Source organism: Lepus europaeus, chromosome 4, assembly GCF_033115175.1.
Source record: "Lepus europaeus isolate LE1 chromosome 4, mLepTim1.pri, whole genome shotgun sequence".
NCBI lineage: Eukaryota > Metazoa > Chordata > Mammalia > Lagomorpha > Leporidae > Lepus > Lepus europaeus.
The window spans coordinates 162,581,751-163,619,426 of NC_084830.1; the positions used below are offsets into that span (position 1 = coordinate 162,581,751).

The window sequence follows — 1,037,676 nt, forward strand, 5'->3', positions numbered from 1 at the left end:
AGCCGGTCAAAATCTCATAGCTTACAGTTTGTTTCTTCTCGATTTTTATGGTTCACGATTTCCAAATGCATGGTCCCTCTCACCGCTGCTATCAGAGAAGTGGATGTGAAGTCACAGCGTGGGCGGGAAGACCACCACGGACACCCTGGGACTTCCTGTTCGGCACGGTCCCCGTCCTCACAACATTCTGCCATTTCCGGGTGGGACCCTCCTCCTTTTCCTTTCAACCCCAGCTCTGTGGATTAGTGAACTGTTTGTCAGTGTCTTACCCAGTCTCTGAAATGCCTGAAACGGAAGAGACGTTTCTTACATCAGCTCACTCTCCCATGTTGACTTAAACGGCACCTCACTTCTCCATCTTCACTTTTACTGTTTTTCCTCATCTTCTTATCCTGATCTCGGATGAGTTTGTATGGCAAAGGCCTTTCTAAGTAGAATGGAGCACAGTCCAGCGATCTCACCTCCGGCTGGGTTGCCACACTGTGCCCAAATTACCAGAACTATCTGATGACACCAGATTGTTGGCAAAAAATGTCTGCAGATGTGAACTTATTTACCATAATTGATCATAGAACCCGCGGTAATCTTCCACTAAGAAACGGCATATAAACCTACAGACATTGCACAGTTCACCAGTTAAAGGAAGGAGGTAGGAAGTGCACCTTTGCTAAGATCTGACTAGTCAACAACACACAAGATGCAAGTGAACAACATGAAGCTGATAGCACTCGCTCTAGTTAGAAACTTAGGCCTCCTTTTAGGACTCCATCCACTCACAAGTCACAACTTGCCATCGCCTCCCTGATCATCACATTCCAGAATGTTCCCTGAACAGAAGCTTTGGAAAAGGTCAGACCAAACGCTCCACCCAGACGCAGAGGGGCACTGCCTTTGGTTGGCTTCCTGAGTTCTGAGCAATCATCCAAACTCTGTTGATGGATAAAATGCAAGTCTCACTTCTCTACTGAATCAACTGTTATCTTTTCAGATTGTCCTAAGTCTCTAGTGGTACTCACAGACCAGGACAGACAGAATCTTTGACTTGATAATTATACTTAAAAAAACTGGGAAGGGGAGTGGGGCAGGGACAGAAAATAGGCCAAGAAATGCTAAACAACTTTTACCAGGACAGGCACATCCAGGCAACGTTACAGCAGGCCTTGAACGGAGCTCGACTCACGCCTCGTCCCATGCCTTTTCCACTGTTGCGTGCTTTTTCCTCTTTCCTTCCACCTTTGTGAATCCCCGACAAAATCTTACAACTTCTACTCACCAACAAGCACCAGTCCCTCCAAAAACTGGAATTAAGGCTTATACTGCAGCATTTCATCAAAGCACTGAAAATGACCTTGCTAGAATTGAGTGGATTTATGGTTCCTTATAATTAAAAATATCCGTTGTATAACAGAAAGTTAAACCATTTCAGCTAAGTCACACACAGACATGTTACAAAAACAATAAATTTATCCTGAGGGAATAGTGCATCTATTATAAAATCACACAGACAAGGAGTTTCACTAGGGATAAAGTCAAAAGCTCAGAAATATGGTTAACCTGGTGAGGACAAAGGGGCCTACACTGTGCCAGGGCAGTGGGAAGCATTTTGCATCATTTATCTCAGTTAATCCTAAAATAAGAGAGAATTCCTGGCTTGTTGTTATGACTTAACCTTTAAAACATCAGCATATATTCTTAAATATGAGCCTAGCATTCTGATTACAGGCATGGCAAACTTCCCAACAGTTATTAAGAAGGGGAGAAGAGTTTGCTCATGAGCATAGAAATTGCAATCAAAGTGTCTTGTAATTCTATGTTTTTTTCTATACACCTTTTTATGATATTTTGATCTTGGCTAAGTTGCTTTATTTGCCCAAGACTTCCAGGTATTAACACTGCTGCCAATCTGAAAACATTCTTGAGTTTTTAATTATGGAATCATTTTTTAATTCCTCACCAAAAAAAGCAAGGTTCTAGTCCTAACCACTTACAGCAATGACTGATCAGTGAGGTTTCTTTTAAAAAAAAAAAAAATACACCATCCTTATTCTTTTGTAACAGGTAACATGAGGTCTCTGCTTTTGACCATCCCTAGGAAAAACAAGGAGACATCAAAATCATTAGAATTCAGAACCAGCCATCAGAATACAGTAGAACCAGGCACTAGAATGTAGTAGTAGAACCAGCCACTAGAATGCAGTAGAACCAGGCACCAGAATGTAGTAGAACCAGCCACCAGAACGTAGTAGAACCAGCCACTAGAATGTAGTAGAACCAGCCACTAGAATGTAGTAGAACCAGCCACTAGAACGTAGTAGAACCAGCCACTAGAATGCAGTAGAACCAGGCACTAGAACGTAGTAGAACCAGCCACTAGAATGCAGTAGAACCAGGCACTAGAACGTAGTAGAACCAGCCAGAGAAGTGGAACTGAGCCCCAGAGCCTTGTCCAAACCCCAGCTCTCTCCCTGTCCAGGGTACACCCTCCAGCAGGCTCCTTTTCTAGAAATTAATCCTTAAAATCACTGGCTAGATTTTCTTGACAGGCAGAGTTAGACAGTGAGTGAGAGAGAGAAAGGTCTTCCTTCCATTGGTTCACCCCCCAAATGGCTGCTACAGCCAGCGCTGCGCGGATCCGAAGCCAGGAGCCGGTGCTTCCTCCTGGTCTCCTATGCGGGTGAGGGCCCAAGGACCTGGGCCATCCTCCACTGCCTTCCCGGGCCACAGCAGAGAGCTGGACTGGAAGAGGGGCAACTGGGACAGAATCTGGTGCCCCGACCCGGACTAGAACCCGGGGTGCCGGTGCCACAGGCAGAGGATTAGCCAAGTGAGCCATGGCGCTGGCCACTGGCTAGATTTTCTACATTTACCATCTACATAAAGAACAAAAAATCAATTTCATTGTAAATAAAAGGGAGAAAAAAACAAACAAAACAAACAAAAAAATATTGAAATTAGGGAAAACCAGGAAAAGTATAAAAATCCAAAAAACTGGATTCTCTGAAAATATCTATAAGACTTATAAATCTCAGCTAGTCTTGTCAATTTTTTAAGAGACAGACCACACAGATTACCAATATCAGTAATGAAAGAGGGCTTATAACTAAGACCCTACAAAAGACTGCTACAAAAGATTACATTATGAACAATTTTATACAACAAATTCAACACTTATGTAAAATTGATAGATTCTTTAAAAATACAACTACTAAAATTGGCAAAAGATGGAGAAAATCTGCATAATTTTATATCAAAAATTAGAATTCAGAGTTTAAAACTTTTCCACAGAATGAACTGCATGCCAAGAGAGTTCTACTGAATAATTTTTCAAATATTTAAGGAAGGAGTAACAATAATCTTACATAAACTTTCTCAAAACAGGGACGGAGGGAACACTTCCAAACTTAGTTTATGAGCAAGCATAATCCTGACACTAAAAGTGACAAGTATATTCCAGAAGGAAAACCATAGGCCAATGAGCACTCATGAACTCAGGAAGAGAAGTTCTTAGCATTGGCATGCATGAAAATTCCAAGATATCGTGATCCACTCAGGTTTATTCCAGAAATGCCAGGTTAATGCAACACTTTAAAGTAAATATGACTCACTCTTTTCAGCTGATAATGGATAAAGAGCTTATGATTCCTTCAGTAGATGTGGAAAAAATATTTTACCAAATTCAGCATCCCTTCATGATCAAAAATAAAATGTTCTCAACGAACCAGGAATAGAAAGGATGCCCCTTGTTCTGATGGAGGCACCTTTGGGAAACCTACAGCTGGCATTATATTTAAAGATAGTGTATTAATTCATTTCCCCCAAGTGACAGAACAAGCCAATAATATCCACTCTCTAAGCTTGTACTCAACATCACACTGAAAAGTAGCCACTGCAGTAAAGTAAGAAAACCTAATAAAAGGGGTAAACGTCAGAAACAAGTAAGACTATCACTACCTGCAGATAACGCAAAGATTATTTATAAAGAAAATCCTATAGGGATTACAAACTACTAGACAAGAATAAGTGAAAGTAGCAAGAATGAGAGATTTAAGGTTAATATATAAAAATAAGGCATATCATTATATAATAGCAGCTAACAGTTTGAAAGTGAAATTAGAAAAATGATTCCACCTACAGTTGTGCAAGAACACGTACAGTTTTTAGGAACAAGCTTCATAGCATTAAGATCCTCTATACTGAAAAGTACAAAGTATTCATGAAAGAAACTAATGGAAACATAAATGAAGAAACACATAAAGTTAATGGATTGGAAGGCGCCAGACTGCTGGGACGCAACCCTCCATCTACGGAGTCAATGCAAACTCCACTCCAATGCTGCAGTCGTTGGGGAAACCGAAGCCATGTGCTGAAATCTACTTGGAAACAGGAAGAACCAGGGATAACAGCAACATTTTAAGAGAATAAAGTTCAGAGGTTTTTAACTAGCAGCTTTTCACTCTCACTATAAAGCTGGGGTTGCGGACAATCAACAGGCAGGTCAACAGCTGGATTCATGGAGCAAAACAGAGAAATCGGCGGCAGAGCCTCGCTGCCAGCTTGCAAGACTCTGCCACCTTTCAGCAATGACGCCAAAGTAACACGGTGGGAAAAGTGTGTCTTTTCAATAAAGGGTCACGGACAACATGAATATCTACATTAAAGAAATACACACACCCACATCACAAACACACACACAAACACACTAATTTAAAGTGGATTATGCACCTTAACATAGAGCCTGTAACTAAAAAGATTTAGAAGGAAATGCAAAGATTTCTTTCAGAGGCCAGTGCTGCAGCTCAATAGGCTAATCCTCCACCTGCGGCGCCAGCACCCTGGGTTCTAGTCCCGGTCGGGGTGCTGGATTCTGTTCCGGTTGCTCCTCTTCCAGGCCAGCTCTCTGCTGTGGCTCGGGAAGGCAGTGGAGGATGGCCCAAGTTCTTGGGCCCTGCACCCCATGGGAGACCAGGAGAAACACCTGGCTCCTGGTTTTGGATCCGTGGCGCAGTGCGCCGGCCGCAGCGGCCATTGTGGGGTAAACCAATGGAAAAGAAAGACCTTTCTTCTCTGTCTCTCTCTCTCACTGTCCACTCTGCCTGTCAAAAAAAAAAAAAAAAAAGATTTCTCTCACAGAGAGCACAACATGATACTTATGAAAGAAAAAAAGATAAATCAGACATCACCAAGATTAAAGAACTTGGCTCAACGAAAGCTGCCACCAGGGAAACAACACATAAAGTAGCTACCCAGCATGTAAGGGAACCCTCAGCAATGAAAAGACAAACAACGTAACAAAAAAGGAGCAAATTATTTGGAAAGACTTCACAACCGACAGACACATTAAAAAGCACTCAGCATCTTTATCCATCGGATAGATGGAAGCCAACACTCACACAGGGCTGTCAGGACATACAAGCAGAACAGATGAAATTAAAGACCCCTAAGACACAGTGAAGGCAAGGCAAACGCTCACACAAATGGCCAACCTCTTAGAGGAAGGGCTCGGCCAAGCGACTGCAGTAGGAGGTCTCCAGCCAGGAGGACAGAAGACACATGTCCACACAGACTGCCAGGAAAGCACTCCTAGCAACTGCGTTCACAGAACCAAAAACTGGACACAGCCAAGCTTCATTAAGAAGAGAACCAACCACCTGCGATGCTCACACAGTGGACTACTACTCAGGAATAACAAAGAACCAGCCACTAATACAAGTGAATCGTACGCACGTTATACTGAGCAACAGGAGCGGTAAACAGCAGAAATCACTACCCCGAGACGAAGCTCTCAAGCTCTCTGACAGGCAAAGCTAGTGGGGCCACCTCATCTGTGCTGCTCTGAGGGGGCCTGTGGGAGCCCCACCTGGGGAGGCCCTGGGGAGCAGCTCGGGTGATGACAGTTACACGGTGTATGAGAGCCTCACCTGTTATGCACTGAACTGTGTATTAATTAGTCTAACCTTCAGGGTGGAAAAGGGGGCCGCAGCAAGACATCGAGATTCCTGTACTGATGTCTACGATGTACTCAAGTTGAAAGAAAACTACAGATCTCTAGAGATGCGAGTGATTCTGTATAACTAAGCAGCTAAAGCTGAGCAGCCGGAATTCTTGTAACCCTGCAATGCAACCTGATCTCCTGACCTAGACACTCACCTTCCCAGCATGCACCGGTCTTGTCTGGCACCTACAAGACTCCACTAGTATGTCCAGTTAAGGTACCAGTCCCTGCCTCATGAAAGACGCTGCGAATGAGCGAGAGGTCTCTCCACTGCAGACCAGGCTTGGAGGTATCGCTCTTTTCCTCTCCTTCACGGGCATCCTCTGGTCCAGTCACAATGGGTAGTTTTCCGTGTGGGGCAGCCCAGGCTCACGCATGAATGTATAGTTATTCCCTCACTGTTAATACATCCTACCCCTACTGGTCTCTGCTTACAGTCCTTAGTGTTGTGTGAGAGATCCCTGCGAGAACCTGGAATACAAATTCAGGTCCCATGGGTAGTCACGGGACATCATACGACGACACTTTTACAACGTGTGCACTGCAGGGAAGTCTCTCCTGTGCTGTCTCTCTCTACACGTTTTGAGCTCCCTGATGACGAAAGCCTGACCTTCTATCACTTTGCACAGTCGCTATCACGATCACTTTGCACAGTCGCTGTCACAGTGTGAGAATTGTTACATGGCTTTTTAAAAATGTGTTTAATTAAGATGAAACTTTTAAAAAACCACTACCTGACTATCCTCTGGTTAAGATTTCAAATGTTCTCCTGTGAGAACATGGGAGGCCACAGCCACTGTGGGAGCGATGATCGGCCTGGCTGAGAACAGCACATGGCACCTGCCGCCCAGAGTCCCAACCCTGCCTGGAGCAGACACAGCAGATTCCCACGGCAAGGAAGGAACACAGAGGATCGGGGAGAGCAGCTGGGTCTTCACCTCCTTGCTCTGTGAGCACAGGCTGGTGACTGATGACAACCTCGGCCTGAAAGCATCGTGGGAGGAAAGAAGAGGGGCCCAGTGAAGCAGTCAGTGGACGTCCAAACAACGAGAGCTCCAACAGTGCTGGGGCCAAGCCAGAGAGGGCGCGGCTGGTCCCGGCCACACTGCGCCATGGGCGGCACTCCTCTCCTTCCCTGCCCCTCTTGTGTGTCTCTGGGGGAAGCAAGTTCCCAAGCTGTGATCTGCTCAGGAGATGTACATGTGGGAAGGGACCAAGCTTTCAGCCAAAAGCCAGCATGGTAAACTACAGAGCCGGGTCAACAGGCACTCACGCGAGCTTGCAGACAGACCCTCCAGCCCCCGCCACTACCCCATCCAGAACCATCCAGCAAAGCCAGGCCCAGACGTCAGACCCTCCACACTTGGGAGATAAGAAATGCTTGTTGCTTCTTCTTCCTTTTTTTTTTTTTTTTTAACAGGCAGAGTTAGACAGTGAGAGAGAGAGAGAGAGTGAGACAGAGACAGAGAGAAAGGTCTTCCTTTTTTCCGTTGGTTCACCTCCCAAATAGCTGCTACGGCTGGCGTGCTGCGCCGATCCGAAGCCAGGAGCCAGGTCCTTCCTCCTTGTCTCCCATGTGGGTGCAATGCCCAAGCACTTGGGCCATCCTCCACTACCTTCCCGAGCCACAGCAGAGAGCTGGACTGGAAGAGGAGCAACCGGGACAGAACTGGCGCCCCGACTGGGACTAGAACTCGGTGTGCTGGCGCCGCAGGCGGAGGATTAACCAAGTGAGCCGAGGCACCGGCCATGCTTGTTGTTTCTAAACTGCTCCATTGGGAGCCAATGTGTACCAAGGCCAAGGGGGACTGAGAGAGTTCCCCAGGTCTGTCGCCATCAGACAGCCTCTCTCCAGAAGAAACGGAGGCGCTTGGCTAATGTCCCTGCAGGCCAAGTCTCCAGGGCCCAGCCTGTGCCCATGGTCTCTCTGAAGCCTTGACAACACTTTGTGAAGACAGAAGGGCACAGAAAAGGAGTTCTGGTCTTAACTGAGAAAATGGGTCTGCTCAGTCATCAGCCCACACTCTACCCCAAACACAGTCCCATGCAGCAGCCTCCTGAGCATGATGCAGCGCCGACTCCACACCAACCCAAACCCTAGAGGAAGAGCAAGTGCCGTGAGAAGTGGATGCTGTCATCTCAGAGCTGTCCAAAAGAGCATTCAAAAACACCACAACAGTACGCCGTAAAACCAAGAGGAGCCCCACCGGAAGGCTAACGGAACTCACGTGGAAGACAGTACGCTGCAGGTTAGGCCTGGCAGGGGAAATAAACAGAGACAAAGCTGGAAGGAAAGAGCGACTGTGTCTGGAATTCTTTACCTACAGTGTCTGATGTTCTCTCAACAGCTCTGCATATTTTTGTACTTCCATAGAAGCTGAGTATTCTCAATAAGCATGACTGCAGTTAGCTTCTCCCGAAATGCAACGTGATGCTATAGCTGGGATGTGCGTGACTTCGTTAGACAGTCGCACTGACCTCCAGATGCAACAAATCAGACTGGAGGGAAGGCAGCCGCCAGATGGGAATTAATTTATGCAACTGACACGTGGTCTCCTGCCCTCTGTTATGTCCAAGATATAGGGGAATTTGAGCCTCTGTGGAAACCAGAAGCAGCACCAAGAAGTTGACAGTTTCTTTTTCTTTTTTTTTTTTTGACAGGCAGAGTGGACAGTGAGAGAGAGAGACAGAGAGAAAGGTCTTCCTTTGCCGTTGGTTCACCCTCCAATGGCCGCCGCGGTAGGCGCGCTGCGGCCAGCGCACCGCGCTGATCCGATGGCAGGAGCCAGGTGCTTCTTCTGGTCTCCCATGGGGTGCAGGGCCCAAGGACTTGAGCCATCCTCCACTGCACTCCCTAGCCGCAGCAGAGAGCTGGCCTGGAAGAGGGGCAACCGGGACAGGATCGGTGCCCCAACCGGGACTAGAACCTCGTGTGCCGGCGCCGCAAGGCGGAGGATTAGCCTAGTGAGCCACGGCGCCGGCTTCGACAGTTTCTTATTGAAATACTGGGCAAATGTCCAAAACACTTTCCTGACTTATGTGCACCTCTGTTAGTTTTTCCTTAATGGAAGGGCATGATTGGTAACAAAAAGGGAAAACATCAAGGAATCGCACTGGACACTGATTTTCTTTCATGCCCGAATGCAAACCACTGTCAGAGTGGGTACCGGGCCCGTGGCCTCGTGGCCCCGCGGTCCCATGGAGACACCTGTGCGCATAGTGCAGGGCTTCAGTCCCAGCCTGCTCCTGGTGCCAGCTTCCTGCCGATGCAGACACGGGAATGCACTGGTGACAGCTGAAGGAGCCGGGTTCCTGCCACCCACACGGGAGTCCTGCACTGAGGTCTTGGTTTCCTGGTTCCAGGCTTGGGCCCCAGCTCAGCACTGCCATGGTGGACATTTGAGGGGGGGAACCAACACCTACCCCTTCCATGCCTCTCAAATAACTGCTCAACGTCACGCAAGAGAAGCGCAGAGGCAATCTGAGACGGGGATGCTGCACACGGATGGTTGGTACATTTGGGTCGTAAACTATGACGTTTTCCAAATACCTCAAGCCTCTTTCTAGTTTATTTTATTTACTCTCTAACATCTAATTGATCAGAATTGTTCCATTTCCTGTCTTTTTCTCTTTTCCCTATTTTGTGAAAGAATATATTAAGTAAAACACCAACACAGAACACTGGGATTGCTGTCTTGATTAGCCACCTGATAGTTTAACTTGGAAAGTAATCCTGGGTTTTCACACTTAGCACAATTTTAACTAACACACTATGAAAAAAGCATAGTTATTGTTCATTTCTTCTACATATCAAATGTCTGTGTTTCAGGAATTACATGAACACTTTATCTAGAATAGTCCATAAACCTAATTAACTCACCAAGTTTTGCCTTAGGTCATCAATGACAGTATGTCGTTATTTCTCAAGAGTTCCTGAGCCTGATGAAAAATACACAATACACGCTAACGCACTTGTGTGATGTGTGACATAAAACAGCATGGCCGCAGTGCTGCTTTGTTCAAGACCTGGCATCTTGTACTGAACAGTGGAGGGTGCTGGATGCCCAGTTTCAGGGTGTGGAGAATGGATGCAGTAACCGTGGGCCATTAACTCACAGAATTTTTCCAAGATGGGTCGACAGTCACCATTTAAAAAACAAAACATCTGCTGCTCTTGAGGGGGAGAGAAAGAGGAACTGGAGAGGAGGCCACACACCGGAAAGAGAGAGAGAGCGCTGATCTGGAGGCAAGAGATCTGTCTGCCCAGGATGAACACCTCTTGCGCTGTGCAGACGTTTAAACTCTGAGAAGAGTATTTCCTAGTGATTCAAGACACTAGAGTTCTCTGTTCACCCACAGGTTTTCATCTCTTACAGATGCACATAATTTGGTGGAAAATAAATCCTCTCAATTTACCCTTCATTGCCTTCATAAAAAGTAACCATTTCTGTGTCTAATATTTCTTGACTGAATTGCCCACAAATGTGCAGATGCTCAAAGGTGCATTGGGTCAGTTTACCACCTTCCTGGTCCCCTCGTTAATGAGTGTGTAGAATAAAATCTTTGACATGTGGTCAAGTTTATATCTGACAACCACAATCAGTGTCTAGTGGCTTCTAGTAATAATAATGATTCCTTGTTGCATCACTGGAAGCAATTCCATTTTCACTTGAGATAACTCTCTATGACATTTAGAATGCAAAGTATTTGACGAACTCTCGCCCAAAGTAAAATATTTTATAAACTTGAGATGTTAAACCTTACAAGGCTTCTGAGTCCTAGGGAAGCACTCTCAATGTATATTTTGTAATTGCAATTAGCATAAATGAATAACAAATTATTTCCCAATGAGCAAGAATTAAGGATGTAATAAAAGGAAGTTAGGGACAGGGCCAGTGCTGTGGCGTAATGGGTAAAAGCCTCTGCCTGCAGTGCCGGCATCCCACATGGGTGCCGGTTCAAGTCCCAGCTGCTGCACTTCTGATCCAGCTCTCTGTTATGGCCTGGGGAAGCAGTAGAAGATGACCTGAGTCCTTGGGCCCCTGCACCCACATGGGAGAACTGGAAGAAGCTCCTGGCTCCTGGCTTCAGATCAGTGCAGCTCCGGCCATTGTGGCCATCTGGGGAATGAACCCACAGATGGGAGACCTCTCAACCTCCCTCCCTCCCTCACTCCCTCCCTCTCTCTCTGCATCTCTGTAACTCTGCCTTTCAAATAAACAAATAAATCTTTTAAAAATAGAGAAAGAAAGAAAGGGTGTTGGCATTCAGCTTAGCAGGTAAGACGCCCGCACACCGTGTGAGGGTGCCCGGGTTCGGGTCCTGGCTCCGCTCCTCACTCCAGCTCCCTGCTAACACAGGCCTTGGGAGGCAGCAGTGGTGGCTCGGGCACCCATCTGGAAGCCTCAGCTGCACTTCTGGCTCTTGCTTCAGCCAAACCCAGTCTAAGCTAAGTGGACATCTGAGGAGGGAACTAGCAGACGAGAGCTGTCTGTCTCTCTCTCCGCTTCTCAGATAAAAATAAATAAATAAAAATGGGGACTAGTAGGATTAAAAATGGCGGCACAGCTTTATCTGTAGGTGGTTCTCGACCAAAGCCCATTTCTGCCTCCAGATATGTCCAGTTGGCAACGTCTGAAGACACTCTGGATGGAGGCAGCCTGCGGGGCGCGGTAAGGGGCAGGGTAACGGTGCTCCTGGTACATCTTGTAGTAAGAGGTCAGGGTGCTGACGAGGGCCCCATGTTACCAGGACAGGCCCAGCCACAGAGACTTACCCATCGTCAAGTCTAAGAAGCGCTGCATCAGCAAAGCGAACTGAGGAATTAGCAGGCAAAAACAAAGAGGAAGACAATTACAGCGGAAATTTAATTCCCTCCAATAAAAATATGTATGAGAACACCATATTAGCCTAAGAAATAGTATTGCAATTACCTTTGAAACTGACTCTGTTTTCAGATAATATAACTTGTGATTCATTTCAGAATTGATGTAGAACATGAAGAATATCAAGCTCTTTTCATTTTTCACAATAACTTTGGCAAAGTGGCAAATTATGAAGCAATTCAACTAAAGTGCAACTGTCACTAGTTTTATGGGCTATGTTAACTCTCAAAAGAGATGAAATATTTCACAGATTTAATTTCATCTCTGGCCATTTATTACCTGAATTTTGGTGCAAAGTATCTATTTTCCTCCTGCAAAATACAAGTCCTTGAGCATGCCTATCCATTATGTCTCCCTTGGTATTTTTATCATAAAACCAATCCTCTGGGGCCACTGCTGTGGTGTAGCAGGTGAAGCCACCACCTACAGTGCCGGCATCCCATATGGGCACTGGTTCGAGTCCTGGCTGCTCCACTTCAAATCCAGCTTTCTGCTATGGCCTGGGAAAGCAGTAGAAGATGGCCCAAGTCCTTGGGCCCCTGCACCCGTGTGAGAAACCTGGAAGAAGCTCCGGGCTTCGGATCTGCACAGCGCCAGCTGTTGCGGCCAATTGGTGAGTAAACTAGCGAATGGAAGACTTCTCTCTCTCTCTCTGCCTCTCCTTCTCTCTCCGTGTAACTCTTGACTTTCAAATAAATAAATAAATCTTAAAAAAAATTGAAAAACAAATCCTCCCAGGCCGTTCTCTGAGTGCACCAACCAAATCCTCACCCTGCAACACTGCCGACATCACCGTATCCAACTACAAACGTTACCCCCACTTCAATACAACACTCACACGTATCTGACTACAAACGTTACCCCCACTTCAACACAGCACTCACACGTATCCGACTACAAACGTTACCCCCACTTCAACACAGCACTCACACGTATCCGACTACAAACGTTACCCCCACTTCAATACAGCACTCACACGTATCCGACTACAAACGTTACCCCCACTTCAATACAGCACTCCCACGTATCCGACTACAAACGTTACCCCCACTTCAACGCAGCACTCCCACGTATCCGACTACAAACGTTACCCCCACTTCAACGCAGCACTCCCACGTATCCGACTACAAACGTTACCCCCACTTCAACGCAGCACTCCCACGTACCCGACTACAAACGTTACCCCCACTTCAACGCAGCACTCCCACGTATCCGACTACAAACGTTACCCCCACTTCAACACAGCACTCACACGTACCCGACTACAAACGTTACCCCCACTTCAACACAGCACTCCCACGTACCCGACTACAAACGTTACCCCCACTTCAACACAACACTCACACGTACCCGACTACAAACGTTACCCCCACTTCAACACAGCACTCCCACGTACCCGACTACAAACGTTACCCCCACTTCAACACAGCACTCCCACGTACCCGACTACAAACGTTACCCCCACTTCAACACAACACTCACACGTACCCGACTACAAACGTTACCCCCACTTCAATACAACACTCACACGTATCCGACTACAAACGTTACCCCCACTTCAACGCAGCACTCCCACGTATCCGACTACAAACGTTACCCCCACTTCAACGCAGCACTCCCACGTACCCGACTACAAACGTTACCCCCACTTCAACGCAGCACTCCCACGTACCCGACTACAAACGTTACCCCCACTTCAACGCAGCACTCCCACGTACCCGACTACAAACGTTACCCCCACTTCAATACAGCACTCACACGTATCCGACTACAAACGTTACCCCCACTTCAATACAACACTCACACGTATCCGACTACAAACGTTACCCCCACTTCAATGCAGCACTCCCACGTACCCGACTACAAACGTTACCCCCACTTCAACGCAGCACTCCCACGTATCCGACTACAAACGTTACCCCCACTTCAACACAGCACTCCCACGTATCCGACTACAAACGTTACCCCCACTTCAACACAGCACTCCCACGTACCCGACTACAAACGTTACCCCCACTTCAACACAGCACTCCCACGTACCCGACTACAAACGTTACCCCCACTTCAACACAGCACTCCCACGTACCCGACTACAAACGTTACCCCCACTTCAATACAGCACTCCCACGTACCCGACTACAAACGTTACCCCCACTTCAACACAGCACTCCCACGTATCCGACTACAAACGTTACCCCCACTTCAACACAGCACTCACACGTACCCGACTACAAACGTTACCCCCACTTCAACACAGCACTCCCACGTACCCGACTACAAACGTTACCCCCACTTCAACACAACACTCCCACGTATCCGACTACAAACGTTACCCCCACTTCAACACAGCACTCCCACGTATCCGACTACAAACGTTACCCCCACTTCAATACAGCACTCCCACGTATCCGACTACAAACGTTACCCCCACTTCAACACAGCACTCACACGTACCCGACTACAAACGTTACCCCCACTTCAACACAGCACTCCCACGTATCCGACTACAAACGTTACCCCCACTTCAACACAGCACTCCCACGTATCTGACTACAAACGTTACCCCCACTTCAATACAGCACTCCCACGTCTATTCAGGGATTTATGAGCACATTGTTTTAAGGTCGGAAGACAAAAGTCTGTCTGTCTGTCTGCCGGGGAACACTCCATGATGCTGCCCAGACGAAAAGGAGCCACAACCGCAGTCACGGCAGAACCTGCAGGGAGGAAGTCTGTAACCCAGGTGGCAGGCGGTCAGATTTGATCCGCACCCTAGGATACTGCTCAGTGGAAGAATTCCTCATACTCCTAGCCTAAGGAGAGAATGATGCTCAGACTACAGAGCCGATCATTCCAGCCCCATCAGAAAAGCACTTCCAAAAGCCACAGCATGAAACCGCCTCTCGCCGGTCTTGAGGGAGGAAGGGGAGCCTGGAGACCTGGGGCTTCCCACGCTGAGGCTAGGGTGCAGCAGCTGGGCTCTGTGATCCTCCCCAGGTCTGGACTCATCCTGACCTCTCAGAGGGGCCACGGCCGAACCAGGAAGCCCGGTCAGCTGGAGGCAAGCCTTCGGAAGTCTGGTGTGTGTTGTGTTCTATGGCAGCCACCCGTGGATAGCCACTAGTGCTGGCTAGCCTTGGGTTTTCTAACTGTGTTTTCCTTTTAACCATTTTATGATATCAAGTGTCCTTAATTTTGAGCCATCTGAAAAGATTAAGGCTCATGTTTGCATTGTAAGAAACAGCTCACTGACAGGCAGTTTGGGCAAAGCGCTCCACCTGCAAAGCTTGTTGTGGACAGCAGATCCCTAAGGCGCTTTCCTGCTCCTCTTTCATCATGGAGTCCTTCCAGGAGAGTAAGGAACGCTGTATCACGAGTGTCTGCTGGACTCGCTATTCCACTCTCCGTACACTGACGGACTTCTCAGACACGCGTGCTTCGGTCACGGAGGAAAGAGCCAGACTAATTTAACAGGAATATTCTGTGACACTTCGAGTACTCAGTAGTCTGTACATGGTGACGTGGTGATATTCAAAGGCAACAAAAAGAAAATAACCAAATCGCTCTTCTGTGGAAAGAGGCAGTGTTTTCACGACAATTCCTCAGAGGGCCTCTGTTGAGCAAGCTGTAGCATATTAAATTCCAACCTCTGAAAATCAACTTGCTGACATTTCAGAGTGTAGCCAGTGCAAAATCTGAAGAAGTTCATATAGAAGCAGGTGTGTGTAGACAGGTCCTCCATCTTGATTCTACCTGTGGGTCCTAAAGGTGTTCTCGCACCTGCTCACTAAGACAATGTCTACCTTGCTAGCTTCAGCACTGCCTGTAACAGAAAAAAATGGAAATAATCCAAGTGATATTAGGGAAATATTGAAATAGACAACCCCATGGATTAGAATAGTCACTGGAACAGCCATGTATAGGACCGGATGAACTAACACAGGAAAAACTTGGTCTGTAGTAATGTGAAATACCTAAGTGGAAAGTCACACACACACTTGCAATACACACTTGCACACACATGCATACATGCACACACATGCACACACTTGCACACACACGTGTACATGCACGTACATGCACACAGATATAACACAGGTGCAGTGAGGCATGAGCCACCCCTCTATACATTCCCAGGAGAAAGCTTCCCACACACTGTGTCTTTCCGGATCCTCCATAGGCCACAATCAGTCTTTAACTGTTAAGAACTCATAGGTATCCCAGAGACAGAGACAGAAAGTGGAGGGAGCACAAGACTCGTCTCCCCCTTCCACACAAACCTGGGTGACTTACAACATAGGTCGTGGAACAGATGGAGGAGTTAAGGAGAGGCTGCAACAGCTGAAGGCAGTGATAGGCTAAGCCCTCGTGTTTGAAAGACAAGAACCCTGGGAATGGGAGCAACCTGCCCTCCTCCTCTGTGAATATTTGTTAAGTGCTGTGTGTGATGCCTGGCCTCTGACTGACACTAAACAAACATGCTGAATCAGCCACCAGTGCCGGCTGCGACTGCACTGTGAGGTGTGAATTGTTACAGTGGGATCAACGTGAGAACAGACTGGAGAAGCCATCGGGTCACTCCCAAGGCTTATCCACGATGTCTGTGTCCCTTGGCATGGGAAGGCACTGTATGATGAAGAAAATGGCCTAAGTCCTAAGTCTTTATTGTGTTACCACAACTAAAGGCCCTACACAACACTCCCTGCACACGGGGACAACTACACTCATTCTGATAAGTTCCCATCTCCTCCCCTCACACACACATTAGCTCGGCTTCAGGCCACCTCACCAGGACTTAGTGGCCAGCTATGAAATGACCTTCTGCAGGCCAGAGTACAGCTCTAAGCACCATGCAAAGTCACACAGTGAGCACACAGCAGGGTATTGGTTCACATTCTGGGTTGAGCACCAGAGAGGTAAAATGCAAAGGTGGAAAGCCAGGGCTCCCAGAAGAAGGAGGCACAGGGCAAGGCTTTGGATCTCCAGAACCTTCCGTGAGCCTACAATGAAGGTCAGTAGGAGGTGACCATGCACGCCCATGCATGCAGGCAGACTTAGGTAAAGACCTCTGCTACCAAGGAGCAAGAGGTGTGAGTGGGGCAATGTGGTGCCTTTGAGGGAACTTAATTGACTACGTAGTGAGTCTCACTGAACTCCACTGCTTCTCCAAAACACTGTTGTCCAAGGAATAGCAACATTATTTTGTCGATGTGCTAACTGTCTGGGTGCCTCTGCTATGGGGACGGCAGTGCCTCTGTGAAGGGAACTGAGAACAGCTTCCGTTTTGTTGCTGTTGACGCTATCTCCCTCGATCTTGTGTGGACTCTCAGTTGAGGAAAGAGCTACTAGCATGCCTACCTCCTTCCTAGCAACAGACTTAGCTTTGGCCCCTTTAGACGTGGTCATTGGTGCATTTAATTTAAAAACATTAAACTTTGAAAATGAAAAATCAGAGACCAGAATGGGAACGTAGAATCGGGATCAGAATCTGCACATCAGAACGAAGTTTTACTCAGTGGTTAAAGCTACAAACATGACACTGAACTCCCTAGACTGAAGGAAAAAAACAACATGCTCACAGCACCCACGCGATGGGAAGGAATTCAAGCACAGCTTGAGACCAGGAGAAGTAAGGGCAACAGTGACACAGTTCATACAGGCTGGTTTCCACAGATCCGAAAGAATTTCAGAATACTTTTTAGGACATCCAAACAAGATGCACAACTTAAAATGGTGCATAAATAAAAGTACATAAGTAGCTTCTTGGAAAAACAACTGGGAGACAGGTTCTAAGTTCGCCTCCTCTAGTAGGACAGCAGGTATGAATGTTGTCTATCAACTGAGAGACGCCTGGGGTTCAACTCCCAGCACACAGGAACCTGGACGCTACTGGACATATAGGCAAATGCGGCCACCTCAACTCCAGGGGCAGAGGCAGCACGCGGGATCTGCAGAGGGCCGAAGGAGACACAGAGGAAGAGGCTGTGTGTGACACCCACAGAGCCCAGCCAAAGTGATTTTATCAGGGCAGTTTTTCACATGGCCATTAACATTATCTCACTATTGCCCTAACACATTTTCAACAACATCCGTTTGAGATCTCACTGTGTGCAGAGTTCCATCTTGGTGAGTCCTTCAAGTTCAGTTAGCTAGAACTGTGCCGCCAGGTGATCTGAACGGCTTGCCCTGCTCTCTGAGAGGGCTACATGCAGTTAATTAAAAGAATGAGTGCCAGCAAATGATGCTTCTGGATTAGGATACTTGAGCACCAGCCAAGGCTTCTGACAATTATTAAATTACATAATCAATTTTCTGTTGAGTTGCTCTCAGTAAACGACAAAAGAACACAGTAAGCAGGGAGAATGACCACCTTTCTGCTCACAACAGCAGCAAAGTACACACCCGCGCAGTCAAGAAACTACGCGGTCGTTCACCGAGGTGCTGGGTGCCTGTTCTACACTGAGAGCATCGTCTGAACCGGTTTCACCCACCCTTTCCATTCGACATAGTCACTAGTGAACCCTGCAGTCACACCAGCAAGCTGGGACCTACATACAGCACCTGTAGGTTAGCCCAGTTGTCCCCAGGATAAGGGAAAGGAGAACGCCTCTTCCTTGTCTGAGTCTCTTTCCACCTTGCTTCTCACCATGAGGGGTGAACGTGAAGCCGACCGTCAGATGCTAAGACCGCAAGCACAGGGGTCACAGTGCATTAGAAATGAAGCTTACTCATGGCTCCCTGCTCTTGCTATCTTGTACCCCAGCTACAGATGAGGTTGGACTTCCGGCATCACGTCCAGAGCACACCCATCCATTCCGCACCCCCTGGTTTCTGCTTTGTCCGTTGTACCCACTCCAGCTCTTACTTCCACGCAGGCTTAGAGCGTTATCTTACAGAAGGGCAGTCCCCACTCCTGGCTCTTTCGTTAGCCTTATCTTCTATCCCAAGAGGCCTCAGTTCCAACAAGAAGGTCCCATTTGACACTGACATGGCTCCAGGAGTGTGTGTGTGTGTGTGTGTGTGTGTGTGGTGCGTGCATGCATGCTTGTGTATGTCAACATCCCTCAGGAAGGGAGGGGAGACAGTGCTGACAAACAAGGCCAGAACTCTCGGATCCACCGGCCCTAGAGCATCAGTACTACTAAAAGCTGACTCTATTAAGAAATATTCAGCGTGACTAGGGAAAGTTGTAGAACAGGGGCTGGTCTTAGTTACACACTTCTCATCACTGTGCCAACCCCCTGCAGCTGAGAGCAGAGAGCTTAGCTAGTAAAATATTCCCACTCAAGGAAGAACACACAGGGAAAATATCAAACAAGCTACACAAACTTTTAGGTTGCTCTCAACAATGCTCACTGCAAGGGAACCTATCACAGGCTGTTAGCCTATACTTAGACTTCACGAGAAATATTAGTTTGTGTCTGTCCAGGATGGAGCTGGCTCAGTCACTGGGAGAAATACTTAACCAACTGTAAGCTTCTGATTTTTGCTGAGGCAGAGCAGTGTCTTTTAGGTAAAAACAGCCCCAGACCATTTTGAAGCAGAGAATTAAGGGGTGGGGAGGGGGGCAGTGCTGTGGTGCAGCGGGTAAAACCGCCACCCGCAGTGCTGGCATCCCATAACAGCGCTGGTTTGAGGCCCAGCTGCTCCACACTCTCTGCAATGGCCTAGGAATGCAGTAGAAGACAGTCCAACACATGCTCACTCGGACTTACCTCCAATGGTGGAACCAGAAATGTGCCAGGGGATTTCAAATCAATCTTACCAAGGAGGCAGGTACCAATGCCAGCGCACTTGGTAAAGTGATAAGTATAAATACACAACTGATCAAAAAGATAGGGTATGTGTCAAAGAGATTTCACAAATAAGACCAGTATAAGCAAATAATGAAGGATAGAATTAAAAGGGAGAGAATGATCCTGCGGGGGAAGCAGGACACACAGCAGACTCATAGAATGGCAAATGCCCAAAACAGCACTCCTGCCTCAGAATCAACCCTTGGGACATTCGGATCTGGCTAGAAGGCCCATGGGAGTCTCACAGGCATGGAAAGCCATGACACGGTGGCAAAAAACAATCTAAATGAAACACCCTGGTGAACAAGACCCCAGCAGAAGGAGCATGCCATCAAGGAGGGAGGCGCCTTTCTCTGAAGGGAGGAAGGAACCTCCACTGTGACATGGCCTTGACTAAACAAGTTCAGAGTCGGTGAACTCAAGGGACTTCCATAGCCTAGACAGCTCATAGCAAGAGTCTCGGGTGACTGCTGACGTCATAAATAAGAGTGACAATTGTTAAATAAACAACTGGAGTCACTGGGTACATGCTCCCCACATAGGATCTCTGTCCTTAATGTGTTTTACTATGAAACTTAAAAACACTACTAGTCGAACAATACCCTATACCTTGTGCGGTTGTGTGAGTGCAGCCTGTTGGAATCCTTGCTTAGTATCTACTAAGTTGATCTTCAGTATATGAAGGTAATTGAAAATGAAGCTCGATAAAGGGCGGGATGGGAGAGGGAGAGGGGAGGGCCACGGGAGGGAGGGAGGTGGGGGGGGAAGCCACAACAATACAAAAGTTGCACTTTGTAAAGTCACATTTCTAATATGTACTAGGCTGATCTTCTGTATACAAAGAGAATTGAAAATGAATCCTTACATGAATGGAAGGGGAGAGGGGGGGGGGAGAGGGGAGGGTTGCGGGCGGGAGGGAATTTACGGGAGGGGGGAAGCCATTGTAACCCATAAGCTGTACTTTGGAAATTTATATTCATTAAATAAAAGTTAAAAAAAAAAAATTTGAAACAAAAGAAGACAGCCCAAGTCCTTGGGCCCCTGCACCCTCATGGGAGACCCCAAAGAATCTTCTGGCTCCTGGCTTTGGATCAGTGCAGCTCCAGCTGTTGCGGCCATCTGGGGAGTGAACCAGTGAACTTCTCTCTCTCTGCCTCTCCTCTCTCTGTACAACTCTGAATTTCAAATAAATAAATCTTTTTTAAAAAAAAAGAGTAAGGGGCCTGCCTTGTTACAGTAAAACACAGTGTTTAGCACATTCAAAGATAAAGCATCTTTAATCAGGCACAGATACGCGAAAGCTCTGTGTGTGAGCATTCACAACTCGACCTCGTTGTTATTTATCTAATCACATATGTGTAATTACATATTCAGACATATTTATTTAAAATCAGAAACCAAAGTTCCTTCACAAGTGACTATAAATCCTGGAACAGCTATCCTATGGCATTCTACACAGCAGTAAAAAGTAAAAGCCAACTGATGTCTGTAATGACACGAATAAATCTCAAACTCAACATGCTAACAGCCCAGGCCAAAGAATACAAACTCTATGACTCCATTTCTATAAAATTCTGATACATGCAAAGCTATCCATAATGAGAGAAAGAAGGCCAGTGGGTGCTTGGGAACTGGGCTGGAGCATGGATGGACTGTAAACAGGCCAGGCCCCTGGACACACTGGGGGTTACATGACACAGATCGAACTAACTTGCACAGGTCTAGTTCACAGGGAGGAAGTTCAAAATGTAATAGGAGGAACCAGCACTGTGGTGCAGTGGATTAATCCTCCGCCTGCGGCGCCGGCATCCCAAATGGGTGCCGGTTCGAGACTCGGCTGCTCCTCTTCCGATCCAGCTCTCTGCTGTGGCCTGGGAAAGCAGAAGATGGTCCAAGTCCTTGGGCCCCTGCACCCACATGGCAGACCGGGAAGAAGCTCCTGGCTCCTGGCTTCGGATCGGCACAGCTCCAGCCGTTGCAGCCATCTGGGGAGTGAACCAACAGAAGGAAGACCTTTCTCTCTGTCTCTCCCTCTCACTGTCTGCAACTCTACCTCTCAAATAAATAAATAAAATCTTTAAATATATATATATACATACATATATATATATAATAGGAAAGAGAATATGACAGCTAACTGATGAGCAAGCTGGAATGGATCACAAAGAACAAGCGGAGGTTATCAGCCTCAAGGAGCAGGAGGGCCGATGACACAGTGGCCTGGCTGCAGCAGGGATGGGAAGAGGAGTTTACAAAACCATAGAGAAGGCACTGCAGTGACTACGGATGCACAGCAAACCAGACCCCAGGGCCAAGGGATGCAAACCGTCTCCCTCTGCTCAAGAATCCTGCATGTCAGGAGTCACACTGTGGGGCCACCAAGCCACTGCAGGGATGGCTTGCCATCTCCAGGAACTTCCTGGAGAAGACCAGATGGCCAGAGGCAACTGAATGGCCTGAAATCCTGGGAAGGTGCACCTGCTAACACAACTGGAGACGGGCCGTGGTCTGAGATGTGGCCATCACAGCATCCATGGGCCAGGAGGCTGACACCCCAGACCTTCAGGAAGCCAGCAAGTCCAGGACACAGGCAGAGCCCGTGTCCAGTGAGGACCCTGCTTCTGGTTTACAGCCCTTTGTCTTCTAGTCCCGTCGCCTCTCAGTCAAGGAGAGAAAGAGAGAGATGCAGGAGATCTCTGGGCTCTTCTTATCCAGGCACCGCGGGGTCCCCCCGACAACCCAGGCCCTGCTGCCTCACTCCACATTATACTGAGGGCTGGGATTTCAACATGGACTTGGGGGACAAGCTTTCGGGTCACCACAAGCACCCACATGCGTTCTCGAGGCTTCCAGGAGGCATCTCAGGCCCCCTCACAACCTGGTGCCCGGGTTCCAGAAGCAGAGCCTCCCCAGAGAGTGAGGTGGGCAGTGGAGCACCTGTTTTGGCCTCCTTGAAATCCACTTCTCTAGCAATACGCCCACCAAAATCAGGGCCCCACCCCCAACGGAAGGAACAGCAGAGTCACACTGTGGGGCCACCAAGAGGGATACTGTTGTGGACATCTTTGAAAAAAATCTAACTGGCCAAAGAGTGGAAAAGTCACTACACAGAGGAATGAGTGGATCAAAGACACCCGCGCAGGCAGTGCGGGAGAAAAGCCTGGATAACTGGGCACAGCAAGCCTCCGTCAGATGCCTTGTTTAATTGCATACTAGCTGTACAGCACGTGCTTAATCAAAGAAGAAGCTCAATCGCTCTACAATTTGTAGAGTCCTTGCATTACTAAATTTAAATATGTACATCTGCAATTTCAGATACCTAATTCCAGTCACAGAAATGAGCAACGGACATCTTCTGCTACTTCCTTATTAAGACTCGGGCTCGACTCTTCTGAAAAGCAATCCTACTACTGTCAGACAACTTGACCTTGTAAATTTCCCAGACTGCTCCTCCCTAACTCCATTCCTGTCTGCAATCGGTGGGGCTCCCAAGAGTCCTGGTGTGGGCAGCAGCAGCCACAGGACGGGCTGCGGGCAGCCTGGCTACTGAGGATTTTTTCATGGGAATGACTGCAGCACTTAGCCTTAGGGTTAAAACAGGAAAATACCCACTGTAATGGGAATGGCCAAGATGAAGACAAGTAACTGCACTCTGGTTAAAGCCTGCACTGGTCCTCCCCTGAAACAGCACAGTACAAGGGCCTCTTACCGTAACTGCTATGTCATCCTGGTTCCTAGGTGCACGCGAAAAACCGACTTCCTGACCAGTGGAGAGACTGGAGCCACTACGGTGTCCTCAATCAGCTTCCCTGTCAGCTGGACCAACTGTAGTCCACCCTGCAAGCGACCGACGCCCTAGCATCCCTCTGAATATTTCACAACCCTTGTAAGACACACAGTACTCTGTGGAAGTCAGCAATGCAGCCATTCTGAAAATCGGGTTCATTCCACAGTTTCAAAAAAAGGACAGATGCTCCCACCATGAATAATTAAAACATGGCAACATTCTTTGCCCAGGACTAAGGCCCAGCACATTTTTAAAAAGGCAGGAAACACACTTAGAGTTAACGTCTCAGCGGCAGATGATATCATGTCTGCTAACCGTTTCATTAACAACACTGGGAGCAACCACTTACTTATTTGAGAGGCACTCCCCCTGCCTCTTCACCTGCAACCCTCGAACAGGTTATCCATCAGGCTTGCAAAACGTAAGGGGTGGGAGGACACACCACCAGAAAATGCACCCCAGGACCACCAGGCAGGGCAAGGGCACACAAACGCCCTCCCACCCACCCTGGCTGAAGGTCAAGAACAGCCAAAGGCTAATGTGGTGTCCACACCAGACAAAAGGGCCTCGCCCAAGAGCAGGCCTGGAGCCGGAACTTTGGCCGCGTGCAGGCAAAGTTGGAAGACAGCTGTGCCGTGAGTGACCACAGCAGGACTCTGGAGTTCCGCCACCATCAGGAGCGATTCACAGGGATTCTGTGTGAGGGCAGCCGGGCGAGCAGCTCAGAGCAGCCTCTTAGCGGGCACCCTGCTTCATAAGCAACCGATGCACACGGAACAACAGGAAGGCTTTTGCTGGTCCATGCTTGCCGGTACACTGCGCTTCTTCCGCGTTCCCCTGAGATACCCCACTTCTCACCACCAGGAAGGCGGCACTCACGGCACTGCTGGAGGCGCAGGCACTTGCCTCCAGAGTAGAATCCCACTCCTGAGCCTGCAGGGCCGGTCACATCGGGCCCAGGGTCCAGGCTTCCTGCCTGACCAGGCTCTGCTGCCACCACACTTCCCGGCTTGCCTCCCGTCTCACACAGAGCCCCTCTCGGCCAGCATCCCTGTGAAATCCTCAGGAGGGTCGGCCACATACAGGGATCGCTGAGCTCTGCTTCCCCATGGGCAGGACTACGGTGTCCCTCAGCCCCCCTGCGCTCTCTCCTTCCCACCCTCCCCTGTCTCCCACAGCCCCTCAGGACCCCAACGAGAAACCAACAGCACGCTCAGATGGGGAGATGCTCAAAAAAGCCACTGACCAAGAAGCGGCAGGATGTGAGGGCTGTCACGTGACAGTGCCCTTGCCCCAGGAGGAGCTGTCACCACCCTCGCTGCAGGAGACCAGCAGAGAGGACGGCGGTGACACTCGGGAGACAGCTGTCACCCACGAGAAGCAGCCACCTACTAGAGCTGCAGCCAGAGCCAGGCCCCCTCCACGGGAGAGGAATAAACACAGGGACCACACCGTCCTCAGCCGCCAGAGAGTCCCACTCTGCATTTTGCTCAGCTGCACTCCCCGAGAGCGGAGGCCACGCTGCAGGCATTTCCATCTTTTCAAAGGGGTCAGTGCGGCAAGGGGCCTGGGAAGACAAAGACGGCAGACGAAGGGGCCTCCAGAGCCTAGGGCACATGTGGCACCCACAACAAGACGTGGGTCCTCTGAACTCAAGGGTCTTCTTGCAAATCCCCCTGGCCCACTGCACAGCACCCCGTGGACACCAGGTTTTGGGGAGCACACCCCCAGGAAATGCTATAGGTGCTAACAAGTCCTTTGTCTCTGACCGGGGGTCTCCTGTTGGCTGCAGAATTCATGACATTGTGGGGTCAGCTCACTCGCTGCTACGATCACCAGCCATGCTCAGGCCAGCCTCAGCCCCTCATGGGTCCCCCAGCAGCCTTCCCAGGTGAGTTTGCATCCTGATTCCCCGGCCATCTGATCTCCTCCCAGCACATACCGTGCCCACGGCGGGTGCCCAGGGCTCTCTCCTGGGGGGGCTCCTGCTCATTCCTCAGTGCCCTGACCAGTAGAGACAACCTGCCACGTTCAAGCTGGCCCAGCAGGGCTCTACGGCTGAGACCAGGCTGCCCAGGAGGCCACAGCCAGTTTGGTGGCGTTCCCCAGGACAGCCCCGGCCCTGAGTGGAATGCCTACTGCAGAACAAGCCCCACTCACGATGCAGCACAGAGACGAGTACAGCGACACCGAGTGGCCAAGCCACGCTCCAGGCTCCCTTCTGATGCACTCTGCTGCTTGCCTCACGGGCAGCAAGTAACTGCGGTGCTGGGGGAGACGGCCGTTCTTCCAGCTGCCTGGGGCTTCTGACCACCCTGGAAGGCCAGGTCTGAGGCACCTGGTGCAGCCAGAGTAGCCCAGTTAGAACAGTGAGGTCTTTTGGAATGACTGCTACACACGGACTTACGTCAAAACCTGTGCCTCCACAGTTGCTGTATGTTTTTGTGATGCACAGACACATATGCAGGGACTTCAAAAATTCATGGACAATGGAATTAAAAGGAGTTTGTTTTGGCACAAAAATTTTGGAAACCCATGTATAGCTTTGTCACAGTATGCTTTTTTTTTTTTTTTTTTTGGACAGGCAGAGTGGGCAGTGAGAGAGAGAGACAGAGAGAAAGGCCTTCCTTTGCCGTTGGTTCACCCTCCAATGGCTGCTGTGGCCGGCGCACTGCAGTGATCCGAAGCCAGGAGCCAGGTACTTCTCCTGGTCTCCCATGAGGTGCAGGGTCCAAGTACTTGGGCCATCCTCCACTGTACTCCCTGGCCACAGCAGAGAGCTGGCCTGGAAGAGGGGCAACCGGGACAGAATCCGGAGCCCTGACAGGGACTAGAACCTGGTGTGCTGATGCCGCAAGGCAGAGGATTAGCCTATTGAGCCATGGCGCCGGCCCATAGTATGCATTTTTCCAGGAACTGTTTGAAGATCCCTCATATGCATAGATGTCAAAAGTTTTGCACCAACACAAACTTACTTTTTCTATTTCCCACATCTTTCTGAAGTCCCCCAGTTCATGCCTTGAGGCTCTCTGCATTTATCCTTGGCTGTGCGCCCACAGGGACAGTGTTAGCTGAATAACAGGTTCTTGTACAGCGTTGAGAGATGGGGATACGCCAAGCTGTGCAGCTGGGCCTACAACAGACGCTGTCCACAGCTGATTCTACAAGTAAGAGATGGCAGCAACTGGCGAAACTGCTAGGGCCCAGCAGCCAGGCAAACACCCCAGAAAGCAGAATTACAGAGCTACATCTGCACGAGCTGGCATCAGGCCCAAGTTTTGGTGGACAAGAGGAAGCTGGATGCTATCTGAGTAGCTCCAACAGGAACAACCAAAGCCCCTACCTCGCCCACCTCCTTCAGCTTCCTAAAGGAACGGAACGGCGGCATGCGCCATCGTTTCTGCTTAAGTTCTGCCAGTGCCGAGATAATCAGCAAAGCACGCCAAGGCGAGAGCACAGGTCTGCAGACATGAGAAAAGTACAGGCATGTGTGCCGTGCACTCTTAAATGACGGCAGGAGCTGGCACACCAGGGAGTGAGGTGAGGGTACCGTTGGACTGATGAAGCGCGTGTCTTCAGTCAATAGCCAGTGTTTGGTGCTGTTTGGTCCACTGCCGACACAAACAGTACTGGAAATCAGTAGAGGCGAGTGGTTCCCGTAACAACTACACCCAGTTCCCCTTCTCAGGAACCTGGGGCTTGAGGTGTTTGGGGACTGCAGGTTCACAGACCAGCGATGTTACCAGGAAGCTCATTTATGTGAAGGCAATGTGCCCAGACCATTCTGGGCTCCTCAAGAACCCAAGCCAACAGTCTGAGAAGCAGGTCTCCATACTGACCAAGATTCCTGACCGGACAGGGAGAGAAGTGGCTCCTGGACACACAACGGAGGGCCAGGCCTGCAAGCCAGGCTTCCCCTGGGTGACCTCTAAGACCAGGGCAGAGGTCAAGGGGAAGCTACAGGGACTTAACAAACTCAGGACCACCAAGGAATCAGACCCTGCAGGAATGAAGCCTGGGCCACCACATGGGCAAGGACCCCACCCACCGAAGCTGCAGAAAGCCCAGGGGTACGTGGCAAGGGTGGTAGGACAACACCACTCTGGTTAGGAGGGAAGAAGGCCACACAGCCAGCTACAGTCAGGGGCTGTCGTAGCTGGCATATGTCAGGAACTGTTTCCCTACACCTCTTCCCTCTTTGTTCCTTGCTACCTAATACAAAGAATATCATCTTTAGGCAACCCTACTGGCAGCTGACCGAATGTCTTCCATCCCATCTTTTCAGTTTCAACCGGAAGAAAAAACAGCGGATCCCGAGAAGCCTGCGGGCCTGGCTCTGCTAGGATGTTCTGGTGCATTCTCTCCACCTTTCTCCATACTGTCTCAGGGGCTCTCTCGTCTCTGCATTCGGACAGCCACACCAGGAGACAGGCCAGCACCAGGACAGCCACGGCAGGAGACAGGCCAGCTCCAGGACGGCCACACCAGGAGACAGCCCAGCACCAGGACGGCCACACCAGGAGACAGGCCAGCACCAGGACGGCCACGGCAGGAGACAGGCCAGCACCAGGACGGCCACACCAGGAGACAGCCCAGCACCAGGACAGCCACGGCAGGAGACAGGCCAGCACCAGGACAGCCACACCAGGAGACAGGCCAGCTCCAGGACGGCCACACCAGGAGACAGGCCAGCACCAGGACGGCCACACCAGGAGACAGCCCAGCACCAGGACAGCCACGGCAGGAGACAGCCCAGCACCAGGACAGCCACGGCAGGAGACAGTCCAGCACCAGGACAGCCACACCAGGAGACAGCCCAGCACCAGGACAGCCACGGCAGGAGACAGGCCAGCACCAGGACAGCCACACCAGGAGACAGGCCAGCACCAGGACAGCCACGGCAGGAGACAAGCCAGCACCAGGACGGCCACACCAGGAGACAGCCCAGCACCAGGACGGCCACACCAGGAGACAGGCCAGCACCAGGACGGCCACGGCAGGAGACAGGCCAGCACCAGGACGGCCACGGCAGGAGACAGGCCAGCACCAGGACGGCCATACCAGGAGACAGGCCAGCACCAGGACGGCCACGGCAGGAGACAGGCCAGCACCAGGACGGCCACGGCAGGAGACAGCCCAGCACCAGGACGGCCACGGCAGGAGACAGCCCAGCACCAGGACGGCCACGGCAGGAGACAGCCCAGCACCAGGACGGCCACACCAGGAGACAGGCCAGCACCGGGACGGCCACACCAGGAGACAGCCCAGCACCGGGACAGCCACGGCAGGAGACAGGCCAGCACCGGGACGGCCACACCAGGAGACAGCCCGGCACCGGGACGGCCACACCAGGAGACAGCCCGGCACCGGGACGGCCACACCAGGAGACAGCCCGGCACCGGGACGGCCACGGCAGGAGACAGGCCAGCACCAGGACAGCCACGGCAGGAGACAGGCCAGCACCAGGACAGCCACACCAGGAGACAGCCCAGCACCAGGACGGCCACGGCAGGAGACAGGCCAGCACCGGGACGGCCACACCAGGAGACAGCCTAGCACCGGGACGGCCACACCAGGAGACAGCCCAGCACCAGGACGGCCACACCAGGAGACAGCCCAGCACCAGGACGGCCACGGCAGGAGACAGGCCAGCACCAGGACGGCCACACCAGGAGACAGGCCAGCACCGGGACGGCCACACCAGGAGACAGCCCAGCACCAGGACGGCCACGGCAGGAGACAGGCCAGCACCGGGACGGCCACACCAGGAGACAGCCCAGCACCAGGACGGCCACACCAGGAGATAGCCCAGCACCAGGACGGCCACGGCAGGAGACAGGCCAGCACCAGGACAGCCGGCTGGGGCTGTGTTCCTCATCTCTTCCTGTGTCCCACAATCAAGGGTCATGGCCACTCTCTTCTGACTCCCGTATCTGCTTCCTCATCTCCTTCCTGAATATCCAGGGGTGCTAACAGCTCCACTGTTGCTGGACCAAGACACCAAACCCAGGACTTTGTAAATTAGCCTTGAATGATCTTCACCGCCCTGTGCCATCTGGTTTCAGCAAGGAATGTGACCAGCACAAGCAGCACAACACAACCAAAGGCGCTTTCTCTTCATCTAAAATATCATCTGGTTTCTTTTTGCCAGAGAAGGAAATTAAATATCCAACTGAATTTGGAGCTGGCTTGGGTGAATTAATGAACGTAACAAAGTTCAAAAACCATTCACAGTTACTGCAATTGTCTTTGGGATTTTCACTGGATTCTCTGATTTTTAACTACCAGTTAGCTTGGAATTCAAACTCATTCATATTGCAGATGGGAAAGCAGGCAGGCCCTAAACAAACCATTGAGCTCAACAAGTCCCAAAAAGAACATGGCTCAGCAGAATCCCCGTTTCAGGCTGAATTGTGAAGTCTTAATGCCCAGCACTACAGAACGCAACCATATTTGGAAACGGGGTCTTCAAGAGATAACTGAATTAAAGTGGTGTGAGCTCTAGTCCACTCTGACTGCTGTCCTTACAAAAAGGGAAACCTGAACACAAACACAGACAGTCACAGGGCACACATGATGGGAAAAGGCAAGGAGGGTGTACATGACGTGGGGGGCTGCAGTGACCTTGGGGACACTGGGGAGCACCAGAGGTCACAGGGGAGTGGGCAGGGTCTCAGGAGAAGGCCCCTGTCAGGGCTGCATCCTGTCCCTCAGAACTCACGTGTTGGTTCCTAACCACAGTGACCAAGCACACGGCTGCATCTGGAAACAGGACCTTGGAGAGGTCATCGGGCCGGAGCAGGGCGTTAGAGGGACAGGACCTTGGAGAGGTCATCAGGCCGGAGCGGGATGTGAGAGGGACATGGCCTTGGAAAGGGGATCGGGCCGGAACAGGGCGTCAGAGGGACAGGGTCTTGGAGAGGGGATCAGGCCAGAGCAGGGCGTTAGAAGGACAGGACCTTGGAGAGGTCATCAGGCCGGAGCAGGGCGTTGGAGGGACAGGGCCTTGGAGAGGGGATCGGGCCGGAACAGGGCATCCGAGGGACAGGGCCTTGGAGAGGGGATCAGGCTGGAGTGGGGAGCTGGAGGGAGCCCTAATCCGACACAGGAAGAGGAGACTTGGGCACAGAGGGAAGACAGCGTGATGTGAGTCACGGAGGAGACACCACCGGCAAGACCAGAAGAAGCCTCGGCAGACACCGACTCTGGCCCCCAGGCTTCCAGCTGCAGAACTGTAAGAGAAAAATGTGTGTGGGCCAAGACCCCCAGTCTGGTACTTTGTGACGGCATCCCTGGAAGGTTCCGAGGGAGCCTGACCTTGCCAACACCTGGTCTGTGAGAAGCTAGATTTCTGCTGTTTTGTTTTTTTTTTTTTTTTTTTGACAGGCAGAGTGGACAGTGAGAGAGAGAAAGAGAGAAAGGTCTTCCTTTTGCCGTTGGTTCACCCTCCAATGGCCGCCGCGGTAGCGCGCTGCGGCCGGCGCACCGCGCTGTTCCGATGGCAGGAGCCAGGTGCTTATCCTGGTCTCCCATGGGGTGCAGAGCCCAAGCACTTGGGCCATCCTCCACTGCACTCCCTGGCCACAGCAGAGAGCTGGCCTGGAAGAGGGGCAACCGGGACAGGATCGGTGCCCCGACCGGGACTAGAACCCAGTGTGCCGGTGCCGCAAGGCGGAGGATTAGCCTGTTGAGCCACGGCGCCGGCCAGATTTCTGCTGTTTTAGAACACCTGGCTTGGGATACTCTGTGATGGCAGCCTGGGAAACTAATACAACCACAGTTTTGTTTTCTGTAGGAGGAGTCCTGGGGGAAAAGTCTTGAACTTAAACTGGTGAACCACGAAGACCCCGTCAGTACTATCCAGTCTATGTGTTGACACTTCGAAACTTCTAACGTGCGGTAAACACACCTGAGGCCTCACCTTTAGTCCAACTCTCATTCATGGGCAGGAAAGTTACGTCCAGGGAAGACACAAACCTGTGCTCACATTCGGGGCTAAGACAGGGCAGGACCTGCAGACGCCCTGCTCAGATGCGGCTCCTCCTCCACTGGTGCCCTCGTCTGCCTCAGCTCAGCCACTCCCCCCGTGACACTGGGGCTTGAATGAGAGGGCTTTCTGACCCTCACAATCTTATCTCCAGGACAAGGTGATAGTTCTGAACTTTCAGGATTCTCATAACGCTTTCCTACTGATCCCATGCAGAGTGGCAGGACCCGGACTGGGAGGCGGTCTTCACAGGACACGGACAAACCAGTGCTCCCTCCCCGCCTGTTTCTCATCGCCCTGTGGATTCACAGGAGAGCAGCAAAACCATCAGGTGAGTGAATTCTCCCCAGCCTGGGAAACTCGACGAGACAGCAAGGTGAATGGAGATGAATATTCTTGCTGCTTGTTTTGCAATCTATTTGGGTGGCGCGTCTCGTACCATTTCACTTTCACCCTCTCTTCAGCTCAGTACCGTGAGGCCAGCAAGAACAAACTTCTGAAAGATGTCAGTGCTAATGGGCTGGGATATAAAATGGAATTATCTATCTCAGTTTCAGCTGAGACCCAAAAACCCAGGGTGGGCAGGAGCCCTACTCTCCCAACAACAGTGACACATTATTTGAGCAAGACTTTTAAAAAGGACAGCTAAGGGGCCAGCACTGTGGCGCAGCGGGTAAAACCACCGCCTACAGTGCCGGCATCCCATATGGGCACTGATTCGAGTCCGGGTGCTCCATGCCCAATCCAGCTCCCTGCTACGTCCTGGGAAAGCAGTAGAAGATGGCCCAAGTGCTGGGGCCCCTAAACCCACATGGGAGACCTGGAAGAAACTCCTGGCTCCTGGCTTCGGATATGCACAGCTCTGGCCATTGTGGTTATCTGGGGAATGAACCAGCATATGGAAGCTCTCTCTCTCTCTCTCTGCCTCTGCCTCTCTGTAACTCTGCCTTTCAAATAAATATATAAATAAATCTTTAAAAATAATAAAATGAAATAAAAAGGACAGCTAAAAGCTGGGAAGGCTGCTTCACTTCTACCCTAACATGTACCATAAAGGCACAAAAAGCCGATTTTTCAGCAACAAATCCCTGCACTACTTCCCCAATAAGCAGAGAGCAAACCCAAATCCCGAGGAATCAACACCCCTTTTAGTTTTAACCCCTCTAGAGCCGCTCAGCGGGCACCTGTTCAAGGCCCGCCTCGTCCCAGGTCCCAAGCTAATGCTAGGGATGCGGCAGGGGTCAGAAGAGGAGCCATCTTCGCCCTGCACGGCCCATGTCTGGGGAAGGAGGGGACAGATGATCACAACAGCCAATAAACACTTGGACTGCCAGACGCGACTGGGCTGAAAATGACAGAAAGCTCCTTTGCCGGGGGTGTGAGGGCACTTCAAGGGGCTGTTGGCAAATGAAACGGAGTTTATCTTGGTAACAACAAAGTTGAAATCCATGCATATGAGTGTCTTCAAAACGTTCAGGGAAGATGTACATGATGAAAGAAAGATGCATGGATTTCCCATTGTTTTCCACCAAAATGAATACATCTTTTAATTCAATTTTCCACACACTTTTGCAAGTACCCTCTAATGAAGCGATTTTGTACAGCGCAGCCAGGGAAGCAAGGCCATTTCCAGCCGCAGGGACTGACAGAAGACGGACATGAGGAGGCCGTCTCCACAGTACTGGAAGAATGCAGCAATCGCAAGGGTGCAATTCTGAGACCACAGTGTGTCCAGACTCCAGGGCGGGGACCCTGACTGTGCAGAGCGACAAGGGGACAGTGAGGGGAGAAGGACCAGACACGTGACTGCAGCTGCAGACAGCATGACCAGAGGGAGCCGTTCCCACCTGCCCTAATTCTGACTCTCCAAAGGCACACAGTGTCCCGTGCTCCAGTCCCCAGTTCATCCCAGGTGGAGATCACGGTTTTGAGGCTGTTCGTTCCCACGTGTAAACAGTTGAAATTCCGGGCTGGCACTGCGGCCACTTGCAACGCCAGATCCTACATCACACTGCCAGCTCCAGTCCCGGCTGCTCCGCTTCTGATCCAGCTCCCTGCTAATGTGCCTAGGAAACTGTCCAAGTCCCTGCCACCCACGTGGGAGACCCTCATAGAGTTCCTGGCTCCTGGCTTCGGCCTGGCCCCACCCCAGCCATTGTGGCCATTCGAGGAGTAAACCTGCAGATGGAAGATTGACCTCGTTCTCTCTCTCCTCTGTCTAATAAGCCTGTAATTTTTTAAAAATAAATTAGACTTTCCAAAGCTATACAGAGTCCCTCTCCTGACTGCCTACAGTGGATTCTAGCTCTGTAGAAATCTCATGTGCTTCGTTCCTGGATTTCTCTTTTCCGGGTGTCTGAATTAAAGGAGCCAACATTGAAGAACTATCTGGCACCAGTGCAGACCCCGGGAGCTGTGGTGATGGCTCAAGTAACTGGCTTCCCGTCACCCTCATGGGAGACTGGACTGTGTTCCGAGCCCCCGACTCCAGCGCAGCCCAGCCTGGGCTACTGCCGGCATTTGGGGAGTGAAGCAGCACATGGAAGTTCACTCTATCAACCTCTCAAATAAATAAAATATTTAAAAATAATACTAACCCCAACTATTGTGAACAAAGAACAGGGTATCAGGAAGCCAGAGTGACTGCACAGAGAGTCCCTAGGGAATAACACTCCACCGAGTCCATTTTATAAAGGAAGTGGGAGCAAGCAGTGGAGGATCAAACAGAGACGCATGAAGCTTTGAGAGCATCCAGAAGATCAAAGCCGAAACTGGGCTGAAGCTTCAGAAAAGGCTGAAGACACAGATGGGCCGTTTAATTTGTTCTGACAAACACATTAATAAAATGGACCTCAGAGAGGGCTGGGTCTCGGAGTGGACGGGGCCATCCCAAGGATGCACCTGCCTGCTTGGAATAAATGCAAAAGTCCAAGCACAGGGGGAAAGGGACCCAACCGCCACAGAAAGTGGGCTTTTAAAATCCGCCGATAATTATCTGGAAAACGGCAGTGAACTGGAGACCAGACACGTGGGCAGGGGAGAACACCGGCCCTGTCAGAGTGGGGCCCGACCACTTGTAATACAGACTTCTCTGTGTGGTGCTGTCCACCTCTGCTGCCCCCTGTCCTCGTCCTGCACTGTTTTTGTCACACAAACGCCAGCTCTAGGATGCATGGGCACGTCCTTCTCGGAGGCTTAGCTGTGGGCTGCAGAGTGCTGAATGCCCGCGTCCCAGCTGCCTACCTGCACAGACCACACGCGGTCTCCACCCTGAGCGAAGTCGCTCTCCTCCAGCACATCCCACCCGCAGGGCGACTTCCCTGCCAGGGTCTTTCCCTCTCCCGCCGCCCACCCCACCCCCCGCATGTCCTCTCTCTGAGAAGCAGGCTGCTCCCTATTCCTCTCCCACTTGACTCAGGAGAGTGAATTCCAGCTTTGAGTCTGAGTTCAGGAAATAAAAGTGTTCGTGGAGATGCAGACAGCACCGGGCGTCCTCACGCCCTGACAGGCAGTGTCCCCCAGCATGGCCATGGCCGGGGCGTGGGGCCTCCAGCGAGTCCTGCTACAGAGCCTTGTCCAGCACCCCCAGCACCCAGCTCTGTGCAAGGCTCCTGCGCGGTGCGGTGACAGCGCCCCGGGTGGGGAAGACATAAGGAGCAGTTTATTTTCCAGTGGGGCATGGGAAGATTCTTCCTCCTATCCTCATCCAGGAATCGTCCACTTACGTCTCACACTGTGATCCAGGCCATTCCACATCACCCACCACGAGAGGAGGCAGCAGTACCGTGACTCACCATGCCAAGAACCTGTCTGCGTATAAACACCATCCTGGGTGACCTGCACACACGTGCCTTCCTCCAGTGGACGACACACAGGCCTCACCGCCCCTTCAGTTCCCAGCGTCCTGCAGTCCCCAATGCATGCTGCCTTCCAATAACTTGCACCAAAGTTGCGACTGTACCTTTCTCATAGTGTCCACAAACACAAGCGGCACTCAGAAGATGAACAAAATTGTAAATGACCATTTGTTGTCCAGTCACGTGACGTTCACTGTTCGGAACAGGGTGAGAAAGTCAAATCCTCCCCGACTGCAAGGCTTCCTTTGCTGGAATTTCACCCAAAAGAACATCCCCCACACGGGATCCTTTCTTGTGCCGGGCACGCCGTGGCTTCCACAAGCTGCCTCTGGCGGAGGGGGCTGCAGCGGCCGTTGGCACAGGGAGAATCCCCTCTCACCCAGCACTCCTTAAAACCGAGTTGGGAGAGCACGCAGTCAGAAGCAAGAGTGGATTGGGCTGGAAGGGCTCATCGGTGTGGAGTGACATCGGGGAGTGGTGGCAAGGTGAGCACACACACTCCCGGGGTGGCCCGGCACATGGTAGGGAGCCGGGGGAGGGCGCTGGCAGCTGGGAGCACCATGGGCAAACACCTGCCTCCATCCTGCTGCCCTCAGGGTCGTACCCTGGAGGTGTCCCTCATAACCACACAAGGATAAGCAAGAGCCAATGCCTATGTCCATGCAGGCAGCACAAGGTCACAGGCCCTGAGCTCATCCTGCGTACAATATGGTGAAAATTACGCAAAACGATTGTGGGAGCCTCACTGTGGGAACCCACAACCAGCTTACCAGGCTCTCCTTCCAGGAGCCGCTACGGCAGTGCAGGCACAGAGCCCCAACATGTTCCCAGAACAAATTCCAGTGTTTCTCATGACATCTGGTCACCATGTGATGTGGGATGGAGAGCGCCAGACACTCCTTCCAAGAGAGACTACATCCCCGCATGTCCAAATTCAGCCTCAGAGCACCTGCTGGGGGCCACCACCAGCCCCTGGCTAGCTCTGGGCATCAGAGGGCAGCTGAGAAATTTTCAAGGAAGGCACAGGGAACCCAAATTCATGACGCCTGGGGAAGAGGCCCGTCTCCCAGGTCTACGGGCACTCCTGGACTAGTGGCTCCCACTGCTAAAAGCACCCTGCACAGCCTCCTGCAGCACACAGAGAGAGAACCTCTCTCTTCGCTTAGAGGGCAGAAATGATGGACTGCATACTAACATCTATAGCGGCAAGGTATCCCACAACCTCAGCAGCTCTCATTTCTCCTACGCATTTGCTTTATTATTGATGATACTGAAGCCGAGAAGGGTATCCATCACGGCCATTTGCCTCCACCTCCCCTGCCTCCCCTTCCTGATGGCTCTCATCTGTCCCCAATCAGGTCCTCGAAGTATAAACCAGATCCCCCACTGCATCAAGCGCAAAGACCCTGGTCTTCCTAGCACAGCGACAGAGACTGCTCTCCAGCGGTGCTCAATCAATACTCCATGAACCAACAACCCAAATGTTCACAACAGGCCCGGTTCTGAGAGTCCACGGAGCTCGGCTCCAGCCCCCGGGGCCGTGATGCAGCAAAAGTTCAATGCATCAGGAACGGGACAAACTGGGCTTCAAGACAGCAGACGCCAGGACTGGGGCCTGGGTGCTGAGCCCAGCGATGGGACAAACAGGCAGCTATAATCGCTCCAGTATAATCCTATTAATCACAACAGCCCCAGCAGACAGGAGGAGACAGCCAGGGCTACTGCAGCAGCACTAGTAGCCTCCTCTACCACCATCACTCGGGAGGAAATGATTCATCACGGGAGGCCTGAAGCTCATTTTCCACATGAAAAATGAACTCGAGTGTAATTTAATAAAACCTCAGAAAACAGATACATTTCCATAATGTTCAGGGCTTTATTTGAAAAAAAAAAAAGAAAGAAAAACTCAAGAGCCTCCTGACTAAACGATGATCAAACACTGCAACCCTCGCCTACAGGAAGTTCATTTTACAAGAGTTATTCTTGCCCTTCACGGTTGCCCTGAAAGAGGAAATAAACCATTCTGCGCACGCGTGTCTGTGCCTGACCTCATCTCCCAGGGGCACCCTGCCGATGTTCCCAGCATCTCAGGGGTCCCCAAAACCTACACCACACACCACGCCCCAGGCCAAGGCGTCTTCAACAAGTTCATGGAAAGTGTGCATGAACTACACACGGAGTTTGGAAGTTTTTGCATCAAAAGATACTTGTATTTTAATCCCATTTTCCTTTAACTTTCTGAAGTCCTCAGTCTTTCGTGATCAGCACAGCCCGCTAAGGGAGTCATCTTGCAGAATAACGAGGCTCTGGAGGCTGGAGAGCACCACACTACTCTCACAGCCCCGGCAAGCAGAGCGGGTGGAGGCCTACACGAGGCCTGTAGAACATGCAGATCTTACACAGAGCCTTGAAGAAAGGGGAAAGCAGAATCAGGGAGAGGAGAATTCCACCATGCGGGGCAGAGGTGAGAGCTCCACGGGAAGTAGAGGAGGCTGGGGAGGGGCAAGCCGCCTGCGAGAACGCAGTAAGGAACGCGGGCTGGGCTGGGGTGTGGACAGGGGAGGAAGTGGCTAGCATGCACCCATGTGCCGACTCCTGTGTGTCTTTGGCAGGTGGGCAGGGTTCAGGCCCTGACAGGAACACGATGACAAGGAAGGGGCATTTGCCCTCTCTCTTGCAGCTGCCTCAGGGACTGAGCTGGGACAACGTGTCCAACAGTCCCCTGCCAGTGGGATGGGGTTCCCAGCAGTAAAGCAGCCGCTCTGCCTGCAGCTCTGTGGTTGGACAGACGTACAGCTGTGCTGAGTACAGGCTTCCCATGCACGGCAGCTCCTCGGGACACAAACTCAGCACAGCAAGGCCAGCTGCTTCTCCTCTGTGTAGACCTGTCTGCTGGGCACACCCCGAGGCACCCTCCTCAGCGCGGAATGTGGGCAGCAGCTCCCTGCTGCTGGGGTAAATGAAGTGAAGCACAGTGCTGTGTGGGTCCCCAGGTGGCACTGTCAGAGGGGTGGGGCCTGGCAGGAGGGCCTCAGGTCACGGGGTGCTGTGTGTGGGAGGGAACACCGGTATCCTGGAGAGTGCTGCGTGGGTCCCCAGGTGGCACTGTCAGAGGGGTGGGGCCTGGCAGGAGGGCCTCAGGTCACTGGGTGCTGTGTGGGAGGGAACACCGGTATCCTGGAGAGTGCTGCGTGGGTCCCCAGGTGGCACTGTCAGAGGGGTGGGGCCTGGCAGGAGGGCCTCAGGTCACTGGGTGCTGTGTGGGAGGGAACACCGGTATCCTGGAGAGTGCTGCGTGGGTCCCCAGGTGGCACTGTCAGAGGGGTGGGGCCTGGCAGGAGGGCCTCAGGTCACTGGGTGCTGTGTGGGAGGGAACACCGGTATCCTGGAGAGTGCTGCGTGGGTCCCCAGGTGGCACTGTCAGAGGGGTGGGACCTGGCAGGAGGGCCTCAGGTCACTGGGTGCTGTGTGGGAGGGAACACCGGTATCCTGGAGAGTGCTGCGTGGGTCCCCAGGTGGCACTGTCAGAGGGGTGGGGCCTGGCAGGAGGGCCTCAGGTCACTGGGTGCTGTGTGGGAGGGAACACCGGTACCCTGGAGAGTGCTGCGTGGGTCCCCAGGTGGCACTGCCAGAGGGGGTGGGGCCTGGCAGGAGGGCCTCAGGTCACGGGGTGCTGTGTGGGAGGGAACACCGGTACCCTGGAGAGTGCTGTGTGGGTCCCCAGGTGGCACTGTCAGAGGGGTGGGGCCTGGCAGGAGGGCCTCAGGTCACTGGGTGCTGTGTGGGAGGGAACACCGGTATCCTGGAGAGTGCTGTGTGGGTCCCCAGGTGGCACTGTCAGAGGGGGTGGGACCTGGCAGGAGGGCCTCAGGTCACTGGGGTGCTGTGTGTGGGAGGGAACACCGGTACCCTGGAGAGTGCTGTGTGGGTCCCCAGGTGGCACTGTCAGAGGGGTGGGACCTGGCAGGAGGGCCTCAGGTCACTGGGTGCTGTGTGTGGGAGGGAACACCGGTATCCTGGAGAGTGCTGTGTGGGTCCCCAGGTGGCACTGTCAGAGGGGGTGGGACCTGGCAGGAGGGCCTCAGGTTACTGGGTGCTGTGTGGGAGGGAACACCGGTATCCTGGAGAGTGCTGCGTGGGTCCCCAGGTGGCACTGTCAGAGGGGTGGGGCCTGGCAGGAGGGCCTCAGGTCACTGGGTGCTGTGTGGGAGGGAACACCGGTACCCTGGAGAGTGCTGCGTGGGTCCCCAGGTGGCACTGCCAGAGGGGGTGGGGCCTGGCAGGAGGGCCTCAGGTCACGGGGTGCTGTGTGGGAGGGAACACCGGTACCCTGGAGAGTGCTGTGTGGGTCCCCAGGTGGCACTGTCAGAGGGGTGGGGCCTGGCAGGAGGGCCTCAGGTCACTGGGTGCTGTGTGGGAGGGAACACCGGTATCCTGGAGAGTGCTGTGTGGGTCCCCAGGCGGCACTGTCAGAGGGGGTGGGACCTGGCAGGAGGGCCTCAGGTCACTGGGGTGCTGTGTGTGGGAGGGAACACCGGTACCCTGGAGAGTGCTGTGTGGGTCCCCAGGTGGCACTGTCAGAGGGGTGGGACCTGGCAGGAGGGCCTCAGGTCACTGGGTGCTGTGTGTGGGAGGGAACACCGGTATCCTGGAGAGTGCTGTGTGGGTCCCCAGGTGGCACTGTCAGAGGGGGTGGGACCTGGCAGGAGGGCCTCAGGTTACTGGGTGCTGTGTGGGAGGGAACACCGGTATCCTGGAGAGTGCTGCGTGGGTCCCCAGGTGGCACTGTCAGAGGGGTGGGGCCTGGCAGGAGGGCCTCAGGTCACTGGGTGCTGTGTGGGAGGGAACACCGGTATCCTGGAGAGTGCTGCGTGGGTCCCCAGGTGGCACTGTCAGAGGGGTGGGGCCTGGCAGGAGGGACTCAGGTCACTGGGTGCTGTGTGGGAGGGAACACCGGTATCCTGGAGAGTGCTGCGTGGGTCCCCAGGTGGCACTGCCAGAGGGGGTGGGGCCTGGCAGGAGGGCCTCAGGTCACGGGGTGCTGTGTGGGAGGGAACACCGGTACCCTGGAGAGTGCTGCGTGGGTCCCCAGGTGGCACTGTCAGAGGGGTGGGGCCTGGCAGGAGGGCCTCAGGTCACTGGGTGCTGTGTGGGAGGGAACACCGGTATCCTGGAGAGTGCTGTGTGGGTCCCCAGGTGGCACTGTCAGAGGGGGTGGGACCTGGCAGGAGGGCCTCAGGTCACTGGGGTGCTGTGTGTGGGAGGGAACACCGGTACCCTGGAGAGTGCTGTGTGGGTCCCCAGGTGGCACTGTCAGAGGGGTGGGACCTGGCAGGAGGGCCTCAGGTCACTGGGTGCTGTGTGTGGGAGGGAACACCGGTATCCTGGAGAGTGCTGTGTGGGTCCCCAGGTGGCACTGTCAGAGGGGGTGGGACCTGGCAGGAGGGCCTCAGGTTACTGGGTGCTGTGTGTGGGAGGGGACACCGGTATCCTGGAGAGAGCCAGCAGCTGGAAAAGACAGCCTGACCCAGGTGCTGGGTGACGCCCTGCCTGGCACTCTGACTGCTGCTACCAAGTGTGCTCCCGCCAGTGTGACGCCACCCAGTCCCTCCCAGGAGGTCAAACCAGTGCAGCCACCAAGCTTGGACTTTCAATCTCAAAAGCTGTGAGCCGAGCAAACCTCTCTGTAAAGTTATAGTCACGACAGACTGACAGACGTGTCCAACGTGTGACTTGTGATACAATGCCTTCTTGACATGAAGACAGGAGAAACTCTGAGAGTCACCATTCCCAATCCAGCATGGCACCATGAAGTTCTCCCTCAGAAGCTTCTGGCCTCTCCCCAGGGACCTCCTCCACCCCCAGCACCCCTGCTACTTGCACAGCAAGTGCACTGGTGTCTCTCCCAGGTCCCTCCAGACGTCTGGGCCCCTGGACTCAACCACTCGTTGTTCTCTGGCCGTTGGGTCTGCCACTGCTGAAGAAACAGCACCCTAGGCACAGGTGCTGGCCACCCCCAGGTTCACACAGAGCCCCCATCAGGAACTAAGCTGTGGCAGCCACCACGTCTGCCATGCAAAGGAAGGCTGAAGAACTCAAGACGGACAGCACGGTAGTCAGAGGGTAAGGCAGGAGAACGGCCGATGCAGGCCGTCGTCCTCATGCTGGCTGCAAATAGCCACAGAGGTTCTCAAAGTAGCTGCACCTACAGCAGGCCCAGGAGTGACCAGGCTCATGGACCGTCCGCGGGACGCGAGGTCTGCAGCTCTCTGGCTGCCTACCAACAAACTGCCACTATGCTTAGTCATGTTCTGATCTCCCCGACAGAAGGAAGCCAGTAATTAAATTCCCCTCTTGGCTCTGCGTGCTTATGCCTTCTACGCCCATTGCTCCTCGAGCTGAAGGTCGCAGAGTCTCTGACCCTCTTGCAGCCAGAGAAAGCAACACAGCCAAGATCAGCGAGAGCTGTCCACGCCTCTCGCCGCACGACGCTCACCCTCCTGGGACCAGAGGGCAGCAGCACGATGAGTCACAGCCGTGAGTAATCGTCCAGGGAATGAGGATGAGGACAGGTCCTCGGTCCTAAAATGCAAGAATAATCCCCTACATGGCATGAGGCAGTGACCTCAGCTCTCCCAAAGCAAAGTCTCCGACAACTTGCTGGAGAATCAAACATGGATGCAGGCCAAGTGGAACTGCACTAAATCAGAATACCTGGGGAGATGGCACCTGTAGGCCTGAATCACTAAACAGTGTTTAAAGGTTCCACAGCAGCCTCAAGGCCACATTTGGAATCGTTAGCAGCCTGCGCAGGAAGCAGAGGGCACTGTGGGAATGCTTCCCAAAGCAGCTGTGTGAGTGGAGACAAAGCCACCGTCGCAAGATGAGTGAGTTCTCAGTGAACCTTTCTTTTGAACTACAGGACACAAAGCCAAGAAGCACAAATACCCATGGAGTTCCTCAGATGGCTAAGAGCAGGTGCTGAGAAATGAGGCTGTTGCGTACCCTCCTGCCTTGGGAAGCCAGCACCAGGATGCACCTGCACCAACGGCCTCACAACCCTTCCCTTGTGCTCGTCTCCCCCTGCCATCGCCCACCCGCCATCTGCCACCCTGAGAAGCCCAAAGTGCTGTCCATGGTCTCAACACATCTCCACAACTTATCACGCTCTGTTCATCCTGGCTTATCGGGCTGGGTGTTCGGCACAGTGGTTAAGATGCTGCTCAGAATGCCCCCATCTCATACTGGAGGACCTGAGTTTGAATCTGGCTCCACTTCCCATTCCAGCTTCCTGCTAACGTGCACCTTGGAAAGCAGCAGTGATGACGCAAATACCTGGGTCCCGGCCACACTTATGGGAGACCCGGAATGGGTTCTGGGATCCTGGCTTCAGCCTGGCCCAGCCCTGGCTGTTATAGGCCGTTGGAGAATGCACCATCCTTGGAGGATGGGTATCCTTCTCTCTCTGTTACAAATAAATAAACAAATGTAAAAAACTAAAAAATGAATGGCATGTACATTCTCAGGTGTTTTCTTTGACTTTGTCTTCTCCACTTTACATATGAAACTCAGACTGCTCCTTTACTTGGTGACTTGGAAAACGAGGATGCCAGCTGACTTCATTAATCTCCCTTACCTGAGTATGAAGAATTACCACATAAAGGATTCCAGGCAGCTGCCATATATTCTGAATAAGAAGAAGTGGCTTTGAGTGTAGCCAGAGGGCCTAAGCAGACCTGAGAAAGGACTTCAGGCTGACCAGCAAAGTGGCCCTCTAGGGAGACAGAACCTGAACTGCTTCAGAAGGCACCCATCTGCCCTGAAGACAGAGCACTCTCATCCCCACGAGAGCTGCCTGGGTCTCCATCCCAGCGAGAGCTCGCCTGGTCTCCATCCCAGAAAGAGCTTGCCTGGGTCTCCACCCCAGCGAGAACTGCCTGGTCTCCATCTCAGCGAGAGCTCGCCTGGTCTCCATCCCAGCGAGAGCTACCTGGTCTCCACCCCAGTGAGAGCTCGCCTGGTCTCCATCTCAGCGAGAGCTCGCCTGGTCTCCATCCCAGCGAGAGCTTGCCTGGCTCTCTATCCCAGTGAGAGCTTGCCTGGCTCTCTATCCCAGTGAGAGCTGCCTCGTCTCCATCCCAACGAGAGCTGCCTGGTCTCCATCCCAGCGAGAGCTGCCTGGTCTCCAACCCAGCGAGAGCTGCCTGGGTCTCCACATGAAAGCAAAACCCAAAGCAACTCACACTCCAGGTTTCTGATTTTATTAATATCTGCCCATCAAGTTCCCAGGGTAAAACCTTCCCCAATAGGAGCAATTCTTTTCCCTGAACTAAGAGGATAGGAGACCCATCACCACCCCCAGACAGATTTAACACGTTCTGAGGGAACACACCCTCCCACGCGTGCACACAACTGATGCTACTCGTCCTTCCATTCTGTCTAGAAAACAAAACATAGTTTATTAGAGATACCTCCTGGTTCTGTACCCGCACACTTGCTTGTATGTGCCACTCTTAATCAGGTTTGTAATACAAAAAAAGGGTCTTTACGTTTACAGTTCTTCGAGATGAAGCGTGTGAATCAGTTGACACACTTACTAGACCAGTGCCAGAGAAAAGTTCAGGCTCCAAGTTACCATCAACAACTGGTGAAAAATACTACACTGGATCAATGAGTAAGAATGGGTTCAGGAGGGTCAGCAAGCCGGGGATTGCTGTACAAGATGTGGCGGCCTGCACCGGGATGGTGCCGCTGGCAGTAGAGGGAGTGGACAGATCTGAATGACGCTCCAGGGGGTAAAATCGGCCGGCCTTGGGGGATGGCACTTGCACAGCTGAGTGGATGGTGGTCCCAGCCCCTGAGACAGATGGCACTGGAGGAGGCCCAGGTATTCTGCGGGAAGAGAATTTTGGAGCAGATTCTGAGGTTAGATTCAGGTCTGGATTCTGAGGGGCGTTTCAGATGTCTGGGGTTGGGGGAAAGGTCAGGAGGGCAGCTATGGATGGGTCTAGAACCAGAACGAAGGTCTGGGTTACAGGCGACGATTCTGACAAGAGTTTGGACATAGGGAAAGGCAGAATGAGAGATACAGCAAAATAACAAAGAGAAACTAAAGGACCGGACTGCCAGTATACACTTTAAAACAGTCTCCTGGGTCACAGGAACTTTGGCCTGACACCCCACGAGACTAGCAGAAATTATTCCAGCACTAATACAGTTCAGCCCATAACAGTAACTGCTCAACAAATAGGATAGGATTTCAAATGTTTGTAGAGCTCAACAGCAAAGAGAAGCAGACAATACAGGAGCATAAGACAAGACGCTCAACAGCACTCATCGAAAGCAAATTCAAACCACAACGAGCTACAACTGCATGCCTGTTAAAATGTTCCAACCCCAGTGCACTGACACTAGCAACTGCTGGGGATTATGTAGAACTTGGGGAGGATATAAACACTGAGGCTACAGCCCTGTGTCAGCGCACAAGGCCTGGAAGCAGTGACACTCCAAGAGCCAGGAACCTATGTCCCACATCCTGGTCCCAAACACCATTCTCCAACATGAGGAATCAGGGCTCCTGGAAGAAATGGCGAATTCTAGGAGAGGGGCAGGAAACCCAAAGGAGCATATCATAGTGCAGAAAGCACGACTGTCAGGACAAAACAAACCCCCGCCACAATGACGGGACCACAGCAAAGGCACGCGGGGGCACCTGAGGAGGCTCCTGGTGTCCACGGCTGCACTTATCTGAACACACAAATAGAGCAGCCTTGGATAATAACCCAAAGGAGAAACAGAGCAGGCCTTATCAATATAAATGATTGGATAAGACAAATAAAGGACAATCAACAAACCATGCATGCAGAGAATTCCCAGTGACTTATGTAAATACCCTGCCCTACTAAGTCGACCAGAAGTGTACGTCCCTTCAGTGTGGGCTGTGCTGGCTCACCTTAACCCAGTGCACATGACGTGGAAGAGGGAAACAGTAACTTCACATGGAGCACCCGACAGACGTGTCCTCCAACAAGCTGAGAAAGTCAACCATAACCAAGGATGGCCATGGTGCCACTCTGTGCCTCTGACAGGGAGTGACCACAGGGCACCTGACCTCCGTGGTCGCCCTCTAAAGGCCATAACCACAGTCTGATCATGGAGAAAACATCAGACCAGGGCATTCTAGAAAATACCTGACCAATACTCCTCCAAGTTGTTTCAGGCATCAAAACAAGGAAAGCTCTGAGTGACACTCAGATCCAAGAGAAGCCTAAGGAGACAGGACAGCTAAATGTCATGCAATGTCCTGGATGGAGTCTGGGACAGAGAGAGAACAAAGAGTAAAAGCTAAGGAAACTGAGTAGAATGTGGACTGTGACTAACAAGAACGCATCACTACCACTTCAGTAATTGTGACAAACGAATCGTCCCAACGTCGCATTAACAACTGGGGAAGCTGAGCATGAGCTAGAGGGGAACTCCCTACTATCTTTGCAACCTTTGTATAAATCTAAATCTGTTTCCTAATTTTGAAAAAAGGCAAGCCAGAAATTGAAAAAGAATTTACATTATATATTTATAATGCGTATGGAGGTGTGTACACATACCATAAACAAGTGTGCAGACACAGAAACAGACATGACAATAAGTTATCTACGCGAATCAGCCATGGGAATCCGATGGCCTCCAGGACACTGCGGTTTTACTTCTAGTGAGGCTACCAATTTTACAGCAGTCCTTGTGGCATGCGTTCCACAGAGAAACAGAACGATCAGCCCAGCTCTGCCGAGGGAGGACCACACAGCCATTACTCAATTCCACTCTGCTCTTCCCTAGTAGGTTTGCTGTTGTGCATATATCAATATCAATCTGTGCCTAAGAACTCTGGACCTCGGAGAATAACAGAACGGCTCAGAGCAGCAGAAAAAAAAACAGCAACCTCAAAACAAGACAACAACGCGGATTCTGATCAAACCATGGTCCTCAGACCACCGCCCCAGAACCGCCGGTGATGTGTGTGTTAAAAATTCAAACTGGGCTCCTCCTAGTCCACTGACCCAGAATCCCAGGAGGGCAGCCCAAGGAGCCTGAACCACAGTGTGCCAGGCGACTCTTCCAATTCTCACGATAACCTGAGCATCACTGGGTTGGGTCTCACAAAAACCTTGCCAGCATGCACCTGAGAAGCTAGAAGAACAACCCTTTAGTGAGGTGCAGCCAACCCACCCTCCAGCCTCACGCAGAGCTCAGCACTGAGCTTCAGGCTGGCTTCCAGACCACTGGCACCAACACCATGGGAACTCAGAAGGCCTCACCCGGGACTGACTACATCACGACCCCAGGGCTGGCAGCAGGGAGGGACAGAAGCATGTGCTTAATGGGCTCTGCAGCTGACTTCCATGCCTGATGAAGCTTGAAAGCCACTGCCATGGTCCTCCACCCCGCCTACTACTGAGCTACACTGCCTTATGCTCCTGCATCACTCCCTGCAGACAGCATCGGGGTGCAGGGAGGAGCGCGGGTGAGGACAGCAAGTGAGGCCAGAAAGGACCAAAGTCTCACGGTCCTAGCTGGACATTCGGACATTTTGACCCCAGCACTGCGGGGACCGACGGGGAGCTGTGCTTCAACCTTGAATTGCCTGCTTGTACCTTAGCACAAAGGAAGTGCACTTGGGTCTCAAGACTCCAGTCTTCTCCAAGAGATCACCCTCGAGACTCAAGTCTACAGCGGATCTTCAGACGCTGAGCCAACAAGTCTACAGCAGATCTTCAGACGCTGAGCCAACAGCCCCTCTGCACCCCGCCCATGTGTCAGGAGGGACGGAAAAAGGCAAGGAAATGAGGTCTCAAACCCCTGCAACTGATTCCTATTCCCTGGGAGAAGAACTCCTTGAACCACACACGTGATGTCCTCTGCGCCCTTGGCCCACAAGGACACGGGACAGAGAAGGAAACACTGACCAGTGTGGGTCCGCCTGCCAGCCACAGCCCCAACCTGTCCTTTTCCCCTTTGGACCTTGAGAATAAATTAGCGTAATTTTTTAAAGATTACAGCTTAAAACAAAACATCTCAGAATTATTAACACACAGAAAAACATTAAAAAAAAAACTATGGTCCATAATCATTAATAATTATCAATCAGTTATTCATAGAATGCCAGTTCATGCTTCTAATTATAAAGTAGCAACAAACGCCCACAGTAAGGGTATTAAAGCATAGGGATAAAAGTAAAGTATAGAGACGTGTAGAATTAAAACACCTCCCAGTCTCCTCTCATTTCTATATAAAGTTCTTTAGTGTGACCGGTTCCAATATATTGTTTCAGAAAAAAAAATGTGTATCTTTTTAAAAATCTACTTATTTGTTTATTTTCATTTTAGTTGAAAGGCAGAGAGACAGAAAGAGATCTCTCAGCTGCTGATTTACTCCCCCAGTACCCACAACAACCAGAGTTGGACCAGGCCAAACGCAGGAGCCAGGGACTCACAGGGTCTCCAATGTGAGGGGCAGGGACAGAAGGACTGGAGCCAGCACCGCCGCCTCCCGGGGTGCATGTCAGCAAGAAGCTGACCCAGAAGCAGAGTGAGGCTGGACCCCAGCGCCCTGACACGGCCGAGGGCTTCCCAAGCAGCAAATGACTGCCCATGGACATCCTCTCTGCTGGGGTAAAGGGAATCAGTAAACATGCTGAAGCATTATCTACAACGCATCGCAGTGGCCCCGCGAGGACCCTGCAACTGCCTAGTGTAGAAGCGGGTAGAGCTCTGATTGTACAAACTAACAAATTAACGCTGACAAAGGACACCAAACTACAAGTACAGAGATTTTCAAGACTTAAAGAATTCTCAGTGCAGTTCAACGCAAAAAATATAAAAAGTGAAATTCTAATGAAGCATTTTGACTTAAACAGAATTAACCTAGAAGTTTTCCATGGACAAATTATATCAAATCTTCAAGAAACAGATAATTTTTATGCTCTGTCATGCAAATTTCCACGTCGTGGGAAAAAACCAACAACTTACAAAACAAGCCTAACCTGTGTGTGACTATTTGGCAAATTTGTCCAAACAAAAACAAAACAAAAGTCACTGATAACCCTCTTTTGTGAATTAAAATTGCCAAGTCCTCAATGAAGTATCAGAAAATGAAGTCATTGGCGCCTCTTAACTACTCCTTTGTGCCTCTCTAAAGCTCATGTGTTGGAATCAGGAAGTGGGGCCCAGGGAGAGGATGGGGGGGCCACCCTCATCAGTAGATCGGGATCCTCACAAAGAGGCCCAGGAGAGACCCTGCCCCTCCCACCACAGGAGGACCCCAGGCACCAACTCTATCCTGATCTTGGACTGCCCAACCTCTGACACCACGAGAAAAAAATACTTCCCGTTTATAAACTACTCAGTTCACAGTGTTCCGTCCCAGCCATCCAGATGGACGAGGACCCCCATGTATTAGAAGAATAAAATACTGAGACCAGTGGGTCTCACTTTATAACAGGATGCTTTCATCAGAGGATTGTAATATCAGAATTTGTTACTCCAACTCCACAAGCTCATAATCCCTAAGAAATTGGGAATCATCACTTCTGAGCAGTTTTACCATTATATGTTCAGTAGCAAGCAGTGTGGAAAAAACAGGATTTTAATAAATATTTCATAAGTAACTTAATCAACCAATTAACCAGAAAAATCAGAGGAGGAAAGTTATGATTGCCAATAAATATCCATGGTTATTTGAAGAATTTCAACATCTATCCCCAATAGAGAATCTCTTCATACTGTGAGTGAAAGAGTTCCCTCAACACGACAAAGATTGATGCCAAAGCATCTCCAGTACCACGCTGAACAATGAATTACTAGACATGATCTTCTTATTCATGGAAACAAGCCAACAATGGCCACTATTTAAAAAGCATTTCTTTAATTAGGACAAGGATCAAGCAATGTAATATTGATGAGAAAAACTATTATTTATATAGTACTTACTAGTTTGTCTAGAAAACCCAATAGAATTTTTTTAAAAATCAACTGAAAAGAATTAGCAAATGGAGCAAAGAACAAATGCTACAAAACAGACGTTGAACAAATGCTACAAAACAGACGTTGGACACATGTTTGCTGCAAACTTTTCAAAACATCGGAAAGTTTCCATAGTAAAATGTGTGGGGAAAAGATTAGAACTAATAATATAACAATCTTCAACAACATGGAGAGTTCAAAAGAAAAATGTAACATGAGTAACTGCTCTAAAGTCTCTGCAAAAATAAGTATTGCATAAATGATACTTTGATAGAAGTAACATCAAATATCTCAGAATAACCATGACAACAAATGATGATACAGATGAAAAACTACAAACCCTGCTAGTAACCCACCCAGCGGAAGGAACTCGGGCTCTGCTGCCAAGCACGACGGCCTGGGGACTGGGGACTTACCTCGGGCCAGCAGCAGACACTCAGGAACTCCCCTCAGCACCAACTTTCATCCTGGAAAATGTCAAGAACCTAATAAAATAAGAAAACAATAATGATGACCCATTAGCAACAAAGCACCTGCTATTACAACAGCAAAACTAACATGGAATCTAACTTGATTACACAAATGAAGTATTAAGCACTGTTTTTTATATATGTATTTACATATCTATCTTACATATATATATCTTAAGATATTTAAACCTTGGCCGGCGCCACGGCTCACTAGGCTAATCCTCCGCCTGCGGCGCCGGCACTCAGGGTTCTAGTCCTGGTTGGGATGCTGGATTCTGTCCCGGTTGCTCCTCTTCCAGTCCAGCTCTCTGCTGTGGCCTGGGAAGGCAGTGGAGGAGGGCCCAAGTGCTTAGGTCCTCCCGCATGGGAGACCAGGAGGAAGTACCCGTCTCCTGGCTTCGGATCAGCGCCAGCCGTACCAGCCATTTGCGGGGTGAAGGGTGAACCAATGGAAGGAAGACCTTCTCTCTGTCTCTGTCTAACTCTGTCTGTCAAATATATATATATATATATATATATATACATATATATATATATATTTAAGTCTCTCAAGATTGACTCATGTCATTTTATCAATTTATCGATTCAGTTTGGTTTGACCTTGCATTGACCTCTAATGAGAGGAATACCAGAAGCAAATGGAACCCGCAGACCCAACGCCGTCCAAGGAGCTGGTGTGCTTTCACTCTGAGCTTTGCTGCCTGCTTCGTTTCAGAATCAAACACTTTCCTATAGCAATTACTTATTTTAAATTATTTATATTGAGGAGGACCCCAGAAACCCAACCAGCAAAATGCCCCTGGAGAAGAACTGTGTGCAAGGCAGCAAACGGGTTTTGTGCGGTCCGTGAGGACGGGTCTGCACCACGGCACTATGTTATGGATGGAACCTCTCCAGGGAATTTAAACAGACTTGTGAGGAATCAGCCTGTTTCACAGGGGCATGTTCACGATGAATCAGGAGGAGATGGTCTAGGGGACACTGGGCACACAACATAGCCTCCTGGGGCCCCAGCTTTCCACAGTACGTCTCTGTGTCTGCACCAGAACTATGTCTACTCCCCGAGTACCACCCTTTGCCTTCAGCTTCACCAGCTCACGATGAACTCTGCCTGATTTATTTATTTATGTGAAAGGCAGAGTGACAGAGAGGCAGAGGCAGAGAGAGAAAGAGAGAGAGGTCTTCCATCTGCTGTTTCACTCCCCAAATGGCCACAAAAGCCTGAGCTGGGCTGATCCGGAGTCAGGAGCCAAGAGCTTCTTCTGGGTCTCCCATGTGGGTGCAGGGGCCCAAGGACTTGGGCCATCTTCCACTGCTTTACCAGGCCACAGCAGAGAGCTGGATAGGAAGTGGAGCAGCTGGGACTTGAACTGGCACCCATATGGGATGCCAGCACTGCAGGCTGTGGTTTTACCCTCTATGCCACAGCACCGGCCCCTAGACATTCTTCCGCTGTCTCTCTTCCCCTCCCTTCCTGGCACCAGCCCACCTTTTGCATCTACACTTCAACAGCTACAGCTAATTTTCCCGGGAAATCCCCAGCGCTAGCATGGCAGCCACTGGGTCCACTGTAGCACTGTGCAGGATGGGACAGCCTGACAAGTGACAGTCAGACAAGCATTTGTGTTTGTGAGAAGAGTGATTGTGAAGCTAAATACCCCCAAAGGCCCTCCCTAAATTCAGAATCCTATGACTACTCATAAAATGTTTAAAATAGATCACAGTTGGGTATAAATAATAACCTATGTCCAGAAAATTTATACACGGACCAACAAAATAGTTTATAATTTATAGACATACCCTGCTTTAATATCCAGCCATATGAAATACAAGTTATATAATAGTGAAAGATATCCACTTAAGAACTTAATATAGGTAAAAATTAGGGGTCTTCAAAAAGACCATAGAAAATGCATATTATGCAAAAAAAAAAAAAACAAAACTATGCATGGGTTCAAGTTTTTTTTGCACCAAAATAAACTTCCTTTTAATTTCATGATCTTTTTGAAGTGCCTTCATACCTGAGGTCTGCATTGCATACCCAAATAAATAATAAACAAATATTCTGCAAACAGATCGGGAATGCTGATGGGTTCATAGCCACAGCATTCCTGTCACTGTGGATCACATTCCTCCTCATCACACATACTGTGATTCATGTGTCACTCTTCTTCCACGCTCAAATGCTCTAACTTTGGCCAGCGTGGGTTTCCTCCTGTCTATTTGGACAGCTCCATATCGTTTTTGAGCTCTTCTTACTTTCTGGCTAATAAGGAACCTCAGGGTTAGCATCCACAGCCCTAGACTCAGAATCCGTAATTCCTACGAGAAGCCTTAGTGCCTCCACTTGGAAACTGGGGCTGGGCCATGGGTACCCACTGCCATGCGGGACAGGAAGGAAGAAGTTGCCCAGGTCACCCTGTCCCAACTCCCAGCAGCCCAGCATACATGGGGGAGGAGGGAGAATTCAGTCCAGCCCCAGATTCACCATGGTCAAACTATGTGTCAGGCACAGCCCCACCGCCCTGCTGCCAAACCAGTACCCAAGGATGAAGCCCCTGGAACAGCCTTAGCCAGGCAGCCAACACACTGCTTCCACTCTTATTTCCCCAGCGTGGTGCACAGGAAGACGCTGCCCACTGGGGAGGACAGGAAAGCCAGCACAGGAAAGAAACGTGGCAGTCTCATGCATGTACCTGACCCCAGGGCGTTTGTGGCTGGGAAACCCGGGGCCCATCATGGGCCCTCAGCCCAGTCTGGGGAGCTGCGGGGTTTCCATTCTGTTGAGCTGCTCTACACAGAGCCCAGCCCAAGCTGCGAATCCCCCTACCCCGGCTCTGGGTGCTGACAGCCACCTTGAGGCCCTGCCCATCCAGACTCCTGTGAAGTGTCTGTTCCCAGAAGCTCCAGAGGGCACACACAGCTCCACTCCCTCTTCCACTACCCTGGAAGCAGATGGCTGTCCCTGCCTACACACCCTCAGCCCCAGGAAGCAACTAGACCATCAGCCCTGAGCAGCGTGGCCCACAGAGGCCCAGGGAACCAGCTAAGTGGTCCCACTTGCCCACCCACAATCCCCCCAGAAAGTAGCCAGCCACTGCACAGTCCTCACACACCAACAGGCACCTCACCCAGCTCCCAACACACTCCACTGCATCCACTTGGGTCCACAAGGGGGCTCCACATTGCCTACAGAAACCACTGAAGGTCACACACCCACAGCAGTGAGTGTGCCCCACCTGAGGGTAGGGCATCCCACCTGGTAGTGCAACCCACAACCCCCAAGGCTCTGGAATGCTTGAGCATGAAAAGAGATAACCTGTGTCAAGCCTTTAGCACAAAGCCTGGCAAGTCTGCCTCTCAGCCTACGGTGAGGTTTTAATGGGATAATGCTGAGTGCCAGAAACCTCATTCATGGTCAGCAAATGACGGCTATTCTTTCTCAGCGGGTTATTTGGCCAAGTTCTGCTTCCTGTCTCCCTGGGATCCACGATGCCCAAGTCTGGGCCTACCTGGTGACAGCAGGGAGCAGTCAGCGTGGCCAGAGGGAAGAAGCTGCCGCCTCGGTGCCATGAAGCTGGGCACAAGGTGAAGGTCACAGCAGAGAACCTGCCGAAAGCCTCAGAGGGAGCAGTCGATAGAGGCTGGATTAAGACACGAGCAGACAAGCCGGCATTATAAAAAGGCGGGCTGGAGCTGTACACCATGATCAGCATGTGACCTCCAGAAACGGCCAGTCGGGCCGCAAAGTCACTGAAGGAAGAGGTCACGCCAGGAGAGCTCTGAACTCTACTTCAAGGAGCAAGACAGGGCAGTGAGCCATAGATCCGGAAAGACTCCCATCTCATCACTGTCAAAATGGGACTTCATAAACAGTCTCTTCGAAATTCACATGTGGAGCTGCTGTTTCGCCAACAAACATGGCCCAGCTCCAGGTGTTGCAAGCATTTGGGGAGCAAACTAGTGGATGGAATCTTTCTCTCTCTCTCTCTCTCTCTCTCTCTCTCTCTCTCTCTCTCCAATGAAATAAAAATTCAAAATCCCAAAAAATAATTAATTACAAATAGCAATTTTAAAAACTGACATTTTGTACTGAAAGGGCAAACCTGCTTGGGAAAAACACCTGAGGACCCTCGGGGAGCCTGAGGTGCACACTCCTGTAGACACCAGCTGCCGGTGCATTAAGTCCTGAAAGCAAAGTGGACACGACTGAAAGGAAAAACAGACGAATCAGGGACCGCTGCTAGAGGTCTCAACAGTTCTTTCTCAGTTACTCATGGAGTAAAAGACAAAATGGAGTAAAGATGAAGACTTTTTAAAACTATACAAATAAAAAATTTCATAGAAAAAACAGGAACCTATGATCCAAACAATAGCATTGATAATTTGTAAACAATAACAGCAAGATAATTCTCCACTGCACTTGGAACCTACGCCAGGTAAGAAAACATGTCTCAACAAATTTAAAAAGATTGAAATTTTATAGTGTTCCCTCATATTACAGACTTTTACTGGAAATTAATTTTTCAAATCCTGAAGTATAGTAAGAGTGCAGAATACAAGGTTAAGATACAAAAATCAGTTGCTTTCCTGTATGCCAACAATGAGTCCCTGCAACCTAACATTTATAAAAAACACAATACCATTTATGATACTGCCCGAAAATAAAACTGTATGTCTAAGAAAATATGTATGTGGTCCCTATGGAGAAACCTAGAGAACTCTGATGAAAGCAATGAAGTAGCTAAATTACTGGCTCAAGTGTCAGTTCTCCCCAACATATCCCATAGACTCAATGTAACCCACAACACAAAGTCAGCCAGCTATTGGTGGGAATCAAGAAACAATGCTAAAGTTTCTACAGAAAGGCCAAGGGCCCAGAATAGCCAACAGAGCACTGGAGAAGGGGAAGGCTGGAGGAGTCACATACCTGACCTCAGAACTGCTGCAGAACCACGGTAATCAACACTGCACGGCTAACGAGCAGTCACAGATGTCAAGGATGGGACACAGATGCACACAAGCAGACAGCAGCAGAGCCAAGTCCACGGGCAGAGACGGCCTTCTCAACAAATGGTCAAGGACAGCCGGACACTCCCGTGCCCACAAATATAAATCTGGACAACTTCATACCTCTCGTAAAAATTAATCCAGAATGCATGAGAGACCTAAATGTAAAACAAGAAGCTAGAAACATTCGTAAAGAAAATATAAAAGAAAATTCAGATGACCTTGGATTTGGTAATGACTTTTTAGATAAACATCAAAAACATAATCATAATAGGAAAACTGATAAGTAGTACTTTATTAAAATCAAAATGTCTGCTCTGTGAATGACACTGCTCAAAGAACTAAAAAGTCCCTGTACAAGAAAGTATTTACAAATCACATACCTGATAGAAAGGATCTGATCCAAAACATGCAGAGAACACTTAAATTTAAAAATGGGCAACAGATCTGGACAGATAGAAAGTCAACATCACTTCATTAGGGAATTCCTTGTTAAAGCAACAATGAGATACCACTGCATACCTATTAGAAGATTTACTTCGTCATCATCAAATGCTGGTGAGGATGTGGAGCTACAGGAACTCTCATTAATTGCTGGTGTCCTCCACTGTGGAGGACAGTTTGGCAGGTTTTCGGCAAAGCTGAACATAGTCTTACTATTACCATCCAGAAAACTTTCTCCTACGTATTCACCCAATATATGAAAACATAGGTTCACATGAAAACCTTCACACGAATGTCACAAAAGTTTTGTTCGTGTGGCCAGCGCCATGGCTCAATAGGCTAATCCTCTGCCTTGAGGCACCGGCACACCGGGTTCTAGTCCCGGTCGGGGCACCAGATTCTGTCCCAGTTGCCCCTCTTCCAGGCCAGCTCTCTGCTATGGCCTGGGAGTGCAGTGGAGGATGGCCCAAGTGCTTAGGCCCTGCACCCCATGGGAGACCAGGATAAGAACCTGGCTCCTGCCTTCAGATCAGCGCGGTGCGCCGGCCGTGCTGGCCATTGGAGGGTGAACCAACAGCAAAGGAAGACCTTTCTCTCTGTCTCTCTCTCACTGTCCACTCTGCCTGCCAAAAAAAATTCGTGTTTGCCCCAAGGAAGAAGCCACCAGTAAGTTCTTCAAAAGGAGAATGGCTAAGCAGCAGACCATGGGGCGTCCATGCAGAGAAGTCCCACTTAGCAATGAGAAGAAACGTGCTATCAAGCCACGAAAAGACATGCAGGAATTTTAAATACATATTGCTAAGTGAAAGAATCAAGTCTGAAAAGAATTAGGACATGACCAGGCATTTTTCAAAGATGAAACACAAATGACCAGCAGACACATCCAAAGACGCTCAGGATCACCAGCTATCAGGGAGACGCGCATGAAAACCACAGTGAGGTTTTACCTCACCCCAGTTAGAATGGCTATTATCCAAAAAAATAAAAAAAAAAATAAATGCTGGAGTGGATGTGGGCGAAAAGGTACCCTAATACACTGCTGGTGGGAATGTAAACTGGTGCAGCCACTGTGGAAGAGCCATTGTGGAAGTCACTGCAGAGACTCCTCGGAAACCTGCAGACAGGTCTACCACATGACCCAGCCATCCCACGCCTGGGAATTTACCCAGTGAAATGAAACCAGCAGAGGAAAGAGTTATCTGTACCCTCAGGTTCATGGAAGCTCAACCCACAACAGCTAAGAGGCAGAATCAATCCAGAGGTCCCTCAACTGATGACTGGGTAAAGGAACTGTGGTATATATACGCTATGGAATATTATTCAGCCATCAAAAATTAATGAAATTCTTTCACAACAAAATGAATGCAATTGGAGACCCTATGCTTACTGAAATAAGCCAGGCCTCAGACAAATACTGGGTCTTCTCTTATTTGTGGTAACTAACAGAGAGTACCAAAAAATGCAATGTATGTGAGCAAAGCTGACATTCTGAGATTTGATTGTTGTTTACAGTCCTTGCCTGAACCCTTGAGGAACAATGGTTTCTCTGCTTACCACTTGTTGAATTCTCTATTTAGCGGAGGGCTGAGCTTGTGATTAGAAAGTAAATTGAAAACTTTCATTGTAAAAATTAAAAGAAAAGTAACAAAGGAAGGAGGATGGAGGGTGGGGGCATGGGAAAGAGGGAGGGTGGGAAGTACCATCATGCTCTTAATGCCGTATATATGAAATACATGAAATCTGCTCCCCTTTTATAAATAAAAAACTATAAAAAAGAAAATGCTACACATTCTATGATTTGAATATTCAAAAAAGGCAAAACAACAGAGATGGTAGAACGATAAGTGGTCATACAGAGTTTGGGCTAGGGCGTGTGTAATAAACAGGTACAGTACAGAACTGTACTACGCTGTGTAATACGGTAATGGTAGATAAACCAGAGTGAACCCTAATTTAAACCGCATACTATAGTTAACAGCAGCATTCCCCTATGGGCTCATCGGTTGTTTCAAACGCACCATCCCCACAAGGTCACTAACAGGCAAGACGATGTACAGGAGTGTAGGTATATGGCAACTCTGTGTGCTCTGCTCAGCTTTCCATAAACTTAAAATTGGTCTAACACTAATTTTTTTACAAACTCACTTTCAAAAATCAGGTCAAGAAAATGACAAGGAAAAAAATCTGAAATGAGTTAAAATAAAAACAATTTTAAAACTCCAGAGTCAATTAAAGCAGTGATTAAATTACAAGTTTACAGCTTCCAGTCCTTATTCAAGAAAGAAACAGATGTCTAAAACTAAAATTGAAGATTCTATCTTAAAAAGTTATAAAAGCAACTTAAATAAGTAACTAAAACAGGGATCTAATAAAGATACAAAGAAGTATCAGTGAAATAAAAAACAAGCAATACAGACAAAATCAATGAAGCCGAAAGTTGTCTTCTCAAAAGCTAAACTTCTGGATGAGCTGATCGAGAATAAAAAAACAGACATCATGGTAGATCCTTCGGAATCAAATGGACAACAGGAGACAATACAAATGATCTTTTGCCAGTTGTTTAGTGAGCCATAACATACATAACAAAATGTGCCTTCTTAACCATGCTTAAGTGTACAGGTCAACGGTTCTGGGGAAGGCATGTGATGTAGTGTCTTATCCCCACTTAGGATTCCTGCATCCCCTATCAAAGTGCCTGATCTGAGTCTCAGCTGCTCCACTTCCAATCCAGGTTCCTGCTAACGTGCACCTCTGAAGGAGACAAAGTCTCAAGTATTGGCATCCCTATCACCCACACGACAGACCAGGATGGAGTTCTGGGCTCCTGGCTTTTACCTGGCCCAGCCCTGGGTGTTGTGGGCATTTGCGGAGTGAACCAGTGGATGGAAGATATCGCTCTGGCCTTGAAATGACATGAAAATAGTCATATTGTTTCACACCCACCACCACTGTCTCTAACTCTTTACAGCCTGTAAAACTGAAAACTCGACATCCATTAAACAATGATTTCACATTTTCACCTTCACCTAAGCCCTGCTAACCACCAATGTCCTGTCACTGTGATTGCGACAGATTCCATGTAAATACAAACAGAGGATCTTTTTCTGATTGGCTCATTTCCCTTAGCATGACATCTTCAAGTTCCATCCATGTTGTTCCATCTATCAGAATTCCACTGCTTTTTAAGGCTGAATAATAGCCCATCGCATGTATATACCATATTTTGCTTATCCACTCATCATTGGTGGATATTCAGGTACTTTCTTTGGGTATTATGAATGACGGTTTTATAAACATGATTGTACTATCCGTTTTTCAATTCCACTTTCCATTCTTTGGCATATGTATCCAGAGACAGAATTATTGGATCAAACAATAATTCTATTTTTGATTTGCTGGAAAACTGCCGTAGTGTTTTCCACAGCAGTTGTACCATTTCATTCCCACTAGACTGTACAACAGTTCCAATCCCTCCACACCCTTGCCAATTCTAGTTTTCTATTTTGTTTGATTTATAGTAGCATCCTAATCATTGTTTTGATCTCCATTTCACAACTCACAAGTGATTTTCAGTATCACTGGCCATTTGAATATGCTCTCTGGAGAAATGCCCATTCAATTCCATTGCCCATTTTCAAATCAGGGTGTTTGTTTTCTTATTGCTGAGTTTCAGCAGTACTCTCCTAAAAGTTACCAATCTCTCCTGGTTATCAATCTTTTATCAGATACATGATTTGCAAATATCTTCCCTCCTGAGAGTTGTCTTGTTACTCTGTTCATACTATATTTTGATGTACAAACTTTCAAATTTTTCAGGAAATTCAATTTCCCTTTTTGTTGCCTGTGCCTTTGGTATCATACCCAGGCAATCTGCCAAATTCATTGTTGTCGAGTTTTGTCCCATTTTCCTCTAAGAGTTTAATTATGTTAGGTCTCATATTTAGTTGACTGATCCATTTTGGGTTAATTTAAGTAGAGATCCAATTCCACTCTTTTTCATATGGATACCCAATTTTCCTAGCAACCAATGAAAAGACTGTCTCCCCTCTCCCCCAACTGAGTGGCTTGGTGGCCTTGTCAAAAATCACTTGACCAACTTTGAGAGTGTTTATTTCTGGGCTCTCTATTCCACTATTCTGAGTCTGTCTTTTGGCCAGCATCCTGCTTTAGGATTACTAAACCTTTGTAATAAATCTTAAAATCAAGATATGAGCCTTCCAGTTTTATATTTTTTAAGACTGTTTTGGTTTTAAGTGGGGGGGGGAGTCTCAAGATTCTATATGAACTTTAGTTTGAGCTTTTCTATTTTTGTGCCCCCCCCCCCAAAAAAAAATGGGATTTCGGCAGGGATTGTACTGAATGTGTAGACTGCTTTGGGTAGAACTGGCTTCTTCACAATACTAGGTCTTCCAATCCATGTTCATGGGACATGTTTCCATTTATTTACATCTTCAATGCTCTCAGCCATTATTTGTAACTTACATTATATGGTGCTTCATTCTGGATGCTACTGGAAACGGAGTTGTCTTCTGTAACTTCCTTTCAGACTGTTCACTGGCAGAATACAGGAATGCAACTGGTTCTTGTGTGCTGACTTTGTATCCTGCTACTCTACTAATTTCTTTCTTAGTTCGAACAGCTTTTACGTGTGTGGACTCTTGATGGTTTTCTATGTGTATAATATCACCTGTAAACAGAGGCAATCTTCGTTCTTCCCCACCAACATGCATGCTCTTAATTGCCTAACTGCTCTGGCTAGAATGCCCAATTCCATGTGGAACAGAAGTGGCCAGAGTGGTTTCTTACTTTGCTCCTAAGCACAAGGAAAATCCTGTTTTGTCACCGAGTGCGATGTTCACAATGGATTTCTCACATACGCCACTCACTATGTTGAGAGTTTTCTACTCTCCCTGTGTAGTGAGTGTTTTATTATCAAAGGGTTTTGAATTGTCACATGTTGTACTTTATCAACTGAGGAGATCATATTACAAATAATTTTGCAGCAATAGATTTATAAAAATAAAAGGGACTCCAAAAAGTTCACTGAAAAGTGAAACTTAAAAATACATTTATATTCTATAAACTTTTTAGAGCCCTCTTCTAGTCAAAATGAGAAAATTCCTTTAAATACTCAAAACAAAAAACAGATAATCTGGACAGCCACGTATCTACAGAACAAACTAAACACATAAATAAAACACCAGTATCCCCAGGTCAGGAAGGCTTCAGTGCTAAGTTCTATCAAATATATATAGAAGATCTTAAACAAACCCTCTCAAAAAATAGATGAAGAGGAAAAAATTCTCAAGTCAGTTCCCATGGTAGTAAATACAAGACAGGAATATGCAGCAAGTTCTACTGCCAGCTCAAAGCGTGGCGACAGGCAGGCTGCTTGCTCTATCTAACTTTCACACTTCTCACCCGTGGCGCCAACCCGTGGCGTTGCTTGGATGCTGGCATGTGGAGAGCCAGGACTGGTGTCTGGGTCACGTCCTGCCAGGACGAGAGAGATGCCCCAGTGGCTGACCTCCCCCCTCCTCCCACTCCCCAGCCACGGCTGGGGAAGTGACTCCACTGGAGGGCCACCCTGTAGCCTCTGAGTCACCTGAGTTAAGCACACAGGGGACATCCATCCTCCTGGAATTCTGCGTCCCAAGGCGTCACAGGCTAGCCTAAGAAGAATGACTACTCTTTCCAACGGCTCTGGACACGTGCTATCACTCCTTCTATCTTAGCGTGGAGGAAGCAAAGACTTAGAGGGGGCAAACTGCTGAAGTTCACAGAGGCAGCTGGGAAACCGACATGTGAGCTGAAGTTCGTCTTCCCCAACGCTCAAGCTATTTTCACTCTGCTGCCCTGCTTAACTAAGAACCAGCTCAACTTGGATGCTGATGGTATTTTATATTTCATCAGTAAAATAACTGATTTATATTTTATCCTAAGAGCTGCATTACAGTCACAGCTTGCCTATGTATGTTTTTGAACGACTGATTTTAAAGTCTTAATCAGAATACATTTAAAATTCTAGATTTTTTCTGAATTGCAAAAATCTTCAAAACTTTTTGCCCATCACTTGATGAGTGGAAACAACTTCATTCTCAGTAGGGCGAGTTGCTGATGTCTCCCAGAGACGTGCTGACCAACAGGGACTGTTTGGGGCTAGGTTTACTGAGCCTGGGTCGCAGACAGGATGTGCACACTTGGGCTATAAAAATCAAGTCTTAACTCAGATCTGCACACTTCAGCTGACGGTGCGGCATCAAGTCACAAGACTGAAAGACGTGTTAAAAAAAAAAGACATTCTTTCTGGTGAAGGAGCCATAATAACAACTCCAGTAAATGCCCCACCCCCAACCCGTGCACAAGGTGTCAGCAGGTGCGCCACAGGCAGAGGTAATAGGGTGTGCTGGGTCAAGTCCCATATTTGATGTGGAGCTGGCAAGACAGCCTCGCTTCCTGCCGCTGGCCACTTCCTCTGCACACCTCTGCCTGAGCAGTAACAAAAGCAAAGTGGTCTCCAGGCCGTCCTCCAAGCCTCGGATACTCTCCAGGCTCTTCTGGTGAGACCTCCACCCATCCCCGCTGCTCAGCCGGTAGCAACAGCACAACCACCGTCTCCCCCAGGGAACCCCACCCTACAGCACTGCTCTCCTCCCACCTGCAGTGTCCTACGCCTCACTGTCCCCATCAGGGCTCTGGGCACACGGAGGCGGTCTGCATGGTCCCCCCCTCGCTCCGTGATGACAGAAGACAGGCACTGAATACAGATCACATCCATGAGTCGATGTCTACAGACAAGAAAGCAAGCTCCGCCCTGCGTGTCTCACGACGGGAGGAGACAGCCCCCATTCTCAGCTTCCAATCAAGGCCACGGCTTTGTGGGTCACATGTGTACTGCATCTGAATTTACCTTAAATCAGTGATTCTCAATTTGGGTTTCCTAATGTAAAGCGACACCCTCAAGAGACTTTTCCATTATTTTTAAATCCCCTTTAATCACGTTTTAATGCCCGTCAGAAGCTTGGAACTGGAAGGGCCTGGCTGCCCTGCTTCTCCACACTGCATCTGCACGCGGGGCAGAGCTGTACTTGGGCCACCTGCTTTCCTCGGGTGGCATCGTTAAGCCAATAGCAGATGAAAGAACACGCCCACGAAGAAAAGCTCAGGACTAGCTTTTTAAATGTACCTAAGACACGCATCTAACATCACAACATCTGTCCTGGTCAAGGGACCCATGCCCCTCCCTGAGCCTCTGTCCCAGGACACTGCCCCTAGCTGGACCAGGAAACTTCTGCAGTTCTTCCAGCCTGCTTCGCCCCACCTCCAAATGACCTCCTGCGCAGTGGAGCGCCCTAGCAAGGGAGGAGCCTGCGCCTCTGCAGAAAAGTCCCACGCGCCTCACTCAGGAGCTCCTGTCCCCGACCACTCTGCAGTTCCCCAGGCCTGCAAAGGAGAGGTAGTGCACAAAGCACGCAGGGGGGCAGCCGCAGGGGCTGGCTCAGCCAAGGCTGCCCACTGCCTGAGGGAGCCTACGGACCAGAGAGAAGGACCCCAGCCCGCATCACTGGGGCCCACATCCTGCATGCCCTTCTGCCCCTCCAGGAACATGGGGTCCAATGGTATAGGATCCCAGTAGCAGCTGTGGCTTAAGTGAAATGGAATGAGCCCTAGATGTGCAGTGAGGATCCTGCAAGGCCTGGAACAGTGACACAGATTCTCTCTGCAAGGACCCTTTTCTGGAAGAGGGTTGGAATCAAGGACCTCCAGGCTCCTGCAGCTTTCGGCACACAACTGTTTTTTTCGTGTTAGTATTCCCCCCCCCCCGCCCCACACACACACCTCTGCCTGGGCCCTAATGTGCAACACAAGTCCCCAGAGCGGGCATCTCTGCTGATGCCAGGAAGTTTCCGGGCCACCAGCCCCTGAGCTGCCCTGTGAGTATCCACAGATCCTCCAGTCAACATAGCAGAGGGATCAGAGACATAGGAGCTGCCCACACAAAGGTCTCCGATAATGTACCACATGCCCTGCATATACGAAGGCCTCAAATGATGTACCACACACTGCACATACAAAGGTCTCATAGGACATACCACACACTGCACAAACAAGGGTCTCACATGACACATAATAAGCTCTGCACATACAAAGGTCTTGGATCACACTTATCTTCTAATTTCAATTTCCCCTGAACTTTTCCTCTTGTCCCCTCTTTTTCTGAGCCGTCTTCATTGATCAGATTTCTTCTAATTAACCTTGCTTGTGGTCTGTTTGAGGGGAGAAGACGCACTGCTCCGTCAGCACTGGCAGCTACGTTGCTCATGTGCCCCACTGTGAAATAATAAACTGAGTCTCTCTGCACTCAGCCGGTGTGAGCACATCCCCCCAACTTGGGTCCATTTTCCAACAGGCATCCGAGCAGTCAAAGCCGGAGCCTCTGAGCCAGGAAGCAGTGAGCCCCTTCCCACAGCAGTGTGGATCCACTCACTGCCTGCCAGCACTTTTCTCATACAATGTCTTGAACCTCCCTTGGGGAACCAGGCTCAGTTTCCTATCAAATTTGAAAGCAGCCACCTGCGCCAGGCCTGTCCATGCAAACACAACCTTTGGATTCAGGTCAAAGCAGAAGTAACCCACGAAGTCAAGCTTAGATCTGTTGGGATGTATCACAGAGCCACAAGAGAAAAACATGTCTGAGAATAAAGCCATCAAGAACAAAAGAACCACCAGGAACAAGTATGCTTAGAGACTGTATGACCTGACTACCTGAACCCTGGATACAGCTAGTCCCACCTGTGGGCTCTGCACTATGTGAGCCAGCCAGCTCCCTTCATGCCTGAGCCGCTTGCAATCAGCTTTGACTAACAAGTACAACTCCAGTCAAGCCAACCTTCTGCTCCTCCACAGAGTACACTTTCCAACCCAAGCACAACACCCAGGCCCAGGGATCTGCTACTCGCTCAGGAGCAGGAAGCGGGAATTTGCTGGACGCCAGCCATGTGCTTCCTCCAGCTGAGAGTGAGGTGAACCCAACAACCACGGCTAGAAAATACTGACACACAAGCACACAAAGACCAGTCGCCGGCTGCCACTCGGGGAGGGACCAGGAAACATGAGTGGGCGTGGACATCTTTTTGTCATGCTCTACATGCTTCGTTCCAGGTTTACTAATGAGAACATGTGTTTAAACATCCATAACGCATAAAAGTGCCCCACACAGCCAAGAAAAACTGACAAGCAGGTATCGTCATACTCAATCACTTCAGCTGTTAAATAAAAGGGGCGGTCATCCAGTCCACAGGGAAAAAACAACACAGCAAAATCATTCACAGACTTCATTCGTGACAAAATCCTGTCTGCTTGCCTTTTCTAAATTAGCCAAGCAATCTTCCCGCTCATACAAGAGACAATTAAATAGGATAAAAATGTCAACTGTAGATTTCTGAGTTACTGATGCAAACAGCCTTTTCCCAGGGGGAAAAAAAAGGCACTAACCAAGGAACTTTCCATTGCTGAATATATGTTTTTGTTATTCTTTTATATTATGACTTCTGCAGGCAGGTTGGGACTGGGTTGCAAAGCAGAAGTTACAAAAGCCATTGCTGGGCCCAGCGCTGAGGCCTAGTGGGTTAAGCCGCCATCTGCAGTGTGGGTATCCCATATGGGCGCTGGTTCAGATCCCGGCTGCTCCACTTCCGATCACAGCGGAGGTTGGCCCAAGTGTTTGGGTCCCTGCACCGATGCAGGAAACCTGGATAAAGCTCCTGGCTCCTGGCTTCGGCCTTGCCCAGCCCCAGCTGTTGCGGCCTTGGGGGAGTGAACCAGCAGATGGAAGATCTCTCTCTGTCTCCTCCTCTAATTCTGATTTTCAAATAAATAAGTAATTTTTTTACAAAAAGCCACTGCTGCTTAAGAATCAGCCAGCCTCCTGGAATAACTGAACATAGCATCATGTTTACACTCAAAACCATTTTCCTGTTGCAAAAGACAGACTTGCCTAAGAGAAGAGTTAAGGGCTCATCAAAGAGGATGGGTGTTTCAGAGTGACAGCTCACTGGGGCCTTGCTTCTCTGAGGGCTCCAGCACGCGCCACACCAGAACAAACCCGGTCTGCCAACCCGTAAACAAGAACCAAGCCCTGAGAGCTGGGGCTCAAAGCGGAGGTGCGGCAGCTGCTTTCCCAAGTGCTCAGGCTGTGTTGTTTGCTGCCATCGTGGGTCGTGGGAAGGTAAGAGACTGGTCAAGACTACACTGCGCTTATGTCGGGACTCGGTCTGAGCACACGGCTCAGAACAACACAGGAACCCACACTGAGGATCCCTCCACCTAAGAATGGTGCTTGGGCTCACCAAAGCAGAACAAGGCAGGTATGCCGCTGGTGTGAGTTTTTGTAAATGACAGTAAGTAACCAGATAAATGAACATTCAGAAGTCAAGCTCCTTGTGAGTCCGCAGCTTTATCTCTTGCTCCTTTGTCTCCCTTGGTCACCACCTCAGCCATCACGTGTGGATGTGGCCAAAACTACACAGTGGGCGGCACCGTGCCTGGATACCTGAGCTGTCACCAAAGAGTCAGGAATAGAGTCAGCTTCCCACAGGTGTCATCAAGGAGAAACAGAGGAAGAGCAAGCTGGGAGGTAAGTTCTTTCTGGCTCCTACAAACCACCCCAAGATACGCTTCCTCCTTGCAACCTTCTGCAAAAGTCCCAAATGCCAAGTCGCAGGCTTGCGGAGTGGCACCGCGTGCCTCGTCTCTGCACGCTGTTGGCAGCGGGTGACACCAGGCACAGCAACGCGTGGCGTCACATCACATCCTACGCTGCCTCAGTCTTACACTCCAGGCTGCACGGCCCTAATAAGCCGACAGCACCGCAAGCACTGCCTTCAGCTCTGCTCTCTAGAAGTCCAAGAAGGCTCTGCTGAACCTGCGGTGCCTTAGCTCACTGCTGCTAGAGTGCAGTAACACACTTAGCAAAATACTGTTTGCCCTGGCACTGTGCAACAATATGGGGTAGATGACACTTTGCACTTTGAGCTGGGCATGACAAAGCAGTCCTCACTTATCCGGGCCTTTCAAACCATACCCCTTATATCGTTTCTAATAAGTGCAAAGAACCCACTTGTGCTTCTGCCATCCATGGGTCGGTAAGAAACCGCACCCCCACTGCACAATGCCAGTGACCAAGGGCACTTTCGGCACAGCGCTGCTCCTGGTGGCTCTGGCTGGAATCCTTGGCTCGGCCAAGGTCAGCTCTTAGCCTGGTAGGGAGCGGGAGGAGAAAGCTTCGCTGACACGTGGCTGCCTCGCTGCTCAAGGCTAGCTGGAGCCTCCTCGCCCGTCAGACTGCTGGCAGGGAGGCCGGGAAAGAGGCCCTACCACTCCAGGGCATGAATCAGAACGGAGTGGGGGTATCAGGGGCCGCCACCTCAGGGGACTGCCGGCCACGTGTGTCTGCAAACGAGAATCTTCGGGGATCTTGGGCAAGAGCCCAGGCCACACCCTAGGCCAAGGAACCCCGCAGCTCTGGGTGAGCGCACCTGTTTGCAAAGTCCGGCGGGCCCTAAGCGCGAGAAGAGACATCTGGACCAGCCGCCGGCTCTGACTGCAGCGCCGGGGCCCCTGGCCGGGGTCCGAGCCACGCCAGGGGCTGCGGGGTTAAGCCCCACAGGGCTGCCCAGCCAGACTCCTGCTCCCACCTCCGACCACGACTGACGGACCTCCGGAGGAGCTTCCCGGGACACAAGACTGAGCGGAGAGCGCACGGCCTGGCTGACACATGGCGGCGACCCCGCACCCACAGGCGGAGCGGCCTGCTTCCGGGATTGCCCCGGGGCCTTGTGGGAAACGCAGCCCCGGGTTCCGCCCTAGACCCGGAAGCGGAAGCTGGCGTGGGAACCTGTGAGGGACAGAGCATGGCTGGAGAGGCGCTGTGGTGGCGGAAGCCGTCCTCGTCTCCCACACGGTCCCTGTCAGCCAGAACCAAATCCCTGCTTTACCACAGAGCTGGAGGAAGCGGCAGGAAGAGCCAGTGGCTGCTAACTGGCCAGAGACGCCTCGGCAAGGGGCCGCCGGCAGCTGCACCCACACACGGTCACGCACACCACGGCCGTCGCTTGGGGCCGACGTTCTGTCACACACACACACACACACATACACGGTCACGCACACCACGCCGTCGCTTGGGGCCGACGTTCTGTCACACACACACACATACACACGGTCACGCACACCACGGCCGTCGCTTGGGGCCGACGTTCTGTCAGACACACACACACACACACACACGGTCACGCACACCACGGCCGTCGCTTGGGGCCGACGTTCTGTCAGACACACACACACCCACACACACACACGGTCACGCACACCACGCCGTCGCTTGGGGCCGACGTTCTGTCAGACACACACACACACACACGGTCACGCACACCACGGCCGTCGCTTGGGGCCGACGTTCTGTCAGACACACACACACACACACGGTCACGCACACCACGGCCGTCGCTTGGGGCCGACGTTCTGTCACACACACACACACACACACACACAGTCACGCACACCACGCCGTCGCTTGGGGCCGACGTTCTGTCAGACACACACACACACACACACGGTCACGCACACCACGCCGTCGCTTGGGGCCGACGTTCTGTCAGACACACACACACACACACACACACGGTCACGCACATCACGGCCGTCGCTTGGGGCCGACGTTCTGTCAGACACACACACACACACACGGTCACGCACACCACGGCCGTCGCTTGGGGCCGACGTTCTGTCACACACACACACACACGGTCACGCACATCACGACCGTCGCTTGGGGCCGATGTTCTCTCAGACACACACACACACACACACATACACGGTCATGCACACCACGGCCGTCACTTGGGGCCGATGTTCTGTCAGACACACACACACCCACACACGGTCATGCACACCACGGCCATCGCTTGGGCCGTTCTGTCAGACACACACACACAGTCACACACACCATAGCCGTGGCTTGGGGCCGACGTTCTGTCAGTTGTTCACCTGAGCAGCTATGTGACCACCTTCTACAACGCCAGCAGGGCTGCAGAGTGGGGAGGGTGAGGACAGGCATGGGAGCTCTGTCCAGAATTGGTGTCTTCCAGAACAATCCCAACTGCCAACTTACACAGAGTAAAGGGGGAAAAAAAACCTCTCTCTAAAAGTGAAGCGGAGAAGCAGCTTCACCTCTGACCAGCTGCGTGGTTTTCGGTGCGAATTTAGGTTCCAGAGATGTAGAAGTCAGCTCGGGGCTCAAGTTCACTTCAGTGTGGTGAGGGGCTCTATCCCAAATTAGTCCCCTAAGACTTTGGCTGTCTTGAAGGAAAAGTACTTTTTGTTTTTTGACAGGCAGAGTTAGAGAGAGAGAGAGAGAGAGAGAGAAAGGTCTTCCTTCCGTTGGTTCACCCCCCAAATGGCCGCCATGGCTGGAGCTACGCCGACCCGAAGCCAGGAGCCAGGTGCTTCCCCCTGGTCTCCCATGGGGTGCAGGGCCCAGGGAATTGGGCCATCCTCCACTGCACTCCCGAGCCACAGCAGAGAGCTGGCCTGGAAGAGGAGCAGCCAGGACAGAATCCAGCACCACAACCCGGACTAGAACCCAGAGTGCTGGTGCCGCAGGTGGAGGATTAGCCTAGTGAGCCACGGCACCCACCGAAAAGTGCTTTTTAAGGACTCACCTGCTGGTATTCAGTGGATGCTAACAACTACAGGGTCACCTCACCAGTGCGTGACACACATGCTCCAGGCAGAACACTTCCAAAAGGAAACCCAAGGCTCATCTTCACACTCAGGGAACTCAGACTTTTCACTCATTCAGACTGGCCTCTGGCACAGACAGCAACGCTTAAAGTCGGATTTCTTCCCGTCAATGAACACAACGTGGACCCTAACACACTGAAGCAAAAGGAAATTCAAAGCCCTTTCAAAACTCATTTTTGCTAAATCATGGTTCTTATTTCTCATGTTTCACAAGCCCTGTATTTGAAGTCCAAGAAAATGAGGATTTTTCAAATAAGTAATTTTTTCAGTGACAGCTCACTGGGGCCTTGCTTCTCTGAGGGCTAGAAAGCCAGCACGCTCTAATACAACCCTCCAAGGCAAGACAACAGTCACCATGGTGAAGGCTAAAGCTTTGAAAAAGGAGGCTGCCAGTGTCGACCCCTGATGGCACCACAGGTCTGCAGGAGCCAGCTAAGCTCCCCCAACCTAACACCATGGACAGCAAAATACCTGTGATGATAATACCTCCAACGAACACAAGAATGCAGAAACAGACCTGAAAAATTCACATTGTGAGCAAGGAACATATTTCCTTTGGCATATTCACATGACAAGTATGAGAGGATTTGGCAAGTTTATAGAAGGGGCAGAGTGGTTAAGATACCTGCGCCTCCTACCCTGTCGGAGGGTCTAGTCCAAGCCCTGGCTCTGCCTCTGATCCAGCTTCCTGCTAATGTGCACCTGGGAGATAGCAGGTAATGGCTCAAGTACTTGGGTCCCTGCCACCCATGTAGGAGACCAGATTGAGTTCAGGGCTCTTGGCTTTGGACTGGCCCAGCGCCTGCTATTGCCAGCATTTGGGGAATAAACCAATGGATTGAAGATCGATCTCTCTCCCTCTCCACTTTACATTTCGAATAAATCTTAAAGAACAAAGACTGACTTTAAACCAAGTTCATAGAAAATTAAATTAAAATGTTTAGTGTAAAAGTTTTAGAATTCATTCATAGTTTCTTTGTATCCCACACATTTTCCATGAACTTTCTGAAGGTCCCGCCTAAGTCTGTGATATTTACCTCCCCATACTAAATTTTAAAAGATATGAGGCCAGCACCGCGACTCAATAGGCTAATCCTCCGCCTGCGGCGCTGGTACACCAGGTTCTAGTTCCGGTCAGGGCGCTGGATTCTGTCCCAGTTGCTCCTCTTCCTGTCCAGCTCTCTGCTGTGGCCCGGGAGTGCAGTGGAGGATGGCCCAAGTGCTTGGGCCCTACACCTGCATGGGAGACCAGGAGAAGCACCTGGCTCCTGGCTTTGGATCAGCATAGTGCGCTGACCGCAGTGCACCAGCCGCAGTGGCCATTGTGGGGTGAACAACGGAAAGGAAGACCTTTCTCTCTGTCTCTCTCTCTCTCACTGTCCACTATGCCTGTCAAAAAAAAAAAAAGATATGAACCCATGTTCCACACGTCAATAACCACAAGCAGATTTTAATCATGGCCTTTTCTGCATCCGAAGCCTTGTAAGCATTGCCTAAGAGTGAGACCAGCTCTGAGAAAGTGCAAAACGGATACTCCATCTTGAAGAAGATGAGACTCCGTCTTTTCTCCTGGTTCTGGAGAACACCCAGTGGGCTCAACAAGATTCATAAACAAAGCTATTCTAAGTGTTCCTGCCACTTCTTCCCCTGGCCCCGCTGCCTGGAGACCCACAATCCACCTAACCTCTGAGAAGATCCCTCTTCTGGTGGAACCAGCAGTATCCTAATGGGGCTCTGACACCTGGCTCACATCGGGATGGGGGCCAGAGACACAGCCCTCGGAGAGGGAGGTGTTGTCACTGTGAGTCTACACGCACAGCCAAAGCCCAAGCTGGCCATGGCTATCACATGTAAGGGGTGAGCTCAGATTCAGAACTGAGTCATACCTGCGTAAGGGGGCAAGCTGGACAGATCCCTGACCAGAACAATGTGTAATGGAACTGGAAGAACAGATCACGGTGATCTCGGCAGGAGATGCCTTTGCCTTCTTGACAGGCACTTGCTCCCTGGAGCCAATTTCATTTATAAAAGGGAGCTGTCATCTATAGCTCATAGGGTCGCTGTGAAAATCAAATGAAAGAGTTCGAAATGCACATGATTCCTAAGCTGCAGTGTGCAGACACCAGGTATAGCACCACGACTACATTCACATCATTCTTCCCAGTAGTGGAAGGGGAGGGCTTGGGGTTGGGCCACACCGGAAGTGACCTTGTGAACAAGTCTGCTCTGACTGCTGTCAACTTTCCAGCTGGACTGTTTCCCTTGAAAGCAGAGCCTGTGTCACAGTCATCGTGCCCGCCCCCCAGCTCCACAGCAAGGCATGGATGGCACGCTGAATGGATGCATTTTGCACCCTCACTATTATCCAGACTCCCAGCCAGCCGGGAATCATGTGCAGTGCAATACTGTGTGACGCGATGTGAGAAACGGAACAGCGCAGGCCTGTGTGCCCAGGAATGCGCTCCATCTGCCAGAGCTGGCTCCTCCCGCCGCCAGGGTGCTGACTCCCAGGAGAAGGAGCCACACTCTCAGAATCAGAAGCATTCCTTGAAGCTGGCCAATGGAGATGGCACTGGCAATTAAATGCTCTGAGAAATTACAAGAGCTGAAGCTCACAGGGCCCTTCTGATATGCCACTGACACCACTATTCGGGAGGTTTTATTTAGCCACATGTCACAGAGGAGAAATTGAGAGATAAGGGGCCTTTCCATACTGTATATGGCAGAGCCAGAGTGGAACTGCAAACCTAACACACCCACACCCTACATTCTCAGTGGCCAGAGGAAACAGGGGCCCTGTGTCTTTGTCATCAGTGAGAACAGGGTGGTCGCATGCAGACCACTGACAAACTAAGGAAAAAGAAAAATCCTTCCTTCTCCCTCCCTCTCCCAGTCTCTGCCCACAGACCATGTGCCAGGCACAGTACTGGGTGCTTGGAAATGCCCCAGGCAACAGGAGACAAAGCGCCATTGGAGGAGAGGAGAGGGAAGACTTGAGAGCTGGGGACTGCAGTGAGAGGGCAGAGGCTGGGACACCAGGAGTCCCAGGAGTGAGGGGAGATGGTGGCATTGGGGAGTGTAGGCCCCTCAGTCCCAGCACCGGGAGGGGATGGCAAAGGCCATGCAAATGCACACACAGGCCACGTGCTACCTACCAGGCCTGGCAGCGTGATAGGTGGGTTGTGTGGTATGCAAAGGCCTGGGCCACCATTCAGTAAATGTGATGTCACAGAGGCCCCGTGAGGCTGGGACAATGTTGCAGCCAGTCCCAAGTTAATTACATGGTATCTTTCAAGACTGCCTGTGTTATCCTGGGTTTGGGGTGAAGCTTGTGGTTCCATTCATACCGACATCCTTGAACCTTTTCGTGCACCCCCTCAGCCCTGTCTTCTCTTGTGGACTTCGCTGTCTCCTGCCACGGCCTTGGCTGAGTTCCTGTGCAGGCTCCCGGCTCTCTCCTCCTCCTCACTTGACCTCAAAGCTCTCCTGGGCCCACGTCCTCACTGCTGCTTCTGGCTGCCCTGAATAGCTCCCGGGACTCAGGTGTGACCCCTGGCTCAAGCCCTCCTAATCGACTGGCCTCGCCCCACCATCAGATGTGACCCAGCCTTCAGATGCTTCCCCCACCTCCCCTGGCTCATGTGTCCTTCTTACCTACTCAACAAATATTCATGGATAACCATGCTCCTCTGCGCTTTACTGGGGAGGAAAGTCACAGACATCTCTGCCCTAAAGGAATTCACAAGGACGGTGACAATGACCCAAGTACAGGAACTGGGCTGTGACTCTGCCTCCGAAACCTCCGAGTTTCAGACTCTTGTCCAGCCCCCTCCCTGACATCCACAGTGCCTAAGAGCATTGTAAATTAGGATATTCAAAATGTGACTTTCTTCCCAAAACATGAACCTTCCCTGCTCTTCCTTCACACACAGCACAATGTCCTCACAGATGAAATCGCCAGGCGTCACACAGCTTACAGCCCCCTTACTACTCCCCTGTCTGTTCACCAGCAAGCCTTGTCCAGCCCATCAGGAAAACACGTCCTGTGTCCATGCACTTGCCCTCACGCCCATTCTCGCCACCCCCACCACCCTGGGGCTCCTAAGGCCTACAGACCCCTCCCTGCTCTCTGAACACTGCCCTGCCTCCAGGCTGCACAGCCACAGCCGGACATGGGCTGGCAAGAGGAGCAAGCACAGGACTTCAGAGGCCTGAGCCCCAGGCGGGGCACAGCCTGTGTAGCCAAGAACCTGCAGAACAGGGGTAGTCGTCCCCCATCTGCTCCCCTCTGCTGCTGCAGGGGCCTCCGGCTGCCCCGACACACACACACACACACCCAGAGTCTGTTCCCCACATGGCTTCCAGCACAGTCTTTTAAATTCCCCATCATGAGGCCACACAGCTCAAAACCCTTCCATTCCTGACCTCACCCTGCAGCCCTACGGGACCCAGGCTCACCCTCACTCTAGCTACTGTGTCTCTCCCAAAAAAAAAATCAAGCCACAGTGCCCACCTCTGCCCACAGGACACAGCACTGGGCTCAGCTTAGCAACTGGCTCGTCACTTCCTCTCACCGTTAGTCCACACGTGGCCTGCCGCGTTGGTTATTTACAACAGTGTGATAAGCACACCTGGGACCTAGCACTGACTTGACCCTAACTAACCCTGTGGTCTCCACTCCTCATGCACGAAAAACCTAACCACAAGTCCCATGCTCATCACCCTCTGGCTTTCCTATTTAGCTAATATTATACAAATACATGATACATATTCCTAAATAGCTGGACTTTTTCATTTTGTTGTTTCACATTCTCATGTCATATGCAGTCTTTTAGACCTAACTTTTCACCTAATATCATAACGCTAAGGTCCAGTCCACTCACTTTTGACTGCTACATGATATTCCTCAGTGTGGCAATACTGCACCATCCCATCTACTCCCCAGGGGAAGGCACTAGAATTCCTTCTAGGGGCCGGCGCTGTGGCTTAACAGGCTAATCCTCTGCCTTGCAGCGCCAGCACACCGGGTTCTAGTCCCGGTTGGGGCACCGGATTCTATCCCGGTTGCCCCTCTTCCAGGCCAGCTCTCTGCTATGGCCCAGGAAGGCAGTGGAGGATGGCCCAAGTCCTTGGGCCCTGCACCCGCATGGGAGACCAGGAGAAGCACCTGGCTCCTGGCTTCGGATCAGCGTGATGCGCCGTCCGCAGCGGCCATTGGAGGGTGAACCAGTGGCAAAAAGGAAGACCTTTCTCTCTGTTTCTCTCTCACTATCCACTCTGCCTGTCAAAAAAAAAAAAAAAAAAAAAAGAATTCCTTCTAGGTTTTCATTGGTGGGAAACAGGCTTATGCATCTTCATACACACAGAAGGTACACAAAAAGTCCATGGAAATGGCATTAAGAGGTAAGTCTCTATTAAGAGATAAGTCTATTTTGGTGCAAAAACTTTCGAAGCCTATGCATACTTTATTCATAACATGCATTTTCATCAATTTTTAATAAGGTTTATTTCATTTATTTGAAAGGCAGAGTTACAGAGAGAGGAGAGGAGTGACAGAGAGAGAGAGAGAGAGAGAGAGAGAGAGAGAGAGAGAGAGAGAGAGATCTTCCATCCACTAGTTCACTCGCCAAATGGCCACCACAGCAAGGGCTGGGCCAGGCCAAAGCCAGGAGTCTCTTCCTGGTCTCCCACTTGGGTGCAGCGAACAAGCACTTGGGCCATCTTTCACTACTTTCCCAGGTGCATTAGCAGGGAACTGGATTGGAAGTGGAGCAGCTAGGACTTGAACTGGTGCCCATGAGATGCCAGGGTCACAGGTGACAGCTGTACCTGCTATACCAGACGGCCAGCCTCAATTCTCATGAACTTTTTGGATGCAAGGATATCAGTTTCTTTGCACCAAAACAGACTTATCTTTTAATCCCATTTTCCATGAATTTTCTGAAGTACCCTCAGATCTCCTGTTGAAAATGCGCAGGATTTTCTCATCGGCAGAATGCTGGAAGTGAGAACTGCTGACTCCCAGGCTTACAAATGCTCCAATTAGGACAGAACGCCCACTGGCTCACCAAAGCCACTGTCACCCGTCCCACCCCTACCAGCCTTCCCTCCACACCCTTTTCAACCCCGATACTGTCCAATGTTTTACTGTGGAGTCAACCAAATGGGCATTAGAGAGTTCACCGTGGGCTTGACTTGCAGCGTGTTGATTGGCCATTTGTATTTCTTCTCCTCGGCCTCAGAGTCCATCATTGACAGATTCCCTGCCTGCTCCCCTTACAAGGATGACACTGTCCAGCTGTTACGCTGTTCTCTTTTCTCAATGGGCCCTATCACCTGTCACCACCCAAAAGGCTCTGCTTCCTCGTTCACTGTCCCCTAGCCAGTGCCCAAAACAGGCCCCAGACCACGGCGGACAGGTCAGCAGCAGCGACAGGGATGCTAATGGACCGGGTGCTATGTTTTAAGGTCAGGTGCCCTCATTACGAACAAATTACTCAAATCACCTGCTCCTAGGCGGCCCCACCTGTAAGACAGACCATGGGGTAGGTACACTGTGTAAGTGACTTAATGCTTGCAACGACCCCCGAACTGCACCCACGGTCTCGCAGGTGCTCGATAACTGTCAGCGATCTGTACTCCAGGCCTTGGGGACATGAGGCCATCAAGCCAGCCTGCACCTAGGGGCCTCCTGCTACCGCCCAGAGTCTGTCTCCTGGCCTGGAGAACCCAGGAGAGAAGCACCAGGTGGAAAATCCTCAGGCAGAACAGGGCCTGGATCCTGGGGCCCCGGCGAGGAGCTCAGCAAGCCGGGGTCAACAGAAGACTGGGGGGGGGGGGGGGGGGGGGCTTCTCCTGAGGGCAAAGGAAGTTAGGAGAGGTGGGGAGGGGTGGCCGCGAAATAAAATCAGGTTGGATGAGGCCGGAGAGAGGGGATGGAAGGTGGCCCAGGCAGAGGGAAGGCGAGGACCGGCCCTGACAGAGCCCCAGCCACTGGGGCATTTTCCTCCTGGAGGCGGCGGGGAAGGGGCGCCCAGGGCAAACTTCCCCGCGCGATGGCAGCCCCGTCAATGTCACCTCGGGCGCCAGCTTACCTTGCTCCACTCGCGGGCGTCCTTGCCTCCAGCCTGGAGATGCGGCCTTGTTGCAGCGCGCTGGAGCCGGGGCCGCGAATTCCCGCAGCTTTACCGGGAGGAACGGTTTCCCCCGGAGACCCAGCCGAAGCCCTGGCCCGCACCAGCCGCCCCTCGGGAGCCAGCGTCGGCGACAGCGCGCGGCCGCCAAAGCGCCGCGCGCCTCATCCTCCCGGGGAGCCCGGGGCGCGGGGCGCGGCCGGCCGGGTCCACCCCGGGGGAACCCCGCTCCCGCCTGGCCGTCCCCGCCGCGGCACCCACGGAACCCAGGCGCAGGGCGCCCGCCGGAGCTGGGAACTCCCTCCTGCCTGCCCGGGCGCGGGGCCGGCGGCAGCGAGGCGGGCGGCGGGGGCCGGGACGCTCCGGGTGTTGGCGACCTTGAGGCTACCGAGGGGTGTGCGCGCGCACCCACGCGCGCGCACTCACGCGTGCCCGCGCGCTTGCACACTCAGACACACGCACACGTGCACACGCGCCCGGGCCCCACTCCGCAGTCCCCTCCCCCGAGGAGAGTGGCTGTCCCCGCGCTGCGTAAAGCCGCGGGGACGGGGGAGCCCCGCGCCGAGAAACGCCAACGCCACGCTTATGCCCAGATCCGCATCTGGGGGAGGTTTTGGGGTTAAGATTGGGGCCGAAGGAGAACCGAATGGACGCAATGGCAGCGGGCGCGCGCGTGTGTGTGTATGTGCGTGGGTTAGGGCCGAATTTCAGGCGCGCGCCAACGCTCCGCGGGGAGAGGCCGCAGATTCCCGAGGGCGCGGGGCGCGCAGGGGTTAACGCCGCCCTTGGCTTCCCCGGGATCTCCCGCGCGCGGCCCCTGCGGAGGGCGCTCCCGCCCGCGCTATTTATAGCCTGGCGCCCGCGGCGGCAGGGAGCTCCCGAGCCGGGCGGGGGCCTCTCCCGCCGCCAGCGCGGGGCCGCCGCTGCCCAGCCCGCCTGCGCTGCGTCCTGGCGCCAACGCGGGAGCCCAGCGGACTCCCCCGCCGCAGGCGCTTGGACCGCGGCCCTCCGTGGAGCCCCCGGCTTCGGGCTGCGTTCCCGTTTCCCCCGCAACGAGCAGGCAGCGGCGCCTGTCGCCGCACGTGACTGCGCTCCGGCTGGCTGCGGCCCGGGTGGGCCCCGCGGGCGGCCTCAGCGTCCGGCCCCCGCGCGGGATCTCCCCGCAGGCGGCCTCGCGGCGGCTGCTCCTCAAAGGTACTGCAGGAACGCGAGCGCTACGTGCCAGTCTGGAAGGTTCCGAAGCGGGGCGTGGCGGCCCAGCCCCTTGCCTTCGGCTCCCTTGCAACCCCTGGCCTCGCGGACCCGCCTGGGGGACGGAGCCCCCTGCCCCGATCTCCCCCCATCCCCGGTGCCCAGCGCCCCGGCTTCCTCGTGTTTCAGGACCCACCCCAGCGTGGCAAGAGGCGCCTGTCTGGCCAGACGAATGTAACCAGAATGAGCTTGGAGTGGGGCTGCGGGCCGCGGTGGCTTCCAGCCGCCCACGGCTGAGGGGAGACCTGCATGGGAATCCCCCGCAGCGCGGCGCGGGAGCCAAACGCGCGGTTCCCCGGGGCGCCGCGGGGCGCGTTCGGAGTCGGGCCTCACTGTTCACACCTCCGCGATCCGGCCGGCCCTGCGCCCTCGCGGGCTCCCGCGTGTTAGGCGAGAGCGTGCCTGGCTACGGGGAAGCGCAGGAAACACCTTGCTCAGCCATGAGCTGCTCGCATCTGGGTGAACCCGCGCCCGGGCGCGCCGCAGTGAAGCCCGCTCGGTCTGCGGAAATGGCTGCCTTTCCACGCGCCGAGCGGACTCCCCAAGCCTCGTCGCGCCTGAGGGAGGCGCCTGCCGTGGACCCCGCGTCTTCCTCTCCCCCTGAAACAAAGCAGCTGAGCCAAGGCCTTAAAATAGCCCTGCGCTCCTGCACGGGAAGCGCGCGGCTCGGTCCTGGCGCTCGCGACTCCGCCGAGTGCAAAGTTCCTGCAGCGCCAGAGCTGTTCCGAAGGTCCCCAAAGGGGGGCGTCTCTTGAGCACCACTCTCCCGCTCAGCCCAGCCTCCTGCCTTTGGCAACGTGAGCGCTCTGGGGGAGCGCGCCGCTTACCCACCCAGCACCCGCCTCCCCTTCCAGGGAGGAGAACCGCTGACCTTGGCCTTGCAGCCAGCTGGGGGTTACCCGGCTATTTCGGCTGGTAAGCTATAAGACATTCTCCCCGTGGAAGATTCGGGGAACCCCCACCCCGCGCGCGCCAGGATCCCTGACTGTGCTGGCTTTGAACTGGGTCAGCCTTGCTAAATTCCCAGAACCACCTCTCCTGCAGGATTCCGAAGGCAGAAGTGAAGCAGCAGCCATGTTTATGCTGCCCTAGCTGGTGCACCTGCTCACAGACCTGCTGACTCACCTTGCGGGCACCTGCTCACAGACCTGCTGACTCACCTTGCTAGCAGAAGGCCAGAGAATTTTCAAACTCCAAGCTCAGTGTCCTTTCTCCCATGCACTCTCTCCCTAGATTTTTGTATTCACTGCATTGCTTTATTTTTTATATATTTATTTAATCAAGGAGTAGAGTTACAGAGAGAGGGGGAGACAGAGAGAGGTCTTCCATCTGCTGGTTCACTCCCCAAATGCTTGGAATGACTGGAGCTGGGCTGATCTGAACCCAGAAGCCAGGAGTTTTTTTCTGGTCTCCTACGTGGGTGCAGGGGCCCAAGCACTTGGGCCATCTTCCACTGCTTTCCCAGGCCATTAGCAGAGAGCTAGGTCAGAAGAGGAGTAGCTGGGACACGAACCAGTGCCCTTACAGGATGCCGGCTCCGCTGGCAGAAGCCTAGACTACTATGCCAAAGCGCCAGCCCCAACTGCATTGTTTTAATAACCATCAATTTATGTCAGCCTGTTCTAGTTTTCTGGAATCCAGGCTCATATATTTGACCATCAGCTGGCCAATGGCTCTAATGTTTCACACTAAACAGCTCCAAAATTAAAATCCTATGAGGGGACATCAAAAGGTGTGTAGAAAGTGAAACTAAAATATCAAACATAAATACCGGCTGGTGCTGTGGAATAGTGGGTAAAGCCGCTACCTGCGATGCCAGCATCCCATATGAGCACCAGTTCAAGTCCTGGCTGCTCCACTTCCAATCCACTCCCTGCTATGACCTGGGAAAGCAGTAGAAGATGGCTCAAGTCCTCGGGCCCCTGCAACCACATGGGAGAACTGGAAGAAGCTCCTGGCTCCTGGCTTCGAATCAGCACAGCTCTGGCCATTATAGCCAATTGGGGAGTGAACCAGCAGATGGAAGATCTCTCTCTCTCTCTCTCTCTCTCTCTCTCTCTCTCTCTCTCTCTGCCTCCTCTTCTATCTCTGTGTAACTCTGACTTTCAAATAAATAAATATAAAAAAACAAATACAAATTTTATTTCTCAGCGCAAGCTCACCAAGGTCAAGACCCCTCTAGAAGTGCTGACAGCAGCAGTTCGGTTCACGCTCAGGAACTGTGACAATGCAGCTTTTTGTATGTTATGAACCAAAGAGAAATAGGTGCCCTTTCAAGATTTGGGTTTTTTGCTATTTTGGTTTTTGTTTTTTGAGATTTGGAAACAGAAGTCAGAAGGAGCCAAATTAGTACTGCAAAGTAAATGCCTGGTGGTTTCCCAGTGAAACACTCACAGCACTGCAGTGGGCTCATGGAGAGGACTGAGCGGGAGCATCGTCACGGTGGAGAAGGGCTCTCTGGGGAAGCATTCCCGAGCAGTTTCCTGCTAAAGCACTGGCTGCCTTTTCCAAACACTCCCACAATAAACAGATGTTACTGTTCTTACGCCCTCCAGAAAGTCAGCAAGCGGCACGCCGTACGCTGCTGCCAAAATTCTGTTCGTAACCAGGCCTCTTGCTCTGAGCGGGTCATCCGCCCTCTGGGTAGCCTTGGCTGTACTGGTGTTTCATCTCCAGGGTTGTGCTGATAGAGCTGTGTGTCATCTGGTACCCTTGATCTCATGGTTTGACATTGCCATAGGGCCCTTCTCTGTCTGTGGCTGATCTGGACACAGCAGTGTTGGCAGCCCCTGAGCCGGAGGTTTGCTCCACTTTCATTCTTCTGCCAGAATTGCAAGGTGAGCCAGCTGAAGTGTGTGTAGCGTTGACTGTTCTTTCTGCCGCCACTACTGGTTCTTTGATGAGGGTATGAACAAGATTAACTTTTTCCTCCCAAACTGATGTGGACGCTCTGCCACTGCAGGTTCATCTTCAATACTATTTCTTCCCCCCTTTTAAAATACAGTTATTTTAAAGGCAGAGCGATCGAGAGAGAGGGAAAGCGATCCTCCATCCACGGGTTCACTCTCCAAGTGGCCCACAACAGCCATGTCTGCGCCAGGCTGAAGCCAAAAGCCAGGACTTGAATCTGGCAGGGACCCAAGTACTTGAGCCATCATCCGCTGCCTTCCCATGTGCACTCTCAGGAAGCTGAGCAGCCTGGACGCGAACCGGCACTCCAAATATGGCATGGATGCTGCCCCACAACACCAACCCATCTTTGCCCTGTGCAAAATAAGTCATCCATTTGCAAACTGCTGATTCCACCAGGGTACCGTCCCACGAATGGCTCCTAAAGCCACACTGGGTTCACCCTCCCTCTAGCCAAGCAGCACCATGAACTGGGTGTTCATTCTTGCTTCCAGTCTAGCAGGTTTCATGCTGCTCTGAGAGAGAGATTTTCAAAATGTTCTCACCTTAGTGATTCAAACTGGATTCTGATCACACATGCTGAACCAGTTAGTGTGAGTTTAGTTTGTTGTGAAATCACACATAGTTTTTTTCACAGTACACTTTCCCATGAAATGTTGAAGACTCTGCAAATACTCCATATGTGCAGTGTAAACATGTCAAACTCATATAAACAGAGTAAAACGCTGGCTTCCCACACCTGAGGGTGGGGGGACATTAGCCAAAGGGCACTAAATCTCAGCTGGACAAGAGCTGGTTACAATTAATAGCAACGTATTATATTCTAAAATCACTAACAGAGATTTCAAGAGTACTCAACATAGACACACGCATACAGAGCATGGGAAGTAATGCATATGTTGTTAACGAACTTGATCTAGCCATTCTGCAATGTGTAGAGATATCAAAGTACTATGTTGTAGATCATAAATATGTACACTTTTACTTGTCAGTTTAAATAAGGGCATTTTTTAAAATGTTACTTATGTATTCTAAATATACAATGTATGTATGCGTGTATTGAATATTTTCACTCTCTGTGACTCCTATTTTCAGTTTCTTCAGTGTTTTCTCAAAATTTTTTTAAATGTTCAAGTCCAAGGTATTAATGACTTTGGCTTGTGCTTTTTGTGTTCTACAAACATGCTCTTGCTTATACCAAAGTCATGAAAATGTTAGCTCTATATTTTTCTTGGAGATGTATAGCATTAGCATTTATGTTTTGATAGATTATCTGTTTCAAGGTAATTTTTGTATATGGCATGAGGTAAGGCTTAAAATTCATCTTTCCTTATAAACAGCTAATAATTCCAGCACAGTTTGTTAAAAGACTAGCTTTAAGTTTTTGTGTTTTATATGTCTAATAAATTTTTTGGTCTTGGATAATGTAACTTTTGTGTTGTTAAAAATCTGGATTTTGTTGTCTTCCTCTAAAGCGTTTAGGCTTTGTTCTGACAGGGATGAGGTTACCTGCTGTTCAGTTTGGTCCTTGGAAGTTTGGATTTTGGCTTTGGTGGGGCAGGTCTAGGGTAGCTTTCACTCCTAGGGATGGTTTTACCTCAGTGCTAAGGTAACGTGTGAGCCTCCTGGGATCTCTACTGAATGACTAATGAGAACTCATGGCTGTGATCCTGGCTCACAGCACCCCCCCCCCCATCACTCTTTTGTTTGAACTTAATACAAGTCCATCCTACACTCGAATAGACCATGATTCAGCTGAAGAGTCCAGGAAGCCCAGATTCTGGTATCTGGAGCTCTGTGCTGCCCCGTCTTTTCCTCTCGGGAACTCTCTCCTGCCATGTCCAGCCCCTCACACACTCTGAGACCCACCCTCTGTCTCTCCAACACTCTGGTAACCACAGCTCTGCTGGGCACCTGTAGCTGCTCCCTTGTTCCAACCCTGTCTCCAGGCAGAAAGCTGAGCATCCAAGATCCGACTCATTGTTTTCTCTTTTCTCCCTGATCATAGGTCTGTGCTGCTCAGTGTCCAGTGTCTGCACAGAGCTGTGTCCTATATTGGGTCCAGTTCTGGTCCATGTTACTCTATCCTGGCCTGTGCTGTGCTGTGATGACTTGTCAACCAGGAGAGCAATGACTCCAGGCTAAGAGGAAAAGACAGAGCCCTTCATCCAAGCTAACAGGGCCAGAAAGCCTCCCATGAAGTCAAAACACAGACAGGGAGGAAGGGAAGGGGGGAGAGAGATGATTAGCGAATTCCCTCCATGTAGGAGCTCTGGGAAATTTGCCCTAGAAAGACTGAGGTTGCTGGAATCCCAGAGGTGAGAATCCCATGCATGTTTGAGAAGTCTACTGGTAAAAGATCCAGTAGCCAGTGACTTCTTGCGGCCTATATTGAGTGTTGACAAACCCAATACTCACATTCAGGAAGTGGGCTGAAGGACTTACATAGCCCCCTAACAGCATGGTCCCCAACACCCACTTCAGATTACACCCAGGAGTATGACAGGAAAGGGAGCCCCTCCAGGAGGACAGAGGCAGGGGCCCTGGGACAGGGCTTCCCCTACGGATGTTCTCAGAGCCCAGGAAAGGAGTGGCCCTCACTGTGTCTCTACTGGGCTTTCAGAAATGACACACACCAGTGCCTCCCATGCACCCTCCACCCCCTACCTCCATCACAAACGCACCTGCTCATGGCTAACACCCTGTCTCCATCCTACTGGGATCATGGGGCATGTGGGCACATAACTTGCCTTTTATTTCTGAGTTCCACCTGGGAATCTGATGAGCATGGATCAGAGACCCTGGACGTTGACCTCAAAGCCAAGACTGCGTGAGAACGTGCAGGGATCTCCCTCCCGTAGGGTCGAGTCTGTGAAACAGGTGCAAAGAAGAGCTGAATGTTCGGTGACCAGACAAGCGCCCTGTGGTGGACAGGGCCAGTGTCCAGTGTTCGGCAACACTTGCCTCTCTTTCACTTCTAGATGCACAGAGGAGTCCATGTCCCATCTGGCTGAAATGAGAAATGGGAGTGGAAATGACACGCACCACATTGGGGCAGACACATTTCCTTCCGGCACAAGAATTCCGAGCTGTCTCTGCCTCTCCCAGTTGAAAGAGGAACATCAAGAGGCAGTGTTGTCCCCGTCAGACCTCATTAACAGATGCCCCTTGCCAGCCTACCTTGGATGTGGAGCATAAGTGAGAACTGTGAATTGTTTTAAGTCACTAAGAATTGCTTCTTGTTGTTATTAACCCATCACACCTTTGATTCTTTTGGCTAATCCAGCCCTGTTTCACTAAGTGATCTTGACCCTAGGAATATTTAGAAACCAACAGTCAGGGGCCACTCTGTGGCATAGCAGGTAAAGCTGCCGCAGGGCTAGCATCCCATATGGGCGCCGGTTCAAGTCCCAGCTGCTCCACTTCTGATCCAGCTCTCTGCGATGGCCTGGGAAAGCAGTGGAAGATGGCCCAAGTTTGTGGGCCCCTGTGCCTGCATGGGAGACCTGGAAGAAGCTCCTGGCTTCGGATCTGCACAGTTCCAGCCATTGTGGCCATTTGGAGAGTGAGCCAGCCATTGGAGCAGCCATTCTCTCTGCCTCTGCCTCTCTGTAACTCTGACCTTCAAATAAATAAATAATCTTTAAAAAACAAAACATAACAGAGAACTACAGAAGACAGAACTATCCCAAGTGCAGTAGTTAATCTTTGTTCATTACGTATCTTCCTTGACAGACTGTATACCTCTGATCATAGGGATTCTCTACTATATTCACTGCTGTATCTCTCCAGTGCCTCCTAATGCAATGCCTGAGACAAGGTAGGCTCTCAATGTTGACTTAAAAACGAATCAATACATGGCTGAGCGTTACGGATTAATGCACTCATACTCCATGTCGTAGAAGAAGAACTTCTTTCTGTTCCCATGGGGCTGTAAGTAATAAGTAAATTACTACTAATTTTAAAGACCAAAATCATCCACATGCTGAAGAGAACTTGTGATGCTAATATTTCTCCATTTTAAATATTGGATCAATCCTTCAAACTTCTGAAAAACTTGTAGACAGTGAAGTAAAACAAAGGTGTTCACCTTTTACCCAAGGAAACAGCTACTGTCCCCTATGAAGTCCGAAACATACAGCATAGAATGAGTGAAATTCTGAAAAAGCCAAATGCTAACCCATATAAAAATTATACTTCAAGAAAGCAGTGATTGAGTTTGAAGAGTAGAATTGCAGTAACACTAACACAAGCTGTTAACACATAAAGTGCTATTAATTTACAATTCAATGACTTCTTTCTCTAAGATGCAATCCTTCCAAATTGATTAGAGAGATGCTATGTAGTTTATTCTTAGTGAGGTTGCTTTGACAAGGTTATGCTTTATCAGCTTTCTGGTCAACTTGTATTTTGCTAATTGAACTCAAATGTTGGAGCTGCTCCTAGGTCTACTACAACACCATATCCCAGTAAGCCAAGCTGACTTCAAATAAACATTTCATACAACATAATAATTTCCACAAAAATTTAAGAATGCTTGCTATATTTTCTCTGACTCTTTTACAAAAGTTTCCCTATTTTTATGTTATTCTGAACAAAGAAACTAAGAACAAAATTTTAAAATGAAAATAATAAAAATCCCTCTCTTAAATATATAAATGCATACCTACAGTTACAAGGAGGTAATTGAATAATGTAATTTTTTACAAGCATCTAAATCTGACATTTACCAGTTGTATATTTTTAATAACTACACTGTTGGAATTTTGCATCTAATTTAAGTTAAAAATGTGGAACCCCTACAACTAGCTGCTTACAATGAAACAAAACTTGGAAGCCCGGGAAATTTTTCTCGTGTGCCCAGGACCTTAGCCACGGTTGTCAGGAGTCATCCTGGTCAGCTACAGTGCTGTCGCAGCCTTCCTCCGTCTAAACCAGGGCAGTTCTACAGAGCGAAGTCTTAACCTTAACAGCAGCGGATTTCCCAACAGCAGCAATAATTCCCGAAACAGAAGCTGATGACCTTAAAGCAATGAGAGAAAACAGTCCTGAAACGTGGATGAAAACCAGCACTCATTAAAGTGATCTGGGGCGGGCATTTGGCCCAGCAGTTACTCTGCTGCCTGGGACCCCTGGATTTCACACCGGAGCGCCTGGTTTGAGTCCCAGCTCCACTTCTAACCCAGCTTCCTGGTGAGCACCCTGGGAGATGGCAAGTGATGGCTCAAGAATCAGGGTCCTTGCCACTCACATGGGGACCCAGGTTGAGTTCAGGCTCCTGGCCCAGCCCTGGTGTTGCAGGCATTGAATCAGTCAATCTCTCTCTCTCTCTCTCTCTCTCTCTCTCTCTCTCTCTCAAATGTAATTAAAACATAATAAAATGTAAAAAGAAGTGGATAAAAGAGGGACAGCCTCTGATTCCTTAAAATATTTTTTTCAAAAGAGGGTCAATAAAGACACGTTCAGTCCCTGCAGCCCCTCACCCAAGAACCTGCAAAGAATCTGCAGGGCACAGATGCTCCCAGCAAAGGAAGGTCAGAGGTGGAGGGGGGAGGGGCGCAGAGACCAGCAAGGGCAAGGGCTGTGTTTCCGGGAGGGAGCCACTCCTGGCAGACGCGCCTATTTTTCCAAATCTCAAATCCCAAGAAAAACCAGCAGAAAAATAGGGGAAAGCATCATCATTCTCCTTTGAGGCCTAAAGCTGAATCAACGTGGAGGTGTGGGCAGTGGAAAGGAATCCGCCAGTCCCAGGGAAGAGAAGGCGAGGACTCGGACAGGCGCCTGGGGTGTGCAGGGCGTGGGTCAGCCTGCCTGGGGCTCTCGTCCCCCCTGCCAGTGTGGCCCTGTCTGTCACCGACGTGGAGCCGCTCCTACAAATCAAATAATAGATGTATATCCAGCATACGCTGAGTGCAAATCCTCTGAGTGGTCTACAGCATCACAAGGTTGGTGGAAAACGTCCTTAAGTTGGTGATGTTGGTGTATTATCCTCCCCAGCACTGGCAACCTTGCTAAGACATCCAAATGCCACATTTTTACTTCTACCCAGTTGCAGGTTTTTCCACTGTTTGAATATTCACTGTGGGCTGCCATTAGAGAAAAAGCAGAGCAAGAAGACGTGGATTGAGGAATATTCTTACACAAAATCATAAACTCATCTAAAATCCAAATTAGTGGCACAGCATCAATCGTAACAGCAAATCTAAAATCAGTACAAGCAGACATGATGTTGTCATTACAGCCGTAGCTGGACAGGTTGAGGGTTCATGTGATGGGGGTGGGGCTGGGAGGTGCTGGGGCCAGGAGGGAGTGATGAGGTCACTGAGGGCATCACCCGGGAAGAAGCTGAGGCGTTCACACTGGACCCTGATCAGTTCCATGAGACGGTTGCTGTGGAAGGGCAGGACTGGGGGCCGGCACTGTGGTGTAGCAGGTTCAGCCACCGACTGCAGCACCTGCATCCCATATGGGCACTTGTTCCAGTCCCAGCCCTGGCCCAGCCTTGGCTGTGGCAGCCATCTGGGGAGTGAACCAATGGATCAAAGATTGAGCTCTCTCTCTCTCTTTCTGTTTTTCTCTGTAACTCTACCTTTCAAATAAATAAAATAAACATAAAAAAGAAAAGAGCACAGCGGGCCCCTCCTTGACCCCTCTCTGCTGTGCACCTGTCTATATAAGGTCTCTGCTGCTCACCCCGCCGACATGTGACGCCTGCACCAGAGCTGGGCCAATGCCAGTACCTTCCCCTTGAACTCTAAACTGTGAGTGAAATCCATCTACTTTCTTCACCAATTAACTCAGCCTCTTGTATTTTGTTTTACCAGTGGAAAATAGACTGGTACAATTTTTAAACAAGGGATTATGCTTATAGACTTACATATGCCCTAACATTCAGTGAGCTTCTCTGAAGAACATATACCCTAAATCCAACTTGGAGAGGCATTTCAATGTGCTCTTATGACATGAGCAATGCTAATGCAAATTAAGATATTTTAATATGACTAATGAAGTCATATACTCAGATTTATACATACTATGGCTTGTGAACGTGTGTCTGTGTAGATCTATGTATGTGTATGTATACATACATATAAATATATACAGAGAGGACCAGAGTGAGAGAGATAGGAAAAGTACAAATATGGAAAAATGTTAAAAGTATATGGGCTGGCCGGCGCTGCGTCTCAATAGGCTAATCCTCTGCCTACGGCACTGGCACCCCAGGTTCTAGTCCCAGTCGGTATGCCGGGTTCTGTCCCAGTTGCTCCTCTTCCTGTCCAGCTCTTTGCTGTGGCCCAGGAGTGCAGTGGAGGATGGCCCAAGTCCTTGGGCCCTGCACCCGCATGGGAGACCAGGAGAAGCACCTGGCTCCTGGCTTCAGATCAGCATGGTGTGCCGGCCACAATGTGCCAGCCGCAGTGGCCATTGTGGGTGAACCAACAGAAAAGGAAGACCTTTCTCAATGTCTCTCTCACTGTCCACTATGCCTGTCAAAAAAAAGTATATGGGTTGTAGCTGGACTCCAGCTAAAATTATGACCAAAGGGAAATTTATATCTGGACTTGCTTGCATTTTTTTTAAGAAGGAAGAAATAGAGAAACAAAACACGGACTAAGCCAAAATGAAATGGAAGAAATAACAGAAGATCAGAAACAATATCAAGTTAAACTAAACTGAATTAAAATACAAACCATGGAATAGACAGTCAACAAAATCAGTCTTGGCACTTTAAAATTCCAAGTTTAAAAAATCCCTGTCAAGGAAATGAAAGAGGGAGATGAGAAGCAGCAATATTCGTAATGAACAGGGAAACTGAACTGCAGACATATCATCAACAGCTTCGTAGCAATACATTTTAAAACTTAGACAAAGCACACACATTCTAAGAAAAACATGAATTGCCATACTCAAGAGGAAATTTTTAAACATTAATCATTTGAGAAACTGAATAGTTAATGTTCTGCCCCAGAAAGTCCAGTGAAACTAAACATTCTACTTAGTAGTAGCAATAACAACTTTTAACAATCTTACAGGAAAAAAAAATTGAATACAACCCAACCTGTTTCATGAGGTAGGTATAAATGTGATATCAACCAGATGCCTTCAAAAAAAAAAACATACTGGTAATGTGTAGTAATAATATATATATATACAAATATTCTAAACAAAATATTAGTAACTCATAGTAGCAACATAAAAATATATATATTAAGATGAAGTTGTGCTATATCATCACTGGAAAAATGTTAAATTATTACCTATTTGTGTATTTTCAGACTCTTTTCTATTTAGTTAAAATGTTTTTATATGACTTATTTATTTCTTTGAGAGGCAGAGTTGGGGGGAGGGGAGGAGAGAGGAGAGAGAGAGATCTTCCATCTGCTGGTTCACTTCCCAAATGGCCACAACAGCCAGGACTGGGCCAAGCTGAAGCCAGGAGTCAGGAGTTTCTTCCAGGTCTTCCACGTGGATGCAGGGGCCCAAGCACTGGGATAGCCTCTGTTTTCCCAAGCACATTAGCAGGGAGCCGGATCAGAAATGGAACAGCTGGGACTCGAACCTGTGCCAATACGTGGTGCCAGCACCACAGGTGGCAACTTAACCCACTGTGCCACAGCTCTGGCCCCATAACTAAAACATTTTAAGGATATAAAATTTTCTCATTAATTATACTCCATTAATCTTAGAAATTGTTTTTATTTCCTGATTTTAGAAGATATGCAATTTCAGCTCTGATTTCCTTATTGATTCATAAGGTTTCAGTAATGTATCCTCACTTTCCATAAAAATAAATATTTATTTATTTATTGAAAGTCAGAGTTAGACAGAGAGAGGAGAAGCAGAGGCAGAGAGAGACAGAGAGGTCTTCCATCTGCTGATTCACTCCCCAAATGGCCACAACAGTCAGGGCTGAGCCGATCCAAAGCCAGAAGCCAGGTGCTTCCTCCTGGTCTCCCACACAGGTGCAGGGGCCCAAGGACTTGGGCCATCTTCTACTGCCTTCCCAGGCCATTGCAGAGAGCAGCCGGGGCTGGAACCAGTGCCCATATGGAATGCCAGCACTGCAGGCGGTGGCTTTACCCGCTACACCACAGCGCTGCCGCCCCCCACCCCTACAGTTTTTAAGGAATTTTTCTCCATCCTTAGAATTAGGATGTTCTGAATCATCCTCCCAGATCTATCCTCCAACACCACAGTTTTATTCATGATGTCTGCCTCTGCATTTTAGCTCTCTGTTGTGGGTATTTCTTTTAAAGGGCTAATTCTGTGCCCAAGAGAACCCATTTTCTTTTTAAGTACATCCATTGAATTTTTAAATTCAGAAATCCGGGTATTTGGTTCCCAAAGTATTTTTAGTGCTCTGGTTTTATCTTCTTCAGAGTTCCCATGGGTGTGTCATCAGATCCCCTTGCACGAGTGAGTTCCAGTTCCTTTGCAGCCGTCCAGGCCGGATCAGCTGTGTCCTGCTCTCACAGGCTACACAGTCCCTTGAGCAGCTGGACATCGTCTTTGCCTTTTGCACATGTGCCTAGCCCAGGCTGCTGGGAGCTTCCCCTGCAGGCGCCCAGCAGCCACGGCAGTTGCCACAGTGGTGGGCCAGGCACAAAAACAGAAACCTATCTGCTTTAGGGTGCAGAGCCTGCCTCCCTTCCCTCTTCTCACCAACAACAGCACTCTCCCAGACACAGGAGGGGGGACAGGGAGGGACCCACCAGGAAGCCTGCTCCCAAGCTCCACCAGGGTCAGAGGAATCAGAAAGTCCCTTCCAGAGCTGCGGAGGAGACTCCTCCAGGGCAGCACCGAAGGATTCCTCCGCCTCTGACCCCTCAGGGCACTGTCAAGTCCACCGTCTTTGACCCAGGCCTCAAGCTGAGTTCAAGAATCACCATCAGGGGCCAGCACTGTAGCGTAGCAAGTAAAGCCTTCGCCTGCAGTGCCAGCATCCCATATGGGTGCTGGTTCGAGTTCCGGCTGCTCCATTTCCCATCCAGCTCTCTGCTATGGCCTGGGAAGGCAGTAGAAGAGGGCCCCAGTGCTTGGGCCCCTGCACCTGCGTGGGAGACCTGGAAGAAGCTCCTGGCTCCTGGCTTCTGATCAGCTCAGCTCTGGCTGTTGCAGGCATCTGGGGAGTGAGCCAGCAGATGGAAACCACCACCCTCCCACCCCTGCCTCCTCTGTGTGTAACTCTGACTTGCAAATAAAAAAATCACCATCATCAGCTCAGTGATGGAGCTGCCATTGGAGTAGCCAGGTGGAGGCATTTGCATGCACAGGCTCCTGGCGTCTCAGCTCGGCTGAAGCTCAGGGGACTCTGCACCAGGAGCCCTCGCTGCATTTCCGAAAAGACAGCACTGTGGGCCCTCCATCCCTCTGCAGCTCTGTGGTCGCTTGGTGGGGCCCCTGTCCTGCAGCTTTGGGAAGAAGCAAATACTAACAGAGGAGGGGAAAGTCCGAGGGGCAAGTCACAAGTGTTAAGACTCCCTGCGGGAAAAACTTGGGACTGATGACAGCAGTGGAAAGAGCGGCACTGGGAAGCCTTGGTGCCAGCCTCCCGGAGGGGAGGCCCTGGCCCTGCTCGGACCCCAGGCAGCTGAGGGCTGACCCCTGCACCCAACCTGCCCTTCAACATGGGACCAGAGACAAGGAGGAATTCTGCTCGGGTGGGGAACCATACATGAACTGTAATTACCTCTTTCACAGTTCTGCTTGAACACCTTTACTGAAGTGAAACGTACAAGCACTGCACACATTTGAAGTGCACACTTTGATGCACTTGCACACTGTAAACCAGTGCAACCCTGTGGTTGCTGAGTCCAGGTGTCATTGGATGGCTGGGTCCAGGTTCTTGTCTGGAACGCAGGAAAGAATTCAAAGACAAGCCATAGGTAAAGGTTAGCAGAAGACTAAGATCCATTTGCTTACAAAGCAAAAGTGTACACTTCCAAGAAAATATGGGTGTGCTCAAGAGGGAGCTGCACCCAGTGAGGGTCAGGGTCACCACTTTATATGATCTGGAGGCATAAGGGGTGGGCTCTAGGGTGGATTCAAACTGAATATTCATAAGGGGTAGGATCTGAGTACCAACCATTTGCTTGCCCTTTTTTTTTGAAATCTGGGAAGTATCATGGCAACAGGTGCATGATGGGAGTAGGAGTGTCAGCCATGGCAATTTTACTGAAATGCTCTTCTAAGTCACTAAAGGCCATGGCAGGGGTGCAGTTGGCAGCCACATTGGTTGTTTTTGGCTGGCACCAGTTCTGACAGGCAGAAAGTGTGCAGGAGGTGGGGATGCCAGGAGGGTTCCCCCTCGCTAGTGAATTTACTTTCCCTTCAGATGTACGTGACTGATGCCCTCAGTCCACATCCCCAGTGTCGCCTGGGCAGTCATTCCTACCACGGCCACTAAAATCCACAGGCAGCGGCAGATCACCTGGCTTTCCCTGTTGCCTCCTGCTGCCGTCGACGATGACAAGTGCTTTTGCACCATCCATGGAGCTTCTCTGGTGAAGTTTCTCTTCCGATTTTGCCCATTTTTCGTGGTGTTTTTGCTGCCTTAGTATTGATTTTAAGAGCTTTTTTGTAATATTCTGGATACAAGTCCTTTATCAGAGTTGTAAATATTTTCTTACAGTCTGTGATACCATTTTCCTCCCAGCTTTATTAAGGTAAAATTTATAAAGAAAGATGTATATGTGTATGGTACATAACATACTATACATACGTGTATATGTACTTACATATGCACGTTGTGAAATGATTTAATCCACCTGCCTAACATATGCATCGCCTCACATATTTGTCTTTTTTGCATATGGTGAGAACATCTGGGATCCACTCTCATAGCAATTTTAAAGCACACATTACAATACATCAATACATTAACTTTGTACCCCTGAATACAGTGCCCCAACTCCCAGCCACCTCAGCCCTTGGTAACCACCACTCTCTGCTGCTGTCCACCCTCCCTCTTTAGATCTCACTTAAAAGCGATACCCTGCAGTGCGCATCTTTCTGTGCCCGGCTCATCTCCCACAGCATAATGTGCTCCAGGTTCGTCCGCATTGATGTGAACGACAGCATTACTTCTTCTTAAAGGCCGACTGGTATCTGAGTGAGTGTGTGTGAGTGTGTGTGTGTGTGTGTGTCTCACGTTTTCCTATTCATTCATCTGGCGACTGTCCCTTAGCTTGGTTCATATCGGGGCTCCTATGAACAGTGCTGTGATGAACACGTAAGCTTGGCCACCTCTCCAACATACTGGTCTCATTTCCTTTGAAGTGGGAAGGCTGGGTCACGTGGTAGTTCTAGCTTTGATTTTCTGCACAAACTTCATACTATCTTCCACAACGAGTATGCTAATCTACACTGTAACCAATGCTTCCCTGTTGTTCATATCCTCCGACATCACTTTTTTTTATATAATGGCCATTCTAACAGGTGTGAGGTGACGCCCCCATTATGGTTTTAATTAGCATCTTCCAGACGACCAGTGATGTTGGGTATCTTTTTCCACATTATTGCTGACCACTTGCATCTTTGGAGAAATTTCTTTTCCCAGTCTTTGCTCATTTTCAAATCTGGTTATTCATTTTCTTGCTACTAGGTTGCTTAGTGTATTAATCCCTTAGGCTATGAATGGTCTGCCAAGATCTTCTCTCATTCCGTAGGTTGTTGGTTTGTTCTGTTGGTGGTCTTCTTTGCTGTTCTGAAACTTTTAGGTCCCCTGCAATCCAATCTGTGCATTTTTGCTTTTGTTGCCCATGCATTTGGAGCCCTTACAGCAATTCTTTTTCAGTGTTGGAGGAGGTATCGATTATGACTACTTTCTTCTTCAACATTTTATGCTATTTTAAGCTTATTTCATGATCATACATTCCTTTAATAATAAAAAGCAATAAAATTTTATAACATACAATGGCTACTGCTGATCCCATTTCTTCTAAAGCATATGGAACCAACTGAGCTCCTGAGAGAATTTCTGTGCATTGCGAGTGGACAGGGGCTTACTGTTCTAAGACATGAGGGTTTGACTGAACTAATCATTTTGATAACAAACCCAGAAGATAAAGTCATTTGGATACCAAAGATGCAGGTAATTGGAAATAGCTGCCACACTAAAATATTTAGTATTTTTTGACTTAGCCTTCCCCAGTTTAGCTCTTACTAACTGGATTCAGAATATTAACTTATCAGAAAATTATCTGGTTTACTATACATAAAAGCAAAAAATGTTTATGGCCTGATGTAATAATACTTTGTCTTCCACTCACTCATTCATCAGACTAGGTATGTAGCTGTCCACAGATCCAGTCAACCGTCCGTCTAGCTACCCAACACTCACCCCCCCTCTGTCCACCTATCCATCTCCTCTCCTGCCATCTCTCTATTAAACAAAGACACTGAACACAGGTATCATGATGTGCACCCTGGGAGATGTATCAAGACAACACGCTGAACCTCAAGGATTTTACATTGCAATTGAGCAAATAGTAGACAATGTGACATTGGAAATAAAACAGTTATAATGGGTTGATTCTCAATCCTAACAGATTAATAGTCAAAGAAGCGATGCATCAGGACATTGAGAAGGAAATAGTGTGGGATCTGTCTAAGCAGGTTTCAGAAAATGAGAGACAGCCGCATGCATAAATAAATAAGACACAGGTTGTTTTCAGGATAAAGTAAAATAATTAATGGAAGTAGAAAACAAGCAAAACACGGCCGCCAGGGGTGCCTGCCCTGCACGGGTGACACTTAAAGAGAACACCACGGCACCTGCCCTGCAGAACGCCAGGACACCACATCTTCCCAGAGGGCGCCAGTCCCTACAGTTGCTCCAAGCTCACAGCAATGGCACGTTACTGAGTGGGAAAGTAGTGAGGGGACAGCCCACAGCTGGTTTTCTCTTTAAGGTGCTACCAGGCTCATCTCTTCCAGTGTTCATTATGTATTCATGAGCCACGTTGCCCATCTTTCATTCTTTATTGTATTCAGGGAAGGAAAAAAAACACATAAAACTATTTTCCTGGCTGAATGGGTGAAATAATTTAAAAGCCAATATGTTAGCCTGGCAGCTTGTCTAACAACCACAAGGCTCTCTTCAGAACAATAATGAAAGTCGCTCTTTCATTATGATATAAATTATTCATTCACTTCTTGGCACCAGGTGAATGTTTATGTTGATAGGGAATGAGTACTGAAGACAATTTTGCTGTTTCAGAAGTCACCTCCCATTAGCTTGTCATACCTTCACCAGGAGAGGAACCCACTGCACAGCTGCGAGTGACACTTCCCACTTACGCCAAGGAGAGATGGCTCAGGAAGATCTAGGCTGTGTTCACGCTGAGCAACCGAGCGGGAGAGGATGCCTCGACTCGGGGGACGATGCCTCCTTCACATGCCAAACACGGGGGATCCGTGTCTCCATCTCCCTGGGGTGCGATGGAAACGCAAGCACCTTGCATTCCGAATGCAAGCACTGAGCGAGACGCCCACGTGGTCCCCCCACTGATCTTGACACCACTTCCCAACCTCCACGTGCACACTCCCTTTCCAGCATCCTCACCCGGATGCCACGCAGTCGGCACAGCTGCTTCTTGGTGCCTGCCCTCTGCTCCCTTGCCTCCACCCCTCTGTGACATGCAGGGGACGAAACTCCTCATCAGCGTGCTACGTCCGTCTGTTGAATTCTGCCCATTATTATTTGAGGGTGGTGGTATTTCCCGTGCTGTTGGTGTGTGTTTCTCTGATGAATGACGACACTGAGCACTTCTCCACATATTTTTAGCCCTTCGGAGACTTTGTCAAGTCCTGGTTCACACATCCACCCGTCTGTGCGTTTGTTGGTAGCTCTTCACACCCAGGTGTACTTCCAGGAATCTGAGGGTGTTTAGGGTCCTTCTCCCAGTCCAACCCTATCTTCTCCCCCTCTCCCAGTGTCTTTCGATGCACAGCCCCTTGCTCTACCTGTGCTGCTGCCACCGCACACTAAGCCTGCATAGTTCATAAAAGGGAGAAGTCTTTTCTCGCAGTGCAGACAGAGCTACTGGCAGATTCAGAGCCTGCTTTCAAGATGCTTCCTCAGGAGGAGGGGGACGTGGTGTCTCCCACGGCAAAAGGCAGAAGGGGCGAACTCTGGGCCAACTCGTATCAGAGCTTTCATCCCATCCACGATGTGAGAGTCCTGAATCCACTCGGGTCCGAGACCCCGCCCCCCCTCACTCTTTCCTGGTGTCAGGAAAACGAAAGCACAGAGGTGCCAGGTGCCGTGCACCTGCAGAGCCTCACCCTTCCCACAGTTTGTCCCAGCTGCTAATCAGGGAGACATCCTGGGCCTCCTGGCCCCTGTCACTGCCCAGCTATGAATCAGGCAGCCCTGGAGGCTCTGTGTCAGGGACCCTCCCCCCGCCCCCGTCTCACGGCATCTGGGATCCTCCCCAGCTGCTCCAGCCGCACCCCACATCCCTTGTTCTGCCGCTCCACCTCCTCTCCCACCTATCTCCCTGCTCCCTTGATGAAAGTTCCCTGTAAAGCCCAGCCCTACACACAAGCCTCAAGCTCCTCCCCCTCTGAGCTGCTCCCGGCCGTTCTTGCCCTAATAAAACTCTCTTTGCTCAACATGGCCTCGGTTGCCATTCTCGGTTGTGGTTGAAAACCCTAACACATGAAGGAGGAGCCTCCAGCCCAGCCACCCCTAAAAGGCTCAGCCCTCAGCACCTTCACGTCAGCTACACCTGCACTGTAGAAGGGATGGATTCAAACCACAACGTTCAGAATTCTCATGACGTCCGTCAAGGCTGCTGTTTTTGCCTTTACAGTTGGTGCTTTTATGTCCCATCCTTGCTAACAAATTTACCTTTTTCAGTCCCTAGGAAACCAGAAGCAAAACAACTTCCGTGCCCTGACATCACCGAAACTGCCCTCTATCACATCCTCTGCCCCTCTCCTGTCACCCTGGGTGGGTCTTCCCAGCCCCGCCCTGGAGCCACACCACCCCTCTCACCGACTTAACCCCTTCTCTCCTTATGACTCAGCAAGTCTTCCCGCTCTACTGCATCTTCCTGATCTACTCACCTGCTCTAACATCAGGCACCGATGTCAGGATGCCCGGAGGAACAACGGCAAAGACTAGGATCTTCCCTGGAGGCTCACAGAAAGGTCATTTGTAAGGCAAGGGCAGGGTGTAGAGAACCCTGGAAGTGATGTTGCGGCCTGGCCTGAGTAACAATGGCACCGTTCCCAAGCCAGTTCCCTTGTGATGGGAGAGATCGCCGGCACCCATAGGAGCCAGCGGGCAGAATGACCACTGTGAGAAGTGGGACGGGACTCCCTCCTGCAGGAACTCACTTCTCTATGCTGTTGGTCTCCAGCGGGCTCTCCATTAACCCTAGAGGTTTGGATGGTTGGTGTGGATAATCCACAGGGACAGCCTCCCGGGGGAAGAGTGAAGATGGATGGGAGAGGCTCTAAAGCCATTGCAGAGGCCACCCTCACCCTCCTGCCCCTTCTTATTGTACAAACAGGGCAGCTCTGTGCCCCACACAAGGCCCACAGAGGTCCACAGCCTCCGTATGAGTACACAGTCGGTTAATTCACTCATTCTCCTACCTGAAACCCAAAGTAGCATTACCAGCTCTCTGTGTAGAAAACGAGAGGGCAGGCACAGGGAGAAAGTGGTCGCAGTCCCAACTTCCACACTCAGGGCCAATACCTAGACTGAGCTCTTTGCCTGCCCTCTCTCATCTCTCATTCCATGTTTTTCATGGCTTCTGCCAGCACCTTGGCTGCATGACATCCCCCACAGGGAGACGTGACCTCCAACCCCCTTCCTGTTGAAGCTCTATGCTTAATGGTGCTGCCCACACTGGGCTGCCCAAGCTTTCCCTTGACCTGTCCTGCTGGGCACAAAGTGTTCAGGGGCACCCCCCTTGCTCTTTTGCACTGCAAAGTCGTTCCGCCACCTACCCTACAGCAGAAATTTCCCTCTAGGCATGAAGACGGGCTTGGCCACAGACGTGCAATGACCCAGCGCTAGGTCTGCTGGTCAGCATGAAGAGCCTGCAATCAGAACACCGGCTACGTCTTCCCGAGGAAGTGTTCCTTCCCTGGGCACCAGGGCCCCCACACTCACCAGGCTGGGCCCTGGAAGCAAATAAAAATCCAGGGCATTGTTACTAGAGCAGATAGCACAAGGCGCTATTCTCCATTTCCCACTTGCTGCCTGGAGCCAGGCATTCTGGATACTGGACACAGCACCTTACAACAGCTGTGAATTAGGAGTGGAGCTGGGACTTGAACCCTTGCCTCTGAAATGGGATGTGGGCATCCTGAGCAGCATCTTAACAGCTCAAACACCTGCCCCAGTGTCGGTTCCTCAGACCAACTTCCTTTATGCCGGAATATTGTAAAGTAAGTGAATGATATCTTGATATTTCACTGCTGAGGGCCTTAGAAGGAGCCAGTGTTGGGGCACAGCAGGTTAAGCAGCTATGTGCGAAGCTGGCATCCGAAATCTACATGCCAGCTCAAGCCCAGCTACTGCACCTCTATTCCACCTTTCTGAAGTCTGCTAATGCACATGGAAGACAGCAGAAAACAGCCCAGGTGCTTGGGCCCCTGCCGCCCACATGGGCGACCCAGATGGAGTTCTAGGCCCCTGGCTTCAGCCTGGTTCAGCCCGGCTACTGCCATCGTTTGGGAAATAAACCAGTAGGTGGAAAATTTCTGTCTGTCTCTCCCTCTCTCTCTGTGTCATGGTGCCTTTCAAATAAATTAATCAATCTTTAATAATTAAAAAACACCTTAGTATGCATCTCTAAAAATTAAAACTCTTTCCCTACTTAGCTAAAATAGTGTAACTGCACTTAAGAAAATTGGAATTTCCTTATATGACTTAACTTTTCTATCACTGAACCACTTAATTTAAAGTTTCCTTAATACTCAGTCCGTATTAAAATGTATTTAATTGAGCCAGAAATGTCCTTTCCACTTAACGGCACTTGCAATTTTTCTTTTCTCTTGGCTTGGTATTTTTTTAATTAAAAAAAAATTTCTAAAAGTGCAAAATTGAATCCCATCATCCAAAATTGCATATGTAGGTAACAAAACTTCAAAGACAGCAAGTAAATTAAAGAGAGTGGTTAACTTTGGAGAGAATAAAATTACTGCAATCAACCAGGTGCAACCAGAGACTGCTCCAACCTGGCAGTGAACGCTCTTTCGACCCAGATAACAGCTCCATAGAAACTCCATCACGAGTAACCACCGGATTATACCTATATGTTTATGCATTTAAAAACACAAGTGTACTCTAATATACAAACTGCTACACAAACTGTAATATACAATCTGCTATACAATGGTTAAGCTTTGTTATACCAAATTTAAAAAGAGAGAAAAATAGATCTCTAATGAAATTCTTTGGATTCACAATGACCAAATTTAGGCAAAGGTGGCTTTCGCCACGTGAGTCGCTTGCTTGGTTCAATCAGTCGGAAGATATCCCTGAGGACCCGTTTCTGAGGCTGGCGTTGTGAGAACGCGACATCTTGTTTTGGCAGACGGAGCTGACCTATGCCCCCCAGTTCTGTGTCTTGCTCTGCCTGGTGTTCTAAATAATTCCTGTGCATCATAACATTATTTTCACAGTTGTCTGCTCGTTTTAGAAAGATTCCAACAGACACTTATGCTAGACGACTCGGGGAGGAAAGTGTTTCTTGATCTCTGGTGAAAGGAAAGCCCTCTGGGTTCTCCCCGACCTCCAAAGCCCCTGCCCCCCACCCCCTCGCTGGACCCTCAGACTCCCTACAGCGTGCCAGGAAAGTTCCCGTTCTCCCACTATGAAAAATCCTGGCCATCACTGGGTTTGTGCTTGGTGTCTGCACCAAGCTGTGGATGCCTGACTCCTCTGTGGGACACTTTGGCAATGGCAGTGAGCCCTGTGTTCCAGCCTTCCTGCCCCAACTCCCTCAGGAGTCACCCCCAGGCCTCCCCACCCCGGGCTCTTGTGGTCCCTCAATGCTTTTGGCCTACGGGCCATCTCTGCTTAACCAGGCCTTCTGTTTGGCCCTCCGAGGGGTTCAGAGACTCTTGTACCTGCCCAGGAGCAATAAGAGGGGGTCGTGAGGGGTCCTGCGTGGGAACAGAAGTCATGGAGAGACAGGAAATGCAAGTCCTCCTGGCACAGGGGATGAGTGGGCCTTGCCCAGGCCAGGCCCATCCTCTCCCCTGTCTCTCAGCACCCTCCCAGCCTTGCCAGGGGTATGTGGCAGTGGGGTCACCTACTCTGTCAGCTGACAACCAGCCCCTGATGGCTGCTTAGTGAAACCCCACAAAGACCCTCCGCCTCTCCCTGTGTGCTCCTTGCTGGGTACCCGTGCCCGTGCCTTCTGCTGGCCCAGGACCAAGGTCGGCAGCCTGAGGGCCACGCCATGGTCAGCATCACTCTGCTGCTGTCCTGCCTGCCATCCCTCCCTCCTGCTACTCCCCCACAAGGCCACCGCAGGCCCGGGAAGCCCCTGGGCATCATCACCATGTCCCTCCCGCAGTGACGAGATGGCCTCTGCTCCTGCAGAGGGTGAGAGATTGCAACCGGGCATGCCAGTCCCAGGGCCCGCTTCCTCGGAGCCACCGAACGTCAACCCTCTTGTATTCCCGTGAGTCTGCTCCAAACCACCACCGCTGTGAGCCTTCTGAGCACGGCTGTTGTTTCCTGTCAGCCGCCTGCAGTATAAGTCACGCAACAGGCGGCTGAGGGTCTCCAGTTTTCCAGTTCACGTAGGATAGAGTCCTCCCAACTTCAAAGAGCACAAGGAACGTTGCTCTTTTTGTTTTCCACAAAAACAATGTTTATGTCCAGGATTTAACTGGGCAAGTGCACAGGAAATGCACTTGAACTTATTAAGTCCTCGTGCAGAATGAAATCCTTTTTTTTACAAAAAGAATTATTTATGTATTTGAAAGTCAGAGTGTACAGAGAGAGGGAAATAGAGGAAGAGATAGATGGACAAGTCTTCCATCTGCTGGTTCATTCCCCAATGGCCACAACAGCCTGAGCTGGGCTGGTGCAAAGACATGGCCAGAAATTCTTCCAGGTCTCCCACGTGGGTGCGGGAGTCCAGGGACTTGGGCCATCTTCTACTGCTTCCCCAGGCCATTAACAGGGAGCTGGATTGGATGTGGAGCAACCGGAATTAGAACCAGAGCCCTTGTGGGATGCTAGCATCGCAGGCAGTGCCTTCAACTACTATACCACAATGCTAGCCCCAGAATTATATTCTTGATGAAGAAGCCAGTTCCTCCCAGGAGCCACCATCTACACACTCAGTTACAGCATTTATATCAAATCTCCTGGCCAAAGAAAAGATGCTGACGTCACATGCTCATGGAACTTTTTCAGTCTCCGGTTGCTCACACTTTATTGAGGGCTGATTCTGAGCCCAGCACTCCGTACACGTGATTATTGGTTTAGTTACAATGCTGGGAAATCCACACTACGCTTCATCCTCAGGCTGCAGAGCCAAGTCTCATGGCAGAGTGATAGGCCTGGGCGCTGGCAGCTAGCAGGTGCCAGAGCAGAAGTCCACATTCCCTCACCTGCTCCAGGAGGGCCCGGTGGTGTTATTAATAACGATGACGAGGACTGGGGCAGGCATCGGCGAGCGGCATTTCCCATTCATGCCCAGACACTCGGCTTCCACTCCCAGTCCATCCCCCTCAGGATAGATTTTCAATGAATAAGAAGTTGTCCTACACATGGGATCTTCTCCCTCGGTCCCCGCCCTGGATCATATCAAGCCCGGCTGATATGTCCAACACCAGGACTTCCAATCCTGCCTTGTGAGCTTCAGAAGGTCAGAGGACAGATGTAAAAAGTTGCAGTGTGATGAGGCCATGACTGGGGTCTCCAAATACCACCTCCTACATATGAACCACAGATCTAGGAATGCACAATCTATCCAAAGCATATTTTCACCTACAAACCCAGATAAGCATCAGGTTAGTATCTGCATTGATGCCTACTCTGTTTTATTAACATCGATTTCAATGACTCCTTCCCACTGACCCCCAAACAAAATCTATAGGCTAAAGATTAAAAGAAAAAAAAAACCCTACAGGGTTTTGTCATTGAAGTTCTGGGGAAGCTGTCTCCTTATTGTAGTGCTTTGAAGTCTCAATAGTATGCAATACACTTTGATTCTGTAATTGGTCTTACAGAGATAAGAAAATTGAGTTCACAGTTATTTTTATCCCTTTGAAATTATATGGTTCTGCTGCTGCAAATAACCAGCATTTCATTTCCATCAACAGGAACCTACGAGAGACGGCTTTGGCCCTCATTTCTGTCAGTCCATGGGAGACTGACCACGTGGTCACCTGCAGAGAGGGTGGGCAGGGAGCTGGCAGCCCAGGCTCCCGCCCGTCACAGCGGCACACGACTGCTCTTTCCTCTCTGCGTCATTAATGGAAACAGCAGGACCCAGTTGCTAAGGTGACGTCAAACAAGAAAGCTGGTTAAGAGCCAACAATTCCTAATTGGACTAGAAGCTACACAAGCTGTAAATCAGGGCTGGGACACAGACCAAGTGTCCCTCTGTATGGAAACATTCTCTCAGCAGCAAAAAGAGCGAGAGTGACACTTGGTGGCCGCGACAGGGAGTACAGAGGAGCGAGCCGTGGGGAACACTCTCCCCACCAACCAGAGCACCACGCTGCTCAAAGACAAAGGAGAGCTGTGTCTGCAGGCAGAGGTTCCATCACTCCTGCCGCCGCTGGGACCCTTTCGGCAGAGAAGGGCAGTTCCGAGAAGAGCAGCACAGTCATCAGAACAGAATTCAGGGAGGCATCAAACGTCTGGACTAGACCTCCAGCGATGGGTAACGACTTGAAATGGACTTGAACTTGGCCGGGCTTCCCTACGCCCTGAACGTAGGCTCATTCTACCAGCGTAAAGCCTTCCTACGCTTGTTCAAACCGAAACCTGCCCTTTTAAGATTGCTCAGCAGAACCAAGCTCATTTCCAGTCACTGAACTTCATTATCTTCTATCAGTTACCACCCAGATCAAAGACAGAGTCCAAAGTATTTATCCAATAAATGCATGCATAGATGGCTGACAAGGTACAAGCAAATGAAAACCAGAATGGCTTATATAAACAACGTCCCAAGTAAGGGAGAAGAGAGATAAACAAATTTTTAAAATATACCTTTCCAGGGCCGACACTGTGGCACTGCCAGCAGCCCACTTCTGAATGCAGGGCTGGTTCTCGGCTGCTCTGCTCCCATCCAGACCCACTGCAGGGCACCTGGGAAAGCGACAGATGATGGTCAAGAACTTGGGTCCCTGCCACCACGCGGGAAGCCAGGCTTCAGCCTGGCCCAGCCCTGGCTGTTGTGGCCATTCAGGGAGTGAACCAGTGGATGGAAGATCTATCTTTGTGTCACTATGTTTATTTATTTGAAAGTCAGAGTGACACACACACACACACACAGAGAGAGAGAGAGAGAGAGAGAGAGAGATCTTCCATCTCTCAGATGGTTCACTCCCAATGGCCACAACGCCTGGCCAGGCTAGGCCAGGCCAAAGGCAGGAGTCAGGAACTTCATCTGGGTCTCCCATGAGGGTACAGTGGCCCCAGCACTTGGGTCATCTTCTGCCGCTATCCCAGGTGCATTAGCAGGGAACTGGATCAGATGAGGAGCAGCCAGGACTTGAACCTGTGCCCACACAGGATGCTGGCATCACAAATGGCAGCTTAAGCTGCTACACCACAATGTCAGCCCCAACAAATCTTTCAAATAGACACACACAGACACACACCCTTTCCCAGGAATCGCAGGAAACAAGAGTTTGGAAGGCACAGTGAAACAGACCGTGGTCCGTGGTGCATGGACACAGGTGCTGGGGAAGGTGTCCGGGTGAGTTTGCAGGTGCTAACTCCTGAGGGCGTCTGGGCATGCAGGCCTGGTGGTGGCTTTCAGCCTTGGCTACACAGTGGATTTGCCGGAACAGGTGGCAAAACGCTTTTATCCAGGCTACAACCCAGGCCAATTAATCAGAAATCCTGAGGGTGAGCCCCAAGAAACAAACCTGTATAAAGGCCCCACAGCTGCTTTTTTTTTTATAGAAGTGATATTATTTTATTACCTATATTTCTTTTTTTCATTTTTAAAACTTTCAATAAATATAAATTTAATAAATATAATTTTCTGAAGTACAGCTTTTGGATTACAGTGGCTTTTTCCCCCCATAACTTCCCTCCCACCCGCAACCCTCCCATCTCCCACTACCTCTCCCATCCCATTCACATCAAGATTCATTTTCAATTATCTTTATATACAGAAGATCAATTTAGTATATATGAAGTACATTTCAACAGTTTGCACCCACACAGAAACACAAAGTGTAAAGTACTGTTTTAGTACTAGTTATAGCAGTAATTCACATTGTACAACACATTAAGGACAGGATCCTACATGAGCAGTAAGTGCACAGTGACTCCTATTGTTGGCTTAACAAATTATTTTTGTGAAAATACCTGACGGAGACCACTTCTGAACAGGCGGCTGTCTGCCAGGCTTCCTGCAAGGACTGTGACTTGGAGCCGGCAGCTCACGCAGTCTCTGGGGCCCTTCCCAGGAACGACAGACCGCCCTCCACGTGGACCAGAGGTGCTTTCTGAGTGCTTCTCTCATCTCACAGAACAGGACGAAGGGTGTGTGTGCTGACATTTATATGACTGAAATGCACAAAGACAGCCTCAAACGTGGCCAGCACATGTCCACCTGCACGTAGACTGGCCACAGCTACAGCCCCTCTGCACTGTCAGTGAGTGGAGTAGCCACAGCTACAGCCCCTCTGCACCATCAGTGTGTGGAGTGGCCACAGCTACAGCCCCTCTGCACCGTCAGTGTGTGAACTGGCCACAGCTACAGCCCCTCTGCACTATCAGTGTGTGAACTGGCCATAGCTACAGCCCCTCTGCACTGTCAGCGCATGGACTGGCCGCAGCTACAGCCCCTCTGCACCGTCAGTGTGTGAACTGGCCACAGCTACAGCCCCTCTGCACTGTCAGTGCATGGACTGGCCACAGCTACAGCCCCTCTGCACCGTCATTGTGTGAACTGGCCACAGCTACAGCCCCTCTGCACTGTCAGCACATGGACTGGCCGCAGCTACAGCCCCTCTGCACCATCAGTGTGTGGAGTGGCCACAGCTACAGCCCCTCTGCACTGTCAGAACGTGAACTGACCACAGCTACAGCCCCTCTGCACCGTCAGCGCATGGACTGGCCACAGTTACAGCCCCTCTGCACCGTCAGTGCATGGAGTAGCCACAGCTACAGCCCCTCTGTACCGTCAGTGCGTGGAGTAGCCACAGCTACAGCTCCTCTGCACCGTCAGTATGTGGAGTGGCCACAGCTACAGCCCCTCTGCACTGTCAGAATGTGAACTGGCCGCAGCTACAGCCCCTCTGCACCATCAATGTATGAACTGGCCGCAGGCACAGCCTCTCTGCACCATCAGTGAAAACACACAAGCAGTGAAGGAGGCAACAGCATCTCATGATCAGGACAGTGTCTGGACCTGGCAGGTCCCCCATCAAAGTCTTGGCTTTGAGAATCTCCGCCCTGGTGTGAAGGTGGGTGTACCTCAAAACCCCAACTACTCCTCCCACTTCCTTACACAAGTGTAGCAGGAAGCCAGGAAAGGAGCTATTACCCCTGAGAATTCTGAGTCCATGTTAAGAGTGTTGAAAAAAAAAAAAAAAAAAAAAAAAACCTTTTCACTGAGAAAAATAGAAGGAATTCTGCATGCCTGACCCCACACGCTCTTCTGAAACTCCAGCAGGGAAAATCCCAGGCTCCGTAAGATATCCCAGTACCCAGCTGCTGTCCGATCTGAAGGCGTGTCGACATTGGGACTGTGTGTCCTGGACCCCGGGCACCTACCAGGGAGGTGTCAGCACTCAGCATGTAGGCAGGGCACACACAGACCATTGGTGTTGGGCAATACTTAAAATACATTTAAATGCCACCATGGCATTTAAATGGTAAAATATTTGAAAACTAACAAGAGTAATACATGGTCCAAAATCACAGAATATATTTCACAGTGCACAGAATAAACAACCCAAAACTTAACTGGAAAAAAATCTAATACAAGGTCTTTGCAATTTTTGCTGTCTGTACCTTTAAGCAGAAGATGAGAGAGACCTGGTGTGACCAGAGTTTGTGCCTGCATCCATGACGTGTGGTATCGGATGGAGGGAGGTACATTTCACAGCGTGGGATGTGCCACACAGGTCACAGCAAGCATCAAGAAATCACAGCCTGTTTGTTGTGCATGTTTAGGTTTTTGTTTTTTTGTTTTTTGTTTTTTTGTTTTGTTTTTTTGACAGGCAGCGTTAGACAGTGAGAGAGAGAGAGAGAGAGAAAGGTCTTCCTTCCGTTGGTTCACCCCCCCAAATGGCCGCCACGGCCGGCGCCCTGCGCCAATCCAAAGCCAGGAGCCAGGTGCTTCTCCCGGTCTCCCAGGCAGGTGCAGGGCCCAAGCACTTGGGCCATCCTCCACAGCCTTCCTGGGCCACAGCAGAGAGCTGGACTGGAAGAGGAGCAACCGGGACAGAATCCGGCAGCCCAACCGGGACTACAAGCTGGGGTGCCGGTGCCGCAGGCGGAGGATTAGCCTAGTGAGCTGCAGCGCCGGCCAAGGTTTGTTCTAGTAATGGTAGATTTGTCACAAAGACTTCCCCAGGTCAGGTGACAGTGCCACGTCGTCTGGGCTGGCAGCAGCAAACTCATCACATGGAAACGATCCTCTGTCTTTAAAAACGGAAAAGAAAAAAAAAAAGCAATCATGGTAGGAAATAGCAGCTCCTGTGGGAAAAGTTTGACTTTGATGGTATTCAGAATACTGGGGACTAAAAGATGCAGGGTGTAAGACCCAGAAAACAAATCCCGTGATACGAGCAACAGAACTAGGGGCTGGGTGTCTGATCAGTGCTGGGAACGTGCCCACTGCCAGAGCGCTGCAAACAGCAGAGCCAGGATTCCAACCCACGCTCGACTCCGACAGAGCTCAGGAGCCTCTCCCACGGTGAGAGTGCAGCGCGCCTGGGTCCTGGGAGCCATGAGGAGCACTTGCCCATACATGGACAGGGTGCAATGGCGAGAGCTGGAATGAGCCGTGTGTCAGCCGAGCGCGGCTGAGCCCCACGCAGCAGTGGGAGACTCTGGCACACGGAGAAACTCTGGCGTCCTTTTGCAAGGGGGACGATGATCTGATTACACTTCCTGGCAGGCGTCCTGCCACTCAGCTCCACGCAGAAAGCTGAGTGTCGCAGGAATGGACCATGTTTGGCCAAGCGCATCCCTAATTTAACTCCAGCCCAATCTGACCTGCCTGATGGAAGACTGCTCAGCTGTTGGGTTTAACAAAGTAATTTTGGGGTGAAAATCTAGAGTAGTGACAAGCATTTTCTATAAGAAGTACCTGTGACAGTGTGGATTTTAATTCTACTTGTAAAGTAAATTGCTTTTCAAAGACGTACACAGGTAACACTTTTGATACGTGCTTCATTTCTGAGACTTACAGAACACAGTGTCGTATTTTTCTGTGATCCGGTCTAGGGCATGAAAGTCAGTGATATTTAGCCTCCCCTAAAGCATTTGTTACTGCCACAGTGCTCATCTCCACGCCTGGTGACTCAGAATTCATCCCTCAAAATGTGTAACTGCTTCCTGACACACAGGATGTCAGCATCACGCAAAGCACCAGGTCATCTAAATGCAGATGGAAAGACCCGAGAGTCTCGGGCAGGGAAACACCAGTGTCCAGTGGCTGCACTGGAACACACTTGGCTGCACAGTCGTCTCCTTTTTTCTAGCCCTTGACCCCACCCAGAGCCACAAAATCCAGTAAGATTTCGGCACCCGGGCCAGCTCTGGGACACATGGGCACATGCCATTGCCTCACGTGGGAGACGCCCCTGGGCTCTGTCAGGGCCACTGGTGGGCTGGAATCCTGGCTCTGCTGCTCACAGCGCTACCACGGTGGGTGTGCTCCCAGCACGGGTCACGGCGCCTTGCACCAGACACCCAGCCTAGCCCCTGGATTTTGCTGTGATGTTCTGTTGCTCGTTTCACAGGAGCTGTTTCCTGGGTCTTGTGCCCTTTTAGTCTCCAAATACCCTGAATACTGTGGGAAAAAAAAAAAGAGAGAGAGAGAGAGAATGAGAAAATTTTGTTAAAACTACAAGATTTGTGGATCTGCAGCTCTCATTTGCCTTTTTCCTGACGGCAGCTCTCGGGGATGCACCTGGTGTGACTTGTTCTGTGCACGAAATCTATCCTGGAAAACTGGCCCAGGGTGGGCGTCTCGTGACACCGGCCACCAGGGCATGTTCTAAAGTCTTGTCCTGCCTGGCTGGGTGACCAGGGCGTGTTCTCCAGGGGTGTCTGTACCTACTCTGCAGGCAGCTGGGATGGGAATTCCGTGGAACAATACACATGGAATATGCACAAGGCAGCTGGGGCACAGTAACTGCTCAATAACATAGACTCCAATCCCTGATGTATTAGACTATGTGAAAAACCCCTATGTCCATCTGTGAGCTTAAAAGGCTCCCACTGGGATCACAAAAGCCTTTTGCCTCTAAGCTCTGCCTCTCGCTGTTTCTCAGTCTCTCTGAATCTGTTTTCAGACCTTAAATTGGGATCATTAAAGCTACTCTTCAGGGGCCAGTGCTGTGGTGTAGTGAGTAAAGCCACTGCCTGCAGTGCTGGCATCCCATATGGGCACCGGTTCCAGACCTAGCTACTCCACTTCCCATCCAGCTCTCTGCTATGGCCTGGGAAAGCAGTCAAAAATGGCCCAAGTCCTTGGGCCACTGAACCCACATGGGGGACCCATAAGAAGCTCCTGGCTCCTGACTTTGGATTGGCTCAGCTCTGGCTGTTGCAGCCAATTGGGGAGTGAATCAGTGGATGGAAGACCTCTCTCTCTCTTTTTCTCTCTCTCTTTCAAATAAAGAAAAATAAACAAACTACTGTTCATGGCAACTAAAACAACTCACAGGTACTAACGTTCAACAGCCACATGGCAGAACCCCAACATTGGTATGAACCAAATGTGGGGGGTGCCGAGTTCTCACACCTCGAGAGGCAACACACAAAACAGGGCAAGGTAGGCGTGGGAGCACAGACCAGCTTCAAGCTTAGAGAAAGAGACAGGAAACTGGAGCAACTAGGAGGGAAGACGGCGAGAGTGGAGGTGAGTGTGCGGGAAACAGCGAAGTGGATCGGGGTGGGGGGCCAGGTCTGCCTGGTGGACACCACCACCCTCTCCAGAACATTCCCCAAAACGCAGGCGGAGCCTCCACTGCTTCCGTCAGGCATCACGCTCGTCTCTGCTGAACGCCGCGTTAGGAACGATCCATACGAGCTGTTCCTCACCCTGTGCCTCTGCCATGGCCAACCTCACCCCGTGCTCTGTAGTGGTCTCCAAGATAAAGCTGTAGCCCTAACGGGCAGGTGTGGGGTGTCAACACAGGGATGAACTCTCAGGTTGGGGTCAGGGATTTTACCAACGTTTCGTGTTCGCCCTGTGGAGAACGAGGGCTAGACGCTGATGCACGCTTTCCTTCTCGCTGCTTCAACAACCCCACGTGTGCCAGCACAGAGAGTTTCCAGGCAGCTGCTGAGACACCGCTGCCTGGTCACCAGACGGCAGCTTCTCTCTGGGACTTTCTGGGAACGTTTTGCACAAGACTGAAGTCAACAAGAGTTTACGGTGCTGTGCCCTCAGCCGGCCAGCCAAGCAGCTCATGACGGAGCAAATCCCCCGCTAATTCCTCCCAGGAAGCGGCTACTGAGAAGGGAGGAAGCACATTGCAGACATCAGCCATCTCAGGGGATTCAGTGACAGTTTGCCAGGTAGGAGGCTGGTGGTGGGTTACAGGAGGCTCCTACCTCCCACTTTGGCACTGGGGGCTCCTTCACTTGTCTCCTGCATCCTTTTGATGGATCCCTCCCTCCCCTCCCCTTCCTTTCCTTTTCCTTATTTTTTCTTTTTCATTTTTTGAGAATTTATTGTCTGGCAGGCTCATCATATATGAGGACATTTCAAAGAGTTCATAGAAAAATTGAATTGAAAGATCTTTATTTTGGCAAAAGTATTTTAAAATTCCATGCATAATTTATTCACAACACACATTTTCCAAGAACTTCTGCAGACAGCTGGAAATCCAGATTTTTCTAGACTAGTGTTTGTCAGCAGATATCTAAGACGAGCAAGTGCACTGTGGCCTGGGGGTGGCTTCTGACCATGTGGGAGGCCACTGTGGCACTGACAGGAAGACATGAGTTCCTCCAGATAACAGGGACAAGATGCTTTGATTGCAGGACCCAGCCTGTGGAAATACACTTTTCAGATAGCATTTCCAGCTTAGATCCCGCTAGGGGGCCTTGATGTTCGCGACCCGTGTGCAGCCGCCTCGGTTTCACCGGCAGCGCCTGCTGGGATGAAGGTGAGCCAGCTCTGGAGTTCTCCAAGAGCTCCCTGGGGCTGGTGTGGAGACGTCACTCAGGAGCTCACAGACAGCTCTGGCTTTACCGGGCTCACGGCTCAGTGAGGAGTCACGTGTACGCACTCACGTGGGCGCTTTCAATTGCTTGTGAAAGTGGAATCAGAAGCCATGCGGGGGCACGTGGTGGGTGCAGTACAGCATCTTGCTTGTGACTCCCGTATCCCGTGTCAGAGTCCTGGGTTTGAGTCCCCACTCCACTCCCAATTCCAGCTTCCTGGGAACGTGCACACTGGAGGCAGCAGGTGACGGCTCACACAGCCAAGTCCCTGCGTCTCACGTGAGGGACCCACATGGAGTTCCTGGTTTCTGTCTCAGGCCTGGCCCAGCCTCACCTGTCGCAGACATTTGGGGAGTGAACCAGAGAGCAGAAGACAGCGCTTTCTCTTTCTCTCTCTCTATATATATAGTGATATATATCTTTATTTTTCTACTTATAAAGATTTATACCTTTATACTTATTTTTATATATGTAGAAATATATATTTATATTTACACACATACATATATATCTACCATTCACATACATAAAGAAAATTCTGGAAAGATAAGTATTTTGGTACAAAAAAATTTTAAAATCCATGCACAGCGGGGACTTCTAAAAGTTCATGAGGAGTGTGTTTAATGAAAAGGCTGCAGGGATTTCAAACATGGCCCACACCAAAATACACTTCTCTTCTCTTCCCATTCTCCCTGGGCCTTCCGGGGTCCCCATGTGCACGCCAGCAGATTCTGAGCGCTGTGGCAGCATCGGGACAGGATCCTGACCCGGAGCGCGGCTGCGTGTGGGTGGGGGAGGGGTGTGGACAGAGCACGGGCAAAGCCAGACGCAGGAGGGGTGGGCCAGGGCCAGCTTCTCCCGCACAGGGACAGTGAGGTGTGCGAGCCTGAAGGAGTGGAAAGCAGGGCAGTGTGGGGAGAACCCTGGTGGCCGCAGGGGACGGGGCTATGAGCCAGTGTGGACAAAGCAGCCTGACCACAGTTATCCTACGCCATCTAACCAGCTGCCCCAGGGCCACTCATCCCACCAACCACCACGCACCACTGAGTAAAGCCCGGCATTTTGTGCCTCTGCCACACTGGGTTTAACATGCAGAGAACGGGTAAGTGGCTGTTTCTGTGGTAAAGCTAACCCCAAAGGCTGTCTCGTAGTATTAACCAATGCCCCATCTAACTTACAATTCTTATTCCTGCTTTCTCCATTTTCCATGCTCACTTTAAAGCTATCTGTGTCTCATTTCATTCCTTGAACCAACTTTGCGACCCCACTGCCTCCCTTGTTAATGGGCCAAAGGGCTGATACATGCTCACTCTAAGGATTTTTTAACATTCTGGAAGCTGCAACTTTGCAGTTGGAGAGACCCAGACAGGGCCTGGCAGGCCTTCAAGGGATACTCCCAGTGGTTCCAAGGAAAAGGTAGTTAAAAAAAAAAAAAAAGAGCTAAATTTTTACATTAAAGGGATTATCAGGAAAAAATGAAATCTCTAGAGAATATTTAATAGATTTTTGTAGACTGGGAAGCAGCTAAGAAATCTGTTTTACTAAATATGTCTGGGAAATGTGTGCATATGTAACCTTCCTCGGCATGGTTTTCAGAAACAGTTAACGCAGGAGCTGTGGCAGTCGATCTGCCCACCAAGCCACTGGAAATCCCATCTCAGGAGGTTCATGACACCTGCACCTCACTATGGCAAAACTCATTTTTTTGGGGGGCCCAAGTTCCAACAGAACCACCAGTTGTCTTTGGCATTCGCCTCTTTGCTCTAAGCAGCTCATCCATCAGTTTTTGTTTTCATTCTCTGGCTTCAGTTCCATGCATCTTATGTCAGTATTGACATAGATCATGAAGAGAGATGGCTCTGCCTCACCATATCAGAGGCGTAACAAAAATAATTTGCTTTAGTCGATAGATTAACTTTGTCTTTAAAAGCAGTCAAGTCCTCAGACACCTGGGTTATGACATGCAAATGAGAAATTCTTGTTCAGATTGTACTCCCAGGTTTTATGTGTTTAAGATAAAATAAGCAATTGCAAATTACAGAGGCAGGCTAAAGATATTCTGTCATTTTGCTACATGACACAGAGCAAGCATCAAAGAAAAAGTGCTCATACATCAACAGTCTCGCCTCTGAAGAGCTGTGGAAGTTTCGAAGCAGGAGTCCCCGAGTGATTACCCAGTGCTGGCACTCGGGACTTTGTACATAAAGTATCCATCAATGCCAGGATGATGAAGGGTGAGCAGCTTCTCTCTGATTGATGGGTACAAGAGCACAAAACAAAGGAGATGAAGGAAGTCAATGGGTTTTATTGATAGAATAAATCTTAACTCCCGACTCTGCAGCAACCCCTACATTGCTTAGAAAACCCCTCGTAGTCCCTGGTAAAGACCTAACGTGAGCCTGTCACAACGACACCATCAGAAAACTCACTCACGGAGCTCAATGAGAAATGTTTCCTGGCTTTAAAAATGTTGGTTCTTAAAAGGAGCCCATTTAAGACAGGCTGATAAACAAGGGGTAGGACCTTAATTCACCTAGAAAGTCCCTTGATTCCTGCTGAAAATTGTGCTGGAACTGTCACAGGGTGAGCACCCCTAACTCGGGAAGCTGCACGGAGCTCCTCCCACCACGGGCGCTTCCCCATGAGCTGCCTGCGTTGAGGTGGGCCACTCGACAGGCGGAATGCAGAGAACACATTTCACTTTGATTCTCCTATAAACAGCAATTTTTAAAAAATTTATTTATTTGAAAGGCAGAGTTACAAAGAGGCAGAGGCAGAGGCAGAGAGAGAGGGGTCTTCCATCTGCTGGTTCACTCCCCAGATGGCTGCAACGGCCAGAACTGGGCCTATCTGAAGCCAGGAGCTTCTTCCAGGTCTCCCACATGGGGACGTGACCCAAGCACTTAGGCCACCTTCTACTGCCTTCCCAGAGCATTAGCAGAGAGCTGGATTGGAAGTGCAGCAGCTGGGACTCAAACCGGTGCCCATATGGGATGCCAGCACTGTAGGTGGTAGCTTAACCTGCTACAAAACAGCACCGGTCCCTAAACAGTAATTTTTTTTTTTTTTTTTACATAGTGCATAGTAACTTTTATCTTCACCAAGTTCAATTTCCCTTTCAGAGCACAAATAATTCATGGCTTAGGAGTTCAATTTATAAAAACAAAACATGCTGACCATATTTCCCCCCATGTGGCTTAAACAGCAACTTTTAAAGTTTGTCTAAAATTTATTTGTTGTTCTTTGGAAATTCAACTTTAACTAGGTTACTTGTATTTTGGCAACCTATGTATGCATATCTCCATGTATTCAGTTTTTTATTAAGACTATTTTCCTTTAAAAAGAACAACAAATATTTCTACAGGTGACATCCTTAGAAGAGCAGAATTTTAGATCAAAGGAGAATTAGCCATAATGTAGCTGAATGATCTTACACTATACTGAAGGAAACTTAGAGACCCAAACAGATTAAAGGACTTGTCAAGATCCTACAGCTAGCTAACCTCCAGAGACCAAATCAGAATACAATTTCCCAGCTCGTTGTTGTGTTTCTTTCAAGTGTATATTTTCTCTCTTAAAACTAAAAAACTGGTGCTGATGCTATGGTGTAGCAGGTTAAGCCATCACCTGCATACCAGCATGCCAGTTTAAGACCCAGCTGCTCCACTTCTGATCCAGCTCTCTGCTAATGTGCCTTGGAAAACAGCAGAGGATGGCCCAACTGTTTGGGACCTTCTACCCACATGAGAATCCTGGAAGAAGCTCCCGGATCCTGGCTTCAGATCAGCGCAGCTCTGGCCGTTGTGGCCAATTTGGGAGAGAACCAGTGGATGAAGACCCCTCTCCCTCTCTCTCTCTCTGCCTCTCCTTTTCTCTCTGTGTAACTCTTCCTTTCAAATAAATAAATAAATCTTTAAAAAAATAAGAATTTCATAACTCAATAATAAAAACACAAACACCTTAAAATAGAAAAAAAAATTTATTTGACAGGCAGAGTTAGATAGTGAGAGAGAGAGAAAGGCCTTCCTTTTTCTGTTGGTTCACCCTCCAAGTGGCCACTATGGCCAACATATTGTGGCCGGCGCGCTGCACCAATCCGAAGCCAGGAGCCAGGTGCTTCCTCCTGGTCTCCCAGGTGGGTGCAGGGCCCAAGGACCTGGGCCATCCTCCACTGCACTCCTGGGCCACAGCAGAGAGCTGGAATGGAAGAGGAGCAACCGGGACAGAATCTGGCACCCCAACCAGGACTAGAACCCGGGGTGCCGGTGCCACAGGCTGAGGATTAGCCTAGTGAGCCATGGCGCCAGCCTATAATAGAAAATTTGAACACACCTGTCACCAAAGAAGATATATAAAAACCGAGACGTCCATGAACAACTATTCAAAATCATAACTCATTTAGGAAAAATACAAATTAAAACTACAATGCAATAATTGTAAAAACTGATGACACAAGTCCCTGGTGAGGGAACAGAGCACCTGGGGTTCTCACAGGATGTGGGTAGAAATGCAGAACAGGGTCACAATACAGTGTGCATATATAAAAATAAGTATAAAGGTATAAAACTTTATAAGTAGAAAAGGGAGTCCTTGTACACTATTGGTGGGAATGTAAATTAATACAGCCAGTATGAAAAACAGTACGGAGACACTTCAAAAAAATTCAAAATAGGGGCCAGTGTTGTGGTAAAGTGGCAACTGGCAACACTGCCATCCCATATGGGCACCCATTTGTATCCCAGATGCTCTACTTCCAATCCAGCTCCCTGCTAATGTTTCCTGGGGAAGCAGTGGAGGTGGGCCAAGTCCTTGGGCCCGTGCACCCACATGGGAGACCCAGAAGAAACTCTCAGGCTCCTGGTTTTACCCTGGCTCAGTCCTGGCCACTGCAGCCAACTGGGGATTGAAACAGCAAATGAAAAATCTCTCTCTCTCTCTCTCTCTCCCTGTCTCTCTGTCTCTCTGTCTCTCTGTCTCCCTCTGTCTCTCTCTCTGTTCTCTATCTCTCTCTCTGTCTCTCTCTCTCTCTGTCTCATTCTGTAACGCTGCCTTTCAAAGTCATTTTTTAAAATGATAAGTATATAAGGTGATGGGTGTGCTAATCAGCTTGATTTAATCAATCAGATTTATATGCGACATCATATTGTACATCGATAATAGTTTTTATTCATTAATTATACATTAACGTTGGAAAAAACAAAAACAAGAAACATTCCCCTTTGGTAGGAAACCAATGTTGAACTATAAAAAATAAAAGTAGTGCAGGCTGAAGAAAGGAATTTGCTATACAGAGCTGGTGTCACTTTTTGCAATGGTGTAAATATTATGTGTCATGGTGTAGGCTGTGTGGCATAGTGGTAAAGCCACCACCTGCAACACTGGCATCACAGATGGGTGCCAGTCCGTGTCCTGGCTATCCCACTTCCAATCCAGTTCCCTGATAACAGCCTAGGGAAAGCAGTGGCAGACGGCCCAATTGTTTGTGCCCCTGCCACTCACATGGAAGACCCAGAAGAAGCTCCTGGCTTCTGGCTTCAGCCTGGCCTAAGTGCTGGCTGTTGCGGCCAGTGAGGAGTGAACCAGAGAATGAGATATTTTTTTTTTCTCTCTCTCTGTAACTCTGACTTTAAAATAAATTATTATTAAATCTTTGAAAAAACATATCTTGAACATGATGGTGGTTGCAGATCTAACTCACTAACTGTCCACAAAACAGGGTGAGCAAGCACCTCCAGGTACTTAGAAACATGAGGCAAACATTAGCAAGAAAAGGACTGTGGTTCCAGAAGAGACATTCAGAGGAAGCTGAGGGGTGGTCCCAGGACGCATCACGAGCCACCTCTGCTGATGTCAGGATCCCCTATCAGAGGGCCGCGTTTGATCCAGCTACACCGCTTCTGATCCAGCTCTCTGCTGAGGTGTCTGGGAAGGCAGCGGAAGATGCCTCAAGTGCATAGGCCCCTGCACCAGCGTGGGAGACCTGGATGGGGTTACGGCTTCCTGGCTTCAGCTTGGCCCACACCCAGCTGGCTGTTGTGGCCATTGACAAGTGAACCAGTCTCTCTCTCTCTCTCTCTCTCTCTCTCTCTCTCTCTCTCTCTCTGTGTGTGTGTGTGTTGCTGTGCCTTTAAAGTAAATAAATAAATCTTTAAAACAAACGGAATTTGACACGTGTTTCTGAAATGTAAAGACCTGGGGATGCTAAGACGGCTGAATAGAGAAAAGATGTGCTGAATTAGACCAAAGCAAGAAAACAGAAGAAAAGCAGAGGAAGTGCATTCCCAGGGGCGAGCTGGGCAGAAGTCTGCAGTGGAAATTCTACAGACAGAAGAGAGACATCACACAGCGGTGTGGAGAGTACAAACACGAGCAGAGAGTGGGGATCTAGCCCGTGACTTCGGCAGCTGGGGGGCTGGGGGAGACACCAGCTTCTGAGACTGAGGTAAGAGCAGACCGTAGCAGCCCCTGTCGCTGGGGATACTGCGGGAAGGAGAACCCTGCAGACCACACCGATTTGAGTCTGGCCTGGAGCCCTGGTGGGGGCTAAACCCCACAAACCCATTTATTTATCTGAAAGGCAGAGTTACAGAGAGAGGGAGAGACACAGAGAGAGAGAGAGACACAGAGAGAGAGAGAGAGAGAGGTTTTCCATCCACTTGTTCACTCCCCAAATGGCCGCAACTGCTGGAACTGGGCCAGTCCAAAGCCAGGAGCTTCTTCTGGGTCTCCCATGTGGGTATAGGGGCCCAAGTACTTGGGCTATCCTCTGCTGCTTTCCCAAGCACATTAGCAGGGAGCTGGATCAGAAGTGGAGCAGCCAAGACTTGAACTGTCACCTATATGTGATGCCAGCATTGCAGGTGGTGGCTTTATCTACTAAACCACTGCACCGGCCCCAAGCATATTTCTTTCTCCCCATCTCCCCACAAGGGCACCAGTGACCAGCGAGGAGAAAGTACCATCTTGACACTCATAGAGGCTGTGGCAGCTCTCAACCTAGTCTCTCACATGTGTCTAGGAGATTTTATGAGAAAAATCCGCACTCTGACTTTGAGTCTGGCAAGTAGGGTTGGCAGGGGGCTGGGCACACACTTAGGACTGTGAGGTGATCCCATTCCCCAACCATACACTGATCCTGGAGCTCCAACTGCCAAGGCAGAGCACCCACAGGCAGCTGGCTCTGGGAATGCCTTTGCTCTCTCCGTGGATGGGGCAGGCTTGGGGGGCTGAGAGTGGATCCCCTGCACCTGTGACTATGGGAGCCATGAGTGCTATGATGGGGAGAATTCTGTGACTGCACAACAGGGCATGGGGCGGAGCTGGGTCTCTGCTTCAGAGGCTCACACTCCCTGACTGCCCGGGGTGGGTCAGGGCAGAGGGTTCCACGTTCACACCAAGGACTGCACAGATCCTGTTGCAGTCCATGCACCCGCGTGCAGGGGGATTGCAGCCACCGTGGACTAACCTGGGGCACTGATCACCTTGGAACAGAGGACGTGAGGCTCTGATTACACCGGCACTGACCAGAGCTGCCTGGCCCCTCCCAGCACCTGCCTCTGGACATCCACTGAAGCAGCAGGCATCCACTAAGACATGGAGGCAGGGTTCAAAGAGCCATCAGAGGAGAAAACCAACAGGAGTTTCCACAGTCGCATAAAAATAAACACAAAAATAGAAGAAACAAGAACAAGAAAGACAACGTGACTCCCAAAAGGAACACAACAACCTTCAGTATCAGAATGTGAAGATGAAGAGATGATGACTGTGAAGACGAAGAGATTGATGAAATGCCTGAAGACAAATTCAAAAGAATGATCATAGGATTACTCAAAAACACACAGAAACAAACTCATAAGATAAAGAAATCCATACATAATAAGGATGAAAAATTTTGCCTAGAGATAGGGATACTGAAGAGAAATCAACTTGAAATATTAAAATGAAGAAATATCTCAGACAAAAAAAAAGAAGAAGAAGAAACTAGAAAAACTGAAAATAGTGTTTGAGATTTATGGGGTAATATCAAACAACCAAACTTACGTGTCTTAGGAGTTCCTGAAGGCATGTAAAGAGAGAATGGATTAGAAGGCCTACTCAGAGAATTAACAACAGATAAACTTAATTCGGAAAAAGAAAGGGACATCCAAGAAAAGGAAGCACAAAGAATTCCTAATAGACACGATCAGAAAAGATCTTCATCATGATACATTATAGCCAAACTTTCAACTGTAAAAGATAAAGATTCTACAACGTGCACAAGAGAAATGCCATATTACCTTCAGAGGATCGCCAATTAGAATAACACCTGATTTCTCATCAGAAACCCTACAGGCTAGGAGAGAATGGAGACACATAATCCAGGTCCTAAAAAAAAAAAAAAAAAAAAAAAAAAAAAAAAAAAAAAAAAAAAAAAAAAACCAACCTGTCAACACAGAATACTATATCCAGCAAAGCCCTCATTTATAAATGAAGGTGAAATAAAGACTTTCCAAAACAAAGGTTCAAAGAATTTGTCACCACTTGTCCAGCCTTACAAATGATTTTTAAGGACATGCTACACTCAGAAGCACAGAAAGATGGTCATCATTGTGAAAAAACATGAAAGCAGAACATCTCCTAGTAAAAATACAAAGTACACCCAAAGTGAACAATAGGAATATTTATGGGAAAATGGCAGGACCAAGTTGTTACTTATCAATAATTACCTTGAATGCAAATAGCCTAAATTCTCTAATTACAAGATAGAGTCTGGCTGAGTGGTTTAAAAAAACAACATCCATCTATTTGCTGCCTATAAGAAACACAGCTCACCAACAAAGTTATGCACAGAATGAAAGTGAAAGGATGGAAAAAGATGTTCTGAGCTAAAATCTGGAAAGCAAATACAAGCAGGTCTAGCCATCCTAATATCAGACAAAATAGACTTTAACACAAAAACTGTTGAAAGAGACAAGTGTACTATGTAATGATTAAAGGGAAGATACAGATATAGTACATGTATATGTGCCTAATACCAGGACACCTGGCTATTTGAAACAAATGTTGATGGATCTAAAGGGAGACATAGACTCCAATACAATAATAATGGGGGGGGGGGAGGAACTGTGGCATAGTGGGTAAAGCTGCCACGTGTAGTGCCAACATCCCATCTGGGCGCCGGTTTGAGTCCCAGATGCTCCATTTCCAATACAGCTCTCTGCTGTAGCCTGGGAAAGCAGAAGATGGCCCAAGTCATTCAGCCCTGCACCTGCATGGGAGACCAGGAAGAAGCTCCTGGCTCCTGACTTCAGATTGGCACAGATCTGGCCATTGCAGCCAATTGGTCAGTCGGTCGGTTGGTCGGTCTCTCTCTCTCTCTCTCTCTCTCTCTGCCATTCCTTCTCTCACTGTGTAACTCTTTCAAATAATTTCTTTTTAAAAAAAGGACAGCCATTACTCAGCTCTAGCTGTTTTAAAAATGATAATAATGGGGCCGGCGCTGTGGTGCATAGGGTTAAAGCCCTGACACGAAGCACCGGCATCCCATATGAGTGCCAGTTCTAGTCTCAGCTGCTCCTCTTCTGATCCAGCTATCTGCTATGGTCTGGGGAAGCAGTAGAAGATGGCCCAAGTCCTTGGGCCCCTGTACCTACTTGAGAGGCCCAGAAAAAGCTCCTGGATCCTGGCTTCAGATTGGGCAATTCCAGCCATTGTGGCCATCTGGAGAGTGAACCAGCAGATGGAAGACCTCTCTCTGTGTCTCTACCTCTCTCTGTAACTCTTTCAAATAAATAAAAATAAAAATAATAATAATAATGGGATGGGGGACTTCTGTGGTGGAATGATAAGGCCATGCCAAGATGGCCGCTGGCAAAGGAGCCTGCCTGGCAACAGGCTGTGATTGCTTAGGGCATAGACTGCCCCTTGACTGGATTGGCTGTCTCGGCTATGTAAGCTGCTGTACCAACTGAAATAAATGAGTCTGCCAGCTGCTCGCCTCTGGCCCACTTTCACCCAACTCCCAGAGTCTGTGTGGTGACTCCGTGCCTCTTGCCTCCACCATGCTCCTCTCAGAACGAATTCACAGCAACAGACTTCAACACCCCCTCATCCATCAATGGACAGATCAACTAGAGAGAAAATCAGCAAAGGAACAACAGAGCTAATCTACACTATGAACCAAATGGATCTAATTGCTATCTACAGAACATTTGAATCCACAGTTGCAGAATACACATTCTTCTTCAGTGCATGGAGCTTTCGCTGAGACAGACCATATGCTGGGCCATGAAGCAATTCTCAGCAAATTGAAAAGTACTGACATCATATCATACATCTTTTCTGATCACAGTGTAATCAAGCCTGAAATAACAATGTAAGCTCTAGAAAGTATGCATATACGGAGACTGAACAACATGCTCCTAAATGAACAGTGGGACATAGAAGAAACTAAAAGGGAAGTGAAAAAATTCCTGGAAATGAATGAAGATGACAACACAACATATCAGAACTTATGGGATACAGCAAAAGCAGTGTCAAGAGGGAAGTTTATAGCATTAGTGCCTACATCAAGAAACTGGAAAGGCATCTAATAAATGATCTATCAGTGCAGCTTAAGGACCTAGAATGACAACAACAAACCGAATGAAAAATTAGTAGTAGGAAAGAAAAAATTAAAAGAGAAAAAATAAATAAAATTGAAACAAAAAAATGATTAAAAAGATCAGTGAAATGAAGAGTTGGTGTTTTGAAAAAATAAAATTGATACACCATTAACTAACCAAAAAAATAGAAAGACCCAAATCAATAAAATAAGAGATGAAAAAAGAGATATAACAAACCACAGAAATAAAAAGAATCATTAGGAATTACTACAAACAGCTGTATCCCAACAAATTGTAAAATCTAGAAGAAATGGATAGATTTCTGGACATATAAAATATGCCAAATATTGAGCTGTGAAGACATACGAAACCTAAATAGACCAATAACTCAGATGAAGACTGAATCAGTAATAAAGACCTTCACAACAACAACAACAAAACCCAGGAACAGAGGGCTTCACTTCTGAATTCTACCAGACTTTTAAAGAAGAACTAACTTCCGGGCTGGCGCCATCATGCAGTAGGTTAATCCTCCACCTGCAGCACCGGCATCCCATATGGGTGCAGGTTCTAGTCCTAACTGCTCCTCTTCCAATCCAGCTCTCTGCTATGGCCTTGGAAAGCAGTAGAAGATGGCCCAAGCCCTTGGGCCCCTGCACCCACGTGGGAGACCAGGAGGAAGCTCCTGGTTCCTGACTTCGGATCAGTGCAGCTCTGGCCATTGCAGCCAACTGGGGAGTGAACCAATGGACAGAAGACCTTTCTCTTTGTCTCTCTCTCTCTGTCTGTAATTCAACCTCTCAAATAACTAAATAAAATCTTTTTTTTTAAAAAAAAGAACTAATTTCAATTCTTCTCAAGCTATGCAAAACAACTGAAAGCAAGGGAATCCTCTCAATTTCTTTCTACGAAGCCTTCATTACTTTAATTCTAAAACCAGAAAAAGATAAAGAAAGAGAACTATAGAAAAATTTTCCTGATGAACATAGATGCAAAAATCCTCAACAAAATACCAGTTAATCAAGTCCAACAACATATAAGAAAGATCATTTATCTGGACCAAGTGGGATTTGTCCCTGGTATGCTGGATGGTTCAAAATATCCAAATCAATAAATGTGATACATCTCATTAACAAATTCAACAAAAACCATAGGATTACCTCAACAGATGCAGAAATAGCATTTGACAAAATACAACATCCTTTAATATAAAAACTTAAGCAAATTGTGTATAGAAGGAACATTCCTTGACACAATAATGGAAATATACACAAATCCATTGCCAGAAGCATATTGAACAGGGAAAAAGTGGAAGTACTTCCACCAAGATTAGGAAAAATACAAGGATGCCCACTTTCACCATGGCTATTCATTATAGTTCCGAAAGTTTTAGCCAGAGACATTAGGCAAGAAAAAAAATTAAAGGGATACAAATCAGAAAGGAGGAAGTCAAATTATCCCTGTTTGCAGATGACATAATTCTATATATTGGGGAACCAAAAGACTCCACAGAGAGACTATAAGAACTCATAACAGAGTTTGGGAAAGTTGCAGAATATAAAACCAACACACAAAAAACAATAGTTTTTATATACATAGACAATACCATGGCTGAGAAAGAATTTGTAAGACCAATTCCATTTGCAATAGCTACAAAAATAAACTTAAATACCTTGGAATAAATTTAACCAAGAAAGTAAAAAGATTTCTACAATAAAAATTACAAAAGATTAAAGAAATAAATACAGGAAGACACCAAAAAATTGATTTTCCATGTTCATGGATTGCAAGAATATCATCAAAATGTCCATACACAAAGCAATTTACAGATTCAATACAATCCCAATCAAAATACCAGTGACATTCTTCTCAGAAATAGAAAAAAGATGCTAAAATTCATATGGAAACACAGGAAATCCCAAATAGCTAAAGCAATTTTAAAACAACAGAAACAAAGCTGGAGGAATCACAATCCCAGACTTCAAGACCTACTACAGCGCAGTTATAATCAAAACAGCCTGCTACTGGTACAAAAACAGATACATAGACCAATGGAGCAGAACAGAAACACCCCACATTAATCCACACATCTAAAAACAACTAATCTTTGACAAACAAGCCAAAATCAATCCCTAGAAAGAGGATAATCTCTTCAACAAATGGTGCTGGGAATATTGGATATATACATGCAGAAGTATGAAACAAGACCCCTACCTTACACCCTATACAAAAATCAACTCTAAAAGGGTCAAGGATCTAAATTACAATCTGATACTATCATATTACTAGAGGAAAACATCAGGAAATTCTGCAAGACATTGGCATAAGCAAACACTTCTTGGAAAAGACCCCAGAAGAACAAGCATTAAAGACAAAAATAGACAAATTTATTTACATCAAACTAAGAAGTTTCTGCACTGCAAAGAAAATATTCATGCCGGCGCCGCGGCTCAATAGGCTAATCCTCTGCCTGTAGCGCTGGCACACTGGGTTCTAGTCCCGGTCGGGGCGCCGGATTCTGTCCCGGTTGCCCCTCTTCCAGGCCAGCTCTCTGCTGTGGCCCGGGAGTGCAGCAGAGGATGGCCCAAGTGCTTGGGCCCTGCACCCCATGGGAGACCAGGAGAAGCACCTGGCTTCTGCAGTGCGCCGGCCGCAGCGCGCCAACCACGGCAGCCATTGGAGGGTGACCAACGGCAAAAGGAAGACCTTTCTTTCTGTCTCTCTCTCTCTCACTGTCCACTCTGCCTGTTTAAAAAAAAAAAAAAGAAAAAAGAAAATATTCAACAAAGTGAAGAGGCAACTGACAGAGTAGGAGAAAATATCTGCAAACTATGCAACTGATAAAGGATTAAAATCTAGGATCTATAAAGAGTTCAAGAAAATTAACAACAAAACAAACAATCCAGCTAAGAAATGGGCAAAAACCTGAACAGGCATTTTTCAAAAGATGAAATACAAATGGCCAACAGACACATGAAAGAATGCTCAGGATCATTAGCCATCAGGGAAATGCAAATAAAAACCACAATGAGGTTTCACCTCACTCCAGTTAGGATGGCTGTCATCCAAAATCAACAAACAATAAATGTTGGCAAGGATGTAGGGGAAAAAAGTACCCTAATCCACTGTTGGTGGGAATGTAAACTAGCGCAACCATGATGGAAGACAGCATAGTAATTCCTCAGAGACCTGAGAACAGATCTACCATATGACCCAGCCATCCCACTCTTGGGAATTTACCCAAACAAAACTAAATCAGCATATGAAATAGTTATCTGTACTCCTATGTTTATTGCATGTGAATTCACAACAGCCAAGATATGGAATCAATCCACGCACCCATTGACTGAGGAGTGGATAAAGAAAATGTGGTATACATACACTATGGAATACTACTCAGCCATAAAAAAGAAAGAAATCCTGTCTTTTGCAATAAAATGGATACAACTGGGAACCATTATGCTTAGTGAAATAAGCCAGACCCAAAAAGACAAATATATCAGATGTTTTCTATGATATGTGAAAGTTAATTTAGAATACAAAAATGTACTGGACTGAAACCATCGTTTGGAGAGATGACTGCCAATTTAGCCCTTGTTTACACTCCTGTAGAACTGTGGTCTTCCCACCTTTACTTATTAAATATTGTGGTTAGTGGTGCATTAAGCCTGTGAATACAGAGGCTTAATTAAGCTGATGAAGAGAGGGGAGAGAGAGGAGAGAGCCAAAGGGGAGCAGGGGAGTGAGGGAAGTCTGGTTGTCTTCTTGGAACTGCACCTATGTAATACATGAAATCTGTTCTCTTCATATTAATTTAAAAATTTTTAACAAGCCATCTGCTATAGAACTTTGCTTTTCCCAGATGTGAACCTGAGCCAGTCTCTTAACCTCTTCTTCTGTAGTTACTTCATGTATAAAACTGTGGTAATGATGGCATCAACCTCCTAGTGTTGTGAGCATTAAATAAAGAAATGTGTGCAAAGAACTTATAATGAAGCCTGCTGTATAATAGACACTGAATCGAAGTTTCACTTCACTTTTATAAAACAAGAAAGAAAAAGAAAATGTAGGAGCCAATGCTGTGGCATAGCAGGTGAATCCACTGCCTGCAGCTCTGGCATCCCATATGGGCACTGGTTTGAATCCTGGCTCCTCCACTTCTGATCCAGCTCCCTGTTAATGTACCTGGGAAAGCAGCAAAGGATGACCCAAGTCCTTGGGTCTCTGCACCCATGTGGAAGACCCAGAAGAAGCTCCAGGCCCCTGGCTTCAGCCTCACACAGCACTGGCAGTTGTGGCCATTTGGGGAGTGAACCAGTGGGTAGGAGATATCTCTCTCTCTTTCTCTAACTCCCTCTCCCTCTCCCATCCCTCTCTGTAACTCTGCCTTTCAAATAATTAAATAAATTTTCAAGAAAAAAAGAAAATACAAAGGCTTTGCTAAGGTATTAAAGCCAAAGGTCTGTGAAAAATTAATATAAACTCCTGTGGCGAAGGAGGCAGGTGGTGACGTAAGCAGAGAACTGGTGGCAGCCTGCGTCACGGGGGCCCCCAGCCCAGAAAGTCAACGTGATGACAGCAGAGTGCAGGACGCCGTGCTCAAGAGACACATGGGAACCACACGTCACAGCACCATGTCCACAATTAGCTGTGAGCACAGCTTCACACCAACAGGAAAACCTCATCAGCGGGGCTCAGAGACGTGTGGGTTCATGCTCCGTGCCCGGAAGACATCTGCAGAGGGGCGCTCTGCAGAGAGTTCACAGCCTTGGGGGATCCCGGTGACACCGACGCAAGGTTTCTTGTGCCACTTTCAGACAGAAAGTGACAGGAGGCCACTGCTCAACCCAGACCAGCTGAGCAGCACGGCTGGAAGAGGTTCCACCAGCTGGCTCTCCAACACTGGCTGAACATGGGTTTTCATGCAGCTGGGGAGGCACAGCCTCACCCCTGGGTCTCTGGCTCAGCCCGCTCAGCCCACCCCGCTTCAGTTTACCCTGGCTCAGTGTTCCGTGCCGGCATGGTTGCTTCCTCTGCACACAGTGCACGCAATGCGGTGGTGTTGCTCTTTATGCCGCCCTGGGAAGGTCACGTGTGGAAGTACTGGTGTACTCCATGCGTTTGCTGGCTGGGCAAGTTCCACCTGACGCCCTCCTCACAGTGCTGTCAATGCTCCTGCGACTGTGACATCATCTCCTCATTGCAGACAACAGAAACGAGAACAGGGCAACAGTAAAGGAACACACCTCTCGGCTGAACCAGCCTCTTGGAAAGCACTTTCTCAGGCCCCATCCGACAATCCCAATTACATCTCCTTGGCTGCTCCCATCTGCAAGGAAGTCAGGTCGCCACATCCCATACTGTAAGGCATCTCTCAGTAAAGAAAAGGGGACTATGGATGCTCACTGGACAGTGAGCAGCTCTGGCCTCAGCCACACAAGCCAAACAAGGGATTTTCATTCACTGACAAAGCACTGGAAACCCACTAAAGGATTCTGAGTAGGGTGCAGGTTCACACGCATAGAGAAACAGTTATTTCTCTGTCTGCAACACAGAGAATACCTTGAAGATGGGACTTGCATGATCCAGGGAGGTCATCAGGGGATTGAAATATGACTAAGAGCTCTGGCACTGAAGATGGAGAGAAGTACCTATAATCTAGAGAGCTTGGGAATATGAAATAAAAAACCACAGTGATGTTTTGAGACTGATAGATAAGAGACAGGAGGGAATTAAAAAAAAAAAATGGGAACCAGGTTTCCAGCTTACAGAAGGAAATGGACAGCGAGAATATCCCCTAAGGCAGGGAGAGCAGGCTTGGGAGAAAAGCTCACGAGTTTGTTCTTGGATATGTGCAGTGTCCAAAAACATGCTATGAACACAAGAAAAGTGCATCTGTCAGAAAGATGAAGTTCACCCCCATAAAACGAGCAATGCCCAACTGCCTGACCTGCAAGAGGTAATTTATGTGATCAAACTAAATATTCATTTGGAGGTCCCATCCACCCAAGAATGATATTATTACTTTTAGAAAATTGGCAAACACTGAACAATCTTCATGCATAACTGTGCCTGTGACTGCATGGCACGCTGCAGACCCATGGATGAGAAATGCCTAAGTTTCCAGGTCGCCTCTGATGTGACCTACTCTTCATGCTTCCTGTGTTTCTGCCAGTAGTCATTCATCATTGTCTTTCAAAACAAATTAAAGTAATCATCATCCATCATAGTAGTTGATATAAATAACTGAAGAAGCTTGGAAAAAAAGCAGCTCACTATCGGACGCTTGCCAAGAACTAAACCTTTCCAGTGTGACTCACGTTCCTCTGCGACTGGGTAACTGCCGGACACGCCAAACTCCCAGCTGCCACGAACTCAGGTGATCAAACTCCGTCCATGCTAATATTTTATTAAAAAGTTTACCAATTACCATTCAGCTGTAGGAATGAAAGTTCAAAGGACTCTTACCTAATCACCAATCATAACACAAGAATAGGTTTAATAGGCTATCAATGAATCAGAAGAGCATATGTATGACTTTTATTGAATCAGCAGCCTGAAGTTTGATCTCTAAATTTGCCATCTTCATTATATGGCCAAAGATGAGGGACACAGTGCAAGTCAGAGGTGGAAAATCAAGTAGACTTCAAGTTGGAGCATTTGCTCTCGCTCCAGCGCAACTAGGGTGCTTCAGCTCATTGCCTTCTCAGCGTTAAAAGTATCCAAAGGGGCTGACAGATGAAATCAAATACACTGTTCCTGCTGTGACCAGCAGCTTTCATTTCAGTCTTGAGCAATTTACATTGCTCATCAACAGAACGTTGATATTCCTCATCAACTATTATCATACAATACATACATACAATACATACAAATCATACAAGGAGGAATTGACTGTGTTTGAAAGGTACTTTCTCTATCCACCATTTCTATATATTTATTTGACAGATAGACAGTGAGAGAGAGAGAGAGAGAGAGAGAGAGAAAGGTCATTCTTCTGTTGGTTCACCCCTCAAATGGCTGCCATGGCCGGAGCTACGCTGATCCAAAGCCAGAAGCCAGGTGCCTCTCCTGGTCTCCCATGCGGGTGCAGGGCCCAAGCACTTTGGCCATCCTCCACTGCCTTCCCCGGGCACAGCAGAGAGCTGGACCGGAAGAGGAGCAACCGGGACTAGAACCTTGCGCCTGTTTTGGATGGAGGTGCTGCAGGCGGAGGATTAACCAAGTGAGCCATGGCGCCAACCCATCTATCCACCATTTCATAATTAGCAAACAGAAGTACCAAGCCAAAGATAGAATAACACTGTACATTATTATTCAGAACTGTTTTTGACTGACACATTAGGCAATTTACACTTTCAACAAGGCAAGACTGGAAATCTGGTTATCTGGGTCTCTCTCTCATTGATAAGCCTTTTGTACAAACAATAAAAATCAAAATAACAGATTAGTTAACATCAAATTTCCTCCCATTTCAAAAACCATGTGACTCTCTGACTTCACCCACAAAGAAACCCTCACAGCAGAGATGAAGGCTCTTGTTCCTCCTCAGCTGTCACCCACAGGCTGCTCTGGGGCACAGCCTGAAGCAAACATTTTTAAATTTTCTATATTTATCTTTAAATCCATTCTGCCTTCATTCCATAATATGCGTATATTGAGTTCAACATAAAAATAATGTGTATTCTCAGCCTCTCATTACAACCAGCACTCTAGGAATATCTATTCTGCTTGGTAAGTGACATTGAACATATCTCATAGACGCCTTTATAATCCACAGCTCAACCTGAGAAACACATACAAGAAGGAGAAAAAAGTGTCCAGGCCAGGACTGAAAATCCAATATGGGCTGGGTGGAAACACAAACGCACGGCAGTGGGTCTAAAGTAGTAGGCTGCTGGGCAACAGTGGCTATCTTTGCATGACCTAAAGGAATGGCCGTTATATGAGCCCAACCAGACTAATGCCCAGTGAGGCCAAATATTATGATTCCTCGAGGGAGACAGGAAGATGGACTTTTTATGAAATTTCCCCGCATTTGAAATCAGCATGCCTACAAAATGAAATAGGTCAACCAGCCGGGTCCCGCCCAGAGCCTACCGGCTTTCAGTCCTTGGTTCTAATGCTTGCTCAAGGAAATTTGTTCAATTATACAGGGGAGAGCGTCTCCACGGAGGACCGAGTGGAAAACACTTTCAAAGGGTCAGAGCGAAGGCTTTGGACTTCTGAGCACATCGGTGGAATTCTCTCCCTTTCAGCGAGATCATTAAAGGCAACGAAGCCATCAATTTTTCACGATCATTAGGGGCAGCTTAGCCTAGAGGCAGAAGGCTGATCAGACGGGCTCTGGAGACCGACTCCTAGGATGATGGGAAAGTCATGCCTTTTATGTTAGCGTTTAACCTTGGAATAATGACAACACATTCGGAAACCAGGTCAAAAAGCTATGGCATACAAATGAAATGTATTTAAAAGCTTCAGAATAAATGCCAACCACGGGTCCACAGAGTGGACTGTGACACGGCTGCTTCTGCTCCTTCCATGCAGGACAGAAAGAGAACAGAAAGCCACCACCGGCACGTCCGAAGCCCGTCTGGCACCACCGCTGTACCGTGTGACCGACAGAGCACCAGCAACCCCACCAAATACCCCTCAGCCAAGGGCACTGATCCCGTGGATAAAGTGAGACCAAACTAAGCCACCACATAAGCTTTTCTAAGCAGAGATCAACACAAGCTCACTGCATCACCCACAAAACCCCAAACACCCTCTGTGTCAGCTTCTTTATTCCTGTCCCCTCTCTGCGTGGACACGATGTATTGAGGGACCTGTTATGGAAGTGCCCCCTGCTTTCTGGCTGCCGACTTAGAGAAATGCCCAGTTTCCTCAAATCCTCACCCTAACAAACCCAAATCCCATTACAACCTCCTCCCAACCTCCTCTTACTAAGCCCCCTCCCGCTACATTCCATGGTTCCCCAGGCTGCCTGCTCTGTGTGGCAAGGAGTTGACTGAGCGATCCACCCACCTCCTCCTGCTACGGAGAACTCGTGTGGCAGCAAACAGCCTCATTCACCGCCTATGCGATCCATCTGGCGCAAAAGGTGACGGCTTTGAGGGTGGCTAAAAGGACTCAGCTCAGCCCTGACGTGCTTGCCCTGCAGGAAGAATTGAGGCCCTGCCTTGTGCTGTCTCTGCTCACTTTGTGTCCCTGTCTGCCCACATAGAGGCGGATAACCAGTGTGCACACGCTTCCTTTACTCAAAGAACCCATAAAGTACAAGCATTGCCCTTACAAAGAGCAAGCTGAGAGCGCAGTGCAGGGAGTGGGGCGGGGAAGACCAGCAGGCTTCAAGCGAGGGGCTCTGGGATGTGAGGTCCCAGTGCTCTCCGGATTGTATGGAAGCGAGCAGGCATTGGACAGGAAGCCCACTCTGCTCTGTGTGGTTTCAGAGACAGCACTTGGGGTCCTGCCTGGAACAGGATGTAACCCTGCCAACTGGCAGGCACAGGGACCTGCGAGACTCAGCTTGGGTACCTGGGCTGCACAGCTGCACAGCTGCACGGCCAGGGTCAGCCAACGCCCCCAGCTTCTTCTCAACAATCATTCTGGTGTCAGCCCAGAAAGAGCTACAGAGACATTTGCTTCCAATTCTAACTGAACACACAGTTCCTAGACATTCCTTAGGGATTTTAAAGATACTAAGATAAAACTAAAAACAAAGGCTCGGAATTCCCACACACACGTTAAATATAGCTGATACACACACAGATATCCAAACAGAACAGAGAACAGGTACCAAATAGAATATCTACTTTTCCTCTTCTCTCCAAATTGTTTTCCCCTGTGCAACCCTTATTAATAATTCCTTACATGTTCTTTGAAAAAAGTGAAAAAGCTTCAAGAAAATGTCACAAACTTCTTACGACACTAAACAAATGCAAGGTAGGGGGTGAGCGTTTGACACAGCAGTTAAGTCACCTCTTGGGACACATGTATCCCGTATCAGAGAGCCTGGTTCAGTCTCGGCTACTCTGCTCCTGACGCGATGTACGAGTGGGACCACCGTGACTGACACAAATCAGACATGATCCACCCAAGAGCCTCAGGCAAAGATGAGTTGACCACTTTTTTGCTTTAAAAATTATTTAAATTTTTTTCATTAACAGGTAATATTTGTACTTTTATGGGGTACTGTGCAATATCTGAACACACAGGCACAGTGTAAACTGATCAGGCAACTAGCCTATCCATTTCCTCGTTTTTCCTTTGTGTTTGGAGCCTACCAGCTCCTCTCTTCAGTTCTTTGTAAAGTGTATAATCCAGCACTGTGAACAGTGCTTGGACTTGTTCCTTCTACCTGACTGATAATTAGCCAACCGACCTCTACCCCCTTCTCTACCTTTCCAAGCTTCTAGTGATCACTATTCCACTATTCTAAGTTCAGATTAAGATACACAGATGTATTCAACCTTATTATATATTATATATATTTGTCATTCATATACAGAGACAACATGTAGTATTTATCTCTCTGTGTGGGACTTATTTTGCTAAACATTTCTCCTGTTTACTCCATTTGCCTGTGAATGTAAGGTTCATTCTTTTTTCTGGTTTTATATAATGTTCCATTGTATATATTACAGCACATTTTCTTTATTCATTCATCCACTGATGGACACATAAGTTGGTTCCATGTCTTGGCTATCATCCACACACACGCACAGTGAAATACCATGTAGCCCTCAAAATCAATCAGATATTTATTGGTTGATATGGAATTTTTTCAAAAATATCAAGTGAAAAATGTGTATAACAATGCCTACTGGGCAAACTTTTTTAAAGGCTAGCAAACAATGGTTTTTATTCTAACTCCTTAGTTTTCCTTTCTGCTGGAAGCAAAATTTTATTCAGAAAATATAAAGTTAATCAATAGTGTAACTTCCTATATCATTTTTTAAGATTTATTTATTTATTTTGAAGGCAGTTGTATAGACAGAGGCAGAGGCAGAGAGAGAGAGAGAGAAAGAGGTCTTCTATCCGCTGGTTCACTCCTCAGATAGCTGCAATAGCTGGAGCTGCACTGATCTGAAGTCAGGAGCCAGGAGCTTCTTCCAGGTCTCCCACGTGGGTACAGGGGCCCAAGGACTTGGGCCATCTTTTGCTGCTTTCCCAGGCCATAGCAGAGAGCTGGATTGGAAGAGGAACACCCAGGGCTCGAACCAGTACTCATATGGGATGCCGGCACTGCACGCGCTGGCTTTACCCCCACTATACCACAGCACCGGCCTCAAGTGATCGGTTTCTAAAAGCTTTCCCTTCAAGATTATAAACAAATCTGTGCAGGGTATTTTGTAGAGTTGCTCAACAGAATCTTCTGCAGTGACTGGCCACTGTGGCAGCCACTGGCTTGAGGGGTCACTGAGCACCTGTAGCCAGTAAAGCTGAGGAATTTACATTTTCGGCGTTGGCACCGGTGTTGTGCTGCAGCAGGTTAAGCCTCTCCCTGCAGTGTTGGTGCTCCATGTCAGCACCAGTCGGAGTCCCAGCTGCTCCAGTTACAATCCAGCTCCCTGCGGAGTACCTGGAAGGCAACGGAAGATGCCCAAGTGCTTGAGGCCATGTCACCATGTGGGAGACCCTGATGGAGCTTCTGGCTTTTGAGTTCAATTTGGCCCAGCTCTGGCCACAGTGCCAATTTGAGTGAACCAATGGATAGAAGATTCTCTCTCTACCTTTCAAATAAGTAAAAATATTCTTTAAAAAAATTTTGCTTTATTTAATTTTAATTAGTGTAAATATTCACTCATGACTAGTGACTACCATACTAGGTGGCATAATTCTAAAACCTTTATGATTTAACTTTTTAAAATATGTAAACATTTGAGTCTTCAGGAGTGTGAGTTAAAGAAGTGAATTGCCAGGATTCAAACTGGCAATTTCTGTGTTATAATGTGGAACACAGACTAACTTGAGATTCCAATGACAATTAACAAAAACCCACCTCCAGAAAAATCACTATGTGGAGATAAAGACAGAATTTAAAAACTAACAGTGGGTGACATGAAAGAAACAATCCACAAGCAAATAATAATGCAAGCTAATCTCCAATGATTAGCAGAGTCGAGAACAAAATGAAAGAGAATCGTGGGACAAAGCCAGAGTAGGGAGGCCAGAGGCTGCCCTGGGCAGAGCCCATGGAGCTGACAGCCAGCACTGCGGGGAGCCGGGTGAGGAGCCCTTCACCAAAAACAAAAAGGGAGGCAGGAAAGCGTCTCACTCCCTGGAGGTGTGGCTGGAGCCCAGCACACAAGGGAAGCGAGGGACCAGGTGTGTGGTATTTCCTGGGAATCCTGAACCCACAACTCAGACTAAGAGCCCGAGTTCCAGCACAGCTGGAGATGCCAGCATCAGGACCCTACGTGCGATCTCTCCAAAGACCCCCTGCCGACATCGCAGTGCCCATCCAGAGGGGCCCTGTGTCTGCAGCCAGGACAGCGGCCAGTCCCCGCCCAGTTCTAGAGAACTGCAGAGAGGAAGGACTCGGGGCTATGGAGGTCCAAGGCCCTGGGCAAACTCTGCGCTGCATACAGAAAGGAGGAGTCCAGATATAATGGAAAGGACCCTGAACTAACAGTGGGCCAGGCACTTAGCCTCTCCACCCTCACCTCTTCACAGCCAGAGCAGCGCCCACATGAGACTCGGTCACAGGAAACACTTTGCACAACACCTGGTACTGCGCAAATGATCGATAAATCCCAGCTCTAGAAACACACTGAGAATGAAAACACCTGCTTCAAATGCTAACCCTGAGGGGTACTTCCTGGGGGCCCCTGGACAATACTGTTCCCTCAGTTCTCTCACGTGCAAATATATACCCTTCTATTCAGCATGGTTTCTGTGATAAGTTGGATAAATCATTTTAAATGAAGGTAGTTTGCAAAACCCTTACATGTTAGGCAAATTCAAGAACTGTTAAAGTCTTCATTAGTGTCAGATTTATTTCCTACCCTAGAGAAGCTGCTGGCCTGAAAAATAATGCTCAAAGAACAGAAAACACAACTTTCAATCAAAACGGTAAAAAGATGCCATTAATTCTCTTGGCAGTTTCTCTGGCACTGATCTTTAGGAAGTGAAGAGTTAGAAACCACTGCTTACTCTCTGCCATCAAAATGGGAATTCACAGAAACTATGTTACACCAAGAACATCCAGATGGGTCCAGAGGAACAGTATCCCAGGCTGCTGAGAACTCTAGACTCATGGATGAACCACATTTCACTAAAACTGCGCCCCACGTGTGGAATTCCTGCTCCAACAACAGCAACAACCCCATCAAGGGTGGAGCGTGCAGCGTGGGAAGTTTCACAGGCTTCCCCAGATCCAGAAAGACCAGGAGCACATTGCATGTCCCTATGTACTGCATGGGCTTTGTTTTCAGAGGCCAGTGGAAGGTGGGTCCTGGTTAAAAATGGCAACCTTCTGGCCACACCTCCCCATCCCCCCATATTGAAGACCCCAACAGAGAGAAACTCAGACGGTCACCACACACCGCTGAAGCGGCTGACGAGGATTTCCATTCACTTTGTAAACTGATGGACACAGGGTAGTGGACAGGTGGGATGAACAAGTCTACAGATTTTATGTACAACCTGTGGACTAACAGTAATGGGATCCCACAGCATTTTGGATTTTCATTAAATAGATTTTATCAATCCTGTCACAACAAAGAGAACTATGTGGGAAGATAGATACATTAACCTGCTTTACTGTACTTGCCATTTTACTGTGTATATGCGTCCCCATAACATCATGTTCCTACTCTCAAATATATACAATGAAATTTATTCTAAAGGAAAAAAGAAAAGTGATGGGATGGGACTCTCCAGGCCACTCTGAGGTGCCACTTGTCTGAAAGCTGATGGAAGCTGTGTTTCTTGGGGTGGGTATTTGGCATAGTGGTGTTAAGACATCTCTTGGGACACCCACATCCATATTGGAATATCTGGTTCAAGTCCGGCTAAGGTCCTGATTGCACCTTCCTGCTAACGCACACCCTGGGGCCAGAAGGTGATGTCGCGAGTACTTGGTTCCCTGCCAGTCGAGGAGATCTGGATTGAGTTCTGAGTCCCTGGCTTTGCTCTGTCCCAGTCTGGGCTGTTGCAGGCATTTAGGAAGAGAGCCAGTGGGTGGAAGTCTGTGCTCTGTCTCTCTATCCCTCCTCCCCTCAAATGAGTAAAATTAAAGGAAGAAAAAGATACATGTTTCCCCACTACCAACTCACTCCCAGTGCAGAGACTCGGGCTCAGAAGACAATGTTTACATGATACAACCTAGCAAGCCTCGCTTGCCTACCCGAGGCGGGCAGGTCCCTTCCCCTGGTTCTCCTCCTCTACCCCTTCAGACAACGCACCATCAAAGCAAAACTTGAAGGGGCCTGGGAGTCGGGTGTGCCCACGGCAGCACGGATCCAGGTTGGCCCCACAGTGAGGCGGTCCACTTGGGTAGAACAAGCTATGGCCATGTTTATCCCTGCAATTACTGCATTTCCCAAACTTCATGTGCTCTGAGCACTGGGAGCTGGGGAAACACCCACCTCGGTGCAGCCGAGACACAGTAGACAAACGCCCACATGGCGTCAGAATGTGGCCGGATGCTGTCCACCTCAACCTCTCCTCTAACCTGCAGATTCCACAAGGGGAGTAGACCGGTACCCAAGTCACCATGGGTGAAGCCAGGGGGAGTCAGCTGCATTGGCTTTTGACAAACACGGTCTAGATGTCCCTGCCTTATCTGAATAAGGGAGAGAAAGAGACCTGTGAAAACAGGCACAGAGTACGGGTAAGGACACTTCCTTATGGATTCGGAGAGAGAGCAGGTGACGGAAATCACGTACAGCATAAACAGACCACGTGTTCCTCAAGAGCCCGAGGAGCTATTGTTTGCACAAACTCACAAGGAAAGAGCCAAGGTGACACGATGGCATATCACGATGCACTGCAGACACTAAACTGAGATTAAAAAAGGAGCTTGATGCATTGAAGAAGAACAGAAAGAAACAGCATTTCACGAGGTCAAGTCCTCACTAAGGGAAAGAAAAACTGAAGTGCTGTTACTGTCCCATACGTGGGCCAAAGAGCTGGGGGAAATGAATTGAAGCCAAGGAATGAAAATAATCTTTTTCTGGTATGGAAATAATTGAAATAAGAAATCTAGTGGAAATCAGGGAAGAGAGAGAAAGTCACATCACCTAGGCGTTACCCACCCTCATGTTCCTGTGTTCTGTCCCCATGCCCTGTGGCACCAGAAAAACAAATGAAACAACACCTCACTTTCCAAGTATAATTTGGAGGGAAAGAGAAAACAGACTTAGCCGGGGCATGGGCGGTGCTAAGGAGAATTAACCAAGTAATGTTAGAATCTGCAGAAGCTCTGCACAGACTCACCCAAAGCTAAGCAGGCATGACGTAGCGGCCCTGCAGCCCCAAAGGCGCGAGGCCATGCGTGGCTCTTCTCTCCACCACTCTCTCTCCGCCTCCCACATCCTCCAAGCACAGGAAGCTTTAAGTGCATTTGTCCTCTGGCTTCCCCTGGCAAGGAACCTGCAGAAGACTACAGGGAAGCAGAGCAAGACTGGGCGCTTACCCACCAACCAGTCCCCCATTACCGTACCTGAGAGAACACAGGCTGGGCGCTTACCCACCAGCCCTCTCCCCCATTACCATACCTGAGAGAACACAGGCTGGGCGCTTACCCACCAGCCCTCTCCCCCATCACCGCACCTGAGAGAACACAGGCTGGGCGCTTACCCACCAGCCCTGTCCTCCATCACTGTACCTGAGAGAACACAGGCTGGGCGCTCACCCACCAGCCCTGTCCCCCATCACTGTACCTGAGAGAACACAGGCTGGGCGCTAACCCACCAGCCCGGTCCCCCATCACTATACCTGAGAGAACACAGGCTGGGCGCTTACCCACCAGCCCTCTCCCCCATCACTGTACCTGAGAGAACACAGGCTGGCGCTTACCCACCAGCCCTGTCCCCATCACTGTACCTGAGAGAACACAGGCTGGGCGCTTACCCACCAGCCCTCTCCCCCAGCCCTGTACCTGAGAGAACACAGGCTGGCGCTTACCCACCAGCCCTCTCCCCCATCACTGTACCTGAGAGAACACAGGCTGGGCGCTCACGCACCAGCCCTGTCCCCCATCACTGCACCTGAGAGAACACAGGCTGGCGCTTACCCACCAGCCCTGTCCCCCATCACTGTACCTGAGAGAACACAGGCTGGCGCTTACCCACCAGCCCACTCCCCCATCACTGTACCTGAGAGAACACAGGCTGGGCACTTACCCACCAGCCCTCTCCCCCATCACTGTACCTGAGAGAACACAGGCTGGCGCTTACCCACCAGCCCTGTCCCCCATCACTGTACCTGAGAGAACACAGGCTGGGCGCTCACCCACCAGCCCTGTCCCCCATCACTGTACCTGAGAGAACACAGGCTGGCGCTTACCCACCAGCCCTGTCCCCATCACTGTACCTGAGAGAACACAGGCTGGGCGCTTACCCACCAGCCCTGTCCCCCATCACTGTACCTGAGAGAACACAGGCTGGGCGCTTACCCACCAGCCCTCTCCCCCATCACTGTACCTGAGAGAACACAGGCTGGGCGCTTACCCACCAGCCCTGTCCCCCATCACAGTACCTGAGAGAACACAGGCTGGCGCTTACCCACCAGCCCTGTCCCCCATCACTGCACCTGAGAGAACACAGGCTGGGCACTTACCCACCAGCCCTCACCCCCATCACCATACCTGAGAGAACACAGGCTGGCGCTTACCCACCAGCCCTGTCTACCATCAATGTACCTGAGAGAACACAGGCTGGGCACTTACCCACCAGCCCTGTCCGCCATCACTGCACCTGAGAGAACACAGGCTGGGCACTTACCCACCAGCCCTGTACCTGAGAGAACACAGGCTGGGCACTTACCCACCAGCCCTGTCCCCCATCACTGCACCTGAGAGAACACAGGCTGGGCACTTACCCACCAGCCCTCACCCCCATCACCATACCTGAGAGAACACAGGCTGGCGCTTACCCACCAGCCCTGTCTACCATCAATGTACCTGAGAGAACACAGGCTGGCGCTTACACACCAGCCCTCTCCCCCATCACTGCACCTGAGAGAACACAGGCTGGGTGCATACCCACCAGCCCTGTCCGCCATCACCGTACCTGAGAGAACACAGGCTGGCGCTTACCCACCAGCCCTGTCCCCCATCACTGTACCTGAGAGAACACAGGCTGGGCGCTCACCCACCAGCCCTGTACCTGAGAGAACACAGGCTGGGCGCTTACCCACCAGCCCTCTCCCCCATCACTGTACCTGAGAGAACACAGGCTGGCGTTTACCCACCAGCCCTGTCCCCCATCACTGCACCTGAGAGAACACAGGCTGGGCGCTTACCCACCAGCCCTCTCCCCCAGCCCTGTACCTGAGAGAACACAGGCTGGGCGCTTACCCACCAGCCCTGTCCCCATCACTGTACCTGAGAGAACACAGGCTGGGCGCTCACCCACCAGCCCACTCCCCCATCACTGTACCTGAGAGAACACAGGCTGGGCGCTTACCCACCAGCCCTCTCCCCCATCACTGTACCTGAGAGAACACAGGCTGGGCGCTTACCCACCAGCCATGTCTGAGAGAACACAGGCTGGGCACTTACCCACCAGCCCTGTCCCCCATCACTGTACCTGAGAGAACACAGGCTGGGCGCTTACCCACCAGCCCTCTCCCCCATCACTGCACCTGAGAGAACACTGGCTGGGCACTTACCCACCAGCCCTCTCCCCCATCACTGTACCTGAGAGAACACAGGCTGGCGCTCACCCACCAGCCCTGTCCCCCATCACTGCACCTGAGAGAACACAGGCTGGCGCTTACCCACCAGCCCTGTCCCCCATCACTGTAGCTGAGAGAACACAGGCTGGCGCTTACCCACCAGCCCACTCCCCCATCACTGTACCTGAGAGAACACAGGCTGGGCACTTACCCACCAGCCCTCTCCCCCATCACTGTACCTGAGAGAACACAGGCTGGCGCTTACCCACCAGCCCTGTCCCCCATCACTGTACCTGAGAGAACACAGGCTGGGCGCTCACCCACCAGCCCTGTCCCCCATCACTGTACCTGAGAGAACACAGGCTGGCGCTTACCCACCAGCCCTGTCCCCATCACTGTACCTGAGAGAACACAGGCTGGGCGCTTACCCACCAGCCCTCTCCCCCATCACTGTACCTGAGAGAACACAGGCTGGCGCTTACACACCAGCCCTCTCCCCCATCACTGTACCTGAGAGAACACAGGCTGGGCGCTTACCCACCAGCCCTGTCCCCCATCACAGTACCTGAGAGAACACAGGCTGGCGCTTACCCACCAGCCCTGTCTACCATCAATGTACCTGAGAGAACACAGGCTGGGCACTTACCCACCAGCCCTGTCCCCCATCACTGCACCTGAGAGAACACAGGCTGGGCACTTACCCACCAGCCCTGTACCTGAGAGAACACAGGCTGGGCACTTACCCACCAGCCCTGTCCCCCATCACTGCACCTGAGAGAACACAGGCTGGGCACTTACCCACCAGCCCTCACCCCCATCATCATACCTGAGAGAACACAGGCTGGCGCTTACCCACCAGCCCTGTCTACCATCAATGTACCTGAGAGAACACAGGCTGGCGCTTACCCACCAGCCCTCTCCCCCATCACTGCACCTGAGAGAACACAGGCTGGGTGCTTACCCACCAGCCCTGTCCGCCATCACCGTACCTGAGAGAACACAGGCTGGCGCTTACCCACCAGCCCTGTCCCCCATCACTGTACCTGAGAGAACACAGGCTGGGCGCTTACCCACCAGCCCTGTACCTGAGAGAACACAGGCTGGGCGCTTACCCACCAGCCCTCTCCCCCATCACTGTACCTGAGAGAACACAGGCTGGCGCTTACCCACCAGCCCTGTCCCCCATCACTGCACCTGAGAGAACACAGGCTGGGCGCTTACCCACCAGCCCTCTCCCCCAGCCCTGTACCTGAGAGAACACAGGCTGGGCGCTTACCCACCAGCCCTGTCCCCATCACTGTACCTGAGAGAACACAGGCTGGGCGCTCACCCACCAGCCCACTCCCCCATCACTGTACCTGAGAGAACACAGGCTGGGCGCTTACCCACCAGCCCTCTCCCCCATCACTGTACCTGAGAGAACACAGGCTGGGCGCTTACCCACCAGCCATGTCTGAGAGAACACAGGCTGGGCACTTACCCACCAGCCCTGTCCCCCATCACTGTACCTGAGAGAACACAGGCTGGGCGCTTACCCACCAGCCCTGTCCCCCATCACTGCACCTGAGAGAACACAGGCTGGGCGCTTACCCACCAGCCCTCTCCCCCATCACTGCACCTGAGAGAACACTGGCTGGGCACTTACCCACCAGCCCTGTCCCCCATCACTGTACCTGAGAGAACACAGGCTGGGCGCTTACCCACCAGCCCTCTCCCCCATCACCGCACCTGAGAGAACACAGGCTGGGCGCTTACCCACCAGCCCTGTCCTCCATCACTGTACCTGAGAGAACACAGGCTGGGCGCTCACCCACCAGCCCTCTCCCCCATCACTGCACCTGAGAGAACACAGGTTGGGCGCTTACCCTCCTGCCCTCTCCCCCATCACTGTACCTGAGAGAACACAGGCTGGGCGCTTACCCACCAGCCCTGTCCCCCATCACTGTACCTGAGAGAACACAGGCTGGGCGCTTACCCACCAGCCCAGTCCCTCATCACTGTACCTGAGAGAACACAGGCTGGGCGCTTACCCACCAGCCCTGTCCCCCATCACTGTACCTGAGAGAACACAGGCTGGGCGCTTAGCCACCAGCCCTGTCCCCCATCACTGTACCTGAGAGAACACAGGCTGGGCGCTTACCCACCAGCCCTCTCCCCCATCACTGTACCTGAGAGAACACAGGCTGGGCGCTTACCCACCAGCCATGTCCCCCATCACTGTACCTGAGAGAACACAGGCTGGGCGCTTACCCACCAGCCCAGTCCCCCATCACTGTACCTGAGAGAACACAGGCTGGCGCTAACCCACCAGCCCTGTCCCCCATCACTGTACCTGAGAGAACACAGGCTGGGCGCTCACCCACCAGCCCTGTCCCCCATCACTGTACCTGAGAGAACACAGGCTGGGCGCTTACCCACCAGCCCTCTCCCCCATCACTGTACCTGAGAGAAACAGGCTGGGCGCTTACCCACCAGCCCTGTCCGCCATCACTGTACCTGAGAGAACACAGGCTGGGCGCTAACCCACCAGCCCTGTCCCCCATCACTGTACCTGAGAGAACACAGGCTGGGCGCTTACCCACCAGCCCTGTCCCCCATCACTGTACCTGAGAGAACACAGGCTGGCGCTTACCCACCAGCCCTGTCCCCCATCACCTTACCTGAGAGAACACAGGCTGGGCGCTTACCCACCAGCCCTGTCCCCCATCACTGTACCTGAGAGAACACAGGCTGGGCGCTTACCCACCAGCCCTGTCCCTATCACCACACCTGAGAGAACACAGGCTGGGCGCTCACCCACCAGCCCTGTCCCCCATCACTGTACCTGAGAGAACACAGGCTGGGCGCTTAACCACCAGCCCTCTCCCCCATCACTGTACCTCAGAGAACACAGGCTGGGCGCTTACCCACCAGCCCTGTCCCCCATCATTGCACCTGAGAGAACACAGGCTGGCGCTCACCCACCAGCCCTGTCCCCCATCACCGCACCTGAGAGAACACAGGCTGGGGGCTTACCCACCAGCCCTCTCCCCCATCACTGTACCTGAGAGAACACAGGCTGGGCGCTTACCCACCAGCCCTGTCCCCCATCACTGTACCTGAGAGAACACAGGCTGGCGCTTACCCACCAGCCCTGTCCCCCATCACTGTACCTGAGAGAACACAGGCTGGGCGCTTACCCACCAGCACTGTACCTGAGAGAACACAGGCTGGGCGCTTACCCACCAGCACTGTACCTGAGAGAACACAGGCTGGGCGCTTACCCACCAGCCCTCTCCCCCATCACTGTACCTGAGAGAACACAGGCTGGCGCTTACTCACCAGCCCTGTCCCCCATCACTGTACCTGAGAGAACACAGGCTGGCGCTTACCCACCAGCCCTGTCCCCCATCACTGCACCTGAGAGAACACAGGCTGGGCGCTCACCCACAGGCCTGTCCCCCATCACTGCACCTGAGAGAACACAGGCTGGGCGCTTACCCACCAGCCCTGTCCCCCATCACTGTACCTGAGAGAACACAGGCTGGGCGCTTACCCACCAGCCCTGTCCCCCATCACTGCACCTGAGAGAACACAGGCTGGGCGCTCACCCACCAGCCCTGTCCCCCATCACCGCACCTGAGAGAACACAGGCTGGGCGCTCACCCACCAGCCCTGTCCCCCATCACCATACCTGAGAGAACACAGGCTGGGCGCTAACCCACCAGCCCTGTCCCCCATCACTGTACCTGAGAGAACACAGGCTGGGCGCTCACCCACCAGCCCTCTCCCCCATCACCGCACCTGAGAGAACACAGGCTGGGCGCTCACCCACCAGCCCTGTCCCCCATCACCGTACCTGAGAGAACACAGGATGGGCGCTAACCCACCAGCCCTGTCCCCCATCACTGCACCTGAGAGAACACAGGCTGGGCGCTCACCAACCAGCCCTGTCCCCCATCACCGTACCTGAGAGAACACAGGCTGGGCGCTAACCCACCAGCCCTCTCCCCCATCACTGTACCTGAGAGAACACAGGCTGGCGCTTACCCACCAGCCCTGTCCCCCATCACTGTACCTGAGAGAACACAGGCTGGGCACTTACCCACCAGCCCTCTCCCCCATCACTGTACCTGAGAGAACACAGGCTGGGCGCTCACCCACCAGTCCTGTACCTGAGAGAACACAGGCTGGCGCTTACTCACCAGCCCTCTCCCCCATCACTGTACCTGAGAGAACACAGGCTGGGCGCTAACCCACCAGCCCTGTACCTGAAGAGAACACAGGCTGGCGCTTACCCACCAGCCCTCTCCCCCATCACTGTACCTGAGAGAACACAGGCTGGCGCTCACCCACCAGCCCTCTCCCCCATCACTGCACCTGAGAGAACACAGGCTGGGCGCTTACCCACCAGCCCTGTCCGCCATCACCGCACCTGAGAGAACACAGGCTGGCGCCTACCCACCAGCCCTGTCCCCCATCACTGTACCTGAGAGAACACAGGCTGGCGCTTACACACCAGCCCTCTCCCCCATCACTGTACCTGAGAGAACACAGGCTGGCGCTTACCAACCAGCCCTCTCCCCCATCACCTTACCTGAGAGAACACAGGCTGGCGCTCACCCACAAGCCCTGTCCCCCATCACCGTACCTGAGAGAACACAGGCTGGGCGCTCACCCACCAGCCCTGTCCTCCATCACCGCACCTGAGAGAACACAGGCTGGGCGCTTACCCACCAGCCCTGTCCCCCATCACTGTACCTGAGAGAACACAGGCTGGCGCTTACCCACCAGCCCTGTCCTCCATCACTGTACCTGAGAGAACACAGGCTGGGCGCTTACCCACCAGCCCTCTCCCCCATCACTGCACCTGAGAGAACACAGGCTGGGCGCTTACCCACCAGCCCTATCCCCCATCACTGTACATGAGAGAACACAGGCTGGCGCTTACCCACCAGCCCTGTCCTCCATCACTGTACCTGAGAGAACACAGGCTGGGCGCTTACCCACCGGCCCTCTTCCCCATCACTGCACCTAAGAGAACACAGGCTGGGCGCTTACCCACCAGCCCTGTCCCCCATCACTGTACCTGAGAGAACACAGGCTGGGCACTCACCCACCAGCCCACTCCCCCATCACTGTACCTGAGAGAACACAGGCTGGGCGCTTACCCACCAGCCCTCTCCCCCATCACTGTACCTGAGAGAACACAGGCTGGGCGCTTACCCACCAGCCATGTACCTGAGAGAACACAGGCTGGGCACTTACCCACCAGCCCTCTCCCCCATCACTGTACCTGAGAGAACACAGGCTGGCGCTTACCCACCAGCCCTGTCCCCCATCACTGTACCTGAGAGAACACAGGCTGGGCGCTCACCCACCAGCCCTGTCCCACATCACTGTACCTGAGAGAACACAGGCTGGGCGCTTACCCACCAGCCCTCTCCCCCATCACTGTACCTGAGAGAACACAGGCTGGGCGCTTACCCACCAGCCATGTACCTGAGAGAACACAGGCTGGGCGCTTACCCACCAGCCCTCTCCCCCATCACTGTACCTGAGAGAACACAGGCTGGCGCTTACCCACCAGCCCTGTCCCCCATCACTGTACCTGAGAGAACACAGGCTGGCGCTTACCCACCAGCCATGTCCCCCATCACCGCACCTGAGAGAACACAGGCTGGGCGCTCACCCACCAGCCCTGTCCCCCATCACTGTACCTGAGAGAACACAGGCTGGGCGCTAACCCACCAGCCCTGTCCCCCATCACTGTACCTGAGAGAACACAGGCTGGCGCTTACTCACCAGCCCTGTCCCCCATCACTGTACCTGAGAGAACACAGGCTGGCGCTTACCCACCAGCCCTGTCCCCCATCACTGTACCTGAGAGAACACAGGCTGGGCACTCACCCACCAGCCCACTCCCCCATCACTGTACCTGAGAGAACACAGGCTGGGCGCTTACCCACCAGCCCTCTCCCCCATCACTGTACCTGAGAGAACACAGGCTGGGCGCTTACCCACCAGCCATGTACCTGAGAGAACACAGGCTGGGCACTTACCCACCAGCCCTCTCCCCCATCACTGTACCTGAGAGAACACAGGCTGGCGCTTACCCACCAGCCCTGTCCCCCATCACTGTACCTGAGAGAACACAGGCTGGGCGCTCACCCACCAGCCCTGTCCCCCATCACTGTACCTGAGAGAACACAGGCTGGGCGCTTACCCACCAGCCCTCTCCCCCATCACTTTACCTGAGAGAACACAGGCTGGCGCTTACTCACCAGCCCTGTCCCCCATCACTGTACCTGAGAGAACACAGGCTGGCGCTTACCCACCAGCCCTGTCCCCCATCACTGCACCTGAGAGAACACAGGCTGGGCGCTCACCCACAGGCCTGTCCCCCATCACTGCACCTGAGAGAACACAGGCTGGGCGCTTACCCACCAGCCCTGTCCCCCATCACTGTACCTGAGAGAACACAGGCTGGGCGCTTACCCACCAGCCCTGTCCCCCATCACTGCACCTGAGAGAACACAGGCTGGGCGCTCACCCACCAGCCCTGTCCCCCATCACCGCACCTGAGAGAACACAGGCTGGGCGCTCACCCACCAGCCCTGTCCCCCATCACCATACCTGAGAGAACACAGGCTGGGCGCTAACCCACCAGCCCTGTCCCCCATCACTGTACCTGAGAGAACACAGGCTGGGCGCTCACCCACCAGCCCTGTCCCCCATCACCGCACCTGAGAGAACACAGGCTGGGCGCTCACCCACCAGCCCTGTCCCCCATCACCGTACCTGAGAGAACACAGGATGGGCGCTAACCCACCAGCCCTGTCCCCCATCACTGCACCTGAGAGAACACATGCTGGGCGCTCACCCACCAGCCCTGTCCCCCATCACCGTACCTGAGAGAACACAGGCTGGGCGCTAACCCACCAGCCCTCTCCCCCATCACTGTACCTGAGAGAACACAGGCTGGCGCTTACCCACCAGCCCTGTCCCCCATCACTGTACCTGAGAGAACACAGGCTGGGCACTTACCCACCAGCCCTCTCCCCCATCACTGTACCTAGAGAACACAGGCTGGGCGCTCACCCACCAGTCCTGTACCTGAGAGAACACAGGCTGGCGCTTACTCACCAGCCCTCTCCCCCATCACTGTACCTGAGAGAACACAGGCTGGGCGCTAACCCAACAGCCCTGTACCTGAAGAGAACACAGGCTGGCGCTTACCCACCAGCCCTCTCCCCCATCACTGTACCTGAGAGAACACAGGCTGGCGCTCACCCACCAGCCCTCTCCCCCATCACTGCACCTGAGAGAACACAGGCTGGGCGCTTACCCACCAGCCCTGTCCGCCATCACCGCACCTGAGAGAACACAGGCTGGCGCCTACCCACCAGCCCTGTCCCCCATCACTGTACCTGAGAGAACACAGGCTGGCGCTTACACACCAGCCCTCTCCCCCATCACTGTACCTGAGAGAACACAGGCTGGCGCTTACCAACCAGCCCTCTCCCCCATCACCTTACCTGAGAGAACACAGGCTGGCGCTCACCCACAAGCCCTGTCCCCCATCACCGTACCTGAGAGAACACAGACTGGGCGCTCACCCACAAGCCCTGTCCCCCATCACTGTACCTGATAGAACACAGACTGGGCGCTTACCCAACAGCCCTGTACCTGAGAGAACACAGGCTGGGCGCTTACCCACCAGCCCTGTCCCCCATCACTGTACCTGAGAGAACACAGGCTGGCGCTTACCCACCAGCCCTCTCCCCATCACTGTACCTGAGAGAACACAGGCTGGGCGCTTACCCACCAGCCCTGTCCTCCATCACCGCACCTGAGAGAACACAGGCTGGGCGCTTACCCACCAGCCCTGTCCCCATCACTGTACCTGAGAGAACACAGGCTGGGCGCTCACCCACCAGCCCTGTCCTCCATCACCGCACCTGAGAGAACACAGGCTGGGCGCTTACCCACCAGCCCTCTCCCCCATCACTGTACCTGAGAGAACACAGGCTGGCGCTTACCCACCAGCCCTGTCCTCCATCACTGTACCTGAGAGAACACAGGCTGGGCGCTTACCCACCAGCCCTCTCCCCCATCACTGCACCTGAGAGAACACAGGCTGGGCGCTTACCCACCAGCCCTCTCCCCCATCACTGTACATGAGAGAACACAGGCTGGCGCTTACCCACCAGCCCTGTCCTCCATCACTGTACCTGAGAGAACACAGGCTGGGCGCTTACCCACCGGCCCTCTTCCCCATCACTGCACCTAAGAGAACACAGGCTGGGCGCTTACCCACCAGCCCTGTCCCCCATCACTGTACCTGAGAGAACACAGGCTGGGCACTCACCCACCAGCCCACTCCCCCATCACTGTACCTGAGAGAACACATGCTGGGCGCTTACCCACCAGCCCTCTCCCCCATCACTGTACCTGAGAGAACACAGGCTGGGCGCTTACCCACCAGCCATGTACCTGAGAGAACACAGGCTGGGCACTTACCCACCAGCCCTCTCCCCCATCACTGTACCTGAGAGAACACAGGCTGGCGCTTACCCACCAGCCCTGTCCCCCATCACTGTACCTGAGAGAACACAGGCTGGGCGCTCACCCACCAGCCCTGTCCCACATCACTGTACCTGAGAGAACACAGGCTGGGCGCTTACCCACCAGCCCTGTCCCCCATCACTGTACCTGAGAGAACACAGGCTGGGCGCTTACCCACCAGCCATGTACCTGAGAGAACACAGGCTGGGCGCTTACCCACCAGCCCTCTCCCCCATCACTGTACCTGAGAGAACACAGGCTGGCGCTTACCCACCAGCCCTGTCCCCCATCACTGTACCTGAGAGAACACAGGCTGGCGCTTACCCACCAGCCATGTCCCCCATCACTGCACCTGAGAGAACACAGGCTGGGCGCTCACCCACCAGCCCTGTCCCCCATCACTGCACCTGAGAGAACACAGGCTGGGCGCTTACCCACCAGCCCTGTCCCCCATCACTGTACCTGAGAGAACACAGGCTGGGCGCTTACCCACCAGCCCTGTCCCCCATCACTGCACCTGAGAGAACACAGGCTGGGCGCTTACCCACCAGCCCTGTCCCCCATCACCGCACCTGAGAGAACACAGGCTGGGCGCTCACCCACCAGCCCTGTCCCCCATCACTGTACCTGAGAGAACACAGGCTGGGCGCTAACCCACCAGCCCTGTCCCCCATCACTGTACCTGAGAGAACACAGGCTGGGCGCTCACCCACCAGCCCTCTCCCCCATCACTGTACCTGAGAGAACACAGGCTGGCGCTTACCCACCAGCCCTGTCCCCCATCACTGTACCTGAGAGAACACAGGCTGGGCACTTACCCACCAGCCCTCTCCCCCATCACTGTACCTGAGAGAACACAGGCTGGGCGCTCACCCACCAGTCCTGTACCTGAGAGAACACAGGCTGGCGCTTACCCACCAGCCCTCTCCCCCATCACTGTACCTGAGAGAACACAGGCTGGCGCTCACCCACCAGCCCTCTCCCCCATCACTGCACCTGAGAGAACACAGGCTGGGCGCTTACCCACCAGCCCTCTCCCCCAGCCCTGTACCTGAGAGAACACAGGCTGGGCGCTTACCCACCAGCCCTGTCCCCCATCACTGTACCTGAGAGAACACAGGCTGGGCGCTCACCCACCAGCCCTCTCCCCCATCACTGCACCTGAGAGAACACAGGCTGGGCGCTTACCCACCAGCCCTGTCCCCCATCACTGTACCTGAGAGAACACAGGCTAGCGCCTACCCACCAGCCCTGTCCCCCATCACTGTACCTGAGAGAACACAGGCTGGCGCTTACCCACCAGCCCTGTCCCCCATCACTGTACCTGAGAGAACACAGGCTGGCGCTTACCCACCAGCCCTCTCCCCCATCACCTTACCTGAGAGAACACAGGCTGGCGCTCACCCACAAGCCCTGTCCCCCATCACCGTACCTGAGAGAACACAGACTGGGCGCTCACCCACAAGCCCTGTCCCCCATCACTGTACCTGATAGAACACAGACTGGGCGCTTACCCACCAGCCCTGTACCTGAGAGAACACAGGCTGGGCGCTTACCCACCAGCCCTGTCCCCCATCACTGTACCTGAGAGAACACAGGCTGGCGCTTACCCACCAGCCCTCTCCCCATCACTGTACCTGAGAGAACACAGGCTGGGCGCTCACCCACCAGCCCTGTCCTCCATCACCGCACCTGAGAGAACACAGGCTGGGCGCTTACCCACCAGCCCTGTCCCCATCACTGTACCTGAGAGAACACAGGCTGGGCGCTCACCCACCAGCCCTGTCCTCCATCACCGCACCTGAGAGAACACAGGCTGGGCGCTTACCCACCAGCCCTGTCCCCATCACTGTACCTGAGAGAACACAGGCTGGGCGCTCACCCACCAGCCCTGTCCTCCATCACCGCACCTGAGAGAACACAGGCTGGCGCTTACCCACCAGCCCTGTCCCCCATCACTGTACCTGAGAGAACACAGGCTGGGCGCTTACCCACCAGCCCTGTACCTGAGAGAACACAGGCTGGGCGCTTACCCACCAGCCCTCTCCCCCATCACTGTACCTGAGAGAACACAGGCTGGCGCTTACCCACCAGCCCTGTCCTCCATCACTGTACCTGAGAGAACACAGGCTGGGCGCTTACCCACCAGCCCTCTCCCCCATCACTGCACCTGAGAGAACACAGGCTGGGCGCTTACCCACCAGCCCTGTCCCCCATCACTGTACCTGAGAGAACACAGGCTGGGCGCTCACCCACCAGCCCTGTCCCACATCACTGCACCTGAGAGAACACAGGCTGGGCGCTTACCCACCAGCCCTGTCCCCCATCACTGTACCTGAGAGAACACAGGCTGGGCGCTTACCCACCAGCCCTCTCCCCCATCACTGCACCTGAGAGAACACAGGCTGGGCGCTTACCCACCAGCCCTCTCCCCCATCACTGCACCTGAGAGAACACTGGCTGGGCACTTACCCACCAGCCCTGTCCCCCATCACTGTACCTGAGAGAACACAGGCTGGGCGCTCACCCACCAGCCCTGTCCCACATCACTGCACCTGAGAGAACACAGGCTGGGCGCTTACCCACCAGCCCTGTCCCCCATCACTGTACCTGAGAGAACACAGGCTGGGCGCTTACCCACCAGCCCTCTCCCCCATCACTGCACCTGAGAGAACACAGGCTGGGCGCTTACCCACCAGCCCTCTCCCCCATCACTGTACCTGAGAGAACACAGGCTGGGCACTTACCCACCAGCCCTGTCCCCCATCACTGTACCTGAGAGAACACAGGCTGGGCGCTTACCCACCAGCCCAGTCCCTCATCACTGTACCTGAGAGAACACAGGCTGGGCGCTTACCCACCAGCCCTGTCCCCCATCACTGTACCTGAGAGAACACAGGCTGGGCGCTTAGCCACCAGCCCTGTCCCCCATCACTGTACCTGAGAGAACACAGGCTGGGCGCTTACCCACCAGCCCTCTCCCCCATCACTGTACCTGAGAGAACACAGGCTGGGCGCTTACCCACCAGCCCTGTCCCCCATCACTGTACCTAGAGAACACAGGCTGGGCGCTCACCCACCAGCCCTGTCCCCCATCACTGTACCTGAGAGAACACAGGCTGGGCGCTCACCCACCAGCCCTGTCCCCCATCACTGTACCTGAGAGAACACAGGCTGGGCGCTCACCCACCAGCCCTGTCCCCCATCACTGTACCTGAGAGAACACAGGCTGGGCGCTCACCCACCAGCCCTGTCCCCCATCACTGTACCTGAGAGAACACAGGCTGGGCGCTTACCCACCAGCCCTCTCCCCCATCACTGTACCTGAGAGAACACAGGCTGGGCGCTTACCCACCAGCCCTGTCCGCCATCACTGTACCTGAGAGAACACAGGCTGGGCGCTAACCCACCAGCCCTCTCCATCACTGTACCTGAGAGAACACAGGCTGGCGCTTACCCACCAGCCCTGTCCCCCATCACTGTACCTGAGAGAACACAGGCTGGGCACTTACCCACCAGCCCTCTCCCCCATCACTGTACCTGAGAGAACACAGGCTGGGCGCTCACCCACCAGTCCTGTACCTGAGAGAACACAGGCTGGCGCTTACCCACCAGCCCTCTCCCCCATCACTGTACCTGAGAGAACACAGGCTGGGCGCTAACCCACCAGCCCTGTACCTGAAGAGAACACAGGCTGGCGCTTACCCACCAGCCCTCTCCCCCATCACTGTACCTGAGAGAACACAGGCTGGCGCTCACCCACCAGCCCTCTCCCCCATCACTGCACCTGAGAGAACACAGGCTGGGCGCTTACCCACCAGCCCTGTCCCCCAGCCCTGTACCTGAGAGAACACAGGCTGGGCGCTTACCCACCTGCCCTGTCCCCCATCACTGTACCTGAGAGAACACAGGCTGGGCGCTCACCCACCAGCCCTCTCCCCCATCACTGCACCTGAGAGAATACAGGCTGGGCGCTTACCCACCAGCCCTGTCCGCCATCACTGTACCTGAGAGAACACAGGCTGGCGCCTACCCACCAGCCCTGTCCCCCATCACTGTACCTGAGAGAACACAGGCTGGCGCTTACACACCAGCCCTCTCCCCCATCACTGTACCTGAGAGAACACAGGCTGGCGCTTACCCACCAGCCCTGTCCCCCATCACTGCACCTGAGAGAACACAGGCTGGCGCTCACCCACAAGCCCTGTCCCCCATCACCGTACCTGAGAGAACACAGTCTGGGCGCTCACCCACAAGCCCTGTCCCCCATCACTGTACCTGAGAGAACACAGACTGGGCGCTTACCCACCAGCCCTGTACCTGAGAGAACACAGGCTGGGCGCTTACCCACCAGCCCTGTCCCCCATCACTGTACCTGAGAGAACACAGGCTGGCGCTTACCCACCAGCCCTGTCTCCATCACTGTACCTGAGAGAACACAGGCTGGGCGCTCACCCACCAGCCCTGTCCTCCATCACCACACCTGAGAGAACACAGGCTGGGCGCTTACCCACCAGCCCTCTCCCCCATCACTGTACCTGAGAGAACACAGGCTGGCGCTTACCCACCAGCCCTGTCCCCCATCACTGTACCTGAGAGAACACAGGCTGGCGCTTACCCACCAGCCCAGTCTCCCATCACCATACCTGAGAGAACACAGGCTGGCGCTCACCCACCAGCCCTGTCCCCCATCACTGTACCTGAGAGAACACAGGCTGGGCGCTCACCCACCAGCCCTGTCCCCCATCACTGTACCTGAGAGAACACAGGCTGGGCGCTTACCCACCAGCCCTGTACCTGAGAGAACACAGGCTGGCGCTTACCCACCAGCCCTGTCTACCATCAATGTACCTGAGAGAACACAGGCTGGGCGCTTACCCACCAGCCCTGTCCCCCATCACTGTACCTGAGAGAACACAGGCTGGGCGCTTACCCACCAGCCCTGTCCCCCATCACTGTACCTGAGAGAACACAGGCTGGGCGCTTACCCACCAGCCCTCTCCCCCATCACTGTACCTGAGAGAACACAGGCTGGGCGCTCACCCACCAGCCCTGTCCCCCATCACTGTACCTGAGAGAACACAGGCTGGGCGCTCACCCACCAGCCCTGTCCCCCATCACTGTACCTGAGAGAACACAGGCTGGGCGCTTACCCACCAGCCCTCTCCCCCATCACCGTACCTGAGAGAACACAGGCTGGGCGCTTACCCACCAGCCCTGTCCCCCATCACTGTACCTGAGAGAACACAGGCTGGGCGCTTACCCACCAGCCCAGTCCCCCATCACTGTACCTGAGAGGACACAGGCTGGCGCTTACCCACCAGCCCTGTCCCCCATCACTGTACCTGAGAGAACACAGGCTGGGCGCTTACCCACCAGCCATGTACCTGAGAGAACACAGGCTGGGCGCTTACCCACCAGCCCTGTCCCCCATCACTGTACCTGAGAGAACACAGGCTGGGCGCTTACCCACCAGCCCTCTCCCCCATCACTGCACCTGAGAGAACACAGGCTGGGCGCTTACCCACCAGCCCTGTCCCCCATCACTGTACCTGAGAGAACACAGGCTGGGCGCTTACCCACCAGCCCTCTCCCCCATCACCGTACCTGAGAGAACACAGGCTGGGCGCTTACCCACCAGCCCTGTCCCCCATCACTGTACCTGAGAGAACACAGGCTGGGTGCTTACCCACCAGCCATGTACCTGAGAGAACACAGGCTGGGCGCTTACCCACCAGCCCTGTCCCCCATCACTGTACCTGAGAGAACACAGGCTGGGCGCTTACCCACCAGCCCAGGGAGCTGTGCCTGAATGAACACACTGTGCCCCCTGTCTGCATCCCAGCAACCACACCCTGTCTTTGCCTCTTCAGGCCTGGAGGTGGTAACAGCTCCTGCTGGTGCTGGCCAAGGGGTCCTGCACTAGCTTCTGTTGGTTCAGCAACCCCTAAATCCTGCTTGCAGCTTTGTACACAGTCCCTTTATGACACTGTCCTTGATTTTCCCAGTTTCTGAATGTACCATCTGTTTCCTGCCAAGACCTTCAATGAAGCATAAACCACAGCAAATAAAATAAAGTGAGAGAAACAGCATGCTAAAGAAATAGCACAGCAGTGAGGAAAACATAAACCGAGCAACAAGAAACATATTCCTTGTGTATTTTCACAATGCATTGTACAAGTCTTTAAATCAATAAACAAGAGCTCAAAGACAAGATTACTAAGAGAATGGGTTTTAGAAGGTCACTGCAGAAATATGACAACAAATGGAGGAACAAGATAATGAGCCCCTCTCATTCATGAACTGTGTGATCATTTAAGCAGCAAAGACTAGAATAAATAGAGCAGAGAAGCAAATTAATGCATTGAGAAAGTCAAAAAAATGCAAAAGAAAAAAAATAAAGCAATTAGAGAAGAAATGAGGGGTGTGGAAAACATATACAACAAAAAGACAACCACGGTCTCTGAAGTTAAGGACCCCAAAGTGAGGCCAAAAATAGTCTGAAATGTTCAGAAAAATTTTCCTGAAATGGCAGAAGTGAACCTACAGATATGGTGGCTCTTTTGGATTAAAATAGATACTGGGTCTGGCGCTGTGGCACAGTGGCTTAAAGCCCCAGCCTGCAGGCTGGAATCCCATATGGGCACTGGTTTGAGTCCCAGTCGCTCCACTTCCAATACAGTTCCCTGCTAATACCCCCTGGGAAAGCAGTAGAAGATGGCCCAAGTCCTTGGGCCCCTGCACCCATGTGGAAGACCAGAAGAAGCTCCCAACACCTGGCTTCAGATAGGCCCAGCTGTGGCTACTGGGGCTACCTGGGGAGTGAACCAATGGATGAAAGACCTCTCTCTAACTCTTTCAAATAAATAAAAATAAATCTTTAAATAAAATAAAATAAATTGATATCAGTATATCTGGGAAATAAACTTCTGAGAAAATGCTGTTCCTGCCTCTAAAAAGAATCTGTGTAGTTAGCTGGTCCGTTATTGAGAGACAGAGGGAGCTCCCACCCATTGGTTCATTCCAAGAGAAAAAATAGCCAATATACTTAAAGTCATAGATGATCCAGATACTGGAGTTCGCTGAATTAAATGGAAATCCCAGAACTGAAAAAATATGAAGTAGTCAACAGATAGGTTTAACAGCAAGTTGAATCAAGCAAAAAAAATATGTGAAACAGAATACAGTTTAAGAAAAATGTTCAAACAGACCCAGAGAAAGAAAGAGAATGAAAAATGGTGCTTCTAAATGATAGCCCTGATCAATTATTTACATTGCAACAGAAATAATAAGGCACACATGAAAAATTACAAGAGAAATGTGCGAAATCTTTATGGAGACTGATGTAAGAATTTACTAAAGGATATAATAGAAGACATGAGTAAGTAATGCAGCAAGGAACACAATATTAAAATACATAAATTCTACATAAATTTATACTTAGAAAAAGTTTCAATTAAGATCCCAGTAAGACCCGAACATTAACTTTAAGTAAAAACATCATTTCCAAACATTGCGAAATAGTGGAGAATTCAATAAATGGTGACAGACCAATTAATCATTTGGAAAAATGTCTATTTCAACATCTGCTACAGCCTCATTCATATGTATATGATATGGATCATATGTAATATCCACACACATTGTTGTATTCACAAATAAGAAGTAGAATCCTTGACAAACAAGAAACAGACGAGAGAGAAAAACGAAGGACAAGTGAGACTGGTGTGAACGTTTTCAGCGCTGTTGGGATACGTTCGGCAGGGACGTGAGAGGCAATGCTGCAGAAGTCAGCAAGAGCACCTGCCTGCCCAGGTGTTGAGGGCAGGGAAGCCGGCGGGATGCTTAGGTGGCTGCAGCCAGGTGGTCCACACACTCCTCCCTCACCTCCAGCAAACTAGACAGCAGTAAAACCGAGGGCCACCAGGTAGGACAAGTGGCTACGACAGATTATTTTGGATCTGTGTCTCCAGAGGGTCAGACACGTCCAGGGAGACTGGCAAATACACTGTCCCAGAAGAGGCAGTGACACACCTTAGGTCAGTGTATCAAAATCAGTATCCATTCCAAGGCCAATTAGAAAACATAACAAGAGCAAACTCTCCTGTGCAAAACAGAAACAGGGAAGATGTCACAGCAATTATGTATCATAGGTTACATACAAGGTCTTCACAGGAAAAACGATAAAGTTTTATTGGGAAACATAAAAGTTGCATGAGTGACAGTTTTCTGTCCCTTACCAATGCCAACTCTAAGGATTTCACATGAAACATGACAACATGACTGCAAATGTGTGAGGATGGTAAATGAGCTAGAGTTTGAAAAAAAGAAGACACGGTATATTTTGTACACATGCATTCCTGAGTTTGAGAGCAGAGTTGAAATACGGTAAAAGGTACGGGGTCAAACAAGGGGAACTTCCTGGAGGAGGACACAGCGCAAGGAAGACGGGCAGGGCGCTCAGTCCTGGGCACTGGGTGCTAGCGCTGGGTCTGAGCTCGCTTCTCTTGCACACCCCTGGTGGCACCAATGTTTTATTGCTGTGACTTCACAGGCATAACATCCAGGAGGCTCATTTCCTTGTCATTTTCTCTACCGTGTAATGATCGTCTCAGCAGTCTGCCTGTGCATTCCACAGTGAGTTCATTAAATCCTCAGCAGGTCCAACGAGGATGCTGAACGTTTTAAATTTATAGAGCACTTGGGAGAAAACTGACATTTCTATTAATAAATTGTCTTATCAAAGAATGTTGTACCTTTTCATCCTTTAGTTTTGTGTGTCCTGTTTGCTTTTTTTTTAATTATGTATTTATTTGAAAGTTAGAGTTCCAGAATGAGAGGCAGAGACAGAGAGAGAGAAATCTTCCATCTACTGGTTCACTCCCCAGATGACCAAAACTGCCAGGGCTGGGTCAAGGCAAAGCCAGGAGCTTCATCCAGGATTCCCACAAGGTGGCAGGGGCACAAACACCTGGGCCATCCACCACTGCTGTTCCCAGGCCATTCACAGGGAGCTGGATCAGAAGCAGAGCAGCCAGGACACAAACCTGCACCCATATGGGATGCTGACATCACAGGAGGCTTTACCCACTATGACACAGTGCCAGTCCCAACCTTTACTTTTTGTTTATTAGAGTTTCTTAAACATCTGCATAGATGCAGATGCTTTTGGAAAAAAATGTTTGTTTTTTTTTTTTTTTTTTTGAAAGGCAGAGTTACAGAGACACAGAGGCAGAGACAGAAAGAAAGGTCTTCTATTCACTGGTTCACTCCCCAAATGGCTGCAACAGCTGGAGCTGAGCTGATCAGAAACCAGGAGCCAGGAGATTCCTCTGGGTCTCCCACATGGGTACAGGGGCCCAAGGACTTGGACCATCTTCCAGTGCTTTTCCAGGCCACAGCAGAGAGCTGGATCGGAAGTGGAACAGTCGGGACTCAAACCAGCACCCATACGGGATGCCATCACTGCAGGCAGTGGCCTTACCTGCTAGACCACAGCGCCAGCCCCTGGATGCTTTCTAAAAACTGTTATTTTAGAAATAGATAAGTATATTTAATTTTTAAATTTTGTATTTATTTTCATTTTATTTGAAAGGCAGAGGGAAACACAGAGAAATGGAGATCTTTATTCCAACCACTGTTTTACTCCCCAAATGCCCACAGTGGTCAAGGCTGGGCCAACCCTAAGCTGGGAGCCAGAAACTCAATCTGGTCTCTCATGTATCTCGCAAGGACCCAAATACTTGAGCCATTATCTTCCATCTCCCAGGGTGTGCATTCATGAGAAGCTGGAATCAGGAACATGAACCAGGACTCGGCTATGGCATGTGGAGGTCTCAAGCACTGTCTTAGCCATTGTACCAAACCCCACCTCTGTTTTTAATGTACCGAAATCACTGACCCGGGGCCAGCATTGTGGCAGAGCGGGCAAAGCCACCGCCTGTGATGCCAGCATGCCATTTGAGCACCTACCCGCGTCTCAGTTGCTCTACTTCCAATCCAGCTCCCTAATGGCCTAGGAAAAGCAGAAGATGGCCAAGTGTTTGGGCGCCTGCGCCTCTGTGGGAGACCCTGATAAAGCTCCTGGCTCCTAGCTTCGGTCTGGCCCAGTCCTGGCTGCTGCAGCCATGTGGGGAGTGAGCTAGTGGATAAAACATATCTCTCTTCCTCCCACCCCCCACATAACTCTCAAATACACAAATAAATTTTAAAAACAGAAAAACAAGCTCTGAACTCACAGATAAGGCCCACAGTGAACATGAATCACCCTCCTCCACCTTCAGAATGATGAAGACAGTGCTTCCGCCTCCAGGCACGGGGAAGGGGAAGCAGATGTGCGATTCCCAGTGATCACAGCTCTGGTTTTAATGGGCTGTGGAGGTCTGCTCTGAAGGGAAAGAGAACAGAGAGGAGGACCTGGGGAGACCAGTCCTGGGCAACAGGAGGGAAGGCTGTCAGGAAGACCTGGGAGAGAGCGCCCGAGCAGGGTCCTCTCGCATCTGTGCCAGCTCATTCTGAGTGCAGCTTGACTGCAGGGGTCACATGGCCAGCAGGCAAGGCACGGCTCTGCACGTGTGTGAGTGCGTCTGGGGAGAAGGCTGCTGTGAGCTGGTGCCTCCGTGGACACGACCAGCCCCAGCGTGGGCAGGCATCTTCCAATCACCGTCAGCTGCATGGGGCAAAGTGGCAGGAGAGCGACAAGGTCTCCTTGCTCCTGCAGGGCTGGACGGTCCTCCTCCCACCTGTGGGGGTCAGAGCTCCAGGCTCGCTGGCCTCTGGACCATGTGACTTGCAGCCCTAAACCCTGAGCCTCCAGCCTCAGACTGAGGGCCATGGCCTCCACTTCTGCGATCCCGAGGCCTCCTCTCTCACCCCAGGCCGAGCTGCCAGCTGCCTCATTCTTCAGCTTGCAGTGGCCTGTGCAGGACTTCCTGGGAGCCGGTCCCTCTCATTCGCTGCATCTACACAATCGCATTGGGTCTGTTTCTCTGGAGAACCATGACTACTGCAGGGGCTTCCACCTGTACCAAGCCTCTCTGCCTGGCACCGAGCACAGGAAGTGCAGGCAGGAGCCAACAGCCACACTGGACCCAGTCCTGGCAGCCATACCAGAACATTCTCTGAGGGCCGGGCATGTGGCCGAATAATTAAGCCACTGGATAAGATGCCCACATCCGATATCAGAGTGTCTGGGTTTGAGTCCCAGCTGTGTTCCTGACTCCAGCCTCCTGCTGAGGGGCAACCTGGGTGGCAGCAGATGTTAGCTCGAGCAGTTGGGTCCCTGCACTCACATGGGAAACCTGGAATGAGCTCCCGGCTCCCGGCTCTGGCCCTGACCCAGCCTTGGCTGTTTTAGGCATTCAGGGACTGAATCAGTAGATGGTCACTCTCTCTTTACGTCTCTCTCATTCTCTCCCTCTCTTTTGAATAAAAAAAAAAAAAAGAAAGAAAAGTTCTTACAGTCATCCACAGGCCCCAGGACAACTGTTCATCTGCACTTGTGTACTGGGAGGGACAGCAATATCCACCCACCCCCAAGTTCCAGGTCTCTGCTTCCTCTACCAAGCGTCACGGACACACCCCTCAAAAGCCCCCAAAAAGGACACCAAGGCACAGCCCACTCTCCTCTTGAGAGAGTGAACAAAGCAAGGCCAAGAATCAGAACTGGAGTGGGAGTTAATCCATCATGAATGCTAATTTTGATATATCAGATCGAGCAGTATCATATTTGTTTCTAGAATTTTTTAAAAATTAGTAACATATCCTGAAAAAAACTGGAGACCCCAGACAGAAGCTACAGACTTATAAGAACAGAACTGTGGGTTTCTCAGTACCAGCCCAGAAACGAGGCAGAAGACTGACTTGTGAGGTCTCACTTAAGGACCCACCGAGACCAAGGTCATTAAAGTAAACTTCCCCCAGTACTTGGGGAAGATCTATCTCCTGTTCTTCAAGACTGAGCAGGATCAGCTGTCAGCCCAAGCACAGTGGGGACACACATCAGTCAGAGCAGGGAGGCTGTCCTTTGTGGTCACTCGGCTGCGGCTGTCCCCAGAGGTGCATGTGCTGGAAGCGTGGTCCCCAGGGTGGCAGTGTAGACTCCGTGGAGCCTTACAGGGGTGTGGCCTCATGGAAGTGATACAGGCAGGCAAATAGGATTACATAGATTAGATTTGTGAGCTGTGTGACCTGACGCCCCGGTCTGATCTCACCTGGATGCCTACCTGCCAATCAGACTAGGTAACCACTCCCCTTTGAAAGTGAATTAAAGGCCTGGAGCACAATTTTGGCCTCCTCTCTGCCTTTGCTTTGCCGCCCACGCTAAGCTACCTGTGGTTGCTCATAACCATACGCTTGCTCCACGTGGCTCCCGGCCTGCTCTCTGCCTGGTGTGGACTCAGCCTCTAGACTTCCTTCTCCCCTAAATAGAGCCCTCACTCTCCTGTGCATTTCTCTCACTGGATAAAACCTTACAACTTACCACATCGCTGGGTTTATTTTGAGGCTATATTCAAAATTCTTCTCTGAATAGATGGCAAGAACCCAAAAAATTATGAGTCTTAAACAGTATGACCAAGGCTGGATGATATCAGAAGGTGATTAGGTCACACGGCTTCATCCTCACGGAAGGCTCGATGCCACTGCTTTGCAGCTCAGCTGCCAATGACTGCACCAGTTCTCAGAGGAAGAAGCTGGCACGAAGTGAGCCCATGGCCCTTCCTTTCTGCTACTCCACTGTGCTGTGAGGCTGCCAGGGGTCCCCTGTGTAGACCCTCCAGCCACCGGAACCACAAACCACAATAAACCCTTCATGTACCAAGGCACTCACACAGCAGTCTAAGGCACCCCAGGCCTCCCCGGCTGCTCAGCTGATGGGTGCTCTCCAAGGAGCAGAACCTGGGTCCCAGACTCCCCGCCCACTGGACTTTCCCACATTAGCTCCCTCCCTCCCCCCGGGTAACAGCTCTGTTCTCCCTCTACCACCCATGTCCCCTATGAGTCCTCACCCACTGTGCCAACCCACTGTCCACTGTCACTTCCAGACGTCCTTCTGCTAGAAATTAGACCCAGAGACTAACGCCATCAGAGGTGATGCAGCAGCTCAGAGTGGCACAGCTCCAAGGGTGGATTCTAGAACCCAGAAGTCAAATGACTGAGTTTTCGGGCTCAGTCTCTTTCTGAATCCCCCAGATTAGCAGGCTCAGCTTCACCACTCACTCTGGAGCTGGACCTGAAGGTCTGCTACTTGCCCAGGGATGAGGGGCTGTCACTCACTGGTGGGATTTTATCGTCCTGCACTCCCCTCCAGGGACAGACAATGCTTCCCTTGCTGCAGGGTGACCACACTGGGGGCACAGCTGGGCACTGGCAGATGTTGCAAACTGCCTAGCTTCTGGGATTTCACCATACAGTATAGTTCTATGCCATAAAATAGAAGTCTCACTATGTTTATTTTAATTAACTCCAATATTGAATATTTCACAAGGTTTCTGGAACACCTAAGACACAAATGCAGGGACGACTTCACTTTTCTTATGTTCCCTCTGCTGTGTTAGTGCAAATGGACAACACAATCACCCCCCAAAAGAGTAGTGACAGCAGCTGCCTCTACTGTGTTCCCCAGCCCGGTAGTCACAAAGGCCATGACACCTTACAGTAAATCCTTCATATCTTGATAGGAAAGAAGGACATGGAAAATGCAAAGGCTTCGTTTGGGAACCCTGTGGCCTGCCTGATGTTCCAATCTGTTCATTTAGAGTGAGGGGCTCCCCTGGTGACCCAGGGGTGCCAAAACTGAGGGGGGCTGTAGCCCTTGGGCTTTCAGCACCAAAATGTCTGTAAAACAGCAGCCCATGGCCCCCTACCTGCAGAAGAGCCAGTGTGTGCCTGTGTCCTCACTGTCCCCCTGCAGCACAGAATCAGGACCCCACACGTGACAGCCGGTGCAGGCAGAGTAGGGAAACTTTACACACACGCAGCACCTCTTGTCCCTCAATGTCCTAAAAAGACTGCTTGCAGTTAGCAAACAAGGACTATCCCAAGATGGAGCTACCACTGACCAGGGCATCCACTGTAACCCCGCACCTCTCTGTTTAGAGCTGAGTCAGTGACGCGCAGAAATAGGTGGTGACCAGCTACCAACACAGAGGAACTGAGGAAAGTGAGCGGGGCGCCGAGGAGGAACACACTGCCCTTCAGCCACGGTGAACCTGGGCGCGAGCGGGCAGTGCAGCTTCACAAGTCCCAGCTCATCGCACCAGCAGGTGAGCCCTGACCCAAAGCCAGAGCTCGCTCCCAAAAACACCAGTGCGGCTTCAAGTACCGTGGAGGGCACACCGGGGTCCTGAGGGCCACTAGTGCCATCAGTCACAGGGACACACAAGTAAGAAAGAGCTCATCAGCGTGTCAAAGTGCTGATGTTTAAAAACAGTTGTGTGCACCCTCTATAATTACCCCTGTAATTACGTGTGTTTTAAAGAAAACACAAACATTTAAGATGAAATGACCTCTGCGACATGGAATGTTCTTCAAATGTTTAGAAAAGCTTGGACTAATTTTGTGATTGGTATTCAAGGTTTAGGACAATAAAATTTATAAGGTTTGTGAGTTTAAATATGTAAGAGTTTAACTAGTGTTTAAATACTAAGAAAAAATGTCTTTAAAAGATTTAATGGGGCCGGCATTGTAGTGTAGTGGGTTAAGCCGCCACCAGCGACATCAGAATCCTAAATGGGCCGTGGTTTCAGTGTTGTCTGCACCCCTTCTAACTCAGCTCCCTGCTAATGCATGCAGGAAAAGCAGCGGACAACGGCCCAAGTGCTTGGGCTCCTCCACGCACACAGGAGATCCGGAAGCTCCAGGCTCTTGGCTTCAGCCTGACCCAGCCCTGGCTGTTGCAGCCATGTGGGAAGTGAACCAGCAGACGGATGATCTCTGTCTTCTCCCTTTGTCTGTTACTCTACCTTTCAAATAATCTTCTAAAAATAGATTTCATGATGCCAACTAATGATGCCAACTATTCCATAAGTCAAATTATCCTATTTTAAATAAAGTAAGGGTTTACCAGCAAAAATTGAAAACCAAGTAATTTTTGCATTATATAAGGAACTGAGTTTCCTATTTTTATAAAAATATATCTAATATAACAGTGTTGATTTCATTTAATTCACTTTTTTTAAGATTTATTTTTTTATTTGAAAGGCAGAGTTACAGAGAAGTAGAGGCAGAGAGAGAGAAAGAGGGAAAGGTCTTCCATCCACTGGTTTAGTCTCCAAATGGTCGCAATGGCCGGAGCTGGGCCAATCTGAAACCAGAGCCTGGAGCATTTTCCAGGTCTCCTACGCAGGTGCATGGCCCAAGGATTTGGGCCATCTTCTACTCCTTTCCCAGAGAGATGGATCAGAAGTGGAACAGCTGGGTCTCAAACGGTGCCCATATGGGATGCCAGGACTGTAGGCGGTGGCTTTACCCACTATGCCACAGCCTCAGTCCCTCATCTAATTTACTTTTTCAAAGTTCATTTGATTACTAGGCATTGTTACAAAGTGTGGACAAAAATTTAAGAATGACATCAGGGGGCTGGCACTGTGGCACAGCAAGTTAAGCTATAGTTTGTAACTCACATAAGCATATATGAGGATAGGTTTGAGTCCTGGCTGCTCCACTTCCCATCCAGCTCCCTACAAGTGCCACTGGGAAAGCAAAGATGGCCCAGGTATTTGGGCCCTGTCACCTATGTGGGAAACCCCACCGGAATTCCTGGCTCCTGGTTTCAGCCTGGCCCAGCCCTGGCCATTGTAGCCACTTGGGGAATACACCGGCAGATGGAAGAACTCTCCATCTCTCCCCCCTCTCTATAACTCTGCCTTCCAAATAAATAAATCTTTCCTTTAAAAATAGAATGACATCAGCTACAGGGCTGGTCCTCGTGGGGAACAGACATGAAATATGACAGGGCCTGTGTGCCCAGCAGAGTGGTGGCAAGCCAGGGAGCTGATGCACTGAGCAGTGACCCTTGCCTTGGTGAGGAACTGCGAAGTACAGATGCCACAGGCTGATCCTGGTAGATCACCAACACAGCCTTCTCAGTGCTCGGCAAATCTCCACCTTGAAAAGTACTGCTAAAAACAGAAACTCCTAGGAAATCACTGTCCTGTGTCCGGGGTGCTCAACTGTGTTTTTACTCTCTCGGTGCACGGTTTTACCATAAAAGCAGTAAGGAAAATCTCTAACTACCGAGAGCTGCTAATTTTAACAATCAGCCAAACGGCACGAGTGGTTCCGTGAGATTCTACAGAAAACTGTCTCTTGCACCCCGCCCACGCTGAGCACTCTGCGCCACCTTCTGGCATCTCCTCCTCTGGGATGCTGCATGGCAAACAGCCTCCTGTCCTAGCTCCCTCTCACAGTCCATCGAGGACGCCGGGTGCCCCACAGCTGGCCTCGGGAAGCATGGCTCTGGCCCCTTGCCAAGGATCATCCCTGGCCATCTCTGACGCCTCCTCACCCAGTAATCACACGGAATCCACCCCACTGTGCGGTCTGCATCCTTGTCTTTGTCTATAACCACAAATTCCTAGGTCAGGATAGGGTGGCCCCCGCAGAAATATTGTAGTATTGCCTCCAGCCCTGCAAGTCTTCAGTCCCTTTTAAAGTTCCCTGCCAACCATGCCAACTGACACCCCGGGGACTTCACAGGCTGTCCTGACATCTTTTCAAATGTCAAAGTTTAACAGCAGCTTCTGCCTTAAGACCCTCCCCAATTCTCCCATCATTTGGTTCTGACTTTTACTGTTTCTCACACATAACTTCTAATATTTCTTTTTTTTTTTTCTTTTTTTTTTTTTTAATTAAACTTTTATTTAATGAATATAAATTTCCAAAGTATAGCTTATGGGTTACAATGGCTTCCCCCCTCCCATAACTTCCCTCCCGCCCGCAACCCTCCCCCCTCCCGCTCCCTTTCCCCTTCCATTCGTGTAAAGATTCATTTTCAATTCTTTTTGTATACAGAAGATCAGTTTAGTATATATTAGGTAAAGATTTCAACATTTTGCCCATATAGCAACATAAAGTGAAAAAACTACCATTGGATTACTAATTATAGCATAAAATAGCAATGTACAGCACATTAAAGTCAGAGATCCTACATAATTTTTTTTTTCAAAATAATTAATTTTCTATGCCATTTCCATTTTAACACCAGGTTGTTTTTTTTTTTTTTCATTTCCAATTCTCTTTATATACAGAAGATCACTTCAGTATATAATTAGCAAAGACCTCATCAGTCTGCGCCCACACAGAAACGCAAAGAATAAAAATACTGTTTCAGTACCAGTCGTAGCATCACTTGGCTTTAGACGACACATTGGGGACAGATCCCGCATGGGGTGTAAGTACACAGTGACTCCTGTTGCTGACTTAACAATTTGACACTCCTGTTCATGGCGTCAGTAATCTCCCTGGGCTCTAGTCATGAGTTGCAAGGGCTATGGAAGCCTTTAGGGTTCGCTGACTTTGATCTTATTCCGATAGGGTCATAGTCAAAGTGGAAGTTCTCTCCTCCCTTCGGAGAAGGGTACCTCCTTCTTTGATGGCCCCGTTCTTTCCACTGGGATCTCATTCACAGAGATCATTCACTTAGGTCTTTTTTTTTTTTCCCTTGGTATCTTGGCTTTCCATGCCTGCTATACTCTCATGGGCTCTTCCGCCAGATCTGAATGCCTTGAGGGCTGATTCTGAGGCCGGAGTGTTGTTTAGGACATCTGCCATCCTATGAGTCTGCTGTGTATCCCACTTCCCATGTTGGATCTTTCTCTCCCTTTTTGATTCTATCAGTATTAGCAGATACTTATCTTGTTTGTGTGATCTCTTTGACTCTTAGACCTATCAGAGCTATCAATTGTGAGCTGAAATTGATCACTTGGACTAGTGCGATGGCATTGGTACATGCCATCTTGATGGAATTGTGTTGGAATCCCCTGCACATTTCTAACTCCACCATTTGCGGCCAGTCCGATTGAGCATGTTCCTAATTGTTTACCTCCTCCCTCTCTTTTTCCACTCTTAGATTTAACAGGGATCACTTTTCAGTTAAAATTTAAACACCTGAGAATAATTGTGTGTTAATTACTGAGTTCAACCAATAGTACTAGAACAACAACAACAACAACGAATACTAAAAAGGATAGAGTATTACATTGTACATCTAAAGTCAGGACAGGAGCTGATCAGTTCATTGTTGCTTATAGTGTCCATTTCACTTAACAGGTTTTCTCTTTGGCGCTCAGTTGTCGCCGATCAGGGAAAACAAATGATATTTTTCTCTTTGGGACTGGCTTAATTCACTGAGCATGATGTTTTCCAGATTGCTCCATCTTGTTGCAAATGACTGGGTTTCGTTGTTTCTTACTGCTGTATAGTATTCTATGGAGTACATGTCCCATAATTTCTTTATCCAGTCTATTGTTGATGGGCATTTGGGTTGGTTCCAGGTCTTAGCTATTGTGAATTGAGCTGCAATAAACATTAATGTGCAGATGGCTTTTTTATTTGCCAAATTAAATTCCTTTGGGTAAATTCCAAGGAGTGGGATGGCTGGGTTGTATGGTAGGGTTATGTTCAGGTTTCTGAGGAATCTCCAGACAGACTTCCATAGTGGCTTAACCAGTTTGCATTCCCACCAACAGTGGGTTAGTGTCCCTTTTTCCCCACATCCTCTCCAGCATCTGTTGTTGGTAGATTTCTGAATGTGAGCTATTCTCACCGGGGTGAGATGGAACCTCATTGTGGTTTTGATTTGCATTTCTCTGATTGCTAGTGATCTTGAACATTTTTTCATGTGTCTGTTGGCCATTTGGATTTCCTCTTTCGAAAAATGTCTATTGAGGTCCTTGGCCCATCTCTTAAGTGGGTTGTTTGTTTTGTTGTTGTGGTTTTTCTTGATTTCTTTGTAGATTCTGGTTATCAATCCTTTATCTGTAGTATAGTTTGCGAATATTTTTTCCCATTCTGTTGGTTGCCTCTTCACTTTCCTGACTGTTTCTTTCGAGGTACAGAAGCTTCTCAATTTGATGCAATCCCAAATGTTAATTTTGGTTTTGACTGCCTGTGCTTTTGGAGTATTTTCCAGGAAGTCTTTGCCTGTGCCTATATCTTGCAGGGTTTCTCCAATGCTCTCTAATAATTTGATGGTTTCGGGTCGTAGATTTAAGTCTTTAATCCATGTTGAGTGAATTTTTGTGTAAGGTGATAGGTATGGGTCTTGCTTCAAGCTTCTGCACGTGGAAATCCAATTTTCCCAGCACCATTTATTGAATAGACTGTCCTTATTCCAGGGATTAGATTTGGATCTTTGGTCAAATATAAGTTGGCTGTAGATGTTTGGATTGATTTCTGGTGTTTCTATTCTGTTCCATTGGTCTATCCATCTGTTTCTGTACCAGTACCATGCTGTTTTGATAACAACTGCCCTGTAGTATGTCCTAAAATCAGGTATTGTGATGCCTCCGGCTTTGTTTTTGTTGTACAGGATTGCTTTGGCTATTCGAGGTCTTCTGTGTCTCCATATGAATTTCAGCATCATTTTTTCTAGATCTGTGAAGAAGGTCTTCGGGATCTTGATGGGTATTGCATTGAATGTATAAATTGCTTTTGGGAGGATAGACATTTTGATGATATTGATTCTTCCAATCCATGAGCATGGAAGATTTCTCCATTTTTTGGTATCCTCTTCTATTTCTTTCTGTAAGGTTTTGTAGTTTTCATTGTAGAGATCTTTAACGTCTTTGGTTAAGTTTATTCCAAGGTATTTGATTGTTTTTGTAGCTATTGTGAATGGGATTGATTTTAGAAGTTCTTCCTCAGCCGTGGCATTGCCTGTGTATATAAAAGCTGTTGATTTTTGTGGATTGATTTTATATCCTGCTACTTTGCCAAACTCTTCGATGAGTTCCAGCAGTCTCTTAGTAGAGTTCTTTGGGTCCCCTAAATAAAGAATCATATCATCTGCAAAGAGGGATAGTTTGAGTTCGTCCTTCCCGATTTGTATCCCTTTAATTTCTTTTTCTTGCCTAATAGCTCTGGCCAAAACTTCCAGAACTATATTGAATAGCAGTGGTGAGAGAGGGCATCCCTGTCTGGTACCAGATTTCAGTGGAAATGCTTCCAACCTTTCCCCATTCAATAGGATGTTGGCCGTGGGTTTTTCATATATTGCTTTGATTGTATTAAGGAATGTTCCTTCCATACCCAGTTTGCTTAGAGTTTTCATCATGAAAGGGTGTTGTATTTTATCAAATGCTTTCTCTGCGTCTATTGAGAGAATCATATGGTTTTTCTTCTGCAGTCTGTTAATGTAGTGTATTACGTTGATTGTTTTGCGAATGTTGAACCATCCCTGCATACCGGGGATGAATCCCACTTGGTCTGGGTGGATGATCTTTCTGATGTGTTGTTGCATTCTATTGGCCAGAATTTTATTGAGAATTTTTGCATCTATGTTCATCAGGGATATTGGTCTGTAATTCTCTTTCAGTGTTGCGTCTCTTTCTGGCTTAGGAATTAAGGTGATGGTGGCTTCATAGAAGGAATTTGGGAGGATTCCCTCTTTTTCGATTGCTCTGAATAGTTTGAGAAGAATTGGAGTTAGTTCTTCTCTAAATGTCTGGTAGAACTCAGCAGTGAATCCATCTGGCCCTGGGCTTTTCTTTGTTGGGAGGGCCTTTATTACTGTTTCAATTTCTGTGTCAGTTATTGGTCTGTTTAGGTTTTCTATGTCTTCCTGGCTCAATTTAGGGAGGTTGTATGTGTCCAAGAATCTGTCCATTTCTGATAGATTTTCCTGTTTGCTGGCATACAAGTCCTTGTAGTAATTTCTGATGATTCTTTTTATTTCTGTGGCGTCTGTTGTTACGTTTCCCATTTCATCTCTGATCCTATTGATTTGGGTCTTTTCTCTTCTTTTTTTAGTTAGTTGGGCCAATGGGGTGTCAATTTTGTTTATTTTTTCAAAAAACCAGCTCCTCGTTTGGCTGATTTTTTGTAATGTTTTTTTGGATTCAATCTTGTTGATTTCTTCTCGGATTTTAATTATTTCTCTTCTCCTACTGGGTTTGGGTTTGGTTTGCTGCAGATTTTCTAGATCCTTGAGATGACTTGAAAGCTCATCTATTTGGTGCCTTTCCAATTTCTTGATGTAGGCACCTATTGATATAAACTTTCCTCTTAACACTGCTTTTGTTGTATCCCATAGGTTTTGGTATGTTGTGCTGTTATCCTCATTTACTTCCAGAAAATTTTTGATTTCTCTTTTAATTTCTTCTATGACCCATTGTTCATTCAGGAGCATGTTGTTCAATCTCCATGTGTTTGCACGTGCTCAACTTCTAATATTTCTACCAACATCCCACCACCCATTGCAGGCTAACTATATAAATAAGGCAAATTATCTTGCCAATTCAGTTTTATTTCTCTTCCTGTAATTACCACCTGTTGTGCATGGTCATGCACGTTGCTTATTTTCCTGTGTTAATATCTTTAAGTATTAAAAAATGTACTTTTATTTGACTTCTGTATTGTGCCAAACACATTACGATGAAGAAATTAATTATTTCCTGAAGTGAATACAGTTTTTAAATTATTAAGGCAAAAACCAGGAAAGTATCTTAGAGATCATCAAGTTCAGGTTTTTCCCAAGTCATTTTTATTTCTATGGGAAACTATAATTTGCACCTTAAAAAAAAAAAAAAAAAACAAAGCAGCAGGCATTTAGCTTAGGAGACAGGACACCCACATCCCCCCTCAGGGTACCCGGGCTCAACTCCTGGCTCTGGCTCCTGCCTCCAGCTTCCTGCTAATGCAGACTTTAGGGCCAGCAGATGATGGCTCATATAAATGGGTTGTTGCCACCTACATGGGAGACCCGAATTGGGTTCTCAGCTCCTGGCACTGGCCCCAGCCAGTGGGCATTTAAAAAAAAGATTTATTTATTTATTTGAAAGAGCCACACAGAGAGAGAAGGAGTGGCAGAGAGAGAGCTCTTCCATCCACTGGTTCACTCCCCAACTGGCTGCAATGGCTGGAGCTGTGCCAATCCAGAGCCAGGAGCCTCCTCCGGGTCTCCCACGTGGGTGCAGGAGCCCAAGGACACGGGCCATCCTCTACCACCCTCCCAGGCCACAGCAGAGAGCTGGAGCAGAAGTGGAGCAGCCAGGATAGTGCTAACCCCCCCCCCCCCATCCTCCGTGTGGGCATTTGGAGAATAAACCAGCAGCAGGAGCTCTCTCATTCTGTGTATCTCTCTGGCTCTATGCCTCTCAGATTGACAATTTTTTAAAAAAGAAAAGAAAAATGGAGAGCTTTTCAGTGGAGATGCTAGATGAGACATAACGGCAGATTTCTCCACTGCAGCCGTTCTCAGTGCCACAGTACCATGTGCATGTTCACGAAAGGGCTCTGCAGTCCAAGGAACAGAATTTGGAAGGAGCTCCTGCCTGGACGAGTGCTCCAAGGGAGACACTGTGGAGAGTGAGGGTCTTGTCTAACCTCCAATACACACACTGATTCCCTGTGACCTCGCTCCCAAGCAAGGTTCCCTCCTCTTCAGCTCCACTCACCGTTAGCAGTCACAGTGAAGCAAGTGTCCCTGAGAAATGAGAACTCAAGGAGTTTCCCAAAGCCCTGCTACATTTTTGAAGTTTTTTCTCCGACCAGCATCTGATCCAAACTCCTGAGCTGTTGTATGTTTTAGAGCACAGTGGGGGTCCCCAAGATGATCCTCCGACTCCGTGACTCTCTATCAGGATAGCAGGACTCAGAAAAGCTGTTGCCTTCATGGTTACAGATAATTACAGCAAGCAGATGCAGATTCAAAATCAACAAAGGCACATGGGGCAGTGTCCAGAAGCAACCAGGCATGAAGCTGCCTATGTCTTCTTCCAGGAAGACAGCCTTAATTCCCCCTCCCTGAGGTGCGACGTGTTCTCCCACACTCCCTTGAGTTGCACGGACACATGGAATTATTCCAGCAACAGCAGATCAGAACGTGCCACCCCCAGACATGCTTCTTTAGCATATTGGTTGTTTTGAGCTAAAGTCAACTGAGAGAGATCAAATGCAGAAAGGACTCTCTGACCTCCCTCTTTCTACCTAAAATCAGAACATGAATTTCTCACAAGAAATGTGTTCTCCCTATCTTAGCACCTCCCTCATCACCAGGGATGAGAATCAACACCAAGATGAATCTATACAAACAACCCTACTAAAATAATCCCTGCTCTCCTCTAGTCTCTGCCAACTGGTTCCTAGTCACCTCATCACCACTACTGCCGCTGGCCCAAACCCCCTTTCCTCTTCTGAGCCCCACAATTTATGTTTAAAGGGTACCTACCCTGTCAGGCCTAACTACTTTGGATCCTCATTTCTTTCATATGAAGGCCTCCACGGACACATGAAAACATTAACATCAAATAAAATATATCTGCTTCTCCTATTAATTTTTCATCAATTTACTTCCAAGGCTGACACAGAAGCCAACAGAGAACTATCTTTCCTCCCATGCGTATGACGGCTTTTGAAGTGTTGTAAACCAAGGAGTCCGAGGGTTTTTCTTAGAAGCTCAGTCACACATGCATGACTGACCTCAGCTCCTCAGCCCCCAGCCCTGCAGAGCAAGAGCAGGCGTTCACCACTACCACATCGTTAGCTACTCTGCCTGATCATGACCCAGCACCAAGCACACAAAAACACCCCAAGAGCTCAGAGGTCATCTCCTCAATGCCGGGTCAAAGGCCAGAAGACAGGTGTTCTCCTGGACAGTGCAATGTTTGCGCAACGCAGGGCTGCTGAGGTAGTCCATGCCTGCAGAGAGCGTGTCCCACTGTGAGCAGGTGGCAGTCACACGTGGGAGGAGAGCATGCCCTTCCTGTATCAGAAACACCCCGAGCAGTCATGCTGTTCACTACGGAACTCAGGAACGTGTACACTAAGATTACTTCCGTGATTCTACTTTTCTCTCTCACAAACGCTGCCAGGAGAACAAATGTGACTTCTAAAAGGCAAACATGCATTTGGGGGTGCAGGGGGTGACTGGTAACAAGACAAACTGTACCGTTTCTAAGAAGCCATCAATCTTAGATCCATGAAGTCTACTTGATCTGTTCTCCAGAGAACATGAGGACTCTCTCACGTTCTCTGCTCAACATGGAACAGCTGTACTCTACATGGTAGAACACAATCACTTTAGGAACAACGGCTTCGTCTCAGGGAAGAATCCTCAGCCTGGGAATAAAGGACCAAGGGAAGATCCTCACCCTGAGCACACGCCTCAGCAAGCTGAGGTCGACCTGGCGACACAACGTAACCTGGTGTGTTTCAGATATACCTGGTGATGGTGCTGTCTGCTTCAGATCCTCACCATTAGACGGGACAGCACTTTGTGCTCTCCCCACCTCCACACGACTCCTCATTCTTCCCTTCTGACACAAGACAACACAACGCCATCCCCAGTTGGGTGTCTATATTCAGTCCAGTCCCGGCCTCACTCACGGCTGGGGGCTCAGCCCTGCTTCAGGAGACAGTCAGAGGTAGTAGGTTCCCGGCTACTCAGAGCTTCCGTCTGACTTGGCCACAAACTGAAGCTCCCCGTGGCCCCTTCCTCGTACTCAGTAATTTGCAAAAGAGCTTCACAGAGCCCAGAACAACAGGGAACCCACTTTTGCTGGTCTATGAGAAAAGGGTACAAATGAATGGCAGAGGAAGAGGTTCACGGGGGACAACTTGAAGGTGTCCTGAGTGCAGGAGAAGGGGTGCACCACCATCACTCACAGGGATGTGTCTGGCTCTAGCAGCTCTCGGAGCCCCTTCCCCTCCTGGGAAGTTCTGGAACATTCTCAGGAAGTTCCATTCTCAGAGTCCTTTCAGTCAGTAATTCTGATTAGTGTCTAGATTAGCTCACACCTTCTTCCTCTGTATCTCCAAGGCCACGGGATGAGGAGAGAGACGAACCCCCTGGTGAGGTCAGGGCACGCTTCACCTTGAGGCAGGGCAGACTGCTTTTTCTCAAGTAAAATTTTCCTTTCACCTTTATGACTTTGGCCAGGTCCCCCTCTGCCGGATCAAAACTCAGAAACAAGAAAGCACAGCTTCTCAAGTGGACGGAGAGAGAAGCCCTCGCAGGCCACGGTGGTCTGGTGGTCGGTAGTGCTCAAGAGTAACTGGAATGTGCTGGAACGGCAGCTCCCTGACAGGGTGGGGCGTGGCTGCACAGCCTGGCTCAGCTCCCGTCCCCTCTAGAACAGCATCCACACTTCAACTCAGCACAGCAGTGGGGCACCTGTCCGGCTAGCGGTTCAGACCATGGATAGAGGCCCACGGACCCTATGTTTCGAGTTCCAGCTCCATTGCTGATTCCACGATCCTGCTCATGCGCACCCTGGGAGACAGCGGAGGAAGGCGCAAGTGGCCGAGTCTCTGCCACCCCCACGGGAGACGTGGACTGAGTTCCCAGCTCCCAGCTTTTGCCTTTGAGAGCATGTGGGGAGTGAAGCAGCAGACAGGAATTCTTCAACTTAAAACCCAGGGTGACTGCTTCCGGAGGGGCTCCCGACATCGTTCCCGAGCCGTGGGGAACGGGCTCGCGGTGAACCCCTGCGGCCTGGCTGCCGGCGACACAGCCGCCTCGTGGGCCCGGTTCGCGGGAGGAAGCTCTGCGCCCCGGCTCAGTCAGGGTGGGACCCCGGGCACGACGCCCCGCCGCGGCTCCACCAGCACTGCAGAGTTCCTCCTTCCCGCCAAAACAGCTCCTCTGCAGGACCCCGCACACCCCGACGTCCACGCCACGTGAGCGGGGCTGTGGCGACCACGGCCGGGGCCCACACCCGCGCTGTGTGGAGGAAGCCGTCAAGCGCGGAAACGCCGTAAAGCGCGGACGGCGTCGCCACAGCACCGGACGGAGCCCCCAGGCGCGCGTGTTCCGGGGGTCCCCGGACGGACGGGCGGTGTAAGGAGCGGCCCGGTCACTCGGGGAGGAGAAGAGGCCGCCCGGGGCTGGAGCCCGGCGGGAGCCCCCAGACCGCGCGGCGGCCCGGCCCCTGAGGAAGCCCTCGTCCCTGCACGGCCCTCCTGAGGTGCTTTGTCCACGGCCAAGGCGACATCCGTGGACACTTTCCGTTAGAACGGCGCCGGACCTCACAACCGCGGCCCCCTGACCCACCCGGTGCGAGGCCCAGGGGGCGCCCTCAGCCCCCAGGAGCAGCCTCCGTGGGCCGGCCGCCACGGCCGTGACGAGGCCCCGCGGGAGCTGAAGCTGTGCTCGGCGCGATGCCCAGGCGGAGCCTCCGTCCATCGTCCATCCGCGGAGCTATTACGGGCCTGGCCGTCGCCCAGGGCTCTGAGCCGTCACGAGCGAGCAGCTTCTGTGCGGGGAACGCCAGCTTTGTGAAATGGAAAACTAAAAATGGGGAAGAGCAATTTATAGTAGCGACTTGGATGCTACAGCATCAGGCATCAGTAAGCCCTGGGAACTCCTGGCTGTATAGAGTACGCACACAGTTCTGTGGGGAGAAGTCACACCCATTTTTCACACATTTATGCACATTTGAAGGATCTTCAAAAAGTTCCTAAAAAGGGCTATTTTCAATTATACATAGATTTCAAAAAATTTTGCACCAAAATGAACTTGTGTTTTAATTCCATTTCTCCATGAACTTTCTGAGGCACACTCTGGTATATGTGGGTTTAATTATGCCAAGCCAGATTCCAAATGGGCAGATGACTCTGTGACACAACCTGCTCTCCTCCCACCTCTCACAGCGTCTACGGGATGGAGACAAAGACTCAAAACCGCATCCTTGCCTCATCACCATTCTTACTGTGAAACAGGGGGTGCAGAAGACAATAGACACAACATTAACCATACATATGTATTTCACTCAATACTGTCAAACATACATACCATACACACAGACATGTAATTAAACACTTGCTCTTGGATAGGGGAAAACTAGCAATGTGTAGTATTGGGCAGTTACTAACATGCAAACAGCAAGACCTCTCCTCTGTGGCTGTGGCCAAACACTAGAGCTACTGCAACAGACGCTAAGCTCCCATCACTGGTCACAGGAAGCAGGTAATCCCTTCCCAAGGCACACACGCATTGACTCAGTTTTGTCACCGTTTTGTCACCTTTGTTGCTGCTAAGCCCAGGGCCAGCAGCTGCTGTCTCAGGTACTGTTCCCCACCATTCTGTTTCCTCCTCTACTTCCTTTCTCTACTTCTTTTCCCATTTCCCTCATCTGGGTTAGAATCTCTCATATTTTTCCAGTTGAGTTTTACAATAACTCATTTGAAGAGATTTCAACACTTTCTAATTCATCTAGAAAAATAATTCATAAGGATTTTACACTAGTTTTTTTTTTTAATAGCTTTTGCTATTTTGTTGTATTCAAAGAAATGTAAGTTCGCTCTTTGCAGGATACTGGCGAGACATGCAAAGCTGAGTGAGACCCTTCTCTGGACTCCCACTGTGTCCTGCCCAGCCTCTCTGATGCTCCTGTCCCCAAGTTAAAGCATCTCTCTGAGCCTGTCCAGTCTCAACCACGCAGGTCGCAAGCTCCTGTGGCAAGGTCATTGTGGACTGTCTCCTCTGCAGGAAAGCTTGCCACATAGATTCATGCCCAGAAGGTATCTGGACAGGGAAGGACTAATTTCTGTGAGTTTTCACTCTAGTAGGAAGCACTCAACAAGACTATTCCTGCCTTGTGGAGGAAAATTAGACTATTAGCCACATTCAAGTTTAGAAAACATCACCTATTTAGCCAAATCAATTCTACGCTCTGCTGCTACCAGTCATATACTCTTAAGCAAATGAACCTCTCTGATAATTACTATTCTCACACATAAAATGAAGGTAATATTTCTACCTCACAGAAATCTGTAAAAAAAAAAAAAATGAGGCCAGCATTGTGGCACAGCAGGTTGCGCCATTGCCCACAATGTTGGCATCCCATAGGACAGCCGCTGTACTTGTGATCCAACTCCCTGCTGAAACTCCTGGGAAAGCAGCAGAGGATGGCCCAAGTGTTTGGGCCCCTGCCACCATGTGGGAGACATGGGTGGAGTTCCAGACTCCTAGCTTTGGCCTGACCCAGCCCTGGCCAACTGGGGAGTGAGCCAGCAGATGGAAGATCTCTCTTCCTCTGTCTCCCCACCTCTGTAACTCTTTCCATTGGTTGCCCCCTGATGAGCAAGGTAACCAATGTGCTGTGGGGACTGCATTCTCTGTTTCCTCTCACTGACATTCTAGGTTTCCCGGTTCAATTCACTATGCATGTGTTTACTGATTTCATTTATCCAATGCCTGTTATGTAATCTGAGAAGGCAAATGAGATATGAATGAACCAGACTGCAAGTCCCATGAGGACAGAGACAAATCCAATCAACTTCACAAGATACGGCAACAACCATGGAGTATTACAAGAGGCAAAGAACTGACCTTGTGCCATGGTTGATTTGACACTGCACACACCACACTGTGGCACAGCAGGCCCGCTCCGTGTCATCATGAAGACCCCAGGGACCATCTCCCCTAACTCGGGGAACAACTGCAGCAAGGCAAACAGGAGAAAATTTGCTAGTAGAAAATTGTCTGTGGCAATTAGGAACTGGTTGTTTGAGAAAGAAACTAGGATAAGTAAAAGGATAACTGAACACCCACCCACCCCCCATTTTTTTTAAAAAATGTGTTCAAAACCCAGAAAGAGCCCATGCGTGGTTTTGTTTCAGATACTGTCCAATACCAACAGGCTGACTCGGCGGGGTCCCCGGGAATTCAGCACCTGCTGTCTGCAGCCTATGCCTCCCCGGAAACAGATCCAGACGGGCTCAGGGCTCAGGACACACAGGGCTACAGACCAGGCCTGGGGGCACAACCATTGTCATCTCGGAAACCCTGGCTACAGAGGTGACAGCAATGCACGGACCACCCACGAGCTCGCTGTCAGACAGTGGCCTCCCATGGTGTGTTGCTGGGCAGCCTGTGGTCCCTTTCCCCAGATGTGGTCTGGCACCGCTTTCTCACAGCCACCAGGGGCTGCAGCTGTCAGGTGCCGTCAGCTGACGCAGCGCTGGAAACAGCAGGGAAGTGCAAGGACAAGGCGGCCGTCAGTACTTTAAGTAAATCAATGTCACTCTCCTCCCATTTCCCCCAGCCCTCTGCTGAGCAGGTCCCGGTCTGTCTCAGAGCTGTCAAGTGCCCTGGGTCACAGGTGGCAGCCACCAGGTAACAAGCCCAGCTTGAGGAGGCCCTGTCCCATCAGGCTCTGCTGCTGACTCTTAGAAAGAGCTCCAGGCTTTGTTGCCTCCCACCCCCACCTTACCCAGCAGCGTTGGCTGCGAGAGCTGTGACGGCAGAGCACAGAGGAGCTGGAGGCCCCCACCAGACAGCAGGTTAATGATGGCAGCAGACCCTGGAGCTGTCAGCTTTAAAATGTGTGTTGAAGCTGGGTTTAGTCCCACAGGGATTTTGTTCACGTGAGACTTTTTAAACACAAAAGCAAAACACACACAGGATGAGTGGCTCTGGCTGCTTTGGGCTGAGGGACAGAACCCACCAACTCCCCTGACAACCCGGTTCCTCCTCCATCAGCAGCCGCTGAGGGGCTCTGAGGAGGTGCAGACTTTGAACTGGTTGACATTCACTCTCTCCTTGGTGGCTGAGAAGGAGTTCAATGGCTTGGGGCTACGTATGGGAAGAGGGAGGCCCTGGTGAAAATGAGGGTCACGCACTCTGCACCAGGGGATGCCTCCAGTACCACCCGGCAGAGTCCAGCAGCACCTGGCTCTTCACAGTGAGCCTGGCCATAGGTCCCCACAATAGGATTTCCAGCCGACCAGAGACGCTCCAGACACCAAGAACTAGCAGTGCTGGGTGGGCTGCAGCAGGTTGCATTTTAAACACAAATTTGAACTCACAAGGAAACGTGACAGGGTTCGTTCACTAGGGCTGCCCCGGTAATGAACCCCAGTCTGGGGCTCCACCAGCGGAAATGGCCTTGCTCAGTTCTGGAGTCTGGAAGACCAGGACAGTATCAGCAGAGTGGGGTCCCGGAGGCCTCCCTCTCGTCTTGCAGATGGCCATCTTCTTCCTGTCTTTGCGTTGCCATCCCTCTGTGCATACCTGAGCCTGCATCTCCTTGCAAGGACAGCAGTCTGGGTGAGTTAGTGAGTTAGCCCACCCAAATGACCTCTCTTTAGTTATCTGTTCAAAGACACTGTCCCCAAATGCAATCCCACTGCAAAGTACCAGGTGCTGGGACTTCAACTCATGGATCAGGGGTGGACACATTTCAGGCCCTAGCACTGATTTCTGAATTTCCAAAACTAAAGAGAAAAATGAAATGAAGGTTGTTAATGCATTTAAGCTCACATGGAAGAAGCCTCAATCTCAACAGCAAAGGCTCTGGCCTTCATGGGAGACACGAGATGAAGTGCTGAACCTAGGCAAAGAATTGTCACAGCAAAGGTCTTCAAAGGCCAAAAACCTCAGTGGCAATGTGGCCGGGAAATAACCTACCCCCCTCGCAGGGTAATGGCAGTGGTGTCCGTCTCAACCTGGATTTGGGTCAGGTAGAGATGGGGAGGTCTCCGTTGGAATCTGGAAACATAAACTCAGGCCCCATATAGGCTGGAGATTAACATGATATTGTCACTGTGATCCAAGAAGTTATGAGCTCAAGAATTAGTAATTTTAAAAAGGAAAACTGGGCAGTGTGACCCTTGATTTGCCAACCTCTAGTCTCTAACTCTTTCCATAAGACTGTCTCCAAAATTTGGTCCACTTGCTGATTGTCTGGCCCTGCTGGATATGTGTCTGTGCATGTATGTGTGTGCGCATGTATGCGTGTTGAATAGATTCTCAATTAAAGTTTCAATTTTGTTAACAGTTACACTCTACTTGTATTTTATTAGATGTTCTACCTAATATTATTAGTCATCAGAGATACTCTATCCACTCAAAGGTCTATTCAGCTATTGCAATGTCAAAGAGAACAAATTAAATAAAATTTACATTGATCAGAGTTGCAAAGTGTTTAAGTATCTAATAAACCCAGTGATTGACGTGTAGGAAAGCTGGAAATGTTTTAAGAAATATAACTTCATGGGGCCGGCACTGTGGCATAGCGGGTTAACACCCTGGCCTGAAGCACCGGCATCCCATATGGGTGCTGGTTCGAGTCCCAGCTGCTCCACTTCCAATCCAGCTCTCTGCTATGGCCTGGGAAAGCAGTAGAAGATGGCCCAAGTGCTTGGGCCCCTGCACCCACGTGGGAGACCCAGAAGAAGCTTCTGGCTCCTGGCTTCAGATCAGCACAGCTCTGGCTGTTGCGGCCAGTTAGGGAGTGAACCATCGGATGGAAGACCTCTCCTCTCTCTGTGTAACTCTGACTTTCAAGTAAATAACTAAATCTTTAAAAAAAAAAAAAAAGAAAATAAATATAACTTCCTAAGATCATACCTAGAATGTTTTAGGCTCTTCACACATGGAGATGCCTAGAAAGAGAATTCCCAAAGAGGGGCTCCCGGCAGCCACACCTGGCCAATCCCATGGTTGTATCTGTTTCAATACCAACTACTGATGAGATGCACAGCAAAAACCCTGTTATACTGTGGGGTTGATGTCACTTGGGTGAATACCCTTGAAGAAGCATTAGACAATATTAAGCAAAGTTGAGGCAGATACATAACCATTGTCTATTCTAGAGAAATGTCCACAAATATTCACAAAGAAGCAGGATTTTTTGTTCATTACTAACAGAAAAATTAGTAAAACCTAAATGTCTGTCAACCAGGGTATGCATTCACTCAGGTTTATAAGGAAACTCTAGGTAGCTATTGGAGTTAAAAAACAAAACAAAAAAACAGCTGCATTAGGCAACACTCACAGACCTCAAAAACATGACATACGAAGCAGAAAGCAAGCAGCCACGCGAAGTGCTCATGAGTACATACATGTCCAACAAAAATGTCAAGTACACAAATATGAAAATATACCCTGGGAGGAACAAAAAAAAATCCTGGAGTAGGAGGGAGAAGAGTAGAGTTAGGTTCTCCATCCATCTTGAGTGCTTTATACAGCAAAGCATAAAAACAGGAGGGAGAAACTTGAAGCAAATGTAAGTTTGGCATCTGTTTCATCTCAGGGATAGTTATAGGTGAGTGCTTATTCCTCTTTTACCTTGCTAATATCTAAAGTATTTCCTAATCAGAATTAATTTCAAAGGAGTTCAGAACCAGGGCAGGCACTGTGGCATAGAAGGTTAAGCCTCTGCCTGCAGTGCCGGCATCCCTATGGGCACCGGTTCAAGTCCCAGCTACTCCACTTCCAATCCAGCTCCCTGCTAAAGCACCTGGAAAAGCAGCAGAGGGTGGCCTAAGTGCTTGGGACCCTGTACCCATGTGGGAGACCTGGAGGAAGCCCCAGGCTCCTGGTTTAAGATCAGCTCAGCCCCAACCATTGTGGCCACTTGGGGAGACAGTGGATGGAAGACACCTTTCTCTTCCTCTCCACTTTTCAAATAAATAAGTAAATAATTTTTAAAAGGGGGGGGACCCAGAACCAATGTGAACTTTTAATTTCAAAATTCTCATGGAAGTTCACATTTATTTCCTCCTTAATAAGCAATTTTTCCAAAGAAAGCTTTGTTTACCCAAGAAAAAACAGCAAGGGAAACAAAAGAGAACTGAAGGGCAATGTGTGTGCTTCAGAGATGGAAGACGGAGACCCACAGACGGTGAGCTCACCCCACCCCCATGGTGTCTGTGCTTCTGAGATGGAAGACGGAGACCCACAGTGAGCTCACCCCGTCCCCATGGTGTCTGTGCTTCTGAGATGGAAGACGGAGACCCACAAATGGTGAGCTCACCCCACCCCCGTGGTGTGTGTGCTTCTGAGATGGAAGACGGAGACCCACAGTGAGCTCACCCCGTCCCCATGGTGTCTGTGCTTCTGAGATGGAAGACGGAGACCCACAGACGGTGAGCTCATCCTGCCCCCATGGTGTGTGTGCTTCTGAGATGGAAGACGGAGACCCACAGACGGTGAGCTCATCCTAACCCCCATGGTGTCTGTGCTTCTGAGATGGAAGACGGAAACCCAGATGGTGAGCTCACCCTGCCCCCATGGTGTGTGTGCTTCTGAGATGGAAGATGGAGACCCACAGACGGTGAGCTCACCCTACCCCATGGGAAGAGAGGAGTGAGGGCCCTCACACTGCCCCTCCACAGCTGGCTGGCTCTTTGCCCCAGTGAGGATTAGCTGACAGCTGGATTTCACCCCGTGAGTCCCAGGGTCCAATTCAAAACAAAGTTCTGCAGCCGATGAAGTTCTCAGTCTTGGGCCCCAAAGACATGTGTGGCTGAGGCACTTGCTGCGTGGGCTGCAAGCCCAGTAGGAGAGGCGCAGCGCCAACCCCTGGGATTGCACGTGGGGGCAAGGCCTTGAGGGGATGCCTCTCGCCACTTGAAAAGCAGCTCCTGGGGCCGGCGCTGTGGTGCAGCAGGTTAAGCAGCTGCCTGCGATGCCCGCATATCATATGGGCACTGGTTGTGTCCCAGCTCCTCCATTCACGATCCACCTCCATGCTAGTGTGCCTGGGAAAGAAGCAGAAGATGGCCCAAGTCCCTGGGCCCCTGCACCCACGTGGGAGACCTGGAAGAAGCTTCCGACTCCTGGCTTTGGCCTGGCCCAGCCCTCACTATTGCAGCCATTTGGGAAGTGAACCAGCAGATGGAAGCATTAGCTCTCCACTTCTCTTTCTTTTTCCTTCTCCGTCTCCCTCTGCCTCTTTCTAACTGCCTTTCCGAGAAATAAGTATTTTTAGAAATGGAAGGAAAGAAGGCAGGAAGGAGAGAGAAAGCAGCTCCCACAGAGCTACCACAGCCCACCAGGAACTGTGGATCTGAGCGTGAGAAAAGACAGACTGCGTGACTGGAGCTGTGCGTGACAGGCTCCATCCGGCACAGGGAGTCAGAAGGTGAGCGGCGCTCGGTGGCATCTTCCAAGTCAAACAGCTGTGAGCGGAACTGAGCAGCCCGGAAGGCAAAGATCAAGTGCACGGTCCCGTGCCGGACTCAGGGAACTTGGTTCCACTGCAGCACCTTCAGCTGCTCCACCCCGAGGCCTCGCAGGGACGTCCCTCTGCTCTTGTCTCCTCATGTCCAGAGCAACCAAGAACAGGCACCAACAGAGGTACTGGCCACAAAGTTAAAGACGCCCGTGTTCTCCTGGATCCTTCAGTCTGACTCATAGAACAGTCTCATGTCCGACTCCTGGCTCACACTTCGAGCCCCAGTAGCCTGTTCACACAGCATCCAGAAGGAGCCTTTGAAAACGTAAATTATGCTGTAACCTAGCCCAGCGCATTCAGAACAAAGTCCCACGTCCTGGCCAACAGACAGGAAGCTCTGTAGCCTCCGGACCATGAGCAGCTCAGCTCAAGTCTCAAGTGCTGCCTCCGCACGAGGTCCAAGCTGACCACGCTGACCACCATGCCTGCTCTCTCAGTGTCCTCCCCATGGCCCCTGAGCTGCTGCGCTGGCACAAGCACAGTACCCGGATGTGCTGGTGGCCCGTGGGACAGGTGGACCTCCGGGCAAGCCTCCATCACGTCCTCCTGGGCACACCCTTCTTCTATGAGGATTTCTCATTGCGTACAAGGGGTTGAAATCCTTTTATAAAATATAATCATACAAAATTATTATGATCCCTACAACTATTAACACAATTTTTTAAAAGCTCAATTACCACCCCCATCTCACCCTTGCTTCCTGCCCCAAGACACCAAATGTTAACAACTGGCATTTTCTTTCCTTCCTTTTTAACAAAAGCACCAAAACACAGCATTGTTTTTAACTTTGACAATTTTAGTGTTTTCTAGATCAACAATCTTAGTGTTTGTTCAGGATGAACAAAATGAAACAAAGCCCAAGGCAGCCGAATGAGGCACACACAAATATTTCCATTTCTTCTTGACAAGATGAGCACCCCCACTCATGTATTATTTACTGGAAAACTTGCAAACTGAAGCTCCCACAACCGCCGGTGACTGCACGGGTCAGGGCCTGAGGGCGCGTGAACTGAGATGGAGCTGCCCAAGCCAAGGCGAGCAGCGGCTGCGAGTGGGCCCCGGGGCGCGCTGCACCATGCAGCCAACCAGGCTCCCGCTCGTCCCGTGTGGCCGCCAGCAGCTCCCGACCTGGAACTGAAGCCCACGTCTGACTGTCTTCCAGACCTGCGCTGCCCTGCCCCAGTCCCAGGTGCTCACACCCCTGACTCAAGCCTCAGCCAGAGAGGTGGTGGAGACCGGCTCGCTCCCTCCACGGAGACCTCACAGAAGGCAGTATCTGCACCCCCTTGCCAGACACTAACTCAGTCTGGCTCTTGGAAAAAACAAACAAAAAGTAACTACTTTTCATTTCCGAGCTTAATTTTTAGAATCTAAAGAGAAAGCATTTTCTAACCAGGAACAATTTAATTTCTTCATTTTCCACTTCAGCCACACGCACTGCTGCTGTTGTGTTCACGCCCAACTCGCAGGAGCACAAAGATGCCTCAGCCACTCTGGCTCCTCGCCCAGAGACAGCTAAGCACTGGAATGCATTCCCTGCCCTTGGATCTCACGTGGGCCTCACACCCCATTGCCTTCCTACCCCACCCCCCTCAGCCACCTGAAAGACCAGCTCCAGGAATTCCCTCCGCCTGCTGCCCCTACCCCCACCCCTACCCCCATCCCTCCTAAAATATAAAAAGGCCTGGCCCCTGGGTGTCGGGGCCTTCTGCCACGTGTTCTGTCATGCGCGTGTGGGCAGATGGTCACCCACCTCTACAAACTTATTTTCTCTGAACAGATTTGGTCTGGCAGTAAATTTGTACAGTGCCTCCTCTCTATTCTGCCTAACATTTATGGTGCCCGTATGAGGAGGCACCAATCTGCAACTCTTTTCCTAACAGTGCTGAAACCAAGCTTCCGTGCCAATTTTCAGGGGATTCCGGGCGTCTGTGGCTCTGAGTCATTTGCCCACAGGTTGAGCAGGGCCCGGCCCTGCAGCCTGACACACACTGAGGAGACTCCGAGGGTGTCTGCCTGCCACCCGCCCCCACCTGCTATGCAACGGGAAGGCCTTGCAGTCAGTCTTCCTGGAAACAGCACCACACAGCAACTCTGGGCCACACCAGTGTCACCCAGCCAGAGGTGGCAGCAGCCCCGGTGTCACCGACCTTCCTTCTCATAAGAGCACTGGCTGAAACGTCAGGTTAAAAAACCCACAGGTGCTCAATGTTCAGCACTTGTCACTCCCTTGCATTGGATTCATTTCACAAAACTCGGAACAGAGACTTGAACCAGAACCCTGGACCCTTACCCCATGTATTTCTGGCGAGAGGCTGTACCTTCCCCACAGGCTGTAGAGTCCGTGGCCAGCGGGGTGACAACTCCCTGGGCAGGTGCGGGACTCCCAAGTCTGGCGCCACAGGGAAACGCTGCTGGTCTCCAGCTCCTGTGTGAAGGCGGGTCCATCAGTTTCACCCAATCACCAGGTATGGGCTCATTACCTGCCATGGTCCTCACCTGCGCATTGGAAAGCCAGCTTTGGGCATCAATTAGAAACACCTGGGGTACCATGATTCCAATGGCAGCAGCTGCGGGAGCGAGCAAAGAGCACGCAGAGCTGGTCTCCCTCCTCCCAGACTTTTCCAGAACACATTTATAGGTTAGGAGAACAGAGGAAGGCAGGAGAACACCAGTGAGGGGGCCACATACAGCTTAAGAGGGATCTGACGTCCACCTGCACGAAATTACTCTTTGTTCTGATGGACACATCCTTAACGCCAGTCAGTCTCCATGACTGCTCTACAAGCCTTGATTTATGGCGAGCCCTGGGGAGAGCAGCTGAGGCGGGGCCCGATGCAGCAATAAGAAGATGTGACCTGAAGAGCACTTGCTTCCTTGCACAGAATGCCAGGAATCCCCCGGCATTGACAAGGGACAGCTTTAATGTGATGGGAGCCCTCCGGAGCCTGCTGAATCCGTGAATCCAGCTCTGGGTTTAGTTCACTCGGTCTGCACCGCTCGTGTCCGAGCAGTAGAGCTAATACCGGCGCAGCAGCTGACCACACAAAGGGCCTCTCCGGCCGGTGTGGCTGCTTTCCTTGCAAACCTCAACAGCCACAGTGGAAGAGACGGGGCCAGGCGTCACCTGGCTCTCTCCTCGCAGGAAGTCACACCTGTTTCACACCTGTCCCGGTTCCAAAGACTGCGTGATTCGGGCCCCGAGCAGCACAGCAGCTCCTGGGGGAAGTGTACTTGCTTAAGACAGGGAGAGCTAGTGACGGTTTGCGTCCCATGGGAAACTGGGATAGGAGGATTCCGGTGTGGCCGGAGGCGCTGCAGGAAACGGACTTGGAGCTGGGTCGTGCAGTCTGGGGGGTTTCCTGCTCCCCTCCGTCTTGCAGGTGTGCGTACTCCCGTCTCGGCAGCATCAAGCTAACCCCCTAAGCATTGTGGGAAAACCGGTGATGTGGCCCAAACCACACTCTTCTTTAAAACTCGCATCTCGGTGGAGCTGCCCTCCTCTGCCACTGCCACTGCCACTCATCCCCTTCGTCTGGGACAGAATGAGTTTAGATCACATTTGGAATCATGTAGTAAAGTGTGCATTTTAGGTTTTTTTTTAAAGATTTATTTATTTAAAAGCCAGAGTTACACATAGAGAGGAGAGAGAGGGAGAGAGAAAGAGAGAGAGAGAGAGAGAGAGGTCTTCCATCCAAAGGTTCACTCCCCAGTTGGCCGCAATGGCTGGAGCTGTGCCGATCCAAAGCCAGGAGTCAGGAGCATCCTCCGGCTCTCCCACACAGGTGCAGGGGCCCAAGGACTTGGGCCATCTTCTACTGCTTTCCCAGGCCATAGCAGAGAGCTGGATTGGAAGTGGAGCAGCCAGGTCTTGAACCAGTGCCCATATGGGATGCCAGCACTTCAGGCCAAGGCGTTAACCCACTGTGCCACAGCGCCAGCTCCATAGGGGTATAAGGGTTTTTTTAAGGTTGGTTGTTTTGTTTTGTTTTTTTTAGTTGAAAGGCAGGGGTGGGGCTGGCACTGTGGCTCACTTGGTTAATCCTCCGCCTGTGGTACCTGCATCTCACATGGGTGCTGCTTCTAGTCCTGGCTGCTCCTCTTCCAGTCCAGCTCTCTGCTGTGTCCCGGGAAGGCAGTGGAGGATGGCCCAAGTGCTTCGGCCCCTGCACCTGCGTGGGAGACCAGGAAGAAGCTCCTAGCTCCTGGCTCCTGGCTTCGGATTGGTGCAGTTCCAGCTGTACCGGCCATTTGAGGGGTGAACCAACGGAAGGAAAGACCTTTCTCTCTCTCTCTCTCTCTCTCTCTCTCTCTCTAACTCTACCTGTCAAATAAATAAAAAAGGCAGGGTGACAGAAAGAGAGAGAGAGAGACAGGAGACAGAGATCTTCCATCCTCTGGTTCATTCCCCAAATGGCCACAACAGCCAGGCCTGCGCCAGGCTGAAGGCAGGAACTCTATCTGGGTCTCCCTAGTAGGTGGCAGATGCCAAAGTCCTTGTGCCTTTTTCTGCCACCTTCTCTGGCACGTTAGCTGGGCACTGGATGGAGAGTAGAGCAGGTAGGACTTGAACCAGTTCTCCAGTGTGGGATGCTGTTGTCACAACAGTGGCTTAACCCCCTGCAGTACAATGCTGGCCCCAAAATATACACTTTAAAACCAGAGATAACTTCCAAGTCAGCCAAGGGAGGCCGAGTGCCGGGGAAAGATACAGAACACTCGAGTCAGCCAAAAACAAAACAACAAAAAAATGGTGAAGGTACAAGTGTGTGGCACAGAGAAAGGACAACTGACCATGAAGAGACCCAATGTTGATTTACAAACTATGGCTACATAGAACATTCAAGAAAATTCAAGGTTTAAGAGAATATAAAGTCATGCATTCCATTATAATCTATTAGAACTCAGAGCAGTCTTGGATAGTGGCCTATCAACCAAAGGGAAAACTGCTATTCTCGATAGACGCCGGAAGTCTTAGGAACTTCAAAGTCAGCCTCACTGAGCACACGCGAAGCTTTGTTGAGGAAACCACTCAAGCCTCTTGAAGGATACAGAAAGAACCAGACTATAAGAGGCACAGGTGAACCAGCACTCCCAGCCCCCAACTCAGGGACAACCAAGGCCCCTGTCTCCACAGCCAGGCTCCGCCTGTACGAGGCGGGGAGGCCACATACTCCTGTTGTTTTTGAAAATGGGCCTCGCCACCCTCAGCAGGTGCAAAGCGTTCTGTAATGCCCCAGAATTTGCTGTGTCAGTTCCTCTTGGTGGCATTTAGGTTATTTTTTTTCCTACTGCACATTAGCCTGCTCTGTGTATCCTTGTGCAGTCAGCCAGGTCTGTAAGCTCCGGTTGGTTCCTAAAGCAAAGCCCTGGAGGTCAGACTGCTGGGGCGCCCGGGTGGGGTGCAGGCAGGGAGGTGGGGTGGTCCTGGCTTTTGCAGGGATGGTGTATAAGGCAGGAGAGGGGGCCGGCGCCGTGGCTCAATAGGCTAATCCTCCGCCTTGCGGTGCCAGCACACTGGGTTCTAGTCCCGGTCGGGGCGCCGGATTCTGTCCCGGTTGCTCCTCTTCCAGTCCAGCTCTCTGCTGTGGCCCAGGAGTGCAGTGGAGGATGGCCCAAGTGCTTGTGCCCTGCACCCGCATGGGAGACCAGGAGAAGCACCTGGCTCCTGGCTTTGGATTGGTGCGATGCGCCGGCCGCAGCACGCCGGCCATGGTGGCCATTGGAGGGTGAACCAATGGCAAAAGGAAGACCTTTCTCTCTGTCTCTCTCTCACTGTCCACTCTGCCTGTAAAAAAAAAGAAAAAAAAAGGCAGGAGAGGGGAAGCTGAGCTTGGAGGGTCCCCGTGAAGGTGGGAAGGCGACACGAGGAAACAGGACGGAGCTCTTTCTTACAGCCGCTCGGGAGGAACTGCGGGAAAAGCAGGTGCAAAGTGAGACTCTACACTCCTCTGGGAACCAGGGCTGCAGCTCGGGCTGAGGGTCCTCGCACTTGGTCGCCACCCTGCTGCTCGGCTCTCTCTCTCACTCAATCTTGTCTGATTCCCCCTGGTTACAGCAGCAACCGCTCTTCAAAAGGCTGACTTGAGAGACAGGTCAGACACTCAGGTGAGCCAAGCGGCGGGCAGCCTGAGGGCCCGGAGCCCAGGAGGTGGATGGGGGGTGGAGGAGGCACCCAGAGGACCAGGCAGAGATGCTGGGCCAGAGGGGGCTGCTGTGCCCAGAGTGATGCCCCTCACTCAACCCCTGCTTGGAGGCTGATTGAGAGGGTGCCATGTGCCCGAGGCTGACACGGCGCTGTGGACATGGTGGTGAACAGAGCAAAGCTTTCCTGGGACGGGCTGGGGTTCCCGTCTCTGAGCCCATGGTGGAGGAAACAGGAAGAAGAAGCAGGTATCCAGGCTGCTCAGTAAGGGCTCGGGAGGAAGGGGCACACAGGGCAGGGAAGAGAGGGGGATGAAGATGAGACACCGTGAGCCCAGGGGGAGGGAAAGAGCACACAGTCTTCCGGGCGTGCAGAGAAGTGGGAAGGGGAGTAACATCAGCGGGGTGCGGAAAAAGGAGAAACACTCCTCGGGTGAAGCCAAGCAAAGGACACTCAGGGGCACTGAAGGGCACTGGCGTACCAGGGACAAGGACCACACACAGAACTAGTGAGGAGGAGGCTCCTGCACTTGCCCGGGTGCTGCACAGGGTCCCACTGTTGCCCCTCCCTCTGCAGTGTGGGGGACAGCCTGCATCTCCCTCCTCCATGGCGCTTGCGGTATCACGGCCCTGTCGGTTGCAGCCCCAGTCCCGGGGGGAGGCTCGGCTTTGTGAGACCACACCTGCATGCGAGGCCATGGTTCAAGACCGCGTCAAACACGCAGAGGTGAGGAGAGCCCGTGAGCCGCAGGTCGGGGGTGGGGAAGCCTGGCCAGCCCAGCTGCAGGTTGCTTTGAGGAACTGAAAGGGGTCCTTCTGGTGGGGGCAGCAGTGATGGTGGCAGTGTGGTGAGGGGTGATCTGTGCAGGGCTGGGGAGGGAGCGAGAAATCTGGAACCAGCTGCAGCAGGGGGCGCTGGTGGGCAGGGGAGCCTTAGCGAGGACAGCGAAGAGCAAGTCCGGAGGCCGTGGAGTGAGCCTGAGCTGGACCACAGCCCTCACCTCCCCAGCCGGCCTGTGGCCACCAGGAAAAATACAGTTTTGGAACCATTAAGTTAACTAATCAAAGTAACTGAATTTGCACAAACCATTTTTATGAACGACTGCTTTCCATGCAGTTTTTAACTTTTCACTATGAAGGTATACGAGTATTTGCCTATCTAGAGGCAGAGAACAGTTGTTTAACAGTTTGCTCGTTTATGAGTTGCAACATTTAGACACCTTTTGCCTTTTTGCATGACCCCTGCGAACATCGACGTCCAGTCTGTGAGCATCCTCAGGGGCCAGGAGTGGCCCTTACATATCTGTTGGCTGAGCCAGCAGGACCAAGAGGCATGGTAAAGATCAATAGCTGATAAGCAATAACCCGAATGCCAGTGGAACTCCACTCAACCCTCAGAGCATTTTCTTCACACCGGATTGTGCCTCAGTTTAACCTGAGCAGGCTGCATGCAGGTGTGGTGGCTTGGCTACTGCTACAGCTTGAATAGTTTTCCTACCAAATTCTTGGAGTGGCTTAATCCGCAAGTCTTTGTCAATGGTGATGAGAGAACGGAAACTCAGTCCAACGAGGTGCTTAGAGGTGGGTCTCCCGGAGAGTGATTGGATTAGGGAGCTGGGGTGGGACCGCAAGACTGGGTCTTGGAGGCTCTACAAGAAGAAGCAAAGGGCCCAGATACAGATTGCTCTGTAGCAATACTTCTGCTCGCTCTGTGATGGGACCCAGACAAAGCCTGCATCCTGCTGTTTGGATGCTGAGCCTCCAGACCCCGGAGCTGTAGGAAACCTCCTTGTTGTATAGTTAAGCTGCCTCGGACACTTTGTTATAGTAGAGAAAAGATGACTGACGCCATTGCTTTGGTTTCACTTTCACTTAGAGTGGAACAGGAATGTAAACCTGTGTCAGATACAGGATCCCCTTAGAGACACCCTGCCACAAGCCCGACTTTCCCACATTCCTCACAGGGGGACCAGATGCCCCCTTGGGGAGCACAATGTGGCTTCTGGATGGATGAGTAGGTGTTCTGTCAGCACAAGCAATCCGGCAGAAACACCACCCGCCCCCGACCACAGGATAAAGCAGAAAAAATGCCTGTGTGTTGGGGGTGCTGTGTAACGGGGGGAGGGGGAATGAGAAAGACAGAGGGAAAGAAGGAGAAGGAGGAGGAAGAAGAGGAGGAAGAGAGGAGGAGGGGTGCAGAAAGTGGGGGGTAAGAGAGGGAGGGAGGGAGGGGGATAGTAGAGACAGAGAGAGAGAAAGAGAGAGAGGGAGAGGGAGAGAGAGAGAGAGAAAACCAACTAAAGTCAAGTCTGTGCTTCCTACTTCTGCATGGATCACTGAGCAACTCCCTCTGCTGGTAAACAGGAGCTCTGACGAGCTCTATTGCCTATACCTTTAAAATAACTTCTACGTTTCGGTGCACTGAAAATGTAACTGTCAAAGTAGCTGGCACATTTCCCTGTCAGGTCCACTGTCTTTCTAAATCATAGAGGATACCGTTCCTCCCCTACTTTAAAATGCTTTGGCGGCTCAGGCTGCCTATGGGAGCAAATCTACATTCTTCAGCATCACATTCAAGCCTTTTAATATTTGAATCAAGCCAACTATTCCAACCTCAGGGCCTGTCACTCCCTGCACCTGCTGCCATTTGAAAATAGCCCAAAACAGTCGCCACTCCCCAAGCAGGCCTGGCCGCCAAGCAACTCCATCTGTGCTGACCCAGGGCCTCCTTCTCCATTGCTGTGCCTGTCGGATTTCTATTTGTCCTTTGAGACCTATTTCAGAACAACCTCTCCCTTACGGTCTTCTTCCACGACCTCTCAGCATCGCCCCACTGGGGACCAAGCTGCCAGGCCATGAACCTGCAGGCGACAGACGCAAACCAGACCCAAAACACAGAAGTCACCTTTTTTTTTTTTTTTTTTCTTTTTAATTTTTTTGACAGGCAGAGTGGACAGTAGAGGGAGACAGAGAGAAAGGTCTTCTTTTTTGCCGTTGGTTCACCCTCCAATGGCCGCTGCGGTAGGCGCGCTGCGGCCGGCGCACCGCGCTGATCCGATGGCAGGAGCCAGGTGCTTCCTCCTGGTCTCCCATGCGGTGCAGGGCCCAAGCACTTGGGCCATCCTCCACTGCACTCCCGGGCCACAGCAGAGAGCTGGCCTGGAAGAGGGGCAACCGGGACAGAATCTGGTGCCCCGACCGGAACTAGAACCCGGTGTGCTGGCGCCGCAAGGCGGAGGATTAGCCTAGTGAGCCGCGGCGCCGGCCAGAAGTCACCTTTTGAAAGCATCCTCTCTCCCACCCTGTGGACTGCAAAGGATTTCACAAAATGAGAATTTCATCTTCTCTGGGACATCAGTGGCAGATTATTACTTGGAATACGTAAGGTTTCAAGTTGGGTAGCCCAAACGAACTGGGGTAAACAAGAGGCTGAATTTACTGCTTCACACACCTGCAAGGTTGCTTCAGGGAAAGCTGACTCGGCACCTCTGCTGTGACCTGCACCTGCTGTCTTCCCACCTTGCTGCCCTGCCTCCAGCGCGCATTTGTTCAACAGGGCTGCCGCTTCTGCGGTCTGGAGAAATGAGCTACCAGCAGCTCCACAGGCTACATGCATTTCTTCCTCCTCTTGCTGGAATAAAAGTATGATTGTCCTAACAGTCCCACAGATTCAAGCCAATTATACTAACCGTGGTGAGCTGCCCACATCTCACTGAGCCCAGTGGGATAAAATTCACTGACTGTCTGACTGCAGGCTCAGGTTGGCTCGGAAACTGGAAACCAAGTCAGGTTTCCAGAAAACACATAAAGCCCGACGTGGGAATCTGGGATTGTTGGAAAGGACAAGCAGAGTCGTTGACAACCAATGTCTACTGCAGTCTGCACAAGTGACTGTTTTTCCAAGATAAAATCATCCTCCAAAGCCTTAAGACCTTCACAAATATACTTATGGGTGTTCAAAAATGTCTCCCTAGCCACCCAAGAAACTAATGCTCTCCCCAAACTCTTATCCCACGTCCACAAGAAGCCACCACATTATTCTTTCCTTAGCAAAGTGGGATTTAAAGATCTCTTCTGGGAGATGGATGATGATGGGAAAGGAGCCCTTTCCAGAGCTGGCCCAGAAAGCAGTGGCCAATGACTTTCCTGCAGGCGGAGCTGTCCAAAGTCCTGGAGGGCTTCGTCTTTCTCCCAGATGCTCACCAGGCCCCGAGAGTCTTTGCTTGTGGCAGTGAGATAGGAACGGAGGCATAGGCAGTCTGCCCTCCATGAACTCGTCTCTCACTGCTCCAAGGTGGGCTGTCCACATGAGCCCCTTGGAAAGACCAACCCAGCGAACTGAGACAGACGTGTCTTTAGAATCTGTCTGAATGGCAGCCGGCTTTAGCCTGGAGAATCAGAGCAGCTGCCCGCCTGGCAAACGGTCCCGGTGGACTCTCATGAGCTCTTAGACGACTGAGGTTTACAACCTTCAAGGGAGTAAGACTCAGTGTCCGTTTGTCCTGTAGTTTTTGGTTGATCGAGGTGTTAACTCCAGTTACGATTTTAATGACCCTTGAGGCAAACTGCTGTAACAATGATCCCCATGACTCACACCTTCCTGTACCCTTGCCTGTTGGATAACTATGAGATCTCTGAATCTCATTATGAACTATGCGCCTCTCCTTCCCCTGCAACACACACACTGAGGCTGAACACGGCCATGAGATTTGCTTTGCCAAGAGCATATTCCCAAACATAATGCAACAGACACCAAGATGTGCCTGCCTGTTGGAGCTTGCCTTTCCTTGCTGCTGGGTACTTTTCCACCACCACGTGCAGTAATCCAGGTAGCTCCTAGGATGTCACAGGCACAAATTCCACACGCGGACTACGGATCAGGAGTTCCCAACATGCAGCAGAGAGAAAGGGAGAGAGGCTCCCTGAAGAAAGTCAAGTGTTCTTGAGCTTCAGTCAGAGGAGAGCAGCAGCCCCAGTCCTACGTCCCTGTGCATCTTCTGCACACAGAAGTGCACCCCCACCTCCCCACACCCCCCCACACCTGCAGCGCTCAGGAGCTCCGCAGGGAAGCAGCTTCAGAACAAGTCACAGCCAGCCACCGAGGAACATCACCAGCAGCTTCTTGGTTCTGACAGGAAGTAAGCAAAACGCAGCTCGTAACTTGCAAAGCCCTATTCAACATCGGCGAACTGCCAGGATGCCCCCGCCCTGCTGGCCAGAACCACTCGTGGCTCCTCTGCCCCACGGCTGCGTGCCTGGGGGTCGCCCAGCCTCTGGGCTCCTGCTGCTCGGGCAGCGGAGACTTAGCCTAGATCAGCAACAATGCCCACCGGGCCCTGGATCTTAGACGACCAGGTGCATTTTGGGTTGACTGGTGCCTTCTCATGTGGATCGCTTGGTGACAACATTCAAATAGGCTAATTTCAACAAAACCATGAGCTTCCAGACCAGGCTTGAACCGAAATGCCGTGTAGATGTCCTGGATGTTCAGGCTCTGCTCCACAGCTCGGGCAGGTGAGCACCTCTCTCCCTTAACCAGCACACAGCAAGGCTCCAAATCCAAGTGCAAACTGCACGCTGCTCCAAGGTGACGGTGTGCACTTGGGGATCTGCAGGTTTGCATATTCCCAGCAAGCAATTTAAACACCAAATGGAGAGTGGGTTATTTGTGCTCCACAAAAGATGCTCCCAGTTCCCCAGACAGCCCATTCGCAGAATTACCCGTAAATCAACCTCAGTTGTGTGCCCTGAGCCCACCCTGGCAGGGAAACCTCCTCCCAAGTGCTGGAGCTGCTGCAGTCACAGAAAATGACTGCAGCTCACGCTAGGGAACTTCCCTGTAATTGGACTTGCAAATGAAGCCCAGGGACACCTGCCTAACTCAGACACAGAATTATTCTGGAAACGCACCCGGACTGCTGTTCCCACGTCAGTGTTCCCTCTGCTTCACAAAAGCCCTGAATTCTATGATTCAACAGTTACTAGAGATCCCAGGGACGCGTGCTCTGCTTGGGTGGATGCAAACATCTAGTGTGTAACGCATGGGCAAATATGTGCAGTGTTTGAATGCAAATACACCCTCCCGGTGAAGTGCTGACTGCAGAATGGAGAGTAACCAGTCTTCATTTTTAATCAACTGACAGGCAAACTTTACAAAAGCTCCAGGAGAAAGCCTGCAGGTAATTCTGTGATGTCTACTTCCATATACCCGGTGCCACAAAGAAGCATGATCAGAGCCAAAGGCAAGGCCTTAGTGCTGGGGTGTCCCCGAGAGCCACTGCTGCCTGGGGCAAAGGGCTCTCCCGAGCAGTGATGGTGTGTGTCTGTGAACAGAGCCTGGTGCCCCTGCTGTGTTGTACACGGCTGTGACACAGCCTTGTCCCTGTGCTGTGCTGTACACGGCTGTGCACACGGCCTGGTCCCTGCGCTGTGTTCTACACAGCTGTGCACACGGCCTTGTCCCCATACTGTGTTGTACACAGCTGTACACTTGGCCTTGTCCCCGTGCTGTGTTGTACACAGCTGTGCACACAGCCTTGTCCCTGTGATGTATTGTACACAGTTTTGCAGGCAGCCGTGTCCCTGTGCTGTGTTATACACAGCTATGCACACAGTCTTGTCCCTGTGTTGTGTTGTACACAGCTGTACACAGCCGTGTCCCTGGGCTGTGTTGTACACAGCTGTACACAGCCATGTCCCTGTGCTGTGTTGTGCACAGTTTTGCAGACAGCCGTGTCCCTGGGCTGTGTTGTACACAGCTATGCACACAGTCTTGTCCCTGTGTTGCATTGTACACAGCTGTATACACAGCCTTGTCTCCGTGCTGTGTGGGTGCACAGCTGTGTACACGGGCTTGTCCCTGTGCTGTGTGGGTGCACAGCTGTGCACAGTCTTGTCCCTGTGCTGTGTTGCACACAGTTTTGCATACCTGTACACGCAATCTTCTCTCACCCTGTGCCATGCTGGCGTACTATTACAGCTCCACTTTTGCTCAGGGAGTACTTCTGAGATGAGATAAGAAGGTTTCTTCATATGGAAAAAGCAGCGCTAAATGAAAACCTAAAGCCCCATGTAAAAAGCACAGAGCCTGTGGCTATGATGCCGTGTTAGCCTCTCTGCTCCCCTGACACTGCACAAGCACAGCAGAAAGAGCTATGCTGCATGGTCTCCATGCCGGCCTTCAGCTCTGAAACGTCAGGCATCTATCTGTGAGGAGTGCGTGCTCCTACGCCCTGGGGTTACAGCAAGAACTCTGCTGCAGGCTGCGTGCCACCTGTGCGAGTCTCTCCATCATCTGTAAAGTGGATTCGGGAAAAATCACGTGTTAACCCTGTGTACAGTAATCAGACAGCTTATTCCCGAGCGTAAGTAAGGCAACCCTAGACAAAGCTGTTGAGTACGTCAGGATCGCCCAGGACCCCTTCTTGCATCTTCTAATTTTCCTCCAATTTCACACCCCTGCATTCCCTCTAATTCCTTCCAAACATGGTGACCCAGCTAAGACGCGGGAGACACAGGTGCCGGCAGCACTGAGAGGCTACACTGCATACTGCACTCACTCATCCCCATGTCAACGGTGACACAGACACGAAACCCAACTCTGCATGTCTAAGACATGAAACTACATTCATGACCATGCAACTATATACATGACCATAAGACTGTATCCTTGACCATGAGACTGCATATGTGACCGTGAGACTGCACACATGACCATGAATCTGCACGCATGACGGTGAGACTGCATACATGATGAGACTGCACATATGACCATGAGATTACATACATGACCATAAGACTGTATACATGACCATGAGACAACGTACATGACTGTAAGACTGCATGTGTGACCATGAGGCTACATACATGATCGTGAGACTGCAAATGTGACTATGAGACTGCATACATGACCATGAATCTGTATGCATGACCATGAGACTGCATACATGACCATGAGCTTACATACATGGCCATGGGACTGCATACATGACTGTGAGATTACATGCATGATCATGAGGCTACATGCATGACCATGAGACTGCATATATGACCATGAGACTGCATACATGATCATAAGATTACATACATGACCATAAGACTGCATACATGACCGTGAGACTGCAAACGTACCATTCCTGATGTCTCAGCTACGTCTATTTCTCTTCACTTTCATGGTTCTTCCTTCATCCCGGGCACCATCACCTCTCTCCCTGAGCATCTGGAAAACCTCCTATCCATCTCCTGGACCTATCCTTGCCCTCTGGCTGGACAAGGAGAAGCTTACTTTGTGGTGTTGACTGGGCGGCATGAAGGAGAAACTAGACACTGGATGCACACGACTGTGGCTGTGTCTGTGAGGTGTTCAGCACACGAGATCAGCACAGGGTCCAGGCAGGGGTCTGGAGGGACGCCAGAGGGAGGTGATCTGGTCTCCAAGAGACTCAGATCACATTCCACTCCTCCTAGAATGTCAGCTGCTGGCCCTGGGACTCCAGAACTTCCGCTCCTGGCCCCTTGGCTGCCACTCAGCTTCTGCCCTTGTGAGACCCATGCCCTCAGCTTCCCTGGTTCTGAGAACTTGGACTTAAATGGAGCCATGCCGGGGCATCCCAGGGTCTCCAGCCTGCAGGCCACCTGGGGCTTCGCAGCTGCCAAGCCTCCTAAGAACTCCCCCTTTGTCTACCTGTCTACTGTCCTATTGGCCCTGTGTCTCCAGAGCACCCCGACGAGTGCAGGCCGTAACCAGCAGGAATGCTCTGCACTCCCTCTTTTGCTCATGGAACTGAAAGCAGCAACCTCCATGGAGGGGAGCTGCAGGACCACAGCGTGAGTGAGAAATAAACCCTTGTTAGGTTCAGCCGCTGAAACTTCGGCATTTATGTGGGGGCACTTCAAAAATTTCATGGAAAACTGAAAATAAACGATGCTTGTTTTGATACAAAAGTTGCTGTAAATCCATGCAGTTTTATCACAAACACATTTGTCCATAATGCTTCTGAGGACACCCTCACGTGCATGAATTTCAAAATTTTTGCACCAAAATAAACTTATCTTTTAATTCTATTTTCCAAGAACTTCTTAAAGTTCCTTAGCACTTTTGCCCACTGACTAATCCAGTGTCAGAGTCCCTGGTCGTTCAATCTCGTATCGTCTTGTACTGTCATGTCCCTGATAGCTAACACAGGACTTGATACCTAAAATTCACTCACAACATATTTATTATATCAGCAAATACGTGGTAAATTACCAGAGCAGACAGGCTAATGATGATACCCTTCCAAAGACATCAAAAAATGGCAGACAACAAACTAAAATCTGTTGCTAAAAATTCACAGCAGACGGACGGGTTTATGGTCACCTCCGACAGGACGGCGAGCACTTTCCTTGTCTTCCTGGGAGAGGGGGATGAAGGAAAAAGACAGAAGACTCCCTGGGGGGATTCTCTTGGTGGAAGACAGAGAAGGGGCCTCCCAGGAAGCCCGCACAGAAAGCTGGCTGTGTGGACACACCACCCACAGACATCCAGGGAGGAGGAAGAAACACACTCGCCTTCCAAACACAGACACAAGTGTAAAAGACTTGGAATCAAACTAACCACAGTCCAAATGTTTCCTTTATTATCTTAATACTAAAGCATCTGCTGTATCAATAAATTAAAGCAGCAACAAACAACACAAATATCCTTGAGGCTTAAAGGTGGCACAAATTATACATAATTATATTGCAGAATTCAGTTTCTAGAAAATAGTATTTTTTTCCTCTAATGTGGTCTTAAAGTCTCATTACAGATACTTGTGGGCACTGGCAGAGGCCCCTGTGGCTCCTGTCTGACTTGTGTCCAGTCGATTCCTAAGAAGGGTGCTGTGGAGGAAGCCACGCCCGGGAGGAAGTTACATTCTGGTGCCACTCAGCAAGACACAGGAAGCAACAGGAGCTGTTTGCTACTTACAGATCCCAGAGAAGAGGGGGGCGTATCTCACCGGGCCAACAGGAAAGGGGGAGGCATCTGGAACATTCCACCCAACCAGCTGGCAGGAGCAAGCGACACAAGGTGCAGCACCCGTGGGTCTATGCCTGTCTGGGGGTCAGTGGACACTGCCCAGGCAAGTTGCCCATGCAGAATCTCATCAGTGGGTTTAAAGCGAACAGGCCCAAGTCCTGTAGGGTCACAGAACACTGAGGGACGTCCACGATGCCACATCTACCCATCCAAGCAGGGTGTGAGCAGACAGCTGCCCAGCAGGGAGGTGGTCACTCACATGGACATCCGCACTGACCACACTGAGATACTGGGAAGAGGTGGAAAATGGGAAACCGAGTCAGGGCGACTGAGCCCAGTGTTGGGGTAAGAAAGTCCAACTTACATTCAAAGAGGACGGGTGCTGAGGCAGCAGAATTCCAGCAGTTCAGTACAAGAGCGTTACTCTGAACGCGTTATCTCAGTCTGCTTAGAGTCAGCTGAGCTCGCTCGTCTCGCTTTAAAAAAGAATTCTGGCTGGAGCTGCCGTCATGGCACAGAGGGTTAAGCTGCCACCGATTCGAGTCCTGGCTGCCCCACTTCCAATCTAGCTCTCTACTAATGCAGCTGGGAAAACAGCGGAGATGGCCCAAGTGTTTGGGCCCTGCCACCTACATGGGAGAACCAGATGAAGCTCTTGGCTCCTGGCTTCTGCCTGGCCCAGCCCTGGCCATTGCAGCCATTTGAGGAGCGAATCAGCAGATGGAAGATTCCCTCTCCCTCTCTTTTTGTAACTAATTCTGCATTTCAAATCAATAAATAAGTCTTAAGGGGGAAAAAAAGAATTATTTCCAAGAGCCAATACAAGGGAATGACACTGGGCAGGCCGCCCCAGCAGGCAGAGGCCCTGTGTGCAGCCCACCTCCCTAGTACACCCCATCCAGCCCTCCCAAGCTGCATCAGGAAACTGCCTGGAGCAGCTCCCTGAAAGGCAAAAGCTGCAAAATTAAGACAACAAAATGACAGCTCAAATCATACTCACTCAGGACCTGGAGAACATAATTAAACAAATTACCTTTGGCAAAACGCGCATTCACAAGCCGCATCAGCCCGGGAGGCACCACATCAAAGGCCTCTGTGTGTACGATGACCATCGCGGGGAATCTACACTGTGATGCCTGGAGGCAAGCAGCAGGCAGCGGGGAGGTGAGTGACACGGAGAAGGCCTGTGCAGGTGGGACGTTTGCACAAGGGGACAGCAGTCCAGCATGGCGCAGCATCAGGGGAAGGTGGGCAAACAGGACACAGGAGCAGCAAAGCCGAGCACTGGTGGTGGAGTGGCTACCAGCTCTCCAGGAGACCCTGGGCAACGGACCTCTCTCCTTGAGTCCAAGGTGCATCACAGTCAAAGTGTCAGAAAGACAAGACCAGGGGAATCCTACACACAGAAGAGGAAAGAGCCGCATGTGAGGGAGCCACATGTGAGGGAGCCACGTGTAAGGGAGCCACATGTAAGGGAGCCACATGTGAGGGAGTCACATGTAAGGGAGCCACATTTAAGGGAGCCACATATGAGGGAGCCACATGTGAGGGAGCCACATGTAAGGGAGCCACATGTAAGGGAGCCACATGTGAGGGAGTCACATATGAGGGAGTCACATGTGAGGGAGCCACATGTGAGGGAGCCACGTGTAAGGGAGCCACATGTAAGGGAGCCACATGTGAGGGAGTCACATATGAGGGAGTCACATGTAAGGGAGCCACATGAAAGGGAGCCACATATGAGGGAGCCACATGTGAGGGAGTCACATGTGAGGGAGCCACATGTGAGGGAGCCACAGATGAGGGAGACACATGTGAGGGAGTCTCCCTCAGGCTACAGCAGATTTCTCAGCAAAGAGCTCACGGGCCAGAGACAGCTGGACGAGACGAAGTCCTACAAGACAAAAACTGCCTGCCAAGAACCCTGCACCCAGAAAGGCTGCCCAGCAAAAATGAAGTGTTTGCAAGACACAGACTGAAGGAACACGTCACCACCAGACTGGCCCTACGAGAGAGCCAACACGAGAAGCAAAAGATGATGACTGCTGTCACGGGAACTCACAAAGTACAAAATTCAAGAGCAGAGCACAACAGCCGACACACAATAGAGCATCCAACCCCATCTACACGGAGACCACAGAACCACAGAGTGAACAACGGGAGAGGTGGAAAGGGACCAAGAAAGGGGGGAAAAAAAAAAACAGAAAGAAGGTGGCAGGAGTGTGTCTTTAAGTAAAGACAACCTTGATATGTAACCAGTTCGATTCATCAGTTGAAAGATAGAGACTGGGCCAGTGCTGCGGCTCACTTGGCTAATTCTCCACCTAGCAGTGCCGGCACCCCATGTTCTAGTCCCGGTTGGGGCGCTGGATTCGGTCCCAGTTGCTCCACTTCCAGTCCAGCTCTCTGCTGTGGCCCAGGAAGGCAGTGGAGGATGGCCCAAGTGCTTGGGCCCTGCACCCACATGGGAGACCAGGAAAGGCACCTGGCTCCTGGCTTCGGATTGGAGCAGTGCGCTGGCCATAGTGGCCATTTAGGGGGTAAACCAAGGGAAGGAAGACCTTTCTCTCTGTCTCTCTCTCTCACTGTCTAACTCTGCCTGTCAAAAAAAAAAAAAAAAAGAATGAAAGAAAGAAAAAAGGAAAGAAAGACAGAAAGACAGAGACTGGCTAAGTGCATTTTACAAAAGAAGATCCAGTAACACACTGCCTCTGAGAACCTCTCTCCACCACTGCAGAGCCACGTGGACTCAGTGAGGGGAGGGAAAAGACACTCTTGCACACGCTCCCAAAGCCAGCATGCTAAGAGATGTGCTAATTAGCTTGATTGGCCCATCCCACTGTGTGTGCAAATGAGTATACCAAAACATGTTTCACTCCATAAACAAACACCATTTTTTCAACTTAAAATCAAACAATGAGGTAAATTTCAAAAATGCATTTCCAAGGGGCCCACCCACAACTAACTAGAGAGTAAGAACCCACTTGGAGCAAGGGAAGACAACATGGAATGTTCAACCTCGCCCCTGTGGATACAAAATATTCAAAAGATTACTGGTGGCTGCTCTAGCCAGGACTCTGGCCGCCTGATAATCAACAGCGGAGAGAACACAGAAGTTTAAATGACTTGGAATGATGCTAAATCCTCCCATGGTTTTTCTACCAGATTTCATAACGGATTCAGATTTCTACACCTTGATCTTCTTAGTGCCAAAAAAGCAGTAATGAAACCTAGAAAATCTTGGTAACTTCACAATAGCTGATGAACAACTTACGTATCTTTTGCGCACCTACCTTCAGACCAGCAGAGCGAGTTTGCTAGAACCACCCAGAACAGACTGTGTTGTGTCAGCCCAGGGCCCTGCAAGCGGCATGGAACCATCTGGTTAGACGGCCCAGACTCAGCGGTTCCAAAAGTTACGATTACACTGGCGAACAGAGGCCAAAGATAGGAGGCAGGCAAACAAATGAGAGTGTACACCAAAGGCACATCCTTGTGGATTTTCTTTTTGCTTTTTTCATTTTTTATAGAAAGCTTTTATTTAATAAATATAAATTTCATAAGTACAACTTTGGGATTTTATCGGTTCTTCCCCCCATACCTGCCCTCCCAAACCCAAACTATCCCCCTTCTCACTTGCTCTCCCATCCCGTTCTTAAGATTCATTTTTAATTATCTTTATATACAGAAAACCAACTCTATACTAAATAAAGATTTCAACAGTTTGCACCCACACAGGCACACAAAGTATAAAGTACTGTTTGAAAACTAGTCTTACCATTAGTTCTCATAGTACAACTCATTAAGGACAGAGGTCCTACATGGGGAGTAAGTGCACAGTGACTCCCGTTGTTGATTCAACAATTGACACTCTTATTTATAATGTCAGTAATCACCCGAGGCTCTTGTCATGAGCTGCCCAGGCTATGGAAGACTCTTGAGTTCACAAACTTCGACATTATTTAGACCAGGTCATAATCAAAGTGGAAGTTCTCTCCTCCCTTCAGAGAAAGGTACCTCCTTCTTTGGTGGTCCCTTTTTTCCACTGGGATCTCACTCACAGAGATCTCTCAGGTAGGTCACTTTTCACCACAATGTCTTGGCTTTCCATGCCTGAAATGCTCTCATGGGCTTTTTAGCCAGATTCAAATGCTTTAAGGGCTGATTCTGAGGCCAGAGTGCTGTTTAGAACATCTGCCATTCTATGAGTCTGCTGTGTATCCCGCTTCCCATGTTGGATCGTTCTCTCCTTTTTAATTCTATCAGTTATTATTAGCAGACACTTGGTCTTATTTATGTGACCCCTTTGACACTTAATCCTATCATTATGATCAATTATGAACTTAAATTGATCACTAACTAGTAAGATGGCATTGGTACCTGCCAACTTAATGGAATTTGGAGTCCCATGGCACGTTTCTAGCTCTGCCATTAGCAGTAAGTCTGAGGGAGCATGTGCCAAACTGTACATCTCCTCCCTCTCCTATTCCCACTCTTATTTTTAACAGGGATCAATTTTCAATTGGATTTAAACACCTAAGAACAATTCTATGTTAAGAGTTCAACCAACAGTATTAAGTAGAAAAAGAAAATACTGAAAAGAATATAGTAAGCTGTTCCTCGTCAGGCAGGACAAGGGCTGATCAAGTCACTGTTTCTCATACTGTCAGTTTCACTTCTACAGGTTTCCTTTTAGGCGCTCAGATTTTCATGATATCTGTAGTTCATGGCAATCAGACTTTCAAAAGAACTATATTTGTTTCTGAAAACACCACCTTTCCAGTCCAGCTCTAACGAACTCTCATCTTCTTAAGCATGTTCATGAACTGTTGGTGCCTGCCACGCCTGATGCGCCTGGTCACAGCAAACAAAATCAATCATCTCACACATGTCAAGCCCAGTGGCAATTCCAGAAAATTCTCCACTTCTGAGTGAAAACCATGGCCCTATCTGCCAGGTGGACTCATTCTAGACCAGGGAGGTGTGAGTCCATTTGTCCGTCTTGGCACCCAAACCCAACTCCCTGATCCACTTTTCCAGGCTGTGGTCCTGTGAACCTGGGGCACTGCAGAGTGAGGTGGCCCAGTGACAACACCTCGCAAATCAGGTAGGAGGAGGTAAGACAAGAGTCTCATTACCAAGACGTACGGAATCGGCTCTCGAAATGCAGTTCTCCATTCTGGCACATTTACCATGGAAACCGGTGACTGACAAACCATCACCTGCTTGAGGAGACAGACATCACGGATGTGCAGGTAAAACTTCAGAAGGAATCCTCTAAGTGGAAACACGTCGGCGGAGAGGATAGAATCGCATCTGTTATTCGTGTTCTCTGAAAGGTTTCCAGTTCATCTCCACAATTATTTGGATAACTGAAGCTGGAGATGTTCCTACAAGATTGCTTAAGACAGAAATGCATTTAAAATATCCTAAATAAGAGGAGGAAAATGGCAGATTGGGGAGCGGCATGTTTTGCAGGGCTAAGGAGAAACAGGGAGGATATGTGGGAGGTACACTATCCATGGAGATGTGGAGAGAAAACCGCCCGGGGAAGCCCCACAGGAAGAGGGGAAACGGCGAGAACCTGCGTGTGAGTGCTGACATGGAGCCAGAGAGAGCAGACAGCCAGAGCTGCAGACAGCCAGAGCCGACGGTGTTTCTGCGACCGAGGAGGGCAGCCTGCATCAAGCCGTGGGGATAGAGCCCGAGAGAACACGGTGTGGGTCAGGACTGGAGCCCAGGGAGCTGGCGGTTGTACACAGTCGCCTGTGGTCTTGGTGGAAGTGCAGGGGGACATTCAATTCAAACCAATCTCCCCAAAACAGAACCTACAATCTGGCTGAGAGAGGGCAGGAGCCATTTTAAAATAGGACAAAAATTACGGAAGCCTGCAGGCACACACAGAACTGAGATGGGGCACCTGGACACAGCGCCCCAGAGCAGAGCGGGCAGGCATTCGGCCAGTGGCTCCAGTGTGCCAGTGTCATCCAGAGCTATGAGCAGATGGAGTGGCCTGCAGCCCCCACTGACTCACAGCCTGGCCGGGAGGTGGCTGGACAGCTAGAGGGGCAGGAGGTGCCCATACCAGCAGTGCCCTCTAGACTCGGCGACTGTGGGAGCCTTGTGTGCTAGGACCTTGGGGCCTCAGCTACATGCAAAGGCATAGGGCATAGCTGGGTATTGAGTTGTACCACACCAACCTGGGTGTTACCCTGGAAACTCAGCCCACCCTAGAGCATTGACCAGAGCCCCCTGGCCACACGCAGCACACACCTGCTGGTATTCACTGAAAGGGCAGATACTCTACAAAGCCCAGAAGCATAGCCTCAAAGATAAAATCCAACAGAAGAAAAAATTAAAAATCAGCTCCACAAATGCTGAAAAATAAGAGCCGAAATTCAAGAAACAAGAATAACTAAGTCACCATGATCCCCCAGAGGAACACGAAAACATTTCAATATTAGAATGTGAAGATGAAGAGGTGGAGGAAATACTAGAAATAGAATTTAGAAAATTAATCATAGGATTACTAAAAAAAAATCAGAATCAAATCCACAAACTAAAGAAAACCATATATGACATGAATGAAAATTTTTCAGGGCCGGCACCATGGCGCAGTAGGTTAATCCTCTGCCTGTGGCGCCAGCTTCGCATATGGGCACTGGTTCTAGTTCCAGTTGCTCCTCTTCCAATCCAGCTCTCTTCTGTGGCCTAGGAAAGCAGTAGAAGATGGCCCAAATCCTTGGGCCCCTGCATCCATGTGGGAGACCCAGAAGAAGCTCCTGGCTCCTGGCTTTGGATCAGCTCAGCTCCGGCCATTACAGCCATTTGGGGAGTGAACCAACGGAAGGAAGACCTTTCCCTCTGTCTCTTCCTCTCACTGTCTGTAACTCTACCTCTCAAATAAATAAATAAAAATCTTTTTTTAAAAAAAGAAAGTTTTTCCCAGGAAATTGAAAATTTAAAGAGTAAGCAAAATGAAATTTTAGAAATGAAGAATTCAATGGATCAAGTAAAAAAATGGAGTGGAAAGCCTTAACAGAAGACTGGATGAGGTAGAAGAAAGAATATCTGAACTGGAAGACAAATCTTTGGAAATCTTACAGTCAGTCAAAAGAAGAAGAAGAAGAAAATAAAAAAACTTAAAAACAGTGTTGGAGATCTACGGGATACTCTCTAATGATCCAACAGATGGATCTTAGGAGTTCCTGAAGGAGCAGAAAGAGAAAATGGACAGAAAACATATTTTAGTGAAATAATTACAGAAAACTTCCCCAACTTGGACAAAGAAAGGTATATCCAAGTACAGGAAGCCCATAGAACTCCTAACAGACATGACCAGAAAAGAGCGTCACCACAACACGTTGTAGTCAAACTGTCCACAGTAAAACATAAAGAAAAGCTTATAAAATGTGCACAAGAGAAATGCCAGATTACTTTCAGAGGATCTCAAATTGGGCTCACAGATGACTTCTCATAAGAAACCCTATAGGCTAGAAGGGAATGGAGAAATATAGTCCAAGTCTTAAAAGAAAAAAAAAACTGTCAACCCAGAATACTGTACCCTGTAGAGCTTGCATTTATGAATGAAGGTGAAATAAAGACCCTCCATAACAGAAAATGAAAACATTCGTTGACACATGTCCAGCCTTACAGAAGATGCTTAAGATGTGCTATGTACAGAAATACAAAAAGATAGCCATCTTTATGAAAGAATACGAAGGCAGAAAATCCACCAGTAGAAGTACAAAAGAAATCCAAAGTAAACAATAGGAATATTTATGGAAAAATGGCAGGGCCAAGTCATTACTTATCAATAGTCACCTTGAATGTAAATGGCCTCAATTCTCCAGAAAAAAGATATAGATTGGCTGAATGGATTGGAAAACAAGACCCATATATTTGCTGCTTACAAGAAACATATCTCACCAACAAAGATATATGCAAACTGAAAGTGAAAGGATGGAAAACGATATTCCAGGCCAACAGAAACCAAAAAAGAGTTGGTGTTGCCATCTTAATATCAGACAAAATAGACTATAACATAAAAATTGTTAAAAAGAGATGAAGAAGGGCACTATGTAATGATTAAGGGATCAATCCAACAGGAAGATGTGACTATAATAAATGCATATGCACTCAATTACAGGGCACCTGGTTAGTTTAAAAAATGTCAATAGACCTAAAGGAAGATATAGACTCCAATACAGTAGTAATGGGGGACTTCAATACCCCACTTTCAGCAATGGAGAGATCAACCAGATAGAAAACCAGCAAGGAAACAACAGAGTTAGTCGACACCATAGACCAAATGGACCTAATGGATATCTACAGAACCTTTCACCCCACAGTGGCAGAATACACAGTCTTCTCATCAATGCCTGGAACTTTCTCTAGGATAGACCATATGCTAAGCCACAAAGCAAGTCTCAGCAAATTCAAAAAAATCAAAATCATTCTACGCATCTTCTCTGATAACAATGGAATAAAGCTAGAAATCAACAACTCAAAAATCTCTAGAACATATGCAAACACATGGAGACTGAACAACATGCTCCTGAATGAACAGTGTATCATAGAAGAAATCAAAAAGATAAATCAAAAATTTCTGGAAATAAATGAAGATGACAATACATCATATAAAAACTTATAGGATACAGCAAAAACAGTGTTAAGAGTGAAGTTTATAGCAATTAGTGCCTACATGAAGAAACTGGAAAGGTACCAAATAAATGAGCTGTAAATGCATCTCAAAGATCTAGAATATCAACAACAAACCAAACCCAAAACTAGCAGGAGGAAAGAAATAATTAAAATTAGAGAAGAAATAAATGCAATTGAAAAAAAAAAATACAAAAGATCAGTGGAATGAAAAGCTGGTATTTTGAACAAATAAACAAACTGATACAACACTGGTACAACTAACCAAGAAAAAGAAGGAAAAGACCCAAATCAATAAAATCAGAGATGAAAAATAAAATGTAACAACAGATACCACAGAAATAAAAAAAATCAGAGATTATTACAAAGAGCTGTATGCCAACAAACTAGGATGTCTAGAACAAATGGATAGATGCCTAGAAACATATAATCTACCAAAATTGAGTCAAGAAGATATAGAAAACCTAACAGATCAATAACCAAGATGGAGATTGAATCAGTAATAAAGACCCTCTCAACATGCCCAAAACTGACAGCATCTCTGCTGAATTTTACCAAGTATTGAAAGAAGAACTAATTCCAACCCTTTTCAAGCTATTCAAAACAATCAAAAAGGAGGGTATCCTCCCAAACTCCTTCTACAAAGCTTACATCATCTTAATACCTAAACCTGGAAAATATGCAACAGAGAAAGAGAACTATAGACCAATATCTCTGGTGAACACAGATGAAAAAATCCTCCTAAAAATATCAGCTAATCGAATCCAACAATACATCAGAAAGATCATTCACCCTGACCAAGTGGGATTTATCTCTGGTATGAAATGATGGTTCAACATTCACAAATCAATCAATGTTATACATCACATTAACAAACTGAAGAACAAAAACCATATGATTATCTCAATAGATGCAGAGAAAGCTTTTGATAAATACAACATCCTTTCATGATGAAAACCTTAAAGAAAATGAGTATAGAAGGAACGTTCCTCAACACAATCAAGGCAACATAGGACAAACCCACAGCAAACATCCTGTTGAATGGGGAAAAGCCATCAGCATTCCCTTTAAGATACAGAACCAGACAAGGATGCCCATTCTCACCATTGCTATTTAATATAGTCCTGGAAGTTTTAGCTAGAGCCGTCAGGCAAAAATAAGAAATCAAAGTGGTGCAAATTAAAAAAGAGGAAATCAAACTATTCTTATTTGCATATGGAATGATTCTATATGTAGGAGATGCAAAAGACTCCATTGAAAGACTATTGAAACTCATTTAAAAAGTTTGGTAAAGTGGCAGGATGTAAAATCAACACCAAAAAAACAATAGCCTTTATATACACAGATAATGTCATGGCTGAGAATGAACTTTTAAGATCAGTATCATTCACAATAACTCCGAAAAGGATCAAATAACTTGAAATAAATTTAATCAAGGATTTCAAATACCTCTACAATAAAAATTACAAAACACTAAAGAAAGAAATAGAAGACAACATTTAAAAATGGAAAAATCTTCCATGTTCATAGACTGGAAGAATCAACATCATCAAACTGTCCATACTACCAAAAGCAATTTACAGATTCAATGTGATCCCAATCTAAATACCAACAACATTCTTCACAGATCTGGAAAAAACTATACTGAAAAATATGGAAACACAAGAGACCCCGAGTAACTAAAGCAATCTTATACAGCAAAAACAAAGCTGGAGGTATTACAAGACATATTACAGGGCAGTTACATGCAAAAGAGCATGGTACTAGCACAAAAACAGAATTATAGACCAATGGAACAGGGTAGAAACTCCAGAAATCTATCCATGCATCTATAGCCAACTTATATTTGATAAAGGAGCCAAAATCAACCCATGGTGCAGAGACTGTCTCTTTAACAAATGATGCTGGAAAAACTGGATCTCCACACACAGAAGTATGAAATTAGACCCCTATCTTAACACCCTACACAAAAATCCACTCAAAACAGATCAAGGACCTAAATCTATGACCTAATACCATCAAATTATTACAAAATATGGAGGAAACTCTGCAAGACATAGGCATAGGCAAAGTCTTCTTGGAAAAGACCCCAGAAGCACAGGCAATCAGAGCCAACATTGACAAATGGGGTTATATCAAGCGAAGAAGCTTCAGGACTGCAAAAGAAACTCAGCAAAATGAATAGGCAACTGACAGAATGGGAGAAAATATTTGCAAACTGCACAAGTGATAAAGGGTTAACATCCAGAATATACTAAGAGCTCAAGGAATTCAACAACAATAAAATAAACAATCCAGTAAAGAAATGGGCAAAGGATTTGAACATGCATTTTTTAAGAGAGGAAATTCAAATGGCCAACCAACACTTGAGAAAATGCTCAGGATCGTTAGCCATTAGGGAAATGCAAATCAAAACCACAATGAGGCCCGGTGCGTGGCTCAATAGGCTAATCCTCCGCCTTGCGGTGCCGGCACACCTGGTTCTAGTCCCAGTCAGGGCACCGGATTCTGCCCCGGTTGCCCCTCTTCCAGGCCAGCTCTCTGCTATGGCCCGGGAGTGCAGTGGAGGATGGCCCAAGTGCTTGGGCCCTGCACCCCATGGGAGACCAGGAGAAGCACCTGGCTCCCAGCTTCGGATCAGCGCGATGCACTGGCCACAGCACGATGCACTGGCTGTAGCACGCCGGCCGCAGCAGCCATTGGAGGGTGAACCAACGGCAAAAGGAAAACCTTTCTGTCTCTCTCTCTCACTGTCCACTCTGCCTGGCAAAAAAATTAAAAAAAAAAAACACACACACAATGAAGTTTAACCTCACCCCAGTCAGAATGACACATACACAAACCAACAAACAACAAATACTTACGAGGATGTGGAGGAAAAGGTACCCTAATCCACTGTTGGTGGGAATGTAAACCAGTCCAACTACTATAGAAGACAGTATGGAGACCTCAGAAATCTGAATACAGACCTCCCATATGACCCAGCCATCCCATTCCTGGGAATTTATCCAAATCAAAAGAAATCAGTATATGGAAGAGTTATCTTTACCCCCATGTTCCAGCACAATTCACAATAGCTAAGATATGGAATCAACCCAGATGTCCATCAACTATTGACTGGGTAAAGAAAGTATGGCATATATACACTGTGGAGTACTACTATTCCACTACTATAAAAATAAAAATGAAACCCTGTCTTTTGCAACAAGATGGTCACAACTGGAAACCATTATACTTAGTAAAACAAGCCAATCCCAAAGAGAGAGATATCATGTGTTTTCCTTGACCTGATGCAACTAACAGAATACCTGAAATGTAATGTATTCGAGTGAGATAGACATTTTTGAGAATGCATGATTCTTTGCAGCTCTGTCTCTTCCATTGAGAAACAATCTTTTGTTTAGTTTTGTTTTATTTTGTTTTGTTTTCTTTGACTTCATCTTATTTGCTGAACTCCTCTACTTAGAGTAGGGTTAATTGTATGATCACTAAGTAAACTGATAATAGATCATTGTAAATATTAAGACTGGGAATCTGAGGTGGGGGAAGGGTTAGAATGCAGGCAGGAGGAAGGGGAAGCCCCACTTTGTTCCTAAATCTTATATATGAAATACATGAAATCTGTCTAACAAATAAATAAATAAAATAAAATGCCCTGAGTAGACCGGAGTTGTGGCATACTGACTTAAGCCAACACCTGTAGCACTGGCATCTCATGTGGGTGCCAGTTTGTGTCCTGGCTGCTCTGCTTCCAATCAACTCCCTACAACATGCCTGGGAAAGGCAGCAGCAGGTGGTCAGCGCTTGGGCCCCCGTCACCCATGTGGTAGACCTGGAGGAAGCTCTTGGCTCCTGGATCCAGGATCCTGACTCCTGGCTTTGGCCTGGCCCAGCCCTGCTGCTGCCGTCATCTGGGGAGCGAACCAGCAGATGAAAGAAATCTCTCTTTCTCTCTGCCTCCCCCCTTTCTCTTTCTGTGACTCTGACTCTTAAATAAATTTAAAAAGAGAGAGAGAGGTCAGTGAAATAAAGCAAGTTTGCCTGATCTATGTAAGCCAACTAGAGCCACAGAGTGGGCAGAATAAAACATTGTCATCAAAAATGTTAATGGTGCATATTTCAGAAATATGTAAAGAATATAACACTCTATCCAGGCCTGTGATTTCCACACTTTATCACAGATAAGAGTGCCTGGGAAAGTGTTAAACGCTGGTTCCCCTACTTCCAGCCGATCCCAAGATCCTGCCCTAATAAGTCTGCCAGTGCCAAGAGCCATCTCAGAGTCAGCTGGGGCGTGGATGCACAGGGGACCCAACGAGCACCCGTGGGGAAGGGCTCCGCGGCCTGCGGTGCCTTCTTCCCACACAGGCGCACCTCAGTGCAAGCATGGAAGCCACACTGGAGAGAAGCGGTGGCAGGGCCCCCCACACACATTCAACTCCCAGTCACATCGAGTGCAGGCAGCGTCATTCTGGACCCAAATCCTGGAGAAGTCCATCTGACTTCTGTGGGCCTGCAGCAGGTGCCGGGGCTGTGTGGGTGAGGCTGAGCTAGTGGCTTGGGGAAGCCCAAGAACCAACTTATAGAGCGTTCTAGTAAGTAAGCTACTGATGTCGTTATCGTAGGACTTTGCATCTGGACAGCTTCTGGGGGGTAAAGGAGCTTTAAAAAAGCTGAGGAAGTGGAAATAATCCCATCTTATTGCCAACGACACGAGACAGCCACTACAAACTCAGCTGTCACAAAAATGGAGTTGCACTGAAGGTGGCGTAAGTAGGAGAGGAGGGGGCTTCTAAACCCCCCTTCTAGAAACCTCTCTTATCAGCTTTCAGCGGCACTGGAGTTGTGCACTTATCTGGAAATCAGAGGCAATTTCTGTCACTTGCTTGCAGGAGTCGCATTTCAATTAAAAACCCGAAGGAGCCCTCTTATCAGGCCCCAGCACGCGTGGGCGTCATTGCCGAATACTTTCTTCACAAACAGGATTTGTCCTTCCGGCAGAAGTTTTTCCTGATTGAGCTTAGCTTTGCTCACCGACTTCTCAAAACAAAAGATCAGGTCTTTGCTTGGCAGGATGCTTTGCCTGCTTCCATCAAGGGAAACTCAACAGAATTCTAGAAAAATCAGGATCTGCTGCATAGTGATTTGTGGGAAGAAATGTACTTTTAAATTAGAGTATTCCAACATCGGCCCTTAGGAAAGAAAGTCACCAGTTAACAGAGATGGCAATGGCTGTTGGCACATCTGTGTAGCCCGCTGCTTAGGACGGACACTAATATTTGCAATGGCAAACATCAAAACCCTGTATTTTCAAAGAAAGCAATTGCTAACAGCACATTTCTGGGGTTTTTAGATCTCACAGTGTCTAAAATCTGGGACCACAGAAGAGGACGCCTTTACATCTAGCTTCGGAGGTACACATATGTAGGTGCATATTCACATTGAGTAAGGCCTTTCTTCCTCTAAGAGCTGCCCACCACACCCAGTGTATTTAAATCAGGGGTATGGAGGCCAAGAAGCCAATTTCCTTCCAATATTTAGGTGAACCTTAGAATCCATAGAACTCGCGGATTATTAAGGCATGGAAAATGTTGACAATTGCACTGTCCAACTTTGACACACAAGGGCACAGAGACGCATCAGGAACTTATCAGAGATGCCCTCCAACAAAGAGGGAAGCCTTAACACCTAGCTTTCAGTCCAGCACCTGCCACTCGGCTGGAACAGTGACTGAAAATCTCCCAGCTTCAAGACTATTAACTCTGAGGTGGACTAAGTTAACCTGAAGGCCAATTTTAAGGTTAATAAACATTAAACATCTAACCTGGCACAGGCTCTTAACTAATAATGGTAGCTGTCATCATTGCATTTGCTTAATAACTTAGTAGGTGCTGTAATGCAGCCAAACATTAAGTAGAGCATTGGGCAACCGAGACTGTAGATACTTTTTAAAGAGACAGAACTGATAAAATGTGGGAGAAACTGTGGCATGGGGTAGTGACCCTAGACCAGAACAGTAACCCTGGGGCTAGGGACTGCTACACGAAGCTTGAGAGATAGGGTCGCAGGGCCGGCGCCGTGGCTCACTTGGCTAATCCTCCGCCTGTGGTGCTAGCATCCCATATGGGCGCCGGGTTCTGTCCCAGTTGCTCCTCTTCCAGTCCAGCTCTCTGCTGTGGCCCAGGAAGGCAGTGGAGGATGGCCCAAGTGCTTGGGCCCTGCACCTGCATGGGAGACCAGGAGGAAGCACCGGCTCCAGGCTTCGGATCGGCACAGCACCAACTGTAGCAGCCATTTGGGGAGTGAACCAAGACCTTTCTCTCTGTCTCTCTCTCTCACTTCACTGTCTATAACTCTGTCAAAAAAAAAAAGAGAGAGAGAGAGAGAGAGAGAGAGAGACAGGGGTACATGTTCTCTGCTACAAGAAGCAGAACAAAGTCACTTCCACGCCTCTCTGCTGGGCCCCTGTGAGTTCATTCCCCTGCAGAACAGCGCACTGTGCTCACTGTCAAGCATTCGTCATTGACAGCAGTCTTCCCAGGTCAAGGACTAGAGAAGTCACGTCACACATGGCATGCTGTCGTCACACAAGACATGCTGTCGTCACACACGGCATGCTGTCGTCACCCCTCAGTACCCCTGGGGCTGACTCCAGGATCCCCCAGATGCCAAATCCAGACAGCAGTGTGTTATCTTGGCACAGAACCTGTCCCCTGTCCCCACGTTCCTCAGACCATCTCTGAGGACTGACAGTACCTGATCCAATGCAAATGCTATGCAAATGGCTGTTGCCCAGCGTTGTTCAGGGGGTAAAGACAGGAGAGAGCGGCACTGCTCAGAAGGGAGACGCTTGTTCCCGGGCTCCATGCTGGGGCCTGCCTGAGGGTCCATGGTTCTCCCCGGAGGACCTGGGGACACAAAGATGGCTGTAACTCAAGCCCAGAAATTCCGGCTTCTTAGGTCTGCGGTTGAGCTCCATGATTAGAATCTCTTTTTAAAATCTGTATTTAGCTGACACAAGACAAATTTCATGTCAGGTGTACGATGTGATGTTTTAAGACATGTATACAATGTGGGATGATTAAATCAGGCTAGTGAACCTGTCACCTCACATACTTAACATTTTCGTGATGAGAACACTCAAAATCTGCCCTCTTTTTTTTTTGACAGGCAGAGTTAGACATTGAGAGACAGAGACAGAGAGAAAGGTCTTCCTTCCGTTGGTTCACCCTCCAAATGGCCACTACAGCCAGCGCTGTGCCGATCCGAAGCCAGGAACCAGGTGCTTCTTCCTGGTCTCCCATGTGGGTGCAGGGCCCAAGCACTTGGTCCAACCTCCATTGCCTTCCCGGGCCACAGCAGAGAGCTGGACTGGAAGAGGAGCAACCAGGACAGAATCTGGTGCCCCAACCAGGACTAGAACCCAGGGTGCTGGCACTGCAGGCAGAAAACTAGCCTAGTGAGCCACGGTGCTGGCCTTAAAATCTGCCCTCCTAAGGGTGGGCTTTTGGCGCAGTGGTTCAGCTGCTGGTTGGAATGCCTGCATCCCATATTGAGTCCTGCGCCTGCCCTGGTTTCAGCCTCCTGCTGATGTTATGCACCAATGCCTGGAGTCACTGCCTCTCATAAGGACACCTGGATTGGCTCCTGGCTCCTGGCTTCAGCTCAGCCCAGCCCTGGCTGTTGTAGGTATTCGGGGAGGGACCCAGTGGGCGGACCTGTCTGTCCCTGCTTCTCTCTCTGTGTGCCTCTCACATAAATATCTAAAATGTAAAACACGCTGTCTGCACTTCCAATGTCCCACATACTATTATCAGTCACAGCACCATGTGCTGCACTTGGTGAGCCCTCCTCACTCCTCTGGCTTAGCTGAAACTCAGCAGGCTTTAACCTCTTCACCCCCACTCCCTCCTCTACCCCCTCCAATCCCCAGTAACTGCCCTTCTACTCTGCTTCTATGAGTTCAACATTTTTAGATTCTACGTGGGTGATGCACTATGTGTCTTTCCGTGCCCGGCTTGCTTCATTACGCACCCCTTCCAGGTCGCATCCGTGTTGCTGTGCACGACAGCAGGTCCTTCTTACGGCTGAGTGGCATTCCACTGTGTCCATACACTGTCCTACATTTCAGCGTCCTACACTCCAGTTGATCACATCTCTTGGCTACTATGAATTCAATCCAAAGCAAGCTACAGAGTTGAAGCAATCCCTATCAAAATTCCAATGAAGTTTGTCACAGAAATAGAAAAAGCAATCCTAAAATTCTTAGGATACCACAGAAGACCCTGAGTAGCCAAAGAAATCTTGAGGAAAAAGGTCGAAGTTGGCAGCATCATGCTATCTGAACTCAAAATTACTTTAACTCTGTAGTGATCAAAAAGCATGGCAGTGGGACAAAAACAGACACACAAGGAGTCCTCAAAACATTCGTGGGACATGTGTGCTACCAAAACATTATGAATGGATTTCAAAGTGTGTGCACCAAAATAAAGTCAACTTTTAATTCCATTTTCCATGAACTTTTTGAGGTCCTTCACATAAACCAGTAGAACAGAATGAACAGCCCAGAAATAAACCCACATGATTTTAGAAAGATTTGTGTATTCATTTATTTGAAGCAACAGAGAAAGGGGGAGAGACAGAGAAAGAGGAAGAAAGATACTCCATTCATCAGATCACTCCCCCAATGGCTGCACCTGCCCGATCTGGGCCAAGCCAAAGCCAGGAGCCAGGAAATCCATCTGTGTCCTCTACATGGTGGCAGGTGCCCAAGCTCTTGGGCCATTGTCCACTCCCTTCCCAAGTGCATTACCAGGGAGCTGGATTGGAAGCAGAGCAGCCAGGACTTGAACCAGCATCTAATACGGTATGCTGGTGGCACAAGCAGCAGTGTAATCCGCTGCACTACGACAACAGCCTCCATAACTCCACAGTCAACTCATCTTCAACAAACGTGTCGAGATCATCTTACTGGGAAAGAACAGCCTCTTTGATATACAGTGTTAGGAAAACTGGATATCCACATGCCGAAGAACGGAAACACAGCCTTATCTCACCCCATATGCAAAACCTACTCAAAGTGAATGAACAACTTAGAACATACGACCAGGAACTGCAAAATACTAGAAGAAAACACTGGGGAAAGTGCTAGAACATCGCTCTGGGCAAAGATTTCCCATACAGGACCCCCAAAGCATAGGCATCAAATAGCAGAAATAGACAAATGGGTTCAGGCCGAACTATGTAGCTTCTGCACTACAAAGGAAAGAATCAATACAGTAAAGGGAAAATCCTCAACGGGGGAGAAAACGCTTAGAAGCCATGTGTCATACAGGCGCTAACACCCAAAATACGTAAGGAAGTCAAGTAGCTCGATACCGAGGAAACAAATAATCCAGTTAAAATGGATTATTCAAGAGAAGACATATAAAAGCCAGTAGTTCTGTGAAAAAATGCTCAATCTCCCTGATTATCTCGGAAATGCAAATCAAAGCTACAGGGAGACACCATTGCACACTCATGACAATAACAGCGGCTTTCATCAAAACAAGAAAGGTAACGATTGGGGAGGACATGGAGGAGAGAGAGCCCTTGCAGCCGGCTGGTGGGAAGGTAAATTAGCGCAGTCATTGTGGAAGCCAGCGTGGAGGTTCCTCAGGAAACTAGAACTAGAACTGCCGTGTGATCCTGCAATCCCAGCACTGGGTGCACAGCCAAGGAGCTGAAATGCGCATGTCAAAGAGCAGCCACGCTCTCAGCTCCCTGCTGCCTTAGTCACCACCGTCTGCACTCTGACAACTTCCCAAGTGATGCTGGAGCTGCCGGCTTTGAGAAGCTACTATGACATCATCAAAGTGACCTCCACACAAAGAGCTCCCTCCGACGTCACTGTCCTCAGCTCTGCTGCGAGTCACGGTGCCCCAGAGCATGCACACAGAAGCTCTGGCCACAGCTGGACTCAGGCATCCACCGGAACTCTGTCTTTCTAAATTCAGTGATGTCTGTAGGTGTGCAAGTGTGAGAACCTGAAGGGAGGTGCTGGGGCAAGTAAGACCGGCAGGTGAAGCCATGGGAGATGCTGCCCCGAACTCTGGGAGAGACCCAGGGGCTGGCGACCAGGCCTGTTTCCATAATTGTGGCAGAGCAGTCAGCTTGTATCTTCCCAAATACGCACCGAAACGGAAAGCAAAGGCAGTGTAGACAGTCACTGAGTGAGGGGCTTGTCCACACGCACTTGCCTGGACACTGTGCAGAGTGCCCCAGGGCGCTGGGACTTCCTGTCCCCACAGCGACCGCTGCTCCCTGGGGAACAATGCAGCTCCCAGAGCCCTGGGTCACCTGCAGCAAGACCGAGGCTTTAGGTGCCTGCAGATTTTAGAAACAGGTTTTAGAAGCAAGCCAGTCATCCAGGGACGTGCACTTAAACCAGAGGTTTGACGTAGTTATTTTTACAGACAGAAAAGCCCGCGCTGGTAGACAGCGAGAACTGCCTGTGTGCATCAGCTCTCCGACAGAGGCTTTCCTGAAACACGAGCGAATCTCAGCTCCCCAGGGCGGTTCCACATCCCCACACGCGCGACATGTGAGGGGAGATAAGAGGGTTCCATTAAACAGTACTGGATTGACAAAGATATTTTTAAATTCATAACACTTCTGTTTTCTATCCTTTTGAGTTTATCAGAGACAGATAAGGAACGTATGAGAATGGTGGATATAATTAATAATCATTTTATACGTCTTGATAAAGCTTTCTTGATATACAATGATAGTTTAGTAGGAAATGGAATTGAAAGTTTATTTTAATGTGAAAAAACTCTTAAATCACGTCATTTCTTCTTAATATGCCTTTTCCATGAACGTTCTAAAATATCCTTGTATCTATAGAAAGGCATTGTTACCTGAACATAGATAAATGAGACCATCTTTTTTAAAAATATTTATTTATTTATTTATTTATTTGGAAGTCAGAGCTACAGAGAGTGGTGGGGAGAGAAAGAAAGAAAGAGGGAGGGAGGGAAAGAAGGAGAAAGGGAGGAAGGGATGGAGGGATGGAGGGAGGAAGGGAGGGAGGGAGGGAGGATCTTCCATAAGAAAATTCACTCCCCAAATGCCACAATGGATGGAGCTGGGCCAGACCAAAACCAAGAGCCAGGAGTTTCTTCTAGGTCTCCCACATCAGTGCTGGGTCCCAAGACCTGGGCCATCCTCTGCTACCCTCCCAGGCCAGCAGCAGGGAGTTGGATCGGAAGTGGAGCAGCTGGGACTCGAACCAGCACCCATATGGGATGCCAGCAACGCAGGCAGTGGCTCTACCAACTACGCCACAGCACCATTCCCAGATGAGGCCATTGTGGTGTCACAGAGGGGTCCTCTGTGAAGTAGCTGGAGAACAAACATGACTCTAATGCTGTCCTGACAATCATGGAATTCTTGGATCTGGAATCTCATACAGGTGGGAAACCCAGGATTCAGAACAGCTTCCACGTTCTGCCCAGGGTCAAGCAGTTTCTGGTGACCTGCGCATGAAGAGACTCCACTTCTTGTCTTCTCGTTCTCTTGCACTCCCTACCACAGGCCTGGAAGGCTCAGCCACATCGCCTCTGCTGCTGCTCTCTCTCGTGCCCAGCCCTGCATGTGAGGAGAGTGATGGCGACAACGTCACACATACCCCGTGAGGGCAGCGCACCACGCCCAAGAAGACAGTGCAGCCCCTGGGTGCAGGATGCGTCCCCTAACCTCCTGGGAGGAGGAACTAACTTCACAACAGGACCAAGACAGCTTCTCTCTAACCCGTGCTGAGCCAAGGCTGCTGAAATGGAAGGTCTGGGAAGGGCCCTGCTTCCTTTCGGCTGAGACCCGGAGTCTCCTGGGTTCTCTCCTCTCCTGTGGCTGCTCAGAGCAGTCAGCAGCCACTCCCGGTGCTACGGCTGCAGGCAACAAAGCCAGGCAGGCTCCTCCGGCAATCACATCTGTAGATGACAGTTCAGGAAACATAAATCCAAACGTCGTCAGAAGATTGAACCCACAGGATAGAAAAACAAAATGTTCTACCAAGCTACTGATCTAACAAGAAAAACAATTATGATACAACACAGGGGTTGAGACTGATTGGAGAACTGGTCCACCTGGATGAATGGCTCTTCCGGTGCGTGGGAGGGAGCGGGTTCTGGAGACTCTCCCCACAAGGGCTGCATTCAGACGCAAATGAGATCTCTGCACTGCTGCAGCTGACTGGCAGGCCTGTGGCTTGTCAGGAGATGAGAATAGAGACAGGATCCCAGGAGGCTGATGGAGCACGGGTGGCCAGACAACAGGAGGCTGTGTGGGCGTCAGTGGGAGATACAGAAAGGTTTGAGGAAGGTTTGTGGAGCCACTCTGAACTTCCAGGAGTCCTGGGAGGTCCCTGGGAAGAGCAGGAAGACAAACGCCATGGTTGCCAGGGACCCTGCCCGCCTGCTGCCAGTTTTAGGCTTGAAGTTTCCTGATTTAAAGAGGAAACACTGGCTGACCCTGAGCTCCTCAGCTCAGAAATATGCCTGCCCCTGAACCTGCCCCTGCCCCTGCCCCGCCCCTGCACCTGCTCCTACCCCTCCCCCTGCACCTGCCCCTGCCCTCCCCCTGCCCCTGCCCCTGCCCCTGAACCTGCCCCTGAACCTGCCCCTGAACCTGCAGCTGCCCCTGCCCCTCCCCTGTCCCTGTCCCTGCCCCTGCCCTGCCCCGTCCCTGCCCCACCCCTACCCCTGCACCTGCCCCTGCTCCTGCCCTGCCCCTGTCCCTGCCCCGCCCCTGCCCCTGCCCCTGAACCTGTCCCCGCCCCGCCCCTTTCCCTGCAGCTGCCCCTGCCCCTCCCCTCTCCTGCCCCTGCCCTACCCCTCCCCCTGCACCTGCTCCTGCCTCTGCTCCTGCCCCTGTCCTCCCCCTGCACCTGCTCCTGCCTCTGCTCCTGCCCCTGCCCTCCCCCTGCCTCTGCTCCTGCCCCTGTCCTCCCCCTGCCCTCCCCCTGCCTCTGCTCCTGCCCCTGCCCTCCCCCTGCACCTGCTCCTGCCCCTGCCCCTCCCCCTGCACCTGCTCCTGCCCCTGCTCCTGCCCCTCCCCTGTCCCTGCCCCTGCCTCTGCTCCTGCCCCTGCTCCTGCCCCTGCACCATCAGGTCTGGCTGGGGGAAGAAACGCCCTGCACCTGCCTGGGTCTTGTGTGTGCGGTTGGTGGGACGCTGCTCACAACACTGCAGGTTTCCTGCCCGGGACCCTCACTGGGGACTGCATGGTGGCTCCTGGGCGCGTGGCCTCCCACGGCTGCAGCCCTCAGCACCTGGCCAGCTGTTCTGTGCTGCAGCACTCAGCTGTGCAGTGGCAACAGGAGCGGCTCCCGGTTCCACGGCTGACTCCTCCCACAGGTGCCGTGTGCCCCTGCGTTACCTCTAGGAATGTCCAGAACAAGGACTTGATTTCTTCTCTGCAAACCCAGATCTGTCACGTGCACCACGGCCAGAACTCAGTCTCACCAGCATTTTAGCAGATGAGCTGCCGCTGGGTTACTGCCCCACAGGCAGCTTTTTAACACGTGACCTTTGGCATTACAAAACCAGGACTTAAACTCTTCTCAGCACTCCCCGGGCGTGTTTCTGTGCTCCCCGGAGCTCTGTTTCGTGAGCTTGGCCTTGGACGTCCCCCGGCTCCTCACAGTTGTCCCCAACACCAGCTGGAACTGACGTTTCCTTGGCACGGCCTCAGAACCGCACGCGGAGACCATGACCTAAGACAGTGCACCCCAGGCAGCTCTGGATTCACTCTTGGGCAGGGCTCCACATGCCGGCGTCTAGGGGTCCCCTGGGCTCGCTCTTAGAGGCTCACGCTTGACTTTAAAGGAGCTGTGCACACACGAGCCACAGATGCAAGCAGCTGAATCCTACCTACTTGTTCGTCGTCTCTGGTGGTCCCCTAGAGTTCCCACTGTACTTTTACAGCTAATCTAAGTCTACTTTCAAGTAGCACTTCCCACCGTGTCCCTTAGAGCAGAGCGCTTAGGGTAGGCTTCCGTCCTGATAAACCTATTCCAAGTCTGAACTATCACAAATGCTTTCAATGCATGCAACCGAATGAGCACCATGGCTTAGCGACCCGGGGCACTGGGGTCCCTGCCCTCCTGGCTGCAGGGCTTACCCCGAGCTGCAGCGGCTGCTCCTCCCCACACTGTGAAGGGATCCTACCACACAGCACCAGCTCAGGAAAAGATCAAAATTCAAAACTCAAAGTACAGGTTCTACTGAATGCAGGTCACTTTCACACCATCATAAAGCTCCTGACCCCTAGCCCGGGACTCTCTGTACCCACAATGCCTGTTTCCAGTCCCTGGAACATTTCACCAACACATCCTCACCAGTCACACTGGACAGTTGTCACATCAGACAGGACTAAGACAGAGCCTTTATTTTACCTTTATTCAGTCTCTGGTGTTCTCCCTGTCTTTATGGAGATCCAAGCTCCTGACCTAAGTTCTTTCTATCAGAAGAACTTCTTTTACTTCTTTTATTAATTGACACAAAATAACTGTACATACTTACCGGATACGTGTGGCATTTCAGTCATGGAAATAATGTGTAATAATCAAATCGGCATAGCTAGCAATTCGTTCCGCACACATTTCTTGTGTCTTTGTGTTGGAAACATGCGAGGCATCTCTGCTAGCTGTTCTGAAACAAGAGCAGGCACTGACTGTCACACAGTCACCGCTGTGCCAGGTCCAGCCTTGCAGCCGGCTACAGAGGAGGCTGTCGGTGTGCGGTGACGTGCGCCCGGTCCCAACAGTACTGCCCCTCCCCTGCACAAACATGGGCGGCTCTTCTCTCATCTTGACCACCAGAACCTCGTGGGGCTCCTGCTAGCAGAAATCTACCTACTGGGGAGTGAACCAGCAGATGGAAGACCTCTCTCTCTGTCTCTCTGCCTCTCTTTTTCTCTGTGTGTAACTCTGACATTCAAAAAAAAAAATCTTTTTTTTAAAAAAGTACTTGGTTTAGCAAAGAATTTAGAGATCAGAATATTACATATAAATGACAAATCTTGAAAAATAACTGCTTGCTTGAACATGCATATATAAAGTATTAAGAGCTACAGAGGCAGGCGTGGGCCTAGCAGCTAAGAGGCCGCCCCGGGGTGCCCATGAGGCCCACGCCCCACATCAGAACAAGCTCAATCCTGGTCCTGCTCCAGCTCCCAGCTCCTGCCAGTGTGCACCCTGGCGCAGGTCAGGTGATGTCAAGAGTCTGGGTCCCTGCCACCCAGATGGCAGACCTGGTCGGAGCTCCAGGCTCCTGGCTGCAGCCCGGCCCAGCCCCGGCTACTGCAGGCATCTGGGGAGCAAACCAGCAGATGGGAGCTCTCTCTGTCTCCACCTTCCACAGAAAACAAGAACAAATAAATAACAGTACCAGCTCCAATCACTGAACTTAGATTTAACAAAAATAGTTAACATTTAACACATGTTTATAATGTACCAGGTGGTTACTAAACACACAATGGACTTTTTCTGGTGTGATCATCTCAGAAACCTCACAAGGTGCTTGGAGCATCCCTGTCCTACAGGTCAGAGCACTGAGGCTCAGCCTGGCTCAGTAACTTTGCCACTGGCTGAGAGAGAGGGGGAGAGAGCGAGCGAGCGAGCTTGGGAATCAAGGGCCAGGGTCCTGACCCCAAGACACAACCTTGGAGCAGGGTAGAGAAGAGTGCTGGTCCCACGCACCCCGGCCACGTGCACCAGCCACGAAGGTTCCGAGCCAAAGAGGAAAGACACAAACACGAGGGGTCTTTAAGAGGTCTGTGGAGGGGCCGGCGCTGTGGCACACTGGGTTAAGCCACGCCTGCGAAGCCAGCATCGCACATCAGAGTGCCAGCCTTGAGACTCGGTCGCTCTGTTTCAGATCCGGCTTCCTGCTAACGTGCCTGGGGAGACGGCCGATGTGCTGAGCCCCCGCACCCACGTGGGAGACCAGGCTGGAGTTCCTGGCCAAGCACAGACGCCCATCTGGGAGATGGGTGGATGGAAGATATCTCTGTGTCTCCCTCTTTCTCTACTGTTCTGCTTTTCAAACAAACAGATACATTTTAAAAGTCTGTGGAAAATGAATATTCTGGAAAAAAAAATTCATGAATCTCAAAGTTTTGCAATGAAACAAACTCATCTTTCAGTTCCAGTTTCCATGCGTTTTGTGAAGCCCTTCATACACGAGAAATGTCCAGAAAAGCAAGGCCATGGCCAGAAAAGTGCAGAAGAGGGTGGAGCTGAGCGATCAACCTGGGCGAAGCGACCAGTCCCGCTGGAGAAAGAAGCAGAGGAGCCGAAATCGGCGCGCGAGGAACAAAGCAGGTGAGACACAGCCACTTAGGAGACGAGGCTAGGAGCCTGAGGAGCCTCAGCAAGCAGCAAGGGCACACGAGAAGTCGTGGCACCGCCTTGCTCACTGACTCTGGATTTGCTGGACAGACAGTGAAGAGCCAAGGTGACTCCATTTTAAAAAAAATAAAATAAAAAGCCTTCTCCGTTTCCCGCAGCAGACCCGAGCCCTTGTTAAAGCAGGCATCCAGGCATTCCGGAGATAGCAAAGCTGACCAGGGACAGCTCAGCAGACAAGGGCAGCTCATAGAGATTACCAAACGAGGTGACTCCCTGACCCCAGGCCAAACGGAGACCCCCCCCCCACTTCGACTAAGAGCAACCCGGAGCAGCCACGTCCAGTCACCAGAAGCCCCGTGCTGTAAGCCCCCCGATGTAACCCTGTGGTTTTTCCTTTAAAAGCGCTCCCAAACAAAGGCCGGGGCCTTCCTCTGACCTCCGCTGCGTGGCTGGTCAGACGGGGTCCCTGCCGCGCTTGTACTTTCAAAATAAACCTTGCTTTTGCATTTCCGTGTGATCCAGTCGCTAACAGCTTCTTGGTGATCCACTTACCTGGGCATAACAACAGCAAGGTGGCACAGGTAAGGGGTCAGTCTAGAGAACACAGCTCTCTCCTCTGTTCACATCAGCACCCATGGTGGCCTCTGTCCTTATCCTGGGCAAGTCCTGTCCTGCCCCAGTGCAGGGCCACGGCCCGGCTACCCCCTGGGGAGCAGTCCTTCCCCGCCACTCACATGCTCTGTAATTCTAAGTGTAACCTCTATGTTTGATTCCTGCCTAGGGGCTCCAGGAGGGCAGAGACCACGCACCACTAAATAGCACCCAGTACTCGAGATGTGCAGAACGCATGCATGCTCCATGCCGGAATGACTAGCTGAGCTGAGAATTCCTGCTCGCTTGACCCAATCACCGGAACAAGTGTACCCTCAGAGCTGAGGGAAGGGAAGGAGGGAGTGTGGAGGTGGCAGAAGTGCTGAGTCATAGGTGAGTCATGGCTGAGTCATAACTGAGTCATGGGTGAGTCATGGCTGAGTCATAACTGACTCATGGGTGAGTCATGGCTGAGTCAGGGCTAAGTCATAACTGAGTCATAGGTGAGTCACGGCTGATCATAGCTGAGTCATGGCTGAGTCATGGCTGAGTCATGGCTAAGTCATAGCTGAGTCACGGCTGATCATAGCTGAGTCATAGCTGAGTCACGGCTGAGTCACGGCTGATCATAGCTGAGTCATGGCTGAGTCATGCTGAGTCATGCTGAGTCACGATGATGGAGCAGTGGGACAAGTATGAATGAACTGGTAACACAGGCCAAGGTTGGGGACCCAAAGCCCAGGCAGAGTGGGAGATGCTGAGGGCAAGCCAGGCTCCAGCACCCAGCAGCCACGCAGTGCAGCCTGGGCACACTTCTCAGAGGCCCACGTGAGGTCACTGACTTCAGAAAGCGAGGCTCCCACACTGGGAAATCGAGTTCCCCAATGAAACAACAAGGAGACACACAAAGCCCAGATGTCCGCAGACTGGAGAACCATCATTTTCCATCTGATGAACTGTTAAGAAAGGAAAGACTCATCTCTGAATGGGATAAGTGCCCGAGGGACAGAAACTCCCTGACGGCGCTGTTTGAGTTTTGTTTATCAAGGCTAAAATGAGCAAACAGGTCCACTTCCTACCTGGATTGTCCCATCAATTAAGAGAATTAAGTGAGGGGCCTGCGCTGTGGCATAGCAGGTAAAGCCACCCACCACCTGCAGTGCCGGCATCTCATATGGGCACCAATTCAAGTCCCGGCTGCTCTACTTCCAATCCAGCTCTCTGCCATGGCCTGGGAAAGCAGTAGAAGATGGCCCAAGTCCTTGGGCCCCCGCACCATGTGGGAGACCCAGAGGAAGCTCCTGGCTCCTGGCTTCGGATCTGTGTCGCTCTGGCCGTTGTGGCCGACTGGGGAGTGAACCAACAGATGAAGACCTCTTATCTCTCTCTGCCTCTCCTTCTTTCTGTGTGTAACTCTGCCTTTCAAATAAATAAATAAATCTTTGAGAGAGAGAGAGAGAGAGAATTAAGTGAAAACTTAGTTTCAACGCTGGCGTTTCACCTTGCTGAGTGCACCCAGTAAGCCTTGTGTCTCACACTGCCTTTGACTTTGGTAAAGTCAACGAGACAATGCATTCCTGAATTCCTCCCCCTGAAGCGAGAGGGGCTAGCTCCCCCATCTCATGGGATATGCAGAGGTTATGCAACGAGATCCCACACGTGACCTCCGCTAAGGCATTATACAATTTCCATCTAACGAATGACAACTGCTTTTCTCTAATTGGAGAACGAACGTCCAAGGCCACCCAAGATATTAAACACTGGAGCCAAGTTCAGCCCATTCTGCCATTCCAGAACATCCCCACATCACACCCAGCATCACCAAGTTCTAAGCACACTCATTGCAGATGTCGCTGCTGTCGTTGCCGTAAAATGAGCAAGCTGAGGTCACTCGCATCACGATTGTCTCAGCACCGTAACGTATCAGGCGTTCCCAGCTGCTCTCTCCTCCTCTGTCTGAGAGGGCTGAAATCTACACAAACACACCGTTGTTGGCCGCGTTCACCCTCGGGAACGCTGTGACCCAACATCAGTGCTGCGGTCAGACGGATCCTCCTCCGGCCCAGCCTCCTGCTGGCATCTCTGCTCCCCCTCACGTGGCACCGACACCATCACCTTTCAAAATCTTCCCTGAATTCTCTTAGCCGAGTATCAGCGCAAATTCAGGTCTTCGAACATTCAAAATAAACTGATAAAGGAGAGAGTGCAACAATTGCAGGTACTTCTGGGGGCACATTGCACAACCCCCAAGTTTTCGGGGTGCAAGGGAAGGGGCTGATGGGAAATTCTCTGCCAGTCCTCCCACAGTGGTAGCTGCACACCAGCCCCCACCCCGTGCTCCCTGTGCCCTGCCTGCTGTGCTCCTGTCAGTCAAGGACCCCAGGCTCACTCTCGCTCTCGCTCTCCCCTCCACCAGTGCATCCTATGTTCAGCCGCCCAGCACTGACTCACCCCTCCTGACTTGCAGCTCAGCTCACGTGCCCCCTCTGCAGAGACCCCCCCCCCCAAGCACCTGTGGCCCTCTTCCTCCCCCTGCCAGCACCCGTGAGCTCTCCTGTGTGCCCTGGACCCTGCCCCGGCAGCACTGTCTCCAGGAGCACAGCACTGACAGCTGCACCGAGCAGTGCGTGGCACGCGGCTGCCCTTGACCAATCGGCTGCATTGGTGAAGGAGTAACCCCGTGCAGGCAAGACCTCTCCACAGGCAGGGACTGTTGAGAACACGTCTCTCAAAAACTCGAATGCCATCCCTTGGCCTGAGCTGTCTGGACAAGTCACAGTGCCCAGAGGTGTCCACGTTTCGGACTCTGAGATGGAGCAAGGCATGGAAACCGTCCGGGACCCAGACCTGGTTTGCAGACAAAGGCAATTAGCTTTGCTTCTCAGACTGATCCAAGACACTGACACAGAGCAGCCCTCTCTGTAACAGCATAGGCCAGATCCGGATGTTATTTGTAAAAACGAATATTTCATAAATCACATCCATCAAGTGGAAATTGTGAAGAAATAAAATCAAAGTTATCCTAAAGAATCTTGCAAGTACCAGGTCCTATGGGACATTAAGCATAGCAATATATTCATAAGGCAATTGAGAAACCCATCCAGCGGCCATTCCATATGAACACACATGTATCTATGTCCACTGACACGCAAGAGAGAATGGCCACGTGACCACGTCAGTACAACAGGCTGGACGCTGAAGGACAAAATACCCCAGTCAGGTGAGCAGCACGCTGCCATCTGCCAGGGCTCACTGCTACTGAAGGCTGTGCAAAGCCCAGACGTTAGAGAGAAGCCGTGGACGAAGCCCAGGACTGCGAAACTACAGGACTCACAGGCCCCAGAGATGGAGAAGCAGGAAGAAACGCTTGTGGAGAATCCTGCTTAGAATCTGCCCTCTCTAAACAGTCACAACAAGCACGTTAAGCTCAGGGACACGACGCTCCCCTCTCCTGTCCTGCTGTCAGAGAGCCACTCCAGGGCCCTGTGCCCCGTGCTGCCTGGAGAGGGTTGGTAGATTCCCTCGGCACGTCCACGGTAAGGAAAGGGTGCAGTCAAGGGAAGGGGACTTTTCCCAGTGCTCCTGGAAGGTTCCGTGGGAAAGCCCCAGAGACACCACACACCACACGCGAACTCTAATCGTGAGGCCCAGCAGCAACAGTAGTGCCATCGGCACCGAGACCAGCAGGTGCACCCAGTACAGGCAACACACAGGCTGCCCCAGGAACACAGGCGCTCGGGTCACCCACAGCCCTTATCACAGTGCCCGGACCCAAGATCCGGCTCCCTGCCAATCCCAGACGCTTACTGGTGTGGACCCTTGGTGGCAGCACCTGATGTCGCAGGACTTGAGTCCCTGCCACACGTGTGGAAGACTCAGAGGAAGCTCCTGGCTCCCGGCTTCAGCCTAGTGCAGCTGTAGCCATGGGAGCACTTGGGGATGACGTAGCAGATGGAAATCCATCTTTCTCTCTTTCCTTCTCTCTGACTCTCACAAATTTTATGTAAAATGGGACGAACACAGCCAACATCCAACACAAGCATAACTTGTGCTTATTACCTAAGTCAGAGACTAGGATGGATAAGAAAAAGTAGATCAAAGAAATACTAGATATTAGTGAAATATAAAAAATAAATCAAAATCCAGTGATAAAATAGGCAAAAAGTTAGGAGGAAATGACATTAAAAAAAACCTAACTGAATGGAAGATAAACTGCAACTAATGGAAAAGGTAAATAAATAAAGTGAAAGTTGCTTCTAAAAAGGAAAGTGTAACATAGCCACCCCTGGAGCCCTGATTAATAAAAGTGGAGAAAAAGAAAAAATAGCATTAGACATGAAAAATACGATATAAAGCAGAGACAAGATGGAAAGACTTGGAACATGATCCGCAATGTTGCACCAGCAGCCTGTGAAAACAAAAGATGCCAGAGTTGGGGGGAATCTGAGGAATCAATAAAGGTAGCACATACTGAAAATGTCATTGTGAAATAAGACGCCAATGCCAGGTATGTCCCGGGGTGGGCCTTGTAGCCACGTCAAAGCGAAAGTTCATGAAACAGGTCGCTCCTAAAACACTTAAATTTTTTAAAAGTTTCAGACTAGAGCAAAAAAGACAATTAATTCAAATATTACCTTAATACTAATGTTGGTCAATATATGCAAATATCATTCATGAATATCTGTACACATCAATTTAAAATAAAGCATGAGTAAATTCAGGAATGCACCAAAATAAACATGACCATGAACTGTACTATTACAGGAATGAAGAGTTCCTTCAGGAAACCCATCAAGGTAAGACAGCCTCAAACTAAATTAAAGGGGAAAAATTTACAAAATCCCATGGTCCCTTCAAATAACCACCTCAAATCAGAGAGGAGCGGGAGAAACCTACCTCCCAATCACATAGAACAAAAAATTCAGGATTCCTGGAAATCGATAATCAGGAGGAAATTTCAATGCTGGCAGATTTTCAAAGGAAAGAAAGTTTGCAGATTTCCTCTTGAAAGTCTGTAATTCTCACCTGATGTAAGAATTCAGGAATTCCAGCCCCAGAGTCATTTTGACACACACCACACACAAAGGAAACCACAGACTGGCACACACACAGACACCACCATGTGCCATGCGCCATGCACGCACAACTTCACCCCTCAGTTTTTCCAAATCCATTTTCTTAACTGTGGGAGGATCTCTTTGGAAAGAAAATATCTTACATTTGGAAGAAAAAAATTACTGAATTTCATGTTGCAAAACCAAATGAAAGATAAAGAAAGCTTTACTGGATGTGCTTTGTTTTAACCAGTGTGTGTCAGAGGATATTACTTTTCTAAATTGTCTCTGTCCTATCTGAAAATCTGTGCTAAAACCTCTAAAATAAGGCACATCAAAAAATAAGATTATTCGTAACCGAGTGAGCTTTTGAACTATTGAATTTCTTATCAGGTTTATGTGCTTTTTTACAAAACCAATAAAATGCATTTTCTTGTGAAATAAAGAGCAAGCACAGGAGGCAAACATGGAGTCAGAGAGTTTACTGAGACGAGCTTCCGCCGGGACGCGCGCCGGGCCTGTTTGGATCAGTCACAGCCGTCCCCATGGTGTCGGTGTGACCCCGCGGCAGGGACGCTGGTGTCCGCCCGCGAACTCCCCGTCTCCCTCGCATTCACTCTCAGAAGTTACAGTGGGCCACCCTCCCGGCATCTGCTCACTGTTCAGTGCCGAGCAGACCCCCGGTTCAGGGTTCCACCCACCTGCCACTGCAGCAAGCAGCCTCCCTCTTACACCTGCAGGGCGACAACTGTGCTGCACCGTGGGGAAAGATCCCGCATCGCCAACCTGAGTTCTAACCCTGCCTTCCCTAAGCATCCCCAGCCAGGCCATCGCACACACGATTCTGATTAGGCATCGATGATGCCGGGAGTTGGACCCGCCCTTGTTTATTTTTAATAGCAAGGAGAACATCTCTGAGGGTCGGGTTACAGTGGTCCATTATTGCACAGCTCATAATGAGACTAGAAAAATGTATACACCAGTGCAGCCACCACTGAAATCAAAGTTAAAATTTTCCCACTACTTTAAAAATTCCCACACGCCCCCTTGCGATCAGCAGTGTCCCACCCCAACTCTGGGTCTCGGGCAACCGCTGCTCTGCTTTCTGGCACGACACGCTAGCTTTACCTTCACCCAAATGCAGTCGCACAGCAAATCCGCCCTCGTGTCTGCCTTCCTTCACAGGACAGAATCTGCCGAGCAGGGCCGCGCTCTGGCATAGAGGGTAAACCCACCGCCCGCTGTGCCGGCATCCCATATGTGTGCCAGTTCCAGTCCCAGCAGCTCCACTTCCGTTCCAGCTCTCTGCTATGGCCTGGGAAAGCAGCAGAAGATGGCCCAAGTCCTTGTGCCCCTGCACCCATGTGGGAGACCCAGAGGAAGCTCCTGGCTCCTGACTTCAGATTGGTACAGCACTGGTCATTGTGGCCATTTGGGGAGTGAACCAGCAGATGGAAGACCTCTCTCTACCTCTCTCTTTCTCTGCCTCTCTGTAACTCTGCCTTTCAAATAAAATAAATAAATCTTTTAAATAAACCTTAAAAAAAAACAGAATACATTCTGTTACATTATCCAGATACTCTTCCTTTTGATGGCTGAGTGGCATCTCCTGGCATAGATGTGCCTAAATGGCACCTGGTGACGGAGATGGGGACTGCTCCAGTGCGTTTGTGCACCATCCCCGTATGGACAGAGGCTCTCTTGAGTAGAAGCGTGGAAATTCCTAGATCAAAGGCAAGGCGCCTGCTCAGCTTTGTAAGAAACTACCAGATATCTCCCAAAAGGATTGTGTTACACTGTTCCTTGGTATTGTTAGTCTTTTAATTTTAGTCATGCTAATGAGTGCATAGACTTAATGATGGTTTTAAATTGCATTTGCAGAATGAATTTCTGTGGGGCGGAGGATAGCCGCGTGATCTGAAATTCTCTCTCTGTAGGTTGCTCCTAAGAGCAAGGGAAAATAAATCAGTGAACGTGGGGCGGGCATTCGGTCTAAGCAGCTGACTCTGGATGGCCACCTGTGTCCCACAGCAGAGAGCCTGGGCTTGGTATCCAGCCCCAGCTTCCTACTAATGCAGACCCTGGGAGGCAGCCCTGGTGGCTCTACAGCTGGGTCCCTGCTACCCATGTGGGAGGCCTGGGTTGAGTTCTGGGCTCCCAGTTTCAGCCTGGCCCAGCCCCAGCTATTATAAGCATTTGGGGGGGTGAACCAGCAGATGGAAGAATTCTCTCTCTCTCTCTCTCTCTCTCTCTCTCTCTCTCATCTATCTATCTGAGAGGCAGACACATAGATCTTCCATCCATTGATCCACTTCTCAAATAACCACAGGATCCAGGGATGAGCGAGGCTGAAACCAGGAGCCAGGAGCTCCATCCGGATCTCTCATGTGTGTGGCAGAAACTGAAGTACGTGAGCCCTGATCTGCCGCTTCCCAGGCACATTAGCAGGAAGATGGATCAGCAGCAGAGTAGCTGGACTGGAACCAGCACTCCCAAGTGGCATGTGGGTGTCCCGGGTGGCGGCTTAGTCTGCAGCACCACAAAGCCTGCCCTAATAAAAAAGTTTGTGAAGAATTTAAGAATGGTGTATGTAAGAGGTTCCAAGAACATCTGGATTGTGTGATGTCAGTAACATTACAGGCGGCACTGTTGAAACCCTTTCCTTTACTATTGTAACCCTATCCCCAAATTCAATTAACGTGTATTTGCCCCATTTCTCCTTTAACAACTACTCTCAGATGGCATGCCACACGCTTTTCTTTTGGCATCGCCTGCAATTGTCACAACATCCTGAGAAAGGCGATGTCTGCATTGTAGAGATGATACTCAGCGAGACTAAGTGGTTGGGGTTAGACAACAGTGCAAGGACTCAGAGCCAGGCCGGGCTCCCTCGTGTCTGTGCCACGTCCAGGGGTCTGAATCCCTCCCCCAGTGTTCCCTTGGCACCTCCTCCCGCAGTCAGAGTTATTAGCGCTCACCAGCCAAGAGCCATTCTACTCACTCCCCCGCGTTTTCACGAATTGCCAGCGAGTCTATACGTCAGCAAAGCCGCGTGCTCGAGACCGACGGGCTCACCTGCATCACACTCACTCTGCTGTACAAGCGCTGCCTCTCCCGCGGCTGCCGGGAGCTGTGTTCCAAGATCTTCATTACTGCCTGATTGTTCAGCCTTCGACATTAGATTTCTCTTCTACAGATGGTCTGCATGCTTGTAAAACCGGAATAATAAAAGGAAATGAGAAAGCTACGCAGAGCATCTCCTGTGCCCCGTACCCACCGACTTCTAAATTAATGCTTCTTTCCTTGGTCCCCGTCGGAGCGCAGCAGCACCACGAGCCAGACTCTTCCAAAGCCCTGCAGGCGGCAGACGGCAGGAACGTGTGGAGGGGCTGTGGGTCCACTTTGTTAACCAGGAAATGTGTCCAAAACAGAAGTAAGCGGTGCCACCATTTCCTATTTTGTTCAAAGATTTATTTATTTTAAAGTCAGAGTTACAGAGAGAGAGAGAGCGCTTTCATTGCTGGTTCACTCTCCAAATGGCCACAATGACCAGGGCTGGGCCAGATCAAAGCCAGGAGCTTCTTCTGGGTCTCCCACGCGGGTGCAGGGGCACCAACACTTGGGCTATCTTCTACTGCTTTCCCGGGCCATAGCAGAGAGCTGATCAGAAGCAGAGCAGCCAGGACTCGAACTGGACCCTATCTGGGATGCCGGCGTTGCAGGCAGCAGCTCTACCCACTAGGCCACAGTGCCAGCCCCACCACCATTTCTACAAGTGCCATTGGCGTCAGTCTGGGGCTTCCTGAGGGCAGGCACCAGCAGGTCCTTAATGTGAGAACTGAGACGGGCAGAGGCGAGGGCAGGGGAGCAGCTGGCAGTCTGCAGGGCCAGACCGGAGTTCACCTTGTCGGGCGCTGGCTGCTTCCTGTCTGTGAACTCCCTCGAGCTGTGCTCCAGGGCGCAGGCAGGTTTCCCCGCAGGGTGATTCTGAGCCTTTCGAGCCTTACACATGAGCTTTGTTTGGCAAAATCAAGCAGCACACGGTCTAGGGTTGGTCTCCTACTACAGGGGCAAGGTCCTTGTGGACAGAGGTCCCCGAGCCCCAGGATGCACGAGCTTTTCTGTGGGGCTGTCCAAAACCATCCAGGTCCTGGCGGCGAGAGCGCTCAGAGCTGTCCCCTCTGTGCCTGCAGAGGGCCCTCTCCCAGGCCGTGGAGTCCCCTTGCACCCCTGTGCTAAGCAGGACCACCGTGCAGGACTCCCACATGGGGGCCATTCCCAGAGCCCCACAGCCTTTGCTCTGCTCCGCTCCTTCCTTCCAGCCTCTGCCCTGGGAACCCCACCCCTCTGCATCCCCCAGAACTCACAGGTCCACCTCCCCAGCTCGGGGAACCACGAGGCGGGCCACAGGTGCCTGGCCCTGAACAGGGCCCTTTGCCCGCCAGTGCCCGATGCTCACACCTGGAGACCCACCGCTTTGCATCTTTCTTCCTTTTATTGCTTGCTTCAGGCGGAAATGCAAGCACCGCGCTTGACGGCTATAGGCAGAATACTTGTGCCCCCAACAAATTCGTCACCCCACCGAGACGGGGTTAGGAGGTGGGGCCTGGAGGGTTATTAGGTCACCAAGGTGGAGCATGAGGAGGGGTTGTGCCCATGTACAGGAGACCCCAGGATATAAAAGGAAGGAAGACATGTGGCGCTGGAGGGAGGGGTGAGATGCTGACTTAAGAAGGGGATCTCTTGGGCCCTGATGCTGTGGCGTAGCCAGGAAAGCCGCCACCTGCAGTGCTGGCATCCTAGATGGGCGCCGGTTCGAGTCCTGGCTGCTCCACTTCTGATCCTGTTCCCTCCTAATGTGCCTGGGAAAGCAGCAAAGATGGTCCAAGTGCTTGGGCCCCTGCACCCACATGGGAGACCTAGAGGAGGCTCTTGGCTCCTGGCTTTGGATCAACCCAGCTCTGGCTGTTGCGGCCATCTGGGGGAGTGAACCAGCGGATGGAAGACCTCTCTCTGTCTCTTTCTCTCACTCTCTTAAATAAATAAATAAATCTTGAATAATTAAAAAAAAAATACGGCCTCTCTAAGGAATCCTCACCCCTTGTTACTCCACTTCCTAGAGCGTCATTTTGACCTAACATGTGACTCCAACAACTCCTGAGAACTGGCGCCACCTGCTGGCCACTTCTAGGATGGCCAGGATGTTACAGGTGCTCCTAGTGAGAGGGGCGCTGAGCTCAGTGGAATCTAATGACAGCCTCAGAATTTCTTCTTGCCAAGAATCCTGAAAAACCTGTGCCCAAAATGAGGCATGAGCTATTAGGTTCAGCTACTACCCTTTTCAAGTGTTGAACATCTGCGACTTGGCGCAGGTGGGCTGTGGTGTGAGTGTCCCCAGCGTCCACTACAATCGAGGTTTGGTTTCCCAGGTGTCAATCATGGGTGATGGTGTGGCCCTTTAAGAGGCGGGACCTAGTAGGAGTCCTTGCACCCCTGGGGCACTGCCCTTGGAAGACAGTTCCTATGCAGCCCCTTTTCTCCTGAGAGGGTTGTTGTAAGAGGAGCAGCGGGCTCCTCCCACCCCCTGGCCCTGGGGTGAGATGCACCTGCTTTCTCCTGCCATTCTAGTCCACCACGATGTGACAGCGCCAGGATCAAGGGCCCTCACCATAGCTGACCCACGCAGCAGTGCCAGGCCTGGGACCCGCAGATCTGTGAGCCAAGCAAACGTCTTCTTCCGAAGCAGCCTGCGTCGGGTACGTCGTGGAGGTGACGCTCGGCCACAAACACAACCTTATGGCTTCCGATTCTCCTGCCAGCAGTCCCAGTCCTTCCTGTCCTGCAGCATCCTCCGTGCGCCCAGAGGAGCCTCTCCCAGCCGGCCTCCCCTCTTCTGACCTCTGACGTCTGCACACAGCCTGGATTCCAAACCAGGGGCCAGCAGAGGTATGGATGCTTGAAGCCAGCACTGTCAGTAGCACGCTGAGCCCTGGGCATTTAGACAACAGAAAACAGCTAAAGTCACAGAGCTCAGGCCAGTGTCAGAACCCCACGGCCTGGCTGTGCTGGGCAAGGCCCACAGCCGTGTGTGTGCATAACCTAGAGGCAGGCGAGGCAGGCACTGGCCCCCTTCAGCACACACACAGCTGCCTGAAAGGGAGCTGGTGCAGCCACCGTGAGCCCAGACGCCCTCCCCGACAGAACCAGTGTCCTCGCGAGAAATGCAAACCACGCGGGCGCAGAGAAGGGAGGGCCTGAGGGCGGGGGTCTGCAGCGCCTGCACAGGTCACGGGGTCACGGCCAGGATGCAGCTCAGCTCCCATTACCAGCCTGTCCCCACCCCCGTCCTCCCCATGCCCCTCTGTTGTCCTCAACAACTCTACACTTGCTCCCAGTGTGCAAGTTTCCATTGGCGCAACAAGACACAGCCGGAAACCAACCGTCGCGGGCATTGTCGCCTCCACCGTGAGCTTCAGTCCCCAGCACACCCTGCAGGGTCTCAGCCTCAGCCCCCACCGTGGAGCGGCCATGGTTGCAGGAGATGCAGCTCTCCCTGGGAAGGAGTCTGCCGCGGGGTAAACCACAGGCAGCTAAGGGGTCCCTGTTGTGCCTCCCCTCTGGACCCCAATGTCCTGCCCACCAGAGACAGACAGAGGACTCCCCCAGAGGACTCCACAAGGTGACAGCATTTCACCAAAGCCCACTCAGACTTCTGCTCCTCTCAAAAAATGGGCTTTTTGCTGTGGCTGTTATCACAGCCCCTAGTGAACGTCCGTGTTGTAAGCACATGTTTTGTTGGTTTTTTGTTTTTTTTTTTTTTCTATTCAGATTCTCTTTATGAGAAGCAAGAAAATTCTAACTGAAATGTTTAAAACATTTTTTTTTCTGGAAACTTTCTTTCACAAGCTAATAGGTTTCCAAGAGTTTTCCAAAGTTCTCCAAATACGCCTGGCAGCTTTGTGGAAATAACAGAATCTTGGAATTACTCCCTGGACTCGACGCTCCACGCAGTTTATAAGTATCTGGAAAGATTAATATATCAAATCAACAGTTTAGTAGATAAAACTCTATAAAAGGGTTTTGCCCTTCTCAATGGTGTGTGAGTCACTTCCCTCAGTTCCTTTCATCAGAGCTAAATTAAATCAGCCGAAATACCAGCATGCCTACCAGACACGGGGGGAGCAGACAGGAGGGGGGAGCCAGGTGATTCAGCCGCCCAGGGAGGCAGAGGCACACCAAAGCCGGGCGCCAATGCTCACGCAGGGGTGGGGGGTGTCGCCTGTGTCAGGGCTGAACCGCTCTCTCCCTGGGTCAGGACCCCAAGGCTAGCTTGTCTGAGAATCCAGCGACCACCTGGGGACCTGATTTTCCAAACATCTCAGAAACAACCACCCGTACCTGGTGGGTTTTGAACCCCACACAGGTGGGTTGCAAAGAGTCCTCCTGATCTCACAGAAGGACAAAGAGAAAGGGCAGGAGCAAACGCGGAACAGGGAGAGAAAGGGGAGGAGCAGAGAGCGGACCGGCATGGAAAGGTTGTAAAAGGGAGACGGGGCGTTGACTGTCATGCGCGTGCGCACGTCTAGAAGCCCAAAATCGGCACCCACAATTGCCAGGCTCACTCCAGTTCCCTCTGAGGGTCCACTCCAGAGCACACTAGCAACGCGGGCGGGAAGCGCAGCCCAGGGCCCCACTGCAAATGAGCTGGGGCAGAGGGAGGGCAGTGCCGACTGGCAGTGCCCTGCAGAAGACAACCTGGGTCGGCATTTTCTGCAATACCAAGTACCTCCAAAGGTTCATGGACAGTGGAATTCAGAGGTAAGCTTGTTTTGGTGCAAAAAAAAATTCTAAAATCCATGCATATGAGCATTATTCAAGAAGTCCATGAAAAACGCCTGTTAAGAAAAATTATACGTGGATTTCAAATGTTTTTGCACCAAAATGAACATCTTGTAATTCTGTTTTCTGCAAACCTTTCGAAGCCCCTCGCAGACCAACCAACTGGTCGCTGGTGTGACCTTCTCCGAGGACTTCGGCTTTTCCGAGTCTCGGTCTCAAATCTGAAATCTGAAAGCGGGAAGCGAGGGGCTACGGCCTCGCCGGCCTGCGAGAACCCGGTGGAGAGTGCTGGTTTCCTTCTGTTTTGTTCAGTCTTCCGAGTACAGTGTGCATCAGGCAACATGCGACAATCCAGATGGTCGTGATCGTGTCGGAGCTGTCACAGCTCCGCGTGGCTGAGTTGCCTCGGCCTCGGAGAGTCCGGCACCCACGTGGAAGTCGTCTCTGGCCGCAATCCTGTGCCCCGAGGCCTCTGTTGCACGCAGGGCCTGGAAGACGCACAGAATGCAGTCAGCAGCCTGGTGGGCGCACAAGCAGCAAGGGACACCTTGGTTCTCCGTGCCACGGTTCCAGAAGCAGTGTGGTGGCCCACGGCTTTCAGGAGCCCTGGGTTGCACAGAGACTCCTGCCAGCCTTGCAGACAAAGCCCCAGGCCTCCTGTCAGAGGGGAAGGGGCACCTGGCAGGCCCTGCTCTGTGCTTGCTGGGTGAGAGGTGCAGGCCAAGACACAGGCACTTTCCCTCGCACCCCCGGGGGAGCCCCTTTCTGCACAAGAGGCAGCCCACCAGGACTCCCAGGGGACAACCCCCCCCCAACAACTGCCCGCGTGTGGAAGCAGCACACTTCTCCCCCGCCGGCCTTTTTTGTGTTTTCTTCTCTCTGCTCCTTACAGCCAGGCAGGTCACGGCGCCTGTGGTCTAGAAGGAGCAGGAGGGCCGGCCTTCTGCGCTCTCCCAGTTTCTTACTCGTATCACTATTACTCCAGTTCTCGAACTGCACTCACATCCTTGATCCAGAAACACACCCAGCTGAGGGTGGCGCCTTGCAGACCGGCGCATGAGGAGGGGCCGGCCAGGGCTGTTGGCTGAAGCTGACACCCTCCAAAGATGGCCGAGAAAGGTGATCGGCATGGACGCAGGGCCCCAGCGCCGCTGGACCCGCTGCTGCCACCGCCACCTGTCCTGCTCTTCCGGAGTCAAGCAATGGCTCTGGGCACCCCCCCCCCACACCCAGGAAGGACTTCTCCCTCTTTCCCCAGAAGGAGGGGAGAGCTGGTTCCTGGCGGGGGGCACGCAGGGTGCCATTAGCCTTCTCCAAGGGGCAGAGGCACGTGGTGGCATCTGTCTTTGGCACCCCCAGATCTGGGGGACAGACACCATGCCCCCCCACCCCACTCCTTGGAAAACCCTACTTTCCCGTGGTTTTCTGCTAGAGGGAGCCCAGGTGTTCTCTGACCTGCTGCGTGCTCTGTGGCAGGTCAGAGAGCTTTCTGGGGCAAGCGGAGAGGCCCAGGCTAGCCCCATGTCTGTTAGAAGCACCCACCTCCAGGCTCAGCTGAGCCAGAGACACAGCCCAGGCAAAGGGACAGGGTACAGCCAGTGCACCTGCTACCCCGCGGCGCCGGCACCCGTGAGCCAGGAAGGCGCTGCGGGTCCTCTCATCAGCCTGTGTGGGAGCCCTGGTGCCGGGGGCCACTTCCTTCCTTACTCCAGTGCACAGGCTACCAATGAGCCTGAGACACGGAGACACTGAACTGTCCAAGCCAGGGAGCAGCGAGGACGGGGCAGCAGCGCCACCATCCTCCAGCCGGAAGAACTGCAGAAGACCGTGGGAAAAAAGGGTGAACCAAAGGCAGCCTCTGCCTCTTCCATCAACTGCAGAGAAAGAGCCGTCACTATCCAAGGTTCACACACGCCTCACGCAGCAGCCGCCGGGCCAGGCACTGCCAGCAGGCAGTCTCACATCTCAGCCTTCCGTTTTTGTACCGAGATCAGAAGTCGCAGCACACACACAGATCTCGGATTCTGCGCAGACACAGCCCTTTATGCCGCGGCTGGAGAGCACTCTGCGTTCGGCCTTTCTTCTTTGTCTTTCACTTCTCTGAGAGGCACCAAGAGCATGCAAGTGCTTCCATCTGCTACTGGCTCAGGCCCCCACGGCCCAGAAGCCAGGAACTCAATGCAGGTCTCCCACGTGGGTGGCGGGGGGTGGGGCGAATCCAAGTACTGGAACCAGCACCCGCTGCCTCCCAGGCTGTGCACCTGCAGGAAGCTGGAGTCAGCAGCCGAACCAGGACACAACCCCCGGCAGTTTTATGTGGGATGCAAGCGTCTCCAGTGGCGTCAGCCACTGTGCCAAACTCCACCCCCTGGATTCAATCTTTCACAAAAATTCCAGTTTCTATTCTACCACGGCTGACACACCGAGTCTGGATGAGTAGCCAGCGTGGCCTCCGGGCCACAGCAGGCTTCAGTGTAAGACGTGCTACCTTTTCAACAGCAAAAGTCTTTGAGGTGAGACGTCGCGGGAACAGGTTTCTGTCCCACAGCAGAGCAAACAAAACTCTGCCCACACTGCAGGTCCGGGAAGCTGCTCCTCGTGGAGGGGGACCATTAGGAGCAGCCCCCTGGGAAACATGACAACAGCAAATCAACGAGCGACTCATCCGGGAGAAAGACCCCTTCCCAACTGCAAAATGAGGGGGAGGAAATGCCGGGGAGACATTTGCAAGGCATGGAAATAAGTTTTCTAGCGCAGAGAGACACCTAACGCCGGCAGCGCAAGAGGACACTGTGTCTCCTCCCACGCGGCCCACACTGTAGGAAAACGTAGTTTCCACATTTCCTGGAGCCTCATTCAGATTCCCTTCATTTGGGTTTTCCATATGTTCCCAGCGAGGAGGTTAAGACAACCATCGCTGTCAACACAAGGGACTGGCAGATCCCCTAACCCAACCCACGCACTTTAAGGATGACGAGAGGCAGTCCAGGGTGCCCGGGTCTGATGCCGGCTCTGCCCCCCGACCCCAGCCTCCTGCTTCTGCAGGCCCTGGCCGGTCCCTGCCACCCCAAAGGAGACCGAGCCTCAGTTCTCGGCTCCCAGCGTCAGCCCCAGCCAGGGGTCATTGCTGGCGCCTGGAGAGTGAACCAGCCAATGGGTAAGCACTTCCCCCACTCAAATTAATTATTTTTAAGGTTTATTTATTTATTTGAAAGGCAGAGAAACAGAAGGGAGAAGCAGAGACAGAGATCTTCCATCTGTTGGTTCACTTCCCAAATGGCCAGAACTCAACCAGGTGGAAGCCAGCAGCCCAGAACTCCATCCTGGCGTCCCATGTGGATGGCAGGGCCCAAGCACATGGGCCGTCTTCCACTGCCTTCCCAGGCACATCAGCAGGATTAACCAATTGTTTAAAATAAATAGAATACTGAAGAGAGGCCTAGAGGAGCCAGGAGACTTAGCTCAAACTGTGAGAGCAGCACCTGAGCCCCCGGCCTGGCACAGGGCTCAGAACGGCTCGCCTAGGTCCACACCAGCCGCTTCCCAAGTGGTCTCAGTCCCGGGAGGCTGCCCTGCCTCCCCTGTTAAGCTGGAGGGACCAGCGGAGGGGACGCGGTGTCCCCTGTGTGGGCTCCCAGGCCTGACCCAGGCCCAACCCATGCCCTGCCCACTGGGCCGGCGGCTGCAGCCCCTCTCCTCCCAAGTCCCTGTGGCCGCTCTGCTCGGAGCCGCGTCACCTCCAGCAGGTCCTCGGCCGCCTCTTTCACCCCTGCTTTACTCTCCTCGTCCAGAGCAGACGACGCCCTCATGCCTGCACCTCACGTCGACCCCAGGGCCCTCGCAGCGCTCCCGTGGGGTCGGGGTCTTGCTCTTGTTCGCCGGCTCAGGGATTTCACTGCCCAGCGGATCTGCATCACCGCTCCCGGCTGCCAAGCGGGCTTCTAGGGCCGTGAAGCACGAGTATCAAGATCCGTTTACTCCCACGCTCGTGGGCGCACGTGGAGGGGAGAGGGAGCCCGAGCCAGGCCCCAGGCCTCAGATTCTCTCCCAAGAGCCTCCGTTTCCCCCACCTGTTTGCATCCGGCCGCATCCCACGTCCACAGCACAGGTGCAGGAAGGGCCTGTCCACCTGATGCCGCGCTGCCCAGCCAGCAGCTCCGCAGAGGAGCCTCGGGCAGCTCCATGGCCGGCCAGCCGGCCTGGACCGGCGCTGCTCAGCCCCAGAGAGCCGCTCCGCGCTCCCTTACCCCAACCAGGGCGGCTCTGCAGCCACCGGGAGTGAGGATGGCCAAGGGTAACGTCTCCAAGGACCACAGGAGATCGCTGAAGTGTGGCCTCCAACGGAGCCATACCCACAGCAGCGGGGGCAGGGCGCCGGGGTGGGGCTGGGGGTGGGGAGCATCAGAGTACAGAGGCTCCCCGATGAAGAATGAAGAAGTTCGGAGATCTCCTGCACAGTGTGGTGACCACAGTTAACCGCAGTGTCTATTGGGTTGCTGAGAATGACTTTCCCAGTAAGTGAGGTGATGGACATGTTAGCCAGCTTGCTTTGTTCTTCAGTCCACGATGTATCCTAACACATACTAGATTCCATAAATGTGTATCACTATGACTTGCCAGTTAGCAACGACGACAGAGGGGCCCGCCTAGGTTAAGGCTCTGCTGATGGCACCAGCATCCCACGTCAGAGCGCCAGCTCAAGTCCCCGCTGCTCCATTTACGATCCAGCTCCCTGCTGACACACCCGGGAGACGGCAGCAGGTGATAAAGTGCCTGAGCCCTGCACCCACATGGGAAACTCAAATGGAGCTCCTGGCTCCTGGCTCCAGCCGGGCCCAACGCCAGTCACTGAGGCCATTGAAAATGAACCAGCGGATAGAAGATCTCTCTCTCTCTCTCCTCTCTCTCGCTCTCGCTCTCACTCTCTCTCTGTGTGTGTGACTCTGCCTTTCAAATAAATAAATCTTTGGAAGGAAAATAATGACAGAGTAACCTTTGTATTCCTCGTGATGTGACTTCTTGTAGACTGTTTTTCCTCATCGCAGCCAGAGGAGGGAAAACGCGTGCACCTGTCATCGCAGACTGAGCTTCCGTGTGGCCAAGTCACCGAGCGCCCTCCACCGTGTGTGCCATGTGGCACATGTGACAGCTCCGTGCTCCCTATCGCACGTTAGAGGAAGCCAAGGCACAGAGACACTGGCGCTTGTCTGAGGCCACACAGTGGCCAAGGACAGAGCCAGGTCCACCTCTGTCTTCCCACAAACACAGCGAGCTCCCTGCTGGCTCCATCCCTTCCAGCGCACGAGGACAGACGCCTGGGAGTAAATCCCGAGAACGTAGGCTTCGGGGCTCGCAGCAGTGTGCTTGAGCTGATCTTAGGAAAAGCAATTAGGAGGTGAAATACTTCCAGCTATAGAACGTGGACACGGCCGTGCACGAGGGAGGAAGTGCACTCAAAACCTCCCGAGCGGTACTTCAACACCAACAGAGTGAAACCAAAAAGACTCAGAATCATCTACGAAGTTAAATGATTTCCAGGGCTCCCAGGTTTCCGGGGCAGCCCTCTCCCTGCCCGCCCAGCCCCACACTCATGCTCCTGGTCCCTGAGGAAATGAGAGTGGGGATGGGGTGCCAGACCCCCTGAGCCTCTGACTGACCGCCTTTCACCCTGCAATGGCGGCGGCTTCTCGGCCTCCGGACCTGTTACGATCAGTGGATAAATACATGAACTTAGAGGAGATTCGTTTTTTACAGCCACACCAGAGCATGAAGAAAAAGACCAAAATTGCAGGCAAATTCCACATCCCTCCCTCCCAGGGGGAAGGAGCCGCTGGGCCCTGGGGACGAGGGCACGGGAGAGGGGCTCTGCCAGGACAATACCGGGCTCACAGCTCTGGGAGGAACCCCCTGTCCTCTCATGTCCCGAGCTGCAGACATCAGCTGGCGCAAGGCAGGAAGAGGGCCTCACAAGCCTGAAGCAGGGCGGCAGAGGGGCTCACAAGGCCGCAACAGACCCTGGGATCAGCAGGATTCATCAAACTTATTCATCAGACACCTGGTTTTCTGCAGACGTTCGTACGTGCACGGTGAACAGAACTTCAGCTGTGAACGGATGAAAGACTGCACTCAAAAAGAGCCGTGCTCCTGCAGTTTTTAGACACCCAGAAATGCCTATGAGGGCTATCAGAACCAGGCCTAACGATTCCTGGATTCCTGAAGGCTCACCCTATTTCCACCCAAACCACCGGGGCACGTGCTGCAGCGCCTGGCCGGGAGTGGCTGAGCAGAGCGGCCGAGGCTGGGGTGGGTGAGGTTTCCTGCTTCACCGGCTGCAGCTGGCGCCACGCCCACTCCGCGGGGTCCCTGGGCCCAGCTGCCGTCCACACCAAGACACAGATGCTGTCACAAGGACCTTCCGTTCACAACAGCACACCCATCCTGGCTGGTCGTCTGTCCCAAGCTCTCGTGTGCCAGGGGTTCCTGCCAAGTCTCCCATGTGGATTTCTGGGAGACAGTGGGGACCCGCGTAGGTCCTGCTGACCACCATGCAAACACTGTTCCAGCACCAGGGCCTCAGAGGCCGCCCAGCAGTGCACCCTGGATTATGCAAAGCCCTCCATAGGAGCTACACCAGGGCTGACCTGTGACCCTGCGTTCGTCCACTCCCACCCCCCTCTCTCCCATTATCAAAGAAGCAGAGGTCTACCCCAAGGCTGGGGAGAAGTCGGACCTCAGAGTCTTCCTCCCTGGTCACCTCGGTCCCATGAGCAGAGCCCTCCAGGCAGACTGAGACCCCAGGAGCAGGGGCATCTGTGTCTAGAGGGAGCGTCCAACTCAGTGCTCCGAGTTTCCCTTTTCCATCAAAATCAGTGGCAGGACAAACAGAATTCAGTTCAACGGTTTCTCTAACCACCAAGAAAAAGAAACCTAAAACGCACATTTCAGCAACGTCAGTCCCATACAAAAATATCAGCAAGTGTCCAGTGGTAAGGGTGAGACACCCATGCTCCACGTTGGAGTGCCCAGCTCTGGCTCCTGACCCCAGCCTCCTGCCAGCGGAGACCCTGGGAGGCAGCAGTGGTAGTTCAAGTAATTCAGTCTCCACCACCTGAGCAGGAGACCTGGCTCTGGTCCCAGCCTGGCCCAGCTACTGCAGGCACTTGGGGAGTGAATCAGAGGGTGAGATTCTCTCTCTCTCTCTCTCTCTCCCTCTCCCTCATTCTCTGTCACTGCCTCTCAAATTTTTAAACATTCTTTTAAAAATGTAACAGCCTTTGTCAATTTACAAAGCAACAACCAAGTGATTATGAGTGAAGAGAATGTGATTATCGTAGCCAACCAAGAAGGGAGAGTTTACCAATGGACACCAGTTCCAAACGGCTCCTAAACGTAGAACTGTGCCTAACTTTGAGTGATGCGAAATACGGTAGCTACCTGTGTCCGAGATGTAAGGAAAGTCTCTAGTACCCATTCCACAAAAGGAACAAAGGGGAAGGAGGAATGAGCTGCCTGCTCAGGGAGCCACACCTAAGGAGCCCTGAACCTCCAGAATAGGAATGGACTGGAGAGCCCCCCAGAACTGATGCTGGCGTTCAAGCAGATGGTATTATGTAACGGAAGTTTATTCTACAGTCCTTGAACATGGACCCTTTCAGGTTACAGGTTTAGAGAAGTGGAAAGGCTGCTCCCCGAGGGTGTGGATCCTTGAGAATTAAATGCAAGCAACCTGGGGTGATTCCAGGGATCCGCCGCCATCTCGGCTCTCAGCACCCGGTGAGAGGCAGACGCCCGAGGCTGCACGTTCCCACCTGCCTCCCCGCAGCACAGCCCACCGGCACCACAGCTGGCTTCTTTCCTCCTCTCCCTCCCAACAACGAGGAGGGAAAAACGAGGAGATAAAACACACCGTAGTGAGCCGGGCAGGTTGTTCTCACTGCTTGTTACAAACTTCTGTTTCCTCTTAGTGTGCCAGTTGCTTTGGCACACAACCCTCTGGCCCCAGCCACGGAAGCCCTGAGAGCCCAGTCCCCACCGCTACCATGGTTCTGTCTGGATCACCTGGGGACTTCCGGGGACAAGTCACAGCAGTCATGACAACCTTCCAAAAGTGTGGGATTTTTCTGATGCAAACAGCGTCAACGAGCAGGAGCAGAACAGTGCTTCAAGGAATCAGTTGTCCAATTAGAAGCACAAGTCTATGCTAAGAGTCGTCACGTTGAAAATGACATTGTGAAGCAGCTGGATCTGATAAACTGTTTCTAGCCCCGACCCATGCTCGGAGGCCAGCACGAGAAACGCTGGCGTTCGAACGTTCTCCCGTCCTAACAGGGAGGTCAACAGAGCGGGCATCCAACGACGCACCAGCCACGGGATCCAGTCCTAGCAGACACTGCCACACTACAGTAGAACCACAGCACTCACAGGAAGTCTGGTGACTTGGTAATTAACCCCTGATGTTACTTTATTCCTGTATTTATTAAAAACAGCTTTTACTTTTATTTCATTTACCTTTTAATAGATAACACATTCACTTGGCACAACAATATAAAAAAAATCTTCAAAAAGGAGAAAAATAAAAAGGTAAATTAACTATGCCTTTTCTCCACCTCCAGGTTCGTAGCCTTTCCGGCTCCCTAACGCACAAACACCTCACCAGATAACCACGAATTGTTAAACCGAAAGCTGGCTCCCCAGGTATCACCAACAAGCCTGCTGGTGATGAAGACAAAGCCGGGACCGCTGCTTGCCGGGCCGACGACAGCACCGTACCGCCAAGCTTTGCGGGGCTCCCAAGGCAGGTGGTGGGGCTCCGTTCCTGAGAACTGCAGGTGGGGGACCGAAGGTAGCACAGTGCGGCCGCCCAGGACCAGGGAACCCTCAAGGTGAGGACTTCGAGACCAAGAAAACTGTGGGCACAAAATGTGGATCCTTCAGAGGGAAGGGTTGGGAGTCCTTGGGGGAATTCCTGTAGCACAGTCAGACCATTCAGGTGGGCAGGGCAGACCTGGGAGACAGGGCTGGGGCAGAGCAGAGACCAGTTTCCATGGCAAGCTGTGGGCCCTGCTCCTCGTGTCCAGGCTGAGGGTGGGGTGGATGGTTTTGGTTCTTCTCATTTTTGTATCTCATCATTCCTCCATACCTCCATTTTGTTGTTGTAATCCAGGCTGCACGTTACCTACGCACTGATACCCAGAGCCTTGCTTTTCTCAGTTGATGGTACCTCTCGTGCAAGTCTTCTCACCAGAATGGGAGACCTTCCTCTTTCTTTCAAATAGCTATGCAATATTCCTTAGTATAAAGGTACAAAAATCAATTTCATCAATCCCCTGTTGGCCTGCCACCAATCTTTTTAATTATACAAAAATATAGCAACGAATACCCTTGTATTATGTCATTCCACATCCAAATGATAACTTATGGGACCAGCGCTGTGGTGGAGCAGGTAAAGTCATGGCCTGAGATGCTGGCATCCCATATGGGCGCCAGTTTGAGTCCCCGCTGCTCCACTTCTGATCCAGCTCCTTGCTAAAGCACCTGGGAAAACAGCAGAGGATGGTCCAGGTGCTTGGGTCCCTGCACCCACGTGAGAGACCTGGAAGAAGCTCCTGCCTCCTGGCTTCAGCTAGACCCAGCCCTGGCCATTGTGGCCATCTGGGAATAAACCAGCAGATGGAAGTCTCTCTCATCTCTCCCTCTCTCTAACCCTCCTTTGAAATTTTTTTAAAAGAGTAATTTCTCAGAAATAGCACTGCCAGACCTGAAGGCATGTGCATTTGACCCAACTGTTGGCGGCTTGTGTGGCCCCTGAATCTCGCGGCAGTGCCCGGGTCTACCAGAGCCTTTCCCCACAGGACCTGGCCAGTGCTGACCTCGGGGAACCAAGGTGGAAGAGCCCTGAACCCTCCTTCAGTAACCCTGGGCAGACAGGCTCGCTGCACTCCCTGGCCTGCACGTCCCAGCCCAGCTGCAGTAGCTGAGTGCATCCTACCAGAACAAAGGAGCAGAAGAGGTGAGGAAGGGGTAGACAGTGATGACAAGGGAACAGCACAGGAGACACAGAGCACTGGGAAGGCAGCCACCTCGTGCTGGGAGACAGGTGGGGCGTCTCACTGCACATCCTTAAAAGCAGCAACCTCGTTAGCAAATGCGGTAGCAGGGGCCCACGCTGTGCACAGCGGGTTAAGCCTCGTGGGATGCCCACAACCATATCAGAGTGCCAGTCCGACTCCCAGCTGCTCTGATTCCCACCCAGCTCCCTGGAAAGGCAGCAGATTATCAACCAAGTGCTCGGCCCCTGACACCCACACAGGAGACCTGGATGGAGTTCCTGGCTCCTGACTTTAGCCCTGGCCACCATGGCCATCTGTGGAGTGAACCAGTGGATGGAGGATCTCTCTATCTCTCTCTCCCTCCCTCCCTCTCTCTGTCTCTGTCTCTGTCTGTCTCTCTGATGCCCTGCCTTTTTTTTTTTTTTTTTGACAGGCAGAATGGACAGTGAGAGAGACAGAGAGAAAGTCTTCCTTTTCCATTGGTTCACCCCACAATGGCCGCTGTGGCCAGCGCACCGCGCTGATCCAAAGGCAGGAGCCAGGTGCTTCTCCTGGTCTCCCATGGGGTGCAGGACCCAAGCACTTGGGCCATCCTCCACTGCACTCCCGGGCCATAGCAGAGAGCTGGCCTGGAAGAGGGGCAACCGGGACAGGATCGGTGCCCCGACCGGGACTAGAACCCGGGGTGCCGGCGCTGCTAGGCGGAGGATTAGCCTATTGAGCCGCGGCGCCGGCCGCCCTGCCTTTCAAATACATAAATATTGGGGAAGGGGAAAGGGGAAAGGAGAAAGGAAAGAGAGAAAGAGAGAGAGAAAGACCGACCAGTAGGTAGTCAAGTGCTTTCAGACACTGCAGAGTCTAGGCCAAGGCCCCAAACCATCTGAGTCCCCTTCCTCAGCCTGTGCAGCCCTTGTGAACTCTGAAGAAGATGAGATCCAGGGAGACGTAGAGCCGGGGTGGGGAGGTTCCCCGGGCTTGAGGCTGGGGGACGTCCAGGGCAGAGGGTGGGAGATGGGGGAGCGGCCGCGGTCGCCACGCTGCAGACTGCCCTGTGCACGTGCAGGTGAAATACAAATGCCTCAGAGCTCAGCGTGTGCTTCAGCTGTGTCGCGGGAACTGGGCACTCGCTCAGCCGGAGCGCCCCTTCCTCTGGGTCAGCCACTTCACCATCTCAGAGCCGGGCGCTAACTTGAGGGTGATGACTTGAGGAAGATTCTGTGCCTGATTTAATTTTCTCTGGGTTTTATAGCTTCAAGATATCCGGCTTTACCATCCTGCGTGCTGTAGTCTGGATAATTAATACAACTGATTCCTCACGCCAGTGGACAGGGGATGAAGGAAAAGCGAAACTGTACATGCGCACAAAGGTGCTCATTTCTGAAGCTATCCAGCAGACAGAACAAGGAAGTCGCCTGCACGTTTTGGAAGCCTAAGATGTGACTGTGAAGTGGCGACGCTTTACGTGCAGCGTGCTGAACCTTTCTTATTACTTTATCGAGCACGTAAACTTTCACACTTCTTCCGAGGCAGAGCCTAGAAATGACCTTGCGGAGTTTTATTCCTTTAAGTAATGCGGCCACACTGTGGTGCAGTGGATTAACCCACCGTCTGCAGTGCCAGCATTCCATATGGGCGCCAGTTCAAGTCCTGCTGGCTCCATTTCCAATCCAGCTCCCTGCAAATGAGCCTGAGAAAGCAGCAGAGGATGGTCTAAGTGCTTGGGCCCCTGCACCCATGTGGGAGACTCAGATGAAGCTTCTGGCTCCTGGCTTTGATCTGGCCCAGCCCTGGCCACTGCCGGCATTTGGGGAGTCAACCAGCAGATGGAAGATCGCTGTCTCTCCTTCTTTCTCTCTAACTCTGCTTTTCAAATAAATAAAATACTTTTTTAAAAAAAGATTTATTTTATTTAAAAGAGTTACAGAGAGAGGTAGAGACAGAGAGAGAGGTTTTCCGTCCACTGGTTCACTCCCCAGATGGCCGCAATGGCTGCAGCTGCGCCAATCCAAAGCCAGGAGCCAGGAGCTTCTTCCAGGTCTCCCACACAGGTGCAGGGGCCTGAGGACTTGGGCCATCTTCTACTGCTTTCCCAGGCCATAGCAGAGAGCTGGATCGGAAGTGGAGCAGCCGGGGCTAGAACCAGCGCCCATATGGGATGCCGGTGCTTCAGGGCAGGCTTTAACCTGCTGCACCACAGCACTGGCCCAATAAAATAAAATTTTTTTAAAAATAAGAAAAAATAAATCAATACCCAAGTCAGGCAGCTGAGGCGTATGGCTTGTGTTAAGTCTGCTCTCAGTCTCCTTCCCGTCAATCATTCCATTGCTTTCAAAAACTCCAACAAAAGTGAGTTTCACAAAAAGACACAGCTTGATCCAACTGCTGTAAAAATTTTAATTCTTCTATATTTACGGGTAAGTCTGCAAATATGAGAGGATGACGTGCAAAAACAGACTCACAGCCGAGGCCATGGCCTCTCTGTTAAAGAAGTGGGATATCGGGCGGGCAGTGAGAGAAACAGTTTTCATTTCACTCTGTGTGCTCCAGCCATTCTTTGGCTCACTCCCCAAATGCCACAGTGGCCAGGGCTGGGTCAGGCTGAGACCAGGAGCCTGGAACTCCATCTAGGTCTCCCCATGTGGATGGGGGGGGGCCCAGCTCCTGGGCCATCTTCCACTGCCCTCCCAGGCGCGGCAGCAGGGAGCTGGATGGGAAGTGGAGCAGCTAAGGCTCGAACCGGAGCCCAGATGGGACACCAGTGTTGCAAGAAGCAGCTGAACTTGCTGCACCACAATCACCGGCCCCCATAGTTCGGATTTTGAAGAGTGGGCGTGTTTGCGTATTACCTATGAGAAATAATCCAAAATAAAACTCACTGTTTGATGAAAGGCCAGTTGAAAACTAACGCTTCCACGCCTGCCGGATGCTGCATGGGACAGTGACACTGGCCAAAGCACCGCCTGCTAGGGAAGAAGACAGCTGCTGTCTGTCTGTCTGCACAGAGCCACCAGTGAAAGCGACGACTCCAAGAAGAGAGCCTTCGCAGCTCCGAGCTCGCTGCTCCGTCGCTTGTGTCTTCCTGCAGGCGGACGGTGCCGCACAGGAGCCACTGCACGACCCAGTGCAGCCACGTGTGCTCCCACGTCCTTGCTCAAAGCCCTCTTTGTGCCGTTAGCCTTCCATCCTCGCTCTGCCGGAGCGGCATGTGGGACGGAACCCTGCCTGCCCGCGCCCAGCCTGCCTCTCCCTTCCTGCGCATTGGCCGGCTCTCTCCCTGGATTGTCCACCAGGCAGCCTGCACTGAACCTTGGAGTCCACGCAAACTGTTCCAGGAAAACATGCATTGAGAGCAGGCCCCGCCCCTGTATTTGATCAGAAAATCCATTTGGCCTTCTCCAAGGCTGGATCACCTCGGATGCCTGGAGGCCATCGCCCCATCCAGCTCAGCCAGGACCATAAGCCCTGCCGTGTTCGAACACAGGAGTAGACAGGACAGCACCAACAGTTTATCATCCCGCAAAACCCCTGGGTGCCCCGCCACCCTCTGGTTTAGTCGCCAGTGAACGTATTTATTCAGGATATTTGGAGACTTTTTCCACTTTGCATTGTAGTAAAACAGCACGGCATGTCACTTTAAACCTTTTAAGCGTGCAGTTCCATGGCATTGAGGACCCCAGCGACACTGCAACCATCAGAGCCATCCACATCCAGAACTTTCTCATTGTCTCCGGTAGAAAGGCAGGACCCACTGGACAGTAACGCCACATTCTCCTCCCCAAGCCCAGCCCCTGGCACCCACTGATTTTTCTGCCTCCATGCGTGTGAGGGCTCCGGGTCCCTCTGCTGGCTTCCTTCGATCGGCACCGTGTTCTCCAGGTTTCCCTGTGTGGTAGCCGTCCTGGAAGTCTGGCCCTGTTCACGGCTGTATCGGGTGCTGTGCTTGGTTTACCCACTCACCACGGTGGACGCCGGGGAGTTCCCCCACTGTAACAGGCGTGTTTTACTTCTGTAACTTTGGGCTGGGGACGCCTGCCAACTCAGCATGGAGTTTGGTTTGAAGACGCAGATCCGTCTTTTACAAGCGTCCCGTGGCTCGCTGTCCTGGCTACTGCACCCTGTGGGAGGCGTAAACCCACAGCCGGGCAGCTTTCCTGGTCAAAGACATGGCCGTCTGCTGGTGCCAGCGATTCCACCGAACACACAGGCACACACGCACACACAAGCACACACAGGCACACACGCACACACAAGCACACACAGGCACACACGCACACACAGGCAAACAGGCACACACAAGCACACACAGGCACACACGCACACACAGGCACACATGCACACACAGGCACACACAGGCACACACGCACACACAAGCACACACACGCACACACAAGCACACACAGGCACACAAGCACACACAGGCACACATGCACACACAGGCACACACGCACACACAAGCACACACAGGCACACACGCACACACTCACAGACTACACTGACCCCCCCGTGAAAGGCGGGCCGACTTTGTTTTACGAGTGAGGGAGGGAAGTGTTCTCCCGGGGACGTGACACCCAACAAATGGCAGAGGAGGCTGCAGAGGCCCGGGCACACCTCCCGGGCTCGGTGCTGACCCGGGAGACTGAAGAGCGCGATACAGAACACAAGCTTACGGGGGGCGCTGGGCTCGGTGGTTAAGACGCCCACACCCCACATCGAGTGCCTGGGCGTGAGTCGCGGTTCCACCCGAGGCAGCAGGCTCAGGGACTTGGGCCCCCACCCACGTGAGAGACTTGGGCTGAGTGCCCACCTCCCAGCCTCCACCTGGCCCAGGGCCACCTGTTGCAGCCATTTAGGGAGCGAACCAAAGGACAGGAGCTTGCTCTCATCTCTCCCTAATTAACTAATTAAATCTATGCACAGAGATTTTCTGTGGTGTTTGACCCAGCGAGTTGCTTCCAAACCCCCGAGACAGCCCATGCTTTGGAGCTGGGAGGGCCTTCCAGCTCTGGTGCCAGTCCCCAGGGACTGACAGTTTCTCCTGCTGGCCGGGGGCAGGGCACACTTCCCTGGGCAGCTCTGTGGTCAGGGGCTGTGTGGGCACATGCATGGCCTCCTTCCAGGAGAGGTGACGATCTGCTGCCACCTAACGGGGACGAGTGTCTGATCCACCCACAGAACTGCCCCTTGGCCCAGCTGGGTCACAGCTCTGGCATGACCCCGACATCCTGTGTCAAACTGGGGAAACACGTTTAGCAGAGACCTGCAGAGAAAAGTGTGGTCCCGGTGCCAGCCGAGCCCAGGCCCAGCCCTGCTCCTGCAGGAGGGGCTTTCCCCACCCTCCTCACGCGTCACCCAGGGCCCTGACACCTGACACAGGTGGGGGCGGCATTTCCCCACATGCCAGGGAGGGCTCTGGGGGCACCAGCCAGGTGTCCTGGGGTTCCACTCTCCCTGTGCACCAGAGACAGAGTGGGACCCCATGGCAGAGGGCTCATTCTGGACAATAGCTCCCCACTTCTGACGCTACTCACAAGCGCTGGGTCGTCTACCTGTTTCTGAGTGGCCGGCTACCATGGGGGGATGGGGGATGTCACACAGCCCCTCCCCCAGGCTCAGCTGGTTTGCTGAGCGGATCACAGACCTCAGAAAGCACTCAGCTAGCCTCCAGAGGAAGCACGTCACTGAGGTTGGGGAAGAAGAGCCTGACGGGAGATGCGAGAGGCAGGCATGTGGGAAGGGACAGGGTGTCCCCCAGCCCTGTCCAGTGCCATGTCCCAGGGATCCCCGCGGGTTCTGCCATCCAAAGCCCCCACCCCACCCCATCACGGGGGTTCTTATGGAGCCTGCCTCACACAGATTCCACCGTTGGCCATGGGTGGTGAGCTCAGCCTCCAGTCCCCTCGCCTGCCTGGAGACAGAGGAGAGAACTGAGTATCGGAGCCCCAGAGTCACAACTTTGTTCTCTCTGGGGAGCAGCCTGAGGCCACCCAGGGGGCTGCCAGCGAGCAGCCGTCCAGGAGCAAACCAAAGATGCTGCTGTCCCTCCTAGACTCCAGAGCCTTACGTGTGTTTGTCAGATGGGAAAGAGCACGCCCATCTCTCACCGTCACACAGGCCAGACAGTAGCAGAGTGGCCAGCTCTCGGCCTTGCTGGCCACCCAGAACCCCACGGAGCCACATGGAATGCTGGGGCCCTGAGAGCTTACTAAGCGGTGGGTGATAAGCGACAGACCCCCAAGACGCTGGCCTGGTGCTCACTGTGACGGTTAGCGAGGAAAGATCTGTGTTCCTCCCCCATACCAGGTTCACGGCCGAGACCTCCCTGTAAGAGAGGAGAACAAGAGACGCACACAATTCACTTCACGTCAGCTTCCTGTGACACGGAGCCTTCAGAAACGGAGACCCAAAAACCCAGGTAAACATGAACGTCTTCACCAGGACTGATGGAGAGGGATGGCGCCAGGCCTAGGGCTCTGGCCTTGGCTCCAAATACAGGCAGACAGCAAATCCTCAGTTACTGGGACTCGATCCAATTGCAGAGTCTAGGAGGTGGGCCCCTGCACCCGTGTAGGAAGCCTGGAAGAAGCTCCTGGCTGCTAGCTTCAGGCTGGCCCAGCTCCAGCCATCTGGGGAGTGAACCAGCAGATGGAAGACCTCTCTCCCTCTCTGTGACTCTACTTTTCAAATAAATAAACAAATCTTTTAAAAGGGGGGAGAGGTTAGAGATGATAATTTCTGCACAAATTTACTTAGATGTTTTGTAAACAAGTTTTTTAAAGATTACTTAAAACGCAATGCAATGAGCAGTCATTGTGCAGATCTCAACTCTACCCTGAGGATAAACTTTAAAATAACTTCCTTAATTTTATACAAACAGCTACGTATGACCTAAGATGAAGCATCCAACCACAGCATTACACATCGGTTAAGAAAGGTACCTTCAAAACTAAGGAAAAAGCAACAGCTTTGTACTAAAAAATGTGGCCTTGGGGCCGGCACTGTGGCACAGCCAGTCACACTGCTGCCTCCCTGTCATGCCAGCATCTCACATCAGAGCACCTGTTCAAGTCCCAGCTGCTCCACCTCTGGTCCAGCTCCCTGCTGATGTGCCTAGGAAGGCAACAGAAGATGGCCCAAGGACTTGGGTCCCTGCGACCCACATGGGAGACCCAGGTAGAGTTCCAAGCTCCTGGTTTCAGCCTGGTCCAGTCCCAGCCATCAGGGTCATTTGGGGAGTGAACAAGCAAATGGAAGATCTGTCTTTCTCTCTGTTTCTCTCTCTCTGTATCACTCTGCCTTCAAATAAATACAATAAATATATTTTAAAAACTAAATTAGGGGCCGGCGCCGCGGCTCACTAGGCTAATCCTCCGCCTTGCGGCGCCGGCACACCGGGTTCTAGTCCCAGTCGGGGCACCAATCCTGTCCCGGTTGCCCCTCTTCCAGGCCAGCTCTCTGCTGTGGCCAGGGAGTGCAGTGGAGGATGGCCAAGGTCCTTGGGCCCTGCACCCCATGGGAGACCAGGATAAGCACCTGGCTCCTGCCATCGGATCAGCGCGGTGCGCCGGCTGCAGTGCGCCTACCGCGGCAGCCATTGGAGGGTGAACCAACAGCAAAAGGAAGACCTTTCTCTCTGTCTCTCTCTCACTGTCCACTCTGCCTGTCAAAAATAAAAAAAATTAAAAAAAAAAAAACTAAATTAGGGCTGGCACCATGGCTCACTTAGTTAATCCTCCACCTGCAGCACCGGCAACCCATATGGGTGCCAGGTTCTAGTCCTGGCTGCTCCTCTTCCAGTCCAGCTCTCTGCTGTGGCCCAGGAAGGCAGTGGAGGATGGCCCAGGAGCTTGGGCCCTGCACCCGCATGGGAGACCAGGAGGAAACACCTGGCTCCTGGCTTCGGATCAGTGTAGTTCTGGCCATGGCGGCCATTTAGGGGGTGAACCAACGGAAGGAAGACCTTTCTGTGTCTCTCTCTATCTGTCAAATAAATTAATAAATAAATTAATAAAACTAAAAAAATTACATAGCTAGATAAAATCAATACTTTTTTTAAAAAAAGATGCATTTAATTAGTCATTTATTCGAAAGGCGGAGTTAGAGAGAGAGAGAGGGAGACAATCTTCCATCTGCTCATTCACTCCCCAAAGGCCACAACTTCAAGGACAGGGCCTGGCCAAAGCCAGGAGCCAGGAGCTTCATCTGAGTCTCCCCCATGGGTGCAGGGGCCCAAGTGATACAGGCAGGCAGATAGGAGTAAATGGATTAGATTTGTGAGCCTGAGACCACACCCTCGTCTTGTTCCTCTTGGAGATCCCACACCCCTACCTGGCCCCTGTGTGCCCACCTGCCCATCAGACTACATAACCACTCCCCTTTGGAAGTGAATAAAAGGCCTGCCTTGTTGTCCTGCACCTTCGGGCGCGAGGCCTTCACCCCCCTCTGCCTCTGCTTGCCTGCCTACGCGTTGCTCCACATGGCTCCCGGCCTGCTCTCTGCCTGGTGTGGACCCAACCTCGATTCTAGACTTCTGTCTCCCCTAAATAAAGCCCTCACTTTCTGTGCATTTCTCTCACTGGATAAATGCTAAGAACTACCATGTTGCCTGTTTCATTTATAAGGAGCTGATATCTAGAATTCTTATCTAAATTTATGGCAAGAACCCTTGAAATTTTGAGTAGGGGGCCCCGATTTCACAAGCACTTGGGCGGTCTGCTGCTGCTTTCTCATGTTCATTAGCAGGGAGCTGGATGGGAAGTGGGCAGCAGGGACTCAAACCGGTGTCCATATGGGATGCTGGCCTCACAGGCAGCAGCTTAACCTGCCACGCCACAGCACCAGCCCCAACACTTTTTTTTTAAGATTTATTTATTTATTTATTTGAAAGTCAGAGTTACACACAGAGAGAAGGACAGGCAAAGACAGGGAGGTCTTCCATCCGCAGGTTCACTCCCCAGTTGCCTGCAACGGCCGGAACTACACTGATCTGAAGCCAGGAGCCAGGAGCTTCCTCAGAGTCTCCCACACGTGTGCAGGGGCCCTAGGACTTGGATCATTCTGCACCACCTTCCCAGGTCATAGCAGAAAGCTGGACCAGAAGTGGAACAGCCGGGACTCAAACCGGCTCCCATATGGGATGCACGCACTGCAGGCGGTGGCTTTACCCACTAGCCACAGCGCCAGCCCCACCCCGGTACTTCTAAATTTATCTCATTGTATTTGTTTTCATTGACAGAGCAAGTTAATTCTCACAAGTGCATAGCTGACTACTTCATCAATATTCTTAAAGTTTATCAATTGAAGCTGACCTTCAATATGTTTTCCAGCTCTCATCACAGGGTCTCCCACATGGGCAGGGACCCAGCACTTGAGCCCTCACTGCTGCTTGTGGGGAGGGGCCTTAGCAGGAAGCTGGAGTGAGGTCTCCAGCCGAGACCCGATACATTACGGAGTCTGGCACGGCAGGCAGGCGTCTGAGCGGCCTCTCCACCACTGCACCAAGTGCCTGCCCCCAAAGTTCCATCTAACTGCGTAAGCGAAAGGTTAGAGAAAACCGCAGTGCCAAAGTGAAGAGAACGACAAAACCCGCACCTGAGTGGTGAGGAAACCTTCCAGGCGACCAGGAGCGGAGGGGCTGGGGACCAGAGGATTAGCATTTACCAGCCCTGGAGATACAGACACCCCTGGGCCCAACACAGGCTGAGGGAACAGACGCCTCAAAGGATCAGCCTCAGGCAAAGTGCGGCTCAGCAACAAACACTCCGCGCTGTGCAGAAGAAAGGACAAACACAGGCATCAGGACAGCAGGGCACTGGCAGAAAGACACAGAGCACAAGGAGGCAGAACAGAGAGCCGGAAAGTCAACCCACAGGTGCACAGCCGACTGATACAGGTGCTGAGAACACGCACAGGGGAGGCGGTCTCCTCCATCAGCGGTGCTGGGAGAACCGGACACCCACTGCAGAAGACTGAAACCCAATCGCTACCCCTCACCACACGCAAAAGGCAACTCAAAGTGAACTAAAACTTAATGCCAGGACCTACAACATAGGGGAGGCACTTCATGACACTGCAATGGCCAAGGATTTGGGGACTACAACACTAAAAGCATAGGTATTGTTATCGGAGAATGGCAGGGTTCTTGTCTTCGTGCAAGAAAGAATTCAGGCATGAGACAGAGAGTGGAAAGTAAAAAGTAGCAAGGTTTATTAGGGCAGGGACATCCGTAAGAACAGATGGGCACCTCTCCAGACAGCACCTGAGAGAGAGTGCGGTCGCTCGGACGGGGGAGGAGCGAGGGTACATGGTTGAGTGGAGAGATCACACCTGACCAGGTCAGGCATTCAGGCGGCCATCAGGAGGCTGAACGCTGTCCCCTGCAGCACCGTGGACGGAATGAGGGGCTTTCCGGTTAACTGAAATGCACCAGGCACACAATGACACACCTGCACCCCTCACCCTCGCATGCAGAATCTAAAAGAGCTGAGCCTGTGGACGCCGAGAGGCTGGGGAGAGGAGTGGGGGAAGGAAAGGAAGTGCTGACCAGCCCATACGGACAAGTTTGTGTGTCCATTTAATTTTTAAATTTAAAACAAATCAGAAAGATGGAAATCCCTGGAGAAGGGGAGAATCTGACTTCCAGAATTAACCGCCTTCTTAGATTCAAATGCCCAGCGTTCAGCCAGAAACCACGAGGCGTGCCAAGGGCAAAAGCAAGCAAGTGAAGTTGTAGCCACTCCGTGGGGAGGGAGTGTCTCAGCACTGAGGGAGGTGACAGCAGGAGACGGATCTGGAGAAACAGGGGCGGGTAGTGAGATGCAAATCATGAGAGGGAGGTCAAGGGGAGTGGGGAGAGACCGAGACGCCCACGTGTGTCTGACGAGAGACAGGGAAGCGGACCAGGGAGAAGGGAGAGGGGTGATACTGGCAAGAAACGACGGCTGTGACGTTTCCACAGTGGGTGAAGGAGGAAACCTCAGACTCAGGATGTGGGTGAGGTGCAAGCAGAATGAACACAGACAAATCTATTCGTAGGAGGGACAATTGCAGAGGGAAACGATCAGTTGTTTCAAAGGGACGCTGGTAACAGACTGAATGGTTACAACAGAAGACGGTTCAAGTCCACCTTCAAAGTGCTGAAGCCCAAGAGCTGTCCTCCCAAAGCGTTAAATGCAGCGAAAGCCCCACCAGGGGGTGAGGGTGGTACAGGAATTTTTAGCCAAAGCCACAGGAGGAAAGATACACCCTTCCTCATTGGGAATAGACAAAATTATATCCACTGCTAACTGAAATCAACACCATCATACACCCGCCCGCTGCTCCTCGCCATGTAACGTCACCACGTATTAAAAGCCAATCAACCATGAGCAAATGCCCACAGCAATGGATGATGGCAATTCCCATACCAACAGTGTGTGGTGGAAACCACCCCTTGGTGCTACCTGTGCACAGGGACAGGACCCTGAGGCCCGTGTGAGGAAGCCGGAAGCCGGGTTCTGACACCAAGGCTCCAGAGCTGTGTGACCGCAGGTGACTCCCTCCAGCTCCATGAGATGGACGAGGGCTGGAGGGCGAGTGGATGTTCACAGCTACTGCCTCCATCACTCTGCAGCCCTGCACCTGCCTGGCGGGGGACAGCAGCACCCTACACACAGCTGCTTCACAGGACTCGGCCTCCAGGGCTCCCCCCCAGATTCTGTGCCCCACAAACCCATAGCACTGGGCTCCTACTCCCCCCGCCTCACAGTGCCTCCAGGCTCTGCCACAGATTCCAACTGCCAAGGCGAACGCGCCTCCGGGGAGTCTGGGATTCTGTCCGCTCAGCACCGCCCAGCAGTCTCCGGTCCCCCTTCCAAAGACCTCGGCGCTTTCAGGGTGGTGAAGTGACCGCTCCCCTCCTCCCGGCAGAGGGAGAGGATGATGGAGCATCATGCCTGTAATGAGCACGAGAACCGCCGGATTCTTCTGCTCCAAAGAACACCTCCCAGGAGCACCGGCGTCCGTCTGCACTACAGGTTTATGCATCATTCAGGCGCCGCCACTGCCAGCCTCGGACGGCACTGCGCCATTCGCCTCCGTCTTCCCCACGACTTCACTCAGAACCCCCTTCTCCCCACAGCGCTGGCTCTCTCTGGCGGCATGGCCGTGACTTCTGCAATGCCCTTGCCTCTCCCCTGGCCCCTCGCTGGTGCCAGGGATGCAAACAGACTCTGACAACCCCCAGAAATCAGGCAGAGAAGGGTCGTCGGGCCCTTACGCTTCTCTTCACGCCTTAGTTCACACCTGCCTGTGGTGCCTGCACGTGCACCACACTCGTGTGTACAGATACTAACCTAAGGCCTTACAGTTTCTCCGGAGATGCCACCGGCCTTACCGAAACCTAGCATTTGAACCGGAGCAGCCAACACCTCCGCAGCACTTCCTGTGAGCTGGAGGCCGCAGCACGCACCTGTGCACCGCCACGCAGCACCACACTCTGCCTCATTGACCGTGTCCCAGAGTGCTCTGGGTGTCCGTCCTCCGTGCCGTGAGACCTCTGTAGATAGCGCCTTTCGCATTTTTCTGGATATACCAAGGTGTGTGCAATCAACTGCTCAGCTACTGTCTTCTGCAAACAGCCCTAAAATTAGAAGAACTCCACTTAAATTGACACCTCTACCCACAGGACCCAGAAGGCGTGACCCAGGGGACACAGTTTCTGCTGCTTTGGGTGGCGCTGGGCTTTGCTTCAATCGTAGGGATCCACTGATCCCAGAGGGCTGGGCCAGGAACAGGCTAACAAAATGAATGCTGCCTCTTTTTTGAGGTGTGTTATGGAGTGCCCGCTCTCACTTACATAGCTCGATCATTTTCACTTCTGTATGCAATTCTATCTCATCACCCAGACCACGAAACAGAACATTTCTCAGTCCAGCAAATCACCTCGCGCCTCTCCCAGGATCCACGCCAGTAGAGGCTCCTGCTCTGACGTTACCACCATCGGTCGTATTTGCCTTTCTTTGCCTCCGTGCCTGTGCAGTCACTACGGATACACTTTCGTGTCTGCTCTCTCTTGTTCAGCAGAAGGTTTCTGAGAGGCACCCACCCCATCCTGTATGTCTGCCACTTCTTCTCTACTGCAGAGAGGATTCCACCTTATGAATATGCTACGATTTGCTTTTGCAGTCTCCTGTTGTTGGACAACGGCACTGCGCCTAGTTAGGGACGGATAGGACTACAGCTGCAAGCAGCAATGTTTCACGTGTCTTTTCTGGATACACTCAATCACTTCTCCTGGATACAAGCCTGGAAACAGACACCTGGGCCATAAGGCGGGCGCAGACAGGGCCACATTCAGCTCTCACAGACACCAGCCTTTTTGCAAGTGACTGAGCCAACAGGCTCTTCCACCTGCAGCCCCTGCCCTGGCCGCGCCTCGGTGGTCCCCAGTTGCCTCTCAGTCCCCCACTGCCAAAATGCTGGGGATGAAATAGAACCAAGTCCAACTGGGGGGCTCACTCGCCCTCTCCCCTAAAACCAGAGTCCATGGCCTTTGGATCCGGAACTGTCCACACCCGTCCCTGGGGAAACGGTGCTCCCCAGGCCTGCAGGAGCAGCTGAACGGAGCTGCACCCAGAGCTGCACCAGCCGGGAGGGAGGGCCGGGCAGTGCTGAGCAGCGGGAGCCTGAGAGCAGCCTTGGAGGAACAGGTGTGCTCTGATGGATGCACCAGCCCCGCCCCTCCTGTGGGGACAGCATCGCAGGTCACTGAGACCCACCGTCCTGTCCCCAACAGCATCGCAGGCCACTGAGACCCACCGTCCTGTCCCCGACAGCATCGCAGGTCACTGAGACCCACCGTCCTGTCCCCGACAGCATCGCAGGTCACTGACCCACCGTCCTGTCCCCGACAGCATTGCAGGTCACTGAGACCCACCGTCCTGTCCCTGACAGCATCGCAGGTCACTGAGACCCACCGTCCTGTCCCCGACTACGACGCCAGTGCCCTCTCGCTCGCTCTAGAGAGAGCTGAGAAGAGCAATGACAGAAGCAACGCACGACTTCTCAGCCAGGACGACAGAGAGGACGGACACCGGAGTACTTCAGAAAGTTCGTGGAAAATGGAATTAAGAGATGTCAGGTGGTGCAAAAAAAAAAATCTGAAAGGGTTTCTTTCATGACATGCATTTTGAAGATTCCTCACAAAGACAGATAAAGACAAAGCTACTTTGGTGTTTTTCAAGTTACCTAGCAATTAACCATCTACGTTTAACATTTTATTCATCATGAAAAATGGCCAAGATGCTGCCTCCACCTGCCGCCGGCAGAGCTGCAGTGGGAACGGTTTCCATGTCTGCCACTACCCAGAGATCACAAATGAGAACCGAGAGACACACAAGGGACAGGCAGGTGCTGCACGTGCTCCGTGTTTCCCAGAACAGGCGAGGCAGAAGAAGATGGGCCCCACAAGGAGAGGAGCTCGACTCTGAGCACAGCAGTGACTGCACTCCTAAAGCAACTGCTAAGCCGCAAAGCAACGAACCGGCAATAAAAACAAAGTGCGAAGCCAGGCCCCTACACCGGGCCTGGAGTGCAGGCACAGGCACCACGAGGCACTCCCCACCCCGACCCCCACCTCCCGGCTCTGCGGTCCCCGCCGCAGCTGGAGGAGTCCAGTGAGGCTAGTGCGCTGAATTCAGGCCCTGGCAGGCCCTGTCTCCGGGCTCCGGAGGTCACTGCTTTGCCAATAGAGAACAACTTGCTGGACTCGTATTACCTCAGGGATTTCTTTTTTGAAGATTTATTTTATTGGCTGGCACTGCGGCTCACTTGGCTAATCCTCCACCTCCGGCGCCGGCATCCCATATGGGTGCCAGTTCTAGTCCCGGTTGCTCCTCTTCCAGTCCAGCTCTCTGCTGTGGCCTGGGAGTACAGTAGAAGATGGCCCAAGTGCTTGGGTCCCTGCACCCACATGGGAGACTGGGAGGAAGCACCTGGCTCCTGGCTTCAGATCGGCATAGTGCCAGCCATAGCGGCCATTTGGGGAGTGAACCAACGGAAGGAAGACCTTTCTCTCTGTCTCTCTCTCACTGTCCATAACTCTACCTGTCAAATAAATTTTTTAAAAAAAGATTTATTTTACTTATTTTAAATAGAGTTACAGAGAGAGGTAGAGCCAGAGAGAGAGAGAGGTCTTCCATCCACTGATTCACTCCCCAGATGACTGCAATGGCCAGAGCTGCGCCTATCCAAATCTAGGAGCCAGGAGCTTCTTCCGGGTCTCCCACGTGGGTGCAGGGGCCCAAGGACTTGGGCATCTTCTACTGCTTTCCCAGGCCATAGCTGAGAGCTGGATCGGAAGTGGAGCAGCCGGGACTCAAACCAGTGCCCATATGGGATGCCAGCACTGCAGGCTGGGGCTTTAACCCACTGCATCACAGCGCCAGCCCCCCCCCCCCCCCAGGATTTCTTCTACAGGAATTCCAGGTCTGGGGCAGAAAGTAACTACCCCTACATGTAGTCCCCAGACTGATCAAAGCCCGCTAGGTCATCATCAAAATTCCCTAAAGGACACACAGAGGGAGGCCGCGGCCACAGCAGACCAACCAGGACCCTGGACTGAGCTGAACATGCACCTCTCAGCTCCAGCGTCCCGGTGAGAAACTTCACCCCTGCCCCTAAGAACAGGGCGACGGCTGCCCTTCTCCTACCACAGAGACCACAGCGACGTCCGTGTGTGCGTCTGCGTGCCCGTGGCTCTCTGTGTTGTGGAGAGCAGATCCAGCGTTGGGGCCGTTCAGTATCAGCTTCAGAATGGTGCCTGTTACCTACCCCATACACAAACTCATTACTTTCTCACGTAGAGACGGCAGGTTGCACATTACAAAATACAAATTGCCTTTTTTTAAGGTTTTATTTATTTATTTGAGAGGTAGAGTTGCAGAGACAGACAGAGAGAAAGAGAGAGAGAGAGAGAGAGGTCTTCCATCTGCTCGTTCACTCCCCAAATGGTCGCAGTGGCTAGAGCTGAGCCGATCCAAAGCCAGCAGCCAGCAGCTTCTTCCAGGTCTCCCATGTGGGTCCAGGGGTCCAAGCACTTGGGCCATCTTCTGCTGCTTTCCCAAGACATAGCAGGGAGCTGAATTGGAAGAGGAGCAGCCAGAACTAGAGCTGGTGCCCATATGGGATGCCGGCAACGCAGGTGGGGATTAACCTACTGCGCCACAGCACTGGCCCCATGAATTGTCAATTTTTTTTTTTTTGGCCAGGCAGAGTTAGTGAGAGAGAGAGAGTTATAGACAGTGAGAGAGAGACAGAGAGAAAGGTCTTCCTTCCATTGGTTCACATCCCCAAATGGCCGCTACGGCCGGCATTGCACCAATCCGAAGCCAGGAGCCAGGTACTTCCTCCTCGTCTCCCATGTGGCTACAGGGACCCAAGCACTTGGGCCATCCTCCACTGCACTCTCGGGCCACAGCAGAGAGCTGGACAGGAAGAGGAGCAACTGGGACTAGTACCTGGCACCCCAAACGGGACTAGAACCCAGGGTGTCGGAGGTGGAGGATTAGCCAAGTGAGCCACGGCACTGGCCACAAATTGTCTTAAACTCCAGATTTCTGATTAAGATGCCCCTTCCACAATGAACATATCCACATACACATAAAAACGCATTAAAACGACGGTACGTCTGTACAAATAAAGATAAATCATAGCGGCCGGTAAGGTAAGAAACGTTTTCATCAGAAAAGTTGGCAGCTTTCTAGGAGACAAAAAGCAGGATGGATCCCAAAACTAAGCAGAACAAACCAAAACTCAAAGTAGCAGACAGGACTCCAGCAGGAAGCTCCGGGATCGGAGCCCGGGCAGACCGAGGGGCGGCACAGCGGTTAACTAAAGGATGCCGCGACACCGGGGCCAGGCCGTGCATCCTCGCCTGGCAGCTGTCTGTGGCACTGCCCTCTTCCTGGATCTAAACCAGGGGAGAGGCACTGCTGGCCGGTGCCTGGCATGGCCATTGGCGCCTGACCCCAGTCTGCCCAGGAGGGAAGCCACCCCCACTCGGAAGGAGTCACCTCGATTAGCAACCGGGGGCCTTCTGTGCACACCAAAGAGTGGCCTCCCACAGGCCAGTGCTGCCTCCACCGCCCGGGAAGGGAGGAACCATGCCCACGTCAGCTCCGGCTACAATCAGCAGATCTCTCCTTGAGAAGAGCAAGCGTCCCGCCAAGGAGAGTGATTTGAGGAAACCAGTCTGAGAGATTCCACCCCCAGAGCCCACTGTCCTGGACTCCGCAAGCAGAGAGAGAAGCCATACACGGAGGGGAGACTCAGCGCTGCAAACCTTCTCATTCTCCCCCTATAACGGATCCCAGTGCCCTCCCAATGAAGACCCAACAAGACTCCTCAAGGAACACAACACGTTAATTCTAGAATTCACAGAGGAGCAACAGGTAAGAACATCTGTCGATTCTGAAAAGGAGTGAGAGAATTCTTCTACCAAATGCCCAATTTACTATAAAGAGCTAATAATTGTCAGAAAGGGAGAAATAAACAAATGAAAGAAAACAGGTAGTTGGGAACTTAGTACGTGACCAGGTGACTTTTTGATCAAAAATATCAGGTTAAATTATTAAATAAAAGTTATGGGGCAATGGGGTAACTACCATTGAAGGAAAAACACTGAGAAATTTTACCTAAGAATTTCTTGCATAAATTCCACAGGGATCAAAGACTGAAATGTAAATAATAAAACTGGGGAAGTACTAGAACAAAATGATTAATGGGCCAGCGCGGTGGTGGGCTTGCCCGTCTGGCATTCCATTCGGAGCACCTGCTCAGGTGCCGATGGCTCTTCTTCCAGTCCAGCCTCCTGCTGATGCACCGGAAACGCAGCAGCAGATGGTCTAAGTGCCTGGGCCGCTGCACCCACGTGGGAGACCAGGACGGCGCTCCTGGCTCCTGGCTCCTGGCCTGGCCTGGTAGTCGTGGCCATTCGGGGAGTGACCCGGCAGATGGAAAATCTTCCTCCCTCTCTCTGTTACTCTGCCTTTCAAATAAATAAATCTTTAAAGAGAGAATTTCAGTGACTGCAAGGCCTGAGAATGGTGGAAAAGTTTATCAAGAATAACAACATTCAGAACACATAAAAATCAAAATTACCTATGCAAAAGAAATTTCAATAAATACAAATGAAAGATAAAGAACAAGCTGGAAAAATATAGCAGACAAATATAAATCAGTGTTAACACTACAGAGACTTCCTACAAAGCAAAAATGAAAGGAAAACCCAATATGGGGGCAGGTGCCGTAGCAGGGCGGGTTAAGCCACCACTCACAATGCCACCAGTTCCAGTCCTGGCTACTACTCCCCTTCTGTCATGGTTTCCTGCTAATGATCCTGGGAGACAACGGTGATGGCCTGAGCATCTAAACCCCTGCCCCACACGGGACACTCAGATGGCCTGCCTGGGCCTGCCTTGGATGGTGCAGGCATTTGGGGAGTGAACCAGCAGAGAGATTTTCCTCTCTCCCTCTCTCCCTACCCCTCTCTCCCTCTCTCTCTCTCTCTCTCTCCCTCCCTCCCTCTCTCTCTCTCTCTCCCTCTCTTTCCCTCTCTTCCTCTCCCTCCCTCTCTCTCTCTCTCTCATATTTTTTGTCCCTGCCTTTACAAGTAGATGAAAACAAATAGAATAAACATTTTTAAAAATAATCCAATATTAAAAGGGGCAAGGGATACAACAGCTGGATCACAGGAAAAGATGCAAAAGTCTGATTAACATATATTAAGCCAAGAAATACAAATTAAAACAGTAAGATTAGAAGAACCAAACTTGGGGGCCTTTGCTGTGGTGCTGCAGGCTGAGGTCCCAGCCTGCAGCTTTGCCTCCCATATGGGCACCAGTGTGAGTCCCAGCTGCTCCACTTCCGATCCAGCTCCCTGCTAATACACCTGGGAAAGCAGTGGAAGATGGCCTAAGTGCTTAGGCCCCTGCACCTGCATGGGAGACCAGGAAGAAGCTCCTGGCTCCTGGCTTCAGATTGGTTCAGCTCCAGCCATTGTGGCCATCTGGGAAGTGAACCAACAGATGGAAGACCTCTCTCTCTGTCTCTACCTCCCTCTGTAACTCTTTCAAGTAAATAAAATAAATATTAAAAAAAACTAAACTTGAGAAGGACTAACTATAACCGCAAAGACCAATCACCTATTCTGGAGAAGCTACGAGGAGACAGCCCCCGCAAAGCGTGGCTGACAAAAGTGCTTACTGGGGTAATCTTTGTGATTGGCTTTTGTCAACATAAAAGTGAAAACTGTGCATACATTTTATGTAGCGATTCCACCCCTAGAATGTGTCCCCATAGAAACACAACCCAGAGAGGATTTAGATTTCAGCGTTTGTAACAGGGGAGAATTCGGAAGCCCTGGGGCTCACGGGCAGGTCGTGCAGCCACTGCCGTGCCCTGTGCCCTGTGCCGTGCCCTGTGCGGCTGTTTCCGAGAGAACGGGGCACTTCCTGGAGACGCCTGGGGCTGTCACAGCCAGGGGCACTGACGGCCCCTGAGAAGCGGGGCAGCCTCCACAGAGATGGTCGCCCCCGAGGGTGCCCAGGACCAAGTTCAAGCACACGTGGGCAAACAAAGACGCCCGTACCACATGCGCCTTTTAGAACAGCAAGTGTGGACAGCGCTCATCTCCACAGTCAGGATTGTTAACCCCATGAGAAGAGCTGCCACACACTCACCAGCTGGTTCCAAGCGCACACTCCACGTCCAGGCCGGCCTGCTGCACCTCCCCGAAGTCTGTCTCCTGCCTGTCTCCTCACCAGATGGCAGAGGGGAACAATTTCCCGGACTAACACTCTAGAAAAGCAGAAATTGCCAAAATTGCCTCGAGAAGATACGTCAACAGCAACAGAGAAATGTTAGAAAGATCTGAATTTATCTCCACAAAGAGACGGCAGCCTCATTCATAGGATGAGCCCTTTGCTTCTTAAGATCTGGCCATATAAATTAATCCAGGTCCCAAACATCCACAATAAATCACACAAAAGCAGCAAGTCAGTGATTAGAACTCTGACAGACGAGGATTTTAAAAATACATAATATCAGTTTCTTATAAATATATATTCAATAATTTAAGTAAACCAGCCATAATCGTAACTTTAAAAATTCATCTGGAAAACATCATGCTGAGTGAATTAAGCCAGTCCCAAAGGGACAAATATCGTATGTTCTCCAGGATCAGTGACAACTAACCAAGCACCAAAAAGGATACCTGTTGAAGTGAAATGGACACTATGAGAAACAGTGACTTGATCAGCCCTTATCCCGACTGTTGATGAACAATGTAATACTTTATCCCTTTTAGTATTTTTTTGTTCTAGTTAATACTATTGGTTGAACTCTGTAATTAACACACAATTATTCTTAGGAGTTTAAATTTAACTGAAAAGTGATCCCTGTTAAATATAAGAGTGGGAATAAGAAAGGGAGGAGATGTACAATTTGGGACATGCTCAATCAGACTTGCCACAAATGGTGGAGTTAAAAATGTGCCAGGGGATTCCAATACAATCCCATCAAGGTGGCATGTACCAATGCCATCTCACTAGTCCAAGTGATCAATTTCAGTTCACATTCGATGGCTCTGATAGGTCTAAGAGTCAAAGGGATCACACAAACAAGACAAGTGTCTGCTAATACTAACTGATAGAATCAAAAAGGGAGAGAAGGATCCAACATGGGAAGCGGGATACACAGCAGACTCATAGAATGGTGGATGTCCTAAACAGCACTCTGGCCTCAGAATCAGCCCTTAAGGCATTCGAATCTGCTGAAGAGCCCATGAGAGTATTTTAGGCATGGAAAGCCAAGACACTCTGGCAATAAAACAAACAAACAAACACACACCTAAATGAAAGATCTCTGTGAGTGAGATCCCAGTAGAAAGAACGGGCCATCAAAGAAGGAGGTACGTTTCTCTGAAGGGAGGAGAGAACTTCCACTTTGACTATGACCTTGTCTAAATAAGATTGAAGTCAGCAAACTCAAAAGGCTTCCATAGCCTTGGGAACTCATGACTAGAGCCTAGGGAGATTACTGACACCATAAACAAGAGTGTCAATTTGTTAAGTCAACAATAGGAGTCACTGTGTACTTATTCCTCATGTAGGATCTCTGTCCTTAATGTGTAGTTCAATGTGAATTAATGCTATAACTAGTACTCAAACAATATTTTACACTTAATGTTCTGTGTGGGTGCAAAGTGTTGAAATCTTTACTTAATATATACTAAATTGATCTTCTGTATATAAAGAGATTGAAAATCAATCTTGATGTGAATGGAATAGGAGAGGGAGTGGGAGATGGGAGGGGTGCCGGTGGGAGGGAAATTGGAGGGGGGTAAAAAGCCATTGTAATCCATAAGCTGTACTTTAAAAATTTATATTTATTAAATAAAAGTTTAAAAAAAAAACAAACCTGGAGACAGCAGTAACAGTTCAGGTAATTAGGTCACTGCCGCTCACAAGGAAAGACCTAATCTAAGTTTTTAGCTTTTGGCTCTGGTCCCTGCAAGGGCCCTTTGGGAATGAACCAGCGAATGGGAGCTCTCTGTCTGTCTATATTTCTTGTCTCTCAAATAAATAACAAAAGAAAACAAGCAGAAAATGAAAAGCTGGTAGTCAATGTATACAGTGTAAGTAGAATTAAATGTTGAGGTTGGCAATTTTGTATGGTTCAACTTAATAAAAGTAATATGCAATATAAAAAATGTATTAATTCCAAATGAAAATATACCAAGTAAAACCCAGGACAGAAATGACCTGATTGGTTTTACAGGGACACAGGATGATTTCACAAAAGGGAACACGATGTAATTAACAACATACTGGAATGTTGATTAAAGAAAAACAGGAAGTCCTTCTAAAACCCAGCATTCTGTCTTTGCTTTAAAAAATGAAAAAACCTCTTAGCAAACGAGACCCAGGAGGCTGTGTGAAGCTCTGAGCAGATGCCGAGTGTGAAGCGACCCCGGAGCAGCAACCCTTCCCTTTGCACTTGGTGGCTGTGATCTCAGAAGCCTCCTCCTCCTCAGAGAAGGGGGGCGGGGGCTCCCTCTACAGTCACTCATCAGTGAGCCCAGACAGGGGAGAGGGAAAGGCGTGCTACCTGGCTGACCAGGGTGCGCTCCTTGCGAGCAGACGGCCTGCGGCCTCCGTGCACAGTCCTGTCCTCCTAACAGCTCAGCCGGCTTCCCCGCTGGGTGCCTGGGCCCCCACTGCCCACCACCACCAGGCACACACACACAGAGAAGCCCCCACGGGAGAGAAAGCCAACCAGCCGGCCCATCACCAGCCAACGGCTGCGTCCAGCACTGCTTTCACTGGGGCTTCCCTTGCCTTCCCAGCACTGCCCGGGGCGGCAGAGGTCTCCCGTCTCCCTCCCTCCCTTCTCTTCTGAACTGAACATCCTGGCGCCCAGCGTCTCTGTCATTTGAAAGGAGAGACTTGGAGAGCAGAGCTCGGCCCGCTGCTCGGAGGTGAGGGCCTCCTGCAAACTGATCCCCAGAGCAAGCTCGTCTCTGCCAACTCGGACACTCACAGTTTCCACCAGGAATCCCATCACAGAACAGACACCTCAATCGGTCCGCGAACAGGGACTTCGTTCCCTCTCCTTACCTTTTTCTCACTAATTCTCTGTTATCCGTGAGTCCGCTCTCCACTGGAAGGTGGCAACCGTGGGGCAGGTCAGTTTAAACGTTTGTGAGCCCACGTAGTAGTAAATCCTGTTTCACATCTCACAGTACCTGGAGCACGAGGCCAGGCGTGGGAACCAACAGGGCTTCAAACAGCCTGGCTCTGAGCGCGCTGCAGAGGGAGAGGGCTGATCACAGAGCGAGTGAATGAAGACCCCACTACTCCATCCCTGCAGAGGTCCAATGCGCTTTGTCATCATCCAAGATCACAAGCCACCTATCGCCTTCCCAAACGTATCACACCCACAGACAAAAAGGCAAAATGAATTTGGGAGCTTGCTAACCATATGGAAGTGCCCACCTATCTTTTTTTTTACTTTTATTTAACAAATATAAATTTCCAAAGTACAGCTTATGGATTACAGTGCCTTTCCCCCCATAACTTCCCTCCCACCCGCAACCCCTCCCATCTCCACTCCCTCTCCCATTCCCATTCACATCAAGATTCATTTTCAATTATCTTTATATACAGAAGATCAACTTAGTATACATTAAGTAAAGATTTCAACAGTTGGCACCCACAGAGAAACACAAAGTGTAAAGTACTGTTTGAGTACTAGTTATAGCATTAATTCACATTGTACAACACATTAAGGACAGAGATCCTACATGAGGAGTAAATGCACAGTGACTCCTGTTGTTGACTTAGCAAATTGACACTCTTGTTTATGGTGTCAGTAATCACCCTAGGCTCTAGTCATGAGTTGCCAAGGCTATGGAAGCCTTTTGAGTTTGCTGACTTCGATCTTATTTAGACAAGGTCATAGTCAAAGTGGAGGTTCTCTCCTCCCTCCAGAGAAAGTTACCTCCTTCTTTGATGGCTCGTTCTTTCCACTGGGATCTCACTCGCAGAGATCTTTCATTTAAGTGGTTTCCATGCCTAAAATTCTTTCAAGCGCCCATCTATCTTAAGCATGGCTTTCTTTTGCAGAAGGACAAAGCTTATCCATGCCATCTGACATCCGATTTGACGACCTCACAGTAAAGGTGCCATCAGCCATGAAACGGAGCCTTTCAGGGAGACCGAGCCACTTCTAACTGTTTTCAAGTCAAACTGAAGCCGTCGCCGGAGCGGGGAGTGACGCATCTCCCCAGCACACCACAACCTGTACTGAAGGGGTTTCTCAGCGGCAGCTTCACCGTCAGGTCCCAGAGCTCCACCCCAGCCCCCGGCAGAAGGACTTCATCTTCATTCTTCAGTTCAGCCTCTCAGCCCAAAGTTGGCAACCGACAGCTATGGCCAAAGGCAGCCACGGCCTGGCTCTGTGCACAGAGCTGCATCGGGACACGGCCACACTGGCCCGCTCCTGCTCATTCTACGGCACCTGTGTGCTCGGCAAAGCGAGTCACCCCGATGGCAACCACATGGCCCCAAGGTCTAGAATCCTTCCCCTCGGGCCCTCACATGACGCAATCGCCAGCCCGATTTAGGCCTGTTCCCACTCCCCAAAGCCCATCTTGAAGGTCATCTCTGGTACCTACCCCAGCCCCTGCTTTGTCACCACACCACAGATGCTCCGTGAACGTGGAAAACACACTCTAGCCTGGTTGCAGGTGACAGAGTCCCCTCTGTCCCTAACTGGGAGCACCCATCGGCAGGTGCAGGAGCAGGTGCAGCCACACCCCAGGCTCCGCAGTGGCAGTCACGCCTGCTCTTTGCTATGGCCTTCCCGGCAGGCCCCCGAGACACCGTCCACAGGGGAGAAGCAGCAGTGGGAGCCTGACTTGCCTGGTCGAGGGCCTGGGCTCCTGCCCCCCAAGCTGCAAGACCAGCGTTTCCGTAATAACCCTCCCACAAGGCCGCCTTGGCTTCTCATGAGAAAATGTTGGAAACTCACTCAAAAGGAAGGGCTATGCTTAGGTCAACCCACCGGTTCGTTAAGGTGAGAACCCAGAACGCCCCTGGAAGCAGCTACGGTGGAGCAGGTGCCCTGCTGGTAGCCCCCCCGTTCCACACAGTTCACAGCCACGGACCCTGGAGAGAGCAGGGACACGGAGCCCCGGACAGAGCATGCCCAGCGGAGCGCAGCCACAGATCACAGAAACGAACTGAGCCAACAGTCTTTTGGGGGGGGGGGGGGGAACTCAGGGAATTTAACTGAACATTGAGAAAATGGCAAAAGCGGTCCCTGGCTGATACTTTCAGGATCGTAAGGTCGGGAGCCCCCAGACCTGAGTGTGGAATGCACACTGTGTGTGACTGATTGAAGTCCCAAACTGAAAGAATGCACTTAGCTTAGAGTTCTGCCCAACAGAACAGGAACTCCACAGAGCACTGGCCTGCTCTACGTTAAACAATGTTGTAACCAAGTCAGCAATTTCACTCTGATGTGTCTTGAATAATTGCCTTTACGTGCCCTAGCTTCTTAAATGCTCTCTGAACCAACGTCAACATCTAATTGCTCTTTTATTAGTTAATGAGTGATAGAAAATAAATCGCCTATGACAGTATAGTTGCTGAAGTAACAGGATGATTTTTATAGTGGTTTCCACCTATTTCAAGTCAGAGTTCTGGACTCCAGAAGAGAGAAACTGAGTCCAGGCCTGGTGTGATTAGAAGCGTGATGAGAGACAGAACAGAGTAACTGTGGGAGAAGAGACAGGTGACCAGAGTCAGATCATAAATGTGTCAGTACTGACAAACAATGCCTATTTTCTAAAATCCAGATTTTTTTTCTTTAACCAGGGAAAAGTCAACCTAAGATTGATGATGACATCCTTTGCATCATGTGGTAATTTGTAGTTTACAAATACTTTGCTATATTATGGTCGCTCTGTTGGTCCTCAAGGCAGCTAGCAGGTGCACCGCCCTCATTTTCACACAGAGCCTGGCCCAAGGTTGCACAGGATCAAAGCGAGAGCTAAAAGCAGGAGGCTATGTTGTTAGTCATACTTTATCTTCTTTTAAGATGACAGATGCATTGAAAATAAATTTTAAAGTAAACATCTAAACATTTAAATAACAGCTTTGCCACTTAAATGGGAGAACTGTATTTATCTGGAAAACAACACAGAGTTCAAACCCTTTTTCTTGCTCACACAGGTTAACAGTTCTGCATAGACCTGTAGATGGAGGGGCTATGAAGGGCACCCGGTCTACTGCCGTCACTGAAGAATGAGGCCCTGGAAGCTCAGTGGCCGTGTCCTCTGCCTGCGGCTTCTTACACCAGCGAATCTGACCGAATGTTAGAAGGCATCTTACACAAACCACTGTTCCTAATTCATGGATTCTTTGAAAAACAACAGAATATACTGGCTTCTACTGATTTATATTAGTTTGCCATGTTACAATTTTTTAGCTCTAAATTAAGCTTGTAATGATGAAATGTGTAGAATCCTTTGAATCAAAATGTTCGCTTTCTTTCCTAAATGAGACATTTGTAATGACTAACTTAAACCTGACATTTTTACTTATAAAATACTTTCCCCTCCAAGAAAGTTTTTCCTCTCTTAAAAGCTAAGACATGATGTTTGCAAAGGAAAACTGAAATTATTTTCTTTTGGCTTTAAGTATAACAGCTTTCTACTTTGTTATTGTGGTAACAGACAGAAAATCACATGCAGAGTACTCTGGTGTACCCCTCACCAGTCGGTGTCAACCCATCTGAGCTACCTGAGGGGTCTCTGAGATTCTTAGCTGTTTTGAGCACCAGGATTAATATGATGCGGTATGGATATAAAATGTTTCAAAGGGCAGGAAATGGACACTCACTAATGTTTAGAACCCAAACAAGCAATGTGCCAACATTTTTAAGGAAGTGATAGAAAAAAACATTCTGTGCTATCCTGAAATACTGGCTGGCTTTTGATGTCTTCATACTTAAAAGTGATCACTTTCTTGCACTGTGAATTTTTTACATGAAGATGTTAAAGGGACGTCTACCTTCTTACTTTGTAAAATGTTTTCTATATGGCAATAAACTGAAAGCATGGAAAAAAAAGAAAATCAATCACTTAGATAAATATCATTTAATTTTGCCTGGTATTTATGATTTTGCCTCTTTGAAAATCACACTTTTTGGGGTTGGCGCTGTGGCGTAGTGGGTTAAGCCACCGCCTGTAGTGCCAGCATCCATATGGGCGCTGGTTTGAGACCCGGAAGCTCCACTTCGAATCCAGCTCTCTGCTATGGCCTGGGAAAGCAGTGGAAGATGGCCCAAGTGCTTGGGCCCCTGCACCTGCATGGGAGACCCAGAAGAAGCTCCTGGCTTCTGGCTGCGATCAGTGCAGCTCCAGCTGTTACAGCCAACTGGAGAGTGAACCAGAAGATTGAAGACCCCTTTCCCCGCCCTTCCTTTCTCTCTCTCTCTCTCTCTCTGCCTCTCCTTGTATCTCTGTGTAACTCTGACTTTCAAATAAATAGATAAATACTTTAAAAAAGAAAATCACACTTTTAAATATGTTAAAGACCTCACATTTACATTGAGGGGTTCAAATGATCAACTGCAAGGACCCCAGGTAGTCTTTTAAAAATCCATCTGCTGGGGCTGGCACTGTGGCACAGCCGCTGAAACTACTGCCTGCAGTGCTGGCATCCCATACAGATGCTGGTTTGAGTCCCCGCTGCTCCACTTCTGATCCAGCTCCCTGCTAATGTGCCTGGGAAAGCAGTAGAAGATGGCCCAGGTGCTTGGGCCCCTGTACTCACATGGGAGACCCAGATGAAGCTCCTGGCTCCCGGCTTTGACCTGACCCAGCACTGGCTGTTGTAGCCATTTGGGGAGTGAGCTAGCAGATGGAAGCTCTCTCTCTCTCTCTCCATCTTTCCTTCCATTTCTTTAGCTCTGCCTTTCAAATAAGTAATAATGAATACATCTTAAAAGAAATAATTCTGTTATTTAAAATTTCCCATTGTTGACAGAAACTGTCTTTTTTTTAAGATTTTATTTATGTATTTGAGAGGTAGAGTTACAGACAGTGAGAGGGAGAGACAGAGAGAAAGGTCTTCCTTCCTTTGGTTCACTCCCCAAATGGCTGTAATGGCTGGAGCTACGCCGATCCGAAGCCAGGAGCCAGGTGCTTCCTCCCGGTCTCCCATGCAGGTGCAGGGGCCCAAGGACTTGGACCATCCTCCACTGCACTTCTGGGCCACAGCAGAGAGCTGGACTGGAAGAGGAGCAGCCGGGACTAGAACCAGCACCCATGTGGGATGCTGGCACCACAGGAAGAGGATTAACCTACTGTGCCACGGTGCCAGCCCCCAGAAACTATCTTTTTTTAAAGCATTTATTTATTTATTTATTAGAAAGTTAGAGTTACAGAGAGAGAGAAGGAGAGATAGAGAGAGAGAGGTATTTCATTCACTGGTTCACTCTCCAGATAGCCATAATGGCCAGGGATGGGCCAAACCACAGTCAGGAGCTTCTTTCAGGCCTCCCACGTGGGTGCAGGGGTCCACGCACTTGAGTCTTCTTCCACTGCTTTTTCCAGACTATTAACAGAGAGCTGGATCATAAGTGGAGCAGCCAGGACTCGAACCGGCACCCATATGACAGCAGCTTTACTCAATATGACACAACGGCAACCCCCATCTTTTTTTCTTTCTTTAAAGATTTATTTATTGAGTGGATTGAGTGAGTGACAGAGAGAGGGAGATACAGAGAGAGGATTTTACATCTGCTGCATCACCATCCAAGTGGCAGCTATAGCCAAAGCTGGACCAGGCCAAAGCCAGGAGCCTGGAACCCCCAGCCTGGTTGCCCACTTGAGTGGTGGGGCCAAGCACTTGGGCCATCATCTCTGCCTTCCCATGTGCATTAGCCCGGAGCTGGATGGAGGCAGAGCAGCCGGAACTGGAACAGAACCTGCAATGTGGAGGCCCAGTGTCCAAGAGGCAGCTGAACCTGCTGCATCGCGGTGCCCGCCTCCCCTTTTTATCTCGTGCTAAACAAGGAGATGCCTGAGTGTTCTGTGGACAGCTATGAAAAGGCACCATTATCACTGATCCACACCAGGAAACTGTACTGGGAGCATTGCCACTACGCATGGGCTGGGCAAAGCTAAATAAAGGTGAGACTTCACAGGTGTTCATGTCACATCCTGCAGATCCAAAGTAAACCCCAGGTTGCATTTTCTCCTTTATTCCCACAGGAAGCATTGTGGACTGAATTTAGGAACTATGCCTGCGATCAGCAGCGTTCCCCTCAGCAGGAAGCCAGAGACCGGACTGGGCAGCACTACCAGAGTGCCACCCTCTGCAGGGGCCTGCGCTGTGTGCAGTTCCCGGCCTGCCTCCTCTGCGGTCAAGGCCTAGGTTTCAGGATGGGGACTCGGCACGGCCCAGGGCAACAAAGGCAAGTGGGTCCTGGGTGCCCCAGACAAGTCCCACCACACTCCTGCATGCCTGTGTGTATCCATGGCTCAGCCCAGAGAACTCACACCACGCCTCCTGCATGCCTGTGTATCAATGGCTCAGCCCAGACACAACTCACACCACACTCCTGCATGCCTGTGTATCAACGGCTCAGCCCAGAGAACTCACACCACGCTCCTGCATGCCTGTGTATCAACGGCTCAGCCCAGAGAACTCACACCACGCCTCCTCATGCCTGTGTATCTGTGGCTCAGCCCAGAGAACTCACACCACACCTCCTGCATGCCTGTGTGTATCCATGGCTCAGCCCAGAGAACTCACACCACGCCTCCTCATGCCTGTGTGTATCCACGGCTCAGCCCAGACACAACTCACACCACACTCCTGCATGCCTGTGTATCCATGGCTCAGCCCAGACACAACTCACACCACACTCCTGCATGCCTGTGTATCAACGGCTCAGCCCAGAGAACTCACACAACGCCTCCTGCATGCCTGTGTGTATCCACGGCTCAGCCCAGACACAAGTCACACCATGTCTCTCAGTGTCCCTGTGCATCCACGGCTCAGCTGACAACCAAGGAGGCGTGGAAGACAAGTGTATCAGCCACACTTCCAGGCAATCCTGAGTCACAAGGAGGGAGGACCTGTCCCCAGGCCTGGGCCGCCATCAGCCCCCAGCTTCTGGCCCAAATCAGGATGCATTTCAGCATGAGCAGCTCTCCTGCCCCCGTGTCTGGGTGACCTTGGGGATTTTTGCTTCCACTTCCAAGGCCAATCCTCAGTGCACTGACCATGCAGGCACCATTGACCCTACCCAGAGACACTAAGCACTTTCCCCGTTCGCAAATGAGGGCATTCTCACAGCTCTACTGGATAGAAGCCTCTTCTAAGCCTCAATCCTCTCTAGTGCCAGCAAATCCATCTTAATCTTCTAAGTGGGCTTAAAGCCTTCCAACACATATTTGTGCCTGGGCCACCTGGCCTACCCCAGGGCCAGAGTTTTCCATGTCCACCCTGAAATGCACAGTTTGTAAATGTCAAGCTCTGGGTATCCAGAGTGGAGACCAACAGTGATGAGAAGCTGCAAGAACAAGGCAAACAGCCTCATCAGGGAGGGGAAGGTGGCCCAGGGCGACATGTGGGGACGAGGCAAGTGCCAGGAGGGTGAGGTGGCCCAGGGCGACATGGGGGGACAAGGCCAGAGCCAAGATGGGGAGGTGACCCAGGGCGACATGGGGGGATGAGGCCAGTGCCAGAAGGGGAGATGGCCCAGGACGACATGGGGGGTGAGACCAGTGCTGGAAGGGGAGATGGCCCAGGGCGACATGGGGGGTGAGACCAGTGCTGGAAGGGGAGATGGCCCAGGGCGACATGGGGGGTGAGACCAGTGCTGGAAGGGGAGATGGCCCAGGGCGACATGGGGGGTGAGACCAGTGCTGGAAGGGGAGATGGCCCAGGACGACATGGGGGGTGAGACCAGTGCTGGAAGGGGAGATGGCCCAGGGCAACATGGGGGGATGAGGCCAGTGCTAGGATGGAGAGGTGATCCAGGGCGATATGGGGGGACGAGGCCAGTGCCAAGAGGGGGAGGTGATCCAGGGCGACATGTGGGGACAAGATCAGTGCCAGGAGGGAGAGGTGACCCAGGGTGACATGTGGGGATGAGGCCAGTGCCAGGAGGGGGAGGCGGCCCAGGGTGACATGGGGGTGAGGCCAGTGCCAGGAGGGGGAGGCGGCCCAGGGTGACATGTGGGGTGAGGCCAGTGCCAGGAGGGGGAGGTGACCCAGGGTGATATGCAGGGATGAGGCCTGTGCCAGGAGGGGAGATGGCCCAGGGCGACATGTGGGGTGAGGCCAGTGCCAGGAGGGGGAGGTGGCCCAGGGTGATATGGGAGGATGAGGCCAGTGCTAGAAGGGGAGGCAGCCCAGGGTGACATGTGGGGTTAGGCCAGTGCTAGAAGGGAGAGGTGGCCCAGGGTGACAAGTGGGGTGAGGCCAGTGGGTATTTCATTGTCCTAGGTATGAGCCCATTTAAGAGAATGAAGTATTTCCCAACAGATTATTTAAATCTTGGATTTTCCCTAAGCAGCCAGACAAGTATGACCCTACTCAAGTTATCTAACCTCAGTTCCTTCATGTGAAAACCAGGCCAGGTCAGTTATGGTTCCTGCCCTTTATAATTAGATAAGAATTAAATGAGTTAATAAATATAAGTGATTAGTACAGTTCCTATGACATAATGACCACTCAATACATCCTATATTTCAGTATTATTGTTGCTGTGTTATTCCAGAATAAATTCTCAATAAACTGCCCAATTACACCCACAATATTCCCTTAGAATGGAACTACAGCATTATTGAAGCTAAGACACATTGAAATGAGGCTTCAGGAAAAACAATTGCATTTCAGAAAATCTGCAAGGCAAAGTCTACATCATGGTGTTGTATCAGAACCAACACTGTCTCTCCATTTAGAAGAGCAGCTAGACCTGGGAACTCATTCAGCCTCGGCGGCGTAAAGGGCACAGGTCTACACATTCTCTTACCGTGCTTCTCTCCTGAGTTGAGACAGGGCAGGAAGCATGTCTCCTGGTGGGCTGGTTTACACAATACACACACAGGAAGCATGCACGCTCTCCTAGAGGCCGTAGCAGTCACAGGGATTCAAGCGGATCTTCTTGTGTGTCTGTCTGCTTGGTCTAATTTCAGAGACAGTCAGAGTCAGCCTACAGAAACAGAAGTCCCAGTAAAGCCACTATGGAAGACAGGATGGAGATAACTCAGAAATCTGAATATAGACCTACCATATGACCCAGTCATCCCACTACTGGGGATTTACCCAAAGAAATTATGGGATATGTACACCATGGAATACTAAACAGGGGTTAAAAAAAATCCACTCATGTGCAATAAAATGGATGAAACTGGAAAACATCACACTTAGTGAAATAAGCCAGTCCCAAAGGGGCAAATTCCGTATGTTCTCCCTGACCTGTGATAACTAATAGAGCACCTAAAAGGCAATCTGGAGGCCGGCACTGTGGTGTAGCGGGTAAAGCTGCCACCTGCAGACCCGGAAGAAGCTCCTGGCTCCTGGCTTCAAATATCAGTGCAGCTCTGGCTGTTACAGCCGACTGGGGAGTGAACCAGCAGATGGAAGACCCCCACCACCACCTCTGCCTCTCCTTCTCTCTGTGTAACTCCGACGTTCAAATAAATCAATCAGTCTTTACAAAGAAAAGGCAATCTGTAGAAGTGAAATTGATACTTTGAGAAACAATGAACAGCCCTTGTCTTAACTGTTGAGGAACAGGGTTTTTTGTATTTTTTTTTCTTTCATATTATCTCTTGAACTCTTTATTCAACGTAGAGATAATCACATGTTTATGAAGTTAATTGAGAATAGATCCCAGTAAAAAATAAGAGTGGGAATAAGCGAGGGAGGAGGAAGAAGGGTAGGAGTGTGGGTGGGAGGGTGGGCATGGTGAGAAGAATCACCATGTTCCTAAAGTTGTAATTGTGAAGTGTGTGAAGCTTGTAACTGCAAAGCTGTATAGTTCTGCATGCATTCCTGTGGACTGACTTCTAAGGGAACAAGTTAAAAACTTACCATGTAACACCAAACCCCCTTAAGCTGGATGATAAAAATACCATCTTAAGTGTTAAAGTGATCATATGGATATGATTAAGGGCCTGGTAATAATAATAAATAGAATTAAAAAGGAGGGAATTCTCCAACATGTGAAGCAGTCCACACAGCAGATTCATAGAATGACAATCACTTTAAGTAGTACTCTGGCCTCAGAACCAGCCCTTACGGCATTCTGTTCTGGATGAAAAGCCCACAAGAGCATTTCAGGCATGGAAAGCCAAGACATTGTGGCAAAAAAATGGTGGTCCTACATGAATCACCTCTGTGGGTTAGACCCAAGTGGAAAGAAGTAGTCATTAAAAAAGGAGGTACTTTTCTCTGAAAGGAGGAGAGCACTTCCATTTTGCTTATGGCCTTGTCTAAATATAGAAAGAGATCATGGATTCAAAAGGCTTCCATAGCCTAGACAGCTCATGTCAAGAGCCTTGGGTGATCACTAACATCATACATAAGTGAGTTAATTGTTAAATTAACAACAGCAGTCACTGTGCACTAACTCCCCATGCAGGACCTCTGTCCTCAAAGAAATGGATTACAAGAATTAATAGTAAAACTTGTTTGCAAGATTTACTTCATTTTAATGTATTAAGTGGAGAATATTTTTTAGGTTTCATAAGCTACAGTTATGTCTAAGTGCTTGCAAAAGGTGTACCATTCTTGAGTTCTTCTTCAAAGTTAACTAAGTTTCTCAAAATATATATATATATATATATATAAAAATTAAACCTCAGAAAAGTTTACCTTTATTGAATTAAAAAGTACATTTTTTTCCTTATTGTAAAAATAATCCTTGTGGTGTCCTGTTGCACAGTAGGGTAACTAGTTAACAATAACATACTGTATTTTTCTAAATAGCTAAAGAAAGACTTTTTAATGGTCACACTACAAAGAAATACTGAATATATGAAGCAATGGATGCTAATTATCCTAATTTCATCATTAAAATGTATGCATGTATCAAAATATTACATTGTACCCCATAAATATGCACATTGTTTCTCAATAAATACAAATGACCTAATAAAAAAAGAGAAAAGTCCCAGCTGCTGGTTCACTCCCAAAATGCCTGCAGTTAACTGGGCTGGAGCAGAGCTGGTGTCAGAAGCTGGGAGCTCAGTCCAGGTCTCCCAGGTGGGTGCCAAGAACCCAACTACTTGAGTTATCTCTGCCGCCTCAGGGTCCACATTAGCAGGAAGCTGGAGGCAGAAGCCAGAGCCTAGACTCGAAGTCAGGCACAGCATTGTGGGAGATGGGCATCTTACTCACTGGGCTAAATTCCTGCTCCCCCAAGCTGATTTCCCCCCAGCTAGGGAAATTAGAACTTAGGCCATGAAACCCAAGCATTCACATTATGTGGATCCAAATTTCACTGATGGCCTCTAATTCTGTACTTAGTCACAGGTATTTATGGAGGACAGGTGCTCTGCCAGGTGCTTGGAACACAGTGGTAGGAAAGACACAGCTGTCCACCCCAGAGTCTCAGCAGACGGGTGACACTGGACAAGTTCTGACTGACCTGACTTCATCCCCCAGCTCGGCAGAGGCTTCCCAGAGCGAGTGAGCTGTAAGACTAAATCAAAATGAATGGCATTTCACAACATGTGCAAGGAACCCATGGGCAGCAGCGTGTTCCAAGGCACCTGGCTGCAGAAGACCAGGCAAAACTCAGGGGGCCTGGAAGAACCCAGTGTGGCTGCAATGCAGCAAGCAAGGGAGTAACCAAGAAGTCACAGACTGGGCAGGACCTGCAGAGCAGGGTGCTGAGTTTGGATTTCATCCTAAGGACATGAGAAGTGATGTTTCCAGGTTAACAGTGGACACACCTGACTTCAGAGTGACAAAATTAGACGCAGAGAATTCAACAGCATCTGCTGCAAGAACAGGTGACAAATGAGCTCGACTTAGATCAGAACAGCGGCAGCAGGCAAGGAAAGCAAGGGACAGATTGCGGGGACGTTGGCGGGGAGGTGTAGTAATGGGCCATGGAGGTGAAGGAAGAAGGAAGGAGACCTCCTGGGTCCCTGGTGTGACTGTGGCGGTGCTGGTCACCAACCGTCGGGAACAACACGGGGCAAAGCCGCCCGTGCTGAGAACTGTGCGCTCACTGGGGGATGTTACACTTGTCACATGGCGATCTCAGCAACAAGACCTCAATCAGCTTAAACAACCACCTCGGCTGGAAGCCCTCACATCTAAAAACAGAGCAGCGACTCCCTCAGTTCCAGGCAGGCATCCTGTCGGCCTCTTCTGTTCTCTTATACAGAACATCTAGTATTCCAGCAAAATATCACACCCACGCGCCAGGAGCGCACCGTCAGCTGGTCGTGGGCGGTGAGCTCCGCAGGGGTCGGGCAGTGGCTTGATGGTGGTTTTTCACATCTCCTATATTCTCCCTGACTTTCTGTCATGTAGTACATTAATTACATTAGAGGATTAATGCAATCTACAAATGTCAATTCTGTCTCCCCACTTCCTGTTGCTACCCAGTTGCTAGATGTTATAATCGTGTATAAATGTCCTAAGTTCCTGCTGTCTTGATGCACTGTCAGAAAATATTTCTCACGGTCCCTTGTCCTATTCTTTGTCAGAGAGTCTGTGCTGTCTGAAATTAATGCCGGGGCCGGTGCTGTGGCACTGAGTCTAAAGCCGCCACCTGCAGTGCCGGCATCCCACATGGGCACCTATTCAAGACCCAGCTGCTCCACTTCCGATCCAGCTCTCTGCTATGGCCTGGGAAAGCAGTAGAAGATGGCCCAAGTCTTTGGGTGCCTGACCTACGTGGGAGATCCGGAAGAAGCTCCTGGCTCCAGATTGGTCCAGCTCCAATCTCTGTAACTCTACCTTTCAAATAAATAAATATTTAAAAAAGAAATGAATGCCGCCACCCCCAGCTATGTCACACTCCTGTTTGTGTGGCACGCCTTCCTACGTCCCTGTATTCCCAACCAATCCTGTGTCTCTGAAGCAAACGCACATCTTACAGACCACATCAACAGTCTGACAGCTCCGCCCTTCCTGTAGCAATGCCTGCAGCTGAACCAAGTTCTATTGTGTCCAAGGCCACACCCCTCCTGTCCATTCCTATCTACTGCCTGCCTTCATGTTAAGTGCAGATTTTCAAGTGTACTATTTTCACTTGTGTTGATTTTTAAGCTTTTCTGATATCTTTTAGCAGTTTGTCTAGGAATTACTATGCATCATCAACTCATTACAATCTACTTAACACTTAATTCTGATTAAATATGGAAATTAATACAACGTAACTCAACTTCTTCTCCCACCCCTTATGCTGTTAGGATTATATATAAAACATATATATATATATGTGTATATGTATCTATATGTGTGTATATATATGTATATATGTATGTGTGTACATATGTATATGTGCGTATATATGTATATATGTATATGTGTGTGTATGTATATATGTATACGTGTGTATATATATGACTGTGTGCAGTCCTGGAGCTCCTGGGTTCGACGACCAGGTCCTGACTCCACCCCCCTGTTAATGCAGACCTTGGAGGCAGCAGTGACAATTCAAATAGGTCTCAGCTCCCAGCTTTGACCCGGCTCAGCCCAAGTTGCTAACAGGCATTTGGGGGCTCTCTTTCTCTCTCCAGTAAAATTAATTTTAAAAATTTAAGAGGAAAAACTTAGGAAACAAAAAGGGAAAAATACACACACAGGAGTCTTCAAAACCCTCATGCAGAATGCATCTTATGAAAAACCATGTGTGGCCAGTGCCATGACTCACTTGGCTAATCCTCCACCTGCGGCGCTGGCACCCCGCGTTCTAGTCCCGGACGGGGTGCCAGATTCTGTCCTGGTTGCCCCTCTTCCAGGCCAGCTCTCTGCTGTGGCCCGGGAAGGCAGTGGAGGATGGCCCAAGTGCTTGGGCCCTGCACCCGCATGGGAAACCAGGAGAAGCACCTGGCTCCTGCCTTCGAATCAGCGTGGTGCGCCGGCCGTAGCGGCCATTTGAGGGGTGAACCAACGGAAGGAAGACCTTTCTCTCTGTCTCTCTCTCACTGTCTAACTCTGCCTGTCCAAAAAAAAACAAAAAAAACAAAAAACAAAAAACAAAAAAACCTGTGGAGTTCTCCATCTCAGAAGCAGCCTACCCCTCAATTCCATTTCTGCGTGAACTTTCCAACACTGGACATTGATCCACTCCTCCATCATTCTTTCCGCTGATCCCATGCCAGGGTTTGGCACCCAGGCTCACCGACTGGCAGGACTGCCTTCAGTGTTTCCAACGTGGCAACTGTGTGCTCAGCTTTCACTCCTCTGGTGACGTCTTCACATGCTCATTTTTAAAAGATTTATTTATTTATTTGAAAGGCAGAGTTACAGAATGATAAGGAGGGACAGAGAGAGAACTTCCATCTGCTGGTTCACTCCCCAAATGGCCACAACAGCCAGGGCGGGGCTCGGCCTAAGCCAGGGGCCTGTGGCTTCTTCCAGGTTTGCCATGTGGGTGCAGTCTTGGGCCATCCTCCTCTGCTTTCCCAGGCACATTAGCAGGGAGCTGGAGAGGAAGTGGTGCAGCCAGGACTGGAACCAGCAGCCATGTGGGACGCTGGTGCTGCAGGGAGCGGCTTAACCAGTATGCCCCAGCGCCGGCACCCTCATGCTCATTTCCTGAAGAGTAACTGGGTACAGAATTCTCCAGACGCTCGATCCTGGTGCATCCAAATCTGTCCTTGCCTTCCATACTCCGCTCTGTTCTGACGGGATCTCAGACACTGCCCACACCGCATTCTTCTGAAAATGAACAGTCACGTTCCTCCGGCTGTCTTGTTCCTTGCCTCTCGACAGCCCCACCACCACCCAGCTGGGTGTGTGTCCCTCTGTGTTTCTAAACTCAGACGTCACTGAGCTTCTCGACTCTGTGAATGCCAGGTTTCCATCAAACACGCAGAGTCTGGAGCCACTGTGTCTTCAGAAACTGCTCTGCGCCTTCCTCTCCCTCCTCTTCTTCTGTGGCTCCCACCGCAGATATGTTGGGAAATTCATCCTCATATTTATATTGATGTTTGTATTCATGTTTATATTTTTACTTCTATTTATAGTCATGTCCCACAGGTCTCTGGGTCTCATTCTTACATCTCAAGTCCTCTCTCGGCTCTTTCAATGTCTATATTTAGAATCACTTCTTTTTTCTACTATTTCAGAGCTGCTTTTGAGACCACCTAGAGAATTTTAAATTTTGACCAGTTTTCAATGCCAGATTGTCTTTTGTTTTTATGTTTTCTTATGGTTTCTATTTCTCTACTGAAATTTCCTATTTTGTCCTTGTCAGTATATTTGTAATAACTAACATTTTCTTTTAATTTCCTGAGCTTATTTATAACAGCTGACTGGTGTTCTTTCCCCGATGTTGTTCACATTTCCTGTTGCCTTGCATAGCTCAGAATTTGGGGTTGAAAGCTGGATGTCTTAGAAAATATAACAACTGTAATTGTGTTGTATTTGTCCACTTTTGTTCCCTTTCTAACATGCCTGAACTGAAATTATAAAATGTCTCTTATGTCAGGTCCCCTGACATTTTTTATTTTAATTTTCATTTTTAAACCTGGTTTCTTAGTTTTCACCGATTTGAGTACAGATTAGATTTGAACCTCTTAAGCCCACAAAGCTTCCAACCTCTGCTAATTGATGCATGAGTGAATTGAGAACATATTTGCTGTTTTTTTTTTAAAGATTTATTTATTTATTTAAAAGGTAGAGTTAGAGAGAAAGAGAAAGAGACAGGTTGTGCCAGGCTGAAGCCAGGAGCTTTTTCTGGGTCTTCCACATGGATGCAGGGGCCCAGGGACTTGGGTCATCTTCCACTAGTTTCTCAGGTGCCTTAGCAGGGAGCTGGATCAGAAATGGAGCGGCTGGAACTCAAACCTTTGCCCATATGAGATGCCGGCACGGCAGGCCTCAGCTTAACCTACCGTGCCACAGTATCAGCCAGCATTTGCTGTTTGAACATGATTTGAATATAATCTGCAGAACTTAAAACCCCAAAGTTATAAATTATTGCCACTAAGAACTTAATCCCAGACCTGGAATCAACCTAAATGCCCATCAACAGTAGACTGGATAAAGAAATTATGGGATATGTACTCCATAGAATACTATACAGCAGTCAAAAACAATGAAATCCAGTCATTTGCAACAAAATGGAGGAACCTGGAAAACATTATGCTGAGTGAATTAAGCCAGTCCCAAAGGGACAAATATCACATGTTCTCCCTGATCAGCGACAACTAACTGAGCACCAAAAAGGAAACCTGTTAAAGTGAAATGGACACTATGAGAAACAGTGTCTTGATCAGCCCTTGTCCTGTCTGTTGATGAACAACTTAATATGTTATCCCTCTTAGTATTTTTTTGTCTGTTCTACTTAATACTATTGGTTGAATTTTATAATTAATACACAGTTATTCTTAAGTATTGAAACTTAACTGAAAAGTGATCCCTGTTAAATATAAGAATGGGAATAAGAGAGGGGAGGGATGTACAATTTGGGACATGCTCAAGCTGACTTGCCCCAAACGGCAGAGTTAGAAACATACCAGGGGATTCCAATTCAATCCCATCAAGGAGGCATGTACCAATGCCATCTCACTAGTCCAAGTGGTCAATTTCAGTTCACAATTGATCATAATGATAGGACTAAGAATCAAAGGGATCACATAAACAAGACTAGTGTCTGCAAATACTAACCGATAGAACAAAAAAGGGAGAGAACGATCCAACATGGGCAGTGGGATACACAGCAGACTCATAGAATGGCAGATGTCCTAAACAGCACTCTGGCCTCAGAATCAGCCCTTAAGGCATTCTGATCTGGCTGAAGAGCCCATGAGAGTATTTCAGGCATGGAAAGCCAAGACACTCTGGCAAAAAAAAAAAAAAAAAAAAACCTAAATGAAAGATCTCTGTGAGATCCCAGTGGAAAGCACGGGTCATCAAAGAAGGAGGTACATTTCTCTGGAGGGAGGAGAGAACTTCCACTTTGACTATGACCTTGTCTAAAATATAAGAGTCAGTGAACTCAAAAGGCTTCCATAGTCTTGGCAACTCATGACTGGAGCCTAGGAAGATTATTGAGGCCATAAACAAGAGTGTCAAATTGTTAAGTCAACAGCAGGAGTCACTGTGCACTTACTCCTCATGTAGGATCTCGGTCCTTAATGTGCTGTACATTGTGATTTAATGCTATAACTAGTACTCAAACAGTATGTTTCACTTTGTGTTTCTATGTGGGTACAAACTGTTGAAATCTTTACTTAATATATACTAAATTGATCTTCTATATATAAAGAGAATTGAAAATGAACCTTGATGTTAATGGAAGGGGAGAAGGAGCGAGAAAGGGGAGGGTTGCGGGTGGGAGGGAAGTTATGGGTGGGGGGAAGCCATTGTAATCCATAAACTGTACTTTGGAAATTTATATTCATTAAATAAAAGTTTTTTTTTTTTTTTAAAGAACTTAATCCCGGCCGGCGCCGTGGCTCAACAGGCTAATCCTCCGCCTTGCGGCGCCAGCACACCGGGTTCTAGTCCCGGTCGGGGCACCGATCCTGTCCCGGTTGCCCCTCTTCCAGGCCAGCTCTCTGCTGTGGCCAGGGAGTGCAGTGGAGGATGGCCCAAGTCCTTGGGCCCTGCACCCCATGGGAGACCAGGAGAAGCACCTGGCTCCTGCCATCGGAACAGCGCGGTGCGCCGGCCGCAGCGCGCTACCGCGGCGGCCATTGGAGGGTGAACCAACGGCAAAAGGAAGACCTTTCTCTCTGTCTCTCTCTCACTGTCCACTCTGCCTGTCAAAAAAAAAAAAAAAAAGAACTTAATCCCATCATGGTGTTTGAGGCTGGGCCTAGTGGGCGGCCCCTGGCTCACTAGGCGCGTCCCTCTGCAATGCAGCTCTCCTGAGGATCTGTTATACAGACCTGAGTTAGGCCCAGCCCCTCCTCTGCTTCCTGGCTCACCCGTCATCCTTCAAGAGGCCAAACCAACACGCTGCCCAAGCTTGGACCACGACCTTCCCGAATCCTGGGCCAAAATTCACCTCCCTTGGGGCAACCGTGAGACACAGCTTGAGACACCTGAGCCCGACATTAGAGTGCCTGGGTTCAAGCCCCGGCTCTGCTTCGGGTTCTAGGTTCCAGCTAACGGGCATGCTGGGAAGCAGCAGGTGCGACTTCAGCACCTGGCTTCCTTCCACATATGGAGACCTGCATGGAACTCCAGGGCCCCAGCTTCAGCCTGGCCCAGCCCTGGCTGTTGTGACTTTCAAAAACATTAATTCATTCGGCCTCTTTCCTCTGTGAGTAGCTTGTCTTTCACTGTCGTGCGGAACACAGACTGGCACCATCCTCAGGCCAGCATCGGCTGAGTCTCCCTTGGGATGTGTGTCCTCCCAGCCCCCTGCATCTGCGTGGCTCTCCAGGGATGCTTCTAGGCTCTCTCTGGCTTGCCCGAGTCCTGGACTCCCTGCTGGTGGTGATCCTGCACCCCGGTGGAGAGTGTGCGAAGGCAGAGGCCAGGCGGCAGCAGGCCCTGGCGTCCGACACGGGTCAGCACCAGGACAGGGCGTGGTGCAAGGATTAACAAGACGTCTTGGACTTGAGCTTCCTTGCTTTCGTTTCTTTACAGCTGAACAAGCAAATAACGCAGGCACACGTGCAAGATCGGGATTTATGGTACTGCATCCGAACGCAATTTCCCGTCTTCCCGTGTTCCTCTAGAAGGTCCTGAGTCAGTGTCTGCAGCAGCCAGCACGGAGCCGCCCTTGGACCTGCAGACTCCCCACCTCTGCCTCATTTTAATCCTGAGACCCGGCACTGGAGGCGGGCAGCACCCGTCAGCACAAACACTCCAGGGCGTAACTTGGTACCACTGTCAAGTCCAGGTGTAAAACGCACGAGTACAGGAGTACAGGACAGTAACATAACGTGGCTGTTCGCGCTGCACGGCACTCAGCAGAGCCCGGCTGTTGCCACATTTTAATCCTTGCTGTACCACTGCTTTGCCAGAAATTCCCATGGCTCCAAATTCATCATGGCCAACCACAGAGGAAGACAGGTTCGAGCTCACCATCAGGCTTCCCCACTCATTACATGTGCAACATGGGTTTTACACACACACACACACACACGTGCAAACACACTGCAAGCCTTGCAGCTGGCTGGAAAGGTTTTCTTGCTATTAAACAGCTATTTCACTCCCTAAGCGTTCCCCGTTGTGCTATTTCTAAGTGTGTATTTGGTCTTGTTTCCTGTCACACAGTGGAAAGCTCCTAAAACCCTGGACTCTGGAGCAACAAGAGTGTCCTGCATGCTGAGAGATGACTGCTGGCTGGACGCCCCTGCATAGCCTCAGGCTGGGGGGCTGCTCGCTAGAAAGACTAAGAGGGGAACAGAGGGTGAGGACGGTCAGCTGCAGCCTCCTGGGCGGGGCGCTCAATCGTGCCCACCAGGCGAAGCTCCCATGAAACCCCAGAAGAACAGCGGGGAGGGCCCCTTCCAGGCGGCTGCAGGTAGCATTGCCCCCCAGAGCACAGGAGCTTCCCGGCCCCTCCCCCTCGCCCTGGGCAGCGCCCTCTGAGCCCTTCCTGACAAATGGGACAACGCGGCTCCTGGGTCCTGAGAGCCACGCTAGCAAACTCACCAAGTCCAAGCAGAAGCTGTGGGGACTCGGATTGCCAGCCGGGGGGCAGAGGTTCTGCAGGCCCAGGGCGGGCAGGGGTCTTGTGGGGCTCAGCCTGCAGAATCTGACAGGGGTCTGGATTGGCTTCGAGGACATCTTGCTGACGAGACGACACACAGATGCAGGGTCTTGGACCCATTATTCAGTGGCCCACACCAGGCACCAGACACTGCTCTGAGTAACTGACACGCACTGATCCCCCAATGTTTAAAGCAGCCTACGAGGGCTGGGTTGTTTCTATCCCAGTCCAAAGGGTGGAGAGGGTCAGCTACAGAGAGGCTGAGTGACAGGCAGAGTGACACAGCTGGCACCTGGCAGAGCTGGGATTCAAGCCCACGTCACCCGGATCCAGACAGCACTCTGACCACAGGGCTCGGCCGCTGCTTTGTATGGGAAAGAGAGGACGTGAAAGGTGACTTTATTAAACCGGCACGTGAAATTCACTTCCCTGACTCCTCAGATCTAAGGCTATGCTTCACGCAGGTGTATTTTTAAATGGGATACTTCATTTACATCCTCCCAATGAAAAGAGGCTATAATTTGTTCTCCCAGATAATTATAAGAAGATTAAAAGTAGATGCAGTAACTTGAAATAAAGCCCCTGGGAACAGCAGAACTTCAACAGAAATAAATTAACATTTAGTTTCCTGCTAAATGTAAGGCAGCCTTACTAATTAACATGCTTGGAGCACTGTACGTTAGGGCAGGCCTGCGGGTTAACATGTTCAGTGTGCGCTGTCAGGCTCACTAGTTGGCATGTTCGGGCACAAACAGCGAGCTCTACTAATTTTTGCCAAGGACATGGGCTTCTGAGTGGCAGAATCCAGACCTGAGCCTCCACTCAAACTCCAAGCCCAGTCCCTCTCCCATGACTCAAAGGCAGAGGAAAAGACAAGCAGCCTTCCCTGTGGTGCCACATTCTACCCCTCGTGGGCCACACTGACCCAAATTGAGTGAGGGTGCTGGTGCTCACACACAAACTTCGACTCTGAAGAGCCCAAATATTTGATGCTCCATGCGCTCCCCAAGTTCCCTGCAGCTCACAAAAGGCAAAGCCGAAACAGGAACAGCCATCTGTCCCCAGTCCCACCAGGACCCAACCCCCTGCACCTGCTCCGGGGGCCCAGGGAGCTCCAGCAGTGACTCAGCCTGAGCCCACAGACATAAAAGAAACCCGAAGTGGCCACCCTGCTCCTGAATCTCTGGGAGAACTGAGAAACCTTTGGGATTCCCTCTGGCGCCACGCCAGAGCCAAGCGGCGGGAAGACCCCCGAGGGAAGCAGGTGACAGCCAGAACCCCGGCCGCCCAGGAGCCCAGAGGCCGCTGGGAGCCCAGGCCACATCTCTGCCCCTCCCAGCAGCCCTGATCCTCAGCTACTCCACAGGGGCGGGGTGCAGGTCAGACTTGTGCAAACCGGGGGCAACCCTGTCCTGTTCTGTGAGCTGTGTTCGCAGGACCACACGCCGCTCAGCAGCATCCGTTCCCTCTGGCTCCTGCTGCACGGTAAGGGCAGAGGCGACCAGCATGGCTGTGCAGAAGCCACAGGCCTGCAAGGCCTGCAACAGTCTGCTCGGCCCCTTCCGGAAGTGTGACCACCCCCGGCCACATCGTGCCCCAGCCTGCTCCCTCTGCCTGCACACCCCCAGTCACGATGAAATATAAAGATGTATGTGAACGTGAGATAGCCCTGAACGGCAGGAAGAGGCATCCCCGGCACATCTGAGCCCTCTGTAGCGTCCTTGGTAACAGCGACGCATAAGGGGCTTGGCATGAGGGACACAGGGCAAATGGGGCCTGGGAAAAATGGGAAGCCATGACTCATGACCCTCCCAGCAAGGTGACAATGACAGGAAAGTCCTCGCTCAGCCCAGCAAGGACAGGGAGAAGGAGGTCCCTGGCAGTGGCAGCGAGGCTGGCGAGGACCCACACAGGAGCAAGGGTATCTGTTGCCAAACTGGAGCCATGGGTGGCACTGGCAGTAGAGCAGGTGTGGCCCCAGGTGGCTGGCAAACCTGGGGAACACAGGGATTACATGCCCAGGAGAACAGCTCCTGGTAAACATGTGTTCCACCCCAGCCTCCACAGGTGTCGCACAAAGATGGAGCAGTCACAGGGTGGGGAGCGGCTCCTAACTGCAAGAGGGGCTCAGCCCAAAGGAGAGAAGCAGGGTCCAAGTGCAGCCACCAGGGCACTTCACACAGCTCACAGGAAACGCAATTAAAAAGGAAGTTTGTTTTGGTGCAAAAAAAAAAAAAAATTGTGAAATCCATATGTAGTTTTTTTCTGAATACACATTTTCTATGAACTTTTTGAAGACCTCGTTTATATGGATTTCCATGTTTTGCACCAAAACTACATTTTATTTCTATTTTCTACAAGCTGTTTGAAGCACCCTCATGCAACCCAATGCCAAAATGAAGTGTGATAAATGCAAACAGAAGTGGATCTAGAGTAAGGACCCACTTGTGAAATAAAGACATATTAGAAACAATTTTAAAAGTCAATGTCAGCCAGCGCCGCGGCTCAATAGGCTAATCCTCCGCCTAGCGGCACCGGCACACCGGGTTCTAGTCCCGGTCAGGGCGCCCGGATTCTGTCCCGGTTGCCCCTCTTCCAGGCCAGCTCTCTGCTGTGGCCCGGGAAGGCAGTGGAGGATGGCCCAAGTACTTGGGCCCTGCACCCGCATGGGAGACCAGGAGAAGCACCTGGCTCCTGGCTTCGGATCAGCGTGGTGCGCCGGCCGCAGCGCACCAGCCGTGGTGGCCATTGGAGGGTGAACCAATGGCAAAGGAAGATCTTTGTCTCTCTCACTGTCCACTCTGCCTGTCAAAAAAAAAAAAAGTCAATGTCTCTCCCAGGAGGAAGCACCTGGCTCCTGGCTTTGGATTGGCATAGCACGACAGCACACTGGCCACAGTGCGCCAGCCATAGTGGCCATTTTGGGGGTGAACCAATGGAGAAGGAAGACCTTTCTCTCTGTCTCTCTCTCTCTCTCACACTGTCTAACTCTGCCTGTCAAAAAAAAAAAGTCAATGTCTCTCACACAGGAGACCAACTTGGCTCATGGCTTTGGCCTGGCCCAGGCCTGGCTGCTGTGGCCAATTGGTGGAATGAGCCAGTAGATGGAAGGTATCTGTCTCTCTCTCTCCCCCTCTGTCTCTCTCTCTCCCTACCTTTCAAATAAACACAACTTTTTAAAAAATCAGCCAATTTGACATTGTATTTCCTTTAATCCAGCAATCCTACTTCTTAGTATCTACCTAAGAGAAACACTTCTACATGTGCAGAAAGATGTGCAAACTCTTGTAGCATGGTTGAAATAAGAAATCAGAGCTGCATCAGCTCCCACCAGTAACAAAGTGGTACCCACACATCAGGAAACAGGTTGCCATGGTGAGTGAGACGAGACCTCTCCCTGAGTCAGGCCCAGGACATCCTCCCTGGGCCCTGGAACCAGGCCTGTCCTCCAGAGGCACTGAGAATGTGAGAGGGAAGCAACAGATCCATGCAGGTGCATCGTGGCGCCCGGCTCCCCCACTTCCTGTCGGGTCGGCTGGCGAGGATCTCCCCTGCAAGTCAGATGAGGGCTGGGCCAGTTCCAGCTGCCACTGCAAACTTCCACAGCCTGGGAGGCCTGAGTGACAGCAATTTCCTTCCCCACAGTTCTAGCCGCTGGGAGGTCCAGGTCCAGGTCCCATGGGGTCTGGTTGGAGGGCCCTGGTCCAGGGCTGCAGAGGGCGCCTTCCTACTGTGGGATCCTGGGGGCTTTTGCAAACAGTGCCTGCACGGGCCAAGAGCAAGCCCCCTGCTGCCCCTCTCCCACCAGGAGCTCCCTCACCGAGGACCTTGGCTGCCCCTCAGCATCCCCAAACACTGTCAGCCTGGAAACTGAGGCTTCAATGTATCCCCTCAGAGGGGACCCAAATAAGTCAGCTCCTGACGCACAGAGAGCAAGGGCTCCCTCCCTCCGCACAGGGTCTGACCCTGCTAGGAGCCCACGCCACGCAACTCCACCTGCCTCTGTCTCTGTTCTTCTCTGTGCTTGTTTCTCTCCCCGTCTCCTCCCCCACAGCAACACCCCTCACCCCAGGTGGCCACAGGGCCTTCCTCACTGCCGACCTCCGGGCACTCCACTGTCCCCTGTGGCTTCCCTGCACCCTGGACATAGGATATACTTTAAACAAAGGGCCTCAGCTGCCTCATCTAGGTGGGGCTGTTTTCTGCCAGGAGACTGACGGACATGATGGACCGATACGCAAAGAGCTCCGAAGCACTGAATGCAGTGCAGAACGCAAGCTTCAGACCAATGTGCAGGCAACGAGGAACTAACGCAGTATGTGTAACACACATGCACACACCACACAGACATAGCAGACGCGCAGGGGCACACCGGACCCAGTGATCACGGCCAGGGCGGGGGGGGCCGGGAACAAGACTCCGGGACATGACAACGGACAGCCTGAGCGGCTCCAACCCTGAAATCTGCTACTTGCTGAGGGCCAACACAACACTGCAAGTGGAAAATTCCATACCATGAAACTGTTTCACGCACAGATTATTAAAAACAGTACACAAAATTGCCTTCAGGTTGTGTGGCTAAGGTATATACGAAACCCAAATGCTTCCCAACCAGAAACTATCTCGTTATCCAAAATATTCCAGAATTCAGAAAAATCTAAACTCCAAGCCATTCAACTGTTAGATCTGTGCTCTATACTGTCAAAAGTTTAGGTTTTTTTTCAAAGGTTTATTTATTTATTTGAAAGACAGAGTTAGAGAGAGAAGGAGAGACAGAGAAGAGAGATCTTCCATCCACTGGCTCACTCTCCAAATGGCTGCAACAGCCAGGAGTGGGCCAGGCCAAAGCCAGGAGCCAGAAAATTCTTCTGGGTCTCCCACATGGGTCCTGGGGCCCAAGCACTTGGGGCGGAGCCTGCTCCTCTCCCAGGTCATTAGCAGGGAGCTGGATGGAAACAGAGCAGCGGAGACACTGCAGGCCGTGGTTTAACCCACTGTGCCACAGCACTGGTCCCCAAAATTTTTAAAACTATTGTGGCTGGCACTGTGGCGTAGCAGGGAAAGCTGCTGCCTACAGTGCTGGCATCCCCTATGGGCACCGGTTCGAGTCCCAGCTGCTCCATTTATGATCCAGCTCTCTGCTATGGCCAGGGAAAGCAGACGATAGCCCAAGTGCTTGGACCCCTGCATCCACATGGGAGACCCGGAAGAAGCTCCTGGCTCCAGATTGGCACAGCTCCAGCCATGGCAGCCAATTGGGGAGTGAACCAATGGATGGAAGACCTCTCTCTCTGCCTCTCCTTCTCTCTGTGTGTAACTCATTCAAATAAATAAATAAATCTTTTTAAAAAAAAAAAAAAAAGGCCGGCGCCGCGGCTCACTAGGCTAATCCTCTGCCTTGCAGCGCTGGCACACTGGGTTCTAGTCCCGGTCGGGGCACCGATCCTATCCCGGTTGCCCCTCTTCCAGTCCAGCTCTCTGCTATGGCCAGGGAGTGCAGTGGAGGATGGCCCAAGTGCTTGGGCCCTGCACCCCATGGGAGACCAGGATAAGTAGCTGGCTCCTGCCATCGGATCAGCGCGGTGCGCCGGCCGCAGCACGCTACCGCGGCGGCCATTGGAGGGTGAACCAACGGCAAAAGGAAGACCTTTCTCTCTGTCTCTCTCTCACTGTCCACTCTGCCTGTCAAAAAAAAAAAAAAAAAAAAACTATCGTGCATGTCTACATAACACACTTACTAAAATATCTTGAATTTTAACAGGAGGGAACTAAATGCTCATACTGCATTTTCTGATTACTGGCACAAAACAGGACTTCCTATAAGTACGCGCAGCAGTTATCACTGAATGGTAATCGTCGAGGTGGTCGGAGGCTGCACTGTGCTGCTGGAGCGGACACCTGCCACCGCCAACGTCCAAGGAAAGGGATCTCATTTTCTCGCCGCTCTGGAGGCCAGGAAGGCCAAGGTCAGGCCGTCTGGATGCGTCCCCAATGGACAGAAGAGCAGGCGGCAGGAGAGCTGTTCGAGCCCCTTATGCCACCTTGGCCCCTTTAGGAGGGAGGCCCTGGTAGCCTGACCAGCTTCTCTCTTTTTAAGCTTTTATTTAATGAATGCAATTTGCATAGGTATAACTTCAGGAATATAGCGGTTCCCCCCCTATACCCACCCTCCCACTCCCACTCCCATCCCACCTCCTACTCCCTCTCCCACCCCATTCTTCTTTCAGATTCATTTTTTAATTAACTTTATATACAGAATACCAACTCTATACTAAGTAAAGATTTCAACAGTTTGCACACATACCCACACACAATGTAAAAAGTACTGTTGGAGAACAAGTTTTGCAGTTAATTCTCACAGTACATTTCACTAAGGACAGAGGTCCTACATGGGGAGTGCACAGGGACTTCTGTTGTTAATTTGACATTTAACACTCTTACGTATGACCTCAGTGATCACCCGCAGCTCTTGCCATGAGATGCCAAGGCTATGGAAGCCTTTTGTGACCACAGACTCCATCAGTATTTATGTAAGGCTATAAGCAAAGTGGAAGTTCTCTTCTCTCTTCACAGAAAAGTACCTCCTTTTTTGATGGCCCCTTCTTTCCACTGGGGTCTCATTCCAGAGATCCTTCATGTAGGATATTTGCCACAGTGTCTTGGCTTTCCATGCCTGCATTGTTCTCATGGGCTTTTCAGCCACATCTGAATGCCTTAAGGGCTGATTCTGAGGTCAGAGTGTTACTTAGAATGATCCTGACAGGCATCTCTTAAAGGTCCTGCTTCTTAATTCCAGCGCCTTGGCCACTGTCAGTGCCTGGAGGCAGGTGTTGGGTGCTCGTGTCCCATATCCGAGTGCCTGGGTTTGAGTCCCAGCTGTTCCCAATTCCAACTTCCTGCCTGTGCACACCAGGGAGGTAGTAGGTGTTGGGTCCCTGTCACCCACATGAGAGACCTGGACTGAGTTCCCAGCTCCTGGCTCTGGCCCTGACCCAGCCTGGCCATTGCAGGCCTTCTCCCTCCTCTATTTTCCTTTAAAATAAATAAGTAACTTTATGTTTCAGTGCCTGGATTTTAGGGAGACCACATTCCAACCTTGGCATTGCAGCCCTGAGCCCCATGAATGCAGCTCCTCCTCACATTCACACACAGCCTTTGCTTCTCTCTCCCCTCTCTGCCCTCAACATTTCCAAAGCAAAAACATACGATTTTTTATAATTGTGAGATTACTTACATTGCAAGTTAGGGAAAATTCAATCAGGATTAGCTTAGGTAACCTCCCAAACCATTTCCTGTTTGAGGTGTTGCACATGGAGACTTCACTGACAACAAAGCCAATCATCCACATAGCAGAAAGCTACAGGGGACTGGCAGTCAGCCCCAGTGAGAGGGTCTGTGGACAACAAACAATGATTGCCAATGTGGACATCAGGGAGACAGAGAACAGGGTCATCTAGGGGCCGGCACTATGGTGTAGTAGGCTAAGTCTTCATCTGTGGCGCTGGCATGCCATATAGGAGTCAGTTCACGTCCTGCTCCTCTTCCAATCCAGCTCCCTGCTGTGGCCTGGGAAAGCAGTGGAAGATGGCCCAAGTGCTTGGGCCCCTGCATCCACAGGGGAGACCCAGAGGAAGCTCCTGGCTCCTGGCTCCTGGCTTTGGATTGGCCCAGCTTTGGCCATTGTGGCCATTTGGGGAGTAAATCAGCATATGGAAGACCTCTCTCTCTCTCTCCCCTCCCCCTCTAATTCTGCCTCTCAAATAAATAAATGTCGTTTAAAACAAAGAATAGGGTCATCTTCGGAGATATGGAGATGCTCAGCTGAAGTCTAGGTGGGCACTAGAGACTTGGAGACCATGCCCTTCCCTCTATTGGAAGAGACTAGGCTAAGGGCAGTGGACGTCACACAGAAAGGGGACAGGGATCAACCCATCCTCCGCCGGCTCTGTCTGAAGGGACAGAGGATCAGAGGGCTCCAAGGCCCCGGGCTGCCTTGTGCGTGGTCTCCCCCTCAGGCCAAAATGCCAGAGACAACAGGGCTGAGGGCAGCTGTCCTACCCCGTGACAGACAGCCCGTGTGAAACATACTCCATTCAACAGAAATCACAGCTGTGTTCTGATGACAGACACAGCTCTGCAGGCGCCGGCCCTGCCTTGCAGAAGGGAGTGAGCAAACCCCTGGCTGTGCGAATACAGGAAGCCAGGCTAAGAAATCCTATGGCAGCTGGGTGCATAGCGACTGCACCAACAGCACTCGTTTGCTCGCTTGAAGACAAGGGAAGGGGCATTTCATAGCCCTCGTGAGAACAGGTCTCCCCGCAGCAGTGGAGGAGTGTCATCTCATGCACTTCAGTTCTGTCCTCTTCTCGCTCACATTCCCGGCTCACCAGGCACTAACTGTGACCTTGAGCAGGTGCCCGAGCCGCTCGTTCTTCAGATGACGCACGACCCCAGTAAGCAGCGGCGCCTTCCTCGTCCCTCCCTTCCCTTTCCCTCTGTATTTATAGATTCACGCACATACAAGATGGATTGGCAGGGCTGCTTCCACCGACTAAAACAAATCATGCTATGGGAAGTGATTATTTACAAATGACAAAGCAGATCTACGAATCTGAACGTTCCAGGGAGCATTTTTATCCCCTCCCAGGATAAAAATGACTTGAGTCTCTTCTTTAGCAGCAAGTACCCTGCTGAAAAGTAGAACTACGGGGCTACTGTGCGTGACGAAAAATATGTCTTTGAACCACATCGTAGACCACGGAGCAGGCTTTGAATGAGAAGGAAGCAGGAATGCTGGGGCTGCCGTTGTAGTGTAGCTGGTAAAGCCGCCGCCTGCAGAGCCGGCATCCCATATGGGCACCGGTTCAAGTCCCAGCTGCCCCACTTCAGATCCAGCTCTCTGCCATGGCCTGGGAAAGCAGCAGACGACAGTCCAAGTGCTTAGGACCCTGAACCCATGCAGGAGACTGGAATGAAGCTCTTGGCTTCCAGCTTTGGCCGGGCCCAGCCCCCACTGTTGTGGCCATTTGGGGAGTGAACCAGCAGATGGAAGATGTCCCTCTCTTTTTGTCTCTCCCTCTCTCTCTTTGCAACTCTGCTTTTTAAATAAATAAATCTTGGCCAGCGCTGTGGCTCAATAGGCTAATCCTCCGCCTTGCGGTGCCGGCACACGGGGTTCTAGTCCCAGTCAGGGTGCCGGATTCTGTCCTGGTTGCCCCTCTTCCAGGCCAGCTCTGTGCTATGGCCAGGGAGTGCAGTGGAGGATGGCCCAAGTGCTTGGGCCCTGCACCCGCATGGGAGACCAGGAGAAGCACCTGGCTCCTGGCTTCGGATCAGCACGGTGTGCCAGCCGCAGAGCGCCGGCCACAGCGGCCATTGGAGGGTGAACCAACGGCAAAAGGAACACCTTTCTCTCTGTCTCTCTCTCTCACTGTCCACTCTGCCTGTCAAAAATTTTAAAAAATAAAATAAATAAATAAATCTTTTTAAAAAAAATAAAAAGCAAGGATTTTGCTACAAGAAGAGGCAGAGTGGGAGCATCGTCATAACCCCTACACAACAATCCCAATTCCCTGCACTGGGGGTGAGCTTGGGGTCCCCAGAGGCAGACCCCAGTCTGCAGGGTCACATGAAATTGAGGAGCGACCGGCAAGGAGACCGCGCCGGGGTCAGATCTCAAGCCTCGTCTCAGAGAAGCTACTTCTGCACAAGTGCAAAGCGGCCCTGCGCCGTGGCGTGGCCTGCTGTGAGTCTGTGCACGTGTCACCTCCCACCTGCCAAGGGCTGCCTCGGGGCTCCAAATTCCCCAGCACTCCCTGGCCAACTTCTCAAAAATGAGCACTGAACGTCCGGTGCAGCAGGACATGGAGATGGCCATGTGCCCGTGATGACGGGGACACGTTCAGTCTCGCTGTCAGGTAAGCGTTGTGGAGGGCACTCACAAAAACCCAGATGGCACAGCCCCTACCCTGGCTACACGGTATGTGTGAGTGTGCGTGTGTACGCCCTGTGCCCCTGGAGTCATGATGAACAAGACAACACGTATGTGAACCGCAAGGAAAAAAAACCACTGTGATCAAACACAAGATAGATGAGGCCACTGCATCATGTTTTACAGGAACTTTTCCCTAGGCAGGAGGACACTGTAACAGGGCCGGGGGGCAGACTAGGTGAGAGCCACTAGAGATGCCCACAGCCCGTGTCAGGGGCCTGGGCTCGAGTCCCGGCTCTGCTCCTGACTCCAGCTTCCCGCTCATGCACAGCCTGGGAGGCAGCAGGCGATGGCTCAAGCTTGGTCCCCGTCTCCCACATGGGAGCCCCAGACTGAACTGCTGGCTCCTGGCTTCAGCCTCACCAGTCCCAGATGTTGTATGGACTTGGGAGTGACCCAGCGACGGAAGATCTCTCTGCCTCTGTGTGTGTGTCTGTGTGTGCACATGCCTCTCTTTCAAATACATAAATAACTCATTTTTTAAAACAGAATTCCTGGAACTTAATACCTTTGTCACTGTGTTGTATTTTAAATGTGGAAGGCGCTTTGAAGGCATTGAGGAAAATGATTTCAAAGCAGCACGGTCCTAACTGCCTTCAAGCAACTCATACACAGACGCTTGCAAAGTGATTGCTAGACGCAGCCCGGTGGCTGCTGCGCTCTTTGTTGAAGAGACCGGCTTCCTTCCCATTACTGACCTCTAACTGGATCATGTTAACTAAATATATTACATTATTCTATTACAGAAGCTATTAACTTTGGGAAAAAGAGGTCAGAGACACTGAAAAGATGAAATAGAAGCCCAAGGTAGATTCTACTCTGCAGAAATTGTCAAATAATTCAACCCCCCTCAACGAAGAACTACTGATGGTGACTGGGTCCCCAGCACAGCAGGGACGAGGGACGGAGGCCCAGGCTCCCTGCTGTGGATCCACAACAAACGCTCACCCCCACTTGGGGAAGGCACTGGAAATTCCTTCTCAGCCCCCAGGCCACGCTCAGTGTCCAGCCCTCCACTGACTCCTTCCAGAACCTTCCCTTGGGTTCCAGCCATCTTGTGACCCCCAACACCCTCCAAGCACTGGGGATGTGACCACGCAAGGACTGGATCCCAGGATCCTGAATCCTGTGCTGTGGATTAGTCTGAAACGGCACAGAACTCCATGGCGCCTTCCTCACATGGCTGCTCGGAGCCCACCGCTGGGACTGCTGCAGTCCACTAGGCCATGCGCACGCAGAGCGGGAGAACCCGCCTGGCCGACAGGCTCCCGCAGGGACGTCCTGCGTCTCATCTGCTCCTGAACCCGGTAGAACCCGCCTGGCAGACAGGCTCTGGCCAGGACAGCCCGCGTCTCACCCCACACCCACACCCGCACCCGGGAGAACCCGCCTGGCAGACTGACCAGGACGGCCCGTGTCTCAGCCCGCACCCGCAAGCGTCCGCCTGACTCCCCAGGACCAAACCGTAAGGTGTTTCTCCTGGCATCTGCCTCCTTCTTTCTAAATCACACGTTCGTTCTGCCGTTTACTGACTTTAAAACATCAGCTCTCACCTGCTGACTTCCAGACACAGTGACCGAGGATCGAGTTCTCTGAAATCCCTGCCACCGTCCACAAACCTCCGAGTTCAGTAAAATGACAACTTATGTTTCAGTCTGAAGTGTGTATCTGCACTAGAATTATGAAAACATATTTTCCTGCAAAGTTCAGTTTTATATTATTGCTTCACTTCCTGTTATACAAATTTTGTAAAATTTTTGAACTACAATTATATTACTATATAATATCAAAATATGCTAATTATGTTATATAACCCTAATAAATTAATAATTTATCATCTGAAAATTATAAAATGCTAAAATATTACTCAATTTCATTTATGATAAAATACTTACATTTTGTAACTGTATTGTTACACATTATATATGATGTAAATATTAGAACATTGTATTCATGACTATGAAGTTACATTGTTCCACGGTTTGATTTCCTCTGGCTGTGTCCTGCTCCCCACAACCCTGCTTCCTCCCCCCCCCCTTCCCAAGCGTCAGGTTGCACTGCAATCTGAGAGCCTCACCTGCCCAATTCTGCCTCATTGCCTTTTGATCTCTCCAAGGCGTCACCGCCCCCCTACCCCTCACACTCTTCCAAGTGCTTGAGGCCTGTCACCTACATGGGAGACCCAGGTGGAGGTCCAGGCTCCAAGTAGCCTGGCCCAGCCCCAGCTGTTGTGGCCATCTGGGGAGTAAACCAGCAGATGAAAAATCTCCCTCTCTCCCCTCTCTCTATAACTTTGCCTTTTAAATAAATCGATCTTACACACACACACACACACACACCACCTCTGCCCTGGGGCATCAGGACAGAGATTGGCTGAATGGGGCCTGCACTGTGGTGTAGCAGGCAAAGCTGCTCCAGGTCCTGGCTTCAGATTGGCCTACCTCCACCTGTTGTGGCCATCTGGGGAGTGAACCATCGGATGGGAGACCTGTCTGTCTTTGCCTCTGCTTCTTTGTCACTCTGCCGTTCAAATAAATCAATCAATCTTATAAAGAGAGCGAGAGAGAGATTGGCTGGTGTGAAGGGGCTGAGCAATTCTGTCCATTTGTCGGTCACTGAGCCCTCCCAGTAGGTGCTGGGATGTACTGGTCTGTGAAACACTCATGCCTGTCCCCAGCTGTCCACCCACAAAACTCCTGTCCGCTGCCTTTCCAACTTGCTTTTTCCAGTCCCCAAGCCATCGGCGGAGCCATTTGCCGCTGCCTGGGAACCCACATATTCCTCTACCCTGTCCTTTGTCCTACAGGCCGTGGCTACGTGGGCAGCCGTGCACACTGCCCAGGGCTCTGCCCACAGGTCCATTTCTCCTCACCACTGTCTTTCAAAGCCACCTCTGAATGGGGATAAAGTATAAGGGGCAGTTCATTTCCACGGGCATCAATGTACCAGGCCTCCCACCCATAAACCACACTCAGAGTTGCCCACACTCGCCAGGTGCGCAGAGAAACCTCTGAGGAAGGCACAGACGTGAGCACAGGGCCTGGCCTCCCCGCAGCTCTTCCAGGGACGGCCATCTCTGTTCTGCCAGCACAGCCAACTTGAGGGCTTTGTGTCCAGGCTTCCAAGACCCAGCCCAGCAAAACCCCGGAACTCTGCCTCCTGCTCTGCCGAGGGAGAAGACGCCATACTAGCTCTCACGGCCCTTCCGCGGCTTTCCATTCCATCCTCCCTTAAACCAGCGCCTTTAGGATTCACGGACAGATTACACTCCTCCAATGTTTCTTAAGTTTATTTATTTTTATTTGTTTTGAAGGCAGAGTGACAGAGGAGAGGAGTGGAGAAGGAGAGGGGGAGGGATGGAAAAGGCGGGGAGGGGAGAACATCTTCGATCCGCTGTTTCACTCCCCAAATGCACACAACAGCCAGGGCTGGACCAGGACAAAACCAGAAACTCCACCCGATTCTCCACAGACGGCAGGAACTCAAGTACCCGAGTCATCACCTGCCACCTCCCAGGACACAGCAGCAGCAGGGTGGGACGGGCCCCAGGTCCCCCAGACCACACGGCGCTCACGCCTGCTCCAGTCCGAGGGCCCTGCAGCTCCTTCGGCATCAGAGTCCTCCTGTCCATCATTCTTTCCCACAAGGGCAGCCCCTGCAGTCCCCAGAGCTCAGAGGGGCCTGGGGGTTCTGGGTACTCAGGGACATCCGCCCAGCCACCTCCACCCCCAAGCTCAGAACCTATGCCTCCCTTCCAGAGACCAAGAACTCAGCTTTTCCCAGGGTTCACTCATTTTTGTAAATTTATTTATTTGTTTATGTGACAAGCAGAATGGGAGGGAGGGAGGGAGGGAGGGGGAGAGAAAAGAAGGGGGGAGGGAGAGAGAGAAAGAGGGGGGGGTGGACTTTTATTTTCTATCTGCTTGTTCATTTTCCCAAATGTCCACAATGGCCAGGATAAAGCCAGGAGCCTGGAGCCCACCCTGGTCTCCCACGTGGGTAGCAGGAACCCAAATACTTGGGCCATCTTCTGCTGCCCATGCAGGCACAGTGGCATGGAGCTGGATCAGAAGCTGAGCAGCACGTCCACCACAAGTTTAAAAAAAGAAGAAAAGTTTAACAAGCTGCCCTGCTTCTACCTGCCAGGAGCTCCCTCCCCCCAGTCTCGGGCTCTCTGCCCATCACCTGGAGGAGACCCAGCTTCAGAACTCCAGAGTCCTTCCCAGGCCCCTCCTCCACGACCCTCATAGTGCAGGTGCAGGGATCGAAACTTGGGGGCAAGGGTTGTTTGGGCAAGGCATCGAAACAGCACCCACCAAACCCCTCACCCTCTAAATGTGTCAAACATGAGCACTTCCCTCCCAGATTGATACTTACAGGTTTTAAATATCTATTTCAAAAAGAAGGCAGCCTAAAAGGAGTGTTGCCCACCAGAAACCCAAAAAGTTACACCCAACCATAAAAAGAAATGTATCCTTCACATGCCCGTGGACTTAACAAGGAATCCAGATGGCACTATGAAGTCAAAGAGTTGCCAAAGATGATCAATCAGCATTCAAGTCTAAGAAACTGGAAAGGCAGAGCCAAGGAGGAGCCGTCGGAAGCCAGTTACAGAAAGCCGCACTCTACCATACCAACTGGGCGACAGAGAGCATTGAAACAAACAGGTGGGGATTCAAAATGAAGGCTATTCTTCCACTTTACGTAAGGCTAAGCTTTGAACAGAGTTCATTGCACCAGAAAATCGATGTGCTGTGTAACTTCTAAAGAGAAAAATGTGCAAAGAAATATTTTAGAGGCATTTTTAGCTCAGATTTCTCCATCTGAATTCATAAAGCTCCCTTCTGGTTTCCAATCTGTCATGAGAAGTATCTAATTGACTGCAATTCCAGAACTGGGGGAAAACAGAAACCGTCCAAATGCCAGTAATAGAGTATAAATGCCTTTCTTCTTTACCAAAAACTAGGTTTGCATCCAAAGATACAGGCACTCAGAAATGCATTATTTATTTAGCAGTGAGAACAGGGAAGTCGGGCTCCCTGAGCAGCAGTTTTCTTGCTGTCTGTTATCAAAATGACATTCTGCTGCACAACCGCACTTCCTACAGAATAGGTTTGCGATTTCCATTTAAAATGTTGAGACCTTTCTCTTCAGAGGGCAAGAAAGGAGTCACACAGCAGTGTTCTGAGCCCTTCAATATGGAAAGTGTCCAAATATAGTACAATTTTAAAAAAATAAAACATGTCCTTGAGCCAACATTGCTATTTCTGCATTTCAGTTCCAAAGATCAAACATTTCCAGCATCAGCAGAGAGGAAAATAAAGCAGAGTTCACACAGCTCCAGCCTACACCCAGGCACCTCTGTGGTCAACATTTGCCTGGTCGTATGCTCAAAAAGAAACACGTCAGCAGAGGTAGATGGGAAGGAACATTAGAGTCTGAGTGCTAACCACAAACTCCAGGTCCGTGATGTTGACAAACGCTTTGCAGAAGAAAATGCAGAAGACGACCTAAAACAGTTCTATTGCTATACAGTCATCTCTAAACCTAGGTATGCAGTATGGAGAATACGGAGATTCTAGAATTCCCCACATATCCATGCACACGAGTGGAGTTCGGTCAAAAATACAGGGTGCTGGTTCAAGTCCTAGCTGTTCCACTTCTGATTCACCTCCATGCTAATGGCCTGGGAAAGCAGCAACAGATGACCCAAGTGTTTGGGCCCCTGCTACCCATGTGGGAAACTTGGAATAAGATCCTGGTTTCAGACTGGCCCAGCGCCGGTCACTGCAGCCACCTTGGGAGTGAACCAGTGGATGGAATATCTCTTTCACTCTTCCCCTCTTAACTCTTTCAAATAATTGTTTTTAAAAAGATAATGTTTACTAGGTAGTCGTAGCTATTCATTGATAAGTTGCTTTGGAGGCCAACATTGTGACATAGCAGGTTTAGCCACCATTTGTGATGCCAGCACCCCATGTCAGAGTGCAGTTTGAGTCCTGGTTGCTCCACTTCCAATCCAGCTTCCTGTTGATGGTCAGTGCTTGGGCCCCTGCCACCCGTGTAGAAGGCTAACATGGGATTTCCGACTTCAGCCTGGCCAGAGACCTGGCTGTTGCAGCCATTTGTGGAGTGGACCCTGGGATGGAAGATCTCCTCTCCCTGCCCCGTGTGTGTGTATGTGTGTCCCTCTCTCTGTTGCCCTGCCTTTCAAATAAACAAATCTGTATAAAGTAAATAAACTGCATAATAAATGCTAGCATAAAATAAATCTTCCTTAGTCACTGAGTAATGTTTAACTGACTACAAACATGAACATTGTCCATAGGAATTTATGGCTATCCTATGAAATCTGGATCCTAAACACGTTCACCAATTTTTCACAAGAAATGCTAGTGTTGTACCTGAAATGTCCGATTCCACCAACTAAGACCACCAGGGGCCGAGACTGATGCAAACGCAAGAGCTTTATTTCAAACTCGAGTTTGGTCCAACGCCCACACCAGGCACAGCTGGGCTGGATCGGCGGCCCCTACCGTAAGGTCGTTAGGGTTTCTATACAGTTGAACATACAAGTTCGGCTATGCAGTATCTGATAGGCTCGTGTTCTGAATTCATACTTGTCCTACAATTGGCTACTGTTCAAGCAAGTAAGCAGGTTTTTTATTTTTTTTCTCTTTCTCTTTTTTAAGTTTAGCATAGGGTCCGTTCTTCCTGACAAGTACTTAGCCAGTGAGTTCAGCATAGGGTCAGGGTTCTTGGTATTATTTTACACAAGCATCCCATAGGCCTGGCCACCTGGTCTTTATCTTGTGGGCTTGGCCATCCAGTCTTTTGAACCAGTTCCTGGGATTTGAAGAAAACTCAAAGGTAAGGGGAGGCTTGTTATTATGAGATGTTAATTTTCAGCATGACTGAATTTAAGTTTAACTCCTTCACTAGTACAGTCTAGCTGTCCAACAGTCTAGTGTCAGCTGTGGACAGTTCAAACCAGTGGAGAAAACCACTACCTATTAAATAAATGATGCTGTAACAAACAGCTAGATTTGGGGATAAAATTAAGTTAGGTCTCATCTCGTACCTATAAATACCCATCTTGGTCAATTACCATCCTGCCCTCTGGGCAACCATCCCAGCCCTTCCAGATAAACAGTCATGAAGACCATCTGTTGTTCTTATCTGTTGCTGGAATGTCTCTTATAAATGTTAATATTCCTGGCCAGCGCCGCAGCTCACTAGGCTAATCCTCTGCCTGCGGCGCCGGCACACCAGGTTCTAGTCCCGGCTGGGGCGCCGGGTTCTGTCCCGGTTGCTCCTCTTCCAGTCCAGCTCTCTGCTGTGGCCCGGGAAGGCCCTGCACCCGCATGGGAGACCAGGAGAGGCACGTGGCTCCTGGCTTCGGATCGGTACAGCGCGCTGGCCGTGGCAACCATTTCGGGGGGTGAACCAACGGAAGGAAAACCTTCTCTCTCTCTCTCTCTCTCTGTCCAACTCTGCCTATCAAAAAAAAAGTTAATATTCCTTTTTAAATGTTTATTTATTTTCATATTAGCTAAAAGAGCGATAGAGACAAAAGATGGAGGGAGATCTTCCTTTCACTGGTTCACTCTGCAAATGCCTGAACAGGCACGGCCGGGCCAGGCAGAAGCCAGGACCCCAGAACTCAATCAGGACTCCCGTGCGGTTGCAGGGGCTCAAGTACGTAAGCTATCACCTCCCACCGTCCAGGTCCACAGTGACAGGAAGCGGCACTGGAAGCAGAGCAGCCAGGACTCAACCAGGCACTGCACTCTGGGCTGTGGGGTGCAAGGCAGGAACTTTACCACTGCACCAAGAGCCCCCCCCCTCCCCCCGACTGCTGACATCTGTCACAGAGTCCAGGTGCATTCCAGCTGGCTGGGGCCCTCCTTTATCCAGCTTTGATACAAAGTTACATTCTCCAACTCCTGGAGCAGGGATCTTCAGGCCTTGCTGTAGCCTGACACACACTTCTGTCTGCAAGTCCTCAATAAATGCCATTCTGTGTAATCCTACAGTCTCTGCTTCTCTGTGCAGTCTCCCTACTCCTCCCACCTTTGGTGGCCACTTTCCACATGCTGGGCTTTTCCAACACAGCAATGGTTACAAAACAAAATACAGGGGCCGGTGCTGCCGTGTAGCAGGAAAAACCAGCACCTGCAGTGCCGGCATCCCATATGGGCACTGACTCAACCTCCAGCTGCTCCACTTCCAATCCAGCTTCCTGCTAATGCTGCTGGGAAAGGAGCAGAAGACGGTCCAAGTCCTTGGGCCCCTGAACCCATGTGGGAGACTTGCAAGAATCTCCAGACCTGCACAGCTACAGACACTGAAGGCGTATGGGAGTGAACAAGCAAATGGAAGATGTATCTCTCTCTCTCCCACTCTCTCTCTCTCAACTCTGCCTTTCAAATAAATAAATAACGCTTTTTAAAAATATATGGAACAATGTAAGGACTACAATTTTTTAAAAACTTGGCATTCTAAATGAATGACAGTACTTTAAAACGTTCATGGAAAATGAAATAAAAAGATTATTTTGGGATAAAAGCTTTTGAAATCCATGCATACAAGGCGAGTCGTGGATACCAACCACTGCACGTCACTTGATTCCTGTAGGACAGGAAGGGAGCGACCGAGGACAGACGCAGGGAAGGAGCACCCCTCACCATGAGAGCAGAGGCACTGGCCGCAGTGACGACAGAGGCACTGGCCACAGACGAGAGCAGAGGCACTGGCCGCAGGGTCGACAGAGGCACTGGCCGCAGGGGAGGACAGAGGCACTGGCCGCAGGCGAGGACAGAGGCACTGGCCGCAGGGGAGGACAGAGGCACTGGCCACAGGCGAGGACAGAGGCACTGGCCACAGGCGAGGACAGAGGCACTGGCCGCAGTGACAACAGAGGCACTGGCCACAGACGAGAGCAGAGGCACTGGCCGCAGGGTCGACAGAGGCACTGGCCACAGACGAGAGCAGAGGCACTGGCCGCAGTGACAACAGAGGCACTGGCCACAGACGAGAGCAGAGGCACTGGCCGCAGGGGAGGACAGAGGCACTGGCCGCAGGGAAGGACAGAGGCACTGGCCGCAGGGGAGGACAGAGGCACTGGCCGCAGGGGAGGACAGAGGCACTGGCCACAGACGAGAGCAGAGGCACTGGCCGCAGGGTCGACAGAGGCACTGGCCGCAGGGAGGACAGAGGCACTGGCCGCAGGGGAGGACAGAGGCACTGGCCGCAGGGGAGGACAGAGGCACTGGCCACAGACGAGAGCAGAGGCACTGGCCGCAGGGTCGACAGAGGCACTGGCCGCAGGGAGGACAGAGGCACTGGCCGCAGGGGAGGACAGAGGCACTGGCCGCAGGGGAGGACAGAGGCACTGGCCGCAGTGACGACAGAGGCACTGGCCACAGACGAGAGCAGAGGCACTGGCCGCAGGGAAGGACAGAGGCACTGGCCGCAGGGGAGGACAGAGGCACTGGCCGCAGGCGAGGACAGAGGCACTGGCCGCAGGCGACGACAGAGGCACTGGCCACAGGGGAGGACAGAGGCACTGGCTGCAGTGACGACAGAGGCACTGCCGCAGGTGACGACAGAGGCACTGGCCACAGGCGAGGACAGAGGCACTGGCCGCAGGGGAGGACAGAGGCACTGGCCGCAGAACGCACGTGGCACGTTCAAAGAAATCCAGTACGGTCATAGCAAAGGCGGCAAGAAAGAAAAGGGAGGAGGACGAGGCCCCGGGCTGGGGAGGAACACGCTCGTGTGGGGACCACGTGCTGAGAGAAGCAGACTGGAGTGTTCCGTGTGACAGGAGCCTCAGAGTTGCAGCAAGGGTGCCGTGGTCCCCTCCAGGCAGAACAACAGCAGGAGCAGGAAGGCAGCAAAAGGCACAGGTGAGGAGCCAGCGGGCAGGCTGTGACGCCGACAATGAGATCCAGCAGGACCCGAGTCCCGCCTGCTGTGGACAGCGCTGCCCTTCCCCGGGGAGGACGGGAGTTCATCGTTCTAGTCCCGGCTCGGAGCATCCAAGCTGCCTGTAACATGCCCCCGAACTGACGCCCGGCAATCAGTCCCACACCTGAGCTGAGCGGCCCAGGGACATACAAGCCTGAGAGTTACCAGCATTCGGATGTCACCTGGAGCCGTGGGCGGCGGCGAGACCAGGCCGGACAGGAGCGCAGAGAGGAGAACCGAGGGCCCAGGGCACGGCCACCAGCAGAGGCCCGGCAGAGGACAGGACAGAAGCCAGCAATGAGAATGCGGAGAGGAGCCCAGAGGCTGGGGGCAGACGGGCTCACAGCAAAGAAGCAAGCTTTCTCCGGCCACAGCAGAAGGCGACAGGCTGGGCAGAGGGGACAGTGGGCTCCGACGCGACATAAACCTCGGGTGACCTTGGTGAGCGTGCTAGCAGCTGCCTCCACAGACACGTCTGCATACAAACTTCATTCCAATGAGCTCTGCAGAGAAAGGACGCCAGGTAGCAGCGACCCTTTCAAGAGCTCTTTCTACCAAGCAGACGAAAACAGGGCAGTAGCTAGAAGGGTCCAACAGCCCCGGGGCTTCTTGCTAATGCGTGATAATAAGGCGCCTTACGTGCCGTTGTAAATCGTGTCCAATGAGCTGCTAACTAACAAGTATTCAGCACTTACATTCTCCCAGGAACTGCTTTCTCGTATTGCTTAATTATCAAAGGCAGCACTGTCTCAGAGCAGACAACAGACGTGCCAAAGTCACTCTGTCACTAGGTTATGCAGCCAGGCCGTGAACACTGGCAATGTGATCTCTTTGTCGCTGCACTAGAGGAAGTGAGAAAAAAGCAAAGAACTACGGAAAAGTCACCTCCGGAAAGGCAAAGCAGAGCAGGCTCCGGGGCCGGAACAGCAAAGTGCAGGGGAAGTCCTGGGGAGGCAGACACAGTGGTGGGAAACACATTTCTCCTCTGTGAGCATCCACACTGGCGTAAATAAAGGCAAACAACTTTCCAACACAGCTAAGGCTTTTCCTGCCCTCAGCGGCTCTCAGTCCCATCCGGGAGACAGACAAGGAACCAAGCAGTGATTCGTGTGGGTGCCTGTGACGAGCCTGGAACACGGGGCTTCGTAAGGCTCACTTCTGTTGAATGCTGCATGTAACTCAGAGGTGCACAGAGGGGACCCAGCGGGGAGACGCAGGAGCTGGGAGGTCCCACAGGCTGCCAGAGGACAAGGGACTCTGAGGTTAGCACTTGGGACACCTTTCAGAAAACGAGAAGGTGGCACGAAGGCAGTGAGATGGCAGGACAGAGTGTTGGGGGCGGGGGAGAGCTGAGGTGCGGAGAGATTCTACCACCCACTCAGCATACGGACAGACGACAAACAGTCACGAAAGGCGCCGATATGAGGCTCACAGAGGAACAACGCCAGAGAGGCTGGCCGGAGAGAGGCGGGCAGCCCGGCAGGAGGGGCCCCACTGCAGAGAGGCTATCTGGGCAGGAGGCAGGGAGACCGGTCACAGCACCACAGAAAGAGGACGACGCACACAGGAGCTGTCATAGAAGGTACAAACACAGACAACCAGAAAGATATGAGTGCGTGTAAGACACAGGGAAGTAAGTGAGAGAATGAGCGATAAAATAAAAATAAAATAAACAAACAACCATTAGCTCCTCCCCCCAAAGCTCTACAAAGGAAAGGGGTGATAGAGAGGAAAGAACGAGAAGAAAGAAGAGGATGGCCCAGCAGCTACGGCCAGCCCCAGAGATGGAGGGAGAAGTGGCCTCTGTTTCTCACGAGGGCTACGCAGGTACCCAAAAAGGGCCTGGGCTTTTCCCTAAATATGGAAATACGGTCACTGGAAACAGAGCCTCATACTCAGGGGAGCCCGCGGGGAACTGCTCCCGGCCGAGAGCAGCTCTGAGGACTCCAGTCCGGTCCATGCAGACCACAAGCCACATGCACAACACAGGCTCAGTCCACCAGGTGGCTTCCCTGCACGGAGCAAGGCCCAGGGGAGAGAGGACTACCGCCACCGTTGATGCTCTGAGTGCCGGGGCTCGGACTGAAGCCAGCCGAGCAGGCCAGGTCAGAAGCAGGACCCAGGAACTAAAAGGGAGCAGTCTGGTTTGCAGAGTGACGGACAGAAGTCATAGCATTTGAGGACTGAATGGATTCTCAGTGTAAGGGAGGGGCAGGGTTAACGTCGATGCCCGATTCTAACCCTGGGTGGTGGGGAGCACTTAGTGAAACCAGGAGCAGACAGAGGGCGGGCCGTATGAATTCAGTGTGACTACAGCGATCTGACAGGCTGTTGGGGCGTCAGTCACAGGCGTGGACCAGGGTGCGTGAGAGAGGTCGACTGGGAAAGGGGTCTCCAGCCACTGTCACGTGTGGAGTGAAGTCACGCAGAGGGCACCAGGTCTCGGGTCAACAGCAGGAGCGGGCAGAGGAGGAGGATGGAGCAGAGGTGACCAGACGCGCCGTCGGCCCAGGAGGCACGGGGAGGACTGGGCGGGGAGGGCTGCATCCAGGGACAGGCGTTCACCAGGAACGTCAGGCGCGGCACCTGCGCTCTGATGCAGTCCCCGAGCGGACGGACGCTGCTTTGGTAACTGCACGGCCATTCACACTGCTGATGCAAAGCAGGCAGAGTGACACATCCCCCCACCGCCAGGCGGATCCGGCTAGGACAACACGACCTTCAGCCGACCTTGACGGCAGAGCGGCTTGCGGAGACCAACTCTGCTCCCCTGGAACTGCGCTGACCCCCTCACAGGCACAGCGTCTGTAACCTGGCCACCCCTCCCGGACACCACGCACACTCAGCGCAGGACTGTGAACACCTCTGGGGAGCATTTGTGAGACAGGAAAACATAACTGGGTCAACACATACGGCTTTTATTAAAAAGTGATACCTTTCTCTCAAGCATAAATAAATGAGGGCTCTTCAAAAAGTTCTTGGAAAATACATATTATAAAAGAACTATGTGGATTTCAGAAAATTTTAAAGATTAGGCCGGTGCCATGGCTTAACAGGCTAATCCTCCGCCTTGCGGCGCCGGCACACCGGGTTCTAGTCCCAGTCGGGGTGCTGGATTCTGTCCCAGTTGCTCCTCTTCCAGGCCAGCTCTCTGCTATGGCCCGGGAAGGCAGTGGAGGATGGCCCAAGTCCTTGGGCCCTGCACCCGCATGGGAGACCAGGAGAAGCACCTGGCTCCTGGCTTCGGATCAGCGAGATGTGCCGGCCGCAGTGGCCATTGGAGGGTGAACCAATGGCAAAAAGGAAGACCTTTCTCTCTGTCTCTCTCTCTCTCTATCCACTCTGCCTGTCAAAAAAAAAAAAAAAAAAAGAAGAAAGAAAATTTTAAAGATTTATTTGAAAGGCAGAGTTAGAGAGGAGAGAGAGAGAGATCTTCCTTCTGCTGGCTCGCTCCCCAGTGGCTGCAATGGCACACTGGCAGGGAGTGGGATGGGACATGGAGCAGCCAGGACTTGAACCTGCAGGATGCTGTGTTGCAGGCAGCAGCTTAACCCACTGCGCCACAGCGCCAGCCCCTTTTATTTCCATTTTCCTATGAACTTTTTGAGTAACCCTCATAACAAAGACTCTCCTCAAACACACCCCTTCCCCACTGCCTTCATTTCATCCCTGCTGAGCAAAGCAAAGCGGAGGAAGAAATCTTAAGGACCCACAGGAAAAGCTGATTACGGGTCTGCCATCGCCCGGTCACCTTGGAACTCTGTCTGCCCCGAGTGTCTTGGAAGGGACACCCCCCCCCCCTTTCCTTCCGCTGTCAGTGACCTGAGAAGCTGCCCAGCTCTGCAGGCCCTCAGCGGCGTGCTGTCCTTGCCTGTGATGGGACGAGATTTACAGGAGGGGGAAATCTGTACCCCAGTCGGCATGAGAGTTAAGTTTCCTCAACTGTAGAGTACAAAGGCCAGGCCACAGGACCCCAAGGGCCCGTCCACCTCCCAGAGTGATTTCACAACTAAAGCCATGGCGCTCGGGGACAACCGTGTGCTTTGACGCCCAGAAGTCGTCCACATCTGTGTCAGATTCCCAACAACCTCCAACGAGAGAGCTCCACATACACTCCCCTCCCAGCACTCACGGCTGCAAGGGGCTGGCTTCCGAGGCAAGGATTCAGGGACTTGTGTAAAACGCCAGGCCCCCCAGGAGGCAGTTTCCCGATGCTCCCCTGTCCCCTCCTGGACATCCCCACGGGGTGTGGGCTCTGCTCTCAAGGCTCGGGCTCCAGTGTGCAGGCACAGGCAGCCCTGTGCATGGTTTGCCCCCGCTCCCTCCCCAGGCCCATCCAGGCGCCTGTGAGCCGCAGTACCTCCTGAAGCCGTGGTGGCTCAGCCGAGCTTTGTTCACCAGGGCGAGCCCTGCGATGCTCATCGGAGTCATGGGAACAAGAGACCAATTGCACCCCGGGATTGTCTTTCTGCAACTCCCACGCTCCGTCCCACCCAGGCTGAGCAGGAGCCCGCAGAGGAAGCCAGACAGGAGGGCAGGCCCGAGGGAAACGGCTCTGAAAACACTGGCTGTGTCTTCCCCTTATACCTAAGCAAAAGCCTCGCGTCCAGACCAGACCAGAGGCTGCTGGCCAGATGCTACCAGTTACTGCCCAGTAAACCCCATTCTGGCCACTTGGGCAGCACAACCACTGTTACACACGTAGGACAGACAAGGCCGTGGTGCCTATCAATCCCATGGCACCCACCAGCCTCGGAGCGTCCGTGGGAGCTGCCCCCCAGCCCGGGGCACTCACGCTGTGACGCTGTACCGGCGCATCCCAAGGAGTTAGGAACACAGTCTGAACACCGCCGCTTCTCCGCTGAACTGGGCTTGAAAGGGCAGGCCCTCTGACCTGAGTCGGTAAGATACGCACCTGGGAATCTGAGAGAAGAGAAGGAGCAGGTGTGTGCAGCGTGGCCTCCACGAAGAGCGTGTTGGAGAAAGGCGAGGAGAACAGGTCTCTTCCTTAACGGGAGAGGCCTTCCGCTGGGGCCCTCGCCGCCTCGCCAGCCGCGTGGGCAGTGCAGTCCTCCGCAGGGAAGCCACGTGTCAGGCTCCAGCTCTGCAAACCCTGGTTCTGGCGTCTTAGCTCAGCCCAAGGCCCCCCCGCCTCTCTGAGCCCAGTCCCGTCTCCCTCTGGCAGTTTAAGGAAGCGCCACCATCACCCAGCATGCGCTCCCCGCTGCAGACCGCACACCTCAGCCAGAGGACACACAGAACGACGGACACACAGAACGACGGGTTGCCTGGGGTGACAGCAGTTCGCAGCCTCAGTGGAGCCCAGCTCTGGAGTAAGAGGCGGCGGTGGTGTGCGTCCAGTGTGCTCAAATCCAGGTTTTCACGTGGGCTCGCCCGGCCCCATTTGTGCACCCACAGAAACAATCACAACCCCTGCTTAGCCGCTCCATTTGAGGGCGTATTTGCTTTTTTGTAGCATTTTTTCCCCTTCTACATTAGGCTTGATGCTCATCACACCCAGGCATGAGCGCACGGAAGTGCTGAGACCCTTCCGTAATGCTTGTAGTGCGAGGTTCTGCGTCCCACACCAGGACCACGGCTACGTCCTGCTCCCCAAGGATCGGCGACAAACACAGAAGCGTGGCAGGCGCTCCAGGGCCCGGAGCTGAAGGGCCTTTGGCTGTGCCCGCTGTCCGGTAGCAGGCTCTCCTAACTGAACCCACCCCACCCCAGAGCCAGAGGTTAGCGCCTCCCAGAATTCCCCTGAACACGGACTCGTCGTTCTCGGGGCTCATTTCGGCTGCTTTCTTAAACGCCCAGGTTTTCCTGATAGGGAATCAGCTTACTGGCCTGTCGAGATGAGCCACGGTGCTGACAGCACCTATGAGCCCGACCCCGGCTTATGGTGCTCTGGCCTTCCTCCCGTCAGAGTTTTGAAAAACTGGGTTTCCAAGTCCCCAGCGTCCTTGGCAGGCAGGGAGAAAAGACCCCAAGCCTGAGGCTCCTCTCCCCAGCCTCAGCAGGGGCTGTTGGAGCTTGGCTCCAGTCGCTGTCCTAGACGGCCGTCTGCCTTAGGGGAAAACACAGGTGCAGCCCTGGTTCTCCAGCAGTGCGCATGCTCCCACCCACAGGTGGGTGTGGTTGGCTAGGCCTCCACCAGGAGGCTCTCCCAAGGGGAGATCTACAGGCGCCCTGTTTTCCTGGCCCCCCCAGGGTCCCCCGCACGGCAGATGTGGGCACAGAGGCCCCTTGTACATGGCCTCGTCCCTCTCGGCCTCCCATTCATCATTGGGGTTCCAAGATCTCTGCGGGTTCTCAGGAAAGGGGTTTGCCCCCGACACCCTTGGGAGTGAATCAGGGTTTGCATACTCCCTGGGAAAATCTGTGTTCAGAGGAACACTAAGGGGGGACTGGGAATCCACGGTGTGGCGCCCGTCTCCTCCATCCTCACTGCCTGGGGCCCCGGCTGCGGCAGACACTGCAGAACTCGGCAAACCCAGCCATTCCGCCCAAATGGCAGCCTCCTGGCTGAAGGGGAAGGCCTGAGGCCGCCACACTCTCCCTCCCTCCCTATGGGGCCTGGGCCCCGCCCCACCCAGGCAAAGCCACACGGTTACTTCTGGGTCCTTCCGCTGCTCAGACTTCCAAATGCTTCACACCGGAATAAACTCACCCTGTAACTCCGCTTTCATGAGCTTTTTGAAGCACCCTGGCATTCCAGAAACTAGAAATGATGCCCGGGGTCACCTGTGTCGTTGCTGTTTGCACTGATGACTTCACAAAACAGCCTGGAACCTGTTGAGCCACCTGCTGAGTCCCAAACGGAGACTTCACAGAAGCTGCCACCTTGGCTCCTCGGAGGGACGTGTGCATTCTCTCCCTTGGATTTTAGGTCAAATGACTACAATTCCTGCAGTGCCTCTGGTCGTCCCAACCAAAGCAGGTGTCTCCTAGAGCTTCCGTTCCCCCGGGGCCTCTTCCACTCTGCTGTTTATTCACACTTCTTCCATCAGGAGCATTAAGGTTTCACTGAACATCAAATCTGAACGTTTATCCTGTTTGACAGCATCCTGGTGGAACCGTCTGGCCTTGTGGCTCAGTGGGCTAAGCATCCCCTCTCAGACCGCCAGGTCCGGTCCCAGCATTTCCACTCCAGCTCCCTGCTAATGCACCTGGGAAAGCAGCAGAGGAGGACCCAAGTGCTTGGGCCCCTGCGCCTATGTGGAAGACCTGGATGGAGTTCCTGGCTCCTGGCTTCAGCCTGACCCAGACCTGGTTATCGCAGTCATTGGGAAGTGAACCAGCAAATGGAAGACTGAGCTCCATCTCCCTCTCTCCCCCTCTTCCGTCTCCCCCTCTGCTCCTCTTCCTTTCTCCCCATCTCCCCCTCCTCCTCTGCTCCTCTCCCCTCCCCCTCTCCCCATCTCTTCCTCTCCCCGTTTCCTCCTCTCTCCCTCTCTCCCTTTCCAATAAACAAATCTTCAAATAAAATAAAAGTTTTGTGGAAGATGGGAATTTGGACTATCGGTATTACGATACAGAGAGAACAATTCACTGCACAAAGCAGGCTGAGAAGTGAGCCCGTGCGACGTCTGCTAATGTGGCAGCGTCTGAGGTAGGAACGCAGCAGGGTAGGTTCTCAGAGACCTGAAGTTCTGAAGAGAAAGACGTCACGTACGTGCTTGATGGTGACACAAGGAAAACACACTGGCCACCAAAGGAACAGAAGCGTTGCGCTGTGAGGCCCCTCTGCGAAACGGTGGCCGTGGGACAAGTCACCCGAGAAGAGGTGACATTTGGTGGAGACGGCACCAGCGGGGCAGTTCAGGGGGAGGCCGTGGACGGAAGGCACGGGAGACACCCAGGAGGTGGTCACAGAGCTGGTCTGCTCAGTGCACAGAGCAGTGCATCTGTCACACCGCCTCCCACGCGCACTCACTCATCCATTCGGCACATGTTGTCCAGGTGCCCACTCCTGGGGGCAAGGGTTTAGGGGATCTGAAGGAACCGTGGTGAAGTGAGGAAGTGATTCTGCAACACTTCCCCGCCGGGCCCTTCGGCAGGGCTGCGCGTCGGATCGGTCCAGATTTAGAACTGCAACAGTAGCACCACGGGTGTTCTCTTCTCAATACTGTGCCTGCCCTCATCCAGGTGCGACCCAACAGTGTCCACACCGTCCTAACCACACGCAGTGTAGACCTGAGGCGGTGAGTGTTTAAGAAGGGGACCCAGCCCCCAGAGGCCCGCCTCTCAGGTGGAGGAACAGAATGAGGGTGCGATACTCTCAAACAAGGGACAGAAGCACTTGCCGAGTCCACTTCTTGAGGTCAGCGAAGGACGAAAGCAGACGATTCACGAGAGGTCACCTGGCACCTGCCAAGCACTGAGGGGTTTAGCCCTGCCTTTGCTGAGTCAGGGCCACCACAGAGCTCTCACTGCAAACGCCCGAGCTCACAGGAAGACCCACGCTGTGGTTACGACGGCCGGAAACCTGTCTAGAACCCCCTCTGGGAACTGACAAGAGGCGGAGACGGTGCTGCCCGGTGGCCAGTCTGGGTGAGCCCCAGGCAGCTGTGACACACGCTTGCCAGGAGCTGGAGAGCTGCACTGAGGTGCACGCTTGCCTACTGCTGAAACAGAGACCATGTGGCCCATATTAGAAAAACTGAGGGGCCGGCACCGTGGCATAGCCGGTAAAGCCGCTGCCTGCAGTGCCAGCATCCCATATGGGTACCAGTTCGAGACCCGGCTGCTCCACTTCCGATCCAGCTCTCTGCTACGGCCTGGGAAAGCAGTGGAGGATGGCCCAAGTCCTTGGGCCCCTGCACCTGCATGGGAGACCTGGAAGAAGTTCCTTGGCTCCTGGCTTCGGATCAGCCCAGTTCCAGCCATTGTGGCCAACTGGGGAGTGAACCAGTGGATGCAAGACCTCTCTCTCTCTCCCTCTCTCTGTCTGTGACTCTACCCCTCAAATAAATTTTTAAAAAATTTAAATGAGATGCTTTTGCCTCTCCTACACTGATATGAACACAAACCTCTGGCTGGGACCAGCCCAGCGTCCTTTGACCTCTTTATCCAGAACTTTCCAGAACCTTTAGGGGTCATCGGCTGACAGGGCAAGGCAGAGCTGTGGAGATTTGAGACTGCTCCTCTGAAAACTTAATAAGGAGCATCAGCAAAACCCACCCTGCAGGCAGGCAGGCCCCGGGGTGAACCCATCAACACGGCCTCATGGCTCCCTCCAGGACGAGGGGAAGGAACCAAGGGTCCCAGGGCCAGGATCCCGTGTGTTCTCCTCTGGGAGTAGAAGTTGCATTTATGAAGCAGCATGCAAATCCAGAGGCCTGCTGCCCACAGGAGCACGTTCTCCAAACTGACCTGGGTCTCGGGGAGCAGAGGAGCAAGTGGCTCCCTCCCCATCCCTGCCTTATCACAGATCTCGTGGAAATGGAGACAAAAGCCTGAATCCGCCCGTCAGAAACTACCTCATGTCTCAGTGGCATCACGGCCACTAACACGGCTTTAGCCAAAGCTATGGAGCCCACTAACAGAATGGGGCCAAATTACACAAAATTGCCAATATTCAACCATTTCAACCTACAAAAATGATCATTTTATGGTTCAACCTAACATAAAGCATTAAAATTGCTTTTATGCACCTATAAAATAAGAAACATCATAAAAATTGGCTGTACATTCTGCTAGGATTTGCATTTACAGAAGATGAGTCTATCTGTGGTGTCCAAAGAGTAGGGGGTCCCTCGCGAGAACTGGAGACAGGACAGGAGCACACGTCTGGACCGAGGCTGCCTGGGAGCAGCTCGGCGGGGCCTGGCCACGTGCAAGTGCCTGTGTTTGCTACATGGTCCCCGCGATCTCACAGGGCGCGGGCCACATCTCTCTGCCGTCTGTTCACTGGAGCGCCTGCGCCCTGAGTCGCTGCTCGGTGACCACCTGTCATGGGCTCCTGTGGCTGCAGTGCTGACCCCCAGTGCAGTGGAATCTGTGGAACAGCGAGATTAAACACAGGTTTTATTGGGATTTTTATAGCTTTTATAAATGCAAATGTGCACTCCCGGGTGATGCCTCACACAGTTCTTTTTTACCAAAGCAAAAGAAACTCCTGTTTCCATGGATTTATGATGCTCACGAGGTCTTGAGGAAAACATCCTCGTACTCCTCCCCAGCGAATCCTCACTCCGTAATACGGCTTCTCCTCCTACTTCTTCTCCCCGAATAGCTCCCACGTGTCTTTTCATAGGTTAATTTCCTTACTAATAACATTCCCTTTTCTTTTTTATATAAACTATATATTCACTGTAAAAATAGTAGATTTCCTTACATCAATATTTGTTATTTTTCTTTAATTTCTATAATTTGCTTTTATAATTAGTGGATTTATCAAGACCACGGAGCTATGCATGTTTTGTGGAGAGCTGTGGAAGGAGCTCTCTCTCTCTTGGAGAGTTGGAGCCCTCTCTCTAATGCCAAAATGACCATCCCTATCCTTGGTTTTAAAAGATACTGACTGGCCGGCGCCGTGGCTCAACAGGCTAATCCTCCGCCTTGTGGCACTGGCACACCAGGTTCTAGTCCCAGTCGGGGCGCTGGATTCTGTCCCGGTTGCCCCTCTTCCAGGCCAGCTCTCTGCTATGGCCTGGGAGTGCAGTGGAGGATGGCCCTGCACCCCATGGGAGACCAGGAGAAGCACCTGGCTCCTGCCTTTGGATCAGCGCGGAGGGACGCCGGGCAGCCGGCACAGGTTAGACCGGAAGTTCCCAAATGCTCCAAGCTGGCACCATGTCATCGCATCTCATTAACCTTTTCACGCCCCACCCCCAGGCCCAAGTAAGTCCCTAACCTCTTCTTTTAGTAAAAGGTAGTGTGTATGTCCTAAAGGATGTGGTAGCCATCTGAAAACATGATACACATGAACTTAAAAGTTACACTTTTAAAAAAAAAAACATGAGTACTTACAAATGTGTTCCAAAGGTGTTCAAAAAGTTCCTGAAAATGTATATGATGAAAAACACAGATTTCAAAAATGTGTGCACGAAGTAATCTCACCTTGAAGTCAGATTTCCCACTGACATTTTGAAGTCCCCACCAAAGTGCCACCTGCGGCCTGCATGACCCCTCCCACATTGTGGTGGGGCCTTGCTCTGCTGGCGCATTCCACACCTGCTGTCCACAGCACCCCTCCATCCAGTCAAGCCCCAGAAAGCCTGCTGTGCGAAGTATGATGTCATTGAAAGGACTGTCATACTATTTGACAGCAACACTGATGTCTGACAGATGCAGCTCCGTTTCCCTCAAACACTGGAAGCACCCCAGGCCAGGCCCTGTGCAGCAGCCTGGCCCATGGTTTACAGACTGGAGAGCTAGCATCTCTCCGAGCTGGTTCCTCCACTTGGATCAGGTCGCTTCCGTTCTCCCGAGTAATCTCTCTCACTTCTGCTCTAAAATTTCTCCTTTCTGTTTCCTTTGAGCATAGCCACAGACTGTCTCACTAAAGCATTAGGATATGGAGATGGGGATGTGGATGGAGATGGTGGAGATGATGGAGACAGAGATGATGATGATGGAGATGATGGAGATTATGGAGATGGAGATGATGGAGATGGAGATGGAGAAGATGGAAATGGAGAAGATGGAGATGGAGAAGATGGAGATGGAGATGATGGAGATGATCAAGATAGAGATGATGGAGATGGGGATGATGGAGATGGAGATGATGGAGATGATGGAGATGAAGATGATGGAGATGATGCAGATGGAGCTGGAGATGATGGAGATTGAGATGGAGATGATGAAGATGATGGAGATAGAGATGATGGAGATCTTGGAGATGATGCAGATGGAGATGGGGAAAATGGAGATGATAGAGATTGAGATGGAGATCATGGAGATGATGGAGACAGAGATGATGGAGATGATGGAGATGGAGATCATGGAGATGGAGATGATGAAGATGATGGAGATGGAGATCATGGAGATGGAGATCATGAAGATGGAAATGATAAAGATGATGCAGATGGAGATGGAGATGATAGAGATGGAGATGATGGAGATGATGGAGATGGAGATGATGGAGATGGATATCATGAAGATGGAGATGATGGAGATGGAGATAGAGATGATGGAGATGGAGATGGAGATTGAGATGATAGAGATGGAGATGGAGACTGCTATTTGAATGTGGCTCACAAAGTTCATATTTGTGACGTAGTCTCTGAAATCATAGCAGTGGTGTTTTGGGGGAGGGTCTTTGGTAAGCAGTCAACATTAGACGAGGTCATGACGGTGGGAGAGCCCTGAGTTAGTGGCTGTGAGGGAGCGGGAGAAGCCTGAGCCTGCACACCTGCCACAGGCCCTCACCAGAGGCTGGCCCAAGTTCTTGAACTTTGCAGCTTCCAGCCCATGAGGCCTCCACGCTGGGGAGGCACTGCCTTCCTTCCCCATGGGGCTCTTTAAAGGACCCTGCTGCAAGTTTTAAACATGAAACAGCTCCTGGCCACACATCCATGAGCTAGGAGAAATTGTGAGGAGTGTCTGGGTCCCCACAAAGGTGATTCTGTTGGCAGTGAAGCCAGGAATCTCGGCTACTGGAAATTGCTCATGTGCATTCCTTTAAGGTTTCACCATTCAGTTCTTTCCAAAACCAGTCACAGTTTGGATCATGACAGACTGTGGTTAACTGGCAAAGGAACACTGTAACCCGATATGGGAATTTCTGAGTAAGAGAAATTAAGAGAAAACCAGTGCTTGTGTCTAAATGAAAATCCGTCCATCATTAGCTGTCAGGGAAGGAAGGGCCAGAGCCTGTTCTCCTGGGGAGAAGGCGGTCCTGCGCCCTCATTTCTCAAGCTGCCCTCTGACTGCCGTGTGACATGAGAGCCAGCAGCAGGGCTGGTGCCGGCACAGCCCGTTACCCATGCCGCCCACTGCGACAGGGACCCTGCCCTTTCTCGACAGCAGGAGGAAGGTGAACCTGCCTCCTGAGGAGATAAAGTGACACGGTAGGCCCCGATCTCACGCCCAGGATACAAAGGCGCCATTTCCTACAGAACCGAATGCAGGGACGTGACTTAAACCTCCAGTTGCAGACCCTGTTGGCTAATTACAAAATCAGACACAGAGCAGCACCTGCACGGTGAGGCGGCGCCATCTACTGCTGGGAAAAGCCAAAGCACAAGGTAAAGGGGCCTGAAACCCACGGTGAGATAAACCCAGCAGAAGCTGACTGGGTGCCTCCCGCACCAACAGCCCACTCCAGGCCTTTTTTCTGGAAACTGCAAAGCTTCGCCAGCACGCACTGCCCTGACCTGGTGGGAACTAGCTCCACTGTGGTGAGAGGACAGAGTCACCCACAGAAGTGTCACAGGTGACTTCGTCCACACCGATGGAAGCAGGGAGTGGCCGTCGGGCTGCTGCCCCTCTTCCCAGGACACCCTGGATACTTGGCACTTACATGGCGCGTCTGCCTCCAAGCCGCTCTGCAGAGGCCCATAACTGCCCAGGTGTGCACAGCCATCACCGCGCCACACCATTAGCTCCCCAGGGACGCTGCTGAGGGCTGCTTCTGCAGTGCTGGGGAATCGCGTTTACCAAAGACTCAAGTCCAGCATCCAACAACTCCCATCTGAAACCCTGATCTCTCTCCTCTCCACAGAGGAATAGAAAGGGCTTTTAGTTCTGTTAAATGATGGACCTGTCGCTCCTTTCCAATTCAGAGATTAGAACATCAGGATGAAGAAGAGCTCTATAGTCAGTGGGGGTCTAACCCCTTGTCTCACCTGTGCTGTCATAGCCCAGGACCCTCCCCTAAAACAGCAGCATGGCCGTGTCCTCCAGCCGATGGTGACCAGGAAACACACGAGGCAGGCAGATGGCCAGCGGAGGTGGTGTCATGGGCCAGGACTCCAGGACAAAGGCCCAGGACTCCAGGACAAAGGCCCAAGTTGCTCATTTACAAGGGAAGTGGCTGTGAGCCCTGACTTAACCACCATCCAGACACCAGCTGTTCCTCACAACACTTGGATTTTCATGGTGCCCTTCAGACAAAAACCAGTAAAGAAGTTCTAACTTTACCGAGTAATAGTCATGTTTTTTACATATTTCAAGCTTGAGCGTCTTAACTGAGATCTTCCCTTTTTTAAGACTAAAAAAATTCCATGTAAATCACAAAGCATATTTATCATGGGACTCCAATACACTATGTGATAGAGCAGGTTTCCAAACAAAGGACCCACATTAGGAAGCTCCCCGGGGAGAGAGAAGCGAGCAAGGCAGAGGCATGAGGACACTGGGTCCAGGCAGAGAGGAAGGCCATGGTGAAGGTAGCCAGGGCACAGGGCACAGCCAGCGAGGGGCCCCGCCCCCTCACAGACACCCCAGACCTCCCAAGGGACACATGGGGCGGGGACTTCACAGTGTGCCTCTGCTGAGACACAGCTCACGTTGGGAATGCCATGCAACATCTCCAGCTTTACAGAGAGCGATCCTTCCATGGGACGTGGGAAGCAGCGTTAGAATTCACGCATCACACGCCAGCCCCAGAACCGCTTCTGCAGACTTCCCAGGAGGTTTCTGGTGACGTCTCAATGCCAGCGCTTTAAAAACAATCTCTTTATAGTCCCTTTATGTAAGGGGATTTATCACCATTCTGTTACCTAACCTATTTTTGTATCCTTTAGGGCTTACGGAAAGAAGATAAATAGTGTGGACGGAAACAAAAATTCTAAAGAGCATGTTCATTAGGCCAGATTATTTGAGAGCTTAGCGAAATCCCCCAGCTGTTTCCTGATGTGAACTCTTACATTTTCCATTAAAAAGAGATTTCACTGAGGGTCGTTGAGGGCGCAGAGGCGGGACTATTGTCCCAAGAGCAGTGTGGGTCCATCAGGGAAGAGCCGGGATCAGGTGAGCAGGAGGGAGGCCGGTGCACGCACACGGCCTGCGACGCAGAGAGCCGCACAGGCCCTTACCGTTGTCTGAAGCCCCTCGGCCTGCGAGGTGAGGTCCACACGCCTCACCTGCACCAGACGTGAGCAGGAAGGTGGCTGCCTCCTGTGAGATGGACATTGCGCTCCCAGGTACCGGAGCAGCCTGGGTAATGCAGTCAGCGTTGACCCTGCCGTCTCCAACGGAGTCTCCAAGAGGTTTCAAGGCTCGGCCTGCTCAGCCGGAGCCTTCCAGGGACTCGGCCCGGTTCTCCAACTGTGCAGGCTTCAAGGGCTGCTCCCCGACTCCACCCTCTCCCGCAGCCCTGAGCGAGGGTGGGCGGAGCAGGAAGGGGTCCTCAGGCCAGCTCGCGGGGTCCTTTCCCGCCTTGCGGTGACAGCACGCGTGCTAGACCCCCCAGGATCCCCCCACCTGGCGTTTCCAGACTTGTGCAGAAGTCAATTTGCACAAGCACGTGCACTGTTGGGTCTGTCACTCTCCCCAGCCTACTCACCGTTAGAAAAGGCAGGCGGACGAAAGTAACTGATTTGTGGAAAAACAGCCCAAACTGGGGCCGTGGTGGGGGGCTGGGGGTGGCAGCCGACCTCTGCCCCTTGAACCCTGACCGCTGGCCCTCAGGCTGCACCTGGAAGATGAACACCCCCCCACACCCAGGCCGTGGGTCCTGAGGTGACAGCCCTCCCGCCTCCAGGCTGCTTTCCGGAGGCGGTGCGGGGGGGGGGGGGGGGGGGGGCGGCATCTCCCAGCCCTCGCACCCGAGATCTTCCCTGGGTGCCCGGTTACAGTCGGCTCAAGCCCCATGAAATTGCTCATGTCCAGGTGCTCCCAGTCGAGGGCCACAGCTGTCTGTCAGACCGCAGGGGCCCCTCGGCTCAGGGGACAGCCCTGGTCCACATGAGTGCGAGCCTGCAGACCCACATAAGCAAGGGGAGGGGGCATCTCTGAGGCTTTGCGGTGGAAATCTGTGGTTCAGGTCTCTGGGCTCTGTTTCAGCCTCTTAAAGGAATTCACAAAGTTCTCCTTTTAGGACAAAACTTGGCCTCCAAGCCTATTGTCTTGCTGCTAAATGCTATTTTGAATTTCACAAGCTAAATATTAACACTTGTTTTTTGTTCACATGCTAACGTGAAGAATTCTAATATCTCTGCTCCCAGGGAAGCCGTGTGTCTTGAAGGGCTGTGGGGAAGGTTAAGCCCATGGAAGCTGGTTACTGGTTAGCGCTTTTCCATGATGTCCACTGCCTGGTACCTGGATGGTCTGTGCCCTCCAGGAGGCAGCCTCAACTTCCTCTCCAGCTGCTGCCTCCCACTGCTCCCACACACAGGCCCTGTGCACAGGTTCCCCATGGTCCCCTGTGCTCCTGCTGCCCAGGCAGCCCTTCCCCCACTGAGTCCATCCACTCACTTGCTCTGCAGCCCGCCCTCCGCTGAGTCATGCCCACAATTCCCTCACGACACCTGTCAGAGCTCTTTCTCCTCCACGTTGCCACGGCCCTGCTCCTCACCCTGGCCCTTCTCCGACTTTGCCTTGTGCCAGAGAAAGGCCACAGGCTTCAGCCTCCCACAGTGGCCCAATGGGGCTGCCAGCCTCCTTACCCTGGTGTCCACTCAACAGGTACAGACTTGAGCTTGGAATGACGGGGTAGCAGTGTCAGCTGGAGGTGACTCAGATAAACACAGGGCAAAAAATAATAGTAGCATCAACTCAAAGGATCTACTCTCTGACCCAGAGGACAGGTACAGGTTAAAGCCACACACAGTGCAAGTGGAGGCAGTATTGAACTGTGCTGTAAGACAGTTGGGAAACCCTCCTTTAAGACAAGGGCTGTTTGCCCGAGGCAAGGCCATCCCAAGCAGGCACTTTTGCTCCATGAAGCTACCAGGGACCCAGGTGCCCCTCACTCTCCTGCCCAGCCACCCTCAGAATCTGGCTGGGACCCTCAAGGCCACATTGAGGTGGCTGTAATTCCTGTTTATGAAGGAGACGATAGGATAAAGACCAAAGGGGCACACCAATACCTCTAGAACTAAAACCTGAAAAAAAAATCAAAAGGCAAACCAAGCCACATGATGCACACCCCTGCACGTGTGCACATGTGCACACAAACTCAGCATACGCCTACGGGAAGAGAAGCCGTGCAAATGGCACCCTTTGCTCAGAATAGGAGGCACACGGGGAGCAGCAGCAGCAGCGGAGACAGCAAAGGGCCCAAATCCTTGGCTTTGACGCTAGCAGACAGAGGAGATGGAGCAGCCGGAGTTGTCCACGCATGAAGGAGGCCCCCCGGAGCAGAGAGCAGGAGTCAAGGATTGGGGGGAGGGGAAATGTTTCTCTCCAGCTCCTCACCTTGGAATTCCCTAGGCGTAGCTGATGGTAAGCGTGGCACTGTTCTCACGCAGAGGTCACGCTTCTCTTCCCCAACAATGCCACGTGCTGGTCTCATGTACACGCACTCCCTCGCAGGAACGCTCACTCAGACCCCATCCTGAAGATGGAGACAAGGGACAGGAGACACATGGCAAAGTTGGTGAGAAGAGTGGGTGTTTCTCTCTTACCTGCCAGAGTTCCTAAAACAACAGTAACAGAATCGAAAAACAAAGGAAACAAGATAGCTAACAAATGATGACCGGAACATTCCGGAAGACAGAGCAGAGGAATGGGTGGACACAGGAATAACCTATCTGGTACCTGTGGCTGTATGACAAACTACCCCAAAGCTTAGCAGCTTAAAACAACTTCTTCTGTTCACAACCTCTGGAAGTCAAGACTTTGGACAGAAGGCAGGCAAGGCTTGTCACTCCACAGCGTTGGGGGCCTCAGCTGGGGAGACTCAAAAGCTGGGGTGATGCAACAACTTGGGACTAAAGCCATCTGGGGGCTTTGTGGTTCATCTGTCTGGCAGTTCGTGCCAGCTGTTGAAGCCTCACTGGGCTGTCGGCCGAACATCTGTGTGACCCTTTGCCTGCTTATGTAGCAACTTGAGATGCAAAGACAAGCACTGAGAGAGAACCAGACCTAAGGAGCACCATCTCCTCTGCTGAGTCCTTGGAAGCCACTGGTCTTGTTACACAGTAACACGCTAGTCATGGAGATCGCCCATGTGCAGGAAGAGACAGCACAGGTGCCCCACCTCACGAAAGAAGTGGCTAAGTATTTGCAGCTGTGTTTCAAACCACTAATGTGTCGACTCAGCAGAGCAGGACCAGCGGGGATCATCGAGTCTGCAGAGGGTGCAGGTGGGAACAAGGCCCGCCTGAGCTGCGGGTCAGCGGTGCCTCCCAGAAAGATGTCCCTATCTAGGCGAGGGGACAGCACAGAGGTGAGGGTGACGCTCGGGACAGGAGAACTGGGTGAACCTCTGTGGACCCCAGGCCCTTCCCCTGCTTGCACAGACAGACCACCGATCCATTCGCACCCCAGCCACGGCAGGGAAGTCTGCTCTGCAGAGCTGCAGGGTGGACCAGACACTCAGGATGTCTGCAAGGCGCAAACTGTGGCTCTGAGACCCGAGGGCACCATTTGTTCTTTTCGCCCTGGCCGGTGGTGTGGAGGGGAGTGTCCAGAGGGTCCACGCTGGGAAGACAGGAGCGTGCAGCTGCCTTCCATTGCCTAGGCACTAAAGAGTTGCAAAAAATGTAGAAGGCTGCTCTTTCCACTGAATTGCTTTAGAAAATATCTGGAGAGCATCAGAAGGGGCTACTTTGGGTTGTCTGTTGTACTACAGGGCTCTGCGCATGCATTACTTGAACTGAATAAAAGCATAAGGTTGTGATAAAACTGCAACATCACCATTTTGCAACCTCTTATGAATCAACTGATGTAGGCATTAACCATCAATGGCTGCTAGTGTTACAGACAGGGAGCGCTCAGGCCCCAGGTATTTCCTGAGGAAGAGAGCAAAGTCCCCTGGGAGGAGTCCAGCGCCCCCACCCCCAGCCCCAGATCAATCTCTGTTTGACTCTGATCAAGACTCTAGAGCCCATTAGCAGTTTATGGGGAGTAGGAGGGGTGCTGGGTGACACCACAGGGATGAAACCAGCAAAACCCAGGCTGCCCAAAGCAGGACAGAACAAGCGACCCAGGCTGCTGGACTGAAGCGAGGGCAGAGGATAATGCAACGTAAGAAATAGTTACATATCCCTGTACCTAGCAAAAGCCTGTTTAACTGGTCCCCCTTGCCAAATGACAGATTAAAAAGAGAGGGGTATTTCAGTGTGTGACTACCCGGGATCAAAGATAAGCTTATGTCAGTATCTCAGCCAGGACAGGGATTAGTGTATTTTGGTTTTAATTATTCAGCAAGAGCAGCTTCTACAGGAATTTACCGCATGTGTGTACCCAAACGCTTTAACACATGGTCCCCAGAATGTTCGTTCAGACACCCCATGCAGGCCCTCATGGGACCTGTCAATCACCACACGGGACAGGGGTCCTCCCTGCCAGGCCTGCAGCCAAAGGAAAACACCACCCCAGGAAAAATAGCCACCGGACAGTTGTGAATGCTAACAGAGTAAGCCGGCAGAACCAAAACGCAAGCACCGCTCTGGAAGGGTAGATTACGATGCATCAGGCCCTAATCGTGGAAGTGTGGCTCAGAGGCAGACTCCCACATGCACAGCATCGGCACAAGTCCAGACAGGTGCCACGCACACTCACCGCACCTGTCGGCGTAGGCTGCTCCTGGCCACAGCCACTGGCCCAGCCACGCCCATCCGACCCTGTCGCTGCCAGAGGAGCTTCCAGGGCAGGGACAGCTGAGGGTGTGAGGATGGGAGATCGGGAGCTGCTCCCAAAAGACAGAGCTGGCCTGACAATGGAGGCCAGGCCAAAGGGAGCGGAGCCGGCAGATCAAAGCAGCTCCATCCCATTTACACTGCCGGCGCCCTGAATGAAGCCGATGAGCATTCCATCAGCGCCTCTCGTCCGTCTGCCAGTTGGGGAGAGGCCGGTGACCTTTCTTTTTGTACAGCTGAAAAAGTCCTGAATGGTACAGAGTCTCTGTCAGGCAGGGGAGGTTTCGCTCTAGCAAACAATGGCCAGCCACGCTGGTGCCCCGGCCAAGCTCCCGAGGGGGGGACCGGTGAACCTGAGTCACAAAGCGGCCCTGTGGCAAGAAGCCAGCGCGTGTCCCCTTTGTCCTCACATCGGTGTCTCCCGGGCCACAGCGGCACGGCCACAGCAGCACGAGTTCGTGTGCTTGTCCTCGAGGGCTGCTGTACAAATCATCACGAAACCAGGGAAATTTACTCTTTCCGGTTCTGGAGGCCGGGAGTCCAAAGTCGGGGTGTCAGCAGGGCCACCATCCCAACAAAGCCCCCAGAGAAGTGCACGCCTGCCACTTCCAGCTCCTGGGCTTGCGGGCTCCTCGGTGCAGCTCTGCGTCCATGGGCCTAGGCCATCTCTCCTCTCTTTTAGGCCCTCTGCGCCCCTCTCACAAGGACACTGGTCACCGGATTAGGGCCATGTTTCAGGATGATCTCATCTCAGGACCCAGACTTCAATTCCACCTGGAAAAACTTTTTTAAGATTTATTATTTTTTATTTATTTGAAAGGCAGAGGCAGAAGCAGAAAGAGAGAGGTCTTCCATTTGCTGGTTCACTCCCCAAATGGCCACAACGGATCCAAAGCCAGGAGCCAGGAGCTTCTTCTGGGTCTCCCATGTGGATGCAGGGGCCCAAGGACTTGGGCCATCTTCTACTGCTTTCCCAGGCTGTAGCAGAGAGCTGGATTGGAAGTGGAGCAGCTGGGACTCAAAACTGTGCCCATATGTGATACCAATACTGCAAGCCGCAGCTTTACCTGCTACACCACAGCACCAGCCTCACAAACTCTTTCTACATAAGGTAACATAAGGTGTGGACATAGCCTTTGGGGTCCAGCACGTGGCCCCTGCAGAGGTGAGTCACGCCCTTACAGACCTGTCACAGAGCAGGAAGCATCTTCTGGAGGAAGGGGTGGCACTTCCGAAAGTCTCACTCACTAGAATCCCCTGGGACACCCCACGCCCTCTGGGCCCACACGCTGACCAAGGCGACTGTCCAAGAGCGAGAAGCAGGCCCGGGCAGTGCTTGGATTCCGGGAGATTGGGAGCCACAGCTTTCACAGAAATTCTCTGTGTCCGGATGGCTTCACTTTCATCTCGGAGTTCAAAACGCCTGCGTTCACTGTGCGCTTACTAAAACCCTTAAACCTTCCTTCCCTGTGATGTCTCTGCTAAAACAGAGTCACTGCGTAAGAACAGAAGAGTGTCTTACTGGACGTGTTTTGTGGTTTGCCTTTGATCTTGCTAATGAGAACTCAGGAACTGCTCTCACCCCTGAGATCACCCGTTCTGCAGGCCCGCCCCGGAACACACGCTGTTGCCCAAAGTACAGGGAAAATGCCCTGGATTCTAACTGCTTTCAGTGAAGGTTTGTGCCCCTGGCGCTGCACGACGTTTTCAAAGGATTGCCCTAAAAGCAGTGATTAAAGCATTACAGGAGAGTTGATCTCCTAGAAGTCGGGAGTGGAGCCGTGGCCACCAGAGCTTCGGCTGTGGACATGGAGGCAGGATGGTTAGCAGGTGCAGGGGGGCAGCTAGTGAGTGCAGCCCCGCCTCTTCTAGAGCACAGTGCCATAGCTCTGTTGACAATAATTAATTGCATATTTCAAAATAGCTAGCAGAGAGGATTTTGAGCATTCCCAACATAGAAAAAGAATAATAAATGAGGGGACAAATACAGCAGTTCCCAGGGTCTGATCATTACTCATTGTAGACATGGATTGAAATAACACACCACACCCCATACACACAAGGGTACCTCACAAACATTCATGGAAAAATGAAATTAAAGGATAAGTTGGCTTTCGGTCAGAAAAACGAAATCCATGCATAGTTTTTTCATGATACACAGTTTTCTGAACCTGATGTGCATGATCTCAAGTGTTTGGCAACAAAGTAAGCTTCTCTCTTAATGACATTTCCATTGAAGTTTTGAAAAATCCTCTATGTACAATTATGTGCAGATCACAATTTTAAATTTTTGTTTAAGAAAACAGTTAAGCCTTTAAGGTCTATCAATATTAACCCAGAGAGAAAGAAGTGAAGAAATGTGATTTTAAGGGACTTGTGATACAGGTATGGAAAATAGATGCCTATATTTCAAGTGAGATGGTGTGGAATGTTCTCGGATGAGGTTGGTGACCTGAGACAGAATCTTAGGAGATTCCTTTGGGCCTAGGACATCCCCTGTGAGGGAAGTTCTGGAAGTTTGTGGAAAGTGGATTTAAAAGGTAGGTGTACTTCGATGCAAAAATGCTTGCAATCCATGCCTTGTTTATAATAATATGTATTTACATGCAGCTTTTGAACACTCTCACCTCCACTTTCACTTCATACAAACAGGAGCTCGGCTGAGCCACACATGAGTTAAACAAGCTCTCCATACAGAAACCATGCCTTATCTTGCCATTCTTAATAATTTTTAACCAAATTTGCTGTGATTCGAGTCAAATAATTTAGGTAAAAATATTTCCCAGGATGTATCTCCCCCACACTGACTCAGAGTATCCAGCTGTAGTCAGAAGTTATTGCATAAAATCCAAAACCCCAGAACATAGACACAGCGTGTATTTACCTAGAGAAGAACTGTATAGCTATTTGACATCACTGAGGGTGATTTTTTTTTCCCCAAAAACGTAAGTTTGACACCAGTAATTAACTATTTATAATGTATTTCACGTTGGTGCATGTTTTACTAGGCCAGGAGGGCTTTTACATTTACTCTAATACTCACTAAACGCTGATGAATACTTCCTGTCCCCCAAGAGCCTGTTCACAGGCAGAGGGCGCAGGAGGCCTCAGACAGACCAGAAGTGCCAGGCACAAGTATTCACTGAGACCCTCTGTGCTGTAATGCATCTTTGTAGTAATGAGGGGCCAGGAAGTTCACTGCATTCCTGAGTGAAGACCAACACTGGACGAGGAGAGGCAGCCGAGGGAATTCGTGGGGGGACAGGGCACCAGCAGGTGCGCATCACGGAGCCGGCACCTGGCAAACCTTCCTTCCCTCTCTGAGAACTGCATCCCAACGTTCCTCTCCTGGTCCACTCCCTGGGATTCTCAGCTCGCCACGGTTTATTCAGATTCCCAAAGAACTGCTGGAGGAGGGTTCGTACCCTTGGTTACTCGTAGCAAGAGCAGTTGCCAGACTGTTCACGTTTGCTGTGCCAGTTCAGAGCCCCAGTTCCAGCCTAGAGCAAAGCAAAGAGGGCCAAGTGACACCTGCACAAGCAGTGGGATGTGTGACAGTGTTCCAGGGGGACACGCTGGGTCTGTCTCCCACGGCTGTAGCTACACAAACATCCCTGGAAAGACAGAGCAGAGAAGGATGCTTTTGCTCACAGGATATGCAGAAACGTGAAAGGCACATGGAGAATGGCCTAAAAACACGTCGATTTGCTCTTCAGACATTCTTCCCCAGAAGCACAGCGTACTGAACACACAACCACTCCATAAGAGCTGCTGGCTCTCTGGCTACTTGAATTGTTGCCACAATTCCCCAGTACAAAGTCTGATCATCCCAGATGATCGTCCTGGGACGCTGCATTCAACCAGGCCTCTCAGCAAAGCAGGGAAATCTAGCTCAGAAACTGTCCTAGACAACAAGCCCCACACTGTAGCTCTAGGAGCGAGATTGGGACGTCACCATGAGAGAGCCTGCAGCCTTTTCCATAAATCATCTCTCCTTTACTGGGGTAGAAAGAGCAGTGGCTTCTGCCTTCTTATAAATCATGTGTTCAGGTCATTTCCAAACCTTGTCATTTGAAAGATGAGCATCCACATGGAAAAAAGAACACCCGTGTCCTCGTTTCCTTTGTCTGCTAAGTAGCCAAGGGTAGCACTTGGATTGAACAAATCAATGTATGGCTCGCAGTGTGGCAACAAACTGAGGGACCCCATTACCTTTAAGAGACAGATCATGCCACGGTTTTCCTTCCCAGACGCCAGCCAGTTCACGAGTAAGAAATGTGCCCAAGTCACTTCCGGCTCCCATAACAAAAGTGTATAAACTGGGAGGCTTACGCCACAGGATTTTATTTCTCAGAGCTGTAGAGGCTGGACGTCCACAGAGAGGCCAGCAGGGAGGGTTCCTGGGGAAGGCCCTGTTCCCGGCTCCACACAGTCACCCTCACTGGGCAGAAAACTCCCCAGATAGGCGGAGGAAAGCACCTCTAGAAAATCCGGCCCACAACTGCTCTGCTCACTCGCACAGGCAGCTCCTGGCTAGCAGGCCAGGGAACGCATTCCCACCGTAATTCAGTCTGGCAGTCGGTCCGAACCCAGGCTTGGAACTGTCATCTGAGGTCACCCAGCTTTCTGAAAGCTGCAAGGCTGTGCCCATGGCTGGGGTCCTCTGGGGGACGGAAGGAGCCAGACTTCTACCCAGGCTGAACTCCTGCCACCCGAGGCCTGCCCAGGAGGACTTGCTGGTATGGTATGCTCGTGCCAGTGGAGAGAGGGGCCTGGGAAACTAAGGGTTCTCTCACTCCTCTGACCTCTACACTGACCTCGCCAGCCAGGCAGGCTCCCTCTCCCTCAGCCAGCACCCTGGGCACAAGTCAGTGCTGGTAGAATTTGCAGTGCAGAGGGAGGTCGGGGGTGGGTGTTTGGTGCAAAGTTAAACCTACTGCTTGGATGCCCACATCCCATTTCAGAGCACCTGGGCTCAAGACCTGATTCCAGCTCCCTGCTGACATGCACCCTGGGAGGAGCAGTGGAGGCTCAAGTGGGTGAGTCCCTGCCACCCACGGGGGAGACCCACACGGCATTCCCAGCTTTGATCTGGTCCAGCCCCAGGTGTTGTGGGCATTCAGGGGGTGAACCAGCAGATGGAAGATCTGTGACTGTTTCTCTCCGTCTCTCTGCCTTTAACATGAAGAAAATGTTTAAAAATAAGAAGGAGAAAAAGAAGACTCTGGTCAGGCCTGGCGCTGCCCATCAGCTTCCTCGGCCCCTGGAAGTCTTGGCCTTCAGCTGGTTTGCTACGGTGTCTGGCCCTCTGCCCACCTCCCAAACCCCACAACCTGGAGCAAATTCCTCAGCTGGGCTCTTAGCCAAATTCTGTGTCCTTCCTCGGGGACACCAGGAGCTCCTGGATCTAATCTGGGCATTAGCCAAAGGTGAGTGGGAAAACTTGGCCTTTTGGACCCAAAACCACTGACCCAGCAAGTTTAACTTGGTGTGGCCTCCCAGGGATCATTTACAAATAACCCCAACCCCAGAACCAAAATGCCAGCTGGGCACAGAGCTTGCTGCCCTTGACAGTCCCCTCAGATTGGCCCAGAAAGGAGAGGAGGGGATGGTGCTTGCTCCCTCCCCACTCCCTCCTGACCACAGGATCCTTCAGACACTGGGTTTCGTGTCATCTGTTCTTGATTTGAGGGGCATCTTCTTCACCTTTATGGAGAAGCTGCGATCCAAGCCCTTCCTGTTTGATTCCGGATGTGATTAAAATTTGAGGAAATCGAGAGAAGTGTTTTTCTCAATAGTCTGTCTTGCCATCCTATTGCCAAGCAAGATGTGGTTTGAAACGGCAGAAACTGAGTGCAAATCCTTCCTTCTCCTGGTGTTCCTGCTGTAACAGTGCCTTCGCCATGTCTCCCACCCCCAGCCACAGGGTCCCAAGCGGCTGTGTAAGAATAAGCAGTCTTATCAATAATTCTCATTTAACAGCTCTGACTGTGCACATTTTCTGATTATTGTATGCAAATCCTCCTAATCTTTTTTTTTTTTTTTAAAATTTTCCTCTACTCAATCTTGGAGACTTTTCTCATTTATGTCACGTATGAGCTACTAAATTGACCTTTATTTTGATTAACAACAGGTACATTTACATCTTTACTGTTGAGATAAAGCTATAAGAAACAATTAGATTAATGCTAGGAAGTAACATGACTTCACCTTTTCTTCATCAGTTAGCCATGGCTTGCTTTAGGTAGCTCTTTCATTTCCGAGACATTTTTGCCATGGCTACTGTGATTCGGATGGCCTATTTTGTAGTGTGCTCAGCTGGTATAGATTTTCACAGATGAGAAACTATCAACAACATCAAAAGCAAACAGCAAATGCCTGAGGCTTTAACTTTTCCCAGCGTAGCGACAAGAACACAACACACCACAGAGAAACGTTAGTGACTCCAACTAGAACTAGAAAATATACAGAAACCCCTAAATTCATAAGAAGTCCTCAACACTTACTTGTTGGCTTTATGGGTCAAAGAAAAAAGCAGTGCAGACAGAGCCACGGGTTAAGCCTGCTCTTTTCTGCTGCCCTGCCAGGCTGTCACAGTCTTGGCTTCTGGCTTCCCTTTTCTGATCACAAACCAAAAAGAACACCACAACCATGTCCTTCCATCAGCTCTGCCTCGTCTCCTCTCTAGCAGGGGGTAAGGTGGGGTGGGGTAGGTGGGGGTGGGGTGGGGGAGGTGGGCCTACCCGTGGGCCCAACCCAGCAGCTGCCTCCAAGCCCTGGGAACCAAAGCCAAGGAGATCCGTTAGGGTTTGGAGCATCAGAGGGACCCGCACGTCACAGTTCAGCCAGCAGCGTGTGCATCTCACAAAGACTTTCTCATCCAAAGATTGGCTCCAAGCCCACACTGACCATGGGAGCTGTGTGCTACATGACTGGGCTCTAGCAAAGCGTTGACAAGACCCATCTTTCTCCTGGGCTGGGACCCTGTTCAAGGATGAAAACTTTAACCCAAAGAAGACTCAACACTGCTCTACCCTAAGCAAACTACCACATAACTGTTCAAGATAAAAAACAGTTCTCAGATGTTTGTGCACTCCTATTCATAAGAGCATCTCTCGGGATTCGCATTGGCAGCCCCAGGGCCGTAAAGCAGCAAGGTCCCACGTGAGAGGGGAGCAAAGCGTGGCGTACACACAGCCGAGCGGTGCTCAGCCCTCGAAGGGAACGAAGCGCTCACACACGCTGCACGGTGAGCACCCTGAGGCCATCATGCTACCTGAAATAAGCCGGCCACCGGACGCGTCATACATTCCACTTACACGAGGTACTGGGATACTCAGGTTCAGCGAGCAGCAGCAGTGGTGATCAGGCTGCGAGAAGAGAAAAACGTGGAGTTGTTGAATGAGTACAGAGGTTCCACTCAGAATGTGGAAAAGTTCTGAAGATGGCCACACGACACCACAAAGGACTTCAAGCAGCTAAACTGTGCCCTTAAAAATGTTCAGATGGAAAGTTTTATGTTGTATTTCACCATGAACACACGTACAGCTGTGTCCTTGGTCTGCATGTGAAAACCCCATCAGCCATGCCTTCCCACTGCTCGCGGGCTGTGGCTTTTTTTTTTTTTTTTTTTTTTTTTTGACAGGCAGAGTGGACAATGAGAGAGAGAGAGAGAGAGAGAGAAAGATCTTCCTTTGCCGTTGGTTCACCCTCCAATGGCAGCCGCGGCCAGTATGCTGAGGCCGGCACACCGCGCTGATCCGATGGCAGGAGCCAGGTGCTTCTCCTGGTCTCCCATGGGGTGCAGGGCCCAAGCACTTGGGCCATCCTCCACTGCACTCCCTGGCCACAGCAGAGAGCTGGCCTGGAAGAGGGGCAAGCGGTACAGAATCTGGCACCCTGACCGGGACTAGAACCCGGTGTGCCGGCACCACAAGGCGGAGGATTAGCCTATTGAGCCATGGCGCCGGCTACAGGCTGTGGCTTTCTAAGACTATCTGTCCACCAGGCACACTGTCACCACTTCTAAGCCCCGCCCTCTGTCCTGGCATGACTGGGGACCCTGAGGCCCTCATCCTGGCTGCTCCAGCATCCGTCTCTGCAGGTGGTGCTCCCTGTCCCCCACCACCATTGACCCCCAGCTGATGGCCACCACTATGAGGTGTGCTGAACCGCTTGCCCCAGAGAAAACAGCCGGAGTCCGATGGTGGCGCTGGGCTTGGACCCTGCCTCTGAAGTACCTACCGCTTACCCTCTGAACCCAGATGCCTTTTGTAGGGGTCAAACCCAGGGCAGGAAGTCTTCCCACCTGCAGCCTTTTGGCGTTTTTCCGTCTGGAGCTGTTATGGGCCGTGTTGAGCTCCAGCCCTCCAGACAGTCCCACCCAGCCACGGGTCCCTCTGCTGACCTGTCATGCGGGTGGCAGCCTCGGAGGCACGCCCCAGGATGCACTTCCTGGCCTGCCCTGCTAGCTCATTGTATGCACGCACTCGCTTGGCTGCTCTTTCCTGGAACCTAGAGCACCTTGTAAATTACCTAAAGGAATGATCAGCTGCAGACTTTTTTGCTGAATCAATGTAATAAAAGGACTTTTTGACAAGGGTAGGTCAGCTCTGGTGTCTTTGCAGAGTTTCTACATTTCAAGTGAGTCTACATTGTTCCAGGACTCAAAGGGACAAGTTCTCAGACCCCCTGGCACAGGGGACCCCAGAAAAGGGACAAACAACACAGTTTGAACTGCAACAGAAAAGCATCTGGGACTGGGTCAGTTGGTCTCTGAAATGAGCCATTCACTGGAAGCTCTGCCTGCGTCTTCTCTGCACTCGGCAGCATTTCAGCCACACAGGTTTGGAGCGTTTCTTACTTTCCCACTGCAACTGTGGGGAGAGCATAAAGCTAAAAATGAAGTAACCAGCAACGTGCCTGGGGCAACGAGACCGGGGCACCGTCAATGCCTGGCTGAATTTGAAAAGCGCTGATAACTCTTGGGACTAAACCAGTTATAAAGCATGTTGCAGTCCTTGATAACAGCACAGCCAGGGAATTTTATTTGTTGGACGCCCAGAAGGGCATTACAACACCTAGAGGGAGGAGGAAGGGTGTGCACGGCGCTCGTACAGCAACTAGCAGGAAGTGAACTTGGGGGCACTGACTCAACTCTCTCCTAAACTCCACAAATGGTAATGCTGCAGAAATAGGGCACGTCTAACACTGGGCAACAGACAAGAAAACTGGCATGAGACCACTCTCCCTCCTCGCCTGTGGAGAGAGATGCCAAAGAGCCATAAGGGCCCATTTGCATGACTAATTCAGGGGCAGTGCTGTGGCCATTTTTCACACCACTGGGGAGAGCAGGATTCCTGTATGGATAAAGGCTTTATTGTTCAAAGGATTAACCCTTAACTGTTGGGGTTTCGTTTTATGAGTGCAAAATGGAAAAGGCTCCCCAAGCAGATCTAGGATTCCTCCTTATTCACAACACACTCGGCTCAATAGCATGGTTCTGGTGTTCCCTGCACTGCCCCGAAGTCTTTAATTTATCCCTATTTTATTCAAAACAGGTATCAACTTCCATGTGCTTTCAGGATCATTTCTCTTAATCTTGTTTTATAAAAACTATTTTCCTGAATTTTCCTCCACACTTGAACCCATTTTTTTTTTTTAAAGATTATTTATTTGAAAGGCAGAGTTACAGAGAGCCAGAGGTGGCGGGGTGGAGGGTTTGGTCTTCTGTCCAATGGTTCACTCCCTAAATGGCCAAAATGGCCAGAGCTGGGACGATCTGTAGCCAGGAGCGAGGGGCCAGGAGCCAGGAACCAGGAGCCTCCTCTTGGTCTCCCATGCGGGTGCAGAGGCCCAAGGACTTGGCCATCATCTACTGCTTCCCCAGGCCATAGCAGAGAGTTGGATTGGAGACAGAGCAGCTAGGACTCAAACCGGCACCCATATGGGATGTCGGCACTATAGGCTGTGGCTTTACCAGCTAAGCCACTGTGGTCCCCTACCCCAAGCCCATTTTTATGCTTTAAAACCAATTAGATGGTTTATTTTACTTGTAGAGGAAATATGGCCGCAGCCAGCGACAAAGAAAGAAAAGCAGAACCCTTCCCCCAACACAAACCTTGAAAAGTGGCTGCTTGTAGTTAACCAGCGAACAGCTGCCACCGTGATCCTGTCTAGGGAGGGCAGACGTCCTGAGTTCTGCTGCTGTAACTCCAGTCATCAATCTGTCCTACTAAATCTGCCCCAGTCATCCCTTTTACAAACATGCCGGACCCACCGACCTTTGGAAGTGTGGTCCTAAGTCACGTAGGCTGCAATTTAAACCCAATGCTCTAACAGCCAAGGTAGGATGCTGATGGACCTATAAATATTCTAAGAAACTTGGGATTGCTGCTCAGTTCTCAGGAAATGATTTCAGCTGAGCTCACTGGCGTAACAAACTGCTTTGATCCTCCACTGTCTCTGTGCCTGTTTGAATGAAGGGAGTTTTCCCACCCCAGGTTTCTGTAACACACTTAATTGCTTTTCTTTTCTGGTTTTATGCTTAGTGAAAATAGAAGCTCACATTAAGGTATGCCTTATGATAAACCTCATTCCCTCTCCACATTACTTCCGACGCCTCTATAACCCCTAGAGAATGTGTAAGCAGAGCAGAGGGAAGCTGTAGTAAAGCCATCACGGCAGGATCTGCACAGAAGAGAGGTGTCCGAGGGTGCTCGGCCTTTGTCTCCTGCTCACCGAAAGGACACTCATTTTCTGGACATGGACATCTTTTTCACCCTACAGTTGTGTTCAGCCCTTCTGAGACAACTTCAAGGAAGTTGTTCAGGCAGGAGGCCCTAGGTGTGTGTTGGGGCATGCCCTCTGCACCCAGGAACTTAAGCACTGCCTTTGCCTTCACTTCCTGTGTGTACAAGGAGGCCTCAAGGTGAGCCAGCGGTGACAGATGGAGGCCCCCTCTGGTCTTTCCTGGGTTTCCACGGTGCAAAGTCTTCTAGATTCCCAGGAATAGGCCAGAGCTCCTCAAAGCCCCCACGCACATCGAGATGCCCGGATTTTCCTTGCCAGGTGTGTTTTCCCCAGCTGGGATCGCAGCCCCAGACAGCTGAGTCCTTCAACAATCCCCACTGACTGTTCTTGCCAATGCCTTAGAGACAGAGCTTTCTCTTTTTCTCCAAAAGCTTTTAGAGTTTTCTCTCCTCTTAGTTGTCCCTGCATTTTATTAAAGTAATCTACATATGAGTTTCTTCTTATCTACTTTGTTTGAATTATTAATTTCTTGTATTTCCTCTCATTTGAGAAGATTCTCCTTCATTATTTCTTAAAATACTTGCTGTTCTCTGCTAGTTCAAGTCCTGGCTGCTCCACATCCTATCCAGCTCCCTGCTAATGCTCATGATAAAGCAGTGGAAAATGGCCCAAGTGCTTGGGCCTCTGCACCCATGTGGGAGACCCGGAAGAAGCTCCTGGCTCCTGGCTTCAGATCAGCTCAGCTCTGGCCATTGCATCCATTTGGGGAGTGAACCAGCAGATGGAAGACCTCTCTCTTTCTCTCTCTCTCTCTTTCTCTCTCTCTCTCTCTGCCTCTATCTGTAAACTCTTTCAAATAAATAAAATAAATCTTTAGAAAAATTTGCTCTTTTTTTTTTTTTTTTTTTTTTGACAGGCAGAGTGGACAGTGAGAGAGAGACAGAGAGAAAGGTCTTCCTTTTGCCGTTGGTTCACCCTCCAATGGCCGCCGCGGTAGCGCGTTGCGGCCGGCGCACCGCGCTGTTCCGATGGCAGGAGCCAGGTGCTTCTCCTGGTCTCCCATGGGGTGCAGAGCCCAAACACTTGGGCCGTCCTCCACTGCACTCCCTGGCCACAGCAGAGAGCTGGCCTGGAAGAGGGGCAACCGGGACAGGATCGGTGCCCCAACCGGGACTAGAACCCGGTGTGCCGGTGCCGCAAGGCGGAGGATTAGCCTGTTGAGCCACGGCGCCGGCCTAAATTTGCTCTTCTCTATCTATTTCTTCTCATCCTTTGGAGCCCCTATAGTTGTTGATTCTGTTTATATTGTCTGCCCTTTGAACTCTTCCTAATCTGTAAAGTTCCTCAAGCTCATCATTAAAACTGACTAAAGTCCATTCCTTGTCCTATTCTGAGATGCCTTTTAATTATTTCTAATCATTTTATTATGAAACCTGAGAAATGTCTAAAATATGAATATGTAGCTGAACAAATTACTACAAAATGACTATCATGATCAGCATCAGGGCCAACTTCACGGGCATGCACACTGTGCAGTCACACAGGGCCCACGCGTAGCAGGGCCTCATGCAGAAGCGAGCGTTAGGCCTAGCAATTAAACTCTGGCTAAGGCACCTGCATCCTACACTAGAGTACTTGCGTTCAGCACCCAGCTCCCGACCCCAGCTTCTTGCTAATGAGGGCCCTGGGAGGCAGCAGTGATGACCCAGGTAATGGGGTTCCTGCCATGCATGCAGCCACTTGGGGAAAGAGCCAAGGGCAGGAGATCTCTTGATCTCTCTCCCTCAAATAAATATTTTCCTCTCTGTCTCTGTCATTCTTTTTTTTAAAAAAAAATTTATTTACTTATTTGAAAGGAAGAGTTACAGGGAGGAAGAGAGAGAGGGAAAGAGAGAGAAAGAGAAAGAGAGAGAGAGAGAGATCTTCCATCTGCTGGTTCACTCCCCAAATGGCTGCAATGGCCAGAGCTGAGCTGATCTACAGCCAGGAGCCAGGAGCCTCCTCCGGGTCTCCCACATGGTCACAGGGGCCGAGCACTTGGGCCATGCTCTGCTGCTTTCCTAAGCACATTAGCAGGGAGCTGGATTGAGAGCAGAGTAGCCCATACACTATGCCGGTGCTGCAGGCGGTAACTTTACCCACTGCGCCACAGCGCCAGCCCCAGTGATCACTGTTTAAATCTTTTTTTTTTTTTTTAATCTTTTTTTTTTTTTTTTTTGGACAGGCAGAGTGGATAGTGAGAGAGACAGAGAGAGAGAGAGAGAGACAAAGGTCTTCCTTTTTTTTTGCCATTGGTTCACCCTCCAATGGCCGCTGTGGCCGGCGCACTGTGCTGATCCGAAGCCAGGAGCCAGGTACTTCTCCTGGTCTCCCATGCGGGTGCAGGGCCCAAGGACTTGGGCCATCCTCCACTGCACTCCTGGGCCATAGCAGAGAGCTGGCCTGGAAGAGAGGCAACTGGGATAGAATCTAGCGCCCCAACCGGGACTAGAACCCGGTGTGCCGGCGCCGCAAGGCGGAGGATTAGCCTGTTAAGCCACGGCGCCGGCCAGTGATCACTGTTTAAGAGAAGGACATGCTCAAGGGGTGGAAGGCGTTTAAAGTGCTCATATGTCATCCAAGGTCAAGTCACATCCCCAGCTTTTCCATTATTCTAATAGCAAGGCCCTTATCCAAACATACATTCCTTATTGTTTGTTTCTCCTGTCATGACACATCAAATTCTCTTAGCATCAATTATTAAGTTAATAATTATCATCAAGTTACAGTATGTTAAAAATGTCCAAAGGATATGTAGGGTTGGTTCACAACTATAGATCCAGTGGAATTCTGAATTCATTGCCAATTATTTAGGATATTTGTATGTGCTCAGGGACCATTATTTGAACCAAAAAATAAAATTTCTAGCTGGCGCCGTGGCTCACTAGGCTAATCCTCCACCTTGTGGCGCCGGCACACCGGGTTCTAGTCCCGGTCGGGGCACCGATCCTGTCCCGGTTGCCCCTCTTCCAGGCCAGCTCTCTGCTGTGGCCAGGGAGTGCAGTGGAGGATGGCCCAAGTGCTTGGGCCCTGCACCCCATGGGAGACCAGGATAAGCACCTGGCTCCTGCCATCGGATCAGCGCGATGCGCCGGCCGCAGCGTGCCAACCGCGGCGGCCATTGGAGGGTGAACCAATGGCAAAAGGAAGACCTTTCTCTCTGTCTCTCTCTCACTGTCCACTCTGCCTGTCAAAAAAATAAATAAATAAATAAATAAAATAAAATTTCTAATTATTTCCAACCATAAAGTGTTCATTCCAATGTTATGCTACGGAACAATGTGACAGATGTCACGAGCAGGCTACAACGGAGGCGGGACAAAATCCTTCACTGCAGAAGCTACTTTTTTGGCATTATCATATTTCATTAACTATGAGCCCTTATCATTAAATAAGAAATAACAGTATATAATCGGCTTACCTTCTCTTCTTCAGATTCTAAACCAGGTGCTTTCTGGGATACCTTGTTTAATCCTCACAACTTTATGAGGTGCGTGTTATCTGCATTTTACAAAGGTAAAATCAGAGCATATTCTTAAAATACACACCATGTCACAAAATAAATAAACAGCAAATGCACAACTTAATCTGTTACGTTTGAACTGCAGGATCTCTATGCACAGTAAGAGCAAAGAAAGTGGGTAATCCGTGTACCACCACTGACAAGGGTTTCCCAAGAGACTTTCACTGCTGGTCAACTCTCGATCCTTTAAGGATACAGAAAACAGCAAAGGCCCCAATTTTTTTCCGCTGGTTCCTCTTCTTATTTAGTATAAAAATGCTTTCAGGTTGCAGAAAACTAATACCATGAAGCTATAACATCAGAGAAATGATAGCGGAACGGGGCTGGTGTGAATTATGCCAGCAAGCAAATGACTTCAGGATCTCCCCCTCTTCTCCTTGCTCTGTGTCCAGACTGCGACCACGTGTTTATCCTCTCATGGCACAATAGCCTGGAATAGAATAGAATCTTGTTTTAACAATTACTTTCTTTTTTGCCTATTTTATCATCAAAATGATTTTTGCTTGAGAATCTCTACTACAACCTCCATTTCCCACTCCTACAGTTTTGGGTATTTTCTTAAATGTTTGGCCTTTCCATCAAAGCCAGGAATCCCCTATTACATAAATTTGAATAACACGAGGTATTGAATATGGATTTAAATACAGCGAGCCCTGAGAGAATTACATCAGGTAGAGCGGTCTCAGAACACATCTCGCCATACTCAGGAATATCAGCCGGAAACTCACAGGACCTTCGAGGTCAGTCTTGTTTTTGAGCTACATCTGTTTTCCACTTTATCCTGTGTGATTTTTTCAAATACATCTCATGTCATAATCCCTGTTTTCAGCTGTTTCAAACTGAATTTTTTGTGATGGTACAAATGCACCTTTCATTCATTTGTTCTTGAGTTTCTCGCATTAGCTCGTTCTGATGAGCACCATTTGACTTTTTGCAACCTCTTCAGTTGTTTTATATCTTCAAATGTATTCTTTTTCCCCCAGTTATTTTATAATGGAGAAAATTCAAACATACAAACAATTCAAAATAACAGTATAATAAACATCAATATCAACTACCTAGATCCAAAAATTAGTAACATTTTGCCATTATTCGTTTCAACTTTCTATGTCCTGTGTGGATTTGTGAATTATCTGGAAATAAGATGTAGACATCACAGAAGCTCCTGGCTCTTGGCTTTGGATTGGCCCAGTAAAGCAGCAGATGGAAGACCTCTCTCTCTGCCTCTGCCTCTCTGTAACTCTGCCTTTCAAATAAATAAATACATTTTTTAAAAAAGAAATAACTTATTTCCCTACAAGACTGACCCATTCTCTGTCATTTGAGCACACTGGTTTTGTGAGGGTCAGGTAGGACGCTAAAGATTCTGGGTTATAGGAGCTGGGACTGGGAAACAAATAGTAATGGCTAGGGGACACATGGTCTCCTCCACATCACCCTTGCCACCCTCTGGAATAGAGGCACACCCCCGTAGATTCTCCCTATTTCTGACCTTACCACATCATGTTAAAGATTACCAGTAGGGCTCTTTTCAGTCCACGGATTTGCATTTTGAACTCTGCCCCTTTCCCAACATCAGCTCTGAACATCCTTCTTTAATTTGGTCCAGATGACACTGTATCTAGGAGATACCCCTTATCTACAATGTGTATTTAGCTGTTTGCTAGTTTCACTGTAGGTAACACAATTTTCTCTTTATTTTGTTCTTTTTGTTCATTTCTATAGGTTTCAGGGAGCAAAATAAGGAAAAACTACTCTCATTCTATCTTTCCAGAAACTTTTCTAATTTAAACATTTAAATTACTGGCTTGATACTTACCTAAATATTGGTTAAATATTAGGTACATACATAGGTAGAACTATATAGCATTAAATGTCAAAAACAAAGTACCAAAAATGCAAACATCAACAATCTCTTCTGACAGTCCTGGCAAGAGTGTTTTCCTAAGCTTTGATCAAAATGTGAACATTTGACATAGGCTTGAGAAATCCTGTCACTCACCCTCTTGTCATTCCTTGTCAGGATAAGAACCTCGGCCTTCTCTACACCAGGCAACAGAGAAGGAAATTTTAAACTGCAGATCCTAAAGGTAAGCAGCAATTAGCCAGCTGCGCTGCACAGGCTGGTAAATTAGTCTGAACTAGTACTATTGGTTGAATCTGTAATTAACACACAATTATTCTTAGGTATTTAAATTTAACTGAAAAGTGATCCCTGTTAAATATAAGAGTGGGAATAAGAGAGGGAGGAGATGTACAATTTGGGACATGCTCAATTGGACTTGCCCAAATGGTGGCGTTAGAAATGTGCCAGGGGATTCCAATACAATCCCATCAAGGTTGCATGTACCAATGCCATCTCACTAGTCCAAGTGATCAATTTCACCATGAGCTCACTCTAAACCGTGAATCAGCCAGCTCACCCAGGATGGGGAGAAGCCAGGAGTGTGAACACACTAGAATCAGCCAGCTCACCCAGCATGGGGAGAAACCAGGAGTGTGTTCACAGTCCCAGCTTCTCTTAGTTAAAAAACAAAGGAGATTCAAAACAGACAATAGGAAAAATGGCAGAATCAAGTCATCACTTAACAATAATAACCTTGAACATAAGTGTACTAAATTCTCCAAGTAAAATATATAGACTGACTGAATGGATTAAAAAGACAAGACATTCCACCAATAAAGAGAAGGGTTAAAAAAAAAAAAAAAAAGGTATTCCAAGGCCAGCACTGTGGCATAGCAGGTAGAGCCACTACCTGTAGTGCCAGCATCCCATATGGAGGCTGGTTTGAGTTCTGGTATCCCATATGGATGCCGGTTCAAGTCCCGGTTGCTCCACTTCCAAACCAGCTTTCTTCTATGGCCTGGGAAAGCAACAGAATATGGCCCAAGTCCTTGGGCCCCGTACCCACGTGGGAGACCTGGAAGAAGTTCCTGGTTCCTGGCTTCAGATCGGCACAGCTCCGACCATTGCGGCCAACTGAGGATTGAACCAGGGGATGGAAGACCACTCTCCCTCTGCCTATCCTTCTCTCTCTGTGTAACTCTGATTTTCAAATAAATAAATAAACCTTAAAAAAAAAAAAGATATTCCATGCTAATGGAAGGTAAAAACAAGCAGAAGTAGCCATCCTAGTATCAGACAACATAGATTCTAAGATAAAAATTTTTAAAAGAGACAAAGAGTAATTATGTAACAATTAAAGGATCAATTCAATAAGATATATCTACAGTAAATGTATATGTACCCAATGTTTGGACACCAGTTTTATAAAACAAATGTTAACAGATCTAAAGGGAGATATACAACAATAAAGGGTAACTTCTACACCCCCATTTTCATCAACGGACAGATCAACCAGACAAATATCAACAACAATAACAAAAAAGGTTAACCTATACTACAGAGCAAACGGACCCAACAAATATCTACAGAACATTTCATCCCATAGCTGCAGAATACACATTCTTTTCATCAATGCATGGAAAACTCTCTAGGATAGATCATGTTCTGGATTATAAAACAAGTCTCAACACATTCAAAAAATTGAAATCAAATCACGTATCTTTTCTGACTACCATGAAATGAAGCTGGAAATTAGTAACAAAAGAAACTTTAGAAAATATACAAACACTTGGAGACTGAATAACAGGCTTCTAAATCAACAGTGGGTCATGGAAGAAATCAAAAGGGAAATCAAAAATTTCCATGAAATGAATGGAAATGAAAACACAACATATCAAGATCTATGGGACACAGCAAAAGCAGTGATAGGAGGAAAATTTACAGCAATAAGCACCTACATAAAAAAATGGAAAGGTATCAAGTAAATGATCAAGAGAAACAAGAACATACTAAACCCAAAATTAGTACAAAGAAAGAAATAATAAAAGTTACATAAGAAATAAGAACAACAAAACTACATAGAAGATCAATGAAATGAAGAGCTCGTTTTTTGAAAAAAATAAACAAAACTGATAACCACTGGCCCAATTAACAAAAAAAAAAAAATGAAGAAAACCAAAATGAAGAAAACCAGGGATGAAAAAGGCTATTTTATAACTGATATCACAGAAATACAAAGAATCATTAGGAATTACTATAAACAGCTACAAACAAATTGTAAAATATAAACGAAATGGATAGATTTATGGACACATATAATTTATCAAAACTGAGGCATGAAGACAAAGAAAACCTGAATAGACCAATTCAAAACAACTGAAAGGAGGAACCATTCCAAACTCATTTTATGAGGCCAGCATTACCTTAATTCCAAAAACAGAGAAAGAGACAACAAAAAGAGAACTGTCAAGCAATATCCCTGATGAACATCAATGCAAAAACCCTCAACAAAATGCACGACAAAGTGAATTCAACAACACATCGAAAAGATCATCCACCTGGACCAAGTGCAATTTGTCTCAGAGACGCAGGGATGGTTCAACATATGCAAACCAATAAATGTGATATATCAACAGAAGGAAGATTTTAAAAACATACAATTATCTCAATAGATGCAAAGAAAGCATTTGATGAAATACAACAGCCTTTCATGATTAAAAAAAAAAACCTTTAAAAAACTAGATATGGAAGTAACATACCTCAATACAATTAAGGCAATAAATGATAAACCCACAGCCACCATCATATTGAACGGGGAAAAAGCTGGAAGTATTTCCACTAAGATACAGAACCAAACAGGGATGCAAGAGCCATTAGGGAAGAAAAAGAACTTAAAGGGACACAAACTGAAAAGGAGAAACTCAATTTACCCCTGTTTGCAGATGACATGGTTCTATAAACAGGGGAACCAAAAATCTCCACTAAGATTAGACTATTAAAATAAAATAAAATTTTATTAGGAGAAATATAAAACTTTCTTAAGAGAATTCAGTACATTTGCAGGATATAAAATTAACATACAAATATTGATAGCATTTTTTAAAAGATTTATTTTATTTATTAGAATGGCAGAGTGACAGAGATGCAGAGACAGAGAGAAAGAGGTCTTCTATCTATTGGTTCACTCCTCAAAAGGCCACACCTACGGTAAAGGCTGAACCTAGAAGCCAGGAGCCAGCAACTCCATCTGGGTCTCCCACAAAGGAGCAGGAGCTCAAGCACGTGGATCATTTTCTGCTGCTTTCCCAGGCATATTAGCAAGGAGCTGATCAGAAGTGGAGTAGCCGGCTCCAGGAATCCCTTCTCTCATGCAACTCTGCATTTTTCAAAAAGTACTTTCCTACTCAAAGTTCTCCCATAAACTTTAAGAGTTTCCCAAAGGTTCCTTGCTGATAAAGCATGGAGAGGAAATACGTGACTTCTTAACTTCCCTACCACCCCTAAACGACCTTGAAAACAAGCCACTCAAGCCAGTAAAGTTTCTCAGTTCACAACAAGGAAACTGGTGTTTGAAAGCATACACACCACCACCATCTAGTGGACAAAAGATAGAAATACCAACAACAATTAGTACAAAGATGATTCAACTGTCACAAGGAGGAAAGAATTACGTAGAAATTTCCTTAAAACATTTCTTAACTTTTTGTAGATCATAGAGCTCTTGAGGAATCTAATTGCAACTCCAAAAAATGCACAAACAAATACGTCAACTTTCTGAAGACACCTTTAGAGAATGTATGACTTTTTTTTTTTTAACAACATTTTATTTATTTGAGAGGTAGAGTTACAGACAGTGATCCTGATCCAAAGCCAGGTCTCCCACGTGAGTGCAGGGGCCCAAGGACTTGGACCATCTTCCACTGCTTTCCTAGGCCATAGCAGAGAGCTGGATCTTGAACTGGTGCCCATATGGGATGCTGGCACTGCAGGTGGAGGATTAACCCACTGTACCGCAGCACCGGCCCCAAGAATGTATGACCTTCTGCAATCCACCCCCAATTATATGCACAGACCACATTCTTTAAATCATTAGGAAAATGAAAAATAATCCATAATAATCAGGAACCAATAAATTATATAGTACATCTGCTGTCTTTTAAAAAAAATAAACTAACCATAATCCAAGCTCCCTTCCTGTTTGAGGGTACTTTATTGTAGTAGGAGTAGCGGAGGCAAGGCTGCACCTTCCTCAGCAGAAGACAGCAGGACTTCTGCTTCCTGCTCTGGCAGCAAGAACACCTGCTGGGAGCTCACTGCTCCTGTCAGACTGCGACTCTGGAGAGGCAGGGCAGGCTGAAGACTCAAGCAAACAAGAAATCTATGTGGGATCTGTCCTTAATGTGTTATCTAATGTGCAGTGATGCTATAACAAGTACTGAAACAGTAATTTTTACACTTTGTGTTTCTGCGTGGGTACAAACTGATGTGATCTTTACTAATTATATACTGAATCGATCTTCTGTATATAAAGATAATTGGAAATGAAAAAAAAAAAAAAAACCCTGGTGTTAAATTGGAAATGGCATAGAAAATTAATTTTTTAAAAAAAAATATTATGTAGGATCTCTGTCTTTAATGTGCTGTACACTCTTATTTAATGCTATAACTAGTACTCCAACAGTATTTTTTTTTTCACTATGTGTTGCTGTATGGCGGCAAACTGTTGAAATCGTTACCTAATATATACTAAACTGATCTTCTGTATATAAAGAGAATTGAAAATGAATCATGATGTGATTGGAAGGGGAGAGGGAGCGGGAAAGGGGAGGGTTGCGGGTGGGAGGGAAGTTTTGGGAGGGGGAAGCCATTGTAACCCATAAGCTGTACTTTGGAAATTTATATTCATTAAATAAAAGTTTAATTAAAAAAAAAAAAAAGAAATCTAGCACTAGTGGCATACAGTGTCCAGTGGCAGCAAAGCCAGAGGTGAGTTCCAGGCCTGATCTTTCCTTGGCTCAAATTTCATCTCCCCACTCTCTTCCCATTTCAGGATCTGGTTCTTCAACCCATCAATCCTCTGAACTACTCAACAACCTTTCAGTAAACCCCAGTACTGCTTAAGCAGGGCTCTGAAGGCAATGTATTGTGCATAAGAACAAGAAATGCCTAAAACCAGTCAGGAAAGGGAGAGAGGGCACCAAATTCATACATCAAGGCTTAATCCTCAACATGATGGTGCTGGTAAGTGGAGCCTTCTTTCGGGAGCTGATCAGGTCTTGAGGGCTCAGCCTTTGTGAATGGGATCAATGCTGTTATGAATGACATCTCAGAGTTCCCTCGACTCTTCCTCCAGGTAAGCACACAGCCGAAAGAGCCAGCAGTGAACCAGGAAGCAGGGTCTGCACCAGACACCAAAACTATCGACACCTTGGTCTTGAACTTCCCAGTCTCCAGAACCATGGAGAATAAATTCATGTTGTTTGTAAGTTATCCAGTCCATGTATTCTGTTACAACAACCTGAATGGGCTGACAACATGGTAAGAAAGATTCTACAGTTTTCCCTCTTACATTTAGGGCCATGACCCATCAGCAGTTTTGAATGTTGTGTGATAGATGGATCTAAGTGCATTACTTTCCATATGACTAAGCCAAATGTTTCACTGATTGAAAAGGCTATACTTTCTCTATCACAATGCCTTTGTGTTCTTTTTAAAATCAGTTATCCATAGATGTTGAAAACCCAACACTTCCGACACTCTTCATTGTGTTTCACAGATCTATTTATAATTAAGCCAGTACCAAGCTGTTCTGTGCACTATTGTTATGTGTCTTGAAATCCAGCAGTGTGAGCCTTCTAAAGCTGTTCTTTTCAACAGTGTTTTGGCTATTCTAGGTCCTCTGCATTTCCATATGAACTTCGAATTGAGCCTAGGATTGTGATGAATGTGCGGATGCTGAGCAGAACTGACATCTTAATGATACAGTCTTCCAATCCACCAAGTCAATCTGTTTCTCTAGGTCATCTGTGTCTGAGCAATATTTTGTACTTTTAAGTGTGTGGGTCATTCACAGCTTTTGGCATTTATTCCTAGGTGCTTGTTTTATACTATTGAAAACACTACTCTCTAATTTCTAATTGTTTGTTACTAGTATGTAGAATTACAGTTGATTTTTCTATATATTGATCTTGTAGCCTGTCAATTAAACTCACTAATTAATTCTAGTAGCTTTTGATACTGGATAGCTAATAATTATGCCTGCCCCCTAATTATTGTTATGGTAATATAACTTTGATATTCTTTTGGAGAACTATTTATCTTCTACTCTTAGTCCACATGTTAGGTGACTTTTTGACAAAGACTTTGCCAATAGCACAGTGACTGGTGCAGATACAAGCACGTGACCACTGATCCAATGAGAATCAATTCCGGAACTTAGAAGAAAACTAGTGGCAATCATTGCTATTTCTAGCCAGTTTGAAGTAGGATGTTACTGATTTCCAATCTAAGTCCACTGTGATCAGTCCATGTGAACATGCTTTATGTGACTGAATCCTTTTAAATTTATTGACATTTGTTTTATGGCCTGCAATATGGCCTACCATGGTAAAAGTTTTGGGTGCAATTGAAAGGAATGTGCATTGTGTTGACTTGGGGTGGTACGGTCTATAAATGTTAATTAAGTCAATATAGTTGAGAGTGCTCTTCAAGCTTTCTCTTTTATGCCTACATTTTGTATTGGTTATTGAAATCTGAGTGTAATTCTGAACTTTTCTTTGCTTTCTATCAATTTTCATTTAAAGTATTTTGAATCCCTTTTATTACGTATATCAGCATTTAGTATTATATTCACTGGTCCTCTTAGCAATACTAAATTAAAATCCCTGGTTATATTCTTTGCTCCAAATTCTCATTTGTCTGATATTAATATAATCATTTAGCTTTTCTAAAAATTAATATTAGCCTATTATAAATTCTTCCATCTAAAAATTTGTAACCTATTTGATCTTTATAATTAAAGTGCATTTCTCAAAGGCATCATGGAGTTGAGTGATGGTTTTTTACCCATTCTGACAAGTAATTCCTTTTGTTTGGAATTTTTCAACCATTACATTTAACATAATTATGCATTGTTAGTCTATCACCTGACAATTTTTTCTATCTGTTTTTGTTTCTACTTGTTATTTCTATCTGCTCTTTGTACACTTTCTGCTATTTCTTTGATTTTTACGTCTCCTGTGGGGGGGCACTATTTCTGGTCTTTGTTAAGCACCAGGAATCGTTCCCTTGCAGCCCTTCAGAAGGTTCTGGTGGCAGGGAGTTTCTGCACACCGTGCCTGATCAGCACTCTGCTGAGCACTGCAGGGGCCTCTGCAGCCATGTGCACTTCTCCATGTGCTTGGCCCCCTTCTGAGTTTCTGTTATATGAACTCTGGTCGCTGCGGTTTCCCAGTCTCAACTATGTCTCCTCAACTCGGACATTGTCCAGTTCTGCTTCTCTTCCCCTGTCCCAGGCCATGGCCTAGGAACTCGCAGGGTGGTAAATCTGGGTAACTGAAGTGCTCATCTATTGGCATCACATGTCCAGATTATGATCCTTCATTGCCTAATGTTCAGTCCCTTAAGAACTGCTGTTTCATGTTTTGGTGTCTTTTTTATTTCTTGTTTTTGGCAAGAGAGTAAATCTGGTCTATGTTATGCCATCCTGGTTGGAAGTACAAGCCCTCAGTACCCAGTTTTAATCCTAAAGCAGTATTGAGGCTGGCACTGTGGTAAAGTGGGTTAAGCCACCACTTGTGATGCCAGCATCTTGTGTTTGAATACTGGTTCAAGTCCAATCTGGCTCCCTGCCAATGTGCCTAGGAAAGCAGCAGAAGACAGTCCAAGCACTTGGGCCCTGCCACCCATGTGTGAAATTTGGAGGGAGTTTCTGCCTCCAAGCTTCAGTCTGGCCTAGCCCTGGCCATTACAGCCACTTGGGGAATGAACCAGCGGATGTAAGATATCTCTCTCTCTCTCCCTCTATCTCTCTCTGCCTGTTAAACAAATAAATGTCTTCTAAAAAATATATAGTATTTGGAAAAAATCATCATGAAAATAAGACTGTTTTTTGTATTGGTATTTAATTGATGTTAGAAACCAAAATTAGAGAATAAGCAAGATTAACCCAAATCTTAGCTCTCTAAATATGTGCAGAAGACATAGGGATAATTCAAACAAATATCATGATTCAAATACTAAGTTATCCACGTACTGACTTTCAAGGGAGTGCTGTTGGGGCTTAAAGAATCCTATACTTTTGTGAAGCCTCCATAATTTCCTCAATATTTATCACAGAGTAATTGTTTTGCCATTAAATACTTTTTTTTAAAGATTTATTTATTTTATTTGAAAGTCAGAGTTACACAGAGATAGAAGGAGAAGCAGAGAGAGAGGTCTTCCATCCTCTGGCTCACTCCCCAGATGGGCACAATGGCCAGAGCTGTGCCAATCCGAAGCCAGGAGCCAGGAGCTTCCTCCAGTTCTCCCATGCAGGTGCAGGGGCCCAAGGACTTGGGCCATCTTCCACTGCTTTCCCAGGCCATAGCAGAGAGCTGGATCGGAAGTGGAGCAGCCAGGACTCGAACCGGCGCCCATATGTGATGCCGGCACTGCAGGAGATGGCTTTCCCTGCTACTCCACAGTGCTGGCCCAACCATTACATACTCTTTCAGAATGGTAAGAAGTTAGAGAATGTTGCCTTGAGAAATTGCTGAGAACAGCAAATTTTGCATCATTTTATGTTTCTCATCTCATTTTTACTATCAGTCAAGTGCTAAACTGCCAAGTGAAAACAGTAGTGTATATGAATCAACCTCACTAGGGCCAGCACTGTGGCGTAGTGGGTAAAGCTGCCACCTGCAGTGTCGGCACCCTGTATGGGCGCTGGTTCAAGTTCTGGATGTTCTATGGCCTGGGAAAGCAGTGGAGGTTGGCCCAAGTCCTTGGGCCTCTGCACCCATGTGGGAGGCTAGGAGGAAGCTCCTGGCTTCATGTCGGCCCAGCTCCAGCCATTGCAGCCATCTGGGGAGTGAAGGAGCAGATGGAAGACCTCTTCTCTCTGCCTCTGCCTCTCCATAACTCTGCCTTTTGATTAAATAAGCAAATCTTAAAAAAAAAAAAAAGAATCCACCTCACAAAACACTTCACTGAACACATATTTTTATCTATTCATCCACTCACTCATACAGTCTCTAAAAGAGACATTTTTATTTCCTAAAATTGTTTTTTTCTCATAAGTATCTAGCAGATTCTTGTGTCTCAGTGTGAATTAGAACATGAACTACAGGGCCAGTGCTGTGGCATAGCGGGTAACGCGGCGCCTGCAGTGCCAGTATCCCACATGGGTTCCGGTTCTAGTCCCAGCTGTTCCACTTCCCATCCAGCTCTCTGCTGTGGCCTGGGAAAGCAGTGGAAGATGGCCCAAGTCCTTGGGCTCCTGCACCCACGTGGGAGACCCTGAAGAAGCTCCTGGCTCCTGGCTTCAGAGCTGCGCCAACTGGAAAGTGAACCAGCAGATGGAAGACCTCTCCCTCTCCCTCTCTCTCTTTCTCTCTGCCTCTTCTCTCTCTGCCTCTTCTCTCTCTGCACAACTCTTTCAAATAAATAAAATAAACTTTAAAAACAAACATGAACTATCTGATCCATATACTAACCAAAAGATTCCACATGGGTAACTCAGGAAGAGTTTCACAGAACACTACATCAGAAGCCTGTTTCTAGAACTGACTGACCATGGTGACAGACTGGAATGTGGTATTTGCTCTATTTTGGCACACTGACATTTATTCCAAACAACTTTGCCCACCACAAACTGCTCTTTTTAGTTTCTTTTGTGTGTGCACAATATATGCACAAGCATGTATGTGCAAATTTGTTAAGTCTAGGTTTGATCTCTCATTTTGATAAATCACATTACAGTCATTTTCTTCAATGACTCAATGAAAATTTTCTGAATTTAAGTGTGTTAATAAATTGATAAGTAATCTTCTAAACCATTATTTACTTTCAAATTGCTATAAGACTTGGAAATATTTCTCAAGCATTAATTCACTGAATTTCAATGTGCATGTTAACTTGACTTAATGTATCTAGTACAGAAGTACACAGAAAGAGGGATAAAACTTGGAAAAAATAACCACAAGAGTTTCTTTCCATTAGTATCTATGCTCTGATGACTTGATTCCACTTTATTTGTGTAATACTGAAAGCTGTGATGAGGATATTAGCATACAAATTATTTCCTATTGACTTTCATTTTAATTTAGACTATGCATTTCCTCCAAATAAAAGGTCAACTGCCTAAGAAAAATACATAGATGGAGAAGCCAGGAAGAGATGAGCTGAGCACACACAGTCCCTTCTCCCACAAGAAACCACCCAGTTAAGTCATACTTCCTGCCTTTCACAGAAACTGAACAAACAAGAACAGTGCCTGAACATTCACTAACCCAGATTAGACCAGACTCCATAATAGGTAGCCATGACACATTTCACCATTAGAAGACACTCCAGGTGGAGATTTCGCTCAGTGGATGCACAAGTCCCTCCACTTGGGATGTAGCAGGTGACAGCCCAAGTACTTGGCTCCCTGCCACCCACGTAGGAGACCTGAATTTAGTTCCATGCTCCAGGCTTCAGGCTGGCCCAGCACTGGATATTGTGGGTATCTGGGAAGTGAGCTAGCAAATGGAAGATCTGTCTCACTTCTTTTCAAATAAAATGAAAACAAACATTTTAAACATAAAACTCAAAAGAAATAATCTGTTCTGTAAATAACAACAAAAAGAATACCCTGTGACCTAACCTGCACAATAACTGACAGGCATCAGACGGATATCTGTAAAATCCGTGTGGGAGACCAGGAGAAGCACCTGGCTCCCGGCTTAGGATCAGCGCAGTGTGCTGACCGCAGCGCGCCAGCCGCAGCGGCGATTGAGGGGTGAACCAACGGAAAAGGAAGACCTTTCTCCCTCTCCCACTCTGCCTGTCCCAAAAAAAAAAAAAAAAAAAAAAAAAAAAAAAAAAAAAAAAAAAACCAATGCTACAGCAAATAGGACCAACTCTTAGCAATTTGTACCTTGTGCTTGGCATTGGTTACTCTGGTTTCCTTCTACTTTAGAGCAACCCTGAGGAGAAATGCATGTACCTTCTCCCCCCTGCAGAGTTCCTGCTTGGGCCAAGAGCATGTCAACCTTTCTTTCCTTCCTGTCCTTGCTGTATTTTCTTCTCAGAGTTCTACCTCAGATGCAAGTGCTTTCTTCCGTAATGACTGGATATTTGGCCAGGGAGGTGAGGCCTACAACCACAGGATTAAGTTAAATGGAGAAGAGATGGTTTGCATTTAGGAAGTCTGTGTGGCCAGGAGTCTAAGCCATGATCTCTACTTCAACCTTATTAACAATAAAGGTAATATTTTTATTTTTTCCTTTTTTCTTAATTGACTTTGAAGTTAGTAGAGGAAGTCCCAAAATTATGTTTTTGTTGATGACTACAAAATATACCAGTCGAGGCCTCTTTACCTGCACATCATGTTCCTAAGGGATCTGTGGTCTTCTCATTACTGTGTACATAGGACAGGTTCCTGCATATTATGGGGGGATTCAAGGTAGTTTCAGGACACATTCCACTATAAGACGAGCTATGCAGGGTGGGATGTACTCACGACCTTACTCTAGTGTCTGAAACAATGGACACTGTTAAGTAATATTAAGTACTTAGTCCACAGTGCTTTCTTAAAACAGCCTCGTACCTCTTGAAACAAGAAAAGAAAATGCTCATTAAACACCTCTACATTTAGTACTCCAGTCACCTCTACTATTTCATTGCACAATATGAATAACAATGTGAATATTTCATGCTACTGTCACTGGAATTTTGATTTTATCAATCTGTTTCAGTATGATGAACAGTCCATTTGAACCAACAATACTCAGTGTGCTGCTCAACGTGCAGATTTGTAAGCCCTATTACAAAACCACTGACCAAGTAAGCAGACCCTGTGTAGGAGCCAAGGGAGTCTTTAACAGGCACCCCATCTGTACACCAACATTCAAGATCCCATGGATTCAATTATTACTTTTTTCTTATGTACACGGTTTTCCACATACTAAATCTCCTACATAAAAGTTTGCAGGTGGCTACAGTATACAGAGAACTATATATTCTCCCAAAATGCCTCATTCCTTTCCAGCTCTTACTAGTTTTAGCTTTCCATCCCAAAGCTTTTACAGTTCTATCCATTCTTTAAGACATGTGGAAATGCAACGCCACCATGAAATAAGTCTTCAATGACTGTCTGCCTCTTAAATGTCTTTGCACTTGGTCTAAATCAACTTAATTATTCTCTGGGATGCCAAATAAAATTGTCAACCACAGAATATAAGCTCCTCCAAGACAGCAAGAGTTTCAACTGATCTATTTCAGTATGCCACTGTAAATGGTATTAAATAAACACTATGTGGCTGGTGCCGTTGCTCACTAGGCTAATCCTCCGGCTGCGGTGCCAGCACACCGGGTTCTAGTCCCAGCTGGGGCACTGGATTCTGTCCCGGTTGCTCCTCTTCCAGTCCAGCTCTCTGCTGTGGCCCGGGAATGCAGTGGAGGATGGCCCAAGTGCTTGGGCCCTGCACCCGCGTGGGAGACCAGGAGGAAGCACCTGGCTCCTGGCTTTGGATCGGCGCAGCGCGCCGACCATAGCACCCATTTGGGGGGTGAACCAATGGAAGGAAGACCTTTCTCTCTCTTTCTCACTGTCTAACTCTGCCTGTCAGAATGAATGAATGAATGAATGAATAAATAAATAAATACTACCATAAAACACAACAAACTACTCCCACTACATTAGTGAAAATACTAGATTTCTCCATGGTGAAAGGACACGTGAACCAAGCATCTAAGATACTAGTACTTTCTAAAAGAAACACTTCAACAGTTATTTTGAAAACAGCAGGTGCTCTACATTTTCTGAGCGGATAATTCCACTGGCTGAAAGAAACAAAATATGAACCAGGTCACAGAACTAAATACTCTGGAAAAAGAGCAGTATTAGCCATCCAGATATGATATTATAAATTACTATAAGTTACTTTCTCCTATGTGTTTAGAAAAGAACTTTATGTATAAGGTTGGAAAAATACTAACATTGAAGTACAAAGCACTCTTCATAATACATAGAAATGTTTACATTTCTACTTCTGCATGTTTTACCAAGATTTAAAAACCTTACCACTAAACACAGCTTGAAGTTTTGTGGGGGTGGGGAGGGATACTGATATGAAACCATTACCTTCCATATTGATTCTTCAATGTGTCTGAAATCATTAGTAGCTCTGGAGATATTATTGATCATTATCCCCTTAGTTCTTTTAGATAGTATCAGAAATAACAAGATGTGAATAACTGAATAGAATTGCATTTATTAAGTATATTTAAAGTTCATATCTTCCAAAAACAGCATTTTAATTACATTCAAATTATATTCATTTTAAATACTAACAAATCCATCATTTACATACAGGGCTAGATATCAGAAAACAGATGAAAATTAAAACAAGTTTTATATTTTAAAAGTCATTCCAAATTTAGAACATTGTGACTATATACCTAAAAAAGGTACACATTATCAGGAAAACACAAGTTGGTTGCTCTAATAAGAAAAGTTCTGTAATATACATACAATAGAACATAATTCACATAGGCTCAATTTACAGGTATGGCTCAAAGTCCAAAACAAACAAACAAAACCTAACAACTATAAATACAGGCAAAAATCACAGTTGACATTCTAAACTAGTGCTCCAATATACAGTGCTTTCCCAGAGAAAATAGAAGGGCTCTTGAGATTTTATGCTGACCCTGATTTTTCACTTCTTTGTTCTGAAATACAGAACCACAGTTCTCTGTCTTTAAATGAGATTCGTGTTTTTTCCTTATAACAAGGACCCCATGTGTTATAAGTGATAAGAAAAACCTGTTCTATCTAGAGTTCAGTAATTAAGACATTTCTTTCATTTTTCCCCATACTTCTATTTTTCCTTCAAAAAGTCTCTAAAGAAACTTTATGAACAGTGGTGGTAAAAAGGTCAAGCCAAATTGTTCTGAAATGACAACGTAACGTATGAGACTGTCACTATCACAGGTTTACCAAAAAAAATATGTCCCACTTATTAAACCACAAATAATTTTAAAAAAATGAGAAAATCATACCTGAACATATAAGTTGGAGAAAAGGAACTGAAGAAATGGAAGAAAGCATTTAGAATTATGGTGCTTGTGGGCTTTTGTTTCGAAGACACTCGGCAACCAAGCTACCGATAACTGCTGAACATTATTTTCAAACTATATGAACTTGTTTAAATTTTTAATTTGTCTAAATCAAGTTTCTGTAGCCAAAACAAAAGTAGAGTAATCATGACTATTCATTTGAGACGCGGGAAGGTGGTTAACGTGAGGGAAGTTGGAGGGAGTACAGTACCGATCAGTTTAAAAGAGATGGGACAAGAACACAGTGCAGGCAGGGGCAACTCTGCCTTTCTTCAGTTTCTACTGCATTCATAATCCCAGGGAAGAATATCCCTCCTTTTTGTGTTAACATGTATTAGGTTAAAAATGGTAATGTGAATAGCCCTTAATCAATACATAGTATTTTTCAAAGTACTATTTTTAGAATTTGATTGGTTTTTTTAAATATTAACTCTTGAGTTGACTCCTAAAATGGTGCTCAGATGTACTGATGTATTCAAAACTTTCTAAAAAGTAAACAATTTACTTTGCATTAAAACGTCATCAGTAAGTTATAATTCAATGTTTAAGGAAATGAAATGTTTAACTTCAACGCTGTTGAATCAAATGACAAAACTACTTTCTTCATAAACATACAATTAACAAGTATTACATAATCATACTCTGTGATCATTAGAGAAATTTAAATAATTCTTTTCTCTTGTATATGAAGATGGTCGTTCTGAAGCAACACTCTAAACCAGAAAAGTCCATTCATGACACAGAACCTTATCTCAGTTTTTGGAAGTCAGTGCATTCAATGGTTATAAATAGGTATAATGTTCTTCAGCAACTAAGAATTCTAGAAGAGTAAGAAAAGAAAAAGGGGGAGAAAAAAGTAAAAAATCTGAAAGGATCCTAATGCCCACAAATAATGACAGTTTTCAATGTCAAGCATGATACCTAACCTGATTGTCAGTCAGTTGTGGTTTTTTCTCCCAATGGAAGGCGTTCCCACAACTGGAGCAACTGTTCACCAACCTGAGGTTCCAGTTCCTGGATAAATCAGAAGTCAAAATAAACATAAAAAGAACTGTACTGACATTTTTTCAAACATTAAAATCTATACTGAAAAAAGGTAAGAAAATCACTATGAATTTCATTTTTTCCAGCAAAACATGCTGAAATTATATGGAAAATATTGTTATAATTTATTGCTTTAAGGTGTATAGAGCTGAATGACTTAAAATTATATTTAATATGAAAAATCGAAACCTTTTTCACAAAACTGGTATTTCCACAGATTCCTTCCAGGATTTCTTCTATGTGGGTTTTTGTTTTGTTTTTTTAAAGATTTATTTATTTTATTTGAAAGGCAGAGTAACAGAGAGGCAAAGGCAATTGGGGGGGGGGGGGGTCTTCCATCTGTTGGTTCACTCCCCAGATGGCTGCAAAGGGCCGGAGCTGCACCCATCCGAAGCCAGGAGCCAGGAACTTCCTCCAGGTTTCCTATGCAGGTACAGCGGCCCAAAGACTTGGGCCATCTTCCACTGCTTTCCCAGGCCACAGCAGAGAGCTGGATCAGAAGTAGAGCAGCCCGGATTCAAACCAGCACCCAAATGGGATGCCGGCACTGCAGGCAGCGGCTTTACCCATCAAGCCACAGTGTCGTCCCCTAGATTTTGATTTTTAATGGAGACTTAGCAAAACCACTCAACTTGGACTTCCAAAGGTTTATCTGAAAACTAACATATTAGATATTTGGGCTTCTTTTTTGTCTTCCACACAACAAACTATTTTGTGTAACTATATATTCTTATTTAAGTAATTATTTAAATCAATTTATTTTAAAATCGCTACTATAGAACAAAAATTAAAATATTCTTCTACAGGGGCCGGCGCCGTGGCACAGTAGGTTAATCCTCTGCCTGCAGCACCGGCATCCCATATGGGCACCAGTTCTAGTCCCAGCTGCTCCTCTTCCAATCCAGCTCTCTGCTGTGGTATGGGAAAGCAGTAAAGATGGCCCTGCACACACGTGGGAGACGCATAAGAAGCTTCTGGCTCCTGGCTTCGGATTGGTGCAGCTCCGGCCGTTCCGGCCAGGGGAGTGAACCAGTGGAAGGAAGACCTTTCTCTCTGTCTCTCCCTCTCACTGTCTATAACTCTACCTCTCAAATAAATAAAATAAAATCTTTTAAAAAAATATTCTTCTTCAAGTGAGAAGAATGCCACATTTTAGTCCTCCCATAGTACTTTTTCCAAAGTGATTTGAAGTGGGCCAAACTGGTCCAAATAAATCAGAAACTATGTGATGCTAGCTAAATTTATCTCTGAGTCTTTTTTATCCTGCATAAAACTGTTCAAATATTTCATTTTATTCATAAGAATTAAATTATATTTTATAAAACAGCTAGTATAGTACTTTGTCAATATGTAAATTGATACCACCTTAACTAGTTGTTTTTTTTTGTTTTTTTTTTTTAATTTGACAGAGTTAGACAGTGAAAGACAGAGACAGAGAGAAAAGTCTTCCTTCCACTGGTTCACCCCCCAAATGGCCGCTATGGCTGGCACTATACCAATCCAAAGCCAGGAGCCAGGTGCTTCCTCCTGGTCTCCCACACGGGTGCAGGCGCCCAAGCACTTGGGCCATCCTTCACTACCTTCCTGGGCCACAGCAGAGAGATGGACTGGAAAAGGAGCAGCTGGGATGAGAACCCGGCGCCAATATGGGATGCTGGCGCCGCGGGCAGAGGATTAGCCAAGCGAGCCATGGCGCCAGCCCTTTTTTTTATTTTTTATTTGACAGACAGAGTTAGACAGTGAGAAAGAGAGACACAGAGAGAAGTCTTCCTTCTGTTGGTTCACCCCCCTAAATGGCCACTACAGCGATTCAAAGCCAGGAGCCAGGTGCTTCTTCCTGGTCTCCCGCACGGGTGCAGGGACCCAAGCACTTGGGCCATCCTCCACTGCACTCCCAGGCCACAGCAGAGAAATGGACTGGAAGAGGAGCAACTAGGACAGAATCTGGCACCCATATGGGATGCCAGCGCCACAGGCGGAGGATTAACCAAGTGAGCCACGGCACCGGGCCCCCTTAACTAGTTTAAAATGTATATAAGTTAACACTATGAAAGGAAGGCAAAAACATAATAGAAATAAAACAAGACACTAGATTATAAGAAGGTTGTCACTGACAGTAACTAGAGCTACAAGGAAGTTAAACATCATTGTCATCTTAAGACTTTACCAAATTACCTCAGAAATGCACTCAGTTCTGAGCAGATATTTAGTCAGACAACAGAAGCTCCCATGGAGGATTTAGAAAGATTTATATAAACAACACCAGAGAGACGCCAACTCTACAAAATGTTAAGAAAGCAATGAGCTGTATGACACATTTGCAAGTGGGTTTTTCTAGCTCTTCCACAAATTGCAACCACTGTTTCTCAAGTGTGGAATGAACACAATTTGTGTTCTTACATTTCCTCCTCAAAGCACTACACAACAGCAAAACAAACCAAACCAAAAGTAAAAGGAAGACTTCAATGCTATTGCATACCTGCCCATCTCTGCTTATCTGGACTTTCTTGTTGTCATTCCAAGGATTGAGTAAATGGTGTGCACACTGAAAGGGGAGGCTCTCCTTTCGTATCCACTCCACCTTAAACACTCCTCCCAGTCCAGCTGAGCCCCAGTCCTGGCTCTTCTCCCTTCCTATCTCTGAAGACATCCTAGAGAATCCCTGTGGGTAAAATGAGAAGAAGGGAGGAGGCAAAAATGTTATTAAATTTCCAGATTCACCTACAGCTAAGTTTTTCAGAAGTTTAAGGTAACAATGCAGTATGAAAGTAATGGATACTTAACAAAAATGTACAATAAAGTATTTATTAAAATTTTCATTAAGAGCTATTAACAAATTTTAGAGGAAAGACCAAGTCTAGCTTTGTAACGTGATTTCAAATGTCAACATAGTTCAAAATAATTTAAGTCCACATTTATTATACAATAAATGGATACCATCAAATCTTTAAGCCTTTATCCTCAAATATTATAATATCAAATAAATAACTATTTTGTAAATTCAGATATATATTAAGTCAAGATACATTAAAAAGAGCACAGTATCGTGGCACAGCAGGTAAACCCACTGCCTGTGACACCGGCATTCCACACACGTACTGGTCCCTACCACCCACCTAGGAGATCTGCATGAAGCTCCTGGCTCTGGGTTTCGGTCTGGCCCAGCACTGGCTGTTGCAGCCATCTGGAAAGTAAGCCATTGGATGGAAGATCTCTCTACCTCTTTCCCTCTCTCTAATTCTGGCTTCCAAAATAAATATTTTCAAAAAATGTGTTTAAAAAAAAAATGCTTAGTTTCTTGATTGGCAATACTAACTTTCTTGGGCCTATTTAAATAAATATTTTATCAAAAGGTCAAGCTTCTCATTACTTTTAATTCACCCGAGAATTAGTAATTCTAAAACAGTCTTCAGAAGGAAAAACTGCTTATACAGAAAGGTTCTCCTTAAGACAGGAGAAAAACAAAGGGACCCTAGTTCTTTGATTCCCTTGAAGAGATAAGACATCCCTTATTCTCAATCAAGTAAAAGGGACTCTCGCATTCCAAAGCAATGGAAAGCTAGCTTTGCTCCCCTGGCTTTTGTCTCCATGGTCTAACCTCCAGCCAGAACAACCCCATTCCATCATCTGAGGATGGCTTACCTGGAAATGTCCGGACCCTTGAACAGAAAACACCAAGTAAACCATGCTGCTTTCCCAAAAGGCTCGATTCAGCTTCCGCTCATTACTAGGGGTAGTAGACCAGATGCCCTTCTGCTGAGAAATTTCAAGGTTTCTCAAATTACTGCTCTTCATTATGAAGTATCGAATAGGCATGTTTGGTCTTGGAGAAGGAGATTTTGAGCCCTAAAAAAGAACGCATACATACCTGAAATGTAGTTTAATCTTTCAAAACCAATAGCATCTGTATCTTCATAAAACACATAAACTGAAATATTTTACCAAATATTCAACAAGTGCAAATAGCTCTAAAATGCCTGGAAACTTATACTTGCATAAGGCTCAATCAAACGTAAGCTAAAGAGGAAAAATTAAGTACTCATTTTCAAAGCATTCAAAAATGCTTTTTCAAGAAAGGATCTTGAATTATCAACTTTGATTAATTCTCCAAATGTATTTTCAGAATATATTTCATAAACTTTCAAAATCTGAAAACAAAACAAAAAATAGTGTCCATGTGACAAAGTAAAACACAGAGCCAGGCAGTCTGAGATGTAAAGACAGAGACTGGAGTTTAGAAACCAACACAGCTAGAATCTGTCTGGCAGCACACTACACAGACCCACTCTAACAATGCTTATAAGCAAACCTCTTAAGTACTGCCACTAAATTGTGTATCAGAACCAAGTCCAACACTATTTAAAGGAATACAACAAAAATTTAGCAGCAACACAAAATTATAAGAAATGCAAAGAAATAGGAGAATATTACCCACAACCAGAGGGAAAAAGTAATCAATAGAAACAGACTCAGTAAAGGCATGTGTAGGAGGCAAGAAATGTTAAAACAGCTATTTGTCTACTTCGTTCAAGACATGAATGCACTTTGTTCAAGAATAAACATAATGAGAAAAGAAGTGGAAGACATATATTTAAAAGACCAATGGGAACTTCTAGAGACAAAGATATACCATCTGAATACACATTAGAAAGAATGAACAGATTAGACACTAAAAACATCAGTAATAGAAAGGCACAGCCACAGGAACTATCTAAAACAAAGACAGAAAAAAGGCTGAAAGCAATGAAGAGAACATCACCGATTTATGGACGACATCAGGCTGCCCTTACATTATGGTATCCACAGTCCCAGAAAGGAGAGAGGAGAGACATCAAAAATAAGGGAATAAATACTAGCTTTCAGTTTTCTAAAACTGATGGAAATTATCAATATGCAGGTTGAACAAGAAATATAAAGAGAACTAGATCAAGTCTCATCAATATCAAATTACTGGGCTGGCGCTGTGGCTTAACGGGTAAAGCTGCCGCCTCCAGTGCCAGCATCTCATGTGCGCATCAGTTCGAGTCTCGGCTGCTCCACTTCTGATCCAGCTCCCTGCTAACACACCTGAGAAAGCAGCAGAAGATGGCCCAAGTATTTGGGCCCCTGTCACCCATGTGGAAGACCTGGATGAATCCTCTGGCTCCCGGAGCCATTTGCGGAGAAAGCTAGTAGATGGAAGATTTCTCTTTCTGTAATTCTCCCTTGTAAATAAATAAATAATCTTTAAAAAAATAACAACAAATGGGCCTGTGCTACGGTGTAGTGGGTAAAGCTGCCACCTCCAGTGCCAGCATCCCATATGGGCATCAGTTCGAGTTCCAGCTGCTCCACTTCCAATACAGCTCTCTGCTATGGCCTGGGAAAGCAGCAAAAGATGGCCCAAGTGCTTGGGTCCCTGCACCCACGTGGGAGACCTGGAAGAAACTCCTGGCTCCTGGCTTCGGATTTGCACAGCTCTGGCCATTGCAGCCGCCTGGGGAGTGAACCAGCAGATGGAAGACCTCTCTCTCTCTCTCTCTGCCTCTCTTTCTCTCTGTGTGTATCTCTTTCAAAGAAATCTTTAAAAAAAAAAAAAAAAACTATGCAATTTAGAAAAAAAAAGGAATGCCTTCTTCACTTTAATGAAAAAAAAACCACCATCAATCTAGAATTCTATACACAGCAAAAATACCTTCCCAAAATACAAATGAATGGACTTTTTAGAGAAAAGCTTGAAGAACTAACTTCCAGTAAACCTCACTAGAAGAAATATTAAAAGAAAGTCTTTCAGGGGCCGGTGCTGTGGCGTAGTGGGTAAAGCCACTGCCTGCAGTGCCGGCATCCCATATGGGGACTGGTTTGAGTCCCGGCTGCTCCACTTCTGATCCAGCTCTCTACTATGGCCTGGGAAAGCAGAAGATGGCCCAAGTCCTGGGCCCCAGAAGAAGCTCCTGGCTCCTGGCTTTAGGTGGGCACAGCTCCAGTCATTGTGGCCTCCTGGGGAGTGAACCAGCAGATGGACGACCTCTCTCACTCTCTCTCTCACTCTCTCCACCTCTGCCTATCTGTAACTCTTTCAAATAAATAAATATATCTTTTAAAAAAAAAAGGTCTCCAGACAGAAGTAAATGATACAGATGCAAATACTTATCAATACAAAAGAATAGAGTACAGGATTGATAAACATGTGAGTAACTATAAGACATTTTTATGACTTTTAAAGCTTAGTAAAAGATAATTTACTAAAATAAAAATAATACATTTTAGCATTTATATATGGTAATAAAAGGTACAAGAACAACACAAGGGATTTAAGTGTTAAAGGAACAACCTCTGAAGGTTCTCCAGCTGTACAGGAAGTATAATACTGACAAAAGATACACTAAGGTAAATCAAAACGGCTTCACGAGTAAATTCTATGAAAGACGTAAGGAAGAAATACTACCAATTCTACACACCTCTTCTGAAATACTAAAGTGGAAGGAACACTTCCAAACTAACATGAGACCAGCACTACCCCAAAATGATAACCATACAAAGGTAACAAAAGAAAGAAAACATAATGATGTCCAAGGTAACAAAAGAAAGAAAAAACAATGATGTCCCTCCTGAACAGAGGAGATAGTGTAGCTATTCACACAGAGTATCCTGAGACACTTACATGAGGAGCCAACAGAACATGTAAGTAAGGTCACGGCACAGGGGTACAGGGCAAACACACAGAAACCAAATCTATTTCCATATACTAGAACTGAACATTTGGAAGCTGAAATTCTAAAAAGCATCAAAAATATGAAATACTTAGGGATAAATTTAACAAAAACTAACACTTGCACACTGAGATCTGCAATAATTTTTATTGAGAAAAATTATAGAATACTTAATATTTATCTGTGTATTAGAATACTAAAATTGTTAATCATCAGTTTTCTTTAACCTGATCTACAGATTCAGTGCAATCCCATTCAAAAATACTAAAAAAATTTTTCTGTAGATTTTTACAAGTTGACTTTAAAGTTTCTACCAAAGTATTAAGGACCTAGGAATAATCAAAATAACTTTCAAAAAGATGACTGAAGTTAGAGAACAAACATTAACTAATTTCTAGAGTTAATACAAAGTTATACAATCAAGTCAGTGTATCATTGGCAAAAGGAGAAATACACATATCAATTAAACTTACTAGAATCCAAGAAACTGACCACAAATTTATGCTGAGCTGTTTTTTTTTTTTTTCTTTCTAGATTTTATTTATTTATTTAAGAAGTAGAGTTACACACAGAGAGAGGGAGAGACAGACAGAAACGTCTTCCATCCACTGGTTCACCCCTCAAATGGCTGCAATGGTCAGAGCTGAGCCGATCCAGAGCCAGAAGTGTCTTCCAGGTCTTCCACGAGGGTGCAAGGGCCCTAGGACTTGGGCCATCTTCCACTGTTTTCCCAGGCCATAGCAAGGAGCTGGATTGGAAGATTAGTAGCTGGGACATGAACCAGCGCACGTGTGGGATGCCATCACAGCGCTAGTCCCAGTGAGTTAGTTTTTGACAAAGGTGCCACAAGTAAAAAATGGAAAAAAAAATGTCATCTTTTCAATAATCATGTAGGAAAAAGCCAAAAATATAACCCTTGAGTCACTCACACAACAACAAAAAAAATTAACTTGAAGAAAATATGAGAGAAAATCTTTGTGATTAGTAGGTTAGGTAAAAATTTCCTAGGACACAAAAAAACGTGAACCATAGAAAAAAATTAAAGAAAGAGACTGCATCAAAATTAAAAGCATTTGCTCTTCAAAAGACACTATTTAAGAAAATGAAAGTCAGTCATAGACTGTTAGAAAAAAAAAATCTCCAAAACCGATATTAAGACTTGTACCCAGAATACTTAGAAAATTCTTATAACTTCAAAAGGCAAAAAAAAAAAAAAAAGTAACAAAAAAATGAACAAAAATGTAGACACATATTTCACTAAAGACTATACACAGAGCAGCAAATAAGATACTCAACATTATAAATAGGGAAACACAAATTAAAATCACAATGAGTTATCACTACAAGAGTACTTTAAAATGTTCATGGAAAACGAAATTAAAAGGGAAGTTTATTTTGGTGCAAAAATTTCTGAAACCATGCATACTGACATCTTCAAAAAGTTCTTGAAAAATTTGTAGTATGTCAAAACTATGCAGGAATTTCAAACAATTTTTACATCAAGACAAGCTAATCTTTTAATTCCATTTTTCTGTAAGCATTTTGAAGTCCCCTCATATATACCCACTAAAACAGCTAAAATTACAAAGTCTAATAATGCAAAGCATCACCAACAATATGGAACAAATAGAATTCTTAAGCATTATTGAAGGGAATGAAAAGCAGTACAGCCATTTTGGGAAACAGCGGTGTAGTTTCACATAAATTTAAACACACATTTATTTTACAAACTAACAATTCTACTTCTAGGTATTTGTTCAAGAATAGAAAACACATTTAATGCAAAGACTTGTGCTTGATTCAGCACTACAACATTCTAACAGCTTTATTCATAACAGCCAAAAAAGTAGAAATAATTCAAATGTCTATCATGTGGTGAAAGAACAAACAGTAGTATATCCATTCAAGGGGAAAGAGTAATTAATAATAAATTCTATGGCATAGTGGGTAAAGCCACCACCTGCAGTGCTGGCTTTCCATGTGGGCACCAGTTCAAGTCCTGGCTGCTCCACTTCCAATCCAGCTCTCTGCTGTGGCCTGGGAAAGCAGTAGAAGACAGCCCAAGTCCTTGGGCCCCTGCACCCACATTGGAGACCAGGAGGAAGCTCCTGGCTCCTGGCTTCGGATTGGCCAAGCTCCAGCCATTGCAGCCATTTGGGGAGTGAACCAGTGGATGAAAGATCTCTCTCTCGATCTCACGATCTCTCTCTCTACCTCTCTGTAACTCTGCCTTTCAAATAAATAAATCTTTTAAGAAGTTCATTAACAGTAACCTTTTTTAAAAATAATCAATTCCACAGAACGGATAAATTTCAATAGGATTTTTTTTTTTGGACAGGCAGAGTGGACAGTGAGAGAGAGACAGAGAGAAAGGTCTTCCTTTTGCCATTGGTTCACCCTCCAATGGCCGCCGCGGTAGGCGCGCTGCGGCCAGCACACAGCGCTGATCCGATGGCAGGAGCCAGGTGCTTCTCCTGGTCTCCCATGGGGTGCAGGGCCCAAGGACTTGGGCCATCCTCCACTGCACTCCCGGGCCACAGCAGAGAGCTGGCCTGGAAGAGGGGCAACCAGGACAGGATCGGTGCCCCGACCGGGACTAGAACCCGGTGTGCCGGCGCCGCAAGGCGGAGGATTTAGCCTAGTGAGCCGCGGCGCCGGCCTCAATAGGATTATTTTAAGTGAAATAAGCCAGACACAAAAAAGCTACAAGCACATGATTCCATTTACAACAAATTCAAAAACTCCAAGGACAGAAAGCAGATCAGTGATTAAAAGGGGCTAGGTATGAAGGAAATAGTCTGTACAAAACTGTGGTACAGTTACACGGTTGTATACATTTGTCAACATTCACTAAATGAAGGTGGAGGGGGTGGGGTTCAATCTAACAATTAAGAACCCCAACTAAGACACCTACATCCCCTACTGAAATGTCTGGGCTCAACTCCAGGCTCCACTTCCAATTCCAGCTTCCTGCTAATGTGCACCCCGTGAGGCAGTAGGTAACAGCTCAAGTTCTTGGATCCTTGCCACCCACACAGGGCACCCATATGGAGTTCCTGTCCCCTGGTTTCATTCTGGCCCAGCCCTGGCTACTGAAGGCATTTGAGAAGTGAACCAGCAGATGGAAGATCTCTCTCTCTGCCTTTCAAATAAATAAATATTTTTTAATCACCAAACTGTACACTTTAAACTGGTAAAATCTATTATGTGTAATACCATAATAAAAGCACCTAAAGATAGAACAAAAAAACCTCTAAACCCAAGAATGCATACCCACAAAAATATTTCTTTTCATCTTAGGCTTCGTGTTTTGGCAGGCATTTTCACCAGAACACATTATGTAGCTAAATAACTCCTTACCAAATACTCAGATATTAACTGCAAAAAATTATATGTAAACATATTCTGAATTTATACAATCATCCATATCACAAACTTTTAAGTTTTTAATTTCACATCAACATTTCTTACTCTCTTGACCCCATATGCCTTGGTATTATAATGTAACTACTGAATTGAGAAATCAATTAATAACGCAAAGAAACTACTGTTTCCAATTCTGAAATTTTATACTTCTTTTTTTTTTTTTTTTTTTGACAGGCAGAGTGGACAGTGAGAGAGAGACAGAGAGAAAGGTCTTCCTTTGCCGTTAGTTCACCCTCCAATGACTGCCGCGGTTGGCGCGCTGCGACCGGCGCACCGCGCTAATCCGATGGCAGGAGCCAGGTGCTTATCCTGGTCTCCCATGGGGTGCAGGGCCCAAGCACTTGGGCCATCCTCCACTGCACTCCCGGGCCACAGCAGAGGGCTGGCCTGGAAGAGGGGCAACCGGGACAGAATCCGGTGCCCCGACCGGGACTAGAACCCGGTGTGCCGGTGCCGCAAGGCGGAGGATTAGCCTAGTGAGCCGCAGCGCCGGCCCAATTCTGAAATTTTAAACCAAAATTATTTTTTAATTTTTTTAAACCAAGAAAGTTCTAAAGAAATAATCAAGCACCGAGCTACACCCCATTAGTGAACAATGTGTTAGTTTTAAAACACCCAAAAGTGGGGGCCAGCGTTGTGGCACAGAGGATGAGCCACCACTTGTGATGATGGCATCCCATATCAGAGCACTTGCTCAAGTCCCAGCTGCTCTGCTTCTGATGTAGCTCCCTGCTAATGGCCTGGGAAAAGTAGGGAAAGATGGCCCAAAGGTGTGGGCCCCTACCACCAGATGAAGTTCCTGGCTTCTGGCTTCGGCCTGGACCAGCTCCAGCGTTGTGGCAACTTGGGGAGTGAATCAGCAGATAGAAGGTCTCTCTGTCTCTCTTTGTCTCTCACTCTGCCTTTTAAGTAAATAAATAGGCCGGCGCCGCATCTCACTAGGCTAATCCTCCACTTGCGGCGCCAGCATCCCATATGGGCACTGGGTTCTAGTCCCGGTTGGGGCGCCGGATTTGGTGCTGGTTGCTCCTCTTCCAGTCCAGCTCTCTGCTGTGGCCTGGGAAGGCAGTGAAGGATGGCCCAAGTGCTTGGGCCCTGCACCCGCATGGGAGACCAGGAGGGGGCGCCTGGTTCCTGGCTTCGGATCGGAGCAGCATGCCAGCCGTGGCGGCCATTTGGGGGTGAACCAATGGAAAAGGAAGACCTTTCTCTCTCTCACTGTCTAACTCTGCCTGTCCAAAAAATAAATAAAGAAATAAATCTCCAAAAAAATAAAAATAAAGCACTTGAAAGTGGTAATAACTAGAAATACTTGGTAAACAAGAAAAATTTAAAAATTTACTCTAAGTCTCACACGTTTACCAGCTTTAACCTATATATACAACAGAGGCCACAATCAGAAAAGTAGCACTGTCTTCTTATTTTTGCTTAAATACGTAAGATTAGATGTGTTGCAAATCTGTTCATTACCATGTCTGCTTTCATATACTTTACCTTTCCTGAGGATGGAGGAGAAGGACTAGCACAAGGACTAGGGTAACTACTGCTATCTGTGGATTTCACAGAAGACTGATCCGATCGGTCATCAGTGCTCCGTTTGGGATGTAAAATTCCTCTATCCTTGTACTTCGGAGGTGGGTGTAATGCTGGAGACGGAGACTTCATCAATACTCTTGAGCAAGAAGGAGGAAGCAAAGATTAATTACATATATTTGTTAGACAAAGCAGATGCTATTTCAATCTAAAGTCCCAGACATTATTATTTATAGAATAATATTTAAATAGGGAAGTTCATTATTCTGTTACCTATGAAAGGCAAGAAACAGCTGGTCTATAAGGGTACTCTTAAAAAACAGCAGGCAAAAATACATCTTAAAAATCCACAAAAATCTGGGGCAGGCATTTGGAGCAGCAGTGAAAATGCTGCTTGGGATTCCCACATCCTGTATTGGAATGCATGATTCAAGTCCCAGCTACTCTGCTTCTGTCCCAGCTTCTTGCTAATGTGTACCTTGGAAGGCAGTAGATGACAGTTCAAGTACCTGGGACCCTGCAACCCATGTGGGAAACCTGAATTGAGTTCCTGGTTCCTAGCTTTGGTCTAGCCTACCTCTAGCTGTTGTCTAGCCATTTGGGGAGAGACCCAACAGAAGGAAAATCTCTGTGCTTCAAAAATAAAATGAAAACTAATTTTTAAAAAATTCACAAAAATCAGAAAGGCTATGAACTTCAGGTAAGATAGATTTTCAAAGCATATTAAAAATTTCGGGGTGGTAAAGTGGAAAGAATATTGAAATAGAGTCAAGAAATACGAGATTTCTAGAACATCAGCAGTAAATTCACAACTGATCCAGAACAACTCTCTTACCTTATCTCAGCTTTTATGTCCCTATCTATTACATAAAACAATTATACCAAAAACTATGATTCTTCTGTTTCTTAAATTCTCTGAACAAATGTCACAAACATGGCAATCAAAAACTTTATAATTCTTAAAAGTGTATGTGTGCTTGTAGTATATAACAAGACGTTGACAAGTTAGTTCCTGGTATGTGGCAGTATTAGGTTCAAAACACCACCCATAAAATACTCTTGTCAAGAACACTAGATCTAATCAAATTTTGCAGCCAACTGCCAGATTACATAAAATACATGGAGCAGAGTAGTAAATGCCAACCGCTTCTCGGCCTTTTGGCTAAGATCAAGTGTAGGAGGAAATAACAGGAGGAAACAGACAAATCCAGAATGCAAAGACCTCTCAGTACTACTGACCCTGCTTCTTCAAAGATCAGGAGAGGAGCTACTTGAGATCACAACAGACTCAAGGACCAGACACCCAGTACACTGCAGGAGTCTTCCTGCATGCTGATTCAAACAAACAATATTTAGCACAACTCGGAAAATGACTATTTTATTGGGATTAGTAACTGCACTGTGGTTTTGTAGGGAAAAAAATGTAACTGCTTTTAAGAGATGCACATTTGAACATGAAAGGGTAAAATGACCAGATATGGGGATTTACTTTGAAATCTATAAACAAAAACAAAAAGGAAGAAAGAAAAAAGTAATCTGGAGTGGATAATCAAGTAGCTGAAAATTCTGGTAAATGATGAATCTGGTCTATGGTGTCCACTGTCATACATTTACTTTTCAGCATTTCACAATATTTATAATAATTTTAGAACAAAAAAAGATGCCTTCAATAATTTATAAGCTTCCATAGTCTTGCAATTATAATTACTCTATCTTCAAGACCAATGAAAGCAGCTTATCCCAAAAATTTGCTTCTCTTAAAATAAATTCAAAATGTTTTCACAAATGAAATAAAAACTAAAACAAAGCTATTAATATTAAAATATATACTGAATGCACATTTAAATCATTAATAAAAAAAATTGATAAGAAGTGTAAAGACAACTTTTCAGGGTTCTTTAAAAATTCTATTTATGTTGATTTTATTTGAAAGGCAGAGACAGAGATCTTCCACCTGCTACTTCAGCCCCCAAATGCTGGCAACAGCAGGGCTTTGCCAGGCCAAAACCAGGAGCTCGAAACTCCATCTGGGTCTCTCACATGGGTAGCAGTGACTCAAGCACTTGAGTCATCACCTGCTGCTCCTCCCAGAGTGTGCATTAGCAGGAAGCTGAATCAGAAGCACAGTAGCTGGGACTCAGACCAGGCATCAGCTACAGGATGTGGGTACCCCAACAGGCAAATTAACCTCTGTGCCAAGCGACTGCCCTTCAGGAATTGTTTTGCCAATGAACTGAGATTCAATGAGTTACCTAATCACAACTGCTAAATCCCATCATTCTCATACTCAAACCTAACTGACCTGAAAATCAGGTGACAGACTGAATGGGAGTAAAATTTTACTAAAATTAAAATGATGTTGTCAACAGAACTAAATGTCTAGTATTGTGGTTTTTAAATTTGTCTTCTGCTCTGAGATATAGTCTAGCTTTTCTCTCTCATGTAGGGCCGTCCACCAACATTTCACGTATAAAGAAATAAGGTTTTCCTCAATTCTTCTACCTAAGTTTCCACTTCAAAAGAACAAAGAGTTCTGATATAGATAAAATGGCAAAGTTACCTTAATTTCAAGTAGAAAAGGTAAGCTTGTCCCCAGCTATCCCACTACTATTTAGAAAACAATATTTTAAAAAACTGGTTTAACTTTAGGATAGAACATGACAGTGAGAGAGAGACAGAGACAGAGAGAAAGGTCTTCCTTCCGTTGGTTCACCCCCCAAATGGCTGCCACGGGCGGCGCGCTGCGCCGATCCGAGGCCAGGAGCCAAGTGCTTCTCCTGGTCTCCCATGTGGGTGCAGGGCCCAAGCACTTGGGCCATCCTCCACTGCCTTCCCAGGCCACAGCAGAGAGCTGGACTGGAAGAGGAGCAACCGGGACTAGAACTGGGTGCCGGCGCCGCAGGCAGAGGATTAACTAAGTGAGCCGTGGCGCCGGCCTAAAGTTTTTCTTAGAAGAAATTGCCATCTAAATCTGCATATTACTATCCCAGGGTGAAAACTCTAAATATCTTTTCTCCAAGAAGTAATCCTACAAAGATTGTAATTTCTTCCTTTAAAAATAAATTCTCCCAAGAGTCCTCACTGTATTCCTTATCAGAATCAACCTACCTGAACTCTACACCTCATCTATCATTACCACCAAAGACTCGAAGTGGATGAAACCTTATCTTTACTTGTAAAATACTAGAAACAACAGAATGTAGCTACACTGTAACAGTAATATGGTCATATGGCAGTAAATAGGTTTACTTGGTTACAACATGACTCCCTTCAATAAAACATAAATTCTCTGAAGGAAGAGATCTTATCTACCTTGTATGCTGATGTATCCCTAACACCAAGAATGCACAACAGGCATCCAGCGTGTCACCCTGTGGCTGACGTAGCACTTTTCTACAAGCATGCCAGACAGCAGTGCTGACATATAGGCAAGGCTTGTGAAGAAACTGTTCCTCCACATGGCAATAGCCAGTGTTTCTCACTGCAAAGGCTCTAGGTAAGAAACATCACTTAAGACAGATGAACTAAAATATACAATTTTAAAATGTTGCCATTTTTCTTAAAGAGTCTAAAATTGTGAATTCTGGAAATAAAACATTTTGAGTTCTTCCTGACAAACCACCACCGTATTAAATAAAATAATTCACAGATACCAGTAGCTCAAAATATGTCATATCACCTTAATACATATAAGAATTACATCTTACAAGTAAAAACCACTTGTGTTGTTGTAACCTTTTTATGTATCTTAGATTGTAAGAAAGTAATTTTTAAATACCATAAAAGCACATGATTCTATGATACATAATTTTCCTGGAGAAAATATCTCCTATTTTGATAAAATATTATAAATTTACCTTTCTGCAGTAGTCGATTCATCAGAAAATTCAGTATCTGCTGTACTTTTCCTACTATTATTTGACCTCCAAGATGATGCCAAGGGAAGTTCTTCTGAAGACATGGGTCTGGGCCTTTGGCCAATCCCAGATGGTTGCTGTAAACCTGCAGACTGCTCTTCAGTACTTAAAACAGCTATAATTGCTCTTATCGTGGCTTCATCAACTTGGGACCAAGGTTTAGATGGAGCTCTCATCCGGCGTAAAAATAAGCTATGCCACTTTTGCCTGAGCTGCAGCAATAAACTGGCTGCCTGTAATAAAACACTTTCCTCAGTTCAAAAAGACACAAGCAAAATTTGTATCACAAACACATGACACTTGTGTATTAGTGAAGGCCTGCAACTATTTCCAAAGAATTTAATTCATATTTCCTATAATTCCTTCTACTGCATAAATTAAATAAGATTTCTCATTTGCCATATAATAGGCACCACAAACACAAAATCAACAGTCTAATAAGAGAGAGTAAACAACAGCTGTCATAGAGTGTAAACAGCACCAGAAATGTAGCAGCAGGGTAAATAAATAAAAATACCTAAGGGGCCAGCATTATGGTGCAGCAGGTTAAACTACTACCTGTGATGCCAGAATCCCATACGGGCAGTGGCTCAAGTCTTGGCTGTTCCAGTTCTAATCCAGCTCCCTGCTAATGCACCTGGGAAAGCAGCAGAAGACAGCCAAAGTAAGTGGGCCCCTGCACCCACATGGGAGACTTGGAAGAAACTCCTGGCTCCTGGTTTCAGTCTGGCCCAGCCCTGGCCATTACACCCATTTTGGGAGTGAACCAGCAGATGGAAGATCTCTCTCTGCTTCTGTAACTCAGCCTTTTAAATTAATTAATTAATTAATAATAAATAAATTTTAAACCAGAAAAGGAAACAAAAAGAAAAATACAGAAGGCATTGTGGCACAGTGCGTTAAGCCTCCACTTGTAGAGTGCTGGTTCAAGCATTGGCTTCTCTGCTTCTGATCTGGCTTCCTGATATTGTGCCTGGGAAGGCAATGAATCATATGCCAAGTACTTGAGAATCCCTGTCACCCATGTGGGAGACCCAAGTGGAATTGCTGATTCCTGGATTCAGCAAGGCCCAGCCCCAGCTGTAGTGGGCATTTGGGGAGTGAATCTGAAGTTGGAACATTCTCTTTCTCTTTCTTTCAAATAAATAAATTCTTTTAATTTCATTAACTTCCATTCATAGTGTATTAAGTGCCTGTATTCAAGGCAGCTGGATCCATAGAAAGGCCCAGAGATACAAGCTTGGGAGTCATCAGTGCATAAATGGTTACTAGATCTACACATTGGGACAAAGTACCCAGGGGTGGTGCAGACACTGAGAACAGCAGAACAAGGCATGGAGTACTGGAGAATTGAGATTTTAAGATACAAACACATACAGAAGAGTCAGTGATGCAACCTAAGAAGGAATGACCAGAGAAGAAGAAGAACTGGGAAAGATTCACATCACAATAACTAGTAACAGAGAAGCTGGGGCAGGAGTGAGGTGAGAAGACAAGATTACAGACAGGAGTGTATGAACAACAGTGGCAGCTACTAGAGGGAGGTCATGCTCATCAAGGGCAGCAGAGTGGGTGTGACGACAGGGAAGACAGAGTTGACCTTGGCAACTATAGTTCAGTGAGGTAAAGGGATGGTGAGAATGGAAATGAGACTACAGATAGCTGTGATGATAAAGGAGCGGAGGGTAAAAACAAAGTAACCCTGGCCTATGTCCACTACAGCTAGGCTTCCAAAACACTGTCCTCCCAGATGGGTACAGAAGCTTTTTTTTTTTTTTTTTTAAGATATATTATTTATTAGAGAGGCAAAGTTACAGACAGAAAGGTCTTCCATCCGCGGGCTCACTCCCCAAATAGCTGCAAAGGCTGGAGCTAGGCTGATCTGAAGCCAGGAGCCAGGAACTTCTTCCTGGTCTCCCATGTGGGTGCAGGGGCCCAAGGACATGGGCCATCTTCCACTGCTTTCCCAGGCCATAGCAGAGAGCTGGATCCGAAGAGGAGAAACCCAGACATGAACCAGCACCTATAAGGGATGCCAGCACCACAGGTGGAAGCTTAGCCTACTGTGCCACGGCGCCGGCCCCCAGAATCATCTTTAAAAGGAAAGATGGGGCCCAGTGCTGTGGCATGGTGGGTAAAGCTGCTGCCTGCAGTGCCAGCATTCCATATGGGCACCAATTCAAGTCCCAGCTGCTCCACTTCCAATCCATCTCTCTGCTATGGCTTTGGAAAGTACTGGAAGACGGGTCAACTCCTTGGGCCCCTGTACCCACGTGGGAGACCCAGAAGTTCCTGGCTTCTGGCTTCGGATTGGCCCAGCACCAATGGTTGTGGTCATTCGGGGAGTGAAACGGCAGATGGAAGACTTCTCTCTCTGTCTTTGTCTCTCTGTGGCTCTGGCTTTCAGATAAATAAATGAATCTTTAAAAAAATAAATAAAAGTAAAGATGGAGGAGCTGGCATTGTGACGTAGTGGGTAAAGCTGCTGCCTCCAATACCATCATCCCATATGGGCACTGGTGTCCTAGCTGTTCCACTTTCATCCAGCTCTGCTAATGACTTGGGTGAAGCTCCTGGGCTCCTGGCTAGAGCCTGCTCCGGCACTGGCCATTGCAGCCATCTGGAGAGTGAATCAGTAGATGGAAGCTTGCTCGCTCGCTCTCTCTCTCTTCCTCTCTCTCTGGAACTCTGACTTTAAACATAAACAAATACATCTTAAAAAAAAAAAGATTGGGAAGATTTTTGTCAAAAAATTTTCGAAAAACATTTCTCCCTCCCAATTCAGAGGCATATGAAAACAGAATGAACTCATATCATTCTCTCAGATAGAATTATACAAAAAAAGGAAGTTTTCACATACCCAATACTCAGTACATATATATTTGTATTCAGATACTACTGTTATAGTTTGGAATGCTTTTGGTCCCTCCAAAAATGGTCACTAATGCAACTGTCCTGGGAGGCATGGTCTCTGGGCAACGACTGAATCATGAGGGCTCTGCTCTCATGGATGCAATTAAATCCCTTCTCAAAGAGCCTGACAGGAGCTGTCCCTTCTCACCTTCTCAGCCCTCTGCCTTCTGTCCTGTGAAGACAGTGTTCGTCCACAACAGAGGACACGGATTCAGAGTGACTTCTGGGAAGACAGCTGCCCTCACCAGATGTGAGCACTTTGGACTTGGACTTCCCAGTTTGTAGAAGTGTGAGGGGAAAAAATCTGTTCTTTATAAATTACCCAGACTGGGATATTCTGTTACAGCAGCCAAAACGGACTAAGAGAATTTTATTACGCTTAAATACTGAGCCAATGCAGGCATCGCAGCACAGTGGGTTAAGCTGTCACTTGGGACACCCGCACCCCAAATATCAGAGTGCTGGTTCAAGTACTGGCTGCTCTGCTTCCAGTCTGACTGAAGTGCCTAGGAAGCAGCTGCTGATGGTCTGAGTAGCGGAGTTCTTGCCACCCACATGGGAGAACCAGTTCTTGGTCCCTAGCTTCAGTCTGGCCCAACTCCAGCTGCTGCAGCCATCTGGGGAACGAACCAGTCGATGGAAGGTATCTCTCTCTCTCTCAGTCTGTATGTGTGTCTCACACTCTCTCTGCCACTTTGCCTTTCAAATAAATAAATAAATAAATCTTCAAAAAAAAATACTGAGCTACACCTCAGTTTTTCAAGTCTATTGTAATAAACCTCTATAGAACAAAAATGCATAAAGGTCCCATAAAAACTGAAAAACAAGCAGCATTCTCTAATACTAAGGGCTCAATATTGAAGATAAAAATTTTTATAACCAATTCATACTAATTGCATAAAAGAAAGTTATCACCTACTTACAAGCTACTTACCTCAGGCTCCAGTTTGAAGTTGAGCCACTCATCAAGTTTCAGAGCTGCTAAATGAGCAGTAGTTCTGTCTTCCACCTCACTGTCACTACTGTCATTGGGAATGCCATCCGCTATCCCAACACATATCAAAAGAATAAATCTCTGTTACCATCTTACAGTACAGCAAAAAGCTAAGCAGAACAGATCATCCCCAGGTACAGAAATCCTGCCATACCAACAATTTATGTGCAAAGTTTTTGAAACCCAACAGATCATAAATTATATCCCAATATTTAAAGAGAGAAAAAGAAGACATTTTAAGATTGCAATCTCTAATCACAATGCACAAAACAGAACAAAAAAGAGGAATTTTGAAACTAAAGCTCGATCTTCACATAGTAACTGAAGAAGTAACTAAGAACATAATTAAGGAACGGTATGACAACACTACGTATCAAGAACTCTGGCAGATGCTCAAAGCAATACTCACATAAACTCATTTAAACCAATTTACAAAGTTGAGAACTGTATGGTTAAATATATCTTAAAAAATCTGCATAAAACCCAAAGAAAAGTAGAAAACAAAAATTAATGAATTGGAGCTAAAATGTTAACAGTTAATATTATAATCCATTTCTTTGAAAGGACTAACAGACAATCTCTCTAATTTTAATAAAGGAAGAAGCACAAATATATCTACAAAATCAGAAGTGAGAATAAGATTATAAAAATTAATCTAAGATTGAGGCTGGCGCTGTGGCACAGTGGATTAATGCCCTGGCCCGAAGCGCCAGCATCCAATATGGACACCGGTTCGAGACCCAGCTGCTCCACTTCCAATCCAGCTCTCTGCTGTGGCCTGGGAAAGCAGCAGAAGATGGCCCAAGTCCTTGGGCCCTGGCACCCACATGGGAGACCCGGAATAAGCTCCTGGCTCCTGGCTTCGGATCAGCACAGCTCCAGCCGTTGCAGCCAATTGGGGAGTAAACCATCAGATGGAAGACCTCTCTCTCTCTCTCTCTCTCTCTCTGCCTCTCCTCTCTCTGTGTAACTCTGACTTTCATATAAATAAATAAATCTTTAAAAAATTAATCTAAGATTATAAAATATAAGCTGAAACATAAAATATTCCTAATTAGAGAGTAAATTTGAAATCTTTAAAAAAATTATTCATAGTCTACCAAGAACATTACTAAAACAGAAAGAAAAAAGAAATAGAAAAACATAAAACTATTTAAGAAAAACAAAACTAAAGATGACCTTAAAGAACAGCAACAAAGTAAATGAGAATATCAAGTCTCTCAAACTTTGAGGGAATCAGATAATAACTAGTTCCTTTAATGATATAAATTTGAAAGTAACCCTAAAACCTGATAATACCTAAAATCTAAAAATACCTGAAAGTACACATGAATGCACCACAAAACCTACAGCTTCACTAATAAACATAAATATAACACTCTTAAGTAAAATGCTAGAGAAACATTCAGCCACATAATAAGTACTACTTAGTCCAAGGAAGGTTTATTCTAAGAAAAAAAAAAAAAATAGCTCCTTAAGAAAACCTATATACAACATCAACAGGCTAACCAAATTCTGACTGCATGGACAAATCCTCAATAGCTATTTGATAAATTAAAGACATTTTTCTAAAAAACAATACTTCCCTGTTAATATATATAATAAAACAAAAATTAACATTATGATAAATAGTACATTTAGAATTTAAACTTTTAAAATTCAACAAGTGGTAATTAATATAGTTTTCCAAACTTCTGAAAAAAGAAACAAAAGCAAAAGTTTTGGTAAAAAAATGAAAGTATAATCACCTAAAGGTAGTACAACTTAATAAACACAAATTCCAAAAAATTAGTAAGAAATTGGTGAAGTAACAGGGTAAATAAAACATGCTAAAATCCATTAGAGTGCTCCTATTAAGCGAAATCAGCAGTAAAATGACTCATAACCACAGAAAGGCAGCAGAGTTACAGGCAGTCCATCCAACACCAGGTACTAGCACTTATTAATAAACAAGACTGCTACATAAGAAAGAACAATAGGCCGGCACCCCAGGTTCTAGTCCCGGTTGGGGCGCCGGATTCTGTCCTGGTTGCTCCTCTTCCAATCCAGCTCTCTGCTGTAGCCCAGAAAGGCAGTGGAGGATGGCCCAGGTCTTTGGGCCCTGCACCCGCATGGGAGACCAGGAAAAAGCACCTGGCTCCTGGCTTTGGATCATTGCAGCGCGCCAGCCACAATGTGCAGGCTGTAACAGCTACTTGGGGGGTGAACCAATGGAAAAAGGAAGACCTTTCTCTCTGTCTCTCTGTCTCTCTCTCTCTCTCTCTCTCTGTCTAACTCTGCCTGTCAAAAAAGAAAAAGAAAAAAAAAAAAGAAAGAACAATAGAAAGGAAGAACTGTAAAACAGTGTTCAGAAAGCTTACACAGGCCAAATTTAATTTGTAAACAAGCCAGTTTTCTAAAACAGCATACATACAATCTAACAAATGGGGTACATAAAAAGAAAGTATTCAATAATAATTAGTCCTAATATGTTTTGGTATAGAGGAAGAACCACAAGTCATATTCATATACATGTATCAAGTAATTCCACTTCTAAGACTTTTAAATCAGGAAAATATGAAATGAATGAGAGTAGAAGGACACCCTGATGAAGACATCCACATACCAACGCCCCTGTCTTGTCCACAGTCTCAAGAGTGTCCCATCACAGGGGTACTTCCACTCGCTCTACACATACCCCGCTGTGGGCCCACCACCTCACTGAAACTGCTCTTGTCAAGCTCACTGACAACTGCACACACTGCCTAATACAACATTATCTCAAAGTAACAATTAACAGTGTTGACTCCCTTCTTAAAACATACCTTCCTCCAACACTGGTCCAGTCTTTCTTCCTGTACTCAAACATACTTACTCTTCAGGCAATCCACACTGATGTCTTTAAAGACCCTTCACAGGCTGATGAGGTCCACATCTGCACTGCTCAGGCCTCTTCCTTCCCCCTACCCCCATCACTAGATACTGGCTTGCGACACCAGCATCTCATATCAGTGTCAGTCTGCATTCTGGCGACTCCACTTTCAATCCAGCTTCCTGCCAATATGTGCAGTGGATGATGGCCCAACTACTTAGGTCACTGACACCTATGTGGGAGATGTGCATGGAGTTCCAGGCGCCCAGCTTCAGCCTGGCCCAGAGCCAGACACTATGTCCATTTTGGGAGTGAACCAGTAGACACAGATCTGTCTCTGCCTCTCTCTTTCAAATAAGTAAGTAAATCTTAGTAGGGGGAAAATGTCTAAAACAGAATTCTTAGATGCTCGCCCGTACATCCTGCTCCTCCCAATCTCAAGTAACTGGCATCACCATCAGCAAGCTACTCCAGACAGAATCTGTAGGTATACTTGATTCCCCCCTTTCCCTTACCAACTACATTCAATCCCATAGTCACCAGCAAATCTAAAATAATTCTGAACCTACTGCTTTTCAAATCATCTGCCATCATCCTCTTCTTTTTTTTTAATTTTTTAATTTTTTATTTTTTTGACAGGCAGAGTGGACAATGAGAGAGAGAGAGACAGAGAGAAAGGTCTTCCTTTTCCATTGGTTCACCCCCCAATGGCCACTGCAGCGACTGCACTGCAGCCCGCACACAGCGCTGATCTGAAGCCAGGAGCCAGGTGCTTCTCCTGGTCTCCCATGCGGGTGCAGGGCCCAAGCACTTGAGCCATCCTCCACTGCCTTCCTGGGCCATAGCAGAGAGCTGGCCTGGAAGAGGGACAACCGGGATAGAATCCGGCGCCCCGACCGGGACTAGAACCCGGTGTGCCAGCGCCACAGCAGAGGATTAGCCTATTGAGCCGTGGCGCCAGCTCTTCTTTTTTTTTTTTTTAAGATTTTATTTATTTATTTAAAAGGTAGAGTTACAGATAATGAGAGGAAGAGACAGAGAAAAAGGTCTTCCTTCCATGGTTCACTCCCCAAATGGCCACAATGGCCGGAGCTGCGGCAATCCAAAGCCAGGAGCCAGGTGCTTGTTCCTGGTCTGCCACACGGGTGCAGGAGCCCTAGGATTTGGGCCATCCTCCACTGCTTTCCCAAGCCATAGCAGAGAGCTGGAATGGAAGAGGAGCAGCTAAGACTAGAACCGGCGCCAATATGGGAGGATTAATCTATTCGCCATGGTGCCGCCCCAATCATCATCTTTCTCAGTCATCATTATCTGTCATAAAACCAATGGAATACGGAGGCAGGGAATCTTGTCCCTTCAGGAACACAAAACCTCTCAGGAAAAAAAGGTCTTTTAAAACACAAATCAGGCCAGCGCCGCGGCTCACTAGGCTAATCCTCTGCCTTGCGGCGCCGGCACACCGGGTTCTAGTCCCGGTCGGGGCACCGGTCCTGTCCCGGATGCCCCTCTTCCAGGCCAACTCTCTGCTGTGGCCCGGGAGTGCAGTGGAGGATGGCCCAAGTGCTTGGGCCCTGCACCCCATGGGAGACCAGGAGAAGCACCTGACTCCTGCCATCGGATCAGCGTGGTGCGCCGGCCGCAGCATGCCAACCACGGCGGCCATTGGAGGGTGAACCAACGGCAAAAGGAAGACCTTTCTCTCTGTCTCTCTCTCTCTCACTGTCCACTCTAACTGTCAAAAAAAAAAAAAAAAAAAACACAAATCAGGCCGGCACCGTGGCTCACTTGGCTGATCCTCTGCCTGCAGTGCCGGCACCCCAGGTTCTAGTCCCGGTTGGGGCGTCAGGTACTAGTCCCAGTTGCTCCTCTTCCAATCCAGCTTTCTGCTGTGGCCTGGGAGGTCAGAGGAGGATGGCCCAAGTGCTTGGGTCCCTGCACCCACATGGGAGACCGGGAGGAAGTACCCAGCTCCTGGCTTCAGATTGGCGTAGCCCCGGACTTGGTGGCCAGTTAGGGGAGTGAACCAACAGAAGGAAGACCTTTCTCTCTGTCTCTCTCTCACTGTCTATAACTCTCTTTCTGTCTCTCTCTCTCTCTCACTGTCTAATTCTGCCTGGTAAAAAATTTTAAAAAATTAAAAATAAAAAAATCCCACAAATCAGAAATGGAAACAACCAGAGAGTCCACTCACTGGTGAATGGATAAACAAAGTGTGGTACATACACAATCGAACACTACTCAGACACACAAAAGGATGAAATCCTGTCGTTCACAACAACATGGACAATACCACAAGTCATTATATTAAGACAAAGAAGTCATGTACAGAAAAACAAAGATTGTATATTCCCACTAGTGTGCAGTATAAAAAATGGTGACCTCCTGGAGGTTACACATATAATGAAGGTTACAGAGGCTGGGAAGGAAAGAAGAAAGGGAAGGATAGAGAAAAGTTGATTAAGAAGTAATAAGATAAAGCTCGACAGGAGTAAGAAGGGTTCCACTGAACAGATGGTGACTACAGATAATGTCAACATACTGTATGCTTCTCTAGTAAGAAGAAGGGAAGCTCTGAGACATTTTCTCCATAAAGAAACATATTTATCCTGGTTGAACATTTATACCATATATTCATATATCAAAACATCACACAGTATCTCATAATTATGTATAATTTTATATGTCTACTTAAAAATGTTTAATAAAAAATTTACCAAAAAAACCAAATCACATCATGTCACTCCCTTACTTAAAATCCTTGCATGGCTTCCCTGACATTCATTGTGGCTGTACATCCACACCTCCCTTTCAACCCTACCTGACTGCCCTTTCCACTGATCTGCATCCCCAGTCACAGCCTTCCTGTCAGCTCCTAGGCAACTTCCTGCTACAGAACCTGCAAGTTTTCTAACCAGCTCTCCCGGTAGCACATTCCTCTTCTCACACTGCAGCCCTCCATTTGTCTCCTCAGATGGCCTGGCCAGGCTCCCTTTTTAAAGTGGCTCACCCTCAAAGACACCCTCTGTGGTTCCTAGATGGTCCCATGCAGGTAAATTACTTATCTGCTGTCTGTTCACTACCACTACTGTGTAAACTCCTGAGGACGGAAGCATCTTGTTTACTGCCAGGCCTTCCATGCTCAGCACGGTAACTGACATACAGTAGGTGCCCAATAAACACTTGCTGAATCACTGAATAGGAAAAATTCAACAACATCAAAAGGTCAAACTAACTATAAAGGAACATTGTAAAAGCATTAGCCACTTCAATGTGATACAATAGTTTATAGCCATTAATAAGAAATATTAAAAATGGCGCAGTGAGTTAAAGCCCCTGCCTCCAATGCCGGCATCCCATATGGGCAACAGTACAAGTCCCAGCTGCCCTACTTCCAGTCCTGCTAATGCACCTGGGAAAGCAGCAAAAGATGGTCCAAGTCCTTGGGCCCCTGCACCTCGTGGAATGCCCAGATGAAGCTCCTGGCTCCTGGCTTTGGCCTGGCCCAGCCCTGGCTGTTGCAGCCATTTGGAGAGTGAACCAGCAGATGGAAGATCTTTCTCTCTGTGTGTCTCTCCCTTTCTCTCTCTAACTCTGCTCCTGACTCCTGGCTTCAGTTCAGCTCAGCTCTGGACATTGCAGCCATTTAGCTTGTGAACCAGCGGACAGATATCTTTCTCTCTCTGTCTCTCCCTCTCTCTAATTTTGCCTTTCATATAAATAAAATAAATCTTTAAAAACAGTTCTGATAGCCTAGCAACGCAAGAGAACAAAATATTAAATGATATGGGTGAAATAATCTAAAACACGTAAAAAATAAAATATATAAACAAGTAGAAAATGTGTTTGTATAACACTACTTGGACTGTGACTATTATTTATTATAAACAATGTCTTTGATTTATCGAAACAACTATTTAAATTCAAATGGAAACCAAACTTCTTTCCATCAGCACGATTAATCAAAAATGCACAAATTGATTTCAAGTTACCTTAGAAATCAATTTTTTTTTTGACAGGCAGAGTTAGTGAGAGAGAGAGACAAAGAGAAAGGTCTTCCTTTTTCCATTGGTTCATCCCCCAAATGGCTGCTATGGCCAGCACGCTGCGCCGATTTGAAGCCAGGAGCCAGGTGCTTCCTCCTGGTCTCCCATGCAGGATGGCCAAGCACTTGGGCCATCCTCCACTGCCTTCCCGGGCCAAAGCAGAGAGCTGGACTGGAAGAGGAGCAACCGGGACAGAACTGGCGCCCCAACTGGGACTAGAACCCAGAGTGCCAGTGCTGGCCTCAGGCAGAGGATTAGCCTAGTGAGCCATGGCACCGACAGAAATCAATTTAAAGGAGAGTGGTTCTTGGAGCCAGCATTCTGGCACAGCGGGTTAAGCTTTCACCTGCAACATCGGCATCCAATATGGGCTTCAGTTTGTGTCCCAGCTGCTCCACTTCCATTCCAGCTTCTTGCTAATACGTCTGGAAAAGCAGCAGAAGGTGGCCCAAGTCTTTAGGCCCCTGCACCTTGTGGGATACCCAGACGAAGTTCCTGGCTCCTGGCTTTGGCCTGGCCCAATCCTGGCTGTTGTGGCCATTTGGGGAGTGAAACCCTAGATGGAAGATCTTTCTCTCTTTCTGTGTGTGTATGTGTCTCTCTCTGTAACTCTACCTTTCAAATAAATCTTAAAAAAAAAAAAGGAGAACAGTAGCTCTTGCTATTTCCTAATAGTGTCACAATATCAAAAGTATGTTGCTACTACATAAATTCTTATAACTTTACAATTAAAATATCTGTTTGAAGCAAACAGATATTTATTTCATTTTTAGTACATTTACCTCTAAAGGATGAGGGTTCCTGAAGAGCATTACTTGCCAACCTAGCAGGTCCACAGAATACCAACACAGTGACAGGCGTCACTGCTGAGCAACATCTGATATTCGCTATTCTATGCGCTCTGGTCATTTCATCATAAAGAAGCCAGTCTGTGGGTAGTGCTTGAATTGCTGCAGCTTGACCATTAGCTGGAGGGATCTATTAGAAAAATAAATTAGAAATCCGCTCATTGTATTTATTACCAAATTTATTGGGAATACTTTTAAAACATGTAAAGTTGTTCAATTAAATAGATGATATATTTTAGTATCCAGGCAAAAATTAAAGAAAATCACTGCTAATAAATTTAATATAAATATCTTCATTACTTTTCCAATATTATCTCTTACAACTCTTAAAATTCAAACAAAATTTTGTTCACAATGTTTTAATTTTACATATATGATTAATATCAAACCAGGCAGCTATCTAGAACATTTTTTATTGATCTCCAATGACCAAAATTAATTTCACCTCAAGGCCTGAGAGTATTAAAAATGGTTTACCTTCTTATATTGAGGTTGACTGAGAACTGAAGTGGGATGAAAGCGCACTTTTTTCTCTTTTGGCCCTGTCAGTACTATATTCTCTCTGTCCACATGGACTAAATTAGGATACATGCCTGCCACCAATGCAGCTTTAACAACAGCCCAGTTCTCAGAATTTGTGTTAACATCGCGAATGTCACCACCACCTCGTGCTCTAACGAAACCTAGAGAGAGGAAAAACCCACAACAACGTTTTCTATTGTACAAAGATCCTTTTAAATTACAGCGTTTTTTACCAAAAGTTGTATAATTGATGTAACTTTAATGATATTCCAATTCCACAATAATGAATGGAATCTGCTCCGAGAAGTTTGAAATACAAAACCAATTATGATAGTTTAGATCTGCCTCAGATAAAGTACAATACCCACTGGAGGCTTAAGGGGTTTTTTAAAGCATATTACGGCAATAAACTTCAATAACTGTCAGAAACACATTAAGTTCACAGTTGAAAACCTAAACCATTCTTCTGACTGGTATTAGGAACATTCTGATTATGACATTAATTCTGGAGGTAAGTCAATCTACAGAATTCTTGATTCAATTTTAAAACATTTTATATTTCTCCACATTGAAGAAAACTGCAACTCCTCTGGTTCCTTCCTTCTGTTACTTTGGCACTTCAGCTAACCCATGAAACTAGACTCTGGTACTTTTCTTCTGACCAATGCACTTCAACATCTATGCTACTCAAATAATAATAATAATAATAATAATAATAATAATAATTATTCAAAGAAGCAATTAAAAAATCAAGTGTCAGGGCCAGTGTCATAGTACAGTGGGTTAAGCTGCCACCTGTCACACTGGCATCCCATATCAAGCACTAGTTTGAAGGCTGGTTTTGTAGCTTCTGTTCCAGCTCCCCGATAGCAAGCCTGGAAGGGGGTAGAAAATGATCCAAGTAACTTGGGTCCTCACTGTCCGTGTGGGAGACATGGAGGGAGCTCCAGGCTCCCGGCTTCAGCCTGACCTGGCTCTGGCTGTTGCGGCCATTGGGGGAGTGAATCAGTGGATGGATGATCTCTTTCTTTCTGACCCTCCTCTTTCTGTTATTCTGTCTCTCAAATAAATAAAATAAATCTTAAAAAAATCAAGTTTATTCAAATGATTATCAGTTGTTTTAATATTCCAAGAATATGAAACATAGCACTTACATCAAGCAGCTTAAATTTAGGTAATCCCTATTTCACAGAACTATTTTATAGCACTATTTCATTAATAGTGATATAAGAAATTATAATAACAACAACATCTAAATGGATCTTCACTAACAAATATAAATTGTTCCCTGCTAACAGTATCAAAAAGGTATCAACTCTGTTCATGTACTTCTCAAATACAAATTCTTCAATATCATATTTTTCATCAACAAACAGAAGTTGAGGTCATGCAGAAGTCTACAACTCAGTTCATGAACATGAGACATACAACATGATGTCATAAAAATCACAAGAGCATCAATTAACACTAGAAAGAGGATGAGATACGGTCAGCAGACTCTAAACACTTTAAAAATTTCTTTCATGGAAAAACTTTACCTGATGCTCTAAGTTGACCAAGCAACTGTGTTCTCATGCCTATAATTATTTCCATGGTAGCTTGTGAAAGAAAATTCTTTTCACAAAAGGCTCGCTCCCACCCATCACTTCGAGCTTTCTGCCAAGCCTATAAAAACAGAATAGTTACATAACAAGACACATTTACCACCAATCACTTCTTGGAGGCAACAGAGTAGCTGAAAACCACCATTGGTAATCACTCAAAGTCAATTCTCCATATTCTAATTATTCTATAAAATCTAACACTTTATGATCAGATAAAATTGATACTAGGGGCAGGTATCTGGCACAGTGGATAAGCTGCAGTTAGGATGCCTGCATCCAACATCAGAGTACCCCGGGTTAAATTCCTAGCTTCAGTTCCTGACTCCAGTTTCTGCAAATGGGGACTCAGAAAGGCAGCAATGATTGATCAAGCAGTTGGGTTCCCGCCACTCATACTGGAGACCTAGTTTGGGTTCTCAGGTCCTGGCTTCAGCCCCCCAGCCCATTGCATTTCAGGAGTGAACCAGTGAATGGGGGCAAGCTCACTTGTATAAGCTCTCTTCCTGGCACTCGCTGTCTCTATTTCTTTCTGCCTATCAAATAAATAAATTTCAAATTTATCACCAATTCATACTCAAACACTATGAAAGTCATTGGGTTTACAAAACCCCTAGGAGAACTAAGTGTCAAACAACCTAAATGATCAGCTATGAGATATATTCACCTTCTCAGGTAAACCTGCCAATTTTATTCCACACAAGTATGAGTAATTTCAATTACGCCATCCTAATCCACTTGTATCTAGGAATTCTGCCACTGTGGTCTTCCAATCATAGTCTCTGTATCAACCTCCTAATCTGAGAATGGAAACTTGAATTTCTAGGAATGACCCTCTATGCAGCATAAAAAGCTCCCTTTTGAAAATCAGGTTTCTTGCTTCCTGTTTTAAAAGAAGCAGGGAGGAAAGCAAAGAACAGATAGGAATTCTACTCCAAATATCCCAGTAATTACTATTCAACAATGGTACTATAATATACAGTATTTAACATACCCAATTAATAGCAAACAGCCATCCACTGTTCCATAGCACTCATAATAGAACTCGTGGTAATTTTAAGAATTATGTATGTGCACATATGCATATTATGTATGTGCATATATGCATATTATGTATGTGCATATATGTATATGCAATGCTGGCACACCGTATGGGCGCCACTTCTTGTCCCAGCTATTCCACTTCCAATCGAGTTCCCTGCTAATGGCCTAGGAAAGTCAGGTACTTGGGCCGCTGGCACCCACACAGGAGCAGGGGATAAAGTTTTCCTGGCTCCTGGCTTCCGCCTGGCCCAGCCCTGGAGGTTGTAGCCATCTGCAGAGTGAACCAACAAATGGAAGATCTGTGTGTGTGTGTGTGCGTATACATGTGTATCTCCCTCTAACTCTTTCAAATGAATAAATCTTTAAAAAATAATGTATTTTAGAAAAATCCTACATGCCTGAAAAAGTACTTTCAACACAAAGTTGAGCTCGCTCTCTCTGTATATACTTCTTAAATTTTAAAATAGAGTAAAAAATAAATAGATATTAAATTCAAGATAATTTTCTTCCAACCTTTGTTCTGTAAACTTTAGATGATATGCAAATAAAATTTTAGAGCATTCTCTGTCCAATATATGATTTAAAGATAAGGAGCTCAGTTTGAAAAAGTAAGCATGAGTATTAAACATAAATATACACACACATTCATCTAAGGAGAAAATGAGGGGAAAACATGCAAAAAAAGACTGATATGTTTAACATATTAACCATATTAACAGCAAGAAGTATTTTTCTGGGCTATTAGTTAAATGTGACCTCAATTTAAAAATTTACTGTATATGAGTGAAACATACATCTTTTTCAGTTGATTACTGTTTAAAGCCCTTGCCTACATTCCTGCTGAACTATGGTCTTTTTATTTCTTATTCGTTAAGCTCTTTATTTAGTGAAGCATTAAGTTTTTGACTATAATAATAATTAAAATAGAAAACTAATGAAATTATTATTGGCTACTTCTTTAAACGGCTACACTTCACACAGAAATGCGCTTAACACAGCATTTTCAGAAATAAGCCCCAGCACTAGTACCTGGAAGGCTCTGAGAAGCGCCATGTGGTCACTGAACGTTCCTGCGGTGAAGCGCTTCCTACAAAGCATCGCTGCACGCTTCTGAGAGGCCTGGGTCGGCAGCACAAAAGGATCTCGGTAGGCCAGAGTGCAAGCAATTGTAAGAATGGGATCCAGACACTTCAGAACAACAGCACACAGGACCATTTTACCAAGATGTGGCTCTACTGGCAAGTCAGCCAAGTGATATCCAAGTTCAGTCAGATCTTCCCAGGCATCCATTGCATCTATTGTCTAAATAAAAGGATACAGAAAAGAGGCTGACATGACCAAACACTGTTTAACCACACCACATACTTAAAAATCTGTAAGTAAAAAAATATAAAATCTTTTGTCACATAAAAATATTTCACTTCAAATATATTATACTTACATAAAAGGACAATACACTGTTTTACCTACTATTAACTACTATGACAGTATTATTTAGAGTGTATGATAAACTAAAATGTTTTCAAAGTATAAATAGGTTAGATATCCTCATTCAGTTTAAATCTCAAATTTAAAAAAAGCTAGAAACAATTAAGACACTTACCTTAAGCATCTGTACAGCATTTCTTACAATTAAAGCTGGCGGAGGTTCAGGAGCTTTCATAAGGAAATCAGCAATGGCACAATTAACTGGGGCTAACAGCTTGGTATGTAAACAAAGTTCCTTTAAATCAAAACAGTAAAGAATGTACTTTAGACTTTTACTTCTAAATGAATTATACAAACTACAGTTCCCAAACACAGAGTAGCAAAGCTTCTTATTAAAATGAACAGTAGAAGGAACAACATCTTCCTATGAAACACGGGCTCATAATTAGCCTGATCAGCCAGAATCTTCATCAACACCATCAGTCAACTCATACCATTGTCCGTTCTGGCTACATCCCCTCACAGAACTCAGATATAGGGGCCGGCACTGTGGCTTAGTGGCTAAAGCCGCCACCTGCAGCGACAGCATCCCATATGGATGCCAGTTCAAGACCCAGCTGTTCCACTTTTGATCCTGCTCTCTGTTATGGTGTGGGAAAGCAGTAGAAGATGGCCCAAGTACTTGAGCCCCTACATCCATGTATAGGCCATTTGGGGAGTGAATCAGCAGGTGGAAGATCTCTCTGCCTCTGCCTCTCTGTAACTCTGCCTTTCAAATAAATAAACAAATCTTAACAAAAAAAAACAAAAAGAATTCTTATATATAACCATTAGACCATTAGAGCACTATTCAAAAAATAAATCTTTTCCCTGCTTTTTTTATACGTACTACATCCTAGAATCTTTTATTTGTTCAACCATACTTAAGTGATCTCTAGGTTCATGGCATTATGCAGCAAGTTGTAGAAGGGGAACACAGACAAGTGTCTGTACTCATGGAGTTTACACTGTTGTGTAAAAACAGACCTGAAATAGCTAATTATATAATTAACCACTTTATTAGAATTCTGGTAAGTGCTACGAAATTATAGGGAGGCAAAGAGTGACTGAAGCAAATTCAAGGAACAGCAAGGGCCAGCACTGTGGCACAGTGGGTTAAGGTCCTGATCTGCAGCGCTGGCATCCTCTTATGGGTACTGGTTCGAGTCCCAGCTGCTCCACTTCTGATCCAGCTCCCTGCTAATGTGCCTGGGAAAGCAGCAGAGGATGTTCCAAGTCCTTGGGTCCCTGTACCCACGTGGGAGATCTGGAAGGAGCTCCTGGCTCCTGATTGGCTCAGCTCTAGCCGTTGGGGCAATTTGGGGAGTGAACCAGAGGTTGGAAGACCTCTCTCTCTCTGACTCTACTTCTCCATGTAACTCTTTCTAATAAATAAAATAATTCTTTTTTTAAAAAAAAAAGGGGGGGGACAGCAAGAGGAGGGAGCTCTGGGAAATAGGAAATAACCCTTACACTAAATGCAAAGATTGAGTAGGAGTCAATAACAAAAGAAACTGGGAGGTGAAGGGGAGGGATCCTACGGAAAAGGAACTGCACATGTGAAGACCCTAATGTTAAAAAAATAAATAAATAAATGATATATTCAAGAAACTGAAATTGCTAGTTTAAGAACAGAAGGCAGGAAATGAAACTGGAGACACAGGTAAGAACAGGTAATTAAGGCTCTTGTTAAGGTTAAGAATACTGGATTTTGGGGCTAGCATTGTGACATAAATTCGCTGCCAGCAGTGCCAGCAACCCATACGGTGCCAGTTCGGATCCCAGCTGCTCCACTTTCAATCCAGCTCTCTTATAATGGCCTGGGAAAACAGGAGAGGAATGGTCCAAGGGCTTGGGCACCTGCAACCACACAGGAGACCCAGAAGAAGCCTCTGGCCCCTGGCCTCAGCCTGGCCCAGCTCTGGCTGTTGTGGCCATTAGGGGAATGAACCAGTTGGAAATTCTCTCTCTCTCTCTCTCTCTCTCTCTCTCTCTGCCTCTGCCTCTGCCTCTCCTTTTCTGTAACTCTGACTTCCAAATAAATAAAATAAATCTTCAGAAAAAAAATTCTGGATTTTATCCCAGGAGGGACAGAAAATTGCCATAGGCTGGGGGCCAGCGCTGTGGCGCAGCAAGTTAACGCCCTGGCCTGAAGTGCCTGCATCCCATATGGGCGCCAGTTCTAGTCCCACTGCTCCTCTTCTGATCCAGCTCTCTACTATGGCCTGGGAGAGCACTGGAAGATGGCCCAGATCCTTGGGCCCCTGCACCCGCATGGGAGACCCAGAAGAAGCTCCTGGTTCCTGGCTTTGGATCCTGGCTTTGGATCAGCGCAGCTCTGGCCGTTGTGGCCATCTGGAGAGTGAACCACCAGATGAAAGACCTCTCTCTTTGTCTGTACCTGTCTCTGTAACTCTGCCTTTCAAATAAATAAAATAAATCTTAAAAAAGAAAAGAAAAGAAAACTGCCATAGGCATGGGGAAGTAAGAGATCTTTGTAGGATGTGGCTGTCAAAAACATGATCCTGCATCTCTTTAAAGGTTTGGAAGTTAGCATCTAGCCCAAAACACTGAAGAATCAATCAAATTAATGCACTTCTGGTAGCTTTCCCTAGAAACTGCAGTATATGGCCGTGATGTCAGAAAACATAAAGGAAAACAGTCAGTAAAGACAGGAAATTTAATGAACTCAGTTCCAAAACTACCAAAGTAACTTCAGCATCTTACACTGAGGTTTACATTGTTCTGCAGACCGTAAGTACTTTATTTTCCAATCCTATTGAGAATGTGAAAGGTGAAACAACGTAGCTGTCTCCTAAAACATCACATTAAAGAGTGCAGCACAATTTAAATGTACTCAAGTAAGTCTTTAAAATTTTCAAAGTTTGTGAATCAATGTGTCTTGTATAGATTTTTTGTTATAGACATAACCATCGTCCATAATATATATTTTACAATTTTGCTTCATAAATTAACATTCTAATTTTTTTAAGTTCTTTTGAGAGGTAAAGAAAGAGAGAGAGAGTTCTCCTCTCCACCAGCTGCCTCCCTAAATGTGTGCAACAGCTGGGACTGCCTCAATTCAAAGCTAGGAGCCAGGTACCCAATCCAGTTCTCCCCTAAGGGTAGCAGGAACCCAATTACTTGAGCCATTACCATTGTCTCCCAGGATCTGCATTAGCAGGAAGCTGGAAGCAGGAGCCAGAGCCAGGTATCCATGTGCTCCATTCTGGTGCACAGGCATCTTAACTACTGCACTAAATATGCATTTCCTAAATTGATTTGTTTAAAGTCCAATTGCTATCATGCTGAAATGGCCCCTCACCTCCCTCATCCACAAGAAAATAACTTTTACAATTAAATAAATTTCTACCTGTAATGGCATTCTCAAAAGTTCCGGGGTCTGAAATTCCAACATATTCTGGAATCGGAGCCTACTGAACAGACGAAAACAAATTCCAGGTCTACAACGCCCAGCTCTTAAAAACAAAATACATAATTAAGATTCAAAAAAAGAATAAAGGCTGTAATAAACAAACTACAAAAGCAATGTGATTTAGAAGACAGCAAAATGAACAAGAATCAAGACATTTGAGTCAGAATCCTTACTTTTCCTCTCTGAATCCTTTTAGAAGGCAATTCACTTGTCTGCGACTCAATTCATTTATAGACTCGATAATAAATGACACTTACCTGATATGCCTTCTAGTGTTATGGTACAAATCAAAACACATTAGATATGAAATCAAGTAAAAAGAAAATCACGGATAAATGCTTGGAAATTTAAATTCAAACAATTTTACTGAGCTGATATCAAGCACTGTGTTCAGACTCATGCATTACACAACTTTAACGGAAAACAAATTATCCCATCATATTATGAGAAGCAGCAGAAAAATATCAGCCATGTCACTGTAAAGCAAGTCAGGGATGCATATGCCGAGTGACAGGGTAATAGGACTATCCGGAACCTCAGAGAGTTCAGAAGCCAGAGAGGAAACATAACTTAGGCAGCTCTACTTGGATTTTCCACAATCAACTCAATCTCAACACAATCAAGTTAATCCTTCTCCTTAACTTAAGTACTTCCCATTATCTCTATGTGACACTGTACCACCATCCAATTCTCCAAGACAGAAATCTGGATGACATCCATGATTCCCCAGCCATGGATATATAATCTATCACCAGTATTACACTAATATCTTTTGAATCAATTATCTACTTTATTTCCACCACTGTTCTAACAATATATGTTACTCTCAACTCTGCTACGTAAAAGAAAATATTAATGGAAGAACTTCTGCGGGAGCCAGGGCATAGCAGGTAAAGCCGCCACCTGCAGGGCAGGCATCCCATATGGGTGCTGGTTCAAGTCCCGCCTGCTCCACTTCTGATCCAACCCCCTCTAATGTGCCTGGGAAAGCAGTGGAAGATGGTCCAAGTCCTTGGGCCCCTGCACCCATGTGGGAGACCAGGAAGAAGTTCCTGGCTTCAGATATGTCCAGCTTTGGCCATTGCAGCCATTTGGGGAGTGCACCAGTGGATGGAAGATCTCTCTTTCTCTGCCTCTCCATAACTCTGCCTTTAAAATAAATAAATCTTGGGGCCGTCATTGTGGCACAGCAGGTTAATGCCCTGGCCTGAAGCGCCTGCATCCCATATGGGCGCCAGTTCAAGACCCAGCTGCTCCACTTCCAATCCAGCTCTCTGATTTATCCTGGAAAAGCAGTAGAAGATGGCCCAAGTCCTTGGGCCCCTACACCCACATGGGAGACCTGGAAGAAGCTCCTGCCTCCTGGCTTTGGATCGGCGCAGCTCCAGCCATTGCTGCCAATTGGGGAGTGAACCATCGGATGGAAGACACCTCTCTCCCTCTCTCCCTCCCTCCCTCTCTCTCTCTCTCCGCCTCTCCTCTCTCTGTGTAACTCTTTCAATAAATAAGTAAATCTTAATAAATAAATAGATAGACAGATAGATAAATCTTACCAAAAAGAGAGCAAGGCGGGGGGGGGGGAGAGAGAGAGCAAGCGAGAGCGCTTCTGCTGGGTCCTCCCACCATCATTTGTCTCTGCCAATCCATTCTCTAAAAAGCTGAAAGAATACTATAATCATGTCATCTATCCCCTCCTTTTCATATTTGAAAAAGAGACAGGAAGAAAAAATGATCCATAGGACTGCTCCCGAACTTTCAGCTCATCTTTCACTATTCTTCACTAAAATAAACTGCAATAAAAAACTCTCCTGCTCACTCCTATCAGCAGGCCTTTGCCATTCTTCTGTGCCCCTCAGAAATGCCCTTCTACAATTCTTCTTGATTCATATCTCAGAATCGATGCTAACACTCTAGAAGCATTATCCAGCTGTAGTACAGATCACAAAGCACTGTAATTGCTTAATTACTGAAACCCAACATGAAGTGTAATATTTGCCCCCACTTAAACCTCACCCATCAACTATAGTTTATTCATTACTTGCAGAATAAAGGTTTTCAACACATGGTTGTTGAAAAAATGACAAAACTTCCATAATTTCTGACCTTTATCATCCATAATACAATTAAAGATACATAAATCCAGCTTAGTGTATCAAGCCACACACTGGAGTGAGAGGACCAGTGACACAATGACCATAAAGCCTTTATGAGCATTCTATGAAATCACACGGTCAGAAAATGCCCACAAAGCTTCAGTATATAAGCTATTTTTAAGTCAGTTTTTGATGCTTTCTTGCTAAAGTGCAAGAGAAATTATAATCATTGACAAATATTTTAATTTCTTTTTAAAAATGAAACCAAATCACATAGTACAATTAATAACCACAAACAAAACATAAAATGAATATAGTATCTTCTCCCAAGGGCCCAACAAATCCCCACTCTCAGAGTAATCAAACTCAGTTTTTAATGTGTCTCCCAAACTTCGCACTGTATTTGTATCTGAGTACACACGCACACACACACACACCTGTTTTTTCACAAGAGACTTCTAGATGTGTGTTCTGTACCTTACTTTTACCAATACATCCTGAAAATTCATTCCAAATAAAAACATGCAGCTCTACATCTTCCCTTCTAACAGGTGCCTCCTATGCCACTGTGTGGCCACAATACAACTTATTGAATCACATCCCTGATGATGAACACCACACCATTCCCACAGCTGTAATTATTACAAAACACAATGCTGCAGAGAACATTCTGAAACATACGTCTTTGTGCATTTGTGCAAGTATACCCAGAACAAATTATGAGAAATGGAATCGACAATCAAATGGTAGTTCTGGGCTCTAAAAAAGTTAAAATTACCCTCTAAAGAAGTCAACCAATCTACACTGCCATCAGCAAAATATGAAAGCCTACTAGCCCATATTTTTGCCACTATGTTGTGTGTACTGTGAAACACTGTGATCAACATCAACCTGACAATCAAAAGAATTACTTCACTCGCATTACTTCTGGTATTTATGAGACAGCACACGTGAGGTTAGTGTATTAATAGGACATAAACACTATTTTGGTTAACTGCCCATTTATGCCCTTTGTCCATCTTAATTGGATTATTATTTGATTTTAAACAGTTTTCTTAATATAAAAACATATTAGCACTTTATCCTATATTTCAAAGGTTTAGAACCTTTACTTTTGTTTTTTAAACTTCTTAAATCTTCTTAGGGTAGATTAGCAGGTTTTTAATTGTAATCTAAATTTGACCTGCAAGAAAGTATTGGCATTAAGCTACGTGTGGCTGCTCATAACCATATGCTTGTTCCACTTGGCTGGTTCCTGGCCTGCTCTCTGCTTGGTATGCATCCAACTTAGCCTCTAGATTTCCCCTCCTCCCCTAAATAAAGCCCTCATTCTCCTGCACATTTCTCTCACTGAATAAAAAGCTTAAAACTTTTTTTAAAAGTATTAAAATAGTCCGCTTTGCAAAAATAACATAAAAATTAAAGCTAACATGAAAACTAATATTTTATAGAACATAGCATATACAATGAAACACATGAAGATGTTTCCATTTTATAAGCAATTAAAAGAATGCAAATTAAAGATACATTACCTGCCTTTTCGCTGTATGGCACTAGCTTTGGAAATCCACACCATTTTTAACATTGTAACAAAATTCAGTGCATCAAAGGATTTCTGTAATATTTAAATCATCTTTGTGTTAAAACATAGAAAGTATTTTAGAGGAAATACAAAAAAAAAATGCTATCAACATGTTCTTAAAGATCTATTTATTTGAAAGGCAGGAAGAGCAACAAAGGAAAAAGGAGAGACAGAGACAGAGAGAGAGGCATCTTCCATCTGCAGGTTCATTCCCCAAATGGCCACCAAACACCAGGTCTGGGCCAGGCCAAAGCCAGAGGCCAGCAACTCCATCTGGGTCTCTCAATGGGTGGCAGAGACCCAGGTACTTGGGCCATACTCTCCTGCCTTCCTAGGAACACGAGCAGAGAGCTGGATGAGAAGCAGAACAGTTGGCCCTTGAACCAGCACTCAGATATGGGATGCCAGCCACACAACTAGTTGCTTAATACACTGCACCATGATGTGGACCCCTGTTATCAACATATTTTAACAGGTCAAGTTTAATTCAAAACCCCTCTTGATTACAAAAGAGTACTGATTTTTTAAAATCTAGATTTTTTGGTAATAAATATTGTAAGTTAAAAAATTTAAAATAAAACTAAAAGAGCTATAAAACTTCCCCATTCTGTGCTTTGCTGAGCTATCTGCTGTGCCAGCTACAGTCGGAAAATGGCAGGCAGTTCTCATCAGAGGTCAAGACTAGAAGAGAAGTGACTGATTCTTCTGAGGTCACATTTCTACCAGATTTACACCATTGTGGGGAATAGGAGAGATCATGGAAGGACATTTCTGAAACACTTTTCAGGGAGCTGACCTGAAAAAGTGAGGATAACAACAATCACTAAACTAATCTTATCCTAAAGCAAGGAATTTTTAAACTCTTCTACTTTACCTGATGGTAGACTATTAATGAAGTTAGCCTAGCCTGAATGTCATAAAGGAAAAACTATAAAGACCCATTATTGGCCAGTGCCGCAGCTCAATAGGCTAATCCTCTGCTTTGCAGCGCCGGCACACCGGGTTCTAGTCCCGGTCAGGGTGCTGGATTCTGTCCCGGTTGCCCCTCTTCCAGGCCAGCTCTCTGCTGTGGCCCGGGAGTGCAGTGGAGGATGGCCCAAGTGCTTGGGCCCTGCACCCCATGGGAGACCAGGAGAAGCACCTGGCTCCTGGCTTCGGATCAGCGCAGTGCGCCGGCCGCAGCACGCAGGCCGTGGTGGCCATTGGAGGGTGAACCAACGGCAAAGGAAGACCTTTCTCTCTGTCTCTCTCTCACACTGTCCACTCTGCCTTTCAAAAAAAAAAAAATAGACCCACTATTACCCCCACACTTCCTTAATGGATCTAAAATGAAAATCTCTAGAAAAGTATTGTAAATGAATACATTCCTAACAGAACATATACTTCAATCCTCTATAACTTTTTTCTTTATAAAATAACTACACTGAGCAAATAAAATGTATTCTCATAGCACTTTAATTAAAGAACTTAAAAATATATTGCTTATTTAGTTTTATATAAAACACTACACTTAGCTCTCTGCTATGGCCCGGGAAGGCAGTGGAGGATGGCCCAAGTCCTTGGGCCCTGCACCCGCATGGGAGACCAGGAGAAGCACCTGGCTCCTGGCTTCGGATCAGCGAGATGCGCCGGCCGCAGCGGCCATTGGAAGGTGAATCAACGGCAAAAAGGAAGACCTTTCTCTCTCTCTCTCTCTCTCTCTCTCTCTCTCTCTCTCTCTCTCTCAATATCCACTCTGCCTGTCAAAAAATAAAAATAAAATAAAAATAAAAAAATAAATAAAACACTACACTTGTTATTTTTGTACAGAAAATGACTTTTGGCACTACCACCATGCTTAAACTGTGCTTTACTAGATAATTAATACATAAAGGAATTAACTTCTAAGATATTCAAAATCTCTTTCATCAGCACTATATCATTTTAGAGCAATAAAACTTGAATCCTCATTAGCTCACCAATCAGAGAATTAGTGATTATATTCACTACTGTCTTAGTACCAAAAAAAGTATCCCTCCTTTATAGTATCCAGCTGTAATGAGCACGATCATATTTTATTTAAAAATTAGATCCTCTGCAAGATATTCCTAAAAGTTACCTTGACCTTACAAAGCAATTCATTTTTCACATTAAAATGATGGTTTATATCCACTAAACAAGAAATATACTGTTTTCCACAACATGAATAATATCTCTCCCCTTGGATAAATCAATTACTTCTATCATTTTTTTCCTCCTTTGGGAATGGACAAATCAAAAGTTAGGGGTTGGGGCCAGTGCTGTGGCCCAGTGGGTTAACGCCCTGCCTGAAGCGCCAGGATACCATATGGGCACCAGTTCTAGTCTGGACTGCTCCTCTTCCAATCCAGCTCTTTGCTGTGGCCTGGGAAAGCAGTAGAAGATGGCCCAACTGCTTGGGCCCCTGCACCCACGTGGGAGACCCGGAAGAAGCTCCTAGCTTCGGATTGGTGCAGCTCCGGCTATTGCGGCCATCTGGGGAGTGAACCATCAGATGAAAGACCTCTCTCTCTGCCTCTCTTCTCTCTATGTAACTCTGACTTCCAAATAAATAAACAAATCTTTTTTAAAAAAAGTTAGGGACACTGAGAATTTCTGGACATTCCAATACTGAAGAGAAATAAACGCTGCCTTTTATTTATATCAAGGGTTGGTCAATTCTTTTTGTAATGGGTCAATTAGCAAGTATTTTGGGCTTAGAGAGTGTCTTCATTGCAATTACTCAAATCTTTCAAACTGTAGTATGAAAGCAGCAATATAATACGTCAAAGAGTACAGGTGGGGAGTCCTATTTTACTGCTTAGCTACAAACTCTTGACACCTAGCTTATGTATTTGCTTCCTTCAGCACAGTTCTAGGGTTTTTTTGTTTGGTTTTAGGATTTATTTATTTGAAAGTCAGAGTTACAGAGAGGGGAAAAGAGGGAGAGAGCTCTTCCATCTCTTGGTTCACTCCCCAAATGTCTACAATGGCCGGGGCTGGGCCAGGCAGGAGCCACGAGCAGGAACTTCTTCGGGATTTCCCACGTGCTGCAACAGCCCCCGCTGGGCCAGGCAAGGACCCAAGCACTTGGGCCATGTACTGCTGCTTTCCTAGGTGCATTAGCAGAGAGCTGGATTGGAAGTGGAGCATCCAGGACTCAATCTGGTATACATAAGGGATGCCAGCATCGCAGGTGGTAGCTTTATCTGCTATGCCACAACACTGGCCCCCCAGCATAGTTCTCTCAATATTTTATGACTACTTACTATTTGTGAGGCACTAGGGATATGAACAAGATAGACATAGTCTGCATCCACACGAGCAAGAAAACACACAAAATACAAAATAATCTATGGTGGACATTGTGACGCAGCAGTTTAAACTGCTAATTAGGATGCCCAAATCCCATACTGGAGTGCTGGTCCAAGTCTTGCCTACTTTGCTTCCAATCCAGTTTGTGTTAATGCATGGGAGGCAGCAGATGATGCCCCAAGTACCTGGGTTCCTGTAACCCACATAGAAGACACATATTAGGTTCTAGGTTCCTGGATTCAGCATGACAACCTGGGCTGTTGTGGGCATTTGGGGACTGAACCAGTGAACAGAAGATGTCTGTCTCCCTCTCTGTCACTCTGCCTTTCAAATAACTAAATAAAAACTTTAAAATATACATGTAATTGAATTCCCACACTGTGTGGCACAATTTTCAGTGTAACTAGTCAAATCCCTTATTTCATCCTATTATTTAGTGAGCAAAAGCTAAATTTTTGCATACTTTATTAAAATAACAAAATAAATCCTATATACTGAACTATTTATGGTAGAATATTTCCTACAGTGAAATCAACATTTGCTAAGTTAAATTTATCTATAAAAAGAAATGTCTCTAAAAAAGTGAATTCTGCAGCTGGCATTGTGGCATAGTGGGTAAAGCCGCCGCCTGCAACACCAGCATCCCATGTGTGCACCAGTTCGTGTCCCAGCTACTCCACTTCTGATCCAGCTCCCTGCTAATGTGCCTGGGAAAGCAGCAGAGGGTGGCCCAAGTGCTAGGGTCCTTGTACTCACATGGGAGATCAGGAGGAAGCTCCTGGCTCCTGGCTTCAGCCTGGCCTAGCCCTGGCCTTTGCAACCATTCAGGGAGTGAACCAGTGGATGGGTCTCTCTCTCTCTCTCTCTCTCTGTGTGTGTGTGCATGTGTGTGTAACTCTGCCTTTCAAATAAAATAAATGTTTTATTTTTAAAAAAGTGAACTTTGCTTATAGACAAGTAGTTGTTGCAGTGGAACTGAACCTTCCTTGTTTAAGTAAAAATATAACTTATCCATACATACCTCTTTTACCTTGCCAGAGTCAATAACAAAGACAACATCATTAACCGTGATGCTGGTTTCAGCAATGTTGGTGGAAAGGATCTACAACAAGATATAATTTTATAATTAATATTAAAATAGAACCAATGACTAAAAAAATGAAAAGATTTTATGACACTTACTATTTTTCGAACACCTGCTGGTGGGTTTTTTAATACCTTCTTCTGATCAGATGTTTGCATATTTGAATGAAGCATAAAGACTTGATATCTGTTAAAAATTCAAAGAAAAATATATACTATAGTACCTGTCCATTGTCTTCAGCAACATATATAAAGTTTTAACTTTTACCTATGTGTATTGTCAGCAAATCGCTTGTCATCAAAGAGAATACGATCCCTCAGACCAACAATTTCATCATATCCAGGTAGGAAAATTAAAACTGCACCTTGGGGAAGAATATTTTTTAAATATTAAATTTCCCTGTGAAGTCAAAGACAATCAGGAGAACTAATTATAAGGAACTCTATCATAAGTCTTAGGTTATGGTAAACTGTCATAAACATTATCAGTGAAATTATATAAAATGTGTACAATCAAAATACTAGTTTTTAAATCAGAATATAGGCCAGTGTCATGGCTCACTTGGCTAACCTTCTGCCTGAAGCGCCAGCACCCCAGGTTCTACTCCCGGTTGGGGTGCCGGATTCTGTCCCAGTTGCTCCTCTTCCAGTCCAGCTCTCTACTGTGGCCCGGGAAGGCAGTGGAGGATGGCCCAAGTGCTTGGGCCCTGCACCCCATGGGAGACCAGGAGGAAGCACCTAGCTCCTGGCTTCGGATCAGCACAGCACGCCAGCCACAGCGGCCATTTGGAGGGTGAACCAACGGAAAAAGAAGACCTTTCTCTCTGTCTCTCTCTCTCTCTCACTGTCTAACTCTGACTGTCAAAAAAAAAAAAAAAATCAGAATACAGCTTTTGTTCCAGCCCTTTCAGAACATACTTACCAGCATCACAACTATGGCAGATATTGTATAGAAGATGCATGATCAAATCCAAGTCTACTTTTTCATCATCAAAACTATGATGATAAGCTTTCAGGAGTTCTCTGTCTTCTGCACTGAGGTCATTTCCATTGGTTTGAACCAGAGAACTTTCATCCAGATTTCCAAACTCCAACGAAGCACTTAAAAAATAAATAAATAAATAAATAAAAGGCCAGGTCTATTTTCACTAAAAAGATTAACTCTTAAAGGTCAGTAATTCCTATTTTGTCCTTTGTCAAATTTCCAATATATCCTAAGGAAGGTAAGTGACAATGTCATAGCTATAATGTTTTTGCCTCAAGTATGTTATTCAAAGTAAAATTTGGCAATGAGTGCTTTTAAAAAAACACAACTTGAACACATTTATCCAAAGAAAATAGACAAATGACCTATCAAAACATGAGTAGATGCTCCTTAGCAGTAGTCATCAAGGAACACAAATCAAAATCAGAATGAAATGCCATTTCACATGGACTAGGATGGCTACAATTAAAAAGACAGATAGTAACAAGTGTTGGAGAAGATGCAGAGAAATAGGAATTCTCATACAGTCCTTGGGGAGGGATGTATAAAAATGGTGCACCTACTTTGGAAAACAATACGGCAGTTCCTCAAAAGGTTAAACACAGTGTTACCATATGCCCTGGCAATCCCTCTCCTTTATAACAAATTAAATGAAAAACAAAAACACCACCAGAATCCACAAATATCTGCCAGTTAAAAAATTTTGTATACAGGCCGGCGCCGTGGCTCAACAGGCTAATCCTCCGCCTAGCGGCGCCAGCACACCAGGTTCTAGTCCCGGTTGGGGTGCCGGATTCTGTCCAGGTTGCCCCTTTTCCAAGACAGCTCTCTGCTATGGCCCGGGAGTGCAGTGGAGGATGGCCCAAGTGCTTGGGCCCTGCACCCCATGGGAGACCAGGAGAAGCACCTGGCTCCTGCCTTGGGATCAGCGTGGTGCACCGGCCACAGTGCGCCGGCTGCGGCGGCCATTGGAGGGTGAACCAACGGCAAAGGAGGACCTTTCTCTCTGTCTTTCTCTCTCACTGTCCACTCTGCCTGTCAAAAAAATTTTAAAAATAAAAAATAAAAGAAAAATCTTGTATACAAATGTTCATATCAGAATTATCCATAATAGTTAAAAAGTGGGAACTGCCCAAATGTTCATCAGTTCACAAACATACAAGCTGCGGTATATCCACAGACTGGAGTATTTTTTACTCAGTCACAAAAAGAATGCTACAATACAGGTGGATCTTGAAAATGTTATCATAAGTGAAAGAAGACAGCCACAAAGATCACATGTAATGCAATTCCATTGACGTGACATGTCCAGAAAACACAAACCTAGACAAACAGGCGGTAGGTTAGTCATCGGCTTATGGCTGGGAGATGTGGGGGAAAGGGGAGTGACTGCTAATGGATAGAGGCTTGCAGATTGTGGTGACAGCGCCCGAGACTGAACATATGAGAAACCATCAGATTGTACATTGGAACTGGCAAAGTTTAAGGTATATGAATTCTATCTCAATAAAATTATTTAAAAACAAAAACTTTTTGTTATCATTTATATTTTAATAGGTTGTTCCTAATTATTCACTATTATAAACTAGATTCTGATGGATAAGTTACATTAAAAGCTCTATAGGCACTAGCTTAATAGGGCTGTTTACTAAATAATTCTATATGAAATGTAGGTTGATTACGCTATTTTTCCAAAAGCCAGAATCAGCATAAATTTCTGAAAAAAGGCCAGGTGTTTTGGTCTAGCAGTTCAGCCACAGGTTGGAGTACACAGTTTGAATCCCAGCTCTGTTCTCACTCTTTTCCTGCTAGTGTGCACCCGTGGACTCAACAGGTGATGCTCAAATAGGTAGGTCCCTGCCAGCCAGTGGGACACCTAAATTTAGTTTTTCTGCTCCCCGTTTTGGCCTGGCTCAGCCTTGGCTATTGCAGGCATTTGGAGAGTAAACTGGAAGCTCTCTTTATCTCCTCTCTGTCTCTAAAAGAAAATAAAACATTGCTAAAATAAACACCTTGTTTCTCCATCCTGTATGTAAAAATATAAACTACTGTTACCATCAGTAATTATCAACAGCATAATTAAAAAGCTCCACAAGATTTCTAAGTTCAGTTCTGCCTAACCACTCTCTTTTTTTTCCCTAACCTCTCTTAAAGAGCTTGCTAGAAAAATAATGTCTGTTTTCAACAGGGAAAATATTAAACTTAGGCAACTTTACACTTGAATTTCAAAATCTATTGTAAAACACTCTAAGTTTCTTGTTCATTACTCTTTCATAGATGAAATTAGAAGACATATTCTTTGCTTAAACATATAAACTTTAGATATCAATTACAGATCATGTAGCAAACTAGCTTTTTGAGGCAGGTGTTTGGCCTGGGGTTACATCACTAGCTGGGATACCCACTAGCGCCTAGGTTCAAGTCCTGGTTCTGTTCCTAATAAAGCACAAGCTGTGAGGCTGCAAATAACGGCTCATGAGACTTGTCAGTTCCTGGCTTCCAGCTTCAGCCTGCCCTAGCACTAGTCTATGTCGCGGGCATTTAGAGAAGTGAGCCTTTTCTGTCTCCTTTTCTCTGTCCTTATTTCTCAGTCTCCTAAAACAATTTTTAAATTTAACTAAAAACTATGGGGCCAACGCTGTTAGCAGGTAAAGCCACCACCTGCAGTGCCGGTATTCCCATATGGGCACTAGTTCAAGTCCCAGCTGCTCCACTTCCAATCCAGCTCTCTGCTGTGGCCTGGGAAAGCAGTAAAGATGGCCCAAACACTTGGGCCCCTGCACATGCATGGGAGACCCGGAAGAAGCTCCTGGCTCCTGCCTTCGGATCGGCTCAGCTCCAGCCACTGCAGCCAATTGGGGAGTGAACCAGTGAATGGAAGACCTCTCTCTCTCTCTCTGTCTCTCCTTCTCTCTACTTTTTAAAAAAAAATTTTTTTTATTATTTATTTGACAGGTAGAGTTGTAGACAGTGAGAGAGAGAGAGACAGAGAGAAAGGTCTTCCCTCTGTTGGTTCACTCCCCAAATGGCCGCTACGGCCGGCGCTGCGCCAATCCGAAGCCAGGAGCCAGGTGCCCCCTCCTGGTCTCCCGTGCGGGTGCAGGGGCCCAAGCACTTGGGCCATCCTCCACTGCCCTCTCGGGCCACCGCAGAGAGCTGGACTGGAAGAGGAACAACCAGGACTAGACCGACCCCAGCACCCATATGGGATGCTGGCACCACAGGCGGAGGATTAACCAAGTGAGCCACGGCACTGGCCGCTCTGTGTAACTCTTTCAAATAAATAAATATTAAAAATAAAATCTAAAAAAACCTAAATGTGTGTGTATGAGTAACTTTAAATATTTGAAATTTATAATTGATAACATCATGACCAAAAGAATAAAAAGAAAACCCAGGGGCTACACTGTGATGTAATGCGTTAAGCTTGCAATGCCAACATCCCATAGCAGTTCCAGTCCCAGAAACTCCACTTTCACTGCAGCTTCTTGCTAATGTTCCTGGGAAGGCAGTGGAAGACGGCCCAAGGACTGGGGCTCCTGCCTTTAACTTGGCCCAGTTCTAGCTGTTGTAGCCATTTAGGAAGTGATCCAGCAGATGAAAGACCTCTATTTCTCTCTGATCTCTTTTTCTCTCTCTCTCTCTTTACTCTCTGTCACTCTGCCTTTCAAATAAATAAATCTTTATTAAAAAAAAAAAAAAAGTCCAGTTAGCCACAAATTTTGCTTTATTTGGTAATCTGTAGTGTCTACTGAGCTATACTTAATACTGAAAGAAGGTAAAGAATAGGGGTTGGCACTGTGGCACAGTGTATCAAGCCACCATTTGCAACCCTCGCTTCCTATATTAAGACTGCTTGCTTAAGTCAAGGTTGCTCCTCTTCTGACCCAGCTCCCTGCTAATGTGCCTGGGAAAGCAGCAGCAGATGATCCAGGTACTGGGGCCCCTGACACCCATGTGGGAGATCAGCATGAAGTTCCAAGGCTCTTGGCTTCAACCTGGCTCAGCCCTGGCCATTGCAGCCATTTGGATGGTAATCCAGTAGACAGAAGATCCCTCCCTCCCTTCCTTCCTCCCTCTCTCTCTCTCTCTCTCTCTCGTTGCCCTTTTTCTCTGTGTCACTCTGCCTTTCAAACAAAATATCTCTTTAAAAAGAAAAATACAAAAAACATTCAAAGTGTTAGCATTAAAAGGACTGCAAGCTCTCAGTGTGATTATTGAAATGATCACAAAATCGACCTTATCAGAATTAGTAACTGGATCTACCATTATTACCATTTAATAAAATTAAAATATACAATTTCATACTTTATGCATTTATTGTTGTGGGCATTTGGTGAGCTAACCAGTAGATGGAAGATATCTGGCTCTCTCTTTCTGTCTTTCCATCACTTTTTTTTTTTTTAAAGATTTATTCATTTGAAAGGCACAGTTACAGAGAGGCAGAGGCAGAGAGACAGAGAGTGGTCTTCCAGCCACTGGTTTGCTCTCCAAATGGTTGCAATGGCTGGAGCTGCACCAATCTGAAGCCAGGAGCCTGGAGTTTCTTCTGGGTCTCCCATGTGGGTGCAGGGGCCCAAGCACTTGGACCATCTTCCACTGCTTTCTCAGACCACAGCAGAGAGCTGGATCAGAAGTGAAGCTGCTGGGACCAGAACCAGCACCCATTTGAGATGCCAGGACTGCAGGTGGCAGCTTTACCCATTATGCCAGGGTAAAGCTACCTTTCAAATACATAATAAATTTATCCCAAAATCTGTAATCATTTAAAAGATAATTAGAATGGGGTCACAGGATTTTTAAAGTGCCTATACAGCCTTTCTGATTTTTATAATGAAAAATACATATTCATAGTGTTAATTTAAAAATGGTCTCATAAAAGTTATAACAGGGGCTGGTGTTGTGGAGTAGTGGGTTGGGCCACTGCCTATAATGCTGGCATCCCATACTGGAGCTCTAGTTTGAGTCCCTGCTGCTCTGCTTCTGATCTAGCTCTCTCTGATGTGCTTGGAAAGACAGCAGAGGATGGCCCAGTTGCTTAGGCCCCTGCCAACCACGTGGGTGACCCGGATGGAGTTCCAGATTCCTGGCTTTGGTCTGGCCCAGGACCAGCTGTTGTGACCATTTGGGGAGTCAATGAGGGAATGGAAGATCCTTCTCTCTCTCTGTCACTTCCTCTATCTCTCACTCTGCCTTTCAAACAAAAAATAGAATAAATGTTTCTTTAAAAAGTTATAACAGACTAGGACTTTTTCAAATGCTTCAATGATTTTCGTATTTAATGGCAGACTTTTAAGCAACATGTATCTATTTACTGATTTAATCAATTAGTCATTATCTGTGAACCTCTAACTAATGAAAAATGAGGTTACTCGGCCAGCACCACGGCTCAATAGGCTAATCCTCCACCTGCAGTGCCAGCACACCGGGTTCTAGTCCCGGTCAGAGCACCAGGTTCTGTCCCAGTTGCTCCTCTTCCAGTCCAGCTCTCTGCTGTGGCCCAGGAGTGCAGTGGAGGATGGCCCAAGTGCTTGGGTCCTGCACCCATATGGGAGACCAGGAGAAGCACCTGGCACCTGGCTCCTGGCTTCGGATCAGCACAGTGTGCCAGCCGCCGCATGCTGGCCGCAGTGGCCATTGGGGGAGTGAACCAATGGAAAAAAGGAAGGCCGGCGCCACGGCTCAATGGGCTAATCCTCCACCTTGCAGCACCGGCACACCGGATTCTGTCCGGTCGGGGCGCCGGATTCTGTCCCGGTTGCCCCTCTTCCAGGACAGCTCTCTGCTGTGGCCCGCTATCTGCTGATTCACTCCCCAAATGGCCCAACAGTCAGATCTGTGGCAGAAGTCAGCACACATGTGAAAGGCGCCCAAATAGTTGAGCCCTCTTCTACTGCCTTCCCAGGTGTATTAACAGGAAGCTGGACTGGAAATCGATCTATGAGGCATTCAGTTATAGGATGCTAGAATGGAATGTGACAGTGGGGCACAAAATCCTTTCCCTGTATGATACCTTACCCCTACTTTTCCACTGTGCCTGGGAACCCCAAGTTCAAACCCTCCATGGCTAATTATTTAGTAACTCTGAGTCCAAAGCCTCTGTAGCTTAATTTTTTATAAACCTATTTCTGACCAAAGTGAGGAAGGGATATCACCTGATGGCAAGGAGAAGGGGATCTGGAGTTCTCAACATTCATCAGAGAGAATTTCAACCAATTCTGCTATTTTTTAGCATCACTCTCCCCTTTAAGAGTTATTTGCTTATTTGAAATGTCAGCAACAGAGAAACAGACATATTTCATCTGATGGTTCACTTCCCAAATGGCTTCAACAGCCAGGTCTTGGCCAGGCCTCCTGGTTTCCCACACACATTGCAGTAGCCGAAGCAACTGGGCCATCTTCTGCTGCCTTCTCAGGTGCATTACCAGGAAGTTGCATTGGAGGTAAAACTACGGAGATTGAATCAGCACTCCCACATGGAATGCAGGCATCTTAAGCCCAAGCAGTGGCTTAACCCACTGTGCCTAACATCAGCCCCCAGCCCCTTCTTTCACTGCTTGCTTCAAAGGCAGCTGGATGACTCTCCAAGGAGTTCTAAAGCAAAAGTGAGGTGTTTCTCATTACCACTGTGAGTTTTTTTAATCCTGCTGATCTGATTATCACTGATTTGTTAGCTATTTATCATTCAAAACTTAATGACATTTTCCATCAGCTGACGTGTCCTCTTCCATTCACTTCTGTCAGTTTATATCTTTAATATTCCTTCATTTTAGTGAGTTAGTGAGGAAGTTCAGAGAGAAACGCATTTGTTGTATCTATTAACTTCTGATTTTTTTTTTTGACAGGCAGAGTGGACAGTAGAGGGAGACAGAGAGAAAGGTCTTCCTTTTTGCCGTTGGTTCACCCTCCAATGGCCGCCGCGGTAGGCGCGGTGTGGCCGGCGCACCACGCCGTTCCGATGACAAGAGCCAGGTGCTTATCCTGGTCTCCCATGGGGTGCAGGGCCCAAGGACTTTGAGCCATCCTCCACTGCACTCCCTGGCCACAGCAGAGAGCTGGCCTGGAAGAGGGGCAACCGAACTTCTGATTTTTTTAAACAAAACTGAAAATAACAGAACTATAACACACAATATTAAAAAAACCAGGGGGCTGGCACTGTGGCTTACTTGATTAATTCTCCGCCTGTGGTGCTGGCACCCCAGGTTCTAGTCCTGATTTTGGTGCCGGATTCTGTCCCGGTTGCTCCTCTTCCAGTCCAGCTCTCTGCTGTGGCCCGGAAAGGCAGTGGAGGATGGCTCAAGTGCTTAGGCCCCTGCACCCACATGGGAGACCAGGAACAAACACCTGGCTCCGGGCTTTGGATTGGCGTAGCACCAGCCGTAGCGGCCATTTGGGGGATGAACCAACAGAAGGAAGACCTTTCTCTCTCTCTCTCTCTCTCTCTCACTGTCTAACTCTGTTAAATTTAAAAAAAAAAAAAGAATCACAAAAAAAACTTAGAATCACAAAAAGAGAAATTCTAGAAGAGACTACAAATATTTGTATATTCTATGATTTACATGATTATTTTTAAAAACAAGTAGGATTAATTAAAAACAGTATGAACTTTTACCTGTAAGATTCCAGAAGGTCCACAATTTCAGTCTGCCCAAAGTGTTTAGCCCAATCTAAAGCCATCCTGTCAAATTCAAAATTATAAAACTAATCACTCTATTTATTCAGCCATTAGTGATGTGCAAGCACTCATTACACAAGAGCTTTTATTATAAAGACAAATGTAAGAAATCAAAAAAAGACCTGTGCAGCTCTACAAGAACTACACGGAAAGGATGGAAGGTAAGTTTCCAATTACCAGCCATTTGACGCCTTGCTATGGACATTGGCTCCCATGCTAATTAACTGCTCCACTTGACTGGTGAAGCCTCGTCCTGCAGCAACCATCAGAGCCGTGGCGCTGGTCTCACTGTGTCTGTAGTCAACTGAAAGAAGGAAAAGGTAAACAGAACTGCTGAATGTCCAAATTATTAAATTATTAAAACATTTCAGTTTTTATAAAAATTTAAACAGTAAAATTGAATAAAGAATTAACCCAGGACTTGCTCCTTCACTTTTCAATATAGCATTATTTAACTAACCCCTAACTCAGATCAATCAAGCAAATCTGTTATTGATACACCCTCAGTATAAAAAGGATGCGACAGGGGCTGGCACAGTGGCTCACTGGGTTAACGCCCTGGCCTGAAGCACCTGCATCCCATATAGGCGCCGGTTCTAGTCCCACTGCTCCTCTTCCGATCCAGCTTACTGCTATGGCCTGGGAAAGCAGTTGAAGATGGCCCAAGTTCTTGGGTCCCTGCACCCATATGGGAGACCTGGAAGAAGCTCTTGGCTCCTGGCTTTGGATTGGCGCAGCTCCAGCCATTGCAGCCGTCTGGGGAGTGAACCAGAGGATGGAAGACCTCTCTCTCTGTCTCTACCTCTCTCTGTCACTCTGCCTATCAAATAAATAAAATAAATCTTTAAAAAAAAAAAAAAGGATGCAACAGAAACTGTTAGCTGCAAGGCAGAAGAAAAAACAAAAGGTTGTTTAAGTGAAAAAGGAAAGATACTAACTCACAGGATCCTTAAGAATCCTTCTAAATTTAAATGTCATCTTGATCACCAAGTGACAATACATAGAGAACTAAAAAGTTAATTTTATGAATAATTAGTAATGAATCCCTCAAAGCTTACAAAGCAAAGTTTGAGATAATTTTGTTGTTGTTGTTTTGCTTTTAATCTTCCACTATTCCAGGCTACATTTTCCAAAATGCTTAATTAGACTACCTTCTTTTCAGAGAAGACTTTTCTAATTACCTGACTAAAATTGAAACTTTTTCATTATTTCTACTTATCCTGCTGTTATTTGTAAATTCATACTTTCATTATCTGTCATCATACTTTTTTTAAAGCTTATTTTCATCTTATTTGGAAGGCAGAATAAGAGAGAAAGAGAGAAAGATCTCCCATTCACTGGTTCACTCCCCAAATGCCTCCAACAGTCAGGGACAGGACAGGTCAATGCCAAAAGCCCAGAACTCACACCAGGTTTCCCACATAGGTAGCAGAGGCCCAAGTATTTGGGCCACCTTCCACTGTTTTCCCAGGAACATTAGCAAGGAGCTGGTTTAGAAGTGCTGCAGCCAAGACTCAAACCAATACTCCAGCATGGGATTCCACATAGCAAGCAGTGGCTTAATCCACTGCACCACACCATCATTCTCCCAGTAACATTTTTGAAAGATCAATCTGATTGTTCTATGGAGAACAGGCAACAATAACACAAAAACAGAAGCAGTTAAAGGACTGCTACTGTAGACCAAAAGAAGAATTTGGGCTTTGCCTAGGATGGCAGCAGGAGAGTGAAATGTAGTCAGATTCAGCATTTATTTTAGAAAGTAAAGCCATCAGGATTTGAAATGAATTTTATGTAGAGTGTGACAGCCAAGTCAAAGATGAGTAAATGTACACTCCAGTGCTTTAACAACTTAATGAAAAGGAAAACACAAAAGGAAAAGTAATTGAAGGAGGTTAGTGTGGAGGGGATCAAAAATTGTTTGGGACATATCCAACTTTATTACCCTAACAGGCATTAAAAGCAATGCGGATGTCAGGACTGGAGAGAGGAATTAAGGGTCATTTAAGATAGATACATATAGGGCAGGCATTTGGCTCAGCAGTTAAAGAGACTGCCTGAAATGCCCACATCTCCTGGATTCAACTCCTAGCACCATCTCTAGATTGCAGCTTTCTGCTAATGTACAGAAGGCGGCAGGTAAGGAACGGTTCAAGCACTTGGATCCTTGAACCCACACAGAATATTAGGATTGAGTGCCTGTCTCCTGGCTTTGGCCTGGCCCAGCCCTAACTGCTACAGGCATCTGGGGAGAGAATAAGTACAAGATCTCTGTCTCTGTTTCTGTCTGTCTGTCTCTCTCTCTCTCTGCCTTTCAAACAAATAAATAAATAATAAAACTAAAATAGATATTTAAAGAAATGACTAGGTCAGATCCATATAGGTAGTAAGTAAATATATAGAAATAAAGCCAAGGATTTCATATTTAAAAGTCAGAAAAAAAAAAAGAAAAACAGAAGCCTCCTGCAAAGGAAACCAAAAATTAGAGCCAGGAAAATGAAAAGAAAACAAGCCAAGGGTGGAATATCATTAAGTCGACTGAACAGTTTGTAGAAGGAGTGATCGATAAAGCTGTAGTGACATGAATGCTGAAGGGTCTACGTGAGGAAACAGACTGACTGACATCTAAATCCCTTTCCAGAACTGACCTCCTGCCTTTTGCACAGAAGCCTCAGGATTCTCACTTACCTCTGGTTGCCAATATCCACCTTAATCAACTACTAAAATCAGGACAACTCATTAGTGAAAACACAACACATGGCATAAAATATATACATGTGAAGGAGAACTTGGGTCCATATAACAAAAGATGTACCATAATTTTTAATTTACTAAATTAATAATCTAGAGCAAAGGTTATTAACCACTTATTCTTCCTTTTTTTTAAATAATAAATTTTGAGAATCCAAGAGACAATTTCCCTCAAGGGGACCAGAACATATGTATATACACAACACATACACATAAAAGTATTCTTGCAAAAAACTGTCATGTATTTATATACCACATGTATATACTCTGGAGATACTTGGCTACAAACTCCTGATTTAATACAATATCTACTCTACTATGGTATCTGCAAGATTTGTTTGTTCATATGAAATATGTCATCTAAAAGAACAAATTATTGTCATGTACAAAAAATACAGTACATATATTTTGCATTAAACTGTACTTCTTCCATAAAGAATTAAAACAGCAATAAAAGAAATTAAATAAACTCACCACTAACATTTTCTGTTAAAATAAGGTGAAAAACCTGAGCAAAAGCATCAATATCTTTATGTAGCCATATATCAGAAAGACAAGCATCCATTTCCTTTATTAACCATGGCTCAAGGCAATTCACATCTTTTTCTGTCTTTAAAAAAAAAAATCAGTGGTTATAAATTACCTCACAGCTTAACACTGGCTTTCAAAGAATGTTCAATGGCCATAAGAGCTACTCACCAAATAATATTATAGCATTTAAAGTTTCGACACAGAAGTTTCTCGTTTCATCACAAACACTATCATTCACAATACTACATCCTGTCCTTACACTCATCCTTTAGGTGAGAATGAGCTTGTCAACAAAGGACTATGACCTGGCGCTTTACATAGATGTGTTTCTGATAGATGTTGCTAAATGGACCAAACACACCACTGGTTCTCTCTTCCAACTGGACATCAGAGGAAGCATCATCTAGACCTTTTAAAAACTGATGGTAGGCCCCAGCTCAGAGAAAGTACCTCAGAATCTCTGGTGCTGGGGGCCCAGATTCCACAGGGCTTTTAAAGCTCCTCAGGTGATATAATGTGCAGCCATGCTTAAGAACCACTGATTTATATGCCCAGAATGCTATTCATTGACCCAAATGGGTCTTCCTCATACTAAATATACCTTTTAAACATTCTTTAGAAGTATTTTCTAAAGCACTTACATAACTCATTTGTTGCAACAGAACTTTTAAAAACAGTTAACAGACTACAAGCATCTCTGCATTAAGTTCCTTTCCACAGAGAGTTATAAAATTATTTTCCAAAACATAGAAAAGCTGCTCTGGAAAAATCTGTTGTAGTCTAAGATAAGCTTAAAGAATTACCCTTCAATTATGCAATAAAGAATTGTAATCTCATAAAATGTTCTTTAATCTAAACAATTTTCACTCAAAATACCAGCATGAAGCCAGTAAGGTCTTACCAACTGGCTAAAGGCAGCATCACCACCATCGTCCAATAAATCATACTCCTCAGTCACATTTGGAACGGTCCGCTGCCTCTGAGATTCAGGCTTGAAAGCATTCTCTTGAGCTGAATACCATTCGGTAAGTGTGCTTTGTTGTTTCTCTTCTAAATTAATCGCCAAAGAAAGAAATAAGTGTATCAGTTCTTTCCTTTTTGAAAAGTATTCCCTTATTTTCAAAAATTAAAGTGAATTATTCTGCTGTTACTTTTTTAAAAATACATTGAGAATGTTCAATAAAATATACTATGCTGAACCATAAGGACACATGAAATTGTCCCTTAATTCATCTTGAAGTAAGGAGTGACTTCTAAGAAGCCCAGAATTAAAAGTAATCTTTATCTGTATTGTTGAAATCAAGTCCTAACGTTCACATATCACTTTGTGGAAAACCACTTATTGAACTTCTACCACAATGCCAGTTGTCTGAGATACAACAATTATATGCAATTTTCATCTTCAAAAGTTTCAAGATCTAAGATTTCACAATTTACACATCAGAGACTCCACACTGCCCAGTGAAATATGCATTGCTAATTAGATTTTTCAAGCAGAGGACCCAAATAATTATTTATTTGTGGAAGGTCATATAGAGGAAACAAAAGAATCAAAACATCTTTTGCGATAAATAATGAAGCTCAAGGTAAGTAAAAGAAATGTAAGCCCTAATTTAAAAGCTGAGATATAGGGGCCAGTGCTGTGGCATAGTTGGCTAAGCCTCCGCCAGTGGCACCCGTATCCCATATGGGCGCCAGTTCATGCCCCAACTGCTCCTCTTTCAATGCAGCTCTTTGCTATGGTCTAGGAAATCAGTAGAAGATGGCCCAAATGTTTGGGCCCTCGCAACCACGTGAGAGATGTGGAGGAATCTCCTGGCTCCTGGCTTCAGACTGGCTCATCTCTGGCTGTTGAAGCCATCTAGGGAGTGAATCAGCAGATGGAAGACCTTTCTCTCTGTCTGTAACTCTACCTCTCAAATTAATAAATAAAATATTTAAATATGAATAAATAAATAAAAGCTGAGACATAGTATAAGCCAATAAGAGACATTTCAAATAATGACACATTCAAAGTACAGATGCAGGGAGTTAAGACACCAGTTAAAACACAAATGTCCCATACTGGAGTGCCCAAATTCAATGGCCAGTCCAGCTGCTGATTCCAGCTTCTGGCTAGTGGTCTTTGGGAGGCAGCAGGTAATGTCTCTTGTAACTGGATTCCCACCACTCCACAGGAGGCCTGTTTAGCATTCCCAACTCTCAGATTTCAGTCTGGGCCACCCCTCATACCCCACCCCACCCCCGCCACTGCAGGCATCCGGTAAGTGAATTAAAAAATAAAGTACACATGTAATCCTCTAACAAAATCAGGATTTAGAAACCTTGACATTTCTACGAAAAATAAGGCTGTCACTGCTCACATGCTACTCTTTTACTTCCTCCAATCTACTTCCCTTAAAATGCTGGTTCCATCTCCGGATGCAGACACTCAAATCTTCAATTCTGGCAACCTCTTGCAGTTCTTCTCCATACATTATAACTTCTGGACATAAACCAGAATGCCAGGGTACATTTGGGACATTATGATAATTATACACAAGAAAAAATATACTTCTACCTCCATAATTTAATATTCCAAATACCACAAAAAGTCACTATCAATAGAAATTTCTTTTGTATTTCTTTGAGTAAAAAGCTTACCTCGCTGCTTTTCCTTTTTGTACTTTAACATTTCCTTGTTTGTATATCCAGTAGTTCTTAAGATATCTTCCAGAAACATTTCTTTCACTTCAAATGGTCTTCCCTGTACTAAATAATAGAAATAGTTTACTTGTATCTTAAGATAATTTACATAAAGACAAGAACCCAAGCTCATGAGCCTAAGTATAATACCAAAAAAAAAGTTCTAAAATTCAAGATTTTCATACCATACATTAAAAATGTAACTTTTGGGGCCAGTGCTGTGTCTTAGTGGGTAAAGCCACTGCCTGCAGTGCCAGTATCCCATGTGAGCACCAGTTTGAGTCCCGGCTACTCCACTTTCAATCAAGCTCCCTGCTAATATGCCTGGAAAAGCAGCAGAAGATGGCCCAAGTCCTTGGGCCCCTACACCTACATGTGAGACCTGGAAGAAGCTCCTGGTTCCTGGATTCATATCAGTCCAGCTCTGGCTGTTGCAGCCATTTGGTGAGTGAGTCAATGGATGGAAGACCTCTCTCTCTGCCACTACCTCTCTGTAACTCTGCCTTTCAAAGGAAAGAATAAATCTTTAAAATATATATATATGTATATATATACATATATGTGTTTGTGTGTATATATATATGTGTGTATGTGTGTGTGTGTGTGTATATATATATATATATGTAACTACTTTGAGGGTCACAACTGTGGCAATGGTTAAACCACTGCCTGCAACACCAGTATCCCATGAGCACTGGTTCAAGTCCCGGTTCACTTCAGATTCAGCTCCCTGCTAAAGCGCCTAGGAAAGCAGCAGAAGGTGGCGCAAGTGCTTGTGGCCCTGTCACTCCAGAGGGAGACCTGTATGGAGTTCCAGGCTCCCGGCTTCATTGCAATCAAATGGGGACTGAGCCACCAGATGGCAGATTTCCCTCTCTGTGTGTCTCTCCCTCCTTAGTAACTCTGCCTTTCAAATAAAATAAATTTTAAATATGTAGATATGTAACTTTGATTTACAAATAATTATCTATAACAGACAACTGTTAACAGATAACTGTTATTTAAGACAATGGTTAATTTGCTTGGTTATTTTCCAGTATGTATTATCTTCTTATACAGCGTGTATTATCTACTTATGGCATCATATTGGGCACCAGAATACAAATGTTAAGTAGAAACAGAGCTACCTCCTGCCTGCTTTAAAGTAAATGAACAAAAAAGACAAACATTAATTCAACAATCAAGAATATAAATGAAAAATTAGAATTTCAAAATGTCCTATGAGAGAGTTCCATAGAGAAAAATATAAGGTAGTATATAATAGTGGGACTTCACCACATCAAGAGAAGGGGATGGGGGCCAATGCTGTGGCATAGCAGGTAAAGCCATCGTCTGCAGTGCCAGCATCCCATATGGGCACCTCTTCGTGTTCCGAATGCTCCAGTTCTGATCCAGCTCTCTGCTATGGCCTGGGAAAGCAGTAGAAGATGGCCCAAGTCCTTGGGCCCCTTCACCCATGTGGAAGACCCGGAAGAAGCTCCTGGCTCCTGGCTTCGGATTGGCTCAGCTCCGGCCGTTGCGGCCAACTGAGGAGTGAACCAGCGATGGAAGACTTCTCTCTCTCTCTCTGCCTCTCCTTCTCTCTATGTGAAACTCCTTCAAGTAAATAAATAAATATTTTTAAAAAGAGAGAGAAAGGGGATAGGAGCTCGTGTTGTGGCACAGCAAGTTAAGTCTCTGCTTGAGATGCCAGCATCCCAAATCAGAGTGCCAGTTAGAGTCTCAGCTGCTCCACTTCCAATGGCTTCCTGCTAATAAGCTTGGGAAAGCAGCAGAAAACCCACCAACAAAGGAAACTGGGATAGAGTTGCTGGCTCCTGTTTCAGCCTGTCCCAGGTCCAGTTGTTACAGCCTTTTGGGAAATGAACCAGCAGACAGAAAACAGATTACTCTACCCATCTCTCTATACCTCTCTCTCTCTTTCTGTATCAGTCTTTCAAATAAATGAACAAATCATTTTTTAAAAAAGAGAGAAATTGATAAACAAAATAACTAGACTATATGAAAAGTAAAGAGTGTTCAATGAAGGAAAACAGTATGGGCACAGATCCTATGGTGAGAAGAAGCATGATGCTTTCAAAAAATTAAAATATCAACATGCTTGCGAAATAGTGGGACAAAGGGCTAGCACTGTGGCGTAGCAGGTGAAGTTGCCACCTGCAGTGCAAGCATCCTATATGGGTGCTGGTTCGAGTCCCGGCTAATCCACTACCAATCCAGCTCTCTGCTATGGGCTAGGAAAGCAATGGAGGATGGCCCAGGTCCTTGGGCCCCTGCACCCCCATGGGACTCGGAATCTCCTGGCTCCTGGCTTCAGATTGGCACAGCTCCCATTGCTGTGGCCATCTGGGATGTGAACCAGTGGATGGAAGACCTCTCTCTCTGCCTCAGCTTCTAACTCTGCCTTTCAAATAAAATTAATTAATTTTTTAAAAAATAGTGGGAGAAGAGTTGGAGAGGAGACTGTAGTTCAAAACAAGTCAAGAGAAACAGTTGTCTTATTAAGGGTTTAGGTCTCTCCTGAAATAAAGGCCAAAGAATTAAGCTCAGGAGAATGCTCAGCACCATCAGAATTCCACTTTGGAAAAGGCCACCGCTGCAATGTAGAGGATATTACAGACAGGAGAATGGATGCATCAGACCAGCGAGGAAGCAGTGCAACAGTTCAAGTAAAAAAGGACAAAAACTTCTATGAGATTAGTTACAGTAAAAGCAGAAAACAGGCAGATACACAAAAACAGGAGGTAAAATCCACAGAATTTACCATCATATTAAATAAGAAGGGAAAAAAAAAAGAAGGGTAAGTTTTACAGTTCTCGCTGTCTGGCTTGCAAACACTGAAGGATGATGATGTCATTCTGAGGTAACAAGGACAGCTGAAAAGAACAGGCCAGCTGGCAGGAGCTGGGGTTTGGTTTCAGGCATCAAAAGTGAAGTGCCAAAACAGACTTTCAACTAGCGGTCGATTAAATTTTATGTGCCTAATCATTCAAGAACACTGTTGGGAGAAATAAAGAACATACAGGTTTGTGACTTTGGTGATTAGGTTAATATTACATAGTACAGCTAAGCAAAACAGGCAACACACCAAAAGAAGCAACTTTTGTAGAAAAGATTATTCCGTTTAGGTCATATTAGAAGTGAACTGCTTGTATCTAAATCCAAAACTCCAGAGAACAGTATGAATTGAAAATAAAGATCCAGAAGTTACAAACATAAAAGAGGAAGTAGAAGCCAAGGCCATGAATGGAAGCTTCCAAGGAAGTAGAGTAATAATTAATTAATTAATTAAGGAAAGGAGGGAGAGACAGAGAACAGGAATGAAGAAACCTAATGGGGGTGTGCAGTGTAGGACATTGTGTTAAGCTGCCACTGGGAACACCCATATCCCATTTCAAAGAACCTTCCAAGTCCCAGCTCCTCTGCTTAGGATCCAGTTTTCTGCTAATGTGCCTAAAAAGGCAATGAATGATGGCCCAAGTGCTTGGGTTCCTGACACCCACTTGGGAAACCAAGATAAAGTTCTTGGGTCCTAGTTTCAGCTTGGCCCAGCCCCAGCAGTTATAGGCATCTGGGGAGTAAACCAGACAGAAGAACTCTCTCTGTCTCTCCTTCTATCACTGTCATTCTGCCTAACAAATAAAATAATATTCCCCCACACTTAAAAAAAGGAAGAGGGGATATAAAAAAGGAAATGGATCAAGGGAATAATTCTAGAACACATCAATATTTAAGCACTATGCGGAGAGCAGAGCCCCTGCACCCTGTGACTGTAAGTTCTAGAAATAGGTCACGGGGCTGACAGGGACACGAGTGTTACCTGGGTTCCTGTAGACCTACACAGTCTGCAGAATCTCAAGAGTTCCCTGCGTGCTGGGGACAGATCTGGCAGAAGGCTCGGGGAACACATAACAAGGTGGATCAGTGTTCAGTACGATATGTGCGCTTGGGTGGGTGGAGTACACCAGCTCTGTAAGTCCACTCTAAGCAGTGAATCACTGGTTCACCTTGGAAAGGGCTGGGACCGTGAACACACTAGCCAGCTCTAACACCCCCTGGTGCAACAGACTGGACAGAGGCATTCCACCATACCCAACATAGGTGTTACTCTGGACTCATATCTCACCCACAAACAGTAGCCAGAGCTCCCTGGCTCTACCCAGCACACACATGGAGAAATGCTTAGGATCAGTAGCCATTAGGGAAATGCAAATAAAAACAATATGTAGTTTCACCTCACCCCAGGTTGAATGGGTATTATCCAAAAATCAAAAAATAACAAATGCTGGCAAGGATATGGAGAAAAAGGTACCCTAATTCAGTGTTGATGTGAATGCAAACTGGTACAACCAGCATGGAATACAGTAGAGAGATTCCTCAGAAAACTAAAATAGAACTACCATATAACCCAGCCATCCCACTCCTGGAAATATATCAAAAAGAAATAAAATCAGTATATGAAAGAGATACCTGCACTCCCATGTTTATAACAGCTCAATTCATGATAGCTAAGATGTGAAACCAACCTAGATGTCCATCAACTGATGACTGGATCAAGAAAATGCAACGGCTCACTTAGCTAATCCTCCGCCTGCGGCACCAGCACCCCGGGTTCTAGTCTCGGTTGGGGCGCCGGATTCTGTCCCGGTTGCTCCTCTTCCAGTCCAGCTCTCTGCTGTGGCCCGGGAAGGCAGTGGAGGATGGCCCAAGTGCTTGGGCCCTGCACCCGCATGGGAGACCAGGAGAAGCACCTGGCTCCTGGCTTTGGATCGGCGTGGTGCGCTGGCGGCACTGCGCCGGCTATAGCAGCCATTTAGGGGGTGAACCATCAGAAAAAAAGGAAGACCTTTCTCTCTGTCTTTCTCTCTCTCACTAACTCTGCCTATCAAAAAAAATTTTTTTTCAGAATATATTTCTGATAGAATATTACTAAGCCATAAAACAGAATGAAATCCTGACATTTGCAACAAAATGGATACAACTGGAGATTATAATGTTAACTGAAGTAAAATAGACCCAAAAAGAAAAATATCACATTTTCTCTTATGTGCAGTAGTAAATACATATAGATGCACTACCATAGTTTTAATGATATATAATTATTTTAAAATTTACTACATGAGCAAAATGAACATTTTTTTCTTCTCATTACTTTTATAGTGCTTGCCTATATTGCTGCTGAAATATGGTCTTTTCACTTGAACTCTTCATTTAGTGCAGCAGGAAGCTTTTGACTATAATATAAATTAAAAATGTAATCTTAAAACTTAAAGCAGGAAGGAAAGAAGGGAGGAAGAAAAGAAAGAGAGGTGGGAAGGAGGGAGGGAGGGAGGGGAGGAGGGAAGAAGGGAAAGAAGGAAGGAAGGAAGGCAGGAAGGCAGGAAAAAAGAGGCAGGCAGGCGGGAAAGTGAACTATCATTATATTCCTAGAATTTTATCTATGAACTACAATGAATGTGTTCTCTTTGTATTAATACCACTTTAACATGAGAATTGTAGTATAATTATCATGCATTTGCTGTGACCCTGAGAATCTAACGTAGTAATAAATTATTTTTCAATTTTTTTTGTGCTCTTGTGAATTTTTTAATATTTTTTTATTTGAAAGGTAGAAAGGGAGGGAGGAGAAAAAGCAGGGAGGAATGTGTGTGTGGGAGGGAGAGAGAGAGAGAGAGAGAGAGAGAGATAGGTCGAGATCTGTGCTGGTTAAAAAGGAAAAACAAGTACAGGTTATAACATAGAATAAGACTCAGGAGGCATTGCTACCAAATAAATGAAGGGATCTGAGCATTTCACACAAAAAGGAGGGCCAACCATGAGAATTACTACAAACAACTCAACAAGATTTTTTTGAATATCAGTTTTGGCCACCAAAACAATGTCAAAACACTGCTGGTAAGAATTCACAAGTTAAGGCGTTTGTTGTGGAGCAAGTTAAGCTGCTACTTGGGACAGCTTTATGTCATACTGGAGGGCTGATGTGAATCCCAGCCACAGTGTTTTCAACCCAGCTTCCTGCTAATGCACCTGGGAAGCAGCAGAAGATGGCTCAGATACCTGAGTTCCTGCTACACACCTGGAAACCCCAGGTGGAATTCCTGACTCCTGACTTTGGCCAGGACCAGCCCTGGCTGTTGCAATCATTTAGGGAGTGAACCAGCACAGATCTTGACCTACCTCTTTCTCTTCCTCTTTCTCTTTCTCTCCCCCCCCCCACTTCCCTCCCTCTTTTTTCCCCTCCCTCCCTTTCTACCTTTTAAATAAAAAAAATCTTAAAATTCACAAGTGGGCCAGCACCATGGCTCAACAGGCTAATCCTCCGCCTTGCAGCGCCAGCACACCGGGTTCTAGTCCCAGTCAGGGTGCCGGATTCTGTCCCAGTTGCCCCTCTTCCAGGACAGCTCTCTGCTGTGGCCCGGGAGTGCAGTGGAGGATGGCCCAAGTGCTTGGGCTCTGCACCCCATGGGAGACCAGGAGAAGCACCTGGCTCCTGCCTTCGGATCAGCGCGGTTCGCCGGCTGCAGCACACCGTCCCCGGGGGCCATTGGAGGGTGAACCAACGGCAAAAAGGAAGACCTTTCTCTCTGTCTCTCTCTCTCACTGTCCACTCTGCCTGTCAAAAATTAAAAAATAAAAATAAAAAAATTCACAAGTGCGCAAAAAAATGGAAAAATCTATTAACATAAAAATATTTCTTTAGTTGGCAATTTCACTTCTAGTAATCACCCCTAGAAATAAGAAAATATATGGATATTTGTGTTCATTACAATACTGTTTATAGCTGGGGGGGGTGGTCTAGAATCAATCTGAATGTCCAAAAGAAAGAGTTAAGTAAATCATATTACATACATTCTCTGAAATACTAAAAGCACTGCTTAAAATGATTAACTTGATCCAGTTACTGGAGAACTGTTTATGATGTGCTGTTATACAAATAAAGCAAATTGCAATGTATTATGTATATGCTCATTTTTGTAAAGTCAGGTTTTACAAACCACATATATGTTAGTATGAGCGTGAACAAGATAAGAAAGGAGATAAACAATGTTTTTAATATCCTTAGTGGGGGGGGTGGGGGCCAGCGCTGTGGTGTAGTGGGTGAGGCCGTTGTCTGCAGTGCTGGCATCCCATATGGGCACTGGTTTGAGTTGCGGCTACTCTACTTTCAATCCAGCTCTCTGTGATGGCTTGGGAAAGCAGTGAAAGATGACCCAAGTCCATGGCCCTCTGCACCTACACGGGAGACCCAGAAGAGGCTCCTGGCTCCTAGCTTCGGATCGGCACAGCTCTGGCCATTGCAGCCATCTGGGGAGTAAACCAGTGGATGAAAGACCGCTCTCTGTGTAACTCTGACTTTCAAATAAATAAATGATTCTTTTAAAAACAATCCTTAATATTGGGAAAATAGAACACAGAACAAAATGAGGATAGGGACAACCACGAACTTTTTCCCTATAAACATCTATCTTTGTACAAATTTTGTTTCACTGAAGTAAACACAACTTAATTTTCAAAAAGTTATTTCAAATATAAGGATTGATGGTAAAATCAGTTTTTATTAAAGGACAAAGAGAAAATTTAAGTCTCAGCATATTCAGAAGTGAAAATTAAGTAAATATGGGAACACAGAACAATTTTCCAAGGAATCTAACAATAATAGGAAGAAGTGACAAGAGGAACACAGATCAAAATAAAAGCACATTTACTTCTAAGATTAGAGAATTGGGCTCCAACACAATACCAGAGGGCTATAGATGGAAAAGGAGAAGTTGAAAATAGGGAGATCTATTTCATGTTGAAAACATGAAATCTATCTCAGAAGAAGCAGACATGGATGCCCTGTACTTGAGAACATTCCCCAATTTTTGAATGAAATAAATAAAGTCATGACCCAAATTACTCTTTCATAAAAGTTATAAACATTTTATAATTTGATAACTTACTATATATCACTGGACAACTCCCAAAATATCGTATAAAGAGATTTACATCCAAGGCAGCACTAGAAAGAATTAGTTTCAAAGATGGGTGCTTTTGCAACAAATCTCTTAACTTTGTAAGTAAAAAATCACTAAATCGATCCCTTTCGTGCACTTCATCCTGCAGTAAACAGAAATAAAACCATGGAACAGTTAAAATATTATGGATGACTAAGTCTTTAAAATGCCATTGCTGGGTTTTATATTAATTTAAGCTAAATGTGGACAAGGCCTATCAATATTAGTGGAAAGCTTGTAGATGAAATTAGAGACAATTCAGAAATAATCACACATTATAACAATCCACCATGCATGAAAAAATACTGCCTTTTTCCCCCCTACAGAATATAAAACCTCTATAATAAGTTCTAGATTAGTGGAAGTCCAAATTGATGTACTTTCAGTGTAAACAAACTTAAGTAAAACAGGCTTCTGTTAGCATTAGGGCTTAAAAGCAACCTTTGGTTTGGGTAAGTTTCTAACAGTTGCTTATCATAAGCTTATAAAACAATGTTTCTCTTATAGAAAACTGCACAGAAGCTTTGAATTCTTGAATAAGAGGGCAATTCATCTACTTATTTCATCAGCTGTTAATTAAGCAGCTTAATCACGAACTTAAATGACTAGAGTATAGCAGTGCAATGGGGAAATACATGGTATGGGAGGACGAAGTGGGAAGGCATAGAGGTAAAACTTCTATATTTCAGGAAAACTCTAAGTACATGAATCGTGTTCACATGAAAAGCACATTTTTTAAAACTACCTAAGCATTTGATTTCCTTCAAATAAAACCTGATGGTAAGAATATCTTTAATATAAAATTTATATCCAATAATTTTACTCAACAAAAATAACTTGATCAAAACAGCCTGTTCAAAAGAATAAACTGATTTTTATTTTTACCCTATTCTAAAAGTAAAACTATATATTTAAATCTTAAGCAATCTGAATTACATATGATAAAGTCTCAATATCCTTACCACAATAACATGTGTCACCGTTGACAAGGTACTATCTCCTGCCATCAGTGTACGAAGCAATACCCCATTAGTGCAAAATGTCAGAAGTGTCTTTGGTGAAACCCTTTTAAAGAAATAAAAAAATGCACAATTATACATCTTACATGTCTTTTATGTACTTAAAATATAATCACATTAAATGCTGGTCTTGTATATACTCTAATAAATTAGACAAATATATTAGTATGTATGGCTTATTAAAGTTTTGTAAAATACAAAGGATCTTCAAAAAGTTCATGAAAAGTGAGTATTACAAAAAAATAGGAATGGATTTCAAGTGTTTTGGGTCAAAATAAACTTCTTTGTATTTCATTTCCTACAAACTTTTCAAGTACTCTCATGTATTTCATGTCTTAGAACTTTACAAAGTTACTGACACCAACTTTTTATTATCTAGTTAAAGATCTTAAATGGATTTATAATAAAAAAAACTTAAACACTTTTTGCTTGGGTAAAAAACACATCTCAAAAAGAACTAGTTTTTTAAATCATTATTCAGATCAGAGAACTACTAATACATGTCAAGAAGATATTACTAGTATTATTACTCTAGGTTGGGTATTCCTAACCCAAAAATCTAAAACCTGAAATGCTCCAAAAGCTGAAACTTTCCAGAGCATTCTAGACTAGGCATGTTTAATTGGTAGTACTTATGAAAACATTCTGAAACCTAAAAATCTCCAACATCTGAAATTCTTCTGGTCCCAAGCACTGTGGCTTAGGGATACCCAACCTGCATTAATGATATTAAATCAGCCACTAGCATTTACTGAGTGATTACTATAAACATCATCACATCAGACCTGCACTTTAGATGCTTTTATCAGCCTCATTTTATAGAGGAGGAATTGAGGCTCAGTAAAGTAACTTGCACTTAGTATGAAACTACGATATGCGATCAATGTAAGTCGCTATGCTATAAGTCGTTTTCAGATCAGTTACTCAAACCTGCACTGAGTTTAGACATGACACCCTGACAGTGACTACTGGCAGCAAAATGATTACCTCACATTTCAAATAACACACCATCTATTTTTAAATAAAAGAGAACATAGCCTTTTCTAAATAGGACAAAATACAGGATAGAGGAGGACTGTCTTTACCTGCTTTCTAGTCGGATCTGATAACCGATTGTTTGACCAATCCTTTCCCTTCTCTCTGCAGCAACTCTTTCAGCCACAGCAATTGCTGCTAACCGTCGTGGCTGAGTACAAAATATACGGCAAGGGATACCATTTTTAAAGCAATCATCTAAAAGAAACTGAGGAATCTGAAACGAAAGTTTTAAAATACTCAGAAAAATCCAAGTGAATCAACTGAAAGCCATTACAGCCAAAAAAATTCTATAACATGTCCAAATGTAAACAATCAAAAAATCAGCAACTGCTGTGTAGCTGGCAATAATCACACAGAAAATGTAATTTTAAAAGATCCTGTTCATAATAAAAACTAAAATATTTCAAATCAAACTTATCAGGAAATATGTAAGTTCTATATGAAGATTACAAAATGCCATTGAAAAATGTAAAAGAACATTTGAATATATAAAGAAACATGTCATACTTTTGGATAGCAATAATTAGTAATAATTAATTCTCCCCAAATTATTCTATAAAGTCGATAAAATGGCAATAAAAATTCCATTGATAGGCCAGCATTGTGGCACAGCAGGTAAAGTCACCACCTATGACACTGGCATCCCGTATGGGCATGCTCAAGTCCCAGTTGCTCTACTTCCAATCCTGCTCCCCACTAATGCCTGGGAAAGCAACAGGAGATGGCCCAATTGTTTGGGCCCTGGCACCCATAAGGGAAACCCAGAAAAAATTCCTGGCTCCTGGCTTCGGCCTGGCCCGGCCCCAGCGTTGTGGCCATTTGGGGAGTGAACCATCAGATGGAAGATATCTCTCTCTGTAACTCTGCCTTTCAAACAAATAAATAAATCTCAAAAAAAGTTTTAAATAGTGAAAAGCACAAAGAAAACAGAAATAGCCTACAATTACTGAATTACAAATACTTTTCTATAAATAAAATTCAAACAGATCAGAAAAAATTTTAACTACAAAGTAAAAGTCTTATCCATCATCCTCACCACCAATACCCATCATCTTCTCTTGAGAGCCACTACTTTAGGGACGGCGCTGTAATGTGACAGGGTAAGCCTCTGCCTGTGGCACCGTCATCCCATATGGGCACAGGTTTGAGTCTCGGCTGCTCCTCTTCCCATTCAGGTCTCTGCTATGGCCTAGGAAAGTGCTGGCCCCTGCACCCACATGGGAGGACCTGAGGAAGCTCCTAGTTCCTGGCTTTGGATCAGCTCAGCTCCAGCCGTTGTGGCCATCTGGGGAAGAGATGGAAGACCTTTCTCTCCATCTCTGTTTCTCTCTATGGCTCTACCTCTCAAATAAATAAAATCTTTTTTAAAAAAGTCACTACTTTTAAGTTTCTTATTAATTCTTTCAAGAAAAGTGTATACAATTCAGAATATTTGTGTATAGAAACACATTATTTAGGGGCCAGCGCTGTGGCATAATATGCAAAAGCCTCCGTCTGTGGCACCAGCATCCCATATGGGTGCTGGTTCAAGTACCGGCTGCCTCTCTTCCGAACCCAGCTCTCTGCTAGTGGCCTGGGAAAGAAGTACAATATGGACCAAGTGCTTAGGCTCCTATACCCGTGTGGGAGACCCGGAAGAAGCTCCTGGCTCCAGATCAGCACAGCTCTGGCCATTTGTGGTAACTTGAGGAATGAACCAGTGGATGGAAGACCTTTCTCTCTGTCTCTCCCTCTGTCTGTTTGTAATTCCACCTCTCAAAAAAATACAATAAAATCTTTGGGGCTGGTACTATGGCATAGCAGGTAAAGCCACCATCTATGGTTCCAGCAACCCATATGGGCGCTTGTTTGAATACCAGCTGCTCCATATCTGACCCAGCTCCCTGCTAATGACCTGGCAAAGCAGCAGAAGATGGCCCAAGTCCTTGGACCCCTGCACTCATGTGGGAGACCCGGAGGAGACTCCTGGCTCCTGGCTTTGGATCAACATAACTCCATCCATTGCAGCCAATTGGGGAGTGAACCAGTGGATGTAAGACCTCTCTCTCTGCCTTTGTCTCTCTGTAACTCTCGCTTTCAAATAAATAAATTAAAATTAAAAAATTAAAAACCAAAATCTTAAAAAAAAAGTTATTTATTCATACCAAGTTACTGTAACTAATGTTTGCAATTAACAACTGTAACGTTTCAAATCTACCTAATTTATTTTAACATCTGCATATTTCATCTCTTGGCTATGCTATAATTTAACAAATATATGACTATAAATTTAAGTAATTTCCATTGTTTAGGTTATTACTGATGTTGTTGCTTGTTATGCTGCAATGAACACCTAGTTTCACATACTTCTGTAAAGATGTATGTATTATAAATCATTACCAGTGAAAATGCTCAAAGTATATACATTTTTTCTTTTTTTTTTTAAGATCCATCCATTTATTTGAAAGATTAGAGATGGAATGCATTGTGGCATAGTTGGTAAAGCTGCACCTGCAACACTGGCATCCCATAGGGGCACAGATTCCTGCCCCGGCTTCTCTGCTTCCAATCCAGCTCTCTGTTAATGATCTGAGAAAAGCAGCAGAAGATGCCCCAAGTGCTTGGGTCCCTGCCACCCACAGGGGTGACTCAGATGAACCTCCTGGCTCCCAGCTTAAGTGTGTCCCAGCCCTAGCCATTGCAGCCATCGGAGAAGTGAATCAAAAGACGGATGATCTCTCTCTTCTCTCTCTACCTTTCTATAACTCAGACTTTCAAATAAATCTATAAAAAAATTTTTTTAAAAATAAAGATGAGAGAGATATCCCCACCTGCCAGTTCACTCCCCAAGTGGTCACAACAGCCAGGGCTAAGCCAAAGCCAGGAGCCAGGAGATTTATCCAGATCTTCCATATGGATGGCAGGGTTGTACACAAGCACTTGGGCCATTTCCCACTACTTTTCCCGGGCCATTAGCAGACAGCGGGATCAGAAGCATAGCAGCCAGGACATGAACCTGCACCCATGTGGGATGCCAGCATCACAAGCAGGAGCTTTACCCTCTGTGCCACAATGCCAGCTGCCTAAGTCCCTAATGTAGATAGAAAAATTATCAAATTGTCCTCCAAAACAATTCATACTTCTACCAACAAAGCAGAAGTGCTATCTTCCAATACCCTCATATATACAGGGTATCATAAATTTTTCTAATTTTTGCCAATCTCATAGCTTAAAATAGAGTTTTGATTTTCATTCTTTAATTGTGAATGAAATAGATCATCTTTTCATACATATTGTTAGGAAAAGAGTTGCAGATTGGTGCCTCCTCACAGGGGGCACCAACATGTTAGAAAAAGAGGCGCAGCTGGCCGGCGCCATGGCTCAACAGGCTAATCCTCCGCCTTGCAGCACCGGCACACCAGGTTCTAGTCCCAGTTGGGGTGCTGGATTCTGTCCCGGTTGCCCCTCTTCCAGGACAGCTCTCTGCTGTGGCCAGGGAGTGCAGTGGAGGATGGCCCAAGTGCTTGGGCCCTGCACCCTATGGGAGACCAGGAGAAGCACCTGGCTCCTGCCTTCAGATCAGCGCGGTGCACCAGCTGCAGCACGCCAGCTGCAGTGGCCATTGGAGGGTGAACCAACGGCAAAGGAAGACCTTTCTCTCTGTCTCTCTCTCTCTCATTGTCCACTCTGCCTGTCAAAAATTAAAAAAAAAAGAAAAGAGGCGCAGAATAGAGAGGAGGCAGTGTACAAATTTACAGACAGATCGAATTTATTCAGAGAAAATAAATCCATATAGGTGGGTGACCAACTGCCCGCATGCACACTGATGGAACATGTGACAGAAGGCCTCAACTCCCAGGGGCTGGGGCATCATTGTTCCATCACATATCTTAGCCCCTATAATTTTTTTAACATCAGTTCATCCTTGAAGCAAAAACCATAAGCACTACCAATTACTATATAAAAAGAAAAGCTATGTATATAATTTTCAAACTACAGAAAATATTTTTTTTTTAAATTCCCCAGGCTGGCATTGTGGTATAGTAAGTTAAGATGTCACCTGTGATGCCAGCATCCCACATGGGCACTGGTTCATAATGCAGCTGCTCCACTGCCAATCCAGCTCCCTGCGAATGTGTCTGGAAAAGCAGCAGAGGATGGCCCAAATGCTTGGGTCCCTGACACCCACAGGGGAGAACCAGATGAAGCTCCTGGCTCTACTGTGGCCCATTTGGGGAATGAATTAGCAGATGTAAGATTTCTCTCTCTCTCTCTCTCTCTCTCTCTCTCTTTCATTCTGTCTTTCAAATGAATAAATAAACCTTTTTTTAAAAATCCCTGACAGAGGGGAAAAAAAAAATCTTACTTGGAGAGGCACAAAGATAAGAATTAGATTTGGCTTCTCAAAAACATGCAAGAAAACTGAAATAAAATCTTGAGAGAAAAACCCACCATGCTAGAAGTATGTTCCTTGCAAAATTACCCTTCAAAAGTGAATATTTTCTCAAATGAACAAAACTTGAGGGAATTTATTGCCAATAAACTGTGTTTCAAGAATTTTTTTTTTAAAGTTCTTTAGAGGAGACGCACTAGAAGAGGGCAAGCATTGTGGCACAGGGTTAGCAGCCACTTCAATACCAGCACCCCATCCCGGCTGCTCTGCCTCACATCAGCTTCCTGCTAACACACCTGGGAAGGCAGTGGATGATGTTCAAAGTAGGTGGGCCCCTGCAGCCCATGCAGGAGAACCAGATGAAGTTTGTGGCTCCTAGCCTGGTCCAGACTTGGCTGTTGCAGCCATTTGAGGAGTAATATACCAGATGGAAAATCTGTCTCTCCCTCTCTCTCACTCTGCGTACACACACACACACACACACTTATATATTTCAAATATACACACACACACACACACAGGCTAGAAATTTGGATTTCCATAAAGAGAGCACTGAAGAAATAATAAGTGAAACAAAAACTTTTATTTTTATTATTCTTAATCAACAGTTAAGTTTGTTCAAAATAATAACATATTTGATTATGTATCTTTATATCTATGTGTGTATTTGTATGTTTTTTATATGTAAGTGAAATGAATGATGGCAATACTATAAGGAAAAGGAAGACATTATTAGGATGACTTTGTTATTTAAGGTACACTACCTGTGAAGTGATACAGAGACATTGGAAAGCTCTTAGATGAGTTACAAACATATACTGAAAATTCTAGGGCGAAGGGTAGGCATTTGGCACAGTGGCTAAGTCATCACATAGGATGCCCATATCTCATATTGGAGTGCCTGGATTGAGTCCTACCTACTCTGCTTCCAATCAAGCTTCCTGCTAATGCACACCCTGAGATGCAGCAAATGAAGGTTCTGCTCCAGTCTTTGAATCCCTACCACCCAAGTGAGAGATCAGGAATGAGTTCCTGGATCCTGGCTTCAGCCTGGCCCAGCACAGGCTGTTGTAAGCATTTGGGGAGTGAATCACCAGATGAAAGATATCTCTCTGTTTACCTCTCTGTCTCTGTTTTCAAATAAAATGAAAAAAAAAAATTGTACAGCAACCACTAAAAAAAGTAGATGATGATGAAAGGAATATTATGCTACCTAATACTTGAAAACTATTAAAAGTGGGATCCTTGTATAAGAATAATGAGATCAAACACAAATAATAAGAGTTCTAGAAATAAAACCAGGCATTACAGAAACATATTTGATTGAAAAATGGCATCAGGGGTAGGCATTATGGCAGAACAGGTTGAGACATTGCTTGGATGCCTGCATCTCATATCAGAGTGCTTGGCTCAAGTTCTGGCTACTCTCCTTCCAATCAACTCCCTTCTGATACCACTTGGGAGACAGCAGATAATGGCTCAAGTACTTGAGTTGCTGCCACCCATATGGGAGATGTGGATGCAATTCCTGGCTCCCGGTTTCAGCATGGCCTAGCCCCAGTTGTGGCTATTTAAGGAGTGAACCAGTGGTTGGAAGATAGCTCTTTTTTCTCTGTTAATCTGCTTTTCAAATAAATAAATAACCAAGAATTAAAAACAAGGCCGGTGCCATGGCTCACTAGGCCAATCCTCCACCTGCGGCACCAGCACTCCGGGTTCTAGTCCTGGTTGGGGCGCCGGTTCTGTCCTGGTTGCTCCTCTTCTAGTCCAGCTCTCTGCTGTGACCTGGGAAGGCAGTGGAGGATGGCCCAAGCACTTGGGCCCTGCACCCGCATGGGAGACCAGGAACAAGCACCTGGCTCCTGGCTTCAGATCAGCGCAATGCGCCAGCCGTAGCAGCCGTTGGGGGTGAACCTACGGAAGGAAGACCTTTTTCTCTGTCTCTGTCTCTCTAACTCTGCCTGTCAAAAAAATTAAAAACAAAAAGAGAAATGGTTTTATGAGACACCAAGACAGCAGAACACAGAGGGAGCTTACTGCTCTAGTCTAGGGGAAGATAATTAGAAGAAAATAGAGAGAGTGCAATCCCAGGGAAGAGTTAAGGAAAAATCAGCAGAGGAAACACCACACAAATTAGAGGGACACTATGAACCTACACGGAGGGCGTAGACACACACAACTCAGGACCCCAGCAGCCGAGAGCCTCAACACCAGCTTTGGAGAGTGGAGAGTGAGGTAAGACCAGAATGCAACAGCCCGAGCCACTGGCGATAAAGCTGCAGGAAGAGCCTGGCATGAATAAGGCTTGGAGCCCTGTGGAAGACAGTGTACCTGCCAAACTAGGAGGAGAAAAAGGGGCCACTTTTTTTCTCTCTCCCTGATCACCCAGCACCGTTGCCATTTTGGACATACATAACAGCTGTGCCAGCTCATGTCTGCGCACCCAGCAAACAGACGAATGCAGACGCCTGAGTCTGGCCAGGAGAACAAAGGGCTAGGTGCTTGTGACTGTGGGAGCCTTGTGTGCTGGGACTGTGAAAACACTGTGGCTGGCCGGTGCCGTGGCTCACTAGGCTAATCCTCCGCCTGCGGCACCAGCACTCCAGTTGGGGCGCCGGTTCCATCCTGGTTGCCCCTCTTCCAGTCCAGCTCTCTGCTGTGGCCTGGGAAGGCAGTGGAGGATGGCCTGGGGCATTGGGCCCTGCACCCGCATGGGAGACCAGGAGGAGGCATGTGGCTCCTGGCTTCAGATCGGCGCAGCGCCGGCCATAGCAGCCACTTGGGGGGTGAACCAAAGGAAAAAGGAGGACCTTTCTCTGTCTGAAACTCTGTCAAAAAAAAAAAACAAAACAAAACAAAAACACTGTGGCTGTGTGTGAGGGCACAGGGTGCAGCTGGGACTTTGGGCTGTCACTGTGGGAGGCTCCACATGCTCAGGGCTCCCTGATTCCCTGGTGAAAGTCACTGCTGCGGGATCGGTACTCAATCCAAGGATTGCACAGATCCTTTGTGTGTGGCTCTTGTGGCAATGCAAACATTATATCCACTGGGGTATAATATTTTTTAATTATTTTTTTATTTTTAAATATTTTAATTACATAAGTATTTTTCTGGAAAAATAGAAATGAAATATAGATTTGAACTACTTAAAGAATGAAAATACTGATAGTGCTTATAAACACTGTGTACTCTTTCGTGTTTGAGGCTTCTAAACTTAAGTGTTTACTAGATCTTTCCCCGGAAATCCTGCTCTTCTTTCCTGTGCTTCATGCATTTAATCTTATTACTGATGCTTTAAAGCAGCAGGGTTAAAGTGTCATTATATCTGTGTTCATTATGAATCCCAAAGCTTTTATAGTTAGGAAAAAGTCTCAACAATACTCTTAGTGTCATTTTTTGTTAATATTTTACCCATTAATGGTATTTTAGATACTTTAAATCATTTTAATAAGGTGTCTATAAAATTTAAAACATTATATGTTGTATTTGAACAGTAAAGAGTAAGAAAAAAATACTAGCTTACTGAGACTGTAGATGTTCCATTAGTTAAACTTCAAAATTTGTAATAAAGGAACTTTCAGATAGGTTGAGACGTGACAATATCCATTAAACTAGTTCCTGTGACATGGAAAGGAACCCCAGAAGCAGTGGAGGATCGGGAGGGCATTTACTAGCCATGGTTGCGGTTGTGGTCTGCTCGTACTTAAATACAGATAGTGACACAGTGACACTTTTGTTGCCCAACAATCTGGAGTAGTGACCTACATTTATCTGTATTAACAACTGTAAATTAATGAAATCTACAAAGAAGAAACTTTATGACTGTACTATATTTGGGAGCCTTTGTATAGCTAGGTAATGTTTCCAGGATACAAAGTATTTGGATTTTAAAATTTACCATTATAAGGAAGAAGACATGGCATTATTCTACATACTTAAATGATAACGTGTTTACTGAGTTTCAGAAGAAAAAATATGAAATGAGTAATTGTTACTACATTAGCTATAATGTTAAATTGGCAAGTTGTAGCATAAAGCTTAAATCTGTGTTTCAAGTAGTCTAACGCTGCTTTGTATATACTGTAAGTGCTACAAATAGTCTCAAGACTGGACACGTATTGATACCTCTCAAATGAATACCACCTTTGATGTAGGTGTTTTGCTATGTCTCAGAAAATATCTGAGTATCTTTGAATTTATCTGTTTGGTAATGAAGATACTTCCTGTTCTTTTGTTGTTATTCTTCCATATTTTCATGTTAAAATTTGAATTTTTACATTTTTACTACTATTAAACACAATTTGTTCAATGGTTAAAATGGAGTTGTCAGTGAAGAAACAAAAACAGCCTCATTCATGTAACTGCCTAAGTAGAAAACACATTTTGTCTTCTATGTTCATATATTTTTAAGGATCTGTATCTCTGTTTAAATATAAGTGATGATGTTTAGGCTTTGTTTCTGTTTAATAAGGCTTTTTACCACTGGCTAAATGAAGGAATATATCTTTTTGAAGAGATTTATATTCTGTAAATAAAAATTGGTTGAAACAATTAAAAAAAGAAAAATATGATCACAACAACAAAAAAAGAAAGAAAAGGGGAAAAAAGAAAATCATTTTTCTTTTTTTAAATTTGAGAACAGGCAGTGCCTTCTTTAGCATAGTCTAAAACCTAACCAAAAATGACAAATTTGACTAAATAAAATAATAAAAGTACCATAAAAGGTACCATAAAAAAAGTTAACAAACAAAAATAAGGATAAATTATTTTTAAGATGTTTAAAAGACAACACTCATGCATCTATAATACATGTTCTAAAAAATAAATTCAAAATAATTAAGCCAAAAGAAAAATAGGATATAAGTAAGAATCTCAAGTGAAGATAAACAAACACATAACAAGCAAATAAAAATATACTTAACTCTTTAAGAATCAAAGAAATGTAAATCAAACATTGTATTCTTACCAGCTTGATAAGGGTAAAAAAATAATATTCATTTTTGCTCAAGCTTTAGGGAAATGTGAACTTTCAATATCGTGTGTGTGTATATATATATATATATTTATTTATTTGACAGGTAGAGTTGTAGACAGTGAGGGAAAGACAGAGAGAAAGGTCTTCCTTCCGTTGGTTCACCCCCGAAATGGCCGCCACGGCCGCCGCTGTGCCGATCTGAAGCCAGGAGCCAGGTGCTTGTTCCTGGTCTCCCATGCAGGTGCAGAGGCCCAAGTACCTGGGCCAACCTCCACTGCCCTCCTGGGCCACAGCAGAGAGCTGGACTGGAAGAGGAGCAACTGAGACTAGAACCGGTGCCCATATGGGATGCTGGCACCGCAGGTGGAGGATTAACCAAGTGAGCCACAGCACCGGCCCCTCAATATCATATATTTAAACTCTTCAGAGTTATTACACAATAACTATTTAATATAGGTATTAAAATTTTAATTGCCATACCCTAATCTGGTTTTTCCTATTCTTGGAATTTACCCTACTGAAAAACTTGCACAAAGAGGAAAGCAATATCAATATACAACATAAGAAAATACAATTTAATAGTAAGATTCCTAACATCTATGAATTTTAGTTTTTACTCCTTTTTTTAAAAAAGAGATAATGTAACATGTCTTAGGGCTGAGAGGCTGAAATGAGACAACCTTGTAAAAACTCAGAACATAGTAAACATCAGCTTTGTATCTTTTTTTATCATTACCAAAATGCACAAGAATGCTACACAGTTCTTTCAAAAACAACATACATCTCTACGTACTGGTATGGGGAAACATCAAATTTCTGGTAAGTAGAAAAAAGCAACTTGTAAAGTATAGGTATATGACTATCCCATGTTTGTTTTTAAAAATCAATTTGGGGCCAGAATTGCAGCATAGCAGGTTAAAAGCCACTACCTGTGATGCCAGCATCCCATAAAGGCACCAGGTTGAGTCCTGGCTGCTCCATTTCCAATCCAGCTCCCTGCTAACGTGCCTGGGAAAGCAGTGAAAGATGGCTCAAATGCTTGGAACCCTGAATCCATGTGGAAGACCAAGGAGAAGCTCCTAGCTTTGGACCAGCCTTGCTCTGGCCGTTGTGGCCGTTTAGGGAGTGAACCAGCAAACACTGTCTCTTCCTCTTTCTCTGTAACTCTCAAATAAATAGGAGCCGGTGTTGTAGTGTAGCAGGTAAAACCCACTGCCTATGATGCCAGCATCTCATATGGGTGCCAGTTCATGTCCTGGCTGCTCCACTTCCAATCCAGCTCCTGCTAATGGCCCGGGAAAAGCAGCAGATAATAGCCCAAGCGCTTGGGCCCCTGCACCCACGTAGGAAACCCAGAAGAAGCTACTGGCTTCAGCCTGGCTCAGCACTGCCCAATGCAACCATCTGGGGAGTGAACCAACAGATTGAAGATCTTTCTCTGTCACTGACTTTCAAATAAATTAATAAATCTTAAAAAAAAAAAAAAGCAATTTATATCATTGCTACAAAGAAAACAAAAACACACAAACCAATCCCCAAGAAAGAAACCAAAAACATGTATTTCAAATTTCTGAAAATAATACAGGAGAAAAGGTGGCACGAAATTACAATTCTCTTTAACTTTCTATGTAACATTTTCCATAATGTTTAAATTTTTTAATCAAGATATATTTGTTTATTTAAAAGTCAGAAATACAGAGAAAAGGAGAGAGATCTTCCATCCACTGGTTTGTTTCCCAAATGGCTACAACAGTCAGGGCTGGTCAGGCCAGGAGCTTCTTCCGGGTCTCCCACATGGGTATAGGGTCCCAAGCACTTGGGTCACCTTCCACTGCTTTCTCAGGCTCATTAGCAGGAAGCTGAATCAGGAGTAGAGCAGCTGGTCTCGAACTCAATACCCATATGGGACACTGGCACTGCAGGCAGAGGCTTAACCTTCTATGCCACAGTGCTGGCCCCAATGTTTAAGTTTTACATAGTAAACATGAAAAAGGGAAAAACATAAAAGCATTTAACTTCTTAATACCATCAAAGTTAAGATAAAACTGGCCAATAGCACTATTTTATCTTCTGTTTTGTGTTTCACAGGAAGAAACACTAGCAATTTTATCTCCTTAGCAAAATAGATTTCTTAAATTTAAATCTATTACATTACTACTTCCTTCTTGAAAATCAAGAGTATAATATTTACCTATAAGTTTAATTATTGAGTATTAAAATTATATACATAATTATGAAAAACAGGCCTTCATCAGTCTGATATACAAATAGCATTAGAAGGGACATTCAGATAACTTAAATAAGAGCATTAATAATTTATCAAAACTTCCATAATCTCCACTCGGTTTAATTAAAACTGCTACAATTAACACCTAATGGTAAACTTACTCCATTTAAAAAAAATGTTTACTTATTTAATTTGAGAGGCAGACAGAGGGAGACATCTTTCACCCACTGATCCATTTACAAATGCCTCCAACGCCAAGGCTAGGCTTGGCTGAAGCCAGTAGCCATGAACTCAATCGAGGTCTCGCACATGAGAGCAGGAACCCAATTATTTAAGTCATAACCTCCTGCCTCCCAGGGTGTGCACTAGCAGAAAGCTGGAATTGGGAGCAGAGCCAGGACTTGAATCCAGGCATCCTAAATGGTGTCTTAAGCACCAGGCCAAATATCCACCAAAAAAAAAATAATAAAATAAAAATAGAATAAAATAAAAATAAAACAACCAAAGACATCTGAACAGATTCTTTAGAATGACTCCATGGAAAACCTGACTAAATTCTAAAAGGACTCACACTAAACAAAACTTTTATATATTGTCAGATAAAATGTTATTACTTTTTTAATTATTTAGGTTTGTAGGCTCAAGTTTTAAGGATAAAGAGTCGTACTTCTCTGTAAACCTCTATTTGTTATAAACAACCCAATCTACAGGATTTAGTTACAGCCACAGAAAATGGACTAATTCACTTTTCCACCACTTTGCCTTACCTACAGACTAAGTTTATTAAACCCATCAATATAACCATGAGAAATCTTAAGTAACTGTAAAAAGCAAATTTTGTCCATAAAAAAGAAAAAGTGCAAACATATTATCTTATCTGAACTCTATTAACAACAAAGTAATTTTAGTGCTGACAGTGAAATGCTAAAAGCACCTAAGAAAACACCATATCATGCCACACTTACTTCCTATCTGTTACCATGAACAGAACTTCATGCTAATGAGCTACTTTGATTCTGAATACCCAAGTAAAACCTATCCGATTTAATCCATTCTTCAATCAACTTTATATTATATTAATACTTGTGTTGTTATTGCTTTTACTTTAGCCTTAGCTCCTTTTATTTTTAGAGTTAACAGAGAGATAGACAGACAGAGATCTTCCATCCACAGATTCAATCTCCAAATGGCTGCAGGGTCAAAGCTGGGCCGAACGGAGCCAGAAGCTTCTTCTGGGTCTCCTATGTGAGTGCAGAGATCCAAGTACTTGGTTCATCTACCACTGCTTTCCCAGGCCATAGCAGAGAGCTGAATGGGAACTGGAGTAGCCAGGACTCTAACCAGTGCCCATATGGGATGCTGACACTGCAGGTAGCGGCTTTACTCGCTATACCACATCACTGGTCCTACCTTTAGCTCCTACATGTGAAACACTAACACAGACACTACAGAGATTTTTCTCTAATCCTCACCTTGAAAAGCAGCAATTTTGGCCAGCGCCACAGCTCACTAAGCTAATCCTCTGCCTAAGGCGCCAGCACCCCAGGTTCTGGTCCCGGTTGGGGCACTGGATTCTGTCCCGGTTGCTCCTCTTCCAGTCCAGCTCTCTGCTGTGGCCCGGGGAAGGCAGTGGAGGATGGCCCAACTCCCTGGGCCCTGCACCCACATGGGAGACCAGGAACAAGCACCTGGCTCCTGGCTTTGGATGGGCACAGCACACTGGCCGTGGCAGCCACTTGGGGGGTGAACCTACTCTCACCGCCACTCTGCCTATCAAAAAAAAATTAAAAAAAAAAAAAAAAAAAGAAAAGCAGCAATTTTTAGTCCCAGATTCTAGCTCAGAGAGTATAAAACTAGCCTGAAACTTTATATCCAGCCTATAGCCCAAGCCTATATTCCTACAATAACACCAAGTCACATCGTCATCTCTGTTTAAATAAAAGCCAAATAGTAATTTTTAAATAAATAATTTAAACCATTTGCTTTTTATAAACTCTCAAAATGTATCCCCAGCAGTAATCTATGTCTGAAATAACCATTAGGATAACCAGATGTTTCTTTTTCTGTATTTTATAACACATATAAATTTGTACAAAATTACAACATGGATATTTTTAATTTCTTCTATAAACACCAAAAAAGAAACAAACCTGCGTGGTCTTTCCAGACCCAGTTTCTCCAACAATCAAAACTACTTTATTTTCCTTAATTATTTTAACAATTTCTTCTTGTTTCTCAAACACTGGCAAAGATTGCCTGAAAGAATCAAATTCAGATTCCCCTCTTTTCACTGGAATTTGAGGAATGCCATTGTTGAGTCTCCCACTTGTCTTGCTCATTTCTCTGTTTTCTTTGAACATGAACAGAAGAACAAAAATTTATGACCAACATTGAAAAAAATGTTAAAAGTAAAGATAAGTAATTTCTAATGTCCTTTCAAGCATTTCTTCTTAGTCTAGACAATGTTAGCAAGCAATGCCTCAACTACTGCACTACAACACTTGTTATTCCAGAAAGTAAGCCTTCAAAAGTATTTCTGATGCATAATGTTGCAAAATGAATAATATTTCATTCATTCATTAATATTGAATGAATAAAAAATCATTCAATAACTATTAAAAATTTTTAAAAACAGAATTTTGATAATCTAAATTATTTTCAAACCTGTTCTAAGTTTCTATTAATGTCATAGAACAGTAAAATTTTATAGTAAGAACTAATGTGCACTATAAAATCTGTTATAAACAATATGAAAATATATTCCAAAAAAAGGAAAATACCCTACACATATCCTTAAAGTTATACTCATAAGACTAAAGGACCAAATTGAATAGTATGCATTAATATAGGATCCTAAGGCTTAAGAAATGTCCTGATCGAGCATTTCAGCCAACATCCACGATTAACAAAGTAGGCAGGAATAAAAAAGAGGCATGAAGCATTTTATGTTCTTCATATAGCTGGAAATATTCTTTGCATAATATCCAGGATAACATATTTCCCACATTCTGCAGATCTGCTCTAACAGCAATAATTAAGCAAATTCTGTCACCATAGGCAATGAAACAATTTTCTCACTAGGGAAGTTATATTTACAAATAGTAAAACTACAACTTCATTTTACAATACATTTATTCATATACCTTTGAGCAATTTAATGTAATAATGATTCTGTCCCATCCCTTACCAGAAGCTAAAGCCCCATTCACAATCTCACTCCAGAGCCCATCATGACAGTACAAAGCAGCAAAGTGCAGAACTTAGGGTCAAATCCCAGGTCTACAGTTTCCTGGTTGACTGAGAGGCCATGAGTAAATTATTCAAGTCGTCTGAACCCGTTTCTGCCCCTATGAAACAGAGGAAATGTGTACCTTGCAAGAGTTGTTGCTATGAGGCCTCTGACACAGTATGCTCCCTAGTACACAGTAAGTGCTTAATAAATGGTAGTTATTATTATAACTCCTTAAAAAACAAACTTGTTTCAACTCTGACATGCCTTAATGTTGCATTTTGTTTTTAAATCTTTCAGAACTCTTAATCATTTCTAACAAACTATTCAATTTGAGAAAACTTATTTCATCTTAGTTTTTAGATTTATTTAATCTAAAATGGAAAACGATCATCAAATAATAGGGTAAACAAGAATGCTCCCCAGAAAATACATACCAGCTTCAACTGCAAACACATTTCCTCTTTCAGTTTTAGGCAGAAGTTCAGTGCGCTCTTTATTGGTGACAGGAAATCTTTGAATTAGGCTCCTAACAGCATGTTTTGTATTATGAGTCAAATTACAGGTCATCATTGCATGAGCTGTTTCTGATCCATCTTTTTTCTTCACAGTTAGGTATCTATTTGCTCCCTTTCTGAATATTAACAGAAATCATTTATTTACTACACATATAGAGAGAGTCAACTTTTTCATAGATGATATATGCCCACTTAAAAAATACATCTCAAGCTAAACATTGAAAAACAAATTAAAATGCTTTGAGAGCTAAGCTAAAAGTTCCAAAATATTCAGGACATAAAGGTTTGGGGCTCAAGCAGCCACAAAACTATTTTCAATTAAAATTTCAAAATGCTATAAATCCAGTTTTAAAGTCAGCAAAAGGACTACTTACCCATAATGTTACAGTTCTTTAGCAGACTTCATGGTAGATGAAACACCACCAGTTAATACATGCTGGGAAGCATATAGAGGGAAAAAACAATCTGAACTACGGAACCTAAAAATGATCACGAAAAAGTGATGGCTCACTGTTCTGACTAGTATGTCCCACTGAAATGTTTCTACAGTCTGCTGGTAATGTTACACTCCCATGAACACCTGCTAAGAGAGCCAAGCATAGCAGCTGGACCAAAAATGCGTAAATCTGAATCACTAGTAACTCTTTTTAATATACATTTTTTTTCAAGTGAAAGAATTTTTTCAAAGCTTCTGGTTCTACCCTTGAATTGTAAGATAATGATGATATGCTATAACTATATTTGTTTCCCTCAGTGGTTCACACCTATAATCCAGCAGTGTGATACTGGTTAGGAGCTCGGCCTCCAAAGGCACACAGACCTAGATTTGCAATCCAGTTCTACCACTTGCTAGCTGTGGGGACCCCAAGCAAATTATTTAATGATTCTGCACCTAAGATAATAGTTTGTTTCAAAAGATCATTCATATGGTTAAATAAGAACATGCATTTGAAGTACAATATCTCTCACATAGTAGGTTCTAAATAAATCAAAACTATCACAATTAGGGGAAAACATAGTTTTTAAACTGTAAAGTTATCCAGAATATTCCATGAAGTGTTTTACCATTTGTTAGTCACTATCATATTATAGAAATGAGCAACACAGCCACAAATACAGTGAAAATCACATGTATAATTTTATAGTTTTCATTAAAATTTTGTCAACATCTTCATTATTAGACTGATACTAAACTAAGGATTAACCTATACAGCTTTAGGTATGTATGTCTTCTAAGTGAAACTTCCACTTTACTAAGATTTTTAACTCTAGAAACTACTTGAATGCTGTAATGAATAGCTTTATATACTGTCAATTACCCCTCAACAGGTACTTAGCAATACTTAAAATGAGGCTATAAAAATAAAATAGTTAAAACATAACCTGGGGTCGACACTGTGGCATAGCAGGTAAAGCAGCCGCCTGCAGTGCTGGCATCCCATATGGGCACCGATTCGAGACCCAGCTGCTCCACTTCCGATCCAGCTCTTTGCTATGGCCTGGAAAGCAGTGGAAGACGGCTCAAGTCCTTGGGCCCCTGAACCTGCGTTGGAGACCCGGAAGAAGCTCCTGGCTCCTGGCTTTGGATTGGCATAGCTCTGGCCATTGCGGCCAATTGTAACTCTTTCAAATAAAAAAATCTTTTTAAAAAAATCTCTATATTTGTTCTAAAATGCTTTTCCTTAAAAATCATCTCAGGAAGCTTTTGCTATATTTTACCTTTAACCTGATTATCTTTTCACTCATTCACCATATAGTAAACACTTACTATATGCCTGGAACTATAGTAGAAGCTAGGATTACAAAATGGTGTAAAAGATAAACTTTTTTCAATAAGTTGACAACTCAAATAATGGATCACATTGAAACCTTCCTTACATAGGCTGTCTAAGAATACTGTAACATTTATGTATAAAAATAACTCAAATTAACCAGTGGCAAGTACTTTGCCATTACTACTTAAAATTTTCTGAATTCAGTTTCAGCACAGATGGTAGAACAAAAAGATAGTATTAACTTGACAATTTCAATGTTTTAATACAAAATTCTGCTTGTGGCTATTATTGCTCATTCCTACCACATTCAGCACCATGACGTCAGTGATACACATCTTATGATATAGCATAAAAAGATTAATAAAATTGTGGGTAAAATATTTGCTTCATCACTATGAGGATGGAAACATACAAGACAGTAGATATTTCTTTAAAGATTTATATGTTAATTTTAAAGGCAGAGTTACAAAGAAAGGAAGACAGAGAAAGAGAGAGAGAGAGAGAGAAAGAGAGAGATAGGTAGGTAGGTAGAGGGAGGGAGAGAGAAACTTCCATCAACTGGTTCACTCCCCAAATGGCAAAAGACAGGACTTTCATTTGTGTCCCTCATGTAGGCGGCAGGAGCCCAAGGATTTGGATCATCTTCCACTACTTTCCCAGGCACATTATCAGGGAGCTGGATCAGAAGTGAACCACCTGGGACTGGAACTGGTGCTCAGATGGGATGTTGGTGTAGCAAGAGGCAGCTTAACCTGCTGCACCACAATGCTGGGTCCACAACACAGTAGAGATTCATTCTGCTGTATAATCTGACACACTGAAATCCCATCATACATTCATCCAAGGTAAAATAACACTATGTCTTTATGAAAAACCAAAGAGTAGTATGCTTTACAAAGCAAAATTAACTAGAAACTAGTTGCACATATGGAACAGATGTTAGACAACTTCACAATTTATTTTAAATCATAAAATGTAAAGTATAAAAATAAATATGGGAGGGAAGGAAGACATTATGGGTTTAAAGTCACAGTCAGCAAGACTAAGTTTCAGTATTGTATTGCATAATAGGGTGACTATAGTTAACAATGGGTATATTTCAAAATAAGAGGATTTAAAATGTTTTCACCAACAAAATGTATTTGAGGTGATGGATATGCTAACTACCCAATTTCCATGATAAGCACATGTACCATACAAATATATGCTAATATTTGTCAATTTAAATATAAATAAAATAGAAAACATAAACAAAAAATAAATTAAGATCACAGATAAGATCATAACTTACATAACTCTTATAACTTCCTAACCAATTCATGTCATAATAAACCTTTAGCATTTCAGTGGCTTTTTCTTTTTAAATAAAAATGATATAGGGGCCAACACTTTGGCGTAGCAGGTTAAAAAAGCCCCAGTCTGCAGAGCTGGCAGCCAATATGGGTGCCAGTTTGAGTCCCAGCTGTCCCACTTACAACCCAACTCCCTGCTAATGAGCCTGAGAAAGCAGGAGAATATGGCCCAAGTCCTTGGGCCCCTGCACCCACGTGGGAGACTCAGAAGAAGCTCCTGGCTTCAGTTTGTCTTAGCTCTAGCCATTGTAGCCATTTGGGGCATGAACCACCAGATGGAAGACCTCTCTCTGTGTCTCTACCTCTCCCTGTAACCCTTTCAAATAAATAAAACCTTTAAAAAAATGATGATATAACTAATCAAAGTTGATATATCAATTTATCAATTTACAAAACATTAGTGAATATTTAACTCAACTACAACTGAATGCTTCATTATGCCCTATTTCCCAAAACTGAGAACAATTTTAAAAATTACTTAAAGAAGTGAATTCTGAAATGATTAGTTTAAAAGGTCACAGTCACCATGGAGCTAATGTCTCTAAAAATGTGACAGGCATTTGTTTGATGCCTGCTAAATACTTAATTTCACACTCTCTTAATTTGTACTTCCATTAGGCACACAGATGCAAAGATCTAGTTCCAAATCCTTTTCTCCCTAATACTGTTACACAGAATTACAATTTCTTAAAAGTCTATATCACACTAATTTGGTTTTTTATGATTATCTAGACAATATTATACATCAAATCTATTAACTTTTTTTTTAAAAGATTTATTTTTATTTATTTGAAAGGAAGAGTTAGAAAGAAAGAGAGGTCTTCCATCTGCTGGTTCACTCCCCAAATGGCCACAATGGCCAGAGCTGGGCCTACCTGAAGCCAGGAGGCAGGAGCTTCTTCCCAGTCTCCCACATGGGGGCAGGGGTTCAAGGACTTATCCCATCTTCCTATGTTTTCCCAGGCCACAAGCAGGGAGCTGGATTGGTAGTGGAGCAGCTAGGATTCGAACCATATGCGATGCCGGCACTGCAGGAAGAGGCTTAACCGGCTACACCACAGTACCAGCCCATTAACTTTATTTTGTCACTGAATTGAATAGTTGCTTTCATGTCATGTTAACTATGCTTATAGTAAATTTGTTCCTTGTATGGTCTTAATGGACTATAAGCAAGCTGGAGGTAAAATCTACCTAATTTCTGTTCTAACTCTTCCACAGTACCAAGTACACTGCTATGAACCTATTTTGAACGTCAAAAATTAATTAGCTACACATCAACTATATTCAAATCCTGGCTCTGCCATATGCTAGTTATCCAACCTCGAGAAAATTACTTAATAGTTCTAAGTTTAATTGCCACATCAGGTATACAGGTACAGGACATTAATAATATATAACACAGCCGGCGCCGCGGCTCACTAGGCTAATCCTCCGCCTGCGGCGCCGGCACTCCGTTTGGGGTGCTGGTTCTGTCCCAGTTGCTCCTCTTCCAGTCTCTGCTGTGGCCTGGGAAGGCAGTGGAGGATGGCCCACTTGGGCCTTGCACCCGCATGGGAGACCAGGAGAAGCACCTGGCTCCTGGCTTTGGATCCGCGCGGCGCGCCGGCCGTAGCAGCCATCTGGGGGGTGAACCAAAGGAAGAAAGACCTTTCTCTCTGTCTCTCTCTCTCTCTCACTGTCTAACTCTGCCTGTCAAATAATAATAATAATAATAATATAACACAACTTATAAAACTGTTGAAGGGTGGGAGCAGACATCTAGCCTCACGGTTAAGATGCCTACATCCTACCTCACAGTGCCTGAGTTAGATACCTAGTTCTGGCTATTGACTCCAGTTTCCTGCCAGTGCAGACCCTGGGAGGCAGGGTTGTATCTCAAGTAATTGGGCTCCTGCTCCCCACATACATTTAGATTGAGAGTCCCAGCTTCCAATTTACCCCACCCAGCTCCAGCCATTGCAGGCATTCTGGGAATGAACTGATGGATGAGAGCTCCCTCTCCCTGTTTCTCTAAGAGGCTGACACCATGGTGCGATGAGTTAAACAACAGCCTGCAGCGCTGGCATCCCATACCAGTTCCAGGTGCTCCACTTCCAAATTCAGCTCTCTGCTAATGCACCTGGAAAAGCAGCAGACCGTGGTCCAAATCTTTGGGTCCCTGCCACCCACATGAGTGGCCTGGAAGAATCTCCTGGCTCCTCAGCATGGCCAGACCCCGGTCGCTGTGGCCATTTGGGGAGTGAACCAGCTGACAGAAGATCTCTCTCTCTCTCTCAATCTCTCCTTCTCTCTCCTTGTAATCCCAACTCTCAAATAAATAAATATATTTTTTAAAAAAAGATATGTTTAGCCAGCACAGTGGCTCAATAGGCTAATCCTCCGCCTTGTGGCGCCGGCACACCAGGTTCTAGTCCCAGTCAGGGCGCCGGATTCTATCCCGGTTGCCCCTCTTCCAGGCCAGCTCTCTGCTGTGGCCAGGGAGTGCAGTGGAGGATGGCCCAAGTGCTTGGGCCCTGCACCCCATGGGAGACCAGGAGAAGCACCTGGCTCCTGCCTTCGGATCAGTGCAGTGCGCCGGCCGCAGCGCATTGGCCGCGGCGGCCATTGGAGGGTGAACCAACGGCAAAGGAAGACCTTTCTCTCTCTCTCTCTCTCTCACTGTCCACTCTGCCTGTCAAAAATAAAATAAAAATAAAAATAAAAAAGATCTGTTTAAAAAAAATCTGTTGCAGGATTAAATGACAAATCCATGTAATGTACCTAGAGGAATGCCTGTGGCAAAAGATCAGTTAATAAATGTTACCTCCTGCTATTATTAATGCACACAGCAAGGTTTCTTTTTTTCATGGATGTGCAAAAATTCACTAAGAGTTCATAATTTTAAATCCATGTTTCCTATTTTATCTGGGGCAAGGCACAATGCAACCTTCCCAGGAAATAACTAAATAGGAAAATGGGGGGGGGGGGGGTGTTCCTGGTAAGGTAAAGCCCTCTGGTCAGGATGAGTAGCATATAACAGTACCTAATAAGCAGTGACACTAGCAGTCACACGAGTAATTTCTCTGTACTATATATATATATATATATTTTTTTAAGACGTATTTATTTATTTATTTGAAAGGTAAAGTTAGCGAGGCAGAGTCAGAGAGGGAGAGAGTTCTTTGCTCACTCCCCAAATAGCTGTAACAGCCAGAGCTGGGCCAGTCTGAAGCCAGCAGCAAGGACCTTCCTCCAGGTCTCCCACTCAGGTACAAGAGCCCAAGGACTTGGGCCATCTTCTAAGGCTTTCCCAAGCCATAGCAGAGAGCTAGAATGGAAGTGGAGCAGCCAGAACTCAAATTGGAGCCCACACAGGACGCCGGCACTTTAGGCGGCAGCTTTACCTGCTACACCACCGCACTGGCCCTTGTACAGTACATTTTTTTAAATGGGCCTTCAAAGTGAAGAAACTTAGCCAAAGTTGCAGAATAAAGCAAAGAGAGACTGGGAATAGAATGCAGGTATCTGGGGCCTGAGTTGTGGTATCATGAGTTAAGATGCAGCCTGCGATGCTGACATCCCCTTTGGACTTGTTTGTGTACTGGCTGCTCCACTTCTGATCCAGCTCCCTGCTAATGCACCTGGGAAGGCAGCAGAAGATGGCCCAAGTAGTTGAGCACCTGCAACCACGTGGGAGACTTGGGTAATGCTCCTGGCTTCTGGCTTTGGCCTGGCCCAGCCCTGGTCATGGGGCCATTTGGGGAGTGAATCTCTCAATCTCCCTCGCTCTCTCTCCCCGCCCTTTCTTTTTGTAACTCTGCCTTTCAAATAAATGAAATAATCATTAAAAAAAAAAAAAAAAAAAAAGGTTTCCTGCCCTTTGCTCCATATCAGGTTGCCTATCAAATATGTACTACAGAAGCCTATCATGTGTACACACACACACATACGCACTCCAATTAGCTAAGTTAATGCTAGATTTAAAAAATAAGTCTTTGCTGAAGGCCGAACAAAAGAGCCCATAAAATATAAGCCAGGTACAGTTTCATATAAATGAAAAGAACAGATTTGAGAAGTACAAAGTAATTTAGTTCTTCATGTAAACACTAGGAAAAGCATTTGAAAGTTGCAAGGACTACTAGATAAAAACAGGAAAAAGTTTGTTCAAAGATGAAGAAGAGAGGAAGGGAGCTGAGATATTTCCTAAGAAAAAACTTTGGGGCATTACAGTTATAAGCATTAGGGACTGTGTAAGTACATGAGACTGCCTTGCTTCCCTTGGCATCTTCCCCTCTCCCTGTCTCTGTCTCTGTCTCTCTCTCTCTCTTCCTGGTTCAGTGTTTCCTCAGCCCCCTTTTCTTGTGCCATTAACTTCCTTCTTGTTCTGTTCTCCCTAGACATTTCTTCTTTCTGGATCACCCCTTAAATGAGCATGCTACTCAACAGAAGTAAATTCATCAGCTGTAATGAACTACTCTTCTAAGAATAATTTCTAATGATCACTTTCTAAGTCAGCTGTTCAAAATTCAAGCCCCATTTAACCAAAGAATGAGACGGCTGCAGAACAGCACGTTTTTAACAGGTGTTTCCAGCACAGACTCAAAACATCTCTGCAACCCTTAAACCCAAACAGCTTTGAAAACCAAAATTTTCTTAGAAGTCTGCAGCATCTCACTTGGTAAGAAAGCATGATTAAACAGATATGAAGTTATTAACATTCTTCTTCTTCTTGTGAATAGTCACACGTTTTCCAGCAAAATATTAATGTGATTAAAGATGGCTCTTCCATTATTGGGGCTATTACATGATACACTGCAAATACATCTTAACAACCTTTCTAAACTGAAAAATATGTACCTCAAAATTTTGGCCCAGGGGATTTTGGATAAAAGACTGCAGCTCTATATTATACTTCTACTTTTTTGTCAAGAGCAGCATTTTATCTACCTAATGGACTACAATATGAGCATGTTCAAGAAATAACCACTCCAGCTCCAGCCTTTAAGAGTCTTGGTGGCTGGCGCCGCGGTTCACTAGGCTAATCCTCCACCTGCGGTGCCGGCACTCTGGGTTCTAGTCCCGGCTGGGGCACCGGTCCTGTCCTGGTTGCTCCTCTTCCAGTCCAGCTCTCTGCTGTGGCCCGGGAAGGCAGTGGAGGATGGCCCAAGTGCTTGGGCCCTGCATCCGCATGGGAGACCAGGAGAAAGGAGGAAGCACCTGGCTCCTGGCTTCAGATCAGCGCGGCGCCGGCCATAGCGGCCATTTGGGGGTGAACCAACAGAAGGAACACTTTACTCTCTGTCTCTCTCACTGTCTAACTCTGCCTGTCAAAAAAATAATAATAATAATACGGGCCGGCGCCGTGGCTTAACAGGCTAATCCTCCGCCTTGCGGCGCCGGCACACCAGGTCCTAGTCCCGGTTGGGGCGCCAGATTCTATCCTGGTTGCCCCTCTTCCAGGCCAGCTCTCTGCTATGGCCCAGGAAGGCAGTGGAGGATGGTCCAAGTCCTTGGGCCCTGCACCCGCATGGGAGACCAGGAGGAAACCTGGCTCCTGGCTTCGGATCAGCAAGATGTGCCGGCTGCAGTGGCCATTGGAGGGTGAACCAACGGCAAAAAGGAAGACCTTTCTCTCTGTCTCTCTCTCTCACTATCCACTCTGCCTGTCAAAAAAAAAAAAACAGAAAGAGTCTTGGTACCTCTTCTTACAATCCAACTTCCTGCTACTGCACATCCTGGAAGACACTAGGTGATGGTTCAAGTACTTGAGTCCCAGCTACCCATGTGGGAAACCCAGTCTGGTCTAACCCAGCTTACTAGAGGCATTTGGGGAGTGAACCAGCTAACAGCAACTACCTTCAACTTTTAAACTTTTTTTCTTACATTTTAAATTCTAGCTTTGAAGGGTTCAAAGTATACCACCCTAAGATATGCCACTCTAGTGATAAGGATTATTTTGAGCTGAGGATAACTGAGAAAAAGACTCAAGAGAAAACTGGGTTCTCACTCTCTTTAATAGGAAGGGGAGGGAAGTTCTTAATCCTGGAGACTACTCCAGAGTCAACAACCCAGAGGGGGCACCAGGAGAGCATATACAAAAAACCTTGCTAAAACCATCCTTCCATTCTGTTAGCTTCCCCATATATTTACCTAACCATAATTTACCATACCCAGAAGCTCAAAGTCCTTTTCCTTTGTCTTGTCACTTTTTTTTTACAAATTTATTGGTCTTTATTGTTGCTACATAAGCCCCAGGTTTGAGTTATGCACCACTCAGCTCTCCCCTGTGTGAGTGAGCAATGCACATTTTAATAAACTTATTTTTTCATAATCTCTTTTATCAGCCTAATTTGCAGGGTCCCAGCCAATGAACCTAACATAATAGAGGAAAAGTTTTCTCCATGCTCACATTTTTTTTTCAGGGAGGACCTAAGAGGAAAGAGCTGAATTTGACAGGGACCTAGCCAGTTTATCTACAGACACATAACTAAGAATGCAGTGATAAACAGTAATAATTATTTAAATATTGTCAAAAACATTTCTCAACCTCCCCTTTTTTGGTAAATAATTCTTTTTTAAATAAGAAAGCTATCCGCTTACCCTTTACTTTTAGACACCAAACCAAGAGACTGACTCAGCCGATGAATAAAGGCTCTTTCAGTACTGGTCAAAGAAGAGGGAAATTCCATTTCTACACGGGGAAAAAAAAAAGCAATGCAGTGTGGACAGGCAATTTTCTTTCAAGCAATACACACACAGATTAAAAAAAAACTTACATACAAATTTATATCTTATGTGAAAGTTTAATTCAATCACTACAGAATGTCTACCAGAATTAAACCTAATTATGACAAAGGCCTCTGATGTTCACCAGACTGCTCCTCTTATTTGTGCTGGAATCTTGGGTCAGTACAATGACTGATGAACCTGCTTTACTATTAGTCCTCCCCTGCTGAGGGAACAGCTGATTGTGTTCAGAGACTCCCAGCATTAGCAATCCTCAACGTAAAACTGCACTGCCTCGGCTCCCAAAGCCGCACCAATTCTTATCTCGCCATCGGCTGTGCACACTGCTCGGCTTCCCCTCTGTGGAAGGTAGGCTCGGGGCACCTGCCCGGGTCAGTCGGCGGCCCAGTGCGGGGTCCCGGGTGAAGCCGGCCCACCGACCGCGCTCCGGGCAGGTGCCCACGGTGGCCGCCGGCCCTGCCCTCGGCGACCAATGCCAAGCGCGGAAGGGCTTCCCACGCCCGGAGCAGCTGTGGGCGGAGCGCTCGGAGAGCCACACGCGACCGGCGCCACTAGCTCCCGGCGGCCTCCTGCTTGTCTGCGAACACACAGAAAGTGGAACTAAAGAGACGTTTCTTTTGATGCAAAAAGGAAAATAAAAGAAAGAAATCCAGGCGTAGCCGTTTCGCAGCGTGCATTGCCACGAATGTATCAAGTCAGCCGCTCACTCCCTTCGACTTTTTCTGTCCACAGGGCAGGGGCTACCGACAGCGGGAATCGGCGGCGCCGCCGCCGCGGGCTGCGGGCACGGCGGCCCTTCCTCGGGGGTGCGGGCCTGGCGAGCGGCTGAGGCGGGAGCGGGCCTCACCTCGCTGGTCCCCGTAGCGAAAGCGCTCCAGGGCGATGTTGACCGCGATCTTCACCTCCTCGTCGATGCGGATGTCCTTCAGCCCCTTGGCCCTGCCGCCGCCCGCAGGGCCACAGGGCGCGGGGCCGCCGCCGCTCCCGCCGCCGCCGCCGGGCGCGGGCGGCCGCGGGGAGACGCTGCTCGGCCTGGACATGGCCCTGAGGGGCGGTTCTCCCCGCGCCGCAGCGGCCAGGCCTGCGGGCTGGCAGCCGGTGACGGGGGCCGTGGGCAGCCGGGCCTCCGCCGGCACCTGGCGGCTCCGAGGGCGGCTGCGCTGGGCCCGGGTCGCCGGAAAGCCCCCGGTCGCCACAACAGCCGCGGAGGCTCCGGCGCCACAGCCACCACTGCCCCGGCGAGGCGGAGCGCGCGGGCGTGATGACGTCAGCAGCCGCGGCGCCCGGGGCCCGCCTCAGCGGACCGGCGTCCCGCCCCGGACCCCGTCCGCCCGCCTCAGCGGACCGGCGTCCCGCCCCGGACCCCTCAGCCGCCTCAGCGGACCGGCGTCCCGCCCCGGACCCCTCACCCGCCTCAGCGGACCGGCGTCCCGCCCCGGACCCCCTCACCCGCCTCAGCGGACCGGCGTCCCGCCCCGGACCCCGTCCGCCCGCCTCAGCGGACCGGCGTCCCGCCCCGGACCCCCTCACCCGCCTCAGCGGACCGGCGTCCCCCGGACCCCGTCCGCCCGCCTCAGCGGACCGGCGTCCCGCCTCGACCCCCTCAGCCGCCTCAGCGGACCGGCGTCCCCCGGACCCCTCACCCGCCTCAGCGGACCGGCGTCCCCCGGACCCCCTCAGCCGCCTCAGCCTGGCGGGCGTCCCGCCCCGGACCCCCTCACCCGCCTCAGCCTGGCGGGCGTCCCGCCCCGGACCCCCTCACCCGCCTCAGCGGACCGGCGTCCCCCGGACCCCCTCACCCGCCTCAGCCTGGCGGGCGTCCCGCCCCGGACCCCCTCACCCGCCTCAGCGGACCGGCGTCCCCCGACCCCCTCACCCGCCTCAGCGGACCGGCGTCCCCCGACCCCCTCACCCGCCTCAGCCTGGCGGGCGTCCCGCCCCGGACCCCCTCACCCGCCTCAGCGGACCGGCGTCCCCCGGACCCCCTCAGCCGCCTCAGCGGACCGGCGCCCCGCTCCTCCCGGGACCCGCCTCAGCCTGGCGGGCGCCCCGCTCCTCCCGGGACCCTCCTCAGCCGGGCGGGCGCCCCGCTCCTCCCGGGACCCGCCTCAGCCGGGCGGGCGCCCCGCTCCTCCCGGGACCCGCCTCAGCCGGGCGGGCGCCCCGCTCCTCCCGGGACCCGCCTCAGCCGGGCGGGCGCCCCGCTCCTCCCGGGACCCTCCTCAGCCGGGCGGGCGCCCCGCTCCCCCGGGACCCTCCTCAGCCGGGCGGGCGCCCCGCTCCTCCCGGGACCCTCCTCAGCCGGGCGGGCGCCCCGCTCCCCCGGGACCCTCCTCAGCCGGGCGGGCGCCCCGCTCCTCCCGGGACCCTCCTCAGCCGGGCGGGCGCCCCGCTCCTCCCGGGACCCTCCTCAGCCGGGCGGGCGCCCCGCTCCTCCCGGGACCCTCAGCGCCCGGGCGCCCCTCTCCTCCCGGGACCCTCAGCCGGGCGGGCGCCCCGCTCCTCCCGGGACCCTCCTCAGCCGGGCGGGCGCCCCGCTCCTCCCGGGACCCTCAGCCGGACGGGCGCCCCTCCCCGCCCGGGGCCCGAGGTGCGCCTAGGCGGTGGTCGACGCTGCCTGCGGGTCTCAGCGCCGGGTTGATTCCTTCAGTAGGCGGCTGTGGGCGCCTGCTGCGTGCTCGCCGTACTCGGAGGAGGCACACACGCGTCCTCCGTCGTAGGATTGATACTCATGTAGGAGCAGGGTTATAGGAAATAGGAAGACCAATGAAGTTAAGATAAACAAGGAATGTTTCATTGGTCCATCTGCCGAGTCACCTCCTAAATGCCCACAACGGGCAGAGCGCGGCCAGGCCAAAGACAGGCATGGAGGTCTCCCACGTGGGAGGCAGGGGCCTGACTGCCACGGCCATCACCTGCTCCCACGAAGCTGCATCGGAAAGGAGTTGGTACTGTAACCCAGACACTCGGGTTTGGGGTGCTGGTGTCCCAAGCCGTGTATTTAAAAAAAAAAAAAAAAAGATTTATTTATTTGAAAGAATGACAGAGGAAGAAACAGAGATCTTCCATCTGCTGGTTCACTCACCCGAAAGGCTGCAACAGCCAGGGCTGGGCCACCTTTAGTTGGGAGTCTGGAGCACCATGCCCATCTCCCTTGTAGATGATAGAGGCCCAAGTACTTGTGGTCACAGCAGCCAGGACTCTAACCAGGGCTCCTAGATGGGATACAAATGTTCCAACTGGCAGCTTAACCAGCTGAGCCACAACACTAAACCTACCAAGCCATGTCTTTTGTGTATTTTTTTTTAATTTATCTGAGAGGCAGAGAATTAGACACACACACACAGAAAGAGATCTTCCATCTGTTGGTGCACTCCCCAAATGGCTGCAATAGCCAAGGCTGGGCCAGGCTGAAGCCAGGAGCCAGGAACTCCAAGTATGGCATGTGGATGACAGGGGCCCAAGCAGTATTTTATCTGACAACCAAAGGAGAATAAACAAATGATCAAATGATGGTTAAGAATGCTGTATGATATCAGAATAATAAGGTGGGACCTTTATTTTGTAAGTTGTTTTACTGTCTTTTATGCAATTCTACTAACATAAACCTAATCCTGTTCATCTGAACTGCTGCCTCTCCAATATTCCCATGGACCCATTCTCCAGAGAGGAATCAGTGATCTTTTAAAAAATATAAGCCTGATAGAATAACACCTCTGCATAAAGTCCTCTGTAGGCCCCCAGCTGTTTCTAGAACAGTCCCTGAATTCCTAACCATTATCCTCAAGACCTGGCGCCCTCTGGCCCCTGTCTCCCTCTGGCCCCTGTCTCCCTCCATGGTGTTATCCCTGACTACTCACCCTCACTTAAAGAGCTCAGGTGCACAAATCTCTTCCTGTCACTGAACACATTGGACCAAGCTTTTTGCCACCTGGAGAACTTTACATTTGGATAGGTTCCCCCTACACAACACAATTTTCTTTTCAGAACATCGCATAGATGCAACCTCCTCCTATAAAGCAGCAGGACTCCATCTCCCATCTACTCTGTCTCTCTCACAGCAGCCTGTTAAAATTTACCTGTGTTTAAAGGTTTTTTTTTTTTTCTGTATGTATTAATTGATCCTCACACTAGGATATGAGCTCTTAACAGGAAATTATTTACTTATCCATTGTTTGTCTCTGATCAGCACCTGGAACTGAGTATGCAGAAAACAAATACATACATATCTTAGAATCTGGAATTAGGATTACCCATGTCTTTCCTTAGAAACTTTCCATCATAATCCTTAAGTTCCTAATATCTTGACTGCTAAAATTTATAGACAAGCAAAAATGGATCTTAGCAAGGAGGGTAGAGGAAGATTTACTAAGAAAGAAGCCACAGAAAGCAGTAATCGCCTTCACTGACACAGATGTAAAACAGAGCATATAACCCTTAGCATCTGTAGAGAACTTGAATTGGCCCTCAGCATCAGAGAGTGATTGTCATTCTCAGATGTTTGTTTGCTTTAGAGACTGAGGGGAGGGATGGGCATTTGGCACAGCAGTTAAATTGCCATTTAGGATGCCTGCATCCCATATTGGAATGCCTGGCTTTGAGTCTTGGCTTGCTTCCAACCCAGCTTCCTACACCTTGGGAGGCAGCAGGTGATGACTCAAAAATTTGGTCACTGCCATCTACATAGGAGACCTGGATTGATTTCCAGGCTCCTGGTGTTAGCCTGGCCAAGTGATGGCTGTTATGGACATTTAGGGAGAACCAGCAGATGGAAGATCTCACTCATTCTATCTCTCGATCTCTCTCTGGTTCTTGCCCCCCATTCTGTCTCTGCTTTTCAAATAAAAAGGAAGTAAATATTTTTTCTTTACAAAAAAAAAAAAAAGATCAAGGGAGAGAAATATGGTATACATTTAAATCTTTCTAGCTATATTTAAGCTTTGGTATGTTCCCACTGATTTTCTTTTTTTAAGATTATTTATTACATATCAAAAATTTTCTAAATAGACATAATAATAAGATTGTTTCCTGCACTAATTAGGCAATATAATTGGGAAAAAATTAGCTGCTCCTTAATTTGTACAAATTCTTTAGTCTCTCTGAATCTATTTTTCCCTAAACTTTTCACTTCACGGCACACAGAAATGGAAAATGATACTTGCATGGCACCCCAGGCATGGCAAAGAATGCTAAGGCTCATGACTGCATGTTTCTCTTTGTCATCCTGAGCACACTGAGCCACTGTTCTCCCACATTCCCTTGCGTTTCTGCCCCTATTTTATGGCGAAATTGTGACGCCAAAAGGTGAGTTCTGGCCAACAGAACCACATTGTGATTCTCCCCCTTTTCTGGTCTTCAGCCAGATATTGGATAAAGGAATGATAAAAACAGAAAATCGCCACTAGGAATCAAAACAGTCATAATCATTATAGACAAGAATCATCAATGGGTTTTGAAATGAGTGGGCAAAGGTATGATGAGAAAAAGAATACTTGCAGAGTCTAAGGCTTTTTCTCTACAAAATGCTCATTAATTGCAAAGGAATATGTTAAGTTTACAGGGGAGAATTTGACAGAAACCACTGCGCCCACGTTCCCCTTTCAGTGGTACTGTGGATCTGTATCATTATCTCCTGATAGTATACACAACATCAGTTCTGCGATATTCTTGCACAAAATTTAAAAAACAATCTAAGCCGGCGCTGCAACTCAATAGGCTAATCCTCCACCTAGCAGCGCCGGCACCCTGGGTTCTAGTCCCGGTCGGTCGGGGCACCGGATTCTGTCCCGGTTGCCCCTCTTCCAGGCCAGCTCTCTGCTATGGCCCGGGAGTGCAGTGGAGGATGGCCCAAGTGCTGGGGCTCTGCACCTGCATGGGAGACCAGGAGAAGCACCTGGCTCCTGCCTTCGGATCAGCGCGGTGCGCCGGCCGCAGCGCGCCGGCCGCAGCGGCCATTGGAGGGTGAACCAACGGAAAAGGAAGACCTTTCTCTCTGTCTCTCTCTCTCACTGTCCACTCTGCCTGTTAAAAAAAAAAAAAAAATCTAATCATGAGAAAACATCGAACTCAAATTGAAAACATTCTATAAAATAACTGTCTAGCAATGTTCCAAACTGTCAAAGTTATGAAAAACAGATAATTTTCACAGATTAGAGGAAATTAAGTAGATTTAAAAAAAAAAACTAAATATAGCAGTGATTCCTCATCTGAATGTGGACCAAAAGAAATATATCAGTGGGGAAACTGACAAAATTCAAAGTCTACTAATTTTCTGATTTCAGTAATAGTAATATGGTTATGTAAGATGTTTGAAATAGGGAGACAATGAGTGATATGTGGAAACTCTCTACACTGCTATAATTTTGCAACTTTTCTGTAAGTCTAAAATTATTTCTGGGTTGACGATGTGGTACAGCAGGTTAAGCTGCCACTTTCAACACTGCCAGCATCCCATATGAGCACAGATTCAAGCCCCAGCTGCTCCACTTCCAGCTCCCTGCTAATGTGCTTAGGAAAGGAGTGGGAGATGGCTCAAGTCTTGGGCTCCTGCACCCATATGGGAGACCAGGATAGAGTTCCAGGCTCTTGGCTTCATCATGGTACAGCCTGGATCATTGCAGCCATTTGACTGGTGAACCAGCGGTAGAAGAGATATCTATCCCTCTGTCTCTTTCTCTCTCTCTCTCAACTCTGCATTTCAAATAATTATATATATATTTTAAAATAATTTCAAAGAAAAAAGAATTTTTAGTTGTTCTTGTCTGCATTTGGTAAATGAGCACATGAAAGAGATGACCTCAGAAAAGGGTGTGTGGCTTATGAGCAAAAAAGCATGAAGGTGCCTACAAGCTCAGAAATTTGCCCGCTTGAAAACCAACTGCTACTAGATTTATTTATTTATTTAGAAAGGCAGAGAAACAGACAGATAAACATCTCCCATCCACAACAGCCAGAGCTGAGGTGGGCCAGATCCAGGAGCCAAGAATGCAATGTGGATCCCCTTGGGAGTGGCAGGGATTCAACTACTTGAGCCATTTCCTACTGCTTTCCAAGATGAGCATTAGAAGGAAGTTGAGGGCCGGTGCTGTGGTGTTGTAGGCTAAGCCTCCACCTGCAGCACTGGCATCGCATATGGGCACCAGTTCATCTCCCTGCTGCTCCTTTTCCAATCCAGCTCTCTGCTATGGCCTGAAAGACAGTAGAAGATGGCCAAAGTTCTTGGACCTCTGCATCCGCACGGGAGACTCCGAGGAAGCTCCTGGCTTCTGGCTTCAGATTGGCCCAGCTTACACTATTGTGGCCACTCAGGGAGTGGACCAGCAGATGGAAGACCTTTCTCTGTCTCTCCCTCTCTCTGTCTGTAACTCTACCTCTCAAGTAAATAAATAAATCTTTTTTTAAAAAAAAAGGAGGAGTAGGAAAAGGAAAAGGAAGAAGAAAGAAGGAGGAAGCTGAGTTTGGGAGCCAAGTTGGTGATAGGTACTTCAGGGCCCCTGGAAAGGAAAGGAAGAAATATACATGACGTAACCCTGCAGGAGTCCTGAGAGAGGCAGAGAAGGGAAAAACATACACAAGGTAAACGTCAGATGTTGTATCTGCACAAAGTCTTGCCCATCTCCAATCTGAGCACTCTGTGAACTTCTTTGCAAAATTCGCCTCTCTGGTGTCAGTCTCCTGATTGGTTCAGGGAGAATACCTCATTAGCATATGCCTTGACCAGTCAGGTGAACTTCCTTCCTTAGAAACACATAAAGCCAACACTGTGGCTCAACAGGCTAATCCTCCACCTAGTGGCACCGGCACACTGGGTTCTAGTCCCGGTCGGGGCGCCAGATTCTGTCCCGGTTGCCCCTCTTCCAGGCCAGCTCTCTGCTGTGGCCAGGGAGTGCAGTGGAGGATGGCCCAGGTCCTTGGGCCTTGCGCCCCTTGGGAGACCAGGAGAAGCACCTGGCTCCTGCCTTCAGATCAGCGCAGTGCGCCAGCCGCAGCGCACCAGCCGCGGCGGCTATTGGAGGGTGAACCAATGGCAAAGGAAGACCTTTCTCTCTCTCTCTCTCTCTCTCTCTCTCTCTCACTGTCCACTCTGCCTGTCAAAAAAAAAAAGAAAAAGAAAAGAAAAGAAAGAAACACATAAAAATCTTGAAAAAGGTACTCCTGGTCAACCATCCTTTTGAGACCTCTCTCAGCTGCTGGGAGCTCTCTCTACTTCTTTTTAATAAACTTCCTTTGTTTCGCTTACCCTTTCTTGTCTGTATGACTCATTTTTTTTTTTTTTTTTGACAGGCAGAGTGGATAGTGAGAGAGAGAGAGACAGAGAGAAAGGTCTTCCTTTTTGCCATTGGTTCACCCTCCAATGGCCGCTGCGGCCAGCACATCGCCCTGATCCGAAGCTTGGAGCCAGGTGCTTCTCCTGGTCTCTCATGCGGGTGCAGGGCCCAAGCACTTGGGCCATCCTCCACTGCCTTCCTGGGCCATAGCAGAGAGCTGGCCTGGAAGAGGGGCAACCAGGATAGACTCCGGCGCCCCAACCGGGACCAGAACCTGGTGTGCCGGCACCGCAAGGCAGAGGATTAGCCTGTTGAGCCATGGTGCCGGCCTGTATGACTCATTCTTCATGGTCATGATACGGAAGAGGAAGTGCAACACAGATAACTGCAGCACTCCTTAATGAACTGGAAGACAGGAGAGGTTGTAACACACAAAGCTGCAGCACAAGGAGCTCTAACCCAGGCACTGTGTCACAGGAGCCGTGCTGTTATTAAAGAATCTGGTGAAAAGAAGAATCCGACACATTTCTGGGGAACGATACAATTGCCAGTACTGCTGCAACAGTGGGAATCGAACTCAGGCATTCTGATGTAGGCTCTGGGCATCCCAGCTGGCATCTTAACTGGTCCCCCAAACATCATTTGCTGCTGGATTTTAAACTGTAAGAACTGGGAGTTTAGAAGCTTCCAGGAGCAAGCATCCAGTAAGCCTTCTCAATAAACAAGTGGCTCAGGCATACAGAAAAGATCAGATGAAAGCTGTGGTCATCTCACATGTTTCACATAGCCAAACGTTAGCTGCCTTTGGTAGGGGAAAGTCCTGGGGCTAAAGAAACAAAAATAAATAAATAAACATGAGAATTATGCTAGGAGTGAACTCTGAGTGTGATTTTTGATACATAAAACTGATGAAAAGTAAGTAGATCAGAAGCCTATAAAGTTTTTTTTTTAACTTTTATTTAGTAAATATAAATTTCCAAAGTACAGTTTTTGGATTACAATGGCTTCCCCCCCCCCATAACTTCCCTCCCACCCACAACCCTCCTATCTCCCACTCCCTCTCCCATTCCATTCGCATCAAGATTCATTTTCAATTATCTTTATATACAGAAGATCAATTTAGCATATATTAAGTAAAGATTTCAACAGTTTGCACCCACACAGAAACACAAAGTGTAAAAATACTGTTTTAGTACTAGTTACAGCATTAATTCACATTGTACAATACATTAAGGACAGAGATCCTACATGAGGAGTAAGTGCACAGTGACTCCTGTTGTTGACTTAACAAATTGACACTCTTGTTTATGACGTCAGTAATCACCCTAGGCTCTTGTCATGAGTTGCCGAGGCTATGGAAACCTTTTGAGTTTGCTATATCTGATCATTTTTAGATAAGGTCATAGTCAAAGTGGAAGTTCTCTCCTCCTTTCAGAGAAAGGTACTTCCTTTGATGGCCTGTTCTTTCCACTGGGATCTCACTCACAGAGATCTTTCATTTAGGTGTTTTTTGTTTGTTTGTTTTGCCAGAGTGTCTTGGCTTTCCATACCTAAAATACTCTCATGGGCTCTTGAGCCAGATCCGAATGCCTTAAGGGCTGATTCTGAGGCCAGAGTGCTGTTTAGGACATCTGCCATTCTATGAGTCTGCTGTGTATCCCACTTCCCATGTTGGATCATTCTCTCCCTAGCCTATAAAGTTTTAAAGGAAACTGTATTTCCCAATAAACCTAAAATCAGACTTCAAAAGCTTTCTAAAAACTATTTTTATATGTTTACTCATTTATATACTTGAAAAGCAGAGTAACAGTAAGAGAAGGAGAGACAATGAAAGAGAGAAAGAGAGATCTTCCATCTACTTGTTTACTCCCCAAATGGCTGCAACAGCCATGTCTGAGCCAGGCTGAAGCCAGGAGCCAGGAACTCCAGCAGAGTCTCCTATGTGGGTGGAAGGGATCCAAGTACTTGGGTCACCATCTGCTGACTTCCTAGGAGCATTATCAAGAAGCTGGACCAGAAGCAGAGCAGGGGGCCAGCATTGTAACACAGCAGGTTAAGCCACCACCTATGACACCAGCATCCCATATGGGCTCCAATTTGAGACACAGCTGCTCCTCTTCTGATCCAGCTCCCTGCTAATATGCCTGGGAAAGCAGCGGAGGATGGCCCAAGTCCTTGGGCCCCTGCACTCATGTGGGAAACCCAGGAGAAGCTCCAGGCTTCTGGCTTTAGCCCTGGCTGTTGTAGCCATTTGGGGAATGAACCAGCAGATGGAAAATCTCTCTCTTTTTGAGTCTCTCTCTGTAACTCTGCCTTTCAAATAAGTAAAAATAAAATATAACGTAATAAAATAATACGAAAAATCTTTTTTTAAAAAGAAGAAGCATAGCAGCCAGGAGTTAAACCACTGGATGCCAGTGCTGTAGGTGGCTGCTGAGCCCACTGTGCCGCAACACAGATTCGTTAAAAAGCCTTTGCATGATTAAGCAGTGAAACAACATTTGCTACCACCTCTCCAGGCTTTCTCCAGTGAATGGTAACTATTGCAAATTGTACAACTCCCAGGGAATATGGTCCAGCAGTGGTCTAGGAAGATGATGAATACAGAGGTGGAGCTCGGGACACAAGGGAGGCCCTTCCCCCGCAGCGAGCAGAATCAGATGAGGGCTTCATGGAGTCTATTTAGAACTTTCCATCATTTCTGTAGACCAGCGAGTGACGCTGTGCGGCTTGTACTCCTCCCTTTTCTGGAAGGGAGATAGGAAGGTGAGTGTGCTGGTCCTGCTCTCCCCTCTTATGTAGGAGACACATAGCACCTACTGATGAAGCACATTGGCTGCCTGTCCAGGAGGAAACACACCTGCACTGAGAAGGAGGCCTGCCCATCAACTGCAGACCCTGGAGGCCGTGACGAGATGAATTTCAGGTATCTCAGGGCAGGTGCGTATGTATTAAGTGTGAGAAAAGAAGGGGACAAAATGATATTTGGTGACCACAGAGATGAACTGTGACAAAGAATTCGGATGTTCACCAAGAAACGTGTGTCACCTCTGCTCTCCGGACATTGTACTCCGCAGTCCTCTTGCATTTACCTGGGGGCCCCGGACCTGAATTCTGGTCATTAGAATGGGACCAGAACTGATAGGCACCACTTTCAGGCTTGGTCCCTAAAACCTGCATGAAATTCTCCATCTTCTGCCTTTCCTGGTCTGCTGCATGTTCCTAGGAAATGGTAGAGCCACCCACAGAGGCTGCCTGGCTCCCGGAGTGACTGAGATAAAGAACACCCTCACCATGCGGCACTAGACTACAGCGTGGCTGAGAAACTGCCCTCAGGTGTGGGAAGCCACTGAGGATGGGGAGGACTTTGCTATAGCAGTTTCAGAGTGCTACTCGAATGGCCCCTGAGGAGTCTTTCCTGTGTTCACACCCTTGCTCCCTCCCTTACTGACTCTGACATCACCTGAGGTGTCTGTTGAGCCATCATCAAATATGACAGAAGCAGAGGTTGGAAAGGTGTGTGCACGCTAGGGCTTTCTTTCTCTGCCTGCTGGCAACTCCCCTTCCACCAACTACAGATGCGTAGGCTGACCTGAGGACCCAAGGACCTGTCATCAGCCCCACCAGCCAGGCGTCCAGCCTCAGACACCCTGCCCGGTGAATGCAGTCACCCAAGTGGCCCAAGGCAAGACCAGAGAAGAACCTCCCCACTGAACACAGCCCAAGTCATTGGCCCACGGAATCTATGAGCAAATAAAACGGGTGCCACTCTAAGCCGCTGAGTTTTAGGTTGGGTTTGGAACATGGCGACTGATAGCTGACAGCTTTTTCTGACTGGTACAGTGAGGCAGAGATAAAGCTGATCTTCACCAGAAGTGACCAGGCCTAGAGAAAGGCTTCAGCAGTCCCAGTCCCTCCCCAGCCACCTAGCTCTGTAAGCAGCCTGGGAGCTTACTCGCATGCCACAGCACAGGGGCCTGGGAACTGCTCCAGAGGGCGCTCTCCTCACCTCTCAAATTGGTTTAAACCAATTATGCACTTGTTATTGCTGTCATGGACATTTCCTCCAGCTCTTTGTCCCCTCGCCACCCACTTGGCCACCCCTCACCTCTTCTAGGCTAGGACGTTTAGAGTCAACTGATTCCGGGATGGAATATTGTCTTAAAATGGTCTCAGTTCCCTAGAATCTGGGGGAGGCAGAAGTCACAAGCCAATATTCCAGTGAGTCACTACAAATGATACCTAACCCTATCCTTGTAGGGGAGAACATAACAAAAGTCCAGCAAGGTTTGAGAGGCCCTGGAACAGAATGGCCTATGCTGCTTTCCCACATGGAGCCCCAGAGAGACAGTCCAGGCAGGAATGGAGGTGTGGTGCCTCTAGGCAGATGGGTCTTGGCCTAGCAGAGGATTCCTGGTGCCCAAGAGGGTGCCGGAAGTGGCAGAGAGCTACACGAGACCCAAGGAGTCTCACAGTCAGGAATGAGCAACGAATGACAGCAGTGACCCATGCTGTGTCACCACCAAGGATCAGAAACCCTTTCTCTCACCTCCTGATACCCCAGAGGCCCTTGTGAACTCATAAGCGTGACTGCACAGCAGCTAGGGGGCCCAGAATTAACTGAGAGTAAGTTAATTACAGAGAAATTCAGTCCTGCCATACTCGAATCTATGGAATGAAGTTTGCCCACTACCTGGGGTTTAAGCAATTACAAAATTACTTCCTGAGCTATCATTTGGCACATAAGAGGAGTCAAAAACCTCACGGAGGGGCAGGCATTTAGCCCAGCAGTTAAAACACTGAAGTCCCACATCAGAGGAGAATCGGGATTTGATCCCTGGCTCTAGTTCCTGACTCAAACTTCCTGCTAATGTACTTCCTGGGAGGCAGCAGGTGGTGGCTCAAGTACTTGGGTCCCTGTCACTCACATGGGAGATCTGGACTGAATACCTGACTCCTGGCTCTGGCCAGGCACAGCCCGGCTCTTTCTAGCATTTGGGGAGTGAACCAGCAGATGGGAGACAGTTTTCTCTCTCTCTCTCTCTCTCTCTCTCTCTCTCTCTCTCTCTCTCTCTCACACACACACACACACACACACACACACACACACCTTCTTAAGCTCTTGAGAACTACGAATCATGTAAAAGCTATGCATGGATTTCAAAAATATTTGAACTAAAAGAAATTAATCTTTTGATTCTATTCCACAAACTTTCTGAAGTACATGATACATACATCAAAAATGGATAGGATGGGCTGATGCTGTGGCATAGTAGGTAAGGCTGCCACCTGCAACGCCAGCATCCCATATGGGCACCGGTTCTCAAATTTTAGGGGAATACCAAGAACCCTCTGAAGCCTCGTTCTTTACATGCTGAGAAACATCACCTTAAATGAACTTGCTAGGGGTTGGCGCTGTGGTGTAGTAAGCTAAGACCGCCTGGGGCGCTGGCCTCCCATATGGGTGCCAGTTCTAATCCCAGCTGGTCCACTTCTGATCCAGCTCTCTGCTGTGGTCCGGGGAAAGCAGTGGTAGATGGCACAAATCCTTGGGCCCCTGCACCCATGTGGGAAACCTGGAAGAAACTCCTGGCTCCTGGCTTTGGATTGGCCTAAGCTCTGGCCATTGCAGCCATCTGGGGAGTGAACTAGGGGATGGAAGACCTCTCTCTCTCTCTCTCTCTCTCTCTCTCTCTCTCTTACTCATGCCTCTCTGTAACTCTGCATTTCAAATAAATAAATAAATTCTTAAGAAAAAAATGGATAGGATGGTTTGTTAGACTCCATAGTATGTATTTACCTACCTTCAGTTGCAAATGCATATTAACAAGTTAGCCACAAGGTGGTACTAGAAAGCTACATTTTGTTTGTGAGCCTACGTCTTGAAAAATCACTTAACATGCAAGTTACATGAATTATTGTAATACCCTCAGCAATTACAGTACAAATAAAGTTAGATGGCAGCAACTGGGTTCATGAGAGGCAACACACTACTAAAAACTCTTAACAGACTCTCTACTAGTTTGTGTTCTTCCTTTTTCTTATTTGCTAACATGTAATATGATAGCCTTGTTGTGCAAAATCAATCACAAGGGGCCAGTGTTGTGAGTGAACAAGCAGACAGGATAATTCTCTCTCTCTCTGTTATTCTGCCTTTCAAATTAAATAAATAAATCCTTTTCTTAAAAAACCTGCAAACAGCAAGGGTTACTGCTCAATAGTTAATGTTTCCATTTTACTAAAGAGTCCAGTTTTTTTTTTTGTTTGTTTGTTTGTTTGTTTTTGACAGGCAGAGTGGACAGTAAGAGAGATAGAGAGAAAGGTCTTCCTTTTTGCCGTTGGTTCACCCTCCAATGGCCGCCGCGGTTGGCGCGCTGCGGCCGGCGCACCGCGCTGATCCGATGGCAGGAGCCAGGTGCCTATCCTGGTCTCCCATGGGGTGCAGAGCCCAAGCACTTGGGCCATCCTCCACTGCACTCCCTGGCCACAGCAGAGAGCTGGCCTGGAAGAGGGGCAACCGGAACAGGATCGGTGCCCTGACCGGGACTAGAACCCGCAAGGTGGCGCCGCAAGGTGAAGGATTAGCCTATTGAGCCGCGGCGCCGGCCAGGAGTCCAGTTTTTAAAGCACAGGCAAAATGTACCATTGTAGATGGTTGAAGGATTGGATACATTTTCATTTGCCTTGACAGTATATTTGCATCCCACAACATAATGATTTTATTTTCCCCATAGCACACTCAGTTCTTTGTGAATGCATTTTGCTTTTCACCTTCACAAGTGTAATCCCGCTCATCACTGAACTTGTGATGACCGGCGAGTGTTCCTGGTCCTACTCTTTCTAGTCTGGGTGTGTTTGGAAACACTGACACATTTTAAAAAGCCACGAGTAGTTAAGTTAGTAAACCTACTTACATATGTGTGATAGACTGAGCGAGAGTTTAGGACTGCAACATATGAATCCAGGAAGGACCATTCATTCCATACAGAAATGAAAGGGACTTCAGAGTTATGTGCTAAAATCCATGTGGATGCCAACTGCCATACCTCTTCCCCAAACAATCCCCAGTGCTACTCCCCACTTCCCTCTCCTGTACCTACTGCTCCAACACTCTGGGAACGGGGCCTGAGAGGCAGGCAGATTCGCATCGGTTCCTTCACGCCCTTCTTCAGCCTTTTCTTCTCGTCCAGACCACAGGGCCTCTCTAACAAACTATTTCCACATGGTTCTCTGTCAGTGCTAAGGGATGAGTAGCCTCCAGAGCCCCATGTCAATAGGGAGTCTTACAGAGGAACCTTCACAACGTAAAGAAATCAGTCTCTAGTATTATTTCGGGCAATGCTGTGGCTAATGAGGAGTTTGCAAAAGGGACTCCGTTTTACTATGCCCCAAGTACTGCTATGCCCCAGAGCACCCCAGTCACTACTCTTACTTGAGAGACTGACCCTTGTCAAGAGTTAGGGAACACGTGAGCAGAGAGCAAGCTCTACCTTACTGGTCATTCTCTAGAGTAATGGGTGAGTGAAGTTTTCACTGGCAAAGACATTATGGAATTTTAGAAGTGGAAGGGACCTTTGGGGTTCCAGCAGATCATTTTACACCTGAGTAAATGAAAGGGTAGTGTGGCTGGGTGGATTGCCTGACACTGTGCAGTGACACGAAGACCTAAGACTAGACCTTCCTCCCACAGCACTTCACACTATTGCTCCAGTTCTGCCTCGTATCATTAGATGGCATCTGACCCTCGGACAGGCCCCGTTAGCCAGGAGGTGGTCAGACGGGACATTTCCTCGCCAGGAAGGCTTCAATCTATCAGCCCTGAGCAAGCAGGGCTTGGGCCTCAAAGATCAGATTGTGGCTTCCTGTTCAAGCAACCGCACATGTTGAATTGCCCGCTGCCACCAGCCCACCCCCTCCACTCATCACTCACAACTGCAGCAGCCGCTAGTGCACTCAGTCTTGCTGTCTCCTTGTCGGTGCACAGCTGTAGTAAGCAGTCCGCTACCTTCACAGGCTCCTGAGACGGTCCCGCGATGAGACTGGCAGGGCCCGTGCAGAAATGCTGGACTTCACGAGCATCTCAGACACAGCGCCAGCGTCTCCATCTCTCGGCATACTTGTCCTGCCCAGTGTGACTAGGGGACATGTGCCTTTTCTGGAGACCATGGTGATGGACACTTCAGGACTTGGCTGTTGGGAGCAGCCAGTGTGTGGAAACAGCACAGCCTGTTCTCTGGATCCATGTTAGTCTGAGGTTACAGAACAAAGGGTAATATCAGCCTGTGGTTGGATCAGTAACAAGGAGAATGGTAAAGTCATTCTGAGACATTTTATGAAGTTTGTATTGTGGAAAATTCCAAACCCCAAGTTACCAAAAGAGTAGGATGAATCCCTATGTACCATAATCCAGCCACAACTGTCTGTTACTGTTTAAAAACTTCTTACATGGGGCCGGCGCTGTGGCACAGCGGGTTAACGCCCTAGCCTGAAACGCTGGCATCCCATATGGGCACCGGTTCAAGACCTGGCTGCTCCACTTCCAGACCAGCTTTCTGCTGTGGCCTGGGAAAGCAGTAGAAGATGGCCCAAGTCCTTGGGCTCCTGCACCTAGGTGGGAGACCCGGAGGAAGCTCCTGGCTCCTGTCTTCGGTTTTGGCGCAGCTCCAACCGTTGAGGCCATCTGGGGAGTGAACCAGCGGATGGAAGCTCTCTCTCTCTCTCCTCCTCCTCTCCTCTCTCTGTGTAACTCTGATTTTCAAATAAATAAATAAATCCTTAAAAAAAAAAAAACTTCTTACATGGGGCTGGCATTGTGGCATAGCAGGTTAAGCTGCAGCCTGCAGTACCAGCATTCCATATGGGTGCCAGTTTAAGTTCAGGCTGCTCCACTTCCAGTCCAGCTCCCTGCAAATGTGCCTGGGAAAATCAGCAGAGGATGGCCCAAGTCCTTGGGCCCTGGCAATCATGTGGGAGACCCTAATGAAGCTTCTGGTTTCAGCTTGGCTCAGCCCCAGCTGTTGCTCTCATTTGAGGAGTGAACCAGTAGATGATAGATCTCTTTCTCACTCTCTTTCTCTCTCTCTCTGTAACTCTGCCTTTCAAATAAATAAATCTTTTTTTAAAAGTTTTACATTTATTTTCATTTATTGTAAGGCAGATACACACAAACACAAAGATTTTTCCATCTACTAGTTCACTCCTCAAATGCCTTCAGCAGCCATGCCTGGGCCAGGCTGAAGCCAGGGGCTAGGAACTCATTCTGAGTCTCCTATAGGGGCAGCAGTGACCCAAGTACTTCAATGATCATCTGCTGCCTCCTAGGGTGCACAGTAGCAGGGAGCTGGATTGGAAGCTGAGGTGGGATTCAAACAAAGCACTCTGACGTGGGATGTGGGTGCTGCACTGTGCCACAGCAGCTGCCCTCATCTGCCACTCACGGTCCATTTGCAGCTCTGTACACTTCCCACTCTTACTTGTCATCATTTTGAAAGTAAATGTATAGGCCAGTGCCACAGCTTACCAGGCTAATCCTTCACCTGCAGCACCAGTACCCGGGGTCCTAGTCCCGGGTAGGGCACCGGATTCTGTCCCGGTTCTCCTCTTCTAGTCCAGCTCTCTGCAATGGCCTGGGAAAGCAGGAGAAGATGGACCAAGTCCTTGGGCCCCTGCACCTGCATGGGAGACCTGGAAAGCTCCTGGCTCCTGGCTTCAGATTGGCGCAGCTCCAGCCATTGTGGCCATCTGGGGAGTGAATCAGCGGATGCAAGACCTCTCTCTCTGTCTCTCTTTGCCTCTCTGTGACTGAATACATGCCAGGTGGAGGGCTTTTCTTCACAGCCAGCACTACTTTCCAGAGCTGGGGTGGAGGTGGGTGGGAAGTGAGTTCACTTAGGTGCTGAGGCCATAGCTGTGCATGTACTGGGCCTGTCCCGCGTGGTCCCTCTTGTGTTTGCCACGCCCTTTTGCTGCAAAGAAGAAATGTGAGCAGCTTACCTACAGAGGTGCCTTGTGCACCAGGAAATGGCAGGGACTCTCTCTAGAGACCTGAATCTAAATACTGTGTGGCTAAATCCTATATCTGAACACAGAAAGAAAAATACAAAACATTTTTAAAAATATATTTATTTATTTAAAAGGTGGAATTACAGAGAGGCAGAGGCAGAGAGAGAGAGAGAGAGAGAGGTCTTCCATCCGCTGGTTCACGCCCCAGATGGCTGCAATGGCAGGAGCTGTGCCTATCCAAAGCCAAGAGCCAGGAGTTCTTCTAGGTTTCCCACATGGGTTCAGGAGCCCAAACACTTGAGCCATCTTCTACCGCTTTCCCAGGCCATAGCAGAGAGCTGGGTGGGAAATGGAGCAGCCGGGACTCGAACTGGTACCCATATGTGATGTCAACACTGCAGGGAGCGGCTTTACCCATTATGCCACAGTGCCAGCCCTGAAAGAAAACATTTTAAAGATAGCGTCTGATGATGCCTGATATCCAGCAACAATGGTCCTGGGATCCAGGGCTAGGAATCAAGGGTGAAAGCAGAAGTGATCACACTCACCTTGACACCCCATGACTTATTTGGGGAATCTGTGCCTCCTGTACCCAAAACTCTGGGCTCTCCAAGGTTAGATGTCCTGGACTCCAAATTAAGGAGCCTTCCACCGAGTGCCAGAGCAAGAGCTCCATTGCACTCTAAGCCACAGATGTGCCTGGGCGCTTCAGACCCCTATGTCTGGATGTCAGATCAGAAGAAAAGGCACCATCTTGGCTGGGTAACTGACTGTGGACATCAAGGGGCAGCAGGACCATTGCTACACGGTATGGGCAAAGAGGAAGATGTTTAACACACGAGTGATTCATTTGGGCGCCTTTCGGTACGCCCTTACCCAGATACAGCGGTAAATGGACAAATGTAGCAATCCAAGGCTTTTCAGGATAAAGCATTGTGTCACCAGGGAAGTGACCTTGGCCAGCTCTCGGAGGGTGAGGTGAGCCTAGAGTTGTTAGTGGAGGTGGGAGACAGTGCTAACTGGGGCCTGAGACCTGCAGCAGGTGGTGAGGACTGACTTTTCTCCCACTAGTCTCCTCTTCTAAGATGAAAGAGAGGCCCACGAGAACCCAAGAGGAGCTGCTCCCCAAGCACATAATGAAGAAGTGAACCCAAATGACTCAAGGGGTGAACTGTGATGAACTTCGAGCTGCACCAGCCAGCCCTCCCTTCAAAGAAGGACTTGCTGCCCTGGCAGCTGGGAGTGCTGTGAAGATCACCTTCCACTGTTCGTCTACCAGGAACTGACTTGGTTACAGAGACACCCAGCCCAGGGTCACTACTCTCCTGGGTGTGAGTCCAGTGGGATCCGTCGCCAGTGGGAGCCATAAAGACCCAGACACAATCTGATACGTTGGGCAGAACAATGCTCCTCTTGAGGTCCACATCCTAATCCCAGGAGCCCATGAACATGTTACCTGGCAAGGAGAAGCTTAGGCTACAGATAGAATTCAGTTTGTTAGTCAGCTAGGTTTCAAATGAAGCCACTATCCTGGATTACTGGGGAGCCCCATATCATCGCGAGAGTCCTTTAAAGGATAAGATGGAGGCAGAAAAAGATATCAAGCCAGAGAGATTGGAAAATGCTTTGAAGATGGAGGAAGGAGCAGAGAGCCAAGGACTGTAGACAGCCTCCAGCTGGCTAAGCTGTCGGGGGCAGAACAGTCCTGCTGTGCCTTGATGCCAGCTCCCTGAGACTCATTTCTGCTTTCTGACCTCCAGAGCTGTACAAAAACATGTGCTGTGGTGGTTATTACAGCAGCGCTGGGAAAGCAGCACAGGCCTCCCTGGAGCGCCCGGTGAGGTCGGACAGGGCGACTCCCAGGCCTGCGTCACAGCGGGGCTTCCCTCCGTCTGTCCTGCTTCCCTTCACACGGGGCACGCTCTCCAGACTGCTCACACTTAGGATGACTTCCTGTAATTGTAAAGCTGTAAAGTTTCTAACTGTTGGTCCCTTTTCAGTGTCACCCTGAAAGTGTAATGCCTACAGAATGAATACAAACAGCACCAGCCCGATATTAAGACAACGCAAACTAAATGAGGAGAACACGGGTTTAACAGGAGGATGCAAAATCAATTCCAGCTCCTAGGGTTACCTACTTTATTGAATCCAGCCACCCTCCCTGGCCACCTCCCCCGCCCTCACCCATTAGTAGGGGTAATCAACAGGCGACGTGAGAAGGAAAAGCTGGGTAAGATCCAAGAGCCTGAAGCTAGTACTCATCTCAGACAAGTGCATGAAGCCTTTGCAGTGCTGGCCCCACAGTGTTTAGAATTTGGATGCACGGCTGTGGGTCCTGCTCTCATTCCAGGCTTCTCCTTTGGATTTATCATCTTTACATTCAAGCGGAGTCTCCAATAGTCTCCGATAAGCTTACAGCTGCAATTTCACAGGCTTCCTATCAGCTCAGAAGTGGATTCTTTTCTGGGAATTCAGATCTGTCTGTTCAGACATCTCTGAGTTAGCCCAGCATGAGAATGTATCGTTTAGGAAATTTGTCGAGATCCACTTTTCGTGTCTTCAGATTTAACTTGAAGTGGTTTGAAATCAAGCCTCCAGAACTGTTGTGCACATTCTCTAAGGAGAAAAACATTTTTGCTTTGACACGTAAACAGCTGAGGTTTACCCTGCACTTTCTGTATATATGGAGTGCGGTTATAGCGAGACTCCCTCAAATCCTGGAAAATTTTCTGGGTTTTCAGACTCTCTCCATACATACCTAGAAAAATGCTTTTTTCTTTCTCTTTTTAATCCCAAACTATTGTCTAGGATGACTTCAGGGAACAAAGTTCTGTCTGGATGCATTGTCTTGTTAGACAACAATGAAAGATTTATTTTATGAAAATTAAATAAATAAAAATGTAAAAATGTGAGTGTGTATAAGGGAAGAAGCCAGGAGCTTCTTCTGGGTCTTCCATGTAGGTGCAGGGGCACAAGAACTTGGTCCATCTTCCACTGCTTTCCCAGGACATCAGCAGAGAGCTGGATGAGAAGTGGAGCAGCAGGGACTTATGGGAACCGGCGCCCTTATGGGATGCAGGCAGAGGTAGCTTTACCCACATTATCTTTTTTTTTTTTTCCTTTTTAAAAGAGATTTATTTATTTATTTGAAAAGCAGAGGCAGAGAGAGAGGGAGAGAGAGAAGCAGAGAATCTTCCATCCTCTGGTTCATTCCCCAGATGGCCCCAACGGCCCGAGCTGTGCTGTTCTGAAACCAGGAGCCAGGAGCCTCTTCCGGGTCTCCCACGTGGACACAGGACCCAAAGACTCGGGCCATCTTCTACTGCCTTCCCAGGCCATAGCAGAGAGCTGCATCGGAAGTGGAGCAGTCAGCTGACCCCACATTATCTTTAAATTCAGATTTTCAGTTCTCTCCCTCCTGTGAACAGGAGTATGTGTAGCACTGGTAACAGCTCTGAGCTACTGACAAAGCTTTTCTGAGTTGATCATGTGTACTGTCCGACTGTAAGGGCCCTGAAATACGGGGGATACCCATCCCTCAAGAACTAGAGTAGGCACATGTGCAGGGGTGCGGGTGTCGAAGAGGAGGGCAGTGGCCCCTTCCCTCTGACCTGGCTTTCTACTGCTGCATTAAAAAACCTCATGGCGCCCGAGGCGCTCTGGCCTGGTGGTAAAGCCCCACCTATGACAGCCGCCATCCTCTGTGGTTGCTGGTTCGGATCCCGGCAGCTCCTGCTCCCTGCTGATGCTCCTGGGGAGGGGGAAAAGTATCAGCCGATGGCTCTGGTGTTTGCGCCCCTGCCACCCACGCGGGAGACCCGGAGCTCCTGGCTCGGGCCAGGCGGCGAGGGGCCCCTGAGGCCATCTGGGGGAGTGGACCAGCAGATGAAGGTCTCCAACTCTTTCAAGATAAATAAATCCAAAACAAAACAAAACAATCAAATCCACCTTGCAGCGGCTTGGTGGCTGAGGGCCGGCCCCATTCTGCCCAGGGTACCTCAGCCGCAGCGGCTCTGGGGCCGGCCGGGCTCAAACGCCAGGGCTGGGGGCTGGCTTCTCGGCTCGCTCCGCCAGAGCGGACCCTTCCAGAGCCTGGTGTCGGCCGGCCGCAGGGATGAGTCGGCGTCCCCGCGCCGGCCTGGCTCTGCCCGGGGCGCTGCAGCGCGCGCGTTCGCCTCAGCTTTCTCTCCCGCAGGTCGGGGGCAGCAGGAGCTGACCCCTGCCGGGCACCGGGTGGCGCCAGGAACTGCCCAAGCCCGCTGGGCGCGCCCCTAGCACCCGCAGGACGGCACTGCGGTCGCGGGCCCGCGGCGGGGGCCGGGATCCTGCCGGGACTTCGAGGAAGCAGACCGTGGCCGAGAGGGTCGCGGGCGCCGGCATTCGCGGAGAGGCGCCGGCCGCCGGCGTCCAGTGAGGCGGGCGCCCGTGCCAGCGCTGCGCCGCCGAGCGCCCGCCCCGACGGGGCCGCCGGGCCGGACCCCCGGAGAGGCGGAGCCCCCGGCGGCGCCGCGGCCACTGGGCATGCTCGGCCCGCAGGTTGGCGGCCGCCGCGCGGGGCGCGCATGATGGCGGCGGCGGGCAGCGCGGGCAGCGCGGGCAGCGGCGGCGGCAGCGACACGTCCAGCACCGGCGAGGAGGAGCGCGCGCGGCTGCTGTTCCAGACGTGCGACGGCGACGGCGACGGCTACATCAGCAGGTAGGGGCAGGGGCCGCCGCCCGCCCGTCCGCCCCAGCTTCGCGCAAGTCGCCCCGGAGCGCGGGGCGGGACCGCGTCCGCGCCGGCGGCTGCTCCGGGCGCTCGCGGCTGCAGGTTTCCTCAGGTTGGCTTTGTTTCGGCGTCGGGGGACGCCCCCTGTGGCAAGCGTGCGGGTGCCGGGAGCCCCGGAGCCGCAGAGGCGCGTGCGGGCAGTCGCTCCGGGTGCGGGCGACGCTGAGCCCCCGGCCCCGCTCGCCCCCGCCACTTCCTCCTGCCCGAGTGCGCGTCCCTGTCCGTCGCACGGGCTCCTAGGAGTCGTGGACCCCGGCCCGCCCCGTTGGTCTGCTGGGCTGGACGAGGCCGCCCGCGCCCGCTGCAGCAGGTGTCCCTGAGGCGCCCGTGCTCCGCCCCCAGTCCGGGGCTGCCTCCTGGTGATCGGCCCCGAACAGTTCTGAAGGTTGGAAAAAAAAGTTTCCTGGGGACCCTTCTTAGCCGCATTTGGTTACTCTTTTGAAATTTCCTTGAGAAACACGAGGGAGACATTAAAAAATTATGGAATAATTCTGTTCTGAAATGAAAATAGTGTGTAATTCTGATTGGTCCCACGCGGGTTTTTATCTGGACGTCTTTTCCTATTTTGATTCTAGGATTTAAAAAAAAAAATTCCTTGTGTGGTTTACTTGGTTGCCTAGGTAAAGGCTGTGATCTCATTTACAGGGGCAGGAGTGGGCATGGAACACTCCCGGCTGCCTGTCATCTGTCCTCTTGCTCCTCTGCGGGGGTCTGCGGGGGCTGCGTTATTCCAGCCACACTTTCTGTGTAGATACAGCATTCTCCATGACAGCCTGTGTCCTGTGTGGATTCCAGCGTCTGGAGGGTGAGACGTGGTAAGAAGGTGCATGTGTGTGAAGAAGGGCTTCCGGCGAGCCGTGCGCGGTCATGGACCTGAAGCTGAGCTTGGAGGTGGTGGTAGCCCTGACAGTCTGTATGGCAGAACTCCCGTGTAGGAGAGTGGGGGTGATAGCCTTACTGAGCCGGAGCCTGCCTGGAGGGGTGTTTGTGTGGCAAGGATAGTTTTGCCTGGAGTCCAGATTTTCTTGGCAGAGCTTGGGGGCTGGGGTTAATGAAGGTAACAGGTGCTGCCTCTTCTGGTTCATCTTTCCTTACCATTCTGGAGTGGCCAGTAGGCTTGCGGTGGAAGGTGACTTTTCTCTTGTCTTAAACATGAAAGTTGGACTTCCTGCATTTAACCTTAACATTTTCTCTATTCTTTAAAAGATGTGAAGTTTAAGCTCACTGTAGCAGCTGTGTCCGTTAGGGCTCCAGTTTGCTGTCCATCACAGAAGCTAACCACAGGCGAATAAGATTGGCTTTGTCGGCTGGCGAGAGTCTGGCGTGGGCTGAGCAGGCTGGGCACAGCTCTACGGTGGTGTCAGTGTCCAGCTTGCTCCCTCTCTCCCCATCACTGTTCACATACAGCACGTGTGTGTTCCGTGGTTGTCTCAGTCCAAAGACTGCTCAGCCTCCAGCCTCATCTTCCAGTTCTAGGGGAGCAGACGTAGAGGGAAGTTGAAATGAGTTGAACCTTTCTGGTTAGAGCAGAGCCTTCCTGGATCCCTCGATTGACATTGTAGTGGTCGGCTACATCAGCTGTCCTCCCCTGCCTGCAGTGGAGTTGGAGGAAGTGTGTAATTCAGATGAGGCATGTTGGCTCCGTAGCAAAGACTGAGTTCTGGAACTGACAGCAGGACACAGATAGTGGTGAGCAAGTAGCAATCAATACCTCAGTAAAACCCGTATTTGACTGGGTTGCGTCTTGTCCTCAGCCTAGCCTCCATTCTACACAGGAAAGGGCTCACAATCTCATCTGGAAGGGAGACTGGAGGGAAACGTGGGGAGGAGCAGGCTCTGTGTCTTCAGTACTCTCTTGGCCTAGGCTTCCGTGCCAGGCTGACAAAAAGGGCGTGGACAGCTGGAGATTCTTGGCGTCGCTGCTTCTGCCGGAGAACTCCCAGCCTGTGCAGGGAGCCAGGATCATCCCCACCAGTAGCTGAGGAGCGGCAGAAAATGCCCCTGGGATGGCGCGCAGTGCTGGGGACAGCCACAGGCTGTCCTGGGGCATTTCACTAACCCTACAATGACTTCACCCATATTTTATGGTCTTGAATTTTTTTTTAGACCCTGCATATCATGTTTTAGAAGGTGATGGAGATTGCTTTTGATTTTTAACCTTCTGTGTAAGAAACTACTTATCTTGAATAGGTGTTTGACAGACATCTAAAACCACCACTGAGGTTCCTACCTGGTCCCCAGGTCTCAGCTCAGACGTGATTGATGCTTTCAAGGACACTTCCTGACCACTACACCAAGGGGTTCTTCCTGTGCCACCGTCCTTCTCCATGGCAACACCTGTTGCTCGCTTTCAAGGACACTTGGCACGACTGTTAATTGCATTTCTGTGTGCTCCTCTGCCTGTGTGTTGTCACTCTCACATCAGATGGAGGCTTTATGAGGGTGGAATCATGTCTGTTGTATTAAACTAGTTCACACATTACCAGCATAGTGTCTGCTATATAGGTCACAGTCAGTACACTTTGATGAATAAATGTCCAAGAACAAAGAGTGGTATGTCCACGTATATTGAAAAATCTTTCAAGCATTTCTATTTCTTTTTTTTTTTGAAGATTTATTTATTTATTTGAAAGGCAGAGTTACAGAGAGGCAGAGATAGAGAGAGAGAGAGAGGTCTTCCATCTGCTGGTTCACTCCCCAAATGGCCACATTGGATCCGAAGCCAGGAGCCAGGAGCTTCTGTGTTTCCCACGTGGGTGCAGGGGCCCAAGGATTTGGGCCATCTTCCACTGCTTTCCCAGGCTATAGCAGAGAGCTGGATGGGAAGTGGAGCAGCCAGGACTCAAACCGGCACCCATATGGGATTCCTGCACTGCAGGTGGTGGCTTAACCCACTGTGTCACAGCACCAGTCCCCAAGTATTTCTGTTTCCAGATGTGTGCCACATTGGGGCTGGTGCTGTAGTGTAGTAGATAAAGCTGCCCACTGCTGTGCCAGCATCCCATATTGGCACCAGTTGGAATCCCAGCTGCTCCACTTCCGATCCACCTCTTTGCTATGGCCTGGGAAAGCGTAGAAGATGGCCCAAGTCCTTGGGCCCCTGCGCCCACATGGGAGTCCCAGAAGAAGTTCCTGGCTCCTGGCTTCGGATGTGCCCAGCTCCGGCCATTGTGGCTGCTTGGGGAGTAAACCAGCGGATGGAAGCCTTCTCTCTCTGTCTCTCTCTGCCTCTGCCTCTCTCTAACTCTGCCTTTCAGATAAATAAGTAAATCTTCAAAACAATGTGTGCCACATTTATGAAATACTTTTTAGGTGTGCATATATTTTATTATATAATATTTTCCTTTAAAAATAATTTCTTTTGGCATATGTAAAGAATATGAAATCAAAGTTTTGGAAAGTATAGAAATGTGTAAAAATAAAATCAAAATCACCCATAATCCCATAACCAAGTGGTATCATTTCTGTTTTCCTAGTGACTTAGCTGCGTCATTATCATCCCCTCATGCATTACAAATGGAAAAATGGAAGAACATTCAGTGTTCACGGAAGGAAAGCCTGACGTTGTTTAGAAGAAACTACATTGAACTGTAGTTCAGTGCAGTCCTGCTCAGAGTCCTAGCTGCTGTTTTTTGAAGAAGCTGATCAGCTGATCCTCAAATTTATATGGAGCCTCATGGGACCCAGAACAGTCAAAACCATTTTGAAAAAGAACAAAGTTGGAGAATTCTCATTTCCAATTTCAAAACACGCTCGGAAGCAACAGCAGTCGAGACAGAGAAATGCTGGTATGAGGACAGACATACAGATCAGGGGGCTAGAAGTGGGAATTCAGAAATAAACCCATGTGGGCACCAATTGATTTTTTGTTGAAAGACCTCTCTATATGACTACTAGAGAATGTATCTTTTTTTTGGGGCAGGCAGAGTTAGACAGTGAGAGAGAGAGAGAGAAAGGTCTTCCTTCCATTGGTTCACCTACCCAAATGGCTGCTACTGCCAACCCGAAGCCAGGAGCCAGGAGCTTCCTCCTGGTCTCCCATGCAGGTGCAGGGCCCAAGCACTTGGGCCATCCTCCACTGCCTTCCTGGGCCACAGCAGAGACCTGGACTGGAAGAGGAGCAACTGGGGCAGGACCGGCGCCCCAATCGGGACTAGAACCCAGAGTGCTGGCACCATAGGTGGAGGATTAGTCTAGTGAGCCACGGCACCGGCCTGTACCATGTTTTTTAAAGATGTATTTTATTTATTTGAAAGAGTTACGGGGGGACGGTGGTGGAGATCGTCCATCTGCTTGTTCACTCTCCAGATGGCCATACTGCTCAGGGCTGGGCCAGTCTGAAACCAGGAGCCAGGAGCTTCTTCCAGGTCTCCCATGAGGGTGCAGGGCCCAAGGACTTGGGTCATCCTCCACTGCTTTTCCAGGCCATCAGCAGGGACCTGGATCAGAAGTAGAGCAGCCAGGACTTGAACCCATGCCCATATGGGATGCCGGCATTGCAGGCAGCAGCTTAACCCGCTACGCCACAATGCTGGCCCTCGTCAATTGATTTTTGATAAGGGAACAACAACAACAAAAAAAGATGCCAAGATTAAGGAGGAAATGGGAAAAATAGTATGCTCAACAAGCAGTTCTGGAACACTTGGCTAGTCACATGTAGAAGAGTGAAATAGAATACTTTCCTCGCACCATATGTAAAAGTTAACTTAAAATGGGTCAAAAACTTTAATGTAAGGACTAAAATTTAAAACTGTTAAATTTGTTAAAGAACTAAATCTTTAAAATCTTGAATTTGGACATGAACTTTAAAAATGTTGCATTTCTTAAATTTATTTATTTGAAAGGCAGAGTGACAGAGAGAAAGAGAAGGGAGATTGATCTTCCATATGCTGATTCACTTCCCAAATGTCTACAATGGCTGGGACTGGACCAAACTGAAGCTACGATCCTGGAGTTACATCTGGGTCTCCCACATTGGTGGCAGGGACCCAAATACTTGGATCATCATCTGCTGCCTTCCCAGGCATATAAGCAGGAAGCTGAATTGGAAATGGAGTTGCTGGAACTCAAACTGGCAATACCAATATGGGGTGCCAGCACCCCAAACGGCAGCTTACGCTGCTGCTTTAGTAGCTTTGCTTTGACATCATATATGTAGGAATCCACTGGGATTGGCATTGTGACACAGCGGGATCAGCTGTCACTTGGGATGCCTCATCTGATACCAGCGTGCCAGTTAGTTCTTGTCTCCCGTTACAGCTTCCTGCTACGGCACCCTGAGACAGCAGGCAGTGACCCATGTACTTGGAGTCCTGCTGCCCACAAGGGAGACCAGATGGAGTTTCTGTTTCCTGGCTTTAGCCTGTCCCAACCCTGGCTGTTATAGGCATTTGGAGAGGGAACCAGCAGATGGAAGCTCACTCGCGCTCTCTCTCTCTCTCTGTGTCACTCTGCTTTTCAAGATAAATACATAAATAAACCCCATCCTCTCCTTCCCTTCTTCTGCAACTGCCTTTCAAATATATAAATTAATCTTTAAAAAAAATGGGGCCGGTGTTATGGCACAGCAGATTGCTGCCACTTGGTGAAGCCAGCATTCCATATGTGAGTGCGTTCAAATCTCGTTTCTCTGCTTCCAGTCCTGTTCTCTGCTAATGCACATAGGGACGGCAGAAGATGTCCCAAATACTTGGGCCCCTGCCACCCATGCAGGAGACCAGAATGGAGTTCCTGCCTCCTGGCTTCTGCCTGACCCAGGACTGTTTTGGAGTGAATGGAAGTAGATAGATACTCTCTTTGCCTCTCCCTGTCCCTCTCCTTCAACCCCTCCCCCATTTTCTTTCCTATTGCTTTGCCTTTCTAAATAAGTCATCAGTAAAGGATGAGCTAACCGTGTTTCCTAGGGTAGATAGTGTGTTGTAGTGGTTTGGGTGGTTGCTTGGGTACCTGCATCCATTAATACCCTGATATCATAGTATTACTGGTTCAAGTTCTGGCTGCTCTGCTTCTGATCCAGCTTCCTGTTCATGTGTCCGGGAGACAGCTCAAGTGCTTGAGCTGCCACCACCCACAGGGGAGACCCCGGTGGTGTTCAGAACTACTGTCTTGGGCCTGGCCCTGCCCTGGCTGCTGCAGGCACTTGGGGAATGAACCAGTACTCACTCTATTGCTCCTGCCCTGTCACTCTGCCTTTCAAGTAGATGAAAATAAATACACATTTTAAAAAAGTGAACTACTTACTAACATTTTGCTTAGTCTTTAAACAACTCAAGAGCAGGTTTTCAGGTTTAGTGGAGAATGTGGTAGGTGTGAACTGAAGGACTACAAGTTTGTGTTTTCAGTGTATTCTGCTATTCCGCTGCTCCGCGTTAGCAGGAATCTGACTTCGGGAGGCAAAAGAGAAAGACCATCCATTTTCTAAGGGGCTGGAGGAGCCACTTGAACAGAGGTGGATGGAGTGGAGCGACTGACCTCTGGCTTCCCCGTGACATAAGGACAAAGCCTGCAATGTGTTCCTGCTTGGAGGCAGTAACTCTGGAACACAACTTTTTAGAGAGAGCCTTTGGACAGACTCAAAGGGTAACATAACCGAAACCCAACTTCAAAGAAATGGAACGGTACCGAGAGCCTCAGAACAACCATGACACTGCAGTGTCACTCAGCAAAGCATCGTCTGAACCTGTGCTGGGGAAAGGGAAAAACCATTAAAGTCCTAAGATAGCCATAAGCCAACAAAGTCACGGAAAAGAGGGTCCTATTTTGTTTTTGAATGAGATTTTTAAAAAGATCTTGAGGTAGCTCAAGAGAGACAGCACAGCCCTGCTGAGGGTTGTGGTACTGTGGGGAGAGGGTTTAGAAGGGGCCCCTGTGCATGGTGGGGCCCCAAAGAACTAACTTCATCCTGACCACCAGTCTCAAAACCAGCCCATTGCGTGTGTGTATTTCAGCGAGCTTTGCCCCTGATCAAGATTTATTTTCATAACCCAAAAAAATTTCCTGTGCCTCTTCCTGGTCAATCTCCACCTGGATCCCAGTGCTCTGAAATCACTGGTCTGTTTTCTGTCTCCCTAGATGAAGTTCGTCTTTTAGTATTTCACATAAAACCGGTCATATCTCATGTCTTTCTTTGCGGCTAGCTTTTTTTCGGGCAGCCTCATACTTGTGAGGTTCGTGTGTTCTGTTAGATCTAACAGCACTTCCTTTCTTTGTATTACTGACTAAGCAGCTGTGTGATTGTACCACAATTTGTTTATCCATTTATGTCTTGGTCAGCATTTGGATTGTATCTAGCTTGAAGTGGTTAGGAGTAAAAGTGCTGTGAACATTTGTGTGCAAGTACAACAGCTGCCTGCCTTTTGGGATGCAAGATTCTCTGAGCTAAGACAGAGCTAGCATACAAAACTGAGTGCTCACTAGGTATTCATGTGGCTTTGGTGATACTCAGAGTAGCCACGCACCATGGATACTCCAGGAATGAAGGGGAAAGAAGTAGACAATCCTGGCAAAGCAAACAGTGGGAGAGAAGGTACGGCAGAAAGGTGGCTCTGGGACATCGCTCACTTGGAGGAACATGGCACTACTTTATGAAGCCTCAAATTCTTCTTATATAAAGATGTTTAAAGCCTTAAATGTCCAAACCTCAGTTGTCATTTGTCTGCAGTCTTTATGACGTCCTTATCTCTGATCCCGATCTCTCCTGTGGAGTTAGACAGCTGTTTGCAGGGACAGGGTACTTGGCTTGCATGTGTGATGGCTTCTCAGACTTACTGTAACAGACCTAAATTCATGACTCCACTCCTCATCGTGGTCCTCCCTCTGCTTTTCCCACTACAGGAAATGGCTGCTCCCTGCTAGGGGTTTACGTAAAAATGTGAAATCCTCCTATATTCTTCTCTTTTCAAACATCCAATCCAGCAGCAGTCCCATCAATTCTTTAAGAGTTCGTCAGTTTCTGACTCTTTCTCAACATGCTACTGTAACAGGCTTGATTTTACCGTTGTCTTGCTGCTTTCCGTACACCCAGGCCTGTGCATACAGCAGCTGGGGGAGCTGTTGCAGTGTCTGTCAGACCAGGTTGTTCCTCCAAAGTGTAATGGAATGGGCACTGGATCAGTCAGGAAAGTTAGGTTCATGCCAGACTCTGCAGCTAATTAACTGGGTGGCTTGCTCTACACACTGTGTCTTAGTTTTCTCAACAAAAAATGGAGTGTTACTATATTTTCATGCTGTATTTTTCACCTCTGAACTCCCATTTGTACAAGTGAAGCACATTCAGTAATAACTGTTGTAAAATCCTTGTCTGCTGAGTCTGTCATCGCTGTCAATTCTAGGTCCATTACTGTGGATTGATTGTTCTGCTGGTGGTACCTAAGTGTACCTCTTTGTATGCTTGGTAATTTTTGATTGGGTGCCAGGCATTTTTACTTGTTACGTACTGGTTATTGTGTTGTCTTCCTTTACTGTGTTCTGACTTACTATTGAGTTTAGATCTTTTTTAAAATTAAAAAGAAAAATCTTTTGGAGTTGGTGTGGTGGTGTAGTGGGCTCAGTCATCGACTGCAATGCCAGCATCCCATATGGGCACTGGTAAGATTCCCAGCTACCTGATAATGTGCCTGGGAAAATAGTGGAAGATGGCCTAAGTCCTGGGGCCCTTGCACACATGCAGAAGACCCAGAAGAAGCTCCTGACTCCTGGCTTCATCCTGGCCCAGCCCTGGCTGTTGCAGCCATTTGTGGAGTGAACCAGTGGGCGGACGATCTCTTGCTTACTGTCTCTTCTCTCTGTTACTCTGCCTTTGAAATAAAATAAGTAAATTTTAAGAAAATTGTTTTTTGGAAAGGTAGAAGTTATGGGGCAGGAGAAGACAAAGAGATCTTTTTTATGTATTTTATTTTATTTTATTTTTTAACTTTTATTTAATGAATATAAATTTCCGAAGTACAGCTTATGGATTACAATGCCCCCCCCCAACTTCCCTCCCATCTGCAACCCTCCCCTTTCCCGCTCTCTCTCCCCTTCCATTCACATCAAGATTCATTTTCAATTCTCTTTATATACAGAAGATCAGTTTAGTATATATTAAGTAAAGATTTCAACAGTTTGCCCCCACATAGCAACACAAAGTGAAAAAACACTGTTGGAGTACTAGTTATAGCATTAAATAACAGTGTACAGCACATGATATATTTTTTAAAAATTAATTAATTTTCTATGCAATTTCCAATTTAACACAGGATTGTTTTTTTTTTCCATTTTCAATTATCTTTATATACAGAAGATCGATTCACTATATACTAAGTGAAGATTTCATCAGTTTGTACCCACACAGAAACACAAAGTGTAAAAATACTGTTTTAGTACTAGTTATAGCATCACTTCACATTGGACAACACATTAAGGACAGATCCCACATGAGATGTAAGTACACAGTGACTCATGTTGTTGACTTAACAATTTGACACTCTTGTTTATGGCGTCAGTAATCTCCCTAGGCTCCAGTCATGAGTTGCCAAGGCTATGGAAACCTTTAGGGTTCGCCGACTTTGATCTTATTCCGATAGGGTCATAGTCAAAGTGGAAGTTCTCTCCTCCCTTCAGAGAAAGGTACCTCCTTTGATGGCCCCGTTAGACAAAGAGATCTTTAATCTTCTGGTTCAGTTCCCAAATAGCTGCAACAGCTAGGACTGGGCTGGGCCAAAGCCAGGAGCTTCATCTGATCTCTCATGTGGGTGCAGGGGCCCAAGCACTTGGGCCATCTTCCACTGCCTTTCTTGGTGCATTAGCAGGGAGCTGGGTCAGAAGTGGAGCAGCCAGGACTCGAATCAGCACTCATGTGGGATGCTGGTGTTGCAGGCAGCAGCTTAATCCATTGCACCACAACACCAGCCCTGAGTTCAGATCTTCTGGGGGTCTTGCCTTTAAGCTTTGCTTGGCAGGACCAGGGCAGCTTTTAGTCTAAGACTGATTTAACTTCTGCAGATCTCTTGAGCTCGCTCACCCTCTCTTGCTCTTTGTCTTGCTCTCTGTCTCTGTCTCTCAGGCATTCTTTCTTCTTCCCTATATACTACAAATTCCTTTTTAAAAATTAATTTCTTTAGAAGACAGAGACAGAAGGAGAAACAGGAAGATATATAGAGAGACAACAGCCAGGACTGGGACCGACTGAAGCCAGAAGCCTGGAGCTCCATCCAGGTCTCCCGTGTGGATGGCAGGGACCCAGGTAGTTAGGCCATTAACCACCACCTTCCCATTAGCAGGAAGTTGAGCTGGAAACAGAGCAGCCAGTACTGGAATTGGTACTTGCGTATGCGATGTCAGTCACTGGCCCTGCATGACAAATTCTACCTGCTTCCCCTTCCTGGCTCTGTGTTTATCTGCTCAGTTCAGTGAGACCAGCAGGTGTGGTTTGGACTCCTGGTGCTGTCCTGTTGTGTGGCCTGTGGATGGCCCCCGGCAGGGAGTTGACATAACTGTAGGCTCCCCGGCTAGCTTCCCTTTCTTTATGGGTCAGTCTTGTGCCATCTGTTACCTAATGTCTGAAAAAGATTGTTTCACGCATTGTGTCTGCTTTTCTGCGGTTTTGGGTGGGAGGGTAACTTCAGCCTCAGTGGGTCTGTCCTGACTCCTGCCCTGAAGTCCTGCTTTGTCTTTACTGATCATTCCAAGGCAACCCTGCCTATTTGGAAGCACCTTCTTTATTAAGCTTATGACTACTTTTTAAAAATAACACTTGCAACAACACCTCTGTCAACTTACTGTTTTTTAGCTAGTACCTACAGTAGAGATAAACATGTTTTTTAGTACCCACTATAGCTGAGTGCTTGGCTTGCTGTGTGTGAAGCAAGTGCTTTATAAACTGGATCCCATTTGTTATTCACAAGCTTCTTTGAGAGGAGAATTATTGTTACAGTTTAAAGATGAAAAAACAGGCTTGGAGATATTGTAAGTTGCTCAGGATTCCATAGTTAGCAAGACTTAAGCTTGGCCGGCGCTGTGGCTCAACAGGCTAATCCTCCGCCTTGCGGCACCGGCACACCAGGTTCTAGTCCTGGTCTGGGCGCCGGATTCTGTCCTGGTTGCCCCTCTTCCAGGCCAGCTCTCTGCTGTGGCCCGGGAGTGCAGTGGAGGATGGCCCAAGTGCTTGGGCCCTGCACCCGCATGAGAGACCAGGAGAAGCACCTGGCTCCTGGCTTTGGATCAGCGCGGTGCGCAGGCTGCAGCGCGCCGGACGTGGCGGCTATTGGAGGGTGAACCAACGGCAAAGGAACACCTTTCTCTCTGTCTCTCTCTCTCTCATTGTCCACTCTGCCTGTCAAAAAAAAAAAAAAAAAAAAAAAAAAGACTTAAGCTTAAACTTATGTCTCTTGTTCTCAAATGAGGATCTTGACTGCCTCTGGGTGCTGCTTTTCATATGCAGCTAGGTTATGTTTTCATGGCTTTGTTGAGATATAATTTGCCTACTATACAATCCACCCATTTAAAGCATACAATTCAGTGGTTTTTAGGCTATTCAGTTATGCAAAGTCGTCACAATCAATTTTCTAGTAGTTTCCTCACCTCAGAAAGCGCAGTAGCAGTTATCTCCCATTTCCTGCTATATCCCCCGCCCTAGTGCACCAGTAACCATCTGTCTCTATAGATTTGGCTCTTGTGGAAGTTTCCCATCAGTGGAATCATATAGTCTGTGGCTCTTTTTTTAAATTCTGTTTTATTATTGTATGCAAGAAGGCCTTGCCTATCAGAGAACACAAGGACTTACTCATGCTTTCTTCCAAAAGTTTCATAGTTTTTTTTTGTTTTTTTTTTTTTTTTGACAGGCAGAGTGGATAGTGAGAGAGAGAGACAGAGAGAAAGGTCTTCCTTTTTGCTGTTGGTTCACCCTCCAATGGCCGCTGCAGCCGGCACATCTCGCTGATCTGAAGCCAGGAGCCAGGTGCTTCTCCTGGTCTCTCATATGGGTGCAGGGCCCAAGGACTTGGGCCATCCTCCACTGCACTTCCGGGCCACAGCAGAGAGCTGGCCTGGAAGAGGGGCAACCGGGATAGAATCCGGCGCCCCGACCGGGACTAGAACCAGGTTTGCCTGCGCCGCAAGGCGGAAGATTAGCCTGTTAAGCCACGGCGCCGGCCCATAGTTTTAGTTCTTAACACTTAAGTCTGGGAGCTATTTTGAATTTATTTGTTTTTCTTTTTAAAGATTTATCTGGAAGAGCTAGAGAGAAGGAGATATAGAGAGAGCTTCGATCTGCTGTTTCACTCTCCAAATGGCTACAATGGCCTGTACTGGGGCAGACTGAAGCCAGGAGCTTCATCCAGGTCTCCTGCGTGGGTGCAGGGCCCAAGCACTTGGGCCACTTTCTGCTGCTTTCTCAGGCACATTAGCAAGGAGCTGGATCAGAAGTGGAACAGCTGGGACTCAACCTGGTGCACCCAGTGTCATGGGTGCTGACTTAACCTGCCATGCCCCCAATTTTTAATTTCTGTGTACAATGTGAGGAAGGGATCTGCCTTCTTTCTTTGTGAATATATAGTTGTCCGGCAACCACTTGCTGAAAAAACTTCCTTTCTCATTTTCTTTACACTGTTGTCAAAAATCAATTTTTACATACTTATAAGGGCTTATTTCTGAACTCCCAGTTATTTTCCATTGATTTATATTCCTGTTTACTATGGTTTGTCCTAGGGTTCATATGCTGGTGACTTGGTTTCCCATGTGGTGGTATTTAGAGGTGGTGAAACCTTTAAGAGGTGAGACCTTCCACAAGGTGATTAGGTCACAGGGGTGTTCCCCCTTGGAAGAGATTAGAATAGATTGTCATCAAGTCTTAGCTGACCCCTAGATCTCTTTGGCTCCCTGTCTGGAATGTGCTCTCCTTCCTCTAACATATTCTACCCCATGTTGCCTGCATGTTGTAATGTAGCCGAGGGAACCCTCACCAAAGACTGAACATTTGGGAGTGCTCCGTCTGGGTTTTTCAGTCTCCGAAATTGGGAGCTAAACAAAAAGCACCCAGCCTCATGTATTTTGTTAGAGCAATGGGAAATGGACTTATGTACTATACTTACATAACTGTTCTGCAGTGTCTTGGTTACTGTTGCTTTGCTGTAAATTTTGAAATTGAAGTGAATTGTCCAGCTCAGTTCTTCTAAGATTTCTAGGTTACTCTTGGTCTCTTGAATAGCCATAGGAATTTTAGCACTAGCATTTCAGTCTCTTCCAAAAAAGGAAGCTGAGGGGCCAGTGCTGTGGTACGGTGGGTTCAGCCACCCCTTGCAACTCTGCCATCCCATATCGGATTGACAATTTGAAGCCCGACTGCTCTGCTTCTGATCCAGCTTCCTGCTAGTGCTCCTGGGAAAGCCGCAGAAGATGGCCCAGGTACTTGGGCCCTGCCACCAATGTAATAGACCAATATGGTATTCCTGGCTCCTGGCTTTGGCCTGGCCTGGCTCCAGCCTTGCTGTTATGGCCATTTGGGGAGTGAGCCAGCAAATGGAAGATTTCTCTTTCGTTCTCTATCTCTTCTTCTATCTCTGTCAAATAAAAATTAAATAAATAAATCCTTTTTAAAAGAGGCAACTGAGGGTTTTTTTTAAAGAAAGCTTTTATTTAATAAATATAAATTTTGTAGGTACAGCTTTTGGAATATAGCTGTTCTTCCCCCCATACCCACCCTGCTGACCGACCTCCTAGTCCCTCTCCCATCCCATTCTTCATTAAGATTCATTTTTAATTATCATTATATACAGAAGATCAACTCTATACTAAGTAAAGATTTCAACAGTTTGCACCCACACGGACACACAAAGTATAAAGTACTGTTTGAAGACAAGTTTTACTGTTAATTCTCATAGTACAACACATTAAGGAACAGAATTCCTACATGGGAGCAAGTGCACAGTGACTCTTGTTAAATTGTTGATTTAACAGTTGACACTCTTATTTATGACCGCAGTGATCACCCGAGGCTCTTCTCATGAGCTGCCAAGGCTATGGAAGCCTTTTGGGTCCACAAACTCATCATTATTTAGACAGGGCCATAAGCAAAGTAAAAGTTCTCTCCTTCCTTCAGAGAAAGGTACCTCCTTCTTTGATGTCCCTTTCTCTCCACCAAGATCTCACTCACAGAGATCTTTCATTTAGGTCATTTTTTGCTACAGTGTCTTGGCTTTTCATGTCTGAGAAACTTTCATGGGCTTTCTAGCCAAATCCAAATGCCTTAAGAACTGATTCTGGGGCCAGAGTGTTGTTTAGGACATCTGCCATTCTATCAGTCTGCTGTGTATCCCGCTTCTCATGTTGAATCATTCTTTTCTTTTTAATTCTATCAATTATTATTAGCAGACACTGGTCTTGTTTATGTGATCCCTTTGACACTTAATCCTATCTTTATGATTAGTTATGAACTTAAACTGATTGCTTTAACTAGTAAGATGGCATTGGTCCCTGCCAACTTAATGGGATTTGGATTCCCATGGCAAGTTTTTAGCTTTACCCTTAGGGGTAAGTCTGAGGGAGCGTGGGCTGAACTGTATATCTCCTCCCTCTCGTATTTCCACTCTTATTTTTAACAGGGATCAATTTTCAGTTAACTTTAAACACCTACGAATAATTCTGTGTTAATTAAAGAGTTCAACCAATGGTATTAAGTAGAAAAAGAAAATACTAAAAAGAATAAAATAGTAAGCTGTTCCTCGACAGTCGGGACAAGGGCTGATCAAGTCGCTGTTTCTCATTGTGTCAGTTTCACTTCTACAAGTTTCCTTTTAGGTGTTCAGTTAGTTGTCACAGATCAGGGAGAACATATGCTATTTGTCCCTTTGGGACTGGCTTATTTCACTCAGCATGATGTTTTCCAGATTCCTCCATTTTGTTGCAAATGACCAGATTTCATTTTTTTTTTTACTGTTGTGTAGTATTCCATAGGGTACATATCCCATAATTTCTTTATCCAGTCTTCTGATGATGGGCATTTAGGTTGATTTTATGTCTTAGCTATTGTGAATTGAGCTGCAGTAAACATGGAGGTGTAGATAGCTCTTTTATTTGCCGATTTAATTTCCCTGGGGGTAAATTCCAAGGAGTGGAATGGCTGCGTCATATGGTAGGACTATATTCAGATTTCTGAGGTATTTTCAAACTGTCTTCCATAGTGGCTTTACCAGTTTGCATTCCCACCAACAGTAATTAGGGTATCTTTTTCGCTACATCCTCGCCAGAGTTTGTTGTTTATTGATTTCTGTATGAAATCCATTCTAAGCAGAGTGAGGTGAAACTTCATTATGGTTTTGTTTTGATTTGCATTTCCCTGACGGCTAGTGATCCTGAACATTTTTTCATGTGTCAGTTGGCTGTTTGGATTTCCTCTTTTAAAAAATGTTTGTTTAAGTCTCTGGCCCATCTTTTAAGTGGGTTGTTTGTTTTGTTGTTGTGGAGTTTCTTAATCTCTTTGTAGATTCTGGTTATTAATCCTTTATCAGTTGCATAGTTTGAAAATAATTTCTCCCATTCTATTGGTTGCTCCTTCATTTTCCTAACTGTTTCTTTTGCTGTACAGAAACTTCTCAATTTGATGTAATCCTAGTTGTTAGTTTTGGCTTTGACTGCCTGTGCCTCTGGGGTCTTTTCCAAGAACTCTTTGCCTGTGCCAATATTTTGCAGGGTTTCTCCGATGTTTACTCTAATAATTTGATGTTGTTGGGTCATAGATTTAGACCTTTAATCCATGTTGAGTGGATTTTTGTGTAAGGTGTAAGGTAGGGGTCTTGCTTCATGCTTCTATACATGGAAATCCAGTTTTCCCAGCACCATTTGTTGAATAGACTGTCCTTGCTCCAGGAATTGGTTTTAGATCCTTGATCAAATATAAGTTGGTTGTAGATGTTTGGATTAATTTCTGGTGTTTCTATTCTGTTCCATTGGTCTATGCATCTGTTTCTGTACCAGTTCCAGGCTGTTTGGATTATAACTGCCTCGTAATATATCTTGAAATCTGGTATTGTGATGCCTCTGGCTTTGTTTTTGTTGTATAAGATTGCTTTAGCTATTCGAGGTCTCCTGTGCCTCCAAATGAATTTCAGCATCATTTTTTCCAGATCTGCGAAGAATGTCTTTGGTATTTTGATTGGTATCCCATTGAATCTGTAAATTACTTTAGGAAGAATGGACATTTTGATGATACTGATTCTTCCAATCCATGAACACGAAAGATTTTTTCATTTTTTTTTGTATCTTATTCTATCTCTTTCTTTAAAGTTTTGTAATTCTCATCATAGAGATCTTTGACATCCTTGGTTAAGTTTATTCCAAGGTATTTGATTTTTTTTGTAGCTATTGTGAATGAAATTGATCTTAGAAGTTCTTTTTCACCTGTGACATTGTCTGTGTATACAAAGGCTGTTGATTTTTGTGTACTGATTTTATTATTATTTATTACTATTATTATTATTATTTTTTTTTGACAGGCAGAGTGGACAGTGAGAGAGAGAGACAGAGAGAAAGGTCTTCCTTTGCCGTTGGTTCACCCTCCAATAGCCGCCGCGGCTGGCGCGCTGCGGCCGGCGCACCGCGCTGATCCAAAACCAGGAGCCAGGTGCTTCTCCTGGTCTCCCATGGGGTGCAGGGCCCAAGCACTTGGGCCATCCTCCACTGCACTCCCTGGCCACAGCAGAGAGCTGGCCTGGAAGAGGGGCAACCGGGATAGAATCCGGCGCCCCGACCGGGACTAGAACCAGGTTTGCCTGCGCCGCAAGGCGGAAGATTAGCCTGTTAAGCCACGGCGCCGGCCCATAGTTTTAGTTCTTAACACTTAAGTCTGGGAGCTATTTTGAATTTATTTGTTTTTCTTTTTAAAGATTTATCTGGAAGAGCTAGAGAGAAGGAGATATAGAGAGAGCTTCGATCTGCTGTTTCACTCTCCAAATGGCTACAATGGCCTGGACTGGGGCAGACTGAAGCCAGGAGCTTCATCCAGGTCTCCTGCGTGGGTGCAGGGCCCAAGCACTTGGGCCACTTTCTGCTGCTTTCTCAGGCACATTAGCAAGGAGCTGGATCAGAAGTGGAACAGCTGGGACTCAACCTGGTGCACCCAGTGTCATGGGTGCTGACTTAACCTGCCATGCCCCCAATTTTTAATTTCTGTGTACAATGTGAGGAAGGGATCTGCCTTCTTTCTTTGTGAATATACAGTTGTCCGGCAACCACTTGCTGAAAAAACTTCCTTTCTCATTTTCTTTACACTGTTGTCAAAAATCAATTTTTACATACTTATAAGGGCTTATTTCTGAACTCCCAGTTATTTTCCATTGATTTATATTCCTGTTTACTATGGTTTGTCCTAGGGTTCATATGCTGGTGACTTGGTTTCCCATGTGGTGGTATTTAGAGGTGGTGAAACCTTTAAGAGGTGAGACCTTCCACAAGGTGATTAGGTCACAGGGGTGTTCCCCCTTGGAAGAGATTAGAATAGATTGTCATCAAGTCTTAGCTGACCCCTAGATCTCTTTGGCTCCCTGTCTGGAATGTGCTCTCCTTCCTCTAACATATTCTACCCCATGTTGCCTGCATGTTGTAATGTAGCCGAGGGAACCCTCACCAAAGACTGAACATTTGGGAGTGCTCCGTCTGGGTTTTTCAGTCTCCGAAATTGGGAGCTAAACAAAAAGCACCCAGCCTCATGTATTTTGTTAGAGCAATGGGAAATGGACTTATGTACTATACTTACATAACTGTTCTGCAGTGTCTTGGTTACTGTTGCTTTGCTGTAAATTTTGAAATTGAAGTGAATTGTCCAGCTCAGTTCTTCTAAGATTTCTAGGTTACTCTTGGTCTCTTGAATAGCCATAGGAATTTTAGCACTAGCATTTCAGTCTCTTCCAAAAAAGGAAGCTGAGGGGCCAGTGCTGTGGTACGGTGGGTTCAGCCACCCCTTGCAACTCTGCCATCCCATATCGGATTGACAATTTGAAGCCCGACTGCTCTGCTTCTGATCCAGCTTCCTGCTAGTGCTCCTGGGAAAGCCGCAGAAGATGGCCCAGGTACTTGGGCCCTGCCACCAATGTAATAGACCAATATGGTATTCCTGGCTCCTGGCTTTGGCCTGGCCTGGCTCCAGCCTTGCTGTTATGGCCATTTGGGGAGTGAGCCAGCAAATGGAAGATTTCTCTTTCGTTCTCTATCTCTTCTTCTATCTCTGTCAAATAAAAATTAAATAAATAAATCCTTTTTAAAAGAGGCAACTGAGGGTTTTTTTTAAAGAAAGCTTTTATTTAATAAATATAAATTTTGTAGGTACAGCTTTTGGAATATAGCTGTTCTTCCCCCCATACCCACCCTGCTGACCGACCTCCTAGTCCCTCTCCCATCCCATTCTTCATTAAGATTCATTTTTAATTATCATTATATACAGAAGATCAACTCTATACTAAGTAAAGATTTCAACAGTTTGCACCCACACGGACACACAAAGTATAAAGTACTGTTTGAAGACAAGTTTTACTGTTAATTCTCATAGTACAACACATTAAGGAACAGAATTCCTACATGGGAGCAAGTGCACAGTGACTCTTGTTAAATTGTTGATTTAACAGTTGACACTCTTATTTATGACCGCAGTGATCACCCGAGGCTCTTCTCATGAGCTGCCAAGGCTATGGAAGCCTTTTGGGTCCACAAACTCATCATTATTTAGACAGGGCCATAAGCAAAGTAAAAGTTCTCTCCTTCCTTCAGAGAAAGGTACCTCCTTCTTTGATGTCCCTTTCTCTCCACCAAGATCTCACTCACAGAGATCTTTCATTTAGGTCATTTTTTGCTACAGTGTCTTGGCTTTTCATGTCTGAGAAACTTTCATGGGCTTTCTAGCCAAATCCAAATGCCTTAAGAACTGATTCTGGGGCCAGAGTGTTGTTTAGGACATCTGCCATTCTATCAGTCTGCTGTGTATCCCGCTTCTCATGTTGAATCATTCTTTTCTTTTTAATTCTATCAATTATTATTAGCAGACACTGGTCTTGTTTATGTGATCCCTTTGACACTTAATCCTATCTTTATGATTAGTTATGAACTTAAACTGATTGCTTTAACTAGTAAGATGGCATTGGTCCCTGCCAACTTAATGGGATTTGGATTCCCATGGCAAGTTTTTAGCTTTACCCTTAGGGGTAAGTCTGAGGGAGCGTGGGCTGAACTGTATATCTCCTCCCTCTCGTATTTCCACTCTTATTTTTAACAGGGATCAATTTTCAGTTAACTTTAAACACCTACGAATAATTCTGTGTTAATTAAAGAGTTCAACCAATGGTATTAAGTAGAAAAAGAAAATACTAAAAAGAATAAAATAGTAAGCTGTTCCTCGACAGTCGGGACAAGGGCTGATCAAGTCGCTGTTTCTCATTGTGTCAGTTTCACTTCTACAAGTTTCCTTTTAGGTGTTCAGTTAGTTGTCACAGATCAGGGAGAACATATGCTATTTGTCCCTTTGGGACTGGCTTATTTCACTCAGCATGATGTTTTCCAGATTCCTCCATTTTGTTGCAAATGACCAGATTTCATTTTTTTTTTTTACTGTTGTGTAGTATTCCATAGGGTACATATCCCATAATTTCTTTATCCAGTCTTCTGATGATGGGCATTTAGGTTGATTTTATGTCTTAGCTATTGTGAATTGAGCTGCAGTAAACATGGAGGTGTAGATAGCTCTTTTATTTGCCGATTTAATTTCCCTGGGGGTAAATTCCAAGGAGTGGAATGGCTGCGTCATATGGTAGGACTATATTCAGATTTCTGAGGTATTTTCAAACTGTCTTCCATAGTGGCTTTACCAGTTTGCATTCCCACCAACAGTAATTAGGGTATCTTTTTCGCTACATCCTCGCCAGAGTTTGTTGTTTATTGATTTCTGTATGAAATCCATTCTAAGCAGAGTGAGGTGAAACTTCATTATGGTTTTGTTTTGATTTGCATTTCCCTGACGGCTAGTGATCCTGAACATTTTTTCATGTGTCAGTTGGCTGTTTGGATTTCCTCTTTTAAAAAATGTTTGTTTAAGTCTCTGGCCCATCTTTTAAGTGGGTTGTTTGTTTTGTTGTTGTGGAGTTTCTTAATCTCTTTGTAGATTCTGGTTATTAATCCTTTATCAGTTGCATAGTTTGAAAATAATTTCTCCCATTCTATTGGTTGCTCCTTCATTTTCCTAACTGTTTCTTTTGCTGTACAGAAACTTCTCAATTTGATGTAATCCTAGTTGTTAGTTTTGGCTTTGACTGCCTGTGCCTCTGGGGTCTTTTCCAAGAACTCTTTGCCTGTGCCAATATTTTGCAGGGTTTCTCCGATGTTTACTCTAATAATTTGATGTTGTTGGGTCATAGATTTAGACCTTTAATCCATGTTGAGTGGATTTTTGTGTAAGGTGTAAGGTAGGGGTCTTGCTTCATGCTTCTATACATGGAAATCCAGTTTTCCCAGCACCATTTGTTGAATAGACTGTCCTTGCTCCAGGAATTGGTTTTAGATCCTTGATCAAATATAAGTTGGTTGTAGATGTTTGGATTAATTTCTGGTGTTTCTATTCTGTTCCATTGGTCTATGCATCTGTTTCTGTACCAGTTCCAGGCTGTTTGGATTATAACTGCCTCGTAATATATCTTGAAATCTGGTATTGTGATGCCTCTGGCTTTGTTTTTGTTGTATAAGATTGCTTTAGCTATTCGAGGTCTCCTGTGCCTCCAAATGAATTTCAGCATCATTTTTTCCAGATCTGCGAAGAATGTCTTTGGTATTTTGATTGGTATCCCATTGAATCTGTAAATTACTTTAGGAAGAATGGACATTTTGATGATACTGATTCTTCCAATCCATGAACACGAAAGATTTTTTCATTTTTTTTTGTATCTTATTCTATCTCTTTCTTTAAAGTTTTGTAATTCTCATCATAGAGATCTTTGACATCCTTGGTTAAGTTTATTCCAAGGTATTTGATTTTTTTTGTAGCTATTGTGAATGAAATTGATCTTAGAAGTTCTTTTTCACCTGTGACATTGTCTGTGTATACAAAGGCTGTTGATTTTTGTGTACTGATTTTATTATTATTTATTACTATTATTATTATTTTTTTTTTTTGACAGGCAGAGTGGACAGTGAGAGAGAGAGACAGAGAGAAAGGTCTTCCTTTGCCGTTGGTTCACCCTCCAATAGCCGCCGCGGCTGGCGCGCTGCGGCCGGCGCACCGCGCTGATCCAAAACCAGGAGCCAGGTGCTTCTCCTGGTCTCCCATGGGGTGCAGGGCCCAAGCACTTGGGCCATCCTCCACTGCACTCCCTGGCCACAGCAGAGAGCTGGCCTGGAAGAGGGGCAACCGGGACAGAATCCGGCACCCCGACCGGGACTAGAACCTGGTGTGCCGGCGCTGTTAGGCGGAGGATTAGCCTATTGAGCTGCGGCGCCGGCCATGTGTACTGATTTTATATCCTGCTACTTTACCAAACTCTTCTATGAGTTCCAATAGTCTCTTAGTGGAGTTCTTTGGATCCCCTAAATAAAGAATCATGTCATCTGTAAATAAGGATTGTTTGACTTCTTCCTTCCCAATTTCTATCCCTTTGATTTCTTTTTCTTGGCTAATGGCTCTGGCTAAAACTTCCAGTACTCTATTGAATACCAGTGGTGAGAGTGGGCATCCCTGTCTGGTACCGGATCTCTGTGGGAATGTTTCCAACTTTTCCCTATTCAATAGGATGCTGGCTGTGGGTTTTTCATAAATTGCCTTGATTGTGTTGAGGAATGTTCCTTCTATACCCAATTTTCTTAGAGTTTTCATTATGCAAGGGTGTTATAGTTTATCAAGTGCTTTCTCTGCATCTATTGAGATAATTATATGGTTTTTCTTCTGCAGTTTGTTAATGTGGTGTATCACGTTGCTTGTTTTGCGAATGCTGGAGCATCCCTGCATACCAGGGATAAATCCTACTTAGTTCTGGGTGGATGATCTTTCTGATGTGTTGTTGGATTCTGGCTAGAATTTTGTTGAGGATTTTTGTGTCTATGTTCATTAGGGAAATTGGTCTGTACTTTTCTTCCTCTGTTGCATCTTTTTCAGGTTTAGGAATTAAGGTGATGCTGGCTTTGTAGAAAGAACTTGGTAGGATTCCATCTCTTCCTATTGTTTTGAATAACTTGAGAATTAGAGTTAGTTCTTTAAATGTCTGGTAGGATTCAACAGTGAATCCATCTGATGCTGGGCTTTTCTTTGTTGGGAGGGCCTTTATTACTGATTCAATTTCTATTTTGGTTATGGGTCTATTTAGGTTTTTCTGTGTCTTCATAGCTCAATTTAGGTAGGTTGTATGTGTCCAGGAATCCATTTCTGCTATGTTTCCCAGTCTGTTGGTGTGCAACTCTGTAGTAATTTCTGATGATTCTTTTTATTTCTGTGATGTCTGTTGTTACAATTCCTTTTTAATCTCTACTTTTATGATTTGGGTCTTCTCTCTCCTTTTTTTTTTTTTTTTTTTTGGTTACTTGGGCCAATGGTGTGTCAATTTTGTTTATTTTTTCAAAAAACTAGCTCTTCATTTTCTTGATCTTTTGTATTTTTTGGATTCAATTTTGTTGATTTCTTCTCTAATTTTAATTATTTCTTTTCTCCTATTAGTTTTGAGTTTAGTTTGCTGTTGTTTTTCTAGATCCTTGAGATGCATTGATAGCTAATTTTTTGGTGCCTTTCCAATTTCTTGATGTAGGCACCAATTGCTGTAAACTTTCCTCTTAACACTGCTTTTGCTATATCCCATAAGTTTTGATATGTTGCGTTGTCATCTTCGTTTGTTTCCAAAAAGTTCTTGGTTTCTTTTTTGATTTCTTCTATGACCCACTGTTTATTCAGGAGCATATTGTTCAGTTCCATGTGTTTCCATATGCTCTAGAGATTCCTGAGTTGCTGATTTCCAGCTTCATTCCACTGTGGTCTGAGCAGATGCATGGTATGATTTCAATTATTTTGAATTTGCTGAGACTTGCTTTATGGCCTAGTATGTGGTCAATCCTAGAGAAAGTTCCATGCACTGCTGAGAAGAATGTGTATTCTGCAACTTTAGGATGAAAAGTTCTGTAGATATCTGTTAGGTCCATTTGGTCTATAGTGTCAATTAATTCTGCTGTTTCCTTCTTGATCTTCTGTCTGGTTGATCTGTCCATGGCTGAAAGTGGAGTATTGAAGGCCCCCAGTACTATGTATTGGAGTCTAAGTCTCCCTTTAAATCCCTTAACATTTGTTTCAAATAGCCAACTGCCATGTAATTAGGTGCATATGCGTTTATAATAGTTACATTAGTTACATCTTCCTGTTGAATTGATCCATTAATCATTATATAGTGCCCTTCTTTGTCGCTTTAAACAGCTTTTGTGTTAAAATCTATTTTGTCTGGTATTAAGATGGCTCCACCAGCTCTTTGGTTTCTGTTGGCATGGAATATCTTTTTCCATCCTTTCACTTGCAGTCTGGAAAGATGTGTTTCTTGTAAACAGCAAACAAATGGGTTTTGTTTTTTAATCCATTCAGCCAGCCTTTGCCTTTTAACTGGAGAGTTGAGGCCATTTACATTCAATGTGACTGTGGATAAGTAATGACTTTTCCCTGCAATTTTTGCAAAGATATTTCTGGTAGCTTTGGGATCTGCAAGGAGGGAAGTCCTATGCTTCCGGGAATGGAGAATCTCTACCTGTACTTCCGGGGAAGAAAAGTCCTTGTCAAGGTCCCCGCGGGTGCCTAAAGGTCAACCAGTGAGGATCAGACCCGCCTCAACCTTTAACCCCCATTCCCTGAATCTATAAAAGGAGTCCTCCCAATCTCTGACGTGCGACTTCCCCAGCCCCCGCTCTGTTGCTCTGTTGGGACTGGTGAACCTCGCCAGGGAGCAGAATTGCAATAAAATCCTGTGAATTAATTGATTCGTCTACCTGGGAAGATTTGTTATGTGCCAGACACCTTGCAATTTCTAATATATGCTTTGAACTTCCTGTGATCTTTTACTGGGAGATTTTCTTCCTTTACCTTCTTTTGTAGTGGTGACCATGTTTCTGTGTTTCTGTGTGCAGCACATCCTTAAGCATCTTTTGCAGGGTTGGACGGGTGGTGACAAATTATTTCAATTTTTTTTTTTGTTATGGAAGATCTTTATTTCATCTTCATTCACAAATGAGAGCTTTGCAGGATATAATATTCTGGGCTGGCAGTTTTTCTTTTTTAGTACCTGGGCTATATCCTACCATTCCCTCCTAGCCTGTAGGGTTTCTGATGAGAAGTCCGCTGTGAGTCTAATTGGAGATCCTCTGAAAGTCATGTGTCATTTCTCTCGTGTACATTTTAGAATCTTCTTTTTATGTTTCACTGTGGTGAGTTTGATTACAGTGTGTTGTGGTGAGGATCTTTTTTTGTCATGTCTATTGGGAGCTCTGTGTGCTTCCTGTACTTGGACCCCTTTCTTTCTCCAAACCTGGGAAGTTTTCTGCTATTATTTCACTAAAAAGGCCTTCTGATCCTTTCTATCTCTCCATGCCTTCAGGAACTCCTAGAACCCATATGTTAGTTTCTTTTATATAGTATCTTATAGATTCACAACAATGTTTTTTAGTTTTCTAATTTCCTTTTCTTACATTTGGTTTGACTGTATACTTTCCTTTGCCTTTTTTTTTTTTTTTTTTTGGCAGTCAGAGTGGATAGTGAGAGAGAGAGACAGAGAGAAAGGTCTTCCTTTTTGCCGTTGGTTCACCCTCCAATGGCCGCTGCAGCTGGTGCGCTGCAGCCAGCGCACTGCGCTGATCCACAGGCAGGAGCCAAGTGCTTCTCCTGGTCTCCCATATAGGTGCAGGGCCCAAGGACTTGGGCCATCCTCCTCTGCACTCCTGGGCCATAGCAGAGAGCTGGCCTGGAAGAGGGGAAACCAGGACAGAATCTGGCGCCCCGACCAGTGTGCCGGCACTGCAAGGTGGAGGATTAGCCTGTTGAGCCGTGGCGCCGGCCTCCTTTGTCTTCTAAGTCTGATATTCTCTCTTCTGCTTCAGCATTCTGTTTTTAAGGCTCTCCACTGCATTTTTTATTTGTTCTATTGAATTCTTCAATTCATTTTGATTCCTCTTTAAGATCTCAATTTCATGAGAGAAATTTTATTTCATGTACCGCATGGATTTCAGTAGTTTGTGCATTTGCTTTTGATTGCTTCTATGTAATTATTTTTTTAAAAAAATATATTTATTTATTTGACAGGTGGAGTTATAGACAGTGAGAGAGAGAGACAGAGAGAAAGGTCTTCCATCCAATGGTTCACTCCCCAAATGGCCGCCATGGCTGGTGCTGCGCTGATCTGAAGCTAGGAGCCAGGTGCCTCTTCCTGGTCTCCCATGCGGGTGCAGGGGCCCAAGCACTTGGGCCATCCTCCACTGCTTTCCCAGGCCACAGCAGAAAGCTGGACTGGAAGAGGAGGAACTGGGACTAGAACCCAGTGCCCATATGGGATGCCGGTGCTGCGGGCAGAGGATTAACCTAGTGCACCATGGCACTGGCCTCTGATTGCCTCTGTGTAATCTTATGATCAATTTTTTGAATTCCATTTCTTGCATTTCTTCTATCTCTTTTTTCTCTTTATTTTTTTTTATTCTTTTATTTATTTATTTTTTGACAGGCAGAGTGGATATTGAGAGAGAGAGACAGAGAGAAAGATCTACCTTTTTGCCATTGGTTCGCCCTCTAATGGCTGCTGCGGCTGGCTCATTGCGCTGATCCGAAGCCAGGAGCCAGGTGCTTCTCCTGGTCTCCCATGCGGGTGCAGGGCCCAAGCACTTGGGCCATCCTCCACTGCTTTCCTGGGCCACAGCAGAGAGCTGTCCTGGAAGAGGGGCAACCGGGATAGAATCCGGCGCCCCAACCGGGACTAGAACCCAGTGTGCCAGCACCGCAAGGCAGAGGATTAGCCTGTTAAGCCACGGCGCTGGCCGCATTTCTTCTATCTCATCATCTTCACAATCTAGTGTTGAAGTGTTGTGTTCTTTTGGGGGCATCGTGTTGTTTTCCTTATTCTTGTTTCTTGGATTGGTGTGTTTGTTGTTCAGCATTTGTGGAGATACTTGTTGGTTTCTTTTTTTGTTTTTGTTTTTGCTGTGGCAGCTTTTATTGTTGTACTATGACTCTGTAGATAAGTGGAATGTCTGCTTTCAGTGAATCGCTAGAGGCTTGTAGTGGGCATGGCCAGAGAGCTCTGTTCAGCTCTCCAGGGTTAAGGGCATGCCTAAGGTGACACACCTAGGTTTGGTGTGGTAAATCTCTCTCTCTCTCTTTGTAATCAGAAGGGAGGTTTATTCTGCTCAGCTGAGTGCCCCTCCTCAATGGAGACCAGTGCCTGAACACTAGCTCCAGTGGGTATATTTGTCTTCTCTGTCCCAAGGACCACACAAAGGATCTGTGCAGTCCTCAGTGTAAGTTCAGATTTCCCAGCAATGTCTATCACCAGGTAACCAGGAACCTCTGAGCTTGTGGAGTCTCCCACCGAGACTGCCCACAATCCCAGCCACACCGTGAGTCCTCCCACACACCCTCAGTTTTTTTCACAGTCTGGGTCCAGAAGCTTCACAAAGTCACAAGCTCTTATCCCCCTGTTAGTTCTCCCCACCAGAGCCAGGAGTCTCCACTCAGCTGGTTACCAGGCACAGACACGAGCTGGCACAGCTGTTGCGTTTGTCCAAAATGGCGCCTGCTCTATTGGTTTGTCATAGTACACCTTTGTAAAGTGATCGGGGGAGAGAAACGTGTCTGTCCCGTCCTTTTTTTCCCCTATTAGTTGGCTGCTGCACTTTCCCCCATGGGCTTGAAGCCTGGTTCCCTCTAGGTTCTTCCTGCCACTTGTTTGCCAGTGGCTTGGGCTGCTGTGGTCTGCTCCCACCTCACTTTCCAGCGCAGGTGCGCAGGCTCTCAGCTGTTGGAGTCCTGAGCCGTGGTCGCCCACGCCCTCCATGTAGGTCCACTATGTCCCTCTAATTTTGGTAGAGTTTCCTCCCTAACTCTTCCCTGAGACTACACTCTCTCCACTTTTTTAAAAAATATCTTCTCCTGGGCTAGAACAGTAAGCTCTCTCCCTACCCCGCCATCTCGGAACCACCATGATCTGAAGGAAGCTGACTGAGGGTTTTATGCAGATCATGTTGTACCTGTGGATCAGTCTGTTGACATGTGTTTTCAGTAACCACGTTTTCAGGGTGTTTTTGTTTTTTGCCTCCAATACATGTATTTATTTTACAGCTTTATTTTTAGTTAGCATATTAGTGGAAGTCTAGAGAAATAATGGCTTATTTATAGATACCTTTATGATCTACAGCCATTCCATACATTATTTCATATAACCCTGCCAACAGGATTTAATATCTATACTTTAAGGTTAGGAACCAAAGTAGCAGTTTCCTAAGGGCCTTGCCCACCATCCAGGCTGGCCAGCAAACGCAAGAAAACAATTTTCCCCTGAAGCCTTAAAATTCTTTACTTTTTGCTTTCCCCAGGCTGGGTGGTGAGGACGGCTTCTCAGCATGAGTAGGAGTGACATTTACAGTCTTGCTGCAGACATTTGCCTTCTCAGTGAAGTTGCAGGGGGTCTCGGCTAGGGAGTCTCTGTTGTTGTGTAAATTCAGAAGCACAGAGTGTTAGCCCCTGAGAGGAAACCATATGGAGAGAAAGGGCATTTCCTTAGGGAACAGTTAATTGTCAGCTTCTTATTGTCATTTCAAAATGTCAGTTTAAATATGTAAATGAGTCATTGAAATTCATGCCATTGATTATTGATGACTCTGACTGATGAGAAGGAAAGATGGGTATGCAGAAGGACTCTCTGTACTCATTTATTAAATACTTGGATCCCTGTTGTCTACCAAAGTGAAAATATGCATGGAACAAACTTATCGATTAACCAGAAAGAATTCCAGGTGTCTGATATGGCACCTCTCGATTGATTTTGAGTGTTAAGTCTTGAGTTGTGAAACTGTTGCTTAGAAAATTCTAGGTAGATGAGCTCTGTTTATTTTTTTAAAACATCTCGGTGTAGACAGTATTTGAAAGGATATTTCAGACGTGATGTTGCTGACAGTGGGGCATGTATTCAACACTATCGTGGTGTTGCAGGAGTATTGTTACTGGTCCTGGCAGGAGCATGTGGTGCCAGTTGCTCCAGTCTGTGTCTCATCTCCAAGAAATGCGGCAGATTCGTCTTTCTGCTGATTCGTTAGGAACAGCACAGCTCCTGTGTTACTGCTGTTTGTGCTGCCGCTCAGTTATAGCTGCTTCTCTCTGCTCCATTCATCCTCGCTTCCGCTTCTCTGCCAGATTCCTCAAGGAGCCTTGCAGTCTTCTGTGTTACAGCTTCTCTTCTCCGCGGGTTCTTCGTTTTGTGACCAGAAAGAATGAGGCAGATAAACAAGAGGGAAGAGCTAGCAAAGGGGAGCCATTGGTTTATTTTTTATGTTAAGTATTTATTGATTGATTTTGAAAGCCAGAGTTACAGAGAGAGCCAGAGCAAGAGGGAGGAAAGGAGGGAGGGAGAGAGGGAGAGAGAGCGAGCAAGTGAGCGAGAGAGGGAGAGAGTTTCTATGTGCTGCTTCACTCCTTAGATGGCCATGATAGCTGGGATGAAACTAGGAGCCAAGAGGGAGAGAGGGAGAGAGAGCAAGCAAGTGAGCGAGAGAGGGAGAGAGTTTCTATGTGCTGCTTCACTCCTTAGATGGCCATGATAGCTGGGATGAAACTAGGAGCCAAAACCTCATCTGGGTCTCCCACATGGGTAGCAGGCGCCCAGACACTTGGACCTTCTTTGCTGCTTTTCCCAGGCTAAGATTAGCAGGGACCTGGATCAGAAGTGGAGCAGCCAGGACAAGAACTCACGCCCATATGGGATGCTGGCATCTCAAACTGTGCCCTTACCTGCTATGCTATAATGCTGGCCTGGGAAGGACATATATTGAAAGAAGCAGAGAAAGCTCTCTGGTAGCTGTGAGGGCCTGCTGTGGATGGGCTGACTGCGGCAAACTACTTCTCAAGATTGCTGGGTTCAGCTTTTTATGCGGTTCTGAAGGCAGAAGTTTCACCTGCTTGGTTGAGGTGTATGCTAATGAGGAATTCTGTGTGAGCCAATGGGGTACTGACATTGGAGTAGTCTGTTGTGTGCAGAAGTTCCTAGTGAAGTCCTTTCTGCAAATGGAACATCTCTCTTCTCCCCCACTCAGCGTTTCTTCACGTTTCTTCTTCTCCCTTCCAGTTCCTATCAGTGGGAGCCATTGTCTAGGATACCTGTTGTATATTGTTTAAAAAGCTGACATGGCCAAATTTGTGGTGAAGTGAAGGAAGTGAGAGAATAGATATCATGAACGGCAGTATTTTTATAAATATATGGCTGCATTTCCTTTAAATGTCACTTTTATGTTTATTTACAAAAATCTGGCACTTGTGAGAAATGGTGAGCTTAGCAGAATAGTCTACATTGAGGATTTTACATTTAGGATCACACGTACCATGGAGTCATAATCTGAATTTATTTCACAGGAATAAACAGGATGAAAGTCAGTGTGGGGGCTGGCGCTGTGGTGCAGTGGCGCAGTGGCACAGCAGGTTAACTCCTTGGCCTGAAGTGCCGGCATCCCATATGGGCACCGGTTCAAGACCCAGCTGCTCCACTTCCAATCCCGCTCTCTGCTATGGCCTGGGAAAGCAGTAGAAGATGGCCCAAGTTCATGGGCCCCTGCACCTGCATGGGAGACCCGGAAGAAGCTCCTGGCTCCTGGCTTTGGATCGGCGCAGCTCCAGCCGTTGCAGTCGATTGGGGAGTGAACCATCGGATGGAAGACCTCTCTCTCTCTCTCTCTGCCTCTCCTCTCTCTGTGTAACTCTGACTTTCAAATAAATAATAAAATCTTTATTAAAAAAAAAGTGTGAGAATATTGTCAGGCAAGTGTCTACTCTTCTAAAAATGTACTGGCAGTTTTATACTTCTTTTAAAAAAATATTTGTTTATTTTATTTGAAAAGCAGAGTTACAGAGGCAGAGAGAGAGATCCTCCATCCACTGGTTCACTCTTCAAATGGCCGCAATGGCCGGAGCTGTGCCAGTTGGGAGCTAGGAGCTTTCTCTGGGTCTCCCACACGGGTGCAGGGGCCCAACTAAACTCTGGCTGAGGTCCACTTAGGCTGGGTAAAACTCCTTCCTCCACCCCTGTTATGAATCTGATCTCTTCCCTGGAATCCCCTGATGCTTAGCCCGTTTGAGATTCTCTTTGGAAGGCCTCTGCTTTCCCTAACTTCCCTCCCCTACAGAACTCTGAAGCTGTTCCTCCTCCTCTCGCTTTCCCTCTGCTCACTGAAATGTGCTCTCACTTATGGACCTGTGCAGACACACACCTACCCAAACCACACTCTGCCTCCCGACTGTACTCCTACCATTCAACCTGGTGACTGGGTTTATCAAAAACAAAATGGAGCGGGCCCTACCAGTGATACTGACTATCCCCACCACTGCCAAACTCAAAGGGCACCCTCCCTGGGTACATTTTACTTCATTAAAACTGGTAGCATCTCCCTCTATAAGTCTACTCCCACAGGACCCACCCCTCCCAGGCTGACGCCCTAACGAGAGGTATCCACAGGTAACTGCCTCATTCTGGCCGTTTCCACTGTGGGCAATGTCTCTAGTATCTCCTTTTATCCTCATAATCATAGTACTCCTATTTCTGCCATGTATAATTAACTTACTCCAATCTAATACGTATTAAATGGATTTTTGGAGCAGGGAGTTAGAATAGGAGCTTGCTCCATCCACTCTGCACATCGACCTGGTATTGCAGTACCTCCGGGAACGGTGCTCCCCCTCAGGGGAATTAACAACAACAACAAAAGGTTCTTGCAGGAATGAATAACTGCTATATCTCAAACAGGAGCAACACAAGACTGCTCTTCTTCGTCAGTCAATCCGATCTCCAGTATAGACCCCCACTCAAGTCCTGGCTCTCTATCTATGCTCCATATCGGCAGGAAGTAGCCAGAGAGAAATCAGCGCCCCTTCTCCTTATCTGTACTCAGAGTCGGGATTGATGGAACAAGGACACAAGCCGCAGCCATTCTTGCTCATTGCCCAAAAGATAAATGTTGGAATGTATTCCTTGCCCTTGAATCTCAATTGGGTCTCACACCCCATTGCCTTCCTACCCCACCCTGCGTTCTTTTCCAGGTTCCCAAGGCTCCACCCAGTTCCAAGTTCGGCTTGATGTGAATGGAGCTCACCAGGACGTTGGCAGTGTGCTCAAACATGCCCATGGTGGGCGGGGTCTGGTGATAGGCTTGCAGCTGCAAGACCCTATGGTCATCCAACTGTAAATGTCCTGGACTGCACAGCTGGGTGCCTGGTCCCCTGCAAACCCTAATCAGGAGTCCCCTGTATCACCATCTTGGTGAAACCTAAGGTTATTTTTCTGTAACACAAAACTGAACAGACAGTTCTCTTGAGCTCCTTCAGCCTGTTCCTTTCCATTGAGTTTAGACTCCTGGGAGCATTTAACTGAAGGCCCTTGTGATCAGGCACTGTGGCTGTACCCTCTCCTTGCAGCATCCCTCTCGGCTTCAGCCTCTGGCTGCCCTGGGTGTGCTGCCCTGGGTGTCAGCTCTCCACAGGCAGCTCCACCGTGAAAGCCCTTCCCTCCCCGCCTGTCTGGTGAGCCCTTTCTCACTTTTTCCAGACTCAGTTTCCATGCAGCTCTTGCTCTGTGGATGGCTTCCGGACACGCACTCCTCCACCCGCTCTGCTTTCGCCTGGTTTCTTCGTTGGTCTTGTCTGCTCTTCCCCAGCCTCAAGGCAGAGATCACGCTTTTCTTGTTTTTGTCTGTGTGACCTCAGCGCCAGTGGTTATAGACGTTTGCTCAGTATCAGACAGACATCCATTGTGTAGTTGTCATTTCAAATGCTTGAGAATTTTTAGAGAAATGATTGTTCAGGTTTGTGTCTAATTTAGAAACAGCTGAAGAATTTATAGTTGAAAACACTTATTATATGTATTTTGCCTAATGTAATATTTCAGTGTGACAGGGAGTTAATACTCCTGCTACTCACTAGACACGTGACCTCAGCCAAGCCATACGGAACTTTCTTATCACTCTCCTTCTTCTAGAACTTTCTCTGTTATCTTTTCAGAACTGAAATACTTTTATGGCTGGTAGGTACCAGTTCAGGATTTCAGTCATAGCATACTTTACAGAAAGAAACGCTGTGTAAGTTAGTCTCTGTTGGGCGACTGTTGTCTGGTGTTTGTTTATGAACTACCCTGATGAGTCAAGTTTCACTATGTTAGTAGTTATTGTTATCCAGTAACCTTCCATTTCATCCAGGAAAGAATAATTTCCAGTGTTGTACTGTTGATTAGGAATGTTTGTCAGTTCCGAAGTAAAGACAGTGAGATGGAGTGAACTTAAAACTACTCCTGATTTTGACTTGTCAAGTTAATATTCTGTCATTCACCTTTTAAAAATTGTTATTTGTTTTAAAATCAGAATTAAAGAGAGAGAGAAGTCATCCATCCTCTGGTTCACTCCCCAAATGGCCTCAATGGCCAGAGTTGGGCCAGGCTGATGCCAAGAGCCAGGAGCTTCTTCTAGGTCTCCCATGAAGGCAGTGGGGCCCAAGCACTTGGGCCATCTTCTGCTGCTTTCCCAGGCCATTAGCAGGGAGCTAGATTGGAAGTGGAGCAGCTGAGACTCGAACCAGCGCCTGTATGGGATGCTGGTGTCATGGATGGTGGCTTTATCCACTACATCACAGCGCTGGCCCCTGTGGGATGCTGGCGTCACGGATGGTAGCTTTATCCACTACATCACAGCGCTGGGCCCTGTGGGATGCTGGCGTCACAGATGGTGGCTTTATCCACTACATCACAGCGCTGGGCCCTGTGGGATGCTGGCGTCACGGATGGTGGGTTTATCCACTGCATCGCAGCGCTGGCCCCTGTGGGATGCTGGCATCATGGATGGTGGCTTTATCCACTACATCACAGCACTGGCCCCTATGGGATGCTGGCATCACGGATGGTGGCTTTATCCACTACATCACAGCACTGGCCCCTAGGACCACACTGCAAAGGAAGAAGAAAAGCGTGGGAGAAGCTGGAGCCTTGTGCTGCCAGTGCAGCCCTGAAGCCCGCCTGCCCTGGGCTCCCTCAGTCACTTACAGACGCTGGAGTGACGTGTTCTCTGCCCCTCCCCTGAGCGTTCTAAGTGAAACTGTACTGCGCATAGTTGTAACCTGCTTTTTTCACATGGTGTTGTCACATGAATTTCCCACCTAAACAGAGATCTCACATTGCCATTTTAAATGCAGTACTCCGTGGTGTGTGTGTATATGTGTGTATGCATGTATAAGTAAGTGTGCATAATTAGAGGTACTAGTTATCTCTCTGTGGGAATTTTGTTTTACTTTCTGTCATGTCTATTTGCTGCTTATGCCAAGAGTCTGTAGCTTGAAGCAACGCCTGTTTCTCATCTCATAGTTCTGTGGGTCTGGTGTCTACACAGGGCTGGCTGGGTGCTCTGGTTGTCTCGCAGGCTGTGTCAGACTCTGATCTGAGCCACAGTCATCTCCAGGTTCAAGGCGGGATCATTTCTGAGCCCATTCAGTGGTTGCTGGCAGGAGTCAGTTCCTTGTGGGCTGTTGGAAAGAGGGCTGCAGTTCGTCACTCACTGTTGGCCAGAGGCCACCTTCAGTTCCTACCAAGTGCTTCCCTTCATGACAGCAGAGACTGCCAGCAGGATGGAAGTCGCCGTCTTTTTAAGCTGATCTCAGAAGTGACATCTGTCACTTTGGCTCTCTCAGGGTTTTTAGACGCCAGTCATTAGTCCCAGCCTGTGCTGAGGGGAATGTGGGACACCAGCATGTGACAGCCAGGAGGCAGGCATCAGCGAGAGCTGTTTTCTTTTTAAGACTTACTTTTTGAAAGGCAGAGTTATATATAGAGGGGGAAATATAGAGAGATATCTTGCATCCTCTAGTTCACTCCCCAAATGGCTGCAGTGACTGGGGCTGGGCAGGGCTGAAGGCAGGAGCCAGGAGTTTCTTCCAGGTCTCCCACATTGGTGCAGGGACCTAAGCACTTGGGCCATCTTCTGCTGCTTTCCCAGGCCATTAGCAGAGAGCTGGATCAGAAGTGGAACAGCTGGGACTCAAACCGTTGCCCAGATGGGTTGTCGGTGTTGCACATGGCATCTTTATGTGCTATGCCACAATGCTTGCCCCAGAGGGAGCCGTTTTCTAACACTGCTTGGCACACATTCTGCATTTTTAAAATTGTATTTATTTATTTATTTAAAAGAGAGAGAGATCTTCCATCCACTAGTTCACTCCCCAAATGCCAGGAGCACCTGGGGCTGGTCCAGACTGAAGCCAGGAGCCAGGAAGTCAGTCTGATTTCTCAGGTGAGTGTCAGGGACTCAACCAGTTGAGCCATCACCACTACCTTCCAGGTGCACATTGGAAGAAAGCTGGAGTTGGGAGCAGAGCTGGGGCTTGAATTGAGACTTCTGATAGGGGACGCAGGCATCCTAAGCAGCGTCTTAGACTGGGTCAGTTACCCACCACATGGTGTTAGTTTTATGGACAGTGCGTGGTAAGTGTTCCCACGTAGGCGTCTTTGAAAACCCCTTCAGTGTACCCAGGTGCATTTGTTAAGTCCTCACCCCGGGTTCCTTAGGATGTGACTGTTTGGAGATGGTCTTCAGTAAGCAGGGTAATGAGGTGGGTTCTGTTTCACTGTGTCCCATGACCTTGTAGAAGACAAGGGACACAGGTCCCTGAGGGAAGACCCTGAGAAGACCCAGGGAGCAGAAGCACGTCCTGCCAAGGAGACAGCCTCAGAATGAAACCAGCCCTGCACACATCTTGGTATTGGACTTCCAGGCCCCAGAAATGACAGAAAGTAAATTGTTTTGGAAAAGATTTATTTATGTATTTGAAAGTCAGAATTAGGCAGAGAGAGGGAGAGACAGAGAGAGATCTTCCATGTGCTGGTTACTTCCCAGATGGCTGCAGTGGCTGAATCCAGATGGGACAGGCTGAAGCTAGGTCTCCCATGTGGGTGGCAGGAGCCCAGTCACTGTGCCATCTTCCACAGGCTTCCTAGGCCATTAGCAGTGAGTTGGATCATAGGTGGAACAGCTGGGATGTGAACCAGTGACCATATTGGATGCTGGCGTTGCAGGTGAGGGCTTTACCCGCTACGTCACAATGCTGGCCCTAAAAGTAAATTTCTTTTGCAGAAGCTGACCGGTGGCAGTGTTTTGTTAGGGAGCCCTAGCAGACTGGTAGGTCCATCTGTTAACAACTGATTTCACTGTCTCAGTGCTGGCCTCCCAGTGGGTCAGTGTCTCAGTGCCGCCTTGCAGTGTTGTCTTCCGAGTCAGTGTCTCAGTGCCGCCTTGCAGTGTTGTCTTCTGGGTCAGTGTCTCAGTGCCGCCTTGCAGTGTTGTCTTCTGGGTCAGTGTCTCAGTGCCACCTTGCAGTGTTGACTTCCGGGTCAGTGTCTCAGTGCCGCCTTGCAGTGTTTACCTCCAGTTCGGTGTCTCAGTGCCGCTTCCAAGTGTTGACTTCCAGGTCAGTGTCTCAATGCCGGCCTTCTAGTGTTGACCTCTGGTTCAGTGTTTCAGTGTTGGCCTCCAGTGTTGACTTCCGGGTCAGTGTCTCACTGTGGCCTCCCAGTATTGACTTCCGGGTCAGTGTCTCAGTGCCAGCCTCCCAGTGTTGACCTCTGGTTCAGTGTCTCAGTGTTGGCCTCCAGTGTTGACTTCCGGGTCAGCGTCTCACTGTGGCCTCCCAGTGTTGACCTCCGGGTCGATGTCTCAGTGCCGCCTCCCAGCGTTGACTTCTTAGTCACTGCCTCCGTGGAAGTCTCCAGTGTTGATGTCTGGGTCAGGGATTACTAATCCCTTTAGGAATTTACTTTGCCCTCAGCAGCCTGTCAGAGTGACTGTTTCATCACATTCAGTAATGTTATTGTAGTCCTTTTTTTTTTTTTTTAAAGACATTTATTTATTTGAAAGGCAGAGTTACAGAAAGGCAGAGTCAGAGAGAGAGAAAGAGAAAAGTCTTCCATCTGCTGGTTCACTCTCCAGATGGCTGCAATGGCCGCAGCTGCACCAATCTGAAGCCAGGAGCCAGGAGCTTCTTCCAGGTCTCCTTACATGGGTGCAGGGGCCCAAGAACTTGGGCAGTCTTTCACTGCTTTCCCAGGCCATAGCAGAGAGCTGGATTGGAAGTGGAGCATCCAGGTCTCAAACTGGTGCCCTTATGGTACGTTGGCACTGTAGGTGGTGGCTTAGCACACTACACCACAGCACTAGCCCCTGTTGTAGTCTTTTCAACCTCCATCAGCCTGATGTCGGCATGAAAGTATCCCATTACTTAGTTTTGCAATTATTGGAACCCCAGTGAGTTTGGACATGGTCTTCATGTGTTATTGAGCACAAATATTTCTAAATTGTGAATTTTTTTTCTTTCTGACTTTTAGGAGGCCTCACTTATTAGGGACATTAATCCTTGGTTGTATTTCAAATATGTTCCCAAAGTTTTGCGTTTCTTTTAAAACTGATGCTATCTTTTGTAAAATGTAAGCATTATATTTTTATGGGATCGTCTATTTTACGATCAGCCTTTTTCATTACTTTCTTTTACTTTGGCACGTGTTCAGGCTCTCTCAAGCTAAGTAGGCAAATACCAACACTGTTCACTTGCAGCTACCTTATAGTTCATGTTGTAAATAAAAAATCTAACTCTCAGGAATTTTTGTGTCTATGATTTATTTAGTATATGATATATCATTTGTCTCTAGATGGTGTTAACCAGTTGCCTTAATTCTATATGATGTGTCTGGCTTGAATTGGAGTGGATGCTTTACTGTGCATTAGCCTTAAGAAATATGTATTTGCCTCTGAGTATGAGCGTCCTGTTTTCTGATGGGGTCTGGCTGCTCCCTGCCAGTCCTGCTGCTGAGTGACATGGGCTGGGTTTCATGGGAATTACCCTCCTCGCTGTCTGCTCATGCTTCTCAGAAACCTATCTTGCAGGGCTAGCACTGTGGGCAGTTATACTGCCATCTGCCATGCTGGCACCGTACGGGAGCATGGGTTCAAGTCCCTGCTGGCACCGCACGGGAGCCCTGGTTCCAGTTCCTGCTGGCACCATGCAGGAGCACTGGTTCCAGTTCCTGCTGGCACTGCACTGGAGCACAGGTTCAAGTTCCAGCTGCTCTGCTTGCTATCCAGCTTCCTGCTAATGCACCTGGAAAGGCAGCGGATGAAGCCCAAAGTGCTTGGGCCCCTGACACTCATGGAGTCCTGGGCTCCTGGTTTCAGCATGGCCCAGCCCTAGCTGTTGCAGGCATTTGAGAAGTGAAGCAGAGGATGGAAGATTTCTCTCTCTCTTCTTTCTCTCTCCTCTTTCTTTCCCTCTGTCATACTGCATTTCAAATAAATAAAAACTTGCTTATTTTCAGACATTTTTTTCCACTTAAAAGAACTTTAGAAATTCCATTAGATTCTTTTTTTAATTTTATTTTTCATTTATTAAACTTTTATTTAATGAATATAAATTTCCGAAGTACAGCTTATAGGTTACAATGGCTTCCCCTCTCTCATAACTTCCGTCCCACCCGCAACCCTCCCCTTTCCCGCTCTCTCTCCCCTTCCATTCATATCAAGATTCATTTTCAGTTCTCTTTATATACAGAAGATCAGTTTAGTATATATTAGGTAAAGATTTCAACAGTTTGCCCCCATATAGCAACACAAAGTGAAAAAAATACTGTTGGAGTACTAGTTATAGCATTAAATAACAGTGTACAGCACATTAAAGACAGAAATCCTACAAATTAATTTTTTTAAAAAAATTAATTAATTTTCTATGCCATTTCCAATTTAACACCAGGTTTTTTTTTTTTCATTTCCAATTATCTTTATATACAGCAGATCGATTCAGTATATAATTAGTAAAGATCTCATCAGTTTGTACCCACACAGAAACACAAAGTGTAAAAATACTGTTTCAGTACTAGTTATAGCATCACTGCACATTAGACAACACATTAAGGACAGATCCCACATGGGATGTAAGTACACAGTGACTCCTGTTGCTGACTTAACAATTTGACACTCCTGTTCATGGCGTCAGTAATCTCCCTAGGCTCTAGTCATGAGTTGCCAGGACTATGGAAGCCTTTAGAGTTCGCTGACTTTGATCTTATTCCGATAGGGTCATAGTCAAAGTGGAAGTTCTCTCCTCCCTTCAGAGAAAGGTACCTCCTTCTTTGATGGCCCCATTCTTTCCACTGGGATCTCACTCACAGAGATCTTTCATTTAGGTCTTCTTCTTTTTTTTCTTTTCCATGGTATCTTGGCTTTCCGTGCCTACAATACTTTCATGGGCTCTTCAGCCAGATCCGAATGCCTTAAGGGCTGATTCTGAGGCCAGAGTGTTGTTTAGGACATCTGCCATTCTATGAGTCTGCTGTGTATCCTACTTCCCATGTTGGATCCTTCTCTCCCTTTTTGATTCTATCAGTTAGTATTAGCAGACACTTGTCTTGTTTGTGTGATCCCTTTGACTCTTAGACCTATCAGAGCCATCAATTGTGAACTGAAATTGATCATTTGGACTAGTGAGATGGCATTGGTACATGCCACCTTGATGGGATTGTATTGGAATCCCCTGGCACAAGAAATTCCTTTAGATTCTAACTGGAATTTAAAATTTATTTAGGGAGAACGGATTTCTCTGCAAGGTGTTTTCCTTGGAGCTACTGGATGTTTCCATAGTTCTATAAGTCTTACGTGCCACTTGGTTTTCCTTATACGGTCTCCTGCACCCTGTTTTCTCTTCCGTTTCTCCTACCCTCCGATTTTTGTTGCTGTTGTGATTGGAGTTTGCTTAGTTCTGTTTTTCTAGGTGATAGTTGATTACCTCATTTTATTTGTTCAGCACATTTATTGAGTGCTGACTGTGTACCTGACACCCTGGTTAGCACTGAGACAAAGTCCTCTGACCTCAAGAAACCTTTGTGGGGCTGGCGCTGTGGTGCAGCGGGTTAGGCTGTGGTCTGCAGTGCTGCTGGCATCCCATGTGGGCGCCAGTTTGAGTCCTGGCTGCTCCACTTCTGATTCAGCTCCCTGCTAATGCGCCTGGGAAAGCAGCAGAGGATGACCCAAGTCTTTGAGCCTCTGCACTCTCTTGGGAGACCCAGAAGAAGCTCCTGGCTCCTGGCTTTCACCTGGCTCAGCCCTGGCCATTGCCCATTTGGGGAGTGAACCAGCAGAGGGAAGATTCTCTCTCTCTCTTTTTCTGTAATTCTCACTTTCAAATAAGTAAATAAATAAATCTTTAAAGCAAACAACAAAAAGAAGCCTTTGATTGGTACGGGGATGTGGCAGGGAGTGAATACGGAGGCAGAGCTGGGCTGCTGGGATCAGAGGTCGCAGACAAAGCAAGGAAAGTGACAGTGAGCACAGGTCCCAGGGCTCTGTCTTAATGGCTCATGGAGTGTTTTGGGGAGACCTTGATGCCAGCATAATTTCTTAAAAAAGATTTATTTGTTTGAAAGGCAGAGTTACAGAGAGGCAGAGGCAGAGAGACAGAGAGAGGTCTTCCATCTGCTGGTTCACTCTGCTGATGGCCACAATGGCCGGAGCTGTGCCAATCCGAAGTCAGGAGCCAGGAGCTTCTTCTGAGTCTCCCATGTTGGAGCAGAGGCCCAAGCACTTGGGCCATCTTCCACTGCTTTCCCAAGCCATAGCAGGGAGCTGGATTGGAGGTGGAGCAGCCGGGACTTGAACAGGTGCCCAGATGGGATGCTGGTGCTGCAGGCAGCGGCTTTCCCCGCTACGCCACAGCGCTGGCCCCGCCAACACAATTTTTGAGCAAGGACCCACAGGTTCAGTAGCGGCCATTTGTTTATGTGGTGTGGGAACTTTCTGATGAAAGCAACAGTGGAGGCAGAAGCCAGGATGGAAGCTGATGCAATCGAGCAGTACGGAGCCAGCCAGTGTGGCTGCCGGGAGCATGGGCGTGCCGTGGGGAGGGGGCACAGGAGTGTTGGAAGGACCCTGGCTTCAGCTGGAGCAGCAGAGTTTCTGCTGGATTTGTTGGGATGTCTGTACGTTTTACTTTCTACCTCGCAGGAACTCCTCCACTCACTCGGTTCTGGCCTCCGTCTCTGTCCTCCCTGCTGTGACCACTCCACCGAGTCCGGCTGAGGTCCCAGAGACCCTCTTGTCAGTGACACGGTGGGCCTCTCAGTCCTCACTTGTGCCACCTGAAGCACCCCTTTTCCTAGCCTGAACCCCAGGTCTCTCTGGCTCCTCTCCCTCCTGATTTGCAGGTGTGTCCTCCTCTGCAGGGCTAGCGGGTGCTGGGCTTTCCAGGGCTTCCATTTGTGCACAGGCCTCGTTTGTCCCCGCAACTCTGCCTCCCTTATTTGGGTGTCAGCTTCAGTTATCTTTGTAGGTGCAGTGACACCGTAGTCAGTGTCCAGTTCAGGCCTCTTTCCCATGTCCCAGCCCTGCGTGACAATAAACTCAATTGCCTGGACACCATGTCACACCGGCTCTCGAGCTCTGCAAGTCGTGCCTTGGACTCAGGGTCTCTCCCCACAAGCTCTAATCTTCCAGCCTTGCTGTCTCAGTGAATGGGACCACCGCACCCCCACCCATGGAAGCCAGGAAGATCTTTGCGTCTCTCTGGGTATCTCCCTTTCCATCGGCTCCCATATTGATCTCATCCCAACCCTGTTACTTCACCTTCCACATCGCCCTCAGAAATCTGCTGACTTCATTGCTGCACCCTCATTCTCAGAGCTGCAGGTCCTGCTGACCAGCCTGCCCATACCTTGTCTCCCCCTCCCCTCCAGCTCTCCACACTGTGGTCAGAGACCCCTGATCCAGGTGCCAGGCTGCTCCCCTGGGGCCCCTCCCAGGCCCTTCCCACTTGCTCTCCCTTCTCTGGGTCTCTGCACCACATCCCTTCCAGTCTTCTCCGGTGCCTTCTGCTCTGGGTCCCCTCATGCTCCCATGCAGCCAGGTACACGCAGCTGTCCCCAGACTTGTGGACTCTGCCCAGGTGTCACTCTCCCAGTCTTCCCAGCCTCCCGCCTTTCTTGCCTTGGGAGCGCCTGTCTCGCTGTGTAATGATAGGTTCATTGGTGGGAATTCTTGTTAAAGTCTTTCCGGCCCACACCTACCCCACCTGAGATCAGAGACTATTGTGTTCACCTGGAATCCTCAGCCCAGCAAGTTAACCTGGCAGCTGCAGTGCTTGGCAAGTATTTGAGTGAAGAATCAGTGAAGTATGGCCGGCGCCGCGGCTCACTAGGCTAATCTTCCGCCTGCAGCGCCGGCACTCCAGGTTCTAGCCCTTGTCGGGGTGCCGGATTCTGTCCCGGTTGCCCCTCTTAGTGCAGTGGAGGATGGCCCAAGTGCTTGGGCCCTGCACCCACATGGGAGACCAGGAGAAGCACCTGGCTCCTGGCTTCGGATCAGCGCGGTGCGCCGGCCGCGGCGGCCCTTGGAGGGTGGACCAATGGCAAAGGAAGACCTTTCTCTCTCTCTCTCTCTCTCTCTCTCTCTCTCTCACTGTCCACTCTGCCTGTCAAAAAAAAAAAAAGAATCAATGAAGTCTTGGAGTTAAACGCAAGGCCTGATGTTGTGGACACTGGGTTAAGCCATGGCTTGCGACACTGGAGCCCATCTCAGAGCACGAGTTCTGGGCCCAGCTACTCCATTTCCTATCCAGCTCCCTGCTGATGTGCCTGGGAAAACAGCAGAGGATGGCCCAGGTACTTGGATCCCTGCACCCTCATGGGAGACCTGGATGGAGTGGCCCAGCCTGGCTGTTGTGGCCATTCAGGGAGTGAACCAGTGGGTAGAAGATTTCACTGTCTCTGTTGCTCTGCCTTTCAAATAAATGATAGATCTTTAACAACTTTATTTCAAAATAATGTTTCATTTTGCATAATTTGTTTACTTGCACATTTCTTTGGTGTAAGCACTTAATTTCCATGTACATCAAGCATACATTTTCCCCCTTCATTTTTTTTTTTTTTTTAAAACAATTAGTTTGAAAGATGGAGAGAAGCATCCTGGGAGATCTTCCATCACCCCCACATGCCTGTAACAGCAAAGCCTGGGTCAGGCTGAAGCTGAGTCAGGAATTCAGCCCCTGTCTCCCTTGTGAGTGGCAGGACCCAAGCACTGCAGCTGTCATCCGCTGCCTCCCGGGGTGAGCATTAGTGGGACTCTGGGTCTGATGCAGAGTAATCAGCCTGGAGCCCAGGCACTGGGACATGGAACGTGGGTCTCTTACCTGGTGTCTCACTCAGCTGCTAGGCCGAATGCCTGCCCCAAGTATCCCCTTTCTGAGAGGTCTCCAGGTTTTCCTGGAGTGTCTAGAGTAGAAATTGTTGTTGGAGCTTTTCTGCCCTTGCCTCCTGGACTCCAGACTGAATGAATTGTGCAGTTCCGAGGCCAAGCGCTGTCTCCCGTACTGTGAATGACATTTCCAAATGTGGGCTGAAATTCACATCTGCTTGGCTGCAGGAAATGAGTGTGTCTGGGGTGCTGTTTCCCAGTGTTGCTGCTGGGGGCTGTCCTGGGACTGTGAAAATACACAGCCCTGAAAATCCACCATCCCAGCAACCCGGACGAGCCGCCCGCCCCCCTGCCCTGAATTACAAGATGACAAAACCAGAACAACAAGCAGAGACCTCCTTTGTGGTGAGGAAGAGTAGGAGTGACTTTTTAGAGAGCTGTCTTTCAAGTATTATTTAATACAGTATACAGTTATTACTTGGGTAGTTTTTGAGTTTCTAATATTTGTTTAAAATAGCTACGTTAAGCTAAGCCTCGATTACTACCTACCAGACAGGATTCCCTGGTGCCCACCTCAGCCCCAGGGCCTGGTCCCTGCACCCTCGCCCCTGGATCTTCTCTTCCGTGGCCTCCTTCCTGTCCTCCTGTCCACCGGACCTGTGAGATCACAAAGACCTGGAAGGCAGTTGTCAGTCCTGGAATAAGCCTGGCAGCCTTCATGGAGGCTGAGAACCAACAGCGGGGTCCTGCTGAGAACCCTGCACAGTCACAGCCCCGGCTGCCCACCACTGCTCTTGCGGCTCTGGTGACGCTCTGTGGGGGTCACTGCAAGGGGTCAATGAAAATCTGAACAGTGAGCCTCACACTGGATTTTCACGTATTCAAAATAGCTGTTCTGGGGCCGGTGCTGTGGCGTAATGTGTAGAGCAGCTGCATGCATTGCCAGCATCCCATATGGGCACCGGTTCGAGTCCTGGATGCTCCACTTCTGATCTAGCTCTCTGCTATGGCCTGAGAAAGCAAAGATGGCCCAAGTCCTTGGGCCCCTGAACCCTCATGGGAGACCTGGAAGAAGCTCCTGGCTCCTGGCTTCCAATCAGCTCAGCTCTGGCTGTTGCAGTCATTTGGGGAGTGAACCAGCGGATGGAAGACCTCTCTCTTGTTCTCTCTTCCTCTGCATCTCTGTAACTCTGTCTTTCAAATAAAATAAATGAATCTTTAAAAAAAAAGGGGGGGGGGGAGGGGCTGGCACTGTGGCTCACTTGGTTAATCCTCCGCCTACGGCGCCGACATCCCATATGAGTGCTGGGTTCTAGTCCTAGCTGCTCCTCTTCCAGTCCAGCTCTCTGTGGTGGCCTGGGAGGGCAGTGGAGGATGGCCCAAGTGCTTGGGCCCCTGTACCTGCATGGGAGACCAGGAAGAAGTACCTGGCTCCTGGCTTCGGATTGGCACAGCTCTGATCATGGTGGCCATTTGGGGGGTGAACCAACGGAAGGAAGACCTTTCTCTCTGTCTCTCTCTCTCTCACTGTCTAACTCTATCTGTCAAATAAAAAAATAAAAGGTACCAAATCTGGGGCAGGTGTCATGGTATAGTCAGTAGGGCTGTGGCCTGTGATGCCGGCATCCCACATGGGTGCCAGTTTATGTCCCTGGTGCTCTACTTCTTTTTCTTTTGTTAAGATTTTTATATATATATATATTTGTTATTTATATATAATATAATATACACTATATTATATAATGTATAATATAATATATAAACACAATATTTTATATATAATATAATACATATTATATATTATATATTTTATATATTATTTGACAGGTAGAGTTAGACAGAGAGACAGAGAGACAGGTCTTCCTTCCATTGGCTCACCCCCCAAATGGCCGCTATAGCCGGCGCTGCGCCAGTCTAAAGCCAGGATCCAGGTGCTTCTTCCTGGTCTCCCATGTGGGTGCAGGTGCCCAAGCACTTGGGCCATCCTCCACTGCCCTCCCGGGCCACAGCAGAGAGCTGGACTGGAAGAGGAGCAACCAGGACTAGAACCTGGCGCCCATATGGGATGCTGGCGCCGCAGGTAGAGGATTAACTAAGTGAGCCATGGCACCAGTCCAAGATTTATTCATTTATTTGAAAGGCAGAGTTATAGAGAGGCAGAGATAGAGTGAGAGAGAGGTCTTCCATCCACTGGTTCACTCCCCAGATGACTACAACGGCTGGAGTTATGCCAATCAGGAGCCAGGAGCTTCTTCCAGGTCTCCCATTGTGGGTACAGGGGCCCAAGGAATTGGGCCATCTCCCACTGCTTTCCCAGGCCACAGAAGAGAGCTGGATTGGAAGAGCAGCAGCTGAGACTTGGATTTGAACCGGTGTCCATATGGGATGCCGACACTGCAGGCGTCAGCTTTGCCTGCTATACCACAGCACCAGCCCTTGCTCCACTTCTGATCTGCTCCCTGCTAGTAGCCTGGGAAAAGCTGCAGAAAATGGCTCAAAAACTCTGACTTTCAAATAAATAAATAATTTTTTAAAAATGGTGCCTAATCTCACTCACAAGGGCTCTTCCCTAATGACCTCATTGCCTACCAGAGGCCCCACCTCCTGAACCTGACATTTGGGGTCAGGATCTAAGCATGAGTTTTGGGGGAGACACAGACGTTCAGACCATGCCCACAGCTGCCCCTAGTCTTGCCGTTGCTGCACGTATGTGTGGCTTTGGATCAAGAGACCCCTCCGCCGGCAGCCCAGCTTGCTCATGGCCTGCTTTGGTCAACACGGCAGCGGAGGTGATGCCGGGGGCTTCCTGGCCCAGCCTGGGGGTTTCTGTGTATGCCGTATTGGAATCCCCTGGGAGGTAAAGAGATCTGGACTCTGCTGCTGGAGAGACCATGAGGAGAGGGCCCTGGGGGACCAGAGAACCTGCGCCCCTGCCAGCAGCCAGCACCTACCACCCAGTGTGAACGTGAGGCCACGAGGTTATTCCAGCATCAGGCACGGTCCCAGTCGACCCTGCAGGGAGCAGAGGACATGTCCAGCCAGCTGTCAATCCACAGAACCTTGAGTCATTACAGTTGATGTTTTAGGCCACTAGATTTTTGGGTGGTTTGTTTCACAGCGGTAGATAACTGAAACCCATAGTCCGTGTCTTAGGCAAATGATGTGACTGTTCCAAGTCTCAGCTATCTTTTTTTTTTTTCATTAAAATTTAGAAAGATATCTGCGTACTTGAGGTTCTGTTTTGTTTTTTAAGAGGCAAAGAAGCACAGAGAGACAGAAAGAGAAACAGATCTTCTATCCACTGATTCACTCCCCAGATGTCCACAGTGGCCAGGACTGGGCCAGGCCAGGAACTCTATCCAGTTTTCCAACATGGGTGGCAGGAATATAACTTCTTCAGCTGTCATCGCTGCCTCCCAGGGTCTGCATTAGTGGGTAAGTGGGATGCAGGTGTCTTAACCACCAAGCTAAACACCCACCCCAAACTCAGCCTTCTGAATCTGTGAAATGGGTGTGATACAAATGACACCTGCCTTTCACGGTTGTCACGGCGACCAGTAAGCTAATAAAATAAATCGAATTTAAAATGCTGGTTGCTGCATTGTTACTCATTCTTTTTTTAAAAAAAAAATTATTGATGTATTTGAAAGGGAGAGTTACAGAGAAGGAGAGGGAGAGGGAAAGGGAGAGTTATAGAGAGGGAGAGGGGTGGGGGGGAGGGGGAGAGATCTTCCATCCACTGTTTCACTCCCCAAATGGCCACAGTGGCTGGATCTGGGCTGATCTGAAGCCAGGAGCCAGGAGCTTCTTCCGGGTCTCCCACGCGTGTGCAGGGGCCCAAGTGTTTGGGCCATCCTCTGCTGCTTTCCCGGGCCATAGCAGGGAGCTGGATCGGAAGTGGAGCAGCTGGGACTGGAACTGGCTCACATTTGGGAAGCTGGCCTGCAGCTGGCAGCTTTACCTGCTATGCCACGGCACCAGCCTGTTATTCATTCTTTAGTTCCTCCTGAAGAATCCCTAGCTTTGCTTCAGGGTGTGAGGCAGGCCCATGGAAGGGGGTCAGGAAATGCAACCCTGGGCAGGGTATTTGCAGTCTTTTTCTGGGTGTTATTTTTTTTTTTCTCTGCTGTTAGCCTTTGTTCTTTGGATGATTGGGTCTGTGTCAGTGTGTTGGTGTTTGCAAATATAGAAACACTTGAATGCTTGGTTGAGAGGAGAGTTCTCCTCTGTTTTGTACAGGTCATAAAAGCGACAGGAGGGTTTGGACAGGGAGCACAGTCCCTGTGTGCTTTTAGCTATGGGCATGAAAGCAGTGTAATGATAGAGCTGGCGGAATGCGTTGGGAACACAGCCGGTGCCTCACAAGCATTGGCTGTTGCTGTTGTGAAAAAGATGCGTGTCCTTTCCTCCCTGTCTGTGACACTCAGTGCCACCTGTGCTTCCCAGCCTCCCGCTGCCGGGCTACGTCTCAGGAAGAGGGGGATACTCCCCCACCACGTGGTGAGGGGTTTGCCACTGCGTCCTGAATTCCACATCGAGTGTCCAGTCCGTGTGTGCTGGCCCAGGAAAGACAAATGCAGGACTGTGGAGTATGGATGACGCGTGAGAGTCGGAGGGTATGGGAGAGGGTGGATTACAGCTCGCAAGGCCCATCTGTTGGGACATTGTAATATTTCCAAAAGCCCGTGGGGAATGAATTTGGGAGTTGAGTTTATTTGGTGTAAAACATGTAGCAATACGCATTTCCCGCAAACTTTTTTGTGACACCATCCCCTGAAATGAAGACAGAGAGTGCCTTCCGGGACCCAGCGGGTGTCTGGTGAGCCTTCCGGGAACCTGCTGTCCGAGAGCCTGCCAGAGATGCAGCCGGCGCCTGGCAGAGGCCCTCCCCCTGGATCCCGGCACTGGCCCAGGTGTGTCCGCCACCCAAGAGGCCATCTAAGGAGAGTGTTTCCAAATCCGTAGGAAGAAAAGCGCTGGATCGGCCATGGCAGGGGAAGTGGGAGCTCTGAGCGCAGCCTGCACGGTGAGGACCTCTGTTAACACAGCCTCCGTGCCCGCTGGGTCCCCCTAGGGCCCTGATGGGCAATGGTCCCAGCTGAGACGCCTTCCCCCAGGGCCCACACACATCCCTGCTCATGACGCTGCCAGGGTTCGGCACTGTATCAGCCAGAGAGGCTCTGTTTGCCAGAAGAACATCTCAAGTTGCCGCCCCCCCCCACACCCCGGGCCAGGTCCTGTGCTGAGTCTGTGACAGCTGGTGGGGTCGCCCTTGTCCTCCACCCTGGGGGCCTGAAGCAGCTGGGGCTCCTCAAGGGAGTTCTCCAGGCTCAGTGTAGGAACTAATGCGAGGCAGCCTGCTGGTAAGGGAACGTGGGGCTAGTCGGCCCCAGCCGGATTGTTGGGTTCAGCTGTGAGCTTCTATGAGTCTGGGAGTCGGGAGGCAGTTTACTCCTGGGACTTGGTGGAGGGTAGCTCCAGGGAGAACCCTTCCCACGCCCCTCAAGTCGTATCTTCAAAAAGTTCCCAAGAACATCATATTGGCAGTGTATTTTTCAACTTCTCTGTAAAGAGCCTTTTTTTTTTTTAATAAAGGAAAGGGCACACTTTTTAGAATGGAAAAGGCCGCGTTCCCCCTGCAGCCGTGAACGCATTCTGCCAACGCGCGGCACCAGCCTGTCCTCCCCTCCCAAGGAAGGGCGCGGGTTTCTCTGTCCCCTGCAGGTCTGTAAACCTGGACGGAACACCTCTGCCCGGGCAGTACACACACTTCTGCAGTTGTCACTCGTGGCTGTGATTCGAAGATGGCTGCCAGGATCTCCTTGGACAAAGACAAGCAGAGTCACATTCATGCCTGGGCTTGGTCTTCCTCCACCTCACAAGCCTGCTTGTCCCGCCGGTCCTTGGCCTTGACAGCTGTAACACACAGGCCTCAGGGCCTTCCCCACCACTGCTCTGAATCTGAGTTCTGCTCTCTTCCCGTTCTCCCCAGCCTGCTCCACTCCCCTCAGAAAAGAAGGAAGGGGCGGCCAGCACTGTGGCGTAGCGGGTAAAGCCACAACCTGCAGTGCCAGCATCCCATATGGACGCCCGTTTAAGACCCAGCTGCTCCTCTTCGATCCAGCTCTCTGCTATGGCTGGGGAGAGCAGTGGAAGATGGCCCAAGTCCTTGGGCCCCTGCACCCACATGGAAGACCTGGAAGAAGCTTCAGGCTCCTGGCTTCAGATTGGCCCAGCTCCAGCCATTGTGGCCATCTGGGGAGCGAACCAGTGGATGGAAGATTTCTCTCTATCTCTGCCTATGCCTCTCTGTAATTCTGCCTTTCAAATAAATAAATAAATAAATAGATCTCTCTTAAAAAAAAAAAAAAGAGGGAATCCCTAATAAGCTGACCTCATTTATCCCTGTGTCCTTAGCCAGGACCTGCCAGGAATCGGCACAGGAAGGGGGTACCTGGCCCGGAGGGCATAGCGAGGGCGTCCTGTGGAAGGAATGATTGGCTGGGGGGGGGGAGGGGCTCTTCCTCAGCTCCTGGTGATGTTGAGTGCCCTGCCCCCCGCACAGGGCTCATTTTCTTTGTGGCCCCACTCAGCCTTTTTGCTTTTTCCAAGTGCAGCAAGGGCCTGTGTTTGGAAGTCTGTTCGGCCATGTTCTCCCAGGCCAAGCAGCCTGTGTGTGTTTGCTCACTCATTGTTCCCACCTGCCAGCTCCTGAATGAGCCGTTTCTCTGTGCAGTCCCCAGGGCTGAAGAGCATCACGCTGCCTTCCAGTGGGGTCGGCCCTGACCCCAGGGTGACAGCCGGCTGGTCCTCCACAGGATTTCCTGGGTGACCGTTCAAGGTTGGGTGGGCACTGGCGACTTCAGGCTAGCAGGAAGTCGCAGCATCTGACACGTGATGTAAGCTTTTCCCCGTTACGTGCAGTATACACAAACTGAGTTCAACAAGTCTGAGAACACAGAATTAAAAGATAAGGTTGTTTGGGTGTAAAAGAAATTGGAAATCCACGCCTGTGGAGGTGCTCCAAGAAGCTCATTTAAAATTACAGAAAATGGGTGAAGTAGTGAGTCGGTAGCGCCAGCCTTCTTCCCCAGGGGAGTGAGCTGGATGCAAGGCTCCCAGTGTCAGCGCCAGACGCTGGTGTGCAGTTGTTTGTGGCGCTGCTTGGGGGACCCCTGGAAGGTCACCCCTCCTTGTTCCCCTGGACCTGCTCCTCTCCTGGTAGTATGGGAATCTGAGGACTTTACTGATTTTTCAGAATTACTTATTTTTATTTGAATGAATTTTATTTTTTATTGAAAGGGAGACAGAGACAGACTCTGTACGCTGATTCACTCCCCAGATGCCCACAACAGTTGGGGCTGGGCCACGTGATAGCCAGGAGCTGGGGATTCAGTTTCTGAGTCTCCCACGTGGGTGGCAGGGACTCAAGGACCCGAGCCATGGCCTGCCGCCTCCCAGGGCGCACATGAGCAGGAAGCTGGAGAGGAGAGTGGGGCCAGGCACTTCAGCGCGGCATGCAAGTGTCCCAAGCAGTGGCTCCACGGCTGTGCCCAGTGCTGGTTTTGCAGAGTGACAATTTATAATGCCAGCAAGAGCATCTCTGCTTGCAAAAACAGGGCACTTACTCCTAGTGCCAACGCAAAGGCTGAGGTTGAACAAAACAAGCGTGGACGCATCACAGCTGAAGAATGACAAACGGAGAAGCGGAAGACCTCGGGGGCCGTTGCGACTGTGGCCGATGGCCGTGTCGGGAACGCCTGTGGCCTGGGGGCGCGTGTGTTAATCCCCTTTGGCTTGAGGACCCTGCGGCGTTTCTATGCTGTTTAGGCTGTACTCCTGTGTCTGGCTTTACTTAAGTCTAATATTTAAACAAAATGTTTACCCTGGAAAGGATTTTCTGATGTGAGGCCGGTTGTGTCTGGAACCTAGATATTTCCACAATTTATGCGTGCTCGCCAGACTCGTCGGCCTGCCACACGTGTTCTTCTTGCAAAGGTTACACACCAGAAAGGAGAAGAAAGCAGAGGCAGAGACCCACGGACCCCAGCGGCCGGGGGGTTGCCCGGGGTTGCCCGCCACCCCGTGGGCCTGCGTCTCCTGAAAGGGGGCTCTCGGTTTCGTCGTAATTACAGACGGGTGGGATCTGGGGGCCGACATGTGACTGAAGAGCACTGTTGTGAGATGCGGCCTGTGTTCCGTGTCGTGCTTACAGCGCGCTCACTCCGTATTGCTGGACCTTGGTTTCCGGGGTGGCTGCCGTTTTCCTTCCTCCTCCTAGTCCCCTTTGCTCATCTCTCGGCATCCCCCACCCCCAGGTAAGGGCCAGGTGCATGCTTGCAGGACCCCTGCCGGGCCACATCTCATACCCCTTCCCCTAAACCTGCCGGGGAGCGGGACCGCTGACCTCTGCCTGTGAACCTTGCCCTCGCCAGCCCTGGGCCATCCTGCATGCTGATGGACTTCAGGCAGGAGCGGGAGGCCCACGTGACAGCTGACAGTTCCCAGGTGGCACCCCCACTCAGAGGGGCAGTGCCCACGTGGCAGCTGACAGTTCCCAAGACTGCACATCCACCTCAGAGGGGCAGTGCCCACGTGGCAGCTGACAGTTCCCAAGACTGCACCTCCACCTCAGAGGGGCAGTGCCCACGTGGCAGCTGACAGTTCCCAAGACTGCACCTCCACCTCAGAGGGGCAGTGCCCACGTGGCAGCTGACAGTTCCCAAGGTGGTACACCTATCTCAGAGGGGCAGTGCCCACGTGGCAGCTGACAGTTCCCAAGACTGCACCTCCACCTCAGAGGGGCAGTGCCCACGTGACAGCTGACAGTTCCCAAGGTGGTACACCTATCTCAGAGGGGCAGTGCCCACGTGGCAGCTGACAGTTCCCAAGACTGCACCTCCACCTCAGAGGGGCAGTGCCCACGTGACAGCTGACAGTTCCCAGGTGGCACCCCCACCTCAGAGGGGTAGTGCCCACGTGACAGCTGACAGTTCCCAGGTGGCACCTCCACCTCAGAGGGGCAGTGCCCACGTGGCAGCTGACAGTTCCCAGGTGGCACCTCCACCTCAGAGGGGCAGTGCCCACGTGACAGCTGACAGTTCCCAGGCGGCACCCCCACCTCAGAGGGGCAGTGCCCACGTGACAGCTGATGGTTCCCAAGGTGGTACACCTATCTCAGAGGGGCAGTGCCCATGTGACAGCTGACAGTTCCTGAGGCAGCACCCCCATGTCAGAGGGGCAGTGCCCATATGGAGAGCAGAAATGAGGGGAGATGTGTGGAGCAGGACTCTTGCCAATTTCATAGTACCTCTGCTTTTAGAAAGAAATGTGTCTTTTTAGAAGCTCTCTGGGGAATGAACCTACCATGAGAGAATGTCGAGACGTGTTCACTAGGAGTACGTGGTCTTTCTCACGTGTCAGAGGAGGTGACTGGACTCGAAGATTTCTGAACCCTCTTCCCACTCTAAATCTGGCTGTGGATTTTTTTCTTACGTCTTACTGCATGGCCACACCAGCACAGCCCAGATGGTGCTCATGCCCCAATAGGGATATCTTCCTTCCTGCCGTTGTCCCCTGAAGAGCCCCCCAGGGCAGTGCCCCTGTGCCTTACATCGGTGCCCGGTCCAGCCGTGGCGTCAGGGGCAGCCTCAGCTCAGCTCCTTCTGCAGGCCATCAGTGGAGCCAGCGGCTCCCAGGAGTAGCCCTCGTCCTCAGCCTCCCATAGCTCCAGGATGGCCAGCGTCCTGCTGAGCTGGGGATCCTGATGGTGGTGGTCCGGCAGGTGACCAGGAGGTGACCAGGGTCTGCAGCACCTCCTCGTGGGCGTCGTGCTCAGACACTGTCTCATGGGCTGTGATCTCACACCAGCCCTGTTCCTGCAGGCCTGGCTGCCACAGCGATACTACTACAGCTTCTCTGGGATGTGTTGTGGGTCGGCTCAGCCTCCCGCTCAGCAAGCATGTCCTGAGTGACCATGTCCTAGAGCAGGGTGACCGTGCGCATGGCCAGCACCTCTCTGTTCTGCACCGGCTTCAGGAGCTGAGGCTGGGCACGGGCGAGGTGCCAGAGCAGGGAACACAGCACACATGGGACCTTCTTTGCAGAGAGAGGCTGCTCCATGGCCAGGATGACCAGCAGCTTCTGTAGGGCTCCCCCCTCAATGGCCTCCGCCTGGACCTTTGGGTTGCTAGAAAAGGCAACCCCCGCACAAATGCAGCAGAGTCCTTCCCCAGGGACTCTGTGCTGTGCAGTCCATTGGTCACCACCTGAAGCCCTGCAAAGAAAAGTAGGGCCTGCACATCATCCACCTGACGGACAGAATATTCTAGACCAAAGAGTACAGCGCCGGTGCTGTGGCTCACTAGGCTAATCCTCTGCCTGCAGCGCCGGCACCCCAGCTTCTAGTCCTGGATGGAGCGCTGGATTCTGTCCCGGTTGCTCCTCTTCCAGTCCAGCTCTCTGCTGTGGCCCGGGAGTGCAGTGGAGGATGGCCCAAGTGCTTGGGCCCTGCACCCGCATGGGAGACCAGGAGGAAGCACCTGGCTCCTGGCTTTGGATCGGCGCAGTGGTGGCCGTAGCGGCCATTTGGGGACTGAACCAATGAAAGGAAGACCTTTCTCTCTGTCTCTCTCTCTCTCACTGTCTAACTCTGCCTGTCAAGAAAAAAAAAAAAAAAGAATGCAACAGTCTTCCAGGCTGGAGGAGGAGCTGTTGAACTTGTTGACCAGTCATACCGTGATCTGCATGTGAGGCTCAATGACAGCAAACAGCTCATCGAGCCCCTCTTCAGCTCCTCAGCGGGGCCTGCCTTGCCTCGTCTCCCTCTGAGCTCTCTGTTCCTTCCTTCAGTTTTACAAGAGCGCCCTTGAGGTCCTCAGATGTGGAGGTGTGGTGTCCAGCCATTTGCCTTTTTTCAGCCCTTTCACGTGATTTCGGAGCTTGGCTTCCTACTGTAGTTTCACTTCTCTTGCCCCCGACCGAAGGGGTCCTGCAGGGACAACCTGACCTGGTTGAGGGGTCGGGTCGGGCGAAATACCCACAGGACCTCAGGGTCAATCAGAGGGGAGGATGGACTGGCCCCAGGTGTTCTGATGGCTCCCAGGACCTGGTGCCTGGACCCAGCTTGGGCCGCAGATAAGGAAGGCTGTGCAGCCTGCCTGTGAACTGGGGCAAGCTGGAGAGAGCCGAGGGCCCTGCGCTGAGCCCCGTGTCTGAGCCGTGGGGCTGCCGTTGCTGGAGAGAGCCGAGGGCCCTGCGCTGAGCCCCGTGTCTGAGCCTGGAGGACCCCAAGTTTGGGAATCCAAAGCGCTCAGGTGGTCGCCCAAAGACCCAAACTCCAGACTGGTAGATGCAAAAGCAAGAGGATTTTTATTAGGCGTTTGCGCAAACGGGCTCCCTGTCACTTGAGGCAAAGAGAAGCCCTGAGCCGCAGTTACAGGCAACTTTTAAAGGCAAAACCCACAAGATTAACATATTTCGCGGGCTTTGGCTTGACTGGCTAGTTTAAAGGTTGCCATGAGTACTCATTGGGTCCTTTAGATGGGGAGAGGCTGCCCAGGGCGGGAGTTACAATTAGTTTCTTTTCTGGGGGAAACATTGGGAGAACTGAAACTCTCGGGAACTGGAAACTTAGAGTGTGTTAGCTAATCTTGGGGGAAGAGACATCTGGCACTTGTTCCCACATGCCGGCTTTTCAAACCCCAGTTTCTAGAATGTTACAAGATTTATCCTTAGGTGTTAGCAAGCAAAGCTAATGTGCACAGAAACAAAAGATCTGCAGTTAGCTCTTAGCCACACTTGTCACAAAGCACACCAAACACCGGAGTAAGGGTCCTTCGGGTTTTTCAAGCCATGGGGCTGCTGTCGCTGGAGAGAGCCGAGGGCCCGGCGCTGAGCCCTGTACCCCGTGTCTGAGCTGTGGGGCTGCCGTTGCTGGAGAGAGCCGAGGGCCCGGCGCTGAGCCCTGTGTCTGAGCCGTGGGGCTGCCATTGCTGGAGAGAGCCGTGGGGCTGCTGTCGTGGGGAGACTCTGTGAGAGTGTGGGGGCAGTGTCAGCCCTGCAGCCCCTTACCGGCTCTGGCCTTGGAAGAGTCGCTCCAGCGCACTGAACCTCGGTTCCCTCGTGCACAGGAGCACTTGCTATGCAAGATTATTGTGGTGAGAAATGACAGGAAACAGGGTGAAGGCCATTTTTAAGTTACTCATTTTTTTCCCCAAGCATGCTTTTATGTTATTCCAGGACTCTAGTGGGGGTTAAAATTTTTAAAAACTTATTTTCATTTTCTCTGAAAAAGAGACAGATGGACAGACTCAGATCTTCTATCTGCTGGTTCACTCCTCAAATGCACCCATCAGCTGGGGCTGGACAGCCTAAAGCCAGGAGCTCAGAACTCAGTCGAATTCCCCAAGGGGGTGGCAGCAACCCAAGCACTTGAGCCATCAGCTGCTGCCTCTCTGGTGCGCGTCAGCAGGAAGCTGGATCCGAGCAGAGGAGCCAGGACTCAGCAGGTGCTCTGACAGGGTGTGGGCCTTCCAGGTTCAGGTTAACCACAGCGCCACTGTGCATGCTCCAGGTTGTCATTAGGTCCTGGTCCCGGATGCTGACTCAAGGGTGCAGCACGGAGTGGCACTAAACGTACTGTTTACCCAAGGAGCTGTGACAGTGGATAAACAGCACAAGCCCTCTGCCTCTCTCAGCTGGAACGGCAGAGGCAGGCGTGACTGACATAGGAAGAGGAGGAGGCGGGTGGCCTTTGAGTCCTCGTCGTGGAGCCAGGGATGGTTGGAGGCCAGATGCACGCAGGTGGCCACTGCCCTCCTTTGACCATCTCGAGGGTCATGCTCTGGGTGTGACCAGACAGTTGCCACCCAAACTGGTCCAGCATGCACCGACCCAGTCGTGCTTCCAAGAAACTCAGTCCAGTGGCTCTTGAAGGACAAGAGAGGAGGCCCCGTCCAGGCCCCGTCCAGGCCCCATCCAGTCCCCGTCCAGGCCCCGTCCAGTCCCCGTCCAGGCCCCATCCAGGCCCCGGCCAGGCCCCGTCCAGGCCCCATCCAGTCCCCGTCCAGGCCCCGTCCAGGTCCCCTCCAGGCCCTGTCCAGTCCCCATCCAGTCCCCATCCAGGCCCCGTCCAGGCCCCGTCCAGGTCCCGTCCAAGTCCCGTCCAGGCCCCATCCAGGCGCCATCCAGGCCCCATCCAGGCCCCATCCAGGCCCCATCCACGCCCCGCCCAGGCCCCATGACAATCGTTCTGGAAATTCCCTGTCTGCGGCTCCCCCGCGCTCCCTGTCTTCCCTGCCCTCACATCTCTCAACTGAAACTCCTTGCAGGCTTCCGAGCTCTTTGGTGCTCTTTTCCTGCTCTTTCCAGGGATGGGCAGGCGATGGCTTGCCAGCCAGATCTGACCTGTCACCTGTTAGGTGTAGTCCTTGGCAAAGCATGCATTTCACATTTTTTAAGTGTTGTACAGAAAATAAAGAGATTTGACAGAGATGATGTGTGGCCCTCAAAGTCTAAAATGTCTGTTCCTCACTTTTTTGTGGAAAAAAAAATTTATTTACTTGAAAGGCAGAGTTAGAGGGAAAGACCGATAGAGAGAGACCCTCCATCTGCTGATTGGCTCCCCAGATGGCCACTACAGCTGGGGTTGGGGCAGGCCTGAGCCAGGAGCTTCTTCTTGGTCCCCATGAGGATGAAGGGGTCCAAGCACTTGGGTCACCTTCCCCGGCTTTCCCAGGCCATTTGCAGGGAGATGGGTTAGAAATGGGGGCAGCCGAGACTCGAACTGGTGGCCATGTGGGATGCTGGCACTACAGGCTGTGGGATTACCTGCTGTGCCGCAGGGCCGGCCCCGTACTTCCCTTCTTGACCTGAAATGTTGGCCAGCTCCTGCTCCGCACTGTGCTCTCTCCTACAGGTAGCGCTTGGTTCCATTTTGTTCTTTCGAAGTCTGATTCGTCCTTCTTGGCTGTTCATGTGCCCTCCTACCCTCACACTGGGGAGGGAGGTAGAGAGGAGAAAAGGCTGTGAACACTTAGACCTGGGTGTAATTCTTTCTAAAGGTTATTTATTTAAGAGTTACACACACACACACAGATCTGTGTTCACGCCTCAAATCACTGCAATGGCCAGGGTTGAGCCAGGCTGAAGCCAGGAGCCAGGAGCTTCCTACTGGTCTTGCACGTGGGTGCAGGGGCCTGAGGTCTTGGCCATCTTCTACTGCTTTCCCAGGCCATAGCAGGGAGCTGGGTCGGAAGTGGAGCAGCTGGGACTGGAACCAGCGCCCACACGGGATGCTCGTGTCTAGACTTGGGCAGTTGTCTGCCACGCTGTGATTCCAGCAGTAATATAAAAAATCAGAAAAATCAGGTAGCATCTTTCATTCACGACCATAGTAATTATGTGCACTGTTAAACTTCCGGTACAGTCCCCCCTCCATCTCCTCTCCTTTTTGTTTCCTCTTCCTCCTCTCTTTCTTCATTCGCCAACAGTTTGACTGAAAGGGAGTTGCTTACCCAACCTCTTACAGGATTAGACACCCCCTTCTCCCTTTCTTCTGTTTTACTTTCATAGTTTTTCCTTCTTTTCCTTAAACAGAACACTAGTCAGTACCCACCAGTGTTGTGCACAGAGAATCAGGGACATAGGAGATGTGCTATTTGCTGTGGACACGGTCAGGGAGACAGAATTCTACCAGCGACAGCACAAGGGTGATAAGTGTCCCAGAAGATCTCACAGAAGTGAGATCAAGTTGTCGGGTAGGAAGGATGTCAGGGAGGGGTGCGATGAAGGTCAGGGCCGGGTGGAAAAGAGGGGGTAAGGCCGTGTAGGCGGGGTCAGTGTCATGTGAGCTCATGTAGGTGGGGTCAGCATCACATGAGACCACGTAGGCGGGGTCAGCAGTGCATAAGACCGTGCAGTTGAGGTCAGCTGCCTGTGCGACCCCCTAGGTGAGGTCAGCAGCACGTGTGGAGGCCCAGAGCTGCCTGTGGTCAGGTTTGGTACCTGTGCAAGCCTGACAGAGTCTGGAGCCCGAGGCCTGCAGCCTCGGTGAGAAGTGCCTTGGTCCCTAGGGCCCTGGGCATCTAGCTAGGATTGTGCAGTAGGGGAGTGAAGTCCCCAGACCCGTCTTTAACCAAGGGCGCTGGGGCTGCAGGGCGAGCAGTGCAGGCCTCTTTCCTGAGAGTGGGCCCGGAGGAGGCTGTGGGAGCGGCGGGGTGGGAGAAGGTGGAGCATGTCCCCGGGGCAGTGGCCCAGTGTGATGAAGTGACCGTGGGCAGCAAGGACACGCAGGGGCAGTACCTACCTCATCTCAGCGGCTCATGGCAAAGCTCCCAGGGCATAGCTGCTCTTACCCTGCCTGCTCTTCCGGTATGGGTACCAGCCGTGGCTGCTGCCTCTGGGTTTCCACTGCTGTCAGTGGCATGGGTCCCTAGTGGGAAGTGTGTGAGTGACCGCTGGATTTTGCTTGCTGGTCCCTAGGCCGGGTGTGGAGAGACTGAGCAGCCAGCATGCTGTGTTCCTATCTCCCCCGGCACTCTGCACCGGGTACAGGTGTGTTCTCTGCTGGAGCCTTCGTTTCTTTGTGTTCACACACTCCTCCCCTTTCCCGCCTGGGCTGTCTACATCCACCTTCATAGCCCTTACCTTGTCACCAACCCCTTCCCAGCCAGGTCCCCCACGCACCAAAGCGCCCTCCGTGCCTGCTCCCCGCCCCGCCGGGAGCACCTCATGCCTCTCCCACACCAAGTCGTGGAGGCTTTTCCATCGGTCTCTTGAGGTTTTCACTCTGGTGTTCTTGCTTTCTTGGCTCCGACCTTGGCCCTGCATTCGGAACCTCCGCCCAGAGCAGCCCTTTGGCTGTGATCCTGGGGTTCTTGTTTGGTGCCAGAAGCTGTGTTCTTTGAGGACACTGCCCCAGTACCAGCCCACGGGTCGCCCCCAGCCAGGGGAGCCTGCGTGAGAAGCTCGGGTACCTTCTGAGCAGTCCTAGCCAATACAGTTAGGACTCCTTTAGCTATTTGAGCTTAGTATTCTAATAGTGCAATAAAACATTCATGTGTAGTCTACTGTTTCCCTCAACTAAACTGAAAAAGTTTTTGAAAGACAGGGCCATATCTTTTTTTTTTTTTGCATAGTGTTCCATAAACACTTGAAAATTGTGTATACAGGATCCCTTCTGGATTGTTCTGACGAGGAGCAGAGACATTCATTGTGCATATCACGTAGGTCCACTGTGGTGGGACGGCTCTGCTTCAGACCATGGAGGTGACAGGCAACCCCACAATAATGACAGGTGGTAGCCAGGGGCCACCGAACCCCAGCCTCATGGTGACCGTCAGGTATGAGTGTGTCCCTGTTTTACATTTTCAGAGAAATTATTTTCCAGAAGTCACACTATGAATAAGAGGGGACTACCAAAAAAATTATAAAAAGCTGGATTTACCTGGTGTTCTTAGCCTGCTTCACCCCATGGCAGATGGAGTCCTAGGGAATCAGAAGCTGTGACATGGAGAGAACCTCAGGAACTTCGAGGCAAAGCCTTTGTTCTTCCCTTGCAAATACAGAAGCTAAGGTGGTGGTGGTGGGGGGGGGGACATAAGTTGCTCGTTTCAGGCACACTGGGCCTTAGGCCTTAGTTGCCAGGGCCTTAGGACAAGGGCCACTGCACACCTGTGACCCTGACACCTTTGGGGCCAGCTTTAGGGCATCCTCGACAGTGTGTGGGATGGCATCCAAGGAGGGTCCACGCTGCACTGAAGGGGCAGATGTGAACTAGCAAGGGTGGGGGCTTCCTGCTCCTCACCCCCTCCCCCCAAAATGTCCTACACAGAATCTGTGCCCCACCACAGCAGAGCTGATGTGGGAGAAATCAGGGAGATAGATAGTTCATGAGCTGGAGCCTGCACCTCCCCAACCCCGTGTAACCCTATCAGCGCACCTGTCAATCAGATGCCCCTCCCCAGGATGCGCCTCACCTTACTGGGACCTGGGGACAGTACTAGGTAACCACTCCCATTTTCAAAGTTCATAGGAAGTTTGGTGGAGGGGCGGAGGCACCCCCCCCCCCCCCGCCCCGCTGTGGACCCGGGGAAAGCAGAATGTGGAAGTGCCTCTTTCCCCTAACTGGCCCACTCACGTGCCTGTGCGTTCCCCTCACTCCGTAAATAAGCCTTATCATGCTGCACGCTGTGCTTGTGCCTGCACTTAGAATTCTCGAAGTTAGAGGCAAGAGCTGGGATAGGAGTGTGGGTCTGACCTAGCCCACAACAGAACCCGTGATAAAATACGTGGGCTGGGGCTCTAGATTGGTCTACCTTGGGGACCTAGATGAGGAGTTTTGTGGCTTTAAAGCAGAGGCGTAAGGGCACGGGGAGGGGGGGGAGCTGGAGAGGTAGGTGTGTAAGAAGCACTGCTCAGTGACCGTGAGCACGGACAGACAGCGCCTGGGTGCGGCACTGCTGCCTCTGCTCCGGGTGTTTTGTATGGGTAAGTGCGTATGTGTGAGTTTAAAAGTTCATAGCAAATGGAATTCAAAGACAAACTTATTTTGGTGCAAAAATTTTCAAAATTCATGTATCCAAGGGATCTGCAGAAAGTTCATGGAAAATTCAAATTATGAAAAAATCTGCACTTTTTCACCAACATGAACGCATGCTTTAATTCACTTCCCCATGGATGTTTTGAAGTGGACTCGTGCGTGTGTCTGTGCGAGCTTTGTGTGCGTCATCTGTGGCCCAGGTTTCTGTGAAAGGCACGGAGTCAGTGACTGTCGATTTGGAATTCTAGGTGTAGTGTTCCTGCATATTCCCAAAAATATTCTTTCTTTTTAAAAAGAGTTATTTATTTGAAAGAGCTACAACGAGAGAGGGAGAGACAGATTGAGAGGAGAGAGATTGTCCATCCACTGTATTATTTCCCAAATAGCCCCAGTGAGCAGGGCTGGGCCAAGCCAAAGCCAGGAGTTTTTTTTTTTTTAAAGATTTATTTATTTGAAAGTCAGAGTTACACAGAGAGAGGAGAGGCAGAGAGAGAGAGAGAGAGAGACAGAGAGAGAGAGGGGTCTTCCATCCGATGGTTCACTCCCCAATTGGCTGCAACGGCCGGAGCTGCACTGATCCCAAAGCCAGGAGCCAGGAGCTTCTTCTGGGTCTCCCACGCATGTGCAGAGGCCCAAAGACTTGGGCCATCTTCTACTGCTTTCCCAGCCATAGCAGAGAGCTGGATTAGAAGTGGAGCAGTGGATCTTGAACTGGCACCCATATGGGATACTGGCGCTCCAGGCCAGGGCTTTAACCCGCTGTGCCACAGTGCCGGCCCCCAAAGCCAGGAGTTTTATCCTGGTCTCCCACATGGGTGCAGGGGCCCAAGCTGCTTTCCCAGGCCATGGCAGGGGGCTGGATTGGAAGTGAAGCCACTGAGACTTGAACTGGCGCCCACTTGGGATGCTGGCCCTGCAGATGGCAGCCCAACCCGTTGTGCCACAGGGCTGGCCCCAAGGTAATTCTTTATGATCCTGAGCAGATACATAATACCTCATTGTCTTTATCCTTGGACTGTGTGTAGCACAGAAGGGGAAGGGGAAAAGGAAGGGAAATTTTGCTTTCTCTCCGCTCCTTCTGTGCCACAGTTGATGACTTCAGCACGTGCTGATCAGCGTGAGCCTGGGAGAGGGGCTGGGTGCCGAGGGCAGCCAGGGGACACCATGTGGGGCTCGGCACTCAGCCACCCTGGTGAGGAAGCCCAGGTCTCAAGCCGTCTTCCCTGACCCTGTTTGCCTCTGCTTGTCTTTCCCCATTTCCTCTGTGAGATAACTCAGGAAAGCAAACAGCAGTGCCACCAAAATGAAATTTTGTTCCTCAGGGTGAAACATAACATTGGATATTTTTACTGTAGACAGCAATATAGATAACCCCCCAAAGAAGCCTCAGAAAATATTTTTAAAGCATTAAGATGACAGAAGTGCTGGAGGTCCTTTGCGCGGTGCGTGCCTCCTCAGCGTTATCTTGGGTCCTCGGGAGTAGCTTTGCAGCCGGCGGAGACAAGGTGTGGACGACAAGAAACAGAAGCTGGCGCAGCCGTGTCTGCTCAGCTTTGCTTCTCTTAGCTCCGGGTGCTCTCTCCTGTTCATGCTCTGTATTGGCGGGAAACCTGGAAAAAGACCTCTTGGCTATTTTTTTCCTGTTTTTAACTCTTCTGTATTCTTAATCCTTTTAAAAATATATTTATTTAAAAGGTACAGTGACAGAGAGATCTTCTATCCATTGGTTGACTCTGTGAATGGCCACAATGGCTGGGCCTGGGCCAGGGAAGCCAGGAGCCTGGAACTCTATCCAGGCCTCTCATGTGGGTGGCAGGGGCCCAAGTGCTTGGCCCGTCCTCTGCTGCGTCAGCAGGGAGCCGGATTAGAAGTGGAGCAGCCGGGACTCAAACTGGCACTCATGTGGGATGCTGGTGTCATGGGTGGTGGCTTTACCTGCTGTGCCACAGTGCCAGCCCCTTAATCCTTCTTGGAATTGAGAGCTGGTCGTCCCCAGCACTCCTCAGAAGAAAACTTGGTAGACATTGCCTTTCTCCTCATACTCCCTTTGTGTAATTCTGGCATCAAGTCAGTCATCTGGTGCCAGCAGCGGTACAACTTCAGGTTTCTGTGGAGCGGCTTGGGCTCTGTTCCTCGATGATCGGGGCAGCCTACGTGAGTCTGTGTCTCCATCCGCGGAGTGAGGACATCCCCACCCCACCCCCAGCACTTCAGTTTGCTAATGTGTTCAGTTCTCAGAACCCCGTGGGATAGGTCTCGCTGCTGGTCCTGTTTGAGAGTTAGGCAATGAAGGAGAAGTCCGTTTAGGTGACTTGTCTCTGGTCCCGTGGTGGCAGCTGAACATAGGCACAGGCATGCCAGCTCCTGTGCCTGGCCGCTGACTGCTGAGCCGTGGCGCCAGGTGGCCCCTCCAGGCTGTGGCCTCCTAGTCTCATAGTCCAGTGGGCGAGGTCGTGGCCGTGGCCCAGGACAGTGTCGCTGTACAGCCTCCCTGCTCCCAGCTGCCCAGCGCCCCAGGCCTTTGCCTACAGTTGTGGGTAAATTGCTCTCTCCGGCCCCTCCAGCCTCCAGTACCTCCAGATGGGGCCTCATTTAGAAATTGTCAGGGCGGCTGTCACCAGTGATGCTGAGTCACAGTGCAGTAGGGTGGGCCCCGATCAATACGGCGGTGCCCAGGAGGGGCCTCCAATGGCTCATGAGTCTGCCATGGGTACCTTCAGGCCATGTAGGCCCACAAGTGACCGTCGTTGGGCTTCAGTGCCCTGCTACCCTCAGGATTCTCTCAGGGGATGCGTCCACTCTGAGGTAGGTTGCTATCTCGTTCCCTGTTGGTTTCTTTACTCATTTCCATACAGGGTTGCTGACTGGTCACCTTATCTGCTATTCTAGGGGCTCCTCACTCAGTGGAGCTCCCCCAGGTCTTCCCTGAGTAGACCCCAGGCCAGCACCCGGCTGGACAGCAGTGCCTGGCACTCAGGTCAAGGACACTGACTCTGCGGGCAGAAGGAAAGATGCTAGAACAAGGGAGGGCCGAGCGCTGAAGGGGAGACGCTGCGGCCTGGGTGTGTGGCGTCGTCGAGCAGCGCTTAGGTCTGCTGCTGTTCAATGGGATGTGGCCCCTCAGTCGACTGACGGTACATACAGTTGTCAAAGGATTTAATTATTTTTGAAAAGCAGAGTTAGAGAATGAGCTGGGGGTGGAGAGGGGAGAGGAGAGAGAGAGGGAGGGAGGGAGGGAGGGAGGGAGGGAGGTATCAAGATCTCCATCTGGGGCTGGCACCGTGGTATAGCCGGTAAAGCTGCTGCCTGCAGTGCTGGCATCCCATATGGGTGCCGGTTCAAGTCCCGGCTGCCCCACTTCCAATCCAGGTCTCTGCTGATGGCCTGGGAAAGCAGTAGAAGATGGCCCAAGTCCTTGGGCCCCTGCACCTGCATGGGAAGACACAGAGGAAGCTCCTGGCTCCTGGCTTTGGATCAGCACAGCTCTGGCCATTGCAGCCATCTGGGGAGTGAACCAGTGGATGGAAGACCACTCTCTCTGCCTTTCCTTCTCTCTCTATGTAACTCTGACTTTTAAATAAATAAATAAAATCTTTAAAAAAAAATCTCCGTCTGCTAGTTCACTCCCCAAATGGCAACAATGGCTGGGGCTAGGCCAGGCTGAAGCCAGGAGCCAGGAACTTCTTCCAGGTCTCGCATGTAGGTGCAGGAGCTCAAGGACAGTTGAGGCCACTGTGAGAGAATGGGACTTGGTCCATATTCTACTGCTTTCACAGGTGCATTAGCAGGGAGCTGGATCGGAAGTGGAGCAGCCGGGACTTGACCTGGTGCCTATGGTGTTGCAGGCCGCAGCATAGCCCGCTAAGCCACAATGCAGGCACCTGGCATTGTGTGTCACATTGACCCTGACCCCCGACTTGATCTGTGCAGGCTGCCAAAACAAAGCAGTGCAGACTGGGTGGTCTAAGTGATAGGAATTTGTGTTTTCACACTTCAGGAGGCTGGGCCGTCCCCAGATTGAGGTGCTGCCGGGTGCAGTTGCAGCAGTAGGCTCTCTTCCTGGCTTGCATGGTCTCTTCCCCCCACATCTCCATGGGGCACAGAGAGAAAGAGACCCCTCTTCTTACAAGGGTCTCACCCTGCTGACCTCACTCAACCCTAGTGGCCTGTGAAGATCCTGTTCTGTCGCTTTGTGTTGTGAATGGGGTGGGAGGACACACCAGTCAGTCCATAGCAGCCTCTCTCCAGAAAACATGTGCAGAAATCCATTTTCCCATTCCTTCTGTGAGGAGAGCTGGTGGGTAATAGGACGCTTGAACGTAGTGTGGTGTGAGAGACCCTAAATTCTGACCTGGCTTAATGACCTCAGTCAGCGCAGGCTGTGAGCTAGACTTGGAAGCCTCTCGGCCGAGGCTGTCTTGTTACTAAAGTGGGTGACCCTAGGGGCTTCAAAGATAGTTCTTCCAGTGTGAAGCCTACATTTTATTTACTATCTTTGACACAGAGAAGAACTGGATCTTTAATCTAGAATGTTAACTTGTTCTTTACAGAAAGCCAAACTATGTAGAACGGGCTCTCTTTGCACCTTTGCTTGAGGCTGGGTCCTTGGGGGCGGAGGTCTGTCCCGAGTCTGGGTCCCCAGGAGACACAGTCGTGGGGATTTGGGGACAGGGGCCACTGTGAGCGAGCTGGGTAGCCCGGTTAGGCTTGGGGAAGGTGAACTGGGACACAGCTTGGCTGGTCTTACAGCATTCCCGTCGGTCTGAACAAAGTCCTGGGCTGGTCTTAGGGGTAGCCAGGTAGCACGGCCTTCTGCACAGGCAGAGTCTGGGCAAGAGGCCTTGTACCCTCGAATCAGCTGGTCGTTCGACGTGGGGAAGGGCATAAACTTGGGCAGGTGGCTCCCCTGCTCAGAGACTCCCAGAAAGGAACTCGGCGAGGGCCTGCAGTCCAGGAAGCGGGGTCGAGTGCTGCGTCCATGCACCCACTGCGGGGATCCGTGGCGGGCCCAGGCGACAGTAGCTCTATATTAAAGTCTGCCGACGTTCTTTCATCTGGGGTTCGTTTTTTCCCTTGTGGTTGAAAGTTCATCCCTGGACTGAAGGTGGAAGATTGTGTGAGTAGGGGCCCTCTGACGGGGCTGGGTGGCGGTTAGTTATTAAGTGTGGAATGAAAATGCACCACTTCCAGTCGTGTTGTTACAGGCACAAGGGAGGGAGGAGCTGGCGTCAGTTGACACTCCATTGGAAAATGGCTGAGAGATGACGTGATGGGGAGCGAGTGTCAGACAAGCCTGGGCATTGTTGGTGGGGCTGTGGCTTCTAGAACCTTCCTAGACTTTTTTCCAAGACTGTTGTTTCGTTTGCTGGAACTAGCAGAGGGCATCTGAGGATGGATAACTCTGCTGCTCTCAAGTGCTCCTCCGTACTTGACTATTAATTAGTGTGGTTATGTTTTAATGAAGTCATTTAATAGCAGTATTCCTGCTGAGAATTTTATTGGATATGATGTTAAATCCAGTGGTGTGAAACATACGTGTGTAATGTAGTGATGGTTGCGGGACTCTCGGAGAGTAGCATCCTGGGAGGATACGAGCAGTGGATTGAGTTAAGAAAGCCCGAGCTTCCTCAGAGGGACTCCAGGGTGACCCGCTCTCCGTGGTGGTGGAGAAGGTAGATGGTGTCACTGCCACTTGTGTGTGTTGCTTTACAAACAGTTCTCACAGCTGGCAGGTTCAGATCCGAGGAAACACACAGACACAATTTTGCTTCCAGGAGCGATCCGCTAAGTTGAATAACTTGATTTTCTTACAAGATGTTGACAGTGAGTTTCTCCCACGTAGAGAAATCAGTGGGAAGTTCGCAGTGATTCCTGAACAGCAGCAGCGCGTGCCGGCAGGGGTCCACGCAAGCATTTGGGAAGTGTTTTTTAATTGTCTTAACTGCATGCTCGTCAAATGACACCAACTTTTTGTTTCAGATTTTTCAAAGTAAGTGATTTTTTTTTTAAGTTGACTAAACATTTTTAAGCTGATTGTAAGTGTTCTTTGTGTCATAGATTCAAAGTTATTTTAGTAATTTTGAGGATGACAGATGTGTTTTGTAATGGATTATCCGAATGCACTGTTTGGGCCTGGGGAAGTCCTGAACCTCAGTGTTCCCATCTGCACAGTGGGGACAGTCAGGATGTGGTCAGGCAGCGTGCAGTCGGGTGTACACACGTCGAGTCCCCCAGAGTCCTCAAAGGTGATTTTATTTGAGGATGAGTTTTGTTGATTTTGTTTGTGGGGAAGTGATGGCTTCAAGCGGGAGTCTCAGGGGAGCGTATTGAACTCATTTTGTGCTCCTGTTGGATTGAAGAGCTGTGAGTTTTGAGTTCTGCAGTATTCCAACGACCAGAAGTTGTGCATGCCAGTCCCAGTGGGGAGGCTCGTCAGGGCAGAGTGTGTTTGGTTGTTTTATTTGGGAGATCAGAATTCTGGGGACGGTGACGCAGGGGAACCTTCAGTCAGCCTCGTTCTTTTCCACCTTGGTGCTCTGCCATCCTTAGAACGCAGGGCTGTCCTCGTGCTCGCTGCCTGGGGCCCCCGATGGCTTTGCCCACGCAGGGGCCATGTTCTGGGCATGAGGCAGACAGGAAAAGGAGGTGAGAAGTGCTGGCTCCTGGGTCGGAACACGGAGGCTCTCCTCTCCGGCTGTTTCATTGGCAGCATGGTGTTTGTTGCAAGGAACAGCTCTGGACAGCCTCCGTGCACATTTTGTCTCCAGACCAGTTTTTTTTTTTTTTTTTAGATTTATTTATTTATTTGAAAGGCAGAGGCAGAGAGAGAGAGAGAGAGAGAGAGGTTTCCCATCTGCTGGTTCATTCCCCAAATGGTGCTGATCAGAAACCAGGAGCCGGGAGCCAGGAGCTTCTTCCTGATCTCCCATGCGGTTGCAGGGACCCAGCACTTGGGCCATCTTCTTCTGCTTTCCCAGGCCACAGCAGAGAGCTGGATCAGAAGAAGAGGAGCCCGCACTTGAACCAGCGCCCATATGGGATGCCGGCACTGCAGGCGGCAGCTTTACCCGCTGTGCCACAGTGTCGGCCACAGAGAGCAGGCGTGTTGAAGGAAGAGGCTGCTCTGCATCTCTCAGAGCTCAGAGCTGGTGCTGACCTAGTGTCTGTCAAACCTCTCGGGTTCCAGTTTTGCTTCCCTGTGGCCCTTGTCTGCTAGGCTAGCCAGGTCTTGATCCTCTGCTCACACAACAGGGAGGCAAGGAGCGAGCCCAAGCACCCTAGACTCCCAGCACCTGCCATGTTGACGGCCAGACAGGTTCTTCTCTGTGTCTCAGTCCTGATACCCTGGTCCTCGTCTCATCTTATTTCCTGGGCCTGACTGTCTGCCTTGGAAACCTGTCACCCCCAGTCCCTTGGGGCTCTGGCCTGCCCAGGTCTTGTTCGCCATCTCCAGGGACGGGAGTCCTCCCTGGTGGGCTGGGTCCCGGCCACTGAGGGGCTCACTCAGTGAGGCCTGGTTCCTGGGCTTCCGAGCATTGCCAGCCCCCGTGACACCAGACCACCGGCCTCCACCTGCTCATCTTCTCTTCCCTCCATCCCACTCACAATTTAAAATACCAGATCGACACTCAGGATTCGTAGTGAAAAGAACACAGCCGGCATTGTGGCGTAGCAGGTAAAGTTGCACTGGCATCCCATGGGTGCCAGTCTGATTCCTGGCTGCTCCATTTACCCAGATAAAGCTCCTGGCTCTGAACCAGCGGATAGAATCTCTCTCTCTCTCTCTCTCTCTCTCTCTCTCTCTCTCTCTCTCTCTCTCCTTCTTTCCCTCTGTTAACTCTGCCTTTCAGATAAATAAAATAAATCTTAAAAAGAAAAACAGCCACTGCCTACCCTCCTACTTCTGCTTCTTTTCTCTCAGTTGTTCCTTCTCCTGGTTGCCGCCGTCATTTAGAGCAGCTTGCCTCTAGAATTGATAACTCGCTCACATTTCTTGAATTGTAGGTCTGGGCATTGATTTTTCTACCAAGGGATACAGGGATTTTGTGCCTGCCCCCCATCAAGGAGTACCTGCTACCCCGTTACCCATTCTCCTAATCATAACTTTTTAGTTGAGTCAGCGTTAGGCTTTCTTGTTACAGAAGAGAAAAACGGACTTCTTCCTTGTCTGTGCCACTTGTACTTGGCCAGTGCCGTCACACAGCCAAACCCAGTATACCAGGGTTCTGCTCGCTGGGGAGCCCCTCCCTGGAAGCTTCCTTAGAGGGTGTGTGAGACAGTGGCTGTTTTGAGCTGTGTATTAATTCTGCCCTTTCATCTAATTGATGGTTTTAAGGGACATAAAACTTGAGATTAGAAATTGTTATGGAATTTTGAAGTGCTTGTTCCATTATTGCTATAAAAAGGGGGTACCACTAGTGTGGGCATCTGGGTAGGGGTTAAGATGCCATGGGGGGAGCAGCTGTGGGTCAAGCCTTCACTTGTGATGCCGGGATCCCAAATGGGCTGCTCCACTTCCAATCCAACTCCCTGCTAATGCACCTGGGAAAGCAGCACAGGACAGCCCAAGTCCTTGGGCCCCTGTGCCCACCTGGGAGACCTGGAAGAGGCTCCTGGCTCCTGGCTTCATCCTGGTCCATCCTTGGCTGTTGTAGCCATTTGGGAAGTGAACCAGCAGTTGGAAGATCACTGTCTCTGTCTATCCTTCTCTCTCTCTCTCTCTCTCTCTCTCTCTCTCTCTCTCTGTAACTCTACCTGTCAAATATATATGAAAAAAAAAAAAAAAGATGCCATTTGGGACGCCTGTATCCTAGATCGGAGTGCTTGCATTTCATTCTCAGCTTCCCTCTGGATTCCAGCTTCCTGCTGTTGCAAACCCGGGGAAGCACTGGGGTCATTGCCAGCCACATGGGACCCAGATTGAGTTCTGGACTCCCGGCTTCGGGCTGGTCCAGTCAAAGTGTTGTAGGCATTTGAGGAGTGAGCCAGTGGGAGATCTCTTTCTCTCTCCCCTCTCCTCCCTCCTTGTCTTCCTTTCAAATAATTGCAATAAAAAATTTTCCCAGGGGCACCATTGTGACCCCCAGCCCTTCGTGTGAGACCTGTTTTGTGTCCCCTTTGCTCCTTTGAGGACTTTCGGAGCCCTCTGTCCCCCAGAGGAACGAAGCATCAGCCTGATGTGCTTCTGTAGCGTGGGGCAGGGCCTGTTGGTCCATCTGCTGGGTCCCTCGGTGACTCCCTCTTAGGAAATGAGATCCTTTGGTTCTAGGAAGGGTCTGATAATTTCCTCCCGGCTGTCTTCCTTGTCACTCTTTCTGGAACTCCTGTAATATGGATATTAAATATTTGAAAATGATCATCTGATGCTTTGAGTTCTTATTTCGTATTTTCTATTTCTTTAATTTTTACTCTTACTGTTGTGCTTTAAAAGATTTTATCTGCTTTACTTTTCAATTTAAAATTTTAGTTTGGCCATACTTTTAACTTCCAGGAGCTTCTTACATAATTATTATTCTCTGGATGGTTGTTTTTAAGGTTCGTGTTCTCTGGAAATTATGACTTTTTTTAACAAGTTCATCATTTAATAAGTCTTAATTCATTTTTACCACATGGTATTGTACATGGTCATCTGCTGAAACAGACTTCTTTTTAACAGATTTTAGTTTAAAAAAGTCGTAGATACTGGGAGTTCTATATAAACTGGTGGACAGTAAGTTACTTCTTTGTTTTGATGGAGAAGCCTCAATTTCACCACGGAATAAAGAATGTGGGCCAAAGAAAACCTACTCGGTCACTCGTACAGAACAGAATCGTTCCTATAATTTGAAGCTTTCTGAGAGGGCAGGCTCAGGCCTCTGGAACCGTGGAGGTGTCACAGGTCTCGGGGTGATCGGCTGCTTTTTCCCTGCAGGCTTTAAAATCCGCGAGGAACACGTGAGTGCTTCGGCCATGCTTACGGCAGCTGCACTGTCAAGCGCTCGGCAGTAGTTGGGTGCAGAAAGCAGAGGGACCAGCTGCCCTTTGCGGAAAACCGGTATCTGTCTCCAGCCACCTGGCGGGCTCTACACACAAGGTCCAGATCACACGTATGGGGAGTTTTGCAGCCACTCTGCACCAAACGTGGAGGGTACCCCCTGTCATTTCACCCCCACCCAAGGCATCTTCAGCGAGGTCACACCACAGAAGATCACTAGGAAGACCCGGATCTGGTACACCTGTCGGTAGCATAATTTGCCGAATCTGCTCCATGGACTGAAGATCTGGTGGTAAACCTCCGTGGCAGCAGCAGGTTGTCCCCTCCACAGTGGCTGCTCTTGGTAAGCAGTTATAACAGTCTGAGCAAGTTTTCCATAGTTCAATGTTGCATCTTCTTGTACATTCACCGTAAAATCCGCAAGTCCTATTGATACTGGCACATTCATGGTTCCCTCTGAGAAGAAGAAAATTCTCGGGATGTTAGATTTTGTAGGCCAGTAAGAGGCAGATCGTTTCTGCTTCATGCTGGCTTTCTCTGGTGGTCTGAGTCCACTCACCCATCTGCCCTTCAACTTCTGAAGTTTTAGTTATTCTGATCTCCTCTTCGGTTCTGTCATTATACAGCTGATTCTTGGTAACTGTGGTCCATAAAGTCAGAGCAAACATGCTATTTGAAAGGTAGATTTACAAAGAGAAAAGGACACGCACACACGCACACACACACACATCTTCCTTACACTGGTTTACTCCCCAAATGGCCTCCATGGCCATAGCTGGGCCAGGCCAAAGCCGGAGCCAGGAACTGCACCCGGGTCTCCCACATGGGTGCCGGGGCCCAGGCGCTTGGGCCGGCTTCTGCTTCTTTCCTAGGTGCTTTAGTAGAGAGCTGGAGTGGAAGCGGAGCAGCCAGGACCAGGCAGTCATGGGTTCTGGCGTTCAGGTGCTGGCTTCACTCGCTGCACCACAGCGCCGGCCCCGGGTCTGTTCCATTTAACTGCACTGTTTAGAATCAGCTGATTCCAAAGATCCAGGAGAGTTTGTTAATTGGCTGATACGTGTGGGTCCCTGGAAGGGCAGTTAAGTGGGGGAAAAGTCCTTGTAGGAGTAGGAGTAGGCAACAGTAGTGCTGCTGTGCTCTCTGGCTGTCACTCTTGGGACAAGGCTGGCTTCATAGCCTGGATCAGGAGACCCCAGGAGAAGGGGCGAAGGTGCAGCCTGTGTCGTTACAGCAGAGCGGTTCCTTGAGCTGCTCCCCAGCCCCCCGCTGTGCGGTGTGCAGCACGCCCCCAGGCCTGTTGTCACCAAGTCTAGCTTGTCTTCCCGACTCTGGTGTGGGGAGCCTGCGGTGTGACGCCTTTGAGAAAAGAATTGCTGTCAGGTTTAGATGATGAAATTGGCCAGTCGGAGACAAACCCTGTCTGCAGTTCTCCCCTGGAAGAAAGCCGAGAGACTCCGGGAAGCCCTCGTGCTCCGAGGAGGGGGCAGCAGTGGCTCCCCGAGTTGCTGGGGACATCGTCACGCACAGAAGGGTCTGCAGGTGCTGCCGTCGGCTTCCTTCTTCCTTTTTCTTAACTGTTGCTTGGTTTGCATCTCGCTTGGCTCTGGTGCTGTTGTTGCTTTTGCTTTTTCTTCCTCTGTGGACATTATAAAAATCACTCTTCAGGCACAGTGCATTCATCCTTTTTTTTTTTAAAGATTTTATTTATTTATTTGAGAGGTAGAGTTACAGACAGTGAGAGGGAGAGACAGAGAGAAAGGTCTTTCATCTGTTGGTTCACTCCGCAAATGGCTGCAATGACTGGAGCTGCACTAATCTGAAGCCAGAAGCCAGGAGCCTCCTCCGGGTCTCCTACATGGGTGCAGGGGCCCAAGCACTTGGGCCATCTTCCACTGCTTTCCCAGGCCATAGAAGAGAGCTGGATCATAAGAGGAGCAGCTGGGTCTTGAACTGGCACCCATATGGGATGCTGGTGGCACAGGCGGGGGATTAACATACTGCGCCACAGCGCTGGCCCCTCATCCCTGTTTTAACCCCCTTGAGATATAGTTCATGTAACATACACTTCAGCATTTAAAGCCTGTAGTTCTGTGGTTTGCATGCCTTTACCGTGCCGGGCAAGCAGTGCCGCTGCCTGATTTCAGAACTTTCCCAGCATTCCAAGGGAAACCCCATACCTGCAGGCAGGTGTTTTCAGCTCTCTTGGCGGTGCCTGTACGGGTGGAGTTGCTAGATCTGGCGGCGATTGTGTGTCTCTGGGGACCTGCCAGCCTGTTTTCCAGTGAATGCATTTCTGTTCGTCCTCGTCATGCCCCCGCCCCGTGTCCTCATGTAGCTCTCTCTTAGCGCCACGTCCCTGTGTGGTTGGTTGTGCGAGCTGTGATGTGCCGTGAGAGTGAGGAGGCATGGACGCTGCCTCCCGAAACATGCAGAGCCACTGCTTTTGGCTTAGTATTGTTCATCTACAACTTATCAGGAAGCTTTTTTAAAAATCTGCTTCATTTGAGAGACAGAGACACCCAGACACACACACACAGAGCTGCCTCCTGCTGATTCACTCTGTGAATGCTAGGGCAGGGCCCGGTTGAACTCGGGAGCCAGGAACTCCGTCTGGGCATCCCGCATGGTGGCAGTGACCCAACTACTAGGACATCACCTGCCGCCTCTCGGAGTCTGCAGTGATGGGAAGCTGGCCTCGGGAGTGTGCAGCGTATCTAGGACTTGAACACAGGCTCTCTGCATTAATGCACACAGGCATCCCACGCAGCATCTCATCTAGGGACCACGTGCCTGCCTCGGAAATGTGTACGTTCAATCCCCTTTTCATTTGCCCGGACCAAGGCTTACATTGGTGAAGAACTTTCACACATCTGCAGATTGGGAGGGAGAGGGTGCTGCCGCCCTGGGGCCATCTGCTCCTGGAAGGTTAAACACATTTAACGTTAAGTTCTATATGGTCCGGTTTGTCCATGTTTGAAAGTTGAGATTCTGCCCGAAGAAGGTTTGAAGGGGCCAGTGTTGTAGTGTCGCAAAGTAAGCCATTGCCTGCAATGCCAGCATCCCCTATGGCTGACAGTTCTAGTCTTGGCTGCTCCACTTCCAATCCAGCCCCCTGCTACTGCTCCTGGGAAAGCAGCAGAAGATGGCCCAAGTGCTTGGGCACCTGCACCCACGTTGGGGACCTGTCTGAAACAGCCCCAGACTCCTGGCTTTGGCCTGGCCCAGCCCTGGCTGTTGTGCCCATCTGGGGAGTGAACCACTGATGGAAGATCTCTCTTTCTCTGTCTGTCTCTGTCTCTGTCTCTCTCTCAGAGGTCTCTCTCCCTCTCTCACTTTCCCTCTCTCTCTCTAACTCTGGCTTCAAGTAAATAAATAAATCTTTAAAAGAGAGAGAGAGAGAGAGAGAAGGTTTGAAAATGAAGATCAGAGAGCCGGTCCAGCACTCTTGCAGTAAGCTGCGTTCCAGACAAGTGCAGACGTGTTTTCATCTCTCAGGTGCACAGCTGAAGGGTCCATGCAGGGCTCCGCAGTGGGAATCGCATTTTCTGTGCTGCTCTGGGGCCTCCCTGTGCTTCTGTCCCAGCCTGAGGCCACCAAAGCCCCCTCTGGCTGACGAGATTGCGTCTGTTGCTTGTTAGCAGGCACAAAAACTGATCATGTCCAGAATGCCTGACAGCCCCTAAACAGCGAGTTCCTGACTTGTGAGATCTTGCATTCAAGTCGTCTGAGCCTGTAGCCCGATGTAAGCATGGAGAAAGGGTGGGCTGGTGGGGGACGCGCACGGTCACCTCTGCTCCCCACAGTCCCTGGCCACAGTGTGACAGCAGTGTTTAGATAAAGGCACCTTCAGGGGCTGCCATGTTGGTGGTCATAACCCTTTTGTGTGCCTTGCAACTCTGAAGGCGTTGGGGCCCCTCCTGCCCCGAGGGCTTCCAGTTCACCTGGGCTGGGCTGGGGCCTGGAAACTCTCATTTCTGACCAGTGCCCAGGTGCTGCTGCTGCTGCTGCTGGCCTGGGACACAATCTGAGAACTGCAGCCCTGACTGCGTTCTGTGCCACATTTCTTTCATGCTCAGTGGGACACCAGGGAGGATCCAGCTGTCAGACAGAGATGGGAAAATGCTGAGTTGAGGAGGGATTAAGCAGATTTCTTCTGGGTCCGGCATTGCTACTCTGGCATCCCGTATGAGTGATGGCTCGAGTCCCTGCTGCTCTACTTCTGATCCAGCTCCCTGCTGATGCACCTGGGAAGGCAGCAGAAGATGGCCCAAGTGCTTGTGCCCCTGCACCCCTGTGGGAGACAGGATAGAGTTCTAGGCTGCTTGCTCCCCTGGCCCAGCCCCAGCCATTGTGGCTGGTGGGGGTCTTATCACAGGCTAGGGCAGTGGCTCCCTTTGGTTTCCCTCTGCTGCCCTCTTCTATCCAGGTCCCTGGAGGAGCAGGTGAGGGCCCCAGCCTGGAGGGAGCGAGCTCTGAGCTCGATCATTTTCTGCCACTTGCTGCCACTCACTTGGCTCAGATTCCTAATCTGGAAGGCGAGTGGTGTTCATCACTGGCAACTCCACGATTCTCTGCTTGGTGGTGCTTGGAGGTGGTGGGGTTGGAGGTATTAGGGAGCAGCGAGGAGAACGGGTGCACCTGCTGCAGAGGGGCCCAGGCTCGCCATGCCCCAGACGTTGTCCCTAGGAGAGAAGAACCCAGGTTTCGCAGACAAGGTCCCAGAGACAGCTTCCAGTAGGAAGTCACACATCTAGAAAACAGCAAGGGTGGGATTTCAGCCTGTGTCTGAGGGTGAAGAGTGCCCCCCACTCCAACACCACGGTAATCCTGCCGTACCCGGCTGCTCCTCAGATGTTTTCATTGGTTGATGTTTCCTGTGGGTCCTTTGAGAGCAGGTTGATTTTGCAATAAATCTCAGCTCAGCTGCTGTGTCCCTGGCCAGGTGCACAGTATGCCTGATCCCCAGTCCCCTCGCCTGGGAAAGCAGTGATGATTACCTCTGTGCATGCTTACAGAGGGCCAGCTCAGGGGCCGGTGCTGTGGCTCACTTGGTTAATCCTCCGCCTGCGGCGCTGGCACCCCATAGGATCGGCATAGCACCAACCATAGCCGCCATTTGGGGGGTGAACTAACGGAAGGAAGACCTTTCTGTCTCTAACTCTCACTGTCTAACTCTGTCAAACACACACACACACACACACACAAAAGGCCTGCTCAGTAGATAATAGTTACGTTATTCAGGAGTTAGGAGCATTTTCTACTCTACCTTCTTCTCTTACTCATTTATTATAAACATTTCTTATCGGGGTCTCTGTGTTTATATTTAGGGCAGCATCTGTTTACAGTGCTTGTATAATTTGGGTCCTATTTCTTACTTATTTCAGTGCCAGAACATAGATTTTAGGACCCAGACATCTCAGTTAAAATCCCTAGTCCAGTGGGATTGGTTTTGCCTCGATTGGTTGACTTTTCTGGAACTGGTGATACTCGGTAGAGCTGTTCTGAGGATGAAGTCCAGCAGCAGCAGCCGTGCAGCTCCTGACACTGTGCGGGGCACCTGTGCATCAGGACAGCCAGCGCTCCTCCCCTCACCAGAGGGGCGGGGCTTCCGTGCGGACCTCGAGCAGCCTGTGGCGGCCTTGTCCCCGCCTCTGTAAGCTGCTCTCCCCGAGGGTGCTGACCCCACTCTCCACCAACGCTGAGGCTGTGGGCCTCCTTCCTGGACCTGCCGGAGGTGAGCGGTGACACACGGTTCTCCCTGTGCAATGCCTGAAGCCTCGGACCCAAGCAGAATTCTCACGTCTTCATTTGCATCTGCTTTGCTTTTCTGAATGGAAGTGACTTTTCAAACATGATTCTGCTACATTTAGATTGATTTGGGAAAAAAAAAAAAACCATGCTTGTGTTGTGCCTCTGTGAGTGACTACAGTGTGGACACACGCGGGAGCACAGAGAAGCCTCACCAGGTCAGAGGAGGGGGCGCTGGGCAGCCTCAGGGACCAGGCAGCTCCAGGGACTGGGCAGCCCCAGGGACCAGGCAGCAGGAGCGTCTGCGCCTCGTTGGCACAGGCCAGGGTTGACTCCGTCCGCCAGAATGCGTCTGACTTGGATCATGGAGAACACTCTCCAGAGGCAGTAGAATTATTATTCCGTAGAAACAAGCGGACTTATGCCTGCCTTGATTTTTAAATTAAAATCAGATATCCATATGCAAGATGATCGTTAGCTGGCAGCGCCTTTCCTAAGGATAGGAAGAAAGGAGACCACGCAGAGCTGGACCCTAGGAGGAGAATTGCAGGGAGGAGGGTCTGTCTGTAGTTTGCTCAGAAAGCACCGTCTGTGTTTATCTTCACCAAATTGTTCAGGATGAACAAAGTGCACATTAGATAGTTCAGGACAAAGCAACGCTGTCAAGTATAAATCTCTTTCCCAGTTGTAATTTCTTCTTTTTTAAAGATTTGTTTTATTTATTTAAAAGACAGAGTTACAAAGAGAGGTAGAGCCAGAGAGAGAGGTCTTCCATCTGCTGGTTCACTCCCCAGATGGCCTCAAAGGCCAGAGCTGAGCTGATCTGAAACCAGGAGCCAGGAGCTTCTTCTGGTTCTCCCACCTGGGTGCTGGAGCCCAAGCACTTGGGCCATATTCTACTGCTTTCCCAGGCCATAGCAGAGAGCTGGATCGGAAGTGGAGCAGCAGGCACTCGAACCGGCACCCATATGGGATGCCGGCACTGCAGGCCGGGGCTTTAAACCACTGCGCCACAAACACCGGCCCCCATTGTTGTAATTTCTAAGAGGACCTGTGAACTTGTCGATGTGTGCGTTGGTTTGGAGTCATTAGCCCTTGAATTGTAGGGCTTTTGAGACACAATTACTTACCAGAAGGCTGGAGCACGGAGAACATCTTGATTTTCTGAACCGCCAGCAGGAAAGCAGTGCTCTGAGAAGCGTGCAGTCGCAGGGGCTCAGCACATGTGGGGTCGCTTGGAATAGCTGTGGGAAATAGGAGCGCTCTTCAGAAGACTTGCGGAATTAGAGGGTCAGTTCCTTGTGGTGCAAAAATGCGACATCTGTGCATATAAGGAATCTTGTAAAAGTTTGCGGAAAAAGTGTATGATGAAAAAACTGTGTATGGTTTCAGACTTTTTTTGTACCAAAATAAGCTTGTCTTTTAATTCTTTCCACAAGCTGGGTGACAAACCCTCCTGGTTTTGCTTACATAAAAATCACAACACCTTTGGCACTGACTCCTTTTCTTTTCCCCCGGTCACCTAGCCTGGTAGCTCTTGAATATAGCTTCAGCTTTATAGCATTTGAAGAGTGAAAAGAATTCAAATTCTCTTCAACTGCCACATAATTGAATCCAGATTAACTGACAGGTTTTGGGCAATTGAAGTGATGAACTATCTTCAAGGTCAAGCATGAATTGCAAGCTGCTAACAAGTCTTTTTAAAAAGTTTATTTTCATCTACTTGAAAGGCAGAGAGAGAGAGAGAAAGAGAGAGATATCTTCCATCTGCTGATCCATTCCCCAATGTCCACAACAGCCAGGGCTGGGCCAGGCTGAACACAGGAACTGGGAGCTCCATCCAGGTCTCCCATGTGGGTAGCAGGAGCCCAGATGCTTGGGCCATCTTCTGCTGCCTCCCACGAAGCATCAGGAAGAAGCAAAGTAGCCAAGACTCATACCAGCACTGCCACATGGGATGCAGGTGTCCCAAGCAGTGGCTTGTCCCATTGTCCCACAGCTCTCACTCCTGCTAAAAAGTCTTGATGGGACCCGGACTGGAATAACCTGTAAGCGGTCCCGTGAGAGACAGCGTCTGGTTCCCTCCTGGCCAGGTGCCGGATGCCACAGCCAAACTCTCAGCTCGTGTTTCTCTAACAGGGCTGTCTGTACACCAGGACATTGCATTGCTGAGCTGGTGTGCAGCTTTTTCAGTATTTTTTCTTTTTAATATTTTTATTTATTTATTGAGGGGAAGAGTTACAGAGAGGGAGAGACAGAGAGGTCTTCCATCTGCTGGTTGACTACTTAAATGGCTGCAATGGCCGGAGCTGGGTCTGGCATACCGGTGCAGGGGCCCAAGCACTTGGGCCATCCTCCACTGCTTTCCCAGGCCACAGCAGAGAGCTGGATTGGAAGAGGAGCAGCCGGGACATAAACCAGTGCCCATATGGAATGCCAGTGACGCGGGCGAGCTTAGCCTGCTACACCACAGCACCAGCCCTGGTGTGTAGCTTTTTGAAAGCGCCTTATACCTGCACATGAATCCAGATCCAAAACGTGCACGCACGGTAGACGGCAAAGCACATTTCGTTCCTGCAGACATGATGTCTCCTCTAGAGGTCGCCCCTGGTGTCGGTTCCTTGGGTCGGTCCCCTTGCAGAGACAGAGACAGCCTGTGCACATAGGTCCCATGGACACAGAGACCTGCAGTTACAGGCCACATGCTCTGACCTGCACCTGCCTTTTCTGAACTTAACCTGTTTTGGAGGCTGTGCCGCCATTCCATAGATCTGCCTCCCCTTCTCCAAGGCCGGTTGGCAGTTACCGCGTAGCCACACTGCTGGGGGTTCAGATTTTTCCAGTCTTTGGTTAACACAAACAGTGCTACCCTGAGTAACTATGCGTCCGTCGTTTTGCACGTATCGGCATTTTTGTAGGGTCCATTTCTAGAAATGGAATTGCTGGATCAGAAGAAAGATGTGTGTTTTTTAATTTTGGCGAATGCTGGCACCCTGTATAGATGTTGTAGCAGGCTATGCTCCCAGCAGCTCCTTGTCCTGGCCTCCTTGGGAACTTTGTCACTCTTCCCCTGCCACCACAGGTTCAGGCACAGCCCTTTTGGATTTCTGTCTGTAGATCTCCCTCCTTTGCTTGCCATTTTGTAATCTGTGCTGCAGAGTTTTTGTTTGTTTGTTTTATTTTACTTACTTGAAAGGCAGAATGACAAGGAGAGAGAAGGAGTGGTAGGGAGACAGAGAGAGAGAGAGAGATCTTCCATCTGCTTGTTCACTCCCCAAGTGCCCACAGCAGCCAGGCTGGGCCAGAGTGAAGCCAGGAGCCTGGGACTCCGCCCCGGTCTCCCATGTGGGTGGCAGGGGCCCAAAGGCTTGGGCTATCTCCCCTGCTTCCCGGGTGTGTTAGCAGGAAGCTGGATAGGAAGTGGAGCAGCCTGGACTGTAACTGGCACTGCAGTGTGGGATGCCGGCATTGCAGGTGGTGGCTTAACCCACCGTGCCACAGCGCCAGCCCCTGCTGTAGACACCGTGTGTCCCACACTTGTAAATGCAGAGCCCCTTTTTGTCCAGTTCTCACCTAACTCCATCATGTTGGGCAGGCATTTGGTATAGTGTTGAAGGCCCCACCTCAAGCATCTGCATACCGGTCTCAGGTTCTGGCTCCGTTCTTGATCCCAGCTTCCTGGGAGGCAGCAGGTGACAGCCCCAGGAGTCAGTGCCTGTCACCCATGTCACAGACCTGGGTTAACTTCCAGGCTCCTGGCTCAGCCTGGCTCAGTCCCAGCTCTTGCTCATATTTGGGAGTCAGTCAGTGGGTGGGAGATCTCTGTCTCTCTACCTTTTAAATAAATTAATTAACTTAAAAAGTACAATGTTGTAGTTAGTTGAGGGAGTTTTTCCTCCAAGGATTTAGCACTGACTGAATTCAAATATCAAATACGTTCCTAAACATAAAACTCCGACTGGGTTTCTGTGACTCATTTCCCCAGCGCAGCGACAGCTAATACTGAACGGAGAGCAGTGTGGTGCCAGGTGCAGCCGACTTTCCTCGGGATGCCGTGCCGGGGTAAGCAGCAATGGCCTGCTGCCCCGGCCCTGGCCATGTCATTGTTTGGCATGGTTCCTCCCCACGTTGGTCCCCCCTCTGTGGAGTAAGGAATCGTTCCGGCCAAAATAAATACCGTGATATCTAGGGTGGTGCTGCTCAAAGCGGCCCCCGCAGCAAAGGGCAGTGTGGGAGCTGGAGGGCACTGTTGAGAAACTTCTGCAGCCAGCAGACAGCCTTGGGTCGAATACCAAAAATTGAATTTGTGTTTTCTGTGTTTTTCCTAATAACTCATTATATTTTACTCTGCAAAGCATTGATCCGTCACAGATTAGGTTTCACAAAACAGTGTAGGAAAGCTACCACATTTCGGTGGCTCCAGCATGTCGGCAGCTGCTCCTGAGGCCGTGCGTGGCTCATTTTCCCAGCAGAGCGAGTGTGCCTGCCCCTGCGGCGCTCCAGGCCAGAGACACAGGACACAAGGTCTCACCTACAGCTGCTGCACACAGTAGGAGTAGACCTCCCCTCCTCACCTCCGTAATCAGAGGACAAGGCCTCGCTGCTTTTCGTGCTATGCTACTGGAATTGGATTCTGAGACCCCAAGTGGAGTTAGAAAATTAGGCATGAAAAGAGCACTGTATTTGTTCATCTTCTAAGAAAAGCGTAAATAGCATTTTTCCCCTATTATTTTTTGCTTTCATGACATTTTCTGAACCTGAAGTACTTTGGAGGAGATTTAGGGAAATTTTAATGCAGTAACAAAATCCACTGAGTGCTAAGTATATTTTTTTAAGTTTTTAAATGCTAGTGGAGAGTATATAAATAATAAAACCTGGGGACACTGGCAAGTGTCACTGTGTCAGCCTCAGGGAGCAGGCTGGTTTCTGTCCAGGCCGTGGAGTGACTCAAGGAGCCAAGACAGACGTTGGGAACACCTGTCTGAGTCTGGATGCAGTAGTCCCTAACTGTGTGAGCAGAGTCGGGGGCAAGACCTGAGTGGGTGATGACAAAGAGAAGCAGTGGGGGAGGGGCATTGTGGTGCAGCAGGTGATGTCCGTATCCCACATCCCATATCAGAGTGTCTGGTTCAAGTCCCAGTCCCGGCTCCTCCCCTTCCCATCCAGCTTTCTGCTGATGCCATCCTAGGAAGCAACAGGTGATGACTCAAGTGCTTGGATCCCTGCCTCGCACGTGGGGAACCCGGATGGAGTCCCTGGCTCCTGACTTTGGCCTGACCAAGCCACAGCCATTGTGGTCATTTGGGGAGTCAGCAAGCAAGTGGAAAATCTCTGTGTCTCTGTCTGTTTGCCTTTCAATACATAAAAATAGTAAATAAACTTCAGAAAAGGAAAGATGGGGGGTAGGGCAGAGAGCCCAGGCTCATGAGGGCAGCTCTTTCTTTTGAAGAGCTAGGGGTGGAGTGTATATTTGGAGCCTAGCATAAAAAATTTCTTTTTTTTTGCTGGCGCCCCAGCTCAATAGGCTAATCCTCCACCTGCGGCGCCGGCACACCGGGTTCTAGTCCTGGTCAGGGCGCCGGATTCTGTCCCGGTCGCTCCTCTTCCTGTCCAGCTCTCTGCTGTGGCCTGGGAGTGCAGTGGAGGATGGCCCAAGGGCTTGGGCCTGCACCCGCATGGGAGACCAGGAGGAAACCTGGCTCCTGGCTTCGGATCAGTGTAGTGCTCTGGCCGGCCGCGGTGGCCATTGTGGGGTGAACCAACGGAAAAGAAAGACCTTTCTCTCTGTCTCTCTCTCTCACTGTCCACTCTGTCAAAAAAAAAAAAGAAAAAGAAAAAAAATTTTTTTAAAGATTTTATTTATTTATCTGAGAGGCAGATCTACAGACTGAGAGGGAAAGACAGAGAGAAAGGTCTTCCATACCCTGGTTCACTCCCCAAATGGCTGCAACGGCTAGAACTGGGCCAATTGGAAGTTAGGAGCCAGAAACTTCTTCTGGGTCTCCCATGTGGGTGCAGGGGCCCAAGGATGACCATCTTCTGCTGCTGGATCAGAGAGCTGGATCAGACGAGGAACAGTCGGGACATGAACCGGTACCCATATGGGATGCTGGTGCTGCAGGCAGAGGATTAGCCAAGTGAGCCACAGCGCCGGCCCCAATATGCATCTTTTCAAAGCATCATGGTTAACCTTGAAGCAGTGTCTGAAAATGAAGTTTGCCAATATTCCAGGAAAACCAGCTGTTGTGCCAAGGGTCAGTGTTCCACATATATTTAAAGTCTTTTCTTTTCGAAGATATTCAAGTTTTTTTTCTATGATTTCAATGACCGTTGGTCCTCTGAGTTCTGCATCTCTTAGAGAAGGACTAGGCTGACCGCGTGTGTATGTTGCCGTTCTGATGTCCTTGGGCGCTTCCCCAGCTCCTAATGGAGCCACGCTGGCATCTTTCACGTCTACACCATCCTCACCCCTCCCCGCCATTTTGGCGGCTCACGTGACTTGCTGTTTTTCTTAAATAGTGGTGTTTGGGGGGCTGGCTTCATGGCACAGAAGGTTAAGCCACTGCCTGCAGCCCCAGTGTCCCATATGAGCCCAAATTTGAGTCCCGCCAGCTGAGCTTCCAATCCTGCCTCCTGCTAATACACCTGGGAAAGCAGACGAAGATGGCCCAAGTCCTTGGGCCCCTACCACCCACGTGGGAGACCTGGATGGAGTTCAGGCTCTTGGCTTCCACCTGGCCCAGCCCCGGGTATTGTAGCCATCTGGGGACTGAACCATTGGATGGAAGATCAGTCTCTCTGTACTCTCTGTATGTCTCTCTGTGTCTCTGTAACTCTGCCTTTCAAATCAATCAATCAGTTTTATTTTATTTATTTAATTTTTTTTTTTTGGACAGGCAGAGCTAGACAGTGAGAGAGAGAGAGACAGAGAACGAGAAAGGTCTTCCTCCATTGGTTCACCCCCCAAATGGCACTTGGGCCATCCTCCACTGCCTTTCTGGGCCACAGCAGAGAGCTGGACTGGAAGAGGGGCAACCGGGACAGAACCAGAACCCCAACCGGGACTAGAATCCGGAGTACCGGTGCCGCAGGCGGAGGATTAGCCTAGTGAGCCATGGCACCAGCCTCAATCAATCAATCTTTAAAAATACCAGTGTTTTGTATGTAAAAGTAGGTCTTAAATGATCTGAAGGTTTAACTATTCTGGAAATGTTATTATAATATTCTTAGAAATAAGTTTATAAAAAGTAGTATACTTCCCAAGCTTTTTATGGTCCTCAAACTGATATCTATTTGACATTTTCCAAGTATCTTCTCTCTATATATCTTTCAGGTATGACTTCTCTTACATAATTTTTGGGTCTGGGGTCTTAGCATTAGTGGGACTTTTGCAGGACATTGATATATTAAGTGCCATTCCTCATTTGTCCTATGACCACTGCTGCTAGTAATTTCAATTAGTAAAGGCACACTGAGCACTTCCTGTGGGTTCCACATCTGTCGCGGAGATACCAAACTAGTGCCCTTTGTTTGTTCATTCGTCCACCAATCTGTTTATGCACCTGCTGTGTACCAAGAACTCAGGACAGGTTCCCTCTTACAAGGCACTGAGAGACTCTTTGATGGAGCAAGGACAAAAACCCCAGATCTATTTTTGTCCCTTGGCTGTGTGGCTGAGCTGAGAGCATTCTTTCGCAAAGGCTCCTTGTCTGACTTCCCCCTCCCCTCACAAGCAGTACAGCCCCCTCCCACAGCCCCTGAACCTGCCAGACAGCTGCCTTACCACCCACCCACCCACCTCTGTCTGCGAGGGAGGGTGCTCCCTACCTGCTCCTGGAGTGAGTCCCTCTCAGGTTTTGAGTCACTTGTGCTGGCTGTGAGCTTGTGGGCTATTGCCTCTTCTTTATTTTATTTGGTCTCCTCTTTTTTTTTTTAAGATTTATTTATTTATTTGAAATGCAGAGTAACAGAGAGGCAGAGGCAGAGGTAGAGGCAGAGAGAGATCTTCCATCTGCTGGTTCACTCCCCAAATGGCTGCAATGGCCCAAGCTGGGCCAATCCGAAGCTAGAGCCTGGAGCTTCTTCTGGGTCTCCCAGTTGGGTGCAGGGGTCCAAGGACTTGGGCCATCCTCCACTGCTTTCCCAGGCCCATTAGCAGAGAGCTGGAATGGAAGTGGAGCAGCCAGGACTCAAACTGGCACCCATATAGGATGCGGGCACTGCAGGCGGCGGCTTCACCCACTACACCACTGTGTCAGCGCCCTCCTCTTTATTTTCTTACAACTTTACACCCTGTAAAATGGAGATAGTATCTATGTGACTGTGAGGATTACGTAAAATACACAAAGGTACTTCAAAAAGTTCATCAGAAAGCAGGATTACCAGATACATTTATTTTGGTGCAAAAACACGTTTGACATCCTTGCTTAGCTTTTTCTGTAATATCCGTTCTCCATAAGCTGTTTGAAGACCACTTGTATCTGAAACTCCGCACAGCCCCTGAAACATGAGTGCTCCGAATGAGGGTTTTCCCCTGGAGTGGCAGAGACTGCGTCTGAGGAGTTTTTACAAATCACTAAGAAGAGCGGTGGAGTCTTGCTCAACATAGAACCCAAGGAGGAAGCACATTAAAGTGTTTTCTTCCACTGCAGCATGAGTGGCAAAGAGCAAATCAAGAGATTGCCCAGCGAAGGTGGAGCAGGAGTACTGGGCGGTGGCCCCATAGGCAACATTGTGATGGAAATCTGCCCGGACCCACCTGCGGATGCTGTCTTCCTCATAAGGGACTGTCTGCTCCCGGGCACCGGTCCAGCCGTTCGCTGTTTCCTTGAAGTCTTGGGGAGCTCAGGCTGAGCCAGTGTTACAGGAACTCAAGTCTGAGGAGACAGGAAGCAAACCACACACACCCCAGGCCCTACCTCCAGTCTGCTGTCTTTCACCCAGAGTTCTCTGAAACGGGTGAGGACATGAATCTGGACGTGAACTTGACCCTGATGAGAAAGTGGGCGTTCTTGGATGTGTCCTGGGACTAGGAGTGAGTCCAGAATTAGAAAATGAGCTGCAAAGAAAAGGAGCAGGTGAGCAGGTCTGTGATGATACGGCTTCTGTTTTATAAGCATCACTGTGCCTCACATGTCACTGACGTTTGTACTACTCCTTGCTTGGCTGATCCTCTTACTGAAGCCGTTTGAGGGTATTGCACTGGTCTGTTTCCCCCTGTGCTCCCCGAGAGAAGCCCTGCTGTGACCTGAATGTGCTGGCACTGCACTGCCTCTGTGACTGCTGTGTGTGCACAGGGTGGCTGCTGGGTTCAGGCAGCCGAGAAACTGAATTTTTGATTATTTATAATTTTAATTAATTGAAATGTAAATTAAATAGCCACCTGTGGCTAGTGGCTACTGTGTGAACAGTACCATCCAAGACCACAGACATTAATTTACAAGAGTTAAAATAGATTTCAGGACATTGAAATGGGATTCAAAATAAACAACGCTGAGGGAGTTGTTAATCAGAAATTCTGGTTTTGCTAAAGGCCTGTACCCTGGATTCCATTGTTTGCTGTGTCTTTCTAAGTTTTTTCTAACGTTGATAACCACGACCAAAAGCGTTTTTTCAGATGTAAGGGTCAGACCAACGTTTTCATCCTTTCCAGTAGAGTGTTTGTGAGAACCAGGGAGAGACGAAGAGAGAGCGAATGAACCACTCCCCCTACTGCTTCCTTCTGCAGCCCTGGCGGGGCTGGAAGAGCCCTGAGGGAGGGGCCTGGAGGGCTGAGCGGACGCCCAGCGAGCCTGTCCTGGGCATGGTTTTGTTTGTGCGTCCAGGAGGTGCTGCCCCGTGAGTCCCCCTTGCCTTCACCACCAGCCCTTCAAGTTCTCCTGCCCTGAGTCCTCAGCTGATCTTTGGTTTCCTTAGTGAGACCGATTTTTTAAAGGGACAGCAATGCCACAGCAGTCTGTCTGTGCTCCCTTTTTAATATCAAAAACACCGTTTTAAATTGTGGAACACAATGTCTGTGCCCCTAAAGGAAGCCTGCTGAAGAGTGTGTTTGCTGGTTTGCCTTCTTCATGTGTAAAACTTAATCAACTGGAATATTTGAAGCCAAGTCTTTTGGTCGAGCAAAGGCAAAGGAAGACATCACTCTACAGTCGTCATTTATTTACGCATCACCTGCTACTCACCTGGTACTGTTCCTGGTGCTGGGAATTCAACAGTGAACAAAACAGACACAGTTCTCCATCCTCGTGAAGCTTAAAGCCAAGAGGAATGCCTCTGTTTCTACCTCTGTAGAGACTTTCCTCTGTCTTGCAAGTGCATAAATGATCACAGCCTGGCGCTTTGGTCACGAGCTTTCTTGAGTTCCTGTGCTCCTTAGAACTGTTCTGAGGGATGGAGGTGCTTCTGTCGGCTGGTCGTGGGGCGTGGGCATCAGGGAGTCTTAACAGGTGTGTTTCAGCCCCCTGAGGTGATGGTGATGTGAGCACTCCTGGTGTAGAAAGTTTAGATTCCCATCTTGATTGCCGTTGAGCCCCGCATACTTCCCAGGAGATATTCACAAACCTAATGAGGTCAGCTTGTCTTGTTTTAGTCTGTGATTGCAAACTGAGGTGGGCAAGAAGTAAAGAAGAAATGGGATTAAAGGCTCTCTCTTTCACCTGGAGTCTGGCATTTTGTTTGCCCACTCATTCATTTGCTTGTTATGCACTTATTGACACCGGGAGTTGGGGACTCAGTGATGCACAGAGGGGGAACCCTGTCCTCTAGCGCAGGTTCGCAGTCTCCTCTGTAATTCTTTCCGCTTGGACACTTGCTCCGCCAGGACTACTCAGCTCTACGGCCGCGGTGCAGAAGTAGCCGAGGACAACACGGACAAGGGGCCATCGTGCTGAGGAAAGCAGACAGAAAAGCAGGCTGTGGTCTGGACTTGGCTGCAGATCTTGGTTGCTGGGCTGTGGTCTAGTAGGAGACAGAAAATAAAACCAGTGAGTGGAGAAGCAGACTGGGGTCTGGAGGAGGGGCGAGGAAGGGAGGGCTCAGTAGAGGGACACACCTGTGGGAAGCCAGCAAGACTCAGTGGAAACCAAAGGAAGCTCAGGGGGCCTGCAGGGAAGGGAGAAGAGGCTAGGGAGGTGGACCCAGCCTAGGGAGCTGTGAGCTGTGACACCTGGTAGGGAGGTGGACCCAGCCTAGGGAGCTGCGAGCTGTGCTACTTGGTAACGAGATCCAGTATTCTGAAGGCCTGGGCTGTGACCTGTGACACTTTTGTAGCAAGGTGGACCCAGTATTCTGACACCACTTGGTAACGAGGTCCAGTATTCTGAAGGCCTGGGCTGTGACCTGTGACACTTTGTAGCAAGGTGGACCCAGTATTCTGACAGCCTCTGCTGTGAAGTGCAACACTTTGGTGTAAAGCAGAAAGTCCTGAGGGCAGCAAATAGAAAATTTGGAGTAAGAAGGAGTAACAGAGTTGCTGCCAGTTGGAAAGGGGCTGTGGAAGTGACCAGTGAGCACGCGTGGGAAGGGGGGAAGGAGCAGACCGGGCCCTCTCCTCAGTGTGGTGACTGAGAGGGAGGCAGGCATCCCTGGGCAGTTTTTTATGTCTAGCGTGGTGACTGGATGGTGTCATGAGGTGAGATATTAAGACCAGGAAATGGGCCCTGCGCTGTGGCTCACTTGGTTAATCCTCTGCCTGCGGCGCCGGCATCCCATATGGGCGCCGGGTTCTAGTCCCGGTTGCTCCTCTTCCAGTCCAGCTCTCTGCTGTGGCCCGGGAGGGCAGTGGAGAATGGCCCAGGAAGCACCTGGCTCCTGGCTTTGGATCGGCACAGCGCAGGCTGCAGCAGCCATTTGGGGGTAAACCAGTGGAAGGAAGACCTTTCTCTATCTCTCTCTTACTGTCTATATCTCTACCTGTCAAATTAAAAAAAAAAAAAACAGAAATCTGGGGAGGGTACAAGATGACGGGGTCCCTGTGGGACTTTGGTTTCCCAATAAACACATGGTGCAGAAGCATAACTACCCAGGAGCAGATGGGCTGCCACTTAGCTGAAGGTGACTGTATGAGTCGATTACACAGAACGGAAGGTGAGGACACAGATTCAGGTGAGATCACCTGTAGAGTCTGAAGTGAGGAACCAGAGAGCCAAGGAGAAGAGCTTCGGTCACGTGGGCGTTTAAGAAGCATGCTGAGACCGAGAGGCGAGAGGCGGGAACTGAGCGCAGGGCTGTTCTGGCCAAAGGGAGGGTGTCGGGTGGGAGCAGGAAAGCAGCGGGGGCCTGGGGCGGGGCCTGGGAATGCCTTCACACACCGCTGTCTACAGGGAACGCTGGGGCCGGCCCAGGTTCCAGGGCAGGGAAGCAGCCAGCGCCTCTGGCTGGGGGGGATGGCGGAGTAGCGCTGTGGTGGCGAGGTCCCGGCCCTGCGATTCGCTGGGGGCCGTTTCTCGTGACCTAGCACAGGGCTTGTAGAAGACCCGGTGGTCCAGTTTCTGTAGGCCTCGCTCTTGATATCAAGGAGAATGCTTTTGCAGTGTTTTTTCTTTTTCTCTCCTATAACTTTGTTTTCTTGTCATGGTGATAATGAAGTGTGGTTTCGATTTTCACCTGTGTTTCACATAGAAGAATGACACCGTTGTAGATGAGTGCGGTCTTTCTGGCTGAATATGAAAGTGCTATTAATCTGTGGTCTTTGCTAGTGGAGCTGCTCTTGTTAGTGCCCCCTAGTTGTGTCCACAAGCAGACATGCGGTGTCACTGACACCCAGGGTGCTGGACAGCAGCAGCTGTGGTCTGGGTTCTCCGCTGTGCCACGTGTCACCTCTGTAGCTCGGTCGTTCCTTCAGTCTTCGTGTCTGAATCTAAATTGGGGATAATGGTACTTTCTCTGTTAGCTGTTATTGATAGTTGTGTGTCTCCGTTATGAATGACTTTTGTTTTTAAAAGCTAGCACTACTAGGGGTGGGCATTAGGCGTGGCGGTTAAGATGCCCACGTCTGTATAGGAGAGCCTGGGTTCAAGTCTGGCTCTGCTTCTGATTCCAGCTTCCTGCTGACGTGTATCCTGGGAGGCAGCAGGGATGGCTCAAGTACTTGGGTCCCTGCCACCCGTGTGGGAGATCTGGATGGAGTTCTGGCTCCTGGCTTTGGCCTTGCCTAGACCTGGCCACTGTGGGTGTCTGGGGAGCAAATCAGTAAATTGGAAGTTCTCTGTTTTTTTCTTTCTTCCTCTGAAATAAAAATAGATAATTTTTTTAGAAGTTAACACTTCTGTTTAAAGATTACAGTCTGAGCTCAGCCGAGTGAAGTTGTTTTGTGTGTGATGGCAGCTCACCCTTTTCTATAAAAATGCATGTACATACTTAAAATGCACATGAAAATGCAGTGTCACAGGTTCTGCCCTCGGAGCTGCCTGTGTGGAATGAGGCTTCGCCAGCCTGGACAGGACTGGGTTCCTCCCCGGGTGCCCAGTGTGTAAGTGGGTTCCAGGCAGGAGGGAGGGAGGCGTGTGCTGACAGAGTGTGCCCCTTAGTGAGGCCGTCCACTCTGTCCAGCAAGTGTTCTTCTCCCTCAAGCCATTAGTGCTTCATCATGAAAGCTCAACTCAAGAAACCAGGACGTTGTGAAGGATCCATGATCAATGATTATAAAATAATCACCATAATGGCTACTGTTGATTGAGTTCTTAATATGTGCCAGGAGCTACGTTAAGCGCTATGCATGCATTATCTTGTTTATCTTCAGAACAACCCAAGGGATCCGTACCGTTATTATGCCCATTTTAAAAACCGGAGATGACACGTCAGTGTGTGAAAGCAGTGTGCTACACCACAGAAGGCCAGGAAATACAGGCAAAGGATGAGAACATGAAAACACCATATTCTTACCATTTAGAGAAAATCAGTGCTCACACCATGCGTGAAGTTTTCAAATTTAGAAAAACTTCTTATTTCTCACCAATCCTAAATTAAGAAGGTTATCAAAAAATCTAAAAACGACATTCTGTGTGAAAAAGCATGATACGCACCATGCCACCCAGAGTAAAATCCAGGCCCTTTCTTTCTGTTTTCCTTCCTGCATTAGCAATCCTGATCATTTCTAAACCTTAGACAAATCCTACTGGATACCAGGCAGGTGTGTTCCAGGGAGAGCAGAAGAGATACCCATGTGGAAACTTTTTATTTTTATTTAAGATTTATTTATTTGAACGGCAGAGTTACAGAGACAGATAGACAGAGAAAGGTCTTCCATCTGCTGGTTCACTCCCCAAATGGCTGCAACAGCTGGGACTGGTCCACACTGAAGCCAGGAGCCAGGAGCTTTTCCAGGTCTCCCACGTGGATGCAGGGGCTCAACCACTTGGGCTTTCGCTGCTTTCCCAGGCACATTAGCAGGGAGCTGGATGGAAAGTGGGGCAACTGAGATTCAGACTGGCACCCATTGGGATGCCAGCACTGCAACTGGCGGCTTGACCACTGTGCACAGTGCCAGCCCTGGAAATATTTTTTAAAAACCCTGTTGGGGAGACATTGTGGCACAGCAGGTTAAACCATTACCTGCTGCACTTCCATCCCTCATGAGTGCCAGTTCAAGTACTGGCTGCTCTGCATCCAGTCCAGCTCCCTGCTAATGTGCTTGGAAGCACAGTGGAGGATGGCCTAAGTCCTTGGGTCCCTGCACCCATGTGAGAGACCCAGGTGAAGCCCCTGGCTCCAATCTGGCCCAGCCCCAGCCACTGTGGCCATTTAGGGAGTGAACTAGAGGATTTAAATTTCTCTATCTCTCCCTCTCTGTGTCTGTTAACTCTGCCTTTCACATAAATAAAATAAATCTTTTTTTAAAAAATCAGAAGAGCATCCCACATGGACCCCAGTTCAAGTCCCAGCTGCTCCACTGCTGATCCAGCTCTCTGCTAATGGCCTGGGAAAGCAGCAGAGGATGGCCCAAGTGCTTGGGCCCCTGCACCTATGTGGGAAACCTGCAGGGGCTCTGCTTCTGGCTTTGGCCTAGCCCAGCTCTAGAGTGAACCAGAGGATGGAGGATCTCTCTCCCTCCCTCCCTCCCTGTAGCTCTCACTTTCAAATAAATAAAATAAATCTTTTAAAAAATCTGAGCTTACCAAGTACATTTAGTTAGTACAAACATTAAGGACTTTTGGAGGCTGGTGTAGTGGGTTAGACTACTACCTGCAGTGCTGGACTCAAATAATGGGGTGGCAGAATGATCAGTTCACAGAGCTACTGTTGCAGGCCTGGCATAAATTCAGAAATTCTGGAGCAGGTATCGTGGCACAGTGGGTTACGCTGCTGCTTAGGTGCCTGTGTTCCATACTGGAGTACATGGTTCAAGTCCCAGCTGTTCTGCACTTCTGATCCAGCTCCCTGCTAATGCACCTTGCAGGCATGAGAGGATGGCACAAGGACTTGGGTTCCTGCCACCCACTTGGGAGACCCAGATGGAATTCCTAGCTCCTGGCCTAGCCTCAGCTGTTGGGTGCATTTGGGGAGTGAACGAGCAAATGGAAAATCTCTGTCTCTCCTCTCTCTCTCTCTCTCTCTCCTTTTCCAATGAAAATAAAATAAATAAGTAATATTTAAGGTGAGATCCTGCGGACTGGTCACACTCCTCCTGTCTGACCACAGTTTCTGGAGCCCCTGCAGGGGTAGGTAGCACAGGGTATTTTCCAAGTACCTGTTCACTGTTAAGGTTGCAGGTAATACTTTTAGACCTGGACCATATGAGTAGCATGGCTTTCTTTTGTTTTATTTACAGTTTTAACATTTAGAGAGTGAGAGAACACAGGAAGGTGAGAGCTTTATGAAAGGAAGAAGGGGGTACAGCAAAGCAAACTGGGAGGTCCATACCAGGCAGAGAGCAGGTCAGGGGCCGCGTGCCGGGAATCCCAGGCCAGAGCTGCGTGAAGAACGTGCGATTAGGAGTAGCTGCAGGTAGCCGAAAACAGGGTGAGAAGGGGCCAAAGGCCGTGCGCCTTCTGGGGCGTGGGAGAGCAGGGACGGGCCCAGCCTGCTCCACGCCTTTTATTCAGGTAACATGGCTTCAAAAACTGTGCCTGCAGAGGTAGAGAAAAACTGAGTGTGGCTGATAAATGCCAACAGTAACTGCCATTAATCCTAGTTAACTTCAGGTAGAAAATGCAGCAGTTTTTAAATTGTCTTGTGTGAGTGCACAGGTGGCTATAAACAAGGTGGTCGTGGCGCCGAGGTGTGGTACCAGTGCTTGGAGGTTTTGTTGTTTTCTGGTCCTGGGGAGGTCTGGATTCATGGGGCAAAGCCTGCCGCCAGTGTGGTTCTGGAGTGAGGCTGAGGCAGGCCGGCCTGCGGTTGCTGAGGGTGGCCATGGGTGCAGACCAGATTGGGCTGACTTACTATTGCTGTTAGGAGGAGCCGCGTTCATGGGAATGAATCAGGGTGACTGCTGAGTGTCAGTACCGGTTGGGATCTCGCGATTGAGTGCAGTGAGCACCATGCTGTGGATAATACAGCAGTGTCTGCAACGGGACTGTGCGGAACGGCCTGCAGGCTGCTCTGTGTGTCTGTTGCTGCGTCGTCACCCAGTACGCAGAGTGCTGCACTTGCTCCTCCTCCTCCTCCTCTGAAGAGTTGGAATAAACTGTTAGCAGCGGCAAGAATGAGGGCGGTAAGGAACAGAAGTAGGTATCTGAGAAGTCAGCCCTCCCACTTGGTACGTCTACACTCCAGTGACTCTGGAGGACTTGGATCCCTGCTCTGAGCGTTAGGGCTCACTAACTGCGGATGGGAAAGTGAGAAATGCTCCGTGGAACTCAGGAAAAAGCAGAAGTAGGTGAGCCCTGAACCATGAAAGCAGAAATTGTCAGGAGTACTGAAGTTAGCTGATTGGTCCAGAAAGTTGAGCATCAAGTTGGCTGAAATCTTGGCTGCTTTTCACGGATTGACTCGATTTTGAATCCTGCCAAGCGTAGAGGCAGTGTTCTTTCTGTGTTCTGAAACCTCATCTCACCGGGAGATGGCAGTGCTGCCTCCCAACAGGTGTAAGGAAAGAACTTTACGCTCTTGGGTTTCATGAGAAAGGAAGGGAGACGGCCTGGAGACAGGAAGGAAAAGAGAGCCCAGGATTGCCCCGGCCTTCCGGATAGCACAGGTTTTTGTCTGGAATGATGCATGGGAATGGGTTTTTTGTGCACCTGCCCCGAGAGGCGATGAGAACACCCAGAGCAGGTCTGCCTTGTGCAGGTGGGTGAGGCCCCAGCAGATGCCCCCTTTTACTGTCTCCTAACCTGCTGTCTTGGTTCCGCCCCTCATAGAAATGACCTGCTGATGGCCTGCCGCCAGCTGCAGATGGAGGAGTCTGTGGCTGAGATCATGACCCAGCTGGGCGCCCAGGAGGGCGGGAAGATCTCCTTTCAGGATTTTGCACGGTGCCGCAGGCAGCTCGCTCGAGAAATCAGGAGAGAGGAAGTCGACCTTTCTGTGAAATCAGACAGCTCCTGTGGCGAGCAGCAGCTGAGGGATCGCATTGCTTCCTGGCCCACGGGCAGCAACCACAGCTTGGGTAGGTCCGACCGGGTGGCTGTGGGACTGCGCTGGCTCGGCCCGGGGCTGCCTTCCTGGCACGTTGTCCACTGCGTGCGCCAGCTACTTCTCTCCGCTCTGTCCCACAGCTTCGCGCTTGCTTGCTGTTGGTTCTTGCATGTGTACAGCGCAGAGCCTCGGTAGCCGTTAGCTGGGAAGGGCAGGTGGATGGGACCTCTTCCTGTGAGCTGCGAGGTGCTTAGAAGCCACTGCTGTTTTATTCAACGTCAAACAATGTTTCTGGGAAGAGAGTTTTCCATTTGTGTTACAGCCTGCTGGTGCAAGGTCAGCACTTGGAAAGGGAGTCCTTATGATGTCGACAGTTGTTGAGGCCGGCTGGGGCACGTGGGGCTTTTTGTACGCGTTGGAGTCCTCAGTGAACATGTTTTGAAATTCTGAATATAGAAGTAAAGAGGCATCTGTGGGGTAGCATGAACGCGCCAACCGGGGAAACATCTGGGTTTTCTGTGTGTGCTGCAGGGACAGTTGCTACCCTCACAAGTGTTCCATGCATCGCTTCTGCTTTCCTTTTCTGCTGGGTGGACTGGGGCAAGAAGGATTCATTTTCCGTTGTTCGTTTTGCACACCTACTGATTAGTCTGGGTAATGAGGTAGTGCCGCACAGCACACACACATGCACTCACACACACCGTGAGCATGACTCCTGGCTGTAGAATCCTCTGGTGCACTATTATTGAGAAACTGAAGCAATGAATGTGCCCACCTGTCCCTTAGGCCTTTTTGCTGTGATGGACCCCACGTCAGCGGCGAGTCAGATGTCTGGGAATGCCTGTGCTCTCAGCATGATATGTAGAAACACTTGAAATTACATTTTTCAGAAAATAATCTATTCTTTAAGCAAAAACAAGGGGGAAAGACGAGCTGAACACAGTAAAAATCTGTCTTAACCTCTCTGTGCAGAAATAATTCCTGTTTGCATTTGGTGCTTGCTGCTTGTCTCCCTGTGTCCTGTCCCACACCCCTGCCCTGTGTACATGTGGTCATGTGACTCAACTTGGACACTCAGAAGACATTTATGAAATGAAAGATGGCATGGAATTCCATTTGCTAAGTCATATTTTCTAATTTTCCTAGCAAGAACATGATTTCTTATGTGAATCCGTAAGTGTTCACACACACACGTTTGAAGGTTATGGGTCCTACCGTCACTACAGTAAGCTGTGAATGTGTTTGGAATCTGTGTGTCCATGTAAAATGTTAAACCCTTGGGAAGTGACTGAGGAGGGTGGGTGGTCCCAGGTGGCCTGTGGGACCTCTCCCCCACTTGCCCGAGTCTCAGGAGAGTCAGACACAGTTACAGGTGGTGAGTTGCTGCTCTCTTCTCTCTGTCCTCCTGAGTCTGTTCAGAGAAATCCAGGACCTCCCGTCCTGGGGTGGGGGAAGCCCTCTTTGTCCAGTGTGGCTCCCACAACTGCCCCGCAGCAGTGTCCACACTGCGTGCGTCTCAGCCCTCACCCCTCCCGCTGTCTTTAACACGCTCCTGCCGCCTCGTCCTCACCTCCCTGCTGGCCCTGCCCTGTCACCTCCCTGCTGGCCGGTCCCACAGCTCCTTTTCTGTCCACGTCCGGATCTCTGGCATTTGACCCAGCAGACGGCGTCACTGTGGCCGCACCTTGTGCTCCTGGGTTTCCGCTTCCCTTGCTCAGCCTTTTCTTTTCTTCCTCTTCTCCATATCACGTGCAAAGTCTGGGATGCCGAGAGGTTGTGTTCCAGACGACTCCCTGTGGTCCCGAGGTTTCAGACGCTGCTCTTGTGCCGGTGACTTCCCCGTGCACATGGACCTACGCGGACCCCCTTGCTTTCCCGTGAGCTCAGATCAGGGAAAGTTGCACACAGTCCTGCATGTTTTAGAGACCTCTCACCCTTAACACCATCAAAAAGAATTTTTCCAGACATCACTGTCTAGGAAAAGTCGCTGTCCCTGAAGTATCCCATCTGCCTGTTGGCCCTCACCGCTGTGTCCTGTTGTCTGTTTTGCCATGATGTACCCAGGGTCAGTCCATATCACTGTCAGCTCGCCCATGCCCATGGCTGTAGCCGGCCTCCTGAGTCCCTCTGGGCCTCAGCATCACCTCCCCTGCCCTGCAGTCAGAGGGTCTCCTGAAATCACAGGCTTGCTGAGATTGTTCCAAGACACTGCAGCTTCTGGATCCCCTGAAAATGAAATTGAGCTTCCTGGCCACAGCCTGGCCCAGGCCCAGCCCTCCAAGTGGATCTCAGAGTGACTGCCCTGCCTTACAGGCACGTTCCACCCACTCCAGCCTTCCTGCTACTCCCCCGACATGGCAGTGTCTGCCGGCCGCAGCCCTGGCTCTGTCTCTTGGCCTGGAACTGTCTTCTTTCCAACCTTGTCCCTGGCTGGCCAGCTCTTTCCTGTGACTTGGTTCCAGCCTCAGTGTCCCCTCCTTGGAGAGGCCCTCACTGGCTGCACCAGCCGGCCCTCATCCACTCCCTCGCTGCTCCCTGCCCCTGCCCTTACCTGACACTGCATTAGGAACCCTCTCTTCCCTCTCTCCCTCTGCACACAGAAGCTCTGAGCACTGATGACCGTGATAGTCCGCTGCTCTTTCCCGTCGCTTAGTTCGGTGCTTGGCAGGAGGCGATACTCAGCATGCGTTTGTTGGATGCTGAACGAATGCACGGATGAGCAGTGCCCTGTGTTGACGCCTTTGAGGGACGCACAGAAGCACAGCTCACAGTTCCAGACCTGGGGCACGTGCAGTTTAATTGTAGATACGCAAGCATGTGACAGACTAAGTAACAGCAGGGGTTAAAAGACAGATAGCAGAACTTGAGAAGGCAAGGAAAGTGCAGAGGATGATGGTCTCTGAGGAGAGCTGAGATGAGGCCGAGGGTCCAGGGTGGAGAAAAGCCCTGTGGAAATTGAGCTTGCGGGTCCTGTGTCGGAAGAACTTTAGTGCTGGCCCTGACGCTCCACAGCACGTCCACGCCCAGGAGCAGAGCTGGCCAGGGCCGAAGCTTTTGTCCAGGCAGGATGAGCTCTGCCTAGCAGGCGGGTGTCAGTGACTCCCTTTCCCCCAAGAGTTTTCCATAGAGATTCTAAGGGGTGGTCATAAATACCACGTGAAGAAAGAATTCCTTTGTCAAAACTTTTGAAGGCTTTGGGCTAAACCAGGTTAATAGCTTTGTGCGTTGCAATGCTTCTCTGAGCCTTGGCGTGCTCATGCCACTCCCGAATCTCAGGGGAACGGAATGGGTGGAGTCCCTACCACTCACTCACAAGCTCTGCTCTCAGAGCTGCTCGTTGGCCCTGCATTCTGTACTCAGAAATACCCGAACAGCTGGCTCGTGACAGATTTTTATAGACATTGTAGTAAGTCATCTGCAAAGTGAGAGTGTCACATTCTCGTGTCATTCAGACATCAGCTGTATAACTTAATAGTTATAGCAGTAGCAGTAATAGAAACAGCCAGAGGTTAATAATATCTGCCGTGCACAAGACTATTTGGTGGGAACCTGGAGTGTTGGAGAGAAAAGTCCAGGCTCACCACAGAGTTGCCATGGACTTGGGCAAGGGTCCTGGTTACTCTGAGCTCCGGTTTTCCTACTCCAAAGGCAGAGTAGTCACAAGCACCCCTTCGGCCGTGGAAAGGATCTCACGCAGTGCCATCACCTGTGAAGCCCCCACGTGGTGCCTGTGCACAGTGGGTGTTCAGCTGTTGGTTACTGTGGGTCTGTATCATCTCTAGTCCTTGCCGGCCACCTCCTTACACAGAGGCGGAGGCTGGGGCTCTAAGCCCCAGAGCCAGCCCCGTGTGGAGCTCACTCAGACGTCCCCCGTTGCAGGAGATGCGTCTGAGCCCCTGCAGTTTCCACTTGGAGTGCTCTGTTTTGGTGACTGAGATGTAACCTGAAAAGAACACTGCCACCCAGAGGCCACTCCCAGGGATGAGATACACGGGCCAGGGCCCGGAGCAGGCTCCGACAGCCAGTCCTGTTAGCCAGAGCCTGTACCCTTGGCAGCGCCATGCTGCACATCTGTACGTTATTTTTTAAAGATTTATTTATTTGAAAGGCAGAGAGAGAGAGAGACCGAGAGAGAGAGATGTCTTCCATCTGCTGGTTCACTCCCTAGATGGCCAAAATGGCCAAATCTGCATTAATCCAAAGCCAGGAGCTTCTTCCTGGTCTCCCATGCAGGTGCAGGGGCCCAAGGACTTGGACCACCTTCTACCACTTTCCCAGGCCCTAGCAGAGAGCTGGATTGGAAGTGAAGCAGTCGGGATTCGGACTGGCACCCAAATGGGATGCCGGCACTGCAGGCAGCGGCTTTACCCACTATGCCACAGTGCTGGGCCCCTACAGCAGGTTTTCTGTATGCTAACTCTTGGGGAAAACAAATGTGCATTCATGATAATTATTTGTAAATTTCACTTGGAAAATCAGGCTTTTCTTTGTGGTTGGTAAAGACTCTGGATTGGAAAGAAACAGTCACGGCAGTGGGGATTCGCATGTGTCCACAGCTGTGGCAGAGCCTGTGTTGAAACACGCTGCTTTAAGTTTTTTGCTTTCAACCCAACTGTCGACCTCCCACAAGATTTCCTGTCCAGCAGACAGGTGTGCGAGTGCTGTGACGTGGAGGTGCAGTGGGGTGGCGACTGCTGAGTGGGCACAGCTCCCTGAGGGCAGCCACCTCTGGGCTTCGCAGCTCTGTGCTCTGCAGAGCTTCGGGGCACTGCTGTCTTCGCTTTGTTCTTTCCGTTTGGTCAGGTCTCAGTGAGCCCAAGAACGTACTTGGACCAAATCCCTGTGGTTTGAAAACCTTGTTGTTCAAGACAGCAGACATTAAAACCTGCTCATTAGGACAACTAGAGTTAATTTATGCTGAGATGAGAACGCTGGGCATAGTTTCCAGTCCCCGTATCTTCAAAGACTCCTTGAAGTGGATCCCACCTGTTGCGTCAGCCTGCACGACAGCTCCGATCGTGCCCCTGTGGTCCTCAAGGAACCGATAAAGTGCTGACGTTTCTTGGAAACACTGACAGCAGGAAAAGTTTGCCTTGATAGCAACTCAGAGTAGAAATCGAGATCAAAGAACATATGTTTTAGGCAGGATGGATGCCAAACCCCACAGGCCTGAGGGAAGAAGGGTAAGGGGGGAATTCTGATTCCTGGGCAGCTTTAAAGGAACAAAGCAGCAGCCTCCCGAAGTTTGGCTCAGGAACTTGATTTTAAAAATTAAAAGCACAATCACTTAACCTACACAAATCTCATCTGGTCCTGACATACCCTAGTTTTCCACGATGAATGTTAATCTTATCTATTGTTAGTTTTTTTTTGTGCATATATATTTTTAAAAGATTTATTTATTTATTTGAAAGTCAGAGTTACACAGAGAGAGGAGGATAAACAGAATGTGCTGGTTCACTTCCCAGCTGGCTTCAGTGGCTGGAGCTCGGCTGATCCAAAGCCAGGAACCAGGAGCTTCCTCTGGGTCTTCCCATGCAAGTACAGGGGCCCAAGCACTTAGGCCGTCCTCCACTGCTTTCCCAGGCCACAGCAGAGAGCTGGATTGGAAGTAGGACAGCCGAGACTTGAACCGGCACCCATATGAGATGCCGGCACTGCAGGCGGCACCTTTATTGGCGATGCCACAGCGCCGGCCCCGTATATGTTTTTCTAAGCCCTTTAAACAGGTTAAATTGAGTCAGTAAAGCATTTTACAGTCAAACTGAGCTGGCCTTGTGTGTAGAGTGCTGGCTGGAAAACTAAAAATCAGCTGTGGTTCAAGTCCAGCATGGGCTCTGGGTGAAGAACTGATACTCAACACAGAGCCTTCTAAATAAAATCATCCGAGAGAGAGATTCGAGGGTACAGGTGCCGCCCCACTAGCATCAGACCACATGAAGTCACAGTGGTTTTCAGCACCAGTTGAAGCTCTCAGGAAGTTTGCGTGGTTTTTGTTTGTTTTGTTTTGTGGTTGTTTTACATACTGGATGCTTTATGTTGTAGAGTGAAGAATGTGTTTTTTTAATTTATTCTGTGTCTTAATGGGGAGTTAGAATAGGCCTCTGAAATGATTCATTTATCATTTAAAGGCAGGGTGACAGAGAGGGAGACACACACACACACACACTCACACACACACACATCTTCCATCTGCTGGCTGACTCCTGAAATGCTCACAACGGTCATCATCCAGAGCCTACCCAGGCACATTGACAGGAAGCTGGGTCAGAATCGTCGCAACCAGGACTGAACCAGCACTCCTATATGGGATGCAGGCATCCCAAGCAACGTTGTAACCCTCCACACCAAGCTCCTACCCATAAAGTCTGTAAGTCAGTGAGTGCCATTGTACACTCTGTGGTTGCACACTGAGGTACCACGAAGCCACTCCCCATAGATAATCTGTTCTTTAGGTTCAGTTTGGGTAGACTTGGTCAGTTCTCTGGTTAACTTAGTCCATTTCTTTCTTTTCCATTTATGCAGTGTGTCTCCTGTCCTGTGCAGTGTCTGTGTCTCCTGTCCTGTGCAATGTGTGTGTCGTGTGCAGTGCCTGTGTCCTGTGCAGTGCCTGTGTCCTGTGCAGTGTCTGTGTGTTCTGTGCATTGTCTGTGTGTCCTGTGCAGTGTCTGTGTGTGCTGTGTAGTGTCTGTGTCCTGTGCGGTGTCTGTGTGTGCTGTGTAGTGTCTGTGTCCTGTGCGGTGTCTGTGTGTGCTGTGTAGTGTCTGTGTCCTGTGCGGTGTTTGTGTGTCCTGTGCTGTGTCTGTGTGCTGTGCACTGTCTGTGTGTCCTGTGCTGTGTCTGTGTGTCCTGTGCTTTATCTGTGTGCTGTGCATTGTCTGTGTGTCCTGTGCAGTGTCTGTGTCCTGTGCAGTGTGTGTGTCCTCTACTGTGTCTGTGTCCTGTGTGCTGTGTCCTGTGCTGTGTCTGTGTCCTGTGTCTGTGTCCTGTGCAGTGTCTGTGTGCTGTGTTCTGTGTCCTGTGCAGTGTCTGTGTCCTGTGTGCTGTGTCCTGTGCTGTGTCTGTGTGCTGTGTGCTGTGTCCTGTGTGCTGTGTCTGTGTGCTGTGTGCTGTGTCTGTGTGCTGTGCAAGTCTGGGTCCTGTGCAGTGTCTGTGTGCTGTGCAGTGTGTGTGTCCTGTGCAGTGTCTGTGTGTGCTGTGCAGTGTCTGTGTGTCCTGTCCTGTGCAGTGTGTGTGTCCTGTGCAGTGTGTGTGTCCTGTGTGCTGTGTCCTGTGCTGTGTCTGTGTCCTGTGTCCTGTCCTGTGCTTTGTCTGTGTCCTGTGCAGTGTCTGTGTGCTGTGCAATGTCTGGGTCCTGTGCATTGTCTGTGTGTCCTGTGCAGTGTCTGTGTCCTGTGCAGTGTGTGTGTGTCCTGTGCAGTGTCTGTGTGTCCTGTGCAGTGTCTGTGTGTCCTGTGCTTTGTCTGTGTGCTGTGCATTGTCTGTGTGTCCTGTGCAGTGTCTGTGTGCTGTGCAGTGTGTGTGTCCTGTGCAGTGTCTGTGTGTGCTGTGCAGTGTCTGTGTGTCCTGTCCTGTGCTGTGTGTGTATCCTGTGTGCTGTGTCCTGTGCTGTGTCTGTGTCCTGTGTCCTGTCCTGTGCTGTGTGTGTATCCTGTGTGCTGTGTCCTGTGCTGTGTCTGTGTCCTGTGTGCTGTGTCCTGTGCAGTGTCTGTGTGCTGTGCAGTGTCTGTGTGTCCTGTCCTGTGCAGTGTGTGTGTCCTGTGTGCTGTGTCCTGTGCAGTGTCTGTGTCCTGTGCAGTGTGTGTGTCCTATGCAGTGTGTGTGTCCTGTGCTGTGTCTGTGTCCTGTGTCCTGTCCTGTGCTGTGTGTGTATCCTGTGTGCTGTGTCTTGTGCTGTGTGTGTATCCTGTGTGCTGTGTCCTGTGCAGTGTCTGTGTGCTGTGCAATGTCTGGGTCCTGTGCAGTGTCTGGGTCCTGTGCAGTGTCTCTGTCTCCTGTCCTGTACAGTTTCTGATGACCCTTATCTGTCCATACTCCTCAGACTGGCACAGCTTTGGTCTGAATCTTGTCCTCCACTTGCCCCCAGAATACTGGAGTTTCTCCTGAACTTTTTTCTGCCTATGAGCTGCTGATGTCAGTGACGCTGCTGTAACTTCCTCACACGTTACGTTTGTCCTCATGGATTCTCTTCATCTGCGTGGCAGGCTCGGCCACGGGCTCTGAACTTCCCAGCCAGCAGACTCAGGCTGCTTTGCCCTGTTGTTTCCCATGACTGTACATGGACCCTGGGCTGAGCCAAGCCAGCCCTCTTACTGTCCCTACATACCGCTCTAACCTGGTCAGGAGTTTTTATTTCTCTTGTGCCTTACAGGGGAATTTTGGTGACAGGCAGTGAACATCAACACTGATACGTTAGAGGAAGAGAGAGAGAAAGAGAGAGAGAAAGAAAGAGAGCGAGAGCCAGCGCCGCTGCTCACTAGGCTAATCCTCCGCCTTGTGGCGCCGGCACACCAGGGCACCGATCCTGTCCCGGTTGCCCCTCTTCCAGGCCAGCTCTCTGCTATGGCCAGGGAGTGCAGTGGAGGATGGCCCAAGTGCTTGCGCTCTGCACCCCATGGGAGACCAGGAGGAGGCACCTGGTTCCTGCCATCCGAACAGCGCGGTGCGCTGGCTGCAGCACGCCTACAGCGGCGGCCATTGGAGGGTGAACCAACAGCAAAAAGGAAGACCTTTCTCTCTGTCTCCCTCTACTGTCCACTCTGCCTGTCAAAAATAAAAAAAATAAAAAAAGAAAAGAAAAGAAAAGAAAGAGAGCGAGAGATGATGTATCTGAGTTGGAGGAGTCCAGGCGGGTGGATCCGGAGGCCTCGGGTGTCTGCCTTCCTCCCGCCAGGTCTCAGCCCCTTGCCTTCGGTGACTTTCTCCTTACAGGGAGTCAGGAAATCAGTCTCACTGGCTCTTCCCGGGCCCCCAGCCTTCAGCAGGTCAGGCCAGCAGGTCCCGTGCTCACCCTGTGACTCGGGGTGTCGTTGAGGAAAGGGGCAGCAGATCCAGGCTCGCACTGCTAGGAGGGGATGGGCAGGCAGAGGAGCAGCTGCACACGCGTGGCGCGTGAGACACGCCACGCCGACGTCCTGTCACAGTCCTCGGAAGCTCTGAAGAATGCTGTGCGATCGTGACATGGGTGTGCATGTGCTGAGTGAGTAGGAGACTCCTGCATGTCTGTTACACAACCAAATTGTAGGCTTTTAAAAGGAGAGTGGATGGGGCCGGCGCCTTGGCATAGCGGGTAAATCTGCGCTGGTTCAAGACCTGGCTGCTCCACTTCCGATCCAGCTCTCTGCTATGGCCTGGGAAAGCAGCAGAGGATGGCCCAAGTTCTTGGCCCCTGTACCAGCGCCAGAAGAATCTCCGGGCTCCTGGCTTTGGATCAGTCCAGCTCTGGCCGTTGTGGCCATTTGGGGAGTGAACCAACAGATGGAGGACTTTCTCCCCGCCCCCCTCCCTCTTTCCCTGCCTCTGCCTCTCTGTAACTATGCATTTCAAATAATGAATAAATAAAAATCTAAAAATAAAAAAAAGTAAATCAGTGGACCGGCTCTGTGGCATAGTGAGTAGAGCCACTGCCTGCGGTGCCAGCATCTCATATGTGTGCTGGTTCAAATCCTGGCTGCTCCTCTTCCAATCTAGCTCTCTGCTATGGCCTGGGAGATCAGTAGAAATGGCCCAAGTGCAGGAGACCTGGAGGAAGCTCCTGGTTCCTGGCTTCGAATCAGCCTGGCTCTAGCTGATGCGGCTGTTTTGGGAGTGAAACAGTGGATGGAAAATCTTTCTGTCTCTTCCTCTCTCTGTCTGTAGCTCTACTTCTGAAATAAGTAAATAAATAAATCTTTAAAAAAATAAATCAATGGGGCGGGCATTGTGGCATAGTGAGTAGAGCTGCCACCTGTGACACCGGCATCCCATTTGGGTGCTGGTTTGAGTCCTAGCTGCTCTATTTCTAATTTACCTCCTTGCTAATGTGCCTGGGAAATAAGTGGAAGATGGCCCAAATTTGGGGCCCTTGCACCCATGTGGGAATCCTGGAAGAAGCTCCCGGCTCCTAGCTTCGTCCTGGCCCAGCCCTGGGGAGTGAACCAGAGAAAGGAAGTTCATTCTCTCTCTCTCTCTTTCTCTCTCTCTCTCTCTCTCCCTCCCTCCCTCCTCCCCACCCCGTGTGTGTGTGTGTGTGTGTGTGTGTCTCTGTAACTCTGCCTTTCAAATTAAAAAAATCTTTTGAAAAAATAAATTGGCATGTATTTTATGTATTTATGTATTTTCATAACATCCTATGCATAAACAAGGGAACTTTTAAACTTGTGGAAAATGAATTAGAAGAGCAATTTGCTTTGCTGCCAGAAAAACCTGAAATTCCTGTGTAGGTTTTACATAATATGCATTTTGCATGAATTTTTGGAAGGTCCCCTGGATCATGAATTTCAAGGCTTTTTGTGGTTTTTTTGTTTGTTTTTTGCACCACATAAGCTTGTCTGTTAACATCATTTTCCATGAGCATTTTAACATACACACATCCCCGCCATGGTGATCAAGAGTCATGCTGTGTCATAGTTACCTGTTTGTATGTTGTCTCCTCTGTTGGATGATCTGGGGCGGATGGCACAGGGCCTGACACGGAGCTGGCGGTGGGTGGGTGATCAATCATGAATATGTCTCTCTCAGGGAACAGAGCTTTCTTTATCCATAGCACCTAGTCCCAGGTAGAGCAACTATTTGTTGATTTACTGTCAGCCTTCAAAGTAAGGACCCCTTTCTTTGAGGCACAGATGTTTCTTTGAAATGAAAAATGTGTGTTTGGATCTGGGCAATTTTAAAACAGAAAATGAGTCCAAGTTATGAGTTGCAGATCAATTTTGTCAAGATTAGTTTTTCCTTCAAATCTATTCTTAGCCTGAGGTTATAGTTTCAAGCTGGATGAATGCAAAGCTCCAAAACATCAAGTTCATTTTAGCTGATGTCTGCGGGGTGCCTTCAGCATGACTTGCATGGGAGAGGGGAAGGCGTGGCCCTGCAGTTTGCAGTTTTCCCCGTCGAGAGTCTTCCTCCCACCTTGACTCCAGGGGAGTCTGTGGTTTCCCTGCACCAACGCAGGGTCCAGGAATGAAGCGGTGCAAGTTCTAGAGCCTGGGCTTCCAAGGCCTCTGCAGCATCTTCACTCTGGGAGCAAAATCGAGACCTGACAGACAAGTGGGGAGAAAGCAGGAGGCCCAGCCACAGATGGGCGTGTGGACACCTTCGTCCCTCCAGCCCCAGTCAGGCTGGCCCATGACTACAGTCCCCTTTGGGACCCCTGAGAGGACAAGCCAGAGCCTGCCCACCTGAGCACAGCCTCAGCGGTTGGCCCAGAATCAGGAGAATTGGTAAAGTGTTGCTGTTTTAGGTCCCCGAGGTTTTGCAGTGGCTCGTTTTGTAGTAGTAGATGTGATACACACGTAGGGAATTACCCTCATGAAGTCTGTGGAAGTGATATGGGTCAAGACAAAGCATGTAACAGCGCAAGCACAGGATTAGGCGTCTGTGATTGAACAGAAAATGTACGAAGCAAACCATTGTGCTGAAGGAGATGGGAAATGGAAGTGGTTGTCAGAAACCAGTCTTGGAAGAAATAGAGCCCAAGCTGATTCCAGGAACTGGGTAGAGCTGGCAGGAAGTGGCATAGCAGTAGGGAAACATACCCAGGCGGTGATGAGCTGAAGAGTTTGTCAGAAAATTATTTCATAGCTACATAGCTACATTAAACATCCTTGGGCTTCGTAAAGAGTTATGTGGACATCTGGGAGTGCATAGCATGGAAATGAACATGGCTCACCTCCTTAAACAACAGTTTAATTCATTATTTGGAAGGGACGTGGTAGAACTTGGCAAATTATTTGTAAAAGTCGTATTGAGGTATGTGCTGATATACATGGAGCACAGTTGGAATTGGAAAAGATTTTCTAGGTGGATCAGGAGACACCAGAGGGCTCTGCCTTGGCGGTGACTCCCACCTTCTCAGGCTCCGCTCACTCCCATGTGCCTTAGGGCTTTGGTGGAGAGGATTCAGACGTGCCCTATCCAAGGGTCCCTTTGAAAGCATAAACCTGAGAGCTGTTTCTCTTCTATTGCGTCTTCCTGGGTTGTTGACTGCTTTGCTATCAGTGACTCACAGAGCCTGTGGGGGTCACAGAGCATATGGATATAAGCCTGCCCAGATCCTCAGGAGGGCAGTGGACATATTTTCTGGACCAGCCGTTGGAATGGCTTTGATATTGAGAGAGAGAGAGAGAGACAGAGAGAGAGAGAGAGAGAGAGAGAGAGAGATGCCTCAGCTGAGCCTGCACAGGGAAGCAGTGCCAGCAGGGGCAGTCCTCAGCACCCAGCGATCACTTCCATGTGGCGGGTCTTGCCCACAAACCTCAGGTGTGATTCAGGATCCAAGATGACAGCATCCTTAATAGAACCCTGAGATTGATAGCCTGCAGGATGGCAGCATCCGTGAAAACAAAACATTGTCCTTTTCCCAACCCAGGGAAATGTGCCGCAGTAAAATAGAAGATCTGCTTCGATTTAGCCTGTGAGGTTCTGTGTGCCTCGAGGAAGGACCAGGTGATCTTCCCAAAGAGAGAATGAGGCAGGAGGACAGGAGTGCACCAGTCCCTGCTCCGCCAGGCTGTGTGCTCGTGGGTGACTCGAGGCGCTGTGGGCTCTCAGGTCGTTGATCCTGGTGTTAAGATGACCTCATGTAGATGGGGAGATGATCGTGTGTGGTGCTTGCTTGTGAGAATGCAAATGTCTGTGTTGAGTGTGTTTGCACTTCGGCTGCTGGCATGGACTTCCAGTTCTGTACTTAGGAGGTGGCATTCTGTTTGTGGCACACTGGGTCTCTTCAGTCTGCCCCACTGCAGACAGGGAAGTCTAAAGGACAATAGAGGAAGAGCAGAAGTTGATATATTCCTTTTTTAAAAACTTCTAAGATTCCCAGGTATTTCTGTAGCTTTTCTTTGTAGATATCACCTCATGTAATTCAATGTGGTGTTCTGTGGTGGTGTACGTTCTTGTAAAATGATGGCTCCAATGATACAAGCTGTTTCCATCTTGCTTGCTAATTCTGTCGTTCATCCATGTGTCTTGCACGACTTGGTGTCCTTTTGAGTTTATTATTTTAGCTATGTTAATCACTTCATTTTTGTCGTCATAAAACCAGCAGCTCGTGAGAACCCAGGTGGTGCTCCTGGCAGGAAGGGGTCAGGATTGCTGTGCTCACTGTGGCTCCGGAGTACACGGAACTCAGCGGTTAGCACCGTCTTCTCTCCATAGCATGATTTAACTGAGCAGTCGTTCAGGGGCACTGTGTATGTGAGATGCTGAAGCCGCGCCAGCTTCAGAGGCACTGGTACAGCTTGGCACAGTTTCAGATAGTTGTCCATGGAGCAGCGATTCCTTGCTGGGACGAAGGCTCCGCGCGCTCACACAGGGCGTTTGGTTTGGCCAGACTGTCCCTTGCCCACTGTTGCTCCCAGAGCTGCTGTTGCAGCCACAAAGGCTGAGACTCGTTCTGCTTCCTTTTTACCTCTTGCAAGACCACTGCAAATCCATTGGAGAAGTGAAGTGAAAGGGCATCCATTATTGACTGAACCGGGTCAATGTATGTGGTTGTTTGGGAAGAATTTTGTTATGTTTTCCATTTGCTTTATTAAGGTCACCATCTACAAAAAGCTCACGTTTTTGCTTTTAGCTAATGTAATCTTTGGTGTTTACTTAACAATCATTGTATAGATGCATAAATGTCAGTTAGAAATAAATTTTAACACACATACAAAAAAAAAATACTGTCACATTCCTCTCGGTGTTTATAGCATTTATTTGCTTTTCCAGCTGAAGATCTGGTCTATTTGGATAAAATTTTACCCTTGAGTTACACGATTATAGCCCAGAGGGTCTGTACAATGTCACTGAGTTTCATTCTCTGTGTCATATGGATGAGGAAATGGAGACCTAGAGGATTCAGTCACATTGCTTGGGTTGCAGAGCTGGTGTGGTGTGGCGTGGCTCAGGTCACAGAGCTGGCATGGCATGGTGTGGCTCAGGTCACAGAGCTGGTGTGGTGTGGCATGGCTTAGGTCACAGAGCTGGCATGGCATGGTGTGGCTCGGGTCGCAGAGCTGGCATGGCATGGTGTGGCTCAGGTCACAGAGCTGGCGTGCTGTGGTGTGGCTCAGGTCGCAGACCTAGCATGGTGTGGTGTGGCTCGGGTCACAGAGCTGGTGTGGTGTGGCATGGCTTAGGTCACAGAGCTGGCATGGCATGGTGTGGCTTAGGTCACAGAGCTGGCGTGGCATGGTGTGGCTCAGGTCACAGAGCTGGCATGGCATGGTGTGGCTTAGGTCACAGAGCTGGCGTGGCATGGTGTGGCTCGGGTCACAGAGCTGGCGTGGTGTGGCGTGGCTCGGGTCACAGAGCTGGCGTGGTGTGGCATGGCTTAGGTCACAGAGCTGGCGTGGCATGGTGTGGCTCGGGTCGCAGAGCTGGTGTGGTGTGGCGTGGCTCAGGTCACAGAGCTGGCGTGGTGTGGCGTGGCTCGGGTCACAGAGCTGGCGTGGCATGGTGTGGCTCAGGTCACAGAGCTGGCGTGGTGTGGCATGGCTTAGGTCACAGAGCTGGCGTGGCATGGTGTGGCTCAGGTCACAGAGCTGGCGTGGCATGGTGTGGCTCGGGTCACAGAGCTGGTGTGGTGTGGCGTGGCTCGGGTCACAGAGCTGGCGTGGTGTGGCATGGCTTAGGTCACAGAGCTGGCGTGGTGTGGCATGGCTTAGGTCACAGAGCTGGCGTGGCATGGTGTGGCTCAGGTCACAGAGCTGGCGTGGTGTGGCATGGCTTAGGTCACAGAGCTGGCGTGGCATGGTGTGGCTCAGGTCACAGAGCTGTCGTGGTGTGGCGTGGCTTAGGTCACAGAGCTGGGGTGGCATGGTGTGGCTCGGGTCGCAGAGCTGGCATGGCATGGTGTGGCTCAGGTCACAGAGCTGGTGTGGTGTGGCGTGGCTCAGGTCACAGAGCTGGCGTGGTGTGGTATGGCATGGCTTAGGTCACAGAGCTGGCGTGGCATGGTGTGGCTCAGGTCACAGAGCTGGCGTGGTGTGGTGTGGCTCGGGTCGCAGACCTAGCATGGTGTGGTGTGGCTCGGGTCATGGAGCTGGTGTGACGCGGCATGTGCAGGTCATGAAGCTGGTGTGGCCTGGTATGGCTGGGACGCTTTGTCTCCTGAGTTGTCTTTCTGGTAATTCGCACTGCTGGCTTCTCTCCTCCTTTTCTTTCCTGAAAGCCTTGGACTCTGTTTTTTTTTTAAGAAGGTTTTATTTACTTATTTGAAAGGCAGAGCTGCAGAGACAGAGACGACAGAGATTTTCCATCTGCCGGTTCAGTGGGCAAATGGCCGCAGTGGCTGTGCTGGGACAGGCAGAAGCCAGGAGCCTGGGACTCCCTGAGTTTCTCAGAGAGTTTGTTTTTCCTGTTACGGATTTCAATTTAGACATTTAGATGTGAAAATGCACCCTGGACTTCTGCAGAGTAAATTCTGTTACCTGTCTCCCTTATCTAGATGATTTAATGCCAAAACCTGAGGTATTTAGAATTTTCTTTTTGACAGGCAGAGTTAGACAGTGAGAGACAGAGAGAAAGGTCTTCCTTCCATTGGTTCACCCCCCCAAATGGCTGCTACGGCCAGCGCACTGTGCCGATCCGAAGCCAGGAGCCAGGTGCTTCCTCCTGGTCTCCCATGCGGGTGCAGGGCCCAAGCACTTGGGCCATCCTCCACTGCCTTCCCGGGCCACAGCAGAGAGCTGGACTGGAAGAAGAGCAACTGGGACAGAATCCAGCGCCCCAACCAGGACTACAACCTGGGGAGCCGGCGCCGCAGGCAGAGGATTAGCCTAGTGAGCCACGGCGCTGGCCAGAATTTTTTTTTAACACTTTACCTTTTGTTCTGTGCTTTTTACTTAGTTAATATTGTGTTGTGTCTTAGTCTGTTTAGGCTGCTGTGAGACAACACTACAGACTGAGTGGTTTACAAACAACAGAAATCTGTTTCTCATCATTCCAGAGGCTGGGTCCCAAGGCCAAGGTGCTGGCGAGGCAGTGTCTGTGAGGGGCACTTGGATGGAGCCTTCCTGCTGTGTCCTGCTGGGTGGAGGGAGCAGCTGGCCTTCCATGGCACTAATCCCATTCATGAGGGCCTCATGCTTAGACTCTAATCACTTCCCAAATGCCCCTACCCCCGATACCATCGCCTTGGGGTGCTGGGATTTCAGCAGGAATTTAGGGAGGGGGAGACACAGCTTTCAAACCATAGCACACTTCAGAGGATTTTTCCTTTCATGTATCTCTGTCGTTTGACAACTGTAACTAGACCCAGAATCTCAGGGAGGGGAATACTAACGTCTTCTCCCAGCAGCCTATAAGCCAATGAGGTAAGATGTCATCCGTTGTCAAACGTGCTGCTGGCTGGCACTGGCTCTAGCCCAGCCTCCTAACATAGCCACCGCCCTGTGAATGTCACGTCCTGCAGTAATGTGACATGTGCTCAGGTCCCCAAGGCCACAGCCCTGGGATGGACAGGGTCTCTCCTGAAGGGGAGCGTGTTGATTGCTGGTGCATTTTTCCCAGTCCGTCACCTGGGGAAGGGTGGGACTGACGGAGGCTCGGAAGTGCAGCTCGTAAGCAGTGGTTGCCAATGCTTCCTGAGTGCAGGGAGGCCACTTGCAAGAGCGCAGCTGCCCAGACGGAGACTGCAGTAACCTGGAGGGCGTGCGCCTAGTGCAGAGGCACAGCTGTGTCCAGCTTGAGCCAAGTGTTGCCAGGTGGTACCGGGAGCCCCGTGTTTGTTGATCATCTGTGTGTGCACGAGCGCACACAGTGCCATGAAATGGATTTTAAAATGACCTTTAAAAATATCTCTTCAATTTCAGTGCTGATGAATGGTCTTTAAGTAGAGCAGAACTAACAGAAGTTGTGGGTCAGAGCGAGTCCATGGTCCACCCAACTGCAGCTTCTGTCAGGATGACCTGAAGCCAGCAGAGCAGGGCGTGGCTTCTTTCTGAGCCTTGGTCTCTTGCTGTTAGAGTGGAGGATCCCACTGACCTGTCTCGTCCCTGAGTGCTGGGACCTGGGAATGAGGGTGGTCACTTCTGATCCTCTCTGACCTGGTTCCATGCCAGTTCGGTGTTATTTTCCCCTTAGATGTTAATAGTCTTTTGCGATGCTGCCACTTTGCTGTGTCTGGGGTTAAAGAGGAGCCAGGCATCTGTTCTTGGACCACAGTGTCGAAGGGAAGACAGCTCTGCTTCTTGATGGCCTGGGAGCGGTTGTAGGAACAAGTAGAGGAAAATCCCCAGGGGAGGGTGAGCCATCAAGGACAACAGTGTGACCCGGCGTGTGACCTGGAGGCGCTGCTGCCCTGTCGTCACGTGAGTGGAGTGAGAGGTGTGCCTCTGTTCAGGGGGTATCTAATTCCTCACGCCTTTCTCTGACTTGATTGATGCTGATTAGGTTACACTCTCAGACTTTACTTCCCTGATTTCTCCCATGAAGTGTGTTACCGGTCACAGAGGGGAGGGCAGGTGCCGGAGCGAGTCTCAGCTCAGTATAGGAATAAAAAGTCGGGAAACAATTTGCAAAGAGGCAGAAATTTTATCTAATTGGCACAGAGAAAGTGTCTGATCCAAGAGGAGAGCAGGTGGAGTGCCTGAGCGGGACACTGGCTTTGAGGAAGTGGCCCGGGTTTTTACGGCGTTACTGTCTGTTCATTGGTCATCCTACTGGGAGGTTCCCGGTGGACAGGGGTTTCACATATGTATGTTGGTTGGTTTGGGGCTCAAGGAGGTCGTGGGGGTCTCCTGGAGACTGACTGTCTCCTTACGGGCTCAGCCCCCTCCTCTGCTAGCTCTGGGGGGAAGATTGCAGCTCACTTGAAGGCATGATTTAAAACCGCAAGGTCACACAAGATAGCCAATCTAGGCCGGCGCCGCAGCTCAATAGGCTAATCCTCTGCCTGTGGCACCAGCATCCCGGGTTCTAGTCCCGGTTGGGGTGCCAGATTCTGTCCCGGTTGCCCCTCTTCCAGACCAGCTCTCTGCTGTGGCCCGGGAGTGCAGTGGAGGATGGCCCAAGTCCCCTTGGGCCCTGTACCTGCATGGGAGACAGGAGAAGCACCTGGCTCCTGACTTCGGATCAGCGCAGTGTACCGACCGCAGTGCTCCAGCCGCAGCGGCTGTTGGGGGGCGATGAACCAAAAAAAATTAAAAAAAACCACAAGGTCCCACAAAATAGCCAATCTCCTGGAACTGGTCCGGCTCTCCCCAGGGGCCCAGCCCCTTCCCCTGCCAGCTGTGGGTGAGGATGCACCCCCTGGAGGTGTGATTTAAAGCCGCAAGGTCACACATGCAGCACAGGAAGCTATCAGTGGGGGAGAAGCCGGTGGGTCCGGAGACGGGATTTCCAGCCATGGCTGGCAGCCTGCCTGTGAAGGACATTCCACCTGTGTCTGAGGGACCCGCAGACCCCAGCCCCGCTGGCCGGCCTCACAGTGTACATGTGTAGCCTTACTTGTCATTCATACAGTGTACTAATAAAATGATCAGATTTTTACTTGAATTGGCTCTGATGAGTTAGAATGAGAGAGAATTGGGATTGTGGAAGAAACCCAAGGAAGGGAGGAGGCAGGCTTGTGAAAAATGTATTTGGTCCAATCACTTTGCCTAGGTCCTGTCTGATAACTTTCCCACCAGTCTTGTGTGAGCTTGACCAGTGTTTGGGCCCGACTGACTACCATAGTTTTAAGAATGAGGAACCAGGGCCAATGTTGTGGTGTAGCAGGATAAGCTGTTGTGTGCAGCACCAGCATCCCATATCGAAATACCAGTTCAAGTCCCAGCTGCTCCATTTCTGATACAGCTTCTTCTCACGCACCTTGGAAGGCAGCAGGTGATGGCCCAAGTGCTTGGGGCCCTGCCGCCCACTTCAGAGACCTGGATTAGTTCCTTGTTCCTGGCTTCAACCTGGCCCAGTCCTAGCTGTCGTAGCTGTTTGGAGATTGAACTAGTAGAAGGAAGATTGTGTGTGTGTGCGCGCGTGTGTGTATCTCCCTCTCTCTCTGACACTCTGCCTTTCAAATCAGTAAGTGAATGGATACATAAATATAAATATATAAATATAATAGAGAACCATTCTTGGAGCTGGAATAGAGGCTGTGGCTGAAAGGGGCAAACAACCAGAGAGCACCGCACATGTTGGAAATGGAGGCAGACACTAAAACAAGTAGAAAAGGTGACAGAAGGGGACACGGCACGGGAGGCCCCTCAGGGCACCTCCCACTAATGTGCTCTGAATCACAGAAGAAAATGCCACATCCGTGAAAGCGGAGCGGGATAACAGGATCATTTTTTGTAAGAAATATGGCGTAAATGATAAGCTCAAGAAAAACAATGAAAAACAAAGAGAAGAATATCCTCCAGAAAGAGTAGTAAAAAAGACAAATAGAATCAAGGAAGGAAAAGAGGAGAAAAATTAGAGGCCGATGCAGGATTTCTACCACTCGGAGTACAGGATAGAATTCTAGAAGGAGTTAACGAAGCAAGCAGAGGCAAAGAAGTCATCAGCCAAATAGTCTGTGACATTTTCCTCCAAACTGAGGGATGTGTTTCTTTTTAAAAAAATTTTTTTATTATTATTATTTATTTGAAAGGCAGACTTAGTGAGAGGGAAGGAAGGACAGATCTTCTCTCTGCTGGTTTCTCCTGGAGCTTCTGGCCTGCTCCTGTCTGCACCAGTTCCAATGATCATCATTGGATTTCACTTCATGGGACATCTGTGCACCCTGGATTACTGGGAGAGGATTTACATGGCTGGCTGAGGATTTGAGACTGAACTCATAGTGCATAGAAAACTAAACAAGTTGGGTCTGACGCTGTGGTGCAGTGGGTTAATGCCCTGGCCTGAAGTGCCGGCATCCCATATGGGGTGCCAATTCTAGTCCCGGCTGCTCCTCTTCTGCTAAGGCCTGGGAAAGCAGTAGAAGTTGGCCCAAGTACTTGGGCCCCTGTACCTGCACGGGAGATCCGGAAGAAGCTACTGGCTCCTGGCTTCGGATCGGTGCAGCTCCGGCCATTGCGGCTATCTGGGGAGTAAACCAGCAGATAGAAGACCTCTCTCTCTGTCTCTACCTCTCTCTGTAACTCTTTCAAATAAATAAAAAATAAATCTTAAAAAAACCAAAAAACTAAACAAGTGAAAATACAAAAACAAAAAATTATTCCAAGGAAAAATAAGATTGTTCAATTAAATAAAAATAAGTATGGCCCATATGTGATATGTGCCTTTATCATAATTTACATAGAAATAACTTGAATTCAAAATTATTATTTATATAATATTATATATAAACAGTGGTGATGGCTCCAGTGTTTGAACTCACACCATCCACTTGTGAGACCTGGACGAGTTCCTGGCTCCTGGATTCAACCCTGGCTCCATCCCAGGCCATTTTCAGCATCTGAGGAGTGAACCAGCAGATGGGAGTATGCACCCTTGCTCTGGCTCGCTTGCTCTCTGCCTTTCAAAAATAAAAAATAAATAAAGCAGAAATTGACACCTTGAACAAGTAGGCCAAAAACTCACCAAAAAAACAAAGAGTAAGGATCTGTAAGGTTTAAACACCCATTTAATTAGTTTGACATAAATGGACATCTTTTCAAATACACATGCAACATTTATAAAATTTATCATATATAGGCCATAAAACAAATCTCAACACATTTGAAAGGATTAAAATACCACAGACCATGCTTTCTGAATACTGTGCAATGACGCAGTAATATTACCAAAATGCCATATGATAGGACAGTGAGGAACGTTGTATTTTTCGCGTTCTCCAGAGAACCAATGGGGGGGTAGGGAGAACGAGCTACAGAGGGCGTGGGACAGCTGCCCCCACCCACCCACTGTTTACTGAAGACACTGGATTTCCTGAGAACGAGAGCATTCATTATTAACCACAGGCCTGCGGGAGAACCAGGCAAGCCATGTCCAGGTCCAGGCCAACCTCCCCTCATAGAAAATGGGTTTGGGAGTTTTTGAGTTAGGGCAGTTGCGGCGGAAATGGGTAGAACAGGCGGCAGACGTAATGAGCAAAGAGCAGAGGGCTTGGGGGAGTCTTCTGAGCATGCGCCCTGGCAAATCCTGGCTTCACGCATGTCACACGTTCAAAGATGGCTGCAGAGACACGGGCAGAGGCACGCTCTGAGCATGCGCCCTGGCAAATCCTGGCTTCACGCATGTCACACGTTCAAAGATGGCTGCAGAGACGCCGGCAGAGGCGCGCTCTGAGCATGCGCCCTGGCAAATCCTGGCTTCACCAACGTCACACATTCAAAGATGGCTGCAGAGACGCCGGCAGAGGCACGCTCGGAGCATGCGCCATGGCAAATCCTGGCTTCACCCATGTCACACGTTCAAAGATGGCTGCAGAGACACCGGCAGAGGCGCGCTCTGAGCATGCGCCCTGGCAAATCCTGGCTTCACGCATGTTACACGTTCAAAGATGGCTGCAGAGACGCCGAGAGTGCTGTGCTCTGAGCATGCGCCTTGACAGATTCTGGCTTCACACTCGTCGCACGTTCAAAGATGGCTGCAGAGACACCGGCAGAGGTGCGCTCTGAGCATGCGCCTTGACAGATTCTGGCTTCACACTCGTCGTACATTCAAAGATGGCTGCAGAGACGCCGGGAGCGCTGTGCTCTGAGCATGCACCTTGACAGATCTTGGCTTCACACTCGTCGTACATTCAAAGATGGCTGCAGAGAGGCCCTCAGGGGTATGTGGTCCTTACAGTATGTGGAGCCAAATGGAACTCTCCAGGCAGGCTGAGTGGCTCTGTGACCTGTGTAGACAACAGTTAATGAAATTAGCCACAGCCACTTCTGTGCAGTTTTTTGAAGAATAGCCATTATGGAATTGCAAGTTACTAACAGGGAGGCAAGTGACTATTATGGGCTGTTGATGTGTTGAGGAGCCTGAGATACTTGCTGTGAAGCAAGGGGATCCTTTGTTGTACGTGGTGACAGAGAGAGACAGACCGATAGAGGACCGGGGTGCTGGGAAGGAAAAGAAAAATCACACATGATGTAACCGCCCTGAGGCTGGGGCAGAGGAGAGGAAAATACAGGATGAAACGTTCATTTGTGATTACGCTGCTGAAAGGGCCTGATTGAACGCTGCGTGAACTGTGCAGAGCAGACCGCTCTGTGTCAGTTCCCTCATCGGCTCCCTAGAATACCTGACCAGCATACACCCTGACCGATCCAGGGAGAATGTCATTCTTTAGAAACACACAGAAGACAAGCCCGGCCTCTTGAGCAGCAGTCTGGGGCAGGCGGCCATCTGGACAGGAGAGCGCCGCACAGGGCAGGCCCTCCCGGCTGCTGGGGACCTGTTTTCCGCTTTGCTCACTCCTTCCTTGACTGTGTGCCTCGTTCTTCATGGTCACGAGACCAAGCAGAAAAGAGAAACTGTGACCCAGAAGACTGCAGCACTCAAAACTCAGCAGAACCCGCATGGGGGACCTGGAAGAAGCTCCTGGCTTCAGATCGGCACATCTCTGGCTGTTGCAGCCACCTGAGGAGTGAACCAGCGGATGGAAGACCTCTCTCTCCCTCTGCCTCTGCCTCTCTGTAACTCTGCCTTTCAAATAAATAAATAAATCTTAAAAAAAAAAACCTCAACAGAAAGGAGAGCTGCAGCACAGGGAGCTGTGACCCAGGAGCTTCGCTGTTCCTGTCAAAGAGAAGAATCTGCCACGACTCTCGAGGACACGGCGCAGACCTGAGCGACTCTAGCTGCAGACTCTTCCCAGCGCTGCTCCAGCAACGTTGACCCCAGGACTGCTGCAGCAACACGAGGGGTTTTCTTATGGGAATCAGCTCACGACTGTGGAGGCTGGCAAGTCCCGGGGGTGCCGACTGCACACGGAGGACCAGGACAGGCAGTGATGTGGCCCAGCCTGGGAGAGCCAGGGGTCTCCTGCAGCAGGTTCTGGAGCTCAGAGCCAGGGACCCTGCAGTTCTGATGTCCAAAGGGAGGAAAAGATGGTGTTTTGGCTCCAGAAGAGACAGCCAATGCGCCTTTCCCCTGGCTTTTACCCCGACTGGTCCTTCCAGCTGACTGGGCAGTGCCTGACTGGGCTGAGGGCAGGTCTTCCTTACTCAGTCCAGACTCAAACGTACATCTCTTCCAGGAGCACCCTGACAGATGCACCCTGAAATAATGCTTTGCTTGTATCTGGGCGTCCCTCAGCCCAGTCACGTTGACACATAAGTTAAGCACAATGCCATACTCTTAAATAGCCCGTGAATCAAAGATTAAGTTACAGAATTTTTTTTGTTTCCTTTTTATTTATTTGAAAGGCAGAGTTACAGAGAGAGAGAGAGAGAGAGAGAGAGACGGAAAGAGAGAGAGAGATCTTCCATCCACTGCTTCACTCCAAATGGTGGCAACTGCCAGGGCTGAGCCAGGTCAGAGCCAGGAGCTTCACATGGGTGGTAGAGACCCAAGAACTTGGGGCATCTTTCACTGCTTTTCCTGGGCACATTTGCAAGGAGCTGGACTGGAAGTGGAGCAGCTGGGCCTTGAACCAGCTTACCTATGGGTTGCTAGCACAGCAGGTGGAGGCTTAACATGCTGTGCCACAGTGCCGGCTACATTAAGTTACAAACAAATTTTTTTAAGATTTATTTATTTGTTTGTTTGTTTATTTATTTTTGACAGGCAGAGTAGATAGTGAGAGAGAGAGACAGAGAGAAAGGTCTTCCTTTTTGCCGTTGGTTCACCCTCCAATGGCCACTGTGGCCGGCGCATCGTGCTGATCTGAAGCCAGGAGCCAGGCGCTTCTCCCGGTCTCCCATGCAGGTGCAGGGCCCAAGGACTTGGGCCATCCTCCACTGCACTCCCGGGCCACAGCAGAGAGCTGGCCTGGAAGAGGGGCAACCAGGATAGAATCCGGCGCCCCAACCAGGACTAGAACCCGGTGTGCTGGTGCCGCAAGGCTGAGGATTAGCCTGTTAAGCCACGGCGCTGGCGTGTTTATTTGACAGGCAGAGTTAGAGAGCGAGACAGAGAGAAAGGTCTTCCTTCCATTGGTTCACCCCCTATATGGCTGCAACAGCCAGCGTGCTATGGCTGGCACGCTGCGTCGATCCAAAGCCAGGAGCCAGGTGCTTCCTCCTGGTCTCCCATGCAGGTGCAGGGCCCAAGCACTTGGAACATCCTCCACTGCCTTCCCGGACCACAGCAGAGAGCTGGACTGGAAGAGGAGCAACCGGGACAGAATCCGGTACCCCAACCGGGACTAGAACCTGGGGTACTGGTGCCGCAGGTGGAGGATTAGCCAAGTGAGCTGCAGTACCAGCCTATTTATTATTTTAAAGTCAGAGTTACACAGAGAGAGGAGAGGCAGAGAGAGAGAGATAGAGAGAGAGAGGTCTTCCATCCACTGGTTGACTCCCAATTGGCCGCACTGGCCGGAGCTGCACCAATCCAAAGCCAGGAGCCTTCTCTAGGTCTTCCACACGGGTTCAGGGGCCCTTGGGCCATCTTCCACTGCTTTCCCAGGCCACAGCAGAGAGCTGGATTGGAAGTGGAGAGCCGGGTCTTGAACTGGCGCCCATGTGGGATGCCGGTGCTTCAGGCCAGGGTGTTAACCTGCTGCGCCACAGTGCCGGCCCCAAGTCACACAAATTTGAAAGATTAGCCCAGTATGATTTGAAAATGCAACTCCAGTAGTGGTTGGAGGAAATTTGACAGCTTTTATATACGTTAGATTCTTAGTGTTTTAGTGTTTGCCAATAAGGCAAAGAGGCAACTGGTTGAGACAGGAAAGTTGTGTTGAAAACAGTAGGATAGCAAAGAAAACCAAGGATGGGTACAAAGTACACTTGGACAAGGTCAGGCCCTGAGGTGATGGGCAGTTGTGCTTTTATACCCCTGGCCTGAGAAAGGGCCATGTGTATATGCAAAGACCCACATCCACAATGGCAATTTGGGCCCGGCCAGGCCGAATGCCCCTTCGACAAGTGTTTGTTGAAGTCAGCAATTTACAATGTAGGCCCCTATCAGCCTGGGATGTTCCAGACAGTTGGGACAGGTGGGCGGCTGTAAAAGCCAGAGCCAGCAGCATCTTAGGCCATAAAATTGCACTGTGACATCTTCAGAGTTGTTCCTAATTGGGACTTGATTTGCCAGGTGTGAAGTTAACTATTTGTGTCCCAGCAACTCAGCAAGTCCCAACAATGCATAGATTAGAAAACAGAAAGAAAGGCCGGTGCCATGGCTCAACAGGCTAATCCTCCGCCTAGCGGCGCCGGTACACCAGATTCTAGTCCCGGTCAGGGCACTGGATTCTGTCCCGGTTGTCCCTCTTCCAGGCCAGCTCCTGCTGTGGCCCGGGAGTGCAGTGGAGGATGGCCCAAGTGCTTGGACCCTGCACCCGCATGGGAGACCAGGAGAAGCACTTGGCTCCTGCCTTCGGATCAGTGCGCCGGCCGTGGCAGCCATTGGAGAGTGAACCAACAACAAAGGAAGACCTTTCTCTCTGTCTCTCTCTCACTGTCCACTCTGCCTGTCAAAAAAAAAAAAAAAAAAAAAAACAGAAAAAAAGGGCTGAGTTTGTCACTCATTCCAAGAATAGAAAGTGAATGGCAAGAGGCCAGTGTTGGGGCTCACTGGGTTAAGTATGATGGCATCCCGATTGGATCTCTGGTTGAGTCTTGGCTGCTCTGCTTCTAATCCAGCTCCCTGCTGATGCACCTGAGAAAGCAGCAGAAGACAGCCCGGGTGCCTGGGCTCCTGCCACCCACGTGGGAGACCCAGATGGAGTTCCTGGCTCCTGGCTTCAGCCTGGTCCAACTCACTGTTACAGCCATTTGGGGAGTGAGCTTCTGAATGGGAGATTTCTCTCTCTGTGTCTCTTTGTCTCTGTCTTTGTGTCTCTTGCTCTCTTTTTGATGCTCTGCCTTTTAAATAAATAATGTTTTAGAAAGTTACAAACAGTTCTGGTCTCACGTAGACTCACACATAACCTTAATACCAAGATGTGACAAGCACAGTGTGAGAAAATAAAATTACAGGTCAATTTTCTTGTTGAGCAGAAGCAAAAGTGCTAAACAAAATACTAGCAAACTCAAATCAGTGATGTATAAACAAGATATCATCTATTTCCAATATATTGGGTTTTTCTCTGGAAGACAAGCTTGGTTTAATAGGAAAAAAAAAGTTGGTTAGAAAAGTCAACTTTCCAGGAGTAAAGGGTAATAAAATTCTGTTTCTTGCTAAGAAACTGTAACCAGTCATTTTTTGTATTCCTGTTTGTGTGCCTCCCACCACTGCCCTGTGCATTTTCCATTTTGATGAGGCTGATTTTCTGGTTTTCATCCCAGACGTGCAGGAGCCCTGTGGGCTTGTCGTCACAGAGCAGGCCCCTGGCAGCAACACCCCTGGTCGTGGTCTGCTGTTTGTGGCACCTACAAGTTGGTGACTCTCCAGGTCTTCCTGGATGTATGCTCCATCAGCATGCCTGGTGAGGGAAAGATAAACTGATCCAGGATCCAGTCCCTGCCTTCTAAGAGGGACACCTGCTACCCTGTCCCCCGGGCCAGCCACAGGGCCTTCCTGAGCAAGCTTCCGTCCGCTCCGGTGAGTCTCGGCCAACACGCCTCTGCTGTGAAGCCTCTTCTCCGCTCTCCCCAGCTCGCCTCCGACTCCCTTAGCCCTGAATCAGCTCTCTCGCTTATCTCATTCATGTATCTGGTGCAAGATAAAAGCTTCCAAGGCTTCCTTTTAATTGTTTTTTTAAAAAGGTTAAAGACGCTCGCCTGCGCTGTGCTCTCATAACTAGATTATTAACTGCCAAAGGGCAGACACCTTGCCGTTTATATTAGATTTGGAAAAGAGCAGAGAATTATAAAGTGTGTTTATTCCCGATGCCCCTGTAGTCGCCTCCAGATAGCGCCCATGAAGAGTTCTCAGGCCTGAGCTTGAACACATCAGTGCGTCATTGCTTGTGCACCGATTGTAATGGTGTTGATAGACACACTTCACTGATGGAAGTGTGTTTCCCTCTGTTTGCCGCCGATTTTATAGCCTTAGAGTTGGAGGGAGGAGAAGAGGGCTTGCATTGTGTCTGGTGTCCCACTGAAATTCCGTAGGTTGGCCGTGGGAGGAGGGCACGGGTGATGTGTATGCCCATCCAGGACGTTAATAGACGGTAACTCGGGCTTCTGATGCCTGGGAGGCAATATTATCTACCTTTGTAGAGGATGTGCTCAGAATTGTGATTTTTTTCCCCAAGAAGGATGGTGAGGCTTTATTTATCATCCTTTCCTGCCCAGGTTTTAGGACAGCTGGCCTGCGTTTGCCACATCATGTGTTTCCGAGGATGAGCCTTCTGAGGCTCGGACCATGCGTCGACCAGGGACTGGCGTGTTCGTCCTGCTGTGGTCTCAGCAACTTGCTGTGGCTCCTGCTGGCGGCCCCTTATCGAGAACAGCAGTGTGGGCCCCAGCTGCTGCTGTGTTTGGATCCTCCCGGGCTGCTTTCCGAGGGTGAGGGAATGCTAAATTCTGAAAGGGAGCTACTTCTGGTGTTTTGAAAAGTAGTATGTGTTCGCTCACCAGCAACAGCCTCTGAACTGTCCACATAATTGAAGGGTGAATGGCCTCTGAGCATTGTGCCATCCAAGGCTACTCACTAACACAGTCTCGGGACCCCTGGACTCTGCGCCATCACCTGCCTTGTGGGGGATGCAAGCCTCCTGCATGCATCCGAGGGGTGAAAGGAAGGGGCTAGAGGTGGATAGTAGACTGGAGGCCATGGTGGCCGGAGCACGGGTCTGAAGGGAGACTCCTGCTGCTGCTGGGCTGGGCACCCTGTCTCATGGTCTGGCTGCAGGTTTTGGAAGGCAAGTAGAGTAGGGAAGCAAAGTCCATCGGACCCAGTAAGCGAGACTGACTTGGTAAGCGAATGTCGTGAGGTGGGCCTTGTGGCACAGTGGGGACACTGTGTCTGCGGATGGCCACGCCCCATTTTGGAGTTCCTGGTTTGAGTCCTGGCTGCTCTACTTCTTCTTCTTCTTTTTTTTTTTTTTTTTTTTTTTTGACAGGCAGAGTGGACAGTGAGAGAGAGGGAGAAAGGTCTTCCTTTGCCATTGGTTCACCCTCCAATGGCCGCCGCGGCCGGCGCACCGCGCTGATCCAAAACCAGGAGCCAGGTGCTTCTCCTGGTCTCCCATGGGGTGCAGGGCCCAAGCACTTGGGCCATCCTCCACTGCACTCCCGGGCCACAGCAGAGAGCTGGCCTGGAAGAGGGGCAACCTGGACAGAATCCGGCGCCCCAACCGGGACTAGAACCCGGTGTGCTGGTGCTGCAGTTGGAGGATTAGCCTGCCGCGGCTCTACTTCTGATCCTTCTTCTTTCTAACACACCCTGGGAGGACAGCAGGTGATGACTCAAGTGTTTGCGCCCATCACCCATGTGGGAGGCCCATGGTGGAGTTCTTGGCTCCTGAGTTTAGCCAGTTGTGAGCATTTGGGGACTAACAGAAGACATGTCTCTCTCTGTCTCTCTGTTGCTTTGCCTTTCAAGTAAATGAAAAAATAAATGTTAATAAAAGAGACTATTCCATACTGAGAGAAATGTGGATTTGGCCCAGAGAAATTGGCTGTCTTCACTTTTTTTACAGTAATACTAAGTACAAAACTATAGTGTGAAATCTTAGGCAGCAATTCGGTGCCACATGCTTTGTTTTTTTGACTTGGTCATTGTAATAGGTACATCTTAGTAGCTGGAAGAGAGCACATCTTACCCATATATCTGTGTCCAGTTCAGTTGTCTAACATGGATTGGTAGACATGTGCAGGTTTAGCCTAGCAGTTACAGTGCCTGCCTGGTGTTACCGTGCCTGGGTTAACACCCAGCTCTGGCTCCTGACTCCAGCTTCCTGTGTTGTGAACCCCGAGAGGCAGTGGTGATGGCTCCACTGATTGGGTTCCCGGCATCCAAAAGGGAGACCTGGGTTGAGGTCTCTGCTTCTGGTTATGACCCAGCCCAGACATAGCTGTGTCAGGTATTTGGGGAATGAACCAGTACATGAGAGTTTTTTTTCTTCTCTTTCTGCTTCTCAAATAAATTAATTTAAGCAATTTTTTAAAATGTGAGATATGATCAGATAATTGCCGGTGTTTGATGGTTCACTCACCCTTTGCCAAGGATAATCTTAAGTGTTCTCTTTGTTTCAATTTGATTTAACCCTCACAACAAACCTGTAAAGCACATTATCCCCATGTTTTGTTTTATTTTATCTTATTTTTAAAAATTTATTTGAGGCTGGCGCCGTGGCTCACTAGGCTAATCCTCCACCTGCGGCACCGGCACACTGGGTTCTAGTCCTGGTCGGGGCGCCGGATTCTGTCCTGGTTGCCCCTCTTCCAGGCCAGCTCTCTGCTGTGGCCCGGGAGTGCAGTGGAGGATGGCCCAAGTGCTTGGGCCCTGCACCCACATGGGAGACCAGGAGAAGCACCTGGCTCCTGCCTTCGAATCAGCGCAGCACGCTGGTCACAGCGCACCAGCTGCAGCAGCCATTGGAGGGTGAACCAATGGCAAAAAGGAAGACCTTTCTCTCTGTCTCTCTCTCACTGTCCACTCTGCCTGTCCAAAAAAAAAAAAAAAAATTATTTGAAAGGCAGAGTTACAGAGGGGCAGAGGCAGAGAGAAAGAGAGAGAGAAATCTTCCATCAGCTGGTTCAGTCCCCAAACAGCTGCAACAGCTGGAGCCGGGAGTTTCTTCCAGGTCTCCCACGCTGTGATTGTCACTGCTGTCTTGCAGGTGGGCCTGGGTGCACCAGAGACTTTGCTGGCCTTGCGCTGACTGGAAGTCTGCACTATTTGTGCCTTGGGTGGATAAGCCTGGTGATTGCAGACCTTGGGTGGCACTTGGAAGATGAGCTTGAAGCACCAGGCTTAGCTGCCAAGTGCACAGCAGGGCCGGCAGCCCTGTGTTTGCCAGGCTGTCTGTTAGCACACTCTGAGAGCAGGGTTTCCCAGTAATGTCTTTTATACACATTTCAAATCGCCACTTGTTTGCTGGGCATTTCCTATGCCTTCCTAAAAAGTGAAATATCTGAAATGTGTGCTGTGCTATCTTTGAAAGGAAGAAGAGGAGGAGGAAGAGGAGGAGAGGAAGAAGAGAAAGAAGAGGAGTGCAAGACAGTTTACTGCTAACCCAGGGCCCTGTGGGTGCTGCCATGGCAGCTGTGACGGCCCCCAGACCTCTGGGCCCCGGGCTCACTGGACTCCCACTCTGCCGGGTTCCAGGGAGTGTCAGCTTCTCCCCTCATGTCACAGCTTCTCCCCTCATGTCACAGCTTCTCCCCTCTGCCAGGTTCCAGGGAGTGTTACGGCTTCTCTTTTCCGGGTTCTTTGTCTCATGACCACAAAGAATGAGGTCCACAGACAGGGACGAGTGAGCAAAGTGGAGGAGTCTCAAAGGGGCTGCCCTGAGGTTGCCACACAGGACTGGCCAGGACTGCCTGGCGCAGGATTTTTTATGAGTGTTTAAAAGAAGGATTTCCTCTGTTTGGTCAAGGCCTACACTGATGACATGAACCAGTCAGGGGACTGATAGCAGAGCAGCCTGTTTTGCGTAGAGGTTCCCAGTACAAGACTGACAATATCTGAAGGTCACATTGTGTCTGTTTCTCCAGGCCCTCGGGCTCCTGGAGGGTTACACCCTGTATGTTTCTTCCCATCCTTTCCAGGGCCTTCCAGAGTCCCTATCACAAGCACATCAAAAAGTTTGTGGAAAACAGAATGAAAAGATAAGCTGGTTTTTGGTGCAAAAAATTGAAATCCATGCTTATATGTATATTTTATGTGTGTACTAGATATGAATTTCTCAATATGAATATTATTTTCAGATAGGAAAGGTGACTTTTTTTATTTTTTGACAGGCAGAGTTAGACAGTGTGAGAGAGAGACAGAGAGAGTTATAGACAGTGAGAGAGACAGAGAGAAAGGTCTTCCTTCCATTGGTTCACTCCCCTAATGGCCGCCACGGCTAGTGCTGCGCTGATCCGAAGCCAGGAGCCAGGTGCTTCCTCCTGGTCTCCCATGTGGGTGCAGGGCCCAAGCACTCGGGCCATCCTCCGCTGCACTCCCGGGCCACAGCAGAGAGCTGGACTGGAAGGGGAGCAACCGGGACTAGTACCCGGCACCCCAACCGGGACTAGAACCCGGGGTGCTGGCACCATAGGCAGAAGATTAGCCTAGTGAGCCACAGCTCCGGCTGGAAAGGTGATTTTTTGTAAATACTTTTCTGTGAAAGAACAAAATACTGTGCCACATTCTTGCTGTAACAAACCAAGGATATGATCTGGCAATTATGGATGCTGAACAGAGATAATATACAGAGCATGTTGTGGGTCATAGTATAAATAATGAGGAATCTTTTTTAAAAAAGTAAAAGAAGCCCTCAAATGTTATCATACTGAGATAATATCAATACTATTAAAATTTGCTTATTTTATTTGAAAGGCAGGGTGACAGAAGTTGAGAAGGAGAGAAAGACATCTTCCATCCTCTGGTTCACTCCCCAAATGGCCACAGCAGCCAGGCCAAAGCCATGGGCCGGGAACTCCATCTGGGTCTCCCACGTGAGTGGCAGGGTCCCAAGTACTTTGTCCACTTTTCACTGCTTTGCTAGGCACATTATCAGGGAGCTGGATCAGAAGCAGAGCAGTCGGAACTCAATCTGGTGCTCCCAAATGGGATGCTAGGGTTGCAAGCAGCAGTTTAACCTGCTAGACCACAGCAGCGCCAGCTCCAAAATCCAGCCGGCGTTAAATCCATACACTGCATTTGTGTACTCACAGGTATTCCCGGTTTTCCCCTCTGGACAGGTGGGGTGAGGGTTTGTGTCCTGGGTGTCCCAGGTTAGGCCGTGCTGTCTGACTGCATCTGGCCGCTGAGTCTCCGTCCTGTGTCACTCCTGTGCAGGCCTTTTTTTTTAAAAAAATATTTATTTATTTATTTATTTGAAAGGCAGAATTACAGAGAGGCAGCGGCAGAGAGAGAGAAAGAGAGAGAGATATTCCTTCTGCTGTTTCACTCCCTGAGTTGGCTGCAATGGCTGGAGTTGGGTCGATCCAAAGCCAGGAGCCAGGAGCTTCTTCCAGGTCTCCCGTGTGGGTGCAGAGGCTCAAGGACCTGGGCCATCTTTCGCTGCTTTCCCAGGCCATAGCAGAGAGCTGGATCAGAAGTGGAGCAGCCAGAACTTGAACCAGCATCCATATGGGATGTGGCACTCCAGGCGGTGGCTTTACCCACTTTCCCATAGCATCAGTCGCTGTGCAGACCTTTTAATGACCAGTGTAGAACACTGTCCCATTGGATGACAGCTGATAGCCCTGAGTGACCGCTGTGAGCACAGGGCTCTGCTGACTCTGACCTGCAGGTGGGAGTGCAGGTGAATAAACCTAATCTTAAGCCACTGAGGGCTTTTCGTTACTGCCGCACAACCTAACTTGTCCTAACCAATACAGCTGTATTCACAACCTGCAGATGTCGACTGCTGAGAGATAGTGGGGCAGTGGTCAGCAGATACGTTAATGCCCAAAAGTGACCCCCACTGGTTGTCTACTATGTGTGTTGAAAAACATGCCTGAAAGTTCCCTACTTACCTGCTTTTGTTATTGCAGAACACAGTCCTCTGCCTGTGGATGTGTCAGGTGCTAAGTTCCTATGGCATACACACACACACACACACAAATGGGGGTGGGTGTTGTTAAGGTTAAGCAGGTTAAGCTGCTCCTCGGGACCACCTGTATCCCATATCAGAGTGTGGGTTTCTGTCCTGGATACTCCACTTTCAATCCAGATCTCTCCTGATACAACTGGGAGGCAGTGAGTGATGGCTCAAGTATTTGAGTTTGTGCCACCCACTTGGGAGACCTGGATGGAGTTCCTGTCTCCTGGCTATGGCCTGGCCCAATCCTGGCTGTTGCAGCCACTTAACAAGAGGATAGATCTCTCTCATCTGCTGCCTGTGGCTCTGCCTTTCAAATATACATATATAGAGATGTTCCATCCGTTGGTAAACTCCTCAAATGGCTGCAACAGCCAGATCTGGACCAGGTCAAAGCCAGGAACCAGGGACACCATCCGGGTCTCCCACATGGATGGCCAGGGCCCAGACATTTGGGCCATCTTCCACTGCCATCCCAGGTACATTAACAGGAAGCTGAATTTGAAGTGGAGCAGCTGGGATTCAAACCAGTGCTCTGATACAGGATGTTGTCATCACAAGCAGCCATTTAACTCACTGTGCTACAACACCAACCCCAGTAAATCTGAAAACAAACAAACAAACAAACGCCTCACCATGCTGAAGTGGCCCTGCACTTTGCTAGGTGACCAGTCTGGACAGTCACAGTGATCCTGATTTTGCATAGGCTGGTCGGTGTTAAGAATCCCAGGGACACGTCTCTGCCAGATGGAACATTTAGGCACCTTTATCAGGCATCGGTCTGTACCAGTTTACAAGGGTGTCTGTGGGGCCCCCTGGAAGGTTCCTCTCAGGTGGTGTGCTTTTGTTTCCATGAATAAACAGAGAACTGAAAGACTCCAGAGAAATATTAGACCTTGTAATCTTTATTTTTACTTTTCATAGTCGCCCTTTATGGTGAATCCTGTTACCTTTCTTCCCACCAAACTTTGTGGTTAGTAAGGACTTGGCAGGGAGTCCTCGGGAGACTGAGGCCAAAGCTGGTACTCCAGACCCTGAGGGCCCCCTGGAGTTCCTTGTCATTTGTTTGAGAACTCAAGAATTCTGAGACCCGAGCCAGGCAAAAGACTGGGACTGGCGTGTCCAGCACAGAGGTAGCTTGTGGGGAGCCTGAGCCTTGGAGGTACAGGTCTCACTCCGGGCTGAGAAGGCCTGCTGGCTGGAACCTCGTGAGCGAGAGGACAGTCACGGTCTCAGTTAGGGAAAGGAACGCACAGCCTCCTCCTTGAGGGGCATGGGCCTGTGGGGGGATGTAACCCCGAGTTCATGGGGACGTCCCCGCGCTGTGCAGATAGCAAAATACCAGTCATACCGAAATTGCCTCCCTACTGCTTCTTGCCCTTCAATTCTCTCTCCTTTTTTAAATGGTTATTTATTTGAAAAGCAGAGAAACACACACAGAGAGATTTTCTATCCCCTAATTCACTCCCCAAATGCCTCCAACAGCCAGGGTTGGGCCTGTCTGAAGGCAGGAGCCGTAAACTCCAGCCCGGTCTCCCACGTACTTGGGCCATCATCTGCTGTTCCCTAGGGAGGTGGGACTCAGTGCCATGACTCTGATGTGGGGTGGGGACATCGCAGCGGCACCTTCCCCGACTGCACGATGACACCCCCCCCCCCCACTTACGAACAACATTATGCAGAACTGGGGAGTTAAAATCTGGTAGTGTGTGTGCAAAGCTGCTTCTGATGAGGACTAAACAGCCTGAGTATCAGGCACGGAGTTTTGTGTTAATTCACAAATACAGCTTCTAGAGATGAGAGAGGAACCCCTTCCTCAGCTCTCACTGCAGACTTCATGGAAGTGAAATCTGAGGGGCCAGCACTGTGGCTTAGAAGGTAAGGCCTCTGCCTGCAGTGCCAGCGTCCCATATGGGCTCCAGTTCGAGACCCGGCTGCTCCTCTTCCGATCCAGCTCCCTGTAATGCACCTGGGAAAGCAGCAGAAGATAGCCCAAGTGCTTGGGCCCCTGCACCCACATGGGAGACCTGGAAGAAGTTCCTGGCTCTTGGCTTCAGTCTGCCCGAGCCCTGGCCATTTCAGTCACCTTGGGAATGAATGAACAGATGGAAGATCTCTCTCTGTGTCTCTTCCTCTCTCTCTATCTCGCTTTTCAAATAAATAAATAAATCTTTTTAAAAAAATGAAAGAAAGAAGAAAGTGCAATCTGAAAGAGTAAGTCATGGGCCCCCACCCTCTCTGCCGCCCCAGCACCGTAGCCAAGAAAAGAAGTAGGAAACGTGGAGAGCTCCAGAACAGCCAGAATGTGGTCCTGCCTGTTCTCCGGACAGCCAGGATTAGGACACAGGACTTTGTCTTAACGTTGAGTCAGCATTCGCCGTATCTCACATATCTGTTATTCCTCAGTTCTCGAAATCTGTCGGAAAGCAGGCCAGCAGGGAGGATGGGAAAAGAGAGGGAGAGCCTGCAGCCTGTTCCTGCCTGCATCACGGGGACCAGTTCAGGTCAGCGGGAGTGGACGGGGGCTGGCCCGAGGCTGAGGATGAGCCTTGGAACTTTAGGACCCAGCAGGCCTCCGGGGGCAGAGGAAGATGGGTGACCACCAGGCCCAGTTTTCCAGGGTTTTTAGCAGCAGCGTTGCAATTGGATGGCCAGTTTTTGTCTCAGGGATGATGACTTTCATCCAGAAAGACCTGAACCAAAGACAGATGGAGGGGAGTGGGAGCAGGTTGCTGCTTGCACCTGCCCTCCTGCGGGTCCTGTTTCAATGGCCTTGGCTCCTCAGCAAAGGGTCAGTCTCATCCTGGGTGGTCACTGGGACCTCATGGCCTGCTGATGAGGATAGAGCCCGGCTAAGCTGCTTGTGTGATTCTGCAGCGGCCAGGTTTGGGTCTGTTAATGTGGCATAGTGGATTACACCATGACAACCTTATCCCAGAGTTGCTGTGTTTCACTTTTAGAAAATGCAGGGTCCTGTTTGCATAGAGAAGAAATTTAATGTGGAATCTATTTAGGTTTCAGACAGTGATTCCTAGGCCGGCGCCGCAGTTCACTTGGCTAATCCTCTGCCTGCGGCGCCAGCACTCTGGGTTCTAGTCCCGGTTGGGGCGCCGGTTCTGTCCTGGTTGCTCCTCTTCCAGTCCAGCTCTCTGCTGTGGCCCAGGAAGGCAGTGGAGGATGGCCCAAGTGCTTGGGCCCTGTACCCGCTTGGGAGACCAGGAGGAAGCACCTGGCTCCTGGCTTCAGATTGGCACAGCGCACCGGCTGCAGTGGCCATTTGGGGGGTGAACCAATGGAAGGAAGACCTTTCTCTCTGTCTCTCTCTCACTGTCTAACTCTGCCTGTCAAAAAAAAAAAAAAAAATAGACAGCGATTCCTATATTGTTCTTCCAGGTTAGAAAGTAAAACCCTGGTGTAGTACAGCCATGGATGATTCCACAGTTCCTTCAATCCGTGTGTATTAAATGGCTGATATCTCACAGACCATGTGTGTGGTGCTGGGGTTCCCACGGACGAGACCCAGCCGGTGTCTGTCTTACCCATAAGATGGGTGTCACAGTCCAGTGTGGAGGTACGCTTTTCAGCTCTGACCTCAGGCAGCCCTGACCTCAGGCAGCCCTGAGGTTGCCAGCCCCCTGGGGTCAGGACAAACAGGCAGCAGTTTGGCAGACAACGGGAGCCAGGGAAAGGAGGCTGATGGGTTGTAGTCCCTGACAGTAGAGCCGGCTGCACCAGCCAGATGATAGATAGATAGCACTGAGATAAGGAAACAACTGCTGCCATGGCAGCTGCTGCTCCTGCCACACAGCCCCGTGGGCAGGACTGACAGGGGGCTCTGCAGAGCGTGAGCAGCGGGGAGCCACCTGCAGAGGGTTCTCGTCATCACGGTGGGTTCACCAGTGCTTGAGAAGGGGACAGCACATTCACTCAGAGCCCGCTGTGCTGCTTCCAGTGCAGTGCGTGAGACCGCACTCAGGAGGTGTAGCGTGGTCAGTGAGCGCTCTCATTTCTCAGGGAGCAAGGACTCATCTTCAGTCCCTTTGTTGTCATCAGAAGCCGTGGGTCCAAGAGCCTCCAGGATGAACCACCACGGCAGGGGTCTGCAGTTAATCATGCTCGCTGCTGAGTCCCCCGGACCCAGCGGAGTGTCAGGCTGTGGACCTCGGTGGTGTTTTCTATTCCACCCAGTGCAGTGCCCTTCCACTGTTCAGGAAATGGCTCACCTTAGGAGCCAGGAAACACATTTTTCTGGGCTCTCTTGCAGCTAAGAAAGGCATGTACCCGGCTCCAGCACCCAGGTGCACTCACAGGGGACAGCCACGCAGAAATGAACAAGAGCCCAAGCTTTTCCCCAATTCGTTTTTTCTGGCGAGGGTGACGGCTGAAGTGCCGGGCTTTCTGCTCCAGGAAGCCTGCCCTGAGCACCTCCTGCTGCTCTCAGCCCAGCGGTGCTCAGCCGCCCTCCTCTGGGGCCACTTTTCTCATTGTACTTCCCTACTGTGTTACAATTTTTATTAAAAATATTTATTTGAGAAACAGTATTACAGAGAGAGGGCAAGAGAGAGGGAGAGAGAGAGAGTGAGTGAGAGCAAGTGAGCTTCCATCCACTGGTTCACCATCCAAATGACTACAACCGCTGGGGCTGGGCCAGGCCGAAGCCAGGAGCCAGGAACTCCATCTGGGTCTTCCCCGTGGGTGTAGGTGGCAGGGGCCCAGGTATGTGGCCCACCTTCTGTCGCTTTCCCAGGTGCATTAGCAGGGAGCTGAATTGGAAGTGGGGCAGCTTGGACCTAACTTGCTCTTTGGGGATGCCAGCGTCACGAGTGGTGGCTTAACCCACCACACCACATGCTGGCCCTTCATTGTGTTGAAATTTTTAGCTTCTTGCTAGGTGTGCTGTAAGAGGTAAGATAAGGGTCATAACGAACAAACCCAAAATATACAGTGGGTCAAATGTGGTGCAAGTTTCTATCCTAATCACACAAAGTCAACACACAGCGCTTAGCATGAGCAGAAGCTCTCTTGTGGTTCCACCCTTTGTACCACGTGGCCTGCGAGGGTGCCAGATGCCGGCAGCATAGAGAATCAGATACTGAGGGCTTAGGAGCAAGGCCTGGAGTGACGCTTATCACTGCTGCGCGTGTTCATTGGCTGAGCTCAGCTGTGAAGCACAGTGTGGCTGTCAGTAGCCTCCTCCAGGGAGGAGTGCATGGACACTGGCAAGGGATGCCAGGTGCCATGCCTCGACTTCCCCTCTTCTTCCTCGGCTGGGAAAAGCATGTGGAGATAGCTATCCAAAGCTGCCCCCCAGACAGAAACGCTGAGGTTGCTATAGTAACCCTGCGCCAGTCACAGACAAGATGGGTGGTGACTTGGGTTCCCTGTGCCCGTTTCTCCAAGGCTGCTTTGCCAAGCATTTCTGTTTAGGGGCACAGATTCATTGAGTGGTTATTTCCCAGTGCTCGGCCTGACACCACTTCTGTGTCCAGGCCCCCCGTGTCTGTGTGAGTGAGGGCCTGGGCCAGGCCCCCCGTGTCTGTGTGAGCGGGGGCCTGAGCCAGGTTCCCCGTGTCTGTGTGAGCGGGGGACCTGGGCCAGGCCCCCCGTGTCTGTGTGAGCGGGGGACCTGGGCCAGGCCCCCCGTGTCTGTGTGAGCGGGGGACCTGGGCCAGGCCCCCCGTGTCTGTGTGAGCGGGGGCCTGAGCCAGGTTCCCCGTGTCTGTGTGAGCGGGGGCCTGGGCCAGGCCCCCCGTGTCTGTGTGAGTGGGGGCCTGGGCCAGGCCTCCTGTGTCTGTGTGAGCTCGGGCCTGGGCTCCACGTGGGTTGTGAAGGGTCGGAGGCTCTGAAGCGTGGCCGGTCGGCCACTCCAGGCCAGTGACTGAGATGTCTTTGTTTCCTGTTTCTCCTGGATGCAGGTGCCTTCACCGTGGCCGGGGAGAGCTGGGAATACGACTCTGGTGCCAGGGACCTGCAGAGCCTGGACTTGCAGAGTCAGTCTGCGCTCCAGAAGCTTCTGGAGTGGGGCGGAAACCCTGTGCCCCAACAGGCGGCCTTCCTCAGGCTGCCGGCGCAGGCCCCGCCCCTGCGCGGGAGCTGTGCAGAGCTGGCCAACACGGTGAGTACTGGTTGCTTCACGGAACGCGTCTGTAGGCCCGTGTGTATTACGGAGCGAGTTTTCGCTCCTGAGCTCCGGGGGATCAATCAGGTACTGCGTTTTTTATTGAGCTACACATCGGCCCCCTTCCAGCACCGCCAGTAACGTTAAGTGCCCCAAAGTTGCCAGCACTAGGGCTTCCTTCCTGTCACTAAGGCCAGAGTGGACATTCACAAGGTGTTTTAGGCGAAGTCTGTAGCTTGTACATTCTTACTTACTGGAGCTACCCTCAGCAGCTTCCCATCACAGGGGTATGCCCGCGGCCCCAGACATTGCGAGCTGGTAGGAGCTACTTCTTTCTGAGCCCCAGTGTGGACTTTACTCACTTGAGAAACAAAAAGGACAAGTTTCGTTATTGTTCCTGTTGACACTTGGGAAGTATTTCCTGTTGGGACGACGTAGGATTTGATTGAACCTTTCCTTTTGTCTTGAGAGGGGTCACTACTCCAGATGGGTGGTGTTTTAGGGCTGGTGGCCTGGCCATTTTGGGGGATGTGTGGACAGTGTATAAGTTGACCACTGTAGGAACGGCCTGAAAACCTGTCTGGGTCTTTGGAATTGCGGTATGCACAGCCGAATGAGCCTCTGGGCAGCCTTGGCTTCTGGGAGTTACTGCCTGCTGTCGCGGAGACAGGAGCTTGGCAGACTTTATACTGGACACACATTTGCAGTTCTGACATTTTTGGTGAGGTATTTGAAGAAACTCATATTCCCAAATATGCCAGCAATAATTAAAATACAATAATCAGCTGGCACTGCGGCTCACTAGGCTAATCCTCCGCCTGCGGCGCTGGCACCCTGGGTTCTAGTCCCGGTTGCTCCTCTTCCAGTCCAGCTCTCTGCTGTGGCCCGGGAGTGCAGTGGAAGATGGCCTAAGTGCTTGGGCCCTGCACCCGCAGGGGAGACCAGGAGGAAGCACCTGGCTCCTGGCTTCGGATCGGTGCAGCACACCAGCCGTAGCGGCCACTTTGGGGGTGAACCAACAGAAAAAGGAAGGCCTTTCTCTCTGTCTCTCTCTCACTGTCTAACTCTGCCTGTCAAAAAAATTTTTTTTTTAAAAAGGGCCATTAGGCAACAGACTAAGAAAACCCAGATAAAGTGAGGGCTTCAGTTGTAACCATGTGTCAGCACTGCCTCATCAATTTTGACGAGTAAACCATGATAACACAGGATCCTAAAAAATAGGGAAAACTGGGATATCTGAGAACTCTCTGTTCTACCTTTAAACTTTTCTGTAAATCTAAAGCTATTATAAAACAGAACATTACCAAAAACACATATGGGACGGGCACCTGGTGCAGCGGTTAAGACACCACTTGTAATAACCATATCGGAGTGCCTAGTTCAAGGCCCATGTATTCCACTTTCCATCCAGCTCCCTGCGACTCACATCCTGGGAGGCGGCAGGTTGTGGCTAGTGTGCTTGGATCCCTGTCATGCATGTGAGAGACTCAGACAGAGCTCCTGGCTCCTGGCTTCAGCCTGCCCCGCCCCTGACTGTTGTGGTCCTCTGGGGAGTGAACCTGTGTTTGCAAGATCCTCTCCCCCCCGTGTGTGTGTGTGTGTGTGTGTGTCTGTCTGCTTTTCAAATGAAATGAAAATAAGCAAATAATTTAAAAATAAGAAACCACATAGACCTCACTGCTAGGAGGTGCTGGTATCTCGCAGAGCCTGTGAAGGCATCCTTGGTTAGCGCACTGTCCCCGCATGGCCTCCGGGGCCGTTCCTGCTGCGCGAGTGGAGAGCAGTCGCCACCCTCCTCTCCTGTGCTCAGGAGCCTGGGCAGTTATCAGCACACGTCCTCTCTCGTGCACCTGGACTTCGGCGCTCTACTTCAGCAGCTGATTCTCTTTCAGAACAGACAGTGAAAACCGGTGTTACCCACTGGCGAGTGGCACCTGTTCCGGAGGGTTCAGGTTCGCAGCCTGCTGTTGTCTTCCGGAAAGTCTGCAGGGGTGCTGTTTCCTACCTCTCCATGGCTTTGTTCTTTAACCTCTCCAGTGAGCTCCTGGGCTGATTTATTTATTTATTTCTTCCTTCCTTTCTTTCTGTATTTGATTTATTTATTTATTTCAAAGGCAGAGTGACAGAGAAAGAGGGAAACACTCCCCTCCCCCCACCACACACATACACAGAGACGGGGGGGGGGGGTGGGTTGGATTTTCCATCTGTTGGCTCGTTCTCCGAATGAGTGCAATAGCCTGGTCTGGGTAGGCTGATGCCAGGAGCCAGGAACTCCATCCAAGTCTCCCACATGGTAGGAGTCCAAGCACTTAGGCCATCTGCTGCTGCTTTCCCAGGCACGTTAGCAGGGAACTGGATCAGAATCAGAGCAGCCAGGGCTGGAACTGGTGCTCATGTGGGCTGCTGGCTTTGCTGGCCACTTAACCTGCTGCACCAAACCCCCACCTTCTTGTCTTACCACAAATGGAAGTCAACACTTAGCCTTATTTCTGCTCATAGGGGGAGCTTGAGGAATGTAGGCATTTATGTTACTGCTTGAAGAAACAGGAGAAAAAGCTCTCAATGCATAGTGCCCACGTTCCTTGGAGAAAATCACATGAACTATTGCGGCGTGAATGTATTCCACTTAGTATTTCTTGAGCATGTGTTATTCTGAAGCGTTTTCTGCTACCAAAAGAAGAAATTTGAGACTTGTGCATTTGCTGCATCCAGTGGCAACTCTCGTCTCTGAGCCATTGTGTTGTCATGTGGTCTCTGTGTGTTGTTTGGTTGGCCTTGGAGCTCATGGCGAGCTGTGGTTGTGTTGTCATGTGGTCTCTGTGTGTTGTTTGGTTGGCCTTGGAGCTCATGGTGAACTGTGGTTGTGTTGTTATGTGGTCTCTGTGTGTTGTTTGGTTGGCCTTGGAGCTCATGGCGAGCTGTGGTTGTGTTGTCATGTGGTCTCTGTGTGTTGTTTGGTTGGCCTTGGAGCTCATGGCGAGCTGTGGTTGTGTTGTCATGTGGTCTCTGTGTGTTGTTTGCTTGGCCTTGGAGCTCATGGCGAGCTGTGGTTGTGTTGTCGTGTGGTCTCTGTGTGTTGTTTGCTTGGCCTTGGAGCTCATGGCGAGCTGTGGTTGTGTTGTCGTGTGGTCTCTGTGTGTTGTTTGCTTGGCCTTGGAGCTCATGGCGAGCTGTGGTTATGTTGTCATGTGGTCTCTGTGTGTTGTTTGCTTGGCCTTGGAGCTCATGGCGAGCTGTGGTTATGTTGTCGTGTGGTCTCTGTGTGTTGTTTGCTTGGCCTCGGAGCTCAGTGCGGAGGGCAGTGTGGTAAGCTGCCCATTGGGGCATGGCATGTGGGTGTATAGGGCAAAACCCATTGAGAAGTCCCCAAAATGGCGCCATTGAAGCTTGGCGCCTTGGCCTTGTCCTTGCAAAGCACGAGGGAAGAGTGCCACAGAGCAAGGGGAATTCTCTTCCTCCTTGGTGTCCCTCCAGCGCCGTCTGCTGGCAGGAGAGATGTTTGCAGGGTCCAGCTCCACTCCCACCAAACAGAACAAGAAAGGCAGACTTGGGTGTGGACAACAGACTGATAACAAGAACAGGTAATTTTGGTAATGAGGGGCTTCTGGTAGCTTCCTTACAAGCCTTTGACTTTTAAAAAAAATATTTACTTACTTACTTACTTACTTGAAAGTCAAGGATGAGAGAGGCAGAAAAAATCTTGCATGTGCTGATTCACTGGAGCCAGGAATGGAGTCAGGAACTCCATTTAGGTCCCCTGTGTGATCTCTGGTGGCAGGGACCCAAGCACTTGGGCCATCATCTACTGCATCCTGGTGCATTAGCAGGGAGCTGGATCAGAAGTGGCACCGCCAGGACTCGAATTAGGCTCTCTGATAGGATTGGTGGGCATCCTAAGGGGCCACTTAACCCTCTGCACTATAGGGCCTGCAGCACCGTTTACCTTTCTCCTTTTCTTAAAGGTTTGTTTATTTATTTGAAAGACAGAGTTACAGAGAGAGAGAGCGAGAGGGAGACACAGAGATCTTCCATCTGCTGCTTCACTCTCCAGATGGCCTCAGATGGTGCGGGGGTGGGGAGGAGGGGTGAAGGAAGGAAGCTGGGCCAGGTCTAAGACAGGAGCCTGAAACTCCATCCAGATCTCCCATACCCAAGTGCTTTCCCAGGCCCATTAATAGAGAGCGGGATCAGAAGTGGAGCAACCAGGACTCAAACTGGCACTCATAGGGGATGCTGGCATCCAAGACGGTGACTTAACCTGCGGCACCACAATGCAGGCCCCCAACAAATTAATAATAATAATAATAAACCTTTCTTTTAAAAATTATGTCATGGAATTGGGATGTTACAAATACAATACTGGAGTTTTTAAGTAAAGGGCTAAGGGAATAAGGTCTGGAATATGGAGTTGATAAGAAGCATTTCCAGACCTAGAATTGTCACTTCCAGATGACTGAGTCGTGGAAAAGACAAATAGAACTTGGCTTTGTGGAGGCCCCACATGTGGCTCTGTGCACCATGTCCTGGGCCCTTCTCCAGCGTCTCAGTCGATGCTGCCGTGAGTACAGGTGGCCCCACGAGGCTGAACCCAGGTGCTGCGCCCTGCACCCCGCTCTCGAGGCGGCCTGCCTACCTCTGTGTGCTTTGGCTTTAGCTCAGCCTGTTTTAAGATTTCATCTTGTAAATCTTGTGCTTAATGTTTTTCTGCAAAAGTAATTTACATTTTCACAGGGGAAAAAAGATAATCCTGAGTTGTGCAAATGAAATCCTGTGAATGTAAAAGCTGACAAAGCTTCGTGTGTCTGTCAGCAACTCCAAGCAGGTTTTATCCCCGGTGACCTCTGGGAATTGTCACTTGCATGCACACCGTGGGTACTGGCGTGCCGAGCTGCTGTCTGATCCCAGTAATGGGCAGATGTCATGATCTGAACTTTACCTGCTACAACGCCATAGGTCACCTAGGAAGACACTGCATGGTCATGCGTTTCAGCCAGTACAGGACATCTTGAAAATGTGTGTGAAGGGGCCAGTGCTGTGACATAGCAGGTTAAGCCACCACCTGTTGCGCCAGCATCCCGTATGGGCACCAGTTCAAGTCCTGTATGCTCCACTTGCGATCCTGCTCCCTGGGAAAGCAGCAGAAGATGGCCCAAGCATTTGGGCCCCTGCACCCACGTGGGAGACCCAGATGAAGCTCCTGGCTCCTGGCTTTGACCTGGCCTAGTCCAGCCATTGTGGCCATTTGGGGAGTGAACCAGTGAATGGAAGACCTCTCTCCTTCTGTCTCACCCTCTCTCTCTCTCTCTCTAGCCCCGCCTTTCAAATAAATAAAATAAATGTTTACTAAAAAAGTGTGTGTGAAGAAGTCAGAGGTGACAGGTGAGGTAGGAGGGTCTTCCTGTTGGCTCAACCTCGATGTCAGTCTTTACGCCACAGTTTGGGGGTTGTATCCCCTCCTCTCCACTCCAGCTGGGCAGTGAGGAGGGGTTTTGCTTCTTTTCTTCCTCACTCCACGCTTCACCAGCTGTGAGTCCTGGCAGGGAGTGGAAGACTGCACGATGAACGTCCCTCTGACTCCCCCCACCGGGGTCCCTCGGCCCAGGAACCTTTCTAAGGTTAGAAACTTGCCTGCTGGGCCGGCGCTGTGGCTCACTTGGTTAATCCTTCACCTGCGGTGCCGGCATCCCATATGGATGCCAGGGAAGGCAGTGGAGGATGGCCCAAGTGCTTGGGCCCTGCACCCGCATGGGACACCAGGAGAAGTACCTGGCTCCTGGCTTTGGATCAGTGTAACTCCGGCTGTAGCGACCATTTGGAGGGTGAACCAATGGAAGGAAGACCTTTCTCTCTGCCTCTCTCTCTGTCTATAACTCTACCTGTCCGGATGGACTTCCTGACTCCTGGCTTTGGCCTGGCCCAGTCCTGCTGTTGTGGCCATTTGGGGAGTAAACCAGCAGATGAAAGCTCTCTCTGTCTGTCTCTCTGTCACTCTGCCTTTCGTAAAAATAAAAATGAGTAAACATGTTTTTAAATTATACAGAATAATGTGTGTAGAATTTGTTTAGAAATATCAGTTCATGAAAAAAGATGAGTCTTTGAAAGACTGGCTGCCCCCCCCCCCCCCCCGTGTGGTCCCTGCTCTGGCTGTGGTCAGAAGACAGAGCTGCTGGGCGGCAGAGTGGGACCCCCTTGTGCTCTCCCTGAGACCTTCCCTCTGGGCTGTGGGTCACTCTTCTGCTCTGCTGGGTGGTGCTGGGTTCTTCTTGTGTCCGCAGCCCCCTCTGCAGAGCTAATGTCCAGCGAGAGCGTCCCAGTGCCCAGGGCCAGCTTGTTAAAGTGGTGACATCTGTGCAGACCCCGGGCTCTCTTGGCTGCCTGGACCTTCCAGGAACCCAGGCCTCCCAGCATTCAGTGTCTGAGAGGCTAGTGCTGACCCGGCACAGCAGGGGGCAGCGGTGCTGCAGCTGGCATCTTTCGGCATCTGTCCTGGTTGGCTGGCGCCTTTGCCACACCAGCTGTGTCTTCTGCCCTTTCGGCAAGCTGTTGGACTGAGTGCAGGAACCTGTTTCTGAGGCCTGATGAGAGTGTTGGCACTGACAGACAGTTGGTGGGACACCAGCAGGTGTCACTGTGTCAGTGATGTGTTGTTTCTACATTGGTTCTCGTTTTGTTCTCTTTCCTACTGTCTTTGGGCAGATCTCTGATGAATGGATTTTGAGACATTTTAAGCACACTAGGGGGCAGTGGTCCCATATTTAGACGTCTGATCGTCACCACTTCCTGTGCGTTTTTCTGCCGTGCCTTTGACATAGTGGAAGGGAAGAGGAATCTCCCCACGTGCTGTGAGTGCCGCGTATCCTGCCATGTTTTGTCCACACAGAGCCTCGCAGCACCCTGCCCCCCATTCTTACGGTTTTGTCTTCCTGCTTCCAGTAACTCCTGTCACTGGGGCTTCGACAGTGGAGCTGTTATCAACATCCGGATGGTTTGTTGTTTTTGTTAAGAAAAGGCAAAGGAGAAATAGGAAACATACATTCCTAATTTGGCATAGTAAGATGTTCTGTCTTTGTACCTTGTCTTTGAGAATAAAATCATGAATTAAGAATGAGGGAGGGGGCCGGCACAGTGGCTCACTTGGTAATCCCATATGGACGCCGGGTTCTAGTCCTGGTTGCTCCTCTTCCAGTCTAGCTCTCTGCTGTGGCCCGGGAGGGCAGTGGAGGATGGCCCAGGTCCTTGGGCCCCTGCACCTGCATGGGAGACCAGGAACAAGCACCTGGTTCCTGACTTTGGATCAGCATAGCGCCGGTCGTAGCAGCTATTTGGGGAGTAAACCAATGGAAGGAAGACCTTTCTCTCTGTCTCTCTGTCTCTCTCACTGTCTATAACTCTACCTGTCAAATAAATTAAAAAAAAAAAAAGAATGAGGGAGAAGAACATGTACAAATACAGTGGCGTGTACCTTATATGTGTAGAGGTGTTAAAAGACGAGCCTTAGGGGCACATATTTGTGCAGTAATTAAGATGCTCATATCCTATAACAGAGTGCCAGGGTTCGAGTCTCAGCTCCACTTCTGATCTAGCTTCCTGCTAGTGTGCACCCTGAAAAGCTCAAGTAGTTGGGTCCCTGCCACCCACGTGGAAGACTTGGATTAAGATCTGGGCTTCTGACTTCTTCCAGATCCAGTCCCAGCTCTTGTGGGCATTTGAGGAGTGAAACAGCAGAGAGAAGATCTCTGTCTCTGCCTTTCAAATAAATGAAAATAAATGATTTTTTTTTTATTTAGAAAAGGAAGAACTTTACGTGGATTACATTTAGCAGAGTTTAAGTGAGCGAAGACTGATTCACTTTGGGCAGCCCTCAAAACCAGAAAAGGTTCAGAGATTCCAGCCGGCACCGCGGGTCGGCAGCCTCTGCGGACAAAACTGGAGTTGGGGACAGACACAGCTTGATTGGTTGCAGCTCAGAGTTTCTGTCTTTGCACATGGTCTGATCAGTTGGCTGCCTGTGATTGGCTGAAGCTTCGCTGCTGTGATTGTATGAGACTCAGCTATTTGCTACAGAAGCGTATTCCTAAATTAGGCTTTCAGTTAGCTTCCTTCCTAAGACTGCAGTTCCATATGTTAGGACTCAAAATACGAAGGCATCCTCTGGCCAAGTTTAGTTTAAGAGAAAACCGCACGCTGGAGTCTGCAGAGCTGCCTGCTCCCCTGGATCACTAGGGAATCTTGCTGCCGCTTCTTCAGAGCTGGCTGCCCCTCCTGCCCCCACGAAGTCAGGGCTGTGCTGGGTGCTAACTGCATGGCTGGGAGTGGACGGGGTAGGGGGTGGCGCAGCTGACTGGCCCAGGATAATGGATTGCAAGAGGAAAGCTCAGGGATGGTGGATTATTTATGAGCGTGCCTTTGATGGGATATAAGGAGCCTAGGAAAAGGATTTGCTTGAGAGAGAGAGAGTTAGACATAGACATTTACTGTGTTAGTTCACCATGCTTACTCTTAGGCGCAGGAGGGAGATAAGATACAGGGGTATCTTATCCAGTGAAGGCTTTGGCTTCAGCCAACCAGAGACCTGGGTGGGAGGAAGGTTGTCTGACCCCATGTAGCAGCCCCTGCTCTGCAGCATGGGGACAGAGACGCCCTCTGTTCTGCTCTTGGTGTTGCTGGCACACACACACATGCACATATGTGTGTGCTGCGTTTGCTGTGCTCTGATTCCGTGCTCTGATTCATTGGAGAGAAGCGAAGCGCACGGTGGATTTATGTTGGGCCTCTTGACATGGTTGTGTAGTTATTTGTCCTTTAACGATGACAGGGATGGTTAGCGTTAAATGCGGAGAAAAATGTACCTGCCACGTTGACACCATCTGAGGCATCTATCAAAGATGCATGTGGGTGTCAGAGGCCTCAGTCTGCCAGGGTCGCTGGCTGCTTTCCTTACTGGACTTGAGAGTGGAGGGGAGAGGGGTTGGTGTGAGAGGGGCAGGGCTGCCTTCACTTCTCAGCTGGCCCTTCAGGGGCACAGAGTCATCACTCCCCAGCCCCATCTCTCCTGTGTCTTGGAGGTCATTGGCTTGAGCCCATGGATCAGGGCAAGGCCTTTCCTTAGGGAAAGAAGCAGGCAGGACTTGGGTCTCTGCTGCTGTGATTAATAACTGGCCACATTTGTTAAGTGGTTTTAGCAGGTACCATCCAGCCCCTCGTCAAGCCTAACCCTCCCCCCACACACCTACACACACCAGCTGTCACTTAGGGTCCCATTTGCTTCTCAAGGGCTTCTTCACGAGCCGGGCTTCAGGTAAGCTCAAGAAGTGGACGTTGCCAGCTACACTTGCCTTGAGGGAAACGGCTGTTGGTTAGCTGTGAAGTTGTATTCCCTGTTCATAGATGTCAGTAACAATACTTTCACACTGAGGAATAATAATTGTCCTTTCTGTTCCAAACGTCAGCTCCCCTATGTCTGTCAGTGTCAGTTGTCAGTCTGTCCCTGCTGTGGCCCCACTGCAGCCCAGACTTGGAACTCAGAAGTCCGTGGTCACTGGAGAATCGGTGGAGAATACGGATTTGAGTCAGGGATAGGGACGCGGACGAGATGTCTACCGCTTGTCCCCCTCCCCCCAGTACTTCCTCCAGAAGTCCTGTCTGAACACTGCTGTCCTCCTTTGCCCTCTTCACCCCGGACCTGACGGGTCCTCTGCCTCTGCCCCCTTCCTCGGAGCATTGCCATTTGCTCACTTCTTCTCTTCTCGGGAGGGATGCAAATACCTCTCCTCACATTCTGTGTTGTAATTTAGGAACCATTATTTGTTACTGATCTTCCTGAAAAAATTATTTTAAAGGCAGAGCTACAGAGCCAGGGACAGGGTATGGAGACAGAGAGATCGATCTTCCATCCTCTGGTTTGCTCCCCAAATGGCCACAATCGCCAGGGCTGGACCAAGCTAGCACTCCATCTAGGTCTGGTACTAAGGGCCCAGTCTCTTCGGGCCATCTTCCACTGCTTTCCCAGGCACATTAGCAGGGAGATGGATCAGAAATGGAGCAGTCTGGACTCTCACTGGCCGTCACGTGAGATGCCTGAGTCACGGCTGGCAGCTTAACCTGCTGCCCTGCAGTTCCAGGCCTTTGTTGCTAAATTTATCCGTAGCATCGTATGCTTCCACTTTGCATGGTTTATCAAAGTGTTCCTTTCAGAGAAATAAAATCCATCTGCCTCAGACACCTTGTGTTTTACCAGATACTTGAGGGCCTGTTCACGTGAGAACGGACGGACGGGTGCTGAGAGTGACTGAATGCGTACACTGTAGCGAGAGCCAGAGAAAGTGCAAGGGACCTCGTGTAGGCCTGCTGTGGCTGGACGCTTCCCTCTCAAAGTTCACATTGCCCCTTCCTCCCCTGTGTAGTAGTTTCTGAGAGGTGAGGCCCTTGGGGGAGTCTTGCAGTAGGCTGGAGGGCACGGGTTGTGCCCTTTGGGTCTTCCACCCCTTCTGCCACTTGAGGGTGGCAGCAGGGCCCTGTCCTGGAGGCTCTGGGCACTTTCACCCCAGACTCCCGGCCTCTGGTTCTGTGAGAAGTGAATTTCTGTTCTTCAGAAATTGCTCAATCTCAGGTATTTGGTTACAGCAGCACACATGGACCAAGAGCACACCCAAATGGTCCATAATAAAATAGAGAGGTTTCTGTTGTATCTTCACTCCCTTTTCCATGAAACCAGAAGTAGCCCTTACCATCCAGCTCTGGGACCAGCATGGTGGCACAGTGGGTTAGCCTGCTGCTTGCAACACCAGCATCCCATGTTGGGTGCTGGCCTGAGTCCCAGTTACTCTGCTTCTGATCCGTCTTCCTGCTGATGTGCCTGGGAAGACAGTGGCAGATGGCCCCAGAAGTTGGGTCCTTGCTACCCATGTCGGACACCTGGCTGAAGTCCCTGGATCCTGGCTTTAGCCTGGATCCTGTTGCAACCATCTGGGGTGTGAATTAGTGGATGGAAGGTCTCTCTCCACCTCTGTCCCTGAGTCTTGTCTGTCTCTCTGTCTCTCTCTTTCTCTTCTGTGCCTTTCAGATAATTTGTAAATAAATAAATCAATCACCTTAGGAATAAAACCCACTGCTCTGGTTCTGCCTGGGTTCTTCTCTGTGACCCCTGTTATTCCTGTCTTGGTTTCTGCTTAGACGTATGACATTCAAACCATATCACATGCAAGTGTTCTTCCTGCTGATGGTTTTTAATCAGACGAGACATGTAATTCACAGCCACAGGTGTCCGTGACGCCATAGCTCGTGTGTTTGCTCCTCGTTTCTTGGCCCCGGCCCCGGCCCCGGCCCCACCCCCACGGGTAGCTCAGGTTGTCTTCACTGCGAAGTGGTCACATTGCCCAGCTGCCCCTTGTCCAGAGCTCAGATCCGTTAAGATCATGTCTCTGGTGGACCTTGTTGGCTAAACATGTTTTTGATGAGCCCAAAACGGTAACTGTGGTAACAGGGATAAAACTGTGTTGGTAGTGGCTGTGGATCGATGGGTTAAAATTCCTGGGAAGTGCAGCTGTGGAGTGACTCTTTTTATGAGCCAAATTCAGGTTTATGTTCCTGAAAGTCTGCCTTCCAGTGGATTAAACCTTGTTCGGGGTGGCGCCGTGCGCTGTCTTGTGTTCCATTCAAAACTGACTCTCGTTGTTCAATACGGATCCTTACCAAGTTTCTCGGGGTCCATGGCACCTGGGATCCGGGTGGTTGCTGAGAGCAGCAGCAGGCTTCCTGAGAAGTACAGGGAGCTGTGTGAAAATAAGAGTGGCTGAGGTCGGAGAGGAGGAGAATTCTTACTGCAGTTAGATTTAGGTCAGTAGAAACACATGGGAGGAAGCTCCAGTAATTAAAAGAACCAGAATTTGGGACTGGCGTTGTGGTGCAGTGGCTCAAGCCACCATTTATGACACTGGCATTCCACATTGGAGCTCCAGTTTGAGTCCTGACTGTTCCACTTCTGATCCACCTCCCTGCTGATGTGCCTGGGGAAGCAGTAGAGGATGGCCCAAGTGCTTGGAGCCCCTGCCACTTGTGTGGGAGGCCAGGGTGGAGTTCCTAGCTTTGGCCTGATCCAGACCTGCTGTTTTAGCCATTTAGAGGGTGAATCAGCCTAGCCCTGGGCTGACCCTGGGCAATCGCTGGTATCTGGGGAGTAAATCACTAGATGGAAGCTCTCACTCACTCACCCCTCCCCCCCACCTCTCAATGGGAGGAGAGAAGGGGAAAGAGAAAGAGCGAGAGAGATGGGTCAGGCACTGTGGCATGAAGCCTCCACCTGCAGTGCCAAATCCTATATGGGGACTGGTTCGAGCCCTGGCTGCTCCACTTCCGATCCAGCTTCCTATTAGTGCAACTTGGAAAGCAGCAGAAGATGGCCCCCAAGTCCTTGGAACCTCTGCACCATTGTGGCCATTTGGAGAGTGAACCAGTGGATGGAAGATCTCTCTCTCTCTCTCTGCCTCTGCTTCTCTGTAACTCTGCCTTTCAAATAAATAAAATCTTAAAAAGAAAAGAATAAGAGGAGGAGGAAAGAATATAATAAATTACATTTGAAAAAGGAAATGTTTATTTTAGTGCAAAAAACTTTGAAGCCTATGCATAGCTTTTTAATGATACTCATTTTCCATTACCTTTTTCGAAACTCCTTGTACATAACATACAGGCTAAAGGGTTCTAGAAAGATACTCCCCCACGTGTTTATCTTGGAGAAATTGTAGTGACTGGTAATTTTTGCATATTTGCATTTCTTAATTTTTCTATAAGGCACATTATGTGCATAATAAGTGAGCATTTTTCTACCATGAACATGATTTGCCTAATAAAAAGAATGGAGTTTCTAGTTTAAGAAATCACACCCACACTAAAAAGTAAATATTTGTACTATAAATCTGTGCTTGTTCCACATCAGCATGTTGGGCTTCGCAAGCAGAGAACTCCCTCCCACATCTGGGAATTGGGTTTGGGGAGGTTCAGCGACGGCTCTGGGGTCCTGAAGACTGAGCAGAGGCCCCTCTCTCGTCTCCATTCTTTCATCCCCAGCAACGCTGCAGGGCCACTCCAGGCCTGAGTCTGCCGTGGTGGCCACAGTAATCGTGTCTGTGTTGGTCCTAATGCTCTGCAGCCCTTCTGGTCTTTCTGCTCTGAGCCACTGAAGAGGAAACGTGCTGCTTTTCCCCACTGCGCACCTGGCAAGGTTTTTAAAACATTAGCCTTCTGCGGAAGACTTTGTAGATGATCCCCAATGCTCTGAGAATAGGAAGTATTTACAGGAGGCCTTACCTGATAGCTCGGTGACCTCCCCTTTTCCGTTCCCTGAAGGAGTGTGCTCTGCCACACCAGCAGGCCCCCACACTGCAGCCTGGGCCCCGTGTTTGGGGTGCTGGTCCTCTCCCTCCCGCCCCTCCCACCTCCTCCTCTGCCACACCAGCAGGCCCCACACTGCAGCCTGGGCCCCGTGTTTGGGGTGCTGGTCCTCTCCCTCCCACCTCCTCCTCTGCCACACCAGCAGGCCCCACACTGCAGCCTGGGCCCCGAGTTTGGGGTGCTGGTCCTCTCCCTCCCACCTCCTCCTCTGCCACACCAGCAGGCCCCACACTGCAGCCTGGGCCCCGAGTTGGAGGTGCTGGTCCTCTCCCTCCCGCCCCTCCACCTGCTCCGCCAGAGCTGGCTCCAGTTACGCAGTCTCTGCTAAAATGTCTCCTCCTCATGACCCTTTCCTGACCACCCTGTTTAGCAGGAGTGTTAGCTTCTCACCCAACTCTTCTCTGTATCTATTAATGTGCAACAAAGTACCCAAACCTTAGTGGCTTAAAACAACAAACATTTATCCTATCACCCAGTGTCTGTGGACCGGGAATCCAGGGGTAGCCGGGCATTGTGGTCCTTCCGCAGGGTCTCTGGTGAGGTTGCAGAAGAGCTGCACCCAGCCTGAGCCTGACACATTGCTGATGCCCCATGAATGTTCATGGAACACTGTCTCCACAGTCAGCTGATTGGGTAAAACAGGAGGTGGAAATAGGTGTAGAGTGAACATGGCCAGTTAATGTTGACTTCATCCAAGAAACTGTAATTGATAATTGGATGGGGATAAAGGGATTTCCTCTCTTTCTGCTGAAACTTCTATTTATTTTGGTCAGGAAATTATACAGTTTTTTATTTTCTCATAATTAATTTCTTTGGTTCTTTTCAAAGATTTATTTTATTTTTTGAAAGGTAGAATTACCGAGAGAGGGAGAAAAAGAGAGAGAGAATCTTTCATCTGCTGGTTCACTCCCCAAATGACTGAAAGCCAGGGCTGGACCAGGCTAAAAGTCTCCCATGTGGGTGGCAGGGGCTCAAGCACTTGGGCCATCTTCCACTGCTTCCCCAGGCCATAGCAGAGAGCTGGGGTCGGCAGTGGAACAGCAGGGCCTGGAACTGGCGCCCACTGGGATGCTGGTGTTGCAGGCAGCTGCTTAGTCCACTGTGCCATGATGCTAGCCCACCCTTAGCTGTTTGTCAAATGAAACTACTCATAACAAATTTGTCTCTTTTTGTCTTATTATGTAGGCTGATTTTATTCAATCAGGGTTTCATTGTGTTCATGAGAAGTTGTAACACAGAAGCAATCAAATAAAAGCTCATTTCCACTGTTTGAGATAAGGAGTCGAGGGAGATCTGAGGTCATGGCAGAGTGCTGCACATTCTCTCGTGGGTTTCCCTACTGGATGGTAAACTGGGAAGCCACGAGGGCGGCTTCTTCTCCCCGGCCTGCGTGTGGCCCAGCCGTCAGTAGCATCCTCGTCATCACCGGGGAGCTTGGCAGAATGCGTGTCAGATATGCCCACCAACGTGCCGGGTCTGAGCTGGCATTTCACCAGCTCTCTGGTGAGCGCACCGAGGCGTAGTTCGAAAGCGGTGCTCCTGGGGGCTTCACCTGGGGCTTCTGCTTGAAGGCGGCCTCGTACACCTCAGGAGAGGGAGCACCTGCTCCCCTGAGTTCGGCTTGGGGTTTCTGACCTCCAAGAAGGTCTTGGTGCTGCGCAGCCTCAGTGTCCTCCCCAGGTTTCCTGAGCCCGCTGCCTGGTGCAGTCCCCCTCAAATGCAGACGGCTGAGCTCTGGTTTCGGCTTCTCTTAGCCCTCTGGCGGCTTCCCCCAAGGGGAGGAAGGAGCGAAGAACTGGTCACTTGAGGGTCCAGAACCCAGGATGTGGGAAGTGGGGCAGACTTGTAAAAGTGGCGTGACTTGGAGGATAACACTTTTTCCCATTTTAAAAATGCGTGCTTTATTTTACACAGGTTCTAAAACTCAGCTATGGAAAAGATATGTTTTAGTTTTGTTTCTAGATATTGAATTAAAAACAGAAATTCCATGTTTTCAGGCCTCAGCAGAAATGGAAATTGCCTGCGAGCCCTGTCTGCTTTTTGGCAGCGTCAGTTCCAAGGTCGTTTGTTCGCTCGGACAGAGCGAAGGGATTGCTGCTCCGTGAGCGTGATGAAGTTCTGTCTCATGCCTGTGCTCTTGTTTATCCCCTGTGCTTCCCGGGAAGGTGTGGGATGTCCTCTGGAAGGTTTCTGAGAAAGCCCCCTCGGTGTAACGCTCACACTGCTAGGGAGCCGTGGCGCGATGGGCGCCCTGTCACCTCTCCTCACATTTCCAGCCTCTGCCCGTCGGACTTGTTGACCCCATCGGCTGCCAGGGCTCACTGGGTCAGTTCCTGGTTTACAGAGATGAGGAGGCGACCTGTGAGGGGGCCACGGGTTTCGGAAGCAGCAACTTGTCCAGGGAGCTCTGCTAACAATTAAACCGAGAGCAGGGCCTGAAGGTTTCAGGCTGTAAGCAGTGTGCTTTCCTAATTCTGAAATAAACGGTGTTTCTTCAGCAATGGAGTCGTTTGCTTCAGGTAGAGGGCTTGCAGGTTGTCGGCTCCATGCCTCCAATGCAGTATTTACACTGCTTTATTTTTCTGCATTGAGCCTGGTGTCATTTGTTTGAAAATCTGTTTCTTGACCTAATTCTGAATTTGCATTCTGATTTTTGTGTATTTCTTTATGATCCGTTGCCTTCTCTGCTACTGAAATTTGTTTAAGACAGCTGGCGTGTGTGTGTGTGTGTGTGCGTGTGCGTGTGAGGATGTTGGTTTTTCTGGGAAGATACACTGCACACATCAAACACAGAAAGCCCAGACACCGAATTTTTGCAGGAAATTTATCTTTGTGCTAGTGAATCAAACTATAGATGATTAAGGAAACAAAATTACTTTGAAATAAGGATGTAGAAATATCTTTCCGTCTTTTCTTTTTGATGTATGGAGGTATGGAGTTTTGTTTTTTTTTTTTTTTTAATTTATCCACGGTGATGATCTTGGTTCTGTGATGGCCATGCTGTCACCATGTACTTTCTGCAGTAGTAAGGAGAAACCAGACAACTGAGAAATGACCTTTAGACTTCAGTGGCCACTGTGCATCAGGTGTGCCCGGCCAGCACACTGGGAATAGCCAGGAGTTCTCTGAGCAAGGCCACATGTGCCACGGCCTGCTGAGGCCTGCGCAGTGACGTCCTGTGGCCGTCCAAGCTGGGAGCAGGCGGGCGGTACTCGGTGGTACTGGACCCTGCATGCATTCAGGCTGTGGAACGTGGTGTCCTGTAAGCGTGAAGCTCTGTGTTGAACGTCCAGTGTGGCTCAGATTCCTCACAGGTGAAGTTCAACTGAGCCACAGATGGCACAGACGACTAGTTCCCTTCAAAGTTAATTTTGATTGGAAAAAGATCAGATCTGACCCATTCCCTTCCTCCAACTCACAGAAAATGCTCAGTCAGCCAGCCACAGGTGATCGGCCGTGATTCCAGGCGCCAGACATGTGGCCTCAAACGTGGCTGCATCACGCACAGTAGTTCTCTTGTATTCCTTCTGTTTACATCCAGAGAATGGCTTCTTTAGGTGCAAGAAGGGCTCTAACATCCGCCCCCCAGAGCCCTCTCAGGCCCCAGGATCAGAGCTTTAGGGAGGCAGCTGGATTCAGCTAGGATTTAATTAATGTTTACGGTTGTCTTCCGCTTATGGCAGCTGACAGTTTGTTCCCATTAATAACAACATCCACAGTTTTCACTTTAAATAGTTGTTTGAAGTATAAATCTGCCAGTTTGGAGGCAATGCTAAGGAGTTGTCAGCGCGGATGTACAGTCTGGCGGAAGGCGTGGAGGTGTTCGTGGAGCTTCCCTGGTGGGCTCTGCAGACAAAAGCATGGGCTTGGGGCCCCTGATGCTGGCGTCTCTGTCAGGCATGAGCAGCTCTGTGACCTTGGGAAAATTTTCCCAACGATCTGTGATCTAGTCGTCTTCATCTCAGAACAGCAGTAACAGTGACCAAGTACGCAAAGTCTGTAGTACTTACTGCCCTTGAGAAAAGCAGTGTCCTGGGGCCAGCATCTGAGCCGTCAGCGTCCCCTGTGGGCGCCGGTTCAAGTTCAGGTTCAGCTGCTCCTCTTCCAATGTGGGCCTCTAACAGTGTGCCTGGGAAAGCAGCTGCAGGTGGCCCAAGTGCTTGAGCCCCTGCCACCCATGTGGGAGATCCAGATGGAGTTTCAGGCTCCTTGCTTCAGCGTGGCCCAGCCCTGGCTCTTACAGTCATTTGGGATGTAAACCAGCAGGTGGAAGTTCTCTCTCTCTTTCTCTCTCTCTCTCTGTCTCTGACTCTCTGTCTCTCTCTCCACCTCTGTTTTTCAAATAAATAAATAAATCTTATAAAAAGGTGTGAGGAGATATCCTCTAAGACCTACCTGAAAGCTTAAAGGCTTCCTCAGGTGTATTTGATTTCCTGCACGGAATTCAGCTCCTCTCTAGTGTAATATCAATAATTGGAAATCATTAGGCCCCCACCTCTCTATAATTGACTTGCTTCCTTTTCTCTTTGCTATATGATTCATAAAGCACTTAGGTCTCCCTGTGCATCTTGTGATATTTAAGCTATGTGAAATCCTAAGTCTGTGCGCATGAAGGCTGTAATTATATCCTGATCGTATTTCTCCCTCTGAGATTCACAAAGCGGCTCTGGAATTCTGGCCATCTGGGTGTTCCAACCTAACTGCATACCTTCCCTGTGTGCGTTTTCATTAGCCCGTCACCGGCGTCGTGGAAGACAGGCAGATTGCATTTACAGTTTTCGTGGCCATATGCTGCAACCCCACTTTTCAATTCTATTTGTGGGATGAAGGTTTTATGGAAAACATTTGCTGCAGGGTTGTGGACGTGCCTGGGAAGATGCGTGCTGTTCATCACGACGTCCCTCTCCCGTCATCAGCACGTGCCCTCGCCCCTTGTCTGAGCCTCCTTCCCAGGATCTGCCCATAAACCTGCCTCCTTGGTATTGTCGCCCTCGAGAACACGCGCTGCTACACCTGTGCATACTTGCTTGATGGCACGTGTGATGAAATGGACATGCCCATTAGAGTGTCATGTGCTCGAGTAAATCCTCCAACGTCCGTTTTAGTGTAATGCCATAAAGTCACTCTTCCAGCAGACTCAGGAATCGCACGCCAAGCCCCATGTGGACCTGTGAGGCTGCTCATTCCACATATGGCCAATTCCCTGGAGGGAGATGTTTGAATATAGTTGTTTTTTAAAAGTGGGTTAGCTAACAGAAAATTTAATTCATATGCTAAAGTACGTCAGGCAGCTGAGTGCCAGCATTCAGCTCGTCATTATCTTGAATTGTGGGTTTAATCAAGTTCCTTCACTTAACCTGAATGTGTAGAATCTAGCATCCTACTCTAAGGAAAGCCCTCACCTTTTATTTCTCTTGGATAGTCCCCAGTTTTGTGAAGTCTGCTGGAGACAGCCAGTGAAGTGAACCTAATGTGGGCGGTTAAATTCTCGGCAGGAATCAGAGCCTGCAGAGAGGGTTGCTTTCATTAAAATAGCTTTGTCCAAGGAGACTTTTTTCACCAGACTTTTGCATCTGTTCCAGTGTTATTTCCATTCTGTTTGGCCCTAAATTAAAAAGGAATGGTATTAAAATGAAAATTTGGTTGTAGGAATGTATGTATCATGAAAAATAGAAATAAAAGATAAGTTTATTTTGGAACAAAAACTTTGGAGATCCTTGGCTATGATGGGTTGTTCAACAAGTTCATGGAACCTGTGTGTTATAAAAGAAAATGCTGGTGCTGGCGTTATGGCATAGTGGGTAAAGCCGCTGCCTGCAGTGCTGGCATCTCATATGGATGCGGGTTCAAATCCCAGCTGCTCCATTTCCTACCCAGCTCTCTGCTATGGTGTAGGAAAGCAGTAGAAGATGGCCCACGTCCTTGGGCTTCTGCACCCTCGTGGGAGACCTGGAAGAAGCTCCTGGCTCCTGGCTTCGGATCGGCTCAGCTCCGGCCATTGTGACCATCTGGGGAGTGAACCAGCAGATTGAGGACCTCTCTCTCTACCTCTGCCTCTCTGTAACTCTGCCTTTCAAACAAATAAATAAATCTCTTTTTGTTTGTTTAGGATTTATTTATTTATTTGAAAGAGTTACACAGAGAGAAAAGGAGAAGCAGAGAGAGAGAGAGAGAGAGAGAGAGAGGTCTTCCATCCATTGTTTCACTCCCCAGTTGACTGCAGTGGCCGGAGCTGGGCAGATCTGAAGCCAGGAGCCAGGAGCTTCTTCTTGATCTCCCACTTGGGTGCAGGGGCCCAAGGCCCTGTGCCATCTTCTACTGCTTTCCCAAGCCATAGCAGAGAGCTGGGTAGAAAATGGAGCAGCCGGGACTCAAACCGGCGCCCACATGGGATGCCAGTGCTGCAGGCTGCAGTTTAACCCACTACACCACAGTGCTGGACCCCAAATAAATAAATCATAAAAAAATTTTAAAGACATAAAATGCCTAAATTTCAGATTTTTTTTAAACATCAAATACACTTACCTTTTAGCTCCATTTTTTTCCCACAATTTTTTTTAAAGGATATATTTATTTATTTAAAAGGCAGAGTTACAGAGACAGAGAGATCTTCCATCCCCTAATTCACCCCCCAAGTGGCACCAACAGCCGGACTGTGCCAGACTGAGGCCAAGAGCTGGGAGCTCTGTCCAGGTCTCCCATGTGAGTGTCCAGCACCCAGCAGTCGGGACATCTTCTGCTGCTTTCTCAGGCACATTAGCTGGGAGCTGAATGGGAAGTGGAGCAGCTGGAACAGGGAATGATGCCAACTTCTGCTGGCGTTGCAGGCGGCATTTTAACCGCTGCGCCACAATGCCAGCCCCATTTCCACAAACTTTTGAAGTAGGTGCTTCAAAAAGTTCATGCGAAAATGGAGTTAAAAGATAGGGTGCAGTTTCCACGAACTTAAACTTTTTAGGAGAGTTTTATTACCTTATAGGCTGAGAAAGACAGAGAGACAGACAGACAGACAGAGCTGCCTTTTACGATTGACTCCCCCAGATGGCCTGTAACAGCCAGGGCTGGGATGGGCTGATGCTGGGAGCCAGGAACTGAATCTGGGATTCCCACATGGGTGACAGGGAACCACGTACTTGAGGTATCACCCGCTGTCTCCCAGGGTGTGGCTTAGTAGGAAGCCAGGACAGACAGCAGAGCCAGGAGTGGAACCCAGCACTAAAATGTGGTATTCAGGCATCCCCAACCTGCGGCTTTCCAAACACCTGCCCTCCATGATCTTAAGTTCCGTGTGTGTGTGTGTGTGTGTGTGTGAGAGAGAGAGAGAGAGACAGACAGACAGACAGACGGACAGACAGAGAGAGACAGACAGAGGGATGAAGTCAGTGGACCAAATGCTGTATCATTTGCACAGATTTTGCATGGCTCCTGGGGGAAAGCCGTTTAGTTTGCCCTGTTTGATACAAAGCCAGCCCATGTAATAGAGTTTATTTGTTCAGAGCTGGGCATCAGGAATAACAGAGTTATGTGTTGTGTTTATGTAACCCTGGCTTTTATATCACCATAGCTGCTCATTCATTCATGTTTCAGATATAAATTAGAAATGGAGATTGCAGATGAAATGTGCCAGGGCTCATGTGGGCATGTGAAATGTAGTTTTTCTCACTCTTGGGACCTAGTGTTTTGTAACAGAAATATAAATGAGTTCTAGAAGAGTATTCAGCCCTCATGAGAATTCATTTCCTTTAAGACATAGGTAGTTGACTTTGCCAGCAGGTGAGGCTTGCAAACTCATTTTTTCCATTATTTGTTATTAAAATTTTAATTCAGATATCAATGCAAAGGGATTTTAAGCAATAGTATTAAGTTATGTTTATGGTCTTTGAATTATAAATGTGACTAATGATAAGTAGAGTCTCCTACTTAATACAGCAAACATCTCTTGAGGGTATGCTTTTTTCCTTTTTGTAAGATGATATCCTGCATGCTATACAAGTAGAAATGATCCAATATCCCAGCCTCCTGCATCTGACCTTCCTGGATGTCACTGAGATCACTTATGTAACACAAGTGAAACCTGGCTTTCTAAACCGGCTGTATTCTTCAGAACCCAGTGTTAAGTTGACTAAAGCTGACAGTGTTTCCTGTTTTGATCTATTAAAAGAAGCAACTTCATATGGCTGAACCTACTACCCATCCTTTGCTGAAAACCCACGAGATATATAACTGCATTCAGTACATGAAGCGTGTTCAGGCTCTAAGAATAAAAAGATAGCACCTTTGGGAACTGCTATGAGAAGAAAGCTCACTGGCATATATGAATTTCGGGATTTCCTAGCGGGGAGCATGAGATGAAACAAGTTTAGCACCAGAAATACATTGGGATTTATATTTAACTTCTTCTAAATCTTTGCCTTAAAAGCACTTCAACCAGTAAGAAGGACCACAAACTCTGATTGCAAAGAATTTGAATACTGAATAGAATTTGTAATGTATTTTGTTGTGAAAGAGTTCCTTATTTATTGGTAGACAACAAAGCTCCTTGGCAGGTTAACTCTACCAACAAGGGAATGTGAGAATCCCAGGCCCGAATCCAGGATAATGAGCAGAACTCTGGGAAGCTCACTAGGACCAGTCTGCTACCCTTCACACTGACTCCCCAAAGCAAACAAGGCCAAAGGCTCAGCATAGGTTCAGCGTCCTGCGGACGCTCTTTCTTGGTTCATGTCACCCTGTGGACTCAACAGGAATTTTTTTTTTTTTTTAATTTTTTTTTTTTTTTTTTTTTTTTTTTTTGACAGGCAGAGTGGATAGTGAGAGAGAGACAGAGAGAAAGGTCTTCCTTTTGCCGTTGATTCACCCTCCAATGGCCGCCACGGTAGCGCGCTGTGGCCGGCGCACCGCGCTGTTCCGATGGCAGGAGCCAGGTGCTTATCCTGGTCTCCCATGGGATGCAGAGCCCAAACACTTGGGCCATCCTCCACTGCACTCCCTGGCCACAGCAGAGAGCTGGCCTGGAAGAGGGGCAACCGGGACAGGATCGGTGCCCCGACTGGGACTAGAACCCGGTGTGCCGGCGCCGCAAGGCGGAGGATTAGCTTGTTGAGCCACGGCGCCGGCCTCAACAGGAATTAGATTGCATGCTGGGTAGAGCTGAACAACACAGCTCTCTTGAACAAGATCCCTTGTACTGCTAACACTTCCTTGCCCCCTCTCTGTGTTTTAACAACTCAGGACCTGCCTGGAAATGGAGTCCTTGGAAAAATCTCTAAGACTGAAGGTTACAGTCACTAACCTTCATTCCAGGTCCATCTCTGTTGTAACTGGGAAAACAGACTGACTAGCCGATTCTAGCATTGTAAAAGGCCAATTAAAGGAAAAATATAGCCCCAGGATGAGCTGATTTTCTTCCGCTACTTTGCCTAGAAAATGGCAGATTCTTATACAGACTTTCCTGGCAGCTCCGAGAAAATCTGGAATGTCTATTTAGAGTTATAGAAATCTTTTTGGATTCTGTAGTTTCAACTAAATGATGGGCAAAGAACATCTCAAGGAAATAGGAACTCAAAAAGTGATGTGCGATTCCTGGAGCGGAAGGTGGGCATCCACTTGGAAAGTGCTCTGGATCCTTCCCCCGACTCGCCTCCCTTTTCCACTGGGTCAGGCGTGATGGGAATTCCCAAGCCAGAATAGGGAGCCAGAGTTTCCTCCTGCCCATCTGGCTGCCAGTGTGTGGCCCTCACAGAATTAGAAGTTTCTTTTTTTCATTTTTAAAGCACATTATTCCTATCTCTCTGTGTTAACAATGAGACCCATTTTTTACAACAGTTAATTTAAGAGTCAGAGAAAGGCAGGCAGGCAGAGAGAGCTGCTACCCCTTGGTTCACTCCTCAGACTCCTTCAGGGGTCCCCGGCTGGGACTGAAGCTGGGAGAAGGGAACTCAATCCAGGTCTCCCATGGGAGCAGCAAGAGCCCAATTACTTGAGCTATCGCTGCTGCGTTCCAGGGGTCACAGTGGCAGGAAGCTGGAGTTAGGAACTGGAGCTGAGGACGAATCCAGGCTCTCTGATACGGGATGCAGGCCTTCTAACTGGCATCTTAACTGCTTAAATACCCACGGCCTCTTTTTACTTCTAAAACACTAGAGCTCAGCCTCTTGATTGACTGTGAGCATATCCGTGACAAGGGTCTGGTCTTCGTTGCTCTCCAGGGCCTATCAGATTGCTTGGCCTATGTTCATTTATTTAATCCCTGAGTCATTCATTTATTCCAGTTTGGAACCCTTTGATACGTGATCGTTGACTCACTGGATGAATGAGTGAATACACTTGTACTCTTGTTTTAGAGCTTGTGAAATTCATGGACAACTTTCTTTCTTTTTTTAAGATTTATTTATTTATTTAAAAGTCAGAGTTACACCGAGAGAGAAGGAAAGGCAGAGTGAGAGAGGTCTTCCATCCACTGGTTCACTCCCCAATTGGCTGCAACAGCTAGAGCTGTGCCAATCTGAAGCCAGGAGCTTCCTCCGGGTCTTCCCATGGGGGTGCAGGGGCCCAAGAACTTGGGCCATCTTCTACTGCTTTCCCAGGCCACAGCAGAGAGCTGGATCAGAAGTGGAGCAGCTGGGTCTCAAACTGGTGCCCAAATGAGGTGCTGGCACTGCAGGCGGGGCTTTACCTGTACGCCACAACGCAAGCCCCGGACAACTTTCCAGGTGTGTATATGAGAAACTGCCCATGCACCTCACACATATTCTTATTATCTTAAAACCGCTCAGTACAGGTCAGTGTTGTGGTTCAGGGGGTTAAGCCCCTCCTTGTGATGCCATCTTCACACATCAGAGTGTGAGTTCGGTTCCCAGCTACTCCAGTTCCAATCCAGCTTACTGCTAATGCACCTGGGAAGGCACTGGAAGATGGCCTTAGTGCTTGGGCCCCTGCCAGCCATGTGTGAGACCTGGATGGAGTTACTGGCTCCTGGCTTCAGCCTGGACCAACTCTAGTTGTTATAGCCATTTGGGGAATGAACCAGTAGGTGGAAGATCTCTCTCTCAGTTGCTCTCTTTCTTTCTGTCACTCTGCCTTTCATCATCTTTTTTTGTTTTGTTTTGTTTCTTAAGATTTATTTATTTATTTGAAAGTAACAGAAAAGAGAGAGAGAGGGAGAGATCTTCTATCTGCTGGTTCACTTCCGAGATGGCCACAAGGACAGGGATTGACCAGGCCAAAGCCGGAGCCAGTAGTTTTGTCCGAGTCTCTCATGGGTCGCTCTGACTTTGAAATAAATAAATAATCTTAGAGAAAAGGAAAACAACCAAACTCAGTGGTTCTCATGGTTCTTTGGACCAGGTTCACGTGGCCTCCAAGTCTTCCCAGTCATCACCCAACATTTCAGTCTCATTTCTTGGCATTCTCCCCATCATCTCCATGCTGTCATCGTACTGGCCTCAAAGTAACTCGGCGTCTGTGCTCCTGGGCTGCAGGGCCCTTGCATCTGCTGTACTGTGATCTGAACAGCTCTTTCCCCATCCTTCACCTCATTGACTTCTCTCTCTCTCTCTCTCTCTGTAACTCTGTCTCTCAAATAAATAAATAAATGTATTTTTAAAAAGATTTATTTATTTTTACTTGAGAGGCAGAGTTATAGAGAGAGAGAGGAGGAGAGGCAGAAAGAAAGACAAAGGTCTTCCATCCGCTGGTTCACTCCCCAGTTGGCCGCAATGGCCGGAGCTGCTCTGATCCAAAGCCAGGAGCCAGGAGCTTCTTCCAGGTCTCCCATGTGGGTGCAGGGGCCCAAGCACTTGGGCCATCTTCCACTGCTTTCCCAGGCCATAGCAGAGAGCTGGATCAGAAGTGGAGCAGCCGGGTCTCGAACTGGCGCCCATAAGGGATACCAGCACTGCAGGTGGCAGCTTTACCTGCTATGCCATAGCACCAGCCCAATAAATGTATTTTTAAAAAAGGAAATGTTCGGCTCTGCACCCCATGGGAGACCAGGATAAGCACCTGGCTCCTGCCATCGGAACAGCGCGGTGCGCCGGCCGCAGCGCGCTACCGCGGCGGCCATTGGAGGGTGAACCAACGGCAAAAGGAAGACCTTTCTCTCTGTCTCTCTCTCACTGTCCACTCTGCCTGTCAAAAAGAAAAAAAAAAAAGAAAAAAGAAAAAAAAAAAAAAGGAAATGTTCACTTTTGAAGCAGGTTCCTATCTTAAGAAAAATAAAAGATATTAGTATAAAATTGTTATCTTTTTTCCCCTCAAATTCTCCCAAATAACACCTGTTTGCAGTTAAGACTTGGTTTTTATTTCTCAAGTGATAACATTTTCTTCTCTTTCACTCGAGCAAGTATTGGAAGATATTTGCAAAATAATTTGGAATGACAGCGTGAGTATTTGGCACAGTGGTGAGATCCCATTTGAGATGTCTGCATCTCATATCAAAGTGCCTGGATTGGAGTCTCAGCTCTGCTTCTGCGTACAGCTTCCTGCTAGCGCACAGCCTGAGAGGCAGGAGGCAGTGGCTCAAGTACTTGGGTCCCTCCTGTCACATGGGAGACCCAAACTGAGTTCTGGACTCACCAGAGGGAAACAGTGGATGGAAGATTTCTCTCTGCTTCTGTGTCTCAGCCTTTCAAATAAATGAAAAATAACTTGAAAATGTAATAATTTGAAACACAGGAGGGGAAAATAGGGTCATTTTCACTGGTTCATACAAAGGAGGTTTTATCTCACTCCATTTATGCACAGACTGAGAATTTATAAAGGACAGAAATTTATTTCTCACAGTTTGGGAGGGGGGAGGTACAGGATCAGCGCACAGTAGGACTGGCGTCTGGGGACAGATGCCCTCTGCCTCCAGGGCACTGCCTTGTTGCTGCGTCTTCTCAGGGGAGGGCTGTGTCACTACATGGGGGAAGAGCTCTCCCTCAGCTCACGTCTGTTTACAGGTTGTTTATTCTCATTTGTGAGGGTGGAGCCCTCCCAAGGCCACGCCTCTTAATGCTGTTGTATTGGGTTAAGTTCCCACATGGATTCTGGAGCACATACCATCATCCAGACCACAGCAGGTTCCACGTAACGAACTCTGAAGGGCGAAGAGGAGACTGATGATGCTTTCAGACAACTGTGTTTCTTTCTTTCTTTCTTTTTTTTTTTTTTATTTGAGAGGTAGGGTTAGAGGGGGAGAGAGAGAGGTCCTCCATCCTCTGGTTTACTCCCCAAATGGCTGGGCCAGGCCAAACCCAGGAGCCAGGAGCTTTTTCCTGGTCTCCCACATGGGTGCAGGGGCCCAAGCTCTTAGGCCGTCCTCCATTGCTTTCCCAGGCAAACTAGCAGGGAGCAGGATTGGATGTGGAAAAGCTGGGACTTGAACCAGCACCCATGTGGGATGCCAGCACTGCAGGTGGTGGCATAACCCACTATGCCACAGCACCAGCCGCATTAAACAGCTGTGTTTCTAATAGCTAGGAAAATTAGCCAAATATTCTGGAGTCTGGTTAGCTCTGGAACACGAAATCCTAAGATAGATAAGGGTATGAGACATAGGCAGGCAGGATGGGAGAGAAAGACCTTGTCTTAAAAATGGGACCCAGGACCCAGGTTTCATGTCCGGAGCGGTAAAGGAGTTGGGCGATGCTGATTCAGATACTGCTCGGAACCCCTCCATGTAAGAGGATAAAGGTAGTTTGGGGAGTAGGACTGGGTATCTGAGTAAAGAAGTGTATTGTTTGATTCTATTTCCATCTGAGAAATGTGGCCTCTCTTCTTCAAGAATGATATTAAAATGTGGATGGGACCAGTAATGTAACAGGCCAGACCACTACCTGCAATGCTGGCATCCCATATGAGTGCCAGTTCAAGTCTCAGCTGCCCCTTTCTCCCTTCCTCCCTCCCCCCCTTCCCTCACCCCTTCCTCCTTCCCTCTCTCTCTTTCTCTCTCTCTTTCCTTCTTTCTTTCATTTATTTACTTGAAAGGCAGAGTCACAGAGAAGGAGAGGCAGAGAAAGAGAGGTCTTCCATCCACTTGTTCACTCCCCAAATGACCCCAATGGTCAGAGCTGAGATGATCCGAAGCCAGGAGCTTTTTCTGTTTCCCATGTCGGTACAGGAGTCGAAGGTCTGGGCCATCTTCTACTGCTTTTCCAGGCCACGGCAGAGAGCTGAATCAGAAGTGGAGCAGCTGGGCCTTGAATTGGCACCCATATGGGATGCTGGTACTGCAGGCTGCGGCTTCACCCGCCACATCACAGCACTGGCCCCATCCAGTTTCGATCCAGCTCCCTGCTAATGTGCCTGGGACAGCCGCAGAGAATGGCCTAAGTGCTTGGGTTCCTGTCACCCACATGGGAGACTGTATATAGTGCCTGGCTGCTGGCTGTTGTGGCCATTTGGAGAGTGAACCAGCATATAAAAGATTCTCCCCCCCACCCCAATTTCTTTCCTTCTCCTTCTCCCTTTCTGTCTCTCTCTATTACTCTGCCTTCCAAATAAATGAAACGTTTTTGTTTTTTGAATGGGCGCTACATAACGCCATGAAGAAAGATTCTAGAAACCTCGGTTATGTAAAAACATTAATCCTATGGTTGCTCACCGGTGGCTATATTTGGAGGTTTTCAAGGATAGTGCTGGAGCAGCCTGGGCAGCGAATGGAAAGGGAGCGCTCACTCTGTGGTTTGAGGCAGCAGTTCTGTCCCTGCTGGGTTAGAATTGCTCCCGTGTGCTGTTATTGACACAGCCCTATCAGCCCTGATGTCCTCTTTAGCTAATTGAGCTGAGCCTCTTGGAACTCAGTGTTTAATGGAGTTGTCAAGGCCAGGAAGGACTTCAGAGAGAGAATGATCAATGTCAGACTGAACCAGTGGATAGAGGACCTCTCTCTCTCGTTTCTCTCTTTCTCCCTCTCTCTGTCTCCTTCTCCTCTCTCTCTCTCTCTCTGTTACTCTTTCAAATAAAAATTAACAAATAAATGAATCTTAAAACAAGAAAAGCTACCTACCAGTAACAAATGCCTGTATGAAAACTTGCTCATAAATGCTCATAGCAATATTATTCATGGTAGTCAATATATGCACACAACCCAAATGTCTATCAACTGATAATGAACAAAATGTGGTATGCAAAACCATTGAATATTATTTGGCAATAGATACTACAACATGATACATACTACAACATGGATGAAACTTGAAAACATGCTAAGTAGAATAAACCAGGTGTCAGGAGCCATACATTTTATTCTATTTATGAAAATATCCAGAATAGGAAAATCCATACCTATGTAGTCAATTAGCTATTGTCAGAGCTGGGGGAGGGAATGACTTCTGATGAATGTGAGTTCTTGTGGAGGTGATGAATTTGTTCTAAAGAAAATAGTGGGAGGCTGGTTTTGTGGTACAGTGGGTTAAGCTGCTACCTGTGATGCCAGCATCCCATATGGATGACAGTTCAAGTCCTGGCTATTCTACTTCCAATCCAGCTCCCTGATAATGCACCTGAGAAAGGAGGCAAGATGACCCAAGTGCTTGGACACCTGCCTGTGCTGTGTGGGGTGGGGGCAGCCTGTGTGGTATTCTAGTCTCCTGGCTTCAACCTGGCCCAGTCCCAAGCCATTGAGGCCATCTGGGGTATGAACCAGTGAACAGAAGATCGATCTCTGTCTCTCTCTTTCTCTCTCCCTGTCCATCTCTGTGTAACTCGGCTTTCAAATTGAAAATAATTAGCAAAGGAAAATAGTGATGATGACTGCACAGCTCTGTGAATATACTAGAAGCCACTGAGTTGTCTACATTAAAAGGTGCATCTTGTGATACGTGAATTATATTTCAGTAAAACTTAGGAAAACACAACTTGTAAAATAACACAAGAGAAAGCTGGACGTTGAAGGAACCGGAACAGGATGGGCAGCGAATGGAAAGGGAGCGCAGGATGGTTTGGAGCTGTCGTCTCACTGAGTTTAGTGAGTAGTTGCCAGCATGTGAGGGGCCCACGCCTGGAAGATGCTGCCGGCAGTAAACATGGAGAGGAAGGGGCTGAATGGCCGGAAGAGGAAGTGGGGGGGGGGGCTGCGAATGACCCCAGAGTCATCACCTGGACGCCAGGGTTCCATCTGCAGAAGTGTGGGAGTTGCAGTTGTAGTCAGTTTTTGGTGGAAAGTGACAGATTCAGTTTTAGACATGGTTACTAAAGTGTCCAGTAGGCACCGAAGAATACTAATGGAGCACGAGTCAGAGTCGCGGCTGGAAATGCAACTTTAAAAGAACTGGCTTAGAGGGAACACGTGTGCTCATGTGACAGTTATGCCAAACAGCTGAGGTACCTGGGTGAGGGACGCTGACTTACCAACATAAGCAAGAGCCCCCCTTCGTGCCTCAATGTCCCCATAGGACACTGCCATAGCTCTTGCTCTCTGGACACTCTGTGGACTCAGAACTGGGAAGGTGGCCGTCCCCACGTGTTCCTCAGTTGGGGATGCCAGGCTAGCCGCCGCGCTGGTCATTAGGTGAGTGAGGCACTCTGTTGTGCTAATTCCTTCCCTGCCCCTTTTGGGCAGCTGCTCTAACTTATTCTAGCTAAAGGAGAGACATGGATGGTGCTGTTTTAGCTCAGAGAGCTCCAGAAATAACAGTGGCAGCCATGGAGATTAAATTCATTTAATTTAAACATGTTCTCCACATTTTACTGGATCTGTTTTTATGCATCTATGTAATGATTTTTTTTTTTGTTTTCTTCTCCAGGAGATTAACCATTTGCATTTATTCTAGGGAGAATTTAAAAACAATATTTAAAACTTGGATTCTTGGATCTCTAAATCTCTAATCTCCACTGATTATTTTTCCTTGTTATCCAGGATGAGTGTAAGGAAATTTGGAGAACAAATGAGTAAATATTTTTGAAAGCTACCCTGAATGTTGATGATGACTCAAATCCTAAGTTTTGGGTGCCAAAATTCTCATCAGATGGTGAGGGGGATTTTGAGGCATCTTGTGATGCCTGCATAAGGTGCTGATTGTTAAGCCGGAATTCTCCACTGCTCTGTCAGGACTGTTGATGCCCGAGGAACCTCAGCTGTTAGAACATCTCTGTGAGTGGGAGGCGGTCCGTGAATGGCGTTAACGACACCAACCCACAGGGGCACCTTTGCTTGGCTGATATTTTCAGCTGGAGAAGGTTAGAATCATTTAAGTTGACAATTACTGTTCTTTTAAAGATTTGCTTGTTGATTAGTTGAGGGATCAAGGAGAGAATGAGATCTTCCATTCCACTGGTTCACTCCCCAAGTGCCAACAACAGCTAGGAGGCCTGGGCCGTGCTAAGGCCAGTGCCAGGAACTGCTTCCAAGACTCCCATGTGGATGACAGGGACCCAAATACTTGGGCCATCGTCTGCTGCTTTTCTAGACACATCAGCAGGGAGCTGGATTGTAAGCAGAGCAGCTGGGATTCAGATGGGCACTCTAATAAGGGATACTGGCACCACAACACTGGCTCCAAGGACTCTTTTTCTTTAAATGTAATCACGGACCACTGATACATCTAAAAACATAATTTCTTAACATCATCAAATTTCCAAATAACATGTTAATAAATATAAATGTCATAATTTTCATAGTTTTTAAAATAGATTTATTTTATTTATTTGAGATACAGAGTTACAGAGAGAAGTAGTGACGGGGAGAGAGAGAGGTCTTCCATCTGCTAGTTTACTCCCCAAATGGCCACAGCAGCCGGAGCTGAGCCAATCTGAAGCCAGGAGCCAAGAGCTTATTCTGCGTCTCCTACGTGGGTGTGGGGACCCAAGGACTTGGGCCATCCTCCACTGCCTTCCCAGGCCATAGCAGAGAGCTGGATCAGAAGGTGACACACTTTGCCACTGTGACACACTGGCCCCAATTTTCATAGTTTTTTAGTTTATTTGAACCAGGACCCCAATAAATTGTTGCCTCACATTGCAATTGGTATGTCTTTGAATTTATTAATCTCCGGGGTTCCTCGTCCATTAATCTCTCATTTTCTTATCTGCTTTTTATCTCCTGGAAGCTTATTTGAAGAAACCAGATTTTTGTCCTGTAGAGTTACAGGTTGGGTTTTTCTGATTGCATCCCTGTGGTTAATATTCTGCGCCTTCATGTTAACAACTACTAAAACGATAGTGTTGTAGTCTTCCATCAGAAACTGTGTTTCTTGTTATATGTCTTTTTGTAGTGTTAGTAGCTGTTATGCGCAACAGCTAAGTCTACTAACTCTTCAGGACTTGTGAAGTGGTGGTATTGGGTCAATCCTGCTTCAGTTATCAGCAGCAAAATTCCTGTGAAGCTGAGCGTTGCTTGGTTTACCTTTCAGTCTTCCGAGTGATGAAATGTGTGACGTCCAGCAGAGTCAGGCAGGCCGTGCCCCTGCCTGCCGATGGCCCACAGAACCACAGCTGCTCTCCACACGCGCCTGCCGCATCTGCTCCCTCCCTCCGCTTCATCAGCATGCTTTCTCGCACTGTCTACCTTGCCAGTGGAACGGAAAGTAATAAAACCTGGAGTTGTTGGAATGTCTCACATGGGCCGAGCCCTCCGCTGGGCTGGAGGTTTTGCACTTGCTAGACTCTCTGCCTGGCCACCCCTCGCCCTCTGTTGGCTCCTCCTGGACTTCCATGCTGAGACGTCGTCTCCTCCTGGAGGCCTTCCCTGACTACTTGGCAAAGGCAGCGCCTCTCCCATCCGAGCTTCTGTTTAATTCCTCTGCAGCACGTGTGATAAGCTGCCAGTATCCTCTGTTCATCATCTTCCCCAGGCACGCTAGTTCTGTGAAAGCAGGATCTTCCTGATCCCACACACCTCTGATGCTCAGGGCACATACAGCACAATGTCTACCACACGGCGGGTGCTTTTCTTTTTTTGAATGAACACCACAGACCTGCCAAGGCAACGTGTCCTCACCTCCATGAATGGGGTGGAGGATAGCTTGGTGATGGGAGGGCTCCTCCCGTGTTTTCCACACTGTTCTTGGAGGACATGGAAGCAAGGATTAGACCATGCAGGGCGATACCTCCCGACTTCTTCATGTTGCAGCAGCTGGAGCGAATGATGTCTGTGTTAGGACAGGCCATTGGAGCTGGCTGGAGGCTCCCGCCTGGGCACTCAGGCCTGCCCTACGGCCTGGTGCTGGAACAAAAGACCAGATGAGTCGGGACGGAGAGAACACTTCTGGAGTTACAGGGTGGGAGCCTGGGGTGGGCCTGATTAGGGCAGGAAGTTCCTTTGAGTGTACGCTTTGACTTTGATGACCCTCACGATGGAGAAGACTGGGGTTTCCTGAGTCTGCACAGGATTCCGAAAGCCCCCTTCCCTCTCAAAATCCACTTTCCTCTGCAGGAAATCCCGCCAACTTGAGAATTAGTTCAAGGCATTCTCTTTGTCCAATGTAAGTACTTTCAGCATGGTTAAGAAGCTTAAGAGTGTTTTTTTGCCTCTCAGTGAATTTGGTTAAGCACCAAACAGCTTTCTTCCCAAAACTGGAGGCACTGACATTTAGTTTAGCTTAGGGGGTCGAAGGGGAAGGGAGCAGTTTTGGAGTTGGGTCCTCGTGTGTGGCTGAGGAGTTCAGGCCATCCCAGCACATGGCTGCTGGGGCAGGCTGGAGTGCTTATGCCCCTGAGGACCAGACACAGGGACAGGCCAGCCAGTCCCAAGTTTCAGTCCACTTCTCTGCTGCTGGAGGTTTAAGACTTTTATCCCAGATTGCTTCAGTTCTCTGACATTGATTACCAGTGCAGGATACAGGCCTGACCCAGAATAGAAGCTCCACTGTATAGAGGCTCACCAAGGCCAGCAGGAGCTCCATGCAGGTCTCCCACATGGCTGGTGGGGGCCCAAGCACTTGAGCCACCCCCTGCTGCTTTTCCCAGGCCATTAGCAGGGAGCTGGATTGGAAGTGGAGCAGCCAGGACACGAACCGGTGCCTACATGTGATGCTGGTGTTGCAGGTGCCGACTTCACCTGCTATGCCACAATGCCAGCCCTCCCCGATCTTGATAAATCCCCCTGCTCCACTCCCGCTCACACCTCCACAAAGAGCATAATCTGGTCCACAGAGGAGGACCTGGACAAGCTCTGTGGAGGCATCCTGTTGAGACAGACACGATATAAAGGATCTGTAGCCATGAACACTCACACACTTTGTGGTGAACTCCAGTCCTCAGGCCCATGTTTATAATGTGCCTCGGGCACTTGATGCTCCTTACATTCCTGATATTCTCCCTCCACCCCAAAAAGATTTATTTACTTGGGGCTGGTACCATGGCTCACTTGGTTAATCCTCTGCCTGTGGCGCCGGCATCCCATATGGGCGCCGGGTTCTAGTCCTGGCTGCCCCTCTTCCAATCCAGCTCTCTGCTGTGGCCAGGGAAGGCAGTGGAGAATGGCCCAAGTGCTTGGGCCGTGCAACCACATGGGAGACCAGGAGGAAGCACCTGGCTCCTGGCTTCAGATCGGTGCAGCGCCAGCCATAGTGGCCATTTGGGGAGTGAACCAACAGAAGGAAGACCTTTCTCTCTGTCTCTCTCTCTCTGTCTATAACTCTACCTTTCAAATAAATAAATAAATAGATTTATTTACTTATTTGAAAGAGTTACAGCGAGAGAGGGAGATACAGAGAGCAAGAGAGGAGAGAGACCTGCCATCCACTGGTTCACTCCCCAAATGGCCGCTACAACCAGGGCTGGGCCAGGCTGAAGCCAGGAGCCAGGAGCTTCATCCAGGTCTCCCACGTGGGTACAGGAGCCCAAGCACTTGGGCCATCTTCTGCTGTTTTCCCAGGCACATTAGCAGGGAGCTGGATCGGAAGTGAAGCAGGTGGGACTCAAACGTGTGCCCACAGGGATGTTGGCACTGCAGATGGTGGCTTAACCTGCCGTACCACAGCTCTGGCCCCACGTTCCTGATGTTCTTAGGGTGCTCACCCAGTTGCATTCTTTCTAAAGCAACATCTTTGCATTCTTGATAGCAGAAATCAAGACTAAGAGGTGGAAAAAAAATCACAAGGCATTTAAATTACAGCCAAAAAAAATCTTTTCATGGAATGTTAGATTGTAAGAAAACCAATTTAGCCGGCGCCGTGGCTCAACAGGCTAATCCTCCGCCTTGCGGTGCCGGCACACCGGGTTCTAGTCCCGGTCGGGGCACCGGATTCTGTCCTGGTTGCTCCTCTTCCAGGCCAGCTCTCTGCTGTGGCCAGGGAGTGCAGTGGAGGATGGCCCAAGTCCTTGGGCCCTGCACCGGCATGGGAGACCAGGAGAAGCACCTGGCTCCTGCCTTTGGATCAGTGCGGTGCGCCGGCCACAGCGCGCCGGCCGCGGCGACCATTGGAGAGTGAACCAACGGCAAAGGAAGACCTTTCTCTCTCTCTCTCTCTCACACTGTCCACTCTGCCTGTCAAAAAAAAAAAAAAAAAATTTAGACTCCTCATTGATGCAAGAAGGGCTACTGTTTGCCCACTGGCGATAGGGTGTCCCACCATCCTTCTAGGTGTGTGGAACCTTTTTCTGCTCAGGACCATTTGGATATTCATAACATCACCCATGGGCTTTCCAAAGCTGTCCACTTAAAAACTGGCCTGCCACAGCAGATTGAACTTCAGGTTCCACCTGCAGTTGCCTCGGTAGGAGCAGACTAAAGGATCCCGAGGGCCAGACCTTCCCGCCCCTGCACCAGTGCTCGCATTTCCACTGATCCCCACAGCTGCTTTGTCCCTTTGCATTGACAGACATCTCTGTGGTCTTCCTTTCCTTGAGTCAGAATCCGATTATAAATATCGTTAGTCTTTGTTTCCCATCCACTGTCACAAAGAGGAAGTTGGTTGATTCTTCAAGTAAACATTGTTAGTTTCTCCGTGATCTTCTTCCTCATCTATAAATCCCCCAGCTCTCCCAGCTCTTCCTGGTCTCCCATGAAGGGGGTCAGAATGCCCTCTTCCTCCGGCCTACCCCAAAACTCATCTCTGGTTTTTGTCCTTGGCCCATCTTGTCCTCCTTTTTCAGGAACTTTGCATCGTCTCCCTCTTCTCTGTGTCTTCAAGGTTTGCCTTAGCCCCAGCCTGCAAATGGGCCGTTGTACTCTACTCATTATTGCTGACCGGCTCCAAGTGTGAGCAGCAAACTTGGACTCAACGGACAGTGAGTGCTGCCATGCGGTCACTTCTGAGGCTGGAGGTGTGGAGAGTCCTCTGCACATCAAGCAAACCGTCCGCCCCGTGGTGGACACTGGGCTGGGTGTCCTCCAAGTCCATTCCATACTGACAGCATCTACTGGACAGTGTCAGATCCTCCAGGTCGAGGGCTCAGTCCTGCTCCCAGTTCCATTGCCAAACTCGCGTCCCGTGGTGTTCACCGGACTGACTGGGGTTCCCACAGATTCTCCCTCTGCTTTCGTTAATCAGCCGGAGTGCCTCACAGGAGTCAGGTGAACACATTTACCAGCTTGTTATAAAGGATGTTACAGAGGATACAGGTGAAGGGATACGTGGGGTGAGACATGGAACTCCCATGCCCTCTCCAGACCCCGTCCATGAGGATCCTGCATGTGTTCAGCGCCCCAAAAGCTCTCCTAGCCCAACCTGGGTGATTATGGAGGCTTTGTCACAAAGGTACCACTGAGAAAATCACTGGCCATTGGTGATCAACTCAACCTTCAGCCCCTCTCCCTGTCCAGAGGTTTTGGGAGGAGAGAGACGGATCTGAAAGTCCAAACATCTGTCTCTGCTTTGATCTTTCTAGTGACCTCCCCCATCCTGAAGCTATCTAGGGGCTGCCAGCCACTAATCATCTCATTAGTAAACAGAATGACACCACTTGGAAGATTCTAGGGGTTCTAGGGGTGGTATGCCTGGGAACAGGCAGAGACCGAGTACCTATTTCGCAGTCACACTGTCCTGTCTCCTGTTTTCTGCCACCATCACATTTCCCTAAAGAATAATGGTTGATCACTGCTGCCCCAGGTCCGCCCGCCTGCCGGTGGCACTCTGCCTTCTGTCTCCTCTGCTTTATCCTTGAAGCTCTTTGTCATAAGTCTCCGATGCCCGCCCCTTGGCATAGTGATAGCTTTCGTAGACTCCCAGCCACAGTGTTCTCCTGCTACCTTCCTGCTTCTCTAACTGGCCTGCCCAGCCATTACCGCTTTCTTATTTTGCCCCTATTAAAACACACACCTTGGGGCCGGCGCTGTGGCGCAGCGGGTTAACACCCTGTCCTGAAGCGCCGGCATCCCATATGGGCGCTGGTTCTAATCCCGGCTGCTCCTCTTCTGATCCAGCTCTCTGATGTAGCCTGGGAAAGCAGTAGAAGATGGCCCAAGACCTTGGGCCACTGCACCCAAGTGGGAGACCCGGAAGAAGCTCCTGGATCCTGGCTCTTGGCTCCTGGGTTCGGATTAGTGCAGCTCTGACCGTTGCAGCCATCTGGAGAGTGAACCATCGGGTGGAAGTCCTCTCTCTCTCTCTCCTTTCTATGTAACTCTGACTTTCAAATAAATAAATAAATAAATCTTTAAATACACACACACATCTGGGGCTGGTGCTGTGGTCCAGGCTAAGCCTCTGCCTGTGGTGCCAGCATCCCTTATGGGTGCTGGTTCATATTCTGGCTGCTCCTCTTCCTATCCAGCTCTCTGCTGTGGCGTGGGAAAGCAGTAGAAGATGACCCAAGTCCTTGGGCTCCTGCACCTGTAGGAGACCCAGAAGAAGCTCCTGGCTCCTGGCTTTTGATCAGCCCAGCTCCTGGGGTTGCGGCCATTTGGGGAGTGAACCAGCGGATGGAAGACCTTTCTCTCTGTCTGTAACTCTACCTCTCAAATAAATAAAAACAAAATAAAAAACCAAACACACACACACTCACACACACACACACACCCCTTCTCGAAGATCGTGTCTCCTCCTGGACAGCCGTACCTATTGTCCTGGCACCGCCATCTCCACCACCACCCTGACTCCGTATCAGGCTTCCTGCTGAACATGTCCACCTGGACATTCAGGTACCACCTCCAGCTCAGGCTGTCACTCAGTTTCCTCCTACACCTGCTCCTTCTCTGGAGCCCTGTGACTGTTAGGACATCACTCTAACTCCACTCAGCCAAGTTCTGCTTCTACATGTTGTTGTCAGCTTTCCTCTTTGCACCACACTTGCTGTCTACTGTGCTTTTACAGGATCTCTTCCATCTGTCCCCTGCTGTCCACTTCCATCACCCTTACTTAATTCAGGCCCTTTAACCTCTTGCTGGGCTGTTAAGGTAGCCCCACTTAAAAATATTTATTCATTTGAAACACAAAGGCAAAGTGATAGGGAGAGACAGAGATCGTCCATCTGCTGGTTCACTCCCAATGGCCACAACAGCCAGGAGCCAGGAACTCCACCTGGGTCTTCCATGTGGATTGCAGGGCCCCCAAAGTGGACCATCTTCCCAGGCGCACTATCAGGAAGCTGGACTAACCTGCTGTGCAAGGCTGGCCCTGCTCATCCCACCTCGGGCTCCCCTATCTACTGCTGCTGGAGTGTGGCATAGCTGCATCTTCTGTGGCAGTGACATCCAGGTCATTGTTTACGAGGAAAATCCCAGCAGTCAGTGCCCTTTAGTTTTTGTTTGTTTGTTTTTTTAATGTATTTGAAAGGCAAAATTACAGAAAGAGGAGGAGAGACAGAGATCTTTCATCTGCTGGTTCCCTCCCCACATTGCCACAATGGCTGGGGCTGGGCCAGGCAGAAGCCAGGAGCCAGGAGCTTCTTCTGGGTTTCCCATGTGAGTGCAGGGACCCAAGCAGTTGGGCCATCTTCTCCTGCTTTCCCAGCTGCATCAGCAGGGAGCTGGATCAGAAGTGGAGGAGCCAGGTCTCAAACCAGTGCCCACATGGGATGTCACAGGGGGAGGCTTAACTCACTATGCCACAACGCCGGCCCCCACCCTCCAGTTTGGGAACAGGAAACTTTCCTTTTGATTGAACACCAGGTGAAGTTGTAGCTTGGTTTTAGGGGCCTTATGGCAGGAAAAAAAAATATTTTTTAACACCAGAATCACATTCAACACCAGTCTGTTTGAATTCATGTATGTTCCTCATGCGCGTGATAAAAACCTAGAGGTATATCTCAAAACACAGCTCCAATTCCCATGACTTCTGCACTCAGAAACCTTCAGTGGCTCTCTGGTGACTAGGAGAAGCACCATTTCTCCATGATCTGGCTTCCATTACAGAACAGAACGTTGCGATTTCCTTGCACGCCTGGTGCGTTCCGTTCTCCATCCGGGCTTCCTTTCCGTGGCACCACAGCCTAGGCAGCTCCTCCTTCTCTGCAGCGCAGCCATTCTTCAGACATCAGCCCCCATGCTGCCCCTCCCCAGGGTCTGTGGGAGTCACCCCCACCCCTTGGCTGCCAGACCCTATTTTCCCCTAGGTCGATCCAAAGCCAGGAGCCCGGTGCCTCCTCCTGGTCTCCTAAGTGGGTGCAGGGCCCAAGCACTTGGGCCATCCTCCACTGCACTCCCGGGCCACAGCAGGGAGCTGGACTGGAAGAGGAGCAACCGGGACTAGAACCGGCACCCATAGGGGATGCCAGCGCCACAGGCGGAGGATTAACCTAGTGAGCCATGGCGCCGGCCCCTGCAGTAGATCTTTATTTGTACAGCTTTTGTGGCAAAAGTACCATTTTTTAAAATCTAAAATTGCCATCTTTGTGTGTTTTGAGGCTCTAAACACCTTGAGTCTCTGTTTTTACAGGTTGAGCATTTCAAATCCAAAAACCCAAAATGCCTTGAAATCTGAAACTTTTGAATGCTGACAGGACACTTAGGGTTTTTGGATTAAGACTGCTCACCCAAGCAGTTCATGTAAGGATTTTCAACTTGTTTTTACAGCATCTCCAGCTTCGAGAACCCAGTTAGTTGTCAAAAAGATTAGAATGAAAAGTAAATTAGACCACACGGCTTCTGAACCCCCCCCCCCCCATGCAGAAAGCGGCCTTGCCTGGCAGTGCCCCAGAATTTGAGGCCCTGCCCCAGAAAGAGCAGCAAGAGGTCCTCATCCCAGCAGGGCCTCCACCAGCAGTGAATGAACTCAGCAGGAAGGGTGGGAGGAAGATGGATGCAAGTACGGGCGCCCTTTGCACCTTCTTAAAGAGCAAAATAAACATCCTATTGGAATAGGAAAAAAAAAAGATGTTGGACATTAACAATAGGATGGCGTTTTCACTCTAGGCTTCAGGAAGCGAGGTTTGTCCCGGGGCTGGAGACACGCTGTTCCTATTGTGTCCCCTAAGCAGTTCTGCAGACCTCCAGGATGTTTTCCAAGGCAGAATCTCTCCCCCTGCCCCGGGCCCCGCGCACGGACCCCAGGGCCTGGCGGACCCACCCCCCTCCAGTCTCTGATTCCCGCTGCCGGCGGCCTGGCGCTGGTGGAGGGTGGGGTCTGGGAGCCCGCCTCGCGTCTCCAGGGGGTCTTCGTGTCCCGGCGGCAGGAGGAGGGGCTCGGGCGGCGCCGTGGCCCCTGCAATGTCCACCTGAGCTCCTGAGGGAGTGACCGCCGCTCACCTCAGGAAGATCCCAGCGCACCGTGGGAAGTGCAGAGCGCGGCCTCAGGGGCGGCGTCCGGCCAGATGAAATCACGGAAGGTGGCTCCCCGGGGGGAAGTTGTCCTTTTAAAAAAAAAAATTCATGCACGATTGCTTTTTCCGGCTTCTTCCCTGCCCCCTGGACTTGAGTCCCTTTAATTACTGTCGCAGTATCCGCGGCAGAGGCCCGCACCCCCCTCGCCGCCCCGCCAAGGCCCATCCCGACTCGGGCCCCGCCCAGCCCCCCCCGGCCCCGCCCCATCCCGACTCGGGCCCCGCCTTCTACGGCCCCGCCCGATCCCTACGCGGGCCCCGCCCCAGGCCCCGCCCTCCCCGGCCCCCGCCCCCGAGGCCCCGCCCCCGCCGAGACAGCTGCGCTCCATCGCGGCCGCTCCAAACTCCCGACCATTCAGAGGGAAACTTCGGTGAGGAGCGCTGCGCGGCCGGCTGCCCTCCAGCGTTCCTCTCTCGGCTTCTGCGGGAGCTCGGCGGGGCGAGGGGGCGCCTGCAGCCCGGCATGGGGAGCGGCGCGGCTCGGTAGGCGCGGGGCGGCGCCGCGAGTGGTATCGCCCAGGGCCCCGCGCCCCGGACCCTGCGGCGGCGGCCCCGGCCCGAGCGCGCGCGTCCTTCGCGGGCTGCGCCGCGGTGCTGGGCGGAAATGGCCGTGTAGCCTCCCCGGAGGCGGCGCGCAGGCGGCGGACGGGGGCCCCGCTCGTCGGCAGCCCGGCCCCGGAGCGCAGTCATGAATTCTGGAGTTGCCGCCAAGTACGGGAGCGACGCCTCGGCCGAGCTGAGTGAGGTGGGCTCCGCCGGGCTGGGGCGGCGTTCTGAGCGCGGTGCGCCCCCGGCGCTGGGGGCTCGGCCGGGGTCCGCGCGGGCCGCTGAGGTGGCGGTGGCCGGGGTCCGCGCGGGCCGCTGAGGTGGCGGTCGCCGCGGTCGGCCGGGGTCCGCGCGGGCCGCTGAGGTGGCGGTGGCCGGGGTCCGCGCGGGCCGCTCGCCGCGGTCGGCCGGGGTTCCGAGCGAGACCGCGCCGGGGGCGCACGGACTCTGCGGTCTTGTCTGAACTTGAGGTGCGGCTCCGGCAGTGACCCGCACGCGACCGCTGTTCGGTCTCGGGAGAAGCCGGCGCCGCCTCCCTCGCGCCTCTGCCTAGGCGGTCGCTGACGGCTCGGAGAACCCAGGCGCTCATCTGCAGGCCGGGGGCCATCGAACTGCGGCGCTCCCTGATCCAGGCCAGGTGGGCTCCCCGGCAGAGGCAGGGGCGGCGCCGGCCGGGTGTGCGAGGAAGCGCCGCAAAGCCGCCTGGAGCTTGAGTTCCTGGGGGGCGCGGACTCTCGACGCGTGGTCCCCCCACCCTGGTCACAGATGCTCTCCAGCGTGAAGACTTCAGGGAGGTTTCGGTGCACGCGCCCAGCGCCGTGACTCCCCGAAGCGCGCAGAGCTGGGTGCTCGCGGAGAAGCAGGCGCGTGGGTGCCCGTGCCCGCCGCAGGAGGCGTGGTGGCGGTAGGTTTCCCTGCTGGCACCGTCTCGGCGCCACTTGCGGGGGCCAAACCTCAGCCGTCTGCTTGCGGGGTGCAGCCCTGAGAGGGAGGGCAGCCGGCAGGCAGACGGCGGTGATGTCACGTTACCCACCGTGAAGGGAAAATGGAAGGACCCGGCCCTGGCTGGGGGGCAGAGCCGGGGAGAGCGAAGCCTAGTGGGTCTGGACCGGAGGTATTGGCCGCCTGGTGCTGGCCCTGCCCGGGGTTGGAACGGGTGTGAGGGGCTGGCCCCAAGAGGGAGGGCGTCTTGTTTCCCTGTGTGGTGGGGAAGGCTGCGGAGAGCTAGAAACGTGGAAAGTGAAGACTGTGCGGACTCAGGCTAGTTTGGCCAGTTTCGTCTGGAGGGAAAAATCTCGAATCTGAGCTAGGATCCGTGGCTCTCCTCCATAACTGACGCTGTTTAAGGAGAAGCCTTGCACGGATCTTCTGAGGTCACTTAAAAGCCATCAAGTAAAGTTGAGTCGCTTGCCCGGTCTTTGCCAGGCCCCTCATAGGATTTCTCTCTGCGGCACTTTTAATTCCCTCACCTACAGTGCTATTCATTAACCTTTGTTGAAAAGCAAGTCACAGATTTAGGGGGAGTGGAGGTGTGGGTTGACTTGCTTAGTGTTGGCCCAGACTGGGTTGCCAGAGGGGAGCAGACAGCCTGTGGCACTCAGGTGCTGGTCAGATTCGCCAGTCTTTGCCTCTCGATAGCCATGCCATTATCGATCCCTATAAAACTTATAGCCAAAAGGGAGCTGGGGGTGCTCTATGCCCCTGCATTGTTTGGAAGACAATATTTGAGCATTGTAAGATAGTCTTACCCCTGAGAAAATTTCTGCGCCAACCATATCCTTTAACAAACTAGCTTTTCTTGTCCTTATTGTCCGCTCATTCATTTTTGACTTCTGTTGAGCCACCCCTGAGTCCCCTTAGTTACCCCTGTGTCCCTTCAGTCCTGGCTTCCTTGTAGATTGAATGGTCTGTAAGGTTAGGAGCTTGTACTTTGTGTCTGTGTTTTAAATTCGGATGTGTGTAAAGAAAATGGTAAGGCAAGAGGATGTACTTGGTTCATACTTTATGAACCCTCGGTCTCTGTTCAGTATGTCATGGCGAGAGCTTTAGCGTTTTCTGTTTCTGTAGTATCCCTAGGTTAGTATCTATAGCTCCGAAAACAGGCCACTTGCATTTCTTACATTAGATCTTTCAGGTAGAGTTGCTCCTCTTTGCTGTAGCCTCTCTCTTAAACACCGTTTAATGTGCTGTAAGGCAGAGTTGCCATCCTCTTTTGATGGTTGACTCCTCCTCCTCACCTGGAAGCAGAGCTAATAAACCCCTCTGGGGGCCCCTTTAGTGCCTTATCTCTCACTACCCAGGAGCCTCAGTGCTGTCTGAGGTCACCATGGGGTCAGATGCTGCCTGATGTTCCTCATGCATTCCAGGGGCAGGAGGAACTGTGAAGGGAGCATCCTGGGTGCGCACACAGGAGGCTGCTCAGCGGACTGGCTGGTGGGCTGCCCTTCTGCAGGGAGGGTCCTGCAGCACCGGAGCCGGAGCTGTTGACCTTAGACAGTAGTGCTGATGCGGACTCAACAGGAGGCAGTGACTTAAATCAGGTTCTGACTGTAATCTGATCTGGGGAAGGAGCACAGCGAGCTTCAGCTCTGAGGATGCTTGGATCTCAGACTGGCAGGAGGGATTTGGGTGTGAGAGATGTGTGATTAGGAGATCTGGTATTGGGTTTTCCAAGTGTGAGAACTTTTAAGATGGAAAAACAGAAAGTGTGTGACTGTGTCCTTTGGTGTGTACTCTGAACTTAGCCATGTAAGATCATGTGAGTTGGTTACAAGAGAGTGAAATTATCTCCATCTACAAACATTCAGACATATGTTTATTCATGACCACAAATGAACTCTTTTACAAAGAAAACTAATCCTTAGCAGTAATAACAGAAATGCAAAAGGAAAAGTTGATAAGAATGAATTGGCTAGTTGGTCTTTTTTCTTGGCTATTTGCTGTCCATTACAAATACTCAAATATATATATATATTTATTTATTTAAGATTTATTTATTTCAAAGGCAGAGTTAGAGAGCGGTCAATGGATCTTCCATCTACTGGTTCACTCCCCAAATGGCTGCATGGCTGCAAGTACCAGGGCTGAACTAGACCGAAGCCAGGAGCCAGGAGCTTCTTCTGGGTCTCCCACGTGGATGCAGGGGGCCAAGGACATGTGACATCTTCAGCTGCTCTCCCAGGAGCATTAGCAGGGAGCTGGATCGGAGATGGAGCAGCTGGGATTGAACCAGTACAGATAAGGGATGCCAGCACTGCAGGCCACGGCTTAACTGGTGCGCCACAGCGCCAGTCCCCCAAAAATATTTTTTAGTGTGAGGTTAAGGAAGTGTTGTGGAGAATTTGACATCTAGCTGGGCTTATTTATCCTTTCCACATGAGAAAAGAATTCAAATCTAGGAGGAGACATATGTAAGGAGAGCAAGAAGCAAGATTTATTAGAAGGGGTAGTACAGACACAGGTGTGAGTGTGGACAACCTCTCTTCAGGAGGAAAGGGGAGGTGCTGTCCCCACCAAAGTTGGAATAAGCATTTTATGGGGTAAGGAGTGGTGCCCTAACTGGATATTCAAAGGAGGTAGAGTTTGGGGATCTCAGAAGTGTCAGGCATCACAGACGCTTGGGGCTGCAGCACACACGTGTTCCTCTCTAGGTAGATGTCACTGTGTGTAGTTCCTGATGAGGAATGGGTGTGCGGAGCCTGCAGTCCTGGGTATATTTCCAGCCAGCATAGGAAACGGTGTGGACTTTGGGATACAGATGGGCACAGGTGCTGCTGTCAGTCTTGAGCTTCTCTTTGCTACCTCCCTGTTTACATCAGAAGGATTTCAACATAAGCCAAATTAAAGGTAGTTAGGGGCGAGCATTTGGCTTAGTGGTTAAGATACCTGTGGGTTTGATAATTAACTTTGCTCCTGAATCCAGCTTTCTGCTGGTGCAGACCCTGGCAGGCAGTGATGATGGCTTAAGTAGCTGGGTTTCTGTCTTCCTGTGGGAGACCTGGGTTGAGTTTTTGGCTCCCAGCTTCAGCCCTAGGTGGGGGGCATTGCAGGCATTCATATATCTGCATTCATCCCTCCACACTCCCATCAAGAAGCTGAAAATGGTCACACCTTCAGCCACATTAAATTCAATTCTCTTGAGGCCGGTGCTGTGGTGTTGTAGGCTAAGCTGGCTTTCTATATAGGCTCCTGTTCGTGTCCCAGCTGCTCCTCTTCTGATTCAGCTCTCTACTTATGGCCTGGGAAAGCAGTGGAGGATGACTGAAGTGCTTGGGCCCCTACACATGCATGGGAGACCTTGAAGAGGCTTCTGGCTCCTGGCTTCAGGTTGGCCCAGCTCCGGCTGTTATAGCTATTTGGGGCGTGAACCAGTGGATGGAAAACCTCTCTCTCTCTGTGTTTGTCCCTCTCTCTGTCTGTAACTCTGCTCTAGAGTAAATAAATAAAATCTTAAAAAAATATTAAATTCTCCCAAAGCTTGGGAGGGGATGGGTAGCTCTGGTATCTTCTTCCTCACTGTTCTAAGTTTTAGGTCAGGAGTTAGTTCTGTTTGTCGCAGTAATACTTGTGGGGCCATTATGTATTTTCACCAGCACAGTCAGATTTCTTGTTAACTCCTAGACCTAGTAAGAGCTTGGAAAGAAGATGTCTTAAGGTGCACCAGTATTGGGGTAAAACTTGAATCAACTGGTCCTTGCAGGATAGCTGTCTGTTTATCTTGTAGACAGCTACCTATTTATGTAGATACATAAAAACTTATCTTTGAGAGTTTATACTTTCCTGCCAACCATTATAATCTCTGGGAATGAAAAAACAACTTTGTTACTTAAATAATTTGTCTGAAGCAATCAGCTTAAATTCTTTGCCTTTTAAACATTATTTAAACAGTGAACCAGAAAAAAATTCTCCATCACTGTTTACTTTGAAACATTGGTTATCCCTGGAAATTATGCTTCCCTTACTCTCTCCTTACCTTGTTTTTCAAAGCCTTCTTCATCAGGTCATTGCCTTATTAAATTAGGCTATCAGAGGCAGTTCTCCGTGTTCTCACCATTTCAGTGGGTCATGCCTGAAAACTTAGCTCTTCACTGATGCTGTAAGAGAAGTTTACAGAAGAAAGTTGTTCTCTGTTTGATTTTGTGTGACCCTAAGTGGACACCTCACAGATGTACTTATTCTTCATCATCAAATTAATTATAAAATTATAATTAGTTGAAAGGGGTGTGGGAGGTTATCTAGTATTCCTGTACCCCAGTATACTTCTTTATACTTGACTGTCTTTAAAGAGCCACACTTCATTGTAATGAGTTGATTAGTAGCTGTGTTAACCACAGACCATAAGCATTGAGGAGAGCAGTGTTAAGAGTCTTGTATATTTTTGGTGTACTATGAATGTTTGAATTTGATGAACAATTTACTGCTTCTCTCTTCCCTTTTTATAAATACAAAGTTTGCTTATTTCAGCGGCAGAGAGCTCTCATCAGAGAGAGAAAGAGGTTCGTCACCCAAATGCCTGCATTGGTTGGGTCTGGGCTGGCCTGAAGCTGGCAGCTGGGAGCTCATTCGCAGTTCCCTTGTGGATGGCAGGAGCCCCACTGCATGAGCTTCCCAGGGTCTGTATTAGCAGCAAGCTGGAGTCAGGAACCAGAGTCAGGAACTGAACCCAGGCACTCATGTGTGGGACGTGGGTCTTCACCACTAAGCCGAATGCCCACGTAAATACAGAATTTGAGGGACTGATGTTATGTGCTTGGTTTGAGGTTTTTAAACTTTTTTGGTTGTTTATGGCTGTGTAACGAGCTGCTCTAAAATATAGAGGCCGAAACTATCAACCTTATTTGTTCATGATTGTATAGTTTGGGCATTTTGGGGTGGAGGTGCAGCTAGAGCAAGAAGAGCCACTTCACAGGTGGCTACTAGGAAATGGGCTCAGTTCTTCTCCACATGGGCTCCCCCCTAGGCCCTTGGGCTTTGTCTTAGCATGGCAGCTGTGTACCAAGATGGAGGAGGTATGAGCTGCCAGTTCTCTTAAAATGTAGGACTGAAACTGACACAGGGCTAGTCAATTAGTCAAAACAGCTCTATACCTAGCCTACTTACAAGGGTGAAGAAATAGGTCCTCTGTCTCCAACAGGGGTGCAAAAAAAGATTTTTAATATCACAACCATTTTTAATCCACTTCAGGGTCTTCAGAATGACAGAGCCTTGGCTAAAACCTTCATCTCTTAATTCCCAATTCCTGGCAGTAGTTTTGGTTTTGTATTTTAGCTGCTCATTCATGGTTTTTAAGTAGTTAGCATTTCCTAAGTACTTTCCAGATATTGCCATGCTTACTTGCTAAAAACTGTATGAGACATATTCTGTTATGTTCATATTATAGGTCTAGAAGATGATGTAGAAAGAGGTGAAAAAATTTAGCAAGACCACAAGGTCTAAAAAAGGCGGAGTCATCATTTGTTCCCAGGTAGTCTTTGTCTAGAGCTCCATCATTTTATGACTTGACATCTCATTCACTTCTGTTACTGCCCTCAGCTTTCAATCACATCTTCCTAGGAGGGAGTATTCTGTTTAATAAGCTTGTTTTTTGTCTAACTTGATTAGTTTTGTAATCTCTATGCAAGACCTAGATAACTGTATTTGATAAAAATGAAGTGCAGAGTATTAGAGTGTAAGAATTTAGTCACTTCCATTGCCTCCACATAGCTGAAGTATTCTAAGCACTGACTTTGCAAAGCCCTTGAAAGCAGATTGGTTGTTAAAGAAATAGCAGGAACTTCATCCAGTGGAGTGCTTTCTGTTTTATTTTACTACTAAGGAGATTGGGGGCACCATAACTCTGCCCCCTGCCTGTACCCTAAGAGGGATCTTGGGGATTGGTGTTGATGTATCAGATGTCAGATCAAGAAGAATGAGGGTTCTCCGTCTCAGGGATGCAAGCTGTCTCTGCCACCCCTGCAGGCAGGACTCTAGGTTCCTGCTACAGTTTGTGACATCCCTTGGGGGATGCAGAGTGCCTGGGAGTCCAGTGAAGGCAGCAGCTTGCCTGCTTTGGTAGCCAGGCCCTGAGGAGGTACATGCTGAGTGTGGCACTGAGGTCGTAAGTCAAACCCAGCAGGCAGTGAGAAGGAGATCCAGCTACAGAGTCAGTTCATGGGGCTGCGTCCAGGTGGCAGTCGAAGGGACAAGGATGAAGAGGTCAGAGAGCAGAGAGGTGATCAGGAACTGAGATGGCCATAGACCTGAAGGCAGAGAGACTCTGAGAGTGCTTTGTCTAATTGGGAAGCTTTTAGGTCCCAAGACTTCCTATCTTTTCTTCTCTAAAAAGATTTATCTATTTGAGAGGCAGAGTTAGAGAGAGAGATCTTCCATCCACCATTCACTCCCCAAATGGCTGCAACATTCGGGGCTGGGCCAGGCCAAAGCCCTCAGCCAAGAGCTTCTTCTGGGTCTCCCACACGGGTGCAGAGGCTGAAGGACTTGGCCCATCCTCTGCTGCTTTCCTAGGAGCATTAGCTGGGAGCTGGATCAGAAGTGGAGCAGTGGGACTCCAGCTGGCTGGTGCCACAGGCCATGGCTTTAACCTGCTGAGCCACACCACCGGCCCCGCAGGCTTCACCTTAAGGAAGTGCCTTATGGGACTGTTGCTACAGGATTTGAGATGCCAGAAGTTTGAGTGAACACATGTGCAGAATAGGGAATGTTCTAATGATGCTGTCTTAATAGCTACCTGAAGCTGGTTTTCCCAGTGAAAGGCAGGAAGAAGGCTTCCTCCCAAGTGAGACTGCAATTGAAAGACCAAATCTATGTTTATAACAAAATTAAGTTGTTGATAAACAAAGATTTCAAATTTAGATTTTGATCCAATGAATCAAATTTTAGAAAACCAACATGATGTCTTATGTAATCCCTAGATTTTATGAATTTTGTTGATAAAATTCTAAAATCAGACAAGCCAAAAAAGATTCAAAAAAGTCTCTAGATATTCATTAGGATATGGGTTGTTGACATCAGTGACAGGATATCACAGGAGAGAGACATACTTTGCAGCTATTTTCTTGAACTCATCTCCACCTCCCACCTTCCCAGAGTCCTAGCAGTGGGCTTCTTCATTCCTGGGGGGAAGAAAAGGTCACCACAATTATACAGAGAAACAGATTCAATTTAAATGAATGACCGGGACCACAAAGCTACCTTGCCTTTCTAGTGAATGTCCATTTTCTCTTGCTGACTACAAACAGCCAACATGAGTACATCTGGTAAAAAGGACACCTTCTGGAAGGTTTGTAATATCATTAGGAATGACTAAGGTTGTAAAATTTTTTATTTATGCTCATTTTCCAAGATACTCCTTAAGTTCAGTGAAGGTGTTAAACTTTGAGAAAATCCTTTAGGAAAAAAATCCAGTCGGCAGCTATTTGGTTCTACTTTACAAAAAGCTGTAGGTTGAATGCATCAATTTAATATCAGTAAGCAACAAAAAACTCTTGGGCTGGGAAATTTGTGCGGTGAAAGTGCTTTGGTTGGTGGAGTATGTTGAGGCAGATTCCGTGTCGTGAGATTTGATCAGCACCTGTAATGTGTGATGGGATCCTGCATACATGCAATCATACCTACAGGGCCAGAGGTGGAAATGGATCTTAAACCAGAGGCTGTAGTGTTTGATAACTTGAGACCAGAAAGTTTCATGAAACTTGAGTGTGTGTGCATGTTAGTTAGCTCCAACTGGATCTGTGAGAAATACTGAAGTAGTTGTCAAGGGAAGAATGCTGCTGTGGACAAGATTGCCTAGAATTAGAGAAGCAGTGGAGTTCTCTGGTTGCATAGTAAGAGTGGGAGTAATTGCCTGACACTATTTTCTTACAGGTTGTGTGACCTTGTCTATGGAATCCATGGCAGACTTACATGACTCCTTTCTCTCCGCCCCAGCCCTTCCCAGCCTCTCCAGCATAGCTGTTGTTCCCCTCATCTGTGTTCAGAACACTCACTGTGATTATCCACCTGTAAATCTGCTTCCTTCGGGGAGACCATGAGATCTGTGAAGGTTGAAGCAGAGTGAAACTGATCACTGTACTTCTGGCTCTTAATATGTGACAGAATGAGGCAACAACAGACTTCAAAGTTGCTTTTCTGGACCAAATCCCAGTTGCCATTTTAGTGTGACAAATGTGTAAGAATGGCTGTTTTTCTTTTTCGGTTGAAGTATGTATTTGATGGAATTTAGTTTGGTCATTATGACTAATTTACTATCTCTTTACCACTCATGTATTAATTCAACTAATGTGTGCTCTGTACATGTCAGACAATACATATAGACAGATGTCTATCCAGTGGTGATAGGTGCCATAAAGAAAACCCGTGCAGGGAGTGGATCAGGGAGCAATGCTATTACAGTGATCAGCAAAGATCTTTCTGTGCGAGTCTGTGACCCGAGACCCAAAAGAAATGAGGGATACAAGCCCTGTGAAGGAGGGGACGACCGATTCAAGCAGAAGGAAGGGTGAGGCTAACGTGGAGGATACTGCAAGTTCAGTGTGTTTAGGGAGCAGCACGTAGGTCCCGTGGCTGGGAGTGCAGTGAGCAGGGAGGGTGGAGGGAGACGGGTCAGAGAGAACCTTGCCAGATCACACAGGGTGCCCTAAGCCACGGAAGAAAGAGCTCTCCACAGAGTTTTGAACATCAGATTGAATTTATTTTCTCTCTCTCTCTCTTTTTTTTTTTAAGATTTATTTTCCTTATTTGAAAGAGTTAGAAAGAGAAAGCGATCTTTTTTCCTTGGATTCACTCCCCAAATGGCCACAAAGCCAGGAACCAGGAACTCCATCATAGTCTGCTATCTGGGTTGCAGGGGCTTAAGTACTTGGGTCATCCTCTGATGCTCTCCCAGGCCCTGTAGCAAGGAGCTGGACTGGAAATGGAGCACCTGGGATTGGAGCTGGCACCCAAATGGGATGCAAGCCACAGTGCTGGCCCCTGTTTTCTGTGTTTTCATTTATTTATTTTTGTTCTGAGTCAGGGCAAGGGAGGTGTGTAGAAGAGAAGTACTTCACAAAGAAAACGCAGGAATGCTAAAGAGGTGTTTTGAGAAGAGCTGTAGAGTTATTGGTTGTCACATGCCCCCCTCTCAATGTATATTTCTAAACTGTTAAATTATCATTTTTGTAACCAGAAATAATTGTTGCAGTCATAAAAATAAGCTGAAACAGCTTATTTGAAAGGCAGAGTTACAGAGAATGAACAGAGTGTGAGAGTGAAAACAAGAGAGATCTATCTGCTGGTTCACTCCTCAGATGGCCTCAATGGCTGGAACTGGGCCAGGTTGAAGCTAGGATCCCATAACTCCGTTTGGGTCTCCCACATTGGAGCTGGGGCCCAGGTCACCTGCTTTCCTGAGCGCATTAGCAGGAAACTGGATCTGGATCGGTAGTAAGCTGTTGGGATTTGAATGGGCTCTCATATGGGATGCCTGCAGTGTCATAGGTGGCAGCTCAACCGAATACAGCACAATGCTATCCCCTAAAATTATTTTTGAACATTTTCAGAGTATTTGAATTCACTGTCCCCTTAAAAGGAATAGTTTAAAGAACTGAGTAGTGTGGATCCTGGCCAACTATGATTTGGAAATTGCCTTTCCTGATTGATGGTCATATCCTGATGGATGCTGATACTGCCAAATATAGGTAGGTCCTGAATTAGGAAAACGGGACTTGGCGTTCCACCGTTGCTTGGACTAATTCCCTTCAATGGTGTAGAATTACTGATTTTATTTTTATGAACCTTAATACCAGTTTATTGATTTATAACAAATATAGCTCCAAGGAGACTGCTGACACTCTTTTCCTGTTGGAAAGCTGTTGGCAGTGAGATTATGACCGGAAGATTGTTGGGTAAGCATAGAGTGAGACAAAGGAGCTGGTGCCATTAAGCTCTCCTTTGACTGGAGCTTTCCCTCGTCAGACCTTCTGCCTGACCGGTGAGGCGACTGAGGCCTGAAGAAGGCTTAGCCAGTGGCAGAGGAGAACCGTGGAGCCAGGAAGTTGGAACTCCCAGGGACTAGTCTTTTCCTTTGTGGCCTCAATTTCCTGTTAACATTTACCTTAAAGTATGCGTTTGTAATATTCTGTAATTATTTTAAGATGGGGAAGTCTAATTTCTCCCTAAATCTTGTCTAAGTATGACACACTTGTTAAAATAATTGGAAGACATTTTTGGCTCTGTGGTTTTGTTTTTGGCATTGTAATTTTCTGGCCTCAGTGGGTTTTTACTGGCAGTGATTATTGGGGCCTCACAGGTAACTCCTAAGAGTGGTTGCATTCTGTTTTGGGGAAAGTGAGATGGGCTTACTGTCTGGTTAGTTCACCAGCTGCTCTGTGTTCATGGTGCGGGACTTGGTCAGCCCTCTTATTCTTTCGAATTGTGGCAAAATTCACCATTTTAATGATTTTCAGTGGCATTGTCTATTTATACTGTGGTGCAAACCATTACCACCATCCATCTCGAACTTTTTCACCTTCTGCTACTTCTCATTGCTCCCTCCTCCCAGGCCTTGGTGACCAGCATTGTTTTCTGTCTGTGAATTTGCTGATTTCTGAGTACCCCTTAGAAGCAGAATCAAACCATATTTGTCCCTTTTTTTTGTCTGGCTAACTTCACGTGACACAGTTTATCCATGTTGTAGTACGTGTCAGAATTCCCCTCCTTTTTAGGACTGAGTAATGTTTCACTGGTGCCTATACCACATTTTGTTTGTTTATCCATAATGGGTACTTGGATTGCTTCTACCTTTGAGCTAGTGTGTATAATGCTGCTCTGAATAAGGAAAATAAAAAAAACCCTGTTCACATCCCTCCTTTACTTCTGAATGTATAACCGGAAATGGAGTTAATGGATCACAGCGTTATGTTCAGTTTTTGAGGAATCGCCATGCTGTCTTCTGTAGCAGCTGCATTATTTTACATTTCCACCATCAATTCAGGTTCCCATTTATCTATTTCCTGCCAAGTACATTCTTTTCTGTTTTTCTTTTTTTGGGGGGAGAGAAAGGGATACAGAGCTATCCTAATAGATGTGAGGTATTGGGGCCAGCGCTGTGGCTTAAGCGGGTCAAGCCTCTGCCTGTAGTGCTGGCATCCCATATGGATGCCGGTTCAGGTCCCAGCTGCTCTACTTCTGACCCAGCTCTCTGCTGTGGCCTGGGAAAGCAGTAGAAGATGGCTCAGGTCCTTGGGCCTGTGCACCCGCATGGGAAGACCTGGAAGAAGCTCCTGGCTCCAGGCTTTGAATTGGCGCAGCTCCAGCTGTTGCGGCCAATTGGGGAGTGAACCAGTGGATGGAAGACCTTTCTCTCTCTCTGCCTCTCCTCTCTGACTTTTAAATAAATAAATAAATTATTTTAAAAAATAGATGTGAGGTATTATCTCATGACTAGTGATGCTGAAAATCTTTTCTTAAAGATTTGTTTATTTATTTGAAAAGCAGAGTTATGGAGAGCCAAAGGCAGAGAATCTGCCATCCACTGGTTTACTTCCCAGATAGCTGGAGCTGGGCCAATCAGGAGCCAGGAGCTTCTTCAAGGTCTCCCATGCAGGTGCAGGGGCCCAAGAACTTGGGCCATCTTCCACTGCTTTCCCAGGCCGTAGCAGGGAACTGGATCAGAAGTGAAGCAGCCGAGTCTTGAACCAGTGCCCATATGGAATGATGGCACTAGCAGGCAGCCGCTTTACCCATTGCGTCACTGTGTCAGCCCCAGAAAATTTTTTTATGTGCTTATGGGCCATTTGTGTATCTTCTTTGGAAAAATATCTCTTCAGGTGCTTCTGATGTGGGTCTATGTTTAAAAAGAATTATTTTGTTTATTTGAAAGAGAGAGAGAGGTCTTCCATCTGCTTGTTCATTCCTCAAATGGCTGCAACGGCTGGAGCTGAGCTGATCAGGAGCCAGGAGCTTCTTCCCGGTCTCCCATTTGGGTGCAGGGGTCCAAGCATTTGGGCCATCTTCTACTGCTTTCTTAGGTGCATTATCAGGGAGCTGGATCAGAAATGGAGCAGCCTGGACTAGAACTGAGGCCCATATGGGATACTGGCGCTGCAGGCAGTGGTTTTAACCTGCTGTGCCATAGCGCTGAACCCAAATATACTAATTTATTTTATTTTATTTTATTTTTGACAGGCAGAGTGGACAGTGAGAGAGACAGACAGAGAGAAAGGTCTTCCTTTTGCCGTTGGTTCACCCTCCAATGGCCGCTGTGGCCAGCACACCGCGCTGATCCGAAGCCAGGAGCCAGGTGCTTATCCTGGTCTCCCATGGGGTGCAGGGCCCAAGCACTTGGGCCATCCTCCACTGCACTCCCGGGCCACAGCAGAGAGCTGGCCTGGAAGAGGGGCAGCCGGGACAGAATCCAGTGCCCCGACCGGGACTAGAACCCGGTGTGCCAGTGCTGCTGGCGGAGGATTAGCCTATTGAGCTGCGGCGCCGGCCAAATATACTAATTTTTAATCCAGGTTCTTGCCTCCTGCAGAGGTAGTACCAAGTGGAGACTGTGATCATGTGCTAACAGGAAGAGTTTGGCAGTGAGGGAATAAACTTACATTCACACCTGAGTATGGGCTGCCCCACTCTGAGAAATACCCAATATGACTGGGTCAAAGAAGTGCCTGGAAATGAGAAAAAAAATCAACTGAAAGTGGTACCTGTAATTGGGTAGGGTCCTCCAAGCTCTGTGGCAGAGGAGTGCCTCTGAGAGCGCTGCATCCGACTGTGGAGTGTGTTCTGCGGTGGAAAGAGAGGCCTGGGAGCAGGGGCTGTAAGCGAGTTCCCTGGCAGAAAGAGAGCCAATGACATGGGTGTACCTAAGAAGGTCCAGCGTGGAGAGAGCTCTTCCCCTTCCACCTCTTTTTATAAGAAGGAGGTGGTATCCAATTGGACATGCAGATAGAATGGGGTCTTGGCATGCATCCTGGTTCCTGATAAAACAGGTGCATCCTAGGAGGATGGGCATAAAAGTCAACACTTAAAGAGACAGCATCATTTTCCAGTCATGTAAGAATTCTTGCTTGGGGCCAGCACTGTGGCATTGTTGGTTAAGCCTCCGCCTGCAGTGCTGGCATCCCATATGGGCACTGGTTCATCTCCCCGCTGCTGCCTCTTCCTTAGGTCAACTCACCTGGGTTTCTTTGTAAAAACCGTGTTTATTACATCATAATGTTAATGAGCTAACAGGTGGCAATGTTAATTGCATTCACATTCTTACTCCCGTTGTTGTAATTTTGTCCCAGCTGTAGTGTTTCTAATCCCTGTTGTGCCCAGGGAGGGGGAAGGTGTTTTGTGCCCAGAGGGAGGCTGGTTGAGGAGAAGCACACAGTATCCCTGTGTCTGTAGCTGCCTCTGCCGTCAACGTGCGGTCCTGTCAGTGAAGCACTCTGTGAGTTAGTTCCTCTGTCAGCCGGCACTGCACTGTCGAGACCTGGCTTGGAGTCACACTGGGCACTGAAGGGGCACGTGTGCTGGAGGTGAGAGCCGCTGAGTAGGGTAGTTATGTCTGAGAGAATTTGGCTTTGCCTCACAGCCATGGATACCATGCTTGTTTACTCCTGACCTCATTTGGAAAAAAAAATTTTTTTTAAACAAAAAAACCTTAGTATGGTATTGAGGTTTTTTTTCTCATGGCCAGAACAGAAATGAGAGTAGTGGAATATTCCTGCTGGTGTTAAATAGTTTGGTCATTTGTTGATGAGCATGTACCTGGAGCGCAATGGGAAGAAGCCTGACAGGCCCCAGGCTCTCAGTGTGGTAGCTCTTTGGTTGTGGATTTTTTGGACCCTTGAACTTCCATCTTTGCTCATCTCTGTGGGCTCCCATGGCTTCAGCTGCCATCACTAAGACCATGTCTCACGAGTTATCTCCAACCCAGATTGCTTTGAGTGTCCAGCAGGTAAAGCAGAAGTGCAAGTCTTGTGTAACACAGGGTGTTCTTGTAGTCAGTAATCCTCCTCCCCCCTCCTGCCCTCTCAGAGCAGCAGGCACCCAGGTCCCTCCTCTCGAGCAGCCTTCTGTCACCTGCACCAACAACATGACCCTTTTTTCAAAGACCTTTCCCAGCTCCAGGTAGTGCCAAGCACCACTGGGTCTGGCAGCACTCCCCTTCCTTCGGACTTATCACTCAGGCTCTGTCTGTGTCTGACTCAGGCACATTCTTAGCTTGTGGTTGACCAGATGTGTGATAAGTAGGAATGAGTGAAAAGAGTAAGAGATAGAGAAGGCACACATACTTTCATGTCAGCCAGTGTTGTGAGCCCTACCCTACACCCTCACTGTTCTTTTCCCTGAAGTAAGATCTGACTACAGGTCCCTTTGCTTCTGAAGGCAAACAGTGAACCCCAGGAGCCCATTCAATAGGAGTGGGGTTGCAGCTGAATGGCATGGGAATGTCTGAGCCTGACTCAGGGCATCCTCTCAGGAAGATAAAGAATGGGGGCTGGTAAGATGCAGGTCCTTGGCCGGCGCCACGGCTCAATAGGCTAATCCTCCACCTGCAGCGCTGGTTCTAATCCCGGTTGGGGAGCCGGATTCTGTCCCAGTCGCTCCTCTTCCAGTCCAGCTCTCTGCTGTGGCCCAGGAAGGCAATAGAAGATGGCCCAAGTCCTTGGGCCCTGTACCCGCATGGGAGACCAGGAGGAAGCACCTGGTTCATGGCTTCAGATCAGCGTAGCGCACCAGCTGTAACAGCCATTTGGGGGGTGAACCAAAAGAAGGATGCCCTTTCTCTCTGTCTCTCTCTCTCTCACTGTCTAACTCTGCCTGTCAAAAAAATAAAAAAAGAGATACAGGTCCTATCCCTGGGTTAGTGAGAGTAGTGCCAGGAACTGGAATTGTTGCAGATTGTATTAGACTTAACAAATGCCTGGGAGGGCATTTGGCCTAGCACACACGTCCTGCATCAGAATGCCTAGGTTCAGTACCTGGTACAGCTCCTGACTCCAGCATTCTGCCAGTGTAGATTCTGGGAGGCAGTGGTATGGCTCGGGTAGTTGGGTCCTTGCCACCCCTGCAGGAAACCTGGATTGAGAGCCCTGACTCCCTGCTCTGTTTCAGGCATTTGGGAAGTGAAGCAGCGGATGAGAGCTTACGTACACGCTCTCTCTATTTATACCTTCCTACCTATCTCTCTATCTCTCTCTGCCATTCATAAGTAAATAAATAATCTTGGGGCTGGTGCTGTGGCATAGAAGATTAAGCCTCTGCCTCCAGTGCCGGCATCTCATGTGGGTGCCAGTTGAGTCCTGGCTGCTCCACTTCTAGTCCTACTCTCTGCTAATGCACCTGGGAAATCAGCAAAAGATGACCCAAATACTTAAACCCCTGTACCCCCATGAGAGACCTGGAAGAAGCTCCTGACTTCAGCCTGGGTCAGCCTCAGCCATTGTGGCCACTGGGGAGTGAACCAGGGGATGGAAGACCTCTAGAGAGAGAGAGAGAGAGAAGGGGTGGGGTGGTCTTCCATCTAGTGATTCCCTCCCCATATGGCCGCAATGGCCAGAACTGTGCCAATCCAGAGCCAGGAGCCATCTCCTAGGGGTCTCCTACACAGGTGCAGAGGCCCAAAGACTTGAGCCATCCTCCACTGCTTTCCCAGGCCATAGCAGAGAACTGGATCTGAAGTGGAGCAGCTGGGACTTGAAATGATGCCCATATGGGGTGGCGGCACTGCAGGCGGTGGCTTTATCCACTATGCCGCAGCCCTGGCTCCAAAATTTATGCTTTTTAAAACGTGTTGCTCTCCATACAGTAAAATCTGGTTGTTTAGTGATGCACAATAATAGTTCTGATATTTGAAAGCATCCCATTGTACATTAGTATTGTTAAATGTGTATTGTCCATTGATACTCCAGTTAATTGAAAGTAAAATTATTAGAACTCATAAGAATTATAACCTTATCCAGATTTCTTTCTAAATTAAAAGTGAGTATGTGGTTTTTAAGGATGGGGCTTTGCTTCCTGCTGAATCTCATGGGAATTATTCTTCATAGTAAGTTATATTTAATTGTGCCCTAGATGCAAGAAGACATCTTTTCTTGCAAAGGTAGGGGAGTCCAAGCAGTTAAACTTCAGTGTTCATTTGCAAGTGACAGAAATATGTTAATTGCTTTCCTTGGGTGAATGATTCTTAATCCCCTAGGAATGATAGAGATTTAAATTCATTTCACTAATTTGATTTTTGAAAAATGTGAATGTTCATAGACTACTGTAAGGAGCTAATGAAGTATTGCAATGAAATCTAGGTTACTGGGTGGATTTCATTCAAAATATGACACTATAATATTCCTCAGTGGTGGAATTAAGTTTTCATCAAAGCAATCAGCCCCTAATGCTTCAGTGATTCTGAGCACCCTCGACTGCTGAAGCTTCTCTGTGCTGGACAGAAGATCAGCACATTGGATGCCACAAAATGCGGCTGTCGCTGTGTCTTACAGGTGCTGCTTAGCACAGCAGTTAAATGGGAAGTGTGATCAGTTTGGTGGAGAGTCCTGCAGTTCAGGACTTTGTTAAGAAATTCTCCCTTACATTGCTCTTCTGTGAAAGGGCCCAGCCAGAGACTAATGGGCTTTTCCTTTGATGTTCTTGCCTTTACCTTACCAAGTAAATTGTAAGTGCTTTTTGTCATTTTATTTTCATTTATTTGAAAGGCAGAATGACAGAAAGAATGAGAGAGCTTCCATCCACTGGTGGTTCGGCTCCCATGTGAGTGGCTGGGAGCCAGGTGCTTTGAGCCTGCTGCCTCCCAGGGTGCTCATTAAGAGGACACTGGGCCGGAATGGGAGCAGGACTGGAACTCTGGCACTCCTGAGTGTCAGCCGCTGTGTCATAACACCAAACCCCACATTGCTTTTTTTATTTTTTTAAAGATTTATTTTATTTACAGAGAGAGAGGCAGAGCCACAGGAAAAGCTCTTTGATCCTCTGCTTTACTCCCTAAGTGACTATGACAGTTGGGGCTAGGCCAGGCCAAAGCCAGGAGCCAGGAACTCAATGTAGACCACACCTGCCCCAAGAAAAAGGGCTTTTTTTCTTTTGATTTTTTTAAACAAAGATTTATTTATTTGAAAGGCACAGTTACAGAGAGAGGGGGGAGACACACAGAGAAAGAGAGAGAGAGATCTTCCATCCTCTGGTTTACTCTCCAAATGGTGACAAAGCTAGCACTGGGCCAGACCAAAGCCAGGAGCCTGAAACTGCATCAGATCTCCCAGGTGGAGGCAGGAGCCCAAGCACTTGGGCCTTCTGCTGCTGCTTTCCCAGGTGCATTAGAAGGAAGCTGGATTGGAAGTGGAGCAGCTGGGACTTGAACTGGAACTCAGATGGGATGTCAGTATTGCAGGTGGCAGCTTAACCTGCTGTGGCACAATGTTGGCCCCAGATTTTTGTTTTTAGACAGCTTGAAGTAAACTACCTAGTGGTAAAAGTTATGGCAGTTAAAATATTCAAGAATAGCATTGAAAGGTGCTAAGCGTTTTGCATGCATTTTTGAGTCACTTCTCTGCCTAAAGCCTTTGATTTCAGGGTACCTAAACCCCTTCCCTGCTGACCTCTCCACTGTACCTCTGACCGCTTCTCACCTTTATATTCTAGCCTCCAACCAACTCAGCCATTTTTTTTAAACATTTGACTATTAGTCTTTTTTTTTTTTTTTTAATATTTAAGTGTTTATTTGAACGGCAGAGTGACAGAACAGGAGAGAGAATTTTCTTTTGTTGATTCACTCCTGAAATGCCTGCAACAGCCAGGGCGGGGTCAGATTTGCCAAGGCCAGTCACCAGGTGCTCCATCTGGGCCTCCCAGTAGGGTGACAGACACCTGTTGGGCCATCATCCTCCACCTCCTAGATATGTTAGCAGGAAGCTGGATCAGAAGTACAGAGTAGCTGGGACTCCAGCTGGTGCTGCAGTATGGAAGGCGGGGTCCCAAGTGACAGCTTAACCTTCTGTGCTATGATGCTCATCCCTAACTCAGCTACTTTTAATACTTTTAAGGTACCTGCCTGTGGCCTGTACTAGTTCAGATCTGCTGTTCTTCTGCTGGTACACGATCCATATGCTCAAGCTTTGCCCATCATACAGGACGGGGTTGAAAAACCTTTCCTGATGTTCCTGCCTTGGTCTGGGCTCCATCCCTCCCCTGTGCTCCCCTAGCATTGGCATTGCTACATCATAGCAATTACTATCCTGTACAGGCCTATGTCCTTGATATATCCTACCAAGGTGACTGTCAACATGAGTCCTGGCATGTGCATGGCACTGCAGTGCTAACTTTTGAGTGAGTGACGTTGATTTAAGTCTTGTCATAGTTCAGTGAGACGGGTCCTGTCATTAAGGGGCATTTGGCAGAGAGGGATTGGAAGCTCATACAGGATCTTGCCTAGCTCAAACATCTCGTAAGTGGCAGGGCCAGATTTAAATGGGGGTCAGTTCCAGAGGTCCCTGCTGGGCGTACTGCTCCTACTTTCTCATCTCAAATGTGTTTGTGGCCTGTAGAGCTAGCATCTGTAAGACATGGGGTTGGCAGACTTGAAGGAAGGAGAGTTGTGGGAGGTGATGAGCAGGCTGATGGATTAGGTTGAGATCTCATTTGTGGGGATCATGGGCCCAGGTTTGGGCATGCTGAGTGTGAGATGCCTGTTGGTCATCCCCATGGAAATGCACAGTAGCATACTGTTGGATGGTGAGGCTCAGAGAAGGTCCAGATGTGGGGACCTTGGATCATCATGGCTGTTCCCCACAGCCCAGTTGGGCTGGTGGCTGATGTCCTGAACTCTCTTCCATCCATCTGCTCTTGGTGCCTGCATCTCACACACCGTATGAAGGACGACTAATATGAAGAGACCATGTGGTACCATACATATTCAGATGTAGGACAGGTCTGTTGTCTTTGCCTTTTAGCACTTACCTACACTAATACACACATATGGTTCAAAATCTGCCATTATAACTGAAGAATTCTTTGCTTTTGAGTCATGGTCCTTTAGTTTTTTAAAGCAAGATCTGATGATTTCATCACATCACATCACATCACATCACATTTCCACCTTTGCACCTTAAAAAAAGGGCGAGGGGCCTGTGTTGTGGCACAGTTGGTTAAGCTGCCTCCTACAATGCTGGCATCCCATATCATAAAGCTCTGTTTCGCATCCAGGCTGCTCCGTTTATAGTCGGGATCCCTTCTGATGCACCTGAGAAAGCAGTGGAAGATGGCCCAAGTGCTTGGGCCCCTGAACCCACGTGGGAGACCTGGAAGGCGTTTTAGTTTCTGCCTTTGGCCTGGCATAGCCCCTACCATTGAAGGCATTTGGGGGGTGAACCAGTGGACAGTAGATCTCTTTCTCTTTCTCTCTCTGTTGCTTTGGCTTTCAAATAAATAAAATAAATCTTTTAAAAAAAGTTTTAAGAAAGAGAAAGGCATGACCATAAAAGGAATGTATGTGTGTGCAAAATTTGGAAATAAATGAGTAAGCGAGTAATTCTATAATGTACTATCAAGTAAAATTTTCATGTTCTTTTAGTTATTAATAATTCAAGGGATCATACTTGAGTTTTATATTAAACTGAATTTTCTCATTTTCTTTATACTTTTTAAAAACTTGATTTTTAATAAGTAGTCATATACCATATTATATAATTATCTATTAATAAACATGTAGATATTCAGTCTTTGCTCATATGAATAATGCAGCTATATAACTTTACTTTATTACACAGTTATCTTCCCTTATCCATGGAAGATGTTCCAAAACCCCCAGTAGGTGCCTGAAACCACAGATGGTACTGGGCAACATTGGTACTATGTTTTTTACTATACATACTTAACTATGATAAGTTCAATGTTTGTTAGGTACAGTAAGAGATTGACAGCAATAATAATAAAGTAAAAGGATTATTAGCAATGTGTGGATAAAAGTTAGTTAAAACTTACTGTGTATTTCCAGCTAACATTTTTGGTCTGTGCCCATGGGTACCTGGAACTGAGAAAAGCAAACCCCAGATAAGCGGACACTCCTGTATCTTTAGGGTAGCTCAGCGGGGAGCCGAAGAGAGAGGAGGGAGTGGAATGTGAGGGAGCTAAAGAAAATAAATGAAGAGACTAAGCAGTTGATTGTGGAGAGTGGGTGTCTGATGTTAAAGATAAAACAAGGGTACTGTGGAACCCTGGGTGGGGTGGTCTTTGTAAAACAATCCACAGATCGGCCTAAAAAGACTAAACACACACACTATATGAATTAAATTGGAACCATCTGCTTTTCTACCCCAATCTGCTTACATAGTCTTCTGCTTGTTGCTTTTTTTGAGCCCAGGTGCTTGAACAGGGTGCAGGAGTGCAGTCATGGAGGGTGTCAGGAGGCTGCCAGGGATGGAGGGTGGAGGAGAGGGGAGCTGGGCAGAGGGTGGGAACTCACCTGGGCTGCTGTGCAGTTTCCACACTGGTTTCTCCAGGGCAGCCTAACTGTGGCCACTGTGGCATTGACATTCTCATCTGTGGGGCTGGCCTTCCCCCCACCCTTTAACTGGCCAAGTGAAACCAACTTTAATATGTTTTGGTAAGAGATGATGCACTTGAACATCTAGCAGTGTTTGACTCTCATGTATACCTGTCTCCTCAGGATCTAGTAGTAACCTACTGCTGAGTTTTCCGTGAGCCAGTCTAATGCAGAAAGTTTATTCCAGCAGACTATAATAGGGACTGCTGAATTTTATTTTCTGGCCAAGGAATGTTACCATTACAAATTGCTAGTGTTTGTCTTTTTCTTATGGTGACTTCCTATAAATAACAACAAGATTATTACTTGAAAATTCCTAAATTGAACTATGTTGCTAAGTATGAGCCCACAGTTAAAGGCTTTATTTAATTTTATTTAAAGTGGATGTGACCAAAATGCTAATCTAAAGGAACATTTAACCTACTGGTTGGCAAACTGTGCCGTGTAATCAATTTAGCTCTTGGAATCACAGTAACTATTTTTGTAGCAGAATGGAGGAAGGCTGGGTTGTAGCTTCAGGCTGGTTTTGTTTTTTTCTTTTAAGAAGCTCATTAATCCAGTGGCCCACCCTGGACGACCCACTGGCTGGAGGCTTGGGCTGCTAGGATGGTGTTAGTGCAGCTTTCAGTAAGAAAAGGAGCGTCTCCAGCTGTGTGAGTGAAGCCATCTGCAAGCTGTCCTTGTGTTCCTCCTCCCTGGCTTGTCCAGTGTTGGGAAAGCCAAGCTGGGAATCTTGCTGTGGTATGGGAGGTGCCAGAGCCTGGCTCCCCATTCTGAAACACCATTCAGTGCAAAGATATCTTCTCAAAAATAAGGTATAATATTCATTCAGAAATGAGTATTTATGAAAATAGAGTTGATTATGGAAACTGGGATGATGAAAGCATTTATATTTAATGAGTCCAATAACCCAGTATTAGGCCCATCAGAGGATTTGTATAAACTTGACTGAATGAAAGGAAATAGCTTCCAGGGTGCTAGCCTCGCCTCAGTTTTGTTAACCCATCAGAGCTTTTTAGTTAAATGAAATTATTCCAGCTTAACATAGCTGCTTGCCTGTTAGTTAGAGTTACACTGTCAATAGCGTATTAGGGGAAGGGGGACTGGAGCCGTTTCCAGTGTGTGGAATTTGGTTTGTGCTCCACTCCAACTGCCGCTGCACATTGTGCCCAGCACTGAAGCTGTCCTGGGCAGTAGGTGCCACCTGACAGCACATGCAAAGGGAGTCCCCAGTGACCTGGAGGCCTCCCTGGCTTCAGTGCTGGGCAGCTCTGCCTTGGTGAAACCTTCTCTTCCTCTGGACACCAGTCATCCATGCATAGGGCAGGCCTGGGAGGATGGGGAAAGGAGACAACAGAGCCTGTTTCACGGTGTTGTGCGGCTATCCTCCCTGAGCCGAGTTGCTTCCAAGTTCTTGACTCGGTGTCAGGAATGAGTTCAAGGAGATGTCAAGGTGTAAAAGGAAGCAGGATTCATTGAAAGGGATAGAATGCACTCAGGGGGCTGGCATTGGGGCACAGTAGGTTAATCTTCCACCTGTGGCGCCAGCATCCCATATGGGCGCTGGTTCGAGTCCCGGCTGCTCCTCTTCAGATCCAGCTCTCTGCTGTGGCCTGGGAAAACAGTAGAAGACCTAAGTCCTTGGGCCCTTGTACCATGTGGGAGACGCGGAAGAAGCTCCTGGATCCTGGCTTCTGGCTTCAGATCGGCGCAGTTCCGGCCATTGAGACCATTTGGGGAGTGAACCAACGGTTAGAAGACCTTTCTCTCTGCGTCTCCCTCTCACTGTCTATAAGTCTACCTCTCACATAAATAAATAAATAAATAAATCTTAAAAAAAAAACCAACCCCACAGGAGTGCAGGCAACTTCTCTTGATGAGAAAGGAAGGACGTCCTGTAGATTAGGGGGTGGTCCCCTAACTGGAATATTCAAAGGAGCTGTAGTGTGGGTGGGGCTTGTACTCCTCCCTTCTTTGCCCATTTTTGGAAATTTTGAAAGGGTCATGGCGTCTCCACAGAGGACTGGAGCACATGCATGGTCATCTTTAGGGAGGTGTCTGGGAGTCTCACGTGTGAGGGGGAGTGGGTGTGCTGAGCCAGCACTCACGTTACGTGTTTCCAGCCAGTGCACTGGGAAGGGGCTGGGTTTGGGGGTGCTGCTGGCAGTCTTCGGCTTCCTCACCTGTCCAGCACTGCTCACCCTTTCTTCCATCATCCAGTTCATTGTGGAGGAGGAGATTCCTGATTTTTATTACTGTGACCATCTCTGGAGTGTAATGTGCAGTTTGTTGCTTACTGTAATTTAATCACAGAATGCTCATCTTGGGTGCAGCTGACTGCTTGGCACCACCATGCACAGTTTTCCTCTTCCCCAAAAGTCATCTTGTGCTTCATCTCCACCCCCACATCCATGTGCTTTACAACGCAGCCTCATCCTGTTTCTCATGTTTGCATTTTGTAGCATCTTCAGTGACTGGGGTGTCTAGCACTTTGTGTGTATTTCTGCTGCCCTTCTCTGACACCAAGTGTAAAATCAGAAAATCGAAGGCGATCCAGTTGAAGAAGGCCCTGTGATGTTGAAGGCATGGCTCAGGGTAAAGCTTGGAACCCCTGACTCCCAGTTTTAAATCACTTGACTGAGAGCAGTGGAGGTGATTGCTAGGAAAGCCCTGAATCAGGAGGACTCCTGGCTCCCTTAGGTAGTACACTGCAGTTGCTGATGGAACTGCTTCTGGGGAAAAGAAGCATTCATGGCGTCCCTGCCCGTTACTGGGGATGAGCACTCATTCAGTAACGGGTCAGGAATTGTTTCCTGCTTTGGAGAAAATGCTGCTTCTCTCTTCGCACTACAAAAATGTGTGCTCTCTCTCCTTCAACCTCTCCTACTGTCTGATAAATTCAGTGGATTCAGGGGCTGTTCTCTTTTCTGTTACAGAAAGTAACTGGTAGTTTTCTCCTTAGTTCAATAATGCTTTCATGTTGGTGAAACAGTCATGCTCATTAATGCTCTTACATTGATGAAATAGTAACAAATACAGTGACTTATTTAAACTATTGCTTGCTCTGTTTCTTTTAAAGATTTATCTGTTAGAAGGTTAGAGTTACAGAGAGAAGACACACACACACACACACACAGGGAGAGGGAGAGAGACAGAAAGAGAAACAGAGAAAGAAAGAAAAATATCTTCAGTCTACTAGTTCACTCCCTAAATGGCCACAACGGCTGGGACTGGGCCAGGCCAAAGCCAGGAGTCAGGAGTTTCCTTTGGATCTCCCACATGGGTGCAGAGGCCCAAGCACTTGAGCTGTCTTTGCTGCTTTTCCAGGTACACCAGCAGGGAACTGGGTTGGAAGTGGAGCAGCTGGGACTTGAATAAGTGCCCATATGGATGCGGGCGTCACAAGCGGCAGCTTTACCTGCTCTGCTCCATTTCTCAAGTCCCCTTTGCTGGCAGCCTCAAGGATCAGCATCTGCCTGGCTGACACTGTTGCGTTGCTGTGATTCTGCACTGCATAACCACTTGAAAGTTAGTGGTTTTGTTAGCTTGAGATTAAAAATTGAAATGAATGAAGGAGAGCAAAAGAAAAACCTTTCTAGATATGATAGGAGAGTAGTGTACCATAATTCATTCACACAAGTGTTCACCTGCAATCTAAGCATTATCATATCCACTCTTTAAAAGAATAATAGTATTTTGTTGAAGGAATAGGCTCATAAATCCCAAAAAGCTAACTATGTTTTGTGACTGGTGTTGCTTGAATTCTGATGAGCTTATTCCTGTTTCTAACTACTGAAAAAGCAAATACATCTGAATATGGACAAGTATGTCTTGGTAATTAGAAATTACAGAGAAAGAAAGAGTGATATTTTGTTATCAGAAGGGTTTTCTATTACTTGGTTTTACTAAAATGAACATGGTAGAGCCAAATTTTAAATTGATGAAAGAAATTAAATTGCTTCTATTTTATCTGTCAGGATTAAGGGGAATTGGGGAGAGATATCCACCAGCTTGTATTTGTAGGGTCACCTGAGATTAAAAAAAGACCACACATGTTTATGTAGAGGATGGTTAGCATTTGGAAATCACCAGCAGGAGGTAGGTGTTTGGCCTGGCAGTTAGGACCCCTGCCTCCTGCTTCAAGTGCCTCCCAGTCACGGCTTCAGACTCAGGTTCCTAACAGCACAAACCCTGGGAGACAGCAGTGATGACTCAAGTAACTGGGTCCCCTCTACCCCTGTGGGAGACCTGAATTGCATTCCTGGCTCCTGGTTTTGGCCCCAGCCCAGCAGGCATTTGGGGAGTGAATCTGCAAATGGGAGCTGTATTCTGTCTTGCCTCAAATAAATAAAATTAAGCCATTTTTAAAAAAATCACCAATAGAACAAAAAGACTATGTCACTACACATATGGCATTAGAGATTATGGCATTGGTTCACATTTGAGTGCTTACTGTGTGTCTGGTGTGATGAGGAACTTGAAACAGGTTACATAGCTTTCCAAAGTAACATTGGAAATGAAAGAGCCTCAGAATAACAAATATCAGCCACCCACCTCCCCCCCCCCAAAAAAAAGGGGGGCAAGAAAAGATAAACTATAGACAAGCTAAAGCTAGGCAGGCTTGAGTTTTTAATACAGAGAACTGACCTTAAAGTGAGTATACCTGTTGAGTTATTCCATCTTTTGAGCAGATGTTCTTATTTGGGTCTCTGTTAGGGTAACCAGCCATCTGTTTGCCTAGGGATTTCAGTATAAGAACTGCAGTAGTCCTGAGCAAACCAAGATGGTTGGTCAGTGTATGTCTAATGTTGACACCCAGTTTTGTTTCTCGCTTGATGCTGGGATATCCTTTACTAAAGTGAAGACGAACAATCATCTTTTTTATAAACCGAGTCCCTTGTCTGTGGTTGTTGTCTTCTCCTTCCAGGCTTGAGCCTGGAGACCTCACTTTGTACAGGGCTGTTTACCGTGCCCAGTGATTTGTGAATCAGAGTTCTGGGTGGATGATGGGAGGGATGAAAACTGAGCTCTTGTTGATAAGGAAACTGAGTCAAGCAAAGGAAGAGTTATTTCCTGTGGCCGCAGGAATCCAAAGCAACCAAGTCAGCATTACCTGCTATGATTCTGTGCTTAGAAATGTAAACACACTTGGTCATTGAAGGGTCTAATTCTGAGGTGTACTGTTGTAATCAGTGGCTTGCTTCAGTTGCTTAGTTAAGCTAGATGAACTGATGGAAAATTAAATGAAGCAAACATTTTTGTCCTTGTCCTGGCAAACGGTTCCTTTTCCCCAAGGAGAGATTAAGCCCATATGTGCGAACATTTTATTTGCACATTTGTTTGGTTTTTGCAAGGAGATTTAAGAGGTAAAGTGAAATAGTTATCTAAATGTCGCAGGCTTTTCTTACCCCGAGGCTGGTGGTGTGCGGGCCATTTGATTTAAAGAGAAAAACCATAATGAGTTACTTGGGAGGTCACACAGGCCTGGGATTGGGGATGTAGCTCAGGTCACATGAAATTTCTGTTGGTCCACTTTCTCGGCAGAAGCTTCTGCTTCACCTGGGTAGGTTTAAAAGTGAGGATGGGACTTGCATCAGGACACATGAAGCATTTTTGCATCACATTATGTGGGGTAAAGGGTGTCCAGTCAGATGTGGGTGGGTGCCAGAAGGATGATGATTGGTGTCTTGGGAGTGTGGAACCTTTTTAAGTTATATTTCTTTCTTTTTTTTTTTGGACAGGCAGAGTGGATAGTGAGAGAGACAGAGAAAGGTCTTCCTTTTTGCCGTTGGTTCACCCTCCAATGGCCACTGCGGCTGGCACATCTCGCTGATCCGAAGCCAGGAGCCAGGTGCTTCTCCTGGTCTCCCATGGGGTACAGGGCCCAAGCACTTGGGCCATCCTCCACTGCCTTCCCGGGCCACAGCAGAGAGCTGGCCTGGAAGAGGGGCAACCGGGATAGAATCCGGCGCCCCAACCGGGACTAGAACCCGGTGTGCCGACGCTGCAAGGCAGAGGATTAGCCTGTTGAGCCACGGCGCCGGCCAAGTTATATTTCTTAATGAAATAAAGGCAGAGAGAAAGAGAGATTGCTTTTTTTTTTTCTTTAAGATTATTTGAGTGGTAGAGTTACAGAAAAGAGAGAGAGAGAGAGACAGAAAGGTCTTCCATCTCCTGGTTCACTCCCCAAATGGCTGCAACACCTGGAGCTGGGCTGATCCCAAGCCAGGAGCCAGGAAATTCTTCCAGGTCTCCCACGTGGGTACAGGGGCTTAAAGACTTGGGTGGTCCTCTGCTCCTTTCCCAGGCTAGAAGCAGAGGAGCTGGATTGGAAGGGGAGCAGCTGGGACAGGAACCAGCACCCATATGGGATGCCAGCACTGCAGGGGAAGGCTTTTTATTTGCAAGTTCACTTTGCAAACGCCTGCAGTAGCTGTGTTGGGCTAGACTGAAGCCAGGATCCTGCAGCTCCATTTAGGTCTCTCACGTGGGTGTCAGGGACTGGACCACACTTGCTGCCTCCCTGGAGCATTAGCACGAAGCTGGATTGGAACAAAGTGTCCAGGACTCAAACCAGGCAGTTGGGTGTGGGATAGAGGAGTCCCAAGCAGTGGCTTTACATACTGTGCTGCAATGCCTGCTCTGGAAACCTGGACTTTTTTCTTTTTTAAGATTTATTTATTTACATGAAAGAGTTAAACAGAGAGAGAAGGAGAGGCAGAGAGAGAGAGGTCTTCCATCCACTGGTTCACTCCCCAGTTGGCCGCAACAGCTGGAGCTGCACTGATCCAGAGCCAGGAGCCAGGAGCTTCTTCCGGGTCTCTCACGTGGGTACAGGGGCCCAAGGACTTTGGCCATCTTCCATTGCTTTCCCAGGCCACAGCAGAGAGCTGGATGGGAAGTGGAGCAGCCGGGTCTTGAACCAGTGCCCATATGGGATGCCGGCACTGCAGGTGGTGGCTTCACCCGCTACACCACAGCGCCGGCCCCAAACCTGGACTTTTCATGTATTTTATGTTCCCCATCCTTCCCCCAGCACTGCCCAGGGGACTGGACTGAGTACTTTATTTTCTCATCCTCTATTTTATATGATTCCTTTTTCGTAAACACCTCCGTGGATTTGATGTGTACTTCCAGTGAATATGGGATTCTGTCTGTGACAGGCTTAGGCAGTGACGGAGATCAGCTCTGCCCAGGTTCTGCCGTGAACCGCCCATGCTTGGATACCCTGCGCCAGGGACGTGAAGGTGAGTAGCCACCTTCCCGATTACTGACTCCTAGTACTATTACATTTCTAATAACTAGGCTTGCTTAAGAAAAGATGCATTGAAATTGCGAAAGAGGGAAACTTTATTTGTCTTGCATAAATGGCAAAAACAATTATTCTAGTGCAGAAGTAACGGCGCTTCTAGATCTAGCTCGCTACTTCAGGTACTCTTCTTCTATTTTGCATCCTAAAATCTGTTTTAAACTATGTTCAAAAGCCCAACTGTTCCTTTCTCTTCTCCCAAAACATTTTCTTATGCTCTCTTCCTTCTTTTTGGAGATGAAAATTTTTTGTTTTGTATATGTTTGAGAATTTGAAAGATGCCTTCCTGTTTTGCCTCACCTCTGAAAGGAATGTTGCAGTGGTAAAAAGCAATGAAAGCAGGTGGCCAAGGTGTTCTTTGCCACCTTTCTAGTGCTGGTCTCTTCTGCCCTTCTCCTGATTGCTGCTCTGACATTCCCATGACGATGACTGAGGGCAGCTGTGAACTAGATAAATTAGGTCCTTTATCACCAAATGAAAAGCCATTGACATTTTAGCAGTGCTAAACTCATTAACAGTTTTAGCCGGAGTCCTGCTTTTAGCAAAGCTCCATCCAGGGCATGTGACTGTAGGTTGGGGAAGATAAAGACCTTACTCCTCATTAGCAAGTGCAATAAATGGCAAACAGTTTGTGGGAGTCCCTGAATAACATTAATCAGGTTTAGAAAGCTACTACAATGTAATCATTTGTTTTGATGTCACTGAGGAAAAAACCACATTGTTCTAGAGTTATAAACAAGCTGCCTTTTGAAAGTGTTATTGCTGTAGTAGCTAAACGCAAGAGATAGGAGTTTAATCACATGGGCATTCTTCTTCATTGGGGTTCAGTGGCCCCTGTTCCGCACAGTAAAAGACCCAAGCTTCCTTTGAGAGAGGTCACAGGGTGCTCCTGTGGCTGCTGGCTCTGTAGTCAGAGTGATTATTGAGCCTGTCTCCCTCCAGGTTGCAAAGCTGCTCTTTGTTTTTCCCCCTGTCTTCTCTGTCAAATGTTCACTTACCCTAGTATTTCCACTGCAACCTCCACCCTTTTTAATTTTTGTAACCCTGTGATACTTTTTACTTCATCCCTGCATTTTCACTTTTGTGGATAATGTCAGTCACTTGTATTACTGTCTTGTGTCTTATCCTAACCAGTCAGGATCCTGTTGACCTCTTGAAGGTGATGTGTTTTGGCAGGATTTTCTTCCCCCTTAAGCTCACTGTTCTGACATTCTAGAGGCTCATTAAAGCTGGTGTCCAGATAACCAAAGTTTACCAATGGTTGATTTTTTTTAAAAAAAACCCAGGGCAGGCATTTGGTACAGCAATCAAGCCACCTGCTGGGATGCCCACATCTCAAGTCAGAGTGTCTGGGTTTGAGTTCGCACTGCATTCGGGGTTCCAGCTTCCTGCTGACACACACACTGGGGCTGTGAGATTCTCTGTGTGTGTGAGAGAGAGAGGCTGTGTGTGACAGAGAGGCTTTGTGTGTGAGAGGTTGTAAGACAGAGAGACTGTGTGTATGTGTGTGTGTGAGTGTGTGCTTGCATTTGAGGGTTGACCCAATATTGTCAGCTACTCTAGGAAAAACCGTTAGAGCATTTTAGCAGGGAGGTGGTCTGGCAGAGTGGTGCTTTGAGGAGCTGAGTTTTGGACATCTTTGCGTCAGATTGCTTGTGTAGGGAAGATAGAGGTATGGCAGGGAGGAAAGGGGCTGAAGGCAGTGAGGTTTCAGTAACCCAGGTCTGCAAAGAGGAGGCCTTGGTTATGGTGGAAGAAGTATTTGTCTGCACAGTGACAGAATTCAGTGGGTCACCCTAGTTGCTGAAGGAAGGGCCTTAAAGGAGACAAAGATATAACTGACTTTGGTTCTTTTCTTCATTATCCATTCCACTTAATTCTATTCTACCTGAAGATCAGTTCTCCTTCAGAAGACATAACCTTTTTATGTTACATATAAATATAGGAATTATATTTAATAATTTTGTTAAGATTTAGTTCATATGCCATATAATTTATCCATGCAAAGTATATAATTCAGTGGTTTGTAGTATATTCTCAGGACTGTGCAACAGTCACCACAGTCTGGTTTTAGAACATTGTCATCAACCCACACGAGAAGCTCCATTAGCAAGTCCCTCCTGGCCTCTCATCTTTCTAGGGGTCCACGTGCCTACTTCCGTGCCTGCAGATTTGCCTACTGTAGAAATTGTACATAATCAGCCTTCTATCTGTGGAATCCATATCCACGGATTCAGCTTACTTCAGATGGAAGATGCTGCGGTTTCAATATGTCCTTTAAGGATTTGACTTGTAATTTTTTGAAAAAGAGTTTATTGAAAGGCAGAGATACAGAGAGAGAAGAAGAGAGAGAGAGAAAGAGAGAGATCCTCCATCCACCGTTTCACTCCTCAAATGACTGCAACAGCCAGGGCTGAGCCAGGCTGAAGCCAGGAGCAAGGAGCCTCTTCTGGGCCTCCCACATGGGTGGCAGGGGCCCAAGGGCTTGGGCCATCCTCAGCTGTTTTCCCAGGCACATTCGCAGGGAGCTGGATCAGAAGTGGAGCGCCAGGAGTTGAACCGACGCACATATGGGATTCCGCTGCTGCAGGCAATGGTTTCACCTGCTGCGCCGCAATGCTGGCTGCTACAGTAACTTGTGCAAGCAAAGAAGGTGGCACTACCTTTCTCATGTAATAAATAATGCACACCACTAGTGTCTGAGTCTGTTTCTGTCAGGGGCACCATTTCCCAGCCATCTGATAGTCACATCAAACAAAACCTTGCCACATACTGAGACCTGCTACATCACGGACACACCTTGAAAACATGCTGAGGGAAAGAAGACACCACAAAAGGCCACTACATGTTGATAGCTTGGTATTCATGGGGGATTGGTTCCAGCACTGGTTCCATCCCATGGGCACAAAAACCTGCAGATGCTCAAGTCTTGTTAAATGGGGCGGTACTTGCATATAACCTATGCACATTCTCCTGTATACTTTAAATGATCTCTGGATTACTTACATTAGGCAGTACTATGTTGGTAGCTGTTGTACTGTATCATTCAGAAAATAATAATGAGGCCTGTACATGTGCAGTGCAGATGCAGCTTCTTTTCCTCAGTATTCTCTGTATGAGTCTGTTTTTCATTACTGTAATGAAGTACCTGAGACCTGGTAACTTCATAGAGTTTTACTTTGGCTCACAGCGGTGGAGGTCATTGTGGCCACTTGGGAAGTGAACAGTGGATGTAAGATCTCTGTCTCTGTCTCTGTAACTCTATCTTTTAAATAAATCTTTTCTTTTTTAAAGAAGAATTACTGTAAAGATCTGTTAATCTTTATGAACATTGTTTTTATATAAACTTGGAGATTTTATAGCCTATTTTGCTTAAGAAAAGATGAATTACAGGTGTGCGGAGATAAAATGTAAGCATGATTACTTTCGGGTTGATGGTGGCACATGTGTAAATTGCCAACTGATGATACTCTTGGGAAGTCATCCTATAGGTGTGTCCAGGATTGGTTCCATGACGAGATTCTCCAGGGCAGCACTTAGAGAGGAGAGCAGAGAGCTGAAGGACCAGAGTGAGAGCGCCCTAGGATCCAGGGGAGCGGCAGACCTGTTCTGCCAAAATGGTTTAATAATGTGATCATTGCTGAGTTCTCCTAATGAGCTAAATGTTGGCCAAGTCATGTCTGTGCAGGATTCTCTGACCCAGTTTATTGTTGGCCCAAGGCCACGTGCTAACCGGTCACTAACTTGGGCCTTTGTATTAAAAACAAAATGAGACAAAGCAAAGTACCCTGGGCTTGCAGTGTGACCTGGATTTCAGCCCGATTCTGTGACCTAATCTCTTTCTGCTTTAGATTTGTCTGCGGAAGGCAGTCCCCTATGAGAATCACTTCATAGGCAGCAAGATTTGCACAAAGGCTCTGTAAATGCTAAGGTGCCTTTAAATGCTGGGGAGTGGTATTGTTCCATCAGCTTCCTATCCCTCTTCCAAATAAATACAAGACAAGTCAGAGGGAAAATAGCAGGGATTTCCCAAGGACTGACTCTGTGGCAAGCCTTGCTATGTTGTGTAATATGTATGTATTGTATAGGTGATTGTTGCTGGGTAAGTGCTTTGGAAAGAGGATATCTAGGCTGAATTTCTTTCCTCTGTGTGTGTTTTTTCTTTTCCCCTGAAGTGGTGGTAGTGGTTGAGCTGTGTGTGCTGAGAATGGACAGGAGTATTAAACAAAAGTAACTATAGAGCCGAGCCAAGGTAGAGGTTGATCTAAGCAAGGACAAAAGTTCAGTAAGAACCATTAAAAAAACGAACATAAGTTTTTTTGTTTTTTTTTAAACTGTTATTTGGCACGGGCCCTAGGATTTAATGAAAGTTGAAATCAGGTGCCTGAGTCTGCCCCATAGCATGAGGGTCTTCTGAGAGCTGTCTTTGGACGGAACCTCGTTATCCCCCTCCTATGCTGATATTGTTTGTTTTCCCTACCTCTGTTAGAGCAGGCAGGTGGATACTTGCATGTTGTCTGCCCAGGTCTCTTCCTCCTCTGTTTTCTGGGAATTGTCCTGCATTTCGTTTTTACTTTTACACACAGGCCTGTCAGCTGGACCTATAATCGGGCCATTTGGAAATGAGGCCTCTGGAAAAGGGGAGATGTATTCTCTGGTGGTCTATGGGTGAGGGGCTCCATCTGCAGTGAGGGAAGAAGAAAGGAGGTGTGCCCAGGTTCTTCCATGCTACCCTCGGTGTGGAGGTTCCTGTGTATCTGCAGAAATTGAAAAGGGAGAAGTGTGCTTGGTTTTTTGCTTCCACTATGTCAAGTGGTTTGGGGGCGTACAACCCAAGGCACCCTAATGTAGTAGTACAAAGAAGTCCTGAGGTTTTAAGAGTTTGTATGAAGACCTGTTAGAAGGCAGAATTGTAGCATGTAGGTTGGGGATGAGTTCCTGAAAATGTGGACCTGTAGAGAGGGCTGCTGTGTCCTTTTCTGTGTGCAGACAGTGAGGTTGGGGTACATCCTGAGAGTGACAGCCTGCTCCGACCCAGAGGCAAAAGCCTTTGCTAAGGATGCCAGGTTGGGGTGGGGTAAGCCACCACAGGGTGCCTGTCCAGTGCAGCTGCTTGTCCCTGAGTTGATGTTCTGAGGATCTGGAATACACAGAGGCATCTAAGACTCGGGCCCAAGTCTCTCTCTCTCTCTCTTTATTTATTTATTTTTGTCACGGGCTGCATAGCGAATATTTCTAGTTTTTCTGGTTAGATGGTTTCAGTCTCAGCCACTGTTGGATGAAGCAGCTAGAGATAGCATGCAGACAAGTGAGCATAGCAGTGTTCCACCACACCATGATGTAAAACTGCTGAGATTTCAATTTTTTTTTTTTTTTAAATTTATTTGAAGGAGTTACGCAGAGAGAGAAGGAGAGGCAGGGAGAGAGAGAGGTCTTCCATCCACTGGTTTACTCCCCAATTGGCCGCAACAGCCGGAGCTGCACCGATCCGAAGCCAGGAACCAGGTGCTTTCTCTGGGTCTCCCATGTGGGTGCAGGGGCCCAAAGACCTGGGCCATCCTCTACTGCTTTCCCAGGCCACAGCAGAGAGCCAGATCGGAAGCGGAGCAGTCGGGTCTTGAACTGGTGCTCAGATGAGATGCCAGCACTGCAAGCGGTGGCTTTACCTGCTATGCCATAGCGCTGGCCCTGAGATTCCAATTTTACTCAAGGTTTACGTGTCCTGAGATATTCTTTTGATTTTTTAAAAAAACCATTTAAAAATGTTAAAGTCTTGGCTTTTAGGCTGTATATGGTGGGTGGACTTGGCCATGGGCTGTAGTTCACAGATCCCTGGAGCATCCTGTGAAGCTAAGGGGCTGTCTATTTTTGAAATAGCTGAGGTGGGGGCTGGTACTGTGGCGTAGCAAGTAAAACTGCCGCTTGCAGTGCCGGCATCCCAGGTGGGCATCAGTTTGAGTCCTGGCTGCTCTACTTCCTATCCAGCTCTCTGCTGTGGCCTGGGAAAGCAGTGGAAGATGGCCCCCCTACACCCATGTGGGAGACCTGGAAGAAGCTCTTGGCTTCAGATCGGCCCAGTTCTAGCGGTTGATGCTATTTGGGGAGTGAAACAGCGGATGGACGACCTCTCTCTCTCTCTCTCTCACTCTCTCACTCTCTCTCTCTCCTTCTGCCTCTGCCTTTCAAACAAATAAATACATCTTTAAAAAAAGAAATATCTGAGGTGGGTGAGACAAGCCTTCATTGAGTGTGAGTCCTAGCTAGCTCAATCTTTTTATTAACCTCACAGCACCCCTTAAGACAGTAGGCTAGTGTCTAGCCCTTGAGGTTAAAGGAAAGATTTTAAGTCAATGGAGCTGGGCTTTCTGCTGGGAGCAGTCTTGAGGTATGTGTGAACCCTGACTGAAGTGCTCTGCTCACTGTAGCTTTGAGGGAGGCACCGTTATGATGCTGTCCACATTTAAATAGAGAAACCAAGTCCCCTGGAAGTGGTGTGAAGCCCGGATTAGAATTACAGAGTTTAATTTTCTCATCTATAGTTTTGCCATTGATATTCTCACATTCTCTCCTCTCTAATAGTGGAAAGATCTAAGTGTGCTTTTTAAAAAAAAAAAAAAAACCCTGCTTTTTTGAAGTATAGTTGACACACAGTGAGCTGCACATATGTAAGGTGTACAGTTTGAGAAGTTTTGTTAGTGGTGTATGTACATGAAGCTGTTACTGCAGTCAGGATAACCAGTGGTACTTAGCAGCCCCAGGATACCCTGTCGTCCCTCTGCATTCCTGTTCCTTGCTGTTTAGGCAGTCACTGATGTGCTTCCTCCTCTGTAGTTCTCATTTTATTGAATTATGTATAAGCATGGAACCTTTAAATATGGACTTTTTGTGTCTGACTGCTTTGAGCATAATTTTAAAATTTACCTGTGTGTTTGTATCTAACAGCAAGCCAGCCCTTTATTTAGTTGTATGGCTATACCACAGTTTGCTTATTCCTCTCTTGACGTATCTTTGAATTGTTTCCAGTTTCTGGTTATTTCACAGAAAGCTCTGTTCACATTTGTTTATGGCACTTTTATGGATGTGTGCTTTTATTTCTCTTGTGTTTGGATCCCAGTTGAGAGGTAACTGGGAGAGGTAGTGTTGCGCCTAGTGGCCGAGATGCCTTAGCTTAGGACCCCTGCAACCACACCATGTTTGAGTCCTGGCTATACTTTTTGGTTCCAGCTTCCTGCTAATGCACACAGTGAGAGGCTCCTGGTGATGGCCCAAGTGTTTGGGTCCCTGCACTCATGGGGGAGATCTGGGCTCCTGGCTTCAGCCTGGACCAGCCCTGCCTATTGTAGGCATTTTGGAGGGGAGAACCAATGGATAGAAGATTTCTGTCTGTCTCTGTGTCTCTGCCTTTCAGATAAATAAAAATAATTTTTGACAAAGGTAACTGGGATCTAGTTACTTTACCTTTAGTTTTTTTTTTCTTTCTTTCTTTTTAAGATTTTATTTATTTATTTGAGAAGTAGCGTTACAGAGAGAGGTAAAAACAGAGAAAGGTCTTCCATCCCCTGGTTCACTCTCCAAATGGCTGCAATGGTCGGAGCTGAGCCAATCCAAAGCCAAGAGCCAGGAGCTTCTTCCAGGTCTACCATGCTGGTGCAGAGGCCCAAGGACTTGGGCCATCCTCTACTGCTTTTCCAGGCCACAGCGGAGAGCTGGACTGGAAGTGGAGCAGCGGGGACTACAACCGGCACCCATATGGGATGCCGGCACTGCAGGCCAGGGCTTTAACTGCTGCACCACAGCACCAGCCCATTTCTTTATTAAAAAGAGAAGAACTGTTTCTGCCTTGCAAGGTTGTGATGGGGAATTAGGAAATGTATATAAATATTTGCACATAAATACTTGGTAAACAATAATGACTGCTGTTTCCTACCATCTTTTAAAGGGCATTCATTTTAGTACAAATAAATTTTTAAATCCATACGTAGTCTTCATAACGGGCATTTTCCACAAACTTTTTGAAGACCTATGTTTACATGGATTTCAAAAATTTATACAAAAATTTTTAAATTCCATTTTTCAAAACTTTTTGAACTACCATGTACATGTAAATAATTATGAGACCAGAAAAGTGGTAGCTTTTCCCATAAAACCCAAGCCATGAATGGTTTCTCTTGACCGTTTCCTCTCCTTTCTGCCTGAGAGTGAACGTGATAATTAAAGTAGAGGGGTAGCATACCCAGGGCCATGGGGTTAGCACTACTGTTGCTGGCAGTCTTTGCAGTTTATGCTTGTGGTCATATGCCAAAGAGCTGTAAGGTCCTGGAAGCACAGTGTATCCACGAAAGTGCGTTTCTTCAGGAAGCCTTGGGAGAATAGCCCTTTTGTTTTGCATGGACCTTGTGCTTTTTAGAGCTTTGAGACATATGTGAAGTTGTTAGTGCTGCCAAGTGGGTGACAGATTGCTTAATCAGTTTTTCCAGGTCTTCATTGCCAGAAGGGAGATGGACACGTGGGTCTTTGAACTTTTAACAATTAGGTTTGTGTGCACTTCCATAGCGTTAGTGGAAATGGATTTTAGGAGTTACCTAGCATCTTGTGTGCACTTTGTAGTAAAAGGAAGTGGCTAGCGGAAATACCTCAAATTTTGGACAAAACCCGTTTGTCAGAATCTCAAAGGGCAGTGCTTTGGGGAAGAACATGTACAAACATGCTGCTTTCTACCTACCCAAGACAGGGATTCCCTTCTTCCAGGTTGGTATATTTAACTTATTTTTTTTAAAGTGTAAGTTAAATTGAAAGCAGGCTTTATTGTTCCTCTTTAACTCTTAAGGATGAGCGTATTTGTCCACTTTTCCCATCAGTGTTAATATTTGGTGTTAATGAGTCTCTTTTTAAAATTCTCTTAAAGGTTTAGAACCTGCCCTAAGTGTAAGTGTTGGTTTGGTTTTATGGCAAGGAGCGCATCTCAAAAAGTTCCTGAAAATATGAAATGAAAAAAAGTTTATTTTGGTGCCAAAAATGTTCGTGATCCATGTTTTTGTGTATTATTACACAATTTCCATGAACTTTTTGAAGACCGCCTCATATTTTGTCTAATACGGAAAAACCTTAGGAAGAGATGTGCAGATTTTTAGTGTAGGTGATACCTGGAGTATGTTTAAAGCATTTTTTTGCTGTTTTCTGCTTAACATTATATCATTAGCATTTTAAGCCTTTTAATGTTTTCTCAGAAGCAAATGAGTCACTTTAAGAAAAACACCTGACAGTGTTAGTTGCCGGTGATAAAACAGGCTGTCAAGTGTAAAGTGAAAATTTGGATGTTGGAGAACTTGGATTTGTAACCCTGTGCTTGACAACTTCCCAGTAATTAGAAACTTCCTGCAAGATTGGGGGTATTATTAATGAATGTAATTTTGGGAGGATATATTTTGAAGAAATATGTCAGCATTTGTGACACCTGCATAATTAACATGAAAAAAGATTTTCCAAAGAGTAAGATGGATTATTGGATTAGAATGTACGAAGACTTTGACATTTCAGATTTTATTTTTCAGTAAACTTTTACTTTTGTATTTTTGTTTTATTGTAATTGTATATTTTTCTGGAGTACAGAGTGTTATGATTTATGAATACAATGTGGAACCAATCATTCTAGCATATCACCTCAGATACCATTTTTTGCAGTGATAACATTTAACATTGACTTTTGCAGCAATTCTGGAATGTGTTTAGCATGCTGTGCAAAAGATCTCAGCATCCAAAAATCCTTGCTCTGAGGTTTTGTCCTTTGACCATTGTCTCTCCACTCCCCCTATCCCTTAGCCATTCTCTCTGCTACTTTTGAGTTTGATTGACATAGATTCCACATATAGGTGAGAACCTGTGGTATTTGTTGGTGTCTGAATTACTTTTCTTAGCATAATGTTCTCCAGTCGATCCATGCTGTCACAAAGGATAGATTTTCCTTTTTTAAAAAAAGTTAAATAGGGTTCTCTTTCTTTTTTTTAATTTAAGTAAGAAAATACCAAGACTTTATTGTTCTTGGTGAAAAGATAGCCCTGCTCATTGGAAGGTGCAACCCCCTTCGTCACAGCAAGATGAGAATTAAGTGAGCTTAATGAACGCTGGGCATCCCCATAGGAAAAAGGCAAGTGGGCTTTAAGCCCCTCAGCAGGGACCCTTTGCACAGCACAGCCCTGCCAGGCTGGCACCCAGGATGCCTGCGGCCTGGCGCCTTCTCTAGAGCCCCCTGAGTTCTAGAAGGGGTGAGGCCTCAGCACACACCCACATGCAGCAGCGTCACATGTGGAAGTTGACGACGCACTCGGCATTAGTCCTCTACACAGAAATGGCAAAAGGCTCAAAGGGGTGAGCGGTGAAGGCAACGATGTGGCTGACGGGGCCACCGAGCAGGCCCGCCCAGATCTCAGACTTGAGCATGCCAGAGTCACAGGCATAGAACCTGATCTCCATGACACCCGCTTGTCTTAGCTGAACAGAGACAGGTCCAGCTAGGGGCTGCCACTGTAGGACTGAGCACTGATGGGGAGCCGGCTCATCCACTGGCTCACAGCCTCCATGTGCCCCCCATACTTGGCATTGATGATGGTGTCTGAACTGTTGCTGGATCTGCCTTGAAGTTGTTGCTGGAAGCTGAGCAGAGAAACTGGACCTCACTGTGCAGGGTGGTGTTGCAGAAGAGGTCACGGAAGTTCTCGAAGCTCATGTGATGGGTTCTCAATCCCAGCGATGACCTCCGTCATCACCATGTTGTCCACCATGAAGAAAGACGCCTGGGAGGGGTCTGTGACCCACAGCATCACCATGTCCTCGCTCGTGGGCTTGAAGAAGAGGTGGTCTGTGTCCAGGAACTGCGTTGTCCACATGCACAACTGCCGCAGCTGATTAAAATACTGGGAGAAGCGCCTCTTGGCCATGGCTCTGCCGTCCTGCTCTGCCCGGTGCCACAGGTACACCAGCAGGCGGTGTTTCAGGGAGTTGATGACAGGGTCACTGAAAGGGATAGGCCATGCCCGTCTGGCTGTCACGCTGTATCTCAGGGAAGACGGCTGACACGGTGAGCAGGTCGTCCTGGTAGCAGAAGCGGCCGATGGTGCGCACGTCCATGAAGGTGCCCTCGGGGGTCACCGGAAAGACGTGGATGGTCTGCAGCACCGACAGGATGGCCAGGATGTTCTTGTACAGGTACAGCCCCTGGTTGTGGGACAGGACCACCTTGTCACACTTGAGCGTGCGCGTGTCACACAGACGGCCGGTGTGCAGGTCGATGATGTGCAGCGAGTAGTCCTCCAGCGGGGACCGTGGGTTGGGGGTCACCGCCTCACTGTTGCAGTATACCTCGTAGAAGGGGGGGTTGGGGCTCGTCCAGCAGGTAGGCAGCCGAGCCCACAATGACACGGCAGCAGTCGTCGGTGAACAGACTACAGTTGGTGGTGACACTGGTGATGTGTAGCAAGACAAAAAGCATTCAAAGAGCTGGCCCTAGATACCAGCCTCCTCTTTGTCGCTGCCATTGGACAGGATCCTCCCCCAACCCCTCGCACCCCTGCAGCAGGTCCTGTGCTGCCTGGCAGCCCTGATTCTCGTGGATCTCCAGAGCTCTGTGGTCTGAGAAGAAGGCAATGAAGTAGCGTCCGTCAGGTGAATACTTGCGCAGGAAACACGGCGGCTTTTCCACGTTGACCGTGAGGTTGGGGAAGGTGTTCGGTAGAAGACGCGCACCTGGTGCCACTAATATCCATGCCATAAGGAATACTGGCATTGCAAGTGGCAGACTAACCTGCTATGCCTCAGTGCCAGCCCCTACATTTTTATCTTTTGAAAAATGATTTTTCATAGTGTTTAATATACAATCTTAAAAATTAGTTTAAATGAATAAACGACTTTTTAAAATAATGATTTTGGTGATGGTAAATGACAGTGGATATAGCACAGATAGAAAAAGCTCTTTAAGGATGTTTAATAATTAAGATTGTAAAGAGTCTTGAAACCAAAAAGTTTGAAAACTGCTAGGTTAGAACTTCTGTGTTGAAAGTTTTTTAAAAATTTTTTATCACTTAGTCCTATTTCTACTCTTCAATTTGTAATGAATTCAGCTCTTAAGGAAAGAGTACTTGGTTAACCAGTGGAATTATTCATCTTTTTTCATTTTTGCAGAGTCATTTTGTATTAGAGCTTATTTATGCATTTTGGTTGAGACTTGGCTTTTCTGGAAATATTTACCTGAGTAAAATGGTGCTTGCAGTAGTGCCTAGTACAGTGTTAGACATGCAGAATAGCTTCACTTTCATTATGATGGAAACCAGCCTGTTCTAGGCGTTGGAATCATCCTAAAGGGAGAAATAATAGCCCTGAGCTTATCCCTTCTCCTTGCCTCCACCAGTGTAAGTTGATTATGGAGATAAAGAAACAAAGTGATTTCACAGCTGTCTTTGCCAATGACTTTTGACGCTTATGAAGAGCAAAATGCTTTCCAGTTAATTTTGTTTTCTTTGTTAAATGATAATGGGTCTTTAAATGTGGTAGGAGTGGAGGTGGAGTCTGTCACTGACTTCCTGTGTTTTCAAAGGCTGCCTTCTATGGGATTAGAAGTCAGGGATCTCAGAATAATATTTAGAGTTTGGCTAAATGAGAAAGTGTTTGTGATTCTTTTTTCTATTTAAGTGTTGTAATTGGAGTTCACCTGGAGCAATGGGGGCGTCTTAGAAATGGCAGAATAGAAAGTAAATGTCGTTATCTGTACTGGAGATGTTTTGGATTGATTTGGAGGTGGAGGAGTATCTTCTAAGAGATAATCGATTTGCTGTCAGTTATTACAGGGTATTTAACAATGGGGTCATGTGGTTTTTTTTTTTTTCTTCTTGCTATTGTAGATCATAAAAATGTGGGTGGTTTTAAAATAAAACATGTTTCAACCTTTTTACACATGATCTATGTACAAGTTAAATAGATCACTTTAAGGTCTTTTGGTATAAGAATCTTAATGGAAAGCAAAAAGCATAATTATGTGGTTAAACAGAGTACTACAGGTCTCGTTCTTCTTGTACAGCCTCTTAATTTACTGTCAAATTACTTTAAAAGTTTTACTTAGCATAATTAAGTAGAGTAAGTGATAAAGATGTATTACTTTGTGTATTTTAGATGTGTTCTCTCCTTGAGTCACAGCATTTAATAGGAACCTTTGAATTTAATTACCTCCTCTAACCTGGGCCCAGTGTGAGGATGCCCAATTAGTGCCAACACAAATTGAGTTTTTTCCACGCAGAGCTTGTAAGCAGTTCCTTTTATTTGTCCTAGTATGTTTGCTTTCAAATACTTTTTAATTTTTAAAAATTGTTTATTTGAAAGACAGAGTTAGAGAGAGAGGGGAGAAGGGAGAGCTTCCATCCACTGATTCACTCCCCAGATGGCTACAACAGCCAGGGCTGGGCCACCCTGAAGCCAGAAGCCAGGAGCTCCTTCCAGGTCTCCCACGTAGGTTCAGGGGCCCAAGTACTTGGGCCGTCTTCCACTGCTTTCACAAGCACATTAGCAGGGAGCTGGATCAGAAGTGGAGCAGCTGGGACTTGAACCAGTGCCCATGTGGTATGCCGGCACTGCAGATGGCGGCTTATTGCACGCCACGGCTCTGGACCCTCAAATACTTGTGTAAATAATTTTTTATTGCAAAGGGGGAGAGAGAGAGAGAGAGAGAGAGAGTCCTTCTACTGGTTCACGCCCCCAATTTTTTTTTTTTTTTTTTTTGACAGGCAGAGTTTACAGTGAGAGAGAGAGACAGAGAGAAAGGTCTTCCTTTTCCATTGGTTCACCTCCCAATGGCCGGTGCACCGCAGCCGGTGCACCGCACTGATCCAAAGCCAGGAGCCAGGTGCTTCCTCCTGGTCTCCCATGCAGGTACAGGGCCCAAGGACTTGGGCCATCCTCCACTACACTCCCGGGCCACAGCAGAGAGCTGGACTGGAAGAGGAGCAATCGGGACAGAATCCAGCGCCCCGACCGGGACTAGAACCTGGTGTGCCGGTGCCACAGGCAGAGGATTAGCCTAGTGAGCCATGGCGCCGGCCGACACTCCTCAAATTTCTGCGAGTGTTGGAGCTAGATGGCTGGGGACTCAGGACAGATTTTCCACAGAAATGACAGTAACCCAATTAGCTGACCATCACTGTTGGCCTCTAGGGTCTGTGTTAGCAGGAAGCTGGAATCGGGAGCCAGAGCCAGGTGTGGGACAAGAGTGTCCCAGTCAGTGTCTTAACTGCTGGGCCAATTGCCTGTCCGAGCCAGTTGTGGGACAAGGGTGTGCCTTCAGTGTCTCTAACTACTAGGCCAACCGCCTGTCCAGCTTTCAGATTCCTTGCCACCCACAGAAAGAACATTTTACGTTATGAATCAGTATACACATAAACATATGTTGTACCAATTTTTATTACATATAATATTTACCTTTTCTATAAGCAAATATATACATCTATTTTTTATTTAAGAGAAGTATTGATTTTAGGACTCCTTGCAGTGTTATTTGGTGTCTTCTCTTTCAGCTTCACTCATACCTGATCATTGCTTCAGTTTCAGCTGACGCCTTGGTCTCCTACTTTGTGGAGACACTGAATTGTGACTTTCTCAGCGGGCCAACAGTGCAGTTCTCTGCAGTGTGCAGTGCATCCATCTGTCCTCCTTACCACACCTGTGATCTAGGTAGGAGCCTTCCTGCTCCCTTGGGGGTTGTCATTGTGAGACTTTCCCTCGTTAGTGACTTCTCAGAAGCCTTCAAATGTATTTAAAATTCTTTCCTCTTGTACGCTCATCTCTCCAAATGCTGCTTTCTCCCTCTTCTCCCTGGCTCCTCTTTTGCCAGACTTTATGAAGAGATGTCTTTACCGCCTGAGCCTCCATTTTTCTTTCACTTCTTAGCATCCCTCTCAACACCGTCATCAAGATCCTTATTAAATCAACTTCTCAACTCTCACGTGGACTCCTTACCCTCTTCAGGTTCAGTTGAACGAAGGCTCCCTCTTCTTGACCTTGGCTTCCACTGCCTGAGGTCCTTCTGTCATCTTCTGTTTCTTCTTCCTCTGTCTGCCTCATGAGTTCCTCAGGGTTCCAGCTTTGATCTTTTTCCTCCCCCCAGTACATTGTACTTTCTGGAGATTTGCTCAGAGCTCACGCTGAAATCTGTCACCAGTATAAAGGGGATCGTACACATCATACTAGGCCAGGGTGACCAGAACCTTAACATTGGACATGCTCAGTCCCACAAATACCAGCTGTCGTGTGTCTCAGTGTCACAAGATTCTACTAATGTCTGCTGACAAGATAGAGGGGAAGAGGCAAAATGAGATGACTGTGTGACAGCCACGTAGTGCAGCCAGATGGAGGAAGAGGTGTGATGGAGTGTGATAACTGATTGGTAGCAGACCAGGCCTCCTGCTGGGTTGCCTCCTCATAGAAAGACAGGAATTGAAATTAATCACCTTGGAGAACTCAAGGAAGGCTGCGATCTGGCTTTTGGATGTTTTCTGGATTTTGCTTACTAGCATTTTCTGCAAGTTAATTTTAAAAAAAAGCCTGGTGTGATATAGAAGTAAAGTAAAAACTGGCACTAACTCAGGTTTGAAGGCCACAGTTAATCTTTTCTGAGATTTGAGGCTGCACCAAGTGTCTGCAGTGACCATACAGCTCTTAACCTATATGCCTGTTACCGGACACCTCGCAGTCACCTCACAGTCAACATATCCAGATACTAACTGATCATATTCCTCATCAAACCTGTAGTTCAGTAAATGATACAGCTGACTTTCTCATATGTGGGTAGAACAAGCTTGCTGGACTGTGCCATGTTGGGCATTGCCCTAGATTTTTGCACATGCAAAATCTTTGATTTCCAAAGTCATTTCACCCTACTGGGACTCAGTACAATATATTGTAGTAGTTGGATGACTTTCCTGTTTAAACTTGAACTCCACGTGCTGATCTCGGTTGATATGGCTCTTCGAGGGCAGGTGTTGTCTTATTTTCTAACATATTCACAACATATGGCCTAGCATCTGACATAATATGTACTCATTTAATACTGCTAAATGAAACCAGCAGTGCTGGGATGAGGAGTGTCTCCAGGTCAGATAGTGGTGATGCCACCCACCTGTCCTTTAGCATGAGAGCTGGGGAGAACCACAAGTCACTCTGCTAAAAGTGACAGAGTTGCTCAGCTTTACCACATGCTGGTTTCTTGTGAATTAGAACCTTCTGTTTGGTTCAGTTTGTTTGGGGTGTGGTAAATTCCCAGAACAGTGGATAAACCCAATTTAAAATATAAATTCATTCAAGACAAATGTTATTTTGGCTCATCTGTGCCATTGTTCAATGAATATTTTAGAGTGTACTGGTGGATATAAAATGTTGATGTTGCAGAATCAGATCAAGGAAGTACTTTGGAACTTTAGAATTTGCTGAGTTTTGAAATATTGCCAGCTGTAAATTGCTGCCTTTACAGTCTCCCCCTTGGACAGCAGCTTCACCCCCGTTTTACCTGGGTCCAGGAGGGCAGATGCAGTGTCTTGTAGCCTGGTGTATGGATGATTATCCTGACATTGGCACAAGAACGTATTTGAATGGAATCCCCTTGGGACCAACACAATGTCTTGCTCCTCTTTTTTCTAGCTTGCAGATGACAAACCCAACTCAAAACAGAGTTTCGCTCAAAATGGGGAACTGATTTCCTATTTCAGTTAGGAATATACTCAACAACAGCAGGTATGCAACAGAAGTCTTAGCTAGTAGAGGGAGGAAGGGTTAAGGTTCTGATCTTAAAGGAAGTCTTTCAGTGTAGGTCGGTGAGAAAGGGGTTGGCAGTGGAAGTTTACTCAGGAACCTCGGTGTCTTTCCTGGTCTGCTTTTGCTCTTGGTTGGCAGAAGCTCAGGTGCCTCTCACAGCAGTGTCACCAATTGTGGGTGGCACCCAAAGCTGTTCCCTCAGCTGTCTAACTGAACATAGACCACTTGAAGGGAGGTGTTCTGGGGGTCTGGGTCAGAGTCTCTCCCGCGGGGTCAGTTGCTGAGACCAGTTGAAGGGAGGTGTTCTGGGGGTCTGGGTCAGAGTCTCTCCCGCGGAGTCAGTTGCTGAGACCAGTTGAAGGGAGGTGTTCTGGGGATCTAGGTTAGAGTTTCTCCCGCGGGGTCAGTTGCTGAGGATCACGGCATTCTTTTGCTGGCCTTGGGTTGGGGCCATGGCGTTCTTATGCAATCTTACTCTTCCTCAACTTTCCAGTTGTGTTTTCTCAGTAATAGAAGTGATGCTTGTTGTCCTTTTTGAAAAAAATTATTTATTTATTTGAAAGGCAGAATGAACAGAAGGGGAGAGAGAGGGAGTGAGAGAGAGAGAGGTATCTTTTACCCACTGGTTCACTCCTCAAATGCTGCAACAGCTGGGGCTGGGTTAGGCCAAAGCCAGGAACCAAGAATTCCAATCCAGGTCTCCCACATAGGTGTCAGGGACTCAACCAGTTGAGCCATCAGCTGTCTCCCCGGTACATTAGCAGGAAGCTGGATCAGAAGCAGAGGAGCTGGGACTTGAACTTGCTCTCCTATATGGGCTGTGGGTGTCCCACACTGTGGCCTAATGGTGTTAACAGTGCCCACCCCCTCGTGTTGTCTCAGTGTCAGCACTACTCTTAATTATACAGCTTTTGGAATACTTTATTGTGAACTGTTATTGGGACCTGCAGCATGGTTGTCATTCTGAAATTTCTTCTTATTCTTGATTTACTCCACTTTTTCTTGAACTCTGTATCTCCCTTTTCCTTACACATATTTTTAATTTTGCTGGAATGTATGTGTATATAATCTTAAATATTGTTCATTTGAGAATCAGAGAGCTCACATTTACTGATTCCTTCTCCAAATGCCTGCAACAGCAGGGACTGGGCCAGGGCTGAAGCTGGCAGCCAGGAACTCAGTGCCGTCTTCCATGTGAGTGGCCATTAGCTCTGAGTCCCAGGGTGTTTATTGTAAAGAGTCTAAACCTGGCATGGAACCCAGGCGCTGTGACGTGGGAGGAGCCCATGCTTATCTGCTTTCATACTTAATTGGTAATTTGGCTAGTTAAAACATTCTGAGTTCAAAATGATCTTTCTTCAGCATTTGAGGGATTGCTTTCTAGCAGTTAATGTATGGAATATTGGGTCTTTCTTTGGAACTGAGTGCTTCTTTCTCTGATACCGTGACATTTCATGAGAATCCTCCCTACTCCTTTTTCTGCTCAGCTCTGGTGGGCTCTCCCAGTCTAAATACTGTGTTCTTCCACTCTTGGAAATGTTCTCATTTCTTTGATTACTTCCTTTGCACAGCATTGTCTTGTCTCACTTTTCTTTTTAAACTACAGTCCTGGTTTTTAAGAAGCTTGTTTTTTTGTTTTTTAAGTTTTATTTCTTTATCTGAAAGGCAGAGTTACAGAGACAGGGAGAGACAGTGAACCACAGTCTGTCCACTGGTTCACTCCCGAAATGGCCATGATTAGGGCTAGGCCTGGTAGAAGCCAGGAGCTTCCTTTATAGCCAACGTGTGTGGCAGCAGCCCAAACACTTGGGCCATATTCTGCTGCTTTCTCATGCGCATTTGCAGGGAGCTGGATTGGAAGTGGAACAGCCAGGAAAGGAGCCCTTGCTCATATGGGATGCCAATGTCACAGGCAGTGGCGGCTTAACCCATTGTGTAGCGCTGGCCCTGGTTTGTTTCTTTTTTCTTCTTCTTTTTTTCTTTTAAGATTTATTTATTTATTTGAGAGGCAGAGTTAGTGAGAGGGAGAGACAGAGAAGAGAAGTCTTCTACCCTTTGGTTCATGACCGCCACAGCTGGAGCTGGGCTGATCAGGAGCCAGGAGGTTCTTCCAGGCCTCCCACATGGGTGCAGGGGCCCAAGCACTTGGGCTATCTTCAGCTGTCTTCCCAGGTGATAGCAGAGAGCTGGACTGAAAGAGGAGCAGCCAGGACGTGAACCAGCGACCATATGAGATGCCAGCACCTCACGCAGAGGTTTAACCTACTATGTCACAGCACTGGCCCCTGATGTTTTTGTTTTTGTTTTTCAATCCAGTAGTTTGGGGTTAAGACTCCTAGATTAACTCTTAAACTATTTTTTATCAAACTTTCTTCTTTTGCCACTCAGTTTTTATCACCCTTTTATTTCAACCTTTCTATTGAATTTTTAACTTCAAAACTCAGATTTTAATTTCAGCACTCTTTTTCATAATAGTGTTTCTGTTTCATGTTATGTATTATGGTTTCCTGATGTCTTTGAAAATACTCAGATTTTTTTTCCCTCTAAAACTCTTTTGTTTCAGCTTTTTTTCTGTAAGATTTATTTATGCATCTGTAATAGAGGGAGGGAGAAACAGAGATCTTCCATCCACTGGTTCACTGAAGCCATGAGCTTTATCCAGGTTTCCCACACGAGTGGCAGGGGCCTAAGCACTTGGGCCATCTTCCCCTGCTTTTCCCAGGTGCATTAGCAGGGAGCTGTATTGGAAGTGGAGCAACTGAGTCTCGAACATAGTTCCAGAGGGTTTATGACGTGCACATTTTAAGGAAAGTCGTTTTGGTGGCTGTGTATAGTGTACATGAGGTTTGGAGAGAGGTAGGAAGAGGGAGAGATGGAGTTCGATGTCATCATGACCGCAGCCAGGGAGACCATGGGTGAGGTCTGCAACGGAGATCATGGAAAGAAGGACTGGGACACTTACCTGGGTTAAGTCCAGACAGAAGGAAACAGGATCTAGCCCCTGGTTAGGTGTTGGTGGCAGGATTTCAGGGGTAACCAGAGGAAGAGATCTGGTGAGAACAGAGCAGACCTCTCGGTTGATTTGTGTAGTGTGCAAAAGGTGGAGTTTGATTTGCGTTAACTCGGTAACTTTACAAAGGTTCTTAATGCTTTGAATGTCCCTTGGGTCCCTGCACCTGAGTAGTTGGCTGGCCTTGCTCCTGTTCCTTATCCTGTACTCGTCCGCTCAGGGTCTCAGTCCCACCGTCCCGTGAGTGTGTCTTCTGCCTCTTTCCCTGGAGGAGAGACAGCAGACTGGACACAGTGTTTCCAACTCGAGTTAATATTTTAAAAAAATTGAGACTTCTCCTGTACCTTGGATTTCTGGCTTCTCTTGGGAAGTCGAGCATCAAACGGGGCAGGCATCCTCCTGGTGGTCGTTGTCTCTTCCCAAGGAGCTGCTGTCCCCGTAGACGGTCGTTCTTTGTCCACATGGCCACGTCTGTGCTGCTCAGGCTGGATCTCCTGGCAGCTTAGTCCTGCCCTCTGGACCCAGGTAGTTATCTGTCGGGTAACTTGTGCAGATTTCTCCTGGGCTGCAGCGATCACCCTGTAAATGATTCCAGACTTTCAGGGATGCTGTCTTAACATTCCTTCTGGTATGCTTTATGGTGTGTTCCTTTTCCAAGCACAGACCGGAGGGATGAAATTAATAAAGTCTGATTCTACCAGCTGAAATCTAATGCAGGCAGTACCGAGAGACAGAGAGAAAGGTCTTCCTTTTCCATTGGTTCACACTCCAATGGCCGCTGTGGCCAGCGCATCTTGCTGATCCGAAGGCAGTAGCCAGGTGCTTCTCCTGGTCTCCCATGGGGTGCAGGGTCCAAGGACTTGGGCCATCCTCCACTGCCTTCCCGGGCCATAGCAGAGAGCTGGTCTGGAAGAGGGGCAACCGGGACAGAATCCGGCACCCCGACCGGGACTAGAACCTGGGATGCTGGTGCCGCAAGGCAGAGGATTAGCCTGTTAAGCCATGGCACCGGCAACCAAATTTTTGTTTAAAAATAAAAATGCAGGCAGGGCTGATTAAAAGTTGGGGAAGAAGATAGCTTTTGGCTTGGCCAGGCAAACGTAAATATCCCTGATGGCACAGTTGGCACATCGGTCACTCACACAGGTGGAGGTGAGCTGGGATTCTCTTTCCCAGTCCATAAGCTGAGATTGGATAACCTTATTGTCCTCCAGAGAGCAGTGGCGTGTTAACATGCAGGAAAGTGCAGCCAAATAAAGCAGTTTTGACTGTATTTTTGAAGCATTCCTGTTAGAAGCCCCTCTGGAGGAAATCTCTGCTTCTTAAGGCAGGAAGGAAAACAGATGAATTCTTTGTGCAGCGTAAGCATCGCTGAGAACCTTGTCACTTGAGACAGTTTGTTAAAATGATGTGCCATAAATTGACTTGTTCAGGGGGCTCTGTTTTTCTAAGACCATTCTACGTAGTTCCCGTTGTGGGTGTAGGTCGGCCCTGGACTGACCCGAAGATTTCCAATCATCAGAACATAGGAAGTAGAGGGAGTCATATTACACACGCTTGGAGCCCAGCCCATTAGAAAAGCCACATGTGTTTTCTAGCATTGGCCGTCTTTGTCTTCGGATTTAAGTCACTGAATATTTGATCTGAATTCCCCACACTACTTCCATAAACAGTTCCATGCACTTCTCAGGAAGCATGTGACATAACTTTGTGATTGATGTTACAGTTTCAATAGCAAGAACACAGGATCACAGAAAGGTCTGGTAACCCAAGAAACTTATATATATTTACACAGGCGCATATCTCACTGTAAAAGAACAGATGTAGGGTGGCAGCGTGCTGAGGTGGTAGGATGTATTAGGGTGATTAGTCAAGAACAAGCTTTTATATATATATAGGTTCTTTATTTTTGTATTTTTATTTGTAGGGCGAAGGGAAGATACCTTCCATCCTCTGGTTCATTCCCCAAATGCCCACAACCGCTGGGGCTGGGCCAGGCCAAAGCCTGGAACCTGGCACTCAACTTGAGTCTTTCTGTCTGGTGTATGTATTAGCAGGAAGCTGGAATGGAAGCAGAGCTGGCACTCAGTTCCAGACTTTAAAATGTTATGTGGACGTCCAGTAGGCCTCTAATCCCTGTGTCAGAAGCCTTCCCTAGGAACCAAGAATTTTAATCTCAGCTGTCTCTCTGTCTGCTGTGTGTCCTTTGAGCTACATTCCCTACCCACTGCCCCCCCCCCCCATCTACTTAAAAGGCGAAGTGACAGAAAGAGGGAGAGAGATCTTCCATCTGCTGGTTCACTGCCCAGATGCCTGCGATAGCCAGACCTGGGCTAGACCAAATCCAGGAGCCCAGAACACCATCCTGGGCTCCTGCTTGAGTGGTAGGGCCCAAGCACTTGAGCTGTATGTCACCTGCTGCTCAGCAGGGTGTACACCCGCAAGAAGCTGGATCAGAAGCAGAGCAGTTGGGACTAACCGGCACTGCAGCAGGAGATGTGGGTGTCCAAAGCAGGGCTTAACCCACTGTACTGATGTTTTCTGCCTGTGCTTTCCTTTTAACAAAAGGAAGCTGGATTAGGCACCTGACATCGCTGGTGCTGCTTACTGTTACCATCTTTCATGAATTACTAAGAACTCTGGGAAAGATGCTTCTCCATCCATGATCCTACTTAGGAATAGTGATTGTCGTCTTCTTCCCTGAGATACAGGCAGAATGCCCTGTGTATCGAGGACGATGGTGAGCATCTTTAGCTCCAATCTCTGAGACCCCAGGGGAAGCAGGCCTGACCTTATAGGGAGGCAGTCTTTTCTGTACGGATTTGAATATGCCAAAGGGGTTTTCTACTTTCTAGATGTTTCTTTGTATTTGGTGGTAGTTCCTGAAATTGTGCATTATATATTTCACCTTTTTGCAGGGAGTTGGGAGTGTTTTTTTTTTAATAGGTTATTTATTTGAAAGGCAGAGTTACAAAGAGTCATGGGCAAACGGAGAGCAGTCTTCCATCTGCTAGTTCACTTCCCAATTGGCCACAATGGCTGGAGCTGCGTTGATCCAAAGTCAGGAGTCAGGAGCTTCTTCCAGGTCTCCCACATGGGTGCAGGGGCCCAAGAACTTGGGCCATCTTCTACTGCTTTCCCAGGCCACAGCAGAAAGCTGGATCAGAAGTGGAGCAGCTGGGACTCAAACTGGCTTCCATATGGGATGCTGGCACTGCAGGCAGCAGCTTTACCCGCTTTGCCACAGCCCTGGACCTCGGGGGTGCTTTTTGATGACTGTGCATTGAGTCTGAAGAGGATAGTAACATATAAAATCTTAGAATCATAGAGGATTAGCTTAGGTGCTAATGCCAAAGGTTTAGTGGTGAGGGTGCCACCTGACTCAAACTGAGTAAGAAGGCCTGAAGGGTATGTCCATCTAGTCGGTTTGCCCAGCCCTGGTCCTGGTCAGGCAGGCTGGACGTGAGACAGAGCATGTTGGTCTGCACAACCCTCTGTCTGCCCTTGAGGCTCAGCAGTGGCAGGGGGATTGTACATGCCCTGAACACACAGATGTACAGAGATAGCTAGATGTACTCGAGCATACTTGTGGGATGAGCCAGGAGGAAGGGAGAGGAGATGCAAAGAAGAAGAAATAATTGATGGAACCACCGCCGGGTGGGGACTGGAAGAATGGGGTTGGAACTAGGTAGAGGGTGTGTGTGTATGTGTTTGTGTGTGTGTGTGGCAAGCATGAAAGGAAATCCTGTCTCCACAGAAGGCATTGGAGGAAGAGGAAGAGTAGTACATAGCTTGGACAGTAGGAAGGATTGTTTTCTTTATGACAACCTCAGTAGACTGGGGAAGTTGTACTGGCCTCTCTGCTGATCTCCTGAACTTTATTTTGTATTTGGTTCTGAGTGTGTCTTTGTATTATTGTGATGGGCATCTTTGGAGGAAAATGATTTTAGTAAACAAGGCCTCAGCTCTGTTCCACATCAACTCCCCACACTGTTGTGAATTGCAGGGCCTGGTATCCAACAGGCATTTAAATAATAGAGCTAACAAAAGAGGTGTCTTGCAGAATGTGCACTAAGAAGTATAGAAAATTCTCCCGTTCTTGGATTAAAGAATATTTATGTCAGAACCCACTGTCACTGTGGGATACAACAGTGGAAATGGCTTTGTTTCCAGGAATCTTCTTGGTAAACATATTGAACTTGGCCTGTGTCCCTTTTAGTGTTTAGAAAATCAGCCAGGGTTCCAGTTGTAGGGCGATCCAGGAAGCAGCTGATGGCTTCTTATCCTCTCAGTATATCTACTTTACTTCAGTATAAAACTTATTTTTATATTGTCATACTTACCTCGGTAATGAGGAAGTGATAGCGTCAGTCAAAATTGAGTATCACACTTGCTGTGATGTCGGTGATCTAATCTCAGCACCAGTGTGTTTTTCTTGGTCCTGTACTTTGTGTCCTTGGGCACAGCCCCCCAGCCTTTCTCTTATCCTCTGTCTTTATCCTTAGTCTCCTCTTGAGGTTTCAGTCTTCTGAGTGTGGGGTGTGCCCCAGAAAGTCTTCAGCTGTCTCATTCACCCTCATGGTTTGGCTTTTGGCTCTGTGACTTCCTGGTGTCCTTGGGATGTGTCTTCCTAGGTGGCCACACCCTGTCCCTGCTGCCACCTGTCTGGGTGTTCCTGACATCTCTCATTCTGGTTATGTGATACTGTTCCCCCATACATCTCTCCATGAAGGTTTGGACTTTGATTGCTGAATGCAGTTTCAATCCACCTTGCACTGCATTTCCAGAGCTGCTCTCCTTAAGACAGTGCCTTGTTGTTATTACTTGCATTTTTCACTAAAACTTCTGAGTTTCTACCAGCAGAAAATTGTCATGGCTGTCTAGAAAAGAAAGTCCACATTTCTTAGCTGTGAAAGCCTTCTTCTTTCCTGCTTCCTCCTCATCCCCGTTCACCTTGCTCTCTGTGAGTAATGCAGATGTATCATAAGCTGTTTCTAACTCCTATCTCCGTGTGATGAGGAGTGGGGCCATACTCCCATCTCCCTCTCCAGCTAGAGTGGCCTTTCTCCACGAAACCTTTACAAATCTTTCTCGGTTCTTCCTGCTGTTGGTGAAGGCTCCTTCCAGGTTTCCTGTAGGATTTTTTCCTAATCAAAAGATCAGTGGTGTTTTCCTGGATGAGCCTCACCTTCCCAGGAGCTGGAGCCTACTGCACAGCAGGCATTGGCCTTAAGACTTTCTACCTCCGGTCTCAGCACCGACTGACAAAGAAGGAAAGAATGGGCTCTATAATAGACTGAACATCGGACCAGGAGGAGAAAGCCTCAGAATGTCCCAGGGAATCTTGCCAAGTTGCCTGATCTCCCTGGGCTGTAGCTTTTACGTATTTAAATGAGAAGGCATCTGGCCCTGACCTCTGAAACCATTGGCGGCTTTTAGACCTAGTGTTACATGAATGGCTCTGGTGATGGGATTGGAAATGCTGTGTGAATGGCTGCCTTCCTCCGTCCTGTTGGGATCATTATGAAGGAGACTAAGTTTTCCTTTACTGCAGTCTCAGAAAGTGATGAGCCAGCTTTTAAAAAAACAACCTGACAAAAAAAAGTGTCACCCTTTAGATTCCTTCACTTGGCTTTCAGCCTCTGTCTGTATTCAAAACAGGATTAGTTGCCTCTTTGCCTTCTTCCAAATTCCTGCTTGAACTGGCAAATAGCAGGCATTTACCAAAGCAGTCCCTTTGCCTTCCTGTTCTCCTACAGATTAAATCCACCCCTTCCTCGTCCTTGCCCCCACCCACAAATCTGGAAGACATCACAGTATGACATCACTGCCCCTCCATTTGCTGGATGAGGTTTCCCCCTTTCTATTGCTCTTCTAAATCAAGATGAGACTTAGCTTCTTGCAAGAAATTGCTGCTGGAAGAATGAATTTTTAAAGTGGGCAGGGATCTCATCGTGCAAAATCTCTGATGAGAAGCAGGCATGTGGAAACTTTCTTAAAACTCTCTGGAGGGCAGGCACCACGGCTCAATAGGCTAATCCTCCGCCTTGCAGCGCCGGCACACCGGGTTCTAGTCCCGGTCAGGGCACCGGATTCCGTCCCGGTTGCCCCTCTTCCAGGCCAGCTCTCTGCTGTGGCCCGGGAGTGCAGTGGAGGATGGCCCAAGTGCTTGGGCCCTGCACCCCATGGGAGACCAGGAGAAGCACCTGGCTCCTGCCTTCGGATCAGCGCGGTGCGCCGGCCGCAGCGTGCTGGCCACGGCGGCCATTGGAGGGTGAACCAACGGCAAAAGGAAGACCTTTCTCTCTGTCTCTCTCTCTCTCTGTCCACTCTGCCTGTCAAAAAAAACCCCAAACAAACAAACAAAAAACTCTGGAAACCTAAAACATGTAGAATCTGAGTTGTTTTGGAGAGGTTTGAAATTCTGTTTGATAAGATTCTCTGTTAGTAAACCATCTTTTTTTTTTTTTTTTTTTTTTTTTTTGAGTGACTCTGTATGTTTGTCTTTTTTATCAAGACTTCCTTCTCTTTAGTTACCCGCCTTCCCCTTGGGAACTGTTTCTGGCTAAGACACTATCTCAAAGCCATTCTGATGAGATCTTCTAAAACTTCTGAAGTAGCTCTGTTCCCCTTGGCCTCAGTGTCACTGGGAGCCCAGATTTCCCAGTGTTCTGTGCTCATTAGATGTGATTACAGTGCTGCCTCTCACTCCCAGTGACTTTGTTCCTTTCACAGTGACTGTTGCTCTGATTGAATGGGTTTTAAAAGGTCTCAGTATGAGTTCCTTATGGCCTGGATTCTTTTGCATTTTCTACCATTTGTGGGGAGGAAATAAAAGTAGGAGACTTTCTCAGACATTTGTTTCTGCAGTTGAGAAGCTGAACCTCCCCTGGGAAGTTGCAGATACGAGCTTCAACATAAATCACCAGCAGTTTCATTTCTTACAATGGGCAGCAAGCCACCTGTTACCCTGGTGTTGCACTTCTTGTTGGCCTCATGTCCTTGGTTGGGGCAGTGGCCAACTTCTGCTCTTCTCACCCTTCCCTCTGGCTGGTTGGACTCCTGATGGTTTGTGGAGATTAATTTAAAATGTTCAGTTAGGTTTAAAAGACAAATGACTTGGAAAACACCACCGGGAGGACCTAATAGATTTACTTGGTTTGCTTCTTAAGGTTGGATTGAACCTCCATGGGAAAAACAAGTATTACTTTTTAAAAAAGTTTTATTTATTTGAAAGATGAAGTGACAAAGAGAGGCAGAGACAGAGAGCGATCGTCCTCTGCTGGTTCACTTACCTAATGCCTCCAACAGTCAGCGCTGGGCCAGGCAGAAGCCCAAAGTCCGTAACTCCAATGGAGTCTTCATGTGCAGGGCAAGGACCCAAGTACTTTAGCAATCATCTGCCGTGTTTCCAAGGCTTGTTAGCAGGAAACTGGATCCAAAGTGGAGGAGCCAGGACTCCAGCCAGCACTCCTATATGGAATACTGCATCCCATGTCGGGGTTTAATCTGTGCCACTAATGCCCACCCCAGGTATTACTTTCATGTGCTTTGCAGAAGCAAGAGCTGCCCAGATGAAGCAATGTGATAGGTCTGCAAAAATTTTAGCCTGCATTGACTTAATCAGTATTGATATTTGTGTGCTTATCGGTAGCTGCTGCTTGAACAGCAGACTTGATTTGATAAATTTGTTGTTGTAATGCATTTTCATTTCATATGTGTTTTGAGGGTATTGCACTTATAAGAATCTTATAAGAATAAATAGATCTGGTATCTAAGGGACAGTAGGAAAGGAAAGCATTGTTTTCCTAATTACTTTAGGGAGGCATCTTTTTCTACTATTTGCCTCTCTACTACCAGCCTCCAAGAGTAGAAATCAGTGAATTTCATACCCACCCAAAATTGTGGGCCTGCTGCCTGACAGATTAAAAAAAAAAAAACTCACTAGAAGGTGTTGTCACACAAAGTAATGTATTTGCAGCCAGAAAGGAGACCACAGGGAATAATTTCTGAAGGCATGCCTCCAAGGGACAGGGGAAATGGTTGTCTTATTTTAGGGGAAATGAGTCTGTAAGAAGGAAAGTTCTTCATCAGATGAAGGGATGGAACAAGTCCCACACAGGCACAGTTCAGAAACATGTTTCAGCATAGTTTGTGTGTTATGATAATGAGGCTTTAGCTCCTGTCGGAGCAGAGATCCTGTATTGGCCCTTCTGCACAAGCATTGCTCTTGTCGTGGGGTTTGGACCAGTGATTCGGGGTGGCTGCTGACTGCATCTCTCTGGAATGTGACTAGCAAACCTGAAAGAAAGCTTTGGTGAATATCAGGTACTTTCAGGATTTGAGATAGAAACGAGTCACAGTAAAGCCTTTTGAGCAATTTGGCGCATCAGTCAATGGCAGACTCAGTGAAATCCTTTCTCTAGTGGGAGAGTGGATACGGGTTTGCAGTAATTTTATATCCGTCCTTTTGGAGTCTGACATTTCATCTTCCAGATGAATTAAACTCTCAATCACAGAGATACTCCTTGTTGCCAAATGTTGTATTTAGAAATGTTATTTAAAGCTTTTTTTTCGCTTAAAGCTGAGACTTCTAAACCTTCATAATGTATAGGCTACATTTCAGAGCATGTGTTAAACATATCCTCACTCCAATTCCAGAGCTGCGTCAAGTACCATTTAATTTGAACTTGGTTCAGGAGGCAAAAGGAGTCCCTGACTTATTTTTTAAGCAAGAAGAAGGGTTAAAACAGTAGACCTGGCCAACACTTTTGAGCTGTTTTCCAGAAACGAAAGTTTGGCTCTCATGAGCTGCTATAGCTGCTGAAGTTTTGTTACCATGTGAGTTAATGATTGTTTCTTTTAATAAAGTAGTTTTTTCTTTACCTTCCAATTGTATATGCCTATGATTGCTTACCAGAAACTGGTGTAGCTGCCATAAATTCTAGATCATGCCAGTACCTGGTACTATCCCATTAAAAAAGAAATGATGAAAAAGAAAGTTTTTAGACTGAGGCTTCTGGGATATGTTGATAGCAAAAGATGCATATAGTAGGCATGGTTGTTAATTTCAGAATTCATTAGATGACTACATTGGATGTTTTGGTTTAAACTTTTTTTTTTCAAGATGTATTTATTTATTTGAAAGGCAGAGTTACAGAGAGAGACAGAGATGGAGAGACAGAGATCTTTCATTGGCTGGTTCACTCCTCAATTGGTCATAATGACCGGGGCTGGACCAGACTGAAGCCAGGAGCTAGGAGCTTCTTCCAGGCCTCGCATGTAGGTGCAGGGACCCAAGCACTTGGACCATCTTCCGCTACTTTCCCAGGCACACTAGCAGGGAACTGGATTGGAAGTGGAGCAGCCAGAACTAGAACCGTTGCCCGTATGGGATACTGGCACTGCAGGAGGTGGCTTTACCTGCTACACCGCAGTGCCAGCACCTGGTTTAAACTTTTTAAAAGAAGTATTTCAATGGAAACAGAAGACAGCCCTGCATGGCATCTTGTAGGGAACTGGGTTTGTCTGCTGACCTTATTTCCAGGGAGAGTGGGCACTCTAGCCACCACTCATGCCTGTAACTTGTTCATTTACCCTGGTTTTGCCTGGCCCCTGTTACTTTTGGCAAAAATGGGACTATTTTCTGTTTTCCAAAACACAGTTTTCTGTGCCTTTTGGTGAGATCAAAGAGAATAACGTGATTCCCCACAATGCAGTTCTGAGTCCCATCAGTCTGGGTCAACGTCTGTGATCCTGTTCTACCACGTTTGCTGTGCCCCACCCCCCTTTTTTTTGACAGGCAGAGTGGACAGTGAGAGAGAGAGACAGAGAGAAAGGTCTTCCTTTGTCGTTGGTTTACCCTCCAATGGCCGCTGCAGCCGGCGCACTGCGCTGACCCAAAGGCAGGAGCCAGGTGCTTCTCCTGGTCTCCCATGGGGTGCAGGGCCCAAGCACTTGGGCCATCCTCCACTGCACTCCCGGGCTACAGCAGAGAGCTGTCCTGGAAGAGGGGCAACCGGGACAGAATCCGGTGCCCCGACTGGGACTAGAACCCGGTGTGCCAGCGCCGCAAGGCGGAGGATTAGCCTAGTGAGCCTCGGCGCTGGCCTTGCTGTGCTCTCAAGCACAGTGCCTGTGAGCACCCTCAGCCAAGTCCCCAGATAAATGCAGGCTCCCCAGTGTCCTGCCGCATCTGCATCTTCTGGTGCTGTCCAGAATGGTGATATTTCTCTGGGCATCAGCTTCATTGAACATCACTCACTATGTAGGAAACTTAGGTATGTGAGGGCTTACAAATTTCTTAATAATTCACGTCTTTAGGTTTTAAAGGAATGTTTTTAAGATTTAATTTCTGTTCCAGAAATTTCTGTTTAATTTGTCCTGTAGTCTGTTGATATTTCAGATTCATGTTGGACGGAATCTTGGTGCTGGTGGTGGCTTATGTATTGGCTATCTCCGCTAGGGCAGTGTCATCTTGACTGGTGAGAACCATACCACTGACATGCTTATCAATAGCTTGAATAGGACAGGCATCTGCTGTAGTGGTTGGGTTGTCATTTGGGATGCCTGCACCTCGTATTGAGTTGCCTGGTTCAGGTCCTGGCTACTCCTGATCCAGCTTCCTTCTGATTCACATCTGGGCAGCAGCAGATGGTGATTCAAGTACATTAGTCCCTTCCACTGAGGCGGGAGACCTAGACTGGGTTCCAGGCTCCTGTCTTTGATCTAGTCGAACAGCACCTGTTGCAACCATTTGGCTGGTGAAGTTCTCTCTCCATCTCTTTCTGTTTCTCTGCCTTTCGAATAAAAAAAATGAAAATAAATTTAAAAATTTAAAAATAACTTGAATAAGTGTTGAATAAAATAGAACAGATGCATTGTAACATACTGAAAACATCTTCTTGAAGTTTAATTTTTCAGCCTAGCTGTCACTGTCCTGACAGGAAGTCAAATGCCGTTGTAGAAGAATTTGTTACTATCTCACTGAAGTCTAGAATATTGTGAATTAATCCCAGCATACATTGCAGATGGATGCCCGGATGATCCTATACTGCCAAAAATGGCTGTTTTGGTTAATATCACTAAGGAATTAGAGGCAGTGAGAAAAAGTTTAAGTGTGGTTTGTGGGAGGTAGAGTTTTCATTTTATATCATGTTATTTGGTTTGGTCTCTCTCCTTTCTGTTTGAGTAGCTTTTCGTGTGTTCATAGCCATCTCTTGCTCCTGCCTGAGTGTGAGAAGTCCAGGTTGAAGCACTAGGGGAGCAGGTGGACTAGCCAGCAGGTGGGTTTTGAAGCCACTCTTTGGCCAATCTGGACAGTTCGGAGGTCATTTCTCTGTTTTTCCAGAGAGGACTTCTCCAACCTCCTGATTTAGAGGTGTCTGATTGACTTCCAGCATGTGATGGACAGCGAAATTTTGGAGGAGAAAAGAGGCAAAAGAGTTTTTGTCTTTTTTGGTTACTCTAGCGAAATACCTGAGACAGGCTAACTTCATAAGAAAAAAGGTTTACTGAGCTCACAGTTGTGGAAGTTCATGGACTCAACTCTGTTGAGGACTGCATGATGGATGGCATAACAACACAGGAGTACATGTGGGAGGAAGAGATCCTGTCACCAAACAGGAAGCCAGAGAGACTGGGATCCCACAGTGCATTCCCAGGGTACACCTCCAGTTGACCTCCAGTCCTCCCATGGGGTCCCATTTCTTAAAGGTCCCACTTCCCAACATCACCCCACTGAAGCCCAAGTCTCTGATACTCAGACCTATGAGGGACACATGTAACCGCACCATAACTATAGCAGTCTCATGGTTCAGAGTGCATATCTTCATTTAATAGACCCTCTTCTCCCCCTTGTCTTTCAATCCAAGCCTGTAGTGCCTGTAGTCGGTGGTCACAATTAGCTCATGTAAGTCCAGGAGTGACTTTACCTGTGGCTAGATCCTGAGGCTGGGTATTATATTCTCTCCCCACCTGTTAACTGGGTTCCGTTCTCAACCCTAAGTCAGTCACTGTGCTGGGGTGAAGGGCGTAGACTGTCCTCTCCAAAGAGTTGCCCTCTAATAGCTACCTAGCAGGGAGAGGAGCTGTTTCCAAAAGGAAGAGAGGAAGCACTAACAACGGCTTTTCGCACTCTGTTTCATACGTGAGAAGCACAGTGTTTGTGAAAATTTAATTTCCAGAAAGGAGCAGGAATTTAGACTTTTAGAAGTAGGCAGAGTGGTGGACATTTGGCCAGACATTGGAGGGCCTGGGTTCAAGTTCCACCTCTGGCTCCTGACTCCAGCTTCCTGGTATTGCATACCCTAGGAGGCGGCAGATGATGGCTCAAGTGACTGGTCCCTGCCACTGCCACCCACATGGCGGAGGCTTGGATTTGAGTTTCTGGCTCCCAGTTTTGACTTGGCCCATCCCCGACCATTGAGTGAGTGAAGCAGCGGAGGGAGCTCCCCCTCTTTCTGTTTTTGTTTCTCTTTCTGCCTCTCAAATAAACAAAAATGAAAAAATTAAAGAAGGCAAAAAGGAGCCAGTGGTAGATATAAAGGATGTCATAAATGACAACATCAAATTTATATCTTGAAGCTTAAGCTGAGCTCTGTGTGGGAAATCAGCCACTGAAATGGATCTATAAGTAGGGAACCAGGTAATGATCAGAAACTAGTAGAATGACGGAACATGGCACAGAACCAGGAATCCATCTTCTGTCGTGTTTGGATTCCACCCAAGGAGGAGTTCCAGTTCATTGTGGGAAACCAGACAGATGAGTGTTTATGCTACAGCTGATTAAAATAAGCACCAGTCTCCATCGTAGCGTTTGCTGCAAGTGTGCTGTGTTTCGCAGTATGGACCTTGGGTCCTCATTTCCAGCTAGCCTTTGTGCCAAGGTCTTTTCTGGTTATGGCTGAGCCCACCTTCTGCACTCTGGAATTATCATCCTGGCAATCATGGCTTTGAATAGGTGCAGGGATCAAACCTGTTCAGGGTGCATGGGGAGAAGGCTTGCTCCACTACCAGATTCAGGAGGGGCCCCGCATGCAAGGGGGTTGAGAACTGTGCTGCATGAAGGTCACCCCTGGAGCTTCCTTTTGGAGCTCCTCTTCTGGAATTCTCATCTCCTATTACCCCATTTATGCCTGAAATAGCTCTGCCATGTGGTGGGCTCTTCTCAAAACAGATTTATTTCTGAGACTGTCACACTTGAAACATGGAACCTTTTCTTACAAAGATATCTTGTTATCAGTATCATAGTAAATGAGAACAATGCAGTGTTGTTATTTAGACCAATGGTTTTTAAATTTCCCTGTTTAGGGGCTGGTGCTGTGGTGTAGCGGGTAAAGCCGCCACCTGCAGTGCTGGCAACCCATATGGGCGCCAGTTCGAGTCTCAGCTGCTCCACCTCCGATCCAGCTCTCTGCTGTTGCTTGGGAAAGCAGTAGAGGATGGCCCAAGTCCTTGGGCCCCTGCACCTGCATGGGAGAACCCGGAAGAGGCTCCTGGCTTCAGATTGGCACAGCTCCAGCCATTGTGGCCAACTGGGGAGTGAACCAGTGGATGGAAAACCTCTTTCTCTGCCTCTCCTTCTCTATAACTCTTTCAAATAAATAAATCTTTTATTATTATTATTATTATTATTATTATTATTATTATTTGGCAGGTAGAGTTACAGACAGTGAGAGAGAGACAGAGAGAAAGGTCTTCCTTCTGTTGGTTCACTGCCCAAATGGCCGCTACAGCCAGTGCTACGCCAATTCGAAGCCAGGAGCCACATGCTTCTTTCTGGTCTCCCACGCAGGTGCGGGGCCCAAACACTTGGGCCATCCTCCACTGCCCTCCTGGGCCACAGCAGAGAGCTGAACTGGAAGAGGAGCAGCTGGAACTAGAACCTGGCGCCTAGATGGGATGCCGGCACCGCAGGTGGAGGATTAACCAAGTGAGCCATGGCACCGGCCCTAAATAAATAAATCTTAAAAAAAAGAAATAAACTTCCCTGTTTAAAAATAAAAAATGCGTGCTTTTACAGCCTATCTGATTTACGTGTATTGACAGATACTTCTATTTATTGTATATCCTATAAAACAGAAATAAGCTAGGCATTAACAAGATGGAAATTGAACAGATAGATGGATAGTCTTTTTACACCATGATTAATTATCACAACTTCATGTTTGAAAACTTTGGTTTAGGCTGTATGGATTAGATAGACTTTATAAAGTGTAGTGGATTTGTGTCCCTCCCCCATACTGTTTCAAAGGTTCCAGACAGCACAATTGGAAGTACAACCCGTTACTACATTTAGACCGCCATCTTTTCCCTGCTATGTTGTGTCCCCCTGATACTCTTAGGTGAACCGTGCTGAGTATGGGATCACAGTTTTCCCATTGGTTGGTCGCTTACCTCTGTGTCTTGTGAACCCTGAAGCCACAGCCTTTGTTTTTAAAATTAAAACAAAAAGGAAGAAAGCCTTGAAGTTGGGGGACATCTTTAAGCAAAGTTTGGTGGATCTGAAAATATTAGATATTGTTTGTATAACAACTTAAATTATGAATATAGAATAAAATGCAGGACTAAGTTTGTCATGTATTATCTCTAACTGCCCACTAGGAAAGAAGAAAGACTGACATGAAATACACAAAATGCTAACAGTTGTGTGATGGTGATTTTTTTAATAAAAGATTTATTTATTTATTTATTTGAAAAGGCAGAGCTACAGGGAGGCAGAAAGACAGAGAAAGAGAGAGACCTTCCATCCGCTGATTCACCCTCCAAATGACTGCAATGCCTGGGACCTGGCCAGCCAAAGCCAAGAGCCAGGAGCTTCTTTTGGGTCTCCCATGTGGGTTCAAGGGCCTAAAGACTTGAGCCATCTTCCACTGCTTTCCCAGGTGCATTAGCAGGGAGTTGGATTAGAAGTGGAGCAGCTGGGTATTGAACTGGTACCCATATGGGATTCTGGCATTGCAGGTGGCACTTTACCTGCCATGCCACAGTGTTGGCCCCATGAGAGTACATTTTTTTTTAAAAGATTTATTTTTTTGAAAGGCAGAGTGACAGAGAAAGTGGGAAGAAGGGAGAAAAAGAGAGGTATGTTCTGTCTGCCTGTTCACTCGCCTAAGAGGTCCCAACTTCTTGGGCTATCCAGTCCAGAGTCAGGAGCCTGGAACTCCACCCAGGTCTCCCACATGGGAGCAATCCCAGACTTGGGCCATCTTCTGCTTCCACAGGCTCATTAGGGAGCTGGGTAGGAAGTGGAACTTGCTGGGAGCCTGGACTCTGGTGTGGAATGCTGGACTACAACACTGGTCCCCTGTATAGTGATTTTGTTGGTGGCTTTTGTTTCTTTGTTTCCCAGTCTTCAGTGACATAATTACTTTGTTTACAGAACAAAAAATAAGGGACCCACATTGTGGGGTAGTAGGCTAAACTCTGCCTGTGGTGCCTGCATCCCATATGGGCACCGGTTCAATTCCTGGCTGCTCCACTTCAAATCCAGCTCCCTGCTAATGGCCTGGGAATGCATTGGAAGACGTCCCAAGTGCTTGGGCCCCTGCACCCATGTAGGAGACCCGGAAGAAGCTCCTGACTCCTGGCATCAGATTGGCCTACCTACTGCCTTTGCGGCCATTTGAGGAGTTAACCAGCAGATAGAAGACCTCTCTCTCTGTCTTTCTCTCTCTGTAACTCTCTCAAATAAGTTAATTAAAAATAAATAAATAAAAAGTGCCAGAAGCTCTTCAGTTACAAGAATGTTTACATCAGTAGGCAGGGAGAGGAGTTGGAACATAGGTTGGTGTTTCAGACTGCACGGGTATCCCTACCCCATGAAGCTTTGTAATTCCTGCATTGTCAGCTCTCTGAGTTGAAGTATATACTGCTGTGACTGCTGGTCATGCCATGTGGGAAGCAAAACATAGCTGCATTCTTGATGTCTGACTGATAAAAGACAAACAGAAATATTTGAGCTCATTGTTAGGTTTTTTCTTCCCCACGATTGTTGAAGCAGGGAGAACCACACAGCGCTTTTCCTTACTTGGCCTCCATATCCCTACTTCAGTCTTCTCTTTCTCGGTCCCCCAGACCATACTCATTCATGGAAATTATTTCCCTGTTGCTGCTGAAAAAACAATTCAATTCTGATTTGAGATGACCCTGATTGTTTTTCAGTGCTTCTGCCTTAGAAGAAATGAAATCTCCAACAATATTTTGCATCGAGCCAACATATATCAGAACTGTGGTCTGTCTTGGATTTGTGAAAGCCTTGACTGTTTCTGGTTCTGTCAGAAATGAAAAGAAGCCTCGTTTCGGTCTTCAGACACAATCTTGCAGCTCTTGGGTGTGCCTGTGCTTTTGCTGGAATACAACGAATCCTTTTGTCTTCTCTGTGAGACCTTCAGCCTGTATTTCCCCTTGGCTCCTTGGCCGACTGCTATAGTTAACATAAGTGACCCTTCTTGGCAGAAATCAGATTAGGTAATTTTATGATCTCCTAATCCCAGAGGCACCAGTTTGGCTAGTTTGCCATTTTCATTTTTAAATTTTCCATAGAAAGAAGATTTTAAGAACTATTGGCCACTATAATTCTAGTTCATTTTAGTAAAAGTATAGGACAACTTCTATTTAATTTTTTTATTTTTATTTTTTTTGACAGGCAGAAAAAAAAGGCAGAGAAAAATTTTTCGTCTGCTGATTCACTCCCCAAATGCCACAACAGCTAGGGCTAGGCCATGACTGGGCCAGGCCAGGCTCACTCCAGAAGTGCAGATCTCCATCTGTGTGTCCTTCATGGGTGGCAGGGGCCTGCTGCCTTCTGTGGTGCGCATTAGCAGGCAGCTGGATTGGAAACAGAGCCAGAACTCAAACCTAGGCACTCTAATATGGGTTATGGTTATTGTAACTACTGTGCCAAACCTACCCCATATTATAATGTCTTTGACCTGTGAGAATCAATTTCTTTCCCTTTTTTTTTTTTTTTTAAAGATTTATTTATTTGAAAGGTAGAGTTACAGAGAGGCAGAGAGAGAGGTCTTCCATCTGCTAGTTCACTCTCCAAATGGCCACAATGGCCAGAGATGGGCTGATCCAAAGCCAGGAACTAAGAGCTTCTTCCCTAGGAACTTCTTCTGGGTCTTCCACGCGGGTGCAGGGGCTGAAAGATTTGAGCCATCTACTACTGCTTTCCCAGGCCACAACAGAGAGCTGGATTGGAAGTAGAACAGCCAGGACTTGAACTGGCACCCATATGGGATGCTGGCACTGCAGACAGAAGCTTTACCCGCTATATCACTGCGCTGGCCCCAAAACTCAGTTTCTATAATGGGACAGGCATTGTGGTGCAGCCCGTCGAGCCTCAGCTTGGGATTCCCATCCTGTGTCAAAGTGTGTAGTGCAGGTCAAGTTCTGGATACTCTGCTTCCGATCCGGATCATGGGCCTGGAAGGCAGCAGATGGTGGCCCAAGTACTTGAGTTCCTGCCACCCACATGGGAAACCTGGATGGAGTTCCAGGCTCCTGGCTTCAGCCTGGCCCAACCCCCGCTCTTGCAGCTATCTGGGGAGTGAACCAGCAGATGGAAGATTTGTCTATCTGTCTCACTCTGCCTTTCAAATAAGTAAATGAATCTTTAAAATAAAAAGAAATTTCTATGATATTGGCTTTGAGCGTAATAGCTGAACTAGTGTTCACTACCACGAAGAAATAGAATATTCCCATTTTGCCTCCGTGATCTCAATCTCAGGTAATATACTTTTATGAATTAAATATTTGACTTAAATGTAAATCTTGCAGTTCCTGTTAAGAAGCAAGATACTTCATTGTATACGCTCAAGATAAATTCCCTAGAGGCGTTTATGTTTCCAAGTTTTCGTTGAAGGGGCAAGTTCAGGCAGTTAGTGGGTATTTAATGAATGCCGCAAGGGCTTTCTGTATATATGGGGCTGCCTTAACCGCTTTTTCTTTTTTTTTTTTTTTTTATTTTTGACAGGCAGAGTGGACAGTGAGAGAGAGACAGAGAGAAAGGTCTTCCTTTTGCCGTTGGTTCACCCTCCAATGGCCGCCGCGGTAGCGCGCTGCGACCGGCGCACCGCGCTGATCCGATGGCAGGAGCCAGGTGCTTCTCCTGGTCTCCCATGGGGTGCAGGGCCCAAGCACTTGGGCCATCCTCCACTGCACTCCCTGGCCACAGCAGAGAGCTGGCCTGGAAGAGGGGCAACCGGGACAGGATCGGTGCCCCGACCGGGACTAGAACCCGGTGTGCCGGCGCCGCAAGGCGGAGGATTAGCCTAGTGAGCCGCGGCGCCGGCCTTAACCGCTTTTTCTAATACTTTTGTTTTTTTAATTTGTCAGTGTAAATATAACTGACATTCAAGAGTCTAATTTCTCTTTTTTCTTACAGTGCACATTATGACTTGTTAGTTTTTGAACTTCATTGTAAATTCAGTTCAGAAGAAAGGATTGGGACCTAGGCTCCCAATAGGGCCACCCACACTGCCCCGAGTTGAAATGGGGAGTCTTGAGGAGGGGCCTTGGTTCTCTTCTCTGAATACGCATCTGGCTTTAAACTCTGCCCTCAGCTTGATGTTCAGTTTGATATTTTTTAAGATTTATTTATTTATTTGAAAGAGTTAAACAGAGGAGAAGCAGAGAGAGAGAGAGAGAGAGAGAGAGGAGGGAGGGAGGGAGAGAGAGAGAGAGAGAGAAAGAGAGAAAGAGAGAGAAAGAGAAAGAGGTCTTCAATCTGATGGTTCACTACCCAATTGGCCACAATGGTTGGAGCTGTGCTGATCTGAAACCAGGAGCCAGGAGTTTCTCCCAGGTCTCCCACGTGGGTGCAGGGGCCCAAGGACTAGGGCCATCTTCTACTGCTTTCCCAGGCCATAGCAGAGAGCTGGATCGAAAGTAAAGCAGCTGGGTCTTGAACCGGCACCCATATGGGATGGCAGTGCTTCAGGCCAGGGCTTAACCTGCTGTGCCACAGCGCCGGGCCCCCAGTTTGATTCTTTATTGCTGGTCCTCAGTGGACCTCACTTGGACATTGTGATGTTTATAGTTGGTGACACCAGCAGTGCAGACAGCACTGCATAGCACTCAGGTCTGTGCCTGGTACTTAATGAATCCTGGCCTATCTCAGCAACCCTAGACGTAATTATCTCCATGGTGCAGATGAGACAGCAAGTCACAGAGATGAAATAACATATCCAAAGTCAGACAGCTAGTCAGCTTAAAGTGAGCTTCAAATCCGGGTGTTCCATTCGGAGCCTGAGCTCCCATCCCCTGTGCTGCCTCCCCATGGGCCTGGAAAGCCCGTCTGCCCCCAGCATTTCTAGAGGCTATTGAAATTTGCATTTAGCTTCTCAGTATTCTCCTTGGTTTATGTAGCAAATTCAGCAATGTTGTTTCAAACCCATGACCACCTGAACTCACCTCTGAGTTTTGGTCTCATTCCCTCCTGGGAGCAGGCTCTACTGTGTGGATCTGTGAGGCCAGGAAAGGGGATATTGCAGCCAGAGTCTTGAGCCCTTACAGAATCCACACCTTGGGGACATCCCAGAGTCTGTGCTGAGCATGAGAAAATCCAGCCTCCGTAGGACAGGAGACCAAGAAAATGGTAGCAGGAATATCACGAATACTGCTAAATGTGTTGGCTAACAAGGAGGCTGGTATTTGGTGTTTTTATTCAGAGAAAAATTCCTCTTTATTTCTCATGTGTACTGCAGTCATACCTTTTGAAGAGCACAGAATGTGAAGTGAAAAGAAGGATGAGGAAAGAATTTGTGTTTCCTGAATTGACTTTTAAAATATTTATTTGAGAGGTAGAGTTACAGACATAGCGGGGGAGAGACAGAGGGAAAGGTCTTCCATCTACTGGTTTACTCCCCGAATGGCCACCATGGCCAGAGCTGGGCCAATCTGAAGCCAGGATCCAGGAGCCTCTTCCAGGTCTCCCACATGGGTGCAAGGGCAAGCACTTGGGCCATCTTCCACTGCTTTCCCAGGTCATAGCAGAGAGCTGGATTTGGAAGAAGAGCAGCTGGGACACGAACTGGCGCCCATATGGGATGCCAGAGCTGCAGGCATAGGCTTAGCCTACTGTGCCACAGTGCCAGCCCCTGAATTGATTAAAACAAACAAAAAACCAGCCCATTTGTGTGAACCTTGGGCAGGTTCAGGAGCAGAGTAAACACGTTCCTAAACAATTCCAGAGATGATCTGGGCACTTCAGGAGAAGTGGAACTTAGGAGTGCTTCTGGCAGTGGCCTGCACTTGAAGTTACTCCACTGAAGTTCACCTCCGTGACGAGCAGCAGGCTCGAGAATCTGACTCATTGGATCGAGCTGTGGTTTTACCTCCTTTCCTAAGGCGCTGATGTCTCTTTCGGGTGTGTTAAGGCAGAATTGTTAGAACCCAAGAGTGCAGCCTCCTGTGAGTAACCCACAGCTGCTCGTAGCAGCGTTGTTGTACTTGCAGTCCACACATGCAGGATGCTGAAGTGGAGTGCTGTGCAGGAGGCTGGGTGGGGCAGTGAGTTTCCTTGAGGAAACAGGCAGGAAGAGCAGTCCCAATTTAGCTTTGGTTGTTTTCTATATATAACGACTGTTCTCAGCCTGGCTTTCTGTTTTTCTGTCTTTTGAAGGAAAATTGGAAATGATGGATAGAGGTAGATACACTTTTTTGAGGGGTTCCGAGGAGCATGGCCTGGCCCCTTGAGGCGTGATCCTTGCTAGGTGTGTCTCTGTGCTCTGAATCAATGCAGTTGCTGCTCCCAGTCCCATTTCACGAAGGAGGAGACTGGTAAGCCGAACTGCATTTTAGTGTTGAAGGCTCCCAGACCCTTCCTGCACTTCATTAAAGCTGTAGTTACCTGATATGTGAGATTACAGGCTCAGAGTGATGCAAGCCAACGTGGAGAATTCATCTGGTGTGCTGAATATTGACAGTGACTGGGTCACAGTAGCGGTTTCATCTAAAGGTAATTTTTGGCATTGTGGTAATATGTTGTGTAGTAGAGTTTTTGATTCATGTAGATGTCTTCTGTCATCAAGGTACAGCGATTAGACAGCTTCATTTTTGTGAGCCACCAGAGTATTCCTGAAAGTAAGTACGCACCACTGAATTCAGTCAATACATACTGAGTCTGATAATTCTTTGAAGTGCTATTCAGAATGGATGTTGAAGTGTAAACTCTGTGTGCATGACTGGTGGTTCAGAACAGTTCCCTCCACACCGCTGGCAGAGAGTGGCCAACTCGTCCTCTGGGGTGTGTGCCCTGTGTTGCTTTGTTCTTTTTGCCCCAGTGTCTGCCCATCCCTTGAGTTCTTGTCTTCTTGAGAATAGAGGACAGGCAGAGGAGCTGCACTGGGTTAGCAGTCGGTTCTTCTAGGCCCTCTGTTAGACTGATGAAATTCTGTAGTTAGGATTGACTATTATTTGTAATAGGTGACTTGGAATGGAATTGTTAAAAAAGCATTGATTTAATGATAAATGTTTCAGCCTTTCTTTCCCAAGGTGGCAGACCCACAGTTGACATCTAGCTGGAATGGGGGTGGGGAGAGGGAGAGGAGGCAGAGAAGAAGAAGGTGTGTAATTGCTGGTTAGCATCGCCCACAAACTGTATGTCACAGACAAATGGCCGTTGTATTCCTGTTCTCAGCCTCTGAGTTGTTTCTGGAGTGATGCAGGAGTTAACATTCAGACGACCTGGTCAGCTGGGGAGACTTCATTGCATTCACGCAGTGTGCGGAACACATAGCGTGATTGCCTTAGTCACTGTTAAAACCACAGCCTGCAGGACTGCATCCTACCCTGGGACATTCAGAGGCATTTGGGTTATAGATACAGTTATCTAGGATATTTTTAGGAAAACATCGAACCCTCTCAGGAACTTTTCTCCCACTGAGTATGAGTGTTTTTAACTTCATGGTGCTACACACATTTATCAATATGAGTTGACATGTAAATAAATACTCCCTCTGCTTCCAAAACTGTTTCAAAGCAGCGTTTGCTCTGTTCTGATAGCCTCAGGTAAAGTGAATGGGCCTGTGCCACCCATTGGCTGTACTGCGTAATTATATTTCACCAATATCAGTGCTAGTCTTAGAGAGTACTTGCTGTGCGCTGGATGTTCTGTTGGGTGTGCTACGTGTATCATCATATTTAACCCCTGTAAGAAGCCTCTGGGGAGCACATAGATGGATTGATTATGTTGCTAAGGAAGCTGAGCTTCAAAACTCCTCACTTGCAGAGTTTGTTCCAGAGTTCTGGAAGAGCCCAGCTTTGGGTGCCACAAGTTTACGTCTGCTGAGGACTACTTGTCTTGTAAGCTTCAGGCTCCTCCAGTCCTGGTTCTGGTCCCGGGTAGAAACAGTCAGTGATCTGCATTTTAATAGTTGAGAAGACAGAAGTTAAGGAACCTGCCCCCAGGTCACGTAGTAGGTGGTAGAGGCTGGCTCCAAGCCCCCTTCAAGCTTGGGGCATGCGATTACCAGTGGGTTTTTCTGGAGATCTGAAGATGCTGCCTCATGCAAATATTCTGTTACTTATACTTAATTTGCAATTCTGTGTTTTTCTTAGTGTTCAGATAGGGCCTTTCTTGCTTTAATAAATTTTCACAGTACCTTTCATTATAGTTAAGGTTTTTTGAAGTGCTGGTACACTGAATATATGTATATATAATTAAGCATTAATCTGAATTGGAATGCTAATGTGAAAACCTACCTAGTAAGCTGACAGTCTCTGATCTGACCCATTGGGGGCCTCTCAGGCATGTGAATCCAGAAAGGAGAGGCAAAGGGGAATGTGGGAGACACCTGAGTGCCGGTGGGTGCGGCGGGCATGTAGACATTCCGACTGCTGGTCAGTGCTGGTATCTGTTCGTCTCGTTCTGGAACAGTGACCCCAAAAGTCAGCTCACTGAGCGCCTGCTCCACCCGTTGAGGCCGTGCATTCTGGCACCGAGAGATGAGGTGCAGTCATGCACTGTTAAATGGATTAAGCAGACACTGTTAATGCAAATATGAAAAAACAATTCTGGGCATTTTGTTTCCCTTCCTCAGTGTGCATGGATGTGCCTTTCACGCTTGTTGGGTCTTTTTCCTCAGAGTTTGGAAAATAGTAAGTTTTCATTGTGCTTGTATGTTAGTTCCCTTTAAGCTGGAAACTAGCTACTAATGTAGAAATAAGTTATCTAGGTAATTGTATTTCATGATTTATGAATCTACTCTACAGTAAGTATAAAACCAGAGGGTTTAAATTCAAAATTATACATCTTTAGAAATTAACTTAGTGGCAGTTAATAAAATAATGAAAATTATGTATTAGTGTGGATAAATAGAACTGAGGTATCCTAACAGAGTTTATAGTGAGCATTGACCAAGTGAAGTAGCTATGGAATAAATCTGAAACTTTGTAATTATCAGCAGCACTGATATTATTTATTATTTCAGCGTTCAGTACAGCTTTTCCAGATTTCATACATACTGGCAAATTAATAGTAATGATTATCTTAGAAATATTACTTGTAGCTTTCATAGCTATCAAGAAAGATAGCCATAATTTTTTTTTTCTGGGAAGAAGATGCAGTTTACAGATGGGAAGGGGGGAAGGATTAATGAGAAAGCTCCTTACTATGTTTGGCTGTAGGAGCAAAGTGAACATGGAAGGCAGTCACAGCTAATGGGAGCAGCCTCATCCCTGTCCTGTGGTCCCAGGAATATTCTCATTTGTGAATGGCGAACAGGTTCCCTTCGTCTTCACTAAATTTGTTAATACCTAATTTAGATGGAAGCGTGTTTAGTGGCTGTGTGTGAGAATGCAATACAAACTGAGCTCTTAAATTGAGTTAAAAATTGAAAGTGTGACATCAGGGAATTTTTAAATTCTCATGGGGAAAAGGATAAACCCAAAGGAATTGAGAAGCATTGAAGTAAAGGAAATGTTGGAATGCTTTGTACTCACTTTAAAAAAATATTTTTAAAGGTTTTCTCTCTGCAGTTCATAACTGATTGAAGGTCTTTTTCTTGATTTTTTATTTCTTTCTGAGGAAATATTTCTGGACTTAGATAAGAGTTTTGGAGAACACGATTTATTCTTCAGAATGAGTTTGACTACAGTGTATAAATCCTGCAGTCCTGGAGGTTCCTCAGCTGAGAAAGTGTCGCACTCATTTCCTTAGAGTAAGAAAATTCCTTTGGGTATGGGGAGTACATAAGAACATGTTAGTAAGAATTGAAATGATCAGTTCTGTGATTTTCTGTGATAATAGTATAACTCAAACAAAGTCAGTGGAACTGTGGTTTGTCTTTCTGTTGTAGAGAAGTCAGCATGTGGCGATGCAGTCACAAACCCGCATTCCTGTAGCTGCGGTGGAAACACAAGTGTTCCTCCTGGTTGCATCAGGAATTCCTGTTTATGTCTGCAAGTTAGTACATAGACTTGTAGCCCCCAAAGGAGAAAAGAGTCAATCTTTCTGAATTAGCTTGTATTAACATACTCTTTGTCTTTGGATGGACTAGATCTTTAATTCTTGTTGAATCATAAGCAAAATTTTAGGAGCCGGCGCTGTGGTGCAGCGGGTTAAAGCCATGGCCTGAAGCGCCGGCATCCCATATGGGTGCCGGTTTGAGTCCCGGATGCTCTTCTTCCTATCCAGCTCTCTGCTATGGCCTGGGAAAACAGTAGAAGATGGCCCAAGTCCTTGGGCCTCTGCACCTGCATGGGAGACCCGGAAGAAGCTTCTGGATCCTGGCTTTGGATTGACGCAGCTCTGGCCGTTGCAGCCATATGGAGAGTGAACCAACAGATGGAAGACCTCTCTCTGTCTCCACCTCTCTCTGTACCCCTGACTTTGAAATAAATAAAATAAATATTTTAAAAATATAAGCATAACATTATTGAAAAGTCAGCATGAAATACTCTGTCAAGGTAGTCTAGCTTCAGCTCACTATGCTGGAAGAAATAGTAAGAGGGGCAGTGTTGCAGATAAGACTTGATTAGGGCCCACTTACTAACATTTGTGATACCACATTAATTAGTTTCTGAAAATATAGTGATGTTCTGTGCTGTCTGTGTGCAAGATGTTAGTTCTCCCAAACTGCTACCTAAAGTTACACTGCCGGAGAGTTGTACTCTGAGGACATTGATGTGCTAGCTCTCTTGGGCTGGCGCTGTGGCATAGTGGGTAAAGCAGTCACCTGCAGTACCAGTATCCCATATAGGTATTGGTTCGTGTCCCAGCTGCTTCACTTCCAGTCCAGCTCTCTGCTATGGCCTTGGGAAGCAGTAGAAGATGGCCCAAGTGCTTGGGCCCCTGCACCCATGTGGGAGACCTGCTAGAGGCTCCCGGCTTCAGATCAGCCTAAGTCCGGCCATTGTGGCCATTTGGGAAGTGAACCAGTGGATCAAAGACCTCTCTCTCCTTGCTTCTGCCTCTGCCCTTCTGTAACTCTGCCTTTCAAATAAATGGAGAAATATTTTTTTTAAAAAAAGTCTTGAAGTTGAATTTTTAATAAAGGTATTTTAAATTGTGAAAATGTTTAAATTTTGAAATCCTATAACAGTTTTAAAAAGTCATATTGCTGCCCTAATTTAGTAAGAAAAAGAATTAGACAGTTCGAATGTATACAGTGGCCACTTTTTAGAATCCACTCTAACAGCTTCTTGATGAAGGACAGAAACTTACTGAGGCGGTGTGAAGACAGCCTGTTCTCACCATGACTGAACTTTAGCTGGAGAGCAGAGTTCCAGTGGAGCAGAAACGACATTAGAGAACTGAAAAGTCATTCTTCAGGTTCCTGCTTGCATCTTCCTGCAGGGTCAGGTCCAGACCTGGGCCCAGGGTATTGGAAAAGATGTAGTTGGCCACAGGCCTCAGAAGGACCATTTGTGCTGACCTGAGAATCTATCGTCACTGTCAGTGTCTCCGTTGGCTGTTAGTCATCATTACCTGTTTACTTCCAAGGTATTTAACTTGACACTCCCTATGAGAGTAAACAGTACTTTTCAGTTTCTGAACGTTTGAAATAGGCATGTAGTTCAAATGGAGTGCAGTGGCCAGGACACTGCCATCCTTTGGTGCTTCTGCCACCTGGCAGGCTGCCCCTTCTTGGCCTCCTCATGTGGTTCTTCTGTCCTCCCCCCAAGCCAGAGAGTGTCCTGAACCTCTGTCCCCCGCCTCGTCTCATCCCACATGGTGGCTGGGAAACCATCTGAATGTTGACTCCCCAGTCTTTATTGCCAGCTCAGCCTCTTCTAATTCCAGACCCAAGGTTACTTACCTCTTCGCCATCTTCTCAAATATTCACAGCAAGGTGTCCTTCAGCTTGGTTTCATCTGATTTTGTGAACTGAGTCTAACTATAAGAATGTTTTTGACTGGAGTATAGCATGGTGACGTGGTGTGCCTCTTGTCTGTCATGTCAGTAGGTACACTTTGTCTCAGGATTGGTGATGCTAATTTGGATCAATTGGTTGACATCAAACCTACCAAATTCCCCAATTCTTTTTTTTTTTTTTTAAGATTTATTTATTTATTTGAAAGGCAGAGTTACAGAGAGGCAGAGAGAAAGAGAGAGGTTGTCATCATTTTGATCCTTAAATTGTGCTACGTTTGGCTAAGATGAATTCTGTTTGCCAGTTTTGGTGGACAAAGGAGGTATCTTTTCTTTAATATAGTCAGGCATTCGAGGAGGTAAAGAAGTCTCCTGGTAACTGTGTAACAGAGGAAGGGTTAGTGGTACAGAAATAGAGGCCTCAGGCGTCCCAGGGTTACAGCCTTTTCCATCTGGCTTAGCTGTGCTGAGGCAGAGCTGATACTGGGCCCATCTGTCCTCAGTTCATTCCTATCCTGAATAGTAAAATTTGACATAGTCTAGGAAGGCTTGTGTTTGTCACTTCAGCAGTGAATCGCAAATTAGTTGATCACCAGGAGAGTTTTGTTTTGTTTTACCGTATTTTATTTTGGTCTTTTTTTTAGTACAACTTCCAGATCTAGTTAATCAGATGATCTTTTTTTTTTTAAAGATTTATTTATTTATTTGAAACTCAGAGTTACACAGAGAGAGAAGGAGAGGCAGAGAAAGAGAGAGAGAGAGAGAGAGAGAGAGAGAGGTCTTCCATCCGATGGTTCACTCCCCAGTTGGCTGCAATGGCCGGAGCTGCTCCGATCCAAAGCCAGGAGCTTCTTCCAGGTCTCCCACAAGGGTGCAGGGGCCCAAGGGGTTGGGCCATCTTCTACTGCTTTCCCAGGCCATAGCAGAGAGCTGAATGGGAAGTGGAGGAGCCGGGACTAGAACCTGCGCTCATATGGGGTGCCGGCGCTTCAGGCTGGGGCGTTAACCTGCTGTGCCACAGCGCTGGCCCCTAATCAGATGATGTTTTTAAATTTAATTCTCTAGTCATAACACTTGAAAGTTTCTCCTTTGTTATCATTTAGTCTATAGTTTGGAAACAGGTTTGTCCATTCAGCAAGTACCTGAGTGGACAGTTTCTCTGGTCAGTTGTGTTTAATTGAGTGCAGGCTTGCTGGGCCTAGAGGTGTAACCTGTGGTTTCATTGTGTGTGGCCATGTATTAGGTTTGTTGTACTCATTTCTGCTTTTGGTTAAACTAGACTAGCCTTAAACTAGAAGAATGTGTTGTCCAAGAATGAAAGATCAGACTAGTAATTGAACGGTTCCCTGTTTTTTATGACAGGTGACATTAAAAAAAAAATGATGGGGAGGAGTGGAAAATAATCTGATAGGGACAAAAGATTGCCTGGCTCCTGATTTCTGGCAGGAAGCGAATGTGTTTGATGTCCACCTCCTGCTTTTCAGCCGTTAGTTACCCAGAGGCAGTATAGTATTTGGGTCCTGCACGTGAAGAAGGTGTGCACTGTCGCAGTACTGTTTCTGTCAGACTTGCTTAAGTTCTGCCATCTACAAAAGCATGGAACTTAACCTTTGCTTAAAGAAAAAAAAAAAATGGAGAAAAGCTGTTCTATGAACCACATTTGCTTAAAACAACAAAGATTAGTTATACCTGTAGAAAAGGAGTCAGATTTGGGGAGTGTATTCTCCAGCTGAAAGGGACTATACAGGTAACTTGATTTGCTGTAAACTCTGGTTCACTTCAAAGATGAAAATAGGAAAAATGGATGTTGGGCTGTTCAGAGTATAGGCACACATGCACAATATGTATCCTTTGGTGCAGTTTCATATTGTGTTTTCCCAAGTGTGTTGGTGTCTCTTATTGTACCTAATACAAGATTATCTGTCATCATGAGCATTCTTAAGTTCTCTAGTGCATTGGATATAGTATGAAGTTTATTCATTGAAGATGACATTGGGCTGCTGTTAATAATAATTTACTCTAGAGATCAGAAAGTAGGCAGAGACAACCTCAAGAAGCTAAAATGTAGCTAGAGAAACAGTTCTTTGGGGGCCAGCACTGTGGCATAGTGGATAAAGCCACTGCCTGCAGTGCTGGCATGCCATATGGGCGCCGGTTCAATTCCTGGTTACCCCACTTTGATCCAGTTCTCTGCTGATGTGCCTTGGAAAGCAGCAGAAGATGGTCCAAGTTCTTGGGCCCCCTCCACCCATGTGGGAGACCTGGAAGAAGCTCCTGGCTCCTAGCTTTCGTCCGGGTCAGCCCTGGCCATTGTGGCTATTTGGGAAGTGAACCAGAGGATGTAAGATCGCTCTCGCTCTCTCTCTCACTCTCTGCCTCTGCCTCTCTCTAACTCTGCCTCTACCTCTCAAATAAATATTAAAGAAAAAGTTTTTCTTTAATTATTTAGTATTTTGTTATGTTCTGATGTTAAAGCCAGTATACTTTTAGAAATAGGTGTTTCATATGCCTTTGGTTGAAAAGGAAAAAAGAAACTTGTAGTTGCTGCTACTGTTAAATACCTCTGATATGTGGCAGGTGTCGTGGCACAGCCAGTTAAGCAGCCACTGTGACACCTACATCCATCTCAGAGTGCTGGTTCAAGTCCTGGCTGCCTCACTTTTGATCCAGGTCCCAGCACATACATCCTGGGTATCCACCCATGTGGGAGATGCAGATGGGGTTCTGTGCTACTGACATCAGTCTCACTTGACCCTGACTGTTTCAAGTATTTGAGGAGTAAATCAGTTAGTAGAGGGTGGATATCTATCTCTGTCTCTATTTCTCTCTCTCTGACTGTTACTCTGCCTTCTAAGTAGATGAAAATAAATACATACTAAAAATATCTTCTAGGTAACTGCATTGTTTATCCTTAACAAATAACAGAAATGTGCATTCTTAATTTTCTTAACAGTACACAGGCAGATATATTTATCCCCATTTTCAGATGTAAAAAAAATTAAGATAATTACAGAAATCAAGTTGAAGTCATTCAGTAGAGGAAAAACCTTTGAATTCAAGTGGATATATTACAAAGAAAAATATTATGAAGTTAGAGTTTAAAAGATTTAAGTTACCCATAATTTTACATCCCAAAATCAAACACTTTTTATTATTTAGGGGATATCGGTGCTGGTGCTATGGCTCAGCAGGTTAAAGCCGGCATCCATATGGGTGCCAGTTTGAGTCCTGGTTGCTCCATTTCCTATTCAGCTCCCTACTAGTGCGCCTGGGAAGGCAGTAGAGGATGGCCGAACTCCTTGGGTCCTTGCACTCACATGGGAGACCTGGAAGGAGCTCCTGGCTTCGGCCTGACTCAGCCCGGTCATTGTGGCCATTTAGGGAGTGAACCAGTGAATGGAAGACCTCTCCCTCTCTGACTCTACCTGTCTCTGTAATTTTGCCTTTCAAATAAATAAAATAAATCTTAAAAAAAAATATTTAGTGGAGATTGTTTGTAAATCGTTTAAGAAAGTGTTCAGTTAGCTTGATTAAATGATTGTGAAAAGCGTATAGAAATTATTTGGATACCATCTTTTTTTTAAAAGATTTATTTGAAAGTCAGAGTTACACAGAGAGAGGAGAGGCAGAGAAAGAGAGGTCTTCCATCTGATGATTCACTCTCCAATTGGCCACAATAGCTGGAGCTGCACCAATCCGAAGCCAGGAGCCAGGAGCTTCTTCCAGGTCTCCCATGAGGGTACAGGGGCCCAGGGAGTTGAGCCATCTGCTACTGCTTTCTCAGGCCATAGCAGAGAGCTGGATCAGAAGTGGAGCTGCCAGGGCGTTAACGCTCTCCGCCACAGCTCTGGCCCCTACCTTTTCTTTTACACCGTGAGTTTAATAATAATTGTATATCCTCACACTAAATTGTTAGTTACTTGCATGTGTTGTGGCATTTAGACACATAATTTTTAAAATGTTTTTTAAGATTTATTTGTTTGAAAAGCAGAATGACAGGGAGAGACAGAAAAGGAGAGATCTTCTTTCTCCCGGTTCACTCCCCAAATGGGCACAACAGCCAGGTCTGGGCCATGTGAAAGCCAGGAACCAGGAACTCCATCCTTGTCTCCCACATGGGTGGCAGGGACCCAAGTACTTGGGCCATCTTCTGATGATACAGGAAGCTGTATCAGAAGTTGTGTAGCTGGGATTTGAACCAGTAACCCAATATGGGATACCAGCATTGCAAGTGGCAGCTTAGCCCAGTGTACCACAACACCAGCCCCCACATGCACAATTTGATTTCAAAGTGAAAACTGTCATTGGATTGCCTGGTTTTGTTCTACTCTTGGGTAGCAGAGCAGTCCCTCACCTCTTACCCCTCTGCAGGTCATGTTAGTTGACTTACTGTTGTCTACACACTACAATTTGAGCACGTCTCATTTTTCTCGGTCATGGGTCTCGCCTCTCCAGTTACTTTAGTCCCTTCTTAGAAAATCAGGAGCATTGCTATTTGTCTTATCCTGCCCTTCTATTCCACCTCATTAAGTATTTCAATAAGTGCCCCCCCCCCCGATTTTTTTTTTTTTTTTAATTCTCTTTTGGGAAGTTCTGGCTATCTGCCACCCCTTTCCCTTTAATCTTTCCTCCCCCTCTCCCCCCCCCCCCCAAGCTCTGATGTTAGACATTCAGTGGGATCATCTGATACTCTTCATTGCTCTGACATTCCATGATTTCTTCCTGCTTGCTAGATGCCAGTGAGCTTGTGTCTCTGACCATCCATTATGCATCAGTGGACCAGGTGCAGGGGTGTCTGGCACAGGCTCTGCTGGTTGTGATTCTCATCCTCTGTGATTGTTAGAGGGGAAGGCCCTTTGGAGTTCAGGGTGGGTGGATGAGGGTGCATGTGTTCAGGGGGAGTCTGTAGGAGAGTTTGCCAAATGGCACCGATGTTCAGTGAGTGATGGAGGCGCCTGGTGAGGAGCAAGGTGAGAGAGGCAGAAGGGCCGCAGGAGCTGTGAGCTGAGGAGGAATCCGGGCATTGAGCTGTCGGAGGTGGAACAGTTCTGAGTGAGTGGTGGCTGCCTGGGTACATCGGGACTGAGATCTTTATGGTGGTGGCAGTCAGAGCATCCTGATGGCAGAGTTTTGGAAGGAAGTTCATTGATGTCATGAGTTCACTGGACTGCAGGGAAAACAGGGTTGATCGTGAGACCTACACTGAGGTCAGAAATCAGGAGATGATCTGCTTTGTTGCTGACGTCTTTGGCTCTGCATGTGAATTTGGAAATGTCTCTCGGAGGCTGCCGCCCAAAGAGGCAGGGCATGCAGACAGCGTCACACAGATTCATCAGGTGATGCCTGGCCCTTCCAGACAGGACCTCGTTCCTCGACCTTTTCCTGCTATTTCCATAAACTGAGCTTAAACCCAGTAGAGGCGCAGCACGCCCCTACCTCCCCTGTTCCATCTGAGGCCCTCAGACCATGGTCTTGTTTGATGTTTAGCAAGTCTGTCCTCTGCAGTTGATTGTATGACACAAACTTTTCCTAAGAAGTTGCTTCTATATTCCCTGGTTGACTTGTGAGGGAAGTGTAAACCTGGGCTGACCCCACTGCAACTCTGAAAGATTGGAAGTTAGCAACCACATGTGCCCTTATTTGTACTTGAAGAGAATCCTTTTGCTGACCTTTCAGTTGAGATTTTTCCTCCGTTTACTCCCATTTGAAGAGCTGTTGTTTGGATTAATGGTGATACTTCTGAAATTTACACAGAAAAAAAAAAAACATAATGTTTACTGAGTGTGAGAGTCTTAAAATGCTCCTGATTTTCCCACAGTGGTGTTAAAAAATTCAATGAGGGCAGGTGCTGTGGTGCCACCAGCTCACTACTTGGGAGGCCCCCGTCGCCTGTCCTGAGTACTGGTTCAAGTTCTGGCTGTTCCACTTCTGATCCAGCTTCCTCTTACTGCATCCTGGGAACGCAGCAGATGATGGCTCAAGTACTTGGCTCCTGCCATCCGGGAGAGAGACCCAGCTGGCGTTCTGGACTCTTGACTTTTATCTGGCCCAGCACTGACTATTACCAACATTTGGGGAGTGTACCAGCATGTGGAACAGCTCTGTCTCTCTCTCTGTCTCTCTCTCTCTCTCTCTCTCTCTCTCTCTCTCTCTGGCTCTGCCTTTCAAGTAGATGAAAATAACTTTTTAAAAAGATTTATTTATTTGAAAGAATTACAGAGAGAGGTAGAGGCAGAGAGAGATTCTTCCATCTGCTGGTTCACTTCCCTAATGGCTGCAACAGCTGAAACTGGGCCAACCTGAAGCCAGGGGCCTGGAGCTTCTTCCAGGTCTCCCATGTTGGTGCAGGGGCCCAAGGATTTGAGGCATCGTCCACTGCTTTCCCAGGTGCATTAACAGGGAGCTGGATCAAAAGTGGAGTCCCTGGAATTCCAACTAGCGCCCATATGGCATGCTGGTGCTGCAGGCCAAGGCTGTAACCCATGTGCCACAACGCTGGCCCCTAAATGAACATTTTTTCTTTCTTTCTTTTTTCTTTCTTTCTTTTTTTTTTTTTTTTTTGACAGGCAGAGTAGACAGTGAGATAGAAAGAGTGAAAGGTCTTCCTTTGCCGTTGGTTCACCCTCCAATGGCCGCTGCGGCCAGCGCACTGTGGCCAGTGTACCGCGCTGATCTGAAGCCAGGAGCCAGGTGCTTCTCCTGGTCTCCCATGGGGTGCAGGGCCCAAGCACTTGGGCCATCCTCCACTACACTCCCGGGCCACAGCAGAGAGCTGTCCTGGAAGAGGAGCGACCGGGACAGAATCCAGCACCCCAACCGGGACTAGAACCTGGTGTGCCGGCGCCGCAGGCAGAAGATTAGCCTAGTGAGCCGTGGCGCCAGCTAAATGAACATTTTGTAAAAGCTGAATGACTATGTTATCAGGAGTAAATACTTAATGGTCTGGACAGTTCTTTTGAGGAGAAAGGTATTTTCTTTATAGGCTCCTCCAGGTTAGATTCAGACTAAGGAAAAACAGCTGGGGAAACCATACAACAGCATCTACTCCAAGAATTGCTGTATTCCGTGACTTGTTATTTCTGAAGGACCCAAAGCAGTGCCTGGCACACAGTAAGTTCTCTGGAGGTGCTGCTGATGCAGTGGGGAGTGAGGGACCTCTGGGTCAGGGAGAGGCCATGTGGCCTGAGGCACAGAGAAGGAATGTGTGCCACAAGGCTTGGGGGAGCCAGTTTTCAGCTGGCTATACTGACAGCGACATGCTGACTTGGTGGTGACTTGTCAGCTTGGGAGCCAGGTTGTAGGAGCACAACTACGAAGGAAATAATGCATCCCTTTCTCTGCCCTTTGGCCCCTTCTATCCCAACCAGTGTCCCAGTTTCTGCCCTTTGTGGTTGTCCTTCCACTTTGTGTGCTAAGCTAGGATCCTTGACTCCTCATTCTGCATCTTTTCTTCAATCACTCCTTAATCACTTCTTGAACTAAGAGATGTCCGGTGACCCCATCTCTTCAGTTGCTACTATCAGCCTCTCTAGATGGCTTATCATATCTCCTACCCTGTCCTGCAACCAATCTTCAAGTTACAAATTTGATTAATACCAACCCCATGTTCTTTGATTCCCTTCCAGTGGACATTGACAGGGGGCCAAGGTGCACCCAAAGCAAGATTTATTGGGGGTATACACTGAACACAAGAAGACAGCATGGCAGGAAGAGGTTCTGCTGACTGACTGCCAGTGGGGGTTGAACAAGGTTTTCTTTGTTTAATCAGGGTGAGAAAGTGTGGCAAAATCCTCTCAATCTCTGGCTCATGCCACTTAGCACCTGGCACTTCAGCTCACACCCAGCTTGCTGTTCCGTATGGGTACAGTTGCTTTTTCTGTACATGACACACTCCAAGTGGTGGTGCTGCGCACTGCTGACTCCCTGTAAGGTCATATCAGTGGTACTGGGCTATTCTGAGCATACAGCTTGGCGAAGTCCCAGACTGGACTCCCGGGAGGCTTTGCAGTTAGAGTCTGAATGCTCCTTGCTCTTGATTGTGTTGGAGTTGGATACACAGGTCAGGAGGGGCCTGATTTAATCTGTTCTGTCCCTACCCTGTCTCATTATCTACCTCTGCCTCTGTCCTGTCTCATTATCACTGGAGCAGTTTCATCTAAGAACACCTCAGTGTTTCCCCAGGGTGCAGAGTGGATTGGGACCATGGTTAACTAGAAGGGCACTAAGGAAGACAGATGAGTTCCAACTCAAGGGATCATGGGTTCTGTGTAGCCCGATCTTAAGAGAAACCAAAAGTTCAAATTTGTAAGTGAAGCTCTAGAGTTTTAAACCTTAGTGATTAAATCAAATGTTTTATAAGCAAGATACGTTTATGGGTTTGTTGACTAGCCACTAGTTTTTATTTTCTGCTTTGAGTGCCTGAGTCTAGGCCCATGAGCCCCTCCATGGTGAGCCTTTTGCCTGCTTCCAGCCATGTCTTGCATCCTCATGTATTTGTGGCTGCCCCCTCAGCTGGTAGTTGTTGTGTATCCTGTTGTAGAACCTGTGTCACTGCCTCCATCGGTGATGTCCTGGCTGCCTGGAATGCATATTTTGACCTATGTACTCTGAGCCTAGCAAAGTCAGCTGAGCCCTAGGCGGGTGCTGAGTTGCATTGAAAGGTGGGATGATGCTTGCCTTCAGTGTCTTTGACCCAGGCCTCACCCCTGTCCCCGGGAACCAAGGGATCTTGAGTGAAGACCCCCTCTGCCTCCTGCGCAGGGTCAGGGGTTCTCTTTGTCCTGACCTGTGCCTGGTGCAGAGGTCCCCTTGAAGGCAGGGACTGAGTCTGGATTGTCTCTGCCTTGTCAGCACATGGCACTGTATCTGTGCTGTGTAAGTCAAACAAGACGATGTGTCATTCATTTTGAAATGTGATTTGAGTATTCTCTTTTTCTCCTCTGGTAAGGATCAATCTTCTTTTCACATTCCTGTGCCAGTGTATTTTTATCCTGTTATGCATTTAACACTGACAAATATGCTGTAATTGGTTCTGTGACTTTAGATGGTGCTAAAGATAGCACCTAGCTTTACTGGTGAATTCATCTTAGAAAAGGGGAGAGCTTGGTGGTGCAGCAGGTGAATCTGCTGCTTGCAACGCCTGTGCCCATGTCTGAGTGCCTCGCTGAACTCTTGGCTACTTGAGTTCTGACCCAGCTTCCTAGTGATGTGTCTAAGCAGCAGATCATGGCTCAAATACTTGTGTCCCTGCCACCCACACGGGAGAACTGGATGGGGTTCCTGGCTCAGCCGCGGTTGATGAAGACTTTGGGGTATGGACTAGCGGATGAAGGATTGATCTCTTCCTCTCTGTCAAATAAGTAAATAAGTAAATGTCTTTTTTTTTTTTTTTAAGAATGCTGTCATTACACAAATTCTTTCATAAAATTGAAGTGGAGGGAATACTCCCTAAGTGTTCAGTGAGGTCAGGATTACCCTAATACCTAAATCAGAAAAAATACTGCAGTTAAAAGAAAATTACAGACTGATGACCATATGAACGTGGAATGTGACAATTTAAAAGAAAATTTGGGCTGGCACCGCAGCTGAATAAGCTAATTCTCCACCTGCAGCGCCAGCACACCGGGTTCTAGTCCCAGTCGGGGCGCTGGATTCTGTCCCAGTTGCTCCTCTTCCAGTCCAGCTCTCTGCTGTGGCCCAAGTGCTTGGGCCCTGCACCCCATGGGAGACCAGGAGAAGCACCTGGCTCCTGCCTTTGGATCAGCGCGGTGCGCCGGCCGCAGCGCACCAGCTGCAGTGGCCATTGGAGGGTGAACCAACGGTAAAGGAAGACCTTCTCTCTCTCTCTCTCTCTGTCTCTCTCATTGTCCACTCTGCCTGTCAAAAAAAATTTTTTTTTAGTAAATCAAGCCCAACAATATATAAAAGTGATAATGCATCATGGTTAAGTGGGTTTATCGTGTATACGAAGCAGGTTCAACATTCAAATATCAATCAATATGATTCATCCCATTAACAGACTAAAGGAGGACAGCTATATGAGAATCTTAATTGGTACAGGAAAAGAATTTGACAGGATCTAACGTGCACTGATGCTTTAACAATGAAAGCTCTTAGGAAACTCAGAATAGGGGGTGTTTTCTCATCCTGATAATAGGAAGCTTCAAGACATCTACAGCTGACGTCATATTTAACATCGTAACAGATTCACTGCATCTCCCATCCCCTTTAAGACTGAGGAGAAGCAAAGCACATCTGTGTTCCCTGTTTCTGTTCAGCATTGTACTAGATGTTCTAGCCAGTGAAGTAATGCAAGGAAAAGAACGAAAAGGCAACCAAATATAAAAGGAAAATTGTCTGCACTTCCAGATATTATTGTGTAACTAGAAAATCCTGCAGAATTTGCAGTTCACAAAAGTGAAAAAAATTATTAGAACTAATAAATGAACTTAAGAAGGATACAGAATACAAAAGGAACAAAGAACAATCAGTGGGGCCGGCGCTGTGGCATAGCGGGTAAAGCCACTGCCTGCAGTGCCAGCATCCCATATGGGCACCTGTTCTTCAAGTCCCGGCTGCTCCACTTCTGATCCAGCTCTCTGCTATGGCCTGGGAAAGCAGTAGAAGATAGCCCAAGTGCTTGGGGCCCCTGCACCTGTGTGGGAGACCAGGAAGAAGCTCCTGGCTCTTGGCTTCAGATTGGCCCAGCTTCAGCCATTGTGGCCATTTGGGGAATGAACCAGCAGATGGAAGACTTCCCACCCTCCCTCTCTCCCTCTTTTTAACTTTGTTCTTTTTTTTAAAAGATTTATTTGAAAGGCAATCAGTTGTATTCTATATTTTAGCAATGAGCTTTCAGAAAATTGGAATTTGAACACAGTATCAGAAAGATGAAGTACTTGGAGTTAATTTGACAATAGATATGAAGATCAGTACACTGAAAAATGCAAATATTGCTAAAATAGATGACAGTAATCTTTACAGCAGTGGTGCTGGAAGAACTGGAAAAAAAACACCTCATCTACACTTCACATGTATACCCAAATGAACTTGAAATGAGTTATATATGTAAATGTAAGAGCTAAAACTTGCAGACAAAAACAAAAAGTTTTATCTTTTTTGAAATTATCAAAGTTTTCCTAAAAATTTAATAAAAAGCATGAAGCTAACAAATTGAACTTTGTTCAAAATTTTTGCTTTTGAAAAAATACGATCGAGGCAAGCATTTGGTGCAGCTGTTGAGGCCACTCAGGATGCCTGCCTCTCATATTGGAGTGCCTTAGTTCAATTCCCAGCTCTGCTCTCTGAGCCATCTTTCTACTAACACACACCCTGGGAGGCAGCAGATCATGGCTCAAGTACTTGGGTCTCTGCTGTCCATATGAGAGTCTTGGATTGGTTTCCTTGCTCCTGGCTTTGGCCTGGCTCTGTCCTGGCCATCGTGGACATTTGAGGAGTGAAACAGTGGGTGAAAGAGCTGTCTTCAGATTTTCAATTAAATGAAAATTGATTAAAATTTAACAATATGTAAAAGATTTGAACATTTCACCATTAAACACAGATGACAGATAGAAGGATGCTCGACTTCGTTATGCAGTCACTAAATCTAAGTAAAACCAGAGATAGGACTAATTCCGACTGGACTGGGTGAAATGAAAAAGGCTAATGTGACAAAGATGGGCGTAAATGTGGAGCAGCTGGGACTCTTGGTAGACTGCTGGTGTGACCACTTCAGGAAACTGAACACACACCTGCTGTGTCACCCAGCCGTTCCAAATGCCTGTACGTGAACCTTCATAGCAACTCTATGTGCAACACCCAGAAGCTAGAAAGAAGCCTTGTGCCCATCAGCAGCGGAAGGGATGACGAAGCAGAACTGCAAACTGCTACTCAGTGATAAAATAGGTGAACTGTTGACTCATGCTAACACATGGGTGAATCTCAGAATGATGATGTTGAGTGAAACAAGCCAGACCAAAACAGAATACAGAGCAGATGGTTCCGTTTACACACACTGTGGGAAATGTAGACTGATCTGTAGTTACAGGAAGCCAATGAGTGGTCGCCCAGGACTTGAGGAAGCAGGGATGGGCAGAAGAAAGGATTAGAAGGGGGCACGGGAAGCTTTTGGGGGTGATGGGTATGGGATTGTGGAGATGAGTTGGTGGATACATATTTTGTACTTTTAATAGGTGCACAATTTATTTTTGATTATTGTACTTTATTTTTTAATGTAAAAAAATAACCTATTAAAGTCAGAGTTAGAAGAGACAGACGGGGGTGGGGTGGGGGGGAGAGGTCTTCCATCTGCTGGCTTACTCCCTACGTGGCCACAGTGGCCAGGGCAGAGCCAGGCTGAAGCCAGGAGCTTCATACCTGTAACCCGTGTGGGTGCCAGGGGCCCACACACGTTAGCCATCTCTAACAGCTTTTCCCAGACCATTTGCAGGGAGCTGGATCGGAAATGGAGCAGCGGGGACATGAACCATCTCGTGTGGGATGCTGGCATTGCAGGCGGCAGCTTTACCCGTTACATAACAGTGCCAGCTGCTGACTAGTGTCCTTTAAAGCCAAAGGGTAGGAAAGGATTTGTATGTGCTTGATCTTGTCTGCTGTTTAGGGTAAATACTTGCTCATAATGGGTGCTTTGTGATTATTGCCTGTAGTGAGTTTTGTTTAAAGCAGGGAAAACAGGCTGGGAAAATGTGTGAGGAACCACTCCAGATTCTGTGGTCGAAGCTGTATTTACTCAAACTTATAGACAAGTTGGATCCACTTTAAACTACTCCAGTGTTTACTTTCTTGTCTTTAGTGGACCAGTTTCCTGGAGAAAAGACTGAAACAGAGCAGGTCTTTAGATTGATGGTTAGAGCTTCAGGCTGTGACAATTCGTGGACAGAAACGGCCTTAGATGTTGAGGAGGCCAACTTTGCTTCTCTCAGGTAGTAAACGGGGGCCTGCATGTTCTAGACTCCGGGCTGCTTTGCACTGTTCTTCTGTTAGCTTCTCCTAGCTTTCCTGTTACTGAATTATTTGGTAAAGACATTCCCCAGTTCACAGTGCCATTCTAGTCTGAGATTCCTGCCTGATTTAGAGAAGGGAAATTGGGCCTTATTTTGAGGATCCCTGAATAAATACAGAATAAAACTTAGTTACACTGAGACTGAATCTGCTTCATCACGCACTTCCACATGTCTGCTGGACGTCACACTTGTCAGTTTGTCTCAGCATTCTTCTGTTCATAGTTTGGGAGCCTCCACCTGAAGCGAAGGGAGGAGAAGGAGTTTTGATAAGAGAGACAGGCAGGAGGACACGATGAGACACCTTTATTTGTTCCTGGCTGGTTGGATGCAGTACAGCACTGTGATGTAAAGTAGGAAGTGGAGCAGGAAAGACAGCAGCTCTAAAGGCCACGTTGGATTGGCTGCAGAGGGTGCAGGACCTTCCTCATCGAAGCCCTAAATCTTTTGGACTGTGCTGAGGGACATGAAGTGCAGCATTTAACACAGTTTCTGGGACCTTTGAAAAAGACAAGCCCCATTTTTTTTTCTTTTTTTTTAGGATTTATTTTATTTATTTGAAAGAGTTATAGAGAGGTAGAAACAGAGAGAGAGAGGGAACTTTCACCCACTGGTTCACTCCCTAAATGGCCGCAACGGCCACAGCCAAGTCCATCTGAAGTTAGGAACCAAGAGCTGCTTCTTGGTCTCCAATGTGGGTGCAGGGGCCCAAGAACTTGGGCCATCTTCTGCTGCTTTCCCAGATACATTAGCAGGGAGCTGGATTGGAAATAGAGCAGCTGGGACTTAAACCAGCCCCATTATGGGATGCTGCACCACAGCACTGGCCCAAAGCCCTGCTTTCTTAATGGAAAAATGCACTTCTTAATGGAATATGCAGGTAGAACATGAATACAAGGAGATTCACTATACTGTCCCTCGTCTGGGGCATCTTATTAAGGTTTTAAAGCAATTATTATGTGACTGTCCATAATATGCTGTTACTAACATGCAAATGATCTGTTCTGTGAGGTACTGTGTTAACCATATATTTCTTCAAAAAAGCTTTTTTAAAAAAGTCATGTGTAAACAATTTATAGATAAATTTATGGCTAAGCATAGCAATGGAGCATCGACTTTTAATTGCTGAATCTCAGAGCTGTTGTCTTGCAGCTGGAAGTCAGAGCAGGAGTTAGAGTCCCCAGGGAAGGGCGCCGAGTGTCTTGGCAAGTGCTGCCTGTGCTAACCTTGCTGTGTGTGGAGGCTCCAGCACCCCCCCAGCAGACCTTCCCAGACTTTGGCAGCAGAACTCTGTTCCAATGAAAGCTTCAGCATCCCAGCGTTTAAGATAATGAAAAAGATAAAAGCAATGAACTGGTTATGTCCTTGGGCATTTTTTTCTGGTCTTAACAGCAGTTACTTTATTATTTACAGAAACCTGGAAGCTTTTTCAAGAGTCAGAGGACAGTTGAAAAACTGCTGTTTTACTGTAATTTCTCTCCTACCTAGGGATTTTTTTAAACTTCTTTTTCACAACTCTCTACCCTAACCTTCCATCCCAAAAACAAAGCATGAGTTACGTATTACTCAGTATGTTGAGAATGTCTGGATAATCTCAGTTCTAGATGATTTCAAAAGTCAGACTTACAGTGTTTTCCCTTCTGTTTTGAAGAGTAGTTATTAGTTTAAAATTGTTACTGAAGTAAACATCTGCAACTGAGGTTTTTCCATGTCTGAGTGTATCTTTGCTTGCACAAGGTATTGCCAAATATGTTGTGCAAATCAGCCTGGGAAAAAACTATTATAAAGTTGTGAAATGACATTTATGTTCTTTTTCTCTTCTAAAAAGACTTATTTACTTGAAAGTCAGAGAGAGAGGGAGACACAGACCTTCCATACGCTGTTTGACTCCCCAGGTGTTCGAAACAGCCCACGCTGGGCTGTGTGGCAGGAACCTAACCTTTGGACCATCTTCTGCTGCTTTTCCGAGACTGTTAACAGGGAGCTGGATCCCAAGTGGAGCAGCCAGGATAGGAACCAGCACCCATATAGGATGCTGGTGTCACAGGTGAGCTTTACCTGCCACACCACAACTCTGGCCCATAGACATTTACATTCTCAAAGAAATCTACAGTGAGTTCATTTGTAATGTACAAAAACAGCACCCTTATTTGTTTGGGTTTTGTTGTTTTTACTTTGTGACCTGTGTAAATTGAAATACACTCACACTTTGGTGTCTGTCTCTGGGCACTGTCTCAGTAGGTACACACGTGGGACTTGTAGGACAGAAGGGAGGTGAACCCTAATGCACTTGGCTGATTATTCTGACCCGTAGTCTGCCCTCCTGCTGAGTGGCTGAGTGGATGGTTCTGTCAGGAACGAGAAGGAGACAGCAGAGGCACTCATCAGATCACAGGTGCCCTTTGACCTTGTCTGGCATTCAGCTCTGCTGCAGACTCACTGCCCAACCCCCAACCTCTGAGCCCAGTGACAAAAATATCAGCTCATCTTGGGAAGAAGATGCAAATGTTAGAGATGGAATGGGATAATCATAATTAAAGCCAGGGTGGTGACTCACCAACCCAACAGGCATTTAGAAGTATTTGTCACGGATGAGGCATTACTTACCCAGGACCTTTGATGCCCAGGGATAAGCGTAGCCAGGAAGAGAGGAGACTCTGGTCCCCACCTCCACTAAACCCACCACCCTCCTTTCTGCTGCTTCTTGGGAGCTCAGTATTTGTGGTTTGTTTCCAAGCTAGCCTATTTGCAGTATCTGGTCAAGTTGCAGAAAATACTGGAAAATTCTGTTTTGCACTTGCACTGCCTGCTTCCGTAACTCTATGAAATGTGTTCAGTTGGAAGAGAGGAGTGTGCAGGCATGATGTACACCTTCACATGCTCACAAGTGCACATGTGTTTTGTAACCTCTGTTCTCTCCTGGGGGCGGGAAGACTACCACTTCTGTGAGTAGTGCTCACCGGGCTCTGCCTGAATCCTCTGGTTTCATTCCAAAGACAAATGACAGAGCCCTGGCCATCCATCAGAGCCACACAATGCAGGCAGAGCATTATGTTAGTGAAAGAGGTGGGAGGCAGAATTTCCCCTGTAATTAGCTTAAAACTCCACTTCCCGCCTTGATTGCCAGCCCTTCCAAATGTTTTAGTAGGTGGGAATCTGTGTTTTCTTTTTAATGACTTTATTGCTAAAAGTAAATTGGTATAAATGAATTATTTCGCTTTTGTGTTGACTTGTAAAACTCAAGTCTCTATTCTATCACCCATATAATAACCTTTACCCTGAAAGAAATGTGCAGTTTCATACATTGGCTTAGAAAAAGTGTCATTGCGGTAATGAGGCCTTAAAAATAGACTTACTTCTTGATTACCAAAATATCTACTCTTAAAAATGTGTAACTTGGCCGGCGCCGCGGCTCACTAGGCTAATGCTCCGCCTTGCGGCGCCGGCACACCGGGTTCTAGTCCCGGTCGGGGCACCGATCCTGTCCCGGTTGCCCCTCTTCCAGGCCAGCTCTCTGCTGTGGCCAGGGAGTGCAGTGGAGGATGGCCCAAGTCCTTGGGCTCTGCACCCCATGGGAGACCAGGAGAAGCACCTGGCTCCTGCCATTGGATCAGCGCGGTGCGCCAGCCGCAGCGCGCCAACCGCGGCGGCCATTGGAGGGTGAACCAACGGCAAAAGGAAGACCTTTCTGTCTGTCTGTCTCTCACTGTCCACTCTGCCTGTCAAAAATTAAAAAAAAAAAATGTGTAACTTGAATCTAAAATGATATGTTATATATTAGAAAACAAACCATAATAAATTCTACCAGGGAAAGACTATTTTAGAGAACATTTTATTGATATTTCGGTGTTAGCACTAATGCTTGCTAACTACTGAAGCCTTCTTGGGGATAGAAAAAAAAGCTTTGGGTAGCCTTTGATAATCTATTTTGAAGGATAATTGTTACTATAAGACTCAGCTGCTTTTTGTTTTGTTTTGTTTTGTTTTGTTTTTTTGGACAGGCAGAGTTAGACAGTGAGAGAGAGAGACAGAGAGAAAGGTCTTCCTTCTGTTGGTTTACCCCCCAAATGGCTACTACAGCTGGAGCGCTGCACAGATCCGAAGCCAGGATCCAGGTGCCTCTCCTGGTCTCCCATGGGGTGCAGGGCCCAAGCACTTGGGCCATCCTCCACTGCCTTCCCGGGCCACAGCAGAGAGCTGGACTGTAAGAGGAGCAACCAGGACAGAATCTGGTGCCCCAACTAGGGCTAGAACTCGGGGTGCTGGTGCCACAGGCGGAGGATTAGCCAAGTGAGCCGCAGAGCCAGCCTAAGCTGCTTGCTTTTATGATTTAAATATGGAACTACCACCTGATCCTGAGTTCCTGCTATGAAGAGTTAAGTGTGGTACTCTAAGATATGACAGCCTCAGCCATGTTCCTTGCCAATATACTTGGCACACTGGTACAAAAGAACTTGTCCATAAACATAATAATAGGTCCTATTTATTGAGCACCAAAATTGCCTAACAAAGTGATGGACACTTTACATGTATTCTTGTTTTCACAACCCACCCCATGATGTATAGGTATTATCTCCTTTCCTCCATTTCACAGGTGAAGCAGCTAGGACTCACAAGAATCTCCAAGTAGTAAATGGCCAGGTAGGACTTTCAGCTCTTATCCAGATGGAAAATCTCCTATGGAGCATTTCCACTTTGTCACCAATGCCACCTATAGACAGGTCAAAGCTGGTGACACAAAAGAATAAAAACTTCATGAACTGAATGAATTTTTTTCACCAGTGGGCCATACCTGAACTTTTTCTTTATAGGTATGCTTATTTTTTTTTCCTTTCTTTGTTTCTTTCTTTTTTTTTTTTTTTTACAGGCAGAGTTAGTGAGAGAGAGAGAGAGAAAGGTCTTCCTTCCGTTGGTTCACCCCCCAAAATGGCCACTATGGCTGGTGTGCCGTGCCGATCCAATCCAAAGCTAGGAGCCAGGTGCTTCTCCTGGTCTCCCATGCAGTTGCAGGGCCCAAGCACTTGGGCCATCCTCCATTGCCTTCCCGGGCCACAGCAGAGAGCTGGACTGGAAGAGGGGCAACCGGAATAGGACTGGCACCCCAACCAGGACTAGAACCTGGGGTGCCGGCGCCGCAGGCTGAGGATTAGCCTAGTGAGCTGCGGCGCCGGCCTAGGTATGCTTATTTTAAAAATACACTTGTAAACACTCATATGTCTCATTTGTTTTTTGAATGACTACTGGATGCCCAGCACCTGTGCTGAATTAGGGTTATAAAGCTTGACCCTGTCCTTAAGGAGCCCTATCCAGTGGGGAAACAGAAAAACTATAGGTAATGACACTGTAGGTTTCTGATACAGGGTGTTTAGGGGTGGTGGGAGCCATCTCAGAAAGAGAAAGAATGTGTTGTGTTAGGAAGATGACTGACAGAATCTTGGAGAGTACCATTATGCCTTCACTGGACAGCAGAATAGCATAAGACTGTAGGTCAGAGAGGCAGCATAAAATAAGTTATCTGAGATAGGGCAAGTATTGGCAAATCTTTTCTGTAAAAGGGCAGTTAGGAAATATTACAGGCTTTGCAGGCCATACAATCTTTGTCACAACTTGTTAATTCTGCCATTACAGCTGTAAAAGCAACCGTAAACACTAGGTCCATGAATGGGCCATGTGATCCAATAAAACTTTATCTACAGAACAGGCAGCTGGCCAGATTTGGCTCCTGGGGTATGGTTTCCTCATCGCAGAATAGAAGAGAGAGGTTTGTTACCTACAGTTTTGATTGAGTAACAGCACAATTGGCAGTAGCTTTGAGAGATCAGAGTGTGATCCAGCCACTTTCAACATATTGTAGGCATTCAGTAAAAGTTTGTAGAATGACTGACTGATGGCTTCTAGTTGGCCTGGAGGTTGTCGCTGAGACTTAGCTGGCAGTGAAAGCAGAGGTGATGTGGTTGGAGACTGGAAGTTCAACTTTATTTTAAAGATTTGTGTATAAATTATGTGATGCTGTCTTCTTAAGAGAAACTAAACAGTTATTTTGTTTGAAGTCTTTGAGACGTTTGACTCTTAAATGGAGTCCAAATGCCTGTTTTGAGCCCACCAGGCACTCTGTTTCCAATTTGGGGTTTTTTTCTATAGGGAGTTGGTTGGAATGGGACTTAGTGTCCAAAGGTATTAAAGCAGTTGAAGGTGAAGAAAATTTTGATCTTTCATTAGAAGTCTATATCCACCAGGCATAGACAGAATATGCCCGAGGGGCAGGTAGATGCTGCAGCTGCTGACACAATTTGGGAAGCCCACATCACATAATAGTTCCTGAACTCAAGTCCTGGCTCCACTCCTGATCCAGCTTCCTGCTAGTGCGCACCCTGGAAAGCAGCAGGCAGTGGCTCAAGTAGCTGGGTCCTTGCCACTCCCGTGGGTGACTCAGATTGATTCTGGCTCTTGCTTTGGCCTTTCCAACCTTGGCTGTTGTGGGCATTGGCAGGAGTAAACTAATGGATAGAAAATCTCTCTCCCTCTCTGTCTCTCTCTCTCCACCTTTTACATAAGTAAATAACAATTTAAAAAATATTGTTTGAATATTACCAGAGTTTTGATAGGGTTTTAAATCTCGAGGAAGAAACCCATTTATTAGTTGCTGCTCATAGGTGAGCCCACCAACGTGTGAGTATCTTTGCTTTCCTGTACACTGTTCCTTCTTCTGGAGTTTTTGGACAGCATGACAGAACAGCTCTATGCATGTCTGCATCACAGTGATAAAGGTTGTCCACAGTTCAGTCAGTTGTATAAATAAAAAGGTCTCACTCAGCTCAGTGATGTCTCTGTTGTCCCAAAATGAAGTGCTTGGTCACACATTGGGGAAGACAGGCTGATGAGATGGATCTGTCTTTGACAGCCACGGTAGAGTGGGTGAGTAGGCTTGGCGTGTGACTTGAGACTCTTCCAGAGTATCTGCTACAAATGCCATAGTTACAGCTGGGTCCTCTCAAATCTCAGATGAAAGATTTTCTTTATTCTCAAACTTAGGCGATCACTTTCTTTGTGAAGTCGCCCATTAAAACCTCCAGAATAAGACCTCCTGTTCAGCCAGCAGCCACCTGCTTCTGTCAGGCATTCGCCAAGGCAAACGTCACAGTTTGGATCCTCCCCTTCCTTTTTTTTCAGCAGATATTGGGACTATTCTTGGTCTCTTAAGGTTTAATTTTAGTCACCTGAGTTGCTTGAAGTATAATAGGGAAAATAGATATGCCATCAAGTAGTTACAATGTAGTACAGTAAGTTTTGTGGCAGAAACATAAAAAAGAGACATCCAGCCCAGTCCTGGGAAATCAACAAAAACTTGTAGAAGTGGTGTCTCAGTCCATACTCCAAAAAGTAGGATTAGTAAAAGGTGAAGGAAAATGTGTGAGATGAAAAACAAAGTGTGAGAGATGGGAATTGAGTTCTGGGGGATGGGAGAATGGTTTGTGTGCAAAGTCCGGGGGTAGCAAGGAGCATAGTGAGTGAATTGGGGATATTACAGTTTCTTAATTAGAGCTGACCCAGGCGTTGTGGGGCATGGGAAGGCAGAAGGGGTTACAGATGGCATTGCCATGCGGACTTCATCCTGGTGGTGATGAGGAGCCATAGTCCCCTACATTGAATTTTAGCTTTGAGGGTGCACTCAGCTGCACTTGAGAGAGTGGCTTGGAAGGAGATGGGAAGAATGAGCACAATTAGCAGCCCCAAGTGATCCGGAGGGAGGTGCAATGCCTTGTACTCTGTGGGATGTTGTTGTGGAGAAATGTCCACACAGAATGACTAGTGCATTGGAACCGGTGACCCTGTGGTTGGGTGAAGAAGCTGGGAGTCAGGGAGCAATCTCTGCGTGCCCAGCTTAGTATAAGCAAGTGTCACCTAGGGTTTTAAGTGTTTGCTTCTTGACTTCTCAAGTTTGTGAATTACTCAGGGGTTCTTGTATCCACAGCATCCAGAATAGGAGCCTGGCAAGTGAACTTGCAAAGTAAATCCGTTCATGGAATTTGTTCCATGGGGGCCAGGCCACTGGCATGGAGTTGAACTTTGAATTGGCCTGCCCATCCCCCACTTCACAGAGGTCTATGGATACAGTGAGCAAGAAGGGACCTCTGAGCAGAGGATCCAGCGTGTGGTAATATGCCCTGGGATGTGGCCTAGTGGCTGAGCGCCACTGCTCCTCAATACTGTCCTCCTTTGTGGGCTTTGAAGCTGGCCCAAGGAAATGAGCAGAGGGCACTTGGAGCCCTGGCCGTGGCCCAGGGGCCTTTTCAGGGCAGAAGCTGGAGCTGCTTGGTGTGTGGCTTCCGTTCTTGTGCATTCACCTCGTTGTGCATGGCTTTGCATTTTAGTCTGGAACATGGGAGCCAGTGAGAGGAGGGAGACTGGAGAGACAAAATCATGGCAAAACCACTAGTCCTGCAGATTCCGACTGGGCTGATTGGGTCCCGTGTGTTGTGTTTTATGCCTCAGTAATGAGTAAGACTTTGGAAGGGGAGAAGAAAATAAATGATGCACCCTGCAGGGAAGTTCTTCAGCGCTTAAAGGACTGAAGGATTAGCTGATGTGTCTTCCTCTGGACAAAGCGGCTTTTGGTAAGTGAGTTACAGAACTGTGAGTGACAGGGGTAACAAAGGGAAGTTGACAGTCTTCGGAGTATGTAAGAACGGGAGCACGTGTCAGGAATTACAAAGTGACCTTACTCTGAGCAGGCAGCTTCAGAACATGGAGCACAGTTGCTCCTCCTCTGTCTGTCCTGAGAAGAACCTTTCAACTTGTATCCTGTCTCTTGTGGCTGTGACTTTTTCTTTTAAGATTTATTTGAAAGGCCAAGTGACAGGGAGATACACACACACACACACACACATACCCTGGGGATGGGGAGGAGCGGAATCTTCCATTCACTGCTTCATTCCCAAAATGGCCCCAATAGCTAGGTCCGGCCAGGAGCCAGAAACTCCATCTAGGTCTCTTTCCTGGTGGTAGGGGCCCAAGCCCTTGGGCCATGTTATGCTGTCTTCCCCTACAAATTAGTGGAGAGCTGTATCGGAGATGTAGTAGCTGGTATTTGAACCAATACTCCAGTGTGGGTGCTGGCTCACACGTGGCAGCTCACCCCACTGTGCTGTAACACCCGACCCCAAGGCTGTGCTTTGACACAGGGCTATCAGAAGCCATGGTGCCAGTGTAGCTGGTCTAATGCTCTCTCTAAAGGCCCAAGTATTCTAGTCATGTTACTGTTCTCCCTCCCCTTTAAAAATTTACACACGCCAAGAGAGGGGAGAGAGAGAGAGAGAATGATTGATTGATTCATCTCTTACTGCTGGTTTACTCCTCTCTTGCTTGCAGCAGCCAGGGCTGGGCTAGGCTGAATCTAGGAGCTGGGAACCCAGTCCTAGTGGGTGGCAGGGATCCAGCTTCCTGAGCATCACACTCATTTCCTCCCAGCATGCACATCAGCAGGAAGTTGGAATCGTAGTGAAGTCAGGACTCAAACCCAGGCACTGCCTCATGGGATGGAGATAACTTAACCATTACGCCAAAGACCACTTCCCTGTTCCCTGTTTATGACTTAGTATTTTTATTTGTACACTTTGCTGTGAAGTGCCTCAAGGTCGTGGAAGTTTTTAGCCTTTATTGTGAGCCCTGAAGACTGTGAGACATCACACTCTGGGAACCCGTCTAAGCTTTTGTGGCCCTAGAGCTCTATGGCCGTGTCCACATCTAACTTAAAGTTTAAGCACCTCCTGATACATCTTACTAGCCCGGTGAACTTAGCTTCTTGATGTTTCTGATTTCACGCTTATTCCAAGTTCTATGAGTGTACTCTTCTGGTGGAAGGTTAGCATGGTATAGATTAGCAGTGAGTTACAGGAGCAGATTGAAGCAGCAGTGACATAGCATGTGATAGCACAATTTTACTTGTCACAGTGCTGTAGAAAACAATCTTGGTTAAATTCTTCTAAAATACAGCTCATGGGCCATCTTCATGGGAGAGCAAGCCTTGCAGGGTAAGTTTAAAGCATAAGAAAAAACAAGTGGGAATCAAAAGGAAGAAGGAACGCTACACAGAGAAGATGCATTTGGAAAAAATTAAAAATTAAAGTAAGTAAAAGAGAAAATTCAGAATTGGACAGGAAAAAGGTATTTGTAGGAAGGAGGGTAGATGAAAGAGTTGGAACCCAATGGGGCTTATTTTTTCCTCTCTGTTCTTTTTTTGACAGGCAGAGTGGACAGTGAGAGAGAGAGAGAGAGAGAGAAAGGTCTTCCTTTGCCGTTGGTTCACCCTCCAATGGCCGCCGCGGCCGGCGCACCGCGCTGATCCGATGGCAGGAGCCAGGTGCTTCTCCTGGTCTCCCATGGGGTGCAGGGCCCAAGCACATGGGCCATCCTCCACTCCACTCCTGGGCCATAGCAGCCTCTCTGTTCTTTTTAACAGTAGTTGGAGGAGGACCGGCACGGTAGAAATTGTGCAGTTTAGAAAACTGAAGAATGCCTACCTCCGAGCTCCTTGCAGGCAGGCGCTAGCTCTTGTCTAGCCTAGTATAGCCTCTTGGTATACGCCAAGATGAGTGCATGCTGGGAAGAGCAGGTTCTCATTTTTTTTGGAGTAAAGAATTGGGAGTTGAGAAAATGAAATTGCATGTGGTGATAAGTATTGCCAGAAAGGGGAAATAATACTGGCATTGTAAAATAAAGATAGCTGTATCCAGAGGCCTACATTTTTAGTGTGTATGTGTAACAACCAAGAATGTTAGCACTACAGTCGAGCTGTCTGCAATGTGGGATTGTTTTAAGAGGTTTTAAGAGATCAGGCTGCATGTGACAACTGAATACTTTCCAAGAATGGCATGAAGCCCTCTCTGTGGCCTTTCCTGGAAAAAAGCCAGGTCATAGAGCTTTGTCTGATGGTGGTGTCAGCAACAAGTGTCTGTGTTCAAAATGTCTACTTGAAGAGTAGCAAGAAAAAAATGTGTACTATGATGCTTGACAGAGAAATGGGAAGTTTCTTCTTTGTCTGTTAGCAATGGGATAGGTATGTTTATGTATGAATTTATGTACCAACAGAATTTTTAAAACTTGTTTATTTGAGAGGTACTCAGACAGATAAAGAGAACTGCCATCCACTGGTTTACTTCCCATATTCCTGTAACGGCCAATGCCAGCCCAAGACTGAAGCCTAACAGAAGCCAGATCTTCCACATGGGTGTCAGGGACCCAATCGTTTGAACCATTACTGTCGCCTCCCAGGGTCTGCACTAGCAGAAAGCTGGAATCAGGAGTCAGAGCCCAGAGTCACTCAGGCATTCCAGTGTGGTACACCGCCATTCTAATCTAGGCCAGACAGCAGTACTGATATGCCAGTGTACTTTTATTTATTCAATTGTTAATTAGAAGGTAATGGAAGGTTAGTTATCAAACAGCCATTGGATTTTTTTAAATGCCAGGCCTTAGTAAAATTTTTTATCTAAACTGCAAAATACAAGTGATCTCCTGAAGGTTCTTGGAAATGCAAGTTATGAAGAAACTATCTGTGGATTTCATTTTTTTTTTTTTGCACCAGAATAAACCTAAATTCCATTTACTCACAAACTTTAAAAAAATTCCTTATTATGCAATATTTCTTTTAACCATTTGGGGTTTTATAGCATCTTAGAGACATTTAAAAAAAAATATATGAGTTTAAAAATTGTAGGTACTTGGGCCGGCACCGCGGCTCACTAGGCTAATCCTCCGCCTTGCGGCGCCGGCACACCGGGTTCTAGTCCCGGTCGGGGCACCAATCCTGTCCCGGTTGCCCCTCTTCCAGGCCAGCTCTCTGCTGTGGCCAGGGAGTGCAGTGGAGGATGGCCCAAGTGCTTGGGCCCTGCCCCCCATGGGAGACCAGGAGAAGCACCTGGCTCCTGCCATCGGATCAGCGCGGTGCGCCGGCCGCAGTGCGCCTACCGCGGCCAGCCATTGGAGGGTGAACCAACGGCAAAAAGGAAGACCTTTCTCTCTGTCTCTCTCTCACTGTCCACTATGCCTGTCCAAAAAAAAAAAAAAAAAAAAAAATGTAGGTACTTGAGGCCAGTGTTGTGGCATAGTGGGTTAAGCCACTACCTAAAACACTGGAATCCTATATGGTTGCTGGTTCAAGTCCTGGCTACTCCACTTCCTATCCAGCTTTCTGCAAATGTGCCTGGGAAAGCAGAAGAAGATGGCCCAAGTGCTTGGGTTCCTGCACCCACATGGGAGACTCAACAGTCTGGCCCAGCCCCGGCTCTTGCGGCCTTCTGGGGAGTGGACCAGTGGAGAGAGGGCCTCTCCCTCACCCTCTTCCTTTACCCTTTAAATAAATAAAACAAACCTTAAAAAGAAAAAAATTGTAGGTATTTAATGTGTTGTGTGTGTTTAGGTTCTGGTATAATAAAAATCCATTGTAATTTAGTTTCTGTTTCTCAGGTATGTGTACCACAACACTACTACCATTTTTCACGCCCCTAAAAATGTGGAGTTTTTATATATTTCTAATGCAATGTCTGCATTTGTGTGTGCTGCTAACAGACGGCTAAGCCATTTGGGTCCTTTTTTGTTAAGTGGAGTTCTCAGGTGACCCCAGTAGTTGAGATAAGTGAAGGTTAAAGGTCTCTTCCGTCAGCTAGGTTCCCATGTCTGAAAGCTTTGTCCTACCAAACCCAGCTGTGTGTATACGCATTAAATCACACAAGTAGTCAGAGAATGATGACTGAGCCTTCTTCCTGAACTCTAGATGTGTGGATGATACTCTGCTTACAAAGTGAACATGAAGCAAATGCGGCGTTTCCGGGGCCAAGACGGCTTTACCTTTGTCAGGATTACGTGGCAGGAGCTCTCCAGGCCAGAGCTGCACACAGGGTCATTGAGAATCCAGTACCATTGCACAGGGTGGCTCTCACATCCCCTCTGCCCACACATGGAGTGCAGTGCCACATGGCTTTGTCCAGTTGGGCTGTGCCAAAAAAATACCATCAACTGGGAGGCGTGTGAACACCAGAACATTACTTCCCACAGGATGAGAAGTCCAGGGTCCAGCTGCTGGCAGACTGTATGTCTGGTGATCTGGTGAGGATCTGATTTCTGTCGTCTGCTCCCTGTGTCCTCACCTGGTGCCGTGTGTGTGAAGGGAAGGAGCTCTCCCCAGCTCTCCGCTTACAAGGGCCTTAGTCTCATTTGAGATGGCTCCACAGTCGTGACCTAATCGCCCCCCCAGAGCCCACCTCCTCAAACCGTCCCATCCGGGGTTAGGATTCCAACATACACATCTTGGGAGTGATGTAAACATTCACTCCCTAACCCCATATTTCTAGCTAAGCCATATATCTAAATACCACTAATTTTACCAATGAGAAATCTTTTCTAACCTCCACTGAGCTCATTTATGAGTGTTTTATATCGAGAGAGAAGGGTTTGAAGTCACTGCCTCTAAACTGCGACATTGGAACACATCTTTTCCACCCTAGGGGAACACACCCATGCTGTGAGCAGGGTGCCTGGCTGGGGCAGGTCTTGGTTCCTAGGAGAGCTTAAAACAGACAGCCTCTACACTCCAGTGCAGAACTCATCCTTTAGGGAGCTTCCCTGGTCCTGTCAACCAGAGTTTCTCCTTCCTACAGTCATTCTTGTCGGAGTGCTTCCCTTTGCCCATGTGCCTTGGGTCACGGTTTCCCCAGACATCCTCTCTCCTCGCGCCTCAAACTCTGCCTTCCTATTCCTCCCCACACTTGGTCATGATCGTTCCCAGCGCCTTTCTGATCCCAGCTGCGTGGGGTGTGAGGATAAACATTCATCAGGCACACTGGCTACTCGTACTGAATGTTGGTTTTGTGTCTGTGTTGAGGAAAGGGGTTCTGGGAAGGGGTTGTATTCCTTATGTTTATGTTCCTGATGTATAGTTCCTTAATCTTGCTTGTATTTCATACTAAGATACAAGATTTAAGATAGGAGCCTCATGTGCATTTTCCTACCTGCTCTCCAGTGTAGCGCAGCACCAAACTCATGTTAAACACCGAATAAATGCCAGAGGGAAAACGAGAAGGTTTATTTAGATGACGTCTCATTCCTGCTCTGAGTCATTTGTCTGGAAGAGAAACGTCTACCATGCTGTTGTGAGCTTAAAGGTTCACTCCTTCCAGCCACTGCTTTGTCACCACATTCTCTACTCTAATTTATCCTTCTGTTAATGCCAAACTATGTACTGCAAGAGCCTACTGAATGTAATGGTGATGGCTACAGTGAATAGAGAAAAGGCATTCAGCGCCACGTCCTTTAAGTCGGTCGCAGGCTGTATCTTACAAACGCAGGCGGCTGTAAGGGCAGGCGCTGTTTCAGTGAACCACAATGGAATGGCACTCCAGACACACCCTCATATAAATGTAACCAGTTACCTGCGCCCCCGTCACACACACTTTTCCCCCTGTTTTTGCCAGACGTAGCATTCCTGGTTTTGAAGAGTCAGTGTTGGGAGCCTTACCACAATGTGATATGCCACGAAGTAGATGATGCCCCATGGGAGTGGCTGTGGGAGCAGTGTCAGCAGGTCCAGGGACACCAGAAGCTACAGTCTAATGCTTGAAGACAGCTGCTTTCTGTGGTGCATTCCAGTGTGAAACTTGAACGAGGAGAAAGCATACCTTGCTTTTTTGTTTGACAACTCCAAGTACTTTTGCAGAAGAAATCTCTGTATTGGGTCTTTATAACAACATGATCAGCCATCCAGATAGCCAGGGTAGGTTTCAAATGAAGGGCATGTATTCTGTCATGCTTCTCTGTCCTTTGTAACGCCTGTGCCTGAGTTTGGACTGACCGCGTGGGATTGCCGCCAGCAGTCTGCTTTGTCGTGTTGCTTAGGCAGAGCATGACTGGAGAGCAACTGATAATGACATTTGGGACCACTAGTATTTTGAGAATGAAAATGGTTGGTAGCCTTCCTATACTTCCAACACATTTTAATAAGTCTGTAGGTAAATGTGTCAAGTATTCCCTAAAACCAGAATGAGTTCTGGAACCGTGAATTATTGAATCATCTCGAGTGTCGGTCTTGAATGTAGGAGCCTGGCGGGAGAAGCCAGAGCCCTGCTGTAGTATGTAGATGCAGCCCTGCTCTGCAGGACAGAGGCCATCTGCAGAAGCCCGCAGGAGAGCTGGTGGACGGGAAGGCACTTGGAGAGGCCGTCTCTCCTGATTCACTTCTTGACGTGTTTTAGGGTCAGTCCTTGGCCGAAGTTAGACCACTGCGTGTCGGTGTGTGCCGTATCTGCTAACCCCTCACGAAGTGGTAGTGTGAAGCCTCTGGATCTACGGGGAGCTGTTAATAGAGAGGAGCACTCAGAAACCCACATCTGCATTTTGTGGCCCTGCCATTGCGGACGTTGCCCTTGGGTAACACAGTGGGAAATTGTGTTACTCCTCAGATAAGAACTGCCTTCTTAAAGACCTGAATCGTAGGAGAGGCTAAGGTGTCTGTTTATATTTGATACCCTTGCTAGCTGAATTCTCTGTGACTTCCTTTGCTTAGCATATTTGGAAACTTTGTGTTGGGTTCTTAGGTCAAGATCCAGGCATCAAGGCTGGCACTATGGTGCAGCGGGTAAAGCCACTGCCTGCAGCGCTGGCATCCCATACAGGGTGGAGTTTGGGTCTTGGCTGCTCCACTTGAGATCCAGGTCCCTGCTGGTGCACCTGGGAAAGCAGCAGAAGATGGCCCAAAGCATTGGGCCCTGCACCCACGAGGGAGACCTGGAAAAATGTCCTGGCTCCTGGCTTTGGCCTGGCCTGGGCCCTGCCATTATTGCTATCTGGGGAGTAAACCAGCAGGTAGAAGACCTTTCTGTATATGCCTTCCCCAACTCTGCCTTTCAAATAAAGTAAATCTCTCTTACTTTTTAAAGAAAGGATGTATGCATTGTCCGCATGGTTGAAAGGCTTGCTTTTTTCATTATCTTTACTTCACTTTCCAGATGAGAATTGAAGCCTTCTCCCATCTGGTTGATCATCGTTACCCCAGGGATTCAGCCCTTCATCTTCCCCAGGGCAACAGACAGCAGCAAGGAGCGCAGAGCAGGAGCCGGCTGGAAACAGCCTCTGTGTGTCCCAAAGGGGTTAAGTTTTCCTTCGGAGTAAGATTAAGGAACTTTGTGGGAAAGGATCAGCCTTGTTCATCCGGGGAATGGGCAGATAGATGGCAAGTCTTCCTTCTCACCGAGTTTTCCGTGCAGAGGCTCCAGATGAAAGAATCACCCAGCGTACAGCTTGCCCTGTCTGCTGACTCTGATACATCACTGGGAAATGTATTAAAGACTCGTGTCTTTAGCAGCACATGTTTTTCTTTTCTGTTTTGAAAAGATTGCTCACAGCCTGCTTCATGTGGCTGCTAGGAACAGATCAGTGGAGAGGTATGAATGGAGTGGAGGAGGCTGAACTCCTCACACAGAGTGGGAAGTTTGGGATTATTAGCTGTGCTACCTTTGACAAGCTCATATTGCCTATGAGTACACATTTAGCTAGGGAAATTCTCTCCTTCAGGTGAAAGGTGAAGTCAGACATCACTGAAAGCCGTGGCACCTCAGGCCCCTGCTGTTGAGGGCAGAGCCTCAGTCAGCAGCCAGGCCAGGAGCTTCTGGGGAAGACCTTTTGTTTTCTTACGAGCGGTCCTGTGCTGAGGTTCTTTTTCTTTTTCTTTCTTTCTTTTTTTTTTTTTAAGTTTATTTGAAAGAAAGAGGCAGAAGCTGAGAGAGAGAGAGAGAGAGAGGGAGAGAGAGGAGGGAGAGAGAGAGTGTTCCATCTGTTGGTTCACTCTCCAAATGGCTGCAACAGCCAGAGCTGGGCCGATCCAAAGCCAGGAGCCAGGAGTGCCCTCTGGGTCTCCCCTTCTCCGGTGGAGGGGCCCAAGGACCTGGGCCATCCTCCACTGCTATCCCAGGCCATAGTAGAGAGCTGGATCAAAAGTGGAGCAGCCGGAACGCGAACTAGTGCCCATATGGGATGCCGGCACTGCAGGCCGCAGCTTAACACACTGTGCTACGATGCCAGCCCCCAGGTTGTTTTTCTAGATGTTATCTCTGAAGCTGTTCCCTCTAGGGAGGATCAGAGTGAACTAGCAGGTCTGTGTAACTCTGAGAAGTTGTGTGTGCCTGACTTCTCTAAGAAAAAGCTTACACTTTAAGTGCTTCTGGAAACCTTTTTATTCAAGGGAGCCCTGCTGAGAATCATTCTCTCATGTGCTGTGCCCATGGTGGGCTCTGGGTAAGCACATGGAGGGGCAGAGGAAAAGAAGAACTAAGAGAAGAATTGTGGAAAGAATACCCCTTTCATTAGTGCCCTCTCTGCGACTCAGTTCCCTCAGACCTCAGAGAGGAGCCCCCAGGCCTGCTCCCTAACACGTTCGTGTGTCTGAGCGCACTGCATCTATGTCAGTAGAATCAGCTCGTATTTGCTGGGTGCGTAGCAGGAACCGGGCTCTGTGTTCAACATCTGTCTTCTGCTGTCCCCTTTAATTCTCATGGCAGCCCTGGGAGGTAAGGACACTGTGGTTTAAAGAGAAAAGGTGATTTGCCCACTGTCACATGACTGGTCAGTGGTGGAATCTGGGGAGTCTGTGTGATGCCAGAGTTCCTGACCCTGAATTCATGTCCCTACTGTGTGTGTTCAAGTTTGAGTTGTACCAGGTGCTGGCTCCCTGGAGACCTGGCCTCTGTGTTCTGAGTTTTGCCCCCTTGGTTTCAGAGGAGCAGTTGATGCACAGTAGGATGAATGAGCACAGTAGGCTCTTTTTTTTTTTTTTTTTTTTTTTTGACAGCCAGAGTGGACAGTGAGAGAGACAGAGAGAAAGGTCTTCCTTTTGCCGTTGGTTCACCCCCCAGTGGCTGCTGCGGCCGGCGCACCACGCTGATCTGAAGCCAGGAGCCAGGTGCTTCTCCTGGTCTCCCATGGGGTGCAGGGCCCAAGCACATGGGCCATCCTCCACTGCACTCCCGGGCCACAGCAGAGAGCTGGACTGGAAGAGGGGCAACCGGGACAGGATCGGTGCCCCGACCGGGACTAGAACCTGGTGTGCCGGCACCACAGGCAGAGGATTAGCCTGTTGAGCTGTGGTGCCTGCTGCACAGTAGGCTCTTAACTGGGATGAAGGGAGGAAGAGGGAGGGGTGACGGTTGTGGTTAGAAGATCTGTGTTCTGCTCTAAATCATTTATCTTTGCTGGAGCACCAGACTTCAGGGATAATCCCTGCCTTGCTCACATCACAAGCTATTTTGCAGATCAAATGGGTGACAACTTATGAAAACCATAGAGAGCTAGGAACTATGCATAGCAAATTACCTAATTTGTAAATTAAAAATGTTCAAGACTAGGTTCCTCAAAGCATCTGAAATATTAAGTATTTGGAAAATAATTTGCTAAGGATAGAATTTTCTGAAGCCAGCAGGAGAAGCTGCTTGAGGATGATTTTAAGGTCTTACAGATACACATACTTGCAAGTGGGTGGGTGGTGGGATTCTAGCTGGGGAGAAAGCATACCCTGAGCCAGTACAGTGTGTATGGGTTGGGGAAGTAGAGGACCAGGATGCTCAGCGGAGCATGGATGTTGCTGTTGTTGGGGAAGTGCCTTTACCTTACTGTCAGGCCTCAGTTTCCCTATCTGTAAAACAAGGGATTTGCATTTCTCCTCTGTGATAGTCTCTGCAGTGCCCGGCGGATGGGAACGGAGACGTAGAATGAGCATCTCCTATTTTAATACAAATTTTTATTGAGTGCATATTTTTTTAAATTAACTTTTTCTAAAGATTTATTTATTTGAAAAAGTTTCAGAGAGGGAGAAATAGACAGATCATCCATCCATTGCTTCACCCCCTGGATGGCTGCAGTGGCTGGGGTTGGGCCAGGCCAGTGCCTAGGACCTGGAGCTTCTTCTGGGTCTCTCACATGGGTGGCGGAGGCCCAAGCCCTTGAGCCATCTTTCACTGCTTTTTCCAGGCTATAAGCAAAGAACTGGATCAGAAGTGGCACAGCCAGGACTCAAACCAGCGCCCATATGGGATGCCGGCATCACAGTCAGCAGCTTTCCCTGCAATGCCACAACGCCAGCCCCCAAATTAACATGTTTCCAAGAAAAGAGAATGAGTTTCGAATAGCTTTAGTCACAGTGTTAGAACCTAAAACCTTTATTTTATTTATTTATTTTGACAGGCAGAGTGGACAGTGAGAGAGAGAGAGACAGAAAGGTCTTCCTTTGCCGTTGGTTCACCCTCCAATGGCCGCCACGGCTGATGCGCTGCAGCCGGCGCACCGCGCTGATCCGAAGGCAGGAGCCAGGTGCTTCTCCTGGTGTCCCATGGGGTGCAGGGCCCAAGCACTTGGGCCATCCTCCACTGCACTCCCGGGCCACAGCAGAGAGCTGGCCTGGAAGAGGGGCGACCGGGACTAGAACCTGGTGTGCCAGCGCCACTAGGCGGAGGATTAGCCTATTGAGCCATGGCGCCAGCCGAAAACCTTTATTTTCACAATTGATAGATACAGCTTTCTGGAGGGAGAGAACTTTGTGTGCAGAGGGCTTCATAACTTGACATTTAGCCCTGGAGAAATCCTTGGTGAAGATTTTACATATGGCCTAGCCTTGTTGTTCTTACCATAACCCTGATGGAATTTTTCTCACAGAACCTTGGAAGACTCTCCCCAGGCGCATATGCAGCCAGTCATCTGCCTGGCAGTGTACAGAGGCTTTCTGCTTGCTCCTAGCATTTACAGCAACAGCTGCACTTTAGGAACTGAGTGAAATTATGGCAAAAGACAAGATAAAGGGGGCTGTGTGTAAAAGAAATCTCGTTTATAGGATAAGAGGGGTTGGCACTGTGGCATAGTGGGTAAAGCCGCTGCCTTCAGTGCCAGCATCTCATATGGGTGCTGGTTCGAGTCCCGGCTGCTCCACATCTGATCCAGCTCTCTGCTATGGCCTGGGAAAGCAGTAGAAGATGGCCCGGGGCCCACGTTATGGTGCAGTGGGTTAACGCCCTGGCCTGAAGAACTGGCATTCCATATGGGCGCCGGTTCTAGTCCCGGCTGATCCTCTTCCGATCCAGCTCTCTGCTGTGGCCTGGGAAAGCAGTAGAAAATGGCCCAAGTTCTTGGGCCCCTGAACCCGCGAGGGAGACAAGGAAGAAGCTCCTGGCTCCTGGCTTTGGATTGGCGCAGCTCCGGCCATTGAGGCCAATTGGGGAGTAAACCATCAGATGGAAGACCTCTCTCTCTCTGCCTCTCCTCTCTCTGTGTAACTCTGACTTTCAAATAAATAAATCTTTAAAAAAAATAAAAAAGAAAATGGCCCAAGTCCTTGGGACCCTGCACCTGTGTGGGAGACCCAGAGGAAGCTCCTGGCTCCTGGCTTTGGATCAGCCCAGTTCTGGGCTGTTGCGACCATCTGAGGAGTGAATCAGCAAATGGAAGACCTCTCTTTCTCTGCCTCTCAGCCTCTCTGTAACTCTGCCTTTCAAATAAATAAACAAATTAAAAAAAAAAATAGGAGTAAGCATTTGGCACGGTGGTTAAGACAGCATTTGGGATGCCTTTCTCCATGTCAGAATGCCTGGATTTGAGTCCCTGCTTTGCTTCTGATGCAGCTTTCGGCTAACTCAGACCCTGGGAGGCGGCAGGTAATGGCTCAAGTACTTTGGTCCCCGCCACCCACCTGGGAGGCCCAGGCTGATACTGAGTTTCAGGCTTCTTTCTGTCTGAAGCCTGGTCCAGCTCTGGCGTCGTGGGTATTTGGGGAGTAAAGTAGCAGTTGGAAGGTCTCTTGCTGTCTCTGTCTCTGCCTTTCAAGTAAATGAAAATGAATTTTTAATAATAAAATAAACACTGGATGAGCAAAGTTAACCAATCTTAGTAACACACAGCTTTATGTGTGATCTTTGTGCAGTGGGGTGATGGTACTGTAATCACTGTCCTGGTGGCTGTATTGATCACCACGGCTCGGTAAACTCCAGCTTTGTTTTCTAATTCCTGTAGCTTGTGCAATGCCTGGTTGAGCGATTGAGTGTCAGTTGGCCAAGTTGCTTTGTTAAAAAACCACAGGCTTTGGAAGCAAAATCCTCACACCAAGTGGTCAGGCGTCTGTCGTCTCCTCCATAACTAGTATGCACTTGGGGAGTATCTGTGGCGCCCCAGGCACGTCAGCAAAGCGTGGTGAGACAGAGCAGTCTGCTGGGGGTAGTGCTGAAAGCTCTTATTGACATGGGAGTAGTCTCGGTGGGGATGCAGTGCTGTCACGTGGGCATCAGTGTGATGGAGAGGCCAGTGGGGGAGGGGCCGGTGCTGAGTCACTGAGTTCATTAAAAGGCTACTGAATGGGAACACAGGGGTGAGAGCAGCCCTGCACTGTGCCGCCACCACTTCCGCGCCCACTCCTCAGCTGGTCAACACTCACTCCACGCCAGATAAGAAGGACCAGTGTGCGTGACAAGGTAGGGATGCCAGCCTTCCCACCCAAGCCAGGGAGCTGGTTTAGCTCACCGCCCCCACCTACTTCCTCCAGGTCAGAACCCCTGGGTGGGTTCCCCAAGACCGAGGCCCTGATTAAAATGGAAAACCTGAGTTTAAACCTGAGTTCCTCGAGTTGAGCCTCAAGTCTTGAGTTAGGCTTCTCTGTAGAAATGAGAAGAGGATGGTTACCAAAAGATCTCTCACAAGTTTCAAAATAGGAAATTATATGCATTTTACAAATACTGTCATCTGATTCTTCACTCCCCCCAAAGCCCCAAACAGTCAGGGCTGAGCCAAGCTGAAGCCAGAAGCCTGGAATTTGTATCTGGGTCTCTCACGTGGGTGGCAGGGAGCCAGGTACTTCAGCCAGCACCTGCTGCCTCCCATGGTGCCCGTTAGCAGGAAGCTGGATCAGAAGTGGATCCAGTGATCAGAGCTAGGACTCTAACCAGGCACTCCTGATAGGGCATGGGAGCATCTCAAGTGGCAGGTGAACTGCTGCACCGGATACCTGCCCCCAGGTGTGGCACAGCATGCAGTGAGCAGTCACTGTTGAAGTGGATGATTAAGAGCAGGGCTGTGGATATGTCAAGTCGGTGTCATTCCATAAGTATTAGATAGTTCAAAACTCAGGAAAAGTTTAAAAAGTGGCAAACCCTAAGCTGTTGGGGTGGGGTGGGGAATGAATCAGGAGAGAAGTCATAAAGTCTAATAAACTGTCTTTATCCTCTGGAAGGGAAAAGGCTAATTATGTGGTGTTTGCCTTCAGTTCTGTCCCCAGCCTTTGACACGCAGTGTCCCTTGTCTATTTGCGTGTGTGCTAGTGCCACGTGGAGACAGCATCTGGGCTTGTATCCTCGTCACAGAAGGCACTTCAAAAAGTTCATGGAAAATGGAATTGAAACACAAGTTTATTTTGGTATATAAAAACTTGAAATTCATACAAATGTGTCCATATTGCATATTTCCATTAGCTTTTTTGAATATTTCTTGTATGTTTACAGTGTATCTGTCCATTAATACGTGAACATGTCCTGAAAGGGCCTATGAAGGTGAGGCTGTAGGCTAATGGTGTATCGTGTTGTTGAAAAAGATGGACAATGGGTGGTAGCTGGGGCAGCTCTTGCAGAGAAAGCTCTGTGTTGGAGCTACCCCGACATGGGTCGTCAGCCCTGGAGAATTGGTTTTGGCAAATCTAGATGAAGTGATGGCTACTTAAAGGAGACTTTTTTTTTTTTTTGAAAGAATAAGAAAAAGGTAATTTCCTGTAGACATTTCATGTGTGCTCTAGCAGAACATGAGGCCTCTCCACTTTTCAAAAAATAATGTTTGCATACATTTTATTTTTTAAAGATATATGTATTTATTCATTTGAAAGGTAGAACAAAGGCCGGTGCCGTGGTTCAACAGGCTAATCCTCCGCCTTGCGGCGCCGGCACACCAGGTTCTAGTCCCGGTCCAGGCGCCGGATTCTGTCCCGGTAGCCCCTCTTCCAGGCCAGCTCTCTGCTGTGGCCCGGGAGTGCAGTGGAGGATGGCCCAAGTCCTTGGGCCCTGCACCCCATGGGACACCAGGAGAAGCACCTGGCTCCTGCCATCGGATCAGTGCGGTGCGCCAGCTGCAGCACACTGGCCGTGGCGGCCATTGGAGGGTGAACCAACGGCAAAAAGGAAGACCTTTCTCTCTGTCTCTCTCACTGTCCACTCTGCCTGTCAAAAAAAAAAAAAAAAAAAAGAAAGAAAGAAAGAACAAGGAGCCGCACTATGGCGTAGCGAGTAAAGCCCCAGCCTGCAGTGCCAGCATCTCATATGGGCACAGGTTCGTGTCCTGGCTGCTCTACTTTTGATCCAGCTCTCTGCTATGGCCTGGGAAAGCAGTAGAAGATCGCACAAGTCCTTGGGCCCCTGTACCCGTGTGGGAGACCCAGAATAAGATCCTGGCTCCTGACTTCGGATCGGCACAGCTCTGGCCATTGTGGCCATCTGGGGAGTGAACCAACAGATGGAAGATTTCTCTCTTTCTCTCTCCCTCCTCCCCTCCCTCCCTCCCTCTCTTTCTGTCTGCCTCTGCCTTTCTTTAACTCTGCCTTTCAAATAAAATAAATAAATAAAAGAAGAGAGAGACCTACCATTTGCTGGTTCACTTCGCAAATTACCACGACAGCAAGATCTGGGCCAGGTCAAAGCCAGGAGTAAGAAACTATCCTGGTCCCCACACGGTTGGTAGGACCCCAAGCACTTAGACCACCTTCTGTTGCTTTCCCAACTGGATTATTAGGAAGGTGAATTGGAAGCAGAGTAACTGGGACTTGAACCAACACTTTGATATGGATGCTGGCATTGCAACTTTTTTTTTTTTTAAAGATTTATTGTATTTATTTGAAAGGCAGAGTTACAGACAGAAAGGGAGAGACACAGAGGGAGAGAGATCTTCCATCTGTTGGTTCACTCCCCAAATGGCTGCAATGGTCAAGGCTGGGCCAGGCAGAAGCCAGGAGTGAGGAGCTTCATCTCTGTCTCCCACATGAGTGCAGGGGCCCAAGAACTTGGGCCATCCTCTGCTATAGCATATGGTAGCTGGATCTGAAGTAGAGCAGCTGGACTCGAACTGGCGCCCATATGGGATGCTGGCATTGTAGGCGACGGGTTTTACCCTCTGCACCACAACACCGGTCCCTGGTGTTGCAACCTTAACCCACTGTGCCATCGACCAGGGCTTCTATTGTTCTTGAGTGCTTCCTCTCCTAGCCTTCCTTTTGCAAAATGAACATTTAATTAAATTAATCACTATTTGTTCAGAGGTGTCCAAGGCAAAGGAGGCAGACGGCAGATGTTGAGTGGCTTCAGTTAAAGATGGAAATTTGTAGTGGGAGATCTAGGTGGAGCAGGATCAGGGAAGAAGGAAAGCCTGCTCTGGTGTAAGGAGCGTTTGATGTTTACTGGTTGTATTGTAGCCAGAGGAACTGGGAGAGAGAGCGGGAAGGAGAGAAGTGGGTGTGGGGTCCTTCTCTGCCGGTGTCGCCCTTTCCCGGCTGCAGTGAATGCCGGCTGGCTGACAGCGTGGTACTTGGACAGCCAGTCAGGAAACCACTTCATTCCTGGCTCCCCTGGTCTCAATTAGCCTCAGTGTAAAAACTTGCTTGGTTTAATCTGTCCCTGTAGCAGAGCAAGGCTTTTCCATTTTAAAGAGAAAGGAAGGAATGTGTGTCTTGGGCATTAATGAACCTTTACTAAGCCAACCGTCCTGCATAATTAAATTACTTATTTTGAAGTATGGGAGCACTTAAACATTAAGGCTGGAATTATGTCTAGAACATGTTTTTAATATTTCTTTCAAGCTTTCATAAAACGTCAAAAAAAGAGAATGTTGAAATTATTGACTCTAAAAACACAAGAATTTTATTTAGCAAAACTCATCTTTGGGCAGAAAAACAAAAGCTATTTGATTCATGGATTTTTTTTTTAAAGATGTATTTACTTATTTGAAAGTTGGAGTTAAAGTGAGAGGGAGAGACACAGAGAGAGGGGACCAGTTCATAGAGACAGTGAACCATTTGCTGGTTCACTGTCCAAATTGCTGCAATGGGGGCTGGCACTGTGGTGCAGCAGGTTAAAGCCCTCGCCTGAAGTGCCGGCATCCCATATGGGCACCGGTTCAAGTCCAGGCTGCTCTACTTCTGATCTAGCTTTCTGCTATAGCCTGGGAAAGCAGTAGAAGATGGCTCAAGTGCTTGGGCCCCTGCACCCACGTGGGAGACCAGAAGAAGCTCCTGGCTTCAGATTGGCACAACTCCAGCCATTGCGGCCATCTAAAAAGTGAACCAACAGATGGAAGACCTCTCTTTCTGTCTCTGCCTCTTTCTGTAACTCTATCTTTCAAATAAATAAATCTTTTTAAAAAAAATTGCTGCAATGACCAGGGCTAGACTAGGCCAAAGCCAAGATCCAGGAGCTTTATCCAGGTCTCCCACGTGGGTGCAGGGGTCGAAGCACTTGGGCTGTCCTTAGCTGCTTTCTCAGGCATATTTCCAGGGGCCTGGATTGGAATTGGAGCAACCAGGACATGAACTGGCACCCATATGGGATATGGCTTAATCTGCTGTGTCACAGTGCCAGCCCTAGATTGTGTTTTTTTTGGTTTGTTTGTTTTTTCCTTTTAGGTCATCAGTAGGAAGGCTAGGGGCTTCATCTGACTTGGTTCTCTGGAGTTATGGAGGAGTGAGGGATACCAGATTATAGTGGGCTAGTACTTTCTGAATCCTCTAGCCAAGCGTATGGAGAGATTTGTTGGAATCATTTTCCCCATATGTAGAGCAGTCAGCATGAGAATTTAACTGGATATTTGTCCGATAAACTGCTGTACTCCAGATACCCTATAGATTAACTGACCGTGTCAGAGTGATAGCCCTTCATTCACTACATGGTCAAGTTAGTATACAAGAAATGCAAGTGCACAGGGTGTAACCTGATGAAGGTTCCCCATTCCTGGCTATAAGGAAGACAACTCTGTCTCCCCTGGCCTCACCTAGGTAGCCATGGAGACACCTTCTTGCCTCAAATTCCCTTCTTGTTCTGTCTTTGAAATTCCTCTTTGCTTCTGGGGCTTGACCCTTTACTTATATGGCTGGCTGGTTGGGTTTTTTTGCCTTGCATCTTAATTTGCCGATGTGTGTTCAGCCTCTGCATGTCAGTGGGAAGGAGCTTCCTGTGTCAGCACTGTCCTCTGCAGACGAAGGTCTAGCCTCAGTAGTGGGATTGCGCATTACACAAGGGAGGACACGTAGTCTTGGTGTTACAAGGAACCTGCCGTGCCCCTTGCTCTGTGTATACTCTGCCTCGTAACAAGGAGGGGTCTGCGGAAGTAGGGCGGCAGTGGGAGGCTTCCCTGTGAAGTCATCCGCTCTTCTACCTGGATGGTGTCCGTTGAACAAGATTCCTTCCTGCTGTGGTGCAGCTCCCACCAGGACTAGATTTCTGTAAGGTCGTCTTCTCTGTGTAATGCCGAGTTCACGTTTGCTACCTGCACGCTGTGCCTTTATAATCATATTCTAAAAGGTCAGGCAGGATGTGGTTTAGTTCCTGACTACTCTCTAGAAATATGTAAGTTCTCCAGGGTTCATTTATTTTCAAATATTTGACCACCACCTAGACGTTAGATGCTGCAGAGGCAGAGGAGGACGGAAAGAAAAGGACAGGCCCTGCTGTCCAGTGGCTCTGGGAAAAGATACAGAAGCCCTTCAGACTCAAACACAGCAGGAGAGGCACAAGCAAGCAGAACTCTCACCTGGGTGACCTCGTTTTTCTACATGGTATGGCACTTGTCGGGTGCCAGACCTGCACGCATCTGAGGAAGAAAGCCTTTGTGTACCCACTCCCCTTGCATCTGAATTAGTGTCGGCAGTCAGTGCTCGTGAACCTGCACCATCCCCCAGCCCAGCCACACTGAAACACTGAGAGCTGCTCAGATGTACCGTCACTTGTCCACCCTATGACACAGGTGGTCCCTCTGCCTTCTTCCACCTCTGAGCCAACTTGGGTTCATGGTATGCAAAGTGTGTCAGCCCTGGGGTTCAGATGTTGGCTTCACAGATACTCTGTGATTTTGAGCAGATTACACAATGCTTTCCTACTGCTTTTCTCAAGTTTAAATTGATGATACTACTCTCTTGAAGGGTTGCTGTGAGGTTGGAAGGAAATAAAGTGCTTAATACTTGGTGCTTCCTATGTGATAAGTTCTCAGTATTTAAAGCCATCATTAGTTGTTGTTCTGGCCTGGCATAGCCCAAGACATCAGTTGTGGTCACTGTCCATGGGAGATCCATTCCGGGACAACCCCTCAGCCCTCACCCCCAGATGGTGGAGCCCTCAGATACTCAGGTCCTCTTTGTGCAATGGCACAGTGTTTGCACGTCACCTACACACATCCCTCCACATACTTTAGGTCATCTCCAGATGCATTATAACACCTGACACAATGTGAGTGCTGTGTACATAGTTGTTAGGGAACATGTATTCAATACAGATGCCTTTCCCCCCAAATATTTGTGATCTATAGTTAGGTTAATCAGTATGTGGAACCCTCAGATGCAGAACCTATGGTGTGGTAAGAAAATTGTAGCACAGGGTAAAAGTAAGAGATTGGCTGTGGCCATCAGACTCTGTGTGCTAGAGAAGGGGCACAGTGAGATTTATTTTAAGAAAGAAAACTCTTGCAGTGATCTAGTCCCCAGCACCGCTTAATCTAGAAGTCTGAAAGTCTTGTTTCCACAGTATCAACACCTGCTGTCATTTCTTGCTCATATTTCCACACATATGTGATATGTGCAGAACTAGGTTTCCATCTCCATGAAGGCAGAAGCTGATTTTTAGTATTCCATGAAGGATGGCACCCTTAACACATACAGATGCACCTCAACTTACAATGGGGCTGTGTCTGAATAAACCCATCCTAATGTGAAAAAAGTGTAATTTGAGAATGAATTTAATACACCTAACCTACTGAATATCCTAGCTTAGGCTAGCCTAACTTAAACATGCTTATGTAACACCTTTGCCTACAGTTGGGCAAAATCACCTAACACAAAGTCTGTTTTATAATAAAGTATTGTGTATTTCATGTAATTTATTGATATTGCACTGGAAATGAAAAATAGAATGCATGTATGGGTACTCATCATTAACATATGGTTAACACGTGCTAAAGTTTGTGTTTTTTGTTTTTTTAATTTGACAGGTAGTTATAGACAGAGACAGAAAGGTCTTCCTTCTGTTGGTTCACCCCCTAAATGGCTGCTACGGCCGGCGCTGTGCCGATCCGAAGCCAGGATCCAGGTGCTTCTTCATGGTCTCCCATGCGGGTGCAGGGGCCTAAGCACTTGGGCCATCCTCCACTGCCCTCCCAGGCCACAGCAGAGAGCTGGACTGGAAGAGGAGCAGCCGGCACTAGAACCTGGCACCCATATGGGATGCCGGCGCCGCAGGTGAAGGATTAATCAAGTGAGCCATGGCACCGACCCTAAAGTTAGTTTTCTACTGAATGTGTATCACTTCTCTACCATTGTAAAGTCATGAAAATTGCCAAACAAGCCTCAGAAGCTGGGAACTGTCTGTAGTTCCAAAAGGAGTCAGTGCAGATTCCAAATTACAGAAACCAGACTCAAAACTAGAACCTACAGGCAGGCTTCTAGTTGCTTATGTAGTATTTTTAATATTAGCATTGGTAAGAAACCCTTACACATCAAAATATTTAGCATAAGAATCCAGGTTTCTAGATCTCTTGCAAACTTCACCGTCTGGCCACAGATGCTGCTGGAGCCGAGCAGATGCTGAGTGCAGAAAAGAGCACTTTGCCGTGGACCCCACCTTCCTGCTGTCCACCTCGGCCCCTTTCCTGCTCTCTGCTGCCTGGCCTGCAGCTTGTGCAGTGGTGACCTGTTCTCTAGGACGGACAGCCTATAAGTGCGAGAAGTGGGGTTTAATTCTTATTCCAGTCTTTACCTTCTACCTAGAGAAACATTCTAAACACAGCAGAGAGATGATGTGCAAAGTGCTGAAGTTCACTTGAAATGAGAGAGTGTGCACACACACACGCACACGTGAGCACAGGTGGTAAGTGGGCCAGAAGGAGAAAAGGGGTGGGGGAGGGGAAGCAGAGCGAGACTGCCTCGCACCTCCTCTAACGGTGATCAGCACAGAGCTGCGAGAAGAGGAGCCTTTCACAGCTTTTGCCTCTTTTATGAGAACAGAAGGGAAGTGACTGTTCACAAAACACCCCCTGCCACCAGGTCCCAAGCAAGGAGATCTATCCTGGAAAGGGGTATTTTGATGGGCAGGTAGAATGATAGAATTACATGGGTACAGGCTTTTAGCTGTGACTTTATGCTCTGTGGTTCTAACCTTGCTACTGCCTGATCCCATATCATTACTCCTACCCCCTAGATTTCTGACTCTTAATCTTAAGGTAGTGCTGAAGGATGGTGGTCCATCTTCTGCATCTACTGCTACAGCTTAAGAGCACAGTCCCTGCCTATTTTGGGTCCAGATACCTCTTCCTGTCTAATCTAATGGATCCGTCTCACTAGCTGAAGAATTGTCATTAGTCACTACCCCCACATGGTGGTCATTATTTTGAGAAGCTGTTGAATTCTGAACCAGACAAGGATATCAATCAAGATGAGCATAATTATAAAAAGATAAATTGTGGGTAGAATCCCATTTAAGAAAGGAAGGGCCCGAATAGTGGTTGCTGGTAGATTGTCTCTGTGCAGATTACAAAACCATGTAACCTGGCATAAAAATTTATAGCATCCTTTTCAGCGAACATGCTACTGTTAGAGTCAGTGTGACAGATTCCGTCCATCACGGCACGTGCTCTTGTTCTCTCAGTTTATATTCTGAGGCTGGTCATTGTGCATGACTACCTTAGGCAGAGCAGCCACAGAATTGAGTACCCATAAAAGCTGGCCTCCATGGGGCCAGTGCTATGGTGTAGCGGGTGGAGCTGCAACCTTCAGTGCCAGCATCCCATGTGGGTGCCAGTTCAAGTCCTGGCTGCTCCACTTCCAATCCAGCTCCCTGCTATAGCCTGGGAAAGCAGTGGAAGATGCCCAAGTCCTGCACCCGTGTGGGAGACCTGGAAGAGGCTTTTGGCTCCTGGCTTTGGATCAGCCCAGCTCCGGCTGTTGCAGCCATTTGGGGAATGAACCAACAGATGGAACCCCCTCCCCCTTCTCTGTTTCTCTGCCTCAGCCTCTCTGTAGCTCTGCCTTTCAAATAAATAAATCTTAAAAAAAAAAAAAAAAAAAAAAAAAAAAAAAAAAAAAAAAGCTGTCCTCCAAGGTAGGCTAGGTTGCCCCAGGCAATAGATTTTTAAAAATAGCTTTATGAGGCATAGCAGGGTCTTTAGCATTATGATAGAAGTAGTCAGTAGGGAGCTGCCCTTGGAGTAGCAGCTTCCTCAGAGAATCAGAAGAGGTAGGTGGAACAAGTCATAAGCTACGAAGCTTACTGTGACAAAAGCCAACACTACTTAGCCTTTTGCTTTTTGAAGAGGTATTTGAGATCTTGACTTAGTTCACAGCAGTGGACAGGCTTGTCCTCAGTGTGTACCTGTCAGTTGGTCTGAGCAGGATCTTTCCTTCCAAGTCTTTAATGAAACTGGGCCTCCTCTGGAGACAGGTTGTTCATAACATCTGGGATCTGGCACTGGGAGAAAGTTATTACCGTACTCCATCAGAGCCTTTTGTACCTGACCTAGATTACTAATACGCTTTATCTGATCTTGAGTTTCTGAATCAAAAAGGGTGTCGGGGCCTTACATACAGCATCTCTAATAGACTAAGCTTTAGCCCACCCTCAGGTGCCAGTTTCATCTTGAGGAGGCCAAGAGGCAGTAGTTGAAGCCATGTCTCCGCGATCTCTCAGCAAAGCTTAGCCAGAATTTTCTTAAGACTGTAATTGGCTTTTTGACTTGATCATGACTGAGTTCTCCGAGAGGCATGTAGGTGATAAGTGTTGACTATTTTAGACAGAAACGAGGGTCCCTTGTCACTCTGGAATGACCTTGGAAGGCCAGAGTGTGGAATTATGTCCTTTAGCAGGGCCTTGGATAGCTCTTGTGCCTTTTCTGATTGAGCTGGGAAAGCTTCTATCCATCCTGTGAAAGTATCAATAAAGAGTGGATACATGTAATTATTTGCTGGCGGCATGTTGGTGAAATCTGTTCAGGGTTTCTGTGCTGCTCCAAGACCTGATACTGGGAGGTGTGTGGGAGGTGAAGATGAGGGTGTTTCTGTTCTGTCCTTAGTCAGGTGAGTCGTGTATGCTACGTCTTCAGTGACGACCATGTGTGCCCAATGAATGCTGTGGTAGAGAATTGAAACCACAGACATCTGCTGCTGCCCGAACTGCTTGGTGGTGGGGTGGCGGGGGAGGGGCAGCCTCGTGGAGGAGGTCCTGTGGCCTGGTTATTGAAGACTGATAGGATTTCAGTAGCTGGGGGAGTGACGTACTCAAGAAAAGGCAGCTGTCACGTGACCAGTGTGACACCCCCCCCCCCTTCCCAATGAAGGAGGAGGGGGAGAGAGTAGGGGCCAGACAGTGGCCTCTGGAGGGGGCACAGGAGCTCCCACAGGTGGTTGAGAAGGGGATGCTGTGGTCACAGGAGTTTCAGTAAGAAAACAGCCTCGGCTGTCCACACACGTTGCCACGGCAGACACCCCCGCTGGGATGTTGACGCCCCTGCTGGGGCATCTCCAGCATCCTCCATCCTGCTTTTTCCTAAGCCCATTCATACCAAGGGTGCCCCAGTCATGTTGGGAAGGTTAGCAGAATCCCAGGGACCCTGGACTCAGAGCCGTAGCTGAGTGATATATTTCACATGCCCTGGAGGAACATGACTTAGCAGTTTAATCTGCCGTATAGAGAGACAGAAAAATATGTTTCAGGCAGCTCTGAGTTAGACCAGACCTAAGCGAGCAGTTTTGTGTCTAAGTTTGTAAGTCCAGTTCAGTAAAGGAGACTCACTGGGTTCTGCTGGCATTTGCTGCCTACTGGTGGGTGCTCATGGGGGTTGCCCTTCTTGGAGCTCCGTGCTGGAGCTGGAAACATTGCCACTGTCCATAGTGCATCTTGCTGAAATGCCCCCCAGCCTCAGCTCGTGAACAAGGCCCGCCCAGGCCTGCTTCTCCCCGTGCAGTCTGGGAGCTTCAGCCTGTGCTTTGCTGCATTTAGTTCACTGCACACTGGGAAAGTCTCTGTGCAGTCACTGTGTGGATTCGTCTTAGCTGGGTGACCTGGCTTCACTCCAGGGAAGAGCCACTGTTGCTAGCGACAGACTTGCTAATCAGCCGGTGATTGCCACTGACCCAGGGAGGGGAGCCTGCCTGCAGGTGGGGGTGGGTCACCCATTCCCTTGGTTTTGTGCTGATTTCAGACTTGGTGTGTTTTGTTTGGTGTTTACCCTGCATCTGGATTCATTGAAGGATTCTTGAGGAATGACTGTTGGGGGAATTCAAGGCTGCAGGCATCTCATGAACATGTGTTCATCACCATACAGCATCTAGAGGCCTTTCACATAAGTGGGGTTGGTTCTTCTCTTTTCTAAGGGCAGTGCTGCACTGTTCCCCATTCAGTCCGTGCTAGCTTCTCAGGAAGTGTGCTGGCACTCTACGTGTTCTGTAAGCCTGGGAAGGCTAGCGCCACACACCTTCTGGATTACTGGATTTCTTTGTGAAAATTGAAGACCGATTAAGTCATCTGTCAAATAAAACCGTTTTTTGTTGTGTCTCCATCAGGAAACCAGAAAAATGACATTTATGTCACTTTGTAGGCTTGGGCTTTCAAAATGAGTCCTTGAGAGCTTGGGTAATTCTGCACAGTTTGCACAACAGCTGGTAGGTGAGCAGTGACACCTGTAAACATCAGGTAGAAATTGCAAGTAATGATTTCCAGGATGGTTAAAAATGAGAATAGCCTGTAAGACACACTTTCACGGAAAAATAACAACTATTCCCTAAATAGGCTTCGGTTAATCATTGTTTAGAAAAAAACAAATTAGGAGCCGATGCTGTGGTGCAGTGGGTTAAAGCCCCAGCCTGCAGCGCCGGCATCCCATATGGGCGCTGGTTCTAGTCCCGGCTGCTCTTCTTCCGATCCAGCTCTCTACTAATGTCCTGGGAAAGCAGTAGAAGATGGCCCATGTCCTTGGGCCCCTGCATCTGCGTGGGAGACCTAGAGGAAGCTCCTGGCTCCTGGCTTTGAATCGGCTTAGCCCTGGCCATTGCGGTCATTTGGGGAGTGAACCAGCGGAATGGAAGTCATCTCTCTCTGACTCTACCTCTCTCTTTAACTCTGTCTTTCAAACAAATAAAATAATTCTTAAAAAAAAAAAAAGCAAATTAGAAGAATCCTTAGGTGTATGGCATTCACTAAAGTAAATCCCAGTTGAACCATAGATTCGGGTATATAAACTGACTCCATAAGTGAGTGGATGCATGTGAATGAGAAGCTAAGCCCTGGAGGAACAGGTCCTAAGCTATATATAAAGCAGTCTCCTTGGAGAAGCCGAATTGGAGTTGGGAAGCAAATGTTGTTCTGGCTTTCTGTGTTTCCATAATTGAACTATCTAACAATGAATAAAATGCACACGCACACACAAATACCAACCCAAAACGAATGGACAGTTAGTGTTTCTGACATGGAAGGCTTAAAATTAGTGGAAGTAATACCAAAAAATCTTAGATCAGTAGGATTTGACAACAAATGGAAAGAATGTAGACAACCGAGGAAATCTCTCTTAAGTCCGTGTTGCCATCATCCACTAGTTTACTAGAGTAAGAACATCTAGCGGGCCAGCTAATCAAAGGTATTCATAACCTAACCTCCAGAGCCTGTTCACAGGAGAGATTGTCCTGGATTGTTCAGGTGGACAGCACAATTACCAGGGTCTTCATGTGAGTGAGAAGAAAGGTGTGCTAATAGCAGCAGAGGATAGAGCATGAGAGAGAGATGGAGATGCTGTGCTTCTGGCCCTGAAGATGAGAGCAGTCCCCAAGCCAGGAAATGCCAGCAGAAGCCGGGGGAACTGTGGCATCAACCTTTTCTCTTAAGCCTTCCTGGAGCACTTGTCCCTGCCAACACCTTAATTTTGATCTAATGAAACCGTTTCAGGCTTCCACTATCCAGAATTAAGATAAACATATATTGCTTTCAGCCACTAAATTTGTGGTTATTTGTTACATCAGCAATAGGACCCTAACTCGGAACTTAAAAGATTAAGAAGCATCTGTGCAAATGTTTGTTGTCACTGAGCCGTTTCTTTCCTATCCCACCTGTGCTTTGAACCTGTCGTCTTAGTCTCCTGGATGTGAGGAAGGCAACGTCTCCCATGATTACAGATAATAAAGATGTAAGGCTTAAATTGTGAAAACTGTAAAATTGCATACTGCATTGTTAGTTTCAAATGTAGGATTCTGTCTGGCCCTCTTGATCCCAAAGCCCATACATGTATGTGTACAGTCCACACATGTGAGTACATACAAGACATAAGCTACATTGGACATAGTAGTTGGGACTACAGGGATATTTTTCTGTTTTGTTTTTCCTAATTTTTTAAAAGATATTTATTTATTTGAAAGGTAGAGTTACAGAGGGAGAAACAGAGAGAGAGGTCTTCCATCCACTGGGTCATTTCCCAAATGGGTGCAGTGGCCAGATATCTGGGCCGATCTGAAACCCAGAGCCAGGAGCTTCTTCCAGGTCTCCCGCTTGGGTGCAGGGGCCCAAGCACATGGGCCATCTTCTACTGCCTTCTCAGGCCATTAGCAGAGACCTGGATCTGAAGAGGAGCAGCTGGGACACGAACTGGCTTCCCAGGTGGGATGCCTGCACCACAGGCAGAGGCTTAACCTACTATACCACAGCACTGGCCCCCATAATTAATTTTTTATATAGAGACTATTAAGGTACTTCAGAATGTTTGTGGAAAGTAGAGTTAAAAAAGAAGTTTATATTGATGCAACTTTTTTTTTTTAAATCCTTGCATATAAGGGTTCTTCAAAATATTTGGGAAGCAACAGGTGATAGCTCAAGTAATTGGGTGTCTCTCACCCACGGGGGAGACCTGGATTGAGTTTGCTGCTTGTGGAGGCATTTTGGAAAGGAGTGACCTGGTGAATGGAGTGTGTGTTCTCTCTCTCTACCTGCCATTAACCTCCCCCGCCCTTTCCTTCCTCCATGTGTGTGTCTCCAGTAAATAAATGCAGCATTTGGGACTCCCACATCTCATACTGAAGTGCCTGGGTTTGAGTTCAAGCTCCATTATCAGTTCTAGCTCCCTTATAAGACAGCAGATGATGACACGATGGTTGGGTCCTTGCCATCCACGTGAGAGACCTGAATTGAGTTCCTGGCTCTTGGCTTCAGCCTGGTCCTCCTCTGGCTGTTGTAGACATCTGAGGGTAGGAAATCTGTTTTGTTACCTCTCTCTTAAATGAATAAAATAGATAAAACTTAAAAAAAAAAAAGAATGGAGACATTTTGAAATGAATAAAATATATTTGTTAAAAAGTTCATGGAAAATGAATATTATGAAAACGCTTTGCATGGTGCTCTCATGCCTGGGATGGGTCTCTTGTCCTGTTCCCGCAGCAGCCGGCAATGACCCTACACAGGCTGTGGCCAGAGTAGATGTTGGTGAGAGAACTGCCCGTCACTCCTCCAAAGGGGAGGGAAGGAAAGCAGCAGCTAAGGCGCTGCCTGCACTGCTGGCATGCAGTGTGCCTGGGAAAGCTGGGGAAGGTGACCCAAGTACTTGGGCCACTGCCACCTGTTGGGGAGACCCATGTTGAGTTCCAGGCTCCCGGCTTCAGCCTGGTCATTGCAGCCCCAGCCACTGTAGCCATTTGTAGAGTGAACCAGCAAATGGAACATTTCTGTCTCCTCTCTTTCTGTAACTCTGCCTTTCAAATACATTTTGGGGAAGGAGGGGAAGCAAGCAAGCAAGCCAGCCTGGGTTGATAAAATTCAAGGTACCTGAAGAATAAGGACCAGAGAATGTGACCCTGGCATGGAGCCTGAGAGGGGCAGACCAGCCTTGCCCCTTGTGACCTTTGCAAAAAATGGATGGGAAGAAATCGGGAGCAAAGGCAGGTAGGTGGGCTCTACCTTCTGCTCGGTGACTGTTGGGAATGTAAATAATATAAATGCAGTGTAGTGGATAATGTCCAAAGGAGATGATTATCATTTTTGCATTTGAGGATTTCTGTTCATTTCAAGCCATTCATAGACTCTGGAGAGCATGTGCTCCCTGGGCCTTCTTCCAGTGATATCCAGTTGATGTGTGCCTGTCGTGTGCTCGAACCTGGGTGGCCCTCCCTGCCTTCTACCTCGGCCGCTGCAGAGACGTCAGGGTTTAGCTTGGCCCTGCAAAACTGTAGCAGAGAGTGTCCACACACTTACCCACTTCTATTAAATTACTGTTTCCCATTTTTTGTTGCTTTAATTTTTTAAAAATTGTTTGAGAGGCAGAGAAAGTTCCCATATGCTGGTTCACTCCCGAAATGCCTACAACATCCAGGTCTGGTCTAGGCCAAAACCAGGAGCCAGGAACTCCATTCAGGTCTGTCATCATTGTGGAAACCCACCTACCTAAGCCATCACCTCTGCCTCCCAGGGTATGCATTATCAAGAAGCTAGAATCAGGAACTAGAGCCAGGTGTGGAACTCAGGTTCTCCCACGTGGAACACGGGTGTCTTAACCACTCAGTTACGTCCTAACCCAACCACAGATGTTTCTTTGTGACCTGCTCAGTGCTCCTGTCTCCTTTCCCTCTCTTCTCGCAGGTGCTGGTAGACAGCTGACTCCTCGGGAGGCCATCTCCTAGCTTTATGTTCAGTGAGAAAACGGTTTGGCTTTATTCCCCCGAAGGAATAAGGGTTTCCCTTCGCACTTTACTGTTCCTTGTTTTGTGTCTGTTTCTCATTACATTGTCTAATACTGGCTTCTGATGGTCTTTCTCTGTTTGTAGTTGGGCTTGGGAGTCAGGCAGGCATTTTGATTGTTGACTCTGCCCCTGACCAGCTGTGCAACCCTAGGCATATTATTCAGCCCCCAAGAGCCAGTGAGCTCACACTTGTAAGATGAGCTTGATCGATGGCGCCTGCTTTGAACAGATGATTAATTGACATGACACGTGTACACCCTCTCACGTGATGGTCGGGTGACGTGTTGACGGCCTCTTCATACCACACCCCTCTGAGAAGTGGTTCCCCATCTCTCTGCTGCCGGGTTGTTAACTTAATGAATATGAAGACACAAAGCCTTCAGCTTCTTGATCAGATTTACTTTTTAAGTAAGACTGCAGCCACGGCTGCCTTTTGAAACAATAAATTTGAACCCATGGAATCCAGAGGTGGAACACTCGATGCTGTATTTCTTCTTGATTACCTATTTCATGATTGTGCTGAAATCAAAAGAATCTTTTGCATCTTCTTTTGGTAAACACCGAGAATTTATTTGGTCAGTTGGTTCTTTTCATGAAGCTTGGAAACATTTGGCTGCAGTGAGACACAGGGCCCCAAGACAACCACGGGTCTTTGCAGGTGGACTAAAGTCTTTGTTATTTGGGTTCTGATCTGAGGTCCCACCTCCTGAGTGCTAAATAATGCATGGCCCCTTTCAAAGCCCCTTTTCAAAGCCCTGGGCTGGGGAGGTTTTCATGTTTCTACTTCCCTGTCTCTGCCAAACAGGGACACACACCAGACTTGCTGGAGCCCCCATAATTCTGTCCATGTTCTGAGTGTGCAGGGGACCCTCAGGATGTGGAATGTGACCTGGTGCTGGGTGTCGGGGTGGAGGCTGGCTCTCCTTTGTGGGCATTTACTTCTTTGAGAAAGAGTCCATTGATTTCCTGTTTTGGTCTTGGTTGCACGTGATTACTCTTGTTATGTTTTATTTTTTTAAAAAAGATTTATTTATATATCAGAGAGGCAGAGAGAGTGAGAGAGGTCTTTACATCCGCTGGTTCACTCCCCAAATGGCCTCAATGGCCAGAGCTGGGCCATTCCAAAGCCAGGAGCCAGAAGCTTCTTCCAGGTCTCCCACATGGATGCAGCGGCCCAAGGATCTGGGCCATCTTCTGCTGCTTTCTCAAGTGCATTAGCAGGTAGCAGGGAGCTAGGTCAAGTGTGGAGCAACTGGGACTCAAATGAATACCCACATAGAATGCTGGCACTACAGGTGTCGGCTTTACCCGCTGCACCACAGTGCTGGCCCCAACTCTTATTATGTTTTTTGATCCGTTTTCTTAAAAGGAAATGGAGGGGGCTGGCGCTGTGGCGCAGTGGGTTAATGCCCTGGCCTGAAGTGCCAACATTCCATATGAGCGCCAGTTTGAGACCCGGCCACTCACTTCCCATCCAGCTCTCTGCTATGGCCTGAGAACACAGTAGAAGATGGCCCAAGTCCTTGGGCCCCTGCACCTGTGTGGGAGACCTGGAAGAAGCTCCTGGCTCCTGGCTTCAGACTGGCGCAGCTCCGACTGTTGCAGCCAACTGGGGAGTGAACCAGCGGATGGAAGATCTCTCTCTCTCTGCCTCTCTTCTCTCTGTGTAACTTTGACTTTCAAATAAATAAATCTTTAAAAAAAAAAAAAGAAATGGAGGACATTTTACTAGGGCCATAGTTAATAAGCGTGGAGACAGAAATGCGAGTCCTGGTGTGCCTGGGACCAGAACCCATGCTTTTAACCACCTCGCTGATGTGTTCATGTTTCCTGTCACACAGTCACATGGTGAGAATTATATGAGTGGTATAAATAAGGACAGGCTGAACACGGAGCAAAGGTTGTGGTATTTTGGTGTTAACAGGTGTTTTGCTTTTTTTTTTTTTTTTTTAAGTGTTAATATGAGAAAACAGAAAGAAACAATCTGATTTTGGCAAGAAGAGTTTGGAGTTAGCTTTTAGGAGGAGGTGATATTAAAGGTGACCTTGAAAGATAAATAGTGGGGCCGGCGCTGTGACATAGAGGGTAAAGCCACCGCCTACAGTGCCAGCATCCCATATGGGTACCAGTTCAAGTCCCAGCTGCTCCACTTCCAATCCAGCTCTCTATTATGGCCTGGGAGGGCAGTAGAGAATGGCCCAAGCCTTTGGGCCCCTGCACCCTCGTGGGAGACCTGGAAGAAGCTCCTGGCTTCATATTGGCACAGCTCCATCCATTACAGCCAATTGGGGAGTGAAGGAGCAGATGGAAGACCCCTCTCTTCCTCCCTCCCTCCCTCCCTCCCTCCCTCTCTCTCTCTCTCTCTCTCTCTCTCTCTTCCCCCTCTCTCTCTCCCTCTCCCTCTCCTCTCTCTTTGTAACTCTGACTTTTGAATAAATAAATAAATCTTTAAAAAAGAAAGATAAATAGTGGCTTTAAAAGGGTATGGCTTTAATAGATGTGTGTGGCCAGAGTTTGTGAATGAAAGGTAGTGGTAGTGATGAGGCAGGTGAGAAATGGAGGAGAAGCTACAGGACATGAAGGTTTTGGGGAGTTTGAAATGGCTGTGGCTAGGCATTGAGGAGCCTTGTTCTCAAAAATCCCTGAATCAGGGTTTCTGCTCTGTCATTCTTTGCTTGGGGCAGCTTTGTGCATTGTAGGATGTTTACCAACATTCCTGGACTCCACCCACTAGATACCAGCAGCACCCTCCCCAGCACTGTAAAAACCAAAAGTGTCTCCAAACATTGCCAAATGTGCTCTGGGAACAAAATTGCCCTTGTCTGAGAGCCACTGCCCTAAAATGAAGGAAGATGAGAAGCATCCACCCCTCTGGAAGTAGAGCAAAGCCCAGGGTAACTCATGAAAGGGTGTATAAACCTGAAACTTCTTCAGCATCCCAGAACTAACAGATGTTTTCTGTGAAAGCTACGCAAGTTTTGATTTGTTCTTTAATATATGTGTGTTGATCTTAAATGTAAAAATAGTTTAGCATTTATATCAAAGTGTTGCTGTAGGGTGAACTTCACACACTCAGATGTCAGGCAGGACAGCTGAAATAGATGAAGCAGGCTAGGAGGTTTTTTGTTGTTGTTTTTGAAAAGGATGTAATGTTAGTTACAGAGGCAATCACCAGAGGGGAAGCTGTCCTCAGTTATAGTCTGTCGTCACCATACCTGGTGCAGATCTTGGGCTGCCAAGGTTCAGGTTGTTTAAAGAAATCTAGAAACATACCAAAGTACTTGAGTATTTAAATTCATGCATAGTATTTTCATAATAAGCATTTTTTTCATGAAATTTTTAAAGATCTCTCACATGCATGGATTTCAAAAGTTTTTGCACCAAACAGCTTTTAAAAAAAGATTTATTTGTTTTATTTGAAAGGCAGAGTTTACAGAGAGAGAGAGAGAGATCTCTTCCTTCTTCCTGTTCACTCCCCAAATGGCCACAATGGCCAAAGCTGGTCTGGTCCAAAGCCAGGAACCAGGAACTTCTTCCAGGTCTCCCACATGGGTTGCAGGGGCCTAAAGGCTTGGACCATCTTCCACTCTTTCCCAGGAGCTTTAGCAGGGAGTGGGATTGTCACCGGAGAAAAAGCTAAGGGTCCTTGTCTTCGCACGAGGAAGAATTCAGGCGTGAGACTGCAGTGGGAAGCAGAGTAGCAGAGTTGGGCAGGGTAGGGACATCCGCAAGAGCAGATGGCGTCTCTCCAGACAGAACCTGAGAGAGGGCCTGGTCTACACTGAGGCTGGGGTGTTGAAGGGATGGGTCTTGCCTTCCCGCCTTTTCTCGCCCCCTCTCCCTCTTCTCCTCCAGAACAAAGGACTTGTTTTTCAGCTGAAGTTGTCAGACAGAGGAAGCCTGGCCAGGGACAGCCAGGGGTCTTCTCTCTAGGGTGCCCACCTTACAGGAAGAATGTTTATCAGGCCAGATAGAAGGAGCGGCACCACATGGAAGGTTGTCGGGGTCCGGCAGAAGTGGAGCAGCCAGCACTCGAACCCCTATCCATATGGGATGCCAGCCTTGCAGATGGCAGCTTTACCTTTTACACTACAATGCTGGCTCCAGTAAACCTATCTTTTAATTATATTTTCCATGAAATTTTTGGAGCTCCCTCATATTTTTATGTTAAATTCATTTATATTTAAAGCAAGTTCAAATGATGGAGTGTGGGAGGGAGACTGTGCAAACCAAACACAATGTACCTGTAGTCCCCTGAGCCTCATGTATTGTAGCTTCTAGTGGCTTCTGGCACACACTTGCCACCTGCACTGTGGATTTTCCTAGTTTGAGAAACAGGAGGCAAAGGCACAGCAACCCTGAATGGGAATGCCTTGTAGATGTGAACAGGTAACAGTTGCCAGGAGCTGCTGTTGCACAGGTATGGGGAATACCCTAAGGACCCCAGGGGTCTGTGTGTCCCCTGCTCCTCTTCCCACCCACCTCAGCAACAATAGCTTCAAATCAGTCATAGTCATTTGGGTGCATGTGTTGTTACCCTCAGCTGTCCCACAACTTAACTAAAAAAAAAAATCTCATATTCTCTGATTTCACATCTTGTCCATGTCCTGGTGTCTCTCATCTGAGTGCACACTTGTTTGCTTGTCCTTCTCAAAAATGAAGTCCAGAAATGATCTAGGCTGCCCCCTCCTTCCCACCCCTCCTGCAGGCTCCGTTACTGACTGTATTGCCTTGGCAGCATGGCATGTGTAATTCACACTGAACTTAGCATGAACTGGAATCCCTAAATCTCGTTTATGTGTTCTGCTACTGAGCCGTATTTCTCTCCTTTACTTCAGTAAATTACTTTAGCATGCTTGGGGATGGCAGTGACTCAAGTGCACTTGAGTCAGTGAAGCTGTTAGTTTCTCTCCATGCTCCCAGGCTGATGCTGAGTTTTAAAATGTGTTCGCTTTTGAAAATAATTATTTTCCTCCTTCACCTGTCTGTCAGTTCTTGTTGATATCTGTGTAGCTGTCTCTAGCCTTTTAATCAGCTGCTTCTAATCTGCTGTGGGCTGGGGAATCTGTATGTTCTGTTAGGATCATGGAACTGGGATTCTTACAAGGTCAAACAAGGGACAGGGTGTGCATGTAGAGCCTCTTTGGGCGGCAGATGTGTGACTGTGGGGAGGACAGCGAGGCCTCATTGCTGGCCACAGCAAAGTCTTTTGGTTCTCTTCAGTTTTGAGGCCCACAAATTTGTTCCCTCTGGGGCTTCTTCTTGGGTCAGATGTGCCTGCCCTGGGTGGTCTGTTCCTCTTCATATGACCACCCTTCCCACCCTCAAACCTCTGATTACCTGGACAGTTGACACCTTGTCTTGAGGCAGCTTGGACAGTGGGGTGCAAACATGGATGAGTTCAACCCGTGTGCCCAACTCTCTCCTTACAGAGGCCATGCTCTGGCCACTGTGGAGAAGCCGTTTATAGGTGGGGATGGTCAGTAGCCATCTGTGACCTAACATCCATGCCTGCTTTTTGCCCACATTAGTGCAGTAGGTGGGAGTGACATGCACTGTCTTGAGCTCCTTCCCGTGGCTCCCTTGGGTGCCTTTGCAGTCTTAGATGGTGAAAGAAGTGAGGTTTGGGTTTGTAGACAGAAGTTGTCGGAGAACTTTGTCCTTCCACTCACTAAAGTGAGTGTGATTGAGCCCTTCATTTAAAGGTAAGACTGTCTTTGGGTATAATTCTAGAACTGGAGAAGTAGAGGTGAAACTGTTGGCCATCAAGTCCACCTTACTCAGTGAAATCTGAAGATTCTACCCAGTAGTTGTGTATTTTGCAGTTTCAGACTTACTCACTTGACTAAGAGGTGTCTATTTCTTTTGATATTACAATGAATAAACCTTACTGACCTCTGTTCCTATAGCTTATAGGAACTAAGCTGTAGAGCAAGACTACATACTAGTGCACAAATTAGCAGAACGAAGTCTTACAAGTTGGTCTGATTTTTCTACCAGCATCCTTTTAACCAGTCCACAGACACAAAAATTTAAGTTCTGTTTAGCAGTTAAGGAAAACCAGTTGAGTTGGACGGAGGCTCTGTGGCAAGGAATTAGAAGCTGATGTAGCCTTTTAGACTGTCTTGAATAAACATCAAGCTTTGGGTTGAGGACATGAATTATCCCATTGCATTCTGCAGGAATATTGATGTTGTCCAAAGCCATCTTGAAAAAAACCTGGTGGTCACTGGGAAGGCAGTCCTTTGAGAGCAGAGTTCTAACATTAAGAGAATACGATTCTTTCAAAGATTACTCTAAATACTAAATGCCAGCTGTCTCTTCTAATAAGCTTTGTAGGTGGGTGGAAGTGAATTTTGGTGTTGGACATTCGTTCTCCGTTGCAGCTCTGCAATTTGGGATAGTTACTCCGGCCTCCAGGTTTCTGTTGGCACAGCTGAGAAATAGAACTGGGAATTGTGGTGATGGTGCAGTGGAGAGGACCAGAGCGGGGGTTAGTGGCAAGAATGTGGACAGGCTGAATAAATGTTAGCCCTGCTCCCTCCTCACCTCTCTGTAGTCTGGTTCCATAAGGAAGTCAGATTCTGAGCATTGCCCCTCAATGGCCAAGGCCCTCAGACAGTCTGCACCCTGCTGGGCTGTGCTGGCCCAGCTTCCCGGTGGTGCTCTGGAGATGGGTTTCAGATCAGTAGCGTCTCCTGTGTCTGACTTGCTCTGGGTGTGTTCAGACAACAGCCCCGCTCTCTCCTGGGTGCTGGATTCCTGTTACTGCAGCTGCTTGAGGCAGCATGGCAGACATGCTTCAGAGGCCTGTTTGGAACTGAAACCCTTTGGTGAAGGGGCAGGGGTGCTCCTCAGTAGAGTGCTGTCTGGGGTGGGGGGCTGGGGTTAAAACGTTCCGTGGACACTGACACCAATTCTACACTCTTTTTTAAAAAAAGATTTATTTACTTATTTATTTGGAAGTTGGAATCATAGGGAGGGGGAGGGAAAGACAGAGAAATCCATCTGCCGGTTCACTCCCCAAATGGCCACGAAGGCTGGGGCAGGGCCAAGCCAAAGCAAGGAATCAGGAGCTTCTTGCAGATCCCCCTCATGGGTACAGGGGCCAAAACACTGGGGCCATCCTCTGCTGCTTTCCCAGACTATTAGCATGGAGCTGGATCGGAAGAGGAGCACAGGGACTCGAACCGGCACCTATATAGGGTGCCAGCATCGCAAGTATTGGCTTAATCTGCTATGCCACAGCGCTGTCCCCTATGTCCTTTCTTCTGAGATATGAACAAATGTCTTGAAGAGTAATCTGATATTTTCTCCAGCCTGTTACCTGAAGGAAGATAAGATTTGAAATAAGTCATATATGAGGTTACTTAAGTAACTTCATGGAATAGTGGAATTTAAAAATTATGTGCATTTTCCATAAATTTTTTGAAGAGTCCTGCAGTTGAAACAGTTGAAATTTAGGGATTCTTGTTCAAAGTGAAGTTTCTCTCCTTCTCTTTACTGTGAGTATGCACATGTGCTGGATTGTACCTACCCCCTTCTTGCCCCCTCCCCCAGCAGGTTTCATTCAGAGCTCCTCTGTCAGGAGTGTGAGAGACCTGTGCTTTGGCTACTAGATCAGCACTGCAACCGTTTAAATCAATATCAGTAAGGAGCAGATGGGGCCGCTGAGACAGCCGGCACCCCAGCTGTGTTGGCCTAGCATTTGGTCTCCACATGCCCAGGTGGATCATCACGTGCTTCCGTGTAAGCTGTTCTGCCCACCTGGACACCCTCCCCGTCTCTCATTCTTGCTACCTGTTGAAATCCTTCCACGCTTAGCTCAAATGCTCACTGTCTACGAAAATCTTCCTTGCCCACCTCAAGAGGGAGCTGCGTCGAGCCCTCCTGTGTTGTCCAGGGCATGTTATTGAGCCCCTTGCAGGGCCCAGGTCACAACCTCCTGCAACAGCACAGTTATTGGATGTACTGCTTTCTGCTCTCCAGGTGGTCACTCCTCGTTAGATAGATGTGAAGTTAGTGCTGATTGTGCCAGCCTCACACTAGGAGCTAGAGAGAGGGAAGTCTGGGAGCTCACCATCAGGTACGGAGCGCAGCATGGAGATACAAAACTGGCCATGGTACATGCTGTGTAGTGAAAGGAGGGAGCAGGCACTCTGAGTTCCACGTGACTGTCCTTATGTGGCTTTGAGATCTTGCCTCTTGAAGGCAAGAGAGAATCTTACTCATCTACTTCCATGCCTGACAGAGTACCGTACCCAATTGTGCTTTGAACGTGTCACCCTCTAGTTAGAATAAAGGATTTGCGCCCATTCACCACAGTGACACTGGGCCTGGATGGAGTGCTGTAGAGAGGAACAGGTGCAAAGGTATGCAGCTAAATACTGACTTAATGAAGATGTTCTGTAGAGTGTGTATAATGCAGTTAAATCTCCTCTCATAAAAACCTCCTTGGAAGCATTTCACGTATGACAGGGGATTCCCTGATGTGACAGCTAAGGAGTAATCTTTGGGAAGAGGAGAGTGGTGGCTTTCCCTCACACAGTCCTGAGGACAGGTCTGGTTGAGCCCTGTGGGTGATGTGAGCACCAGGTGTCACTGTGTGTGTGACAGGGCTCTGATGATGGCAGATGACAGCTGGCAGGAAGCCCCACACCTGCAGGATGACTGTCCAGCACCTGGGCAAGTGTTCACAGCGGGGCTGCCATCACAGGTAACAAGACGCAGGCATCCCTCACCTGCTTCTACTCTTTCCTTTCCACTTTGATACGTGAGGACGGGAACTCTCCAGGTAGATACCTTCATCTGGGGTTGCGGTTTGCTGGTTTGTCACCTGTGATACTGTGTCCCTTCCTTCACGTACAGTCTCGCATTTCGTCCCCTCTGGGGGCAGGAGGGCATAATTATGTCATCCTGGAGCTGGAAACTGAGGCACAGAGACCTCATTCTTTGATGGCAGGTACACATCAGAACGCAGCCAAGTCTGTGGTCCATGATATTTCGTTCATACTCCATTTTATAGTCAGAAATGCAAGGTGTTTTCATTCAGGGCTGTCGCTTCATGTAAGTCTTTGGAGTTCATACATGTTATCTCCTAATTTCCTAAATATTAGCCTCAGTGATCGTAAACAACAGAGCAGCCCAGCCAAACTGTAGTGAAAGTGAAGCTGTTTCTAAATTATAATGGAGACGTTTCAAGGCTGATCATGGTGTTCCGACAAATAGTTCTGGTCTTGAATGCCGTGCTCCTCAGCGTTTCCTGTTTACAGCAGAACTAAGAAAGCTGCTGCCTGAGAATCAAACCTCCCCATTGAAACCCGTCCTGGAGAATTGTCCAAACTGGGGCCAGCATCGTGGTGCGGCGGGCTAAGTCACCACTTGCAATCTGGCTTCCCAGTATCAGAATGTCAGTTTGAGCCCTGTCTGCTCTGGTTCCAATCCAGCTCCCTGCTGGATGTACCTGCGAAAGCAGCAGAAGATGGTACAAGCCTTGGGCCCCTGCCACCCATGTAGGAGATCTGGATGGAGTTCCAGGCTCCTGGCCTTGCCCTGTTGGTGCAACCATTTGGCTATTTAGGGAGTGAGCAAGTTGATCAAAAATCTAGTTCTCTCTTTTGCATTCTGTTCCACTGCCTTTAAAATAAATAAAAATGGGGCCGGCGCCGCGGCTCACTAGGCTAATCGTCCGCCTTGCGGTGCCGGCACACCGGGTTCTAGTCCCGGTCGGGGCACCGATCCTGTCCCGGTTGCCCCTCTTCCAGGCCAGCTCTCTGCTGTGGCCAGGGAGTGCAGTGGAGGATGGCCCAAGTGCTTGGGCCCTGCACCCCATGGGAGACCAGGATAAGCACCTGGCTCCTGCCATCGGATCAGCGCGGTGCGCCGGCCGCAGCGCGCCTACCGCGGCGGCCATTGGAGGGTGAACCAACGGCAAAAGGAAGACCTTTCTCTCTGTTTCTCTCTCACTGTCCACTCTGCCTGTCAAAATAAATAAGTAAATAATTAATTAATTAAATAAAAAGGAATAAATAAATAAACAAGTCTGAGTTTTTTCTGGCAATTTAGAGTAAATTTTTTTTTTTTAATTAAGATTTGTTTGAAAGGCAGAGGGACAGAAAGGGAGAAGTAGGGGTGAGGGGAGGGAGATCTTAAATCTTCAGACTGCTGGCTCCCTCCCCAAATGGTGGCAACAGCCAAGTGTGGCCAGGCTCAAACTAGGAACCAAGGAGTCCATTCTGATTTCCCTCAGAGGTACAGGGATCCAAGCACTTGGGCCATCATCCACTGCTTTCCCAGGTGCAGTAGCAGGAAACTGGATTGAAAGTGACATAGCCAGGACTCTGATATGGGGTGGTAACTTAACCCGCTGTGCACAGTGCTGGCTTCTAGACGAAGTTGTCTTAAATAGTCTCATCAGTTAGCACAAAGATTTTTTTCTATCTCAATATGAGAATGTAGGTTTTTAGGGCACTGCTGCATTGATCTAATTTAATCAATTTGACGAGTTGAAGCTGTGACTTTTCAGAATTAAAAGGTGGCCTTTCTGGATGATTGTAGATTAAACTGTGACCGGGTAAATGACTCGCAAAGCACAGTGCTGAACACAGATAAGAAGGACATAAATGACTTTACATAATTACAATTTACTTTGTTTCTCTGATTAAAATCTAATTCATAGCTATGATGTTAAATTTAGAAAGAAAAATTACCTGAAATCCTATATCCAGATATATTTTCCATTGATGCTTTAATGCTTTCTGTTATTGAGAGAAAAAAATGATCTTGTTTACACAGTTGAGATTCCTCCAGCGTATATGCAAATATGTATTTGGGGGCAAGAGGGGCCAACCATTTCTCATATAAGAGGGATTTTTGTTAAGCAGCCTGTGGGTCATTGTCTTACTTGGAGGTTGAGGAAGACAGACCCTGAGAGTGAGAATATTCTCCTGCCCGTTCAGCCTTACCTCGCCTGGGTAGCGGTGTCAGCAGGGTGGAGGAAGGGCCAGTGCGTCAGCCTCCCAGGTGGCTTCTCTGTGCAATGTATTCCAGTCTGAGGCATACCATATTTGTATTCTACATTTGACTTCTGAGCTGGAATCACTGTGCTGACAACCTGAAATAAAGAAGTTTTTTATGTTGGAAGTGTGGGAGACACAGGGTGGAATTATTGGCAGATTCCAAACCTTATTGGGGATAGTAGTCACGATGGGCCAGCAGGGTCCAGTGCTAGTGAGAAAATACCCCTCAGGGAGAGTGGGGCACACAACACCACCCCCCTCCTGTAATACTGGGCAGTGAGGTTGCCAGGCCATGGTCATCATTCTCTGGGTAAGAATGCAGTCTCTAGGGAGCAGTTGGTACATCTTTGGGTGATTTAGAAGCAAGACTTAGGAATGGTATGACCCTAGTTAAGTGAACACCCCAGAGCCCTTGGCTGGAAATGGACTTGGGCGAGGTCGAGTAATGTTGGATACTCAAAATACCTAGTCAGTTGGTCCTGCAGGTGAAAGATGGCAGAGCTGGGATTTGAACCCAAGCATGCCCGTGTCTAAAGCCCAGACTGTTGTCAGCACTGGCTGCCTGGCCCTAGGGCTCCCCAGTAAGAGTTAGATAGAAGTGGTAGGTATATCCTTGAAAAATGCACATAGTTCCTTTTTGAGTTACTGAATTTTTTAGCAAAATCCTTCTGAATTTTACTACTCTATCCATTTGTCTTTTAGAGAACTTGTGTATGATTAATTGGTCAGTGAGAAGATACACTAACATTTTGAAAGAGATCAATAGAAATCAATTCCACATGTTTTAATAAAATCCTGCTAGCTAATGTTTTCAAAGAATCACAGTACAACCACAATGGCAGCCAAAAAAACCTGGAACAGCCTCAGGGAAAATTTCCTTTGGATTCCCTGTCTCAGGAAAGAAAAGCCAATCACTTCAGAGAACTGAGCACTGCCCCAAAGTAGCTCCCATGTTACTCACAACCATCGTACTTGCCTCTAACAGCATTTGAGAAGACAGATGTTCCCTCTGCTAGGCTGCAAATGGATTAAAGCAGGGTTGATCCTCATCTGTCAGAACAATTAACATGAGTAAAACACTTGCCCTACTTAAAGCAGATGGAGGGAAGGGGCAGTAAGGGGAGGGGGAGGGTGTTCAGTGGCTCTGCTCATGAGATTAATGTTGCTCCATGGGCAGCAGAGAGCACGGGATTTGTTTTCTGAACATTACATGGATTTACAGGATGTCAGTTACTGCTGAAAGCAGACTGTGTTCTCCCAGGGTCTCTGTAGGTATTGGATGAGGCTTGCGAGAAGTGTGGCTGTGGGGGTGGTGCTGTGATATGTAGCATTTTTAGCAGTGAAGTATGACTTGGTGACCATTTTGTCCTCATCTTATGTTTAAGCTCTTTTGAATTTAAGGCTTACCAGTAACCTGGCTTCTTAGAGGATGTATAAATATTGTTAGACTTTTATGGAATGAAGTGCGTAGATAGAAATGGAGTCCCTTGAGACCACAGTTCTGTCTGCAGGAAGACCTCAGCACCCTCTGCCTTCATTAGAACTGGATCCCTGCTACTAAGGTGGGAGGAAAAGGAAACAGAACGTATTAATTAAGAATGAGAATGAGCTATCTCGGAGGGGCTTATGTTTCTTTGACAGAGTGGAATGGAGACATTGTTGAGGTTAGCACCACAGTGATGCAAGATATTTTCATGAGTGCTGAATCAAGTTTTAATTATAGGAAACTACTGAAGAAGGAATCCAGCTGTTGGCAGAAGGGTAGCTGCTACAGTTTGGACAATAACTTGAATGCCTCCAAAGGCCCAACAGTTAAGCATTTGGTCCCCAAAGTCTTATGTTAATGGTGTTAATAGGGTGGAAACTTAATCCAATTAAGATGTTCAGAGGTGGGGGCCTTTGGGGAGTGATTAGATTGGATTAGGATGCTAGGAATCATGGTGGCTTTGTGAGGACAGAGACATGCCCTCTCTTCCGTGTGATGCATTGCAGTATCTCCACACTGCCAGCAAGAACACTGTCACCAGAGGACCGGTGGGGTCATCTGACCTTAGACCATGAACTTTCGCACCTGTGAGCTGATACCCACCTCATTCCTTCGTAATGGCTCCTGTGCAGTATTGTGTGGTAGTAACAAAAAGCTAACAAAACATATTTGTTAAATACATGATACAGTAGCTGTTGGTACAAGGGCCAGACTTGGGAGCAAGAAGTGAGTATTACAGAATGGGTCAAAATTCTTTTATTCCTTCAAATTTGCTCCCCAAAATGTCTCTTCAAATAAATTTTCGCCTTGGTAGCCCCTTCTCCTATTTTGCTTTCTAGTGCCCTAACTACTGGGAAAGGATCAGAGTCCTCTGCTGTCCCTCATTGTTTTTAAGCTTGAATTGATCTTGCTGGAAAAGCTGCTCTCTCTCACAGATACTGAGATGCTCCACTCAGCACTGTCTTGTCCTGTGTCTGAACTGTGCCTGAGGAGCAGGAGTCACTTCAGAATGACTTTCAGGAACACGTTTTTTTAAGACTTATTTATTTGAGAGATAGCATTACAGATAGAGAGAGGGAGAGTGGGAGGGAAAGGTCTTCTATCCTCAGGTTCACTCCCCAAGTGGCCTCAACGGCCAGTACTGGGCTCGATATGAAGTCAGGAGCCAGGAGCTTCCTCCAGGTCTCCCATGCGAGTCTAGGGGCCCAAACATGTTAACCATCTTCTACTGCCTTCCCAGGCCATAGCAGAGCGCTGGGTTGGAAGATGAGCAGCCGGGACATGAACTGACACCCATTTTGATGCCAGCACCAAGGCAGAAGCTTAGCCTACTATGCCACAGTGCCAGACCCTCAAGAACACATTTCACTCGCACCTCTCTTGTCCAAATTCCATTTCAGTTCACATCTTCCAATTACCATTCACAGCCTCCTCTCTTGCTCATTCCTCTTTGTCTACCAGGCATGCATTTTTATTTGAAAACCCTATTGTTATTCTTTCTTAGGTTAGCCACTGTTTTGAGTATTATTCATGTGGACGGTGGCTCTGTGTCTCAAATATGTGTTGTTTCACAGAGTGAAATAATATAAGGAGAAAAAAATTCTAAATTTGAGAGAAATAAAATAATTTTATTTTGTATTATTTAAAATTAATAAAATTAGAAACTGCCTAAATATGATTTAAGTATAATGTTTTAACGTAATGGCATTTACTCAGTCATTGAAACTACAAATAACGGTGGGCATTTGGCCTAGAGGATGAAGTATCCAGTTAGGACATCACTTCCCATATCTGGGTATCTACGTTCAATACCTGGGTTGCTCTTGACTCTGGCTTCCTGTTAATGCAGACTCTGGGAGGCAACATTGATGGCTGTAGTGACTGAGTCTCTGCCACGCACATGGGACATCTGGATTGAGTCCCCAGCTCCTGGCCTCAACCTCAGCCGAGCTGTAGCCATTAAAGGCATTTAGAGGGTAAACCAGCAGATCCAAGCTCTTTCTGTTTCCTGCCTCTCAAATAAGTGAATCTTAAAATCGTACAAACATGAAGACTATACAAATTTGGGAAAACCTATATAAAATAACACTAAATTAGCAAGATGTATATGCCGGAATGACAGCTTTTTAAATAAAAACACAAATGTGGGTTTTAAAAGGTGGAGAGGAATATGGAAAAATCTATTAGCTGCTATTGTACTTGTGTTGTTTTTGGTTGTTGTTGTAATTCCTTTCTATGAAGTCAACTTAGTGGTAAAATATATATGATGTTAACATTGTTTATAACCGAAAGCAGAATCTTTTATCAATGGCTTCAGTTTTATATCATGGGACAGAGCTCATTGCTTGGCCAAGTAGCCCCAGGTTCTTCATCCTGTCCATCTCAGAGATGGGTGGGATGGTTTCAGACCCATTGCCAGATGTCCACATTGTATATTTGTGCAGATCACACGTGACCTCCAATGCAGGTTTTATGGGTCACCATTGAGGAGGAATTGATTGTTACTTACCCACTGCCTGCTTTGTGCCAGGTGCAGGGCTGGATGTTGTGAGACACAGTCCCAGTCCCTAAGGAGGAGCTTGCTCACGTGCGGAGGAGGCGTAAGAAACAGGCTGGGAGGGTAGTGTAGTAGAGGTTGCAGTGGGCATGGGAGGGGCACGAGGAGTGGAGCCCACTTGGGTTCAGGATGTCTTTCCAGAGGAATTCAGGCTGCATCTGAGGCTGAAGGGAAGCCACGGAAGGCTGGTGGGTGCTTATTTAAATCTCCTTTTCAGCAAGAGAGGGGATTAACCAGAATTGGACTTTGGCGTTCACTCTGACTTTGGAGAAGAGCTGCGAGAGGTAGCTGGAGGCAGGAAAGCCACTGAAAACATGCTGCTGAGGTGGACCCTGAGCTGCATGGTAGGCATGGGGAGAAGTGGGAGAGGAAAGAGTGTGGAGGAAGAACTCAGAAGGGACATCTGGCCCTCTGTCCAGGGCTGATTGACCCCTCTAGTTGAACTGGGAGCCTGGGCCCTCGGTGGGATGGCTTGCAAGGGAAGATGGAATATGGATTGGGGTGTGTTGATCCCCATGCCTCTGGGTGCAGAGACCTGCAGGTGGCTGGTGACATGGGCCTGCAGCATGAGGAGCTGGGCCCTGTGGCTGCTGGACTTTGGGCTCAGTGTTGTGCTCCTGTGTGTTGAGTAACATGCTAGAGCTCTCACAGTAAATGTAATTTCTCCTGAGAATTATGCTGGCAGTGGTAGTCTTTGGTTTTCCAAGGGCTGGCAGCTCAGCTGTAAGAGGAAACTTTTTTTACATGTGAGGAGCTGCTGCCTGCTGTTCCTAGGAACAGTTCCCTTCTGTCCATCAGCTCCAGTGCTGGGCCATGAATGCAGTCCTCAGGATGCTCGCCTTAAAATTCAAGAAAGGGCATTTAGGAACTATTTCTCAAGGAGAATTCCATAGGCAAAACCACTTAGAACCCATTAATAATAAACGCCTTGCTGAAAGGTAGAGAAGATAGAACTGTTTCTTAAATTTTCTAATGGACACTTAAGCTTGCCTTTTTTTTTCCTTTTTTAAGTGACAAAATTGGCTCCTTGAAAATCAGCACAGTTTGTGGCTATCCAGAGGTGAGTAGAAGGTAGGGGATAGGAGGCAGGAAAGAACTTTTCTAAAATTAATTTTCACTTTACTTGAAAGGCAGAGAAATAGACAGACAGGGAGAGGTCTAGATCAGCTGGTTCACCCCCCCAAAAGCCCACACCAGCCAGGGCTGGGCCGGGTGGAAGCCAGGAGCCCAGAACCCAATATGCTCTCCCACGTGAGTGGCAGGAACGCAGCTAGTTAAGCCATCACCTGCTGCTTCCCAGGCTGTGCATTGGCAGGAAACTGGATGGGAAGGGGCAGTATGGGGTGAGGGGCTTCTCAGAGGTATGCTAACCACCGAGCCAAAGGCTCACCTCAGAAGGGAGCATTTAGGGAGTCGTCCTGCCTTTCTTTGGTTGTTGTTAATATAGACCTGTGCTGATTGTAACATTCTAAATGTATTTCAGGATTCATTCATGGGTTGGGACCAGTCTGAAAAACGTTCACAAAAAGCATTCTAGGGATGGTGGGGACAGTTTTGTATGTTAGAGCAATATCATGTGATGAGCCATCATGTGACGGAGTGAACTCCTTGGGGCACTCTGCAGCAGGTCTGGAATCTCCTCCGTTTTCCTGAGTAAACAGAACAAAGGCAAGCAGAGGGCCGTGTCCCTGGAATCTGTCACTACTTCCCTTCCAGTGTGAGTGATTAATCCAACACCAACTCCAGCGATCGGATTTGCATTTTGCTTGTCAAATGGGCCACTCTGAATAGCTGAACAACTTAGTCTTCCTGGAATATACCCAAACATTGAGAACCATTTAGAACCGTTCAAAACCATTTGATCTATGAGCTGTATCTTGAGATGAGCAGAATAAATAACTCTCTCACAACAAAGGAAGATTAGTTGTAGTACCTCTTTCCAGCTTTGAGTCATCAGAATGGGACTATCTCAAGTATGTTCTAATGGGGTTTATTATTTTGTTTGTTCTACATTTGATAAATATGAAATGATTTTACATTTGCATTATTAATATCCATTTAAAATATTTATTGATATGTCTATATTTTCAAGAAAAATGATTTGGGGCCAATTCTGTGATATAGTAGGCTAAGCCTCTGCCTGCAGTGGAGACATCTCATAATGATGTTGGTTAAAGTCCCAGCTGCTCCACTTCAAATCCAGCTTCCTACTGATGGCCTGAGAAAACTGTAGAAGCTGGCCTAAGTGCTTGGGCCTCTGTACCCACGTGGGAGACTTAGAAGAAGCTCCTGGCTTGGAATTGGCTCAGCTCCAGCCATTGTGGCCATTTGAGGAGTGAACCAGCAGATGGAAGACCTTTCTTTCTCTCCCTCTCTCAGTCTGTAACTCTACCTTTCAAATAAATAGAAATAAAAGAGTAATTATTTATTAGCGTCTCCTTTTCAAAAAAGCTTATGTATACCCATTATAACAAGTCAAACAAAAGAGAAGTATACCCTGGAAAAGGTAAATCAGTCCTTTCCCCTATGAATTTCCATCTCTCTTTCTTTTTTTAAAGATTTATTCATTTATTTATTTGAAAAGCAAAGTTAGAGATATTCCATCTGCTGGTTCATTCCCCAAATGGCTGCAAGGGCCAGAGGTGGGCCAGTCCAAAGCCAGAAGCCAGGAACTTCTTCCATGTCTCCCATGTGGATCAGGGCCCAAGGATTCAGGCCTTCCTCTGCTGCTTTCCCAGGTACATCAGCAGGGAGCTGGATTGTAAGTGGAGCAGCTGGGGCTCAAGCTAGCACCCATATGGGATGCCGGAGCTGCAGGCAGCAACTTTACCCACTAAGATACAACATTGGCCTCCATCTCTCAAACATTGTTCATGGCTTTGTGTTTATTCTTTAAAACCAGTCAGTGCTCTTTTAAAGCATATATGGTGAAAAAATTGAGATCAGACTATGTACATGCTGATCTTACCTTTAAAAAAGTTGATTTGTTGTGTTTTTGTTTTATTTTATTTTTTGAGACTGAGAAATGGACCTCGAGAGCTCTTGGTTTCTGGTTCACAGCAATTGGTTGAAGCCTGGAGTTGGCAGCTCAGTCCAGGCCTCCCAGGTGGGAGACAGGAACCCAGCAACTTGAGTTATCAGCACTGCCTCCAGGGCCCACGTTACCAGGAAGCTGGAATCAGGAGTCAGATGTAGGCACTCCAGTATAGGACCTGGGCATCCTAATCAGTGTCTTAACCCCTCAGCCAAACACCCACTTGTTCCCTTTATTTTTAACCTCACAGTATCCCATAATTTTCTAAGACAGCTCATTTTTGTTTCCAGCTGTAAAATATTAGCATATCAATTAATTTACTTTCTTCTAGATGGGCATTAGTGTATTTAATTCCGTAGTTTTTGTTGTTACAGCGCTGTGGCGAACATCTTTGTATGTATGTCCAAAACCAAGTAAATTGATAGATCAGAAGAGAGACTTGGTAGTTGTCTGGCAGTGCAGGTGTCTGTACCACAGGGTGGGCCCAGCTCACCATGGGTTCTCCCAGGCTCTACCAGCACCTTGGTTTTACTGATTGAGGGCTGCATCCGTGACCTGAGATGTTTCTCTTGCCTCACCCCTGCCCTAGGCTCTTGCTTTTTGTTGTTGTTACTGTTAAGATTTATTTTATTTATTTGAAAGGCAGAGTGACAGAAAGAGTGAGAGACAGAGTGAGATCTTCCATCCACTGGTTCACTCCCAGGTGGCCAAAGTCGTCAGAACTGGACCAGGCTGAAGCCAGGAGCTTCTTCTGGGTCTCCCAAGTGGGTGGCAGAGTTCCAAACACTAGTGCAATCTTCTGCTTTTCCTAGGCCATTAGCGGGGAGCTGATAATAAATGAAGCAGCCAGGACATGAACTGGCACCCATATGGGATGCCTGCATTGCAGGTGGCAGCTTTACCCTCTACGCCACAGTGCCAGCCCCTAGAACTTCTTAAAGCAATTTGCTGACCCCTCTGCTTCTCCATGGCAATGGTGCACCTCAGGTTTCTGCAGTTCTCAACCATGAATTCATACTCTGGTGATTTCAGTTCATCAACTCAGTGTTACCCTCTGCTCTGCCTTTCTGGTACTGTTGCAGTAATCTTTGAGGTAGGAGTTGGTTATGCCGTTAGTTGGAGTTGGGTGCACTAAGCTGTAAATCCCTGTATTGTACTTAAACCTTGTTCAGTGTACACACACCAGATGCATTCAGGATTACAGTGCCATTTTAGCTCTTTGGGTTTAGAGACACTGAATTCAATATTCAGGACAAATGTTTCAATTCACTTTGATTTCATTCATCCAGTAATTCATTCAGTAACTAGTGTACTATATAACTGTTAGAAATAGACTGTTATGAAGAGCAAAAATGGATGTTCTGCTTGTCCTCAGGAATTTGCATCTAGGTTAAGAGCCTCTACAGGGAAATTACAATGGATGAATGGAATGTCTGTGTGAATAGATGTGATTCTGTCTTCCGTGTGACTGAGTGCAGAGAGCCTGGAAGTTTAGCTGTATTCTGATCCAAAGCCTTATGGAAATAAAAAATATATATATTTCTACATAGTGACCTTATGTTCATTTGGAAGAATAAACAAATAACTAAAATTTTATTTTTTCAAAGCAAAGGGAAGGTTTTATACTATGCGACATTAAGCATTTTAGTAACTGATTGTTTTTAAAAGATTTATTTATTTATTTATTTATTTGAAAGGCAGAATTACAGAGGGGGAGGGCAGAGGCAAAAAGAGAGAGAGAGAGAGAGAGAGAACTCCCATCCACTGGTTCACTCCCCAAGTGGCCGAAACGGCCAGAGCTGGGCTGATCTGAAGCCAAGAGGCAGGAGCTTCTTGCTGGTCTCGCACACAGGTGCAGGGGCCCGAGGACTTGGGCCATCTTCCACTGCTTTTGAAAAGCAGAGAGTGAGAGAGAGAGATCTTCCATCCACTGGTTCAGTTCTCAGATGGCCCAATGGCCAGGACTGGGCAAGACCAAAGCCAGGAGTCAGGAGCTTCATCAGGTCTCCCATGTGGTATAGGGGCTCAAGCCCTTGGGCCATCCTCTGCTGCTTTCCCAGAAGCATTAGCAGAGAGCTGGATCAAAAGTGAAGCAGCTGAAACTTGAACTGGCACCCATAGGGGATGATGGCACTGCAGGCGGTGGCTTTGCCCACTCTGCCACAGCGCCAGCCCCAGTAACTGTGTCAAAGCAACAGAAAGGGTCAAGCACCGGGCGCAGCAGTGAAGATGCCACTAGGATGACCTGCATCCCGTATCAAAGTGCCTGGGTCATCCTGGCTGCGTTTCTAATTCCAGCTTCCTGCTAATGCACACCTTGGGAGGTATCAGGTGATGGCTGAGATACCTTGTTTATTGCCACCTATGTGAGAGGCCTGGATTGAGTTCCAGTTTCCTGGCTTTGGCTTGGCTCAGCCCCAGCTGTTGCTAGCATTTAGTGAGTGAACCAGCAGATAAAAAATCTCAGTGTCTGTCTCTCCGCCTTTCAAATAAATATAAATAAAGTAATATAAAAAAAGAATCTAGTTGTAGGTATTGAGTAGTACTAGGACAAATGGTAAATAAAAAAAGATTTATAATTTATGTATGTGATGAAATTTCAGATGAATTAAAAGTTTTTGAAAGATCACATTACAATATCACTCTGAAGAAAATGTAGGTATCTGTTCTGATTTCAATAGAAAGGAGAATTTGCTAAACAAAAAGAAAAAAAATAAGGGAAAAGTTTTACAGAGAAAATATGAAGATATAAAATATGTAGATATCAAAAATGCTATGTAAATTAAAAGGTAAACAGCAACTGGGAATAAACATTCGCAGTATATATGGTGAAATGTTTATATGTTCTGTATTCCCCAAGTTCTAGGAGATCAATATCCTGTTAAAATGGTCAAGTAATGTAACAGGCAATTACAAAATAAATCCATAACCTACATGGGAGACTACAGAGAGTTCCAGGCCCCTGGCTTCAGCCTGTCCCCTCTTCGGCTATTCTGTTTGGGGTGTGAACTAGCAGATCAAAAAACTTCTTTCTTCAAATAAATAAATCAAAATATATTTTTAAATATTAAAAAAAATCCATGTTTCCAAGAGATTTGTGGAAAAACTGTAACCTCAAATTATCAAAGAAATGATGACTGTCATTTTGGAATCATAATGCCAAAAGAAGTTTATTTAAATGACTTATCTAGAGTTTCTGGGAGTAAGGTGCAGTAGACAACAGCTGGCAGAAGTAAACACTGCAGTAATTGGGTGGGGGGCATTTCACAGCAGAAGCTTTAGCCGGATAATTCCATTTCCAGGAATTTGCCCTGAGATTCTTCCTTGCAGCATTATAAAATAAGAAAAATTGATTATACCTCTAGTGTTTGGCTATGGACTAAGTGACAGTACTTTAGCGCCTAGGTAATTGTGTTGAGATGGACAGATGGCCATGGGTGCTGTCTTTCTGTAGGCTGGGTTGTTCTGTGTTCCAACCAAGTTTAAATGAGGTGGGGAGAAGAGGTGTGTGTGGCAGAGTAATGCCTCCTCAGCTACAAAGCTGTAGGAAACAGCACTGTGAGGCTAGCCAGCCACCATGTGAAGGGAAGAGGAAGCGTGCTGTGCATCCAGTGAGCTGCTGAAGAAGCTCCATGGCCGTGATCCCCTCCAAAACCTCGCCTCAGCTGGGAAGCAGCTTTGGGAGGCAGTGTGACGTCTGAGATGCTCACCTGCCTTCTTGTGTGAGTGCGTGGACAGAAGCAATGCCAGTCAGCTCTGATCAGTACCTGGTGGCTGGAGCCAACTCGTGCATGTGGTGTGACCTGTCTGCTGTGTGTGTCTGCTCTCTGCTCCCGACTTGGGGGACATAGTCCCAAGAACCCTTGCCCTGTGTGTGACTCTTGGCCTTCCCAGGGATCCCACAGTGCTTGAAGTCAGTCAGCCAGAGTTTGGAAAGCCTCCTACTTGCTTCTTCTAGGTCTGGTTGGGCTGATGGTTGGTTAGAACCATGGGAGATCCATTGTGGGTGCTGGGAGTGAGAGCCCTCCTTGTTGGGGGCTTCCTGGAACAGAGTGGATTACTGATCAAAGACAACTAGGTATCTCTGAAACTCTGTGTAGAAACTTCACACTAGGGCTGACGTTGTAGTGTAGCGGGTACAGCCACTGTCTGTAGCCATTCAAGTCCCGGCTGCTCCACTTCTGTCCCGACTCCATGCTAGTGCACCTGAGGGTGGCTCAAGTCCTTGGGCCTCAGCAGCCATGTGGGGAATCCGGAGGAGGAGGCTCCTGGCTTCAGATTGGCACAGCTCCCGCTACCTTCCAGCCAGTAGATTCCCTCTCTCTCTGTCTCCCTGTCTCCTTCCTTCTCCCTCTCTCTCCCCTCCCTGCCCCCGTAACTCTGCGTTTCAAATAAATAATTCTTGAAAAAAAAAAGAAAAAAAGACCACAGTTTCTGGAGAATTCCATCTCTGGTTGGTTCTGTGTGCATACTTCCCAGTAACTGCCTGTGAAATAACATGGGGCCCAGAGCTACCAAGTGAGGTTTTGTGAATTACAGAGGGCCTGCCTTCTGCTTGCCTGTTTATTTTTGCCCATCAGCAAGTTGTGAGAACAAAGCTTAATGCATCTTGGCACAGAGATGAAAGCTAATCCGTACGAGAGCGATGCAGCAACTCCGGTTCCTGTGCTTCCTCTTCTAGTTGGTAGGTCCAAGAGAATGGCCGCTTGTCCGAGGAGAGTGCGCGGTAGCACAGCGGGATTTTGGCCTGCACAGCCTCTCGGGAACGGTGTTGTGGCAGTCGGCAGTCAGTGCTGGCGTTCTATGCTGAGGGCAGACATCCGAGTGAAGTTCCAGGATATGGCCCTTGCGAAACAGTGGTGGCGCAGAGAAGCCCCCTCGTGTTTGAAACACAGCCTTGGGGACACGCTTCCCTAGTGCTTTCCTCCAACCCCAGTTCTTTCTGCTACAGATACTGCTGCTGATCTGCCAATACCTGATTCTGACCCTCAGATTTCAAATCTTGCCCTCATGGATCAGTACCCCTTAAGGTACCTTTGGGGAGCAAACGCCTATCAGAGTTGCTCACTTGTCCTCTGTGTGCTCATCCTGTCTGTTCACAGAGAGGCTAGAGTCCTTGCCGTGACTGATTCTCACATTTGATAAGTAGAGACAAACAGGATAAAGCATGACAGAATGAGTTTTAGGGACACAAGTAAGAGGTGTTACATATAAAGGTCAGTAAATAGCACTGTAAGCTGTACCAGCTAGCTAACATTTTTGTGGCGCTTGTAACACAAGTAACATAAAACACTTAGATTAACATTGGCCCCTGGTCCAGTATCTCTACGAGTGGGTAAGGTAGAGATTCACTTCCATGGAACAGATAAAGAACTAGGGACTGCACAGACAGACCCTGAGCTGCCTCAGTGACAGGTACAAAATCCAGAAGCAGCCAGGCTTCCACCATTCATGGAATGTGACTCTTCAGACATTTTCAGAAATGTTAACTTCCTGGCCGGCTCTGCGGCTCACTTGGCTAATCCTCCGCCTGCGGCACCGGTACCCCGGGTTCTAGTCCCTGTCAGGGCGCCGGATTCGGTCCCTGTTGCTCCTCTTCTAGTCCAGCTCTCTGCTGTGGCCTGGGAAGGCAGTGGAGGATGGCCCAAGTGCTTGGGTCCCTGCACCCGCACGGGAGACCAGGGGGAAGCACCTGGCTCCTGGCTTCTGAGTGGCGCAGCGCGCCAGCCGCAGCAACCATTTGGGGGGTGAACCAACGGAAAATGAAGACCTTTGTCTCTCTAACTCTGCCTGTCAAAAAAAGAAAAAAAGATAAAGAAAGAAAGAAATGTTAACTTCCTTCCTGAGAAGTAGGGAAATAGTGTTTGCCAATTTCTACGAGTGAAGCATGATTCTGCCATGGGGTAGAAATAAAAGTCCATTTTGAAATAAAGGGGGGGAAATGAAAAATCCAGGGAATAAAGGAACCAGTTGTATTCTATTGCTCCATTTGTTCTTGTTGTAAAGAAGTAGGTAAAGAGAGAGGAAAAGCGTGGTTTAAATTAAAACACTGCATAGTTACTCCTGTCCGTGAAGATTGGACCTACAAATGATCTTGTCCTTAAAAACAAGGCAAATTTATGCATCTTACTGAAAATCCCAAGAGTTTTGCATTGTGCAATATATCCATCTAATTCTGCCCCCAGAATTCAGAGAACAGCAGCCATCACTTAGGCCAGACTTCCAAGCAGCTGCCCAGCAGGCGGGTCTCTGAATCGCCTCCTGCGGCCTGAACAGCTGCTGTTACAGTGCGAGGCACTTTGTCCCAGACAGCCTCTGGTTGTTCCCTGCTCGCAGTCAGAGGATTGCCTGCTGCACAGCTTTCACTGCTTCTCGGGTCATCCCACAGAAGCGCAAAAAGGGGAGACAGCAAGTCCATGCACTCAGAAAGCCCACCCTGCTGTCTGCCAGGCCACACACTGGCCCAGGAGGAGTTGCTGAGCTCGTACACTGACCTCCTGGTCTCCGCAGTTGAGCAGTCTGACCAGGTTCGAATGAGAGCTCTTTCTGCAGAGCAGCCTCTAGCTGTTTCCCAGTACACAACTACTCCACCCAGGTACCTGGGTGCAGCTCCTCCTCAGTGTGCAGGTTGAAGCTTTCAGGGCAGGAACGGGCCTGTAACATGCAGTCTTTCCAAGGGATGGTTTTTGGCTGTTGTTCTTTAACCCATCAAGCTAATTGATTTAATTATCTCCTCGTTATTTTCTTTACTTCTGTGGTCTTTGGCGTCTTTTACAGTTAACAGCATATACATTCTATTCCCTCCACCTTTGGGTTCAGTTTTTGCCCCTCTCCTTTCTCTCCTCCCATCTCACCCATAAAACGCAAAAAGGGGTGCAAATCCAGTCCCCTCCCCCTCCCCCTCTGCCTCCTCGCTCTGGGTTGGGACTCTTGGACAGCAGCACTTCCAGAATCTTGTCCAGCAGGCACGTGGCCTGCAGGTCTGGCCTGCAGGCTGCGGAGGGAGTCATGGGGGCTTTTCTTAAAGCCCTGCCGGCTAAGCTGACACTGTCTTCATGTTATGGTCTGCAGCCGCTGGACGGTGCAGAAGAGTTGGTGGATGTTGAGGAGCCGAAGCCCACCTAAGCTGTGGCCTGGCACTGGACTAGCCTGAATTTGGGTGTCTTTGTTTTACAGATGTGAAGGGATAAGGTACAGTGCATGGAATTAGCATGTGGACACATCAGTTCCCCCGTCTCCCCCAATCTGTTTACCCCCCAGCACCAGGAGTACTTGACTTAAAAAGCAGTGTGGGAAAAGCTCGCACTACATGGCCTGCACCAGGCCTGGACATTAGTAACTCTGTTAATTGCAAGTGCTTTGTGCGTATGGTATATTCTGGAGATTGAATTCACCATGAATGAGATGTGCTTTGCAACATTATATTTCAGAAAAAAAACTTATTATCCTGAGTATTCTAATAGCATATTTCTATGGAAATCATTTAATTCACTGGACACAGGTATTTCTTTTTTTACCAAGTTGTAAATAAATGTGAATATCTGCATCTCTATATAAGATGTAGTGGGGGAAAGAAATGTAAGTGTATTTTTTTCAGAAGATTTCAGAGAACAGATCCTGGAAAGCACTGGTCTAAATGGATAGGAAGAAGTGAGCATTTGACTCAGCAGCTAAGATGCTGCTGGGGATACTTGTGTGCCATACCATGGAGCGCCAGGTTCAAGTCGCAGCTCTGCTTCTGATTCCAGCTTCCTGCTAATGTGCATCCTGGAAGGTGGCAGGTGATGGCTCAAGCACTTGGGTCCCAGCCACTCTCGTGAGAGACCCATTTTGGGTTCCAAGCTTCTGGGTTTGGCCAGGCCTAGTATCAGCTGTTGCAGGCATTTGGGGAGTAAACCAGTAGATAAGAGATACCTGCCCTTTGTCACACACTTGCCAAGACTCTTTGTCTTTCTGCATTTCAAGTGAAAACTGGAAGTAAATAAATTTTTAAAATAACAACTAAATATGAAGGTACTAGTAGCACCTGGAACATAGCAATTGTAATCCTCCTTGTGTAGGTTATGAATTCCTTACCTCTCTTGTTACTGTGTTGACTGAAGCAATACAGTGTGTAAGCTCCAAATAGGCGTGTTGTATCATGCCTTTGGCTTAATACTGAACCCAGTATGTGAAGTGACTAAGGAAAATTCTGTATAACCTTGTTGCTTTATGAGGTCTGTCAAAGGTTAGGTGTCTCCCAGAAAATGATTTGGTATGTTTGGACCTTTTCTATATAAACGTAAAACTATTGCCCCCCAAAGATTGTAGTATTGAGAATGAAGTAGGATCATTTGTTAAAATCATATGGCCATAGGCTGTTTTTGAAAAATTTTGGATTCTTTTAAGATGCTTTTGAAAAGTGAAGGTGGAAGTTACAGGTCAGGTTTCTCTGCCCTGTAAAATTTATTTTAAAAGCCTAGAGAGAGGGGCCAGCACCGTGGGGCAGCGACCTAAAGCCCTGGCTTACAGTGCCAGCATCCCTTACAGGTGCCGGTTTGAGTCCTGGCTGCTCTACTTCCAATCCAGCTCTCTGCTAATGCACCTGGGAAAACAGTGGAAGATGGTCCAAGTGCTTGGACCCCTGCACCCATGTGGGAGACCTGGAAGAAGCTTCTGGCCTCGCACTGGCCCAGCTCTGACTGTTGCAGCTATTTGGGGAGTGAAGCAGAGAATGGAAGATCTCACTTTCTCTCTGCCTCTACCTCTGTCTATACCTCTGTCTTTCAAATAAAATAAAATAAATATTAAAAAAAAAAAGTCTAGGGAGTTTAGGTCTGCTCAATTTCAAATTTTTGGTGGTGGTACTCTTTATCTTTTTCCAAATTCTAGATTGCTAGTTTGGGGAAAAGAGGGGTTGCTTTTTTCCTGTATCAATCACTGTAAATAAATACCCAATCCTATCACAGTTGTTTTCTGGCTGTCCCTTGGCCCTGCAGGTGTATAAATAAATGCCATGACTCTCGGCTACAGCACATCAGGGAATGAGCAATTCTATGTCGGGAGTCTGAATTGCCAGGGTTTTAAAGAGGAAAAAGGCTAGCCCTGAGGTGTCCCTGCTCCCTTGGAGTAACCAGTGTTCTTTGCTACATGAAAAGAAACACCCTCCATCATCGCTCTGTGTTGACTCACCTCTGTTGCTCCAGTGTGTCTACTGGTGTGAAATGAGAGAATCATCAGACTGGAATGAATTTTGAAAGGCTGCAGACAACTCCCAGGCAGGGCTGCACACACACACATTGTCCCAGGGAGATGAGCTCGCCCCTGTCTGGAGGGTTATTGGAGGTCATTCCATAGCTGTTGCCCTTCTGAGTCATCTCAAGCTTTGTCTCAGGAGAGAAGATCCGAGTGAGCCCGAGTCCCCCGTGCTGAAATGTCAACCTGTTCAGTCTCGCTCAGCACACGTGGGAATCCCCTCTTCTAAGAGTCCATCATGTGCTGGCCAGGCAGCGCTGATTGGCCTCTGTCTTCCTTGCCTCTCAGCTGAGTAATCCCATTTCGGATTGGTGGTATTCCTCTCGGAGCCAGACGTGAGCTCGATCTTTCTGTGAACAGTACCCTGGATTGAGATGGAGAGGAAGACTGTCTCCCAGTCTTCAGATTTTGTCATCCCCCTTATCCATCTCAGACGATGCTCGTGCTTGGACTGTCTGTCACCAGCACTGCCTCACAGCTGCACTTCTGTCACTTCAATCGAGCGTCAGGCAAAAGTTCGCTCAACGTTCTCCAGCCTGGTCTGATGGTGACAGTGTAAGCAGCTTTAGCTGTGAGCCTTAACTTTAATAATTTGGGTAAATTTTGCCTTTTGTGTGGTTGAAACCGCAGTATTTCCAGTGGCTGCTGGATTTAGGCTTTACTCTGACATGCTTATCTAGGTTGGAAATTTTTATTCTTCTGCCCCCTACCTTTCCGCTTTCCAGAAACAAGATAAGGGCAGCTTGTGGGAATTTCCCTGTTTGCATTCTGCTGCAGTGTCTACAAGAAGGCAAGAGGGAAGGCAGGGAGGTGGTAGATTCGGCGAGGAAACCAAGGACTAGATGTCACTTCTTTTGCTGTGCGTGTGTGAACTAATGATTAGGCCATGCTTCACGAGCTTGGGAGGGTGTGCAGCAGCCCCCTCCCCCTGCCAGGCACACACAAACACAGGAGAAATTTAGTTTGCAGATGAACCTTATGTGATGAGAAGAACGCAGTGCCACTCCCAAAACTGTGTGACGGAAGAATAGCTTACTTTCATTGTTTCACTAGGCCGTGTGCTGTTTGTGATTACTAAAAAGCATACCTCCCTGAGCAGCCGAATGGGCTCCCATAACCACCACTGAGTTAGGCCTGGAACTGTGCAGGGGCTGTTAGATGCCACTCTTAGAGGCTGGAAGATGGTGCCTCCCCACTGGGGACTCCTACCTTGGAGAGGGTGTCAGAGGAATGTTTCCTTCCCCAGCCTACACACGGGCCTTCCTGTTTGTCTTCCTGCTGTTTCTCTCCTAAGGTATCCCAGAGTCTCTGTAACAGCAGTAGAGTGCAGATGAGCCCTGCTCTCGGAGACCTCACATTGTTCTTAGCTGTCCCTTTTGCAGTCAGAACTCCTGCTGTATGTTATAAATTTCTGAGTTAGCCTGTGAGATGAAGGGGGCAGGAGAAAGGGAATAAATCAGATTGTAAGAGAGAAAGCTGGCCAGGCATATGTTATAAAATGTTTGTGTTCTTTGCAGGGAGAAGGGGAAGGAGGGCCCCCCCCCCTTTTTTTTTAAATAATGCTGAGCTGGTATGTACCTGTCTGAATTACTGTCCTGTGTTCTATTGTGGTTTTCAGAGACAGGAGGATCGGCTGCTTTGCAGGCAAAGCAGCTCCTTACGGGGTGAGCTGGAATGTTGTCAGGCTGGACTGCAACCGCAGGGTTTCATCCTGGGCTGTGGCTCATCACGCACAGAGTTGCTTCTTCTGTCTGCAGGTCTATGATTTGGCCGAGAGTTGTGAATGGCTCACAGGCCCCCACCAGCAGGCTAGGCTGGCTGTGAGGGACGAGATCACCCGCTTTGGTGGGTGCATGACTCACTTGCAGGAATGGAGTATTTTTGGATGGCAAAGCCCTTGTTTGGCCAGAGAGTTCAGGATGCCTTCCACCTGCATAATAGGTCTTCCTCCGGCACTGGGCACTGTCAGAGCCAGCTCAGGGCTCTCACTGGAGCTCCCTCCTGGTACCAGTAGTCTTTGCAGTTTATCCTGCTCTGCTGTAAGCCGTCTGGTGCTGGACACCAGCCAGATTCCCACTCTGGACTTAGACTCTCCCTTGGCCCATGCCAGATACTCCATCTCAGATGAGTGACCCTGGAACCCATGGTAAATGAGACAGAAAAGTGGGAAATGGGATAGGTTAGCTTGTAAGTTTGTGGCTTCAAGTACTAGAGAAACCGTGCCTCAGTTTCCCTGTCTGCAAAGTGAGGTCCTGATAATCTCTGTCATATGGAAAACCTTGCACAGTGATGGGCGGCACACACGACTTTGCCAGGCAGAATTAATGTGGAGTGCTGCGCCTGGCCCTGGGTATCCCATTCCGGAAGAGACAGTGACATCCTGCAGATGCAGGCCTGTTGAGGAGATTTGGTGACTTCGAGAGGGTGTTGCTGGTACAGCGAGTTCTTGGGAGGATTTCACGCAGAGAAGAGAGCTAGTTTTGTCCTGCTTGTGGAGCTGGACCAATGGGGAGAGGTTACGTGGAGGTGATTTCCGAGTCCCTGGGCAAGGTAAAACTTGCAGACACTTGTGGCTGTCTAACAGTAACCGGGCTTGGCTGTGTGAGGAGTGGTTGAGCTTTTTGTCCCGTGACTCTGGCACTGGCTGGACTGTTGGCTAAGAGGGCAGCTCTTGGTTGTTCCAACCTCATGTTCTGAACATTGTCGCCTTTCCCCCTGAGTACACAGGGAGCTTGATGAAGGCAAGGGCCACTTTGTTATTCAGTCTATTACACCTATTATACTCACGTGCATTCCCCATAACATTTTATAAATGGGGCCAGAGAAACAAAATTTCTGCAGAAAAAAACAGTAAACGTGAAAAAGCCAGCTGTAGTCACATTGCCCAGAGATAACCTGGGGGGTGCTGTGAGCATTTTGATACCTGTCTTTCCAGACTTCTTTCGAGATAAATATTTTGACCCCAAATAGTTCTGTATTAAACTTGTATGATGTAAGTTGTTTTAAGTATAAAACACACAGAAAAATGTCTGACAGGTGTTTACAGGTGGTGTGAGCTGGTGGTGATGGGGTAAGTTTCTTTATCTGTGTTTTCCATTTTCTAAATTTACCCAATCGACAGAAACTGTTTGGAGTTCTGCCGTGTGGCGCCCACAGCGCCCCTTTGCTGGCGGCTTCACAGCATGTGGACATCCCTGTCTCCTTGGGCCTCAGTCTCCGGGTGCAGTGGATCAGCAGAAACCCTTCAAGGTGCAGTGTCAGGTGGCAGTGACTATTAAGGAACACAAGGGAAGAGGAGGATAGAGAGCAGCTGAGGGAGAAGGAAGTCCTGTTCGGGGCAGGTGTTGGGGCAGGTGGAAATCAACCTGGAAGAAGTTAAGGAGTGAGCCACACAAGAGGGAACTAATGAATACCAAGTTAGTTTTTGATTTTTCACTTCTGTATTTTGTTGACAGTTTAATATTCTGTGTCATAAATTTATTCAGCCAATCATTTTTGGTTTTCTGCTGCTGTTCACAGATCTTAGTGTGTATCCTTGCATCCAGTCAGTTCTGTTGTCTTTTTGTGCAGAAACTCATTTTGGGGTCACTATGTCTCACTTGGTTCTTGGTCATCTGAAATGTTACGAGGAGCCAGGAGGTAGGGAGTGCGTACTGGGCATGTGGCTACTCCAGTTTCCAGACTGTTGAGGGCTCTGTAGTGTGGTGCCTGCTCCGGCAGGTTCAGGGAGCAGCTGACTCAGTTATACATGTTGAAAAGCAAAGTGCAGATTATTCTGATTAGTGTGATCTGGGGCCTAGTTGGATGAATCTGATTGCTTCATCAAGGCCTATGTGAGCAGGAAGTAGCATGGTAACTCACCAAAGCTCTCAGAGCCCAGTTTTATCCTCAGAAACCAGTAGCCTGCTTACCATGACAATAAGATGGCCTGCCCGCTGGCACTGTGGTTAAGTGACTCACCTACAGTGTTTCATTCAGTCCTCTCAACTCTGAGTTAGATGGGTGTTGTTCCCTTCACACAGGCAAGTAGGTTGAGACTTGGAGAAGTTAGCTTACCCAGTGCTAAGCAGTTCTCAAGTCCAGATTTTTTGTTTCTGCTTTTTTGACAAAACCTGTGTGCCTAGCCACAAGTGATTTTCCTCCATTGTGTTTTCTCCCTTTACTCTCCCATTCTCTTCCTTTTCTGGGAGCAAGGTGATCCAGGTAGAGACTAGTATTGACAGGTCAGGGTGCTTTGGAAAGGAAAAGATTTGGACGGTAAACCCTTGTTCTGTCTGTCTGCACGCAGTGTCCTCTGAATTGGCCAGCAGGGCTCCAGCAGAGAGGCTGTGAGCAGGTCTGCAGCGTCTCCCACCTTCCCTGTGCTGAACGGGAGAGAGCTCTGGAGAGCCATCAGCAGCCTTGTGGAAGGCAAGACTGGCCAGGGCCTGCCGCGCCTCTCTGAAATGGGGGCATGTCCTGGCATTTTAGAGCGATTTTCTTTGAATGAATTAATGCACATTAAAGTACTTTTTTTTTTTTTTTAAGTTGGGAGTACATTCTAAGATGATTTTAACAAGCATCTGAATAGTCAGTGTCTTGGCTGTCGCCTATGCCATATAGGTAGAATCTGAAAGCATGTGCCTGGAGGAGTTCTTGTTTTAACTGTATTCATTTATTTGAAGGGCAGAGAGAAGGCTTGCATCCACTGGTTCATTCAACAAATGCCCTCAATAGCTGGGCTGGGCCAGGCTGAAGACTGGAGCCTGGAACTCCATCTGAGTCTCCCATGTGACGGGCAGGGACCCAAGTGAACCGTTACCTGCAGCCTTCCAGGGTACACACTAGCTGGAAGCTGTCCCCGAAGTGGAGCTGGGACTCAAGTATGGGATGTGGATGTTCCAAGCAGTGTCTTTTTTTTTTTTTTTTCCCCCACGATTATTTGTTTTGAAAGTCAGAGGTCTGGAGAGTAAGAGAGAGATAGAGGGATCTTAAATTCACTGATTTACTCCCCAAATGGCCACAACAGCCAGCGCTGGACCAGGCCAAAGCCAGGAGCAAGAAGCTTTATCTGAGTCTCCCACATGGGTGGCAGGGGCCCAGACACATTGGCCGTCTTCTACTGCCTTCCCAGGCACATTAGCAGGGAGCAGGATAGGAAGTGGAGCAGCCAGGACACGAACTGGCGCCCATATGAGATGCTGGCACCACAGGTGGTGGCTTTACCTCCTAGGCCCCAATAGCAGCCCACCAAGCAGTATCTTTTAACTACTATACCAAATGCCCACCTCACTCCTTGATTTTTTTTTTAAAGATTTATTTAATTGAAAGTCATAGTTACACAGAGAGAGGAGGATAGGCAGTGAGAGAGAGGTCTTCCATCCACTGGTCCACTCCCCTATTGGCTGCAATGGCCGAAGCTGCACCAATCCGAAGCCAGGAGCCAGGAGCTTCTTCCAGGTCTCCCACACGGGTTCAGGAGCCCAAAGACTTGGGCCGTCCTCTTCTGCTTTCCTAGGCCATTGCAGATAGCTGGATAGGAAGTGGAGCAGCCAGGTCTTGAACTGGCACCCATATGGTATGCTGGCACTGCATGCGACGGCTTAACCCACTACACCACAGTGCTGGCCCCATTCCTTGAGTTTTATATCAAGTCCATGTGTATACATGTGGTTTAATTATGTCTGTGTGTGCACACACGACACACATTCAGATCCAAAATCTTCACTTACTTTCCCGGACTAAAAACAGTGTCCTCATCCAGAAGAAAGCAGGGTCCTTCGGAAGCACTTGAGTGTTGCTGTGGAATACTTTGGCCTTTCCTCGTGTGCAGAGTTTATTGACTGTTTCACCATTAAAGTTACTTGGTCTCCTTAGAGTGAGGAATTCAGTACCTACTGGATTGGATCAATATTAAAATTTATGAACAGTGCAGGCCTTGTCAGGGAACTCTTTTACTCATGTTCCATGTAATCCTCTCGGAGTTTCTGCCTCAGGGACCACATTAGTATTTAGTGCGTGCTGAAATATTCATGTCCTCTGATTAGCTGGATTGCATTGTTACATCCTCATCTCCTTCATGATGTGTTGTTAGAATAAAACCCACCTTGAAATTTAAGGGGGTACAGCATGTTTATTGCAGTGTCTTATTTTTGTCTGTGTTCCTCTCCAAAAATTGTATAACCACATAGGTTTGGTTTCCCATAAAAATAAAATGGCAGCACAACAAATGTTTAATTTTTTTAGTGGAAAATATATGGTTTAGTAACTACTGCTGTGTTATGTTTGTAGTAAACTTTAAAGGTGCATGTAAAATATTTAAGATTTTTAATTTTTGAAACTCTAACAACTTAAGTCACCTTTCCTTCCATGTATTGTTTAACTAAAGTAACTGTTTTCAGGGGCTTTTTTTTTTAACCCCCACTATGTGTTTTCCTCTGTACCTTTTCTTCCAAGAGTACGGAAATTACTGGAAACGCATTTTTCACTAGTTCCTTGACAAGTCTAGACCAGCTGAGTACGTCCTCTTTCTCCAATGTTGAACGTTGTAAGGTGTTGATACCTTTTTGTCCATGCTAACTTTGCAATTCTGCTTTCCCTTTGTATAATAATAAGCCTGCGTCTGAGACCTTATCTCTTAACATTCTCCAGGGGATTTGGAAGGACCTCAGAAGTACTGTGACGTCTTACTACAAGTCATGGGCATGGTGGTCATGAACCCAGCCCTGGAGCTAGGCAGACCTGGGCTTTGCTTTTGGCTCTGCCACTTACTGGTTTGACAGTTACTTGGCCTCCAAGCCTCCGTACCTGTCTCTTCAGTTGGAGATAACAGTGAACCTGCCTTGTAGTGCTGTGTGATGAATAACCGAGAACATGCCTAGTGCAGCAGCTGGCGCATGTTCAGCACTTACTGCCAGTCAGGAGGAGGATGAGTTTGCAGGTGGGCTAGACTGTGGGTCTCTGCGCCGACGGTTGGCCTTAGCCAGCTCCCCCTCCCTGGGAGCCATCTCCTAACTGTTGGAGCAGAGTGGCTTTCACGGTCAGTGCCTGGCCCAGTGCCTGGCATCTTAGATGGGGGTGGTTTTTCCTGTGTGAACGATACCCTAGTACTGCCTCAGGGAAGGGCCGAACAATGCTGTTCTCAGCAAGTGAATTTCAGCTGAGGCTTGACAAGTGACTCAGGGGCCATTCACCTCTCTGTGCTGTCATCAGGGACAGTGAGAGACGAGGCTGCTGCTTTCTTGGTTGATCCAGGACAGCAGAGTGAGGTGCACGCAGTGGTCACTTGTGCACCTGGTGGCTGAGTGGGAAGTTGCTAACTGTGAATGGCATTTCTTGAAGCACTGCATAGCAGGTGCCCTTGATGTACATTTGATGAACCACGTTTCTCTGGGTCTCAGCTTCCTTGCTGCACCGTGAAGGAGTTGGACCAGGTGTTTTGACTTCCCTCCCCACTGCTAAGGTTATGCATGATTCTGAATATCCTTGCATTTCTAGGGAAAAGATCTGTGCGGATCAGTCCTGTATATGAAGCTGCCTTGAATAGTTGAGATAGAGCAGGCCCCTCCCAGGACCAGTGGAGAAATAAAGTATGCAGAAACTCTAGTGCAGGACTCAGGCTGGCAAGTGAGTGAGTGCTCTGATCGCATACGCTTCCAGGTTTAAAACCAGAGGTGTCTGCAGAGGGTGCGAAAGGCGCAGGAAGACAGATCACCCAAATTCACGTGAAGCTGAGTCCCAGGCTCCATCGTCGCCACTAGAGGCCGGCTCTGCCCCCTTCCCACTTGCACCTGAGATCACATAGGGCCTGGGCTTCCTATCCATGGAGATCTGGACCCTGCTACCACCCAGGTGCCCCCATGCCAGTGTAGATACTTTACTGCCCTCCCACGTGCACGTGCACCAAGATTCAGGGACAGCGGGGGCACACTAAGCTGGACGTGGATTGCCCGAGGGCCTGTGTGCTGATGCCTCTGCTCCTCTGTGCCTTGATTTCTTCATCCGTCAGAAGAGGTAAAAAGGCCTGTCTACAGCGTTGTGGTGAGGATTGAATGAGGTACAACATGGCGGTGCTTGGCCAGAGAGCCCAGAACCGGTGAGCATTCTGCAAATGGTAACTTAATATTAGGACTGCTGTTACTAGAGAGTTGCCTGGAATTCTCGGAATACTCCCAGAGGTTGGTGTTGAGGCTCCATCCTGCCCTTCCTCTGCAGGACTCACAGCTGACAGGGTCTGGGGGAGAGAGTGAAGCACACAGGGCAGAGCCAGCCAAGAGTTGTGCTAAGTAAAATTATCTCTTCCCCTTTTATGTAGAGGTCACTGGATGAGAGAACGTGGCACTGTTCATTGTCCATTGTCGTTGCTGAAACGTAAACAGGCAGGTGGCTCAGAGAAGTGATGCTGCTGTTGTCAATGGCAGCAGCATTTAATCATGAGTACCCAAGGATGCGCCCGCAGGGCTCTCTTCAGAGTGGTTGGGCCACGGGTTCCTGTGGCATCTTGTGGAGAGGGAAGCGATTTATCTCACGGTGGAGCAAGGCAGTTCAAAGCTGACGGGGTGTACCTGATGCTCCCATCTTTGTGGTACAAGATACCTGCCAGCTCCAGCCATCACATACAGTTCCAAGCCACAAAGATGGAAGAAGAGAACAAGAACATGGGCTCTGTCAGAAACATTTTCCCACACGATGGTTCTCCTACCTCTCATTGGCCAGAACTTCGTCACATGGCTACACTTAGCCGCACTGCATCAGCTGGGCAGCAGTGTGACCAGCTAAAAGTCAGGATTTTGCTCCTGAGGATAAGGAGACCTATGTTGAAGAAGACACTAGCACAGACGGCAGACATCATGTATTTTGGCTCCTGAAGTGTCTTTTTGTTTTTAAGATTTATTTATTTATTTTAAAAAAATGATAGAGACAGGGAGAGATCTTCCATCTGCTGCTTCACCCCTCAAAATGATCACAAATGGGGACAAGGCCAGGCTGATGCCAGGAGCTAAGAATTCCATCCAGGTCTCTCACACGGGTGGCAGGAACTCAAATACTTGAGCCATCATCTGCTTCCCAGGTGAACTAGCAGGAAGCTGGATTGGGAGTAGAGTAGCCAGGACTCAAACTGGCACCCCGATAAGGGATGTGAGTTTTGCAAGTGGTGACTGAACCTGCTACACCACAGCACTCTCCCTGAAATGTCTTCCTGTAACCGTGCTTCATGCTTAATAGGTCTGAAGCTCCAACTCAGATTAAACTGTTTCAGAAACCAGGATGTAAGGGGGAGGCACTGGGCCTTGCAGTTAAGACACTGGTTAAGATGCTCGTGTCATATATTGGAGTGTCTGGGTTCAGTTCCTGGTTCTGACTTCTGACTCCAGCTTTGTGCCTTTGCAGACCCTGAGAAGCATCGGTGATGGCTCAAGTAGTCGAGTTGGAGACCTGAATCAAATTGCTGTCTCTTGGCTTTGGGTTGGCCCAGTGCTGGTCGTTGTGGGTATTTGAGGGTGAACGAGCAGATGGGAGAGCTAGTGTACTTTTCTTAACCCACATAAGAATTTTTATAAAGGTGCCAGATGTGACTGTTGGATTCCCCAACTGGTTATAAATGTGAAGTGTTGTTTATAGATACTTACTAATTTTGATTGCTTTGGTAATTTTACCTTTCTAGATTTCTTTTTTTTTTTCTTTCCTTTTTTTTTAATTTTTCCATTCTTTTTTTTTTTTTTTTTTTTGACAGGCAGAGTAGATAGTGAGAGAGAGAGACAGGGAGAAAGGTCTTCCTTTTTGCCGTTGGTTCACCCTCCAATGGCCGCTGCAGCCGGCGCACCACACCAATCCGAAGCCAGGAGCCAGGTGCTTCTCCTGGTCTCCCATGCGGGTGCAGGGCCCAAGGACTTGGGCCATCCTCCACTGCCTTCCCCGGCCACAGCAGAGAGCTGGCCTGGAAGAGGGGCAACCGGGATAGAATCCGGCGCCCCGACCGGGACTAGAACCCGGTGTGCCGGCGCCGCAAGGCAGAGGATTAGCCTGTTAAGCCACGGCGCCGGCCCTTTCTAGATTTCAAACCCATTACCAGTCCTTCTAAAAATTACCCAGAAGGAATTCTGTAAGTTTTCAGCCTCCCTCCCACACAGTTATACAGGTCTCTTCACACTGTGTGCAGCATCACTTGTGAGCCCTGTAGTTTGTGAATTTGCAGGGTTCCACCAGCCCCACCCCAGTGAGAAGAGAGGTCAGGTCAGCTTTCGATGACTGAGTTAGGGATGAGGTCAGACCAGGAGAGCTGCTGGAATCAAGTTCTTGGGCATTAGTGTCTGACACTCGGTCTTGGGGGAACTGCGCTCAGTTGCGCAGTGCGGGGGAGGTGAGTCTGTCAGCCAGACTGTGAGCAGATTCTGTACAGCGCCGCTTCAGGTTGCTGGCAGCTTCATTCCCTGGCACCCCTGCCCCTCTGCAATTGAAGGCACTGCTGAGTAACTGTCCGTAACAGTGAGGGACGTATGCAGGTACTTTAAAATTTTGTTCACAGGAAGGTGAAATCCAAAGATAAATTGGGGCCAGCATTGTGGCCAGTGGATTAGGCCACTGCGTGCAGTGCTGGCATCCCATTTCAGAGTGCTGGTTCAAAGTCCTGGCTGCGCCGCTTCCAGTCCAGCTCCCTGCGAATGTGCCTGCAAAGCAGCATATCATGGCCCAAACTCTTTGCCTGAGCTAGTTCGCCAGAGGCATCACCATCTCCTCTGATGGGAATGACCGTTCTGGTATTGACACAGGGCACCATGTGTGTCCGCTATCTTCAGCCTGCTCAGCAGGTTCTGAAGACAGAATTTTGATAGCGTGCACCACCACACTGTGTCTTAGGTGGCTTTCTGCGTCCAGGGATGAGACTGTGCATAAGACCCCTGTGACCCTTTACGCTGACCCCGTGCCAGCCCTTACAGGCAGCCTTCCTCTCCCCCCCCCCCCGCCCCCGGCAGCAGAGGGGCGCTGTTAGGAGGTGGGAAGCAAGCCTGGGCTGCAGCAGCTAGATCCTTGTTCCCACTCCCGTGTTCAGGATCTCGGTTTGCAGTGTATTTTGTCCTTCTCACTGGCGGGGAGATGGTGAACCTCCTCTCGAGACCTGGTAGGACCATGTGACACGTCACAGTGGCTGGTGCTGAAGGGGTTCCTCAGGCTGACAGTTGGAGGCGACCCCGCTGTGGAAGGCAGTAGACTTGGTCAGGGGAGCGCAGTCTCCAGAGGAGTGTGCAGCGTGAGCGCCGCGGTGTCTGTGCTGAGACGTCGGCACACAGAAGCTTGTCTGAAATCCAGGGCGGCCTCTGCTGAGCAGCTTTGGTTGCACGTGAGAAGGCAGACACTGCCGGAGTGCCCGGCGTGTCCTGATTTTGTCTCCAGCGTTCCTGATTTCAGACTGGCTGTCGGTAGGTTAGTTTGCAGCCCCAGTGTGGTCAAGTCAGGTTGCACGGGAACTACCACATGAAGCCCACTGCTGTCTTGCCTCTCCCGCTCCCTGCTCGCTGTCCGCCCTGCCTCTACCTCAAGCTGTGGCCAGTGTACAGGGTGGGGGCAGGCTGTGGGAAGAGCATTTTTCTAAAGCCAAAGAGAACATCTCCAGAGCTGAAGAGTATTGTATGCAGCCTCAGAGATCAATTGTATTTGCTCACTCTTTGTTTCAAATTCTTCCTGGCAGAAGCAATAAAAAATGTGTACAGAGCAAAGATTTGTCCTGATGCCCACCTCTTAGCTGAACCCCCTGTGGAATTCAGCTGGGGAGTGGTCTGAACACGTCCTTAGTGGGCAGTGAGGGCAAATGTGAGGCAGGAACTGGCTTTCCAGGTAGTACTCTGAGAGCCATGTGCTGAGTGGTCTTGGGCCCTGTGCCACCTCTGGGCACAAGCGTGGTGGCGTGTGCTGTCAGGTCCTGATTGCTGAGCAGGCTGCCACAGTGGGCGTGCGTGGCACCCACCCCGTGTTAATACATTGAAGGTCATTCTCTCTAGGGAGCAGGATGGATTCTAGGTTTGTGCTTTCAGTGTCTGGTTCTGCTCCCGAGGGAGCATTGCTGGCACCAAGCCTGTCTCTGTAGTCAGTCCTGGCATCTGGGGGCAAGGAGGAAGGAACACTTGCAAGAAGACAAGTGGACCAACCTAAAGAGAAGAACATCAGAAAACAGCTTTTCCATTGTATTTTTGATGGTCACCCCTCTGTCTGTGTTTCTGTCTTGTACATACATCCCACAGCATGGTAACGGAAGTGGAAAAAACTGAACCGCTCTGCTTGCTGACCGCTATTCTGTCTTGAACTTGGCTCTGCCTTTGTCCTTTATCCTAGCTCGAGGGTCAGGCAGCACCATCCCAGCTCTTCATCCTCGCTGAGTAACTGGGGAAAAGCCCTTGGAATAAAGAGTTTGCTCTCTGGCCTGATTTCACCAAGATTAGGTCCCACAGCCTGCAGATGTTTTCTCCCTGTTAGGGTTAGGGTGACTACAACCCAGCTCGCCTGTAGCACATTTATGTCCGCTGTTCCCTGAGACTAATAGCACTTTCTGCCGCAGGATAAGCACTGCTTGGGATGTCTGCCTCTCATATTTGAGTGCTGGTTTGAGTCCCAGCTACTCCTCTTCGTCTCCAGCTTCCTGTTAATGTGCCTAGGAAGGCAGTAGATGTTGGTGCAAGTACTTGTGCCAGTCCCACCCACATGGGAGACCTGGGTGGAATATCAGACTCCTGGCCCGGCGCTGACTGTTGTGGTCACCTGGGGAAGAAATCGGTGGGTGGGAAATCTGTCCACCACCCCTTCCTCACCCTTCCTTCATCTCTCCCTCTGTTTTTCCCCGTTGCTCTCTTACTCTGCCTTTCAAATACATACATACACACATGCTTTCATCTTTACAAAACTTTCTTTCTCAAAAAGGTGCCCTTGGGTGGCATATTTTTAGTGTGGTTATGCCGGTTAGGGGTGAAGGAAAGGCTGTGCGTGCTCACGGACACCGTCTGACTCACGCTGCTTTCCTCTCTCACCGCAGCTCCACCTGGCAGCCCTGGCGTCCCTGAAGGGAGATATCGTGGAGCTCAATAAACGTCTGCAGCAGACGGAGCGGGAACGGGACCTTCTGGAAAAGAAATTGGCCAAGGCACAGGTAAGGGCCTGGGACAGGTGTGTGTGTGAGGGTGTCTGTGTGTAACATAAAACACTGAAGTCCCCACTCTACAAATGGCAGCTCAATGAGAAAGCACTTCGGCTGGGCTGCGCTCACAGTCTCCAAGGACTGGGGGCTCCCGGCATGCAGTGCTTGTGGTTCTGGACGCTGGAACCCAGGACCGAGGAGCCTGCCAGCTTTCCTGCTGGTGAGGGCTCTCTGCCTGGTTAACAGATGTGTCCTTGTGTGTGAGAGCGTCTCCCCCGGCCCTTCTGATGCGGGCAGTAATCCCGCTCAGGGGCCTCCACCCTCATGACCCAGGCACCTCCCAGAACCATCGCATAGAGGGTCTAGTCTTGAACATGGGTTTGGGGAGACACAGACCCTCAGTCCCTAGCACACTCTCACAACCACTGCCCAAGCCAGGAAATGCGACTTAGCTGCCGGCCTGGAAGCCTCCTGCACAGGCCCGTCCCCATTTCCACACAAAGATAAACCTGAGATGTCTTTTACAGTGTGATTTCTTGTGTTTCTTTACAGTTTATCAGATATGTTTGCATATGTAGATAGTAGAGTTTAGTTTGTCCATTAAAAAGAGGCATTTTCTTCAAATTTCTTAACATATGGGTTTTCCCTCCATCCTTTGTTTGCTTTTTAATTTCTCCCTAACTGTGAAGTTTCCCATAGTCTGAGTGAACACACAGTTTTCACATTAGCTCGTCTGTACTCTGCAAATGGACAGCTGAGCTTGCTAAGGATTTGTGTGAATGTATGTATGTATGCATGTATGTATTTTTACTCAGATACATACTGCCTGCCTGTTTATCTTTCTGTATAGCAGCTGTTTGTGGTTTATGTCTAGGCTCATAGCTTTATTAGGACTTACAAAGTCTGGATAGCTTAGTTCCGCTATATGTGTCAGTTACTAATTAGAATACTTTTATAGAGACATTTTCCATCATCTGTGTTGAAACCATGGTGTAATTCATAGAGAAAAGCAAAATAAACACACAAATCCTTCCATTTATTTAACATTTTTCAAAATAACGTTGGTTCCTTCTGAAACCTCAGGTGGTGCTGTCTGTGGCTGGTGAGAGCCGCCTTGAGGTGGCTGCTGCTCTGGTGCTGTGAGTCTAGTGGTTACTCTGGGCTCCTGTGGTATGTTTCTTGCTCCAAAACTGGACTTAGCAATTTTCCCAGTAGACATCATCAGGAAATGATATTTCAAGACCATGGTCTGCATGCTGAGGGTTCTTTCTACTTTGAGGATTTGTATTGTTTTTAGGCCTCTTGTAGATGGAGTCAGGAAATTATTTAATTACTTAGATATGGAGGTATACTTCAGCTATTTATGAGGGTACTTCATAAAGTTTGTGGAAAAGTGGAGGTAAAAAATGAGTTTTTTGTGTTGTAAAACCTGACTGGGTAGGAGCAGGAGTTATGGTGCAGTGGGTTAAACCACTGCTTATGATGCCTACGTCCCATATCAGAGTGTCTGTTCCAGTCCCAGCCACTCTGCACTTCCGGTATAGCTTTCTCCTAGGTACCTTTGTGCATCCAAGTACCTGAGTCCCTGACACACATGTGGAAGACCTGGGTGGAGTTCTGGACTCCTGGCTTTGGCGTGGCACAGGCCTGGCTGTTGTAAGCATTTGGGAATGAACCAGTAGATTGAAACACACACTGACTCATTCTCTCTCTCTCTTTCTCTCTTACCTTTCAAATAAATAATTTTTTAAAATGTGTAAAAATAAAATTAATAACCATATACGAGGTCTTCAAAAAAGTTCATGGAAAGTGTATGCTGTGAAAAAACTATTATTGAATCACAAGATTTCTTTTTACATCAAAGAATTATCTTTTATTTCAATTTTTCTACTTTTCAAAAGTTCTCACATAAAATTTAAGACTTTATACCTTAGACATCCTTATTTTTACACCCAGTTCAGATTCAGACTTTAAAGTGTTTTTGCTTCTGTATTTCATTTGTATCTCCTTTGTTTCATACTAAAAATCCCCTTAATGTTATATAAGATCCTTTCTAGGGGCTGGTGTTGTGGCACTGTGGATTAAGCTGCTGTTCACTAAGCTAGCATCCCATATCAAAGTGCTGATTTGGATCCCAGCTGCTCTGCTTCTGATCCAGTTCCCTGTTAATGTGCCAGAGAGGGAAGGTAGTGGAGGATGGCCCAAGTGCTTGGGCCCCTGCCACCTAGGTGGGATTTCCTGGCTCCTGGTTTCTGCCTGGACCAGACCTAATATTGCAGCTGTTTGGGAGAATGAACCAGTGGGTGGAAGATATCTTTCTCTCTCTCCCCCCTCTCTGCCTCTCTGCTGCTCTTTCAAATAAATAAATATTTTGACTCAGGGTAAATGTTCCATTCTGTATCTGTACTTGGCTGTCTCATTCATTCTTCTTTCTAGTAATTTTGCTGGTGTAAGTCTTTGAGTTTTTAAACATGTATTTTGTTTTGTTTTGTTTGTATGTCAGAGTTATGGAGAGAGAGGAAAAGAGATCTTCTGTCCTCTGGTTCACTCCCCCAAATGACTGCAACAGTTGGGGGTAGGCTAGGCCAAAGCCAGAAGCACAGAAATCTATCCAGATTTCCCACGTGAGAAGCAGGGGTCCAAACCCTTGTGCCATCTTCTGCTGTTTTCCCAGATGCATTAGCAGGGAGCTGGATTAGAAAGTGAGGCAACTGGGACTCAAACTGGTACTCATATGGGATGCCAGTGTTGCAGCAGGCAGCTTAACCTTCGGCACCACAACTAGAATAACTCTTAATCATTCTAGTCATTCTCAGGTTTGCTGTGTATTCTTTGATTACCACTTGGTATTGTCTTTTTTTTAATTTCAGGACTTTTTAAAAAATGTATTCTTAATATTTTTATTTGACAGGTAGAGTCATAGACAGTGAGAGAGAGAGAGAGAGACAGAGAGAAAGGTCTTCCTTCTGTTGCTTCACTCCCCACATGGCCGCTACGGCCAGCCGGCGCTGTGCCGGTCCAAAGCCAGGAGCCAGGTGCTTCCTCCTGGTCTCCCATGCAGGTGCAGGAGTCCAAACATTTGAGCCATCCTCCACCGCCCTCCCAGGCCACAGCAGAGAGCTGGACTGGAAAAGGAGCAACCGGGACTAGAACCCAGTGCCCATATGGGATGCTGGCGCTGCAGGCAGAGGATTAACCAAGTGAGCCACGGTGCCGGCCAATATATATTTTTTTATTTGTTTATTTAAAGACAGAGTGACAGAGAGGTTAAGACAGAGAGATCTGGGGCTGTCGCTGTGGCGCAGCAGGGTAAAGCCCTGGCCTGAAGCACTGGCATCCCATATGGGTGCCGGTTCTAGTCCCAACTGCTCCTCTTCTGATCCAGCTCTCTGCTATGGCCTGGGAAAGCAGTAGAAGATGGCCCAAGTCCTTGGGCCCCTGCACCCACGTGGGAGACCCAGAAGAAACTCCTGGCTTTGGATCAGCGCAGCTCCGGCCATTGCAGCCATGTAAGGAGTGAACCAGCAGATGGAAGACCTCTCTCTCTCTCTGTACGTCTCTCTATAACTCTGTCTTTCAAATAAATAAAATAAAATCTTAAAAAAGAAAAAGAAAGATCTTCCATGCACTGGTTCACTCCCCACAATAGCTGCAACAGTTAAGTCTGGGCCAGGTTGAAGCCAGGAGCCAGGAACTCCATGCCAGTCTCCCACGTGGGTGGCAGGAGCCCAGCTACTCAGGCCATCTTCCACTGCTTTTCCAGGTGCCCTAGCAGGGAGCTGGATCGGAAGCAAAGCAGCTGGGACACAGTGCTCAGATATGGGATGTCAGTATCTCAGGTGGCTGATTAACCTGCTGTGTCACATCAATCGAGCTTTGATTTTCAAGGACTGCTATTATTTGTATGTTAGATTGTCTTTGCCTGACCTTATTATCTGTCATGATTTCAAATTTCTTATATCTTTCCTTTAAATTTGTTTTAATTATTTGAGAGAATGTGTCCATCTGCTAGTTCACTCTCCACATGCCTGCAGGGATCCCAGGATAGGTTGGGGGTTGAAGCCGAGAGGTCCCAAATGCCCACTCGCATCTCCTTTATCTAACTTAAATTTTCCCCTGTTCTCCATGTTCTCTTCCTCTTGGTGTTACACACTGTTTTTGTCCCTTCCTTTGTGCCTTCCAGTTTAGTCCGCATTTCTGAAATGTATTTTTGACTCATTTTGGGCTGGACATTGCCCACCCCTGCTGCATAAGAATGCTATTGATTTTTTTGTGTTGGTTTTATATCCAATAAGGTTGCTGAATTATCCATTCTAATAGTCTCTTGGTGGAGTCTTGGTTCCCCGTCAGGGGCGGGGAACATCTGGCCCACAGGCCGTATATAACACAAGACATCATTTGGTTTTGCCTTGCCAAAGCCACTGCAAGCAGAGCTTGGGATTCAATAAGTCTCTAGCAGGCTGATCTTTAAGTTGATAATTTTGTGTGGCCCACAAATGTTATAAATATCCAAATGGCCGTTGGTAGAGACAAGGTTCCCCACCCTTGCCATATAAAAGACCATGTCTTCTGCAAACAGGGGTGATCTGACTTCCTTTTCTCCAGTTTGTTTCTCTTTTATTTCTTTTTTTGAGAAAGCTTTTGTGAGTCGATGGAGCTTCGCCTTCTGCTGTTTTCTTGTAGTCAGTGGTATGGCAGCCTGCTTTCTGACACCTGGCTCTGTCCTTCCACCGGCTTGTATCTGGATCTCTTCTTTGCTCTGTTTCTATTATCCTTTTCCCCCCATGTTTTGATCTCACTCCCAGCAGTTTGTGCTGGAATGGAGCCCTGGGGGGCACTAGGACTAGACAGGGTCTGCCCACAGGCCTGGTGGGCTCCCGTCTCACACTGCCCTTTGCATCAGGCTGGCCCCACCCTGGTTCTAGCTCATGTTCCCCCAGCCGGCCTTCTCGCTTTGCTGTGATCTCCAGTTCCCAGAGCCTCCAACCTTGCCGTTTCCCTGGCGATCCTGTGCCCACACGCCTACTCATGTCTTATGGGTGGTGTAGGTTGTGCAAGGGGATGCCTTGTCTCCAAGTTTTTGGGTTTTCTGTATAGATGCTCTGTGTTTTTTCAGTTTATGGAGATCAAAAATCCAGGCTGCAAGGCTGGCTTTGTGGCTGAGCAGTTTAAGCTGCTGTCTGCAATGCCAGCATTCCATATCTGAGTGCTGGTTTGAGTCCCTGCTACTCTGCTTCTGATACAGCTTCTTGCTAATGTGCCTGGGAAAGCAACAGAAGATGGCCAAGTGCTTGAGCCCCTGCCACCCACATGGGTGACCTGGATGGAGCTTTTGGCTCCTGGCTTCAGACTGACCTAGCACCCCAGATGTTACATCCATTTGGGGAGTGAACCAGAAGAGATAGATCTCTCTCTCTCTCTCTCTCTCTCTCTCTCTACCTCTCTACCTCTCTACCTCTCTCTCTACCCTTAAAAATAAATGAGTTTTTAGGAAAAAACAAAAACAAAAAACCCGGGTTGCTGTAGCCATCTTAACAAAATGACCTATGAGAAGTTTTGAAAACTCTCCTGTCAAATAATCACAGGCTCGTTGAACAGGCAGAGACCCTTGTACGTAAATCACCCACTTTTACATTTGGCCGGGGACCCAAAGAGGTTAACTTGGTTGTCCAGGGTCAACTGAACAGCTTAGTAAGGTCACCAATGACAAGTTCTCAATTTATTCTTAGATTAGAATTTTGCTTACTCTATGTCTGATCATAGAATGAATAAAATGTGATTTTAAAAAAACCTTGAAAACTGCATTATGATGTTTCAGTGCTACTGAAACATCCCTGGTGAATTCAAACTTTTAATGATTTTTTTAAAAATTTTTTTAAGATTTATTTATTTATATATTTGAAAGTCAGGTTTACACAGAGAAGGAGAGGCAGGGAGAGAGGTCTTCTAGCTGCTGCTTCACTCCCCCGTTTGCCACAACAGCTGGAGCTGCGCCGATCCAAAGGCAGGAGCCAGGAGCCTCTTCCCACGCGGGTGAAGGGGCCCAAGTACTTGGGCCATCTTCTACTGCTTTCCCAGGCCACAGCAGAGAGCTGGATTGGAAGTGGAGCAGCTGGAACTTGAACTGGTGCTCACATGGGATGCCGGCACTTTGGGCAGCAGCTTTATCCGCTATGCCACAGGGCCAGCCCCTGATTTCTTTTTAAAGAGTAACTTCTTATGTATGTGTTAAAAACAATCAAATGGTGTTATGTGACTGTGTTTCCTAATTTAGACTCATCCGGAAACCAACCAAAAAAGCCGTCAGCAGCTTTTTTTTGGTAGGAAGAAAACTGAATTATTCACCTGGAAACTGCCAGGTTCCATAGGTTAAAAGGTGACAAGCAGGGTACACATTTGGCCAGTCAGGTAAGACACCCGTTAGAACACCCACTTCCCAGAGCAGCTTGTGCAGAGCACAGTGAGAGGGTAATGGAACACTGTTTCTCTCCTGCATAAAGGATGGGTTCAGTTACATGTAGATTTATTTATAGCTGAGCCATTTTCATGTAATAGCCTTTGGTGGCTAATGTTATCCCTGTCAACAGTGGTCACGCCACAGCACCATTAACGCACGCTCCCTCCCTCCCTTCCTCTCTCTCTCTCTCTGTCTCTCATTTGCATCCTTACACCAAATAGACTTAAAAACTATTCTTTGCTGCTTGTGCTAGAGATGTCATCCCAGACTTGCCATCGCATACATCTTATACAGATGAGATTTATGCATGAGAAAATAAATACAATGAAGTATATGCTGTATGCTTTGGTAGTGATTCATATTTGAGGCATCACCAGAACAGAATTTGGAAGAACAAATTCATGTGCAAATTGGTGCTCTGTGGCTGTGATGAGTTTACCAGCTCTCCAAATATTACAGTGCTATGAGTTGACCAAAATGTAAAATGTAAATGGTATTTATGCTCATCAGATATTATAAAAAAAACTTTAACATCTGTTGAATAAATTATTTAAATACAATTTTCTTTGTTTCTTTGAGACACAGAGAAAGAACTCCCATCCATTATTTCCCCAGTGCCTGCAAAGGCTGGGGTTGGGCAAAGCTGAAGCTGGGAGATGGGTCTCCAGGATGAGTGGCAATGACCCTGGTGCTTGAGCCATCACTGGCTGCCTCCCAGGGGTTTGTGTTAGCAGGAAGCTGGAATCAGGAGCAGAGCTGGGACTGAAACCCATGCATTCTGACACGGGGTGCACGTGTCCCAGTCTAGTGTCTTAACTGCTAGGTCACACACTTGCCCTGAATAAGTTCTTAGCTGTGATCCTGGACTGACTGAATGAAAGGAGGTCCTGAGATAGACTGTGGGTAGGACTTAAGAGTAGTGATAGGAAGGGAAGAGCGGAGTAAAGAAGCTCCAGACCAGCGTGATGAGGAGGATGAAGTACTTCATGTTTGCTGTTGCCCTGTCATGAATCACCACAACTTCCTGGCTGAAAACACATCCTCACCCTCCCAGTTTGAACAGATACACAGACATGTGCCTGCATCTGCAGCAACACGCAGCAGCCGGTGGGGACCAGCCTGTGGCTAATTAGCTTGCTGCATTTTAAAGTACTACAGTACTTAAATATATCAAACGAGTTTAAAAGCCCCTTTGAAATTTGCTGGCAGTAATAGAGAACACTGTTTGTAATCTCTCTATCCTTGGATACTCACCTTCTATTTTCTTGAGATTTTGTTTATTTATTTGAAAAGCAGAGAGAGACAGGGAGAAACAGAAAGACCTTCTGTTCATTGGTTTACTCCTCAAATGGCTGCAGTGGTGGGCACTGGGCCAGGACAAAGCCAGGAGGGACACTAGAACACCATCCCAGTTGCCCGTGTGGGTGGCAGATTCCCAGGGAATTGGACCATCTTACGCTGCTTTCCCAGGCTCATTAGCAGGGAGCTGGGTGGGAAGTGGAGCAGCTAAGACTCAAACCAGTGCCTATACTGGATGTCAGCGTCAAAGGTGTCAGTTTAACCTGCTGTGCCAGAACAGTGGCCTCGGAATTTTCTACTTCTTGGAGTTTAGGAGGAAAACATGCATAGTCCACTACATGCAGTGGAGAGTGTGTTTCCTTTGTCTTGCTGGTTTTTTTTCTGAGATCCATGTTTGTCCTTTCTTCGGTCAGTTCCTCACCCCCCCCACACCTCTCCTTTCCTATTTGTTCACGTCTTTGGTAACCTGTGCAGCTGGTGGGTTTGCTCCTTACTGACATTTCCATTTGTGTCAGTGACTGTCTAGCTGACTTGTTCCCCCATGTCACCCTCAAGCAGCCCGGGCCAAGACTTCAGAGTAGGGATACTGTGTGCACAGGACTGGCTGTGACCAACCTGATGTGTTCTGAGGAGGAACGTCACTCTTTGCGTGTTTTAAAAGGGAGTGATGCTAACTCTTCTGCAGGGTGTCTGAGGGGTTAACAGATAAATGGTGATGTTGCGTTTTTCAAGGATCCAGTTCACAATGTTCTTAGGTTTGACAGCTGAGACTAATTTAATGATTAACGATCAGTGACCTCTGTTGGAGTAAGATAAAACCAGTGAAGAACATTAACAAAACCATAAAGCTTCTTAGCATCGCCACACTGCACAGGGCTTTTCCAGCAGGGGCTCAACGTGAGGCTAACTCATGGCTTTCTCCCTGGATTGCACCAAAGCGGAGATGAGCCTGCAGGGTTTCATTCTGCTTGTTTTCATTAAACATTTTTACATATAGGCAATTTCGCCAATTTAGAGAGTGGACACCAGTATTTATATGGGGTTTTAATTTGCTTCATCATCATGATAGAACTAAGACTTCAGGAGCAACTCAGGGTGTATAGTAAGTGCCAGATGGAACTGAAGAAAAACAAAATTTTGTCATTTTCAATCTTCATCTCTCTTTCTGTTCCTTTCAGACTGAAAGTCTGTAGTTGTAAGAGAAAGCTAGACTCCAAGCGATACTGACTTCTAGAAACTTGTGACAGGCAGGGTGCTGCAACCACAGGCTTTTGACTTTGCTGCCCTCTGAGATCCATCAAAAAAATGGACTCTAGGCTGCGAGGAGGGAGGATCGTGGATGCAATTACCTGTTACGAAAGAAAGCGAGCAGTAACGTGGTGTGTGAGACCATTTCTTACTTTGCTCTGCTGAAATTGTACGGGGTGTTTCTTACTGTGTAGAGAAGAAAATAATCCCTGACTCTAAGCTTTGCAGGGAGAAGCTGCCACTGTGGCTGAATAATTGGCTTCTGCAACTCAAGCTGGCTGGGGACAGGGGAAACGGGAATTCCTGTGGTTCACACCCCCCGTTGCCTCCTTTTAACTGTGTCCTCTCCAGGGGTTGAGGAGAGCTTTTTGGCTGTTCCTGGCTCTCATCTATCACACGCCATAACATTCATGTTCCCTGGACTTCACAGAAGGCAGGCTGGTCAGAGAGCAAGGGGCCACTTGAGATTTTTAGGTGAATGGAAGGAGGGCCAGTCAGGGGGCTGTGTACACGCTCCCAAGCTGACAGGTCTCTGCCACCATGGCTGGGAAGGGCACAGGCACTGTCCGAAAGACCTCTGAAAGGGTTTCAGGCAAAAATAGTGTCCATTGGCCAGAGTCAGTCACATGGCCGTGTTTAGCTCATTGGGGAGAGAAAGTGTCATCCCACCTGTGCACAGAACTCCAGCGTTGGCGACAGGCTCGCCCCGCTGGCCACCACCGGGTTCTGGTGTTTACATGACTGCATGCAACGCTGTGGTCTTGAGGAGCCCCGTGCACAGAAGGAAATGCTAGAGAGGAAAGGGCTCTGCTTGAAAGACGGTTGTGTTCATGGATTTATGAAAAACAATGGGGGAATGTTTTCTCTGTAATGTGCTTACACGTGTAGCTTTTTAAAGGGGCAGGCATTTGACCTAATGGTTAACATTCTTTTTTTTTTTCTTTTTTAAGATTTATTTTTATTTATTTCATAGAGTTACCGAGAGAGGTAGAGCCAGAGAGAGAAAGGTCTTCCATTAGCTGGTGCACTCCCCAAATGACCACAACAGCCAGAGCTGAGCTGATCGGATCCGAAGCTAGGAGCTTCTTCTGGATCTCCCACACCAGTGCAGGGGCCCAAGCACTTGGGCCTTCTTCTGTTTTCCCAGCCATAGCAGAGAGCTGGATTAGAAGTGGAGCTTCTTGGACTCGAACCAGCGCCCATATGGGATGCCGGCACTGTGGGCCAACGCTTTAACCCACTGTGCCACAATGCCGGCCCCTAGTTAAGATTCTAATTAGGATGCCTGTGTCTCATTTCAGGGTGCCTGTATTCACTGCCCACTTCTGGCTCTTGATTACCCCTTTCTGCTAGTGCAGACCCTGGGAGCCAGTGGTAATGGCTCATGCAGTTGAGTCCCTACCACCCACTTGGGAGACCTGGGTGGAGTTCCTGGTTCTTGGCTTTGGCCAAGTCCTGCCCCAACCATTGCAGCTATCTGGGGAATTGAGCCAGTGGATACGAGTGTGCTTTCTCCTTCTCGCTCTTGCTCTGTCTCTCTCTGCCTCTCAAATTAAAAAGCAAAAAAAATTGAAAACTCTACACAGATGTTAAGTAGCAATAATAGAAGTCATGTACCCTTTTTTTTGTTTAGATGTTGTTGTTATGTTAGCACTTGCTCCTCAGCAACTCTCAATGGGGTGTGGTATTGAGCTTGGCCTAGCTTGTGTCCTTGTGAAACAACACCTGAACTCACACACCCTCCTGGGTCACAGAGACAACTGTGGGTCAGTGCTGAAACTCGAGTGTGGCAACTGGGCTGCTCTCTGACAGCAGTTCCCGTGTAGATGGCAGGTGACCAGGACAGGAACGGCAGTTGTTGTGCACAGAATGGCGTTGTCTTTCCTGGGAGGTACCTCCTCATCCTCTACTTTCCTGCACTGAAGTGCCACATTCCCAGGGTTGGTCCTTGTGCACTTTAATGGGAACTGTTGAACAAGGGTTTTTGTTGGGGTTTTTTGGCTCCTGCAGGCGGTGGCCTGTTTCCGCCTACACCCAGGCCCTTGCTGGACCTGCTCTGCTTTCTGTGTTGTAGCTGGGAAAGGCTCAGGGCTGTCTCACTAAGCTTTGAGATCAGTGCCTCCACATATCTTTGGGTATAAGGAGTGTGACACACCAGTGAGGCGGGTTAAACAGGGGTGCTGATTTGTGCCTGTGAACCTTGAGCAATGTCTTCTCGGTCATTCATCCTCTAGCAGGGGTTGGGAACGTCCGTGTAAGGCCTGAGAAGTCATGTGTCTGGCTCTGCTAAGGCATCCACAGGTGGGACTCGAAATTCAGTCTAGCAGGCTAGGTTTTGAGTTGATATTTTTGTATGGCCCACAAATGATGTTATAAATATCCAGTGAACGTTGGCACAAAAAAAGGTTGCCACCCCGATAGAGGCTAGGAGCTTGCCTTGGCACTGCTTTCCCAGTGTCACTGGGGAAGACTCTCCAGGAAACTGTTTGCCACTTGTCCAGATTCCTCCAGCCGCCTGGAAGCCAGCCTGCAGCTCCTTCGAGGGGTGTGTCATGATCACCTCCCCATGCCACCCAGCACCTGCCCTCAGACCAGGGAGGGTGACTTCTCTCCCACTCAGGAAACAAGAAAACACCCAACACATATTTATAGTGGAAGAACGAGGTGATGGACTTTCTACCATATTTAAAATATAGGGAAGTATAGGAGCGTAAACCACATGCCTCTGCCCTCAACTAAGAGAATGCTGTTCCCTGCAGTGTATCAGCCCTGCTCCCCAAGGAAGCCTTGAGTTCCAGATGCACATTGTGAGGCTGTAAGCACTGTCCACCTGACAGAGCCCTCAGGCTTGCTGTTGTCTCCTGTTGACAAACGCACCCTCCGGGCCACTGCCCAGTGAGACGCAGGGCCAGCCATGCTGCTGGGCTGCTCTCACGCTTGTTCTCCTGGGCAGAATCCTACCCGTGAGGCGGTTCTTAACAGCCGACACCCAGGATCGTCTTTCAGTGGTTATCAGTTTATGGTGTTTTTCTTATGTAAACATGTGTACATTTTGGGCAGGTTCTTGTCAGCCTGGGTGGCGGTAGCTGCATGTTGATCTGAAGACTACAAAGAAGGAATAATGAGTGAGCGTCTCTCTGCATCTCTCTCTCTCTCTACCTCTCTCTCTCTAACTCTCAATCTGCCTTTCAAATAAATCTTTAAAAATAATATAGAGGGGGCCGGCGCCGCGGCTCACTAGGCTAATCCTCCACCTTGCGGTGCCGGCACACCGGGTTCTAGTCCCGGTCGGAGCACCGATCCTGTCCTGGTTGCCCCTCTTCCAGGCCAGCTCTCTGCTGTGGCCAGGGAGTGCAGTGGAGGATGGCCCAAGTGTTTGGGCTCTGCACCCCATGGGAGACCAGGAGAAGCACCTGGCTCCTGCCATCGGATCAGCGCGGTGCGCCAGCCGCAGCGCGCCTACCGCGGCGGCCATTGGAGGGTGAACCAACGGCAAAAGGAAGACCTTTCTCTCTGTCTCTCTCTCTCACTGTCCACTCTGCCTGTCAAAAATTAAAATAATAATAATAATAATATAGAGGGGCCAGCACTGTGGCGTAGTGGGCTAAGCCTCTGCCTGCAGTGCCAGCATCCCATGTGGATGCTGGTTCATGTCCTGGCTGCTCCTCTTCCCATCCAGCTCCCCGCCATGGTCTGGGAAAGCAGTAGAAGGTGGCCCAAGTGCTTGGGCCCCTGCACTGATGTGGGAGACCTGGAAGAAGCTCCTGGCTTTGGATCGGCGCAGCTCCGACCATTGTGGCCATTTGGGGAGCGAACCAGCGGATGAAAACCTTTCCTCTGTTGCTTCCTCTTTCTGTAACTCTTCCTCTCAAACAAATAAATAGAATCTTAAAAATAAAATAAAATGAATAACAGGGCCGTCTGTGGTGCCGGCATCCCATACAGGTGCCGTTCAAGTCCTGACTGCTCCACTTCAGATCCAGCTCCCTGCTAATGTGCTAGGGAAAGCAACAGATGATGCCCCAAATGCTTGCACTCCTGCACCTACGTGGTGACCTGAATGAAACTCCAGGCTCCTGGCTTCAGCCTGGCCCAGCCCTGGCAGTTACTGCCATTTGGGAAGTGAACCAGTGGTAGAAAATCTCTCTCTCTCTCTTTCTGTGACTCTGCCTTTCAAATAAATAAATAAATCTTTAGAAATAGAAAGGAGAGGAGAGCTCCTCGAGATCACATTTCACAGTAGTTTGTAGCTCTAGAGAACTGACTGGAAAACTAAAGAGGAGTAGCCTGCAGTGTGGCCATGTGGGAAGGGTCGCAGCACAGATGCGATCCAGGTCGGAGACTGGGCAGTTCCTGCAATGGTTTTAAGAACTGGAACTGGAAGCCATTATGCTTAGTGAAATAAACCAGTCCCAGAGAGACAAGTATCTTGTGTTCTCTGTATGTAGTAGTTAATATAGAATACAAACAAGTGTATGGGAACAAAACAGACATCTTGTGGTTTGATTGTTGTTTTTAGCCCTTGTTTATGCTTCAGTGGAACTGTGATCTTTGTACTTTTTACTTATTGAATGTTATGTTTAGTGGTGCATTAATCCTGTGATTATAGAGTGGACTGAAATTAAGCTTTTGCAAAAATTAAAAAAAAAAAAAAAGAGCTGGAAGTGGTGGTGCCGGTGTTGTGGCACAGTGGGTTAAGCTGGCATTTGCAATGCTGGTGTTCCATATTAGAGCACTTGGCCCAATCCCAGCTGTTGAATCCATCTGGGGAGCGAACCAGCGGATGGAAGTTCACACGCTTGCTCGCTCTCTCTCTGCCTTTCAAGTAAATAAACAAATCCTAAGAAGAGAAAAAAACTGGAGCTGGTGACCTTCATGAGAGTGTCACCTCAGTGCACGTGTCTGCACAGCACACACACCATCTGGAGCGGGTGTGGGAACCAGTAGCAGAGATGAGAGATATTCTGTAGTCCTGAGAGGAAGCCAGTATATTCCAGGGAAGCGTGACACTTCTCTCATTCGTTAACAGAGACTGAGATCTGTCATTTCGTAGACTTTTCCTGATCTGGAAGTGTCATGGACCATGGACAGAAAGACCCACATTCGTGGGAAAGGGATGTGTGGCCTCTTAGAGTACTGCTGTGTGCAGGAAAGCTTCCGTGTAGACAGACTCCCATCTGGCCTGACCCTTGTCTCTGGTCACAGTTACGTCCTGTGTCCTTGGCCTTAAGTGGGAGTGAGCTGATGTTCAGGTTGTTGTGCATTTCTGGAAAGTAGCTGTCCACAGGGTGTATGGCTAGCCTCAGTCCAGCAACCTTCCTGCCCGTGCCTTGCCGAGGTGCCCTCGGTGACCTCCCAGGATTTACGCTGATACTGGTCAAGCTACCGTAGCTGCTCCTGCACAGAGCCCTGCCGTGACCACAGCGATGTCTGTCGGACATCTTTGCCTTCTGCTGTTTCAGGGTTGTGTTCTGTTTGTGTTCGAAAGCTTTTGTCCTGGCCTGGAAACCCAGAAGACCCAGGGAGGGAAGACATTGGAGTTAGTGAATGAGAAGTCTTGTTTTCCCTCCCTGCCTGCCACAGGCCTGAAAGTGCTCATCTATGTGGCTCCTGGCATTGCTGAAATTAGAACTCCTCTGCTGGACAGAAACTCATCAGGTCTGAGGGCTGCAGTCAGGAACACAGGCTGGACCACTTGCTCTGTCGCCAGGAGTGTTCTGTTGTAAATGCGATGAGATGCAGTGACTGGCAGGAGTTCTCCATAGAGATTATTAGTAAGAGGATTTAAACTCTGGCTGAAAAAAATGTTTTATAGTATCTGCTACCCTGTCCGTCAAACACAGAGTGAGGGAAGCACCTCAACCCCTCTTGTCATTTTGCAAGGCGGCCTCAGGGCAGTGTGGTGCTTGGTGACTCACTGTGGGCTGGGCTGAGGAATGAAAACATCTTGTCCCTGCCCTGCAGGAGCTTACAGTCAGGGAGAGACAAATCAGCAAGACCTTGCAGGTTCCTGGGCAGAGAAGACATGGCATGCTGTGTAGGATTGTTGGAATAGTAAGTGAGACACCCATGCAAATCTGGATCAGTAGTAAACTGGCGACTGAGAAATGGAAGGAGCATAATGGAGCTTGCGCAGCAGCGTCTGGGGACGTAGGCGGTGGGAACCAGGGGACCGTCTTCTGAGGGCTGCACCTGCAGCCTTAGGGCCATGCCCTCAAGTACAGATTCCCAGAAGATACTGTCTGATGGACCCAGCCTTGGCCACTGTCCAGACTGTGGCTTAGGGGGCCTGTTGCCCAAAGGGAGGGTGTGCGCTTGAGAGGCAGTGGGGCTGCCATGGCTATGTGGAATGGAGCAGACGCTTGTTTTATTTGGGACACGATGTTGAGGTTGTGGTTGGGTTAAGTGGCCCACGTTGGGGTCGCTCAGCTGACGGTGCGTGGACTCACTGGCTTGCCTGCGCTGTTCTCTTGATGCAGTGTGAACAGTCCCACCTCATGAGGGAGCATGAGGTCGTCCAGGAGCGCACGACACTGCGGTATGAGGAGCGCATCACGGAGCTGCACAGCGTCATTGCCGAGCTCAACAAGAAGATCGACCGTCTGCAGGGCACCACCATCAGGTACTAGCTGCCTTTGTCTGCCCTCTTCCCCTCCGTGCCATAACCTGAGCCCCTGGGAGTTGCAGAGACAGCCTGTGCAGCACCTTCTCCTTGCTTTGTTCATCGTGTGTGTTCCCCTGCGTTATTCTCTTCTGACTTCGGCCCCCACGGGAACCCTGGAAGCAGACACGGTGGAAGTTGTGAGCCTCAGTTGACTGATAAGGAAATGAAACCAGATGAGTGGTGACATCTGAGTGAAGCCCATCTGCCTTAGAGACCAGCTTCCCCGCCACGCTCGTTCACCAGCTCTGCTCTCGAACTGTGAATCGCAAGCCTCCCTTGCAGATTGTGAGAATGTCATGAGCATGGCTCATAACTAAATATTATGTAGACTTCTAGGGAATCAAGTAATATTTTGAGCTCACTTCCAGCTGCTTTGCCAACATTGACTTATTCTCCTGTAAGGCTCTTAAGGCATGCGGCAAGATTTGATTCATCATTTTACTGCCTTAAAAAAAAAAAAAAAGAAAACTGGAGCTTAAAAAATAGTGAGCAACTGGCGTATGATTTGCTCAGCAGAGGGCAGAGGTAGAATCAGAATCCAGGATTTCTCTGCCTTTACTTAATTTTCTTTCCGTAAAAAGTGGCCATCAGGGATCTTGCCTTCTTGCTTCTCAGTTGGCTCCTGAGTCTCCCAGACACAGTGTTTGCTTTATAGCATCTGCCCTACTGTTCAGAGGAGGCATTTACTTTATTTACTAAGCCAAGGATGACAACTTTTGCACTTTCTTAGTGATACACAGGCTCTGAGGAAAGCAAACTAGGGGACCAGGGTTGTGGTGTAGCAGGTAAAGCTGCCGCCTGTATCACCAGCATCTCATATGGGTGCCCATGCATGTCCTGGCTGCTCCACTTTTTTTTTTTTCTTTAATATTTATTTATTTATTTGAAAGAGACAGAGAAGAATAGGCAGATAAACAGAGAGAGAGAGAGATCTTCCATCCCCTGCTTCACTCCCCAGTTGGCTGTAACGGCCGGAGCTGCGCCGATCCGAAGCCAGGAGCCAGGAGCTTCCTCTGGGTCTTCCCATGCGGGTGCAGGGGCCCAAGTACTTGGGCCATCTTCCACTGCTTTCCCAGGCTGTATCAGAGAGCCAGATCAGAAGTGGAGCAGCCAGACTCAAACTGGCACCCATAAATGATTCCGGCACTGAAGGTGGCAGCTTTACCTGCTATACCACAGCGCCAGCCCAGCTGCTCCACTTCTGATCCAGCTCCCTGCTAATGGACTAGGAGAAGCAGTGGAAGATGGCCCAAGAGTTTAGGCCCCTGCCATCCACATGGGAGACCCAGATGAGACTCCTGGCTCCTAGCTTTGGTCTGGCCTAGCCCTGGCAATTGTGGCCATTTGGGGAGTGAACCAGCTGATGGAAGATTTCTCTCTGTCTCTAACTCTGGCTTTCAAATAAATAAAATCTTTAAAAAAAAACTGTTGGCGCCTCCTTTCTCTGAGATAAAGGTACTTTGATGAGCGCTATAGGAGCTGCAGTGAAGGCAGGTTTTAGGGGCAGCTGCTCTGAACTTTCCTTGTAGAAGTCCTGGGTCCGAGGAAAGTTTGCATGCACTTTGTTCCAGCTGAGAGCACAGTGACAGCAAGGTTTCTGGAGCAGGGTACTGACGGGCATCAGTTTTCTGGGCAAAATTGTGGAAAATTTTGCTCTGAGCTGGAGCCACACAATAAATTTCATATTCTAATTTAGAACCTCAAGGGTTTGAAATTGTATCCTGGTCTTCATGGTGATTGTAGGTTAGAAATGCATGAACATAGATTTTTCAGCCTGAAGAAGTGATTATACAGATTTAAAGGAGCCTGCCAACGGATGCTGGCGAATCTGTGATTGTCATTGACACATGCTCCACTTTTAAACACTCAAGAAGGTGAAAGCAAATGGCTCAGTGAGTCGTGAAAAAAATGCATTGCACATCACCTGGAAAACACAGTTCCAGAATGCTTAATTCAAATGCAATGACCGTATTTCCTCAAGTTAAAATCCAGTGAGTTTCTTGACCATAAGCATTTATTGTCTTTTATTTAAAGGAAGATTGCATCTGCACAGATGTCACCTTAGATTCTGCCAGTTGTCTTTATGTAAATGAGCTGAAAGATGGACAGACATGTGGACCAGTGAGGCAAGGCTCTTCTTATCCTCCGAGCTCTGAGGCTAAAGCATTTCCCACCCCCTTCACTCCAGGAAGATGTTGAGGCCTCAGCTCTGGTGTGCTGTGATAGACCCACAGTAGTAGAAGCCAAGTGTCCTGGATGGGAGAATTGGTTGAGACGCTCTCCAGGTACAATGCTCATGTCATAAGGTCTTCTTGTCACTTCCTAATAGGCCTAAGTTAGAAATTCATCACAGAAGCTGAAAAAAAACATGGTATATCCAAACCTAAGAAATACTGAATTGCTTAAGGAAAGAAAATGATAATATGGTAGTTTTACTTTTTTTTAAGATTTATTTATTATTTATTGAAAGGCAAAATTAGCCGGCACCGCAGCTCACTAGGCTAATCCTCCGCCTTGCGGCGCCGGCACACTGGGTTCTAGTCCCAGTCGGGGCACCGATCCTGTCCCGGTTGCCCCTCTTCCAGGCCAGCTCTCTGCTGTGGCCCGGGAGTGCAGTGGAGGATGGCCCAAGTGCTTGGGCCCTGCACGCGCATGGGAGACCAGGAGAAGCACCTGGCTCCTGCCATCGGATCAGCGCAGTGCGCCGGCCGCAGCGCGCTACCGCGGCGGCCATTGGCGGGTGAACCAATGGCAAAAGGAAGACCTTTCTCTCTGTCTCTCCCTCTCTCACTGTCCACTCTGCCTGTCAAAAAAAAAAGGCAAAATTACAGAGGCAGAGAGAGGGAGAGGTCTTTCATCCAATGGTTCACTACCCAAATGGCCATGACGGCCAGCTGCACCAATCCAAATCCAAGAGCCTGGAGCTTCTTCCAGGTTTCCCACGCAGGTGCAGGGGCCCGAGGACTTGACCCATCTTCTGCTGCTTTCCCAGGCCATAGCAGAGAGCTGGATCGGAAGTGGAGCAGCTGGTACTGGAACCGGTGCTCATATGCGATGCTGACACTGCTGGGGGTGGCTTTACCCACTACGCCACAGCACCAGCCCCTAATTTTACCTTTTAATCTCAGGTCACAATTAGAGAACCAGGGACCTCCTATGAGTGCCCTAGAAGGCTCCCCCGTCTCTTCTGGCTACGGGGCCAGTGTAGTCCAGAATCAGATACTGCAGGCTGCTCAGTTCAGTGGAGCTGCATTCACAGCCCCATCAAATCTCTGAGGTGAAAAGGTAAACATTGATAGTCAAAGAAGAAGTGGAGAGGATTGGGATGGGGCAGGGATGGTTTCTGGTGAGAGCCCTTGCTGGCACCTTAACCTTGGACTTGCAGCCTCCCCAGCAGGGAGGAGCACCCTTCTGTGATTTCAGCTGCGCAGTCTGGCATTGTGATTTGGCAGCCGGAGCTGACTAAAGCACCTTTCTTGAAAATCACCCGTGACTTCTTGACTGAAGTGTTCCTTGGCTTTTTCTCGTTACTTGTTGGTCCTCTTCTACAGCATGTGACCCTGAGTCCCCTTTCCTCCCTGACATATACTTCTTAAACCTCTGGACCCTATAGCCCAAGATCTTTTCCTCTTTCCCTGAGATCCATCCTGCCTAAGGCTCTGGTCCTTGTGCCTCTCACCTTGAATGACAGCAGCCCCCAATCTCCAGGGCTCCTGCCTCTGAGATCTCACCATGGGCATTCGGCCCTCCCACCTTCTCCTCTGCAAAACACTGCCCTTTGGGGACAGAGCTGATGCCCAAAGTCTCTCACAGAACGTCTCTGGCCTCCAGGATCTCAGGTCTGCATCGCAACTTGGATCTCCCCCTCGATCTTCAGGCCCACGCCCTCACCTGTGTGCTGCGTCAGAAACGTAGTCTAGCCAAAACCGTTTTATCTCCCAGCACATGGTGTTCTGATTAGTTTATGGATGTACTGGAGTGAAAGTGTTTCTCTCTCCCTGTCTCTGGAAGTTTTTAAATGGGGGTCTTACATCAGATCTCATTTGGACAAGGATTATATCCAGAAAAGAGCATCTCAAAATCCCATTTGTCACTTTGTCTCCAGAAGATTCCTAGATGAGTGTGGCGCAGGAAAAGAGGAGGTGGACTTGAAGGAGGAATCAGAAGTGTGCTCATCACTTATTTCCTGCAGTAGACTCTTTTTTTTTCCAATTTTAATTTTTTAACTTTTATTTAATAAATATAAATTTCCAAAGTATAGCTTTTGGATTATAGTGGCTCCCCCCCACCATAACTTCCCTCCCACCCACAACCCTCCCATCTCCCACTTCCTCTCCCATTCCATTCACATCAAGATTCATTTTCAATTACCTTTATATACAGAAGATCAATTTAGTATATATTAAGTAAAGATTTCAACAGTTTGCACCCACACAGAAACACAAAGTATAAAGTACTGTTTGAGAACTAGTTATAGCATTAATTCACATTGTACAATATACATTAAGGACAGAGATCCTACATGGGGAACAGGTGCATAGTGACTCCTGTTGTTGATTTAACAATTGACACTCTTACTTATGATGTCAGTGATCACCCGAGGCTCTTGTCATGAGCTGCCAAGGCTATGGAAGCCTTTTGAGTTCGCCAACTCCAATCTTATTTAGACAAGGCCATAGTCAAAGTGGAAGCTCTCTCCTCCCTTCAGAGAAAGGTACCTCCTTCTTTGATGGCCCCTTCTTTCCACTGGGATCTCACTCTGCTGTGGATTTTCTGCACACGGATGCTTGCATCTTCCAGGGCATTGGTTTCCTCTTGTTTTATTGTTAGAACTCTAGGAAAAGCAACTTGGAAGCACTTCACAGATGCTTCTCAGTGAGTCAAGTGACCTCCCCTCGGATGCCTGTGAAGTGACCCTGTTTGTTCCTAAGAGAAACGTCTGAGGACTTGAGACTGCCAGGACAGAAGCTCATTAGCAGCATTTATCAGTTTATCGCAGTTTTTGTTTTTCTTGTTTAAAATGATCATTTTGTAGAACCTTTTCACATTTTCCTGTTTCTCAACACGAGAATTAGCAGTTGATGTTCTTTTGGGAGACGTTTTCCCCCTGAGAAATGAGCTATCACTTGCTAAGAGTCATTGAGTACACAGGAAAGGAAAGTGAACGCCAAAGTCACATTGAGCGGGTCAGTGGCCGGACCAGCCCCGACGGTGGCTACAGGCTTGCACGGCAGCCGTCAGAGCTCTCCTCCACACCTCGTGTTTGTACAACTGCCACGGACCAGCAGTGGCGCTGTTACTCAGTGTGTTGCTTGTGATGGGCCAGTGCTCCCAAACGATGCAGAAAGCCCCTGCATCTGTCTACTGTGTACCCTGAGTCACAAATTGACCGTCAGCTGCAAAGCCCCCGAGAGAACTCCTTGTCACAACCTCTGTGCAGGCATGAGAGGCAAGATGAGCAGGATTTCCAGCTTGAGGATTGTTTCAAAGTCAGTGGGAGAAACAGCAAGGCAGACTACACTTTCTCCTATTCCAGCCCAGTGTAACCTTTCTGTGTGCCATAGCTCTCCCTGATCCTCTCACAAGGTAGCTTTCGACCTCTCATTGCTGTTTACCTTTGTGTGTCGGCTTTGTTCTTGAATACTGACGGTATGACGTGAGGAGCTTAAACCAGGGATCAGATGTGCTCAGCCCAGGTCCTCCCCTAAGATCAGTGCTGCAGGTGCTCTGCATGTCACTCCTTGTCTCTGTCTCTCTCTCTCAAGATTTATTTATGTATTTGAAAGGTAGAGTTAGAGGGAGAGACAGAGGTCTTCCACTGGTTGACTTGCCATTTGACTATAATGGCCCGAGCTGGTCCTGGCCAAAGCTAAGACCCTGGAACTCCATTGGGTCTCCCACATGAGTGGCAGGAGCTCAGGCATTTGTGCCATTTTTCACTGCTTTGATATTGTAGGCAGTGGCTTAACCTGCTACACCCCGCCACCTGCCCTACCTCTTTCTCCTTTTGTCTGTGTCCACAAGAGATCCTGGTGGGGGGCCAGTGCTGTGGCATTAAGGTTAAGCCTCTGCCTGTGGCATTGGCATCCCATATGGGCATTGGTTTGAGTCCAGCTACTCCACTTCCAATCCAACTCCCTGCTAATGTGCCTGGGGAAGCAGTAGAAGATGGCCCAAGTGCTTAGGCCCCTGCTTCCACATGGGAGACCTAGAAGAAGCTTCTGGCTTCAGACTGGCCCAGCTCCAGCCATTGCAGCCATCTGGGGATTGAACCAGTGGGTAGAAGACCCCTCTCTCTCTCTCTGTAACTCTGCCTTGCAAATAAATAAATAAATACATCCTTTAAAAAGAGGGGAAGAGGCCAGCACCGTGGTTCAACAGGCTAATCCTCCGCCTGCGGCGCCAGCACACTAGGTTCTAGTCCCGGTCGGGGTGCCGGATTCTGTCCCGGTTGCCCCTCTTCCAGGCCAGCTCTCTGCTATGGCCCGGGAGTGCAGTGGAGGATGGCCCAAGTGCTTGGGCCCTGCACCCGCATTGGAGACCAGGATAAGCACCTGGCTCCTGGCTTTGGATCAACATGGGGCACCGGCCGCATTGCGCTGGCCTCAGCGGCCATTGGAGGGTGAACCAGCGGCAAAGGAAGACCTTTCTCTGTCTCTCTCTCTCTCACTGTCCACTCTGCCTGTCCCCCCCCCCCAAAAAAAAAAAAGAGGGGAAGAGAGAGAGAGATTCTTGTGATATTCTCTCCTTCCTCTGAATTCCTAGGCGTCCCACATTGTATTTTCATTTCTACCATTCAACCCTGATTATTTGTTCCCCTAGCAAAATTTATTCTCCTTTGGTCAGAACAGCCCAGTTGACAAGTAGACCAAGTGCCTCTCCAGCCTCATGTTTCCCTATGTCCCCTTCAGTTTCCAGCTGCTCCCCTCCGAGCTGAACACCCTCTCAACTCCTCTCAGCCATGGCCTTGCGGCTGCTTGCCTTAAGGCTCACCTCGAGCACTTCTCTTGGGAAGTGCTCCCCGTCAGCACCAGCCCCCTAAGCAGCATCTTAACTGCTGTGCCACATACCAACCTCAAGAGCCACAATCTCTCACTCAGGCCTTTTGTCTTGTCCTTGTCCATCTCTCCCTCCCTGGTCCACCTCCTTGGCTGGGGAGAGGAAGCATGCTCTTGAAGGGTCTGGTTTGATCTGTGTGATGAGGTACAGTTCTGCCAGTATCTCGACCCCAGCACCTCCTCCCTGCATCCTCTTCTGGAAGGAGAACCCCACACTCCAGGACTACAGGCAAGGGTGGGCTGCTGCTGTTCATCAGACCCCCTTAATTGTTCTGCTCACCCCAGCCACAATGCTGACAGCAGTCTTAGTTCTTTTTTACTTTTGCGGGAACGAGGAAACCTGATTCTTGGGGAAACTTTTGGAGCAGAAAGCTCCGGTAGGCTGACAGATGAGCTGTGTTCAGTACGTGGCTGTGTGTGGTGCACATTTGGACACAGAAGTGGCCGTTTAGTTTCCCAGGTTGATGGAGCACAGATGTGACCGTCTGCTTAGACTCAAGGGATCCTGGTCCATCTGGCCTGGGGGAGATCTGTTTGTTTTCTCTGAATGCCTTAGATGTGTTCTGGGGAGACTTTGATCTGTCAGTGGCGGCTGACTCTCCTTTTGTCTCAGGGAGGAGGATGAGTACTCGGAATTGCGATCAGAACTCAGCCAGAGTCAACACGAGGTCAACGAGGACTCTCGGAGCATGGACCAAGACCAGACCTCTGTCTCCATCCCCGAAAACCAGTCCACCGTGGTCACCGCTGACGTGGGTGAGTCTGCCCACTGTTACCACTAAGCTGGAGTGTGGCTTCTGGAGCATAATAGGAATTTTAGGAACATGAGGAAGCCCAAATTAAAATTTAATTATTCAAAGAGTTGGTTGAGTGGATGATGGCACGTTGATTTCACTGCCTAGCATACTACTCTGTTGGTCAAAATGGAACTGAAGAACCGAATTAGCTTTCTGTCCTGATGGGAGTTTGATTCGAGCATATGCCCCTGTTTGAAAATTGTGGAAGCAGATACCCAGTTGGAAAGCTGTGGCAGTGCTGCAAGGTGCAGTGGAGTCAGAACGGTAGTGGGGGGAGGGTGGCAGGGAGGGGATGGGTGGTGACACACACAAGTGGGAGAACCCCGGTAGTTTTTAGCAGATGTTAGGTAAACAAGAGGAGTCCAAAATGGCTCCCGTGTTGCTCCTAAATAACTAAGGGAACTGTCCCTTTAAAGAAATTTTGTTGAGAAACAGTCATGTTATGTTTGAGATGGTAAAGAATGTCCTTATGGAAACATCTGGTAGAGTATATTTTTTAAAGATGTATTTATTTTATTTGGAAGCCAGAGTAGAGAGAGAGGTCTTCCATCCACTGGTTCACTCCCCAGATAGTTGAGACAGCCAGCACTGGACCAGGCTGAAGCCAGGAGCCAGGAGTTTCTTCCAGGTCTCCCATGTGGGTAGCAGGGGCCTAAGCACTAGGACCATCTTCCATTGCTTTTACCAAGCTATTAGCAGGGAGCTGGATCAGAAGTGGAGCAGCAAGGATAGGAAGCTACATCCATATGGGATGCCAGCATTGCCAGCGGCGGCTTTCCCTCTATGCCAGTCCCAATGTAGTATATTTTAAAGTGCATGTCATGACCCACTGTTGAGGCTTGAAATGATCTGAAAAGCAAAGGCAAGTAGGAAAACAGAGTGGCAGTACTGTATCATGAAATTTGTTTGTTTAGTGTATGATGCAGTAAGTTTCCACATGAAATATTCTCTGGGTTGCAGTCAAAATGTTGCAGAGTCACTGGGCTACCTGGTTGTGCCTACCTTGGATATTTGGAGAGCAATTGAGGTTGAGAGTGGAGACTTCAAAATTACTTGGGTTAGGGTGACCCCTGTTCATGAAAGGGTGTGGAGAGGAAGCAGCCCCATTTCTTAGGGAATGGTGATCACATGTAGAGGGGAGAAGAAAGAGAAGTGAGTCCCATGGAACTTAAACTTAGGTGGGGACAGAGTCAAATCAAAATTTTTTTAAGATTATATTTTATTTATTTGAAAGGCAGAGTTCACAGAGAGAGGTAGAGACAGAGCTCCTCCATCTGCTAGTTCACTCCCCAAATGGCCACAATGGCCAGAGCTGGGCCAATCAAAAGCCAGAGCCAGGAGCTTCTTCGTAGCCTCCCATGTGGATACAATGGCCCAAGGACTTTGACCATCTTCCACTGCTTTCCCAGGCCATAGCAGAGAGCTGGATGAGAATTGGAGCAGTTGGGACTCTAACCGATGCCCATATGGTATGCCGGCACTGTTGACCAGGGCTTTAACCTGCTATGCCTCAGCACCAGTCCCTCAACTTAAGTATTACACATTTCGGTTTAATTATAAACCTCCATAGGTGCTGTCATCATGTAGCGTAGTACCTTGAGAATATGAAGGGAATTTGATTTCAGCTGGGGTTGCAGGAAGGCTGCCCCTAGGAAGGAACCTGTGAACAGAGAGCCAGGGGACCTGCAGGGACTGTGCAGGCAGAGGAGATGACTTTGAGTGAGGAGGGAAAAGCATTTAAGGACATGGAAAAAGAGCTTTGTGGATGGAGGGCAGAAGTGTGAGAAGAGACTGGGGAGCCAGGTGAAGGCCAGATCACACAGGGTTTTGTAGACCGTCTGAGGGAGTCTGGCCTTTGTCCAGAGACCCACAAGGAGCTCCTGGAAGAGTGTAGTAGTCGGGGAGGGAAATGAGATGCTCAGATGTGCATTTGGAATGCATCACTTTGTGGTGTACAAAGAAGAATTGGTAGGTCAGGTGTGAGCTGGAGAGGCTGGGAGACCACCACAGACTCTCACGAGGACTGGGGTGGTGGCGATAGAGGAGTAGACAAGGATGAAGTTGGCAAGACTGGCTGAACGGTCGGAAACAGGGTGAAGGTGGAGTGTATGTGTGGCTGCCCTGTAAGAGTCTGGTTTGCAGAGTGGTGGCTGAGGGCTGCTCTCCAGTGTGGAGCACGGGGGAAAGGGCCAGGGGGTTTTGCCTTGACTTTTGTTGGGGTTGGGTTGGGTTGGGTGGAGGAACAGGCAGAGCGAGTGTGTTGTGTTTGGGCACGGACTCCAGAATGTTGAGATACCCAGGTGGAGGTGCTTCAGGAGGCCGTAGGGGTTCAGGTAAGAAACAAGTGGAGTGGTGTGGGCTAAAGGAAGCATCTGGGAGGCGCGCCGTAGCTGGCGGTGGTAACAGAAGTAGTGGAAGAGAACGCAGAGAAGGGGGGAGTGGAGGGAGCCTGCATGAAGCTGTCAGACGCCAGCCCGTCGCCTGTGTTCAGAAAGTCCTTGTAAGAATGAAGCAGTTAGCCAGCCCACCAGCCAGCCTGCCAAAGATGCGGGAGGAGCATGAAGAGAGGGTGTCCTCAGGAGTGGGGCAGCAGAGGCTCCAAACGGGAGGAAGTGGTCAGCCACCTGGACTGCTGCTAAGCCAAAGGCGGATTTACCTGTGTCCAAGTCCCTTAGAGCCATAGACTGATACCAGCTTAGGCCAGACAGGAGTGTGCCGGGGAGACATCACCTGGCCAAGCCCTGTTAGTTGTAACTTAAAGCTCAGGTTAGTTTGGCATCCGCTAAAACTGCCTCCCTCAAAATTACCTGAACCCACATCCCAGGCTCTGTTAGAACACACACAAGCCCTGTGACAGCCCAGCATCGGGCCAGGGCCCCCATGCTGAGTGTGTACCAGCACCATCAGTCACTAACCCTAGCAGCCCCAGGCTTCTAGACACACAAGCCAGACACATGCAAGCAGCCAAAAAGTTCCCAGTCAAGGACAAAGGGTCAGCCCAAACATGAGCCTTCCATTGGGTCCCCTCAGATAGTACTTCGTGCAATTAATGAATGATCTCTTTGACACTCTGAACAAGTTTCATATTCAGCAAGTTTGGGAAATGTGGGGACAAACGCACTTACACGGGCATCTCTCCCGTGGGACTTCTCAGGGCTCCCAGCAGAGAGGATACCTGGAGCCCTGTTTCCCCACACGGGAGTCCGCATCTCTTGTCTGTATGATGAGACGTCTTCATTTACCTGGACCATTCATCTCACATCATTTCTTTCCACTCTGTCCCTCGTTTATAAAACAGGTGTTAAGTGTAACCACAGGTGGTATCGTGCTTGACAAGACTGAGCTCTGGAAGGAAGCCACCCCTCCACCTGTTCCCCACCCACACAGAGCTTTTGCTCAGTGAGTGCCAAGTTACACTGCAACCACAGACTCAGAATCTGTGTTCTCACCTCAAACCCCTGAAACCTAGAGTGATACAGATTCCTTTGCGCAGTCTATGGGACCCCACTACACCTGGGCTCCCCCACTCTCGCTGTTTTTCTCTCAGCTCTGGCCACACAAGCCTCCCTAGCTCACTGCCCCTCCAAGCTGGCCAGCTTCTCCTGCTGTAAGGTCTGCAGTGTCAGTTCTTCGGCCTGGAGGGCTCCTTCCTCCCCTCTGCATAGCTCGGTCTCCTGAGGCTGTGGCCATCTGTTTCCTAGAGCCGCCCTGATGCCCGGTATAGTGTCTGCGGTGTCACTCACTCACTGCAGTGTGTCACCCTCTGCTCTTTCCAAGCTGCATCTCCCTTCAGAATAACTAGGGCTCTTGAGGACATGGGTCAGTGTACTTGTGTCCTTGCCTCGTCTCTCACCCCAGACGCAGGCTGCACACGGGTGGGACGTGGGCTCCCGTGTTGGCCAGGCTGACGACGTCTGCACACAGGAGGCCCTCATGTATCTGAGCAGGAGTGGACACTGTTCTGGAGCTCTCAGGTCTTTGGGAAATGTGCACAAGTCAGCAGGAAAGACACTCAGCAAGGTCAGGGACACACGGCGGGGCCTGCAGGGTCCCCTCATGGCCCTGCGACAGGAGCGTGGGACAGTGTGTCACATAGCTGCAGCGAGTAGAGGTCTGAAGGCCACGTGGGACTGCTGCAGGTGAAGTGGAGTGGGGCAGGCACTTGGGGACAACAAGGAGTTTGTTGCCCCTACAACATGGAGGACAGTCAGTGTGTTCTCATCGGGGCTGGCCTTCTGCCTCTTATTCCTTTGCCATCTTTCCAATTAAATTGCTTCAGTAGGGGGAAAGTACTGTTATAGGAAATCATTAAAAGGCATCCATTTCATTGTGGTTGCTGTGTTTGTAGATCTGGATTAAGAACCCAGAGGCTTTCTTGAGCGGGATTTTATGTGTATAGTTTTCTGCAGTGTATTTGCCAATCTCCCAAGATGACAGGAATAGGTCCAGGCTGTTCACTTCAAACAGCTCTTACCTCTTGTTTTCACACCCTGCTCCCAGAGCCTTGCTGGCCCTCCCTTTGGCTGGCTCCTGGGCTCTGTCCACCATGCCTGCAGGAGGAAAGGAGCAGTTTAGAAAGCACTTGGGCTTCCTAAGCAGGAAGGTAAAAGAGGAAAGGTCCCCAGCCTCTGGCACATTGCATTTTAAAATAAATCCTATCACTGTTTTCAAACCTGGTCATGCACTTGTTTGGAAAAAAAAAAAAAGGTAATTAAATGGACAAAGCCAAGTTAGGATTTGGAGCTTAGAAGGTTTATTTCCTCAGTCTGACAGCTGTGGCAGCTCTGTTCACTGCGGCAGGTCAGATGTTCCCCTATGTCCCACCCTGAAGGGGCCCCGGAAGTTGCCTCCTCAGTAGAGTCTAGTCAGCGAAGTTCGGAGAGGGCGAGGAGCTCATCATGGCGTGCGGCATAGTGGCGGGTTTTGTTGTTGCCCCCGTGGTTCTGCAGCTTTGCTCTGTGCTCCCTGATGCAGCACTCGGACATGCCTGTGCTGGTGTCGTGGGCTCGCCACAGCCCTCTGAGGCCTCTGGTGTTGGTGAAGACTCGGAGCAGTGTGGTGCTCACGGGCACCTGGCTTCACGGTCTGGCATTTGTGATTCTGTGAGGTTGTACAGAGCTCTGTGCCTGCACAGCCCTCTCAGACCAAGTGACGCTGGTGTCGTAGTGGCACAGAGCATGGGTGTGAGTGTCCACTCACGGCAGCACACGTGTCAGGGTGCATCTGGTGTCTTCTGCAGCGAGCTATGCCCCAACTCTGTTCATGAGCTTTTCTGGGATACTTGTTTATAAAACTAACAACAGCCCTGGTCAGATGGCCTCTGGCATGTCCAGTGAGGGCTTCTGCTCTGATATTTGCCATGCCTCCTGATTGTAGGTGAACAATGTTTCTTTTTCTGGAATATAGCAGTATTAAGCTGTCAGATTGTCAGAGTTGAAAGGAAGCATGGGATACCTGCTATAGATTTTTTTCCTCAGTGTGAGTGCTTTTGGAGGACAACCAGGGAAGAATTTACACATGAAATCTGGTTTATTGGCACATCTGTGACTCAAATATGTTTAACATTAAAGCCAGATTTTCCTGGCTTAGTGGCTGATGAGGCTTAATGGCTTCAGGAAAAGTGTTCGGGAGTGGCAAAGCCCTCAAAGTGGGGCGTGGGGTTCGGGGTGGGAAAGAGGCTTGCCTCTTCCAAGAAGCCCTTGGCATTCGTGGAGAGAATCATCCACGGAGGCGAGGCCCCTGCGTTGAGAACACCCACTTTCTGCCCATGAGAGAGATGGCTGAGTGCTCGGGTGTCCTACACAGCCTTGGAAAAGAGGGTCAGGTGATTGTCACCTAATCTGGAAACTGAGGAGAAAGTGCCCAGGTTGGGGAAGTTAGGCCAGACCGAAAATTGCACTCTGACTGGTGGGTAGCTGGCCGAGCCTTTGCTGCCTTTTCTTTTCTTCCCGTCAGTTTATCTGGACAACTTACGTTTTCCCACGAGGTGTGCCACACAGGCCTTCCTGGTTGACCAGGAGGGCTCTCTGAAGGGACCGTGTCCCTCAGAGACCACCTGCGAACATCAGCATGGCAGAGCGACCAGGATGGCTGCCCACTGTTTTTCTGGAACTTTCCTTTGAGGAACCCGGAAAGGTTATTGCTTCACTTCAGTTTGTGTTACTTTGGAATATTTCCCTCAAATTCTATTCAACAAGTTTTTCAGCCCCAAAAGAGACTTTGTGTGTGAGATGGAAGCAGAAAGACACCGACCTACATTTCCTTCCAGGGGTGTCTGACAGCTATTACTGTCACAAGCGCCCCTTCTGACATAAGTAGGCTTTATTTCCCACACAGTCCCTGTCTCCTAAGCTTCATTTGCTTGGTGGTGGTTTGAAACTCCTTAACACTAGCATTTTAAAGGAGCGGTGGCTTCTGGGCCAGTCCCCAAAAGCCCATTTGCTCTGTAATAGAAACACAGTCCTGGACCTTGCTGGTGTTACCATGCCCCGGCCATGGCTGTGAACATTGCCACTTTGATAAAACATGATGGTGGTCACATCTGGATGCCAGAAGCTTGTCTTGCTTCTCCTCCTGGGGCTTAGAAATGCTCCCAGTCCTGTTACAGAGTCAAAGGGTGAGGGCAGGCCTGCTGTGCACCCGGGCATTGTTTGCCCTGGATGTGGAGGCAGTGGTGTGAATAGGGGCTCTTGATCTGTCCCGGCTGACACAGGGCTGAGAAGGGGCCCTCTGGATGGAGGTGGTGGGCTGGGAGAGTGGTCGGAGGGGAGACCAAGGACTGAGTGGGGCCAGTGCTGCTGGTGGAGGGCCAAGAGGCTCTCAAGGGGCTGGAGCTTCGCGTCTGTCTACACACGTCTCTCTCGATGTCTTCAGGCTCACTCTCAGAGCTAGAGAGTGATCCGCACGTCAGAGCTGTGCTGTGCCATTAGGCCTCTTGCCTATAATGTGGGGGTGTTTGTTTTCCCCTCAATTTTTCATTTTGAAAAACTTCAGACTTAAAGGATGAAATACTCCTCCATATAAACCATTGGTCTGCTAGATGAACAAACATTTCCATCCCCTTTGTTATCCCCTCTGCTCTCTCTCCCATTTGTGTTTGTGTATAATTTTTTTTCCTGAGCCACTGGAAAGTTTCAGACATTGTGATGCTTTACCCCTAAACCTCTTAGGAACAGGGCCCTTCCCCTGTGCTACCGTAGTTCTTACCACACACAAGAATTTGTACACTGGTGGATCACTGACTGATACACAGTGCGTCTTCAGATTGGCTCAGTTGTCTCATTGATGTCTTTTGTCTGTTTTCTTTAATCCAGGATGCAGTCAAGGTTCACGCATCGTGCTCAGTGGGCGGGTCTCTTCACTCTCCTGTGATCTCGAACAGGCGCCCCTCCTCACTTTGTCTTTCAGGACTCGGGAGTTTTGCAGGGGGTGGGGGGTAGCTGTGTCACAGAAACCCCTCAGTCTGAATGTTCTAATTGTTTTCTTTGAGCTTAGCATTTTTTTCTTGCAAGAACCTACATGAGTGAGGACGTGTCCTCCTTCCATTGTCAGCAGGAGGTTCCTAATGCCAGGCTCACTCTTACAAATCTTCTCATCTGCGGTAGACTCAGCGGTGTGGGACTTGGGGTGGGGGGAGGGTAGACTCTGATGTCTCTCTCCTTTCCTCTGAGACCCTTTGCTTTTCTCCTTGGCACGCACAGCGGGCAGCGGCCTGTTCTGTTGTTTTCTGTGTTGCTTTGCTGCGTTTATTACTTGTCCAGTGGAGTTGGGGCCTTGCTGCATGCAGTGTGCCGAGGACTGCAGAGAGCAGGAGCAGCCCTCCTGGCCTCTGCCCCAGAGCTGCAGCAGGGTCCGCACTCCTCCGTCCCTAGAACACAGCTTCTGCCCTTCTCAGGAGTCCATGGCAATGCTGCTGGCATAGCCCCACCCTCCCCTGTGAGTTGCTCTCCCAGGTACTGTGTGGGCCGATCCAGCCCTCGGAAGGGGGCCTGGCTGTGGCTGATGGCCTCTCCTGCGGCAACCCACACTGCAGGAAGCCCGAGGTCGCCGCCTTTCTCAGCCTGGCTGGACCTCGCTGTGGGTGATACGTGGCTTCAGCTGAAGCTTGCTTTCTTGAGGGTCTTCACTTGATCTCAAAAGGCCGAGGAGCGATGCGTTCCGGCTTCTTTAGCAGAGTGGGTTAAGTCAGTTGGCTTTGTCTTGAATTTGATGATACTTGATTAACAGGTGTGCTAATAAAAACTTGATACTTTGTAAAGAAATTTAGTCTTGTTTACACTTTGAACTCATCCACTGTTTACTGAGAGTCTACTTGGTGTCCAGGGTTGCAAGTTTGGGACTAGATCACTGAAATGAAGCAGTTCCTCTCATGGCAAGACACGGGAAGATCTGTGTGTCAGCCAATAGGTGTTCATTGGGATCGTGATGCCTCGAAAAAGGAACTCAGTAAGAGACCTGTAGTCAGGAGAGGTTTTCTGGGAAGTGGGATTTCCACGCAGCATATAAAAATGCCTGCAGGAAGAAGAGAGTGAGGGGCTTTGGTAGTACTCAGACAGCCGACCACTGGCTGTGATGTCAGCACCAGGCTCCAAGGGCACGTGCTTTTCAAGGCTGGGAGCATGTGTTGGAACAGATGCATTCCGGAAAAGACTAGGCTGCGCAGAGTGAGGCAAACCCAGAGGTGTGTTTTTGACATCTAGTCCTTGAGCCAGGTGTTTATTTGGAGTAGGTTTCTTCCAGGAAATTAAAAAAAAAAAAAAGTAAGCTTTAACACCTGGTTCAGACGAGCCAATTTTGGTATCCTTACAGTGTCACCTCTCGGCAAGGGTGTAGTTTCATCCCAAGGGAGAAAGAAGAAAACCAGCGTTGCCCACCGACGTGGTTAACTGAGCAGGAGTGCTGGGGAGGCATCTTCAGTTTCACAGCCATGAGTGTCCTCCTGCCTCCATAACAGTTCCCCGAGTACACGGGTCTTCCCTCAAACAGTGTAAGAACTTACGGCCTGGGGTCTGGCACTGTAGCTAAGCCTCTGCCTACAGTGCTGGCATCCCATATGGGCATCGGTTCTGATCCAGCTCTCTGCTATGGCCTGGGAAAGCAACAGAAAGTGACCCAAATGCTTGGGCCCCTGTACCCATGTGGGAAACCCAGAACAAACTCCTGGCTCCTGGCTTCAGATGAGCCAAGCTCCGGCCATTGCAGCCATTTGAGGAGTGCACCAGCGAATGGAAGACCTCTCTCTCGGTGTCTATAACTCTACCTCTCAAAGAAATAATAAATAAAAGAAAAAGAAATAATAAATAAAAATAAAAGAAATAATAAAGTAAATTAATTAATTAAAAAATATTTTTTAAAAAAGCCCCCAAAACATAAGGCTGTTTGTTCCCATTAGAAAACAAAAAACAAACAACAACAAAAAAACAAAAACTGAGCTGACTGTTTTCCGGCTCCTACTAAAAGTTACCTTTAGGCCGGCGCCACGGCTCAATAGGCTAATCCTCCACCTTGCGGCGCCAGCACACCAGGTTCTAGTCCCGGTCGGGGCACCGATCCTGTCCCGGTTGCCCCTCTTCCAGGCCAGCTCTCTGCTGTGGCCAGGGAGTGCAGTGGAGGATGGCCCAAGTCCTTGGGCCCTGCACCCCATGGGAGACCAGGAGAAGCACCTGGCTCCTGCCATCGGATCAGCACGGTGCGCTGGCCGCAGCGCGCCTACCGCGGCGGCCATTGGAGGGTGAACCAACGGCAAAAGGAAGACCTTTCTCTCTGTCTCTCTCTCTCACTGTCCACTCTGCCTGTCAAAAAAAAAAAAAAAAAGTTACCTTTAGAAAAGATTGCAAAAGGCAGGGGAGCCACACAACCCAAAGGTGACAGCTAGCACCCCTGTGGGGAATAAGCTGAGCTAAGGAGGGCTGTGGACACAAAAAATCCAGGGGCAGCTGCTGACCACTCACAGACTGCTGTGGTGCACGGTCCCTGTTGCCAGGCCTTCCTGTAACTTGAAAATGTTGACAGTTCAAAAACTGTGTTAAAAAAATAAAATTAGTGTCATGGCTCAGCAGGTTCAGCTACTGCCTAGACGCTGACATCCCATGTGTGCCAGTTCATGTCCCGGCTGCTCCACTTCTGGTCTAACATGCCTGGGAAAGCAGTAGAAGTTAGACCAAGTGCTTGGGCCCCTGCCACCCATGTGGGAGACCCAGATGGAGTTCCAGGCTCCTCCCTCGGTTCTGGGCCAGCCCTCGCTATTGGGGCCATTTGGGGAGTGAACCAGTAGATTTAAGATCCTTCTTTTCTTTTCTTTCTTTTTTCTTTTCTTTTTTCTTTTCTTTTTTCTTTTTTCCTCTTCCTTTTCTTTCTTTTTCTTTCTTTTCCTTCTTTTCTCTCTCTTTTTCTTTCTTTTTTTCTTTTCTTTTTCTTTCTCTCAAATAAAATATTGTTTAAAATTAACGATTAAGAGGACCATGTGAGACACAGCTGACAGACTGACAGATGTACAAATGCACATTTGGCTGCAGGTGGCTGGTTTGCATCCTTTGATCAAAGAGAGGCTCACTCCATTTATTTTCCTGTGTCCCATTTCATCTTTACAGTAAACACCAAATGCCAAGAACTCGGAATAGCCCTCCCCAGAAGCCCCTCCACCCTGTGCTTAGTAATGTACAGTTGTAATTGTAGCTGAGGGTTAGTAGAAGAGAACTGCATGAGGTCTGCATGTGTGTGAAACTGGCTGAGGACAGTAGCAGTCACAGTGCTTCGTGTCACATGGAACGTCCCACGTCCATAAATTCATTTAGCTTCCGTTACCAAAAACACTCTCCCGACGCTACTGCCTGTGAAATGATAGGAGATGATGGGTGTTTGCTCTGGCTGCCAGGAAGCGCAGGCCTAATACCCCCGCAGCTGTTGGCCACCATTGCTTCTGCAGCCTTTCCCTGGCCCCAGTCTCTGTGTTTGCCCCTTCCGTGCGCTTGTGGACAGCCGCCCGATTCTCCTTTGGAGGGGACATGGGCTGTTCTGGAAGAGAGGACCTCAGAGGCACAGGCAGCCTCGCCTGGGGTGAGACAGGTGGGTCTGCCTCCGCGTTGCGCTTCGCTGCAGCTCCTCAACGAGGAGCCCACAGAGTTTCCAAAGAGTCACTTAGGTCCACTAGTTCCTCAGATTCCTTCCTTTTCTTGCTCTTCTACCCACAGGTGTTTTTAAAAAATGAGACTATAGGAACAGAAATATAGCCTATTGGTTAAGACACCCACGTCTCACATCAGAGTTCGGTTTCCAGCCCTGACTCCTGGCTCCAGCTTCCCACTGATGCTGACCCGGGAGGCAGCTCAGGATTTCGGTTCCTGCCACTCACATGTGAGGTCTGACTGTGCGCCTGGCTCAGCCGCAGCCATTGCCAACATTTAGGGACTGGTGTGTTCTCTCTGTCAATCAACTAAATAAATAACTAAATTTAAAAATAAAAATTAAGTTTTTCTGAATAAACCAACATTCTTAACAGCTACTATGTTCTCTGTATTGTTATTCAAAAAGAAAGATTTATCCGTTTCTTTTTTTTTTTTTTTTTAAGATTTATATATTTATTTGAAAGGCAGAGTTATAGACAGGCAGAGAGAAAGAGAGCAAGAGGGAGGTTTTCCATCCTCTGGTTCACTCCCCACATGGCCACAACAGCTGGAGCTGTGGTGATCTGAAGCCAGGATCCAGGAGCTTCCTCCTGGTCTCCCACATGGGTGCAGAGGCACAAGGACCTGAGCCATCTTCCATTGCCTTCCCAGGCCATAGCAGAAAAATAGATGGGAAGTGGAGCAGCTGGGACTTTAATGGGCTCCCATATGGGATGCCGGCACTGTAGGCAGTGGCTTTACCTGCTACGCCACAGCACCACCACCACCACCCCCTTTTTTTTTTTTTAAGATTTACTTATTTATTTGTATCCATTTCTGTGAAATGCAGAGTCACAGAGAGAGAAAGAGGTCTTCCACCCACAGGTTCACTCCCCAAGTGGCCACAATGGCCAAGGCTGGGGCAGGCTGAAGCCAAGAGCAAAAAGCTTCATCTAGGTCTCCCGCATGGGTGGCAGAGGCCCAGGCACACTAACAGGGAGCTGTCTGAATCAACACCCATATCAGATGACGGTATTGCAGATGTGGCCCAATCTGCTGTGCCACAATGCTGGCCTCTACTTTGTTCTATTTCATATACACCTGTTGGCATTTATCTTACTGTTGTACTCAGTGATATGTGTTTTTTTTTTATTGTGGTAAAATATAAAATTTACCATGTTAATTACTTTAAATGTGCAGTTCAGTGCCATTAAATCTACTCACTGAGTTATTTGACCATCACCACTGTTTCCAAAACCTCTATTATCCTCAACACAAACTCTGTACCCCTTGAACAATAGCTCCCTGTTCTCCCCCCACCCTGTAACTTCTGTGCCTATATTTTGTTTCTATGTTCTTGCCTACTGTAGATACCTTGTGTAAGTAGAATCAGGTAGTATTTGTCCTTTGTGTCTGGCTTATCTCATTTAGCATCATGTCCTCAGGGTTCCTCCACATTGTAGCATGTGTCTGAATTTCATTCCTTTTTTAAGGCTGAATGGGAATAATATTCCATTATATGTATTTGCCATATCTTGTCATCCATCATCAATGAATGCTTGGTTGCATCTACCAGTTGACTGTTGTAATGCTGCCATGAACATTATAAATAATGCTACTGTGATCATTGATGGGCAGGTGCCTGTTGAGTCCCTGCTCAGTTTTTCGGTGCATACCTAGGAGAAGAATTACTGGATCTTGTGGCAACCCTGTGCCTCACTTTTTCAGGAACTACTGTTTGTCCTGATGACTGTACTGTTTGACATTCCCACCAGCAAAGCACGAGGGTGTGGGTTTCTCTGCTGGAGAGCGCAATGCTCTCCAGTACTTCTTTTTTGTTGTTGTTGTTGTTGTTGTTGTTGTTTTGACAGGCAGAGTGGATAGAGAGAGAGACAGAGAGAAAGGTCTTCCTTTTTGCCGTTGGTTCACCCTCCAATGGCCGCTGAGGCCGGCGCATCATGCTGATCCGAAGCCAGGAGCCAGGCGCTTCTCCCGGTCTCCCATGCGGGTGCAGGGCCCAAGGACTTGGACCATCCTCCACTGCCTTCCCGGGCCGCAGCAGAGAGCTGGCCCGAAAGAGGGGCAACCGGGATAGAATCCGGCGCCCCAACCGGGACTAGAACCTGGTGTGCCGGCGCCGCAAGGCGGAGGATTAGCCTGTTAAGCCACGGCGCCGGCCGCTCTCCAGTACTTCTATTATCTTTCTATTTTTTTAATAACTGTCCTAATCATTGTATGGATCCTTTAAAATCCTGTCTGACAACCTCTTTTTTGGAATATTTAACGCATTAATACTTAATGTTATTATAGGTATGATTGACTGTAGACCTTCCAGTTTACTATGTGATTTCCTTTTGTCCCTCCTTATATCTTTTTCTTCTATTCCTTCATTTTTCCTTCTTTTAGATTAGCTAAATTTTTTAAAATTCTATTTTAATTTATCTGTTGACTTTTAACTTTTTAGTGTAATTCTTTTACTGGTTGTTCTAGAAATTAAAATTTACATGCTTATCTTTTCAGAGCCATTGTTCCTCACTTAACTGTGATTTCTATTCCTGTTTGGCTCCTTTTGGAAGTAATGGCTGTCAGTGAGTTTCATTTGCACTTGAGTGATCTGACTTGTGCTTAATGCCCGAAGGTCCTTATACTGGGGTGGAGTTGTGTAGCACAGGTGGCCCTGGCTGTGGAAGGGCCAGCACTGTAGCTGCAGCTCTGCTGCCCACGCACCACGCGGCAGTTGGTGAGTTAATCGAAGGTGTCTCCTGTGGAGTGAGGCTGGCCTGCCTAACTAGTGGGTTGGAATGTGATGAGGGGCACGGAGCCCTTTCCAAACCATCAAGCGTGCTGATTATACCAAAGGAAGCTCGCTGGTATTTCAGGCTCCTAAGGCATGATGAATGCCTCGTCAGTGAAGTACCATCTGGAACACTGGTCCCTTATCCTGGCTTCTCACCAGGGCGCTGTGGCCTTCAGGGATGGCTGCACCTGCCCTCCTCTGGAGGCCTCTGCAGCCGCGAGTCTTCCCTGCCGCCCGTCCTGTGCGGAGTAGGATCCACCATGACATCATGAGGAAGAAAGCGTTGATTTTCTTTTAATTTATTTTTTTGACAGGCAGAGTTAGTGAGAGAGAGAGAGAGAGAGAGAGAAAGACCGAGAGAAAGGTCTTCCTTCCGTTGGTTCACTCCCCAAATGGCCGCTATGGCCGGCGCACTGCGCCAATCTGAAGCCAGGAGCCAGGTGCATCCCCCTGGTCTCCCATGCTGGTGCAGGGCCCAAACACTTGGGCCATCCTCCACTGCACTCCCGGGCCGCTGCAGAGAGCTGGACTGGAAGAGGAGCGAGCGGAACAGAATCTGGCGCCCCAACCGGCACTAGAACCCGGGTGCCAGCACCGCAGGCGGAGGACTAGCCAAGTGAGCCGCAGCGCCGGCCGAAAGCGTTGGTTGTGTGAACCACGATGCTGTTGACCACATCTGCGTTTCTAGTCTCACTGTTTCTTATATGTTTGTGATGTAAGTTTGTTTGCTCATTTCACAACTTTTGATCACATGCACTGTTCTGTGTTAGAGTTACAGGGGTGAGGAAGACCAGGATCCCTTTTTTCATGGAGCTCATGTGTTAGCAGGAGAGAGATGAACACAGAAGTCAGATCAGATAGGGATAATTGCCATAAGAAAATTGGATAATGGGCTCAGAGCTGGGCAGGGGAGGAGGCGGAACCCCATGCTTTGAAGAGGGAAGAGCCTGGTGAAGAGGTGGCCTTTGAGCTGAGAAAGCTGAGTGATAGAGTGGAAATTCGGGTGGAAATCTATCGTAGACACAGGAAACAGCAAGGAAAAGGCGGGTGTTTTTAGCATGTTCCAGGCATAGAGCGGAGCCCAGAGGTATGAAATGAGCCTAGTGAGCTCAGGAAGACAGACAGATGAGGCAGGGCCAGATCAGAGCTTCTCACTGCCTGCATGGTTAGAGTTTCCTGAGGAACTTAAGGAAATTTTCCATGTGCAAACCCCACCCCCGAAAGACTGTGGTTTAATTGGCCCAGGGTGTGGTCTGTATCTTGGTTTCTATAGAGAGCTCCCCAGGGAATTCTGTGGTGCAGCCTAGGCTGAACATCAGCCATGCAGTTTTGCAGACTCTGGTAAGGAGTTTGGACTTGGTTGAATGATGATGGGAAGCCACTAGATGATTTGGACTAGGAAAGTCACATGGTCACACTCCAGTCTTATAGAGGCTCACTGTGGCTGTGGCCTGGGGAGTAAAACAGAAAGCTGCTGACAGGGTGCAGGTGAGGAAGGATGATGGCTGGGACCATGGTGGTATCTGTGGAGATGGTAAGAAGAGGTCAGTTTTGGTGGTTGTGGTCACGAGATGGATGGGATTTACAATGTGGGGCAGAAGAACATCAGGATACCCTCAAGTTCATCTGAGCAAATGGGAGGCAGGCTGCCATCCCGAGAGATGGAAGAGATCCTAGAGGAGCAGGCGATAGGTGGATTTATAATTGTGTGCATTGCCTGGAATGACAGTCTTCTCTCTAGATTTAGGGAACTTAAAGGCAGCCAAATGGGGCTAAAATATTCTGAGGAATCCTATTCCTGTAGTGCAGGAGTTTTTCAGAAGTCTTCCAACAGTGAGCATGGAAAAGGAATTGGCCATTTCAGTGCATGTGATGAGAAGGAAAATGAGCATTTGTACAGGAACCAGACTGGATGTAGGGGACAGATGTCTTTGAGAGACTGCATGCCTTCAGCTCCTGTCGTGAGTGAGACAGTAGGTAAATGGCATGGGAAACACAGAATTCAAGTTGGCAGGTTAAGAAACTTGTATTTGACTTTAAAAGAATTTTTTCCCCAAGAGAGTTGTCTTCCAAGGACTATCTCTGGCTCATGTTACAATTCTAATTAATTTTCCTTCCTTGACGAGACCTTGGATATCTAGTAATTAAAGATAAATCAAATTTTTAATTCAAGATCAAATTATTAGAATTGATTCCAAGACATTTATCTGGAGAACAATACAAAATTTATTGAACCGCTTGTTACCATTTCATGCTAGGAGAACATAAATTGCTAATAGGGGGCTGGGGAGAGTCCAGATTTTTAAAGCTTGTCTAAGGGCAAGAGCTGTTTCTCACACCACTTCTGCTTTTTAAAATGCCTATCATATTATAAATATCTGCTTCTTCCGCGGCTGTTTGTTAGGTTTATAGTTAAGGGACTCTTAACTGAACTCTCTGAGTCACTGCTTGTCTGAATGGCGGAGGAGGAAAGTTGACCAGAAGGCTTCTGATATGCCGTCAGCCCTTCTGGGACACTTCTTTGTTTTTACTGAAGAAAACTCAAGATGTGGCTGCTTTTTTTCTTCTTTTAAGATTTATTTATTTATTTGAAGGGCACAGTTACAGAGAGGCAGTGGCAGATAGAGGAGAGAGGGGGAAGAGAGAGAGAGAGAGAGAGAGAGAGGTCTTCCATCCACTGGTTCACTCCCCACATGGCCACAACAGCAGGAGCTGAGCTGATCCGAAGCCAGGAGGCAGGAGCTTCTTCCCAGTCTCCCACACAGGTGCAGGGGCCTAAGCACTTGGACCATCTTCTACTGCTTTCCCAGGCCACAGCAGAGAACGGGATGGGAAGTAGAGCAACCGGGACTCCAACCGGCACCCTTATGAAATGCTGGCACTGCAGGCGGTGGCTTTACCTGCTGTGCTACGGTACCACCCCATTGTGGCTGCTTTTGGATGAGAAACCAGAGAATTCAGGGTGGTGCTGCTGTCTGGGAAATGACCGTGGTCTGAAGCCCCTTCATAATGCACTTCAGATCTGCCACAAGCCTCGGGGACAGGGCCAGCAGCCTGTGAAGTCTGGGCGGGTGGTGCTGAAGTCCGAGTGAAGCGCCCTGGCGTTCCGGTTACTGCAGGGTCCCTCCTGGTAGGCAGATCCATGGCGTGCGTTTCCCTCGTGCCTGCCTCTCACGTTGTGTCCTCATTCGCTTGCAGACAATTGCAGTGACCTGAACTCAGAGCTGCAGAGAGTGCTGACGGGGCTGGAGAACGTGGTGTGCGGCAGGAAGAAGAGCAGCTGCAGCCTGTCGGTGGCCGAGGTGGACAGGCACATCGAGCAGCTGACCACGGCCAGCGAACACTGCGACCTGGCTATTAAGGTAGACCCCTGCTCACCCTGCTCACCTCACCCTGGCCTTCGCGATCATAAAGGGAAACGACCATCCCTCCTCCTGTGATTCGGGCTGTTTCTGTGAAAGCCGTTGGGCCACCAGGTGGGAGCAGGAAGGAGCCCTTTAAATTCTTGTTGGGCTGAATTGCTTTAGAAAAAATCGTCCTATCAGTAGTCAAGATCCGAGGCTTTGCAACAGGAAGGACAGTTTGCTTGAAAACTGTTAGACTACAAGTGTACCGCATCGTTTTAGTGTGGTTCATCGTACAGCACTCTGAGGTTGCAAGCTGTGGTTGGAAGCTTTATTGTGAAGCCTTAAGGAGTCACCGATTCCCAGTGCTAACAAGGGGGCAGGTCAGGGCCCGACTGAGTCATCGTCCCAGTATTCTGGGGCTGGGCCTAGGCCGTACCTTGTCTGAGCATTTATCTGACTGCGTAAGAAGGACCAGCTGAGGGATTTTCTGCATCTGCCCAAACTCATCACTACTATGGGAAGCCATGTTCTGTTAGCGCAGGGCCTCTGGCATCTTTCCCCATAGTCACTGTGCAGCAGGAATATCTAGATTGAGTGTCTGTCCACAGGAATCCTGGATTTCACAGAAGATCTGTCTTGTCTCCTGGTGAACCGTGATGGGTGTTTATAATACAGCTGGTTTTCTGTTTACTCAGATCAAATGCAAATATGTAGTTGATGTGGTTTAGGGTGCAGAGAAGCAGTCTCCTGTGTTTCCTTGTCTGGAGTCTCCCAGGCCCCATATTAGATTATGGTGTCGGCTTGGGTATGGCCCCAGCCTCAGCCCTGAGAGAGAGAGAGGAGGCCAAGGACCTCTGGCAGCCACAAAGGATGAAGCAGGGCCTGGGAGGGGATCTGAAAGGAGGGACAGAGCTCAGTGTGGGCAGAGTGGCAGCAAGGTTTAGGTGACTGTCTCTTTTTTAAAAGATTTGTTTATTTTATTTGAAAGGCAGAGTTACAAAGCGAGGGAGGGACAGAGAGTGAGATCTTCAATCTCCTGGTTTACTCCCCAAATGGCCGCAACAGCCAGTTCTGAGCCGGGCTGAAACCAGGAGCCAGGAGCTGTATGTGCGTCTTCCATGTAGGTGCAGGGGCACAAGCACTTGGGCCATCTTCCACTGCCCCTCGAGGCACAGTGGAGCTGGATCGAAAGTGAGCAGCCGGGATTTGAACTGGTGCCTACATGGGATGTTGGTGTTGCAGGCGGAGGCTCACCTCACTGTGCCACAGTGCTGGCCCCTGGGTGATTGTCTTCATCAGAAACCTAATATGACCATCAGAGAGTGCTGTGCCCTTGTGTTGGTAGCGTCGGGGACCTTCTGTTTCTCACCACCCCTCCTCTCTACCTATCACACATAGTAATGCTCCCTCCTGTTTCAAAATCAGTGACTCTTCCAAGGACTTATGTGAATGAAGAGTCTCTGAGAGCAAGCAGAATGAGTTTTTTTTTTTTAACTCTGTGCATGTTTCTTCTCCATTACTAGTGTATTTTAAAGGACATTTTAAGAACTCTCCAAGTGCAGATTGCCTTTTTTAGTGCGTAGCTGTCTTACTAAGTCCCTGCTGTCTTGGAAACCTGCACAATGAACTTGCTCTTTTCTGTGTCACGGAGGTTTATTTCTGTCTTTCACATCTTTGGACTGAACCTCATTCACACCCTCTGAATTCTGATGTGACAGTGAAAGCTGGAGGTGGCACCGTGACCTGAGGTACTGCTGAGCTGGCAAATGGGAGGCCTGTCATTGAGAAAACCTCGTAGATTCGCCTGCACTTTGCAGCCTTGTTTTGTCTTGTGTCCTCGGGAGCAGTGATTGGCCTGCTGCCTGGCTGTGTATCTTTACTACCCTGGGGTCCAGATGACAGAGGGGACCCTTACTTGTAGGAACATGGTGGTCAGCATCACACAGGCTCACGCCCCAGGAAGAGGGACTCACTGTGCTTTTCTAACTCTGAGGACCGCTGGCTAACAGACCGTGACCCCGGCGCATGACAGAAGTTGGAGAGAGGATGATTTTGGGGGTGTCACTTTTCATGGCTGTTGGCAGGAAAGTGGCTCTAGAACCCACTCTCCTGTGGGCACTTGCTCCACACTGCTCCTTTTCTTGAGGTCCCCCATCTCCAAGGTAACCCACTCGGCTCCTCTTTGTTTCCATGTTTTGCAGACTGTCGAGGAGATTGAGGGGGTGCTCGGCCGGGAGCTGTATCCCAACCTGGCCGAGGAGCGGTGTCGATGGGAGAAGGAGCTGGCTGGGTTGAGGGAAGAGAATGAGAGCCTCACTGCCATGCTGTGCAGCAAGGAGGAGGAGCTGAACCGGACCAAGGCCACCATGAATGCCGTCCGGGAGGAGCGGGACCGGCTCCGGAGGAGGGTGAGCACCACGTCCCTGTGCCAGGCCTCTCCCAACTGGCACACACAGCCAGGGCAGTCCCAGGATGGAGTGGCATTTGTAGTGCTGGCAGGCACCTCCCCTATCTTGCTATGAAGTCACTCTTGAAACCACTAATTTATAGAGGTAAGACTTAAAAAAACTTTTTTTCTCTGAAATCGTTAAGTGGATGGTGAAATTCCGTGAAGGCAGTGGTTCTCTGGCTTCTACCCAGGCTGTGTGTGCCCACACTCAGCTGAAGGATTCCTTTAAAATTGATTAATAACATTCTTGTAACTTGAAAATGCATATATAGATTTCCCCTCTCAGTTTTTTCTGTGAAGTATGTATTAATATTAGAGGTAAGTGCTCTCACTTATCTACACCGAATCTGAGGTGAAATATCAGTTTTCCCAATGCAAAATTACTGAAGTTAAAATAATCGTGTGTGTGTGTGTGCCTCTGTATGTACATATTAATATGTGTGGATGTAAGCATGCTTGTAGGTGTGTATAGACTTCAAAATGTATGCAGGAAATGGAGTTAAAGGATAAGTGTATTTTAGTGAAAAATTTTGAAATCCATGCATATGATAGATCTTCAGAAAGTTGTAAAGTGCATATTATGAAAAAACTTTTCATGGATTTTTAAAAGTTTTTTTTTTTTTTTTTTTAGAATTGTTTTGAGAAACAAAGGGTTAGGGATCCACTGGATCACTCCCCAAATGCCTGCAACAACCCCTAACCACGGCTGAGGTTGGAAATGCAATGCAGATCTCCCACGTGGGTGGCAGGAACTCAGTTACTTGAGCCGTCACTGCTGCCCTCCACAGTCTGCACTGGCAGGAAACTGGCTTCAGGAGCCACAGCCAGGAATCAAACCCAGGCATTCCAGTGTGAGAGCAGACATCCTAACTGCTAGGCTGAATGCCCTCTCCCAGAGTTCTCTTAATCCCGTTATTGCATGAGCTTTCTGAAGGGCCATCATGTGTGTGCACCTATGCCCAGGTATTCACCCTGGAGTCAGCACTGGTTGAGGAGTACTCTCTGGAGGGCATAGCATCCGTTACTGGAGGAGGTGAAACACTTGGCAGAATTGTTACAGCACTCAGTTTTCCTAGGTGGAGTTCTTTTCTCCAGGAGCCCCTCCGTTTGGCTCTGAATTCCATGTGTGTGATTGAAGGGTGAAGCAATGAGTTCTGCAGTCAGGGACTTCGCTTTGATTCACTAGGCCTGTGTGCTCTCCTTCTCCATCTTAGCCATATAGAAGCTTGCTTTCTCATGCTCCGATTGATAATTTTGCACACAGATCAAGTTGAATTAGAGAAAAACCTATTTAGTAGTTCTCCGAATCCTTCAGCATTGCTCTTTCTCCCTACCTCTAGAGAATACCTTGGAAACAACTTCATCAGTAAAGTCAGCATGTGTAAATGATTGTTTTTAATCCCTGTGCAAGTTATTGTTAGTCACCATTATGTTTAAACATGGAAGAAATTACTGTTTTTGAATGCCATCAACTCTCTCCTTCATTTATGGCTAATATCATAATTAAGAGGCCAGCACTCCCACCTCTCATATCTAAACGTTGTTGGGTTTTGATCTCTCACACAGAAGCACATTTTCAGAACCCAGCTGTATCAGTTGCCGTGCCCCACATTCGCCTCAGCAGGTGCAGATGCTGCCAGTCAGCAAAGGCTTTATCTGGGCAACCTGATGAAATTGACTTAGCACCAAGGCCCACGCCACCTGTAATTTCCTGGGCTACCCTCCCTGATTGTTATGAGTAATGCGCTAATTAGGTGTGTGCTCTCTGATGGTGCATGTGTCGTGAAGGAGGTGTTGGCTTTTGAGATAATTACATATGTGACTTAGAATAAATTTCCTCCTCTGACTTGAGTTACTAAAGCACAAGTCAGCCCTTTGATTGTGACTAGCACAAAATAAAAAACTGCCCTCCCGCTGCCTTACTTCCATGTTTTCTCCAGCTCTGGGCATCACTGCTAACAGCAGCATGGTGTGGTGGAGCTACAGTGTGTGCCTGGGCTTGCGCCTGACCTGCCAGGTCACCGTGACTCCTCTGTGCCTCACTGTGCTCTGCTATAAAGTAGAGATAATGCAGTCCCCAAGGCAGGAGTAATATGCATAGCATAGTTAGACAATGCCTGACACATAGTAAATGCTCCAAAAATAAGTAGAAGTTGTTTGGGATAAAATCCAGAGTTACCTCTTGAATGGTTTATATTTGTGTTTCAATTACTTCCAAATAATAGAATATTGAGGAACTTGTATTTCTTTCTTAACTGGAATTGTCCTTGGAAATTTGTATGCATGCCCATTAATAAGTTATTTATTTTTAGACAGTTGTGGGTTTCAAAAGAATTTTTGAGATAACTGAACGCCAGTTTATTAGACTTGCAGTGCTAAAAGACATGCCCACCACCATCTCCTCAGTGTATTTCCCTCCTCTGTTTTGTTGGAAAGGCAGAGAGACCGTCACGCACAGATTGGTTGATCTTCTATTTGCTGGTTCACTCCCCAAATGCCCACAACTGCTGGGGCTGGGCCAAGCTACAGCTAGGATCCTGGAACTCCATCCAGATCTCCCATGTAGGTGATAGGGACCCATCCCCTGCTACCTCCCAGGGTGCACATTAGTAGGAAGCTGGAGTCAAGAGGTGAGCCAGGAGTCAAATGCAGGCCCTCTGAAATGGGATGCAGTATGAGATGCCATGTGGGGTGCCAGGGTTCCAAATGGCGTCTTCAGTGCGGCACCAGCTACCTGCCCCACATCCAGTGTGTTTCATTTCCCCGAGAAGGAACCTCTCTGTGGTTGTCATTGTCCGCTGTCACTCATGTGTAGTTCTGCAGAGCAGCTCAGTGCAGTGCCGAGCTCATCCCTGTGTGCCATGCAGCATGGCTGGCTTGCTATCTTGACAGCGGCTCTGAATGCATAGTTCATCCAAGTTGCCTTAAACGCAGTGGAGGCCGCATTTATTTTTTCTTTGCCCACATTCACTATAGAATTTTAACTGACCAGATCAATAGAATTTGTGCTTGTCCCTGCCTATAATTAGACAGAGTGCTCTCCGTAGGTCTTCTGAGCCTTGGTCACGATTTAATTCAATTAGATCTTTAATGTAGTCCGTGAACAAATTGGGCTACTTGACTGAGCAGTGACTAAGGAACAACAGTCAGACAAATTTTATTATTGGTCCGGGTTCATTATTAAATGAGATAGTCATTTATTTCTGTGTGCTCTGTTATATAGCCACTTATTTCCTCACACTTAAAGAAGCAGGCTTAATTTAGGCAAGGCACAATTAATTACTGTAGAAAGCAAGTACTATGTTCTTTATTTATTGGTCATTTCTGTGCCGGGCAGAGTGGTTACTGTGGTAAACAGTGCTGAGGAGACAGGCAAGCAGATCGTGGCCATGGTGTGTGTCTGGTGAAGGGACAGGTGTGCACCCTGAATGTCACAGGTCTGTAAGGTGACGGCAGAGCCCAGCTTCTCTACATTGTTTGTATTAGTTATTTAAATTACCTGCCATCTCAAAAAAACAATCAGTGTTTTCCCCAGTTTTATGGCAAAGCAAACTTGATGTGGCCACAAGCACATGAATCTGCGTCCCACTAGATCATAAACTTGAACCTAAAGACGCCACAGAAGTCTCCTCTGAGCCTCCTGTAGAGATCCTTCTGGAAGCTCTTCGTGTTCATGGCCTCCAGGTGGTGGTAACAGCTTCCTGTGTCCTCTGCGTTCCCTGGGTCTTCTGAGCAGGTCTGTGGACTTGTCCCTCTGTCTCCATGAGGTCTGGCTTCTCTGTAAATTCAGGACGACTTCTAGTCTTCTTACTCTATGAAACAAGTAAAAATCACCCAAATCTGAAGTTTCTTTCTGGTTTTCCCACTTCCCCTCAAAGTCTGTGTAATGCTTTTTTCATGCTGTTTACATTAATTTGGCTCTGTGAAGATCGTGTTGAGGAGCTGGGGGGCTCCTGTCCCCACCAGGGACAGAGATCCACACGGCTGTCTTTTCCAGCCAGTTCCTCTTGATACCTAAATGCAGTGTTCTGTTTATGAAAGATTCCACTGCTCTGTGTCCAGTACACCCTCATAATAAAAATGAAATCACCTGATTGAGCTAAAATCGTTTAAAGCCTGAAGAAGGACCCTAAATTCCACCTTTTTAAATGGATTTCATTTTGACCTGCAGCCTGGAAAGGGATGAGCAAAATTCGCATTCCGCAGCACTTCAGAGCCCTTGTGCTTTCCTCTCCCCTCCTCCCCCTCAGAAGGTAGCACCAGATTCCTGGTTCTGTAGCCTCTTCCTGGGACATGAAGCCAGGAAGGGCGAGGCGTGAAAGGAAGGAGGTGTGTCCCTCACACACGTCACGCCTGGACCCGTTTACGCCAGGAGCTGTTCACAGCCACAACCTTGTCACACCCCCTTGTGGCTGTGGCTGCCTGCATCTGCCTATGATCACTCTCATGCCACAGAGACCCAGCAGCGGGCGTTCTGTGCCGTCTGCTCAGCTGGGCATGGAAGAGATTCAGCAAAGGTGAGTGTCCAGTGTGGTCTGCTCAGCTGGATGTGCGACATGCAGATCTGCACTTGGTCCAGAACTTGCCGGCTGAGACTGTCCGAAGCGTGCTCTTACGTGGCCCAAGTCCTGCCCCAGGGTTCTGAATCCCCTGGTGTTGGTTCCCAAGTGCTTGACCTCATCTCAACACCAGGTCTGATCTGTCATCAGTGGTTCCCCACTGTCTCCTAGGGCACTTGTTGGCTAGTGGCTTTGATAAATGAGAGTCCGAGTGAAGGCAAAGGGCCAGCTTAGGTAGAACGATCAGCTGTGTCAGCATGGGCTTTTTCTTGTGTGGTGCATCAGATGCCAGGAAATGGGCATTTTCCCTTCTCCCTCTCGTGGTGACGACGAATGCATTAGCATTGCTAGGAAGCTATCCCACAAGCCTCTGCGTCAGCAAGTGGGCTGTGAGGCCACAGCAGCCTTCTTCATCATGGCCTTGGTAAGCTCTCAGGGCGGGGTGGCAGCATCCTGCAGTTACCCAATGCCATGGCCAGGAGCCTCTCTGGGCCTCCTCTACCTGCCCCTCCACCGTGGAAGGAAGCGGAACCACAGCCCTTCTGCTGCCTCCTGCACAGTGCCTGTCCTGTCCCAGGGGCACAGTCTGGCAGTGAAGAGCCCCATGTTTAAAGGGACTGCACCTGCTGTGTAGAGCCTACCCTCCCCTGTCCACTCGCTAGGGTCACCTGAGGTAGAAGAGGGAGTGCAGGCTCCAGCAAGACACAGGCACACAGGGGCCCTGGGGCTCCAAAGGCTGGGGGCATTGCCTGGGCCTTCACAAAACCTCACTGCTCACCTGGTCAAGAAGGAAAGCGTTTACACAGGGCCACTTACCAGTGTAAGCTTGGTAGGGCTTATATTCAAGGCTCTGTAAATAATACTGATAGTATTGACATTCCTCAGACGTTTCCAGACTGTACAGGTCCCCCTCAGACTAAACATAGACATGTCTAAGGGCCAAACAGGAGCCTAAATCACAATAATAACCCTGAACCCACCTCCAGCACTTACTGTGGTGGGCAGTGATTTATGTGCATTTTAGTTAATTGGAACCAGGATCCTACCTTATTGAAACTATTATTATGCCCATTTTAGTGATGGAAAAATTGAGGCCCATAGGAACTTCCACAGTTGCCAGAGTCTCTGCTGGTGTTAACTCTTTGTATCAAAATCTAGGTCCATATTATGGGGTGCAGTGTCCATTGTTCGGAATAGTGCTTTACTGTATTCTACTGCTCGTGTTTCCCTCCTCCTTCCCCTGCTCCCACATATGCCAGCAGTTGCGTATCGTCCGTTAGAGTGGCAGGTACTGGATTCCTCATGCTTCCACAGATCCAGTTTCCTGGCATTCCAAGACCGTGCTGAGAGATGGCCAGGTGTTCCTGTCCGAGTGCCGTGGCAATCACCAGGCAGATCCATCTTGCCAGTCACCTGCTCTCAGTGGCTGAGGTGTTGATGGGACCAAGGCAGGGAGTCCTAGAAGCATGCTTCTTCCTCCCTGGTTTGGGAGCAGTTCCCAGTCCCCGTGAGCGGCCATACACACACATGCTGTGGACACTGACGTGTTCACCTCCACCCCCAGCCTCCTTGTGCCGGGGGGCCAGTCAGGATGCTCCTAGGCTGACCCATCATTTGCCAGCAGGTGAAAAGTAAGGAAACTAGCAGAGTGCTGGCCTCTCCCCTGGTGCGGCCATTTTGATTATCAGCTCCAGCTATGTTAGTGGGCCAAGCATGCAGGAGACGACTATACAGCTGGCACACCTGCAGAGTGATGGAAGCACTCTGGGGTTTGGTTTTCTCCTTCTGGTTTGTGGTTTGTCTCTTCTGTTTCAGCCCACAGGGAATTGCTCTTAAAAATATACTTTCCTGGGGCCGCCGCTGTGGCATAGCCAGTAAAGCCACTGCCTGTAGTGCTGGCATCCCATTTGGGCGCTGGTTCGAGACCTGGTTGCTCCACTTCCAATCAGCTCTCTGCTATGGCCTGGGAATGCAGTAGAAGATGGCCCAAGTCCTTGGACCCCTGTACCAGCATGGGAGACCTGGAGGAGGCTCCTGGCTCCTGGCTTCGGATCGGCACAGCTCCAGCCATTGCAGCTATTGGGGAGTGAACCATTGGACGGAAGACTTCCTCCCTCTCTCTCTCTCTCTGTATAACTCTGACTTTCCAATAAATAAATAAATCTTAAATATATATATATATATATATACACTTTCCTAAAACACTGTGTAAACTAAATTTATAGGAATAAATATGGGAACATTTCACAGAGTTTGTGGAAAATAGAATTAAAGGATAAGTTTATTTTGGTGCAAAAAAAATTTTGAAATCCGTGTGTATGAGTTTCTTCCAAAATGCATATTATGAAAAAAACCTACAGATTTCCCAAATTCTGGACACCAGCATAAACTTACCTTTTAATTGTTTCCTACAAATTTTGTGAAGTATTCTCATATATATCTTCTATACATAGAATCAGTAGAGTCTGACTTCTCATTTAATTGTGTACTCTAAGGAAGTATCCTACAGTCCCCAGTAAAGAAGTCGTTCTGCACGAGATGCCTGGGCTTGGAGAGGTGGCTCCCCGAGGCCTGCACGAGGACTGAGTGCCGCGCGCTCACTAGGAGAGCTTCTCTGGGCTGAGTCTCACCCTTCTGGGTGTGGACACCCCCTCATCTCATGGCTCCATTCCACAGTGAAGTTAGTAACTGCAGCCTGCCTGCCACTGAGGGTTGCAGCCTGTCACCCGCAGAGCAGGCTGTCGTCACGGCTCATAGCAGTGCTTGTGACCTACTCGGTGCTCCCTTTCATTCCTGCTGTCACGGAGAACCATCTGACTGAGTCGTTTGTCCTTGTTCCCGCCATTGTCCTGGGAGAGGGAGGCCCTGCGTGGTGGGCGCATCTCCACTTGCCCAGCCTTGCCTCCCGCCGAGTCGGAGAGAGTGGGTCTCTGACAGCGCCAGCACTGGCTCCTGACGCCCAGCCTCTCACCATGCTGCCTGGTGTCTGGGGCACCTGGCCCTCACCTTTGCCTTTGAGTTTAGTTTCTCTTGTTTGTTTGTATGGCCTGGGAGGCAAGGAGAGGTGCTAATTGTATTCTCCAGTTAAGGGCACACCCATTGTTCTTATTAATTATTTTTTTTAACTTATTAATTCCTTTTATTTCCCTTTCCGCCATTTTGTACAGGTCCTGGTAAGCTACCAGGTGTTTTCTTGTATCTCATTTACATGACTGTTTTTTTGTTTGTTTGTTTGTTTTTTGACAGGCAGAGTGGACAGTGAGAGAGAGAGACAGAAAGGTCTTCCTTTGCCGTTGGTTCACCCCCCAGTGGCTGCCGCGGTTGGCGCGCTGCGGCCAGTGCACCGCACTAATCCGATGGCAGGAGCCAGGTGCTTATCCTGGCCTCCCATGGGGTGCAGGGCCCAAGCACTTGGGCCATCCTCCACTGCCTTCCCGGGCCACAGCAGAGAGCTGGCCTGGAAGAGGGGCAACCGGGACAGAATCCGGCGCCCTGACCGGGACTAGAACCCTGTGTGCTGGCGCCGCAAGGCGGAGGATTAGCCTAGTGAGCTGCGGTGCCAGCCTACATGACTGTTTTTGTACTGTTTGCTTCTGTTCCTTTTTTCTCCTTGGCAAAAGGTGTCTGTGCGTCTGGGGCTTCTAGTGTTCTGAGGTGACTGCTCCTTACCTCAGCTGTGGCTCACCTCTGACCTCTGATATTCCCCGGTGACTGGACACCTGTGGGGTTGGCCGTGGCCAACACCTGGCCTGGTGTTCCCGAGTGTGTCTCGTGTTCTGTGGTGACTGCCCGTCTCATTGACTGGCTTCCAGCTTCCCAGCCACAAACCACACCCAGGGGCCTGTTCCCTCCTGCATGTCCCTTTTGGTCCTGTGGGAGTCGCTGTGCATCCTGTGTCCACGAGTGAGATCACACAGCCCTAAGGTGTGCGTGTTCTCACCTTGACCAAGTCCTACAGGGTGGCCTTCCAGAATGGCTCAGCAGTACCCTCACACAGATGGTTTCATTTTCTAACCATGAATCCTTAGGAAAAATTTTTAGTTTTATTTATTTAAGATCTTCTATCAACTTGTTTTCTCCTCAGGTGTTTGCAGCAGCAGACCTGAACCAGGCTGGAAGCAGGAGACCGGAACTTGAGCAGGGTCTCCCCTGTGGGAGGCAGGAGCTTGAGCACTTGCACTAACTCCTGCTGCCACCCAGGTAGCATTAGCAGGGAGCTGGGGTGGAAGTGGAGCAGGGACTTGGACCTAGCACTCTGCTGTGGGATGCAGGCGTCCTAGAACCCGTGTCTACAGGACTGCAAATGTGGCCCCTCGCCTTTCCCAGTGTTCTCTCACTCTGCCCCTCCCCCGTCCTCACGGCCAGCATCTCAGGGCCTCAGTCCTGACCTGCTCCTTCCTCTACCAGGGGTGCTGTGACTCCCACGTCCACCCATCTCAAAGTCTGCTGTGCCATGTGCGGTGACATGTTCACCACCTCTCAGGGGTTAGGATGTGGATCCCTGGGAAGCCATTATCATCCTGCCACAAAAGCCTTGCCAGGTATCAGACTGTAGGCCCACGCTCAACAGGTTATCTTGAGACTGTCTGCCAGGCACCATTGAAAGTGTCAACAAGGCTGGAGTGGGCAAAGCAGACCAACACACCCACCCTGAGTCCCAGGTGCCCCTCAGGGATCTGACATATGCCTGTCTTTGCTTCCTCAGTTGTTGTACTCTATAGAAGTTGCTCCTTTTCTCCCTCCAAGGACCCCAAATATACCTGCTGTTTATGTTTATGTTTATGTTTGCTTTATTTGCACTTTGTCGGTGGTGAATTCCCAGCTTGGATTGCTGGTTCTCCTGTTTGAGCTTCCTCTCTCTGCTGTTGTCCCGCCTGTCACTGGAAACTGCTACGTCCCATTCCCTAGTGATGGATGGTTTGCAAATACGCGTATCTGGCCGTGTGCAGAGCAGATTTAGTGTGGTACAAGTTTGAGGTCCCACAGTATATGGATAGGATAAATGTGGAGTTCACGTCCAAACAAGCCAGGGGTATGGGTTTTGATTTCTGACAGTGAACCCTCCCAGACAGCCCAGCCTCATGGCCAGCCTGCTGCCTTCTCCTTCCACAGATGGGTGGGGCAGGAGCTTCCTGGATTCTGCTGCATTGGTTGGGGGAGGGGAAATTGCTCCAGCTGACCTGCAGGGCCCTCTCCCTGTGTATGTTAATAATGTCCCCGCCCTGTTCTGGCCACACCACTCTCTCCTTCCTAACCTCCCTGTCTTCAGTCTTGTTTCTGCACCTGGAGACTTTACTGTCTTTTCACCTTGGCAGTGAATTTCTTTCCCATTTCTTTTATTAAGCAGCATTTCTATGCATTTTTAATAGGAGTGCCTGCTGACTTCAATGGTGGCTGTCAGATGCTAGACATTTGCGATTGTTCTGTAAACCCATTTTCAGCCTGCCTTATCCTCGTCCTTTGTGCTGTGTGTTGTAGCTGGTAGATTGGCCACCTCCCCCTGCATACATCAGGCATTTTTTATTCTGTTTCTCTCCTTAGCATTCTTCCTTCCACTTGGCCCTTTCAGAACTGTGCCCAAATCTTGCTTCTGCTGGTGCCCCAGTGCTTCCTTTCCACTGTTAGGTGTTTAAGCCTTTTTTGTTCTTCACTCTTTGTCCCCATGAGCTCTCTGGCCTTTGAAGAAAGTGGTGTCTTTGCTCCAGCTGCCATCTTGAATGAGAGCTCGGCTGAGCACTCAGGGGTGCTGGATAAGCTTCTTGGTGTCTTGTTTAGTCCTAGTTGAGCCCCCTAGCTCACGGCTGACATCCGCTAATTCCTCCCTGTAGGCCTAGCAGACACAGTAGGAACTGTCCGTCCACAAAGCCACCTTCTCGTTGCCTGCCCTCACCTCTTCTGCCCTCCCAGAGGAAGAGGTGCTCCCTGCTGTCCCACGTTGACCTCTGCTCCCAGCAGCTGTGCTTCAGTTCCCTGCCCGCTGCCTGCCTCTGCCCTGGGCCTTGCCCATGCCCCACACTCCTGTTTCTCATGGTTGACTGAGGTGTTCTCGCTCACACACCTGAAGGTATCTCCAAGTTCAGCGCCTCCACGGCCGAAATTTTCATTTCTCTGAAAACAAAAAAATTAGCTCTTTGTTTTGTTTTCCCCATTGTGCTGAGCGGTGCCATGAACCAGAACTCAGGTGTTCCCCTCCTTGAATATTCCAGAGACTGATACAAGAGCCACTAGCTGCATCAGAGTGTACTTTAAAAAACGAAATTGAAAGATAAGTTTATTTTCATGCAAAAAAAGTTAAAAACCATGCATAGGTTTTTTTGTAACACACATTTTCCATGGTTTTTCTGCAGGCACCTCATCTTTTGCTATCTTTATTTCTGGTTCACCAGCTGGATCGAGCCATTGGGAAGCTCTTGACTCATCAACCTTGTCTTCCCCAGTAGGTTGATTTTTATAGAGAAGCAGAGTTAATGTCATTTCCTTAGTCTCCCCATTGTCTCTTCCGTTTTATTTGCCTGTTGAATGGCCACTCAGACTTCCAGGTGAATTCCATTGCCAGCTGCCCTGTGAGGGCAGAGGCAGAGGCAGCTCCTCTGAACACTCGGTGTTGGTGCGTTTCCACTGTGGTAGATACACTCCAACCTTCACCTTCCCCCAGGTTCCAGTGTGTGTAGCAGATGAGCCTCTCTGCACACGTCGAGTGGGTACTACCTGTGAGGTGGGAGAAGGGAGAGGGTGGCCTTCAGATCGTGTTCTGTCATTTAGGACCCTGATGGAGCAAGGCGGTGGAGACAGGGAGAGCTCCAGGATTGACAATCTCACGAGTACCAAACCCCCCTCAGGCCAGCCTTGATTTGTGGGTATCTCTTGACCCCAAAACATGTGTGTATTTAAGGGGAAACATTTCCTTTAATAAAAGTGTCATTGAAAAATCGGCGTATAATGTGCTAGTTAATTAGCACAAGCTGGTAGCCTCAGACAACAGAAATTGATTCTCTCATGCTTCTGGAGTACAGGAGTCCAAAATCAAGGAGCCGGCAGGGCCATACTCCTCCCGTGGCCCCAGAGAGTCCTCCTGCCTCCTCCCAACCCTGCTGTTCTTCAGTCTGTGAACAGTCTCTGCCTGCATCTTCACGTGACTGCCTTCCCCGTGCCTCTGTGTCTGTGTCTCAGATCTCCCCTCCTCTCTCTTGCAAGGACACCAGTCATTGGATATAGAGCCCCCTAAATCCAGCATGAGCCCATCTTTAGATACTTGATCGAATTATATCTATGAATATAATGCACTTTTTTGTACTGAGGTCGCGCTCACAGGTATTGAGGGTTAACATTTGAATGTAGCTTTGTGGTGGGGTGCGAGTCTAACCCACTAATGTGGGAAAGAATGGGTCTCCCCTCTCCTAGGCTAGCCTATGCTGAGTCAGCAAATTGGTCTTGGCCTTCATTTCTTCTGTGTAATTACTCTTTTAAATTAATTAAGATCCCTGCTGCCCAAGTCAGGAGAGGGAGCTGGTCTTTCCGCTCAGCCACCTGTCTTTCTTTCCATGACAGGCTTACCACACCCCCTTCCATTGGATTTTTTCTGCTGACTAACAGTTATTAAATAATAAAGCATAGCCCAAAATAAACATGTTTATCCTTCTTTAGTTTGCAAAGATGTTCTCTGAGTCCAGAGCTTTTAAAACTAAACTGGATTTTTAGACCTAGATATTATTTTAAGCAGATGTGTGGCATGCATACCTACCATCAAAAATGACTAGAAGGAGTTGTCTTTATATGGTTAGAAAAAATGTAAGTACTTTTCTGTTTCTGTTTTTCATTTTCATCTAAATTTCCCACGAGGAATATGCTTTACTTTTATAATTAGAAGGAGAACATTTTTTAAACTTGAGCAGTTTCAGTGGAGTTTTCATAATGGTCCAGGACCATTTGTATTTTTAAAAAAGCAAGGTGAGGGGCTGGCACTGTGTCGTAGCAGGTAAAGCCGCTGTTTGCAGTACCAGCATCTCATATGGCGCCGATTTGAGTCCTGGCTATTCCACTTCTGATCCAGCTCCCTGCTGGCCTGCCTGGGAAAGCAGTGGAAGATGGCCCCAAGTACTTGGGCCCCTGTACCCACGTGGGAAACCCAGAGGAAACTCTTGGCTCCTGGCTTCAGATTGGCCCAGCCCCAGTTGTTGAGGCCATCTGGGGAGTGAACCAGAGGATGGAAGATCTCTCTCTTTCTGTAACTCTGCCTTTCAAATAAATAAGTAAACCTTAAAAAAAAAAGAAAAAAAGGGCAAGGCGAGCAGGTCCAAGGGGGTTCTAGACTTCCTAGAACTCCGACCACTGACAGTTCTGTCTATAGCATGGGCACTTCGGGGTTGGGAGTGATATTAACATTGTTAATTATTCAGCACCTCATATCCTCCTGCAGTGGAAACTGAAATACAAATCTGTACCAGGCAGGTTTCCTGGTTGCTGATGGGAAAACAGACCCTCCCATTTGCCATGTGGCCTAACAGGGCGGCTGAACCAGCACCCATTGCTTGTTTCAGGGACCATTCCACAGTGGGCTCTGCAATCTGTCACCAGCAGGTGCTTTTCTTGTCTTGGAGGTACTTGGAGTTTGACCCTGTGTCTGGACTGTGATGGGGATGATGTGTGTCTGCCCACCTCCGGTTCCTGGAAGCCTTCGCAGAGCAGGGGCCCTGGGAGCTGTTTCACTACTGAGTGCAATTTGCTCCGAGGGAATTTTCCTATTTTGGCTCCTAATGTGCTGATGAATTATTGAAATTTCAATTACTTTTGATTCCCAAGTTAGCAGGATGGAGACTTTGCAACATTTAATATGAAAAAGCTTTCCACTAGCTTTTGGAGGCCCCTGTACCTTATCCCCGCCCCTGCCTGCCGGGGCTGCTTGGCTGGGCTGGCACTGGGCTGGACTCCTGGCTTGGCTCACTCCTCTCTGGGCCTAATGTGCTTCATGGCCTTGGAGGCTCTGAGGCCAGTGCTACCCTAGATGTGGTCCCTGACCAGCCACATGGCAGCATCTTGTGAGAACTATTAGATAATGTAGATTTCTGAACTTGAGGCCAACTATATCAGAACCCCTAGGGGTGGGGCCCTGGAATCTGGGAGATTCTGGTACACCTAAGGTTTGGAAAGCCCTTCCTTGAGTGTCCCGTTGCTAATTCTTGCCAGCAGACTTCGGTGCCCTCCCATAAGGCCTGTGGTGCCCTTTCAGAAGAATGCTGTACTTGACAGTCAAGGATAACAAAATGGCCGATTTCTGGAAGTTATCTTTCCCTGTTTAGAATACTTGGCACATTCTGGGTATTTCAGTTCTGCGCAGGTAAATGTGTGTCTTAAATGCAATGCAAAAGGCCCTGAGTTTCTGTTTTGTACACGAGGGCTGTTTAAGTGTTCGTTTCCACTATCCCAGGATATTCCTACCCTGAGTCCTTATGCAAAAGCTGCTGGTGCCATCACCTTATCTTTTCTCAGCCTCGCCTCCCTCCCAGTGCAGATGTCTCCTCCAAACCGTGCACGTTCAGTGATGTGCAGTTGTTCAAACGCAGCTGTGCTCTGACACCTGTGCCCTGTGACAGCTCTTGTCTCCCCACCCCAGTTCTGCCACACCAAAGCCAGCCTGCCCTCATCAAGCGCAGAGTGACTTCATAGGGAGTACAGTCTTCCTGCAGGGTCCAGGGCATTTGTGTTGAAATTATGTGTCTATGTCCTCCTCTGAACCGAGCTGCAGAAGAAGAGATTTCTTCCTGGCTCCTGCGTCTGCAGTGCCCAGCACAGAGCCAGGCACGTGGGGCCAGGTGAATGAACATTCCTAACAGAGCTTCCCGGGCCTTCCGGGTAACAGAGTTCCCTCGTTTATGTAAAGAGCCGGTGGTGGTCAGTGGCAGGTCCACTTAGGAATACAGTGACTTTTATATATAAGAACTTGATCAGTTTAGCTTTCCAGTAAGGCTGATTCCTGCATACAGACAAAGTGTCTGCCATCCACCCATCTGGTCTTCTGCCCTTTGCCTGGGGAACTGCCAGCTGTGTCTGAAGACCGTTATGCTTTCAGGTTCGAGAGCTTCAAACTCGACTGCAGAGCGTGCAGGCCACTGGTCCCTCCAGCCCCGGCCGCCTCACTGCCCCCAGCCGCCCTGTGAACCCCAGCACCGGAGAGCTGAGCACCAGCAGCAGCAGCAATGACGTTCCCATTGCCAAGGTGAGTGCTGAGGACAGGACAGTGTGGGTGGGGCACCTTCTGCTATGTGGGAGCTTGCCATTGTGCAGGCGAGCCCGCAGCTCCCCCGGGGCTTCCTGCACTGGAGCTGCAGGGAGAGATAACCCACTAAGTGTTTCGTGTCTCTCTCGGCTGCAACCTGGACCCCAGATCTCATTAATCAGTCGGCTGGAGAATGTCACAGCTGACAAGTCCCTGTTCCGAGTGAGACGTTCTGTCAGGTGTGATAACACTTGCCGGTGGATGCAGAGTTGCTCTCAAGGACTACAGTCCGGCCCAGTGGGGGTCCCTGTGTGATGAACCAGCGATCTCCCTGCTCACAAGTGTGACAGTTCTGCCAGCCAGCATGCCATGGCCATCCTAAGAAGCAGCTACACCCGGTCTCTGCCACAGCCCCCAGGGGGACTGCTAAGATGATGCTGCCCCCGCCTGCTCAGCTCCACAGTGGGTTTGGTTCTCAGCAGTCCAGTGTAGTAGGTTAGGTTAAAGCAGTATTTCTCAGCAGGAAGTGATTTTGTCTCCAGGGTACCTTTGGCAGTGCCAAGGGGGATTTTTGATAGTCACAGCTGGAGTGCTGCTGGCATCGTGTGGCTGGATACCAGGGATGCCACCAAACAGAACCACCCCCACAACAGAGTCACCCATGTGAAGTGCCAGCAGCGCCGAGCACCGAAGCCCCGGCCTAGCCGACCATAGAAAGAGTGGACAAGCGAGTCGCCTTTCAGAATTTAAATAGACTATTGAGTTGATACGGTTGAAAGTAAGCCTTGTATGTACATAGCCCCAAACAGTTTACCTAAGGAGTGATGTGTACTTCTTTTGATCATTTTTTGTTTTGTTTTTTAAGATTGCTGAGAGGGTAAAGCTGTCAAAGACAAGGTCCGAGTCCTCCTCATCTGACCGGCCGGTCCTGGGCTCAGAAATCAGCAGCATAGGGGTGAGTGGTCCTGGAGGCCAGGCGAGAACGTGCCCACAAGAGCTGCCCAGACTGTGGCTTCTGATGCAGCACCCCCAGACTTCACCAACAGTAACCAGTTAATTATCGTGATAAGTCGTACTCCGCTTCCTTCCAGAGGATCAGATTATAATGTAAACCGCTTTCCACTTGGTGAATGACTTGGTCAGGTTTAAAGGAGGTTTTCTTCCCCCTCTATTGAAACCATTCAAGTAAAGAAACGACCGAGGCCAGCACCACGGCTTACTAGGCTAATCCTCCCCGTGCGGCACTGGCACCCCGGGTTCTAGTCCTGGATTTTGTCCCAACTGCTCCTCTTCCAGTCTAGCTCTCTGCTGTGGCCCGGGAAGGCAGTGGAGGATGGCCCAAGTGCTTGGGCCTTGCACCCTCATGGGAGACCAGGAGAAGCACCTGGCTCCTGGCTTCGGATCAGCGCAGCGCGCCAGCAGTAGCAACCATTTGGGGGGTGAACCAATGGAAGGAAGACCTTTCTCTCTCTCTCTCTCTCACTCTCACTCTCACTTCACTGTCTAACTCTGCCTGTCCAAAAAAAAAAAAAAAAGAAAGAAAGAAAGAAAAGAAAAGAAATGACCGAGGCTTAGTTCCTAGTGATGTAGATGAAAATGTTGAGCTGTCTGCTTTCTGTCACCTGCTGCGGCAGAGACCAGAGTCCTGGTGCTGTCAGAGAACCGTGCATCTGCTCTGCCTCCTGAAAGGGAAGGTGCTCTCCCCTCAGGCCGCTGCTGCCTTTGAAGTGTAACTCAGCCCAGGCAAGATCAGCACCGTCCAGTTCAGGTCTGGGGTTTTCATCCCGGAGCCATGGGCCTCTGGGCCTGGAAGAACTGATGGGTGGTGAAAACGGGGCTGTTTCCCTTGATTCAGGGATGCTTTCTGGGTGGAGGATACGGCTGGAAGAGCCCGCTCTTTGATCCTCGGGGCCGAGGAGAGCCTAGGGAATATTTTTAAGGCTCCTGATTTTGAATTTCGCCCTGAATACAAATTGCACGTATTCAGATCCAGGCCAGAGTCCAGTGGTGAGAAGAAAGGGAGAAGCCTACACCCTGACTACAGTACAGAGGGACCCCAGCGTGCAGTGGCGGGCTGTTCAGGAGGAGCCAGAAGTCCAGACTTTGTTCAGCACCCAGAATATAGAGACGAAAAGGTCTGGTGAGCCCAGCATTGCTGCCCACCAGTATGTGTTGGGTGCGTGCAGCTTTATTTTTGTCCTGTCTTCTGTATGCTTTTCGAGTGGTTGCTCTTCATACCAGAATTAGACAGACTGAGAAGCCTTAGAGTCGGCGTGCCATGGTCTTAGATTCCCTGGGGAGTGTCAGCTCTAAATGGTTTGCATCTGCCAGGTGACACTGTCCTTAGGGAAGCTTCTGCTTGCGTGTGCAGGTCTCCAGCAGTGTGGCTGAGCACCTGGCCCACTCGCTCCAAGACTGCTCCAACATCCAAGAGATTTTCCAGACACTCTACTCACATGGCTCTGCCATCTCTGAAAGCAAGATTCGAGAGTTTGAGGTGGAAACAGAGCGGCTGAATAGGTAAGGAGAGTCCTGTGTGTTTGACCCCATCCCTTTCCCAAAGTTGATGCGGGTTGGTTTGTGCACTGTGACGTGGGTACAGCTGTCAGCTAGAGAGGCGGTTTCCAGCGTCTGGGCCACTGGAGCACTGGGAACAGTAGCCAGGGCTGATTTCAGGGAGTGCAGCCCTCTGCAGTCACCCAGGGCCTAGTCCTTGGGTGCTTTGCTGCTCTGCTCTTAGGCTGTTGCTGTTCTGAATTGTGAATAATTCAGAAACAAGACACTTCACTGTTTGATTTTGCACAGAATTACATAGCAGGTCCTGAGGGCAGTCCACAGATTGGCAAGTAGGTCACAGAGGGCTGTAGAGAACCACAGACCAAAGGCCTGGAATGTTCTGTCAGTGTCCCGGGACGCCGGGAACTCCCAGGAACCAGCAGAGGCACGTGGTCAAGATGGTTCTGGCAGTGGCCAGACCTGCTGCTTTGACTCTCCCTGCTCTTCCTGGTGATTTCCTAATTTTATGTCTGCTTTTTGCAAATGCGCCCAACCCTGAGTCCCCACATTCTGTGCTGTTCTGTTTCAAATCTGTTTACCAGACAGCCAGTTTTAGGGATTTTCCTCCAAGTCTCACGGCAGGGGGAGCAGGAGTTTGCTGTCTCAGCTTCTGGTGAAGGCTGGTGTGTCATCCCCCTGGGGAGGCAGTTGCTCGGACAGCACAGGAGGACCCTGGCCAAGCCACGGCACCAGTCTGACTCAGCAGGTTCCATGGTGGCAGGCTGGCCTCTGAGGCCGCACGCACAAGTAGTGTGGCTGCCATGACCCTCCCGTCCTCACTGGGGGAATGTAGTGAGAGTTCGGAAGATTTGTGAGCTCATCAGGAAGACATGTGGAGACTGTTCCCCACCACTGTTGCTTAATTCCATTCCTCTTGTGTATGGCGAGACAGAATTAAATTGCCCTGTCAGTCCTCCCTGATTTGAAGCTCTGTGAGGTAGTTCTTGAGAACTAAGGAAATGTGGCAATCTGGGTCACTTTGAATCTTGAAATTAATGGTTTCCTTATTAAATCCAAGACAGTGAAGAGGGACGGCCCCAATGCAGGCCCCCATACCAGGGAAGCAGCAGCAGCTTTCTGGGTTTTGCTGGCCTGGGAGCCACGTGTGCCCTTTGCAGTTTACTGAAGTCGGGCACCTTCCAGGGGCCTCAGTTCAGTGAGGAGCTCTTCGCTGCGGTTCTGGGATTTAAGCTGTTTCACAGCTGGATTTTGGGGTCCTTGCTGCTCAATTGTGTGTGCCCAGGAGAGACAGAAGAAGGGGGAATCCTTGGTGCTGGTAGCTCGCGTTGTTCTGGTGTCTGACAGTTCACAGGAGGCTCCCACTTAGCCACTTAGTCCTCCACAGGACTTACCCTCTTAGAGGGTACTTACTTTCTTAGAAATGCAGAAACTGGAGCCTGCTCCATGACGCAGTGGGTTAGTCCTCCTCCTGCGCCACAGGCATCCCACATGGGCACCGGTTCTAGTCCCAGCTGCTCTTCCTCCAATCCAGCTCTCTGCTGTGGCCTGGGAAAGCAGTGGAGGATGGCCCAGGTGCTTGGGCCCCTGTACCCACCTGGGGGACCAGGAGGAAGCACCTGGCTCCTGGCTTCAGATCAGCACAGTTCTGCTCGTTGTGGCCACCTGAGGAGTGAACCAACGGATGGAAGGCCTTTCTCTGTCTCTCCCTCTCACTGTCTGTAACTCTCTCAAATAAAGAAATAAAATCTTGATTAAAAAAAAAAAAAGGGAAGAAAGAAGGGGAAGGGAGGGGAGGGGAGGGGACTGAACAGCCAGGGAAGAAGTCAGCTCCTGCTCTTTGTTCTGTTTCCATCGTCCCTTTTGTGGTCATAACTACAGCTGGAACCTGTGGTTCTGCGTGCCCACGTGTGGTGTGGAACTCTCAAAGTTGAAGGCTTATTTGCCTTCAAGAAACCCTGTGTTGCCCTGAGGGGCTGTACCAAACAGAAGGAGCATTTCCTCCCTTAGAACACCTGCTCTGCAGGCCTGGAAAGCCAAGACCCTGTGCCAAAAGTTGTCCTCTATGAAGGACCTCGGTGGCTGAGACCCCAGTGGAAAGGGCCATCAAAGAAGGAGCTACTTTTCTCTGAAGGGAGGGAAGAAGTTCCACTTTGCTACAGCCTTGTCTAAACACTGACAGTGTTTGTGGATTCAAAAGCCTTCCACAGCCTAGGCAGCTCATGTCAAGAGCCTCGGGTGATCACTGACAGCATACATAAGAGTGTTAATTGTTAAATTAACAATAGGAGTCATTGTGCACTAACTTTCCATACAGGACCTTTTTCCTCAAAGAGTTGTGTTATAATTATGTCTAAGTGCTTGCAAAAGATGTGTCATTAGGCCGGTGCTGTGGCTCAACTGGCTAATCCTCCGCCTTGCGGCGCCGGCACACCAGGTTCTAGTCCTGGTTGGGGCCCCGGATTCTATCCCGGTTGCCCCTCTTCCAGGCCAGCCCTCTGCTATGGCCCAGGAAGGCAGTGGAGGATGGCCCAAGTGCTTGGGCCATGCACCCACATGGGAGACCAGGAGAAGCACCTGGCTCCTGGCTTCGGATCAGCACGGTGCGCCGGCCGCAGTGCGCTGGCCGCAGCGGCCATTGGAGGGTGAACCAGTGGCAAAAAGGAAGACCTTTCTCTCTGTCTCTCTCTCACTATCCACTCTGCCTGTCAAAAAACAAAAACAAAAAACAAAAAAGATGTGTCATTCTTGGGTGCTTCTTTAAAGTTAGTTAAGTTTCAGGGCCAGCGCCGTGGCTCACTTGGTTAATCCTTCGCCTGCAGTGCTGGTATCCCATATGGGTGCCAGTTCTAGTCCCGGCTGCATCTCTTCCAGTCCAGCTCTCTGCTGTGGCCCGGGAAGGCAGTGGAGGATGGCCCAAGTGCTTGGGCCCCTGCACCTGCATGGGAGACCAGGAAGAAGCACCTGGCTCCTAGCTTTGGATCGGTGCAATTCCAGCCATAGCGGCCATTTGGGGGGTGAACCAACGGAAGGAAGACCTTTCTCTCTGTCTCTCTCTCTCACTGTCTAATACTCTACCTGTCAAATAAATAAAATAAATAAATACAAAATAGTTAAGTTTCTAAACAAGAAGTGAAATTAACTTCAAGATGCAATGATTTTGAACAGCCCTTGTCTTGACCGTTGAACAGCTGTGTTTTATGTGTGTGTATGTGTGTGTGTGTGCAAATTGTTGAACTCTTTACTTAGTATAGAGTTGGTCTTCTGTGTATAAAATTAATTGAAAATGGATCTTAGTGGAGAATGGGACTGAGAATGAGAGACAGAAGAGGAGGAAGAGTGGGATGGCAGGTATGGTGGGAAGAATTACTGTATTCTTAAAGTTGTACTTATGAAATGCATGAAGTTTGTATTCCTTAAATAAAAGGTTTCTTTGGGAAATAATAAAATAAAGCACCTGCTCTGTGTTAGGCTGTTTGACATACAAAGCAAAGTAAAACAGAAGAGGTTAGAGGAGATAGACAAAGGACAAGGGGAGTATGAGCCAGCTCCAGGAAGGATGTCAGGACACTGACAGGAGCGGGGAGGGGTGCAGGGAAAGTGGCCCTGAAGGTGGGAGGTTTCCAATGAGGCGTCATGGAACAGAGGAGCAGCTTTCTGACAAACGAAGAGGTTAGGGAGAGCTGGACAGCACGGAACGAGGAGGGACATTCCACAGAGAGAGGGAAGCCGGAATTTGAGGCCATGCACAAATTTTGCTCTTTTTTTTTTTCTTTTTCTTTTTTCTTTTTTTTATTTTTTGACAGGCAGAGTGGACAGTGAGAGAGAGACAGAGAGAGAAAGGTCTTCCTTTTTGCTGTTGGTTCACCCTCCAATGGCCGCCGTGGTAGGCGCGCTGCTGCCGGCACACCGCGCTGATCCAAAGGCAGGAGCCAGGTGCTTCTCCTGGTCTCCCATGTGGGTGCAGGGCCCAAGGACTTGGGCCATCCTCCACTGCACTCCCTGGCCACAGCAGAGAGCTGGCCTGGAAGAGGGGCAACCGGGACAGGATCGGTGCCCCGACCGGGACTAGGACCCGGTGTGCCGGCGCCGCAGGCGGAGGATTAGCCTGTTGAGCCACGGCGCCGGCCCCAAATTTTGCTCTTTAAGTATAACTGGAAGTTGTTAAAATGGCTTAGGGCTGGCACTGTGGTGTAGTAGCTGAAATCCTCCACCTATAGCACCGGCATCCCATACGGTCACCGGTTCGAGTCCCAGCTGCTGTGTTTCCGATCTAGCTCCCTCCCTGCTGATGGGCCTGGGAAAGCACCGAAGACGACCTAAGCCCTGGGGCCCCTGCACCCACGTGGGAGACTTGAAAGAGGCTTCTGGACGGCCGGCGCCACGGCTCACTAGGCTAATCCTCCGCCTGTGGTGCCGGTACCCCAGGTTCTAGTCCCGGTTGGGGCAACGGATTCTGTCCCGGTTGCTCTTCTTCCAGTCCAGCTCTCTGCTGTGGCCCGGGAAGGCAGTAGAGGATGGCCCAAGTCCTTTGGCCCTGCACCTGCATGGGATACCAGGAGGAAGCACCTGGCTCCTGGCTTTGGATCGGCGCAGCGCCGGCCGTGGCGGCCATTTGGGGGGTGAACCAATGGAAAAGGAAGACCTTTCTCTCTGTTTCTCTCTCTCACTGTCTAACTCTGCCTGTCAAAAAAATAAATAAATACCCATGAGAGTATTTTAGGTATGGAAAGCCAAGACACTCTGGGGAAAAAAAAAAAAAAAAACCTAAATGAAAGATCTCTGCAAGTGAGATCCCAGTGGAAAGAACAGGGCCATCAAAGAAGGAGGTACCTTTCTCTGAAGGGAGGAGAAAACTTCTACTTTGACTATGACCCTGTCAGAATAAGATCGAAGTCGGCGAACCCTAAAGGCTTCCATAGCCTTGGAAACTCATGACTAGAGCCTAGGGAGATTATTGATGCCATAAACAAGAGTGTCAAATTGTTAAGTCAACAACAGGAGTCACTGTGTGCTTACGTCTCATGTGCGATCTGTCCTTAATGTGTTGTCCAATGTGAAGTAACGCTATAACTAGTACTGAAACAGTATTTTTACACTTTGTGTTTCTGTGTGGGTGCAAACTGATGAAATCTTTATTTAGTATATACTGAATCGATCTAATGTATATAAAGATAATTGAAAATGAAAAAATAAACTTGGTTTTAAATTGGACATTGCATAGAAAATTAATCAATTTTTAAAAAATATCATGTAGGATCTCTGTCTTTAATGTGCTGTACATTGTGATTTAATGCTATAACTAGTACTCCAACAGTATTTTTCACTTTGTGTTGCTATGTGGGTGCAAACTGTTGAAATCTTTACTTAATATGTACTAAACTGATCTTCTGTATATAAAGAGAATTGAAAATGAATCTTGATGTGAATGGAAGGGGAGAGGGAGTGGGAAAGGGGAGGGTTGCGGGTGGGAGGGAAGTTATGGCTGGGGGAGCCATTATAATCCATAAGCTGTACTTTGGAAATTTATATTCATTAAATAAAAGTTTAAAAAATAAATAAATAAATAAAGTAAAAAGAAAGAGGCTCCTGGCTTCAACCTGGTCCAGCCCTGGCCGTTGCGGCCATTAAGCGGATGTAAGATTTTCATTCTCTCTTCCTCAGCCTCTGCTTCTCTGTAATTCTGACTTTGCAATAAATAAACCTTTAATAAATAAAATGGTTTTAAATGAGGGAGGAACAGGGTCTTATTTACTATTGGAACGATCACTCGGGTGAAAAATGGAAAGGCTGGGAGCGAGAGAGTGGGAACAGAGGGCCAGGGCAGCCCATTGAGACGGCCTCAGGACCAGATCAGGATGTGTGTGGTGGCACAGTCAACAGAAACCTCAGCTGGGTTAGACTGGGATGCGAGAGACAGGGGTGGTCTTGAAGAAGACGCTGGGGCTGGGTTTGAGGGGTGGTGTTCACTGAGATGGCAAGATAGGGGAGGACAAGGTTTGGGAGAAACCAAGAATCCCTTTTTGGAGTGCTAATGCAAGATGGCTGTGGGCCTCCCGTGGAAACGTCAGTGGCATGCAGAAGAGGCCTGAGCCGGAGGAGTTTGGAGCCATGGAAACCCAGATGCCTGTTGAAGTGGCGCTGAGTGACGTTACCCAGAGTGCAGTTACTGACAGAAGGGCCCAGGACCAAGAGCTGAGCCAACGCCAGCCTCGCAGATGTGACAGAGAGTAAGGAGACTGAGAAGAAGTGGTCTCTAAGGCGGGACAGAAAGCAGCAGAGCCTTCAAGACCTGAGTGAGGGGCCGAGCGTGTGGCCGAGCAGGGCCCTGCGGAGCTCTGGGAGCCCACTCACGGGGACCGAACATTCCCTGGAGCGAGCTGGCAAGTCAGCGAGGCAGTGGGGACCATGTCAGGACGTCTTGACCTGAACAAGGGCAGGGGAAGCTTGTGACGCCTTGCCTCGACTTGACCCTGGGGTTGCAGAGCCTGACGGGCAGTTCCGGACTCGCCCAGCGCCACGCACTGTGGCAGACAGCCCCGTGTTCTGCTCTGAGATGTGACTAAGATTTGTCTCAAGGCAGGTTGCCTCCAAGCCCCGAATGTTCGGGAGTCATTTGCACGTCTGTGTCTTTAAGACTTTGTGGTCAGAGCACGACGAAAGAGCATGCCCCATGGAAAGTGAATCCCCTCCTCCAGGGCATTCATGTCCCAGGACACAAAGTGGGGAAGATGAAGTTTCGGGTTTTGTTTAACTTGCCGCAAACTCATTTGTGCTGAGTATGCACTTTTTTTTTTTTTAAGCTTTTATTTAATGAATATAAATTTCCAAAGTACAGCTTATGGATTACAATGGCGAGTATGCACTTCTAAATCCAATAAAACTTGAGAGTTCCCAGGACTTGGGCCACCAGGAGTTAAAGTTGCTGCTTTGTAGCCTGGAAGGAGCATTGGTTGCTGTCTACAGTTCCTGGTTCATTTCACATTTACAAGCTCTTAGGGGCATATTCTTGGGTGTACGTGTGGGTTCATCTTGTACTTCTGTTCCACAGTGAATGTTTGATAGCACGTAATCTGGCCAAATTGCCTCATTCAGATCCCTGGACAAAGTACTTATCCTTCTGTGCCTCAATTTCTTCATCTGAGAAATGGGTATAATAATACTTCATTCAAAAGGTAGTGGGAGTATGGTTTAGGAAAGACTAGAAACACATAGGTATTGGAGCAGGGGTTGTGGTGTAGCCTGTTAAGCTGTTGCTTGGGACGCCCACCTACTGTCTCAGAGTGTTGGTTCAAAGTCCCAGCTCCTCCGTTTCCTGTCCAGCTTTCTGCTGACATGCTGGGAGGGAGCAGATGATGGCCCAGGTGCTTGAATTCCTGCCACCCACTTGGGAGACCCAGGTGGAGTTCCTGGCTCCTGGTTTTGGCATGGCTTAGCCCCAGCTGTTGTGGGACACTTTGGGGAGTGAACCAGCAGGTAGGCGATCTCTCTGTTCTCTATTTCTCTGTCACTCTGCCTTACTAATAAATAAATATATCTTTAATAAAAAAGAAAAGCAGATGTAGCTGTTACTGCCGTACCCTGTCTCCCCTGTGCCTGTGGAGTGGGACTTAGTGACGTGCACTTGACATGACTCTCAGGATGCCCTTGGGGTCACATGGCTGTCCCCTTTCCTTGAGCCTCGCACAGAACCTGGCACATAGCACCTGTAGAATGGGTGGAGAAGTAACCGGGTGTGGGGGGGGGGGGGGGAGGCTGGCGCTGTGGTGCAGTGGGTTAATGCCCTGGCCTGAAGCGCTGGCATTCCATATGGGTGCCGGTTCTAGTCCTGGCTGCTCCTCTTCTGATCCAGCTCTCTGCTATGGCCTGGGAAAGCAGTTGAAGATGGCCCAAGTCCTTGGGCCCCTGCACCCACGTGGAAGACCTGGAAGAAGCTCCTGGTCCTTGGCTTCAGATTGGCACAGCTCCGGCTGTTGAATTGGGGAGTGAACCAGCGGATGGCATACCTCTCTCTCTGCCTCTCCTCTCTGTGTAACTCTGGCTTTCAAATAAATCTTAAAAAAAAAAAAAGAAAAGAAAAGAGCATCTGATTAAATCTTTTTTTAAAAAAAAAGTAACCAGGGGGCTTATTTTTATTTCTGATTCACATGAAATTTACTGATTCTTTTATTTGGAGTTGTTTCCTCAATTATTTTTGACAGTTAGATTTGTTAGAACATCTGACAAGTCCACATCCTGACATATTTCTGACCTGAATACAGATGAGACAACTAAAATAATAGTGAATTAATTAACAGTCCTCATGTAAAAGTGGTTTTTCTTCTTTTGTAGCCGCATTGAACACCTCAAATCCCAAAATGACCTCCTGACAATAACGCTGGAAGAATGTAAAAGCAACGCTGAGAGGATGAGTATGCTGGTGGGAAAATACGAGTCCAACGCCACAGCGCTGAGGCTGGCCCTGCAGTACAGGTGGGGAAGACGCACGCTCGCACCTTGGTAGCCACTTCAGATTCTTAGGACTGCAGCCATGATAAACCTTCTGTGTCAGAGCAGCAAACAGGCTGTCAGAAGACGTAGTCAGGGGGTTGGAGCAGTCGACATTGGTGTGATATGTACTGAAACTCGGTCAGGACCCTGTTGCAATCAAGAGAATAAAGGTCATGAATTTGCCATTAGTAAGGTATCTTTCTGATGACATATTCAAGTAAGGCTTTATTTAATTTAAGCAGTACTCAAAATGTTGATTTTTGTGTTATATATTTGCTTTTCTGGTATTTAATAATTTATATCTATAATTTATATTTTAAGTATAATGTATTCTGCTCGTTCAGTGTATCATAGTCTTTCATGTTGCTCAGTAGTGTCTTTTGAATAGCTGTATCCCTTGCATTGAGTTTATATATTTTTTATTTAATCATTTCTCTAAACAAATTTTAGACTTTCACAGACTTGATGTTGGAAATAATACTTAAGTAATATAGGTGACATCTTCATTTGTTTGAATCTTTTCTTTGAGATACAAATCTCTGAAACAGGAGGTATAGGTCAAAAGACGTGACTGTGTTTATGGTTCTTCAGATAGGCTGTCACTTTTTCCCCATAAAAACAAGCCATTTTGGAGGCAGCGTTGTGGTGTGGCAGGTTCAGCCACTGTTCACAGGGCCTGCATCCCATATGGGTGCCAGGTTAAGTCCTGGCTGCTCCACTTCTGATCCAGCTCCCTGCTCATGAGCCTGGTAAAGCTGCAGAAGATGGGCCAAGTGCATGGGCCCCTGCACCCAAGTGGGAGAGCCACACGAAGCTCCTGGTTTCCACCCAGCCCAGCACTGGCCATCTGGGGAGTGAACCAACAGATGGAAGATCTCTCTCTCCCCCCTCTTTTTCTCTGTAACTGTTTTCAAGTAAATAAATCATTTAGAAAAAAAAGTCATTTTAAATGACTATAACTCAGTTATTGGTGAGCAAGTGAAATAAAGACGTATCTCTCTCTTTTTTTTCTGCCCTATGAGCTTTGGAGTACATCTGCTTTTAAATTACTGCTTGTTTAAAGCTTACAACTGTGTTACAGTACTGTCTTCGTAGGTTTAATTTATTAGTGATACGGCTCCAGTATATTTGCCAAGGTGTCAGAGTGGCTGACTAATTGTAAACAACCTGGTAAAAAGTTGAGTACTGCTTTATGAAACATATTATCTTAAAAAAAAAAAAAAAAAAGTTAAACCAAAGTGTCTGAGACCAGAGCTGGAGAGCAGTAGTTATGGTTTGCAGACACTCACCGTGCAGACCCCAGAACAGGCTGCCGGCTGCCTGCGCCTGCCTCTGAGCACTTCCTCGCGGACACCGAATGTTCCGGCAGCTCCAGCCTGAGGCCTGGGCGACTGTGGAGGGCAGATGTGCCAGCACACGCCCCAGTAATTGAGCTCTTGTCCTTAGCTCTTACCAAGGGCAGTGAGAGTGAAGACAGTCATAGGCAGGTGGTCTCCTCATCAAAGCAGTGCTCTCCCTGCTCCGCTGGGGCAGCTGATCAGGTGTTGGCTTGGGGAGGAAGTCTTGCCACCATCAGCCTCCTGTCAGGGCTCCCGCAGGTGTCACGCACGTGTTCTACCCCATCTGGAGGGGGCCTGCATGGGCCCAGGTGCAGGAAAGGGACCGCTCACACGGTGGATGATGGACACAAAGTAGAATGCCGACCTTTTGAACTCCTCCTCTCATGAGAGAGCTTGTGGAGGCTGAGGCATGTTTTATGAGGGGATTTTACAAGCACCTTCTGTGCTGTCTGTGTAGCAACCACTAGCCATCTGTGGCTGTTGGACATACAAAGTATAGCTATTGCAATGGAGGAACCAAGCATTTCGTTTTATTGTAACTTAAAATGTTAAACATTTAAGTAGCCACATGTAACCAGTGGCTGCTGTATTGAGTTGTACAGTCTGGGTCACAGTCCTCTCCTCCAGGGTCTCCTACCAGTACCAGTTTGAGCTAAGTGGTTCTGGTCAAGCTATCAGCCAAGGCTGCGTCACCTGCAGAACCAGCTTCTGTGAGGCCCCGCTCCTGAGGTTGTTGGCTGGAGGACTCCACCCCCCAGAGCCAGCTGGGAGTGCTCAGGCCAGGGCAGCTGGCCTTCTCCAGAGCATGACACTGGGAGAGAGCGGAGTGGGAGGAGGTGACCAAGATGGCAGTCACATTGTTTCTGATAACCTGATTCTGGGTGTGACATGCCATCACCTCTGCCACATTCCTTAGTGACAGACCAGCCCTGGCACCAGCCCCTGGTCCCATAGCTCCACAGTGTACCAGAGTGCTGGGCTCAGTGGGCCACATGGAGGCCCACTCACCAGGGGACCACCCTTCTTGTCTAGCCTGCCATCCAAGGGGCAGAGATGTCCTGTGCCTCCTTTAGTGCTGTTCTTGAGTTTTTCTAGAACTTAGTTGAAGTCACAACAAGAACAATGGCAAACCTAACAGAATGAGCCACTCCCTTAGTCCAGGGGCTTTCCTGGGTGGTTTCCTGCTTACGTTGATGGTGAGACCCTGGGTTGCCTCCACCAGAGACCCAGCACAGGCTTTGGAGGGACCCCCTGCAGTCTGATACCACCACCTTAACCTTATGCTTGTGTTTCAGTGAGCAGTGCATCGAAGCTTATGAGCTTCTCCTGGCGCTGGCCGAGAGTGAGCAGAGCCTGATCCTGGGACAGTTCCGAGCGGCCGGTGTGGGCTCCTCCCCGGGTGAGTGCTCCGCCAGGCCCTTGGGCATACCTCCTGGTCTCGTTTTCTTGCCTCTGTGTTCTCCACTCGTCACCACTGCTGAGGCTGAGTCGTCTCACGGCAGCATGAAACATGCTTATCAAATGTGTTCTTCAGTGTCCCTCACGACTGAGTGGGCAACTTGTTGATGTTGATGCCACGAGACCTGGGGCAGAAACAATTACAGAAAAGGTAAAACAAACAGGCCTTAGAAGTCATAGTCTCCTCAGCTGACAGGGGGCCCAGGTGGAGCAGGAGGGCCCACCAGTAATGAATGGGCCGACTCTGGGGTGCTGCTGGCCGGGGGGCTTGTGCTGCCCATGGGGCCTTTGCCTCCTCTCACCGCTTTCTTGGCCACACTGACTCTCCTTCATCTCCAGTGTCCCGTGACTAAGCAGATGCTAACTCTCTGAGCCCCACTCCTCAGTAGAACGGGGCTGTCTGATGACCTGCCTTGTTCCCCCCCACACACACACACACACACACTCCACAGTGGAACGGGGTTGTCTGATGACCTGCCTTGTTCCCCCCCACACACACACACTCCACAGTGGAACAGGGCTGTCTGACCTGCCTTGTCCCCCCCCCCCCCCACACACACACACACACTCCACAGTGGAACGGGGCTGTCTGACCTGCCTTGTCCCCCCACACACACACACACACACTCCACAGTGGAACGGGGCTGTCTGACCTGCCTTGTCCCCCCCCACACACACACACTCCACAGTGGAATGGGGCTGTCTGATGACCTGCTTTGTTCCCCCCCACAGACACACACTCCACAGTGGAACGGGGCTGTCTGATGACCTGCCTTGTTCCCCCCCACACACACACTCCACAGTGGAACGGGGCTGTCTGATGACCTGCCTTGTTCCCCCCCACAGACACACACTCCACAGTGGAACGGGGCTGTCTGACCTGCCTTGTCCCCCCCCCCCCCCACACACACACACACACTCCACAGTGGAACGGGGCTGTCTGATGACCTGCCTTGCCCCCCCCCACACACACACACACTCCACAGTGGAATGGGGTTGTCTGATGACCTACCTTGCCCCCCCCCCCCACACACACACACACACACACACTCCACAGTGGAACGGGGCTGTCTGATGACCTACCTTGCCCCCCACACACACACACACACACACACACTCCACAGTGGAACGGGGCTGTCTGGTGGCTTGCCTTGTCTCCCCCCTCCACACACACACCCACTCCACAGTGGAATGGGGCTGTCTGATGACCTACTTTGCCCCCCACACACACACAGCCGGATCAAGGCCCTCCCTGCTCCCCTAACCCCACTTCTGTCCCTCAGTTTGAGTGAGTGGAGGGGTATCTTACCTACAAACGACATAAATGCAGCATCCTAGGCAGCAGCAGCTGCTGTAGTTTGGCCGTGAGTGTGGCTGGGCCCTGCACACTTTAGGAAAATAGCAGCACATACAATGCTTGAGAGGAAAGAGGCTAAGGAGGGAGCTTGCCCCTCTCAGTAACACGGCCCTACCTCCACTTCCTAACAGCAGCAGCTTGGAAGACCAAGGACAGGTATACAGGAAGCCAAAGTGGCCAGGTAACCCCAGAGCCGAAGGTGGGTGGTGACCAGACCCTCTGCCGCAGTGACTTGAGCTTGGTCTCAGGGCCCACAGCTCTTCAGGGAGCCTGCGTTCTGCTGGGCCTGACCTCACCCCTTCCAGGCACCTTCTGAATACATGCCTGTCCTCACCAGCTCCCTTGCCTCCCTGGAGCCTAGCTTTGCACTGACCCTCATGTGCTCTTCCTCCTCTGGTTTGGACATGCGCAGGACTCTGAAGAAGGAAGTGCTGGGCTGTGGGTGTTAATTTCCTGCTTTCCATCCAGGGCACCCACCGAGGGAGCAGGCCTTTATTTGTATGGGTGGCCATCTGCTCCTCCTACTCCTGGGTTTTCTCTTTCTTTTTTAGTAGTATTACATTCTCAGCCTCAAAGTGGAAATTCTGCCAGCATTTCCATTAGAAACCTCATTTTTCAGAGCCTTTTAACTGAACCATAAAACTTTACTCCTCCTATGAAACAGATCCTAAAATGATCTTGGCTGCTGTCAGGTTTTTAAAAATATGTATGTTAAGAGAAATGATCAATTAAAGGGAACAATCAATCATCTTTTTTCCAGTTTGTGTCAGAGGGATGTCTTAACCTGTTCCATCCTGAAAAGGCTTTTATGAGGCTTGTACCTGCTCAGTACAGTTCCTTGGTAGGAGCTAAAGGGGCATAAAAGTCTGCATTGAAGGTATTTGAAATCAGTAATGCAGTGCTTTGCACTTGCCTAGTACTGGGTAGCATCTGCATATGTATTTGTAAGGGGAGCCCGTCAGTGGTGATGTGCCTACTTCAGGACAGAATTCAGGTGGTCAGTTGGTGAGAGGTATGGAAGCTGTCCCTCTTGTTGAAGGAAGCCAGACATGTCAGAAACAGCCAGAGGGCGTTTGGTGAGTTCCAGCCTTTAAGACCTGCCCACCCGCTTTCTCCCCCTCTCACCAGGCCACGGCTGGTCTAATGCAGCCCCCACTAAGCGCCAGGCTCCCATTCTGCCAGCAGCACCCTGGCCTGTTATTCTACCCTAGTGTGCTGTACAGTTGCACAGCCAGGCAAGACCTCACTGGCGACACTGGCTCACAGTATCAGTTACTGTGGCTTTCTCTTTGTTTCTTGTTCACTTCGTAGGCATTCATTATATTCATTGGAGATGACTTAGGCTGGTGGTTTTCAAACCATGCCCTGGGAAGCCAGAGGAATTTCTTTGGACCCTGGCAGTGGGGTTGAAGGATGGAGAAGTTGAGTGTGTCCCCAAGTATTTCATTTGAAAATATTCCAGAGAGTGTGGATCAGCACTGCAGAAGTGGCTTGTTTGACCAGTACAATTTTTGTTTTGTTTCATAAGACTATAATTATTTTAGGTGAAAGGCAGACAGGGAAAGAGAGAGAGATCTGTTCCCCACATGGATGCATTGCCCAGGGCTGGGCTGTGGGTGCCTGGGACCCAAATATTAATGCTGCCTCCCATGGTGCACATTAGCAGGAACCTAGAATGGGAAGTAGAGGCAGGACTCAAATCCAGGCACTTTGGTGTGGGATGTGGGTATCCTAGCTTCTGTGCCAAATGCCCAGCCAAAACTTATTTTTTTAGAGCAGTTTTCAGTTCATAGCAAAATTGAGAAGGTGCAGAGATTTTTATCTCCCCCCTCCCCGACACATGCACGGCCCCCCCAACAGAGCAGTGCATATTTGTTAAAATTCGTGAGCCTACACTGACATGGCGTTTGCCCAGCGTACTGAGTCTGTAGTTTATATTGGGGTTCACTCTTGGTTTGGACAAGTGCATGTTCATGTGCATCCACCACTGTAGCTTCCTACAGAATGGTGTGACTGCCCTGAAGGCCCTCCGTGCTTCTCCTGTCCCTCCATCCCTCACCACCCCCAGTCCCTGACGTCACCCAGCTCCTGGATGTCTGCATAGTTTGGCATTTTCCAGCACCTTCGAAAACACACGAAAGTGAACATGAGCGCCCATGCTGGCTGCGTGCTCGTGCCCACCGTGCTCTGACATCCGAGCTCCAGCCCAGTTACAGGCTCCCAGGAGAGCTGAGTTTGCCACCACTACCAAGCTCAGAGAAGGGTCAGGGACAATGTTGATACATAAAATAGAGAGCATATATATTTTACATATATATATGTACATGTATATTTATGTATGCATATATATAAAATAATTTTCATCTGAACTGTTTTGTCTCACCTACACACAGTTTTTTTTTTTTTTTTTTTTTTTTTGACAGGCAGAGTGGACAGTGAGAGACAGAGACAAAGAGAAAGGTCTTCCTTTGCCGTTGGTTCACCCTTCAATGGCCGCCGCGGTAGCGCGCTGCGGCCGGCGCACCGCGCTGATCCGATGGCAGGAGCCAGGTGTTTATCCTGGTCTCCCATGGGGTGCAGGGCCCAAGGGCTTGGGCCATCCTCCCCTGCACTCCCTGGCCACAGCAGAGAGCTGGCCTGGAAGAGGGGCAACCGGGACAGGATCGGTGCCCCGACCGGGACTAGAACCCGGTGTGCCGGCGCCGCTAGGCGGAGGATTAGCCTATTGAGCCGTGGCGCCGGCCTACACCTACACACAGTTTTAACCAAAGCTGTAAACATGTAGATTTAGCAGTTTCTCTGTGCCCTCATTTACAAGGAAATGCACAGCAGAATGACCAAACATCTCCTCTTGGGAGGAGATGTCAGGGGCTGGGGGTGATGAGAAAGTGCTAGCCTAACAAGGCTAAGACCTTGGAGTCCACATTGGCCAGCCCTTCATTTGTCCATGAGAACAATGGAGCCAGGGCAGAAAGATGTCTTCCTAAACCCAGCTTCTAATGGCCAGGCCCAGGACACAGGTCTCCTCCCTGGCTGGCCGCCTCTGTCGCGAGCAGCCAGCAATTGATCGTGCAAACTCCCCAGGGATGTCCTGTCCAGCCTGCACTGATTAATGTATTGGCTTCTCTGCAACGCAGGAGACCAGTCAGGGGATGAAAACATTACTCAGATGCTGAAGCGAGCCCACGACTGCCGGAAGACAGCCGAGAACGCCGCCAAGGCCCTGCTCATGAAGCTGGATGGCAGCTGTGGGGGAGCCTTCACTGTGGCTGGCTGCAGCGTGCAGCCCTGGGAGAGCTTGTCCTCCAACAGCCACACCAGGTAACACTGGCCTCTCCGTGCAACACGCGTGTCACCCAGTGGCTCGGAGAAGAGCAGCATGTGCTCCAGGTCTGCGGCCTGCTGCCTTCCAAAAGGAGCCAGAGGCTTGAGTGGGAAAGCAGCCGCCTGTTTGCTGTGGGAGCACAATCCAGAGAGGTGGGCTGAGGGCCCTAGGAAGCCTGCCTGTACGTATGACGTTCATTCTCCTGTGTGGTTCTCCTTTCTGTTTCTTTATAATTCTTGATTTCTGGGGACAACTGGGGTGAGGCAGGCCCATTTACCCAGAAAGGTCTCTAAGCACCAGAGACACAGCCCGTCCTAGCTCTAGACTCACCTCTGTCTGCAGCTGTCCTTTGTGAGCTCTTCCCAGTCAAGAACCACTTCTCTCATCTCTTGTGCCGTGGAGAGTAAAGCCACACGCACGCACCAGCTTGGCAGGCGCCTACTTAGGAGCCAGAGGCGGGCTCCCCATCAGTGGATCTAGAGAACTGTTGTGGCTACTTGAAGAAGGTGGGGAGGAGCCAGTGAATACCTTGCCAAGCACAGTTTGCTGGAGCTTTTATTCTTTTGGATGGAGGCGGCAGTCAGAATGGAATCTGTCTTAGTTATCTTCTCAGTTCTTGCCACTAAAGTCCTAAAACCACGCATGCCTTCCCTTCATGTAGCACTTCTCATTAAACAGGGATGAGTAAACTTTTTGCTGCCAAGGGCCATTTGTATATTTATAGCATCATTCGCAAGCCATACAAATTTGCCAACTTAAAAATCAGCCTGCTGTAGACTTACTGAAATTTTTTTTAAAGATTTTATTTATTTATTTGAAAGTCAGAGTTACACAGAGAGAGGAGAGGCAGAGAGAGAGAGAGAGGAGGTCCTCCATCCGCTAGTTCACTCCCCAGATGGCTGCAATAGCCAGAGCTGCACCGATCAGCTTACTGAATTTTGAGTCCCGCCTGCAGTTGCCTGGGCAGGGCCAGAGTGAAGATATCTCGGGCCTTGTTCTGTCCACGGGCTAGAGGGTCCCTGCCACCAGTCTGGAATGTAGCTTGTTACAAGTTTCTTATGTGATGACAAGATCATGAGAAGCAGGGAGGGACAACTCAGACCATTTTTCACAGCTGAGAAAACCTTGGCTCAGAGATACATACGTGGCTTGCTCAAGGCCCTGTGCCTCTTAAAGACAAACCTGGACTCGAATCCAGTACTTCAACAGCAGGCTCCATTTTGGGCCCCTTAACATTACGGAGCAGGGATCGCTTGTAGGTCAGGGGACCAGAACCACAGGAAGGCAGACAGAATCTCAAGCACCAAAAGCGAAATGCCGATGTCTTCTTGTTGCCCAACAGCAGTTTCGTGTTCCATTTCTCTTCCCCACTGGCAAGACCCAGCTACCTGCCCCCATGCATCATCCATTCACATGGACCCCAGGAGAGGGGACACTGCCAGTACTGTCAGGGTCCAGGTGCCCACAGGCACAAGAGCAGTGGTTGTCTTACACAGTGAAACATGGATTATAACTTACTTTTTTTCTTACAACCAGATTCTTCTGTTTCAATACAGAAAGCAGACACTCTTGGAAATGACTTTTCCATATGTATGTACTCTGTCATGTCTGTCTTGGTCTGGTGTAGACATGTAGATGGCGTGTTGTTGATGACAGTGTCCTGCTGAGTTACTGAACACAGGAGACACAGGCTCATGCTACACATCACTGCACGCATCTCCTCACTCCCCAAATAATCCTGTTTTTTGATATGAATCAGATGAATGTGGAATCAGGAGCAGGGACAGTTTTCTCATATCTGCAGCAGAAATCCTGGTTTTGAAAAAAATTAATGTATAGGGAAGCCTTAATTTGATTCCATATTCTTAGAGAAATTTTGTTTTCAGTGAGAGTTAAGTATCTCTAATCTAATATGCGTAGGACCAAAAGTGTTTCATATTTGAATTTTTTTTTATTCTGGAATATTTTCACTTCAAAAATGAAAGGTCTTGTGGCTGCAACTCAAGTATAAACAAGAAATTGTTTTGTGTATACCTTGTACACAGCCTGAAAGTAGTGTTATGTAATCTTTTTAACAACTTTGTGCATGAAGCAAAGTTTATATTCATCGAACTGCCAGAGGTCAGGTATAGATTTTCATTGGGGCATCATGTTGGTGTTCCAAAGGTTTTGGTTTTCGGAGTGTTCGGGGGTTCAGGATATCCCACTGGTGCTGTCTCCCTCAGGTTGCGATAACTCAGAACGCAAGGATGTTTTCAAGGATGACCTTGCTAAGGAATACCTTGGAGCTACTGTCTCAAGTGGGTCTTCCATCGAAGTGCAGAGGCTCTTCACTCAATTTCACCCAGTTCCCTCACCTCACCCTCCTGATAAGAGCAGGTCCAGGGAACCCACACAGGTCGGGCCTGTGGCCCTCCACATCCACGGGCCTTTTACAGTTACAGCAAGGCCCTGACCCTCTTAAAATCACTTAACTTGCTTTAAAAATCTTGCCACTTCTGGTTCCCTTTGTCAACTCCATGAAAAAAGAAAAGACAGGAAAAGCCACTATCTGAGCAGGAGCTTTCTGTGCCTCCGCCCCCAGCTGACACAGGGGATTCTCAGGAGGACTTCAGTCAGCTGTTCCCCAGGGTCTTGGGCAGCTCCTGATGGTGAGAAAGGAGCAGCAGAGGGTATTTAACCGTCAAGGGGCGGTCAGTGACCCAGCCTTCCACTGACACTGTTGCTGTTAGCAGGAGCCTACACACATTGCTGCTTCATTTTTAAAAACTGTGGCCTTGGCTTCCTTGGAAAGTATTGTGTTGATTGCCTCGGTTGTGATCAGCATAGCAGGACAAAGATGCGAAGGGACTCCATTGTGAGCCAGTGGAAATAGGAATTATTTTTGTTTGGGTGTTTTTTGAAAGATTATTTATTTCAAAGGCAGAGTGTCTTTATGGGAGAGAGGAGACAGAGAATTCTTCCATCTGCTGGTTCCCTCCCTAACTACAACATCTACGGCTGGGCCAAGCCAAAGCCAGGAGCCTTGAACTCCATCTAGGTCTCCTACGTGGGTGGCAGGGACCCAGGTACTCAGGCCGTGAGACACTGCCTCCCAGGAACATTAGCAGGAAGCTGGATTGTACGTGCCAAGTGGCCCAGACTGGAATTGCCATGCCTATGTAGGATACAGGTGTTTCAAGTGGTAGCTTTACCTATGCCACAATACCTGCCCCAAATAGGAATCCAAACCCACCTTTGGGTCAGGCATTGTGATCCAGCTCATTTGGTAGAAACTCGTCATTGATCTAAATCCACAGAAGGCCATGCATCCCAGACAAACTAAGCTGTGGCAAGTGTGCTGTCATGAAAGTGGAATTGAGTCCCTCTTTTCTCCTGTCACGTGGAAAGTCAGGTGAGAACAGAGCTTGCTGCCCTGCTGTGAACTTCTGGGTGTCCCAGATGCCGCCTGACTGGCCATCCACATTGGGGTGTAGTCCTCAAATTGAAATGGAGGGTGAAGGGTGGAGGGCTCCAGAGAGGCCCAGCCCACGCCCTGTGGGCCAGTCTAGAATAGGATATTTTCCGCAGTGCAGTAAGAAGGCTTGAGCGGTGGAATCATGTCCGTTGAAGGGGTGAGTGGGTTAGAGCAGCAACCACGTTAGGACAGGCCTGTACCAGCACCATCAGCAAGCATCGTCTTACTGAAAAATCTGTTCTTCCCCATCCACATGTCAGGAGCTGATTGGTTTTAGAATTTATCAGTACTAATTTGGGACATGCTCAATCGGACTTGCCTCAAATGGTGGAGTCAGAAACGTGCCAGGGGATTCCAATACAATCCCATCAAGGTGGCATGCACCAATGCCATCTCAGTAGTCCAAGTGATCAATTTCAGTTCACAGTTGATCACACTGATAGGTCTAAGAGTCAAAGGGATCACACAAACAAGACTAGTGTCTGCTAATACTAATTGATAGAATCAAAAAGGGAGAGAACAATCCATCATGGGAAGCAGGATACACAGCAGACTCATAGAATGGCAGATGTCCTAAACAACACTCTGGCCTCAGAATCAGCCCTTAAGGCATTCGGATCTGGCTGAAGAGCCCATGAGAGTATTTTAGGCATGGAAAGCCAAGACACTCTGGCAAAAAAAAAAAAAAAAAAAGACCTAAATGAAAGATCTCTGTGAGTGAGATCCCAGTGGAAAGAACGGGGCCATCAAAGAAGGAGGTACCTTTCTCTGAAGGGAGGAGAGAACTTCCACTTTGACTATGACCCTGTCAGAATAAGATCGAAGTCGGCGAACTCAAAAGGCTTTCATAGCCTTGGCAACTCATGACTAGAGCCTAGGGAGATTATTGATGCCATAAACAAGAGTGTCAAATTGTTAAGTCAACAACAGGAGTCCTGTGTACTTACGTCTCATGTGGGATCTGTCCTTAATGTGTTGTCCAATGTGAAGTAACGCTATAACTAGTACTGAAACAGTATTTTTACACTTTGTGTTTCTGTGTGGGTGCAAACTGATGAAATCTTTACTTAATATATACTAAATCGATCTTCTGTGTATAAAGATAATTGAAAATAAATCTTGATGTGAATGGAATGGGAGAAGGAGCGGAAGATGGGGGGTGCAAGTGGGAGGGAAATTATGGCAGAGGGGGGAAGCCATTGTAATCCATAAACTTTAGTTTGGAAATTTATATTTACTAAATAAAAAAAAAAGAATTTATCAGTACTAACACCCAGCCCAGATGTTCCTCAGTTGGGCAGCAAGTCAACCAGGCCTCCTGCCACATATCCTTGTCACTTGCCTTCCAGGTTCTCCAAGAATACATGGAGACAAGAAGTAATTTCTTTTTTTAATATTTATTTATTTATAAAAGAGTTACAGAGAGAGCACCAGTTCGTGTCCCAGCTACTCCACTTCTGGTCCAGCTCTCTGCTTATGGCCTGGGAAAGCTGTATTGGATGGCCCAAGTGATTGGGCCCCTGTACCCCAGGGGAGACCTGGAAGAAGCTCCTGGCTTTGGATCAGCTCAGCTCTGGCCATTGTAGCCATTTGGAGAGTGAACCTGCAGATTGGAGATCTCTCTGTCCCTCTCTCTCTTTTTTTTTTTTTTTGACAGGCAGAGTGGACAGTGAGAGACAGAGAGAAAGGGCTTCCTTTGCTGCTGCTTCACCCCACAATGGCCGCTGCGGCCAGCACACCGCGCTGATCCGAAGCCAGGAGCCAGGCGCTTCTCCTGGTCTCCCATGCGGGTACAGGGCCCAAGGACCTGGGCCATCCTCCACTGCCTTCCTGGGCCACAGCGGAGAGCTGGACTGGAAAAGGGGCAACCGGGACAGAATCCAGCACCCTGACCAGGACTAGAACCCGGTGTGCCAGCGCTGCAGGTGGAGGATTAGCCTAGTGAGTCGTGGCACTGGCCTCTGTCTCTCTCTTTACTTCTCTCTGTAACTCTGCCTCTCAAATAAATAAATCTTTTAAAAAACACATTATATTGATAAAAATGTGACTACATGTAAATTTTTCTTTTGACATTATTTTATTTATTGAAAGACGGAGTTACAGAGAGGGGTGGAGACAGAGACGTCTTCCATCCTCTGGTTCACTCCCCACATGGCCACAACGGCCAGAGTGGAGCTTCCAGGAGCTTCTTCCACATCTCCCACACATATACAAGGGCCCAAGGACTTGGGCCATTCTCTGCTGCTTTCCCAGGCACATTAGCAGGGAGCTGGATGGGAAGTGGGGCAGCCAGGACTCAAACCACCTCCCATATGGGTGCTGACACTACAGGCCGGGGCTTTAACCCACTGAGCCACAGCACCAGCTCTGACTACATGTAGTTTTTAACCTAGTAAGTATCCAATTATATGGACTCTGGAAATGTATTTTTCTCCTTAGCATTATATTCTTGTATTTATTTTAGAGGTAGACTGAGGCAGAGACAAAGAGAAAGGTTTTTTTTATCTGCTGGTTCACTCCCCAAATGGCCACAATAGCGGGATTTGGGCCGATCCGAAGCTAGGAGCTTCTTCCAGGTCTCCCACATAGGTGCATGCCCAAGCACCTGGGCCATCTTCTACTGCTTTCCCAGGCCATAGCAGAGAGCTGGATCAGAAGAGGGGTAGCTAGGACTCAAACTGGTGCCCATATTAGATGCCAGTGCCACAGGTTGAGGCTTAGCCCGCTAAGCCATAGCACCAACCCCCTCTTTAGCATTATATTCTTACATATCTTCCCATATGTGTCATTATCTTCAGCAGTCACATGGTCTTCCATTGGATGGCAATAGCATTGTGTATGTAAACAATTTCCTATTCTTGGACAGTTATGTCTGGTTTTCCTCTCTCAAATTGTTGCTACAGCCCCCTCCTGTCCTTAGGCCTGCTCCTCTTGTGCAGGGTCTGTGGGACCAAGCCTAAGAAGTAGAGTTGACTGGCTCAGGAGTAACTAGCGTCTCCAGTGTGAAATAGGCCTCCATACATCACGGTTTACTCTCCTGCAGGCAGCGTGCAGGAGGCCTCTGCTGTTCCTGGCTTCTGCCGTCTTTCATTCTGGCCATCCTGGCTGTCAGGCCTAGCTGGTTTGTTACTTCATGGTTTGCTATCAGTAACCACATCAGAGATGCCTGGTTTCCAACACCATCATCATGGCACCTTTAAACGAGGCTGCATGACTAGAATTTATCTTCTAAATATCTGTGGTTCTTATTTTGATTCTTAGGAGCTTTCTGGAACACGCAGATTTTGAGGACTTATCTGGCAGTCAGTTTTTCCATATTTGGTTAGATGGTTACAGACCATTTGTTAAAATAATTTATCCTCATCTCGTTTAATCTGTTTTTTCCTGGAGAAATCAGATAACATTCAAAAGCATACAAACCTAAGAGGTTTGGAGTTTAGTATTTTTAATATGGGTGTCCCATGGGGGATATTCATAGCACAAGACTCAGACAGAGGCAGCGGGCGGGCAGGGCCCAGCCTTGTGCTTGGAGGAGCAGTGTCAGTGCCACACACCACTTGGCCCAACTCCCTCCTGCACGTGAACTTCAGATGCACCACACAACAGCCACCCAGCCCATGGCACCTTCCTTCCCAAGTGATGGAAGTCCGATCTCAACTCAGGCCAGGAGAGACGTTGATAAAAACATCGAGAAAGCTCCATCTCATTTTCGAGGCCCAAGAAATGAAATGTCCTTGTAGCTTCCTGCTGAGGCAAGCTGAGGAATCTGAAGAAAAAATTAATTTTTCCTCGAAGGGGCAGGGTTGGGTATTTGCTTGAGGACGGAGATGGGACCTGAGGGGAGGGAGAGAAGAGAGGTCTAGCACCCGTGGCTGGTTTGAACAGCACGTTGCACGGTGGACAGGGCAGGCAGAGGACCCTGGCCCTGGGCTGTGGGCCCGCTGCATGTGCTGTGCCATGCAGGAGAATGGGCAGCAGGGAAAGTAGCCAGCACAGTGCCGGTGGGCTATCACAGAGTCTTACTAAAGGAGACTGCTGGTCCATCCCAGCCTCAGGAACGAGAGCCCAACTCCAGCACATGGGACTGGGCCAGGATGGGCTGGGCCTTGTCCGTCTGCCGCTTCTCCCCACATCCGCTCATGGAACACCTCCAGCCTCCCATGCTAGAGACAGGAACGGCAGCCTGCACACCACTGTGCCCTTGTCGGCTGGGCTCACCCCACTCGGAGCTGGGAGAGTTAATGGATGACGTTACCCTGACCCGGCAACCAGCACCAGCCCTCAGAGGCCACCCGCACCTCCGTGTGAGGGAGGCCAGGGAAAAGGCCACTGACTGCCCCTCCTGCTGTTGTCAGTGGTACGCTGTGGTGAGATGTGCCAGCATTCGGCAGAGTGGTAATTAACCTCGCCTGATCCACTCCCTGCTGTGTCCTGGGGGGTGGAGGGGAGCTCAAGTGGTCAGGCTGTGGTATTGGCCTTGACATTAAACTTTCCTCTGCTAAAAGCATTTCAGATCCTCGAGGTTCCAACAGGGTAGGATCTGTGCACTGAGTCCTTTGTTCTTCCTGTTTTTTTTTCCTTTATGAAAACTGTGCTCATAGCAAAAGGGAGTGGGGATAAAAAGCCTTCCCTGTGCGCCAGGGTGGCCTCCAGGCCCCAGAGGGTGACAAAGCCTGGCAGTCCCTGGCTGCTCGTGCTTGCAGTCTCCTGGACGCTTCTTTCTGGCAGCTCTCAGGATAGCCTGTGGCTGGCTGATGCCCTTCAGGGATGTCCTGAGAAGGCCGTGTCCACTCCTCCCCCAGAGCAGGTCCAGAGCGGGCTGGGCAGCAGGAGCAGCTGGTCCTGCCTGCCTCAGGTCCCTGCGTCCTTTCCAGCTTGTATTCTTGTTGACCAGAGCAAGACAGGGTGGGTAATTCACTCTTGGCGGTTAACAGAGGAAGAGCCTTTGCTCAGGTCTGGGGGGACATCAGGGCCTGCTCAGAATCACTGGAAAATGGGCAAGTGTCCTGCTGCATCGCAGGGTCCTGACAAGCACCCACTTCTGCTGACAGGTATCCCCTGGAAGATGTGTTAAAACACAGACCGCCACTCCCACGCTGGAGTTCCTGATCTTGGGTCAGGGCCTGGGGATATGCATCCTAACAAGCTCCTGGGTGATGCTGATGTGGCCAACTCAGGACCCCGTCTATGAGAACTGTGGGTAGGAAGTCTGCCACCACGGTATCACTGCAGTTCCTGCAGAAGCACTGGGGAACTCCGGCTGGGTTTTACGTTCCCATTTTAAAAGTCAGGAAAGGGTGCTTAATGTGTAAACATTGCCTTTCTTAAAAAGTAGTCTCAAGAAGTCAGAATGTTACAGGGAGGCAAACACTTGCAAGGTGGTTATTCTCTGTATTACTGTGTATTTTGAAACTTCAAGATGATTTCTGATGAGGAAAGACAGTTTGTAAGTTAGCCTTGGACCCAAGTCCCAGCTGCCTAGGAAGGACTTGTTCCCAGAGCCTCCCCCCCACCCTCTGCCCCAGTGCCTGGCCGTCTCAGCATGCACGCAGGGCCCCATGGAGCACTCTGCAAACAGTGCCACTGCTCGGGTTTTCTCTGGGTTTGCTGCTCATTCCTCTGGGGTCATGAGACATCTGTCCTGCAGTGTCAGTGTTGACTGTAGGTGAGCTGCCGAGTCCTACCTGAGGGGTGTCTGCCGGCCTGCATGAGCTGTTTGCAGACTGGGCTTCCTGAGATACGGAGAAGGAGCCTCTGCTTCTCCCTTGGGTGAATCCCTCTCGTCTGGCAGCTGCTGGCAGACCCAGGTGTAGCGCCAGGGTCCCCGGGTCCTCGGCCGTATGTGCTGTTCTCCCTGTCCTGCTCTTGTTTCGCTGTGGAGGGTCCTGAGGTGTGAGGTCTGAACGGTGCGCCCGCTTCTCCCTTCTCAGCCCCAGAAAGCACTCCAAGCTTCCCCCCAACTCCTCCTGGGGTGGTCACAGCTCTCCCAAGGGCTGTCCCCACTGTTGCCCTGGCTTTCTGGCATCTCAGGATGGTGGCCAGAGGGATCCTGTTAACATGGAAGGTGGAACACTTTGTTCCTCCTCTGCAGACTCTCCTGTGGCTTCCACTCCCTCCATGACCTAGCACTCTGCCCCTCTCCAGCCACCTTCATTCTTGCTGGCCTGCTCGCTGCCTCAGGGCCTTTGCAAGTGCTGTGCCCTCTGGCTGGATCTCTCTTCCTCTACATATCCACATGGCTCCCTTTCTGACTTCTTGTAGGTCTACCCAGATGTGAGCACCGGACAGCCCTTCCCTGTGGATTTATTTCAATAACCCCATCCCCACGCCTCTGCTGGGACTTGTCCCCTCCTGAGACACCTGTCTGTCAGTTGCTATCTCCCCTGCTAGAATATGAGTCCATGAGGGCTAGGGTTTTTACTGGACCTACGAGAGTCACCATGGTAGCTGCGCGGTATTTGTTGAATTAATGTTTATTGACTGCTTTCCGTGTGCTGGTCACTGCTATAAACACTGCCCATTTTTCCTCACTCACTCCTTAACACAGTGTTAGGAAACATCTATATCAACTACATTTTACAGGTAAAGAAATCTACAAAGAGTGTAAGGTACTTGGCAGAGGCAAAGGCAGCACTTGGGCTTGGGGCTCTGCAGGGAGACAGGACCAGTATAGATGTAGAATCTACCTGGAGATGTGTCTCTCTGTTCCCGTGTCTGCTTTGGAGTGTCTGTGTGTATCGTTCTCTCTGTATGTGTCTGTCTCCATGAAGATACCTGCTTCTGCATGGACACCTGTGTCTGCACACACACTCGCACTCAGAGCTATCTAAGGAACTGGCTCATCTGATTATGGAGCTGGTGACTCCTCGAGCCTGCAGGTCAGGCTGGAGCCCAAGGAAAAGTAGATTTGCAGTCTTGAGCTGCAAGGCTGTGTGCAGGCGGAACTCTCCTCCATGGGGGACCTCACTCTACTCTTAAGGTATCCAACTGATTGGACAAGGCCTGCCCACGCCATGGAGACTGATCTTGACTCACAGTCTTCTGATTCAATGTTAATCACATGTAAAAACCCTCAGGGCAGTGTCTGACCAAACACCAAGGGAGGGGCACCGTGGCCTTACGCAGCTGACTTACTTCCACATCACAGTCTCAGGAGGGTGTTGAGCTTCGGGTTAACTTCCCATCTGTCCTGATGGGGTGGAGGGAGTGGGGGCAGCCCCAGAGAGGGTCCAGCATTCAGGCGTTTCCTGTTCTAGAAGTTGCTCTCTGGCATGAAGACCACCCCAAGTCCTACAGTGGTGGCTTCCTCCTGTGAACGCCAGCTAAGCAGAGAGGCTCCGCCCCTGCCACTTCTCTCCCTGAGCCTGTTCTTCCCAAGAGTACAGTTGCGCTTGGTGTCTAGGCTGTGGGGTGGGGATGCCCTCTGCTGGGCCAGGGTCCTGGGCCTGTCACCTCTCTTCCTGGATCAGGTGAGGAGGGCAGACCGCTCCTTGCTCCTGGCTCCCTGGGTTTTAGGAAAGAAACAGGACCGTGGGATGCAAAAGCCACAGCCTGAGTCTCGTTGCACCACCTTCTTGACGAGCTGCTTAGGGGCCTCAGTCTCCACATCTGTAACAACAGAGATAATGAAACCAACCCGGCCTGTTCTGATGAGAATTCAGGCCCCCGCTTGTACTGCTGTCGTTGCAAAACCAGTTCCATGGGGTTTGAGCCAAGCACAGACAGGCCCCAGGGGGGAAACACAGCTCCTGAAACTGAGGTTCCTCCCAGACTGACCTGGAGGGAGGGGCCTTGTTCTGGATGGCGGGGGCAGCCCCTCTGCTGCTGGAACTGACCAGAACCTTCTGGAGTGCCTGGGGTGTTCTGCCTTGCGTGGTGGTTTGCTTCCCCAGAAACTCTCATGGCCTGGGGCTCACCAGCATGCGTCTCAGGTCTGACAGCCTCCACCCAGGCCACCGTGACCAGCCTGAGTCCCTGCTGGTCATGAGGCCCAGGTTGTTGCAATTGTGTTACCCCCACCTGTGTTTTTCCTGGTACGAGATGCAAACAGCACAAGTGACCTCACGCCCACTCCTGCCACAGTTGGGGACGTTGGCACACGTGGATGTGTGCATGAGCGTGCGTGTGCATAGCCACGGATCATACTATAGGTATCTTCTTCCACTTCTTTGTTCCCTCATCATGTCTTTTTGCAAAGTCCTGTCCATGTATTCACCTATTTTTATTTATGCGCATTGTATCTCCATCCTGTTTCCTCATGTAAACATACCCACCGCTGTCACAGCCGTCGTGGGGGAAAGCTTTGCCTCCTTTTGACACGCGTGGTGGCTCACTACGTTGTGTTTTAGACTAGTCCTGAAACCTCGCCGTGCATCTGTCACTGCTAGACATTCGTTTTGGCCTTCTACACCATTGTGTGCAACAGTGTAAAGATTCCTCTTATTTAAAAGGTGGTGTCAGCCTCCCAGGCCTTGAAGGAGGCTCCTTGGGCCCAGCGTAAGCCGTGCTGGGGGGAGGGCTGTGGGGAAGAGCCAGGAGGGGTTCTGCCGGGGCCGCTTGGACACGCGTGGCCTTTCTCCTCCTCAGCACAACCAGCTCCACGGCCAGCAGCTGCGACACAGAGTTCACCAAGGAGGACGAGCAGAGGCTGAAGGATTACATCCAGCAGCTCCGGAACGACCGGGCCGCGGTCAAGCTGACCATGCTGGAGCTGGAGAGCATCCACATCGACCCGCTCAGCTACGATGTGAAGCCGCGCGGGGACAGCCAGAGGCTGGACCTGGAGAACGCGGTGCTCATGCAGGAGCTCATGGCCATGAAGGTGTGCTGGGGGGGGGGCCCCGGCCATGGAGGTGTGCTGGGGGGGGGGCCCCGGCCATGGAGGTGTGCTGGGGGGGGTCCCCGGCCATGGAGGTGTGCTGGGGGGGGGCCCCGGCCATGGAGGTGTGCTGGGGGGGGGCCCGGCCATGAAGGTGTGCTGGGGGGGCCCCGGCCATGGAGGTGTGCTGGGGGGGGGCCCCGGCCATGGAGGTGTGCTGGGGGGGGTCCCCGGCCATGGAGGTGTGCTGGGGGGGGCCCCGGCCATGGAGGTGTGCTGGGGGGGGCCCGGCCATGAAGGTGTGCTGGGGGGGCCCCGGCCATGGAGGTGTGCTGGGGGGGGCCCGGCCATGAAGGTGTGCTGGGGGGGCCCCCGGCCATGGAGGTGTGCTGGGGGGGCCCAGCCATGAAGGTGTGCTGGGGGGGGCCCCGGCCATGAGGTGTGCTGGGGGGGGCCCGCCCCTGAAGGTGTGCTGGGGGGGGCCCGGCCATGAAGGTGTGCTGGGGGGGCCCCGGCCATGGAGGTGTGCTGGGGGGGCCCCGGCCATGGAGGTGTGCTGGGGGGGGCCCACCCCTGAAGGTGTGCTGGGGGGGCCCGGCCATGGAGGTGTGCTGGGGGAGGCCCGGCCATGAAGGTGTGCTGGGGGGGGACCCGGCCATGAAGGTGTGCTGGGGGGGGCCCCGGCCATGGAGGTGTGCTGGGGGGGGCCCGGCCATGAAGGTGTGCTGGGGGGGGCCCCGGCCATGGAGGTGTGCTGGGGGGGGGCCCCGGCCATGGAGGTGTGCTGGGGGGGGGCCCCGGCCATGGAGGTGTGCTGGGGGGGGCCCGGCCATGAAGGTGTGCTGGGGGGGGCCCCGGCCATGGAGGTGTGCTGGGGGGGCCCCGGCCATGGAGGTGTGCTGGGGGGGGGCCCGCCCCTGAAGGTGTGCTGGGGGGGGCCCCGGCCATGGAGGTATGCTGGTTGGGGCCCGGCCATGGAGGTGTGCTGGGGGGGCCCCGGCCATGGAGGTGTGCTGGGGGAGCCCCGGCCATGGAGGTGTGCTGGGGGGGGCCCGCCCCTGAAGGTGTGCTGGGGGGGGGCCCGGCCATGGAAGTGTGCTGGGGGAGGCCCGGCCATGAAGGTGTGCTGGGGGGGGACCCGGCCATGAAGGTGTGCTGGGGGGGGGACCCGGCCATGAAGGTGTGCTGGGTGGGGGACCCAGCCATGAAGGTGTGCTGGGGGGGGCCTTGCCCCCCGCCCCGCACCCAGCAGCTCTCACTCCACAGGTCTGAGTGAAGCTGTGCCGTGGGGGAGTCCCTGCCCCCCGCCCCCGGCTCTCACCCCACAGGTCTGAGACCTCTGAAGGCACGTCAGAGCCACTGCCTCCCTCTCGAGCAGGTACTGCTTCGCTCTGTCTGGGGGCTCTGAGGTGGACGATCCTAGAGAGGTGAATTGAACTCTAGGGGAGCCCCTGGGGCCCAGCCCCACTCTGAAACACTTCAGTCTCCAAGAGAACCAGATCAGACATCCGCAGGGTACACTCCACAGTTGTCTACAGTGACCTCGGTCCCAGGGATTCCTGAAGGCCTCCTGGGGCTACTGATGCTGGTGGTGTCTGGAGGCAGGGGACACAGGCACGGCCAGTCGCAGTGCCCTCCTGGGAAGGCTGGCAGTGCTGTTCCAGCCGTTTCCCAATAGGATCTGTGCTGTGCGTGCCCTGGCTGGGCTGTGTGCCAGCGTCTCTAGAGTGGGAGCAACGTCCTAGAAAGCTGGTGCCCTCACTGGGAGGGGGCTGGGCCGTCTCAGCGGACGTATACTGGGAGGCTGGGCCGTGTCGGCAGGACCTACACTGGGAGGCTGGGCTGACAGCAGGACCTACACTGCATGTTCCTGGCCAGGGTTGCCAGGTTCCAGCCCTTCACCTGCTGCCTGCTCCCATGCAGTGAAGGCTGGCTGATACTTGTCCCTGGTTCCTGACACAGAGCATCAAAACCCACATGAGAGTGCCCCTGCCCAGTTGATGAGGTGAGTCGGGTGGACCCCTCGGAACACCTGCGTGAGGTTGATCACCTGTAGGATCACACACGTGGGGAGAGGGCCAGCACGCTGGAGGTTGAATTCTATCTTGTGGTCAGCACTTTAGTCCATCATGCCTATGTAATGGAACCCCAAGAGAAATCCAGGTCCCCAAAGCTCAGGTAAACTTCCAGTCGGGTGACACACCCTGGCTTCTTGGGGTCTACACCGGAACCCTCAGACTTTGCCGTGTGGACTAAAACTGTAACCCTAAGTGCGGTGCACTCCTTGGTTCTGCACATTGTTCTGGCTGACAGTGGGTCCTGGGCAGGTCAAGGGAATCCCCAGTTTTGTAGGCAGTCGGTCAAAAGTGCGGGTGTCCGTGGCAGCTTATGAAGTGAGGATTTCGCCCTCAGCCTGTGGGGCCCGCACTGCGGCAGGCCCTTGGTGTCAGAATCGTCCTGCAGCGTCTCCACGTGGGCTGGGAACAGGGTAACAGCCAGCCAGCAGCCGGCTACTGTGCCACTCCACAGTGGGGGCCTGCTCGGGCTGCACAGGGCTCAGCTACAGGCCCTGGGGATGGGGGAGAGGGGCTGGCAGCTGGCAGCTGTGCCTCCAAGCCTGCTCTCCAGACTCCACTGTGCCACGAGCCAAGCCTGGCTTGTGCAGCCTTGGACGCTGCCATGTCCCTGCCCCAGGCACCAGCTGCAAGAGTGGCTCTGGGACGGAAGCCACGGCTGGTTCAAGGTCTGGACAGGTGTAGCAGGCCCGAGTGGGTCTCAGGGTCTGGATGGGTGTGGCAGGCCCAAATGGGTCTCAGCGTTGCTGAGTTCGTAACTCCTAACCCGATTCTGACCTGCGGAGATCAGCTCCGCCCTCTGTGGTGATGCTGTTTCTGGAGCCAGCGTCCCTGCCCTCGGTGGCTGCTGCAGCGGGAAGCCCGGGCAGCAGGGACAGATGTGGGAGTGACCCTACCCCGCCTCCATGCACCCACGCCGGCCAACCGCACTTCTTTCTCGGAAGGGTCCTCGGCGTGCCTGGCTGTGTCCTCTCCTGGCCCACTAGCCGGCTGTGACTTTTCCCCAGTCGTGAGCCCGCTCTGTAGACCCTTGCACTCTATAGCATGAACCAGGGAGCTGCCCTGCCATTACATATTCCAAGCCATATGTTTCTTTTGGCCAGAGAAGAATGGTTTTCTTCTGAATCCTGGCCAATGTGTACTATTACTCGGTGTTAATCAAATCCAGTGTTATTCTGGCCAAGAAAGGCATTTTTTTTTATCAAATAAGGGCAATAATATTCCCTTTACCACTTGAAAATAAATTATGTAGTCATCTTAGAAGAGCAGAAATTATAAAGCTGGGAGGGAGGTGGTCTGAGCGTCTCCTGGCCCAGGGGCAGCTGTTGCAGGCATTCTGGCTGTGCGCAGCCTGTGAGCTTCTTGCAGGGTCAGGGTCACGTCAGGGCCACCTGCCCCAGTGTGTGAGGATGTGTGTTCACCCACACCAGACCTGAGACCCAGCACGTTGTGCTGAACATAGCCATTTTGTTCTAGGGTGTAAGTGCTGACTCTGGATGGGCTCTTTCTAGAGGTTCTATGTGGTTCTTCTTTAAGTCCACTCTTCTTTTCTAAATGTCCTATGCTTTAAAAAAAAATTATTTATTTGAAAGAGTTACAGAGAGAAGTAGAAACAGAAAGAGAGAGATGTTCCATCGGCTGGTTCACTCCCCCCCAATTGGCCACAACAGCCTGAGCCAGAAGCTTCTTCCAGGTCTCCCACATGTGGGGCAGGGGCACAAGGATCTGGGCCATCTTCCACTGCTTTCCCAGATGCATTAGTAGGGAGCTGAATTGGAAGTAGAGAAGCTGGGACTCAAACCGGCTCTTATATAGCATGCTGGCCCTGCAGGCTGGGGCTTTAACCCACTGTGCCACAGCACCAGCCTGTCCTATCCTTTTTATTTTGACTCCTTTGTATCTCTTTTACATAATTTTAGATACTTATTTTCTAGTTTTTCACCTTCTGTTGTTTGTGCTCCTTGGACCTGACACCTGTCACTTGTGTTGCACCTGCTGTGTGTTGGACTCTCTGATCCACCTTAGTGTCCTGTGGGGCCCTGTGTTATGGGTGCCCCTGCAGGGGCTGTTGTGTTTATGCCAGCTGTACCCTGTGGGCTTCAGAGCTTCAGGACTAGGTTCTGTTACATTCTTGGCTTCAGATTCCTGCTGGCACAAGGTGAGTGTGGTTCCTCAAAAGAGATTCTAGTTTTCCAGCTCAGAGCCTGAGAAATGACAAGGTTCCTTGCATGTGTCCAAAATGGCGGTTGTATGGTCTCTTGTTCTGGGCAGTATTTTGAGAGTCCTGCTCATGGAGAGTCCAGCTCTGAGCCTTGCCTCATAGAGCCGAGGCCCTCCCTTGCATAGCGGTAAGATCCAGATCACAGGGTCTGCAGGGTCCTCCTCTCTGGCTCCTGTGCGTGCCCCTCCCCTTCTCTCAGGCTTGCTCTGTTTGTCCTGGGAGTGACCACCCACAATAGGTGGGTGTGCAGTGTCCTGCTCCTGATGGCAAAGGCTGAGCCTCTTCTGGGTCCCAGAAACACCTCCCGTTCTGGTTTTTAGGGAAGAAAAGGTTCAGCATGTTCTTCCAAATGGTCAGGAACACACTGACGTAGCCCCCCAGCCCCGAGTGTCTGTGCCTTGGTGGGGGCCCCCGGCTGTTTCTCCACAGTGGAGGGAGAAGACGCCCACCCCAGGCCTGTGGTTGGTTTCTCAGGGGAGGGTCACCATGGGCAGCCAGTGGGTCTCCCATTGTGTGCATGCTTCCCATGGGTGAGTGGAGATGCCCGTAACTGCTAGCTCAGGTGGAAGAGTTAGATGTGTGCCTTTCAGAAGGCGGCGTGTTATGCTCAGGAAAGGCTGCCGGTTAGCCTTGCTGTCCAGCTCCTGGCTCCCATTTTAGTCTCCACAGAAAACCACCACATGGTTTATTTAAGACACTCCCAGAAGTCCCCGTGAAGGATTCTGCTTCTGTGTATTGGATCTGGGCTCTCAGAAGTAGAGCAAGGCAGTGACGCTGCTGCGTGGGTCCCGCACCTGCCCAGCTCAGCTGCAGGGCCACAGCGGTGCTCTTCTGGGGTTGAATATGTGGCGTGGGAATTGGTCAGGGCCTCGTCCAACCCAGCCTTCGTGCGTGGGTGCCTGTACAGCCTTGGGGGTGTGTGGCTCAGCCCTGTGTGCACAGAACTGACCTCCAGCACCGCAGGGGTGCCCATGACGGACGCTTCTGGTTGTTGGGTTTTCCTCCTGTTGAACCCAGGTATGCCAGCCTCCTCGCGTTTCTCTGTCTAGTTCATGGAGGAGCCGGGCACACGGCTGGGTCTACACGTCAGTCCTCACGTGTGGAGACAGCTATCGTGTCCCATCCCTGGGCCCTCGCTGCCAGCCTCAGTGTGATGACCGCCTTGGGGGCCGTGGGATGTCCCCAGGGATCCCCCACCCGTGGCTCCGTCCGCCAGCCCTGCTCTCAGATACTCCCTGTGCTCCTCACCCTGTAGGAGGAGATGGCGGAACTCAAGGCCCAGCTCTACCTGCTGGAGAAGGAGAAGAAGGCCCTGGAGCTGAAGCTGAGCACGCGGGAGGCCCAGGAGCAGGCCTACCTGGTGCACATCGAGCACCTCAAGTCCGAGGTGGAGGAGCAGAAAGAACAGCACACGCGGTCCCTCAGCTCCGGCGGCAGCAGTGGCGGCAGCAAGGAGAAGCCCCCCAAGGTAGGGCGCCCCGACTGCACCCCCTGCCCGGGTCCCACTGACCGCACCTCCCTGCCTACTGCCGTAGCCTCCTTGTCTGCATGGGAATGTGGGTCACTCCAGACATGTGAGATGGGAGCCCACGCTCTGTCAGCAAGCCTCACTCTGTGCCACACCCGGTCGAACCAGAGCAGTGGTCTGTGCAGCTCCAGTGGCCTATTGGTCTCTGAGCTTCCTCCAGTCCTCTCCTGGGTGTGTTGCTGGGACTCCCCTGGCAAGTGCTGCATTTGTTGTCTGAGCAGGGAGTAGCCACCCCAGTGTACAGGAGGCGCAGGCGGTGAGGCGGTCACATGGGGCCACAGCTCCCTTTCCTGCCAGTGCGTGCACAGGAAGCGGCCTAGGGGCAGAGGCAGGGAGGCCGGCCCTGGAGTGTGACGTGTGTGTCGCTGGAGAGTGGCCATGTGCTGGACAGATTTCACACTCAACATTCCGTCAGCCCTCGGGTTTTTCCGTCTCCTAGAATCCAAGCCCGTGCGTGGTCCTGTGTCTCAGCATTACAGCACATGTGACACGGGAGGAAGTAAGAGTGCTGGACGCGAGAGTCAGAGCCCTGGTTCCAGGGTGCCGTCTGTTGGGGGTGTCACGCTTTCTGTTCCCAGTGGGAGGCCTGTTTCAGAGCCAGAACTGTGGGCAGATGCTGTCTTGCTGGTCTCAGAGTGGCCCCTCAGAGCACAGCAGCAGGTGTCCCCTGGAGAGCTGTGCTCCTGAAGGGGGACAGTGCAGTGAATTGTCCGTCTGAGTAGCTGGACGCTCGCTCGGGCTCCACCGTGCTGGCTGAGGGCCGCACAGAGCACAGCAGGCCCCCAGTGGGCCGCGCCTCGGGCCAGCCTCCCCGCCATTCACTGCGTTGGAGGATGGGAATAGACGCTCCCAAGCGAGCAGCTCGGTGGGGGACAGATGAGGTCTGCGACAGTTCCTAACGCCGCAGGCTGTGGCCAGACGTGGAATCCAGACTCGGGGATTCGGGCAGGTTTTCTGAAGAAACGAGCTGAAATGGGCTTCAGCGGGGAGAGGGAGTGGCCTGTAGAAGGAAGAGGCTGGGGCAAGGCAGACGGGATACACCAGGCACAGTCCCCAGGGTCTGGGAGGGGGCAGAAGGGATACACCAGGCATAGTCCTGGGGGGCTGGGGGGCAGACGGGATACACCAGGCACAGTCCCGGGGGGCTGAGAGGGGGTAGATGGGATACACCAGGCACAGTCCCGGGGGGCTGGGGGGGAGGGTAGATGGAATATACCAGGCACAGTCCCGGGGGGCTGGGGGGCAGACGGGATACACCAGGCACAGTCCCGGGGGGCTGGGAGGGGGTAGATGGGATACACCAGGCACAGTCCCGGGGGGCTGGGGGGCAGACGGGATACACCAGGCACAGTCCCGGGGGGCTGGGAGGGGGTAGATGGGATACACCAGGCACAGTCCCGGGGGGCTGGGGGGCAGACGGGATACACCAGGCACAGTCCCAGGGGGGTTGGGGGGCAGACGGGATACACCAGGCACAGTCCCGGGGGGCTGGGAGGGGGCAGACGGGATACACCAGGCACAGTCCCGGGGGGCTGGGAGGGGGCAGATGGGATACACCAGGCACAGTCCCGGGGGGCTGGGGGGCAGACGGGATACTCCAGGCACAGTCCCGGGGGGCTGGGAGGGGGTAGACGGGATACACCAGGCACAGTCCCAGGGGGGTTGGGGGGCAGACGGGATACACCAGGCACAGTCCCGGGGGGCTGGGAGGGGGCAGACGGGATACACCAGGCACAGTCCCGGGGGGCTGGGAGGGGGTAGATGGGATACACCAGGCACAGTCCCGGGGGGCTGGGGGGCAGACGGGATACACCAGGCACAGTCCCGGGGGGCTGGGGGGCAGACGGGATACTCCAGGCACAGTCCCGGGGGGCTGGGAGGGGGTAGATGGGATACACCATGCACAGTCCCGGGGGGCTGGGAGGGGGTAGATGGGATACACCAGGCACAGTCCCGGGGGGCTGGGAGGGGGCAGACGGGATACACCAGGCACAGTCCCGGGGGGCTGGGAGGGGGTAGATGGGATACACCAGGCACAGTCCGGGGGGAGAGGCGTCGTAGCGGCTGGTGCTCTCGGCCCGCCTGTCCTCCTGAGGTGGGGAGGAGTCTCGGGCCTGCAGCGGGGAGCTGGCTGTGGGCAGTGCCCGATGCTGGGGCAGTGGCGCTGCCTTGGGCCTCAGAAGACTGTGTTCCATTCCGAATGAGAATCTTGGTAGGGCCTTTGCGGCTGCTGGCAGTCGCTTTAGCCCGGCACCTGAGAGCCAGGCCGGTGGTGTCTGTGTGTTCTGGGCAGCTGCGAGCACACCCCCGCCTTTGCCAGAGGCCCGCTCCCCTGGTCCCGGATGTGTGTGGACTGGGAAGAGCAGTGTGTTCTCTGCCTTCAGAGAGGCTGGGTGACTGTCCCTGACAAGACAGGAAGAAGCTGTGCTGGTCAGGTAATGACATTGCGAACACTGATTACCGTCTCTCTCAGAGACTAGCTCCCTCTGCTGTTGCAGTACGGCCGCCGTCCCGGCTGTTTGGTCTCACTGCTTGGTGGGGAAGGCGGGGTCAGCAGAACTTGCTGTGCAGAGCCAGACGGCACAGGTCCTGGAGCGTGCAGGTGCTGCCGTGTGCTGTGGCCGCTTTGCCTGGCCGATGTGGGGCTGCCGCGTGCTGTGGCCGCTTCGCCTGGCCGACGTGGGGCGGCTGTGCAGCGCAGACAGGGCCGGGGAGCTGCGGGCCTGGCTGCATGCCTCCCACTCTGCCCTTGGACACTGAAGTGTGCATTTCGTGTCATTTTTACCTGCCACCGAATATTCCTCCTTTGACTGTTTTGTGTGTGATTTGATAATAGGTAACCGTTCTTACCTATACAGAAACTGCTGACAGACCCTGCGTCTAGAACATCCACTTGTGCTCAGAGCACAGCAGGCCCCCAGTGGGCCGTACCTCCAGGCCAGCTTCCCCAAGACCCTGGCAGCCTGTGGTCACTCGTTTCGTTGGAGGATGGTGCTGGCCGCTCGCAGGCAGGCAGGCAGGCAGCTCCGTGGTGCTTGTTTAGAGAACTTGCCTCCCACCGCCTCTTACCTGGGCCGCATTAGGGCTCTGTGACCCTTGTCTGTTTACGAGAGGCACGACCACGGGTGGTCAGCCAGAGGCACGGAGAGCCACGAGGCCGGCCCTCCGTGTCTCTACGACATCGTAGGAGACATTCACATCAAATGGGAGGCAGCACACCAGAAGTGAGGCTGGGATTCCACAGGTGCTGGCAGGACTGCGGGAAGGAGGGAGTGGTCCAGAGGGGAGGTTCTCAGCTGTTGTTCGTGCTGCGGCCCAGGACCCTGGATCAAGGAGTGTTCCTTTATCCGAGTGGCCGAGGGGGCAGCCTGCTTCCCGTGGGCTGTGCTCCCCTGGGCTCGCGCCTCTGAGGCGCTCTGCCCATCATGATAGGATTATCTGTTTGCGTTTCACCTGCTGCAGCAGATCCCCAGCTTCCCACTGAGGCCTGCAGGATGGAGATGCCCAGGGTCAGTGTGCGGGCCAGTCACAGGGCCATCCACTGCAGCAGACACAGCCCTCGGTATGGCCCTGCCAGCCGGCCAGCCCTCACGCTGCAGGCCCTCGCAGCTCTGGCCCTTCACTCCCTCATCCGACGGGGGAGGAAGGCAGGTGCTGATGCGATGGCACGGTGTCCACCGGCGCCAGCCCACGGGGTGGGTGCGCAGCTGTCTCCCTCCCCCTTTTCCGAGTCTTGTCGATGATTGCACTGAGCTCAGTGAGGCTCCTGAATCCCCAGAAGACGGGTTTCCTCCCAGGGAGACCTGGGATGGGCTGTAAGGGTAGTGCCTTTGTTTCCCACTTGTGCGCACTGGTGGGAGCCAGGTGCCCTGGGTTTGAGTCCTGGCGTTGTTCCCAGTGAGCCACTGGGTGGTGAAACCTCTCTGTGGGTTCATTTCCCCTTGGTAAGATGGGAATAATGACAGTGGCAGCCTCCAGGGTCACTGAATGATGGAATGTGTGGGCACACTTGGACCGGGGTCTCTCCGCACTGAGTGCTCAGAACCCACTCGGAGGCCTGTGACGGGAACCTCGAGTCGGGGGCCGAGGGGGCTCCCTTTGGTTTGCAACCCGGCCATCGCCTTCAGCATAGTCTGAGGGTACCCCACTATCGTTCCTGCTCATCTGTGGGACATGCCCTGTGGCAGAGCCAGTGTGCGCCCCAGGGCCCGCAGGCTCGGCCTCAGGCCTAATGCAGTGTGTTTGCTGTCCTCAGGAGTGTGCCGAAGCTGCCTCCCCAGCTCTGACGACGTGCGGTGAGAGTGAGCTGGCTGCTGAGTTCACCAGCGCTATCCGGCGGTAAGCCCCGCCCCCTGTCCCCCCCCCCCCCCCCGGCACCCCACCTCGCCTGGGAAGGAGAAGGCGCTGTGTGCTCTGTGCTGGCTGTGGAGGCCGGGTCTGGAAAAACCCTGCTTGTGCTGGACCTTGGGATGGAGAGCATCCATCTGTGCTGGCTGGAACCGCAGGATGAGGGTGAGGGTGGGAACAGCTGCGCCCTCGTCCCCACTCCCCAGGTCTGCTGGTGCCCCCTTCCCTGAGGAGGCGCGGGGCGTACTCAGCTCCGGGCGTCTCCCTCAGTTATTTCCTGTTTTCCCCTTGCACATGGTCTCCTTGGTGAGGAAAGTGGATCCCAGCTCATCTGGATCTTTCTCCTTGTCCTGCTGCCCTGGCATAGAATGGGAAGAGCGTGTGGTTTGTAATTTTCTAGTAGCCACACCTTTAAAGATTTCCTTATTTATATAAAAGTTAGAATCATATATATATATATATATAATTCTTGAGCCCACACGGGCTCAAGGCTGGCAGTCTTAGGTTTCACCTCTAGAGAGACTGATTGCAGCCCAGGTTGCCAGCTCACTAATTTATTTTTTAGTTATATCCATGATAATGTTTGGCCTCTGTTTTTCATTTGCTGATGAAATCTGTCGCCTTTCTTTTTAATGATATGACTCTCGATTGCTTTAAAGATATTTATTATAGTTCTTTTCTTTTTTTTAAGATTCTTGGTAACTCTGCCTTTCAACTAAGTGAGAGGGAGAAAAAGAGAGAACTTGCATCTGCTGGTTCACTCCCCAAATGGCCACAATGGCCAGGGCTGGGCCAGGCCAAAGCCAGGAGCCAGGAGCTTCATCTAGGTCTCCCACATGGGTGCCGGGGCCCAAGCTCTTGGACCATCTTCCCTGCTTTCCCAGACCGTTGAGAGCTGGGCTGGCAGTTACAGCCAGGACAGGAACCACCCCCGTGTAGGCTGCCAGCATCGCAGGGGCCGCGCTGCCTGCCACCCCACAGTTGCTCGAGTCTTGTTTTGTGTGCGGTGTCAGCTCTGTCTCCTCTCGCGTGAGTTCTTCCCATGGTTCAGTTGGTGATTCCATCTCGGTATCGGCTTTCCTTGAGGGTCTGGTGATTCTTACTGTGTATTCGTCCTTGTGTTGAAAACTCCCGGATAGCCAGAGTGCTGCCTGCACTTGCCACAGCCCGCTGCCCCATGCTCAGCCCTGTCCCGGGAGGGCTCTCTGTGCCTCCTGCGATAGCAGCCATCCAGGGTGTGTGGCCGACAATGGACCTCTGGTCTCCGCATTGGTTTCCCAACAGGGCTCTTCCTTTCTTTTTCAGGAAATAACACGTCTGCCTTTCACTCTTTATGACTGACCGTTCGCGTGTCTGGTATACAGAGCGCTCCCTGCTTTCTCAGATGCTCAGGGAGTTTTGAAAAGCGCCACTCCCGTCATTTCTGGGGGCCTGAGGGGGAGGGAAGGCTGAGGCGTGCCCTCGGTCCGCCCAGGCCATCTGTCGTAGTGAGTCCCACACTGAGGGTGTGTTGAGCGCCAGCAGCTCCCTGTGGCCCCTCACCACCCTGCTCCCGCCGCGGCGGCGGCATTCACTGTGCCAGCGCTTCTGCCCATGAGGCTGAGCTGCAGTTGCTATGTCAGGGGCAGGAAGGGAAGCAGCTGAGGGAAGCGCCCCCTGCGCCCCCGAGGGCAGGACTGCGCCAGCGCTGGGATGAGATGCCCGGCCGGGTCCAGCCGGGAGCCCGTGGGCGCTGCATCGAAGCTGAGCCCCGCGTGCTCTCTGTTTCCGAACCTCGGGGTTTCAGCCCCATTCAGCAGACAGGAAGCTGGAGGGCTGGCAGTAGGCAGGAAGGGGGCTTGGGACATGGTGGCAGGTGGCGTGTGGTGCACCCTCACGTGCATGTCCACTCACTTGGCCCCAGACAGGCGGAACCCAGCTCAGGAGCCATCAGGGAGCCAGGACAAGCACCCGGCAGGACGCACCCACCTCATGTACCAGGGCGCTGGGCTCCACGCCTGTCCCTGAAGAGTAGGCAGGCCAGCGCTGCTGCTGTGCCTGAAGGATCCTGTAGGTGCATCCAGAGTTCCCCGGGACAGTGCACTGGTGTGACCACAGCTCTGGAAGGCGGGGCAGGCACACAGGAGGCAAGTCCCTCAGCTCAGAGACCGAGTGGGAGCTCCGCACTTGTCCCTGGCTGGTGGGCCTCCACTGTGCACACTGCTCCAGATCCAGGCTGCAGGTAGCCAACCTCGAAACGTTACTCAGGGAGGTGCTAGAGCCAAGGCTTCAAGGTGGAGAGGCACGACCCGAGCTGCTGCGGTGAGGAGGGGCGGCTTGCAGGGGGCACTGGAGCACGTGCCTGTGCTGCTCCGAATGACTGGTGAGATGCGATGTCCCCCAGGGTCCACGTCTGGTGGCTGTGGAGCACAGCACCCCCTCCTTGCTCCCAGACTGTGGGCTGGGAGTTGTGGCCCGGCACGGCTGCCTTCCGCGCTGGGCAAGCCTGCGGTCCCCGTCAGCTCCCCAAGGCCATGTTGTCTGAGAGCGTGGGAGGCCCCTCCATCCTCAAAGCCTGCAACCAGAGCCTCCCGCCAGGAGCCCCAGGCCTCCCAGGATTGCCTGTGCTTCGCGGTCGGGGGGCCTTGGGTGCCTCTGCCGAGTGCCTTCTCAGGAGCCAGAGGGGGGTTGCTGCGGAATTGGGAGGCGTGTGCCTGCAGGCGTGCGTGTCAGTGCCTCTGTGTGATGCCTTTGTCCAGCGCCGACAGCCTGCCTCCCACGGCTCTGGCTCTGCCGACGACTCCTGGGCCTGAGCCCAGCCGTGGCTGCTGGCTGTGTGCAAGTTGCTGCCCTGGGTCCCCTCATCTGTAAGACTGGACTAGGGCTGCCGCTGACCTCCCAGGCGTGAGTACAACGTGGCTCGTCCTGTTTTAAGAGGAAGTAGTTACAGATCACGGTGGTTATCAAAAGGACACACATGGGGGATGTGATAGCTTGCAATGATGCACATGGAGGCAGTGACAGGGTGTGGTGGGCCTCTCGCTCCCAGAGGTGACGGTAAGCTGAGCCGAGGAGGAGTAGCCGGGTGGCGGGCAGGTGTCTGGTGCAGGACTGTACCGACAGGACGGGACAGGTGGAGGTGGCAGAAGGGGCAGGTCAATGAGACTAGGGTACACAGGGTTTGCTGCCCAGCAGACGTGCGGCCATGGGGGAGAGGAGCTAAGGACGACCCAAGTCGTGTAAGGGACCCAGGTCCCGGTGTTGCCTGCGCTGACTGACGGGGGGAGGGCTGAGGAGCGATTCCAGTTCTGCCCCAGACCAGGCACATGGGGGACGCCCGTGAAGTGCAGCTGTCAGGGGAGTCAGAGGTCAGAGGAAAGGCCTGGAGCTGTGGACGGCACAGGACACCCTGCAGGCGCCCAGCGTTGAGCCCTCCAGAGAGGCAGCAGTGGGACAGGATGGGGCGCAGGTGCGGAGGCTGAGGAGGGAGGTCAGGTGCAGGGCCCTGCAGCAGGTTAAGAACAGGACAGAATGGCCACAAGCAGTTCGCGGTGACCTCACGGAGGGGAGGGCCAGGGCGCTGTGCGGTGGCCCCCGCCATAACCAGCCGTCACTGGGATCGCGCCCTGCGGCTCCACAGCCGCAGCCTGCAGTGCCGTCTGCCTGGGCTGGTGGCTCAGAAGGGCTCCTGGGCGGCTGCACTCAGAGTGCGCCCTGGCCTTTGGTTTTCCCGGGGAACACAGCGAGCACACAGGAGCACCTGAGGGCCTGCACCACTTTGGCAGCCCTGCGTTTGGCTGTCTTCAAGCTCCCGCGGGGCTGCCTCTCAGCTGCTCTGTGTGGTTCCCAGCTTAAGTCAGCAGTTAAAAGCGCGTCCCTGCGTGGTGACAGGTGCATAGCGGTCCTTGGGACGGGGATGTAGAGGTGGCCCGGGCGCCCCCGCCCCGTGAGGATGGCGCACTGTCAGTTTGTGCTCGAGGGTGCAGGCATGGGATGGCAGGTGCCCACTGTGCTGCACGGTGCCCCAAACACGCAGGCCCTCATCCTCCATCCGCGTGGAGCCGGGGGAAGTGCCCACCTTGGCCTCCCCGACACACACACCTCAGCTCGTCCTCCCCGCAGAGGGAGCACATGTGAATCAAGACCAGGACACGGGGGAGGCTGGCTCTTCGGGGACTTGGGAGAGCTGAGGAGAGCTGTGATGTTGGCAGACGTCCTGTGCGTAATTTACAGAAGCCCAGAATTGAGGTGGTCCAGGAGCACACGGGTGAGGAACCTGCTCTGGGGTCCGAGGGCCTGGGCTGCAGTGAAAGGGAGCCTTCTAGTGTGTGTGGGGGGGTGTGGGCTGGGCTCCGTGCTGCTGGGGGGCGGAGGGGCAGTGCAGTTTCTTCAATGTCTTGCGTTCTTAGCTCTCTGCAGTCTTTCTCTTTGTGCTATTACTCAGCTTTAAGGTGAACAATCAAGGAATCAGAAATTCCCAAAGTGTAGGGCACCCAGCTTTCCCGGCCGTGGCCGTGGGGCTCACCCCGCCCTGGCTCAGCTTTCTCCCTTGTGGTAGGAAACACTGCCACTGTGTGGCTGCAGCGGGAAATGCTGGCAGGCCTGCGGTCCTGGGCCCGCTCATCACGGCGCCCCAGGGCACTGAGGAGCCGAGGCAGACATGTGGGATTCTGTCTGCAAGCCAGGGAGAATCAGGGCCACCCATCCGGGTGCCTGGAAGGGGGCTCCAGCCTCAGGTCCCCTTCCTGCCCACTGTCGGGACCCTGGAGAAACTTGGAAGCCATAGGAGTGAGTGAAGTAGAGAGGGCCGCTCGGTGCCCCCTCTCCTGGGTCTGCCCCTCCTGTCGGCCCCAGTTCTAGTTTTCTACAAACGACGCCCTGTAGAACTTGCCCGTCCAAGGGCGTGCCTCAGGCCGCAGGCTGCTGGGAAGCAGAGCGCTGTGCACCGCCTGCGCTCCCCAGACCCTGGGCTTTCCTGGTCTTCACCCTGAAGCCAGCGCTGAGGTGCAGCTCTAGCTGGGCCGTCCTGAGGAGCAGTGCCCACAGCACGCGGAAGCTCAGTCCCCAGAAGCCACGCTGCCCAGCCAAGGGATGCCTTCTGTTCACAGTGCTGGGGACTACCAAACCGCTTTCCTCACTTCCACAAAGACCCCTCCAGCACAGTGTTTGGAGAGGCCGGAGAGCGCTCCTCTGCTGGTTCGCTCCCCTACAATGCCAGGTCCTGAGCCCGGAGACAGCCAGGTCTCCCACGGGTGGCAGTGGCCGTCACTGCTGCCTCCCAGGGTGCGCACCGTCAGGAGCTGGGCTTGGGAGTAAACCGTCCTAACCACCAGGCTAACAGCCCCGACGCCACAGTGAGCCCTTGGAGAGAGTCCTCCACTGACTCCTGGTTTCTTAGCTATGCTTCAGGGAAACTGACACCTTCAGGGAGCTGTGGGCAGCTGTTTGGACAGGTGTAGGCACTAGAGGCTGCCCCTCAGGAAGGTGCCCAGGGCCATCCCGGGGGACTGAGGAGGGGTCTGGCCACACCAGAGCCTCAGCGCCCCGCACAACACTGCGTGTGGAAGGCACAGTGGCCAGGACGATGTGAAATCCAAGTAGCATCCAGCGGGGGACAGGGGCTGGCTGGACGCTACATCCCTCGCCTGCCTGCCTGCCTGCAGCGGGAACTAGCCCACGGGGCGGGCGGAGGGGACTGGACCGGGCCTGCAAGAGGGACAAGAGGGACCGAGTACCGCAGTGGGGCAGGGGCCCTGGACTGTCGGCAGGCGGGGGCTGCATGGCTTCAGGGAGCAGGAACCAGCTCAAGGTAGGCGGCCCCGGCCACCAGGAGGTTCTGATCGGGGGTCTGTGTGAGCCTGCACGGGCTCAGGAGCCGAGGTGGCTTCATGGTCTGGGTGCACGCGGGGCCCGAGGGTGCCGCTCGGCAGGGCGGAGAGCTGGGCCATGTTCCTGTCGCACGCTCACCTCTGCGCCAGTGCCTGGAGCTGCTCACAGCCTGTGGTCTCCCTGGCAGGGAGAAGAAGCTGAAGGCCAGGGTGCAGGAGCTGGTGAGCGCCTTGGAGAGACTCACCAAGAGCAGCGAGATCCGGCACCAGCAGTCCGCGGAGTTCGTCAACGACCTGAAGCGCGCCAACAGGTAGGGTCCCCTCCGGGGGCTCCGGGGGCCCCGGGGGCCGGGCCGGCGAGCTCCGTGCTGCACCGGCTACCGCTGCTCCTAGCAGTGCAGCCCCCGCGGCTCGCTCCCGGGAACTGCGCTCCTGGGGAGTTCAGCGTACACATTGTTATTAAAAACTGCCCAGGAGGAACCGGTGCTTCTACGGAAAAGCTCCCCTAGGAGGCAGCAGCGGGCTCCGGCTCGCCCTGCCCTCGGGGTGCTGCCCCCGGTCCGTACGCCGGGCCAAACCGAGGGCCCCCTGGGGTTCGGGAGGCCCAGGGCTCGGCCTCAGACCAGGCTTGGAGAGCAGCCGCGCGGGGCAGCACCGTGTCCACGCGGAACCCGCCGGGCTCGGGCCTGGCTCCCTCCTGACCTCGCTCATTCCCGCAGCAACCTGGTGGCGGCCTACGAGAAGGCGAAGAAGAAGCATCAGAGCAAGCTCAAGAAGCTGGAGTCGCAGATGATGGCCATGGTGGAGCGGCACGAGACGCAAGTGCGCATGCTCAAGCAGCGCATCGCCCTGCTGGAGGAGGAGCACTCGCGGCCGCACACCAACGAGACGTCCCTGTAGGGGCGCCCGGGGCGTCCTGCCCGCTCGCTGCCCGTGGGCCTCGGCGGGAGCCGGTGGGCTTCTCCGGGATGCCCCCTCCCCAGTCCATCCTTAGGGCGGGGCCGCCCTGGGCGTACTCCTGGGGGCTGGGAAGGATGTCAGCTCCCACCGGCTCCTGGCGACAGCAAGAGGCTGTGCAGGACCCGACTCGCAGATGGTTCGCAGTGCCGGGGAGGGAAGCAGGCCGGAGCTGGGAAGGACCCGTCCCTGGAGCCGTTCGGGGACGACCTTGTGTTTCTGGTCCAAGGCCCCTGGCTGCTGAGGCCAGGTGTCCTGTGAGAAGTGCGCTCCGGTGCCACCGTTAGCTGCAAACGAAGGCGTTTGCTGTGCCCACGCCACTGCAGGCAAGTCCGCGTGTCCACGTTCCCGGTGTCTCCTTGGGTGTTCTCTGACAACCATCTCGTGCGTGTTAGGCTGGTTTCTTCCTGAGGACAGACACTGGGTGAAGTCACATACACGCATATTACACGTACATCGCAGCTGTGTCACGTCAGGGGTGGCCCCTGCAGGCCCCCTCCCTCTGTGGTTGAACAGGCTTCGTGTCCACCCGCATCCTCCAGGCACAATCAGAACCTGCTCCTCCCCCGCTGTTCACCCGGCCCCGGCCACGGTGTCACCCACCACAGGACAGGAAGGCGCCCCACGGCGGGGCAGGTCCTGTGTTCTCCAGAGCCAGCAGGCACCTGGCCGTGCCATGCAGGAGCAGCTGCACAGCACTGACCAACCAGTGACTGTCGTCTCCTTTTTGTCTAGCCTGGCTCCACACCTGAATTTTCCTCTAAGGCTGGGTTTACCTTACCATCTCCACTGAGGACAAGCAGTTCCCTTGGTTTCTTCACTCACGAGGTCATGAACCCTCAGGATTTCAAACCTTTCCTCATTCCCTTCTGTTTCTGCAGGCTTACCTCTTTGTAGGCCGTCACCCTGGTCAGCGGTCGGCCAGAGAGAAGGGACCCACTCCACGTTCTCCAGGGGCGTGCTTCCCACTGCTGATGGAGGCAGGGGTCAGCCAGAGACCCTCATCCCCCCACCCCCACCTCACAGCTTCCAGGCTGCCTTGGGATCCAGGCAGTCCGAGTCCTGAGACTGAATTGTGTGGCCATCGCCCTGCCCCAGCATGCACTGGCTGCGTCAGCCACGCGGCGGTTAGATCGCTGACAGGCGCCAGTTCTGCTTGTTCCCCCAGCCCCTCCCGGGGGCCTCGGGGAGCTGGGCTCCTTGCCTCCAAAGGCAGTCCCAGAAGCGCCTGCGGGCTGTGTCTGAGGAACTGCTGGGGTGAGGGAAGCTCCCCACACTGTACACAGGTTATGGGGGGGTGCCCCACAGTCGCCACGTTGGGACTGGACTGCCTCCGTCACAGTTGCCTGTTCTCTCCAAAGGGCTTTCCTGTGGCCCTGGGACCATTCTTTTTAATTCAGAGGTCTCAGGTTCGGGGCATTGTGCTTGTACTTTAAGATGCTGAGACCATGGGCAAACACCCACTCCTGTTCATCACCTCTGAGCGTGTCCCTTCCATCATAACGTTCTGAACCACTTACCAGTGCAGAGTTCCCGACCAGGGGAGGGCCCAACGGCTGACGCGCGTGCAGTGGACTTAGCGTGCAGCACGGGGGAGGGCCTAGTTTGCTTTTTTTTTTTTTCCTGCAGTAGATGTTTGTCCTACAAACACTAAGAAACGAGGGAGTGGACTTTTCTGTTTATCAAATAGAACAGTACCAAGGTCCCACCGCTGGGGCCGGCCTTCTCGGCAGGACTTGGCACGACAGACAAAGTAGATCTGCACTCCACAGACGCTCTTGAAGTTTATCCCAGCTGCGCTGACGGAGGTCAGGCTGAAGTCAGCCCGGCACCCGTGGCCTCCCCGCTGCACACCCTCTCAGCTGCCAAAAACCCAAGGACGGGAACTAGAAGCGGTGCTAGTGTGAGCCCAGCACCAGCACGCGAGCAGCCGTGGCTGTCACGATGTCACCGACAGGGCACACACCTGGGCAGGGCAGAGGTCTCGTGTGCAGGCTGGGAGTTCTGAGGATAAACATTCTGGCCCCACCGCAGCCGAGACTTGGCCTGCGCAGGACTGAAAACCCCTGCGGTCCCAGCAGCCACTGCCCCCCGTCCATCCGAGCAGAGCGACAGACACAAACCTCCTCACACCTGCACAGCCGGCTGAGGAGTAACCCTTGCTCCTCTGTTCACTTGGCACTGTCTCCAGGTCAGACTACGGAAGGCCCTGCCTTTGGGCAGCCAGCGGGCGCTCAGCCTCTGCTTGAAGCCAGCGCAAAGCAGTGAAACACATCCATTCTGTTTCTGATCTTAGACATCTTGTCAGCATTGCTTACTCTGCATGACACCTCGGTTTCTTACTTTAAAACGCGCCACTTTCACACCACTTGAATTAGGAAATCCCGCGTGAACGTCCTGGCGGAGCACACGGGGCTAGGCCTGCACTTCAGATGCAGAGGCTCTGAGAGTTGCTACTTAACGCTGTATCATACCTTGTAATTTTTTAGATTCAACTTGTATGCTCCAAATGTTTCCAGATGCCTTTAGTTTTAGATGCTGTAAAATAGTTTTGTGTTATTTGATATAGAATCGTTTTCTTTAAAAAAAAAAAAAAAAACAACCTTCATTTATTTATACAGAGACATTTATAATATTTTACATTCTTATATTCTGAATAAATATTTCTAATTCCACGCTGTTTCTTACCTGGGTTAATTACTGGGCAAGGATGTCGGTCGTCAACAGCTGTCACACAGGTAAGCAGCAAACTGGCCAGTGGCCAAAGAACCCTCATTTACTACCAATTATCATTGGCTATGTCTCAAATTTGGCATAAATGGGTGGTTACCTGAGTAAACATTTTTTCCCTTTTAAATATCATTGTAGAATTATCTGGAACTACAAGGAGGTTCCAAGAATAATGAGCGAGCGCTCTCTGGTGGCTGTCAGAGGAAAAACATGTGGTGCTACCTTGGCCTCCCTTTGGAGCCCTCTAGTCACTCTCCTTTTCAAATTTCAAATAAAAACTCATAATCCCATAGCTGCACTCTCTTAAAAAAATTCCTCCCCTGAGGCCCAGGGATAGTCAACCGTTCTCTTGCAAAATTTGGTTCTGGCACTTTTAAAAGTGCATAATTTGGGGGCTGGCGCTGTGGCATAGTAGGCTAAGCCTCTGCCTGTGGTGCCAGCATTTCATATGAGTAGCAGTTCAGTTCCTGGTTGCTCCACTTCTGATCCAGCTCTCTGCTGTGGCGTAGGAAAGCAGAAGATGGCCCAAGTCCTTGGGCCCCTGCACCTGCCTAGGAGACCGACCCGGAAAAAGCTCCTGATTTCCAATCGGCCTATTGTGGCCATTTAGAGAGTGAACTGGCGGATGGAAGACCTCTCTCTCTCTCTCCAATAAGTAAATAAAATCTTAAAAAAATGCTTGGCCGGAGCAAAAAAAAAAATGCTTGGCTGGTGCCGTGGCTCACTTGGCTAATCCTCTGCCTGCAGCACCAGCACCCCAGGTTCTAGTCCCGGTTGGGGCGCCAGTTCTGTCCTGGTTGTTCCTCTTCCAGGCCAGCTCTCTGCTGTGGCCCGGGAAGGCAGTGGAGGATGGCCCAAGTGCTTGGGCCCTGCACCCCATGGGAGACCAGGAGAGGCACCTGGCTCCTGGCTTTGGATCGGTGCAGCGCTCCAGCCGCAGCGGCCACTGGGGGGTGAACCAACGGAAAAGAAAGACCTTTCTGTCTCTCTCTCTCACTGTCCACTCTGCCTGTCAAAAAAAGGAAAAAAAAAAAATGCTTGGCCGGCGCCATGGCTCACTTGGCTAATCCTCTGCCTGCAGCACCGGCGCCCTGGGTCTTGTCCCGGTTGCCCCTCTTCCTGTCCAGCTCTCTGCTATGGCCCAGGAAGGCAGTGGAGAATGGCCCAAGTCCTTGGGCTGCACCCGCATGGGAGACCAGGAGAAGCACCTGGCTCCTGCCTTCGGATTGGCGCAGCGTCAGCCATAGTGGCCATTGGGGAGTGAACCAACGGAAAAGGAAGACCTTTCTGTCTCTTTAACTCTGCCTGCCCTTAAAAAAAAAAAAAAAAAAAATCTTAATTTTATGATGGAATTTAAAAAGTAAAAATTTTCGTTAAAAAAAATTTCACAATACATCTATACAGAGGGGACTACAATGAGTTCATGAAAATGCCAATTGTGAGAAACCAGCACGAGGATTCCCCAATGTATGCACCCAATTGAAATTTAAATTACACCAACTTTGCTGAAATACCACTGTATACATATGTAATTCACCTCAAGTCCTCTACCAGATTTTTTTTTAAAGATTTATTTATTTGGAAGACAGAGTTAAAAAGAGGCAGAGACAGAGAGTGACCAATCTCCCATGCACTGGTTCACTCCCCAAATGGTTGCAATGGATAGAACTAGGCCAATCCGAAGCCAGGAAAGAGCCTCTTCCAGGTCTCCCATGCAGGTACAGGAACCCAAGGACTTGGGCCATCCTCCACTGCCTTCCTGGGCCACAGCAGAGAGCTGGATTGGAAGTGGAGCAACTGGTTCTCAAACCGACCATGTGGGATGCTGGCACTGCAGGCAGCGGCTTTACCCGATACACACAGCTCCGGCTCCTGTAATCTTGCTCTAAGACAATAGCCAAGCTTAACTAAGAAAACAAGTACACACATCTTTATTTTCATGTTTTCAGCAACACCTATTGTATAAATGTGCCTTTTTCTCATACTCGTCATTTCTTATGGATTCAAAACACAGCAATCAAAATATGAGTCCCCTAGGGGCTGACATTGTGGCACAGTGGGCTAAGCCGCCACCTGCATCCCATGTGGGCACCGGTTCATATCCCAGGTGCTCCTCTTCCTATTCAGTTCTCTGCTATGGCCTGGGAAAGTGGTGGAAGCTGGCCCAAGTGCTTGGGCCCTGCACTCAATGGAAGAACCAGAGGAAGCTCTCAGCTCCTGGCTTTGGATTGGTCCAATTCCGGCTGTTGTGGCCATTTGGGATGCGAACCAGCAGATGGAAGACCTTTCTCTCTGTCTCTCCCTCCATCTGTAACTCTCCCTCTCAAATAAATTCTTTAAAAGGAAAAAAAAAAAAGTGCCTTACAGCAAAGGAACAGCAGGACTGGGTTCAGGCAGTGGCTGAGCGGCCTGGGCAGCTGTCTACTGACGTGACGTCACCATCAGTGTGCGTGTAACACAGGAATGGCTCACAGAAAGCCAGTAACTGAGAAGTCCTTCATTCCTACTGTTCTTTTTTTAGATGGAAATATTTAATATCTAAGCTGGTGTTATTTATATCAAAAAGCTTTCCGAAAGCCAAACACAGTAAGCGTTCAGACACCCACCTTGTCCACGTCCCCAGGATGCCTGCCGTCCACTCAGCTCCCCGGAGACCCTGTACCCACGGCGGTCACAGCTGTGCCAGGCTGAGAACCACTCCTCACTCAGCACTGCTGAGGAAAAGCACATGGAATCAAGCCCAGAAACAAAGCTCAAATCTTGTTTTGAAAACAGGCCAAATGTGAAGAATTCAATTTATTCCCTTTTCCACCCAGTTAACTGCATGCTGTATCTTGATAGATGAGAGACAATCTTAAGAGAACTCCAGGTAGCTAAATGCATGAACTACAATTCCATCTGCTTGTTTTACTTTGAAACAACTTTTAAAATTATCACTAAACAAAGTCTGAATTTCTGAGTCAATACTTATTAAAGATGGCTTTTTAAAAGTACTTGAAGGTATTAAGCTAAAACGCAAACTTCACAACAATTATGAAATATATAAAGCAAAATAATTCGGGTTTTATTATCCTGTCATATTCGTTACTTAAAAAAAAAGTTTGCAATATTTATAAAATGGAAGGCCAGTTAGTTCTCTCCTGGCCTAACTTAAGACTTACTTCTTTGGACACTTAAAATTGAAATGCAGCGCAGCAGGTTAATGCCCTGGCCTGCAGTGCCGGCATCCCATATGGGCGCTGGTTCTAGTCCCGGCTGCTCCTCTTCTGATCCAGCTCTCTGCTGTGGCCTGGGAAAGCAGTAGAATTTGGCCCAGTGCACCTGCGTGGGAGATCCGGAAGAAGCTCCTGGCTCCTGGCTTAGGATCAGTGCAGCTCCGGCCATTGTAGCCATCTGGGGGGTGAACCAGCGGACGGAAGACCTCTCTCTCTGTAACTCTTTCAAATAAATAAAATAAATCTTAAAAAAAAAAAAAAAGGCCGGCGCCACGGCTCACTAGGCTAATCTTCCGCCTAGCGGCACCGGCACACCGGGTTCTAGTCCCAGTTGGGGCACCGGATTCTGTCCCGGTTGCCCCTCTTCCAGGCCAGCTCTCTGCTGTGGCCAGGGAGTGCAGAGGAGGATGGCCCAAGTACTTGGGTCCTGCACCCCATGGGAGACCAGGAGAAGCACCTGGCTCCTGCCATTGGATCGGCGCAGTGCGCCGGCCGCAGCGCGCCAGCCGCGGCGGCCATTGGAGGGTGAACCAACGGCAAAGGAAGACCTTTCTCTCTGTCTCTCTCTCACTGTCCACTCTGTCAAAAATAAAAAAAAATTTTTAAAAAATGCTCCCCAAAGCACGAGATCATAGCTTAAAAAAAGGAAGTGACCTGCAGTGTGAGCTGTGAATGTCCAGAGCAAAGCTGAAAGAGGGGAGGGGGTGACACAGGAAGCACACGCGTGCCCGCGACCACTGCTGCCGCCCGCAGTGACTCTCAGGGTCACAAGAGCGTGTGCGAGAGGAATGCCCAGTGCACCAGCAGGGCCTGCTGCGACCACGTCAGAGCCTGACTCCATGGACACTGGGTTTAGCCAGCCTGCTATCCCGACACCGAGTCCTCTCACACACTGAAGGACCAGAACACTGCCCGTGTCCCCTACACCCTCGCCCAGGTTTCCCCTTAGTTCCCAAGTCGCTGGGACAGCCACGTGCACAGTGGCCCAGGGTCAGATGACGTCAGGTCCTCCAGCGGGCAGAACCCACTCCCCACGTGCCAGTTCTCATGGCCACCCAAGTGACGACAGCTCTGCTCTACAGAGACAAGGGAATAGGGGGAAAGGACACAGTGGCTTCCAGTGGCCAGCCACCCCCAGAAACAGGTCTTCAGGCAGCACTCAACGGAGTGGCCAAAACCCAAACCCCAAACGAAATCCCAAGACATCGGCAGGGTCCGTCCCCAGAGGCAGCACCAGGTTCACCGGCTCTGGCCTGCTGTGCTGGGTTACACTGCCCCGCGCTCCAGCTTCTACAACACAGCTGTCCGCTCCCCCGACCCGAGGGCCCGGATGGATGCCTCCTGGACAGACACCCCCCACGGAGGAGTCCACCACAAACCTTTCTCAAGACCTCCGCTGTCTGTCACAGAACTTTCTCCATACTTCTCTGTACTGATGCCTAAGTCTGCACACCCCAGCTGGTGGAAGCCGGCTTTCAGGTCCACTGCCAGGCACCAGCTAGCGCCACCGCCCCGAGCAGACGTCACCCCAGGGAGTGCTGCGTGCACATCACGCCGCCACCACCATGAAGTGACGTTCACGGCTGACTGTGGCCGCGTGGCTCTGGGCGAGCTTCCGGGGAGAAAGCCGTGCCCTGCGGGAGCTGCACAGGGAAGACCAGACTCCCCACCCACCGCTGCTTTGTAAAGTGAGAAAAATTCCTTTACCTTCACCAGAGCGCTCGGCAACCACACCTGGAAATGGGTGGCTGTCCAGGGCTAGAGAACACCGGTACCTGGCCCACAGCCCCGGGGCTACGCGGCCCAGCAGCCCAGAGGGCCTTCCCTCTCCCTCAGGGCACAATCTGTCACAGTGCAGAGCAAGCCTGAGACCAGGAGACAGGGCCACCGCACAGGGCCACCGCACAGAACTCAGGACAATGAGTTACACAGGACAGTGGTGTTTCCGGGTCATCAGCAATCTGAGTACAACACGGGGAGCCCTGCTGCTGGGACGGGACTAGGCCAACGACAACAAGAATGCCACTCGATCCCAGCTCGCCGTGACCGCCTCAGAGGTAACGATTTAGGACAACACCCACCAGCAGGCGATCCAGCAGGGTGAAAGCAAAAAGCCGAGAGAGGGCATCACAGTGAGAAAACGAACTCGGCAAAAGTCTATTTTCTTATAACTGGCTTTGCTGTGCTTGCTCTTCAGAAGTGATGGCTGGAGAGCACCAGAGAGAGGGAAAGCGACAGGGGGAACAGGGAACGAGACCCTTTAACGCACACATGCACCCAGACCTTCGCTTTTTACCGGAACATAATATACTGCGTTGTATAGAACATGCAGTTCTAACAGTGAAGGATGTCACTCACTTAAATATTTGAGTTCTTTTTATTTGATATTACATACAAACTACTGAAGCTTCGCAAGAAAACATCAACTCAATCTTACAGCATAAAATTAATTCTGCTATGTCTTCATTATATTTATTAATTGATATTTAATAGAAAAATAAGGACATTTAAAGCTCAAAATAGCAAACAACCACAATTTCTCTGACAACACTGGGAAATTTCATCCTTTATATATTAATACAAAAGTCCAACTTAATTTTCCAACATCTTTAGTCAGATTTCACCCCTGCTGATGGAGCTCTATTCGGTTTCCAGCGCTCTCCAAATGCCATCTCAGGAGGGCGTCACTATCAGAAATTCTAAAATCCCTCATTTGCTATTTCTTAACAAAAACTGGTGGAAAGCATGTAAACTGTACCCTTATCTTTTAGATTACAATGGTTAAGTATAAAAACAATTCATTAACATTTTGTAAATCATTAAAGTTACACTTAAAAGCACCTACAAAATTTCAAAAAACAGAAGATTCACAGTGCACTGCAATTTGAACATAAGAACATACAAAAAGTGAATCCAAAGACAGGACGGAGCCCACACGACTCCTGTCCTCGCGAGCTCGCTCAGCCCAAGTGCACACCCCGCCCGCTCCTTCATCCTCGCTTGCTTTCCTCACACCACGCCACACGCTCTCCAAGAAATCCAGTTCTGTGCAGAGCGGCCCTTCCCAAGGTAAGCTGCGCACCGCGGAGCAGCAGGCGCAGCAGGGGCACCCCAGCCATGCGACCTGCACGTTCCCTGCCCGGTTCCGTCCACCACACAGCTCTCACCATTCTTCACACTGCTCACGTTCAATGTCGCGAGAGCTGGAAGCCACTGCTGTCCTAACTGCACCCCACCAGTGCCTGTTCAGTGCCCACCACTCATCTGCTACAATGAATGCCACGCTGCCAGAGGCCACACCCGGGGGAACTCGCAGCTCTCGCTCTTGTACTGAGAGCAGAACCAGAAAGACTCACTTAAACACAAACACAAACAAGCAAATGGCTTCCAGATGACAGTAAACGAGAGAACAATTCATCTGACAGGTAAACCAAGTTTTCACTCCCTTGACAAGTTTCCAGGAACCTGGACTTCTGGGTCCAACTCCATGTATGGCTCAGGGAGATCCACGCAAAGCAGCCACGTTTCTGAGAAGAGCAGTAAAAGCCTCCAGTCATACCGTGCTGGAAGAGCAGAGGTCACAGGACTCACGCAGCGTCATGCAGAGACGCACTCTGGGTGAACCGGCTGTAACTGCATCGCAGTGAGCGCCGCGAGGGTGACACCTGCCACTGAGCAACGAAAGCCAAGTGAATTCCCCACGACAGCCCTCCTCTCAAGTGTCACGGGTCACAGAGCCCTGAGACCAGGCTGCCTACAGACCAGAGACGGCTGCGGGTTTACAAGCAGAGATTTTGTAGACATCACTTGCAAAAAATTTATAAACCCACATCACATCACAGACACACGTGCACACACCTCCCCCCAGGAAGTATGTTCAATGAGGTCAGATGCACCCGGAACACGAAAGCCCCTGAGAGCCCGGTGATTGTCCTCAGTGACGGTCCAAACTCTCCTCAAAACAGGAAGAATCCTGCCTGAGCGAAGTGCACTCCAGGGGGACCTCAAAGCTGACCCTGGTGCTGAGCCACCCGGGGAAACTCTCACACCTCCCTTCAGACACGTCCCTGGGGCTTCGGCACAGAACGCACCGCCACGCCAGTCTCCAGAGATCAGCACGGAGACGCAGTGTGAAACGGGACGATGGCCACTGTCCACGCGCACTTACACCGCTGGGATACGAAGTTGTCACAAGCATAAATCACTGCACGACACTACAGGATGGGAGGCAGAGGGGAAGACACGGCCCAGACACGCGTGGGTGCAGCCCCGCACTCTGCTCAGGCACGCTCGGGCCTGCTGGCGGCCGCGCCACACTCTGTCCTCGGGTGTGCTCAGAGCTCGCTCTGCACAGCAACACCAGGCTGCAGAGAGACAACCCTCTCCACAGAACCCCAAGCCAGGCGCACTGCAGACCCTCGGTGGGAAGCAGCAGGAAGAGCCAACTGCCACCAACGAGTGGCCTGCGGCCTTGGCACCTGTGACATGCCAGCCCCTCTATCATTCAGAATTGCGTAGTCTTTCCTCTAAAAATCTCAATATAAAAACTCTTCAATAAAAGTAAACTATTGTTGCAGTCACTATAATGGGTAGATGGTGCAACCCCATTAACCCGGCTGCTTGGGGATGACTCAAACCTTATTTTCTTGACCCGAATACAGCATAAAATCCAAACACACAGAAACAATGCCCTCCGAAGAACACACACAACAACAACTTGTCCAAACACTGCAAAGGTAAGTCTGCATCAAACGCGGTAGCTGCGCCGACGTGCACACCCTGCTCTGCGCACACAATGCCTCCCTGCGTTTCTTTAGGACACCTGAGAAAGGTAAGGCCTGAGAGACACCCGCTCTACCGCCAAGCTCGGAGCTGCTGCCGTCAGAGGTCCAGGATTCTCATGATGGCATTATGGTCGAACTTGAAACTCAAGAAGGCTCTGGAGGAAAAGGGGAGCTTGCAGTGTCCGTTGCAGGCCTGCGCCCCGGTGTGTTCCAGCAGCGGGTCTTCACTGGAGCAGGACGCGTCACACACAGCCTCTGTATGACAGACACAGCGGTGAGTGCAGGAACTTAGGGAGCAACGAACCCTGCCCTCGCCCACCTTAAAAAGGAATTCAAGAGGCTGGCGCTGTGGCGTAGCAGGTAAAACCACCACTTACAGTGCCGACATCCCATATGGGCGCCGGTTCGGGTCCTGGCTGTGCCACTTCTTCTTCTTTTTTTTTTTTAAGATTTATTTATTTATTTTTTGGAAAGGCAGAGTTACAGAGAGGCAGAGGCAGAGGCAGAGAGAGAGGTCTTCCATCCACTGGTTCACTCCACAGATGACCGCAACGGCTGGAGCTGCGCCAATTCAAAGCCAGGAGCCAGGAGCAGCTTTCCAGTCTCCCACGTGGGTGCAGGGCCCAAGGACTTGGGCCATCTTCTACTGCTTTCCCAGCCATAGCAGAGCGCTGGACTGGAAGTGGAGCAGCCGGAGCTCAAACCAGCACCCATATCGGATGCCGGCGCTGCTGGTGGTGGCTTTACCTGCTACACCACAGCGCCGGCCCCAGATGCTCCACTTCTGATCCAGCTCTCTGCTATGGCCTGGGAAAGCAGTAGAAGATGGCCCATGTCCTTGGGCCCCTGCACCCACGTGGGAGACCCGGAAGAAGTTCCTGGCTCCTGGCTTCCAATGGGCCTAGCTACTGCCATTGAGGCCATTTGTGAAATGAACCAGCAGATGAAAGCTCTCTCTCTCTCTCTCTCTCTGCATTACTCAAGTCTTTCAAATAAATATATAAATTAAAAAAGAAAAAAAAAAAAGGAATTCAAGTAGAAGGTACATTTAACTTCCCACAATCTAACCTAAGCAGAATCACTAAGATGAACTGGTGCTCAACTGAATTTCTAATCTATTATTGCTCATTCCTATACAGACAATCAAAATCATCACTTTTAGGGGTAGGCACTATGGCAAAACAGAGTAAGCTACTGCTTGGGTTGTTTGCATCTGAGTGCCTGGTTCAAGTCCCAGCTACTCCACATCCTTGGAGGAAGCAGGTGACAGACCGAGTACCTGAGTTCCTGCCACCCACCTGGGAGACCGGATCGAATCCCAGGCTCCTGGCTTCAGCCTGGCGCAGGATCAGCTGCAGTGGGCATTTGGGGAATAAACCAATGAATGGAAGATCTCTCTATCTCTATCCCTGTAGCTCTGCCTTTCAAATAAATAAAAAATAACTTTTAAAAAATCTTAACTTTTAAGATCTTTGACAGTCCCTTGCTAGCAAAATGGACATAAACGTTAGTGCCCATTTTCATATTTTCTGCCAACATTAATGGAGGCTTCCTGGCAGATCAACTGAAGAGACTGCAAACACTACAGCTCCCCTAACGACTATGAAGTCCCCCGCTATCTGTGTGACTCCTCCTCACAGCCAGCTGGCTGTAGGCTCTGTGTTAAACTGATTTTTTTTTTTTTTTTTGACAGGCAGAGTGGACAGTGAGAGAGAGACAGAGAGAAAGGTCTTCCTTTGCCATTGGTTCACCCCTGAATGGCTGCTGCAGCAGGCGCACTGCGGCCGGCGCACCGTACTGATCCGAACCCAGGAGCCAGGTGCTTCTCCTGGTCTCCCATGCAGGTGCAGAGCCCAAGCACTTGGGCCATCCTCCACTGCACTCCCGGGCCACAGCAGAGAGCTAGACAGGAAGAGGAGCCACCAGGACAGAATCCGGTGCCCCGACCGGGACTAGAACCCAGAGTGCTGGCACTGCAGGTGGAGGATTAGCCTATTGCGCCGTGGCGCCGGCCTAAACTGACTCTAAAGTAACTGCTTTTCAAACCATGCAGCCCTACCTACCACCCAAGGTGGCCAGAAAAAGTCCATCAGAAGGACTTCCAGGGCCAGCACTGAGGTGAAGCAGCTTAAGCTGCCATCAACGCCGGGTCCTATTCTGGAGCGCAGGGTTTGAGTCCTGGCTGTCCCACTTCCAGTCCAGCTCCATGTTAACATGCCTGGGAAAACAGCAAAAGTACTTGGAACTCTGCACCCATGTGGGAGATCCAGATGGAATTCCTGACTCCTGGCTTTGGCCTGACCCAGCCCAGACCATTATGGCCATCTGGGGAAAGAACCAACTGACAGAAGGGGTATGTGTGTGTGTGTGTGTGTGTGTCTGCGTCTGCCTGTCACTGTGTGTCTATGCGTGTCTGCCTGCCTCTGTCACTGTGCCAAACATCAGAGTGCACTCTGATGACCATTCCCACTACTGTGTGTGTCTGCCCGCTTTCACTGTGTGTGTGTGCTCGCGTGTCCGTGCCTGCGTGCCTCTGTCACTGTGCCAAACATCAGAGTGCACTCTGATGACCATTCCCACTACTGTGTGTGTCTGCCCGCTTTCACTGTGCGTGTGTGTGTGTGTGTGTGCTCACATGTCCATGCCTGCGTGCCTCTGTCACTGTGCCAAACATCAGACCGCACTCTCATAGCTGCTCCCACAGCTTCACGGTGAACCTGAGCTGTCCACAGTAGGGTGAAAGCATGTCTCTTAGAAAAGCGTTCACCTTGCTTAAAACGACACTGTTTATAAAGAATATGAAACATGATAGATAGTGTTCCATTCCCAGACTGCACTCTAGGAGGCCGTGATGGTGAACAAACGCTTATGTACCGCACGGGAATCTCATACACACTAGCCCCGTACTTCCAAATCACATCCACTAAACCGTACCAACCACTTTCTACATTCACTAGGATTAGCTTCCAATCAGGCAACACACCTTCCTTCCAGAACCGAGGATGAGAAACTGCAAGCGCGCTTTTCAGAAAGCGTCCTCGGTGGCCCCGTGGAGAGCTGACCACGAGGAGCTCCCACGTGAGGAAGCTGCGGGGAGGCTGGAGCGCCCCTCGTATGTGGAGCAGAGGAGGCTTTCCCACCTTATGACACTTGGCTCTCTCTGCTCTCTCTAACCCCTGAGCAATGGTCCCTCTATCCACAACACACACACCAAGACCAAAGCTTGATATTTACAAAAGAGATAGCACAGGAAACTCTTTCTGTCACAGTTCATCACTCACTGCACTGAAATCAAATAAAGGCAAAGACAGTCCACATCTCACAAGACAGAGATTTTAAACAAAAACATGACTTGCCTGTTTCAAAGTTATCCTGAAGTTTCCGTGGATGCAGCTTCTTTTCACATTTCTATTTAAAAAACACAAACACATACACTCATGCAACATGGTCTCCAGTGACTTCACTTATGAAAAATCAGGAGATACGTTATCTAATTTCTCAGGTAGAAAATTAGGCCAGGAATATAATCACCATCCCCATTCTCTCACTGTTGTTTTTCTTTGCTTGTATTCACTTTTTATTAAGCCTAAAACTTGTTTAGTTCTTCACTACATGTGTATTATAGAAACATCAGAAGAACAAACTTATTTGTTCTACTTCTCAACTCAAACTTAATTACCATTATTTGATAGAGTTTTTGATTTTTTTTTCCTATGAAGATGTACATAAATGCATTTTCAAATACTTGGGCTACTTTTAAATGGAATTATATGTTACATCGTACTTTTCTTGTAATCCTTTATAAATGTAATAGAATGTGATCAAATTCCTTTTAAAGTAAATACACATCTGCATCATCACGTTTACTGACTACATGGTAGTCTCTGTCACAGATCTAGGATACCGCACTTAATATGATCTAGGACATTTAGATTGTTCCTATGTTTTCTTCTTCTTCTTCTTCTTCTTCTTTTTTTTTTGACAGGCAGAGTGGATAGTGAGAGAGAGACAGAGAGAAAGGTCTTCCTTTTTGCCGTTGGTTCACCCTCCAATGGCCGCTGCGGCCGGTGCACCGCGCTGATCCGATGGCAGGAGCCAGGTGCTTCTCCTGGTCTCCCATGCGGGTGCAGGGCCCAAGGACTTGGGCCATCCTCCACTGCCTTCCCGGGCCATAGCAGAGGGCTGGCCTGGAAGAGGGGCAACTGGGATAGAATCCGGCGCCCCAACCGGTGTGCTGGCGCTGCAAGGCGGAGGATTAGCCTGTTAAGCCACGGCGCCGGCCAAGATTGTTCCTATGTTTTCATTATTATAAAAACGAGGGTGAATATTATTTAAATTCCTTTTCTAGGAAATGAGCCAAGTACTTTTTCAAGCTTTTCATAAAGCCAAACCACACTGCAGCAGTTGCACCCATTACTCATCGTCACGTGTTGCCAACCCACCCAGGAGGAGGCCTGGATACTATCAACCTTTTCATCTTCGCATGTCCCTGGGGGAAAAGTGGTACCCGTTCTAATTTATATTCTTGATTTATATTCTTGGACTACACACATGGTTTAACAACTGTCACATTTATCACAGTCACTTCTACTTTCGTAATCTTATAAATGTTCATATACTTGCTCTCCATCCATTTTCTTTTTTAAAAACTTTTTAATGTTTTTCTACACAAATTTGAACATCTAGATTTTGTGAAGACCCCTCTTCAAAATCCACTATGATTCTGACTGGTACTAAATTCAATTTATCTATTGCACAATACTATTATTTAAGGAATTGGATTTTATCACAAGCCTCGTCCATCGCACAATACTATCATTTAAGGAAGTGGATTTTATCACAAGCCTGCTCGTCATCTGCTGAGAGGGCCTCCTCTGTTCTCATCCCTTTCACCAGATGAGAGTGCCAGAAAAGGCCAAGTAGTCCGACAGGACGTGGATGTTACTCACACAGTCGCTGCAACAGAACCCAGGGAATTAAGGTAAAATATGCTGGGACAAATCTGAAACTGCTAGTATCACTTGCTCTTGAAGAAATGGAAAATGGGTGAAGCTACACTAAGAAAATCTAACATGCGTGATAGGAACCTAGTTAGGAACAATTCTGGAGCACAGATTAAATAAAAGAAGGAAAGAAATCCCTTTAAAGTTCTGTTACTTGACTCACAGCTCATGAGTGTTTTATTTTAAATTTTCTAAACTCTAGGAGGAAACAAGACACATTGTAAAGTTACCCCAAACTGTTAGCTTAATTAAAATGAGACTATTTAGAAAAACATACACAGAACAATATCCAGTGATGTACTGTAGAGAACACGTTTGAGTGTCTATTGTTTTCACGGAGTTAATAGCCACATAAAAAACAAACATTAGCTATGCAAATCAATCAGTGTCACAAGCCTATAATTTAAAGTGGCCAAAGATTTTTAGTGTGTGAACTATGCATAATTTAGTTCCACAAAAATCCTATCAAAAGATCCACAAGAACAAGAACAAGAACAAGAACAAGAACAAGAACAAAGCAAGTTACGTTCACGTGCCCTGACGATGCCCCTTCTCCACTGAGAAACCTCAAACTGCCCACATTGGCAGGGAGCTGCACACTCACCGTCAAGGGGCTCTGCTGCTTGGCTGGCTGGCTGTGGGCCCCGTTGGTCCTTCTCTTTGGATTAGGTGAGTCCTGATACTGTTTTCTGCCATTTCCCCTCGAACTCGGATTCTGTTTTTCAGTAAGAAGAAACAGAATGTTAACAGTGCAACAGCACAAAACAGACTCCTGCAATAGGCTGGGCTGGCTGCACAAGGTCAGCAAAGAGATTCCAGGGCTACTGTCCTGGTGTGTGTGGCTCTGTCCCTCCGCCCCCACGCCTGTGTCTGCACATGGCCTCCACCCCAGGCAGGATGTGCACCCACCCCCAGCACCATGTGGACACGGCAGCATGCAAACACGGCTCCATCTTGCCCCAGGGGCTTCATCCAGACCCCTGTGGTCCATGCCTACCACCCAGTAACCCCCACCTCCACCCTGCTAACTGGGACAAAGAAACGGTTCAGAAAAGGGGAGGGGTAAAACAACTCAGCAAGTGTCCACTAAACCCTCATCTATCACATCCACAGCAGGCAGCGACAGAGCAGGACTCCTGTAAGGGATGAAACAGCGACGCTCCCCATCTTACTTCAAATCTACTGAGAGATCTTGTTTGTAAGCCAAAAATGGAGACAAATATATCAGTTTCACTTTTTGTGTGTTCTGTTTTGTTTTTGTTTTTCTTTCTTTTCTTTTCTTTTTTTTTTTTTTTTTTTTTTGACAGGCAGATTGGATAGTGAGAGAGAGAGAGAGAGAGAGAAAAGTCTTCCTTTTTGCTGTTGGTTCACCCTCCAATGGCCGCTGTGGCTGGCTCATCGCGCTGGTCCGAAGCCAGGAGCCAGGTACTTCTCCTGGTTTCCCATGCAGGTGCAGGGCCCAAGGACTTGGGCCATCCTCCACTGCCTTCCCAGGCCACAGCAGAGAGCTGGCCTGGAAGAGGGGCAACCGGGATAGAACCCGGTGTGCCAGTGCCGCAAGGCGGAGGATTAGCCTGTTAAGCCACGGCGCCAGCCTGTTTTTGTTTTCTAAGAAGAAACTAAAACAGCATTTGTGAAGGGAGAAATTTTGGAAAACCACCATGACACGAGGGGAACCTCTCCGTGAGGGACTCTGGGGCACACTGCTCCTGGAGCAAGGGACAGGCGCAGACAGCAAGCTGCTCATCAGCAGGAAGCCTTACCAAGAGATTAATCTCTTCTTGTAAGACAGTCATTACTGCTCCTTCTGAAATTTGGGCCATCATCCTGAAATTCAGACATGAAACCCTCACTTGCCATAGTTTAATCTTGCTATTTTATTAACATGAATTAATTTTCCCACAGAAAAAAAAATACCTGATGTTGGGGAAGGCATCTGGCCCAGCAGTTTAGACTGCACTGTCTGAATGCCTGAGTCGGAGTCCTAGCTCTGACTCCTGACGCTCACTTCCTGTTAATGGGTTAGCTGGGACACAGCGGTGATGTCTCAAGGAGTTGGGTCCCTGCAAATCACCTGGGAGATGTGGACTGGGTTCCAGGATCCTGGCTTTGGCCTGGCCCAGCTCCTGCTATTGTAGGTATTTAGCTGGTGAACCAGCAGATGAAGATATCTGTCCATTTCTCTTTGAAATAAAATTAAGGATTTTTTAAAATCTATGTTTAGGGGTAGGTGTTGTGGCACCGCAAGTTAAGTCACACTGGGATACATGCATCCCATATTGGAGAGCTTGGGTTTAAGTCCGCTGTCTCTGCTTTCTATCTACCATCCTGCCAAGGCACATTCTGAGAAGCAGCAGGTAATAGCTCAAGCTACTTGTGTTCCTGCTACCCATGTGGGAGACCCAGATGGAGTTCCTAGCTCCTCACTATGACCTGACCCTGACCCAGTCCCAGAAACTGTGAGCATTTGAGAAATAAAGTTCCCTATTGCTCTCTTTCAAATAAACATTTAAAAAAACAAACAAAACAAGTGGAGGCCAGCATTGTGGCATGACGCTGGCCTCCCATATGGGCACCAGCATCAGTTTGTGTCCTGGCTGTTCCACTTCTGACCCAGCTCCCTGCTAATGGATTGGGCAAAGCCGCAGCAGAAGGTCCAAGTGTTTGGTCCCCTGTTAGGAAGATGAGAGATCCGCATGACGCTCCTGGCCCCGCCTTTGGCCTGGCCCAGTGCTGGCCACTGCAGCCATATAGGAAGTGCACCAGCAGATGGAAGCTTGCTCTGTCACTCCAACTCTTTCAAATAAATAAATAAATCTTTTAAAAAAATTTTAGGTTTACCTTTAAACATCAATCTATTTCAAATATTTAGTTTTTATTTAATTTATTTGAAAGGCAGAGAAAGATCTCTGATCTACTGCTTCACTCCCCAAATACTATCAGCCAGAGCTAGGCTAGAACAGAGCTGGGAGCCAGGAACTCAATTAGCAGGGACCCAACCACTTAAGCCACATGGGCTGCCTCCCAGAGGGCATATGAGCAGGAAGCTGGGATGGGAATATAAAGGGGAGCAAGGACTCAAACCCAGGCACCACCAAACAGGATGTGGAGTCAAGGCCAGCCCCAGATCACACAATGTTCTAAACTTTACTATATCCTCAGAGTCTTGAAAAGGCAGTTACCTAAGAGAACTGATAAAACAGTGTAAATAAAATAAGAACTTTTTAAAAAATATATACAATAGAATGTGCTTATCTGCATTCCTTCTACCTACACAATCAGGCAGTTGACACAACAGCTGTAATCAATACCCTAATTAAACAGACCAAGGCTGTCACAAACCTGTCACCGGACCCTTTTACAATTCCGTTTCATTCTGCTCTTCCCGGGAGTTACTTTTACTGCAGCACACTATGTGTAAAATTTCCCACGTCAACACTGGTGTGGATAACTCAGCAGCAGTGAGCAGTCACACGCCATGCCAATGCCGACTGTTCACTTCCCACATGGACAAGCCCCGGCCAGCTTTACTTCAGCTGTCATGAACTTGCCACTCCAGTTACCTCCTGTTTTCTCCCATTTTATGGACTGTCTTCTCACTCATTCAGACCATGCTCCTCTAAGCACAACAGTTTCTAATTTTGACAAACATGGTCTATTTTTTACTTATTTGAAAGAGAGTGAGAATGAAAAAGAGAGAGAAACAGAGAGAGAGAGAGTATGTGTCAGAGAGAGAGAGAAAAAGAGAGAGATCAATCCATCTTGCATCTGCTGATTCACTCCTCAAGTGGCTCCAAGGGCCAGGGCTGGGCCAAGCAGAAGCTGGGTGCTTCATTCGGGTCTCCCACGTGGGTACAGGGGCTCAAGCACTTGGACTACCTTTCGCTGCTTTTCTCAGACCATTAGTAGAGAAGTGGATTGGAAGTGGAATAGTTGGGACATGAATCCACACCCATATGGGATGCTGGTGTCACAGCTGACACCTTAACCCACTGGGCCAGAACACCAGTCCCTATTATTTTTTAAAATAAAAATTGAACAAACACTGGCAGCCAAATGGATGGCTAAGACAAAAGGACATGCATGCAAAGTACTGCCAACAAAGGGGGAACACCCAGAGCTCTACATTTTGCACAGGACATGAATCACTTAAAAGACTGTGCAAAGAAGCATGGAGGAACAGGCAACAACTGGCAATAATCCCAAGTGCCACGAGTGCGGCAGGCTAACTGTGGCACAATCACACACTAGGATGCAATACTGAAAATGCTATTTTACAATATATGGTGACTTTCCTTTACGTGAACAGAAACACAAAAAGGCCCTATTTATCTTAATTTGGAAGATCATTTTCTTTTTGAGCTTTGTTTTTAAATGAAGCTTTCACTGGCAGCATATATACACCAAGTTAGCCCCTAAGTCCTCTCACTGCAAGGTTAAGGGGTCAGTCAGCACCCAGAACCCTGGATCAACGCTCAGAACTCGGTGACAATTAACAGGCAACTCTTCAGTTGAGAGTGAATACAGAGCCAAAGTATCTACATTTCCCAAACATTCTAAACGTGCTGCACTCACCTTGGCTTTCAAGAGGTCTGAGAGCTCGGGCTGACCGCTGTGTGGCCTCTGGGGCAGGGGCTGCCGGGGCCTGACCCACTGGTCCCCAGGAGAGCCCTCGGGAAACAGCTGCTGACTGGGGCGGAACCTGGTTCGACTACATGAAGATTTTAAAAACAAAAGTCAGGAAAAAACGTTTCCACTTACAGTTCTTTTCCTCTTTTATTTTCAGTTTATTTGAAAGGCAGAGTGAGAGAGAGAGAGAAAGGAAGAGACAGAGACAGAGATCTCCCACCACTGGTTTCACTCTTAAATGCCCTAAAAGGCTGGGGTTGGGGCAGGAAGCCCAGAACACCATCCAGGTCTCACTTGTGGGTGGCAAGGACCCAAGTACTTGAGCATCACTCGCTGCCTCCAAGGGAGTGCACTAGCAGCAAGGTGGGACTGGGAGAGGAGCTGGGACATGGACCACGCTCTGTTATGGAGCGTGCATGTCCCAAGAAGCATCCTAACTGCTGTGCCAAATACCTGCTCCCACTCACAGCTCTTTCGACACTGTGACAGGTGATCTTCCGGACGATATATTTCACATTCTTACTCATCATCTAACTAGCTCCCCTGCTGGAGAGCAAGCCGCATAAGGAAGATTCCTGTCTGCTTTGTCCCCTGTCCTATTCCCATCACTCTGGAGTGACTAGCACTAACCATTTCTTGAATAAATTAACACCCCATAATTTTTCATCCTGGATTCTAAATTATCTATAACACCTCCTCACCATAAGTCAGGGGTGAGGAACATTCATTCCACAGGACACATGAGGCCCACGGAATCATTTGGTCTGGCCCTGCCAAGGCATCCACAAGTGAGACTCGAAATTCAATACACAGCAGTTTCATGTTTAAGTTGTTCACTCTGTGTGCCGCATAAATGTTACAAGCACCCATCAGGCCCTTGGAAGAAACAGGTTCCTCTTCCCTGCTAAATGATTAGTCTTAAATATCTTTAAAAAGGTTAAGCCTCCTCCTGCAGGGTGGGCATCCATATGGGCGCCAATCTGAGTCCCAGATGCTCCACTGCTGATCCAGCTGTCTGTCAACGCGCCTGGGAAAGATGACCCAAGTGCTTGGAAGCCTGTATCCACGCGGGGTATCCAAAGGAAGATCCTGGCTACTGGCCTCGGCTCGGCCCAGCTCCGGTTGCTGCAGCCGGCAGCAATATAGCAGCAGCAAAACAGCAGAAATACAGGAACTTCAGGGGTGGGCCTCTGGCCCAGTGCTTGAGACACCACATGAGACACCCAGAGCCCGTGTCTGCTTCAGGTACCCTGGAAGACAGCAGTGACAGCTCAAGTAGTTGGGTCCCTGCAATCCATGTGGGAGATCTAGACTGAAATCCCAGCTCCTAGCTTTGGCCTGTGTCTGCACCAGCCATTGCAGGCATCTGGAGAATGAACAAGCAGATGGGAGCTCCCTCCACTCTCTCTCAGGAGAAAAAAACGAATCTTACATCTCTGCTAACTTTAGAAGCAAAACTGCTAACTGTATTTTTTTTTAATCTACCAGAAGGTCAAAATTTCATGAATTTACTTTTTTTAAAAATGTATTTATCTATTTGAAAGTCAGAGTTAGAACGCAAGAGACAAAGGGAGACAGTGAGATCTTCCACCCGTTGGTTCTCTTCCCAGATGGCTGCCAACATCTGGGGCTGGGCCAGACCAAAGCCTAGACCTTTATCCAGTTCTCCCACATGGGTGGCAGGGGCCATTCTCCATTGCTTTTCCCAGGCATATTAGTAGGGAGCTGGTTCGGAAGTGGAGCAACCAGGACAAGAACCAGCACCCACATGGCATGCCAGTGTCACACGTGGAAGCTTTAACTCCTCCCTACACCACTAAGCCATCCCATGAATTTACTTCTTTACCTCAATTTTTCCACTGTGGGTTTAGCTGGTGTGCTGCCGGCTGAGGAGAATCCATTGTCACTGTCTGAAGAATCACCAAATCGTCGAGAAAGCCAGTCCCTTAATGGCCTATGGAAACATTAACAATTTAGTTTTAAAACACTGGCTTTAGGTAACAATTACCCAAATCATGAAGGTTACTTCTCTATTTCAGGAGATAAACACACCTGATAAAGGGAATAGCCATAAAAAATTTGTTAGGAGCCAAACCAAGTTTGGACTTTGGGGTCATATCATTTCTGTGACAGGGCAACTTCTCAATGGAGAACCACTCAATGTTCTGAAAGACAGAAGCAAATAATCCATTCTGTTACTTAACAAGAAGTTTCTAGAAGAAACTCTCTAATTCATCCAAATCTGACACTGTCTAGCAATCTGAAAGTACTCTCAACTGTTACAAACCCGAATTTCTCTTCTGGTTTTTGGGTTAAACTTTGTGTCTTTAGGAATTCCTGGAATGATGTACAAACGAGCAAGCTGGTCGTTGATTCGAAGTTCAATGTAATCATCCTTACAAATGTAGTCTTTGATATCAAAGCCGGTTTCTTCAAAGACCTGTTAATAACAAATTTGAATCAAATTTTCAATTTTAGCTGTTAGACCTCCAGTTTGATAAAACTTACTTCAAAGACAACAATTCAGAAATACCCAGGAAATGAAAAGCATGAAAAAACACTAAGCAGGAGTGTAGGTTGGGAGAGGCAGCACTGTGGCCTAGCAGGTGAAGCCGAGTCCCAGCTGCTCCACTTCCCATCCAGCTCTCTGCTGTGGCCTGGGAAAGCAAAAGATGGCCCAAGTGCTTGGGCCCCTGCACCCACATGGGAGACCCAGAAGAAGTTCCTGGCTTCGGATCTGCGCAGTTCCAGCTGTTACGGCCATCTAGGAAGTAAACCAACAGATTGAAGATCTCTCTCTTTCTGCCTCTGCCTCTCTGTAACTCTGCCTCTCAAATAAATAAATAAATCTTAAAAGAAAAAAAGTTATTAATAAAAAAAAACTAAGCGGGGGGAGGGGGGATAAGAGACCCCCAGGGGACAGCCCAAGCTCTGTCTCTCCTGGACTGACTGGAAAATCCTTTCCAAATCAGAACCTGAATTTCCCCATTTGGGACTACAGTGATTCTAGTCACAAAATCCACAATTTTATACATATTCCAAGCTACAAACTAAAAACTGCCTTCCACACACACAACTACTTTTCAAATATATGAAAACTGAATTGCAGTTAATACCCATTTAAATGCACAGCTACAACCATGTTAGCGTAGTTGTGTGGTACAGAAGGGGAGGGGCTGTGTGATCAAAATTCAAGATAACTGACAATGAGAAAACCGGATTAATAATTTCCAAACTGCCTTTCCTTGACAGTAAGTACAAGGGCTAGGAGACAAGAGAAGGAACGAGGAGGAATTTCAGGCATTAATTACACATCTGGCGGTCACCTTCTCCTTTAACCAGAGAAGCCACACTTAACCTGATTAACCCACTGGGCTTCAGTTACAAAATAAGAAACTACCCATCTATTATTTTAACTTTAAAATTATTTTTTTAAAGTTTATTTATTTGAAAGAGTTACAGAGTAAGAGGGAGAGATCTTTCATCTGCTGGTTCAATCCTCCAATGGCTGCAATAGCCAGGGCTGGGCCAGGCCAATCCCAGGAGCAAGGAGTTTCTTCTGGGTCTCCCACATGAGTGAAAAGGCCCAAGCACTTAGGACATCTTCCACTGCCTTTCCAGGCACATTAACAGGGAGTTGGACCAGAAGTGAAGCAGCTTAGAAAGAACCAGGGCCCATATAGGATTGCTGGCATCCCAGGCAGCAGTTTACCCTCTACACCACAATGCTGGCCCCCAAATTCTCCTTTGAACACTTGTATTATTGTCAGTCTTTCCCCTCTTCACTTCCAGAGTCTAAATGGCTTTACATCCTCAGTGGCTGAAAACCACTATGGGTCTGTGATGATGCAGTTCCATCTGCCTGGTCAGTGGGGCAGAAGGCAGAGGAACGGCCGGCGCCGCAGCTCAATAGGCTAATCCTCCGCCTTGCGGCGCCAGCACACCGGGTTCTAGTCCTGGTCGGGGCACTGAATTCTATCCCGGTTGCTCCTCTTCCAGGCCAGCTCTCTGCTGTGGCCCGGGAGTGCAGTGGAGGATGGCCCAAGTGCTTGGGCCCTGTACCCCATGGGAGACCAGGAGAAGCACCTGGCTCCTGCCTTCAGATCAGTGCAGTGCGCCGGCCGCGGCGGCCATTGGAGGGTGAACCAATGGCAAAAGGAAGACCTTTCTCTCTCTCTCTCACTGTCCACTCTGCCTGTCAAAAAAAAAAAAAAAAAAAAAAAGGCAGAGGAACAAGGACACCTCGTGGAGCCATCACCGTGTACCTGTCCACCTTCCTCAGCAAAGGTGGCCTCAGCCCCTCCCCACATCTCATGGCCCAGACTGAAGCTCCTGCACTGCTATCACCATTTCTCTATTCTAGGTATGCTGGGCCTTTTGTTCTTAATTTTAAAAATTATGTGAATATAAATATGCTCACTTGAAAACTGTTTTGTAGTATATGGAAATCACAAATTGCATGAAATTTTCTACCTTAGCTGCAAAGACAAAGGCTTACAAAAGAAAGCAGATTTACGCCTTTTGGAAATGACAAGTTGGGTGCAGAAGTACCTGTGTGGTATTTTGAGAAATTATTTTATCTCCAGTTTCTTTTCACCTGCAGCTCGCACGGCAGAGAAACCGCTGATATTCCAACACACCCAACTCCACATCTTTCCCAGAATAAAACTGTGAAGGCTCAGTGACAGAATATTCCTGGTTTCCCACTTCCCTCAACCTTGATACTGCCGCACACAGGACAGTGTACTTCAGCTGCCAAGCCCGTGGATGAGTCTCACGACTCAGGTGTGCTATCTGAGCATTCCCATGGGAGCGAAACCCAGACTTTGCAGTTCCCCTTTTCCTTGAAACAAAGCTAAGTCACTACTTCAGGGAGAGCTTTCAAAACTCCTGATAATATACCAAACACAATGGAGACTGGTTTACATAAAAGTTCACACACCACTGATAGGGGCTCTTGTTTTTCTTGATCAAAGCAGAGTCAAAAAAGAAGACATAAACTCACCATACATCCACCTCTAGAACATGTTAAAAATGCTTAAGTAGCAAGAAAACAAGTAATTCAACTTTAAAATGGGGCAGGCATTTGGTGCAGTAGTTAAGCTACTGCTTGCAATGCCCACACCACATATGACTGCCTGGATTTCAGTCCCAACACCACTTCCAATAGAGCTTCCTGCTAATGCACACGCTGGGTGGCAGCAGGTGATGGCTTACGTACTCGGGTCTCTGGGAGACTAGGATGGAATTCCAGGCTCCTGGCTTCAGCCTGGCTGTTGTTGGCATTTGAGTAAATCAGCAAATAGAAGATTATCTCTCTGACTTTCAAATTAAAAACAAAGTGTTCTTTTAATGTGTAGTAAAAAAATGGGTACTTAACAAAAGGGGATATTCAAATAACCAATAAGAATATGACAAGGTGCTCAATTATCATTTAACTTCAGGAAATCACAACTTAAAAACCTACCATAATATACATTCCTATCAGAAAAGGTAAAAAAAAATTTTTTAATTGATAACTTGGTATTGTAGGCTAGGAGGTGGCACAAGCAGAACTCTCACAGACCACGTGAAACTACGGGCAGTAGCTCCACACTGGTATACATACAGTGGAAAGATCCAACTGCTGACACACATGCAGCTTTGGAGACCTCACAGGAAAGTTGTGGAGCCACAAAAGCCAGACACAGAGCAAGCACAACAAACACCCACGCATGTGACATGCAACAACAAGCAGAACGCTGCTGGCAATGACCTCTCTCTCACCTGAGTGTGACTGCACAAGTAGGGACCCACACATACATGAGTCAGTGCTCAGTATTTACGTACTTTAGCTTCCCAAACAAAAACGTTTTAAATTAAATGTATAAAAGGATACTTCAAAAAAGTTTGTGAAAAGTATGAGCTTATTTTTGTGCAAAAAAATTAAAATCTATACATATTTCTTTTGTAACACATTTTTATGAACTTTTCTTTTTAACATTATGTATTTATATATTTATTTTAAAAGGCAGACACAGAGTGACAGAGAGGGAGAAAAAGAGATCTTCCATCTGCTGTTTCACTCCCTAAATGGCTGCAATGGCAGGAGCTGGGCCGATCCAAAGCCAGGAGCTTCATCCCAGTCCTCCACATGGGTGCAGGGCCTTCTTCCACTGCTTTCCCAGGCACATCAGCAGGAGAGTTGATCAAGAAGTAGAACAGAGGCTGGCGCTGTGGTGTAGAAGGTAAAGCCGTCACCTTCAGCGCCGGCATCCCACATGGGCGCTGGTTCAAGTCCCAGCTGCTCCACTTCCAATCCAGCTCTCTGCTATGGCCTGGGAAAGCAGTACAAGATGGCCCAAGTCCTTAGGCCCCTGCACCCACGTGGGAAGATCCAGAGGAAGCTCCTGGCTTCTGGCTTTGGATCAGTGCAGCTCTGGCCGTTGCGGCCAACTGGGAATTGAACCAACTGGTGGAAGACCTCTCTCTCTCTCTGCCCTCTCTTCTCTCTCTGTGTAACTCTTTCAAATAAATAAATAAATCTTAAAAAAAAAAAAAAAGTAGAACAGCCAGGACTTGAACCAGCACCCATATGGGATGCTGGTGCCACAGGCAGAAGCCTAGCCTACTACACCACAACGCCAGCCCCAAACTACTTATCCTTAAAGGACACAAGCAATAGTCAGAGGTAATGTAGCATTATGTCTAAAAGTTACTCTTTTTTTAAAAAAAGATTTATTTTATTTGAAAGACAGAATTACAGAGAGAGGTAGAGACAGAGAGGTCTTCCATTCACTGGTTCACTCACCAGACTGCCACAACAGCCAGAGCTGTAATAGTATAAAACATACAACATATCCATCCAAATATGGCAAAACATTAGCTGGTAGATCTATTTTTTATCAGTCTTACCATTTTTCCTCTACATTTGAAATGATTATTAATACAATTTTTATGGACTTCTTTTTAGCGCATTCAAATATGTACTATGCACCAGTAAGTGGCAGGTAGAGTCCTAGCCACTGGATTCAAAAATGAGTAAAACAAGCATTGTCCTTAAAGGATTTAAATCAAAAAGAAAACATTAATTGTAATACAACACAGAAGCTCAGAGGTAGGAGGGGGGTATCTAAATGGCCCTAGGGGCACCAGCGCTGTGGTGTAGCGGGTAAAGCCGCTGTCTGCAGTGCAGGCATCCCATATAGCCACTGGTTTGAGTCCTAGGAGCTCCACTTCCGATCCAGCTCTCCGCTGAGGCCTGGGAAAGCAGGAGAAGATGGCCCCAGTGCTTGGGCCCCTGCATCTGCATGAGACACCTGGAAAAAGCTCCCGGCTCTGGATGGGCCCAGCTCCAGCCCCTGCAGCCACTCGGGAAGTGAACCAGTGGATGGAAGACCTCTCTGCCTCTGCAACTCCACCTTTCGGATACGATACGATATGATAGGACAGGACAGGACAGGACAGGAGGAAAGGGGGAAAAGGGAGAGAGAGGGAGAGAGAGGGAGAGAGAGGGAGAGAGAGAGAGAGAGAGAGAGAGAGAGAAAGAAAGGAAGGGAGGGAGGGAGGGAGGGAGGGAGGGAGGGAGGGAGAAAGAAAGAAAGAAATGGCCCTAGGGGGAAATGTGACCACAGGGGTGGTCCCATTGGGAAAGCTGCCTATCTTCTGGATACACTGGAGCTACAACTTCCACAATAGAGAGGATTGCCAGACAGTGAGACAAAGGCATGCAATTCAGCTCGGAATGGCTGCAGCTTTAGAATTACACAAGCACAAAAGGAGCCAAAGGAAAAGGGCCCCCTTGACAAACACAGGCAGCTTCAAACCTAGAAGCCAGAACCAAATGCAGAACAGAGTGAAGGAGCCCCCGGATTTTGGTGCCCAGGTGTGCTGATTATTTTTAAAGTAAAGGTCCCTTAAGACCAGCAGCCCCGGGAAGAGGCTCTCCTTTGAGATCCTCATCTGCCTGAAGCCCAGACCCTGCAGAGGGAAAGCAGCTGGCTTCATCCACTCCCTATCACTAATATCACAGAAAGACCGAGGCACGAAACCACAGCGGGTGAGCCTGTCTAAAGCTGGTCCATCAGCTCTTCCAGAGAAAATCACTCACCAACCATCGCCTGTCCTCAAGGCCCACTCATGTCCCCCTAAAAATCACTTTCTACACCCATCCTCTGCCCCACGAGTAATGGGAGCAAAGCACCTGTGCCGCACAGGGTTGCTGGTTCATCACTCTGCTGCGGGTACAAATCCCTTTTTCTTTTAACCTGTGTGCTGTCAGCTGAACCCAGAGACCTTCAGGGGGCCATGGGGGATCTCCCCCTCATCCATGCAAAAGCAGCCAACACAATCTCTCAATTCTCAAAGTGAGAAAAAAAACCTCATTAACGGAAATACATACACAGACACCAAAGACAAAATCTTAACAGCACACTTTCTGGGAACCCACCCTATCCATACTACATGACACAGTTAACATCCCTGACACACAAAACACATTAACTTTTTAAATGTCATCTGACCAAAAAAAAAGTGTTACCCCAAGAGGAATAGTGCAGAAAGACAATGAATTTGTCTATAAATATACAAGCAAGAGGCAGAATAACTCAATCAACAGCGGCTCTGTGTCAGGTGTTTAAATTAAATCCCAGGCACCTCCAGTCAGTCTCACTATAACAGAACGTATTATTTTGTCAAGTAACAGGCAACAGTATGACATTCGGAAACCACACATGGCACAGGAAGTTACACCCACCCCACAAGAGTGGTTTCAAACACTGGCTACGCTGTTTCCCAGCCTGTTTCCCATCCATGCTTCTGCTGTGCCATAGTCCAGGCACAGCTGTTGCAGCCATTTGAGGGAGTGAACCAGCAGTTCCAAGATCTCTTTCTTTCTTCCTCTGTCACTCTGCCTTTCAAATATGTAAACAAATCTTTAAAAATACACTGAGGTTATCCTAAATGTATCTAACACAACACCAAGAGAACACTGTCCACTCATTTGTCCTAAGTCTACTTCATTGAGTAAAACTTTTGACAAATAACCCGATTATCCAAGGTAAAACAGAAGGTCAAATACGAGACCGGGAATTCCTAAGTATGACTGCCTCTGCTCTCTACTGAGACTCACTTGCAGCTTCTCCCCAGACAGCCTGCTTGATACCCTTCCTCTAGGCTCAGGCGACAAGCCCCTCTCTCTTTTGGGGATGTGTCAATTTCAAACAAAACACCTATGACTGCCACATATCAGGAAACAAAAGCAATGCAACGGGGTCCGGTATTGTGGCACAGCGGGTTAAGCTGCCACCTGAGGTGCCAGCAGCATCCCATATGTGTACCAGTTCGAGACTTGGCTGCTCCACTTCCAATCCAGTGCTCTGCTATGGCCTGGACAAGCAGAAGATGGCTCAACTCCTTGGGCCCCTGCACCTGTGTGGGAGACCTGGAAGTTCTTGGCTCTTGGCTTCAGACTGGCACAGCTATGGCCATTGCAGCCAACTGGAGAGTGAACCAGTGTCTGCTAATAATAATTGATATAATTCAGGGAGTGCAGTGGAGGATGGCCCAAGTGCTTGGGCCCTGCACCCCATGGGAGACCAGGAGAAGCACTTGGCTCCTGCCATCGGATCAGCGCGGTGCGCCGGCCGCAGCGCGCTACCGCGGCGGCCATTGGAGGGTGAACCAACGGCAAAAAGGAAGACCTTTCTCTCTGTCTCTCTCTCACTGTCCACTCTGCCTGTCAAAAATAAAAAAAAAAAAAAGAGAGAATGATTCAACATGGGAAGCAGGATACACAACAGACCCACAGAATGACAAATGCCCTTAACAGCACTCTGGCTTCAGAATCAGCCCTTAAAGCATTTGGATCTGGATAAAAAGCCCATGAGAGTATTTCAGGCATGGAAAGCCAAGACATTGTGGCAAAAAATGACCTAAATGAAAGATCTCTGTGAGATCCCAGTGGAAAGAATGGGCCATCAAAGGAGGTACCTTTCTCTGAAGGGAGGAGAGAACTTCCACTTTGATTATGGCCTTGTCTAAATAAGGTTGGAGTTTGTGAAGTCAAGAGGCTTCCATAGCCTTGGCAGCTCATGACAAGAGCCTCGTGTGATCACTAACATTTTAAGTAAGAGTTTCAACTGTTAAGTCAACTACAGGAGCCACTGTGCACTTGCTCCCCATGTAGGATTTCTGTCCTTAATGCGTTGTACTATAAGAATTAACGGTAAAACTAGTCTTCAAACAGTACTTATCCTTTGTGTCTGTGTGGGTGAAAACTGTTGAAATCTTCACTTAGTATATACTAAGTTGATCTTCTGTATATAAAGATAATTAAAAATGAATCTTAATGAAGAATGGGATGGGAGAGGGAGTAGTAGATGGGATGGTTTGTGGGTGGTTATGGAGGGAAGAACCGCTGTAATCCAGAAGTTATACTTTCGAAAGTGCCAGCATCCCACATGGGTACAGGTTCGAGTCCCAGCTGCTCCACTTCCAATCCAGCTCTCTGCTATGGCCTGGGCAAGCAGTAGAGGATGGCCCAAGTCCTTGGGACCCTGCACCCACGTGGGAGACCCAGAAGAAGCTCCTGGCTCCTGGCTTCGGATCGGCATAGCTCCGGCAGTTGCGGGCCAATTGGGGAGTGAATCAGATGGAAGACCTCTCTCTCTGCATCTCCTTCTCTCTAAGTAAATAAATAAATAAATCTTTAAAGAAAAAAAGATTCATTTATTTTATTCTAAAGGCAGAGGTAAGATAGAGGAAGAAACTGAGAGGTCTTCCATCCACTGGTTCACTGCCCAAATGGCTGCAATGACCAGAGCTGCGCCGATCCAAAGCCAGGAGCCTCTTCCGGGTCTCCCACGTGGGTGCAGGGTCCCAAGCACTTGAGACATCCTCCACTGTTCTCCTAGGTCATTAGCAGAGAGCTGGATCAGAAGTGTAGCAGCTGGTAATCGAATCAGCACCCTTATGGGATTCTGGTGCCACAAGCATAGGGTTAATCTACTATGCCACAGCACCGGCCCCCTCATGTTTTTTCAATCCTGCTCCACAGTAAATAACCACTCAAGGCTTTTCTGTGGTAAATAACCACGACGGTTTATAGTAATCTAGGCTCAGGCGACAAGCCCCTCTCTGTTTTGGGGATGTGTCAATTTCAAACAAAACACCTATGACTGCCATGTCTAACTAAACTAGGTAATAAGCACTGTTGTAGCAAATCACTCAGTCAAAACCCATGTCAGACAATGGATTTGAATACAACATGCCACAAAGTCTGCATTACTTTCTCAAATTCGAACCACTACCACCTCCGATCTTTTTCCTTGAAAAGATGACCTCTAGTCCTGAATGGGTGGCCTCGACAAACTTCTACCTTACAGAGATTCAGTGCCCAAAGTCTCTAGCTAGAGCCACAGAACCTACACTAGAACAAAATCTTTCAACTCCTGGGCCACTTTTGTATATCTATCATATTCCTGTAACTCATCTTCTCAAACCTTGAGAATAAAATATAATGTGATAAAGAATAAGAAAGTGGTATGTGGCATGTGTTATAGCACAGCAAGTTAAGCCACCACTTAAAACACACACACATCCCATATCAGAGTGCAGTTGGAGTTGCAACAGCTTTGCCTCTGATCCAGCTCCCTGCTAATGCATCCTGGGAGGCTTTAGTTGACAGCATAAGTACTTGGGTCCCTGTCACTCATATGGGACAACTAGATGGGAGTTCTGGGCTCCTGGCTTTGGCCTGGCCCAGTCTCAACCGCTGCACGCATTTGGAGAGTGAACCAGTGGACAGAAGATTCTCTCTCTCTCTACCTTCTGAGTAGATGAAAATTAATAAACTTTAAAAAATAAATAAGAATACAGTACATAACCCATCACAAGGTATTACATAATTAAAGTCAAGACAGTAATTTCTATTTACGTTCAGAGACTGCTACTGGCTACAGCTAACTGCTAAGATTTGACTTTTAAGTAAAAATGAACTTGAGAAATGATCTACTCCAACCTTCATTTTACGTAAATAAACTCAGGCCCTGTGTACAGAGGTGGTTGGTGACAGTCCTTCAGGGCAAGAATGACCTGAGCCAGGTGTAAAAGCACAGTCAGCTTAGGCAGGAAGAGGAGGACCCTCTAGGCAGGGAAATGACATCAGCAAAAGTGTAGAGGTTCCGACAAATCAGAGAATAAATCCTTTTGGCTGAGAGCAAGATAAATTCAGAAACGGCTAAACTTTGTGTTGAGGAGGAAAGGACAGTTTAAATATTTAAAGACACTTCATCCTATAGGCAATGGGAGCTAGAATGGGTTTTGAGCAACAAATGTCAGTTTCATGGAAAAAATAAATTATACAGTTGTCCACCAAGACTATAAGCATAAAACAAGGACTGTTAATAGTGAGAATACCATTTACAAGTCCAATTCTAAAGGCATAGGTCAAAAAGATACCATCATAAAGAGGGGAACAAAAGAGAAAATGGAAACAGAAAAGAGATGAAGACACAGGACAAACAGCTAAAACACATCACTTAGGGCACTTGGGACTGTCCCCGCCAGCCTGCCGCTAAGCATCCTCAGAGGCGCACGGCCTCTCCTGGCCCCCACTGCACAACTCACCTCTCGAGCAGCACAGTCGTGAGGGGCTTCTTCTTTATTGACTTTTCCTTTCGGAAATCCCCAGCCTGACTTCGCTAGGTACCCCTGAACCAGCAGCACCTACAGAGTAAGCAGAGATAGAAACATCAAACTGGCCTCCTTTCCCAAAACAAAGGTGTTCACCTAAAAAAGGTGTTCCAGTCATTTAAAACACTTCTTCAATAATGAAGTGACACTTCCCTGCACCAAACTGGAGCATGTTTAAAACCTCAAGACTCAGAAAGTAGCAAAAATACACAAAATTCAGCCTTTAAAAGGCTAAGTATGTTTTAAAACATCAAGTCAGAAAACTACACAAGTTTTGTAACACATGAAAAATTAACAGTTGATCATTATTTCACTAAAATTTTTTATTACACTCACATTTTCAAGTGTCTCATCAAGAATAATTGCACCATATGTTGGTACCCCCATTTTATATTCCTTCCATTCATCCAGGACTTTTTCCACATCTTCACCTTGAGGCAGCAAGAATGGACAATGACTGAAGAGTACAAATGGTGTCAAGGAAGCTTTCTCCCTTCATAGTCTGAGAAACAGCCTTGTTTAAATCAACTGTGTGTTTAGTGTGAAATTACTCCCGTCTTCACCTGAACTAAGTTTTACATTTTTGGTTTCTGTTTTTTCTACACCAAGTTACTGCTAACTGTTCCACTTAGCCTAGGTAAATCATGTGTTAGGGGCTCACGGTCCTGGACCTCTGAGTGAGCAGAAATGAATCTGGGGAACACACTTCTCACTACATCAGTCAAATTCATCGTGTTAGGAAGTCAGCACTCAAGCTGGCAGAAACAAGCAGTGGTGCATAAATGCTTCAACGAGGAAGAAAGCATCAGAACCAAGAAGGCTGAGGGGGGCTGGCGCCGCGGTTCACTAGGCTAATCCTCTGCCTGCGGTGCCAGCACACCGGGGTTCTAGTCCCGGTTGGGGTGCCGGATTCTGTCCAGGTCGCTCCTCTTCCAGTCCAGCTCTCTGCTGTAGCCCGGGAGTGCAGTGGAGGATGGCCCAAGTCCTTGGGCTCTGCACCCGCATGGGAGACCAGGAGAAGTACCTGGCTCCGGGCTTTGGATAAGCATGGTGCACCAGCTGCAGCGGCCATTGTGGGGTGAACCAACGGAAAAAGGAAGACCTCCCTCTCCGTCTCTCTCTCTCACTGTCCACTCTGCCTGTCAAAAAATATTTAAAAAAAAAAAAAAAAGAAAGAAAAGAAGGCTGAGGGATTAAGTGTGGGGAGGAGAAGTTGGGATAAAGAGTGCCATTCCATACGTGCACTGTGTAACATCTTTTAACAAATATTAAGGATTACAAAGAAAGGTAACTTTGGATAGTAAGGAAAACAGTTTTAAAAGTGGGCAGGCTGCCAAATTCCTAAAATAGGACAATATAAAACAGTGGGGGAAAAGGAAATAAAACCCAGACCCTGAAACTGTATACTCAGGATTCCAATACTCCATGTACCAGACTAAATGTCATCACTGTAACACTGTTAGTGAAGGAAAGTATGGGGAAAACTGTAATTTACGATTATATTAGTGTTTCTCAAACTGAGGACGTAAGTATTTTTAAGGGTTCCCAAGTCCTCTATAAGTACTTGTATACTCTGTTTTCATTTTGGTACTATTCTGAAGACAAGTAATATGTACACACTACAATTACATGGATGATCACATATATGAAATATTACCACTTGACTTCAGGGACCATATTTTTGTATTAGAAATACTGTAATTACTCTATGCTATTAAAACAGAAGAAACCTTGGGTGGGAGTTTGGTGCAGTTCTTAAGATGCTGCCTGGATACCCGCATCCCATACTGGAATGCCTGGCTCTAAGTCCTGGCTCCACTCCTGATTCCAGCTTACTGCTCACACACATTCTGAGAGGCAGCAGGTGACGGCTCAATTAGTTGGGTCCCTGCAACCCACTTAGCAGACCTGGACTGGGTTCCCGCTCCTGGCTTCACCCAGCCTTAGTTGTCGCAGGCATCTGGATGATGAACCAGTGAACAGGAGCTGTCTCTCTGCCTTTCAAATAAATAAAATTAAAAAGAACAGAAGAAACCTAAAATGCAAATGATGCATTGGACTAATGATATCAACATAATATAGAAAGGAAGGCTTCGTAACAAATGGAGGAGAGAAGGTGGTGGCAGAACTGTTAGTAGAGATAAATCAAACTCAAAACAACCTCATCACACTGTAATGAGATGTTTGGATGAGACAAACATGACATTAAATTCATTAATTTGGGGGGTTGGCACTATGGCACAGCGGGTTAACACCCTGGCCTGAAGCGCCAGCATCCCATATGGGTGCCAGTTCTAGTCCCAGCTGTTCCACTTCCGATACAGCTCTCTGCTATGGCCTGGAAAGCAGTACCAGATGGCCCAAGTCCTTGGGCCCTAACACCTGCATGGGAGACCCGGAGGATGCTCCTGGCACCTGGCTTCGGATTAGCGCAGCTCTGGCCATTGCGGCCAACTGGGGAGTGAACCCTTGGATGGAAGACCTCTCTCTGCCTCTCCTCCCTCTGTGTAACTCTTTCAAATAAATAAATAAATCTTTTGAAAAAATTAATTAATATGAACTTTATGAGTTCCACAATTTTATTTTAAAATTTATTTTAGTTTTAGTTACAGGAAAAACTAAAAAGGCCCTTAAAAGAGTCCAGAGAAGTCAGTCACCCACGACAGCATCACGATTAAAAGACAGGCATGAGGAGCAGCTTCCACCTGACCACCATCTCATACGGCAGCCAGTTCAAGTCCCAGCTGCTCCACTTCTTTAAAGATTTATTTATTTATTTGAAAGGCAGAGTTACAGAGAGAGAAGGAGACAGATATTCCATCTGCTGCTCACTTCCCAGATAACCCCAACAACTGGGGTTGGGCCAAGCCAAAGCCAGGAGGTTTCTTCCAAGCCTACCACGTGTGTGCAGGGGCCCAAGGACTTGGATCATCCTCTGCTGTTTTCTCACACATCTGACCAGGGAGCTGGATGGAAGTGGGGCAGATACCACAAACTCATCCATCTCTCCTCAAACTTTCAAGTTATCACCCATTTTACTTCCTAAGTTTCTTTCAAATGTGACCTATTCATTTCTACCATCACAGCTTTAAGCATCTCTCATAAACTAATGAAACAGCATCTCAATAAGGTTTCCAGTCTCCAGGCTAGCCTTCTTCCTTTCAGTATCCACACTAGTTTCTAATTGGAAGCAAATATAAACATCATGTGCACACACACCCAAAATGTTAACCAGAACTGCAAGGAACCACAAATCTATACAAAACGACCAAAACAAAACAGAAGATCTGGTTGCTTTGATTATGTTTCCATAAAGATTATGCCTTAAAAGCAGTCAGCTATGATGTCTCCACAGATGCTATCATCAACGCTGTAACAGAGTGCACAATATACTTCTAATCCCTTTGGTTCCTCATATACTTTGATACAAGCAACCAAATGGTCTGATCCCATCTCCTGAAATGTGTCTCCCATACGTGTGTTCTTCGCTGTACCACTACTATGGCACAGGACCTCACTGTCATGTATCTCAAGTGATATAATAAACAGCCCAGTCAATGGTTCAATCCATCCTTGTCAAATCGTCTTGAATGCCATTTTCAAATGGTATGGGTAATATTCTGTACCCCCAAAACTTCTGTAGCTATCTAGAATAGTTTCCCATCTATTTTCTACAGAAACCAAGGGATTCCATTACCTCATAGCCTAAAGCAAAGTGATAGGGAGGTGAGTATGAGGGTATTTCAGACCCCCTACACCTACTCTGACTCTAGCTCTAAACACATTAGCCTTGTGGGTACAAATCCATTAGAACATATGCTTCATGGTTCACAACAATGACCTTTCAGAATAAAAACCAAAGCATCTTGGCTCAAGATTTAAGCACCTACAACACCCCGCTCATAAACCTTTCCGTCTCTAACTCTATCGTGGCCCATAGGAATCTTCTGCTCAAATTTCCTGAGATATCCCCTAAAACTTCCCTACTCTCCAATTTTGCTCTGTCCTTTTGCCTTATCTGAAATACAGCCTCTAACTGCCTTCTTAGAAAAATACCACTTTGCCCAGAATCTTTCCATTCTTTTTCCAAACTGTAGAATCATTTAATATCAGAACTATCAAGAAATTTCTACATAAATCAGGATAATGCTCTGATTAAAAGTCATGTGGTTAAATGGAATAAAGTAAAAAACAGATCAGTTCTAGAAATAAGTAATTTCTGGAAGATCAAATTTAAATTTTAATCATCAGTACATATTTCAAGTCTTCTGTATAAAAATAAAAACACTATTCAATTGTGCCTACTATCCACATTTGACAATTTTTAGAAATGTTTTATCCAATAGGTTAAAAACCTCAAAGATATGGAGATTTGTCAGAAATATTTGATTAACAAGACTGAAAGACAGTTACAGCATTAAAAAGGATATCGGCTTTAGCAAAGTCTCTTATCCCACACTGAGGTAGTCCTGGTGTGTTCTGCATGTAGAAATCCAAGTAAAACCAATGGGCAAGCTCAATCTGAAAACACACTCGGATCGCATTGTCTCTTTCCTCGCTGGGAATATGCAAAATAAATCGGCTGTCAAAAACAAAACACAAAAATTACACTTATAAACCATAATGATTTTTTATTTCAACCTATTAAATGGTTTCATCCTTGACCCAGCAACTTAGAAGACTCAAATGAGTCCTGATCAAGGAAGCAACCAATATTTTGGGGTAGTTATTACAGGCAAGATGAGTCTTAAAAAAAGAGAGAACATCACATTTATCTCACATACAACGGAATTTTCCTTACGAGTCTGTGAACCCTCTGATCACAAGGGCAGAGGTGAATTTGAGAGTTCAATACCAACGAATAAAAAATGAGCAAGAAAACACCTTCACTAGGAGTTCCTCCCAGGTCTGGTAACACTTCTAAGAATTTATGCAAATATATTCACATAAATAAAAACTATGCTTGATATCTGGTTAATCTTCACATATAAAATATTAGAAAGATATACTATAAAAGTAATCAGTACTCTGCTGCTCATTAATACTTTACAGCTCCCTAAAACCCCTCACCTACATAGTCTCAGCTCAAGCTAACTTCCCAATAAAACCACTCTGAAAGATCCTAGGGCCCTGCGCTGTGGCACAGAAGAAGGTTAAGCAGCTGCCTGCAGTGCCAACAGCCAATATGGGCACTGGTTTAAGATCTGGCTGTTCCACTTCCAATCCAGCTCCTTGCTAATGCATGTGGGAAGGCAGTGAAGACAGCCCAGGTCCTTGGGCCCTGCAACAGCATGGGAGGCTAGATTGAGTTCCCACATCCCCAGGTGATTCCCAGCCTAGCCCCAGCCACTGCAAGGATTCATTAAATGATCCAGCCCCAGCCATTCCAGGAATTCATTAAATGAATCAATGGACAGGAGCTCTCTCTCCTTACCTGTCCACCTCTCAAATAAATAAAAAATACTGAAAAACAAAACCTTTTTTAAAGATATAAAACCTCAGCTCTTCTATATAGCATTTGGGATCTGGTCTCTGCCCACATACACAATCTTGGTTTTTTTTTACTTTGTTTTTTGTTTTGCTTTTTTGTCACTCTGAGGTTCTTCATATCCAGTGATGTCTAACACTGTCATAAATGTCATCCATTGGGCCAGCTCCATGGCTCTCTAGGCTATCCTCTGCCTGCGGTGCGAGTACCCCGGATTCTAGTCCCGGTTGGGGCACCGGGTTCCGTCCCAGTTGCCCCTCTTCCAGTCCAGCTCTCTGCTATGGCCCAGGAAGGCAGTGGAAGATGGCCCAAGTGCTTGGGTCCTTGCACCTGCATGGGAGACCAGAAGCACCCGGCTCCTGGCTTGGATTAGCGCAGTGCGCCGGCTGTAGCAGCCATTTGGGGGGTGAACTAACGGAAGGAAGACCTTTCTCTGTCTAACTCTGCCTGTCAAATAATAAATGTCATCCATATGTTCCATCTACCCTCTGCTGCTCTGTCCTCTTGTCTTGTCTGTAAGGCTTCACTCTTTGAGACTTCCAAACACTTCCTCTTCTACACAGGCAGGCCAGACTCCCCTGAACAGACTCACACACAGACACACATCACTGACCGAGGGGGACGTTTTCTCAGAAACTCCTCACAGGGCCGGTTCTTCACTGTGTGAATACCAGGGAGCACTGACACAAACTAAAAAGGCACTTTCATCCTAGATCACCGTCACAGATACCAACTCTCACTACTCAAAACATCCTCACAGCTCACGACTGCAAACACTCAGAATTCCACTCTTACAATTATCTGGTTGTGACCATTATCATCCAGAAACCCTCCCAAATTAGGTCATGGAATAATATGCTGTATCTCTGCTCATATTTATATGCACACTCCATCTCTTCCAGCTCTAGAACTGGACAGAATGGGAACAACTATTTAAGGACCTTGAAAAATAAACAGCAAAAAAGAAGAATGGGGAAGACCAATATTTTAAATCAATTTGCCTTTTTTCCACCTTCTTGTATACTCTGGCCTGGATTAAGGGTTGCAAGTGGGCACCAGCAAGGACACAGAAAGCTCCAGAAGCCCTCTGGTTCTGTCTCAAGCCAGGAGCCTAATGGGGTAGTCAAATAAGCCTCCAACCAATCCCATCATGATTACAAAGGTGGTAGCAATGGGGACTCACAGAGGCTAAAACGGAAGGACAGGAATCTTCCTCTCCAACCAAAAGAGCCATGCAGTTCTGATAGAGGCCAACTCTACTCCTATGTTTTTCTCTCTGTCCTCTAACCACTTGGTCTCAGATATGGGCAATCACAGAAGTATGTGGCAGAGTGGTTTTCTGGTCACAGGATGAAAAATGGGAGCCTCAGGAAACAAGAGACATATCAGAGAGGTAGCAGAGGGAGAACCGCTCAGGTAAATGGTATCACAAATTTTTTATGAACTCATGGGGCCCAACTCTGAGCTGCACACACTCACATTAGACTAAAACCAGCACATTATAGTCTGAGAATTCAACTACAAAACAGACCACAGCCCAGTTCCCACACCAGCCACTAGACAGTGCACATAGGACCCAATAGCACTGCAACCAAGGGCCCTCTTTCACCTTGACTTACCCTCCCTGGGATTAAAAAGGGCACAGCTGTCTGCTACTTACTCTCTCAGTTTGGAGCATTTTCTATTCAACTCCAATATGGAAGATGAAGGATTAACTCTATGCCCAGTCCTATTTCAGTCCCTTCTGTTCCCCTTCTCCCAACAAAACTGTATTATAGTTTTGATTCATTTCTCAACTCTAGTACTACTGACATTCTGAAGCATATAGTTCTGCATTAAGATGGGCTGCCCAGGGGCCGGCACTGTGGCGCAGTGGTTAAGCTCTGCTTGTACTGCCAGCATCCCATATGGGTGCTGCTTTGAGTCCCAGCTACTCCAGTTGATCCAGCTCCTTACTAATGCACTTGGGGAAGCAGCGGAAGATGGTCCAAGTGCTTGGGCCCTTGCACCCACATGGGAGACCTGGAAGAAGCTGCTGGCTTTGGTCTGGCCCAACCCTGGCTGTTGCAGCCTTTTGGGGAGTGAATCAGCAGATGGAAGATCTCTCTTGTGTCTCCTCTCTAACTCTGTCTTTCAAACAAACAGATAAATCTTAAAAAATAAAAATAAAAAAAGATGGGCTGCCCAGTGCACTTTGCGTGTGCAGCAGCATCTCAGCCCCCATCCATCACAGGTCACACCACATGCCCAGCAGTGACAACAAAATTATCTCTAGATACTGCCAGATACTCCCTGAGGGGAATAAAATCATTCCCAGTAACTACTGGCTTAGCTGTGTTAAATGAAAATGATTTAATCCCGCTGTTTAAAATTAAACCCCACAGTTTTGTATTAAGTTCCCATACTAGGCCACAAGAAACCAGAGTGAAAAATCAAAATGCTTTGAAAAAGCTATCCTGTGTCATTCCACCTATAGCACATCATTCTGCAAGACAGTCAAAACTGGGGGTGGCACAACACAGAGGATTTTAGGGCAATGAAACTACTGTGTATACTGCAGCACTGGACACATTTCACACATCTGTCCAAACCCACATGCAAAACATGAAGAGAAAACATGAGTGCAATATACCATGTCAATGTTGGCTCACCCAGCATAATACACAGTTTACACTAATGTGAGAGGCACACAACGGGGGAAACTATGGTGAGGGAAGGGAGTTTGTGTGAAGAGGAACTCTGTATTTTATGATCAATTTCTGTAAACTTCTCTATGAAAAACCAACCTCTTCAGCTCAACTCACCAAACATTCACTATTTTGCAGATAAAGTGCTACTCAACACTCCCAAATAAGGCCAATTAAGATCTTTAAACATGCTGTCATTTCATCTACTGACAGATGAGCCTTCAGTCTTTACATTACTGTAACTCTCTAAATGTAATTCACCACTAAGCCAAACTGATTTTTCGCTTCCTTACAATCCTTTGTTCTCTCCACAATTAATAACTGTCATCATTGCTTTTGTTTCATTTTCTCTATACTTGTCATTATTCAACTTCTCACTAGTTTCCCATTTTTTTCTAAGATGAGAATTTAGATGCATTTTTTAAGTCTGTCCTTGTGTCTTAATCTGTTCCAGTCTGGATCAGTTGTCCTTTTTACTGGCACACTTCTGTCATCGTAGGGGTCCCTACGCCTTCATCCTCTACAGGAGCTCATGTTTCTTGTATCCGTTTCTTCCTCCTCCTCACCCTACTTCCCAGTTTTCTCTACATACATTCTCCCACACATTCTGGAAGGAGGATGCAGGGACAGTAAATATGGACACTAGACATCGAAAATATCTGCAGTAGGCCAGCACCATGGCTCAACAGGCTAATCCTCCGCCTTGCGGCACCGGCACACCGGGTTCTAGTCCCGGTTGGGGTGCCGGATTCTATCCCGGTTGCCCCTCTTCCAGGCCAGCTCTCTGCTATGGCCCGGGAAGGCAGTGGGGGATGGCCCAAGTCCTTGGGCCCTGCACCCGCAAGGGAGACCAGGAGAAGTACCTGGCTCCTGGCTTCGGATCAGCGAGATGCGCTGGCCACAGCGGCCATTGGAGGGTGAACCAACGGCAAAAGGGAAGACCTGGCTGGCGCCGTGGCTCAACAGGCTAATCCTCCGCCTTGCGGCGCCAGCACACCGGGTTCTAGTCCCGGTCAGGGCACCGATCCTGTCCCGGTTGCCCCTCTTCCAGGCCAGCTCTCTGCTGTGGCCTGGGAGTGCAGTGGAGGATGACCCAAGTGCTTGGGCCCTGCACCCCATGGGAGACCAGGAGAAGCACCTGGCTCCTGCCATCGGAACAGCGCGGTGCGCCGGCCGCAGCGCGCTACCGCGGCGGCCATTGGAGGGTGAACCAACGGCAAAAAGAAAGACCTTTCTCTCTCTCTCTCTCTCACTGTCCACTCTGCCTGTCAAAAAAATAAATTAATTAAGTAATTAATTAATTAAAAAAAAACAAAAAAAAAAAGAAAAAAAAAGGAAGACCTTTCTCTCTGTCTCTCTCACTATCCACTCTGTCTATCCAAACAAACAAACAAACAAAAAAAGAAAATATCTGCAGCCTCACACTTGACAATGTGGGTAAAGAAGTATAAGCAGGAAATCATTCTCTTTTGGAATTCTGACGGGGTCAACCTTGTGGCACAGTGCATTAAATAGCTGCCTATGATCCCAGCATCCCATACTGAAGTGCCAGCAAGCCCCAGCAGCTCCTCTTCTGTTCCAGCTTCCTGCTAATGCACATGGGAAGGTAGTGGATGGTGGCCCAGGTGCTTCACCCACATCGAAGACCAGGCCACTTGGGAAGTGAAGCAGCGGATAGAAGCTATCTTTTTCTCTGCGTATACAAAATCTCTGACACTCTGCCTTTCAAATAAATCTTAAAAAAAAAAAGAGAGAGAAATGAATCTAAGATTTAAAAATGAAAACTGAAGCCATTCAGATTCTCTTCTTTTGTATACAATTTTTTTCAGTGTGGATGTTGCTAAGATCTCCCTTCTGTTGCCTGTGTTCTGAAATTCTCAGTGTATTTTTCCCATCCATTGCACTGCCACTCAAGAGCCTTATCTGTTTGGAGACTCACATCCTTCAGTGCTAAAGGACTGCATGGACAAGTACTCTCACAATCCTTGACTTCTCTCCATATTTCCACCTGTGATTTTCCCCCACTCTTCTTCCTGGGAAATTTAACTTTACCTTGCAAGACATTTACTGAAGTTTTTGTTTTTGTTCTCATAGTTTTTAACTTCCAAAAGCTCCTTGAGTTCTTTAAAGTATGGTTTTTATAGATTATCCTGTTCTTATTTCATGGTCCTAAAAAGCTACTTCATTAAGATCAATGCTCTGTTTTTTAAGTTTTCTTCTACAGCATAATCTCATTCTTCCCAGTATCTTTTTTTCTGTTAAGTTCTCCCTTTCATGTTAATAGGCCTGTTAATATTTAAGTGACAGACCACAAAGCTTTTTAGAAGGGTTGTCCAGGGGCCCGGCTCTGTGGTGCAGCAGGTTAACGCCCTGGCCTGAAGTGCCAGCATCCCATATGGACTCCCGGCTGCTCCACTTCCAATCCAGCTCTCTGCTATGGCCTGGGAAAGCAGTACAAGATGGCCCAAGTCCTTGGGCCCCTGCACCCACGTGGGAGACCTGGAAGCTCTTGGCTCCTGGCTTCGGATCAGCACATTGGGCCCAACTGGGGAGTGAACCATCGGATGGAAGACCTCTCTCTCTGCCTCTCCTCTCTCTGTGTAACTCTTTCGAATAAATAAATAAATCTTAAAAAAAAAAAAAAAAAAGAAGGGTTGTCCATTTAAGGTGACCACGCTGAGGCATTTAATCAAGTAAACTTCAAGGTCAGTATCTTCACATCTCTCCACGAACTACGCAGTCTTGAGAAGATTCTTCCAATCTCCAAACTAGAGGACAAATGCCAGGCATTCATGTTCCAGAAGCTGAGCAGGGAAACAGTACACAGGATGTATAAATTCCCTTCTCCATTTTTCAGTGTTCTTAAGCTGGAATAGACAAACACTACTATAGCAGTTTCTCTTTCACATTAGCCAAGTCTCTGTGATAAATCAATTTCCTGGCATACAACTCTCAAAACCCTTGGAGTCTTTGTATGTTAATGAGTTCACTGATAAAATCAGTCATGGAAATCAGTCCATGGAGAAAATGTCATTTATTTTGGTGCAAAAAGTTTCAAACCCATGTACTTTTCCTTAATACACATGTTCCATAAACATTCTGAAGACTACAGATACATACACCTCTGTATCCTCTGCAATATCCTTTATAATAAGCCAGCAAGTGTGTTTCCTGAGTCCTGTGGCCAGCTCTAGAAAACTCTGAACCCAAAGAGGGGTCCTAGGAGCCCCAACTTATAACCAATTTGTTAAGTTCTAGAGACCTGGATTTGCAACTTTGGTGTCCAAAGTGGAGGAGGGGCAATCCTGCAGGAATGCATCCCCAATTTGTTGAATCTGATTCCACCCATATGCGGTCAGGATTGAACAAAGGGACACCCAGCTAGCACTGGCCCAGTTACTGGCTTGCTTGGTATGGCCTGTGTTGTTAGAGCAAATAAACAGCTTGCTTCTTTCCTGTATCCTCACACTCACCTATCACTGCTGTTTTTAATTTCCAAGTTTTATTACTCATCTCTTAACCCATTCTTTTCCTCCTTTTAGGTTTAATCATTTAATATTTTAGAAAAAATTGGGATGGTTAAGATACCATGTGGAATGCCCACATTCCGTATTGGATTACAGACCACGCTCCACTTTCCATCCAGCTTCCTGATAATGCACACCCTTGGAAGCAGATGATGGCTCAAGTACTTGGGTCCTTACACTTGGAGAACCCAGATTAAGTTCGTGGCTCCTGGTCTCACCCTGGAAAGCCCTGGCTGTTTCAGGCATTTGGAAAATACAGATATAGAGATATGTGCATCTATGTATAGATATATAAATATAGATATGTTTTTCTGCCTTTCAAAATAAGGGGCTGTGGCGCAGTGGGTTAACACCCTGGCCTGAAGCACTGCCATCCCATATGGGCGCGGGTTCTAGTCCCTATTCCAATCCAGCTTTCTGCTGTAGCCTGGGAAAGCAGTAGAAGATGGCCCAAGTCCTTGGGCTGCTACACCGCATGGGAGACCTGGAAGAATCTCCTGGCTCCTGGCTTCGGATCGGCGCAGCTCTGTCCATTGCAGCCAATTGGGGAGTGAACCATTGGATGGAAGACCTCCCTCCCCTCCCTCTCTCCCTCTCTCTCTCTCTCTCTCTCTCTCTGCCTCTCCTCTCTGTGTAACTCTTTCAAATAAATAAATACATCTTAAAAAAAAAATCTTTTAAAAAGTGACTGTATACCTACAGTTATAATAGTTAATAGCTGAAATAAAATACCTTCTACTTATTATGAGAAAAATTCTCCATGTCACAAAATGTTATCTTTTCAATATTCCTATGGATAAAACATTAGCACAGACATGTTTCAATAAACATCAACACTAAATGGCTAGCCGAAGATGAGCACGAGCTATTTAATTAACCTTTGCTTCCAGCAAAACAGCAGCAACATCAGTGGCCGGAAAATACCTTTCTCCTTTTAACAGTAGAGTGGCCTAACCATCAACTATTTAAGAGGTTTAAAAAAAAATTCCAAGCATTTCTTCAAAAGAGAAACAATTTTTCAAACTGAAATTTTTCGGTTATCACTTTAAAAAAAAATTTTTGATTTTTCAATAAGCTAATCTAAATACTGCTAAAAAAAGGTTTTCATGTCAAAAACCATGCTGCATCAAATGCCAGCAGCATGATAAAATGCTGCACTTTATTATTTTCATACAGGCACTTTTATCATTAACCAATTTTTGTTTACCAGATATTTTAAGACAAGTGTCTTCCCTTCCTCATCTTTAATTTCACACTACTTGGAAGGTAACCATTGTTACATTTTGGTATATATTGCTTCAGATTTTTCTTTGTGAATATACAAATTCACTCAAAAATCTATTTTATGGGGGTGGGCATGTGTGGCCTGGCAGTTAATACACCAAGCTCTGTTGGTGTTCCTGGGTTCAACACCCTGCTCTAGCTCCTAATTTCAACTTCCTGCTAATGCAGACCTTGGGAAGCTCAAGAATTTGAACTGAGTTCCTGCTAACCAGTGGGAGACCTCAGATTAAATTCAACACACAAAATTTTTAAAAAACGCACAATCAGGGCCAGCATTTTGGTGCAGAAGGTTGGGCTGCAATTTCAAAGCTGGGATCCCACACCAGAGTGCTGGTTCTAGTCCACTTCTGATCCAGCTCCCTGCTAATGTGCCTGGGAAAGAAGTGGGAGATGGCCTATGGGCCCCTGCCACCCATGCGGGAGACCTGGATGGAGTTCCAGGCTCCTGGTAGACATCTGGGGAGTAAACAGCATATTCTCTCTCTGTCTCTCCTTCTCTTTAAGTCTGCCTTTCAAATAAATATCCCTGGCCGGCACCGCGGTTCGCTAGGCTAATCCTCTGCCTGCAGCGCCGGCACCCCGGGTTCTAGTCCTGGTCAGGCGCCGGATTCTGTCCCGGTTGCTCCTCTTCCAGTCCAAGCTCTCTGCTGTGGCCTGGGAAGGCAGTGGAGGATGGCCCAAGTGTTTGGGCCCTGCACCGCATGGGAGACCAAGAGAAGCACCTGGCTCCTGGCTTGGATCGGCACAGCGAACCGGCCGTGGCAGCCATTTGGGGGGGTGAACCAACGGAAGGAAGACCTTTCTCTCTGTCTCTCACTGTCTAACTCTGCCTGTCAAAAAAAAAAAAAAAAAAAAAAAAAAAAAAACTAGGCTAATCCACTAAGCTGATCAAATAAACATACCTTTAAAAAAAATTTTAACCGTTTGCACCAACATAGAAACACAAAGTGAAACATACTGTTTGATTACTAGTTATAGCATTAAATCAAAATGTACAGCACATTAAGGACAGAGATCCCACATGAGGAGCAAGTGCACAGTGGCTCCTGTTGTTGACCCAACAAATTGACACTCTAGTTTATGGCGCCAGTAACCACCCTAGGCTCTCGTCATGAGTTGCCAAGGCTATGGAAGCCTTCCAAGTTTGCCGACTCTGCTCATATTTAGACAAGGTCATAAAAGACAGAGTGAGGATAGTAACCAATGATCCTAAGAGTGGCATTTACCAGGTTTGAACAAGTATACAGCATTAAGTGGGGAAGAGGACCATCAGTACACACAGGTTGGGAGTAGAGCCATTGGTGGTAGAGGTTATGATTACAAAGGAATGAGGCCCAAGTGCACTAGACAGGGTCTAGAACAAAGGACAGAGTCATTATTAGAGGAGCTAAGAAAGGTGCTGTCTAAGCTACAATTAAGTTTTCTGATTGAGAGGCAAATAGAACCTGATAGAAGGGGCTTGATAATAATCTGGTGGGCTTTAGGCCTTGTAAGTTAAGAGGCCCAGACCTATCTATCTCTTCACATGGGGTATATTCTAAGGGAGGTGTGAACCTCCTAGGGGAAGGCACTCTGTTGACTTTCATTACTTGGCTGGCCTGGGAGGAGAGCTGGCCAGGTAAAGGCAGGTGGCATCTCTAACAAGAAATTTACAGTTCTGCCTGCAATGTTGCTGACCCTACTTGACCATCCCTTCAGCTGCAGTGGTCACTTTGGAAGTTGGGCTGAGTGAAGGGCTTTTCAGCTTAGAGCCAATAAGATCTGTGGCTCTGACCTGGGCATCCTTCGACTCCAGGGCAGGTCCATTTCCAGTGATCCAACTCTTGGCAGAGCTGCCAGGGCTCTTCACAAGCTGACTTCTGCTGAAACCCAGGCTTACCACATTGAAAGCCACTGCAGTGGACTGGCCTGTTGGGTCTCCTTGAGGGCAGATCACTGTACAAATCAGCCATTAATAGGCCTGCCACCCATTGCTTCTGATGCCTAGCTTTCTTTTCCTCCTGGTTTGTGTTAAAGCAGACCAGAGGATGCAAGTCAAGGGAGTGCCCGTGTCCCATCTCTAATCTTCTGTGGCCTGAACTACAAGTCTATAGTCACAGGCATGTTCTGTAGTAGTTTTTCTAAAGTAGACAATGCCCATGAGGAAAATTATATTCTCACTTTAAAACTTTCTTTCCCTTTGGTCTGAAAGGGAGGTTTTTTCTACTTACTGCTTACTTCGCTGATGGCTAAGTGGATCTAGCTATGAGATTATTATTTAAGTTCTTATTTTTGGCTATGCTATTACAGAAAAATGTTAGCCATCTCTTTTATAAGGTCTAAAGATTAAATTGTGCGTCCTACAGATTCCTTCATAATAGAATTAGTTTCCTACCTTGAAGAGAATAGAGAAATTGATCTTCTGTATATAAAGAGAATTGAAAATTAATCTTGATGCAAATGGAAAGGGGAGAGGGAGCGGGAGTGGGGAGGGTTGCGGGTGGGAGGGAAGTTATGGGAGGGGAAAGCCATTGTAATCCATAAGCTGTACACTGGAAATTTATATTCATTAAATAAAAGTTTAAAAAAAAAACACACACACATTCAGGAAAGACAAAAGATAGGCAAAAGATTACTCTAGATGAAAAAGTCCAACAAGGTGTAATAACTAAGTGAAATATTAATCTCTAATTGCTTTAAAACAAAAAAATAAAAGGAAGGAAATAAAATATGACAAGGTACAAGTCACATGAATGGGGACATCTGAATACAACAGATTATCACATCAGTGTTAAATTTCTTAGGTATAATAACGGTTTTATAGTTGCATGTCAAATTTAGGTGATATAAGATTAAATGTCAAAGTATAGTAAAATGTCTACAATGGAAATGCATTTTCATATATATGAGAAAGGAATAATTCTGCAAAAATGTTAAATGAATTCTTATAAAGGTACCTGGGTATTTACTCCCTTCACTCAAGTTTTCTTAAGATTCAATACTTTCAAAATAGACATTTTGAGAAACAATGACTTGAAAAGCCCTATTTTAATGGTCAAAGGACAGTTTTTTATTTTTACTTTTCTATTTTTCTTTTCTCTTCTTCATACTATATGTTGAACTCTTTACTTAACATAGAGTTAAACATATGTATATAAAGTCTATTGAAAATAGATTGCAGTAAAAAATAAGAGGGGAATAAGAAAGGGAGGAGGAAGTTAGTAACTGTAAAGCTGTATAATTCTGCATATAGTCCTACAGACTTACTTCTAAGGGTACAGTTTAAAAACTTGGCATGGGACTCCAACTCCCATTAAAATTAGTGGTAAAAATGCCATCTTATTTGTTAAAATGATCATATTAAGTGTTAAAGTGAACATGTAGATAGGATTAAGTGTTAAAGAGATCATATAAATAGCAGCAAGTGCCTGCTAATAATAATAGACAGAAATAAAAAGGAGGGAATGTCCAACATGGGAAGCAGTCCACACAGCAGACTCATAGAATGACGATCGCTTTAAGTAACACTCTAACCTCAGAATAAGCCCTTACGACTTCCTGGTCTGGTTGAAAGGCCTGTAAGAGCATTTCAGAAATAGAAAGCCAAGACACTGTGGCAAAAAATATTCTTCATGAAAGATCTCTGTGAGTGAGACTCCAGTGGAAAGAAGGGGCCATCAAAGAAAGAGGTACTTTTATCTGAACGGAGGAGAGAATTTCCACTTTGACTATAGCCTTGTTCAAATACTGATGGAGTTTGTAGTCAAAAAAGGATTCCACGGCCATGGCAGCTCATGGCAAAAGCCTCCAGTGAACACTGACATCATAAATAAGAGTTTTAATTGTTAAATTAGCAACAGAAGTCACTGCGCACTTACTCCCCGTGCAGGACTTCTGTCTTCAGTGAGTTGCACTATGAGAATTAACTGCAAAACTTGCCTTCAAACAATACATCATACATTGTATGTGTGTGGGGGGGGGTGAAAACTGTTGAAATCTTTACTTAGTATAGAATTGATTTTCTGTATATAAAGTTAAAGTAAAAATTGAACCTTAGTGAAGAATGGGACGGGAGAGGCAGTAGGTAGTAGGACAGGAGTGGGGGTGGAAGGGCCAGTATGGGAGAAAGAACCACTGTATTTATAAATTTGTACCTATGAAATTTGCATTCACTAAATAAAAGCTTTAAAAAAAAATTTTAACCTCAAAATCATGAATAGAAAATCTTTAATCAATAAAATATAATAAATATTAACTTGTAAATGCCAATACTTTTGAAATTCAGTTTTAACAACTGACCATTTAGTTTACCAAGCAACTAGCCCTAATTTTTAACTATAACTGCAAAAGAAAACTTTAAAAAAAAACCCTAAAAGATCTGTATAACACTGGAAAAAATAAATTAAAAAAACGGCTCATCAAATAAATATTGTATAAGTACTCACTGGGAAACCAATTAAGTGGCTTTATTAAACACAAGATATTTAACATGTTTTTTACAAAGTATAATTATCACATGATAAAGGTTGCAGGCGCCGTGGCTCACTTGGTTAATCCTCCGCCTGTGGTGCCGGCATCCCATATGGGCGCCGGATTCTGTCCTGGTTGCTCCTCTTCCAGGCCAGCTCTCTGCTGTGGCCCGGGAAGGCAGTGGAGGATGGCCCAAGTGCTTGGGCCCTGCACCCGCATGGGAGACCAGAAGAGGCTCCCGGCTCTGGATTGGTGTAGCCCTGGCCATATTGGCCATTTGGGGAGTGAACCAACAGAAGGAAGACCTTTCTGTCTCTCTCACTGTCTAACTCTGTCAAAAAAAAAAAAAGATAAAGGTTCCACACATACAATCTTAAGTCCAAGTGATACAAAATGAACCACAACACCAGTATAAAGACTGGCTTAGATGCTGGCAGAACGAACGTGTATCATCACGCGATTTTTTTCCTAAATCAACGCATACTCTATTCACCTACACGTCATCATTGCTCACCTTTCCTAATACTCTTCTTTAATCCTTTTTTTTTTAACCACAAATGCATATTGCTGTAAAAGATTCTTAGAAGCATGAAGACAAAACGATTGCACTCCCACCATCTCATTCTTGTCCTTTATCCAGACAAGCACACACGTAACAATTTTTTTTAAGATCTATTTATTTGAAAGAGTTAAGAGAAAGAGATCCATCCGCTGGTTCATACCCCAAATGGACTCAAGGGCCAGGGCTGGGCCAGGACGCACCCAGGAGCTTCGCGGGGGTCCCTCACGCGGGTGCAGGGGCCCAAGCATTCGGGCCACCTTCTGTAGCCTTGCCAGGCCATCAGCAGGGAGCGGGAAGAGGAGCGGCGGGGACACGAACCATGCCGGTGTCACAGGCCCAGTCACCCGCTCCGCCACAACACCGGCACCTGTTAAAATCCCTGTTGTTTTTTTTTCTTACCAAATTCGGGACCAGAGAAATAGTGCCTTTTACCTTGAAGCGGGTCACCTGCATCCGCCCCACCCCAGTCACTCCACACCACGGCACAGGCCGTTAATTGTTATGAGCTGCAACGGGAACTTCCTCTGCGGAGCCAGACCCGCTATCACACCCACCTGCTGCGGGTTTCCCAGCGCGGTCCCGCATTACAACGGACGCGACCTTGTGTCAGTCACTCAGGCTCCCAACCTCCCGCCACAAGAACCCCGCGCGGCCGCACCTGCCACGCCGCAGCCCCACGGCCCCCGCCCCGGCTCCCCTCAGAGCGCGGCCGGACCCGCGCGGCGGACCCTCCCCCAGGAGCCCTGAGCCGCGGACCCCGCCAGCCGTCCCCTGGGCCCCGGCTCCCCTCAGCGCGGCCGGACCCGGGCGGCGGACCCCGCCAGCCGTCCCCTGGGGGCGGCCCGGCTCCCCTCAGAGAGCGGCCGGACCCGGGCGGCGGACCCTCTCCCAGGACCCCTGAGCCGCGGACCCCGCCAGCCGTCCCCTGGGGGCGGCCCGGCTCCCCGCCCGCGAGGCGCGGGGGAAGGCGGCCTGCCCGGGGCAGGGGTCGCGGGGGTCGGCCGGGGCGGGCGCGGCTTCGCGAGCCGAGCGGCTTCCCCCGCGGGGAGCACGGCGGCCGGGGAACCGAGGCGAGGACACGCCGGGGGCAGGGGGAGGCCTCGGGGGTCGGCGGCGAGGCGCGGGGCCGCTGTACCTGCAGAGATCGTCCAGGACGCTGCCGGGAATCTCCACCCGTTTGGTCTCCATGATGAGGCCCCACAGCAGGAGCAGTGCATCCCGGCTCCGCGCGCCGGGCACCGAGGCTACGACACGGGGGCTGCGGCTCCACAGACGCGGGAGGAAGGGGCGGGCCCCGCTGACTTCCGTCCCGTTCCCTCAGCCCGGCCCAAGGCTGGGCCAGGGCTTGGGGCGGAGCTCCCGGGGTCCCGCCCCCTGCTCTGCTTGAAAGGCCCAATGGGCAGCTGGAGAGTGAGGCGCCTGCGTAAGTTCAGCCAATGAGACGTTTGTTTATTGCTCCGTCGTCTCCAATCCGTCTTCAAGCTACTCCAGCAAACCGACTTCCCGCCCCTGTGAGCGAGCCCCGAGGGTGGGCAGGCGCATGCGCACCATGCTGCCCGTGCGCTGCCGGGAAGCGCAGGGGCTCTGGTCTCCGTAGACCGCGAGGCCAACATCCGGGCCCTTCGCGTGGTCCGCGAGGCCTGCTGGTGGTGGCCGGGCGGGGCAGCCCCTGACCTCCCGTTGGGCACCAGCGTGCCCTCAGGGTTCCGGGCACAAGAGGCCCCGGGCCCGGCCGAGGGCTGTGCCTTTCCTCACTCCAGGCTCCCGACGAGAGTGTGCCAGGCACTGGGCCCTGAGCTCCCATGAAGTCCTCGCAGGACCGCCCTCGGGCCCGCCCACTGCGGCTGTTGGGGTCCTGCCCCGCGGGTCCCTGGAGACACCGCACCCGCCTGTCTCCGTCCTCCTCGGCCGGACCCCCCGGCTGCTTCTCCACCGAATGGCCCATTCCGCCCTGCGGTCTCCGCCTTCTTTAATGGCTGTCCGCTGCCACTGTCCATTTCCGGTCTGCACAGTCTCCCCTAGCTCTGGCGGACCGGATCTTGGTTGAGTTTTACTCACAGCCCTCGTCAGCCTGTGCTAGTGGCGGCCTGCTGCCTCGGCCCGTGACGGCCTTGGCGCGTTTGACTCTGGTTTGCCATCTTTGTCTCCTTGCTCCTTCCTGGAGAAGGCCTCAGATTTCTCTTTGAGCCACCTGTAGAGTTGTTCTCCAGAGTTCTTCAAATGTCGCTGGCTTGCGGAGTCGCCTTTCTCTATAAATACAGCTTTTTCTCTTAGCCCTCTGAAGATCCTAACAGGTTTAAGGTTTCCTCTCCCTGACCGTCGCATTCCTCCCAGCTGCTTTTGGTCTCCATCTATCATAGCGGAAGGCTCTGTGGTCTCTATTTGCTCACTCTTAAAAAGGCATTAAAAGCCCAGGATCCAGGGGACGCTAATGGGAAGGAAGTGCGCAGCCTAGGGTGGGACGTGTCTCCCCAGAGCTAGCTCCACAGCAGCCGGACCGGCTGGGCTGTTGGCTGGAAACCCGCGATCCCTAGGTCGTTTTCCCTGGCTGGTCAAATCCCTCAAGAGAAAAGGCTTCCAGGCTCAGATGGAAGCACCGTGGGTGGTCAAGTAGGGGGTGCAGGCTGGAGTATGCCACTTGCTCTGTTCCCTCCCCTGGGGCCCAGTACCAATCAGTTTAGGTCTCTAAGGAGGCAGGTCCTGACAGGAGGGAAGTGATCCTGAGGAACACGGGTAGCACAGCAGGGAATTAAGGAAGGGAACAAGCCCATAAAGAGTTTACAATCAAGGAAATTAGCGCTGTGGGTAACCGGTCTTGATCCCTCTGAAGGCCCATGTAAAACGTACCTCAGAGCTGTCCCAGTCAGCGGGCGACAGATGTGGAGTTGCATACTCACTTCCATCAGCAACCATCGAGGGCTGCTCCCGGGGCCCGCGTCCACCTGCCCTATGGGCGTTGAGGCTGGCTCTCTGGCCAGAAAAAGCCCTCTGGCACAGAAATGCAGGTGCTAGAAGTTGGAGGAGCAGCTGGTATAGTTTATGGATTGGCACAGCAAGTGTGAGCCCATTCAGTAGTTCTCTTTCGCTGGATGTATGTTCTGTCAGATCTGGTTGTCTTGCCTCTGACTGGAGGGCACCTTTTATTTTTCTTAGGTGTCCCACTTGGAGTTCAAGTATGGTTTTCACACTACTCTAAATCACTGCACAAGTCAAAGTGGTGTTTACCCCCATGGGTGAATGGTGTAGAAATAACACATGTTCCGGTCAGCATTGTGGCGTGACGGGTTAAGCCACTCCCTGTGATGCCAGCATCCCAGATGGGCACAGGTTCAAGGCCTGACTGCTCCACTTCCAACCCAGCTCCCTGTTAATGCACCTGGGAAAGCTGTGGAAGATGACCCAAGTGCTTGGGCCCCTACACCCACGTGGAAGACCCAGAAGATGCTCAGGGCTCTTGGCTTTGGCATGGCACAGCCCTGACCATTGCAGCCATTTGGGGAGTGAACCAGTGGATGGGAGATCTCTCTGTGTCTCTCTCCACCCCTCCCATAACTCTGCCTTTCAAATAAATAAAACATAAATCTTTTTAAAAAATCAAGAAGAAATGTGTGTTCCCACGTGCCTCCAGATCAAAACACCTGCAGAAGGTGCTACCTTCATAGTGTCCCAGATCATAGGCAGCTATAGCACCCTTTTTTGGCACTTGGTGGATAGTCCTCACTTTCTCAGTGCTAAACCAATGTGCCCCACTGGGGCTCCATCAATGTCTGTCATGAGGCATTTTCCAAGCTACTTCCTGTGCACTCCCACCCCCACCTCCTCACACACAGATTTCCAAGACTTCGATGTGTGTGTGGTAGAACAACCCTTAAAGTACTCTTTTGAGCCATGAATTCTGAAAAACCCAAGACTTTGATCCCATCCCACTGCCCACAGACCTCAGCAGCCTTTGACTTTAAAAATGAAAAAAAAAAAAAAATGCAGTTGTAGTTTTAAAATATGCTGTCTCATTTAATCATCGTACCTACCTGGAACAGGCAAATAAAAATTAATGAGGCTTAGAGAGATTAGCTGACTTACGAAGACGCAGTGATTCAATGACAGCATGGGCGTGAGGTTTGGCATGTTAAGACGCCCCCTGGGATGCCCACGCTCCACATCAGAGTGCCTGAGCTCGAGTCCTGGCTCTTCCTCCAATCCCAGCTTCCTGCTCATGTGCATCCTGGGGAAGCAGCAGGAGATGGCTCAAGTGCTTGGATCCCTGGGAGGCAGCCAGTGATGGCTCAAGTACAGGGTTCCCTGCCACCCACCCACCAGGGCTGTATTGCGTTCCAGACCACTGGCTTTGCCAGGCCCAGTCCCAGCAGTTTTGAACATTTGAAGAGTTAACCGGTAGATGGTCCTTGGACTCACTCTCTCTCTTAATTTCTTTTAAATAAATAAAAATTAAAATTGGCATTATGAGGGCCGGCTTTTAGCATAGCAGCTAAGATACCCACCTCCAACATCAGAGTGCGTGCACTCAACACCCAGCTCCAGCTCCTGGTTCCAGTCTCCCACTAACGCAAATCCTGGGAGGCAGCGGTGCTGACTCGGGTGGTGGAGTTCCTGCCACACACATGGGAGACCTGGACTGAGTTCCTGGCTCCTGGCTCCCAGCTTCGGCCCAGCCCAGCCCCGGACACTGAAGACATTTGGGGAATGAACTAACAGATAAGAACTCTTTCTCTCTCTGTTTCTCTATCTTACTGCCTCTGGGGAAAAAAAATCTTTTTTTTTTTTAAAATCAGCATTGTACAATATAAATAAGAATAGTACATTTCGTTGTAATAATTTAAAATTTTAATTCTTCACTTAGGACACTAAATCTCAAAAAAGGTGGAGCTAGTGTTGTGGTATAGTAGGTTAAGCCTCTGTCTGCGATGCCGGTGTCATATGGGCACCAGTTCGAGACCCAGCTGTTGCACTTCAAATCCAGTTCCCTGCTAATGGGCCTGGGAAAGCAGCACAAGATGGTCCAAAGCCTTGGGCCCCGGCACCCACATGGAAGACCCAGATGAAGCTCCTGGCTCCTCACTTTGGCCTAGCCCCAGCCGTTGAGGCTATTTGGGGAGTGAAGCAGGGGATAGGAGATTCTCTCTCTCTGTGTGTGTCTCTCCCTCTCTGTCTGTAACTATAACTCTCAAATAAATAAAATAGGGGCTGGTGCTGTGGTGAAGTGGGTGGGACCACCGCCTACAGTGCCTGCATCCCATGTGGGCGCAAGTTCAAGTCCCGGCTTCAAACCTCAAATAAACTTTAAATTTACTCTTTATTAGAACAACATTAAATATCAAATAAAAATGTCACAAGTTAAGGAAGAGATTGTGGCAGGCCCTGGGTTCCACCCTTCCTCTTTCCTAACTGATTCATAGGTGGGTAGCCTGGCTCCTTACCACACAGGACATGTGACACTGCTGGTGCCAGCGGTGGGACCTAGATGGCTTAAATCAATACCGCATGCACCCCTCGGTCACATTCCCTAGATATGTGCCTATTCCAGGGCTGGCTGCTGGCCCAGAGGCCAGCCAGCAGGGCCCTAAGGCTCTTGCTTATAACATTAAGAAGAGTAAGTGTCCTTTTGGGGGCGGGGGGATGTCATCAGATCAAGCTGCAAAGTCTGGAACCTCTCTGGCCATCTCACTGTCGTCTTGAGGACAAAGCTAACATGTGGAGTAGGGCAAAGCTGAAAGCGCTGTAAAGCAACAGAGCCCGAGCTCAGCAGGGCTGGGAGAGAGCCCAGCAGTCATCTTGTCAGCATGGCTGTGAGAACAAACCAAGCACAGAAGAGCGAAGCCCTTCCTCTCCGGCTGCCCTGGACTTCACAGAGTCCAAAACCAGAGGAAGGCCACCTTCCCCTATGCATTCCCCCACAGAAGTGCACACTGGGCAGAATCAGGCGGACCCCCATGAGTGTGCGGTCAGCTCACTATTGAGGGGTCCCCAGCGGGAGATTCCAGCAGCTCTGTAGACTCTGACATGGGGGTACGGGGCAGGGTCAGTCTGTGCAGCAGCTGCAGTGGCGCAGCCTGGGGCCTGCGTGGGGCCTGCGCGGGGCCTGTGTGGGGCCTGCGTGGGGCCTGCTGGTGAAGGAGCAGACTGAGATGCCCACACACTGCACAGGAGCGACAGGCCTCTCTGCCTCGCAAATGAGCACCAGAGAAGATTCCTGCCGGGGCCCCAGCAGAGCGGCCCAGGGACCAGGGCCCTGCCAGCTGTCTGAAGAACAGGAGGGGCCAAGCGGCCTAAGTGCTTGACCCTGAGCCCTCGGCGGCAGCAAGGCCTGGCAGGGTGCTGTGTGCGCTTGGAGGAGGTAGCTGAGGCCTTTGTAACCGTCCGTGCTCAGGCCTGAAGAACCATGCAGAGGTTCTCAGCCCAGGGCCAGAGCCCTCAGGGACGCAAAGCCCATGGTGGGCTCCAGGCCGGTCCTGCCTCTGACTGTTCATGAACCCAAACATTGTCCCCCTGCTCCCCCACTCTTTCTTTTAAGATTTATTTATTTATTTATTTGAAATGTGCAGTTACAGAAAGAGAAGGTGAAACAGAGGGAGATCTTCCACCTGCTGGCTCACTTCCCATTCTCTTTCCCACACATTGCCGTGTCCAGCACATCGGCAGGTCCTGCCCATCTACCTTTAGAACAGAGCCCCCCAGTTCAAGCCGCCCAGCCCTCCCTTGGCTCTCAGCTGCTCCCTGCTTTCAAACACTCTGAGAATGGCAGCACCGGTGATCATCCCAGAACACAAATTGGATCACACCACCCTGCTCTTAAACATTCGCACAACCCTCTCACACCACTGCCTGGGTGAAGCCCTGCCCACCACACTTGCCTCCTCCTCTGCCTGTCCTGCTGCTCTTAGGCTGCCACCTGCCTCTTGCCACTCGCCTCGTGCTCCAAGCTCTTTCTTTTTGATTGATCTATTTATTTTTAAAGATTTATTTTGTTTATTTGTAAGACAGAGTTCTAGAGAGAGGTAGAGACAGATAGAGAGGTCTTCCATCTGCTGGTTCACTCCCCAGATGGCTGCAACAGCCAGGGCTGCGCCGATCCAAAGCCAGAAGCCAGGAGCTTCTTCCGGGTCTCCCATGTGGGTCCAGGGGCCCAAGGACTTGGGCCATCTTCTACTGCATTCCCAGGCCATAGCAGAGAGCTGGACTGGAAGAGGAGCAGCCAGGACTTAAACCGGTGCCCATATGGGATGCCGGTGCTTTAGGCCAGGGCTTTAACCCATTGTGCCACAGCACTGGCCCCTTATTTATTTATTTGAAAGGCAGAGTCAAATCGAGTCAGAGTCAGAGTCAGAGTCAGAGGTAGAGAGAGAGAGAGAGAGAGAGAGAGAGAGAGAGAGGTCTTCCATCCACTGGTGGGCTTGGAGCTCCACAACAACCAGAGCTGGGCCAATGCGAAGCCAGGAGCCAGGAGCTTCTTCCAGGTCTTCCACGTAGGTGCAGGGGCCCAAAAACTTGGGCCATCTTATACTGCTTTTTCAGGCCATAGCAGAGAACTGGAATGGAAGTGGAGCAGCTGGGCCTCGAATCGGCACCCATTTGGGATGCCAGCACTGCAGACAGCGGCTTTACCCGCTAAGCCACAGCGCCAGCCCCCAGGCTCTTTCTACAGAGCACTCCCTCCACCTGGAACGCTGCTGCCCCTCTTTCGTGCTTCCCTTCTTTCCCAACTTTATGAGGCTTACAGGTCTCCCCTTCAAGATGAACCTCCCTGATCACTCTGTGTGTGTAATCCATACTAGTGTTTTCTTAGAGATGCATTTCTGGGCCAGTGCCGTGGTTCACTTGGTTAATCCTCCACCTGTGGTGCCAGCATCCCATATGGGCACCAGTTCTAGTCCCGGTTGCTCCTTTTCCAGGCCAGCTCTCTGCTGTGGCCTGGGAGGGCAGTGGAGGATGGCCCAAGTGCTTGGGCCCCTGCACCCGCTTAGGAGACCAGGAATAAGCACCTGGCTCCTGGCTTTGGATTGGCGTAGCTCTGGCCGTGGTGGCCATTTGGGGGTGAACCAACAGAAGGAAGACTTTTCTCTCTGTCTCTCTCTCACTGTCTAACTCTATCTGTCAAAAAAAATAAAAATAAAGATGCATTTATTTGAAAGGCAGAGTGACAAGGGTGGGGTGTAGAGGAAGATCTTCCATCTGCTGGTTCACTCCCCAAATGGCCACAACAGCCAGGACAGGGCCAGCACAAAGCCAGGAGCCTGGAACTCCATCCTGGTCTCCCACGTGGGTGTCAGGAGCCCAAGTACTTGGGCCATTTTTCGTTACTTCTCAGGCACCTAAGCAGAGATCTGGATCAGAAGTGGAACAGCTGGGACTGTTGCTCAGATGTGAGACGCAGACATTCCAGGTGGCAGCTTAACCTGCTGTGCGCCAGTGCCTGCCAGTCTCCACCTGCTTATCAGTCACAATCCTTTGTTTCCTCTGTGGCCTGCTTCCTCTGCCCCATTGTGCTCCAACTGACAGGAAGGCAGGGGTCCGTTCCACGCTATCCACTGAATCCTCAAACTCCACTCGGAGGCCTCACCGACACGGCTCTCACCATTCCCAGAAAAGCACAATCCAGGACACGGGAGCCTGTCTTGCCTGCCACCAGCAGAGGCCGCGTCCCTTGGTTTCGTTGTTAAACTTGACCTCATCCTGCTGACTCAGGTTTTGAGCACAAGACTTAAGGCTTCAAAACCGAGGCTTTTTGTCCCATGTGGCACTCGCTTCCAAGGCGCTATGGAGATGGTGTTGTCGTATGGCTGAGTGACCCAGACTTCTGAAGAAAGCCCCTCCCCTCCCCTCCCCCTGAGTGGGCCTTTCCCATCTGTTCCTGGTCCCCTTGGCCTGTCCCTGCTGTTACGACACAGTACTGCACCCTCGGGGCTTAGAAGCCAGCACAAATCTTGCTGGGCTGAGATGAAGGGGTTCCCGGGGGGGGGGGGGGGGTCCTTGCCTTTTCCAGCCTCCTGGGGCTATGCTCTCCCTCCTCCACACCCTGAGCAGGCGATTCCTTCTTGCAATGCCCAAATTCTGCTGCCTCGTCCACGCTGGAAGACCCTTGTAATTACATTAAACTAATCTTTTAAATTTTTTATTTGTTTTCATGTTTATTTGAAAGCCAGAGAGAGGCAGACAGATCTTCCATCTGCTGATTTTCCTTTTTTCTTTCTTTTTTTTTCCCAGTTGCCTACAACAGCCAGGGCTGGGCCAGGCAAGAGGCAGGAGGCTGGAGCTCCATCCAGGTCTCCCATGTGGGTATGGGGACCCAAGTACTTGAGCCATCACCTGCTGCCTCCCAAGGTGCACATTAACAAGAAGTGGATGGGAAGCAGAGGAGCTGGAACATCAGCCAGGCACTCTGGCATGGATGCAGGCACCCCAGGTGGTATCTTAACCGCTGCCCCACATGCCAGCCCCTAACCTCCCGACCTTATCCTGCTTCCCATTAACCTGGCGTGGTCAGACAGACTGGGGATCAGGACACGGCATCACTGGAGGGGGTGACTCTGCCTCTGTGTGTGTGTCGGTATCCTCCTTGGGGCCCTGCTCCACGTCTGCCCCTCTTCTCCACTCCCCACACCCAGGCCTCAGGGACATGCGCATTTTGACCATGTTTGAAAATTCCCAGTTTCATTAAATTCATGTTGTGGAGTTTTAGCTCCTTGGTTCGTCCTGCATGGGATCACTCTGTTTTAAAATAGTCCTTATTTGGGGCAGGCATTCGGCACAGTGGCTAAGGTGACACCAGGAGCCCCACATGCCATGACAAGATGCCCGGTTTGTGTCCTTGGTCTTGCACTTCCAATCCAGCTTCCTGCTAACGTTCACTGTTAGAAGCAGCAGGTGATGGCTACAGTATCTGGGTCCCTGCCACCCACGGCAGACAGAGATTCTGGGCTCCTGGCTGTGGCCTGGCCCAACCCTGGCTACTGCCGGCATTTGGGGAGTGAACCGGCTGCTGGAGGATCTCTCTCTGTCTCTTGACCAGATGTCCATGAAATGGCCCTAACAGGACTCTCAACCTTAGAAATCACTCACCCTGCGACACTGGCATCCCATATGGGCACTGATTCCAGACCCAGCTGCTCCACTTCCCATCCAGCTCCCTGCTAAACCATCTGGGAAAGCAGTGGAGGATGGCCCCTGGCATCCACATGAAAAGCAGCTCCTGGCTCCTGGTTTTAGCCTGGCACAGCCCCGGCCGTAGCAGCCATTTGGGAAGTGAACCAAAGGATAGAAAATCTGTTTCTTCTCTCTCCCTCCCTCTCTCTCTCTCTGTAACGCTACCTTTTAAATAAGTAAAAAATAAATCTTTAAAAATAAAATAAAAATCACTCACCTGGGCTCTGTCGCATTCCAATACTCCTCAAGTTAGTGTGAGGCTGCCGTTTTGCACCCTGTGTAGCTTCGTGTCGGCACTATGAAGAGGGGGGCAGAGTCCAGCTGAAACCACCTGAGAGAGTGGAAGGTCAGACGCACCTGATGGCCACAGGGACCCACCATGCACGGCTCCATGGAGACTCAGATCCGGGGGGATGGCGTGCAACTGCAGGGGAGGGCGGGGTGAGGAGGACAGACTTTCCGAAGGCTGGACATTGGTCACTGTGCCGAAGAGATGGGAGGGCCTGCCTCTGCCTTTGGTGGTCGGTGGGCTCCGAGGGACGGCTGGTGGACAGGCAGGGAGCCAGGTGGACGGGGATAGGGCCCACTGCTCTTGGCTCTGGTTGTTTGCATGGTGGAAGGCTCCCCAGTCAGAGGGAGCAAAAGCATTATTTTCATTAATGTCAGAAATAGCATGTTAGAACATTATCCCTTTGACCTAAAGATTTAAAAATACAAAGTCCATGAAGGAGGCTAATACATTAGACTTCATCACTCATGTGGATATCCTTATCTAGAAACTTCCTTCTAAAGTCAAATGAGTGCCCTCTGTTTTACTACATAAAAGGTTTCCAGAGCAGGGATTTGGCCTCGTGGTGAGGTGCCCCCCTCCTGCGTCAGAGTGCCTGGCTTCCTGCTCAGGCAGACCCTGACGGGCAGCAGGGATGCCTCCTGTAACCAAGTCCCTGCCACCCACGTGGGACACCTGGAGTGCGCTTGGCCCCTGGCTTCAGCCCAAGCTGTGGCGGACATTTGAGCAGGCAGCCAGCAGATGCGGAGTTTCTCTCTACCTCTCAAATTTAAATAAACATATAGATACATTTAAAAATTCCAAGCCATGATATTATTAGTACAAAAAGATAGGTGGGGCTGGTGCCATGGCTCACTAGGCTAATCCTCCGCCTGCGGCGCCGGCACTCCAGGTTCTAGTCCCGGTCAGGGTGCCGGATTCTGTCCCGGCTGCTCCTCTTCCAGTCCAGTGCTCTGCTGTGGCCCGGGAGGGCAGTGGAGGATGGCCCAAGTGCTTGGGCCCTGCACCCGCATGGGAGACCAGGAGAAGCACCTGGCTCCTGGCTTTGGATCGGCGCAGCGCCGGCCGTAGTGGCCATTTTGGGGGTGAACCAGTGGAAGGAAGACTTTTCTCTCTGTCTCTCTCACTGTCTAACTCTACCTGCCAAATAATAATAATAATAATAAAAAGATAGGTGGCTAATTTCCATCTATTTGCCCACATGTACCACTGTTTTCATGACAGTGGGCTTATAGGAACCATCAATGTACTGTTTCCAAAATTTTGTAAATTGTAAAGATGATCTACTTCCGGCCATGGGACACCATTTCTGCAGAGGTATCTGCTGGGAAAGAGTGGCTAATTTCGATCCACAGGCAGCCTGCCAGGCTTTAGAAGAATTGCTGGTTTGGCCTTGTTTCAGCGCCTACATTAAGTTTTCTCTGCTTTTAAATTTTCCACTGAAGAGAATTTGCATTGCTAAACTTGGATAACACCACAGCGTGCCTCTCTAATCTGCCTCAAACACCCGTTCAGCGAGAGCTCTATAATTAGGAAACAACTATGAAAACGACACAGAAACATATGCTAGTTTTCACAAGTTTGGAGTTTGAGAAGCACGCGCCCACTCTCTACGGGCTGCACTTGAGATGAGCAACTGGGTTCGTGCCCCCACCCCCGACCTGCCATGCCCTGCCCTGCCCTGCCTGCGTGCCCAGCCTGGCGGCCTCCCCTCTCCTCCCAAGCCTTCCAGACCCACCTCCATCCTAGGAAGGTTAACCCTCTCCCTGACTTGTTTTTGTTTTTGTTTTTTGACAGGTACAGTTATAGACAGTGAGAGAGCGAGACAGAGAGAAAGGTCTTCCTTCCTTTGGTTCACCCCCAAAATGGCCGCCACGGCCAGCACTGCGCTGATCCGAAGCCAGGAGCCAGGTGCTTCTTCCTGGTCTCCCACGCGGGTGCAGGGGCCAAGTACTCAGGTCATCCTCCACTGCCCTCCGGGGCCACAGCAGAGAGCTGGACTGGAAGAGGAGCAACCGGGACAGAATCCGGCGCCCATATGGGATGCCAGCGCCGCAGGTGGAGGATTAACCAAATGAGCTACAGCGCAGGCCCCTCTCCCTGGCTTTTAACTAAGCAAATCATACCTGAGATGACTTCCTCCTGTTTTCAAAGGAAAGTCCCTAAATCACGGCATTTTCTTTTCTTTCTTTTTGATTTATTTTATTTGAAAGGCAGAGTTACAGAGAGAGGAAAAAAGAGAGAGAGAGATCTTCCATCTGCCGTTTCACTCTCCAAAAGTTAGCAACAGCTGGGCCACACTGAGGCCGGGAGCTAGGAACTCAATGCAGGTCTTCCACGTGGAAGCCAGGGAGCCAGCTCCTCGAGCCAGCACCTGCTGCTCCAGGGTGCACACTAGCGGGAAGCTAGAATCAGAACAGAGCTGGGACTCAAACTCAGGGACGGATATGGGATATGGGATGCCAGCGTCCCCCGTGCCTTCCTAACCACTAAACCCAACACCCACCCCTGCTGATCCCCACCGCGTTTGTCTTGAGTGAGCACCCGAGGACTTGCGGGTCTGAGTCAGAGGCCCCTGGCCTGACAGGCCTTCCCCACCCCAGCTCTGACGCAGGGGTCGCTGCCTCGCCCGGATCTTTCTGGCCTCTCTCTCACCCTAACAGAGGAGCACAAGTGGACGAGCCTCCAGCTTCGGTCGCTGCCGCAGAGCGCCCAGGACACCAGCGTGATGCAGAGGGCAGGCTTCTTTGGCTCAGTTTTAGAAGCTCGAGGCCACAGCTGGGCAGCCCCAGTGGCTTGGTGTCTGCTGAGGGTGGCAATGGCCGTGGTGGAAGGGCCACTTGGCCAGCCAGGAAGCAGAGAGGACCTGGGCCTGATCTCAAGCCTTCATAGCAGCAACTCGCCTGCTACAGTTGACCTTGCTGGGTGCAGCCCCCAGCGCCTGGGTCACACAGGGGCGTGGTGAAGGCGTGGTCTTCCAGCTCGCAAATCTAATCAATTTTAGCCTGTATGCCTGCCTACTTCAGGGAGCCCCCACTAGGCCCCACCTCCTGAACCCGGTCACTGGATTAAGTTTCCACTCTTAGCACCAGTAACACCAGACTTTGGGGACCAAGCCTCTGAGTTCAGGGCACAAACGTTCAAACTGCAGCAGCAGGACTGTTTGCTTTCTCTCCTGCCAGACGGAGGTTTTGTCTCCTTCTCAGCAGCTTCGTCTTTTAAATGAGAAATGCAATGAGAGGCGAATATTTTTCTTAATAATTTTTTCTTTATAGCTAACAGATTTCCAGGTTATTCCTTTATATTCTTGAAGTTCTGGAATTTAAGAGTATGCCTATGTGTGTAAGTATATGCTTGGGTTTTTTCTTTTTCTTTTTCTTTTTTTTTAGTTAAGCTGACTAAAAGTCAGGCCTTCCATCTTCAAGGACCCAATCCAAGGTCTACATTGCATCTCGGTGTCACACTCTGTAGTCTTCTTCAAGCTGAACACTTCCCCTGTCTTTCTGAGAGAGAGAGAGAGAGAGATGTTTTCCACCTGCTGGCTCACTCCCCAAATGGCCACAATAGCCACAGCTGGCCTAGGCAGAAGCCAGAAGCCAGGAACTCATCTGGGTCTCCCAAGTGGGTAGCAGGGGCCCAGCACTCAGCCTATCCTCCACTGCCTTCCCAGGCACAGTGGCAGGGAGCTGGATTAGAAGCGGAGCAGCTGAGATTGACACAGTGCTCACATGGGATGTGAGTGTTGCAGGTGGCAGCTTAACTCGCTACGCCACAGTGCCAGCCTGAGAAGGAAATTCGTAATTTCTTTAATAAAATTAAATTAATAAAAATTAATTCTTTAACTAATAGATCAAGCTGCCCGAACAAGTAAAGTTAGTAGCTGGCCCCAGCTGATGTAAAGCAAGCAGAGCAGAGCTTCCGGCCTGCTGGGCCTTGTGACGTTGTTCCCCATAACCACTCTGGGGACGAGCTGGAGTCTCCACCTGCTTTAACCCAGCCAGGGTCCCGGGAATGGGGACTCTCACATTCGTTCCATGATCACAGCCACTTCAGAGAGCTATCTGCACTCTTGCAGCTTACGATTCCCATCTCCAGCAATTCCACTTATGGGCACACGCCACAAAGACACTCGTGTGTGTGTGTGTGCGTGTGCGTCTAAGTTGATATGAGCAGGAACTTTCCTTGCAGTATGTTTTTGGAACCTGGAGTGATTTAAATGCTCATCAACAGGGAAATGGATGTGCTACAGTTATAGAATAAGTGACCTAGAGAACCATACAAACATGAGATAGATCACAAATACATATTGCGATGAGACAACAGGGAGACAGAATCAGTAGACTACTGAAAGCAGTTAAAACCTAAAACACACACAGCAGTGTTTGTGAGTTAGATTTATACTAGTGTGGTAGAAATATGAAAATGTGTGGGAATGACTGGCCAAGAAACAGAGAGACTTCCAATGTTTTAAAATAAACATGCCTACAGAATGAGGTCCATATTCTGTAAATACACTTACGAGCGAGCCTGCTAAGGCCACGTTTGCACAAGTCTGACTGCAGGGTGTGTGGTCCCTGGAGCGGTGTACATGGCTGTCTGCCTCGGGGTTTGGGAAAGGCAGGACTCCACGTGCCTTGGGAAATCCGGCCAATGGGAGCACGTGTCGGTTTTAGCAGAGGGTTCCTTCACTTTGTCGTTTATAAATGCACCCCAGCCAGGTTTGCACCTTTGCTAAATGTCATCACCCAGCCTCCGTAGAAAGTTAAAATTAATGCCTTTTGCTTGCTCTCAAGGTACTTACACTCTATTCCGGAGGTAAGACCAAGAAAAGCAGGTGTGTGCTGACTTGAAAGTCATGTGCTAGGCCAGCACCATGCTCACTTGGCTAATCCTCCGCCTGCGGTGCCGGCATCCCATATGGGCACCAGTTCTAGTCCCGGTTGCTCCTCTTCCAGTCCAGCTCTCTGCTGTGGCCCGGGAGTGCAGTGGAGGATGGCCTAAGTGCTTGGGCCCCTGCACCCGCGTGGGAGACCAGGAAGAAGCACCTGGCTCCTGGCTTCGGATTGGCACAGCGCCAGCTGTAGCAGCCGTTTGGGGAGTGAACCAACAGATGGAAGACCTTTCTCTCTGTCTCTCTCTCTCTCTCTCTCACTGTCTATAACTCTACCCGTCAAATAAGAGAATTTAGAAAAGTTGGAGGAGGCGGGGCTCCTGGCAAAGCTTCCTGGAGTGGAATCTTCTATACAAAAGCCCACTTCCCAGAGTGGGCCTTTCCCAGCAAGAAGCCTTGCAGCCGGGGGCCAGGTAGGATGTAAACATCGGACATTTCCTGGGCTGTGTTCTTGTCCAAGGTCAGAGAGGTGAGAAGTGGCTCGCTCACCTCAGGCAATCCTGGGACTGGAAACTCAACGCCCAGCTCGTTCCCCGCCCGCCTCTTTACCAGGTGGAAACGAGTGAGGATGGGTCAGCTGTGCCGGAGTGAAAACAAGACCTTGCTGGGCAGGGACGGAGGTCTAGGAGACATCAGCCAGCAGGACCCAAAGCACCCGTAACTTGGAAAGCTGGGCTTTAAATCTCCTTTCTCTCCCTCTCCCATCTCTTTCTCCCACTCTGTTTTTCTGTCTCTTGTCTCTGCACAGAGCCCGGAATGTCAACCTTCATCTCTCAAAACCTTAGCCACACATTCACTGTGCTCTTCAGGCCTACCCCTGGGAAGTGATGCTGTAGATACCCACACACGGTACAGAAACTATGCACATAAGCCACCCCGTGTCCCTCACTAGGTGGGTTACCCGCGGGGTGACAGCTGTGGTGGACGCTGCCACACATGACGCCTGCCCCTCTGACTGGCCTGGAGGGGCTCCGGCGTGCCGAAGTGACGGGCTTGGGCTGCTGAGATCTGGCTTTTCCCAGAGCCCGCTGAGATTCCCTGTGCTATCTTCTGATGCAGCGATTACAGAACACATCTGGGATGAAGCAGCCCAGCCCACTGAGCCACAGCTGGGATGGACTTAAACACCACCGTTTTCCAGCTCAGTGGAACTCACGGATCCTTGGCTGCCAGTGTCCGGCAGAGAGACAGCATCTCCTGCACCCCACATCCAGAGGAGTGCTGCCTAAGGCCGGATCGGAATCTGCTCCAGCCTTGATCTCACACAGCTGACGGAAAACACAGCACACCAAACCACAGGGTAAATTACCTGGGAATGCAATCAGCTGAGTGCACGGCGAGACACCGCGGGTCAGATCAACAGCCCAGTGTCTCCCAGAAAGAGATGAGCTGGGGTGGGGGTGGGGGAAGGCAGGGGCCTCATGTGCGGCAACGCCCACCACAGCTGTCACCAAGCGGTAACCCACCTAGTGTACCAGGTGCGTGCTCTGGTCAGCCGTGTGGCATCTGTCCCAGATCAGAGTGCCAGGTTCAGCACCAGGCTCTGCTTCCAATCCCAGTGTCCTGCTGGGGCACCCTTCAAGGCAGCAGCAGTGGCTCAGTACTTGGGTCCCTGGCACCCACTTGTGAGAACCAGAGCTTCTGGCTCCTGGCTTTGGCTGGCCCCACCTTGGCTGTTGTGAGTGTCTGCGGAGTGAATCAGGAGATGGAAGGTCTGTCTCTGTGTCTCTCTGCCCTTCAAATAAAGTGAAATTAAAAAAATAAATAAAATTTTTAAAAATTAGTAATCCTACTAAAAATGTATGTTTTTTAAAAGGCAAATTAAGCTACAGGGCTTAACAATGCATCACAAGTGACAGAACTATAAAGAAAGAAAAGACCACAAAAGTCAAGATATGGTTACTTTTAGGGGAAAGGGCAAAGACTGGGACTGGGACATCGTCAAGGAGGGAGCTCTGGGGTGGCGGGAGGGCAGAGGCATTGGGCAACAGTGGAGAATGGGACGCAGGCCCAGCCCTCAGGGAGTCTGAGCAACCCAGCGGCAGTCAGTGTCCCAGTGTCCCCCATCTGCTGTCGCCCTGGCTGAGCATACACTGGGTGATTTGTAAAGCATGGAGATTTCTTCAGCTCCTGGCCCTGGAGGCTGGCAGCCTGGGAGGAAGGCTCCAAACCTCTGCGGGGTCAGGCGGGGGTCTTCATGCTGCATCAAAGCACCAGGGAGGGGCAGAGAGCCACCTTCATCCCAGAGCCACTGCCTCGATAAAGGCAAATGGGTTCATCCGAAACTTCCCCCGGTTTCCAACACATGATTCAGGGGACTGCCCCAACCCACAGCAGTCAGTGGCCCCAAACCTCTAGATGAGTGACAGCGAGACACGCTCTTACCATAATACGTATCATCTGATAAAGTCAGTAAGTAACAAGTTTTCCAATATTTCATGGCATATAAAGAGAAATGAGGACAGCGGCACCAAAAAAGAAAAGCCAGAGAGGTGAGACCCCCGGGGCAGAAGGAGCACCCCACCCACAGGGCCGGAATTGTAGGGAAGGGGCTGGCATCCTGGGATAGCAGGCTAAACTCCGCCTGCGACACTGGCACCCCACATCAGAGTGCTGCTTCCAGTCCCAGCTGCTCCACTCCCCAGCCAGCACCCCAGTAGCTAATGCACCTGGGAAGGCCATGGACGCTGGCAGAGTGCTTGGGCCACTGCTACCTACGTGAAAACCTGGATGGAGTTCCAGGCCTCTGGCTTCAGCCTGGCCCAGCCTCAGCTGTTAGGGCCATTAGGGGAGAGAACGAGCAGATAGAAGACCTCCCTGTCTCTCTTTCTCTCTCTCTGCCTTTCAAATAAATACATAATAGTTTTATGCAGAAAACCTGCGGCTGCCACAGACCCGCAAGTCTAAACAGACTTATTCTCTTGGGCCTTCAGATATTTACGCTCTGGAAACTGTCCCAGACCTGGGCATTGCAGCCCCGGCCTTGCCCGTTCAGGTGCAAACAGCCTGCTCACGATGACACTTCCCCAGTGCATTTCAGACCGCTTCCTGAAGCAGGCTTGATGAAGTAAACGAGGCTGAGAGCAGCGGAGGACCCGTCCCGGAGAAGAGGAGGGAGGGGCTGAGCGGTATCTGAGCAGACTGCCCAGGTCAGCACAGCCTCACCTGCACAGCAGGTGCGCCCAGGGGAACACTGAGTGCCGGGCAGACGCAGGCCCTGCGCAAAGACGTTCTCTCTCGGAGTACATTGGAGGGCCGGTTTATAGCTCATGTCTCTGGATGCAAAAAAAGGAAATCAATCTCAGCACCGACTGCAATAGCAACAAAATGACCGCGGCATCCGCCTCTTCCCGTTGGGGCAGCTTCAGTCCGTCCTGCTGATGCCGGGTTTACCAGAAGCGACGGTTCAGGTCAATAAACCACAGAAATGAGTGCTCCATCTCATCTAGAGATCCCAGCTGCAGGCACGAGTCACTGTGGAAACAGACAGCTTATGGGGTCGTGTCCTGAGTTACAGGGTGGGGGCTACGAACCTGCAGGAGGAGGCAGGGGGCAGGCGCTATAGTCTGCCCTGGCTCAGAAAGATCTTGGCCAAATGCTGCTGTCTGTGTGTCCCAGGAATATCTCCCATTGCAACCAGAATATCTTGTTCTGGTTGTAAAAATGATATGAAAAAGGTTACACGTATTCATAATGGAAGTTTGCCGTGCAAACACGTGTGTGGGAGCGATCGTCCGTGTCTGCAGCTTTCAGGCATCTCCTCCCCACCCACACACACACACTGCACCAAAGCGGGGTCACTCTGTACGGCTTTTTGTTTGTTTTTTCCTCATGCAGCGTAGATATTCTCAATATGTTGTAGAATGAAAATAGAAGCCACACGGTGATATACTCGTGTACACACTGTGAGCCGTGCTTTCTTTCTTCTTTTAAAAATTATTTTATTATTTATTTGAAAGACAGAGTTACATAGAAAGCGGTCTTCCATTCTGCTGGTTTACTCCCCAAATGACCGTAACAGAGCTGAGCCAATCCAAAGCCAGGAGCTAGGAGCTTCCTCTGGGTCTCCCACACGTGTGCAGGGGCCCAAGGACTTGGGCCATCTTCTACTGCTTTCCCAGGCCATAGCAGAGATCTGGATCAGAAAAGATGCAGCTGGGATTTGAACTAGCACCAATATGGGATGCTGGCACCGCAGGCTGGGGCTTTAGGACGCTGAGCAGCAGCACTGGCCCCACCATGTTTTTTCTAAACCCTGTGTGGTTATATGTGCATTCAAATATGCATCTAGATATTTGCATGTCTGATTTTATTTGTGCAGAAAGTGATCTGGCAAGAAACAAATCACATTTGTTTTTAAGATTTATTTGGCCAGCTCCGCGGCTCACTATACTAGTCCTCCCCCTGTGGCGCCAGCACCCCGGGTTCTAGTCCCGATTGGGGCGCCGGTTCTGTCCCGGTTGCTCCTCTTCCAGTCCAGCTCTCTGCTGTGGCCCAGGAAGGCAGTGGAGGATGGCCCAGGTCCTTGGGCCCTGCACCCACATGGGAGACCAGGAGGAAGCACCCGGCTCCTGGCTTTGGATTTGTGCAGCACCAGCCGTGGCGGCCATTTGGGGGGTGAACCAACAGAAGGAAGACCTTTCTCTTGGTCTGCCTCTCTCTCTCTCTCACTAACTCTGCCTGTCAAAAATAAATAAATAAATAAAATTTTAAAGAAGATTTATTTATCTATTTGAAAGTCAGAGTTATGGGGTGGGGGGAGGGATAGAGATCTTCCATCTGCTGGTTTACTTCCCAGATGGCCACAACGGCTGGAACTGTGCCAGGCCAAAGCCAGCAGCCAGGAGCTCCTTCCAGTTCTCCCATGTGGGTGCAGGGGCGCAAACACTTGGGCCATCTTCTGCTGTTTTTCCCAGGCCATTAGCAAGGGAGCTGGATTAGAAATGGAGCAGCTGGGACATGAATTGGCGCCCATACAGGACATTGGTGTCAAAGGAAGTGGCTTCATCTACTGTGCCAAGGTTCCGGCCCCAACACACCACATTTCTAGTGGCAGGGAACGAAATGGCAGGCAGGGGAAGGCAGTCAGGGTGAGGAGAGGAAATGCAAATTGTTGCGTTACACTGAGCATCTCTGCATTATCCACTCGAAAATTGCTTTTTCTGCTCCAGAAATGAGTAAAAGTGTGCACAATGGGCACTTCACGGCACTGTTCTTCTGTCCCCCACTGTCTGGCGACACTGCAGCGTTGCACTGGCTGTTCCCTTGTGGGCGTGCAGGCATTCCAGTGCCCAGGCGTCGGCTGCCACCCTGGTCTGTGCCTTCTGCCTGCTCGTCGGCCCTGGCACCACCAGCCTTGCTGCTGTGTTCACCCACCAGAGAAAAACAGCACCTTGCTGTGCCGTCAGCAGCTTTTTTTATTTTTTTGACAGGCAGAGTTGGAGAGAGAGAGAGAGAGAGAGAGAGAGAGAGAGAGAGAAAGGTCTTCCTTCTGTTGGTTCACCCCCCAAATGGCTGCCACAGCCGGCGCGCTGCGCTGATCCGAAGCCAGGAGCCAGGTGCTTCTCCTGGTCTCCCATGCGGGTGCAGGGCCCAAGGACCTGGGCCATCCTCCACTGCCTTCCCGGGCCACAGCAGAGAGCTGGCCTGGAAGAGGGGCAACCAGGACAGAATCCGGCGCCCCAGTCAGCAGCTTTTGATTGCAAGTCAGCGCGAACGCGTTTCCCTTGCTTCTTGTCTATTTCTTTCATATTCATGCACTCTGTCCTCCGTCTCCGGCATTTCCGTGTTCTTCCGCGATGACTGCTTGTCCGTATAACCCTGTCTAGGATCTGCACAGGAAGCATTTCCCAGGCCTGCGTGTGTGCATGGCTCTGGGCTCTCCTCCGTTTCCCCCCACATGATCTCTTTGATCGTTTGCCCAAGACTTGGAAATGTGTAAAGGACAGGAATCTATTTCTTACGGTTACAGAGGCTGGGAAGTCCAAGATCGGGGCCCCAGCAGGTTCCTTGTCTGCTGAGGGGCCTGCATCTGCTTCCACGACACTGCCCGCAGTGCTGTGTCCACGGACCCACGCTGCAGAAGGCGAGACAGAAACAGGGTACCCCAACCAAGCCCTTCTCAACCTGACAGGTGTCCGTCTCCAGCGGCAGGTGACTCCGCCCAGTTCCAGCCCAGTCAGGATAGGGGCATCCACCCACTAACACAAAAGACCCCTTCTGCCTGCGTGCACACGCAGAGCGGCCCCGGGACAGCACCGAGCCTGCCCTGTGCCCATGCAGACCAGAGGGCTGTGTGCTGGGGAGCACAGCCACACCTCCCCCCACCATGAAACACCAGCTCCCTCCCCTAGCCGTCAGAACTCCTCCCACGGGCAGCCTCCCTGTGTTTGGACTTGGCCCTGGGTGAACCTCCTCTGGGTGCCTCTGGGGGCTTGGAGGAGGCCTGGGTAAACCTCCTCCGGGTTGCCCCCAGCCTCTAGTCAATTTCCATTGCAAAGCATTCAAAAGACCCTAGGTCAGCCTCAGAGGCCGAAGTGCAAAAATGGGAACAATCTCCCTTTGCAAAAGGCCTGTGAGGTCACCTGACCCCGCTGTTGAGGGGGCAGCCCTCACGGCCTCTCAGTACCACACATGGACAACGCCTTAGTTTTGCAGCGGGCACATGCAACCCCTAGCACTTGCGTACTCCGCGCTCTGTTTGTCCGTCTGTGTCATTTCCTGCCTGAGACTACTCCGGCCGTCCATGCACCACGACTGGCTGTGTTCATTACTGCCCCTGTTTAAGGGGTACGGAGCGCTCGCTTCAGCTTTTCATTTCAAAATGTTGCTTGTTACTTTTGCAGGTTTATTCTTGCTGGTAAAATTTAGAATCATTTTCTTAGATCTTGAATGTTCAGATTTTGCTAAACTTGTGAACACATCTGGGGAGAATTAACCCATTTATAATATTGGAAACGCACCTGGTCTGTCAGGGCTGTCTGTCCAGTTACAGAACTTGCTTCAAATATGTCTATCCAGTATCTGGGCATATTCGAAACTATCTATTTCCAATAGAGACATTTATTCTTGCTGGACGTGTCACTGGCATCCTAGGGACACTCCACAAGAGTGTGTAGGCTGAGTAAGTAGACTTCAATACTGTGGACATTTTAAATTATAGATTACAAAGGAAATGTGCCCTAATGCTCAAAAGAGTTTCAGTATGATTATAATAAGACAGAAGGAAAGGGGAAGGGAAAGGGAAAGGGAGAAAAGAGAGAGGAAGAAAAGAAGGAAGAAGGGGCCATCACCATGGCATAGTAGGCTAAGCTTCAGCCTGTGGCATCAGCATCCCATATGGACACTGGTTCAAGTCCCGGCTGTTCCACTTCCTTTTTTTTTTTTTTTGACAGGCAGAGTAAGACAGTGAGGGAGAGAGAGAGAGAGAGAGAGAGAGAAAGGTCTTCCTTCTGTTGGTTCACCCCCAAATGGCCACCGCGGCCAGCGCTGTGCCAATCCGAAGCCAAGAGCCAGGTGCTTCTTCCTGGTCTCCCATGCGGGTGCAGGGACCCAAGCACTTGGGCCATCCTCCACTGCCTTCCTGGGCCACATCAGAGAGCTGGACTGGACGAGAAGCAACCGGGACAGAATCCGGCACCCCAACCGGGACTAGAACCCGGAGTACTGGTGCCGCAGCCAGAGGATTAGCCTAGTGAGCCGCGGCGCTGGCCTGGCTGCTCCACTTCCAATCCAGCTCTTTGATATGCCCTGGGAAAGCAATGGAAGATGGCCCAAGTCTTTGGGCCCCTGTACCCACGTGGGAGACCCGGAAGAAGCTCGTGGTTCCTGTCTTCAGATCAGCGGAGCTCCGGCCATTACGGCCACTTGGTGAGTGAGCCAGCAGATGGATGACCTTTCTCTCTCTCACTCTCCCTCTAACTCTGCCTCTCAAACAAATAAATAAAATCTTTAAAAAAATAAATAAATAAAGAGAGAAAGAAAGAAAAAGTAGGGGCTGGCGCTGTGGCACAGCAGGTTAATGCCCTGGCCTGTGGTGCCGACATCCCATATGGGCACCGGTTCTAGTCCCGGCTCCACCACTTCTGATCCAGCTTTCTGCTATGGCCTGGGAAAAAGCACCTGCGTGAGAGACCCAAAAAAAGTTCCTGGATCCTGGCTTCAGATAGGCCCAGTTCTGGCCATTGCAGCCATTTGGGGAGTGAACCAGTGACCTTTGTCTCTTCCTCTCTCTGTAACTCTTCCTCTCAAACAAATAAATAAAATCTTTTTTTTTTTAAAGTAGCTTGTTTGTGAGGGCTTATGTTAGTGAGGTGAGGGAGGGAGCACCTGGCCTGGGGGTGGTTGCTTAGGACTCCTACAACCCACTCAGAAGGTTCCTGACTGCAGCTTCCTGCTAACACAGACCCTGGGAGGCAGCCCTGACAGCTCAACTGCTTGAGTTCCTGCTGCTCAAGTGAGAGGCCCAGATTGAGTCCTGGCTCCTGGCTTCAGCTTGGCCCAGCACAGCCATTTCAGACTTGGGGGGTAAACAGGTGGACAAGAGCCTACTCCCTCACCCTCCATCTCTCTGCCTCTCAAAAGTGGACTGAGCATTCAAGACTCAAAGTCAGTATTGGCCTTGCTCTTGTATGGTGGATCTTGGGAAATTCTATCCAGCCAGAGGGAAAAGGTCTCTACTATTGCTTCACTAATACCTTGATTTCTGCTGTTAGTTTCATTGCTTCTCAAAATATAAATAGCTCTGATAAAGGTAGTAGAATAATACCATGTGTTAACTTGTTGTAGTCCTTTACACCCTAGTACAAATTAATCACCAGTTTCCTCCAAGTTGTAGCTGATGAAGAAGAGATAAGAGGAATCCAGAGAGCAAAGAATAAGGTGCTCTGGTATACTCAACACAGGGGGTATGCAGGGCTGAAGAAGTTGAAAGAAGGAAGCTAAAATTTAGATTTCTTTGAGCAGGAAATGCATCTTGTTCTTCAAGTAGAATGCTTGGCCCAGGCTGGCCACCATGTGGAAAATATGAGTTAATGGACCCATAGCTCTGCCCAGGCTGCTCCACCCACAGCTGCTGTCCCAGGGTGTTCTGGGGCCTTTCCTTGGGCTTCGGGATGGGAGTGCTTGCCAGAAACTCATAGTTAACAGATGCGCCATCCCTGGCATAACAAAACAGCTAACACATCCTGCGCTAATGAAAACAACACCACATCCATCTACACGTGGTCAAACATCTCCCTATAGCAGAGAAGCCCCCAAAACCATCACTGCTCTGTGGGGTCTCTGATGAGCTCCCACTCCTCCCAGTCTGACTGCCTCCCAGCCAACAGCCTAGCAAGGGGTGGGGAGGCCGGGCCCATGTGGGCTGTACAGGGCCCTGCCAAGGCAGCCACAGTCGATGACACTGCTATGGTTATTGCAAGATCCATAAAGCTCAGGCCCCCCCTGTCCTGGCTTCTGCCCTGTCTTCAGGGCTTAGCACACAGCTGGTACCCAGTAAACAGATTCAGAATGAATGAATGTGTATTAAACACAAGCGAACTGTTAGCCTTCTGGAAACAAGTGTGTAGCCTTTAACAATTTAAAAAATCAGGTCCGGGGCTGGGTGGGGGGTGGGGAGTGGGCGGGGAGCAGTGCTGTGATGTAGTGGGCTAAGCCTCCTCCATCCCATATGGGCACTGGTTCAAGTCCTGGCTGCTCCACTTCCGATCCAGCTCCCTGCTGATGGCCTGGGAAATCAGTAGAAGATGGCACAAGTGCTTGGGCCTCTACTCCCATGTGGGACACCTGGAAGAAGCTCCTGGCTCTTGGCTTTGGATCAGCCCAGCTCTGTCCATTGCAGTCATTATTTGGGGGAGTGAACCATAGATAGAAGACCTCTCTCTCTCTCTCTCTCTCTCTCTTTCCCTCTCTCTATCTGTAACTCTGCCTCTCAAAAAAATAAATCTTTAAAAAATAATAATAATCAGGTCCAGCATTAGTGGAGAGGGACTGGGAGGGTGGCCTAGTGCTTTCTGGAATCTGAACTCGACAAAAACAGCACAGCTGGTCCCTTGTTCGGAAACTACGTCACCCTGAGAAACCTGCTCAGGTCCATCGTCCTCGGGTGAAGGTCACAGCCAGGGCTGCCCGCAGCAGGCATCTACTGGCCCAATTTTCCTTGCAAAGTCCTCAGACGGCTGCTGAACTCCTCTGCTTCCGTCCACCAGTACAGGTGCACTAAGGCACAGGAGAACAAACCATGCGCCATGAACCCATGGTGGTCTGCAGTCCACACAGACTTCTTAGAAAATTTCCTCCAAATTAATGCAAACTGGACAAGTGCTTTGAGGTAACCCATTTAAACGATATCACCCTAAAATGGGGCCGTCGTTGTTTTCTGTTTTAATCTGTCCCCAGAATAGCCGACACTCCACTTGGTTCTCTTTAGCAGGAAAAGCTGCTTTAGTGGTGCTGTTACACGGTATCACGGCTAATGCCAGAGGTTGCCCGTCTCCCACTGCTGACTCCGTCTCTATGGCAGGTTCATTTCCAACTTTCAAACAGCACCTGTTTTCCAACTTCTTCTGGTGGGAAGTGGCTTGTTCATACATTTTGATCCACCATAAGTACTTTTGACTCCACGTCAGCCTCAAATGTTAATTTCTCACCAGACACTGACTTGAGAACCTCCAAAGTGGCCTCAGCTTTCACTGGTCCCCCACCAAGCCCAAGGTAAGGGTCCATGCTGATCGAGCACCTGCTGCCTCCTAGGCACTGCCCGAGGCATCTCACTCCTCTACTCGGGGCCTCTATTTCTCATGAGGCTCAAAAATTCAGCCTGCAGCAATGAAGAAACCCTGGTAATGCGGTTCTGACAGTCCAAGCTGTTTCTCAAAATATCTGAGCTGAGTGTCTTCGGGGCAGAATGAGTCAGCCACAATCAAGGACACATTTCCTCACGGCCACAAACTGCCCTTGTTTCAGAAACTGAGCAGCTTGGCGAGGGAGTTATTCTTTTCTGATTCACCGTTTCTTGTAGGGCGACACCCGACAGCGCTGAAAAATGTACATGGAGCCCTTCTCAGAGACGTCTTCAAAGTCACCTCATTTCTATGTAGTTTTTTGGGAAAAGTCGTATGAGGATACCATTTGTGCCAGACACACTGTGCTTTGCTGTCTTGGAGATTTCTACTTGCGATCATAAGCCTACTGACAACTTGGACAGTGCTTTCTCCTCCATCCTGTAAACTATCCCGGTGCTTCTGAGCCCTCCCTGAGATTCCTCTGGACGTGGCACCCACCAGGCTGACACCGGCCCATGAACTTGGAGGAACTCGTGCACGTGGCCCTGGCCCCCTCCACTTAATTTTGCACTCGAGTGTTTTGTTTCTTTCGTGGTCTGTTTGGGATATTTGCCTTGAGTCCAAATCATGGCATTGTTTTCCATTACATAAATGTTGGGAATTTGGTATTAATAGAGACTCCAGTGGCCCCTGGAAAGGAAAGGAAGAAACATACAGGAGGTAACCCTGCAGGAGTCCTGAGGGAAGAGAAGGAGAAAAACATGCATTGTAATCTTCAGATGTTGCTTGGGCATCTTGCACCGGACTGAGCACTCTGCCTACTCCAATGTCAGTCCCTTGATTAGTCCATGTGGAATACCTCATTAGCATAAACCTTGACCAATCCAGTGAACTTCCTCCTTTAAAAATGCATAAAACTCTTGAGCCAGACAGTCCCGACTTGCAACACTTTCAGGACCCTTCCCAGATGCCAGGAGCTTGTTGGGCCTCATTTTTTGTGGTCACCAGACAAGAAACCTGGAAGAGAAGAGGAGCTGCAACATAGCTGCTACTCTCCTTGATGAACCCAGCAGAGGGAAGCTGTAACACACAGATCCCTAACACAATGTAACACAAGGAGCTGTAACACAAAACCGCAACACAGAGAGCTGTGACATACAGAACTGCACCACATGGAGATGCAGCTCACAGAGCTGCAACATGGGAACTGTGCATTTCCAATCTGGCAAAAAAGAAGACTGTGCCGCATCTCTTGGGGACCAGACACAGACACCAGCCATTGGAGCTGCAGACTCCTCTCGCCAGCACTCCTGCAACATTTCCAAGTTGTCTAAGTAAAAAAGTCTTCCTATGTGTTAAAGACACACATTTTAAGTCATCACATTCCCCGGAATCCAGAGACAGACTCCTCCTTTAATCTGTTTTGCATGCTGGGGTGTGTTGGGTCAGAAACCTTCCAAATGCCCATGTGACATAGGCTGGCATATTGTGTTAAACATCAGTCAGTTGCTGCCATACAAAATTAGAAGTCACAGTTGTAGCTACTGGTGTTTCCAAGCCCCAACCATGTACATAAAAATGATCTTCAAAAACACCTACTCAGAGGCTCACTCATGACTTTCTGTAGGTTTTATTAGGCTGGTTAAGATGATAAACACAGGGGTCAGCGCCGTGGCAAAGTGGCAAAGCTGCCGCCTGCAGCGCCAGCATCCCATATGGGATCTCGTTCGAGTCCTGGCTGCTCCACTTCCGATCCAGCTCTCTGCTATGGCCTGGGAAAGCAGGAGAAGTTGTCTCAAGTCCTTGGACTCCTGCACCCATGTGGGAGACCCGGAAGAAGCTCTTGGCTTCGGATCCAGCGCAGCTCCGGGCATTGGGGCCATCTGGGGAGTGAACCAGGGGGTGGAAGATCTCTCTCTCTCTCTCTCTCTGTCTCTCTCTCTCTGTCTCTCTCTGAGCCTCTCTACCTTTCAAGTAAATAAATAAATCTCAAAAAAAGATGGTACACACAACGGTTGGTATTGTTTGGAGACACGGATTTGTCCCCCCAAAACCTAACTATAAATGTTACAAATCTATCTGCATCTAGTTGCGAGGCCATCCTGGATGGAAAGCAGAAGTCTTGGCGGCCCAGCCTTTCTCTCCTGACGGTGGCTGAGCTCACAGCGAAGCCAAAGTTCTCCATGTGCTCAAAGGGAGAGGCGTGCCCTCCCTGGAGTCAGCCAGGGTGGTCATGCACAGGTGACTGGTGTCTGAGCACTGGAGGAGTGTGGGCCAGAACCAGCCCAGGGAAGGCTGAACACCAGAGGGACACCCAGTGGCTAAGACTCCCACCAGGCCCACTTGCCAAACACCACCATTGGTTCAGTCTGCACCTTCTGAGTGCCTTTAACTTAGGACCTGGGGCCAGGCACCTGTGTGAGTGTGGGTCCAAACCAACAGATGCTTCATGCACGCAAACTGACTGACACAACATAGGTGCCCAGAGCCCTTTTTGGTTGTCTGTAGTCATAGTACAGATGGAAATGTACTCTTGTTTCTTCATCTACACACCATGAGGCTGGCATCCCACAAGGGCTTTACACAGAGCATCCGCTTTGCTCCACCAGCGCCATGAGAGACACACCAACATCAGCCCTGAGCTACGTGGACTTCTGCAGCTTGGGAACGACCCCTGAGACCACACATCTGGTAAGCAATGGTTCCCGGGCATCTGCTCCGGGACCTGCGCCTTAGCCCACACTATGACCTGGGTTAGTCTGTGGTGTGCACAAAACGACTGCACCAGCTGCCTGTCAGCATTTTCACTCTTCCCAGGGACCCTGAGGCCGGGTGCAGGTCCCCACGAAAAGCCGCCGTGGCAGCAAAGTTGTGACACCTGAACTTCCCAGATGTCCACGCCCTGGTATCCAGAACCTATGACTATGCGACTTGCACGGCCTAAGGGACTTTGCATATGTGACAAAGTCGCAGACGTAAGGATGGGGGGATTATTCTGGGGTATCTGGGTGGACCCAGCCCAGCCACACGTGTCCTTCAGAGTGGAAGCAGAGGCAGAGAGGTCAGAAGAAGAAGAAAGAGTGGGAAGGGTGACATGAATTACAAGAGCGATTCCACGAGCTCCACTGGCTTCGAAGATGAGGAAGGAAACGAGAACTTCATTCTCACAACCACAGGGGACGGAATCCTGCCAGCCACTCGAGTGAGCAAAGGACTCTGCTTTCCCTCAAGCCTCCAGAAAGGAGCAAGGCCCTTCCAACGGTGCCTGGATTCGGCCGCTCCTGACCTAGAGGGCGGTGAGACATTAAATCCCCGGTGTCGGTTACAGCAGCCACGGAGCACCACCACCGCTCACTCTATTCACATGCCCTGAACTCCCCTGAGTCACAAGGGAGGTGCAAACATCTGATGTCTGGTTTTCCTCTTAGAGAGAAGCAAAACTGCAGGACAGCTCACGGGCAACGCAGGGAATCGGGACTGTCCCATGTGTCGGCTCCGTGCCCTGGGGCCAGTGAGCACGGAACCACCCCAGTGTGCAATAAACCCAGGGCTTCTTGGGACCCACAGTAACCAGCCTTGAACAGAGAGAAATCAGTGACTGACTCTGTACTTGTCCCTGTGCAGGTGTCGCCAAAGATGCTCAAGAGGGAAGCAGAGGGCAAAGCTGGGGCAAAGCTCCAGGTTCAGGAGCGACCACAGTGGCACAGGGCGTTTCCTTTCAGAGGCAAATGTTTCAAGTTGGTTTCGTCTCAGTCATGAGCAGTGACTTCCTAAAATTCAACTTCCTGTTTGATAAATGGAGAGATACAGTAAGAGGCGGCAGAAGGCATTTCAGAACACGGCCACCAAAATGCAATCCTAATCCATTCAGCAGAACCTGGTAATCTCACTCTGAAATCACACTCAGCTTCTGCATGGCCCTCCGGTGTCTGACATGTCTGAGGCTCAGCTTTTGTCTACTGTGTCTTTTTTTTTTTTTTAAGGATTTATTTATTTATTTATTTGAAAGTCAGAGTTATGGAGAGAGATGGATAGACACAGAGGGTGAGACAGCTTCTATGTACTTGTTCACTCCCCAGATGGCCGCAATGGCCAGTGCTGGGCCAGGCTGAATCTAGGAGTCAGGAACTTCACCCAGGCCTCCTGGGTGGGTGCAGGAGCCCACACACTTGGGCCACCTTCTGCTGCTTTTCCCAGGCCATCAGCAGGAAGCTGGATCGGAGATGGAGCAGCCGTATTGCAGGTGGTGTGGCGGCTTTACCTGCTGTACTACGCTAGCCCCTACTCTGTCTTTCCCGGAGGTGGGGGTGTGGATGGGCTGCGTGCAGGGCTGGGGGTCTCCGGTCTGCCTCGGTGGTGCCTTCTCCAATCGAGGCCAGGGAAGGCGCGAGGAGAGAGGAGTCCTCCGACAGCTTGGGCTCTGTCTCTTCTTCCCGGCACGGAGCTTCTGAGGACGGCAGCGCGTGGACAAGCGACCTTCCCTGAAGCCACGGCGCGCACACAGCACAGGGACCTGCTCTCCACTCTGACTGAACTTTCCTCCTGCACTCCCTGGCGGCAGAGTGGCCGTGTTTGCACCAGCCAACGACACTCCTTCTTAGGTTCTGCCCCAGGCCAGCCTTCTCCACGCCTCCCAGCAGAGACCTGGTCTCTCTGTTCCCAAGTCTGACGTGTCTGTCTGCAGGGTGGCCTCAGCAAACGGCAGACAGCAGGAGTCTGCGGTCAGGGTTCTTCTGCATCTCTCTCCTCACCTACGACTGCAGTGAGCACTGATGAGCTGAGACTTCCCCCCGCCCCCCGGCTGGCTGCAGTTTCCTAAATAATTACCTGATAGTTCTCTGCTTCAATGTAAAGATGTGTTTTTATTTTTAATTTTATTTTCTTTGAAAGGCAGAGAGAGAGAGAGAATATGTTCCATCTCCCCAAATGTCCATGACAGCTGGGGCTGGGCCACTCAAGCCAGGAGACTGGCACTCAGTCTGGGTCTCTCACATTACTGCCAGGAACCCAAGTACTTGGGCTATCAACTGCTGCCTCCCAGAATGAGAAGCAGAGCTGGGACTGGACCACAGGCACCATCTCACAGGACGGGGCCTCTCAGTGGCATCTCAACCATTGCACCTGCCCCTGGCAGCTTTTTCTTCTTTTTTTTTTCCCCCAAAGATTCACTTACTTATTTGAGAGGCAGTTACAGAGAGAAAGGGGGGGGGGGAACATAGAGAGAGATAAAGAGAGAGAGAGAGAGAGAGAGAGAGAAAGCAATCTCCCATCCATGGGTTCACTCCTCAAATGGCTGCAACGGCTGGAGTTGGGCCGATCTGAAGGCAGGAACCAATAGCTTCTCCTGGGTGCAGGGACCCAAGGACTTGGACCATCTTCCACTGCTTTCCCAGGCCATAGCAGAGAGCTGGATCAAAACTAGAGTAGCTGGACTCAAACTGGTACCCATATGGGATGCTGGTACCACAGATGGAGGCCCAACCTGCTATACCACAGAGCGGGCCCTTCTTTCTCATTTAGTATATACTCATTTTTGTCAGGTACTTTTCTTTCTTTTGACAGGCAGAGTGGACAGTGAGAGACAGAGAGAAAGGTCTTCCTTTGCCGTTGGTTCACCCTCCAAAGGCCGCCATGACCGGTACACTGCGGCCAGCACACCGCGCTGATCCGAAGGCAGGAGCCAGGTGCTTCTCTTGGTCTCCTATGGGGTGCAGGGCCCAAGGACTTGGGCCATCCTCCACTGCACTCCCTGGCCACAGCAGAGTGCTGGCCTGGAAGAGGGGCAACCGGGACAGAATCCGGCGCCCCGACCGGGACTAGAACCCGGTGTGCCAGCACCGCAAGGTGGAGGATTAGCCTATTGAGCCGCGGCGCCGGCCTGTCAGGTACTTTTCTAAAAACTTTACAAATACTAACTCACTTAATGTTCATGAAAACCCTGTGAAACCGGCACCATGGTTTTCCTGCCTAGCAGGCGAAGAAACCAAGGCACAGAAAGCTAAGTGGAGGAAGTGGGGCCGTGCCCCCGCAGACGGGATCCAGAGACCGTCTCAGCTCACCGTGTGTGGCTGGATGACAGAGGAAAGACACTTGGAATCACAGTCTGGAGGATATTGGGAAGGGACCAATATTTATACAAAAAACAGCCCAGTGAGTGGGATGCTGCCGGATACCCCTCACATGGTTGCGTGGGCTGCACGAGATATGGGGATGACAATCCGGGCTGGCCTGAATTCCCAACTGAAGAGGATTTTGCTCCTCAGCTAATGAATAGAACCATCAAATGGTGACTCCGTTCTCAAAGACAGCCCTGTCTTCCAGACTGAATAAGCAGAGTGCCCACCCAGAGGGAGGCTGCACAGACTGGCAGCTGTTCTGCAAGGCTACGGTCTGCCAGGGCTGGTGAAGAAGCCCACTGGTAGGTGGCCTCGGAGGCAGAAACCCAGCCCCACAGCTCCGCAGGCTGGGAGTGCAGGACGGAGGTGCCGCGGGTTGTTTCTCTGATCTGTGAGGGCAGGAACCCTTGTTCAAATTTCCCCTCGATCTGAGGACATGGGTCACAGCAGAGGTCTGCCCTAATGAACTCATTTTACCTTGTTCCTCTGAGGAGCACCCACCTCCAAACAAATCACACTCTGGGAGTCAGGCCAGGACTCCACACAGCTTCTCTGCAGGGTGGCGGCCAGGGACCATCACTCAGCCATCACAGGAACGAGACCTGGGCTGACCCCTAGCCCTGCACTTAGTAGTTCGTGTGAGTCCTCGCTGCACCTCATTTATATTGTCCTCATGCTGTGGTGAGGATCACAGAACTGGCCCAGGTAACATGAGAATCCTAGGTCTGCGGCCTGCGTTGTGGTGCCGTGGATTAAGCTGCTTGCAACGAGGGCATACCACATTGGAGTGCTGGTTCCGAGTCCTGGTTGCTCCACTTCTGACCCAGCTCCCTGCTAATGCGCCTGGGAAGGCAGCAGTGGATGGTCCAAGTGCTTGAGGCCCCTCTACCCATGTAAGAGACAGGTTGGAGTTCTCTAGCTGTTATGGCCATTCCAGGAGGAAGCCAGCAGATGGAAGACCTCTTTCTGTCTCTCCCTCTCTCTGTTGCTCTACCTTTCAAATAAAAAAAATCTAAAAAGAGGCTGGTGCTGGGGCACAGCGGATAAGGCCACAGCCTGTGCACCAGCATCCCATATGGGCACTAGTTCAAGCCCTGGCTGCTCCACTTCCGATGCAGCTCCCTGCTAACCTACCTGGGAAAGCAGCAGAGGATGGCCCAAGCATTTGGGCCCCTGCCACCCACGTGGGAGACCCGGAATTAGCTCCTGGCTCCTGACTTGCAACTGGCCCAGCTCCTGCCATTGCAGCCATTTGGGGAGTGAACCAGCGGATGGAAGATCGCTCTCCCTCTCCCTCTCTGTAAACTCTTTCAAATAAATAAATAAATAAATCTTAAAAATAAATACTGGGTCCATGTAACAGAATACGTGTCACGTATTCATTCATTCGACAAATGTCATGGAGCGCCTGCTAAGTGGCAAGCACTGGGGGGGGGGGGGGTCTGAAACAGAAGCAAACAAAATGCAAGAACACATACTCCAGGGCCAGGGGGTAGCAGACGCTGTGGGGAGACAGCAGGGGCTGCGCCCGCGACTGGGGGCCACCGAGCAGCGTCGGGGCTGGGACGGCCCGGGGAGGCAGGGTCGTCCTGGGCGGCGCAGGGCGTTCAGCCACGTCCCCGGCCCTACCCACTGGGTGCTGGCAGCGCGCCCACCACTCCGTCCGGGCAGCGGTAGCGGGTAAAGGGGGCGCGGGGTGGGGGGGCGGGAAGGAGCCCGCGCCCCGGCCCGCAGAGGAGGACCCCTGGCGGGAGGCCACTGCCCCGCCCCGCGGGCCTGAGGCGGTGCCGCAGCCCGGCCGCGCGGCGGGGAGGAGCCCGGGGCGGGGCAGCACGGGCGCGGCCCGGGGGCGGCGGCCGAGCGAGCGGACGCCGCAGTCCCGCCCCGGTGCGCCCGCTCCGCGTCCAGCCGGCTCCCGTCCGCCCCGCGCCGCCGCCGGCCTCGCCATGTCCGCCGCCATGAGGGAGCGGCTCGACCGCTTCCTGCACGAGAAGAACTGCATGACCGACCTGCTGGCCAAGCTGGAGGCCAGGAGCGGTGTGAACCGCAGCCTCATCGCGCTCGGTGGGTGCGCGGCCGCGGGCGGGCGCGGGGCCGGGGCGCTGACGTGGCGCGGGGCCCACGGCGGCCCGGGCCCGGCCCCTGACCCGCTCGCCCGGTCGCGTCCGCAGGTGTCCTCGGGCTGCTGGCCTTGTACCTGGTGTTCGGCTATGGCGCCTCCCTCCTCTGCAACCTGATCGGATTCGGCTACCCGGCCTACGTCTCGTGAGTGGCCCCGCGCCCGCCCGGGGCGGCCTCGCGGACCCGCACGGGGCGGGGGTCGCGGGGGTGGGGGTGGGGTCGGGGGGTCGCCCTCACGGCGCGGACCCCACCGTCGTTTGGGTGGCTGTCACTCAGAGCCGTGGGGTCCAGACGCAGAGACGGTCCTGTGGCGCCCAGGCTGAACCGGCGCATCTGGGGAGTGCCGACCCCTGCTGGGCAGCGGGCATCTCTCCCTCTCTCCCTCTCCCCCTCCTCTCCCCCTTCCTCTCTCCCTCCTCTCTCCCTCCTCTCTCTCTCCCTCTCTCCCCCTCTCCCTCCTCTCCCTCTCTCCCCCTCTCCCCCTCTCCCTCTCTCCCCCTCTCTCCCCCTCTCCCTCTCTCCCCCCCTCCTCTCTCCCTCTCTCCCCCTCTCTCTCCCTCCTCTCTCCCTCTCCCGCTCTCTCCCTCTCCCCCTCTCCCTCCTCTCCCTCTCTCCCTCCTCTCTCTCTCTCCCTTCTCTCCCTCCTCTCCCTCTCTCCATCTCCCCCTCTCTCCATCTCTCCCTCTCTCCCTCTTCTTCTCTCCCTCTCTCCCTCCTCTCTTTCTCTCTCTCTCCCTCTTTCTCTCTCTCTCTTTCTCACTCTTTCTCAAGTCTACCTTCTTGTGCAAAGACCGGGAACAGAAATAGACCTTATAAAACGCATCTGTAACATAACAGCTCCTTGGTTATGTAAATGACTCATCTATGTAACGAAAATAAGTTTAACCTGAGGCTCCTAACAGTGGATCCGCAGTGATTACCAGGAGAGCTGGTTTTCTAAGTTTGTCTTATTCGACAGTTTCGTTTTTCCATGCGTTGGGGTAGGAGCTACTCCTTTCCCTACGTGGGCTTTGTTGTAGTCTGCAGCTCTTGGCAAGGAAGCCAGTGCTGTACCTGGGTCCCAGCTGCTTCGGCAGCTTTCTCCAATCACAGAAAATAGAGAAGAGCAAGACCTCAGCCGGGCGGCACCACGGTGGGTGTCTGTGGCTGGTCAGGCTGGCCTGGGAGGGGTGTGTGTGTGTGTGTGTGTGTGTGTTTGGGAGAAGTTTGCTCAGGTGCTCACGCAGGCTGCAGCAAGTCCAGCTGAGCTGGCCGCTGTATTCCAGGAAGCTGGACTCCTCACCCCAGGGCTGAGGAGGCCCAGAAGGCCTTCACTGTGGCCCGCCGTCCCCCGTGTGTGCCGGGAGCGCCCAGGGAGGACGGGCTGGGAGTTGAGCCGGTGGCAGATCCGGTCTGTGAAGTGCAGGTGGGTCGCAGGCCCCTGCCTGCTCCCTGGGATGCAGCATCAGTCACCTGGGGGCTTGCTCCTGTTTCTTGCTCTGTGTTCTGTTTCTTGGGTGTAGGCTTTAGGTTTTAGTTGCTTACATTTAGAATAAATTTGGGGTGGTTTTTGGTAATTGCCTAGCTTCTTGATACTGAGCTGACAATAAATAAGGGTTTTTAAAGTACTGAGTGACATGAAAAATGTCTTCTACCTCAGTGCCAGTTGATCAGGTGAGAAAGGAAAACTTGTCATCCATGTGATTAGATTACCTTGTGGGGTTTATTTATTATTATTATATTTGAAAGGCAGAGAGAGGGAGGGAGGGAGAAGAGAGAGAGAAGTCTTCCATCTGCTGGTTCACTCTCCAGATGCCTGCAGCAGCCAGGGCTGGGCCACCCTGAAGCCAAGGAGCTGGGAACTCCGTCCAGGTCTCCCATGCGGTGCAGGGCCCAGGCTTCTGCGCTTGCTCCTGCTGCCTCCCAGGGAAACGTCAGCAGGAAGCTAGAGTCAGCAGTGGAGCCTGGACTCAGGCCCAGGCACTGGGAGGGAAGGCATGCAGGCATTTCAAGCAGCATCGTACCTGCACCTGCTGTACCAAACCCCACCCTTCCCTTTTTCAGTTATTTTAGAATTGATCTAAGAGTCAGAGAGGCAGAGCCCCCATAGGAAGAGTGCACCTCATTCCAGGTGGTGACGGGGGTTCCTTGTTTCTAATGGCCTTAGGTGACTTTAAGTGGAGGGTGACCTGGTAGGATGTACATCTTAAGGGCATTCTTGCTGCTGTGACCTCTGGCCAAAACTCACGTCCTCCCTTCTGCCTCTCAGCCTCTTTGTTGTGTCTCCCCTGGGGCTTTGTCACTGGGAGGGCGCCTTGGACACTGCAGGGTGCAGACGTGAACCTCGGGGTTGCTCGGCTGCCTGCTGGCTCCCTGATTGCTCACGCCCTTGGGAAACTCGTGGGTGAGGCTCAGGTGCACCTGGCCCCAGACCCAGCCTCACTCCTACGTCAGTGCCAGGGCGAGCAGCCTGCTGGGTGCTGGGTGGTGCTGTGTCCGTACTTTCCAGGTGTGAATTAGCTTTGAGCTCTTTGGGATCAGGGCCTTTGAGCCCCAGCCTCACCCCGTAAGGGTGATCAGCCTTCTTGTTATCAAGAACTGTTGACAGGCCGACCTACTGGGAGATAACAGCAACCCTTCAGTGATGTTTTGTTTTCTGGGCATTCATCAGCTTGTTTTAAACTTTTGGCACCGCTACAGTGAAGTTCATTGCTTTTAACTCTTGGCATGGCTGCTGGGCACCTGGCAGCATTTTCATTATGAGATACACACACACACACATATATAATATACATAGATATATGATACATGGTAATGTCAGAAAGGTCGTGGACAGTTGAACTGAAAGATAAGTTTATTTTGGTGCAAAACATTTTTTAAAGACTTATTTGTTGGGGCTGTCGCTGTGGTGAAGCCACCGCCTGCTCTGCCAGCATCCCTTATGGGCGCTGGTTTGAGTCCCAGATGCTCCACTTCCAGTCTGGCTCTCTGCTATGGCCTGGGAAAGCAGTGGAACATGGGAGACCTGGCCCTGGCTCCTGGCTTCAGATCGGCCCAACTCCAGCTGTTGCAGCCATTTGGGAAGTGAACCAGCAGAGGGAAGACTCTCTCTCTAACTCTGCCTTTCAAATAAACAAATAAATCTTTATATACATAAAAAAAAGTCTTACTTGTTTTTATTTGAAAGGCAGAGTTAGAGAGGAGAGAATCTTCTTTCTGCTGATTCATTCCCCAAACAGCTGCACCTGGGCCAAGCTGATGCCAGGAGCCTGGAACTCTACATGTGTCTCCCATGTTGGTGGCAGGAGCCCAAGCACTTGGGCTGTCCTCCGTTGCTTTCCCAGGTACATTAGCAAGGAGCTAGATCGGAAGTGGAGCAGCTGGAACTTGAACTCGTGGGGTGCTGGTGTCGCAGGCCCAACCTACCACACTGTACCGCCAGCCTACAAAGCATGCATGTGAGGAGCCTCCGGAAAGTCCATGAAAAGTGCACATATGGGGTTGGTGCCGTGGTGCAGAGCGATAAGCACCATCTGCTACTCCATCTTCCCATATGGGCACCGGTTCCAGACCCCAAGGCTCCACTTCTGATAATCCAGCTCTCTGCTGTTGTGTCTGGGAAAGCAATCGAAGATGGCTCAAGTGCTTGGAGACCCAGATAAAGATTCAGGATCCTGGCTTTGGCCTGGCCTGGCCTCAGCCTTTGTGAATGGGAGCTCTCTCCCTCCCTCTCACTCTCTCTGTAACTCTATCTCTCAAATAAAGTAAATCTTTTAAAAATTAAAAAAAATTTAAATGCACTTTATGAATAAATTATGCATAAATTTCAAAATTTTTTGTACCAGATAAACTTACTTATTTTTATTTTACTGTTCAGAGGGAAAGGGGAGGGGGAGGGATCCCCTCTGCTGGTTCACCCTCCAGCCTGCAGTGGGTGGAGCTGGGCTGGGCTGAAGGCAGGGGTCAGGAACTCAATTCAGGACCTCCCGTGTGCAGCAGGGATCCCATGACAGGAGCCATCACCGCTGCCCTCCAGGGTCTGCCTCAGCAGGAAGCTGGCGTCAGGACCTGGAGCTGAGTGTTTAGACCGTGCAGTCTGCTGGGGACTCGGCTTCCTACCTGGAGTGTCAGCTAGACACCCACCCTAAGCTGTCTTCTCATTCTGTTTCCTGTGAGGTTCGTAGTTCTGTGTGCCGTATTTGCAGGCTCGCTCCGTTCTGCCCCCTCAGGCCAGGCCCTCTGTACGTTCCTGGAGTGGACTTCCCATGGAGGCCGCCTGCCTTCAGGTCTGTGTCTCAAGGGGGAGCTGTTCTGGGAGGACCCTGTGAGGTCAGACCTGAATGGGTGGTGAGACAGTAAATTAAAAACAAAAACAAAAACACCGAGGGGACTGGAGTTTGGGGCAGGATGCCTGCGTTTGAGTCCCAGCTACTCCGCTTCCTATCCAGCTTCCTGCTAACGCACACCCTGGGAGGCAGCAGACGTGGCCTCAAGTACGTGGGTCCCGGCCCCCAAGTGGGAGACCTGGCTCCTGGCTTCTGCCTGGCCTACTCCTTGCTGTTGGGGGGTGTTTGAGGGGTGAGCAAGTGGGAGAGCTTTTCCTCTTTTCAAATAAATACATTTTAGAAAAAAATTTTTTTTTTAATTCTCTGTTGCTCCGCCTTTCAAATAAAACGGGTGGAGGAGCAGGTGTTATGGCACGGGAGCTAAGTCTGTGTGGGGCTCGTATCCCATCCTGGAGTGCCTGGGATCAGGCCCCAGCTGTTCTGACCCGGAGGAGCAGGTGTTGTGGCACGGGAGCTAAGTCTGTGTGGGGCTCGTGTCCCATCCTGGAGTGCCTGGGATCAGGCCCCAGCTGTTCTGACCTGGCCTCCTGCTCGTGTGCACCCTGGGAGGCAGCAGGCGGTGGCTCCAGCACTTGGGTCCCTGCTGCCCACACGAGAGACACAGATGGAGCGCCTGGCTCCTGGCTTAGGCCTGGCCTAGCCCTGGTTGGTGTGGGCATTTGAGGAGTGAGCCAGCAGATAATCTCTCGCTTTCTTGCTCTAGCTCAGCCTTTCAAATAAATAAAAATAAATAGAAAAGTTTAAGTAGTGCAATTCATTAAAGCTATAGCAGCTTCTTAGCTAATAGGCACGGCAGGTCCAGTGAGATGCATTTTAGGGAACAGCAGTTAGAGAGTGGCTGCCGTCTCATGGGAGCTCGACAGCAGCAGACTCCTAGGTTCTGGAGGCCCCGAGGAAGTCACGTGGGTGACTGACAGCTGTGCACGGCCGTGTTTCCCAGCTGGCCCTGTGAGGCAGAGCTCGGGTGTGTAGGGCGTGTGTGTGTGTTGCTGGCCTCCTGCACTCATGGGAAGGGCGTGTTTTTTTTCTCGTAGTTTTATGCAGCTTGTAGTTACCTTTGCGTTTCTTCGTTTTCAGTCCTGAGGACCTGGGGGCAGAAGCGTTTTTCTAGGAGCTGCCTTTGTTCCTGGCACACCGGCTTCCCTCTGCAGGTTCTTTGTGAGGCTGCTAACGGTTAGAGCCTGCCTTCTCCGTGTGGCCTGAAGCTCAGGCAGAGCACACGGGCCGTGTGGATCAGAGGTTTCCTTGCGAGTTGTGCCTTCAGCATGCAAACCTTGCACTTTGGTCAGCGTTTCGGGGGCTGTGACTGCGAATACTGCTGAACTGTTTGAACAGGAAAGTGTTGCAGAGAGCTGGAAACGTAACGCGGAGTCCCTGTACTGACTTGTGACTCTGTAGCCTCATTGCAGCCTGCCACTTGGTTCAGCGGTTCTTTTATTATTTTTTAAGGATTTTTATTTATTTGAAAGGCAGGGTTACGGGGTTGGGAGAGAGAGAGAAATCTTCCATCTGCTGGTTCACTCCCCAAATGGCTGCAATAGCCAGGGCTGGGGCAGGCCAAAGCCAAGAGCCAGGAGCTTCTTCCAGGTCTCCCATATGGATGCAGGGGCCCAAGTATTTGGGGTGTCCTCTGCTGCTTTCCCAGGTGCATTAGCAGGGAGTTAGAGCAGCTGGGACTTGAACTGGCGCTCATGTGGGATGCCAGGATTGTAGGTGGCGGCTTTACCCACTGTGCCACAACGCTGGTCCCCTGGTTTGGTCTTTTTCTCGCTTTGCCTGTGCCATAAGGAAAACAGAGTTTCCAGGAAATAAGATGAATGATTTAAACGATGTATTCCTGATCTGAGTTCCAGGGCTCTATTCCAGTGCTACCACTGTGTTCTGGAATGTTCTTGCAGACATGTGTGAACCCTCTTTTCCCTACGTGGCCTGGAGAGCTGCTCTTTCTGGCAGAGCTGTGCCCACTGGCTCGCTGCTCTGGAGAGTTCTTGTTTTCTGGGCCGACTCTGGACGAGGCTGTGGCTTTTGACTTATTCTCTCCATTCTTGTCTTAAACCGAGTGTAACTACAAACGCAGCATCTTAAGGTATTCCATGGCCACCCATAGCATGGGCAGTTAATTTAAAATTACAAGGAATTAATAGAAGTTTGCAAACAATTTAAAAATCGCTCAGAGCCTCTTGGTGTCGCGGGTGACTCCTGACCTGGGGGCCGTGCGTGCCTGGCCTGCCCATGAGGGCGCTGCAGCCCCAGCTGGACTGGGTGATGCCGCGCCTGTCACGGGCGTCATTTACAGAGCCGTCAGCTGTGCGACACAGGTTGTCCTGGTGGGAGTTGGCTTTTCTGTTGCTGGACATTCATCTTTGTTATTTTACCATCTATCAAGTAGTAATTTGTTGCTTTTGTTTTGTTTTACTTTTTTTTTTTAATTTGAGAAGCAGAGAGCTCCCGTTGGCCAGTGCTCTCCCCACATGTGCAGTGCCAGGGCCAAGGCCAGGAACTGGATCCTGGTCTTCCCTGTGGGTGGCAGGGGCCCAGCGACTTGAGCCTCCACTGCTGCCCCCCGAGGGTCTGCATTAGCAGGGAGCCAGAATGGGGAACAGAGACGTGGATGTGGGACGTGGGTGTGTGAGCAGGTTTCTTATGCGTTCAGCTTTGGGTTTTACAGTGCTAGCTAGAAGGGAGATCAAGCTGCTGGAATTGTAGCCACCTTTTGACAGGTCTGGACACCAGCGTTGCAAAGTGAAGTTGCTTGTCACAGGTCTGGACAAAGCAGGTGCAGGGACTCCTGACTCCCCAGCCCCAGCCTGTGTTGCTGCTGTTCCAGTGTCCAATGTCGTGTGTGATGAAGGCCCGCCCTTCCGTTTGCATTACAAACCAAGACGGTAGGTGGTGGCATCGCTGTTACTGACCACCAGAAGGGGTCACACTGAATGACAGCTTTATTTTTTTGGTCAATATGTGTGTCCTTCAGTTTCTCTTGGTGTTCTATAAGCTCCCCTCGAATGTCTGTCTGCCTCCGAGTCTGACTTGCTGTGCGGCATGGGTCGCTAGGCTGCCCGTTTCGTACTGCGGACAATGCTGAGGTGAAAGTACAGGGCGCGGGGTAGCGCCTCGCGGTTTTGTGTGGTCGTCTGAGGAGCAGGTTCCTGCGTAGTTCAGAAGCACGTGCGGGTACCGGGAAAGGCTGTGGCAGACGGAATGAAAAGGGCTCCTTTGGTGCCAGACACCTCGAGGGGTCCTCACAAAGCTCATGACCAGTGCTTATTTCGTGGAAGCTAAACGTGGATTTCTGAATCTTTTTGGCATCAAAATAAATTCAGCCTTTCGTTGCGTTTTCTGTGAGCTTTTCAGGTCGCCTTGCGTTGGCCAGCTCTCCTGTGTCCTCCCTTAGTCACTGCCGCCCTGCTGGCCCACCGGCCTTGGTGGCCCACGCCCTGCCCCGAGGAGCCCTGAGCTCTGCCTTCTGAGGCCGCCGGCCCCTGCCTTCTCTGGAGAAGAAAACTCGTTTTTCTTTCTGGTGTGGAAACGAGCCAGTGTTTATGTCTTAAAATGTGTGACCACCCCCGCCCCCACCCCATTCCTACATGAGGCACTGGTGACAAAAAACTGTGTTATCAGGAGTTCCCGTGTCTTGCTCTGTGATCCGTGACTTAGAAATGTTGCTGGCAGAGCATGCATGAGGTGGCCGTCAGGGCGGGGTCTCCCCTGGTGGGCGGGGCCTTCGCTGCCAGGGTCCCGTCCTCCCGGTCCTCCGGTGCCAGCCTCAGGGGATCCGCCTTGGCCTCTGGGATGGAGTGTGCGTTAGGTATGAGGACGCAGTGGGTGGGCCGGAAGCAGATTCCTTTCTCGTCCTTACCTCTTAGAGCTTTGACCCCTGCTTTCTGTTCTTGTGGTTTTTTAAAAGGAACTGCAGTTTTGGGCACACAGCGTCTCTGCTCCCATAACGGACAAGTGCAAATCGAAATCCGTGCTGATGGCACGACTCGCTTTGACGGGAGTCCGTGCTTTGCAGACACACCTCTCTTTAGCTCAGGCCAGTGGGGGTGGCCGTGCCCCTCGTGAGCTGGGCACCGCGTGTGGCCGTGGGTGTCGGCGTCTGGAGCATTGTGTGTGCCCTGTTAATCACCGGTGTATCACCCATCGGGCAGTCGGCTTCCTCTTTCGTGAGGGCTTCAGGGATGGTGTACCTCAGGCTCCTGCAGGTGCTGCTGCAGGAGGGTTACTTTCTATTTTTTTAGAAAGCTTTTATTTAATGAATACAGATTTCATAGGTACAGCTTTAGGAATAAAGTGGTTCTTCCTCCTGTACCCACCCTCCCACCCCTGCACCTGTCCCACCTCCTACTCCCTCTCCCACCCCATTTTTCATTGATTCATCTTTAATTATCTTTATATACAGAAGGCTAACTCTATAAGTAAAGATGTCAACAGTCTGCACCCACACAGACACACAAAGTATAAAGTACTGTCTGAAGACTAGTTTTACCGTTAATTCTCATGATACAACTCATTAAGGACAGAGGTCCTGCATGGGGAGCAAGTGCACTGTGACTCCTGTTGTTGGTTTAACAGTTGACACTCTTATGTATGATCAGTGATCAGGGTGGTTCCTTTTACGAACATGCAGATGGGGAGCTGACCGGGTGACAGTTGTGGTCCCCCAGCTTTGCCTCTGAGCTTCTCCGTGGTTTAAGCACCCAGTACTCTCCTGCACATAGTCCTCCACTTGTCGTCTTGTTGGTGCTCCTGGTATTTTTTCTTACACTTAGGTCAGCAGCTGAGAAGTTGTTTGAAGAACAGTGTGGCTCAGCAAAGGTTGGGCCTGCTGGGCATGGGAGCGTGGGCTGCCTGGTGGCTTCCTAATAATTTTTGAATTCTAAGTCCATGTGTTACCCAGTTTGGTTTCCAGAGACTTCCTGTTCTCCACAGCCCCTGCACAAGCCTTCTCTCCCACGGTCGACCCCGGGTCCGGGGCTCCCTGCGTGGTGTCAGGTGCGTTGCAGGCTCTGCCTGTGTGGTCACTGGAATTCTTGGTGAGCTGTGCCAAGGAGTCCTGCACCCACCACTGAGAATTCAGAGCAGAAAAGTGGAGTCACTCAGCTTCTTGGCTTCCAGTGCAGTCTCACCGTTTTCATTTCCTTTTTGCCTTACTTCCTTTGGGAAGCGCCCTTGCAGGATTTCATTTGGGATTCTCCTGCGGGTGCAGGGATTCCTAGTTGCAAAGCCTCTGATGGAGGTTTCGGGTTTGTCATCTGTGTTGTGCTTTCTCACTGTATGCAGTACGTGTACATACATGTGTGTGTGTGAGGGTACTTCAGAAAGCCCGTGGAGAGTGGAATTAAAATACGTTTATTTTGGTGCAAAAAAATTTGAGATTCGTGCATAGCTTCTTGAAAGGATACATTTTTCAAAATTCACATTTTCTGCCAGCGCCGTGGCTCACTAGGCTAATCCTCCGCCTGCGGCGTTGCGTCGGCACCCCGGGTTCCAGTCCCGGTCAGGGCACCGCATTCTGTCCCGGTTGCTCCTCTTCCAGTCCAGCTCTCTGCTGTGGCCCGGGAGGGCAGTAGAGGATGGCCCAGGTGCTTGGGCCCTACACCCGCATGAGAGACCAGGAGGAAGCATCTGGCTCCTGGCTTTGGATCAGCACAGTGCGCTGGCCGCAACACGCCGGCCGTAGCCGCCGCTTTGGGGGTGAACCAACGGAAAAAGGAAGACCTTTCTCTCTGTCTCTCTCTCACTGTTTAACTCTGCCTGTCAAAAAAAAATTTGCATTTTCCATGAGATTTTGAGGACCACCCTCCATTCTGATGTAAGAAATTGATGTTTAAAGACAGGGAAGACAGACAAACACGCATTAGAGGGGACTAACCTTGGGGTCTGAGACAGTCAGAAGTGCCCAATGCAGAGCTGTGTTTAGCTGACGAGGTGTAACGCCTGCCCCACGTACAACAGCTCAGGTTGTCATTGACGGAAGGAGAAAGTCCCAATAATTGAAATCATTACAGACATATCTCAAAACAGCTTTTCCTCCCATAAATGCCTTTCCGATTTGCTAGGTTTAATTTCTATATTTTTAAAAAATATTTACTAACTTTATGTTTGAAAGGCAGAGATACAGGGAGAGAAGGAAGGGGGAGAGAGAGAGAGAGAGACAGAGACCGATCGATTGATTGATTGATCTTCCATCCACTGGTTGACTCCCCAAGTGGCTGCAATGGCTGAGGCTGGGCTCATCTGGAGCCAGGAGCCAGGAGCTTCTTCCAGGCCTCCCACATGGGTGTAGGGGCCCAAGGACTTGCGCCATCTTCTACTACTTTCCCAGGTGCGTTAGCAGGGAACTGGGACTCAAACTGGTGCCCATATGGGATGCTGGCACTGCAGGCTGTGGCTTAACCTGCTGTGCCACAGTGCCAGTCCGGAGGTTTAATTCCCTACAGACAGACTTGGGGTGCCTCCTGGGAGAGAAGTCTGGAGGATGATGCTCCAGGGCGGGTGCTTTGGGGGTGCAGGCCCTGTCCCTGCCACCTGACAGAACGGAATCCTCCCAGACTGCTGCCCACAGCCGTGTGGCTCCAGGGCTTCCAGAAGCATGGAGTGGGAAGGCCTGGAGCAAAATGATCTTTTGCTTGTGAAACCCTCGAGCCTGGCTCCTCGGTCAGAACTTGGTCACCTGGTCACTTGTGACGCCAAGGGGCTGTGGGATGCGTCCAGCCGGGATTCCTGCCCTCGGCATCTGCACGAGCCGGAGGAGGAAGACCCTGCTGAAGGCGGGCAGTGGACTGTGTCCGCGGCACACACTGGCCGTTGTCCCTGGCTTCGGGCAGCAGCGGCCATGCTGTGGCATCCCAGGGTGGTGGTGATGGCTCTGCAGTGAGCACTGGCTGGGCAGAAATGTGGCCTGCAGACAGCAGCCTGGGCGGCGTCAGCACGCACACGGCGTCTGGATTCGTGGGGCGGATGCTGGATCCAGATCCCGACAACCCAGACGGTGTCATGTGGTACAAGACTGTCTGGGACTGCACACTTACTGCTTGGTGGGTGAAGCACTTTAATCCTTACTTCAGGTTCACAGCAAAATTGGGCAGAAGGCCCTGATATGTCCCATGTCAGTGTCCCCCGCCAGGGCGGCACGCATGTTCCATCATTGCGTCATTGTCACTGCAGCTCGGTCCCGGGGTCTCTGCAGGAGGACCCCTTGTTCAGGAGGGGAGGGGTGGGGCCGTCTGCTCAGCCTGTGCTTCCTCTGCCCGGGCTCCATGCTCTCCCTTGGCCATACCGTGTTCCCTGCTTTCAGAAAGCTGCACCAGGGTGTGAGTGAGTGGAGGGGCTCAGAGGGGCAGAGTCGGCCGACCCCGTGCTGGGCCAGTGCGCCGGCCTCCACGGGCCTGGGGCCTGTCTCACCTGACCTGCAGGCAGCACTGGGAGTCAGCCACCTCCTGCTCTCTGCAGCCTTTGAGCTTTGGGATATAATTAAAATCCACAGGTAATTCCCTAGTCTGATCTCAGCCTCATTAGCTGCTGCGAATCTGCCAGCTCTGCCCCGCCGGGCTGGCCGCCTCTCCCCTCCCTCTTGATTTAATCCCTTGCTTCGCTGGCGGAAGGCTGCGTGAGCTCCCGCAGTCACTGTCTCTGAAGGGAATGGCTTCTGGGTGCATCCTCTGGTGTTCAGCTAGGGTTGGCCTAGGGTTAAGGGGATGGTTGGGATACCCGTGCCCCACAGTGGAGGGCCTGGCTTTGAGTTCCAGCCCTGGGGATGGGGCGGGCAGCAGTGACGGCTCAAAATGTTGGGTCCCTGCTGCCCCCGTGGGAGGCTTGAATGGAGTTCCTGGCCCCCTGGGCTGATGGGAGCTCTCTGTCTCTGCCTTTCAAATAAATAAATAGATAAATTTTTTTAAAAAATCAGCTTATCTGGATTTGGTAGACATTCGTCAGTGTGCCTGTTAGGTCGAGCTGTTCTTTCCTGGACGCTGACCTGTTGTCCGAAAGGCTGCCTGACCTCTGGCTATCGCCTGCCAGGCCTGGATCAGCATTTGGACTTTCTCTTCCTAGACCAGAACTTTGAGCTGATTGCCCTAAGGTTGGCTGTGCATGAGGATCACCTGCAAAAGTGTTGTAGACTGCACACCTGTGTGAGCTCTACCTGCCAGGGAACTGTGTTAGCATCACCTGGGCAGCAGGGTTGTAGACTGCACACCTGTGTGGGATCTACCTGCCAGGGACTCTGTGTTAGTGTCACCTGGGCAGCAGGGTTGTAGACTGCACACCTGTGTGAGCTCTACCTGCCAGGGACTCTGTGTTAGTGTCACCTGGGCAGCAGGGTTGTAGACTGCACACCTGTGTGGGATCTACCTGCCAGGGACTCTGTGTTAGTGTCACCTGGGCAGCAGGGTTGTAGACTGCACACCTGTGTGGGATCTACTTGCCAGGGAACTGTGTTAGCGTCACCTTGGCAGCAGGGTTGTAGACTGTACACCTGTGTGAGCTCTACCTGCCAGGGATTCTGTGTTAGTGTCACCTGAGCAGCAGGGTTGTAGACTGCACACCTGTGTGGGATCTACCTGCCAGGGACTCTGTTAGTGTCACCTGGGCAGCAGGGTTGTAGACTGCACACCTGTGTGGGATCTACCTGCCAGGGACTCTGTGTTAGTGTCACCTGAGCAGCAGGGTTGTAGACTGCACACCTGTGTGGGATCTACCTGCCAGGGACTCTGTGTTAGTGTCACCTGAGCAGCAGGGTTGTAGACTGCACACCTGTGTGGGATCTACCTGCCAGGGACTCTGTGTTAGTGTCACCTGGGCAGCAGGGTTGTAGACTGTACACCTGTGTGAGCTCTACCTGCCAGGGACTCTGTGTTAGTGTCACCTGGGCAGCAGGGTTGTAGACTGCACACCTGTGTGGGATCTACCTGCCAGGGAACTGTGTTAGCATCACCTTGGCAGCAGGGTTGTAGACTGCACACCTGTGTGGGATCTACCTGCCAGGGAACTGTGTTAGCATCACCTGGGCAGCAGGGTTGTAGACTGCACACCTGTGTGGGATCTACCTGCCAGGGACTCTGTTAGTATCACCTGGGCAGCAGGGTTGTAGACTGCACACCTGTGTGCGATCTACCTGCCAGGGAACTGTGTGTCACCTGGGCAGCGGGGTTGTAGACTGCACACCTGTGTGAGCTCTACCTGCCAGGGAACTGTGTTAGTGTCACCTGGGCAGCAGGGTTGTAGACTGCACACCTGTGTGGGATCTACCTGCCAGGGACTCTGTGTTAGCATCAGCTAGCAGCAGTGCTGTGTGGGTTCTAGGCTGAGTGGATCCCCTATCTGGGAGTGCAGTCAGGTGTGGTTCTGGGCTGAGTGGATCTCCTGTCTGGGAGTGCAGTGCAGGTGTGGGTTCTGGGCTGAGTGGATCCCCCTGTCTGGGAGTGCAGCTAGGTGTGGGTTCTGGGCTGAGTGGATCCCCTGTGGGAGTGCGATCAGGTGTGGTTCTGGGCTGAGTGGATCCCCTGTGGGAGTGCAGTCAGGTGTGGGTTCTGGGCTGAGTGGATCCCCTGTGGGAGTGCAGTCAGGTGTGGGTTCTGGGCTGAGTGGATCTCCTGTCTGGGAGTGCAGTCAGGTGTGGTTCTGGGCTGAGTGGATCTCCTGTCTGGGAGTGCAGTCAGGTGTGGTTCTGGGCTGAGTGGATCCCCTGTGGGAGTGCAGTCAGGTGTGGTTCTGGGCTGAGTGGATCCCCTGTGGGAGTGCAGTCAGGTGTGGTTCTGGGCTGAGTGGATCCCCCATCTGGGAGTGCAGTCAGGTGTGGTTCTGGGCTGAGTGGATCCCCTGTGGGAGTGCAGTCAGATGAGGTTCTGGGCTGAGTGGATCCCCTGTGGGAGTGCAGTCAGGTGAGGGTTCTGGGCTGAGTGGATCCCCTGATGGAGTGCAGTCAGGTGTGGTTCTGGGCTGAGTGGATCCCCTGATGGAGTGCAGTGAGGTGTGGGTTCTGGGCTGAGTGGATCCCCTGTGGGAGTGCGGTCAGGTGTTGTTCTGGGCTGAGTGGATCCCCTGTGGGAGTGCAGTCAGGTGTGGTTCTGGGCTGAGTGGATCCCCTGTGGGAGTGCAGTCAGGTGAGGGTTCTGGGCTGAGTGGATCCCCTGATGGAGTGCAGTCAGGTGTGGTTCTGGGCTGAGTGGATCTCCTGTCTGGGAGTGCAGTCAGGTGTGGTTCTGGGCTGAGTGGATCTCCTGTCTGGGAGTGCAGTCAGGTGTGGTTCTGGGCTGAGTGGAACCCCTGATGGAGTGCAGTCAGGTGTGGTTCTGGGCTGAGTGGATCCCCTGATGGAGTGCAGTCAGGTGTGGTTCTGGGCTGAGTGGATCCCCTGATGGAGTGCAGTCAGGTGTGGGTTCTGGGCTGAGTGGATCCCCTGTGGGAGTGCAGTCAGGTGTGGTTCTGGGCTGAGTGGATCCCCTGTGGGAGTGCAGTCAGGTGAGGTTCTGGGCTGAGTGGATCCCCTGTGGGAGTGCAGTCAGGTGAGGTTCTGGGCTGAGTGGATCCCCTGTGGGAGTGCAGTCAGGTGAGGGTTCTGGGCTGAGTGGATCCCCTGATGGAGTGCAGTCAGGTGTGGGTTCTGGGCTGAGTGGATCCCCTGTGGGAGTGCAGTCAGGTGTGGTTCTGGGCTGAGTGGATCCCCTGTGGGAGTGCAGTCAGGTGAGGGTTCTGGGCTGAGTGGATCCCCTGATGGAGTGCAGTCAGGTGTGGTTCTGGGCTGAGTGGATCTCCTGTCTGGGAGTGCAGTCAGGTGTGGTTCTGGGCTGAGTGGATCTCCTGTCTGGGAGTGCAGTCAGGTGTGGTTCTGGGCTGAGTGGAACCCCTGATGGAGTGCAGTCAGGTGTGGTTCTGGGCTGAGTGGATCCCCTGATGGAGTGCAGTCAGGTGTGGTTCTGGGCTGAGTGGATCCCCTGTGGGAGTGCAGTCAGGTGTGGTTCTGGGCTGAGTGGATCCCCTGTGGGAGTGCAGTCAGGTGTGGTTCTGGGCTGAGTGGATCCCCCATCTGGGAGTGCAGTCAGGTGTGGTTCTGGGCTGAGTGGATCCCCTGTGGGAGTGCAGTCAGGTGTGGTTCTGGGCTGAGTGGATCCCCTGTGGGAGTGCGGTCAGGTGTGGTTCTGGGCGGTGGATCCCCTGTGGGAGTGCAGTCAGGTGTGGTTCTGGGCTGAGTGGATCCCCTGTGGGAGTGCAGTCAGGTGAGGGTTCTGGGCTGAGTGGATCCCCTGATGGAGTGCAGTCAGGTGTGGGTTCTGGGCTGAGTGGATCCCCTGTGGGAGTGCAGTCAGGTGTGGTTCTGGGCTGAGTGGATCCCCTGTGGGAGTGCAGTCAGGTGTGGTTCTGGGCTGAGTGGATCCCCTGATGGAGTGCAGTCAGGTGTGGTTCTGGGCTGAGTGGATCTCCTGTCTGGGAGTGCAGTCAGGTGTGGTTCTGGGCTGAGTGGATCTCCTGTCTGGGAGTGCAGTCAGGTGTGGTTCTGGGCTGAGTGGAACCCCTGATGGAGTGCAGTCAGGTGTGGTTCTGGGCTGAGTGGATCCCCTGATGGAGTGCAGTCAGGTGTGGTTCTGGGCTGAGTGGATCCCCTGTGGGAGTGCAGTCAGGTGTGGTTCTGGGCTGAGTGGATCCCCTGTGGGAGTGCAGTCAGGTGTGGTTCTGGGCTGAGTGGATCCCCCATCTGGGAGTGCAGTCAGGTGTGGTTCTGGGCTGAGTGGATCCCCTGTGGGAGTGCAGTCAGGTGTGGTTCTGGGCTGAGTGGATCCCCTGTGGGAGTGCGGTCAGGTGTGGTTCTGGGCGGTGGATCCCCTGTGGGAGTGCAGTCAGGTGTGGTTCTGGGCGGTGGATCTCAGCAGTCCTCTGTTTCATTGCTCTTGGTGACAGGTAGGGAAGTAGCCTTTCTTTATTCTCAGACAGCTGAGCGTGAACTGCTAGTGTTGTTTTCTGCTTTTGGATGTGGATCGTGACTGACATCTTAACAGTAATGAAATAGTTGATAATCAGTTTCCCAAAACACCTGCTTATGTGCACACAGATCTGTGTGTTTATTGGGTGTGATGTACTCGGGGTACATTCCGGCAGGCTGGGTCAGAGGGCATGGGAGCCCCTGGGCCAGGGGTCACAGCAGTCGCACCGGAGGCTAAGGCCGCACGCAGGGTCCTGTGCACAGTGCGGCAGGTGCCCAGTCGGGAGCAGCTGGTCTGCCCACGTGAGACCCAAGGAGAGACATGAGTGTGCCCCGCTCTGCCTGGTACGTTTTCGATTCATAACTACAGACACCATGACACATGGATCCCTCACGTTAGCCTCCGAGGTGCAGGCGTGGTCCATGTGTTAGCACCATCACCCAGCTTCTTGAATTCCCTTCACATGTTCTTGTGCTTGAAGTGGAAATACATGGCCCAGTGCTGAAGTTCAAAGAGCAGTTACTTAATCATGTCTTCCATGTGTCATTAGCAATCGTCTCAAACTGTAACTCCCCCCTTTGTTTTCTTGAAATACATGGATGTCCGTGCATATACGTGCATGGGCACACACGTGCACAGGTACATGCACACACATGCACAGGTACACGCACACAGAGCTTCCTCCCATGAACAAGGCGAGGGCTTTCCAGGTGGTGGCTTGGCATGGCTCGGCGTGGCCCCGTGGCCCAACGGCGTTTCTCAGTAGTGAGCCTGTCTCACAGACCCAACAGGATTCGATGTCTTCTGGGCTCCTCTTTGAGTGCAGCTCAGTGTGGTCCCCGTGGGTAGGAGGTGAGGCTGTGGGGCCCAGGGTTGGAGTGGGGGGCGTCCCGGCACCAAGGAAGCCTGTACCACAGAAGGGGGACTGCTCTGAGTCACAGCACACGTTCTGTCCCGTGTCTCCTGCTGAGCGGCGGCAAAGCACAGCTGAGGAGTTGCCTGCATCTCAGGGCGTGGGTTAGAGGCTGGCGTCCCGTGTGGGAGGTTCCCAGTGCCAGGAGTGGGCTGCTCTGGTTCCCCGTCCCCCAGGGCCTGGGTTCCGGGGCCGTCCGAGGGCTGGGGACACGTGGTTATGCCGACTGGTCCTGATGTCCTCCCGGTCCTCCTGCCCGAGTTTGCCGGTGGAGAGGTCCGGGCGTGGTCCCCTGGTGTCTCCCTCAGTGCCGGTTTGTCTTCATTTCAGAATGAAAGCCATCGAGAGCCCCAACAAAGAGGATGACACCCAGTGGCTGACCTACTGGGTGGTGTACGGTGTGTTCAGCATCGCCGAGTTCTTCTCCGACCTCTTCCTGTCCTGGTTCCCCTTCTACTACATGCTCAAGGTAGGCGGGCCTTCCTCCCACCGCGTGTGCTGTGCTCTCTGTGGGGACCCACACGCAGGGACGTCCTGGTCCCCCTTCTACTACATGCTCAAGATAGGCGGGCCTTCCTCCCACTGCGTGTGCTGTGCTCTCTGTGGGGACTCGCACGCAGGGACGTCCTGGTCCCCCTTCTACTACATGCTCAAGGTAGGCGGGCCTTCCTCCCACTGCGTGTGCTGTGCTCTCTGTGGGGACCCGCACGCAGGGACGTCCTGGTTCCCCTCTACTACATGCTCAAGGTAGGCGGGCCTTCCTCCCACCGCGTGTGCTGTGCTCTCTGTGGGGACCCACACGCAGGGACGTCCTGGTCCCCCTTCTACTACATGCTCAAGGTAGGCGGGCCTTCCTCCCACCCACGTGTGCTGTGCTCTCTGTGGGGACCCACACGCAGGGACGTCCTGGTCCCCCTTCTACTACATGCTCAAGGTAGGCGGGCCTTCCTCCCACTGCGTGTGCTGTGCTCTCTGTGGGGACCCGCACGCAGGGACGTCCTGGTCCCCCTTCTACTACATGCTCAAGGTAGGCAGGCCTTCCTCCCACTGCGTGTGCTGTGCTCTCTGTGGGGACCCACACGCAGGGACGTCCTGGTTCCCCTTCTACTACATGCTCAAGGTAGGTGGGCCTTCCTCCCACCCGCGTGTGCTGTGCTCTCTGTGGGGACCCGCACGCAGGGACGTCCTGGTCCCCCTTCTACTACATGCTCAAGGTAGGCGGGCCTTCCTCCCACTGCGTGTGCTGTGCTCTCTGTGGGGATCCGCACGCAGGGACGCCCTGGTCCCCCTTCTACTACATGCTCAAGGTAGGCGGGCCTTCCTCCCACCCGCGTGTGCTGTGCTCTCTGTGGGGACCCGCACGCAGGGACGGAAACACGGGCCCAGACACCAGGCCTGTGGGTTCCATCTGGGGCTCGGAATGACAGGACTCGGCGTCCGGCTTCCCTGGGCTGCTGTCCTGCGAGCGGCCGAAGCATGGTGGCTGCCGAGGGGCAGCCGCGCGATGGGCCGGTGCGGCCGTGGCTGTGCTGAGACCCCGTCCCCGTGCGGCGTCAGCCTCCAGCGAGGCCAGTGCCGTGTCTCTGTGGGCACGGGCAGCATTTCTGGGGGAAAAGCACCAGTTTCTGAGCGAGTTTTGGAGAAAGAAGATGTGCTGTGGCTCCTCCTCGCAAGTCGCCTTAGTGATGCTGGCCGGGGAGCGGCGTGGGGAGCGGCACTGTGATTCCTGACGCCACGGGCTGGATAAGAGGGACAGGCTCTCCTCTCCTGCCAGGTGGCTCTCCCCCTCAGCCAGCAGGCGGTGGGCGTCCGTCACAGGGCCAGCCCTGAGGGGCTCTGGGCCCTCTTCCTGCCCTTCCAGGTTTTCGCTGGTGTTGGTGAAAGCCGTGTCAGAGCTGACCGGTTCTGATGGCTGTGGGGGTGTCAGCGGAGACTCCCCCTCCCTCGGGCCGCTGTCCCCGGGGACTCCTGCATCTGGAGGGCACGTACCCTGCAGACCCCCTTGGCTGCCTCGGTGGACACTTTCCCCCTGGGCCCCGCAGGCACCCAGGGTCTGGGCTGTCTCCTGCTGGGCCCTGGCGCTCGCCTGCAGCCTCCCTGTGGTCCTGTCCCCCTGAGCGGAGCGTCCGCAGATGACAGTATCAGGCCCCCGAGTGTCCTGTGCTGTGCGTGTGAGGGGTCCTGGCGGCGTCTCATTTCACTGGGAAATAATGCTTCTGCTTCGTCGCTCACAATGTTCAGACCTTTTTTCTTTTAAGATTCATTTTATTATTTTATTTGAAAGAGTGTCAGAGAGGCAGAGAGAGAGGTCTTCAACTGCTGCAACAGCGGGAGCTGAGCTGTTGCAAAGCCAGGCGCTTCCTCCGGGTCTCCCATGCGGGTGCAGGGGCCCAAGGACTTGGGCCATCCTGCACTGCCTTCCCAGGCCATAGCAGAGAGCTGGATCAGAAGTGGAGCAGCCATATGGGATGCCGGCACAGCAGGCTGGGGCTTTACCACTACGCCGCAGTGCCGGCCCCAGATGGTGGTGTCATTGTTGCAGTTTGTCCTACATGGTCTACACTCCTGTGTTCTTTATTTTTAAAATTCTTTTCCAAACAAATTTAGATATAAGAAATTAGATATGGAACTTTTGATATAAGAAATCAGACACAGAAATGTGTTATTTATTTATTTTTTATTTATTTGAGAGGCACAGTGACAGATCCTCCATCACTTGGTTCACGCCCCAAATGGCTGCAAAGGCCAGGGCTGGGCCTGGCTAAGGCTAGGAGCCTGGAACTCCATCCTGCTCTCTCACAAGGGTGCAGGGGCCCAGGTACTTGGGCCATCCTCTGCTGCCTCCCCAGGTGCTTAGCAGGGAGCTGGATCGGAAGCCCCCAGCCCAGCTTCCCGCCCCGTGTGCCCTGGAAACCTGAACTGGCTCTTCCGTGTGGATGCCTGCATCACGGGTGGCGGCTTCACCCTGCGCCGCGGGCTGCCTCCCCGGGTTTTGTCCTTGCTGAGTCAACACTGCTGGGCTTTTCCCCATTTCTGAAGTGCACTGTGAGATGGGAGGAGAGTAAGAGGAGCCAGTGGCTCAGCTTTGTGAGGGGTCACAGAGGTCGTGTCTAGCTCGCACTGCACCACGGGAGCGCCGGGCTTCGCCGGGAAGCCGGTCCCTGACAGGCGATTCCAGTGTCTGCGTAGATGCGTGTGTGCTCGCCCTCCACCTGCCGGACGCTGTTCCGGGCCGGGAGGCTCCTTGGAGAGGGAGACGTGCTGTTGTGCTGTGCGCTGGGACGTGCTCCAGGTAGACCAAGGTGACATTTGTGGTCCTGCCACCAAAAAGCAGCACCTTGCTGTGGTCTTCCTGTTGTGTTCATGTTTGCTGCCGCGCTTTAAGTGTGTTTAATTGTGCGGATATGTGGGTCTGTGCCTACCGACTCTGTTGCTGTCTTCACCGCGTGTGGGGACGTTGGAACATGGAATCAGGAGATAACGCACATTCCGCGAGCGTTTTGAAGTCCCCTGTATCTGGCTGAGGCGCCACCCGGGTCTGGTTCTGTCTGACTCCTCCCTGTTGACACAGTGCACATGTGTGGCCTCAAGTTCCCCGGGTTCTTGGACAGAGCTGATCTGCTTGGGTAGCAGCTCACCTGCCTCCCAGGTGAGAGACCTGTGCGATGCCTGTCTGGTTACTGTAGGTGACGCTGCAGATGAGAGAGGGTGGTGGTGTGGTCGGTGAGCTCCCCCCACCCCCAGCACATTTCTCTTAGTCTTCGTGGGGCCAGCAAGTCAGGGAGGCGTGCCCGGTGCTGGCTCCGCTGCGTGTGCTGAGCAGCCCCCCGGGCCCCCTGCGCCTGCCGAGGCTTTCTGGTTCCTGACCGATTGATCAGTTGGGTGATCAATACGGCAGACTGAGAGACCTTCCATCCACTGGTTCACTCCCCAAATGGCTGCAACAGCCAGGGCTGGGCCAGGTCAAAGCCAGGAGCCTAGAAACTCCATCCCAGTCTCTGATGTGGGTGCCGGGGCCCAAGCACGTGGGCCGTCTTCCGCTGCTTTCCCAGGAGCAGTAGCAGGGAGCTGGGTCAGAAGTGGAGCAGCCGGAACCGCGTCGCAGGCAGTGGTTTACCTGCTCTTCCGCGACGCTGGCCCCAGGCCCTGGCTGCTGAGGCGGTCACTGCAGCGTGCTGGGACCAGCTCCGAGCTGTGGCCAGGCTCACACGCACGGCAGTGCCTGCTGTGGGGGACGGTGTGGGGCGGCTTCAGACTCCCAGAACCTGCCGACTCCCCTAGCTGAGAGCATGTGTGCGGCCGCCCAGAGGGCAGTCGGGGCTGTGGGTGCTCTTCCTGGGCTGTGCACGGTTCCGTAGGCTCCACAGGGGCTGAGAAAGCCGACAGCCGAGCGCGTCCCGAGGGTTGAGCAGTAATTTGCTTTCTTTCTCACAGGAGAACAAGATCTCCCTAAGGATGTGGGTGGAGAACAGGAATCATTTTCCCATCCTCAAGACAGCGGCTCCTGGGTGCTGGGAATACTAAATTAAGTTTGAGCGTGACCCACAAAGTGACCCACGGGAGAGGCACAGAGATGTGGACGCTCACCCTGGTCCCTCCTGCCCCTCCCAGGGTGGGGCCCGGCCTGTCTGCCTTGCTCAGAACTTTAGGATGCACCGAGACCACCTGCACCTTGAATTCGTTCTGCAGGTTCATTAATCTACGACTCTTCTGAAACCTCACAGAATGTTCTGTGAGAAATCTCACTCGACGTGTGCAGCACACTGCACTGAGTTCAGGGTGTGTGTGTGGCAGCCACGGGAAGACACGGCATGAAGTTTGGATATTCAGAGCTTTTCCAATAAATAAAATCAGAAGGCCGGGAGTGGACATTTAGCTTAGTGGTTAAACATCAGAGTTTCTGAGTTCAGTTCCTGTCTGGGGCTGCTAGAGCCTGGGAAGTGGCAGGTGAGGGCGTACGCAGTTGGCGCGTGGCCAACCCAGACTGAGCTCCTGGCTGCACCACTGCAGGTATCTGGGGAGTGAGCCAGTGGATGGGAGCTCTTTTTGTTTCTCTCTCTCTCCCTCTGAAATAATTTTTTAAAAATTTAAAAATGAGGCCGGCGCCGTGGCTTAACAAGCTAATCCTCCGCCTTGTGGCGCCGGCACACAGGGTTCTAGTCCTGGTTGCCCCTCTTCCAGGCCAGCTCTCTGCTGTGGCCCGGGAAGGCAGTGGAGGATGGCCCAAGTCCTTGGGCCCTGCACCCGCATGGGAGACCAGGAGAAGCACCTGGCTCCTGGCTTCAGATCAGCGTGATGAGCCGGCCGCAGCGGCCATTGGAGGGTGAACCAATGGCAAAAAGGAAGACCTTTCTCTCTGTCTCCCTCTCTATCCACTCTACCTGTCAAAAAAAAAAAATTTTTTTTTAAAATGTAAAAGCCATTTCCAGGGAAGTGAAAAAGAGAGGGAGCGTGTGGTGTGCAGGGGCTGTTTCTTAGGAGGAAGGTATAGTTACAATTTTTTTTTAAAGATTTATTTTATTTATTTGAAAGATGAGGTACAGAGAGAGTTAGAGACAGAGAGAGAGGTCCTCCATCTGATGGTTCACTCCCCAGATGGCCTCAACGGCTGGAGCTGCGCCAATCCAAAGCCAGGAGCTTCTTGGAGGTCTCTCACACAGGTACAGGGGCCCAAGGACTTGAGCCATCTTCCACTGCTTTCCCAGGCCACAACAGAGAGCTGGATTGGAAGTGGAGCAGCCGGGACTAGAACCGGCGGCCATATGGGATGCCGGCGCTTCAGGCCAGGGCGGGCCCTGTAGTTACAATTTTTAAAAAAGATTTATTTGAAAGGCAGAGCTACAGAGAGAGGTAGAGAGAGAGGTCTTCCATCCACTGATTCATTCTCCAAATGGCCGCACGACAGCAGCTGCGCCAGGGCAAAGCCAGGAGCTTCTTCCACGTGGATTCAGGGGCCAAGCACTTAGGCCGTCTTCCACTGCTTTCCCAGGCCATAGTAGGGACCTGGGTTGGAAGTGGAGCAGCTGGGAGCAGTCGGGACTCGAGAACCGGCACCCATACAGGATGCTGGCGCTGCAGCCAAACCCTATAGTTTTGTTTTTAAAAATCCAGTCTGATTGTCTTTTTGCAAGCTCTGGAGCATCTAACATCTCATTCATGAGTGTTCATTCCCGGAGTCCTGACGCCGAGACGGTGCCGAGTGGAGTGCCTGCTGTGCCGGAGGGAGCAGGAGCACTGCAGGCTCCAGTCCCTGTGCTCACCCAACACGGAAGTCGCTGTTTCAGAAAGGCCTTGTAGCTCCCGAGTTGTCTGAACTCAATCCTTGGCTTGGAGGAGCGAGAACTAAGGCTGTGGAGTTAAACTTAATGCCCAGGAAGCTGAGAGGTGGGGGCAGGCGGTTGGCACGGCCCGGAAGTCGCTTAGGACGCCTGCGTGCCCCGTCCGAGTGCCTGGTTGAGGCCCGGCTCCTCTGCTGCCCACCCAGCTTCCTGCCAATGCAGACCCTGGGAGGCAGCAGTGAGGGCTCAGGTTCCCGGGCCCTTGCCCTCCCTGTGGGAGACCGGGCTGAATTCTGGGCTCCTGGCTTCAGCCTGGCCCAGCCCTGGCCACTGTGGGCATCGGACTGAACCTAGTAAATGGAAGGTCTCTGTCTGCCTTTCAAATGAAATTTAAAAAGTTGTTTTTTTGTGTTTTTTTTTTTTTTTTTAATTTATTTGAGAGGTAGAGTTACAGTGAGAGGTAGAAACAGAGAGAGCGGTCTTCCTTCCACTGGTTCACTTCCCAGATGGCTGCAACAGCTGGAGCTGTGCCGATCCGAAGCCAGGAGCCGGGAGCTTCTTCCAGGTCTCCCACGTGGGTGCAGGGCCCAAGGACTTGGGCCATCTTCTGCTGCTTTCCCAGGCAATAGCAGAGAGCTGGACTGGAAGAGGAGCAGCCAAGACTAGAACCAGCGCCCACATGGGATGTCGGTGCCGCAGGTGGAGGATTAACCTGTGCCATGGCGCCAGCCCCAGAAAATAAGTTTTTTAAAAGTTGGGGTCTTTAAGAACTTATGAAAAATCGATTTGGAACATGCTCTGTGGTCATAGCCTCTGTGAAGACCACCCTGCGTCTCGGGCGCGTCACTCCGTGTGTCCCCTCTCCCTGTGCTCTTGAGAAACTTGCTTGCATGATTGATGTGCTGTGTCGGCATTATTGTTGGAACGGACCAATTTTCTGAGATAAAATAGTATAAAATTCTTGTTATTAGGGCAGAATTCTTGTTATAAAATCTCAGTGACAAAGCAGAGCCATGAAGCTGAGGTGTGCGGTGACGGACAGCTGGCTGAGGGCCCCTGGAGGCCGGGCAGCAGGAAGGGGCGTTTTCTGTACCAGGGAGAATCACTGAGCCGGGCTTAGCCCTGCGCCTGGGGGCAGCGTGGTAGCCGTTCGCTGCCTGGAGCAGGCTTGTCCCAGGTTGGTGACAGTAGAAGCCCCTTGTGGTTCTGAACCAGAAAGCAGTCCTGGCTTCGAAGCTGGGCCGGGAGTGCCCGCGGCCTTTTCAGCCTCCGCTTTCCCTGGCCAGCGCCTGCCATGTCGTGTTTTCCCCTTCAGACAAGGCCTGCAGTCAGCACCGGTAACGCTCGGGATGCCCACAGTCCGTATCGGGGTCCCTGGCTTTGGGTCGCAGCTCAGCCCCCGTCCCAGCTTCCTGCGGACGCACACCCAGAGGCCTTTGCTCCCCGCCACCCCTGTGGGACCCCGATTAAGTTCCAGGCTGCTGCTGCAGCTCGCCCAGCTCTGTGGATGGAAGAGCTCTGTGTCTTGCTCTCTTTCAGGAGGGGTCGGGGTGAGCGTGTGTGTTGGGGTAGAAGCCAATGCATCAGAATTGCCCGGAAGGTCTGAGGCAGGCCCTGGTGCCGGGCGGGCGAGGGCGCGCGTGACCTGTCTCTGCCCCTGCAGTGTGGCTTCCTGCTCTGGTGCATGGCGCCAAGTCCCTCCAACGGCGCCGAGCTGCTCTACAGGCGCATCCTCCGCCCCTTCTTCCTGAAGCACGAGGCCCAGGTGGATGACGTGGTGAAGGACTTGAAGGACAAAGCCAAAGAGACGGCCGACGCCTTCGCCAAAGAAGGTGAGGCTCGGCTGGGGGGCCGGGGGGCCTGTGCTTGGAGCTGGGGCCCGAGCTGTTTAAGGGGGAAGGAAGTGTGCTCCTGCCTCAGCGGGGATGCTCCAGCAGAGAGCACGCTGGTGGGCGTGCTGTGGGTGCAGGGGCCAGCCTCCAGGGCAAGGGCTGGCCTGTGGAGCTGGGACATGTGGCCATGGCTGAGGGCTGAGCGCCTGGCAGCTGGGCGCCCGTGACCGTCGGCTGCAGAGACGTGGTTCTCCGATTGCCTCCGGTTTCTCAGCCGAGGAGGAGGAAGGGACAGAGCAGACGACAATGGGGAAGGATGAAGCAGCCCTCTGGGACCGGGCTCGAAAGGAAGTGCTGGAGGTGGCGTGGGGCCGCTGTGTCACCCACCTGCTGCCGCCAGAAAGCAGAGGGCACGTGATGAGCGGCCGTGGTTCGCCGGCTGCCCTTGGACAGCGGGAGAGGGGTGGACAGGAGTGGCTCCTGGGACCAGCACGCAGGAGACCAGTTGGTGTTGTTGTGCCCCCGCCGCAGAGCTTGGTTGAGATTTTAGAGGCGGCAGTGAGGGGTCCCTGTACGACGATGGGGTCCCAGCGGGGTGAGGGGAGTGGTCAGGGGTGGTAGAGCTGACCCAAGATCACAGGGGCATTGGCGAGGAACGCTGGAGGTGGGGGCTGCAGGAAGGGACAGGTTACTGGAGGTGAGGAGCAAGGGGCAGGGTAGTAGAAGGTGCATGGTGACCACTAAAGTCACAGGGACAACAGCAGAGTGACGTGACCTTGGCAGCTGGAGTCTGAGTCAGAGAAGACTGCAGTGGCAGGAGCTGACGCAGTCAGGTTCTGACCTGAGCAAGGGGGCCGAGGGCAGGGGAGAAGAGCGAGCGCTGGCGGCAGCCCAGGATGGGCGAGGCTGGGCTGTAAGGGTTAGAGAGGAGTGGGCAGGGGACGGAGAACCAGGACAAGTGTGAGAGCGCTGGGCTCGTCAGCACGTGGGAGGGAGGCGAGGCCCTGGTAGTCCTGACGCCATGGGCAACGCGTCCCCCGTTTCTGCCTCTGGGACCTGGCTCCTGGGCACGCAGCCCACCCCACCTCGGAGGTCTTCCCCTGCGGGGATCACCAGCTGCCCCCGTCCCCCTCTCCTCGACCTCAGGCTGACTAGCGACCCCCGGGTGATGGGGTCTGCCTGGGTCGCCCGTGGTTCTGTGCCACGAGCTACTCCCACACAGGTGAGGCAAGTGTGCGGGATGTGTGCACACAGTTCCCACGTTCCTGAGGGGTACTGACAGACTGGAGAGGCTGCCAGGGCCGAGGGGCGGCAGGACTCCCTGGCCTCCGCTGGTGCTGCGTCTCACCCTGCCCTGGTCATCCGGGTCCCCCAGCTGAGGACACTTTGCAGATGAGCGTGGACCCTGCCCCCAGCCGAAGACCTGCATTCCCCCTACTCCCTGTCTGGGGTTGGGGGGGGAGACAGTGGCTGGCGCTGGGACGAGGACTTTCTCTGGATATGAAGGTCGGGCTGTCCTCAGAGGGGCCTGGAATGAGGTCTGGACTGTGAGCACCCGCCCAGCCTCAAGGGCATTCGCTCAGGGGCTGTGTCTCCTATGGGCTCTCTGCCTTTGAGGCTTGGAGGACGGGGTGGCGGCACACAGCATAGGCGACACCCTCACAGCACGGGGCCAGGCCCAAGGACCTTCCAGGCTTTTGCTCAAACTCTGGGGTTTGTGCTTGGAAGATGCACCGTGTCCACTTCCTCAAAGCCTCTGGGCCCTGACCTCAAACCTCATGCAGGTCGTGCTGCCTCGTGGCTGCTTCAGGCAGGGGCTTGTGCTGCAGGAGCTGTGATACAGTGTTCTCTCCCCCCTGACAGCCAAGAAAGCGACGGTGAACTTGCTGGGCGACGAGAAGAAGAGCACCTAGGCCTTCCGGCGCCGAGTGCGCCGCTGTGCTTCCACCCTCAGGCTGCCTCAGGAACGCGCTCGCGACGTGAACCCCTGGGATGCGGCCCAAGTTCTGCTTACTGTCCGTGTACAATGTGGAAAATGTATTTGCCTCTGGGTATCCAAAGACACGTTACCATCCTGCAGGAAATACAAAAATAAAGTGACGTGTCCCACAGCCTCTACGTACTGCGCTCACTGCATGCCCGTTTCTCTATCTACATTTAGCATAACCGTCAGGGCTCTATCTCGGGTGTATGACTGTATATACTGAAGTACGTGTGCTTCTCTGTATGGAATGGTCCCTTCGACTAGGTCCTGCAGAGGGCTCTCGGGAGGGGCCCGTGCCGTCAGCCCACCTCAGCCCACCGTGCTGTGATCTCCAACGCCCACATGCGCATGGCGGGAGGCGTGGCAGGGTTGGCTGGGTCGTCTTCCTGAATGCCGGCCCAGCTCTGTCAGGAGTCACGCTTGTGATAAACAGGGACAGTGACGCACAGCAGTGACCCATGGCAGACCTAGGCACGCCTGCCTGTTTGCCAGCACCTGCAGTGGAAACCATTCCTGGTTTTACCTTCAAATCAACGCACTGGTTAAGTCTTGTGCAAACAGGGCCACCTCTGACTGCATCCACTAGCAGTGACAGGCCAGTGGGGGCACTTTGGGGACAGGAAAGGTGGTGGGCGGGGGCGGGTCCACCTGCCCTCACCCCTCTCTGGCCTTTGCAGTGGGAGGCGGGAGCCCTGCTGAGTTTGCCAGTCAGGGTCAGGTGCAGTCCACTTAAACGCCTCCGTCTTCATGTTTACAAGAACAAGTGTTGAAGTGAATGCCTCTGACCTGATTGGTCCTGCAGTTCGTAGTCTTGATCATTCTCAGTAAAAAGATCTGAGTTTCACACAATATGGTTAAAATGTTTTTGAATTGGACTGAACTACACCAAAACAAGTGTGTAATAAAAACAAGATAAAGTGACAAGCCAGTAAAATGCGTTGAGGCAATTAAAGGTGATCAGTTCCCCGTTAACCGTCAGGGAAGATCCTGCTGCTGTCTGACAATGTAAAATATATTGGAGATAGTAAAACGCAGCATCACCCAAATAACATGCATCAGGAGCACTTTTTATTTCTAGGAATAATAGAGATGGTTGTTCTCTTTTTAAAGAAAAAAGTTATTGGGGGAGGAGAGTCAAGTGTTAAATTACAAAAAAATCTTTACAAGTATTTAAATCTTTCCCGTGGGTGAAATTGTACTTTCCTCGGTGGCAGAATGCAAGTTAGCACCTTCTAGGTGTGCAGCAGTTGGACTGTTGATCTGCCCATCATTATCAGACAAGACAGGTGCACAGGGGTTCCTGCGGCACAGCCACAGGCCACATCACCGCCCCCCCCCCCCCCCCAGTCAGTCACTCAGAACCCGGCATTCGCCCCGCGGCCCCTGGCTCTGGCCCTCAGTGCACTCTGCTGCCTCTGCCAGTGGCTGTGTGACCGTTCACAGCAAAGCCGGGAGCGGAGCAGCTGCGTCAGCCCGCACTTCCAGTGAAACACTGCCGTGCCTGGAGAATCCAGACTGCCGGAGCCTGTCCAGAAAACAAGGCGCTTGTTTGTACCTCCGTGGTATTTCAGGGAGTGTCACCTTGCCAATTCCTACCCAACATTCTATTTCTCCAAAACAAAGGAGAGGATCCTGCAGCAGCACGCTTCGCTTCCCTTGCTGAGAGCTTCAGCGGCTCAAATCAACAGTTGCTGCTACGCTAGGGGGAGTCCTAGCACCAGCCCTTGCCCGAGTGCCGGCTCCCAGGCAGGGAGGTGGGTGCAGCTGTCCACGACGCCCAGTGGACCCGAGACAGTGTTCACTGTCCACACGTCCTGATGCTCACAGGAAGCATGATCACAGAGAACCGCAGTACGAGTTAACGGAGCGTGCTCTCTCCACACCCTATCGAACTGCACTGCCCTCGGTCACGGCTGCCCGGGTGACAAGCTGCAGAGACACTCAGACAAGGACTACTGCCCTCGGCTATCGGTTCCTTCATCAGACTCCATCCCATCCGGGGGATTTTCTTTCCTGACCCAGGATTTCCTAAGTAAACTTCAGGGATCAATGAAGTAATGACCAGCGCCATTCCTCGCCTTGCTGGTAGCTTCCTGCTAGTGGATCTGTCAGAGGAAGACACTTCCCAAGCCAAACATACCACCCAGTGAACCTTTCTGTCGGTTGTTAGCACGAGATTTAAAGGCTCTTCGCTGCTTTCTGCCTGCATGCTGTCTTGGGACTTAGGATCTTTGTGTTGCACACATACACTGTCCTAGTGAACACGTCCTGTATGTGTCTGCAAGTCACTCTGTACTTTGAGAACAGACCAAGAAAAGCAGAAACTAAGAACTGTATTCTAGTCCTCGTGGGTAGTTTGCTTTTGTCAGCATAGATCTCCTGCATGTGTTTTAAGGCCAGCACTGTGGCACAGTGGGTAAAACCGCTGTCTACAGTGTCGGCATCCCACAGTGGCGCTGGTTCAAGACCTGGCTGCTCTGTTTCCGATCCAGTTCCCTGCTGGTGCACCTGGGAAAACAGCAGCAGATGGTCCAAGTCCTTGGGCACCTGCACCCACACAGGAGACCTAGAAAAAGCTCCTGGCTCCGGCCTGGCCTGGCCCCTGCCATTATGGCCATTTGGAGAGTAAACCAGCGGGTCGAAGACCCCTGTCTCTGTAATTCTGCCTGTCGAACAAATAAATCTTTTTAAAAAAGATTTGAGAGACAGAGAAATGGAGATTATCTTCCATCCAGTGGCTCACTCCCCCAGATGACCACCAGGGCTGGGCCAGGCCCAAGCCAGAAGCCTGAAAGTCATTTATGTCTCTCACATGGGTGGCAGTGGGCCATCTGCTGCTGCTTTCCCAGGCCATTAGCAGGGAGCTGGACGGGAAGCAGAGCAGCTGGGACTTGAATGGGCATTCTGATACGAGAATGCCGGCTTTGCAAATGGCTGCTTAACCCGCTGCACCACAACACGAGCCCCCACATCTGCGTCTAGAATCGTGTTTAGCATGACACGTACAATCACATCCTTTTTCATGTCTATGAGTACAGAGGGAAGCTTTAACATTTCCCGGGTCCTCACTAAAGTTAAGGACCTTGGAGAACTAAGAGCAGTGCAGAGCCTCTCTGGTCCCATTACTGTCTCTTAGCTGCACGTGCAGGGTCAGACACTGGCACAGCGGGTTCATCTGTCGCCTGGGGCTTTCACATCCCTTATCTTAGTGCCCAGCTTGAGTAGCTATACTGCTTCCAATCCAACTTCCTGCCAATGCACGCTGGGAGGCAGCGGCTGATGGCCCAAGTGCTTGGGTTCCTACACCCACTTAGACCCAGATGGAGTTCCTAGCTGCCGGCTTCAGCTTAGCATAAGCCCTGATCGTTGCTGGCGTCTATGGAGGCTGCATTTGTGGAGTGAGCTGGCATATCAAAGATCTCGGTTACTCTGCCTTTCAAGTAAATCCTTAAACAGCTACTGTGCTGGGCTGGCACTGTGGCGTAGCACATTAAGCTGCTGCCCTGCAGCCCTGGCATCACACATAGGCACTGGTTCAAATCCTGGCTGCTGCACTTCCAATCCAGCTCCTTGCCATGGCCTGGGAAAGTAGAAGATGGCCCAAGTCCTCGGCCCCCTGTACCCATAAGTGAAACCTGGAAGAAGTTCCGGGCTTCGGATCAGTCTAGCTCCGGCCATTGCAGCCATTTGGGGAGTCAACTAGCGGATGGAAGTTATCTCTCCCTTTCTGTAACTCTGCCATTCAAATAAATAAATCTTTAAACAAAAAAAACTGTAGTGCTGGAGCCGGCGTTGTGTTGTAGTGGATAAAGCTGCTGCCTGCAATGCCAGCATCCCATATGGGTGCTGGTTTGTGTCCTGGCTGCCCCACTTCAATCCAGCTCTGGCCTGGGTAAAGCAGCAGCAGCTGACCCACAGGCTTGGGCCCCTGCCACATGTGGGAGACCTAGAAGCAGGCTTTAGCTTGGCCCAGAGCTGGCCATTGCAGCCATCTGGGGAGTGGACCAGCAGATGTAAGATCCCTCACTCTCCCCCTGCAACTCTTTCAAATAAGCAAGTGTATATATATATATATATATATATATATATATTTTGGACAGGCAGAGTGGACAGTGAGAGAGAGAAAGAAAGGTCTTCCTTTTTCCATTGGTTCACCCCTCAATGGCTGCTGCGGCTGGCGTGCTGCGGCCGGCGCACCGTGCTGATACATAGCCAGGAGCCAGGTGTTTCTCCTGGTCTCCCTTGCGGGTGCAGGGCCCAAGCACTTGGGCCAACCTCCACTGCACTCCCGGGCCATAGCAGAGAGCTGGACCGGAAGAGGGGCAACCGGGATAAAATCCAGCGCCCCGACCGGGACTAGAACCCGGTGTGCCGGCAGGCAGAGGATTAGCCTATTGAGCCGCGGCGCCGGCCTAGCAAATATATTTTTAAAGAATTTATTTATTTCAGAGTTACAGAGATACATAGGAAGAGACAGATTTTTCCTCTGCTGTTTCACTCCCCAGATGGCTGTAACGGCCAGCACTGGGCCAGGCTGAAGCTAGGAGCTTTTTTTTTGGACAGGCAGAGTTAGTAAGAGAGAGGTCTTCCTTCTGTTGGTTCACCCCCCAAATGGCCGCTACGGCCGATGTGCTGCGCCGATCTGAAGCCAGGAGCCAGGTGCTTCCTCCTGGTCTCCCACGCGGGTGCAGGGCCCAAGCACCTGGGCCATCCTCCATTGCCTTCCCGGGCCACAGCAGAGAGCTGGACTGGAAGAGGGGCAACCGGGACAGAACCAGCGCCCCAACTGGGACTAGAACCTGGGGTGCCGGTGCCACAGGTGGAGGACTAGCCAAGTGAGCCGTGGTGCCGGCCGAAGCCAGGAGCTTCTTTCAGGCCTCCCACAAGGACTTGGGCCATCTGCTGCTGCCTTTCCAGGTGGGTTAGTAGGGAGCTGGATTGAAGTGGGGCATCTGGGACTCGAACCAGTGCCCATAAGTGATGCTGGGACCATAGGCAGTGGCTTTACCTGCTATACAACAATGTTGGCCTATAGATACATCTTCAAAACAAAACCAACTGCTGTGCTTCAGCTTTCTGGTGGTGGTGGAGTGGGGTACTGTTGGAATGCTGGGCCCTGCCTCCCACCTCCCGCCCCGTTGCTGATCAGTGTTCTGGGGCCGGGCTGGAGGTCCTGCATTTCTAGCATCCCTGGTGATGTTAATGGTGATGGCTTCAGCCTGGCCAAGCCCTCGCTGTTGTGAGCATTTGGGGAGTGAGCTAATAGATGGGAGGGAGGTCTCTCTCTGTCCGTCTGTCTCTCTCAGATAAAAAGTAAAAAGAAAGAACACAACTCTCCCGAGGGTGGAGAAGCACAGGCAGAGGCTGAGGAGCCCATGGACCCACAGGCTGCAGTCAGCTTAGCTTACCTGGCCCGTCGGTTTGCTCCGGCTGCTCTAACAAATACACAAACTTTGCGAGGCTGAAAACAAGGGCTCACTCACCCTCCCAGGCCCGGAGGTCAGACGTCCAGGGCAGGCTGGCCGGGCGGCATTCCTCCTGGACATGACAGCAGCCTGCACTTCCCTTTGCTTCCCAGCTCCAGACGCTGCCGGAACTCCTTCGGCGTGCGGCCCTTTGACCCCGCTGCTACGACCAACCCCGGCTCCCTCCAACCCCACCTCCCTGCCTTCCTCTTAG

The 1,037,676-nt window shown here is 49.1% G+C and overlaps 4 protein-coding genes and 4 pseudogenes across 8 annotated transcripts; 3 read left to right on the forward strand and 5 right to left on the reverse strand.

The window, feature by feature from the left end:
* Window positions 1-357,433: 357,433 nt before the first annotated feature.
* Window positions 357,434-453,596, reverse strand: YTHDC2 (YTH N6-methyladenosine RNA binding protein C2). Its single transcript, XM_062189306.1, has 30 exons — window positions 453,404-453,596; window positions 452,410-452,500; window positions 442,623-442,819; window positions 441,107-441,306; window positions 427,430-427,596; window positions 426,288-426,390; window positions 425,272-425,428; window positions 417,287-417,394; window positions 415,545-415,693; window positions 414,587-414,722; window positions 411,539-411,665; window positions 411,299-411,364; window positions 403,624-403,802; window positions 402,970-403,066; window positions 402,801-402,888; window positions 402,640-402,720; window positions 398,257-398,339; window positions 394,569-394,674; window positions 391,332-391,451; window positions 390,758-391,030; window positions 388,622-388,748; window positions 387,039-387,244; window positions 386,496-386,691; window positions 378,760-378,869; window positions 374,853-375,145; window positions 370,957-371,134; window positions 362,987-363,190; window positions 361,824-362,006; window positions 359,227-359,314; window positions 357,434-359,120 (listed from the first exon to the last, which is right to left on the reverse strand). The coding sequence occupies exons 1-29, from the start codon at window positions 453,594-453,596 to the stop codon at window positions 359,234-359,236; spliced, it is 4,299 nt and encodes a 1,432-aa protein (XP_062045290.1). The 3' UTR covers window positions 357,434-359,120; window positions 359,227-359,233.
* A 21,794-nt stretch (window positions 453,597-475,390) lies between these two features.
* Window positions 475,391-921,975, forward strand: MCC (MCC regulator of WNT signaling pathway). 5 transcript variants are annotated; one of them, XM_062189308.1, is made up of 19 exons: window positions 475,391-475,521; window positions 568,559-568,806; window positions 607,563-607,762; window positions 813,570-813,683; window positions 829,155-829,297; window positions 837,011-837,153; window positions 854,292-854,455; window positions 856,642-856,848; window positions 871,515-871,661; window positions 872,527-872,616; window positions 874,033-874,181; window positions 882,507-882,647; window positions 885,301-885,404; window positions 889,958-890,141; window positions 902,189-902,423; window positions 907,972-908,184; window positions 912,500-912,582; window positions 918,587-918,709; window positions 919,118-921,975. In XM_062189308.1, the coding sequence occupies exons 1-19, from the start codon at window positions 475,391-475,393 to the stop codon at window positions 919,296-919,298; spliced, it is 3,000 nt and encodes a 999-aa protein (XP_062045292.1). In that variant the 3' UTR covers window positions 919,299-921,975. The 5 variants fall into 5 exon arrangements, with proteins under 5 accessions (XP_062045292.1, XP_062045296.1, XP_062045293.1 ...); XM_062189312.1 differs by lacking the exons at window positions 475,391-475,521; window positions 568,559-568,806; window positions 607,563-607,762 and adding an exon at window positions 648,170-648,259; XM_062189309.1 differs by lacking the exons at window positions 475,391-475,521; window positions 568,559-568,806; window positions 607,563-607,762 and adding an exon at window positions 648,413-648,521.
* Window positions 506,339-506,481, forward strand: LOC133758997 (U2 spliceosomal RNA; annotated as a pseudogene).
* LOC133758205 (nucleotide exchange factor SIL1-like) lies at window positions 527,712-542,839 on the reverse strand (annotated as a pseudogene).
* On the reverse strand, window positions 545,331-546,076 carry LOC133758206 (serine/threonine-protein phosphatase PP1-gamma catalytic subunit B-like; annotated as a pseudogene).
* LOC133758208 (DET1 homolog) lies at window positions 687,448-692,298 on the reverse strand (annotated as a pseudogene).
* Window positions 921,976-927,685: 5,710 nt separating the features above from the next.
* On the reverse strand, window positions 927,686-971,694 carry DCP2 (decapping mRNA 2). Its single transcript, XM_062189313.1, has 11 exons — window positions 971,521-971,694; window positions 956,819-956,970; window positions 952,725-952,852; window positions 952,323-952,421; window positions 942,004-942,156; window positions 941,769-941,881; window positions 941,563-941,670; window positions 939,663-939,798; window positions 935,692-935,802; window positions 933,441-933,492; window positions 927,686-930,339 (listed from the first exon to the last, which is right to left on the reverse strand). Exons 1-11 carry the CDS (start codon window positions 971,571-971,573, stop codon window positions 930,182-930,184), a joined length of 1,263 nt encoding a protein of 420 aa, XP_062045297.1. The 5' UTR covers window positions 971,574-971,694; the 3' UTR covers window positions 927,686-930,181.
* Window positions 971,695-1,004,516: 32,822 nt separating this feature from the next.
* Window positions 1,004,517-1,032,131, forward strand: REEP5 (receptor accessory protein 5). The gene is made up of 5 exons (XM_062189314.1): window positions 1,004,517-1,004,687; window positions 1,004,795-1,004,888; window positions 1,022,234-1,022,372; window positions 1,029,845-1,030,013; window positions 1,031,877-1,032,131. The coding sequence occupies exons 1-5, from the start codon at window positions 1,004,570-1,004,572 to the stop codon at window positions 1,031,924-1,031,926; spliced, it is 570 nt and encodes a 189-aa protein (XP_062045298.1). The 5' UTR covers window positions 1,004,517-1,004,569; the 3' UTR covers window positions 1,031,927-1,032,131.
* Window positions 1,032,132-1,037,676: the final 5,545 nt, after the last annotated feature.

Coding starts and splice junctions, on each gene's coding strand:
- REEP5 (XM_062189314.1), top strand. CDS start 1,004,570: ATGTCCGCCGCCATGAGGGAGCGGCTCGACCGCTTCCTGCACGAGAAG. Junction 1,022,373..1,029,844: donor CCTTCTACTACATGCTCAAG/GTAGGCGGGCCT, acceptor CTGCCCCTGCAG/TGTGGCTTCCTGCTCTGGTG. Junction 1,030,014..1,031,876: donor CGACGCCTTCGCCAAAGAAG/GTGAGGCTCGGC, acceptor CCCCCCTGACAG/CCAAGAAAGCGACGGTGAAC.
- DCP2 (XM_062189313.1), bottom strand. CDS start 971,573: ATGGAGACCAAACGGGTGGAGATTCCCGGCAGCGTCCTGGACGATCTC. Junction 952,853..956,818: donor AAGAGACTTTGCTAAAGCCG/ATATCCTTTTTA, acceptor CACCATTTGTAC/TCTTCAGTCATTGTCCATTC. Junction 939,799..941,562: donor CCCACAGTGGAAAAATTGAG/GTAAAGAAGTAA, acceptor ATCTTCATGTAG/TCGAACCAGGTTCCGCCCCA.
- MCC (XM_062189308.1), top strand. CDS start 475,391: ATGGCGGCGGCGGGCAGCGCGGGCAGCGCGGGCAGCGGCGGCGGCAGC. Junction 475,522..568,558: donor GGCGACGGCTACATCAGCAG/GTAGGGGCAGGG, acceptor CGCCCCTCATAG/AAATGACCTGCTGATGGCCT. Junction 872,617..874,032: donor CAGAAATCAGCAGCATAGGG/GTGAGTGGTCCT, acceptor TTGCGTGTGCAG/GTCTCCAGCAGTGTGGCTGA.
- YTHDC2 (XM_062189306.1), bottom strand. CDS start 453,596: ATGTCCAGGCCGAGCAGCGTCTCCCCGCGGCCGCCCGCGCCCGGCGGC. Junction 411,666..414,586: donor TTTAACAGAAAATGTTAGTG/GTGAGTTTATTT, acceptor TCCTTCTTTCAG/TTGACTACAGACACAGTGAG. Junction 375,146..378,759: donor ACTTCAAACTGGAGCCTGAG/GTAAGTAGCTTG, acceptor GTTTTATTACAG/GCAGCCAGTTTATTGCTGCA.